Source organism: Lynx rufus, unplaced genomic scaffold (assembly GCF_022079265.1).
Source record: "Lynx rufus isolate CCGP_SWC_20201006 ecotype Redwood Valley unplaced genomic scaffold, mLynRuf1.p SCAF_1, whole genome shotgun sequence".
Taxonomy (NCBI): domain Eukaryota; kingdom Metazoa; phylum Chordata; class Mammalia; order Carnivora; family Felidae; genus Lynx; species Lynx rufus.
Window position 1 is genome coordinate 112,979,108 of NW_025814823.1, and position 1,153,433 is coordinate 114,132,540.

The window sequence follows — 1,153,433 nt, forward strand, 5'->3', positions numbered from 1 at the left end:
TTTTTAACACTGAGTCTTTCTTCGAATTTTTGTCTAAGCAGAAACTAATAATGACTAAGGAATTTACCAATGACCTTTGGTATAGCTTAATCAATGGAAGTATCATTTTCAGTTATCATTATATAATTTTCAGGTGAGAGTTGGAGAGAGGAGGAAAATCTTCTAATTGTATTATATTTTTAATATCATATTGCTAGAAATGTAATACATAATTCATATTCATTATCGAAAGTAAAGAATAAACAAAAATGAGGAAATAATAGTTTATAATTCCAAGTCCCTCTGATAAATTTCATAGTCATTTTTGATAGTTATTAAAGGCTAGTAATCTACTTTTATACTTATTAACCTGGTTTATCTTTCTCTGTCATTAGATAGTTTTATATAACATTATTTTTTCTCTTTAGCTCAATTTATTTTATTCTGGTTGTATAACACCATTTTAATAACTTCATAGTACTCCATTATATGGATGTACTATAACTTAATACACCTCTATTTTAAGAAAATTTTTAATAGGATGCCTGCGTGGCTCAGTTGGTTAAGTGTCCAACTCTTGGTTTTGGCTCAGGTCATGATCTCATGGTTTTGTGAGTTCAAGCCCTGCTGTGCCGTCAGCACAGAGCCTCCTTGGGATATTCTCTCTCTCTCTCTCCCTCTCCCTCTCCCTCTCCCTCTCCCTCTCCCTCTCCCTCTCCCTCTCCCCCTCCCTTTCTCATGCTGTGTCTGTCTCTCTCAAAAATAAATTAATTGACTACTAGGAAGATGGCGGCGTAGGAGGACGCTGGGCTCACCGCGCGTCCTGCTGATCACTTAGATTCCACCTACACCTGCCTAAATAACCCAGAAAACCGCCAGAGGATTAGCAGAACAGAGTCACCGGACCCAAGTGCAGACGAGAGGCCCACGGAAGAGGGTAGGAAGGGCGGCGAGGCGGTGCGCGCTCCACGGACTGGCGGGAGGGAGCCGGGGCGGAGGGGCGGCTCGCCGGCCAAGCAGAGCCCCCGAGTCCGGCTTGCAAAAGCGGAGGGGCCTGACGGACTGTGTTCCGACAGCAAGCACGACTTAGCGTCTGGGAGGTCATAAGTTAACAGCTCTGCTCAGAAAGCGGGAAGGCTGGAGGACAAAGGGAGGGTGAGCTGCGGAGCCCCCGGACGACAGAGCTCAGTTTGGCGGGGAACAAAGGCGCTCTCCAGCGCCATCTCCCCCGCCCATCCCCCAGCCAAAATCCCAAAGGGAACCGGCTCCGGCCAGGGAAATTGCTCGCTCCGCGCGAACACCCAACTCTGTGCTTCTGCGGAGCCAAACCTCCGGCAGCGATCTGACTCCCTCCAGCTGCCACAGGGCCCCTCCTGAAGTGGATCACCTAAGGAGAAGCGAGCTAAGCCTGCCCCCCCTGCCGCCGTGCACCTTGCCTTCCCACCCCAGCTAATACGCCAGATCCCCAGCATCACAAGCCTGGCAGTGTGCAAGTAGCCCAGACGGGCCACGCCACCCCACAGTGAATCCCGCCCCTAGGAGAGGGGAAGAGAAGGCACACACCAGTCTGACTGTGGCCCCAGCGGTGGGCTGGGGGCAGACATCAGGTCGGACTGCGGCCCCGCCCACCAACTCCAGTTATACACCACAGCACAGGGGAAGTGCCCTGCAGGCCCTCACCACACCAGGGACTATCCAAAATGACCAAGCGGAAGAATTCCCCCCAGAAGAATCTCCAGGAAATAACAACAGCTAATGAGCTGATCAAAAAGGATTTAAATAATATAACAGAAAGTGAATTTAGAATAATAGTCATAAAATTAATCGCTGGGCTGGAAAACAGCATACAGGACAGCAGAGAATCTCTTGCTACAGACATCAGGGGACTAATGAACAGGCACGAGGAGCTGAAAAACGCTTTAAAGGAAATGGAAAACAAAATGCAAACCACCACAGCTCGGATGGAAGAGGCAGAGGAGAGAATAGGTGAACTAGAAGATAAAGTTATGGAAAAAGAGGAAGCTGAGAAAAAGAGAGATAAAAAAATCCAGGAGTATGAGGGGAAAATTAGAGAACTAAGTGATACACTAAAAAGAAATAATTTACGCATAATTGGTATCCCAGAGGAGGAAGAGAGAGGGAAAGGTGCTGAAGGGGTACTTGAAGAAATCATAGCTGAGAACTTCCCTGAACTGGGGAAGGAAAAAGGCATTGAAATCCAAGAGGCACAGAGAACTCCCTTCAGACGTAACTTGAATCGATCTTCTGCACGACATATCATAGTGAAACTGGCAAAATACAAGGATAAAGAGAAAATTCTGAAAGCAGCAAGGGGTAAACGTGCCCTCACATATAAAGGGAGACCTATAAGACTCGTGACTGATCTCTCTTTTGAAACTTGGCAGGCCAGAAAGAATTGGCACGAGATTTTCAGGGTGCTAGACAGCAAAAATATGCAGCCAAGAATCCTTTATCCAGCAAGTCTGTCATTTAGAATAGAAGGAGAGATAAAGGTCTTCCCAAACAAACAAAAACTGAAGGAATTTGTCACCACTAAACCAGCCCTACAAGAGATCCTAAGGGGGACCCTGTGAGACAAAGTACCAGAGACATCACTACAAGCATAAAACATACAGACATCACAATGACTCTAAACCCGTATCTTTCTATAATAACACTGAATGTAAATGGATTAAATGCGCCAACCAAAAGACATAGGGTATCAGAATGGATAAAAAAACAAGACCCATCTATTTGCTGTCTACAAGAGACTCATTTTAGACCTGAGGACACCTTTAGATTGAGAGTGAGGGGATGGAGAACTATTTATCATGCTACTGGAAGCCAGAAGAAAGCTGGAGTAGCCATACTTATATCAGACAAACTAGACTTTAAATTAAAGGCTGTAACAAGAGATGAAGAAGGACATTATATAATAGTTACAGGGTCTATCCATCAGGAAGAGCTAACAATTATAAATGTCTATGCGCCGAATACCGGAGCCCCCAAATATATAAAACAATTACTCATAAACATAAGCAACCTTATTGATAAGAATGTGGTAATTGCTGGGGACTTTAACACCCCACTTACAGAAATGGATAGATCATCTAGACACACGGTCAATAAAGAAACAAGGGCCCTGAATGAGACACTGGATCAGATGGACTTGACAGATATATTTAGAACTCTGCATCCCAAAGCAACAGAATATACTTTCTTCTCGAGTGCACATGGAACATTCTCCAAGATAGATCATATACTGGGTCACAAATCAGCCCTTCATAAGTTTACAAGAATTGAAATTATACCATGCATACTTTCAGACCACAATGCTATGAAGCTTGAAGTCAACCACAGGAAAAAGTCTGGAAAACCTCCAAAAGCATGGAGGTTAAAGAACACCCTACTCACGAATGAGTGGGTCAACCAGGCAATTAGAGAAGAAATCAAAAAATATATGGAAACAAACGAAAATGAAAATACAACAATCCAAACGCTTTGGGACGCAGCGAAGGCAGTCCTGAGAGGAAAATACATCGCAATCCAGGCCTATCTCAAGAAACAAGAAAAATCCCAAATACAAAATCTAACAGCACACCTAAAGGAAATAGAAGCAGAACAGCAAAGGCAGCCTAAACCCAGCAGAAGAAGAGAAATAATAAAGATCAGAGCAGAAATAAACAATATAGAATCTAAAAAAACTGTAGAGCAGATCAACGAAACCAAGAGTTGGTTTTTTGAAAAAATAAACAAAATTGACAAACCTCTAGCCAGGCTTCTCAAAAAGAAAAGGGAGAGGACCCAAATAGATAAAATCATGAATGAAAATGGAATTATTACAACCAATCCCTCAGAGATACAAACAATTATCAGGGAATACTATGAAAAATTATATGCCAACAAATTGGACAACCTGGAAGAAATGGACAAATTCCTGAACACCCACACTCTTCCAAAACTCAATCAGGAGGAAATAGAAAGCTTGAACAGACCCATAACCAGCGAAGAAATTGAATCGGTTATCAAAAATCTCCCAACAAATAAGAGTCCAGGACCAGATGGCTTCCCAGGGGAGTTCTACCAGACGTTTAAAGCAGAGATAATACCTATCCTTCTCAAGCTATTCCAAGAAATAGAAAGGGAAGGAAAACTTCCAGACTCATTCTATGAAGCCAGTATTACTTTGATTCCTAAACCAGACAGAGACCCAGTAAAAAAAGAGAACTACAGGCCAATATCCCTGATGAATATGGATGCCAAAATTCTCAATAAGATACTAGCAAATCGAATTCAACAGCATATAAAAAGAATTATTCACCATGATCAAGTGGGATTCATTCCTGGGATGCAGGGCTGGTTCAACATTCGCAAATCAATCAACGTGATACATCACATTAACAAAAAAAAAGAGAAGAACCATATGATCCTGTCAATCGATGCAGAAAAGGCCTTTGATAAAATCCAGCACCCTTTCTTAATAAAAACCCTTGAGAAAGTCGGGATAGAAGGAACATACTTAAAGATCATAAAAGCCATTTATGAAAAGCCCACAGCTAACATCATCCTCAACGGGGAAAAACTGAGAGCTTTTTCCCTGAGATCAGGAACACGACAGGGATGCCCACTCTCACCGTTGTTATTTAACATAGTGCTGGAAGTTCTAGCATCAGCAATCAGACAACAAAAGGAAATCAAAGGCATCAAAATTGGCAAAGATGAAGTCAAGCTTTCGCTTTTTGCAGATGACATGATATTATACATGGAAAATCCGATAGACTCCACCAAAAGTCTGCTAGAACTGATACATGAATTCAGCAAAGTTGCAGGATACAAAATCAATGTACAGAAATCAGTTGCATTCTTATACACTAACAATGAAGCAACAGAAAGACAAATAAAGAAACTGATCCCATTCACAATTGCACCAAAAAGCATAAAATACCTAGGAATAAATCTAACCAAAGATGTAAAGGATCTGTATGCTGAAAACTATAGAAAGCTTATGAAGGTAATTGAAGAAGATTTAAAGAAATGGAAAGACATTCCCTGCTCATGGATTGGAAAAATAAATATTGTCAAAATGTCAATACTACCCAAAGCTATCTACACATTCAATGCAATCCCAATCAAAATTGCACCAGCATTCTTCTCGAAACTAGAACAAGCAATCCTAAAATTCATATGGAACCACAAAAGGCCCCGAATAGCCAAAGGAATTTTGAAGAAGAAGACCAAAGCAGGAGGCATCACAATCCCAGACTTCAGCCTCTACTACAAAGCTGTCATCATCAAGACAGCATGGTATTGGCACAAAAACAGACACACAGACCAATGGAATAGAATAGAAACCCCAGAACTAGACCCACAAACATATGGCCAACTCATCTTTGACAAAGCAGGAAAGAACATCCAATGGAAAAAAGACAGCCTCTTTAACAAATGGTGCTGGGAGAACTGGACAGCAACATGCAGAAGGTTGAAACTAGACCACTTTCTCACACCATTTACTAAAATAAACTCAAAATGGATAAAGGACCTAAATGTGAGACAGGAAACCATCAGAACCTTAGAGGAGAAAGCAGGAAAAGACCTCTCTGACCTCAGCCGTAGCAATCTCTTACTCGACACATCCCCAAAGGCAAGGGAATTAAAAGCAAAAGTGAATTACTGGGACCTTATGAAGATAAAAAGCTTCTGCACAGCCAAGGAAACAACCAACAAAACTAAAAGGCAACCAACGGAATGGGAAAAGATATTTGCAAATGACATATCGGACAAAGGGCTAGTATCTAAAATCTATAAAGAGCTCACCAAACTCCACACCCGAAAAACAAATAACCCAGTGAAGAAATGGGCAGAAAACATGAATAGACACTTCTCTAAAGAAGACATCCAGATGGCCAACAGGCACATGAAAAGATGTTCAGCGTCGCTCCTTATCAGGGAAATACAAATCAAAACCACACTCAGGTATCACCTCACGCCAGTCAGAGTGGCCAAAATGAACAAATCAGGAGACTATAGATGCTGGAGAGGATGTGGAGAAACGGGAACCCTCTTGCACTGTTGGTGGGAATGCAAATTGGTGCAGCCGCTCTGGAAAACAGTGTGGAGGTTCCTCAGAAAATTAAAAATAGACCTACCCTATGACCCAGCAATAGCACTGCTAGGAATCTACCCAAGGGATACAGGAGTACTGATGCATAGGGGCACTTGTACCCCAATGTTCATAGCAGCACTCTCAACAATAGCCAAATTCTGGAAAGAGCCTAAATGTCCATCAACTGATGAATGGATAAAGAAATTGTGGTTTATATACACAATGGAATACTACGTGGCAATGAGAAAAAATGAAATATGGCCTTTTGTAGCAACGTGGATGGAACTGGAGAGTGTGATGCTAAGTGAAATAAGCCATACAGAGAAAGACAGATACCATATGGTTTCACTCTTATGTGGATCCTGAGAAACTCAACAGGAACCCATGGGGGAGGGGAAGGGAGAAAAAAAAAAAAAGACGTTAGAGTGGGAGAGAGCCAAAGCATAAGAGACTGTTAAAAACTGAGAACAAACTGAGGGTTGATGGGGGGTGGGAGGGAGGGGCGGGTGGGTGATGGGTATTGAGGAGGGCACCTTTTGGGATGAGCACTGGGTGTTGTATGGAAACCAATTTGTCAATAAACTTCATAAAAAAAAAAAATAAATAAATTAATTAATTTAAAAAAATTAAATAAATTCCCTGTAGTGTACCTTTTCATCTCCATGACTTATTCATTCCATAACTGGAAGAATGGAATGTAACCTATTCACCACCCCCCCGCCTTCTTTACATTTTATCCCTCAGTTTTGGGGACACAATTAGCAATATAATGATGAGAATCTACGTAGCCAAATATTTTATCTGTTTCATGAATATTTCTTTAGAATACCTTTCTAAAGGCAAAATGGTGGGTCCCCACTTACATCCAGATTCCATTTAATTCATATTTATTTAACAAACCTTTGTAAGCAACTGTTGTTTTCAGGCAGTAATACACCCTGGAGAAAAGTCATGTGAATAAGACATTCCCCATCCTCACAAAGCTTACAGTCTCATGAAGTTGTCCAATTTATCCTCCTGCAAGCAGAATATTAGAGTGTCTTTCATAATATATGAATTGGCTCCTTCAAAAATGCCTTTAAAAGCATCTCATATACGTTTGTTGAACTGAAAAATAAAAATTTTCCCAGTGTTCCAACATTGTCCCATGTGAAGGTGCAGTACCAAGTTGTAGCAGTGCATGGGGATGGCTGGTCAGAAAATGATGACCTTTCACTTCTTGGAAGCGAGCATGGGTTCCTTAAAATCGATAAACTAGTATTTTTATGCCTTGACTTGTCATATGTTTTATGCCCAAAACCTCATGTGTTCCTCATTTTAGCACCTCTGGTGTCTGCCTGTCTGGAGCAACCCAGAGTTGGATGTTCTGTTTGAATGTCATGGCATTTGTGTCCAAACAAATTAGTATCTGAAATGGCTCAAATGGAAACACATTCCCACATAGGGCAGGGGACTGGACAAGATGGCTTTGAAATGCTTTCCAGCCCTATTTTTCCCTTCCTTTGTCGTTTTAAAAACAGAAAAGGGTCTTCAAAAAGAACAAAATCTGTTTGAACTCAGATAAAAATTATTCTAAATCATTAACAAAGAAAGAAATCTATCTTTCCTCAACACAAAGAGATCCCAAAATGTCATACCCAAATCTGCAACATGGAAAATCTGAACCATTGAAAATCATACATTAACTATGGTTATAAGATAGTCATCTCATCTCAACAGCTAAAAATATACAGGGACAGTCAGAAATATTGCCATTTTTTTATATCCAGTGAAATAGCTTCATTTTTACTCCACAAAGAAAAAGGCTCCTTTGAACACTGAACAATATTAAATTTGTTCTTAACTCCCATTATGCCACATTCTATCTTAAAGTCATTACTGCCAGTTCTTTTCTGGCCAGGGTGCCTCCACTGTACCAGGGTCCTCCCAGGGCCCTCCCGCATTCCTCATTCTTGGTGAACTATAGCCCATCTCACTCCGGTCCAAGGCCTCCAATCTCTTTTGGTCTCCGACAGCTCCTACACACCCCTTAATGCCCACTATGCTTATTTAATGGCTAGCTAAGCTAAAAGTATGCAATTGAGTTAACAAAAGCCTCTTGAAAGGTGACTTTTGCACTGAAAGAATAGAGAACAACACATTTTTCCAACACTTTCAAGTAAGGCTTTGGGCAAAAGAAACTGACATTGGAAAGAAGAGGTGTGAAGTCAGTAACCTCGACACAAAAGTGAGGAGAGTGAGGTAGGGAGAAGTGAGACACCAAAGGATCATTTGATTTGGCAGAATAACATAGGCCTTTGTAGCAGTTAATCTAGTGTGTTTTTCTGCTTAGGAACTTCATATATGGGGGAACTATAAACACCTATTTCCCTGAAAAGTCTAACTTGATTTTATTTCAATTGCAGCTGGTCAGTTTCACAATACCCATGGGGCTAGGTTTCTCCATAAGTTTCTCTAGAACTGGACCAGTATGTTGCACACACATCAGTGAGATTAAAAACCTCCTAGAGACCTTGCCATAATGCAGGGTCCCAGGCCTTGCTTTCCATTTATTTTCATTTAGGAGGTCTGGGTGGGAGTCCGATAATCCTGATGCAGATGCATCTAGGGACGAAGTGCCTGGTGCCTGACTGTGGATATTTTATGGAGAAATTTGGACTCATTTTGGTGAAATGTGAGGTTTTGGAAATCATGCCAAGATTTTAGCATAGTAGTTCTTAAGTTGTGTGGTAGTGTGAGTCAAGTTCAGGCAAAAGAAAGGAAATAGATCTCCATGTTCCATGACCACATGGGGGAATATACCATCAGACAAGAATGGACAGGTTTGGTTCTGAGCCACTTAAATATCTGAGATAATTAAAAACGTGAAGGCCTCAAGTATATTAGATAGGACAGGCTCAAGTGAATGGAAATGAGTTCAGATATTGAAAGGTTTTGGTGCTCAGCATGAACGCTTGCTTACCTCAAATTCTATTATAAAAGAGAGTCTGAGGGCCAACGAATAGCATATATAAAGAGTAAAGGAATTGCCTCATTTTTGAACCCACTTACCCTTTCTGATCTTATAAAGAAGGGCTCCCATCATCCGTAGGCAAGAGTCCACACTCCCCAGTATAGTACATCAAAGCATTAATTATCAGGTCCATCTACCTGCCCAACCTCCCACAGCTCCTTAGCACTCTCCCCACACACTCAGGGCTCTAGTCCCATCAGCTGCTGCAAGACCCTCAAGCATACTCTTCTGGAGAGCATGCCTTGCCCTTTGGTGTCCCCTCATCCACTATATTTCCCCTGGAACCATGCTCCAAAGCAATCAATCACTTCTCATACCTCTGTTCTGGAAGTGCTTCCTCTTTGAACCCTTTACTGATCTCACCCACTGTGGTGGAGTATCTGTGCTTTGTTTAATGGCCCCATAGCCACCTAAACCCACTCTATAATGGTTTTTAGGGCAGATTACTGCATTAACTTATTTACTTGTCTGTCTCCCCTTATTAGACTGACAACCCCTCTGGGGCAGAGGGCAACCATGTGCATGATGGCATCACAGGGCTTGGAATTGGGCAGATATTGAATGAATATTTTTAATGTGAAATACTAAGACCATCAGTTTCTTGGGCAAACTCAAGGACAGGGTGATCATAGAGCTAATGTTTTAAACCTTGGCTCCTTTATAATGCTTTTATCTGGAGTGAAGAAGGTTTGTGTTGGGGATGTCCCTCTGCGTCACCAGAGTGGTTTGTGGCTTTCCCAGTTTCAGGGCATATTTCTGAGATGCATTCAATTTGGCCTCTAATCTCTGTGCCCAGTGTCTGCTCACCAGCCACGATGTGCTTTTGGAGACTGAGTCTTGAAAGCTACACTTGAGTCAGATAGGACCTCAGGCAATTTTTCTTCACTTTTCAAGATTTTTTTTAAGGTTTATTTATTTTATCTTGAGAGAGACAGAGAGTGTGAATGGGGGAGGGGCAGAGAGAGAGAGAGGGAGAGAGAGAATCCTAAGCAGTTTCCATGCTGTCAGTGAGGAGGCTCAAAGTCACGAACCGTGAGATCATGACCCAAGCTGAAATCAAGAGTCGGACACTTAACCAACTGAGCCACCCAGGTGCCCTCCTTTTTTTCCTCAAGGTTTTTAATTCTTGACCTAAGTTACTCATTTTAGCAGTTCTATAGCTGAAATCCTGTTATTTTGTATATTTAGTAATTTATATCAATCTGTTGATTATTTGGATATGCTTTTTTTTTTCCTGTGAAGGAAATGGGATTAATCAGCTTCTCCAGATTGAATTCTCTTCTGTTTTATAAATTAGCTCTTTCAGTCCTATTGAGAAATAAGAGGCTTTTCTGACAGCAGCTTCTAACCAGACCTGGTCTGGCTGCTTGTCAGGAGAATGGTAAAAGGTAGTGGAGTGGCAAATCTTTAACTGCCCAAACCATACAGCCTACAACATCTTCACCTCTGGAAGCTCTAGGGCACATGCCAGCTTAAGGAAAGCTACAGACAAATCAAAAGCACCCTATTACTCTCTGCTGATAGGTTTTATTCATTAATTTATAGTCACTGATTTATTCATTCATCTTAATATTGGTTGAGTCCCTCTCTGTGTCCTAAGTTCTGCTGGGTCTTGGCATGAGGAGATGACTATTTCCAGTCTCAAGGGGGACATATGAGTAAATACTTACACAGCTGATTGGGGTTCTGAGCTCAAGGGAAGTGTGACACCCGGGGGACAAGTAAGGAAAGAAGGGACTCTGTGAGCGGAATTGAGGGAGGGCCTTCTGATAGTATAACTGCACTGGGCAAGACAGCATGCTTGTGGGTGGTGAGCAGGGCCAGCCAGGAGAGGAGAGAGCTGCTAAAATCCTCAGAGGGCATGCGTTATTTGGAGATCACAAATTTGTTGGTTTGGCCAGAGCATGGGGTACAGATGTGAAGGTAGAGACAGGAGGCTGTAAAATGGGAAGACAGTCCTAGATGTGAAGGGACTTGCCTGCCAGATTAATGCAGGTCCCCAGGAGATGAATTTGTTGTAGACTTTTCCTGCTGTTGTGGCTCATCTCCACCTCACCATACAAACATACATCCATATAGTAGATAAAAACAAACCATTAGAACAGCTGGACAATAAAAATCCTGAGACTACAGTTGTAATATAATGTATTTAAAATAGTGCCGTGCCAAATTGACTGATTTGATCGTTATTTTCTCCCCCCTCTAATGTGCTCCTGCCACCTGCCTTGGAGGAAGGGCATCCCGACAGCACCCTTAACACAGTGGTTTCCCCAGACTCCCTTTGAGTGCAGCTAAAACAGACAAACGCACTTCTAATTGCCAGAGACATCTTTGTTCTCTCTACAAAGACAAGCTTCTTTCAGCCCTTTGTGCCGTCATCTCAATCTGTTAGACACTTTCTGTTGGGTGTGGGTTTTGCCGTGATGGGTTTCTTTAACGGGCCTCGCTGTTGCTTTTTATCTGAAAGAAAGGGCTGCAAGAATTCAATGGATTATTTATTAAACAGCCAGTGCTGCTTTGAGAGACTTTTTTTTTTCTTTTGAGTGTTTAATAACGATTCTCCTCTTGGATGCTCTCTGCATAAAAGAAGTTAAACTATTGAAGAAATGATTTAACCATTTTAAAACTAATACACTTTAGAATTCTGATTTCAGATAAGGTAGAATTTTATTAACAAAGGGAAAATCTCATTTTCACCAAGTGGAGCTGTGTTCCTACGGGGAGGACAAGCCCAAGAGAGTGTCTGGGAAAGTGTGACTCAGGTGATTGACAGCCCAAGGTACAATTAATGTAGCGCTCAGTGTCCTGCCAGTGAAACCAGAAGACTATCCTTGTTCTCTGACCCCCTACCCCCACACCCCACTCTGCCCCCAAAACCAAAGAGGACCCAGAAGGAGATACACATAAAAGTAATATTCCTGATAAACGGCTTTGGGTCAGATCCTTGTGTAAATGAGCAAATTACAAGCTATTTTCTTCATAATACTAGCTAACATGCATTGAGTGTAAGGGCTATGCAAAGCATCTTATAGGTGATATTACCTTTTCCTAAAGGGGTCTGTGAGGAGGTATGATGATTTTCTTCATTTTACACAGGGCCTGAGGGGTTGAGTAACTGCGAAGGTTAAGCAGCTTCTAAACATCATTGTCAGCATCCAAATTCTGGTCCATCCTCAAAGCACAGGTTTTTGACAATGCCATTATGATCTCTTGATATTTTTATTAGCTTCTTTGATAAAACTATAGGACTTCTCCCTCTAATCATCAGTCTTCACAGGCCTGATAGTAATGGGCTTTTTAAAAACAAAGTAGAAAGAAGCTTATTCAACATAGACTTCCTTGCTGGGTGGGCTCCCCTCCACCACCCCGGCTCCCTCCCGTCAGTCCGTGTAGCACAGACTGCCTCTTCGCCCTTCCTTGAGTGCACATGGAACAGTCTCCAAGATAGATCACATACTGGGTCACAAAACAGCCCTTCATAAGTATAAAAGAATTGAGATCATACCATGCATACTTTCAGACCACAGTGCTATGAAGCTTGACATAAAACCACAAGAAAAAGTCTAGAAAACCTCCAAAAGCATGGAGGTTAAAGGACACCCTACTAAAGAATGAATGGGTCAACCAGGCAATTAGAGAAGAAATTAAAAATATATATGGAAACAAATGAAAATAAAAATACAATCCAAATGCTTTGGGATGCAGCGAAGGCAGTCCTGAGAGGAAAATACATTGCAATCCTGGTCTATCTCAAGAAATAAGAAAAATCCCAAATACAAAATCTAACAGCACACCTAAAGGAACTAGAAGCAGAACAGCAAAGACACCCCAAACCCAGCAGAAGAAGAGAAATAATAAAGATCAGAGCATAAATAAACAATATAGGATTTAAAAAAAATATAGAGCAGATCAATGAAGCCAAGAGTTGGTTTTTTGAAAAAATAAACAAAATTGACAAACCTCTAGCCAGGCTTCTCAAGAAGAAAAGAGATATGACCCAAATAGATAAAATCATGAATGAAAATGGAATTATTACAACCAATCCCTCAGAAATACAAGCAATTATCAGGGAATACTATGAAAAATTATATGCCAACAAACTGGACAACCTGGAAGAAATGGACAAATTCCTCAGCACCCACACACTTCCAAAACTCAAACAGGAAGAAATAGAAAACTTGAACAGACCCATAACAAGTGAAGACATTGAATCAGTTATCAAACATCTCCCAACAAAAAGGAGTCCAGGACCAGATGGCTTCCCAGGGGAATACTACCAGACATTTAAAGCAGAGATAATGCCTACCCTTCTCAAGCTATTCCAAAAAATAGAAAGGGAAGGAAAACTTCCAGACTAATTCTATGAAGCCAACATTACTTTGATTCCTAAACCAGACAGAGACCCAGCAAAAAGAGGCCAATATCCGTGATGAATATGGATGCAAAAATTCTCAATAAGATACTAGCATATCGAATTCAACAGCATATAAAAAGAATTATTCACCATGATCAAGTGGGATTCATTCCTGGGCTGCAGGGCTGGTTCACCATTCGCAAATCAATCAATGTGATACATCATATTAACAAAAGAAAAGATAAGAACCATATAATCCTGTCAATCGATGCAGAAAAAGCATTTGACAAAATTCAGCATCCTTTCTTAATAAAAACCCTGGAGAAAGTCGGGATAGAAGGAACATACTTAAACATCATAAAAGCCATTTATGAAAAGCCCACAGCTAATATCATCCTCAATGGGGAAAAACTGAGAGCTTTCCCCCTGAGATCAGGAACATGACAGGGATGTCCACTCTCACTGCTGTTGTTTAACATAGTGTTGGAAGTGCTAACATCAGCAATAAGACAACAAAAGGAAATCAAAGGCATCAAAATTGGCAAAGATGAAATCAAGCTTTCACTTTTTGCAGATGACATGATATAATATATGGAAAACCCGATAGACTCCACCAAAAGTCTGCTAGAACTGATAAATGAATTCAGCAAAGTCGCAGGATACAAAATCATTGTACAGAAATCAGTTGCATTCTTACACACTAATAATGAAGCAACAGAAAGACAGATAACGAAACTGACCCCATTCACAATTGCACCAAGAAACATAAAATACCTAGGAATAAACCTAACCAAAGATGTAGAAGATCTGTATTCTGAAAACTATAGAAAGCTTATGAAGGAAATTGAAGAAGATTGATACAAAGAAATGAAAAAACATTCCATGCTCATGGATTGGAAGAATAAATATTGTTAAAATGTCAATACTACCCAAAGCTATCTACACATTCAATGCAATCCCAATCAAAATTGCGCCAGCATTCTTCTCGAAGCTAGAACAAGCAATCCTAAAATTTGTATGGAACCACAAAAGACCCCGAATAGCCAAAGTAATGAAGAAGAAGACCAAAGCGGGAGGCATCACAATCCCAGACTTTAGCCTCTGAGCTAATCATCAAGACAGCATGGTATTGGCACAAAAACAGACACATAGACCAATGGAATAGAGTAGAAACCCCAGAACTAGACCCACAGAAGTATGGCCAACTCATCTTTGATGAAGTAGGAAAGAATATCCAATGGAAAAAAGACAGTCTCTTTAATAATGGTGCTGGGAGAACTGGACAGCAACATGCAGAAGGATGAAACTAGACCACTTTCTTACACAATTCAGAAAAATAAACTCAAAATGGATAAAGGACCTGAATGTGAGACAGGAAGCCATCAAAACCCTAGAGGAGAAAGCAGGAAAAAACCTCTCTGACCTCAGCCACAGCAATTTCTTACTCAACACATCTCTAAAGGCAAGGGAATTAAAAGCAAAAATGAACTACTGGGACCTTATGAAGATAAAAAGCTTCTGTACTGCAAAGGAAACAATCAACAAAACTAAAAGGCAACCAACGGAATGGGAAAAGATATTTGCAAATGACATATCAGACAAAGGGCTAGTATTCAAAATCTATAAAGAACTCACCAAACTCCACACCCAAAAAACAAATAATCCAGTGAAGAAATGGGCAGAAAACATGAATAGACACTTCTCTAAAGAAGACATCCAGATGGCCAACAGGCACATGAAAAGCTGCTCAACGTCGCTCCTCATCAGGGAAATACAAATCAAAACCACACTCATATACCACATCACGCCAGTCAGAGTGGCTAAAATGAACAAATCAGGAGACTATAGATGCTGGCGAAGCTGTGGAGAAACGGGAACCCTCTTGCACTGTTGGTGGAAATGCAAACTGGTGCAGCCGCTCTGGAAAATAGTGTGGAGGTTCCTCAAAAAATTAAAAATAGATCTCCCCTATGACCCAGCAATAGCACTGCTAGGAATTTACCCAAGGGATACAGGAGTGCTGATGCATAGGGGCACTTGTACCCCAATGTTGATAGCAGCACTTTCAACAATAGCCAAATTCTGGAAACAGCCTAAATGTCCATCAACTGATGAATGGATAAAGAAATTGTGGCTTTCTTCCACTCTAACCTCTTTTTTTTTTCCTTCCCCTCCTCCATGGGTTTCTGTTAGTTTCTCAGGATCCACATAAGAGTGCATAAGAGACTCTTAAAAACTGAGAACAAACTGAGGGTTGATGGGGGGTGGGACGGAGGGGAGGGTGGGTGATGGGTATTGAGGAGGGCACCTTTTGGGATGAGCACTGGGTGTTGTATGGAAACCAATTTGACAATAAATTTCATATATTGAGGAAAAAAAAGAAATTGTGGCTTATGTACACAATGGAATACTAGGTGGCAATGAGAAAGAATGAAATCTGGCCTTTTGTAGCAACGTGGATGGAAGTGGAGAGTGTTATGCTAAGTGAAAGAAGTCATACGGAGAAAGACAGATACCATATGGTTTCACTCTTTTGTGGATCCTGAGAAACTTAACAGAGGACCATGGGGGAGGGGAAGGAAAAAAAAAGGTTAGAGAGGGAGGGAGCCAAAACATAAGAGACCCTTAAAAACTGAGAATAAACTGAGGGTTGATGGGGGGTGGGAAGGGGGGAAAGCGGGTGATGGGTATTGAGGAGGGCACCTGTTGGGATGAGCACTGGGTGTTGTATGGAAACCAATTTGACAATAAATTTCATATTAAAAAATAAATTAATTAAAAAATATATAGACTTCAGTTCCCACTACTGCTCCTACCAATAATGATAATGGCACAATGAAAACTGTATACTTATTGTAAACCAACACAGAGCACTGAAAGTCAATTATTAGGGCTGTTACATTATAGTTATACTTATGATTTTATAATATATAAAATTATTATTTTTGTAGCTTTTGCTATAAAATCATGTCAACTTCAGGACTTTGTTACAGCAAGCAGTTTCTGTCATTTTACAGAGGATGGAAAAAACCAGGAAGAATTTGGGAATAAGATACCTAGGAAATTACAGAGCTTCTTGAGAATTGTAGTTTTTATAAAAAGGAAAAAAAATAGAGTCAAGTCATTGTATTTTATTCAGTACTGAACCCACAAGGTGGTTGTTACCAGAGAGAGAGAGAGAGAGAGAGAGAGAGAGAGAGAGAGAGAGCACTTATTTTTCTCTAGCTAAGTACTTTCAACATCTGGATTAAAATGGACAAAGCTTTTTAACTATATTGTAGTCAACATCTGTATGCATGTTTTTTAAAGGATGCTATACAGACAAAGACAGGTTGGGAAGACCTTTCCTGTTGTCATTTCCATTAATGTCATTCCCATCATATGTATCTATTTTAGGTGATAAGAGTACTTGCAAGACTTTCAACTACAGCCCTGTGTTATCTGCCCACTTCTGCATTACTCCAGTTAATGATTCAGTGTTTATTGTTCTTCAAATAGAAGCTGGCTTAGACATGTCATTGCTAAATATGTATGTTCTTACCTTCATCAAGGCTGTCTTGCTGCCCCTTGAAAATGTCAGGCAGTCTCCTACCCCAGGGCCCTTACACCACCTATCTACCTCTCCGCACAGTGTTCTTAGCATCACGCCCTGCCTCATTAGCTTCAGACATCGTATTTTAGTTGCAGCCCTAAGCACTCCCTGTTTTTCTTTCCCTGATTTACTTTTATCCACAACACATACATATTCTGACAGATTTTTTATGTTACATATGCGGTCAATATCAGCTTCCCCTCACTAACTGTAACATCCTTAAATGCGGGACTTTTGTTTGCTTTATTGACTATTCTATCCCTAGCATTTGAAACTATGCCTGGCACATAGTAAGTGTTCAGCAAAACTTTACTAAATAACTGTGTATTACAAATAGAAAAAACAAGATGACATGTGCTCATTAGAATGTAATTTCTGGAGGGCATGAACCGTCTTGTTCTTCAGCATTGTCTCCAGGGTCCTAAAGAAGAGCTGATCCATAACAGAGTTTCAGTACACCTTTATGGATTGGGTGCTTTAGAGCTCACTAGTAAAATGACTGGGCATATTACGGAGTTTTAATGGAGAGAGTAAGGCAGGGAAGGAAGAAAGAAAGAACAAAAGAGAAAATGAGTAAGGATTGGTATTTCAGAGCTCACTCCTGTTTCACATTGGTTTTACAGAGACTGTGTGTAGTTTATTAGGTTAAAGCTAAAATTTCAAATAAAATTTGCAGTCCCCTAAGAACAGAAAATCAAATTGTGAATAAATATAGCATGTTGTGCAAACTCACAATGACTCCCCGTCAGCCGCTTTTTATTTGTTTGTTTGTTTGTTTATTTATTTATTTATTTATTTATTTACTTATGGTGGTATTGGTCACTCTGAAGTGAAGGAGTGCATTTGGTGGTAAATCTCATTAGTCTAATGATATTCTCCTGTCTATAGATATATTACATTGTTACATAATCTAACAACCACTTGCTCAGCAGAGAAAATAAGAAAGATTACTCTTTCCATGTCCATTCTTTGTGGATCCAGGGACAAAAAAGACGTTTGAGCTCTACCATGAACCAAGCATCATCTACCTGGGAAGGTGAAGGGAAGGGGCAAAATATAAAATGAATTTTAATGATGAACAGAACACTGGCATTTGAAGTGTCTGTTTATTACAAAAATGGGAAAGCTTCAAAGTTATTCTCTCTGCTGGTTGGGAACCAGAGCTAAACAGAGAAAGGAAAATTGCCTTTGATTGAAGCGTGTGGCCAGCAGTCACTGGCATGCTCCAAAAGCAGAAATAGACATTATAAGATACAGAGGATCACTGTTTGACCCAGAGTTTAAATATATTAAAGCACATTTCTTAACATGGAACAATGTTAACAACAGTATAAAAATTTAGAATTGAAACATAGATGCTTAGATCTTTCAATAATCAGAAGTATTTAGGTGTTAGACAAAATAAGGTAGAAAACATAATAACTGAAAAGGACAGTTGAAGAATGGGAGGAAATTATGGTGGCAAAATATTAAGTTAGCCACCAAATAATTTGTCAGGAGCGGAAATCTTGGTCAGTTCAGGAAACATGGACAATTAGATGCACTTGAGACCACAGGTAAGGCCCCTATGGTTCATTGTATTATTGTGAAAACAATTGCAGAACTAGCTCCCAGCCCATTTCTTTTAAAAATTTTTTTTCAACGTTTTTATTTATTTTTGGGACAGAGAGAGACAGAGCATGAATTGGGGAGGGGCAGAGAGAGAGGGAGACACAGAATCGGAAACAGTCTCCAGGCTCTGAGCCATCAGCCCAGAGCCTGACGCGGGGCTCAAACTCACGGACCGCGAGATCGTGACCTGGCTGAAGTCGGACGCTTAACCGACTGCGCCACCCAGGCGCCCCTCCCAGCCCATTTCTGAGGGAAGAGTCTACTTCCTGACTCCTCGACAGCAAGCTTAGGCTTATGATTTTCTTCTGCCAGTGAGATACCAGTGGAAATGGGATATGATACTTCCTAGAAAAACTTTAAGGGCCATCATGACATTTTGCCATCTCTCTTTTCCCTCTGCTATGACATCACATGTACCAGATGGGCACTGTTCTCCAGGCTAGGTCCTCAGATGAAAAGGACTTGAGGTATATTCATAGCCAATTTGTAGGGACATAATGTGGGCCAAGTGAATTAACCTTTGCTTTTACAAGCCAGTAATGTTGGGAATGTGCTGCATGGCTTAGCCTCAGTTGATTGAAGTTGTCGATCTAGAAAAGGTGAGAAAATGGTCTGTTCTTTTCAGGGGACATTCAGAGAGGAGTGGTAGGAACAGTAGAATTCTAAAAATTCCAAGTTTCTCCAAGTGTGACCCCAGGTCAGAGTTGCCTGGGAGCTGGTGATGCCTGAAGATTCACAGGCCTCATCCCAGAATTGGTGAATCTGAATATCTGGAGGTAGGGCTTATGTTTCTGCATTTTCATAGACTCCTCAAATGCTCCTTATACAAACCCAAATGTGAGAACTGATGGCCACGATGTTCACCTAAGACTAGAGTGCAAGAGCAGGCGGCAGTGAAGAGAAAATTAGAAATCTTATCTTTGGTCTTGAGATTAGGTCCTGGTCTGCCACTCATTAGCTTTGGGATCCAGAGTAGTCCCTCTCATTCCGGAAACTGAGCTGTCTCATGCTACCATGGTTTTGAGGATAGCCATCTCTGCTACCTCCCAGAAATGTTGTGATAAAATAACTCAGAAAATGCTTTTGTAAACTGAAAAATACTTTTCATATCAAGATATTGTAGTCTTGTCAAGATGTGGGCTGCCAGAGCGCTTTTCTCCCCTGACCTTGGGAACCTCTGAGGGCTTTTCTCTCGTGACCTTGGGAACCTCTGAGATCATATATTGAATCAAGATGGAAATCCACAGCACAACAGGCACAGCCTAGTCAAAGCTAATTTTATTTTGCTCTTTTAATAACCAGTAGGAAAATGAGTTAGGGCTTATTCATGTCTAAGAGATAGCTTAATGTCTAGAGCCCATCAAATCTGAGCTATAGAACTGAGAAGGCAGACATGTTTTGCTATTTCATTTGAGAATCCCAGATACTCGGAGAAGCCAAGAAGCCAAGAAGGGAGAGCTTGCCAAGCTGTGCTTAGACATGTCGGTAAAGGATGGATAAAAAGCTCCTCCAGGCACACCCCCGTTCCTGCTAAGGTAGTACATTTATTGAGTGTTCATCAGGTGCGAGGAGTGTTGCTCAACATTTGAACTAAGGCTTCACAGTAATCTCAAGAGGTGGGTATTTTCAGCCCACTTTTATCAATGAAGAAATTGAAGCTTGGCGAGGTGGATTTGTTTGTCTAAGTTGACCCTCTAACAAACGACAGGAGCAGGATTTGAATCCAGTTTCGGCCTGACTCCAGAGATTTTGCCCTCAGTTAGTATGACTACTTTCTCTCTACAAAGCAGACATAATTAATGTGGGTGAAAAGATAAAAATGCAACAAGCATTATTGCTTTTACAACCAGAAAAAAAATAAATAAAAGTGATACTTGGAGCCACTGAAACTCACCACTCAAACATCAAGGCGTTCTACCTAGTTAGAATAAACTAGAAACTATAATTTATGCCATCTTCTTACTCTACTCTAAAATATAATAAATGCAGAAATGCATGACTGTGGCACAGCTGTCTTTAGATTTGAATTGAGTAAGTGAAAAGAAATAAAAATCATTGTAGCCTACAAGGTTTTTTATGTCATAGGAATCTAGACACCGCTCTAATGATGAAGGAAAAGAAAAACCTATCTAGTGCAGCCAGCTCTTTTTACTGCAATTATAACCCATTTAAAATGGGCATCCTGTGTCTTCTTAAAATGCTTTCCTTGATTTGCTCATCACTATAACTCAAAATAATTCTAAGGAAGGCATGCCAAAGGAAAAAAAAATGCCCTTACAATCAGGAGAATAAAAATACTCACATTTAGATTTTAAAGTTGCACTGCACTGAATTATGGTTAAGTGCTTTAATGTGTGATTGTCTGTTATGTTCCATACTTAATACTGGCCCAGGAGGAAGATATTTCTCTGGCTGTACAAAAATGCTCACGTGTTAAAATGTTAAAACCTAATTAATAAATATGAGTTTCCTTTATATGATCTAATACACCTCAGTGTTTGGACCATCTTCTGTCCACCAAAGCTCCCATGGCTCTAAATCATTAAAATCCATGTAAAACAAAGCTAATATGCAATACAAGCTCCTCTGTGGAAAAGCTGTTTCATCAGAACAAATGAAGTACATAAAGAGGAGTAATAAGGCCAACGAGGAGCTTTACAGGACTTTAAAATGAATTTAAACCTATAATGAATGGTGACGGTTTGAGTTCTTGGAAATACTTAGGAATTCATTTGACCATTTTATGAGTCACTTTCCTAGGCATATTTTAAAACATGTGGAAATTGCCTTTCTTTTATTTTCCTCTTTATTCTTCCCCTTCTCACTTTCTCCTCGCTTTTTCCTTCCCTTCCCTTTCCTTCCTTTGGTTCTTCTAGTCTTTCTTTCATTTTTACCAGCAAAGGGGAACCAGCATGATCGTTTGAGGAAGTATAATGGCAAAGGTAAAATGAAGCCATACAAATAAACAATCCCTTGTTCAGAATAAGTGAGAAAAAAAACAATTCTGGGCTCCCACTGCTGCTTTTTTTTTTTTTTTTTACAAGACCATCACAGACTTGTTAATCCCTCCGTCATCATGTTTTGAGCACCTATTGCGTGCTAAGCTATAATCATTCTCCCTGTATATCCAAACCAGGAAGGAGGTAGAGCTTCAGAACAGGGAGGAAGTCTATGCTGAACTCTGCCTTCAACTGTCCTGACCCAGGACCTCCCTTGCAGGGTGCAGTCAGAGGCAGACCCTTAAGTTCAAGGCAGCTAAAGGTTCTCCTTCGAATTTCATTTAATTTCACTTGTAACACTTCTGCCAAGTTGATATTCCTTGTCTGAAACATTCCTACCCTGCATACTGCTGGAAATTGGTAACCCAGCCACTTGTGTGGGTTGGCACCTGGTCAGCTAAGCACTGCTGGAAGATATCATGCCATCTGGCAAGTTGGTTCCATTGTAAGTTCATGGTTTCATCTTCAGCTAGTCCTTCAGTGTGGAATTTTGGCTCATTCAATTCTTGCCTCTGCAGAAGAGGTCTAAATTTCCTTCTATGCCCTTCATCCTCTGAGCAGATGATCTGTAGAAGAGGAGGCAGAAAATATGTGAGAGGGATTTCCATCACCTTATCCGCAAGCCTCTTTGCCTTCCTCTTCTCAACTCCACTGATACCCTGGATTCTCTCTTTTCCTCCTTCTCAGGCACCATGTGCTACCAATTATTTGTGCTCCCATCTGTCTCATCATTGTGATCTATTTGATCTTCTTAAACAGGTTCTGGTTTCTCCCATATTAAAAATGACTCTCCCTGAACACTCCTTCAGCCTCCTCCTTCTTCTGATTTACTGCACTGCCAAAAAAGGGACAGTGATTTCATTGAGATAGCTAATTCAAACTGGGCTTTGAAGAAAACGTGTGTCTTTCAGCCTTCATAACTCTTGTGAAGAAGTTTTAAGACTTCATGGACTGAGATTTACATAAGATGTTTGTTGATGTTTACTGAAACAACCCTCCTGTTCCTATAGCCAAAATGAACATGCTTAACAAATTAAATAATGAAAGGCTGCTAGAAGTTGAGCTTGGTGCGAATTATATCTTTCTCCCTTTCTTCTCAGTGGCACTTGTTTGAATGTAAAGTATTCATTTGATCATGGGGAAAAGGTAAGAACAGAAGGGAAACAATGCATAAGAAACACCAGTGTCCGAGTGCACGGTTGATGGCTGGCTTGGACTCAAAAGATCTGAGGAATAGAATTTTAAAAAATCGAATTTCTAGTGGGCTAGAAAAATCATTCATTGTCCCTGTACTGTGGATTGTGTTCAAAGCCTATACCTACTTTTATGAAAATCATTCTAGTTAAGGCAAATAAATATGGAAAGAAAATAACAACAACAACAACAACAACAACAACAACAACAACAACGAAACTGGGCACCAAAACAAAACTACTTCTGATAGTTTGAGACAAACATTGGGCAAGTTCCGATACCCCTTTCTGCATATGTGTTCCATGGCTCCACCTGATCAGGAAGGTGTGGCTTTCAACAGCAGAAAGCCCCTGCCCTAGAATGCCATTGCTAAAGCCCTGACCCAACCCCTGTCTCCCTGGATCTGGGAGTGGGTGCACACGGACAAGATGGATGTTTATAATTTGAGGCCGAGCTCCCATTCCACATAGGAGAATTGGCTTTTTTTCAGCTATCAATATCAACAGCAGAATAAATGGCTTCATAACACTTTTACTATTGCTAATAGTAGTAATAAATCTGGATTTTATACTGACCCGTGTCCCAAACCACTCCACAAGCATAAAGAGGAATACAAACTCCCCCAAAGATTGCTTTATACAGTCAAAAACCATTTCCTATGAAATGAAAGGCACTTGCTGTTTAACAACCCACAGATACATTAGACAACAATTTAAGGCAGGATTATCCAATTGTAACCAAAGGCAGAATTGATTTAGGCAGAATGCAATTACCGCAAATGCTGCTGATCTCCATTTTACTTCCCATGTGAACAGACATTAAGAGGAGTCCAGTTATTACACAACTCTATATTTGCTTCCACTCTGGGTCTCTTCAGGGAGAGCAGAGTTGGTGGTGGAAGTCCCTACAAGAGAAAGCTGTCTGTTTGACCCCAAGGTACAGCCTGCTTCAGTGAACCAGGGAGCAGTAGTCTCATTACTAAGAAATGTTCTTACATTTTGGTGTTGAGACTCTGCTTGTGAATTTTTCTCTTGGTTTTTGCCTTGTTTTGCCGGTCAGCCTGTCCAGAGGCTCAGTTAATTTGACTTCCCAGTTACCACCTCTCTCCTGAGGGAACTCCCTAAAACGTGGACCAGAGAAGCACGTGTTGCCCAGCACTTTTCTGCAGTCACAGTCCTGATAAACAATGATGGAAACGGTTTGGTGAAATGACTCATTGTAGTCTCCCTTTTGGAGGCTTTCCTCGTCTTCTAACAAATTAAAGGCTTTGAGAATTCCAGTCATAGATACGTGGTGGACTTTAGTTAAGTCAACATTTCCCAAATTCCATGACATTCTTTTCCCCACTTCTGTGAAACAAATATTAACGTCTCATAAAATTTAGGCTCCAAGGAACACTCTTTGAGAAACACTGTTTTATGGAGTATCTCACAGATTGAGTTATAACTCCTTTCAGGTTTTCTTATCTGTGGAACAAAAACATTAAACTGGAACCTTTCTGAGACTCCTCTGCTTCTAAAACAACACGTGTATGACATTAAATATAGTGCTGGAGGACATCATTCTCAAGGTGACCCTGAGTCTATAACATAACAAAATACTTCGCCGCTTACACTTTCTTCTAGAGTGTCTCTCAATTTTATAGGTGTCTTTTGCCCTGCTAAGAACTGGAAATCTATTGTCAGTAAAATCTAAGGTTTATTGTTGGAGGGTTTTATTAGTTGATGAACACAGGAACCAGAATTCCCCTGACAAGAGTATATCCTTTACCTCCTCTCTCCTAGATTGTAATCTATCAGAACTCTGGATATTAGTAATAGACTCCATGTAGTACCTAAAATTGGCTCAGTGTGAATCTTGAATTAACAGTGGATCCAGAGGTAGAATTCTCATATTGATCTTTAGTGGTTACTCTAAAACAAAACTTCTGATGTGGCATATGACAAATTAGTACATCAGAAGAGCTCATACTCCTGAAATCATTGCTTCACTATATGCTAACTAATTTGGGTGCAAATTTTAAAAGATAAAAAATAAAATTAAATAAAAAAAGAAGAGCTCAGTGTCAGAAGGGAAGAGATATCCCAAATATTCCTTTAGACTCTGAATTATTCCAGCCCATCCATTTAGTGGTCATTTGGGGAATCTAGACAGATCTTTCCTAGAGGATAACAGAAGAGTTGGAGCCAGGGAGGGGTCAGGTTGTAGTCACTGATGCTCACTGAAATGTAAGAACCATCATGAGGCTATGGGAAATTAAAATAAATACTTCACCTGTCTTTTCTCCTTCCTTTCTTACCTGACACTGATATTGAATTGGTTGGTGAGAAATTCAGTAAATGGTATATGAGAAAGTAAGTACCTTGGGCCATCCACCCATTAACAAGAATGCATTGGACACCTGTGGCAATCTGGGTGCTTGGTTCTGGAACTGCAGAAGTAGGAGAGTGCATAGATGGATATGGTTTCCTCTCTTTTCACCAGGGAGCCTGACTGTGATGAGGGACACAGACAGTAATCACATAACTACATTGTTCTCTCTGTGAGTTCAGACTAACATACAGTCTCTGAAGGCAAGAGGCACGTTGCTATGAGAGCATATATCCAGGAGGCCTAACCTAGACAACAGGGGCATAGACCCCTCCAAATGGATATACAAGGATTTTATGGATGAGAAACAGTTCTCTGACTCAGAAAGAAGAAACAGCAAGAACCAATGTGCAGTGTAAGAAAGATTCTCACAGTATGTGCAAGGAATAACACTTTGTTGGTATTTGGGGGTACAAAGCTCTTAGATACATTTGCACATTTTTGGGGGGTACATTCCTAATTGGGAAGGAGGGAAGGGCATAGTTGGGTTGGAAATTGAAAAGTAGGAAAGAGGTAGATGAAGAAAGTACTTAGTTCTGGGCTAGGAATGGCACAGCTGCTGGGTGTTATACTCAGGGCCCATGGCAGACGTCACCAACCCAATTGAGTCCAGAAACCTCAATCCAGAAATCTTCTATAAATGGCATGGGATTGGTTCTCGAGCTGAAGGAAGCCTATCTGCCATTACTGATGTAGACAATGAGGGGAGATTATTATTTTTTAAGCAGTGTAGGTATGTGATTAACAATGCTTTGGAAGGATTTCAATGATCAGAGGATTGATTATAGAGGAGAGAAGGAGTAGGAAGACCAGTTAGGAATAACCTCAAAATCATTCTGTTGTTTATTCGTTGAGCTAGTATGCTTGAATATTCGTGTGTATTTATGTGTAATATCTCATTTAGGCTGCCCCACAGAATCAGTGAGTTGTAGGTATTATTACTGTCCCTATTTTATAGATCAGGAAAGGATCATAGAGGTTAAGTGATTTGGCCCTGGTCACGTAGGGAGAAAGTGGCAGAGCTGGACTTGAATTTTGCAAGGCTGGTAATTGTCTGGTTCTGGCTCACTTCTCTGGCCTCATTGCATACCACCTCCTCTGTGCCTTTCTGTGTTCTGGTTGTATTGGGCATTCTTTCAGTATACTCTTTCTTACTATAGAGCCTTCTGCAACAACGTGCATTTCTCTTTCTCCAAAATGAGCTTTATCCCTCTTTACCTCCTTAATTCCTCATCAGTTTTCTCAGGGAAATCCTCCTTGAAGAATTTTGTAACACCCTGTTGACTTTCTTCAAGATTCTCACCTCCCTTTGTTAAAAAAAAAATACATTTACTTACGTAATAATTTGATTAATGTCTGTCTCTGCAGTGATCTATCTAAGTCTGTTCACAGCAGGAGCCATGACTGCTGTCACTGCCTGCTGCTTCCCTAGAGCACAAGATGTGATTCAGGGACACGATATATACTTGCATGAAACCAATCACTCCAAGTCTCCCTCATTTTGTAGTTAACCAGTATACCTCTCACTCTGGTGACAAGGTTAAAAGGAGGACTGGGAAGAGGCCGCACAGTTAGGATTAGACCCTGTCACAATGTCCGCGTGCCCCTCCAGTATCTTTGACTGTGATTCTCAGACCTGAAGAGTAAAAATACAAGTGTTTTCTTGTGGAGGTAGGAAATATTTTCAGATTTGAATATACAAAACTAATCTTAAAATACCTTTAAAGCAGCTTAGAAAAATTCCCCTTAGAAAATATACCTCTCTGAGGACAATACATGTTTGGGAAATAGGTTTTACTCATCAGAAAGGATGCATCAAATGTGGTGTTTGTAAAAAATAAAATGTTAAATTATAAAGTCCTATAAGATCATTGTAAACATTTAAATGATACAAATGTGTACAATTGAAAAAAAAATTTCTTCCTGTGTCCCTGTGCCACTGCCAGTCTCATTGCCTGTGGAGATAACCTTAAGAAGATTATCACTGTTAAAAGTTGGCCATGACTTAACATTTATAGTCAATTGAGTTTTGACAGGGTCATCAGGACATTTCAGTGGGGGAAGAATAGTCTGTTCAACAAATGGCTCTGGAACGCCTGAATGTCCTCATGCAAAAGAATAAAGTTGGACCTCTTTCAACACAGCATCTACAAAATAAGCTCAAAATGGATTATGGACCTTAATGCAGAAGCGAAAATATATATGCTATATATGTATGTATATATGTATGTATATATGAGATATATATCATATATACCATATATATATCCCAAGGAATCTAAAAAAAACTCTTAAAACTAATATGTGAATTTCTTGAGTTTATAGAATACAAGAGCAATATACAAAAATGAATTGTAAAACTATATGCTAGCAATGAATAGCTGAAGTTTTAAAAAAATACACTACTATTTACAAAAGTACCAGAAAACATGAAATATTTGTGTATATATCTAACAAAAGGTGTTAACACTAGTACAGTATAAGGAATCGTATTATCGTATTGCTAGCTAATGACATCACTTTTTCTGTGGTCTCCTAAATTGACATATATTAGTGAATTGATTCTTTAATTAAAGAAATTTCAGCTTCTTAATTGTGGCATTCATTTGTATCTATCCTTGAAAATCCAAATCCTGGATACAAGGAACTCTCTTCTCCTTCCCTCTTCTTTTGTTTTGTTTTGTTTTCTCTTTTTTCTCTTTTCTCCTTTCCTCCCTCCCCTCCCCTTCCCCTTCCCCTTCCCCTTTCCCTTCCCCTTCCCCTTCCCCTTCCCCTTCCCTCCCCCTCCCCTCCCCCTCCCCTCCCCTCCCCTCCCTTCCCTTCCCTTCCCTTCCCTTCCCTTCCCTTCCCTTCCCTTCCCTTCCCTTCCCTTCCCTTCCCAGTAAGCTCTATGCCCAATGTGAATTCATGACCCTGAGATCAAGAGTCATATGCTTTACCAACTGAGCCAGCCAGGTGGCCCACAAGGAACTTTAAGGAAGCCAAATAGTTCTAGTAAAAAAATCAGTTAAAAAAAAAAAGGCACACTCCTGTCCATGTAGGGAGATGAAGTTTCTGGATGTCCACAATAATGAAATAAATACTGTATGGGGCAGAGGCCCGTGTGATATGTGGCAGAGAGGAAGATTTCCAGGGAGAAGTGAGGGCAGTACCCCCCTTTCTGCCTGATATGTTCGGTGGACTCCTGTATATCACTGAGGCTCAAATGGACAATGGATGTACCTGAGCCTCGTGGTGAGAAGAAAGTGAGAGAAGCTTCTGCTCTTGTTTCTAGAGAATATGGTATGACAGGGAACCAGGCCTCAATCTCAGAGAACTGACTTGGAGTTTGTGATTTAGGGCCCTAGTGCAGACAGACCACTTGACTTTCGATCTTACAAGGTGAGGAGGACTAAGGCACAATAATTGTTTTAATTTATTTTTTTATTTTTAAAAAAAATTTTTTTCAACGTTTATTTATTTTTTTGGGACACAGAGAGACAGAGCATGAACGGGGGAGGGGCAGAGAGAGAGGGAGACACAGAATCGGAAGCAGGCTCCAGGCTCTGAGCCATCAGCCCAGCACCTGACGCGGGGCTCGAACTCACGGACCGCGAGATCGTGACCTGGCTGAAGTCGGACGCCCAATGGACTGCGCCACCCAGGCGCCCCTAATTGTTTTAATTTAAAGAGATTGCTGCTTACTGAGTTTCTGCGTATTCCATGATACTGTCTTGCGTGCTAACAGGATATATTATGCAATGAACAACCTTAACTTGAGCCCTATTAAAGCAGGAGAAATTAAGCCAGCCATTCATTCATTGAAGATATTCAGACTACAAATGTATGCGGTTCCTTAAAGAAGAAAAACGCCTTTAGACAGGAGAATGTGAGAACCAAATTCATCGGCTACAGGCAGTGGCAATGGTGGACTGAAGCAATAACATGATTGAAATTTGGTGATGGGAGGCGAGGTGTGTGCTTGGCCCTGTATCTGAAGCACCTCTGCATCCCAAGATGCTTCCTTACCTGGGCTCTTCTGACACTAATTCAAACTCTTCCAGGCATTTTTTTTTTTTAAGAGAGAGAGAGAGGGGCACCTAGGTGGCTCAGTCGGTTGAGCGTCCGACTTCAGCCCAGGTCATGATCTCGCGGTTTGTGGGTTCGAGCCCCACGTCGGGCTCTGTGCTGACAGCTCGGTGCCCGGAGCCTGTTTCAGATTCTGTGTCTCCCTCTCTCTCTGACCCTCCCCTGTTCATGCTCTGTCTCTCTCTGTCTCAAAAATAAATAAACATAAAAAAAAAAAGAGAGAGAGAGAGAGAGAGTGCAAGTGGGGGAGGACAGGGAAAGAAGGGGACAAAGGAGGACAGAGAATCTGACATGGGCTCTGAGCTGACAACAGGGAGCCTTATGTGGGACCAGAACTCCTGAGTCATAAGATCATGACCTGAGCCAAAGTCAGATGCTTAATTGACTGTGCCACCCAGGCCTCCCTTCCAGGCATCTTAAAGCATGTAAGGAAAGGAGAGGTGGTAGAAAAGAAAGGGAGACAGGGTGTTGCACTGCCACAAATTAAACTTTCCTTAATTTTCAATTCCATGACCGTGTTACCTAGGATCCGTAGTTGGCTTCATGTACTTTTAAAAATCCTCTAGGGGCGCCTGGGTGGCTTGGTCGGTTAAGCGTCCGACTTCGGCTCAGGTCATGATCACGGTCCGTGAGTTCAAGCCCCGCGTCCGGCTCTGTGCTGACAGCTCGGTGCCCGGAGCCTGTTTCAGATTCTGTGTCTCCCTCTCTCTCTGCCCCTCCCCTGTTCATGCTCTGTCTCTCTCTGTCTCAAAAATAAATAAACGTTAAAAAAAAATTAAAAAAAAAATCCTCTACATTTTTGGACATACTTCCAAGTATTTTCTCACGTAATGGTTTTGGTGGTGGGTCCCTGAGTCATCTGCATTTCCTTACTCAGATTTTGGGGGGATAGAACACCCTATTAGGTAATTCTGAGTATGTGTTCACATACAATGTCACTTCAGACTGCCAACCTAGATTTTTGGCCCACAGTCACAGTTGGGTTGTACTGCGGGTGATGGTACAGTGTCCCTCTGTTTGCTTTTGCTTTTCTATCTGGAAATTGATCACTAAAACCTCAAAATTCATTCTTAGCCACCCACATATAGACAACATGCTAACAGAATGTTTCACTCCTGCAGGTTATTAGAATGGAGAAGGGGAGCTACAATGCAATGCCTCATTTGCAGAAATATTTCTGTGATGGGATGTGTTAGTTAAGCCACTGTGGAGGAATACAGATTTTTTCTAATGGGTTCCATTCTGGTTTGCTAGGTAAACGAAACACTTTTCAAAGAAATTTATGTATTTACCCATAGACTGGAGATGAAATTGCTTTTGAAATCTACTACTTAGACAATTGACAAAATGTAGCTCCAATTCATTTTAGATATAAAATTTATAAAAACCATTGCCACAAGATTTATGAAGGATCACCCTTTTTAAAAAAAAGAGAAAGGTAACAGAGAAGATACTCAGATGGGTAAGTGTCCTATCTATGTTGGTGGTGGCAGGGATGAAAAGATGTATACTTTGGAAAAGGAGGTGACCACATGGATCAATTCACATTCTGCCGTTGGGATGTGACTTGTGGTTGTTTCGGATTTTCAGGGTCTTGTTTCTTCTTCTGCTTCTCAGGCTCTAGCTTTTCTAAAGCACTAAGGTCTTTTTATTGCTGTTTTTTGTGTTTGAAATAAGCAGGAGTGAGTTCAGCAGCAGTAACAGTGGACAGAAGTTTGTCAGTCAAAAATTGCCTTATAATTTTTGAATTTTGAAAAAAAAACATGACTAATATGACTATTTAATGGCTTCCTGGTGGTGCATAAACAATGTTTTACAAATTTTCAAATTTGGTTCCGTCATTCCTAAAATGAGCATTGTTAACTTGTAGTCCAAGCATTTTTTGAGCATCTACCACATACAGGGCATTTTGCTAGCTTTTCCCAACTGTGAAGTCATTGATCACACTCTCATTTCAGCGAGGCACCAACTGCTAGAAAGAGGTGCCTTTCCGGGGACACCTTTGGCTCACATAAATCCTTGACATGACTGAAGACTTTTTTCTAAACCTGAAGTTTGATGGATTCAGTCCCAAGGCCACAGTTTGCTGGCTGAGGTCAAAGCTGGGGATGAATGGTTTCCATTGCCTTGTTTGTTGTGTAGCGCTTGGATCCCCTCCAACCAGTGGGAGTCACGGCAGACTGTTCATTACATATGCTTAATGGAACGGGAAATTAACACAGTGGAAAAATATGTATTGCTACCCATTCTCTGAGAGTACTTCATTTTTAACTAAGTACAGAGAGGTGATGCCTCGTTATTTTATAACGTGGTTTATTATGCAAGCAATATATGTTTACTGTAGAAAAACTAGAAAATACAGATAAGCAGAAAGAAGAAATTAAAAGTCATCCTCAATACCTAAAGATAACTATTGTTAACATTTTCATATATATCCTCTCACATTTGTTTCTGGGCTTAGATTAGATCATACTGTTTATGTTTTACAATCTTGCTTTTCTTTGGTTTAATAACAAATGATTAGAAACTTCTGTTGATATATTTATTTGACAACATAAGAACACCTACATAGTTACAGCACTTTGTATATCCCCGTTGATTTAATTTAACCCTCCTTTGGTGAACATGTGTAGTTTTCCAATTTTTAGATATTGTGTGTTGCATGATAGTACATGTTATTGAAATGACTTTTTTAAACTTGTCAATTATTTCCTGAGTAAAAATTTCTTAAAGTGTAATTGCTTTGTCAAAGGGTCTGCATTTTTGTGTATTTAAAAAAAAATTTTTTTTAATGTTTATTTATTCTTGAGACAGAGACAGAGTGTGAACAGGGGTGGGGCAGAGAGAGAGGGAGACACAGAATCCGAAACAGGCTCCAGGCTCTGCACTGTCAGCACAGAGCCCAACGCGGGGCTCGAACCCACAAACTGTGAGATCATGACCTGAGCTGAAGTCGACGCCCAGCCGACCGAGCCACCCAGGAGCCCCTGTGTATTTTTGATAAGTATTGTTGAATTGTCTTCTAGGAGAGTTATGCCAGGTGACACTCACAATAACATTGTGTAAGGGTACTCATTTTCCCTACATTCTTGGCAGTTTTAAGTATTATTCCTTTAAAAATTAATACCAATTCTGAGAGGTGAAAACTAGTATCTCATGGTCCAAGTTAAATTTCTTTGGTTACTAGTAACTTTCAGCAATGATCTTATGTTTATTGTCCATTTTCACTTTTTCTTTTGTGAATTGCTTATTCATGTTCTTTGTCTATTATTCTATTGATGTGTTTAACTTTATCTTATTGAAGTGGTCATCATTTTTGGGGATCTCCATAACAAGATGGTTTTCTATGTAATATTTGTTGTAGTTGGGTTAGAGGAAAGGAGCCAACCATCCTGGACTCAGTTAATAAACACTAAAGATACTTATGTTAATACTTGGATTATAATAACTGCCATTTATTAAGCAAAGTTTGAAAATAGTTCTCCACTGCTTACTATCTCAGAAAATATCATGCCTCTCCATCATTCTTTTAGTGGTGTACCATGGTAAATGAATGAGAACCACGGATCTTTCTTTTTCTCTCACATAGGATTTTTTGCTTTAAGCCAAATGGGGTGATGCTGTCATCACTTCTCCTGCATCCCTGTAGATCCCCTTACGTTTTTTACGCTCACTCGTTCCCACCACATTTCACTCCAAACACCCAGTACCTCCATCTCTTAGTGGAAGTGCTGCCCTCTTGCTGTCTTAACTCACTTTTCCTCCAGGGACCTCTGGACACGTTGCCTAGGGACATTCCGTAGCCACTGACTGTGTCTGTACAGCCCCCTTGTCCCCTGAGAGGACCAGGACCGAGATAGGACCTGTCCCATCTTTGAGCTTCCTTGTGGGACTGAGCCAAAGCCACCCTTCATGGGACTTTGCCTGATTTTCCACCCTTGCCTGACCTCTCTCCTTCCCGGGTCCCAGTTGGCCTCTGCCGCTTTTCCTAAGAACATTTACTATAAAACGTCTTTCACACAAATGCTTGTTGTTGAGTATGCTTCTGGGATATGCCCCTTGGGGCATATATATTAACATTTAGAACTTAAGGAATGTATCAGGGAAGGTCAGTTCCTGTTGTGAATTCTAATGGCGAATGATACCTACAGTCATTAGCTTTTTTTAGATTTGACTATGAATCTAGCATTTTGAGCAATGCTTTTTCACAAAATATCTCATCTGATCTCTATATTATATAGTATCTCTGTTTTTATCCAGACAGGAAATCTAAGCTTAATTTGTTTATGTTCACATAGATTTCTCAGCAGCCAAAGTGGGATTCAAAGCCAAGTCTAGTGTCGGCTTTAGCTCAAGCGGTTACTTCGTATGTGGTTATCAAAGCCAAGTCTAGTAGAGTCCAGAGCCCATGCTCTATAACCATGCCTCAGAAGAGGTTTGATGAAGGCTGTGGTAGGGTTGGACATTGTTCTCAGGACCCCTGGGTGTCCTTGGGCACAGTCTAAGGTGCATGCACACTGACTAGCCAAGGTAGTGTGTGACTCAGTTTTCTCCTGAATTATTCTAATATCTATACAAATTGCTTTAGGAACTACCCTTTTTTTCTGTGTAGGACAGTGTTTTTGAAGAAAGAAAACAATGAAAAACTCTCTGGTGAGCAGAAAGATAGGGTAGAAACATATTTGACATAGAATCTGGGTCATCAGGGTTTTTTTTGTTTGTTGTTTTTTGTTTTTTGTTTTTTTTTTTTTCATCTAGTGGCCTAAGTCTTCCTGGGAGCTTAGCACATGAGCATAACATGTACATGATTATAAATTATGTGTAAGTTTAGGGACAGGATGCTTTTATTTTGATGTTAGCCTGCAGACCCAGACCAAAAGCAAGAAACTGAGATTTAAGAGACTTGTGCACATTCCAACCCTTTTCTTATTAGCTCAGTGCCTTCATTTAGAAACCCTCGGTAGGGTGCCCGAAATGGGACACAACAGTAGCCACAACAAGATGCCCACTAAAATTTGAATTTCAGATAAGCAATGAATGATTTTTTTAATAGAAGAATGTTCCATACCATTTCCTTCCATGTAATATTTGGAACATACTTAGACGAAAAGACTATTTGCTGTGCATCTGAAATTCAAATATAACTGGGTGTCCTATATTTTATCTGCAACCTAACTTCCTTAGACCTCACCTCCATCCCCATAGCAATATTCCTTGTGTTACTGCCTGCTTGTAGGTTCTCACTGCTATGCTCATGTGCTAAGAAGTATCCCTCTCAATGCAGATGGCTTGGTCAGCATGGAGAACCTCTTACTGGTTCATCCAGATCTGCAAACCAGTCTCCATCCAGGTGTCTGAATGAGTGTTCCAAAACTTAAATGACACCACTCCCTTTCTTAAAACCCTTTAGTGGATTTCTGTCACATTTAGAATATAATCTAAAGGATTATCCCTGTGGTCTATGAATTTCTCTGTGATCAGACCCTCCTTCCCTCACTGGCCTCTATCTTGTCCCTCTCACCAAACACGTGGGCAATTCTAGGTTTCCCCCCAGCTTTGCCTGATCTCCCAAGGGGGTCAAGAAGAGAGTCTTTCCCCCTTCGAGGGAGCTGAAATTTCATCCTCATACAACAGCCAGTCATTGGCTAAGGTTTACTCCAGAAACATGTTAACTCCCCGGGTTTTAGGCTCTCAGTATGTGGATGAAACAGCTCCAGGAACCAATAGGTAGTTCTCTGATGAAGGTTTTCATAAGCTATGAGCCACCAGGAGCAAACTCATGAGTCTGCAGAGCCAGTAAGGAATCTGAAGAGATTTGGGTGCATCTGTCACAGCAGGACTAGGGCAAGATTCCAGAGGCACATCAGCAGAAGAGTTTGACTGCCTTCATTGCAGAAATATCCCTGGATATCGTCAGTAGACTATGGGATAGTTAGGGCTCTTGGGCAAGTTTAAGAGTAAGAATGAGATAGTCCAGTCATACCCAAGAGTTGGGGGAAAACAAGGAGCTGGCCTGGTTCTGAAACAGAGTAAGCTGCTCTCTGGCTGGGCTTCTTTGGAGAAACAAAAGTGAGTTCTGTCCTCTTGAAGCTTAGCATTTTCAAACTGGTAGTTGACAGTATAGGGTGACGAGGCAGGCTATTATCAGAGCTTCTGGTGAGTAAATATTTAAGCAAGAAGCAGAAATTAATGCCTTCAAGGGTCTGAAAATGATAATTGGGGAAGTTCAGATTATTTATTATTTTACAATGGAATAGCCACATGTAAAGAGTCCAAGAGAAATGTCTATGTGCTCTAGAAAAATTGTACTACAACCCTAATGTGGATATAATCTTAGAAATTGCTGGGGTATATCTATATCACCCATCAGAATGTAATAGCTGGACAAGATGAGGCCACATGAAAGAATTCTTCAAATATTCTGTTAAAAGCACACTGCTGTGTTTTGTGATCGCTGCTTTATAATTGCTATAATCCATCAATTTAACATTGTTATGAAAAATTCTAATAAATCATGACTAAGTCACAATTGATAAGACATGACTAGCATCCTAGGCTATGCTGAGTCCCACTAATTTATTAGCCCGTTGATTTGAAATCGATTGAAATTAAAGATCTTCTCTGAATGCTAGGTAAGTGGCTTTGAGCAGAATTCTATCCAATGTTCAGATTAAGGAAATGCTTTCCAGGCTGACCTTGGGTCTGAGAGATTGTATTTGAAAACTCTTTCCTGTCCCTCCCCTCTCTGAGACATGAGGAGACCCGGGGCACACCCAGTCATGCTTCTTGCCTCACCCGGACTGTGTACTGTGTGCCCCCAACTACACCCCCGCCACTCTTAACCCACGTGACCCAATTCTGAATAATTCAAATGTTTTCAAGGGAAAATGGACTATGGAATGACATTTTCAGAACCAAATAGACTGATTTGTTTGATTAAAACAAATTCTCTCAATCAAAAAGGAATAAAAAGTATTGACCGCTCTCTTTTGAAATCAGGTTGATAAATTGTCTTTTTTAATCAGAAACTTTGGTTCTTTACTATTTCAAAAGGCCAGATGTCCAGAAAAACCCACTCTTGGCTTATAACAGCCACACTACTTCATATGTTTATTACAAAATGCTTGTTTTTACATTTAGGTCCGTGCATCTGGCTCATTTAGAATGGTGTCAAATAATAAAGCATATGCTTAAAAATGGGAGTAACGTTTTAAAATTAATAAAATTCACTGGCAAACATATAAAGACACCCCAAGTCTTACTGGTAATCAGAATAAAAGTAACTAAAACAATAATGAGAGGCTTAAAAAGATAATGTTGGGGTGTATATGGGGGGGTCAAGGATGCAGAGACAGAACCCAGTAATCTCCCATCCTCCTCCAGGCACACCAGAATGCAAAATTACATGCCGTGAGGGCCCTTGCTTGTTCAAATGGGAGTATGAATTTGTACAAGCAGTCTGGGATTAGCTGCTAAAATTAGGGATAAGTAAGGCCTGTAAACCAACCATTTTGCTCCTGAGAATTTATTGTAGGGAAATTCTTGCACATATATAACAGGAAAATTAAACGAAGATCTGCTCATTACAGAATTCTTTGTTTCAGAAAAAAAAACTGATAATAATCCAGAAGTCCTTCAATAAAGGTAAGGAGAAATGAACTGTTGTATATTCTTAAAATGAGGGTTGCCTGGGTGGCTTAGTCGGTTAAGTGGCCGACTTCAGTTCAGGTCATGATCTCGCGGGTTTTGAGTTTGAGCCATCTGTCGGGCTTTGTGCTAACAGCTCAGAGCTGGGACCTGCTTCAGATTTTGTGTCTCCCTCTCTCTCTGCCCCCTTGTGCTCTGTGTCTCAGAAAAAATGAAAAATAAATGAATAAACATGAAATGAGATACGAGGATGCAATAAAAGAGATCTGTAGTAATAGATATAGTTTAAAAAAAGATCTGTGTGGTCAGTATAGGTAGATCTCAAAACAATACTGGGCTAAAAACAAGAACATTGCCAAATGCTATGTATAATATATGTATTACATAGAAATATTATCTCTTGTCAATTAAAGCATAGTTAAAACATAGTTAAAGTATGCACTGGCTTGGATGTATGCTTAACTTATGATAGGGGTTATCTCCATGGAGAGAGAATAAGAATGTATTGTGGTGGAGAACAGAGGAGTCATAACCTTTATTTTTAGAGTTTTCTTTAAGAAATGCAATGTCAAGCGGCGCCTGAACATCTCAGTAGGTTAAGCGTCCGACTTTGGCTCAGGTCATGATCTCTTAGCTCATGAGTTCAAGCCCCGTGTCGGCTCTGTGCTGACAGCTTGAGGCCTGGAGGCTGCTTCAGGTTCTGTGTCTCCCTCTCTGTCTGCTCCTCACCCCTCACGCTCACTCACTCACTCTCACTCTTTCTCTTTCAAAAATAAATAAAAACATTAAAAAAATAATAAAAAAAGAAATGTGATGTCAGTATGATAAAAATGTTAGTGTTTGTTTCTCTGAGTGGCGTATACATAGATGTTTATTATTCCTTGCATTGTTGTGTATTTTAAAAAGTTCACAAGTGAATAATCAGTATGAATGAGAAGGAGGGGCACCTAAGTGGCTCAGTTGGTTGGGCGTCCAACTCTTGATCTTAGCTCAGGTCTTGATCTCAGGGTTGTGAGGTCTATCTCTGCACTGGGTTCTGCACTGGGCATGAAGCCTACTTAAAAAAAAAAACAAAAAAAACATGAGCAGGAAATTCCTAAAGGTGCACTCTCATATGTGGAATGTAAGAAACAAAACAGATGAACATAGGGGGGAAAAAAGAGAGGCAAACCAAGAAACAGACTCTTAACTATAGAGAACAAACTGACATGTTGGAGGGAAGATGGGCTAAATGGGTGATGGGCATTAAAGAGGGAACTTGTTAATGTTAGCCATTCTGACAGGTGTAAGGTGGTATCTCATTGTGGTTTTGATTTGTATTTCCCTGATGATGAGTGATGTTGAGCTTTTTTTCATGTGTTAGCCCAAATGTCCATTGATGTATGAATGGATAAAGAAGATGTGGTATATATATATAATGGAGTATTACTCGGCAATCAAAAAGAATGAAATCTTGCTGTTTGCAACTACGTGGATGGAACTGGAGGGTATTATGCTAAGTGAAATTAGTGAGAGAAAGACAAAAATCATATGACTTCACTCATATGAGGACTTTAAGAGACAAAACAGATGAACGTAAGGGAAGGGAAGCAAAAACAGTATAAAAACAGGGAGGGGGACGAAACCGAAGAGATTCATAAATATGGAGAACAGAGGGCTACTGGGAGGGTTGTGGGAGGGGGGATGGGCTAAATGGGCAAGGGGCACTAAGGAATCTACTCCTGAAATCATTGTTACACTAGATGCTAACTAATTTGGATGTCAATTTTAAAAAATAAAAAATAAAATTAAAAAAATATATCCTCATTACAAAAGATAAAAAAAACAAAAAAGAGGGCACTTGTAATGAGCACTGAGTGTTAAATGTAAGTGATGGGTCACTAAATTCTACTCCTGAAAGTAATATTACATATGTGTTCACCCAGGTGCCTGGGTGGCTCAGTCAGTTAAGTGTCCAACTTCACTCAGTTATGATCTCACGGTTTGTGGGTTTGAGTACCATGTCAGGCTCTGTGCTGACAGCTCAGAGCCTGGAGCCTGCTTCAGAGTCTGTCTCTGTCTCTCTCCCTGTCCCGTCCCTGCTCTCTCTGTCTCTCTCTCTGTCTCTCTCTCTGTCTCTCTCTCTGTCTCTCTCTCTCACACACACACACACACACACACACACTCTCTCTCTCTCTCAAATATAAATAAACATTAAAAAAGAAATGCAAGTTAAAAGATATAAGTATTTCCCATATGAGACTGCCAAAGATTAAAAGTAAAGGAAGCTGATACAGTATTTCTGTAATTTGGCTATATGTTAATGATAAATAGGTATGTAGATAATTTAAAATGTGCAATTATGTTGATATAACAATTTTTCTTTTAGAAATTTATCTTATAAAATAACATTGAATATGTTTGGAAATGTATCCATGCCATTATTTATGTTTGGCAATGCAGAGGGCATGCATTGAATGACACACAAAAAAGTGGTGAATGTGCCTCTGAGAAGGGGAATGGGCAATACAAGTTTGGAGAGCTGTAGAGAATGTCCATTATATATATTTTTATATAATCTGATTTCTTAAAAGTTTTTATTTTAATTCCAGTTAGTTAACATCCAGTGTTACACTAGTTCAGGTGACGAATATGATGATTCACTACTTCCATACATCATGCAGTTCTCATCATTACAAGTGCGCTCCTTAATCCCCATCACCCATTTCACCCATCCCCCCACCCTCTTCTCTGGTAACCATTAGTTTCTTCTCTAATAGTTAAATTAATAGTTAAGTAGTTACATTATTAAATTTTGTGTTTCTTAAATTCCACCTATGAGTGAAATCCTTTGTTATTTGTCCTTCTCTGACTGACTGACTTTGCTTAGCGTTACACTCTCCAGCTCCATCCGTATTGTCACAAAAGGCAAGATTTCATCCTTTCTTATGTTGGAATTATACATGTATATATGTGTGTGTATATATGTATATATATCAGATCTTCTTTATCCCATTTGTCTATCAATGGACAGGTGCTGTTTCCATATCTTGGCTCTTGTAAATAACGCTACTTATAAACAAAAGGGAGCATGTATCCCTTTGAATTAGCATTTTTGTATTTTTTGAGTAAATACCCATTAGTATGGTCACTGGATCGTAGGGTAGTTCTATTTTTAACTTTTTGAGGAACCTTCCTGCTGTTTTCCAGGTGGCTGCACCAGTTAGCATTTCCACCAACAGAGCAGCAGTGTTCCCTTTTTGCCACATCCTCACCAACACCTGTTTCTTATGTTGTTGATTTTAGCCATTCTGACAAGTGTCAGTTTTGTGACAAGTTTTGATTGCATTTCCCTGATGATGAGTGATGATGAGCATCTTTTCATGTGTCTGTTGGCTGTCTGGATGTCTTGTTTGGAGAAATGTCTGTTCATGTCTTCTGCCCATTTTTAAATTGGGTTATTTGTTTTTTGGGTGTTGAGTTGTATAAGTTCTTTGTATATTTTGGATACTAACCCTTTATTGGCTATGTCATTTGCAAATGTCTTCTCCCATTCTGTAAGTTGCCCTTTAGTTTTGTTGATTCTTTCCTTCACTGTGCTGATTATTTTGATGTAGTCCCACTAGTTTATTTTTGCTCTTTTTCCCTTGCCTCAGGAGACCTATTTAGAAAAAAAGGTACTTATAATTTGATTTATTTTTTATTTTTTTATTATGAAATTTATTGTCAAATTGGTTTCCATACAACACCCAATGCTCATCCCAACAGGTGCCCTCCTCGATGCCCATTACACACTTTCCCCTCCCTCCTACCCCCCATCAACCCTCAGTTTATTCTCAGTTTTTTAGAGTCTCTTATGGTTTGGCTCCCTCTCTCTCTAACTTTTTTTTTCCCCTTCCTTTCCCCCATGGTCTTCTGTTAAGTTTCTCAGGATCCACATAAGAGTGAAAACATATGGTATCTGTGCAAGTAGTCTGGATATAATTTGATTTTTAAAGTCAAGTTCATGTAGTAATTTTCTTTATAACAGCTTAGTTAAAGAAATGTAATGAACACACCATAAACTCACCCTTTTAAAGTCTATAATTCAGTGGGTTTTAGTATATTCAAAGAGTTCTGGAACCATCACCATTATCTAATTTTAAATATTTGTATCCTACCAAAAGGAAACCTCATATTCTATGTCTTATACCTTTTAAGTTTAGGTTTATAGCTTTGAACCTTCCCCTGGCTTTTGGCAGCATCTAATATAGTTTCAATCTCTATTGATTTGCCTTTTCTGGACATTTCATATAAATGGAATCATACAGTATGTGTTCTGGATTCTTTCACTTAGCATGCTTTCAAGGTTTATCCAGGTGTAGAACATATCAGTATTTTAGTATTGCATTCCTTGTTATGCCTGCATAATATTCTATTGTGTGGACATAGCACATTTTATATATCCATTCATTAGGATGATGGACATTTAGGTTGTTTCTCCTTTTTGGATATAATAAATAATGCTGCTATGAACATTTATGTATAAGTTTTCCTGTGGACCTATAATTTTATTACTTTGGACATATAACTAAGGAGTGAAATTGCTGGGTAATAAAGAAATTGTATGTTTAATCTTTGAAGAACTTCCAGGTTATTTTCCAAAATGTCCGTACCATTTTACATTCCCATCAAAGAAGTATGAGAATTCTTCCAATCCCTCCCAACGTTTGATACTATCTGGCTTTTTGATGCAGCTGTATTAGTGGGGGTGAAGTGGTACCTCACTGTGATCTTGAATTGCATTTCCTTGGTGGCTAATGATGTTGAGCATCTTTCATGTACTTATTGATCATTTGTATATCGTCTTTGGTAAAATGTTTTAGATCTTTTGCCCATTTTTAAATTGGGTTATTTCTTTTTTCTTTATTGTTGGGCTCTAAGAGTTCTTTATATACCCTGAAAACCAGCCCCTTATCAGATATTTGATTTGAAAATATTTTTTCCCATTCTGTGTCTTATATTTTCATTTTCTGGTAGTGTCCTTTGAAGAATAAAAGTTTTTAATTTTGATGAAGTCCAGTTTATCTATTTTTTCTTTTGTTGCTTGTGATTTTGATGTCATATCTAAAAGACTTCGCTTAGATTTGCTAATATATTTTCTTCTAAGATTTTTAGTTTTACACTTACATCATCATATTTTGAGATAGTTTTTAAGGTTTTTTTTTTTTCATTTTTATTGCTTATTTTGAGAGAGTGAAAGAGCACATGTGTGCGAGAGGGAGAGGGACAGAGGGTGGGAGAGGGAGAGAGAATCCCAAGCAGGCCCCACACTTTCAACATAGAGCCTGATGTGGGCTCGAACTCAAAAATTGTGAGATCATGACCTGAGCCGAAATAAGAGTCAGACGCTTAACTGACTGAGCCACCCAGGTGCCCCTTTCATCCTATTTGGAATTAATTTTTGTATGTAGTATGAAGAAGTGGTCGATTTTTTTTCTGTTGCATATGTATATCCAGTTATTCTAGTACTAGTTGTTGAAACACTTGTTGTTTCCCCTATTTAGTTATCAGGGCAACCTTGTAAAAAGCAAATAAATAACCATAACTCATAAGGGTTTATTTCTGGATTCTTAATTCTATTTCATTATGTATTTATCCTATGACAATATCACATTCTCTTGATTATTGTAAGCTAGTTTTTTTTTTGTTTTTTTTTTTAATTTTTTTTTCAACGTTTATTTATTTTTGGGACAGAGAGAGACAGAGCATGAACGGGGGAGGGACAGAGAGAGAGGGAGACACAGAATCGGAAACAGGCTCCAGGCTCTGAGCCATCAGCCCAGAGCCCGACGCGGGGCTCGAACTCACGGACCGCGAGATCGTGACCTGGCTGAAGTCGGACGCTTAACCGACTGCGCCACCCAGGCGCCCCATGTAAGCTAGTTTTAAAATAGGACAGTCTGAGTTCTCCAGCTGCAGTTTTTAAAAAACTGTAGCTATTTGGTGTCACTTGTTTTTTCCTGTGAATTTTAGGATAATGTTGTTAGTTTCAGCAAAAATGCCAACTGAGATTTTGATAGGGATTACAATGAATCTGAAAATCAGTTTGGGGAGTATTGCCACGTTACCAATATTAAATTTTCTAGTCCATGATCATGGGATGTCTTTCCATGTATTTCTATCTTTTTAACTTATTTTATCAATGTTTTGTAGTTTTTAGTTTCTACTTTTGTTAAATTTATTTCTAAAAAATTTCTTTTTTGATGTTATTGTAAATGAAATTATGTTCATAATTTCACTTTTGCAGTGTTCATTGCTTGTGTAGGGAAAGACCATTGATTTTTGTATATTGGTATTGTAACTTGCAACTTTGCTGAACTTGTTTATTTACTTGGTTCTCCTTCCTGCAGATGGCAGGTTGTAGGACTTCTAGGCCTCGATAATCACGGGAATCAATTCCTGTAATAAATCTCTCCACATATGTCTATATATTCAATTTCTATGTTTCTCTGGAGAATTCTGGAAATTAACCAAAGACTTGGAACAATACAGCGAGGGTCTATTTAAGCAATATGGCTGAATATTGGTAAGAACAGATCATTTTGTAGAGTTTTACCTAGCAACATTTTCATCCCTCTCTCCTGATATCTACAGTAAGCTTGACAACCAGCAGCCTCACAATTAGTAATGCTGGAAAAGCCAGCAACCTAGCAGCCACTGGAGGGGCAAAATGATTCAGAGCTCTCCAAAAAGCCCCATCTCCTGAGATTGTCATTATTTGACTTATGTGGCAGCTCCTTGGAAAACCTCCTGTCACAGCATTCGTCTTTATTTGATCTGACTCAGAATTTGCTCAATAGGAGTAGTCCTATCCCCAAGGTATTTATTGACATTCCAGAGGTGTTTCTCTAAATGTGTTACTTTTGCGGTAGAAAAGGTCCTTTTTAAAATGTTTGTACAGCATAATTAAGAGTTATTTATAATGGCGATCAGCAATTAAATGATTAAAAATTGTCTCAAGGGACACCTGGGTGGCTCAGTTGGTTAAGTGTCCGACTTTAGCTTATGTCATGACCTTGCCATTTGTGAGTTCAAGCCCCATGTTGGCCTTTGTGCTGACAGCTTGGAGCCTGGATCCTGCTTTGGATTCTGTGTCTCCCTCTCTCTGCCCCTCTCCCACTTGCTCTGTCTCTCTCTTTCTCTCTCTCTCTCTCTGTCAAAAATAAATAACATTAAAAAATTTAAAAATTGTTTTAAAAGGAATGATATATTAGCAGCATTTAGAACAAGCATTTATTTGTGTGTGTGTATAGTGTGTGTGTATAATGTTAAATAATAATAGGTAATAACTTTACATATGTCTATAAAAGTGACAGAGAAACATATCCCAAAATTTTAATAATGGCTGTTTGGGAGAGAGGTATAATCCATAAATGTGGAACTGTGATGTAAACCTTAATATTTAATTAAAATACGATGAATATATCTAAGATAATTTTACTTCCCAATTCAAAGAATACAGTCTTCTCATACCGGTTAAAAAAAATAAATGTGTTATTAACTTGCCAGCTATCTGTAATCCATAAATGGATTCAGATCACTGTTTGACTGGAATTACTTTGGAAACCTGAGTCAGAGAGAAGGAAAAATAAAGATATTGTCTCTTGACTATTAGGTAAGCATGCCACTTCCTTAGTTGTATTTAGTTGGGTTCAAGAGGCACTAATACCAATTGTCAGAATTACTTTTGCTTTTAGAATCTGCACAGATCCCTGAGAATATGTAATTTCTCCATCGCTTAGCAACTGTTCCATTATTTTCAGGAACTTGTTAAATGAATGAATGCATTTTGATGACAAGACAGCTTTATTCATGCCATGCTCTGGGCCACCATGTAATAAGAGATAACAAAATGAAATATTGCAAAGATCATGTCCCTAGTCACTTCTGCCCACAAAACCAGAAGAGCTAGGTTGAAAAGAAACTTTTTAAACAAACAGACTTCAAAAGCTAATAGAAAAGCGTATTGATTCTGAAATAATTATGTTGTTTACACACACTCACGTTTTCTCTTTATCATTTGTTGAAGGACGACCTTTCATGAAAAAAATACAAACAGACTTTCTATGTGGACATCAGTCTTTGACAGTTTCAAAATCTCTGAATCGGCTCTGGTTTCCCTTACACTAATGCATATTATAAACTCAGACCTATGTTGGAAGGTAACTGATAATCAAGGTTTCCGGAATGAACAGCTCAAAGTTTCTTCCCCGAAAGGTTGCACACTGGAATGACACATCCTACAGTTCTAGTTCCTTTGTAAGAAGCAATGTGTGTGTTAATACCCTTTAAATGCAAATAACCGTTCTAAATAATTATGGCTTAATATATTTAGTTTGGTTTTAACTCTGATAGAGCTCAAGGTGAAATTTTGGTGCCTAAATTTCAATTACACATTTCTTGTCTGGAAAATTTTTATTTTTTCCTAAGCATGTTTAAGGAAACCTATACACACGCAGATAGTGAATAACTTGGCAACAAATTTGAAAAGTCAAAAATATACTAGGTTATATAGGATTATGTCACCTAAAATATATACCAGTGAATAATGAGATTTTGAGAACTAAATATATTCTTAGGCTCAAAGTCAAGGAGCAGGGGCAGGACTCTAGGCTCTTCTCTTCAGCCCAGGGAAACTTCAGTACTTACCCAACACAGAACCAACACTGGGAGTCACCATTTCTACTACCGATTCATGCTATTCCAACTCAATGCCTCCCTCTTCCTGCCAGAAACTTTAAACTCACTAACCAGGGTTAAAATTAATTTTGTGGGTTTTTAAAAGTAAAACTATGCTGTAAAAGTGTAAATAATAGAAAAGTACATGGATTAAAACTTAATATTTCTCTTTGAGTCCTCATATATGAAATTTCTATGTGTATGTATAATCCTTCTCTTGGTACTTCAGAAAATAACAAAAATAGACTTTAAGTTGGTGACTCCACAGACCAATGGAATAGAATAGAAACCCCAGAACTAGACCCACAAACGTATGGCCAACTCATCTTTGACAAAGCAGGAAAGAACATCCAATGGAAAAAAGACAGCCTCTTTAACAAATGGTGCTGGGAGAACTGGACAGTAACATGCAGAAGGTTGAAACTAGACCACTTCCTCACACCATTTACAAAAATAAACTCAAAATGGATAAAGGACCTAAATGTGAGACAGGAAACCATCAAAACCTTAGAGGAGAAAGCAGGAAAAGACCTCTCTGACCTCAGCCGTAGCAATCTCTTACTCGACACATCCCCAAAGGCAAGGGAATTAAAAGCAAAAGTGAATTACTGGGACCTTATGAAGATAAAAAGCTTCTGCACAGCAAAGGAAACAACCAACAAAACTAAAAGGCAACCAACGGAATGGGAAAAGATATTTGCAAATGACATATCAGACAAGGGGCTAGTATCTAAAATCTATAAAGAGCTCACCAAACTCCACACCCGAAAAACAAATAACCCAGTGAAGAAATGGGCAGAAAACATGAATAGACACTTCTCTAAAGAAGACATCCAGATGGCCAACAGGCACATGAAAAGATGTTCAGCGTTGCTCCTTATCAGGGAAATACAAATCAAAACCACACTCAGGTATCACCTCACGCCAGTCAGAGTGGCCAAAATGAACAAATCAGGAGACTATAGATGCTGGAGAGGATGTGGAGAAACGGGAACCCTCTTGCACTGTTGGTGGGAATGCAAATTGGTGCAGCCGCTCTGGAAAGCAGTGTGGAGGTTCCTCAGAAAATTAAAAATAGACCTACCCTATGACCCAGCAATAGCACTGCTAGGAATTTATCCAAGGGATACAGGAGTACTGATGCATAGGGGCACTTGTACCCCAATGTTCATAGCAGCACTCTCAACAATAGCCAAATTCTGGAAAGAGCCTAAATGTCCATCAACTGATGAATGGATAAAGAAATTGTGGTTTATATACACAATGGAATACTACGTGGCAATGAGAAAAAATGAAATATGGCCTTTTGTAGCAACGTGGATGGAACTGGAGAGTGTGATGCTAAGTGAAATAAGCCATACAGAGAAAGACAGATACCATATGGTTTCACTCTTATGTGGATCCTGAGAAACTTAACAGGAACCCATGGGGGAGGGGAAGGGAAAAAAAAAAAGAGGTTAGAGTGGGAGAGAGCCAAAGCATAAGAGACTGTTAAAAACTGAGAACAAACTGAGGGTTGATGGGGGGTGGGAGGGAGGGGCGGGTGGGTGATGGGTATTGAGGAGGGCACCTTTTGGGATGAGCACTGGGCGTTGTATGGAAACCAATTTGTCAATAAACTTCATATATAAAAAAAAAAAAGTTGGTGACTCAATTCAATGTAACCATTAAGATCTACACCTTGTGTCTGCAAGCATCACCATTTGGGAAGAAGTTAAGGCAAGCTACAGGGGTGGGGGGCATACAGGTATATGTGCAATCGCTTTTGTCTTCCATGAGCTCATAGGCTGTTTTAGGAGATGAAGCATGGATGGGATCACAATAATTTCCAGATGTGTAGTTTGAGAAGTTACATGATTCAGAGAAAAGCAAGTCTATTAATGAATGCTTCATGAAGAAAGTCGAATTTTAGGTGGATGTTGAAAGAAGGGTAGGATTTAGAGAAACAAGGGGAAGAAAGAAAAATTGAGATTAATTTCAATTGGCACACCACATTCTTCCCAAAAGGATTGTGATGCGGCTGATAATAAGACAAACTACTCACACTTTCTGTGCCTTTCTTAGTTTTCTCCTTGGTAAAATGAGATAATAGAAATAGAACCAACTTCACGGAGTTATTGTGAAGAGCAAGTCAAATTCTCTATCCACACAGCTTAGAACAAGTACCTGAAGACAGTAAAGGTTCAGTCAATGATTGCTACCTGTGCTTCTATTACATGGGCCTCACAGCACTTGGCAAAAATTTCATTCATTCCTGTTCCTCACCTAGGATAACTATGAGACTGAATTTCGTTTGGGTAGGCATGTGAGGGTGGAGGTGATTGCTAACAGAGGGAAAGAGTGAAAATTACAGTCAAGGCAGCCAACTATTTCTCAGAGCCTGAGGCAGGGATTTTTAACTACCACTTAACTTTGTTCTGTTATGGAGCTTGGGACTCAAATAATCCTTAACGAGTCCTGATTTCTCGTAGTTTAAAAGCCATGTCTTTCAGAATTTAGAGTTTAGGGTCATTCCAACTGAATATGCTGATAAGCCTTTTTAGAGTTTTAAAGCACCTGAAGAGAAGCTGGGTTCGGACCCCCTGTGCCCCCCGGGCCTGTGACACCTGAGCTGGTCGTCTGTTGGGACTTCACCCAGTCCCTCCTCCCCCTTCATCCCCATCCCTAGCTCTGTCCCAGTGTCTTTCCTAGTATCATGGTTGCCTCGTTTCTCATTCTGACAAGGCTTTATTCGGATATGTTAATTAAGACCATAAACTTTGCTGTTCCCATTTTCCTATCGCAGAAGCACCCTTGAGTCACGGGTGACCTAAAAAGCTCACGATTACTTCTACAAGAGCGTACAAGAAAAATCAATCATTTCCTTCTAAGAGAAATGTACTTGAGTACGGTCACCTATAATGTGAGCAAGGAAACGTTTCTTTAACCAGAAAAACACTAATGATTAAAAGCGGTGGGAGTGGGAGAACTTCTGATAAGTACAGAGGGTGGAAGTGAGTCCAGAGGTAGCAGGTTCTGTCGATAAAATCTGTCTTAAAACAGGCTGCTTACCAAGATATTGTAGCCTCAGTTTGAAAGCAAAAGTTGCATTGTTTGATGTGAGTTTTTCTTTCCTTTTCTTTTCTTTACTTTTTTCTTTTCTTTTTTTTTTCTCTTTGCCTTTACCTCCCTTAACCCTGTTTTTAAGCCATTTCTACTGTAGGATCCATAGACATACCAAAAATTAATATAAAAGAAATTACCTGTGTCTTCTCAAGCAAATATGCCAGAACTGTGCAGCACCCCCGAAGCCTCTTACGGCCTCCACTCTTGATGGCCACTTCCCACCCCCTCTCCACTTTTCTGACTTTTATGGCAATCACTTCCTTGCTTTACTTCATAATTTTATCCCCTAAGTATGACTCTCTAAATACTATGGTTTACTTCTGTGTTCGACATTAAAATAAATTGAATTGCACAACATGTGTTCTTTGCGTCTGGCTTCCTGACTGCCGCATTCATCCATGTTGTTGCGTGTAACTGGGTTGATTACTCATTGCTGTACGGCGTTCCATTGTGTGAATATATCCCAATTAGGTAGCCCTATTCCTGTTGATAGATTTTTGGATTATTTGCAGTTTAGGGCTAACACAAACAATGCTGCTGTGAGCATTCTTGTACATTTCTTCTGTGTGCACGTGCACACATCTTTTGTGGGCATATTCCTAGAGGAGAAATGCTGGATCACAGAACATGCAAACCTTCCACTTCAGTAAATAATACCAGTGGTTTTCCAAAGTGGTTGTCCTGATTTACACTTTCACCCACCGTATTGGGCAGTTTTCCTCTTTGCTTTTCAGAGAGGAAAGAAGGCTTTTCGGTATGCTAACGTATACTTCTCTACATGAAATCCATTCATTTGGCCATTGCAAAAACAGAGTGAGTTTCAGGGTGAGGCTAAGTTCCTACAGGTAGTCTGAATGGTGTGCTCAATAAGTGCTCTTGCTCCGGAGTGTGACAAACGTGAGTTCAAATCTTGGCTCTGCCACGTTTTTGCAGTTATATTGGGCCAGGTAGTTAGCATTTTAAATTGTTTTCTTATCTGCAAAAGGGATGAACATGGTATGTAATTCATAGGATTGTGTCGATTTAATGAGATAACACGTTTGAAGTGTCTGGTATATTGTCTGGATATGACTGTTGTTCTTCCGTTACTACTACAACTGCTACTCCTACTCTTACTACTGCTTGCATTCAGGACTTTTCTTCTAATCATAGTAGTGAGAAAGATTAGGATGCAGAAAGTTAGACTTGACCATCTGTAGATGTATATATTCCTGTAACGTCCAGCACCAGGAAATAGACTCAGAAAAGGAGAATCGAGGAGATGTTTATAAGCCAGGGCTCAGTTTACTTGAGTGGCATCAGCCGGATTTGTCGGGAGATGACCTCCCAGATTACCCTGACCATTCTACATTTTTTGGCACCTCAGAGACAAAATAGTTGGAACTTTTAGCTCTCCAGTACCTGGCTAAGGAGCCCAAGTGCTCTGCTGCCCTCGTTCCAGGCACGGCCACCTGGCATGCTCCTGACTTACAAGACCACAGCTGTGGGAGCAGCACGGCAGCCACATCCAGTTGGGCGTCTGTTCATTACCACTCTGGGCTGCAGCTGCCAGGAGCTGCTCCCAGAGCAAGGTGCTGGCCGGCAGCCAGCAATGCTAAGAAACAGGAGTCACTGAGTCCAGGACACGGGGTGGAAATTATTGTAAAATATCCTACAGTGAATGAGCAGGAAGGCTGCCAGTGCAATTCTACGCTGAGGTTGACTGATCCCACAGCAGCTTCTCCCCAGCACTGGCTTCTTTGTCTGCTCCTCTATGAAGATGCCCAGGAGGCATCATGGAGATTTTGTATTCGCAGGGCTCTGACAGTCCTCTGTGTGAAAGTCTCCTTAGGGTTCCGTGATGCATGGCCTGGATTGGAGCTCCTCAGTGGAGGATGGATGTTGACTCCTGTATGGGTCAGGGTCAGAGGTGGAACATGTTCTTGGTCTGAAGGGAGATGTCCAGTTGTGATCTTGACGGAGGAAGGAGATTCACGTGGGTTATGGGATCTGGGGACCAATTAGGTGGATCTAGTTATTCAGTGACGTCATTGACCTCCTGAGGTCAAGCTCCCACTCCTGACTTCTGTGTTTTAGAGCAGCGATGGGGCAGGAAGGACTCTAAAAGCCGGGAGATCGGGAACTTGAGTCTTGGTCAGCCCAAAATTGGAGGGAGAATACAAATGTGTGCACCACACACGTGCACGCCCACATACATACACACACTCAGTGACTCCAAATAAGCCAAATGGGGTCTCATGTTAGAGAGCCTATTCTAATAAATCTTGAAATCACTCGAGGCTACTCATTCTTTCCATGCCACATATCAGATTTTTCCACTCTCATCACTTGCCTCTTTGAAATGTTCCCCTCCTGTATCTCACCTTCTTCTTACTTTAAATCTTGCTACCTTTATTCCTTTCTTATTGCAAAGATTTCCCACTTCAACTAGTCCTTCATAGACCCATCAATTTAATGTTAACAAAACAGTTCTTCCATCATTTAAGGATGAAAAGCTCAAAAAGGTTGGCATTGACCTGGAATTTAAGGTCCCCTACAGTCCACAAATTTTTGTTCTCATTTCCCACTATTTCTCAACGAGTCCTCTGTTTCAGTCAAACTAGTTGAGTCGTTGTCCCTGTAACAAGCTATACACTCTGTCTTTCCATGACTAACCCTCTAATGCCGTTCTCTTTCTTACCCTCTTCAGTCAAGCTCAGTATTGCCCAAGTGTGCTGTGTGTATCTCTTGTGTCAACACAATTAGGTGGTAGCTCAAACTTTAAAAGAATTTAATATGTAAATCTTTAATAAATATGTGTTAGGGAATAAAATTATCACATCACACCCATGACTTCATGGATATCATTGTCCAGGGTGGGCTGGAGCAGATAATGCCACCACAGTATCCCCAGACTGCATATTTACAGGAAATTCACATTATCAGGATATAAACAGACTAGTCACACACTCTTGGCCAGACTGGTTCAGGAAGGGACACGTGGTTCAGTTCAGTCCAGTGAGAAGAGGTCTGCCAGGGACTTAAAGAAATGTCCTTTAATCTGAAGAGCCAGCCGACAGAAATGCAGCCTCCTCTCTCTCCCTCTTTCTCTCTCTCTTTCCCTCTCCCGACGTAGAGGCTGCGCATAAAAAGACTGAAACTGCCATAATTTCTTGGGTACCATAAGGGAAGGCACCTGAGGGCAAAGTCTCCATTGAGGACAAAATTGAGAGAAGTTCAGCAAGGACTGTATTAAACATTTAACCAATTCCACGTGGACTTACCATGAATTTCCATACCATTTAAGCCAGTTTGAGTTGGTGTCTTTGCCACTTCAGTCCACAGCATCCTGACCGATTCAGTACCTATGATACGGATTGCTAATGCATCTCCATGCTTCCTCAGTTTTTGTGTCTTGCTGGTCATAGTAGAAAAATGGCAGTAATGGTAACAACTGGCATAACTAGATAGTATGGCTCATATTCAGAGTCAGGGGCTCTGGAACCTTTGGCAGCATCAGCTCTACAGAGCTGAGGGGTCAGCCTCTTGGGAACTTGGAATCCATTTGCGGTGAGTGTAACAGTCCAGGATTTTTTGTAGATGATCCATGTCTATGGTTCCGTCTTGACAGAACTACATGGAAATTTCATTTCTAGAAGCTGTCATTCATTTAGCAAGTGAAAAATGATGTCGGAGTTAGGATTTTGCTCTTTGTTTTTCTCTTGTGTTGGACCTATTAGCGGTGATTAAAAATCGAAACTTTACAGTGTCAGGGTGAGCCGGTGTTGAGCCTGTAAGTACTAGCGATGGCTGGTATTTGAATGGTTGCACTGGAAGTTAAATCTACTGATGACTGTGGGGCGCCTGGGTGGCTCAGTCGGTTAAGCGTCTGACTTCAGCTCAGGTCATGATCTCACAGTCCGTGAGTTCGAGCCCCGCGTCGGGTTCTTTGCTGGCAGCTCGGAGCCTGGAGCCTGCTTCAGATTCTGTGTCTCCCTCTCTCTGCCCCTCCCCTGCTCATGCTCTGTCTCTCTCTGTCTCAAAAATAAATAAAAACATTTAAAAAATTCATTAAAGGGGCGCCTGGGTGGAGCAGTCGGTTAAGCGTCCGACTTCAGCCAGGTCACGATCTCACGGTCCGTGAGTTCAAGCCCCACGTCAGGCTCTGGGCTGATGGCTCAGAGCCTGGAGCCTGTTTCCGATTCTGTATCTCCCCCTCTCTCTGCCCCTCCCCCGTTCATGCTCTGTCTCTCTCTGTCCCAAAAATAAATAAACGTTGAAAAAATAAAAAATAAAAAAAATAAAAAATTCATTAAAAAAATCTACTGACGACTGTGCTCAGGCAAGCCCTGTGGAAAGGCGGATACACACTAACACAACTTCTGTTTTGTTCTGAAGTTCCTGGACTTTCAGATAGAAAGATCTTCAACGTGCATTACAAATCAAATCTCCTCACCCACAGCATGGCACTCTTTCACAGTCAATCCACCTCCATAAAATAATGAAAATATGCATGTTTTAGGCAAGCCATAAAAGCTTCATTCACATAACAGGTGCTGGTGAGAAAGAAAATGAAGAAGTGGTAAGGCACACATGAGCAAAATGTATCATCTGCTGGCTGGGAATTAGTTTAGCATTCCTGGGCAATAGAAAAAAGAAACCACATTTATCACATTATTTATTTTTATTATTATTTTTTAATGTTTCTTTATTTTTGGGAGAAAGGTACAGAGCATGAGCAGGGGAGGGGCAGAGAGAGAGAGGGAGACAGAATCTGATTTGGGAGCTCCAGGCTCTGAGCTATCAGTACAGAGCCCAATGCAGGGCTCAAACTCATAAACCGTGAGATCATGACCTGAGCCGAAGTCAGATGCTCAATGGACTGAGCCACCCAGGCACCCCTGTCAAATTATTTAAAATAGCCATGGTGTGGAAACACCCTTCATGTCCATCCACAGATGAATGGATAAAGAAAATGTGGTATATACCTACAGTAGAATGTTTTTCAGCCTTAAAGAAGGAAATTTGGGGCACCTAGGTGGTTCAGTCAGTTGAGTGTCCAATTTTGGCTAAGTTCATGGTCTCACACGGTTCGCGGGTTTGAGCCCCGTGTCAGGCTTTGTCTTGACAGCTCAGAGCCTGGAGTCTGCTTCAGATTCTGTGTCTTTCTCTCTGTATGCCCCTCCCGAGCTTGTGCGCACATTCGCTCACTCACTCGCTCTCTCTCTCTCTCTCTGTCTCAAAAATAAATAAATAAACTTAAAAGAAATAGAAGGAAATTCTGCCCTATAAGAAACTGTGGGTGAACCTCGGATTATGCTAAGTGAAATAAGTCCACCTCAGAAAGACAAATACTGCATGATAAGTTAATTACAGTGGTCACAGTCATAGAAACAGAGGATAAAGTGAGCAGGATCCAGGGACTGGGGATGAGGGAAATGAGACATAGTTGTTAAACTGTCACTTGTGATAGATGAATCTGCTGTACAACACTGTGTTTGTACTTAACAACACTGTATTGTGCACTTAAAAATCTGCTCAGAGGGTAGTTCTCATATTAAGTGTTTTTAATACAAAACAAAAACAAAGAGGCAGGAGGCAATGTTTATTACTGTGATTGTGGTGACAGTTTCATGAGAAAATTCCAATCTCTGAACTCATCAAATTGTAGACATTAAATAAGTCCAAAGGGTTTTTGTATAACAATGATACCTCAGTAAAGCTGCCTTTGAAAAAAAATATCATTTATAATCCTGTTTACACATAAACATTTTTAGGAATGTGCATGATTGCTTTTTGTAAATTACAGAATTTTTACATTTAGCTTGTTGTCTATGCAGTTGACACATAGAAAGGTCTGACTAGAACTGGTCATGACTTTTTTTTTTAACTTTATTTTTTATTTTTTTAAATTTACATCCAAATTAGTTAGCATATAGTGAAGCAATGATTTCAGGAGTAGATTCCTTAGTGCCCCTTACCCATTTAGCCCATCCCCCCTCCCACAACCCCTCCAGTAACCCTCTGTTTGTTCTCCATATTTATGAGTCTTTTCTGTTTTGTCCCCCTCCCTGTTTTTATACTTTTTTGCTTCCCTTCCCTTACGTTCATCTGTTTTGTCTCTTAAAGTCTTCATATGAGTGAAGTCATATGATTTTTCTCTTTCTCTGACTGACTAATTTCACTTAGCATAATACCCTCCAGTTCCACCCACGTAGTTGCAAATGGCAAGATTTCATTCTTTTTGATTGCCGACTAATACTCCATTGTATATATATAGGACATCTTCTTTATCCATTCATCCATCGATGGACATGTGGGCTCTTTCCATACTTGGGCTATTGCTGATAGTGCTGCTATAAACATGGGGGTGTATGTGTCCCTTCGAAACAGCACACCTGTATCCCTTGGATAAATGCCTAGTAGTGCAATTGCTGGGTCTTAGGGTGGTTCTATTTTTAGTTTTTTGAGGAACCTCCATACTGTTTTCCAGAGTGGCTGCCCCAGCTTGCATTCCCACCAACATGAAAAAGAGATCCTCTTTCTCCGCATCCTCGCCAACATCTGTTGTTGCCTCAGTTGTTAATGTTAGCCATTCTGACAGGTGTCAGGTGGTATCACATTGTGGTTTTGATCCGTATTTCCCTTATGATGAGTGATGTTGAGCATTTATTCATGTGTCGACTGGCCATCTGGATGTCTTCTCTGGAGAAGTGTCTATTCATGTCTTTTGCCCATTTCTTCACTGGATTATTTGTTTTTATGTGTGTTGAGTTTGATAAGTTCTTTGTAGATTTTGGATACTAACCCTTTATCTGATATGTCATTTGCAAATATCTTCTCCCATTCTGTCGGTTGCCTTTTAGTTTTGCTGATTGTTTCCTTCACTGTGCAGAAACTTTTTATTTTGATGAGGTCCCAGTAGTTCATTTTTGCTTTTGTTTCCCTTCCTCTGGAGATGTGTTGAGTAAGAAGTTGCTGTGGCCAAGATCAAAGAGGTTTTTGCCTGCTTTCTCCTCAAGGATTTTGATGGCTTCCTGTCTTACATTGAGGTCTTTCATCCATTTTGAGTTTATTTTCATGTATGGTGTAAGAAAGTGGCCCAGGTTCATTCTTCTGCATGTCACTGTCCAGTTTTCCCAGCATCACTTGCTGAAGAGACTGTCTTTATTCCATTGGATGTTCTTTCCTGCTTCATCAAAGATTAGTTGGCCATACTTTTGTGGGTCCATTTCTGGGTTCTCTCTTCTATTCCATTGATCTGAGTGTCTGTTCTTGTGCCAGTACCATACTGTCTTGATGGTTACAGCTTTGTAGTGTAGCTTGAAGTCTGGGATTGTGAGGCCTCCTGCTTTGGTTTTCTTTTTCAAGATCACTTTGGCTATTTGGGGTCTTTTCTGGTTCCATACAAATTTTAGGATTATTTGTTCTAGCTCTGTGAACAATGCTGGTGTTACTTTGATAGGAATCGCGTTGAATATGTAGATTGCTTTGGGTAGTGTCGACATTTTAACAATATTTGTTCTTCCTATCCAGGATCATGGAATCTGTTTCCATTTCTTTGTGTCTTCTTCAATTTCTTTCATAAGCTTTCTATAGTTTTCAGTCTATAGATTTTTCACCTCTTTGGTTAGATTTATTCCTAGGTATTTTATGGGTTTTTGGGCGACTGTAAATGGGATCTATTCCTTGATTTCTCTTTCTGTCGTTTCATTGTTGGTGTATAGGAATGCAACCGATTTCTGTGCATTGATTTTATATCCTGCAACCTTGCTGAATTCATGAATCAGTTCTAGCAGTTTTTTGGTGGAATCTTTTGGGTTTTCCACATAGAGTATCATGTCATCTGTGAAGAGTGAAAGTTTGACCTCCTCCTGGCTGATGTGGATGCCTTTTATTTCTTTGTGTTGTCTGATTGCAGAGGCTAAGAATTCCAATACTATGTTGAATAACAGTGGCGAGAGTGGACATCCCGGTCTTGTTCCTGACATTAGGGGGAAAGCTGTCAGTTTTTCCCCATTGAGGATGATATTAGCATTGGGTCATTCATATATGGCTTTTATGATCTGGAGGTATGTTCCTTCTATCCCTACTTTCTTGACGGTTTTTATCAAGAAAGGTTGCTGTATCTTGTCAAAGGCTTTCTCTGCATCTATCAAGAGGATCATATGGTTCTTGTCCTTTTTTTTATTGATGTGATGAATCATGTTAATTGTTTTGTGGATGTTGAACCAGCCCTGCATCCCAGGTATAAATCCCACTTGGTCGTGGTGAATAATTTTTTGGTGAATAATGTGTTGTTGGATCCAGTTGGCTAATGTCTTGTTGAGGATTTTTGCATCAGTGTTCATCAGGAAATTGGTCTATAGTTCTCCTTTTTAGTGGGGTCTCTGTCTGGTTTTGGAATCAAGGTAATGCTGGCTTCATAGAAGGAGTTTGGAAGTTTTCCTTCCATTTCTATTTCTTGGAACAGTTTCAAGAGAATAGGTGTTAACTCTTCCTTAAGTGTTTGGTAGAATTCCCCTGGAAAGCCATCTGGCCCTGGACTCTTGTTTTTTGGCAGATTTTTGATTACTAATTCGATTTCCTCACTGGTTATGGGCCTGTTCAAATTTTCTATTTCTTCCTGTTTCAGTTTTGGTAATATATATGTTTCTAGGAATTTGTCCATTTCTGCCAGATTGCCCATTTTATTGGCATATAATTGCTCATAATATTCTCTTATTATTGTTTTTATTTCTGTTGTGTTGGTTGTGACCTCTCCTCTTTCATTCTTGATTTTACTTATTTGGGTCCTTTCCTTTTTCTTCTTGATCAAACTGGCTAGTGGGTTATCAATTTTGTTAATCCTTTCAAAGAACCAGCTTCTGGTTTCATTGATCTGTTCTACTGTTTTTTTTTGGTTTCGATAGCATTAATTTCTGCTCTAATCTTTATTATTTCCTATCTTCTGCTAGTTTGGGGTTTTATTTGCTCCTCTTTTTCCAGCTCCTTATGGTGTAAGGTTAGGTTGTGTATCTGAGATCTTTCTTCCTTGTTTAGGAAGGCCTGGATTGCTATATACTTTCCTCTTATGACCGCCTTTGCTTCATCCCAGAGGTTTTGGGTTGTGGTGCTATCATTTTCATTGACTTCCATATACTTTTAAATTTCTTCTTTAACTGCTTGGTTAGCCTATTCATTCTTTAGTAGGATTTTCTTCAGTCTCCAAGTATTTGTTACCTTTTGAAATTTTTTCTTGTGGTTGATTTCGAGTTTCATAGCATTGTGGTCTGAAAATATGCACAGTATGATCTCGATCTTTTTGTACTTACTTAGGGCTGATTTTTTTCCCAGTATATGGTCTATTCTGGAGAATGTTCCATGTGCACTGGAGAAGAATGTATATTCTGCTACTTTAGGATGAAATGTTCTGAATATATCTATTAAGTCCATCTGGTCCAGTGTGTCATTCAAGGCCATTGTTTCCTTGTTGATTTTTTGATCAGATGATCTGTCCATTGCTGTGAGTGGGGTGTTGAAGCCTCCTACTATTATGGTATTACTATCAATGAGTTTCTTTATGTTTGTGATTAATTGATTTATATATTTGGGGGCTCCACATTTGGCACATAAATGTTTGCAATTGTTAGGTCTTCTTGGTCTATAGACCCCTTGATTATGATATAATGCCCTTCTGCATCTCTTGATACAGTCTATTTTAAAGTCTAGATTGTCTGATATAAGTATGGCTACTCCGGCTTTCTTTTGTTGACCATTCGCATGATAGATGGTTCTCCATCCCCTTATTTTCAATCTGTAGGTGTCTTTAGGTCTAAAGTGGGTCTTTTGTAAACAGCATATAGATGGATCTTGTTTTCTTATCCATTCTGTTACCCTGTGTCTTTTGATTGGATCACTGAGACCATTGACATTTAGAGTGAGTACTGAAAGATATGAATTTATTGCCATTATGATGCTTGTAGAGTTGGAGTTTCTGGTGGTGTTCTCTGGTCCTTTCTAATGCTTTGTTGCTTTTGCTATATATATATATATATATATATATATATATATATATATATATTCATTCATCTTTTTTCCCCTCAGAGAGTCCCCCTTAAAATTTCTTGCAGGGCTGATTTAGTGGTCACAAACTCCTTTAATTTTTGTTTGTCTGGAACACTTTTTATCTCTCCTTCTATTTTGAATGACAGCCTTGCTGGATAAAGAATTCTTGGCTGCATATTTTTCTGATTCAGCACACTGAAAAAAATATGGAACGCTTCACGAATTTGCGTGTCATCCTTGTGGAGGGGCCATGTTTATCTTCTCTGTAGCATTCCAAGTTTAGTATATGTGCTGCGGAAGCGAGCACAAACCAGTCATGACTCTTAAGGGAAGTGAGTTTTGGTCGTTTGGGAACCCAGGCCCCACTAGAACCCAGGTTCTAGTTCTTTACAGCCCACCAGCCAATGGAGAAAAAGAGAGAGGAACACATACTGGAAGTAAGAGCTGGATTGAAAGCAGCACACATCCCTTCCACTCACTTTCTACTGGCCAGAACTTACTCGTAGGACCACATTAGCTTCCTGCTAAGCGTTTTGCCAGGGAAGTAAAGAGCTCATGGATTTTGGTGAGGACCAACTTTCTCTACACAGTTCTAGCTTTTTAAAATGCATCTCTGTATATACAATGGAGTATGCCTCGGCAATCAAACAGAATGAAATCTTGCCATTTGCAACTACATGGATGGAACTGGAGGGTATTATGCTAAGTGAAATTAGTCAGTCAGATAAAGACAAAAATCATATGACTTCACTCGTATGAGGACTTTAAGAGACAAAACAGATGAGCATAAGGGAAGGGAAACAAAAATAATATAAAAACAGGGAGGGGGACAAAACAGAAGAGGCTCATGAATACGGAGAACAAACTGAGGGTTACTGGAGGAGTTGTGGGAGGGGTGTGGGCTAAATGGGTAAGGGGCACTAAGGAATCTACTCCTAAAATCATTGTTGCACTATATGCTAATTTGGATGTAAATTTTAAAAAATAAAAATAAATAAAATGCATCTACACAGTTAACCAAATCAGCAAACCTTTACCTACTCTAGCAAGGCACTGTGCCTGGGGAATCTGAGCCCATCATGTCTGTTCACCATGAGAACGCTCTGGAGACCACAGTACCCTGCTTGCAGTTCCCACCACAAAGTAACAGGAGCCACACACAGCTTCCTTTTTGGAGAATCAGGCCTCAGATGTGATACAGTCCTTGAGTCCTTTGCCTGGGTCACACTTTTCCATTAATAGGAGTTGTTGGGTATCAGGAATACGCATGAGGAGTATGGGAACCCAGTTTATTTTAGAGGAGGAAACATTAGGAAAAGGTATAATGTCTCTGGCATTGGTCCTAAGACCTCCCAAGATAATAATAGACTCTGGGCAGCCTGCATGTGCCCAGTTTGAAGCCTTCCTGAAGAAACTGTATTCTGCTTTTCTTTCAAAGTACTTCTTGTCTCAAAGGTGTGTTTCCTTTTGCTGCTTGGAAATGGAAGTCTAAACAAGAAATGAGAATGGTTTTGCAAGGAAAGGTCAAGGGAGGCAGCAATTGTTGACATGTGATGGAAGCTGAAACAGTGAGAATGCATCTTACCATCCTTTTACTTTGCAGAGCATAATTGAGGCCCCATATGCTACTCTTTGAAAATGGACTTGGTTTTGCCCCAAGGCCACACTTCCCATGAGCGGCTACCCTGACAGCCACCTTTGGCTCAAGAGCTCCCCAAAGGGTTTGCTGGACTTTTTCCTTTGACTTTGTGGCAGTCTCAGACACTGCTACCTGACCTTTTCTCCTCTCTCTCACCAGGGGTCTGACTTGCATCACAGTCTGATGGCTCGCCCAGCCTCTGGCTTCTTCCTTATTCCCTTTTCCTAAGAAAATCCCCACACCCCCTTGGTGGCATCTTCTTGGGAGGACCAGACTGACACGAAAGTTCATGCTTAATATTACTTTGTTGACTATTATTTGCAAGGAAAACACATACAAAACATGTGTATATCACAAATTTTCACAAAGGTCACTTCTAGTAAATCTTCCTTTAAAAGTCCTATGCATTAAGAAGGAAATGAATAATCAAGAACTTGTGAAGGGGAGTGTGGGATAGATCATGAGGTTTGGGGCACTATTAAATGGTATTTGGCTAGGAAACAGGAGCCTTATCTCTTGAGGTCCTTAAGAGCAGACTACATACAGGGGCACCTGGGTGTCTCATTTGGTTAAGCATCTGACTTCAGCTCTGGTCATGATTTCACAGTCTATGAGTTTGAGCCCTGCGTCAGACTCTGTGCTGACAGTTCAGAGCCTGTAGTCTGCTTCGGTGTCTCCCTCTCTCTGCCCCTTCCCTGCATGTGGTCTCTCTGTCTTTCAAAAACAAATAAACATTTAAAAAAATTTTTTAAAAAAGAGCAGAGTACATATAGGAAACAAGTAGGTAATAATGTACTACTTTAATATTTATTATGTTTATTATTGGCTGGGCTGGCCTGTGCTAGGCTTAAGCACCCAACCTAGCCTAAGAGCCTGATGGACAGTACAAAATCTTTAGGTCAAACTTAAATTCCTGAATCTGTCCACCCTCCAGCCAGACACATGTGGCAGCAGACAAGGAAGCAAGAGTAACCAAATCCATGTGTTTGAAGAAAAGAGAAAGCAAAATGGCTGAGCCTCCTTCCCCATGAGCATAGACTCTGCCTTGCTTCACCACCTGAGCCACAGGCTTAGGAGGAACAAAAGGGCATCCTAGAAATTCACACTGACCCTGCCTACCAGTGAACAGGCCCAGAGTCTTGGAAACCAATCCAATCTGATTACTGTTCCCTCTTCTCACGGGAAGACAGGAGGAGAATAGGGAGGGGCAAGTAATACTCTCCCTCCTCAGAGAGTATACTTAGATCCTTACTGAAATGTACATTGGTCAGCTAAGAGCTGATTGTGTGTATGCATATGTGTGTAAGGGGTTTTATGGGAGGCAGTCTCTTCCCTTAAGGAGAGAAAATTTGAATTGGGAAGCAAATACTTACAGAGCTATCAGATAACAATTCCATGCTCATCTCTGTGGTGGTTCTGAGCAGTGGGGTGTGTGGGAATAGTGTGGGCTGGGCTCACCAGCCTGAACTTCTACGAAGAGTCAGGCCTGAGCCAGACCCCGGAAGTTACACTAGGGTCAGAGAGACGGGAGGAGAGGCAATGGTTAAGGGCTCAGGTTGTGGCCTCAGACCTGGTTTAAAATCCTGGTTCCACATCTTGTTAGGTTTTTTTTTTTTAATTTTTTTTTTCAACGTTTATTTATTTTTGGGACAGAGAGAGACAGAGCATGAACGGGGGAGGGGCAGAGAGAGAGGGAGACACAGAATCGGAAACAGGCTCCAGGCTCTGAGCCATCAGCCCAGAGCCTGACGCGGGGCTCGAACTCACGGACCGCGAGATCGTGACCTGGCTGAAGTCGGATGCTTAACCGACTGCGCCACCCAGGCGCCCCTAACATCTTGTTAGGTTTTGACAGGTTCCTAAATCTTTCTGAGCCTTGATTTCTTTATCTATAAAATAGAAATAGTAATTTTAAATGCCAGGCTGTTGCGAAGATTAAGTGAGATGAAACATGGAAAGTGCCCAACCTAGTGGTAGATGGCTTTTACCATGATGGGTGGAGGGGGGACCCATCTCAACAGAGAGGAGCAGCAGTAGCAGAGGTGTATGTGGGGGAACAGGAGGAGGCCAACTGGCCAGGGAGAAGAATGCACTTTGCAAGGTCCTGGGTGGTCAGGCTGGCTGATGTGACGGGCCTAGGAAAAACAGGCACGGAAGACTGGCTGTTAGTCGAAGTTCGTGCAGAAACAAATAAGGAGAGAGAGGTTTTCCAGTAGCGAGTGGCATGTGGGGGGTTGAGTGTTTAAGTACTTGAACCTCTGGGAGCAGTGAAAGAGTAAAAATGTTCCCATGGTCTGTTTTGTCAGAAAGGAGGCTGCATTCTTTCTCCTCTATGGATTCCCGCATGCAGCATCTACAGCATGGAGGAGAAGCATGCATTTTCTCATCTCAGACAATCCAGAATGCTATCAAGCAAACTTGCAAGAAAGCCGAGGGGAGAGATTGCCTGTTGTAGTACCAGTTGCTCGCAGAATTGTGTTAATATTCCATAGCTACAGCTGCATTTGCAAAGAAGATATGTAAGAAAATTAAATGCACGAGGACAATGTGGAGTCTTACCGAAAAAGTTATTTCTCAAAAATGTGCAATTTACATTTTTTTAATCAATTACAACAAACCCAGATAAAAGGCACTTGGCTTCTACTTTGAATTCCACCCTAATTACAAAATGACTAATCTATTTACTGAGCTCTTTAATCTTTCCCATATTTCCATCTTCTCCCTGTCTGTTGAGTCAAATAGACATCCAAGCCTGTTTGGTTCTTGGACCTACACAGATGTGATTTTCTATGCCATTTTCACATTAAGTTAAATACTCCTTTACAGCCTTTTTCCTCCATTCGTTTAATCTTGACCTCATCCGAGAGTCAACATGCATGGTTATCTGTTTTTATTAAGACATTTTGTTCTGTCCTGGAAAATAAAAACTGCATGTGATGTAGCCAATTGGGATTTTAATCACAGCAAAAATGACAGCAGGATTAAAGACTCACAGCTTGATTTAAACAGCCTTGTGACTACCCCCTTCCCCCCGCCCCCATCCCAATTCATTCCAGACAAGAAACACAGGCAGTAAAGTTGGCCAGCCCCACATTGTTTCACTAAGCATTAGTTTCCTATTGCCTTGGTTCTATTCTACTGGAGAGAGTAAGATCTTTAGGTCTTATGACTTCTCTGTTTTCCAGTATATTCTGGCTTAGTCCAATTGTAAGTCAACTTGAAGGCCATTTTTGTGGCTAAACTTGAGAGACAGCTTTTTTTCCTGCCTCTCCCAGGCTAATGCCCCAATAATGCTCCCTGCTCCACAACCAAGGATGCTTCTGAGCCAAGGGAATAAGAGGTGGCTCATGGATGAGCCTTTTTGTTCATGGATGCTCATGGATGGCTTAACAGAGACATCAAGATTGAGGCAGAGTGTCACATGAAGAGTGTTGTTAAGGTCTATCCACATGCATCAGAATGGTTTATTCAGTATTGTTTAATAATTTGCTTTTCAATTGCTGATGAGGAAGGAAAGAGCTGTACATGCTGGAACTTTGTGATTGCTATAAGGAAAGGAGTGCAAAACTTGATCTGGTTGCTAACTGTGCCCAAGGCTTTTTGTGGCTTCTCTGAGCTATGGCACAGGCTTATGAAGGGCTTTCCACAGCCTCAGAAGCCCTTGGCAGAGAAAATCCATGCCCAGGAGCAGCTATGTGGTAGGAGAGGAAAAGAAATGCAGAGGATACAGGACATCAGAATAAGAATAATAAGGGAGAGAAGGGAGAAAAAGATTCATGTTTTAGGGCAGGATGAGGAAGGGACATTCAGTGATGTCCACAGCTGCAGCCTTAACATGTCTCTTTTCCTAAATCAAATGGCCATGAGGACCTATGCCGTGGATTTTCCAGGAAAGTTCTGATTTCAAATCATTGCTCTAATTGTCAGACTGTGGGTCTTAAATGTAGATTCAGAAAAAAGGTCATCATAAGGAAAGTACATGAAAATAAACAAGTTACATAGACCCTGCAGACGTATTTAACGATCAACTTCTTGTCCTGCTGAACATATTGAGCCTATTATTGAGAGCGAGTGAGTTATATATCTTCCAATGGACAGTATTAGCTCTGGTGATTTCTTCTGTGAATTAATTACAGTGGGCAGGGATTTCTTGGAACTAGTATTCTATTTTGTTTTTCTTAGGGACTGTGTATGTGAGCCTCATTTAGTTGGCATTTCTATCAGTTTATACTTTTTTTTTCCTTTTTTTCCTTTTTTTATTTTTATTTATTTTTTTATTTTTATTTTTTCAATATATGAAGTTTATTGTCAAATTGGTTTCCATACAACACCCAGTGCTCATCCCAAAAGGTGCCCTCCTCAATACCCATCACCCACCCTCCCCTCCCTCCCACCCCCCCCTCCCTCCCACCCCCCATCAACCCTCAGTTTGTTCTCAGTTTTTAACAGTCTCTTATGCTTTGGCTCTCTCCCACTCTAACCTCTTTTTTTTTTTTTTTCCTTCCCCTCCCCCATGGGTTCCTGTTAAGTTTCTCAGGATCCACATAAGAGTGAAACCATATGGTATCTGTCTTTCTCTGTATGGCTTATTTCACTTAGCATCACACTCTCCAGTTCCATCTACGTTGCTACAAAAGGCCCTATTTCATTCTTTCTCATTGCCACGTAGTACTCCATTGTGTATATAAACCACAATTTCTTTATCCATTCATCAGTTGATGGACATTTAGGCTCTTTCCATACTTTGGCTATTGTTGAAAGTGCTGCTATAAACATTAGCGTACAAGTGAGTTGGCATTTCTAAAATGTGTTTCAAGTATGAGAAGTCAGACCTCTCATAGAAGGCAATGGTATTTAGTCATTAGCACTTTGGGTTCTCATTTTAATCCGGTGGATGGCATTTAAGGAATAACATTGAAACAAAATTAGAAAATGAATACATGTTTATTGTAGAACATTTTCAACATACAGAAAAGCTAAAAGGAGAAAATCAACATTGCCAGTAGCCCACTCAGGAATAACGATTGCTCACATCTTGAACTTTTGCTTGTGGCCATCTAGCCATTTCTCCAGATTGTACGTGACAGAGGGAGCGTGTGTACATGTGTATTTCCATGTGTCTATGTGTCTGTGCATACTTCTACAGCTGTAAAAGTTGGGCTCACAACCTACATACTATTGTTTTGTGGGCCTTTTTTTTCCCACTAAGAACTGTCATGATTTTATTTCCATATCATTAACTTGGTTTCTACAGCATATTTTTAAAAATATTTAGTTATTTTTGAGAAAGAGAGAATGCAAGTGGGGAAAAGGCAGAGAGAGAGACAGAGAGAGAGAGAGAGAGACAGAGAATCCACAGGATCCGTGCTGTCAGCACAGAGCCAGATGCAGGGCTCGAACTCACAAAACTATGAGATCATGACCTGAGCTGAAATCAAGAGCTGGATGCTTAACCTACTGAGCCACCCAGGCCCCCCCCCACCCCCACAGCGTGGTTTTAATAGCTGCATTTTATTTTATCATATGCCTATACTATAAGTGATTGCAGCAGTTCTCTGTTATTTGACATTAGGTAATTCCCAGATTTTTGTTTAAAAAATAATATTTTATGGGGCACCTGGGTGGCTCAGTCACTTAAGCGTCCGACTTGGCCTCATGTCATGATCTCGTGGTTCTTGAGTTCAAGTCCCATATTGGGCTCTGTGCTGACAGCTCAGAGCCTAGAGCCTGCTTCAGATTCTTTGTCTCCCTCTCTCTCTGCCCTTCCCTCACTCATAGTCCGTCCCTCTCTGTCTCTTAAAAATGAATAGACGTTAAAACAATTTTTTTTTAAATAAAAAAATAAAAAATACCTATTTTTTATTTTTTATATTTTATTTTTAAAATATAATTTAATGTCACTTTGGTTTCCATACAACACCCATTGCTCATCCCAACAAGTGCTTTTAAATATCCCAGTTCATCAATGTGAGGTCATGACTGATGATTTCCTTAGATAAAATGCCTCCAGTTGGACTCTCTGGGTCCTGAGCATTTTAGCGGCTTCTAATATATTGTCCAATTACCCTCCAGGAAGAGAACTGAACTTGAGTTTCAGACTCACAAGCAGTGTGAATAGTTACTGACACTGCGTATTGACCATTGGTATGTTTTCGTGTCTCTATTGGAATCATATTCATTTAGCCATACCGCAGGATTGTAAAATAATAACAGTCATACACTGGGCCCTTCCTAAGGCCAGACCCTATACCAAGCATTTCACACATGAATAGCCCCCTTAAAATTCCCATCCACCTTTGGAGATGGTGTTATCAATATCCCTATCTTTTAAAGATAGGAAGAATTGTTAAGTAACTTGCTTAAACTCCCACAGCTAGTAAGTGACAAATTTGAAACTGGGATTGTCTGGGGGCACCTGGGTGGCTCAGTCAGTTAAACTCTGACTCTTGGCTTCGGCTCAGGTCATGACCTCACAGTTTGTGAGTTCGAGCCCTGCATCAGGTTCTGCTCTGACAGCACAGAATCTGCTTCGGATTCTCTCTCTCCCTTTCTCTGCCCCTCTGCTGTTTATTCTCACTTTCTCAAAAATAAATAAATGAAAATTAAAAAAAAAAAAAGACTGGGAATATCTGATTTCAAAGCTTGAGATTTTGCTGACAAAATTATCCTGCTCCAGGAGTAGATAAATCCCAGGAGTTTCAGGTTTTAGATACTACATAAACTATCTTAGGCTGGTTTCCCAGAAAGGGACTCTGAGACGTGGAGATTTGCATGCAGGAGGATTACTGGGGAGAGCTCTTGAGCATAGTCCCTTTGGGTGCAGGACAGAGGCACAGAAGGAAAATGGGAAGAGGGAGAGGTTAAACAGCAAAGCAGTGTGACAAAGGCCTCAGTTGATGCCGCAGTGAATTCTGGAGCCAGGGTGCTGGCAGAGGGGGGTGCTTCAGAGTGTCCTGAGCTGGGGTGAGAAGGTCAGAGCTGTGTAATCCTGTCACTCAACATAGACCTGCCCACATAGCGGCTTGACCTTAGGTGAGGTAGCTCCATTTGGCCAAAGGCGATTCTCAGGGAGATTCAGCTGTGAACTGAACAGGAGACAGGAGATACTCCTGAAAACTGGGGGAATGAGTGGGAGTCTGGGCAGCACTCTACACCTCCACTAACTACTCAAAAACAGCTGGCTGTTCAGGGGACTGACCTGATGAATCTAGCACAGGCCCAAATTCTTGCCTGTCTCTAGTCCCTTTGGGGAAAAATACAGTTTTCCAGGAAGTTTTGCCACTTTTTCTGGGACTAGTCTAGAAAGGTCATTGTCTCAGGTCTGTTCAGTCTGTTCAGGGAAGGGGAGAAAGAATTGAGGCTGTGGCCAAAGGGAACCCAACAGGTCATTGTGCATTAGCTGGTGATGTCATAAAAGGCCTTGTAGAAGACAATTTTGGTGCTCTGTGCCAGTACCCCTCTTTTACTTCAGGAATCACCCTACCCCCGTTCTGAGTCCATGTGGTTCCATGAGGCTAATCCTCTCCTCAGCCCTAGGAATGGGTACAGGACCAGATACTTCCAGCTTCCAGTGATTGATGAAAGGATAGACAGGTGACTTCTCCAAGCCAATGAGAGTCAGGCCTGGGACTTTGGTTAGAATTTTGGGGAAAGAGATTCTCTGTCTACCAGAGTTACTCCAGCCTGGTCTTTGCCTCTACTTGGAGAGAACTCACTTGGAGAAAAATAGAGGAAAAAAGACACGCAGAGGTAGAGAAAGACAGAAGCAAAGAGACACAGAGATGGAGGGGGACTGATTTCGGTGGCATGGTTTCAGTACTTGAATTCAGACAAGCCTGAGGTTACGCCTTCCTTATCACAATTCTTCAGACTTTTCATTTACCTGAGCAAATAATTTCCTTTCTCTCCCTCTTGAGAGTGTTTTACTTGGGGGCGCCAGAGTGGCTCAGTCGGTTAAGTGTCTGACTTAGGCTCAGGTCACGGTCTCATGGTTCATGAGTTTGAGCCCCGCATCAGGCTTGATGCTGTTAACTCAGAGCCTGAAGCCTGCTTCAGATTGTGTCTCCCTCTCTCTCTGCTCCTCACTTGCGCTCTGTCTCTCTCTCTCTCTTTCTCTCTCTCTCAAAAAATGAATAAACATTTAAAAATTAAAAAAAAAATGTTTTACTTGGGTTAAGGACTTTGCTCATGACAGAGTTCTTAGGACAACAAAGATAACTGAAGAGCTTAGAGCACAGCAAACAGGTCCTGTTGGCCACCAGCAGCAGTTGAGAGGGGTTTAAGTATTCCTGACCAGCATGGAAGTCTATACTGAGAACCAAAGAGGGAACAGGGCTAACCCAGGGTCACACAGATACTGGATAATCCAGGCAGAGGAAATGCCTCTCCAAATGCAGAGAAGGGGCTGAATGTATAGTGGCCTTCTCAAAAAAACATTTATCCAATAAATAACATGGGTATTGATCACTGGTGGGGTGAGATGGACTGTGTGATGTGCTGTGAAAAATACAAAGTTGAATTAGTCATGAACTCTGGCCTCAGGGGACTGCTGTCAAAGTTTTTTCTTCAACTTGATATACTCGAGGTAGAATTGATAAAATTCAGTGATGTAAAAGAGGGAAGGAAAGGGATGACTGAATTAAGAATGACTTTAGCCCAAATGATTGATTAAGGTAAGGAAAAGAGAATCTGATGAACTAAATTTTAGCTAACTGAGGTTCAATCCTTGTGGTAGACCTATGGATTATGCAGTTTTCTTTTTCCTTCCTCCTCTCCGTTTGCCCCTCACCGTTCCTCCCTCCCATCTCCCTTCCTTCTCCCCTCCCTCCCTTCCTCTTTCTTTCTTCCTTACTTCCTTTTTTCCTTCCTCCTTCCATTCATTCTTTTTCTTTGTTTCTATGTTTCTTTTCTTTTCTTCCTTTCATACTAAAGTAAATATTCATGAAATTAGAGGGGCCAGGATTATGAGTGCAACATGTGACAATGGAATGACGGTGTCATAAAACCACCACTGGGTTATATCCCGGGAAGAAAATAGTATGTATGTGCCCCGATGCAAAATTATTTATGTTTGCTTTCCCACCACTTGCTGTTCTAAGTGGAAGATATACTTAATGTGTCAAAGATGATTTTCCTTAATATATGCCTCCCTATCTGCCAGACTCTCTTCCATTTCCTCTCCATTTTCTCTGCTGTGTCTTATTACATGCCAAAACTTGATAAGAAATTAAAATAAAATGTACAAGTTGTATCTAAATAAACTTAAATGTTGTGTTCATTTTTTCTCATTTCCTAAATTGTCCAATTTTATCAGACAATGACCTCAATCTGGCCTAGAATAATAAAGGCAATTATCAGCTACTCTACTGCATGAATAAGCCCTAGTTTTACTTTGCCAAGCATCCCATTTAAGTATTTGCTGGATTCTTCCATTTTCTTTCTTTATGTCAGAATCAAGCAAGCCAAGTTAGCCCCACTGCTGACTGGAAGATAAGAGTCAAACAAGGAAAACAGACTCCTAGACAATGAATTTTCCCTAAACTAGAACAACCCATTCTGATCAGAGAAGATGAGCATCACTTAACATTTGACAAACCACTTGCCACGGAATGTATCACCATGGCAACCCAGGGTTGCAGAGCACAGAACTTCTGGAGCAGCCCCATTTTGTGGTCATTGGTCACATCCTGTGCCATATGACACTTATTGAATGCCTACTGTGTGCACAGCATGTGGTGAACCTCCTCATGACTGAGAAGAATCTGGACAAAAACCAACCACCCTTTCCAATTCAAAATATAATTCGGGAATAAGATAGAGAAGAAATAGAATTCCATTCCAATGTCCAGAGACTATACGGGAATCCACCTGGAATGAGGCAACACACATCAGGCTTAATCCTAGTGCTCCTGGCGGGCCTGCTTGGGCTTACTCTGCAGGAGTGAACACGGATGCAGATACATGTCCAGCTGATGACACAGCCAGAGACAACACCGTAGAGAAAACCAAGTGAAAAGCATCGTTCCAAGTCAGAGCTATTCACAGATAGACCTAAACTAATCTGTCATTTGACTATGGAATTGGAAAGGATCTTTAAATTGGACTGATTTCCATGAACCTACAAAAGCTGGAAGAGAACAGGATTTATAGTTGGTAAACAATAACCCTAAATTCAGAGAAATATAGAAAACTTACTGGTCATCAGAAACCCCCAACAGGAGTTCTAGCCCTGTGAGAGCCTTGCCAAATACAGATATTCAAAGTTTATTGAGGATTCACTATCAGCCTGGCACTCTCCAAAAACTTTATACAAGTTACCTCAGACCATTCAAACTCTATGATATAATTTGAAATTAATCCCATTCTATAGAAGGGAAAACTGAGGCACAGCAAGGTTAATTAACGGACCAGGGCCATAGCTATGAGATGGTAGAACCAAAGAATTAAGACTCCAGAGTTTATTTTCCCATCAGCTCCACTTTGCTGCTTTAATCCCCAGCTTCTTTACCTGGTAAGGAAAACTATGGAAAACTTTGTTTATGGACTGTATGGCCCACACGGAAACACCTTCCCTGGGATACCCTTTAATAATGTTCCCTCTGCTTTGCCAGACTATAAATGAAAGAACAACCTAGGTGGACCATGGCCTTGTATCATTTGTGGAAATGTGGTAAAAGGTATTTGTTCCTTGCTATTCACAAATGTTTAATGTTTATTTAATTTTGAGAGAAAGAGAGAGAGAGAGACAGAACATGGTGGGGGGGAGGGGCAGAGAGAGAGAGGGAGACATAGAACCGAAGCAGGCTCTAGGCTCTGAGCTGTCAGCACAGAGCCCAACGCAGGACTCAAACCCACGAAGTGTGAGATTATGACCTGAGCCGAAGTCGGACACTCAACCAACTGAGCCACCCAGGCACCCCCATCTACTAATTAATCTAGTATAGGGATTGAGCAGGTCTTTTCTAAATAGTTTCACAAGTTAATTTGCAGGCAGTATGCTGTTGTAGTAAAGGGCACGGTCCCAGGAGTCGTTCTGCCTCTGGTAAGTACCAGCTCTAGCTGTTACTGCTAATCTACCTGGCCATCCAATTTTTATCTGTAAAATAGAGATAATCAGAGTTCCCATTTCACATGTTGTGAAAAGTAAAATAAAGTACTTAGAAGTGTGCTGGGCATAGGAGAAGCCCTCAGTAATCATCAGCTTGTAGGATTATTGCTCAGCTTGCTGTTTTCAGAAAGTAAATGCAGTTCCAAAATCTCTTACCTAGACCTCTTACAGTCAGGCGTGCTCTGGAATTCAGAATTTGGGAGATTTTAGAAAGGTGCCCGCGTATCTATACTGGGCAAGCGCTGTGATGTACTTTCTTCGTGGGGTCTGGGACAGCACACCGTAATGCAATGCAGGAGTATTTCTGTAGCAAAGTGCGTGTCTTTTTATTCCCGGGGGATGGGTGGAGGTGATATGAGGCCTCGTGTCAGTGTTGCGGCCACGTGAGCTTGCCTGACACTCCAAATAAGTAAGTAAGTAAACAGGCTCATTTTCAGAGCTTGTCGCATTGTAGAATTGTGGAGGAGAGCTGTAGACCTTAATACAGGACCAGAGTTTCACCAGGCAGCCAGTCCTCTCCTGGTCTCAGCCGCCTCCCCGCTACGAGGGATCTGTCTTCAGTGCTTCCAGGGCTCTTTATCTCTGAAGGCCCGCCTGCAGAAAGGACCCCTTTCTGTCATCTCCTGTTGATTCTGTAGGCCTGACCGGTTGCCTTCTTCCCCACCAGAGTGGCACCCCATTCAGCTGCCTGGAATCTCACCTGTCAGGCAGCCAGCTGCTCTGACATGTTGCTGGGGTTTTCCACTCTCTCTGTTTCCCCAGTGTCTGCGCTGCTTGGCAGGAGCCGCCATTATGGCCCTCCTGGTTGCTCATCCCACCTTGGCCATCTCCCATATGCTGCTGGGTCCGCCTCCCTCCAGTGCCTTTCGCATCATGCCGTTGCATTCAGCAGAGTCCTAGCTTGCCAGCCAGCACCTAAATGTCCTCTGAACCTCCTCTCAGCTCCCCCTTTCAGCCTCACCTACCCTTGTTCTACCACACCCGAGGACCCCCTGTTTTGTCACACACCCATGCAGCTGTCTCTCTGCTTTGGTGTCCCCACTAGATTTCCCCTCTCCATCTCCATCTTTTGAAATATTACCTTCCGTGGGTGAGGCCAGTTGCTGCTGCTTTCTTTTTTAAAAACTTTTCCCTCCTGTTTATTTATTTATTTTGAGAGACAGAGAGAGAGAGAGAACACGAGCCAGGGAAGCGTAGCAGAGTCTGACACGGGACTTGATCCCACAACGCTGGGATCATAACATGAGCAGAAATCAAGAGTCAGACACTCAACCCACTGAGCCACCCAGGCACCTCGCTGCTTTCTTGAAGACTGCTTTGATTGTTCCCACAGAAAGTATTCCTCTCCTCACCTGCTGTCCATCCTTGGTTGCTTCCCTCATACTCCAGCTCCTCTCTTCACGGTGTCTATTTGTGAAGAGGTTGGGTAACATCACGGTCATGAGTCCAGACCCGCATCCAAATCCTGCCTCTCGAATTTGCAAACGCGGCTTCGTTATAAGCTTGGTGCCCTCATCTGTCAAACAGGGAACTCAAATTCCTTCCCTCATCTGGTTGTTTTTAGCACCTCACTGGTTTGCTTTATATAAAAGAAACCATTTAGCATAGTGCCTTGGGGACAGTGAGCACTCTACAAATGTTTGATACTATTTTCACTGTTTTCATTATCTTACGCACTATACCATGAGCTCCCCAGTGGAAGAAGTGTGGGTGGCTCGTTGTTCAAATCCTCCACACAGTGTTTTTCACACTTTCCCACACCACGGATGCAGTCAACGTTTGTCAAGTGGAATTCTTAAACCTTTGTATTCTGATATTTAAGTTTGCCAACCGCACTTTTTGGAGTGAAGGTCTCTGAACCTCGAAAGAATGAAAAGGTATAGCCAAAGTAAGAAGATCGGGCTCACATATATAGTTGTGTTTTTTTTTTGTTTTTTGTTTTTTGTTTTTAATACACAAGAGTCAGAAGGGAATAGATCCATTTCTTTGAATAGTTCAGCCTAAATAAAATCTGGAAAAGTCCCTCTCCATCTACTGAGGAGATCTCCATACTACTGAGTATGATCTCCACACTACTACTGAGGAATAGTAGAATGAGTAGGGCTCATTCTACTACTCATCCTACTACTCATCTACTACTCATCCTACTACTGAGGAATAGTAGAATGAGAAGCCCTTGAGCCTTCTCATTCATTCATAAGGAATGAATGAGAAATAAATCAGTCTGAGGTATGAGAGAAGGGCCGCCCGGCAGAAGCGGTAGGAAGCTTCATTCATTAAGGTCTGCGAAGCTCCCAGGACTAGGTCAATAACAGGGGGTTCGCTTTGAGCCCTATGAAACCTTGTGCACAATCGCACTGTGTAATCCCGCTGACCCTTTGGCCTTCTGACAGGTCTGCTGTCAATCCAGCCGGTGTTTCAGGTATTTCCCTTCATCCCGAAGCTGCTCCCCCAGGTTCAAGGGAGCCAAGGCAGCTGAGGAGATAAAAGCCTTCCCTTTCAGTGGAATCGGATGCGTGACTGACCTCTGCCACAGCCCTGTAGTATCTGATCACATCACCCCCGACAGTGCCTGAGGGCGAGGCAGCTGGGGAGATGAGGCAGAGGCGTAGCAGGGACCAGAACGGGAAAATGGCATTTAATCCGAGTTATCAGATTCAAAGGGAAATGCGCCCGTCCCAAGTACAGGGCTTTCAGGCGTGCGGCCTGGCTGTATTGTGAACCCAGTGGTAGATGGAGCAGAGAGTGTGTGTCTTCCTCCATGTCCAGTCTTGCAGATCGGTGGACCCTGCCAGGACCCCCTCCGGATTCTAAGCTCGCAATAGCGGGGGCCCCAAAATGCCATCCTCAGTGTGGATGGCTTTTGCCGGGTTTTTTGTCCACTCATAATCTGTTCCTGACAGCACGGCAGTTTCTTTTGGGGAATTACCGCATTCCATAGTGGGCAGTCATGATGTGGTGTTAAACCCAGGGCCCGCGTCCTCCCATTTTGCAGCTGGACATTCCAAGCCGAGCCCTTGAGCCTTCACTCTGATATTGCAGGCCTCCCCATGGTCTTCCAGGAAATTCTCTTTCAGCTGAAGTTTGCCAGAGTCGGTTTCCGCAGCCTTTAATCAAAGAAACAAGACTTTTCACCTTGGCCTTTCTACACACGCTACTTTCATTCCTTCTAGTCCTCCTTCCCCAGAAAGCTTCTAGGCCTAAGGGAGCACTCCCAGAAGCAGAAAGAAACAACCCCTCCTCCCCCCATGAGCAAGTACACTGGGAAGCCGGCTGTGGAAGCAAGTCTGGGCCTGCCGGAGGTCTCTGAAGCAGCTCAGGCTGACTGGCCCCTCGTGGGAATGTGCAGGCTGAGCCGGCAGGCTCATGGAAGGCTCGCCAAGCTAAGCATCCCGCCTGAGTTTATGCTGTTAGGTTGAAAGTCTTTTCTAACATTTTCAATTTCCGCGTCAAGCTATAATGCAGTTGTGCCCTCACCATCCACTTCTTGGCACACAGGGACATTTTGATTTTGTATTCATTCCTGTGCCGAGTGACTAGGTGCTTTCTAGCATTCTCCCCCTCTCCGTGTCCTCAGTTTTGCAGAGTTACCTCTCATTTCTGACCGTTAAATGTGTGTCTGCACGCTAGATGCGTCTTCCAATCTTCCACTGGCTTAGAAACCAAAAAATCAAGTCCGTTAAAACCAAGTGTAAAGCAAGAGGGAGGAGGGCCTTCGCTGTGAGTAGAATGACAAGTCTCAGGGAGAAGGAGTGCCAGACTCAAAATGATGACACGGGTACGTTATTTATTTCCCTCCTGCATGCTTGTGCTTTCTGTATGTTTCTTTTTCTGTTTTTAATTTAAATTCAAGTTAGTTAACATCCAGCGTGTAGTCTTGGCTTCACGAGTAGAACCCAGTGATTCATCTCTTAGAGATGACACCCAGTGCTCATCCCAAAAAGCGCCCTCCTGCATGCCCACCTGTAGTGTTTCATCTTAGATGCCAAGGGATCAGAGGGCAGGGTTCTTAGGAAATCCACTACCCTTTGTGCCACAGAGTATTATCATTGGTGCTGCTCTTGAAGCTTTGCGTCTTTATGGTATGGAGCCCTCTTACTCCTGGTCTCTTTCTTCATTCCCAGCTCTGTGAGACAGCCGGGGCCATTACCCTCATGTAGGAGAGAGGAGACGGAGAGTAGACATTAAATGGCTATTCAGAGTCATAAATCTGGTCTTGTCACAGGTGAAGCTTAAAGCCCCAGATTATGACTCCTGCCACCTATTACATTGCGGGCTTTTAAATGTATATAATAGTTTATTGATTTTTTGCTGAATATAAAATTAATGCACTTATAAGCAAAAGTCTAAATATGAAAGTAAAAATTACGTAAGATCCCACCACCCAGAAATGACTATTTGTCCTTCTTCCATCACTTGGCTCTATTTTCTTGGTCTTTAATATTACTGGAATTATACGTGTGTGCAGATTTTTATCCTGACTTTTGTTGTTTGTCTTTCTTAAGCTTAGATCAAAAGAGCATTTTTCCACACTATTACAGTCTTTGAAAATATAACTGTAAGGTGCTGCAGTGACCTTATGTCATATGCATATTTCATAAATTATTTAATCAGTGCCCTATTATTTGACATATGAATAATATTTTACTGTAATAAATAACAATAGGGTAAAAACGTTTATATATAAATTGTCTCTTACATTTAGGAGTTTTTTCTTAGGACATATTCCTATGGGGCTGCAGGGTCAAAGTCGTTACGATTGCTAAGGCACTTGACATTTCTTAAATATTAAATCTCCCCATTAAATTCAAGCGAAATCAGGCTGTAAGAGAACATCTCGATAATAAGCAGCAGAGTCCTTTCCAATGGCAATTCTCTTTTAGAAGAGACAGGAACATATTCAATGGATAGTGAGTGACTTTGTCTCACCAATTAGACCCTCCATGGAGATTGGTAATAATTTCCTCAATGGGCTTTGCCATCTTCTGCCCTCTGTCCCTGTTCTAAGGTTACACTGTCAATTCCCAAACCTCACCATCCTCAGGTTGTGAAGGGGGTGTGAGAGGACAGGCTGAGGGGTGGAAAGCCAGCGAAGAGGCTGCTGTACTTACTCAGCGCCTCCTTTCCTTTGCGTCTGCTCCGTCTGCCCAGCACACTCGGAAGAGCCTTTGTTTGGGTACTCCAGCTTGCCCTTCAAATATCGGTTCATTCTGGGAAGTGTGCCCTGTCCTCCCTTCCCACGCAGCCTCACTGTTATCACGGCTGCAGAGTACCGGCTGCTTAGTGGTCATATCTATCACACTTGCAACTCTGTGTTGATTCGAATTGGTTAGTGTCTGCCTCACCGACTCCATTGTGAAGCCCAGTCACAGATGATTTGTGCGTGTGATGCATGTTATGTCTTTAGCGCTTGGCGTATAGAGGTCGGCCAAATATTTGTTGAGTTAATAAATGAATGAAGGGATAGATGACCGAAGACCGTGCTGTGTAAGTACCGAATGGATGAGGTCAGGGGTCAGGGGAAGGTAGCGGCAGTGAGGTGAGTGTGGCCATAAAAGGGCAGTATGAAGGATCCTTATGGGGATGGAAACACTCTCTATCTTGACTGTCTCCATGTTGCTGTCCTGGTGTGGTAAGCTGTGAGCAGAGTGGGTAAAACGTGCACAGAATCTCCCTGTGTGATTTCTTAGAACTCACGTGACTCTACAGTTACCTCAAAATGAAATTTAACAAACAGAAGTAACGTTCGTTCTGGCCAAGTTGCCTTAAAATCCTGTTTCGTTCACGGAGTTCAAAGGTGAGGCAAACTCCGAACTCTTTACTGGGGCTGCTGGTGGAATTCTCCACTACGTGATGCACACGAGAACAGTGAAATAGCTCTGCAGATCTGCGCACCCCTCCTCTAAATGCTTGACAGGAGAAAACCCAGATGTGCAGTTTCTGAGACATATAGGTGGTATCACGTTTGGATGAAATGTTTAAGAGCCGTATTTTGTGGGGAGTGAAAGGTGGTTCTTTAGAAGATGTGATACCCTCTGTAGTCATGGTCTGGCTTTGCTGGCATTATAAGGTAGGAGTACAACATTCAGACCTATTTATGAATAACCTGGAGGAAATATCTTCTCATGCTTTTTTTTTTCAGCAGAAACTTCTAAATTTATGATGAAAGGGACTGTTACTAGGCTCTGGTCAGAATGTTGCCTGGGACCCACAAAAGCAAGGGTATTTTCTGATGGTTTATAGAGCTGAGAGAAAAGAACTTCCAAGATGTCAGTGCTAGCTAGGCTCTGTTCCATAGGGAGGGAAGTAGTTATTGCAAAAATCCGTTATTTAGTAAGAAAACTATGTTGAAACAGATAAAATAGGGAGCAAGGCATTATCAATGTTACGGTCGTAGGTAGGGATTATCTTTTTTTTTATTTAATTTTTTTAATTTACATCCAAATTAGTTAGCATATAGTGCAACAATGATTTCTCACTCATATGAGGACTTTAAGAGACAAAAATAATATAAAAACAGGGAGGGGGACAAAACATAAGAGTCTCTTTTTTTTTTTTTAATTTTTTTTTCAACGTTTATTTATTTTTGGGACAGAGAGAGACAGAGCATGAACGGGGGAGGGGCAGAGAGAGAGGGAGACACAGAATCAGAAACAGGCTCCAGGCTCTGAGCCATCAGCCCAGAGCCTGACGCGGGGCTCGAACTCACGGACTGCGAGATCGTGACCTGGCTGAAGTCGGACACTTAACCAACTGCGCCACCCAGGCGCCCCAAGAGTCTCTTAAATATGGAGAACAAACAGTGTTACTGGAGGGGTTGTTGCAGGGGGGATGGGCTAAATGGGTAAGGGGCATTAAGGAATCTACTCCTGAGATTGTCTTTTGATCTTTCTTTAAAAGAATTATATATTTTTTTCTATTTATTTTTCTATTAAATTTGTTTATTTATTATGATCTTCCTTTTTTAGTGTTTATTTATAATTGAGAGAGAGAGAGAGAGCAGGGGAGGGGCAGAGAGAGGGAGACACAGAATCTGAAGCAGACTCCAGGCTCTGAGTTGTCAGCGTAGAGCCCAACATGGGGCTTGAACCCATGAAACATGAGATCATGACCTGAGCCAAAGTCAGACGCTCAACTGACTAAGCTACCCAGGCGCCCATATTATGATCTTTTCTTAACACCATAATAGACTTTTCTTTCACCTTAAGTTTGTTGTATTAATTGTGAGAGAATTCCTTTCAAATTTGGTCAGTATCTGGTTAGTATACATTGTGAATGTTTTGTTTTTTTTTTCTAGAGGACAGAGAAAATTTTGTTTTCAGTTCTTATAAACTGCATTTTAAAAGAAAAAAATGGTTTGTGTGTTTCTTATAGAGTTTTTGAGTACTTCTTTTGATTTCTCTCCCTACTCATACCCTGCCTCTTCCCTTCTCTTATTTTCTCTGATTACTATCCTCCCATAGAATTTGCAGGACAAAATAACTCTGCAATTACATGTTGTAACTGCTCAATAATTGCAAGCACAGTGCTTGAATGCTTCACACAATGGGATGGTACGAAAACAGGACCCCTTCAGATAATCTCTGCTGGAGATATTTATTATCAGACAGATGTGAATACAGTCATCTGGAAAGTTTATAAATTAATTCAAAGGATGTTGAGTGAGAGCGGCCTAAGTCTCATGTTCACAAATCCGCAAGCAAATGAGAATGATAAAATACAAAACACACGGAGGCAGCATTTGATTGATGCTGACATGAAAGAAGGTTTGGGGGAAGGAGGCTGAAGGGCACCGGGTAAGGCCAAGTCTTGTTGGGCAATCTGACTACTAAGAACTAGGAGGGAGTAAACAGCCTACTGAATTAAGGGCTGGTGGAAACCAATCAGCTGCTGTCTGAGCACATTTGCAAAGGCAGTCATAAAACAATAGAGATGTGTAGAGAGAGGGGCATGGATTTTCTAGTAGGAGAAACAACAAGAAAAATAGAGATGACAGTTGGCAAATATTTTCCTGCAAACGTGTTCTTTGCGACTAATGGATAATGTGTTAGTCTTGCTAAAGCTGAGGTCTAGGTGAATGTTATTTTCCTCACATAATGAGGTGCCTTAAAAGATGTGACTGAAAAACAAATGTCACTAAGACAAGAACTTGAAAAACTTGAGGTGGGAAAGACTTCAGAGACAAGTTCTCTACATTTTCTTGAAAATCTCCTAAATTAAGTAGTAATTACAGTAAGGCCACGATATCGTATATTTAGAATGACTATAGGTCAAGGAAATTTTCCACTGTGAGGGACAGGAAAGGAAATGAAGAAAAATAAACAAAGCCTAAGGAGACCTATGGCAGAATCTATGAAAGGAGACACCCTACAAACATTTGCTTTCTGCTACAGACAAACTTCAGATTCCTAAGTATAAATAGGTTGAAAGTAAAAGGATGGAAAAAAGATATACCATGAAAGCAGTAACCACAATAGAACTGGAATGGCTATACTAATACCAGAAAAAAAGAAAGAAAAAACACACTTTCATACAAAAATTGTTAGTAGAGACAAGGAGGACACTTTACAAATGGTAGAAGAATCAATGCATCAAGAAGATGTAATCCTTATGAACATATATGCACATAACAACAGAGCCCCATGAAGCAAAAGCGAATAGAATTGAAGGGAGAAATAGAGAAATATTGAAGACTTCAATACCTCATTTCAATAATGGATAGAATAACTACACAGAAGACCAACAAGGAAACGTATGACTTGAACAACACTATAAAGCAACTGGACCTCGCAGGTGTCCATAGAACACTCTACCCAGTGGTAACAGAAAACACATTCTGATTGAGCGCCCCTGGTGCTTCTCCAGACCACTGGAGCACATTGCTCCTCAATAACCAGTGGGTTATTGAGTGATTAAGCAACATACTCCTCAACAACCAGTGGGTCAAAGAAAAAATGAAATTAGACAATACTTTGAGATGAATACAAAGGAAAACTACAACACACCAAAACTTACAGGATGCAGCGAAAGCAGTATTTAGGAGGGAATTTGTAGCTGTTGATGACTATATTAAAAAAAAATAGAATAAAGATCTCAAATCAGTAAACTTACCTTTCATCTTCAGAAACTAGAAAATGAGGAACAAATGTTAACCCCAAAGCAACAAGGATGACAGTAATGAAGATTGAAACAGAAATAGATTAAATGGCAAATCAAAACACACTATAGGAAGTGATTCATTAAACATAGCGGAGGGTCTTTGTGTTCCAGTCACTCTGCTAGGTATAGCTAATAGCATGTCTGTCTCATCTCATTGACTGTGGGTTCCTTACAGGAAAGAGTTTGAGTGAAGTGCCTTTGTGGTCTCTACAGTGCTTGGTGGGTAGCACTCAATGACATTGGTTGAATGTGGCCCATGCGACTGAATAACTAGTACCATCGGCATGCCACACTTCCATCCACAACACTCAGAGGTGCCTACACTCAGTCATGGCTCTTTGGGTCATAATGGCAATAGCTAGAAACTATTGAATAGTTTCTATGCGCCAGGCTCTACTTGTCACTCAGGTTCACATAATTTTTCAAAAGGTAGGAGTTATCAGCCCTTTTATAAAGGAGGAAGCTGAACGTTGAGTTACTGTAGGGCACACATAATAATGTACTTTTGAGATGAGTTTTGAACTGAAGCCTGCAGGACTCCTCCCACCACACCCTGGTGCACTAAAGTAAAGCCTCACTTGCACTTGGAAAGACCGTTTTGTGAAAACACTGTAATAAGGAATTCATGTCCCCAATGTGTTGAATTAAATGACCTCTGAAAACAGCTGTCCAGGTAGGCACAGCTGTCCAAGAGGGATGCCTGGGAATGTCCTTTTACAGCAGCTGCTGTCTTTCATGGACAGTGAGCTTTCAGATCTCAATGCTGAGAGCTATGTAAGACCTTCTCAAATTGATTTTTTTCCCTAGAATGGCTCTTGTACCCTTAGAAACCCAAGCTTATTTTTTGATTGAACTAGACTCTAGTAATTCCAGACTAAATGGATTTCAGAAGATCTGAAAGGCTGAACTATTTGAAAAATATGCAGCCTACATGTGGCCACAGAGGGAATCTTCCTCTTAAGCCAACTGCACTCCAAATATTGAAATGTCATTTTCACAGCTAATACAGTTTTTCCAGATGGATTATTTTTCAGAATTGGTTGACATTAGCAGAAATATAAGTTCTTGTTATTAAAAAAAACCACATTTCTTTGGGTTTGAAATGAACAGGTTTCAGGAAGAATATTCTGTGAGTGGAAATGTGAATTAAAATATCTCCAATGTAATTTTTCCCTGATGTAGTTTTCCCCAGGGATGTTATCAGCAATGCACTGAGATTCTGTTGAATAAGGAAAGGAGCTACCTTATAATGCTTAGTAATCTCCCCAGGGTTAATCCCATAAGGGACAGTCAGTACATTCATTTTGGCCACAGTATATGATAGTCATCTGAAGTAAGCAACCTTTCTACACAGAAGGCAAATTTGATAGCTAATTCTGGATTTTATCTTAGTAAGCTCTCATATTGTGGGGCTCTACAATCTAATTATCAAGTGTCCATGTTGCAAAGTTTCATTTTTAACTTCTTAATCGAGGCATGTCATGTATATGGTTAGGTGTATAAATCTTCAGTGGGCAACTCAATAAATACTTACAAATGAATGTATCTGTGGAGCCACCATCGAGATCAAGATGTAGAACATTCCCAGCACCCCTGAAATCAGCTTCCTTGTGCTCATTTTTAGCCAACCACCTCTTCAGAGGTCACCATATTCTAACTTCTATTACTAGATATTTATTTTGCAATTACTTGAGCTTTGTAACCATGGAGCCAGGCAGTATATACTCTTTTGTTTCTGGTTTCTTTTGTTCAGTATCATTTCTGTGAGGTTCATCCCTGTTGCAAGTAGTGGTTCACCCTTTTCTGTTCTGTGTACTATTCCATCATACCACGTGTCCTTTTAAGGATCATTGCCAGACGACCATAAATTCACTTAATGTGGTATGCAAAGAACCTGTGTATCACTGCAAGAAGAAGATAACTTAAATAGAAAATATCATATGATCTGATACCCTCCTATCCAGAGAGAACTGCCATCATCTATCCAGAAAATGCTCATCTCACATAGGTGGACAGTCAGCCCTTTGTAGGGTCCAGGCAATGTCACACATCAAACAGCTGCCTGCACAATGGTTTGCAGAATTTGGGGCTTCCTAATAGGAGGTGGTACTGTTAATTGATGAGCATGGAAGAAAATATTACCTGTCTGATTCAAAATCAGTAAATCCTATTTAATAATATAAATACCATGACATTTTCAAGAAGAGGGAGTTACTGGGGGCGGTACACCTGGGACAGGCATTGATGATACTGAAGCCTGAATCACAATGGCACTCAGTACAGAGAGCTACATGACGCGTGTAAGGACTATGGAGAAAGCAGCTCTACAAGGCAGTGCTCACCACGGACACAAGAGAGAGGTACAGAGTAAGACAGGCGAGGGGCTTTCATGGAATAGAACCTGAGACTAAGGGTGATTTTATGTAGAAATACAATAGTGCTGAGTATCTAAGACATATCACAGTCACAGGAGGGTGGAGGTGAATAGAGAAAGAGGAGCATAGATCATCTTCTAGCATTTAGGGCTGTTTTACGATCTTGTGGGAGGTGGTGAGACATGCTGGGGTCAGTTCAGCATAAAGTATTCAAAGGTCCAGCCCTTAGTGCATGGCCAACCATCCAAATTGTCATGATAACTAGAAGCAGGGGGGCATTTGATAGACTAGTAAGAAAGGAGAACATTAGAGGATTCATGCATTATGAAAGTAAGAGTGTGAGGCAATAGCATGATGTTGTTTACTCAAGCCTTTCATCCCAATATTATCAATAAAATAAATGTTTATCGATAAAATACTGTTTATTGTTCATTCATTCATTCATTCATTCAGCTGCTTTTGTTGAGCTCCTACCACGTGCCAGGATACGGGAAGAGACTGCCAGGTAACCATTGCCCATTGTCAATAGCAGCACCCAAATCAGCATCTTAGCCGTTTTCCAAGGACATTTTATCCCACGGATGTTTTTGCTGCCTCTACTTTCAAGTCTGTGTCTACATTCACAGTGTTCTTTTTGCCTTTGACATTTGCACTTCTTGACTCAATGCTTTAGTAACTCTCCATGCCCTTTACATATCCTGCAGCTAATAACTATGCTGTTGGCTTAGGAACAAAAATGAATCTGGAGTTGGGAACTCCTGGAGAACTATGAACCAAAAGCTCCTATATCCTGACTCTGCATTTTTTGAGCATGGTTTGTAAAGGAACGGCCTCGGGGTTTGCTTAAGTGTTGAGGGAGAAGGAAAGGAGGCATCCGCCTGAACACTGGGGTGTCTGTAATGAAGCCCTTCGCTATCAGAGACCCCTATTACAAGAGAGGAGTTTGGTTTTCTCAGATGGCCTGAGAAACTTTGACCTATTCTTCAGGTTGCCTGATGCCATTAAGAGGCCTAATTCTGGGGCTGCATTAGGCTCCTTATTATGCATGAGAACGAGGATCCGAGGAGAACAAGAGAAAATGGATCAAGAAAACAAATCTGGAAGGAAAGTATTTGACCCTAGCTGAGGTTACGGAATTACAGCATGCCTGCTGTTTGTTGAGCACTTACTATCAGACCCCATGCTCCTCACAAGCATGCACTATCTCAGTTAAGCTTCCTGACAGTCCCACGGGCACCTACTGTTAATTTTATCGTATTAAAGAAGAGGAGACTGAAGATCCGATACTTTCTCTAGATCACAGAGCTGGTAAGCAGCAGGTCTGGGATTTGAACTGTGGCCCAAGTGACCCCAGAAACTGTGATTTTAACCAGGTGGCATGCTGCCCCTCCCCCCTCTCGCTGGTTGAGACAAAGGAAGAGGTAAACGATAGAGTGGTTTTCACTGGGAGATGAAGATGCTCAGAGGCAGGGGTACCTGCAGGTCCAGAGATGGAGAAACAAAGGGACAGGTCCTCAGCTTTTATGAGACCAAGTTCTCCACCAACCTGAGAATGCCCCAGTGCACTGGTAGCTCTGTACTTGGGGCATATCGCTGCTAAACCTGGATACGTCCTCAGAAGGGCCCTTGATTTTCCCCTGTTTATTCATCAACCGCTCTGAAGCTAAACAAAGACCTTCCTTCACTACTGGAAAAGTTCATGAACCTTCCAGGAGCTCCCTCACTTGAGACGTCTCATCTGCCGCTCACCATACCGCTGTGAATTACAGACTACCATGTAATCACTCTGTTTTCACAGACAAGGAGCTTGAGTCACAGGACACCCCTTAGAAGCTGGACGGCTGGCTGGCTCCCTGCCCCATCCCAGTCCCTCTAGGCTGGCTCCCTGCCCCATCCCAGTCCCTCTAGGCTGGCTTGCTTGTTTGAGCTTCCGTCTGTGTAACCCTAGACCAAAGAGCCAGAGCCAATTCCTGTCTGAATGTAAATCAAATTCCAGAAGGTTCACAGGATTTTTTTATTCTTTCCTTTTCTTGGTTTCTTTCTCTTCTCCTCCTCCACCCTTTTCTCCTCCTCTTTCTCTCTCTCTCTCTCTCTTTTTTTTTTTTTTTTGTTCTTAAGGAAACAAATGTATGTATTCAGTCACTGGAGTCCTTCCTCCTCTAGAGCCAGCTGGGCTCCAGGTACGTCCTATCTCCTCATAAGCACGGATTCGTTATTAGGCAGGTGTTATGCTGTGTGCCAGGGATTTATAGTTAGGGTCTGTTCTTATCTTCACGGAGATCATAGCTAAGGTGAGTGAGGTGTATGTGAGGGATAAACATGTTAACAAACTACCCATAATACGTTACAATTAAGCATGAAACCAGCAGCGCCTGGGTGGCTCAGTTGGTTAAGCGACTGGCTCTTGGTTTCTGCTCAGACCTCACGGTTTCGTGGGTTTGAGCTTCGCATCAGGGTTCTGTGCTGCCAGCGTGGAGCCTGCTTGGGACTGTCTCTCTCCCTCTCTCTCTCTCTGCCCCTCCTCCGTTCATGCTGTTTCTGTCTCTCTCAAAAGAAATAAACTTAAAGGCATGAAACCAACTGCATAAATAATGTGCTGCAGGATTGATGAGGAAGAAGGAGTCAGTTGTGCTCTTGGGTAAGGAGAAGGAGCGAGGCTGGTTGGAAGTGGGCTTTGGGACATGAGGAGCGTTTGTATCAGGCATCATAAACAAACTGAGAAAACATTCTGTGGCTTTCATTGCTTCCTGAAAGCATTATTCATTTACGTGTTGATTCAGTAAACATTTGCTGCCTGGGCCAGGCCCTGGCTAGTCCCTGAGGATGCAGGAATGAGCAAGAGCATCCATCTCCCTGCCCTGTGGAAGATGAAAGTCTCACGGAGAGGGACAAAAGCCAATCGGCTCCTTACCCAGTGATTTATTTGCTAACAGTCATGAGAAGTACAAGTTGAAGGGTGCCTCGAAAGGGGTCTGAACTTGTCTCTAGGAAGTGAGAGGCCGTTAGGATAGGCTCTTTTAAGGAAGGGGTATTTAAGTTGGGATGCACAAGATGATTAGGATTTAGTTAAGGGAACAGGATAAGCATCCCTGACATAGGGAGTTGTTACGGGCTGAATTGTGTACCCCTGAAATTCCTTTGTTGAAGGCTTAACCCCCCAGTACCTCAGAATGTGGCTGTGTTTGGACATAGGGCCTCTATAGGAGTGATTAGGTTAAAATGAAGCTGTTGGAGTGAGCGCTGATTTCATTTGACTGGTGTCATCACGAGAGAAAATTAGGATACACGGAAAGATAGCAGGCTTGCAAGTGCACAGAGGGAAGACCATGAGACCACACAGCAAGAAGACGGCCATTTGCAAGCCAAGGAGAGGCCTAAAAGGAAATAAACTCTGCTCACACCTTGATCTTGGACTTCTAGCCTCCAGAACTGCGAGACAATACATTTCTGTTGTTTAAGCCACCCAGTGTGTGGTATTTTGTTCTGGCAGTCCTAACAAGTACACAGTGGCACAGCGTGCTGAGACCCTTGGGTATGGAGGCGCTATTGCGGTAGGGTCCCCTATCTAAGGAAAGAAAAAAATAACCTCAAGGCAACCTTGCTCTTCGCTTACTCGACAACATCCCTCACGACCTTGTACCATGAGACCACTTAATCAGACTACATGTTTGGGTGTTACCGTATATGGGAGACAAAGAAGGAAAAAAATACATTAAAAAACTAGGCCACGTGGCGTTCGGGGCTCAGTTCTTCGGCTAAGAACCCAACGGAGCGGTGTCGGCAGGAATAAAGTTGCTTCCTGGAAAGAAAAGCCTCCGTGTCATGACTCTCTGTGGCAGAATCCTGCTACGCTATGGTTGCGTACTGGAGAGGTGGCAGGTGTGGCTGGTGCCACTCTTGCTGTTTGACCCGGTTAAGTCTATCCCCTGTCCCTGAAAGTAGGTGTTCTCTCCCGGAAGACAAAAGTCCTGGGCTGATGGACATCCTTGAGGTTCCTCCTGTGTCTGTGATGCTGTATGTTCAATGCATTGAACCTTTATAATCCCAGAGCACTAGGGAGTAAATGGACAAAGTGATTATTTGCAAATAATTCAAAAAAGCTCACAACACTTTGAAAAAAATTCTTTTTTGCCCCCCTAGTTTAAATGTATAATTGACAAATAAAAATAAATACATTTAAAGTGTACAGTATGATGATTTGATACACATATACTGTGTGAAATGATTACCACAGTCAGGTTAATGATTATAGCCATCATCTCACATAGTTACATTTTGTGTGTGTGTTAAAAACGCTTAAGATGGGGCACCTGGGTGGTTGAGTGTCCAACTTTAGCTCAAGTCAAGATTTCATGGTTTGTGAGTTTGAGCCCTACATTGGGCTCTGTGCTGCTGACAGCTCAGAGCCTGGAGCCTGCTTCAGATTCTGTGTCTCTTTCTCTCTGCTCCTCCCCCACTCATGCTCTGTCTCTCAAAATAAAAATAGGGGCGCCTGGGTGGCTCAGTCAGCTAAGCGTCTGACTTTGGCTCAGGTCATGATCTCAGTTTGTGGGTTCGAGCCCCACATCGGGCTCTGTGCTGACAGCTTAGAGCCTGGAGCCTGCTTCGAATTCTCCCTCTCTGTTCCTCCCCCGCTCATGCTCTGTCTCTCTGTCTCTCTCTCTCTCCTTTAAAAATAAATAAAAACATTAATAAAAAAATAAAAATAAACATTAAAAAAATTTTTTAATTACAAAAAATAAATACAAACACTGAAGATCTACTGTCTTAGCAAATTACGCTATTATTAACCATAGTTACCATGCTGTACATTATTTTCCCAGAACTTACTCATTTTATAACTGAAGGCTTGTATCCATTCACCAAAATCTCTCCATTTTCCCCAACCTGCAACCCCCGGTATTGTTCTATTCTCTACTCTCTGTGAACTTGGCATTTCTTTTCCTTTATTTTACACATGTAAGTGAGATCATGCAATATTTGTTTTTCTCTGTCTGGCTTATTTCATTTAGCATAATGTCCTCTAAAGCTCATCTATTTTTTTGCAAGTGCCGATCATGGCTAAAAAATATTCCATCATATATATCTATATAGATATATATATGTATATATGTACACATATATGATGGAATACTGTTCACCATATATATATATATATATATATATATGTATACACACACACACACACACATATATCAGTATATATAGGCATCTATATGTATGAGAGTATACGTATGCCACATCTTCTTTATCCATTCACCCATCTATAGACACTTAAGGTTTTTTCCATATCTTGGCTATTGTGAATAATGTTGCAGTGAACATTGGAGTGCACATATCTCTTTGAGATATTGTTTTTCATTTTCTTTAGAAATACACCCAGAAGTGGGATTGGTAGTTCTGTTTTTAATTTTTTGAGGAAGCTCCATATTGTTTTCCAGAAAGGCTGAACCAATTTACTTTCATATCAACATTGCAAAAGGTTTCCCTTTTCTCCACCTCCTTGCAAAGATTTATCTCTTGTCTTTTTCCTAAAAGCCATCCTAACGAGTATGAGCTGTTAGCTCCTGGGGGTTTTGATTTGCATTTCCCTGGTGATTAGTGATGTTGAGCACCTTTTTATGTACCTATTGGCCATTTGTATGTCTTTTTTTAAATGTTTATTTATTTTGACAGAGAGAGAAAGCACATGAGTGGGGGAGGAGCAGAGAGAGGGCAAGAGAGTGAGAATCCCAAGCAGGTTCCCTGCTGTCAGTGCAGAGCCCAACATGGGGCCCAATCCCATGAACCGTGAGATCATGACCTGAGTCAAAATCAAGAGTCAGACGCATAAGTGACTGAGCCACTCAGGCACCCCCATTTGTATGTCATCTTTGGAAAAATGTCTTTTCAGTATTTTGCCCATTTTTATTTAGATTATTTGTATGTTGCTATTGAGTTGTATAGGTTTGTTATATCTTTTGCATATTAGCCCATCGTGAGATATATGGTTTGTAGATTTTTTTTCCTAGTCCATAGTTTGCCTTTTCATTTTATTGATTATTTCCTTTGCCATTCATGAGAATTTTAGTTTGATGTAGTCCCACTCATTTTTCCTTTGGTTGCATGTGCCTTTGGTGTGGTATCCAAAAAGTCACTGCCAAGAGCAATGCCAAGGAGCATTTTTCCTGATGTTTTCTTCTAAGAGTTTTTAATTTCAGGTCTTATATTTAAATCTTTAATCCATTTAAAATTAATTTTTGTGAGAGGTATAAGATAGGGGTCCAATTTCATTTTTTTTGCATGTGGATATCCAGTTTTCTTGGCACCACCTGTTGAAGAGACTGTCCTTTCTCTATTGTATGTTCTTTACACCCCTATCCAAGATTAGTTCACTGTATATGTGCAGGTTTTTTCTGGGATCTCTGTTCCATCGACCTATGTGTCTGTTTTCATGCCAATAATATACCATTTTGATTGCTATATAGCTTCATAATATAGTTTGAAATTAGAAAATGTGATACCTCCAACTTTGCTTTGACAATTCAGAATCTTTTGTGGTTCCATAAAAAAAAATTTTTTTGCTTTGTTCATTATAAGCCAATCTCTTTTTTTCTTATTAAGTTTTTTATGTTAATTCCAGTACTGTTAACATACAGTGTTACATCAGTTTCAGTTGTATAATATAGTGACTCAGTAATTCTATGCATTATGCTGTACTCATTATGGTAACTGTACTCTTACCTTACTCTTACTCCATCACCTATTTTACTCATCCCCCCAACCCATCTCCCCTCTGGTAACTATCATTTTGTTCTTGAGAGTTAACAGTCTGTTTCTCAGGGGCACCTGGGAGGTTCGGTCAGTTAAACGTCTGACTTCGGCTCAGGTCATGATCTCCCGGTTCATGGGTTCAAGCCCCGCATCGGGCTCTTTGCTGACAGCTGAGAGCCTGGAGCCTGCTTCAGATTCTGTGTCTCCCTCTCTCTCTGCCCCTCCCCTGCTCGTGCTTTGTCTCTCTCTGTCTCTCAACAATAAATAAATGTTAAAAAAAAAAAAAACAAATGCAGTGGATTTCTGTGCCTTGATTTTGTATCCAGCAGCTTCACTGAATTTGTTTATAAATTCTAGGAGTTTTTTGGTGCAGTGTTTAGAGTTTTCTCTATATCATATCATGTCACCTGCAAATAGTGAAAGTTTTACTTCTTCCTTACCAATTTGGATATCCTTTATTTCTTTTTGTTGTCTGATTGCTGAGGCTAGGACTTCCAGTACTGTGTTAAATAATAGTGGTGAGAGTGTGCATCCCTGTCTTGTTCCTGTCCTTTGGGGAAAAGCTCTTAGTTTTTCCCCATTAAGGATGATGTTTGCTGTGGGCTTTTCATATAAGGCCTTTATTATGTTGAGCTATGTTCTCTCTAAACCCATTTTGTTGAGGGTTTTTATCATGAATGGATGTGTTGTAGTTTGTCAAATGCATTTTTCTTTTGTGTGTGTATGTGTGTGCTTTTATGTATGCGTATTAGACTTTATTTTTTTTTACATTTTCTTTTCTTTTATTTGTTTGTTTATTTTTACTGTTACATACAACACCCACTGCTCCTCCCAACAAGTGCTGTCCTCAATGCCCATCACCTATTGTCTCCTCTCAAATGCCTTTTTCTAAAGGTAGTTTTTTTTTTTTCCTATATCTGTGAAAATACCATTGGAATTTGATAGAGATTGAACTGAATCTTTATATTCCTTTGAGTAGTATGGACATTTTAACAGTGTTAATTCTTTCAGTCCATGATAATGGGAATACCTATTTATATCTTCTTCAGTTTCTTTCATTAATGTCTTAGTAGTTTTCAGTACATAGGTACCTCCTTGGTGAGAGAAAATTTATGCCTGGGTGTTTTATTGTATTTTCTATTGTTAACTTTCAAAATAAAAATCAGTTATTTTGCCAGCAAAAAATAGGTTTATTTGGCAATAACAGAGACTTGTAGTTCAGGACATACAGGCTATGACAAAACCATAGGCAAGTCTAACACAAAGGAGAGGAACATTATTTTTTGGAGAAGGAGGAGGAAATTGGGAGGGGTTGTTTTGAATGAAAGTCCATTTGAGAAACATAGGAGTTCAGAGTGATGGTGGGTTTCTTGTGGGGTAAGTTGCAGGCATGATTGATTTCTTGTAGGAGATTCAAGGTACATCTTATCTTGTTGGAACCTGTAATTGATCATTCTTTCCTGTTGATGATTCCTCTGTTAGGGTCTATAAGTGACAATTCTTCCTGTAACTGACATTGAGCTGTACCAGTTCCCCCTTCTAGTTTCCCACATACACTTCAGTGAGGATTCTCTTTATTTATTTTCACAGTATTAGTGTAAATTGGATTATTTTCCTAATTTCTCTTTCCAGAGAAATTCGCTGTTAGTGTATAGAATTGCAGCTGATTTGTGTATGTTGGTTTTGCATCCTGCAGCCTTACTAAATTCAACTTATTTTAACCATTTTTTCGTGGAGCCTTTAGGGTTTTCTTTACATAAGATCATGCTGTATACAGAGGTAATTTTAATTGTTTCAACCTAATTTGGATGCCTTTTACTTCTTTTTCTTACCTTCTTGCTCTATTTTGGACTTCCAGTACTATGGTGAATAGAAGCGGCAAGAGTAGTCGTCTTTGTCGTGGTGCTGATTTTAGAAGAAAAGATTTTAGCTTTTTACCATTGAGTGTGACTTTAACTGTCAGTGTTTTATATATTGCCTTTATTATGTTGCAGTACATGTGAAGTATGTATGTTCTTCTACTTATTTGTGAAGAATTTTTATCGTGGAAGGATGTTGAATTTTATCAGATGCTTTTTCTGCATCTTATTGAGTTGATCGTAATTTTTATCCTTCATTCTGTTAATGTGGTATTTTGCATTAATTGACTTTCATATTTTGAACCATCCTTGCATCCTTGGGATAGGTTGAACTTGATTATGGCATATGATCCTTTAAATGTGCTGTTGAATTCTGTTTGTTGTACTTTGCATTTGATACCGACTTCTGTTCCCTGGCTTAGCAATCGCTTGGATGGCTTCTGGTATCCTGGATGTCATTAGTCCTGTAGAGTTGTTGATATTCTTCCCTCCAAAACTAATAATAGGTAACATGAATTGAGCTTAAAACATGTGCCAGGCACTATACAAAGTATGTTATGTCTATCCTGTCTTTTATGATGAGGATATTGAGGCACCATGAATCTATGTAACTTGCTCAAGGATCCACATTTTCATGCAGAGGAGCAGAAACTTGCATCTAGCAGCCTGTCTTTATACACCATACTTTTAACCTGTATTATATACTGCCTCTGTGTAATGATATCCCAGCAACATTGTGAGAACAAAATGAGACTCTGCATTGTCTCATGCACATAGGAGTGCACATAAGAGGCATGTAATGTATTACTACATAAAAGGCAGAAAACAAATATTGCCTCTAACTTGCAAAGCTCTTCCATTATGCTTGATGCTCATATTCTAGCACACAATAGTCAAATAGTGACAAATATGGATGCATTGACACCCCCATGTCTAAGAAGGAAGGACGAATGTGTGGCACTAGATTCTGAGGGGCTTAGTGGGCACAGATCTTGAGCATCTCATGGGGAACCGGCTGTTTAAGATGACCAGCGGCAGGGTCTCCTGGCTTCACACACCTTTAGGAGGTCATTTCCTGGTCTTGCATAGATCCTATAAGCATAGGCCTAGCCTCTTTCACTGCAGACTGGTTTCCTAATTTGTGCTTGGCTTGGGCAGCCTGCTCAGATGCCCCCCCCCCCACCCAAATTTCCAATCACCTTTCCACCCTTTTTAACTCTACTATGGGTAGAGAGATAAGTGAAGTTAAGCTCTTCTCCAATGATACCAGATAAAGTGGCAAGGTATCTAGGGAAATTACGCAAATGGAATAGTGGTGCAAGAGATACTTTGCACTGTGTGCCTTTTTCACTCGTTTGGCTCTATATCCTGTGAATGTATTATTTATTCCTACAAAATGAGATCCAAGACTAATGCATAAATAAACAAATACATAAGTCATGTTCCCTAGGTGATTTTGCTGCCTAGCCAGGTTTGAGAATCACTGCATTAACTCATCACAAGGGACAGAAACAAACTCAAAGTGCTTAGCCCATTTATCAGCCTTCTAGTGAAGTCATCCGCCTTGCACCCCCAGTGCTTACTAGAGAGCCCAGGGGAGGGTGCTCAACAAGCATTTGTTGAGTTTAAATCAATCCTTACCTTTTCTCTACAACAGAATGAGATGAGCCTGGTCTGTTGACTTCTGTGTGTATCTTTACATACCACCTGCAGACTAATGGCCACATTATCACATCTTGTGTGAAAACCTCCAGTTTCCAAATGCATATCCCTGAAATGTATTTCACTGGGGCTCCTTGTCTGATCCTGTTCTTTCAAAATTATACATTGTGCTCTTTTTGAGATTAATTTGGAAAGGGCCTTGGGCCAAAAGTTAGAACTCTATGAATACAGGGACTAGTGGGAGCTTCGGGAAGTATTTATGGAGGAGGGCACAACTTGACCAGGACTATGAGAATGATTCAAATTTTCATTGTCCAGTGCAACCACAGGAAAGATAGACCTGGAGCTGAGAGACTCCAGGTGGGGGGTACAGGAGCATGAATTATAGCATCAGGAAGAGCTTCAAGCGGGAAAGTATGGTTTGGGAGCACTTAGCTATAGGAAAGGACACCAGGAGATGCAGGCTGGAGAGAGGGAGGGGCCAGCTCATAACAAACAATCCCAAGGTATTGGACTTGATGTACATACATAGGAAATTATCATTACTATAGTACTCGTATTAGTAAGACCTTCTTGGGGAGATGAGACAGATCCTGGCCTTGGGGCTAAATTTAGGCTGTGGTTTTAAATAAGAAATGTGTCCCAAGTTTGCTGCAGAAGCAGAACAGTTCAAGTGAAACCATGCTCTCCAGGAAAAGATCGTGTTCTCGGGGTAGATTCAGCCAGGTTTTGATGTTTGATGAACCTGCTGAGAATAATGAGGAGAGAGGTAGTGAGTGGGCAGAATAAGGAGATAATCATTCGTTAAAGAATAAAGTGTGGAAGCAGAGAAATAACATTTCTCTTCTCAGCATAACGGGGAAAGAACGAGGTGGGTGACGATAAAGGTGGTCCAGGGTGAATGGAGGATATAAGTGACAGGAATCAATTCCTGACAACAGTGTATCCATTCTCAGCTCGGAGGCAGAGCCAACCTGGACTTTTGCTCCATATCCTCCACTCAGTGAATCCCTCTCCTGTTCCCTAAAGCGTTTCTCACAGAACCATTGTTGGAAAGGGTGGGAGGTGCTCTTCCACCCCCATGTGAAGGCTGCCAGGCAGCCAGCTTGCCCTGCGTCTGCCTGCCTCCCCACAGATGGCAAGGGACCCCAGACAATGTGAAAGACGCCCCGTCAATGGAAAATGGAGCAAAAGAAAGCACCCCCTACGTGAGCCCTGTTTGCCCACAAGTGTTTTGAGGGAGGAAATAGGAAGGGAATTATGCAAAAGTATCTTCTCTCAGAAAGTCAGTGTCATTCCTCCAGAACAGCAGAGAAACCTGTGGAGTATGGCTCACACTTACAGATTCCACCCCCATGCTGGATAGTTGTTTGTTTTTGCAGACTAAGAAGGCTTAAAAGGTGGGAGTTACCTTTTGATGGAACGGGATGCAAAATGTCTCTCGCCTAGTCGGTTTCAGGTCTCACAAATCAAGGCAGATTCCTTAACGGGATTATATTTTCCTGTCTGTCGTTTTCTGTTTAAAACTCTTCCGTTAAGAACTCTTCGCGTGTGATATGGGGCTGAATGTAGAAAAGATACTCTTCAGGGACCAGTGTGGAATAGAACCCACACTTGTTACTCTGTCTGGGCCAGTGAAATTTCCCCTTAGGCTAACACGTAAGTGGCTTTCTCAGTCTTGATCTGTAGGGGCTATGCAATGTCAATTTGTATGGGCAAAGGTCTAAGGGCACACAGAGACCAGAGCGTCCCTTTGCTTCTGTGGCTGAACAGTTAACCTCAGCAAGGCAAGACCAGCACAAGGTTAAGGTGAGTAACGTGCCTAAGGCCAAAATTTAAGGAGGCACTCACTCTTGGGGGTCACTTAAGTGCAGGGTCAACCCTGACAGCCTCCTTAAATTTTTGTTCTCCAAATGCCTCACTCTGGTCCCTGCCCAGAGCCTCAGTGTTCCATTCACAAACACTCAGACATTTCATGCCTTGATATTTTATGAAACTGCATCAACATTTATCCAGTAGATGTATTTCTAAACATTATTCACAAATTTATTCACAAATATTGAGAAGCTTCATCTGCTTTTTAGGATCTTCCACTGGCAGTGACCCAACCATGTTAACTTCGTATTTTCCTTACTGCTTCATGCAGAGAACCTTAAAAGCACTGCAGGAAGTTGACATTAAACGAATTGATAGAAGAGAAATAACCTTGGGTGATCACCTCCCAGATTCACCTGTTGCACAAGTTTGTTTTCATGTGTAATTTTCTGTACATTGAGACCACCTGTGTTAAATTTGGATTCCTCTAATTCACTGTTGCCCAGACCAATCAAGAGGCTAAACAAAATAAAAGTGACCATCACTTGTCTTTATTGCCCACCCATCATGCGTACACTCTAGATCAAGGCTATGTGCTGTATTACACTCTCTTACAATACCCAACTGATCCTGGATTCTCAGGGTTGAAATAAGTGGGGACATATTTAACTACCTGGAGAAAATTGTTTTTTCATTCTATAGTTCTTGAGTCAGTATCTTGCCAAACAAGGGCATCTCTGTCAGTCTGAGTCACAGGATTCAAATCCTTTGGTTTTAACCTTTAGTGTAAACCAAGAGGTCAATTTTGGCCGGTTCAAGGCTGAATCCAAGACGGTTTTAAGACTATAGCCGACAGAAGACATCTATAAGTCACCTCCCTCTGAGTATCAGAAGTTCTGCTATCTATGTTAGTCATTGCTGAATGCTCTGGCAGTATGATAACTGAATATCTAAGAGGGATGTTACATTTCACATGGGTGGTCTATCATCGTTTCCTTTGTGACTGTTTCCACCATTGCTTTTATGTTTAAAAGGCCCTCACCTGTTTACTGTTAAAAAACAAAATTCACCTGAGTAAATTTTGTATATTTTATTGGCTCTGTTCAATGATCCATGAATCAGGGAGCATCCAATGTAATAGAGAGAAGGCATCTCCAAAGAACTGTGCAAAATGAAAAACTTTTATAGGCAGAAGGGAACAGGAACAAGAAGTTATACTAGGCACAAAAGCAGGTTGGTTATTGTAAGGTTACTAACTTTCCTTTAGGGGAAGGCAGGCATCTATTAAGGGATTCCTGAATAATTCCATTTCCAGGAGAGTCAAACTGTAATTAAGTCAAGTCTCGTTTTGGTACTATGGGGCTTAGCATAAGCAACTCCACTTGGGGCCTGTTGTCTTGTTTTTAACAATTCTCCCTTTCTGGCTAGACTCTTAGCTTAAGAGATGTGGTAAAAAAACAAAAAACAAAAAACAAAAAAAAAACAACTTAAGGCAATAGCTTACCAGCTCCTCCCAGCTACTGCTCGGGAGTTCTCACAATTTTTAATGAATATCTGTGTGCTGTTCACAGGTCATGATGTCCAGTTCACATTCTCCAAGTCAGTCATTCCTGTTGTCCCTTTTCTGTCTTAGGGAGATCATTTGGTTGGTAGTTCCTGTGTTCTAGATTTAGAGCTGTTTGTCTTTGGAATGTTTTTCTTTCCCCCTGGGTACATGGTTTCATTTAGCTCAGGGAAGAAGGCCTAAAAAAAAAAGTTCCTGTTAGGCTCTGAATATCTGCTTCCAATTTGGCCAATTTTTGGCCATAGAGCTACTTTAAAAAAATCCTTTCAAATATCTTGTCAGATTTCATCCAGGACAAACAGCAACTATTCTTGGCTGTATTGAACAAACCCTTGGACACAAGAGGTATCTCCAAAGAGGGTGCAAGGGGTACTATCCTTGAAGATCCAGTGCCACTCCCAAAATATCCCGAAGAAAGAAAGACTTAGACATTTTATCTGAGAGCTAGTAACAGTTAGTGGGGCCCTTGCTGCAGATGGAATACAACTCACATTTCTGTCCAGGCATATTTTGCAGCTCCCAACTCCCAAACTGCGACTGAGCTTCTGTATACACTCGAACTGGCAGCCTGCGTGTGGCAGGCAGGCATAAAGCCAAGCCAGGTTGTTGGGACACAAAACAAAAGAAACAAGGGCATAGTTTTCCCTAGGAGAGAAAGGATCAGCAACCAGCAAGTGCCCCCAAACCAAATTTATAAGGGTCTGGATTTGGAAAGGAAGGGACAACCTGAGATTTTACCTCCTTCTCTCTACTGGACAGTACAGAGATCCAGAATAGCTGACTCTGGTGTGAATTCTCATCCTTTGCTGGCTTCTACCAGTTTCCCCAGGATCCCATCTGCTGTCTCCAGAGCGAGTGAGGTTGAAAGTAGGGAGTATAGCCCTGGTATCTACGAGAATTTGGCAAGGTTTACCATTAATTTTAATTTTAGTTTCCTCTTGAAGCTTTAAGGAAATAACGTCTAGCAGTTTACTGGAGCATTCCTCAGGATCCCCTCAAGTATGGGACCAGCCCAGATGGTATGGGGGCTACTCACTTGGTGGACTTTTGTTGCTGGTCTTCGAGTCTCTTCAGAGGGGAAACAAAATTCAGAGAGAGGATTAGTAGACTGAGTAGTCAGGTAAGGGAGGATGGAGGGGAGCAGTCGGAGTCACATTGGTCTTACATAGTCATGTCTTAGTTTTCCCTTGTATCTTTAATTCTCCTTAGACTTTTGGAATCTTGAGGCCTATCAGAGGCTTCTAAATTCCAATTACAATAGGTACTCTCCCCTGTTTATTTGAGTTAGTAGCCCTGGCTTTCAACTTCATTCCTTAAATGAATGATCTTGTCTAATGGGAATGTTCTCCATATTGGCTGTTTTAATTTTAGATTGTCTTTGTAAGATTCTGCCATTTTTTATAGACACATACAGCTTCGGAGATCTGTAGGTCTGTAGATATAAGTAGGTGTGGTAGAAGGTGGCACATTGGTTTCTTCGAAACTTCTAAGCCTTGGGTTTCTCAGAGCCAAATTAATGACTAAGAGGCATTAAATATAAGCAGATAGGGACAGGCCAGTGGCCACAAGATCTCCATGGTACTGGCATATTTTTTTGTGGAGGAAGAATGAAACGGTAGGGCATCATCTGACAGAGCTGACACTGGGAGATCTCCAATGTAGTCAATAGGTATTTAATGGAAGGCACAGCAGGCTAATTTGAAAATGGCAGCAGAAGTGGGGAGGGGCTTTTTCTCTGTAATACCGGATAAGTGTAAGGAGTCCACAAGAGAAAGGTCTGAGGGATGCTCAGTAGTCTGGCCCCTGTGAATTCTCCACACCAATGAGCCAGAGCTCCTGCCAGGACGCAGTCCCGCCTAGAGGAATAACTGCTCAGAGAAGCAAACCAAACAGAACAGAGACAAAGGGACAAAGAAGGGCAAAAGGGGGGATGGGAATAGCCAGGAAATCAGAGGAAGCGGGCTGCCCTACTTTGGAACATTGTAAAACAACAGGAGAGGGACCTTTGAGAAGTTATAAAAGCTATCCTGAACCACGCCTCATTCTAAAAGTTCAAGGAACCAATTTCAGCACAAAAATCAGCAATAGGCAAGTATGAAAGTCAAACCCATACCAAGTTATTGTAAGAAAAAGCAAAATAAGGAGCAGAATAGCATCCCTGCAGACAGTGAAAGCATGCCAGAAAGATTTGCTCTCAAAATAGGTTAAAACTATGACCTACTATTTCAAAACAAACTGAAAGATTAAGAAAATGATGTAAGACATTAAAGGATAGGGCAAATCAGAATTAGAAAGAACTCAGAAATGAGGTGATAACGCTCAGGAAAGGACTCAAGATAATGTAAAAATCTGTGGTGCTTAGAGTTTTTTTTTTTTTTAACCAAATGATTAGAGTGACATAGATGTAGGAGGACCCATGAGCATTATTAGATATATAGGTACTTGTAAAACTAAAACTCATTGAGAGCTAAGTTCATAATTACTACATACTGTGACCATTCACATCCAGTAGAACTCCAGTAAATGTAGCGGGCGGGCATGGCTAGAGCATGTGCCAAAATAATTTTAACGTTTCCACCGATCATATTGTACTATTGATTGTACTATTGTACATATTGATACTGTTAGTATCAGTGTTATTACTATGACACTGTCACATGTACAATACATGAAAACACAAATGAGTTATGATAGAACATTTTTATTCTGTCACCTCTGCTGTCCTTGAGAGCCAGGCTGCTCAGTGTGAAATAAAGGAGGTGCATATATAATAGATAAAAGGTTAAGTAAATTTCTTTAGGTTTAAATTTGAATTGTAAGAGCAAAACGAACTCATGAGGTCCTGTGTGTGTGTGTGTGTGTGTGTGTGTGTGTGTGCGCGCGTACATTTGCGTGCATCAGTGTGTGTGTATTACTTAGCTCTGTGTACTACTTAAAATGCCTTGAGATAATTACCAACATCATAGTAATCATGGTCTTGAAATAAAATTTGTAACCCAAAGAAACCTGGTTTTCTTAAAGAAATAGCTTATTCCAGAGAGGATGGCCAGGAGGCTACCAGATCCTACTTGGGTCATGATAGAAAGACTCTAGAGATAACTTAACGAGTCTGCCACTAGTTAAAGGTGGGACAAAATTGTGTTTCGGTAATGAAAATGATTATAGTGGGTTGAAACCGACCAAATATGTTTATTTCCTGAGTTTATGGAATTAAAACGTTATTCACCTTCAGAAAATGACAGCAAACCACTTTCATTATCTTGAACACCAGTACATAAATGGAAAGGGCCAAGCATTTTACAACCTTCATGAACTGTACCAAGAGTAATCAAAAGAGTAAAAAAGGACAAGTGTCTCTTTATCAAATATTCCAATGAAGAAACTCCTAAAATGTCTCCCTCCCTTCATGTTCTGATCTTCGCTGAAAACATTTTAGCCTCTTTCTCCCTCTTTTCGCCACATCTGGGTGAGCCAGGACGGCCAATGGGTGTCTCCTTTGGTACCTGGAGACGGTTTAAACCATGCCAGCTCCACTGTCCCCAGAAACCTTCACCCTACCCTATCTTCTAATCACAGTAACAACCACATGCAGTCTCCTTTCCCTGCTCCCTCGAGTCATTTTTGGGGCCAGCTTAGGAAGCCGGCAATGCTGTAGTCTGGCTACAGCCCCATTATGTAAGTAATAAAACTTTTCATTCCTTCTCTGTGTATGGTATTCATCAGTCTTGACATCTACCCCAGTTTTGGATGGGGATCCATCCTCTCTTTCAGAGTGATCTCACCATGGACAAAAATGAAAAGATAAATATAGGATATTGCCATTGGTAACCCCCAATTAAAAACAGCATTTAGGCAAAGGCTGCTGACATCATAAAATGAGAGGTACATCAGACACTGTGTGCTTCCCATAATTTTGATAGAATTTAAATCTGTGTGTGTCAATGTGCGTGTGTATTCAGAATAAGTGAAGGTCTTTTGGATCATGGACTCAGACCTACTAGTGGGAAATACCAGTACAAAAACGGTACACATTGGTACTACTTTTCTGGAAAGACATTTGGCAATAAAGTTTAAGAAGCTTAAAAGCCGTAGAGCTCTTTATCTACCTTGTAGATATCAAATCTAAGGAATAATTAATGACATGATAAAACTTTATATAGGAAGATTTGCAGTGTAATAATGTAGTTTCCTATAAAGTAGTTAATGAGAGAAGGGATTTAATGTCTAGAAGTAAAGGGAAAAGTTGAACAACATGCCATAAATTAAAAGATGCCTTTGAAAAAATGTGATAAGCATCAGTGCTTGAAATACATGCCATAGTGTTGTTTTTTTTAAAAAGGCAAGAAACAAATGAGTGTTCAAAATGGATGTATATGGGAAGAGTAAAAACCCTGGGAGAAAATGCAGCAATGCAAACTCTGATGAAAACCAGTGTCAGAGCACTGTTCTCGAATCAGCCCATGAGAAATGACAGCTCGTCAGCAAAGTCATCAGGCGGCACCCGCCCAACACTCTGAAGTTTCATGTTCACAGTGGACCATGTCTGTAAAACTCATTTCTGGTTCAAATACTCTCATAATAATTAAGGAAAGGAATCTTACCACTCCATAAAAGGAATGATAACGGGGAATGCTCCTACATTTTCAAATAAAAGAGACAGATCCTTGTCAACATCATCACCTTCTTCAGCATCATGGTTTCTGTGCCTGTCAGGGATGGGCTCATCGATCACAGAGCCCTGGGGTCCTTGATGGCAACCTTCCGTATCAAACTACAGCACACTCATGAGAATTTCCATCTCCCTGGCAAGACTGTGAGTTCCAAAGAACCATGTGCGCATCCTCCCTGATCCCTGCTGGAACCCTGGCTCCCAGCCCAGGAGAGAATACCTGATTAATATCTGTCAAGTGAAAACAAATGTTCCTATAACAGATGTGCTCCTGGGGAACCAATTCTCCACTGTTTAAGCCTTCTTACTCTAATGAGAGATGGACTGAAATTATTTATAGGAAAGAATGCTACGTGCCCTGTACCTATCTAGTAGAGTGCAGTTAAATGTGGGATGCCTGCTACTTCAGTATTAACACTCTCTCCCATTTCTTGTATCCAAGAAAGTATAGGCATTGTGCCGAGTAGTTCACATTCATTATGTCTAATACTCGAACCATCTTATCTCTCTGTCCATTTTGCCAGTGTGGCCATTAGGACTCAGAGAATTGGTGTGACTGGGCCAAGACCACCCAGCTGGGAGCTCCCAAGTCAAGGTGACTGTTTCAGTAGCTCACATGCAGTACTAAGGATCAAATCAAGAAATGAGAGAAAATGAAAGATATCTCTAGATGTCTCCAAAGAAGGGAATAGGTAGGAATATCATCAGTCAGCAGGGAGCCTAAGTTGCTAGAAAACTCAGAAAGCTCCCAAATGTTTCAGCTGGTTTGCTCAGCTTTTTTTGAAAAGAAATAAGGTAAGAATGGAGTTCTTCAGTCAGATGCCTAATCCTTCAGGGAAGGGAAGGCAAAACATAGTGTTAGAGATGAGAGTAGCTTTTTTTCTTTTTTTTTTTAACCCCGTTAAAAATTCTTGAAAAGGTGAAACACAAAGGATGCTAAGGGAAATGGGAGCTTGAATCAGGGATTATTTTTCCCAAGTTTTTGCTAAACTTTCACTCTATGGAGACTGATTATTGGGAGATGAAGAAGAATGAGCATTTGAAGTATTAATGTTGGACACAAGGTTTGCAAAAATGAAACAAGTATCCAAATGACGGGCTTGACCATTTCATGTAGAAATATATACACATGGAACTTTAAGTAGACACTTGACACAAAAAATGGAAATTAAAGGATTATATATGTCCTTAATAATAACCATGTAGGAGGAATGGTCAATAATGGGGAATTTAAATGCTTTCATAAATGGGATTCAAAACTCATACTGAGTGGAAAAAGTTAAGATTTAAAAACAGTGAAAGACCTGTTGTTAACCAGTCTTCAGCCAGTGAAAAATGATAAAAATCAACTGGAAGATTTTATGGATGCTAACGTTTTTAGAGGAATTTTCAGCTCCTTACTTTAGTAAGAGGAATTCATTGTACCACCCTGAGACAGAAAATATTCCGGGTATCTCAGACAAAATTAAATAATATACAAATTGACAAGATTCTTATTGTCTGTTGCAGACCATTGGTTCTCAGTACTGCCTGCATATTAGAATCACCCGGACAGCTTCAAAAATATTCATTCTGGATCCCTACCCTAATTAAACCAGAACCTTTGGGAATGAGAATTGGTGTTTTTCAAAAGCTTCCATGATGATTGTATTTTGCTGCCGGATTGAAGATCACTAATTTAGAAAGTGAAGAGTATGATTATAAACCGAATGAGCGTAAGAACCATGCAAGATTTATTCAAAACATTGCCTGGGACATGATAGATACTCAGTAAAGACTTATTGAATGGATTGAGTAATTTAGTAACCCTGTGGCATATCTATAATTAGGAAAGCCTACCAATGCTTCCCACTCCATAATATCATTTTTAAAATTGCGTGTGCTGAATGATAACTTATTTTCAGTTTTCCTTGGGCATGTGTTCAAATAATATTTTCTAATTCATAATTGGAAGACATGAGGGTCCTATGAACTGAGGCTGGATTTCTTGTCACCAAAAGGAACTGGATGCCTGGCTTTCCATCATTATAAATGGTCCCTTAGCCCATAATATGGGATGAGACATTGCTGAAATTCTGGCTCAAGAAGCCATGCTTTGACACATTTTTGATGAGGACCCACTCTAAGACATATTCTATATCAGAACCAATGTATCCGTACATTTAACTCTGAAACAAAGTTCAATAGTGACCTTTAATATAGGAGATAGTCTGACATTTTCTGTTCTATTTTATTAATTAAAAAATGTTTTAAAAACTTAATTCGATGACTTACTAGGGGATTGTCAGTCACACCTTGAGAAACACTGCAATAACGGGACAGTGCAAATAGCATGGCTAAGGCAAAATAGGAAATGCCTTCTTGCTGTGGAAGAGAACATAGATTTTCAGTGCTTATAACTAACTCATGATAGCCTGATTTGTTACACTTGCCACACATGTATGTTTTATTGTTTACTGTCTATCTCTTGCAAGATGAATGTATGCCTCATGTAGGCGGAACTCCCATATGCTTTGTATACCGTTGTATCACCAACTAGATACAAAAGCAGTGCCTGTTCAACATCATCACCTTCTTCAGCATCATGGTTTCTGTGCCTGTCAGGGATGGGTTCATGGACCACAGAGCCCTGGGGTCCTTGCAGGCAGCTTACCATATCAAGACAAAGGGAGTGTAGCCCTGGTATCTACCAGAATTTGGCAAGGTTTACCATTAAACCCTAATGGTAATGGCTCATTAAACTGATGAACACATAAATAATTAAGTCCCTAGTATAATGGTTTCCCAGACCCAATAACATTGAATGTAATTTTCAATTTTTTTCCAAACAGCTTTCATTTCCAAAGTCCTCGTCATACAGTTTTCATCCTCTTGAAGAACTAACTATGTCATTACTGTTTTGGTTTTTTTTTAAGGGATTACTATCCATGGCATATTCAGTGGAAAGTACCGTAGGGCTCCTGCAACTCACCCCAGGGTTAAAAAAAAAATCATCGTTGCCTTAAATTCATGGCCCTGAAGCCAAAAATAGTATCCCTATGAATGAAAAGAGAGAAGGAAAATCTATCTTCTCAATGTTCTTCTGGGAGTAACAGTTCCTAAATATCTTGGCAGGGAAGTAGGCAGACTTTGGAAGTAAGACAGCCATCAGATCAGGAGCCTGGGAGCCAAGTGTGATGAATGCCAATGAAGCTGCCAAAGCACGGCAAGTTCCTGGCCCTTGGGAAGGAATTGAAAAAAGGAGAAATAAGTGGTAAGAGGCACTGGGTGGAGGAAGTGAAGAGACAAAGGGCCACAAGGCAGAAAACCTAGGAACACAAATGCAACCCAGGGAGAGAGAGCAGAGAAAAGGGAGAGGACATAGATCAATTGCTATCCACCCACCCACACACAACACACTGCAGATACCATGTAAGTCTGTATCAGCTAGCGCTCATGGTGCCGCGTGACTCACAAGTTTCAGTTCATAGATGTGTTGTGCTTAGAGATTTATAATCTAAGCCCCTGGTGCTGATAGAGGGTAAGAATCCAGTCATTCACTCAGTCAGTGATTATTTATTGAATGTTTGCCTTTTGCAAACACTAGGAATAGAATTGTCAATATAGTAGACATAGTACCTGTCCTTCAGGAATTCCTTTTTTTTTTTTTTTTTGAGTTTATTTATTTATTTTGAGAGAGCGAGAAAGCAGGGGAGGGGCAGAGAAAGGGAGAGAGAGAGAGAATCCTAAGCAGGCTCTGCATTGTCAGTGCAGAGCCCAACCTGGGGCTCAAACTCATGAAGTGTGAGACCATAACCTGAGCCGAAATCCAGAGTTGGACGCTTCACTGACTGAGGCACCCAGGCGCCCCTGGGGAATTTTTATTCTAATGAGAAATTTAGATGCAGATAATGTTAATAAGTTAATTATATAATTAATTATTGACTGCAATTTTAAGAGTTATGAAGAGGGCCAGTGGTACTGTAAACACTTGAGCTAGGATCTAAAGCATGAGGAGGAGCCAAGTGGAGCATTCCAAGTAGAGAAGACAGCATTTGCAAAGGCCCTGGGGCAGTGGAAGTATGTTCCAGTCGAAGACGGTGTGGCCGGCAGGCAGCGAGAGAGGACAGAATCTCTAGGCGAGGAAGCAGGGTCTGGGCCATGCAGGAATCTGCAGGGCATGCAGAGGATTTGCCGTTTTGTCTTGAGAGAAGCATGAAGCTGTTCAAGGATTTTGAACAGTGTTCAGGGGGTGCCGGTGGGGAGAGAGAAGGGGCACAATCTCACACACGTGCGCCTGTCTCAGGTTGATCCTGTGGCAAGTGTTTCCGCAGGCTGCCTGTCAGGTGTCTGGAACACCCCATTCCAATCCCAGCCGATGCGGATCTGTGAGACAGAAGAGCTTTCGTCCTGTTACTGGATCCTCTTTCAGCGTATCCCTCAATCTGTCCAATTTACTGTGCAGAGAAGTTCTCCAGCTTAAGTCGTTTCTCATTAGAGAATGATTTGAAAAGGAAAAGGCTTTGCCTGCCTGTTACTACTGAAGAAAATGGTCTTGGGCGAGAGAGGCTTCCCTTCATCTGGGGCCGGTAACTCAAGCACTCCAGTAATGATTTGCCAAAGATCCGCCTAAATCCTCATCATCTCACCCTTTTTTTTTTTTTTTTTTAATTTTTTTTTCAACGTTTATTTATTTTTGGGACAGAGAGAGACAGAGCATGAACGGGGGAGGGGCAGAGAGAGAGGCAGACACAGAATCGGAAACAGGCTCCAGGCTCCGAGCCATCAGCCCAGAGCCTGACGCGGGGCTCGAACTCACGGACCGCGAGATCGTGACCTGGCTGAAGTCGGACGCTTAACCGACTGCGCCACCCAGGCGCCCCTCATCTCACCCTTTTAATCCTCAGCTCCTTCTCTACATATCAGGCTTGGGAGGGCACAAATCCCCTTCTTCATTAAGAAAAACCCACAGCCCCGTAACCTGAGAATGTAGATCCGTCCATGTAGGAGTGCGGCCGAATGCATCTTGGTGAAATTTTGATGACAATGGAATTCTACTTCCCATATGGGGGAATAGAGAGCCACAGGCCTTGGGTCTCCAAAAGGGTCTGGCTCTCCGGAGCGCCCTGTCTAGACAGCTAAGATGCATCTTTCCAGGTTTCCTTATGATGCTTTTAAGATTAGATCAAATTCAATCTGACCATGAACTATGCTTTCTTAAAAAATAAATAAATAAATAAATAAATAAATAAATAAATAAATAAAACCTATTCTTGAAAAAAAAATCAGGTGTAAGAAATCTGAATCCATGTGGGAGCGCTCGAGTTTAGCCCCCACATCTGACAGGGAGGGAAAATTGGGAAAATCCTTTTAAATATTTACTAAGCAGTTGTGTGCCAGGGACTGGGCTGAAGCTTTAAATGTACCATTTCATTTGATCCTCGTAACTATTCTATGAAGTAGCTGCTAGTAACGTCTGCATTTTGCAGATGAGGAAAATGAAGCTAAGAATGGTTCATTCACTGCCCGGGACTGTGATGGAGCTGGGATCTGAGCCCTGTCTATACAACCCAAACACCTCTGTTTTAATTCCAATACAACACAATAAGATTGATTACATAAAACATAGCAACACCGGGGCACGTTTCCTAGTATTGTCCAGTACTGTGAAGGTAATAGCTCAGGCTGGCATCTAGGGAAGGCGGTCCTTTAAGGGTTAGAAATCAAACCCTTGCGGGCACCTGGGTGGCTCCGACTCTTTGTTTCAGCTCAGGTCATGATCTCATGGTTGGTGAGTTTGAGCCCCCCCGTAGAGCTCTGCCCTGACAGTTCCGAGCCTGCTTGGGATTCTCTCGCTCTCTCCTTCTCTCTCTCTCTGCCCCTTCCCCACTCACACTGTTTTTGTCTCTCTCAAAATGAATCAACTTAAAAAAAAAAAAAAAAAAGAAATTGAGCACTTCCCTCCCCTTCCATAAAGTGTCCCAAAAGACCAAAAGAATTCAAAAACAGGAAGAAAACCAGAGATGATGCCATACCCATGTCAGAAACTTGCAGGAACTTCTGCTGTGGTACAGAACATGGAATGGGTGCAAGGGAACTGAACCCTGGGGAGGGGGCGGGCGGGGCAGGCTGTGGGACAAAGGGGTTTTCCCCTCCTACACTGTGGATTAGTCACCCACAGAGTCAGCCCAGCAGGGCAGAGCTTCCATGAGAGGAAAAGCCCTGGGGAGGTGGACTGCATGTTGAGAGGCAATTTAAGAACAGCTGGGTAGATTTATTTTTTCTCTCTGCGTCTATGATGCCAAGAAGGTAACAAAATATTACCTACAGCAAACATTTAAATCAGAGCACGCAACTCATGCAAAACACAAACTGCTCCTACATAAGAGCCTGTTCCAAGGAATGGAGTACACATTTGTTTCTTAGCCTTGGGACTGATTATACAGGGAAGAGTCTGTTGGTATATGTGGTACACAGAGAAAGATGATGCACTATTTCCTGGTTTTCAAGGTGTGGAAATTTGACTATTATTCCTTTTTTCCTGCCCATCCTATAAGACCCAGCTCATGCCCACTCTTTCATAAAGCCATTACTGAACCTCTCCATTTCTCATCCCCCTAAACCAGAGGTGATATCTACATCTTTTTCTGTTTGCTGACTGTTGTTAATTTCAAAAGATGCAGTTGTTCGGTGCCTGGGTTGCTCAGTCAGTTGAGCATCCAACTCTTGATTTTGGCTCAGGTCATGATCCCAGAGTCATGGGGCTCTATGCAGAGCAGAGTATCGAGCCTGCTTAAGATTCTCTCTCTCTCTCTCTCTCTCTCTCTCTCTCTCTCTCTCTCTCTCTCCACCTCTCTCCCCTTCCCTCTCTTTCTCTCTCTCTCTGTCAAAACAAAAAGATGCAGTTACATCAGGTAAAAAAAAAATCACACCTAAGTATTACGAAGGCATACAGTGAAAATACAGCTTCCTGCCAGGCAACCCTCATTGTTTCTCTTCTCAGCTTCTTGAATGTCTCCAAAGACAGTTGTCTATACCAGAAAATAGAAGTTCTCTCTGCACGTCGTTCTTCCCCTTCCTTCTTCATCTCAGCATATAGCCTTGGAGATTATTCCACATCAGACCTACAGATCCCCCTCATTTATTTTCATGGCTCGCTAGTATTACCCTTACATCTCCCTCTTTTGAATCCCAGTGATGTACCTGCATTGCCAGTGTTAAGCTTTGTATCTCATACTTGAGATCTAGTGCCCACGTGCATGCTGTCTTCTCTGCTGGATTTTAACTCATTGATGACAAAGACTACACATCATTCTTTGACATATTTCCTTTGGGCTTATTATACCGTAAGGTAGAAGTATGCAATAATTAAATTGTAAAGCTCTATCATGCTTTCCTATGACTATTTGGCCATAGAACAGCAGTTTTTAAAATTGAGGTAAAATTTAAAAACAATAAATTGTACAAATCTTTTGTTTTTAACATTTTTAATGTTTGTTTATTTTTGAGAGAGAGAGACAGAGACAGAGACAAAGCAGGAGCGGGGAAGGGCAGAGAGAGGGAGACACAGAAACCGAAGCAGGCTCCAGGCTCTGAGCTGTCAGCACAGAGCCCAATGTGGGGTTTAAACTCACAAACTGCAAGATCATGACCTGAGCCAAAGTCGGACTCTCAATGGACAGAGTCACCCAGGCACCCCAGATGTACAAATCTTAAGTGCTCAGTCTGATAAGTTTTGAGAGTTGTAACTAACCACTCAAAACATGACATGGAATATTTCCATCATTCGGGAAAGTTCCCTCATACTGCCTTCCAGTCCATTTTATCTCTCTCACCATCACCCACACGTCAGAAGCAGTGATTTTCTGATTTCTGTCACCATGTATCAACTTTATATTATCTTGTGCTTAAGTTAAATGGAATAGCATAGTGATACTCTCATGAATATTCCTTTTCATTGTGGAGTAGTATTTTACTTTATGAAATTTGTTTCTGAATGTTCTTTTGTCAGTGGATTTTCATCCCCTCCCCAATTTTACCTATGATGAATAAGGTTTCTTTGATCATCCTGGTACTAATCTTTTAGTAACCTGTGCTTTCTTTCTCTTGGGTACATACCTAGGAGTGCACTTCCTGGGTCATGGGGCACATCAGTGTTTAACTTTAATAAGAAATTGCCAAATTCTTATCTAAAATTGTTGTATCATGTTAAACTCCACCAGCAATGCGCAAAGGTCTCGATGTTCATTTTTGCCCACATTTGATATTGTTGTCTTTACTTTCACTATTTGTGCATGTGTGAAATAATACCTCATAGTGGTTTTAATTTGCATTACATGATGAGCAGTGATGTTAAAAACTTATTGACTGTGTGTTATCTTCTTTTTGAAGAATTAGTTGTAGTGTTTTGTCCATGTTTTTTAATTTTGTTGTTTTTTGTTCTGGATATGAATCACTCATCAAATATATGTATTGGAAATATTCTCTCCTAGTTTGTGGGCCTACTTATTTACTAAATGGGGTCCTTGATGAGCAGAACATTTAAATTTGACAAAGTCAGGTTTGCCTCCCCCCCCCCACCATTATCACCCCCATTTTTGTGTTCTGTATAAGAAATCTTTTGCCTATAAGTCATGAAGATATATTCTTTCCTGTGTTTTCTTCTAGAAACTTTATTTCTCTAAGCTTTCTGTTTAGGTGTATGCTCTAACTTGAATTAATTTTTGTATATGGCATGAAATCGTGGCTGAGATTTCTTTTTATTCCATACAAACATCCAGTTATTCCAGCACCATTTGTTAAATAGCTTTCCTTTCTCCATTGTCTTTGTGCCTTAAAACTCAGTTGTCTGTGTATGTGTGGGCCTGTATCTGGATTCCCTGTTCTTTCCCACTGATCTATCTTATACCAATACCATACTGTCTCAATTACTATAACTTTATTTAGAAATAATAGAATATAAGTTCTCCAATTTTTTTTAAAGATTGTTTTTCTTATTCTAGACCCTTTAAACTTCCATATAAATTTTAAGATTACTTTGCCATTTTCCCCCAAGAAAGGCTGCTGGGATTTTGCTTAGGGCTGAATTAAAGCCACAGATCAATTTGGAGACAATAGACACCTTCACAATTTTGAGACTTCAGATCCATGGAAATTATATACCTCTTCATTTATTTAAATTTTGTTTAATTTCTCTGAGAATGTCTTGAAATTTTCAGTGCAGAGGACTTGCACATCTTCCATTAGATTTGTTCTAAGACGCTTAGTATTTTGGGTGCTGTTATAAATTTAATAGTGTGTTCCAATTGTTTATTATCAGAATAATGCAAATACAACTGATCCATATATGTTGCATACGTATTATAACAGTTATGTTTTGTTGATGAATTGCCCTTTTAGTCATTATGAAATGTCCTTGTTTTTCCTCTGGTAATTTTCTCTGTTCTGAAGTCTACTTTGTCTGATATGATATGGCTATGCCACCTCCCTTATGCTTTGTGTATGCATGGTCTGTCTTTTTCAGTTACTTTACTTTCAACCTGTGTGTGTCTTTATGTTTAAATATGTTTCTTGTAAACATTCTTGCTTTCTTAAAATCTTGTCTGACAAGGTCTGCATTTTACATGGAGTGCTAATTCGTTTACTTACAAAGGAAGTATTGATGTAGTTGGATTTTATGTTTATCTTCTTGGTGTTTGTTTCGGTTATGTGTGTATTTGTTTCCTAGGCCCGCCATAACCAAGTACCACAAACTGGGTAGATAACAGAAAGTCATTTTCTCGCAGCTCTGGAGTCTGGAGTCTGAAATGAGGGCATCAGCAGGGTTGGTTCCTGATAAAGGGGAGGGAGGGAGTTGTCCTAGGCCTCTCTCCATGGCTTGAAGATGGCCTTCTCTGTGTGTCTTCACATTGTCTTTCCCCTCATGCCTGTTTGTGTCCAATTTCCTCTTCTATCTATCTATCTATCTATCTATCTATCTATCTATCTTTTACTTATTTCAGAGAGAGAGAGAGAGAGAGAGAGAAACAGAGGAAGAATCCCAAACAGGCTCTGTGTCCAGTGCGGAGCTCGAAGCGGGGCTTGATCTCACACCCACGAGATCATGACCTGAGCTGAAATCAAGAGTTGGACACTCAATAGACTGAGCTAACCAGGCGCCCCAATATTTCCTCTTCTTATAAGGACACCAGTCATATTGGACTAAGGCCCGCCCTGAATGACCTCATTTTAACCTAATTACTTCTTTAAAGACCCTCTCTCCAAATACACTCACATTCTGAGGTACTTGGGCTTAGGACTCCAACATCTGAATTTTGAGGGCACACAATTCAGCCAATAACAATGTTCCATAATATCCTTTCTTGTACCTTCCTTTGTACCTCCTTTCCTGCCTTGTTTTAGACAAATCAGGTATATTCCTAGTATTCCATTTTATACTTTCTATTGACTTTTTTTTTAGCTGTACCTCTTTGTGTTAATTTTTAGTTGGTTGTTCTAGAGATCACCATCTGCAACTTGAACTCCTCACAGCCACCTTCAGTGTTGCCACACTGCCCTTCTGTCGACTTCACCCTGGCCTTTGTGCTCTTTTTTGTTTTATATTTACCTTTACATCTGCTATGAACCCCAAAACATATTGTAATTAATTTTGCCTTAAACGTTTATCTCTGAAAGAAGTGTGAAAATGAGAAAAAGCTAATAGTCTTTAAGAAGTTTTGTATATAAAAGATAATAAAAAGTTATGTGGTATTGTAAAGAAATATAAAGGTGGGGACAGGAAGATGGCGGCATAGGAGGACGCTGGGCTCACCGCGCGTCCTGCTGATCACTTAGATTCCACCTACACCTGCCTAAATAACCCAGAAAACCGCCAGAGGATTAGCAGAACGGAGTCACCAGACCCAAGTGCAGACGAGAGGCCCACGGAAGAGGGTAGGAAGGGCGGCGAGGCGGTGCGCATTCCACGGACTGCCGGGAGGGAGCTGGGGCGGAGGGGCGGCTCGCCAGCCAAGCAGAGCCCCCGAGTCCGGCTTGCAAAAGCGGAGGGGCCTGACGGACTGTGTTCCGACAGCAAGCGCGACTTAGCGTCTGGGAGGTCATAAGTTAACAGCTCTGCTCGGAAAGCGGGAAGGCCGGAGGACAAAGGGAGGGTGAGCTGCGGAGCCCCCGGACGACAGAGCTCAGTTTGGCGGGGAACAAAGGCGCTCGCCAGCGCCATCTCCCCCGCCCATCCCCCAGCCAAAATCCCAAAGGGAACCGGTTCCGGCCAGGGAAATTGCTCGCTCGGCGCAAACACCCAACTCTGTGCTTCTGCGGAGCCAAACCTCCGGCAGCGGATCTGACTCCCTACGGCTGCCACAGGGCCCCTCCTGAAGTGGATCACCTAAGGAGAAGCGAGCTAAGCCTGCCCCCCCTGCCGCCGTGCACCTTGCCTTCCCACCCCAGCTAATACGCCAGATCCCCAGCATCACAAGCCTGGCAGTGTGCAAGTAGCCCAGATGGGCCACGCCACCCCACAATGAATCCCGCCCCTAGGAGAGGGGAAGAGAAGGCACACACCAGTCTGACTGTGGCCCCAGCGGTGGGCTGGGGGCAGACATCAGGACTGACTGCGGCCCCGCCCACCAACTTCAGTTATACACCACAGCACAGGGGAAGTGCCCTGCAGGTCCTCACCACACCAGGGACTATCCAAAATGACCAAGCGGAAGAATTCCCCTCAGAAGAATCTCCAGGAAATAACAACAGCTAATGAGCTGATCAAAAAGGATTTAAATAATATAACAGAAAGTGAATTTAGAATAATAGTCATAAAATTAATCGCTGGGCTGGAAAACAGTATACAGGACAGCAGAGAATCTCTTGCTACAGAGATCAAGGGACTAAGGAACAGTCACGAGGAGCTGAAAAACGCTTTAAATGAAATGCAAAACAAAATGCAAACCACCACGGCTCGGATGGAAGAGGCAGAGGAGAGAATAGGTGAACTAGAAGATAAAGTTATGGAAAAAGAGGAAGCTGAGAAAAAGAGAGATAAAAAAATCCAGGAGTATGAGGGGAAAATTAGAGAACTAAGTGATACACTAAAAAGAAATAATATACGCATAATTGGTATCCCAGAGGAGGAAGAGAGAGGGAAAGGTGCTGAAGGGGTACTTGAAGAAATTATAGCTGAGAACTTCCCTGAACTGGGGAAAGAAAAAGGCATTGAAATCCAAGAGGCACAGAGAACTCCCTTCAGACGTAACTTGAATCGATCTTCTGCACGACATATCATAGTGAAACTGGCAAAATACAAGGATAAAGAGAATATTCTGAAAGCAGCAAGGGGTAAACGTGCCCTCACATATAAAGGGAGACCTATAAGACTCGTGACTGATCTCTCTTTTGAAACTTGGCAGGCCAGAAAGAATTGGCATGAGATTTTCAGGGTGCTAGACAGAAAAAATATGCAGCCGAGAATCCTTTATCCAGCAAGTCTGTCATTTAGAATAGAAGGAGAGATAAAGGTCTTCCCAAACAAACAAAAACTGAAGGAATTTGTCACCACTAAACCAGCCCTACAAGAGATCCTAAGGGGGACCCTGTGAGACAAAGTACCAGAGACATCACTACAAGCATAAAACATACAGACATCACAATGACTCTAAACCCGTATCTTTCTATAATAACACTGAATGTAAATGGATTAAATGCGCCAACCAAAAGACATAGGGTATCAGAATGGATAAAAAAACAAGACCCATCTATTTGCTGTCTACAAGAGACTCATTTTAGACCTGAGGACACCTTTAGATTCAGAGTGAGGGGATGGAGAACTATTTATCATGCTACTGGAAGCCAAAAGAAAGCTGGAGTAGCCATACTTATATCAGACAAACTAGACTTTAAATTAAAGGCTGTAACAAGAGATGAAGAAGGACATTATATAATAGTTACAGGGTCTATCCATCAGGAAGAGCTAACAATTATAAATGTCTATGCGCTGAATACCGGAGCCCCCAAATATATAAAACAATTACTCATAAACAGAAGCAACCTTATTGATAAGAATGTGGTAATTGCTGGGGACTTTAACACCCCACTTACAGAAATGGATAGATCATCTAGACACACGGTCAATAAAGAAACAAGGGCCCTGAATGAGACACTGGATCAGATGGACTTGACAGATATATTTAGAACTCTGCATCCCAAAGCAACAGAATATACTTTCTTCTCGAGTGCACATGGAACATTCTCCAAGATAGATCATATACTGGGTCACAAAACAGCCTTTCATAAGTTTACAAGAATTGAAATTATACCATGCATACTTTCAGACCACAATGCTATGAAGCTTGAAATCAACCACAAGAAAAAGTCTGGAAAACCTCCAAAAGCATGGAGGTTAAAGAACACCCTACTAACGAATGAGTGGGTCAACCAGGCAATTAGAGAAGAAATAAAAAAATATATGGAAACAAACGAAAATGAAAATACAACAATCCAAACGCTTTGGGACGCAGCGAAGGCAGTCCTGAGAGGAAAATACATTGCAATCCAGGCCTATCTCAAGAAACAAGAAAAATCCCAAATACAAAATCTAACAGCACACCTAAAGGAAATAGAAGCAGAACAGCAAAGGCAGCCTAAACCCAGCAGAAGAAGAGAAATAATAAAGATCAAAGCAGAAATAAACAATATAGAATCTAAAAAAACTGTAGAGCAGATCAATGAAACCAAGAGTTGGTTTTTTGAAAAAATAAACAAAATTGACAAACCTCTAGCCAGGCTTCTCAAAAAGAAAAGGGAGATGACCCAAATAGATAAAATCATGAATGAAAATGGAATTATTACAACCAATCCCTCAGAGATACAAACAATTATCAGGGAATACTATGAAAAATTATATGCCAACAAATTGGACAACCTGGAAGAAATGGACAAATTCCTGAACACCCACACTCTTCCAAAACTCAATCAGGAGGAAATAGAAAGCTTGAACAGACCCATAACCAGCGAAGAAATTGAATCGGTTATCAAAAATCTCCCAACAAATAAGAGTCCAGGACCAGATGGCTTCCCAGGGGAGTTCTATCAGACGTTTAAAGCAGAGATAATACCTATCCTTCTCAAGCTATTCCAAGAAATAGAAAGGGAAGGAAAACTTCCAGACTCATTCTATGAAGCCAGTATTACTTTGATTCCTAAACCAGACAGAGACCCAGTAAAAAAAGAGAACTACAGGCCAATATCCCTGATGAATATGGATGCAAAAATTCTCAATAAGATACTAGCAAATCGAATTCAACAGCATATAAAAAGAATTATTCACCATGATCAAGTGGGATTCATTCCTGGGATGCAGGGCTGGTTCAACATTCGCAAATCAATCAACGTGATACATGACATTAACAAAAAAAAAGAGAAGAACCATATGATCCTGTCAATCGATGCAGAAAAGGCCTTTGACAAAATCCAGCACCCTTTCTTAATAAAAACCCTTGAGAAAGTCGGGATAGAAGGAACATACTTAAAGATCATAAAAGCCATTTATGAAAAGCCCACAGCTAACATCATCCTCAACGGGGAAAAACTGAGAGCTTTTTCCCTGAGATCAGGAACACTACAGGGATGCCCACTCTCACCGCTGTTGTTTAACATAGTGCTGGAAGTTCTAGCATCAGCAATCAGACAACAAAAGGAAATCAAAGGCATCAAAATTGGCAAAGATGAAGTCAAGCTTTCGCTTTTTGCAGATGACATGATATTATACATGGAAAATCCGATAGACTCCACCAAAAGTCTGCTAGAACTGATACATGAATTCAGCAAAGTTGCAGGATACAAAATCAATGTACAGAAATCAGTTGCATTCTTATACACTAACAATGAAGCCACAGAAAGACAAATAAAGAAACTGATCCCATTCACAATTGCACCAAGAAGCATAAAATACCTAGGAATAAATCTAACCAAAGATGTAAAGGATCTGTATGCTGAAAACTATAGAAATCTTATGAAGGTAATTGAAGAAGATTTAAAGAAATGGAAAGACATTCCCTGCTCATGGATTGGAAAAATAAATATTGGCAAAATGTCAATACTACCCAAAGCTATCTACACATTCAATGCAATCCCAATCAAAATTGCACCAGCATTCTTCTCGAAACTAGAACAAGCAATCCTAAAATTCATATGGAACCACAAAAGGCCCCGAATAGCCAAAGGAATTTTGAAGAAGAAGACCAAAGCAGGAGGCATCACTATCCCAGACTTTAGCCTCTACTACAAAGCTGTCATCATCAAGACAGCATGGTATTGGCACAAAAACAGACACACAGACCAATGGAATAGAATAGAAACCCCAGAACTAGACCCACAAACGTATGGCCAACTCATCTTTGACAAAGCAGGAAAGAACATCCAATGGAAAACAGACAGCCTCTTTAACAAATGGTGCTGGGAGAACTGGACAGCAACATGCAGAAGGTTGAAACTAGACCACTTCCTCACACCATTTACAAAAATAAACTCAAAATGGATAAAGGACCTAAATGTGAGACAGGAAACCATCAGAACCTTAGAGGAGAAAGCAGGAAAAGACCTCTCTGACCTCAGCCGTAGCAATCTCTTACTCGACACATCCCCAAAGGCAAGGGAATTAAAAGCAAAAGTGCTTTACTGGGACCTTATGAAGATAAAAAGCTTCTGCACAGCAAAGGAAACAACCAACAAAACGAAAAGGCAACCAACGGAATGGGAAAAGATATTTGCAAATGACATATCGGACAAAGGGCTAGTATCTAAAATCTATAAAGAGCTCACCAAACTCCACACCCGAAAAACAAATAACCCAGTGAAGAAATGGGCAGAAAACATGAATAGACACTTCTCTAAAGACAACATCCAGATGGCCAACAGGCACATGAAAAGATGTTCAGCGTCGCTCCTTATCAGGGAAATACAAATCAAAACCACACTCAGGTATCACCTCACGCCAGTCAGAGTGGCCAAAATGAACAAATCAGGAGACTATAGATGCTGGAGAGGATGTGGAGAAACGGGAACCCTCTTGCACTGTTGGTGGGAATGCAAATTGGTGCAGCCGCTCTGGAAAGCAGTGTGGAGGTTCCTCAGAAAATTAAAAATAGACCTACCCTATGACCCAGCAATAGCACTGCTAGGAATTTATCCAAGGGATACAGGAGTACTGATGCATAGGGGCACTTGTACCCCAATGTTCATAGCAGCACTCTCAACAATAGCCAAATTATGGAAAGAGCCTAAATGTCCGTCAACTGATGAATGGATAAAGAAATTGTGGTTTATATACACAATGGAATACTACGTGGCAATGAGAAAAAATGAAATATGGCCTTTTGTAGCAACGTGGATGGAACTGGAGAGTGTGATGCTAAGTGAAATAAGCCATACAGAGAAAGACAGATACCATATGGTTTCACTCTTATGTGGATCCTGAGAAACTTAACAGGAACCCATGGGGGAGGGGAAGGAGAAAAAAAAAAAAAAAAAAAAAAGGACGTTAGAGTGGGAGAGAGCCAAAGCATAAGAGACTGTTAAAAACTGAGAACAAACTGAGGGTTGATGGGGGGTGGGAGGGAGGGGAGGGTGGATGATGGGTATTGAGGAGGGCACCTTTTGGGATGAGCACTGGGTGTTGTATGGAAACCAATTTGTCAATAAATTTCATATATAAAAAAAAAAGAAAAGAAAGAAAGAAAAAAAAAGAAATATAAAGATATAGAGATATATCTATTTACATATATTATTATTGATTATCATTAATTAATAATGTGACCTTTGATTTTCATTGGGCAGGTTAAACATGCTGTTCTGTTGGCTCTGGCCTCCATGAAAAAAGCAGTTTCTAACCTTTGCTGTTACATTGAGAGAGGTTAGTGCTAGGCACAAAGGGAAAGCCTGGAAGCAGGAAAAAATTCAGTCTTCCATGTAACAGTGGGCTTATCAACTCCCACTCCTGCCCAGACATAGGAATCCTCCTCTACCATAGCCCCAGGAAGCTCTTTGTCAAGACCCAGCAGGCTTTGGCATGCCAGGAGAGAGAGACCCCTCCCGAGTTTTAGCATCCAGGGAGTTTGTATAAGGAATCACTGGTGGTTCTTCAGACCCCGTCACTTACTCTTTGCAAGGATGATGGGCAGAGCAGAGGCAAAGAGAGAAGAGGTCTTCTGAATATAGGAGTGATATGGTTTCTAGGAGTGACTCTCTATAAGTGACAGTACTGGGACTTGGAGAGGTCAAGAGTGTTTTGATGTGTACCTATGGAGCTCCCAGTGAGGACAGAGTGGTTTGGATGGTCCTCTCTGTCCTCCAAGCATCCCCATTCTTCACATCACATAGCTTTAGAGCCTTGATGGCAGAAATGAGATGCAGTGTGTGGGCATCTGGGAGTTAGCAAGGACCATGCTGCGCAAGCGTGTCATGTCTCTTTGCTCTCCATCCCCCTGGCTATCACCCTGGTAGTGACTACTCAAGTTCTGAACTGAGATTGTCATCTGAGGAGACCCTAAGGGCTCTGGGATCAGGCAGGGTCCAACTGCCGGAATGAAAAGCAAGTCACTAAATTCAAAATGAGAATGAGAGTTGGCAAGGGCTTCATCTAAATAATTTCATGTACATAGTGCTTTAAAATTTGCCACATGTGAATGTTTTATCAAACTGTGATATTCCACATGTAATTATCTTCACTGATGAACTTGAATTTTGAATATAAGACCTCATTAGAATATGCCATTATGTAGTAATCATTATGGCCCCATAGATTGGATCAATATTCACATGTCATATTTCCAAATACAGGCTACTGAAAATATCCGTAGTGAATTCTGCATAGAAAATGTTGCTAGGTATTTGTTTTACACAAACCGTTAATACTTAGAGTGAACATTATCATACCGTGAATTGAATGAAGCAAATGAAATAATCTCAGAGCCTGCTCATCTGTTGTTACTAGTTAGGAATATCTTGGTTGTAAAAGAGAGAAAAAACAACTCAAATGAAATTAAGCAGAAAAGGGGGATGGGGAGGGTAGTTCTTGGCTCACAGACCCAAAAGATTCAGAGCTACTTTTATGTTCAGGCAACGCTTGATCCAGTAACACATACATTGTAACCAGAACCTGATTTTTCTTTTTCACTCTGCCTTTTGTAGTGTTGGCTTCGTCTTCAGGTGCACACACTGTGCCTGTCCCCATTCTCAGCTCTTTTTTTCTTTTTCACAAATGGCTGCTGCTGACTGCAAGCTTACGGATGTCCTTGAACTACACTGAGGGAAGAGGAGGGGTCTGCTCTGACTGTTTTTGTACAGATCCTTAGATAGACACCCTTCCTCTTCTTGGCTCAGATTTGTTCTTATATCCATCTTGAATCAGTCATGGTAGAAAGAGGAAACCGTGACTGGCTTAAATCATTCAGGGCCTGGCCATGAACACAGGGTGGTTCAACCCTTCCTGAGCCACACAGTGTCAGAAGGAGGGAGAGAGGGATGGTTCCCCAGCATGGTCTGGGGACACTGGCCTGCCATCTGTGTTAGCATCTTACTAACGGTGTGTGACCTCACTAATGGGGATGGTGACCTAAAGAGCTTAAAGTTGCATCACATTCAATCCTTTCCTTGTGTTGTAAACCCCTAGGCTTTGGGAGTTTCCTTATTGCATAACCAGTGCCTCCATTTAGGGCACCTACAGGTATATTACACCCTTAATAGAGAGGTCTTTCCCTCCTTTAAGAGCATTTGTTCCTTCAAGGTGTAAAAGCACCTCTAATTCAAAGGTCTCTAGGAACAAAATTAAATATTGTATGTTTCAAAATGACATTTCAAAACATGCACTTAGCTATTTTATCCCTGGGCACTCCAACAAGGAAGTGGATGGCTACACTGCAGAATTGCTTGAATTACTATCATCATTATCATCCTTACCATCCTTATCATTTGCATTGACGACACTGTACTAGGCACGTTGCAGACACTGCTCTACTCCGTTCCTGGGAATCATTCCTTTAGATCCTACACACATTTCAAAGCCTGGCTCTAGGTCTTCATCCAGGGAGCCTTCTAGACTAACTCCCAGGAACATCTTCCTTGGATGATATTTTTTGTTTAAATTATTTCTCCTGCTCTGCTTTGATCTTTCTTGCCAACTGGGTTGTTAGGTGCTCAAGGGCAGGGGCCCTAGCTTCTACTTTCTGTATCCTTAGAGTCTAACATAGTGGTCTCGAACAGCAGGAGTTCGGTAAGTATTGATTAGCACTCGAGACTGTGGAACTCTCATTCCTTAGAGGAAATCAGGAAACCTTTGTGCCACGTGAAAAAGCTGTTTATTGAGGCCACATCCCAGGACAGTCTCCTTTGTCTGAGTGCTTGCAGGTTTATTCGGCAAAATTACATTGCTCTGAACACTTCTCACATTAAGGAGACTGAATGGACCAGAAAAGTTTCCCCTAGCAGTTCTATTTTCAGCACCATTGCTGGTAATGGCCCTGGGATAAGCATTTGTAGTATCTAACCTTTGTGAGTATTAGAGCAGTTTGGCATGAAGCAGAAAGATCGCAGACCTTGGAATCACATAGATCTGGGTTTTAATTCTAGGTCTGCCACTTACTGCCTGTATTACCTGCTATTTCCCCTGTAAAACTTGAAATACAATTCCTACATCAGAAAGTTGGGAAGGACTTATCTCCATCCCAACTGGATATATTACAATACAGTTGAATTCTGATGTTAACCACTTGGAGTTAGCCCTAAGCTCCACAGATTTAAGAGCACAGACCCTAACAAGTCTGCCCTTCAGACACTTACCATTGTGTGTCCTCAGGCCACCAAAACTTGGGAGCAGCAGGCTACCAACCCAGGATGTTCCTATAATGCCCCTCAAGTTTGATAATTTGCCAGAACTGTTATATATATATATATATATATATATATATATATACACACACACACACACACACACACACGCATATACATATATAAAACAATATAATTATCATAATAATTATTATATATAATTAATTATAATATATTATTAAATAATTATATTTAATATATTTATATATTTAATATATAATTTATATATTTGATATATTTAAACATTAAATAATAATTATATAATAATAATTATTATTGTATAATATAATATAATATAATATTAATTATATAATTATAATTAATATTAATACATATTAATATTTAAGTAAGCTCTACACCCAACATGGGCCTTGAACTTACAACCCTGAGATCAAGAGTCTTATGCTCTACTGACTAAGACAGGTGCCCCTCATTTACTAGAACTATTCCCAGACCTTGGAAAAACAATGCTTATAATTACAGTTATATTCTTAAGGATGCCCATCAGACAAGATCTGGGAGCAAACACAGAGCTTCTGTGCCCTCTACCCATGGAATAAGGGTTTGGCCCCCTTCCAGCACATCAGTCTGTTCACCAGCCACCAAACTCCACTGAGCTTTGGTGTCCAGAGATTTTATTGGCATTCTATTATGTACACATGATTCATTAGATCAATGGCCATGTGCTGGAACTCAATCTCCAGGTCCTTCCTCTCCCAGAGGCTGGGCTCATCCATGTCTCAGCCCTGTCACTGCATGGTAGAACTTTCTGGTGATCAGCTCAGCTAGCACAGCTGAAGCCATCTAGGGTCTTCACTGTCAGTCACCTTAATAGCATAACCGACACCCCATTACTCAGGGAATTTCAGGGGTTTTAGAAGCTTTGTATGAGGAACCAGGAACAAAGGCCAGAAAAACTCTTTATTATACTAAAGGAAATTTATGAGATAATGAATGATAGTGTGCCTTTATTGCGAGAAAAAATTCAATATCGAACTAATTAAAGCACTGAGTTTAAAGACTGGGTTTTATGGTTATACTGTTAGCACTGTTGTCCATCTCCCGCTCCTTTTTCCTCTGTTCTCCAGAACTCTACCAAAATTCCAGCCATTTAAAGGACCCGGCACATATAGTGAGTAGTGTATTCATGGTATAACTCCACATGAAAAGGGATCTTCTGTAACTTACATATGGATTTAATTAATGAAGCATATAGAGCAACCTCTGGGCAAAGAAACCATTTTAGCCATTCTTCACAAATGCTTCCATAACTAGAATCACAGAGAGGAAGCTGGGTGACCTCCCCAGGCTAATAGCAGAAGGAGGAGTGGCAGTGGAAGCAAGCTTGCCAAATTCCAGAGATGAAGACAGACGTGCCACAGGAAGAAAGCTGTGGTCTTTACATTCTGCCATGATCTTTTGGGTCTGCATCCCTGGATGAACTCTCTTTGAGATTCCACGAGGTTTTCGTGTCACCAGTAGCCTCGAAAGCAGGCAAAAAAAGCTTTGAGTAAGCCTTTGGGTGGGATCAGTACAGTGAAACCACTGTCAGCCACACATCGTTGCCCCACTAAGGAATGTTACCTGAGATCAGAACAAGTGATGTAGACAAGTGTTCACATTATTATGCTTAGTGGGAAAAAAAACCAGGTTACAAATTAAGCATGAATAGGAAATGAATTCCCGTCCTTAGACACACATGCAGGTGGGTATAGAAAATAATAGGGAAATATATAAAAATATTAATAGTTTAAACTTGTGAGTCATGGCATTACCTTTTTTTTTCATGTTCTTCTTTATGCTCTTCAAAATATTTACATTCCTGATGCATTCGTTTTATCATAATAAAAAGTTTTAGACAACACTGCATGCTTATGTATACCCTGCCCTGTGATTATTTCCACTTTATTCCCTGCGTGTCTAAATGATAATCTTTTCTCGCCAAGTGGAATTAAGCTTGTGGCGTACAGGCACAAAGCCTCCTATTTTATGTGCTTTGCTGCCTTTATGTTAGATTCTCACCTTTCATCAGTTTCTGGGTGGACATGTTTGCTGCCCAAGCTTGCTTTCTTTGAGCAATTGAAAGAAATAGAATGCTAGAGACCAAAATTTGGGATGATTATGTAAAACTGGTCAAAATATTATTGCCTAATTTTATCTTAAAACTCTGTATAGTCTTCTCAGTCAAGCCATGCAAGATTTTAGAATGTCATCCTTCCCTGAGAGCCCCCTGCTAACTCCGGACGCTTCGCTTAGTAAGGCAGATGATTCAAACAAGATGCCCGAGAGCACATTGCCTTCAGAATGGGTGTCAGTTCGTGTACAGAAGTCGAGGATTAGGAGAAAATATTGAAGAATGAGTAGGATTTTTGTTGTAGAACATTACAAAACAGAACCGCCCATTATCATATAAGAGCTTGTAGAAAACTATGGTGAACGAAACAGATAAGGTCTTCATTTCATGGAACTAACCCCTTTGATGTAGATGGAAATCCTCTCAGCAAATATGTAACTTGGGGTCATTTTTCCTAATCTCTTGTTGCCTCATTTATTCATTCATTCCCTCTCTTACTTGCTCACTAATTCATGCAAACGCAATTCAAAAATGTTCGGTATAACACTTTGCTAGGCTTTGAGGGAATATAGGGTGTACAATATTTGGTTCGCCATCTTTCTAATGAAATTCATCACCCAAAAGACATCCACTTTTCTCATCAGTGATGTATATTACTTGAACTTCAAGTTTTCCCAGCCCTCAGTCCTCAACTTAAAATGGCTACATTGCATGCCACTCCTTTTTTTTGAATCTGTTAAATGTAAATTTGGACATAATTTAGAACACGTGAATTTTGAATATGCCAAATTTTATTGGATTCCTTCCCATCTCCAGATAACTGAGAAATAAGGAAACAAGATTTCTCTCTGCCTATTAAACTTTAAATCAAAGGAATGAAGACCTCATTTTCTGACTTATGGGAACTGGCTGTGGTGGCCAGTGCTGGCCTTGTTCAGGTAATGCCCCTGCCATTGCCATGAATTAAGCCTTGACAATAGAAATTTTACCATATAGAATCAATTAAAGAATTCAGAAAAGTTAAGAGGGCCAAAGGGGAAATGCATACATTATTAGGTGAAAAAATAAATTTCCTAGAGGTATTGCTTAGAAATATGGTTTCAGGGAGAGCTCTAGAAGCTTTCTTTCCTTTTGTTATCCTAAAAATGGAATGGATTCTGGCAGAAGGTCTTACATCATTTTTCTTGCCAAGATGAATTCTAAGCTAGGCATTTTCTAGTAAACATCCTTGTTTGCAAGAATTGCTTCCCTGATACTGTGATATAAGGCTGCCATTCCCTTTAATCTAAGTCATATATGTTTCACTATCTGATTATTCAAACTTTTGCAACCAGAGACACAAAAATAAATTACTTTGGCTGATTTCCTGAGGTGTTGGGATAGGTGCTGTCATTTATAGACACAGGTAAGGAGACATGTCTTGAGGGGCAAGGGAATCTGCCTGTGAAACTTTTTCTGTTTTATTGCAACATGATGGAATATGAACATCATCACATATTGTGTTTTCATCCACTGATTGAATAGGTCTTTACTCCTGGGTGATAATGACTATACAAATAATCGATGACTCACTAACAAGAGAAATAGGGATTTACAGTCAGTCATCTTATAAAAAGCCCAAAATGGCATTTGAAACTGGAAAAAAATGTAAGAAAAATATAAATTTCCCATGATACTCCACCAATCAGAGCTTTCTGTCTCCAGTAAAAGGTACCTCTGTCCCTATTACAAGACCAGCAGCTGGGTCATCTACCAAGGTCCTGCCTTCATGGAGTTTGTGCTTCACCCCCAGGCATGGCCTCAGGGATTTCCCTTTCTTGCCAAATATAATTCTGTCTAGGAACTGACTTGATGTTTCAATAGATTTATTCTCTTGGCATGCTGTGTGCTAAACAACTAAGTGATTTTCTTTAAAAAGTCGTATACCAGGTCAGTTTAGTGAACAGAGCATTTGGGACTGATGTCTGGTCAACACTTATTTAAATTTTGCACAATCAAAGAGGGACACTTCTTTCATTTCTAAATATTTATTGAGGGGTTAGTTTACACTAGGGGATGTTCTGGGCACTGGAATTTTGGCGGTAAAAAAGGTAAATTTCCTTCTCTCGTGACATGTATGAGTATGTTGGAGAATAACCACAATAAGCGAATTTGCAAAAAGAAAGTGAGAAGGAGGGAGAGGGTTGGGGAGCAAAGGCAACAATGAAAGAGAAGAAGGAAGGAGAAAAGAGAGGAAGGGAAGGAAGGAGGGAAGAAAAGAAGGAAGGAAGAAAGGAAGGAAGGGGCAGTAAGAACTCTGAAGGAAACCGGGGTTAGAATATATATATGTATGTAAATCGTGGTGTTTATGTATCTCACAACTTTAGTTGAGAGCTATGTGATTTTAAAGTTCAGAGGCCTTTGTAACTATGGTTTTCTCTGTTAATAAAATGTTTTTTCTTGTTAAAAAAAATAAAGTTCAGAGGCGTTTGATAACCAGGCACATCTGGGTTATCTCATGGATGGATCATGGCCATGTTAGTCTCTGCAGTGCTCCTAAAAGACTGTAACTCCCTACAATAACTCCGTACCCCCCACTCCCACAATAGAAAGAGCACTGGGTTTCAATTATTCTCCCCTTTGTAAGAGTCATAAATGATATTATCATAGGAAAGATTCTGGAAAGTCTTGCAATACCTACTTGATTAACAGTTCCCCAAACTTTTTTGATACAGAATTTTTATTTCCTGTCCTACTTATTAACCCTCCCACCTTACTTGTGTTCCAGTGGTTATCACATGGGTTGGATGCCTAGTGGGAGAGGCATCATTAAACATAATGCCTCATCAGATAGACACTCAGCCTTACTAGAGAGTAGCCAAAAGACAGTAAAAATGCAGCATTCACACTCTTGAAATTTATAATACAAGTATGGGTCAGTTCAGTTCTAGGGTTACCCAACCCTAGAGAGATGGGTAAGGCACAGGAAGATGCGATATAATAGGGTAAGTATTTACATGTAAACTAAAATTTTTAATTTAGTATTACTTGATACAGTAAAAATAAAGGCACAGAATCCCAGGGAAGCACAGAGCTCACCTAGGTAAGCTGAAAGAGATGTAAGGGCTATAGTGGAAGATTTCTTAAAGGAGGTGATAGGAATTATACATGAAACATTACAAGGGACCAATCCATGACAGTACAGGAATTACATTTATAACATCACCTGGAGAATGATTCATGACAGTACATGATCAAGAACCGAATCATGTAGTTCACATGGTGTATCCTATATGAATTCGGGAACTGGAAGACAGGTCATGGACACTTGGTAGGATATGGGTGTTCATTAAAATAGTGGAACATGAGCGGGATCTTGAGAGAAGTGGGGCCAATAATTATTTATAATTATCTATAATTAATAATGTTATTAGTTATTACTAATTGATTCTAGGGACCTTCTCTGTATTGTACTGTATACTTTGCCAAAGACTTCCCACAGCACCTTCTTCACTCCCCCCGACTCTGTAGGCCCCCAAGGTGGGTGTCACTGTTGTATTCTTCCAAAGATGAGGAAAGGAGCTTTCAGAATTCAAAGGACTTGTTGAAGGTTACCTAAAGGTCAGGGCAAGAGTTGAGAATCCCCTCACCCCTGCTGCTGACATCTGTAATTTTCACCGTGATACTGACTACATTATCTGAACCCAACGTATAGTGACAAGCCAGCTGATGTTTAAGAGCGTATTTTGAGTTATAAGAAAAACAGGTTAAGAAATACCGTGTCCACACAAGACAGCTTTTGATGTAACACATTTGCTAGATCAAGTTCCCTTTGGATTCCTGATATACCAGGGCTTGATGATAAACTTTTACAAAATATTCACTACCTATATATGAATTATAAACTCTGTTTAGGTCTGTGTGAAATAATGGTACCAAAGAAATTTTATTTTATGTTTGAAGTTGATATCACACTTGTAAAAGCTTCCCTTCTCAGTGCTGCTATGTTTCTGGAAAATGAACATTAAATATAGAGCTCAGGATTTTGTCTCTTCAAAGAAGAGGACGTATGAGAACAATAGGAAAGGAGAGGTCTCTGCTTTAAAAGACATTGTTTAGTTAGAATCAACGTTGTTGTAATATCGGTATTACAAATATTTGTGAGTCTCCCTGCTCTTGGAGAAACAGAACTTGAAGGTGGAATCTCGGTGTCTTGGTCTTTGGGAATTTTCTCCCTACATCACCATGTCTGTTTGGTAAAGAAGAGGTCTGCTTCATCTTGCATTTCTATTTGAAAGAAAAACCTGATTGGGGATCTATTTTGTTTTCATGTTGCTAAAAATCATATTTATAAGTTCTACCTTTCATGGTTACTCCAAAAATATTTTTTTAAAAGAAAGGTTATATTTGTCACAGAGATTCAATAATGTCAAATATATGTCAAAAAAACCCTAAATTTCTTAAGAGATTATTTATTACATTTGATACTAGATGGGCTTAATGATGATTTGTTTTTTGAGTAGGGGATATGTGACATGCATGGTTAACATTTTCTATACACATACGGGCAACGTGGCATGTGATTTGCCTTCTCATGCTGCATATAGAGATAGTAGATGAACAAACAGTATTTAAAAATAAATCCTGGAGGGGTGCCTGGGTGGCTTGGTCGGTTAAGCGTCCGACTTCGGCTCAGGTCATGATCTCACGGTGCGTGAGTTTGAGCCCCGCGTCGGGCTCTGTGCTGACAGCTCAGAGCCTGGAGCCTGTTTCAGATTCTGTGTCTCCCTCTCTCCCTACCCCTCCCCTGTTCATGCTCTGTCTCTCTCTGTCTCAAAAATAATTAAACGTTACAAAAAAAATTTTTTTTAATAAAAATAAAAATAAATCCTGGAGAGGTGGGTTTTAACCCTTGTCCCCAGAGCCTCAATTTTCTCATCTCTAACAGTGGGTAAATAAGGAGAGAAAATATAAATGAATAAACACAACCTCTTCCCCTCTTTAGCTCCGCTTCCTCAGGACCTGGTTTTCTTGCAGCCCTGTCAAGAGGTTATCAGTTCTCTTTCTCTACCATGACTCCAAAGTCTCTTTCTCTACCATGACTCCAAAGTGGAGTATGTGACCCTTCTTGCTTCCAACTGTTACTTCCAAACCATTTCTTCCCATCCAACGGGTAAATGAACATCAAACAAAGACCATCTTTTCCTCTTGGGCCCTGTGACATCCAGACTCCCCACGTCTCGCCTTTCAAATGCCTTCCTGCCACTTTCACACTCTCCCATGTATCAGACAGGTGGTCCCTGTCTTTCTCTCAACCCCCAGCCCAGCATTGTCCTGGGTGACTTCATGGCTACATGGACAACCCATCCAACAACCTGGCCTCTCAGCCCCCTGTCCTCCTCACCTTTCACGTTGTGGCCATTCTACCCCAGTTTTCCAGTCTGATCCTCATCATCATCTAAAACAGCCATCTTGCAAGAGTCACAGATTCAAGCCTTCCCCATCTCTGGCACCAGGGTCTTCCCTGTTCATCCGCTGTCACCTCCTGTCTTCTTAAGCCATACTGAAACGTCCCTTCCTTCCTTTACATTTCTCTCTGCCCAGCTTACATTCCAACAACTCTGTTCACGCTATCCTCAACACATCTGCGCCTCTGTCTTCTCAAAATAGCCATCTAGCAGAACCGCAATTTAGAAGCAACCACATTATGTCTTTTCTCCATGCTCGCACTAAACAATTGTGTCGGGCTTGGCAAAAATCACACAGTAGGACAGAATGTTCCACTAAAAACGAGGCATCATAAAATGAAGTAGACCTTCTACATTCTCATAGTGCTGTTGTGCATAGATGCTGACTAATCATAACACTAGTATTTCAAACCTCCTCCACCCTCCTCTATCCTTGGACCTCAGCCATCTAATCTTTCCCTTGCAGTCTCAATAGTTGGCCCCAACTCTTTTTAAACATGTTTTATTTATTTGTTTTGAGAGAGAGAGGGAGCATGAGTGATGGAGGGGCGGAGTAAGAGGGATAGAGAGAATCCCAAGCAGGCTCTGGGTAGTCAGTGCAGAGCCCAGTGCAGGACTTAATCCCATGAACCATGAGATCATGACCTGAGTCAAGATCAAGAGTCCAGAACTTAAGTGACTGAGCCACCCACGTGCCCCAACCCCAACTCTTGCTTCATAAGGAAAACTGAAGCCATCATATGGGACACACTCTCAGTGAGAAATCTAGACCTGGCTCCAGCTGGTTTTGCTCTCTCTTCTTCTTGTATCTGCTCTGCTCTTCTCAGGACCTTCATGGACAATAGATTGTCTTTGTCTTTATCACTTTAATCTTCTTCCTGAAACCATGTTCTTCTAAACATGCTCAGGTCCCTCTGTATTAAAAACAAATAAGCAAAACCAACTCTCCCTAAGAATATCCTGATACCATACCACACCCCCTGCTTCCCTTCTCTTTACGCTCTATCATCCTGTAAGAATTGCCTTTACTCCTATCTCCAGTTCCTCAACTCTTTTTTTCCCCCAATTTATTTATTTAAATTAAAGTTAATATACAATATAGTATTGGCTTTAGGAGTAAAACCTAGTGATTAATCACTTACATATAACACCCATTGCTCATCCCAACAAGTGCCCTCCTTAATGTCCATTACGCATTTAGCCCATTCCTACCCCCAACACCCTCCCAGAATCCCCCAGTTTGTTCTCTGTGTTTAAGAGTCACTTATGATTTGCTTCCCTGTTTTCATCTTATTTTTCCTTCCCTTTCCCTATCTTCATCCGTTATTATTTTTAAATTCCACATATGAGTGAAATCATATATTTGTCTTTCTCTGCCTCATTTATTTCATTTAGCACTTCTTACCTCTCAATCCACTTCCAGATGACTTCTCATCACATCAAGTCAGCAACATACTGATTGCTAAGATAACCAGTAACCAAATCTCTAAATCCCATGGCCATCTTTCAACCTCTCTGTAGCATTTCTTGACGTTAACTGATTACTTTCTTTCCTCTCCAACTACAATCTCTCTTTGGCTTCTGTGACATGGCATCTACTAGATGTATCCCTAACATCTCTGTTCATTGTCTCTTTAGGCCATTGTCAAGTCTTCATCATAGAGGCTATTTCATTCTGTACTTTTGACTCCATGCTTTCTGCCTAGGTTGTCTCATCGATAGCCATGGATTAAATTATTGCTTGTGCACAAGGACCCATTAATTGAAATCTTCAGCCTAGTATCCAGCACATATATTTGACTGCCTACATGACATCTATAGTTGGATGCTTCTAAGTACCTTGATCTCAACATATCCAAAATAACAATAACAGTTTAGTCCCTTTCTAATGTCCTCTGTTTCGGGGAACAGATCCCCATCCATCCAGTCCCATAAGCCAGAATCCTAGGATCCAAACTTGACTTCCTTCTCCCTTACCTCTGCACGTTTAATCTATCAACAAGCATGCTCAACTTCTAAATCTGTGCATGTCTTGTGCCACTGCCAGAGTCTTAGTCAAAGTGGCCATAATTTTTCATCCATCTTCACTACACAGTTAGCCAAATATTTTCAAAATGCACACTGATCAGGCCTCATGCCTGCTCTTAGCTTGGAGTCCATTGTATTTAATATGGTCTTCAAGGCCCTTCTTCTGTTTACTCATGCATTGCTTGATTCATTCTTTTAAGAAAATACAGGCATACCTTGAAGATACTGTAGGTCTGTTCCAAATTGCTGTAAGAAAGCAAAGCAAGCATTGTAAAAAAAAGCAAGTTAAATAAATTTTTTGTTTGCCCAGTGCATATAGTTCTGTTTATACTTTAGTGTGGTCTGTTGAGTGTGCCATAGCGTTATGTCTAAAAAAACCCAATGTATACATTTTAATTAAAGGAAGTTTTATTGCTAAAAAATGTTAGCCGCCATCTGAGCTTTCAGCAAGTCATGATCGTTTTGGTGGTGGAGACTCTTGCTCAAAGTTGATGGCTCCTGACTGAGCAGGGTGGTGGCTGCTGAAGTTTGGGGCAACTGTGGCACTTTCTTAAAGTAGGACAACAGTGAAGTTTGCTGCATCGATAGACTCTTCCTCTCACAAACGATTTCTCTGTAGCATGTAATGTTTGTTTGACTGCATAGGAGACCTTCTTTTAAAATTGGAGTCAGTCCTCCCAAACCTTGCTGCTGCATCATCGACTAAGTTTATGTAATATTCTACATCCTTTGTTATAATTTCAGCAGTCATCACCAGGAGTAGATTCAGTCTCAAGACACTACTTTCTGGGAGGGGCAACCCGCCTGGCAAGGTGGAATTCCCAAGTCAAGCTTGCAAAAGCGGAGGGGCCAGACTGCGTGAGTTCTGACAGCCAGCGGGACTTAAAATCTGGAATGTTATAAGTCAACAGCTCTGCTCGGAGCGAGAGGGTGAGAGGACACTGGGAGGGAGAGGTGTTGGCCCCGGAAGACAGAGGTCAGCCCCGCGGGGAACAAAGGCACTGGCCAGTGTCATCTCCTTCTCCCATCCCCTAGCCGAAACCCCGAAGGGAACCTGTTCACGGGACTTGCTTGCACTGCGCAAACACCCAAATTTGCACTTCTGTGGATCCATCCCTCCGATGGGTAGGCCTCTCTCCCAGTCGCTGCAGGGCCCCTCCCGCAGGAGACCACTGACTGCAAAGTGAGCTGAGCCTGCCCCTCCCGCCCATGTGCACCTTGCGGACCCACCCCTGCTAATATACCACATCCCATCAAAGCAGCACCACCAGCTTGGCAATGTGCAAGTAGCCCAGACAGGGGCCACACCACTCCACAGTGAGTCCTGCCAGTGGGAGAGTGGAAGATAAGGCACACACCAGTCTGACTGGACCCAGCGATGGGCTGGGGACAGCCATCAGGTCTGACTGTGACCCACCCATCAACACAAGTTACTCCAGACAGCACAGGGGAAGTGCCCTGCAGTTCCGAGCTACCCAGGGACTATCCAAAATTACGAAATGGAAGAATTCTCCTCAAAAGAAACTCCAGGAAGTAGCAACAGCTAACGAATTGATCAAAAACAATTTAACCAATATAACGGAACAAGAATTTAGAATAATAGTCATAAAATTAATCACTGGGCTTGAAAAAAGTATAGAGGACATTAGAGAATGTATTGCTACAGAGATCAAGGGACTAAGAAAGAGTCATGAGGAGCTAAAAAAATGCTATAAAAGAGGTGCAAAATAAAATGGAGGTGACCACAGCTCGGATTAAAGGCAGAGGAGAGAATAGGTGAATTAGAAGATAAAATTATGGAAAAAGAGGAAGCTGAGAAAAAGATTTAAAAAATCCAGGAGTATGAGGGGAAAATTAGAGAATTAAGTGATGCAATCAAACGCAATAATATCCTTATAATAGGATTCCAGAAGAGGAAGAGAGAGAGAAAGGGGCTGAAGGTGTACTGGAAGAAATCATAGCTGAGAACTTCCCTGATCTGGGGAAGGAAAAAGGCAATGAAATCCAAGAGGCACAGAAAACTCCCTTCAGACGTAACTTGAATCTATCTTCTGCACAAACTATCATAGTGAAACAGGCAAAATACAAGGATAGAGAGAAAATTCTGAAAGCAGTTAGGGATAAACACGCTCTAACTTATAAAGGGAGACTGATAAGACTAGTGACAGACCTACCTACTGAAACTTGGCAGACCAGAAAGGAATGGCAGGAAATCTTCAATGTGATGAACAGAAAAAATATGCAGCCGAGAATCCTTTATCCAGCAAGTCTGTCATTTAGAATAGAAGGAGAGATAAAGGTCTTCCCAAACAAACAAAAACTGAAGGAATTTGTCACCACTAAACCATCCCTACAAGAGATCCTAAGGGGGATCCTGTGAGACAAAGTACCAGAGACATCACTACAAGCATGAAACCTACAGACATCACAATGACTCTAAACCCATTTCTTTCTGTAATAACACTGAATGTAAATGGACTCAATGCTGCAACCAAAAGACATAGGGTATCAGAATGCATAAAAAAACAAGATCCATCTATTTGCTGTCTACAAGAGACTCATTTTAGACCTGAGGACACCTTCAGATTGAAAGTGAGGGGATGGAGAACTATTTATCATGCTACTGGAAGTCAAAAGAAAGCTGGAGTAGCCAGACTTATATCAGACAAACTAGACTTTAAATTAAAGGCTGTAACAAGAGATGAAGAAGGGCATTATATAATATTTACAGGGTCTATCCATCAGGAAGAGCTAACAATTATAAATGTCTATGTGCCGAATACAGGAGCCCCCAAATATATAAAACAATTGATCACAACATAAGCAACCTTGTTGATAAGAATGTGAAAATTGCAGGGGTCTTTAATACCCCACTTACCACAATGGATGGATCATCTAGACACATGGTCAATAAAGAAACAAGGGCCCTGAATGATACAGTGGATCAGATGGACTTGACAGATATATTTAGAACTCTACATCCCAAAGCAACAGAATATACTTTCTTCTTGAGTGCACATGGAACATTCTCCAAAATAGATCACATACTGGGTCACAAAACAGCCCTTCATAAGTATACAAGAATTGAGATCATACCATGCACACTTTCAGACCACAATGCTATGAAGCTTGAAATCAACCACAGGAAAAAGTCTGGAAAACCTCCAAAAGCATGGAGGTTAAAGAACACCCTATTAAAGAATGAATGGGTCAACCAAGCAATTAGAGAAGAAATTAAAAAATATATGGAAACAAATGAAAATGAAACTACAACAATCCAAATGCTTTGGGATGCAGCAAAGGCAGCCCTGAGAGGAAAATACATTGCAATCCAGGCCTACCTCAAGAAACAAGAAAAATCCCAAATACAAAATCTAACAGCACACCTAAAGGAAATAGAAGCAGAACACCAAAGACACCCCAAACCCAGAATCTTAAAAAAAAACTACAGAGCAGATCAATGAAACCAAGAGTTGGTTTTTTGAAAAAATAAACAAAATTGGTAAACCTCTAGCCAGGCTTCTCAAAAAAAAAAAAAGGGAGATGACCCAAATAGATAAAATCATGAATGAAAATGGAATTATTACAACCAATCCCTCAGAAATACAAGCAATTATCAGGGAATACTATGAAAAATTATATGCCAACAAACTGGACAACCTGGAAGAAATGGACAAATTCCTAAACACCCACACACTTCCAAAACTCAAACAGGAAGAAATAGAAAATTTGAACAGACCCATAACCAGTGAAAAAATTGAATCAGTTATTGAAAATCTCCCAACAAAAAGGAGTCCAGCACCAGATGACTTCCCAGGGGAATTCTACCAGACATTTAAAGCAGAGATAATACCTATCCTTCTCAAGCTGTTCCAAAAAATAGAAAGGGAAAGAAAACTTCCAGACTCATTCTTTGAAGCCAACATTACTTTGATTCCTAAACCAGACAGAGACCCAGCAAAAAAAGAGAACTACAGGCCAATATCCTTGATGAATATGGATGCAAAAATTCTCAACAAGATACTAGCAAATCAAATTCAACAGCATATAAGAAGAATTATTCACCATGATCAAGTGGGATTCATTCCTGGGCTGCAGGGCTGGTTCAATATTCGCAAATCAATCAATGTGATACATCATATTAACAAAAGAAAAGATAAGAACCATATGATCCTGTCAATCGATGCAGAAAAAGCATTTGACAAAATTCAGCATTCTTTCTTAATAAAAACCCTCGAAAAAGCCCACAGCTAATATCATCCTCAATGGGGAAAAACTGAGAGCTTTCCCCCTGAGATCAGGAACATGACAGGGATGTCCACCCTCACCGCTGTTGTTTAACATAGTGTTGGAAGTGCTAGCATCAGCAATCAGACAAAAGGAAATCAAAGGCATCAAAATTGGCAAAGATGAAGTCAAGCTTTCACTTTTTGCAGATGACATGATATTATACATGGAAAACCCAATAGACTCCACCAAAAGTCTGCTAGAACTGATACATGAATTCAGCAAAGTCGCAGGATATAAAATCAATGTACGGAAATCAATTGCATTCTTATAAACTAATAATGAAGCAACAGAAAGACAAATAAAGAAACTGACCGCATTCACAATTGCACCAAGAAGCATAAAATACCTAGGAATAAACCTGACCAAAGATGCAAAGGAACTGTATGCTGAAAACTATAGAAAGTTTATGAAGGAAATTGAAGAAGATATAAAGAAATGGAAAAACATTCCATGCTCATGGATTGGAAGAATAAATATTGTTAAAATGTCAATACTACCCAAAGCTATCTACACATTCAATGCAATCCCAATCAAAATTGCACCAGCATTCTTCTCGAAGCTAGAACAAGCAATCCTAAAATTTGTATGGAACCACAAAAGGCCCCGAATAGTCAAAGTAATTTTGAAGAAGAAGACCAAAGCGGGAGGCATCACAATCCCAGACTTTAGCCTCTACTACAAAGCTGTAAGCATCAAGGCAGCATGGTATTGGCACAAAAACAGACACATAGACCAATGGAATAGAGTAGAAACCCCAGAATTAGACCCACAAAAGTATGGCCAACTAATCTTTGACAAAGCAGGAAAGAATATCCAATGGAAAAAAGGCAGTCTCTTTAACAAATGGTGCTTGGAGAACTGGACAGCAACATGCAGAAGGATGAATCTAGACCACTTTCTTACACAATTCAGAAAAATAAACTCAAAATGGATAAAGGACCTGAATGTGAGACAGGAAGCCATCAAAACCCTAGAGGAGAAAGTAGGAAAAAACCTCTCTAACCTCATCCGCAGCTATTTCTTACTTGACACACCCCAAAGGCAAGGGATTTAAAAAGCAAAAATGAACTATTGGGACCCCATGAAGATAGAAAGCTTCTGCACTGCAAAGGAAACAATCAACAACACTAAAAGGCAACCAATGGAATGGGAAAAGATATTTGCCAATGACATAACAGACAAAGGGCTAGTATCCAAAATCTATAAAGAGCTCACCAAACTCCACACCTGAAAAACAAATAACCCATTGAAGAAATGGGCAGAAAACATGAATAGACACTTCTCTAAAGAAGACATCCAGATGGCCAGATGAAAAGATGCTCAGCGTCACTCCTCATCAGGGAAATACAAATCAAAACTACACTCAGATACTACCTCACGCCAGTCAGAGTGGCTAAAATGAACAAATCAGGAAACTATAGATGCTGGCGAGGCTGTGGAGAAACGGGAACCCTCTTGCACTGTTGGTGGGAATGCAAATTGGTACAGCCTCTCTGGAAAATAGTGTGGAGGTTCCTCAAAAAATTAAAAATAGACCTACCCTATGACCCAGCAATAGCACTGCTAGGAATTTACCCAAGGGATACAGGAGTGCTGATGCATAGGGGCACTTGTATCCCAACGTTGATAGGAGCACTTTCAACAATAGCCAAATTATGGAAAGAGCCTAAATGTCCATCCACTGACAAATGGATAAAGAAGATGTGGTTCATATATACAATGGAATGCTAGGTGGAAATGAGAAAGAATGAAATCTGGCCATTTATAGCAACATGGATGGAACTGGAGTGTATTATGCTAAGTGGAATAAGTCAGGCAGAGAAAGACATATACCATATGTTTTCATTCATATGTGGATCCTGAGAAACTTAACAGAAGACCATGGGTGAGGGGAAGGAATAAAAAAAAAAGGTTAGAGAGGGAGGGAGCCAAAACATAAGAGACTCTTTAAAACTGAGAACAAACTGAGGGTTGATGGGGGTGGGAGGGAGGGGAGGGTGGGTGATCGGTATTGAGGGCACCTGTTGGGATGAGCACTGGTGTTGTATGGAAACCAATTTGACAATAAATTTCATATTAAAGAAAGAAAGAAAGAAAGAAAGAAAGAAAGAAAGAAAGAAAGAAAGAAAGAAACTATTCATCTATAAGAAGCAACTGCTTACCTATTAAAGTCTTATCATGAGATTGCAGCCACTGAGTCACATTATCAGGCTCCACTTCTACTTCTAGTCTCTTCTCTTGCTATTTCTACCACTCTTCAGTGACTTCTTCCAGTGAAGTCTTGAACCTCTCAAAGTCGTCCATGAGGGTTGAAGTCAACTTCTCCCAAACTCCTGTGCGTGTGGATAGTTTGACTTCTTCCTGTGAATCCCTAATGTTCTTAATGACATGTAGAATCATGCATCTTTTCCAGAAATTTTCAACTTACTTTGCCCAGACCCATAAGAGGAATCACTCTCGATGGCAGCTATAGCCTTATGAAATATATTTATTAAAGAATAAGACTCGAAAGTCAAAATGACTCCTTAATCCACGGGCTGTAAAATGGTTGCTGTGTTAGTAGGCAAGAGAATGACAGTAATATCCTCATACATCTCCATCAGAGCTCTTGAGTGCCCAGGTGCGTTGTCAATGATGGTGATACTTTGAAAGGAATCTTTTTTTTCATTTTTTTAGAAAAATTTTTAAATGTTTATTTATTTGAGAGAGTTATCCAAAGCAGGCTCTAGGCTCCAAGCTGTCAGCACAGAGCCCGACGCAAGCCCTAACCCACGAACCTGTGAGATCGTGACCTGGGGCGAAGTTGGACACTTAACCAACTGAGCCACCTAGGTTCCCCAGAAATCATTTCTTCTGAACAGTAGTTCTCAACAGGCAGTCTAAAATATTTAGTAAACTATATTGTAAACAGATGTGCTGTCATCCAGGCTTTGTTGCTCCATTTCTAGAGTATAGGCAGGGTAGATTTAACATCATTCTTAAGGGTCCTAGGATTTTCTGAATGGTAAATAAGCATTGACTTCGGTTTAAAATCACCAGCTGTGTTAGCCCCCAATCAGAGATTCAGCTTGTCTTTTGAAGCTTTGAAGCAAGGCATTGACTTCTCCTCTCTAGCTATGAAAGTCCTAGATGGCATCTTTTTCCAACAGAAGGCCATTTTGGCTACTTCAAAAAGCTATTTTTTGCTATGGCCACCTTCACAAATTATCTTAGCTAGATCCCCTGGATAACTTCCTTAGCTATCCCGTGGATAGCCCTCACTGCCTCATTTGCACTTTAATGTTTTGGAGATGGTTTCCTTCCTTACGCCACATGAACAAACCCCTGCTAGCTTCAGACTTTTCTTCTGTTCCTTCTTCTCCTCTTACAGCATTCACAGAACTTAAGAGAATTAAGGCCTTGCCCTGGGTTAGGCTTTGGCTGAAGGAATTGTTGTGCTTGGTTTACTCTTCCATCCAGACCACTCAGACTTTCTCCATATCAGCAATAAGGCTGTTTCCCTTTCTTATGATTTCTGTGTTTGCTGAAGTATCGCTTTTAATTTTCCTCAGGAATTCTTTGTTTTTACAACTTGGCTAACTGGCATAAAAGCCGAGCTTTCAGCCTATCTTAGCTTTCAACTTGCCTTCCTCTCTAAGCTTAATCATTTATCGCTTTTGAATTAAAGTGAAAGATGTGACTCTTCCCTTCACTTGAATACTTTCAAACTATTGTGGGTTTTTAATTGGCCTAATTTCAGTATTGCTGCGTCTTAGGAAATAGTGAAGCAGGAGGAGAGGTAGAGAGATGTGAGAACGGCTGGTCACGAGAGCAGTCAGAACACACATAACCCTTATCACTTTAGTTCGCCATCTCATACCGGCAGGGTTCTTGGTGCCCCAACAGTTACAGTAGTAACATCAAAGATCATTGATCACAGATCATCGTAAGAAACATAATAATGAAAAAGTTTGAAATATTTCAAGATTTACCGAAATTTGACACAGAGACACAAAGTGAGAAAATGCTGTTAGAAAAATGGCACCCATAGATTTGCTCAGTGCGGGGTTGTCCCAAGTCTTCATTTTGTAAAAATTCAGATCTGTGAAGCTCAGTAAAACAAAGTGCAATAAAATAAGGTATGCCTGCGTGTTTTGAATGCACACAACATTCAGAGCACCATGGAAATAGAGGTAAAACAAACAATTCTTGGCTTCATTGAGCCATGGAAGATATATTCTAGTGGGGGAAATCAACAATTTAAAAAGTGTAAAAAATAGAGATTTCTTTTCAGGGGATGATAAGTGCTATGAAGAAACATTTAGTAAAAGGAGCTAGGAAGTAACCAACTAACAGTAATTTTAGAAACGAGGTGGAGGAAGCCTCTCTAAAGAAAGGACTCCATGCAGAACATGAAAGGAAGTGAGACCACACTTGGGGACCTTGCTGTCTGCTCTCCCTTGTTCCTCCATGCTCCAGACTGGCCAATTGGTTTTTTATTCCCTAATTGCTAAGGCTACCCCAGGGCCATTACACTTGCCTCCAGTTCTTCCTTGTCCCTTCCTTCTTTTCATTCTTCTGCTTCTTCTCTTTTTCCTTCGCCTCCTTCTTCAGTACTCAGTATGCTCTTCTCAGTATGCCCCTCACCTCACTGGACCTACCTGTTTCTTAATCTTTGACTCCTGGCTGAAACTTCTTCCTTATGGAAAAACTTTCAGGACTTCTAGACCAAGTCGAACTCTGTTATTATGTATTCTTATTGACCACGTTCTTGTCTTCATCTTGTCAATTTAGTTTTGTGTTGTATGTCAGTGAACTTTGCACATTCAATGAAATATTTACTATTTTCTTACATTTTAATACTAGAATTACTACGATTGAAAAATTTTGAAAACTAGCTTCTCTTAAGCTTTAATATCAATGATGAACCATGTTTTTTAATTTATCAATCTAGTTTATTTCAGTATAAAAATAAGAAATGTATACTTTATTATTTGATTAATGTAATTTTATTAATAGTAATGTTAATTATACATTTAACAGATTAAGTGTTCTATACAATTTAACCTAATGGTCTTACTTAATCATACCTCCCCAAATGTTTTAGGTTGCAATTATGAATACAATAGATGTGATTCTCCCAGGGCACAGCTGCCTGCAGACCTACAAGTTGAACACAGTTTTCTTAGGCACTTAAACCTTACTTTCAAAACCAATAAATCTCAACTTTTGGACGTAATGGATCAGGTTATGAAATAAACAGGGTCCGCAAATGTAATCAGCCAAATTATTGGAAGCCTTTCAAATTAAAATCACAAGTGTATTACTCATTAACTACCTAAAATCGAAATAGCAAGTCTGGTGGGTTACTCAGTTTACCAATTTCATACACCTGAAATCAGCATTGATCCACCAGTCTTCCCAGCGTGTCTCAGATTCGACGCCCTCAATCCATGGGGCAGGTGGGTGAGCCCTGAGGCAGCCAGAGTCCATGGTGTGATTGCATCCTACTAAGAGTAGCCTTCATATGGGGTTCCAAATCCCTTCAGTTAGCAACCCCAGTATTCCTTTGATATATTATTTGTCTCGTGACTTGATAAAGGTTGGGAAGCACTGCCATAAATAACAAATAAACACATACAAGTCATTACGATTCCAAAACCTTTCAAAGCCCGACACAGAAGTGTTCGTTCTCTGGGTGTGTTTTTCCTATTTAACCAACTCTAGGCTTATTTCCAGACTTCCCGGGGTGGAAAGACATTTTCCCAAATAGGGAGAGCAGATGTGACATCTCTGGCCGGCTGAGGTCACCGGCCCACGACATGGGATACTGATGGATTTGGCTGCATGTGCAGAATAATTCTACTTGAGCCTCAGATTTAAAAGCTGAGCCCTATTTTATAGTCAGGCTCTGCTTCTTTTCCTAGTTCTTAGAAAACTGTAACCTCTTTCATAGTCGTGCTGCCTGATTCGAGGTGGTTTTACTTGCCCTGCTTAGACCGAAACTAACCCCTTTCCATTACGTGGCAACTTTCTACAATCTTTGTACTTCGGGTTTGCCTCTCTCTTTCTTGTCACCATTATTATACAGTCTCATTTATATATGACATTAGCACAGTTGTAATTTCACATTCAGGTCCTTGACCACTTGATTGTTCTCTCTCTCTCCCAAGACTGTGAACTTCATTAGAGTCACAACCCTGTCTATTTTTTTTTAAGTTTTATTTTGATAGAGATAGAGACACCATGAGAAGGGGAGGGTCAGAGAGAGAGAGGGGGGATAGAGAATTCCAAGCAGGTTGTGCACTGTCAGTGCAGACAGAGCCCCATGTGGGGCTCAAACTCACAAACCATGAGATCGTGACCTGAGCTGAAATCAGGTGTTGGACACTTAACTGACTGAGCCACCCAGGCACCCCAACTCTGTCTTATTTTTGCTCAACACCTTATCTCTGCTCTGTGGGACAACACATCCATATAATAAATTTACCAAGCAAGGGAAGAAAGAACAAGTAACTATCCAGAGAAGTATACTACATTTCACTGGTCCTCAAATCTAGGGGAGTCCTCCTTACCATTTTCAAAAAGTATCATAGGTAATACATAGGTATTTCATCAAGGGGTGTGTTTCCTAGGAAAAAACTTGGTCCTGCTGAATGCTTAATTGCTCTCTGAGAAATGGGGAAAGCACCAAAACATAACAGATCAAAGTAGATATGTACAAAGTCAAAGATAGAATATGCTCTGGGCCAGCAAGATTGGTTTGATTTTTCAATGATATAATGCTGCTCAGCGTGACACTCATGAGGGGAGACACTGACATTAGCCTTCCTAGCAATGTCCAGAGAAAGGTGCCCAAGGACAAGTGGTGTGGACTCTGGGGAAACTATATATCTGTGATGGATATAATATTCAGGTTCGAACATCTCTGTAGAGAAGGAGACATATGGCTTATGAGCCACAAGAACTAAGATTCCTAGGACTCTCTTCCCTGCTTTCCTCTCCCTCCCACCCCTTACCAGCCTTCTCCTGATCTGCTACCTTGCAGCCTTTCTTTAGACGTTAGCTCCAGGGTCACTGCCACCAAGCTTTTCCCAACTGTTCTCCAGTCCAGCCCCTCATGCTGTAAAGGGTGCCTCTGCCCTGGGGCCCCATAGCATTGTACACCTGCCACACCACATTCTATAAGTTCCACATCATTTCAGAGTTGCTCAGGTACCTGTTTATATCCTTTAATAGATTGTGGATTACATGATGGCAAGAATGAGGTACGATCTATTCATCATTCATAGTACCTCACACAGAGGCGGCTGTTCAGTAAAGGGCAGTTGAATGAATAATTCGTTGGGATCCCTTGTTTAGGTGGCCACTTTCTGATTATCACTGGCCTTCATGTAAAGAGAGGGTGCACAAGGAGAAGGACGTGGGTCGAAAGAGGAACATGTGTGATCCCCTTAGAATTTCTAACTTTTACTGGAAAATGATAAGTTGATATTGTATGATATCAGTCTCTGGGCACTGAGTAAATGTAACTCCATCCCTGAGACAGAAGTCATGTTTGGCCGGGCCCTACCCAGTTTCATCAACAGCCCTTCCCCCTGCAAACACCTTCTCCATCTGCATCTTGTTCTGACCCCAATCTTTGCTTTAGAAACATTCATACCTGGGAGGAAAAGTGATTCAAGACAACCTGATGGCAGAGTTCTTCACTGAAAGAAATGAGCGGCAATGATAAAAAGCATCCTGCACAAAGACTGCATTCATTGAAGGTGCTCTGATGTTAGATTCTTATTCAATTTAGTTAGCTCTATAGCTATTTAGCTATTGAATGTTATGATCTAAATTTATTCTACATTGAATCTGCCAAGAATTTAGCCTATAATGAAAAAAATAGCTTGTCTTAATGGTTTCATCCCAGGAACCTATTTTCCCCTTAGATGAAATATTATACGAGTCTTTATTTTCCTCTTTTTCCCAAAGCCTTGGGATTTAGTGAAAATGAAACTTGAAGCAGAAGTGGGGAAGTGTGGAGGGGCTCTCGCTGCTGTCCAGGCAGGCCATGGCCCAGTGCGGGGTGGGGCAATGTTTTCCCCTCCAGGCCAAGCTTGTCTCTGTGTTATTCTGTGCTGAGCTTAGCTTCCGTAATGATCAGCGGACAAGAAGGAAGGAATAAAAAAGTGCTGGATCTTTGGAGGCCATTTGTAACACCTCCTACTGTTTCTATTTCAAGAGGAACCTTAACCATATAGTTACAACAACTTGGTTGTTACCATTATTGCTTTCAGTATCCTAGACCCTTTGCTAAATCCTTGCTATGCATTTATCCCACTTAATCCTTCCAGTGACCCTGTAAGTTATATGCTTATGCCATCACTTCCTAAGACTTGGAGAAGTGAAATGACTTGTTTACAGTCACAGAAAAGGGATTGGCAGTGCTAAGACTTATAAGCATTTCTTTTTCTTTTTTTTAATGTTTATTTATTTTTGAAAGAGAGAGAAAGAGACTGAGAGTGAGCAGGGGAGGGGCAGAGAGAGAGGGAGACAGAATCTGAAGCAGTCTCCAGGCTCTGAGCCATCAGCACAGAGCCTGATGCGGGGCCCGAACCCACAAACTGTGAGATCATGACCTGAGCTGAAGTCAGATGCTTAACGGACTGAGCCACCCAGGCACCACAGACTTATACCCATTTCAACCCGCAAACTTGCCAGAGATAGTCCATCACAGTGGACACCACTCTAGGGCAGCCCTGGCCAGATGTAAGAATTATATATCAATAATGCTTGCCAGGTACAGTAGAGACAAGAACCAGTCTGAATGAACCAGGGGAAAGATACAGAGTCGTCTTCTACTTTCTGGGTTAAGGGGTTTGAGCATTTTAAAGGTTGAAAGAGATACACGTGAGGAAGCATCTCATGACCAGGGTGAAATAGAAAGAACCATTAACACTCAGATGAGACCATTCGTTTGTGTTCCGTGTAGATGTAAACAGGTAGCATTTACTTAAAAGAAACTCGATCACATAAAATCAGTATGTGTGATTTTGGTCTTTATTCAAGAAATGCTTATCGAGTGTTTAGTTTACTCTGTGGAAGGCCCTGTGCCAGATGCTGGAGATTTTCCCCCTCTATTTAAGCTTCTGTTATGGTTCTCAGATAGTAATGTAATTAAAGACAACTAGTGATGACCAAAAGGTGACATGGGATTTAATCCATTTTCCCCAGAGCCAGGTACACACCTTCTTCTTCAAAGCAGGGGGTCCTGTAGGGGGACCGATGCTGTGAACCAGCAGTTTTCATCTTTAGGCTTGTGGACTGGCAGAGGAGCCCCTCCACGTGGGATGAGGGAGCATCGCCGAATTGTTGCCAGGACACGAATCTGCCCGCTGAATAAGGATTGGGCAAAAGGAAAAACAATGTTGTTGAATAGCACTCAGGTCTTTTGCTGAGCTTTATCCCAAGGTACTTTTTGTCCTTTCCTGCATCTTGAAGAAAGTGCCTAGGATCTAAGGAAAGAGGATACTCTGAATACGCATTTTCGGGGGGTGGGGTCTTCTAAAACAGAACTTGATAGGTCAGGTCCCTTGAAGGTCAGTGCTTCTTTCTCTCAGGTCTGAGTGTCTTTAAGGTACAGAAATCCTCCATCCACACCAGTAGACTTTGTGGCCCATGCCTTCTTTTCAAATGTCCTAAAGGATTTGCCTAATATATGACCTAAGAGTCAACATAACAGTTACTGAGGACTTGCTGTGTGCCACACCCCGTGCTGAGCAGTTTTATAGAAGCTGTGTCAGACCGGTTTTCTTTCTATGCTCATTGTACAGATGAGGGAAACTGAGGGTTAGCAAAGAGAGGTGGTTTGTTGAAGTAAGCGGCAGAGCTGAGGTCAGACGCAGGTCTGATTTCATCAGCCCTGACCTTAATCATTATACTCCCGTTCAAGCAGTACTTACGGAGTGCCTGCTGTGCACCAGATCCTCTAGACATTGGGGATCTGGAGGAGAGGAAAACAGACTTCCCGCCTGTAGAGACTGCTCTGGGGGTGCTGGGGGAGCAATTAACAAATAAGCATCAAGTGTAGTATGAGGGGGTGAGAGTTGTGTGGGCCATGAGATCTGTATCGATAGCTACATGTGGATATATGTTTATGACCGACGTGCCTAAGAAAAAGACTAGAAAGACCTATACCCATAAGGGTCATTATCTTCGGTTGTCAGATTTTTATTTTCTTCTTTACACTTTTTTTTTTTTTGAAATTGTTCAAATATTCTGCAGCGGCCGAATATTTCTGATATAATCAGATGAAACCCGTAAATATTATTAAAAACAGAATTTAATCTTAAAAAATCCTGACAAACAGCATATGGTTTAGGCTCCGGCCTCCTGCCTCTTTCGTCTCGGTTCTTTATATTAGAAAAGGAGCATAGTTTGGCTTTTTTTTTCATCCATGCCCGTGTCTGAAACATTTATTGCTCCCCCAGGAACTGTGCCGGCTCCCTCTGCCCCAGGCTTTTCTGAGTGTGTGCCTATCAGGGTTCCTCCACCTTGGCTCCACATTTGAATCTGTTGGGAGTGTTTCAAATCTGATGCCAGGGCCTCAGCCCGCAGGCCCTGCTAAGGCAGAAGCTCTGAGGTGGGGTCTGGGCCTCCCTCCATTTTGAAGTTCCCTGGGTAACTCTACTGTGCAACCAGGGTCCGGAGTCTTTGGACAGTGGGCCCCCTCTGCCTCTCAAACTCATTTCCTGGGGAGCAGCCAGGGTAGAACGTGACAAAGCACATCCTCAGCCCTCTCCTTCCTCTGTCTCATTAGCTCTAGGATGGCGGAGGAGGAGGAAGAGGAAGCGGGGGAGGAGGAGGAGGAGGAGGAGGAGGAACAACAACTAGCAGAGCAGGTGGCCAGAACTAGGCAGAAGCGGGGCCAGTCCTGCGTCCTCCAGCCCCTGGCTGCAGCCCTCACAGCTCCCTCCCGACCTGCTTACTCAGGGCCCGCCACTGTGTGAGGGACTCAGGACTGGAGGACAGCAGAAATTACTGACCAAAGCCAAACACTGTGCAGATGGGGAGCAGAGGACACACTCCAGTCACACTAGAATTCTCACCGTTCCGGAACGCCACACTCCCTGCCACAGCTCCGGGCCTTAGGCCTGTGCTGTCCTCTCACACTGAAACGTCCCTTGATGTCAACTCTCTCCTCCCCCCCACCCCCCGGGCGCTGTGTTCTGCCTTTCCTTGAAGGCTAAGCTTTGGGAGCTCCCCCCTGACCCTCTGCTCCCCAGGCAGGACCACTTTCTGTTCTCCCCCTTTTATCTATGGCTCCCACCTGTAGGAATTTGTTCCCAGGATTAAGACAGCACTTCATACCTTGTGTTGTCTGGGGAGGTGTCTGCCTCCCTGACCAAGTGGGGAGCCCTCAAGGGCAGAGTTTTGCTCATTCATCACTGTATCGCCCCCCTCCCCGCCCACTCTGTGCCTCACACAACTGACTGTCAAATAGAAGGGCCTAGGCCTTGAAGTTGGACAGAGCTCACACAGCCTTTGGCTACTCACCTATACAGGTTAGAAATGCAGAATCCTAGGCCCCAGCCCAGACCAGAATCTGCATGTAGCAAGATTCTTTAGGTGATTCCAACGTACATTGAAGTGTGAGAAGCATTGGTCATCTCCTTTAGTCCTCAACTTCCTCAGCTGTGACATGGGAATAGGAACTGCTGATTCACAGGGTTGTTGGGAGGCTTGAGTAAGGAGACCTACAGCATCTTCTGCAGGATGGAACATATTAAGACACTGTTACTGCTTCTGCTCTGGGAGAGGACAGGCATCTGCACTGGTCCACATTAAGGGCTCTGGGGTCTACCCTAGGGAGCCCTGGGCAGGGAGGCCAAGCAGACTTAGCAGCTCTCCAGTGGGGAGGAGGAAAACAGGGGAGACAGAGTGTCAGCATGGGCTAGGTTTGTGGTCTCTGCTCTACTCCTTAAGGGGCCTTGATCCCCGCAAAGAGCAAGTGTAGTGCTCAGCTATTTCGAGCCAGCCCCCACGGAAACCCACCCAGATCTCTCTCACTTTGTCAAGCCCATTATCCAAAGGGGGTGAAATCTTCTCTAGGATCTCAGAGAGCCGCCAGCAACTCAGACAGGAGCAGGCTGTGGAACGGGAAAGTACGGTTGTTTGGATCGGACATTTTTTTAAATTAATTAGTCATTAGTGCTCATTAATAATTCCATCCAACACAAGGAATGTGCCACATTTCACATTTATGAGAAGTTCTTTTGCATCTACGTTCCACTTCATATTGATTTATTTAACATTGAGAATCATGATGAGACCCATACAGAGATCAATTTGGGAGGAAATTACTAGTGTTTCAGAAAGATATCTGGGGAAATGCTTTCCCTTGTGGTGTAGTCTCCTCTTGGAATTCCCTTACTTAGTTGCTCCTGGAGAGAGAGCCCTCGTATCTGCCTGGCCCACAGGCAGCCTTTTTCTGGGACAAGGCCAGGAATGAGACATCTCTCTGCTTATCTGTACTCTGCTCTCATCAGACCCTGCAAGCCCATCAGGTAGATAACAAAGGGGAATGATTGATTCAGTGACACCAGCTTCAATTTTTAACCTTTAGACCTCGCTCCCAGACAGATTAGATCAAGGTTACTCTCAACCTGTTCTCTGGGACGTGGTGGAAAAGCCTTACAAAAAAAGCTAACAGAAGCACCTAGAGAGATGCAGATACATCCTGGCAAGGGGCATGTGTGTCCTCCAGGGACATGGCCTGAGGTTGGCTCTGGCCAGGATTGAGGATTTAGGACTCTGGGCAACCAGAGACTTTTTTTTGGTAGGGCTAGGAACCAGTTGCCAAGGTGGGGCCAACCTGGTTTCTGATTACAACATCATAGACTTAGGAAACACTTAATACAGGTTGAAGTTGCCAGTAAGGTGGCAGACCAGAGAGCAGGAAGCCAGGGTGCGGGCCCAGGGGCATCCAACTATGAGGATTTGCCTTTCAGGACCTAATAATCTAATAGTAGAGATTAGACTCCCAGCTACAAAGAGTTCAGATAAATGGGGCTGTTGCCAGAGTGAGTCAGTGAGTCAGCAACTGCTCCAGCCTGAAGTCTCTGATCAGAATGTAGAGGCAGTAGAGACTGATGGAATCAGAAGGTGAAGTGCTGAACTCGCTTTTTCCACAGCGTCACGGACAGGTAATTGACATACGATAAACTGCACATACCTAAAATGTACCACTGAAATGTCTTATCATCTCTGTGTCCCTGTGAAATCAACACCACAAACAAGATAATGAACACATCCATCCCCCCCAGAAGTTTCCTTATGCCGTCTGTAACTTCTCCCTTCCACCCCTCCCGGCTACACCAATCCCCAGGCAACCACTGGTCAACTTTCTGTTGCTATGTAACAGTTTGCTTTTCCTAGAATTTTACATACATGGAATTAAACAGTATATAATCTTGTCAGACTCTTTTCATTCAGTGTAATTATTTTGAGATTCCTTCATGTTGCATGAATCAGCAGCTCATTCCCTTTTATGGATGAGTCGTATTCCATCATGTACCACAGTTGGTTTGGTTATTCACCTGTGGATGGACATTTGAATTGTTTTGTGGTTTTGGCAAGTAAAGACAAAGCCTTTATAAACATTCATATGCCTGTCTTTGTATGCACGGATCTTTCACTTATCTTGGTAAATACAAAGGATCAAGGAGTACATCATACACTATATCTATATTAAGCTTTGTAAGAAACTGGCAGACTGTTTTGCAAAATGGTTTTATGTGTGCAAAATTGGAGACATTCTTACAGTAAAAAAAACAAAACTCTTTTATTTATCTGAAGTTTGCATTTAACTGGGTGCCCTGTGTTTTCTCTGATAACTTTATCCCCGGAAAGAAGCCCAAGATCAGACTATTCTCTCCTAGATTCAGGGTTGACACACTTTTTCTGCAAAGGCCCACAGAGTAGTTTTTCTAGGCTTTATGAATAATATAGTTGTAATTTATTCAACTGTGCCATTATATTGTGATGATAGCTATAGAGAATATGTAAATGAACGAGCATGGCTGTGTTCTAATAAAATGTTATTTACAAAAAATAAAAAACAACCGGGAGGCAAGCTGGAGATGGCCCACAGGTCATACAGTGGCTGACTTCTGTCTTAGATCACTGATTCCCAAAGTGTGATTCCAGGATCAGCAGTGTGAGTACCACCTGGAAGGTCAGTAGAAAAGCAAATTCTCAGGCTCTACCCCAGAACTATTGAACCAGAAGCTCTAGGAATGACGCTCAGCCATTTCAGCACCAGGGAATTCTTTTTTTTTTTTTTTTAATTTTTTTTTCAACGTTTATTTATTTTTGGGACAGAGAGAGACAGAGCATGAACGGGGGTGGGGCAGAGAGAGAGGGAGACACAGAATCGGAAACAGGCTCCAGGCTCTGAGCCGTCAGCACAGAGCCCGACGCGGGGCTCGAACTCATGGACCGCAAGATCGTGACCTGGCTGAAGTCGGACGCTTAACCGACTGCGCCACCCAGGCGCCCCAGCACCAGGGAATTCTGATGGACACTATAGTTAAAGAACCACTGCTCTGGGGCGCCTGGATGGCTCAGTCAGTTAGCTGTCCAACTCTTGAGTTTGGCTCAGGTCATGATTCTAGGATCATGGTGCCTGGGATCGAGTTCCACATCGGGCTCCACACTGACAGTGTAGAGCCTGCTTGGGATTCTCTTTCCCTCTCTTTCTCTGCCTCTCCCCCACACATATGTTCACTTCCCCCCCCCCCCCCCCGCCAACACACACACAAAATAAATAAATAAATGTTAAAAAAAAAAAAAAGCCACTGTTCAAAATTCTAGTTCCCAAGCATGGATGGACAGCAGTATCACCTGGGTACTGGCTCAAATACAGACACGGAGCCCAGCAGATCCTCTGATCAGAAATTCAGTGTGGAAGTTGACAGTGAGCACAGGAGAGCTGAATGTGTATGTTTTAGAAGGTTTTAAGGGTTTAGAACGTTTATAATGAGTGATCACTGGATGTTAGATTCAGTGCCTGCTTATGTTGTAAGATTTCAAAGAATGAATGTAAGCAGCTCTAATCTCCCCAAATTAATAGATCTTTCACATCCTGAGTTACCTCATAATAAATACATGCATAAGGATGGAAGCAGGTTCAGATTAGGAGGATAAAAACAATAATGTCCTTGATTCAAAGATCCTTTTTCTTTGCCCAGAAACTAAAAATGCATTTAAGGGGCGCCTGGGTGGCTCAGTCGGTTGAGCGTCTGACTTCGGCTCAGGTCACGATCTCGCGGTCCGTGGGTTCGAGCCCCGCATCCGGCTCTGGGCTGACGGCTCAGAGCCTGGAGCCTGCTTCCGATTCTGTGTCTCCCTCTCTCTCTGCCCCTCCCCTGTTCATGCTCTGTCTCTCTCTGTCTCAAAAATAAATAAACCTTAAAAAAAATTAAAAAAAAAACAACGCATTTAAATAAATCCCATTAACTGCGTTCCCATGACGCATCCACATAGGCAGAGTTGGTTAGACTAATGGTCATTCCTCCTCCTTTCCCACTGGGTAGGAAAACTAACATAATTTATACAGGCTACTAAATTATGTGTCTTTACTACCTAGGATATCATTCAACCCAAAGAGAAATAATTAAATCAGCCAGTCATGTTTCCTTTTGGCTAATTCCCCCTCCCTAACCTCCAGAATACCTGGCAAACCACACCCTGGGAAACGACAAATATGTCAAAGTGTTATATGTATAGGAAAGGAAAACATGGAAGAAAATTCATTTAATGCCTCTTCTCTCACGCAACAGCCCCAATTAATGTCTTAGAGGCTGCTATCTCTGACTTACAGTTATTGACTTGTTTTATTTCCCTAAGAACAAGTGATCAAAATGCTTTGAGCAAAGGCTTTTGGTCTTTCTCTACCTCAGAAAGAGTATTATTAATTATTCGGCAACATGAAAAGTCCTCTTATAGTAGGGGAGGGCTAATCGGCATTTCAGGAAGAAGTTCTTGGGTCTGCAGCAAAAGAAGAAAAAAGAAAAGAAAACTCATCGGCCCTGGGGAAAAGAGCAGCTTCACTTGTCTGCTTCTTAAATTTTATTTTGAACACTCCATACATTTAAACAGGCAATTTAAAAAACAGTCATTCGGGTCCTGGTTAATTAAGTAGCTCTGAACAGGAGCTTTCAGGCTGGGAAGAATAAGGCCAAGAGAATGGAAACCAGTTTGGCAATATCTTATTAAAAGTCACAAAGTGACTCAGTGATACCTGGGTGGCTCAGTTGGTTAAGCACCTGACTCTCGATCTTGGTTCAGGTCATGATCTCATGGTTCATGAGATTAAGCCCCACGTAGGGCTCTGTGCTGACAGTGTGGAGCCTGCTTGGGATTCTCTCTCCCTCTCTCTGCCCCTCCTCTTCCCCCATGCACCCTCTCTCTTTCTCAAAATAAATAAACATTTTTAAAAAAGAGTCATAAAATGCTTCATGACTTTGAGATCAAAAAGAGAGGAGGGATGCAGAATTCTTCTGAACAGCTACAAATCTCTTGTCCAATTGTCCTTTTTGAAACATCTCATAAGGATTACTTTTCTTTGAAGAGTCAGTGAGTATGAAGGATGAGATGTTTGAAATATGTATTTGTACATATATATGCATGCAGATACAGATACATATCTATATTTATATATCTATCTATATATGGAGAGAGATAAATGCTGTTATCTAAATATACATATATGAGACAAAGAGAGAGAGAACTAAATTTAGCCATCCATGGAGAAAAGGTGCTCACTTGTGCAATGAAGGTAGTATTTGTGAATCTCTCCAGTGGGATATTTCTGAGACATCTTTCCTATAGTGGAGATGCTCCCGCTCTTTAATATTTGCCAGTGGATTGGGCAGGTTTAATGCAGCTGTCTATGGACGGCAGATCTTCTTAAGAATAAACCTGGAATCTGGCAAAGTCAGATAAATATTAAATATTTAAAATATTTAAAAATATTTTAAATAAATACAATATTTATTACATAGGTTTTAATAAATATTTGTGAATAAATAATCAAAATGTTGACACCATCTTCTTTCTCAGAGTCTACCATAGGTCATATATACTTGGTTCTAAGTACTTTATGTACTTTAAATAACCCATTTCCTCACAAAAACCCTTTGAGGGAGATACTATTTTCTTCAGTTAACAGAAAAACAAATTTAAGAGTAGAAAAATAGGTAATTTGCCTTAAGGTGACATAGCTGATCAGTAAAGTAGGAGAGATTTGAACTTAGTTTATGTACATCTGGGCAGATAACTTCTGAGTAGCTGTTACTAAAAATAAATAATAAAAGTAATAATTTTTAAATGCATGTTGTATTTGTCCCAGTTAACTTTCTTTGTGACTCAACAGAGTATCATCATTGTAAACAACCCCTAAAATGTTAAATTTGCATACGGTGAAAGTCAACAAAATCGACAGTAAGACTATGTGTACTCAAGTGCCCGTATTTATTGTTATTTTATTTTTTTTACTGGGGAAATGCAGAATTCTACTCGGTTGTCTTGGAGTCTAGAGACTGAATAGTGGTCAAGACCACAGACTCTCAAGATGAGACAAATCCAGACTCAGCCACTTGCAAGCTACATAATTTGGAGATGGTCTCAATCTCCCCATTTGTAAAGTGGGAATAGCAATGGTGTCTGTTTTATGGGGTTGTTGGAAGGATAATAACATAGAAAACCCTTTGGCCTATTTCTGGAACATGACAGGCATTTAGCAAATTTTATTTTCCCTTTCTACTGTCCTTTGGATCTTGTTTGCCACTATTTCTTTGCTCCTGTTTAATAAACATGGCAGGCAAATGCATTTTGTTTATAAAGTTGACACACTGTCCCACTATACATTTACCTTAGATTTGTGGCATAGTAAAAAAAAAAAAAAATACTGTTATCTAAATCCTTTCTGCTATTTCTTTCTGTGAGCAGAGAATCTCTCTCCAAAGGTTTTCTTTTCTGTTCTTTCAGCCAGCAAGACAAATAGACGAAGCAAACCACAGGAAAAAAAAAATAATAACAACAACAGAACAAAAACACCGGGGAAAGTGGTGCACATCAGTCGAAAATAGAAAGAAGGAATCTTGCCCATCTGAGAGCCCCTAAAATCTCTTTGAAGAGTCTTTCAGAAAAGAAAAAACAAAACAAAACACCTGCCTCATTAAGAATGCAGGAGAGCCTCCAGTGTCTCTCTCAGCCTCTCAGCCAGGTGCAGAGCCGCGTCTGCCCCAAGGGCATCGCGAAGATACCTGAAGGAGTGGCAGGGACCAGTGAGCCAGGCAGGATGGTTTTCCTGAGTGGGGAAGCTCTGGCAGCCCCTTGGCTCCACTGCCCACGAGTACCTGCCAGATCACGCAAACACAGAGCAGCCCAGCTGCCCTTTGGAGCAGCTTCAAGACCCAGCCGCACATGTTGAAAGACCTGAGCTGTGTTCAGGGCCCCTCCAGTGGTCTTTTCACCATTACCCAGTGACATCACTGTCCTCCATGGAGCTGTTGCCCCGCACAGGGGTCCCAGTCCCCCCCCCTCACTTTTTAGTAGGAGGCCAAAAGGAGAATTTGAGCTTGCAGTAATACAGTTCTCTTTGGATAGGTAGGAAGAAGTGACCAAAATGAATAGCCCTCTCTGTGAGTCACTAATCTTTATACCTTCCCATATAACAGCTACCACCTATTGGGCATCAGCAGATGGGACTCCCAGAACTTTTTATACATGATCAGATTGGACCTTGATAGTGACCCTACAAGATAGCCATTATTGTCATGTCCGTCCTGCAGATGAATAAACAGAGGCTGAGGTTAGGTTGCTTTTCTAGGGACGTTCGGTTAGTAATCGGTGGTGCAGCCTGGGTTGACTCCCAGGCCTGTGCTTGCTTTCTTGTTTTCGAGGTCCTAAAGGGGGAAGCAGAGATGTGGATACTTAGTAGTCCTCCGTGCACGGGCTCGTGGTCTCTCCATAAAGTCTTCCTGGTTTGATATTTCAGAGAAGAGTCTTTATACCGGCTATTGGGTTTGGCCCCTTGAACAGCAGGTAAAATGGTGCTGTGTCACCCCCATTCCTGAGTATAATGTGTGTGGTATAGACCTACGTGAAACATGCCAGAAGCTCTCACACAGGTGCTGTATGGGGCGCACACAGAAGCTTTGATCCTGTTGTGAGAAAGAGAAACACTGATGTGTGCAAGCCCGTTGTACCTCAAAGGTCGAACGTTTGGACGAAGGTGAAAACAGAGTGGTGGGGCCTTTTCCCTGTAAGAGAGGGAACAAAAGCAGATCCAAAGTGAAGAGGGGCCTCCACCAGTGAGGCGTTACTTTTGAGGAAATCTCTCTCATGTGTGGTCATTGTGGAACACCTTGACATGAAATTTGGTGCCCATGAAACAGAAATGAAAGCTCAGTCAGGGAAAGGGCGACACCTCCAAGAACAGGTACTGTGGAGACAGGCAAAGTGACAAGTGGAAAAGATTTTGCCGCCACCCTCATGAGAGGCTCGAGACTGCTCAAGAGGCCATTGGCATCTGTTGAGCAGGTTGGTTGGGTCCCCCAAAATTACACATCTGACAAGGGCCGTCTTGGACAGCAGGGAGCGTGGACCAGGAGGGGCACTTAGCAGATATCCCTTAATGTTCAATGAAAAGCTAAAACGAATGTTTTTCTCTGATGTTTGAGAACTATTTTACATTGTTCAAAGAGCCTCCATGGGTGATTATGAGATCCAGTCATACCTCCAAAGGAATCCCCACCCAGTGTGGTGGTGCAGGGAGAACAGGCTTGAGTTCCCTATCTCTTTTGTAAAATCTACACCCCCCCCCATACCTTCCATGCTCCATCGGTAGATTAGGAGACCCTCAGTATGACAGCACTTTCTTGGAGCTCGGCATCCCCACTGCCTAGCACAGGGGCTCACTTGCATGTAGGTTGTTGAACTGACTTGAACTGATCAAGCCCATTAATCCCTTTCTGGTTATGGGACTAGGTCAGTTTTCCAGACCTAATAAATCATGAACACCAAGAAGTCCTCCTCAGTACCCTTGGTGTGTCCATTATTGATTTCCCAGGTTTATATTGTGGGAGGGAGTCTGCACCCTGCACCCTGGCCATACAGCCTTGAGCTCCAGTGGATGGCAAAGGCTCCTGACCAGTCCCTACCCAGGACGTGATGCCTGTTCTGAAGTTCCCTTGAACAAGGTCCCTCTGCACTTGGATTCCACCATCTGTTAGGTTTCTGTGATGCTCTGCTGATGTCCCATCATAGAGCAAGTCTGGCTGAAGGAGGAGGGGGAATTTCTGGTTAACATTAAGCAAACATATGAGGTTCTACCCTAGCCACGGGACATGTTTCCTCAGTGGCCTCAGTGAATTGCTGGAGCTACAAGATATTTCTCAACAACAGTTGTTCAGATGAGCACGTGTCCCTGGAGACTAGAGGTGCTGACATGACAGCACATGTCCCTGGAGACTAGAGGCTGCCTGCCTTGTCTCCACGTGTCCACCTGTGTGTGGCTTCTTTGAAAGAGGCCAAAAGGTCTCTGGTAAAAAGGGAACGAGAGGGGATCCTTATTAGCTGCGCCACACAGAAGCTTTTCTGATTACCCTTGCACTGAGTTTGAGAACCTAGAATAGAGAAGCCCGGTTTGCCTTGCTTCCTTATTCAGCTTTAGCCGGGACCACTTACCACTCTGGTTTTGTGCGACCTTGAGACCTCACTTAGCTCAAAGGCACCAGAAGAGGGACGGAGATGACAAGGTACAAAATGAAACTGAGTTTGGAGATCATGAACTGGGATTTGTTCGAAAACCTCGTGCTAAGCTGTTTACTAGCCTACCGTTTACGTGCTTAGGCTGCGTAGGTCACGCGCGCCGCGGGCGCGGGTGCGCAATGTGCGTGTGAAGTCGTCATCCTCTGACTCGCTGTGCACCTGCCAGGTCCAAGCCCCGGAGCTTAGTGTTAAGTAGCGATTCACAGTCACCTAAGTGTTTGCCAAATAAGCGAAAAGAGCGGAGCCACCGCCACGAATCTCTTGTGTGGGAAGTGAGACCGGATTCGCGGCTTAAAGAATGGAAGCTCAGATGATGTAAAGAAGCACAGGGTGAGGCCGGCAGGGGAAGAGTGTGAGCAAAAGCACCGGGGCTGGGAGGCTGAGGCAAGGGGTGGGCTTTGCAACGACGTGCCTGTGCAGTGGGCCTCAGTCTTGGCCCCCTGGTCACTGCCTTGATACCTTCTTCGTAATCCCAGAGATTGATCTGGATGGAGGCAGATTGCAGTGCCACCCCTCCGGCACCGGGGACAGAGGCTGAGTGCAGAGTACTCGAGATCCCCCGTCTCCATGTTGGCTCCCGGCCCAGCCACCTACAGGCTGTGGAACCAAGCATTCGCTTGCTCTCCACCAGCCTCCTTTCCTTTCTGTAAAATGAGGACAATTCCTGACTCAGCCTCAAGGCACAACTGTGAGGATTAAGGGAGGCAACACATTGTGAAGTATTCCGTGCTGTGCCTGATAACGACTTCATAAATTATTATTGTAACCATCGCTCTTAATTGGCTGATAGGGCAACGGATGCTTAAAGAAGTTAAACAGTTGTGCAGAGTTACACAAACTAGAGGCTGTGTTAGACTAGAACCCACAAGTCCCGAGAGCCAGCCAGATGCTTCACCTACGGGGAGAAATGGAATTTGGGGTAAGGAAAAGGAGTTGCATAATGTCTAGGAGTCGAGCTTTGGCTCCACCCCTCAGGAAGGCCGTGACCAGGTAATTTCTGGAAACTCTCTGGGCTTCATTTCCTTACTGTCAAGTGGAGACTCTGTCACCTGCCTCATGGAATACCATTAGGATTCAGTGAGGTAACACGTGGGCGGGCTCAGCGGGCAGCCAGGCACAAGGTAGGTGCTGGCCACGTGGACCACGTATTAGCCCAACTTGGACGAGAGCACAGAACCTCTGCAGCCCCGGGGTGGCATTTGTGTGAAAAATGGGTCTTAAACTTACCACTTGATAGAAGGTTGCTTCATAGCCTAATTGGGGACAGAGGCCACAAAGGTGGCAAAACTCAGTGAGCTGATTCACTGCCTGAGAAGCCTTCAGCCTTGAGTATCCCCCTTAGAAGTGCCACCACGCAAACACCTGTTGCTTGAGACAGCAGAGCTTTCCTGAAGGACTCCGAAAGCTGCCCCTCACACCCACCAGAGGCTGCCTGTCCACCAGAACCCTCGGGGTTCGCACAGCAAAGCGGGAAGTCCCTGTCCCAGTATGCAGCTGCTCCATACTGCTCTGGGCATCTGCGATGATATCCATTCCCTCCGACCTTTTCATTTTTGTGATCCTGGGGAAGAAGCCAAGTCAGCTCAACAACATTTATGTTATTTATTTATTTATTTTAATTTTTTTAATGTTTATTTTTGAGAGAGAAAGAGAGAGAGGGAGGGGCAGAGAGAGACGAGACACAGAATCCCAAGCAGGCTCCAGGCTCTGAGCTGTCAGCACAGAGCCCGCCACGGGGCTCAAACTCGTGAACCGCAAGATTGTGACCTGAGACAAAGTCGGTCGCTTAACTGACTGAGCCACACAGGTGCCCCCTCAACATTTGTTGAGCATGTTCTAGATACTGCACCTACCCAAATATCCTTTTCTCCCCAGCCGAGGACATGAGATATTGAGGTGTCATAGCCTTCTCAGGATCACCAGCCTGGATCATGAGGGATTGTTAACTATTTTATTAATAACAAACTACTTAAAAAATATCTAAAATGGGGGCGCCTGGGTGGCTCAGTCGGTTAAGCGGCCGACTTCAGCTCAGGTCATGATCTCATGGTCCGTGAGGTCGAGCCCCACATCGGGCTCTGTGCTGACAGCTCAGAGCCTGGAGACTGTTTCAGATTCTTTGTCTCCCTCTCTCTGACCCTCCCCCGTTCATGCTTTGTCTCTCTCTGTCTCAAAAAAATAAAATAAACGTTTAAAAAAAATATCTAAAATGTCCCAGGCAATGAGCTAAAATACTTTACTTCAAAGTGTTCTTTCAATTAATCGTCCCAGCAGTCCGGTGAAGTAGGGCTTATTACTGTGGGTGAGGCTCAAAGGTGTCAAGTGCTTAAAGGCCATAGAGTTAGAAGGCGGTAGAACCGGGTGTGAATTCGGACCCTGGAGTCCACATGATTCACGAGATCAGAAAGGCTAGATAAGCCAGGTAACAACATGGGTGTTATGTGTCCCTTGGTCAGAACCTGGGCAACGCCAGGGCTACAGTATCCATGCCACATGGCTTTGTGGAATGGGGTCATGATAGGCAACAGAAGACAGGGAATCTGGGAGTGACAGCTTTTGTTCTGAAATGTTCCTTCAGGCCTCCAATCTCCTTCAAGCCCTAGCTGAGCCACCTCCCCAGCATGGCTCTACCCAGACCAGGAGTTTGGGAATCAGGCAAACCTTTCTTCTGCAGCTTCCTGGCCCACTGAACTTGGACAGGACCCTTAGCTTCTCTGAGCTTTGGTTCAGTTATCTGTGGAAGGGGATGAAATTACCTGATCCTTGAAGTGCATCATAGAGGGTAAAATGAGTTTCACGGTGTGAAACTGGGTCCGCCACATAGTAAGGACTCAGTGAGAACCTACCAGACCATCCCTTCTCAATTCAAAGGGCTCTGGCTGGCCTCTGAGCCAAGACTTACAGTAATCATTCACTTTTGCCTCTCTTCTGGGATTGGAGAGAAACCTAATACATTCATTTAATATGATAATGCTGATTCTGGTACCAGAATGCCCGAGTTCAAATCTTGTCTCCATCACTTACTGCCACCGTGATCTTGAATTCTCTGACTCAAGTCACTTGAATTCTCTGAGCCTTGACATCCTTCTCTGTTCAAAGAAGATAGTAATGGTATCTCTGCTCTAGGGTTCCTATGGAAGCTAAATGAGATAATCCATTAAAAGCATGTAGAAAGCCCTTAATGTTAAACATGAAAAAAAAAAAGGTATAAACTCACATTTATGCAGCATCTTCTGTGTGTCAACCCTAATACTAGCTGCTGGGGTCCTGTTGTTAGTGAAACTGATCTGGTCCCAGCCCCCATGGAGGTCACAGGGTCCAGTGAGAGAGACCCACAAGCTGATAAACTAAGAAATACATCTAACATTCCAAATTGTAATACAGTCTGGGAAAGAAATGAACATGGTTTAGTGATAGGGAGTAACAGGTGAAACCTACTTTGTGAAGGTCAAGGAAAGTTGTGAAGTCTAGAAAATTCCATAGTTCCCCTCTTGGAAATTTATCACGCTCACTAACATATTAAAGACTGAGAAATCTTGAGTAACAGAGGAAAGAAGTCCATTTAAGTTTGTTTATCCTAGGTTTTTCCAGATTGTTTTGACTGCACACTCTTTTTCCCTGTAGAAGACCTTTTAATCATCCTTTAAAATTAGTGTTCTGCTGAACACATTTCAGAGACCTGAACTAAGCTAATACTTCTGTGTAATTAGCTCTTTTTGACAGCCCGAGGCAGGAATCTTCCACGTGGTTATTCTTCAGACTATAATGACAACACTGTTAGTGAAAAATGTCTTACCAGGTGTCACATTCATCCTGTTTTTCTTCAGTGCTATTGATTTCTTCTCTCTCTTTGGATTTCTTTCTTGGGATATTTGTTCATGTCTCTTTGTTAGCAAACTAGTCTTCACTCGGTCTTTTTGCAGTGGGGTGAAAAAGTTGCTCTTCAAGGAGCGTGAACTCGGGTGAGTTATGTAGCAGGCATCACAGCATGGAGCCCTGACAGCATTTTCCTGGAGCCAGCTCGAGGCACCCGTACCTGTGTGGTGAGAGCAGATGTCCTGTTTAGAATTCACAAGTGACAGTGAGGTTGCCATGCCAGCTGGCAAAGAGTACTGGGCATTCCCTGATCGGCACCGACAGGTAAGAAGAACGAGAAAAAGAGCACAGAGCTGCACACTGTGGTGTCACTCTTCAAAATAAATGGGGCTAATTCATTGCCACTACATGCCAGAGTAGATCATGGAGCAGGCAAAGGATGACCTTAGGGCACAAGAAAATGATCTTGTACACAAAATGTTTCACACTTCAAGCTTAAGAGAATGGCAGAAATTCTACCTGTTTGGGTCTACCATTGGAAGAACTTAATAAATGGCAAATATTTCCTGAAATTAAATTCCCAATCTTTCATGAACATGGGAATCAAATGGACTTGCATTTGTATAGTGATTCCGGGACCACACGAGCTCTATGACCTTATTTACTCTTTTCAAGCTTCAGTTTCTTCATCCATAAAGTAGAGATATTGCCACAAACCTCCTATGAGGGTTATGTGGGAAGGTGGTAATAGTGCAGTAGCAGGCTGTTAGTGGGGTATTTAAAAAAAATTTTAATGTTTGTTTATTTTTGAGAGAGACAGAGACAGAATGCAAGTGGGTTAGGGGCAGAGAGAGAGGGAGACACAGAATCCGAAGCAGCCTTCAGGCTCCGAGCTGTCAGCACAGAGCTCGATGCGGGGCTCGAACTCACGAGCCGTGAGATCATGACTGGAGCTGAAGTTGGACACTCAACCGACTGAGCCACCCAGGCGCCCCAGTTAGTAGGGTATTTTAAAATGTAGGGGTGCCTGGGTGACTCAGTCACTTAATTTGACTCTGGCTCAGGTCATGGTCTCACGGTTCGTGAGTTCGAGCCCCACATGGGGCTCTGCACTGAGAACACAGAGCCTTCTTCGGATCATCTGTCTCCCTCTCTCTGCCCCTCAGCCAGTGTGAAAGGGCTCCAGGGAACACTTTGGTTTCCTGATGCCATTGCTCAGAGCAAGACATGGCTCTGAAGTGCACAGTAAGTGCCAGCGACCAGTCGTGTGACTGGCAATGATGATCTTTCTGTGACCCTGGGAGCTATCTGGTTGACGGGAATGCTCCATCTTTTTCCTCCTGAAGATGCCAGGATAAATTGGCACAGAGAACTGTACAGGACAGGGCTTAGAAAGACCACCTCATGGTATTTTCCGATTCTATGTCCTCATTTCCCCAGTAGGGAAACTGAGATATGGGAGAAAGATTGGCCCATTCAGTGGGTTGGTAGAATCTAAGAAACTGAGTTCTTAATTGCTGTTTCTATTCTCCATAAGACTTAACACTACATGCCAGGACAAATAGCCTGGATAAGGAAAGCTTTCTTAACAGGCATTTACTCTGGGGACAACTAGTGTCTCACACCTGGCATAATGCACAGTGATAGGTGGTGTAGTTGAACCCAAATATGGTGTAGTTGAACCCAAATATTAAGAAGCCATCTAAGAGACATCTATTATTCTTCCCTTTTGCTCCTTCCTTTTTTTTTTTTTTTTTTTTTTTGTCTTTTGTTAACATGGTGATGGTATAGCAACCATTTTGGGACCATGAGGATACCCTGAGGATGGGTCCAAGCAGCAAGGACACAGGACAGAAAAGTAGAAGGATGCTGGGTCATCAAAGGCATCATAGAGCCATTATAGCTGTCTGGACTATCCACTCTGGGCTTATCTGAACCAAGAAAAACTCTCCATTTTACAATGTGTGGGGGTGTCCTCATGTGTTTGTATGTGCGCATCAGACAAGCTTGGCTTCAAATTCCAGCTTTACATGAGTTGAAACAACCTAATTAATTTTTCTTTTCAATTTACATTTCTTTATAGTCCCATAAATAATAACTGCCACTAATTAGATACTCTGTTCCAGGAGTTGTGCTGCATACTTTATATGTATCATAGAACAGATGTTCCCAACATTGTCCAGATGAGAAAGCAGGCTGAAATTAACAAGTAATTTGCACCAGCAGGAATTCAGACCTAGGGTTGTCTGACTTTGGACACCTGTGCTCTTAAAACATGGGTATCCATTCAAGATGGATAAAATCATATGTATCTCATTGATTCGTTAGGATTATGTAAAACTGGGTGCCATCGCACATGGGGGGCACTTATTAAATAGTAGCTCATATATTATTGCCTAGACAAAGTTGTCTTTTTAGTTTTCACTTTATTTTTTGGTTTTGTTTGCTTGATTTATGAGACTTAGAAAAAAAGTCTGTGGACAGAAAGGGAGCAATCCCAAGAGGTAAAGGAAAAGCATTAGGATGGAAGGGAATTTTTTTCTTCCTGTCAGTGACCAATTCTTTATAGATAATTGGAAACTAGTACTTTCTACTGGATCTGGAGGCCATTCAGAATGGCTGGACTTTGAATAGCAGGAAATGTGTTCTGGGCCATATGTATTCGTAACTCAGTGTGACACTAGGCAAATCCCTTCCATTTTCTGGATCCTGGGTCTCACCTCTATCTTCATAAGGAGATGGGTGAATTGGGTTATCTCTAGGGACTTTTTCAGTTGCTCTTCTGATAATTTCAAGCTCACACAGAATAGTCAGACCACACACTCCCCCACCCCATCTCAGTAGAATACTTATTTCAATCAAGTCTTCATGCAGTCATTTGTAGATACTATGTATTCATACTTTAGACATATGTTAATTTCAAGACTGTTACTCATGACATGTTAATTTTAGCATCTTATCACCAAAGCACTTTCGTGTAAGACATATGCTACCATTACTTTAAAAATTCCTTGTAAGACATTAGAAGTAAGGAAAACTTAGAGATAAAATCAAAGTGCCAATAATCCTCAAATCTGACTTTCTTTCCAAATTACGTGCCATTCAGGTTGCTATTGAAAATGAGTCTGTATTTCCTGTCTGACAAATCCTGTAAGCAAAAGGTGCTTACAAGATTTCAGGATAAAGAGAGAGCAGCCCAAATTACATATGCATTCTTAAGCCATGAATCACTTGAGTGACCCTGGCAGCAATGCTGATAAAGGCAGCATTCTACACTTGCTCTGGCCCATTTTACATTGTGAGATCCCAAGGCTTATAAGCTGTTCAGCAATGGAAATAATAGAGATTCAGAGACAGCCTGTGGGAAGACACCTATCCAGGAGATTGTAAGGGCTTGCTGTTATCTTCTCGGCACCCAACCCTGTATGCCCATCTGCACCCAGAGGAGAGAATAAGAACCCTTGGTCAGGGAAATTTAGGGAAGAACTTCTTAATGACCAGCCATTTACAAGCAATGACCTTCTCATCATTGTAAGAAGGTAAGTTGAGGTCGGGTCACTTTGGTCATGATGTCGAAAGGATCAAACGAGGTGGAAGGTTGCCCTTGATGAATGTCATCCTCCCTTCTACAAGACTCTTGACTAGGAGTGCAGGGTTTGCGTTACTATTTGCATTACTATTAACTGTTAACTATTACTACAAAGCCCTTCCATTTTCCGGATCCTGGGTCTCTCGTCTATCTATACAAGGAGATGGGTAAATTGGGTTATCTCTAGGGACTTCTTCAGTCACTCCTCTGATAATTTCAAGCTCACACACTTGCATTACTATTACTATTAACTAAACTCCAGACTTTATTTGGATTTCCTTAGTTTTTCCATTAATAGTCTCTTTCTGTTACAGGATCAAATCCAATGAACCATGTCTCAATTAGTTATTACACCTCCTTAGTCTCCCAAAGGCAGTAGCAGTTTCTTAGTCTTTCCTTTTTCATGACTTTGATAGAGGATTATTAGCCAGGTACTCTGTAGAAGTCCCCCAGTCTGAGTTTTTCCTCATGTTTTTTGCACTATTAGACACGTGTTTTGGGGGTTTTGAAAGAATGCACAGAAGTGAAGTCATGTCCTATCAGGAGACACGTGACATCCACATGACAACACTGGTGTGACATTAACCTTCATCACTTGGTTGAGGTAGTATTTTCCAGGGCTCTCCACTGTCCTGTGACTGGTTTCCCCATTTCCTATATTCTTTAGATATGAGTCACTAAGTTAGCCCACCCTCAGAGAGGGATGAGGCAGAAATTAAGAACTAAGTTCTGTAAATGGTATCTTTTGAAATTGTCTGTTTGAGCTATTTTTGCTGGTATTGATTTTTGCCAAGTGACCTTGCCTAGTGACCTTACTGTTTCATTTATTAACCCTAGTAAATTTTTTATGGGTTATTCCGAAATTGCCATGCACAAAATCACATCCATTGTAGAAACGTGACAATTTTGCTTCTTCCTGTCTAGTCCTTATGCATTTGTGTTTTCATGCCTTATTACACAGGTTTTCAGTATAATGTAAAGTAGATGTTGCTATAGCAGTCATTTTCTCATTTTCACTCTTAGAGGGAAAGTCTTCAGCATTTTACCACTAAGTATATAAATACCCCGTGTGATATTTAGAAAGCCCCTTCTATTTCTAAGAGTTTTTATTATGAATGGATGTTGGATTTTAGTAAATCATTTACTGCATCCCTGAAAAATGATCATATGGTTTTTATTTTATTTTGTGAAGGTGGCAAAATATACTGATCAATTACAGTGTTAAATTAACCTTGCCTTCCTAGAGTAAGTGGGTGATCAGGATATATTATCCTTTTTTGTGTATTACTGTATTAGAATGGTCAATATTTTGATTAGAACTTTTGCAGCTATGTTAATGAATCATAGCCTCATTAAGTGAGGTGGGAAGTGCTTTCTTCATTTTTTTTTTATCACCAGGAATTGTTCTAACAACTGTATACTTCCTCCTTAAATGTTTAGTAAAATTTACCTGAGGAACCACCTGAATCTACATTTTGGTGGTGGGGTGCAGGCAAGTTTTTAATTATGAATTACATTTTGTTGATAGTTAGAGGGTCATTTACATTTCTACTTCTTCTGTCTATTTTGAAATTGTTTTATAGGAATTTGACTATTTCATCTAAACTTTCAAATGTATTTACGTACATTTGTTTATGATATCCTTATCTTGTGGTGTTCCTTTTTTCATTCCTGATGTTTGTTATTTGTGTCTGCTGTCCTATTTTTTTAACCTGATGTATCTTGTCCTGGTGTATCTAATTTATTAGTCTTTTTCTCTCTCTTTCATTGATTTCTGATCATCTATTTATTGTTTGTTTCCTTTTATTTTGGATTCAATTTACTTTTCTTTCTCTAGTTTTATTGAGAATGCCTTTTGTTAATGTCTAAATCACTGATTTTGTACCTTTTTAAAAAAAACATTGTATTTCAGGCTATAAATGTCTGTCTGAGAACATCTTTAGCTTCATATTACAGTTACAATGTTTATCTTTTTTTATCATTTGTTTCAGATATTTTCCAATTTCTCTTGTAATTTCCTTATTGACCCATGGTTTGTATAGAACCATGTCTCTTAATTTTGAAATGTAAGATGATCTTCTAGGACACTAGAAGAGCAGGTGTGCACGCATGTACACACACACACACACACACACACACCACATATTCTGGTTGTTCTCAGTGGTGATGTTGGTCTGAAATATTTAATCTCCCATCATCAGCAGCAGACCTCTTCTTCTTTATTTTTGGACCCTCAACAAAGTCTTACTTCTCCATGAAGCTTTCCATTAATTATCCCCATACCATTCTCATCCCTCAACATATCCAATCTGTTGCTGTACTTCTCAGTCGGCTCCTGTGTTTCTGACTGCTTCTTTCCTGCTTGCTCCCTCTCATCTCTCCTTCATCAAGGACATTGTATTATAATTTGTCTGTGCCTCACCTCAGTGCCTCACATAGAGAAGGAAATGCCAGGAATGTTCTCCAATAGGCAGGTGAGCCTGCCACCGGTCACACCCCTTAGTGAGCACCGACTCCTCTGCTGGTACAGATGATGGACAGGAGCTGACTTTAGTGGCTCGTTACCCCACCAAACGCACAGTTGCTCGCTCTCACAAGAATAGGGACGTTTGTTTTTCCACCTGACCTCTCTCCTTGCCTATCTGGTGCTCTGGCTTTGTTGTCTGAGATCAGTAGCACTGACTACCACAGGAGCAAGATGAGTCTGAATCCAGCCCTGACCCTTCTGGAGCTCAGATGAGGCACCCTAAGGAGATTCCATCAGCTCAGACTCTTACCACAATTGTTTGGAGAAAAAATGAGGGTGCTTGGGAGTGATTTAATTATACGGATTGCAGTGACTTGCTCTGTTATTGATTTTTTATATTCAAGGAGTCTTTAAAGTGATTATTCTTGGAATGGGCAACCACCGCCACATTGATTTCTGTGAAGTTGATGGTATCTGGAGAGGAGCCAATCCTGCTGGGCAGAATGCATTTGGAAGTGAAGTGACAGACTCTTTCTAATGAGGTTCTGAGAGGAGAACATTGAATATGGAGGAGCAAGCAGATTGCTTTAAACACAGCCAACACTTTCCACTTCCACTCTCCTCTCTCCTTCATGTGCAAATCCAGTATTATCCTTGGAAACATTCAGTTTCCCCCCACCCGCCCCAACCCTGGGGATTCTAGAGGCATCAGAACATTTTAATATAAAAGGTGATCGCTTGGTCATAGTACCACTTACATTTGGATTTATTTTTGCATGTGAAAAGAAATATGTGTATCAATAAAAAAGGCAAACACAGGGACGCCTGGGTGGCTCAGTCGGTTGAGCCTCTGACCTCAGCTCAGGTCACGATCTCACAGTTTGTGGGTTCAAGCCCCACGTCGGGCTCTGTGCTGACAGCTCGGAACCTGGAGGCTGCTTCAGATTCTGGGTCTCCCTCTCTCTCTCTCTGCCCTCTCCCGCTCATGCTGTCTCTCTCTGTCTCTCAAAAATACATAAACATTAAAAAAAAAAAAAGGCAAACACAACTAGTGGTGATTATTTTCTGGTAGCAATAGCATGGATCATTATAATTTTTCACAATTACTTTTGTATTCAGAAATGTATTTTTATGGCCCCAAATTCATTTCAAGAAAGGACTATATCCTCTGACCTAGTGTTGCACTTCCAGGAAGATATCCTAGGTTAATAACTTAAAACATGGAAAATATGCCTATGTATAAACATGATGATATATAACTAATTATTTGTAAATGAGCTATACTTTTAAAAATAATATAAATATGCAGTAATAAGGATATGTAGGATTAAATGTTGATACACTTGTATGCAATATAATGTAACTTTTAAGAACATTTTTTAAAAAGTTCTATTTTTTTATTACGTTGAAGTATAATTAACATACAATGTTATATTAGTTTCATGTATGCAACATATCGATTCAATAATTCTGTACATTACTCATTCTCACCATGATAAATATAGTCACAGTTTGTCACCATACAATATTATTACACTATTTTTTTTTTGAAAGAGAGTGCGAGTCAGTGCATGCAAGCGGGGGAGGGGCAGAGGGAGAGACAGTGAGAGAGAGAGAGAGAGAGAGAGAGCATCCCAAGAAGTCTCAGTGCTCAACGCAGGAGCCCAATGCAGGGCTCAATCCCATGACCCCTGAGATCATGACTTGAACTGAAATCAAGAGTCAGATGTTTAACCGACTGAGCCTCCCAGGGACCCCATACGGTGTTATTGACTGTATCCCCTATGTTGTACTTTTCATCTCCATGACTTATTTATTTTATAAGTGGAAGCCTGTACCTCTTAATCTTCTTCCTCTATCTCACCTGTCCTCCCATCCACCTTCTGTCTGGCAGCCACCAGTTTGTTTCGGTATTTGAGATTCTGGTTTTTTTCTTTTGTTTTTTACATTCTATGAATAAGTGAAATCATATGGTGTTTGTCTTTCTGTGACTTATTTCATGTAGCTTAATACACTCTAGGTCCATCCATGATGAGAAGAATGGCAAGACCTCATTCTCTTTTTATGGCTGAGTCATATTCCATTGTATATTAAAAATTGATTTTGGGGGTGCCCAGGTGGCTCGGTTGGTTAAGCATCCGACTTTGGCTCAAGTCGTGATCTCACACACAGTTTGTGAGTTGGAGCCCCGCGTTGGACTCTGTGCTGACAGCTCAGAGCCTGGAGCCTGCATCGGATTCTGTGTCTCCCTCTCTTTCTGCCCCTCCCCCCCCTCATATAAACTTAAAAAAAATCCAACATTTATTAAATGTCCACTCTACAGGAGTGTCTGGGTGGCTCAGTCAATTAAGTGTCTGACTTCAGCTCGGGTCACGATCTCACAGTTCATGAGTCCAAACCCTGCATCAGGCTCTGTGCTGACAGCTCAGAGCCTGGAGCCTGCTTCAAATTCTGTGTCTCCCTCTATCTCTGCCTCTCCCTCCCTCTTTCTTTCTCTGTCTCTGTCTCTCTCTCTCTCTCTCTCTCTCTCTCTCAAAAATAAACATTAAAAAATTGTTAAAAAGCTGATTTTTGATGATTTGGGGGAAAGCACAGTATACATTGTGAAAATAAAAACACAACTTATACATTTTATTCACATTATAATACCTTGAAATATAACTTTAATTCTGTTAAATATACAATACACTATTCCATAGGCAGCTTTGGATGGCAGACTCCCAAGTGAGTCTGCTTTCCCCTATGTTTTCTTTTCTATTTTCTCTGAGTTTCCATTAGTGAGCATGATCACACACACACACACACACACACACACACATACATTCACTGATAAATTCATATCACAGAAGGTACTTTAGACCCTTAGAGTTAGAGCTTTGCTTATTACTTAAACTCTAAGGAGAATAATTGAGGCTTCAGTGAATATAAGTTTTTATATTAATTTAATTTTCTCTCCAAATTCATGCTTGAATGCTTATGCAATTATTGAACCAAAATCTGTAATAATTTCACCAATTATTTGGAAATCATGTCAAGTGGGAATACAAAGGCACACAACTAAAATGGGCAAGAGGGTCTGAGGTCAGATGTTACTGTATTTTCGCAAGATATTCCAAGGGTGTGCACTAATCAGTCTTTGTCTTTTTCTAAAGCATTGCTTATTCTACTCTGAGACCGTGGCCTAATTGGATCAATTTCTCTTTGAGGGTGTAATTCACTCTGGGTTCTGGATTGCTGTTACATTTCTCACATTGCCACTAAACTGTATAACGATGAGAAGCAGGTTCTGTACGTACACCACACCCTGGAGCACTCAGTGTGAGGTGTCTCGGGGAATGATTCTGCAGAGGACATTTCTTACATAGCATTCTGGTGGGCAGCGGCCCCCTGGAGTAGCAGGGGCCCCAATTTTACACAGATTCCTGCTGTGCTTGACTCCTCACTTCTCTCCTCCTATCGCGCTTCATTATTCAGCTGGGTTGAGTTGTTTATCCTAGCCGGAATATAAGAATGAAATAAGGGTCAATTGAAATATAGGAGGAAGAAAAGGTGGCCAAGAATGTAGGAAAATTTCAGAGAGCTTACCCAAATCAGATTCTCTGATCCTCAAAATTAGAAGTGTTTTATTTATTTAAAAAAAATGTTTAAATATAATTTATTGTCAAATTGGCTTCCATACAACACCCAGTGCACATCCCAACAAGTGCCCTCCTCAATGATAAGAAGTGTTTTCAATCTCACTTCCTGAATGAGAGTCTACTGACTCTACGATTATGGAAAACGGTGATCAAATCAATACTGTATATTACTGAAGCTATATTGTGATGTGCCAGGTCTGAATGGGAACAGGGGTTTAAAGCAAGGTCATTAGTCTAATTGGCTGAATTGTTTAAGTGGTGGCCCTTTATGATGAGAGTACCTATGAAGATTTAAACAGAACTAAACCCCACTGCTTCCCTCCCCCACAAAAAAAAAGAAAAAAAGAAAGGATAAAGTAATTTTTTTAGTATATTAGGATGACTAGTCTCATCTATGTTGCAGTAAAATAGATACCCCAAGTTTTAGGCTTACAACAACAAAATTTTGTCCCTCACTTACATCAGTCTGATGTACATCAGGGATGTTCCTCCAAGCAGTGACTCAGGGGTCCAGGCTTCTTCTGTTCTACTCTCTTAGAATCTTTTGTTTCTGACTCTTTGGATAGATAACAGAGAGAGGGAGCAAGAAGACAGTGCTCCCATTCTTAATGACCTAGGGCTAGAAGGGACAGATCCCTTAAATACAAGAAATACTCACATGAAACCCCTCCCCCCACAAAAAAGATGCTTAGTAACCAGATATTTGGAGAGGATTACCAACCTGTGCCACAAGCAGTAAGTGAATTGTTGCATCCTACTTGAAGAGTTTATTCCCATGAGAGATCTCAGGTACCTGATGTGGCACCTTGGTGCCTTGTCACCTGTGTGAGTGCCCCAAGGAGAAAGAATATGTCTACACCCAGTGAGTTCCTGACATCAAACTTAACTAACCTTTCTTTTCTTTGATTGTTATTTTTTTTCTTTTATTTGCTTAGTGTTTTGAATGTTTGTCATTAAGCCAACCACAAATTATCACTTGTCAAAAACGTCCTCTTACAAAGTTTGTTCACGTCAGAAACTCTGCTGTCCTTTCAACCGCAGCCCTCTTTGGTCACATTTTCTTTGAACCAACGACACATGCATTCATACATTATTCCAAGACAGGCATGTATCCTGGTGGCTGCTGTTTGCTTGAGAATTGAGACATCTGCTTCTGGACTTCTAGTCACCTGTTCCTTTCTCCCATAATAACTGAACTCTTCTAACTGCAAACCCTCCTTGACATTCGTTTCTTAAGACACATCTTGAATGAATGTGCATGTAAAGGCACACAGCTTCTCTTCCTTTATGAAGCCTTCGTGGAGTCTATCAGCTACATATTCATTCGTTTAACAGGTTTTTATTGAGCATCTTAAGCGATAAGCAATGTCTTAGTCCCTGAAGAATTAGCATCAAACAAAATAAATAAATTTTCTCATCTTGTGGAGTTTATCTTCCATTTGAAGGATATGATAACAAAGAAAAAAGTTTTTTAATTGCCAATTGTGCTAACAGCTCTGAGGAAAATAAATCAGGGTATTGTAAGAAAGGGAGGTGGACCGCTTTCATTTGGGCATGACCTTTTAGAGAAAGTAATGTGTGGGCCGACACTTGAAAACTTGAACGTGTGGTCTTTCCTTCTTCTGGGGTCCCACGGCAATGTGTTTCTATTACTTATAAAATAGTTCTCACGATCTTCATGAGAAGAAGATTTTGCCTCCACCTCCTGTTCTATTCTGTGAGACCGTGAGCTTTGGGGGTACAAGAATTATGTTTTATTTGTCCCTTATACTGAAATGACTTTAAATTTTACCTTTACTTTAATTAAATAGTTAATGCCTAACATGGTAAATGACACTTAGTAGTTGCTCAATAAATGGAAGCTCTCAGCTTAGTGAACACACACATACACACACACACACACACACACACACACACACAGCCACACACACAATAAGTATATTCAAACATGACTGTTGGATTGAAGACAGTTGTGTTGACTAGACATCATCAGAGGTAATTCACAGTGTTAAAGCTGGTTTTAGTGCGTATCAAGCTTGACAGTGAGTCAGTTTCTTTGTGGTGTCTCTCAAGTCAGACAGCCTATTGAGAGCCATCTCTACTTGTTTCATGCCACTCTGAACACACAGCTAACCCAAAGGATTTTCATAGCATGCAAGCACATTTACTCTTGTAATTGACTGGCTAGGGCTCATGCTTAGAGAAGTAGGATAAACTGTATTCTCCTGCAGACCATGACATCTTGTCAAAGACTGAATTTGGAGCAGGCTGGATTTCTCTGGCTATTCATCAGTATAGTCCTGGTCAGTTTCTGGGGTACTGAGTAGAGAAGGCCATGTTGGATTTAATACCCTCACCGTTAACGTAAATTGTATAATCCTATTATTATTGTTATTGTTGTTGTCATTTTGTGCCTGAACAAAGGCCTCGGTAGGTATTACTTCATTTAATCCTCCCATCAGCTTTCTGAGGTCGATTCTATTATTACCTTCATTTTCCATATGGAGAGCTGAGGCTTCAGGAAGTGAAAAAACTTGTCAAGGTTCCAGAGCTGGCAAGGGGTAGATTCCAGAGTTCACGTATGACATCACGACTCTAAGGCATTATTCTATTCGTTTGGCATTGCTACTCCTGTCCAAGGGAGAAAACATTTCCCAGGACTTTCTTCCCAGTATGGTTCCCAGTTAGAGTCAGAAGAGGACCTTGTGGGGGCGCCTGGGTGGCGCAGTCGGTTAAGCGTCTGACTTCAGCCAGGTCACGATCTCGCGGTCCGTGAGTTCGAGCCCCGCGTCGGGCTCTGGGCTGATGGCTCAGAGCCTGGAGCCTGTTTCCAATTCTGTATCTCCCTCTCTCTCTGCCCCTCCCCCGTTCATGCTCTGTCTCTCTCTGTCCCCAAAATAAATAAACGTTGAAAAAAAAAATTAAAATTAAAAAAAAAAAAAAAAGAAGAGGACCTTGTGTGAGATTTGGGAGGCGGAAGTGATGCTCAGGCCCACCTCGCACTGGTGGAGCAGGGACGATCACAAACGGTGCCATGTGTGTGGTGCCCCTCAGCCCCTGGGCTCTTGCTGTTGCTCATGTCTGCCCACCACCCAGTGCTTGCCCGAAGGTGGTGGATTTCCAAGCGGTGACTGATTCCACAGAGGCCACAGTTTCCCAGCCTCTCCAAGAACTCCACCTTTGTGGTCCCATGTTAACAGCCAGGTACACACAGCCTCTCCTGTTTCCCCAGGAGCTCTGACTTATCCTCCCCTCACCAGTACATCGGATGGATGTCGCTAGTGACTCCTCTGATTCTGTAGAGCCCACAGTAAGATTTTCACTTTTCCATTCCCCATTCATATAAACAATTCTTCTATTAAATATTCTCATAATACTCTTAGAAGCACTGTTGGCATTAATTTGCACACACATGAAATGGAAATGATAAAAAAATAAATGATAATAAGACCATGGGTCCCTTCTTATTATGTCCCAGCCTCATGCTGAGGGCTCTGTATGCACTACCTGGTGATTATGCAGATTCGCTCTTATGTGACGCCATTTTGGAGTTACCGTGGCCATCCTTTTAGCCAAGAGGAGGGCTGGTTTTGCAAAAAGTAATTTATGACTAAAAACACCAGCAAGGTGACTTTACCAAACACATAGAACTTTGGTGCTGTGCCCTGTGTAATTGACCTCCCTGGAACTTTAGTCCTTCTGAAGGATTATTTTCCTAAGTCCTTAGTGACTTAACACGCATGGTGATGTGTACCCCTCATTTGCTGGAACTGAAAGGCACTAATCAGAACCCTGTGAGATGACTCACCAGGGGTGTTCTTGCCAAAGAAGGATGTGGTGCTTCATGTAGCCCTAGTGTCAAAATGGGTGGAAACTTCAAATTTCACTTTGCATCTTAATAAATCTCTCTTACCTTCAATAATGACTTTCTAGCTCCAGTTCCACAAACTGTGTCTTTTTATGCAAAGAGTTAGCTTTGCAAAGGATAAGCATTGTCCTTTTTTTTTTTTTTCAACGTTTATTTATTTTTGGGACAGAGAGAGACAGAGCATGAACGGGGGAGGGGCAGAGAGAGAGGGAGACACAGAATCGGAAACAGGCTCCAGGCTCCGAGCCATCAGCCCAGAGCCCGACGCGGGGCTCGAACTCCCTGAGCGCGAGATCGTGACCTGGCTGAAGTCGGACGCTTAACCGACTGCGCCACCCAGGCGCCCCAGCATTGTCCTTTTTTCCTGAAGATGTCCACAAATGTTTCATTCAAGGATAATGAAGCTGTTGGTGCCACCATCATCAATTAGTTGTGACTGAATTCGTGGCCATGCCAGGCCGTGTCCTTCTCATACTACTCCTCACAGCCTGCTCCCATCTCTCTCAAGAAGTCTCTGTGTATGTTTGGGGTTGTACATCACCACACATCCAGAGGCAGGAAGCTATATGCAACTCATTTTTATTTGATCACTCTTAATTAGTCCCATTGTGTGAACCCACAGGCCTTCAAAGCCTCGTCTGCACAAAACTGTCAATTCCCAGTAATTGGATGCCGTACCTCCCTATGCCTTCTTTTTGAGAAATTAGAATACCTACTGTTCATTGCCTTGTAGACTGGAGGAATGTGAGACCCAGGCCCAGGATATTTAGAAAGAAGTGCATGTGGTTATGGGCATAAGAGGGACCCATGACTGAACGTGGGCACCCCATAACCTCTCCTGAGGCAATAGCATAATGAAGTCTCTCCTGTTTTGCCACATGAATCCTCAACACTATTCCTTGATCACTATCAGCCAATAGGTCCAACGACTAGCTCTCTACCTCACACAAAGAAAAAAACACAATAAATGGTAGGTGGATGAATGGCAGATGAAAAAAGTTGATGAGAATCCATATGTAAGAGGATATTGTTTCCCTTTAAGAAAAAGGGAAATAATTTAGATCACAACATAGAAATAGGTAGAGTTTCAAGGAATGCCTGTTTATTAATTGTGTCTGCAGGGTAAGCTCTTTTACCCACTTCTACCTAGTGAAAATACAGCATTCAAGACTTTCTTCATCTAGAGAGATAGACAGATGGGTGGCTCGAGTCCCCAACTCAGTCACTTGTCTGACTTTCTCATACAGTCAACATAGTACTTGCAAGATAGACATGTTTTCAGGTACAGGGGTCAGCGTGACAAGCACATCATGACTTTACCCAGACCTCCGTGTGACCGGAGGTGCATGTTTATAGAACACCTCCCCGAGACTAGATGTGCAATATGTAGTCATCAGATCCACTAGGTCAGCTGAAGAACCAGGATTTGGCCTCACTGTCCCAACCTTGTAACCAAGTAAGTTCCCATGGCACACTGGTTCCATCTTCCTTCGTTCAGCTTCGCCCACAAGCACATATGGTGACAGTAACAAATGGCAATGGCAGCCATTGCCATCATGGCAGTGATGATGGTGAGCACTGACAAAGTGCTCATATGTGCCAAGGCCCCCCTTTCGAAACGTAATCTTCGTGCAGTAACAGTTGTCATTCTCGTTTTATAGATTTCAAAAACTGGGACTCAGATTAAACGTCTTGCTCAGGTTCATTAGAGCTTAATTTGCCTACTTGTTTGATCCTTTGCATTCTGAGCAGAGCACGTTTATTTTCTTCTATTCTGACTAATTGAAAATCAATTCTTTCTACCGAAGTCTTGAAAAATACCTTTTTTTGTTGTTGTTATCTCCTTCAAAATCCACAAGAGAAATGAATCGAAGTTTGTTAAATTCCTTTCCAGTTTTTCTCCGTGGGATTCAGGTGGCTTCCCTGGGCCATGTTGATCAGCAGCATAGTGGAGCAAAGATGTTTTTAAAGCCACAAAGATTAACACGGCAGTATTTATAACACTAGCCACAGAAACATACATACCTTGGAGTGTTTAAAGTACTCTTCGTGTTTCTAAGAAGTAAATTATCTGAAAAGCTTCGTTAAGAAGAAAACAAAGTGTATAAAATTAAAGCGATCTTTGGAATGACACATAAGGATTTTGTGACAAGCTGTGGGCTATGTCAGGACAGGGTCATTTCTGGTTCTTTTATAAATGGTGCTGTTTGGGAATTCTTCCCAGGGTTGTTAGAGATGGATAAAGAGCGTCAGTTCTCAGCCTGCATCTCTTTGCCAGCCCTCTGATCAGCTGGCTCCATTTGCTGCTCCCAGTAGAAAATGGATTTCAGCAGGAGCTGGAAAATTCTGTTATGCCATCCTTACATGCCTTTCATCTTTGGCTGATCGTGGGATGGGGACAAAAATGCCAGACCTTAGAGGCCTGAGGTAGTAGTGTAAAAAGACAAGGCAAAGAAAAGGAGTGCATAGCTTGTGGCAATGCAGATCCAAAGGGGTTTTTCGAGACTGGGGGTCCCCCCAGAATTTGGCCAGCAGTTTGATCCCCAGTGCAACCCCCACCTCCACTCCCTCACCCCACCCAGACTTGTGGGTTATTCAGAGAAGTAGTAGGATGCAGGGCCTTCTTGGCTCTCGACTGGCTGTTCCGGTACAAGCACAACACAACTGAACCTTAGGAAAGAGAACAATTCTACGGGCACGTGCTGGCCACTAGGAAGGCTACTTCTTGTATTGTTTCTGAGCAGGTCCTGGGGCAGGACTGAGTTTTGTGAGTGCCAAAGCGTCCAGCCCTAGGAATGATTAGCATTCTGGTCTTCCCTTTTAGCCTTCCCAAGCTACTTCTCGGTAGGCTGTGCTTCCCTTCTCCCTCCTGGTGACATGCATTGGCTTTGTAGGCTGCCCACCCGGATCCCTGTTTGCCCCCTGCCTGGTTTTTTTTTTTAATTTTTTTTTTCCAACGTTTATTTATTTTTGGGACAGAGAGAGACAGAGCATGAACGGGGGAGGGGCAGAGAGAGAGGGAGACACAGAATCGGAAACAGGCTCCAGGCTCCGAGCCGTCAGCCCAGAGCCCGACGCGGGGCTCGAACTCCCGGACCGCGAGATCGTGACCTGGCTGAAGTCGGACGCTTAACCGACTGCGCCACCCAGGCGCCCCGCCCCCTGCCTGTTTTAATGACACCACCCTGCTGCAAGCAAAGCCTCCTCGGGTCTCAGGGTTCCACCCACCAGAGTCCTGGACAATTTGAGTGACTCTTCTCGGTTTCTTCTGTTTCTCCTAAGTCGTCAGAGAGATGTTTCATTGTGCCCTCTTTATCAGATTTATTTCACGGTGCTGTCTTTATTTCAACCGGATTTTGTGAGTTAAGCTTTATATTTAGGAAGCAAATGGTTTTCATGCTAATTTCTCCCCTAAGGCTCTTTAGGCAGTGTATAAACCAATATTTGCTTTACTGCGGGGTACAAGAATAATGATATTTATGCAAAACACATGAGCTTCATCGAGCTGTTTTCTTATTTCCGAGATGTATGTTCTTAGAAACATACCTAAAGAATTTTGAGCAAACATACTCCTTTTTTTCTCAGTTCACTAGATATCTCTCAGATTATCTATAATATTCAGTTGACTTTCAGTCAGACAGAATAAACAGAGGAAGCCGGTGTGGTTTGGGACCTTAATGGAGTTGAAGGGCTTATGAGGTCATTGCCCTGAAGGTTCCTGGTGCAGTGCCAGCAGACGTGTGGGTGGGAGGCTGTGTTCCAGAGAGGTGATGTCTAAAGGTGTAGAGCTGCACAGAGCTGGGTTTCCTTTCTTTGTCTGGTATTGACTGGCTTTGTGACCTGGGCAGGCCTCCTAATCTCTGTCAAGCCTGGGGTTTTCAACAATAAGGGGATTGATTTTACCTAGGTCAAAGGGTTCGTGAAAGGATTTTATGAATTTATACCAAAAGGTACTTAGCCCTGAGCTCAGGGTATATTAAGCATTCATTACAAGGTAGCTTTTATTAATTCAAAGGACTTTAGTGAGGGGGTTGGCCAGTCTCGTAGACTATTATTGAGAGTGACTGACATCGACTTGTGTGAACCCGTATTTAGATTTACAAATGCAGGAAATTAAATATCAGCTTTTCACATGGCATTGACTGGTTCACTGAAGTCACAGCACAATTGGTTTTTTTAACACAGAAAACTGTGTCCACGAAATAATATTTTTGGCCATCTTTCCTTAGCCAATTCTTAAATCGCTTTTAACACCACCAGATAGAGAATACCATAGGTGATATTCTGGTATCTGTTCTTCCAGTCTGTTTCCCCCACACCCATCCTCTGTTTACACACACACACACACACACACACACACACACACACACACTGTATTACATAAAATAAAATGGGATAATAAAATGCATAATATTTTATAGCCTTTTTTTCACTGAATGGAATATTGTGAATATTTTCCATATCAGTAAAGATTATTCTACCTTATTAAAACTATTTGGTGTCAAAATCGACTTCATCAATTGTTTGAAATTTACTTCCACTTTTTAAATAACCTGGACGACACTTTGATAAAGATCTTGAAACATTTATATGCGTGTGTGATTGCTATTATGTTCTGACAAAAACTTGTAGATGCAGAAATTTGAGACCATAGAATATGCACATTTTTTAGGGCTTTGTTGCATCTTGCCAAATTTTCCATCAGAAATTCTAGACCAATTTATATCCTGCCAGGTGAATTCCAGTTTCCCCTCACCATTGCCAACTGAGGTGCAGTCATTTAAAAATGCTTGCCAATTCGAAAGATGAAATTGGTGCCTCAATCCTATTTTGATTTATGTGCCTTTGAACATTTTCCCACATTTATTGGCTTTTCCTCTTTAGTGAACTGCCTTTTCTAAACCTTTCCTTTATTCAAAAATCAATGGGTTGTGGAATGAAGATAGGAACACTATTCCTCTTAAAATATTGCATTGGCTTTTCAGGAGTGAAAGTAAACGAAATGTGACAGCAGCGGTAGACAACTGCTTCTTCACAGCAGAAGTTATGCCCCGGACAACACATTGGGCCCTGGAGAGGCCACGTGTGCTGTGGAGATCTGATCATGGAGACGAGGGGGCCTGCCGGCAGTAACTAGTGGTGATAATTAAGGATTTAGACCCTAAATAGCTGTCATGAGACAATGCACGAAAACCCTTCCATCCTAAAATACAAAGGTTTATTATTGCCCACCAATGAATATTACCTGTACCACTGAACAGAATTTTTTTTAAATGTTTATCTATTTGAGAGAGAGAGAGAGAGAGAGAGAGAACCAGCTGGGGAGGGGCAGAGAGACTGGGGGACAGAGGATGCAAAGCGGGCTCTGAGCTGACAGCAGAGGGCCCAAGGCAGCGACTGAAGTCACAAACTTCGACATCATGACCTGAGCTGAAGTCAGATGCTTAACCGACTGAGCCACCCAGGTACCCCTTGAATTTTTCTTGGAATCTGGAAAAGCATTTATATAAGTCGTACTTATACAGCCTTAATAGTCACATAAAGCAACTTGGAAGTTGAGGGGTATATAAAAATGTCATATATATATATATTATATACATAATATATGAGAGGATATCAATATTATATTTTGATATAAAGATATCATATATATCATATATATTATATATATATATATATATATATATATATATATATATATATATATGAAGGTCAGTCTTACATCATTTCTGTTTCTGTCTTATAGTAGGTATTTAACAAAATCCTTTGCATGAATGGTGGCCATGGTGACTTCCATGCCTAAGTTGACCATAGACTTAACATTCCAAAGGGAAACCTCAGAAGGAAACCTCTGCCATCAGGTAATGTACCCAGGAGAGCGGATGGCTCTCACCCATGTACAGACCTCATTAGGCTTATGCATTCACTCCTCCTGGACCCAAGCAATTTAAAGTGAGAAATCCTGGTGTGTGTCTGTGTGAATGTGTTTTTGTGTTTACAGAAGCACATGGGAAAATCCATGATTAGAGGACAATAGTCCCATAACTTTAGGAATCAAGGGTCAAGGGTCGCAAACCTGGATGCTTAAAAGGAGAAGACTGTCCCATAGAATGTGACAGATGCAGCTGCAATCTAATTTGCTTCTCTGAGACCCAATGCCCAGTGAGACACTGGTGTGCTTCCCCCAACAGAGCAGGTCCAGTGCTCTTACCCAAACACACACCCCACACCCTCCCTAAAGCTCTTTTACTGCCAACTCTCCTGCGCACTTTGCTGGGAGACATAGAGGACTCTGATATTGTGCCTTCTCTGGCTCTGCCCTTCAGCCACGCCTAGTGATGCTTACACCCCTTTCCCCCAAATTTAAGGAGCAACACAGTAGGGAAGAGGGCAGCTTGTACTTCAGAGCCTAACAGACAACGATGCACGCTGGCTTCCGTGGCTCCCTAGCCCCGTGACCTTTAAAAGTAACCTTAAAAAACGTTAAAAAAAAGTTACCAGTTTCTTTTTCAGTGAAAAGAGCATTAAAAATAGCATCAACTTCCCAAGGTAGTCATGTGGATTAAATGTGATAAAATGTGCAAGGAATTTAGCAAGGCAGCCCAGAGTAAGTATGCTGTAATTTAAGCTCTCGTTATTCTGGTTGTTATGGAGCTCTTCCAAATAGCTTCCGCAGTTAAGAGGAATACTGGTCCCCGAACTCGCTGGAAAGGAGGGGGAAAGAAGGGTGGGGATTTGTACTATGTAACAATGAAACAAAATTGCTACACATCTATATAGTTTCTTTCCCGCAGTGCTTTCTGCTGCTACCGGCTGCTTCTCTGGGCAAACATAAGCACCTATTTAAATCTCTGCTTAAAAATAATGCAAAGCCACTTTCCTATTGCATTTTAAGAGCTGAATGAGGGCTGGACATTCACAGAGGTAACGATGGTGCCCCCAGGCTCAGAGGAGCCCAGGTCTTCTGGTTCTTGCACACGACGCGCTCTGCTTGAACTTCTGTCCCTCCGCAGGCTCCTGGTGCCAGGAACCAGGCACACAGCTGAGCCAGTCTCTTCTTTCTTGATGCAAACATCCCAGACTAATGCACGTGTCATACTTGTCAGAGCCTTCATCTTGGCTGTGAAAGGGAAGAAAAAATATAAAACAAGATTGAATATTATTCCTTTTTAATGTTTCCTCCATTTTAATTACAAAATAACTTTAATATTAAAAATGTTGCAAAATACCCCCCAAACCGAGGGGAAAATTAATAATTTGCAGCCATCACATCAGTATTAAGATATTGGTGTAGAGGTGCCTGGGTGGCTCAGTTGGTTAAGCATTGACTCTTGATTTCAGCTCAGGTCATGATCTCACAGCTTCTGGGTTTGAGCCTTGCATGGAGCTCTGCACTGACAGTGTGGAACCTGCTTGAGATTCTCTCTCTCTCTCTCTCTCTCTCTCTCTCTCTCTCTGTCCCTCCTCTCCTCTCTCTCTCTCTGAATAAATAAATAAGCATTTAAAAAGATATTGGTATATATCTTCCCAGACTTTTACTTATATTTTTAAAGGATAGGATAATATTTTAAGCATTGTTCCTACCCACTTGATAGAACATGAATATATGTCCACATAAATAACTTGTATATAAAACAATTTTGATGGCTCCATATTATTCTACCTTGTAATGATAGCCTGAGTTCTTTAACCAACTACTTATTTTTGTGCATGTGGCTTATTTCTTATTTTTAAAAATAATTTAGTGAGAAGCCTTTTATGAGCCATCCAACTAGAATTGTGGGTTAGTGGGTATATGTAGTCCAAAAGCTTCTGAAAAGCTTGACCGAGGAAGTTTGCATCCACTGATACTCCGCTAGCAACTATACAGGATTTAATTCGGACTCAGGGTGTAAATCTTAGCTAATCGAAACCCACAGGTGTAACTCCATATCCCTTTCCAGTAACAAGGTTGATCACAGGCAAATGACCCAATCCTAGCCAGCTGAGCCTGAAGGGACTCCTTGAGGGCCCCTAGGAAGTGGGTCACTCTTTGATTAAAAGAGACACAGAGGGAAAAACGGTCCATTTTTTCATTATAGTGGAAGGGGACATCTAGAAACTAGAGGTACTGCACCCCTCAGGTGACCCTGAGGGGACACGCATGGAGAGCAAGAGGCAGCGTGCAGAGGAGGGCAGAGATAGAAAAAGTGGGTCCTAGACAGCATGGCGATCCACTAAATTAACTAGCAGGGGACCAACTCCAGACCAGACTCTTCTGTGTGAGATAATAAACATTACGATTTTCTGAGCTACATTTAGTCAGGTTTTCTGTAATTGGAATGAAAAACATCCTACCTGGATAATAAGTGAAACTGCTATATCATGGTTGCAGTTTTCGTTTTCTTGATTACAGTGAACTTGAGCTTTTTTTTTTTTTTTTTTTTTTTTTGAGAGAGAGAGAGTGAGAGACAGAGAGAGAGCGAGCAGGTGAGGTGCAGAGGGAGAGGGAGAGAGAGAATCCCAAGCCAGAATCCCCACACCCAGCACGAAGCCCAATTCCGGACTCCGTCTCACGACCCTGGCATCATGACTCGAGCTAAAATCAAGAGTTTTGATCAACACTTAACCAACTGAGCCAGCCAAGCGCCCCTGAACTTTTTTTTTGTTTTGTTTTTAACTTGGTCCCTTGTGTTTCTTCTTTTCCGAATTGCCTCTTATATCTGTTTTCATTTTACTGTAGGAGTATTGCCTCCATAGTGATTTACAAAAATATTTTTATATGTAAAATATTAACCCTCCTTTGCAAATGCTACGGATATTTTTCCTACTTCCAAACTTCTCAACATGTTGAAGCTTGAAATTTTTCTCTAACATACGAATTTTTTTTCTGATTTCATTTGCTTTTATGCTTAGTAAGTATTTTGTCACAAAGTAAACAGATATTCATCTGTATTTTGCATGGTCTTACATTACTTACTCTCATGGTCTTACATTAATTGTTTAATATGCATTGGGGTGAATAATATGAAATAAAGATCCAATTTTTTTTCTAAAAATGTAGGCAAATTTGAACACTATTTACTGGAAAGTACAAAACTTCCTCTGTTGATCTGTAGTGTCTTTATCTATACCAGTGCTGACCTTGGGTCTCTCTTGGAGTTTTCTGTTCTTATTCATGGATATCTATCCGTTGTCTTCTGCAAGTGTCATGCTGCTTTAGTAACTGTAACTCTTTAATGTCATTGATTTTCTGATAATAGAAGCCCCCCTTCACTGTTATTTTGTAAACTCCTTTTAGTCACTATATATATATATATATATATATATATATATTTCCCATATATATATAAATCATCTTTAAATATCCCTTAATATTCTATTAGGCTTTGTTGAAGGGGGGGGCAATTATACTAAAATGATAATGTAAAGAGAAGTAACATTTTGTAACATAGTGACTTCTTCAGGACCACATTTCACTTGCCAAATCTTTTCAGTCTTATTTGATTTTTTTCCCAGTATTTTGTTTTCATATTCTGCATGTAGCTGCTGCATATTACTTTTCATTTTTTTCCTTACATGATTAGATGTTTACAAAAATGATAGAATTGCCTCTGTGGTTATCAGAGAAACAATCATTGTTTTTTTAAGAGTTGTATGCTACAGATGTCAATAGCAACTCTTCAGCACTAAATATAGTCAGTTAATTATGCAGTTCTCCATCTTTCAGAAAATATTAATGCCTTTAGACAGGAGCAGTATCAAAGTAGACACTTAGCTTGCGTTGGTGTCCTCAGTGTTAGGAACTTTCTGCTAATGCCAGGGCGGTAAACAATCTCATTTTAGAGGGAAAGAAAGATACTATCATCTAATAAACCTAAACTCTCTCAGAGGTTGGACAGGTTACGTTGATCATACCAATTACCAGATTTCTACAGTCTCATCCTTTTATATACTCAACCTCAAATCAGTACAGTGTGAATACTACCATTTTTACTAAATTGCTTAAAAATATTTGTAAATCAGTCTCCCACTTGGGATTATTTACATAAAAGTGAGACTGTTTCATTGCGCAAGATAAAAGAGCGCCTGAGTGGCTCAGTTGGTTAAGTGTCGGACTTCCGCTCAGGTCATGATCTTGCCGTTCATGGGTTCGAGCCCCGCATCTGGCCATGGGCCAACAGCTCAGAGCCTGGAGCCTGCTTCAGATTCTGTGTCTCCCTGTCTCTATGCCCTTCCCCTGCTTGTGCGCTCTCTCTCTCTCTCTCTCTCTCTCAAAAATGAATAAACATTTTAAAAAATTAAAAAAAAAAAAGAGTAGTGTTCAGAGGAAGTTTGAAAATACCTTGGTCCTCAGAATCCTGCTTTCTTGCCAAGAAACTCAGCCATGTTCAGAGGAGACCCAGCACCTTCCTTCTGTCTAAACAAACTCCCTAAAACCTAAAGTTATTCCCTACCTTTTTCCAACTTTTAAGGTCTTTCCAGTCCCACTTTGTAAATTAAAAATGTCATTTTTATTTCTTTAATGTTTTTTCACCTGTCTTCTTTCAGTTATGTTTTCTGTGGTTGCTCTGGGGTTTATTATCTACATCAACCTAGGAGAGCCTGCTTCAAATGTGTACTAGCATAATTACAGTGTTATATTGAAATGTCATTCCTATAAAGCTCTATTCCCTTTACCTCCTTTTTGTGGTATAGCGTTACACATAGTATATCTACTAATGTTACAAACACAAAAATACTTTGTTATAGTTGTTGCTTTGCCATCTGTAGTGGTTTCCTTATCCCAATACAATTTTGCTCCCACTTACCTCCTTTGTGCTATTACTGGCAAGAATAGTACACACACATTACATTGTGGTATGTTATAAACCCAACATTACATTATATACATGGGTTTTTTTATTTTTTATTTTTTTAATGTTTATTTATTTTTGAGAGAGACAGAGAGACAGAGAGAAAGCAGGGGAGGAGTACAGAGAGAGGGAGACACAGAATCTGAAACAGGCTCCAGGCTCCGAGCTGTCAGCACAGAGCCCGACGCGGGGCTGGAACTCACGGATCGCAAGATCATGACCTGAACCGAAGTCGGCCGCTTAAACCGACTGAGCCACCCAGGCGCCCCAAATACCATTTTTTAATTCAAGTATGATTAATGTCCAGTGTTATAATAGTTTCAGTGTTATATATAATGATTCAACAATTCTATACATTACTCAGTGCTTGTCCCCTCCATTTTTGAAAGGTAACTTGGCTGGATATAGCGTTCTTGGCTGATGATTTTTTAATTGAGAATTTTGAATACTATCCTGTTGTCTTCTGGCCTCCATTGTTTCTCCTGGAGTGGTAAGTCAACTATATGTCTTACTGGGATCCCCTTGTAAGTGACGTCATTTTTCTCTTGGCTGTTTTCGGGACTTTCTCCTTGTCTCTGATTTTCAGAAATTTTACTATGATGTGTCTGTTTGTGGATCTCTGTTTTTATTATACCTGGAGTTAATTGAGCTTCTTGGATGTGCAGGTTGTTTTTCAATACGTTTGGAAAATTTTCTGCCATTAATTTTTGGAATATTCCCTCTACTCCTTTGTCTCCTTTCCTCTGATACTCTGTTTATACTCAGTTGATGCATTTGATGGTATCCCTCGTGTTTCTCTGAGGCTGTGTCTACTTTTCCCCTACTTTTTTCACTTGGTTCTTTGGCTTGCATAATCTCTATTGATGTATCTTCAAGTTCACTAATTCTTTCCTCTGCCAGGTAAAGTTTACTATTGCAACCTCGAATGATTTTTTTTTTTTATTTCTGTTAGTGTACTTTTCAACTCCAGAATTTCCATTCCACTTGGTTCTCTCTCTCTCTCTCTCTCTTTTTTTTTTTTTTTTGTAATTTATGTCTCTTGATCGACATTCTCTATTTGATAGGGCATTGTTATCACATCTTGCTTTACTTCTTTAATTATGCTTTCACTTCCATGAACATATTTAGAAGGGCTATTCTGAAGTCTTTTGCTGCTAAGTCTGACATCTCATCTTTCACAGGCAGTTTGTGCTGTCTCCTCTTGTTTTTCAGTGTAGCAACTCTGGAAGCTAGTCTCTCTCCTCTGCAGCTTGTTGTTGTTATTGGCTTGTTGATATTGTAGTGACTGTCTGGATTATTGTAGTTACATTTATCCCCCTCCCAACACACACAACACAGTGTTAATGAAGCCTCTGATGTTACTCCACAGGAAGGCACAGCTTTGGGTATGCCCGTGGTCACCTGGGGGTGACAGTGGTATCTGTAGGCCTCCCTTTCTCTCTTTGCCTGATCACATGCAGGTGTGTATTCCATTGAATGCTTTATTACTTTAAACAGTGCCCTGCGCATAAATTGCTTGTATTTAATCCTTTCAAATTGTGGAGTGGTTTCTGAGGTTGGGACAGTACCCCCCCTCCACCTTATCCACAAGGGATACATTCCAAGGCCCCCAATAGACACATGAAAATAGCCAGTATGCAACCCCATATATACTATGTTTTTTCCTATATACATACCTATGATAAAGTTTAGCTTATGAATCGGGCACAGTTAGGATTAGCAACAATAATAATAAAACACAACAATTAACAATATACTGTAATACATTATGGGAATGTGGTTTCTCTCTCTCAACCTCTCTCAGAATAACTCCTCGTACTGTATTCACCCTTCTTGTGTTGGTGACATGACATGAAAAATGCCTTTGTGGTGAGATAAATGAGGGGAATGACACAGACATTGTGACAAAGCGTTAGGCTAGTATTGCTCTTCCACGGATGCCTCAGAAGGAGGACCTCTGCTCCCTGACTATCGTTGACCGCAGGTAACTGAAATATTTAATATTTCTTCTGACCCCAGGGGTGCTCCTCCCAGCTCTTTTATTCCCTGAGTGTCTACTATAAACCAGCCAACCTAAAGCCTGGGCTGTATCTTCACTAAATCCACCAATCTCCCCCCAGCCGATTCCATCACAACCTCCTCTGTCTTGAGGGCCCCTTTGAACTTCTCAGCTCTCTGTTGCAAATGAAGTCAGTTCCTTTGCAAAGAGCTTATGAGCTCCCTGTTTGATGGTCTGCTTCCCACCTCAGGCAGAATTGTCTCAGCTGGGGCTCTAGAGCTGGAGGTGGAGACGATGACAGGCTGCACTCTAAGTGACACTCTTACTCTAGGAGTTGAGTATTCACTGTGTGTGTGTGTGTGTGTGTGTGTGTGTGTGTGTGTGTGTGTTGCTGTTAGCAGCCTGGGGTCCCCTCAGCCTGCCTCTCCTGCCATGGAGGCACCACCTCATGAGCCAGTCAACAGTGATGAGATCAGTATTCTCTATGCTCAGGGGAGGAGAGCCTCCTTTCCACACATGGGGACTGGGTGGAAGAAGGGAGCCCCCACCTGTCGACCTCATTCAACTGGGACTTAGCTTAAGCAAGGTAGCTGAAGCCTTGCCGTACCCCCTGACTAGGAGCTGGGTGGGGAGGGAGCCCTGTGTTCTTGGGGTGGCAGTCAGAAGTAGAAGTAGAGTCTCTGCCTTGCTGAGCTAGGTGATGAGAAGGTAAGGATGTTCTTGGTTCAAAGAACTCAGACTCTAGAATGTAGACTCAGCTTATTTGTCATAAAAAGAACGATTCCGAGAGACAGGGAGGAAAGGGAGAGAAACTTGTATGTGCCAAGCCTATGTGTATACATAGCATTTATAAATTGGATGCACTTCAGAATGAAACCCTATTTTTTTTAAATTAATGTTTATTTATTTTTGAGACAGAGGGAGACAGAGCGTGAGTGGGGGAGGGGCAGAGAGAGAGGGAGACACAGAATCCGAAACAGGCTCCAGGCTCCGAGCTGTCGGCACAGAGCCTGATGTGGGGCTTGAACCCACAAACCATGAGATCATGACCTGAGCTGAAGTCGGACACTTAACCGACTGAGCCACCCAGGCGCCCCTGAAATCCTATTTTATAGCTCTGCCTGCTTTGTTTTGTCTCGGCCCCCATGCACGTAAGGCATTCAGTGCAGGCAATAATTCTAGTCCTGTCAGAACCTCAATTCAGGCACAAGACCCCATGTCTCTGATTTCTCATGTAGTTCCCATGAAAGTACTTGGACTTCACGTCCGTGTGGCCTGATCTTTCTCCTCATGCACTTGGGCCCATGAGGGCTCTTTGCCTTCCTGGGAAGGCTTCTTCCCAGCCCCTGACCTTCCGTTGTCCACGAGGCAGGTAAATATAGAAATATTTGTGGGCTGCACTTATGCTTTGAAAAAAGACAGAAATAGAGCACAGAGGTTTTAAGCAAGTTGCCAAAGGTCACACAGCTGGGAAGTAATAAAACCAGGAGTTGATGTTAAGAAGTTAGAGTAAGTGCTCTTAACTCCTACCCTGTCTCTGCCTCTCAAGTGTTCAGCCAGCATCAGTTTCCCTTTTTCTCCTTTTATATAATCATCTCAGTACTGGCAATGCGGCCTTGATTTATGTTTGGAGTCATGAAATACCTGACTAGTTCGGGCCATTTCTCCAAATCTCGAAAACCCTTACGCTGGGCTTCTCGAACTTGGCTTCCCATTGCAATCACCTGGGGAGGTTTAAAACACAGTCATACCCGAGCCTCATCCCGGAGATTCTGAGGGTGTCGTTATGGGCTGTGTTGTGGGCACCAGGGTTTAGGAAAACTCCGCAGGTAATTCTAATGTGCAGCATCGCCGAGAACCCCTGCTCTGATAAACCTGAGCATCAGCTGATTCAACTGGCAAGGACGATTTCACTCCGTCTAACCTGATTTTATTTCCGGGTGTTGATGACGCAAGCAAACATGCGAAATATGTACCAGCTTGGACCCACTCCTCAAGGGGAAGCTGAGGTATGTCACAGTTCCATAACACAGCATCACACACGTGCCAGTAGCTGCCAGATCCCTATTTTTGGCATGTCCTTCTCCACTGGGCCCTTGAAGGGCATGTGTTGGGGTGTCATAGCGCAGTGCTGTGTCTCAGACTATTTATACTACTCCTACAGCTGTTGAAGCTGTCACTTTGTAAATGCCATTGTAATATGAAGGGCTCTCCTTAAAATAGTGCTTTTCTCTTCCGAAGTCCGTGCTAACTAGAATTGTAGGATCCACACAGCTCCTGTGCAACGCCAGTAAAGACAAAAACCCACTTACTTATCTCTGTTTTACACCTGCTGGTGCTTCTGGGAAGCCATTCCCCTCCCTAGCAGGGCCAGGGAGATGTTTAGCACTTGTAGTTTTCACATTCGCAGGTAAAATCGCATTGGAGTAAGCATGCACGAGGGCTTGTGAGAAGACTTCAGCCACTCCCAGGAAAGTGACCATCTGCACCCTCCAGGAGGGCTAACCTCCTTTCCAGAAAAGAGCCTGACGTGCAGTCGGGTTCCAGTGAGCAGTGTTTCCCGGGCTGCTGCACTTGGAGAGATGGCCATGGAACACCAGAGCTCAGGATTCACTCACCCATCCATTCTACTCAGGTGCCCCTGAGCACCTGCCCCAGCCTCTACAAGGCCTGGGGCCAGCAGTGAGCAAGGCAGGCATGGCCTCTGCCTTATGGAGTTCACCAGCTAATGAGGATGGACGTTTAATGTTTAAAATCAAATAATTATATAACTACGAGTTGCGATAAGTGCCGGGAAAGGGGGGAAATGGTGCTATGAGAGAAATTAATAGAGGGAATCTTGTTGACACTGGATGGTGAGTGAGGGGCAAGGCAGCCACCCTGGGCCCAAGAGGTGAGTGGGATGTGGCTGGGGGAGGGGGTGAAGGGTATTTCCAGGTAGGGGGCATTATAGGGGAATGCTTAGCACTTTGCTCAAGGGAATTAGCCTGACTGGAGGCAGCGGGCAGGGACAGGAAGGATACTAGGAGAAGTTGGAAGGGTGAGAGGGATTTGGAATTTTATCCTGAGACCCACGGGAAGCCTTAGGGCAGTTTGAGTGAGGGCCTGGTGGCAGGGGACACAAGGGGGGGTTACATGACCATTGTGGGTCTTTAGGAGGAGGACACATTGGAGAAGCGCCAGTGGAAGTGAAGTCACCAGAGAGAACGTGAGGGGGGATGGCACACAGCACCCTCACCCCTCCGATCGACCTTACCCTCCTCTTGCCTGGACCCTGGGGGTGAGGGAACAGCAGGTGCATCCACTGCACATCAGCACTTGTGTCTTCTGCGTCTGGAGGAACGAGGCGGCCGGGGTGGAGGTTGGCTGAGTTATCGTGTTGCCCACTCTTCCAGGCCGGCCTCTGGGACACAGCAGGGTGGCAGGTCCTTGGTTTCCACACTGACTTGCAGCATTCTCGTCCTTGGGGACGTGCTGCCTGCTCGTGCTCTTTGGTGGTGAACAAACACAGGAGTGTATTTACCCTCTGCGTCTCTCCCATCCATCTCCTTTTTTCCAGCCTCTGCTGACATCTCAGCTCGGGCCCTGACCTCCTTTGACCTGGTTCGCTGCAGTAGACTTCTCTAACTGCCTCCCCACTGGTGTGACGACCTCACCTATCTCCTGCTAATCAGGCCCTACCTTGAAATCTGACTCATCTTTCGAAGCCATAGCCTTCAGGACACCACTTCCCTGATTTTTCATGGCTCCTCATTGCAGAATGAATTAAACTGAAGGTCTTAACCTTGGCCTTCAAGTTCCCAGACTGCCTCTGCTCCCACTCCCTGGATGACTGACCACACAGGACCACTCTCTGACCACGGCTTTTGCTCTCCTGTCTCCTGCCTTTGGAATCGGCCCTGCCTGTCAAAACCAAGTGATGTTTCCCCTCCGTGAAGGACAAGGGCAAATTCCTCCTGCCGGTTACTTCCGGCCTCAATGTTTATCTTTGCCATGTGCCCTATCCCGCTTGTTCCGTGATCGCATGTACAACAGCTTATTCCTCACTGCTGCCCATCTTAGTCCTGGGGTCACTTGGGGGAGGACCTGTGGCTGCACCTTTCTCCCCTCCTTGCCCCTTCCTCAGGGAGCATTGTCAGCTTAGCAGCGGATCAGAGCTGAGAGACACCGCCATTCCCTACCTCTACATGCTTGCCTTCTTTTTCTTCCTGCTTTGTTTCTTTCAGCACCAATGTTTTCTTTTAACAGAATGTAGAGCTCCGGGCACTTTTTCTTCTGTCGATGCATCTACAGCGTCCCCTCCGCACTCTCAGCTGCTCGGTTCCTCGGGGATGGGAAGGTAGAGGAGGGCCAGATCCATTTTCACCTGCCTTGCTAATGGCCACAGGTTGGTAGTGCGAGCCAGCTTTTTGTTGACTCAGTCCCACTGAAGGGAGCCAAGAGGCTGTGTGTGTGTGAACCCTGAAGGTTCGCAGGCTCCCCAGCGGACATGGCCCGAGGCCTCAGCACGTCGTTAGCTCATGCAGAAAGTACCCTTCACAAAGTGTCAAACAGCATAGTTGTGGCCTCCAACACTGCAGCTTCGGGTCATATCTCAAGTACCTTTGCCAGGTTTCAGGGACATCACAGCTCTTAAGTGTCAAAGAACAGGGGATCGATGCTGCCCTGGACTCAGCCAGGAAAATGTCTGATGACAATCGACAGGCTTGGGGCCACGCTCTACAAAAATCCTGTACGGTCCCCGGAGTCCTGCCTTCTTGCACACACACCTTCTCAACTTCCAAACTCAACTCAAGAATGAGTTACAAAAAGACAGACAACACCAAACATTAATGATTTGGGACAATAGGAATTTTCATACATTGTTGGTGGAGACATACATTGTACAAACACCACTTTGAAAACGGCCTTCTGTTTCATATCCTCTACCCTGTGATCTTAAGCCTTATCCAAGAGGAATGAAAACATGTCCATAGAAAGACTTCTATTTAAACGTACGTAGCAGCCTAAGTGTCCTTCAGTAGAAGAATGTATGAAAAAGTACATATTCGTAGTGTATTCCTGCAATGAAATACTACCACCTAGCAATAAAAAGGAACATACCAGGGACGAACCCAGAAAACGTATGTTGAGGGAAAGGAGACTCCCATAAAGAGGACACATTGTCAGGTTGTGTGCAATTCATATGAACTTTAAGAATAGACAAAACTAACTTAGATCAGAAAAGTGGTTTCCTCTGAGGGAGCTGAAGGCAGGCATCGACTGGGAGGGGCCATGACAGAACTTCCTGGGATGATGGTAATAATATTCTATATCTCGATAGGGGTTTTGGTTACTCAGGTGTATGCTCTCGTCAAAACTCACAGTGGGCACTTAAAACTTGTGCATTTCATCGTTTGCAAGATGCTCATCAAAAGAAACAACTATGCAAATATTCAACTTAGTGGTTTTCATGCTGAAATATCTAGAAGGAAGTATGCTTTTGTTCGCAGTTTACTCTGAAACATAAAACATAAGATAAATTGATGGAAAGAGGGATGGAGAGATGGGTGAATATGTAATACAACAAGTAGAGTGTCACTGCTAGAATTTGGGTGGTGGTTGTGTAGTTTTTCACTATAAAATTCTTTCAGGCTTCAGTTCTGAGGCTCGAGTAAGGCTCAGTGTTATGTGCTGCCTTGACATCTGGTTAAATCAAGAGGGGCTCCGCTGGCCTTCCCACACGCTTCCCTCCCCACCCTGCTCCTGTGGATAAGGTTCCCTGGCCAAATAACCCTCCTTATCCAGGGCACCAGACGCAGTCCTTGCTTATATCCCTGAGTAGAGGGTTTCAGTTCCTTGCCCGTCCGCAGAATCATTCAACCAAGTCAGTCACATCCTCCCTTGAGGCCAAGGGGCACCCCTTCTTCTCGATGCTACAAAGCCTACTCCCACAGCCCTGCCTGTCCACTCTTTTCCTGAACACAGCCCCCCTGTGGCCCTGTATGTCATGTTGTGGCCTCCTTCCCCAGGCTGTATGCATGACTAGTAGATCTTGATCTGTCCAGTGTCAGACGTTCTGTGGTAGGCCATCCCTGTAACCCCAAGGCAGGAATCCCTCCCTCACCGATGGAATGAATAGGAGGCAATTAAAACATGTTGGATGTTTGGGGCGCCTGGGTGGCTCAGTCGGTTGAGCGTCCGACTTCGGCTCAGGTCACGATCTCGCGGTCCGTGAGTTCGAGCCCCGCGTCAGGCTCTGGGCTGATGGCTCAGAGCCTGGAGCCTGTTTCCGATTCTGTGTCTCCCTCTCTCTCTGCCCCTCCCCCGTTCATGCTCTGTCTCTCTCTGTCTCAAAAATAAATAAAAACGTTAAAAAAAAAAAACATGTTGGATGTTTGCAGTTGGCATAAAATGTTGGAAACAACTTACGTGCACAGCAGTGAATGATGTCACAAAGGAGAAAGGGCTGCCTCTAACGTTATTGGGGCTTATAGTTGACTTTGGGGAGTTCAAATAGTATTAAATCACACACTGGCCACTTAAATGTGACACACACTGTATCTGTTCTCTGTCATTTAATCCTGACTTGCTCAGGCTCTCACGGTGAGTGAAACAGCATGAGAATCCAGGCATCAGATGCCGTGGCCCGCCACCCTCCAGGGTAGAAAGCCCTCCCTGACTTACGAGCTCACTTACCTTTAGGCAAATCATTTCCCCTCTCTGGGCCTCTGTGCTTTGTCTGTAACAATTAGGGGTTGCCACAATTCACCTTTCCGGCCCTACCAGTTTAGAGATAAGTAATTTTAGAATTAGCATAAACTACTGCACTTATAATTACCTTATGACGGGAAAAAGGAAAGAGGCATCCTGTCTTTGCATTCTGCCGCGTTTGAGAAACAGTTTATTCTCATGCCGACACAGCCCCTCGTGTCCACCTAAACAGGAGCCACCAAAGAGCAGGAATTTAACTGGTTGCCTGATTGAATCGTCTGGTTTTGAGAATTTGCACATTCGGGTCAACGGCATTTGTCGTTGTTACACTAATACTTCCCATTGTGAATCACACAGTCAAATACTTCAACCCAGCTTCCTTCTGGACATCATTCAGAGGCGAGCCCCTGAAGCCTCTCTAGCTCACAGAGAGGTTAGTGAGAGGATTTCATACAGGGACAGGCCACATCCGTGCAATGTAGCTGAGTGTGTGACTAAGCAACCTGGAACGTGTGGATAAAATTTCACCCAGAGCCAGGACAGAATCACCGCATGCCTGCAGAGATAACAGCTCTCTCCTTTTATTCTTCGCAGGCTTCAGCTCTCAGAAGATTAGTGAAAGATGATGGCTGATCTGGAGCATCTTCGCTGAGGACAAAACGAGATAGATGACGCTTTGGAGACATCTTTCTGGGGGTACATGAAAATCTGTTTGAAATCTGTCTGATTCTTCATTCTGGGAGACTGTCCTGAGCACTGTAGGGTGTCTAGAAGCATCCCTGGTCTCTTGCCCATAGATGCCAGCAGTGTCGCCCTAGTCATGAACCAAAAACGTCTCCAAACATGGTCAGTCTCTCCCCGTTGAGAAGCGCTGCTCTAAAGCTAGGCATTCGTGAACAGTTTGGGTAGGGTGAGGGAAGGAACCGATGTTCCACCACCCTGACCTCAGATGACATTGAGAAAAGCTTAGTTTCCAAATACTGCCCTCAGGTTGGTACACATTTTGTTTTAAATTGTGCTTAAGTGTGGGGCACCTCGGTGGCTCAGTCGGTTAAGCATCCAACTCTTGATTTCAGCTCAGGTCATGATCTCACGGTTTGTGGGTTCAAGTCCGTCCCACATCGGGCTCTGTGCTGACAGCGTGGAGCCTGCTTGGGAATCTCTCTCTCCCTCTCTTTCTCTGCCCCTCATTCGCTCACATATGTCCATGTGCACTTTCTCTCTCTCTGAAATAAACGTTTTTAAACATTGTGCTAAAATACACGCTGCGTCACTTACCATCTCCCTAAGTTTACACTTCAGTTTTGTTGGATCTATTCACACTGTTGTACAACCAATCCCCAAAACTCTTCCAACTTCCCAAACTGAAACTATACAACCCCTCCATTTCCCCCTCCCCCCAGCCCCTGGCAATCATCATTCTACTTTCTGTCCTTGTGAATTTGACTACTCTAGATACCTCCCATAATTGGAATCCTACAGTATTTGTCTTTTTGTGATTTATTTCACTTCATGTAATTCCCTCAAGGTTTATCCATATTGCAGTCTGTGCCAGAATTTTCTTCCTTCTTAAGGCTGAATATTCAACTGTGTATATGTATCACATTTTGTTTATGTATTTTTTTATTTCGAGAGAGAGAGAGAAAGTGGAGGAGGGGCAGAGAGAGGGAGAGAGAGAGAGAGAGAGAGAGAATCTAAGCAGGCTCTGCACTGTCGGCACGGAGGCTGATGTGAGGCCCAAGTTCACAAAGGTGAGATCATCGCGTTTTGTTTGTATATTCATTCGCTCATGGGTGCTTGGGTTACTTCCATCTTTTGGCGATTATAAATAGTGCTGCTGTGAGCATGGCTGAGCAGATACGTCTTCAACGCCCTCCTTTCAATTCTTTGTGGCATATACCCAGAGGTGGAATTGCTGGGTCATATGGTAAGTCTTTTTTTTTTTTTCTTTAAATTTTATTTACTTATCTTTGAGAGACATGGGAGGAGGGGCAGAGAGAGAAGGAGACAGAACCTGAAGCAGGCTCTGCACTGACAGACCTCAAACCCACGATCTGTGAGATTATGACCTGAGCGGAAGTCGGACACTCAACCAGCTGAGCCACCCAGGCGCATCTCATATGGTAATTCTATTTTTAATTTTCTGAGGAGCTGCCATACTGCTTTTCGTAGTGGCTGCGGTACCAATTTACATTCACCACAACAGTGCCCAAGGGTCCAATTTCTTCACTTCCTAGCCAACACTTGGTATTATCTGTTTCTTTTCTTTTCTTTTCTTTTCTTTTCTTTTCTTTTCTTTTCTTTTCTTTTCTTTTCTTTTTTTTGCAATATCCATCCTAATGGGTGTGAAGTGATATCTCATTTGATTTCAATTTATATTTCCCTGATGATTAGTAATGTTGAGCATCTTTGCGTATGCTGGTTGGCCTAAATATCTTTGGAGAAATGTCTATTCGAATCCTTTGCCCATTTAAAAAAAAATTGGTTATTTTGTTGTTGTTGTTGCAGAGTTGTAGGGGTTCTTTATATATTCTAGATACTAACCCCCTTATTAGCTACATGATTTGCAAATATTTTTTTCTCACTTAATAGTTTGCCTTTTTACTCTGGCAATTGTGTTTTTTGATGCACAGTAAGTTTTTAATTTTGATCTAGTCCAGTTTATTTTTATTCTTATTGCCTATGTTCTTGGTGTCATAGCCAAGAAATCTTTGCCAAATCTGGTACTGTGAATTTTTCTCCTGCGCTTTCTCCTAAGAACTTTAGTTTCAGGTCTTATATTTAGGCCTTTGATACATTTTGTGGTACACACTTTTATACTTAATACTATTCTCTTTTTAAAATTTTTAAATTTTTTTAAACTTTATTTTTGAGAGAGAGAGAGAGGGGGGAAGAGTGCAAGCAGAAGAGGGGCAGAGAGAGAGGGAGACACAGAATGTGAAGCAGGCTCCAGGCTCTGAGCTGTCAGCACAGAACCTGACACAGGGCTTGAACTCACAGACTGTGAGATCATGCCCTGAGCTGAAGTCGGGCGCCTAAGCAACTGAGCCACCCAAGTGCCCCTATAATTAGTACTATTCTGTGCTGTAGTTCCCTGCGACCTGAGAGCCAGACCTCGCTGGATCGCCATGGTTACAACAATAAGCTAACTTTCCCAGGCTTTTTCTTCCTTTGCTGCAACTTCCTGTAAAGTCCCTGCACTATTCCTGGGAGTACCATGGGGGGCCTCACATGTGTACTCTGGCAAGTTCAGTCAGCCACTGTAGGTAACTGACACAAACCATTGTCCCTTTTGACTGGGTACCACTAGCCCACTGAATGCTACTGCCTCGTCCAGACCTCTCTGCCATCTCCTGCCGGGTTTGCCTCTACTTTTCCATTAAACACAGTCATTTTCCATCATCCACTGCTGCCACTTTCACCAACTCGCATGGGACCATCAGCACCATACTGGAACTCTTGATGTGCCAGAGATGTGGTAGTCTGGGTTGATGGGGGGAGCATCTCTGCACTGTCCTAGGGTGGTAACTTGTCTCAAAAAAGCTACCCACTTTGGGTTTTGTTTTTGTTTTATTTTAGCAATACAGTGCTTTCACTATTTGCTGACAGTGTCCTCTCTCTTTAAAACCCAGACGTGAATGTGTGAGGGCGAGGCCAGACTCAGGACCTGAAGTGGCAGTGCAGCGCCCCACTCCAGTGACAGAGCTTGATCACTGGGTGAAGCTCGTGGATCCACTTTCCCTCTGGATGAGGGTTTTTGCAGAAGGACCTTCAATTCCTCGTGCAAATGGACTTTTGTCCCCCTGTCAGTACCCCAGCTAACTGTTCCACTAGGACCCCACCTGAATTATATTAGAGCAGTTGTGAACTCAGGAGAGCAGCCTCACTGCCGTGCTGACGATTTGCCCTGAGTCAGGCCCGGTCCTGCACAAAGCCCCAGCCAGGGCAGGTGTTCCCAAGCAGGTACATAAATCTCATCTCTTTGGCGCTTAGGAAGAATCTCTATTCTTTATTTAGAAGAGCTATTTATCATATGCCATCCAATATTGATGAGTTAATTTGAATCCCACAATGAAACAAAATACAATATCTAACTGGAAAACATCAGTAATCCTTCCATTATGCATCACTATTGACATACTTGTTAATTTCCCTCTAATTGCAGTCTTACCACTGAAACATTGGCATCTGTGTGGCAGTTATTCAAAGTGCCCCAACGTAAGGGGGATGGGAAAACAGCACAAAATAAGCCAGTAGTAGAGCGGGGGGGGGGGGGGGGGGGGGGGGAGGGGGAGGGGAGAAGGAAGTAGGAATTGCAGCATCTGGCGGCCAGCACCTGTTAGGCATGTAGAAGGGTCGAGTGGCACCAACAGCCACTAGAACTTTGCCCGTGTTGGACAGGAAAAGTGATTTTTCTTTGTGCGGAAAGCTCTCATTGAGCTTGTGATTAGGTTTTCTAAAGTTATATACGTAATTAATAGCTGCATCGTTAGTTAGAGAGGTGTAGTGAGGATTGAAATGAAATGCTGCAAGGAAAGCAGGCAGCACAGTCCCTGGTATTTAACTCAGAAAACGGTGGCTTAAGAAAAACCTTTCTAGTTCCTTTTACAATGGACACTGAGAGCACAGTGTGCTTTGGGAGAAAGAAAAAAGGCTTTGGAGCCCGCAGTTGTGAACCAGCAGCACTGCTTAATAGTTATTCTTCAATTACCCTGGGAGCCTCATCTGCCTCATCTGTAAAATGGAGGCACCACCACCTTCAAAGAGTTGCCGCGAAGGTTAAGTGACGTAGTGCAGTGCCTAGCAGAGTATCTGGTTCATTACCATCGTCATGTAGCTGTAACAACAGTTGGTGTTGATTGAATGCCAACTGTATGCCCGACACCTGGCTTAATATTCTAAGTAGGTGCTTTTATTATATCTGTTTTATTATATCTGATGAGGAGCTGGAATTCTGGCAGGCTGAGTGACTCGCCTAAGGTCACATAGCTAAAAACACTCATTTTTTCGTTGCAGCCATAATCAGTTTGATGCTTAAGCACATGAGTTAACCAGTCTGCCATGTTGACTCGTCCCTTTGTTTTGGGACTTTCTCCAGTGATGCTCAGTGGCTTGGAACTAGCTAGAATTCAGACAGGAAGGCTAACTGAGGGCAGGGATGGGTGAGACAGAAGTTAATAGTGCTGGAGCACTCTGAGAAGTGGAATGACTATGGACAAGGTGGGGGTTGCGTGTTGAGGAGGCAGGAAGGGATGCTAGAAAATCAATGTGAAGGCCAATGAGAGTAATGGACCGAGGAAACTGAGCAAGTCAGATGACGAGAAGGCAAGAGGAAGTCCCCACCCATCTACCCAAGAGGTCTCTTCTGCAAGCAACTGTGGACCCATGGTCTCCAAAGTCTCTTAAGAGAAAAATGGAAACGCAAGCTTGCGTTGTGATGACTAGCTTCTAACACTCTGGTACTTGTGGGAATGAAATCACACCAGGAAGAAGAAAACCATGGAAATCCAGCCTCACTCACACTATAGAGACCCTTGTCTAAAAACTTTCATGGTAAAAAAAAAAAAAAATGCATGGTTGAGGATCTTAAGACCATAGGAAAAAGAGTTAAGAGGACCAATGTCACAGAAAACTCTGTGAACACCCTTATAAAACTTCCACATTCATCAATGTGAAATAAATCTAACCCAACCCAATAAAAAGAATATCAACTTCATCTAATACATTTTAAATTAACAGTAATCACTACTATGCAATTAATTTATGTGGCACGGAAAAATTTTAATATGACCCTTCCTTAGAGCTTCAGAAGAGTGTCTGGGAATTCATTGTGCTTCCTCACAGACACCATATCATTTTTTTCTATTTGATTATTAGCCCAAATGTCTGATTCCTTTTTGATGAGATGACTCAGACTTCTTGACTCCCATCTTCCTGGTCTTGTTGCAATGCCAGGGAGTGAGCCGGATGCACAGCATCCCCATCAGTATGCTCTTAGAGATTTGTACTCAGCTCTGTCTTCCCAGGAGACCTCAGGACATAGGTCTGAGCTTCGGTTGGCTTCCTTCAGTTTTTTTTTCTGTCCTCCCAAGTCTTTACCAAAAACCTCCATTCCACTTCTCTCTTTTCTGTTCCCAAACCCTAATCTCTCTTTTCCATGATAACAGCTAATAGGAGTGACTCATCTGCTCTGACCAAAGTGCTTATGGATGGATCAAAGTTGGCCCAAGCAAAGCTCTGTGCTTTAGTATTTCACGCATAGGATATGCATGTGGTTTAGAAAGGGTCATAACCTGGTGCTTTAAAGTCAGATTCGGAATCTGAGTGTTTTCATATTTTTCCCTGGTAAAAAGTTTCCCTACTTTAGGGATGTCCAGTGAGCTCTCCCTCACATAAAGCTGTAAAGTTCAGTTCTGTCCAGCTGTCTTACTGTGGAGCCTCACGAAGACTAACGTCCCCCCATTAGAACTGTATGTGACATTGATTGACATAATACTGTTAATACCCCCAGAAAATGGAAAGAACATTCACAATGTCATTTGATGCCAGTGGAAACAGTGAGAATGGGTGCTTGCCTACAAATTAACTGAAAATATTTCACTGATGACCAATGTTGACAAGAATGTATTAACACAGGCACTGATAGACAACCGGTGAAATTTTAAGTTGGTACCATACTGGGCAGTATGTTCCAAGAGCATTTAATGTTGATTTTATATGTGCAAACAGCTTCTAACTTAAATTTGGATTCTTGTGTGTCTCTCTCTGTTGGAGAGACAGCACTCCGCTGTCACAAGGAGAGTGACAATTTAAAAAAAAAATTTAATCTTTATTTTTGAGAGAGAGAGAGAAGAGAGAGAGGGAGGGAGGGAGGGAGAGAAACAGAGTGGAAGCAGGGGAGCAATAGAGAGAGGAGACACAAGATCCGAAGCAGGCTTCAGGATCCGAGCTGTCAGCACTGAGCCCAACGCGGGGCCCAAACCCACGCTCCATGAGTTCATGACCCGAGCCCAAGTCGGATGCTCAACCCACTGAGCCACCCAGGCACCCCAGGAGAGTGATATTTTTCATTGGAAATTCAACAATTAGCCCTGAGTATACTTCAGAGTACAAAAGCTGGAATGGTAGGAATTTGTCCCTGAGAGGAAGTTCTCCTGCTTAAAATCAGGTCTCTGAACCTGTAAATCTGAATGAAGGCCAGCCATGGACTACTGGGTTCACCTGAGCTAAGTGAGTGTTCCCCGGGAGGAGGCCTGTTGGCAGCGATGCGGCTGAGGATCCTCTGTAAGACCTTGACCGGCTGCTCCCACTTCGTTCCAACAGCAACAGAGAACGGAGGTCCCTTTTTGAGAAGACCCGAGACAATGATGTGCTTCCACGCCAGAATGGGAAGAAATGGTCCAAGAGAGCAAACCAGAAGTAAGAGCAAAAGTGAAGGGGAGCAGTGGGCTTGACATCCATTTTGATATCACTGAGGCCCAGGTAAGTGACTTAGGGTATAGGTGACAGTAGAAGTGACATGATGGTCCTAAGGTAGTCAACCTTTCGGAACAAAGGTGATTTTAGGAAAACGAATACAACTGAGTTTGGGGCTCTGTTAAGATTGGGAAGGTTATACCTCGTCTTTCCACTTATCGGCACTGTCCTTTTCACAAGGAAGAGTGTAGTCATATCATATTTGAGTAATTTAAAAAACAAACACTTGAAGTACATGTCAACATGCAAAAAGTTAATATAATATAGGTGATGGACATTTTCTTCTTTCTACGCCTCTGGATTTTTCAAATTCTAGAGATAGATGTTCTGTTACTCTTTTCCTATTCTGCTATAGCAATTCTTACATCATTTATTGAGTGCTGTGTATGTGTCAAAGACTCTACTTGTACATGCATCATTTCATTTAATTCTAATAACACTCCTGTCAGGTACAGACTGCTTTCATCTATTTGCAGATAAAGAAACTGAGGCTTGGAGGATTTATGTACTTGCCCACAGTCTTTCATTAAAGAATGGCTAAGCTGAGATTCAAGTCTCTATCTGTGACTCCAGAACCTGCAACCATAACCAATATGCTATAGAGCTTCCAGGTCTTGTGAAATGGCAATTGCTCTTTCTGGAGTCTTTGTTGGGAAAACAGAAAGCCAGGAAAAGATTTGTGCCCATATATATGCATTGCAATATTTCTTTATAATAGCTGAAGTTTGGGGAGGGGTTTAAATAAATACATGCTCATGACAGACCCCCTATGCAGCTCTGAAAATGTTTTCAGATTAAGAATATTTACTATCATGCAGGACAAATATTTACCAAGATGTTAATCATAAGAAAGCAGAGTATAAACGTGCACATAGAGGGGCACCTGGGTAGCTCAGTTGGTTAAGCGTCTGACTCTTGATTTCGAGTCAGGCCATGAGCTCATGGTTATGAGATGGAGACCTGCACTGGCCTCAACATGGAGTGTGGAGCCTACTTGGGATTCTGTCCCCCTGCCCCCTCCCTTCCCCTGCTTGTGTGCATGCCCTCTCTCTCTTTTTCTCTCTCAAAATAAATAAATAAACTTAAAAATTAAAAAAAGGAAAGAAAACAGCCTAGTAAGGTTTCCAGCTTTGCCTTGTATAAAGAGAAGGGTTACTTACCTCCTGCTTTACATAGGATTTTGGAATCATTTCTGGTCCATTACTGAGGTGGGGGTCGAGTAGAACAAAAGGAGACAAGAATTGATGTCAGTGAAAGAAGAAACTTCAAGGAGGCGTAAGGTAGAGCCTCTTGGCTGACAGGAGGTATAACCCTCGAATTGGATGCTGTTGAGAAAAGGGATTTCGGACCCTGGCGGTTTCAAAGAGGAAACTAACACACTATCTTTCTTGGTGAGCTTAGCAAGTCAGAGGCCTAGATTTCACAATCCCTGAGGAATCTGATCCAAGTCTTAAAGGCTCAAGCGTGATTACTGGGAAAGCGATTTGCTTTCATGCCTCCTTCACATCACCTCCGTGGCCAGTCTAGTCTTCAGCACCCTATATCTGTCCCAGATTATTTGGGAGCACAGTAACCGTGCAGAATTTGGCTGCTTGCATTGTACAGAAACAATTTAAGGGAAATTGATCCTTCGATTCCTGGTGAATTGCTTAGATCTCTCATAACATGCCATCTTACCTTTAGGCTATTTACAGAAACAATGATGAAGCTTACTTTCGTTCTCTAGATTTTTTAAAAACCCAGTTAAAAATAGAGTTTCTGGTCCTTTTTTTTTTTTTTTTCAGAAAGGAAATAAGTAGTTTTCATTCAAGGAAGTCTGAAAGTGTGTAGCAGTTTAATTAGCTACTAAAAACTATTAAAGATTAACAATCGATGTGCTACTTCAGAGATGAAAAAGATGTGGGAAGTTAACTAGGAACACTACACCAAGTATCATCAAGATGGAGGGAAATGCATGTACTTTCAATGCTATGAGTTATAAAAGCAATCTTATCAGCATAAATGGTATAGCAGTGAAATATAGAGTCTAATTTTTTTAAAAAGTATAATTTAGCTAAATGTGCTGTGTCGAAATTGTAAAATTCCTGAATGATATGGTTTGAAGAAAACAAACTGACAAGAACCTTGATATATTGAATTGAAGCCACACACTGTATTAATTAAGATGATTTTAAATGCAACAAATATTAATGCCAACTGGCTTTTAAAAAAAAAGGAACGTACTGATCTTGCATAACAGATCAAGCGGTAAGGCAGGATTCAGGGTTGGTGGAGTTGAAGGTCGACCATATCATGGTGGGGTTGTGTTTTTTTCCATTCATCTGGACTGCCGTTCGCAACATTAGATTCTTTCTAAGGCTGGTCTGTCTCATGGTTCTGTGTTGGCTGTCAGCTACAGCTGGAGAAGCGAGCTTCCCAGGTAATCTCCATTGAATTGTGGAATGCTAGTCCTTTCCTTCACTTGGATGGACAAAGTCCACACATGTACCCCCTCCTGAATTTCCTGAGCCATAACACCTGCACAGGACATGCCATGTACTTCTTTGTTAACTAATCATAATCTACCCCCAGGCTTATAGGATGGAGCCAGTTAGTTTACTGTGTGTTATGAGGAGAAGGGTGGATAACCAAATAAAATTGTGATTGTGTTGGGAAGGAAAGAAGGGGAAATGGCTGCTTAGTGAGAAAACAATGGTGTTCACCACAATAATCTTGTGGTTCCCATTGTATGTACCCACCTGTCTTCTCACACATACACTTCGGCAAGCTAGACACATACACGAAAAACTCACTCACATGCTCAGTCTCATCCAGATGAGCTGGATGTCCAGCCCCAGCTCCAAGATCTCCGGATGATGGACAGCATTTCCCCTCAGATCTGAATGATCTGGTGAGAGAGAATCGGGGAGAGATTCGGGGAGGGCTTTGTGGGTTGAGCATACACAATTTGGGAGTCCTTATTTAAGAAAAATACTAAATTATAAATACAGAATTAGGCATACAAATGCACTATTTACCCAGAATGAGAAAAAAACATAAGAAATTATGAAATGCAAAAGGTTGCCATATACCCCAAGTATCAAAAAATAGAGCAAAAATAAAAATAATATACTATTGTATAATGAGTATTTTTATTAAGCGCCTAACTCAATTATTTTACTACATTTTGTCTCTTTCTTTAATCATCTAGTCATATGACAATAATTTCATGATTCAATGATTATAGAGATAATAGAATGCTAATGCCACCTTTATTTTTTCATTTGAAAGTTTAGAAAACTTTTTTGGAAGTTTTTTTCTTATTTGTAATATCACAACTGTAACACCCTTCACTTTTTCTTATTCAGGTAGATCTTTCTGCTTTGAGATGAACTGCTGTAGTATATCCTGCTGCTGGACAGAAGTGGTAAGAACCTTCTGCCCAGGCAGTGGAATGACTCTTTGGCCAGCCAACTTGACATTCATTGATTCTCCTATCGGAACGATGTTCCTGTTCAATTTCCTCCATAGTCACCCCTGACGTGTTTACTGGGAGATGAAATGTGATCCTTTTGGGAAGCAGAGCTTTTGTGATCCACTTCCTGATGTAACAAATACCAAGGTCAAGGCTTAGGGGTTAGGCATGTAGGCTATTGTCAGACAACCCGGGCCTTTCTTTGGCAATAGAGGTCCCTTAAAAACTTAGGAGTTTCATCTCTTTGCTTCTAGGAATTTCAGTGGGCACGCAGGTACCCAGAGTTAGGTGTCTTCTCTGCCTCTGTGCCATGTTCACTCCCCTGGCATAAAGTTTAACTTCCTCACCTTGGATTATTTCAAGCGTTGGATCATTTGCAAAAGCAGCAACAATAATCCTCTCCTTGACCCCATACTTCATTCTAGATACAGCTTCCCAGGGAACAGGGAGTACTTACAAGAAGGTGGCAGAAAGAGGCCTGTGACAACAGGCTCATCTTTCCCCTCAGTGTTGTGTGTTTCTCAGTCTTCTGCATCTTCCATGTCTAACTGTAGCTTGGGTGGACAACACAGCCTTTCTGACCTTGACCATCTCCAGATTCTTGGCCCTGCATTCAACTTGGATTTTAGGGCAAGAGCACAAAAGGCCTCCTGTTAATAAAGCTGTGTGGTTTTCTCTCTCTGCTTTTGGAGTTCAGTTAAGCCTAACTTACCTCTTGTAAGACCTTGCTGATGGCTAAAAGAAGTGGTTAAAAGCATACCAACAGCCTGCATTTTTCTACCACTTCTCCTAACGAATCAGCCCCCTCTGGCACATCGTCTCTGCCCTAAAGTATAATCAGCTGCATTTCAGTACAGTGTTCCCCAGCTGTATCACTAGAGTAAGTCATTTGCTAAATGAGGGTAACAGACCCTCCTAACTGATAGACACAGAGGACTGGGCCATGCTGGGAGTGACTTTGGTCTGCTATGCAAATCTGTGCTGGCAGAGGACTGGCAGTGACAGGAAGGGCTCTGTGTTACACCCTGAGATGCTCTTGGCCTTTCACTAAGAGTGACAAGATGATACTGAAATGTTAAGCAACACATTCTGAGGTGGTGGCATCCCAGGCAGGCAGTAAGGGCGAGGGTGGCAAGGGGGCTATTCCTCCTGCAATACTCTTCCTTTTATTATGAAAGAGAAGGTCCCTCAGCAGATGTCCCCTCAGTCTCACTGGCCAGACTGGGACACATACCCTTGTCCAGCACGATCGTGGAGACGACTGGGATTACCTGGCCAGCTTAAACCATGCCCCCCCAGGATGTGAAAATGTCACTCTTCTCCAAGTCTTCCACTGCCCACCTGCTACCAACAAAATACAGCTCTGTTTGCAAGGAAGATGGAGAGGTGGCTGAGGGAAGGGCGTCTGCCACAGAGCTCTAGAGGGGAAGTCCCTGAGGTGTGGAGGAGCAAATGTCAGCTGTCTGTGGAAGCCTTCTGGAGGCACGCTAAGTAAGGATTTATGACCTGCATCAAATTTCTGATCCACTGCTTGAGAGGCCTTAGCGTGAGGTGAAGACAGCAGAAGAGAAAAACAACTCTGCAAGAAAGGGAAAGGGCAGAGCAAAGGGGTGGGACATTAAGGAATAAAGATGGAAGGGGAAATGGGAAATCGGAGCGCACAGGGAGGCCGGAGCGAGACTTTTTGTGACTGTTGCTTTCATAGGGGAAAGATTATGAAGAGTCTTAGCAATTTCTTCTGGGGAAGAAGAGGGATGTCGGGGCTGAGGAAACCCAAAGGCAGAAAGCCTGTGGGCGGGGTTCAGGCCAGGCTGGTGGGGGGAATCTGAACCTTGTACAGTTGGAAGGGACTTCTTTAAGAAAACGTAAGAAAAGGGGTGCCTGGGTGGCGCAGTCGGTTAAGCGTCCGACTTCAGCCAGGTCACGATCTCACGGTCCGTGAGTTCGAGCCCCGCGTCAGGCTCTGGGCTGATGGCTCAGAGCCTGGAGCCTGTTTCCGATTCTGTGTCTCCCTCTCTCTCTGCCCCTCCCCCGTTCATGCTCTGTCTCTCTCTGTCCCAAAAATAAATAAATGTTGAAAAAAAAAATTAAAAAAAAAAAAAAGAAAACGTAAAAAAAAAGTACAAAATGCATAAAATTAGGTTTCAAAGCAAACATTCATTTAGAGTGTAGAAAGAAACCCAACTTAAAGTTGTAACTTAAGTTTGTAACTTACAACTAAAGTTTGTAACTTAAAGTTACAAACTTTTAGAATATGACAGACATTCAGAAAAACATTGTTTTTATTAGCTGGCTGACATGCCCCTTTAATCATCTTTCCTTCAAGTTGTATCCATACACTCAATACCCCTTCATATTAAGGACGACGGACACTGTTTTTTATAACGAGCACAGAAGGATGATTCAGTCACGGAGGAGCACAGCCGGTGAACAAAGAGTATTCTCCATTCTGGTTGGGATGCATGAGGCGTGTGACCTCACCCTCGCATGTCCTCACGGCTGGGTGCGCCGCTTTCAGGCCTGTGTCCCACAAACGTGGGCCTCCCGTTAAACTCGCCTCCACGCAGTTCCATTCAGAAAAGGGAAAAACATTGCACAGCCTAGTTATCATTCCATTTGGGCTATACTCCTGACGGGAGAGAACTTCCGTTTTGACAAGGTGTCCCTGAGCGTGAAGTCCTCTGCTTAGGGTTTTACACGTCTGACAAAGGCATTTTCCCGGGACCGGCTTCTGGCTCTGGATTTTCCACCCCGCTTCCCCTCCGCTCTTGCTGCACATGCCGTTCCAGGCCCCCGCAGCCTGCGTCTGTGCCCGTGGTCTACACCTCTGCCATGCAGTGAGGCCAGGTGAGTCGGCAGGGCACAGCAGGGTGCCTGGATGCCATTCTCACAGCAGATGGCAGGGGATGACGAGGCACAGAGAGGGTGGCCCAGTCCAAACACGTAGCCCACTAGGCCCAAACTAAATGCGTTCAGAAGTCAGCTTCTCCTTAGCCAGATCCAAAAAAGTTCTCCTACCTTCTCCGACACTGCTCAAAACAGGAGGATAAGTGACCTAAGGGAAGTTGCCTTGAGAAGAGAGCACAGTCACGGCCGATGGTAATTCCCGTACCTGATTTTTTTTTCTAATTTCGCCAAAGCACCTGTCAACGCGAAGACATTGCTAGATCCTTAAGACCCGAATCAGGACCTAAATCGTAAGCCTCCTTTGCTTCAGGTAAAACTACCTTTGTCTGGAGCGAGCAGAGGGTACAGATGGGATGATGGGGATCATTAATAAATAATTTCCTCTTCTTCATGTTCATTTCATGGCCCAGTCCTGCCACTAGCTTCCCGACCCAAGTGCCCCTCTGCGACCAAGGCAAGATGCCAAACCGTTGACCTTTGCTGCCGCCTCGGCCTAAACTGTGTTTCTTCCTTGGGCATGTGGGACAAGAGCCAAAACCTGTTTTTCTCCCTGCCCCTGCTCCATCACCTGGCCTGAGAGGAGAGGAGCGTGGTATAGAGAGAGGAGGGCATATGCTCAGATTTACAAAAGAAATTTGTTGTCAGTCTGGGTCAAGGAGTCAAGCCTCCGCTCTCCACCCAGTGGAACTTGATCTGCACTGTGGGACCCACCAACCCCACTTCTGGGAGTCTCCTCTTTTTCTTGGGATGCAAGAGTCACTCAGAGATATTCTCAGTGAGTTAGAATGATTTAAAGAAGCTATCTTGAGCTGTCATGATTGACACATGAGGTTTTTCTGTAAAGATCTACATTCCATGTTTCTTCTAGAATGCATCTAAGTATAGATATCCCTGGTAGCTATGGCTCCATAAACAGAGTGAATTCTAATTTGAATCCTTGCCCTCCTTTCCTCTTTCAAGGAAAATCATCTGTATTATCAAGTTGGTGGTGATTCATGCTCAGCCAGTCACGTTAGATCTGTCAGTTACAGGAACTCATATATTAGGAGTGTTGAAAACGGAAGCTGGAAGACAGAGCTTGCTTCTCAGAGTACTCCAACTGAATTTATATCAGAAAAACATAAAATTCATCTGGGCCAGAACGGACTGAAAAACACCTGACTTGATGGGTAACAAATGCCTCACTGAAGCCTCAGGTCCTCTGTCAGTAGAAACGAGCAAGTGAGGACGGGACTGGACTGTCACACCCTGGCGTCAGCCTGTGGCTCTCCTGGGCCTTGAGAGCTGGTCCTCCCCCCAGTTCCCTGAGTGACTCCCCGAGGCCCGGCTGGGGCACTGCTCTCACACCATCCCCCGAACCCTGCGGCTTCCCCCAGGCTTCTGGTCTTTTATTTCTCAGACTCAAGCAAGTTGTCTTTTCTTATCACCAAGTTCTGATCACACAGTTCTCTTGCTCTTTCCTCTCCTCTCCCCAAGGCAGCTTCACTTCCTCCACCCCTGTTTCCATCACATCCTGAAAGGACCAGTTGAGAGATTACCCACATTCCAAGAAGTGAGGTTAACAGTCACGCAGTGTAGATGAAGTGATGAAATGTCACTCCCCGAGGAAGAACAGACACAAGGGTCCTTGACCTAGGCCTACGGTGAATTCCTTTGGCAAATGTGACCACATCCTGTTGCTTTTCCCTTAAAATTATCAAGATAAATATTCTTTCAGAGTCCCCAGTGCTGAAATAACACATCAGCAAATGGAGATCCAGTCAAGTTTGTCTTTACAACTCCACGCTCTTTCTTTTTTTTTTTTTCAACGTTTATTTATTTTTTGGGGGGGGACAGAGAGAGACAGAGCATGAACGGGGGAGGGGCAGAGAGAGAGGGAGACACAGAATCGGAAACAGGCTCCAGGCTCTGAGCCATCAGCCCAGAGCCTGACGCGGGGCTCGAACTCACGGACCGTGAGATCGTGACCTGGCTGAAGTCGGACGCTTAACCGACTGCGCCACCCAGGCGCCCCTACAACTCCACGCTCTTTCTATGAAGCCCACATGTGGCTTCTAGATCCAAAACCCCCCCACCCTCAGCCTCAGCTTTGTGCATCCCACTTAGGAACTCTAGACCTTTCTTCCACCAAATCTTAACACCTCCACTGCATCTTCCCTAAACCTTGATTCTCCTGGTTCTTGTCAGCGGGTACTGATCTCTTGCTTCTGCCTAATAACAGACTTTAATTCGATGGTGCCTTTCGTTCACTTTATTGCAGCCCACTTCTGGGGTCCTTAAAATCCAAAGCATGACTCTGGCCAGTAGGTAGATACTCTGAGACTGGTTTTGGCAATGGAGGAGGTGTGAGCAAGTGTTGGGTGAGCTGAGCTGTATTGAGTAGTAGGTCTTAATAGTATCTTTCAAGTCAGACTTTGGCCACCCCACCCTTCTGCTGCAGTTGGAAAGAGAACATCTAGAACAAGAAGCAGATGAGGTCTAGACAACACCTCAGGAAGGCAACGAGGCCCTCCCTCTAACTTTTCGAATACGTGGAAGAGAAAGCACACCAAGGTGTACTAAGAACCTAGCACACAAATGCAAGGTATTAATAGGGGAAAGTCTTCGTGGGAGGAAGGGGGATATGGAAACTCCCTATACTATACTCCCTATACTATATGTAAAACTCTTCGAAAGGGGTGCCTGGGTAGCTCAGTCGGTTAAGCTTCTGACTTCGGCTCAGGTGATGATCTCATGGTTTGTGAGTTCAAGCCTCGCGTCGGGCTCTGTGCTGACAGCTCAGAGCCTGGAACCTGCTTTGGTTTCTGTGTATCCTTTCTCTGTCTCTTGCCTGCTCATGCTCTGTCTCTCTCACTCTCAAAAATAAACATTAAAAAATTAAAAAAAAAAAAGAACTCATAAAACTGTTGTAAAAAGTAAAGTCTGTCAACTTAAAAAAAAAAGTAGAGCATAGGGATGCCTGGGTGGCTCAGTCGGTTAAAGCATCTGACTTCAGCTCAGGTCATGATCTCACGGTTGTGAGCTCGAGTCCCACATCCTTTGCCATCAGCAGAGCATACCTCTGACCCTCTGCCTCCCTCTCTCTCTGCCCGTACTCCCCTCGTGCTCTCCATCTTTCTCTCTCCCTCTCCCTCTCTCAAATTTAAATAAACATTAAAAAACTTACAGATCCGGGTATGTAGATGGTGTTTGAGGGAAATAAGGGTAACATGCAGTGTGTTGATGGTTGCTGGTCTGAGATGCCAGAAGCTAATTGGCAGTTAATTCAGAGAAAGTTAAGTAGAGGTGGCCAGGTACGGAGCAGTGTTTTCTGGGAATTTCCAGAATCGGTGGTGCTGGGAGCTGTGAGTTTCATTGTACACTTTGGATTTGGAAATCAAACCATGCGAGGGAGTCAGCGACTCAAATGGCGTGTGACCCCCCTCAGTTCTGTCTATGTGGTCTACCCTCCCTCAAAAGAGAAGTAGATTAAACCCACAAAATGCAGGTCGTGGTGCAGAATATTTCTTAACTTTTCTCCTGAGTCAGTTACAATATAAATAAAATCTGCCTTGGAGGGCTGCCTGGGAGGCTTTTCCTCCTCCTGTTCCCACTCACTGTGAGCTTGAGTCTTTTCTTTTTATCCTGCCAGCCTGCTGCCGCTGCCGGTCTTCTCCTCTGACTCCCCATGCAGAGGTCTGCCGCTGCAGGTGCACCTCCTCCCGGCTGCCCACTGTGCGTCTGGACACTGCAGAGCGGGGGCCTTTCAGCCTGGCGATGCTTTCAGCAGAGCCTCTGTCTCTTTACATTGTCTTAGCACAGACACCTTCTTCCCCAGGGAGGGAGCAGGGGAGGAGACATGACGATGAAAGGAAGCCCTGTCTTGCCACCCTAGAGCTATTCTTACTGTTATTGTTATTGTTATTGTCATTGTTATTGCTGGCATCTAGAACGGCCTGCTTCTTGACTGCTTTTCTGTTGCTTCTCCAGGCACTGGGTATCACAACAATGAACACATTTCTCCTAGGAAGTAACTAGACGAGCCTCTAGCCAGGACACCAGCTGATCTCTACCACACACACACACACACACACACACACACACACGGCATCTCCTTCACTCAGTGGGGCAGGGACAGCTTATGCTGCAGGAGGAGAAGGAAGCACCAGCCAGGCATAGCTGTTTTTACAGGAGACAGAGAAATGCGGAGTTTGACACCCATCGTCTCCGATGACTTCTATTTTGATGACAAATGGGTGGGGAGGAAGGCGGCTCTGACGGGTCTCCGCTGGGAAGAGCCTGGCTGAACGGCCTCCGCTGGAGTTACTAGGAACATGGACGGAACTGACTCAGCAGCTCTGACTGCCGCTGCATCTCTGAGGCCACCTCCTCCTGCTCCTGCCTTTCTGCTCCTTTCCGAGGCTGAAGGTTAGCCCTTCTGACTCAGGGGAGGACTGGCCAGGAGACTGAGGCCAGCCTGCCCTTCCAGCGTCCCATTTAGACACACCAACCTTGCACGTCAAAGGGGGATGAGCAGCTTCACTTTCTGCCCTGAAGGCCGACATAAACAGACATCATAAGGCCAGCCCTTAGGAAAAGGGGGAAGGAAGGTGGTGCAGAATCAGAGCCCTTTCATCTGGTTCCTCCATATTAGCATTTCAGATACAGACAGCTGGATGCTTTTGTTCATAAAAGGTCACGAGAAGAGCACATTGACTCCAATAAGCATTCTTAAACAGTCTCGTGGGTCAGGCCATTCCAGAAGGGCCGGCCTTTGCAAAGCCACACCGCACAATGACCAGAAACGCAGGAGGGGCAAAGAGTTTGCACAGCTCGAAATGCTTTGTCTAGTTACCCAGAGTCCACTGTGCTCCGCCAGAGTGGGTCCTGAGCTGTGGTCTTGCTTCTGTCACATACCTGGCAAGTGACTCCCCTCTCTGGGGCCTCAGTTTCTTCATTATGCAGAGGGAGAGGCTGGACTGCACGAGAATAAACACCTCCAGCCCTGGCTTCATTTTGGTATTCCCTGGCAAGCTTTTTATTTTTAACTCAGTGAATGCAGATTTCCGGGCCCGGTGCCAGGCTTGCTAAGTCAGGGTCTCTAGGGCTGTGACCTGGGTCCTTGCCTATATTTAGTGAACTTCCCTAGAGATGCTGGGTACTCATCAAAACCCCCTTTGGGAGCCACTTAACTAAATGACCTTTATAAAGGGCCCTTTCTCATAGAATTATTTTTGAAATACTTAATTGTAGGGGAACCTGGGTGGCTCATTTGGTTAAGCATCCTACTTCAGCTCGGGTCATGATCTGACAGCTCCTGAGTTCAAGCCCTGCTTCGGGCTCTGTGCTAACAGCTCAGAGCCTGGAGCCTGCTTCGGATTCTGTGTCTCCCTCTCTCTCTGCCCCCCTCTTCCTCATGCTCTCTCTCCCTCTCTTTCTCTCTGTCTCTCTCAAAAATAATAAACATTTAAAAAATTAAAAAGTTACTTAATTGTATTCTAACAAAATACAGACATTTTTTAGAAAAATCAGAAAAGTAGAGAGAAGAGACATTTTCAGGGATAATGACTCGACCAGCCACAGAGATCTCTATGCTATCATTTGTCGTCACACATAGATTTCTAGGATTTTTGCTTCTGTTTGCACGACGACCACACCATACATACGCGTGTGTATCTCGCTCCTTCACCTAACAGTATCTTCTAACCACTTGCCCGTGTTCTATATGACATTTTCACAAGTAAATGACACAGTGTGAGGGCACGGTTCCTAGTTTACGTGCCACCCACTTTCATCCGGCACAACTCTTAGCTACGTGAAATGAACCACCCGCTTTGTTGCAGGGGGAGGTGAGAACAAAGGGTGTGCTGTCTGCCCTCCCCTTCCCTGGCCTGCGCGGAACCTCGACAACTCACGTGCTGCCCACGAGCTGCCCTACTTCGGCGTTTGTGCCAGTTGAGGACCGGCTCACTGTGGCAGGCGCTGGTGGGTGGAAGGATTGCCTCCGCTCTGTTGCCCTCTGGCTCCTCTCCTGAGAAACATGAATCATTCCTACTGATGGAGCAGATTAATGGCGAAATTGACGGCTCTGACCTAGCCAACATCTGATCTTTCCCAGTCAGTTTTCATTTGCTGTGGCTTGTTTGGCCATTTTAAGGGCTGCAGCGAGAGTTGATATTAATTGGTGAAATCTCAGGTCTGGGAAGCTTGCTCGGACTAAGTAACAGGCAGAAAGCTCAGGACTAGGCTTTGGGCAGAGAGGATACTTAGGGTCTGGTGGGTCAGGGCATTACTGCTGATTCTTCCCATAGATGGCACAAGCCAGAGACTTCGGCGAAACCACACTTTTTTCAGGGAGGAATCTGAGACTTGCCTCAGAGCAGAGGACTCGTCTAGCATCTTGCAGTGACTGTGGCAGAGCCTGTTGGCTAGGACTGGCTGCCTGCCCGGTTTTAGACTGAAATGCTGATACAGGGTGTCTGTGAGTGCCCTTCTTCAGGATATTCTAGGGACTCAGGGTGGCCTGTCACTCCTCCTATTCCCCAGCCTGTGGCTTTGCTCCAAGGCCACAGCATTCCAAATGTCATTTCCCTTCTGTTTCCTCCCTCCCTCCCTCTCTTCCCTCTTCCCATCCTTCCCTTCTCCCCTCCTTCCTTCCCTCCCTTCCTTTCTCCCTTCCCTTCCCCCTTCCTTCCTTCCTTCCCTTCCTCCTTCCTTCCTTCCCTTTCCTCTTCCTTCCTCCCTTCCCCTTCCCTCCCTCCCTCCCTGCCTCCCACAAAGTTTTCTGAATGTTAAGCAAATGTCACGTACACTGCTAGAGATTCACAGGGTTCACCTACTGGTTGCAGTGACCGGCCAGCCCACAAGCTGTTTCACCACCAATGTGGTCGATATGTGATGGCTGAGGGAACGCAGGGGTGAACACCAGTTGCAGACGTGCAGAGGAGGGGGGCTTCCTAGAATAGGTGGCCTCTAAATCAAGTCCTGAGGACCAAGTAGGATTGAGCCAGGTGAAGCATGAGGAGGAGAAGGAGAGCCTTCCCTCTTGGCGGAAGGAACAGCTTGTGCAAAGGGCCACAGGTGACAAAGCGCATGGCATGCCTGAGGGACTGTAAGCCCCTCTGCATTTAGGGCCCAAAGAGTACACTGAGGGTGTGTGTGGGTGTGGGAGTGAGGGTCACAGCAAGACGAGAAGTAGCCAAAATGGAAAGGCTACAGGTTCTAAACGGCCTTAACCAAACCAAGCAATTAACTTTATCCTGAGAGGGGTGGAGAGGGGCACTGTCGGGGCGCACCCTGGATGTCTTTGTGGCCACATAGAAGAGCGTGGGATGGCAGACAGAAATAAAGTGAGAAACGGTGGCCCGAGCCACGGCTGGGCTGTGGGGAAGGCAAGACGTCACGAAAGATCTCTGGTGGTGCACTTCGTGCCACAGGGCTGCAGGGTTCCAAGCGGGTGCCACTCACTGCGTCCAGATGGTGCCCAGAGTCCCCAGAGCAGACAGTGGAGCCTCACGGCTCAAGTTGCTAAGCCTTAGCCCTTTGCAGCCATGCCACCAGAGCCTCTGGTTCCCAGGAAAAACAAGCTGACCTCGTCATTACAGATGCCTTAGGGCTCTGGTCTGGGCAGAATCTGCCGCCCGTCAGCTCGGCCTCCGAGGTGCTGGTCCCAGACTACGGCCTGGATGAAACATGCACACCTTTGATGAGGGTTAATTGAATTTTTTTATCTCTAAATTCATTATTAAAGACAAAAAAGGGGAGGGGGAGAGCACTGGTGTTTTATTCTTCCTTGTTATCTAAATAAAACAGAAGTTGGTAAAATCCACTTTTTAGAGGATGTGCCCAATTTTCTTTCACCTAAGAATCCACTGGTGCAGAATGGTTTCGGTACCAAGTCAGACTTGAACATTGTCTTTTACTGTTAGTTATTTGCATTCCTCTGACCCAGAGGCGCCATCTTGCCCCATAGGTATGAGTGAAGAACAGGGACTCTTTGGAAAACGCACATGGTCAGTTGACATCTCAGGTGAGGGCTGGAGCCATGGAACCTGTCCTGGGGTGGGGGTGGTGCTCCCCAGACCACTGAAGGAGCTCTGTCAGCAGTAGCGTCTGCTCTAGCAGAGAGAACACTGGCTCACTGTGTTTGGAGAAGCTGAACGCTGAAAGGGAAGGAAGTCTACTCTGGTTGAGTAATCCTGAAGGCCCCATACAGTGTGGACGTAACCAGGAGAAGCCTATCATATTTAGCCGTTCTCATTGGCAGATGTCTCTGTCCTTCTTGTACCTAATTAGGCAGGCACCCAGGTGGGCATCGAAGAGATAAACCACAGGACTGTTAAGTTTTGTGGGGAAGAATCAGATAATGTCTGGAGGAGAACTTGCCCAGGTGGGACACCACTTTGAAGGTCCCCAGGCAGCAGGGCTGGGAATCAGCACAGGCATAAGACACCAGCAGCAAGGACTATCTGAGAAGGACAGCCAAAGAGGACAAACTTGGCCTCATCGTGTGTCAGCTGTATCCTGAGAGCCAACAGCGTCCTTGTCTCCAGACTTAGAGATTCTAGTATATTAAAACCCAGTGCCATGGGCTTTCTTTGTCAGAGCATCTAATTTATGAAAACTCAAGCACCATGGACAAGTGTTTTTGTTTTATCAAGATAAATAATGGTTTAAGCCTTTCTCTAAAAGTAATCTAATTGAAGAGCTTGGATTTCAGTCTTTATGAAATTATCACAGCTTGGGTCACAGGCTGATCCTGGGTGATCTCAGCTATTACCACCTTCCAAAAATCACATCACTAGACATTATCAGTCTTTTTTTTTTTAATCTGCCTTAATTACTGAGGATGTCATTGAGTCATTTGGTAGGTATCCAGTCCAGCTGGTCTCTATTGTTTGGATACCCCGGGAACAGTGATAAAGTAGCAGCCCAGAGACAGCAGGAGGAAAAGAGACCTCTGTCTCCTGAATGGTTCTTTCACATTTGTTCTGTAATCTTCACCCCCAAGTCTGGGAGGCAGGTTTATTTTTCCCTGTTTTCCATCTAAGGAAAGTGACCTTGTAAAGAGGGTCATGTATCCTGAGGAGGTGGGTGAGCAGAATTCTAAGGTGACTCCCAGTGACCCTTGTTCTTGTGTAAGTCCTTCCCTTTGAGTGTGGGTAGAACCAATGAAGGTAATGAGTAATTAGGGTGTGTAACATGGCGAGAGAATTGTCCCTGTGGCATTAAGGTGATAATCATCTGACTTTGAACTAATTGAAAGGGAAACTATCCAGGTGGACCCGACTAATCACGTGACCCTTTTTTTTTTTAATTTTTTTTTTCAACGTTTATTTATTTTTGGGACAGAGAGAGACAGAGCATGAACGGGGGAGGGGCAGAGAGAGAGGGAGACACAGAATCAGAAACAGGCTCCGAGCCATCAGCCCAGAGCCTGACGCGGGGCTCGAACTCACGGAGTGCGAGATCGTGACCTGGCTGAAGTCAGACGCTTAACCGACTGCGCCACCCAGGCGCCACGTGACCCTTTAAAGCTGCACGGAGAGATCAGGGACGAAGGACATAAGGGATTTGATGAACAAGGCCAAATGGACATGAGGGAGACTCTCCCTTGCTGGTTTTCAAGGTGGAGAATGCCATCGGGTAGCATTCCCAGCCGGCAGTCAGCAACAGAATGGGACCACCATTCTACAACCTCAGGGAACCGAAGTCTGCCAACAGTCACAGGTGTTTGAAAGCCCTGAGCCCCAGAAAGGAACTCAACCCAGCTGACACCTTCAAGGCAGTCCTGTGAAACTCTGAGCATAGAACCCAGCTCACATGTGCCGGAGTTTCCAGGAACTGACAAGCAGGTGCTGTTTTAAAGTGCTTCCTTTATGTTAACTGGCTACGCGGTGGTAGATAACAAATACAGAAGATGAAGCACCAGAATTTAAACTGGAGGCTGCCTGGACTCAGGGCCATGCTTCCCCCACTGCAGGAGCTGCCTGTGCTGGGGAAGAGAAAGTGAGGAGGGCTTACCGGACAACTACATTCTATGAGTATTAGAGAGTCTTTATGTACTAAGCAGTGGGTTTACAAGATGATTCGGACCCAACAGCATCCCGTGGGGACTCAGTGTCTGGTGGGAAAGACCATCAAGAGGCAGGTGGAAACCACGCAAGAGCCTGTGGCAGAGATGCGGTTGGTATGCTGCTACGGTAGAGAAGCCTCCAAAGGGAAGGAGGCTGAGCTTGGACGTGAAGACTGAGTAGGAGGCCACAGCAGACCAAGTGGGAAGCGCATAGGTGAGAGGTGTCAAAATCCAACTGCACACCGAGTAAGACAAAGCAGAAAGAATGGTTTACTGCAAGGGTTTCGACCTGCAAACCAGGAAACTCAAGGCTACAGGAACCAGGAGTTCCTTGTTGCTTACAGACTGAGGGATTTCACGAGGTGAGTGTGGAAGTGTGTGGTTCTTTCAGCTGATTGGTTACCTAGTTGTCTTCTTCCTTGTTTGGGTCAGGGCAGCTGAGTCAGGAGGACGAGGAAGTCCAGGGACGGCGTGAGCAGGCTTGATGTTTGGGGACTGGCCCGCATCTTCTGCTGACCTCTACGGAGAGTTGTAAAATTCTGCAACTTGGGTAAGGTTGTTTTCATCTTTTTTAATGCATCGGCATTGGCCGAGTCTGATTTGTCCCTGACATGCGTGACCCATTTTAGTTTGGTCCTACAAAGGGCAACAACGTGGACAAAAGTAGAGACAGAACACACACAGTATATTCAAGTTCTAATAAGCATACTGGGGGGCGATGTGGACTCTCAGTTACAATAGAGCGTAGGTGGGAGATGGGGTGCAAATGTGGATTAGACCGGGCAGAGGGGGCTTTCGTGCTGTGACGCAACAGTCAGACCATTTCTCTTGGTGCCAATAAGGATAATTTCTCTGATCTACTGGCCCTGCCAGCCCAGAGATCTCAGAAGAATCAAAAGGCTGCTTCACTAGACAGCATTCCAGGCTGCCTTAATATGCATGGTGACCTCAAATGGCTGCCATGCCTTTGGTCAATTCTTTTCACTTCATTTAATCAAGGATTCATTCCATAGACATCTCCTGGGCAGCATAAAGTAGCATCCTAGAGATAGCAGGAGGAAAAGAGACCTGTGTCCATTCATTCCATAGACATCTCCTGGGCAGCAGCTCTTTCTGGGCGGTGTGTTAGACCCAGGAGCACAGCCAGGAACCACAGGAGACCAGTTCCCTCAGGTAGTTGACTGGGTTTGGAGGCTGTATTGACCCTTCCTGGGGTGGGGGGACTGGGGGAGAAGTGACAAGGATTGAAAAACCATCTCCAGAGGGAGGAAAAGGGAGTTTGGCTCCTGGGAAATGAGGAAGATGCCATAGAACATCGAAGACTTCCCTTTTCCAAAACTTTCTGGAAAACCTATGCTCAGAGAACGTGTTGCTTCTGGTGAATAACTGTCAGGCTTAAACTAGAAAATTTATGCAGGTGACCAGAAGCTTTTGAGAGCTGGTGACTGTGCCAAGCTTAATTGGATACTCTGGGCTGAATTACCATGAATTCTTTGCCTTAATTGCATAATGGCCTCTTTTCTTCATTAAAATTTGGCATAATGACATCATGGGCAACAAAACATGTCAAGAGGCATTTTGGAAAGGTTGTGTATTTTCCTACAGCAGACATCTCTCTCCTAGTTTCAAGGTTAGAGGTTTTCAGTCTATTGTGAAAAGGAGTAGGAGTGGTGGAATCGTTCTGTACAATGACTGCTTTCACGAGTATATCAGCCTGCTCAGGCCCCCGTAACAAAATGCCATAGTCGGGGAAGCTTAAACAGCAGGAATTTATGTCTCCCGGTTCTGGAAGCTGGAAGTCCAAGTTCTGATGAGAGCCCTCTCTTGGCTTATAGACAGCCGCCTTCTCACTATGTGCTCACAAGGCAGGGGGGAGAGAGGAGGGACAGAGAGAGAAAGCAAGAGACAGAAGCAGGAGAGGATCAGCGGGCACACTGCAAGGGAGCAAGTGAGTTCTGGTGTCTCTTACTCTCTTACAAGGACACTAATCCTAGCCTATTGGGGCCCCATCCTGTGAACTTATTTAACCCTAATTATGTCCTTGTAGGCTCTGTCTCCAAATACAGTCACAGTAGTGGTCAGGGCTTCAACATAAGAATTTTGGTGGACACCATTCAGTCCATAGCAATGGGTGTATATAGATCTGTCAGAACTCATCATTTTGTGTACTGTCAGTGAATGCAATTTATGTACATAAACTATACTTCCATGAAGTTGTTTTTTTTATTTTTTTTTAAATTTTTTTTAACATTTATTTTTGAGACAGAGAGAGACAGAGCATGAACAGCGGAGGGGCAGAGAGAAAGGGAGACACAGAATCTGAAACAGGCTCCAGGCTCTGAGCTGTCAGCACAGAGCCCGACGCGGGACTCGAACTCACGGACCGTGAGATCATGACCTGAGCCGAAGTCGGACGCTTAACCGACCAAGCCACCCAGGCGCCCCTCATGAAGTTGTTTTTAAAAAAATAGAATAGATGAGAGACAACCAGAGGTTGACCCTGTAGATTTAATATAGACTTTACAAAAAGGAAGGAAGGAAGGAAGGAAGGAAGGAAGGAAGGAAGGAAGGAAAGAAGGAAGGAAAGAAGGAAGGAAAAGGGAAGGGGAGGAGGGAAGGAAGGAAGGGAGGAAGGAAGGAAGGAAGAGAGGAAGGAGGGAAGGAAAGAAAAGTAAGAGGTTAGTCCTTACCCTAGAGTTGAATAATGAAGTCACTTGTTGTTCAGGTTAGCAGTGGGAGCAGGAACCTCCACCCTTCCACAAATCCAACACTCCCTTGAGCTTACCCCTGTGTCTGTGACATGGCCCAGAGAATAGGACTGAATGCCACCTCTATGCCTGCTGAGCCCAAGCTGGTTGCTCTTCTTCCCCAGTCTGCTTTGGGCAATGGTAACCACCTGTACTCTTTGGTTGTAAGGGCTCTCACAACCCAAACAAAAGACTGACCCTCCCCTGCTTTTGAGAAATAAGTCCATGATACTACATCCCCTTGAGCATAAGCTATTTCCAAAGGACCCTGGGAGAGCTGTACAGTGAATGAAGGGTCTCAGGTGTCCACTTAGTCAACAGTCTGCCTCCCATTACCCCAGCATGCCCACCAAGGCTGATCCCTTCCCAAGGAGCTTCATGGTTCAGCATTTCCTATGCCATTCTGGACCCCATCATGACATGGGCTCTCTGTCTTAGGCTCAGCAGACTCAGTGTTAATAATGTAATGGTAGACAGTAATGGCTTGCATGACCTAGGGTTGCTTCTGATATTAACACAAGCATTCTAGAGATAGTGTCTGAGTCCCAAGGAATCTTGATGCTTTTTTTTTTAATGTTTATTTATTTTTGAGCCAGAGAGAGACACAGCATGAGCAGGGAAGGGGCAGAGAGAGAGGGAGACACAGAATCGGAAGCAGGCTCCAGGCTCTGAGCTGTCAGCACAGAGCCCGATGCGGGGCTCGAACTCACGAGCCATGAGATCATGACCTGAGCTGAAGTCGGATGCTTAACCGACTGAGCCACCCAGGCGCCCTTTGATGCTTTTTATATAACCCCCTCTGAACTCTAGCCTGTGTGCCTTACCATGCCAGGGGAATTTTCCTAAAACCCAGAATAGGTCACATCACTTGGTTGATTCTAGTCCTCTGTTACCCATACCCTTATTCATTCAGAAATTATACACCAAATTTCTACTGTTTTGGGCATTGGACATACAGGAATGAATGAGACGTAGTTCCTAGCCTCTAGAAAACCACTGTTTAGCAGAAGCAGGTAGAATTTCAGGTAGATAAATGTCACAAAGGGCTCTAAGTGTTTTGATGATAGTGATTATGGGATTTGGCAGAGTCCCAAAGGAAGGAGATGTCACTTTTCCTGGGAAAGAAGAGAATGTCAAGGAAAGGGACCCTGAGCAAGGTTTTGAAATGAGAGAGTCAAGTCATTTCCAGGAGAAGAAGCAACCTTGAGCAAAGACATGAAGCAGTGTAGACATGCTCGCCCCATTCTACTTACAAGGAAGCTCAGTCTTAGAGTTAAAGCTTGCCCATGACCATACTGCTCATATTGCTGGTAAGAGCTTTTATGAGGTTATTCTAGAAGCTGGGAATACAGCAGGAAATGTGTAAGTGCAGGGGTCTCTCCACTACTGAACACTGCAACTGATCTTTTCAAATTAACAACTCTATCAAGCATTCCTACTATGTAGGGGAAAAGAACTGAGTTATATAATGCCCTCAAAATGTATTTGTTACTTGGAAAGGAGGCTGTACATAGACACAAATCGTTATGTCAGCCTTTCAATTTTGTAATGCTGGCTGGAAAAAGAAAGAGATCATTATTCTTTTATTTGTTTTGTCTTCCTGATGACAAAGTGCAAGCATTATAACAAAACCAGTCTTGCTGACTTAGCACTTGACCAAAATTTTGATTTATAGGTTCTTGTGAACAACATAAAATGAGCTCTGTCCCGAAGGCGTTTGGGGGCTGTTCTATTTGTACTCAGACTTAGGCCATATTACATGAGTTGTCATTCTGAGAAAGGTCAGTCTTTGCAGTTAAGCTATTGGGTCTGCCATGTAGATTCTGTTGTCCTGTTTCCTGAAGGGGGACCCCTGAAACCATAAATGAGAATCAATACTCAATCTACTTTTATGCCAGGAAGCTTTTCACATAGATGCCTGAACATCTATCTCTGGCTATCGGAGGAAAAAGCAATCATTAGATCCAGGTAGATAATGTCACCATCCCCCACATGACACTCATGTGTTAAGCAAAGGGGAATCTCAAGTCCTTACATTTCCCTAGGCCCTCCTGGGCTGGGCCAGTGGTATCCAGGATTGGTGGTGTCCTGGACCATAGGACCAAGAACTTGAGCATCTCTTCCCTTGGATGGGAGAGAGGACAGGAGCCCGGGAACAAATTTTGCTCACTGACGTCCACCCAGAGATCCCATTCCCAGCCCACTCCCCCAGGTAACCAACAAGACCTCTGGAAACTTTACCTGGCCCTATGAGGGAAATTTTTATGTCCCCAATTCCAAAAATACCTGCATATAAAATGTAGGGACTCAAGAGTAGGTTCTATTAGATTTTTTCAGTGCCAGGGGATTCAGGAATGCTACATACTCATAATACATCACTCTCCATATAAATCCCCTTGAGAAATCATGTACAGGACAAAGATAAAAGACTTACCGTAGTGTAGCTTGGCCTTTGACTCTAAAGTCCAGTACAAAGAATGCCAATAAACCAGACTGGGCCACGGGTAGCACTCTTTTCTCCCACACTGCTTGAGCCCATGCCAACCCTGGGCCGGGGCGGATGTCACTGCTCAATCACAGTACTCTACTGTTGATCTCAGATCTAGCCTCTGACTTTGAGGATAAAGTTTAGAGAAGCAACTCCTAATTGATAAAATTAATACAAAGATTAAGCCTATTTGCCATTTTTGGCCCAGAGAATGGGTGACCCTCACTTTATACTGTCCTTGTCTTGCTGCTCTCGGCTGGACTGTGTCCCCATAGATTTCACACTATGGACAAAGATAGCATATACTTGGATTTGGATCACCGAAGCTCTGCCATGTATCTCCTCTCCTTCCTTCCTCTTTCCTTAACTCCCACCAACCAAGCGATGAGAGAGCATTGCATTCTCTTGGTCTTCCATTTGCATTTTTCCTCACTCTGATTTGAATTCTGCCTTTCTGCTTGGGTTATCTTTTGTTTATCCTCTCCCTGACCAGCTCATATTTGCTAATGGTTTTCATAGAAATCAAGTCTTGGAAAGGTTAAACAGAGAGTAATTTAAACCTTCTCTCCCGTTGTTAATAACCCAGATGTACTACTGGATCTCTGACTCTGGTGTCTCTTAATTGATAACTGAAAATGCTGTCACCCACTGTTGCAGGGATATGTTATGTCCCAATATCTCATGATGTCTCTGAGGCTCTTATTAAATAACATTCCTCTCAGTGAAGCCTCAAACCTCCTTTCCCCCTTCAGAAAATTTCCCTTTCCTGCTTGACTGTATCTCCCCTTGGATTCCCAGGTTGGGTCTTGAATCCCCATTAATTGCCCTTGAAGGAAGTCAAGGGAGGATACCAGTGAATGGGCTCTCAGAAATCGACTAATAATTTCTGCTTCCTTTAGAGGATGGAATTCAAATCAATGTTTCTCTCAAACTCCGTTGATTGCCCTCTGAGGGGGTATTAATCTGGTCAGATTTCAGGGACCCGTTTTCCAGCAGGTGACAAGCCTCAAGGGCATACACAAGCCCTAGTGGACAGGCAGATTCTCTCTTTGATTCCCTCCACCGTGTAGTTGGTGGATGTCTTTATTATACAATAATAATAAGATTCAAGACTTGGGTGCTAGGGGAGTAGACAGTGGGGGAGAGTCAGACTGCTCTGTGTCATCTTTTGTCTAAAACTACTTAGGCTCAACTAAGTCATTGCAAATGTTCTGGGACAATAGATATCCTGAATATCCCTTATCGGGACTCTTAAATTAAGTCTTCACAAGTCTCTAATCCTCCAGCCTGGCCTTCTTCTGACCCATGCTGTATGCTGAAACCATAGTGATTTTAAGAAATGTACGTCTGCTCGTATTTCTGCTCTTGGATAGGGAAACAAATCCCAAGCTCTGGGAGAGAGGGCCCAGAGAAGTGATCTTGCTTTGGGAAGAATAACCCCTAGGTACCCACAAACCATGACTTATTGGAGAATTCACATTCTGATAAAGAGCCACATGGGGGCACCTGGGGGGCTCAGTCGGTTGAGTGTCTGACTTCGGCTAGGGTCATGGTCTCACGGTTTATGAGTTCAAGCCCTGCGTCGGGCTCTGTGCTGACAGCTCAGAGCCTGGAGCCTGCTTTAGATTCTGTGTCTCCCTCTCTCTGTTCCTCCCATGCTCATGCTCTCTCAATAATAAAACATTTAAAAAAATTTTTTTTAAAGCCACATATACTTCAACATCCCCAGTAGGGAGGTGGTGGGGAAGGGAGGCTACGATGGTGAGAAGAAAAATAAAAGGAACTAGTGAACAGTTTTTTAAAGTAAAGATTTAAGGGTTTGGCACAATAGATCAATGCTGTTGAGACGCCACGTTCTGAATCATTTAGTAAGTGCATATGTGGTTTCCTCCTAAGCGGAGAATTCCGGGTCCGATTTTGGACAGCATCACGGCACTCTGTGCACCAGCAGGGAAGACTGGTTTGTTCTCAGCTCTGGGTGAGGCCAAAAGCACAACCTGGAGGGTACAGGCTGCCCCACGTCCCCTTCCAGGACTCTGGGCATGATGAGGAAGCAACTTGGAAGTCCCCAGGTGGGAAGAAGCTTCCACTCTTTAGCAGTCCAGTTAGAGGCAGTCACAGCCACCGTCAGCACTGAGGCGGAAAAGCCCTGTGCCAGGGATAGAGGGCAGGTGCGGGGGAGTAGGGTGGGACTGAATGTCAGGCTCAGGAGTATGAAATGAGGCCAAGCCGGGGCACGGAGGAGGGAGGGGTCTGGAGTCCGAGGCTAGGTCAGCTCCACAAGAGACGTCTAATCTGAGCAGCGTGAGAAAATTGGAATTTGGGGTCAGATTCAAGGGCACACAGAGCTCGTTGGGCAGTCAGGGCCAGCTTTCAGGACAGATCCTTGGCCAGCTAGGAGAAAAATCACTTCTAGGGGATAAGAGGCCAGAGGCCAAAGCCATCTTCAGTCTCTGTCTCTTCTTCTGAGAATTTCTCCCTCCTCTGGGTTTAAAGCCACAGACATTGAAAGCCAGTGTCTGCTGCAGGTGGAGATGCCGGCCCCATAACGCGATCAAGAACATCACCATTGTGTGAGGACCCTGGGAGGGGTCTACCTGTCCGTGGGGACATGCATTCATTACCTGGTTGTGCAGGGGTAAACTGAGCACCACAGCCCTTCTTTAGGTCAAAGGTACCTGCATTAGCAAGGACCTTTTATTTCACAAACATTTTAAGTTTTCTGTCATGAATTTTGAAGCTAAATTTGAAAACCACAGAGGGGCGCCTGGGTGGCTCAGCCGGTTGAGCGTCCGACTGCAGCTCAGGTCATGATCTCGAGGTCTGAGTTCGAGCCCCGCGTCAGGCTCTGTGCTGACAGCTCAGAGCCTGGAGCCTGCTTTGGATTCCATGTCTCCCTCTCTCTCTGCCCCTCCCGTGCTCATGCTCTGTCTCTCTCTGTCTCAGAAACAAATAAACATTAAAAAAAATTAAAAAAAAAAAAAAGAAAACCGCAAACATGACCAATATCTAGGTAGCTTTGTAGGTGAAAAGAAGGGGCCATGTCCAGCCCCTTCTACAGGAATTTACTGAGCTCCTCTCTGCCAGCACCACCTTCCCCTACACAGCATACACTCTGAGACAGGCTTCCCAAACATTCTAGCATTCTCCTGCCAGTCTCCCCCTGTCCAAATACCTGTAGGGCTGACTGACCTTTTTTTTTCTTCACTCATTTTGAAGTTAAGGGAAAAAAAAGCCATAAAATGGGATTTTCAAGGGTCCAAACAGCCAGCAGAAAGGCAGGATACCATCTTCAGGACAAGGAATGCCAGATAATAATAGTGTTTACGTTATGATTTTCCCCTCTCTCCATGATGTCTCTTTGCTCCTAGAGAAATTTCATACAATTCTCCCATTTTACATGATATGTGATGCACCAGGAAAGAGAGGTGGGCAGTCTAGCTTCCTACTGAGTGATCTGCCTCATCCTCTTCATCGTGATGCCTCAGTTTACAATGTCTAGACTTGACCTTGAACATCAGAGAAGGGATTCTCTTACCAGTTGGTGCTTACAGCCTAACCTGGGAAGCATCAGACGTATAGGAAATCCCCCATCTGTGATGCTGGAACTGGCACGGGTATTTGTTAAGGAATAAGTCTCTCTTCATTTTGCACAAGCAGTTCCTCTCCCTGAAATATCAGTTCCTAGCCCTGTGCCCTCGTCAGCTGCGAGAACTGCCGTGAGGGTGAGCCCCAGATGCCACCCAGCCCTGCTTCCCTCCACAGTCTGCTTTTGGGGCCCTCCTCTGTCCAGGGATGCCTCCTGCAACCACACTGCAGTCATCCTTTGCTGGGAGGCAGCTGTGACACTGGGAAGAACACACAGGTTTTTGGCAACAGAATCACTCAGAAGCAAATCCTACCACTGATGTGTGCGGCTTTAGACACAAGACCCTTATCACTTAACGCATTATTTTGTTGGAAAGATGAGATGGGGTGCAAAAAGAGAACGCCCCTATAAATTTGGAGACCATGAATATGAGCCAAGGTAGGTTTGAGGAGAAAACGAAGCAACCAGACAAGGTCACGGGCAGCCTCTTTTCTTCCTCCTGCTCTCCACAAGCCCTCTCTGGGCCAGAAGCAGAGCTAAATGCTCTAAGTGTCGCAGTCAACGAGAAAAACATGCCCTTTCCCCTGAAGAGCTTAGACTTGGACCATGCCCTTCAAAGTATACTGCACCCTGACACATGGTAGGCCCTCAAAAATGGCAGTTACTGTCCATTTAACTATTCAGGGCCCTAAAGACATATTGTACTCTTTTAGCTTTGTGTAATGAATTACATAGCATTTAAACTGGGAGAATTGCATGAAAGTTCTCTAGGAGCAAAGAGACATCCTGGCGAGAGAAAAATCATAAACACTATTCTTATCAGGCATTCCTTTGTCATAAAGATGGTATCTTGCCTTTCTGCTGGCTGTTCGGGCTCTTGAAAATCCCATTTTATGCTTTTTTTTTTTTTTTTTTTTTCCTTAACTTCAAAACGAGTAAAAAAGAGTCCGCCAGCCCTGCTGGTCTTTGGAGAGTGGGAGATTCTTTTCCATACATTTCACTTACTCTCATTTGTTTCTCTGCAGGCAAGGAGAGAGCAAGAACCAGTGTGCTTTCCTCTATAATTATTACAATGTTTCCAGTAAGTTCAACAAAATGTTCATTATTTAACTAACTACTGGGAGGGAAACTCAGCTTCCAGGTGGGAGTTCTCAGACCAGCATCCAGAGGCAAGAGTAGAATCACCTCTTGTGTAGTTCCTGGGTGGCTCAGTCAGTTAAGCCTCTGACTTTGGCTCAGGCCATGATCTCATGGTTCGGTTTGTGAGCTCGAGCCCTGCATCAGGCTGTGTGCTGACAGCTCAGAACCTGGAACCTGCTTCAGATTCTGTGTCTCCCTCTCTCTTTGTTCCTCCCTTGCTTGTTCTCTCTCTGTGTCTCAAAAAGAAATAAACATTTAAAAAAAAGAGAGAAGAAAAGCACCTCTTACACTTGAAGCTCTGGGTACAGAGAGACAAGAGAAAAAGAAAAAAGGTCCTTGCCCTTCTATAGCCAGCTGGCTCTGAGCCAGGAGGGAATCCAGCGGGGTGATCCAGGCAAACTCACGTAAACAGGCCACCACCAGTGGCGAAGGGAACACAGATGCAGAGAGAAATGTAGTTCTGCCAGCTCTCACTAACATCTTATGTTTACCTTCCTCCATTTTTCGACTACGAGAAACAACCAGATGAAGGTACACAAGGGGGAAAAAAGCAGATGAGCCCACAAAATGTATTGGTTACTTGGCGTGGCAGGATGGAGGTGATTTTAACAGCAGGTAGAAATAAGCTCTTGTAGTAAATTAATTCCACTGTAGTAACCAAGTATTGTGCAGTGAGACAGGCTGCCCTGGGAAACTCTCGGTTCCTTGGAAGCTGTGCTGAATCCCAGCTTGATGGGATTAAAATAGGGGAATCTCCTTCCTGGGAGAATGAGCCAGCAAAACCAAATAAAATTGCAAATTCTCCAAATGGATTTTCTTTCCCTTTCTGGTTCGGGACAAAGCTTATTAAATGAGTAGGATCAACTAACTGTGTTTCTAAAATAAGAAAGCTGGTATCTCTGACAATGAGGTGAGTGAGACCCCAGGCCCTTCCTGTTGAAAGGAAGCTTTTATAGCTCTGAGGTCACACAACCCCAGCCAAGCCCCTCCTCATCTATTTGCTCACAGATGCAGCAAACCCATGCCAGATTCACTGCTGTGTTCTGACCATCAGAAATGTGATCTTGGGGTGCCTGGGCGACTCAGTCAGTTAAGCATCCAACTTTGGCTCAGGTCATGATCTCACGGATTGTGAGTTCGAGTCCCGAGTTCGGCTCTGTGCTGACAGCTCACGGCCTGGAGCCTGCTTCAGGTTCTGTGTCTTCCTCTGTCTCTGCCCCTCCCCCGCTCACTCTCTCTTTCTCAAAAATGAATAAACACCAGAAAAAAATTATAGGAGCACCTGGGTGTCTCAGTCGGTTAAGCGCCTGACTTCGGCTCAGGTCATGATCTCACAGTTTGTGGGTTCGAGCCCCACGTCGGTCTCTGTGCTGACAGCTTGGAGCCTGGAGCCTGCTTTGGATTCTGTGTCTCCCTCTCTCTCTCTCTGACCCTCCCCCGCTCACACTCTGTCTCTCTCTCTCTCTCTCAAAAATAAACATTAAAGAAACATTTTTTTTAATTATAAAAAAGATAAAAAGAAAGGTGATCTTAAGGAAAGTCTGGAAGCCCAAATAGGGAAAACCTCAGAGGGTTTCTGGCTTAAATTTGTTTCTCTTGTTTATGAATCTCACCCATTTGGACATGTACATCACACAACTTATTTCAGTTTTGTCATACGTGGTAGACAACAGCTGTGAACACAAGCTAGACCAACCAGGTGGCCTGTGTGTCCGAGTGGCCCAGGGCTGGGGGAGAGGCCCACGTGGCCCCACTCGAAGCCCTCAGAGGGCTGTTAACAGCTAAATACCCTAATCAACTCACTTTCATCGACTTCTCCAACAGGCTGGGGAAAAAAGGCTGGAGAAGTCCTGGCAGCAGCTTTGAATATGCAATTCAATGTGATATTTCACCACGAGCTTGGTGAAAAGAGGGCCTAAACCTCTGTTCATAGATTTACAGTCTAACTTTTACTCTGCCATTTTACCTACGTTCATAAACCGCTGATTATTTTCTACTAACCACAGAGACACTGGCACTCTCTACCTCCTATTCCGTGCCTGAGCGGGCATAGTAGGAACTGCCCTTAGCCTTCTAATTCGAGCCGAACTTGGCCAACCGGGCGCCCTACTAGGAGACGACCAAATCTATAATGTAATTGTCACTGCTCATGCATTCATAATAATTTTCTTTATGGTAATACCTATCATGATCAGAGGCTTTGGAGACTGACTGGTGCCATTAATAATTGGAGCATATAGCATTGGAGATATAGCTTTCCCTCGAATAAATAATATCAGCTTCTGACTTCTTCCCCCATCCTCCCTCCTACGACTGGCATCATCGACAGTAGAAGCCGGCCTGCGTCTCCAGCCTCATTCTGCTCATTTTGACTTGATCCTGCTCAGCCTTTTCCCAGCTGCATGCTTTGTTGCAGCTCTTCTCTCTACTAGAACGTCTTTGTTTCTTCTCCTCCTTGGTGCAACTGAGAAATCCGCACACTTCGCTCAGACCTAGCTGCAGGACCCCTCCCTCGGGACTCCTGCCTGTGGGCCCTCCCCTTCCTGGCAGCCTGCCTGGCCGGATACCCTCCCCAGGGCCTCCCTCTGCACCTGGCGTGGCGCTCTTTTTGCAGGCAAGGCCTTAGTTTGAGGGTTTGACGGTAGTTGGTTTACCTTTTCCATGGACTCCTGAGCTCAGAGCTGCTCAAGGGGGTGGGGGTGGGGGCGGGGGCGGCGGTGGGGGAGCTATGTTAATGCTTATTTGAGTCTCCCACACCTAGAAAGTGCCTGCCCTGCTCTAAGTCAGCAGCTGAGGGTGGGAGGAAGGAAGGGGAAGAGAGGGCTGGAGGAATGGAAGGAGCGCCTGGATAGAATGAAACAGTCACCTGAGAAGACTTGGGCTGGAGAAGGAAGGAGGCCACCTCGTGCCGTGTAAGATGCCCCCGCTGTTACAGAAAGGCTAGGACGGACACATAAGTAGAGTAAGTTGTGAAGCATCACAAAGGAAATGGAGATTCTGCCTTGTTTGCAGGGATGGTGGCTTGAATGAAGGAGGGAATCCTGAGATCATAGAGGTAGATGGTTTCGGAGGCCCTTTCTTAGGTCTACACTCTATGCATGCCCAGAAGGCCTGCATAAAAGGCCCAGCTTTGTGTATTAGTCAGGGTTCTGTAGAGAAATGGAACCAGTAGGAGGTGTGTATATATGGAAAGACATTTATCAGAAGGAATTGGCTCCTATGACTGTGGAGGCCGCCGAGACGTGGCAGTGTGACTTGTATGCATGCTCTCTCTCTTTCTCAAAATAATTAAAAAAACTTAAAACAATTTTTACAAAGCAGGAGACCCAGGAGACCCAGTGGTGTAGTGTCAGTTCAAAGATGAACAGGTTCGTGACTGAGGGAGAGGTGATACTTCAGTTTGAGTCTGAAGACGGGAGAAGGGGACTGTCACAGGTCAAAGGCAGCCAGGCAGGAGGAATCCTCTTTTATTTTGGGGTGAGTAGGTCTGTCGTGTCGTTCTCTCCAGGCCTTCAACTGATTGGGTGAGGCCCACCCGAATTAGGGAGGCCGTCTGCCTTCATTCTACTGATTTAAATGTTAATTTCATCCTCAAACACCCACAGAAATACTCAGAGTGATGTTTGAGCCAATGTCTGGGTACCCCATGGCCCAATCAGCCTGATGTATGAAATTAACCATTACCATTTATAATTGCAAATATAATTCAAAATAACTTTAATATCTTTCAGAGGAGGGATGGATTGATAAATTGTGGTATATTATTACATTGAGATGCTGTCCTACAGTGGACACGCATGAACTCCAGACAAATATATCAACATGAGAGTATCAAGGAACCAATGTCCACTGCAAAAGGAAAGTTGCAAAAGATAAAAACTGTGTGAATTTTTAAAAGACAAAACAAGGCCACATGTGGATATTTATCTATGTAGTAATAATATAAAAACATGGATAACAGAATAAACCTCAATTTCAGATTTTCCTTTAAAAAAGAAAAATCAGGGGGCACCTGGGTGGCACAGTCAGTTAAGCACCTGACTCTTGAACTCAGCTCAGGTCATGTACTTGCGGGTTCATGAGTTTCAGCCCCTGTGCTCTTATGATGGGGAGGCTGCTTGGGATTCTGTGTGTGTCTCTCTCTCTGCCCCTCTCCCTCTTGTGTGCATGCTCTCTCTCTTTCTCAAAATCATTAAAAAAACTTAAAACAATTGTTAAAAAGCACACTCAGAAAGAAACATGACAAAAGGCTAACTTGAATGTTAAAAACTGGATGGTGAGTTATTTCCGTGCATGCAAAATATTTTCATAAGATGTTTTTTGAAAGATAACAGATAGAAGCAGTGGTCTGTATGAATTCCAAGACTCCCACACATCCCCAGGTTACTAGCTGGTCTCTCTACAAAGCAATTTCTTACGAGAGTACCCACACTGATGTCAGGTTTGGGTGAATATCCTCTGCCTTCTTGGGCACCTGAAAAACTGCCCATATCTTTCTTCAGGCGGCAAAAGGATTTGGGGCACCTCAGGGAGCATTCTATCTGAGGGGAGCCTCATGGTCAGGGTGGGAGAGAGTCACTATTTAGGAGATGCTCTCTGTGAGGAACCTGGACTCCAGGACTAATGGGAACTGGGATATAAATAGGACCTTCTGTTGTCTTGAAAGGGCAGGAGGAGTCATCCTTCACGATGTGGCCAGATAGGCCAGGTTCTAGTTTGGTTTCTCCATATGCCAATTTCATGATCTGGGGAAAGGCTGTAATTCACAGCTGCCATTTCCTCATCTGTATGGTGGGGACGATGACTTCTCTTACAATGTTGTGAAAACAAAGTAATACGGCCCAGTAGGGCTGCCTGGCCCAAACAAGGCACCAGGTCTCTCTTTTCTGGCACCCTCCCCACGTCTGAAGGGGAAATTCCATCAGAGTATCCCAGTCCTCAATTATATGGCCGTGGGATTTTTGCTTGACTGATGATTATTGTTGCAGTACCAGGGAAAGAGGGAGGACACATTCTAAGGTTTCAGTTGAAAATGGACAACTTTGTGCAAACTGCAATTCCAAATGCGGAGACAGAACTTGAGTCAGCACACAGGTGCTGTATGTGACCTTGTGAACGTGGCCTCAAATTTCCCGGGCTCCGTGTCTCCAGGGCTAGAAGGAAGAATGCCTGCAGGCTCTTTAAATGATAAGATAATGTAATTTTAAGAAGAGAGGAATGTAGGGGATCTTGGGTGGCTCAGTTGGTTAAGCATCCAACTTCGGCTCCGGTCACGATCTCACGGCTCGTGGGTTTGAGCCCCGCATCGGGCTCTGTGCTGACAGCTCAGAGCCTGGAGCCTGCTTTGGATTCTGTGTCTCCCTCTCTCTCTGCCCTTCCCCCACTTGTACTCTCTCTTTCAAAAATAAATGAACGTTAAAAAAAGAGAGAGAGAGATAAAATAGCGAGAAGCGATGATAACCAAAAGAAAAAGCTTTAATCCTTATTTAGTATATACAGTCCTTGAGTGGATTTATGATGTAAAGCTTCCTTACATGGTCATCATGCAATGCGAGTGTGGGACCCAAAATTAGCATGGTTCTTGTTTGATAGCTACTCTTCAAAAACAACGCACAAAGTGAACTCTGTTATTTTTGAGATGTTCTTACAGACCTATCTAGGCCTCTTCCCTAAGTGAGGGTGGTGACATGGCGGAGATGAAGGTGTGCTCACATCCACGGTGCCCTCAGCTAGCAGCAAGAACACTTGGTCCAGAACGGCGAGGAAGCACTCTGTCCCGTGACCTGAAGTCTGAAATTGAGAGGTGGTTAAAGGGACAAAATAACTGAAAACAGGTTCTCACAGTTTATTCAGGTCAGCATGATTGAGCTGTGGGTGACGGAAAATTGTCATCCCCTTCCCTACTTGTGAGTAGTAATTGTCTGTACGAGACAACGTTAAGGCAACGTTGTGGGCCTGTTTTGAAACGCTGCTTAGGAAGGCCGGCAAGCCAGCCGGTAGGCGTTAGGAGACTATTCAGCCCCACAGGTTGAAGTAGAAAGGCTATCTGACTAAAATAGAGTTAACCAGAAAATTCAATTCAGGAAAAACTAGATCTACACAGACTTCTGACTCAACACTTTTGTTGTCTTTTGCATTAAAGTGAAAGGGGAATCATTCACTGCTTGATGGAGTGCTGCCTGGCAGAACTTGGCTTTGTTTACGTTCTACCGTGAATTAGTCCGGTGTTTAGGGAAAATGGCTTAACCTCTCTGAAGCTAAAAATGCGGAACAGGGATGGGGCGCCTGGGTGGCTCAGTCGGTTAAGCGTCCCACTTTGGCTCAGGTCATGATCCCACGGTTCATCGGTTGAGCCTCGCATCGGGCTCTTTGCTGTCAGTTCAGAGCCTGGAGCCTGCTTCGGATTCTGTGTCTCCCTCTCTCTCTGCCCCTACCCAGCTCAAGCTCTGTCTCTCTCAAAAATGATAAACAACAACAAAAAAAGAATGCTGAAGGGGTAAGCTAGAGACTCTGAAACCCTGTAGTTCCAGGTGTTTTTCACGTGCTGAATCACCTACCGGGTCCTGCAGGTGAAGCCAATGATGGAGGCCTTCAGTCACCTTCCAGAAGCTTACCTGGATCCTCTCAATCCCCACACCGGGGCTGACAACTGTTTCCCACTCCCTACTGAATGAAATTCTGGGAATAACACTGAAGGCTTCCTATCTGTGAGGATAAAGGAAAAGAAGGAAAAGGACTCTGTCTGCCCCCGGGATCTGTGGACAAGAAATAGTCACTTTCACGATTGTACTAACATAACACTTGTTCCTGAGCCAGTAGCTCAAGTGAGTGAAATGAGGTTTTCAATAGACACGACCTCACACCCCCCTTCTAGGTACCTCCAAAGTCAGCATCAGCGAGGGCTGAAGGGACTCCGGGATTCTGACTTCCAGAAGCTGTGGTAAGGACTCGGTAGCTATTACCAAGACCATTTCTCTCTCCGTCTAGGAACACAGCTGGCCTGCAACCCCGCCTGCCTTGCGGGTCACTGTGACTCTGTCACTGAGTTCTGTCCTAGGGGATGTGGTGGAAGATACCTTTTCGAGCCTGACCCCTGAAAACCTCTCACCCAATCCTCAAATCTCTCTCCAGCAGCCACCAGCTGAATACCAATACCCAGCACAACTTTGGAAATAGTCACACATTGAAGATGGCGGACAATCTGTAGCCTGGGTTCCTGAATGAATGCCTCCATCACAGACTGGATTCTGCAAGGATAATAAATTTATGCACTCAACTGCAGAAAATTTGGAGTTTGTGACACACGTAGCTGCATATTGTACACACACACACACACAAAAGGTATTTGCATTATCAATTATTCCATGATATACAGTCACTTAAATGTCAGCTTTTAAGGGTTCACCTAATTATATCAATAAACCACCCACTGTGGTTCTTTTTAAAAAAAAATTTTTTTAATGTTTTTTATTTATTTTTGAGACAGAGAGAGACAGAGCATGAGCAGGGGAGGGGCAGAGAGAGAGCGAGACGCAGAATCCGAAGCAGGCTCTAGGCTCTGTGCTGTCAGTACAGAACCCGGCATGAGGCTTGAACTCAGGGACCGTGAGATCATGACCTGAGCTGAAGTCGGATGCCCAACCGACTAAGCCACCCAGGCGCCCCTCCCCGCTTCCCCCCCACCCCACTGTGGTTCTGATGCTAGTTTCAGAGGACTTAATGAATGGATACTGAATAATAAATAATAAATCAACACTGGATAAATAAATAAATCATTGGATAGATAAATAAATAAACAGCCCTGTCAGGAGTGGGTAATATGGCAAAAACATCTCCTTCCCTATGCCTCTCTAGCTGTGTCTGGAACAGCTTAGAGCAAGCACTGATTTACTCCCAGAGAAGTGAGACAGGAATTGTAATGCAGGCCTAAGACTCTGAGGCAGTTAACAAGAGGCTCAGAAAAAGGTTGACCACAGCCACTGCACAGCTCCTGGCGAGCGAGGAGGGGAACAGAGCGAGAGGGGGAAGAGCCGTTCAGTCAGAAGCCAAGGGGATGGCACCTTCTGGAACTGGGAAGGAAAGAGAGGCTGTTCCCACCCTATTCTCCATCTTGTGAGGTAATGTATGTACAATCATAATTTTCACACAATGAAAAGCATGACTCTTTAATGATACAGAATGTATATGTGTCAAAAGTTACCAACTAAATAATGAGGAAACCAGTAATATGATAAAGGTAGTTCAAAGAGCATTTTGAGGGGTGCTTTGAGCATCTGGTTCTTGATTTCAGCTCAGGTCATGATCTCTTAGTCTTGAGGTCATGAGATCAAGCCCCACATCAGGCTTTGCACAGGGCATGGAGCCTGCTTGGGATTCTCTCTCTTCCTCCTCTTCCTCTTTCTCTCCTTCTGTCCCTCTCCAGCTCTCTCTCTGCGCTCTCTCTCTCTCTCTCTCTCAAAAAAAAGAGCATTTTGAAGAACAGGGTGATCTCATCTACTGGATAAAGGCATTCTGAAATAAATTTTCTGAGTCAAACATAAAACTGGAATATTCTGTAGAGCAGTGAAGCCTAACATGTAGGGTAATCTTTGTCACCTTAGAGAAATCTGCATGGTACGTGTGACTTCGCTGGGTCTCATCCCTTAATGGCACAGCCAAATACAGGTATATTTCCCTGGAAGTTTAGTTAAATTCTCAAATAAGCCTATGAAACAGTTCTCCTTTATAAACTTAAATAGACATGCTGCCCTCTCTTTGCCTATTTTTCCAAATTTTAAAAGATCTTTTCTAATTGTCCCCCCGTTTTTTATTATAATTAATATCCAGAGATTATTCTTGACCACCCCAAAGGCTGGTCTCATGTTTTAGCTTGATTGTTTACAAAGGTGAAGTAAGCAGTGTTGCTTAACCATTATAATCTTCCTTGAGCCAGAGGTACTGAGGCCTCTCTAAAGCCAGAGAATTAACTTCTGTCTGGAAATTTTATTAAAGAATCTCAGGTTGGGCTGTTTAAAAGTCTTGATGATTTGGACTTCTATTCTGACGCAAGAAACCAAGGTCCAAGAAACTCCACCAGACAGATCTCACATGAAGTGCTAGTAAATTTTGGTGAATTTTTCAAGATTCCCCATGTTTTATTATGATCACTGGTACTCCGGGAAGTGACTTTCCTTACCTCTGGGAGGCTGGGAGCCTGTATGGCATAGAACACGTCTCAGGCCAGGTTTCCTGGGAGAGCTTTGTAAACATTGACGCCACATGTTAAATATACCTTTGTAAAGGTGAGCTTGTCACACTTGATTAAGTGAGGTTCATTTTCAACATGACACTCCAGATCTGGCCTTAGTTGCACAGCTAATTTGTCAAATTATATCTTGGTAAAAAGGAGGCCAAATCCTCACTGAACCTACGCAAATAACTATATTGCTGTGCAAAGTAAAGCATCTCAATAAACATCCTCGTCTCTGAATTCAGAGGTGACAGTAACAAGCAGATATCATTACAAGTGCCCTCTTTCAGGGGCGCCTGGGTGGCTCAATCGGTTAAGCGTCCTACTCTTGTTTTTAGCTCAGGTCATGATCTCACAGTTTGTGGGATTGAGCCCCGCATTGGGCTCTGCACTGACAGTTCAGAGCCTACTTGGGACTCTTTCTCCCCCTCTCTCTCTGCCCCTCCCCGGCTCATGCTTGCTCTTGCTATCTCTGTCTCTCTTTCAAAACAAATAAACATTAAAAAAGTGTCCTGTTTTCAGTTTCCTAAAGCATCGTCTACTACATTGAGAGAGATTAAAAAGGAAGAGTAAAAATCTCCTCTCATACATTATGATAAATAGAACATTAAAAAATTAACGTATGCCGAAGTAGATAACTACCATTTAAATTTCAGTCTGGTTTTCCCTCATCAGTTAATTCAGCCCTATGTCATTAAATTTATTCCACTGGATCTTGGGTCAGCAGCTCCTTTTGTAAAATTGTCTACTTGTGAACTAAACACAATGTTAGAAGTTCTGACCAGTCCCCTAATACAGTCTGACAGTTGTCTAGATAATGTCAGCTTTACACGTTGGAGCTTTTACCCGTAAGCCTAGTCTTGACGCATCAATAGTTATTGGTGTCCAATACAGTCAGTCCTTTCCTCAAGACTGTGAGTTTTTCTTTATCAAAGATACAGATTCTAGCCTGCAGGCCTTCAGGAACATGTCAGAGGAGAGTGAAAACCAGAGTTAGACGAGACTATGTATCTGTGGTTCATTTTGCGCAGCAGATAATAATATCAAAAAAGAGGAGAGTTAAATTCTCTGTTGGGATATAATACATAACTGTTTCCTTGAAAATTAATGTTCCCTCTCGGGCAAGAACATATTGTGGACAGTGAGAGCATTGGCAAATCTTTGGGACTTCGCATCCCTTCTATAATACGGATAACTTATGCCACATTAATATCAATAACATTTTACCTGTACAAAACTCTTCTGTGCTTTGACACATCATTTGTTGTCATTTAGCTTGTACAACAGGGTAGAACTAATTAAGAAACGTGCAGAAACAATCCTAATTATTTTTAGCAATTTTTTATACGTAATATTAAAGAAGAAATCTTTGTGAGTTCCCATGGGAACTTTGGGACATCGCAAAGATATTTGGGTGTAAAAGAAATAATCAATCTTTTCCCTAAATGATGGTCTGGTTCTCTGATGGCAAAATCAAGAGTTAGGAGAGGAAATCTGGAAGCTTGATTAAGATAGAAACAGTAGCTTGGTTACCTATTAAAGTGGCAATAGAATATTTTAAGTAAATTCTGGAAGAAGGTGACACGGTTTTGTGAAACCTTGGCTCCTTGAAAATCAAGGTGATGATGATGAAGTAAGTGCAAAGCACAGAAAATTATTCTGGTAAGACTTAGGAGCCTTGCTATCCAGACAGATAACACAGAAGATAGTGAATAACCTTGTTCTCTCCCTTGTAAAAGCAGGCTACGTGTTCTAAGATCAATTTATCATTTTAACAGAGAGAAATCAAATTCTAGTTTGAAATTAATATCGGCTTTGGCAATAAGGATTCCGCAGTTCCCCTATCTCTTTGGTTAAACTTACCTTAGGAATAAGCCCATCAGCCATGAGCACACTTTTCCAAAATTTTAGCACACCCCTTTGATTACACCAGACTCATTATTTGCAGATATTCTAAGCCAAGGTGAATAACATCTAATTTATATGAACCTTCTACAACTTTCCGTATCCAAGTTTTGTCTTTTCCACATTCGGGAACGCCCGGATGCTTTAAGCCAAACCTATCCCTCTTTCCCTTAAGAGATACGTCCTGTTAGCTTTAAGTAGTCACTACTTTGTCATTACTCCCGGTATATAGTGTTAATCATTTGTATTGATTAAAACTTTTAACCAAAGCAACTCAATTTTATCTCAGAGAAGTGAAAGCTAGGTAGGGAATTGAGAACTACCTATCAACACAGCCAAGAAATCTCACAAGAACATGTAATACGACCCCCTTGGTTACTCACATGCCTCTCACGTGTTCTCAAAGTGGCAAAAGGAACACGTCCATTAATAGCACCCAAAGATATAGCTACTCCATACCATGAAAATAGGAGGCAAAAGTATATATTTTTATATATTAAGACTTTACTAAATAACCAAGATCTCTGTATTTTATTTTGTTTAGAAATTACCTGGGTATCCAAAAATTATTCATTAATTTACTCAATTTAACATTAGTCTATGATTTTAAAGTTAACTAAGGATGTCGGAAATTATGTTCAAACGGACACACTACAAGCACAGTTGCTGTTGATATAAAAGGTTTTTTAGGGGCCCCTGGGTGGTTCAGTTGGTTGAGCATCCAACTTCAGCTCAAGTCATGATCTCACGGTTTGTGAGTTCAAGCCCCGCGTCAGGCTCTGGGCTGATGGCTCAGAGCCTGGAGCCTGCTTCGGATTCTGTGTCTCCCTCTCTCTCTGCCCCTTCCTTGCTTGTGCTCTGCCCACCCCACCCTCCCCCCGCATTAAAAATAAACATTAAAAAAATTTTTTATAAAGGTTTTTTAGAATTACTGTTCAATGTACTTAAAATTTTTACATATTTCACAATCCTCAATATTATGTAGGTATAATATTAGTTTATCTAACCAGTAAATTAACATGAAAGGTTTAGGAAGTTCATGGTTAACTGGGTGGCTCAGTCATTTAAGCTTCCGACTCTTGATTTTGACTCAGGTCATGATCTCAGTCATTATCGCATGGTCACGGCATCCAGCCCACTTTTGTTGGGCTTTGAGCTGGGCATGGAGGCGGCTTAAGATTCTATCTCTCTCTCTCTCTCTGCTCCTCTCCCCTACTCTTTCTCTCTCTCTCAAAAACAAACAAACAAAAACTTTAGGAAGTTCAGATTAACTAGCTTATTCACGAAAAATATACCAAACCTTGCTTTTAATAATTGTTATATTATACCTCATACTGATAAAACCAGAGAAAATATGTATAACTATTGTTAAGCCAAAAGATTAAATCAGCATGATTTGCTTAAGGATTCATCTTGATTACTTGAATTTTGATTCTTATAAAAATGCTTCTTAGGTAGTATTTTCTATAAGAAAGGATTTTGGTAAGCCAATCCATTTAAAATATCGGAAGCTTAGTTTATTTGGAGGGTAATTCTGGGAATATACGTAATTTATTTAAGTGCTTAAAATCTCTATAAAGCAATTAATTACTTTCATTTGTGAGACATTGTAATCTAATTAATTAATACTTCAGGAAAAGGGAAATATATCGCAATGAAAAGTAAAGCTTTTCTTAATTACGCACAAGCCTTCAGAGACCTTGTAGCTTTACATAGTTACCGGCCATGAACAGAGAGAAATAGAAAAATTCACTGTTCCAGATCTCAAAGGGCTGTTCTTCATTCCAGGAAGAATAAAATATTTTCCTAACTGATTTGAGGTCACAAGTTGCCAAACGGACAAACAGAAAAGACTAACAAACCGGTTTCTTACCCAACAGAGAATAGATGCCACCATTTCAGGAGAAATCACCAAATGATCAGCCCAGAAAGCTGGGGCCCTAGTCATTGTAGTCATTGTAGTCATTGTAGTCATTGTAGTCAACAATGGCCGATAACGTCCCAGCCATGCACTAATCAGAACCAGGACTAAAGTTGGTCAAGGAGCAGAAATTAAAAAGAACAACTTAGAATTCGATTTCAGAGACAGAGAGCTAGGGAAGATAACGCTTATTATCATGTTTATCATTTGCACTCCATCCCAGGAGCCAAAATAGCATGCTAGGTTGGACAGCCCATGAGGTCTGCTCCCCGTGCATCATAGTTAAATGGGCCCTGGCAGGTTAGACCACTTGGCAATCTTATCGAAGCCTCCAGAACTGATGGCTGTAATTACTACGGTTTTCAAAAAGTTAAAAATGTACAAATGTAGAATAAACGTGTTACAGATTTACTGACTCATCCATAAGGGAACTAGTAAGATTGGTAAAGATAGTTAAAATGGCATTTTGAGGAACGGGGTTACATAGTTTACAAAAAAGGGGGGGCATTCTTAAATAAGATGTCAACACTCAGATCCTCAGAACGCATATTCATGTGATTTTTACCTGACAAAAGAGATTTTGAAGGTGTGATTTAGGTTAAGGATCTTGAGATGGGAGATAATCCTGGATTATCTGGGGAGGCGCAGTTTAATTACAAGTCTTTAAAAGGGGAAGAGGGTGACAGAAATGTAGGCGGGGGGGGGGGGGGATGATGTGATGTGAGAAGGAACCCCTGTTACTCACTTTTTTTTTTCTTTTCTTTTTTTTTCTTTTTTTTCTTTTTTATTTTTTTCAATATATGAAATTTATTGTCAAATTGGTTTCCATACAACACCCAGTGCTCATCCCAAAAGGTGCCCTCCTCAATACCCATCACCCACCCTCCCCTCCCTCCCACCCCCCATCAACCCTCAGTTTGTTCTCAGTTTTTAAGAGTCTCTTATGCTTTGGCTCTCTCCCACTCGAACCTCTTTTTTTTTTTCCTTCCCCTCCCCCATGGGTTTCTGTTAAGTTTCTCAGGATCCACATAAGAGTGAAACCATATGGTATCTGTCTTTCTCTGTATGGCTTATTTCACTTAGCGTCACACTCTCCAGTTCCATCCACGTTGCTACAAAGGGCCATAGTTCATTCTTTCTCATTGAGACTGAGGAAGAGGGCCATAGGCTAAGAAACAGAGGCCTCGGTCAGCTACAAATGGCCCTCACTTTACAGTTGGCAAGAACGCAAGGGCCTCTGTTCTACACCTGAAAAGGTGTATTCTTCCCACAACTGGAATGAGCAGGAAAAGGATTCTGCCCTTGAGCCTCCAGAAGGCAATGCAGTCTACATACAAATCGGTTTCAGTGTGGTGACACCTGCTTTGACCTTTTGACCTTTCAAACTGTAAAATGATACACTGGTGTCCTCTTAAGCCCCTGAGTCAGTAGTTATTTGCTATGGCAACAATAGAAAAGCAACGCACTGAGACAGATAAAATTTGTTAACATGCTATAGGTCAGTAAAACTGTCACCTTTGAGGTTATCTTTTCTACCTGATAGATACCTACATGGGGCATTTAACTTCACCAACAGTGATTTCATAACTACCGGTAAATAGCAACGTCAAACACAGGCACGTTGCTCTAGACACTGCAACAATCTTGGTGTGAGTCTGTTACACAGTGCGGCGGTCGATATTGAGAGACCATGCTACTCACCTTTTGCCTTCTTTCCAAGTTTAATTAAGTTTTTTCGCTGGTGAGATGAGGAGGCGTCATGTCAGGTTTTAGATGATCAGCTCCAGGAGGGCATCACCTTATTTGTATCAATCCGTGTTGTCTTGCCTCAATACCTGACACGCAGCAGGTGCTCAATGAATGTTTGCTGAGTGAGTGAATAAGGCTCTCCCACCTCATTCTGAATGTTTCCTGCCATGTAATCTGTGATTCAACCACCCTGAATTCCTTCTATTCTTTAAACAAGCCATGCTCTCTCTCACCATGAGACTTTTGCATTTCCTTTTCTCTGGCCGAGCCCCTGTGCCCATCCACCTTGCCTAGCAAGGAGCCCCACCTTCCATCTCGGCTTAGACCTCACCTCCTCTGGGAAGTAATGTCTGGTTGCCTCATCTCCCCATGATGATTTCCTCTGCTCTCACCATGTCTGTGCTCAATGCCACAGCACTTAACATACATGCGCCTTCTGCAGACCTCCCCTTGATGGTCTAACGTAGCAAATGGTCATAGTTGAAGCATCAGCTCTAGAGTCAGACTGCCGGGGTTCAAACCCTGGCTCTGCAACGGACTAGCTGTGTTATTTTAGGTAAGTTAACTGATCTTCTGTGACTCAGTGTTCTCATCTGTAAAACAGGGATAAAATGAGTACCTCTACTACATACAGATGTAGTAAAGATTAAGTATCAAGGGCTTAGGACAGAGCTTGGGATATGGCTAGCACATGGGAAGCTATTATTGTTTTGTAAATCCCTTGAAATTGGAACCACCATCTTGTTCACCACTGTCCTCCATTTCTGATGCAGGATGCCTGACGTGGAGTTAAGTGCTCAGAATCCTCTAGTGACTTGAATAGAATTGTGAGCCATTGACGACCATCCTTTCCCGGGCCCAGAATTGGAGATCAGAGAGTAATGTCTTGGTAGTGAGGTAAGCTACCCAGAGAGGCTTAACTCCAAAGCCAGAAGAGGCCTGCCCCACCACCCCCCCAAAATGTCTGGAAGTCAAACAACTAACCAATACTGGTGCTCCCCGGAAGAGGTTGCTGACTTAAGTCTTCTGGGACATAGGCCTCATTACATCACAGGCATAGGCAACCTATTCCAAAAGGAGTATGGATTCTTAACGATGGCAGACCTTTCTATTTCTGCCTCGCCAGCACACACACACACACACACACACACACACACACACACACCTCCTTCCATCTCACCCTCAAGCTTCCTAGATCAGGAAATTCTCCAGCAGCCTTGAGACCCATTACACTGACCCTAGGGATCAGCCTTTGAATTTCCCAAGTATGCCTAGGTCCAGGGTGTCCCTTGGAGCAATATAGAAGTGTTTGCTCTGGCTAAGGGAATGTAGTGCCACACTTTCCTTTGTTTGGCTCCTGGGGTTGCTAGCTGAGCCATCACACCCTTTTTGGTGCACAGACTGAGAACTATCCACCTTCAGCCCTTCTGCCCAGTGGGGTTTGGAAGCACCAGCCCAGCCAGGAATGGCACAGAGACACTCACACAGGTAGAACCCACAACGGCTTAATCAAACTTACACTCCTGCAGGCATCTGCGTCCAGCCCCCACAGAGTGAAAAGAGAACATAAATTACGAGAAAGGCACAGTCACTTCGCAGAAATTACCCTGAGCCAGCATGGAATTTGTACATGGACAGAAATGATGAAATTCAGTATGAATTTTTAAGGGCCTCATCTTATTACATGCTGAACTGGTGTGGGCCGAATCCAAATGAGCAATGAGGAAGCATCACCAAGGACGGTCTATACCCTCCTAGTTGCCATTTCTTATTTAGTTAGGTTTTAGAACTATTACCTTTGTGATTCTCATTTATCTTATTTTATTTTTAAAAATTTTTTAATATTTATTTTTGGGGGGGACAGAGTGTGAGCAGGGGAGGGGCAGAGAGAGAGAGAGACACAGAATCCGAAGCAGGCTCCGGGCTCTGAGCTGCCAGCACAGAGCCCGACGTGGGGCTCGAACTCACGAACTGTGAGATCATGACCCGAGCTGAAGTCGGATGCCCAACCGACTGAGCCACCCTGTGATTTTCATTTTAATGCTTTTATTTCCCATAACATGAGGGAGCTTGAAAACACAACATAAACACAAGCTTTAAAAAATGAAATAAAATTAAATGGCATGCCTTTGAATTATTATTGCAATTTTGCCTTTGAGAAAAATGAGCCAGGAAAGTTACACAAAATGTCAAAGGTCATGTAGCATTATGGCTACAGAGACTTAGACCCCTGGATTCTGGATTTCTAGAAACACTGCCTCACCCAGTCCTCATTCTGTGAGTTGGGTGCTGTTATTCCACCATTAGACGGCTAAGGAAGCACTCTCCTGAAGTGGATGAGACTGAATACAATTTACCTAAGAGAGCAGATATTTGACGAAAAAGTACAGTTGAATTGTGCACACCTGGGTGACTAAGCAAATTTTAATAGTTTAATAAGAGCATTCAAAAAGCTTAGCAGTATTGGCAAAGGGTGTTTCAAATGCCATGCCCGGACTGACCGTCTTCCTCTCTAATCTCTCCAAGGAGAGTGGCTTGTTGACATTTGAAGGGTCATTGTCCCAAAAGGCAGCTTGCCCGGACCCATGACACTGCCAGAAATCACAAGACCACGCTGAAAATACACAAAGACATTCCCTGTGGCCCCAGGCATCTCTGGCTTGAATAAAAGATAGCATTTTAGCACTAGGACCCTGCAATTTCAAAGGATAAACTGGCATCATCCCTTTGAGAATATCACCTTGAGTCCATTTTAGGAAAGAAAGAATAGAAAGTAGCATTTTGTCAAACCTCGTCTCCTCCTACTGCCTCCACCCTCTGCAGCTCTCCCAGGGAGGTGGGCAGGTGGGTGGCAAATAGGTCAAGGCCCTGCCTTGATAAACAAGAAGCATATACAGTTTACCCTCGAACAACACGGGGTTGAACTGTGCGGGTCCATTTGTCTGCAGATTTTTTATAGGCAGGATCTTAGGTGTGTTTTATGATTTTCTTACTAGCATTTTCTTTTCTCTAGCTGACTTTATCGCAAGAATATAGTCTATAATACATATAACATAGGAAATATGTGTTGATCGATTGTTGACGTTATCTGTAAGTCTTCATTCAGGTCAACAGTAGATTATCAGTAGTTAGTCTGAGGGGGGGAGTCAGAAGTTACACGGAGACTTTTGACTGCATGGGGGTCGGTGCCCCTAACCTCCCACCTTGTTCAAGGGTCAGCTGTCATTTGCCAGAGGCCTCTTTTCCCAGGCTCTAGCCTAAAGTTTCTTATGTTTCCTCTCTGCGCCAGGAAAACCTTGCCAGGTGAGCCCTGTGTGCTAGGCCTCTGCCATCTTTGCTCCCTCCCAGCCAACCTTTAGTCCCTGGAAACACTCAGCCTGGCTTCCGAATCCACAGAGCCTTGAGGTGGCTTCCTGGTGTGTGTGTGAGTGACTTCGTGTGTAACTGTCAGTACCTGGGGCTGGCTAATGTGTTCTACCTGCCAGGTAATATATTCCTCCTTTAACGGGCTTCTTGAGACAGTTTTTTTTTTAAATTGTCCTTTGAAACTAAGTACAGTTATTACTTTAATTGGTTAAGAGAGAAATTATATAACACAAGAAAATTATTGGGGCTTTTTTGACATTACACGTTAGTTTTCCCCTCTGTAGATCAAATGATTGCATTTTTAAAACCATTCCTTCTGAATCAGTCATTTCCCAATTTTTATTCCTTAATGTGATTGAGTCCCCCCTGGGTACTCCCCAAGAAAGTCTCAATCAAACTAAAATGCTTCCCAACAAGACCGTAAAATATATATAATCTGATACATGCTTCCATTTTCCCAATTTTAAAAATCTCTCTTTTTTGAAACCTCTTTCTTGATATTTACCACTAATGTCTAATTTGTTTATCATTATTATTTTGGGGGTCATGAAATCCATATTTTTTTATTTACTTACTTATTTTTAATTAAGGTATCATTGGCATGCAACATTACATTAGTTTCAGGTGTACAACATAATGATTCAATATTTGTGTGTATTGTGAAAGGAGTAAGTCTAGTTAACATCTGTCTAGTAAGTAGTAAGTCTTGTTAATATCCGTCACTATACATGATTACCAACTTTGTGTGTGTGATGAGAACTTGTAAGATGTACTCTTTTAGCAACTTGCTAATGTGCAGTACATTATTATTAACTATGGTAATCATGCTGTACATCATATCCCCATGACATATTTATTTATAACTGGAAGTTCGTAACTTTTGACCACCTTCACTTAGGCCCACCTCCACCATTCACCTCTGGCAACCACCCATCTGTTCTCTGTATATATGACCTTGTTTTTTGGTGTTTTGTTATTTAAATTCTATGTAGACATGAAATCATATGACAGTTGGCTGTCTCTGACTTATTTCACTTAGCGTAATATACTCTAGGTCCACCCATGTTGCAGAAAATGGTAAGATTTCATTCCTTTTTATGGCTGAGTGACATTCCTCTGTGTGTGCGTATCTGTGTGTGTGGACACCACATCTTCCTTATCCACTGGTGAACACCCAAGTTGTTTCCATAATTGGGCTATTGTAAATAATGCCACAATGAACACAGGGTCACGTATATCTTTTCAAACTACCATTTTTGTTTTCTTCAGATAATTGCCCAGAGGTGGCATTGTTGGATCATATGGTAGTTCCATTTTTAATGAGAAATGTCTATACTGTTTTCCATACTGGCTACACCAATTTACATTCCCACCTGCAGTGTACGAGGAGAAATTCCATTTCTCCACATTCTCACCAACACTTGTTATTTCTTACCTTTTTGACAGTAGCCTGTCTGGTAGGTGTGAGGTGATATTTCGTTGTGGTTTTGACTTGCATTTCCCTGATGGCTTGTGATGTTCAGCATCTTTTCATGTGTGTGTCAGCCGTGTGGATGTCTTCTTTGGAAAAACGTCTATTCAGATCCTCTGCCCATTGTTTCATTGGAGTGTTGTTTTGCTTTTGAGTTGTATGGATTTACTTATTTATTTTGGGAATTAACCCCTTATGAAATACATGATTTGCAGATATTTTCACCCATTTCATAGGTTGCCTTTTCATTTCATTTTGTTGATGGTTCTCTTTGCTATGCAGAACCTTTTTCGTTTGATGTAGTTTTTTTGTTTGTTTTCTTTTTTCTTTTTTTAGTTTTCATTTGTTGCCTTTGCTTTGGGTGCAAATTCCAAAATATATATATCACTAAGACTGCTGTCAAGGAGCTTAGCACCTATGTTTTCTTCTAGGAGTCTTATGGTTTTAGGTGTTCCATTCAAGCCTTTAATTCATTCTGAGTTAATTCTTGCATGTGGTGTTAAGAGAGTGGTTCCGTTTTATTTTTGTGCATGTAGCTGTCTAGTTTTCCCAACACCATTTGTTGAAGAGACTTTTTCCCATTGGATATTTTTGGTTCCTTTGCCGTAAATTAATTGACCATACATGTGTGGGCCTATTTCTTGGCTTTCTATTCTATTCCATTGATCTACGCGTCTGTGTCTTTTTGTTAGTACCATACTGTCTTCATGACTACCGCTTTGTAATAGAGTTTGAAATCAGGGAGCATAGTTCCTCCAGCTTTGTTCCTCTTTCTCAGTATTGTTTTGGCAATTCAAAGTCTTTTGTGGTTCCATACAAATTTTATGATTCTCATTTTCTCTTTTTATTAAAAAATGCCTTTGGAAATTTGATAGAAATGGCCTTGAATCTGTGAATTGCTTCGGGTAGTATGGACATTTTGGCAACATCCTTCCATCCAATCCATGAACATTAATTTTATCTTTACATTTTATCGTTCCCCTTATTTGGGTCTTCTTCAATTTCTTTCATCAGTGTCTTACAGTTTTCAGTGTATAGCTCTTTCATCTACATGGTTAAATGTATTCCTATATAGTTTATTCTTTTTGATGCGATTTTAAATGGGATTGTTTTCTTGATTCCTCTTTCTGATAGGTCATTATTCATATATAGAAACACAACAGATTTCTGTACATTGATTTTTGATGCTGCAACTTTACTGAATTCATTTATTAGTCATAAAGCTTTTTGTTAGTGGTTTAGGGTTTTCTGTATATGGTGTCATGTCACCTTGAATGACTGTTTTACTTCTTTCCATTTTTGATGTCTTTTGATTTTTTTTTTTTTTTTGCTAATGCTGTGGCTAGAATTTCTGATAGTATATTGAATAAAAGTGGTGAGAGTTGGCAGCTTTGTCTTGTTCCTGATCTTAGAGGAAAAACTTTTAGTTTGTCAGTATTCAGTATGATGTTAGCCATGGGTTTGTCATATATGGCTTTTATTGTGTTGAATTGTGTTTCTTCCATACCACTTTATTGAGAGCTTTTATCACAAATGGATGCTGAATTTTGTCAAATGCTTTTTGCGCATCTATTGAGATGATCGCATGATTTTTATGCTACATTTTGCTAATGTGGTGCATATTGAATACCTCTTATGTGTTAGGTACTCAACAGCCACCAGACAGTAATGGCTCCCGCCTTTAAAGTCTTCCATTTGGATATGTAAGTTTATGAGCTCTGAATCTTTTCCTTCTTCCTGCCTGGAGATATCTCCCTGTTTCAGTGTTTGTAGTGCATGCCAGCCTCTCCTGCACGTAGAGGGCAGAGCAGGGTCTGAGCCATATTCCTAGTCCGACCTGTATAGAGGATACCGTAAATGTGGATGGCAGTGGTGGGAGAACAGCACAACCCTCTGTCTTTTGCTTCACTATTCAGAGGCTCTATTGTGTAGGACAGTCCCTCTCAGGGCCACACCACAGCCCTTCACCCTTCCAGGCACCTGCTGTCCTGTTGACCTGCTTGGTCATGATCTAGTGCACCAGATGCCAGATGCATCACTTCACATCGAGTACAAATCACATGGCATTATGTAAGACAGACACCAGCACTGCTCACGGGTTGTTCCTTCCTCTTGGCACAAGGAAATGACAAGTGCATGCTGTTGAGCAGCTGCTGTGTCTTAGGCAATTACTTTTCTAAGCCCTCAACCTACCTGCAAGGGAAGTGTTACTGATAAAGGAATGGAAACCCTCTGAAGTCGGGCTGACTTGCTCACGACCATACGGGAGTTAAACTTAGGTCTTGCTAGATCCATAGCAGGTGCTTATCCCACTACACCACACTCTATGGAGTAAAATTAAGGGCTCTGCTCTGAAAAACCAGGGGGCAATTTGCTGAGGTGGATAAACCTAGATTCTTTGCCGTCTTACCAATATCTGTGGCACTTGCCCTGTGGGATGGCAGTCTTTTCCTCGCACAACCTAAAGAAAACACAAATATCTGTCGGTGGAAGAGAGCTGACAGGAAGGAGCTCAGGAGAGTTTTCCAGGGTGACGTGAAATCCCAGTAAGCCAGCAAACTATGGCAGATGCTTTACTCATGAACAACTTTAGAGTGCAGCTGGGGCCAGCATGCTGCGTGCTGTACCAATGAGATTCCTGAAAGATGGGCTGAGGTCGGGGTAAAATTGGGACTCATTCCCAGAGAATGTCGCAAGCTGTTCGGGTGCCATCGAGGCCCCGTTGAGTTATCGCAGATTTCCGTCATGGCAGCCAATGGGTGGCAGGCACCAGCTCTGGGCAAGTCTCTGGGCTGGGGCTAAGTTTCCAGCCATGAACCCTGCATGGTGGGGTGAAGTGGCAGTCAGATGGAGGAGCCTCCGGCAGCAGGAGAAGTGGGTAACTCCCACTCAGATCTGTCGGTGTGAACAGCAGCCCCTCACCCCCAGCACTTACCACTGCATAAGACAGGGCACACATACCACAGTGAGTGACGTTCATTCAGGGGACACCTACAGGCCAATGAGAAGACAAGGCTAGTAAGACACAGCCCTTAATCTCAAGTGCCTGGCTTTTGAGCATCATTCCACACGTTTTACAGAAGAAGGAAAATACTCCCGGAAGGCTTGTTAACTTGCTCGGGGTCACGGGGTCGGCGTGTAGTAGATGCAGTATTAGAATGTTGGAGTACCTGACCACGGAGCCTGGATCTTTCCACGATACCACAGATGCTGAAATAACTCTAAAATGGTCCACTAAATTAATTTCAAAATATCCACCCCGGTCTAGAAGCACTCCCTGCAGTCTGAAGAGATGCTCTGATACATGGCCAGTGGCTTATTCATGAGGTCAGGCGGGTCAGTCAGCCGAGAGGCCCAGAAAGAGCCAAGCTGTTGCAGAAACTCTTCCTGAGAGCCAGTTCTCACTGCAGAGGGAGGGGCCCTGCGTCTTGGCCTAACAGCCCACAGTTAGATCCTCTCCATGGCAGATACAGAGATCCCTTAAAGGAAGGGACCCAGCTGAAATGCTGGCAGCAAATGCCTCCTGTTATCAGCTCCTTCAGAATCTGCCTCAACTGCAGAGTGCTGTCTCACCCGGGGCTATGCCCTTCCTAAACGGCCTATATTCAGTGGCGCAAGGCCTGGCCATTTGGGCCCAACTTGGAGTGGGTGATAATTGCTCCCCAACTCCCCACCAGGTTGGCCAGGCTTGGTGGGGCTTACATCATAATGGACTTCTCCTGCTGTTCACTGCTGCTTCCTTCCTTTCCTTGCACAGGTGTTGACCCCAATAAACCTCTTGTCCTCCAGTCTGTTTTGGCATCTGCTCTCAGAGACACCAACCTGCAACAGTACCGAATCCCTTCAGGCATATGCATGTGTGAGCATTGGGCTGGGGGAGAGAGATACAGAGGAACAGCATAGCCCTTGCTGTGAAGATGCTCATTGTTGGGCATAAGGGGAGAAGTGTGGGTGGCTCAGCTCAAACTCCCATCTGCAGAAGATGAGCTCAGAGTCTAGTCCTCCTCCTTCTGCCCAAGAGCCCACTCAGTGGGGCTGTCCTTGGCCTTCAGGCTGCTGATGGCGAATCACGTAGGACCAGGACCATACGAGGAGACCTTCTGGACCTGGACACTGGCTTTTTCCCAGCTGATCTGCCAGTTACTTTGCTTATAGCCTTCACTTCTTATCCACTGACACCATCCTGGTCCAAGCCACTGGCCTCTTTACTGGGCTTTTCCACCACCTCTTTCTCTGGCCCCCTGCTTCTGGTCATTCTCCACACCACATTCACAGTAAACTCAAAATAGAAGGCAGATCACTTCTTCCACTGCTTAAACCTTTCCAATGCCTTCTTATTGCTTTTAGAAGAAAATCCACATCATCTAACATGGTCCAGAATGTTCTCCATGGTCTGGCGCTATCTATATTTTGCATATATTTTTTCAGCAAATATTTTTTGAATGTCTGCCACATGCCAAGCATTGTGTTCTGTGCTGGAGATACAACAGTGAACAAGACAAAGCTCTTTTTTCCAACGAGTGGGGAGACATAGACAACAAGCGAGAAAATAAATAACAAATGTATTAGACCAAAAATGTCATGGAGGGAACAAAAACAAGCTCCTGGGGTGGATGTTGGGGGCAGCTGGGAAAAGGAGGAGACGGAGTGTCCATAATAAATTGATGTTTCAGCAGAGGCATTAGAGAGCTTTAAGAGAGGGAGCCGTGTCAGTATCTGGTGTGGGGAGTGGGGGCAGGAAGTGCTCCAGCAGAGAAAGAAGCAAGTGCAAAGGCCCTGAGGTGGGAGTGTGCTCAGCCTGTTTCAGGACAGCAGGGTGGCCGCAGGAGCAGAGTGGATGGGAAGGAATGGAGGTAAGAGTTCAGGAGCATGACGGTTCTCATGGGTAATTACAGCACTGTGTAGTGCGTAAGTGTTACCACATTACATTACAGTCTGAATCTCCCAGAGCTGGCAGCTCTGAGAGGGTTTGTGCAGAACGGTGCCAATGCTGACTTGATTTGCGGGGGTGAGGGGTGGGAGGGGAAGCTGGAGACCTGGTAGGCATCGTCCTACAGGGCTGGAATAGGATGGCCGTGGTGGAGGTGGGCAGAGGTGGCCAGCGTCTAGAACCTTGGAGCTGCCTGGTAACTGGCTCTAGCGTTTGAGAGAGGGTTAGGGATCGCCCCAAGGTTTGGGACCTGGGCTACGTAAGAGTGTGTTTCTTCCTTACCAAAAGGGCAAGACCATGCCACGGGCAGTTTGGTAGGAAATTAGGAACTCCTGTAAGACATGTCAGGTTCACTGTTGCGTATCTTACCACTACCCCCGAATCACTGTGCTCTCACACCAGGTGTCCATCAGTTTCTAGAAAATCAAGCCTACTTTACCAGAGGGCCTTGCACTTGCGGAGCCCTTGGGCCAGCTTCTCCCGGAGTGTGCCTAGAAGGGGACAGCAGGCAGCTGACAGACACACAGGACTTTGAGCCTCAGGCACTTTCTTCCTTCAAGGCCTCAACAGGACCGTCACTTCCTGTCCATGTGCTGAAAGAAGTTTCCATCCCCTTCTAGTCACATAAGCTCTGCTTTCTTCGGGGACCGTGTTACACTCTCTGTAACCCATTTGTTTGTTTGCTGTGTACTTGCTTATTTGCTCGGCTGTTAGCCCCACAAGGGTCAAGACCATGGCTCTCCTGCTCCTTAGCACTTAGCTCAGTGCCTGGCCTATGGTGGTTAGTCAATAAACATTTATTAATTTAATAAGGACAAAGAACGATCGCCCTATAGTGCAGGGGCTTTACAGCCTGGGAGAGGAGATGGCACGAAATAATTGGTCACGTGTGAGAAAGAGCGAGGGCAGACAGGGCCAAAGGAACACTGCCCTGGCAAGGGGGCAGGGACAGGGTGTAGCTGGGGAGGCCTTACAAGGCCGGCTCCCCAGAGCGCAGGAGCTGGAGCAGGCGCGCAGCGAGCCCCGGCCTTGCTGCAGGCAGAGGGGGGTTGGGAACCGCCAGGCGGGGGGCAGCTCCACCAGGCTCCTGGGAGGCAGGCCAGGCAGGTGGACCGCCTTCTCCCCTCCACGCGGCCAGCAGAGGGAGGGTGCGCAGTGCCCCAGCGGGCCAGGGAGCACCAGGAATGGAACGACCTGCACTGGCTGCCGGAAAGCCTTTCCAAAAGCTCCTAGCCCCAGGTGGCAGAGGGAGGCACAGCAGCCATAAATCAGAATTCACTGCAGCTGTCACGCAGAGGGTAGTTCCCCAGCACATCCTTTCAGACACTGCAGGCAAGAAACCCCGCTGAGCTGAGCCACCAGGGCCAAGCCTGTCCACTGTGTGTTCTAACTCCAACGCCTGCCTGACGGCCGCAACCGTCATCGAAGCTTCTCTGCTGAAAAGTTCTGACCTTGAAAATCCTTGCCTTAAACACAGTCGGAACTTAGCGCTCCAGCCAAGGTCAAGGCCTACAGTGAACGCAGCTACTGGAGAGTACCGAAACCCTCGCTGTGCTTCAACCCCCACCTGCCCCATGTATCCCGGTTGCCCACCACCCCCCACCCCCCACCACCGCGGTGAAAGGTTTCTCTGAAGTGGGTTCCCATCACCAGCGGAAGGACTCGGATTGTGTGAGCTCAGAGCAGGGTGCAGGCGCCTCTGGTAGGACAGGCCGGCTCTACTGGCTGGCAACGCCGTCAGGGATAAAGGCATTTTGGCATATTTCCTGGGAAATACTGGCACTTGGTGGTGTTGGCTTGGTTGAGCCCATGGATCCCTCTGCTTTGGGGTATTTTTCTTGGCTTCCTGAAGCCTTAGACAGTGTGGTCTCTCCGCTCAATGACTCTGGCTGGGCTGTGGGCCAGGGTTAGGCCGGCTGCCCTGAAGGACAGGACCCCACTGTATCAGCACTGTGTCTGGAACCAAGGGGGCATGCTCATTTGGAAGAAATGTCCGCCCCCCTCCCCTGACTTGTGGGCTCCCCAGTCAGTCCCAGGACTTCAGGGGTGATGATGGTGGGAAAATTGGAAGGCTTGGCTGTGGGTCATTTCCTCTCCTGTTTACCCCTCCTCCAAATCTCGTGGGAGAGCCTCCTCTGGGGCCATCCTCCCTGGCTGTGCTGTCAGGGGCCCACTGCTACCTGTACTCCCCCCCACTCCCCCAACCCCTGGGTTACCTCCCAGAGGCCGGGCCAAGCTCACAGCTCGGTCCTCCACTGCCCCCCAGTGGTTGTATTAGTTCACTGCACCCTGACTGCGGAGCAAGCTCTTTATTTCCCTTAATTCCCTCACACATGGTAGAAATTGCATTCCTACCATATTCCTAACCCTCTCCCTGGGGCTGTAAAGGACGTAGTACCTGCCCTAAAAAGAGTATAATCTCCCCCAAGAGGTGAAGGCATACCCACAAGGGAACAGTGAAACCAAATAGAGTAGCATTCGCTTTCAGTGAAAGTGATATTATGATTTATAATAAGAAATATATTTTAGGTCCTTGTCCACTGTTCCTGCCACAGAGCTCCTAAAAACCTTGGCATTTGCTAAGTAATGAGAGTGATGATGGTGTCTTTCCTTAGGTTAATGAGGTGACTTTTGGCCCGCACCTGAGATTAAGGATCTCCAGCCTTGCCCTTTCCCCAGAAGTCTGCGGGTGGGACTGAGAGTTCCAAACCTCCAATCACAGGTTGCTTCTCCTGGCAACCAGGTGGAAGCGATCTCCATTGGTCATTGATGTAATCAATCGGGCCTATGGAATGAAACCGCCATAAAAACTGGGAGGTAGGTGGTGGGGAAAAGACAGGGTTTGGAGAGCTTCAGGGTGGGGAACGGGTGGAGATTCTGGAAGGGTGGCGTGCTCCCAGAGAGCGTGGAAGCTCCACCCTTCCCCACCCCGCCCCCCCACCCACACACCTTGCCCTGTGCTTGTCCTCTACCTGACTGTTCCTGAGTTACACCCTTTTAACATAAACCAGGGATCTAGCAAATTAATTCAACTCAAGGAGGAGGTCATTGGAACGTGTTATTTGTAGCCAGGCATTCTGAGCTACAGGTAAGGACCCGGGCCTGAGCCTGGCATCTGAGGTGGGAGAGCGGTGGTCTGATAGGACTGGGCTTTTCTCCTGTGGGATCTCATGCTCTCTCAGGGTGGATAGTGTCATAATTTTGTTGAATTGTAAACTACCCAGCTGCTGTCTGAGAATTGCTTGATGTTATGGAGGAACACTGCTCCCCACCCCCGCCCCCCCGCCCCAGACCACATGCTGGAATTAGAAATCCTTTTAGTCACTGTCACAAGTGCAAATTGCTAGAACAGCCCTGGGTCACAGAAACGTGGTTTGGGAAGAGACAGGATGACAGGCTGGGGGATGAAGAACATTGGATTCCTGGATGGTCGTGGGATCACCTACAGTCTGGAGTATGAACTCCTGGACTCAGTTACTAAAAGTAAACGTTACCAGTGGAATTGAGAGAGGGAACCTGCTCCAAGGGAGGTGAGCCACTGGAAACGGAAGGAAAAGCTAAACATAACGATCCTTTGCTTGCTCTTACAGTAGCTAAAACAAAAGCAAACAGAAGTGCTGAGTTGGGCCTTGAGGCCGAAACCAAGCCCAGATTGGGGCCTGGGTGAGTTTGGAAAGAAAAGAAAGCAGTCACTGTAGGAGGAGGGCAAAACCCAGAAACTAATGAAACCAGGGCTACGGTGTGAAGGAACTGTGTCATTTTGTGGGTCGGGGGCATTAGCTTCCTGAGGAACATCTGGTAAAACGGGTTGTGAGCGGAAGAGCTGGGTGAGAGGTTTTGACGGCTGCTTTGTGCGGGAGCATGTTGCGGTCGATAGAGGACCCCCAGCTCACAAGGAAACCATCATAGATGGCTACGTGCGATCCAGACGTACAGGAGGCTGTTCTCTAGGGGACAGCGTGGGGTCTGTTTACTCCGCGAAGGGGGACTGTCCATCTCCCCCTGTGAACGCCCCAGGTGCAGCAGCTGATACAGGCTTCACATGTGAGCCAGGGGGGAGAGGCTTTAAGAATACTCTGATGGTCACCTGCTAAATATGCCCGTGACTCAGCTCATGGGACATGCTGTGGCTAAGGGGGCCCCTTTCGCTGGGGAACCCCCATATAGCCTTTTGTTGGCAAGCCTAGGGACCGCTCAGAAAAACTGACTGCCAGTGGAGGGAAAGCCAGGCAGAGGAAAGGAGTCTTTGTCCTTTCAACCCCAGGAATCTCAAAACAGATGCGAGATGAGCCCGGCAGTTGAGCATTGGGTAGAGTTGACTCCACAGGCTCAGGAGTGATAAGCATGAAAGGAGCCCTCAGAGATGCAGCCTTTCCGGTCCCTTATGATAGCTCATCTGTGGGGAAAGGGAGGCAACGACACGTGTGTGTCTCATCTGCGCTGGGGTCTTTGGGCTCCCTGGCTGTAAGTCCCGCGGTGACTTTGTGTGGGAGGCATGTAAAATTGTCCATGCTTCACACTTGGGAAAACTGAGGCTGGAAGAGGTCCCATTTGAGGTCACAGAGTTGCTAAGTGGCCAAGCCAAACTTCAGGCCCCTCTGAGATTCCACAACCGGCTGCCCCTGATAACACCCACGCCTGACCCTGCGCATGTGCTTTTAATTTGCACAGTGCTCTCACATGATTAAAAAAAAAATTTTATGTTGATTCTTGGATGATAGACACAGTGTATGGCGGGGTGGGGGAGCAGAGTGAGAGGGAGACACAGAATCCGAAGCAGGTTCCAGGCTCCCGCACAGGGCTCGAACCCGCAAACTGTGACATCATGACCTGAGCCGAAGTCAGAGCTTAACCGATCAAGCCACCCAGGCGCCCCAATGATTTATTTAATGGAATCCTCATTCTGTCTGTTTTGTGAAGAAGAAAATAAAATCTCAGAGAAATGACATGCCCCATGACTCAGACCTTGTCTAGTGGGTGGCTGAGCTAAGATTCACAATTCAAACACACTTGATCCTGGAAACCCGGGAGCCTCTATGACACCGCAAGTTTCTGTTTGGTGTCCCCACCAGCCATCGAGCTCTGAGGACTGAGAGTTTTCCTGGAAAAGCTCTTCTGCCTTCTTCCCACCCCAAGCTGGGTGTCACCTAAGCCCTGTCCCCATCTCTAAGCATCTGTCCTGTCATAGGCAGTCCTCACCCGTAGGTCCGTAGGTACCGTTGCTGGTTTTATTATGCTGCCCTTGAGCATCTCACCTCCTTTACCGGGTTCTGTCAGGGGCACCGTTAGGAACCAATGTCCCTGTGATTTTAGCCAGAGCCCCCAGGCTTGTCTTGTTGAAAATCCACCCTGCCATTTCTCCTGCGAGCCTTTTCTCTGGAAAAGGAAAACCCTGGGGCATTCTTCTGTCCATTAGAGGGCTTGCCCAGGAGAGAGAAACACTTAACAGCAACAGGAACAGTATGGAAGGGTAGGACACACATCCAGAGGCAGGGTGGCAGTGAGGTCCATTCCCTGAATGTGGCTTTCAGGGCAACTCCATGACAGAAACACAAGAGGCAACAACAAAGCTGGCATTCAAGGTGACACAGGATCAAAGCCAGGGTTCGTGTTAATTGGGATTTTACCTGCTAAGCCCTGGACATGCTTCACTCCATGTAAACATCAAAACAACCCAGTGAGGGCAGAATTTTCATACTCCCGTTATGTAGATGAGGAAACAGAAGCTTGGTAAGCTTGGGTCATTTGCTCAAGAGTTCGTGAGCCCGTCAGTTCCCAACCACATTGACACAGTACCCCTAAACAGGGGCTCTCAGAATCACCCATCCAGAGTTTGCTGATTTAAATTTTTTTTAATGTTGATTTATTTGTGAGAGAGACAGAATGCAAGTGGGTTAGGGGCAGAGACAGGGAGACACAGAATCCGAAGCAGGCTCCAGGCTCTGAGCTGTCAGCACAGAGCCCAATGTGGGGCTCGAACCCACAAGCCGCAAGATCATGACCTGAGCCAAAGTCGGATATCAACCGACTGAGCCACCCAGGCGCCCCCCAGAGTTTGCTGATTTAATAGGTCTAGGTGAGACCTGAGGATTTGCATTTATAACAAGTTCCCCAAGTGAGTTGGGAACTTGGACAACCACTGACTGCTCCAGAGGCTAGATGGCTAATGAATAGTCAGCTCAAAACCAACCCAAGGGCATGGCAAAGGGGATTTGTTTGCTTTAACATGTATCATCTTGCGTTTGGGGTGCCCTGGGCTGGTGGTAGCAGCAGCTGATGCTGACCTTGATCGTTTCTCTCATGGCTAGCTCCTGTGGAGAAGGCAGGGAGGTGGGCTCTACACTGTTGAGCCTTAAAAGGGCCCAAACGGGACTCCAGTGGGCTGATCCACCAGAGTGACGGGCTTCAGGGGTTCTGCCTAACGGCAGGTGAGGGCTGGAGGCCAAACCAAGGCAGACACAGCCAGCCGTGCCCTGGACCAGCGGTAGCCAAATGCTACTCCTCATTTTGTCCAATCCACAAAAATCTCAATTGTGCAGCCCCGGAGATTTGGTTCCCTTGTCTCAGGATCAAGAAGCAAACACACTTGCCCTGCCTGGTGCTCGTAGGGCACGCGGCCTTCTCCCCACCCCTGCCCCACACACAGCCTGGCAGGAGAGGGTGACACTTGGCAGGAGGGAGAAAAGGAAGGAGAAAGAAGCAGCAGCCTGGGGTGGTGAATGTGAGAGCTCAGAAGACCCCACCCCTTGTCCTCGGCAACTCCCGCTGTGTGTGGAGGCCTGGCAGAGGTTGAGTTGCAGGTGGTGGCAAGAGATTGAAATTCCCAGGAAAGGAACAGTAACCATTCTTTCCTGTGGGGCCGATTGCCTGTGTTCTGCTTTAGGTCAAGCTGACCCTGGGCTCTTAATGCGAACAGAGAGCCCGAAAGCAGATACACTGTATCTGCATGGGTTGTCCAGCTGGCGAAGGTGTCTTCTAAGGATGCTACACTCCGCATCTTCATTAATGGAGCAGTGTGAAATCCCGGAGCAGGGCCGTTGTAGGAGCTCCGGCTAAAAGCCTGTGTCGAAGAGTAATTGCTCTGTGACAGCCACGTGTTAACAGTTCCGGGGTTGCCTAAAACTCAGGTGGAAGCCTGGCAGCCGGAGCCACCGTGGGTCGCAGGGCAACGTCCAGCCAGAAGACATAAATGGTTTTCAAAAAGAGGTTTTAGTATATGAAACACGCCCTTGGATGGAGCCAGCTCTGTAGACTGGGAAGCAAAAGCCACAGTTCCATTTGTTTTATGCCCATCTGAGAGTCACAAAACTTTATTTATTTATTTCAGAGTGAGCAGGGGAGGGGCAGAGAGAAAGAGGGGGAGAGAGAGAATCCCGAGCAGGCTCTGTGTTCTCAGTGCAGAGCCTGGCACAGGGCTTGTTCCCAGGAACCGTGAGATCATGACGTGAGCGGAAATCATGAGGCAGACGCTTAACTGGCGGAGCCACCCAGGTGCCCCTCACAAAATTTTTAAATCAAGGTCTAGACAAAGCAAAACGAAACGAAGAAGAAGGAAAAGCAGAAGAAAAGAGGAAGAACTACACGTATAATTACAGAGTTTGCACCACCAACTGCTCGGATCGAGCAAAACATTTGATCTCCCAGATGAAGGGGAAACACTGGTGAAAAAGGAGCAACAGAGTCACAGTTTTAAACTGACAGAAAGGGAAAGAGCGGTCAGGACCCAGCAGGGAGAAGAGACATCCCCATTCACAGCAAGTCTTCCCTGTCTGGCCCAACTTGGGCCCAGGGGAAGAGCCCAGATTTCAGATTCCCAGGAGATAATGAACGGACACAGAGGTACTAGGAGTCTGATGCCCTAATTAGCTTCTTAGATCAGTGGCTTTTGGTCTTGGCTGACTATTAGAATTATCTGGGGATCATTTAAAATTCTTGACCCCAGACCAATCAAATTAAAGTTGCTGCAAACCAGGCATCAAACATTTGTATGAGCTCTTCAAGCTTTTCAGTGGGCAACCATGGCTGATAATCCCTGCTCTAAAATACTCTTGATGACTTTAAATTTCCTGGGTGATTGGCAGATTTTGATAACCTGTTTTATGCCCACTAGCCATGAAGTCGATTAAGATCTGGCTCCAAATCCTCATTGCCTGTTTCTGTTATTCTGTATTTTTGTTTAATTGAACTGATTTCTCACAATGAGCTTGAACTGGAGTCAAGTAAGTAATTTATACTTAAAAAATGAGTGAATACAATTGTGCAAGTATTTTCCAGTTCTCCCGGCATGTAATGTCTTCTAAGAATATGCTGACCTCGTATCTGACTTTTTTAACCACACATGCCTTTGCAGAATAAACTTCGACCCTAAAATACACCAGCAAGCCAAATGTTTCTTCTCCAATTTTCAGTCAGTTTCTTGATTTTTTATCTGTAGCCTCCAAAAAGAAAGAAAAAGAAACCTTTTTGGAAGACCTGCCACCTCTTCAAATAACTTCTTTTTCTCCCTTTGGGTACATGTGATAATGTGGCAATTCTGATTTTTTTTTTTTCTAAGAAAAAATTATACCAGACAGACAGGTCTTAGATAATTTTCCCCCCTTTACCACCAATCTCTTGTCCTATTTTTTTTTTAAAGTTCTTTTAGAAGTGCCTCTTCCAATCAAAGGAAGGCCATTTATTTCAAGATCTATAAATAGCTCTGGGTCTTTAAGATTCTTCTAGCACATTGTATTCTTCTCTCTGCAATCTTCATTTTCTTCCCAGTTTTCCCATTCCTACACACCCTGAGAAATCATTCCCTGTGGGGAAAGCTATGACAAATGCATCAGAACAAAAGGGACCATGCCAAATGCCCAGAGGGGTCTTGATTACTTAGTGGCAAATAGCCAAGTGTCTTCCCAGCCCAGGTGTAGATTTCAGCACTGTAAGTTGCTATACGTTCCTAGGTAAGTATACATGTCACAGGTCTGGAGAAAACACTGCTGTTAGAAATGTTGCCAGTGGCCACGGCCATAAGCCAGTAGACAGACTATCCTATCTCTGCCCTGAATTTCTAACGCATCTTAGGGATCTAAGATCTAACGCATCTTGTTTATTGCTAGTGGAGAGAATCAAATTAGGTTTTTAAAAAAAATCTCAATGGATTTATCTTACTTCTGTATTAATAATTTTTATCTTGATCTTATCTTGTAAACTATGTATATACTTCAGGGTGCCTGGGTGGCTCAGTAGGTGAAGCGTCTGACTCTTGGTTTCGGCTCAGGTCATGATCTCAGGCTCTTGTGATCGAGCCCCGAGTCAGGCTCCGTGATGGGTATGGAGCCTGCCTAAGAGTCTCTGTCTCTCTCTCTCTCTCTCTCTCTCTCTCTCTCTCCCTGTGCTGCTCACTTACACTCTCAAAAATAAATAAATAAAAATACATTTTTAAAAAACCATGCATACTTCACTATGCCTTAGCCATGCTTTCACACTTTCAACCACCTAATCTTTTCAAAACTTAAGATGGTTTTATTATATTTTTAGTGTTAGTTTTTATTTATTGTTTTGGTTTGAATTCAAGTTAGTTAATATACTGTGTGGTCTTGGCTTCAGGAGTAGAACCCAGTGATTCATCTCTTACATGTGACACCCAGTGCTCATCCCAACAAGTGCCCTCATCAATGCCCATCACCCATTTAATGCAGCCCCCTCCCCACCTCCCCTCCCGCAGCCCCGTTTGTTCTCTGTATTTAAGAATCTCTTATTGTTTGCCTCCCTCTGTTTTTATCTCATTTTTCCTTCCCTTCCGCTATGTTCATCTGGAGCTCTCAAACTCCACATAGGAGTGAAATCATATTACATGTACCTTTCTCTGACTGACTTCTTTCACTTAGCATAATACCCTCTAGTTCCACCCATGTTGTTGGCAAATGACAAGATTTCATTCTTTTTGATTGCCGAGTGGTATTCCATTGTATACACGTATATCCCACATCTTCTTTATCCATTCATCAGTTGATGGACATTTGGGCTCTTTCCATACTTTGGCTGTTGCTGATAGTGCTGCTATAAACATGGGGGTGCATGTGCCCCTTCAAGTCAGCATTTTTGTATCCTTTGAATAAATCCTAGTAGTGCAGTTGCTGGGTCCTAGGGTAGTTCTATTTTTAATTTTTTGAGGAACTCCATACAATTTTCCACAGGGACTGCACCAGTTAGCATTCCCACCAACTATGCAAAAGGATTCCCCTTTGCCCACATCCTTGATAACCACCTGATCTTTAGGAGTAGCTATTGACTGAGCAAAATATTTTGTTTCAGGGTTGAAATCAATGAATAATCTGGTAATATGTCTAAGAGAAAATTATCCTACAGGAATCATGTTCGTATCTCTATCTGACCCATCTTCTCTCCTTCCCAAGTCCAAGGTTCAATGATCCCATGGGAAAAGCCCTAGATTTGGGGGAATATTTGTGTTTTGGTCTGTTCCATGCTCTTTCTAAAGGTGTATTACTTTTTCAAAGAGGATTAAGAGTTCATTGTTGGGAAATTTTGTTCTGATTGTGTATAATAGGGTAGGGTTACTTATTTACCTCACTGTCTTCATTGTTGACCTGCCTCATGATGACTAACCAGTCTGAAGGATGGAGAGAACACAGATATAAACAGGCTTGAGATTTATCAGCCATCTCTCAGCCAGAGTGTTGAACATGTCAGTCCACCTCAAGCCCCGTGCTTGCATTCTAGAATTTTGTAACAGCATTTCTCAGGGAATTTGGAGTCTTCTGAATCCCCAATTCTGAGAAAAATTGATCAAGAAGTCAGGAAAATGGGAAATAAGTATTACAAATCTCCTTTGAGATGTAAAGCTTATCAAGTAACAGAAATGGTACTGGTTGGAAAGAAGCCAGTGACTTCAAGCTTCAAGCAAGAGCAGAAGCTGACAAGGAGAAAGGTTAAGGAGGACATTTCTGGGAACCCAGATGATCACAATCTAATCTGTTTCTCTTGTAGCTGTTGCCGTGTTTGTAAGTGGTGTCCCTGGCTCTGTCTGCTGCTAATGGTGAGTCATCCCTACAAATGAAATGAGCATTAATACGCTTAGGCACATAGTATGCTTTATACAAATCCGATGATGTTCCAAGAAATAATGAGTTTTACAAACAAATTAAGTTCTTAAATTGGCAATTTTGACATGTGATTCTGTGTAGCATCATTAATCTTGGTAGGAGATCTGAATGCTACATTATTGGAATACCATCTTATAACATTTGCTGGCATTTTTCCAGTGTTTGAATATTGCTACAAGCTACCGTTCTCTGTAAAGCCATGAAATTTAAAATTTCCTATTCTTCTTATTTATTCTTTTTTTTTTTTAATTTTTTTTTCAACATTTTTTATTTATTTTTGGGACAGAGAGAGACAGAGCATGAACGGGGGAGGGGCAGAGAGAGAGGGAGACACAGAATCGGAAACAGGCTCCAGGCTCTGAGCCATCAGCCCAGAGCCTGACGCGGGGCTCGAACTCACGGACCGCGAGATCGTGACCTGGCTGAAGCCGGACGCTTAACCGACTGCGCCACCCAGGCGCCCCTCTTCTTATTTATTCTTAAGTACCCAACAGATTTTTTCATAAGAGTGATGAAGGAGTATAAAGAATGTTGGAAGTATTTTAAGAAAAACCTGTGATTTCAGACATTCCAAGATTTCCAATTTCCAATTCCAGAAATTCTAATTTCTTCTTTTCAAGTCCTGCAGATGTTCAGGAATTTGAAGACCCTGCTCTCAATCTTATCTCCTAAATTCCTTGTAGAGTCTGGTGCCTGATCTCTGCCCCTGACCCGAGCTGCCTTCCTGTTAGGGTTGGGCTGCTGGACCAGCATTCTGGCAGATTCCCTTCAGTCCATTCTCTATACTGGAGCCAGAGAGACCTTAACAGTAATACAGACCTGTTCATTTCATCCCTTCACACAAGGCATTTTAGTGGATGCCCACATGAAAAGGTACTTGATTAGTAATTGGGGGAATCAAAGTTAAAACCCCACTTAGAGATGAGTACACACTTAACAGATAGGCAGGAAGGATAAAGTCCCAGGTCAGTGAGGCAGGGACAACATCTGGTTTTGACCCGCCATTTTCTTTATAAGCTTAACATAATGCCAGACAGTTAGTAGGTGCTCCATGCCCATTTGCGGATGGGTAACGGAATGAATAAATGAATGAGAATGACACATGCAGGAGGCTTCATGCCTGTACTACACCCAGGGCCCACACACCTGGCAAAAGAGAGGGTCCTGTGGGCGATGTCCAAAGTGGTGTTTCTTCTGCAAGGTGGACAGTCAAGATCCCTCTCTTTTTCACCAATGCCTTGGCTCCTGTTATAGCAGTGAAATTGACCCTCATGAGGCCAAATTTTCCCTTGTGGAACATGGAGAGACTGCACAACAGACCTGGCGCTTCTTCCCTCCTTCCTTCTGAAAAATTATTCAACTATATCAAATTACATAACAATCTATTCAAACATCACCTAACAGTAGCAATATCATTTCCTCCTGTTTTGCAGAATTGCAGTGGGACACAAGTGAGATAATGCACATAAAAGTGCTTCATAAAGCACAAAGCGTCATGCAACATTAATGTCTGACATTATAAAATTGGCCGCCTCTACTTTAAAAGCACATCCCTGTCCTCCTAACTTTGTGTCATAGGTCCTGGGCTCAGCCTTCAGCCAACTTGAAGAGATCCTCTTTCTATCTGGGAACCCCTTCGTTCCTGGTTCTCTCTGCCATGGTTTGGGCGCCCTATATTCTGGTACCTCAGTTACTTAATCAAGGCTCTCCTTATATCTGAGTGAAAATGTATTTTAGAATGAGACCCACCATGTTTTGAATTTTGACTTTGCAGCTTAGAATTTCCTTGACCCTTGACCAATTTCTTAACATTTCTGAACCTCGGTTTCTGCGTCTGTAAAACGGGAATGAAAATCTCTTCCTAACAAGGTTGTTGTGAGAATTGAATATAGCCCTTTGCTCAAAGTCGCATTCTGACTATCTGGTTCATAATGAGTTCCGTTCCATTTCCCTCTGAGTGATCTCAACTAATTGACAAGCTCGTCTTCACTAATAAAAGAGGGCAAAAATCAGATTCTCTTGGGTTAGATGAAAGGTAGGAATATCAGCTTGGATAAAATAGTTATTAGTCCTTTAATAAAGCAGAGAGTTAGATATGTGGTCACATAAGCCCATCAGCCTCTCCCAATGACCACTGAACCTTTTGGGCAATGGAAGGATTGGAATACCCAAGACAAGGAACTGACCAACTGAGCAGAGACTCTTGTCTGAAAGTATTTTCTGGGAACATGATGGTTTTCCAAGTCTCACAATCATGGCCAGCTAGAACTGGCTAATCCTAGCTTTGAGTGGACCACTTCACCACATTCTGGGAACCATGCCAACGATAACTGGATACCAGTTGGTCAACCCCAAATCACCTATTGCCTAAGCCTGGACTTTCAGTCTAAGGAATCAACATCTTGGACCAAGACTTGCAATAGGAGTGACCTTGTCGGAGGCTCACTGTGAGAGTTTGTGTAAGACCACCTCTCACTGGGTCCCAGTCTACTTACCTATACACTGAACAGTTGGGGCGTGCGCAGTCACAGGGCCCTCCCTAGTCTTGTGTCCTGTTGATCGATAGCGTAAGGCTCTGCCCATGGTAACTTATACCTCAGAATCAGAGAATATTTCCCTTGGTTTTAAATAAAAATCCTTCCTGCTTTCTTTGAAGTCTGTCCCTGTACTTCCTGTTCTTTGAATTGACAAGGAACGGTTTTTCACTGTTACCACTTTCCAGAACCATCCTGCTTCTGTTTTCTGATTTCTTCACACTCACATGGAAGTTTCCAGCCTCGGCTCTGTGATCATCGGGGTGCCTGCTGCCAGCACAGCAGATGTGAGGTCATCCCCCAAATGCTTTTATCCTGTGCCCCGTCTCCATCGCTTTCACACGAACAAGTATTAGGTACACAATATGCAAGTGTGCTTTTCTCCGCTCTGACTCAATAAACGAGTGAACTTCTGTGAACCAGAAGGTTCATAGTGAAGGTGGACTCTTCTGCCGTGTAGTGCTAATCTTAGAGACTCAAGAGGCTTTGGCTATAACATCCTCGCATCGGAAATTTCCCAGGATACTCCCAATTTCAAATATTACATCTTATTTCTAGTCAAGAGTTGTGAATTTCCATCCTGAAAATAGTCTTTGCAGAGAGGATTGAGAGCCGGAAAATGGTGATGCAATTGACCTATGTCAGAGATATAAGTGCTGAGGAAGATCCATGCCGGCTGGTCAGGGCAGGATCCTCCTAGGCAGGAAGAAAGTATGCAGGCTAGCAAGAGCCTTTTCTCACCATGCTATCATCCAACAAGGGGATGTGTATATATTTTTTTTTTTTTTTTGGTGTGGTTTTCCTGCCCTCTAGTGTCTCAGGGTGTTAAGAACCTGTTGAGCCTAAAAATGCGTTCTCACTCACCACCATCCATAGATTTTATAGGGTCATAGAACACAAACTATGAGAACTCAATGAAAAAAACATTAGAGATAATCTAGCACAGGGAGGATGAATCATTCTTTCAGTCAGTGATAGCATAAGTTCATCTTCTTGTATAATAATACTATAGTATTGTATAACGTTAATTACATTCTTTGTTACTGAAATTACATTAATTTCTCTCTTGTCCCCGAGGACATAAAATTACATCTTTTTTGACTGCAGAACCAGAATTTGTTATTTTTTTGTTTGCTTATTTATTTTTTTAATTAGAGTGTGCGCAAGCAGGGAAAGGAGGGAGAGGGAGAGGGACCATCTTAAGCAGACTCCGCGTTCAGTGTGGAGCCGGATGCGGGGCTCAATCTCATGACCATGAGATGATGTTCTGAGCCAAAATCAAGAGTCAGACACTCAACTGACTGACCAACCCAGGCGCCCCTCCAGAGCCATAGTTCTTAATTCAAACTGTGTAGCAAAGACTACCAGCTCCTCGTCATGTACAACTCCACTCTGAGTACTTTGCAGAGTTTGGCACGTGTTAGGTGTCCAATCAGTATTTGTTGAATTAATAAATGCATAAGTGGCAGAATATTTTGTCAAAATATTAATTGTGGTGTCTTTGTGATTCTCATTGTTGTACTCATTGTAAGCATTTTATTGAATGAGCATAATTTAGCAGGCTATGATCATGAAACAACTCTTTCCCAGCTACTGCCTTTTCAAACCTGCTTAGTGAGTAGTCGTTTTCCCCCCTACACATTGGTTAAATCAAGGGTAGGTCTCATCACTGTTGCGGTACTTTCCGATATAAAAACGACCTCTGGTCACTTTTAAACACAGTGATTTAATTTTCCAATCACTTGAAGGTGGATTCCTCCACTGTTGCGGTGCTAATCTTAGATAGGGGGATAGGATAATAATGAGGTACCAATTAATCTGTCAATTTGGCAAAGATAAAAGCATATAGTAGTGAATTTCTGCCCCTGGAAATATCAAAGTAGGTTATTTCAGATTGATCCTTTTCCCACACTTAGAAAGGCTAAAAAAAAAAACTGGAAGAATAATGTGTCTGAAAGTGTTAGAAGGTTAGAGAAACAATTAAAACTAGCAGATTCAAGGTTTCTAAGAGATAGGAAGCCAGAGAGGGGTGCCCAGCATTTGCAAAGCTCACTGCCCTCCCCCCACCAAAAAATTTGGAGATTGGAAATTTGTGACAAAGACTGAAAGATGAGCAGATAGCAGCAGAAGAGAGGGTAAGAGCCTGAGCAGGGATTTTATCAGTCTCCTGCAATTGAGGGAAAATTGGATTTCAGAGCTTGCTGAGGGGTGGGGGGCTGGCTGGTAAATATCCCAGAGTTTCCATTTTGACCCCCTCCCCCAAAGATTTCATACTGGATTAGGCCTCCCTTCACAAAGGATGAAGTTCAATCCATAACTGCATTAAGGTGACCTGCCCCGGCTCGCTGCCTGCCAGAAATAATAAGGAATCCTCTCTGGAGGAGCATACATCCTCTAGAGCCTCAAATGATATCTACGCTGTCTAAATACAAGCCTCATGGTCAAAATTAATCAGACCTAAAAGAATATAAAATAGGACCAAAAAAGAAAAAAGTCAACCAGACAATAGAAACAGACCGATGGGAGATCCAGATAGGGGAGTTATCAGATGGGGGTTTTAGCAGGGCCATGATTCAGAGATAAAAAACAAATGGAGATTTAGAGTAAATAACTATAAAACATAAAAAGAATATAATAGAAATTCTAGAACTGAAAATAAAATAGCTGAAATAAGGATTTGATAAAGTTAAACAGAGAGTTAATAAAGCAGAATAAAGATCAGAAGAAGATACCAAGACTGAAGCAGAGAAAGACAATAATAATGCTGGACAGAGGAAAGAGCACAGGAAACATATCATTTGAGTCCCAGAAACTGACATGGGAAAGAATGGATCAGAGGCAGTATTTGAAACGTCAGTCGCTGAGAATTTTCCAAAACTGATGGAAGAAACCAAACCACATATCCCACCCAGAAGCTCTCCACACACAAAGTAAGGTAAATACAAAGAAAATCACTACCTAAGTACGTCATAATAAAACTCATTTTAAAAATCAAAGGAAAAGGGTCTGGACAAATGTCCAGAAAAAAAAAAAGGGCAGGACAAAGGAATTGTGATATATTCACACTATGGAATGTTATACAGCGTAGGGATAAGCAGTTTAAAATCAGTTGCAAGAGCATTAAAAAAATCTCTATGAAAAATATTGAGTAAAAGAAGCCAGGCATAAAAAAGCATATGTATTAAGTCCATAAAAATCATGAAGCTAAAAAAAAGAAACAAAATAAGCCTGTATTTACAGTGAATGAAATCAGCAACGGTTAACTCTAGGACAGATAATAGTGACTGGAAGGTGAGAGGTAAAATGTGGTTAAATCTAAAAATGGTTGCATTAATCAATAATAATATGATTTTATGAGATTTAAATATGTTTGAGTATGCACACACATATCCACATATATGTGTTAAGATACAGTATTTTATTTTTATATGTATTATAGAGAGATATTCTAAAACTGTATATTAAAATAACAACAATATCCAATAGGCAGGACAGTTAAAATGGAGTTTAAATTCTCTAATTACTTTGCATTATCCAGGAAGTATAAAAAATACCACTTTAGGGACACCTGGGTGGCTCACTCAGTTGAGCGTCTGACCCTTAATTTAGGCTCAGGTTATGATCTTGCAGTTCGTGGAATAGAGATCATGTCGGGCTCTGTGCTGGCAGCATGGGGCCTGCTTGGGAGTCTCTCTCTCCCTCTCTCTTTCTGCCCCTCCCCTGCTCATGCTCTCTTTCTCTCTCAAATAAACATTAAAAAAATACCACTTTATAAGGAAATATTATGCTATATTTTAATATTTAGGATGATAAGTAGAAGGATAGCAAAAGCATATGTAACTAACAAGCAAATACAGGAGAAAAAAAATAAGATAAAAAATAGGTATCTCCAAAAGAAATGAGGATTAGAAAACAAGAGTATAGAATAGATGGGATAAATACAAACTCATAGAAAGATAGATTTAAGCCCAAATGTGTCAGCAATCACATGATGTGTAAATTCAACATCCCAATTAAATGACGAAGATTGTCAGACAGGTGAGAAATTTTTCAAAAGCTGTTTGCTGCTCACAAAAGACACACTTTAATATTCAAGGAAAAAGAAAGATTAAAGTAAAATGATGAAAACAGACAGGCCACGTAAACATTATTGCTATGGTATGAATATTTGTGTCCTACTGAAATTGATTATGTTGAAACCGTAACACCCAAGGATCATGGTGTCAGGAGGTCGGGCCTCTGGGAGGTGATAGGTATAAGGGTGGAGCCCTCATGAATGAGATTAGTGCCCTTGTAAATAAGGCTCCAGAGAACTCCCACCACATAAGGACATAGCAAGATGTCTGTCACCTGGAGGAGGGCCCTCGCTCAAGCCCTCAGGAGCTCTGATCTCAGACTTTCGGCCTCCAGCACTGTAAGCACGAAAATTCTGCCGTTGATAAGCTGCGCAGTCTACAGAAACACTACCGATGGTTACCTGACTTGCTCAAAGGCACACATCTAATGATCAGGGTCGCATCAGAATGTGCATCTTTTCTGACACCAAACTCGTTTTCTCTTTCCATTGGCTCATCTCCTTTCAGTGGTCTTACTGCCTACTCCATGTCAGGAAAGGGAGGTTTTGTAGGTGGAAAGGCTGGACATGATGTGCCTGGTCTGATCATCCCGTGACACTCCCGTGGAGTCAAGTGGGAGGGCACCTGCGTCCTGCAGCGGGCCGCCCTGTCCGGCCTGAGTCCCCTGCTCTTGTCTCAAAGCTCTCTCTGCAAAGGGCACATCTGATGCTCTCAGGGCACTATCGCTCTCTAAGTGGCAGATCTTAATGCTCCTAATTGTCATCCATTATATCATCATGACTTTTTTTGTGGAATTAAAATCCTTTTCGTGAAAGGGCAAAGAAAGTTCAGCTGCTTGACAGCATATCGCAAACTTCTTTACTGGGTTAGTTGGTTCTTTAAAATTTGCAGCCGTGACTCCAGAGTGACATTCATTATCTTTCCCGGAGGCAGTTTGTGGGGAGGATGTGGGAGTCACACAGTCACCTCTGCTGTTAGCGTTTTCATTTCATTTTTTAAATTTTATTTATTTTGTTACTGTATTTTTTTTCATTTGAAAATGAAAACTCCTGAATGGGGCGTCTGGGTGTCTCAGTCAGTTAAGCGTCTGACTTCAGCTCAGGCCGTAAACTCATGGTTCATGGGTTTGATCCCCGTGTCGGGTTCTGTGCTGACAGCTTGGAGCCTGGAGCTTGCTTCGGATTCTGTTTCTCTCTCTCTCTCTCTCAAAAATAAATAAACATTAAATACAGTGAAATGAAAACTGCTGAGCAGTGTGTCCTTAAGGGCAGGGGCGATAACTTATTAGCCTCCGTGGGGCTGGCACAGTGCCGGATACACTCCAGGCAATCGTTGAATACTTCTCAGATAAAATTCGTGTGTCTTCACCATTACATTTGTCAACCACTTTTGAATCTTCTGCCTTCAGATCTAGGAGGTAGCCCTCAGGCTTGATAGAATTGGAGTAAAACATATGTAGAATGGCAGAAAGAGAAATGTTATGGGGCGCCTGAGTGGCTCAGTCGGTTTAAGCGGCCGACTTCGGCTCAGGTCATGATCTCGCGGTCCGTGAGTTCCAGCCCCGCGTCGGCATCTGTGCTGACAGCTCAGAGCCCGGACCCTGTTTCAGATTCTGTGTCTTCCTCTCTCTCTGACCCTCCCCCGTTCATGCTCTGTCTCAAAAATAAATAAACGTTAAAAAAAAAAATTAAAAAAAAAAAAGAAAGAGAAATGTTATGTCCCTTCTTACAGGTGAGGAAACTGAGACACTGAAGTGCGGGATCCAAGAGCTACGCAGCAGAACCACAGCTGAGGCAGAGCTGGTGAGTGATGATCAGAAACCTTCTCTCTGCGCCTTCCTACCTGGACCCCTTCCTGGACCTCCTGGGTTGGTTCACACTTCTCCTCCTTCTGATCTTACCATGGCAGAAGTTACTCCTCTCTTAAGGCAGAGCTTGAGTTACGTGCAGCACTGAGGTGAAAGCCCTTCGTTCATCAATATCAAAGCAGGGACCAAAGTCAAGTGCCGTGAATTCTTTCTCATCTAAGTTCCCAGGCAGCATCTTTTTTGCCTGTGTCAAAAGAAGTGACTAGCATCACGTTCCACGGCCATTGTTTGTTGACCTGTTGATCTCCCCCCTCCCCATCCCATCCCTGCCATGGGGTGGCTGGAGGTTCCTGGAGAAACAGTGAGCAGTCATGGAGCGAGTTCAGACTCCGAAGTCACAGCCCAGCTCTGGGGCCTCGGCTGTGCTCTCTCCTTCAGTCAACACTGACTGCCAGGTGCCATGCCGTGTTTGGGCGTGCAGGTGTCATGACAATAAGACAAGCATGGTTGCTGTCCTTATGGAGCCTGCGAAGTTACATCTGGAAAATGGGCATTGGATGAATGAATAAAAGCACAGCTAATATTGATGAGTGCTTACCGTATTCTAGACACTGTGCCAAATACTTTTCGTGTGTGTATTTGAAGATGGGCCAGCAGGTGGCAGAGCTAGAGATTCAAACCATATTCACATCTGTCTGACTCTAAAGCCCAAAGCGATGAATGAGGAGTAGATAGAAAATACCACCAAGGTCTGGCACTTAGTAGGCAGCATGGCTGAGTGTGGTGAATCCAGATTGTAATCAGAATAGGGCTTGTGTCCTGCCTCCGCCCCCTCTATGATGATGGACCATAGGGGTGAGGCCACATTAAGCTCCGGCGGGGTGGGAGGCAGGGCCAGGGTCAAGTCAGGCAGCTTCACTGCTTTATCTTTAGCCAAAAAAGGTAGTAGAATCCACTTACGCTAACCTGACTTATAACATCCTGGGATGCTCCCACATGGATCGTGAACCTTGAAAACCCAGTGCTCAGTGAAATAAGCCAGACTCAACAGGACAAATATTATGTGATACCACTCATATGAGGTACCTAGAATAGTCAAAGAGAAAGGAAGTAGAATAGAGATTACTGGGGACTGGGGGGAGGGGAAAAGGAGGACCTAATCTTTCACGAGTACAGAGTTTCTGTCTAGGATGATGAACACATTCTGGAAGTCGACTGTGGCAATGGTTGCCTGGCACTGTGAATGGACTTCTGCCATTGAGTCTTTCCCTTTAAAAATGGCCCAAAGTGGTAAATTTTACGTTCTGTGTATTTACCATAAAATATAAATAACTTGTTTAATTAAAAAAATAAACATCCTCGGAAGCCACGCTCTGTTGCAGAAGCTTAGAAAATAGTCTGAGGGGGCAGAACTGCAAGATACAAATGAGGAAATCATTTCACGAGACACGCTGTGGCTGATTAATTATTGATACCCCTCTCGCCACTAATAATGACATCTTCTCGTGTATATTGAGGCTTTGCTTTGTGTACTCGGCTACCACCAGGAGGGAGGCTGTTCTGTCCGTTGGACACAAAAGACAGCTTCACTGCTTTCCTGTGGCTCCACAGCCAGTGGGCGGGAGGGTCTGGATTTGAGCTCAGGTCCCAGATGTAACCGTCCCAGCGGGCAATGCTTCCTGAGGCTCCTCCTTGGGAAAAGTGCCCTCAATCCAAGCAGATCCTGACTTGCTTAGTTGAGATTTGCGCAATTAAGATAACAGGAAGGTTCTAATCAAATCCATATGCTTTGGGGGCCAATCAGATCTTCCGCTAACCAGAACTCTCCACAAATAATGGTGCACCTGAAATGGGCTTCCTTAGGTGGAAGGGGAAGCCTACTTTTTATCAAATGATCTCACCTGAAGCAGTCCCTGTCCCCTTCCCAGAGGAGCAAGCATGTGCATGAGGCCAGGCTGTGTGTCTCAGGCAGCTGACATTCCTTCTAAGGCCCCCTACTGCTCCAAGGAGACCAAACAGCAATGTCTGTCCTTTGTCCTAACACAGGGCTTCTCCAGACATTACCATTTGCTCCCTGAGGGGGCACACAGATGCTCACATTGCCCCTGGCCCAGGGAAGACCTCCCTGGGGAGAGGTCAGTTAAGTCAAGTACTTAGCTCCCCTTGGTTGTTCATCTTTCTCCTCCTCTGCTACCCTGCTATACTGCTGATATTGTGATTCAAGAACGACCCACACTGGATTAAAGAGGGGAGTGATTCCTCTCCAAGACCCGCCTCATTTCTCTGTCTTACTGCACATGGAAGGGTGCGGGGCCCCAGGAGACATTTGAATGAATGAAAAAAAAAATGAAGTGTTACCAGTGGGCAGTGAGTGCCCTGGCCCAGAGAGGCAGGGGGAGGGGATTCTTACGACGGTGGCCCTTGGAAGATCTCCCCGTGGCTGTCCCAAGGAATGTCTCAGTGCGGGACTTAGCAGGCGTGTCTCAGAGCAGTGTGCCACACTTGGAATGCCTTGGCCATGGGAATGGACTCAGAACTCCCACACGGTGATGCTCCAGTCTGCCTTTGTGGGGCGGCGTGTAATGGGAGTCAGCTCGGGAGCCAGAAAGCGGTCCTGCCTCCGCGCGAGAGAAAACAGTGGCGCTGTTAGCCGTGGGTCACAGGAAGGTCACCCGCAGCAGGGAACAAGACCGTGCTTAGCCTGTCATGAGCATTCAGTAAATGCTAGTCGTGATTTTTCTCCTGGATATTATGAAGGAGGCAGGGTGTTCTCTGCCAGATAAGAAAGGACCTACTCCCTGTTAGCCCCAGTTCCATAAACAATGGTCAGCAAGTTCTGAATAAATTCACTTTTAGAGTAACCTTTTTTTTTTGTTTACTGGTGTTGTCCATTTTGTACTTTTACTTAGAAAGTGAATTACAAAGGCAACGTTTGTTACAGAGAAAGTAACTACAGCGAAGTGCAGCATCACAGAAAGTAGCTCGCGAAAAATCCTATCGCCAAAACAAATTCAACATTGTTGTCATAATTCCATCCAGGTTCTGTTTTCTTCTGTGATTTGTATTTATTTCTGATTTTTTAAGTAACACATTGTATTCCAAACCCAGCAAAAAGACAAAAGAAGGACAAAAGCAGGGGACACATTTAAATTGTGTCAGCTGAAGAGAACTTAGCAAAGTTACTGTTGGTGAGGGCATGGGCAGGATGTGAGGGTGCCGGGGACCCCAGGGGTCCGGTAACCTGGGCTGCCATTGCCACTGCCATTCACAGCCTAAGGGTGGGGTGAGGGAGAAACAATGTTCAGACCCAAGACAGCCAGCTAGCGAGCTGCATGGGGAGGGCCCCTCGTCAGGAAGAGTGTGTGATGGGACAGCATGGGATGGGTGTGTATACTTGTCCTTCATCTTCACTCTCCCTGCTGGAGGCCCCTGGAAACCAGGGAGAGTGGTTACCCCTCAGGGCGGTCGGCCTCCCCAAGCACAGGACGGACAGGTGGACAAGGGTAGAGGGACAATCTGGAGGGGCAAACAGAAGACCTCCAACCCACAGAGGAGCACATTCCTGAGGTCTAAATATTCAAACATTACAGGTAACGCTACCCTTCCCCCTGAAGAGGTGACCGTTGGTTTAAGTTTGGTATGGATCCTTCCAGACGTTTTTCTATGCGTAGTTACCTGAATGATATATGCCCTCATAAAGTATGCAGTTTTGTTCTGCCCATGTGGGTGTGTGTATTTTTTAAACGGTATGATATAGTGTGCATGGTTAAACAACTTGCTTTTGTACTCAGCAATATTTTTTGGACTCTGTATGTCAGCTCACGTACCCTAGTATTTTAACCCCTGCAAGGTGTTTCGCAGCATGGTCCGTGGAGGGCCGTCTCCCAATATCTTAGTTGTTGCTCTTTTCTGGGGACCTGACAGCATTGTAGTTGCCCACTCGATTTAACTCAGGTGTGCCAGCATAATTTCCTTTGAGCAAGGGCATTTAAACCAAATTCCCACGTGTCACTTCCATGCAAAAGCTTTTTAAGAGCCAAGGAGAGCCTCACCATCTCTCTTCCTTTGCCTTGGGAACTAGAGATGTTTTAGACCAGCTCTGTCCAATAAAAATGTAGTAAAAGCTGGTCTATAATTTTAAATGTTCTAGAAGCCACATTTTTTTTAAATTTAAAAATCAAGTAAAATTAACTTCATAATGAATTTTTTTTTACCCAGTATATGTAAACGTTCTCATTTCAACATGCAATCAAGATTGAAATTAATTGAGATATTTGACATTTTTAATCCTCAGCCTTTGAAATACAGTGTGTAATTTACACTTACAGTGTATATCTGTTCCAACCAGCCACGTCCCCAGCGCTTAGTGGCCACATGTGGCTAGCAGCTACCACATGGTTCTACCTGGATCTCAGGGTGCCACAGAGCTGAATCCACAGCGAAAGTGTGTCAGGCATACAGTGTCAGTGAGAGAGAAGCCTTTTCTCTTTCCTTAAGGCATCAGGATAGCACTGTTGTTTGCCCCCCCCCCCCCCCCCCCCCGGTCTATCCAGACACACCTGTCGTAACTCATTTGATCATTTCCTCGTGGGTGGACGTCCAAGTTTTTTCCAGTTTTTCACTGTTATAAAAAATGTGTTGATAAATATCCTTATGTGCATTTCTTGTGTTCACACGCAAGTTTTTTTTTCCCCTGAGGTAATCACTCAAGAATGAAATCATATGTACACTTTTTGTTTAACAAATCTATCTAAAAGGCTGTCCGGGTTGACTTTACAAATTTTCACTTGTATCCGCAGTGTATGAAAGTACTCTTTTACCTCCTTACTAACACTTGATGTCATTTTTTCATTTCAAAGTTTTTTTTTTTATTTTTTGTATTTACATCCCTGATATTATATTTTTTTAATTGTTTTTTTTAACGTTTGTTTATTTTTGAGACAGAGAGAGACAGAGCATGAACGGGGGAGGGTCAGAGAGAGGGAGACACAGAATCTGAAACAGGCTCCAGGCTCTGAGCCATCAGCACAGAGCCTGACGCGGGGCTTGAACTCATGAACCGCGAGATCATGACCTGGGCCGAAGTCGGACGCTTAACTGACTGAGCCACCCAGGTGCCCCCTTGATACTATATTTAACACGATATACAGCCTGTTCTTTTTAACGTCATAAATACCTTAATCTAATAAACCTTTTTATAAACCTTGATTTTCAGAGGTAAGTGTAAACACATGGTATGGATATACTGAGTTTATCAAACCATTTCCTTAGTTTTCTGGACATTTGGATTTCTCACCTGAATTATACTTAACACCATAGTGAACATCTTTGTACATTGAACTTTTCCACACTTCACTTATTTGTCTTTGGGATAAATTCTAAAAGTGTAATTGTTGGGTCAAAGGATTAGCCTATTTTGGTTAAGGTCCTTGATATTTGCAAGCAGATCCCCCCCCCCATTTATATCAATTACACTCCTTTAGGGAAGTTTCAAATTTGTATATGACATATCCCTGACATAGTTCCCATGTGCAGAGGCTTTTAGATCCATTCTTGCATCTAGTGCTCATAAGGGTCTTGTGAGATTAACAAAAAGAAAACGACCTGTCCAGAGTCACATGGCAGATAAGGAGACAATGCAGGCACCTGAACTCAGCTTTGGACCACAAATGTAGGCATTTTTTTTTTTTTTGATATATCCTGTCTCTTTCACACTGCCCATGGAAAAACAGCCTTCTCTTTGATCCCTACTTCAGCCACAACTCTTGGCCCTAAATAACTTACTAATTTAGGTCTCTGAGTAGAGAGAATCTCAGCAATGGCTTCTTTCTATACGAAGACCTCCTCGGTGCCTAAAAAAGGGAGTGTCAAGCTGTACCTCCAAGGTGCCAGGAGAGGGCACTGCTGGCCCACAGTCTGCTTCAGAAACCAAGAGAAAGCTCTCGGGGAGGAGGCTGACAGTTTTTGAAATGGTTTCCCTAGGAGAGTGAGAGACCTTTTACTGAAGGAATATTAAGCTGCTGTTGGGCGTACAGAGCTGTTTTCCAATGAGACTCGCTGGGGCTCTCTATTCAGGTGATTTATGCACACAAACGAATCACCTTGTTTCAAAATGAAAGTGGATCCATCATAAAATGTTGAACTGTTGCAAGTGGAAACCATGGCGTGGATTTCTTAGTGTACTTCTTAGAATTGCAGACAACAGTGATCTGCAAACGGGGAAATAAGGCCAAACGCAAAATTTGCTCTTAGTGTTTCATGGGGTTCAGTGTGTCAGAAAAGATCAGACACTGTCCCTTGACATTTTCACGTGTTGTTCCTTGGACGCTGTTGAAGTGCTCTAAGTGTTAGCTGAAAGGTTGCTTTGTGCCCTCCGAGGAGGCACAGACATCCCTCCCCTGCTGGGGTCTGAGTTCCTTTCTTGCCTGGACCTTGACCATAGTATCCTGATTGGTTTTTCTTCCCCCGCTGCCACATCTCCAGGCCCCTGTGCCCACCCTGACTTCCTCGCCCCTACTCCTCAGCCTGAATGAACTTTCCATAAAAGGATTTGGTCTCACCACTCGCCTCCTGAAAACCCCTAGCAGTTTCCCACTAGGTGTAAGATAAAAGCCTTCCCATGTCATATGGGACCTTCAAACCCAGGCCTCCCCCTGCTCTCCCCACCTCGTTTTATGCCGGTCTTCCTGTGCCCTCTCCCCCTACCGTGCACTGCTCACGCTGAACTTGTGTCCTCCAAGGATGCTTTAGCTCCTTAACATTTCCACAGCTGTGTTTCTGCTCCTCCCTCTGCCTGGCAAATTCTTCCCCATTGTGTTCAACCCACCCTCCACATTTCTGCTCCTTCTTCCAAATGTAGGCAACAAGTCACCTCTTCCTGCCCTCTTTTCTCAGTATTCAGATAGTCCCTCCTCTGTTGGTTCTGCCATGGGTGACTGTAGGTCCCTGTCGTCTTGTCATTTCTCATTTTGTTTGTCCATCAGTTCCTCTGTACAGAGAGCTTCTACAGGAAAGAGACCATATCTCATTCTTCATTTTATTTCCAAATCCAAGCTTATGCCTGGTATGTAATAGACTCTCAATAAGCCATTATTATCACTAATTACATTTGTATTTGGATAGAGAGGCATTGCATGAACTTCAGTCATCTGGCAACATGCCGTGTCTACCGTTCTAAAAATGTTTGACGTTCCGAGTGGTCGTGATTTATAATTTTACAATTCATGCTGAAGACGATGCTTGTTTATGCTTACTTTCATTTCTTTCTTCTTCCGGATGATTTTATTTGGAAAGAGGGTACCAGATGCTAGAATTTGGGTCAAGGCCAGCATAGGTTTCTTAAAAGCGATGGAATTTCAATGAAAGGAGAGATTTTCTAATGGGTAAGAGGGAAAAGAGGCTCTGAGGATTTGGCAGAGGAAGGCAGCAAGACCAAGTGGAGATGGAATCAAGGATCCTTGAGCGCAGGGCCGCCACACTGTAGGTAGGGAGGTGGGAGAGGACAGCAGTGAATGAGGGAGGAGAGAGAGGCATGAGTTTGGCCATTGACTCGTCCTCCTCCAACTTCCATTTCTGCTCCCAGTAACAGGAATTAACATTGGTAATTGGTAAAAGGTTAATTGCCAGGTTTCTACCAACTCCCTGTATTCTTCCAGAGGAGTTCTGAATGATCTTGGGATGTGGAAAGTCACTAAAGGGAAACTTCTTCACCCAGAGATCTGTGGAGCTTCTTACTTTATGCTGTACGCTATTTTAATGAATCTTGAAACTCTTTGTAGGAGTCCTGTATCCACACGGAGAGTCATAGCCAGCAGCCTCTACAACCACATGTGTGCATGTGCATGCACGTGCACATGCACACACACTAACGTGGGGTTTCACACACCGGCCGTCCCACCTGGGGGATGGCTTCACTTTCCTATTGATGGATGGACCTCTTGGGTCGACAGGGACCATCTGTCTCCCAAATAGCATTTCTAGTGCTTCAGTCACAACTCCAATAATCACTTCCCCCAAACACATTAGTAGGAAATGATGTTAAAAATAATTAAGCGTAACTAGTCACTGCATTAGAAATTGATGGTATCTATGTTTTGTAAATTAGAGACATGTAGGAGAAAATGATCATTCTCGCAACTCATTGCTGCGGGACGATCTTGCCATTGTTGCATAGAATTCATCCCAGTTAGAGGAATATTTGAGAACTTGGTGTTTCAAAGGAAAGAAGTGAAGAGTATGATGTACTCCAGTAGAAACCAGGTGTCCCAACTATGAGCCCTGTGCGATCATGCTCTATCCCCAGGAAGAGAATCGGTGGGATATTTTTGTAGAAGGGGACTTGTCAGGCAAAGCATTTGGAGCCTGACAGAATTGCCTTTGAAAAATGATACAACGACTTAAAAGCTAGATAATTTTCCGTAAGTCATATAACCTTTCTGAATCCATATCCTAATACAAGAGTTCTAAGAATTTAATTAGGTGACACATAGGGAGCGCCTGACACATTGTCTGGCGTGTGGATCCCGATTTTATCTATTGATTCTCTTCGCTCCTTCAGAGTCTTCAACATTCACACTGACGATCCGTTTGACATCCTGACCTCATGATCCGAAACAGGGAACACTCTGTGCTCCATTGTCAAACATAACGGAAAGACTTTGTTTTGTGCTGTAACATGCTCTAAGCACCCTCTTGTCCTCTTGCTAACTGAACTTTGAACGCTGCAGTTCCCCTTGGCTTCCTGCGTAATTGCAAGTATACCTTTGATCCACCCTAATGTTTTTGCCTCTCGCAGAGCCTGTGGTAGCCCCCATGACAGCCTCAAGCAATGTTGGCTGAACCACAGGGAAGGGGCAGCAGGCAGCTACCTATGTGGAAATAAGTCCCATATTGCCTGGCATCCATGTGGTCATTCCTGGTTTACTCCCTTGGGTTAAGTAGTGCAAGGCCCAAGACTGGCATCTTTGTTCAGCTCAGTGGACAAGCCCTGGAGGAAAGGCAAAGGAGGAAGGTTGAATTGGGGCCATAGCCACCTTCTCACTGACAGACACAGACTGTCACGGTCTCAACAAACTTCTGCTTACCCTGCCTTCCCATCTAGAACATTCTTAAATCCCCTCTGTAGTTCTCGAGATCGTAACCATCCTGTAGACTTCACTTGCCATCCCACCTCCCCTGGAAGCGTGTGTCACTACCCCAACCTGTTTCATTCCCTGCCTCCCTTCATCACATATGGCCCTAGGTTACTGCCATGACTCAGTTGTGTTCGAGAAGCGAGGCTCTGAAATCAGACAGAATAGATCTGAACCTTGGCTCTTCCACTCATTAGCTATGTGATCTTTAGGAAATGGCTCATCTTTTCTAAGGAGGAGTTTCCTCCTTTGTAAAAGGGATACCAATAACACGTATCTCATAAGAGTGCTATGAAGATTAAATAAGATAATCCATAAAGAACAAAGAAAACTACCTTGAACGTAGTTAAGTGTTTAATAAACATTTTCTAAATTACTTAACATTTTTCAGTGTAAATTCCTGTTGGACAAGATTGATGATCTATCCATCCATCCTTCCATCCACCTAACAAACTCTTGGGACTCAGAGATGAACCAGACCCAATCTGTGCCCTCAGGGAGCTGGCAGTCTTACCAGGGAAGCAGAATGCAAACAAGTTCATTATGATGTGATATATCTGAAAGGCTTATGGCTTGCCAGCTTGGAACCTGTCAGTCTTCCCTGTCGATATGACAGTTAAGACAGCACATCCTCATTTGGCTGCAGTGTGCTGTCCCTTCATGGCTCCTGGCTGCTCATTGAAGCCTCTTGGTACAGGAGAGAAAGTTGGAAGCTGTGGCTACACAGATCTGGAGGGACCTGTGCTGTATTGTGATTTCAGTGCTACAATAACCTCCTCTTTTGCCACACGGGCAATTGAACAGCTTGTAATGCAGACTGCTTGAGCATCTAGGAACTTTGCCAGAATTCCAATCCATCGAAACCATTTATTCCAAACTGAGGGTCAGTGGACCAATCCTGGACTTGATTCTAGAGCCAGACAGCAAAGGATACGGGTCACCTGATGACCCCTCGACCCCTTCCATCCAACAACTCTGTCTTAACCATCCCAAGCAAGGAATAAAATAAGTCCTGTCTTTGGAAGATTTTCAGGGGAGTCAGTTCCCCGGTGGCGGGGGAGGGGGGTGTGCTTCTAATATGACATTAATCATAAAACCTCTGAATCATCATACAAAGCTGTGGGAGCATATGAATATAGGAATAGTATCCAATTAGCTTGGGAGATTACAATAGCCTGTGAGCTTGGCCTTAGGGCTGTGGTTGTTATATAAACCTTCTGGTCTCTGGTGCCTGCAGACCTAAAGCTGATGGGACGACATGTGGTCTTTAGGGTCCAGTGGAGAGTATGCACAGCTCTGCACAGTCCCCATGACCAGCAATAAAAAGCTATATCCTAAATTACCTCTGTGCCTTTTCACATAGTGTTCTTTCCAACTGGCACCTTCGCCCACCTGGAGGGTCTGCTATTCTGGAGAAACATCGCTCATATGTCCTGTCTTGTGAATTTTTCCTGAACACACCATCAGTCATTCTATGCTTCTAGTTCGTTCAGTAAACGTTTCTGAGACTCTCTTGTTACTTATATGTGCGTATGTCACTACATTTTATGATTTGTGTACATGTCTCGATTAGACTTGAACTTCCCAAAGGCAAGGACATGTCTGTTTCCCTATTCCAATGCCCAGCACAGAGTCGGAGTTACAAGATATGAATAGACAGGACCAAGTGGTTAAAGAAGAGACTGTAATTTCAAGCACGCTAGTGGGGAAGGCATAGCTAGGAGGGATGAAGAAGCTTCTGGTGGTCTCCCGGGTGAGAGGAAGTACCATGGATAACTTCTGATCTAAAATGGAAGATACCAATCCAACCCCTTCTTGGCTGTTTGCTCTCAGAGCTTTACAACCCTTTGGTCTCCTGGCCATCTGGCCTTGCTTTTTTCCTGGTTATTCTGCTAAATTTTACTACTTTCTAAAGTCTTAAGGTTATTTATATCTACTGTGTCTGTAGGTGAAAATACTATATAATGGTAAACCATACAGATACAACAGACGTAAAAACCTTAAGAGCCTAGATAATAAAATGTAGCAAAGTAATCAAAGTTTTGAATACATATTACCTTTGCTTTTAATGTAATTTATCTAATCGTAAACATACACGATTTAATTTTAACATGGCTCTGTTTAACAACCAGCTTGGAAAAGTCGTAAAACTGTAACAAGCAGCGCTTGTAAGCCAGCGTGGGCCAGATCCAGTACCGCAGTTAGGATGATTCACTCCGATCATTGCCCCAGACCCTCCCTGTAGGACTCGGCACACCACGGACCATCCGCATGCCCAGGACTAGAGGCTGGAGCCTCAGGCTTGTTCAGGCGTGCCCTAAAGGAAAGGAGGTCTGGCCGTCAGAAGAACTGCCACTCTGCCATCAGAGACAGAGCCCATGGAGGCTCCAGACCGGGTTAGTCCTTTTCCCGTTAGTGGTAGGTTCAGTTGGCCCCGGCATGTCAGGGGGACTCTGAAATGGAGATCTGTGTTTCTTAGGGAGGCTTCCTGGGAGCTGGAAGGCCGAGAGGATTGGGCAGAGGGCAAAGGTGAGCTTGGATGTAGATGCAGTGTGGGCCCCAGCTGACCCCACGAGGAACTCCCGCAGTTGGAGGGCGCTTCCGGCCTCTGTATGTCAGACCGCCCCATTGTCAGATACGGGCTGCCCTTGGACAGGAGGTACGACGTTGGACAGGCAGCTTCCTCTGCCCAGGGGAGTCCCTGAGGAGGGGTTCAGCTGTGAGCCCTCGAGCAGGCAGTGCTGGTGGTGGCAGGGATGGGTTATAGATGCCTTGGTTCAGAACTAAGAGATTTAGATTTTCATTTATCAGTTTGTTTAAAATAACAAAAGCCCAGAATGCCTGGGTGGCTCCATGGATAAGCCTCCAACTTCAGCTCAGGTCGTGATCTCGCTGTTCTTGAGTTCGATCCCCACGTCTGGCTCTGTGCTGACAGCTCAGAGCCTGGAGCCTGCTTCGGATTCTGTGTCTCCCTCTCTCTCTGCCCCTCCCCTGCTCATACACTCCTAACTCTCACAAAAATAAGTGAACCATAAAAAGTTAAAATAACAAAATCCCGTAGTTCTAACAAAAAATACCTAATTTTCAAAATTAGAAAGAAGTTAGTAAAAAATGTGATACTGTCTCCCATATTTTGCAAACCTCTTCAACATTTGGCTTTAATAAAAGCTGGATTCTCATATCTACTTTTACATTCAATAGGTCTTGACATCGCATGTCATATAGCTTCTGAAAAACTCCTTCGTACATGCGTAAGACACGGAGAAATAAGAAGACAAATAACATCATTATAAAAATAGTTCTGGCCTCATGGACCCTGACAGGGTTCCAAGGACCTTCACTTGGAGAACTGCTCCTCACCATCTGACCTGGAGAAGCAGGTGTGGGCCTCAAGCTGTTCACATAAGGAGTAGTTTTGAACTGCGTCTTGGGCCTTGTGAATGTCACGTTTAGGAGACTCAGGATTATGTTATGTCCTAAGGAGAGGTTTGTTGTTTTTGTTTTCCCAGCAGACAGCGCACCTGGTTGGGCTCACACGGCAAGCCCTGTCTCTTGGGCAGCTTACGGCATTTCTGGAGTCTGTCGTGTGTGTGTGTGTGTGTGTGCAGCATTCAGGGCTCGGCCAGACACTCTGGCAGAGTTTACATGCTGAATTTGGGGTTCTCCCCCTCTGGCTCTCTCCTTCATGGGTTCCCTCTCACTTTCCAGCAGCTGTGGTTGCCCCAGACTCAGTCCTCTTGTTTTTCACACCAGGAAGGTTATTGGGTCTCCCCTGGAGTTTGGGCCACTTCTCAGACTGCAGATTTCAGCCTGCCCTTGGGCCCAAAACCCCGTAAAAATCTCACCCTCACACAGTCTCATCGCTTTGTTCTGAGCATCACATCCCCTCCAGAAGCTGCCTGACTTTTGTGTACTCTCTAGTCTCAGATGCCTGTGGACTATTTTGTCTTGGTATTTTGTTCAGTCTAGTTGCTATCTGCAGGAGGGTCGGGTGGTCACAGGGCAGAGGAAGGGCATGAGCCTTTGTGAGGGGAACCTCTCCAACCCCCTTCTTCCCTCTTCCTCAGCCTCCTCTTGGGTCCTACCAAGGAGGAAGAATACTAATGTAGATTCTATTGTAGATTCTGTGAATTAAATGGTTGGTACACAGGTGCCATTCTGTTTTTAGCTGCTTCCCTTCCTGTGGCGGGTGGGCGGGGGGGGGGGGGTGGGGTGGGCAAGCAGACACGGGTCCCCTTCCTGTAGCTGATCAGACAGTATCTGTTTCTTTCCGTTTGCTCCTGTTTTTCTTGTTAGCAGCTGGCCTGGGACATCTCCCTCAGCTGAGATCCAGGATAACTCAGCACTAAGTACTGGGACCCAGAACCCTTTCTTCTCTTATAACTTCTCTCTAATTACATTCCTCTTGGTGATGGGTTTGTATTGGATCAACTTTTGGCCTACCGTTCTTTAGGCCTAACTAGCTGAGGAAAAAGGTTATCAGCTTGCTAGAGTTCTCTATTTTGGAGTTGGAGGCAAAACCACGGCTAATAATACATTGTTTTGTTATATTTGCTGCATTTTTTTCTTGCCAGGCATTTCCCCATATTTATCTATCCCTCTGGGATCTCAGAGAGATAAATGTTGATTGTCAGGGCAGGATTAATGAGATCCCAAGTGCTTAGCAAAAACAGTATCTAACAGTACCCCAAAGTCACCATCAATGCCCAGTGGAGACTCCACTAAAACTTGGCACACGTGTGCCTCTCCTCACACCACAATTCAGAACCTCAGGGTCTGAGTGACTGAGGCACAGGGTCCAGAGTCTCTTCCCAGGCCGTCTGTGCAGACGTGGTTATGAGAGACCCACAAGCAGGAGAGAAGGAACCCAAGACTAGAGGACCCACCAGGCTGCATGCCTTTCAGGCACCTGCTGCGTTGTGGGCAGAGCTCTGTTAGAAAAGCTCGACTTGCTGGGCTGCTGGTGTTTCCTCTCACACCTGTCTCTTCTGCTAGACTGGGTGGGGGGGGGGGCTTGGCTTCCAGGACCTCATCTTTTTCCTCTTACTCATGCCAGACTCTTGGTACATGGTATTCTATTTCTTTTCTCAGACTTTCCGTGCCCAGATGTCGGAAAGATTAGTTCTGCTTCAAATCCTTGCCACGTTGCCTGGAAAGGGTCCGTAACACCATTCAGCATGACCCCCATTCTGGTGTAACTGACCCTCTTCCCACAGGACCTGTCCCCATGTTCTCTCCTTGCCAGGGATCCTGCTGCCCCTTCAGCCTCCTCTCTCAGGGATGCCCCCTTCACTAACAACATTTCCTCTTTTGTGTCTAAAGCTTGCTGTGTTGCTGTACCAATCAGGGTCCCAGCAGGGGAAAATGGCACGCATACATACATAGGCTGGATATTGTAAGGAAAATTTGATAAAGGGATTTTTATTTGATAGAGGGATGGTCAGGGTTTAAAGAAAAATCAATGGGTGGTGCAGTCCTCCAGGACTGGGCACAGAAGGGAATGTTAACTGGAGCCCAGAGTGGGGACTCTATGAAGGAGGCCACCTGATGGGAACTCTGGCCTATGGTCTAGGACAAAGCCAACCGGGGGGCCCCCCCAGTAGTGAGAAATGGCAAGGAAGTACACCCCCACTGTCACTCTTCTCCTGTCCTCTGACCTCCTGCAGTTGACTGCCACTGGCTTACCTCAGCCGGAAGCCACCAGGCAAAGATGCCCATTGAAACATTACACAGAGGCCACGCTCCTGGCCACAGGGCAGGGGTGATAAAGGGAGATGGGGATAGGTCTGGAGGAGCAAAGATAACATTGTTCAAGACACTCCCCATCTTGTCCTACTTTCTTTCTTACCATCTCCGGAAAGAGGAACAGAGTGTTTTTTATTCCAAGGGAAGTAGTATAGTATAATGAACAGACATTTATGGGTTAATCTCGCTTACCTGTTCTATGTTCTTAGGCAAACCATTTAATCCATGTGTATTCCAGTTTTCACATCTGCAAAATAATATATATTTTACGGGGCTTTTATGAGGCTGTGGTGGTGGGTATAAAGCCCATAGGATGAGGTCTATCACATTGGAAGCCTCAATAAATGGCAAATATCCTTAAAAGGCCAATCTTTCCTTGCGTACCCTTAATCCTATCAGTACTGTCTCTTGCTTTTGCAGCTTCATTCTGTCCAAGGCATCCTTCCCTGTGTCAGCAAACACGTCTGGTCACCCCTTTCCCTAATTCTACTTTCATACTATTTACAAAAATAAGTGCCGTGGTGGGCATTCTCCTAGAGCTAACATTCCGGGAGAGTCAGAGGCCAGTGTGGACCATAGCCTTGGACCAGCAACATGCCCTTCACCCTTACTCAACCCAGGTGACCACGACCATACTGTCAGCCAGCATGTTGTCTCAACTGTCTGGTTGGCTCGGACTGCAGGAGCCTCATGAAGGATGACATTTACTGGCAAAGGCAGCACCCAAATTGAGTGGCCAATCCAAACAGTTATGTTAGTGTTTTCATTAGAGATGGGGTGAAAGATCTGGAAAAGACTGTCTCTGGTGTGATTAGTTATGAACTGTGCATGTGTATGGTTTATTGGCCTTTTCCAGTTGTGTCCTAGATGTAAACAATCCTCATGCCCTAGGATCCAGGAGACGTCCCTAACTGGTGGTGTGATAAGAAAAGTCACAGCCCTTGGGGCACCTGGGTGGCTCAGTCACTTGAGCGTCGGACTTCGGCTCAGGTCATGATCTCACAGGTCGTGATTGTGAGCCCCGCATCGGGCTCGCTGCTGTCAGCACGGGGTCTGCTTCAGATCCTCTGTACCCCCCTCCCTCTGCCCCTCCCCTGCTCGCGTTCTCTGTCTCTCGAAAATAAATACACACGTAAAACAATAAATTAAAAATGAAAAAGAAAGCCACAGCCCTTAAAGTGGACATCTAAGCACCAGCAGTGTTAGCAGCAGGTAATGATACAGACCGTCCATGCCCTGGTGCCCTTTGTGTTAGATTGCTAGGACTGCCATGACAAGGTGTTATAGACCGGCTGGCTCAAACAACATAAACGTATGGTCTTACAGATCTGGAGCCAGGGGTTCCAAATCATTGTGTCCACAGGGTCAGTTCTTTCTGAGGGCTGTAAGGGAAGGATCTATCCCAGGCCTCTCCCTTTGGCCTGTAGATGGCCATTGCCTCCCTATATATCTCTTCACATTGTCTTCTCTCTATGTGTGTCTTTTTCGGAGGACATCAGTCATATTGGACTAGAGCTTACCCTAATGACCTCATCTACCTCCGTCAAGACCGTATCTCTAGATAAGGTCACAGGCTCAGGTACTAAGAGTAGGTCTTCAACATACAAATCTGTGGGAGAGGGATGCAGTTTAACCCATAATACCCTCCTATGATTCTTGAGTCAGTGGAGGCTCATAAAACTAAATATATCTAGAAGATTCTCAAGTTGGCTACATCTCCATAGTTAATATTCTTTTTTTATATTAAATATAATTTATTGTCAAATTGGTTCCCATGCAACACCCAGTGCTCATCCCAACAGGTGCCCCCCTCAACGCCATCACCCACTTTCCCCTCTCCCTCACCCCCATCAACCCTCAGTTTGTTCTCAGTATTTAAGAGTCTCTTACGGTTTGCCTCCCTCCCTCTCCATAACTTCCTCCCCCCAAAAAATAAAAATAGATCTACCCTAGACCCAGCAATAGCACTGCTAGGAACTTACCCAAGGGATACAGGAGTGCTGATGCATAGGGGCACTTGTACTCCATAGTTAATATTCTAAACAACCATTTTCTTGCCAAGGGCAAACTCCTTGACCGTCCTCCCTTGTGATTTACTTTTTGCCTGGTGTCTACAGATGCCACATGGATTAAGGAATTTACATGCAGTGCAGGGATGTTGACCACACTGTTCTCTTCCCTTTGCACAGTGAGAGTAGGTCCCTGGGCATCCTCAAATGAACTAACTGGCAGAAAACTCAAGAGTTTCAGCCTGGACCTGTCTGCTTCTGAATATGCTTCTGTCACATCTTTGGGTAATACTGTCTGAGAGCCTTTATTTGTCTTGTCAACACAGACCAGGTAAAGAACATTACAACTGAGCTCTCTCAACCCTGTCTTTTCCACATCTTGTCCTGTCCCTCATGTCCAGAACCCCAGGGTATGCCTAGTACCTACCCCAGGGCAACATGAAGAAAAGACTTTTTCTTTCCAGCACTTAAAATGTTCAGGTTGATTTTCTAGCTCCAGGCTGCTGAATCCACAGATATTCTATGGCGAAAAGCTATTATTTGTCCAGGGCTCAGAGGTGAGAGTGCGTCAGAGGAAGGAGGGAGAGGATTGGCATTCGGCTCCCACGACCACCATCTGCAGAGAACTATGTGCTAGAAGCAGGGCAAGGTGCAGGTGAGACAGGAGCACTCTGCCCTCAAGGAACTTATAGCAGCTCTGAGAGACTTTTGTAGACCATGAGGAGATTTGAGCTGAGGGGACTAGAAAAGGCATTGACCTGTGTCTGTGGCCCTGCCTGGACTAGACCATTTGTGTCTCACCTGAGAGATGGATCTCACAGATTGTTCTTGAGACTAAATAACCCAAACTCTAGAATGTGTTGATGCTGGTCTCTTGTAGGGCTTCCAACTTAGGCCCTTAGGGTCAGACTGGTGATGAAGTTCCTCCTGAAAGGATTGAAAACATGCACTGCTCATCATCTAGGGCAAGACATGACTTGGAAAGCCGGCTGTAGACAGGGAAGGCAAATCATTCCCTCCTTGCAGCGTCTATCTGACCCTGACTCTGAGCCATGGAGGGGTCCTGATTTAGGGGTGAGGGAAGGGGAGGAGAGCTCACCCAGCCAAAAGGAAGCTGCTCAGTTAGGAGTAAAAGAGGCAGCAGGATGAGAGACCCAAAGACGGTGCTTGCCTGTTCAGTGATCGGATGCTATTCCTCTCTCATCATTCTTGAAACTTCGGTAAAATTTCAAAGTTATAGCCTGGCTCACATAGCACTGCAGGTAGTAAGAGGAAGGGCAGGTCCCCTGCCATGGAGAAGTCAACAGGTGAGGGCATAGGGTCCTCTGAAGCCACGGTGGAAGCCGTGGTAAGAGGCATGGAAGGCTCTATGAGCTCAGATACCAGCCCCTGTGAGCGGGCCCCCGAGGCATCAGCCCAGGGACAGGTGGAAGGGGCCATCTGCTGACAGAAGAGCTGGTAGAACACGGGTCACTGTGGTTCCAGTTTTACACATAAGCAGTCCCTTGTTTAGTCTGAGACATCCTATGCAACAGGTCAGCACAGGTGTGAGGAAAAGATAGACTCAGTGTGGACAGTGGTTCAGAGCATAGGGGTTTGACTGCAAAGAGTGGCTCAGAGCTTTGGTTGTGGAATCAGACAACTTGGTTTGAGGGCCCCCGGCACCATTTGCTGGCTGCAATACTGTGGGTAAGTTAATTTTGCTGAGCCTCGGTTTCCTCATGTAAAATGAGGATGATCCTAGTGCCTTGTAGGATTCTTATAAGATTCAGGGATATAGATAATCCATGGGAAGTACTTAGCACCCCTTCATTCATTCATTTATGCATTCATAGCTCAAAAGTGGGTATCGATCACTTGCCATGTGCCAGGATACATCAGTGAAAAAACGCAGAGAAATCTCATGCTCTCCTCCCCACCATCACTGAGTTTATAGCCATGTGCTATTTAGAGTAAGCCCTCAAATAAGATAACACTCTGATCTCTCTTCTACATGGAATGTTAAAATCCATCCATCCATACCCAATCTCACAGACATGGACCCGCTGCTGGTTGCCAGAAGCAGGAGTTAGAAGGTGACAGACATGGGTAAACTGTGTGGTTATTTTTCTTGTTTTTGTTTTTTGTTTTTTTTTTTAGTTCAAGTAAATAGAATAAAAATAAATACACAAGAGTAAACCAAGCCAATAAGGTGCTAAATAAAATACCTTCTTACTTTCCACGCACACTTCCATAGGATAAAAAAGACCTAGTGTCTTAATAGATGTCTTTCTACCTTGGGTTAATGAGTGATACATTGAAATATTACTAACTATGTTGTAGTATTAAAAAAAATTCAGTTTAGTGTCCAGTAATTTTGAAAAGAATTCTTTGTTGTCAGGAAACAATAGAAAAATCTAAGGTAAAGATACATGGGGAAATTAGAAAGGAAATCGGGGGGGGGCATTGATAACAGTTTAAATATTATTGGTTAATTTATCACCAGGCATAGAGAGAGAAAGTAAAATGGCTGTGGTACGAATTGTAGGAAGACAATGGGCATTTCTATGAAAAACAAAACCAAACCAGAAATCTGTTATCAGAGAAGCTAAGTGATTGTGAATAAAACCGTAATGAGGAGGAAATTTTACATGTTGGGAAAATAAGATAAAAAATTCCAATTTTTTTAATACACTTTATTGTCAAATTGGTTTCCATACAAAACCCAGTGATCATCACAACAGGTGCCCTCCTCAATACCCATCACCCACTTTCCCCCCTTCCCACCCCCCATCAACCCTCAGTTTGTTCTCAGTATTTAAGAGTCTCTTATGGTTTGCCTCCTTCCCTCTCTGTAACTTTTTCCCCCCTTTCCCTCCCACCATGGTCTTCTGTTAAGTTTCTCAGGATCCACATATGAGTGAAAACATATGGTATATGTCTTTCTCTGCCTGACTTATTTCACTTAGCATAACACTCTCCAGTTCCATCCATGTTGCTATAAATGGCCAGATTTCATTCTTTCTCATTGCCACATAGTATTCCACTGTATATATGAACCACATCTTCTTTCTCCATTTGTCAGTGGATGGACATTTAGGCTCTTTCCATAATTTGGCTATTGTTGAGAGTGCTGCTATAAACATTGGGGTACAATTGCCCCTATGCATCAGCACTCCTGTATCCCTTGGGTAAATTATTAGCCATGCTATTGCTGGGTCATAGGGTACATGTATTTTTAATTTTTTGAGGAACCTCCACACTGTTTTCCAGAGTGGCCGCACCAGTTTGCATTCCCACCAACAGTGCAAGAGGGTTCCCGTTTCTCCACATCCTCCCCAGCATCTATAGTCTCCTGATTTGTTCATTTTAGCCACTCTGACCGGCGTGAGGTGATATCTCAGTGTGGTTTTGATTTGTATTTCCCCAATAAGGAGTGACGTTGAGCATCTTTTCATGTGCCTATTGGCCATCTGGATGTCTTCTTTAGAGAAGTATCTATTCATATCTTCTGCCCATGTCTTCACTGGATTATTTGTTTTTCGGGTGTGGAGTTTGGTGAGCTCTTTATAGATTTTGGGTACTAGCTCTTTGTCCGATATGTCATTTGCAAGTATCTTTTCCCATTCTCTAGGTTGCTTTTTAGTTTTGTTGATTGTTTCCTTTGCAGTGTAGAAGCCTTTTATCTTCATGAGGTCCCAAGTTCATTTTTGCTTTTAATTCCCTTGCCTTTGGAGATGTGTGGAGCCAGAAAATGATGTGGCTGAGGTCAGAGAGGTTTTTTCCTGCTTTCTCCTCTAGGGTTTTGATGGTTTCCTGTCTCACACTCAGGTGCTTTACACTTTATCCATTTTGAGTTTATTTTTGTGAATTGTGTAAGAAAGTGGTCTAGTTTCATTCTTCTGCATGTTGCTGTCCAGTTCTCCCAGCACCATTGTTAAAGAGACTGTCTTTTTTCCATTGGATATTCTTTCCTGCTTTGTCAAAGATTAGTTGGCCATACTTTTGTGGGCCCAATTCTGGAGTCTCTCTTCTATTCCACTGGTCTATGTGTCTGTTTTTGTGCCAATACCATGCTGCCTTGATGCTTACAGCTTTGTAGTAGAGGCTAAAGTCTGGGATTGTGATGCCTCCCGCTTTGGTCTTCTTCTTCAATATTACTTTGGCTATTCGGGGTCTTTTGTGGTTCCATACAAATTTTAGGATTGCTTGTTCTAGCTTCGAGAAAAATGCTGGTGCAATTTTGATTGGGATTGCATTGAATATGTAGAAAGCTTTGGGTAGTAGTGACATTTTAACAATTTTATTATTCCAATTCATGAGCATGGAGTGTTTTTCCATTTCTTTGTATCTTTTTCAATTTCCTTCATAAGCTTTCTATAGTTTTCAGCATACAGATCTTTTACATCTTTGGTTAGGTTTATTCCTAGGTATTTTATGATTGTTGGTGCAATTGTGAATGGGATCAGTTTCTTTATTTGTCTTTCTGTTGCTTCATTATTGGTGTATAAAAATGCAACTGATTTCTGTACATGAATTTTGTATCCCACGACTTTGCTGAATTCATGTATCAGTTCTAGCAGACTTTTGGTGGAGTCTTTCGGGTTTTCCATGTAGAGTATCATGTCATCTGCAAAAAGTGAAAGCTTGACTTCATCTTTCCCAATTTTGATGCCTTTGATTTCCTTTTGTTGTCTGACTGCTGAGGCTAGAACTTCTAACACTGTGTTAAACAACAGCGGTGAGAGTGGACATCCCTGTTGTGTTCCTGATCTCAGGGGGAAAGCTCTCAGTTTTCCCCATTGAGGATAATATTAACTGTGGGCTTTTCATAAATGGCTTTTATGATGTTTATGTTCCTTCTATCCTGACTTTCTCGAGGCTTTTTATTAAGAAAGGATGCTGAATTTTGTCAAATGCTTTTTCTGCATCGATTGACAGGATCATATGGTTCTTATCTTTTCTTTTGTTAATGTGATGTATCACATTGATTGATTTGTGAATGTTGAACCAGCCCTGCAGCCCAGGAATGAATCCCACTTGATCATGGTGAATAATTCTTTTTATATGCTGTTGAATTCAATTTGCTAGTATCTTGTTGAGAATTTTTGCATCCATATTCATCAGGGATATTGGCTTAGTTATTTTTTTTGCTGGGTCTCTGTCTGTTTTGGGAATCAAAGTAATGCTGGCTTCATAGAATGAGTCTGGAAGTTTTCCTTCCCTTTCTATTTTTTGGAACAGCTTGAGAAGGATGGGTATTATCTCTGCTTTAAATGTCTGGTCGAATTCCCCTGGGAAGCCATCTGGTCCTGGACTCTTATTTGTTGGGAGATTTTCAATAACTGATTCAATTTCTTCACTGGTTATGGGTCTGTCCAAATTTTCTATTTCTTCCTGTTTGAGTTTTGGAAGTGTGTGGGTGCTTAGGAATTTGTCCATTTCTTCCAGGTTGTCCAGTTTGTTGGCATATAATTTTTCGTAGTATTCCCTGATAATTGCTTGTATTTCTGAGGGATTGGTTGTAATAACTCCATTTTCATTCATGATTTTATCTATTTGTGTCATCTCCCTTTTCTTTTTGAGAGGCCTGGCTAGAGGTTTATCAATTTTGTTTGTTTTTCGAAAAAACCAACTCATGGTTTCATTCATCTTCTCTACTGTTTTTTTAGATTCTATATTGTTTATTTCTGCTCTGATCTTTATTATTCTCTTTTTCTGCTGGGTTTGGCGTGCCTTTACTGTTCTGCTTCTAGTTCCTTTAAGTGTGCTGTTAGATTTTGTATTTGGGATTTTTCTTGTTTCTTGAGATGGGCCTGGATTGCAATGTATTTTCCTCTCAGGACTGCCTTAGCTGCTTCCCAAAGCATTTGGATTGTTGTATTTTCATTTTCATTTGTTTCCATATGTTTTTTAAAATTTCTTCTCTAATTGCCTGGGTGACCCATTCATTATTTAGTAGGGTGTTCTTTAACCTCCATGCTTTTGGAGGTTTTCCAGACTTTTTCCTGTGGTTGATTTCAATCTTCATAGCATTGTGATCTGTAAGTGTGAATGGTATGATCTCATTCTTTTATAATTATTAAGGGATGTTTTGTGACCCAGTATGTGATCTATCTTGGAGAATGTTCCATGTGCACTCAAGAAGAAAGTGTATTCCATTGCTCTGGGATGCAGAATTCTAAATACATCTGTCAAGTCCATCTGATCCACTGTATCATTCAGTGCCCTTGTTTCTTGATTGATTCTCTGTCTAGATGATCTATCTATTGTTGTAAGTGGAGTATTAAAATCTCCTGCAATTACTACATTCTTATCAATAAGGTTGCTTGTGCTTGTGATTAATTGTTTTAAATATTTGGGGCCTCCAAATTCGGTGCATAGATGTTTATAATTGTTAGCTCTTCCTGATGGATAGACCCTGTAATTATTATATAATGCCCTTCTTCATCTCTTGCTACAGCCTTTAATTTAAAGTCTGGTTTATCTGATAAAAGTATGGTTACTCCATCTTTTCTTTTGACTTCCAGTAGCATGATATTTAGTTCTCCATCCCCTCACTTTCAGTCTGAAGGTGTCCTCAGGTCTAAAATGAGTCTTTTGTAGACAGCAAATAGATGGGTCTTGTTTTTTTTATGCATTCTGATACCCTATGTCTTTTGGTTAGAGCATTGAGTCCATTTACATTCAGTGTTATTATAGAAAGATATGGGTTTAGAGTCGTGGTGATGTCTGTAGGTTTCATGCTTGTAGTGATGTCTCTGGTACTTTGTGGTCCTTGGAACATTTCACTCAAAGAATCTCCCTAAGGATTTCTTGTAGGGCTGGTTTAGTGGTGATGAATTCCTTCAGTTTTTGTTTGTTTGAGAAGACCTTTATCTCTCCTTCTATTCTGAATGACAGTCTTGCTGGATAAAGGATTCTCGGCTGCATATTTTTTCTGTTCATCACAGTGAAGATTTCCTGCCATTCCTTTCTGGCCTGCCAAGTTTCAGTAGATAGGTCTGCTACTACCCTTCTGTGTCTAGCTTTGTATTTTAAGGGCCGTTTATCCCTAGCTGCTTTCAGAATTTTCTCTTTATCCTTGTATTTTGCCAGTTTCACTATGATATGTCATGCAGAAGATCGATTCAAGTTACATCTGAAGGGAGTTCTCTGTGCCTCTTGGATTTCAATGCCTGTTTCCTTCCCCAGATAGGGGAAGTTTTCAGCTATGATTTGTTCAAGTACACCTTCAGCCCCTTTCTCTCTCTCTTCCTCTTCTGGAATTCCTATTATATGGGTATTGTTGCGTTTGATTGGATCACTTAGTTCTCTAATTCTCCCCTCATACTCCTGGATTTTTTTATCTCTCTTTTTCTCAGCTTCCTAGTTTTCCATAATTTTATCTTCTAATTCACCTATTCTCCCCTCCGCCTCTTCAAATCTGTGCTGTGGCTGTCTCCATTTTATTTTGCATCTCATTTATAGCATTTTTTAATTCATCATGACTATTTTTTAGTCCCTTGATCTCTGTAGCAATAGATTCTCTGCTGTCGTCTATGCTTTTTTCAAGCCCAGGAATTAACTTTATGACTATTATTCTAAATTCTTGTTCCGTTATATTGCTTAAATCGGTTTTGATGAATTTGTTAGCTGTCGCTGCTTCCTGGGATTTCTTTTGAGCAGAATTCTTCTGTTTCATCATTTTGCTTAGTTTTCTGTCCCTTGTGTGTTTTAAAAGCTTTTTCTGTGCTCTGCACCTGTGAGCACTGCTGTATTAAAGGAGGGTCATACACTGCCCAGGGCCTGGCCCTTCGGGAGGTGTTTTTTGGGGATTGTTACTTGCTCTCTATTGTTGGGACTTTTGTTATTTTAGTACCCTACTCGTAGTGATATTTTGGACCCTCCACCAGGTATGGTTTGATTTGTTCCTTGGAGTAGCCCTGTAAAAGAAAACAGACAAACAGGAGACAAAAACACACAAACACACAAACAAATAACACAAACATTTAAACAAAAACAAAAAACTAAAGACTAAAAAACAAACAAAAAAAAAACCCCAAAACACTGACGACAAGTAAAGAAGAGGGTGGAGGTGGTGCTGATGGAAGAGCACATACAAAGAAAGAAATGACGGGGGTGGGGGGGGGGAGAAAAAATAAACATTGATTATGCAGAGAGGCTGAAAGGCTTAATCCAGTGAGAGAGAAAGGAAAATAAAGAAGGAGGTGGGGAAAACGAAACGAAGATAAAGTTACCCAGACAGAGAAACTATATGGCTTGATTATTCCGGAGAGAGAGGAAGGAGTGTAACGAAGGAGGTGTAGAACATGTATCAGGACAATGGATTAAATATGTCTGTTTAGACAGACCAATAACCAGAGTAACCAGCCTAGGGGAGGGAAGAGATAAGGAGGACAAATGGGGGTTGGGGGGAGAATATATTTCCAGAACTGACCTAGAGTTAATCCAGGCCATGCTGCATTGCTTGTCGGGAGGAGCTGTCCACAGGGTCTGTGCCCCGATGGTAGATACGCAGTTACCCAGCGCATAGGGGCATGGTTTGGTGTTATCTGGACCCATCTCCACTATGGGCCCCGGGAGTGATCCCTGAGGCCCTGCCTTGGTGGTGGTGGTCGGGGGGAATGGTGTTCCCCCAGTCTCTTCTCCACGGAGCCGGACCGGTGGACTCCATTCGAGTCGTCCTCACTGTGCTGCGGGCGCAGACGGGGCGGTCCTTCTCTCTCCCCCACTCCCCTGACCCTGTGCTTGGCTAGGATTCAAAGTCCCACTTTGTGCGCTCTGGCCCTGGGGAAGTGCCTCTCTGTGCGGCAATATGTGGTCTCGGCTGGCTGGCTGTGTCTGTGCCCCAGCACTTCAGGGAGGACCACCTTCTGCAGACTGAGCCGCTGCCCGCGCCGCCAGCCCCCGGGGTGGCGGACACAGGCAGCCTTTGTCTTTTCCCACAGCACTCCAGGGAGATGGCGGCCTTTTCCTCCTGCAGACTGTGCCCTTGGCCCAGCTACTGGGCCCGGAGGTGGCTGACGCAGGCAGGTTCTGTACTGTCGCACAGACCTCAAGGGAGGGAACCACTTTCTCCAGCTGGGGACTGAACCTCCGACCTACTGCACCCAGGGCTGGCTCCCCTCCTCCCCAGGTGCATGAACAGGGAGCCGGCTCCAGTCCAAAGAAAGCCCCGCAGTTAGAGATTGGATCCCTCTCAGTCTCAGTCCGAGGTCTCTCTCCGTCCAGATACAGTCCTGCACTTCCCTAGCCACTCTTTCTCTTCCCTTTGTCTCTCTGCAGAAGGGGGTCCCTCCCCTCCGTGCCCACGCGGCCTTTTTTTAATCAACCCCAGTTCACAGTTACCCACCTATCTTTTTTCCAGTTTTCCCATTTTCTTCCTAGTAGATTCAGTCTCTTTTCCTCCCAGGCTCTGGTGTTCAAAGTCCTTTGGCTTCTGCACTTCTTTGAGAGACTCGGGACATAGGGATTTCTCCACCACGTTGGCCCCTCCTTCCAAAAATTCCAATTTTTTGATGGCTATGGAGGATCTATTCAATTATTCACCAATCTGAAGCTATCACTTGTGATTAAAATACCAAATGGATAAATGCTGTTTCCCTATAGTCTTGAACCTGTACCAAGGTGAAAAGATGGGGATATTTCAAGGTGTTTGGATGGTCTGTTCCAGCTGTGAACCAACACTACACCCTAGAGATGTCAATTTCAGAGGCTGATTGTCCAATTCACCTTTTTTCATGTCCTTTCCTCAGTATTTGTCTTTTTCTTTTACCTTTGTTAGCAAAAGGAGCGACAAATGGCTTTGGAAATGAAATTGGTTGATTTTGGATAAAATGCTAATCCGAATTTTAGGCATATATAGTTGGGGATTAAGAAAATCTCTTGGTTTAAATAAAGATTGGGTATCCCTTGAAGGTTTCACTTATTCATATATTTTATGCCTGAGCAAACTCCCTTCCATCTGTTTGTGTATTTGTCCCTTACAAATGCATGTTGTCAAACAGTATCAGAAATACATTGAAAAAATACACACATTCTTTTCAGTAAATATGTGAGTATGGGATGATGAACAAATGATTGTAATGATACTTTACACGTTAAATTCTTGATTATTTGTGCTTTTAAACAGTAAACTAAGGCATTTCCAATTCAAAGCAGTGAATTGTTACCTGATAATAGACTTTGGATTTTGTTTTTTCTCGAAGATATTTATCTTGAGTAATTCATGCCAGAGCTGCCTCATTGTCTTGCTCTGTATTTGACTTATGGATTGGTTAATACTATTTAAACAGGGATTAAAATGTTCTCCTTGATTTGCTTCATATATTTCCAATTTACTGTGGGACCCTCAGCACGAGCATACCTGGGGGTGACATAGGGACACACAGATTGGGATTTGAATGGCTACAGACGGTCTCTCCATGCTTCCCTTGTGACCAGCCAAGTTTCCCTGAGCTGGAGAGCATCTGTCAGCTTTGTCGCTCAGCGTCACACCGCTGGAGCCCAAGGAAGGCTATTACTTACCCGAGTGTACTTTCAGACAGCCCCCTCCAACCATCTGGCCAAACTGGAGTGAATTCTACAATGGAGGAGTCTTGCCTTACTTTTCAATTCCGGTAGCACAGTGGCAACCATCCTATTATTCTACAGGTTCGAATGGGAAGAGCAATTAGAGAATGAGAAAATTATGCAGGACTGCAGTCTGAGAGAGCACAGAAATTAGCAATTCATTATTGGTATGGAAACCGTGACAAGGGGATTTTGAGAGCGGCGGTAGCCTGGCGGAGGCAGCCAGCCTGTGGAAGGTTCTGGCAACACTGTAATAAGCCATTTCCTAATTCAACTGAACCAAAGGCTCCTGCCGCCTTAGGAAATTGTTCAGAGCTCTTTCCCTGTCATCTCTGGGCCCCTGCCATCCGGAGCCAGTCACTGTGGATGTGATGTTTGCAGGGCCTATCTGCCAAGACTCTTTATTTGTTTCTGACTTCTTCAGTTCTCTATGTGCCCTTAACCAGTCAGCAGCTGTGGTCTGTCTGTGAGTGCCTCATTTGCTCTGAATGGGCTCCTCACACCTCCCTGGATCCTAGTATAGCCCCTGACAGAAAAGCCAGTCATGGGACATCCATGTTGGCACCCATTGCATCCCTGGAGCCCACCTAAAGTCTTAGGACCCATCTAGAGGTGATAGTTATGGAAAAAGAATAACTAACATTAATTATGGAGTGGTTACTGCTAACCTGAGTTCTTGCTATGATTCTAAGCGTTCTGCATGTTTTTATGTTACTCGATGTTCACAAAACTTCGATAACGTAAGTACAGACATTAATTCCATTTTGCAGATGAGGAAACTGAGACGATGGGAGTTTAAGTAACTTGCCCAAAGTCACTCAGCTGGCAAAGGGTAGAGCCAGGGTCCTTGTTTCCTCACCACTACATTGTGCTTCATCTAGTTTCTCCTCAGGGTGGGCGTGACAGGTGGCTCTCTGGTCCTGCAGGTTGCCTTAGTCTAAAGTCTGTGCCAAATCTGACTCCCACTCAGTTTTAGGAGGTGTCAATCTAAAGCCATATCTTTATCTGTGATGTCTGATTCCTTACCCTGGCTTATGTGATTTTATTACCCACTTCTTTTTTTTTTTAATTGTTTAATGTTCATTTCTGAAAGACAGACAGATAGAGTGTGAGTGGCGGAGGGGGCAGAGAGAGAGGGAGACACAGAATCTGAAGCAGGCTCCAGGCTCTGAGCTGTCAGCACAGAGCCCAACATGGGGCTTGAACCCATGAACTTTGAGATCACGACCGGAGCCAAAGTTGGATGCTTAACCGACTGAGCCATGCAGGTGCCCCTGTTTCCCACTTCTTAAAATACAATTAGGATGGTCTGGAGATCATTCATATTCATTGTTCAATCATTTAAATGGAATTGGCCTTTTATTGGGAGTCGTTGCATAGACTCTTGCAGGGGTCAGTGCAACCACCTGAAGAATCTGGAAGGGAATGTTGCCCAAGAGACCAGAATTCCTTTCCCTCTGGCTATGGTGATTTTGTCTTCTTTATTTTACCTGTGGGTTCTTAGTGATGGCTAGTACTGTTAAAGTGTTCAACTAGGCAGCGCTGCCTTGTTATAGAAAAAGTATAAAGCTCCATTTCTTAGTTACGTTGTTCTCCATATTCTTCTGAAATTTAGACACATGAAATTGATATGTATGTAACATACACACAAGTTCTATTACAACATTAGGTTGACATGGACAGAGGTAGGGTGTTACATATATATCAAAGTTGATCTGAGAAGATAGTAGGATGATGAAAGAAATGATACGAACACCTCAGAAGGAGCCAGAGAACAGATTATGGGAAATGGGGAAGTTCTCACGAATTCTCTGTATCCCTTCAAGATAGATAGGTAGATAGACAGACAGATGGAAGGATGGATGAATGGATGGATGGACAGACTGGATGGATGGATGGATGGACGGACGGACAGACGGAAAGAAAAGAAAAGAAAAGAAAAGAAAAGAAAAGAAAAGAAAAGAAAAGAAAGAGAAAGAGAAAGAAAGAGAAAGAAAGAGAAAGAAAGAGAAAGAAAAAGAAAGAAAGAGAAAGAAAGAGAAAGAAAGAGATAAAGACAAACTAGGGCAAGAATGGGTTAGCAGATGGGGAAGGGAGTGCATTTAAGGTAAGAATCAACAAGGTAATGTTCTCCTTGGTGACCCCATGAAGCAGTAGTCACCCTCACAAGTTATTGGGTAGGGAGAGATTTAAGTACCATGTCCTTAGTAGCCCCTGTTGCCTTGGGTGAGGTCTAAGCATCTGCGCAGAGTCTCGTGGCACCTCGACTTCAGGCTAGTGGAGTAGCTCTTTTCTGTCTCTTTCCAGGGGATGGGAAGGGGGGATGATCTCTATAAGACCAGGAGAAGTTTCTCTGCCTCTACTCCAGACAGCAGAAGGATGCTGAGCACTCAGGGACAAGGCAATCACCTGAGGTGCAGACACAATATATTCTCCTTAGAGAACCAGCACTGTGTCTTTCTCAGGTATTAAGAGCCAAGACTAAGATACACAGTGTCCCTGGGTGGAAAGGCCCAGTGTTGTGAAGATGTCACCACTCCATGATTCCTCTAAAAGTTCAGTGAATTCCAAATCAAAACTCCAGCAGGATATTTTATAGAAACTATCATACTGACTATAAAGTTTATATGGAGGAGATACTGTTGAAAAAAAGAAAGAATGATTGAAAGAACATTAAGAAATGTACTTGACCTAACATATATCAAAACATACAACAGAAGTAGAGAAATTAAAACAGAAGAAATGCATGAATAGGTTGTTGGAATAAAACAGAGGAAACAAATGTTAGCTTATGGGAAATAAGAATTCAGCTTATGGGAAAGATGGAATTTCACATGGTTAGTCAAAGGGTGAGCTGTTTTCCCCTCACATGGAGAGCTATTTGTCCCAACAGCATTGACCTAATAAAGCTAAACTTACCCCAGCTCCCCACTGCCAGTATCCAAATATCACTGAGAGGTGCTAGAGAACTCTTTATGTAAGATAATGATGATGTTAGATGAAAATGATTAGAAATATTTTGCTAAACCTTAGAGTGAGTTAGGTCTTCTAGGCAGGATACAAAGACCAGAAGTTAAAAAAAAAAAAAAACTCACTAACCAATGTGTGAAATACATTTGAACTCTATGTCAAAGGCATCATAGGGATGTTTGAAAGATAAGCAATATGGTTTCAACTTGCTGAATGTCATACATTTTCCTAGTAAAATTTGGGGAAAAATGCAACAGATCAGGAGGACGTGACACAACTTAGAGGCAGGATTAATATTCAGACCATATAAAAAGTACTTCTACATGCCAAATATTGAAAAATTGACAAAGAATAAAGATAGGCAGTTAAGAATGAATGCCAACAGACTATAAACATATGAAAAGTCATTCCACTTGACTAGCAATCAGGGAAATGAAAATTAAATCGGGGAGCCTGGGTGGCGCAGTCGGTTAAGCGTCCGACTTCAGCCAGGTCACGATCTCACGGTCCGTGAGTTCGAGCCCCGCGTCGGGCTCTGGGCTGATGGCTCAGAGCCTGGAGCCTGTTTCCGATTCTGTGTCTCCCTCTCTCTCTGCCCCTCCCCCGTTCATGCTCTGTCTCTCTCTGTCCCAAAAATAAATAAAAAAAAAAAAAAAAAAAAAAAAAAAAGAAAATTAAATCAACAATTAGCTAACATTTCATATCCATTAGACTGAAAATAATTAAATGTATTGATCATATTCTTTTGTTAAGGAAACAGACACTCTCACCCACTCTTGTTTGGAGTATTCATTGCAAAGCCTTTGGGAGAGCAATTTAAGCAGCATTATCAACAATTTACATGTACACGCTCATTAATCCAGAAATTCTGTGTCTCAGATGTATTCCAAACATTTTCTTCAAGATTCTTGCGAAGACATTAGGAAAGATGACCATCTTTAGAGGAATAAACTGTTGATGCACACAAACCATGGTCATTAAAAAGAATGTGAATACAGGGGCGCCTGGGTGGCTCAGTCGGTTAAGCGGCCAACTTCGGCTCAGGTCATGATCTCGCGGTCCGTGAGTTCGAGCCCCGCATCAGGCTCTGTGCTGACAGCTCAGAGCCTGGAGCCTGTTTCAGATTCTGTGTCTCCCTCTCTCTGACCCTCCCCCGTTCATGCTCTGTCTCTCTCTGTCTCAAAAATAAATAAACGTTAAAAAAAAACAGAATGTGAATACATATATATGCATACATATATATGCGTATGTATATATATATATGCATACATATATATGTGGATATATACATACATACACATATATATGTGTATATATACATATATGTGTGTGTGTATATATATATATATATATATATATATATATATGAATTGAGCAAAAATGTTTAGAAGCCATTTTTATTTGGCTGTGAGAAAAGCCAGACAGATAACAATTCATGGAACACAATTCCCATTTTATGAAGGGAAAACAAAAATACTTGTTTTGCATAAAAACATGACTGGGAGGATGGCCTCAGGATGTCTCATTTCTCTCTCTCCCTGTCCCTTTCTCCCCCTCTCCTCTTCCCCTCTCTCCTCTTAAAGCTAGTAGTTCAGCCATCTCTCCCTACCTAACCCCTTCACACACACACACACACACGCACACCACTTGCAGAATTACATCCTAGTTCAATTCTAAGCTTCTTTCCCTACTCTGCATTCTCACGGCACCTTGTATATCCACTACCCTCATCTCTGTCATAATTGTACATTCAAACTCTCTTTTTCTACACTGGCCTCCAGACAGGGACAGTGTGTTACATGCTGTGTCATATATCTGGGCCTAGTTATACACTTGCTCCAAGGCCTAGCGCTGTGCTTAGCACACAGCAGGCACTCAGTAAATGTTCACTGAATGACAACTCCTTTGTAAAAGGCAACATTGAAATACAGTCATACATTGCTAATTAATATATAAACAAATCTATTAACAGTCCATGTATGAAATGTCTACATGGAGGAGAATAAGAAATTCACATGTGACCACGTGTTAGGCTGCGTCATGAGCACCCCTCCTCCCAGAAACCATGTGCAACATTGTGTTGTCTTCAGTGTGCGACGGGAAAAGGACAGCTGTTTGTCCTTACTTCACGTGGACGTCCCTGCAAGCTTCACCCGGTGGTCTGTCCATGCCTCTGATATGTGAAATCACAGAGGAGAAAAGACGAGGCAGGAGACTGGCGAAGTTTTCCTTTACAGTTTATCAAGGCGAATACTGGCACCTCAATTTTTATTAAAAAAAGAAGAAGAAAATGCAAGCAAAGATAATGTGGAGTTTGGGTTCCAAAACACAGATAAACAGTGGGAGTAATGTGGTTCTGCTGTAAACACAGATAATGTGTTATGACCAGAGAAGCCCAGTATCTCAGGGGTGGAATGAATCTGAGAGGTTATCCATTTCAGTGAAATTACATTTGCTATAACATAGAAGTCTGCAGTAGATCACTTACCGCTGTGGGTGAGTTTTCAGAGAGGGATAAAACTGTACTTGGGTCCTGGGAGGGAGGAAGGACAGGTGGGATTTGTGGGGAAACTAAGGTAAAATGAGCCCCCTTGTCTTGCCTGCCTGTGGTCATGTTTTCATGTCTTTCCAATGGGCAGTACACCAGCAGGCCCTGGGAGACCCCTCTGACAGGAGTGAGGCAGGACCACCATGCACATGCGCGACAGTGTGGTCACCGCATGAGCTGGAACGCCCTGTGCCCTGTCTCATCGATCCCTGGAAATCTGCGAGTTGCTTCATTCTCCATTGCCAGGCAATGCCACAGTGTAGTAGGCAATCAAAGAAAGTGTATTGAATTGATAAGATTAGATGCTTTTTTTTTTCCCACGTGGAAATAAGGAGATGGTCCTTTATTTGAAAATGGTAAATGGCTTTGGAAGATGGGGAGAAAGACAGTAAGTGTGTATATCTCTTTATGTCTGAATTGCTCTTTGGGATTTGGAGTATGATATTTGCCCTGCTTGATAAATAAGACTGGAGACCTAGGGACTGAATAGAAAGTGAGTCTTAGGCTCATTATTGCTCTACTCGTAGGGGAGTATTGTGTATCACTAGTTTCCCATTAGAAGGGAATGAGTAGACCAGAAGGCAGGGAAGCAAAAAAGTGATTCCATAACCTTCTGTCATGCATACTGTTTTTCTCAATAAGCTGTCTTCAGTTTTGTGGTTCTGCCCTCAGTCGTGGTCTCTGGGAATTCCCTTCATCCGTGCAGGGCCTCTTGGAAGGGCAGGCCTGGCCAGTGAGCAGTGGGCAGCCAGCTCCTGGGAGAGGAGCTGGGGGTGAAGAACAAGGAGAAAAAATATCCAGAAGTTCCAACACAGACTCCACAACCATATGCAGTGATTTGCCAAACGGGCAACTATGAGACTCCCTGTGGTGAGTGCCCTTGAAGGGGTCCTCATTTCTGTGGACATCTGTTCCTTGCTCTCAGTCATCTCTGACCAAGACATTTTTGTTTGATGAATGTAGTCCATGTTTTGGGGTGTATGAGTGTGAGTGTGTGTGTGTGTGTGTGTGTGTGTGTACCCATCTTCTGCCCCTAAGGGTTTAGCTGCTAGTCTGTTCAGGCTTCTGTATATTCGCCACCACAAAAGACACATGCTCATTACCAGATGGTAACAATTTTTCACCGAAGAGATGTTTTTTACAAATGAAGCTCCCCCGGCGTATGTTAAGTAGGGCTTGCTAATACACGAAACTTGAGGAATGTTCTGTCTAAAACAAGGTCCACTTTGAATACAAATCCTATTCTCATCTGTCTTTCTCTGGCCAGCTGCGTTTAGCCTTGACCTGGTAGCGTATTTGTACTACGAGGGACTTAGCCTGTTAGGTCCGGTCTTCTCTTTACACATGAAGAAACTGAGGCCAGAGAAGGCCAAGTGACTTATTTACCCAGGGTCACAAAGTGATCTAGGACAAAGGTAGACTGGACCTCCGGTGTCCCGAAGCATGAAGCCCCGTGACACTCCACTTTCCTCTGGCGGTCTCCCTATGTTGCCAGTGTTCAGTTCATCCCCTGGCTGCCTCAGGCCCCTCTCGCCTGGCTGAATCTAAACTGAGACATACTTTACTTCGTTTCCGATGAAGTTTTTCCATATGGTCCTTTATATAATTGGTCCGCAGCTTGAAGAAAAAAATGTATGCTGGTGTCAGGGGGTAAACCCTCTGCCTGTTCCAAAGTTAGCTTTCTGCCCACTGCGTTTTTCAGCTGCAGAGCCAAGTAAATCTAGGACAAACGCTCTCATGAATCACTGATGGGGTCTGTAGAGAAGGATGTTTCCAGGACCTCAGAGGCCTGGCTTAAGAAATGCAAGTCGTTTTAGGAAAAGAGAAAAGCTGCCACTTTTTAAACCAATACTTTGTCCACCCCCCGAGTCTCTGACCCACAAGCACAATATTAACTCGAGCAAACCTGATCCGCTCAGCTTCACCAGGCTTGCCATCTCAAATCCCCAACCAGCAACGTGTCACATCTGACGAGCAATGCCATTTGGAGGCAGAAAGCAGGACAAAAGAATAAGAATAACAAGCTGAGGAGAAGCCAGCAAGGCAGAGATGCTCTGTAATGGCGAGGAGCACCAGAGTTACAGGCAAGAAGTTCAAGGGTGTCACAAAGTCTCATCCCCCTGCCATGTTCCTCCGCATGGCATAGGTGTGGGCTACTGAGAGTATGTAGGTTGCAAGGGCCGCAAGGAACTGAAGGCACCGAACTCAGCTTGTAAATCCTTGGGACGAAGAAAGCAAGGTTTCAGAATCAGAGGCTAATCAGCCATTTGAGAAACGCAGGACCAGCCTTTACCCTTGCGCTTTGAGCCTGTACTGGGTCCTTCTGAAGAAGCAGGTACTACCTGCAGTGGTGGTGGTGGGGAGTCATCCTAAGCCCTCCCAGCTCTGCTGCGCAGTGCTTTGTACAAGTAGGGAAGATACTGTGGACTTGGTGCCTCGCCTACTGTTGTACTGGGTGCTCTTTCCATGCATTATGCGTTCATTTATTCTTCCCCAATAGCCCATTTTAGGAAACTTAGTGTCCCTGTCTTCCAAATGAAGAATCAGAGCTCTGCAAAGTTAGAAATCTTTCCCAGTTTACATGTGTGTAAAGGAGAAAAGCCTACATTCAAACCGTGGTCTCTCTGGCCCTAGAACCCGTAGTCTAAATCATTAGGCTAATGCTCTCTCGCGGTATTTTGCTCTACAAGAACTTGCAGACCCTCCTGGCAGTCATGCTTGGGTGCTTCCAGAGTAATTCAGAGGGCCCAGGCTTTGTGGCCAACTTGAAGGGTATTTATGATGCTCTGGAGTATATTTCTTCCCTCCCTCCACTTTCCCATCCTCCTTCCCTTTCTCTTCTTCACTTTATTCTTTCCATTCTTTCTTTCTTTGCCTCAACACTTATTGGACACTCCCCATGACCCCAAGCAATACTGTTGAAACCAGTATTTGATTCCCTGTGTCAAGACGCTTTCTATTTGGGGGCAAAGGTCACACTGTCTCTTTTTGCCATTTCACACTCTTTGCTTATCGGCACTTTCTTCAAGGATCCAATATTAAGCATAAATGGTTGCCAAGTCTCATAAAGGAAGTGCGAAGAATTGTCCATAAAGAAATATCACCCAGAGGCCAAGACCACAGAAGAAATCAGATCAAAGTGGAGATTAAGACACCGAAGAAAGGAGTCAGTCACCAGGAAGAACTGAGGGTGTCATCATAGTCAAGAAGGGGCTGTGGGAAGAAGAGATACTGGTAGACTGAGCACACGAACCTCTTCAGCTGACTTTTAACCCACCAGCTAGCAATGCTCTTTCTTCTCCCAAGGTTGCCCCCTGTAGCCCAGCCCAATAAATGACTATGTGGTCTTCTTTCCACACCCCACTCACCATCTTTGTTCAGCTGATCTGGATTGCTGATGTATGTCTTGCCCAGCCTGCCTTGATTCACTTATCCAGACCCTGGACAAGGAGTTCTGTGGACACCTGCTCTCCACCTCCTTCCTCACCACAAGAAAGTGTATCGGGGAATCAGACCTAGAAGTGGACATTCCCAGAAGTAGTCTCAGAATTTGTGGTTTCTCATTCTTGGGGTGAAGAGAGAGGGGCTCAGGGAAATTCCATTCCAAGCCATGGAATTACAGAAACAGCCAATGCCACTGAGAACCATCTCTCCCCATTCCTGTTTCATTAGCTCAGCTCCAAATGACTTAACTAGAACAGACAAAGGCTCATTAAAATATCATGTTGGATGAGATGTAATTCTCAGAATAATGTTAACATCAAACAAGCAATTGGGAAGCAGCATGGCTCTGGTATTGCAAGTGAGGAGGTATTTTGCAAGGTAAGCACTCTTCTTACCAATGGGGTTTGGATGCCGGGTGGAGAGAAAATGATGATGGAAGAAGAGGCTGTTGCTCTGAGGATTGAAACTCCATGTTGACTAAACCCAGCTGTATCTAGTCAGCCCTATTCTCCCAATATTTGGCTTCTCAAAATGTAATTCTTTTTTAAACCTGAATCTACTAATTACGTCTTCTTTAAGTGGACTGGTCAGCAATTCTTCCTTACAAATCAATCAACCACTTTGAAGAGAAGCTCCCGAGTTAGCTTTAGAGTTGAGCAGAGTCCTCTTTCCTGTAGAGATGACCAGTCAGTCGTGATGCAGTATGGGAAATAATCACCAAGGCAAAGGAATTCCAGAGGCAGCTAGTTGGGTGTAGTATAAACAACCTTGCCTCAAGTTAGAGCTAACTTTTGGTGCTAGCTCAGTCACTATACTGGGTTAAACAGTGCACCCCCAAACTTTATGTATGTACAGAACCTCAAATTGGGACTTTATTTGAGGATAGCATCTTTGCAGACGTAATTAGTCAAGATGAGGTCTTACTGGATTAGGATGGGCTATAGTGCTGACTGGTGTCCTTATAAGAAGAGGAGAATCCCACAGAGACATATAGAAGGAGGAAGGGCCATGTGAAGACAGAAGCAGAGGTTGACATGATGCACTCCAACCCAAGGAATGCCAAGGGTTTCCGGGAGCCACCAGAAGATAAGAGGAGACAAGAAAGGATTCTTCATTAAAACCTTCAGAGTGAGCATGGCCCTTTCAATACTTTTTTAAATCTAGTATTAAGAACTGTGAGAGTACATTTCTTTTGGTGTAAGCCACTGAGTTTGTAGTAATTTGTTATGGCAGTCCTGAGACAGTGATACAGTCCCTCATCAGCTGAGGAAGCTTGAACTCATTTTTTATCCTCTCTAGTCTTCAGTTTCTTTCTCTAGGCCAGAATTTAGGCCTCACTGTATGCTAAGTCATGTAATCACTCTATTTCCTCATTTTAAAATGAGAGTAATATAACTTATTTTTTTGAATAACGAGAATTAGTGTTTACCTGTGTGGAACATTTAGTACGTCATAAGCACTTACAGGCATCTCACTAAATATTTGTTATCTATTTTTGTATCCTGACTTGATCTGAAAAGAAATTGAGATGAGTTGAACAGATCCTTGCCCTAAAGCTTGACACACTTGCACAGAATTTGATGCTAAGGTTCCCAACATCCAAAAAGAAACATGACATTTTGTGTAACTGACAGAACCACGGGGCAAATGATCACAGCTTTATCCTGGCAATCTTTGGGAAGATATTAGTGGGCCAGACTGTACACTCCCCTGGGCCCAGAGTTTTCCTCTACACGTTCCCAGATTTGATTTAGCCTCGTTGGTTATTAAATGTCTTGTATGGTGTACAAGGCTCACGGTAGCAGAAATAAGGAAAGACCCAATTTCTGTCCAGAAAGAGCTGCCAGTCCAATGGTAGGGTACTGAATGGAGGTCATTCATACAAGCCTACAAGAAACTGACCAAAGGCAGAATAGTATTGTGTCCTCTGTCCTTGGAAGGTTGAAAGCATGATAGATAAATCAATAGCATTCTGAAACAAAACAAACCCATTGTCTTAACTTGCAGCCAGGGGAAGCATTTCTCACCAAGCAGTGGCTGCTCCAAGCCTCTCACCTCCTGCCCCAATGTAATGCCCAACTAGGGGAGTTCAAAGGATAAGGGGCTTCATTGTCTTGAAAAATCTACTGTGAGGATTTCCATTTCTAAGACGGTCGAAGTCTAGGAATTGAAGCAAGAAACACTGTGCTAAGTGGTGGGAATATATACTGGTGGATAAAAACAGATAAGATCCTTGCTCTGATGAAGATTATACTCGAGCAGGAGAGACAGACATAAGTTGTTTATCACCAAATCAAAGGGTAAAAACCATTCTATACTATAAAAGCAAATAATAAAGAGGTTTTTTAGTTGGGGAAGTCTGGGGAGGTTGTCATGAAGAAATGATGTTTGAGCTGAGATCCGAAGGGTGAATAAAATTTATCTAGGTGGGTAGGGTAGAAAAGGACATCCCAGATAGAATATACAGCATGTACAAAGGCTCTGAGATGGACAGAGCTTCCCTAGGAGAGAGGACTGAATAGAACCCAATGTCAGTGCTTTGGAAAGAGCAAGTCAAGTCTTGGAGGGAATATGAAGCTGTTGAGTTAGAAGCCAACAAGACCCTGCAGGACCTTGTCAGTCATGTGAAGGTTTTTTTTTTCCAATAATTTTCTTTTTTTAATGTGTATTTATTTATTTTGAGAGAGACGGAGTGAGCATGAGCCAGGGGAGTGGCAGAGAGAGAGGGAGAGAAAGAATCCCAAGCAGGCTCTGTGCACTTAGTGCAGAGCATGACACAGGGCTCAACCATGACATCATGACCCGAGCTGAGATCAAGAGTCAGACGCTTAACTGACTAGGCCACGCAGGTGCCCCGAGGTTTGCTTTTATCCCACCAGAAGCCATTTGTGAGTTCAGAAGTTTGAGCATCACCAGGGAAGATGCTAGAAAGGCAGAATCTCCAGTCCACCCCACATCCACTGAAATGGAATCTGTTTCCCAGGTGTTTCCCTGGTGTGCATATTAAAGTTTGAGAAGCACTGGTGTAGAACATTTTCAGGTAGTATAGGAATTGACAAGTGTGGAAATCGACTCAAAACACTTGTGTTATTAAGTATATGTGTATGTATGCGTGTAACAGGGAGGGATGGTAATAAATCCCATCAAAGAAACCTGGTTAATGGCAGCACATATCATTATGTTGTTGTTCTACATACACTTTCCTTGAGAACAGTAACTGCTTTTTTCCACTACATCAGGGTTGCTGTGTGCACTTGGAACAGTTCTCAGTATGTTCAATATGCTCCATAATCAGCGCAAGACCTGAGGATGTCTCTCTCTGTGGTGGCACATCTGAGGCACTCAGACACAGTGCCTGGGCGGGCCCAGTTCCCACCTCTGAAAGGCATCTTTAATCAGCCAGGCTCCTTTCCGCTCTGAGTTTAGACATGGCCTGAGACTCCCCACACAGTTCTTGAGTGTATACCAATTGATCTGATTAGACACACAACATTAAATCATCCTGCCACCCCTCATTTCTCTGAGCAAGGCATGAAAACGAATTTCAGTAACAATCGATATTTCTGAAGATTCAGATGTAGTTGCCCAGGATCCGTCTGGCCTGCAAGCCTCATTGCTTGGCCACAAGAGGCAGTGGTGGTCACACAACAGGATCTCCAACCAAATGAGGGAGAATAGATACCAGCTCTGAGAGCTTGCTTCTCACAGAGGCACCAGTGGCTCACTCAGGAAGGAAGAGTGGAGACTCCTCCAAGAAACTTTGTTCTTTTGAGCTGCCTCTGGGTCTGCAAGAAAAGATGGCTGGAAGCTGGTTAGAAAGACAACTTAGCAGCTGGACAAGTTCATCTACCACAAGCTTAGACTGAGATGGAAACCTGTCAGACACCACAGAATGAATCCTGACTCTTTGAACCAAGCAAGATTCCCAGCCTCTTGAGTAGCCGGCTTCGTTTTCCCCTCAATTGTTTGTAAAAGAATAGATGAATCTTTCTCTCCTCCAGTGCGTGTGTAGAGGTGAGTGAGAAAACTGTATTTGCCACCATCTGTGCCAAATCCAATACTTAGTCCTTTCAAGAGCAAGCATTTTTCTGGACTCTCAGATACATGACTGTAATAAAATGAGATTGATTATGTGTCTGAATGAATCAAGTGCATTATTTCAGAGTTATATAGACTTGCCCTAGGTCAGCATTAGGTGCATCCATTTGGTAGATTCAAAAAGATCACTGGGCCCTCCTCTGTTTGAGTTTCCTTTCAGTGAGGGGACAAGCAAGAGGCTCAGGACACAGCTCGAGTCCTAAATATCATTGCTACGTAATTAACTGACATTTATCCGCGTGACATCAGCAAGGACAAATATGTGGCACACTCTAATAAATAGCAATAATGAATAACATCAAACAACTGAACAGAAAGGTTTGGAATGTGAGGAAGAACCAACAAGAAACAGTCAGCAATAGAGTACATAACAATACAGAACACAGCATAGTTTACTGGGAAGCACAGTATTGCTAACAAAGCCTGCAGGCTCGGAGGAGGGGAGACTTGAGATGAATGTTTACAAATGAAAAAAAAGTTGAACTGTTGAGCTAGTCATCCATTAGGTATCTGGTAGCTAGCCTCTTTGAATGTGTTCAGAAAAACTTAGTTGACACTGTGCACCTGGCATCCTGATCAGTCTTTTCAGGGAGACACTCGAGAGGCGTCAGACTGGCATCTCTTGAAAGAAGGATCATCCAAACAGGTAAAGGCTTCTTTCCAAACACCAGAATTCCCAAGTAACTGCTTTCTATGCCGTGTTCAGAAAGGTTTACTCTGGATCACAAAAAAGGTAGCAACTAATTCCAGGTTTCATATCTGAGCACTATGACTTCTATATTCCCCTGGGAATTATTCTACTGTAGCGTTATTTTATGACTATGTTCAGTTTTATGCATGACATGAAAACCTAACTTTGAGCCACCAAATTCCATGGTGTTGATTCAATGTATTTTATACATCAGTTAACTCCTCTGGGAAAAGTACTATTGAGATATATTTCTGTGTGACAGAGCTATGATTTTGTTAATATATACAAAGCCCATTGCTGAACAAAATTCACGTGTCTGAATGTGTTTATTATGCATCTTCGGCTTGAGTGTAAGTCTCTTTATACAATAAGGAACGTGTCAATTTATTTATTTGCTTTGTTTCTTTGTTTATTGAAATAGTAACTTCATATGGTGTTTCCATTTTTAATTATTTAAAATATTTTTTTAAGTTTGTTTATTTTGAGAGAGAGAGAACATGCACAAGCGGGGGGAGGGGCAGTCAGAGAGAGGAGAGAGAGAATCCCAATGAGACTCCACATGCTGTCAGTGCAGAATCAGATGAGGGGCTGGAACCCATGAACGGTGAGATCATGACCTGAGCTGAAATCAAGATTCAGACGCTTAACCAAGTGAGCCACCCAGGTGCCCCTCTCTCTTAATTTTTTGAGGAAACTTCATACCATTTTCCACGGTGGCTGTGCCAATTTACATTCCCACCAGCAGTGCGCAAGTTTTCCTTTTTCTCTGCATCTTTGCCAACACTTGTTATTTCTTATCCTTTTGATTCTCGCCATTCTGACAGGTGTGAGCTGGGATCACATGGTTTTGATTTACATTTCCCTGATAATTAGTGACGTTGAGCATCTTTTCATATGTCCCTTGGCCATGAGTATGTCTTCTTTGTAAACATGTCTATTCAGGTCCTCTGCCCATTTTTAAGTTCGATTGTTGGTTGTTTTGCGGTTGTGTAAGTTATATAGTTTGGGTATTAATTCCTTATCAGATATATCATCTGCACACATCTTCTCCCATTCCGTAGGTTGCCTTTTCATTTTGTTGATGGTATCCTTGGCTGTGAAAAAGCTTTTCATTTTGATGTAGTCCCAGTCATTTATTTTTGCTTGCCAGAGGAGACATATCTAGAAAAATGTTGCTATGGCCAATATCAGAGAAATTGCCGCCTATGCTCTCTTCTAGGATTTTTATGGTTTCAAGTCTCACACTTAGGTCCTTAATACATTTTGAATTTATTTTTGTGTATGGGGTGAGAACGTGGTCCAGCTTTATTGTTTTGCACAGAGCTGTCCATTTTCCCAGCACCACTTGCTGAAGAGACTGTGTTTTTTTTCGTATGATGCAGTAATTCCACTACCAGTTACTTACCCACAAAAGTGAAAACACGAATTCATAAAGCTATACGCACTCCTATGTTTATTGCGGCATTAGTTACAATAGACAAGATATGGAAGCAACCTAAGTGTCTCTTGATAGATGGAATTGGTAAGCAAGATGTGCGATACACATACATGCGTGCATGCGCACGTGCACCCACATACACGTATGTACACAGTGGAATGTTATGTAGGCAGAAAAATGATGAGATCTTGCCATTTGCAACAACCCGGAGGAGCCTCGGGGGTACTGTGCTAAGTGATACAAGTCAGACTGAGAAAGACACCTACCACATGACTTCGTTCATATGTGGAATCTAAAGAACAAAACAAAGGAATAGACAAAAAGCAGAATCAGACCTGTAAGTACAGAGAACAGACTCATGTTTTCCAGAGCAAAGAAGTATGGGTAAAATGGGCGAAGTGGAGTGGGGAGTACAGGCTTCTAGTCATGGGATGATTAGGTCACGGGAATAAAAAGCACAGCATTGGGAATATAGTCACTGATACCGTGATAGCATTGCGGGGAGATAGGCGATAGCTAGGCTCCTAGTGAGCATAGTGTAATGTACAGAGAAGTTGAATCACTATGTTGCGCGTCTGAAAATGATGTAAGGTTGCCAATTATACTCGACCAAAAAAAAATTTCATGAAACATAGTAACATTCAGTTGGGTTTTCTCTAGCTCTCTTGCGATGTACTTGACATAGAACATTGTGTGACTTTAAGATGTACAGTGTGTTGTTTTGATACACCCACATATCGGGAAATGATGACCACAGTAACGTTAGTTAACGCCTTCCATCAACTCATGTAATTCCCCCTGGGTTTTTGGATGGGGCAAGCGAGAAAGGGGCCTCTCTGGCAGTGTCTTTCCCAGCTAGGGAAGCAGGGTGCTCCCCCACGTGATGTTTTTTTCTCCCATAATGGAAATCATAGTCTGAGAAAAATCTGTCTTGTCCTGAGCTGTGCCGCCCTAGCAGAGAGGTGATGTGGGAAAAGTCCCTCATGTGTCCAAACCCGTATGGTTTTTTGTTGATTGTTTTTTTTCTCCAGTGGAGTGCTGAACATCTCGACTGGAAACCTGGACTTCTACTGAGGCTTTCTTGTCAGTGGATGATTGCCTAAGACAGTGTTTTCCCGGGGTTCCTGGACTGTACGTGACTGAGGCTGGAGCTAGTTCATGAGCCGCTTTGGGGTTCGCTCCTTAGACCAAGGTCCATGTGTGTATTACCCAATGCATGGGTAGGGGGTATTCCTCCTGGGGCACTTGGCATATGGTTGATGCCAGACCCCTCACAATGACGCTTTTGTCTGTGGATCGATGCCAAATTGTTGCTGAGTGGGGCGCATGGTGAGGGATGTCTTATTCAGTCATATAGACATAACCTGTCAATTCATTTTCAAAGTTGGTCAAAGCAGTTGTAAATTTCAAACCATGAGAACATCCGGTTGAGGTATGGAATCTAAATGAATTGTTTGAAATTCACCAGTGCAATGGTTTTAATGAGGGGGAGGATGTATAAAGAAGGCTTTATGCTATTTAGTTCACTTTCTTGAAATGGAGATCTAAAACTGCAGTGACATGATGTATATTTTAAGTAGTAGATAAAAGTAAATATAAGCCAAGAAATAATATGCTGCTTAATTCTGATCAGAATAGAATAGGAAAAATGCATTTAAGTCTGGGCTCCTCTCCTTGACAAACATAAATATTCACGGGAAAGTGGCCGGAGTGGCAAAATATTTAGAAACTGCATGATGGGAGGAATAACAGGGTAGGTTAGCCTGAGTTTAACCCTGGGAGGAAGACTTCAGGGGAGTGTCTTTGAACGGTTGGAAAATTATTTCGTGGAAGCAAATTCATTCTGTGTTTTTCCAAGAGGGCCAGAAAAAAGTAAGCACAATGGCAGAGTTCTCCCGTTATTAGAACTGCCCAGTGTTTGAATCAAGAGTGGCAGTAGCAAGAACCATCTGGGACAAAAAAAGAAAAAAAAGAGAACTTGGTAATAATAATAATAGACTTTATTTTTAAGAACAGGTTTAGATGTACCAAAGAATTGTAAAGATAGTACAGGGTTCCTATATACTCCATACCCAGTTCCCCTTATTATACTCTATAATATTTTATATAATATATATTATAATTATATATTATTAATTATATATAATTTATTTAATACATAAAATTATATATAATGTATTATATATTATTATAGCTTACATGGTACATTTGTTGCAATTAATGAACTAATATTGATACAATACTGTTAACTAACTAAAAGGTCATACTCAATTCAGATTTCTTTAATTTTGCCTGAGGCCTTTCCAGGATCCCTTTCAGGATACCACATTACATTTATGTGTCCTCTCTCCTTAGGGTCCTCTTGACTGTGGAAGTTTCTTATGTTTTCCTTGTCTCGATGACCTTGACAGTTTGGGACTACTGGTCAAGTATTTTGTAGGATGCCCCTCAAAGAGGATTTACCTGATGTTTTTCTTATAATTAGACTAGGCTTATGGGTTTGAGAGAGACAAAGTCCCACTTTCAACAGATCCTATCAAGGGTATATATAATCAACATAGCTTAGCAACTGTTGATGTTTATCTATCTTCATCTCTTGATTGGGATACTGTTCGTCAGGTTTTCCTCTGTGAAGGGAAAACTCTTGCCATAGTCTTTGGGGGAAAGTCACTATGCAAAGCCCTCATTTCAGCAGTGGGGATTTATGCACTCCCCTCTTGAGAGTGTCTGCATAATTCATTTGGAAGTGTTCTGCAGGGGAAATTTGCTCTTTTCCATCAACTCTTGGTTTATTCAGTCATTTATTTGTGTTGGCCCGGATTTGTGCATATTTATTTTCTACTTTGGGTTATAATCCTGTAGTACTTAATTTATTTTTGTTGTTCAGTTTGTTCTGTCTTCGACCACTGGTAGCTCTTTGAGTTGGCTCCTGTGTCCTTCTGACAATGCCCGCATCATTTTAGGTTGTTTTTTTTTTTATTATTTTTTGGGCACTTTCTTACTTTTTGTCACATCAAGGTGCTACAGGCTCACCTTGTATAATTATTGACCAAATAGTAGAATTGGCCATTTCTCCCAGGAGTCCTGGTATCTTTTCATGGAGAGTGGTATTGCAGACCCAGATCTGGGGGTTGTTACTTCTCGGCCATCTCAGCCAACAGAGCAAGGAAACATAGGCTTGTGTACTAAACCATGTGTATACATTTATCTGTAAATATTTCTATATGTAGCCTTCTGAATGTGTATCACTACTCATTCGTGCTGATGTCTTACCACAAGAATCAGTCCAGCCTCCCTGCCCCTTGCTTATCTGTAATCCCCAGTGAAACAGTGAGAAAACTGGCTGCCATTGTCCACTGCCCATTTATTTAAGTTTTCAATTCCAGTATCTGAATTATTCATATGGACCCATAAGAACCAATTTTGTCTGCTAGACTACAGAGGTTATGTACATTCCATTTGCCTTTAGACTTACAGACTCCAGTAACAGTCTCCAAAGTTACACACCTTTCCCTCTCTTCCCCTTCAGTAAAGTAGTTTCAGATGTTTTTGATACAGTTAGATACTCTTGTCACAGTCTTGAATTTTTCCCTGGCATTCCCTGACTTCTTAATTTAAAAAAATGCCTACATGAAGATTTACCCTTTACACTAAAAAATTCTGTGGTTTTGAAAATAATGTCATGTATCCACTATTATAGTTATGTTTTTTTTTGCAAGGTTATTTATTTATTTTGAGAGATGCAGAGACAGCGTGAGTTGGGGAGAGGGAGAAAGAGAGAAGGAGAGGGAGAGGGAGAGGGAGAGGGAGAGGGAGAGGGAGGGAGAGGGAGAGAGAGGGAGAGGGAGAGGGGGAGAGAGGGAGAGGGAGAGGGGGAGAGAGGGAGAGAGGGAGAGAGGGAGAGAGGGAGAGAGAGAGAGAGAGAGAGAGAGAGAGAGAGAGAGAGAGAGAGAGAGAGAATATGAATCCCAAGCAGGCTCTGCACTGCCAGGGCAGAGCCCAATGTGGCACAGGTACCCCTCCACTACTACAGTATCTTCGAGAATGTTCACACTGCCCTAAGGGTTTGCTGTGTTTCACCTATTTAACCCTCTATCCCTCCCACCAGAACTCAGAAAACCATATTTATTGTTTGTCTTTTACAGAATGTCATAGTTGGAATCATACAGTTGTAGCTTTTTCAGGCGGGCTTCTCTTGCTTAGCAATATCCATTTAAGGTTCGTCCATATCTCTTCATGGCTTCATAGTTCATCTCCTTTTCTCGGTGAACAGTATTCCATTATGAACAAAACAGTTTGTTTATGCATTGACCTATTGAGTGACATCTAGGTGGCTTCCAACTTACATTGATTATGAGTAAAGGCACTGTAAACATTGACGTGCAGGTTCTTCTGTAGACTGGACTTTTAAGTACATTAGGTAAAACTTAGAAGCATGATTCCTGGATTGTATAATAAGAGTCTGTCTAGTTTAAAAAAAAAAAAAAAACCTGCCAAGCTGTTTTCCAAAGGGACAGTACTGTTTTTCATTTCCACCAGCAAGAATCCATCAAGAATCAGATGCTTAACTGACTGAGCCACCCAGGAGTCCCCATGAATCATGCTTTTTTGTATTGCATCTAAAAACTCATCATCAGGGCGCCTGGATGGCTCAGTCAGTGATATGTCTGATTCCTGATTTTGGCTCAGATCATGATCTCACGGTTCGTGAGTTTGAGCCCCACATCCAGCTCTGTGCTGACAGTGCAAATACTGTTTGGGATGCTCTCTCTCTCTCTGCCACTCCCCCTGTTCTCTCTCTCTCTCTCTCTCTCAAAAAAAAAAAAAAAAAAAAAAAAAACCTTAAAAAAAAATAAACCTCACCATCAAATCCAATGTCACCTAGATTTTCTACTGTATATTCTTGTAGAAGTTTTGTAGGTTTGCATTTTATATTTAGATCTACAACCCATGTTGAGTTAATTTTTGTGAATGGTACAAGGTAGTTCCTGAAAGCCTTTTCTTTTTCTTCATTTGGATATCCAGTTTTTCCAGAACCATGTATTGGAAAGACCATCTTTTCTCCACTGAATTGCCTTTGATCCATAGATCAGTTGACTACATTTGTGTGGGTCGATTTCTGTGCTCTATTCTGTTTGTTGATGTATGTGGCTTTTATTTCACCAATGCCATACCGTCTTGACTATGGTAGCATTAAATATACATAGCTTGAAGTACTGTTGTAAGTTCTGGAGTGCCAGTTCTCCAAGTATATTCCTCAGTATCTTATTGGGTGTCTTAGGCCTTCTGCCTTTTCACATAAACTTTAGAATAAGTTCATCAATATCTATCAAACAGTTTGCCCAGATTTTTATTGATATCGCATTGAATCTTCAGAAGAAATCTTGGGAAGAATTGACATTTTAAAATATTGAGTCTTTCTATCCATGAGTACAGAATGTCTCTCCATTTATTTTGATCTTATTTTATTTCTCTTTCCAGAGTTTTATAGTTTTCTGAAGGTATAGACCTTGTACATATTTTGTTACATTTATAACTAGATAGTTCATTTTTTGTACTATTATAAATGGTATTGTGCTTGTAAATTTTAAAATTCCTATTATTCATAGAAATTGAGAGATTACATTGGTGTGTGTGAGAGAGAGAGAGACAGAGACATGAGATTTTAAGGAACTGGCTCACAAAACTGTGGGGCTGGCAAATGCAAAATCTGTAGGGCAAGCTGGTAGGCTAGAAATTCAGGTAAGAGTTAATGTTGCAATCTGAGTCCAATATTTGCAGGGCAAAGCAGGCAAGCTGGAAACCCAGGCAGAATTTCTGTGTTGCAATCTTGAGACTAAATTCCTTTTTCTTTAGGAAATATCAGTGTGTGCTCTTTAGGCCTTCACCTGATTGCATGAAGTCCACTCACATTATGGAGAGTAATCTGCTTTATTCAAAGTCTACTATTGATGTAAATGTTAATCATATCTAAAAAAAATACTTTCATAGCAGCATCTAGACTAGTGTTTGATCAAACACCTGGGCACTTAAGCCTAGCTAAGGTGACACATAACATTAACCATCATATTAGTGTGCACTTTGATTCTATTTTCTGGAAGAGATTGTAGAGAATTGGTATAATCTCATTCTTAAATGCTTGATAGAATTCACCAATGAAACCATATGGGCCTGACACTTTTATTTTAGTAACATTATTGGGTACTGATTTTATTTTATTAGTAGATATAGGCCTTTTTAGATTGTCAGCTTCTCCATGAGTGAGTTTTAATAGTTTGTGTCTGTCAAAGAATTGATCCATTTCACCTAAGTTCTCATACTTATAGGCATACAGTTGTTCATAGGACTCATATTATTCTTATTTATATCCTTGAGATCTATAGTGATGATCTCTCTATCATGTCTGACATTAGTAATTTATGTTTCTCTTTTTTCTTGGTTAGTCAAATCCATTTTTTTCCTCTGCACAATTTCATTGACTTCTGCTCTAATTTTTATTATTTATTCTTCTTGCTTTAGGCTTGATTCATGTTTTCTCCCTCTTTTTTAAAAAGTGGAACTTCAGATAGATTATTGATTTTAGATCTTTATTCTTTTCTAATATATACATTTTGATGCTATAAATTTTCCTCTGAACACTGCTTTTGCTGTATCTCACAAATTTCGCTGTTAAATTTCAATTTTCATTTAGTTTAAAATATTTTTAAACTTCTCTTGAGACTTCTTTGATCCACTTATTATTTAGAAACATGTTGTTTAATCGCCAAATAATTGTGGATTATCCAGCTATCATTTTATTATTGATTTCTAGTTTAATTTCATTGTGGTCTGAAAATAGAGTTTGTATAATTTCAGTTCTTTTAAATTTGTTAGGTTTTATGGCCCAGAATGTGGTCTGTCTTGGTGAATGTTCCAAGTGACCTTGATAAGAATATATATTCTGCTCATGTTGGATGAAGTATTCTATAAATGTCAATCCGATCCAGTTGATTGATGGTGCTTTTTATTTCAGCTATATTCCTGCTGATTTTTGCTTCGTAGATTAGTAGTTTACTGATACAGGGTTATTGAATTTATGATTATCATAATAGATTTATTTCTTTAATATTTATTTAGTCTTGAGGAGAGAGACAGAAAGACACAGAATCCGAAGCAGGCTCCAGGCTTTTTGAGCTGACAGCACAGAGCCCGACGTGGGGCTTGAACTCTGGGACCAGGAGATCATGACCTGAGCTAAAGTCAGATGTTTAACCGACTGAGCCACCCAAGCGGCCCCATAATAGATTTGTTTATTTCTCCTTATGATGCTATTATTTTCTGCCTTATGTAATAATTATGTAAAATAATTCTATTATTTTTTGCATTACGTATTTTGATTCTCTGTTCTCAGATGCATATACGTTAGAGGTTATGACTTGTTAGAGAATTGAGCCTTTATTATTATCTTTATCCCTGATAATTTTCTTACCCTGAAGTATGCTTTGTCTGAAATTAATATAGCTAATTCACATTCTTTTTAAACATAGTCTTGGTATGGCATATCTTTCTCCACTCCCTTACTTTTAATGTATCTGTACCTTTATGTTTTAAGTGGGTTTCTTGTAGACAACATACAATTGGGTGTTGATTTTTAATCTGCTCTGACAATTTTTGCCTTTTAATTGATGTATTTAGACTATTCACATTAAAGGTAACTATTGATCTAGTTGCATGATTTTTACTAGGGTTGCAAACTGTTTTCATTGCACTGTTCTGTTTCTTGTCTCATCTTCCTTTTTCCTTGCCTTTTCTGTTTTTAAATGAGCACCTTATATACTTCTATATCCTTTTCCTCTCTTGTCATATTAAGTCTATTTCTCTTCCCAGAAAACTTGGTGGTTTCCCTAAAGATGTAAATCTATATTACAACTAATCTAAGGCCACTTCCAAATAAAATTGTACTGCTTCTCAGATGGTACCTGATAACATTGCACTCCCCGTCCTTCCTTCTCATCCCTTAGAAAAGTGTTGTCATTCCTTTTACTTATCTACATGATATAATCATGTATACATGGTTATTCTCATCGTGAGCAGTTATCTGTAAGATTAATTTAGAATAAATAAGATTTGTTTTCATTTATTCATTCTCTGATGCTTTGCCTTCCTTATGTAGGTCCTTAGGTCTGAACTATATCATTTTCCTCATCCCTGAAGAATTTCTTTTAACATTTCTTTTAAGGCTGGTTTGCTGGTGATGAATTCCCACAGTTATTGTTTGTTTGAGAGTGATTTTTCTCACTTTTGAAGGCTGATTTTACTGAATATAGAATTCTAGGGCAGTAATTTTTTTTCTTTCAGCACTTAAAATATTTTACTCCACTGTCTTCCTTATATGGTTACTTATGAGAAATCTGCTACATTTTTTTTTTCCTTTTCCCTCTAAAGATACGGTGCTTTTAGCTCTGGCTTATTTCAACATTTTTCTCTTTGTGTTTGATTTCCTGAAATTTGAGTGTGATATGCCTTGGTGTAGAATTTTTATATTTATTTTGTTTGGTGTTCTCTCAGCTTTCTGGATCTATGGTTTTGTGTCTGTCATTAATTGTAGAAAGTTCTCAGCCTTATTGCTTCTGTACTTACTCTGCTTTGTATTCCTTCTGTTCCTTTTGGTATTCCAATTAAGTACATGTTAAACCTTTAAAAATTATCCCACAGTTATTGGATATTATTTTTTTATATTTATTCCTTTCTTTTTTTTGTATTTCAGTGTAGGAATTTACTATTGACTTACCTTTAGACTCACTGATATTTTCCTCTGCTGTGTCTAATCTATCAGACACAAAAGCATTAATCAAGGGCATTTTTTCTTCTGTTGCCATGTTTTCATTTCTAGCGTTTCTTTTTGATTCTTTCTTAAAGTTTCCACCTTTCCACCTCCATTACCCATCTGTTCTTGCATGTTGTCTACCTTTATCATTAGAGGATTTAACAGATTAATCATAGTTATTTTGAATTTCTCATCTGATAACATCTAGTTTGATAAAATTTATAGTCTGACAAAATCTGTGTCATGTTGAATCTGATTCTCTTCACATTCTGTTTTTTCTTGCCTCTTAGCATGACTTGTAATTTTCTTTCTTTTTCTTTCTTTTTTTGTTGTTGAAACTTTTTGGCTATTTTTTTTTGTTACTTTTTTTTAAAAATATATATTGTCAAGTTAGCTAACATACAGTGTATACAGTGTGCTCTTGGTTTCGGGAGTAGATTCCCATGATTCATCCCTTAGATACAACACCCAGTGCTCATCCCAACATTGACTTGTAATTTTCATTGAAAGCTGAATATTGATATATCGGGCAATAAAAACTGAGGTAAATAGGCCTTTGGTATGAGGCTTTATATCAATCTGGCTAGAGTTGGACATATTTATTTATTTATTTATTTATTTATTTATTTATTTTTAAATTTTTTTTTCAACGTTTATTTATTTTTGGGACAGAGAGAGACAGAGCATGAACGGGGGAGGGGCAGAGAGAGAGGGAGACACAGAATTGGAAACAGGCTCCAGGCTCTGAGCCATCAGCCCAGAGCCTGACGCGGGGCTCGAACTCACGGACCGCGAGATCGTGACCTGGCTGAAGTCGGACGCCTAACCCACTGCGCCACCCAGGCGCCCCGAGTTGGACATATTTAGTACACAGTATAGCTGTGGGTGCCAGGGGCTTCAAATGACTCTATTATCTTTGCCTCCCGCCCATCCTACCCCTATTGTCTTTGGCTTTTTCTAAGAATTCCTTAAAAAGAGTTACACCTTATAATTGTTTGAGTTGCATTCCACTTTTAATATACTGGAGCACTGTTGATGTGATGGTAAGGAGTAGGAGAGGGAAGATGTTCTATAATCATACAGTAAGCTCTCAGTCTTTAGTGTGTCTGTGTCCCTGGGCTGTGACCCTCACAGGTGTTTCTTAGCTTCACCTCCCACATCTTCAGGTGAGTCAGAAAGGCAAAACAGGGCTGAAGTGGAGTACCTGCCCTTCTACCTTCTGCCTCAGTGAGATAAGTTACCAATATAGTCTTTTTTACTGGTTACGAGTAGGCATTATTATAGAGGGAGCCCCAAGTGCATTTCATTTTTTTAACGTTTATTTATTTTTGAGACAGAGAGAGACAGAGCATGAATGGGGGAGAGTCAGAGAGAGAGGGAGACACAGAATCCGAAGGAGGCTCCAGGCTCTGAGCTGTCAGCACAGAGCCCGACGCGGGGTTCGAACTCACAGACTGTGAGATCATGACCTGAGCCGAAGTTGGACATTCAACCGACTGAGCCACCCAGGCGCCCTGCCCCAAGTGCATTTCAAAGTGTTTACTTTTCCCTCCTAAAAGAACCTAAAAGAACAAGGAGGTATTTTTTTGTTTTGTTTTTGTTTTTATTATTTATTATTATTATTATTATTATTATTATTATCATTATTAGGCTCTTCATCGTGAGAACTTGGTAGTTACCTGAAGTTAAAACCCACAAAAGTATAGCCTACCCAAGAAAGTAGCCCCCAGGGTCTTCTCCCTCTGAAATTAGCCCACATTCAGCCTCATGATCAAAATTATCATTCAAATATTCCTACCAGTGTATGGATCCAGAGGCTTCAATGCTAGGGAAGTAGAATCCCCTGAACTCCTGCAGCATCCTGGTTGTGATTCCCTGAATTTGAGGGAGGTGATTTGCGTTGCAACCTTAATTCTCTGATGAGTCCAACGAAAGTCATTGATACTCAGTTTGTTCAGCTTTTGTTGCTGTTGTACGGATGGGAGTGAAGACTTCCAAGGTATTTACATGTTGGCTCTGAAACCGGAAGACCTTGGGATAATGAGAGGAGGAAGTGAGTCGCAGAGGGATGCAGATTCCTAATTTTGATTGGTAGTCCCAAAAAGGATTTTCAGCTGTGTCTTACTTTTTCCTTCATTGAATGAAGGAAGCTATGAACATATAAGCTGTTGAGGTTCAACCATAGAGATAGTATTTAGACTTCTCTTTACCCAATTGGAGGCAACTAAACGTCGCAGAAGGCAGCTTTTGTAGACTTTCCTCAGACGGGCACAGAGGCAGAGTGAACTGCTCGTGATATCTGTGTCCTATTATGGGCTCTAGCAGATGGCACAGAGCTGGAAAACAGAATGTTGTCATTTGCTGGCATTTTTTTCTCTTAATGAGCCAAGAGAATTTTATTTACTAATTGTTAATGTTTGTATCATTTGCTTTATCTTTATATATAGACAGGTACTTTTTTTCTGAATCGTTTGAGAGTTAGTTGCAGACATCTTAATACTTCTGTATATACCTTCTGGAAATAAGAATTCTCCTGAATAATTACAAGACAATAACTGCACTCAGAAAATTTAATTTAGATTTAATATGATTAATATTCAACTTATTTCAAATTTTCCCAGTTTTCCCCCAAAGGGCATTCATTGTAATGTTTTGATCCATTATTCCATCACAGACAATGACTTTCATTTAGTTGGTATATATCTTTAGTTTTCTTCAATCTGGAATAATTGTCCAAACTCTTTGTGAGGTTTTTTTTTTTTAATGGTATTAACATTTTTAAAGAATCCAGAATGTTTTTCTTTTCAGAGTGTCCCTGAATTTGGATTTGCCTGTTTTCTGATTATTCACTTAAGGTTAAGCATCTCAGGTGGGAATACTGAACTGGTTATGTTGTATTCCTTTAAGGAATTATTTCAGGGGACACAGTATGTCAGTTTTTCCCTCCATTGGTGACATTACGTTTGATCACCTTCTTTCAGGTGGTATCTTCCAGTGTTTTCCATGCTAAAGAAATCTTTTCAAATTGTAATTAATAATCTGTGGTGAGGCATTTTGAGATGTTGTGCATATTCAGTTCCTAACATTTTTTCCCTCAATAGTATAAGCATCTTTGATGTTTCCTGCCTAAATTAATTTTTACTCTTGGGCTAAAGAATGGCAGTGATTTTTCCATCATTTCTTCTGTATTTATTACTTGACATTCTTCTCTAAAACAGAGATTATATCTGCCCTATATATTTTTATTAATTTTTAAATTTTAATTCCAGTACAGTTAACATATAGTATTATATTAGTTTTAGATATACAATAGAGTGATTCAGCAGTTCTATACATTGCTCAGTGCTCATCATAAGTGTACTCTTAATCCCCTTCACCTATTTCACCCATCCCCCTACCCACTTCTCTGGTAACCACTAGTCAGTTCTCTATAGTTAAATCTGTTTCTCAGTTTGTCTCTCTCTCTCTCTCTCTCTCTCTTTTTACTGCTGATTGGTTTTATTTCTTAAATTCCATGTATGAGTGATATCATATGGTATTGATCTTTCTCTGACTTGTTTTGTTTACCATCATACTCTCTAGTTCCATCCATGTTGTTGCAAATGACAAGATTTCATTCTTTTTATGTCTGAATAACGTTCCATTGTATACTCACATCTTCTTTGTCCATTTGTCTCTCAGTGGACACTTGGGGTGCTTCCATAATTTGGCTATTGTAAATAATGCTGCACTAAACATAGGGGTGCAAGTATCCCTTTGAATTAGTGTTTTTGTGTTTTAGGGGTGAATATCCAGTAGTGTGATTACTAGATCATAGAGGTAGTTTTATTTTTAATGTTTTGAGGAACCTCCATACTGTCTTCCACAGTGGCTGTACCAGTTTGCATTCTCACCAAGAGTGTAAGTATCCTTGCCAATGCTTATTGTTTCTTGTGTTGTTGATTTTAGCTGTTCTGACAGGTGTGAGATGATATGCCGTTGTCGTTTTGATTTGCATTTCCCGGATGATGATGATATTGAGCATCTTTTCATGTGTCTGTTGATCATCTGGTATGTTTCTTAGAGAAATATCTGTTCATTTCTTATGCCTATTTTTTAATTGGGTTACTTATTTTGGGGGTATTGAGTTATATCAGTTCTTTATATGTTTTGGATACTAATCCTTTATTGAATATGTCATTTGCAAATATCTTCTCCCATTCCAAAGGTTGCTGTCTCGGCTTTGTGATTGTTTCTTTCACTGTGCAGAAGTTTTTTGTTTTGATGTAGTCCAAATAGATTATTTTTGCTTTTGCTTCCCTTGCCTCAGGATACATACGAGAATAATGTTGTTATAGCTAATGTCAGAGAAATTACTGCCTGTGCTCTTTTCTAGACTTTTTATGGTTTCAAGTCTCACGTTTAGGTCTTTAATCCATTTGGGCTTACTTTTGTGTATGGTATGAGAAAGTGGACCAGTTTCATTTATTTGCATGTATTTGTCCAGTTTTCCCACTACCTTTTGTGAAAGAGACTTTTTCCCATTGCATATTCTTTCCTCTTTTGTCAAAGATCAATTGGTCATATAATTGTGGGTTTATTTCTGGGTTTTTCTATTCTGTTCTATTGATCTATACGTCTATTTTTATACCAATACCATAGTATTTTAATTACTACAGCTTTATAATTTAACTTGATGTCTGAAATTGTAATTTCTCCAGTGTTGTTTTTCTTTTTCAAGATAATTTTGGCTATATGGGGTCTTCTACGGTTCCATACAAATCTTAGAGTTATTTGTTTTAGCTCTGTTAAAAAATGCTATTTGATAGAGATTGCGTTAAATCTGTAAATGGCTTTGGGTAGTATAGCTGTTTTAACAATATTTGTTCTTCCAGTCCATGAGCATGGAATATCTGTCTATTTCTTTGTGTCATCTGTGTTGTATAGTTTTCAGAGTATAGGTCTTTCACCTCTTTGGTTAAGTTTAAACATAGGCATGTTTTTATTTTTGGTGCAGTTATAAATGGGATTGTTTTCTCATTTTATTTTTCTGCTGCTTCATTTTTAGTGCATAGAAATGCAACTGATTTCTGGACATTGACTTTGTATCCTTTGACTTTATTAAATTCATTTAATTAGTTCTAGTAGATTTTTGGTAAAGTCTTTAGGGTTTTCTGTATATAGTGTCATGTCATCTGCACATAATGAAATTTTTACTTCTTCCTTACCAATTTGGATGCCTTTTATTTCTTTTTGTTATCTGATTGCTGTGGCTAGGATATCCAGTACTCTGTTGAATGAAAGTGGTGAGAATGAAAATCCTTGCCTTGTTCTTGACCTTAGCGGAAAAGCTCTTAGGTTACCCCATTGAGTGTGATGTACTGTGGGTTTTTCATATATGGCCTTTACCATGTTGAGGTATATTCCTCTAATCCTACTTTGTTGAGGGTTTTTATCATGAATAGATGTTATTCTTTGTCACATACTTTTTCTGCATCTCTTAAAGTGATTCTCTGGTTCTTATCCTTACCCTTATTGATGTGATGTATTACAATGATTGATTTGCAAGTATTGGACAATTCTTGCATTCCAGGAATAAATTTCACTTTATTGTGGTGAATGTTTTTTTTAATGCATTGTTGGATTTGGTTTGCTAGTATTGTTGAGGATTTTTGCATCTATGTTCATCAGAGATATTGGCCTATAGTTCTCTCTCTCTCTCTCTCTCTCTCTCTCTCTCTCTCTTTTTCTCTTTTATTGTAGTGTCTTTATCTGGTTTTGGTATCAGGGTAATCCTGACCTCACAGAATGAATTTGAAAGTTTTCCTTAGCACTGCTAAGAATTACCCAAGGGTTACAGGAGTACTGATGCATAGGGGCACTTGTACCCCAATGTTTATAGCAGCACTCTCAACAATAGCCAAATTCTGGAAAGAGCCTAAATGTCCATCAACTGATGAATGGATAAAAAAATTGTGGTTTATATACACAATGGAGTACTACTTGGCAATGAGAAAGAATGAAATATGGCCCTTTCTAGCAACATGGATGGAACTGGAGAGTGTTATGCTAAGTGAAATAAGCCATACTGAGAAAGACAGATACCATATGGTTTCACTCTTATGTGGATCCTGAGAAACTTAACAGAAACCCATGGGGGAGGAGAAGGAAAAGAAAAAAAAAGAGGTTAGAGTGGAAGAGAGCGAAAGCATAAGAGACTCTTAAAAACTGAGAACAAACTGAGGGTTGATGGGTGGTGGGAGGGAGGGGAGGGTGGGTGATGGGTATTGAGGAGGGCACCTTTTGGGACGAGCACTGGGTGCTGTATGGAAACCAATTTGACAATAAACTTCATATATTGAAAAAAAAAAAAGAAAGTTTTCCTTCCTCTTCTTTTTTCTGGAAAAGTTTGAGAAGAATAGGTATTAACTCTTCTTCACATGTTTGGTAGAAATTGTCTGTGAAACCATCTGGTTCTGGGCTTTTGTTTGTTCGGAGTTTTTTTTAATAATTCGATTTCAGTGGTGGTAATTGTTCTGTTCAAATTTTCTATTTCTTCTTGCTTTACTTTTGGTCAGTTACATGTTTCTAGGAATTTATCCATTTCTTCTAGGTTGTCAAATTTGTTGGCATATAATTTTTTATAGTATTGTCTTACAATCATTTGTATTTCTGTGGTATTGGTGGTTATTTCTACTCTTTTATTAGTGATTTTGTTTATTTGAATCCTCTCTCTCTCTCTCTCTCTCTCTCTCTGTCTCTCTCTCTACTTCTGATGAGTCTGGCTAGTAGTAGTCTTCAATTTTGTTGCTCTTTTCATAGAAAAAGCTACTGGTTTTATTGATGTGTTCTATTGTTATTTCGTTTCTATATCATTCATATCTGTTGTAATCTTTATTATTTCATTTTTTGTGCTCTGTTTGAGTTTTGTTTACTCTTCTTTTTCTAGCTCCTTTAAATGTTCAGGTTAGCTGTTGTTTTGAGATTTTCTTGCTTCTTGAAATAAGTATTGCTCCATACTTCCCTCTTACAACCACTTTCGCTGCATCCCACCGAATTTGGACTGTTGTATTTTAATTTTTGTTAGTTTCCATGTAGTTTTTCAATCCTTCTTTGATTTCTTGGTTGATCTACTCATTGCTTAGTAGCATGTTATTTAGCCTCCATGTATTTGTGCTTTTTCCAGATTTTTCTCGTAATTGATTTCTAGTTTCATAGCATTGTCATTATAATTAGAAAAGATGTATGGTATAATTTTGATTGTCTTGAATTTTTTGTGTGTCCTAATATGTGATCTATTCTGGAGAATCTTCCATGTGCACTTGAGAAGAATGTATATTCTGCTGTTTTAGGATGAAATATTCTGAATATATCTGGTAAATCCATCTGATCCAGTGTGTCATTCAAAACCAGTTTCCTTGTTGATTTTCCCTTTGGGTGATCTGTGCATTAATGTAAGTGGAGTGTTAAAGTTCTCTGCTATTATTGTATTACTATCAGTTAATTTCTTTATCTTTGTTATTAACTCTTTTATGTATTTGGGTATGTATTCCTGTTAGGTGCATAAATATTGAAAATTGTTATATCTTCCTGTTGGATTGTCCCCTTTCTGATTGTATGGTGTCTTTTTTGTCTCTTGCTACAATCTTTTTTAAAGTCTATTTTGTCCCTTATAAGTGATGTTACTCCAGCTTTGTTTTGACATGCATCCCCTCACTTTCAATCTGCAGGTGCCTTTAGGTAGAGTGTTAAAGTTCTCTGCTATTAATGTATTACTATCAGTTAATTTCTTTATGTTTGTTATTAACTCTTTTATGTATTTGGGTATGTATTCCTGTTAGGTGCATAAATATTGAAAATTGTTATATCTTCCTGTTGGATTGTCCCCTTTCTGATTATATAGTGTCCTTCTTTGTCTCTTGCTACAGTCTTTTTTAAAGTCTATTTTGTCCCATATAAATGATGCTAATCCAGCTTTGTTTTGACATGCATCCCCTCACTTTCAATCTGCAGGTGTCTTTAGGTCTACAGTCTATTTTAGACCACATATAAATAAATGGGTGTTGTTTTTTTATCCCCTGTTACCCTCTGTCTTTTGATTGGAGTGTTTAGTCCATTTACATCCAAAGTAATTATTGATAGATATGTATTTATTTTCTCTATTGCCTGTTTTGTGGTTGGTTTTGTAGTTTCTCTGATCCTTTCTTCCTTTGCTGTTTTTTGTGGTTTGCTGGCTTTCTTTAGTGATATATTTGGATTCCTTTTTTTATTCTTTGCATATCTATTACTGGGTTTTCATATGTGATTACCATTAGGTTTGTACGTAACATCTTCTGCATATAGTATTCTATATTAAGTTGATGGTTGCTTAAATTCCAACCCATTCTTTATTCCTCCCCCCCCCCCATGTTTTAGGTTTATAGTGTCATATTTTACATGCTTTTATTTTGTTAATCCCTTAACTGATTTTTAGAGATATACTTAACTTTTATTGCTTTTATAATTCCTATTTTCATATTCTCACTTATGGTCTATCCCTTTCACTCAAAGAATACCCCCTTTAATATTTCTTGTAAGACTGCTTTAGTGGCCATTAATTCCTTTAGTTTTTGTTTGTCTGAGAAACTCTGTATCTTTCCTTGTATTCTAAGTGATAGCCTTGCTGGATATAGTACTCTTGGTTGCACATTTTTCCCTTCCAGTTCTTTGAATATACCATGCCACTCCCTTCTTGCCTGCAAAGTTTCTGCTAAAAACTCCACTGATAGCTAAATAGTTTCCCTTCTATTTAACTGTTTTCTCTGGCTGCTTTAAAATTTTTTTCTTTATCACTACTTTTTGACATTTTAATTACTATAGGTCTTGGTGTGGACCTCCTTGGACTAATTTTTTGGGGATCTCTGTGCCTCCTGGATTTGCGTCTGTTTTCTTTTCCAGGTTAGGAAAGTTTTCAGCTATTATTTTTTTCAAATAAATTATCAGCCCCCTTTTTTCTTGCTTCTTTTTCTGGGATCCCTAGAATGTGAATGTTATTACACTTGATGGAGTCACTGAGTCCCCTAAGACTATTCTAATTTGCATTTTTCCCCTCTCACTTGCTTGGCTTCATTGCTTTCCATTCTGTCTTCCAGGTCATTAATCAGTTTCTCTGCTCCCTCTAGGCTGCTATTTATTCCATCAAGCATATTTTTAATTTCATTTATTATGTTCTTCATCTGTGAGTGGTTCTTTTTTATCTCTTTGATAAGTCTCAGTAACTTCCTCTACTCTTTTCTCAAGTCTAGTGAGTATCTTTATGATCATTACTTTCATTTCTCTATCTGGCATATTTCCTTCTCCATCTCACTTAGGTCTCTTGCTGTGGTTTTGTCCGGCTCTTTCATTTAAGACATATTCCTCTGTCTCCTCATTTTGCCTACCTCTCTGCATCTGTTTCTCTGTGTTAGAATAGACAGCCATTTCTCCTGCTCTTGAAGGTAATGGACTTATGAAGAAGAGGACCATAATGCCCTGAAGTGCAGTGTTCCCTGTTCCCCAGAACCTGGCACTTGAGGGATTATCTCTTATATGTATTGCATGTGCCCTGCTGTTGAGTCTTGGCTGCTTTTTATTACAGTCCAGTTATCTGCAGAGGCTGGCTTTGCCTGCTGTGGGCAGTGTTTGAACCCCAGATGAGTGGGGCATTTTTTAACAAGGTGTGTGCTGGGCTGCTTGCAATATGAGACCTGCTGGTAGGGCCGCAGGAACTGAGGCCCCGCAAAACATGTAGATCAGAAATGTGGTATCAACAGGGTTTGCTCATGTCTTCTGGGGGAGGGGGCCTGTAGCACAGATACTGAGGCAAATGTGGCTGGAGGGCAGAGCCTCTGAAGCAGGCCTTGGTTAAAGTCAGTAGGTAGTGAGTGTTGGCACTGTACTGGTTCCTGCAAGTGGCCGTGAGTTTATGCTAGGGGGTGGGACAGTGAAATGGTGCCTGCCAACTCCTTTGTTCCTGGAGTGTTCTCCCTGTGATTCTGGACACATGTCCTCCCTGGAACATGCTCTGAGTGAGTAAATAATGCTCCTTCCATGTGCCCCAGATGTTTTTCAAACTGCTGCTTCTATGTTCTATCTCCATGGGCTGTTTGTTGTGCTGTCTCTTTAAGGGCAGGGACTCAGCTTCCTAATGCCCTCCAGACTTTCCCAAGCCTTCTGATTTTTAAAATTCCAGGTTTTAAGTCTGACTGGTTATAAGGACTCACAAAATTCAGTCCCTCTTGCTTTCAAAGACAAATGTTATGGAGATCTCTTTTCCCTGTGCAGACTTCCTAGTGTGATAGCCTGTTTCTTTCTTTCTTTCTTTCGTTCGTTCGTTCGTTCTTTCTTTCTTTCTTTTTCAACATTTATTTTTGAATGAGAGACAGAGAGAGAGAGAGAGAGAGAGAGCATGAGTGGGGGAGGGGCAGAGAGAGAGACAGAATCCGAAGCGGGCTCCAGGCTCTGAACTGTCAGCACAGAGTCTGATACGGGGCTCGAACTCAGGAGCTTTGAGATCATGACCTGAGCCGAAGTTGGACACTTAACCAGCTGAGCCACGCAGGCACCCCGTGATAGTCTGTTTCTTGCCTTCTTCCATGCCACCAGCTCCCTCCTGACTATACACAGCCAGGATCCAGTCTGTTTCACTTCCAAACCACGTTTCCACCATTCCTACCTTCTTCGATGTGGCCTCTTCTCTGCCTTTAGATGTAGTTTTTCTGCCAGTCTTTCTGTCATTTCTGGGTTATTTATGCTAATGTAAGTGTAATCTGGTTGTCTCCATGGATCAAGGTGAGCTCAAGGTCCTCTTATTCTGCCATCTTCCCAACCTACCCTCCTATACACACACACACACACACACACACACACACACACACACACACATATATATATGCACACATATATATATGTATATATATGTGTATATATATATGTATATACACACACACACACAAGTAAATATACATGTATATACGTACATATGTATATGTGTGTGTGTGTATACATGCTTTACATTAGAGAATTTTGAGGCCCTGGCACCTGTAGCTGCCAACATTATCAGCATAGACTCATGAGCCTCTTTTTATTAAATGTGTTGTAATCCATTCTTGAGATTTTTCATTTTTATACTCAAATATACTCTAGTTTGGCCGGTGAGTAGCCCTGAAATCTGGCTGTGGAATCCTTTTGACGTGTTCCTTTTAGTCATTGAACAGATTCTTATTTTCCATCACAACAAGATGTTCTGCACTTGCTTTGGCCTTTATATGCAAAAGACCTAGAGTCAACCACTTCTCAAAGAGCCCAGGCTTATTTAGTGGGAAATGGCATTTAGAAAAACCAAGATCTGGGTGCTCCGTGTGCTCATTGCTACTGGAATACCATTGCTCCTAGCTCCTTTCTGTGGACAAAGCTAAACCATATTTGTACATTAAGAGTTCATACTAATATCCCTACTAATCCAACACCACAGAATTCTTCCTCGTCTTCCTGCATCCCACATCTGTATTTATCTTCTCCCACACTGAAGACCAAAACTGTATGAATAAGCACAGTGATAACTCTGGTTCCCAACATCAATACAATTACTCAGTTGCCCAAATCTAGAATACACTTAGGAGTTTCAGAGTTGCCACACCAATGCAGTACCAACAACAAATCTCCTAAACAAAGCTTAAGATTTCTTTGCTGTTATTTTTGCCTTTAAAATAAATCTCAGTGAGGGAATCTAGGATAATGCATTTAAAAGTTTCTTGAGGGGCACCTGGGTGGCTCAGTCGGTTAAGCGTCCGACTTCAGCCAGGTGATGATCTCGCGGTCCGTGAGTTCGAGCCCCGTGTCGGGCTCTGGGCTGATGGCTCAGAGCCTGGAGCCTGCTTCCGATTCTGTGTCTTCCTCTCTCTCTGCCCCTCCCCCGTTCATGCTCTGTCTCTCTCTGTCCCAAAAATAAATAAACGTTAAAAAAAAAAATTAAAAAAAAAAGTTTCTTGAACAAATTCCGTTTTTCTTTTGTGTGATGTTGATCAATATTTGATATTAAGATCAGTTATCTGTATTCATATTTAATATTTCCCCCATCTTTGTCAATTTATTTTGGTTATTTGAACATGTAAAACATTAACATAGAATCAAAGCCAAAACTATATAGAAATGTATATTCAGAGATCTCCCGACTCCTGCCCTAGATCTTGCACCCTATTCCTGCCTATCACATCTGGGTTATTAATTAGGTAACGAGTTTCACTAGCTTCTGGTTTATTTTTTTCCTTCTAGTGTTTCTTTTTGCAAAAATAATATATGCACCCATGTTCTTATTCTCTGCTTTTTACGTAAAAGGTAAAATACTATATATAATCTTTTGCACTTTGCTTCTTTTCACTTAATGATACACACCCTGATGATCACCCCACATCAAGTCTAGGTATTGTTTTCGTCTATTTTCACAGATGCCTACTATTTCACCCTATGAATGCATACATAATGCATATTCAGAATTCTCAAGGCAGGCATTCAGTTTATTTTCAAGTATTTTGTTGTAATAAATAATGCCTCAGTGAATAATCTTGAGGTGTTTGTTTCTGATTCTGTTGGGGATAAATCTTGATGGTAAATTCCTAGAAGTGAGACTGCTGAGTCCAAAGGCTTTCCAGGTTTTATTGTGTCTTTCGTGTTTTATGTTTTTTTTTTTTACTTGACATGAAAAAAACAGATTTTTTTTTGCAGAGGGTGGTTATGTGAAATTGTCAAAACTGAGGCAATGAGGAGTTAAACTCTATTTATTTATTTATTTATTTATTTATTTATTTATTTATTTAGAGTGAGAGCATGTGTGCATGCATGTGCGTGTTGGAGAGGGGAAGAGAGAGAAGGGGATACAAGATCCAAAGTGGGCTCCGTGCTGAGGCTCCGTGTCCGATATGGGGCTCGAACTCACGAACTGTGAATCCTAAGCTGAGCTGAAGTTGGATGTTCAACTGACTGAGCCACCCAGGCATCCCAGGAGTTAAACTCTTAAATGAAATAATGTATTAAGTTTAACTTCTCTGTTGTGTATCTACATAAGGAGATGGCCTAAAACTGGGAGTAATGAGGAAAGTAGCTTTATTCTCACTATAGGCCTCAGAGAGCTGCGGACCAACCAGTTGGGTTGCCATACTGCCAACTCCAAGGGAGCTATTCAGATGGAGTAGAATTTAAATAGTGTCCCCCCAGAAGTTAAGGCATATGGCAGCCCTGGGAACTTGGACTCCAGAGAGGGAGAAAGCTGTTCAGATGATTGGCATTTGGGCATGAAAGGGAAGGCTTGTCACTATGGTTTGGAGAAGTAAGGAGTATTCCAGGCAGTTATCATCAACAAAAGCCCGTTTGGGAGCTGCATGAGTGCAGCTCCGTTCAACTCACGTTCATTGGGCACACCGTGCATACAAGGTTCTACGTGACGCAGGAAAAGCAAACACTGAGTAACCACTCTCTGCCATAGACTGTAATGCTCATTGTTTCCGTTAGTGTTAACAACCGTGTAGCTAGGTAATATTAATATCTCCATTATATACATGGGGAAGCTGAAATTCAGGGTGTTTTGTGTATTTCGGATCGACCAGATGGCTCACTCGGCACCTTACTGTAGTGATCTTGGGTAGTTCAAGTAGCCTGAGACTCTGAGGCTCAGTCTTCCCCTCTGTAAAAATGGGAGGATAGTAGGAAAATTGACAACATAATCTAACATGTGTGTTACCTGAGATCTTTTAGAAACCCATTCTCGGGCTCCACCTCAGAACCAGGATGTCAGAGAGTGGGTTTAGCAATTTGTGTTTAATGAGCCCTCTAGGTGATTTTGAAGCATTCTGGAATTTGGAGAATCAGTAGTGTAGAGGTTAAGTGCGTGGGTTCTGAGCCTGACTCCGTGGGCTAGAATCCCAAGAAGACTCTGCATTTTAGCTGTATGATCTTGGTTACATAGTTTCTACTTAATCTGAGTTCACTCAGTTGTAGAATGGGGATAAAAAGAGTGCTCACCTCCTTGAGATTGTCATGAGGACGTAATGTACATAAAATACAACAATGAGTATTTTATAGCTATTTTTTAAACAGAACAGATAAAAATAAGCGCTGCCTGGGGGGCGGGGAGGGGATTTAGATAATGTGTGTAAGTTGTCCTTGGCAGATTAGGAAGTGCTCAACAAATGTTAACAATTAGTAGTGGTAACAATTATTATCACAGTGTCCTCATAGCTTGTTCCAAACTTCGAAGCCTGTAAGAGACATCGCTAGAACTGGAGTGAGCCCTATTCGTTTCTAACGTCCGTACTCTCACTATACATTACCCGGTATCCCGCATGAACACAGTCTCTGTTTTCAAGAGAAGATAAACATAAAACACCCACACAAAGAGATGGGCATCATGACGGAGATAAATGTAGGAGCTATAAAGAGATGCGGCCACAAGACACTAAGAAACCCTTTGTGAGCCTCAGAGGAAGGAGGCGGCCAACACTGGGAACGTGGTGGGGAGAAGCAGCTGATAACCTGCTGGGTCCCAATTGAAAAGGACACATCGTTTCAGCTGGAAACACTCAAAACATCATTATTTCGAAATTGCCAAGCAAATTCAATAGCTGGCATTGCTGTGCTAATGCGTTAATAATAATTCTGCAGTTAGAGACAAGCCTGGGCTGTTAGCATTCAAGGCCACTTAAATTTTAAAGAGTCATTTTATGGAAAGTTTTAATTAGCTCTGGATTGTAACTAACATTCTCTTTAAAACTATCGTCGGCGTTTGATGAGGTCTGGGTTCCAGGGGTTGGAAATTAGAGCTGGAGTTTACTCATTGCTCTGCCTTTGGGTCCAAGGCAGTTCATCTTTTCTGTGTTTGAGCTTGAGCTCTGGGTAGCCAGGCATTGTGCGCGACAGGGGAGTCAGGCTTGCGTGTCCCCGTGTGTTCTGTGGAAAAGGAGAAGGCACGCAGGGCCACGCAAGGTTGGTCTGGTCCCCCGCTGCAGCCCGTGTCTCTCTTCTCCTGGGTCAGGCTTCACATTCCAGCTTCATGCTGTCCCTTCGCATCCGTCATAGAACCCCACCTAGATGTGCAGGCCCAGCTTTGTGCACACTTCTCTTTTGTAGCATGGTGAAGCGGGAGCAACATGAACTTGGCCCTAGTGGGCCCAGGTTTGAAAAATGGCTTTGCCGCGTATAAGCTACATTCCCGAGGCTTAGTTAGCTCTCAGACTCAGTTTTCCTGTCTGTAAAATGGGGATAAAATGCCAAATAGGGTTACTGTGAGAACTGGAGTTAATCCTCTTGGCACATAGTACATCCAGGAAGCAATTATTATGACCATCTTTCCAGTCACTTCCAACCATTCTAACATTTAGTTTTGTTCTGCCTGTGTCCTTCTCAAACTGCTTTATTCCCTTCAACCCCTGAGGGCAAGAACCCAGCTGGCTCCTTTGAACTTCGTCTTAACTGCTTCCTCCCTTACCTGGTTCCCTCCGTGATAATCCGATTTTCATGTTGACTGGAAGACCCACAGCACAGAGGTACCCTTGTCACTGGTGGAATTAGAGTTCCTGCAGGTTGCCCAGGCTAACGATGGAGGAATATCAAATGGCTCCAAAGGTGTAGCACTCGAGCAGAAAGAAAAATACCCAAGTTTGAGATCTTGAACTTTAAGAACCACGCTGACTCTGGCGGTGTGGCAAGTCCAGGTGTGAGGGCTGATTGGTGCAGTTCTCAATTGTTGTTTGAGGCTTGGAGAAGCTTGTTGAAGTGGAGAGATTCGGAGGGGTCAAGCGGATCTCAGGCACACCTATGTCTCGGCCGCGGGGTGCAGAGAGCCAAGCAAAGGCATAGGTACCTGGACATCAGCCAGCACAGAATGGTGTGGCTTCAGGCAGCTGTCCTGAGGGCCCCCAGGGCTTCGGCTGGCAGAATTGGTAGAGGGAAACTGAATGGGGCCCGAGGGTGTGCAGTGACCATCTTTGGGTTTCTTCCCCAGGGTGTACCCCCCATACCTCATGACTATCTGTCTGCCTCTTTGTGCCCATGTGTGTGTCTGTTTCCAATGTGGCTGTGATTTCTACAGACCTAGGTACTCTGAACTTGTCGATTATGAAACCTGAGTTCTTGACGTGTGCCTGACCACAATAGGGAAACCCATTGGAAATAGGGGGAGAGTATGGTCTTTGGAATTATCTGGACCTGAGTTTGAATTCAGACTCCAACATCTACCCACCTCGGTGTTTTGGACAAGTCACTTCACATCTTTGCTTCAGTTTCTCATCTGTAAAGTGGACGAAATAAGGCTTACCTTTCAGCTGTGAGGTTTCTCTGTTAAGGCACATGGAACAGATTGCCTTTTTTAATGAACAGTATAGCTTTTTGGTATTCAGTCACATTGGTGGCTCTAATAAGGCCGTGGTCTGGAAGATTCAGTGAATTGTTCAGGGGATGACAAACGAATCCCAAGTGATTAAGGCTCTCCTCTCTCTCTCTCTCTCTCTCTTTCTCTCTCTCTTTTTCAGTTAATTTAGTCCAGCCATCTTTAGCTAATTCAATCATATCTCATTCACCAGTGGATAAATTGTCCTCATCAGAGGCTTAACCATGCAGCTAATATGTTTTTAAGATAGATTGATTAACAAGCCCTAATTGAGGCTCAATAAATGAGATAAATTCAGAAGCCTATAAGATCAACCAGCAGTCCAGAAGGGACCATTGGCAATATTCACTTACCCAATTCATTTAGCAATATTTCAGCAAATATTTATTGTGTATCTAATGTATGCATGCCAGGGCTAGGACTATGTTCTTTGTCAAAGTTGAATATTAAAGAAATGTCAACTCGGCCATGATCAGTCTGAGCAGAATACAATTAGGAGAGATGAGCACTGTGGGGTCAGAGCTAGAGCATAAATTTCAAGGCAAGTCGGAAGATGGAGACAAGGTAAGAAAGCGACCAGAAAACAAGACCAAGAAGCCACGGGGAGTCAATCCAAAAGTCCAGAGGTGGTAATCATCTACCAGAGGTGGGGAACAGAAATGGGACAAACAGAGATCCAAGAGTGACCCTGCCAAGACTGACCTCTGTGCACATGGTGGGTAGGTGAGGGCTGGAATGGAAAAGTGGAAGAGAGAGCACAGGGACTTCTTTTATAGCCTGGCTGGGGAAAGGTGTATTTGAGTATGCGTAGGTGAGTAATGTGATTTATAGGGACCAACCTGAGTGCAGAATCAATATAAACTATGACATTCTTGAGTCAAATACGAACTTTAGAGCTATAAGCCTATTTGTCCCTCCCACTGAGAGACAGTAGGTAACTGCACAGAAAAACAAGTATGCATCTATTTTCTTTGATTTAAAAAAATGTTTTTAATGTGTATTTATTTTTGAGAGAGACAGAGCATGAGTGGGGGAGGGGCAGAGAGAGGGAGACACAGACTCTGAAGCAGGTTCCAGGCTCCGAGCTGTCAGCACAGAGCCCGACGCGGGGCTCGAACTCTCAGACTATGAGATCGTGACCTGAGCCGAAGTCGGACGCTTAACTGACTGAGACATTCAGGTGCCCCATATTTCCTTTGATCTTAATTGTGATCTCAGCACTGAGCGCCTGTCTTCTAAATGTATTGCACAGCCTATTTTCTGGGCAGTGACATAACACGTTTGCTCAGTTTGCCAAAGTCCGCTCACTCGCGCTGGTTGTGTGCCTTTGCACAAAACCACTGGAGAGGCCGGTGGAAGTCTTGACTCAGTGTTCACTTCATTAGTCCAGTTCAAATCAGGCTTATCACCTTTTCCTAATAAAAATAGTGATCAGTCTTCAACCCAATCCTAGTTACTTCTGTCTCCTCCGGTAGCTCTGGCTAATAACAGAATAGAGTAAGAGGCTCTGCACATTCCTCAGATGGTTTGAAACAGATCCTCGATCACCCCGTCTCCACTCCCATGTAGACATAGCTCAGGCAAGGCGTGTTCGAATCTCCACGTGTTTTCTTCTCTCTTGTGTAATCGTTTGGAGTTCTCCTGCTTCAGTCCTTGGGTGTATTTGCTTCAAGTATCAGCTCACAGAGGCTCTTTCACCAACTTGGGAACTTTATATCTTGGGTTCTTTGTTTGGCCTCTGAGGGGTCTCTGCTGTTTTAAGGAAGTAGTCTCTCATGTGACACCAGATGGCTGTCTGTCTACAGTTCTGGAAACCAAGATTCCAAAAAAGCTGTCTGTTTAGAGAAGTTCCAATAAGAGTTTCACAGGAAAATAGAAGTATTTCCCAGCAACATGTCCCTGATTCTCGTTGGCTCCTGAGGTTACCCTACGTTTCTTGCGATGCTTTTGTTGGTAATAGTTGGTTTTCAATGTAGTCAATCAGGGATGATATCCCACCATTAAAATGTTGACTGTACTTGGGGAGCTGGTGGAACCCTAGAGTAGGTTTAGCTGGCTGAGGGCTCTCTACCTCTGTCCTCTTTTTGAGCTTGTCATGCGAACAAGTGGGGAGGGGCAGAGGGAGAAGGGGAAAGAGAATTCCAAGTAGGCTCCAAGCTGTCAGTGCAGAGCCTGACATGGGGCTCAATCCCATGGCTGTGAGATCATGATCTAAGCAGAAATCAAGAGTCAGATGCTTCACCAAATGAGCCACCTGTGCACCCCTGAGCTTGTCATTCTTGAGGTGAAGGAGAGACGGCTTCCCTTCTTGAGTCCCATTTTAGAAATGCAACCTATAAAAGAAAGCTGATCACTTTTCCAACTAATCATGTTTACCTATGAATCAAAGTGAAGATCAGTGTCGAAAGAGAGATAATTAATTTGAAGGAAAATCAGTGTCTTCCTCACTAGCTTCTGCTTAGGAAGGTTACACAAACCCCACAGAAGATTCCATTCAGGAGTATCTGTGTGCTCTTATCACAGATGTCAGATATCAGTCATGGAGCCACGAATGCCACCTGTTTAATGTTTCTAAATGAGAATGAACTTTCTCATCCAAGTCCTCTGTCATGGAGAGCTGGAGGAATAGAAACACTTGCTGTAGAATGTTTTCCTAATGGTTTTAACTAGTAGATGGCTTTTGGGATCCTCTGGCATGCGCCTTAACCTCTCTGCTTTCAGTTCGAAAGTCATTCCTTGGGCGCCTGGGTGGCGCAGTCGGTTGAGCGTCCGACTTCAGCCAGGTCACGATCTCGCGGTCCGTGAGTTCGAGCCCCGCGTCGGGCTCTGGGCTGATGGCTCAGAGCCTGGAGCCTGTTTCTGATTCTGTGTCTCCCTCTCTCTCTGCCCCTCCCCCGTTCATGCTCTGTCTCTCTCTGTCCCAAAAATAAATAAACGTTAAAAAAAAATTAAAAAAAAAAAAAAAGAAAGAAAGTCATTCCTTGTACAAAGCATTTGCTGATTTCTTTTGTTAGCTAACTGTTTAAGTTGGCCCCATGACTGTTGGCTCTCAAGGGCTGAAAACCACTCTAACAATCCTGTTTCTCAGCTCATCTACTTTTAATCTAAATTCTTAGAATGTATTTTTAGAACAAGTATGCTTAGAAGTAGGTTTTGACATTTTCAATTATTGAAATTTGGAGCCTTTTTTTCTGTATCAAATGCACAATGGCAGAATGCACCCTTAATTTCAAGAAGACTCATTAAAAACTTCCATCTTGATACATAATTAACCAGAGTCAAAGTGGTCATGATTAGTCAAGCCTCACAATTAAAATCCTCAGTTTGATGAACTTTTGAAATAAAATGCCATTATCATCTAAAACCTCAATCATCTATGATAATGAAGCTCTCAATTAATTCTTTTGTTCTTCCCAAAAAGATTAATAATGCTAGTTCACATTTTTTTAAGTATCAACATCTGCAAGAGGCATACCATATAAACCATATGTAACTAATCTCTTCCAAAGGGAGCAAGAAACAGATTTAGGCATGTGTTTAATGGACAGCTAGTATTTCCCTATAATAATTGTTCATGCTAATTATCTTTCTTGAATTGATTATGTTTGCAATAAATTATTATCTTTATGATTATTGCCAGATTCAGGAAAATGTTCAAGAAGTAAATGGTGGTTAGTCTAAATGACCTTGCACAGAGTTAGTGTTTCGTATAAATGCCACATTAAGTGGATAATTGCTGTGATCTGATCCTCACCCTTAATAACTCCTTCTGGTCCAGCTGCTGCTTAAAAAATCTTGAGCACCAAAGCTGAATCCTACAAGTATTAAGACTACGTTGGAATCTACTGGGTAAGTCCTTAAGGTTATATGGAATATTGTCCTGCACATGATTACAACTTTAACTTAAGTGACTACTTGTGACCATGGTGATGGCCGTTACTTGATCCAAAGTAGTGATTTATCATGGGAGCCAAGGACAGATTGATGCTTCATCTGCCTATAAGACCCATGACGAAAACTGTGGTAGCCTAAGCCAGTGTCTGATCATCTCTCTATACAAATTCTCCTAATGTTCATAGTCTTCATGGTCAAGACGATTTTCCTTTATAATTTAAATTTATTTTTCATCATGTTTATCTTTAGCTGCAAAAATAAGTAGGAACTGGGTGCTCATGCTGTATTAATCGCTGACGGACCATTAATCGTTGATGGACAATTTATAGAGAAGATTCACATGGCTGATGGTATATATGGATGACCTACCACATGCAGGCCTCTGCAGGTGGCTTCTTTTGTTCTTGCTGAGGAATCACCTCCTGAAGTCATCAGGTACAAATGGGGTATCTGCTAAATGTCTAACTTTAAGTACATCGAGCCTAGAATCCTTATATTTCTCAGATCTTACTTTTTGTCCCTAATAGAACCACCACCATAGCATCATTCAACAAATATATGAGCCATGAGTTATGCTAAACCCTGCAGAACATAGCTCTGAATAAGGCTTCCATTTCCCCATTTCCCCTGAGCAGTCTTCTGAGGGATATCAAATAGAAAATGACCAAAAAAAAAAAAAAAAAGGTAATAACAGTACAGGTGTGGGAGGTACATGGAACTTGAGGATCACAGAGAGGTGCCCCTAGTCTAGCAGAGGGTGAGAGAAGAGTGCCTGGTTGAAGTGACATCAAAGTCGAGTTTTGAACAGTGAACAGCCATTAACAGACTTTGGGGTGAGCTGGGTGAAGGCTGGGAAGGCGCGAGCAGAGTCTTGTTAAAAACACAAAATTCAGCTGAGTAAATTAGTTTTGACAAATGCAGTTTTAAACTCAGCTGAAGATCTAATTGGCTTTATTAAACAATGCATAAATCAGGGAGCACCCCATCTAGCAAGTAGCAGGACTTTGCTGAGCTAAACAAAAGAAAGGTTGTTAAAGACTGTGGCGGGGGGGGGGGGGTCATTAAAAAAAAGAAGAAAGGGATCTGTTAGCAAGGAGTGCATCGTTTGGGCAAGGTGGCCCTCCTGATGGGAACGGAAGCAGTCTGTCAGTACATTTCCTAGTACTGACAGGAAATTCTGTGTTGACTGGTTCGTTCCATTCCTGGGAGGGTGAAACCGCAGTTACCTTGGATTTTAAGTCTTGGTTTGTGGACTTGGCCTAAGTGACACCATCTGGGGTCTGTGGTTGTCTTTTGAACAGCCTGTTGTAAGTTCTAGAAAGTGGAAGCACATGTATAAACTCTGCAGGCGAGGAAGAGCATAGAATACCTTAAAAACAATGATGGAAATCAGTGTAGTATGGCTGGAATATAAAGTACACCTCCTACCTGAGCCCATAGAGATAGAGGTTCGGCTTCCAACCTGCAGGTGAAGGAGAACCATTACAGCGTGTTGGGAGGGGAGAGGCGTGATCAGGTAGGCATCTTAGAAAACCTACTCTGAGAGCAATAGGGCTATGATCGAAGGAGGACAGGAGGGCCATAAAGATGCGGGGCATACAATCTAGGACTAAGAATGGAGGCCGCCCCAAACACTTGCTTTTTTCCATGTCCCCTGCAAGTAAAAGCCCCTTTGGGAACCGCATCAACAATTTAAGGGTGTTTTCAGTTATTCTGGAGCAATACTGTAATCTCCTTCATAAGAGAAAAATGCTATTTGCCATCACTGAAAAACGCTCAATTGGTAGTTCTCTGGGAGAAACTATTCAGTTTGCTAAAATTTAAATACCCACAGAGTAAAAACAAAAGCAGCTAATAAGAAATGTGTCATTGAAATTGAACAGAAGCTAGAGAAGTCCCATTTCTTGTTCTTTTTATCTTTTCAAAAGCATGGCTCCACAGCAATTTACCCATGTTATCATTCATCCTTTGTATCATTAGCATTTGGGAAAATGCCTGAAACTGTCACCATGAGACAAGCAACATGTAGAAACTAAAAATGCAGTTTGGGGAACTTAGAAAATAAAACTCTGAAGGAGGAGGATTGAATGTTTCATTAAACATAAAGATGATGCTAAAAATAAAATCCTTCCTGGAGTTGTTGGCTACTGAAATGTCATCATCAATTAGGCCTTTTTTTTTTTTTTTTTTTTTTGCATGCTCTGTGGTGCAAAACCAATTACTGTGACAGTCCCTGTCCTCAGGACACAGAGACCACAGATGTGGGAGATGAAACAAGGGCCAATCTTGAGCCAAACATTTATTTAAAAAAAATTTTTTTTCAACGTTTATTTATTTTTGGGACAGAGAGAGACAGAGCATGAACGGGGGAGGGGCAGAGAGAGAGGGAGACACAGAATCGGAAACAGGCTCCAGGCTCCGAGCCATCAGCCCAGAGCCCGACGCGGGGCTCGAACTCACGGACTGTGAGATCGTGACCTGGCTGAAGTCGGACGCTTAACCGACTGCGCCACCCAGGCGCCCCGAGCCAAACATTTATTAAAGCAAGTACCAGTTTTAAAAAGTTGTTCATTCATTGGTTGTTATTCATTCACTCACTCATGCCAGTCCACACTTTCATAAGGCAGGGGGCATGGGAGAAGTGCCAGGGGAACTGGGTGTGGGTCATGTCCACTGTGGGCTTGTTTGGCTCCAGGGGAAGTGTTAAGTCATGGCCTTAAATGGCCAAAACAAAGTGGAAAGTACTGTTGATAGACACTGCTTTCAGTGCAAGTGGGTGAGGATCAGAAGGGGAGTAGTGACCAGAAGGAGAAAAACAATAGACTAGGCACTGTATTTCGTGTATATAGGTGTTATCTTAAAAATAGGTCTCATGTGGCAGGGACTGTAATTACTCATCTTTTAACATGAGGGAAATAAGACTTAGAAAAATTTAATAGTTCACTGGTCCTGGGATATTGGTTACTGTTGGCACCTCTTGGACTTCATAGCACATCATTTTATTTCTAGTCTATTCTGAATTATAAGTTTGGTTTCATGATTTTGCAAACTTCACTCGGTAAAGGAACCACGTATATACTCTTCAAATAGTAAGACAGAGGGCAAGAAACATGGAGCTGAAGAGTCCTGGGCATCTCCTTTGGTGTGGTACCAGGATAATCAGTCCAGATAATGGGGCTCTGGGATTTCAGGATTTCCAGATGCCAGAGAAGGCTTCCTAGAAGAGATGGGGGCAGAGCTGGACCTTGAAAGTGGGACCTGGGCAAAAGGGAGTTAAAGGGAATCCTCGGAAGGGAAGAAAGCTGAGAAAATTAAACCATTTCTACATTTCCCAGTAGGGTGACGTTGATTCCAGTTCAGATAACTCATCAGAGACCTCTCTGTACCAATGTCTGAGTTGAGGGGAGGAGACCATGAAGTAACCCCATGAAGACTGCACAGCAGAGACGATCTGGGATGTGGGGGTTGGAAGAGACATATTTTAGAGAAGCAGTCAGTGGTAGACAAGGAAAGGCTGAACTTCTCCCTTAGTCCCCAGTTGCCCCTTTCCAGTTAAGGATATGCACAGTGGAAATTTTCTTAGTTTTGACAAATGCAATTTTAAACTTTTCTCTAGCCCCACCTGACTTCCAATCAGAATGCATTCCTGAACCCTGCTTAGAGCCAACCCTTCAGAGAAGGGTAAGTTAGAAGCAAGATGATTGCGGTTATTAGAGTATATCACTGATTCTCTGACTGTTGCTGTTTCCTCCTATGTTTTAGATTTATCTACTGGTTTGTAGGTTTTCTTCTGTCCCTGGTTGAACATACTAATGAACACTTTCAGCTATGGAGAGTTCCTTTCTATCTAAACATGGTGATCTCCAGTGAGGGTTAGAGCAGTTGGAGAAATGATCAATTGTTGGAGCTAGAACATAGGATTTGGAGACTTTGGATACGTTCTGGGCATTGAGTTCAGTCATAGCTGAGAAATAGGAACAAATTTATTTTTATGAGAATGGGAGACGGGCGAGAAATTATTCTAGTTTCTCATCTTATTTACAGGAAAGCCAGCTGGAGGCAGGGGTATGAGGGATGTCCTACACAAATCAGTGATGTGTAGACAGAGACAGGAGGGAACAGTTTGGGTTTTGTCAGTAGCCCTTCACTTCCTCATTGGAAGTTTGACTGGATGATGCATGGCTCAGACCTCATAAGCAGATGACTGATAAATGGATAGAATTCTAAAGAGCTCAACTATGTCTGTAATGGTGGTAACTCAGTTGAAATGGCCCTATTGTTTATAGGTGGAGTGAACTATTGAGATCGAAGACCATTGACACATAAAATGTAGAGAAAGGAAATACGTACAGTGGAAGCTGACAGCCCCCAATGTGCCTTGGGGCAGCAGAAAATTTCTTTAGTCCTTCACTTCAATGCTGGGACGGTGAGGATAGTGGATTTTTGTTGGGAAGGTAGGAATCTATGCTTTGTCCCACTACGATCTTTTGACATCTTATATGTCTCCTTGGTCAATGAAGTTTCTTTTTGAGATACCTGTGGTCTCTGTGACAGCTTTGTTCAAGCCTTGCAGTCATTCAGTCCGCCACACTCCCACCCAAGAGCAGTGTGACTCCATTTGGGACAATAGGAATTACTGCCTGGGTAAATCTTCAAGAATGATCTCAATTGAGCTGGTACATAATACAGAGTAAGTGTGAAATAATTCTGGTTGAACTAATAGAATATTGCCCCACGGAGCAGGGACAGAAAGTAAAAATAAAATCTCTCAATGGCAAACACTTGGCAGGAGGGTGAGGATCATGCTTTCCTTATCCTCAAGTTATAAAATATATGCGTCATGCAAAATAAGTCAGTGGCACAGTTCTGTTCTTTTTTTTTTTTTTTAATGTAATTTATTGTCAAATTGGTTTCCATACTGTTACGAAACCAGGCCAGAACGCTGGCGGAAAAACCAAGCAGCACTTGGACATCTTGGTGGATTGGAGATTTATTAAACACCAGCGAGCTCAGAGGAGACCATTTCTTCAAAGATCTGAGCCTCGAATGCAAGTGGGAAGGGTAATTTATAGTTGTCAGCCTCCATATCTGTGGGGGGAGGGGGGAGGGTTTCGTGCGCCAGGCAAACAGGGCAAGAACTTGAACCTGGAAGAGGGGTTTCTAAGCCAGAGACCAGAGCTTGTTTTAGGCCCATCGGCCATCTTTGGCGCATTACTTTATTCATTTCTCCAACAATACAACACCCAGTGCTCATCCCAACAAGTGCCTTCCTTGGTGCCCATCACCCACTTTCTCGTCTCCTCCATCCCCCATCAACCTTCAGTTTATTTTCAGTATCCAAGAGTCTTATGGTTTGCCTCCCTCCCTCTCTGTAGCTTTTTTCCCCCTCTTCCCCTCCCCCATGGTCTTCTGTTAAGTTCTCTTCTTGAGGAGCTAATCATCTCTCCAAAAGTTCACATATGGCTATATTTTGATATATTAAAAAAAATCAACAGTATTAGAGTGGCCTAGTGACCTTTGCTTTTTAGCCCTTATGTTATTCTTCCGTTAGTCTTTTTGATCAAGTCAATGGAGGCTTAGGACAGAGCGAGAGATACAATGGTGATTAGGAGAAAAGAGAAGGAAAATGATGAAACACATTTAGGGATTCAGTGGAAATTATCAACTAGATTTGGAGGAAAGATTAATTACTGTTAGTCTGTTTAATGTAATTACTCCTCCATACCACTATGACTCGGAAATCAAATAAAATGTAAGTGAATGAAACATAATCAAATATGTTTCTTTGAAATGTACTTTATACACAATTAGCACAAATTCTTGAACCATCACTTTGTTGAGAAGGATCCACATATTCAGTAATTGCTTTGATACAACTGAATAACTATTAAATTTTTCTAAGTTAATTCTCTACCTTACATTATCTTATTAAAACAATCTAAAAGTACTTAAAGAGCTGAAAGTACTTAAAGAAAACATAGTTAATGTATTATAAACAGAGGACAGAGTTGGTCTTTCCAGTTGTGATTCCAAAGAAAGAACCCACCAAAGAAATGGGGAGGGAGGAGATAGGACTGCTTACAATACATTATTACTAAGGCTTCTCCACACAAAAGATACAGTAAATAAAACTAAAAGGAACATTATAAAAGCTGGAAAAAAACAGTTGCAACATATGACAAAAGGCAGATTGGGGGAAAAGAGTTTTAAAAAGAAATTCACACAGCCAACAATTGTACACAAAGGGTTCAACTCCACTAGTAGTAATGCCAAAGATATAGCATAACAGAAAAGATTTAAAAAGTAAAAATGCTAAGAGAAATAGATTCTTTTAGTCGCTGATGGTGGGAAGCAACCTTTCTGGATCATGATTTAGAAGCTCCTTTCAAATTTGGATGTATCTTTGACCTAGCAATTACACACTTAGGAATTTACATATGGGATAATTTTAAAAAATAGATTATAGCTAATGCCTACCGCATATTTACGACATTGGTTACCCTGTTCCAAGCAAGTTACCTGGTATGTCCTATTTAATTTTCCCAACAGTCCCGTGAGACCAGGAGTATGTCCTGTTTATCATTTGAGGAAAGAAAGAATCATGCAGCTAGTAGATAATTAGCAAATGAAACACTTGCTTCGATTAAGTATTATTTTATGTAAAAAAAGTTGAAACAGCTTAAAATTCTAAGACTGGGATTTGTTAAATTATGTAACAATTATATAATGAATTCAGCCACCTTGACATTGGAAAGAACTGTTTAGGTTATTTTTGACATTCAGAGATGACTATTATGTATAAAGCATGAGAAATAGATTACAAGAGAGTATATAATGATCTCATTATTGTTTAAAAAATAGGTATCTGAATATTTTCCTGTAGATACAAATACATTTTTAAAAGTCTTAAAGGTTAAATCAAAATAGTAATAGAATTTATGTCTGAAGGGTGAAATTGTGTATAGCATATATTTTCTTCTTTTTGTTATTTGCTTCTTATTTTTTCTACATTGAACACATTTTTACTTGATTCATATATAAGGTTGTGCCTCACCCTGAAATCTTAAAAAAAAAACACTAAGTAGTTAGTAGTTGCTAATTTTTATCTCGAGTGGAAAATTGAAGACACGAGGGTAGTGCTCTCAGTGGACAATAAAACAAAGTAGGCTCAGGAGAACTAGGTTTCGCTCTGACTTTCTAAAGATTTTCTTGACTAGCAGTGAGTAAAAATTGAATTACACAGCAGAGGTAGATTGTAGAGTTACGTGGCTTCATAAAGAGCAAAAGGAGACTCTCTGGAACTGAATTGCTCATTTACTCAAGTGCCTCCATCTAGAACAAAGATTCTAAACTTAGGGCACAGCGGGTTCCTGAATGCAATTAAGGGAGTCCATGAACTTGAGCAGAAGGAAACTGCATCTTAATTTTCATTAATGTCTAGCTACAAATTTGAATTTCTTCAATTGTAAATGTAGGCAACAAATCACCTATGACTCTAGCAGCAACTATGACTTTGTCCCCAATAGAAAGCCCATATATTTTCATGTCATATTATAGGCATTTATGTTATTATTTACATTTGTTATTACGTTGAAGTTGTGACAGTTGATTTGCTCCTGAGTCTTATTAATAAATGCAATGATGAAGAAGCATACATATTGTCATATCATATGTTGTTTTTTAAAAATGTTAACCAGATTTCAACATCATGGTTTCCTTGGGAGTCCTATGTCTTAATCTTATGTGTTTGAAAGCATGATTCTGAGGGGCGCCTGGGTGGTCAGTCGGTAGAGCGTCTGACTCTTGGTTTCGGCTCAGGTCATGATCTCACAGTTTGTGGGTTCAAGCCCCACATCGGACTCTGTAGCTGGCAGCATGAAGTCTGCTTCTGTCTCTCTCTCTCTCTGTCCCTTCCCTGCTCAAGCTGTCTCTGTCTCTCTCAAAAAAATAAATACATAAACATAAAAAAAATTCAAACACATTGGATCTGGGAAGGGATCAATAGACTTCATTGGAATGCTAAGAGCCCGTGCCCCTGATGCACAATGCGTGGATCAGACAGGTACGGTCAGGCAGAAGACATGTCTGGTCCTCTCACATGCTCCATGATGCCTCTTGCCTTGGGGCTAAAAGATGGTTGGAGAGCTTCAGATTTCAAGGTGCAAGGACAGCAGTGGCGCACAGTAGGGACTTTTTTTAAAAAAAAATTTTTTTTTTCAACGTTTATTTATTTTTGGGACAGAGAGAGACAGAGCATGAACGGGGGAGGGGCAGAGAGAGAGGGAGACACAGAATCGGAAACAGGCTCCAGGCTCTGAGCCATCAGCCCAGAGCCCGACGCGGGGCTCGAACTCACGGACCGCGAGATCGTGACCTGGCTGAAGTCGGACGCTTAACCGACTGCGCCACCCAGGCGCCCCACAGTAGGGACTTTAATACAGGTCTCTTCTTCATTCCCTTTCCTTATCCTCCTCTTTGAGAAGTCAGTGGCCATGCCTGCCTACAAGTCAGTCAAAAAATAAGTAGTAATTGACTATTTTTTTAATGGCCATCTGTTTAACTGTATTTAATGAGGCTTTCGTTCAATTGACATATGTATAAACAGATTAGGCACTCAAAACCCGCTAAGCACGCACCAGTATGAACCCACAGCGTGGGCGTTGGAGACACAAACTGCTGGCTCCTGTCGTCAAGGGGAGCACTGCCTGACGGGAGAGAGGAGGTGCGTGCCCACCATTTTCTGTTGTTTTCATCTCTGTGCTTGCTGGCCTACTTTTTTCTTTGCACAAGTTTGGCTTATTTTTGTAGTGGTCTTGTGAAAACACAACATTAACAAAAACGTGGTAACCACTCTCTCTCACCTCCTATTGGAGTTTGTTTTTCCTCGTCCTCACCCTGTTATGTTCCCACAGTGGCCACAGAGCAACACAGAGCAGGCCTGCAAACTGCCGATTGCTGATAGATGGAGGTAGCCTGCCTTCTAATTTGCAACGTGCCTTCACATCCATTGACTTCTGCCAGCGTTTCTCAAAGTGTGATCCAAGAAACAGAGATTGCTAAAGAGCAAATCCTTGGGGCTGGCCCCAAACTGCTGAGTTGGAAAATGTGAGACTGGACCCCAGACACCTGAATGATAAACAAATAGTGTCTCTTGCCTTTTTTGGTCCACTTCTCCAGTGATTCTTCGGCACGTGGAAATGTAAGAACCGCCGCCGTACGTGATCATCACAAAACTCCTATAAAGTAGTGGGCCAAACGGCATCAGCCCATTTCAGAAATTAGGGCAGTGAACGTCGAAGAAGTTGAGTGGTTTTTGTTTCAGATGATGCATTGGTATTGTGGCAGCTGGTTAGGGTGTGGTCCAGAGAGGCGGAGCGGGCAGCAAGGAGGCGCACAAGAGAATTGCTGTCAGCCAGAAGCTTGAGGCACAGGATGGAAAGTACAGTGTGGGCATGGGAAGACTGAGCTTGGGACAGAAACGTCCCTTCAGGAGAGTTCGCACTTCAGCAGCTAATCGCGGCAAGAGGCAGCCAGGGCCTCCGCAAGGGGGAGGGTATTGGGTACGAGAAGGGGAAAGTAATTCATTCCCATCGTTGGCAGGTTCCATGTTTGCAAATTCACCTGCTTGCTCAAATGTACTTTGTAATCCCCAAATCAATACTTAAGGTGCATTTGCTGATATTCATAGATATGCACAGAGCCGTGAACAATAGTGCTCTGGGGTGTTTTGTTTTTGTTTTTGTTTTTGTGTCCTTTCTTAGTGATTTCGCTGTTGAAAATGGCTCTCAAGTGTTCCTGAGTGCAAGAGGGCTGTGGTGTGCCTCATGGAGAAAATACGAGTGTTAGAATAAGCTTCATTCAGGCATGAGTCATAGTGCTGTTGGCTGTGAGTTCTATGGTAATGAACCACCAAAGTATGTTAAATAAGGTGTTTTAAGATGGAAGCAAACACAGGGTTCTGTATCGATCAGCTGATGAAACTGTGATTAAGGAAGGACTCATAGGAACCTAATCCTGTGTTTCCCTAGGAGCCATGGTTCAGAGTCTACTAATTTACTGTACTTGGTGACTTCATAGACTATAGCTACCAGGAATAACAAGAATCAACTATAATTACTGGGCAACATCAGGTGGTATCTCCCGGGTGTCAGAGACTCTGTGCTTTGGTGTAAGGGCCATAATCCTCATCCCACCTGCAGTGTGTTTGCCATGGTCTACATGGCAGGGATTAGGATACAGACTCAGAATTGAGTTGATCCAAGCTCCCACAATGAAGAAATAACAAACGCTACTTTGCCGTAGACATTTCAGAGTCAGAACCATCAAAAGAGTTTTACTTACTATTGGGATGGGCGGGCAAGGAAGCCGGGAGAGCCCCACTGACCAGGAAGCTGGTGGTGCTGCTAGAGAAAACAACAGGCTAAGATTTTTGGTGGAAAAGCAGGACTTGATTTGGGGTGTAGATTTGGAAATCCCTCACGAAGATGCATTTATAGTCATGGGAGAGAGTGAGACACAACCCCCAACCCCTAGAAGAGACAGAATTTGAAAAACTTTCTATTTCAAGGAAGAAGGGGGAGCAAAGAAACTAAGAGAACAAAAAAAAAAAAAAAAGAAAAAAGAAAAAGAAAAGAAGAAAAGAAAAAAAAAAAAAGCAGGGACAGACTAGGAGACTAGGAAGCAAAAAATGGATTTTCCAAAAAGGCAAACAGGAGATGGCCCGTGGTGTGAGGCACTCAGAAAGGTCAGGTGGGATGAAGGCTGAGAAAAGGTCACTGCGTTTGCTGATGGAATGTCACTAGTGACCTTTGGGAGAGCAGTTGACGGTGGGGACAGAAGATAGGGAAGTAGTGAGTAGGTCTGAGCCAACAGAGGCCGCTGAGCAGGACCACTCTCTCCCGGGTGCAAATCTCCCGAGGAGGAGATGGAGGGAGAACTTTTTTGAGCGGAGACAGGAACCACCTTGGAGACAAGGAAGTGGAGTCCAGGGAAAATGGAAAGGCAAGGGGAAGTGTCATTTTGAAAACGGAAGGGAGTAGGAGGGGAAGAATAAGCAGATGTGTCCTTTGCAAAGAAAGGGAGACACTTCCTCTTTCTGAGGCTGCATGCAGCTTGCATGTGCTGAGGCCCGTGGAGACAGAAATTGCAAGCTTTTAGGCTGAGATCTAGGCTGCAAGAATAAACTGCAACACAGTTGGGACACCTGCTCTGGTGGGGTTTTCAGTCTCGGAGATGCTACATTGAGACACCATCAATTCTAACTGGAGACTTTAGTCGTTTCCGGGAATCTCGTTGCTGGGGAAATAGACTGTGCTCTGAAGCAGATGTAGTCGCTTGGCTACTTCTAAAAAGTTATGACCTAGAAATCTTGCTGAATCCGCTTTTACCATTAATAACAACTATTTAGTGCTGGCATTTTTAGGCAGACACCTTGTTTAAGTTCTTTGCAAGTGAAACAAAGACTCACTTAAATCCCTCACGTAGGTTAAACGTTTCCCATTCTCTCTCGTCTGTTTTCCTTATTCATCAAGAAACCTGGCAAACCTTTTTAACTACCGATATTGCAGAGGCAAACTTCAGTCAGGCTTGTGTTACGTTGTCGCAATACCCCCAGATTAATTAGATCTGACTACCCAACGCCGTTTGCCGGCTGGACCTGAGTGCCCTTAATTGCCCTGCCCACGGGAACGGGAAAGTGGGGTAGGCAGTTTCACTGCTCTTGGTTATGGCCTCTCAGTGATAAAATGCTTCCAGACATAGAATGTTCCAAACAGCCTGTTCCCTGGGAAATGCTGTGTAGAAGCTGATGGGTAGCTTGCTCAGTCGAGCCCAGCCAAGAGAATTGAGATATTAAAGTTGGAGATGCTGATATGCTGGGGAAGCAGTTCTAACCCTGGGTCTGGCTCAGAGCTGTCACCGTCCCTGCCCTGCCCCGGGGCACAGAAAGAAATTGCTCACCTCCCTTGACACCACTGTTCGGGAGCCTGCTGCCTGGCCTCTGCCCTCAGGCTCAGCCTTTCTCCAGGGCTTCTGCAGTAGGATAGACCTAGACGCAAAAATCAGCTCTTGGCCTTACACTCAGACTAACGCAACTTCCTGAGCATCTCTGAGCCTGGAAAATGGGAGCACAGGCTCCTTGGAGATGCAGACAAGATGCAGCGGGTAAGATGCCTAATGGGCAGCAGCAGTCAGGGCTTACTGCTATCACGTATGCATCTTAGATGGCAAGCAATTTTCTGTTTCCAACCCTTTTGATCGTTGTTTCCATCTCAGATTCTGGCAAAGTGTGTTCATTGTGACAAGTCAAACAATACAGCATTGTGCAAAGAAAACCATAATTCTTTCCCTCCCCCGCTTCCAGCACCTCATCCAGCCTTCCAGAAGTATCCATCGCTAAGTTTTGTGGGTAATCTCCCATGTTTCTCCCTGCTCGCACTGACACATGCATAAATGTCAGGGACTTTATTCCCCTCTAAGTACGTATGCGTATTGTTCTTGGTGTTGTTTTACAAAAAATAGGATCAAGTGTACTCTTACTGCTTTCACAGATGTCTCTCTAGGTCAATATTACAAATCAACTTATTCTTTTGAAGAGCCATGTTATCCTAAACAGCCTGTTAATAATATAATCAGCTCATAATATAACGCCACTGTAATTGTCTCAACCAGCTTCCTACTGATGGAGAGTCAGTCTATTTATAGTTTTGTTTCTCCAGCATAAATATTGTCATTAGCACTATTGTTCTGTAATAGGCATAAAACTGGACCATGGTTTGGATGGGAAAACCAGACTCCATAAGTCTCATTCTGCATTATTTTTTTCTTCTGCCCTCACTTCTCTCTTCTTTCTTCCCCCCTCTCTCTCTCTACCTCTTCTTGCCCTCACAAACCACAGCTGGGCCTCTCAGTCCTGATAAACCTGGAAACAAGGGGACAGGGAAGCTTTGTTTCCAATCCTGCATTTTATTGGATCTGGCCTTGAGGGAGCCTGTCGTCATTTCGTGAAGCGACTTTGCAGTCCCTAAGGAAATCCCTAAGCAAAGGTCTTAGGTCAGTTAATTAGCAGGCTGTGTTCTCCCTGCTTGGTGGGCACCCTAATAGGGTCATTTTGTTCCCTTAGTGTCCTCAGAAAAATCAGAAATATGAGATTCCCTTAAGCAGAGGAAAGCTCTTACTGCATTCTGGGGTATCCATAGTGGAAATTTTCAACAAATTCCATTACCAGTGGCATTTTGGGATCTGCAGGCTTAGGTGCGTCAACTGCTTCTAAGAGTTTAGTTCCTTCCTTCTTCCCATACCCTCTGCCTCTGGCACATACAGACGCTGAGCTGATTTTAAAGCCAGAGACCCAAAGTCTTAGCCCATCCTGCTGTAATGGGGGTGCCCACAGGTGACCAACACTGGACACACAATGACAGCAGACCAAGGCTGGCAGAGAGGGAGGGGCTGGTCCCTGGAGGGGGGGCAAATCCCAGCTTCTAGGGCAGGAGAGGGCTGGCTCAGGCAAGCCCTCATGCCTCTGCTTGGCAAGGAGAAAATTAAATTTGCATAATGCACTGTATTCAACCTGTAGCATCGTGGTCACTTGTAAAAAAGTCTTGCCCAGGTATTGAGTCAGATTTACACTGTGCCATTATTTAGGTACTATTCTCAAGTCAGAGCAGTCCCTCCAGGTGTTACACACACACACACACACACACACACACACACACACACACGCTTATTGATTCCAAGTTTCTTGAGGTCTCACACCAAATAGAACGGAAAGGTGGAAGAGGGAAGAGTCTAGTTACGGGGACTCCTTGCCCTACTCTTTCAGAACTGGAGACATGGAAGTTTCCAAGAGCCTTTGTTATGCTATCTTGGCCTTTGCCCTGCTGTGCATCCTTGGTGCCCGGTGGCACACTGGCCCACGTCCTGGCATGCTGGCACACCCACTCGAGGGCCCACACGAATCTACAGTGCCAGCTCCAGCTTGCCGGAGGTTGGGGACCAAGCCCTGCCATGCTTCTTTCTCATCGTGCCGCCTGCCATCTCTGTTGCAGGTGATGCAGGTGATTCTCAACTGGTAGGAAATACCAGTTGAGAAGCAGGTACGAGACCCTATGTTCACAGTCACCCCTAGAGTCATTAAGAACATTCTGGGAAGATCACCCAGAGAGGGAAGAAACATTCTGCAGATGTAGTTCTCCCACCTTCTGGACTTTCCCCAAAGCTCCTCTTCTCTCTTTCCCAGTCCTTTTTTATCATCTCTCTTGGTGGAGAAAACCACTAACGTAGTTGTGCTTCATTTTCTGCTTGGTTCAGAGTGAGAGTCTATTCCCAGAAGGCGTATCTCTTTGCATTTAGAAGATAAAGTATTTAATCTCTGGTTATCAGCTGTGAGCTTGCTTTTCCATAACTGGGCACCGGAGGGAGGAACGGACTAGTGGATAAACAGACAGAGCAGGGAAGGCATCTTTTGGTGACATTTCACATCGCCTTGTCCCAGAATCCCATAATTAACTGTGTGACCAGCCACTTTATTTTCAGTTTGCTATCTGCGGGGAGGTGGTGTGTTAGTGGTGGCAGAGACCATGCTGTTCGTGGTTGTATCCTCGACAATCTGCCCCAGACCTGCCATGTCACAGGTGCTCAGGCAGTATTTGCTGAATGAGAAATCAGCCCACTGACCAAGGTCAGAACCTGCCTGTCCACAAAGGTAAGTTCTGACAACCGTAGGAGGGCTCACTGGTACACCTTCATGTTTTTGTCATGGGCTACAGCCGCCAAGATGAGCAATTGGGAGAAAGGAATGGATTTGGGGAAGGAGGTATGACCTCGCAAAGAGGCTCCTAACTAGGGGTCTCCTGGTCTGAGATGCCAACGGCTTCTGTCTGAGTATTGAGGACAAGATTCTATGCCTTGACTGGGGGTGAATTTGAAAAGGAAGGGGAGAAGGGAATCAGCCCCACCCACTTCCGTCTTTCACTTGGGAGGGTTTGGTCTGTATGCCTGGGTGCAGGGAACTGAAATCCTCAAGTGTTAGGCTTCCTCTTCCTTCTTACAGCAGCATGTGTCATTCTCGATTTCATGCAGGAGGGGGCATAATATAGTGTTTAAAAGAGTTTGGAATCCATGGGGCACCTGGGTGACTTGGTTAAGCGTCGGACTTCAGCTCAGGTCATGATCTCACCGCTCTTGAGTTTGAGCCCCGCATCAAGCTCTGTGCTGACAGCTCGGAGCCTGGAGCCTGCTTCAGATTCTGTGTCTCCCTCTCTCTGCCCCTCCCCTGCTTGCTGTCTGTTTCTCCCTCTCTCAAAAACAAATAAACGTTAAAAAAAAAAAAAAAAGAGTTTGGAATCCAAATTCTGCTATGTGTTAGCTGTATGACCTGTTACTAAACTCTCTAAGTGACAGTTTCCTTATTGGCAAAATAAAGGATGTGTCTATAATAAGCATTATAAGCATATAAATGTTAGCATATATGATACAACAGGCAGAGAAAATACCCCTCACACAATTACCTCCATTGGTCAGTTAGTTTCATAAACATTATGCCAACCCAATTTCATTTATTTGTTTATAAACTCATTCATTTGACAAATCTTTCTTGAGCCACTGCCATAGTTGCTAAGACCATGGACTTTGGAGTTCCACTGTTTGGGTTTAAATTCTTGCTCAGATATTTATTGATTGCCTAGGTCGCCTTGGGCAAGTTGCTCAACCTCTCTATTCCCCCAACTCCCATTTGCAAAGTGAGCGTATCAGTAGCATTTATTTCATGGGTTATTGTGAGCATTCATTAAATTAGTACATTAAGAAAGTTAGAAAGTACCCAGTAAACGTGAGCCCAATGTATCCAATGTGAACTGCTGTTATAGTTTTGAGCCAGACCCTGTGCTCAAGGGTAGGATATGGTGGTAAGTAAAAATGGATGCAGCCTCTCTACTGACAAAGATCACAATCCAGCAGGAGAAAGGGTTTGCAAAAGATTATATAAATATTCTTATAATGGTAAGTAAGCCCTAAGAAGGCAGCATAAAAAGGTTAGTGCGCCGATGTGGCAGAGACTTGATCTGGAATGGGTGGAGAAAGGGCCTTTGGAAAACCTCCCAGTGAAGTAACGGGCTGAGGCCTGAGGACTGGGGAGGTTTGGCCAGGCAAGTCAGAATTCCAGGTAGCGAGAAGAGCACGTTCCGAGGCCCTGGCATAGACAGGAGCAGGACACGTTAGAAAAGCAGAGGACGGGGCCTTCTGGGTGGCTCAGTCTGTTAAGCAAGTGACTTGATTTCAGCTCAGGTCATGATCTCACAGTTCCTGGGCTCGAGCCCTGCTCAACTGACAAGTGCTGAGCTTGCCTGGGATTCTCTCTCCCTCTCTCTCTGTCCCTCCCCCACTCATTCTCTCTTTCTCTCTCTCTTTCTCAAAGTAAATAAAATAAACATTAAAAAAAGAAAAGAAAAGCAGAGGACGCTGGCATTGTGACGAGGAGACAGAGGGTGACCAGGCTGGAGGCATGTGCAGCCTTTGGAGACAAGGTTCAGGATTGTAGGCTTGATCCAAAGAGCATCAGAAACCAAGGGGTTTTAAGTGGGGTGTGATATGACAACTCTCTCTCTGCCGTGTTCTGTCTGTGGAGCCACAGGTGTGATTAGGCCAGGGTCCCCTGGCCACTGAGTCCTCTTAATACTCTCCTTCAGCACAAGTCTATTAATTAGCTCGTCAATCTCAGGTGTCGCAGAGCTAGGAACAAATGTGGGAAAACTCTTAGGGGCTCAAATTCCTCAACCATTCCTGTCTGGGATTCTCCATAGGAGGACACTCCTCTGGAATAAAATGATGGCATACTTTTTCTCCTCTGGTTACATCCCCAGTGCCTAACACAGTGTAAGGTGAGATATGAATCGACGAACCTATAAATGGTGGACGTTCAAACCTGTCACTATGCTGACATCACCAGGAGCTCATCACACGGCAGCCAGCCGGCTTTTCACTGGTTTTTATGGCCCGGGCAGAGCACCTGCCCCTTGGACTCCTTCCCCAAAGCCCCGGCACAGCATGAGTCAAAGTTATTTCTGATGTCAGGCGACTGTGAGGTTCACAGAGACAGAATGCTATGACACGGCTTAGTTTTATTTCTATATTTTGCTTTTAGCATCCATTTGTTCCCTCCTCTTGTACCTCTTTGAAAAGCTCCTGATTTCCCGGAGAAGGACTGAAGCTATTTGCATTACAATACATTGTGTTCCCAGCCAAGGTGTCTGCGCAGTGAAACCTTCCCTTGATCAAACACCGCAGCTACCGTGGAGCCAGCTTTTGGAACAGCACAACACTTTGTGCTCTGCCTGAGGAGTGTATTTCAAGAAGAAAACATCGCGTTCTCTGCGTAATAAATCATACCTGTCAGGTAGGCTGCCCATCTCTGGGAGCATTAAGCAGGAGGCCAAACTCTGCTATCTTGCCTGGACCGAGGCTGATTTCTCAAGCACCGATTAAACGACGAATGCACCGTCTATACAGGCAAATATAGGTCATCTTCCCCTTTCATGGCTGAATTGCTATCATGCAGCCAGAACTCTTACATGTCAGATCCCTAACAGGGTTTTGTTTTACATTCTGAACACAACAGGCTCGTGGAACCTTCTGCCACCCACGTAGGCTCCCACTCTTCAGCCCCTCCTGCACAAACGCGGCCCTCCCCTCCTTCCACAATCCAGGGATTTGAACCAAATGAAATAACGGTACAATTCAATTCAGATTCAGTTTAGGGAATATTTTGATTTTCTGGCTGAATAATTCTAGAAAAGATACAGGTTTAGTCCCAGGTCCAACTGGCTTATTGGATTTATGTATTTAAAAACAACTCTGATTTGCTTCATAGCTCACTTTAAAATAACCTGGGCTCAATCTGATTCTGGCAAAGAGAGTGACCGACCTATCCCCACTTCCTGCTCAGTGCTCACTTCAAGACTGCGCTGCACCTTCACACATGAAGCTAAATGAAGCTCAGTTCTGAAAAATAAATGTTTCAGGGTCCTTGTCTGATGGTGCTTGAGACCCAAGCTGAGTTGAAAAGGCCCAAGAATCCCATTTTCAGCGAAGAGTTGTCCTACATATGGTTTTAACAAAAATGTGTTTACTTTTCTACAATGACCATAAGACCAGCCTTCCATAGCACAAGACAAGCTTCCTGGGTACAAGCTACCCGAGAAAATCAGCAGATGATCTACGTTCTTCCAGGAAATAAAGGATTGACTGTAGCCCAGTCCAGATCATAATGGGCTAAATGCTTCTCTCTGATATCTTTGTGTGTGTCTCACCTTTTCTTGATCCCGCGCAGTCCTGACGTTCATTATTCCTTGTGCTGTTCCCAGAACTAAGCCCTGGGCCTAATAGATAATAGGTGTTTGCTGTGAGTTGACTTGAATCCCAGTCTTATCTTGTAGAAGTTAGGCTTACATTTGGCTGCAAGGAACAGAAATTCCTTAAATGGTGACTTAACAAGATTGAGGTTGGTTTCTCTGTACTGTACAAGAAATTCACAGGTGGACGATCCAGGGCTGACCTCACATCTCTCCCTGATGATCAGGAGCCCCATTTTCTCTCTGCCGTCTGTACTGGGTAGCCCTCCTCTTGCAGCAACACACATCCATACACACACACACACACACACACACACAGACTTCAACAGATTATTATGAAACAAACAAACATACAACCAATATCCAGGTCAAGAAATAGAATATTATCAGCACCTCAAGAGTTCTCCTTCAGGTTCCTGCCTAGTTTCACTATCATCCCTTACCCCCTAAAAATTACCATCCTGACATTACTTTCCTTATAGTTTTATGAATTAAGTTTATTCTGATACACTACATTTCAGTACTGTCTGTTCTAAAGTTTTTGATTAGTGGATTTATACCTCTGTATCATTGTACATCTGATTTCATTTCTCAGCGTCATGTTTTTGAGATTACCCCATACTGTCATGTGAAGAAGTTCTTTTCATTGTTGTATGGCATTTTGGTGAGTAAACAGTGGTATCACATTGTGCTTCTAATTACCATTTTCCTGATTACTAATGTAGTTAAACACCTTTTCATATGGATTTTAGCCACTTGGATAACTTCCTTTGCGAATTACCTGGCCAAATCTTTCATTTTTAAATTGCATTGTCTGTTTTATTTATTTGCAAGAACTCTTTGTGTATTCTGGGCAGAGTTCCTCACTTCCTGTATTACAAATACCTTCTAGCAGTCCATGGCTTGCCATTTCATTCCCATCTTCTTATGGTGAAAGTTCTTACTTTTAATTTAGTCACAATTATGAATCTTTTCATTATGGTTAGTGCTCTTGGTGTCTGGTTAAGAGATCTTTCTGGACCTTGAGGTTATCAAGAAATTCTCCTATGTTGTTTTCTGGAAACCTTATTATGTTGCCTTTCTTATTTAGACCTACAATCTTCCTGGAATTGATTTTTATGTATGCTTAATATAAGCCCAAGTGTTCCTCTCATTGGATATCCAGTAGTTGGAGTACCTGTTGCCAACTCGCCCATCATTTCCCCAGTGCTCTGCTGTGCTCGCTTGTACATCAGTCAAGCGTCCATATATGTCTGGTTTGTTTCTGAGCTCTCCATTCTGTTCCGCTAATTTGCATCTCCTTGATTCAGTATCACATTAAAAAAAACTGCAGCTTTACAGTCCATTTTGATAGCAAGCAGAGCCTGTCCTTTGACTTTTGTTCTTCAAGAGCATCTTGGCTTTTCTTGACCCCTTGTATTTCTATATAAATTTCAGAATGAGTTCGTTAAGTTACACAAACGAGAATTCTATTAAATTTATAGATCACATCTGTATAATACCGGTTTTCTCATCTGCGAACGTGGCACATTCCTCCTTTTACTTAGGTCTTCTTTAATTTCTCTTCTTAATGTTTTATAATTTATTGTATTGTGAAGTTCTTACACCTCAGTTAGTTGTAGATATTTGATAATTTTAACATGACTGTAATTGTGTCTTTTAAAATTCCACTTTCCACCCGGTATATAGAAATGTAATTAATGTTTATATTCTGATCTTGTAACCAACAATCTTTCTAAACTGTATTCTAATTTTCATTTCTCTGTGGATTATTTTGGCTCTTTTACATATATAATTATTATCTATAAATTTCCTTAGATAATATAGGTCTGTTGAAATTTTTTATTTCTTCTTGAGTCTGTTTTATTAAGCTCTTGTCTTTATCTCATTCTGCTTGCTTTGTGTTTAATTTGTTCTTCTTTTTCTAATTTCTTAAGCTCTAAGTTTAGATCATCAATTTGAGCCTTTATTTACTAATAAAGCCTTTTAAACTTAAAAACATCCCTATAAGCATTGCTTTACTGTGTCCTCAGATTTTTGATACATTTGTATTTTTATTATTCAGTTTAAAGATATTTTGATTTCTCATGTCATTTCTTTTCTGTACCAAGGATTATTTATAATTGTGTTATTTAATTTCTAAATACTAGAGATTTTCTTGGTTATTTTATCATCACTGGTTACTTTATTTATTTTTGTTTATTTGCTTATTTTGAGAGAGTGTGTGTGCATAAATGGGACAGGGGCGGAGAGAAGGAGAGACAGAATCCCAAGCAAGCTCTAAGCCATCAGCGCACAGCCTGATGCGAGGCTTGAACCTACAAACTGTGAGATCATAATCTGAGCTGAGATCAAGAGCCGGATGCTTAACCGATTGCGGCATCCAGGCGCCCCGTTACTGGTTACTTAAAAAAATTTTCTGCAACTTGATTCTCCTTTCTCCTATGTCATTTCAAATACCTGTATGTTTACTATTAGATATCATCTAACACATCCATAAGGCTCTGATCAATTCCATTTCAGTCTTCATTCCGTTTCCTCTTCATCTTGTACAGCTTCTATTAACCCATTCTTTCCTCTGCATGCCCATTTGTCTATTAAGTCTATCCCATGACTTTTTGGTTTAGTTTTAGAAATTACATATCTTCGTTCCAGATTTTCCACTTCTTTATTTTTTATTATTTCTGTTTTTCAGCTGAGCTGTTCTTTTCTGGAGACATGTTTTGTTTCACTTCATTTCGAGAATAGTAAAGACAGTGCTTTCAAATCCTTTTATGCTGGTTTCAACATTTAGTTCATCGCAGGCTTGGACTCAGTCGGCTGTCTTCTCTTCAGAATATGCTCCATTTTCTTGGTTCTCTGAAAGTCAGGTAATTTCAGATTATATCCTGAACGTTATGCATGTTAAGTTCGGAGAATTTTGGAATTTGTTATTTTTACCCAATTTTTGTTGCTTGGTTTGTTTTCCAGGTAGTTTCCTCGGCTGGGCTCAAGTTGTGAATTTTATTTCTTGAGGAGCAGCCTCAAGATCTGGTCTTAATACAGATCTTTTGTCTTTAGCTTAGTTTCTCTCAATCTGGCTCACGCCTGAGTCATTCAGAGGTTTTAGAGACATATGGCTGAGCAGAGTTTGGGGATGCTCCGTCTGACTCTTTCCCTTTTGTGAGTCCTTCACTCTCTTCAGTACCCATGATTGCTCAGCTTTACTTTTCTGGTTCCCCAGGCCAGAAAGAGCACAAGGTGTTTTTAAGGCAGCCTTGCCTGCCTCTGTGCGTGCAGCTTAGCCCCACGCAAAAAGCCTTGGAAGTCAAAGTTTATTGGTATCGCTCTCTGGCTTCCTCCTCCAAGCGAGCATGCATCCCCAGCTGTCTCTCTGTTTCTACCCATTTTTGCACGATCAGGCAGTTGGGTTTCCTACTATGTCAAGGATTAGTGTTTGTTTTCTGCAAGGGAAGGGAGCTGTCTTAGTCTCTCATACCCCAAAGTGGAAATTCTCTCTCAGAATTCCATTAAGTTAGTGAGGAGAGGAGAAACCCAATGGCAGTGAGTCAGCCTCCAACCTGGCCTGTTGATCCACTCGATATAAATATTTCAGCAGTAAATGTCCTTGCTTCTGACCTCGGAATATGGGCAGCCAAATCAGACTGCTTCTCCTCCTATCCAAAATACTCAGATACGTGGGCCTCTGCGCAGGCTTTCTCAAAGTGGACCCAAGGCATTCATCCACACTAGCGTATCTGGATAGTTCTTGGGTTTCAGGCATATTCAGTAGGACCTGAATTAAGTCCACAAATTAGAACCTACGTTCTGTGAAGAGGACCCGTCCCTGACCGTTGTCACCAGTGTTCCCCAGTAAGGAACACATGGTCTTGTGGAAATCTCAGATGGAAGACTTAATCAGGAGAGGCTGGAAGTGGAGGAAGACAGGAAGGGCTTACCATGAAATTCACATTGGGAAGTAGAAATATAAAAGGCACTAGGGTTTATTAAGTATTGATGTGCTGAGCCATCTGGGAAGTAAAGTCGGGAGCGAATTATGGGCAGGCAAAGGGCTACTCAGCCGGTCTATCTGGGCGTGCACTCCACAGGGAGAGGATAACTAGATATCGAGTGCCCACCAGGCTCTATAGCTGCCATGGCCCCCTCATGGCCCCTGTTGGACAGAGAAGAAATTGAGTCTCAGACTGTTATTATCACCTGCCCAATAGTTCACAGCCAGGGAGTGGCAGAGTCGTGGTATGAGTCCTGATCTGCTGGGACCGAGAACAGGTAGGAATCAGGCCAGGAGAGAGAGCTTGGAGCCATTCTCTGGCTCAGAGAGGTTTTCAGTCTTCACTCTAGTGTAAATAAGACAGACAGTGGATCTTAGAAAGCAAATTGAAAGGCAAATGAGCAAGACTGCCGTTGTTAAAAATTAACCATGCGTCTCAATTTACTTAAGAAAAGATGGAAAAAGTCATTTGCCCATGGTAGTATCTTGATCATTATTCATAACAAATTACTTGGGCCGCTGCCTAACTTAGCCCCACACTTCAAGGTGAAAGTACTCAAGGAATGTTAACCTGAGGAAAGGGAAATGGCCCATATTTGGATGCAGGGAATCAGCAGGAAAGAAACTGAATCAGACACACAGAGAGGCAGCCAACCGGAAGCCTGGTTTCTCCCAGCTGCTCCGAGCCCGTCTCCACCCCCTGGTCTCACTCCTGCCTGCAATCAATCTGGCCTCTTAGAGCTATTGACCGGTCTGCCCGAAAGTCATTGCCTGGATTCCATCTCCTCTAAAATCCATTTTCCCCGCCTCACAGAGAGCCGATTGGATTTCTCAATTATCAAATTGTACAGTCGTGAGCTTATATACTTCTAAGAGGTAATATGGTGTAAGTTCCTTTTCTCTGGAAATGTCAGATTGGCTCCTCTGGGGAGTGAATGGAATATTTAAAATACTCTTCCAGTCTCCATGGCCTGTTAAGAGGGATGCAAAGGTGAAATGTGACTTTGCTAAGGCTGGAATAACAACGGGTGTTCTCTGAGAAGCTCTGAGGCAGTTGGCGTCACTGACAGCATCCCTGCCTGGTCTTTTATCTGTTTGTCTTTCTACTTTTCTACAAGGATTAAAAAGTACACAAATGGGCACATGACATTTCTCTGCCAACACACGTCTTTGACACACATAAACTAAAATTTTGGCAATATATTTTGCACCCTTAAGATAATTAAAGCGGTAATGCTTGTTTATTTTTTATAATGATAAATGCAGCTACTAATTGCTGGGAGTGTACTTTGTGCCTCGCAATACTTAGGTACTTAACAGGTACTATCTAGTTTTTAAATTATTTTTGGATATAAAAAGCATATAAGAACACATTCCCCCTTATAAAAAACCCAAATAATTTAAATATTTCTGAAGTCAAATTGGATCTCCATCCTTGTCCTCACCCAAGATTCTGCTCTCCTACCAGAGTGGAGCAGCTCTTTCAGCTTTTTGTGTCCTTCCGGAATTTTCTACCTATTTGCATATACCTGTTCCCGTAGAAGTGATACAGGACCGAGTTTGTTTTATAAATAGAATCATAGCTATTTTTCATGCTGCGATTTGCTTTTTGCATTCAACGCTGCATCCTGGATATTGCCCCATGTTGATAAGAGTTCTGGCTCCTTTCTTTTTAAGCTCCTGTTTCATTGTCCAAACATGATAGCGCCGAACTTGATTTGGCTCTTCCCTAGTAAAGCAGAGTTAGGTTGTTTGATTCCCCCTTTTTCTTCTTGCTATTACACAGAAGGGGGAATTTCTATATTCTTCAGGTATTTAGCATTTTTTTAGCTTCTTTATTACGAACAAGAGGAAGCCAGTAGTCAGCCAAGCCTAGTACATAGGGTACACAGACACATTTCAAAAGCTCAGTTCTAGTACTAACTTACAGACAGAATGATCTGCATTGTATGTCAAGCCGGGTAGGGAGAGGGAGGAAGGGAGAGAAGAAAGCTGAAAACACAGAGGAGAGCTATTGGGGTATCACCTCCGGGATCAATTACAAATTTGTCAGACAAATGAGAAGGACAGCCAGACCATAGGAAGCACATAATTGTTGTTTTCATTTTGGTTTTTGTGTGTTTTTAATGAGAAAACAGTGGAAATCTCCCGTGGAGATGAGAACAAAGCCTTACTTAAGATGAGTGTGCTAAGTTTGCCGAGACCCCTTTCTCTGCAGACGTCCAGGTCAAGGCTGTCTCCTGCACACCACAGGCACGCGGGCCACAAGTAGCTACACTTCTATGCTGCTGAAGAACAAAAACGTTCGCGTTTGTTTGGCTTGTCACATTCGTGCTGTTGTTTAGCAGGTTTTATTGTAAATCTGACTCATATTCAAGCACGATGGAAGATGTTTAATGGGAGTGAAGAACAAAATCTCCCCCAGTTTCTCTATCCCCAAATTAACATTTTGGTAAAGATCTTCTGAACAGTGCCCCTTCTGTCTCTGTCCCTAAGAAAAAGAATTTTCTGCCAATGGGATTCTGGCAGTCATGCATTTTTACAGCTGACTATTTTTTTCGCTTGACCACACGTGTTATACCTTTCTTTCACAATGCTAATAGGTGTGACCTTTCCCTAATAGTGAGTAAATTGTGATCAGTCACATTGATCATTCATTCATTCATTCATTCCCTCATCTCCAGAATCTTCATTTGCAACCTGTCCATGCCAGGTATCATGCTAAGCCCTGGGCACACAATGGGAAGCAAGAAAGGCACAGTATGAGGCCCTTAGGAATTTAGGACTACTAGGGAAAACAAGTAAGTGGTGACAACCTGTGATACATCATAGGGGACCTGGTTTAGGAGGTGTGGGTGGCAGGGTGGGAGTTGGCAGTGAGGGGTTGAACAGGACGGGGAGGGGACAGCATTTGCAAAGATGTGGAAATGAGACAGATCCTGGCCATTCCGTGGACCGAATATATTCCATCTAGCTGGAACACGTATTTGGGGGATAAGGAAATAGATGATGCAGCAACATTTGGGCAGTCACATTAGCCGTGCTCAGTGGTCCTCTAAACTGAATCAGCACTTATTTTTCCCCGCATGAACGCATTACATCTGTAAATCACCTGGTTAGGCTCAGACCTGGGCATGACTCAAATAAGTTGGAGCAGCAAGTTAGTTCCATCTTTTTCGATACACTTGTGCCTAGTTGTACTTACGACGAGTGCTATCCAAAATAGCTCTCAAAAGGAGTGAGACGACACGGATTTGGTTCTCTTTCTGATGCAGGGGACTGTTGAGTGGGACCATAGAAAAAACTGAGTGTTTATGGGAATAATTGCCTGAATGCCTAGGGGTCCATCGTCCAGATGCCCCTGAGTTTACGAGGGGTTGTGTTGGAAGTAAAATAAGCCCTGTGAAGAACATTCAAGTATTCATATTGCATATTACAGAAACACTTGCCAGATTGTCAGCATGCAGGGGTGCAATGAGGCAAATAAGGAGAGCAGCCAGGCCATGCTGGCGAGAGCAGGGCCAGACCAGCAGGTCAGTTGTAACGCCGACGCAGATCCCTTTTACATCAGGATGGTGTGCAGGTCTGGAATGGAGTGAGCCAGGTGAGTGGTCAACGTGGAAGACCTGGGGCATACGAGCCAGCATGAAGAAGAGAAGAGCCTCCCTTGAGAATAGAGAAGGCAAAAGCACAGCAACGAGCTGTGGAGCCCGTCACCCCAGGAAGCCCCCAGAAAGAAGGCCAAGCACAGGAAGCGGGCTGAGGAGATGGGTGCATCCTCAGGAGGCAGAAAGGGCCTGGAAATGGGCCTTGGGTTCGAGCCTGTCTGCATGGGTCTAACCATAGGGCTATTAGAGGTCTGCTGGTTAAGTGCATACCTGTGAGTCCTCGAGCTGCAGTTGAGAGTCTAAAAGCACTGCTTCTACAGGAGACGCGCCAGGGTTCTAACCTTGGCCGGGTCCCTTGCCTATGGTATGTCCTTGGGCAAATACCCTTGGGATGTTTCTTCCTCTTTAAAATGGGCTGTTGATACTGCCTGCCTCAGTTCAATGATCTGTAGGGCTGGCTGGCAGTGGTGGTGGCATCCACCCTGGCATTTCTTTGTGGCTCTGGTATTTGGCTAGAAAGAGAAGGTGTAAGTAGGAATCAAGGGTATTTTCTCTTCCAGAGCACAAGGCTCCTTGCCTCCCAACTCACCTTCAGCAGGGAAAGGATAAGGAGTCGCAGACAAGGGACTTTCCCTGGACTCCCAGTGTTTGTACCAATGGGCTCCCATCAGCCTAGGTCCCCATGGGGTGAGAATGAACCCACGGGGGAGCTAGGAGCCTACTGAACGTGCATCAGTGTCAGAATTGCCAGCTTCGAAAGACCACGGGACAATTGACAAGACTCTGACCTCAAAGATGGGGATAAAGGGACTAACATGGGGAGTCTGGAACTAACAAATAATTTATAATTTGGGCATATAAAAGTAGCGTAGGGGCGCCTAGATGGTTCAGTCGGAAGAACATGTGAGTCTTGATCTCAGGGTTGTGAGTTTGAGCCCCACACTGGGTGCACAGATTACTTAAATGAATACAACTTTTTAAGCAATAAATAAAAGCCTAATTCCTCAAGTGCGGCTTTAAATGGGCATTTTTATACCCCCACCAAGGGAAGCAGAGCCATGGTCCTCCTTGCTTTCTAAATTCTGTGATTCCCTGAGCTTTCTGGTTAAAATACCTAATTTTTCTCTACGTTGAAAAAAAGTTGAGTGCCTACCAGGACAGTGAGGTAAGTCAGACACTGTCCAAATATCACAGGAAAAGATACCTTTGATCACATTTGGACCTCAGTAGTCAGGTTGGAAGTGCATCATTCCAAGGCAGTGGGAAAGGATTTGCAAATGAGTTAAGTCCCAGTGACTGATTCTACAGGTAGCTTGCATATCATAGGGAAATGTTTATTGACTGTATATTACACTGAGAAATAGAACAGATAAATATTTACGCTTCCATTGAGACACATTTGAAATTCCCAAACACCCATTGTGTAATCTGCTAAGCAATTTGCCTAACTGCTTTGCCTTCTTTCCTGAACAGGTGATTATAATATTTATCCTAGTCTGTGTAGATTTGTTATTGGTGGTTATTTTTAGTTCTTATTTATCTGGTGTTGTTGGTTGTTTTTTTTTTCCTTTTTGAGGGGGTGGTAATGACTTAATAGAAATTATATATAAGGTATTATAATAAGACTCTTCTGATTTTTTTTTCTTCTTCTGATTTTTTAAATCAGAATCAATTTGGCTTTTCCATTAACAAAATACACAAATCCACAATTTGGAAAATTGTTAGTGGGACAAAAATATTAGGTAGTTAGTGTAAACCCTGCTTGCAAAGTCAAGGAACTAGGTTTCCTGGTTCATCAAATACACTCATTAGTAAAGAATCATCACACATAGACCCAGAATACAGTAACGTGTATATTACCAAATTAAGATCACATAGATATTTTTCTTTGATGTTAAGGAGGCACCTCAGAATCTTCAAATGCCTTGAGGGATCACCATTCATCATTTCTTACTCTATAGAAGACCTGTGGAAATAAAACCCATTGGACAGCTCCGATTCCACATGCTGAATGGCATAGCTTAGCATGCATTTTGCTCATTTCCTATTTTCATATTCAGAGATTAATTGTTCATAAGTCTAAATGGAATGAAATGCAGGAATATTTGCCTAGCAAGTATACATCTTATAGACAGGATTAAGAAGAAATCTGAGTAGTAGTGAGGTTCCAGGGTGAATGCAGGCGAGAAGTGAAGAGGGTCTTGATGAGGATGAGGACAGTAGAGCTGAAAAGAAAAGGAAAACAATTGGCCAAGAAAGGAGCCAGGCAGTAGAGGAAGGGAGTCAAAGGTGTTCAAGTGTTAAAGCAGCAAGAATATATGGGTTTAGGGGATGATAGGCATTGCTTTATTACTTACAGAGACTGTAGTCATCTAGGGGACTCCATGGTCCTCAAGGTCATACTGTTATTCTACATCTCTGAGAGCTTTGCTGGTAGGATTTAGTTGATCATGGAACTTTCCCCTTGTATTATAACTGCCTTCTGCTTTTGCCTTTCCCCAACAATTTTTTTTGAGACAGAGAACGTGCGTGAGTGGGGGAGGAGCAGAGTCAGAGAGTCTCAAGAAGGCCTCATGCTCAGTGTGGAGCCCAGTGTGGGGCTAGATCCCTGGGATCATGACCTGAGCCGAAATCAGGGGTCAGACGCTTAGCTGACTAACTGAGCCACCCAGGTGCCCTATAACCCATGAGCTTTTTGATGGCAGGGTTTTAGTCCTTCATCTTTATATTCCCAAAGCCCCTAGAACTGTATGAGGCACATAACTGGCAAGACTTATTAAATGTTTGAAAAAGGAAGGATGTGGCGAGGAAATAGAAGGAAGTGAGAGATTAAGTGGAAAAGGGCATTTGTCATTTGATACGAGTCTTAAAATTTCAAAAACAAAAGGAGCAAATCCTAGAGCAACATCCTTAGATTGCAGAATGGTGAACTGAGGCCCAAGCAAAGGCAGTGACTTGTCCACCCAAGGTCAAGCACCTGTGGAGGCAGAGGTGGAGTCAGAAACTAGGTTTGTGATGTATGCCCAGCTGGTGAATTCCCCTGCCTCCTCCAGACAACACAGTGCCTGTTTAAGTTCTCTCAGTGGACAAGGTTTGAGACCCAAAGAAGCAACTACATGAAATATGTCTTTTAATAAACAGAGATTGGGCCATGATGATTCTAACAGGGCTAGGTTGAAGCCGGTAAGACTGATCACAGAACACCCGGCTAGGTGATGGAAAATTGGATTTCAAAAATTATTACCTGACTATTTTTTTGATTTGAAACCTTAAAAGAATAAAGAGATATAAATAAGTAGGTAGTGAGAAGTGTCTGTCCTGCCCCGTGCCCCTACAGACAAGTCCCTACCCACCGTATAGATACATACATTTTAGTTTCTTCTGCATCTTCTGGAGTTTGTGGTTATACAAGCCAAATGTGAATAAACATTCTTGTTTACCTCCTTTTTACTACACAAAATGGAGCATATTATAGATGCTGATCTATGTCTTTTTTTTTTTTCACATAAAATGTTATCTTGGAGACCTCTCGTATCAGTACAAAAAGAACTACTTTTGGGGCACCTGGGTGGCTCAGTCGGTTGGGCGTCCGACTTTGGCTCAGGTCATGATCTCAGGGTCCGTGGGTTCGAGCCCCGCGTCGGGCTCTGTGCTGACAGCTCAGAGCCTGGAGCCTGCTTCAGATTCTGTGTCTCCCTCTCTCTCTGACCCTCCCCCGTTCATGCTGTGTCTCTCTCTGTCTCAAAAATAAACAAACATTAAAAAAAAATTTTTTTTTTTAAAAAAAGAACTACTTTTACTTAGCTATTCTATCAGATGGATGCAACACAATGTAATTAAATGGTCCCTTATTGATGGACATTTGGGCTGTTTCAATCTTTTGATGTTAGGGGAAAAAAAAACCTTTAATGGCTCACATTTTACATACACACAAAGGGTTTGTGTATTTGTAATTTTGACATATCGCCAATTACATTCCTAGCGGTTGTGCCAATTTACATTCGAGTCAGCAGCCTGAGAGTACATGGCTCTTCACAGCTTATATATCAGCGTGTGTTATCAAACTTCCGGATGTTAGCCAATCTATGGGTGAAACATGCTATTTTAGGGTAGTTTGATTTGCATTTTTCTGAGGAGTGAGGCTGAGCATATTTAAAATGTAAGAAAATGGAAGTATAGAGAAAAAAGACAACAGGATTTCCTCCTCTTACCAAGATCAGTAACCAGCCCATAGCGGGCCCCAGAGAAGAATTCGGAGCAGAACATCCCTCAGTGCCAGCACTGTGTATGGAGGACCTCGTTCAAATTCACAAGCCCTTGAACGGCAGGCACTAGGATCTCCATTGTACAGACGAGGAAACTGAGGTTCAGAGGAGGTAACCTCCCCAAGAGGTGATAAGTGGCAGTGGTAACCTCGGATGCAGGTTTGGAGGACCCCAGCACCCTGATCCAACCACCACCACACCCCGTTGAGGATGCTGCCTTTATGCAGAATTTGTATTAGGTCATTTGTATGCTTTTCTTCCCCCATTGGATTCTTGCCCTTCTCCCTTGGCCTCGCCATCCCCCAACTGCCTGGTTTGGAAAGACACGTTTTCTCTTGAATGTAGCTGTGGTTCATCACTTTTCCCTGTAGGATTCTGAGATGCAAGTTTACTCTCAGGCGGTCTCTTTCTCTGCACTGTTCCCTTTTCTGTTCGTGTCTTGAAAAAAGCCACTGTGTTGGTAGCAAATTATAAATATTGATCCGTTTTCTCTCTCACTTTTATGTGAATATGGGAGTTGGGGCACTGGACTGTGTAACGATAATAAATGGAGCAAATGGGTAAAATTTATTATTAATTCCGTATGAGGGACTAGCTCAACATAATCATGGGAGAACAAAATAATGCAAGTAACTAAGGTGTGCTTGCCTCTCTCCTCACCAGGTCTGTTTACAAACCCTTCCTGGTCCTTTGATTCCATTCTTGCATCTGGGCATCTGTCGCCTGGCCTGGTAGCCACATTCAGAACCCTCTGGGGGTAACCCAGGACAGCGCTTCTAGAAACTGCTTCTGCCTTCCCAGTCTGGCCATCTCAGTTCTTCTTCCAATCCTGAAGCCTCGGCATGCCCGCTGAAGGAAGGCAAGCTTGTGAAAGCCAGGCGCCATCCCCATGAAACCCGCCTTACCACCACCAAGTGTCAATCTTGGGGTCTATATATCTTAGAAACCAAAGACCAGGTTAAGGCTATTTCTTTCTTTCTTTCTTTTTTAATGTTTATTCATTTTTGTTTTTGTTTGTTTTTAATATAATATAATTTATCGTCAGATTGGTTTCCATACAACACCCAGTGCTCATCCCAACAGGTGCCCCCCTCCATGCCCATCACCCACTTTCCCCTCTCCCCCACCCCCCATCAACCTCAGTTTGTTCTCAGTGTCCAAGAATCTCTTATGGTTTGCCTCCCTCCCTCTCTGTAATTTTTTTTTCCCTTTCCCCTCCCCTGTGGTCTTCTGTTAAGTTTCTCAAGATCCACATAGGAGTGAAAACATATGGTATCTGTCTTTCTCTGACTGACTTATTTCACTTAGCATAATACCCTCCAATTCCATCCATGTTGCTGCAAATGGCCAGATTTCATTCTTTCTCATTGCCGAGTAGTAGAGGTTAAGGCTGTTTCGAATCCAAGTCACCCAGGCAAATCAAATCATTTATAAATTGCCACGAACTTACACTTTTCTGATGGCTGACATGTAGTTCAGTGTAGGGTCAAAGGAACTCAAAGAACTGCCATCCCATGTATGGGATGTAGGTATTTACCTCATCCTAGGGCTTGCCTCAAGGCTATTGTTTTCTGTCCCCAGTTGTCAGTAAGAAGGGCTTGGCAGGAAGCCAGCGAAGGGGAACCAAAATGCACATGTTTCTATATTTCTTCCCTCTGCTTCCACTGCGAACAACCACTTTTACTTGAAGTGGTGTTTCTGTCTCTGGCTGCACAAAGGAATTACCTTGAGGGTTTTTAAAAATACTGATAGCTGGGTTCCATTCCCAGAGATTTGGATTTGGATAGTCTGGGTATGACCTGGGCACTGAGTTGTTTTAAAACGCCGTGAAGGGGCACCTGGGTGGCTCGGTTGGTTGAGCATCCAACTTCCACACAGGTCATGATCTTAGGGTTTGTGCTCTGTGCTGACAGCTCAAAGGCTGGAGTCTGCTTCAAATTCTGTATCTCCCTCTCTTTCTGCCCTCCCCTGACTCATGCTTGTCTCTCTCTCTCCCAAAAATTAAAAAAAAAATTTTTTTTTACAGTCTTAAAAAAATCGGAGTGACTTTTACCTCTTCCACAGATCTTTCATGGATTCCTTTCTTATCCTCATTCCTTTTCTCCCCTGTCTCTGATCACGGGATACAATCAGTTTCATGGTTTAGGGCCCTTTCCATTGTGAGCATGTATCTCTCCCTGTTGGCATTTTCAGAATATGGTCTCATGTTCAAGACTGATTCTCCCTGGAATACAAGGTTCTAGCTTAATGCTTGGCTCAAAATGTCTTCAGTATTTATGATATTCAATTGAATTTAACTTTCTAGCCCCACACCTACTTCTAAGCTCCAGATAAATACATTCAGCATCTTCAGACACATGATGTGTCAAAACAAGGTCTTGGTTTAATCCTGCAGATTTCCCCTTCTCCTTCTTTCTCAGCAGTGGCGTCTCTGTCCACTCACTTGATTGCTCAGTTCAGAACGCTGAACATCCACTTGTATGCCTCCGCATTCCTCAGTTCCTATATCCCGTCAGACATGAGGACCTGACAATTCCATTTGTAGGATGCATCTCAGACCTTCCCTTTTTTCTTCATGTCTACTGTCACCACGAGGCAGGCACCACCAGCTCTCTCTCAACAGCGAAGTGCCAACTGGTCTCAGGCACCCCCTTTGCCCCTTCCACTGGGGTTTTGTCCCTGCAATCACACTGAAGGGTATAGTGTGTCTGGATATGTCACTCCACTGCTCAAACCTTTTCACTGGCTATTCATTGCTCCTGATGGTCACAGTTTTTAACAGGATCTAGAAGGTTCTGCCTGTGCCTTCTGCCAGTCACCATGTTTTTAATCCACGTTGTGGCAACACCAGCCCCATGTCTGCTTTCTGTACTTTGACCAATGGTTTTCCTTCCTCAGAAAATTGGCTTGCAATACTCTTTCTGCCCAGAATGCTATTTCTGTAATTGATAGTAATATTGACCACCTGCTACTCTTCTTTTCCACTTTACATATCATTGCCTCAGGGAGACCTATCATCAGCTCAAGTACAGTAGGTCCCTAGCTTTCCTTCCCAGAGCTCCCTTGATTTTCCCATCATAGAATATAAGCACAAGTATGCTTATAAAAAATTATTGTATATTCCCACTCCATTAGGTTTCTGCTCTGATTGTATCCCTGGATTCAAGTATCTGTAATTGCTCAGTAAATATTTATTGCATGAATCATCTCCATACAACCCAGCTGCCTGTACCAACCATCCTCATTCTCTGGGCCCTACTCCTTTCCAGCCCCAAAGTAGAAAAAATCATCATTATATTAGCCACAGAATTTCTCCTCTGTTGATCTGGCCCAAGCTAATCATTGATACACAATGTGAAGAGGGCTAGCTGAGGAGGGGGGAAAATGTAGGATTGCCCCTCACCACCATCATGCTGAAGTTTCAAGTCCTCTGTCCCATCTCCTGTGTTCCCCTCCTGTCTGGGAACACAGTTTTGCAGCCTCTGTTCCCCTACCTGCCAGACTCCCCTCCTAGGGTTTGAGGATGGAAGGGAGGAAGACTCAACCCCTTCCTTTTTCCCTCTCTGTGCACATTGTAAACAAAGGAGGGAGAAGAAGGAATATTTTCTCCTGATGGATGCTGCACTTTAAACAATGCTCCTTAGGCATTTAAACAATCATTTTATTCTACACGCAACAATAGTTTCATTATATGTAGTGAGAATTCTTCTAAATGTTAATGTAACATTGGTCCAAGAACCTTACATTTGGAATAAACAAACCAAGATATGGCCTCACAATAGTGAAAACTTACCGAGCTCAGTTCTCTCTTTGCTTTAGGTTGTTTTAGAGAGAAAGCAATTTCTTATAGTTGTAAAGAAGACAGCCTTTGAAGTCTGAAAAACCTGGGTTCAAATCCTAGCTTTACTAACTGGGTGACTTTAAGAAAATTATTTACTGTTACAGAGTCTACTTTATAGGGTTTTTGAAAAGATCACATGAGAGAACATGTATCAGCTGTTGAGCACATTGTGCTTTTAGTTTATGGTATATTGCATATAGAGTAGCCAGTACTCAACGAATGGTAATTATTAATAATTATTAGTATATAAATTCCTTATCTTCTAGCTCAGCAATAAAGCTTAATTGGGGTTAAATTGAAACCTGCCTAACGTCTTTCATTCATTCAATAAATATTTCTAGAGCCCCTACCCTACTGTTGCTTCAGGCAGTGTGCTAGGTACCAGATAACCTTTTGGTGAGTAAAACAGGTATGGTTTTGTCCACACAGAGCTTAGAGTTCAGTGGAATGCAGAAAAACGAGTAAGAAAACCATTTAATATATAGCTATAAAGTGGAATAAGCATCAGAGGGATATGAGCAGTACGTTCTGGGAGGAAATGATGGAGAGGGTCTCCATAGATGGAGTAGTCAGAGAAATGGCAAATGAAAAACCCCAGCTGATTCACTAAGTCCGTTGTTTATCCATTCGGTACTTATCAAATTTCCTGATACATTTTACAAAACTAGCTGAACTCTGATGCTCCAATCTGATCAAGAGTGGTGAATGTGAAATGCGCCTGTAACCTACAGGTCGGTAGATTTTTTAAAAATCTTAGATAAAATGTTAGCAAATTAAATCCAGCAGCATTTGAATAAGACAATCCACGACAGCCAAATGGGTTTATTCCCAGACGCCAAAGGTGGACTGGCATAAATTAATCTACTAAAATAATTTATTCGATCAGCTGGTCAAAGGAGAAAGACTGTATCTGGATCATCTATAAGTAGAAAAATCCTTCCTTTGTATTCAACATTCACAATAAGGCTTTTCTTTATTATTCACTGCTGTGGTTAGTTTGCCTGAAGTTATAAAGCTTCTGGCAACCAAGTATGAAGATTAAAATAAGTAAAGTTTCAAATTTAGCCAAAAAAAAAAAAAGTAAAGAAGAGAAGAAGAAGATGATTATTACTCTGTGTGTGTGTGTGTGTGTGTGTGTGTGTGTGTAGGGAGGTGTAAATTGGCCATCTCTACAGATTAGTTTTAGCTTACAGTGTCCATGAGACTTGAAACCAATAGAAGCACAATTTCTGCCCAATCCCTACAGTCTGTTTAGCCCAGTAGCTTTCACAGAAATAACAGAAATAAACCCCCAAAGGCTGTGACTGCTCACTGGTGACATGGTTTATGCCAGCATATAACTGACAACCTCCATTTCTGAAATTAATTACTTTTCTTCTGGAGTTACAGTTGCTGATGATGCTTCTCACAAAAATATGAGGTCTTTACATAGCAAATACTCTAATTAAATAAGAATAAAGGCAGAAAACTTCCAGACCTAAATGAGATACATTTATTCCATGCATGTGGTTGAATCTTTAATAATTTGAAATGTAACAGTCTCTTCCCTCCTGGGATAGTGATAATATCTTGCTCTTTCCTGTATTTGAATGTATCTCCTTTCTAATGTTTATTTATGATGGGCGTAGAGGAGAGATGCATTCACTTTCTTCTTTCCCCACCACCTCCTGGGCAGTCTCCCAACCCCCAGGGCTATGGTTTGAATTGTCTCCTCAAAATTCATGTGTTCAAGCCCTAACCCCCAGTGTCACTGTATTTGGAGATGAGGCATTTAGGAGGTCATTAAGATTCACTGAGATGATAGGCATGGGGTTCTAATCCAATAGCATTGCTGAACTTATAAGAAAAGGAAGAGATCCCTATCTCTCTCTTGATCTCTCCTTGCACACACACCAGGGGAAGGTCCTGTGAGGTCATAGCAAGAAGATGGTCAACTATAAGCCAGGAAGAGAGCTGTCACTAGACCCTGACCATGCTAGAACCCTGACTTATGAATTCCAGCCTCCAGAATTGTGAGAAAATACATTTCTGTTGTTTAAGCCACCGAGGCTCTGGTATTTTGATACGGCAGCCCAAATAGAGACACTTAGTGAGGAGAGAAAGGGGTAGCTGGGGGTATGAGAAAGAAATCCAGCTTTGTTTCCCTTCTGTCTAAACTTTGCTGTTTTCAGCGCATGCTGTACTCAGGGATGACTGTATCCTTGCACAGGGACATCAGTGTTGTCGGAGAATCAACGTCTCTTTTCTGCATCCCTCCTCCTCTCCTTCACTCTCATCATGTGAAGATGCACAGAAGGAGAAGTGAGTACCTCTCTGTGCTAGGTACTGGGCCAGACATCACAACCTGCCATCTGTCCCTTCAATCCCCATATCTTTTGCATTAGGAGAAGCACAACAAAGGAGCCTCATGCCATACCTCCCTTAAGTAGTAGAATTTAGGTGTATCTGGCTTTGAAGCTAGTGCTCTTGGCACAGTTCTATGTCCACATCAGGATGCTCTCAAGAGCCGATTATCACAGGAGATGCTGGTAGCCATGAACAGGTAAAATGCAGACACCAAGTTGATTTTCCAGTAGCCAGGCTACTATCACATATTATTTTCCCACACCTCCCACTCTCCCTTGATCCAGACCTGGATCCATTAGACAAAGGAGATAGAGAAATCCCAGGTGCTCTGAGCCCTCAGAGCTCCCAAAGGTTGTACTTTGAGGTACTGGGGTTGGGGGATGGGGAGCAAAAGAAAGAGATACCAGATAAGAACCTTTGAGTTGCAAGGTAGCTTGGATAGGGGTGGGGAGGGATTTAATAAATAAAGATGGGAATTTCAAAGAACCCAAGAGCAGGAAAGTGCTGAGCTTTGGGAAGAGAAATAGCAGAAGTGGGAACTAGAAACTAGACAGGATGCCTTCTATTCTCTTGTTCTGAAGTGAACACTCTCTTAATGCCTCAATGGGTTCATTCTCCTCTTTTTGCATATAGCAGTTGCTTTACCTGTCCAGTCTACAGGATGGGATATGGGGCCCCACACACTTACAGTTACTTGTTCTTGTCTCAACTGTCCAGAGACTTCTGGACTCTCTTTTAGTTCCATTTATACATCCCTAAGATATAAGACCCAATTGGCCGAACTTGGGTGAGCCACTCTTGGTCTAGGCTACTGTGACCCAGAGAGGCAGACCAGAGTAAGCAAGGAATGGACTGGAAAGAAAAAGACCTCCCCCTCTAAAGTACATACCACAGAAACAGGAGAAGAAGAAAGACTGAGGAGAAGGCCAACTGGCTGGCATCTGTTGAGCTCCTGCCAGGTACCTTACTGTGTTCCAGATGATCTAATGAATGTGAGGGAATAAAATGTGATCCTCTAAGCGACTAGCTGGAGAGACCAGACAGAACAGACAGTTTCTGAGCAGTATAAAATAGTATTTACTCAATACCTAAGTTATGTGGCCCACATGCAGTCTTCAGAAGTTCGGAGGGTGATTAGGGTCTGTGGCAGTGAGAAGGAAACTGAAGTTGACTGTGGCAAGCATCTGCTAGATGTGTTCACATGTTCTGTCTGATTCCAGCCTCTCATGTATAAATGCTATGTAAGAAAACTCCCTGGAGGATAGAGGGAAAGGGCATTCTAGGGGCGCTAATGGTGTGAACAAAGACCTCGCTGTGGGAAAGACCATGGGACATTCAAGTGACTGGTGGAAATGAGGCAGAAAATGCTTTGGAAACAGCAGAATTTGTAGGAAAGAAGTTTAATAAGAGAACAAACTAGTAAAATCATCACCATCTTTTATTCTGTTTATATCTTGATCCCTGTGACGGTGGGCCAGGCTTTGCAACTCAGCATTGGGGATAAAGAGACGAGTGGGATGTAGCTCAGACTGAGAGGAGACCACAGTCTAGTGGACAGAGGAACCAGTGATGGGAACAAAGGCGCACGCTTCACTCATTTCAGAGATTGAAACATCACCTACGGATCCTGGTTTCTCTGTCGCTGAGCCGTGTTTTGCCATGGCAAATAGGGAAGGCCGAGGATTCAACCCAGAACATCATGACTGCAGGTCTCAGTGTGGCTCCATCATTTTAAAGGACACCTAGAGAGATTTGAAAAAGACGGTCAGTAATCGACTAGCCAAGACTTTGGGGGATGTTAGGGTTATCCAGTACCCAAAACAACAGCCCGCTGAAGACACTACTCTCTAATACCAACCATGCATAATACCCAAAAAAGTTGCTGCCAAACCATTGGGCAACAACTTTGCAATGCTGTTCATATAGAATAAGTCTCATTTTTAATAAAAATGTATCTTTAAGATATACACAACGATTACCCTAGAAATAGATTGAACCGTCTATTATATTGATATATATACAATCTCAGAAATTTGTCTCTAGTGCCCGGTTTACTCTACACCAACAGAATTTAGAGCTCCATAAAAATACTTTATAGCATTCAGGCAGCAATGTTCCTATTTCTTATGCGGATACATTGGAAATGTGGTTGGAGCTGTCATTCACCACTGGCACTTAAATGTTTTTCACAAATAGTTGCTGCCTTAAGAAAGCATCACCAAATAAAATGTTTTTATTTGGTTCTTTGATGATATGTCAATAGACATTAAAATAAAAACTTCCTTGTACTGAGGTGCTATAGCGCACTTCAGAATATTTTCACGGGAAGCTGGAGGGTCTCTGAAGAGCCATCAGTGGGGATGAGGAGGTGGAGTAGGGGTTGGTTATTACCTTTTAAAAGGATGGCTCTGTCCATTGGCCGCTTCGCCTTTACTGAGAAGGTGGGAGCATAATAGAATTTTAGTAAGATGTACCCTTACCTGTTCAAAAGAGAATCATCATATCCCTATGTCTCCTGTCTCAGCCTCTCAGGAGAGGGCGTACCTGCAGGGAACACGTGTCTCTACTCTCCAGACACCAACAGTACGCAGGTGTCCCTTTCTTTAAGTAAACTTCTTTTGCCCCAGCGGGCGAAGGAAGAGGATGATGTGTAGATTTTACACAGTGATTCATCCGTAATCTATTTAAATAAGGAGGCCTGAAAGGGCTTTGAAAGCGGACTTTGGCATCCATAAATTAGATTGGCCTGCCCAATGGTATTGCTTGGAATGGTTCACATAAATATAATAATGATAGTATTACTAAAGATAACAGTAGCACTCCATTAAGCCACCTTCTTTGCTTTCGTTTTGTCCGTAGCACTTAACCATTGAATTGATTATTTTATTTTTTGTTTACTGCTTATCTTCTTCCACTAGACTGTAAGCCCTGTACGGGCAAAGGTTTCTCTCCCCCACCCCCTTTTTTTTTTTTGCCTCCACTAAGTCTGGCCTCAGTACCTGGAACAAGGCTGGCAAAATGCATGTGATCATTAAATATTTTTTGAACACATTAAAAAGGTAACCTTTAGTAAGTCTTGATTATATCTTTTGTCTCATTTGATTACTACAATAGCATGAGTAATACAATGTATTATTCCCATATTATTTTTAAATAATAAATGAACCTATTTTTCTTTTCTTTTAAATTTTTTTAAATGTTTTACTTATTTTTGAGACAGAGAGCATGAGCAAGGGAGGGACAGAAAGAGAGAGAGACACAGAATCCGAAACAGGCTCCAGGCTCCAGGCTCCGAGCTGTCAGCACAGAGCCTGACACGAGGCTCGAACTCACGAACCACGAGATCATGACCTGAGCCGAAGTCGGATGCTCAACCGACTGAGCCACCCAGACGCCCCAATCTGTTTTTCATATAAAGAGTAAATACCAATACAGCTTAGATCATGGTTTTAAAATACCATTTGCCATTAAAACAAAGGCTTCCTACAGAAATGGCTGATTCCAGATCTGGGGTGGGAGGTGCACAGAATGAGACTGGAGCATCTTGTTATACAGAAAGCAAGGAAGCAATCAGAGACTACTTGAGTTGTATCAAAAGGTTTAAGAGGCCAACTTGAAAGGACTCCCACTGGCCAAAGATGGGGCATTTAAGTGTGAAAAGAATAACTACAATTGGTTGAAAACCTTGAAGTCTTAACATCCATTTGTTCATAATGGTAGTTTAAAAAAATCAGATTGGTCGCTTTAAAGTGGTAAATAAGAGAAAAGAATCAAGACTTCCTGTGCAGCTCAGAGACAGACAGCTGGAAGAAGACAAGCATTGTTCCCACACAGCAGGCAAAAAAAAGGTAGAGAAACTACAAATAAATGCATTTTCTTGAATTTTCAGAATCAAGTCACTGGGCAAATCGCTAACCTGAAATCTGGTGTCAAAGACAAAACACAGCAGATAATTAAGGAGATGATTTTATTCAGATGACTGCAATAGGGACATCACCCCAGATTCTGAGATGGGGGCATCTGTCTCAGTGGGATGGTTTTGCCTTAGACTTTATAGGGAGTGGAGACAGGTTACAAGCGGGGGATTTACAGTTGGGATTCTTTGGTAATTGGAAGTCTCAGGCACCTCTACTAAAAATAGCCATTTGTGTGTCCATTTGTGTGCTGGTGGGGGATAAGCAATTCTAACTTGAGCTATTCACTCATGACACACACACACACAAAAACAGGCAGTTGGGCTGAGGGTGGAAGTTGGAGGATCTTTATCTGGCTTTGTCCACGGGTTCAGGGGAAAGGGGGAAGGTCTGTGTTTGACACCTCACAGGGAATCCCAGGGGTCATCCTGCGTCTTACACAAGTCATGACAAAGAGTAAACAGAAATGTTTACCTGAGTCATAGGGGGAGTGGTTCTTGATGGTAAGTCGCTTCCTGAGACACAGAATGGTTGGCGGGGTTTCCTAAGTGCTGCTGTGTGAAAGGAGCACAGGACTCAGGTGAAGTTCAACATTGTCATTGGAGAGACAGGTGTCTGCCAAGTGTCTCCCAATCTGCAGCTGCTTACCTGGAGCAGACTAACAGACGCCATCGATGTCCACAGATTCAGGTGGAAACTTCTAAGGAATTCCCAAAGGCTGGGTGTGGGCTATATTGAGAGTGTGAATCCCAGACATAGGAGGTTTGCAAACTCGTAGGTGTGTTTTCTGAGGAATCCCACCAGGTGTTCAGCTCATTGCTTGCTGTGGAGGTGAATAGCAGACCCTGTTGAAACCCCACTGAGATCTATCTCCCCTGTGAAACAAAAGCCTTCATCTTTCTGAGGAAGAGCAAAACAAAACAAACAAAAATACTGTGGCCTTACTGGGCTGGAGGCAATCCATTGCACCTGAGTAAGGGGGAAGTGCAGGGAAAAGGGCAGGCGTAGAAGCACGAGAGAGATTTTCTCTGAGAAGAAGGGCAGAGGGAGACCCAGTGCCAGGCAGGGAGCAGACATGGAGAAGAACACTTCAGAGCACGGTGGGCCTACTCACGATGGCAACAGGTTCAATAGGTTCATAGCTGGTACTTTTTTAATCGGTATAAGATATTTCTATTTTGGGGCGCCTGGGTGGCTCAGTCGGTTAAGCGTCCGATTTCAGCTCAAGTCTTGATCTCGTGGTCCATGAGTTCGAGCCCCGTGTTGGGCTCTGTGCTCACAGCTCAGAGCCTGGAGCCTGTTTCAGATTCTGTGTCTCTCTCTCTCTCTCTCTCTCTGACCCTCCCCCGTTCATGCTCTGTCTCTCTCTGTCTCAAAAATAAATAAAGGTTAAAAAAAATTTTTTTTTAAAACAGATATTTCTATTTTGTCTTTTTGCCTTTTTTTTTCTACATCATCTACGAATAATTAGCTTTCTTGTTACTACTTGCCACGTATTTTTTATCCCTTCCTTTTCAACCTTCCTACATCAGTTTGTTTTAGATCTGCTGCGTGTAAAAGCTCATGAGTGCGTTGTTGTTGGTATTTGTTGTGGTGATATTTTATACATGGCCTCTTTGAATCCCTCCAGAGATGGATCCTTTGAGGGTTGAGATAGGATCGTAATATTGTTTAAAGCCTCTTGTTTGGCATAATCCTCTGTTAGAGCATTTTCTTTAGCTCTTAGATTATCTCTTTACATGGGAACAACCTTGGTAATAGTCATCTCTCTAGATGAAACAGCTTCTTGTAGTTAGGAGTGCCTGGGGAAGAAGACTGCTAAAGAGCTCCTCCAGATGACAGACGGTGGGTTGGTGGGTTCATGTTTGTGCCCTCCAAGCAGCGAGGCTCTCACTGAGGATTTCACCAATTCGTAAAGAGGTGTTGCCATCTCAGAAAAATTTGGCATCCATTGTCTGCAATATCCATTTAAACTCGAAGTCATCTCCATTGCGAGGAGTCTGAGATCTGTTTCAGTAGCCTTCAGTCTATCAGGAGAAAATACTTTTCCCTCTTTAAATAGGTCATACCCTAAATAATAAGTTATTTGACAAAATTTAAACGTGTCTTTGAAACTTAACTCCCTTTTCTCCTAAGACTGAGAACAAATGAATGTCATTCTCTTCCATAGGTTTCCTTGTTCTCTGAACAAAGTAGCAGATCATCTACATGTTTCATCGGAACTGAATCACAGGGGGAATTTGGGTCTTTTAAAGTCTCAGTTGAGGACTTGGGAAATGGTGGAGGGGACATCACTGAACCCCTAGCCCATGACTTTCCAGAAACTCTGACCATCCTGGTTTAGAGGCACCCTGAAAAAAGGCAGAGCTAAGATCCGCTATAGTGAAGCAAGAGGCTTCAGGATGAATTGATGACAGCATGCTATTTATGTACTTCTCAGAAGTAAGAAATAATAATTTGTTGATGGTCCCGAGGTGTTGAACAAGTGGGTATCTCCATCCACTTGGTTTCTTTCCTGGCAGGATAGAAATGTTGCTAGGATAGGATATGGGAAGACTGCCTTTGGATACAAGGCTTCCAAATAACTTTGATCCTTCTTTTTTGCCTCTGGTTTCAAAGAATACTGCAGAAGTTTAGGTAATGGTGGTGTGGTAGGATCTATCTGAACTTTTGTGTGTTCTGTTCCAATTATTTTGCCTATTATATGTGAAATTTTTAGCCTATAGAGTGTCAGGTACAATATCAAGATCCCTATCTGGGATTTGCATTAAACATAGTGGAGGAAGCAAAGGTTATCCAGAACAGACACAACTTAGGAATAGAAGACTTTCCTAGAACCTGAAGAAATAGTCCCTCTGGTATGTATTTGATTTCACAATTCGATTTGCTAAGTATGTCTTCTGTTACATTTTTACAGGTAGTATCTCAGAGCAGGAAGAAATGTTTTTCAGTCAAGGACCCAAGCATTAGTTTAAGGACTTAGAGATACGGAAAATCTCTTATTTGATAACGATTTGGAATACATAGCACCTGTGTTGCATGTTTACTTGGAGGAAGAGGTTGCGCAAAGGTGGCAGGGTTTAATGCAGGAAGAGTAGCACCATGTGTTTTTAATTCCAAGTAGCACCTGGAATTGATGAGGATGAGTATCTGTTTATAGTTCTCTTTGCTTAAGGGCATGTGTTGTGAGTTTAGCTAAACTACTCCCTAGCGTTGCTGCCCTGGCATCCATTTTGTGTGGTCTGTTGTCCTGAAGAGGCTTCGAAGTGACACCCTCCCTCAAGTGGATACCCCAGAGAGCAGCCCAGAGAGTCACAAATAAAGGTAAGTTCTCGTGTGACTCCCCCAATGGTCCTTGTGATCAAGGTCTCCTCTGCCTCTCAGGACCTTCCCCTTGCGGGCCCCTTAGATTAGCTCACTGAGAAGCTTGACAAAACCTCCCTCTTTTTGATCTATATTGACCATTCTGACCTGAGCCTAGGAGCACCAAAGCCATCCACTGTGCACCCTAATACAGGCACGTGCCCCAGGTGCTGCCCCCCAACCCTGCTTGCCCTGCATGGCCCTAGGAGGTGTGCCTTGTACTTCTCCAGGACTCATGAGGAATAAACATCCCTTTTTGAATTCCGTTGCGATCTTCTGTTGAACTGAGGCACACTGACCTGCCAAGGCTCCACTTCACGAGTGTGAATATAACAAACTCGCAGCAGTATGGTGGAACGCTGGGCACGTTTTCCTTCCTTGGAGCACCTAATGAAGGCATTTTTCTTTGTACTGGTTTTTCTCTTATAAGATGGGACAATCTATTCTCCAAGTGTTCTTCTGTTAACAATATCCACTAGTGTCCTTGTCAGTAGGTGGTTGGTTGTGGTAGGTGGCACCTAGGTCTTTGGTCTTTATGGTTGGTTTACTCTGTGTCTTGTCTCATTTTTGTTCTAAAGCCCTATCACAATGTTCTCTTTTTTAAGCATTTTTAAAAAGATTTTATTTAAATCCAAATTAGTTAACATAGAGTGTAGTAATAGTTTCAGGAGAATTTAGCGATTAATTACTTGCATACAGCATCCAATGATCATTCCAACCAGTGTCCTCCTCAATGCCCTCCGCTCAACACCCCTCCAGCAACTCTGTTTGTTCTCTGTATTTAAGAGTCTCTTATGGTTTGCCTCCTCTGTTTTTATCTTATTTTTCCTTCCCTTCCCCTATGTTCATCTGTTGTGTTTCTCAAATTCCACATATGAGTGAAATCATGATATTTATCTTTCTCTGACTTATTTCACTTAACCTAATACCCTCTAGTTCCATCCACGTTGTTGCAAATGGCAAGGTTTCCTTTCAAAATGTTCTTCTGGGTGTTGTAGTTGAGCTCACCGGGCTTTTTCCTGTTCTGACTTCTCTTTTTAAATTAGGTCTTCAATTTCAAGTTGACAAAATGAGATGAAAGGGCCCCTGCTCCATCAATACCTTTAACTCTTGAGTGTTGTCAAAAGTTATTTTTTAAACCATCCTGAGAATATCCTATAGTTTCATTTTGTTTATTTGCATGATTGAATTATGCTCCATCAATATTAGGGGAATGTTTCAGGTATACCTCTTAGGAGATGGCTTTTCTGGTTCTTTTTCTTTTTTCTTTCTTTCTTTCTTCCTTCCTTCTCTCTCTCTCTCTCTCTCTCTCTCTCTCTCTGATTTATTGTGGAAAAAAGGTCCCATTCCAGATCATTCCAATCAGATTTTGCCATCCAGCATTTAGCATCTGATGGTCTGACCAACATGTATACTAGTTGATATATGTCCGGTAAAATCCTAGGTCATAAGTACCCAAAGAATTGTAAATTCTCCTATGAATATTTGCTTATCTTGTTTGGATTTAGGGAAATCTTTAATCCCTGCTGTTAATTCAGCTCATGTCCAAGTCTTAAGTTTCTCAGTTGCCTGTACACCTGGCTCATGGGAGGGATGGATCCTCACAGGCATTTTGCGGTTTCAGGGAACTCAGTAGGAGAAGATAGGGCTTCTGGACAAGGGGAATGGTGGGGAGGAAGTGTACGAGGAGAGGGATCAGAAGGACAAGGTGGGGGAGGTAGAGAGCTGGATATAGAGAAACAACCAGGGGACAAGGAGGGGAGGATTTACTAGGGAAGTGAGTCTACTTTGTTTTTGCTTAAGTTGTCACATAGCTCTTTAGTTTTGGCCAAAGAATCTTTTAGTGAAGGAAGTGCTCATTCAGAATTTCATTTAAAGGCCTCTGTGTAGCCAGAAAAAAAAATTCTGCTCAATGGGTTTATGAAATCTTATTCCCTTCCTTTTCTAAGGTACCTCTCATATGAACAATTTTATTCAAATCAAGTGTTCTCAAGATTGGCTCCTGAAGGCCCAAATTATCTGTGGTGAGGCTTTGCCATTTAGAAAGATAGACACAAGAAATAGGATTTTAATCATAGCACATACAAGAAACAGGGGTTTTCCAGGTGGAGGACAGGATTTAGATTTAGATGACCCCATGAAAGCTTGGCAGGAATGTAATGCTTATGCACCTTGTGTCTCGAGCCCCTGACCTGACTGCTGGTCACTGCCTAATGAAGGCCTGACATTCTCTGCCCCCAGCAGTTGGAAAACCAGAGAGAACATTCTCTCTGGTCAAAACCAAGCACTCAGAATGCAAAATACACAGAAGGAAAACCTTTTTTACTTTGATTAGTGAGCTATAGCAGTTGGTTCAGTGTATGCTGATCTGGTGAGAACTGAAAACCCAATGTTCTATGAGGCCAGTTTGAACAACAGGCTTATACAGCATTTCCTTGCATCCTGCCCTCTTAGTCTCCTTCTTATCGCACTTTTGGACACCACAGCAGAAAATGGTAACACAAGAGACAGCAAAACAGAGATGAAAAGGAATGATCTGGTTTGACTGAGGATGCCAGTATAAACCAATAACAAAACCCATGTACCAAGCTGAGGATAAATAGCCAAGAAACTCAACCCAAAGAAAGCAGAGTTCAGACCCATTGCTTGCGTCTGGCCTTATGGGCTCCACAGCTGGTTGAAGGTTGGGCCCATGTAGTGCACAGTGCAGGCAAGGCTCAGGGGAGCCTCCACAATAACTATGGAAATACATAAGGACCAAGCGAATTAGACCAAGCAAATGTTACTTATTCATAGTTCTCTGTAGCAAGGGAATCAGCCACCATCACTTGCCTTTGGCAGAGACTCAGAGGCAGACAGAGGAGGGAGGAAAATGGGAAAACTTCTGGAAGGAAGCTGTAGGGCATCGTGTATGATTGGTTGGCAGTACATATTTTGCTTTCTCTGCTTGGTGTTAAGTTGGAAGCAGGGACAACATTCAGGAAGTTGTTAGTTATTAATAAAGTCCTGGCCTTTGGGGGATGATTGTACTGAAGTTGATGTTTGGCTTCCTAAGTCTAACTTGTAGAAAGCAGCCTGGCTTCTTTTGGTTAATTACCTCCTCAAGAGCTTCCCAGGTATAATTTGAAACTGACCCCTGTATGTAGAGGACAGGAAGAGACTGAAGAAAGACGCACCTTGATCCTGGTTGGTGGGTGATACTTTTAGTAAACAAAGGGAACTTATATACAAGGTTTGTCTTGGGTGGCATCAAGACAAATGGACCCTTGTACATGCCCACCAAATCTTTAAAATTTGTACAGAGGCCTTACTGCGCTCAGGCATATATACTGTGCACATGTTCTCAGCTTTACATCCCTATCTCAAGGCTCTGTCTTTGGAGCAGTATCTGGGCATGGAAGGGCAAACAGAACCCTCATTCCAAGGACAGGGAAGGAGACGGGGAATCTGAAGTCACATGGGTACAGATCACAGGTCAGCTGGAAGTCATGTCTTCTCACTGCTCTTTTCCCCTTGGCTTCCTAGGATGGTTAATGTAGACAATAGTGTAGATAATAATGTAGGTTGTAACCAACTAGGCTGCTTGTTGCAGACTGTGGGTAAAAGTTCTCTATTTTTATATATAGTCTGGTTGTTCAGTTTTTCATGTTACTCTGATGTTTATTCTTGTGTATGTATTCTGAGTTTGCTATCAGATTTTAGACTTTTACATGTATGCTTAATACTATCTTACCAGACACTCAGTGATCGCTTTCAAACTGAGGACTAATCAGTGTCGATCTTCAGTTTTTGGCTATTATTTCGTGGCTTATTGCTATCTCTCCATTATCAGTCTCGATCTTCTCCAGAACTTCCATTAGAAGCTTGTTGGTTTCTGGGTCTTTTATATTTTCTAACTTTCTTCCTTTTCATCTTATTATCCTTTTGGCTGAAACTGAAAAAATTCCTTAATCTTCCAGCTCACTCACTATTTCTCTTTATGTATTTAATTGGCTTTTTAGTCCATCTATTGGGAATTTTACCCCTATTAATTATTTTTTTCACTTTAGGAAGTTAATAAACAATGTGTTTTGTTTAAAAGGTTCTCTCTTGAGTGTGCCTTTAAAAAGGCTTCTTCCCAGTGACATATAAATACAAAGAATTACTTTGTCCTCCTGTACAAATGTTGCCATTGGTTAATAAGTTTGTTGACTCTTTGAATATTGGATGATTTTCCTGAATTTCCTCCAGTATTAGGTGATTTTTGATTGTGTGGTTATCTCAGTGATTGAACTTTGCTGTTAAATTATCCACCATCTCTACACTTTGGGATGCTAGCAGGTGTTACTGTTTTGAATGAACTCTGTATGGTGGGAATTGGCAAGAGTGGCTGAATGGTTGGGTGAGTAGCTGGCAGTCTGTGCTTGAGCACCTATTTGTCCTGGCATTGGAAATACTGTCTAGCCTCTTTGATCCCAGCTTCCACCTGCAAACAGATGTCCCTCATTGTTGCTGCCTGGTCCCTGAGAAGAGGAGGAATGGTGCACAAGGTTTTATCTGCCTGGAATGCCTCAACTTAGCACCCATTTCATTATTTCTGGGTTACGTCATCTCAATGTCATTTGTAATGCCATTTCCAGTATTTTTATGCTATAATCTTCTTTCACAGAGTCCCCCATCCTGCCATGCCCACACTTCTAGTTTTTTAAGCACAGACATACATTTTTATTTTAATGTATTTTCTGTAATTTATTTAAAACAGTTGTAGAAAACAGAAGATTGCTACATGTGTTTGGTTGGAAATCTTGGAAACTTTTTAGTCTAGTTGTTTTTAAAGTGTGGTCCAAGAATCCCTGGGGGGTCCCTGAGACCTTTTCAGGGATCCACAGAATCTTTCCTTTTTCAAATTTGTATGTGTGTGAGAGTAGATTCTCTTGATATACTTCAACCAAAACAACATACTGCAGATAGATTGAATGCTGAAGCAGATGTGAGAACTCAGCTGTCGTCTATTAAATCAGACATTAAAGAGTTTTAGAGAAATATTGAACAGTGCTACTCTTCTCATTAATTTGTTTTTGTTTGGGAATATATATTTTTCATAAAATATGTTATTGATATTAACATGGAATAGGCTAGTTATCATTATTTGAATTTGTAAACATTTAATACAGACAGATATAATGAGCCAGATAAACAATAGATCCTTGAGGTCCTTAATAATTTTTCAAGAGTTTAAAGGGACCTTGAAACCAGAATGTTTGAGAACTGCAGTATTGGTGCCATTTTAGTTGTAGGACTCTTTGCCCAAGGGTCTCAGTTGGGGGATGGTGCACCAAGAGCCACCCCTATGTAGTTTGATTGCAGAGCCTGTATTCAGAACCACCGTGCATATTGTTTTTCTGTATGGCAGCCATCTTCTTATTATCTGCAAGTGTATTTTTTATATTACTGATTGTATTATGGAGAAATTCAAAGTGTTATCATACTGGAATAGGGCATGTGTATACAGGGTGTGTGTGTGTCTGTGCACACACGTGCATGCATGCACACATTTCTCCATTCCCTTTGTAAATAATATAAATGTATATATTGACTGTTATGTTTATTCTGTTCTTAATGCCATTCCTATATGAGACTTGGGACTTGGAGCTTACTATTCCAATCAGTTACTTAGTGCAAACCCAAACATTGTAAGTTCATAGATTCCATAGTCTTTCACCTGCCCTCTGTTTTTCCCAAGCACCTTTCTATCCCAGGAGGCTGTTTTACATTTTTTTAACTTAAAGATTGAATACATACAAAAGATTATAACAGAGGTCTAAAATACAAAGAAAAGCAAACTGGATGGTAGACACACAAACACCAGAGAGTATCACTGCCCTAAGTCTATGCTCTGATCCCCTGTCCCACTTCTATCATCCTGAGGCAACAACTTTCCTGAATACAGTATTTACCATTTTGTGGCTTCTGTTCATAACCTTACCACATATGTAGGCATCCTTAACCAAAATATTTCCTTAAGTCTTACCTGTATATGACCGTACATATAATTATATGACTTGCACCAATTTCTTTTTCCAACTATAGTTATCTCCTCCTTCTCTTCCTTTTTCTCCTGCTCCTAGAGATTTATTTTTGTTGATATGTGAAGTATACATTTTTCATTTTCCTGCTGTATAGTCTTTGAGGACATAAATATATCATGATCTACTAATCCAGTCTCCTACCAAAAGAATCTAGATTTTTTATATAGGATTTTTTTACTATTAAAAACAGATTTTTTCGGTTAAACTTTTTATTTTGAGGTGATTGTATGTGCACATACAGTTGTAAGAAATAATGCAAGGAGATCTCTCTGCTCTTCTCCCAGTTTCTCTCATTGGTGACATCTTGTATAACAGCCAGGAAACTGACTTGATATAACCCATTTACCTTATTCAGATTTCACCAGTGTTCATGCACTTGTGTGTGTGTGCGTGTGTTTAGTTCTATCAAATGTCATCACACAGTCAAGATACAGAAAATTTCCATCACAGTGATCTCTTATGCTATTCTTTTATAGTCACAGCCACCTCCCTCCTTTTCTCCTTCCCTAACCCCTTGTACTCTTTTCTTCATTGCTATAATTTTATCATTTCAAACCTGCTCTATAAATGGAAACACTCAGTATATAGCCTCTTGGGATTGCTTTCCCCCCCATGCACCATAATTCCCTTGAGATCAACCACAGTTATTCCATGAGCTAATAGTTTGTTCCTTTTTTACTGAATAATATTCCATGGAATACGTGTGCCACAGTTTATTCCCCTCTGAAGGACATTGGGTCATTTCCAATTTGGCCACAGTTCATGGAGCTGCTGTAAACATTTGTGTACAGGTTTTTGTATGAATGCAGCTTTATTTCTCTAGGATAAATGGCCAAGCGTGCAATGGCTGGATTGTATGACAAGCACAAATTTATTTTTGTAGGAAACTGCCAAAATTTTTCCATTTTCCATTCACATCTCTGAAAATTTGTATATGTCCTTTGGGTGTATACCTCCCATGTATACACCCAGGAGTCGATTTGCTGTGCACACATTTTCACCTTTACCACAAAACGCCAAATTGTTTCCCAAAGTGCCTACAACAATGTATTTTTCATACATACGGGCTCTGTTTACTCCTTGTCCTCAGTGACACTTGATAGTGTTGGACATTTTCATTTTCTCCATCTGGGGGAAATACAGAATGCTATCTTATGAGATTAATTCACACCTCCCTAAACAATTTTCATATATTAATTGCCATTTAATTTTCTTTTTTGGTGGTGTTTTGTCCAACTTTCTTGTCCATGTTTCTCTTGGGTTGCTCGTCTGCTAACTTGTGATTCTACAGCCGGATTATTAAAATTTTGTCAGATAGACACATTTCAAACATCTCATATTTGTAGTTTGTTGTTTTGTGGCCTCTGTGAAATGTTTTCAGGAATAAAAATTCTTAATATAGTCAAATACACCAATGCTTTCTTTTATGTTTAATGTTCTCAAGTCTATCAGCCTACAATTTAGAAGTTCCTTAGACTTATCTTCTCTATCTAATCTGCCTGGAATTTATTTTAAGGCATGGTGTGATGGGGGAATACATATTCACTACCAATGATACCCAAATTCTCTGGCATGCTATATTGCATACCCTATTCTGCTCTCGGTGATTTGCAGTGTCTGTTTTGTCATGTCATGTGTCCATTTAAGTGTGGCTCTGTTTCAGGGCTCTTTGTTCTGTTATCAGTCAACATACTAATTATACGGTGCCTCCATTATTCTAGCTGTATCATCACTCTTGATGTCTGAATAAATAAGGCTAACTCTAACCCCAGCCTGGCTTTTCTTTCCCAGGAGCGTTTGTCTATTCATGGCCCTTATCTGCAAAAATTTTGAAACGGCTTATCAAATTTCATAAAAGTTTCAAATTATTAGAATTGGATTGAAATGATGTGAAGGAAAACACATCTTTGTAGTCTTCCAACCCATGAATATGGTATCATTGCCTTTATTAGATTCTATGAATGTCGTTAAGTAGAGTTGACTAGCATACTACTCTAAAAAAGTTTTTCTTATCTTTAAGTTGCTTTTGTATAGGTAACATATATTTGGACACTATTGGAAATGATGTCTTTATTATATTTCCTAAGACTTTGCTAGTATATAGAAATGCAATTAGGTTGCTGAACTGCCTTTTTTTTTTAAACTTTTTTGATGTTTATTCTTAAGAGAGAGACAGAGACAGAGCATGAGTGGGGGAGGGACAGAGAGAGAGGGAGACACAGAATCAGAAGCAGGCTCTAGGTTCTGAGCTGTCAGCACAGAGCCCACAAACCGCGAGATCATGACCTGTGTCAAAGTTGAACACTTAACCGACTGAGCCACCCAGGTGCCCTAAACTATCTTTTACATTGCTCCCAGTACTTACCACTTTTCTAAATTTACCTTTCTCTGTATATATCACTTCCTAATAGACTATGTAACTTTCTTATTTTGTTTTTTTTTTGGTATGTTTTCTGTGATCAGAATGTCAGATTAGGGTAGAGATTTGTCTCTTTCTTTTTTTTTTTTTTTTTTAATTTTTTTTTTCAACGTTTATTTATCTTTGGGACAGAGAGAGACAGAGCATGAACGGGGGAGGGGCAGAGAGAGAGGGAGACACAGAATCGGAAGCAGGCTCCAGGCTCTGAGCCATCAGCCCAGAGCCTGACGCGGGGCTCAAACTCACGGACCGCGAGATCGTGACCTGGCTGAAGTCGGACGCTTAACCGACTGCGCCACCCAGGCGCCCCGAGATTTGTCTCTTTCTTACTGTATCTTTTTAGCATTGAGAATAGTGTTGTGCTTATATTATATGTTCAGTAAATATTAGTTGAATGAATGGATGAATTTTTTTTTATATATGAAATTTATTGACAAATTGGTTTCCATACAACACCCAGTGCTCATGAATTATTTTTTTATGTTTATTATTACTATTTTTGATATTTAATTTATTTTTTTTTAATTTACATCCAAGTTAGCATATAGTACAAAAATGATTCAGGAGTAGATTCCTTAATGCCCCTTACCCATTTACCCATCCCCCTCCCACAACCCCTCCAGTAACCCTCAGTTTGTTCTCCATATTTAAGAGTCTCTTATGTTTCGTCCCCTCCCTGTTTTTATATGATTTTTGCTTACCTTCCCTTATGTTCATCTGTTTTGTAACTTAAAGTCCTCATTTGAGTGAAGTCATATGATGTTTGTGTGTCTCTGACTGACTAATTTCACTTAACATATTACCCTCTCGTTCCATCCACATAGTTGCAAATGGCAAGATTTCATTCTTTTTCATTGCTGAGTAATACTCCATTGTGTATATGTGTGTGTGTGTGTGTGTGTGTGTGTGTGTGTGTGTGTGTGTATCACATCTTCTCTATCCTTCATGAATGGATGAATTCTTATTAATTCTAATAATTGTTGTAGATATTTTTTAGAGACATTCTATGCAGTTCAATCATATCATATGTAAATAAAGACAGTTTAATTTCTTTTCAGTCCATGTCTTGTTTGGTGCCCTATTGTTCAGGTTACTTACCTTTATGTAACATTGGATAGACTTAGTGGCATAAGTGATAATGGTATTCTTGCTACAGATTTTAAATTTTTTTAATGTTTGTTTATTTGTTTATGAGACAGAGAGAGAGAGAGAGAGAGAGAGAGAAAATGAATGAACAAACCAGCACAAGCAGGGAAGGGGCAAAGAGAGAGAGAAATGAGACACAGAATCCAAAGCAGGCTGCAGGCTCTAAGCTGTCCACGCAGAGCCCGACATGGTGCTCAAACCCACTAATGATGAGATCGTGATCTGAGCTGAAGTCAGACGCTTAACTGACTGAGCCACCCAGGTGCCCCTCTTGCTACAGACTTTAAAAGTAAAACTTCTAATGTTACTCTGTGTGTGTGGCACATGTATATGTGTTTTTTTCTAAGGGGATATTTTCATTATCATTTTAAGAAAGTTTCTTTTTACTTCTTTGCTAATTAAAAAAAATAGAAAAGTAATGGGATATTAAATTACTTGGTATATTTTATCTGTATATATTGATAAGTTCTATGGGTTTTTCCATATCCAATTAATTATGGTGAAATGGATTAATGGTTTTTAATATTAAATTGACCTTCCATTTCTGGTGTAAACCTGATTTGGTCCTGCCTTGGTTTACTTGGGGTAAATCTGACCTTTAATACTTGGCATTACCTGTTTTTTTTTTTTTATGTTGGATTATTTGGTTTGCTCGCAGATTTTAAAAAAGGATTTTCATATGTTTGGTCATGAGTTAGACTGGTCTGTAATTTTTTTATTTCCTGTAATATGCTTCTCTGGTTCTGGTGTGAAGATTATGCTAACTTCATACAAGGATTTGGGAAGGATTCCTTCTTTCCTATTCTTAAAAAAGTTTGTGTAATCTTATAATCAATTTGTTCACTGTTTTGTAGAATGCTTCAGTGAAATCATCTGAGCCCAGGAATGCTTGAATGAAAGTTGTTTATTTTTTTAACTAATTATTTAATTTTTAACAGTTTTAAATTTTTTCTTGTGCCAACTGTCACAGTTCATATTTTTTTGCAAGAAGTCTTCCATTTAATTTAGGTTCTGAAATTCATTGGTATATAGCTCAAAATTCTTGTTACTGCTTTTAAATCCCTGCTCCATCAGTGGTTATATCCCATTTTCATTCCTAATATTGTATATTTATTTTCTTCTTCCTTTGTTCTTGCTGGATAATCTGTGAATTTTATATCTTTTAAATGAATCGATATTAATTGAACTTTATTCAGTTTCCCCCTTTTTACTGTATCTTTTTGTATGGATTTTTTCTAACTACCTTTTTAGTTATCGATTTCTAATGTTGAGCTCAGAGAATGGGGACTCTGATATTTATTGCTTGAAGTTTATTGAGCTCTCTTTTATACGGCCTGATATTCATTTGTTTTCTGATGGAGCATTTAGTTCTATACCTGTCTATTAAATCAGCTGTTAATTATGGCATTCGGTTCTTTTATAGCCTTAGTCTTTTTATTGAAGTATAATTGACATACAATATCCTATTACTTTCAGGTGTACATCATAGTGTTTTGATACTTTTATATGTTATGAAATGTTCCCCATGTTAAGTATAGTTACCATCTGTCACCATACAAAGCTATGACAGTATTATTGACTATATTCCCTATGTTGTACTACTTTATTTTATAACTGGAAGTTTGTACCAAGATCCCTTTTTCCTATTTCCTTTACTCCCCAAGCCCTCCTCACTCTAGCAACCACCAGTTTGTCTCCTGTATCTGCGTCTTTTTCTATTTTGTTTTTCAGATTTCACATATAAATGAAATCATATGCTATGTGTCTTTCTCTTTTTGATTTATTTCACTTAGCATAATATCCTCTAGGGCCATCCATGATGTAGCAAATGGCAAGATCTCATTCCTTTTTATGTCTGAGTAGTATTCCCTTGTACATATATATAACATCTTTGTCCATTTATCTATGATGGACACTGAGGTTGCATCCACATTTTGGCTATGTATATGATGCTATAGTGAACATGAGAGTGCATATGTTCGAAATCGGGGACAGTGGTACTTCCAACTTTGTTCTTTTTTCTCAAGATTTCATTGGCTCTTTGGGGTCTTTTGTGGTCTCATACAAATTTTAGGATTCTTTGTTCAAGTTCTGTGAAACATTCCATTGGTATTTTGATAGAGATTACACTTAATCTTTTGATAGATTTGTGTAATGTGGACATTTTTGCCATATTCTTCAATCCATGAGCATGGTATATGTTTGCATTTATTTGCATCAACTTTAATTTTCTTCATTGGTGTCTTAGAGTTTTCAGAGTATTGGTCTTTTACCTCTTGGTTCAATTTATTCATACATATTTTATTCTCTTAATGCAATTGTAAATGTGACTGCTTCATTTCTCTTTCTGATAGCTCCCTTTTGTGTAAGAAATGCAATTGATTTTTATATGTTTTTAACTTATTTTTTGATTCTAATAGTTTCTGGTGGAGTTTTTAGGGTTCTCTCTCTATAATATGTCCTCTGCAAATAGTGACAATTTAGCTTCTTCCTTTCCAATTTGGATGCCTTTTATTCCTTTTTCTTGCCTGATTGACATGTCCAGGATTTCCAATGCTATATTGAAGTGGTGAGATGGGCATCTTTGTCTTATTCCTTATCTTTGAGAAAAAACTTAACAGCTTTTCACCATGATGTTAGCTGTGGACTTTTCATATATGGCCTGTATAATGTTGGGGCACATTTTTTATACCCACTTTGTTGAGAGTTTTTTTTTTAATCATAAATGGATGTTGAATTTTGTTGAATGCATTTTCTGCATCTATTGAGATGATGATCATATGATTTTTTTTTTTGGTAATGTGGTATATCGTGTTGTTCAATCTGCAGATGTTGAATCATTCTTGCATTCATGGAACAAGTCTTAGTTTGCTAATAGTTTGTTGATAATTTTCACATCTCTGTTGATAAGGGGTACCTTGTAATATTCCTTTTTTTTTTTTTTTTTTTTTGGTGGTGGTGGTCTTGCCTGCTTTTAGTGTCCGGTTAATGCTGGCCCCATAAAGTAATTTCATTACTTGCAGTCCCTTTATTCAGATGTTTCATTTCCTTAGGATTCAGTGAAATGTTGTGTTTATAGGAATTTATCCACTTGTTCTCAGTTTTCCAATTTTTTGGTGTATAATTGTTTGTAGTAGTCTCTTTTGATGTTTTGTATTTGTGTGATGTCACTTACAAATTTTCCTCTTCTGTTTTTGTTATTTAAAGTTCTCTCCCTTTTTTTATGAGGCTGGATAGAAGTTCATCAGTTTTGTTGATGTTTTCAAAGAATCAACTTTTAGTTTCATTGATTTTTTTTTTTGTCTCTAGTTCTTTCCTTTCTTCTCTGATCTCTGTTATTTCCTTCCTTCTTCAAACTTTTGGCTTTGTTTTTATTTTTCTAGTTCTTGTAGAGATAAAGTTAGATTATTTATTTGGTATTTTTGTTTGTTTCTTGAGGTAAGCCTGTATCACTATGAAGTTCCCTCTTAGAACTGCTTTTGTTGCGTCTCATAGATTTTGGAAAGTTGTTTTTCCATTTTCATTTGTTTCAAGGTATTTTTTTATTTCCATTGGTTGTTTAGTAGCGTATTTGCTTTTGACATGTGTGGGGTTTTTTTTCAGTTTTTTTCTTAAAATTGATTTATAATTTTATACATTGTGGTCAGAAGAGATGCTTGATGTGATGTTACTCTTCTTGGATTTATTGAGGCTTGTTTTAAGGCCTAACATGATCTATTTTGGAGAATGTTCTATGTGAACTTGAAAAGAAGTATATTCTGCAGCTTTGGATAAAATGTTCTATATCTGTCTATTAAGTTCATCTGGTCTAATGAGTCATTTAAGACAAGTGTTTCCTTACTGATTTCTATCTGCATGATCTACCCATTGATGTAAGTGGACTGTTAAAGTCCCCACTATTATTGTGTTACTGTCATTTTTTCCCTTTATTTCTGTTGTTATTTCCTTTATTTAAGTGTTTCTATGTTGGATGCATAAATATTCATGAAAGGTATATCCTCTTCTTAGTTTGACTCTTTTATTGTTATGCCCTTCCTTGTCTCTTGGTACAATCTTTGTTGTAATTTTTTTAATGTTTATTTATTTTTGAGAGCGGGGGAGAGAGAGAGCATGAGTTGGGGAGGGACAGAGAGTGAGGGAGACCCAGAATCCAAAGCAGGCTTCAGGCTCTGAACTGTCCACACAGAACCTGAAGTGGGGCTCAAATCCACGAACTGCGAGATCATGACCTGAGCCAAAGTCGGATGCTTAACCTATTGAGCCACCCAGGCATCCCACAGTCTTTGTTTTAAAGTAGTTTTTTTTTTCTGATATAAGTATTGCTACCACAGCTTTCTTTTTGTTTGCGTTTGCATGAAATAGCATTTTTCATCACTTTACTTTCAATCTGTGTGTGTCTTTACATTTAAAATGAGTCTCTTATAGGCTACTTACAGGCTACTTGGGTTTTTTTCTGAAATCCATTCAGCCACTTTATATCTTTTGTTTGGAGAATTCAGTGCATTTATATTTAAAGTAATTATTGATAAGTTTGTGCTTATATTTTTGTTATTTGTTTTCTGGTTGTTTTTGAGGTTTTCTGTTTCTTCTCTGTCTTGTGGTTTGATGGTTTTCTTTAGTGTTAGGTTTGGGTTCCTTGGTCTTTATTTTTTATGTTATGTTTTTGGCATATTTTACACTTTTTAAATTTTACGTATCCCTTAACTACTTATTGTACTTATAGTTACTCTTACTGTTTTAGTCTCTAACCTTCCTACTAACTTTTTAAGTAGCTGATTCACTGCCTTCATCATATAGTTGCCTTTACTGGTGAGATTTTTGTTCTTTCATATGTTTTCTTATTTCTATGTATGGGGTTTTCTATTTAAAGAATACCCTTTAACATTTCTTGTTGGGCTGGTGTGGTAATGATGAATTGCTTTGGTTTTCACTTGTCTGGGAACCTATTTACCTCTCTTTCAATTCTGAATGATAATTTTGTTGGGTAGAGTATTCTTGCTTATAATAAGTTTATCCCTTTCAGCACTTAAAATACATCCTGCCAGTCTCCTCTAGCCTGAAAAGTTTGTGCCTAAAAATCATCTGACAGTCTAAACTGGTTTTTCTTCTATGTGACTATTGTTTTTCTCTTGCTACCTTTAAGATTCTTTGTCTTTAATTTTGCCACTTTTATGATAATATTTATTGATGTGAATCTCTTTGGGGTTATTTCGTTTGGGGCTCTCTATGACTCCTGGGCTTGGATGTGTGTTTCCTTTCCCAGGTTAGGGAAGTTTTCAGCCATAATTATTTCAAACACGGTTTCTGTCTCTTTTTTTTTCTGCAACCCCTCTAATGTGAATATTATTACACTTGTGGTTGTTCCAAAGGTCCCTTAAACTCTTCTCATTTTTTAAGTTGCATTTTGTTTTTGCTATTAAGATTAGACCCATTCTTCTGTATCATCGAGTCTGCTGTTGATTCCCTCTAGTGTTTTTCATTTCAATTCTTGTATTTGTCAGTTCTCATCAGTTGTGTCTAATATTCTCTCTTTGTTGAAGTTCCCTTTTTCTGTTGAGTTTGTTGAGCATCTTTGTGACCATTTCTTTGAGGTCTTTATGAGGTAAATCACTTATCTCCATTTCATTAGAGTCCCTCCCTCCCACCTCCACCCCCCCACTGGGGTTTTATTTTGTTCTTTTGTTTGGAACATGTTTATCTGTCTCTTCATTTTGATTTTCTGTTTTTTTTTGTTTTTGTTTTTGTTTTCTGTGAATTACACAGAACAGCTCTTTCTTCTGGTCTTGAGTAGCCTCATATACATAGACTGCATGTGCTTGGTGGCTTTTGCAGGTTGGCTGGAGCCGGAGCAGGTGTGGGCTGGGGGCTCCTGAGGGTGCTGTACCAGGGCTGCCGTGGTGGAACAGCTGGGGTTGGAGGCCTGGGTGTGCTGCGCCGTGTGGTGCAAGGGCCACCCTGGTGCTGCCCTTCCAGAGTGGCTGGAGATGGAATGGGTGCAGGACACAGGCGTCCGGGGGCATGATGAGCCAGGGCCTCATTTGGGGAGTAGCTGAAGCTTCACTGGACATAGGTTGGGGGTTAGGTCTCTGTGATATGCTACACTGGGACTGTCTGAGCAAGATGGCTGGGGCTGGAGTAGGCATGGGCCACAGGGATTCTTGGTGTGATATGCTGGATCTGCATTGGCAAGACTGTTGGGTTGGGTGCAGGCCAGAAGGTTCACAGATCATGGTATGCCAGGGGCTCCTCGGTGAGATGGCTACTTTGGGTACAGGCAGGTGAGTGCGTGTGTAAGTTCCTGGAACACACTACACCTAGACTTTCTTGGTGGGGCAGCTGGAGCTGCTATAGACCAGGGGCCTGGGGCCTGCAGGGATGGACCTAGCAGGCTGGCTAGAGTCCCTGGTCGGTGTTCCTTCCTGCATTGTTAAGATGTATGGAGAACTAAGAAATGACGCTCTCAGGCATCTTTGACTTGGGAGAGCATTCTAGCAGTCCCTCCCCATTTGGTGGATACTCTAGAGTTACTAAATGGATTTCTTTCACTTAAAGTCTAGTTGCCTTTTAAGCTGCTGTTTTTTGTCTGTGCCCCGGGGCAGGTGAATCTGCCTGCAGGTCCCTCATTAAGATCCCTCCTTAAGTGCAGGTGGCTGCATTAGGAGGTGTGGTCCATTTGTTGTTGGGCAGAAGCTGTTCAGTTAGCCCTGTTTTTCTTCAGGAGGAATTGCTGTATATGGAGGTAGAGAGTCATTGTGTCCATGGGAGGAAATGAGTTTAGGGTCTTCCTACCCTGCCATCTTGGATCCTAGCCTTACTCTTCATTTTATCCCCCTGTTTGATTTATCAGAGAGGTCTGCTTTTAAACATCTCCCATTATTATGGTGGATTTATCAATTTTATCCTGTAGTTCAATTTTTTGCTCTTTAGGGTTTGGAGTATGTGATTAGATATAAATAAACTTAACATTTTATGTATTTATTTAAAAGTTTATTTATTTTGAGAGAAAGAGCACACAAGCAGGCCAGGGGGAGAGGGAGAGGGAGAATGAGAGAGGGAGGGAGAGGGAGAGAGAGAGAATCCCAGCATGGAGATTGACATGGGGCTGGAACCCACAAACCATGAGATCATGGCCTTTGCCAAAACTAAGAGTCAGACACTTAACCGACTGAGCCTCCCAGGTGCCCCAAACTTAAATTTTTAAATTCACTTCTTGTAATTTTTTTGTATTTTGTTCACTCCTATATCCATAGTGTCTAAAACATTGGTTAGCACATAGTAGACTATAAAAAAATGTTTGTATGAATAAATAGAACTTTTGATCAATACATATGGTGATTCTATGAATCCCAGTGATTTCTTTTGTGTAAAGTGTATTTGGTCTGAGACTAACATAGCTATAACAAAACCTTGATTTGCATTTGTTTGATACAAATTTTTCTGTCATTTTTCCTTTCATTTTTTTCTAAACTCTTCTGTTTTTAGATATATCTTCTATATATCAGGTGCCTCAATCTTAATTTTTAGTATCTAATAGTCTCTATTTTAAATAGAGAGTGTAGCCCATGTATACTGACTATGACTACTGATATATTTGGATTATTTTCTTGCTACCTTATTTTTTTTCTTTTTATAAATTTCTTAGTATTACACATTTTTCCTTTAAATCTCTTTCCATACTTTGCCTTCAACTAATTTGTCTGTTATATATTCTGGTACAGTTCTTATAGTGAATGTGCAGGAAATTTTAAAATTTTATGTCTAAATTTAATAAATATGTATTCTTCACCTCACATGAAACAAGGGGCTTAGAATGTTTTAAATCTGATCGTTCCAATCTTGACCTATATGCTTTTGCATTCATGAATATTAATTCTCAATTGGCTTTAATAGTACTACAGATAAGAGAGTAAAGCTTTTGTTTTGCACAATTAATGTTAGTTTAAATTAGCCCATGTTTACCATTTTCTGTGCTTGCGCATTCCCTTTTCTATCTCAGACCTTCCTGATAGGATAATTTTCTTTCTTGCTGAAGCACATATTTTAGAAGTTATTTCAGTGGAAGTCTGCAGACTCTCCATTTTTGTCCAACAATATCTGTATTTTGCACTTGTTCTTGAAAGATAGTTTTCCTGGGTTTCAATTCCAGGTTGACTATTATTTTTCTCTGGGTGCTTTATAGATATCATTCAATTTTCTTTTGTCTTAAACTGTCGCTCTTTATAATACAACTATCAATTGAATTCAGTGGTTTTCAAAGTGTTGCCTCTAGACCAACAGCATTTATAATGCTTTGGAGATTATTAGAAATATATTTCTTCAGCTTTATTCCAGACCTACTGAATCTACACTCTGCAGCTGAATCTCAGGGATATGTGTTTTAAAAAGTCCTACATGTGATTCTGATGCATAGTGAATTTTGAGACCCACTGATATAATTGTTACTCTTTTGAAGGGGAAAGTGAATTCATCATTTATTTATCATCATTTTTAAGGTTTATTTCTTTGTCTTTGGTGTTCTCTAGATTATGATGAGTCTAGGAATTTATTTATTTATTTTGATTAAGATTTCCTGGGCTTCCTGAATTGAGGGATTCATGGTTCCATTGGTCTTGGAAAATTATAACCTGTTATCTCTTTAAATATTCCTTATACCCTTTTTTCTCTACTATGTTCGTCTGGAACTTCAATTAGACTTCTTTTGGACCTTCCACCTTACACTATATGTTTTTAAGTCATTTCCCCTATCTTAGGTATCTTTGTGACCTTTACTGTATTTGGGGTAATTTCTTGAGGTATGCACCAAAGATGTGTATTTGTTTCTGATAGAGGCACTTTAAGTGTGATTTACATCTTGGGTTTTCGAACGACATAGGTAACATGGATTGTGCCCTCAAACCCATATGAATTGAGATTGTGTTAGAAATTCTCATGGGAGTTTTTTTTCCTCCATCACCTCCTCCTCCTCATTCTGCTTCATAGTGAGCCAGGGTCAACACTTGTATTCGTATCCTACACCCCAAATTTCTTGCATTGGTTTTCTTAACAAACCCATCCACTGAGGTCATTGCCTTTTGAGGGTCTTGGCTTTCCTGGAGATTCTGAGCTTAACTCATCTTGATGAGGCCTAGTCTTTCTCTTTTATCTCCTGTACCCATAGACGGTAAAAACACTGCCAGAGACCATCAAAAGATGAGCAAAAGCTAGCTTCTGGTATGAGTTTAACCTGTGGATTTTGGCTTTTTTTTTTCCTTTTCTGCCAATTAAGGAATTAATGTATTGATCAATTTATGATCAATGATGGCTTGATAGCTCAACTGTCAGGAGAGTAAGTTAATTTTATTCAGCATTTTGTGAAATACTGTATATACTAAGAGCGTTTTCTCTGGGTGTCTTCTCAGCCTTCTTACCACACATTGATATCACTTCAATTGCTTATTCTAACTCCTCTTCTCAGTATCTATATTCTTCATTGAGTCTCCTGGGCCTATTGGTCCTGTGGGTCTGGGCACTCAGCAGATAATTTGGAGAATTCATTTGCTCATAGGCTTAGGAACTCAGATGGTAATCGTGTTCAAATGGCCTACGTGGCCTGTAGGAGTTTTGTCCAAAAGATCCAAAGCCTGGCTTCCCCAGAGTGTCCTGGCCGGAGATAAACTGGCAGCCAACTTGTAGGACGTGGCCTTTTGGGGGCCATGCCCCCCTCATTCTCCCTTCTATCTCAGCTCAGAAGGGGCAAGCCCACATGTGTCACTGAACCACAAACAATACAGGCTACAGGTCAGTAATGGTGGATTGGGGGCAGCAACACATTGGGTATAAATCTAGTAATTATAGTACTCACAGATGTGGCCCCACGGTTTAGAAATTCTCTCTGCTCTGTATGTCACAGACTCTAGAGTGGAAAAAAAAAAGAACACAACTAATACAGTACAAAATAGGGGTACAGAAAATATTTTTTCAAATGCATGAGTTGACAGTGATATCCTAGAGCTTTGGGACTTTAACTGGAGGTTCCAGTCCAGGATTGGCCCCCGCTTTTTATTCTTTTTCATAGTTCTTTCAAGATGGGTTTTGCAAATTGCAGAAATATAGACTTGGTACTTGCTGTTAGGAGCTTATGGTGTATTTGGTTCATTCCCCAAGTATGCATCAGCCAAAAGGCCTAGGGCTGTGTTTTGGGGGTTGATGGAGAAATGACCCCTTCTGATGGTTTAAAGGAACCATACAAGATGGGTAGTATATCACCTGAAAGATGTCAGGAGTAGACAAGTATAGAGATGGGAAGAGGTGTAAGTATTCCAGAAACAGAGAAAACTACTCCAGGCTACAAGTACAGCAGGTTGAGGGAGAAAGGATCAATATGGAAAAGGGGGTCAGGGCTCACAGTGCTGGTACATTGAAGGGAAGTTGTGCAGTTTAAGTATTATGTATTTAGCAAATGGGAACCACGGACTTTTGACCAAAAATGATGCAGAATATTTTCATGTTAAATCCGTAGACAGGCCCGATATTTATGTTGGGGTAGGAGGGTTTCAGGTCAACCCTAGAATTCTCCTGGGAGTCGATAGGTACAGTTGGTTTCAGATGAGGAGGGACTGTCTTGTGTCAGGAGTGGATGGCTGTCCCCCTTGGCCAGCTGGCTGTGACATTATGTACTGTTATTACATGAAATGTGATTCTGGAGAGTAGCTTCATTGCTGTTGGTTAACATTAGTCAGATCCTAAATCCTGGCTTGGTGCTCATCCAAAGTGCTAAGATCCTTTGTTGGGGAACTATTTGTTAAAGTATAAAACGACTCAGGAATTATTCTGCACAAAATGTCAAGTGGCAGAATAAATAACCATTCCCCTCATTAATCCCTATGGGCAGCGTCTGTTTGAGAGCTTGGCTTTTCCATAATGAAAATATGTCAGCCCTGAATATATATTTGCGCTATTGAGACTGAACAGTGAAATGAAATGAATTCTCCACTCAGCCACAAGTGAAATATGGCAGTTTGTGGTGAACGAGGCACCGCGTGCTGTAAAGTTGAGATCTGGACTCGAAGAAACCACAGGGAGCTCAGATCAAGTGGGAGAGGGGAAGGCAGCGTGTGATTCAAGTGTGAAGCAATCCCAAGCAAAATTCATCTTAATCCACCGCATTTAAAAGAGAACGCTCTGCCACACAGTACAGAAATATGTGTAAGAAATATGTGAGGCTTTGTTGTCCTTGAAGCCACAGGAATCAGAAAGACCAGGGGTGAGGGCTGGATATGCAGGAATGGTGCCAGTGAGTACAGAGTCCTGAGGCCTCAGAGACCGGCCTGCCCAGCCCATTTGTTGTGCAGGTGCGAAAGCTGAGGCCCAGAAAGAAAGAGGCCTACCTAAGCAATCACTGTGAGCCAGTGAAATTCTTCATTCACAATAGCCTGCACTGGGACTAGCCTGTTCCCGCCACACTGAGCCCAGGCTGCATAGCCCTCTGTCTGTCCTCTGCTCTAGCGTACAAATCATGAATTTGAGGCCAAGGACTGATCGCATCATCAGACAGCACTTCGTACCTGGTCGTTGTTCATTGTTGCAAACTGACGCATTGCCAGACCTTCTTCTGAGGTCCAGGGTGTCTATTTTGTGTGTGGGTGTGTGGTTTTTCCTTTTATTTTACCTAACTATCCGTATTTCATTTTTGGACTGAGAGTATGCCGTCCAACATCGTAACAGTTGCGGACTTGGGCTTCCGAGAGAGCCCATCGTGAGTGCAAATCCTCACTCTGCCATCTGCTGGCTGTGTGACTTTAGGGAAGCTGCTTGACCTCTCTGTGAAGTAGAAAGAGTCATTATATCGACCTACAGAACTGTTGTAAGGCTTGTCTGAGATAAAAAGGGATATAGGTTAGCGGCTCATACCAGTCACCTCATGATAAGCTGTAATGTGTTGAACTACCTGTGTTTGAGATGCACAGCTCTGTGTTTGAACGTTACTGCTCTTCTTAGCTTGTAAAGATGGTTCCAGTCAGCTTTCTTCTAGTGGGAGAAGAATGTGAGCTGGTTAGGAGACTTCAGTTGCTATCCTCATTGAGTTTTGAAAATGAGCACAGATGACTAAAAGCTGAGGAGAAACTGCTGAGAGTCCTGGATTCAAAAGCCACAGCAACAGTATTGCTCAGGTCTCTATTTTAAGAACCAACCAAAATTTCCATAAGCTCTATCTCAGATTTTAATTAGGTTCATTGTTTCTTTTGCCAGAATGTGATTAGTACTACAGGTTTTAGAAATTAAGCTTAGGTTTACATGAATAGAGTTCATGAATAGGTTCACATGAATCGTGAAAAATAAGCAGGAAGAAAACACTCTTTTATATAATCAAATGATCCCTAAGGCTTTTTTTTTTTTTTTTTTTAAGAGAGAAAGGAAAATGGTGAATGGAATAGTAAAAACAGGAATATCAGGAAAAGAGGATAGTCTTCTGGTTTGGGAGAACATGCCTTAACAGCTATTTAGAGTCTCAAGACCTGTGGTTGATAAGATATGCAAATCATTATTTGGTATCCGATTTACCATCCGAATTTGTAATCCTCAAACCTGTGAGCAGTGGAACTCACTGACATGATGGATTTGTGATCAGTAGTCCTACACAAGCCCACATGTTACAGGATTCCATTTATATGAAATATTCAGAAACGGCAAATAAATTTCTAGACACAGAAAATACTTTGGTGATTTGCCCGGGCTCAGGGAGCGAGAGAAGAAGGAACGATAGCTGGGCATGAGGTTTCATGTCAGTGTCCTGAAATTAGACACGATACGGTTGACAACTCGATAAATTTAATGAAAGTCACACTTAAAACGGATAAATTTTATGCTAAGTAAATTATACCTCAATGAAGCTGCTAAAAAAAAATCAGCCTGGATGAATTGATGGAAAAAGTCAACCTTTGTGAAGGTATTGATCAAATGTCATCCTTTCTGTGAGGTCTCTTCTGTTTTGTTTTGTTTTTGTTTTTTTTTTTTTTTTAAATCTTTCCAGGCAGAATTAACTCATCAGTATGTTTTTGTTCCCATTACCATGGGAATAAGAGAAAGATAAGACATCTCTTAGTTTTTTTTTTTAATGTTTATTTATTTTTGAGAGAGAGAGAGGGGGAGACCGACCACAAGTGGGGGAGGGGCAGAGAGAAGGGGACAGAGGATCCTAAGCAAAGCCGGCTGTGCACTGATGGCAGTGAGCCCGATGTGGGGCTTGAACTCACAAACTCAGGAGATGAGCCGAGCCCAAGTTGGCCACTCAACTGACTGAGCCACCCAGGCACCCCTCTTGCTTTTTTTGATGTCAAATATATAACATTTAAACATAATTTTACATATAAAATTTAGACATAAAATTTAGCGTTTTAACCATTTTTAAGAGTACCATTTAGTGGAACTAAGTATATTCACACTGTTTTGCAACCATCACCACCACCTTTCATCTCTAGAACTTTTTCATCATCCCATACTGAAACTCTTTTTCCATTAAGCCCTCAATTCCTATTTCCCCTGCCCCTAGTCCCTGGTAACCTGTAGTCTACTTTCTCTACGAATTTGGCTATTCTGGGTACCTCCTATAAGTGGACTCATATAATATTTATATTTTCATGTTTGGCTTATTTTGTGTAGCGTAATGTTTTCAAAATCCGTCTAAGTTGTAGCATGTATCAGAATTTCCACATGTTCTTAATCCACTCATCTACTGATGGATATTTGGATTATAATCATCTTTTGCCTATTGTGAAGAATGCTGTTATGAATATTGCTGTACAATCCAATCAGCTGTTCAAATCTCTTATTGCAATTTTGGGGGCATATACCTAGGAGTGAAATTTCTGGATCATATGGTAATGCTGTGTTGAATTTTTTGAGGAACCGCTATACTGTCTTCCGCAGTGGCTGCCACATTTTATATTCCCGCCTTCCACTTTCTTTACCTTCTGGCCAAAACATGTATTACTGTTTTTATTAAGGCTCTCCTTAATGATATGAAATGGTATGTATCACTGTGGTTTTGACTCGGATTTCCCCAATGATTAGAGATGTTGAGCAGCTTTTTATGTGTATATGGGTCATTAGGATGTATTCTTTGGAAATGAATACTGCACATGTTCTTTGGGAATATGGCTATTTGTTTTGCCCATTGTATAATTGGGTCCTTTTTTGTTGTTGTTGAAATGTAGGTGCTCTTCATATATTTTGGACGTTAATCCCTTAGATATGATGGCAAATATTTTTCCCATTGCATGGGTTGCCTTTTCACTTTGTTGATAGTGTCACTCAGTAACACAAATGGTTTCTGCCTTTTGGTGTCATATTCAAAAAGTCATTGCCAAATCCATTGTCACGAAGCTTACCTCTTCTGTTTTCTGTCAAGAATTACATGGTTCTTGCTCTTAAATTTTGGTATTTGATCTATTTTGAGACAAGATTTTATGTCTCAGATAAAGAACCCAACTTTATTCTTTTATAACTAGATGTCCACTTTTCCCAGCACCATTTTGTTGAAAAGACTGTTTTTTCCCCATTGAATAATATTGGCATCCTCACTGAAAATCATTTAATCATGTATGCAAGGGTTTATTTCCGGGCTTTGTATTCTATTCCATTTTTCTCTATATCTGTCTTTATAATGGTATCACATTATTTTGATTACCATGGCTTTTTGCTACATTTTTATATCAGAAAGTATAAGTCCCGCTTGTTTCTTTTTCAAGATTGTTGTGGCTAATCAGAGTCTCTTGGATAAGTTCAGTCCTACATATTTTATTCTTTTTGATGCTATTATAGGTGAAATTGGTGTCTTAATTTCCTTAATTTCCTTTCCAAATTGTTCACTGTGTATAGAAACACAGCTGAGTTTTGTGGGTTGATTTTTGTTGTGTTTTTTCTTAACTTTATTTATTTATTTAGAGACAGTGAGTGAGCATGAATGGGGGAGGGAAAGAGACAGAAGGAGAGAGAGAGAATCCCAAGCAAGTACCACACTGTTAGCGCAGAGCCTGATATCGGGCTCGAACTCAGAACCATGAGGTCATGACCTGAGACTGAGCCACCCAGGCTCCCCTGTGAGTTGATTTTGTATTCTACAATTTTGTTGAATTATTTTATTCTAAACTTTTCCTGTGGAAACTCTGGAGTTTTCTGCACTTAAGATCATTTCATCTGCAAACAGAATTTTACTTCTTTCTTTCCAGTTTAATTGTCTTAGTTTTTTTTCTTGCCTAATTGTTCTGGCTAGTACTTCCAATAGTATGTTGACTAGGACTGGTGAAAGTTGACATCCTTGTTTTGTTTACGACCATAGGGGACAAGCTTTTTCATTCATCATTGAGTTTGATGTTAGCTATGGGATTTTCATACGTGGACTTTATTACATTGAGGTAGTTTCCTTCTGTTCTTAGTTTATGGACTGTGTTTATTTTAAAAAGTTAAATTTCATCAAATGTTTTATCTGCATGAGTTGAGATGATTGTGTGATTTTTTTTTTTCTTTCATTCTGTTGATGTGGTACATTATGTTGATTGATTTTATGTGGTGAAACATCTTGCATTTAAGGGATAAATGGTTTGATCATGGCTTATAAATCTTTAATATATTCCTGAATTTGGTTTTCTAATATTCTTTTGAGGATTTTTGCCTGAGAGACTGTAAGGAATATTGGTCTGTAGCTTTCTTGTAGTGTCTTTTTCTGGTTTTGGTATCAGGATAATGCTAACCTCATAGATGAGTTAGGAAGTATTCCCTCCTCTTCACTTTTTTGGGAAGAATTTGAAAAGGACAGGTGTTAATTTTTCCTTAAATATTTGTTAGTATTTACCAGTGCACCAGTCTGGTCCAGAGATTTTATTTGTTGGGAGATTTTTGATGCCTTTACTTCTTATAGGTTGATTCAGATTTTCTGTTTCTTCATGATTTGGTCTCGGGAGGTTGTGTGTTTCTAGGTATTTGTCCATTTCATCTAAGTTATTCAATTGTAGGCATACAATTGTTCATGACACTCTCTCATAGTACTTCTTATTTTTATGAAATCAGTAGCAATATCCCCCACTTCTATTTGTAATTTTAGTAATTTGAGTCTTCTCTCTTTTTTCTTAGTCAAATTAACTAGATTTTGTTAGTCACTTTTGTTAATCTTTTTGAAATGCTTTTATTTTTGTTGATATTTTGTATTTTGTATTCTTTAATTCTTTAATTAGATTCTTCTAATCTTTTATTTCCTTCCATTTGCTACCTTTAGGCTTACTTTGTTGTTCTTTTTATAGTTTCTTAACTTGTAAAGTTAGGTTGTCTATTTGAGATCTTTTAAAAAAAATAATCAGTATTTGGAGCTATAAATTTGCACTCCTAGCATGACTCTCATTGCACACTGTACATTTTGGTATATTTTCATTTTCATTTGCCTTTCCTTTGCAATTTTTTATTGGACTCATTGGTTGTTTAGGAGTGTGGTGTTTGAGTTCCACATTTTTTTTTAATTTTCTGGTTTTCTTTTTGCTACTGATTGCTATTTTCATTCTGTGTGATCAGGAAAGATACTTAGTATGATTTCATTCTTTTAAAATATGTACAATTCGAAGTCTTAAAACAGTAAACCTAGTTTTACACCTTCATATATGGTCTGTCCTGGACCATGTTTATGTGCACTTAAGAAAAATGTGTATGTGTCTGTTAGGTCCAGTTAACTTAAAGTGTTGTACAAGTCCTCTCCTACTGATACGCTGTCTGTTTTTATCCATTATTGGAAGTGAGCTCCTGAAGTCTGTAGTTATTATAGAGCTGTATATTTCAACTTTCAGGGGTGCCAGTGTTTTTCATTTATTTTGGTGCTATGATTTTTGGCAAATATAGGTCTGTACTTGTTGGATGTTTTGGTGAATTAACCCTTAATAAAGGAGACTCAATCCCACTTTCTCTCCCAAGGAAATAAACTGGGGTCTGACTCATGGACACTGTCTCCAGCCCTCCAGATGGTTACAAACAGAGCAGGGGCAATTACTATTACCTAGCTCATATAGCTAAAAGATCATTAAAGCACTGTGTCAGGCCTTTCATTTAGGGAGGGATAAAACTTACCAAATGGCCCGAAGGATGTTTACTGGGAAAAATTTGTCATGGACAGTTCAGCAAGTAGTATCAGCCTGTGAAGTATGTCCTTAGAAACAATCCTCTCCGCCACAAACTTGCTCTCCCAGGCAATCAAGGAACTGAAGGCTATCCAGGGAAGACTGACGGTTAGGTTTCACTCGTATGCCAAGGTCAAAGGAATTCCAACATCTATTGGTATGGGTTGATACTTTTACTAATTGGGTAGAAGCCTTACCCTAAAAAAATAAGGTTCTCCCCTTATGAAATCCTTTATGGGCACCTTCCCCCCATTATCAAGGGCCTAGGAGGGATCTAAATGAGATAGGCAATCTCACCCTAAGGTAACAGATGCAGACCCTTGGCTCTACCCTAACCACTTTACACCACTGGGTTAGGGAGCATTTATCTGTGATTCTGACCACAGACGCTCACCCCTTTAAACCAGGAGATGCTGTATGGGTAAAGGAATAGAATGTCCGACCCCTAAAACTCCTCTGGAGGGGCCCATCCTCTGTTACTTTGTCCACCCCTAGTGCAGTAAAGGTAGCCAAAGTGGGTCCCTAGAATCACCAGAACCAAGTGAAGTCAGCATCTCAAAACTGGGAGTGCATTCCTGATCCATCCATGCTGTGCAAGGTGACCGTTACAGAAGAAGCGGTCTACAACTTTAGAGGCTCTAGGAGACTGCAGCCCAGCTTTAGTCACTCTGGAGGCCGACTAATACACACGGCAGAAGCTTGACGAATCGATGGTCTGATGGATCAAATAGACTGTCCTCATTTTTTATACCCATTTCCTTACTGGGATGCACTGTCACCCCTTGTTTCTCACTGTTGTTGTGGTTCTTGCTCTACTTTTTGCCACGGGATTGGCAGAGGCCGCCCCGGCTGGCTGGGAGTGTGGCAAGAGGTTTCTGTTACACTCGCCTTCCTTTGGTGGATAGGATGCTTCATTGGTATTGGTTGCTTCTAATCTGGACCCCTTCTGTAGACCTAGGTTCCTCATCATGTGACCCATGTATTCGCATAACCAGGTCAGGCCAGGGAGTCACTTGGTCCTTACTATACCATACCCACTTCTCATGCCAGGGAAAGGTCCTGCAGACCTCAGTACACTAGAAGACCATCTGTTCTATCTGCCAATGGGAGAGTCAACAGACTTGTATTGACCCGCACTACTTCCCAACAGAAGAATGGCTAGATGTCTGGAGTCACCCCAAGTCAGGCACCACCGGTGTGGGCTGAGCAATGAACAAAATTCAAACTACCAGTCCAAGCCAGCCGTTATCTATATTCTTTGATGTATGTACAGCCACAGGCGACACATTGCCATATGGTTTGCCATGTGGAGGTCTGGCATGGGAAGGAGGGTACCAACTCTATGCTGAATACATGTGTGAGGGGTCTGGTATGTGTGCTTCCTGGCCCTTGGCACCGAATTCCTCTTCCTTATTGGAGCCGTGTCACATGGGCCACCTGGCAGACTAAAGACAAAGCAGCCCTCCTCCGAAAGGGCATGGCTGTGTCAAACTGCCAATAGGGAACCTGTAACCCTGTAAATTTTACCATCCTTGACTCAGGAGTTTCAAAATGGAAAACCAACTACCAGATTAGTACACTTATCTATGGGTTGGGCACAGACCCAGGAACCTTGTTATATTTTAAAGAGAGTTACAGTCACACATAAGGCCATAACCCACCAAGTCTTTCACTCCTTTTATGAAGAAATGGAAATCCTCCCTCTTCCTGTTTCTGTCATGATGAAACATCTGTTTCTAGTCATAGCAGAGACTATAGTTCAGACTCTAAAGTTCTCTTCTTGTTATGTATGCAGGGGAACTGACATGGGGGATCAATGGCCACGGGAGGCTACCGGATTAGATCCCCATGAACCTTATAGTGGAACAGAATGTGCCAGTCCTACTACTAGGGTTTGGCTCTCAAAACCTCAATTATTGAGGAAAAAAACCGCCTTACCCGGTGGGGAAGGAATCTTACCATCTCTGTTAGAAGCTTAACATGCCTAGCCCAAAGATTTTATAACTCAACCACCTAAGAAACCCAATGGTGGGGGTCCCCAGAGCACCTTCAGCCAGATCCCCACCCCTTGTCTAACTTCTCTCATCTCTGTGAGGCCTAGGACAATGCCGATGCAGCCATTGGACAGTGGGCCCCAGGTGGACTATAGTGGATATTTGGAAGGACAGCCTATACAGTACTTCCCTCAGGCTGGTCCGGGTCATGTGTGCTGGGAACTATTCGTTCATCGTTCTTCCTGCTACCACTTGCTAGAGGTTAACATTTAGGAGTCCAGGTATATGGAGGCAGGGAGACTCAAAGGAAATGATGTGTCCTACAAATTGGCAATTGGAAGAATGATGAATAGCCTCCTGAACATAGAATCCAATATGATGGCCCTGCCACCTGGGCAGAGGATGGGTCCTGGGGCTACCGCACTCCCATTTATATGCTAAACTGCATAATCAGACTCAAATGATAACCAATGAGACCCCCCAGAGCTCTTAACTTACTAGCCAGGCAGCAAACCACAATGTGCAATGCCATCTGTCAAAACCGCTTGGCCTTAGATTACTTGCTTCTGAGAGAAGAGTTCGTGAAAAGTTTAACCTGAGAAACTGCTGCCTACAGATAGATGAGGAAGAAAAGGTCATAGAAGAGGTCACAGGTCAAAAAAGAAAGGTTGTTCTTGTCCCAGTCCAGACCTGGGATGGTTGGAACCCCAGGGAGTTATTTGGAGGATGGTTCCCAACTCTCGGGAGTGTCAAAACCTCCTAAGTATTATTCTCTTGATTTTGGGAGCTTGCTTAATCCTACCTCACCAATCTCCCCTGGTTACATGGTTCGTCTCCAGCCTCATTGAGCCAATGGTTGAAAGGAAAACGGCCGTGCCTGTGATGATGTTATGGAAATTTAAACCTCTAAACCAAGATGATGGTCTTTGACCCAAATTAGGGGGTCTGAGCATCAAAGGGGGGAAGGTGGTAGAGCCCCTCCCTAAGGAAGGCAGCATGGCCCAACCAATTCCCATACACGTATGTAGAACTCTGACCCGACTCTGTGACTTGGGACTGTGTCCAGTCAGACTCTATGTTTCACCATATATGGGAGCCAAAGAGGTAGAAATTGCATCCAATGCTACACTCCACTGCGCTTGGACCTCAGACTTTTGGGGTTTTGGCCCGTTGAGCCCCTGCTGGCATGAATACCACTGTTTTCTGGAAAGAAGAGCTTTGGTGTCCCGCCTGTGTGAGAATCCTGCTACCCTCTCTGAAATTTGAGTTAGGTAACCCAGAGACCAATCCTTTAAGCAGCCTCCAGACAGGTTATAATATTGCAAAAAAAAAAAAATGTTGTCTTGTGGTTTATGGAATTGGGAATTGGGCTGCCACCCGCTCTAGATACAAGGCCAGGCTGCACTGGGAAGAGAGTGGTCTAGGGCAAGTCAAGACATCCTGAAATGTCCTGCCATTTTGAATGTGGCTTTTTGTTGATTGGGTATTAAGTTGGATCCTACAGGCTTTTACTTTTTTTACAGAGATCTTATTTATTTAAGTTTTCAGTGTTTTTAAACACTGGGTGAATGAAGCCTTTGGAGCTTCTTATTATGTCATTTTGCTTCATCTGTTACTTTTGAGGCTTTCATACTTGATGAGGGAATCAGACATGATACAAAGCATCGTGTTGGAAATACACACAGGGTGCTAGAGGAGAAGAGCGATTGAGAAAGGTTCCCAGGGAAGTAATAATCGAGCTGAGTCCCCTGGGAGTTCCAGGTAAAGACACTATCAAGAACACAGGCAGAAGCTTGAGAAGGGTGGAGTGCTTAGAAAGAAGTGAGAATTTGGGAAGCGAGGAGTGCAAGTGGACAAAGAAATACAGAGAAATCGATTACAAAGGAGCTTGTTTGCCAAGCCACGTAGTTTATATATGGTCTTGAAAGGGAAGAGAAGCCTTGAAAATTAGGGTAGTGACACGATCAGATTTTCCTTTAGAGTAAATTACTCTGGCAGCAGCAGCATGCTGGATGGATCGGAGCTGGATAAGGATACAGCACGGTCACTAGTGAAAATATTCCCAGGAACATTGAGAAAGATGATGGTGGTCAGAATCATGACAGTGGTGGTAAGAAAGCGAGGAAAATATATCTAGAAAGATGAACAAACAGAGGCTAGTGACTTACTCGAGCTTGGGAAAGAAAACCAGAGATGCTGGTGCCATTCCTGAAGTCAAGGAATGTAGGGAGAGAAACCGCGAAGAGAAATCTGATGGATTAATTTTAAATCATGTCAGACATTGTGGTAAGTTGCCTTTGTTGTTAGAAGAAAGTGAAACATGGGGATGAGGCTGACGCCCCTGTTGGCTATCAGACACAATCCCAGTCCTCCTCTTAGAAGTCACCACCGCCGGGGTCCCTCGGTGGCTCAGTCAGGTGAGCATCCAGCTCTGGATTTCAGCTCAGGTCATGACCTTACAGCTGGTGAGATGGAGACCATGGAGGGCTCTGTGCTGACAGTGCGAAGCCTGCTTGGGATTCTCTCTCTCCCTCTCTCTCTCCCCCTCCCCCATTCCTGCTATGTGTCTCTGTCACAGTAACACTACCACCAGCTTAGTGTGTGTTCTTTCAGGCCTTGCACTGTGTATTTCCACACTCCCCCTAATTCCTTTTAGATACCTAATATAGTCTATATTTTATACACCCCAATTTTTTTCTTCACACAACTGATAATGTGGACGTTTTTCTCACTCAGTGCATATGAAGTTAAGTCATTCTTTTGACTGTTGTGTCGTATTCCAGACGAGTCACCCATCGGGCCCATTGATGGATGTTTAGCTTTGTCCCAGTTTTCCTGTTCTAACAGTGATGTTGCAGTGGATATACATTTCTATGGTTTTTTTTTTTTTTTTTTTTTTTTGCAAATTATTTGATTTTTCGCCCTCTACTAGTTACTCAGAAGTGGAATTGCTGGGTCCTACGGGGTATGTTCTTATTTTGATAGTTGTTGCCAAACTGCCCTCCCTGTGGGTGCTGTGACTGCACAGTGTGCAAGGTGTTTATACCACATTCTCATCAACATGTATCATGGCTTTTTTTTTTTAATTTTTTTTTTAACGTTTTATTTATTTTTGAGACAGAGAGAGACAGAGCATGGACGGGGGAGGGGCAGAGAGAGAGGGAGACACAGAATCAGAAGCAGGCTCCAGGCTCTGAGCCATCAGCCCAGAGCCCGACGCGGGGCTCGAACTCACGGACCGCGAGATCGTGACCTGAGCTGAAGTCGGACGCTTAACCGACTGAGCCACCCAGGCGCCCCGATGTAACATGGCTTTTTAAAGTGAAAAACGAGATAGATCATGGCTTTGTTTCTCTGATCATCCGTGAAGTTAGGCATGGTTCCCTTGCCATTTGTCTGTCTTCTGTGAATTCCTTGTTTTCATCGTTTCTCCATTAGTCTGTTGGACCTTTGGCTTAGGGATTTAGGAGTCAAAAAATATTTATATCCTAATCCTTCATCTGTTTTATGTCACCGGTATCTTCCTTAGTCTCTTGTTTATCTTGCCAGTTTGTTTATGATGTTGTTAATTTGGATGGAAAAAATGTATCAATCTCGTCCTTTATGGCTCAGGTTTGTTAGAACAGCCTTGCTGACTCTTGCTGTCATGGGCATAACCGCTCCGTTTCATCTCACCTTTTTCATTTTTTAAGTTATCAGTGGGAAATTCTAGAATTATGTAAATGGAAAGTGATGTCTAAGAATGGAGTGGCGGTCAAAACACACACTCAAGATACAGACTGGGGGTTCCTCAGAGTAGAGGAGGTGGTTGAAACCAACGGCAAACAAAATAGTGTCCAGAGAAAGCATGTCAAGTTAAGTTCACAGAGCAATCAGGTTTTATTCACACTTGTATTCCTAGAACTGAATGTGGTGCCAGCCTCCAGTGGCATTCGTCAATACAACATCTATTCATCTAAAAATCTATAAATAAATCTGTAAAGGCCCGTTGAGTGAATACATCTTAAAATCTTCCTCTTTCCTTGAATCAATTTGTCAAAGCAAATCTTACAAGCGGGTAAGCATTGCGAGAAGGTGCTGTGACCTTTTGGCTTACCTGTATCACCAAAGCTGGACACTGGCTTCTAGTTCTCATTCCTTTGGTCCTGCCCTTTAAATGAACCGAGGTGGCATCTGTGAAGTCACAGCTGGAGGAGCAAGGTGATATTTGACCTGCACAACTGTGCTGATTTGAGATGAATTTGGAGTGTGTCCATGAATGCCAACATCTCTTTGCTGTATCCTGTAACACCCCTAGAGTATTCATATTGGTCATTGTTCTCCTGACATTAGTTATTTTGTGGATTTATGAAGCGCCTTTCCCTGAACTGTCAATCTACAAATTGTCTGTAAAATCTACTCTGTGGGGTAAAGGAATGGAATTATTCATAAGATAGTTTCTACCTCAGCTCAGGGTGAAATTACTCACTCAGGGTATAATTAAGTCATAGACACACTGGCCTGAATGTGGATAAAGGTGGAAAGGAGATAATTCCTGTTCCAATTTGGGTGCTTTCTGATGTTTGACGAGCCTCTGGTGGGTTAATCCATGAACTGTGGAGAACTCAGAATTCCCTGTAAAGGAGACTGGGTTGTTTTTTTTGTTGTTGTTTTTTTGTGTTTTAGTTTCAGGAGAATTGGAGAAGAACTGACAGGGGAGGGAAGGAATAGGCAGAACTGGAAAAGCTTAAGGTTGTAAACAGGAAGACAACACTGAAATCCGATAGGTCAAAACTATGTAACAAAGGTAAAGTGCAGAAAAGTGGAAGCAGCAAAAATAAGGGTTAGGTGTTCTAGACTGAGTGGACACAGATTGTGCTGAGAGGGGCCAGGACAGGCTCGACCACAGCAGGTATTCTTCCCTGCCATGTACAGAAGCACAGGAGAGGTCGGCATTGGCAGTCCCCTTTGCCCCTACTGTTTGTTCTCCGGAGAGCGGGTGTGGACATAGCCAGGTGAGTTCACATGCAAGATAAGAAAATACAAATACATTCAGATGTTGCAGACAAATTAAAATTTATTGAGACAGACAGAAATGCACCTACTTAGGACTACAGTTAAAGCATTTACTATTAACCAAAGAGTCGTGTTCACATTCCAGATAAGTCTACGTGGAAAAGCATTCAGAATTTACTAGATTTTTCTACATCACTATTTCATCTACAATAGGGACAACAAAATGACACTCAGGATTTGGTGGGCTCTCATTACAATGCTACACATTGAACAGGGACAAACATCAGTGACTTTGAGAAAAAGGTATAAAAAGACCAAAACCACCCACTGTAGAAAGGGCTCTTAGATGTTACTGTACAATGTGGTCAAGGTAAAAAATGAAAACAAAACAAATGTGAATTGCATTCTGGGAAAAGTAGAGGGGCAGACCTGGACAGACATGTAGTCATTCACTGCTGGGCGTGGGGAAATGGGCATAAAGAAGGGGAAACTGATAACAAAACCTCAGATTGAATATCAAGGTATTCCCATGCCTAGAATATCTGCAGAAACAAAAAGACATTAATATGGCAGACAACTAACTATGGTGGAAGAAAATTCTGGGGTTTAAGTTGGATGCCGAGGAAATGGTATTAAATAAGAGAACCATTTATGGAATAAGAATAAAACTATTTACTAGAGTTTCCAAAAATGAGTCGGTGAGGATTCAGTTCATGAACTGTCTCAAAAAAAGGTAATCGATTATCATGGTATTATTTTTTTAATCAACATTCTTATGTATTCTTAGTTGCTAGCAAAAATGCTCCTGCCCAAAAGGAAGAAATCAAAAATTTCACTTCTAAAGATAAAGTTTCTAAAAATTGTACTAAAGCCCTTTAAAAATCCAGTGATGTCATGCCAAAGTTGAGGCACAAAAAGTGGTGTTAATGTTGGTTGGTCCATTGATTTTGGGTTTCCGGTCTTAGGAGGGCTTTTTATTTAATATCTTAATCAAAATATCTTCTTGGAGTATCTTTGAAAATGAGCATCTCGTTAGCTTACTGGGAACTGACTACAGAGCACACTCTTCTCCATCATTAAGTTAATGCTAAGAATCTTTAAGTGTCATCTTATTTTGACACTTGTCATAAGATAATTAGGCAAATTAAAATCAGTGGTTCTCTGTTCCTCGAAGTTTCTCTAAGTGAAATCAGTTAGTCGATTTTAATTTGTTCTCTTGTGCATTTTTCCAAGCTCAAAGAGACAGTAACAATGGTTTTCTCTGATGGTGTAAACTGAGATTTTTTTTAATGTCTTGATTCTTTTATATACTCTATTATAATTTAGCTGCAATTAAACACCTGTTTTCTAAATTATGATCTTGGTGTTTTGTTCAAGTGAGAAAAAAAATTGAAACAGGGATGATGCAGTTGAAATCCCAATACAGAGCTTGCCTCTGGCCTCTCTATACCTACAGTCCTGGTTGTACCCGTGTATATTAGGCCAATCATTTCCCATCTAAGACTAACTCTAGAGATGATGCCACTTTGGCCAATGCTAGGATTGGAAAATGCTGGTTTGAGGCGGGTTGACAGAGTACAAAGTGTTTTTTTGCCTGAGTTTTATGTGGTTGTCTTGTGGATGGGCTGGAATTCATGATGAACGAAAACAAACAACAACAAAAAAAAATGTGGGCCAGAAAGCCTTGCTGGGTGGCTGATGAGGGTATCCAGGAAGCTGGAAACCAGGTGGAGCAGGAGCTTAAGGGCTGGTACTGAACTAAATGGGACCACTTGAGGACTATTCTTTGGTACTTTGGATCTGAGTCAGCTTTGATAGGGTCAGAAATTCTAAAAATGATAGAGATAATGACCCTAGCAAGTTTGGAGACAGACTCTAATCGTGAACTTACTTCGGGAAAAGAAACACTCATGAAGGGCCTTCTTCACTGGTTTCTTGACATTGGTGCAGGTGAGGTGATGGGGACAGGACTAGCCGGTAAAAATCCAACCCTAGCTTCTCTGTGCTACGATGAAGTTCTTTTTGGCCTCCGTGTGGGATTTTTTACAAAGGATGAGTGGTGGTATAAAATCTGTACAGTTCGTGGACCCTCATTATGATCTGTGGATAGAAATGGGGCAAAAGCAAAACCTTAGATTAAGAATCCGGAATTTTCTTCTGCTAAGGAACACTGTGGAATTGTCTTCTCGGAGAGCAGGGGATATGATATGGAGACATGCCTTGGAAAAAGCCCTTGCGTAGGTAGGGAAGGTGAGAACCTGTGGCGGACAGGATTGTTGCAGCCCGGGGTGGGCTTGGAGCTGAAATGAAAGAGATGGCTTGTGAAGTTGCCCATGTGGGAGTCTCATGGCTTCTGCAAGAAAAGTGATTTAGGCGGACAGAGGCTTATCCAAATCAAAGGGCTTCCAGGAACTCTGCTAATGCATAGGGGAAGGAGCATCCTCAGCCTGCAGGCTGCAAGTGCTGTTAGTGCAAAAAAAGGACTTTGATACACATTTCTTATTCCAGAAATTGTGATCCAGGTCTGGACAGGCTGATAAATCTAGAATTGTTTTTCAGATGAGTTTTCAGAGGATCTTGAAACACTTTTTTCTGAGAGGTGTGTGTGTGCACCTTGTACACGTACAGTCTGTTCTGTACATATTCAAGCATGTACAGAGAGAAGCGTCCAGACACCATTTTTTATTAAGGAAATCAATTCCCCAGAGGAACTCTTGACTAAATTAAGGCTCTTGTTTGTAGGAAGCCAGATAGAGTGATATGAAAACTAATTTTTAGTTATTAACACCCGGGGTGGTGGGGCTAGGGGGGAAAAAAAGTACAGTGTGGTGTGTTTTCCACGACATCTACAGGACACAAGAAAAGCACTTAGACACCGTAAGGCCGGGAACCATGCTGGAATAACCACTGGTGTGGGTAATCAAAAAGCATCTTTGACGTTTACAAGGTGGGGGCTCCCTGCACTGTCAGAATCCCACATAAATCACATGCTTGTTGCAAAAATCTCATGGGAGGGAAGGGGGCTCGAATTCAGCCAGCCATTCCCCGTCTAAAAAACAAAACACAACACCCTTCTTCCCACACAGCGTATGCAAAACCAGAATGCTCTGGGGACAAGAAGTGGTCTCCCAAACCTCGGGTCGAGTACAGAGAGCAACAATGGAGAAGAGGCCTTGGTGCTGCGGAGTCTTATGAGATACAAACGCAGGAGTAGGAAGTGACTTGCAATTCTGTGTGCACCTCGTGTCCTCTTCCCGGTGGGGACTACCATATGTACCCGACCTCGTCCTCTTTGTCGTCATCCTCGTCCTCATCATCCTCTGTCACTGCCCGGGTGTGCACCCTCAGCTTGCCCAATCTGTCCTTTGGTCCCAGCTCCCGTTCATCCTCCAGGTCGTCTAGCAGGACCACAGAGCCACCACTGCCAAAATCCCCTGACGTTTCCTGCTCCTCTTCTGAAATATTAAGAAGGAAGACAAGATGGAGGATTAGTTTCTCTTTATACCTTATGACCATAAGAATGGTTCCTTCGCATGTGACTCAACTGTAGGGAAAAACCATGCAATTCACTCTCTGAATACCAGCCTGGAGGGACCACAGGCTTTGGGGGCCCCCAGAATTCTTGAGATGCTTCTACCTTCTGGGGTAGAACTGTGGGAGGTTTATCGAAGTCCCTCTCTGCCTGCGACAGTTCCTGACTGTTACAAAATGTTACCCAATCTCCTGCTCATGGTGAGTCCCTGCCACTCCGGAAGCTAGCTACGCATAATCACGTGGGCTTTATTCACGTCACCATTGTAAACTTGTTCGCTGTAGACCACGGATAGGTCTTGAAATTTCCCCGCCCAGGGCTTTATTCAGTCAGGACGTGCAAGCCGTCATGGTGGGGCTGATGCAGGAAGACCTTACTCACCACAGCTCACAGTGCCCTGTTTCCTGGAGCCAGCCAGCTCGTTTCCGTATTTATCCACACACCAGCACTGCCCTGTGCTCCCGTGGCACTGTGTGGCTTTGTAATAGCCCTCCTCATTACACCGAGGTATGAATGCTCCTGAGGGAATAAAAGGTCCAATTTGAATCAGAGGTGCCCTGATACTCGGGGGCGATGCCCTCCAAGACGGAGAAGAGGGCTAACCTATTAGACCGGGTACTTCTTGCACAGCTAGCAGGGGAGAATGGGGCCGTTGGTTATTACTTACTCAAGATGACAAGTCCCTGGGTTTGCTCAAGGTTAGACAGGATCCCTTCTTTGATGGGTTCTTATGTTTCCCCTCTAAATGGTGAATGGGTCCTGCTCTTACAACTGGTTAATATTTTTTCAGTTTTACTGAGCTAGAATTGATGGGCAGCCTTGTGGAATGTCAACTGTAGGGCCAAATTTGACTCACATATACTGGGACATGATTACCACTGTAAGTTTAACTAACATCCATCATCTCAATGATTTAAAAAAAAAGATGTGTTTCCTTTGTGAGGAGAACTCTTAGGATTTACTATTAACAACTTTCCTATGTACCACACAGCAAAGTTGACTAGAGTCCTCATGCTGTACATTAAATTCCTAGTACTTATATGCCTTTCAACTGGAAGTTTGTACCTTTTGATCACCTTTCTCCAGTTCCCCCCCTCTCTACTCCCTACCGCTGGGGACTACCAGCCTGATGTCTTTTTCTATGAGTTTTTGTTGTAAACTTTTTTGGTTTATTTTTAGAGAGAGAGAGAGAGAGTACATGTGTATACGTGAACAGGGGAAGGGCAGAGACAGTGTGGAGCCCACTTCAGCCTCTGACAACAGAGAACCCAGTGTGGGGCTGGAACTCATGGAATCACAAGATCATGACCTGAGCCAAAGACGCTTAACTGACTGAGCCACCCCGGTGCCCCTGAGATTTTTAGATTCCACAGATAGGTGAGATCATACAGTATTTGTCTGACTTACTTCACTTAGCATAATTTCTTCAGGGTCCATCTGTGTTGTCACAATGGGCAAGACTTCCTTCTCTTATGATATACAATATTCTGTTGTGTATACACACTCACGCACCAATAATGTCTTGATTCAGTAATCCGTTGATGGACACCTCTGTTGTTTCTGTATCTTGGCTACTATAAATAATGCTGAAGTGAACATAAGGGTACATATATCTCTTCGACAGAATGTCATTTCCTTGGGATATATTCTGAGAAGTTGAATTGCTGGATTGTATGGCAGTACTATTTTAAAATTTTTCTTGAACCTCCATACTGCTTTCCATAGCGGCTGGACCAATTTACATTCCCACCATCAGCGTACAATGCTTCCCTTTCCCCATGTCCTTACTAGCACTTGTTGTGTCTGGTCATTTTGATGACAGCCATTCTAACAGGTGTGAGGTGTTATCTCACTGTGGTTTCTATAAGCATTTCCCTGATGATTAATAACGTTGAGCATCTTTTCACGTACCTGTTGGCCATCTGTATGTTTTCTTTAGAATGATGTCTATTTAGATCTTCTACCCATCTTTAAATCAGGTTTTTGCTTTTGGTTTGTTTTGCTACTGAGTTGAGTTCTTTATACATTTTGGGTATTAATCCCTTATCAGATATATGGTTTGCAAATGTTATTCCTCATTCTGTAGGTTTTCTGATAATTTCGCTGTGCAGAAGCTTTTAAGTTTGACGTAGTCCCACTTTTTTTTTTTTTTTAATTTAGTGGCTCGTGCTTCAGGTGTCCTATAAAAAATATCATTGCTGAGGCTCATGTCAAGAAGCTTTTTCCCCTATGTTTTCTTCTAGGAGTTTTATGGTTTCCAGTCTTGCATTTAAGTCTTTAATCCATTTTGAGTTAATTTTTGTGAGGGGTATAAGATAGACATCTAGTTTCAGTCTTTTACATGTGAATATTCAATCTTCCAAGCACCATTTATTAAAGAGACTAATAGTAGACCTATATACTTGTGTTTATTTTTGGTTCCCTTGATCTTTGTGTCTGTTATTATGCCATCATGCTGCTTTGATGATTACAGCTTCATAACGTAGCTTGGAATCAGCAAGTGTAATGTCTCCTACTTTGTTCTTAGGATTGCTTTGGCTATCTGGGGTCTTTTGTGATTCCATATGAATTTTAGGATTGTTATTTCTATTTCTGCAGAACATACCAGTGGACTTTTGATAGGGATAGCAATTAAATTGTAGATGGTTTTGGGTGATATGGACATTTTAACAATATTAATTCTTCCACTCCATGAACATGGGATTCCTTTCCATTTATTTGTGTTGTCTTTGATTTCTTTCATCAGCGTCATATAGTTTTCAGTATATACATCTTTCACCTCCTTGGCTGAAACATATCTGCAAACAAGGAAAATTGTACTTCTTTCCAACTTGGATGCCTTTTGTTTCTTTTTCTTGACTGACTGTGCTGCATAGGACTTCCAGTAGTATGTTGAATAGGAGTGGTAAGAGTGCCCACTTTGTCTCGTTTCTGATATTAGAGGAAAAGATTTCAACCTTTCACTGTTGAATATGATGTTGGTTGTGGCATTTATTATGTTGAGGTTTGTTCCTTTTATACCTAATTTGTGGAGAGTTTTTAAAAACCATGAATGGATGCTGGATTTTGTCAAGTGAATTTTCTGCATCTATTCAGATATCACCTTGTATTAATGTATCATATTGGTTGATTTGTGTATTTTGAACCATCCTTGCATTGCAGCATTAAATCCCATTTGATCCTTTTAATGCACTGTTGAATTTGGTTTACTAGTATTTTATTGGGAACTTTTGTATGTGTATTTAAGATACTGGCCTGTTTTTTTCTTGTAGGGTCCTTTCTGATTTTGCCATTGGGATAATGCTGGCCTCAAAAATGAGCTTGGGAGTGTTTCCTCTTCTTTGATCTTTTTTGGAAGAGTTGAAGAAGGTGTGGTGGTGTTAATTCTTTAAATGTTCACTAAAATTCACCAGTGAAGCCATTTGGTCCTGGGCTTTTCTTTTTGGGGATATTTTTGATTAGTAATTCAATCTCCTTACTAGTAATTGGGATATTGTTTTCCTGGAGTAAATACTACTTGGCCATGATACATTGTTATTGGAATACTACTGACTGAATTTACTGATCCTTTTGCATCTGTGTTACTAGGTGATTCACTAAGTGATAAAACTACATGCCTCTATTTCTTCTACTTTTTTTTATCATGGCACCCAATTCATGAAATGATTCAAGTGTTTTTCTTTGCCTCCTCTAGACATTTTGAATACATTTTCTTCTGTGAAAGACTTACTCATAAAAATATTTTGGGCCTCTTTTGGGGGGCGGTGAGGTTAGCATTTTGATTTTCATGAATTTCATGGTTTTTCATACAGGTGGGTCTTCTGTTTCTCTTCCGTAACTCACAATACTTGTTTCAACAAGGTTTTCAAGATTCTGTAAGTTAGCTTATAGCAGTGGTTGTCAAAGTGTGGTCTCAGGACCAGCACCTGCATCATTACCTGGAAACATCTTAGAAAAGCATGTACTTGGGCCCTATCCCACCCAGATCTACTGAATCAGAAACTGTGCTTTAGTAAACACTCCAAGTGATTCCAATACATGCTGAAGTTTTCTACTTTAGTCTTGGTCATTTTTTGACTTGAAAAGTTAGTGTTTGTTTTTTCATAAATGCATTTGAAGCTGTGAATATTCCTCTAAGTTTTTAGTTGCTTCCCTCTGATTTCAGCCCACAAACCTCATTTTCATTCAATCCTAAAAGTAGTTTTAATTTCACTTTTGATTATTTATACTCCACGATGTATGGTCTATTTTGTTTTTAATTTGAATGCCCATGAAAACACATTAGGAGATATCCCCATGCAGGAAATGATGTGTAAGAAGGTCAATGGTATTTTTATGAGTCAGCCAGAGTAATCTCTCTATGTGGGGAGATGTGATAAAGCAAGCTTGAAAACTAGGTGAGATTCAAGGTAGGACAAAGGTAGGCGTTTCATTGGTGTAAGCTAGGGAAAATGGAAGATGAGACGTTTTATCTCGGACTACATGCCTTATAAATGTCTCATTCATTATTAATGAAGCGGTAAGAAGATATGCATAGCCAATGAAAATAAAATTTAAAAACTAGATTTATACTAATTCTTTAACTACCTGTGGACCTTAGGCATATCACTCAAACGCCTGAATAACCTCCTACATGGAGAAATCAGATTAGTGAGCACAAGCCCTTGCACTGGACAGACCTATGGAAGTTGCCTTCAGATCAGAATGATACCTTTGTCTTTTTAGAACCTAGGTCCACATAGGTCAAAGTCACAACTTTGGGGTTCTTCCTGAGTCGAACGGGGCATTATCAGAAGTGGGAGGTCTGAGGCAACCCAAAAATCAGTAGAGGAGAAACTACCTGAGTTCACGGACTACTTAGACAATCTGTAAAATCAAAACAAAACAAAACTTGCCCATTTCTTCAAGTACACAGGTGCATGTTTGAAATGGCAAGCCGCTTAAGGGATGCACCTGCTTCTTAATGCTTAACAAGAAAAATTGTGAATTATTGTGTATTATATTGCCGCTGTCAGCTCTCTTTTTAAAAAGCAAGTAAACCAACCCAGACTCCTTTTTTGACAAATATATGAGGTTTACCAGTCTCTGCAATGGCCTGGTCTGAATGCCATGACCATCCCTTAGTGCTGGAGAAAGAGGATATGCAGCTGAAAGGGAACACTTCAACAAGCCAGCATTTGTTACCTTTACCTTCAGCCACAGACGGGCATGTCAGGGAAAAGCACAGTTAACATTCAGACAGAGAGGAGAAATGTGCACTATTTAAACAGATTTATGCTTTCCTCCAGGGATTATTATGCACATGAATCCAAAAAACACATTTAAGCACACCCAAGCCTTTGAACCCGATCTGATAAATATAGAAGAGGCTACAGCTCATCTTCTTCCCTGAATGGACAATTTGGTCTGGGGAATAATTCATAGACGTTACCGCTTGAACTAGGAAGGAACACTTTCATGCTCCATTCAACAGAGATTCTTGAGAGAAGAGAAAGCCGAGGTTTACTGGAGCCCCAAGTAAGGGAGGAGCGGGCAGTAGAGACGGTGTTGGATTCCCACCCTTGCAGCCCTGCCCACTAGTCCTGGGCTAATGGACTAGGCAGCATTTCTCAAACAGCTCGCCTATCCTCAGACTACGTCCAGCCAGCTGTCTGGGAATGAAGCGAGGCATTTCTTTCAGGAAACACTGTTACCTAATGGAATAACCATTGCTGTGGCTCAACATTACACGAGACATGGTTGGTTTAATTAGTTGTTCAAACGAGTGACAAGAAATTGTACTTACCCAACAGGCTCTTCCCCTTGCTCAGCTTCTGGATTCTGTTCATTTCATTCTGGCAAGGGAGACCTGAAAAATAATTTATGAAAGTCAGTTTCCAGATGGTGCAGGACATAATCTCTAATGATTGGCTTCACTCATGAAGTGAAATGTACACAATGACACACCTGGGACTGGAATGACTCCATATGCTGTTATTAAACAGCACAACAAATTCAGGCCATTAGTGTTACTAATCAAAAAAAAAAAAAAACCCTTACATCATGAGGTACTTAAATAGTATTTGGGGGCTACTTGCATTGTATAGTAATTGTTCTTCCTGCCACCAACTCAGGCAAATGCCAAGTGCTTCTAGGTGATCTGGTAATAGACATTTTAATCAGCTGAGAACGAGGATCACAGCATCCTCGTGGTTAAGTGTTCCAAATCCACAGACGGGAGCAACTCACCAATACTTAATCTAACCCAGGTCTTGCTACAGGAGAGAAAGAGGATGAGAATAGCTACTTCAGACTTACATAGGCCTCAAGGAACAACTGTAACATTATACAAACTTTGAAGCTATGTAAGAGATAGTAGCAGTGAGAATAGAAAAGTGAAACGTTAACTCTCAGCCTCCAAGTCCTCAATTATAAAACACCTGTTGCCATGAATGAGCTACAAAACTCAGTTCTCAAGGGAAGGACTGATAGAGTGGGAGCTGCATGGCCAATGAGGGCCTATTCTGTGCAGTTCTGTCTCCCAAGAGAAGAACTTATTCCATTCCAAGCCTAAAGAAAGATGGCTTCACCAGTTCTTGAGTTACCGTGACTTGCCTTGGCAGACCGCGTGGCTCTGGAAGACTCTGATACGGGCTCATGGGCCTCGAGCCAAGGGCAGAAGTATTCTGAGTCTCAGAACATTTACTACAGGCCCCAGACTTGCTTGGACAGAAGTAGCGTAAGTACCTGACCACCTTCTTAACATCTTTTACCCTGTGGAGTGCACGATGCCACCCGGTCTCGTTGCTGGTTCCTTAAGAAAAACTAATACGCTTTATTTGCCCCTGGGTTTAAGGTGCTTTCAGAGTGCAGGAGAAAGATAACAACTGAAAACAACAAAGAAAAAGGGAAACAGATTCCATGTTTGATGAAGTAAAGCATTTACTATGACAAATAAGGGGCACTTAATGAATTCTTAGAATGTACCAGACAAGGTTCTAGAATTTTGTCTTCATCTTTACAACAATCCCATAAAGTAGGGACCAATATTCTTCCTATTTTGCCACCGGAAAGCTCATCTTTGTGCAAAAACCGTAGGCATTTAGAAGACTGTTCCTGAAGAATGCAAAAGTCACCCACATTCATAGAAACACTGTGTCAGGGAGTTCCTCAAATGGTCCGATGGTAATTGTAAAAATTTTACTTCTCTTCCAGCAAGGAAACATGAATCAGGCTGAGACCTACTAAAAAGTACTGCAAGAAAACCCAACTCCACATGAAGAATTCTAACAGAAAACGCTGGCTTCTGAGCAAATGAAAATAGTTACCCAAGACTTAAGTAGTCAAGGGCTCTAATGAAAAAGACACTTGGGGTGCCTCAGTCGGTTAAGGGTCTGACTCTCGATCTCAGCTCATGTCTGTTGCGGCCCCTCACTGGGCTCCATGCTGGGTGTAGAGTCCACTTGAAAAAAAAAAAAAGAATCACCACACAAAAAGGACACTCCAGTTCAATGCAGATACAAAGGCTCAAAGACATAAGCGACACAGAAGAAAATTAAACACTTAAATAAAGGAAGGCTGTATCTGAAGCAACAAAACTGATGTGCAACATGTATATAACTGATGCTCCTGAGCAGAGACTAATCAATGGAACCAAATGTTTAATTCCAGAGCTCAAAAATGCATGACATAGGGGTGCCTGGGTGGCTCAGTCGGTAAGCATCTGACTTCGGCTCAGGTCATGATCTCACGGTTTGTGAGTTCAAGCCCCGCATCAGGCTCCGTGCTGACAGCTCAGAGCCTGGAGCCTGCTTTGAATTCTGTATCTCCCTCTCTCTCTGCCCCATCCCCATTCATGCTCTGTCTCTGTCTTAAAAAAATAAATAAAATATTTAAAAAAATTTTTAAAAATGCATGACATATCTCAGGAAAGTGTTACGAACTGAGCAAAACTAAGACATGTCCTAGGAAATTCATGTCCTTAAAGGGAACAAAAATTAGTATGGGTTCATATTATTCTATAGCTAAACCCAGTACTAGGAGAGTAAGTTTAATCTTGGCATCTTTGTTTCTGTATAAAGAAAATACCAATATTTACAGATACTCAAGTGCTAACTCAAGGAATACAATTCCAGTGAGAATTTTTGAAGAAACTTCAAAAACTCAAACGTAATACTAAAGAAAAATATCGAAACCAGTCAATAAATAATCCTACCACATGGAAAATTTTAAAGTGCTCTCTCAAAATTTTCTTGGACCGAAGAGGCATTTAGAGCCTTTATTGTAGGACATCTACACATTAATCATAGTAAAAAAAAAAAAAAAATCCTCACATACCTAATACCTATGGTCTATAGCTAAAAGGGTGCTTTGGAGAAAACTTTTAGCCTTGAGTACATGCATTAATCAAAAGGAAATGAGGAAATGTGGGGGTCAAACAGAACTCCCAGGGCTGGTTCTGGGTCATGGAGGAAGGTGGTAGAAATCCAACAAAAATAAAGAACCTAACTTAAGAAAAGGAGACAGGCGCACCTGGGTGGATCAGTTAAGCATCTGACTCTTGATTTTGGCTCAGGTCATGATCTCAGTGTTGTGAGATCAAGCCCCATATAGGGCTCTGTGCTGGGTGTGGAACCTGCTTGGAATTCTCTCTCTCCCTGTCCCTTCCCCACCTGCCACTCTGTTTCTCTCTCTCCCACAAAAAATAAAGAAATAATGAGAGAAATACACAAAATGAGTAACAAAAAAAAAATGAACTATAACAAAATGACTTCTGTTGTAGTTTGATCAACTTCTCCTGGATACCATAATGTGCCACGTGATGGGGTTCTGGCCTCCTTCAGCAGTTGCTGAAAGGGCAGCACATCCAGGGACATCCACACAGCGTGGTGACCAGCTCTGTCCCTTGATAAAGGCAGTAACCTCACACTCAGGGTCCTGGCATTACACCTCCAAGAAGCACTAACACGGAGGCTTTGCTTACTTAGGCTAAGCCTGAACCCTGGCTGAAGGTTACATGATTTTATATGGACTCAAGCCCAAAGCTATCATTAAACTTAGAACTCAATCACTCCAAGTATTTCTATTAAAGTAAGAACATGGCTATTATTTAACACAAATTTGAAGTATTAGCTGATGTGATTAGAAAAGAGAGAGGAGGTATAAAAAGAAAAAAGAAAAAATTATCACTATTTGCAGAGGTTATGATTGCACACCTCAAAAATCAAAGGAAACCAACCAGAATAATTATTATAAACAAAATGAGAATTTAGTAAGGTGGATGCGAACAAGATTAATACTGAAACCACCAGCAGTGAGGAACTATAATGGGAAAAAAAAATCAATTTCCTTTCCAAGGGCAATAAATAGACAGGAAGTACAGTATCTATGAGAACAAAACTTAAAAATGTAACTCTAGGGGCACCTGTATGGCTCAATTAGGCGTCCAGCTCTTGATTTTGGCTCAGCTCATGATCTCACAGTTTTTGGGTTTGAGCCCTGTTATGGGTTCTGTGCTGACAGTGCAGAGCCCTCTTGGAATGCTCTCTGCCCCTCCCCCACATGTGTGCGCACGCTCTCTCTCGCTCTAAATAAATAAAAACCATTAAAAAAATATAACTCCATTGGTTGATAGATGCTGTTCTACAATAAAAGGATTCTAGATGGAAGAAGAGACGTATAAATATGAAGAAGTATTATATACAATAGAGGAAGCATTCAGATGAGAGGAGGAGGATAGGTTAGTCAATACGTGACAAAAAGGTAACTGAACAACCATTTCCAGGAGTGGGGATAGGGGCTGGGACCATCTCTGACCATACATCAAAAAAACCAAAAGTGATACAAGATTTCAATAAACAACCAACCAACCAAAATGTGCTGAAGAAAACACAAACACAAGAGAATCATGCACCTTCAAACACTGAAGGTATTTGGTACCTTTACCTAAGGTACCCAAAGGTACACGTTACCTTTCTAGACTTAATGTAAGCCTTATGGTTGCTAAAAAACCATACAAGATGGAGAAATTTTACACTCTTAAATTGAAAAATGTCTTCCTAAAAAAATGGACCAAGTCAAAGTTGGGGAAAAATATATTTGCAATACACGTGACTTCAACAGTGCTAATGTCCTTCATTGAGAAAAAAAAATTCCTAGAAACATACCAAAAATGTACAAAAAATAGGAATTTCTCAAACACGAAGGTGTTCAATCTAAGTTATAATAAGAGAAATGAAATGAGACCCATGAGGAAATGTAACAGCTTGTCCCTTAACTTGGCAGTGACCACAAGGTTTGGCTCCACCGTGGGGAACTAGGTATTCTTGGAGAGCGTAAACATGGGTACAACGTTTTTGGAAGGCAAATTGGAAATACGGCTTAAATTTAAAAATGCACCTGCCCTGTGACCAGTAATTCTTTTAGGAATGTCTCTTGTAATCCTGTAAACACGTACATGAACGCGACACCACGTGCCCTTTTTTAACGCCCACATTTTCTGCTCTGGGGGTGCACCGATTCTGAATACACGCAGGCATACACACATGTATGATTTAAATACTCTAATACTCATAACCATCTCCCTTTCCTGGGCAGAGGTTCTGACAGCCATGCCTGCAGAGTGCCCATGATACCTGATTCAGGCGGAGGCATATTTTCCTGGGACCTGGGAATGGAATTCAAATACAAGCCAGCGTCTGCTAGCTGTCGTGCGCCACACTTGGGCACAACCCCAGGAAGCTAAGGCAGAAGAAGCAAAGCTAGACTAGGTGGCTTCTCCAGCAGACTCAGGGCTCCTGCCCCTAGATTCCTGAGAGTCTGTAGGTGGACTCTCTTGTCTGACTTTCCAACAAATTAGAGATACTCCTGTATTCTTTCCACATATTCCTCAAATATTGCGTCTTTCTGGAGTTAGTGGGAGTTTATAACCGAAATCTCCTTGTCTACAAGATTCAGTATAAATCTGTATTTATCCCAGAGAAAAGGACAAGGGGCTTTCTCTAAGGGGAACATGGAGAACTCATGTGACAACGGGAATTATGATACTCTCACATTTGTACAGTATTTCTCACATTAAGGTTCTCACAGTGACCTTGGGAATTCTATAGCAAAGGTTCCGACACCCATTTGACAGATGAAAAAATCGAGGCACAATATGGTCAGGAGATCGTCCCAGAGGGTGACTGAAGTAATGGACTCTACCATTATGCTCTTGAATTTTCTGATATACCATGAGACGAGTGGAAATAAAATAGAAGAAAAGAGCCTTTGGGTCTGCCATTATCAGATGAATGCTCTACTCTCTACTTGTGTTCTTCTGCCTGATCTCCACCCAGGGCTCTCCCCAGTATGTGATATGTGGGCCTTCCTTGCCCAGTGTGGCTGCCCTGAACTTGGGACCCCGCCTCTCTCCCGCCTTACCTCCAGGCTTCTGGAAACAGTAGCACCACTCATTGTTGGAGAGCTTGCCATCCTTGAATGAGTCACAGGAGTTGAAGAGAGGTTTGATACAGGGCTCATACTTATCCAGGTAGATGGCATTGATCTCTGAGTGGTCAAGAAGGAGGTCATAGTTCATATCTAACTTGTTAAACATCCAGCCCAGAGAGTCCTTGCAGATGGGCAGGATGCTGGTGTCAAATCCTGCAGAGAGAAGGGCACATCTCAGTGGCCACCCAGCCTAGATCTTCCCATCCCAAGAAGAGGCCCAGGGCCCACCCCACCTACAACCTCCCCTGAGACTATTTCCCTCCATGGGTGGGTCTCAGGGGCACACTACTAGAAGATACTGTTGTTTGGGGGTTTTAAATAAGATAATTAAAAATGCTCTTAAACAGAAGTCAGCATCTGAGGAAAATATGTTTCAAAGGGAACAAGTCCCCCGTACTAATTTATGTGTGATGTAAATAAGAATTTACATTTACTAGGCTTGCTTAAAACAGGCTATGCCCAAAAGGAAGAGTACAAACATGGTGCAGAAAAGAAAAAAACTTATAATTCTGCAAAGTATACTTTTATATTTAGGGGGGAAAATATGTGAAGAACCAAAACAAAAGAAACTATTGCAAAAAAAAGATGATGGCAGTGAAATGAAACTATATAGCACAATCCAGAAGCACTGATTATGTCCCAAAGGACTGTTAAATCCAAGCCATTTGAACATTAATGGGAAAACAAGCCAGGTACCTGCTTCTGTTCCCTATTCTTCTTTTCTGCAGTCCCCTCAAGAGATACATGATATGGAATCCAAATTGAGTCAGACAATAATTTCTTTCTTATTTCCCTGGGGGAGGGGGGGTAGTTTTCTTAAAGAATTACTTGTTTCCACAATGGAAACTGTACGCCCTAGAATAATAACACTTTGCTTAACACTCAGGATATTGAATCTACTGTAGACAACCCCCAGAGAAGGCATGCCCCAAATCTAAAATTGGTCTTTCTGTCAGAATCAAAAGCACTATGCAATTTCAAGTCATTCCATAAGCTGGATTTCTAGAAGTGGTTTCAGATTCCCAGGAAAAATTATGAAAAAAGTTCATTTTTGTGTAATTTAAGGTATTCCTCTAAGCACCTTATTCTTAATCATCTCATTCAACCCTTCTAATAGGCCTATAAACTGGTATATCCTCTCTACTTTACAGATGGAAGAAAAAAAGCTCAAGGCTTAAGCTACTTGCTCAAGGTCATATAATTGTGGAGCTGGGCTTCAAACACAGGTGGCCCAGCCCTGAGTCTACATTCTCTGTCCCTCTTCTCCCAGGGCTGCCTCTACTTCATGTGATGCTCCTACCCTGAGGACCTCTAGTTAGCTTGGGTGCCACATGCTTGAGGACGGGCAGGGCAAGGGAGTGATACGGTGACTACAACTGAGATCCTGATGGCGTCGGCCACCCATTCCCTGCGCATCAGGTTTCTATGTGCATTACCAACCCCTGCCTGCAGAATATGAAACGTAGCAAAATGCACCCACCTTTGTGAAAGCCTTATTTTTTACAAAGAGGTCTTCCCTGTCTAGGAACCAGTAAGGTAAGTACAGCACCCCTATCTCTGAGCTCTCACGAACCCTCTGCTTCTCCTTACTGTCAGTGAATATCCATTAGATGCTAAGCTCCTTGAGGGCAAAGACTGCTTTGTTCCCTTCAGTAGCCTCCACCAGTGCAGGCACATAGTAAGTTCTCAGTAAAAGTATTTATTGAGAGAAGTTCTCTAGCTACTGCAGAGTTTACTCCTTTAGACATAGAAGTCAATTTTGAAATTTAGTCCTATTGATATCTTAGAACGTGTCTTAGAAAACATCCCCCTTTTTAAGAGACATTAGGGGACATAATGTGGCCTCTTCTTTGAAGGCCATGATTGAACAGTCTCTATGATGAGGATGTCCTTAGGGGCTACTGAGTAAAGCAAGATCATTAACTCTGACACTAAATGGCTCCACAGTTATATATAGAATATTGTATGTAATATGCATCAACATTATAGGATATTAGTATTTTAATACATGGGAAAGAGGGGCTCACTGCTGAATGACCACCAAAGAGAAGTGCCAAACCGGTTGGACAGTGGGTCAAGCCCACTCCATACCCAGTGGGAAGATACTAGAGAAAAGATACCGACACCTGGTATTGAGGAATGAAGAGGGAAAGACAGCAGCCCTTCTAGTTGACCCCAAGCATAGGGGACTTAGAAGGTTCCATGGTTTCCTCTTCAGAAGTCCTGAACTGATAAAAAAACATCTCTCCCTCTTGCAGCCTTGTGGCTCCTGAAGACTCACTTCACTGCCACTGCTTCAGGACATCAAACCTAAGAGCCTCTTCGGGGACTCAATTTGCTTCTGGCCAAGGGCAGGTCTTTTGCCAGCTCCCTAGCTGTCTATAGAAGGAGTCTCCTGGGACTGGAGGCTGCAAGGAACAGTTCTCCTCACATCAATCTGCTCTTCATTGAAAGGTTATTCAGAAAGCCCAAGGGCCCAGCTGCTCCTCGTGGATCCCAGGGAAAGGTTCTTTTAGACCATCTGTGCATTAATTGTCCACTAACTCTCAAGGAAGCCTCCGGCAGGAATGGAAAAAAAACACTCTTCCTTCCTCTTTCCCACAGACTCAGCCACCTGAAATCACCCTTTGGACACTTCAGTGTTTACTTCTCAGAAATGACCATTCCCTTCAAATAAAAGATCCAAACTAGTTAAACAAGTGTCCTCTATGTCAGTATTCTCTACCAGTATCTACAGCTACGAACGGCAAAGAATAACCAAAAATGAAGGTGATCATTCTGATTTTGGCCAAAGACCAGATGCTGATTCAGCTTTGGATCCCAACAGTTGCAAAACTCCACGTATGGGAACACGTGTGTTATTGAGGAAGACATTCTGAGCCAACTGAAGAAGCCTACCCCTAATGCCCTTTGAGTTCAAGGCAGCGAGAGAGTCCATCAAGGTACAAAGATGCGGACCCATTCTGAGTTTTCTCTGTAGCTTATGATGACGCTCTGAATACAGGCTCTGCAAATTCACTGGTGGGGAGGGGGAGCCCTTGCCTGGGAGTTTCTATGGAAAACAAAATGCAGTCTAACGTTCACAAAGATAAGTTATCAAAGATGTGTGATACATATGTGTTGCTTATAGTAGCTGAACATTAGGAGCAACTTTAACACTCCAAAATAGAGGTCTAATTACATAAATTGTATCTATAACTTGGGAATCTATGTAGCTATTAGAAAGTGTAATAGTACTCAACAACATAGGAGGTCATAGTATGCTGCTAAGTGATAAAAGGTCATAAAACAACCTGTGAAGTGTGTGTGTATATACATATACAGACACCTAGATTTTCTTCTCTATGGCAAGGAAAATAATTAGAAGTCTATGCCACAACATGCTAACAGTTGTTAAAATGGTGGATTTTTGTATTTTTATACACACTGAATATATTTTCCAAAATCTCTATACTTAAAGTATTATAATTTTGTGGCCAGACTTTAAAACATATAAGATGTTATAGAGAGGAGGGGGAAATGCTTTGGAATTAAAGCAAATACCTGAAGTTGCTTTGTACATTTCACATAATGTTTCTGTGATTACTCTAAAAAACCATTAAATCAATACTATCTAGTAACTAAGGGAATGTGATATTTAAAATGAAATAAATTAGCGAGAGCAAAGTTGGCCTTACTGCCTTGGGCTGCGTCAGAGCTGGTGGGCTTGATGACCCGGTTGGCGTCCTCATGAAGGGCTCCGAACCAGTCTTTCAGCCGAGAAGCAAGGTTCCTCAACTCCTTGTCTGTGCAGGCTGCAGAAAAGCAAATGGAACAAACAGTGAATCCATGGACTTTCTCCTCTAGTTAGCTCTCTGCCCTCAACATGCAATGCCATCCACGAAGCCACGCTCAAAACAAACCTCCCTCTCCAACCACGACACAACTCCTTACCCCCACTTGGAAAACAGGCCAAAGATACAGCAATGACAGGTAAGGAACGTGCCAGAGAGCCTAGACTCCCCGGGTAAGCAGCATTGTTCAGAACTGAATCTGGGCTGCCTCAGAGCTGTTAAAGCAAATGCTAATGGTCTCACAGTTGTTCACCAGTCTCCAAAGACCCCAAAAGATCCTTCTTGCTAACCCAATAAAACTTGCTATTGCAATTTGCCAGAGACCACATTTTCCACTAAATTCATGCCAAGAGAGATTAAAACTTGGGAATAGCCAATGTCCTTAGTGAGAGGCTGCCTGGAACACTAAAAGATCCCAGTAATGGCAGACTATCAATGTTGTTTTAGCCCAAGGTTGGGATTGGTGCATGTGGCCTATTTTGCTGGCCTTTTGGCAGACTGAGCTGACTTTCCCCTAAAGAGAGATGGATGCCTTCTCCATGCAAGTGTCCTTTCTCTTGCAGCCCATCTCTAACTACCAGGCTCATCTTTTAGGGTGCAGCATACGAACTGGGGCCAAGGAATACTCCTTCTGAGAACAAGAAGAAAACCTGGATGGATGGATGGACGGACGGACGGACGGACGGACAGACGGTGGGGTACAGGTTCTGTGAAGGTCTGATGGAGTGCTGAAGTAAGGGTTGAGGGAAGAAATCGATGAAGGAGGAACAATGGTGTGGGAAAGGGAGCTGATTTCCCCTACCTCCCAGATTTTGCCCTAATTCTGGGTATAGAGACTCCCTACAAAGGGTCCAGGCAATGGCGCACTTCCAAGAGGCAGAAAAACCAGCCATTCACATCTGGAGCACCAGAAATTCAAGACCTGAGGGGCCAAACCCTCAGTAAGAAGGGACAAAGACATGAACCCCACAACTGTCACTTTTCTCAGATTCTAAAGCTACAGGGACAGACAGTGCAGAAGCTAAGCTAAACACCATTATAGGGCAAGGCCAAGTTCTGAGTATCTTGTGGAGCTGACAGGATGCAGGTTAAAGCTGGACTCTACCAGTGAAGAGAGATCCCAGAAAATACCCCAGGCTCACCCCCAGAAGGCAATGGGGCAGTCATGAATGAGTAGACTGTCTTGCCAAAACTCCAGTCCTGCCTTCAGCCAGTGCAAGCTCTCACTAAAGAGAGCCTCCACCTGCCTCCACAAGAAGAGAAGAGTATCATTCAGACCCTCTCCTCATTTTTCGAATCCATGTCTGCTCTCGGGAAAGCCCATTTTTCCTTAGCCTGGGATTTGGGGCTTGATGGGGAACAGAGCCAAACTTCCCAGACCCCAGGTGGGAAAGGCCTCCCTGACTCTCCGTTTGAGGGGGCTTTCATAGCTGTAGGTGAGGTGAGTAGAGTCTTACTGCTCGCATAGCTGTGCTCCTCATTCTAGGCCAGGATCTAGGTCTACACTCTACAAAGCATGGAGGGATGCCCTCTTTATACTCACATAAGTAAGGACCTCAAGACACTCAGCCTTCCTTTCAACAACCAGGATGTGACTGTATCTTAAACCACTGGCCAGGAAATGGCACTAAGCATTGTCTTTTCAGGCAGCAGAGTATAGCAGCTCTGGGCTCACAGTGCCTGGAATGAATTCCAGCTTTACCACTTACTGGCTGGGTGGCTCAAACAAGTCACAACCTCTCCACACTTCGGCTTCCTCATCTGTAAACCCAGGATATCATTAAGTCAGTATAAATGAGACCAAGTATGTAAAGGGCTTAGCAAAGTACATGGTACATAACAATTGTTCAGCATGTGCTATGATTTCAATTGCCACTGCTATTATTTTTAAATTGAAGGTTTATAGGTAAGCTTAAAGCAAACATCGCAGCATGCAGAAAACCAGCACGACAACTGTGCCTCAACAAAACTGGCTTTGGCCACATAAGAAATTGGGAGACATGGATACTTGCAATGGATACAGTTGTCATTAGTCAGATGTGGCTATTTATATTAACACTAATTTATATAAATAAAAGATGCCCGGGGTGGCTCAGTCGGTTAAGTATCTGACTTCAGCTCAGGTCATGATCTTGCAATTCGTGGGTTCGAGCCCCACGTTGGGCTCTGTGCTGACAGCTCGGAGCCTGGAGCCTGCTTCGGATTCTGTGTCTCCCTCTCTCTCTGCCCCTCCCCCACTCATGCTCTGTCTCTCTGTCTCTCTGTCTCTCTCAAAAATAAACATTAAAACATTTTTTAAATAAAGACAGTTCTTCGGTTGCACTCACTCCATTCCAAGTGCTCACATGGCTGGGGACACCGTACGCGATCATACACAGAGTGTTTCTTTTTTTTTTTTTTTTCAACGTTTATTTATTTTTGGGACAGAGAGAGACAGAGCATGAACGGGGGAGGGGCAGAGAGAGAGGGAGACACAGAATCGGAAACAGGCTCCAGGCTCTGAGCCATCAGCCCAGAGCCCGACGCGGGGCTCGAACTCACGGACCGCGAGATCGTGACCTGGCTGAAGTCGGACGCTTAACCGACTGCGCCACCCAGGCGCCCCTACAGAGTGTTTCCATCATAGCACAATTCTGTGCCAGATAACAATGGATGAAGTTAGCTATCCCTTGGGATTTCCAACTTCTTGGAGGTTCATCATGATATGTTCTACCTCTACTCCTTCCCTTTGGTCTTTAAAGATGGGCTGAGGAAGAAGATCCCATGCCTGCTCAAGCCAGGAGCCTGCATCTCACACTAAGCCACACACACAGCAAGGAGAGGGCAGGTTCACACTGACATGTGGACGGGTCCCAACTTGGAACGTTGGGATAGGGTGCTCACCTTTCTGACTTCAGCTCATAAGGGAGAGGATGTGGTCTGTTTTCCTGATAGGAGTGAGATGTGGGCTCTAGAGTCAATCTCACATTTGAAAATGGAAAATTAAATACCATCTATTTCTTCTCAATTGCCATGCACACCATCTATTCTAAACGTTCTCCGAGCAGAGAAAATTGCCAAGTCAACTTGCAAAGGAAATGAATCCCCATCTCACACTGCAGGATAAATTAGTCAGTCATGTTTAACTAAACCCTGACAGATGTGCAGGTAATCTATATCTTTAGAAGGCTGTTGAATTTCCCACAGGCTTTCCAAAGTACACAGGCTCTGGATGGCGGATGGAATCAGGCGCTGGAATCTTAAAAGAGAGAATCTGTCACTCAGGGGGAAGTGCACAAGCAAGATGCCACTGGCTTGGGTACAGAGAGATCAGAAAGCCAGAATGGAGACAGGAGGCACTCAATTACTGGGCCCTGTTCACTCGCTGTGTCTTCCACCGAATGGTCCGAATGGGGAAAAAGTCAGGCACAGTTGGCCTGAAGCTAGATACATCCCAAAGAAAAAAATAAAGATGACAGCCTGCAGAGAGCTGTTTGTTCAAATTGGGTATTCTAGCCAAAAAAGACATGCCAGCAATGGGGGGTAGGGAATGCTCGCCTTTTAAGGGGCCCGTCGTAGCCCCTGATAAAGGTATGAACTGAGGATTGATGCTTTCAGAAGTGGAGGCTTAAAGGGCACCTCCCACACGCTCCATTCCTTTCTGGGGAAAATTAGTTTTGGGGGAGAGAAAACCTTGATAAAATCACATCCACCTGCCATTCTCACATGGTGCCCTGAGGTGGACCACTCCTTGTGCTTTCTCAAGAGGGGGTCTGAGATCTCCTCTCCTCTCCTCCTGGTCAGAGAAGCCTGATACCCAGGCCAGGAGCATCAGAATCCCCAGAGGACTCGGTTCACTCATGCAGGCTAAGACCTGATCCCCCTTGCCCCTGGGTTACCTTCCTGAGTGAGTGAGGCCAGCCACTCCTCTTCACGTCCCCTCCCTTCCCTTCGCTTCCCTCCTGCCCTGCACTGGGGCTTCAGCTCACTTTGAACTACCCTCATTCTCCCAAGTGTCCCTTCTTGTTTCCACAGGTTACTCCCCATGTTGTTGACAGGCCCTCAATCTGCTCCAGCATGGCTGGGGCACAGGCAGCGTCCTCGCCTCCTCCTGTGGTCAGAGAATGGCACCACCAGGCACTCGCATCCTCAGGGCACACACCTGGGAATTATCCCGGGATCCCTAAAAAAAAAGTTTCTTGCTTCTTGCTGGCTCCACTGCCTTCATTCCAGTCCTTATCACCACTGCTACGCGCACCAAAGAGGCTGGATCAGGATCCTAACTGGTTTCCTGTCTTTCCCCCCACTCTCCCTTCTCCATCCAGCAGTCAAAGCACTCTCTTTCTAAAGTGACGTCACTTTCCTGCTTAGTTAGCTCCTTCAGAGCCTCTTAATCACTCTGCAGGTAAGTCCAAATCCATAACGTGACCTGTGCTTCGATCGCAGTGCCCTGCCCTGCCTCTGGTCTCCCTCTTCTCCTCGGGGCTCCCTGCTCCGCCCTGTCCTTTGCAGAAGCAGCTCCACCTGGGGCACCCCTCCTCGGTGTCTTGCTAATATGCAAATTTCTCGGATCTCTGCTTTTAATGTGTTTCCTCTTCTAGGGCTTCCCTAAGCCTCACAAGAGGAGGGTTTCCGTTCTGTGTGCTTCCAGCACCGTCACCTCTCGTTCACTGTCCACCTTCCCCTCTAGATGGGAGCAGCGCCCGGGGCGTGGCTCACCTCAGGGGGGCCAGCATCTTAGGCAGCCCGTTCCTGGCATAAAGAATGCTGTTGATAACATACTAACTCACCGAGCGTAATAACCCTCTTGTTGCCTTTTGCAAACTTCCATTTATCCATCTGCAAAATGGCATAATAAAGCTCAGCTCATAGCATTACTGCAGGGAATGAGAGAGTATCAGTAAAACATAGCTCACAGCTACTGGAGTAGAGCAGGGACTTAACAAATGTAGATTCCTCTTCCCGTATCCCAACTGGCTGCATAATGTGTTATAATTTTATCCTTATGTTTTTGTTGAAGCCTGAGGAGATGCTTGTGATATAAAAAATAATACCTCTCCTTCACTTATTTTGTAGGTGGCTTGGTACAAATTAAGAAGGTTCGACGTGCAATATATGTCTGCCTTCTCCCGCATAGAAAAGCTCCATAACCGAGGGTTTGGTTTGCCTTCTCTGTGTCTGTATTCTCAGCCCTTACCAAGGATGGATACATAGTTTTTCAAAATATATGTTTTTAAAAAAACAAAACAAAACAGGAAAACATGAATACACTGGTTACAAGCTCCTTCAGTCTCACAGCTATCAAGTGACAGAGACAGGATTTAGATCCAGGCTGTTTTCTTGCTGGGCAGCCCTGGGTGCTGGACTGGCTCCTTGCATTAACTGGGCTTGAGGGGAGCCAGCAGTAACTGGGGCAATTAATAGACTTGGTCCATTTTCTGAGTTGGAAAAAAAATCCAAACATCAGGCCTTCACAGGTACAGGAAGTTCTGCCAATGATGCAGGTGACGCAGCTGGCTGAGTATTAGAGGGATGAAATCAGGCTCTGGTTTCATTAGCTCTGGCGTGAGAACAGCGGTCCTACGGAAGGAACACACAGCCTGCTGCCTTCCTGTTAGGCTCCCAGGAGCGGGGATCACATGTGCGGCCGCTGGGGCTTCATTAGAGAAAAGTACAGTGCCATTGCACATTACTCCAGTGTGTACAAAAAGACAGCTTTGTCCCCCAGGAAAGCCCAGCGCTCAGGCAGAGAAGGGCCCAGGTAATTTGGTGGTCTCCCAGTGGACTTGTCCTGTCTCCTTGGAAAATATGAACAAAATGCAATAAGCAAGTGTAAATAAGGCACATGCAGCCGCCGTGGAAGGTACATAGCCCAGGGAAGAAAATGTGATCACTTTTCCCACCTGGGCACCCTCTCCTCTCTCCACCCAAGGCCTGGAGCTTTAAGGGGCCTCGAGCTAGACTGGATTTGACTGCAACAGTGTGCCCGTAAAGCGGGAGTACATCATGAGTGACCCGGCTGACAGGGGCGGGAAGGAGGTACCGGTACCTAAATACTATAGGGCAGAGATGGTGTTAACAGGATTACTGCAGCACTAGTGACGTTTTGAGGGAGGAAGGGAGGGGTGCTTTCATTTATTAGTATTTGGTCGTGGGGCAGGGAGCCCGGGAAACAGCTACTGAAGGAGAGAAAGGGGCACTTCTTAAGTGAGTATCAGTCAATGGGTCCTGCCTGTCCCCAGGCCACCATCACACCACAGTCCTTATCTCCTTCAGACAAAGCCAAGGCCTAGAAAAGAGGGGTGGGGAAGTTTCAAACAGGTGCTGGTTTTGGAAGTGGGGAGACAGAAGCCAGGCAATCCAAGCTTCTTGGGAAATGGTTCCCAAAGGTGGTAACTGGTGTTCCAAGCTGGTCTCAGCTTACTGATAACTTTGGTGGCTGAAGGACACTCTAGAAAGGCCTCTCAGAGGATTACACAGAAAACCAGAAGGCAAGGAAATAATCAGAGGGATAAAAAAAAAATATTTGGAGTGATATAAAAAGTGGAGGTGGGGGCAGAAATTCTGCATTCAGAGCTGTAGTGTTAATATCTAATAGAGTGAGCAGGAGTGTGTGTGTGTGTGTGTGTGTGTGTGTGTGTGTGTGTGTGTGTGTGTGTGTGTTTGGATGTTAAAATCCTAACTAAGCCACATTTGAACACTCAGTTGTGGATGTTTGAAAATGGCAAATCTGACACACAAGCATTGTAGGCGATCTGTAAACCTCTGCTAGGGCACCAATTACTGGTAAACTCGTGTAACTCCTGAAATCCTTCAGCTAAAGAGCCGAGGAAGAAAACACCCCACCTGTCACATGAAGCCACTGCGTTCTGCCCCTCTAGCCTTACCAGTGCTTAGCTCAGGGTTCCGGAAGAAGTTAATATGAAAACAGTTAGAATTTAATTTAAACTTTAGTGCCTCTGAAGGTAATTAAAGAGTTGGGCCAGACCGGAGCTCTCTCTGGAGCAGGCCGGGAGGCCTCTCAGAAACCAAGACTTGTGAAAGCAATCTTCTTCAGCCCTCCTAGGTGCTGTTGTGCTTAATTACTTAATCAGAGCAACACTGGATCAATGCACTCAGAGTGTGTGCAATTAGCATCTCCTGCAAAAAGTCCAGCTGAGCCGTTTTTAGGGCAGAGATGAGGGGATGAGCAGAGCCCAGGCTGGAACAAACACCAGGATGCCTTCCCAAGCCGCTCAGGAACACGCAGGCTCGATGCCACCCTCAAGTACGCGCAGGCTCCTTTTCCCGGTAGGGACCTGGGCCCCCGTGCTGTTGGCGCACACAGCACACGGCAAGTGCCCCAGGATAGGGCTGTTATGGAACCAGGCTGGAACGCTGGCGGAAACACCAAGCGGCACTCGGAGATCTTGGTGGATCGGAGATTTATTTACCACCGGCGGGCTCAGAGGAGACCGTTTCTCCAAAGATCTGAGCGCCGAATGCAAGTGAGGAGGGTAACTTACAGTTGTCAGCCTCCGTATCTGTGGGGGTTTTCGCGCACGCGGCAAACGAAGGAAGAAGCACCCGGAGGAAGGGTCTCCAAGCTAGAGACCAGAGCGTGTTTTAGTCCCGTGGGCCATCTTTGGAGCAGTACTTTATTCACTTCTCCAACAGGGCAAGTGTGTGGGAATGGAGCGGACGGGGGCTGTACTTCACGGGAGCTTGAAAGAGTGTGAGACCGAGCAAGGCTACAGTCCCCTGGGACCATGGACCCTAGTAAACTGGAACTCAAAGACGTGAGGGTTGATTCCGCTTAGCAGGGTTTCAGAAGCAGTAACCACATCCTGGTTAAGGGGATCCTGGGGCAGTAAGAGGGCGTTAACTAGGCTCCGCAGAAAGATGGAGCTGAGCTCGGAGGCCTGCACTGCCATCCTGGCTGAGGCTGGACAGGTGACCTTCCCACTCTTCAGCTTCCTCATGTGCATATGGAGAAGGAGCTCATAGGATTACGGGAGGACTGCATGGGAATGCACTCAAGTGCCCGGCATCTCGGCAGCGGGTGGCTCGGATACCGTTTGTGTTTGTGGACACGGCGTGACACAGTGATCCACCAGAGGGAAGGTAGGGAAATCAAGATGACACATGCCGCATTTGCACCTGAAATGACCAAGTGAAGCTAGCCAGTTAAATGGCTAAAGAGAGATTCAAATCCACATCTCTTGGGGCATCTGGGTGGCTCAGTCGGTTGAGCGTCTGACTTCGGCTCAGGTCATGATCTCTCAGTTCGTGAGTTTGAGCCCTGCGTCTGACCCTGTGCTGTCAGTTCAGAGCCTCTGGAAGTTCGCTTGATCTGCTCTCATACCATAGCCCCAGGTGCGTGCACCTGTCCTTCCACCCAGTCCTCCCCGAAGGCACAGGGCCCCTTCCACAAGATTAGGATCAAGCAGCTGAGTGCACGGCAGGACCACACTCCCTCCCAGGCACATGAACAGGGAACAGGCGGCTGGTGCTGTGGCTGAGAGCCCAGGCTTGTGGCCCTGACAGCCTTGGGTCTGTCTGAATGCCAGCTTCGAGTGTGTGAGCTGCTGTTCTCCACCTAAGTCCATGCTCTTCTTGAAACTTCTTTTTTTCTTCCATACATAAAACAGGGATACTGAGGGGCGCCTGGGTGGCTCAGTCGGTTAAGCAGCCGACTTCGGCTCAGGTCATGATCTCGCGGTCCATGAGTTCAAGCCCCGCGTCGGGCTCTGTGCTGGCCGCTCAGAGCCTGGAGCCTGTTTCAGATTCTGTGTCTCCCTCTCTCTCTGACCCTCCCCCATTCATGCTCTGTCTCTCTCTGTCTCAAAAATAAATAAGCGTTAAAATTAAAAAAAAAAAAAAAAAAAAACAGGGATACTGAGAGTATCAGCCTCACCGGGTTGTGGTGAGGATTTGCTGTGAAGCTGAAGTTTTCCAAACCCAAGAGGCAGTCACCATCTTGCCCTCTGAGAAACTTCTGGAGCTGGTAGTGTTCACCACTGGGAGGTAACAGAGAATAAGCTCCCAGCCGTAAGCGGCTTTCGTGACTGGAAACACGACTGAAGTTTCCTGAGGGGAATTTTCCAAGCTTATACAAGGTGAATCTCCATTTCTCACTGGAGATCATCGCAGAGAGATTTGAGCGTGCTCAGATTAAATTGTGTTGTTATATGTAAATCCAGGTTTTACTCTTCAGGGCCTAAAACATCAGTACAGATGCATGTTCTCTTATGCTGGGAGAATGCACCATTTTCTGTAAACAACAGGCCTGAGCAAAGGAATTAGGGCCCCATTATTCAGGAGCTCGCTAATAAAGTCCTTAAAAAGCAATCTTTGAAAGAGCTTAAAATACTGACATTAAACTTGAAGGAAAATGAGTTAAACTAATTAATGGTAGAGCCTACAAGCATAGATGGATAAATATCCCTATTAACCCCATTATGGCTATTCTTAGTAACCTGATTTGAGGAGACTTTAATGTTCCCTTTGATTCGAATGATAATCCTTCATGTGGAAAAAGAAATACATTTAGAATTTACACAACATTTGTAAATGTGCATTAGCAGAGTAACACTTTTTCCCGCTGAATAATCTAGAGCAGGGAGGTTAGCTAGATGAAATAAGCTTTTAAAGCTTCCGATAAAATCCACAGCCTTTTCCACCACTCCACGGTAAAAAAAAAAAAAAAAAAAAAAAAAGTGGATGTGCAAAATCTTGGTTGGAAATGCCAACCGTGGCTTCAGTTGTGTTTCCCAGACACTGGGTAGGCATTTCCCTACATGGGAAATCTGAAAAAGATTAGTGGTGCTGTAGAAAAAACAGCATCATAACCGGCAATTTGACTGAAGGGCTTCATGGTCCTCGACTAATAAAGACTAAATGCCAGAAATGACAACTGCTCTTCTCACCTAAAATCAGCAATGGCAGATGCTTCAGGACGAGGTGTGGGATACAGGCTCAACCCCGACTCCCGGGAGGAGCCGGGGTGGACAGAGCCCTGGGAAAGGGGCTGGGTGAAGTCCCTGTGTGGGCCGTCCCACTGCCAAGAGGCAGACAGACAGTTACTCTGCATTTTCTTAATCTATAAGCTCAGGTGGCCGATGACAGTCTGGGAAGGCTTCCAAAAGGAGGCAGCTGAGATGATGTGCAGGGAGCACTTAGAAAAGGGGAAGACAGTCCAGGCAGGTCTTCGAAATAATGAGGAAGCCAATGTGAATGATGCGACTTTTTCTTTAACTTATACTTAAGATTAGCTCTGCTCGGATTAAACACACCAACTTTAGCATGATTAGATCTAATTCTCATTCATAAACATATAAAAAATCAAACGTATAAACTCTTACATAAATGCATATATATGTAAAATGCTCCATGTATCTGTCTAACGATATTCCAATATATTAGAAATTATATAAATGCTTATATACCTTTCAAGGACCGTCTTCTGACCAGGTAGCACTGACAATGCCAGGAGTGATACATAAGCCTGTATCTGGAGGTTTTAGTGACAGAAGACATATCTTTTGAGTACATATAAGATGAATCTCCATTTTGGGGCGCCTGGATAGCTCACTTGGTTAAGCTTCTGACTTTGGCTCAGGTCATGATCTCACGGTCTGTGAGTTCGAGCCCCACAACGGGGTCTGTGCTGACAGCTTGGAGCCTGGAGCCTACTTCAGGTTCTGTGTCTCCCTCTCTCTCTGCCCCTTCCCCACTCACACTCTCTCTCTCTCTCTCTCTCTCTCTCTCTCTCTCTCTGAGAAATAAACATTAAAAAAATATGAATCGCCATTCATAGTTGGTAATTTGTATCCAGTTCAACCCACTCAATTTCAACATCCAAATCTGCGCAGTATTACATAGAATTTAAGTTTCTGTGTTTTTCAACACTTAAAGCACCAATACGTACATGTATGTTTTTACCCTTAAAGGTGAGATCAACTTATATTGTTATTTAATGGGTCAGGAAGCCACAAAAGATGGGTGCAGGACCATGAATGCCAAGCTTGGGACCAGAGATCTATCTGATCCTGATGGTCTAGGACGTGCACAGAACCTGAGATTGCCTTTTTAGCTTGGGGGTGACAGGAGGTCACGGGCACACTTTCATTCATGATTAGGTAGGGGACCAGGAGTAGATAGGAGCCAAAGGCAGAGAAACGCGATATCCAATTAGTTCCTTTCCTCTCAACACTGCTCCCTCTCCTGGACCAGAGTGGATGGTGACATGGGTATATGGACTAATGGGATGGAAGGAAGCGCCACACCCTTCTTGTGACAAAGGTGCAACAGTGCCTCCGGGGCTACTGTAATCTTGAGTAAGAGGGTAGAGTTTGGAGCTGGGATCGAAAACTCCCAATTGGGACTGAGGCCAGAATGGGATGGTCCTGAGTATGCCTGGAGCATGCATGGCCTGGCATCTTCACTTCCGTGCTTCTAGTGGACAAACTGACAGATTGGGATAGTGAAGCAGGGTCTAAGGAAGAAGTGCCTGCTGAAACCATAAAGGGTATCTTCAGCAATTCCAAACCCTGCCAGGTGCAGTGTTTCACTCACTATTCTTTTCACCCTTTCGCTCGTGTAACTCACTCTAAGTTTATTTCCACTCTGGAAGCCTGGGGGCATGAATGGGTATAGTGACCCAGCAAGAAAAGAAAATGGTATCCAAGCCTCATGGGAACTCCGTGGGCTCGGAGAGGACCTTGTGCCTGGCATAAAGATGAAATAGTAGCTACTATTTTACTGCTAGAAACACTACTATCTTTGGTCCAAACTGTCTGTTTAGAAACCTAGTATCTACCAAGGCAGTGTGACATAGCTGGAAATTTCCCTCTTCCCCTCCTAAATATCATATAATCAACAACATAAGCAGAATAAAATCGTAAAGTCCATTTTTAGTTAAACTGCAAAACAGATATATAATCCCTAGCTTTGAACAATATAGCAGAAGCCACCCGCAGGGAAGTAAAATGTCCAAAGCCAATTAAAAAAATCAAAAACATGTTTATGATAGGCAAAGGGCTCCTCCTGAAGTCAGAGACCAGTATTTCCTGTCAAGCAAGGACTAAGGGACTGAAAGGAAAGGACAGGGCACAGATCAAGCAGAAGTTGCACAGGAAGAAAAAACAAGAAAGCAGAAAAAGAGGAAAATGGCTCAGAGCAGCAGGTCTCAGAAAATGCCGGCAAAATTGTTCTTCCTGTAGGCAAGAGGCTCACTCCAAAGTGCAGCTTCAGTTATAACAAGAGAACTGGAGAACTGAAACAGAGCTGTTCGGTAGAAACAGGAGAGACAGAATACACAGAGCAGCCATTTTAGCAGGAAACCCTCTTTCATGGGTGACTTAGGAAGCAAATTTGGATTGTGAGTCTACAAAGACCGATGGATTCCTCTCCTTCCATCTACTGGACTCTATGTGAAATAGGCAGGCCAGTCAAGTCTAACTTATAACAATTTTTTTAATAACTTTTTTTTTAAAGATGCTGGCAAGTTTATACATACCCATACAAACACACATACGCTGTAGAAAAGAGCAGTAAAACTTGGCACAGAACACTCAGCAGAAAAAAAAAATGGAAAAGGTGAAAATGTGGAACAAGTATAACACCATGAATTAGAGTGAAACAATCACCTTTGTGAAGAAAGAAAATAAAACAGTATACAAGAAATCAGAAAAGAGATGAAGAGACCCTGGAGGAAATGGCATGTGAGCATTTAGATCCCCAGCAAAAAGAAAAAAGAAAAAGAAAATCATAAAAATGAAGGCACACTGAAAAATGCACAAAGGAATGCAGACACTGGAAAACTCAGTGAGAGAGAAAAATGTCAGAAATGACAGGAGAGAACAACATGAAAAGGAAAGAAATAAGGAATTATAAAGGATTAGAGAGTAAGGGCACCTGGGTGGCTCAATCAGTTGAGCATCTGACTCTTGATTTTTAGCTCAGGTCATGATCTCATGGTTCGTGGGATCCAGCCTCGCATCCAGCTCTGTGCTGATGGCATAGGGTCTTCTTGGGATCCTGTCTCTCCCTCACTCTCTCTGCCCCTCCATCTCCCTCCCTCTCTCTTTCTCTCTCAAAATAAATAAACACACTTATATATAAAAAACAAAAACAAAAATCCACGGAGGATTAGAGAGCAAATGACAGTTACAGAGAAGAGGCAAAGGGATGCCTACATGTGCATGATGGAAGCCTTTGAAGAAACAAGAGAAAACAATGCAACAGAGCATATATTTAAAATAGAATTTGTTAAGCCATTTCTGAAATAAAACAAGAGATGAACCTACATATTGAAAAGGCACAGCATTAGCCAGAAAAAAAAAAAAAAACAAAAAAAAAAACAACCTGGAATGGCCAGTACTAGGATTTTTTCTAATGAAGTTACTGGATTTTAAAAATAAATATTGATCCAATAGCAGAGAAGATATCCATGGAACACATGAGAGAGAGAGAGAAAAAATAAGTCTGCCCTCAGATCTCAAATAGCAATATTGCAAGTCAGAATCTAGTGGAGCAACATCTAGAAGAAAGTCAGGAAAAAGTTGAACCAAAACTTTTGTATCCCCATGAGCTAAGAATAAATGCTACAGAAAACTGGTTTTGAGCATACAGTGACTTGGGGAGAATAGTTTCCATGAGTCGTCCATAGGAGCTACTGGAGGACTCACTGTGGTCAACTATGGAGAGGACTTGGGAAATGCAATTATTTATGAATGAACAAAGGTGGAGGAGATTAGGGTGAGAGATGAGAGTGCAAAAAAGAAAAAAAAAGAGGGAGGGAAAAAGATGTACTGTATGGCTACTGTGCTGATCGCCTCATATACAGTAGTTCGGGGATCAGATAAAAGCATCAAAAAACGGGGGCGCCTGCGTGGCTCAGTCGGTTAAGTGTCTGACTTCGGCTTAGGTCATGATCTCACGGTCCGTGGGTTCGAGCCCCGCGTCGGGCTCTGTGCTGACAGCTCAGAGCCTGGAGCCTGCTTCAGATTCTGTTCTCTCTCTGTCTCTGCCCCTCCCCTGCTTGCACCCTGTCTCTCTCTTTCTCTCTCAAAAATAAACATTAAAAATTTTTTTAAACATCAAAAAATGACAAATTAAGTAACAAAAGAGTCACTATATTTTATAGAACAAAGGGAAACTTTTAGAGGAAAATTATATTAACTATTATCAAGTGATAGAAGAAAGGGAGGTGAAGTGAAAATGGGAAAGAAAGAGGAAGAATCCTATTAATTTTATTGCCATTTAAAGTGGTAACATCCCTGAGTATCAGAAGAATTATACACATGCCCTCCGTCCACACACAGAAAATTGTACACACAGTGAGGAAAAAAAAAAATAAAGGAAAACAGAATCAGAAATAACAGAGGTGGTAGAACCAAACATAATTTTTTATATCAATAAATCTAAATGGCTTAAATTCAGCTCTTCAAAGCATAAGATTTTATTTTTACAGAGTCACAGAGGAAAACCCACCTCCATACAGATTACAGGACGCCTGTAGCAATGACAAAGTGATTCAGAAAGATTGCTACCTATGTTTTGACCCCAAAATTCCACTTTGAGACTATAATCTACAAGTATGCACATATGCGTGTTTGAAGTAACATGTATACAGCTATCCATTACAGCATTATTTCCAATGGCAAAAGGCTAGAAGTAATTGAGATGTCCATGCTTATATCAATGATAGTACATCTACCCGATGGAAAACTCTTAACAGCTATCTGTATAATATGCAAGGATCTCCAAGATACATTAAGTTAAAAAAGCAAAGTGTATCAAAACTCCACTATCTGTGTTAAAAAGGGACCATAAGAATCTGAACCAGTTTTCACTTTGAGATGCAAGGAACTCTTTAAGGATGTGCAATAAACTAAATAAGAATGGCCTCTGCTTTATGGGGAGTAGGAGGTGGACAGACGGCAGCCAGGAACGGGAGGGAGAATTCCTGCACTCCTTGTAATACTCTTTGGTTGTGATGTGAATATACACCTCCTTGAAAAATTTAAGTCTGTTTCCTTGTGTGTCTCCCCCACTAAGCTGTGTGCTCCCTGCATCTCCTTGGCACTGAGCTCACGCATCTCCTTGGCACTGAGCTTGGCACCAAAATCACGCAAGTGTCCAATTGAGGTTTGTTGACTGGAAGAACAAATGAATGAACAAATGCAGTGGGGGTGAGGGCTCTGAGGTGGCAAAAAGCTCCAGTGGTATGAGCACCAGAGACCCATGAACTGTGTAACTCGGGACAGTTTGCACTGATTCATCAGTTCTAATTCCACATGCTAATAACATTTTTCTTTTTAACCCCAAGGGGGAAAATAATCCCCAATACTTTTTTTTTTTAATCAATACAATCTGTGTGCTGTTCTCCATCCTGCCCTGTGACCTTGGATAGGCCGAAATTCAATTCCAGCACTCCCTGAGTCAGACACTCTGGGGGATGCAGAGATGATTAAGACACAGCCCTTGCCCGGTGCTCAGTGTCCCCTCTCCTTGTTTGTAAAAGGAGAACGTTTTCCCTGTACTGAGTTGGTAGAATTTTAACGATGAAGACTTGAGCCACTTTCTCTCTCAAAATGCTCCTTCCTGGAGAACCAAGGTTCAGTTCAAGTATTTGTTCGTCTGTCGAGTCTTCTCTCCACCTTCCAGGAGGATTCGACTGCCCCCTCCTGGGGTGTCCCCAGGGCCTCTAACTTCCAGTTCCGCGTTTCTGTGCTATGCCACAACTTGTCATCCCTTCTGGACTCTGAGAGCCGATGTGGCAAGGATTCTGCCACAGTCACACATGTAACTATCCTGGCAGAGTGTCTGGTTATAAGCAGATACTGATATATGTTTGGAGAAGGCACAGAGAAGATAATGTGAATCCTTGGAGCTAAGTGAAAACACTGCCCCCATCACCCACCTAAAAATACCAAGAATAAACATGGTGAACAGGTCAAATAAAAAAGTGTGCCACTGAGGATGGATGCAGGGGTGAGTCATAACTATGAGAGAGACAAATAGCTTCCAGCCAACAGAAGATCGTGTTTCATTGGGGGCAAGAGGGAGAGAGAAACACATCTGTGCCTGACTTAATTAAGGCGACTGTACCCAGAAACACACACTGTTTCACTGTAGCCCCAGGCTGCCTGGGAAGGCGATCCTACTCTCCACTTCACATTTGAGAACACCATGGCCTACATAGGTTAGAGGCTGCCCATTCTTATCTCCACACCCCCCAACATACACATAAAGGCCAAGGCTGGCATTTCAACCCAGGACCGAATGCTTATGGGAAGGATGGCCTGATTCTTCCACCACAGATACCATGGGGAATCCCTTGCCCAAACAAAGGAATTATGAGGAAGCCCGGAAGCTAGGAGTTCAAGGGTTCACAGGCTGAAATGGGGCCCATGGGCTTACATATAGGCACTAACCCAACTGCTAACACCTCAGCCTACAGCAGCAGGGCATCCCTGGCATCTCATTTTCATGTTACTTTGTAGATTGTGATAGAGGGATGCTAGAAGGATCACAAGCACCTGGCTGGTTTCACCACTGGCTTCTCACTCTTGTCTGGATAGTTACCACTAAGTAATTTCATTTATCTGTGTCTCCGTGAGCTTATTTGGAAACCATGGAATGCTGCTTACAGAAAATTAAGCTTCATTTTCTTTAAGCACCCAGCCACTAGTGCAGGCAGGAGATGGTGATTTGGAGGTAACTGGCTTATGCATATGTAAACATGATGCATTTAGCAAATTATGTAGACTTCACACTTCACAGCATTGAAGAAAACAAAAGTCCCTTCCAAAGAAACTGTAGTGCAATAGAGTCATTCTGAAAAGAATACAGAGCTATTGGTCTGTAAGAACAGTTGAACTCAGCTAAGAACAGAAAATAATGGTTTACAGTGTGCAGCATGGGGTGGCCACAAGCCCAATGTGAACACATCTAATTTTAAGTGGTGTTAAGGCGTCTCTAAGGACTTCAGAGAATTCTAGGCCACAATGTGCCTGGAGATTGAGCTCATGGTGTGACGAGGCTGAACATTTCAAACTCAATTCCACCGTGACTCTTATGCTTCGCACAATTTCCCAGCATATGTTTTTCTTCTTGGGCCTAGAGAGAAAATTCTAGGTCGACCTTGAGCTCAAAAGCACCACCACAGTTGAAACACCCCTGCTGTCTGTCGCACACCTTCCCTGTTCTCTGCTGGGGCTGCTGCTTCAGTCTCTGCCAATAGGACACCAGCAAGACATTGCCTGCAGATGTGATTACAAGTCTCCCTCTACTAAGGGTAAACTTACAGGCCAGCACAGTGAGTGGACTTTAGGACAAACCCAAACAAAGAAACAAACAAACAAACCAAAACCAAAACTGGATGGGGAAGGGTATTGAGCTTGGGGGTTTCCAATCGCAGACCAGAAGGAACAGTGGTTCTTCTGTCTGTAGGCACCCCGTCCACGCACGGCTAACCTGAGGAGCTCCAATGGCCAGCTGTCGCCTACGAGGGAAGGTGGCACCCATGCAGCTTGGCTTGTGTCCCACTTATCCACAATAACGGCAGGAATAATAATTTGTCTCAAGAGCTGCCATATATTAAATACCTACTATTGCTAACAACTACTTTGCCTTCATTGTTTCCATTTAATTCTGGTGATCACTTGTCAGAGTCATTATTATTTCTCTTACTGATATGGAAACTGAAGCATAAAGAGGTTCAGCGGCTTTTTTCTAGCTGCCACTGAGTGCTTATTACACGACAGGTGCTACGCATAGAAGGAAGATCTCACCGTATCATCACACCTACGAGGTAGGGAGTAGAGACTTTCATCAATATCCGCTGTGAACTAGAAAAAGTTGTATCACACGTCCAAGGTCAAGCTAATAAATGGGAGAGCTGGGAGTCACATTTGGGTCATAGCCACAGCCATGTCTGTCCTGCTGTGTCCTGTGTTCTCACCATGTGAAAAGAGGTTCCCATTGCCAGAAAATGAGGAAGAGCTAGAGAAGCAGCTGCTTGGGCATGTAGAAGCCATCCTGTTTTCTGGGACCCAATGCTTCTCTCCTTTCTCTCCCTAACTTCCTCCCGGACACACATGCATGCATGCACGAACAGACCCACAGGGTTTCAGGTGATAAGACTCGTAAAGCCTAACAACTCTTTGAGGCAGGCACTATTATTATTCCCGTTTTACAGCTATGGAGACTGAGCTTGGAGATGTTACTCCAACTAATCAAATTCAGCAAAATATAAAGTAGGAGGCTCGAGGTATGCACCAAGGATGTCTGACTCCGGGCCCCATACTCTTAGCCAGGAGGCCCTACGGTAGTTCATCTAATAATGAGAGACAGAGTACTGATGGTCCGGGAGCTGTTTCTAATTAAGATGCTGTCTCATGATGAGAAACACACACTGAAAATTATGGCCCTTTAGTCGATTTTATATAAGACGTAAGTCAAGTGAGTACAGACGGCTTCAAGATTTAGTTGTACCATTATGAACAACACAAGACTTCTAACACTCAAAAAAGACAGCGCCAAAACAAAACAAACAAAAAACAAACCTGGAGGCCAACGTCCAATCATAGGGATTAGATTATGGGTCACAAATAGGTTAGAAAGCTGAGAGGCCATTACAAAGAAAGACAAAGAAGGATAGGACATACAAACTCCTTGCAACTTATTAGATGGCAAGAGCAGAATACAAAAGCATCTACGGTTTGATCTCACGTTACTTTGGTAACATGACATGGGGAGTGAGGACATGTGGAGAGAGAAACCGAGTCTGAGACAAAGCAGAGAGGTGAAGTTATATACAATGAAAAGTAAACAGTGGGTCTAGTACGTCTGGGGTGATCTTTGTTGCTGATTTCCTTTTACTTGTGGCTGTTTTCTAATGGTCTAAGGTAAGTAAACATCCGTTATTTTATGATTTTTACCAAGTTGTTTTTTAAGCCTGAGAATGTGTACGTAGGTGAGGGTCCAACAAAAAGAGAGCCCAACGAGGCTCAGAAAAGATTGCAGGAGACCAGACCAGCATTTTCCAGACTTTAGAGCACATGGGTATTTCCAGAAAGGAGTTACATTTGGCAAATGAAATCCATTTGGCAAATACTCTCCCTCTCTTTAGTGACTTGAACTGTCGAGTCTCATGTTAACGAGAGCTCCTTCACACGGGCTTAAGCGGGAAGATTTTATAGGACCACAGAATTTATAGGACCACAGAACACTTGTGTGTGTGCGTAGGACATGATATCTTACAGCTCCAAGGGGCCCACCTTGGGCAGTGTTTGCTTACAGCTCATTATTTATTCATCTCTACAATCTGTGCATAGTCAACATGCCAACCTCTCCCTCCCAGGAATTCCCTTCTCTAACACCTATGACACTAACGAAGTTTTTCTCTCAGCACTTCCTATAAACATTTCCAGAACTGAAGGAAAAGCAGAATAAATATTCTTCCTCCTTTTAGGCAGGGGACACCCGGATCCGTGGCTGTCATCTCAAGTCAGAATCTCTGGTGATGCACGAAACACCAAGCTTCCTCAGTGATGCTGCGGCCCCAAAAGCATTACGCTGAGTGGGATACTTTATACAAGAACTTGTTTGGCGCCCTACTGGCCAGCCTGGACACTTCTCAGAGGAGGTCAGCAGGTGGCTGAGGCAGTGGCGGCTGATACGCTGGAACAGCACGCAGTGGGGCAGTACTGAGGCCTCTGACTATGTGGGTTCCTTGTTGAACCTGCTTTTACTTGGCCATGTGGTCCCTAGTGGCACTGTGGCCTAAAGACACTTAGGTTTACACATATGTCCCTGCTAGTCCAAGGGTGGTGACCTCAGGGCATCAAGATTTGGGGTGTTTCTGGAAATGTGGCCTCAGACAGAATCCACCATTTCAACAGTTAAGCCTGCTGTGTCCAGATTACAAATGTTCAAGACAGAAGGTGAGGAGAGAGACCCTCTTAGTTCCCAGAGCTCTGTTTGGAAAAGGGACTTTCTGTGTCAATATATCTGAGATTATCACCCAGAATGGAATGTGTACACAGCTAAAACTCATTAATCCAATGTTCGACATCAAGGGATATAAAAATCCTGACAGGAACAAACTCCCAAGAGGGTCACAATACATCCTCTTGTATTTTCTTTTTAAATCTTGTATCGCGACGTGAAAACCCCCACTGACTGCAAGAGAAACCACCCATTTCTCTGACGGGCATTAATTTTTTTGTATGTAGTGACAGTCTGGCCAGGAAAGCCTGTCAGGGTGAATGGACAAAGGCCAAATTCACGTGGAGGTGACTTCTCCAGGATGCACGGTTCTGATCCTATGAAAGTAGGCTGGGATTGATTCCAACAGTCTCTGTCAGCCCACTGTTGTGGGCAACAGTGAATTCTAAAAGACTCATTTTTCCAATTTTACCAAGAGGGGGCTTAAGAAGTTGTGGAGAAGAGTTTGTGGCGTGGTTATCTTGGGAAAGAGAAATCGGCCCGCCTTTTCAAGAGCAGAGCGAGGATCCAAACACTGCTAACATCAACGACGCTCACATTCTTATCCAGGGTTCGTTCACCTCTAGAGGTTCTTCTCCTAAACAGAAGGCTGAAGGAGCCAGAAGCCCTGCTGGGAGGCAAAGCCAGGGCTCTAAGAGGTCCTGCTTCCGACACTGTGGCCCCCTTGTTGGGTCTCCACCGGGAAGGCCAATAGGCCTGTCTGGCTGTGTGCACACATGTGGAGGGCCAGCGTCTCCTGCTGCCCTCCTCACTCCCATGTCACATGGGACAGATGTGTTCTGGGCCGTGTCTGGGGTCTCCACCCCTGGGGGCATGAGGGAAAGGGGAGGCCCCTAACAGCACTGGGTTTTTCTGTTTTTTTGTTTCTTTATTTTTTATATCACCAGGTCCGGACACCATTTCCAACAGCCCTGACCCTGCAGGACATGACGCTGAACTTGACGACACATGGCTTTGAAAGAAATCCGGTCAGATCTGAGGGGTATGGAGGGAAAGAGAAGACAAAGCATCCACGTCCTGGACCCAAGACTTGGAATCTGAAGGACATTCTTACTGAAATGGCCCAAGTCAGGCAGGCCAATGTTGCTGCTGTATAAGGGAGAAAACCTAAGGTGGATGGGGTTATGGAATCATGACAGCGATGCCTCTATGGAAGAAGGCCACTCTGTGCTGCAAAACCAGACCACTGACCAACGCTTGTGGGTTCACCTTGGGACCTTTAGAGACAGGAGTATCACTGACAATCTGTTGGGGTCTCCTTGTGAGCTCTAAGAGGGTCCTCGTGTAGAGACTGGCACAATGGTATTCCCACCTCACACTCCGCCATGAAGATTAAATGATGGTCATGCGATGCCTCAAGCATGAGCACGGTACCTGGTGGGTGTTGAACAGGTGGGGCTCTTCTAGAACACTCACTCTCTGGCTTGTTTGCTTAGGATGCTTCACAAGGGAGGAGTTGAATCATCAATGCACGTGTATGTTCAAACTCAAATGCTATTTCCAAAATAAGCGCACTTTAAAAATCTGTGGAAAATAGATTCACACCAAAAAGCAGAACCCGGATTGTAAGCACGTGGAGATATCTGACAGTTCAGCTTGCCACCAACCAGCGTCTGGCAGTGTAAGAGGATGCGGTTTCTTAAAGCAATTTCCTAGCTCTCCCATGGTTTTGACCACAGTGGTCTGGTATGCTTTTTCTACACTTCTGGATGGAAGCCAACTAATGAATCTGCAGGTTAAAAGTTCGATGGAGAAAAGACTGTTCAGGCACCAAGTGAGGCTGTCCAGGACTCAAGTCAGAAGAGAACCAAAGAATCAGAACTACCAGCCCAATATGGACCCATAGAGACAGCAACGTGACAGTGTCCCGAGGGAGGCCCAAGAAGGGAACTGGGAATGACGAGGGCTTAGTGTGGGGTACAGGTGTTGAACCGGTCCTGTGAACTCAAGCACATCTGGGATTCTGGAGAGCTTTTCCTGCCATCTCCAGCAGGTCCACAGGCCCTAGGTCATGTGGCACAGTTTTCCTCTCTCACTCTTGTGCTTAGCATCAGTGAAAAGAACAGAGAGCTGAGGACAGGAGGAGCCCCCCAGCCCAGTGCTTTATGGGAGTTGGCCTGTGACAGGCACTCTCAGAGCTTCCAGGGACTTAGGTGAATGAAGGTAGGGCGCTCAGCTTCCCCAGAGTGGGGAGTGAAACAGAGTCACCATGGACCACAGGGAGAAGCACATGTGATTTTCGGTTTTCAGTCCATCTCGCTACCAGACCACAAGACCTGTATGTACCGTTATATTTCTGTCTCTCTGATGGTGGTACTTTAAAATGGTAGGAGCTTAGTATACAGTTGCTACTGGTGACCAGTGAAGAGGGACTGAGTCTTTGCTACTTTGCTGCAAGGAAGTTGCTACATCCTTGCTACTTTTCTGAGGCAGATTCCAAGGGAAATGTTTGAATACCCGAAAAAGTCACAAAAGAAGACTAGGGTCAAGATTCTATTATTCCCCAAACCAAGCTATGTGGGTGTGTATAAACAAATAACATATGAAGAGCTTCTTCACTCTAATAATGTTTTAAAATACATGATAACATTGAAAGAATATTTAAATGGAAATAACAAACGATATAAAACCTTGTAAAATAACCTAATGAAGGTCTTAAGGAACATTACAATGCAAGTATTCAACCAATGGCATCATTGCATTTGTTATTTTCAAAGAAAAGAGAGCAAAGAGTTTAAACCTCACCTGACAACACACATCAAAGGAAGTCTCACACGAATTAAAGGCTTAAGGTAAAAACTACTAACAGTACCAACTATTAGAAGATGAATAAAGGAGGAGTCTGTACATATCAAAGCAACGGAAGAAAGTATTAATGAAACAGAACAAACATTAAAGGTGTGTGTTCATTAAAGGAGTTGCCACACCCCTACACAGTAGAAGAGAGCGCCGTGGACAACCAGCCACAATCCCATCCAATTGCCATGCAAACAGGTGGAGCCTGGGAGCTCTGCAAATTGCAAGTCAACTGCAAGGCCCCCAAAGCCCAGAAGGGAATCCCCAGCTTTCCCTGCCCAGCATCAGCTTTCACCTGGAACAGGGGATCGCCAATGTTGCACCCCCCAGGCGACATGTGGTACAGTCTGGAGATATGGAGGCTGTCACAACCGCAATGGTACTCCCAGCAGCAATGCTGCAAACATCCTACAGCAACCAAGAGAGACCCTGGAGCAAAGAATGACCTGACCCAAAATGTTAGTAGAGCCAAGGTGAAGAGCCGTGCCCTGGAAGAGAAAAGGCAGTTACCCTGTGGTGACTCATGCCTCACAGTGATGACTGCCCAGGTGAAGAGAGGAAGAAAGGGACACAGGTCCAAACCTTGAGACTACCAGTGGAAGGTGGAAAAACCAGTAGGTTAATCCCTGCCATAAGCTGCATAAAACTTCATCTTGAATACAGTCATAGCTTGCTGTGGCCTTCGCCTTGTCCACGACCTCCAGCACACCTTACAGTGCTCACGAGTAACGACATTCTTGGAAAGGTGTGACGACAGCCTATTAAATATGCAGATAGAGAGCACCTGGGTGGCTCAGTCGGTTAAGCGTCGGACTTTGGCTCAGGTCATGATCTCACAGCTCCTGAGTTCGAGCCCCACGTCGGGCTCTGTGCTGACAGCTCAGAGCCTGGAGCCTGCTTCGGATTCTGTGTCTCCCCCTCTCGCTGCCCCTCCCCACCTCTCAAAAAATAAATAACACTAAAAAATTTGTTTTTAAATATACAGACAGATTGTATGGATCTGTACACCCAGAGAAGGGCGACAGAGGAGACAAATCACCCCAACAGGCCCACCAGTTAAAAACTCTACAGGAATACTCGGTCTCCTCTCCTTCTTTTGTTTTCCTGCAACTTCATTACGAGGTATATTTTATTTGTTTTATCTCGCCATACTATCCCAACGTTTATTATAATATTTTTTGAATGTATGTTTTACCTTCATTTGCCTTTATTCCTCTCCCTTTTCTTCCAAAATGTGTCCCTGAATTACTTTTAAAAAGAAATATTAAAAACAGCTAAGTTACTATAAATGATAATTTAAAACACAAGTTGGAAAACACTTTGAAGAAAGGCAGGCTCAATATTCTTAATATATAAAGAGTTCTTTCAAATCAATAGGGAAACCATTAGGAATGTAACTGAAAAATTGACAAAGGGTATGAACAAATGCTTTGGTGAAAGAAGAAATACAAATGGCCAATAAACACTTCTGAAAAAAACATTTGACTTCAATACTAATAAAAAAATGGAAATGGAAGTAACAAATACTAGGGTATACTTATAAAATTGGCAAACATTACAAACATAATTGCTGTTCATACAGGCTGGGGTGGCAAGTGAATGCAAATTATCCAATCTTCTTGAAAATCATTTTGATTATGAGTAATTTTAAAAAGAAATAACTGGCTTCTAATTATAAATGCTACACTTGCTTTTGCAGAAAGTTTTTAAATACTGAAAAGCATAAAAATGAGAATCAGAATAGGCTAGCACTTCAGCAACTGAGAAACAAATAATCTTAACTTTCTTCTATATTTTTCTCAGTCTTTTTAAGGCCATCTTTGTGTGGGTACTGTGTTGTATGTACAGTTTGCTACGGTGCTTTTTTCATTTCATACCGTGTGTGAGCATGATCCTGTGTCATCGCGTCATCTTTAAAAATGTAACTTATGATTGTATAGGGGCGCCTGGGTGGTTCAGTCAGTTAAGCGTCTGACTTCGGCTCAGGTCATGATTTCCCAGTTCATGAGCTTGAGCCCCGTGTCGGGCTCTGTGCTGACAGCTCAGAGCCTGGGGCCTGCTTCTGATTGTGTGTCTCCCTCTCTCTCTCTGCGCCTCCCCCACTCATGCTCTGTCTCTGTCTCTCAAAAATAAACGTTAAAAATTTTTTTTAAATAAAAATGTAATTCACGATTATATAATAAGTCACATGGATACATCTATATAATAAGCCACTCGCCTTCTATGGGACATGTTGTTTTTTTACTCTTTTGTTTCTGTGTGTCATCAACAAGGCTGTGAAAAGATCGTTGTGACTCAGTATTTTCTGTACCTTTAATAATTGCTATTTGCCGAAGTTATTCTTTGAGTAACAGGAAAACACATCTATTGTGAAAGAGACAAAACCTGAGAAGCTTTGCCACCCACATACTCTCATTACAGCTATTTCCCAAGGATACACTTCAGACAAAGTGGCCCTAGACAGAACTTAAGAAGTGCAAAAGGGACGGTGGACAGAGATGAAGGCAAGCATGTGGGTAAAAGTAAACATTAACGGTATAAAACGAGGGTAACAGCTTGGAAGTTACAAGAATGTGGAACCCAAACATATACCAACAAGAGCAAGTGAGTTAGAGCAAAAGCGTTCTGAGTTTTGTCCCCGTATTGTTTGGGATGGAGATATAGGTACTGGGCAAGTTTACACGCTCATAAGCAAAGGGTGTATGTCAAAATTTCTGGATTCAGTGCTCATAAAATACAAATAGAGTTAACTAGTTTCAAAACTGATGACCAAAAAAAAAAAAAATTAGGAAAAATAATCCAAAGGGGGGGAAAAAAAAGGGAGAGAAGAAACATGGAAAGCCAAGACAAATAAAAAGTAGAAACTACTAGTAAGAGGATGAAATTACCACAAATATGTAGGCTGAATGCTTCAGTTCAAGATTAAAACACAGAATGAAAAACAAAACCATGCTATCTGCTGTTAACAGACAAATGAACCAAACAGGTTGAAAGCAAAAGGATAAAAAGAGGTACACCAGGCTCATACCAACTAACAGAGCAGAGGTGGCTGTATTACCCAAAATATGGCAATTTTAACATCAAGATCCTCAGTTATCATGATTTAAACCATAAGGACTACTAAAAACAAAGAATCAAACACAATGACAAGAGGTTCACATCACTAGGAGAACAATCTTCCTAAACACGTATGCACTTAATAAGACAAAAGTCAATCCAGGTATAATGGAGACTTAAGTATCAAAGAGGACAGCGGAAAGTATTCAGAAGCAACTATAACAGAAGATATTCATGACCTCAAGGTAGGGAAGGATTCTTTCACCTACCTGAAAGTGTAGGTGATACAAAAAGTTTGAAAAACTGGAGAGCATTGAGTGAACAATTTCTATGTATCAAAAGATACCACAAATAGAGCAAGAAGCATGAGACCCCAAACTGGAAAGACTATTTGGAGCACATAACTGAAAAAAAAAAGTGAGTATCCAGAACAGAAGAATAATGCTCCTATAAATAAGAAAAAGACACCTCAAATACAAAAACTGACAAAAGATTTGAACAGGAACTTAACAAATCAGAAGTCACAATGGCCAATAAATATAAGAAAAGGTGTTCATAAATGCCAAAGAAACCACAATAAGACACCATTTCATATGCACTGTGTTGGCGTAAGTTTTTTTTTGGTTTTTGTTAGGCGCAGAAGTGTTTTGTTTTTTTGTTTGTTTGTTTCGCTTTGTTTTAAGCACAGAAAAGAAGTACAGGCAGGGATGTGAAACAACCAGAACGTCTGTATAGTGCTGATACAAAGAGAAATAGAACAATCACTGTGAAACACGACGGGGCATTTCTAATAAAGTTGAAAGCAAGCATTTGTTATATGTCAGCAATTTCATTCCTGGGTCTATGCCCTGGGAAAACGTTTGCACATGTACTCATGGAGACATACAGAAGAATGTTAATATCGGCATTGTTTATGATGGAACAAATTGAAAAAATAAATGGGCAAACAGTAGAATATGTTACTGTTTACAATGCTGAATACAATCTAATAGAGAATGTGATTGAAATCCAGCTACATGCAGCAGCATAGATAAATCTCAAGAATATAGCATTGAGTGAGCAAATGTAGTATGAGGCCAGTGACAAAGACACTCTAAAGCAAGCAAAACTACACAAAATATCATCAAGGGATGCAAATTTACATCAAGCTATAAAGAAAATTAATGTAGCAGTAAACACAGAAGTCGGGATAATGGTTACCTCAAAGTGAGGAGGAAAGGGGAAGACACAAGGGGGGCTTCAAATTTAAGGCAATGATCTATTTCCTACTGTTGCTGATAGATACCCTAGTGGTCTTCGTACTGTTACAATACTTGCTACTATATTTGTATTGTTGATCCCTTTCAAGGTGACTATTTTGTATTCAGTAAATATAATTCTAAAAATTAAAAACAAGAAGTGTGCTAGTTAAAAACATTTATTCATTAGTGTAGGTCTGGTCCTAGCCCTACTCACAACAATACGGTTAATCATGAGGAAACATCCCTCCACGAACTACAAAATACCAAAACGGAATGTGGTTATGCCACAAATTATTCTGGTTGTATTTACCATCCCTGAAATTAGTCTAAGTTATTTATGCCTTGTGTGGGCTGAAGAAGAAAATATTCTGAGTTGATTCACACTGTGTGAGATGTATACTGATTTTCTTGGATACCCAAAATGTTTCACTGAGTCAGGAGCTGATACCAGTGACGAGTTTAAAGAGATGTATCTATGCTGCTAGAAATCTTTGCCTGATGAGAAAGTTTTAGCTTTAGAATAAGAAAAAAAAAATATGAGAAAAAGCTATGTGGCAGACCATCTTTTCCAAACGTGGCTGCAACACGGTCTTCCTCATAATGTAACCTAGACACGACTCAGAGAGGGAGGTGGAGTCTCTCTTCCCCCTTCTTGAACTTAGAGCTTCATGTCAACCAACAGAGTATGGAAGGAGCGATGCTGTGTGACTTCTCAGTGTAGCTCCTGAAATGTGATTGAGAGCTTCTCTCTTGCTGGACTCTTGAAATCCAGCTGCTAAGCTCTGAGGATGCCCAAGAGGGCCCCTATGGGTGCTACAAGCCAGCAACCCCGGCTGAGGCACTAGCTGATATCCAGCATCAAATGCCAACACATAAGATCGTGTTCAACTTGACTCCAGCCCCAGTCACCATCTGACTACAACCACAGGAGAGACTCCAAGTGCAAAGTAGCCAGCTGAGCCCCATCAACCCCAGGAACCATGACAGGTAATAACAGTAAGTGATGGATGTTATTTTATGTCACCAAAACTGGGGTGGTTTGTCACTGAGCAATAAGCAATTGGAACAAACTATGATGTTAAGCTCCCCTAAAGTGAAGGAAAGATGATCTAGAATTTTAAATGGATGCCAGACACCTGGAGTATAAAATGTAGCTTTGCCACTAACTAGCTGTGTGCCTGATTAACTTCTGGGAGACTCAAGTTTCCTAGGTGAAAAACTAGGGACTCCTATCAACTTATACCTTTCAAAGTTTTTCAAACAAGGAATTTGATATCACCATACTGTACATTGTGCACAGGAAGCAATAACGGCCTGCTAATGATTTTACTGTGGTTGGGGCTGGCATTTAGCTGGCTCTCATTCTCTCCCAGACCTCCTCCATCCTTACGAGCCATGGAGAGAATTCTCCACTGCCAACTGGCTGGGAACACATCAACTTTGTCTGCAACTCTCATAGGAGGGACCGTTTGGTCCAAATTTCATCTCAGAGTTCTCTTCTTTTCTCCCACTCCTTAAAAGGGGTCAAGCTTCCTGAACAGCTAAGCCTAGCAAGTAGGAGAGGCAGCATAGTGTGGTGCTAAGGGCACAGACTCGGGAGCCTGGCTGCCTGAGTTCACATCCTAGCGCTGCCTCTTACTAGATTTGTGATCTTGTATATTCTCTGTGCCTCATTTTCTTCATCTGAAGAATGGAACTGATAATATGAACACGTGCGTTGGGGAACTACGAGGATTAAATTAACTGAGTAAACAAATATCGTGCTTAGAACCTTGACTGGCACCTAGCAAGATCTTCATAAGCAATGACAGCACTTGGTCATTAACTTGGGGGGAAGCAATTTACTTTGGTAATGCAAAGAGTAGAACTCAGTAAAAATGGAAGGGCTGGCTTCCCTCCCAACTGGCCGCCACCAGAGAGCAGGAGTGGGGCTCTGGCCAGGGGACTGCGTGCTCTGCTGTGTCATCTCGAAGAGAAGCCCGAGTAGCCAGGGCTCGACAGCCACTGGGGACAAAGCTGAGGGCAACATGTGATTCACAAACAGTCAGCTGTACCTTCAAAGTCTGCAACAGAAAAACTCGTGCCCTGAAATAATTGACATGAAAAGTGTGACTCACGTACCCGACAGTGTCTAGAAGAACAGTCTAGAAAATGAGAATCAAACTGTTCTACCGACGATGGGAAGGCACAGTGAGGAAGGGCTCCTTCATCTGCAAGGTATAGGGCTCAGTCATGTTCAATACCCTAATTCTAAGGCACAAGGAAAAATGCCGATCCTTTTCATCCTAAGTGATGTTCACACCCTGCGCCTTCCCTCTTTCTGCTCCCAAGGAAATGAAGGAGAGCAGGGCTGGTTTGGCTTTCTCTCAAGGATTGCTTCCCCCAAAGACACAGAGTATTGAGTATCGTTAGCAGGAAATGCTTCTGTAGCACAATGCAAATAAAGGTAGTAAAACTCACATAACCATAGCAGGCTACATGGTGAAAGTGGATCTAATTAGCGAGTGTCAATATAGTATTCCTTGCTAACTTTAACACTTGCATCCTTTGCTATTTCAAGGAGTCTGCAGAAGAGTTCGTTAGACACGCAACCTAACTGCTTGTACTTCCTGTTAAGTCGCTTCATATTAATAAGGTAGCTTCTCTCTGAAATTCAAGTGTCACATAGAAAGCAAAATTTGGCCTTTGAGCAACAGAATCCAGGAGCATAGGTACCACTATCCTAATAAGGTTGGCACTGAATGAGGAAGTGCAGCCGAGGGTGACAGGTGTAATTAAAATTATGTTCAGCTGCTGATCTGCCAGACAGATAAATTCCATAAGCACTAAACTGCATCGGTTTACTGAGAAAAAAAAAAAAAAAAGGTCCAATTGACTGCTCATTTCTTGTTCAATGCAACGCTGATTTAAAGCTGGGACCCTGGAACTTCCCTGCGATTAATGAAATCTCACCAGGTCTTTGGAACAAAAGGTGCATCCATCTTTGACCCATAGAAATGTTTAAGGTATTAATTCAGATCATGAAAGAAAATGTCTTGCTTACTGCTGTCTACCCCACTGGTGCTCTACAGTTTGGACACTGTCGTGCACACTCATGTCCTGAGAGAACACTGAGCAACGCGCAGGAAGCCACCTGGCATGTAAGAAAAGAAGGGGAACCAGAAAGCGAGGCAGAGAGGAGAAAAAGATCGAATAGCCACTGATGCCACGATTTTTTTTTTTAAGCGTATTCATTTTTGAGAAATAGACCATGAGTCGGGGAGGGACAGAGAGGGAGACACGGAATCGGAAGCAGGCTCCAGGCTCTGAGCTGTCAGCACAGAGCCCGACGCGGGGCTCGAACCCACAAACCGTGAAATCATGACCTGAGCAGAAGTCGGATGCTTAACCGACTGAGCCACCCAGGCACCCCTAATGCCATGATGTATTAATCACCTCTACTATGCAGGTGTAGTAAGACTGGAGGCAGCACAGGTGAGATATGGACTGGAAAGAAGACCTTACTAGCAAGATAGACAGTAGTGGGAAAGAAATCTACACTTAGAGTATTTGCTACATACCAGTGCTCCTGCCTCTATCACCCTCTTTTGATTCATTCCTTCAACATTTACTCCACAGATATTTCATGAGGATACATTATATGCTAAGGACTTTGTTCTACCTACAGGATGGTAAATAAAATACAGTGACTGTCCTCAAAGGCAACAAAGACAAACAGATCAAGAGGAAATACAAAACTGATAAAAAGTGATGCAGAGGTTACCATGAACAAACTATTAACCCATTTTACAGATGATGAAATTCAGGTTCAGAGGTTAGAGCTGACTAGTGGAGGAACAAAGGCTGTAATCCAAATCTGTTTGACTTCAAACCTGTAATGTTTCCACTCTGCATTTCCTTCTCTCTGCTGAGAGGAACAACACTACTGAAGGCAGATGGGGAGATGACCCCCCTGCTCAGGATGCGGTGGCCAAGGAAAAGGCCACCTATAAACTTATAGGCGTAACCTATAAAAAATAGATGAGGACGGTGGCTCTATGAATGTTTACCGCTAAGCAGAAGGGAGAAATGGAGACAAACTCATCTTCAGGAGGTACGCTTCTATATGCCTGAGTTGTGCGGGCTCCTTACGGCACACAAGAGGGAGCGGGACTGACTGGGGAAAGACCCACATCGTTGAGAACATCCATGCTCAGGGTGGTGGGGACCCGGACAGAAACAGCATCCCAGTTCCACCACACGGAGGTAAGACAAGACTATTGTAATGGTTAATTTTATGCGTCAATGAGACTCGGCCATGGCACCTAGATGTTTGGTCAAACATTATTCTAGACATTTCTGTGAAGGTTTTTTTTTTTTTAAGATAAATTAACATTTAAATCAGCAGACTCTTAGTAAAGCAGATTATGCTCCATAGTGCGAATGAGCCTCATTCTACCAGTTGAAGACCTGAAAAAAAGACAAGACTGACCTCCCCCCAAAAATAAAAGGAAGTCTGCCTGGAAGCTGTTGTTGGATTCAAAATGCAGTATCAATCTTCCTTTCACTTCAGCCTGCTGGCCTGCCCTGCACATTTTGAACTTGTCAGCTCCAAAATTGCATGAGCCGATTCTTTAAAATCAATCACTCTCTATATACAATATATACGTGTGCATATACACATATGCATACATATTACACACACTTACCCTGTTGGTTCTGTTTATCTGGAGACTTAACTAATACAATTAAACATTAAAACATGGAACTAGGAAACCAGCTTCCATGGCCCTGAGGATCCTACTATACCTATAATGGGATGAATCCTGGCTCTCAGGTGGTCATCTGAGTCAAGATTCAGACAGGGAACAAAGACAAACAGACTGATTGGCTTAGTCAACTTTTTTTAGAATGAGTAATTTATTCAATCATTTGATAGATATTTATTGAATGCCTACTATGTGCCATGCCTTGGGTTAGGTGCTAGAGAATCTGGCTGAGCTCTGCCTAGAACCTAGTGAATGAATAAAATCTTCCACCTAAAAAATTAAACTCACTTATTTTTTTTTTGAGCATTACATGTTCTAAAGAATTCCAACTCAAGTGACTAAATCTGGAACTCAGATTACCTGGAGGGCAAGGATCACGTGCAGGCTAGGGTACCAGCGGCAAGAATTCCTAATGAGAGATGTAGGGTTCTGGGACCCTGACTTGCAAGCTGGAGATTTTCTCCTTAAGCTCTATCTTTTGAACTTGAATCTTTTATTAGTGGGAATGCATGTGTGCCACAGAGATAGAGCCTTCAGAGACACATAGACCCCAACTTACCCAAGTAATTTAGTCATCAAAAGCTCTAAGGCCACTTGCATATAAAAATCAATGCTTATAAAAATGTTACAGTGTTAAAGGAACCCTAAGGTGAATTCTTTTGTAGAGCCAATGAAACCCCCCTAGAAAAGTACTAACAGAACTTTTTGTAGCAATAGAAATGTCCTGTGTCATAGACCCAAGATGGTAGACACTAGCCAAGTGTGGCTATTAGTCACTTGAAATGTGGCTAGTGTGATCAAGGAATTGAGTTTTCAGTTTTATTTAATTTTAATTCATTTTAATAAGCAGATGTGGCTAGTAGCTATCGTATTGGAGACCCCAGCTCCAGACTAACTGAAAGGTGTGGTAAAAGGGTGTTGTAACAGACCAGGTGTGCCCAGGCATGGGGACACTTCTTCCATCAACCCTATTACTGCCAGATTACCCCATTAGCTGTCTGGCTGGCTGTGGTCTTCCCTCCCGGCTTAGTACCTACTGCCCCTCTGTGTCCCTCACTCTCTTTCGCACACAAGCAGGCAGGGAGCTCAACATCAGGGAGACATTCGACCACCCTGAAAAGCCCACTGGCCAAGGAACGGATGAGGATGATGGGATGGACCATGGGGTGGATGACAAAGAAAGGAGGTATCTATGAAGTACTATGGTTGGAAGAAATTTATTACCCTCCAAGTCCTGTCTTCTTCAGATTATAGGAAGCCAACTTTCCCATTTCCCCACAAAATGCTAGGACAGAGGGGGTAGGGATTTTTTTCCTTGGGGTACCCACACCTCTTGTGCTCTGCTCTTTAAGTCAGAGTGCATTTGACACATTAGAAGGTCCAGTCATCACAAGAGACTTGTCCCCATGTTAGATTTGTGAATCTCCTCTATGGGAGGCAAGTTATATTCCCAGGAAGAGAGGTGAGGGGCCGTACAAATGACCGTTACAGCAGAAAATGAATGCTCTCCAGCCATGTGAAACAGACCAGAAAATAATTAGCCGGACTCTCAGTGGGAAAAATGCTAGGTCCCGGAGGAAATGTAATTCATGCCACCATCACTTGCTGACTCTACATGACAGAATACAGGAGCTAGCAGAGAATGTTCACAAATCCAGCATGGCAGTATGGTGCTGGTGGCTTTTAGTATGTTCACAATCATGTCCATGGGCACCTCTGAGCAGCAGAAGGCCCTGGAGGTTTCCTCCTGCTCCCTGGGGACACCAAGAGATAATGTATGTGATGGTGGAGATGTCATTCCTGGGGGCATGTTTCATATCCCACACCACCGCTTATGGTAGGAAGCTTGCAGATGTTCATGGGGTACAGAGAGCAGGGAGGTATTTACCTCTCACCTACCCACCCACTCAAGGGCTCTCTGGAAATAAAATGACCTCAGAGAGGTGAATGACAGAATTAATCCACAGGTGAACATATGGAAAGTCTCCTACAGAGACCCACCTCTAGAATAAAAGACTTAGTGGTAATTAACAACTGGTTTAAAGACAATGACACAGCCAGACACACAATGCACCATTCAGAAAAGGAAGTGGTTAGTGTAGAACCAAGAAAAAATGAGAGTTTCGGAGGCAAGTATGGACAGTGTCTGTCCACTGAAACTCTCTGTGAGGGATATGGTTCCGCAGCCCATGGAAGGTCATGTAAGAAGACTAGGAAGAACAGGTCACCTAGCTATCTTAGCTAGGGTGTGGGAAGGACAGCTCATTTCTAACCATCAATTAAGTGCCCTTGTTCCGATTCCCTGCTCACCTAACAAGCACCGATTCTTATGTGGCTCTCCCAAAGCTCTCTCAGGGTGAGGGAAGAACCGCTCTATGATGTGAGTATTCCAGTCCCCATGTTTGACAACGATCCAGAGTTGACAAATAAACTATCTTGATTTTGGTTTATAGAGTGGTCTCTTGAGAAACTGCTTAAGGTGACCTTATAACTGAGGGACTGAGCCACTCTCAATGGGAAAATAAAATCAAGGTTCAGATCTGTAAAGCTGAGATTGAAACAGATCCAAATTGTTGTAAATACGTTGAATTAAAAGTTGCTTTCCATGATATTTGTCATAACCAACCATTCCCTAATGGTAAAACTATGTGACTTCACTATGAATCAGGATAATAGCTATTATTAGTCTACTAATTTTAGTAGTATAATATTAGTCTACTCTGCACCAGATACTTTAAGTTATCATATTGACTGATCGTTAAAACAATGCTGGTGACATAAGGTTTATCTCCCAATTTTCAATACCAGGGAACTGAGACCAGAGAAGATGAGTAATGGGTCCAAGAGCTGGGATTAGGCCCCAGGTCTACCTGCTCCAAAATCCTTGCACATCTGACTCCAGCAATGATTTTCAAACTTTGTTTGGCAGGGAGCTCAGAGATCACGCTAAGGGGCAAGCTGGAGGCCAAGAAAAAAACAAATTTATTAGCTTCTATAAAGAAAGTACTTGAAGAGGTTTTGTCTAGTTTTCTATCAACTGAATTGTACCTGTTTGGTGTTGAAATTAGCCTCATAGAGGAAGTATGTTAAAAAAAAAAAGGTGCACAAAATAATGTGAGCTAAGACGCTTCTGCTAGTTCATGAAATCATGTGTACTTTCTAGGAGTCAAAATCCATCCTCTTAAAAATGGACTTGTGTTCCTCTAAGGAATTACTGAATTCATTCACAGTGAATAAACCACACTGTATTGGAAATTCTCCTTTAGACATAAGTTCTTGAGAACAGGAACAAAAGCCTAATACACAGCACGGCACGCTTAAAAACTATATTGGGCAGAGGGATGGATGGATGGATGGATGGATGGATGAATGAATGAATGAATGAATGGAGGAAGTAATATCCTGCCACTCTTGGGGACAACGACCATTACCTCCTGACCCACAGCCATCCAACTACCACATCATGATTCATTTAGCATTTATTCAGCAAACATTTATTGCTGGACAAGTGACCAGTTTAAAGTCCTGATCCACTCATGGAACTGGAGAGTGTGACGCTAAGTGAAATAAGCCATACAGAGAAAGACAGATACCATATGTTTTCACTCTTATGTGGATCCTGAGAAACTTAACAGAAACCCATGGGGGGGGGAAGGAAAAAAAAAAAAAAAGAGGTGAGAGTGGGAGAGAGCCAAAGCATGAGAGACTCTTTTTTTTTTTTTTTTAATTTTTTTTTTCAACGTTTATTTATTTTTGGGACAGAGAGAGACAGAGCATGAACGGGGGAGGGGCAGAGAGAGAGGGAGACACAGAATCGGAAACAGGCTCCAGGCTCTGAGCCATCAGCCCAGAGCCTGACCCGGGGCTCGAACTCACGGACCGCGAGATCGTGACCTGGCTGAAGTAGGACGCTTAACCAACTGCGCCACCCGGGCGCCCTGAGAGACTCTTAAAAACTGAGAACAAACTGAAGGTTGAAGGGGGGTGGGAGGGAGGGGGAGGGTAGTTGATGGGTACTGAAGAGGGCACCTTTTGGGATGAGCACTGGGTGTTGTATGGAAACCAATTTGACAATAAATTTCATATATTGAAAAAAAAATAAAATCAATAAGTGCTAAAAAAAATTAAAAAAAAAAAAAACAAAGTCCTGATCCACTCAATGCAGCTTTAATGCAAAATTAACGACTACGCCTCAGCAGTTCAACCCATGAGGGAAGATGGTAAATGCGGCCGTGAAAAACAAAGGACACAAACTACAATTCGCAAAAGAAGAACTGTAAATGGTCAAATAAAAAAAGGTTTTGTGGGGCGCCTGGGTGGCGCAGTCGGTTAAGCGTCCGACTTCAGCCAGGTCACGATCTCGCGGTCCGTGAGTTCGAGCCCCGCATCAGGCTGATGGCTCAGAGACTGGAGCCTGTTTCCGATTCTGTCTCCCTCTCTCTCTGCCCCTCCCCCGTTCATGCTCTGTCTCTCTCTGTCCCAAAAATAAATAAACATTGAAAAAAAAAAAAAAAAGGTTTTGTGCCTCCCTAGTAATCAAAATAATACAAACAAAAATAAAAATTGGTGGGGGGTGAGGGAAATCTAGCAAACAGGCAACATTAAAATAAAAGGCCTTTTAAAACAATACCCTGTATTGGAAAGGCTGTTGGTAAACGGCTGATGTGACAGAAGAGAAGTTGGGACAGCATATTTTGGCAGGTAAGTTGGTGGTATGGATAAAAGACCTAAAATTATCTATAGTTTGACTGATTAATTTCATTCTAACCATTTATCCTACCAAAGATGTGTTTAAACACTTAAGTGTAAGTTGTCCTTGAAGGAAGTATTTACAATAGCCAAAACACAAAACCAAAACCAAAGTAACAACTTAAACCAAGGAACTGGTTAAATATAGCCTATAACCCAATACTACGTGTCTGTCAAAAATAAATTCGTCAAAAAAAATTATTTGGGGGAAAGTCTGTAATATATTACAAAGTAAAACAAAAGCAAAAGCAAAAACAAAACAGAAAAAAGAAAGTTTCAAGGCACTACCCAGAAAATCAAACTTGTTCACCTGAGTTCACATATTCTACATTTTTATGTACATTTTCTTTTCTCTGTGTTCAATAATCAACACGCATTATTCTATCATCCTGTTGTGAAACAGTGTAAATCTCACAAACATAACCGACCATAACCTCTGACACCCACGTGGGATCTCCTGCCATAGCCTTGCTCTCTTTTTAGCTCTCTTTTTATTCTTCACAGCAGCCCTGACTGGGGAAGAGGTGAACTAAAGAGTGGGCAGCCTCCTCCTCGCTCAACACCAGAGTCAGGCCTCAGGCTCACCTCCCTCACGTCATGAGAATTCTTTCCACTACACTGAGGCTGGATCTGCCTATTGGATTAACCAGGGCCAGTTTCCGAAACGAGTCAGATCTCATGGTGAACTTGTCAGAGTTCATACAGCCCAAATGCCTTGGAAAGTGGCAAATACAATTACGCCATTTGTGTCGATGTAAATAGTCTCTAGGGGGAGAACCTAGCAGCTACCACATTTTCAATTCTAATTCTTCCCCAAGAATTTTTGAAAAAATTATAGTATGTGTAGTAATGAAGAGTTTTGTTTTGTAAGCATTTTCCCCCAGAATCATAAAAGCACTTTCTTCCTGGTAAATTATACATGGCATAATTACAAGAAGATGGGCTGTGCTTTGGGTCTCATTTCATGGTGATTCCGTTTTAAAGCATTCTCTTTAATAAACTCAAAAAACAGCCTCCACTGTAGAGCTAAGAGGAAGTTTTGTTAACAAAATCCACATCTACATTAGTGGATTCTAGGTTTTTTTTTTTTAATTTTTAAATGTTTTTATTTATTTTTGAGACAAGAGAGAGACAGAGCATGTGTAGGGGAGGGGCAGAGAGAAAGAGGGAGACACAGAATCTGAAGCGGGATCCAGGCTCTGAGCTGTTAGCACAGAGCCCGACGCAGGGCTCGAACTCATGGAGCGTGAGATCATGACCTGAGCTGAAGTCGGACTCTCAACCGACTGAACCACCCAGGCACCCCTAGTAGATTCTAGTTTTAAAGGGTAGGTACTATCTGGGGGATTAATATCAAGTTCTCAAGGCCTCGCCTATTCCAGAACAACTCCTTATCACCATCATAAGATCAGGAATTAATGGGGCTGTGAAAATGACAATGGTAAGAATGAGGAACCACTATACCAAGTACGGGTATAGCTTGTGTGGGGAACTGTCAAAGAGGAGCTCAGAATGTATCGATATGTATCAGCATTGCAATGATGGCAGGGACAAACATGGCAGGGACAAAATCATTTCTCTAGCTTTCTCTATGACCATCTGTCTCCTCAAACACACTACAAACTTCTGGAGGGCCTGATATGTGCTAAGAGCTTGATAAATGTTTGTTGGGTAGCTGTGAACACCAATGAGAGGGGAGTTTTATCCTAGAGGAAAAATCCCTGGAGATAAGGAGGCATTGTGTGTTGACACAGGGAAGAGAGTATTCCAGGCTTGGGACGAACATAAGCCAGAGTCAAACCACATCAGAATGAATTGAGGGGAAAGTGAGTTTATGAGGCTGAGTGTACCAAAAGAGACACACTGCTGTTCCCCAGATAGTAGTTTTAAAAGATTAATCTGCAAGTGGAGTTCAGGGGGTGGAAAAGAGAAAGAAGCAGCAGGAGACCCTATGAGTAGATGCTATGGTGCAGGAGGTGGAGGTGACAAGGACCAGGGTGATGTCAGTGGAAGAAGGGGGAAGAGAGGTCATAAATGAATAAGCAGTGGACTGGTCCCATAGGGAAAGTGACGGTCTGGGTGAGAAAACCAAAGAAGGGGTAGTCAGCACAGTTAGGTGGCAAAGCCCAGCATCGCCCCGAGGGAAAGCAAGAAGCGTTTTCAAAAGAAAGGAAGGAGCTGGTCAACACCCCCAAATTTCACAGAGAAGTCAGGAAGGAAGAATATTCAGAAGTAGCCCAGGATTTGGGGCTCAGGATTGCTGCAGTGAGTCTGAAGACCAAAGGTGAAGGTTCATAGAGTGAGGTGAAAGAAAGGGATGCAGTTAGCATAGTCCACACAATGGACCAAGAAGCTTCAAGGTTACAAGGCACCAAGACAGGGGTGACCCTCCTGGGTACAAAGGATAGAGGAAGAAGCAGAGAGGGAGGGGCAACAGGAAAGAGGAAGAGGGAGGGTCAGCAGGAGGAAGGAATTCTTCTCCTTGTTCCTGAGGAGGGATGGATGGGCACCCAAAGGGAGCGAGTCCCAGAGCTCAGCCCTATGACCTCAGTGTGGTCACAGCAAGAGGAAGGGCAGCTGCCATAGGAGGGGGGCAGGCAGGGGGACATGGTGGTGCCCTTCCCTCACTGCTCTTTCTATCCTACACGCTGAATCCATTCTCCCTTCTCTCTGGGGGACTCGCCTTGCAAGCTTAGACCCCCCAAATGCATGAAGGTGGCTCCCCAGGGGACACTTTCCCACTGGCCTCATTAACACCTACTAATCCTTCCAACATCAGATCAGGGGTCACTTCCTAATCCAAGTCCTCCTTCCCTGGCCACACCCAACAAGGTCAGATGCTACCACCTTTCTCGGTCATGGCACCTAGCTCTTACTCCTCACTGCTTCTCCTCCGTGCTCATCTTACTCCTAGCCATGTGATGTGCTTCAAAGCTGTGTCATGACTGTCCTCTCTCACACTGGACTGTAAGCTCCAGGAGGACAGAGCCCTGTTCTTTTTTACTATTATGCCCTGGCTCCCAGTACAGGGCCCGGCCGCCCATGGCAACGTGGCAGTCTCTGTTGGACAAGACTCTCTTCTCAGGCATCTGTGGTCTCTCAGGTCCTATAGCACACAGTAGGTCCTGCCTGAGTGCCTGCTTGCTGATGGGCTGCCTGCCTGGCTGGACATGGCAGTTAACCCTCTCTAGGACCTCAGTCTCCAGTGTACTAACAGAATAGGTAGAGACCTTGAGCTCTGAGACTCTCGTGGCTAGAAGGACCTGTGAGAATAGAGTTCTTTGCAGGCTCAGTGCCCATTCCTGAGTGCCAGGCCCCATCGTGGGGACAGGGAGACAGTGGAGGATGAGACAGCTCCTGCCTCAAGGGGCTCTCAGCCTTGCAAGGAAGACAGAAAGAAACAAGGCTTTCAGTACAGCGTGAACAATATGGTGAGAGTCTGTCCGGCACCGAGGGGAACCTCCCCCACTTATGGAGTACTTACAGGTGCCAAACTCAATGTCAGCACTTCACCAGGATGGCCTCACATTATTCCTTGCAATACCCCTAAATGAGCCAAGAGGTTGAATTCTCCGGGGGAGGGGGGGCGGTCGTAAATCCCTACAGGCAGCTGTCGTTAACAATGGCAATGGCAGACGGCATGCTATGCGCATTTATTAGGTTCCAGGCCCTACACGAGCTATTTTACAGACATCATCTCATGGTTCTGTCATACTCCCATGGACTATGTATTATCATATTCCAGCTGAGAGAGCCGAGGTTGGCTCAGGGAGGTGAAAAGACTTTGCCCAGGCACAAAGCTTGGATGTAGCAGAACGAGGAAGGAGAACCCAGGTTGGAAGGGCTCCAGAGCTGACTCAGGCTGCAGCCAACATGCAGTCTCTAGAGGAACACATGGTGATGACAGATCAATGGTTGAGAAAGGGCCCCACAGACCTGGCATCCAGGGCAGGCCTGGCATGGACAATGGGCATGCATGGTGGGCAGCTGTCTTCTCCAGCTGACAAGGCTTGAGGAAAACCAGACAGCACAGAAGGGTATGCACAGGTGGTCGAGACGGTCCAGGTGCAGGCCGGCACAGGCTCGGCAGGGGTGGGAAAGGGCAGATTCAGCTGCTGGGGACTTGCCACTGTCCAAGTCCTTCCCTAGCCAGTCTTCTTTCCCTACGAGTAAGACCACAAACAGCTCCCGGACCCTGGGTCTGGCACGCAGAGGAGTGCACAAGTTACTGCCTAAATTTAAATCAGGCCAAATTAGCACTGCTTCTGCAGGTGTCTGTGCTGTGACTCCTTTTTCCTCTCCCCCCGACCGCCCTGAGCTGAAGAGGGAGGAAGGGAGCATCCCCGCAGCACTGGCTGCATCAGGTCCAGGATCGGCCGCCTGCCGGCCCACCCGCGCGCCTGCCAGTGTGGTCAGTCTTAATCAGAGAGGCCGTGGGGAAGACTCAGATCATTCTCACCACCCAGGAAAGTGCCTCCAAGCAGACTCTCGTTTACAGGGCACCGGTGCAGACACCTCCATTCTCCAGAAGGAATGGGCAGATGGGGAGGAAGACGGCAAGCCTGGAATAGGGTGAATGTAAGTGGGTGGTGCACCCCGACCAGGGAGAATGTTCACCTGGGCCTCTGCTCCTGTGAGCCCCCTGCTGCCGCCCTGCACGGCTGGCCTGGCTTGTGGACCATGCATTCAGTGGGGGGCGGGGGCATCTGGCACCTGTCACTGGATGGCAGGAAAGCCTGAGGTCTCCGTTGCCCAAGCCCTCCCTTGTCTGATGAATGAATCTTAATCAGGCCTCGTGGGGACCGTGAGTAGCCCAAGCTGGGGCTTGAGGCCGGGGGGCATGAGTGTTCTGGCAACTTTTCAGCCACGGCGCCCAGGTGATGACCCAGCTCGCCTTCTCTCCTGACTAAGCCACACAGAGGAGGTCAGGAACACTGGGGGCAGGAAGACAGATCACCAGCATGGGAGCAGGGGCGCGTTTTCTATTTGGATGCCCTGTGTGTCACAGTAATGCTCCAAGCTGAGTTTGACCAGGGATGTGGCTTCGTCCATGAAGTTCCCGGTAGGGAAGAAGAGTGTGGGGCAGGGCAAAGAGGGGGCTACTGTGAGGATGCATGGGGGTACGTGGGGTGGGGTGGGGTGGGGTGGGGAGAGAGAGCTGAGCTAATATAAGAAATCACGTGTCCCTGGCAGGAGGAAGGGGCTGAGCAATGCTGAGGAGTTGCAGACCTGATTTCCAGAAGGGAAGGGACCTAATATCCCCTGGACACTAGCAATGGCCTACATCACCTTTCATTTTGCAGCAACTCTTATTTGCTAAGTAACCCTGAGTCGGGGCTGATCAGATGGTTCCAGGCTTTTCTTCCCTGCCTTGCCCTGACTGAGGGGTTTTGCCATAAGCAGAGCTCTAGTAAAACAGAATAAGGAGGAGTCAAGGGCAAGAAATTCGAAGACTCTCTTCCCTCCCATCCAGGAAGCCCTCTCTCACTCCTTCCTCTCCTCGCTTCCCCTGCCCGCAGGCTCCTTCTGTGCGTTCCCTCAGCACCGTCTGTCGCCCACCATCATGTGGCCTGCCACACGCTGTCATGTCCTATTTGTCCATCTCCTGCCCAACAGGGTTTCTCTGGGGACAGGGCTGGTGTCCAGCCCCCAGCACAGTACCCAGGAAACTATTCTGGAATGACAGTGCCCTTCCCTGTTGCCCTCCAAGCATGCCAATTCATGTCACTGGCTCAAAGATGCCAGCCCCCCCCCCCCGCCCCCAACACCGAGGACGGGCAAGCATGGGGTGGGAGCAAGGCCCTTTGGTCTCAGCCAGGCTTTTCCCACTCCAGGCAGTTCGCCTGCCCTGAGTGCTGCCCCGGGCTAAGCCCTGGGGAATCTGCTTCATAAACACCTACTTAGCAAGATGTTTAAAATACTATTGATTTCTCTCCTCCAAAGTAGAGGTGAGACAGTGATAGACACTGTGAGCAGTTAGCAACAATGAGCTCCCTCCACCCGCAACCAGAAGTCATTTCCCTTTCAGATTACCAGCCCGGCAGTCCTGGGAGAGAGGCAACACGCTAATGGAGGCAGAACCAGCAGGTGCTCTGGCTCCAAGAACAGCAATTAGAGGCTTAAGCTCCTTTTGTCTATGAGACAATGAGAAATAAAGCTGCTTTCAGACAGTGCACTTGCTTGCAAGGCATCTTTCCCTCCTGTTTCAGAAGAAAGACACGAGACCACACCTCTGCAAGAGCCAGGAGCCTCTGGTCAATGTCACGCCATCCCAGACAACATTTTCACACAGTTGCTGGATGCCGGACATGGGACTACGTGCAGATAGGTAGCAGGGACATAAAGATGCAGAAAAACATAGCCCTTGTCCTCTTGCAGTCAACCTGTGATGGGCAGAGCCCCCGTGTACTGGACACGGGCTAGGTAAGTGCTGCCGTGGAACATCAGCTCCAGGGGAGTAAAGCCCTCCACTTATTCTTTGATGTCAGCGTCTGTTGTGGACCGAATGTGTGTGCCCACCCCACCCCCATTCATATGCTGAAGTCCTAACCCCCCAGCGTGATGGTATAAAGAAAAGGGGCTTCTGGAATGTCAGTACTTGAGAGGAGGTCCTGAAGGTGGAGCTTCCATAATGGGCTTAGTGCCCTCCTAAGAAGAGGAAGAGACCAGACCCCGATCTTTCTGCACCATGACGTGAGGATACAGTAAGACGGCATGGTCTGCAGGCCAGCAAGAAGGCCCTGGCCAAGAACAGAGCCTGCTGGCACCTGGATCTTGGACTTCCCAGGCTCCAGAACAGTGAGAAGTAAATGTCAGTTGCTCAAGCACCCCGGTCTGTAGTATGTTGTTACAGTCGCCTGAGCTAAGACAGGGTCCTGGCACTTAGCACAAGGCCTGTCTCATAACAGGTGCTCAACCAACATTCTTTGAATTAATTTCCGTACTTGTCAGAGAAATGATGTCTACCGTAACAAATAATCCCTAGCATCTAAAAAAGTATGTAACCTTTCACTGTCCTCTCCCACTAAGACAAAGGGGTTGCAAGATCATCATGCGTGTATCTCAGCCTCATTTACGGATTTCTTTGAGGTGTGGTTTGCTCCTTAAACTCAGAGTTCCCAACCCCCCAAAATAAAAAAGTCTCCTGATGTATAAATATGCATTGGAAAACATAAACATACAAATGAAGTTTCAGAAACTCTAGTCCCCTATACCTGATATTTGAGGGCCAAGGTACAGTCAATCAGGCAGAGGTCACCCAGAGGTGCTAGCCTCCGTCGCAAGAGGGGGTGGGGGTGCTGCCAGTGGCTCCATTTACATATTTTAATGATCACATGAATGGGGTTTGTGGCAGAGACCAACTCAGGTTTGTCACCGAACAGAAAAATGCCTTGGGGAAACCAGCCGTTAGGAACCAGCAGACATCTCTGCCTGCCTGCAAGTTGGGTTGAAAAGTGTGCTCTTGCCTGGGGGCGGAGCCATCTCTCCTGGGGGTATTTTTCTTACAGCAAACACTGAGCAGGAACCCTGAGGTCGGGGTTGAAGAACGAAAAGCCACTGAATTCATGCTCTCTCTCTGTCCCTTTCCGAATAAGAAGGTGAGACGAGGCAGGCAGCTACTCTCAATCCGCACTTCTGATCAACAAACTCCAGGACTCAGGGAGGACCACACTGGATGTCCAACTACTCCATGTCAGGGGAAATCCGCACCTCTGAGGTCCTATGGAAAGTCGCTGGATACAGAATGCGGGACTCCAGCAGAGAAGAATCAGGTAGAGGGCTTGCAGAAGCAGGACGGGGAAGAGGAAGATCAAAATGGACATAATCCACCCCTTTCCTTTTCCCCCTGAGAAATCTGCTGAGTGTCAGGGTTTCAACTGACTGGGTGGTGTGAGAGTGAAGGAGGGAGGGATGGAAAAGGGGAGATTCAAGAGGTAGAAAAGACGGCAGGAGAGGGGCAAGGAATATCTACTTCATGCCAAAACCAAAAAATGGCGAGGAGCTTTGCTGAGGCTCTCGTGTGCTTCTCCCTCCTCTCGGGCTCACCCCACTTTTCATGGAAATCGTATCTTTGTAACACAGACAGCGGTATGAACCAAGAAAAGACCTTGTGGGTCAGGACTGTTTGTACACAGATAACTACAATCACATTTTGGTTTTCTCAGCAATCAATAGCCACATATGGCATTGCTTACTTTTACAATTATTGTTGAGATTTCATAAATGTATGAATTTTCACCCCTAGAAGGTATGAGTTTTATGAGAGCAGAAACTGTGCATGTCCAAGTCTATATTCCTGCAGACAGGAGGAATCGAGGAGGGTTTTATGACTTTGATTTAATGCAAAGCTCTTATGATAGAGAATGGGAAGGATGTTGTTCAATACGCTTTCCTACTGCCGATAATCCTGAAGATGATGATGACGACAAAGGCAGCGATGACAGTGGTGGTAACAACGTCATTTGTTATGAGGCTATTGTGGGGCACCTGGGCAGCTCACTCGGTGAAGCATGTGACTCTTGATCTTGGGGGTCATGAGTTCGAGTCCTACGATGGGGGTAGAATTTATTTCCATTTTTTATGAGGTTATGGTTATACACCAGGCCCCATTCCAAGTGCTTTACAGTGATGATTACACTTAAGCCTTAAAACAATTCCAGAAGGAGGTGTCATTATTGGTTTCCCATTCTCCAATAAAGATATGAATTCAAAGCAGTTCGAGCATTTGTTACAAGTCAACAACCAATGAGCAGATTTATGAACTGAACACGGGTCTGTCTGAATGTAGAACCGGAACAGTCCACCATTCTGCTCGTCTCACTGCCATTCCATGGTTTCTGCAACAGGGACGCTATGCTCACACCGGGAGTCCTGGGAGGACAAGGGTAAGCCTGAGGCACGTGCCCACAAATTATGCATCTGGATCCTTGAGGACCCCAGTGCCTGTCCGTGCTGATGACCAGTGCGGTGCTTGAACATCAGTCACTGCTTCTCCTTGGTATCATTCCACCCTACACACTGCCTTTGCAGAAGACTCGAGTTGGAGGATGCAAATTCAGATCACAAACCCTCATCCGCCATCCTTCTGGCTCCCTTACAAAAACCAGAGCATCCTTGCACCGGGTGTCCTCAGCCCCCTGAACAGGGCCCACACCATCAGCAGATAGGGCTTTGTTAGCCACGGCCCAGAAGGAGGCACAGTCCTGGCATCGGGGCGCTGGGGATGATTTAGGATGTATACCCTCGACTGCGGGTAGCTCCTGCTGAGCCACCCCACTGGGAAGGCCCTGCACAAGAAGAAAAGAGCAACCCACTCAAAGGGAATACGGGCTCCTGCCTCCCATGCACCCAGGACAACGGTGCACATTCATAAGGGTACAGGTGGTAGGTTCATCACCTAAGCAACAGCTTCCCTCCCATGCCGGCCTTCCTCGGGTTAGGGTAAGACCAAACGCCCGCACACGTAACTCACACAATGCTTACATGCCTTGAAAAGTAATAGACCCTGCTGCTAGCTTGGGTCTGCCAGGGCTGGCTTTTCCGGAGCTTCCCTGACGGTTCATCTGGAGCTGTCATGCACAGCCAGATTTTTACCTGAGTTTCTGTCGCTCCTCCTGCATTTGTCTCCCTGCTCAGTCTCTGTCAGGCAGCGGCCCAGGGCCTGCCGGGCAGTGGTGCCAGCAGAGACTGGGCTCTGAGCCTGGAGCAAAAGGGCCGTCAGTACTGACTGGCTTCCAGCTGAAGTGGGCCCGCCCAGCCATCCAAAGAGGCGGGAAGGACCGTGTGAACAGCAGGCTGGCACTTCATGAGGGCTTGGACAACTGTTCTAATGTATCCTGATGAGCTCCATCTGCTGCCAATCCACACTGGGCATATGTCTCCTCGCCCCAGCTCTGCATTTGGGCTAGAAAATTCATCGCTAAGCATGTATACGCCTTGCAGAAAGGAGACAAATACTGGAACCAACCTACATGCGTATCTGGGACCAAAGGAAGGCAGGTGAGAAAGATCATGCTGCAAATGTGGACCCACAAAATGCCTGAGGGATGGATACGTCTTGGCCAAGACAGCAACCAACTCCTGAATTACCGAACAATCCCAGAGCTTGAAAGCGACCCGTCAAAGTGTTCACCCTGGCTGGAGCCTTAGCAACAACTAATTCATGACCCGCTTTTCTTGTTTCCCTGTGGTGTGCCAGGGCTCTCATTCTCACTCGTTTCTGAGATCCAGTTTACCTCCAATCTTGACTTTTTTACCAGCAGCCGAGGGTATACATCCTAAATCATCCCCAGCGCCCCGATGCCAGGACTGTGCCTCCTTCTGGGCCATGGCTAACAAAGCCCTATCTGCTGATGGTGTGGGGACCTGTTCAGGGGGCTGAGGGCACCTGGTGCAAGGATGCTCTGGTTTTTGTAAGGGAGCCAGAAGGATGGCGGATGAGGGTTTGTGATCTGAATTTGCATCCTCCAACTCGAGTCTTCTGCAAAGGCAGTGTGTAGGGTGGAATGATACCAGGGAGAAGCAGTAAATGAAATTGGTTAAGAACCATCAGTTTTGCAAACAACTTCCCATCTCTTGACATTCATGATCTTTGCTAAGAGTGAGTTTTCTTCTGGGAACTGCAAGTAAGAAATGCTGAGAGACAAGAGCCCTCTGAGGTGAACACGCCTGACCATCTGCTGGCCTCAATCTCTGGCGGAGGGAATTTCCCCTGCACCGGCCTTCTGGGAAATCAGCGAGTGACAAATGAGGGCCCACCATGTGCTTGGCCAGGACTGGATGACCCAGACGAAGCACATTTCCAAGCAAAAAGGCTGGGGACCAAACATATTCCCTTTTTAAAAAATATTTTACATGACCAAAATTTTAGAGAGTATTAGAGTACTGAAGAAGAAACACAAAGTAGGAGTGCTCAAAGCACATTTCAAGATTTACTCTAAGGCAGCAATCATTAAGACAGTGTGATAGTGGTGAGAAAGTAAACGACTGATGGAACAGAACAGGGGACTGAGATGTAGACCCAAACGACTGTAGTCAGGTGAATTTGCAAAAGGAGCAAAGGTAGAAGATTCAGTTCAAGGGAGAAAGGATAGTCTTTCCAGTAAATGGTGCTGGAACTATCAGATGCCAAAATGCAAAAAGAATGAACCTACTCGGGGACCTTATACTTTAACACATAATTAAAATGGGTGATAAGCCAATAGATACATTGCAAAACTACAAAACTTCTAGAAGAGAGGAGAAAATCTACGTGACCTTGGGTTTGGCAATAAACTTTTTGAAATAATGCCAAAAGCACAATCCATGAAAACAAAAATGAGTGGGACTTGATTAAAATTAAAACCTCCGGCTGTGTGAATGACAGTTATGGGAACCAAAACATAAGCTACCGCCTGGGAGAAAATATTTGCAAACACATATCTGACAAAGAATGTGTATCCAAAATGAAATACCCTTAAAACTCAACAACAGGAAGACCAAAAGCCCAATTAAAAAACATACAAAAGATGTGACCAGATACCTCATTTAATAAGAGGTAAAATAACCATATGAAGAGATTCTCAACATCAGCTGTCACTAGGGAAATGCAAATGGAAACAATGGCACAGCACCACATACCTATTAGGATGTCTACAATTAAAACAAAACAAAACAAAACAAAACAATCTGACAATACCAATTGCTGGCAAGGATGCAAAGCAACAGACACTCTCATTACTGGTAGTGTGAATACAAAATGGTATTGTGACTTAGGAAAACAGTTTGGCAAAGTCTTTTAAATCTAAGTATCTTACCATGTGATCCAGCAATAGCACTCCTAGGTATCTGCCCAATTAATGTGAAATATTATACCAACAGTCAGAAAAGCTACATTAAAATGTATCACCTTTATTCCTAATTGCACAAACTGGAAACAACCAAGACGTCCTTCAGTAGGTGAATGGATAGATTATGAAAACACCTATACAACGGGGTACGATGCATTGATAAAGAGGAACAAATATCAAGCTACAAAAATATGTTTGAATCTTATATGAATATTGCTAAGTGAAAACTGGTCTTAAAAAAAAGGTTACATAATGAATGGTTCCATTTTTATGACACAAAACCATAGAGACAGTACATTGGTTCTCAGGGATTTGAGGTGGGGAAGTGGGAGTGGTTAAAAAGTGAAGCACAAGGAATTTTCTCAGAGTGGTGAACCTATTATTCATGATACTGTAAGGGGGGATATATGACAATATAAATGTGTCATGACCCACAGAACACTGTAGCAGAAAGGGAACCTTAATGTATGCCAATGTTCGAAAATCATTTACAAAGTCGGGAGACCCTAGGATGAAATGCAAAATGTGAAAACACAATCTACATGGATTACAAAACGTGCTGACCTGAGTAGTTTGGAAATAAGTGGAGACTGTAAGACTAAAGGCAAAATGACATAAGCACTGTGCTCTGACTGATAGAGTCGTTTCCCATAGAGGTAGGGGTTAACAGTCCTGAGACCACTCTACAAGCATATTGGAACTGAAGAATTAAGTAAACGGATTGCAGATGCTGGGAGCCCAGTTTCTCACTGATGGAGAAGGAAATTAAAGACAAACAAGGGAAGGGGCTAGAATGATCCATGTGCTCATGGATCCAAGTTGAGGACATCACTATGATTTCGTGTTTAGCTTAATATAGATAAGGATGGATTCCTATAGAATTTACAGATCTATGCATATGTTTATCAGTATACACACATATATTTCCTTGCCCTGTCGGCTGAGAAGGCAGAGAAACAACATTCTAGTAGTAATGAGCACACCTAGTGCCGAGTTGCCCAAATCTTGGTTTCTAATACGATTCTCCATTTAAAGGAACCAGGGCTACCTGGCAAAATGGCTGGGATAAGGAATAGACGAGCCTGAGGCAACTTGTGGCACCAGAAAGTAAACAAGTGTCCAAAAATAAGTAAATAAAATAAACAAAATGAGAGTATATCAAAGGGACAAAGGACCCAAGAGAAGGAGCTCCCAAGTCCAAAGCTGCAATAATTTGCACAACAAAATCTTAGAATTGGACTGATTTAATAGTTAGTATTGGATTGTAACCTCAGGTACAAAATAAATGCTTATGAATCCATAAATAAATGATTGAATGAATGAACAAAGAAACAAATCTCTGGTGCAGAAGAATTTCAAATAATTTATGGAGACACTTCATCCTCAAGGGGATGGAGGATTAACTGCCCACTCACTGTGCACAGTGACTTCCACCAGAGTGGACAGTATGAAAAGGAAGGAAAAGAGTAGCATTACAGTAGAGAAACCTGAAAAATACCACCTCAGCCAGGTGATCAAGGTTCACATTGACAGTGTTAAGTCATACTGATAATAGGCACCCTTGATGTGATACAACCATGTCACTGTACCTCAGTGGTCTTCCTCCCCAAAACCCGTAACTCCAGTCTAATCATGAGAAAAACATCAAACAAACCTCAACTCATGGACGTTCTGGGGAAAAAAAAAACTGACTAATACACCTCACAATTGTCAAGGTCATCAAAAACAAGGAAAATCTGAGAACATGTTATAACCAGAAGCCTCAGGAGACATAATGACTAAATATACCGTAGTATCATGGGTGAGATTCTGGAACAGAAAAAGGAAATGAGGTAAAAACTAAGGTAATCTGAATATGGACTTTAACTGATTTAATATATCCATATTGGTTCATTAAATGTGACAAATGTACCACACCAATGTAAGATGATGGAAGGAGAAAGTAGGGGCAGGGTTTATGGGAACTCTACTATCTCTGTAGTATTTCTGTAAATCTAAAACTTTTTCTAAAATAAAAAGCTTATGTAAAAAAAAAAAAAAAAAAAGAACATTACAGTAATGAGTCCAGGAAATAGAATTTTATTGGATACCAATTTCTGGAAATAAAAGGGTCATAGTGATCTTCCCTTCCTTGGCTACGGTAAATAATGCTGCAATAAACAAAGGGATGCACATCTTTTTGAATTGTGTCTTAATTTCTTTGGACGAATACCCCGTAGTGGGATTATTGCATCATAGGGTATTTCTCCTTTTAATTTTCTGAGGAACCTCCATGTCGCTGTCCATAGCTGCTGCACCAAATTACATTCCCACCAACATATCCAAGGGTTCTTCACCCTAAGTATCCATTGATAAATGAACGAATAAGGAAAATGTGGTATATATATATACATACACAAGCATGAACACACACACACAAAATCTCTCCCACACACACGCGCGCGCGCGCACAATGGAATACTATGCAGCCATAAAAGAGTCAAATCTTGCCATTTACAACAGCACGGATGGACTTAGAGCCTATTATCCTAAGCAAAATAAATGAGACAGAGAAAGACAAATACTATATGGTAATATGATTGCACTCATATGTGGAATCTAAAAAAATCAAATGAATACATAAACAAAAAGCAGAATGAGTCCTATAAATAAAGAGAACTGATGGTTGCCAGAGGTAGGGAGGTAGATGGGAGAGGGTGGGGAAGGTGTGAAGATGGGCAAAACGGATAAAGGGGAGAGGGAGACACAGGCTACCAGTTACAGGATGAGTAAGTCGCGTGAGTAAAAGGCACAATGTAAGGAACGAACACAGGCGGTGATATTGTAACGGTGTCGTATGGAGACAGACGGGTAGCTATGCCGTTGGTGACCAGAGCGGAACGTATAAACTTGTGGAATCACTCTGTTGTATACCTGAAACTAATGCAACATTGTGTGTCCATTTACTCAAATAAAGTATTTGATCTATTACTTGTTTCAATGTTTATTTATTTATTCTGAGAGAAAGAGAGAGCACAGGGAAGAGACAGAGAGAGGGGGAGATAGAGAATCGAAGCAGGCTCCATACTGTCCGTGCAGAGCCTGATGCAGGGCTCAGTTCCATGAACCATGAGATTATGGCCTGAGCTGAAATCAAGAGTCGGACGCTTAACCAATTGGGTTACCCAGGCACCCCAAGTATTTTTTTTTAATGTTTTATTTATTTTTGAGACAGTGAGAGACAGAGCATGAACGGGGGAGGGTCAGAGAGAGAGGGAGACACAGAATCCGAAACAGGCTCCAGGCTCTGAGCTGTCAGCACAGAGCCTGACGTGGGGCTCGAACTCACAGACCACGAGATCATGGCCTGAGCCGAAGTCGGCCGCTTAACCGACGAGCCACCCAGGCGCCCCTCCCCAAGTATCCAAGTATTTTTTTAAAAAGGTCCATAATGATCTGAGGACGAAGAATGACAAAAAGTAATGAACCCAAGGAAGTGAGAGGCCTCTGTGCTAGTGACAGATGAGGCATTCCCCAACCCAATCACAGAGAAACAAACTGTGCAAAGGCCTTCACAAGCCCTCATTCAAATTTGTGCCCCAGAAAAACGTAAAGTCACTATCCTACGGGTTTCTTGGTAAAGCAGCACCATTTACTCCATTCTGGAAGTTTCAGCCAAAGCAATAAGACACAAAAAAAGAAGTTTAGCGTACACGTGATTAATGGAATGAAGAGCTTTATTAAAGCCCAGGCTCTGGAGTTGATTGATCTGGGTTCAGTTGGATTGATCTTGGCTCTGCTATTTATTTGCTGGATATGTGACCCTGAGCCATTTCAATGAGCCAAAGTCCATTCTCTCACCTTGAAAGTGAAGAGAAGAGTACCACCTATCACTGGGCTTCAGAATGGTTAAAGGAAACATACATACAATACACAATGTCTAGCTGTAGTGAGTAATCAATAAATGGCAGCTCTATCTTAAAACCCACATGGGAAAGAAGATAAAATGGCCATTATCTCCGGAGGAGACTGCCTGTGATAGAAGATCCAAGACGATAAAATAAAAAACCATCAGAGTCGAGACTTCCTATTTGAAAGAAATAATAATTTTAACAAAAATAGAAAACAGATTTCATTCACAAAAAGCAGTCCCAAACATCCACTCTCCAGCTATAGATGTAATGAGAAATACAGGAGCCTCTATGAAAGGAAACTGCAGACATTTCCGGAGGAAATTTGGATAGAGAGACGAGTCGTGTTTCCAGATGGAACAACTTAACTGTAAAGTTATCAGCTTGCCTCAAATTACTTTGAAATTCCATCTAAATCTCATCTTCTGAAAGTTTTCAAAATGATTTCTAATATTATCTGGGAGAACAGGCGAGAAGAGCCATAAAAATTGTGGAAAAGAGAGTAACTTGTTACACGGAAAGATGAATTACAGAGTAAAAACCATTACGAAAACTAGCTATTTAGAAGAGAAAAAAAAAAAAGAACACGTCACTCTCTCTCTCATAGTGCACCCCAGAATCAGCTATAGATTGATTAAAACAGTATTTTTTCAACTCGTGGTCACAATCCATGAGTGGGTTATAAACACAGCTTTCTAAAATATGAAGGATAATGACAGAGAGTAGGAAATAGCATGCATTATGTAGAGTAAGAATGAGTGCTGCTTGGAGGAAGCTTTAACTACACTGGCTCACAGTATCAACTATTTCTTCCTGTTCAAATGCCACTGGCCTAATGCATCAAACATGAAAAATTCAGACCATGAAAAGAACAAAATGAAAACATAGCTGAACTTTTTATCTGGCCTCAGAGTTGGGGAGAGATTTCTAAGCATACATCAAAGCCAGAAACTCCAAAAGAAAAGAATGATAGACCTGCCTGGGCATGAACATCAAAACCTGAGTCTATCCGAAAACACCATTAAAGGCGAATGACAAATCGGGGGAAAAAATGTGAAATATATACGATGGATTCATATCCTTAATATGTAAAACAATCCCCTTATAAATTACTGAGAAAAAGACTCAGACCCTAAAAGGGAAAGCAGAGGGTATATGAGAGAATTCATACAGAAGAATTATAAATAGCCTGTATTTTTTTTTCGTGTCGATGAAAACATAAAGTTAAATCTGCACCATAGTCAAAGAAGTAAAAATAAATAAATAAATAAACCTCTGACAGAGTGAGGTAATTGTCTCCCAAGATCCATTCTTCTGCTTTTCTTTAATACCAAGAACTTTGCTTTTTAGAGAGCTTGTTGCTTTCTAGTTTAAAAGTCTATATTCCTCACCATCCAGGTAGGGTCGTGCAACGAGACTCAGAAAAAATGCAGACTGAGTTGGCCAGTGAGATGGAAGGAGGATTACATCCAGATTCACAGAGGTCTGCGAGAAGAAAAGTAGTGTGCCCGTATTTGCTCTTCCCTTTTCCCTGTTGAATGGATTGCAGGTATAATGGCTGGTGCTCTAGCAGGCATGCTGGCCCAAGAGGATGCATCCTAAGGTTGTCAGAGTAACAAGATAAAAGCGTCCTTGATGATTCAGATGCTCGCATACCAGCCCTGATTATCCTACTACTTGACTTGTTTTGTAGGAAAATGAAGTAAACCCTCTTGTGCTTAAACCGCTGCTATTTGAGCGCCGGAGTGTGGGTTATGTACAGCACATTCAAATCTTAACTAAAGAAAGTACAAAAATTATTTTAAAAATTATAGTCTCAGGGCGCCTGGATGGCTCAGTTGGTTACGCGTCTGACTCTTGATTTCTGCTCAGAAACTGTGATCTCACAGTTTCACAAGTTGGAGCCCCTCGTCGGTGCTGTCAGCACAGAGCCTGCTTGGGATTCTCCCTCTCTCTCTGCCCCTCCCTCGCTCATGCTCTGTCTCTCAAAATAAAGAAATAAACTTAAAACAAATTATAGTTAGTGTCTTTTCACTTCTTAGCATTCTTAGACATTGCTTATGGTATATTTTTTTCCGTGAGAAATTTTTGCTAGTGTGTAACAACAAAAGAGTTTTAAGCTGCATATCCTTGTACCCAGCAATTCTGCTTGGAACGGAGCTTACGAAAATAATTAAGATATGTGCAAAATTAATACACAATGATGTTCACAAAAGCGGTGTTTGTAATAATGAAAAATTAGAGAGAAGCTAAATGCTTAATAATAGAGGACTAGTTATAAAAATTACAGTACATTTATAGAATCAGACACCACACAGCCATTAAAAATCAAGTTTTAAAAGAATAATTGATGACATGGAAATATTATTAAGTATTAAGCTAATAATAAATATTTTAAAGTAGTACACGATTATACTGAGTTCGGGAGAGCATAGGCAATTTTCAGCCTTTATTCTTTGTATTTTTCAGAATTTCCCCAAAGCTAAGAAAAATGTATAACCCAGCAGTTTTGGTTTTTTTTTTTTTTTTAAGGTTACTAAAAAATCTATAGGTGTCTACTCCCTTTGGCCACAGAGCTGCCTGCTCCAGCTGGGCGGTTCCTTCTGCTCACCTTCACGGACAGTGTGTTCCAGCTCAACACGCCTGGCTAGTTTGCACCTTGGAATATGCTTTCCGCTTTCCTACGAGTAGTCCTTGCAAGGGATGAGGAACGGCTGACACAGGACCATACTTCACTTAAGGTCAGATGTTCCCACTACAAAGCAACCTAAGCCCCTGCGTCTAGTGCTGGAGCCTACAATGCTTCTGAGACACTCAGAGTATCTCCTTGTACTCTGAGTGATGCTCCTGATGCCATCTCAGGTCTCCCCTTCCCCAGATACCAACATGTCATTGTCCTTGACTCCCTGGGAGCTCCTGGCCTCAGGCCAATATTGCCTGTCTTGAAGCAAATGGTCTTTAAAAGGAACGTGTTCTATGTTGATTAGAAAATGTGTTTAGGGGCGCCTTGGTGGCTCAGTTGGTTAAGGGTCTGACTTTGGCTCAGGTCCTGATTTCTCAGTTCATGGGTTCGAGCCCCGTGTCAGGCTCTGTGCTGACAGCTCGGAGCCTGGAGCGTGCTTCGGATTCTGTGTCTCCCTCTCTCTCTGCCCCTCCTCTGTTTTTGGGCTTGCTCTCGCTTGCACTCTCTCTCTCTCAAAAATAAACATAAAAAAAAGAAAATGTGTTTAGCTGCAAGTAACAGAAAACTTGATTAACAGTGGCATATGTTCATGGAACTTTACTCTGTGACATAAGAAGTTAGGAGATAGGCAGCAAGGATGTCAGTTCAGCCTGGACCCACATTCTTTCTGTGTTTCTGCTCAGTCATTTTCAGCGGGTAGACTTTATCCACAGGCTTTTCACCTTGTGGTCACAAAATGGTTGCTGAAACATCACACAAACCTCTCCAGGAAAAAGGGACAGCTGTGCATGAAAAGCGAAAACTTTCTCAGTGACCTCCAGAAGGCTTCACTGGGGTCTAATTTGGTAGGACTGACTCAAAGGGTCCTCAGCTGAGGAGAGACTGGGACTTTGGGAACAATGCTGGACACGCTCACCCTCAAAGAAAACCAGAACTGAGAATGGGAAAGACAGCTAACAGTGCCTGCTACATGTTGGCAAGACGTTCTAGAACCCCAAAGTCTTTGGGAAAGGCAGTGTGTTACCAAACTGCACAAAGAGGAGATCAAGTTATTCCCGCGCACAGGGTGGTATGTGTGTGTGTGTGTGTGTGTGTGTGAATCAACCTAATGAAAGAGTGAAAACTGATATTCCTTGAGCACCTGTGAGAACCAGCTGCTTTCATACTTATCTCCTCGAATCGACTTTGCTCTCATAATGACCTCTGCAAATAGCCCTTATTTACTTTGCTTTTGCAGATGAGGAAAGGGGGACTCGGAGAAACTAAGCAGCCCACCCAAAGCCACAGCTAGTAAGTCCTAGGGCTGGACTTCAATCTCATGACTGCCTGCATCCAGAGCCCATGCTTTCTCTAGCACACGACAAGTATACAACTCGCGAGTTCTATCATTTGTACCTGATAGACAAATAATGGGGCAGAGTAAGTATGAACGACTTGGCACCCAAACTTATAGATACATAGTTTAGGACTCATGGGAGGTCTGATGGAAAGCAACCATCTATAAGAAAGGGAAGGCAGTAGGTATGCCAGTGACCATGACTGTGACCTCTCCCCTAACTACTGCTCATGGGCAAAGAGACAACACAGCAGGACTCCTGAGGGCAAAATATTCAGCTGTGGTTATCACAAAAAGGGACTGGGGAAAATGACCCAGAGACTTTACATGCCAACCTGAATCAGAAGTCTCAGAGTAAACCCAGAAGTAGGTCTGTCTCTACCTTAGGTAGGATAATCAGTAACTCATAACATACACCAGGTAGAAAGGCACCCAATTTAACCTGGATATTTACTTATTTAAATACTGCTCCAATGAAATGTGTAACACATCTCTTACAAACTTGTATTTATACTTAGTTGTGTTCATTCATTCAACAGACCCTAGGCTAGGGATATAATGACAAATAAGTGAGACAAAGTCCCCGCTTTCAAGGTCATAATCTAGTGCTTAGACAATGCCAGTGTATCAATGGTTACAAATGTAACAGTTCAATATTTTTAAGTTAGTTTCCTTGTCTCAACTACGTGAGATGAAGTCTAGCCCTTCTGACCACTGAGACTATAATAGCAGTGGGTCAAAAGTATGACAAAGTACTCAGAAAGCAATAAAAAGCCTTTGGAGTAGCAGACTTACAAACCCAAATCCATAAAAAGATAGGAAACATCCCAGCTCTAGACAATTGTCACCTTGGGACATAAGTGAGTTCCACATGAAGATACACGAACAACGTTATTATTGATATTAAGAGTTGTTATCCCACTTAGGGGAGAGACAGCACAGGACCTGGGCACAGAGTAGCCATTTAATAAATGGTGGATGGGTGACTGATGGATGGATGGATGGACAGATGAAGGGATAGACAGACGGACACAAAGAAAGATGACCAGATGGATGGATGAAGGCACATTATCACTACCTCCAAACTCAATCACTGCCCTCATCAATTTTAGAAAACGAAACAAAACAGATTAGCTGTCAGAACAGCGCCTTAAGCTTTAAATTTTGATTTTAAATAGGGCTTAGAGGACTGTGGAAGCAAGGTACGTGAAGTCACTGATCGGTGTTATTTTCGTTCACTACGTTTTCCTGAACTGGAGCTTCCTACTAGACACAGAGGTAATCAGTATTTACCCCAGCTACTTCACAACATAGAAATATGTAGGATTCTTGTACTGGCAGCTCTCGATCCAAACGAGAGCTTTTGCTAGCTCCAGATACTCCCCCCCTCTGCCCAGAAACGTTCTCTGTGTTCTCACGAGAGCCTGAGCAAAGTAGGAACAGAATGTTCTATTCCAAAAGATACTACACTTCGGTCATCCAGGCAAAAATATTTACTTCCAGAGACACCTTGAGCCCTTTTCCTAAGCTAGGAAGGCAGGACACAGGGAGAGAGGAGACTTGCCTGAGGCTGGGTTGGAAGTTGCCTTCTGTTCCCAGTCCAGAGGGGCCAGCAACACACACAAGTTAAGTTCCAGCCCGAGGCCAAGCCCCAGAATGACTGACTCCAGGAAGGCCACAGACTGGCAGCTTGGAATCACTGAGCCTGCCTCTTTGGCTTGGGGACAAAATTCACTTATGATACCCAATTTTTTCAGGCACGTGAAAGTGCTTTAAAGACTCTAACAGTCTACACATGCCGTCAATTCATTCCTTCCGCAATGATGGAAGGTGTGGCCCAACCTATGCCTTGCAGTGGCCTATGCACTGTGCCCAGCCCACTGAGCAGTCTGTAGGGAAGGCTGGGGCCTACGTCCCCAGGGGAGAGGACAGACCGACAGGTGCACATCACAGATGGGAGCCTGCCAGGTGAGGCACCCCATAGCAGCCAGCCTTTAATACCTGGGGAGGCTGGGAAGGGGAGGGAGGCTCAACGGAAGGGCAGATGCCAGCTCTTGGTGCTTGGGGACAGCCAGCAGTAACCCCACTGTGGAGGAACTTGGCCACAGACTGGGATCAGGCCAATGGAGTAGGGGGACCCGATACTGTCCTCCCAAAACTACAGTCCTGGGGCTCTGAACAATCCCTGTGGATTAGCCCGGTTTAAGACCGAGTCTCCTAAATCCTAAAATCTGGAGAGATGTGTGGACAGCGATCCAGACCTCTTCAGCCTCGGTAATGCCTCTCAGGGGAATAGTTCCATAGAATTAATAGCCTCGTAAAATGACAGGCTTTTTTTTTTTTTTTTTAATGTGGCTTCAAGTAATTTCTTGTAAGGCATTTTTTGGAGTATTTCTTATCCCTGTGCATTGGTACATGATCAGCATTCCAATCAAATCTCCTGTCTGCACTAATTCTCTGGTCGGACTTCTAAATCCAGTTTCACAGCATCGGTATCCCCTGCCCAGTGATTTGAGAAGGTGGGGAGACTCCCATCCCTTGCTGGGGTGGGACCCGCCCCACTTGTTGGCCTCGCTCCACCTGCTGCAAAGAGCCTTTGAAGACACTCGAGCACAGACGACGCATAGCCAGGCCAAGAGGCCAAAACAGTCTCGAGGCTGGCGTGGGAGGAAAGAGACCCTTGGAACTGCCTTCGTGGGATGCCCAGACACATAAGTAACAGGAGCGCTACACTGGTTCCTCGCACTGATCCTTCCACACAACAAAAGCTATAGTCAGTATGAGGGACCAGCCCCCAACACAACCTGCCACTGCATCACTGGGACATCGGAAAGCAAGAATTCTCACATCCAAGGACCCCCCGGTCCTTCTCATCACCTCCGATCCACTCCAGTCCTGCACCTCCCAGAAGTTCACCTAAATGACTCTGAAGTTCCCTCTCCCTGGAGCACAGTGGAGGCCTTGAAATCATGAGACTTGCCCCGGCGCTGTAAGCAGGCTGCTCTGCTCTTGCCGCAAAGCTCCTTCTGGTCCAGCAGGAGGGCCCCTCAGGGCTACTGCTGTGCGGTTAGGAGAGGAGCACACGCTTTGACCCTCGTGACACCACCAGGATTTCTATCTCTCGCCTCCCCCATCTCCTCAGACTGAAGAGATCTCGGCAGTTGTTTCGTTTATTTTCCTGCACTCCCAACCGATGTGAATATCTGGAACCACGTATGCAACCCACTGCTTATTCTGCGCTGTAGCCGGCATCGTTCAACATTACGCAGGTTAAATCATCAAAGGGACATTTCTGCTTCCGCTGTGTCTAACTGCCACGTTTACTTTTGCAACACAGAATCGCCATCATCACCATTAAGATAATAATGAGGAGGAGGACAAAACAGCTGTAGGTTTTGAACTCCACCTCTGTAGTTAAAATTGAGTTCACTCCAATCTCCCCACACCTGTCAGGGTGCTGGCACACCTTCCCATGCTCCCCACGTGGCCAAGGTTCCCACCACATCTCTCAGATCTAAGAAGGAAAGGGCCCACCCACATTTTCCTAAGAAGCTGGCCTTGTGGGATTGCAGCCACTTGCTTTCTTCCAATTATAATTTCAATTTTTTTTTTATTGTAATGCCATCTTTTCTTTTCGATAGATAGCAGGGCGATGGGAAAACAGTCGACGTCGGGACAGACTGCAAATGAATTTTTATCTTTAAGGAGCTGGGTCGGAAACTCGCAGCTATCAGAAAAGCATAATACGGTGGTGAGCGATGAGCCCGTGCCAGCGTTTTGATAAACTTCAGACAGCTAAGTGTGCTCGCAGAAAGGAAGAGGAGAAAACAAGCAAGGACGTTAATTCTCTCACCTTGGAAAAGGCCCGTCAGAGAGTGCTGGGCTCTCCGGGAAGGAGTGCACGCTCTGAGCGCAGAAAGCAAGGCGAGGGGTAGTTTTAAAGGTGCAGCTGCACGTGTGCATGTTTATTTTTCTTTTTCCAAAGGAAGACTGTGCCCTTTCAGTGCACGTTCGGTTCAGGTTAAGAACACAGTCTGATGGGAGTGTAAGAGAACAAGTTCTAAAAAAGCCTTCAAATCCCTGCTCTGTCATTTATTAGCCATGTGGCCTTGGGCAAGGTACTGAATGCCCCAGATCTCAAACGTTCTCACCAGCAACAGAGATGACATTAGTTGGCCGGAAGAATGAAACGTACACACACCACGTGCTTAGCCCAGTACACATAGTCAGCACCTTATACAGATTATCTCTTGTCCTCATAAATCATGTTGTTGCTCTTTTAAACACTGTGAGCTATGGTACATCTATACAAAGGGCAACTCCTAAAAAGAATGAGGTAGAGACACACAACAGTGGATAAATGACTATGGAGAATACAGACAAAACGCCCTCGTGGAACTTCCATTCTAGCTGGGCAACGCACGACAATACACAAAGGAGGTCAATCTAATATGGTAGAAGGTGATAAAGGGCACAGAGAAAAACAAAGGACGCAAGGGGGTAATAACTTCCAGGGGGTTCCTGAGAAGGTGACATCTGTATAGGGGCGACGGACGGAGCGAGCTGTGCAGGTGTCTGGGAAGACAGGCCAGGCAGTGCGAAGCCCCGAGGCAGGGGCACCAGGGAGTCACCTGAGGGCCCCCACGGAGGCCTGCGTGCCTACAGCCCAGCAGGCAGAGGGTGCAGCGGCAGAAGACGGGTACAGAGACACAGGAGGGGAAGTAATCATATTGGGCCTTGCAAGTCACTGAAAGGATGCTAGCTCTACCTCTGAACAAAGATGGGAAGTCACTGGCGGGTCTTGAACAGGGGATTACACAATTTGACTTATATTGTACAGAACTGGTTTAACTCCTACATTTGAAAGAGAGGGCAGGGGCCCGGAGATCAATTAGGGAGCAATCAAACTAAAAGACGAGGATGTCGCAGACCACTGGGGTAGTGGCAGTGGAGGAAAAAAGTGGCAGCTATATTCAGAAGGCTTAGAACGCAGAATCAACAGGATGATAGCGTGGGAGACAAAGAAGATCTTCTTTTTCAGCAAATCAAAATACGGAGGCACCATTTATTCAGATGATACACACTGCAGGAGGAAGGAGCAGATGTGGGGCAAAGATCAGGGGTTTGATTATGGACGTTAAGCTTGATATGCCCACGGGCATCAAATGGAAACGCTGAGCAGTCATGATATATTTAAATCTGGAGTACCAGGCAGCGGGGCAGGCAGGGCGGCTAGAAGGAAGGATGAAGGGGGACAGACAGACGCCCTCACACACACATCCGTGTGTACTTAGATGAAGACATATCTATGATACAAAAAAAGGGGCAGGATACAAAATATTACGCAGAACATAATCTTGATTTGGGACGAGTAAGGCTTATAAAGTATGTTAGTATATGTGTACTGAAAATAATTAGAAGCGCAGGCAACAGAAAGCTAATGGAAGGGAAATCTGAGACACTTTTGCCGTATCATTTAGATTTTAAAGAAGAATATGGATTAATTTATAAACTAAACAAGTAATGGCAAGAGAAGAGTACTGCTTGCGTGAATTTTCAAAGCCGTTAATTTGTAGCACAGACCTTCTCCGGATTCCAGTTACGACAGTAGCCACCCTCTGCCTCAGGTGACCCTTCTCTCTCTTCGTATCTTTGGCTCGATCTCTCTCCAATCAGTTGCTGCCTAGTAGTAGGCTTGCAAATGACCAGGAGAACCTCTGTTTTTGCAGAGCTGAGCTCGCAGAAAAGTAAGAACCTGAGTTTGGAGCCAAAGTCAGCAGTTACTCAATACTCCAAGAGCCCCGACTAGAAAGTTTTTCTTCTTTGCAGTTGCCAATTCAATTCTGAAGTTTTTCTTTTTTTTCTTTTAAGGTCACGGCATTTAGAATAACAAGGCCCTAAAAATTAAATGTTGCTTTACATGTTTAATTTCTGGCTACAGTGTAGCACTAAGAAGTGAATGAAGCTGAATGGGGATGGAGAGGTTAATACAAACTGCTTTTAAATTGCAAGTTTGCAAGCCCTGGGCCTTCACCCTGTCACACAATAGGCATTAAAGAAAAATGTTCTTTCCTGGATACAAAGATAAACCTCCATTTTGCTGGGAGCCTCTGCAGCAGCAGGATTCTTTTAGGATTTTTCCATTGAGACATTACAGCCAGGAAGAACTCTTTATCCCGTCTCTGTGGCACCACCTCCTGTTTGCGTTTTAATACTTTTCCCCGACTCTACTTGTGATAAGTAATGGAATTAGACAACCGTCTGTCAACCCGGGACTTTTTTCCCCGAGAATCTAGCCCTCGGGTTGAAATCACCATTTGAGAAAAGAAAATCACTGTGGACTATTTTTCTACGGTTTCAAATAGCTCAGCTGCAGGGAAGTTGTTATTTCCTCTTTAGCACGCACACCCTGCTGGAAAGACCTGTAGCACCCTTTCCTTCCCGGCCTGAACCAATCGTGCCCCCGCCCCCTGCCCCTTGCCCCACCTCGCCCCTACCTCCCAGCACCTCTCAGGCCAGGAAGGGATGAGGGTCCCAGCCTTCTGCAAAATGTCCGGTTGCCTGCTGACCCATATATCCCTTCTCTGAAAGCTAACGTGTGCCAACAGAAGCAAAGAAGGAGCTGTGCTGAGAGACAGGGATGTTCTCTCTACTTCCTCCTCCGGGGAAAGAGGAGGAGAGAAGTGGGAGAGATTCTGTAAAGCGCCTTCAAGACATTGCTGGTTGTGGGAAGCACAGTGACATTCTCTGCTTGATGGCAGACACTTCGAGATGTGGGCAAGTGAGGTGAGACCCTGGCGAAATTAAATCGAATTCCCACCAAACTCAGCTACAGAGCCTCCACCCTGTTGCGAGTGCAGAGTCCGTAAGGGTGTACATGTGGCAGGACATAAAGGTACTAGCCTGGGAATCAAGAGGCTCAGGCCCTGAGACAGCCCTGTCCCTACCCAATGTCTGACCTCAGGCAACTTTCTTTCTTGCATTAGGCCTCCAGGCTCCTCTCTGGTAAATGGGACCAGCCCAAGGATCACTCACTGGTGGTCAAAGTCTTTCCCTACAGAGGCAAAGCAATGTGTTAAAGCGTAAAAACGGAGTGACTCTGGGAGAGATCTGAGGCCCCATCCCTTAGGCCTTCCCCGGGTCCTCATGGGAAACCCAAGGCACCATCAAGAACTCAAGGGTTCCATCAACGGAGTATGGAAGAAGATAAGCATGATCTTTTCCTGATGTTATACCCTACAACTGCAAAATTTTCACCTCACCAAGGACAGAGCCTCAAATCCCTTCTTCAGATGCAGCAAAGCTGACAAGCCCAGGTCAGGGCCATGTGTTTTGTTTCTGTGAGAAAAGGGAACAGAGGCAGGGTGGGCACAGGCTCAGGCTGGGAACAGGAGAAAAGTTGGCTTCTAAATATATCTCAAAGACTTAATGGTAAGAGACCTCTACCATCCCCTTAGATTTTCAACCACAGTAAAGAAATCAAGAAACAAGTATCTCACATTCCTTATACCCTTCACTGAGGGTTGAAGAAAAAGCAGCAGAAATAACCCCAGAACTAGAGTTAACGTCAGATATAAGAACTGACTTCCTAACTGGGTTGGGTGCTGGGTACTAGAAAATACCAAGAGAAATTCATATCTTTCCTGGAAGACTCCTAGAAAAAGCATAGAAATCCACGCCTAACACAGTATTTCAGTTTCATCTCCTTCTCGTAATTTCTTTCTTTTCCTTCCTTCCTTCCTTCCTTCCTTCCTTCCTTCCTTCCTTCCTTCCTTCCTCTCTCTCTCTCTCTCTCTTTCTTTCTTTCTTTCTTTCTTTTCTCCTCTTCCTCCTCCTCCTCCTGCTCCTCGACAATCATTTCTCTATAATCTATGGGCTGGACTGGCATAACAGAGAGGACAGATTTTAAAAAGCTATTTATTAAGTAACTTGTCCAAGGTCACAAGGCCACTGAGAGGTGTGAGAGGAAATATTCAGAGATATTCAAGGATAACTCCACCCTCTACAACGTCTTTAGGGACCACATCAAGGAGAGATGCCAGAAAAAAATCAAGAGAACAAATAATCACTTGGCTTTGCCTTCCTAGAAATGCTCTTAAAATTTAAAGCTGAGACAATACAGTTCTGATTTGCAAGAAGGGGGTATGTTGCAATGCAAAAGACAAAAGGCTGGGAGAAGCAGAGTGCTGTGAGATGTGCTGTAAGATTTGCAAGAAAAGGCATCAGATTCCACCCTCATACACCTTCAACACTCACATCCAGTGTTGATCCAAGCTGGGGCTATAAGAAGCAACATTTTGGGAAGGAGAAGAAGTGGTGGAGGCAGGTGAGCCCCAAGGAAAGGTTCTACTCCCCAATGGTCTCCCCGTCTCCAACCCAACTCTGGGTCCCAGGCAGGGAAGAGGCACTTATGAAACCACAGGCAGGCGACCAGCTCCGAGCAACAAAGAGGATCTGGGCTCTCCTACCAACTGGAAATCCAATGTGGGGCAAGCCTGGTGAAAAGATCCTCTGCATAAAATACAAATGGCCGCCAAGCAGATCCAAGGACAGAGGGCTTGAGACAGCAACCTCATCAATCTCTCTTGACACTAAAAGGTTATGGAAGTACATCCTCAAGTGTTCTGGGGCCCTGAAGGGGGCCAGAGAGGGGGCTGTGTGAGGACTAGTAAATCCAGAAGAGCAGGACATAGAAGAAAGAGCACTCCGTATGACCTAATGGGCATGGTCAGCACAGGTCATACTGGGATCGCAAATGTCTCTCTTTGGATGCAAGGAGCATGCATTTCAGTTAGTTGGCTGGCCAACTAACTGGAGATGTTAACAACTCCATGCAGGTGGATTCCAGAGAAAGACAACACCAGGAGCCACTTCCCAGCAACGTAGCAGTGCTTAGGCCCTCACCCAACCCCTACTTCCTGCAACTGAGATACAACTGGGAATTAACAGAATTTATCTACAAGTGACTACATGACTGTTTTTGTTACCACAGAGAAACAAGGTTCAAAAGGGAGATGACATCAAACATAAAATGTTATCAACAACAGCCCTAATCGCCACACTTTGGACACACCGCCATTTGTGAGCGTACGAAAGGTTATTTCGGCAACAGGTCCAGAAACAAGACTGCTCCTGACACGGTGCAGAGCCCCAGTGCGTCTCAGGAAGCCAGAGGCTGCCACTCTCACCGCCTGCGGCTTCTGCGGGGTCAGTGTCCTTCATTTTTACCTCTGATCTCCCCTTTCCGCCCTCTCTGTCCCCTTCATCCCACCTGCGACAACCTCAGCTTCTGAGAGCCTCATGCAAAGAAATGTCAAATCAAAGGAAGAGTCGGTCTTCCCTTGCCTTTGTCCAGGTAAAATGTTATCAATTTAAATGTCTCATTACACAAAATGACCCTGGGGGCTTATCAGTGCCGTCCCTGCCCATAATATGTCCTTATCCTCCAGGTGAACACCAATCAAATCTGTATTAAATAGTTAAGCACTATACCCTGATAGGGCATTATACTCTCCTCCATGAGGATGTTGTTGGATATGGAATAAGTTAATTACAGCCATTCAGTCTTATCAGCAGGTAGTTTCTGCTTCCCCCTCAGGCTTATATAAAACTCCGCACTAAGACCCATCTAGAAAATGGGTCTTAAACCAAGGAGGACGGTCTCAAAGCCTCACAGAAAGAACTGGACTAAGTTTGATCGATACTTCAAGTAACAGACTCATCACTGCCAGCTTCCAAGGTGATATTTCTTAGACAATTGCCAGGTGAGTGGAGAGCCAGTATTGAGTTCCAGGGCTCTTTCCAGGGCAGAGGCAAATGACTTCATAAAAGCAAACTGCTGACCCAAAAGCCAGAGGAACAAAAAGTAATTACACAGGACTAAAAGAACTGATGGAGGAAATATAATTTGGATTATTTGTTTGGGGATAGTGTTGGTATTACTTTTTATTGTCGTCATTTCTGATAGGTGTCTGAAGCCCCTTCTCATTCTTCCTGATTTATCTTTTACTATTAACCTAGTAGTTCACGCTTTTTCCAACATTTTCAATTGAAACATTTTTAAATGGCTTTCTTATTCTCACTGACCTTTCGGGATTGGTGAACAATACTCTTTTCAGAGTCTCTTTACTATTAATGGCAATGCGGTTACTCGCAAAGGTGCGGTAAGACTTTGTTCTGATTTTTACCACTACATAATCAAACAAATGCATGCTACACGCAAGGCTGGACCTCGAGTGTCATACTTGAGAATGAATCTCAATTAATCAGGTGTGACAAGCCCATCATTAAGAAATACGCACTGGGGTGCCTGGCTGGCTCAGTCAAGTGGAGCATACAACTTTGATCTCAGAAACAGGGGGTTCGAGCCCCATGCCGGGCATAGAGCTCACTCAAAAAAAAAAAAAAAATAGGAAAGAAAACAAAGAGGTGTTGTACTTCATTTGGAGAACCACAAAGCCTCCCCAGAAAACCAGTCTGTTACCTCATCATGGCAAATCAGGAAGCCTGTGCGGATTTGGGAGACCCTGAGGAGAGATGAATTCACCCCCTTGTACAGATACCACAGGCAAAATGGTGGAGGTGACTTTCTCGGGTTGGTTTCCTCCCTTCAGAAGAGAAGTGTAAATACAAGCAGTAAACAACCCAACTGGAATAACAGAGACGATTATAACTTTTTAAGATTATTAAGAACTCCCTAGACAGAAGTGAATTTTCTGGATTTGGCAGCTGCTTTACACCACAGGGTTTTAGGTTCTCTGGCCACATTCCAAGGGGGTGTATGCATATGAATGAGCATTTCTTGTTGCAGTTACAAAAATGAGTCAGGCCCAAACACAGTACAATCAGCTTTTGGTAATCAAGAGGAATTTACGGACGTTATTGGTGACCACAGCGCTGGTTTTCAAACTCCCTCCACCTTCCAAGCCAAACCTTCCAAAGAGCCTCTTTTTTTTTTTTTTTAAAGTTTATTTATTTGAGAGAGAGAGAGAGAGTGTGCAAGTGCAGGGGAGGGGTGGGGAGAGACAGAGTGAGAGAGAGAAGACAGAGAAGAGAGAGAGAAGAGAGAGAACAGAGAGAGGAGAGAGAGAAGAGAGAGAGGAGAGAGAGAGGGAGAGGGAGAGAAAGAGAGAGAGAGAGAGAGAGAGAGAGAAAACCCCAACCAGGCTCTGCACTGTGAGTGCAGAGCCCGATGTGGGGCTTGAACTCAAAAACCATGAGATCATAACCCGAGCTAAAATCAAGAGTTGGAGGCTTAACCAGGCACCCCTCGCCCCCACCAAAGAGCATCTTAACACAATATTCCTGTGGTTGCCACCAAGAACAAATGCACATTCCAACATCTTCACCTATGTGCCCTGGAAAAGGCAATATGACCCACAAAGAGGGGAACATATAAACACACACACACCCTGATCGTCCTCTCCCATTACCAACAGAAGATGGTTTAGAAGGGGCATCTGTGCATGCGTACTCACTCACTCACTCGCTCACTCACTCACATACAGAAACGTGCAACACTTTCCATGCAACAAGAGCTACGAGGGAGAAAGCCCAGTTCCACAGAAGGCAAATGCAAACCTCCATCTCGGGCCTCATCAAGGAAGGCTTGAAAACGGGCCACAGCCATTGGGATGGCCTGACTTTCTCCATCACTGAAACACCCAAATAAGCCCAACCTTTCCTTCCCCTCTCGGCCATGGAAGAGAATCAGCTGCCCCTGGAGAGGTATTCTCCTTTCATGTGCCCCTGGCTCTGTGCTGCATTCCCAGCAGATCATATTAATAAAGAAATGCCTTTTGGGGGGAAAAGACTCTCCACGGTTGTGATGTCTCTACGGTTTCTGGTTTGAAACTTGGCCCTGAGAAGTTCAAAGGACTTAGAGATTAAAGTTCAAGGAAGACCAAGATGCACCCCAGGGCGGACCCTGTTCGAAGAGGCCAAAAAACCTGCTCTTCCCACGCCAGAGCCAACTTGATCTCTCAAAGAGCCTAGTGCATACCCTGGTCTAAGAGAATGATTTTCAAAGACTCTCAAGCTCTTCGTTTTCTTTTTAACGGTAGCTGAAGGCAGTTCAGCTCCAAGTCCCTGCACAAGCTATAGTACTTGCCAAGTCTGTCCGCCGCGCCCCGCGTGGGCTCGAACGGCTGTGTTAAATGCCAGGTTGCTGGCATGAGGGCACAGCTGGGCCATGTAAAACTTCCTTCCACGGAAGCTCCTGCAATTCCCACTCACCGTTCTTTTCTGTCTTGTGTCTAGGTGGCTCAGGCTCCGGGAGACACGGACAGGGCCCATCACAGAGGATGGTGAGGCTCTTGCCAGTGGAACAAGCATGGAACTCCAACTTGCACTGCAAAAGAGAGACAGAACAGGCTTTAAGAATGCAGCCAGGGGCGCCTGAGTGGCTCAGTCGGTTAAAGCTCCGGACTCTTTATCTCGGCGCAGGTCGCGATCTCACAGTTCGTGGGATCGAGCCGCGAGTCGGGCTCTGCATTGACAGCACAGAGTCTGCTTAGGGTTCTTTTTCTCCCAATCCCAATCTCACTCTGCCCCTCCCCCGCTCTCCCTCTCAAAATAAATAAACATTAAAAAAAAAAAAAAAAAAAAAGAACACAACCAAGCAGACCACTACTTGGCTTCCCTAGGAAACAGCCAGTACCTCTCCAACTGGTTAGGCTCACAGGGAACAAAGAGAACGGAGGAGGCCATCTCAGGTAAAGGTTCACAGCGTACAATGCTAAATAAGAAATGGCCTTTTATGTCTTTCCAAATGCGTAGGGTAATATCCAAAATCACCACAGAGCACTGGAGGGCTTACTTTACTCATGGTAAATGCAAATTTAACTGCTAACATAATAAAAGTATTCATCCGAAATGACGTCTTGGCGTCCCAAGGGTCCACAAAGACTCTCCCCTTCAGCAGAACGCCACCTCCCCAGACTTTCTGACTCCTACCTAGGGTGCCTGTGCCCCAGTGCAGCACTCCTAGGCCCTCTCAGCTGCTCACATGCTCTTCCTGGGTAGGAAGGCAGAGTAACCATCTAGTGAGCACATAGGCATGGTGTACGTGAGGCCCAGCCTCTTCCTGTCTGGGGCAAGCGAGGAGTGAATGCTTTCACTTCAACCATCCCAAACCTGAGTTTCACACACTCTTTCCCCCAGAGGATGCCTGTGGTTGCCTCTAGCCTGGGACTGAATGGAGGCGCCCGCTTAATTCTCAGGTTCACTGTTGAAGCTCAAAGGCCAAATCTCCTCTTGTCAACCCTTGGTCACCAACGGTGGCAGTATTTTGGCCACTTTCGGCCAGTTTTGCTCTTTCTGCCACTCTTATTCTCAAGTCTCAACTGATTCAGAGCACAAGCGAGAAAGGACGTTTGCAGGTGCAAGAGAGCACAACAATTTAATAGCATTTTTAGCCACCTGACATTAAGGAATAAGCAACCGACTCAGAGAGGTTAAATAACACATAAAGGTTCACAATAGCCATAAAGGGAGGATTCAAAGCTGTGTCTGACTACAGGTCTACATATTTGCTGGTCCCACAGCAGTGTTTCTGCCATAGGAATGGGCTTCTGAGAGCAGACATGCTGTACTGTTACTCCATGTCGCTACCGGCCTCGGTCTCAGTTGTCTGACCATCATTCCTTTTCCACCCGTAAAATTCTCAGGATCAAGACCTGTGTGTAATCAGCCTTGTGCAAAGGCCTATGGGCCTAGAACCGTGTTTCCATCCAGGGGAGGCTCAAAGGAAGAGGAGACTGGCCAAGTTTACTGAGCACCCAACTTTGTGTACAGTTCTTACCAGGGGCCACGGGGAAGCTTTTAAAAGAATGAAAAGAGGGAAAACACAAATGCAAACTTGTGACCAGGCCACTGGCTTTTGCAAAGCAGCACATGTGAGTTCAGAGGAACACTGGCTCGTGGTGAGGGCGGAGCTACTCGGTCGCCGTATGGATTACAGACTTAGGGCCAGAGTGCTTCCAACCTGGCCCTGATTGCACTGAAGTCACTCGGTGTAACTCCAACTGTCACCCACACAGCGGCTACCCATGTGGAGAGAGAGAAACAGACAAGCCGACAGGGAGATGACTTCTGCTCGATGCAACTGCCTTTTGTACAGATTTGTTAGGCGTCCAGGACGTGCCCAGTGTGGTAGCAGCAGGGGTGGGGACGGCATGAAAGGGGGCCATGGCCCAGACCTCCAACTTCAACAGACTTAACGAGAAGGCAAAAGAGAGCACATCCTTCTAAAGCCATGTGGCCAGATATGTATGTTTTCACTCATATGTGGACCTTGAGAAACTTAACAGAAGACCATGGGGGAGAGGAAGGGGGAAAAAAGTTACAAACGGAGAGTGAGGGAGGCAAACCATAAGAGACTCTTAAAAACTGAGAATAAACTGAGGGTTGATGGGGGGTGGGAGGGAGGGGAAAGTGGGTGATGGGCATGGAGGAGGGCACTTGTTGGGATGAGCACTGGGTGTTGTATGGAAGCCAATTTGACAATAAATTATATTAAAATAAAATAAAATAAAATGAAATGAAATAAAATAAAATAAAATAAAATAAAATAAAATAAAATAAAATAAAATAAAGCCGTGTGGCCAGGATTGTGAAGGGAGGCAGGAGTCATGTGTACATAGAGATACAGCACAAGAAAAAGACCCACAGGAGTGGGATGTGCCTGCTGACCGCTTGATGGACAGAAGATAAGCCAAGAGGAAGGCAGGAAGGGGGCAGGTGGGTCACCTGTGTCAGAAAGCTCTTCTCAAATAGTGCAGCCTGTGAACACGTGCCCGGGGCTAGAGAGAAGACTACTGTGGCCAGTCCGGCCTCCTTCCACTGCCCCAGTGCTCTGGAACAATCCTGTTTAAGACGAGCAGTTCTCCAACTATTTTCTCAACAGAACTCCTAAAGCTCATTTAGGGGAAACGATACATTTGTTCGTGAAAATGCATTTTATAAAGGCAAAACTTAATACATTTATTATAAAGTCTTATCCCCCTGTTACTATGATCACCAGTTTGTATCTGTGACAGGTGTCATACTCTTCCCAAACATTCTCCGGTCACCCTGAAAGACGAATCTATGCTTCGTGGGAAATGGGCTTCCCCTCCCTGGTGACATCAGTCCTGGCCGTGTAACTTGTTCTGCCAGTGAACCATGAGTAGGCGTGACAGGCCAGGTTTGAGCAGAGGTTTCAAGGACCACTTCTTGGTTTCATCACCCCTGTTACTCTTCCCTCTACCATGAAAAGGACATGGGACAGATAAGGGCTGCTCCTCTGGCCTGAGGCACAGAGGGCATGGGACCAGAGCTGCAGCTAACCCACAGCTAACATGCAACATGAGCCAGGAATTAATGTTTGCTCTCGTAAGCCACTGATGTTTAGAGATCCTTTGTTACTACAGCATAATTTACTAAAAGGTAAGAGCGCTGACTTCCTACTAGGCCATGAGGTACTTATCAGCTGGAAAAGGTCTAAGTCACTCTGTTAGCCCTGGCACGTAGTAGGTGTTAAGTAAATAGCTGCTAAATGGCAAAGACAGAAGGTGGTGTTGCCCACTGTGCTGCTCTAAACCTGTTGTGAGGCCACCAGGAGTGACCAATCTGCTTGCACAAGGAACACGGGTGCTGCAGCTCCGTATTCGGGATCTCCACGGTGAAGCATCCTTGACCCGCACCTGTCGCCTGAGTCTTCTCTGTGAGTTCCACATCCAGCCCCCGGCCTTGCCGCCTCCCAACTCACCCCCATCTATTGCTGGAGTCGGAAGCTTGTCCATCTGCTTCCCAGCTGCCCCGAACACTCGTTCCCCTGGGTGGCCTGGTCTCGCCTGAGAGCCCCTGTGGACTGTAATTCTAGTAACTCAGCTTCCTTGGCTGGCCGCAGGACCCCCTCTCGTGTACAGCCGCTGTCACAATCTGTGGAGGCAGCCTGGCCTCATCCCTGACCCCAGGGAGGTGCCACCAGAGAAAACAAGATTTATCTGCACCAGTGAAAAATCCATGTTTCAAGGGCACAGATCTGTTTTTTTTATCTCCCAGGACAGTATGTGGCATTTAAATGAAGCTCAAAGGACTAGAATTCCATTTTTTATAAAGATCAAAACACACTATTTAGAGATACCTATAAATGCATAACTACATATGGGGGGTAGGGTGGCGAATGCCAAGATGGGGGTTACCTCTGGAGCAGGGGCAGGAGAATGGCATCAGACGGGAACCCACAGAAATGCTGCGAAAACGGAGAATGGTTTATTTCACAAGCTTAGTGGTAGATTCTGAGGCTTTTCTTTTGTTTCTGGGCTTGGCAACTGAGATAAGTAAGACACGTACATTCATGTGTATCAAATATCTTACGGTAAAATATGAAACAATGTTTCCATGCTTCTATCAAAGTGACAACCAAGCTCTACCCATGCCTCCCACCTCCCAGGGAAAGTTGCTAAGTGGATTAAGTGAGAGTATACCTGAGTACCTGCCGGTGAGGGGACAGGGTACCCAGCTCTGAACCAGAGTCCTGGACTGTCGCTGGGCAGAACATGCTCAAGGCACCTCACACACGTTTCCTTCTCAGAGCGCTTCACGAAAGTGAACCCAGGAGGTGACCCACCCAGTCTCTCGCCCACCCTCTGTCTCCCCCAGGTTCCTGCTGGGGAAGAAGAGTCACAGATGCCAAAAGGTAGTCACTGCACCGGCTTTACTCACAGGGGCCAGAAATGTCCCCAAGTATAGAGCTTCCTGCTAGACGGGGCTGTACAACCTAACTGAGCCCTTCACGCCAAGGAGAGGCCTCCAACTCCTTCTCCCAATCTGCAGGAAACACACGCCCGGCAAAGCCCTAGCCATTCACCTGGATACACAAGCGGAGAGAATGCACAGACCTGGCTGGGCTTTGCACACGGGTGCCCTGGGCTGTGCACACACAGATCCTGGAAACACAAGGCAGGTGTGCTAGCCCCTGAGGACAGGGCTGCCAAGAGAACGGGGCCAAGAGAAAAAGAGCCAGCCCATGTTACTTTGCCAATGCAGTGATCCTGTGAATATGCTCCTGACCCAAGAGACACTAGGTTCCCTCCCATCAGGACATAAGCAGCCTTTCTTGGGCAAGAGGAAGCAATGGTCACAGCGTGAGAGTGAAAATCTCCCAGAGACATGAGGAGGGAGAAGGAAGTGCCTCCTAACACCACAGAGACATCAGTGGCTCCCTTCCCAAATGACAAGCTTTCAGGATCGCCACACCTTCTCTCTCTTACAGGGTGTTCAAAGCTGGAGTTACAAACTGACAAAATGATACATGGTGATTTCTTTGCAATAAAGACTTTGCAGTAAGCATTTATCCCCTCCCTCCACATCTGCCCTGCAAGTGCTGGGGCTACAGGCAGTCAGCCGGGCTTTGCTACCTGTGTCAGAACAGGGTCTGCAAAGCGCCAAGTTAAACAGAGTAGACTGGGAGCCTACTTCTTAGAATCTGTGGCTTGGAGGTGGATGAGCAAAATAATAATAATAACAACAACAACAAACACAATAAAACAACAATAAAAACTACAAGTTGACGTTCTTGGGAACTGATCAAGGGGCAGCCATAAAAAAAATATTTTTAAGAAAATACCATGGGGAGAAAAGAGGAGGAAAGAAGTATCAATGAATATTTTGGATTTAGAGGGGAGAGCCCGTTGGTTACTCAAGGCTCCCAAAGAGCCAAGGGTGATGGCATGCCCTGGAGCTCCTCGACCAGAGCAGAGGAAAGACACAGTGAATAAATGTAAAGATTCCTCAGATGGGCACCGCTGCCTGTGGGGGGAGAGCCCTTCCAGCCCCGGCCCATGTGCAAAGTGGGTCTAAGCAGAGAGGAATCACCAATGCCCTGGCCCCCCGCTTGCCCTCTAGAAAAGTTTGCACCTTGTGTTATGCCTTATATCCCTCATAAAAGGTATCTGGGAGTCTTAACCCTCAGTATTCTGCAGGGTCCTTACGGAAATAATCAACTTACAACGAGCTCATAATGTGGGCCCTAATCCAATACGATTGGCATGCTTTTAAGAAGCGGAAATTTGGACACGGGGGCACACACAAACAGAGGGCAGATGGAGGTGTGCTAAGAGAGCCATCTACAAGGAGTGCCGGAGGCTACTAGAAGCTAAGGAATGGCAGGAGATGGACTGTGGCACACAGCCTCAGAAGGAAGGAAACTTGCCCACACTTTGGCTTCCAATTCCTACCTCCAGGGCTGTGAGATAGTAAATTTCTATTGTTTGAGACACCCAGTTTGGGATACTCCTAGAGCAGCCCTAGCAATGTTTAAAAAGGGATAGCCTCTAAGGAATGGGAATGCTTTTGTGCCAAGATGACTCAGTTCTCCTGAAAAGAAAGAAAAGAAAAGAAAAGAAAAGGGAAAAGATAGGAAAAGGGAAAAGAAAAGAAAAGAAAAGGGAAAAGAAAAGAAAAGAAAAAACACAGAACAGCAGCCCCAGGATGTTGGGCAAGTGGACATACAGAACTTGGCCAAATTATATCACCTGTGACTCATGCGCAAAAAAGAGCAAGTATGAAAAATTCAAGACTTTATATTGATTTTATGATAATGTGGTTAAATAAATAATTAGCTCTAACTCTTTAAAAGGAGGAGGAGCCTAGAAAATGGGAAATTAACAACTTTTAAACATTGTACGGGAACCCACATTCATACAAACACAATTATAACTTCCGGAAGCTTCTATACCCCTTGACCTGCTGGGAGAAAAATGCCTTCCCCAGTCATCACAGAAAGAGAGAAGATGGAGGGAGCCCAAGACTTCATAAATGGGCAGAAATATTCAAAATGTTGACCTACTTAAAAATAAACGTGCTAGCAGATTTCCCAACCAATCTTTCCTTCCGTTTTGCATAACACACCAACACGTCGGAATGAGTGAACGTTACTGCAAATGGCCAGTAAATCTTTCTCTGCTAGGATTTGTAAAGCAAAACTAATAACCTCTCTCTGGTTCACTGCTCGCACAGGTCTCCACTGGGTACATTTCTCCACCACACCACACTCTTTGCTTTGCCTTGCATGTTTTGGGTATTATTTTTAACATTTTATTTAAATTGCTTTCTCCAGTCTATTTCATCAACCAATCATCTATTTTTAAACCAGACTGTTGACAGTTCACAGTTGACAATTTTGTTCACAGTTGATGAATTCTGATTTGTTTTTATTCCCCAAAAATCATGTCAAAGGAGGAGGAGGGAGATAATCTTATGGCTCTGTTGGCTTTGATAACTGGGCAGGAATTGAGTGGCTGCTGACTACACATTGTCCCTTGGCAGACGGAAGAACAGCTGTCCGTCTCTGCCCAGGGCTTCCAGATGTCCCTGTGGTCATCTGGAAGGAGTGGTGACGAGAAACAAAAGAAGGGTCTTTGGTCTCATTCAGAGATTTGCCAAACATACATTCATGTACGTGTTTCTTCTTGCATCCAACAAATATTTATCGAGCGCCTACTATGGCCCAAGGCCCTGTACTAACAAGACAAAAAAGCTGTTCCCATCAGCATGGCAGGTGCTGATAAGGATGGCAAAGAAACAAAGGGGAGTAAGAGACAGTGAATAATGGGGAGGGAATGGTACATTATATGGGGTGATGAGGAAACTGGCAAGATGATATCCAGGCAGAGCAAAGAATAAAGTGACCCATGCAGCCCTCCAGGGGAAGGGAGGGGGACTCCAGGCAAAGGCCCTGAAGTGGAAGATGCTGAGCGCGCATGAGAGTCATCAGGGAAGCCAGTGTGGCTGAAGAGGAACGCGCAGGGAGGAAGAAGATGGATGGATGGATGGATGGATGGATGGATGGATGGAGACCTGTGTGTGACTCAGGGCTCAGTCTTGGGCTCTCTCCCTCCCCAGCCCACCCCCAAAGACACACACATTTCTCTGAGATAAGAGTTCCAAAGAAGGCAGAACCCTACACCTCAAAAGCAAGTTGCTAAAAATGTGAAAAAGGAAAAGCTCATCTTTACGGAGGAATGCCAGCTAAATAAATTGAGAAGGAATGCTAGAATTAGAAAATCATTTGGCAACTCCCTGTGTAATAACTGAGTCAGGAAAGGATCATTCGATGTTTATTACAAATGGTGGGTAAAAGTAACTAGGGAACAGGACAGTCACATAGTCTCAAAGTGCCCGCCACAGAACAAACACCTCGTTATTAACCAAGGAAAATGTACATTTTCGATAAAAGGACATGGCAGGCACCCCTTAATGCAGGGACCGAGGGGACAATTCAGCAGCAGAGAGACTGGCTGGCATCAGCTACTTATGCACCTTCTGCGAAAGGAATGACTACACAATTGTGCCTATGAGGGATTGGTGCCAAACACGTTTAATCTCAATCTATTCGTTAGAAAACAAGTCCAAAATTGAAGATGCTTTAGGGGCAGGTGGGTGGCTCAGTTGGTTAACCGTCTGACTTTGGCTCAGGTCATGATCTCGCGGTCCATGAGTTCGAGCCCCACGTCAGGCTCTGTGCTGACAGTTCAGAGCCTGGAGCCTGCTTTGGATTCTGGGTCTCCCTCTCTCTCTGCCCCTCTCCCGCTCATGCACTGCCTCATTCTGTCTCTCAAAAATAAATAAACGTTAAAAATTTTTTAAAAAGCCATAAACAACAACAAAAAACCCTGAGACAAGTGGGTCACTCTTCCAGATTAGAGGAAATTACATGGATGGAACAAACGCAATGCGTGAGGCTTGAATGGATCTTGAAAAAAATCACAATTATGCAAAGCTATAAAAGACATTCTGTGGGTGGGCAGGGGGGCACTTGGGTAGCACAGTCAGTTAAGCACCCAACTTCAGCTCAGGTCATGATCTCACGGTTTGAGTTCGAGCCCTGCATCGGGCTCTGTGCTGACAGCTCAGATCCTGTAACCTGCTTTGGATGTGTGTGTGTGTCTCTCTCTCTGCCCCTCCCACACTCATGTTCTGTCTCTCTTTCTCAAAAATAAACATTTAAAAAAATTTTTAAAAAAGACATTCTGGGGAAAACTTCTGTGGTTTTAACGAGGATTGCATATTACGTGACATTACTGGATTATTGTTCTCGTAGGTGTAGTAATACCTACTAAAGTGGTCATATAGGAGATTGCCTGTCTCCTTAGAGGTGAGGTGTCTTAGCATCTGTAATTTGTTTTTAAATGGTTCGGGGGAAACGCGTGTATGTTACAGAGAGAGCACAAATTTTGTAAAGTGTTAGCAACTGCCCAATCTCGGTGATAAGTATACAGGTGTTCATTGCATTGTTTTTTTTTTTTTTTAATTCTTCCATACATTTAATAATCACTAAACCAGTATCTGCACATCCTCACCAACACTTGTTATTTCTTGTCTTGTTGACTCTAGCCATTCTGACCAGTGTGAGGTGATAGCTCGTTATGGTTTTGATTTGTATTTCCTTGATTATGAGTGATGTTGAGCACCTTTTCGTGTATCTGTTGGCCATATGGACATCTTCTTTGAACAAATGTCTATTCAGGTCCTCTGCCCATTTTGTAATTGGATTGTTTTCTGGTGTTGATTTGTACAAGTTCTTTATATATTTTGGATACTCACCCCTAATTGGATATATCATTTGCAAATATCTTCTCCTAACAGCGGATTGCCATGTTGTTTCTCGAATGGTTTCCCTTGCTGTGCAAAAGCTTTGTATTTTAGTGTAGTCCAAATAGGTTCATTTTTCTTTCATTTTCCTTGCCTAAGGAGACATATCTAGATGTTGGTGGGGATGCAAAATTCGTACAGCCACTGCGGAAAACAGTGTGGAGTTTCCTTAAAAAATTATAGCGTTACCATGGGATGCAGTAAATCCACCTCTGGGTATTTACCCAAGAGAAAACACTAATCTGAAAAGATACATGCATTCCTATGTTTATGTATAATAGCCAGGATATGGAAGCAATCCAAGTGTCCATCAACAGATGGATAAAGACGATATTATATATGTATAAATATATGAATACTTACACACACATGCACACAAACACAATGGAATAGTACTCAGCCATAAAAAGAATGCAATCTCACCATTTGCAGCCACGTAGATGGACCTAGAGGGTCTAATACTAAATGAAATAAGTCAGGCAGAGAAAGACAAATACCATGTAATTTCACTCATATGTGGAATTTAAGAAACAAAATGAACAACAATGAAAAAAAAAAGAGGAGAAAAAGATATTCTTAAATACAGAGAACAAACTGGTGGTTACCAGGGGAAAGTCGTGGGGGGATGGGTAAAGTAGGTGAAGGGGATTAAGAGTACACGTGTTGTGGGGCGCCTGGGCGGCTCGGTCTGTTAAGCCTCGGACTCTTGATTTCGGCTCAGATCATGATCTCACCATTCACGAGATCGAGCCCTGTGTCAGGCTCTGTGCTGACAGAGCAGAGCCTGCTTGGGATTCTCTCTCCCGCTCTCTGCCCCTCCCCTGGTCGTGCTCTCTTTCTCTTAAAATAAATAAATACATGAAAAAAGAAGAGTACACTTGTCATGATGAGCACTGAGTAATACACAGAGTTACTGAACCATATTGTGCACCTGAAACTAATATAACACTGTATGCTAATTCTACTTCAATTAAAAAAAAAAAACAAGAAAAAATATTAAACCAACAGCAGGAGAAAAGTAAATAAAAATAAATTAAAAAAAAAAAAAGCAACTTGCTTTGCCCGGCGGTGCTAGGAAAATTCTTGCGGAAACCAGTCCTATTTGCTGCCCTGAACCGTTGCCCATACGGCGGGCAGGCAGTGTCTATTGCAACGACTCGTCCTCCTGCGCTTCCCCACCAGGGGGCAAGCTCTTTGAGGGCCGTGAGGATCCTGTCTACTACCACTGTCTGTAGGACCTGGCCTGGAATTGGAAAGAGCAGGCCTTCACCAATGATGAAGGTTATTTCTGGAGCACCAATTCTCTTCAGTGACGCAAGCCAGCAACACTGGAACATGAAGGCTACACACAGGTGCACCGGAAGGCAGCATTTCAGATCCGGCAAAGACCCTCGTTCATGCGCACAGGGGAGGCGGAGGCTGGGGGAAGACGCATCTTGCCTTGTGGCCATTCTCTTGAGCAACCTCCTTACTTGCTCTGGCTCTTCTTTGTCTTGTCACCAATTTAGCAAACCCTTTTTCAGCAGAGGAGGAGGCAGATTTCAGTCTAGTTCGAGTACAAACTGTCCCAGGTTTGTGTTAAGAGGCAGAGCTGAGTACACTTCCTCTCATTTGTGTAACGAGACCAGCGGAACGTCCTGCACATGTGAAATGCCAGAGGAAAGGGCAAGGCTCCACGTGACGGAGCCCAAGGAAAAGATGCCAGGCCCCCCGGGGCAGGGGTGCAAGGGAGGAGAGCCATTCCACAGGCTACCTATCCTGCCCTGCACATTCACCAGGCTCATCGCTGGGGCCGGCTGCTATCCCGGGTCCATGCTTTATGTATCCCAACATCACACACACCGGGGGCTTCCCTGCCTCACCTCTGCTGCTTCTCACTTCTGGGACTCTGCCCTGCTGTCCGCTCTGCCTGAAATCCTGTGAGCGCCAGCTAATGTTGGCAAACTTCACATTTGTGTCGGATTTCCCCCACTATCTAGGATCTGGGGGAGATAGCCCAGATGTGGAGGGACTTGAAGTTCCCAGGTCCTGCTTCCTATCAGCCTTCTGGGGAGACCACAGACCCCACGGAGAAACCACTGCCAGGCATGCCCCAGGAAAGGGGGGTCCAGGGGCAGCCTGGCCAAGCATGGCCTGGAAGCAGCAGAGAGCCTCACATCCAAAGAAGCCCTGGACACAGGGGCAGTTAAGGGTCCCTCCTGGTGTCCCCTCATCTTCAGGCCTTTGCTTAGGTGCACCTTCTCATGGGAGGCTTCCTTCTCTTAGCACCCTTGCACAATCATACCCAGCATGCCTGACCTTCTCAGGCTATTTTCTTTTTCCATATTATTATATATATGTTATATAATATTATATATATATTACATAACATATAACATATATAATATATATAATATATATTGTATGTTATATTATATATGTTATATGTTATTTAATATTGTACATATATATTGTACAACATATATTGTATGTTATATTACATATATTATGTATGTTATATGTTATATAATATATGTATTATATACTTCCATATTATATATATATAAACATGTCATTTTCTAACACACTGTATGGATTTCTTGCTTGTTCTATTTGCTGCTTCGTCTCTCTCTTCCTTGCTAGAATTTAAGTTCCATGAGGACAGGGGTCTGTGTTCTGTTCACTGCTATATTGGAAGTGCCAAGCACAGTACCTGGCATGTGCTGGGCGGTAGGTACTCAATGAAACTGCATGGGGTGAAGGAATGACTGAGTGAAAACAACGGCCTGTGTGACTGGCAGACAGTGCCTCCAACCCACCCCCAGTGTCTGAGTATGAATAAGAGTTGAAATGAGGGACAGGGCCCCAGGAAGGAGGCAAAACTCACAAAGTGACAGAGGGCAAGCTTCCTTCTAGCCCTATGGGAAAGGGGCTCCAAGTAGAAACGAAACTGATTTCCTAAACACTCAAGAGGCACACAGACACCTGAGTGTGAGAGTGGAGATTCAGACCTTCTCCTCTTCCCTTCCTGGCTCCTGTTTCCCCTCCAGACAGGCCTCAAGGGGCGCCTCTGTGACCCGGGGCCATTCTCCCTCACCGCGCTCACCACACTGCACGTATTTCTCTGTCTACGAAACTGCCTGGGGAGAAGATATGCATCTCTGTCTAGATGCTAGCATAAGGCAAAAACTTCCTATGTATTTGCTTATTCATGGGATACAGTTTATTTGTTAATGTTTTATTTATTTTTGAGAGAGAGAGAGTGAGAGAGAGAGACACGGAAAAAACACAAGTGGGGGAGGGACAGAGATAGACGGGGGAGGAGGGTACAGAGGATCCCAAGCTGGCTCTGTGCCTAGAGCAGACAACCCGATGCGGGGCTTGAACTCACAAACCATGAGATCATGACCTGAGCCAAAGCCGGACGCTGAACTGACTGAGCCATCCAGGCGCCCCCATGGGATATACTTTATTTAACACTATATGCGAGAGCAGATGTTGGTGGGTTCGTTCTGCAGATGAACAAAGTGAAACCTTGAGAAAACAAACAGCTGCCTCAAAGTCACAAGGCCAGTAAATGGCAGACTTCCTTTTTAATCTAGACCCTTCAAGTTCTCCCTAGTCCACTGGTGTGGTGGGGCTGACTCACACACTTCTCAATACTGAGGGGACTGGCAAAGCCTTTCCGGGCATCCTAGGACAGCTGAATGAAGAGGCAGAAGACACTGCGGGGATGGAATGACCCTAGGGCTGGGGAAGCAGAGAAAGGAAAGGAAGGGGTCCCCTGCCAGAAGCTGCCTTGATGCTGAGCTGTAGTAAGGAAACGAAGGCAGCCGGCCGCTCCCCCTAACTTACGCCAAATGAAGCCCTTGCTCGGCAACTGCAGTGGTGTTAGTGATGTTATTCGAAGTCACTGTCACGTTAGCTAAGGTAACTTACAGAACTCATGCAGATAAGCCAACAGAATGAAACAAGATGATGTGGGCACCTTTCCTTTGTGTCTGGGAAGCTCACCTGTTCTGGAGGCAGAAGGGCCTGAGGCTCTTCAGGCTAACCCAGTAACTGTCGAATATCATACCGGAGCTCTCCTGGGCAATGTGTATTCCGGAGCTGGCAGTCCAGGGTGGCCCAGCCAGGGAGGCCTCCAAGATCAGACCTCTGAAGCTGACGCCCACCAAGGGGTAAGCTGCTTGAGGGCATTCTCAAGGGCAAGAACTGGACAACTGGATGCTGTTCACGTTCACACGCCCTAGGGCCAGACCTGAGCCCCACACCTCAAAGTGGATGGAGCAGGCTTGCTGAAATTAATCAGTCACCTTGCCAGCAAGGGGAGGGAGTTAGGGAGCATCACCCCGTTTTACAGATGAGGAGAGAAAAGGTAAGGAAGGAAGGAACACAAAGAATGAAAGTAGGAGAGAGGAAGAGAGGAAGGCAGTGGAGGAAGCACAGCAGAAGGAGACAAGGGAGGGGACCCTGCAAGCGTAGGAAAAAGCAGCAAGCCTCCAGGAGAGACTCCAGGCGGTGCGAGAGGCGGGGTGGAGGCAGGGGCTCGTTCACAGTCTCTCGCCCAGCCTGGCTGTGTGGGCTCAGGCAGCTCTAGGAGAAAGGAAGAGAATGTTCCTGGCTGGCTCCTGCCTAAAATAAAAACGTCTCTGCTGCTATAAATGCCCTTGGGATGCCTGTCTCTCCGGCTGTCCCGGCTTCCTCGGTGGTCCCCTGCCCACGCTAAGCCACCTCTCTGGGCCACGTGTCCCCCCACCACACACCACCGAGGCAGACTGCCTCGCAGACAGGATTCACAGGAGGTGGCATGCAAGTGAAGGCAGCACCTAATTTCCATCAGGACTCTCACCTCTCCAGCTGTGCTGATGGAAGGGGAGAGGCCTTTTGCCCAGGTTCTGCCTGTCTCTGTCAGCCTGAATGGGAATCTGACACGGGACTCTCTCCACTGCCTTCTAGAGGAGAGAGTCTAAGTGATTCGCATCACCCACCCAGGCCTCCTTTTCCTTGTCACTAGATAAAGCCTCCTGCAGCTGTATGGGAAGGAACGGATAAGTGGGGGGTCCCTAGGGTCTGGCAGGCAAGCCCTGCCCTGGCACACAGCGGACAACAGATCTGAGTCTGTGCCTCCACTCCTGCCAACCCTGCCCTCATCCCTCTCTTCCCCTGAAAGTTGTCCCACACCTGAAGGATCTCTGCAAAATGCAAATGTGTGTGATTCTCTGTCCCAGTTCGCGCCCGTTCCTTGTCCCCTGGCGTCCTCAGGGAAACGTGAAGACGTGACCCCGGAAGAGGGCCCTCGTGATCTACAGCCCACAAACCCCTCTAGCTTGGTCCCTTTGCTTCTCTTCCCAACCCATGCCTGTTCTGTTCTGGCACACGGCCCCCGAAGTGGACCCTTCACACTCTCCCGTGACACGCTCCACCTCCACGCCTTGCTTTGTCTGCAGCCCCCAGGGATCCCGAGGCAGGTTTCCACGAGGGCACCGACCAGCTGTGCCCACCTCCAGTGCATGCTGCCCTGCACCGTGATGACTGCTTTCTTGCCGGTCTCCCTTATGAGTTCCACAAATATGATGTCGTAATTCACTTCTGTAGCCCAAGTGCCCAGAAAAAGACCCGCGAAAGAACAGGTAGCAAATAAACGCTGATGGACCAACAGATACTCGGGCAGATGAAAGGACATCCTGCTGCCTGCCAAGCAATCCCACACGGCGCGGGGTCCAGGAGCTGCCGTCAAGTTGGCCAAAGGAAGGCAGTCGTCTGTCACCAAGATCTCAAGGCTTTGACGTTTCTCAGCCCTGTGGATGGCACCCAGGTTCTCCCAGTCCATCGGACGCAACACCTGCACGGTGCCTCTTACCCAGTCCGATTCTCCCTGCTTACCGGGAATCGGGCCAAAGATGGCCCAGGGCTGACGTTTTCCTCACATGCCCAGACTGAGTTCAAGTCCTTGTTTCTGAGGCCCATCCCCTCTGGTCCTGATCTTACTTCTCCATCAACACTGCTCCAGTCCCTCCACGGCTGGTCCCAGCTCCCCTGCCCAGGCCTTGCTCCACTCTGGTGGCCCCCTCACACAGCAGGCTCTCTCTCCCCCTACCCTAAGCCTCTCCACTTGGGCAATGTTCCCCCAGGACACCCCTGGCCTAGGCACATTTCCAACCCATGCCACTGCCCTTCCACAGGCCCACGCCTGCTCCTCTTGACCTCTAGTATTTCCTTCACAGTTACGACTGAACCGCTAGACTTCAGAGCCTCTGTGTAATATACCTGCGCACCATTCAGAGACGAGCTACGAACACGAAGTGTATCCATATCCCCCACGGTGCTGGTAGAAATGGCTTCAAAGTCTTCATGATACACATCATATCCACAATCAGTCATGGAACCAGGGGCTGTGCTACAAGCTTTTCCTACGCTCTCCCCGTTAAATTTCACCCTCAGTTTCACCGCAAGAACTCTGCTGACAGCTGACTTACATATGAAGAAACTCCAGCTCAGAAATGTTGTTTGCCCAGGGAAACCCAACTCTGAGCTGCAGAGTCTGGATTCAAACCCAGGCCATCTGACACTAAGGCTTGCGTTCTTAAGGGTTTATATGGTCCCATGTCATGTGTTTAGCAAGCTCATGGGACAGCGATCCTCTTGGTCAGCCCAGGGCGCTTGCAGCGATGACTCTCTTACAAAGAGAGCCAAGCTGTAGGGAATTCTCTGCAGACTGTGCTGAGAAGGCACGCACGTAGTTACATCATTCTGCACGTAGAAAGGCACACGGGTGGTGTCTTTCCCAAGGGTCCCGACAGGGCTCTTGTCATGGTCCCACTGGTATGTGGGCTCAACGAGAGCAGGGATCTTGGTGTTTTACTGCGGCATCTCAGGTACCTAAAGGAGGGCCCAGAACAGAGGAGATGCTCCTATTTATTCAGTGAAAGAAAAACATGAATGAGGTAGGCAATAAGCCCCCAAAGCCCTACCAGACCAAAAACGTCACTAATGAAAAGGAAGCTCAGAGGGAACAGAACTCTGTATCAGAGTCATAACCTCCCCAAAGCAGCCAACCAAGGCCTCTTCTGTGGATTCACACTAATTTTCTCCTGGTTCCAAACTCCTAAGAACGTAGGCTCATAAGTACTTAATCTTCGGAGTTTCGACACCGCCGAAGCATCGCTCTACTCTGATTCTCCTTTGGAGACCATCCCAAAGCACCCCTGTGGATCCGTCTTCTGAGGGGCAGTTCTGGGCCACCTTCCTCACGCTGTCTGCTGTCTCTGTCATCCTTACCACAGAGGAGAGGCAGGGACTCGGGATTCTTGGATTCTCAAGTGATGACCTCTCTGCATAAAAACCCTCTCTCCTCACCCGTAAGGGAGAAGAAATGCAGACAGCGAAAGGGCAGCAGATTTCTAGGGTGATAAGGAGTCCATCGAGCACCCCCAGTAGCCCCTGACATTCTGCGGAATGAGAAAACAGATACTAGCTAAGCTATCCACCAATTCTTCCCAAAGCTACCACTCCCCAAGGTCAAAAAAAAGCCATTAACATCTCACCTTGGCCCGACATGAGATAAACATCACCAGCCAGGCAGCTGCACTTTCTGTCTGCTCTAGACAATTCCTTCCTCTCTCCGCCTTTACTCACTCTAGAAAAATAAACCCCAAATGCCTTCATGAATAAAGGCTGCATACGCTCAAAAGAGCCAACGAAAATGAAGCTGTGGGTAAAGGTGACCAAAAATGCCAAATCAGACTTTTGACCAAATGCAACAAGATGAAGGTGGTATTTTTTTTCAATAAAACAGTAACTTAAACTTTGAATTACTGCCTGATTTTACTGCTTAGAGATGAGAGAGCCTACAGTGCTGAACGAAAAATCATATCACTCAAACAGGATTTTCTTTGCTTGGCATCACCTATGTGAAAAATACATTTAAGTAATAAAATGCCCTTGGCAAGAGTTCATTGTCTGATGATGGAGCTGAGTTGTGGACATGGTGAGGACTACACAGTCTGTCTTTTTTCCTCTTTTGATGATAGAGTTTCCACCCCCACACAGATCTCATCTCATTTCTCCTGGAATCTGATGAGCTGTCCCATGAGGTTGACTCTTGTGGCCACTCTGCCCCATGAGCGAAGTGCGAGCTGATGGTTCCTAGTGCTTAATCCATGTCCAGAAATGTCTAGGTCCTGTCATTCATGGGGAACCCCTCTCCTTTGGTATTTTCTACTGAAGCCCAAACTACAGATCCAGTGACTCTGAGATTGCCAACGGCTTGATACGGAGATCACAAGACTGGGTGACATACAGGCACCTGAGGCGGGAATGCAGGTACCTGACTAACTTCCGGGGATGTACAAAAAGATCCAGATCTCAATCCAGGAGGCCAGCCCTGAGGACAAAGGGGGCATGAGACATGCCCGACACTTGCAAAAAGCTGAGTCTTGTGATGAGGTACCAGGACTCCAACCAGGGGAAGTGGGGATAGTTATATAAATGAATTGTCAAGAATCCAAAAAGGAGGGGCAGGAATAGAGACCCGGCTATGAAGAGGTAGGCACTGGGGACAAGACACCACTGGAAGTCCCTATGGGGATTGTAAGCGTGAGTATATTATTTTTTAATCTTTTTAATATTTATTTTTTTTGAGAGAGAGAGAGAGAGAGAGAGAGAGAGAGAGAGAACAAGCAAACAAGCAGGGGAGGGGCAGAGATAGAGAAAGAGAGAAAGAATCCCAAGCAGGCTATATGCACTGACAGCACAGAGCCTGATGCAGGACTTGAACCCACAAACAGGAAGATCACGACCTGAGCCAAAACGAGGAGTCGGATACTCACTGACTGAGCTGCCCAGGCGACCCCCCAAGGGTGAGTTTAAATGAGGATGCAGGACAGTCATCCAAGTACCAAGGAAACAAGACATAGGAGAAGGTGGTGCAGCTTCTGAGGGTCAATCAGCCTTAGATGTGCACCCCAGCCTCGTGTCCTTGGGCATGGAATGGGACCAGGAAGGCGGTAGAGTCTGGACAGCGCCTCAGTCTACAGAAGTCTGAGCAAGGCAACACCACTTCAAAGATCCAGGAGCTCGTTACATATCTTGTCCTTGGCTCCAAGCTTCACACAAACCTTTGCTTCCTGTGATTTCAAAGTTAGAAAGTTCAAACTAGTCTCCTCCCACTCCTACCAAGTTTCTCCTTGTGTATTTTGATATCAATCCAGAACCTGTGTTAATCAGGCCAAAATTCATTAAGGAAGGCCAACTGTGATCTCCAGGAAGCTAGCGGCTCCGCATGTAACATAATTTTTGTTTCATGCAGCTGAGTGATTTTTCAAACAGTCTAACACCAAGCTCTGGATGAAGGTGGGAGGGAACCCCCATAAAAGAAATGGAACAGATATGTCTCACAGAGCCTGTTGCAACATGTGTGCTCCCTCCCGTTTGGGGGAATCCTGCACAACAAAGTAATAACGAGCACTCACATTGCGGCACCTTCATCGTGTCCCTGCCACAGATAATTAAGCTCATCAATTAACACCTTCCCTTTGCTGCCTTGGGAGGAAGCCACGTGTGAAGTTCAGAGGGAAGCCAGTGTATCAGCCACCTAAACCCTCGGCAACTACACTGCTGACCTCCCAGGATCAGAGAGGGGTTGGAGCAGAGGCATGAGAACGAGCCAGAGTGAGTTCAAATCCTCCCTGGCTCTAGACTTCCTAGCTATGGGAAAGTGAGTTAAGCCTCCTGTTCCCGACTTTCCTAATTTATAAAATGGAGGATATAATAATACCTGACTCAATGGGATGATATAATCCATTTATGCAACTAGTATTTTTGTGGAGCACCTACTATGTGCCAGGCAATATTCTAGTTGATAGTGATATAGCAGGGAACAAAAGAGGAAACTGTTATCCTCTAGGGGCTTACATTCTAGAAAAGGAAGCCAGATGCTAGAAAAAAAATCAACGAAGAATGAAATGATGTGTATGTATCAAGTGCTTAGCACAAGGCCAGACACAGAGCATGCGCTCGGGGAGAGATGAAAGGCACACGATACGTTTAGGGTACCTGTTGGCCCTACCACGCCTGTCCATGGAAAGAATGGACGATTTTTCAGCCTTCTTCCTGGGGAGCCTGGCCAAGCTTCTGTCCCTCCAGTGTGACAGAAGTAAACAAGGATCTAATAAGAATCCTACAGGAGTCAGGAATTTGGAGACAGACAAACCCAGACTCAACTATCAACTCTCGCTTGCTCACTCATTGTCCTAGAGCAAGTCACTTAACTTTCTTTTTATTTAATTTGTTTTAAGTTTGTTTGTTCGTTTGTTTACTTTGAGAGAGAGCATGCATAATCGAGAGGAGGAGAGGCAGAGAGAGACAGAGAGAAAATTCCAAGCAGGCTCCGCACCATCCGTGCAGTGCCTGATGTGGGTCTCGAACCCATGAACCATGAGATCGTGACCTGAGATGAAATCAAGACTCAGATGCTTAACCGACTGAGCCACCCAGGTGCCCCAAGTCACTTCAGGTGGTGATGCCCAGTTTCCGCATACATAAAATGGGGATGCTAGTGGAACCTGCCTCCCTGAGCTGTGAGGATTAATTAGGATTATGGTTAGGACTCAGCTGGGTGCCTGGCACAGTACCAGTGCTCATTCCCCCCTGCCAGATCCACCCTCAACCCCACGCAGACTCAGGCAGCCGCAGCTGCTTCGGGGACCATGCCCAGGGTGCCTGAGTCACTTCACTTGTCACCCATAAAGATGCCATAAATGCCAGCCCCACAAGGTGGGTTTGCCCCTTTTGCTTGATAACGGCACCGCTGTGCAGCAGCAGGACGGGCCCCAGAAGCTGGAGCCACAGTGGGGTGATTGACGACTCTCTTCTTCCCTGCAGACCGTACAGTCCTCGTGGGCAAAGGCTCACCTTCCTGAGCATTCCTCTCGGGGCCTGGGCTGTCACTGGGACCCAGAAAACACTTGAGGGATGAAAATGAGCTGAAGCAGAATCAGTCCAGGGGGCCACCGAGAAGCCACTATTCGAGAGGAACTCGTCACTTTGATCCCCCGGCCCCCTCAAAAAGCTCCCTGTGAGACGTATTAGTAAAAAATAAATGTCCTGCTAAAGACATTACAGGACCACAGAAGCGGTTATATCAGAAAGAAAATGTCAGTTAGTTTTTCAATCTCCAGAATCTCTCTTCAGCTGTCTAGTGACCCATCCCCTCCTTCAGGAACAGCCACCATTTCACTGGTTCCGGGTGTTTCCCCGGCTATCCACAAGCTCAGCCTTCCAGGGAAATAACGGGCCCTTGGAGGGATCCACCATGTTTCGAAGGCAGGGGATTTATACAGAGCACATAATTTGCCACAGACAAATATAGTGTATTTATTGCAGTTATAATCAGAACAAAATTATAAAGTTTCCATGGTTCCAGAACACAACCAAATAAGCAATTCTAACAGAAGGGACTCTCAGCAGCCGGAGAAACAAACCACAAAAGGAAGTCACAAGTCTGAGGGTTCCCTAAGTAGCCCCACTGAGATCATCCACAAGTGCCCCCACCTGATGCCACGGCACACAGGCGCACACATGCACAGGGCAGGTGACCAAGGATAGCAACGTGTGACACGGACCTAACGGGAGCTGTCAGAAAGGATCCGTAAGTTACTAGAAAGGAAAAACCAAGATTTAAATTTAGGGCCATGACAAACCATAGCTCTGAGGCATTTGAGAGGCAAGAGCAGGAAAGTGACATTTCCCCAAACAGAAGCTCAGCTCCAGTGCAATGATCCCACTCACCATCTGTACCGGGTGTAAAGCTGCTGGCCGGCCTCCCCACCGGCTTTGTGACACCAGAAGGAGGGAGCAGGCAGGCTACTGACAGGCAGGGCTGGAAGGAGATGCTTCAGGGAAAGAGACTTGTGTCCTAGCCACCACTAAGAACACATCCACTCTAGGCAGTGGGGAAGAAGAACCTTACCCTTCCTAGGGGAATGATGACCAGGAAAGTCAGGTACACGCCCTTGTGAAAGAAAATGGCCAAGTCTATTCCTGTTCCACCAGTACTCAGGTGGATGACAAGGACAGAAATGATGAGGCCTATACCTACTTAAGTTTTGCACTCATTAGTTTTGATCCTTACTTGGAAAGCCTGCGAGGTTCTTCAGGTATTTGCTAATCAGATGGGTGGGAAATGGCATCAGACTATAGTTTCACCTGCACAAAACCCCTCCCCGCTTCCTGCTCCCACAAGGCAGCTCCATTCAGGGCTGGGGCCATGGGCTTTGGAGTCTGAAGGACTTCCGCTTGATCCCAGGGTTGCCACATGCTAATTGAATCTGGTTTGCCCATCTGTAGACTGAAAATAACAACAACACTTACTTCAAGCGCTGTTTTATTTAAGGCAAATGAAATGAAAAATGCTCTGGGAGTGTTTAGCACCGGGACTCCCCATCTGGTCCTCCTTCCTTTTCCTAAGAAGGGCCCTGAATCTTCCCATCCCATTCCCTAGGTTAACCTGGTGCCTCCCAGCTGAGGACACCTGAGCTCCTCGAAATATGCAAAGAACTGTTTCCAGAACTCTGGCTCCTTCCCTCTGCTCCTCTCCCGTCATCTCTCCCCATGACACACTCTGCCCAACCATGTGCTTTCTTGGTCAGGGACAACATAAGCCACCCCAAAGGTTACGATACGTCAAGGGCTTATCGTCCCCCAACCAGCTGCCACCTCGGTGCAGAAACTGGGCAAGGACAGCCATGCTGCCTCTGTCATCATTGGCTTCGTCTGATGGATGAAGAAGTGGAGTCTCTGAGAAATCACACGATTTGTCCAAGGTTACCGGGATAACACACAGGAAAGCTGAAAGGTGACTAATGTCTTCTGAGTCCTGATCAAATGCTCTTGTTATGTAACAAGCCGTCATTTCCCCAGCGGCTGGAGAAGTCCTTGTAGGTATTTGTGGAAATGAATGAAATCAATAAATAAGAATACATGAGGCTGAGCCTCCTGAACAGACAGATGATGGGGATAGTGCACAACCTGGTTTTCTTTTCCTCCCACCTGAGTAAGCGCAGCAGGGCCAGAGGATGAAAGAGTCACTGAGTGACCTCCCTTCTTCCCTAGAGGCAACGGCCACACTCGTCGGCTGCAGGTGAATGAGCTGCTGGCTGGAGGTCTCCACCCCTCCGACCTCTGCTCTTCCCAAGAGGCCCTGATTCTGTCTGGGTCCTGAGAGGGGTGAACGGAGACAAGCCACCTCACCTCTCCGAACTTCCGTGTCTTCCTCTGGAAGACAGGGATAGCACCACTGGCATTTTGGGGCTAGGTACTAAGTGAGAGAAGAGAGGTAAATAAAGCTTTTGGCATGGTGCAGCATCAGTAAACAGTAGCTATTTTATCTTTATTGTTCTGTGACTATTATCATGATCAACACTGTTGTTCATGTCATCAAGTTCATCTAAAAGAGCTATCTCCTCAAGATCTCCCACCCTCAAAACTCCCACAGCCTTTGGTGTCTGCTCAGCCGGGAGGGCCTGAGATCTTGCTTCTCTGGGAAGCAACAGCTGGCAGCATCTCCCCCAGTGAATGGCACGGCATGGCTGCCAGGGCTGGGGACCCAGGGAGCTCTGTGACATGGCACGCAGGCAAGGTTAGAGCCAGAAGCACAGCACCAGCTGATGTTTCAGGGGCCGAGAGATGGCTTCCTAAGTCTCATGGGAGGGAGGGCAATGGGGACGTCAGAAAGGAAGTCAGGAAGCAGGCAGAAAAAAAAAGAGGGAAAGAAGAACCAAAATAAGCATGTGAGCCAGGGAAAACACAGGGGTAGCTCTATTTAACCGGAACCATCCACCCAGGATTTCTACACGTGGGACTGCTGACACTATGTTTTCTCTCAGCTTCCTGGAGCCTATAAGCATCTGTTACCCTCCCATGAAAAGCTCTTGAGTGGAAGTCAGGAAACTCAGGGTCTAGTCTCTGTTGAGACAATAACCTGACTCCTCTGGTCTCAGTCTTCATGTCTGTAAACACTGCTGGGGGGTCAAGGAGTGGGGACCAGGAGAGGCTGGACTAGTTAGGTTCTAGGCCTCCCCCCCAACTCAAATACACTGTGCCTGCGTTAGCCAAAAGAATATTCTACCTCAAAATGGATGTGGTCTCCTCCCCAGGGAAGGGCCTACATCCCACAAAGCCGCCCACAGATGTGACTGTAGTCTCGGAGCAACATCATGGAAGTGAAGTCACATGCTCACCTCCTACAAACTCATGAGGCAAATTTAACTTCCTACCACCACTGGTTTTAATCCATGTGAGATGGCTGTCCGTTTCTTGTGGGCTCAGCAATCTCTCACAGATTTGAAAGGTGAGCAGTCTCTGTCTCCCAAATGGGCGTGTTTCTACTTGGGGATACAAATCACCTGGCTGGCTTGCTCCAAGGCATTTATAAAGAAAGGTAAAAAGAGTGATGATATCAGGATGTCAAATCTATCAACCTTGTAGAGCAAGTCTGCTAATCCTGCTGCCACTCATCTTACCTACCATCACCCCCGCCCCTCCGATGTCCTTAGCTTTTCATGCCAATCACCTTTGTTCTGGCAGAAACTGTATGTTGAGAGATTCACAAAGTAGTAGCAAGGTCATGGTTCTCGATTTCAAAGAGTTTTCAAGTAGATTAACAAATGGATCAGCTAGCACATTCTACCAGATTGGCCACAGTGACATGGTAGACCAGGGCAAGTGACCCTCAGTGCTGTGGGAACTGAAAGACAGCAAACCCAAGGGGGGAGAAGTCTTCTCGGTGGCCTTACAACTTGGTGCAAGGTTCTGAAGACAAGGAAAGAACAAGGCATGGGGGAGACCAGGAGCAAGGGCAGAGATTAGGAAAGAGGCTTCAAATTCCAACTAGAGCCTATTTTTGTCATGAGGAGCAAGAAGAAGCTACTGCATTTACTCAAGCAGAGGAGAAGCACAGTCTGAGTGCCCGGAGAGGAGGCCAGGAAGAACAACGCGTCCCTAGCCAGTAGGAGGCATTGGAGAGCCACGTGAGACCTAGATGAGGAGCTACAGAAACGAAGGAACAGACAGAGGATGAGAGGGTCTGCTCCTGACAGAGCCTGCATATCGCCACCCTTGTAGGCTTCCCATCTCTCTCCTGGTCCCTGCTCGTGAGCATCCAAGTCTTTGACACCTCCTCTGAACCAAAATGGAAGAACACAAAACCAAAAATCTTTACAGCCACTCTCCCTTAATAGCTTCTAATTTTCCATTAGCCCTGCTGGGGAAGGCAAGCAGAAATGCCTTCAGGCTCCCAAAGTCAAAACTGTAGCAACAGCCCATATCTCATATTGAACACACCAACCCTAGAGGCCAACATGCTAATTCCCAGGATGTGGCCACCCTCCTCCTTCTCTCACACCTTCTACAATGTGAGGGCCTTGGTGCCAGTGACCTGAGAGCGGTGGGATACTATCAAGGTCTCCTTCATACCCAGGACCTGGAGAGCTATGCTACTGTCTCTCAGTGTCTCCTGAGTGACCTCACCAGCACACCTGCTTACGATCTCATTCAATAGGAAACTGAGGGAATGACTTCTGGAAGCCATGCAAAGCAGATGAGGTTTTCATAAAGAGATATTCTCCACTGAACCTGGATGCCCACTCAACTCCGAAGTCCCATCAGATGCATCATCTCATACTGAGACAGAAATATCCAAATCTACACTATTTTTTAGGGAAAAAATAAGTATAAATACTGAGAGTAAGCTTTTTTTTTTTTTTTTAACTAGGCAAAGAACTTTACTAATCTTGTTTCAAACTTTATTCCCAGGCTTCTTCATCTTAATTAGCTGCAAAGAATGAATTGTGTGTAAGCAAACACTGAAAAGAGCTGCAGTGTCCAAGGGGCTTGGGCTTAAAAATATTAGAGATCTAGACTTTATCAGATCCATGAACAAAATTTTTAGAAAGCAGTCATAATATAAAGTAGCAGCTCCCAGTCACTTCTTCAAGCTTTATCATCTTCACAAGTTGACTCAATTCAGTTGGCTTCATTCTTGGAAGCTTCATCAAAATCCTCCACAAGATCTGGAACTTTATCATCATCATCCTCTCCGGTAGCAAGTGGTGCCTTTCCATCTACAGATTGTTTGGGCAGAGCCTCAGCCAGCCTTCTTAACCTAGTCAGCACCAAGTTGGTTTAAGATACCGGGGGGGGGGGGGGGGCGCCTGGGTGGCTCAGTCGGTTGAGCATCCGACTTCGGCTCAGGTCACGATCTCGCGGTCCGTGGGTTCGAGCCCCGCGTCAGGCTCTGGGCTGATGGCTCAGAGCCTGGAGCCTGCTTCCGATTCTGTGTCTCCCTCTCTCTCTGCCCCTCCCCCGTTCATGCTCTGTCTCTCTCTGTCTCAAAAATAAATAAATGTTAAAAAAAATTTTTAAAAAACAAAACAAAACAAAAAAAGATACCGGGGAGCATTTCTGTCAGCTGCTCTGTCTCAGCATGGCCTGTAATGGTGAAAGGGTTCGCTGCCAGGGATGCCTGAACTTTAGGGTTGTTAAAGTGGATCACTGTTCCTTGGTTTGTGAACATATTCACTTCTTCCATACCAGAGAGACTGTTTACCCCTAACTTCTTTAAGGACAACTGAGGTTTTTTCTCATCTGCCATAGCTGTTCTATGAACCACCTTTCTCTTTCGGCGAGCAGTTCCTTTCCCACCAACGTGTACTTGTGCTTGCAGCTTTGGCGAGTTTCTCCCGGTTCATGATAGTTTCCTTCATCTTGTTGGAGCGGAAATGGGACCGCGCGGGGGGCTAGGGTTGGCGCTCAGGGGGGTCTCGGGTGGACCAGCGGAGATTAGGTGCATACACGTGGGGACGCAAGATGGCAGCGAGAGAGTAAGCTTTTAAAAACTCATTTTTGAAGATACTTTGGAAGTCCTCACTAGAGAGCTTGTAACCATAAAAGATAGCTCTATGGTTTGAGCTTTAACAAGGAAGAGAAGGGCATCTTCTGAAGTACCTAGCAATGTGACCAAGGCCACTAGCAGGCTGGACATTCTACTCCCCAAATAATCGGCTGGAATATAAGCACTGGATCTAACACTTGGTGCTAGGTATTTTTTGCTCATTTACTTGCTTGGGAGTCCATGGAGAAATGGAACCAACTTGGAAACGGTCCATCATTTAGAACAACAGAAATGGAAGCAATATTTTCTCTAACAAAATGTGCAAATCCCACGTGAGACAAGATGCTAGTTTTAAGATTCTATTTCAATGAACAAGGGTTGAGCTTGCCTCAAGAACAAAACAGTTTTTTGCGAAACAGCAATTTGAAGTTCATCCTTTTGTCAACAAAATTGCTGTGTAATTTCCAAACTTCTCACAGAGAAGCAATTAGCCAACAAACACATCCGTGAATCATAACACCCTGGGAGAAGGAGAAGAATCCCAGCTCTGTCCTCCACCCTGGAGCACCTCTGTTGTCCTGGTCTGCAGGAGGGAACCTGAACCCCTAGTCTCTGTCTCTGGTCGTATCCAGGCCTTCCTCCCTGTGTGCATGGCAGGCATCTGGCAGGCAGATACAGACTGCTGGGGGACATGTGAACTTCCACTGCAGTGGCGGCTAAAAGTGCCGACTCCTAGAGGGCAGGCACCATGCCCAATCCTGCCTCCACACTCCCCAAGGCACAGCCAAGTAGGGGGACCACAACACAGCAAGCATTTTTGCTGCCTAAAGTCAATGAAAGAGCAGACTCAGTCAAGTTCAGACGCTATGCAGAGTTTCATCTTGAAAGCATGAAACACCTCTCAAAAGCTCCAGAGTCCCCAAGTTGGAAGAGAAAAAGGGTCATGGCACAAATAGAATAGGCAGATTTTGTAAAAGGAAAATCCCTTTGTTCCCCTGGGCTTTCAAGCAAGGGGCTTTGACAAGAAGCAACTTGATTCTCCTGAGACTCTCAGGCACCTGTCATCATGAAGCACTTTCTCTTTCTCACAGTACTCTCTGGCTCAGTTTCAGATTCCAGGCTACCTCCTCCCTCATCTCCTTACATGCTTATACAGCCATGGATCTGAGCCAAGCCACAAAGAAAAAGCAACACAAGAATAAGGAAACTTGGGCCACAGTTTTCCTTCCCACCTCTCTGTGTTCAATGGGCAAGAGGCAAAGACTAGCAGAGACACAAAGACAGGCATGGTGAAGTGGGCCAGATGGGTGCAAAGGTGTATCTAACGAACCTGACAGTTTATGAGTTTGAGGGCTCTGCCTTCAAACGTGGCAGCCTGAAAGTCACTTCCTTTATCTTTCCAGGGACCGTCTCTTCTCTACTCCAACCCTTCCTTTCACCAACATTTACTGAGTGCCTACAAGCTGCAGGCACTGTAGCCAGGGATAGAAAGTAACGGGGACTAGCAGAACAGCACAAAACCAGCACAAGACGACAGTCCCAAGGGTTATGCTAAACTGAAATAATAAAACCCTCACTGTAGATGAAGGTGAGACACAATTCCATCTTAAAAAGCATGAATACAAGGCAGCTAAATGCCCTGGGCCGTACTTGGAAAGAGCCTGGGCACATCTCTCAGTGGAGATGTGCCCATCGGCAGCCTCTACATTTAAGTCTTGGTTTACAATCAAGGGCAAATAAAAATAACAGTTTCTCGGACAGCCACATTTACATGAATTTCTGGGTCCCTCTGGCTCCCAGGCTCTCTAAGCCGTCCTCCTTATCAGCGGTCCAAGTGTGCTCACTGTTGGAGGATCACAGATCAGCCCCTGCCTCCAAACGCAGAGTACCCCGAGGCAAGGGCTTTGAATGGTTCATCTCTGTCATTCCCGGGGCTGGACACAAAGCTGGTGTGAAGGTACACATACAGTAAATGGTGAATTGAGGTCTTTTCTCCAGGACTGAGAGTTCCAGAAATGGGAGTTCATTTGTCTGTAGAGATTTTTACATTAGATTACATTTGCTCACCAAGCTACTCATTCCAGTAAGACAAAAAAGGGTTCCCCAAACTACTCCATCATGTCAGTCCTTAAGGACACAATAAACTCTCATTTCCATTATTTTCCTGTCAAGTCCATCAGGAGGCCACATAGAGACCTCCATGGTGCACCCCTGCTCATCTCTTTGGCCTCATCTCTCTCCCTTCCCCATCCACCGATGTTCGATATGCGAGTGTCTACTGACTGAGTCACTTCTCTGTGCCAGGCATTGGGTAAGCTGCTGGGGATGAAGCAGTGAGCCAGAGATAAATGTGGTTCCTATTCTAAGTTACTCATAGTTTACTGGAGGAAAGAGATACTAATTTAGTAACCCTACAAATAGAAAATTAGACTTTAACTATGGTGAATGCCAAGAATAAAAGGTATGCAGCACGGGTGAGATATGCGGCAAGGGGCACGACCAGCCCGAGGGCATGAGGGAAGGCGCTTATGATCTGGAGGATAAGCAGGAGTTCCTAGGCTTGTGTGAAGGGAGGGGGAGCATCAGGGCTCACTCCCACCTCTGTCAGCATCCTTCACACTTCTCGTATACAGCTCAGCCATCACCTCCTCAGGAGGCTCTCCGTAGCTTGCCAGGAGAGGGAGGAGGCCCTCCTGCGTGCCCATGTGGTGCTCTGCACATGCCCACCTTTATTAGGAAGCCACTTACCAACACAAGACTTTCCATTTCCCCTTCTGAAATGGAAAATCTAGGAGGCCAGGAACTTCACCTAATACATTTTTACATCTGCAATGGCCAGAGAGGAACAAGCACCCAGTTCATCCCTGGTGAATGGAAGGAGAGACAGATGAACATACAGACAGATGGACACACTGTTTGTCACTTTCACCCAGCTTTCCTGTTTCTTTCAGACCTGCGTATCGGCACACATCAGTGTCTGGGCAGTCAGTGGCATCTTTGTATTTAGCATCAAGATCCTGTACTTCCCTATCTCCCCGGGGTTCCCAGAAGGCAATCTGAACAAACTGTCATCCTCATCAGTGGGCAGAAGGGCAGAATCATCCCCCAGCCCCAAGAGATTCTGGACTGGAAGAAGCCCAGGGCTACACTCCAAAGCTACTCTGGCACATTTTGAGAACTCTATACATCATTCAATCATCAAATCTTTCATTCACAAATATTGAGTGAGCACTTCCTTTGTGTAGACACTACTCTAGAAACTGAGCAGTCTGCTATACAGTCTGGAGGAACAAGTGAAATGAGATCATTGCAGACACAGGTAATCAGTATGAAGAAAGCAGAGAAACAGATTAGAAAGCAACTGAGGGGAAAGCTGGCTCTGTTGTGTGGTGGGTGGTCAAGGAGGGGTTCTCAGAGGAGGGGACCTTTCAGCTAAGACCTGAATGATGAGAATGAGGAAGTCATGTGAAGTTTTGGTGGAAAGGCATTCAGGCAGAGGGAATGGCATGCACAAAATCCCTGATGCAGGACCAGTTCGGCACGCTACAGGGAGAAATGCACACCAAGGTGACCAGACAGAGCAACGGACAGAGAGGCACGGTAAAATATGGTTAGAATGAGGCCAGGTCACGGCGGGCCTGGGGATTTGTGACGTCGTTGTACAGGTGACGGCAAGTGCACAGGTATTTGGATCGCTTGCTCAGCTGCTCTGTGAGGAACCAACCTCAGAGAACACTGATGGAAACAGAGAGGCCAGTGAGGAGGCCAAGTGGGGGCCCACGTGCAAAAAGACGGTGGCACTAGTGTCACGGGACAGCAGTGATGACCCAGAGTCAAATCATGCTACCGTGTGGAGGTAAGAGAGAACAAGGCTGGCTAACGGATCAGCTGAAGAGGATGAGAGCAAATGGGGAGACCAAGGGGACTGTTAGGGTTGGGGCCTGAGTCACCGGGTTGAGAGCAGAGTCATAGCAGCCACGAGAGAGACCGTGGGCGATGAGGAGAATCATCTGTTTGGGCCACAGCGAATGGGAGATGCCGATCACACATCTGAGTGAGCAGATCTTGCAGGCCATCCAAACGCCATTCTGTCAATGCGCCATGCTGCCATGAAACCAGCCAAGGTGAACAGTTCACGTGCTTCGAGTATCGAGAAAGACCGACACTGTTTGGGTTCTGCTACATCTAGGTTCAGACCCACCTCTGTCACTTATAACTGTAGGATCTCAGGCAAGGAACCACCTTTTGGGGATGGTCTGTCTGCTCTTCCTCTGCGAAAATGAGAACAAAACCGATTTACCCCAGGGTCGTGAGGACCGGACTGGATGCGGAGCGGCCAACACCCAGGGCACAGCGGGAGTGGGGCCAGCGGTGCACCCCGGCTGCTCGGCCCTGCTCCTGACAGCCGGGCCCGCCCACCGGTGGGAAGCCGGGTCAAGTCGGCTGCGGCTCTCCATTCTCATCATTAGCTATTATTCTCCCTAGGTTGATGAAAACTTCATGAAGGGAAAAAAGCCTGAGAAATTCCAACGCGATATAGTAATACTGTTTTGAGTGACTGAAATAGCAGGTCAAGAAAAATGACAGCTACAGGGATAAAAATGTGGATCTACAAAACATGCAATCAAGAAAACCTGTGAGCTGTGAAAACCAAGTAACCTCGGGAACCCTTCCTCTCTCCGCACAGCTCCAGCTCCAGGCGGTACCGAAGAACACGGGAGGGTGAGGGGTGGGCAGGAGCGAGGGGAGCACCCTCACTGGGAAGGCGGGGTCACCCAGGAGACCACTGGGGAAGCTGTCAGCACCGAGAGCCTGTGACAAAAGCACTGTGTTTATGTGATACAATAATGGGGTGGTGTGGACAGGGCTGCCCCAAGGGGGCCCCGCAACCCGTCCCGTCCTCAGCCTCCCAATGTCTGTAGCAGCCCTTGAACTTGCTCAGTCACAAGCTATGCTTCTGAGGGGAAGCACTCCACTCTTTCCACTTGTCTGTAATCAAATAGTAGCCACTAACCAAGACAAAACAAAAATATGTTTCCATGACGACCACTTCTGAGCTGGGGGTGCTGGGGGCGCTGGGGGGCAGTTACTTGGGAGACAGCACCACGCAAAGGCAGGGCCAATGGGGTCAGCTGTCATCTAGGGAGACCACGCTCTCCACTACAAGCCACCAGCACCAAGCCACCAACACTGAGATACCCAGATCAGGGCTCTGAGCTGAGCCTAGGCCATCCAATTACAGTTTAGGGAAGAGAGGGTCTTCTGAAGGGGAGGAAGTAATGCAGATGACCCTGTAAGGGAACATTTCAACTACTCAGGAAAAGAGGCTGCTGGTGACACTTGAAAACAAATCATCAATGCAGCACAGTTCTGTTTAAGAAATCCATGAACTGGCCCAGGCCATTATTTATGCTTTTATTTGCCAATTCAAGATTAATAGATCCTTAGACTACAACCGTAGTATTTCTTCAAAGTCAAGAAAAAGAAACTTCTTTAAAAATATTTATAATTAAGACCCAATTTCCTTGCCATCTCTAATAAGTGCATTCCACCCCTCTACCTGATTGACTTTAGTGGTGTTGGGATTAGGACTGTCTGGACTTTGCCACTCATCAGGGTGACATGATGGTGAAGGCCGGCTTCTCCTCTTAGGAGCTGAGAGACCACAGCAGTGTTAACAGCTGAGGCTCTATGTCTTCATTATTTCAATAAGGGGTTTAATACTAGTTCCCACCTGAGAAGATCGGTGTGAGAATTAAGCACGATCTTGTCATGTCATGTGCAGAGCATGGCGAGTGGCACAGGGTTGACACCCGATGTGGTATGGGCACTGGTTCTGGTGTGGACTGGCAGTGCAAATGGCAGGCCTGGACTGCAAGCCCAGGTCAGGGAACACAAAGATGGCCCTTGGAGAGGGGTTCTAGAGTAGGCTCTTGTCTCTGGCTGTGTGATAGAGAGGCTGCTTTTGCTCAATTCCTTACAGTGAGGGGAGGGCTTTCCAGGAAGGAGCAGACCTAGGCCCAGTTAACTGCTCCCCTGCATATCTGGCAGACTTAGCTAGGGTCCTATTTCTGTCCACTCCCTGCAGCCCAGGAACGGTCAGGCCATGGCCAAAGCTGCTATCACTCGGTCCTCCAATAGGACCCTGTCTCAGAAATACATGAGCCTTGGCGGGGGCGGGGAAACTGGGGCACCAAGAGGCTTCAGAGCTTGTTCAAGGTCACACGGCTAACAAGCTAAACCAGGATGTGAGCCTATACCATCCCGCTCCACTGAACAAGCTCTCAACCAAGATATGGATGTATCAACACTTCCTGCATCCTCCCATGCAGGGCCTCGCCCTGCCCATGCCACTACACCTCTCAGCTTGCTGACCTGTGAAACCCTCTGTCCCCATGTCTGTCTTCCCAGGGACCAAGAAACAACCTGGGAGCAGGAGTAGTGTCTGGCCTGGTCTGGTACACATTAGTGTGTGTGATGACTAGAAAAGCTACCTACCCTGCCTGGAAGAAGGCTCCAAGCAGGCCCCAGCAAACTGCGTCACCTCTCCAACTCTGCGCACTTGGAGGTCTGAGACAGGCATCATCAGTGAGTGGAGCTCAACGTTTGCAGAGTTAGAACATACAGTAGCCCCTCCTAAGCATGCGGCCCTCAGAGGCACCATCTCCCTTGTTCCCCTGTCACCTACAGGACTAACGGCTTTGTCATATCAGTCACAGCGACCATGTCAAACATGTCAGTCGTTCCCCTCACCTGCACTCACCACTGGTTCTTGTCACTTAGGCATTTATATACTTTGCATAGTTTCTTCTTGCCGTGCGGCGAACCTTAACCATTCCTCTGGCCCAAGCAGACTTTCCCTGAAAGGCCACCAGGGCGGCAGGCCCCGCAGACCACCCTAGGAGACCTGCCCTCTGCCATCTCAGCCACCCCCACGGTTGCCCTTCTGGCTACTGCTCAATCTCCCAAGACCTGTGCTTCTCCAAGAAGGGCAGAAGGACAATGCCAACAAATGACAACTGGGCTCTGAATCCAAAGGGATGTTACAATCTCGGACACATGTCGAGTACAGAGAATTCTCCAGGAAAGAAGAATCCAGAGTGACTGAGTGTTCACGGTAACTCGCATCTTTTTATCTTTCAATGTTTTACTGGTACCACCTTTGAGAAGTGTCAACTCTATTTTTGGACGTTACTCAGCCTTGATGAGGCTACAAAGTGGTGGAGGATAGCAGCACCAAAAAAGAGGAACGTGGAAATTCACGGTGCAGAAGTAGAAGAACGTGCTAAGTTCAAGACATACTCTACAGCTCTGACCACCTTTTAAAACTTTCTAAACAGCTTCATTGGAGGTACAGTTGACATACAATACACTATACATATTTAAGGTGTCCAAATTTGATGAGCTGTGATAAATACACATACATACACACTCACGAAACCATCACTGTAATCAGGATAATTAACACATCCATCATCCCTAAAAGATTCTTCCTGCCCCCGTGGAACCCTGCCCTCCTATTCCTCCCCCCTCCCCCACCACATGAAACCATGGATCTGCTCTCTGTCACTAGAGATGAGCTGTGTTTTCTGAAGTTTTATATTAATGTCATCAAATAGTACATCCTTTTTTTTTTTGTCTGGCTGTCACGCAGCCTAATTATTGTAATATTCATTCTTGTTGTTACATGGGCCAGCAGCACATTCCTTTTTATTTCTGGATGGCATTCCATTGTAGAGATGTATCCCATTTGTTCATCTATTTGCTTGATGGATATTTGGGTTATTTGTGATTCCTGGCTATTACAAATAAAGTTGCCATAAGCACGTGTGAACAGCTATTTCCGCACACATGTGCTTCCATTTTTCTCGGGTGGAGACCTATAATCAGAACGGCTAGATCATATAGTACTTTAAAAGACTTCCAAACTATTTTCCAGAATGGCTACACCATTTTACATTCCCACCAGCAACACAGAAGAGTACTGGTTCCTACACACCTTTGCCAGCACTTGTACCGATAGGTCTTTGTTAAAAAAAAAAAAAAAAAAAAAAAAAAGCTTATATATTTATTTTGAGGCAGGGAGGGCCAGAGAGAGAGGGAGAGAGAGACTCCCCGGCAGATTCCATGCTGCCAGCTCAGAGCCTGATTCAGGGCTCCATCTCAAGAACCATGAGATCATGACCTGAGCCAAAACCAAGAGTCGGACACTTAACCGACTGAGCAACCCAGACATACCTGATCAATCTTTTTAATATGAGACATTCTGGTGTTATGGTAGCTCACTGTGGTTGTAATTTGCATTTCCTCAAGGACAATAATATGGAGCATCTTTTATTTGCTTATTTACCATCCACATATCTTCTTTGATGAAATGCCTGCTCACATCTTTTGCCCGTTTTTATTAGGTTGTCTACGTTTTGTTTGTTTTTTTTTTAATTTAGAGAACTCTTTATATATGCTGGATGCAAGTCCTATATGAGTTACATGATTTTCAAATGTTTTATACTAGGCTGTGGCTGCATTTTTCATTCACTTAACAGTGTCTTCTGAAGGCGGAAGTGAAAACTATTTATCCATTTTATGTTTTATGGCCACATGCTTCTGGTGCTATATCTAAGAAATATTTGCCTAATCCAAGGCACAAAGATTCTTCTAACTTTTCCTAGAAGTTTTATAGTTTTAAATTTTGTATTTAAGTCTATGACATATATATTTTTAAAGTTTTACAGATTTATATCCTTGGCTATCCCTAAACTTGTCCTGCAAACATAACTTCCTTCCTTTTACTGATACTCATTCACTTTATGTGTTCAACACTGACGATAAGGTTAACAGGAGATATTTTATTCCCTCAAAGAACATACTTTTCTTTTTTTGGCAAATTATCATAAAGCAAGCCCTCTATGCTCTTCACAGGATACCTCTTTAAAAATGTGGGTTTTCCTTACTCAACTGCAATGCTACTACCCTATCTAATTCCCACTTCCTTATCAATTTTCCTGAGAGTCCCCAAAGCATCTTTCTTTTTTACATTTCTCCTGGCTTGTTTCCCTTTGGGTGCAACGAGTATTCACAAAACATTTGGCAGTTATGTGTCCCACTCTGCCTTTTTCCATGGGGAAAGTGGGTCCCCGAAAACCTCACACTCCAAATTTGTCTGTTTGCATCTGTGGGGCCTCCTTTCCCTCCTGCACATTCTGTAAGTGGAACACGGCATCATAGGCTTGACTAGAATTAAGTTCAATAAAAATACTTCACATACCCGTGAGGCACCACAGGACACCAGAAGACAAACAATGCCAGTTGCCCATTTCAGTGACTCTCTGATTCATCTGACGGCTCAGGAGTTAATAGCCTGAGGTTCAAGGGTGCCTGGATGACTCCGTCGGGTAAGCATCTGATTCTTGATTTCAGCTCGTCATGATCTCAGAGTTAAGTGACAGCGCAAAGCCTGCTTGGGATTCTCTCTCTCTCTCTTCTCTCTCTGCCTCTCCCTCTCCCTTCCCACCCCTCTCTCAATAAGTAAATAAACATTTTATTTAAAAATAGCCTAAAGTTCATTATCAGCCTTTTGACTAATGGTTTCATCCATGCTTGATCACTGCCCATATCAGCTGTATCATTAGGGGCTGAAAAATGGTGATTTCCTTGTTCTGTTATTGCTTCTGCATTTATTAGCTATACTTCTTCTGCAAAGAATTTTCCTCTATTGAACAGAGATTTAGAGTTATCCTGAAATATGATTTGTACAGAAATAATATGTGTTTAGCTAGATGTTTTTAATTACGAAATTTAGAATAAGGAGCTGGGGCCGTGGTTTCTTTCTCATGGTTTTCATGTGTTCTCGTCATTAAAATGTACTTTTAATGATTATATTTCTCCCTTTCAGAGCCAGTGTTTTTTGATCACATGTAACTCATTGCTTAAGTTTTACATTGTCATTTTTTAAAATTTAAACATTTTGAACATCTGTACTGATTTTACATGAAAATCCAACTTTCAAGTTCTTGGGGGTTGAATTCTACTGTTTGTGGTCTGTGCTCCCTCTTGCTCATGGCGGCTTACTTCACTCTACATTTTTAAGAACTATGAGTCATGTGTGACGGGGTTTTGAGGGAATCCTGTCAAGTTTGAGCTGATGGCTCAGCCCTCCAGAGAGGATTCACGTCTATAGGAATGTCGGTGCATTCCCAAACGGGACTACTTGAAGTCAATTAATCAGCTTGAAAATTTCCATACCATGCCAAGAGTATCAGTTGGAACCACATACTCAGGTTGCCATTCACACAATACGCCACAGGACAGCTTAACAGCTGCTCTCAGATCTAACTGATTTGTGCCTGTGTCTTATGTTAGTCATTATATGTTTGGTGTACCACCCGTGCTCTGTAGGAATGAATGCGGGTTCTTCCTTAAGAAGTTTTACCGGTGATCTTTTCTTTTGCAAAGCAGAATCAGGCTGAAGTTGACAAGTGTTATCTTAGAAGAAATATCTGACTAACAGGCAGAATTTTTTTTTTCAATAAAGCCCACCTTTTAATTCAGGGTGAACTCACTGAAGGTTTTGGACTTACGTGTGGGGTGTCACCTCGAATTTCCCAACATGTAAAGACATAAAGCATTGTCTCTAGTCTGCAGGTTAGCTGTTACCCTAAAACCTCTCGGTCAGATGGGCTACCTTCCACCGCCCCTGCCCCAGGGCACCCAAGGCAGTGGTCAGTGGTCGGTATCCGCTCTGGTTTTCCTTCTCCCCGCCTCCCAACCAGGGATTTCCCTTACATCTTGCAAACTCAGCTATTTAAAAGGGTATTCTACTGAGGGGCTCTGTGTTACAGTTTTCAGACTCTCTAGCTCATCATGTGGCGAGACACACAGTCACCTGTGAACAGTTCCAAGGGGGTGCAATAAATGTGCCAGCACAAGTATACTACCTTGTGCTGTTGGAGCTCAGAGGAAAGAAATGAACTCGCTTAGCAGGAAGGGCTCACAGACACTTCACTGAGATGCTTAGTCTAAGCCTCAAAGGTGAAACGTCAGGAATATAGTTATTCCTTTTTTGGTGGAGGTGGATGTGGATAAGAGAGAGTCAAGCCATTCTATCCTGTCATGTACATTAAAAGGCCAAAAGTAACAAACAAAAAAGGGGATGCATCCTCTCTACTCCACCTCTGTCTTGCTTTGTTTGATAGCAGGGAATTGTATTCTATGTGGACGTGCTCTCAAGAGGGGCCAGAGGGTCTAGAGATCTTCCAGGAGGAAATATGAAGCTAACATGAGAGATGAACCACCTTAGGAGCATCCCATCCATGCTGATACAGGATAACATCTTTTGACCTCCCTCCGAGGAGAGGAGAAAGCAAAGAAAACCTTATAATGTACTCCACCTGATCACTCTGGTCAGCGTCCCCATGTTCCCATAGCACCTGGTCTCTCTCATCTGGACAGCACTGCACAGGCAGCCTTCAAGGAGGTGCAGATTTCAAAGCGGTCCTCAGTATCTTTAGATGAGAACTTTGGAAAGGTGCTCTCTTAGACACAGGGTCTTCCCTGACGCTGAGGTCTGCTGTTCTGAGCACGTTCCCGGATGGAACCCAGCATCTCAGGAAAACCACCCTTGATGACAGGATGAGGCATTTCGGTCCCATGCAATCATATGTAAACATGCAAAACTGTTCCACTGGTTTCAGAAAGGGGAAAGTCCCAACAACTTGCTTTGGTAAAAGCGAGGGCATCATTAAAGCCATTCCCCTTGACAGGCAGTTATGGCATCAATTCATGGTCAACCCTAACCCACCTCATTCCCTCAGGACATAAAGGTCCTAGTCCAAGGCTTAGATAACAAGACTCTACGAGCACTTCCCAAATCTGGGGCTCAAATGTTCTCTTGGAAAAGGTTGTGAAGAAGTCTGACTGTACTCACTAGAGCAGCATGCCAACAAAGAGTATTTTGTTTGCTTTTTTTTTCTTAAAGAAAAAGAAAAGCAATATGATCATGAACTTAATTAAAGTTGTTGTGCAATGATTTAATTAGATTTATAGAACTGTGCAAATTCATCCTGGCCAGGGACCTTTCTGTCTTCTAAAGAAGGGTTGGCAGAGATCTCATGTGCTTTGCAATTTTACCTAATCCTTAATTTCATCTCCTGATGGGGTGAGGATGAACATAATTGTGTTCAGGTAATTGCTTTATCAAACGGTTTAATTGTGCATTCAACAGAACTGACAACAAGAAGGTTATTCTTCCTAATGTGTTTTTAACAAAAGCACTAACTAATTACATGGCATCCTATTCAGGGCATTTGAGAAGAAGAAATGAATACCTATTCTTCCAATCTTGGTTAAATGCATGTTTGCATATAGAACATAGAAATAAGTAGTGAAATAATTAGCTGAATTGCTTCCTTCTGCTGTAACTTCATAACTAATCTGCATGTTGAAGTAGTCTGTGTAAATTCAGTGGATGCATTTTCACCACGGCCGGTGTTTGAACATCTGCGCTTCCCGAAAATGTCACAATAACCATTTTGCCTGAAAGTTTATCCTCAGGAGCCAAAAAGCCAGTGTTATCTTGGCATGTTCCAAGAAGAAATAAATGCTTCATATAACTGGGGACAGATGTGCCACATGATCAGAAGGAAGTATTAAAACATTAGGCCAAATGGTTGAAAAGAATTCTGAATTAAAATAATGCTGGATCTACTCTATTTTCGATGAACTCTCTCTTTAACCAGATAACTAACATTCTGGTATAGGCTTGGCTTCTGTGCCCGTCTATGCCTGTCATTCATAGAAACTCAGAATGCTTTAATATATCCTTACAGGCTCAAGCTAGTGTCATTTAGCTGAAGCCTTTAATGAGATTACTATATCTGACATTTTAAGAGGTGATTATGTAGCACACTGCCCTCCCAGTGTACTAGTAAATAATCTTGTCAGTCCAGTAAATAATCTTGCCCTCCCTCTCCTCCAGTAAAAAATACTACCCTTGATTATAGTGAATTGTAGGGAGGAAGAGGGTCGTGTCGCATGGTATTTGATTAAGGGACAGACACAGGATTCAGAAAGAGCCAGGTGGGATCCTTCTCTGGGGTTGAAGCATAGACGCTGGTAAATTTCTCTTGAGCTTCTAGGCTGGGAGGAAATGAATCTGGGGCTGTCAAAATCCCTACTTTCTGCCAAGGGGAGAAAGCCTCTTTGCAGAATGAAGCCAAGCAGAGATAGACAAAGAGAGACAGAAGGAAATGCAATGTCGACAGCACAGCATTTCCTCTTCTTTCTCTGAGCTCTGCCTACCCCAGTATACTTTCTAGCCTTATATGGCAATAAATCCTCATTTTGGGAGTAAGCAAAGTTTGAGTTATGTTTCTGTCACACGAAATCAAAAGCATCCTGATGACACAGCTGGTATTTTACATTACTTTTCAGTCGGCTCTGCACTTATGAAAGTAAAGACTGATGGGAGAGGTGGACCCGTGTTCTAGTATCTGCCCTCCTGCTTACGAGCTATGTTGCCCTTGGAAACGTTGCAGGGCTTCGATGTACTCGTCATTAATTTGGGACTAATAAAAGTATTACCTCATAGGTCTGTTGTAGGAATTAGATGGAAAGCTAGAGGAAATACAATACGATGGCACTCAGCACAAGGTCAGAGTACCTATTGCTATGTATTACTAAATTAGTAATTAAGTGCTATTGTTTCGATGTTGTTCTTGTCATTACTGTGATTTGAAATATTACTACAATACAGACTGACAGGTAACCCCAATATCCACTCTATTCCTCTAATTATGTGACTCTCAAATTTTAGCTAGGCATATAGCCTTCCACAATAAAAACTACATTTCCCAGACTCCTTCGCAGCCTCATGGAGCCTTGTGATTAAGCTGTGTCCAAGACGATGTGAGCAGAAGTGACACTGGTGACTTCTGGATTGTGCCTCCTTCCTTTTCTCCTTCCTTCTGGCTGGGCACAGCAGCCACCTTGGACCCAGGCGCGGAAGCTCAACAACTACATTGGCTGAGAAAGACAGGACGGTGAGCTGAAAGGACCCTGGTCAGTGACCCTCCCTGGGCTGCTTGCCTTTGGGATGTTTGCATGAGAGAGAAATAAAACTACCTCTGTTTAAGCCTCTGTTTCACGCGGATTTTTGTTAGAGCAGCCAGAACGTACATCCTAACTAACACCCAATCAGTATTTTACATATTATTTGTACTTGCTCCTTCCAAAACCCCGTGAAGGAGAAAAGGGGAGGATAACAAAACTAGGGCAAGACTTCTATGTAACCCAAGAGTCGATTTTTGCACCCTGAATTCCAGCTCTCAGTCTAAATGATATTTGGCTATTCCTGATGGAGGAGAGGAGGTTGAAAATGAACAAGACCTGAGTGGAAAAGCAAAGTTGGGCCACCTGTGATGGGATGTGAATCCCCAAATCTCTGAAGCTTTAACATATAAAACTGCTTAAAGTTGGTTAGATCCACGGAGTATACCTGCAAAGTCATAAAGCCTGTTTTGCTGGCTTTTCCTAAGCAACAGAAAATCAAAATAATGAAATCTACCACATGACTCCCTCCCCAGATCAGTGGTGTCCACGTGGTCCACGGGTGCACCGCTGCTTTCTCCCCCTGCTACCTAGAGCACAAAGGGATGGCGTCGGGATTGTTCCTACTTCTTGACCCTCCACAAGGCTGCCAGATGGGCACATCCAATGGCTCCCCTAATTGCTGTTAGTCTTCTTATCCTTGGGCCATCACCACTACCCCTGTGTTCCAATCCCCTGATGCACAAAACATGCAAGCGCAAGCCTTCCACCTTTTGGCTCCCATCACGTGATGTTCTGGTTAGCCAGAAGCAATGCCCTCACCAAGGAGACACTTGCAAGTGAAGACAACTCCCACCCAGCGGGTTCTATGGCAGCAGGGTTATCCAAAAATATCCCCCAAAATATGGACACCCTCCACTCTGTTGAAAAGCAAAGAAGAGGAGCTATACATAAAAATGTCCCATGCCGGTCACGGTCACAGGGCCACAAAAGCCTGGGGGAGACTGGGAAGAGACACTAAGTTTAACGCTATCTTGCAAAGTCTTACAACCTCCACCCTGGATTGCTCTCACTCTTCAGAACAGTCTGTGCATAGGAAATACCAGCCAACCGAGACTCTATTTGCCAAAAACTTCAAACGTGACCTTTACTTGGTAGCAATTGTTGGAAACTATTAAGATGACTCTGAAAATAATATAATCCGCAGCGACAATATGTTGAAAGAAATGCCAACCCTGTAAAGCAAGCTCTCTCTTGCCGTCCCTTGCGAGAGCACATTCACAACAGAAGAGAAACATTTTCCTCCACAGCAGCTCTTGACTCTGCATCTCTCTTCTGCGTCTAGACATAAATGAGCCATTTGCTAATTGTTTAACAGTGATTAAGGAAGTAAACGTTCTGGAGAGGGGGGCGGGAGCAGAAGGGTGTCTGACTGCTTGTTTTCCAATTACCAACAGCCAGGCTCATGGGGGAGAACAGAGTTGGCTCTCGGGGCCTCCCAGTTCCATTCGGGGAGCCTTCTCTTCAAGGTCAGGCCAAGGACCAGTGACTTCTGGTGGGGACATGAGCAGTCCTAGCACTGACATCTGAGCTTTGGTCAGATGGGTCCAGACTGAGGGGACTCCATGAAGTCCTATTAAAAGAGGCCTGTCTACCAGAAACAGGACGTGGAGCAGTGGGGCCCTCCTCCCTTCTGAGCCGCCAGGGACCTCAGAGCCACTACATTTTCCCAAACAGCTCTCCCCTCCAGAGGGAGGAAAGCTGAGCTTGCCCACTTGAAGCCCAGGCTGCCGGACTGTGGTCAGCAGTGGCTGTGCCCCTCTGCACACAGGCAAAATTAAAAGTTGGCAGGCAGGACCCCAATAAGCTCTCATCTTTCCACATGGATGCCAGGAGAGGAAGCAAAGGGGTTCACAGATGACGGGTTCCCAGCTGGCCCAGGCTGACTCCACGAAGCTGTTGGCAGGAGGATTTCCAAGTCTCATCAGGACTAGGCTGGTGAAGAAGGCCTTTTGCCGAGCTCAGAGCTGAAACGACTCCCTTGTGTCTGAAATTCACATGGTCACCGAGACCAGCTCTGACTCCCTGAACGCCTCTGTTGACAGTTTTCTGCCCATCTCTGCAACCATTATACACTTCCGGGCCTCACTCATACCAGCAGTCTCCTCATGGCTACCCTGCCTCCAGTCCTGCCCCCAACCGTGTCTACTTAGTAGCCAGTGCAAGTGAATTCAAAACCAGAAACCCTTAATAGGATCCCCAGTGCTGTTAGGGCAAAGTCCAGCCCCCTCACATGGCCTTCAAAGTCCCTACAGAAATGGCCCCTTATAACTTTTCCAGCCTCATTTCTGCAGATAGTTAACTCCCTGTCCCCAGACTACATGTGACCATCCATACCAATGGTCACAAGCTCCTTCAAGGGGACATGTTGTCCTTCATCTAACTCTTCAACCCCCTCTCCCCTCGGATGGATGTGCTGTGCTCCATGCCACTTTGGCTCTGGTTGATTCCTTCCAGCCTTAAGATCTCCACGGAATCATCACTTCCTCTACCAAAACCATTCACACCTCCCAACTGGTGGTGGTAGCCCTGCTTTGTGTCCTGCAGCACTCAATGCCCTTCATCTGAACATCTGTTCTGATAAAAGGAGATTGCTTTTCAATTTGCCTACCTTTAAGTCCCATGAAAAGTGAGGCTTTGTCTGCTTTGCCCTTTGTCATAGCCACAGCAAGTAGGACAACGCACGATACACGGTAAGGAAGGAAATAAAAATTTACGGAGTTTCTGGACTGGTTCAGTTTTTCTGGCCAGGATAACAGGACATCAAGGGTAGTAAGATGACTAGGGCGATCCTCACTGCCTCAAACCCAAGTCAAGGGGCAGGGTCTACATCATACTTTCAAAGCAGCTGCAGGGTTGGCCTTCAATTGGCCTATCCCCACCGGTGGTTTTTTATTCCTTCTCTTTTATGGATACAGAATATGAATAAACATTTATTGCCATGCAACACCTTATATCCTTTCAGCTCAAGACTTGGTGCGTTTTTGTCCACTTTACCTTTGGTCACAAAACTCTGAGTGGGTTGCTGATGCCGGGTCACTAGGAGCTCTGCCAAGACAGGGGCTTCTAAGCACTTCCCTCAAGTTCTAGGATCCTCACACTGTTCTGGGTATAGAAGCAGGAGAGTTTGTGGGATACCACCTGAAGACAACTACCCAGCATCCAGAACAGAGCTGATATACAGGCTCCTTCTTCCTCCTGCTCCTGACAGTGTGCCCCACAGCCTTCAGATCCATCCCAAAGAGAGCAAACGCCTCCCCCTGGAGGACTGCGATCATTTCTTATGGGGTGGGGGTTTCCCTGATGATGATGGGGACAAGGGCTACAAGATGTTTTGCCAACACTCATTTTTGTGAATTTGACTTACGATATCAAATCCCTCCTATTAATCATGTTCAGGGTCTCATCAGTTCTTGTTTCCTGAACCCAATGACTCCCCCCCCCCGCCCCCCCACAAAAGGTGGCAACTCTGAGGGATGGAGTTCATGAATAGTTAACTCATTCACTCTTATTAACTGACCATCTACTTGTGGTCCCCCAACAGCTTTGTCTATAGGACTAAAATGTCCTCTTAAACCTCCATGAAAACGTGGTCATGTATTTGGGGGCAATTATTAAAACACTTCTAGTAGTAAACCACCCGACTGAAATATCCCCTTGGAAGGATGCCTCATTGAATGGGTTTTAAAAGTATCCGTGGGCTCAGAGATCTAGAACAGTCAACACACAGTTACTGACTGACTACCATGTGATCCGTTTCTTTAGGGAAAAGATGTCACCTCTCTAGAAGTTCATATAAGGTAGAAAAGTAGGAGACTAATGTCAAAGACTAATACCTACACCATTTTCCACGCCAATGTTACCCCTCCCTGACTCCCTTCCTTTTTTTAACTTCAAATAGAAGTGGGTGATTGTAGGGGGCAACTAGGAGGCTTGGGTGGTTAAGCAACCTGATTCTTGGTTGTGGCTCAGGTCATGATCTCACGGTTTGTGGGTTCGAACCCCACGTCAGGCTCTACACTAACAGTGTGGAGCCTGCTTGGGATTTTCTCTCTTCCTCTCTCTCTGCCCCTCTCCTGCTCATACTCTCTCTCGCTCTCAAAATAAATAAATAAACTTAAATTTATAAAAAGAAGTGGGTGATTATAGATATCAAGGCAGGAAACCTTGGGTATCAAACTCTGCCACTGTCCTTGGCTCTGTGGGCCTCAGTATACCGCATATGGAGAATGGGGAAAAGGATACTACAGTTTCTAATAAGAATGCTTTAGGTCTCTTTGTTTGCTTTAGGAATAGATAGCTGAGCAGGTCTGGGAAACTGAGGGCTGTGTTTAAGCTGGGGCTGCAATTCCAGGACACTGGACCAAGAGCAGGCTGAGGCCGTGAAAGCTTTGAGGGCCCAGCAGCATCTGGAAGTCACTCTTTTTTTTAAGAATCAGGAGTCATTGCAAAGGACTCTTCCAAATCCCGTCCTGCCTCTTAGACAAGCGATTTATCAGTATCGGTGGGTAGGCAACCTTCAACAACAAAAAGCAACTTTCCTGCCCGGACTGCAGGGGGGCCGACACCAGCAAGCATTTCCAGAGACATTCCCGGGGCAACTGACAGCACTTCAAGCCACGGCTGACAGGTTACTACTGCTCCTTGTAGCTCGGGGGTCATGGGGAGCTGGCATTTGAAGCTCCTTTTGCGAATGAGAGGCAGAGGTGAGCTGGCAGGTTTTTGCTGGAGTTTGATGTGCAATATGCCACTTGCCCCAACAGCCCCGATCCTCCACTGACATTTCGTGGCCTGTCTCCAATCTCAGGCTTGAGGATCAGACAGTTTATTCCAGAGCTGGAGGGAATCATTTGAACCACACTAACTAGATCTTCACAAAGACAGAATCATTTTCAGGAGCCTCTGACTCTCTGCCAGAGCCCTGGGCTGGGTGTTTAGCTAAGCACTTTGGCCCAGGGTGGGGACAGCTTATTTTTCTTAATCACTAAGCTCTCTGAAATCCAACCCCTCAAATCCCAGATGGGTTACAAAGACCAGGCTCTTGCTATTCCTTCTTAGCCAGAGTCCTTGGAGGCTCCCCTCCTGCCCATGACACTCAATGAGCACCCGGTATGCACTGCGTTCTGTCCCTGGTGAAGGTGGTGACAGGCACCGCTTCTGAGTCTAGAGCCTGACATTCTTAAGGCAGACACGGAGAAGAAGGCGGTTATAGTAACCAGCGTCCCCCAAGCCCGGCCTTGCTGGACCATCGGCTCACCTTCCAGCTTTGCCTACAGGTCTCCTCTTGGACTGCTCTCTCACCCTCCCGCCCCCTCTCCCCTCACTGTGACAGTCACACAGGCATCTTTTTCTTATTTAAACACACCAGCCTGCCTTGGAGCCTTGGTCTATGTTATTTTCTCCATTTAGAACATACATTCTACCCTCCACTCTCCATTTAAAGGACACCTCCTCAGAAAGACCTTCCCTCACCATCCCCTACAAATCAAGCCTCCCTCTCTCTCTCCCTCACCCTCTCGCTCCCCCTCCCCCTCTATGAAATGACATATGTATTTGTTTGGTTATTTATTTCTGTCTCCCCTACCAGACTGTAACCTCCAAGTGAGCTGGAATGGTGTCTGTCCTGTTGCCCACCGCCATTTCCTGCACAGGGCCTAGAACAACTAGAAGTGTTCAAAACGTAGGTGGTGAACAACTGCACGAGTGAGCTTTTCTTTAAGAAATGACTATGGAGTAGGAAGGCAGCCGACTCTGGATGGCTTTGCTAGTAACTAGAGTGGGTCTGGGTTTAGTTTTAGTGGCAAGAGGAAGGCTGCCCAATCGTTTTAAGAGGGCGAGACGCACAAACAGGCCTTTATTACAGAATCATCCCCACCTCTCTGTCATGCAGAAATGGACTTTGGAGGCAAGGCAAAAGCAGACTGGACGTAAAAAGATGTATTAGGAGATGCCTATAAAAACCGAAGTCCTCACTACCTAGTGTGGTCCACTGACCACCAGCATGGACGTCTCTTGGGAAGTTGTTAGAAATGCAGATCTCAGGCCCCACACAAGACTTCCCATATCACAACCAGCTCCAGACAACCCTTCACATACTGAGAAGCTGGGCTTTGGGTGGAAGACAGTCCTGGCCGGATCTGCCTTTGGGGAGTGGGAGATAGGACTGATTCATCAGTGCCCCCCCCCAATACCCCACCAAAATCCACAACTACAGACATGTGCAGGGTGCCAGAAGCAAGCCCTGTGACTACAAACCATCTCAAACTGATTCCATCAGAGGTCAGGGACAGTAGGGGAAGGGGCAAGGGTAGGTATGCTGAGCCAAGTGGGCTCTTTAACCAGGATGTACTGACTGTGACCCTGGACAGAAAAGCTCTAATTCCCAGGGCAGGTCTGAAGTTGAGGATGTAAGGATTCTTGACTCTGGCTGTGAAGATGGGTGAACTTTTTGTATTCCCACAGTAAGTTTCCCGAGCATCTGGCACAGAGTGTGGCACATAAAAAGGGCCCAAATGATACTTGTTGAAAGAACAAACAAGCCGTCAAATAGTAAGGATGATATCGAGGTCCTAAAGCAGATTACATGGACCTGCATATAAGCAAGACCTACCTTCTGGCTTCCTGTTTAGCTATGCATATTCCCTTTAGTTAGAAAAATGTGAGAATCTAAAAGAATAAAACTCTTGCTTTCAGCGAACAAAAAATATATGGTCTGTGCAAAGAGAATCCGCAGGAACGCACGGCATTGCCTCGCAATAACCCAAATCAGCTTCTGGGGACAGTAGGCAGTGAGGGCCCTCCCAGGCCTGGGGGGATCTCCACAGGGCAGATGGTGAGGGGATCACAGGAACAGAAGCTGTCAGCTGTGTGTGCAGAGGGCGAGGGACCGAGAGGGATCTAGCAGAAAGGCCCAAGCTCAAGAACTGTAGGCGGTGTGGCCACAAGTGCCCAAGGTGTGGGTGACAGCCACTCTCTTTAGCCCCAGAATTCATCCCCAAGTGAGCCTCATACAGACAACAGGAGGAGAGAGAAAAGGGCTGGAGCTCCAGCCGCAGGAGACGGGCAGACACGAGCTACAGCAAACTCCAGAGACACCCATCGGCTGAGCTCTATGACTCACATCTTTGGAACAGCTTGCTACCTCACCTTCTCCAGGAAGCCTGCCTAGACTGACTTCAGGATCACAGGCCATTCTCACAATGATCCTTTCCCCATGGTTCTTGATCACTCCAGTTACATGGGAGGTAGGTAACGTTTTTATCTGGTCTCTTTGGCTCGAGAGTTTATTCACGTGGCAGCTTCTTGAGGGCAAGGCCCAAAAGCCCAACAAAACTAGGGATTCCCAGGCCCTACTTTTGGCACAGAGACTTGTCAGAACAGGCAGGCATGGGATATTCTGGATGACAGAAAAGACAACAGAGATGACTGACCTTGGAAGTGTAGGTGTGGCCATCGGAGCCGCAGACCATGGCTGACTGTGCGGCGGGGCAGGGCTTGCACTTCACCAGATTCGAAGGTCCAACCCAGTGTTTGTGGGCCACGTTTCCCTTCTTTTGCCTAAGGATGGAAAAAGAGGGGATAAATTCACTGAAGTTCCGGCTCCCATGGGTCTCACCTGCAAGGTACCTGGACAAAGGCCAACCGAATAAACGAAAGCGGTGGTCAAGCAGCCCGGCGCAACCTGGAGGCCTTTGCTGGTGTTCCCGTTTGAACCAACGTGCTGACAAGGGCAAGAGATTCTGTTCCAAAAGCCCAGGTTCAACCCACCAGACATACCAAGGACAACAATGTGGCCATTAAAAATAATGGAAAACATTACTTGGTTACATGAAAAGACATTCACAACACATTGAAAGAAACAAAGAGGGAGTGGCCCCATTAGCTCACTGAGACCCCAGTACAGCGTGTGGCACATCATGGATGACCCAGAAACAGCACCCCAGAGCTTCACAGTCTTCCGGGGCTGATGGAGAGCCTTCCCAGCTGGCTAACACACAGACAAGTCAGAGAGCAGTTTAGATAGAAACACATCTCCAAACGCAAGCAAATGACTTTATCGCAGCAGTGGAAAACGATCTCTGGATACATTTTGAAGCAATTCTGGTCCAGCTTCCAATTTGCCATTCTATAGAGGCTCTGATGTGATGTCACTTTCAACTGCTAAAATAATCAGAATTCTACTCTTCCATTCTGGCTCTGGTTTCCTCCATCCTAACCTGTGTCATAATGATAAATGGTGCTATTAGGATGGCTTATGTCCACGGAAAGAACCCCATCCCTGAATCATAAACCACTGAAAGAAAGGCCTGCAGTGATTGCCTCCTTTCCCCCCATGGTCTCCACTGTCCTAGCAAACTGCTGGGAGTAACTCTCATGCCTACGTGGCGAGTTCTAGGGGGAGGATAAGTGACTGTGGATGGACCATCCATCAGGTGATTATGGTGTCCTTCAAGTGCTTTGCCTTTGGAAGTCTTGCCTGGAGGCTAACATTTGGGCCCTGGAGTCAGAAAACATAAGTGCAAATCTCAGCTCTGCCACTAGCTCACTGTGTGATCTTGGCAGGACATTTAACCCTGGAACTGTAAGTCTGTCTCAGTTTCCTCATCTATACAATGGAGGAAAATAGAATCTACTTCAAGCCGGTGCTATGAAGATTAAATGAGGTGATGTACATACTCAGTATAACGCCTAAAAAAACACAAAGCAAGAAAAAAAGCAGCTATCACTATAATTCTTATTTGCCCCAATAACAAATGGGCGTGTAGAGGATGAAATTACCAATGCCTTAGAAATGTGACTTCATTCTAAGGCCCTAGGGTTGGAACGGCATTTAATCCCCTGGGAGAACTCATGGGGCCAAAGAAGAAAATCTTTTCAATCAGGCATGGAATAAATCTCCAGCTCATTACAAATATGGGTTTGGGGTGTGAGGTAATCCACATTCTTCCAAACGAAGGAAAGTGACCTAGGAAAAGCACCCACCAACTTGGTTCTTATTCAATCTCAGACCTTCCCTAGCAATATGGGGGAGGCTGTAAAAGGAGGAAGGTCTGTTTGAGAAATTACCTTTGAGGTTGGCCAGGTACCCGCAGCCAAACCCTTGAGGCCATCAGGGATCCCAGGCTGGATGGGCCACAAGGCTGGGCCTGTCTGACCGATAAACTGACGAAGGAGGTCCTATAGGGATGCTATAAGATCACCTAGTCCAGTTTACTCATGTTACTAATGATGGGAAGTGAAGCCCAAGTTGGGCAAGAGCCTTGCCCAAAGTCGGGAAGATAACTGGTGGCCTGGCCTATGATGACGTTCGTACAGCTGCACAGTGGCCAAGGATGAATCTATTCTTCAGCCCACGCCAGTCATGCCTAGATTACGAACTTGAAATTTCTTTGGGGGCACCTATGTGTTTGTCACTTGTGGTCCTCTCTCCAATGCCTCCCTGCTTCTGTAGCAGGTACCTACCTTGTCCTTGCCTCCCTGTCTGGAAAAAAAAAATTGCATTTCTAATTCATATGGACATGATTACCTATTACCCTTTGCCAAACATACTTTACTCATTCAAGGTTTGTTCTGGACTTGAGAGAACGGGATGATGGCTGATGGGACTCCACGTAGCGGACAAGCAGGCTGTCAGCACGGGGTTAACGTGAGAGCCCATGAGTCCTTCAGCAGAACACCACACATTTATCATCATTCACACAGCAGACTGTCTGACACTGATGAAGAATCAACAAATATACGCAGCAGTTCTGGCATCTGGCAGGCCCTCTCCTGGGCTGGTCCCCAGTGTGCATGCCCACTGCTGAAACAATTCTTGTGATGAGTTCCCAGAAAGGGGCTATAAAATCCAAAGAGCGGGCAGCTTTGCTGGAGCAGACATCACCACGTGCGATGATGCCACATAGGAAAGGAGCTGAGCCAAAGGGAGAGGAGGGAGAAGTAAATGCGGAGCTGAGCCAATGGCTTTGAGAAAAAGATGGAATCATGTACTATCAGTTAATGACAGATCATGCCTGGTGGACCTGAACTTCACCATTAAACCAAGTTCACTGTGGGGACACAAAGAGATAGGGCTGGCTTGTGCTTACCAGCAAGCCTGGTGCAGCATGAGGGCTCCATATATGCCTGTGGGGTGAGGGGGTGGGTCTCTATGTGCCGACCAATGCCATGGTTTCTCAGAAGTGAATCACAGAATAGCAGACTTTCAGAAACACAAAACACCTTAAAACTAATCTAGCCTAAGAACTCTAATTTATAAATGAGGAATTAGACACAGACGGGCAATGACTTGGCCAGTGTGACACAGAAATAGAGCAAAGCAGGGGCACCTGGGTGGCGCAGTCGGTTAAGCGTCCGACTTCAGCCAGGTCACGATCTCGCGGTCCGGGAGTTCGAGCCCCGCGTCAGGCTCTGGGCTGATGGCTCAGAGCCTGGAGCCTGTTTCCGATTCTGTGTCTCCCTCTTTCTCTGCCCCTCCCCCATTCATGCTCTGTCTCTCTCTGTCTCAAAAATAAATAAACGTTAAAAAAAAATTAAAAAAAAAAAGAAATAGAGCAAAGCTACCTCACATACACTTGTTGGAACAAGGCTATCCTGGAAATGACTAAATACGGCTCTGGGACCATTTAAATTCTTATTTTGGCATCTTTAGTTTCATCACTAGGCTCAGTTTTATAAATAAAGCTTCTCTGAAACATTGCCCCTGGCTCTACACCTGCAAAGAAGCAAGCTGAACACACCCAACGTCTGGTGGTCATCGAGGTACCACGTTTGACCTCTCCGAGGATGCCTCAGGGACTAGAGCCCAACCCGACCTAAATTTTCACAGTTCCAATGAAACAAGAATACCTGTTATATCAGAGCAAACTCGGATGTTCTTTACCTCCCTGGGACTCCAGTGGAAATGGCACCCAAACCTCTGGTCTGCATCCAGAGACCATATTATATGAAGTTTTGGGCAAGTATATGTGAACCCATGGAGGCATAACTTCCCTGGCTATTGTGTATATTTTAACCCCCACAATTCAGTAAAGACCCTAAAAATTAACCAACCCAGCCGATGCAGGGGACCAACTCTTCTGACTTTAACGTATTTTACTTCTTGAGTCAAAGAATGAAATCCTACGAAGTGTCTTGAAGGCATTGCTATACCCAGTGTCATAGACATTTATTACCTGGGGTGACACAAGCAATTTAATCTGGAAAGCAGGTCCTACCAGCCTTTCAAATGGCCATGAAGCCCTAACTCCATCCTGGCGTAGCTGGTGCTAGGGACAGCCACACTTCCTACCCTACTGACAGCACCACAAAGAAAATCCCAACCTACAAGCACCCTATGAAGGAGAGAAGACAGACAACTGGAAGGTCACAGGCATTTCTTATTTTCTTGGGCTTAACTACTTATTCTTAATCTTTTTTTAAGATTACCAAAATTCCCAACATTTATGTTTCTGAAGCAGAGTGATTCTCAAGTACAAATCTGATGATGTGACCCCTATACTTAGAACCTCTGTCTTTGCCCCACCTCCTAAGAGCACAGTCTGATTTCCTAGTTTTTGGTATTAAACTGACTGAGCCTACCTTTACAGGGTCAATATCTGCTTTTCTCCCCTCTCCAATACATACAAACCCCCCTACACACGCACATACACATGGACCACTACCACCAAGTATTTTTGTTCCAGCCCCCCTCTACTGTTTCCCAGAGCCCACCAAGGATCTTCGTGTCCCTGGACCAGCATGTGGGCTTCTTCTCAGTCTGACACGTCTTCTTTACAAACCCACACTTCTCCCCTCCATCCTCTCTGCCTCCATAAGGCTTTCTTCAAGGCCCCACCCAAAACCCCCCTCCCCCAGGAAGTCTTGTAGGGCTCCTCCACAGGCAGCCAGGCTGCACGCCCATGACACCATGGTCCTATGAACACGCCTGCTCAGGCTCCTGACTAGTCTCTAAGGGAGAACATTGCTTCAACTTAACCAAATTATTATAGTTATTCTGACAGAATATGGTGTATGCTCAGACTAAAAGCCTTGGAGCCCATCCTGCACATCTCCCTTTTCTGCCCTCACCACTTTCCCCCATCATTCAGTCCTACTGATCCAACAGCAGCCAGCCATATGAGCCTCTTACAGGTTTCTTTCATGTGCCATGCAAATTCAAGTCTATATGCCTGGGCAAATGCTTTTTGCCTGCATGGCACATGTCTGCCCCTCGTTCAAGGTTCAAATCAACTACCTTTCATGAAGTATCTCCTGATCCTGTGAGTTCTACCTCAAGCAGAATCGACCATGACATCATCTGTTCCAACATTACACCTTGTTCAGATGCAACTGTGACATTCACTATAGCATAAGTCTCTCTTTTTGAGTCTCTCTTCCTCAATATAGTATGCACTCCTCAAGGGTAGTGACTACGTCTCATCATTTTTATGCTCCTGGGTTGGAAACATGGGCAACCCCCAACACATGACTTTTTTCAGTGAAATAAGTGAATTTATTAATCTGGACCTTTAGAACTTTCTCCTTTAATATCTGGACATTATTATCACTAATGAGAACACAAACATATGATGTGGTTTTAAACAACAAGAATTCAACAGACTTAGACATCCTAAGTCAGGGTTGCCTGGGTGGCCCAGATGGCTGAGCATCCAATTCTTGATTTCAGCTCAGGTCATGATCTCACAGTTCTTTAGTTCAAGCCCCATGATGGGCTCTGTGCTATCAGCACAGAGCCTGCTTGGGACTCTCTGTCTCCCTTTCTCTCTCTGTCTCCCACCTGCATGTGCTCTCTCTCTCTCTCTCTCTGTTGAAAAATAAATAAACTTTTTAAAAAAGAAACTAGACCACTTTCTTACACCATTCACAAAAATAAACTCAAAATGGATAACGGACCTGAATGTGAGACAGGAAACCATCAAAACCCTAGAGGAGAAAGCAGGAAAAAACCTCTCTGACCTCAGCTGCAGCAATTTCTACTTGACACATCTCCAAAGGCAAGGCAATTAAAAGCAAAAGTGAACTATTGGGACCTCATGAAGATAAAAGGCTTCTGCACTGAAAAGGAAACAATCAACAAAACTAAAAGGCAACCAACGGAATGGGAAAAGATATTTGCAAATGACATATCGGACAAAGGGCTAGTATCCAAAATCTGTAAAGAGCTCACCAAACTCCACACCCGAAAAACAAATAATCCAGTGAAGAAATGGGCAGAAGACATGAATAGACACTTCTCTAAAGAAGACATCCAGATGGCCAACAGGCACATGAAAAGATGCTCAACGTTGCTCCTCATCAGGGAAATACAAATCAAAACAACACTGAGATATCACCTCACACTGGTCAGAATGGCTAAAATGAACAAATCATGAGACTATAGATGCTGGAGAGGATGTGGAGAAATGGGAACCCTCTCGCACTGTTGGTGGGAATGCAAACTGGTGCAGTCGCTCTGGAAAAGTGTGGAGGTTCCTCGAAAAGTTAAAAATAGATCTACCCTATGACCCAGCAATAGCACTGCTAGGAATTTACCCAAGGGATACAGGAGTGCTGATGCATAGGGGCACTTGTACCCCAATGTTGATAGCAGCACTTTCAACAATAGCCAAATTAGGGCAAGAGCCTAAGTGTCCGTCAACTGATGAATGGATAAAGAAATTGTGGGGGCGCCTGGGTGGCTCAGTCGGTTAAGCATCCGACTTCAGCTTAGGTCATGATCTCACAGCTTCTGAGTTCAAGCCCCATGTCAGGCTCTGTGCTGACAGCTCAAAGCCTGGAGCCTCTTCAAATTCCATGTCTTTCTCTCTCTCTCTGTCCCTCCCCCGCTCACACTTTGTGTCTCTTAAACATTAAAAAATTTTTTTTAAAAAATAAAAAAAAAAAGAAATTGTGGTTTATATACACAATGGAATACTACGTGGCAATGAGAAAGAATGAAATCTGGCCTTTTGTAGCAACGTGGATGGGACTGGAGAGTGTTATGCTAAGTGAAATAAGTCAGGCAAACAAAGACAGATACCATATGTTTCCATTCATATGTGGATCCTGAGAAACTTAAGAGAAGACCGTGGGGGAGGGGAAGGAAAAAAAAAAGGTTAGAGAGGGAGGGAGCCAAACCATGAGAGAGTCTTAAAAACTGAGAACAGGGGCGCCTGGGTGGCGCAGTCGGTTAAGCGTCCGACTTCAGCCAGGTCACGATCTCGCGGTCCGTGAGTTCGAGCCCCGCGTCAGGCTCTGGGCTGATGGCTCAGAGCCTGGAGCCTGTTTCCAATTCTCCCTCTCTCTCTGCCCCTCGCCCGTTCATGCTCTGTCTCTCTCTGTCCCAAAAATAAATAAACGTTGGAAAAAAAAAAAAAAGAAAAAAAAAAACTGAGAACAAACTGAGGTTTGATGGGGGGTGGGAGGCAGGGAAGGGTGGGTGATGGGTAGTGAGGAGGGCACCTTTTGGGATGAGCACTGGGTGTTGTATGGAAACCAATTTGACAATAAATTTCATATAAAAAAAAAAGAAACCCTAAGTCCAACTTGAAAAGCAAAAATTTCTGACGACAACTACGAAGTGGGTGGAGGGAACTCTCCTATGCATCTCAGGGCTGAAAGACCTTCTGTATTCCAGAGATCAGACCACTTCTCAGGCTGGGTAAGGATCCTTATGTAGTGCTTCCAAATTCCCAAGAGATATTAATTTTTAGGACTTAGGAGTGAATGAGAAATATGAATTCTCAGGAATCCTCAACTATTCCTGGAAGCATAAGTTTTTCTACCTCCTTCACACTCTTTTATTTACATGTTTTTTAAACAAATAGGAAATGTTAAGTTTAGTACTGTTTACCAAGCAACGTAGCCTGAAGTGAAAATTCAAACAGTGGAAATCATCAGCAAGCATTATCGGGCAGTACTCAAATGATGGCAAAGCTCATGTTGATAGTCTCAATTTCAAGAGACTATCTTGTTCCAAAACTACTTTGTTCCAAAACTATTCTTTTGAACACCACTCAGAGGACTTCTCTCAAGTATAGTATGCAAATACATTTATTAGTATTCCTATTATTTACAAGAGCAACTCACACCCTTTCAAGAGGGCAGCAGCTACCAGCAAGACTGACCAGACTGTCACTGCTCTTGCCAACGTGTCCCTGTCCTAGTTCTTAGAAATGTCAACCTTAACCTTCAAGTCCACACACCAAGGATTTCCTGCTCTTGCTTCCCACTGGACCCTGCCACTCTTCGTGCAGATATCCCTACCCTCAGCAATCAAGATAAGTCGCACCTCCTGCCACTTCCCCACTTCGGTTGACACCAAAGAGGGCAGGGATGACATCCGTTGTGGCCCAATTTCACTTGGCTATGGCCAGAGTGGAGCCACAGCCAGTGCCTACAGCAAAACAGTGGCTGGAAAGACTCTTCCGGAATAATCTTTTCAGCAATAAGTAGATGTACAGGTATCTATTTCCTGACATCCATCCCACAGGATGAAATTCAACAATCTGTGTCAAAAAATTTTACTGATACATTGGGGGTGGGGGCTGCCAAGAGTATATGTAGCACTGCTGACTTTCTTCTTCTGGTTATAGAAGAAAGCCCCTTCATTGTATCTAATACCTTGGTATTCCAACGGGTTTGCCTAACTTTAGATACAATTATTTCACTCTATATGAACAGCTAGTCAAAGAGTAAAGCACTGCCTGATAGTAATGAACAGGAGCAGGACTCCAGGAGTTTTATGTGACTATGACCTGCCAGGCTGAGCGCCTTGAACACACCCCCCTGACTCCTCACACACCATAACCCTCTGACAGTAGATGCCGTATGACCCCATTTTACAGAAGGGAGAAGTTGAGGCTCACGTAGCCAGTCCCAGTCCCACGACCTTTGCCCCTGTCCTGTCTGTGCTCTCTCATCAGCTCTAAGGCAGACCTGTCAGCTCAGAGGCCTGAGAACCCGCCCAGGGAGGGTCCCGTCCCAGGAAGCCCCATGTTTGTTTGCTGGCAGCCAGCATCACGTGCATTTTATTCTCTTGTTAATATCAAACTGCCCATTCAAAAACAAGATTGAATTTGTTTGCAAAATCAGAACTAATTGCTTCCAAAACAAGGATGGAGGACACTCAGACAGCCGACGTGGTGGCTATTTTGAACCAGAGACAAAATAATGAATGTTAATTGAAATGAAAAACATGTTAACCACTGAAATAATCTGTCAAGTAAAATGATGCTATAATTCCTCCGTTGTTAGGGTTATTTGAGTCATTATACAAAGTCATAAAATTACACAGGAAGAGCATAATGGCCTGTGTCATTTACAAAAGCTGCTTTGATGACAGAGACAGGCTCTCATGTGAGACACTCTCTATCCTGGTATCTATGGGCTCCTGAATCCCCATCGTCTTCCAAAGGAAGAAGATTACAGATGCAAGATCCTGTTCAAAGAGAGGCCAATTTTTCGAATAAACAGTGCCCACTAGAGAACAACAGGAAAAGCTCTCAGTATGCATGGAGTAACTATGGTGTGCCTCTGAGTGTCCTAAGTGCTACTGGGCACCCGCATGGTATAAAGATGTGTTTACAGATACTTGAGACTTCAAAGGGCAAATACATACTAAGAGCAGCTATGCATTTATGAGGACCTACTCTTCTGCTGATGCTGTTACTACCACCAATAACAGCTAACATGTTTTGAGCTCTCCCAATGTTCCAGGTACTGTTTTAAGCCCTCCACACAATATGCCAACATCACCAAGAGGGAGAAGAGATGTCATGGGACACGGGGAGCTGTGTTGGGGCGGGGGATGAGTCAGGGAGACTGTGGGAGCAAAGCAGACCTGAGGGGATGGGAAGGACCGCTCATGGTGGGTCCCAGTCATCAGGGGTGGACATCCCACTGATCCACTGATTCAAACTGACACGTCAACCACCAGAAAGCCAGCACCTCTGTGTGCCTTTTCCCCACCTGACTTGATCCAGTTCACAGGCATGCTTGCAACCCCTCATCAAAAAGGTTTCCAAAGTACCTTCAAACTCAGAGGAAAACTACGTATTTTTAAAGTCTTAGAGCAGAATCACAGCCACCAAAAAATCATGGGCCTGGTATGCAAGGAATTCCAAAAGCAGGAACATCTTTCCAGGTGTATGTGAATGTCAATGTGAGTCTCCATGACCTGCCCGTCACCTGAGCTGTGTAAAGGCCGAGGCAGCTGGGGATGAATCTACTCTTCGGAGATGAGAAGATTCAACAGCCAGATGAGAGTTTCCAACAACACTGTGCGTGCAGGTGTAACTGAACTCAAAGTGATGAATAAGATACACACCAAAGGGAAACAACTGTCAGCAGGGGAGGCCCGACGGTATGAGAAAGGGAACTTCCGCTTTTTTACTCTCCATGTCTATTATTTGACTCTCTCACAACCATGTGCTGTTGGTCTAATTTGTTCCAAATCTAAAAAGGAAATGCATTTTCAGGGGGTCATGGGTGGTTCAGTTGGTTAAGCATCTGACACTTGATTTTGGCTCAGGGCATGATCTCAGTTCGTGCGTTTGAACCCCGCATTGGGCTCTGTGCTGACACCACAGAGCCTGCTTGAGGTCCTCTCTCTTCCTATCTCTCTGCTCCTCTGTCTCTCTCTCTCTCTCTCTCTCTCTCTCTCTCTCTCAAAATAAACTTTAAAAAAATTTTTTTAAAAGAAACGTATTTTCAGAATTTTTAAAGAAATGCATGTTGCCAAACCCACATCTGACTGCCAGTTCCCCATATCTCCAGTTTTGTTTAAAGAAACTAGCAGTTTCTAGTTTCCAGGTGGTTGGAATGGAAGAAAGATCTGCTAGGCACAGGAAGGAAGGCTGAAAGAAAGGGAGTTAGTTGACCTGGATAAAGGTGACCGGGCCTCAAAGGTTTCATTGAAGACTCAGGGGTCAGATCACTATAACTGAACTAAATTTCTAAATTATTTTGATGGTTTTTTCAAGGAAAGCTATAAAAAAATTAGGTATAAACATTCTAAACGCAGCTAGGATTATAGACATAGTCTTGACTTTTTCAGTAAACACTTATTAATCACCCACTGTGTGCCAGAAATCGGGCAAAGAATTCAAAGATAATGCTAGCATTGTAACTGATAGACTTCTAATGAATGCATATCGCATGTAACCATTATTACTAAAGCGTAAAGATCATAATTACTCTGAATGTCTGCACTGATTTGAGGTAGGTATTTCCTTAAATTAATTCTTTTATTCTTATTCACATCTTGAGACACTACAGATTCTCACGGACTGCTAACTTTTCCAAGAAAATCTCCACACAGCAAGAAATTTGCTGTCCATTTCAGGAACCCCCCCCCCCAAGCCATCGTACCTTTACGAGTGCCAGAGCCATGTGCGTGGCCAAAAGGGCACGAAGAAAAGGAACTTGCAAGACAACAAACACAGATGTCGTCTTTCTCCCATTTTTTCGACATTACCTGAAATCAAGGTTTCCTTACACTTGAAACCAAATATATATTATGTCCAGGGATCCTACTTCTAGCCTAGACTATGTTCTGGGTGTTTCCTGACCAGATGAGGAAGATTAGCAGGCTGATGTGATTATGTAAATTCCACTAACAGGTTGGAGTCATCTCCCATTAAGAGAGTGACAGAGCATGGCCAGCAGACCCAAGGGGCTCTGGGAGGCAGAGACAGTGGGGGTTTAATTCAGAGTTCAGCCTGGTGAACGAATGTGGCCATGGGGACCTACAAGTAACAAAAATCTGCGTATGTGAGCACACACACGCACACAGAGACACATACAGGGCCCGAGTAAGACTGCTTTGTGAAGGAAAATGCCAAGCCAGCAGTGTAATAGCAAGCTATTAGGGAAATGTAAGTGAACGCTTGAGCTTTCTTTATTCCAGTAGGATAATGGATAGTGGTGTACTCACTTAAAAAAATCTATTTCTTCCTAAAAGGGGGCAGAAAAGAAACTGTGACTATTAGCCAGTGACCTTTGGCAGCCCTGTTTGATTTCTTGTTTTACTGCTCTCCTTTGTTTGCTGGCCCAATAAAGAGAGGTCCCTTTCCAGCCCTGAGATCTTAGTGGAAATCTTTAGCAATGGACATGCTAATTGGAAAAAATCAAATGATAATCAAGCAAGACCGAGGCTGAGAATTTCATTTGGCCTCCCTGCTTGAGCTTTTATAATCCTGAGCCTTTGCAGGAGGGGCCGGAACAACTGAGGGTTGTGCTAACACAGCTTCCAGCTAAGTGTGAGCTTAGGTGTGCGCACAAGGGTGAGGGGAAGCGTGTGCCCTTTCACCATCAGCTCGGTGGCTATAAGCTGTGAAAACATGTGCTTGCATTCCTGGGACACAATTAATTATTATGGGCATGTGCAAGAGAGAGAGAGAGAGAATATCCACATTTGTTTTAGAGTCACCAGCAGCAAAGCACCCTGTTCTGGGACGGCTGTGGAGGATCCACCTTAGGAAGAACAAGCTAGCAAAATGAAGCCAGTGCGGGTAGACCGCACTGCATCCGGGACACTGCTCTTTCCAAGACAGGCCCAGAGACAGACAGGAAGCTGACAGGCTCATGGTGTTCGAGGAGATGGACACCATCACCCTCACACCATCAAGAGCGGCCGTTCTCCAAAAGCGCTGCAGGAGGCAGAAACAGCCACACCAAGCATCGTGACGAGCCCTCAACCTGAAAGCTCTCTTCCCAGTGTCACAGGACAGAAGCTGGAGCCTTGACAAGGCTCTGTGGCCTTCACTGCAGGGGAACGTTCTGGACAGGTGGCCAGGAACTAAGGCTAACTCCACAGGCTTGGGTGTTTTCTAACGCTGATCTTCCCCTGCCACAACTGTCCCACCCTTTTGCAAGCGCCCACTCAAATACCACCTCCCTCTGAGGGTATTTCAGACATGCTACCCCTTCTTCCAAATCCCTTGGATGTGTCCTGCAGCTTTTTATCACCAGTCACTGAGCTCTCCTCAGTCAGGTTCCCAGCTGTTTCCATGCACAGACACGATGCTCCAGAATGGGTTGGCACGGCGAAGAGTGAATCAGCACGTCCCAATGCTATTCCACAGCAGAACCTGGACCAACGTGCAGAAGTCACCAACAGAAAAAAACTTTCAACTCACTGTAAGCAAGATGCCTCATACAGTGAGTGAGAGCAGTACAGAGACACATCGTCTGTCTGAGAAGGCTGGGGAAGGAGGCTCTTAATGGTCAGAGGTCACCTAGAGGCAGGGGGTTCTACAGAAGGCACATGATGATTTGTGTAAGCACTCCTCTATGGCTGGACAGTGAGGAGTTTGTTCCATTTCTGCAATATTGTCATCGAGAGCACTGAATACTCTCGGATATAAATCTTAATGTGCATCTCTCTTTATATCCATGAGACAGATTTTTCCAAAATGGAACCATGGGGTCAATGAGGCCAAAATGCCCACCAGAAATGTGGCACCAACTTACACAGCCATCGACAGCACCTTGCCGGGACCACTATCCCCTTACCCCAACCTTCCACCCTGCAGGTTTCTACCACGTACTGCTCTGAAGCCAAGTGTTTGGCCACACCACCAAAGGTGCACAAGTAATCGACCGAGTCATGAAGAGCGACAAACCAACGCTGCCCCAGAATACCAGGTGAAAACGTGGCACATGGAGAAACTGGTAAAGTTGAAGAGTGGATAGATCAGGAGGAAATCAAACATCACCCCGATGTGTTCCTGTCGGTGAGCAGGTCACTGTGGGCTCACACTGGAGAGCAGCAGCTCCTCCGAGCAGGTGAGTAGCTCACTGCCCAGCCCCTCTGCACCAGGCTTCACCCCAGGTCGGAGAAGGACCCAAAAGAAGGCTGCCTGCTGCCTTCCCGGGCTTCCCTCTTGCTGAGCAAGCAACATGGGCCACACACAGCCCTGCTCAGTCTTGTTCTGAAGGCGGAAGGGCCAGTCCCATGGCCCGAGGGATGGAGGGGTCAGACCTCCTAGAGAAGAGATTCTGGAGCCTGCAAGCCTCCTGGACGAACCAGAAGGATGAATTTAAGCCAGTCTCAGGGGAGCTGCAGGGGAGGAGTGCCAATCTAGGCAGGCCTTGCTCCCGACAGCTGCCAGAGTGGATGCCCAGTATGTGCTCCTTCCTTCCCTAAGGCAGAATCAAAGGCCGTTCTGAAGCACTCTCAAGAACAAACCTCCAGCTCTGAGAGACTCAGGAGCTCAATAAGACACATGACATCTTAATACCTCCAAGGCCAAGCGGCTGACCTTTAGCTGTGTCCAATCTCTTAGGACAGAGACAGGACGGGCAAAGAGACAGGGCACCACAGGAGCAGGCCACCAGGTCAGGACAGAGTGCAGAGTCTGGACTACATTGTTCCTTCCCAAGAACAGGGCCACTTTCACACCAGACTGACACATTGCCTCCTGTTTCCCTGTGTGTGTGTGGGGGGGGGGGGGTCACAGGGACATTCTGAGCATTTCCCAGGTGTTCAAGAATGTGGTACAACATAAGACAACCCTCGCCTGACTTGGAGCATTGCTTTGTGACTCACTGACCGATCCGAGCTCCTCATTAAAGACACCAGCCTGGCCCTGCATCCCCGGCTTCCTTCTCAACTTAACTGACGCGTTTATCCCTTTAATAGGTCATGAACATGTGCCAAGACCTGAGCTCATGCTCCAGAGGGAGTGCGGGCAGTGCAAGTAACAGAGGTGAGCATCACAAGGAACAAGTAGGCACCCCGCCAGTAGGGAACCTACTAATCATGACAACTGAGTCCATCCAGAACACTAAAAACAGCAGGGCCTTTGCATGCGTGAGCTCATGTAGGCCTGAGCAACTCTGTGAGGCTTGGAGGACTGATCCTCTATCTAGATTCAGTGAGGAAGTGGAGACTCAGAAAGGAGATGGACTTTAATTGAGCCCCGACTATGAGCCAGCACTACGCTTACCGCTTTCCTTATCACTGTGCCCTGGGCTAGTTTGAAAGTCAGCATTTGCTAAGGAAATGGAGATTTAGCGCAGACAAGTGTCTCGAGGGCAGAGGGCAGAAAGATGGGCTTCGGGGCAGCCTTGCCCTGGCCCCCCACCTCTGCCACATAATGGCTGTGCGACACTGAGAAACTCACAGTGTGCGTGAGCCACAGCGACCTCACAGGCTCTTAAACCACTAGGAATACTAGTAAATTCTGCTAGTGAATCCTGCCCCTTCTCCGTCTCCCACCCATGTCCAGCCCCACTGCAGCTGGAAACGGTCACCCCCTTCTTGGAACTTTAACTTTACTCCATCACACTTTTTCTTTTCTGGCTTAGATTATATACATCTTTGCCGCTAATGTCCTCTCATAGGCCACAAGCTTCGATGAGATCTTCAGAGTCTTCATGTGAACACACGTAGACAGGCAGGGCCCCCAGCTTTTTTCACAGAATATACAATGTGGCTTTAAAAAATGAGAATTCAAGAAAACTCAGTCCATCCTAAGGCACACAATTCTGCCACCCTCCAACTTAAAGCCACACAGATGTCCCTTGTCACCTGGTCTGAGAGCCAAATCTGTCCCGTGGCTTTCAAGGCTCCACAAGCTCTGGTCCCGCTACCCCTTCTAGTCTCAGGCAGCCATGCTCCCCTTGGTCACTTCCTACCTACAGCACAGGCCTCTGTCCTCTTCCTTTCTTTAGGATACCAAGTCCCACTCCCTTCCCTGATTCAGGGTCTCTGCAAAGGCTGTTCCCTCCTCTGAGGACACTTCTCCCTACCCTGTGACCACCTGGAACCTATCACCTTTCACCCACCCAAGATGGCGCAACCAACTAAAGGGATTCTGTTATAACACTCTGCTCTTATCCCACTTGGTGCTTAGGACAATTTATCAGATACTTAATTTCTTGTTAGCTACCTTTTCCTATAGACTTTACTCTCCACAAGGCTAGATTATGTCCATTTGTCACATTATTCCAAACGCATAGCAGCATCTGGCATACAGAAGGCACCATAAATATTTGTTGAATCCAGAAATCATCACAGACACCAACTTAGTGGATTCTGAGTTAATGACCTTTAGCCCACCATGACTGGTTTATGTGAGCTGTCTTCTGAGGGCTAATCCTGCCAAAATTATGACAAGTCCTAAAGCCCTTTATCACCATCACTATACTCACAGATGGCCTCCCCTGGCATCTGCTGAGAGGAAGACTCTTAATTCCAGGCTGGACCAGAGCCCTGTCATCTTGCCTTCCACTTGGGAGATACTCATAGCCATGGAAGGTCTGAGCCAGGGCCTTCTCCCTCCCATCAGGTAATGAAAAGCAGGACTTGTGGTTCAGTGGAAAGCAGGATACACCAGCACCTCCAGCTGTGGCAAGATCATGAGCAAGGCTGGCTGGAAGAAGGCCCTTTCCCAACTCAGTAATACAGCCGCATGCATTTCAGTGTGTGCCCGTTAAAAACATCATTTAAGAGAGTACCTTGGAAAGGTACCAAGGTCCCTAAACTAATTAACTTTCATCTCTCCTGTCCCTCTGCGCTTGGAGGGCCCTGCCCTCTGCCCACCCCCTCCATGAGGAACATTAAAGACAGGACATTAGCCTGAGAACATTCTATTTAAAACAAAAGTACTTCTAAAGATAGCCTTGGATGCCCATCTAAATCATCCTGAGTCCATTTTCTGGCTCCAGAACCTGCTTGGTCAGTGCCCCAGATGGGCCCTACTGTGGTGCCTGATATCCATAAAGAATGTCTTTCATGGTTCATTGGTTGAATTAATCTGATATAAAACGTCTAAACTGGAAAACCTGTGAATTGGGATCTTGATGAGTTTAGGCAGAACAGCAAGCAGGGCCACAGCAGATTTAATAACAAAGGCAAAGGAAAGATCTTTCAGAAAATTAAAGCAGAAGTTTGTGTAAGTGGGAAATTCAATCTGACCCCTTTCATAAAAGATGATGTATTTTGTGAGAGGTCACATAGGCCTTGCTCCCCTGCCTCAGATACCTGGATACTCCTCTCTCTGGATACTATAAAGGGCCCCCAGAACGTGTGGGTAACGTAACACCTTCAGCGAGTTGCAGGGGGGGCTTGAGCTAGTCTGTTTCCTAGTGTTTAGGGACCTGCTAATGTAATGCTTCACACCTGCTTGGCACGCCCTGAGCCCTGTTGGAAATCACACCTAGTGATTACCTCTTCAAAACCAGCACACCCACCTCAATCTCCTCTTTCTAATCCACTTAAATCTGAGGCATGAAATATGCCTCTCTGTACATTTCTTAACAGACAGAGACACCAATAAACAGAGCAACTGAGCCCATCATCCGAGGGAGAACCACACAGCAGGGTAATGCACTTAGGCTTTCTAACAAGAGAAAGAGGGAGGAACTGAGAGGGAGGTTTTATCATCAGTCCCTGACCCTGTGAACAGACATTCCCAGCACCACAGACTCTTGGCTTTCTAGCTTTCCAGCAACTTTGTACGTGATGCACATTCTGGGAATTTAAGAATTTAACCATAAAATGTTTCCAATCTCCCACAGATAGACATGGCTTAAAAAAAAAAAAAAAAAAAGACAATGATTCAGCACATTGGGTATTCCAGGAAATACCTGGAAATACGAACTACCCTCTCTGGAAAGGGGGCTTCTCAAGCAGCACAACCTGGGAGGGAAAGGTGACAAGCCGGTGGCAGGTGCCAGAGAGGGCTCTGGCAGGGCAGAGGCTCTGGTCCTTAAGAGTCACACCTAGAAACAAGTGTCCAGCCAGCCAGGATGCCATCAGACTCTCTGGGAGAGATCACCCGGTCACTGCCCTTACCCACCCACCATCTTTAGGTACAACCTGTGTTGGCATTGGCAGCAGAGTTTAAAAAAAAAAAAAAAGGCAGGGGTGGGGGGAACAAGGCAGGGCAAAATTTGAGTCCGGTAAATTTTATTGACAATCACGATTTTAATGTATTTATAAAACTCGCCTAGTGAATCTGCCTCCCAAAGTAAGATCTGCCTCTCGCTGAGTCCCCTTTGTTCCAAGGACTAAAAATTCCACACAATTACTCCCATCTCCATTATGAATTGCTTTTTACTCTCTGCTGCTCTTGTCGTCAAGCTCGTGTAATCAATACTCTCAATTTCAGAGAGGAAAACAAAGGAACGGAGAAGGTAACTGTGAGAAGTCAGCAAAACTCCTTCTGCAAAGTGTGTCTAATGTGGTGGGTGGTTAAGAAGTGGCATTTCTGGAACCAACCTCTCTCCCCCTTTGTTTTCCTCAGTGACCAGGGGTAAAGAGATCACGGTGATGGTTCCTATTTATTAAACGTGGCTGATTCAGAAGTGGGCCCAAACCCAAACCTCAGCTGCATAAATTCCACCAATTGCCTAGAAACAGCCCCAATCCCTCATCAGGACTTTACTCAGGCCCAGAGCAGGGAAAATGAAGATCCCTCAAGGTTAAAAGAGAACACAAGGCCCCCTAGGAAAAAAGTGTGAGCTATATAAAGATAAAAATCGTAATAAGGAATATGAACATGATCACACTCTGGGAACTGGCCATGCCTTGAGTTGTGAAAGTACCAGAACGCCACTCAGACACCTAGGAATCACCCACTTTCTACATGGCCATGTGTCTTCCAAACCAAGAGAGATATGCGTATGTATAATCAACCCGCTCAAAGCCCCTGTAGCAGGAGGCAGTGCTTTGTTGTAAAACAAAACTGAGATGAAATAACCATCATCCTTTCAAATGTCCTCTGAGAGTTTGGTATTTGAGGCACATTCTGTCATGTACTTCTCTCTGACCTCAAACACTTTGATTCTCTTTTTCCAAGTTCACATAAAAGACAGAAAGCTCTCAGATTGGTCTACAGCACCATGAGTCTTGACTCAATCAGAATTCTTCGCTGGTGCCGAGAATTCGTTGTTATTCCAGATAATTAGGAAGCGGAGATAAAGGGCCATTACGTTAGAGAGGCCTAGCCCACTGGGAAGACTGGCCGTCGGCTCCTTGTTTAAAAACAGATTAGTTCCCACTGCTCCCAGAAGGCTTCCAAGGGTATGCTCAGATATGCTAAGCCCCATCCTGACACCCTTTCCTCCTGTTCACAATACGCTTGCAGAATTCGAGAATGTGGCTTGTCTGCAAGGCTTAAAACAAATGCTTCAATTTTCCATTCTCCAAATGAAAATCAATGGCAACAGAGAGGTAAAATCAATGTTCACCGCTCTGTAGGGAGAATCCCACCCCTAGCTCCCGCCCACCCAGAGCAATAAATCAGAACTAGCCATCTTGACTGGCAGTGAATCCCTGAGAGCAGAGCCCTCTGTGGCTGGTATGACTTTCTGTCCATCCCCCCGTTTCCCACGAGGCTGTTTTCTTTAAGAAAGCCTAAGACAGTATTTCTAAAACCTGAGTCAGGAAGAATAACACACGGTTGCATAAAAACTCTTTTTCCCCTAATGAGTCCTTTTGCCGGTAGGATCTTTGGTATCGAAGAACAGAGTGTGACTATTTCCCTAAGGATCCATTCTGCATTATCTAGTCTTAATGATGGCTCAGACACCCACTGACCTGCTCCCCCGGACAACCAGTGATCTGCTTTCTGTCACCAAAGATTAGCTTGCATACTCAAGAAGTATAGGTAAACAGAAATCATACAGGATATACTCCTTTTTTTGCTCTGTGTTCTTCCACTTAGCATAGTTATGATAAAATTTATCCATACTGATAGATGCATCAATAGCCTATTTCTTTAACTTTTTTTCATGTTTATTTATTTTTGAGAGACAGATATCGAGTGGGGGAGGGGGAGAGAGGGAGACACAGAATCCACAGCAGGCTCCACGCTCTGAGCTGTCAGTACAGAGCCCAATGGGGAGTTTGAACTCACGAACTGTGAGATCATGACCTGAGCCGGTCAGACGCCTCATTGACTGAGCCACCCAGGCCCCCCGTCTTTTTATTGCTGAGTAGTAATCCATTGTATAGATGTGCCACAATTTGTTTATCCATTCACCTGTTGATAGACATTTGGGTTGCTTCCAGCTCTTGGCTATTACAAGTAAAGCTGCTACGAATATTCATGGTTGAGTGTTAGAACGGACATATGCTTTCAGTGCATAATCCAGATACAAACCTTTTGTCAAACCTGTGTTTTGTAAATATTTTCTCTTGGTGTGGCTTGTCCTTTTATTCCTTTTATTATTGTAACAGTGTCTTTTGAAGATCAAGTTTTAAATTTTGATGAAATCCAATTTGCTGATTTTACTATTATTTAATTGCTTTTATAGTTCATGCTTTCTCGTGTCCAAAGAAATCTTTGTCAGACCCAAGGTTACTACTCCTGTTTTCTTCTAAAACTTTGATATTCTTAGCTCTTACTGAGACAGAAAATCCTAACCAGCTCCATGCTCAGTGCAGACCCTGATGTAGTGCTCGATCCAACAACCCTGGGATCACAATCCGAGATGAAACCAAGAGTCAGACACTCAACCAATGGAGCCACCAAGGCACTTCCCAAGTTCATATTTTATATACTATGTTATACAATCTTTAAAATTTGTAACTACAGGGGCACCTGGGTGGCTCAGTTGGTTGAGCATCCAACTTCAGCTCAGATCACGATCTCACAGTTCATGGGTTCGAGCCCCGCATCAGGCTCCGTTCTGACGGCTCAGAGCCTGGAGCCTGCTTCGGATTCTGTGTGTGCGTCTCTCTCTGACCCTCCCCCATTCATGCTGTGTCTCTGTCTCTCAAAAATAAACATCAAAGTTTTTTAAAAATTGTATCTACAAAGATTTGTCATATCATAAAATACTCACTTATAAAAATCAACTCAAGAAAGCCTAATACAAATTTTTCTATATAGGATAAACATGACGTGATGACCAAGTTTTAACAAAAATGAACCAACAGATAAAACCTAGGACTAGAAAAAAGAATGGATGGAAATGTGCTGGGATGTTTAATTACTGTTTTTAACTGATGTGAACATTGCCTATTTCTTGTTTCTTTTTACTCTTCTGTATTGTTAGTGTCTCCTGTAATAAGCATCGAATATCATCATATTAAAAATTGATTCAGATATTTAAAAAAATCATTTAAGAGATGGCTTCCCGATCCCAGGAAGCCTTCACAGTACTCTGTGGAACTTAAATGGCCCCTTCAGAAAACCTGAAAGGTGAACAACACTACCGAGAATTCACCCGCTCCCGAGCCCACTCACGGTGGCTCGACACAAGAAAAGATGAAGCAAAGAACTTCCAAGCAGAATTCTCCAAAGAGAATGTGAGATTACGTGAAGCCTCTAGATGAAACCAGATGCAAACCCAAATGTAAATACTACCCTAATAAAGGAGAATTCCAGCAAAGGGAGACCCCACGTGGCACCCCACCAGAATTCTCACCCATCTGCCCAGATGTTCAGTGGTCACAAATGTGCGTACGTCAAACAGCTTCTCCACTCACTCCATCTCGATGGGCAAGGAAAGCTAATGAAATTCTCTCACTGATGCGCTCACTGTCCTCTGTCTCAATCGATGTGACAAGACAGCCTAAGTGTGCAGCCTCGTAATCAGCCTGAGGCTGGCCCAGCCGCCTCTCCATGTGTGTGTAGTGCTGACGATCTGGCAGGTGGGATTTGCCTCTTGAGCTGCTGCAGAGGCCAGACTGGCTGATGGGATTGTCTACAGATGTTTCTCAGAGAGAAAGATTACTTCCCTGATTGATGAATAAATAGAGTCGTCAACACTGTCTCCTTGGTCAGAGGGGACCCCTGAAGTATAATGTGGCAGGACAGATGTTTCATCTGGGAAGGTGTCCAAGACCCCAAGAAGAGGTATGTGCTCGACTGATACGGTGGGCCGAGGTATTCAGTCTGTGGGAGGGAGGTGGGGAGGTTGGACCACAACGGCAGTGAACACCACTGCAGAGCCTTCCTGGCTCAGACCACCTCCCAAATCCAGATAAGGGAGTGGGCGCGCTGCCTCAATCACAGCCTCCTCTTTGGGCTGTTTTTCCAGTGAACAAAAGGTCCCTATCATCAGGAATGCAGCCATCTTCTTAGCCCTTACCTGCTGTGAATCACAAAGAGGGCGGCAGAAATGACACTGTAATGCTCATGCTAAACCTCACGGCTTCCCCGAGAAGGAAGGACAAGCAGGCAGAGTCACCAGAGGAAGGAGCCAGGCACCTGGTGGGGGCTACCTTCTTCTTAGAAACATGAAACTGTGGGGTTTCCTGGCTGACCTTCCAAAACGAATGACGTAATAACCATCATCATAATTGTTTTAGCAAGTGGCAGACCAGCCATCATTATGTGACACTAGACTATATGCCTTACACAAGTGTGTGTCACTGAACTCTCACACAAGGACACGCACAAAAGAGCCCCTGCAAGGATTAGCAACAATTGCTACCCATAAGGTCTCTTTAAGAGTCACTGGTGGGCGGCACCTGGGTGGCTCAGTCAGTCAAAGGGTTAAGGGTCCGAGTATTGATTTCTGCTCAGGTCATGATATCAAGGTTTGGTCCGTGAGTTTGAGCCCCGCATTGGGCTCTTGGGCACTGACAGTGCAGGGCCTGCTTGGTATTCTCTCTCTCTCCCCTTCTCTGCCCTTCCTGCATGCACGCGCACTCTCTATCTCACAAAATAAATAAATGAACATTAATAAAAAAACAATCATGAGAGGATGCACCCCAATAAACAGGAAAGAGGAATGGGTAAGTATTTTCATTAAATCCATTTTACAGACGATGAAGCACAAATTCTGAAAGGTAAAGTACATGCCAAGGTCACAGAGCAAGGCAGTAGCCAGCCTGGGAAAGGAACCCTGGTTGGTCTCATTCCAAAATCCATGCGCTTAGTCATTGTAATCCTGTGGCCACCAGAATATGAGGGAGATGAGGATTATGCTTTCCACACAAGCAAACAAGTGGTGGTGCTCCCAACAAAGAAACAAGGCATGCCCAGACACACACAACCTACACCTGGATAGGCCTGAATACCAATATGGTTGCAGCCTCCATCTTGCACAGATTTGAGCTTAATGCTGACAAGCTCCTGTCCGGCACTTTCAGAGGGGCTATATTCCAGGAGGAAACAGGCAATGGTCTATCCATGTTGCACATCCATATACACACACATACAACCAGATGGTTAAAATCTAGAGCACTATCTCAAAAAGGGTATTTAGCTATTTGCAGCAAAAGAGGCCCCCTCTTACAACCTTTAGAGAAGGAAGAAATCATGTGCAGCAGGAAACTCTAGGATAGTTTTCTCAGACTATGTCTGCCTGGAAAACTTCTAGTGACAACAACAATTTTTTTTTTTTTTTTTTTTACATCCCACTCCACAGTGAACTTAATTTTCTTTGAGGGTAGGAAAGTATGTAGCTTCAGTGTGTAACACAAGCCTGGCACATTGTAGGTGCTCGGTATCTTTCTGTTAAATGACAGTGAATGAATGGAGAGACAAGGACAGGATGAAGGGAGAGGCTGATACACGGTAGTAACAGAAAACAGGAGTTTTGGAGCCGGACGGTCCAGGGTTTGAAACATGGCTGCCACTTCCTGGATGTATAAGCCAATTACTAATGCTGCTCTGTCTCACTCCCCTCGTTTTTAGAGTGGAGACAAAAATAAATCCCAACTTGGCAAAAGGGCAGGAAGAATTCAAGGATGTGGTGCTGAGCACAATGCATGGCGTATGCTAGGGTTTGGGAGTGAGATCTATCTTTACTTCCAGGGAGAATACTCCAGTCTGGAGCAAAGAGTAAAACACATTATATCTTGCGTCTCAGTCTTATGGAGACAAAGGGTTACTGTTTTTAGGTGACCACCAGGCTGGATCTGTAGCTGTAGGGACCAGGTTTGCAGAGGCAGGGAGGTTGAGGGCTCTGCTCCAGGGAGTTTCTCTGCTGGACCGTGATGGAGCTTCCCAGGCAGTTTAGGAGGAAACCACTTAGGGAATGGAGGGAAATTAAAACACTTTGCAAAAGGAGCAGCCAATGGGACCAGCACTGCTCAGACTTCAAGAACTGCAGGAAGGGAAAGGACCCATCCGGCATGGTCCCATGGTTGAAACGAAGCTAATGAGCAGAAGCCACAGGAGATGCACTTCAGTGGGAATCGAGTCCCAGAAAGGCTGCATCCTTTGCTTGAGGTCATGGCCCAGCGCAGGTGGATGGCAGAGCATGTTGCCAAGTCCAAAACAGGTGTGGTGACTCCAGTGCCCATGGACTGAACACCTACCTCTCCATTGCACAGCAGTACAGAAAGAAGGGAGAACAGGCCCTGCAAATGCCTTTCTCCCATCCCCACCAACCCAACCCCACTGTTAAAGAACACGGTGCATGTGTGTGTGTGTGTGTGTGTGTGTGTGTGTACACACGCACATACGTTCATGCATGGGCACATGTTGGTTCTTGCTCCGAGTATTTTTGTAGGACTGAAGGCCCACCAAGAAGACAAATTCAAAGGCTCTTTCTGTCCTCTATAAAAGCTTTCTCCCACTGGATGGAGAAAGCTGGGAGAGGTTGAGGGTAAAAAGGCAAAGCTTTAAAGATCTTAAAGAAGAGTGGGGAGACCTCCCTCCGTGCTGGGGAAGAAGGTGATCAAGTACTATACCCTGAGAAAACAGCAAGGCATGTTCTCAGGAGAAACGGTGGTGTGGTGGTGCTGAGGAGGAAGAACCCCAAACCAGGGCACCCCGACTGGCGAAGATGCCCACGGCCCATATATCTGGGCATGAAAGCAGACAACCATCAGACTCCGAGGAACCTCAAAGGATTATAACACTGACAATGTCAGTGACAAGCAACAGACTAATGACTCAGAACTTGTTTTCTTAGCTCTAAGCTTCCGGGATCTCTGGGGTCATTCCTGAAGGAGGAATGGCCCCCATAATGACAAAGAAGGGATTTTCCGTGCATCTGCTCAGATGAGGGCTCAGAGTTAAAGTTGATTTAAAATAAATGCCGGTATTAAAATTTTTTGCAAATCTGTGTTGGAGAATTGAGATGCATACCCTAGGATGACTGGAGGCACCAAATACCATACAAAATGGCGATAGAAACACCTGCTCTCCTTCCCCCCCCCAGTGTCCCCCACTCTGAAATTGGGTACCCCCAGATCTGTCAGTCGGAGTGCGCTTCCCGGCCCCCGGCCTTACCTGGGGAGAAGGTGCTTGCGGCTGACACACAGGGCAGTCTGGTAGTCCTGGGTCACACACACTTTGTGAGGGCTGCACTTCACCTTCAGGCAGGGGTCTTTCGATGGGTCCAGGGCTGAGGCAAAAAAGAGCAAGAAGGGGGGGGGTGAGGACTTCTAAGGAAATTTAGTTTCTCTTTCTACTCAAATAAACAAATGGGAAATAAACAGACCACGTGTTTGCACTCTGGGCGGTTTTCTTAGGCTGATGGGAATTGCAATGAATACCCAAACCGAGGGGAATTCTGTGTCTACTGCACATGTTCTGCTTCAGCATCAGGACAGTGATTCCTTTGTGCTTTGGGGAGTTTCAGCATCTCCATGTCGGGCAGGAATTACTTTTAAAATCCTTTAGAATCTTACATACTCCAAGGACCAAGAGCTCCTTTTCCCTCTTTGGTTATCTGTCTGCAATTGCTTTTTATGACTTCATCCGTGCCTACCTTTACTTATTTCCTACCACGTAGAAAGTCCTTGAGGACAGAGTTTTTTTGGCTCCAGTTCAATCGACACGGACTGTGTGCATCAATAAGCCCATGTTAAATTTTGGGAAGAGCTTCAGGAGGCCCAAAACCATTTTGCACCACGCAAAGTTCCAACATAATAAGGAAGGGAGAAAGCTTATACATAAATATTTATTGTGCGAGGCAGAATGAGAGAAGGGCCATGACGGGCATATAAAATGATAACGGAGCTCCAGAGAAAAACAGAGATCAATTTCTGGGGCAAGGATTAATGAGGCATTAATATGTGAACTGGATCCAGAAGGATGGGCAGAGTTTGGGAAAGCGAAGTTACAAAAGGCAGTCTAGACTGCCATGGGTGGACCATCACAGGGCACTTGATCCGATCAGTAAGTGTGGCCTGTGGGTGGTAATGATGGTGGGGGGGCGGGGGGCGGTGTGCGGAGAAGGGATGTGGAGTCGACCAAGGCACTCCAGAAAGGGTCTCCCAAAACAGCGGTTCCAAAACTGCACCGTTTTCCAGAACAGGCTGAGCGGCAGGCCCCGGGCTAATCAGCGCCCCGCACACCGAGGTGCGCACGCTCATTACGGCAGTGAAGAGGCCGCAGGGAATTCTCCGCAAAGCAAAAGCAATTGTGCCGTCTCCCAGCTCCAGGCCTAGGCCTATTAGGCAGTAAATCCTTCATAACTTTCTCCGCAGCCCGCGGAGGCGAGGCCTCCCCGTGTCCTCCCCACGCAAACATTTGGTTAAACAAATTGGCATCCTGAGCAGGGACAGCAAAACTGCCATGAGAAACGCCATCGTGCCCACAGCTGCTGGGTCCCCCGGCCACCACGAGACCCCTGCCCTTAGAGAAGTTGCGGTTCCTCTCAGCCCCCCCAGGCCCAGAACCTCCACACCATTTTCCTCAGACAGCAGCTGGGAGTTTCTCAAGGGACCTGAACACACAACATCCGGAGGCATTTCTGCTGCTTGAACAGTTCAGGGCGGCTCCGTCCGCTGCAGCAGCACCAGCCGCTATAAAAACAAGGCAGGGTGCATTTTTAGGCCAGTCAGGTCAGCAACAAGACCCAGGTCCTGGACCCAGGGGAGTCATCTGACAGAGCCTACGCCCCAAGGGATCACCCGTCTGCCTGAAGCTTAGCAGAGGGAAACGAGGTGCAGGAAGAATAAAAGAGGCTGATTCGAGCCCCAGCGACAGGGCATTCACTTTGAACTCTTCAGCTGAGGGCTGCATCTGGGAAGCAATGGCAGCAAGGCTTGTGTCCGCTTCCGGAGTCCTTCAAGCCAAGGCCTTCCAGAAACTCACAACAGGAGTTTCTGGTCCCAGGTGGAAGGCTCCCAGTCCTGGGGATGTCCACACGAGAAGCCAGGAGGCTGGTATGGCCTCAGACCACTGGCTCTTCCCTCGTGCAGTGTCTCCCACTCCCAACCCCAGGGTGGCTGTCCAGCCAACTGTGACTTGCCTCCCCAGGCTCATGCAAAATGCAGCCAACCTGAAGAACGATTACCAGATGACTGCTAATGACGGACCGTGGCAATCCTCCACTGCTCCTTCTCACACGCCCAGCCACCACGGGATGAGGGAAGACATCAGGGATCTCAAGGAACTTGGGGACCGGACCACAGGCAGCCCCAGCCAAGGTGCCAGCCTAGGTGCTTCCCTGATAGGTGCTAAGTGCTACAGAGCCCTTGGGATTTTCATGGGAGTGTATCGCAGAGATGGAAACTAACAGGCTGCCCTAGGAGGGTGGGTATCCAAATCTGAAGTACTCCATGACCAGCTTCGTGGCCAAATTTGAGGTTCTTTTTGTTTTTGCAGCCAACTGCACAAACACCAATGTCCGTCGACAGGCAGTACAATCTTGAAGGAAGTAAGTCAGCCGAGCATAGTTTGCAAGAGCAGACTCCAGACCCGGTGTTTTGGAGGGTGAATACGGCTTACTCATACCTCACCTGCCTCCTCTATATGGTGAGGGTTATACCACCTGCTCTTGGTTTGGTTATCTTGAGGGTTAAAGGAGCTAATATTTGTGAGTCCTTAAAGCCAACTTAGTGTATGTTAAGTACGTCATAGGTGTTTGCTAATTTTTTGTGCATTTGGTCCCCAGAATGAGTCGTAAGTCTTCATAAAAACAAGAACAAGACCTAACACCCACTGTTTCAGACATGCAATGAACTAAGCCCTATAACTGGATTATCATATTTAATTCTCAAAACCACCCAAGGAGGTGGCTGCTGTTAATGTGCCCGTTTTACAAATGAAGGTCTTAAAGGGGAGTCACTGATGAGAGGTGCGGACGGTATCTGACACTTGGCCCATCGACTCCAGAATGCAAACCCTTCGCATTCATAGGCCAGCAGCAAAACAATCACCTAGGATCTCCTCTGAAGGGCTGACTGTGGGGTCCACCTCACACCAAGTATGGAGCCCACAGGCACCATGTTCTTGGGAGTTCTTGGGGCATTAAGAAAGACAAGGGCTCAAAGGAAGGGGGCAGTGAGAGCATCTGGTGCTTCCCAGGTCGGGCCATGCAGGACTGCCCCCATGGACCTCACACAGCCCCAGGGCTTCCCGAGAAGGGGAGGTGCCCAGCTCTGGGGAACCGTGCCCTCTGCGCTCTCCCTCTGAATGCGGCAACCCTCCAGCTAAGTCAACAGACCAGTGTCCCGGTCGGTCTTCTTTCTGTAGCCTTTCCATGCGTGACACTACCATTAGGCTAACTACTACGGATCGCCCCCCCCTCCAATTCTTGAAGCCAGCATTTCTTTACAAAGAAATCCAATGAAAAAATACTAATAAACGAAAATGAGTCACTTAACTCCATATACATACCTAACAATTTGCATACAGAAATCAAGTCTACTAAACATTAATTACCAGGGTCTGAATACTTCAGACATGGATGCGGATTATTTTGAGTAAATGAACTTCATAGAACAACAAAACAGTAATAAATCAAGCTGCCAGCATTCATTTAATCACCAAGGGGCATTTTGTTTCCGAAAAACAGCCACACTGAGATGGAAAGGGGATGAGGGTGGTACAAGGAGTGTGTCATTTCCCTTTAAACGCCGTCTCCCAAACGAGCTTTTCTAAGCAGCCCCAAGGCTCACAGCAATACTCTGGAAAGAAGCTGACACCCGCATTGGACAGGGCTGTGTGGCTCCACTTTCTAAAGGGAACGATAACAGATCAGAATAATAAGCAGCATTTGAGAGGCCCTTTAATAAGGTGCAGAGAAAGAGTGCAGGTGAGGAGGCAGGGAGAGAGCTGAGTGTTCGTGATAACTGGGAGCAAGCCCAGAAGCTTCCTTGTCAAGGGCTAATGATTTCTGGAGCCTGTGCTCTGAGTCTCTCTCTCTCTCTCCAAGCACAGGCTGAGTGACAGGATGCAGCGATCCCCACAGGATGGCAGAGCCCTGCGTGCCCTCCACTGCTTCTCTCAGGGCACCCGCAGGACTTCTCCAGGACAGCACACCTGGCACAGAGCAGGTGCCCACGGGAGGTTAATTCCCTCTCTCTGCCCATTTCCCAACACCAATCAAGTGTCAAGTGGCAGAAGACACATGTCCAAGTAATTCGTTGACCAATTTTTACAAAAACCATTTTCAAAGAGAAAAAGAACAGGAACACATTAATTTAAAGAGAGATTTGTTAAGCTGAAAAACACTGACTTCCAAAGCAAGTTAATTATAGGCTTCGTGTAATTTTTTTTTCATTAATTTTATTTTTTAAGCTCACTTCTTGGTCTCAATTAAGGTAGTGATATTTTAATTATCTTAATTGTTTCTAAACTTGTTTTCCGGTTTGAGTTACTTTTTAATTAGCTACATTGATTTTAAAATCCAGAATCAAGCCTTTTTGCCGTCGGCGGGCATATCCCATAAGCTCACTGGCAAAGGGTTGTAATTCCTGTGAGAGCAGAACGGGCTACCCCCTCAGAGATGCTGAGATGAGGGAATGTTCCATTTTGTGGATTGGCCCCAGAGTCCCTGAGAGGCGCCTAGGGGGCTGACACACACTTGGGTTTATTCCCTTAACACCTGTAGAGCTTCTGTTCTGTCCAGGCTAGAGGCCGGCATCTCCAGAGTGAACGTGAAGACATTCCTACCCTCCAGGGGCTCACAGCTCCATAAGGATGACAGACAACAGAAGGGCAAGTTCAGTGTGTTAGGGGAGATGTGAGTACCTTGCCCAGGCTTTCAGGGGGTAGGGAGAGCTCCTTGACAGACAGGTATCTATGGAAAATGGGTTTAAGGCAGGTAATAGGGTGAAGAAAACATTCCAGCTCGGAAGCAGCTCTCTTCCCAGAGGAATCAAGGCAAGTTTGGGGGGAACTAAAGCATTTGTTGGGGCCACTGCAGGTTGGAGCAGGGGTGGTACGTGGGAAAAGGGGACAGAGTAGCGGCAGCACCATGAAGGGCCTTTAGGGGATCATGGTCTCCAAATCCTACAGTGTTGGCAAACATGGCAGAACCTGGTGACCTTTGGCACATCCTCCCATGCTGAAGTTAGTGGAGAAGCTATAGGGAGAGAGAACCCTTTATATACCTTTTTCAGGGTAGGTGGCACTTTGATAAGAACAGACAAGCTGCACACTCTCACCCTCCAAAGAAGAGGGATATCAGGGTGGAGGTCTCTGTGGTTGGCTCTTAGAGCTCCCCTTTCCCCCTTTGCAGAACCTCTGGGGACACTGAGCCATGCAGGATTCTGGGAGGCAAGAAGCCTACCCAGTGAGTCTGACAAGCAAAGACATCATCTACAACAGTCATGTGAACTTGTGGTCCACTCTGGTGACTCCAGGGAACGTCCACAGACAAGAGGCCGCTCAACCTACAAAAAGTTGACAAATTAATGAATGTTTTCTGTCTTCTTGTTGTTTTGAAGACTGCTCTCTGCCTGAATCATGCTCAACTGAGGTTCATCTGAAGAGCAGACACTCCCAGTGATTCATTAGCAGTGACTTAATGGATGAATGACAAAGAAATTACTCCAAACTGCTAAAACCTCGTCAAGCTAAGATCCCAAACATTTATTACAGCTTGTCTGTCCCCATGGTAACCTGGGCATGCATCTTGCTCCCCCCCTCTCCCAACCTCTGGAGGGGCTTGTTTACTAGCTGACGACAGAGCCGCACAGAATACAAAACAGAAGATGCTGCCCACAGAATTCTGCTGGAAACAGAGAAGAATGACAGTTTGGAAAACCTCTGTCACCATTTTCAGCTTTCCAATCGAGGTACTGGATGTGTTCATGGGAGGCTGAACAAAGGGGCCCAATGGCCATGTGTCTGAATAAGACAGGCAGTTGAATGACACAGACAGCTGAACATGTATGCCCTAGGAAGGTGGGGAGGGGACGGGAGTGGATGGGGACACAGACAGATAAGGACAGAGGAACAGACGATAAAAAGGTGCATCTTACCTAGGGAACCCGTCCTGAGAAGAGACATTTTCTTTTCCCGTCAAACAGAGGACCTAAGAACTCTTTTCTTTCTGTGTTATAACTAAAAGCACCCTCTCTCTTACACTGTGTGTGTGTGTGTGTGTGTGTGTGTGTGTGTGTGTGTGTGTATGATGGAGGCTAAGTTGTATAAACTGGTAATGGGCAATTATTCAGCCATGTCCCTAAATGCTAACAACTGTTAAATACAGGTAGATGGGTATAGAGGAGTTTATTTTATCATTCCCTCAACTTTTGGGTATATATGAAAACTTTAATATTAAAAGGAAAGAAAAGAAAAAAGAAACATCCTACAAGCCAGCAAGTTAACATATAAGGCAAAAAATGTACATCTCGGGGCGCCTGGATGGCGCAGTCGGTTAAGCATCCGACTTCAGCCAGGTCACGATCTCGCGGTCCGTGAGTTCGAGCCCCGCGTCAGGCTCTGGGCTGATGGCTCGGAGCCTGGAGCCTGTTTCCGATTCTGTGTCTCCCTCTCTCTCTGCCCCTCCCCCGTTCATGCTCTGTCTCTCTCTGTCCCAAAAATAAATAAACGTTGAAAAAAAAATTAAAAAAAAAATGTACATCTCGATAGTCTACAGGAAGAGGAAATTATCAACAAGTTGAATGTCCATCTACTCTACCCGGCTTGGGCTACCGAAACAAAATACTAGACAGTGGGCGACTTGGACAACAGACTGTTATTTCTCACAGTTCTGGAGGATGGAAATCTGAGATCACGTTGCCACCATGGCCAATTTCTTGTGAGAGCTCTCTTGCTGGCTTGTAGATGGCCACCTTCTCACTATGTGAGAAGGCTTTTTCTCAGTGTATATACACAGCAAGCCAGTGAGCCCTGTGATGTCTCTTTTTATTCTGCATACCTTTTTTAAAAAAGATTTTATTTACTTTTTTACTTAAATCCACATTAGTTAACATATAGTGTAATAATGATTTCAGGAAAAGAATTTAGTGATTCATCACTTACATCCAACACGCAGTGTTCATCTCAAGTGCCTTCCTTAATGCCCATCACCCATTTGGTCCATCCATCCACCCAACAACCCCCCAGGGGCCCTCACTTTTGTTCTCTGTATTCAAGAGTCTCTTATGGTTTGTCTTCCTGTTTTTTATCTTATTTTTGCTTCCCTTCCCGTATGTTCATCTGTTTTATTTCTTAAATTCCAAATATGAGTAAAATCATATATTTGTCTTTCTCTGACTGACTTATTTCACTTAGCATAATACACTCTAGTTCCATCCGTGTTGTTGCAAATGGCAAGATTTTTTTTCAAGTTTAAAACATGTATTTAAAATTTTTTTTAATGTTCATTTATTTTTGACAGAGAGAGAGACACAGAGCATGTGCGGGGGAGGGGCAGAGAGAGAGGGAGACACAGAATCTGAAACAGGCTCCAGGCTCTGAGCTGTCAGCACAGAGCCTGACGCAGGGTTGAAACTCACAGACTGCAAGATCATGACCTGAGCCGAAGTCGGACGCTCAACCTACTCAGCCACCCAGGCACCCCTAAAACATGTATTTAAAATACAATTCATAAAATGCTTAATCTGCTGACTCTAGAGCCCTCGGTGCGGGGTGGGGTGGGGTAGGCAGCTGCCCACTAAACCAGCAGAGCAGGACTGCAGGGGTGTGGCCCTCCCTCCCATGCCCTTCTGCTCAGACACCCAAGAGGCCCATGGGTACCCCTGGGATCACACAGCCAGAAAACAGGTCCCCAGATGTTTCCAGAGTCTCTGCTTACCAGGGAGGCTGGGGCAGCCCTGCCGGCTCATCCCTGAGCAAAGCATCCCCACATGGGGCAGAGCAGGGTACGGCTGGGCTGGACAGGGCAGGGCGGGGCACTGGGCTCTGGAAGGGACTGATGGTAGCAGATAGGGTGTTGCCTCCTGCCTGCAGGTGGGGAGCACCCTGATTTTTTTTTCACCACCATATCAAACTTATTATTCCAATGGCACTAATACAGCTGGGGGTGTTCACGGTGATGCTGCACAAAGTTTCCTGCGTTTTAGCTTCTTCCCAAAGAGAAAGGTCTACCTGCTCGTTCCTTCCCCCTTTCTGGGGGAAAATCCACCACAGACTATTAACCCAAATAAACCTCTTAATGCCTTTTTTTTTTTTTTGACATTTGAGTTTCTGAAATGGAAAAAAAAAAAAAAAAACAAAACTGTTGAGTGTCCCATCCCGCCTCCCCCACCCCCACCGGCTAAATAAGTCCCTGTTGCTAGGGCATTTCTGTTGCTTCTGATATCTTGAAATAAACATCGAAAGAAATGGCAGCAAGTGTTCACGTTGAGTGATGGCACAGAGTGGGCCCCAGAACCCATCAGGTGGAGCGTCACTGGGGACAGTCTTGAGGTGTCATGGAGAATGCGAGGGCTTGCTGTGGTCGATTGTCAGCCGAGGGCAAGGGCTGTGCTGAATCCCACCCAGGGTAGTGGACTGCAGGGAGGGCAGCCTACTATTTGTCCAGGAAGTTGTCCAGGGCTGGGATTCCTTCCTTCAGGCCCTTGCGCTTGTGTGTTTCGGCCATCACCTGGCTGGGGTGGCTGGTGTTGTTGAAGATATCCCCAGGCAGTGTCTGCCAGTGGTCAAAGATGCACTGGGAGAAGGCCTGGCCACCAGGATTGGACCTCAGGTCAGCAGTGAAGCTGAAGGACTCGTTCACAGGCAGGTAGGCCTCCACGACAAACACGGGGGTGCCGGCTGGGACTCCTCAAAGACGTGACCATGCTTCCTGTTCAGGACACCATAGATGCCACTAGCCACTTGTTCTGGACACTGAATATCCACAAGGTAGACAGCCTCCATGAGACAGGACTGAGTGGTCAGCACACTGGCACAGAGACAGCGCCAGCCAGTGGGGATGATCTGGCCACCGCCGCGGTGGATGGCATTCGCATGCAAGGTCACATCAGGGATATCAAAGCATACACCCCACGTGTTTTCCTTGCACAGGGCTTCCTCTTTGGTGGCCCAGTGGAAGCCAGCTACCATACTGTCCTTGATCTCATTGAGGCACTGCACACCCTTGGTGATGTCGGTGAGGACATTGGGGCTGGCATCAGGCCCAAAGCATCAGATCTTGTGGGCTTCTGCCACATCCTACTCATACTTCTCGGCCAGATAGCGGACCTGCTGCTTGAGTTCTTGGCAGACGGACACTTTGCCCTTGTCGATGTCCTTGGCCAGGCCATCAGGGAAGGGCTGCACCTTCACGTACAGCTGGTTGTGCCTATTTTGGGACTTGGACAAGCAGAGCACACTCGACTCCTCACTGACTGTCTCCCGGTAGGACACCACGGGGTTGGATTTCTTGATGGGAATGCACGCGTGGTCCTCCTCCAGGTCCTTCAAACAGATCTCCAGGTACAGCTCGCCAGCCCCTGTGATGATGTGCTCCCTTGACTCTTCAATGATGCCCTGCACTGTGGGGTCCCACTTGGCCAGGCATTCAGGCCCTCCACTAGCTTGGAAAGGTTGGCTGGATTCTTGGCCTCCACAGCAATCCGGACAATGGGGCTAACACTGAACTTCATCACCCGTATGTTGTGGGCATGCTCGAAGGTGGTGATCGTGCCATTCTTCACCAGGAACTGGTCCATGCCCACCAGGCCCACAATGTTCCCACAAGGCACATCTTCAACGGGCTCCACATAATGGCCCATCTTTAGGATTGTTCTCTGTATGGGCTTCAGGTACAGGTCCTCCTTCTTCCCAGGTGTGTAGTTGGGCCCCATGATCCTGACCTTGAGACCAGTAGACACCAGCCCCGAGAATACGCGGCCGAAGGCGTAGAACCAACCTTTGTCAGAGGTTGGCACCATCTTGGAAATGTACATCATAAGTGGGCCTTTGGGGTCACAGCTTTTAATGCCCATGGCTGAATCGTCATACGGAGACCATATATACATACTTTTACACACACACATACACACACACACACACACACACACCATGAGATGTCTCTTCTTATATACTATCTTACAGGAATAGGGCCCTACCCTGAGGACCTCATTTAACCTTGGTTACCTCTTAGATGCCCAATCTCCAATACAGGACACTGAGAGTTAAGAGTTCAACATATAGGGGCGCCTGGGTGGCGCAGTCGGTTAAGCGTCCGACTTCAGCCAGGTCACGATCTCGCGGTCCGTGAGTTCGAGCCCCGCGTCAGGCTCTGGGCTGATGGCTCAGAGCCTGGAGCCTGTTTCCGATTCTGTGTCTCCCTCTCTCTCTGCCCCTCCCCCGTTCATGCTCTGTCTCTCTCTGTCCCAAAAATAAATAAACGTTGAAAAAAAAAAAAAAAGAGTTCAACATATAAAACATTCAGTCCATAACACCATCTATAAGGAAACTGTTACCTTAATTACAAGACATCCATTCATGAAATCTTGTCCAGCTGTTATAAAAGAGGAAGTAGATCAGTGTGTACTAACACAGGTAGATATTTATAACAAATTAAGTAAGGAAGCAAGTTAAAATATTTGCAATGGCAAAGTAACTTCCAAACACCAGACAACTAATAAACGGCAAAACTAGTACTCAAACTAGGTCTGCTTCTCAAGGAAGGACCTTTCCCTTTGCTATCCTGCTGACCTTGAGAAGTCCTTCTGCCCACAAAGTCCTAGCCTCCACCCACTTACACACCAGAACCTTCCATTTCTCTACTATCCTCTCCCTCCTGGGACTATCCCTGCAAAGACCTGTGAATGAATTCAGACACCCTATGCCATCAGGCCAACACCACACCTGATGCCTGTATACACTGGTCTAGAAACCTCACCTGCAAAAAGTAACCTTCTCTTGCTTCTTAGAGAATCTTGCCTGCAGCAGGGGAAACAATGAAGTCATGACTATTGTCCAGAGCAAGAGCAAGTGTCCAGCCCTAAGAGAATTGGAATTCGCTTCTGAGTTGTAAGAGAACACCCTGGACCTGGTTGGAACTACACAGCAGTGACTGGAAAGAGCTTTGCCTTTCAGCTCATGGACAAAACAAGACATTATGAGCAACCACTGCTAAGTCCTACTTGTCTAATTTACAAGTCCTGACCATTAAAAAAGAATGTATTAAGGTAAGTCTACAGCAGCAGTGGAAATATGCTCCATAAAATCACAAGCCACAAAAGTATATTAACCAGGCCAGGTAATCCCGCTTTCTCAAAGCTATCATCCCATACCTACCTCAGTTTCCCAGTTGTTCTGGGATGGTAAACAAAGGGACCCTCACTCCACGTTTCTGCCAAGAAACTGATTTCCTTGTAAAAGTGGGATAGGGAGAGAGGAGAATAAAAGGGAGGGGGGTAGTATTAACTAAGTGGAAAGAAAAGGAAAGAGGGGGCATTTTATTACATAATGCATCATCCAGTTGAGGAGCTGACAGTGGTGACAATGACACTTACCAACTATATATAGAATAATGTACTATTATTCTAGTTAACCAATGAGGAAACTGACACAGAGATGGTAAGTAACTAACTTGTCTGTGGTCACAGAGTTGGTAAATCTGGACTTCAATCTAGAGTACTCTCACACCAAAGCTGATGCTCAGAGCCACCAGGCCACTCATGAGCAGCTTACGATGAGGAGAAAGGTGACAAATACAGTGCCAAGAAGCAGCATGTTGAACATCCCTGTCCACCGCCCCCAAGAATCATGTCGCCCAAAGGATCCACAAGAAGAAATTAATATTGTGAAGAAAATATTGTACTATTCAGAAGTCAAAGCCAGATTGTTGGACATTTGAGTAAGCGCATATTACTTTTATAATGAATATGAAGGTCAAAGTTTCTTTTCAAGGTGATGCTCATGCCCAGTCAACTTAACTTTCTCTCTGACTTAAAAAACAACATGGACCCAGTGAGGCTTGTGGTTTCTTCTCTCAGGGATTCTGTGAAGCCTATCTATGGTCCACATCACTGACCAGGAGGTGCATGAGGTCTGGTGGCAACGTGGGATCAGATGGAGCAACACAAACAGTAGGACCTGACAATGGCCTTTGTTCTCAATAGGGGGACAAGAGACCATCCAAAGAGAAGTCTTAACCTTCCCATCCGTCAAAATGGCCAGAATTCATTAAAGTGTTATAACAGTAAAGGTACTCGAGTTCTACTTCATGGTAATTGGCAGGAATTATTCCTAAGACACTTATGAACAAAGGCAACAGAATTACTGAAGATACATAAGACCAGTTCTATAACCTAGGAAAATAAGAGGACACAAAAAGCACAATAAAAATCAAACACCTCCATGAAAAAGGCAGAGTTAAAAGAGGGGTATAGCTCAGCAAGTCTATGTTTTATACCTGTACGTCACTTTAATACAATTAAAATTCCTGTAAAACATGTAGCTTTTCATAAAGAATGAACTCCTTTGTGCTGATGAGCACGACTCTGTCACTATTCAGCAGTCCTAGTAGTTGACCATGTAAAAATGGGGAAATACAGAAACTCCATTAATTTCCAATAAATAATTAAACCAGTGTGTCTAGAAGAAGAGAACCCATAGGTTTGGATCAGAGAGGTGAAGGTGTACAAGAGGCACAATTGTGCCACTTCCTGCCTTTGTGGTCCAGATGGGTCACTCACTCTTCAGGATTCAAATGCAGACAAAGAGATCTACTTCACTTGGATATTGTGAGTAACTGAAGACACAACGCATGAAAGTTGCCCAGCACAGAGCCTGGCACATAGGGTGTGCTCAGTAATCATCTTCACCACACTTTTAGCTTGCTCTTCAAATACAGAAAGTGGATATATGCAAAAGGCAAGGAACCCTAGACATTTTAGAGATTCAAGATACCAGAACAGTTAAAACATGGGCAGAAGACATGAATAGACATTTCTCCAAAAAAGACATCCAAATGGCCAACAGACATATGAAAAGACGCTCAAAATAACTCATCATCAGGCAAATGCAAATCAAAACCACAATGAGGTATCATCTTACAGCCATGAGAATGGATAAAATGAAAAACACAAGAAACAATAAGTGTTGGTGAGGATGTGAGAAAAAAGAACCCTCTTGCACTATTGCTGGGAAGGCAAACTGGTTCAGTCATTGTGGAAGACAGTATGAAGTTTCCTTAAAAAATTAAAAATAGAACTACTCTATGACCCAGTGAACATACTACTAGGTATTTACCCCCAAAATACAAAAACACTAATTCAAAGGGATACCTGCTTTCCTAGTTTATAGTAGCATTACTTATGAAATGCAAACTATGGAAGCAGCCCAAGTGTCCTATTAAAATTCTATTAAAATTAAATTCTATTAATTTTATAGGTGAATGGATAAAGATGTATATATACACACACACAGGAATATTATTCATCCATAAAAAAGAATGAAATCTTGCCATTTGCAACAACGTGGATAAAGCTAGAGAGTATAATGCTAAGTGAAATAAGTCAGTCAGAGAAAGACAAATACCATATGATCTCACTCACATGTGGAATTTAAGAAACAAAACAAATGAGCAAAATAAAAAAGAGAGAGAGGCAAACGAAGAAACATTCTCTTAGCTCTAGAGAACAAACTGATAGTTAACAGAAGGGAGGGGGAAAGGGCAAGGTAAAATGAGTGATGTGAATTAAAGAGTATACTTACCATGATGCAAAGTAAATCAAATCAAATCAAATTAAAAAAAAGATCTCAGAGCTGCAGTGCTATTCATCCCTTTCCATTTCAAATGTTAGACTCATTTGTACAAGAAGCAACTTTAACATTTCTCTTTGAACATAAAGCTCAGGGTCTACTTTATCCAGAAAGCTTTCACTGATTAACCAGATCTACACCACTGCTGAAACCACCATACAACAACTAAGGAGTTCATATATCTCTAGTAGAGCTGTGTTCTGCCTTGTCTCATCTTGGAGATTATAAAGTCTGGGAATGAAGAATAAAAACCTTTTTTCCCCTCTAAATTATGTGCACTAAGAACAAACAACAAAGCCTTGTCAATAAACTTACACAGTCATAGTCATAGTCTTTATTTTGTTTTGTTTGTTTTGAGAGAAGGTACTGTGGGCTTTGAAAAGTCTCTATTACAGAGTCATAGACTATGAGTCTTAATATCCTAAGGCCTACATTCAGGCACCATTGATAAAATGCTAGGGGAGAAAAATAATGATTAAGGAGTATCTGACAAACACTGTTGATCCAAGCAGACAATGGTTTGTGTCAGGGAGGTTGTCAACATGAGGTGTGCTAGGTATAAATGGGCAGGCAGGGTTCAGCAAGGCAGGCTTCATGTACAAGGTTAGTGCCTTCTGATCCTTAGCCAGAGGCTGTCCATTTGACTGCTTCCACCCTGTCTTATAAAGCTTCGCAGGGAAAGATGTTAACTGAAAACAGAAAAATAAAGTCTGCAGGGAAACCCTGCCCCAAATTGGAGACAATTTGTTCAAATGACCTCTACGAGCCTCAGATGAAGTGGTTACTTCCATAATGTGGCATCCTCAGAAGCATAACTTAAGTCCAGAGCTCTGGTGATGTATCATGGTGCTCATTCACTGCCACCTCCCTTGACAAGTCCAGAAATCAGTGGAAGAAGGCAAAATAGTCCCACACCACATGTATCTACCAAATCTCTTTTTCCTGTTTTACAAATCTAACCTAGGTTTTCCATCTCAGACTATAATGAGCCAAGGAGAATGCAAATCTACAGTTAATCTCCCTGCAGCATCTATTTTATGAGGTGGTAAGTAATTTAAAACTGTTAAAATATTAAGGCCATCACTGGTCTACTACAGAACAGAATACAAAATTCATATACATTTGTATAAAGAGACTCCAAAGATGTATGTGCTGGCAGTAGGTTCTGTCCCCTGAACCTCAAGAAAGATGTATGTTGTAGCTTGCCCTTAGAGGCTCTTTGATAGAAAAGTTTCAGAAGTGTTGAAAGTGTTTACCAAGTTTAAAGGGTCTTAAGAATGAAGTGGAGAGCTCTCCAGGGTACTGATATCCAAGATGGAAAATCAATAGCAGTAAAAGTCCATATAAAGAACTTGCATAAGCAAATCGCTCATTCTTGTGGGACCCGTTGAAGCTAGTTATTCAAAACTGCATCCCACACCCCCTGGAACAGACTTCCCATGCCATCTGTTCCCAGGGAGCTCAGTCCCACTGGTGAGAGGCCCCAGGGCTTTTCAGAGAAGTGACCCTGCATAATCCAAAGCTTTTTTGAGACCTTTAATGTGCTAACCACTGGGTGAGATTTACAAATGAGTTACAAAGTATTTGTGGCTCCCTAGGTATGACTATCAAAATTAAAGCTTTTATTACTTTCATTCCTCCCACTGTTAATTTTTTAGAAACACTTGGCTCCAGATTTATAAATGGGTAAGTGGAGACTATGTATTTCCAAGTCCTTTCTTTCTGCAATTAGGGCAGACTCATTTCTGAGTCCTTGGGATGGTTCCCAAGGCTATTAAATTCTATTCCTTAACTGATAACATTGAAGCAGTCATGACAAAGTTAGTGCTGATGGGATCAGGGATTTCTTTGGGCACCATCTAAGCTATTAGAAAGCACTTCAAACTGAGAGAAGAGCAGTTGCATCTCCCACTGAAGGATTCAGTAAATCTGTATCATTTAAGTCTTGTTTACTCTTGTTGCTTTGTTTTTTTTGGGGGGGTCCCACCTTATTCAATCATTGCTAAAATACTTTTCCATGTGCATCCATCAGGTAATCAATTGACAGTCCCAACCTTGCCCACAATGGCTCTCTTTCCTGCGTGTCTCTTCACCAATGTGCCCCTCAATGGCTGATCACCTCCCTTCCATTACTCTAAAATAAAGCCTGTAGTGCTAATATAAAATATAAATCAGGTCTTAACTGCACATGGAAGACAAATGCAACAATAAATAATGAGAAAGCACCCATGAGGTTTCCTAAGACAAACATGGAATAAACACAAGGAACAAAATCTCTCCTTTTCACTCTTTAGCAATAAATACTGAGTACCCAGCAGGTAAAACAGAGCAGGGAGATAATCACCTTTGGATACTGTAATGGCTGCAATGCTTCTTACACTAAGAAGTGAAAATGATGTTCTCATTTTTGTTAAATTTATGGATTCTAAACTTTATATTTTTTAAAAAAGAATTTTATGTATTTATTTTATTTATTTATTTTAATGTTTATTTATTTTGAGGAGGGAGGGGCAGAGAGGATCCCAAGCCATGGAGCTCCATCTCATGAACCATGAGATCATGACCTGAGCTCAAATCAAGAGTCAGATGCTTAGCTGACTGAGCCACCCGGGCGCCCCTAAAAAAGATTTTAGCTCTCAGTCAACTCAATTAAAAAAATAGGCAGAGGACCTGCACAGACATTTTTCTGAAGACGACATACAGATGGCCAAGAGGCACATGAAAGGAGGCTCAGAGAAATGCAAATCAAAACCACAATGAGTTATGAGCTTATACCTGTCATAATAGATAGTATCAAAACAAATGAAAACTAAGTGTTGGCAAGGCTGTGGAGAAAAGGAAACCCTCATGTACTGTCAGTGGGAATGTAAACTGGTGCAGCCACTATGAAAAACAGTATGGAGGTTCCTCAAAAAATTCAAAATGGAATTACTACATGATCCAGCATTTCTAATTCTGGGTAATTATCCAAAGAAAATAAAAACAATAATTTTAAAAGATATAAGTAACCCTATGTTAACTGCAGTATTTCTAATAGCCAAAATTTGGAAACAACTTGAGTAGTGACATATGGATTAAAGGATAAAGAAGAGACAGTGTGTGTACACACACATGCGCACGCGCACACACACAGTGTACACACACACACACACACACACACACACACACACACACAGTGGAATATTACTCAGCCATAAAAAGGAATTAAATCTTGCCATTGGCGTCAACATGGATAGACCCAGACAGTATTACACTATGTGAAATAATTCAGAGAACGACAAACACTGTATGATTTTACTTATAGGTGAAATATGGCCTCAAACCTCCCTTCTAGAATTTGGCTCATATTCTCAGACTGTATTCTCCTTATCCTCCAAGGTTTACCATGCCTTCAGCTACACTGGACAATTCAAATTTTCCAACTCTTTGCTTGCTTTCAAGCCTCTAGAGTCTAGACTGCAGTGTCCAATACAGAGAACCATTCAATTCTTACAGGTGTCTCATGACACCAATATTATCTCCACTTGACAAATAAAGGGGAAAAATTAAACTAGCCAAAGATCAGGCAACTAGTATGTGACAAACATGAGTGATGACTCTAAGTATGTTGTAATCAAGTAGAAGCTTCAGGAGACCACAGAGAGTGGCTATCCTCACTACTGCATGCCCCCTCACCTAAGCAGCATCTGGAATATCACAGGGCTCAGTAACAGAGTAACTATCTTGCTCCGTGAGGCTAGGAACAAAGTCCAGCTCACCATTTCTTTTTTTTTTTTTTTTTTTAAATTTTTTCAACGTTTTTATTTATTTTTGGGACAGAGAGAGACAGAGCATGAACGGGCGAGGGGCAGAGAGAGAGGGAGACACAGAATCGGAAACAGGCTCCAGGCTCTGAGCCATCAGCCCAGAGCCTGACGCGGGGCTCGAACTCACAGACCGCGAGATCGTGACCTGGCTGAAGTCGGACGCTTAACCGACTGCGCCACCCAGGCGCCCCTCTTTTTTTTTTTTTTAATGTTTATTTATTTGTTTGGTGGGGGAGAGAGAGAGGGAGGGAGGGAGAGGAAGAGGAAGAGGGAGAGAGATAGAGAATGGAGGATGGAAAGAGAAAGTAAAAGAGAGAGAGAGAATCCCAAGCACACAGAGCCCAATGTGGGGCTCGATCCTTTGAACTGTGAGACCATGACCTGAGCAGAAATCAAGAGTTGGACGTTTCAACACTTGAGTCACCCAGCCACCCTAGGCTCATCATTTCTGAACCCCAAGTTCTCTGGCATGTGTCTGCTATAAGGGACATGCTTAGTTAATGCTGAATAAACTGTCTTTGAAAAGAATATCTGGATGAATCTTGTAAGCTGGAATTTCTAGGTCACAAAGACTCATAGCTCAAAGAGTCCCTGGAGCATCTGCCTTCAGACCAACATGTTCATATTTAACATAGGGAAGACTTTAACCCATCAGTTCAGCAAACTTTCATGAAACTACATTTACATGCCAAGTACTATTATAAGCTCTGGGCATTCAGAGATGGGTAAGACCCAAGTCCTTGCCCTTAAGGAACTGACATTCTAGTACAAGTATAACAAGGGAAGGGAAGGGAAAGGAAGGGAAAGGAAGGGAAGGGAAGGGAAGGGAAGGGAAGGGAAGGACAAGGGCAATGGATAGGGGAAGAGGAAGGGAAGGAAAGGCAAGAGGAAATGAAAGAAGGGATGTGAGGAACAAACAATAGGTAGTAATAAGAGCTAAGCAAATATTTTAAAAGAGTGAGCAGTAGCAAGCTCCTGAAGGCCACATTGGATTAGGTAGTCAGGGAAGACCTCTCAGAGGAGGTGACATTAAGCCATGGTCTGACAAGAAGGAGCCAGACTTTAGAAGATCAGGTGAGGAATAATGCAGAAAAGGGACTGCAAAGGCTCCAAGGCAGGAGAAGATCCTGGAATGTTAAAGACACGGGTCCCGAGAGATCACATGACTTTTCTAAGAACACACCAGTCGGACAGAACCAGGACTTAACTTTAGAAAGCCAAGCCTCAGCCATGCATCCTCAGAGCAGTGAGCACAGAGATGTCTGAGACAGGTTAAGGTTTAAATGAGTTCCACCGGCAATCACCTGTTGGCCTCGCTCTGGACCTGGACTCACCCTTGTGACCACGGCCTTGCCAGAACAGGCCCAGCACTCTGCTTCAACACAGGGGTCTTGACAAGTCATTGCTCCAGCTGCCAAAACTAAAGATGAATAGGCCAGAGAGAACCGACATCTCAGACTTACTGGATACCATCTTTTGCTCACATAGGCAAATCCCCAGTATGCGTATGTGAATTATATGATAAGGTTAAATGAACATGAATTTTGCACCACAGCCAGTTCCAGTTGCTCATCGGAGCTTAGCTCCTTGGGTGCTGTGTGACCTCAGGCAAGTTATGCAGCCTCTCTGAGCCATAAAGGAGAGTAGTGGCATCCCTCTTACACGATGGTTGGCAAGTGTGAATGAGGCAATATGTCCAATGCTGAACACTGACACTGGCAAGTCCTCAATCAATGTTAGTTTCAACTCTTTCCCCCATGATTTTCCTTAAACATTCCTTTCATATCCACCAGTCCAAACTGAACTTTTGTTTTCTTCTCCAGATTTCTGTCCCAGGTCATCCTTATACCAAAATACAGCCTGGAAACCATCTTGCTTCCCATGTCTACTTCCCAGGAGACTCCAGGGAGCCACATCTATTGCCAGGTCGGCCCTGCCCTCTACTGTAGCCCCTCCAGGGAGTCTGCTGTATGCAGCCTCCGTGGCCACCCCCCAGTATGCTCCACTCCACCCCCACCCCAGTGAGGGAGGTAGAGCTGAAACCTGATACCTGGTATCTTATAAATGTACACAACAGGGTGCAAGGAGAAGAAAAAAAAATGGAATACAGGAGGTTCCTTTTTCTGCCAATACCCCACCCTATGCAAATGTGTAACAGAGATTGTTGACCCCACATCACCCCACTGGCTGGGACTAGAGCAGCCATCAAGCCTTTTGTGATTCTGAAACAGCTAATGAGGGGCTGTGTTTCTGTGTAATCCAAACAGTATCCATTTCATGCCCAATCGTTTTTTAAACGGGCAACAAATCTCCCTGATGTGTTCCTTTCTCTGACCAACAGAAACCCTGTCTGGTCTCTTTGTTGGCCTGTCCAATCAACAAGGGCAAGTGGCCCTAGATGCCGATTCAAAGCCACAGGCACAAAGGCAGACCCGTGGGGCGTCTCCCTCCCTCAAGAAAACTCCGCCTCATTGGAAGCCATGACCAGACTCAGGATGGTGAACAAAGACTGATGAAGCGGCCAATTTTTAACCCATTTCTAAGTTGCCAGTTGACAACATTTCCGACGAAGTTCACTCTTGTTTCAGGCAATGGCCTGAACAGACAGAATATGACAAAGCTTCAGAGGTGCCGTAGGAATCCAAACAGGGAGAAAGAAGGGGACCTGAGGGTTATATTCACAGGGCAGGACAAGTGCTCTGCATCCTGAGACATGGGGAGGGGCTGTAGCACAACTATAGGCAGGTGTTGCTACAAAATTGAAGTGACGAGCTGGCCATGGTCTGCCTTGCTCAGAGGGCGCCTGTTACTGCACGCTTCCAGGGTCATAACTACCTCTCGGCCCATCCCTTCCTCACCAAGAGCTGAGAGAGTTCTCTCCTAGGGGACAATTCCTTATGGGAACACATCTCCTTAGCAACCAACCTCCTCCCCTTTGGATTTCAAAATGGAAATCAATAGGTCATGGAGATGAAAATAAATAAGTCGCAGAGATGAAAGTACAGCATAGGGAATACAGTCAATAATACTGCAATGACACTGTATGGTGACAGATAGTGACTATACTTGTCATGGTGAGCACTGAGTAATGTATAGAATTGTCAAATCACTGTACTATGCCCTCAAAACTAATATAACACTGTATGCCAATTATACTTAAGTAATAACAGTAATAAAAGAAATCAGTAGAAGGGGCTCCTGGGTGGCTCAGCCAGTTGACTGTCCAATTCCTGATGTCAGCTCAGGTCTTGATCTCAGGGTCATGAGTTCAAATCCTGACTTGCGCTCCACGGAGGGTGTGGAGCCTACTTAAAAAAAAAAGAAAAGAAATTAAACTACCATAGACTAAACTCTCTTCCTTTGAACATCCAGTAATTCCCCTATTTATTGATCAAAGCCCTCACTGAGTCCTACTCTGTGGCACGCATCATTTCAGGTGCTAAATAAGATAGGCCAGTCCCCATGCTTGTGTCAGTGACAGGCCCGTGAGAGCCATCAGGTATCTGCCACTCTGATCTCATGGAATCCATAAGCAACCCCACGAGGCAGGTGTTTCCATCACGCTCATTTAATAGTCAAGATCACCCGAACACCCACAAGTGTGCTTTCGCCAGCCCATACAGGGCTGTTACAGTTTTGAGTAAGGCGCTAGCAGTAACAAGTGAGAGCACATCATATAAAAATCCAGTATACATTTGTGGATTATTTTTAATTGGAAGATGTGGCCACACTTGGGCTTTCATTCCCGCATGGCTGCCTCCTTTACCCCAGCATCGCCTGTGCCCCCTTTACGCTCTATTTTGCTTTCCTCTTTCTCTTTTTTCTTCTCTCCTACATTCAGGGCCTGCCTGGCCCTGAAGGCACTGGTGTTCATTCCACCCACAGCTCATAAGAATTTATCTTTTCTTCACAAAATAAGGAACTACACCGTTCACATTTGATACTTCATTCACTTAGCCAAGACTCCCCAAACAAGTGGGGTAGAATGTTCCAGAAGGGTTCGTTTACTTGAGTTTAAAAGCAGTTACCAGTCCACAGTATTTCAGTGTTTGGCAAACAACATAACTTTTTTTTTTTAAGCTTTAACAGGCTGTCTAATTATTCTTCCTTTGAATTTTCACATCTGCATAATTAATTTAGCAATCCTCTGCCCTGGAGAATTTTCCCCTCTTAACAGGCTTTACTCTGCTTTTTTTTTTCTTAAGAGTCTTGACTGTACTGAACATCAGTCTTACTGTGGCCAGAGCCCAGAGGTGACTGTGGGATAGGAGCAGGTGGAACAGTAGCAAAGGGACCTCCTCCCCACTAATGTTTTCACCAGCCTAGGCTTTCACCCTCCTGAGTCATGCCCAAGGGCAGGGGAGGACACCTCCTACATACCTTCCCGATGTGTACAGGTTCCTGCTAATCACTTGGTCTGCAACTAACATCCTTTCGACATATCCCAGCCCACAGAAACCCCATTCCCTGGGCACTAGTGATGTGAATGAACAAATTCCTTTGGATGAAAAGGAATGTTAACCAGGGGTCTGTGGACAACCTTCAGAGGGTCTAAAACCTGCATCCAAATTCTTACGCACATTTTTGTGATCTGAAGGACCCAGAGTGGATTTTCACCTTGAATCCTTCAGTCCCCTTGTAGCAGCACCCCATTTCCCTGTACTCATTCTGTCTCCCCATTGTGCACAGGCTAGGTGGGACAGTGGTCCAGATTGCCAAACTCCCACTAAAAAGACATGGGTGATGGGTGTCGGTGACTCTTCCCCTTCCTGCCCTTGTGTATTCAATCCCACCACCCTTCCTGCAACTGCATCCTGAAGGAGAGGTCCCAGGGCAGAGAGGACAGGGGGCACTACTAGACTGTGTCTGCTGCTGCCTAGCTCCCCGGTGCTCCCTTAGCCCCACTTCCAACCCGCGTTTACACTCCAGCTCCCGAAGCCTCTGCAAGCCATAGATGGATATCCTTCCCTTGATGCGTGGGTCCGACTCTAGTGCCAGAGAACTCTGAGGCAAATTCATGCCATTGAGAGAATGTCACAGGGGTCTGAGGTTAGAAACCACACTTCGAAGGCAGTGAATGGTCCCTGTCGGTTGAAATGCAGCCACACATCAGTTAAGCCAGTTAATACACTGAGCCATCACTCAGAGTGACTGGGGTCAACAGAACCTCCTCAACATCGCAGCCCAGAGAAAGCTGTCCCTTGGGGTCATGAACAATATTGCCCATACCTCTGGAGTGTGGGTAGTGAGATTTACACAGAACACCCCTGGGAAAGTCAGTGGGCAAGGGATGTTGGCTGTGCCACAAAAGGGCAGGAGTCCTGGGGATGCTGGGAGAAAGGAGGGCCAATGGAGAGAGGACAGGCTGGGCTATGAGAAGACCCCTAAGCAAACCTCATCCTTCACAGGGGGGCCATGTGATAACCTGGTCCACAGGGTGTTGGTGACCAGTATACCCAGGGTCTCATTCAGGAGAGCAAACCACCACCTTTTGGGGGCATCTCCAGGCTTCCCAGGGGGAAAGATGGTGGCACCACCTCTCAGATTAACAGGTGCATGAAAACACTGGCATGCCTCTCAGTCCTAAGACCAAATTCTTAGTCCAGAATCTGATCCAGCTGGAATCAGGTGTCCACCTGGACCCCATCATCTAGGGCCTGAAGTAAGGGTTCTGGTCTCAGAAAGAAAGCATGGCCACCAGGAGCCTACCCATGGGACTTTCTTCCTCTTCTTCTTCTTCTTGTTTTTGTTTTTGTTTTGTTTTGTTTTTGTTTTGTTTTTTTTTTTTTTGATAGAGATAAATATTCCTAGAGAAGGGGTAGTTTCAAGTTGGGTAGTCTCAAGTTGGTAGTTTCAAGTTTCAAGATACCTCCAAGGATATCAACCTCAGGAATCACATGGGGCAGGCAGGCATGCATGCATGCATTCGTGCATAAGTAAGTAAGTAAGTAAGTAAGAGCTTTGAAAATGAGATCGCCTCTGTTTTGAACAATCGGAGCCGCTAGGGCAAAGACCATAGAGTTGACTCTTGATGTCAAGTGCATGTTGTCTCACCAATTTCCAAATGCAGCTAATTTGGATCATAAGCAACCTCCAGACACTTTAGACAGAGTACATCATGTATCCCATGTTCTTCTGGAGCCCCCAAACTCTCTCCCCAAGTAAGGCTGACCACCCTTCCTGTCACCCGAGCTCACACTTCTCTGTCTTTGGGCTCCAATGGCAATCACTGCTTATGCTGTAAATGCATCACCACTCTACAAATTTAGTTATGATTTACATTTCTACCCATTTTTTTGTGTCACTTACCAAACTGGTAGCTGTGTCTTAAAAATATGTTTTTACTTCTCTCAGGGCATTCAGTATCATACTTCTGTTGATAAAATGTTATCAACAAATTTATAATAAACACGTTGTTTATAATATCGTGGTACCACCTAAAATGTTTTTTTTTCCTCCAAACTGCTTTCGTATTCCACCTTCTCTAGGATGTGCCTCCATCTAAAATGTGAGCAACGTGGAAGATTTTTAAAACCCATCTTTTTTCATCAAGTATTCAGAGCCACCACTACCCAATTTCCATGATGTAAGAATAAGATCCAATAGCTGTCACAGTCTGGGTAAGATCTAAGAGGTGCCGTTCCCTATTTGCATCTTTGGTGGTATATTATATGTGGAATTAACTCATTGTGAATCCAGGGCCCCAGCACAATATTTCGGCTAGCTTTGTATTTTCACTTTCAAGCTGGTAAGGTAGTTGTTTTCTGTTTCTTTTCCCCAGCCCTAGGGAAAACGAAGTCGCTGATCAATAGACTATTCCCATTTGCTTGAGTCTCCTGAGAAAACCTTCTGTCTGCTTGCAATGTCATCTGAAGTAACACTAAGGAACAATTTGTGTTTAGATCAGGGATTATTTGCGCACACACACACACACACACACACACACACACACACACACCTTCAGGAGACATGTGGCAATGTCTGGAGAAAATCTGTTTGTACATCTGGTGTCAGCAGGGATGAGGGAGGGCGGGGCAACAATACTATTGGCATTTAGGAGGTAGAGGTCAGAGATGGTGCTAAACATTTTACAATCCACAGGACCATCCCTCATAACCGAGAACTATCTGGTGCAAAATGTCGACAGTTCCAAGGTAGAGATACCCTAGCTTAGATACACAAGGCGTAGTGGCCAGAACTACTGTTTAAAACATTCTTTGGGGCTGGGGTCATTTCCATATGAGGGATGAGAAGTGAGTGAGGCTAGCTAGAACTGGAGGCCTAAGAAAGATGGAGCAGGGGGGTGCCTGGGTGGCTCAAACGGTTAAGTGTCCAACTTCAGCCCGGGTCATGATCTCACAGTTCATGAGTTCGAGCCCTGCGTCAGGCTCTGTGCTGACAGCCTGGAGCCTGGAGACTGCTTCAGATTCTGTGTCTCCCTCTCTCTCTCTGCACCCCCCCCCAGCTCATGCTTGCACTCTGTCTCTGTCAAAAATAAATAAACTTAAAAAAAAAAAGAAAGTGGGAGCAGTAACATGGGGTTTGTCCCCAGAGAACCTATCTGTCCCATGTCAGCATTGGAAGGTCCTCCAGAAATTACGTAAGCCAATTTCCTCATGACACTGTAGAAGAAACGAAGTCCAGAGGGGAGGAGACCAACTTTCCCAAGGCTTCTGGGCAGGCTCTAGCTGCAGAGCTGAAAAGAGATCCCCGATCTCATGCTTCCAGCCCAGAGTTCCTTCTCCTCCATCACACTGATCCCCAGGAAAGGAGAAAAGGAGACACAGTTCCAAAACCACCACTGGTCTTTAAATTCCTGGGATGGGAAATAAGATGGGAACTAAGAAGAGAACTTTCTGACCCAAGAGGGAACAATAGGCACATTCTGGAGACTAGAAGTCAACAGATACGCATTTAGGATCTACTGTATGCCAGGCACTGGTTTAGGTGCTGGAAATACAACAGTGAATGAGCGATACAAAATGTCTGGTGCCATGTGACTTCACTTCATGTAATACAGGCCAGGGTGTCAGGCATGGCCACGAGGGAAAGGGAGAGAAGCTGAGGCCAAAGCTAAGCCCAAGCAAACACCAAGTACCCTAATATCCCCTCCAGGGCTCAAAGAGCTTGAAAAAGGCAAGCTCTCTAAGTACCTTTAAAAAGGATGATGCAACATTTTCCTCCAGGCTCTAAAACTTTCATAGGTCACTAGGTATTACATTACCTAGCAATTACCTAGTAATGCATTCCTAGGTAATATAGTAGTAGTGATGATAATAATAATGGCCAACATTTCCTGGAGACAGATATGTGTGCAGGATGCTGTGCCATGCTCTTACATACACCATCTCATTAAATCCTCATAACAGCCCCGGGATGGAGGTATCATTACCCGGATTTACAGACGCAGAAACTTGGGTTCAATGACGCAAAACAACTAGTTCAAGGTCACATAGCTAGAGCAACTCACACAAAGGTCTGTCTGCCACCAAGACCCAAGCTCTTAATGACTAGGCTGGAGGGTGTCAAGACTTCCTAAGCTTTCAGAGCTAAGGCAGAGCAGTCAACATGGCCAACACGTGACTCTCAATTTCTTCTTCCTCTGTTTTGACCCAAATGGCGGGCCTGCAGTTCATCCATAAGGTCTTACAGCGAACAAACAGCTATCTTCATTAATATATATTGTATTTCTTTCTGTTCAATGTGGCTTCTCAGAAAATTTAAACTGTCAGCAGACCATATATTTCAAACTCCTGTATTTCACACAGACCATAAAAAGCCACCCAGCATGAGGACCACCTTCTTTGAAATGTAAATGTTCGTACACTGTTAAAAACTGAAAAGCAGGGAGGGTATATAAAGTATGCATTTGCACTTTTGAACACCATCAGGCAAAACAGATTGCTTGCTGCCCCATAAATTTTCAGCACTAGATTAAATTTTGTTAATGGGACTAAGAACATCCAAAATAACCCATTTTTCTATGTGAATACTGGATCTAAGTCATTAGTTCTCCACCAGATTAAGGTTGGTGTTTTTTCAATCCTGTCAAGAATCTCATCAAACATCTCTCTGCCCAGGTGCATGACGACTGGGGCTGGAAGGCCCATATACAGAGCGGCAGAGGCAAGGCACCATGGGATTTGGGACCACAAGCTGACCAAGTCAGCTGGGCCTATGAACTTCAGGGATAAATGCATGAGAATCTCATTCAGCCAACACTGAGAGAATACCTGCTATATATCTGAAAATACAGGTGCTTTCATATGGGTTTCCTTATTTAAACCTAACCAGAAATGTGGGAAGTAAGAGTTACCTCTCCCACATCACTAATCACAAAAAAAGAGAGGCTCAGATGGGATGCCTGGGTGGCTCAGTCAGTTAAGCATCTAACTCTTGATTTCAGCTCAGGTCATGATCTCACAGTATGTGAGATTGAGCCTCGTGTCAGGTTCTGTGCTGACCGGTCGGAGCCTGGAGCCTGCTTCGGATTCTGTATCTCCCTCTCTCTCTGCCCCTCCCCTGCTCACACTGTGTGTGTCTCTCTGAAAAATAAACATTAAAAAAAATTTAATAAAAATAAAAAGAAGAGAACCAGGGAAGGTGCTCACCCCCTTGGTCTCCGTGTGCACGGAGGCGAGGCCATGTGAGGACAGGGTGAGAAGGTGGCGTCTGCGAAACGTGCAGATAACCAACCGTGCTGCCACCCTGGTCTCTGACTTCTGGCCTCCAGAACCGTGTTGTTGAAGCCCCTCAGGCAATGGCAGTGTATTAGGGGGGCCCAGGCTGACTGCTACCGGCACTATTACCATTATCATTTTAAAGCTAAGAAAATGGAGGTTCAGAGAGACTATGAAAGTCTCCTCAGTGCACAGAGTAATAAGCTTTGATTCAGACTCTACTGTGAGTGGCTACAAAGCCCTTCCCGTTCATCACGTGCCCTACCCCCACCACATGTACAGTGAACCAGGCACAAGACTGTCAGCATAGCAGGTATGTAAATGCCTGTGTTCGAGGGACCCAGGGGTGAGGTGTCCTATGGGGTGAGCAGGGAGAACCCACAAGGGAACTCAGGTAGGAGCAACAATGCTTTTTCCCTGGAGTGGCCCATCTCTGAATGCATTCCTGTCTCTGGACAGCCTCCTCCGTCTCACGCTCAATCCCACACGCTTGGGAAGCCGTGTGGTCATTTCTTCACTGATGAACCTTACCTGTCTCTGTGCTCCCCCTGACTTCCCCTGCACCTGCTACAGAGCGGGGGCTCCATAAACTGCCGGACTGGCAGGAAATGTTCTTGCAACCACCACACGAAATGGTGCGACCATCACACCACAGCACAATGTGATGTGAAGGGTCAGAATCTAGCTCATAACAGGTGCTCTGTGAACATGTGCCGAATAAAGGAAACTCTACTCCTCCATTTTAAGCAACCGAGAGAGATCTGTGTTAACATTAAGACAGCTTTAACTTAGCCCCGGATCAAAGCAGCCATCACAAAAAATTACAAATGACAAAAGGAAGGAACTGAAGACAAGAGAGGCAAATCCCATGCTGGCACACAGTAGGTATTCAACAATGTTCCCTGACCTCATGAATTTATCGGCTAACAATCCCTATAAAGAAAAACCCATGCTTGAGTTTCAACTGCCATTCCTATGTGAGGGGGGGCGACACGACAACCGTCATGCCTTTCTGGTAAACATATGTTATCTGTGTGCCTCCAATTATAAAGGTGACTGCGACTTAAAATTCCATTACAAGTACCAGAGCAGCCGCTCCAGTGCCCCGTGCATGTCTCACATATTAAATCACCGTGGACAATCTGCCTCTCTGGCCGGCAAATGGCCTGAGCATCTGGCCTTTGAATCACAGGTTTTCATACTTCTATTTAAAAAAAGAAAGAGGGAAGGGAAGGGAAGGGGAGGGGAGGGGAGGGGAGGGGAGGGGAGGGAAGGTTTCACAAGAAACTCATTGGTGATTGCACTTAAACCCTTGGTACCACAGAAGGCAGCCCTGGCGTTCAACGCCAGCCCACGGTATTTCTAAAATTTTCCAGATGGAGAAGAAAAACACAAGACAATTGGCTCCACCGATTTCCAAAAAGATGGTCAGGCTGGCCCTCTAACGTAACCCGTAGGAAGTGCCCAATCCTGCAAGCTGATTTATGTGAAAACACCGATACTCGGCTGTGCCCTTCCATTCATTGTGACGCCTCGTGATGGCAGGATAATGAGGATTTGGAAAACAAGAGTCCATGAATAGCTAGGGCGTGATACAGTGAGGGGAACAGTAACAGGACTGCCAAGCCATCCTAGTTGCCATGTAGAAAAACCAATTATCCAGAGGCCCCTCTCCCCTGCAGGAGGACGAGCCTCTGTGCATCAATATTTCACGCACTGTCATCTGTGCATTATTTAATAAAGCAATTGAGGGATGAGTTTATTTTATTTTTCAACCTTTCCGCCAGAGACCCAGGCCCCCAGTACTCAAGGCTGGAACTCAGCTGGCAATCAGAGAGATATATTTGCAGATTTTTTGAGGCCACAGGGCTGTTTCTGGTCTTAACTACACACTCCCAATGTCTAATACACATTCCTTACCCCAGGGACACCCAATCACCGTCTGTTCCTGCTGATGGAGGTGAACTCACTTCACAATCCAATCAACAGTGAGGCAATCAATCACCAGATCACCAGACATTTAGTGAGTGCCGCGTTGAGGGATACGACGCTTACAAACCGGGATCCCTGCCCTCATGGAACCTTAAGGGTTTCCTTAGAGACAATATGAAAACACACAGACAGGGAAATGGTAGGGACCACAAACCCGCTAAGCACATGACTATCACACTGGTCATGCGCAGGATCCAGAATGTCAAAGGCAAGGTCCATGTCTGTATCCTTCTTTCCATGCAAACTTTAACTCCCTTCCTTCTGGCACCAGACTCCCATCTGTGTGTTGTATTGGTGGGAATGCAGTTTCCACTCATTCTTGCCTGTTACCCTGTGGTGAAAGGGACCAGATACTTCTTTTTCCTCAGTCCTGGCATAGCTGTGGGCCATGCATGTCGTATGAGCCCAGCCCCAGACCTCCTTCGGAGTCTTTAAGGAGTGACTCAGAAAATCCGAAGATCCGGCTCACCACAGCCCAGGTGCTAGCACTTGGACTTGACCATTTCCAATGTCTGGCTTTCAGCAGAACCCTCAGCTTCTACCCACACTCCAAGCCCCCGCTCCCAGTAGTTCTTTGAACTCCTGCCATCCTTCTAATAAAACACCTGTTTCTTCAGCTTTCTTAAGCCAAGAAAATTGGCTTCTGCTTTTTGCAACCAAGAAGCTGCCTGTTCAAGAACTGTTTGTTGAGGGGGTGGGGAGGGGAAGGGGGAGGGAGAGGGAGGAGGAGAGAAAGGGGAGGGGGAGAGAGAGAGGGAGGGAGGAGCTATGACCCAATTGCTAGTCAGTGCTAGTCAGTCTCATCATCAGGGGTAGACTAACCAACCAGCAGACTGAGCCTGTGCTGAGGGTCCGACACATACATGTGTAAGACTGTGGTATTTCACAAACAATAAACACCACCAAGCTGTGGATTAGAATCACAGGAAACGGAACTGTATTGCTCTTTCTTGAATGCATTTTGTAGTTTAGCACTGTTTTTATTTTGAAGTGCCTATGAAGGTCAGAGCTTAGGAATCTGAAAATTTTTAGCCTGGCTCTGCTCAGTGAACAGTTCTCTCTGCATTTATCCCATCTCCTTAATCACGATACTGACTCCTATGGGGTAAAGGCTGGGCATTTCTGGTCCTAAGTATCTAGCTACCACCTATCTAGCACCATCTATGTGTTAGGCAGTTACCAAATTCTATGTATGCATGTTAGCATTCAATCCTCCCACAATGTACCACAAAGTGTACAATAATAGCATTTTATAGTAAAAGACACAGAGGTCAGAGAAGGTAAGGACCTGGTCCTAATTTACCTGTCTTGGTGAAAGGTCCAAACATACTCTAAGGGATTCAAGAGCTTCTGGGTCTAACCTAGCCAGCAAGTTATGTCACTTAACGATAACTCTCAGGCATCCGTCATAGTCAAATCCAACGACCCAAGTCCTAGGAGCTAAAGGAAACTTGAGCTGCACCTAAGCCAGCCTCCAGTTTCTGCCTAAGCTTTCCCTCTGGAAAGGAGGCCATCTCCTCCAACCTGGATGTGGGCACTCTGTGGCGGCCTGTGCTGGAAGGTGACAATCCCACACTGAGTGGAAACCCTTCTTCTTGGAGGTTAAACATATTTCTCTCCTCTCCATGGGGAAGGGACAAGCTGACCTAACTTGGTGGCATAATTGGCTTTCATATGCTTCCAGACAATTACTAGGTCTCCCTGCAGGCTTCTTTTCCTGAGGCTACAATTCCTAATTATTTTTCATACATGCCCTAATTTCCAACTCCGCAATCAAATCTGTTGCTCTCCTTTGAACCGTGCCCTTGCTGTCCTTTGCAGTTAGTGGTCCTGACACATGGGTATCATGTCCCGGTGCCTGGTCTTGTCCATCCTCTTAGGCCTGACTCAGGTGCCTGGATCACCAGGGCAGAGGTGAAAAGGACCATCATAAAAGGTGGCTGACAGCCCCCACCCCAAAAGGGAGCAATGACTTGATCACAAATTCCATTACAAAGCTGGATCATTGGCAGGTCCAAGCACCAGAAGTTGGTAGCACAAAGGGAAGAAATACCATTCTGACTTGGCACCAGGGAAGTCCTAGCCCTTCATGAGCCCCTGATGTTCTCTAAGAAGTGATAGAGACAGCCAGAAAAGAGGGGTCTAGCACATGTCCATAGGAAGGAATGAAGAGGAGTGAAGGGAAAAGGGGTATGATGCACCCTGTGGAGAAGGCATCACCTAAGGGATGGTGCACTGCCAGAGACAAGATGGCCACCACTGTCTTACCATACTCTACGTGTATGTGTACACACACACACACACACACACACACACACACATAATGCAGATCTAATTCCTACTCCTTCCACAGATGTCTATGACTCATTTAGTCCCTGCCCTCAAAAAGCTTCCAATATTACAAAAAGAAAGGGACCAAGTGTCACAAGGGAAAAATGACGTTACTATGGCAATGAACGTTATGAAGAAAGAGAAATCACTACCTGTACCAGGCATGAAGGGGGCTTACAGACACGGGGGCAACGAACGTGGGGACAGTGGCAGGGGGTGCTTAACAGTGCATGCTAATACAAGACACATGGAAATTGGCGGGGAGGGAAGCCAGGCGACCATCAGTGACAATAAAAGCCCCAGTGTTTTTGGCAGGTAAAATTGAGTAAAATTTTGAGTAAAACTGTGATATAACTGGAATTGTACATGATTTACAAATAATATTGAACATAACATCTTTACAAGTGCAAATGTTCAACCTCTCTAATTCCCATGGAAGCCGCTCGGGGACAAAGTGCAGTTGTGCCAGGAAAAATATTGTAGAAGACTGCAAAGTGTTACATTTTGGTCTATCCACTCCTGGGAATTGCTGGATTGCTCCATCAAGAGTTACTGTCCGTCAATACAGCACAGTGGGGGTAGGGGCACATGGGTGGCTCAGTTGGTTAAGCCTCCTACTCTTGATTTCGGCTCAGGTCATGATCTTGTGGTTTGTGGGTTCCAGCCCCGCAGGGGGCTCTGCGTGGACAATGTGGAGCCTGCTTGGGATTCTTTCCCTCCCCCTCTCTCTCTGCCCCTCCAGTGTGCACGTGCTCTCCCTGCCTCTCCAGTGGTTAAAAGCTAAGGCTCCAGGTTTCTAATCTCAGGCTTACCATTTACTAGCTGTGTGATCTTGGATGGGTTACTTAACTTCTCTTCACCCTCAATTTCTTTATTTTTGAAAAGGGAGAAACAATTATAGCCTTGTCACAGAGTTGTCGAATGAGAAAGCAGGCAATCCATGTGAAGTACTTTGCAGAGTACCTGGCATATAGGATGTGTTCCCCAAAGCTCCTCAACCATCCCCTCCAGCCCTATCGGTACCCTCCCCCATGACCATCCACTGAGATGAGCATGATTTAGATCTGCATATGTGGATATACCCCAAAACACACATGTAGGTACACACACACTTGTTTGTAACAAATCCTAAGCAGTGACTCCTTTGGGGGAAATGCATGATTTGTTCAAAGCTCACAATTAAAAAATGCATCTACAATAAAAGTGAAGGCAGGATGTTGGCACTGCCCAGGCCTATTTTTTGTCTCCACTGATGCTAACTTTAATGCTACAGAAAGAGGCTTCTGGACCAGGCTATCAACCCCAGGAGAATGCCAACAGCACTAAATTTTTACCCAATCTTCCTAATGACTGAATTAATCTGAGGCAACAACCATTAAAATCACCAGCCCATCTTGCTTTATAAGCTCCTAAAATGAGAACTGCCCAGCAAATCCCAAAACAATGTTTTACTTGTCTTCTAGGGAGGAAGATCCTGTCCCTTAATCACGTAAATGGCCAACATGCCTTCAATTCTCTTCGGCATTTGCCATCAAGGTCATCTCGAACAGGCTCAGAGGGAGGGCTCGCCTGAGGTCCTACAATACTAGAGGAAAGAACCAGTTCCATCCTTGGCAGGGGGTACACCCACAAGGGGGTGGTGATGTGACTTAGCACCTGCCCTAGACGCTGAGAAGATCCTTACATGTCACCACGGACATTCACACTTTGGTAGAATGAACCTCAAATGTTGTCATTCAAAGGCTCAGAATCCTGCTGCTTGCTCTCCAAGGCCATTCATTCATCTCCATTCTCTGAGCGCACTATATATCCAGGCTTATGTTAATGTTAATTAACCAATTCCTCATCTCTGGGGTTTTACTCCTTTCTGTAAGTTGCACTTCCCGGCTTTGGGTGCTACCCAATAAGATGACAAAATATCTCCCTTCATTCTGTGTGTGTGTGTGTGTGTGTGTGTGTGTGTGTATGCATGCACATACATATACACATATATGCACATGCACATATACTTTCCTAATTAAACTTGACTATAAGAACCCATCACCTGTTAAGTCCTCAGAAAGACCATTACTCCATCAAAAAAGGCAATAGCCCGAAAGGATGTCCTCACCAATACAAATCAGCCACAGGTTAGCGGGACAGGCTAACAGCTGGTATGGACAGTTCCTGCATGTGGAACTAACAAACAGTGTATGGTTTGCCAAATACAACGACAGTTGATGCAGTGCCAACAAAATCCTAAGGACCACGCATCCCTGTTGTATGAGAATCTCCTAACGGGCATTCCCGGTGGTGGGCACAGGTGGACAGATGCGCGGTGACCAGGTCTGCCGACCTAATGGCAAAACTACAATTCCCTTCGCTTTACTCCTCTGCAAGTTCATATCATGTTCTCTGCCACAACGCATTCGGTAGCACGCAAAGCCTGGAAGTGCACCTTATAGAAAGGAGTAAGACCCCAGAGACAAGAGGACTTAATTAATTAACATTAACATAAGGCTGGATATAGTGTGCTCAGAGAACGGAGATGAACGAATGGCCTCAGAGAGTAGCGTCTGTCCCTTGATAATTGAACGTTGGGTACGCATTCTTCTTGGTATCTGCAGAAATTCCTCCCAGAGAAAACCCACCATGTGGAGTTAAAGACAACATTTGTTTTCTTTGAAATCGGGGCAGCTTCAGCCAGTAGGCAGAGCAGGTGTCCTGTGGCCCAGGTGTGCCAAGGGCCATCCACATTATCAAAGGCATCTTCAAAGGAATCCCAGGGCGGGATAAATAATGCACAGAAGGGAGTCCAGAGGCCGCTTCACTGGGAAACAGCCCCTGGCAGCAGCTGGGTTAAAGAGCTCAGGGCGCCCAGCGTGGGGAGAAAATAAAGCTAAGAGAGAACCAGGGAGGAAGGCACAAGGGGAAGAGGTAGGAGTCCAGAGGGAGTGACAAAGAAGAGGGGAGAAAAACAGATAAGGAAAAAGCAGACAAAGGCACTCTGGGAAAAGAGGCTTAAGGAGGTCAGGGAGGGGAGACACGTAGGGGTTTGGGAAGGAGGGGAAGGCAGATGGAGAGTCTGTAAGATAACAAAGTTTAAAACTCCCGTTCACATTAACGCACATAAAAAAATACCTTCCACAAAAATGCTGTCGGACTCAAAGATAAGAGGAAGGGGAGCCCCAAGCATTCACTTTGAAGAGTCTTTTTAAGAAATGTCTTTGGTGTCAGCCAGGAGAAATAAATGAGGAGGGGGAGGGAATGGAGATCTCTGACTTCGTGTGTGAGCGAGGCAACAGGGGAACAGAGTCCATCCAAAGCCTTCAAAATGGGGGTTAAAAGAAGAAAAGCCCAGGGAGCACCCTGGTCTCCCAGCCAAGGTGGAACAGAAGTAAGGGAACTTGTGGCCACCAGGCCAGGGAACTGGAAAGACCTCGAACACCACAGTTGGAAAGGGCAACGCACCTGCTCAGTGGCTCCCTCTGGAAATCACCTCCACGTGTTGGCAGGTGAGCAGAGAGAAGTCAATAGCTTGGGAGAGGTGAATCTCTGAGGCCACCTGATCCCCAGCCCCAAAGCAGCCCACCTCACTGCCCAAGGGGCCTCTCAACATCCAGCTACTTTGCACAAAACTGCCCGGACATTAGCTCATCTTTGATTATTTAACACTGACTCCCCTCCTAGAAGATGAGTTCCATAGGAGAGGAACTTTTGTGTTTACGTCTCAATCCTCTGTGCTTAGCACATTGGTAAACACACTTTGTGGAACAAGCCAAAGAATACAAGTCTTCTCTATGCAACACCCTCAAGGAAGACCTCACATGAGCACACAGCTCACGTTTAAGGACACTGAGGCTCAGGGAGGTCAAGGGATGGGACTTTTTGCAAGACAGAAGAGCAGAGCAGGCATCAAATTCAGAAGCCCAAGGTCCTTTCTCTAGGGAGAGTGGAGAATAACAGAGTCTGGTCATTAACAGCCCATCCAGCTCCCTTCCCCTGGGAGACCACAGCTGGAGCCGCCCTCTTACAGTCCTCTGCCCCCCGGGAGACAAGAGAGCAGAAATAAGCAGTGTGATGTTTTCAGACCCAGACCATCAGTGACCAACTTCTGGGCTGGCCTAATGTTGACCAACATCTCTGACCCTGGATTCCCACCCCAAGGGATGCAGGGATCAACTGCGGAATGGCAGCAAGTGTCACAGGAGAAGCTCGTGGGAGGGGTGGCATTTTAGCGCTACCTTGGTCAGAGAAGGCAAAGAAGGTGCCCTGAGCTTCCGAGAGAAGCCTGGGCTCCTTGAGGGGAGGCGACACCCCATCTCCACACCTGCAGGCCTCCCTTCACCCGAGTCCCCCACTGTGTGACTGCTCATCTGACATCACTCGTCCAGCAGGGAGCTCTCACTTAATGTTCAAAAGCAACACTTTTCATTCTAGAAAACCTGTTGTGCCTCACGTCTTTTCCATCTCAGTAAATGACATACTAGCCCCTTGGACCTCAAGCCAAGGCCACATGGATCCCTCTCTCTCCCTCACCACCTACCACCAATCAGTCTCACTGGCCTTAAATATATCTTCCATATGGTCCCTTGTCTCCATCTCCATCCTCATTGCCTCCCTAGATGCCGGCAGCAGCCTCCTACCTGGACTCCTTCTTCTCCTCCTGGGCCCTACGATCTGCCCCCTGCGGGCAGCGAAAGCCATAGACTAGAAATGGGAATCTCACCTCAGCCCTGCCTTGCTTGACATCTCTCCAGTGACTTGGAAAACCTCTCCCACGGCCTACAAAATCCTGCACAATTGGGGCCCTGCCCTCCCCTTGCCACTCATCTTTGGCTCCCTTACCCCTCTGGTCCAGCCACCACGGCCTGCCTCCCTTCCAACCCTTCCAAGAAAGCTCGTTATGTGTGGAATGCTCTTCCTCAGAGCTCCGCATGCCTTCTTGTCACTCACATTCTGCTTGCCTCCAAAGAGACCTCCTAGGCCACCGTTTCTCAAGAAGCTGCCTCGATAATGTCATCCTGACTTTTCTTTGTAACATTTAGCACTACGTGTGATGTTTTCTTTCTTATCTCTCCCAGGAGAATACATGCCCACAAGAGCAGTGATCTTTTCTGGTGTTGTCAACCACTGTGTCCCCTGGGCCTAGGAAAGTGCCTGGAACAGGCAAGAGCTCAGTATAACCTTCACAAAGAGCCAACCACCCCTCTGCATCCCCAGGGACTAGCACAGCAGCTAGCGAGCCCAGATGAGCAAGTGCACTGAAAAATGCGGATGTGGTGGGCAGTGAACAGTGATTCCATTCCAAGCTGGCCTATGAAGTGCTCGCTTCGGCAGCATATATACCAAGCTGGCTTATGAGGCATTTCTAAGGCTATTCAGGCTCCTTAAACTCTGGTATTATTTTTACTCCAATATTGCAAAGAGGTTTTGATTACAAAAACAGGACGGTGCAGAAAACGCAGAATCCATCCCTACTCTGCTAAGATCCCATCCATGGGTTAAGGAAAAAAAAATTACAGGGACCCATTTTCTATCCATACCCAGTGAAAAAACAAGCTCTCTGTCCCCCTTTCCCCTTTTGATCTAAAAATAAAGGCCCGGCTCTGAGTTCCTGTGAGAGCATCTGATTTAAGATCTGATTTCGTCTCAAAAAAGGCACAGACATTTGCCTCCCCTTAATAGGGCATAATGCCACCAATTAGTTAACTTACACATTTAAGTTGTCCCACGGGGTAGATTACAGACTCCCAGGGATAGCAGACCTACGGGGGTCATCCTGTTCCCTCTGTGCATTGTTGGGGTACCCTGGAGGCCTGGGAACCATTCCTGTCTTTAGGGGAAGGATACCTTCTAATGACACCTATTTTTCCAACCACTTCCACAGCCAAAAAGTCCTTCTACAGCAGGCTAAGCCCTGCAGAGCAGGAACAGGTGACCTGCCCCGCTCTGTTCTTTCCACAGCAGAGACAGACTGAGGTTCTCTCCCCAGGCTGGGGAGCAGCAGTGCGAGGTAACAGACCTGCTCCAAGCCTCAACTGGGCCACTTGCCAGTTGTGAGATGTAGGGCAGGCTCCTGACTTTAGCGAGGAGGAAGGATGTAGAGGACATCTGTGGATTTCTGTGAGGATACAACATAGACAAGGCCATCTCCCCCCCTTAGGCCATGCACTTCTTGAGGCTTAAGGCCCTGCCTCCCTCCCACAAGGCCCCTGAGGAACACGGACTGTGCCTTCACTAAATGCCAGGCACCAGACATTGACAGGAGCTGATCTCGTTCATCCTCAGAATAATGCTACTAAGTGACCATCAGTGTCATGATTTAAGTGAAGAAAACGAGCATCAGAAAGGTTAAATCACTTGCCTACGATCACACAGCCACCGAGGGGCTGAGCTGAGATCCACCAGATCCCGCAGAGGGGAGAGCTCCAGCTTTACCCTGCACCACCCTTGGCCACAGCAAGCCCAGAACATGGGCCACCCAGCACATGTGAGCACTTATCGAGTAAAACATAACATACTCTGTAAAGCAAGCAAGTACCACTCCACTATAAGCTACTACTAGTAACTTATATTACCTTTTGTAATGGTAATGTTTGTAAGCCTGCCCTGAGCCAGTTTTAAATAAGGAGGTGAGGTGGGAGAGAAGAAGAGAGGTCTGACTCTCTGAAGCACCAGGCGCCTTACCTAAATTATCACGTCTTATTCCTCGAAGACTCTGAGCTAGACATTATCATCATTTTATAGGAGAGAACACCAAACTCAAAGAAACCTCTAGCTTTCTAAGCCTGAAGCCAGTGGGTTTTATTTCCCAAAAACCCTGCTGGAAGACTCTCAGGGATTAGTCACTGCTCCGAGGGGTGGTCTCCTTCCCTGGGCACCATTCCTTGACCACTGTAGGGACGCCTCCAGCTATGGCCAAGACACTCCCCACCCTGCTACTCTTTGGCTGAAAGAAAACCAGGAGAGCCACAAGTTCCAGAATATTCAGGTCAGGGCTGTGAGGTCCCTTTCTCCTCCCTAGCTTTCCTCCTTCCCACAGGCTGATGAGCGCGGACTCAAAACAGAAACCCCCAGAGTTCAGGCACTGGGAGAATGGAAAAACACAAAAAGGCCATGAATGAGCCGCTCATTATCCTGGTCCTCAAAACAAAAACATGAAATGCCATGTGATCCAGTAAATGGCTTGGAATAGAATACAAAATCCATCCTATATACATGTGAGATCTTGGGCTGGGCACTGGCGGGAGAGACGGGGAATAAAGGTGACCTCCAGATCTTAAGCTTAAGGGTCTTCTGCCTTCAGGTGCCAATGACTCAAACCAAGTCCAAAAGCACTGACTGGGAAACACGGACAGCACTCAGCAGAAATGGAAAGGCTCCATGGGGCAACCAGTATTATGTTGGGCAATGAAGACCACTTACAATTTCTAGCAGGTGGAAATGAGGTATTCTGGGTAGGAGCCGTAAAAGCAAACATGGGAAGGAGAAGAAACTGAAGACATGGTACAGAATGCTCTAGTCTGGATGTCTGTGAGAATAGAAGTTCTGCTTTAAACTTTATTCCATAGTCAGTGAGAACCACCGTCAGTTTCTTGGGAGGGCAGTGACACGCAGGGATCTTCTTTATGATCCTTCACTCCATCAGCCATGGAGACTGGAGTGGACTGGAAGCACCAGTCAACCGGGGACCATGGTTCTGCTCACCGAATGGGGCTCTCTGAAACTCCAGCCTTAGAAATGAAATTCCAGGCTGGATTTAGAGAAGGAGAGATAACGTCAAAAGGCAAGACTGGGAGGGAACCTCCTGCTGGCTTCCCAATCCGAGAAGCTTCCAGCTTGCCATCAGCTTTGTGCCTCTCTTTTGCTGCATTTGAATACAACATTAAACAGAACTGGAACTGTGGTCCCCATGGAGGCTGGAAACTTTGGAGCATTAACCGACAAACAGGATTGCCGCTGTGCAAACTCCCAGGGCAAATGCAAAGTGTGAGCTAATCTTGCCGCCATCACCAATTCTCTGAGCTGAGGATAAAGTATGATAATCTAAATCGGTCTGGGCAGACGTCTGCCTGGGAAATCTGATTAGGTTTGCCTGATGATTACTTTTCATCCTCTAGGAGACCGCAGGACATGGACCAGACCTGGTCATGAAGGTGACAAGCCCCCAGTGTTCCAGTCCCCAAGGCATGCATCTGCCAAACTTCCATTGTTGGCTAAAGAAGATACAAGGACAACAGTCTGCAAATAATTTTTCAACAGTGGGTTCATGGGAAGAGACCCACAGAGCTGAAGAGTTCAGAGCCTCTCTCTGTATAAAGACCATATGTAAAGCATAGGCTCAAGTGTGCCACTTGTTTGCTTAACATCTTCTGATAGATACCATCAATTCTGAAACGGAGCTTAAAATGCTCAGGAGGGCACACCTCCCCAGCCCTCATCATCTGTGGCTCCCCACCACCTAAAACTTCAGTCTCTGCAACGAATGACCTGCCTGCGCCTTCTTTCCTATACCATACACACCTCCACGCCTTTGCTCTACAGTTTTCTCCACCCCAAAGGCCCCTCTTCTCCTGGATAAATCTTAGTTGTTCTTCCAAACACAACTCAGATGCCTCCTTCTATGGGAAGCTTTTCCTGAAGAGTGTTGCAGCTCTTGGTTTTTCTACAAATATTTGTCCATGTTTACTGTATACCCAGGACAGTACTATCATGATCCCCACTTTGCAACGAGGGACCCCACAGAGGTTAATGTGCCAGAGGTCACAGAGACACAGCCCAGATTCACCCCATACTCCAGCCTGGTTTTCAGAGCCCTTGCCTGAAAGACCTCCCCGTTCACACTTAACCTCTGCTTCAACATTTCTTTGGATCTGTCTTTCCCACCAAACTGTGAAGTCCCCGAGGGCAGAGATGGAGCAACCCATGACTCGGGCCAGTGCAGGGATAGTGACCTGCTGCAAGGACTGTCAGAAGCCCCAGAGATGAAGGTCTCGAGCTGAAGGCCAGTGCAGCTGGTCATGGAACCGTCAGGCTGAGCCTCTAAACTCCAGATGTCCCCCTCTCTAGAGCCACATGCCCTGGACTCCTCCAGCCAATCACCTTCCATGTCATCTATGTTCATGGAGACTTGGTCAAGAAACATGAACATTTTAGTAGGGATGCACTCCCACGAGTGGAGAAACAACTTCTAGTGTATTTGTTAGGTACAAGGCACCGGCACTGGTGTTCTTGGTATAAATGGCATGAGAACCCCAGGGAGCTTCCCCAGTCTCTCTCTGGAAAGAATAGGTAACGCTCTTTGTAAACACAGGACATTTAATTATGTATAAATACATCCTTTTACCCATCCCTTAATCCCACGAATGTGTACGGAGCACTCACTGTGGGACAGGGACTGTTGATACACATGAGTACCACTATCTGCCCTGGGTGAGCATCTGAAAAGTGGGGAGAGCAGGTGTAGAAGTCTATACAAAATGAGACAGCGACCTGCATGGTGTCACAAAAGGAAGAACAGCTGATTCTACAAAGACCAAAGGGCCCTGGAAGACGTCCTAGCCTGCAAACCATCATTCCCAGTATAAGTATCTGGGTCCCTGTTCTCAAACCCAACTGTACAACAAAATACGGATTCTTAGGTCTCACTTCCTGAAACCAGAATCCTGATGGCAGGGCCCAAGATGCTGCACTTTTAAGTTCTGCAGGTGACTCTTGTGCATTCTGTTTGGCACTGGTCTAGGGACAGGATCTGGGAGCTACTGCTCTAGGACCTCAGGGACCTGGAGAACGTCAAGGAGGGTGAGGGTAGCTCGGGGAAGGCTGGAAAAGGCCCAGATTAAGCCAAAAGACTTTCAGTGTAGTCTGGTCTCTACCTCTTGCTGCCTGTGTAGACAGGGGCAAGTCACTGTGCTCCTCACACCCTGTCCTCCCCAGCAGGCCAGGAGGCCCAAAGGGTGACGGTCAGACCATCCAGATAAAAGTCCTGACTCCACTATTAAGCTGGATGAGTCTGGGCAAGTAACACCTGCCTTCTCTGTGAACTGGATGCTTATCTACCATCACAGTCAACATCATTGTGATGGGAAGGCAGTGCGGCCCTAGGAATGAGTCCAGCAACCACCAACGGAAGGGTTCTCCAGGCCAGGAACCAACTTTATCCAGTTTTTAAAACAGAGCTGTGCTTTCTTTAATTACTATGTAAACTACATATTCTCCAGTGAGCACGTGGAGTTTTGCTTTCTCCCAAGGGTACAGAGCTGTGTACAGGAGACTAGCAAAATAAGCTCATGAGTAAATGTAATCCAGATATCCAGAGTTGAAGGAAGCCCCTGAAGCAGGCACAAGCCTGGTGCAGGAACAGACGAGCCACTCTTCCTGAACAACCTGAGCACCCAGCCACAGAAAGCCATTTTCTCTCCCAGCCCCCTTCCCTGCTCCGGGATGCCCCATCATCTCCTGGCACCTGCCACCCAACATGGCTCGGGCTCCTGTCAGTTTGGGAGAAGGTAAGGCACTCCCTCCCTAAGCTTCTGGCTGCAGCTCTACAAGGTTTCAAATAAACTCAACAAGCTGAAGAAATCCAACAAGAGGCCACAGCCCAGTGCAGGAGTATGAGGACAGCCACATTAAAACCCAGCTCCCAGCCCAGGGGATGAGTGTATGGAGGGCAAACAACATTGAGACAATGGAGTCCCTCCTGAGAAACCTGACTGTGTTGGTGTGGTCTCTCCCTCCAGCCTCCTCCACCGCCCCCTCACCCCCCTCCTCACCTTCACCTTCAGTGCCTCTGAGTTCTGACAGGAACCCCAAATTTGTCCTGCTCAGAGGCCATGGGGCCTGCTGTGTCCTCTTCCAGCCGTGTCCCTCGAGAATGTCCCATGCTTGGCTCTGACTCACTCCCCAGGCCTCTTCTGAAACATCTCCAGCTCAGAGAGGCCACTCGGACCATCCTTCCCTTCTATTTTCTGTCATTGTCACCTGTGCATTCCCTTCACAGAAGTGAACCATGCTGTGATCACTCTGTCTGTTCTTTTGTCTGCCCTGTTGACCACTGTATCTCCAGCACCGGCAGAGCAGACAGCAGAGATGGGGACTGAAAAAGCCAACAAAGGGAAGGGGCAGGGGTGAAATCAAGGCCCAAAGAGGAGGAAACATAAAGGTTCAGCTGGAAGAGAGAGAGAAGAAAGAGAGAGGCTGGAACAGAAGAGAACACAAGAGAGACTTTGTTGTGTCCTGAGCGGCCACAGGGATATTTTTATTTCTTGTTCTCTGCGCGTTGGAGGCCAGGAAGGCATTACACAGGTTCCACTGCTTCCATTTCAAATATACTTGCTCCAGGGCTCCGGTCACCTTCTCCCAAGCCCCTCCCACCAGACATCAGCTACCGGCTGGCCCCTGTGCCCGGCTGCCCCGGGGGAAGAACCCCGCAGGGCCTGAGCTGAGGCAGGGCCCTGGAAGTGCTCAAGCAGATGGCACCGGCTCCAGCACTGGAAGAGTCTCAGCAATTATTTTAATTTGTTGACTTTCTCTTTCTAAGTCAGGAAATAGAAGCAAATTACCTACACCTGTACGACTTCCATTCCTGACAGTTTGGTAGCAATCACGTTTCTGATCCAGGGCCCTCCAAGGCTCCTGAGCCTTAATAAAGTAAAGAAAGACCCGAAATCTTCTGAAAGGAAAGTGGTGAATGCAGTGGGGGCTGGTGTGTAATGAGATGACGGACTGTGGCACCAGGGTGCTCAAGGGGAGGCCCTGTCACCAAGGGAATGGCAAACAGATGTGAGCTGGGCCCACAGCTCAGGAGGTGCCTGTAGGACCAGAGAGAAAGAGAGAGATTGAGAGCGCGGGCAGGGAAGATGCAAGCCGGCCCTCTGCCAGCTAAAGCCTTTCCAAGCCCAGCCCATGATCAAATACACAATGAACATGGCATTGCTACGAGACAGGCCGTCACTAACAGTGCTCCACCCTGACAAGTCATGAGAAACAAAGTTTTCCAGAGACACAAGTGGGGATGACAGAGTGTGGAAGTTGGGAAGATGGCCAGTTACTGCAACCTCGTGGAGGCTCATCGTACAGGTGAGGCTTAAACAAGGGCACGTCTGACACAAGTGGGGCCCACAATATGCCTAGTCATGATCCAAGCATCAGTGCACTACTTTCAATCTCTTACAGTCCTGAGAGTTGGCAGCTGGGTGGACAAGGCAGTAAACCAGGACCCACATCAGCACTCAGTGTGTTCCTACCATCTCCACTGCCTCAGCCTCCGCTCGGGCTGCATTCTCTATCATTGCACTCCAAAGGGACTGTTCTCACCAAGAGGTGAGACCTCCAGGCCACCCTGAAGGCCACTTCCCAGTCCTCACCTAGCTTGGCTCTCAGCTCCCTTGTCTGCTTGCCCCCCCCCGCCGCCCCCCCCCCCCTCCCCGATCCTGCCTCCCACCCCATGTGTCTCTGCCCATCTCAGTCTACTTCTGGCCTCTCTGGCACCTCTTTGACCTTGAACACTGCTCCTACTTTTTATCCCTTCCATGCCACTGTTTCTTGGGATTCCTGCTAATTCTCTCTCAATCTGCTCTCCCAGAAAGGGTACAGCCACTCTCCACCCCGCTGTATGGCTTCAAATCCCATCCTTTACACCAAGGGCTCCCAGGCATTTCTCCAGGCCCACCTTTCCAGAAGACTGTTACTCCTCATTCCAAGGACGATCCACAGGCAGTATGACAGCAACTGGGGCCCTACACTTGTCTCACCCTTTTTCTTCCCAAGCCAGCTCTTCCTTCTGGGCTCCTGTCTAGGCATTCTGACCAGAAACATGGTCAGCTGTAACCCTTTCCTTGTGCCAGCCTCCCACCCTTCACTCCACCCTCCAGTTACTCCCCTAGTCCCTCCCTACCACATCATCGAAGCTTTCCATGTGATCTACAGCAACAGCCTCCTTAGTGAGATCTCCCTGCCATCCACCCTCCAACCCACCATCATCATCTGCCTAGAACCCGTATGTGCACTGAGCACTAAGGACAAGTAGGTACTTTCACTCTGGTCATGTTCCCAATGACTCTACATTCTAGGCAAGACATAAGCAACCTATTAATTCAGTATTTTAAAAACAGGGGTCTCTATGGAGTTCTGTGGGAGTCTGGAAGAGACTGACAAAGTCATTCATGTCACTTCTTATCAAGATCTGCAGGGACTCCCCAGTGGATGCCCTCAACAGAGCCACCAGTGGTGGCATCATGATATACAGGAGGGTGTGATCCATTACGAGGTATCCCAAGTAATTAGTGAGCATACATTAGTGAAAGTAATAATGGTCCAAGAACATGAATTTTAAAGATCGTTATCTTTTTATACATTAGTGAGATACAAGGCCATGTGATAATAACATCCCTTTAACTTACTTGCAGACTGAAGAGTGGGAATTACTATCTTACAAGCTGAGTAAGCCCCAGGCTAGGCGAGTCCACAGGACATTCTGAGTCAGGGAGTCACCACAGAACAGAGGATGCCTTTCAGACATTCTCATTATGGTGGCCAAGGCTCTTATAATATGGCCCCAGCCTACCCCCCCCCCCAATCTCATACCTGTCTCCAACTTGCTACAGTCACAAATGACCACCATTTTCTGACTATAAGACTTTCAGACCTTTCCCATGCTGTTATCCCATGCCTGAAATGTTTTTTCCACAATGTCTACCATCCTTCAGGACATATGTTACATCCCAGGAAAGCTTGACCAGCTGCTTCCCTCCTCAGGATTCTCATGTCCTCATTTGCCTGTGGTCTTGCTCCCCAACTCCTCCGAAGAGATCCAGGACAGGGCCGGGCGGGGATGCTGTCTGATCCTGCCCTGTCTACTTTGAGCTTACTTCAGCCCCAGCAATGGACACAGCTCCATGTAGAGTTCCTGAGCAAATCAAGTAGTATTGGGTCTACCCACTCAGAGCCTTAAAAAAACAAGCATTTCCAGGATAGGAGAAGGGAGCTTTGAAAGAGCTTCTTATCCATGTCCCACCCTTTTCATCTGAGGATAGAATGTTCTCGGCTGGGTTTTTTCCTTCTCTTGGTTCTTCCCACACAGAGGCCACAGAGGGCAGGGACCTAACAAACCGAGAAAAAAGACTCCAACTCTTCCTGCTTATGTGACCTTGAGCTGGTTATTTAACCAGAATGTTTCTGCTTCCTTAAATGAGAAACACAAAACATCCCGTACATGGGATTTATGAAAAATAACCTAACGTGTGATTTACAAAGCACATAATAAGTCCTCAGTTAATGTTACATTCCTATCCTTCCATCCCTCTTTTGGCAATCCTTGCTAAGCAAACCACAGCATCTCATGCCTGCCTGTGTCCAAAGGAGGCATCCCGATGGTGGGATCCCTGCTACAGTCGACTCCATGGCATAGCATGTATTTGGGGACTAAGCTGTTAAGTTCAACGTACTTGGGTTTTGGACATACAAACCTTTGTTTAAAATGAGCTACATGTCATCTAGTGGTCCAGAACCTTTGCATCAAACACAATTCTCCTTTCTGGAGACTGCAGAACCTGACCTGTAGTATGAATGTGTCACACATATCCTTCTAGTATCCACTCAGTATCAATGGCCTCTCAGGTAGAATTGCTTTGAGCTGCTTCTTTCTTATGAAAAATCGGTTTGCTAGGAGCCATCCACTCCACTGACTGGGTCTCGTGGCCTTTAGACAAGGTCACTGGAGACAATGAGGAGTGGGTTAATTTGGGGGAAGCAGTCCCTAAAGTCCATGGGTCTTAAAGCTGAGGTGCTTATCTCGAGAATGTTCAAATACCTACACTGTAACAAACTCACCATGTGTCTTTACATGAGAGATCTAGGAAAGGGCTGATCAAAAAGAGAGTAACCTGCAAAACCAGCTCAAAGAGACTCCTTCTGAGGACAGAGGGGGAATGACCCTTGTAGCAGAGCCCAGCATACATGATAGCCTGGCAATGGTGCACAAATCCAGCTCTCTAGATGTGAAACCCATAGCAACAGAGCCCAAGGTTACCTGTTAGTATCCCCCGCTAAGAGGAGCCACTCCGGTCAGAATAAAGACAAGCCTAGGAAGCCCACAGTTAGTCTAAGTTAGAAGGATTTCTCCCACTCCCAAGCTGCCTTCCTTCCTGATGCCTGCTTGTGTTAGGCTTACAGTCACCAGCGTGGGCACAGCCAAATGAGTCCCTATGGCCTGGGGTAGCCTCCTCTCCAGGCACGTAGGACTGTAAGCAAGGGAGAAATGCCGTCTGATTTACACTTGAAAAAGATGACTCACTACCTATCAACACAAGGATGGACAAATGAATCATGACCCCAAAGGACTACCAGCAACTAATGTGAATGAGCTGGAACTGTGTGAAATCAACAATCAAGGTATGAAGTTTAGAACATGTAAAACACAGCACACATGTTTACTTACAAATACACAGAGAGGGAAAACACAGGGCTATAGTACCTTTAGAGAAGAAAGAAGAGAATGAGATCTAGGAAGCAAATACGGGGGTCCTCACTAACAAATCTATGTTCTCTTGTTTCTTTAAGTAAATGATCTGTAGCTGATAAGCTGTGTGTTAAAACTGGTGGGCAGACAGAGTTGTGCTTGTCAATGTGCCACTTAGGAAGAAGAAAGCATCACTGTGGAAGGCTGTGTGGCAAGCATGGGAGGGGGCGAGAGGGGAGGCAGGTGGGCCAATTGGGAGGTGACTACAATTGTTTAGACAAGAGATGAAGAAGAGAGGAGTGGCAGGGGGAGATAATTCTTCATGTGTCTTGAAGATTACCCAGCAGGCCTCAGGTATTGATGGGATGTGGGGGGCAGGTGGGAGCAGGTAGATGGGAAGGAAGCACTTTGATGTCCTGATTCCTGGTCACAGTAACGGGGTGGTGGGAGCACTGACATTGGGTGAAGGCAGCGGAGGAGAGCCAACTGGCCAAACCATGGACATCCAGAACCAGCCATCCTCAACACCATATTCTACCCAACAAAGTGAGAGACAGACATCTCCCCAGACCGATAATGAGCCATCACCACAGAATATCCTGAGAATTCTTTTATACATCATGCTTGGTGCCTGCCTTTGATGAAATAACCCAATTAAGAAAGGGATGGAAAGGACAGAGCTGAAGCCCCGAGTAACAACACAGCCTGCACTTAATTCTGCCCTCAAACCGCTGGGTACAACCAGCAGAGAAAAATGGGAGGTCGAGACGGTGCCTATGAATACTTGATAGCTCAATATAGCTTTGGGGGTGCAAATGACTATGACAGATGAATAGCGCCTGACTGCCCCTGAGAAGTTACATTAGTGATAATAATGGCGGGCTATAGGTACAGAGTGCTGGTAATTTATTTCCCCTTTAAGGATATGTTAGGAAAGGCAGATTTAATAGTGTGGAAATGAGAATGGGTGAGACAGAACGGTGCTATCACGTAACTAACCTGTCAGGCTGCCCCAGCCCCACCATAGCCCAGGACCTGCTCTCTTCTCCCAGAGGCAGCTCTGAGGCTTCTTATCCCCCACAGACATGCCGAGAAACACACACCTCTCCCTCTGTTGGGCAGAATGGGCAAGTATATAGGTGCTCATCTAATCCCCAGGCTGCTTGGGGTCTTGGTTTTCAGGGCATCTGGTATGCCAATGTGCCCGTTTCAGACAGAATATTCCCAGAAGGCAGGGACAGAGTGTGAGCCTGCCATGCCATCACCAACAGACGGGACAAGAGATGGGTGCAACAGAAGTTCTTTTCCTTCAAGCTTTAGAATCAATAACCCCCTTTTCATCACCAAGGGGAGAGAAGCCAAACGGAGGCCTTCATCATTCCTGTTCATCAATGAGGTACTGAGTTTGGACTGTGGCAGGCGCTGTGCCCAGTTCTCCAAGTGCTCGTGGTGAAGAGGACAGACAGTGGAAAGGCAGTAAGAACGGGATGAGAGGCTCTGCAGCACAGAGGGGGGACATGTAATGTCTAGGGGAGACCACTCCACAGCTGGCAATTCTTCCCAGGAGAAGCTAAGACCTGAAGGGCGTGAGAGAGAGTTAGCCAGGTGAGAATGGAAGAGTGTTTCAGGCAGGAGGAACAGCATAGGCAAAGGTGCGAGAGTAAGAGACCACGTGACCTGTCAGTGGAACCGCAGCCATTCAGTTTTGTGGAAGCAGGTGGAGTGTGCAGAGACGACGGTGGAAGGGGGAGCAAGGGCACCAGTCTCTCTTTCTCAGGACTCAGTCCTGTGCGGCTCTGTCCTGGGAGATGGAGAGTTGTGGACAGCCCTGCCCTCCAGGAGCTCACAGAGCATAGCCAAGTCTTCTTTCCACACCCTCCCCTGAGACCCCCACTCCCCAGAACCAGGCTCTGCTGAATTTGCCTCCAGAGGGCAGCTCCCACCCCTCCACTAAGAGCTCCTGCTGACTACGATCCTCCCGCATCCGTAGGAAAACCAAGGCTCAGTAGGAAAATCCCATCTTGTCCCTCCACAGATCACTCCCCATTCCTGGTCACAGCCTTCTGATGAAGCATACTGACACTGCATATGGCAGCACCAGGGACCCCGTCCTGTCCGCTCAGGGTCGACAAGCTTAACCACAGGGAAAACAAAATGCTAAGAGTAGCCACTCTCTCCCTGATGCAATTCAGTCTCCCTCCACAGTCAGCGTGTGAATTAGGAAGACAGAAGGGCCTGGCAGCAGTCCGTGATTAAATCCACCATGAAGCAAAGGGCTCATCCATCACTGCATTTCTTTTCTTCTCACCCAAACAATGTCAAATGACCCTCTTAAAATCTCAAGTAAATAAGGTGATTCGGCCTCTCTCTTTAATTCCCCCTCACTGTGAGCATACCCACCACACGTGCAAGGTTTCCAATACCCCTTCCTCAAGGTTTACTAGCTATCTTTCCAACTTTAATGATTCTCTGCCCACATAGGCCGTCTGGATTCCAGTGCTCTGGTTTTGCCTAACTCCGATTTTTTGTTAAGGATCTCTTAACAAAGCAAACACGTGGCCATAAACTTAACTGAGATTCAGCCCTAACATGCATCGCTATCACCCCACTAGGCAGGAGGCAGAAGAAGATGTGGGAGCAGGGGCAGTGGGTGAAGGATGGGGCCAAGGATCATGGCTACCCTATTTGGCCACAGGCTACAGCAGATCAGCCTTGAGCTTGGACAGCTCCCAGTGGGCATGGCATGATGTGGGGGTGACCCACAGTTCCAGATACATGAGCTTTATGTCAGTCATCACCCAGACTATCGGCTCTAAGGGAGGTGATCAAGCCCAGCCAAGTTCACTGACCCTTATCGTTGGAAATGAGAAGACAGTTGTGACTTCATGCTGGTGGGAAGCACCAGGGTTTACATCTCTCCAGGCACGGCTGGTATAGACTCCTCTAGGAAAGGGAAGCAAATGTTAGCACTCCAGGTGGCAGTAACTATGCATAATGAGGGGCACCTGGGTGGCTCAGTTGGTTAAGTGTCCAACTTCGGCTCAGTTCATGATCTCATGGTTTGTGGGTTCGAACTGAGCGTCAGGCTCTGGGCTGACAGCTCAGAGCCTGGGGCCTGCTTTGGATTCTGTGTGTGTGTGTGTGTCTCTCTCTCTCTCTCTCTCTCTCTCTCTCTCTCTCTCTCTGCCCCTTTCCCACTTGCACATGCACTCTCTCACAAAGAAACGAATAAACATTAAAAACATTTTTTAGATATACAAAATCATGGGGACCCCTCTGAGATACAGTGATATAGAGCAGGAAATATAATGGTCTTCGACCCACTTCCTGACACAGAGCTCCTAAAATCCCTGAAATTTCCTAGGTGAGGAGAGTGATAAAGGTGTCTCTCATTATATTAATGAGGGGCCTTTGGGAAAGCGCTGGTCACCCTGAGAACCAGCCATGTGATTGGACAGCTAGAATTTGCAGTTCTGCCCCCACGCCTCCAGCTGGGAGAGTGACTCAAGAATGATCTCAATCTTCCAAGGCCCATGATTGAATCAACCGTGCCTAAGCAATGGAGCCTCCATAAAAATCCTAAAGGACTGGGTTTGGAGAGCTTCCGGGTTAGTGAACACATAAAGATTTGGGAAGGGCAGTGCTCTGGGAGAGGACGTAGGAGCTTCGCCATGATCTGACTGTTCCTGAGTTTTGCTGTTTTATAACAAACCAGTAATCTACCAGCACAATGTTCCTCTGAGTTCTGTGAGCCACTGTAGCAAATTCATCAAACCCAAGGGTGGGGGTTGTTGGAACCCCTATCTAGAGCCAGTTAGTCAACTGGCATCTGGAGTGGTGGGGGAGGGGCTAAGGTAACTAGGAGGCTTCACCCTGGGGAGGCGGGAAAAGTTATTGAGGGATGAGGGTGACTCTTCTAGGCCACCCAAGTGTCCCTGAGTCCATCAAATGAACATTTACTGTGTGCTCAGAGCAATGCTACATGCTGTGGAAGATTCTCAGAAATAGGAGCCTTAGAAACTCTCTTTTCATACTTAGCATTTCCATCAACCATCACCTCAGTCCCTCCTGTTCCCTCCACCATACTGAGTCCATCTATCTCCTCGCATCTCCAGTACCACTCCCTCCCCGTCCAAACCAAAACTTATCCACAGCAACAATCTCCCAACCATACAACCCAAGCCCCAGCCCTCCCTACGCAGCCCAGCCTCCACATGGTAGCCAGTGAAAGCTTTTCAAAACACAGATCTGTCATTTGGGTGTCCACACCCACCTGAGAGCCCTTCAGTGGGCTCCCACTGCTGCTAAGGTAGTGATACATTCCCTAAGGTGCTCTGCACACCCCTGTGGTCTGGCCCCAGCCAGACCCTCTGAACTCTGACCTTCCTTCAAGCCCTCTTAATGACTACACTACTTTCCATGAGAGGGCATTTCAGCATGCTGTTCCCTCTGGCTGCAATTCTCTTCCTTCTCTGCTTGACCCATTCATCTCCCTCCAGTCTCAGCTGGAATGCAACTTCCCCAAGGAAGCCTTCCCAATTCAGCTCTATGTCAAGCCGTCCTCTTATAACCATGTGGAACACATGTGCCTACTTGACATTTACCATCGTCTACGAGCCATATTTACTTATGTAATCACTTGATTAATAGGTCTCCTCCCTACACTGTAAGCTCGGGGACAGCAAGAGATGACCTTGTTTCTGTTGTTATTCTGTGGCCAATACTCAACATGGTGTCCAGCACCAGGCAGTATGAGCTTAGTGTGTATTTGTTGAGTCAAAGAATCTTGACCCCAGCAGTTTGCAATAGCTGGTCTAGTTATGATGAGGATTCACACCTCATTTCAAAAAAAAAAAAAAAGGACATTCAGAAATGAAAATAAAAGAGCCACCCAGCGTAGATGGAGGAAGCCTTGGGTGTTGAGGACTCTACCTGCCCTGTGACTTCAAGAGTACGTTCTGAGCAGGATACCTATTAGAAGACCATCACCTTCATCTTGACAACCCAGGTGGGATCCTGGGTCCTATGGGCCACTGTAGACTCACTGATTCTGCAAAACCTCCAGATCACACTCCAGCATGAATCTCTCCACACTGTACAAGCCCAAGTGACTCTGGACCTTGCAAGTACAGGAGCTCTGGGAGCCCTGGGCCTCCAAACGAGTGACTGTCCTGAGCAAGCCTCGGATGCCGGCTTGATGTTGCTCTGCCGAAGGAGAGAGGTCACTCAGAAAACGCTCAAGAGAGATCACGATACTCCGTGAAATGCGGTACGAGAGGACCTGATTAGAATGAAGCAGGGACACTCCCAATCCTAGCTCTGCTATGCACTAGCTGTGTGACCACAAACAGAAGTCACTGTGCCACTTCAGGTCAGTTTTCTCATGTCGAAAGTCAGGATAAGAATCCTAATATCTACCTTCTGAGGCCGTCGTGAAGATAAATGAAATAATGCGTGTAGCATGCCTGGCAGAGTACGCAAATTCCAGTTTCCGTTACAAGAGAAAAAAATCCCGATTCTACTTCTCTACAAAAGTAGATAAGCTTAAAAATCAAATTTGGGAACACATTGTATTCCTTTAAAAAAAATTAAGGTTCTTCTTTCCTGATTATCACAGTAATACATTTTCACTGAGAGGCAATATGGAGTAGGAGATAAGGACCCACCGAATGGATTCAAATTCAGCACCATTTCCTAACAGCTGATTAGCCTGGGGCAAAAGCTACTTAAGTTCACAGAGTCCAATCTCCACATCCATAAAATGAAGATGGTAATATTTCCCAGTTTATAGCCTAGCTGTGGAAATTAAATGAGATAATTTATGGGAGATTCTTGATACAGCAAGAGACACCTTGTGAGGACTTCCGTAAACATGGTTTCAGTGGCCATCACCATCGTCACTACTGTTGACAACTTTTAAAGGCAGAAACATACAAAAAATAGGAAATGTAATTTATAATGCCACCATCCGTAAACAACATCTGAGTGGGCTTTTTTCCTTAATAATCAGCCAGTAATGTTTATAAAATTGAAGTCACACAATATAAACTTAGCTGTATTCTGCTATTTTCATTTTTATGTCGTAATTGCTAAGAACATGATGTAAAAGGTTCCGTAATATTCCATCATATGGTAGCGTTAAACATAACCCATCCTAATAATTTTTTGCCAGATGTTGGTCTTATAAATAATGCTGCAATAAATGTATTTCTGCATATGTCTTTGTCCTCATTTCTAATTATTTCTTTAGGAGAGACTTCTAAACGATGAATTATTGTTTAATAGAGCGCATAGATTTTCTTTTTTTTTAAATTCTTAATATATGACAGAGTGCTTTCCACAATTTATGTGGTGCCTGCCACATTAGTTAGCATACTGAGGAGCTGGATAAAGAGCTGTCAGAGGGAGAAAACAAAGTAAGCTTTGTCTTTTTAAAGAATACAGGCTTACTTAACAGAAGAAAGATTTTACCTTTTGTTTTACATTTCTTTGAATGGCAATGAAGTTAAATACTTTTCCTTATTATTTGTCTATATATCTTTTATGAAATTTTGTACTCTTGTCTTTGGTAACATTTCTTTATCTTTATTAATTTATAAATGCTTTTTATATATGAAAGCTATCACCTCCTTGACTTACTTGTGACAGTATTTTTCTTAATTTACTTTGTGTTTTATTTTTGACACAAATTGTAGCTTGATTTTAATGTAGTCAAACCTTCTAATTTTATTTACCAGATCCACTATTCTTGAGGTTAGATGAAAACTCAACTATGTGCTCTGCTAACTTTTGTGTGTGCTTATTTTTTATGCATACCTCTTCCAGATAAATGTGTTTTACTGGTTAGCATGAGATGACTACCTATCTTAAAGTACTCTGCCAAACTTCCCAGCACCATCTGCAGAATAAATCTGTGGTAGGTCAAAGACCTACCAGTGACTACTGGGATTTATTTCTGACTATGGATTCTAGTCCACTGTTATGCCCAGTGAATTTTACATCATTCACCTTGAGATCTTAAGGGGAAAAATTCCTGTTCCTCAGAGCCTGAGTCAGTGGATCCTGCCATACTGTGACCCAATATGGACATAATGTAAGGACATAAGGACATAACATATTGCTGCCTTCCTTCAGATCACAACCACCTATCATAGAACCAGCCTGGGTATTGACACGAAGACCTCAGTGTGCAGATGAACATGGTATCAGTCTGTCACATGTCTTTAGTATCATTAATACCATTCCAGCTGAGAACCCCACCTCATGAATTCTCTTCCAAGCCACAGTTCATGTTTTCCTCTGTATATATTCTCTGAAGTCCATATTGGTCAGGAAAGAGCCTGCTGGGGTGCCTGAGTCACCACACAGCTAATTTTATGAGCAAAATGTTGAAGAGTCAAGGATGGTTCTCAGCTCCCTAGGGCTACCACCTAAACCTCATGGGTTTTCAGTCTCTAGTTGCTCCATCAGCCTCATTAACCCCACTGATCTCTCCATCTTCCTTCCACACTTCCTCTACCTGGGCCTGGGCCAACACACTCTCCTGGTTCTCCTCCTGGTTTCCAGTTTTTTCCCTCTTAGCCTTTTAGTACCTCCTGCTCATCTTCTGAGCTTCTGCATGTTGGAGATGAGTCATCTGTCCTAGTCATCAGACCTCTTTGCCCTTCTGCTTATACTCACTCCCATGATGATCTCATCCAATCTCAGGACTGTAAGCACCAAGTACAGGTTGATGACATTTCCAACGTGGGTCCTTCCCTGGATATTCAGACCAACGTATCGAACTCTCAAGAGCTGGACTACTAACACGTCCCAAAGTGAACTAACCTTCCCCAGCAAACCAGCCCCTGCCGCAGTCTTCCCCCCCTCAGAGTCCATCAGCAAATCCACCAAAATAGAGCCCGAATTCAAGTGCATCTTTCTGCCCTCACTACCACTTCCCTGGAGTGAGCCATCACCAAAAGTCTCCCAAATGATCTCCCTGCTTCTGTCCTGTGACCCTCTTCAGCGTAAAGTCAAAGTCCTTACCAAATCATCTCTCTCTTCTTATTTCCTAATATTCTGCTCCCTGTTCACATTTCTCCAGATGCCCCTGTGAGTCCTCAGACAAGCTGGGCACACCCCATCCTCTGGCACTCACGCCTACTGCCCGTCGCCCCGGCAGTCCTTGCCCACAAATCTACCTCTGTTGGATCCTTCTTAATCACCACCTTCTCCATGAGGCCTACTCTGCCCCAACAAAAACTCTTCCAAAATACAAATAAAACAGCAACTCCCTACTTTGTACCCCCTTTTCCTGCCTAATTCTTTCTCTTTAGCACTCATACTAAACAGACTCAACATATTAATTACTTAGCTTGACTTCTGATTACCCCCCTCACTAGAACCTAATCTCCATGAAGGCAGGCAGTTCTCTGTTTACTGCAGTACCCATGGAACCAGAACTATGTTTGACACATAGTAGGATCTTAGCTACCCAGTGCATGAGTGGATGCATGCATGGGATGGCTATACAAATCCCTCTCTTTGCAAACAAGGAAGTAGAGTAGTCAGAGAGTCTCCAGGGTCAGAATTTGAATCCATACTGGCTCTACAAGGGGGTTACTGTCTACAACCCTGAGAAAAGGATGAAAGAGGTTAAGACGGTGACACTATGGACAGAGACCCGATCTATTTAGCAAGCCGTGCTCTGTGTTACACTGCAGGCCAGATGTCCACTGTCTACATCTTTAGAATGCAGTTTTTTGGGGGGCGACTGAGTGGCTTAGTCGGTTAAGTGTCTGACTTCAGCTGAGGTCATGATCTTATGGTTCGTGGGTTCCAGCCCTCTGTCAGGCTCTGTACTGACAGCCCAGAGCCAGGAGCCTGCTTCAGATTCTTTGTCCCTCTCTCTCTGCTACTCTCCCAAACAAGCTCTGTCTTTCTCTGTCTCTCAAAAATAAATAAATATTAAAAAAAATTAAAGAATATAGTTTGGGGAAAATATTAAAAGGGGAACAAAGTAAATCTCAAGGCAACCGTCTTCTTGAGTTGGCCCAGGAAGGGAAAAAGGCATCCGCAACACAGTGCCCAACCCTGACTGAGACAGCAAGTGACAGATCTGACTGACAGACAGACAGAAGAGGTATTAACTCATCAGAAAAAAAGAGACCAGAATGGATGGACCAGCAGAGAAACACGGTACACATGTAGGGGCCCCATGGATGAAATGGTGATTACAAAACAAAACAGTCCTAATAAGATTACAGCCGATAATGAATCTGCTACAAAACTCTGGAACGATGTTAGGACTTTAATAAGCATCCCCCAAAGATCACTCAGTCAATTTCACAAATGCCCATTCTCATCACTTAATTCTAAGGGGGGCGGGAGGCGGCTCCACCTAGCTGTTTCTAAATTAATAATGTGCTTCATTTCTGTTACGCCTCAGAAACAAAGCCACTGTAACATTTCAAGCTGTTTTGGGAGAATTTTAATATTCTCCCTGCTGATATAAACAGAACCTTATTAACTAAGTCCCAGAGATGCCACATTTGGGATGTAATCCAGGCCCTGGTGCCAACTGCAATGTTAACATTTGAAAATACCTCATGTGCACACTTCATTTGAACAAGTACGGCAATATAAGCTTTTCCCCAGAAAAATGGAAAGGAAAAAAAAAGGTAACTCTGTATCCCCTTGAGAAAGGCCGCTTAATCCGGATTTGGACAAAGAATACAAGAAAATGGGACACACTGTTCCTCTTTTTTTCTTCCTCATCATTTTTCCTACCATCAGCTCTCCCTCAGCTCTCAAGGACCGGTGTTGTAAATACAGCCAGGTCCGTTCCATGGAGGGGGGAATAAAAAGAGAAAACCCATGTGTCCCACATCCGGATGGAAAGGACATCACAGGAGGCCACGCCCCCCCTCAACCCAACTGAGGCCCGGATGTGGCTCCCTGGCCCCGGGGTCCCCGCCCGCGGCTTCACCGTCTCCGCCTGAACACCCATCGACCAGGGTCACTCAAGGCTTCCGGGCACAATATGCTGCCAGTCATGTGAGCAGAATGTGGCTGTGTGTCACCGGATGCAAGCATTTCCAAGTAACCCTGATCCCGTTCTTATGACTCAGCCTCTAACGACAGCCCAGACACTTGCAGCAGCGGCAAATCCGCATGACTTCCCATCGCAACACAGGAAAAGCAAGTCACAGAAGGCTGAAGAGGACAAAGAGACAGGAAGAAAGCAGCAGGGAGGGAAGGTACAGTTGTCTACTTGTACATCACCTGCACAAAGTACCTATCATGTGAATACACTGCAAACAGACACTTAACTTTTAATGTTGTTCTTGTACTGAGAATTAAAGGGAAAACCAGACAGTGTCATGCAATGTGACAAACCAGAGACGCCAGACTCAAGCTCAGGACAAGCTTGGATTTGTCTCTACTTGAGACCTGATTTAAAGCATCCTGAAAGGGGTGCAGACAAGAGTATACAGCCACAAATACACATGACATATCAGTTTCCTGGTGTTTCCAGCATCTACAAATGCCTCCAGGAGAAGCAACGGGTAAAAACTGTGTGGAACAACACTGAGAGGCCTGATGTGAGTTCAAAAATAAATTCCTCCAATTGTAAATAAGTTAGATGCTCACAGGCTGAGATGTCTCCTTCACGTGAGGAGCTCAGACTCCGTGAAGGAAAATAACAACAAAGCATTCTTTTCCTTGAATTAAAAATCAGGTCACAGTAAACTCAAAAATAACTTTGTAAAGGCTAAGGATGGGAACAGAAGAGTTATTCTATAAATAATCACTAGCATCCATATTCATTGTGAGCCTTTGAAAGTCGCTGGACAAGAGGTTTCAGAAAAGCAACGGCTGATCTTGCTTAAAGAACGTCATCCATATTCACGTCCTGAATGCACCCTAATCAACAAATCCAAGTGCTCAGCTAATTAAATGCTGATTGCTTGTTACACAAGGGTGAAAGTCAACCATCTTAGCCAAGGTTTGAGTTATTCTAAGAAGTGATGATAGTTAAGCTTTTTTGAGCCATTTTATGCCTAATGAGTACATTACTCTTAATGAAACTTCATTCAGGATAATGGATTACCTTGGTTTAACAAATAACTAACAGATGACTTTCTGGTTTTTTATTCCCCAAATCCTGTAACTGACACTGTAGACATGGCTGATAAACTTTGAGCACTTTTCTGTTCTTGACCAGTGACAGTCCAAAAAGGATCCGGTGACCTCCTGCGTCACTGCTCAGTCTCGTGATGGAGGGCAAGTGGGGGCTAATCTGGGGCCAGAAATGACTGCTTCAGTATCACCACCCATCCGGGATGAAAACATTTCCCAAAATCGAGGTGGTGAGGCGGACTGCACGAGACTTAGTCCCGAGGCAAAAAGGGCAACGAACAGATTGCAGGCCTGAGCATCTTCTCGTGTCGTCCCTAGGGAAGTCCCGGGAGCCGCTTCTAATTACTGATGCTCAGCGTATGATTTCCTTATCATTACTGCTATTTACCCTTTTTTCCTTAGGATGGCATTACCATGTTTACCTGAAAGGTAATGCATGCTTTAGCTAAATGAGAAAATCATTCTCTCTTCTCTGATCCTTAAGAATTTTGCATACGATGCTGCTTAAGTGAATTTAAAGTATTTCACCAAGTCGTCAACAAAAATTATTCACTCTACCTGGCTCACAACTTTTTGATTTACAGGGTGCTTTCTAACTTGCATGTGTAAACAAGAACCTACTCAGATCAGGAGCGATGTCATCCTTGCCTAACTGTCTCTCCTTCAAAAATTAATCAAGCTGACTGGAGAGACATAACGGGAAATCCTTCTTAAGTAATGTGGATTAATGATGTGCTGCCACTTCCCACGGGAGGGAGGATATCGACTTCTTCCAAAATACAGACCTCTGGCAACATGGGAAATAACTCTGCCTACTGGGTAAGAGCTTAGGTTCTGGATGCTGACAAATCTGCATTCCAATCCCGTACTATGCGTTTGTTTGGTGGCCTTGGCTGGTCCATTAACCAACCCAAGCCTTGGTTTGCCCCTTTGCAGAATGGAAATCATTACCCTCCACTGTTGGCCTGTGATAATGCACCAATTAATATGCCCACAAAGCCTTCAGCACTGGCTTGATAAATGTCAGGTGCTAACACTGTTAATTTTATCTGTAATATCAGTGATGTCCAACCAGTAGCACGATGGTTTTGAAAACATCAGAGATGTTTGTAAACCTGATGGAACAAGACCTAAAGACCTTCAAGCATCCCCACACTATGTCTGGGAGAAAGCCCTAGCCTGTCAGAATGTCTTCTCAGAGAAGCGAGGCAGCAAACTGACAAAAGGAAATATATCGATTGGTTTCTAAGAGTCAACAATAGCCACCCCACACGTCATAGTCAAGGCAGCAATCTAGGAGCCATCTGTGATTTTTTTTCACCTCTTTTCTTTCATCTTTCAGTCCATCATTCTGTACCAGATTCTACTTTTAAAACCTATCCCAAATTCTCCCCTCTCCTCTGCCTGCACACCCAGCGCTCTGCCCTAGGCCCTCATCTGTCTGCTCACCTGTGAGAAGGCAATGAACCCTGTAACTAGTCTCCTACTTCTTACCTTCTGTCACTCCCTGTCCCCCCACCCCCAAGTCCAGTCTCCATCCCACAGCCAGACTCTGCTTAACAACTTTTAATGGCTCCCTACCACCTTGGGAGTAAAGCCCAAATCCCAAACAGGCCTCTGCCAACCCACATAAGCTCATCTGCCACCAATGTCCCTCCTCACTCAGAACATTCTCAGAGCACTGCCTCCATTCCTCAAACACACTCAGCCTGTTCCCACCCCTGGGCTCAGGCACAGGTTGCTTCCTCTGCATGACAGGTGCCTCCTTTGCCCTCTGCTTGGCGGGCTCCCTCCTTGCTGACAACACACAGCTGAAACATATCCTCCTAAGAAGTGACTCTCCCACGACTCCTAAGAAGATGACTTATTCCTGTCACAGTACCCCCTTTCTTTTTTGACAACAGTTTTCTCAATTTTAAGGCCGCTTGTACTTTTTTCCCTGGGTCTCTCCACCCTGCTGCTGGCTTCCCAGGAACCACGGGGGACATCTACACTTAGCACAGACCTGGGCACACAGCAGTAACTGGGTCCAACAGGAATTACTCGAGGGTTAGGCATGGGCAAAGTGAGGTTTGGGCTTTATTCTGCATGGCAGCAGGGTGAAGAGAAAACCCACGTGAGATGAAGCTGTGTGGTAGCCGACACATCTCAGGGAAAGGAAGGCACCCTTGTCTCAGAAGAGCCACCTGCCTTGTGGGCAGAGGAGTGAGGTCCCCATCCTGGAGAGTGTTCAAAAGCAGGGTCTAGTCAACAGTCTCAAGGAAACAGCTGACTGGACTGCATGACCTGGCAGGGGGCTTTCGCCTCCAGGATTCCATGAAATGTAAGAGTCCAGCCCTTGGCAGCGATGAACCACCCATCCGGGGCAGGGGCGGGTGGGAAAGGAGGCGGCTGGACGCGCACATAGTTTCCAGACTCTGGTTTTAGAGAAGATGCGCAATCAAGTCACAGCCACTGCTGAAGGCCAAACGACACTCCTTACGTGCTCGCCAGACACAGAGCACCACCCTGTGCCCAGCCAGCCCCGCTTATCTCTGGAAAGAGACACACGGAAAGAAAAGGGAAAAAAATCACAGCTGAATAATCTCTGCAGAATGCTCAATTCTCACTCATCCAGTCTTTCCCAGAGCCCCACGAGATGGACACCGTCAGCGCCATCAACGGATGGAAGAGAACACCAAGATGCCAAGAGAGGTTAATACACGGTGTGCAAGGTCAAATATGCTACAAGTAAAGCCGGGATGAGGACCCAGGTAGGCAGACACCTAACCCGGCCACTATCCTGCAGCGTGCCACCTGGAGAGACAAAATGCAATATGTACCATCCTTTTCGGTTCCTCTAGAAGAACCATTGGTGGCATTCAAGAACCCACTCAACATCCCTGCTAAGGCCGCCAGATGGAGAAGGATTCCAAGAAGCGAATAAGACCCCTAAGTCAGAGTACGTTGAAGGTTAGGTGCAGGGAAGGGGCTCCCGAGGATGCAAACACAAAGCCACAGAACGCCCTGAGAGACCTGGTCCAGCCCCTGAAGCTTCAGGCACCAGGGCTGCACCAGCCCCCCAGAGGGCCCACGGGGAGTTCACCTGTGCATCCCCACAAGGGATTCCAAACTGCATGCGCCTGCCGGACAGACTAGGAGACCTGTGTGAGTCTCTACTCCACAGAAATGCCAAACGGGGGGAAATGATTTAGGAGGGCACATGGAGGGGTCGGTTAAACCCAGGAGGGCTCAGTTGAATTCTTAGCCCTACAATTTACCAGCTGGGGCACATGAGGCAAGTGACTTGCCCTTCTGGATCTGTTTCCTTACCTCTATTACCCAACTGCTTCTTAAGCTGTTAGCATATCTAAGTTAATAGATATGCTGAGGAATTGCTAATATAATCCTACAAGTTAAAATGGCTTGTACTATGTTACAACCAGTGTAATGAAAATAAGCGGGAGAAACTTCATATAAATATCATCCTAGTTGACATTTATCAAGGATTAACTACATGCCAAGCAACATCGTACGCAATATCCTTGGGTTGTTGTATTTAATTCTCAAATGCCCCATAAAGATAGGACAATTAGCCCCATTTCACACGTGAGGAAACTGAGAACAAGAAATTTAAGAACTCTGCCGAGGGACACAATGCCTCGTAAGTGTCAGAGACCAGATATGAAGCCGGTGAGGGGACTGCAGAGGCCATATGCTGAACCACAACCATATCAGCCTATCAGGAACATGAGAATACGGCACGTTGTCCCTCAACATACACATTTTCACAAGCATCGTCCTCTGTCCTGAGTGACAAGATCTCCTCAGATTCCATCTGCTGTTGTCCCTTCCGTGCCTGTCACAGGCCAGCACTGCTGTCCTTCTGCCTGGCTGATGGCATCCCACACTCCCCGTGAATGGTCTCTGCAGGCCTGGGACAGGCTTCCTCGCAGAGAGCCTTTCCAGTGGGGGCTTTTCTAAACTGGAATATGAACACCGGCTCCAGCATCCTCTTGATTTACTGTGAAGTATAAGGGATGGTGAATAAGTGATTTTACAGGCGCACATGTATTTCCATCATGGTTTTTTCAGCCAAACTTCTTTAAGTGTCAGGAAGGAGGGACAGACTTCAGCTGGGTTTACACGGGCTTTGCCTGCAGATCACAGCCAGTCACCTGGGTTCCTACTGGCCCAGTGTCAGGTTGTCAGGGGAGGCATCACCAGGGCGCAGGATGGCAACACGCAGCAGGAACAGGGGACGGGAGGTGGCAGGTAACCTGGCTGTGACTCGGGGCAGAGGAAAGGGGTCAGGCGTGAATACTTACTGCGTATAAGAGCAGCGCTGGGCCCTGTGCTAGATGCTTCCTGGGGTTGTCTGGGGACGAAATCAGATGACACACCTGAAGGGCTCAGCCCCAGGCCTGCTCTGCACATGCTTCATAAATGATGTGTGTGGTTGCTGTGATTTACTACTGTAATTATTAATTTGGGCTCTGGTTACACTTGATAAATATGAAGTCCTACGTGGTTTAAAATCAGAGCACACACAGCTTATTCATTTAACCTTAAAAAATAATTTCAGGACGCTTGGGTTGCTCAGTTAACCATCCAACTCTTGATTCCAGGTCAGGTCAGGATCTCACGGTTCATGAGAGCGAGCCCCACACTGGGCTCTGCACTGACAGTTACAGAGCTTGCTTGGGATTCTCTCTCTCCCTCTCTCTCTCTCTGCCCCTTCCCTGCTTGCTCGCTCTCTCTCTCTCAAATAAATAAGTAAACATTTTTTAAAAAAGGAATCTCATCCTCAAATGTCTCTGAAAGACATCTGAAAGGATCTAAATATACCATCTCTGCACCTCTGATCAAAACCCCATCCTCTCCCAGTGATTCCTCTCTCCAAAGCAGGGCTGGCCTCATTTATGTGCACGCCCCCCAAATCCCTCCTTCACTCCCAATCTCAATGTCTCTATTTCTTTGCCCCTAATTATCCTGAGAGGCTTAGCCTCTCTTCCAACCAGAAAAACATATCCCCCCTATGTACAAAGAAGGTAGGGGAGAGAAAATGGGGTCAACAGTTACAGGTCTCTCTTCGTTCAGTAGCTGGGAGAGCAGGGACCTCTGTGGACATGGCCCTATTAATGATTTTGTCCTGTCCTAGGATCACGAATGTAGACAACCGTGTCATTTGGGATACTGCCCCCATTTTTAGAAGATGCAGGGATGAAGTTTACGAGGGATGTAGACCACCTGCATGCCACACACTGAAAGGTGGAAGTGACTCCATTCTGCCTAACAGAACGGTGCCATCCACAGTGCCTTTTCTGTATGTGAAATCAAACCACACAGAATTCCGCCGCTGGAGTTAGGGAAGGAACAGGGATGCGGAGGTCGCTCTTCCAGAGTGTGAGGCCCAGCCTCACTCCTCCCTGACGGGAATTATGGTCAGTCCACTAGTTTCCTGATGCCTTTCCCCTCTGTTCCCTCCTTCACAAACCTGGGGTGGTGATACTGGTCTCATAGGGTTGTTGTGAGAATCCAAAGAGCACACTCAATAAACGATATTTCCTCCCTTCAACCTGATGAGCCAGCTTTAAAAAAAGTATCTATACATAATGGTCTCCCGAACGGGGAAACAATTTTCTCTCCCGTTCACTGTCAAATCCCACACCATGGTAAGAATTACTTGAAAAGAGTGTTTACTATTTCCTATTTCCAAAATATATTTTCCATTAGGTAATTCAAAGTTATTAAGGCTGCCAAAGCCCTAAATAACCAGGCCACATCAGAGCCTGCACTGCATGACCCACACACTACAAATGAATTGCTTCTAAAAGTAAGGAGATACAGAGGTACTTTGATTTTGCTTCGATATGACTCAAACTGATAGAAACGCTGTAAATATCCCTCCCAAAGTTGGAAGCAGACAACATCACCATCGGCAGCAAATGTGAAACCATTTTCATAATAATTTGTTGAGCCCAGAACCACAAGACTGGCTTGTGTGACAGATGAGAAAGCACCGGGCTTGACTGAATCAGACTAACCACATATTTTTGAACTGTACTCTGATTTTATTATGGGCCCCCCCGAGAGTTCAATCCCAGTGTCAGTCATCAGACACAAAAGAAGAACCCAGCCTTTCAGCTTGACAATGTCCAGGAAAGTGAAAAATTGATTCATGTAGTCAACGAGCATACAATTACTGGGATCGAGTTTAAAAAGATGCATATGATACACTCTGTACACAAATACAAAACCACAAGAAATGCGGGGAAATATGAACTCTTCCAAACACTAAATGCAATAAATCCATACTTTATGTTCTTGGCCATTAAGACTCAAGCACTTTTAGTGATTTCAATGTTCCACTGTAGCCTTTTCAAACCTGTGTATTTGCCAACACAACTAGATTTGATATTGATTTTTTGTCACAAAGCCAGAAAGTGAATGAGCTGGGAACCAAATCTACGATCCAGGGTAGCTGGTTTTGCTCCGTGCATTTCCAATGCCATAGAATTTGAGGGTGACACGTCCACCCTGTTGTACGTGGGGCAATCCAGCAAAGGAATGGGAGATGGCAGGTGTATATTATCTGTTAAGTGGGTTTCAAATTTATTCCATGTTCTATACAACTCCCTTCTTCTTTCACACATACACCACACACACACACTGCGAAAGCAAAGGAGCCAAGTTTTATATGGCTTTACCTCAAAGAAACACTGACAATGGCCTATCTGAAGAAATCGTCCCCAGTCTTCTTGTTACTTCCAAGGCTAGAGCTGAGGCAACTATCTAACTAGAGGACTCATGCAGCATTATCACATCTTAGTCTTTGGAAAGTTAAGAATAAACCTGTTGCACGTATTTCTGAAATGCTCTCAAATAATCAGCTTTATTTAAGCGTCATGTCATTCTATTCTTGAGAGCCTCCCAGCAGCCCTGCTGATGGTCTGAGGGAGGTACAGGAGAGAACTGGGAATCTGAGACACATCTGCAATACAGGTTGGGCACCAGTGTGGGACGAGGGGAGGTAAAGTAAGCCCTTTTGCCAGCAGGTCATCACTGAGCATCCCAGAGATTTCCTATCCTAGAGGAGTCAACCACGAGCTAAGGCATGCAGGCGCAGGGAGGGTTTGCTCAGGGTTCCATGTTACAGCTTTCATCTCCTAACTGCCTCATCTGTACTTGCCCAGTACCATTTTAGGTCAGTTAAGAGAGAGAGGTAGCTAGATCCAGAACTGCCAATGAGTTCGGCCTGCATAGTGTGACAGGAACATGGGCTCAGTTCTACATTCTACTTCCCCCAGTACTCTGTCCACAAGCCAACTGGTTATGATTCTCACCAGTGAGCCAAAGCCCTGTGTAAGGGCAGTTCTCCTCACACCAGAACGTCAGCCGCAGGGACGTGAGCTTGGCTTAGTCCTGTGCACACCAGATGCCCCCAGGGAAAGCAGACCTAGCATGACCACTCTGGAAGAGACCTCCTGAGACCCAGCTCTGCGCTATTTCTTCAAAGATGAGGAAAGTGAGGCCCACAGAAGTAAGGGACTGTCACCCCACACTGGACCTCCCATTATGCAGGGTCACATTTCAGCATAATAGTTAAGAGCAAGGTCTTCAAAGTTAAGCCCATCTCTGAAGTCCACCTCAGCTACCCCCTAGCTGTGTAACCTTGATCACGTCTTTCAGCACCTGAGATTGAGTCCCACAGATGTGAGTGTGGGGACTAACGGTGCTCACCTCACTAGGGGTGTTGCTAAGAATCAGAGATAGTTGACAGGAAGGGCATGCTGCCTGGCATGGAGGAAGTATGCAATACGCTGTAGCAAACATAATGATGATGATGTAATTTTATCCTCTTGAACAATAATCCTTTCACGATTTTCTTCAATGCAACCACTATATACTGAATATACTCCAGGCCATGCACCGTGTGGACTCAGCAATGAGGAGCAGGCAGCAGGCTCTGTCATCAACCTTGGACTCAATGGCTTGCATGGTGCCTCATTAACAATCTCATCTTGGTCACATAAGGGCACCATGCGGTTACCTGTTTGATCTATGACTGACAACAAAGCCCTGGGCCAGGAGCGAGGAGTCTTAGCCCTTTTGGACTGCATTTCCAGCACTTCCTAAACTCTTATCTTGTGTGTTGCCAGATCTGCTTCCCCAGGATCCGAGATTCCTTGAAGTGGACAAAGTCAGAGGCTTCGCCTCTTGCACATGGGTAACAGTTCCGGGTGGTGGTTGGACCAAGGATTCTACACTGTCTATTGAAGGAAGAAAAGGGGAGGGAAGGGAGGCATCCACAGCCCAGGGCTCTGCCTCGGGCCTTCCAGACACTAGATGCTGCCATCTGGGAGGTGAGCGCTGAGATGGGTCAAGGAGAGGTCAGGCAATGAACCCTGGTTTCAGCGCACTGCAGCAGCCTCTGCCCCTCATGGGGGTCCTCTCAGGAAGGCAAGAGCCAGCTAACGCAACAGCTAGACAGCATAAAAGGTGCTAGTCGGAGTCACAAAGTCATGGGTTTCATTCTTGATGAGGGAAGAGGCGCAAAGTCCAAAATCACAAGCATTGTTGTCAGAATGATAACTTGTTAGGGCCTATTTGTTTTATTATTTTTTTTTTTAATTTAAATCCAAGTCAGTTAACATATAATGTAATAATAATTTCAGGGATAGAATTTAGTTGATTCATCACTTCCATATAACACCCAGTGCTCATCCCAACAAATACTCCTTAATGCCCCTCACCCCTCTAGCCCATCTCCCCACCCAATACCCCACCAGCAACCTTGAGTTTGTTCTCTCTAAAAGTCTCTTATGGTTTGCCTCCCTCTTTGTTTTTTTCTTATTTTTCCTTCCCTTCCCTTATTTCATCTCAAATTCCACATATGAGTGAAATCATATGTCAATGATTTCAATAACCAATGCTATAAACATTGGGGTGCATGTGTCCCTTCAAATCAGCACTCCTGTATCCTTTGGATAAATACCTAGTAGTGTAATTGCTGGGTCGTAGGGTCGTTCTATCTTTAATATTTTGAGGAGACTTCATATTGTTCTCCAGAGTGGCTGCACCAGTTTGCATTCCCACCAGCAGTGCGAAAGGGTTCCTCTTTCTCTGCATCCTCTCCAACATCTCTCATTTCCTGAGTTGTTAATTTTTAGCATTGTGACAGGTGTGAGGGCAGTAACTCATTGTGGTTTTGATTTGTATTTCCCTGATGATGAGTGCTGTTGAGCATCTTTTCATGTGTCTGTTTGCCATACGGATGTCTTCTTTGGAAAAGTGTCTATTCATGTCTTTTGCCCATTTCTTCACTAGATTATTTCTTTTTTGGGTATTGAGTTTGATAATTTCTTTACAGATTTTGTATACTAACCCTTTATCTGATTTCTCGTTTGCAAATATCTTCTCCTATTCTGTCAGCTGCCTTTTAGTTTTGCTGACCGTTTCCTTCCCTGTGCAGAAGATTTTTATCTTCTTTAAAAAATTTTTGTAGCATTTATCCCATTTTGAAAGACAAGGAGAGACAGAGCATGAGCAGAGGTGGGGCAGAGGGAGAGGGAGACATAGGATCCCAAGCAGGCTCCAGACTCCGAGCTGTCAGCACAGAGCCTGACATGGGGCTCAAACTCACAGACTTAGAGATCATGACCTGATCTGAAGTTGGATGCTTAACCAACTGAGCCACCCAGGTGCCCCAGATTTTTATCTTGATGAGGTCCCAATAGTTCATTTAGCACCTGCTATTTGGACCGCATGTGTTAATTATGACTGTCCCCATTTTACTCAGAGGATTGTGAGGCTTAGCCAGGATGGGTAAACATGAGGACACACAACAAGTTGCAGACACAGGCTTCACACACAGGCAGCCTCAGAGATTCTCCGCACAACTACGGTGACATTGGCTATACCAAGGATTTGTATTCATAGACTATGAGCTACACTCTGCATGAAGCAATTACATTCTCTCATTTCATCTCCACCAAACCTCTATCAAGTAGGTGCTATTTCTAATTTTGCCTAAGAGGAAACTAATGTGCAAGTCATATCATACAAGTGGCTGGCAAGGCTAGGGTCTGGCTCTGAGTCCCAGGCACCATGCAATAGAGAGGACCAGATTAGGAAATGAGCAAACTTGGTTCAAGTCCCACCTTCACCTGTCTTGGACCATGTGCTCTCAGCTAAGTCAGTAACACTGAGGGGTCCCTGGTTCCCCATCTGTGACATGGGGCAACTGTGCCTGCTTCCTGGAGTTCCAGCAAGGCTCCAATAGAAGGGTGCGACACACATCTGAAGGGGGGATGTTTACTGCAATGATGGTGACCTCTCTCTCTCCATCTGGGGTGTTTCTGGATGCAACAGGGTCAGACCAAACCTTGTTTTGGTGCTATCGTTTTAACTTCCCCTATTCTCAAAGCAATAACAGTATCAACAGGATATTGGGGATGAGGGGGAAGCCACATGTTTAATATACATCTACTCACTCATGGCAGCATTCGTTTTATACCAACACTAGGAGACTCAGACCAGGAACACTGTTTGCTACCAAAGCTCTTTTGTAAAAGCAAGGGCCTTTGTCACCATATGCACATATTCCCCAGTACTTAGCAAATCACCTAGCCCAGGGTCAACTGTATAATAGGAACACAAGTATTTCTAGATGAGAGTAAATAGTTAAAAAATTACTATCATTCAGTGCTATGAACCAGGCATTGTGTTATCCTCATCTCTTACAACTATGAAAGAAAGATCAGTTTTACTCCTATTTTACAATTGAGAAAATGGAAGCTCAGAGAGGAGAAGTTGGCCAAGGTCCCAGAGCTGGTAACTGGTAGAGTCCGAATTCCAACTCAAGTCTGTGTGAATGTAACCCAAGGCCCCTCCACAACACTGCCATCCAAATACGGTCAGAAACACTCAGACTGCAGAAACTTAGGTCACTTCTAGAAGAGTGAACGTGCCCTCACAGGGACATTGGGTTCATGATTCATTCAGAATGAATGAATTTCCTCAGAGTCTAGCACACTTTATGCACATCTTGCACTCAACAACAACAAAAAGTTCAATGACTGACTGAATAAGTGTTTACTGATAGCTGTGGTCTACAAGGGCACACCAATTCGGACAAATAATAAGACAAAGGCATAAAAAGGTAAACAAAAACAATGCCTCCACACCAAGTGCCAGATTCAGGATACCAATGATGAGGTCTAATGGGGATGGAAGGAGAGATTACTGGGGACTCAGGAGGTCAGAAGACTGAACTTGAGCTGAATTTTTTAAGGAAGGTAGTTTCTGATTAAGAGATGATATGAAGCAGAATTTACAGCACATTAAATCATGATCATTTTGTTGTAGAAATATTCCATTCCTAGGCAAACATATACTTTAATTAGCAAGTTCCACTCCCAATTAAAAAAACTCAATGTTTCCATTCCAAGGGAAAAATAATATTTGCTCCTTAATTAGGTGTGGACCAAAGGAATACCATGTACTAAGGAAGCATCAACAAACACTGACCCTTGCAAATGAAAGATACTGGATAAATATGGCCTGGGATGGACAGGTATAAGGTCTACAATTTCAATGGGAGAAAACATCTTTGAACATTCACTAAGTGTCAAGAACCAAGCTTTTCATAGGACCCATCTAGGACCCTTGAGGTAGCAGTTTTTACCTCTATAGAGAACAAGTAAATCTCTTCCAACTTAATGTCAAGAATCTGCTTTCCACCTAGATAAAGAAGCAAAATGTCTTCTCTAAGCAGCCTCATCCCCTAGGTGAACTCACCCTCCACCAAGGTCTGGTCTTCTGGCCAGTCAAGGGACCATGCTCTGTAGGCCCCTGAGATCCAACTTCCTCCACTCACCTGGAGAGGACTCACATCAAGCAAGCTCTCAGGGACATGATTAAAAGCCAAAGCACTACCAGAGCTTGTGTAGAGTGGATGCTGAAGCATTCCTCCCTGGAATGTAGATTTTAGTGGGTGGTCATTTTACATTATTTTCATACCAAGAAAAACACTGGCATATATTAAGAAAAAGATTTCAAAATGTGTATGAATTTTTTAAAGATGAAACCTGGGACTTCAAAGAGATTTAAGATTTGTGGAAGACTCCTTCAGGCCACACCCCAGCAATATGGCTCATGTTTCTCCACCATGGGGCGTTGATGGGAGAAAGTTCTCTAAGGCTCCAGCTAGTAAAACATTGCAGATACGGAAGCCGCAAACAATCTCTGGGACAATTGCACATTTCCGATCTGGCCCTTGAATGTTCATTTGTAATTGCATCATCTCCAGACACTAGGCGAGTTACAAGTTTTGGAAACACAAAACTACCTAGTCTAGAGATAAAGAAATTGAGATTTAAAGAGCTCAGCATCTTATCCAAGTCAAAAAGTGGCAGAGCAGGGGCCCAGGCAAGGCTCAAATTCAAAACACAACCCCTCTCCTACAGGAGCAGACAATTCAGGGGGCACAGTGAAGTGTACAATGAGAAGATGGCTCAGTGCAAAATGCTCTCCAGTAAATGAGCGAGCGGTGATGGCATGATGATCCAAGGCTTGGCAGAGATGAGGCACCCAGGTGGTAGACCCTAAAGAAGAGGAAGGACTCAGATGGGTGAGGAGAATGGGAAATGAATCTGGCAGGTGAAGACTACCTCGGACCAAGTCTGGTCACCAGGTGTGACTTTCATTCACTACAGCATAAGGCAGGGAGCATCTGAAATCTCCCATCCCGCATGCAAATCCTGACGCCATCACTGACTAGCCAGCCCTTCACACAACTGATTCTCTCTGGCCTCAGGGTTCTCAGCTCTCAAAAGCAGACCCTAACTGACACTACTTCACAAGGATCTCCAGATAATCAGATGAAGATATGTATACATGGCCCAACATGAGCCATTATGGTTCACTCAATCAGACACTCAAATATGGGTTAAAACCTTGCTCTAGGACAGCACAACACCAGTGATGGGGAATAAAGTATTGCACAATAGAGCATTATTTAAAGACTGTGCAATACGTTAGTTAAAAAAAAAGAGTGGGGCGCCTGGGTGGCACAGTCGGTTAAGCGTCCGACTTCAGCCAGGTCACGATCTCGCGGTCCGGGAGTTCGAGCCCCGCATCAGGCTCTGGGCTGATGGCTCAGAGCCTGGAGCCTGTTTCCGATTCTGTGTCTCCCTCTCTCTCTGCCCCTCCCCCGTTCATGCTCTGTCTCTCTCTGTCCCAAAAATAAATAAACGTTGAAAAAAAAAAAGAGCAAGGAGTACAGGAGACCATATCCCAGGCCAGTTCTGCCTGGAGGGGTGAGGGGTCAAGGATGGGGAGGTTCTGAAGCCATCTCTGGGGAAGCCTTCAAAGTGATGACATTTGGATTGTCTTTCCAGATAAAGAGGAAACCATAAGGAAAGGGGAGGCGGGCAGGCACTCCAGGAGGAGAGGAGGCTCGGGCAATGGCCTGGGGAGTGCGCTCAGTAGGGCTGTGCTGGAGTGCAGGACAGTTGCAGGGGGATGAGGAGGCCATAGGGGCCAAGGTTTAATCAAAGGCATGTTTTGAAAATAAGCACCAGACTTTCAACAATAGCCAAATTATGGCAAGAGCCTAAATGCCCATCAACTGATGAATGGATAAAGAAATTGTGGTTTATATACACAATGGAGTACTACGTGGCAATGAGAAAGAATGAAATATGGCCCTTTGTAGCAACGTGGATGGAACTGGAGAGTGTTATGCTAAGTGAAATAAGTCATACACAGAAAGACAGATACCTTATGTTTTCATCTTATGTGGATCCTGAGAAGCCTAACAGAAGACCACGGGGGAGGGGAAGAAAAAAAAAAAAGAGGTTAGAGAGGGAGGGAGCCAAAACATAAGAGACTCTTAAAAACTGAGAACAAACTGAGGGTTGATGGGGGTGGGAGGGAGGGGAAAGTGGGTGATGGGCATTGAGGGGGGCACCTGTTGAGATGAGCACTGGGTGTTGTATGGAAACCAATTTGACAAAAATTTCATATTTAAAATAAACAAACAAACAAATAAATAAATCCTATTGAGATTCAAGATAAAGTCTGAAACAACAACAACAACAAAAGAAAAAAGAACAAAGAAAATAAGCATCAGGCAGGAATATGCAGGCTTGAGGGCAAGGAGAGGGAGTCTGGACAGAGGGAGGTGAGATTTTGAAGGCCTCATTCTGCATGGATGAGACATGGAGTAGAGACAAGGCTGGGAAGGGAGAAGTGACAGGAAGCCTGTGGGAAGCCACAGGGAATCAAGATAAACCGACAAAGAAAATAAAACTCAGTTGACTGAAGCATTTCTTTCCGGTACTAGAGGCTCTTCTCAAACATAATGAATAAATAAATATGCTTCCAATGATTACAAAGCAGCACTTGGCTTCCCTTCAAATCACTCCCCAGAGCCAGTCTCTGTAAGAGCCCCGAGTGAGCGAGCATCCCACCGAGTGGCACCTCCTCTCGTGGTAGAAGCCCCTCAGCTGGGCAGCTAGAAGCACACGGGAGAGACACAGAGATCCAGGACGTGCTAGAATTTCAGGACAGAACCTAGCTTGCCCTCACCTCACCCAGTGACCTTGGACAACACCCTCTCCCACCCAGGCCTAAGGTTTACAGATGCTCCCACCTGTAAAACATGGCATCTAGCTCACAACTTCATGACTGTAACAATGGGATTTCCTTCCAGGTTTGGGCCATCATGAACCTCTGGAATGTTCTGATGTCCTCATTCACAACAGTGATGTGGGCAAATCCTCTGTGGTTCACAAACAAGGGCTGACCACCAGGTAGAAACCACCTGTTACTGCAGAAAGTACTGTCCATAATTCTTATATTAGTAAGAAGAGCTCAACCACAATTTCATTGATCACCTACTACGCAAAGTAGTGAAGACATGTGACTCAGTCCTCATAACATGCATCTGAAGTAGGGACTATAGCATTCCCCTTAATTGGCTAGTCTAAGGTGTCAGAGCTAATCAGTGGTGGGGCTGCAACAGAAATCAGACGGAACGGTCCCACCCCACTCCTACTGTCGATGTTGCCCCAATGCACATGTCCTGTCCTATGGCTTCCATGTTCCTAGACACGGGGAGAACATCAGCAAAAGGGGCTTTGACAATACCTTCCTGAGGGATGCCACCACTGGCCCTTTCCTTACCTATAGCAGACATGGCTAATCAATCACAGAATCCTTCCCCAATGATTTGTGATTGCAGATCCATTTCTAACTAGTCAGAGTTCAAGATGAAACCTGATCCCTTGTCTTCATCTTCAGCTTTGTGTGAAATGGAAGCCTGTCAGGGACATGTGATTTGTTTTAGGTAACACAGCTTGTTAGTGAGAAACGGAACATAAATCTTGGTCTCTCAACCCCCTAGTCGAGCAAGTTGGTGGCGAGATCTCCCTGCGCAAAGGACAGGGTCTTTTCTAATGGACCAGAGACCAACAGTAGAACAGTTTTATCTAAAATGACCACACCATCAAGTTCCAGGAGGAGAAGGTCCCATGTCCAGCCCTCACCTGTGGTTCTTGGGTGCTACAAGTCCTCCACCCAAGGGCCCTCTACACAGCAGCATTTCTGCTTTGTTGTGATTGAAATGAGTAATGTGCAAAGCTGAGAAATTAGTGGTGTTTTTCAAGCTAACAAATATTTGAACTGTGAATCCCAGAAAAGTCATGAATTAAACAAAAGAACAATAACACCACTCACTTAATTCCTTCTGGAGGGACTCAAAATTTCTTCAAGACTTGCAGGGAAAACTGACAAGTTATGTGACTCAGCTACATCAGAAAGAAGGGCCACCCGTCTCAGTCCCAGAGAAGCAAGCTCTCAGGATGGAGTCCTAGAGGGGCCAGCCAGACTCTTTCCCGACCCCTGATGCACACAGGACAGATGGCCCCAGACCTGCCCAGGAGGTGCTCCTCATCTGACACCACATCAGAAGAAGGGATGGGGAGCCCAGACAACCACCAAAAGTCAGGAACGGGACACCAGCCGTCAGGTGCCTGGGCAGGGGTAAGCATGGGGAGAGGAGAGAGGATGATCAACAAGGGAGAAAGCAGCACCCAGGCCTCCTTCGAGGGGTGGGGGGCAGAAATGGGGCAGTCATAAAATGCAGGGTTGTCTCCAGGGCACCTTCTTTATGCAACCCCTGGGTGGGTGTGGGGTACCTTAAGGAGGCACATCAGAAGAAACCTGGTTGATACAAAGCTCTCTTCCCCTCAAGCTCACCTGGAGTCTCTCCAAAAAGATGACTACTAACAAATTTGCACCCAGGAAATGCTATCATCGCCCCATCAATTTGTCCAGTGGCCTGTTTACATAAATACACTGTGTTCTTTGTGTGAACAGGAATAATGATGCTAAGATTATAAAAATCAGTCATCCAAAATTATTTGCAGAGTGGTAAGCAAGCAGGGTTCTGGCAATGGAAGTCTCAAAGGTCCTTTCATTAAATATTAATTCTTACTTGTGAGAGGTAGAGCTGATTGGGGGCAGCAGGGACTGGAAAATGTGAGAGGATCCCCAAACTTGACAGGGCCAGCCCCAGGGAGAGTCATGTAGCTCCAGAGCTGGGCCGGGCCTAATGAGCCAGGAATTGGCATTTCTGCAAATATGTTCCTTTCTAAAAGGAGAACTCATTATTCTAGAAATTGCATTTCTGAATTCATGAAGGTAAAATTACACCAATTAAGAATCATGCCTTTTCTTCTCCAAATGAATAGAAGCTCAAAATACTGCCAAACAAAATCCTGGGTCAAACTCCATGAAAAAATATACCTTATTACCAGAAACACACACAGATGTGAAAAAACAATAACTGGTAACATGCCTTTACTTAACATTCTATGCCTGATCATGATCAAGTATCATTTATCCATTCACACTTTCATACATTAGTTCATTCGTTTCATTCATTCATTCATTCATTCATTCATTCATTCAACAAATGTCTGTCAAACAGAGGGCCCTGTGGTAAGGGTTAAGGAAGCCAAGGTCCCAGCCCTGGATGAACTCCCAGTCCAGTTTACTGATGATACCTTCACATGTTAGTATGTTTTGGGGAGAAAAAGAAGGAGGGGTAAAAAGAGCAGCAAAGAACAAGATCAGATGACCTCAAAGCCACGACCTATATATCCCACACCAACAACTCCCCATTCTCCAAAAGCACTATTATGTTACGTTCTGCAGAAAAAGAAAATGCCCTGCCCATCTTTTGTCTATGGGCACAAAAGTGACTCTTGCACTCGAGCTGCCCTGCCTGGTGGGCGTGTCCCTGGATACATCATAAGTCACTCTCTGTGACATATGTCTGCACACTTATTGAATGGATCATAATTTTCTGGGGACTACCATGTGCCAGGCACTACACTCTGCATGGACGAGCATCCCTTAATCCTCAAGGAACCCTATGAAGCTGGTACGATTTTTGCAGTCAAATGCTCTATCCCACTTAGGGGTATGATTTTTAATCCTATTTCACAGATGAGCAAACTAAGCCACAAAGGATAAACTGGTGTCCAAGGTCACAGAGGGCCGACACCTAAATCCAGGCTCCTTCGCATGGTGATCCCCAGTGCCTCCTGCTGTAATTGCTGGCCTTACGTCACAGTCTCCACTCTAAACTGTGAGGACACTGAAGGCGAGGACTGAGTCAGGTTCATCGCCACCTCCCCGGCACCTTGCAGAGGGACCACCACACAGCAGGCACTTAGCGAATGATCACAAAGTGGATAATAAGGATGCAAGTAACAGAACAAGCCAGTAGGTGAATGTTGCCCGACTCCATGCTGAATCCTCAGCTGGGTCACACAGTAGAAAATAGCAACATCCAAATGAAATTCAAGCGAAAAAGTCTCCCAAGTTTGCTTATTATGAAGGTGTTTGCTTTATTATCCATGCTTTTAAAGCATTTTTGCAACTGTTCTCTTTTTAAAAGATGTTTCTTTTGAGAGAAAGAGTGCATGCGCAAGGGCACATGTGTGCGAGTGGTGGCGGGGGTGGGGGGTGGGGAGGGAGAAAGAATCCCAAGCAGGCTCTGGGCTGTCAGCGCAGATCCCGACCCAAGGCTTGATCTCACAAATCATGAGATCATGTCTTGAGCCAAAATCAAGAGTCGGATGCTTAACTGACTGAGCCACCCAGGCACCCCACAAGTGTTCTCTTTTAAAATGACTCACTTAAATTAATACCCGGCTAGAGTAAAACAACAGCCATAGCAACGTGGCCGGCAAAAACACATCTGCCCAGATGGGTATGCCTCACTTTAAGAAAAACCGGGATAGAAATCCCATACATCTATGTAGAAATATATGCAGGGAAAGGCACTCGAATTATAAAAAGGATTCACCATACATTCCCTCCAAATAGCCTGTTGCCTTGGAAATTTCGGTTTTAAATGTCTAATTTCAACACTTTCCAAAAAAGAAATCTTTTTAACTTCTATCCATCATGAGGAAAAATGACCCGTCGGTTTCAGTTACTAAGAAGCATACGTGGTTTCATGTTATAAGCATCTAGGCCAATATGTGAAATTTATAGGTACATCTGGCTGCGACTACATTCCAGAAGATGTAACCCCACTAACCCCACTAACTGAGGACCATTACACACGACACACTTAGGTCTCATTTCAGGGAATCTACCTCAACAGAGCAAACAAAAAATTCAAAGCCTTTCCACTTTCAGTCAATGTCTCAGATAAGAATAGATCCCCATTTTAGGAACTTATCTTTATTATTATAGCCACGAGGGTCAGACCAGCAGAACCATTCATTATGATATTTTCTCAGACTATAATTAAATTCATCTTATTGACATGAATATTCATACTCCTGCATAATTGTTGGTATAAAAGTAAGCATGAATGTCAGTCTTCTCTCCCAAGGAAATTAGCATCTGAAACATTTCTATGGAGGAACAAAGCTACCTAAAATGATGAATGAATGCTTTCCTTTCTGGGAATACAGGAACTAACGGGCAATTATTCCTCCTGAGCCATCTCAAGGAAAGCGGCATTCACCCCTGCCCAAGGCTTCAGGCACGGGGTCTGTCTCTGTCTGCTGGGCGAGCCTTGGACTGCAGGCTGAGAGGGTCTTCCTGGTCTCTGGCATCTGAAAGGCCACACAATTGTCTTGCTTCTGTTACTATTCCAATCAGACAGGACACCATGAAGCCTGAAGTTTGCTTGTTTTATTTAACACAAGAGGGACTGGTGGCCTTTTACCCTGCCATATGTACAGGCTACTGGGAAGATGGGAGGAGAGGCTGCAGACTATCGAGTTATTTGAAAACATGGGAGGAAATCCGGGCATTCTGAGAAGATTTGTTGAAATGCCTCTGTTTGGTTCCTGCCCCTGCTTTAAGGGTGTATGTGGAAAACCACTGATCGGTAAGGCCACCACCACAGCCGCACAAAATACTGCCAGGAGGCTCTGTGACCAAACAGGTCAGTGTCAGTACCACAGCTTAAGTGGGAACAGAGCTACTGCTAGGAGCTGGTAAGACCACTTAGTACGTGCACTGGCTTTCTGTTTATGCACTGATTGGCAGGGAGAATAGTCCACAGGTTTAAATAAGTCCCTCTATTAAAGCAGTGCCTCCACTGGGTGATCACAGACTCTTAAGAATGAAGACTTGATACAACTGGGGGAAGGACTCCCTTCACCCACCTTTCGCCAGCTTAGCCAAACATTCCTTTGGCAACGGGGAAAAGAAGGGTGGAATTTTAGAAGGGGATACTCAGAAACTGTTACTAAGTACCTGCCCTGCTCCAGGACTCCTGTTGGCTTAGGGCCAGAGTGTGCATTCTCAGAAGGGGCCACATTTCTCTTCCAAGGGATAAAGTGATTTTTGAGGGATAAAAAACGTCTTACTCTTGTTAGGTATAAATCTCAACCATACATATAGGACATAGATACATGGTATATTTGTGGTATTGAAATTCCAGGGAGGGAGGAAATTAGCAGACAAGAGTCTAGAAAGTCTCCTCAGGAGAGTGAAAATGGAAAAACTGTGGAGAAACACTGGTATAGACTAAGGAATAGGCAAAAATTCTTACCTTCATGGCGCTAATATTCTACTTGTAGAAGACAGATGACAAATAATATGTATAACATATGCTTTATTAAGTGTAAGTGTTACGGAGAAAAATGAAGCAGGGACAGGAAGTCAAGTCTGGCCAGGAAGGGACAGAGGAGAGAAACCGGAGAAAATGACCATTTCCATTAATTAATTTCTCAATTTTCCTCCCAATCATGGCTGCTAATAAGATCTGTGACTTCAATATGAGGGGAAAAAAAAGAAATTTTGATGACAAATTAAAAAAGCAGCCCCCCTAACCAAGGGTAGCCCATTACAGAGTACATAATGTGCTATAATACAGAAATTAAAAAAGTAGAAAGTGTGATGATCAAACAAGAGATTTCTATATTGTACGGGTGAAGGAAGGAGCTGTTCCTAAACACTGAAAAACAGCACGAAATTCTTAATGACATCATTTTTAAACACCACCTTTGATGACATATTTCCAGCAATTCACACGTGTCCTTTCATTTTCTTTTTCCTCCCAACTGAACACCCAGTTGACTGTTTTAATTCCAATGTCCATCCATTTGAGACTAATGATTGGCCATTTAGGGCATGCTTAATGATTCCTGATGTTATCTCCACATTTCTGACACCTAAACTTCAACACCATTATTCTCATTTTATCACAGGTGTTTATGAAATAATGAGCAAGAAAAAATGCACTACAAGTTCAAAGAACGGCTCTAACATTCAAGTTGTACCAGCAAAGGTGATGATCCAAAAACATGAACTCTAAGAGTTCATGGCAGGCCCCCTCCCCACCAGAGCTCAGAACGCCTGTCTACCAGGGAACATCTGAAGAGTGATATAAGACTAGTCAACATAAGTACATCCATGGACATCATTTCATAATGTACTATATCACTTTGTTTATGCAAAAGTTGAATCTCAACAAGTCTGAACTACCTTCGGGTAATACACCCACTGGATAGTAAAGCTTCCAGAGTCACTTCATGAAGTTTACTCCAGAAGGAATTTCCCCCGCTAACTAATAATGCCACAAAGTTTCCAACTTCCTATAACACTCCAACATCTAACTAAACAAAGTTTATTCTCCAAAGTTATGCTAAACAAAGTTATTCTCCAAGGGAGCAACTGATGATTTGAAAGGAAGAACAGTACAGCTCAGCAATGTTTGTAGGCTAAGTTCAGCCTCCCAGTAGCTTTGCCACATCTTTTCTATGGGGAAATTAACAAGAAAAGCTCTCGGCTTAATATATTATTGGAACTTGGCTACAAGCTAATTGGGGAAGAGAAATCATAGGGAAATGCAGCCAGCTGCTGGAAGTCTCCAACACAAATCTGGAAAATGGTGAGACACTTAGTGGACAGAGGATTGCTTAACATATAGGCAGGGTATAAGAGTACATGTGATTTACTATGTATTTAGCTACATTTTTCCCTCAGAGTAAGTGACACGCTTTCAAAGCACACAAATGCAAAAATTGTGGCCCATGAGGAGGAACTAGCCAAATAGAAATCCTTAAAGAATTTTAGCTGGGAAAAGAAGCTGGTGTAAAAATCAAAAGGCCAGTTCATACCTGAGTCCCAAGGCACCCATCTACCTACAGACTTGAGAGCCAGCAAGAAACTTGAAAAGACATCACCGATCACCCTAAAAGCAGCAAGCTGAGGTTCAGAAATTATCTCTGCTAAGCCTGATAAAAGAGTTATCTCACACATATGCCTTCATGTGAGTCTTCTAAATCTCAGCCCAGGTTTCTCTCCCACTCGCCCTTCAATACAATCAAATCATTACTGCTGCCTATTTATAACGAGATGAAAGTCCACAGAGAAACGTACAGGAAGCCCACGAGACCCCTGTCCCCTCCCATAGTGCCGCCACAACCTGGGAAGACAATTAACCAGCTCACCCCTGCAGTTTTTAATGGCCCCAATCATAGGAGACCAGGAGAGCAGACCCAGCCCGATTTAACAGGCACTTTCTCACACGTGGTGCATTTCAAGTGTAAAACAGTTCACTTCATTTTCTTGGTTCCTGTTTGTGCTTCTAAAAGTATTCTTGGAGAGATTAAGGACCATTCTCCACCAAGAGCATGAAAGCTCTTCATGCTCAAACCCTTTGCAGGGCTCTATGCCGCAACGTCTCAACTAAGCCGGACCAAGGGCTAGAAGCAGCAAACACAGGTGTTGCTGAAAGTGCCCCTCCCCCTCTCACCAACACCACCAAGGGCTGGTATGCAAACAGAGCGGGAGGATGTGCAGACACATGCTTCTTCAGACAAAGTGTGGACGTGTGATCAGGTTCCATCTTGACCAAGTTACTTGCTTTAAGCCTCACTGTGACTCCCTATGAAATGGGGATAGGAAAAGTACCCGACAGAGGTGATGGTGAGAATGAGATCATGTGCACAAGGCTGGGCAGTGCGATGGCACACAGAACCTGCTCAACAGTCGTTAGCTGTCAGCATCTGTATCACAATCAGGTACTAAGAGATACTGAAGAACTCCCAGGCCTTACTCAGCCCCCATCCAGGGGCTCCCTATGCTTTCATCCCTGCACAGAACTTTCTCTGAAAGGTTCAGACACGTGCGCCCAGGCCCAAACACAAACTTGATCGTCCACTCGCTTGCATGCGAAGGCATGGAGCATACAAGCACACGGCATATCTGTGGGCTGAAGCAGGGGTTCCCAGCTTGACTGTGCACTGGCGTCACCTGGAAGGCTCCTGAAAATGCAGGTTTCTGGGCCCCATCGTCAGCGATGCTGCCTCAGTACGTCTGAGTTGGGACTCAAGAATTTGCATGTCTGATGCACCAATCCAAGGACCACATTTGGAGAACAAGCATGCCAAAGGAATGAGAAATAAGAGACAAGAATGGAAATAGGGGTAAATGAAAACAAAAGCCACCTGTGAAAAGCTCAGACCCAAAGGGAGTCTAGAGCCCTTGATGGAACCAGGGTCCGGCCCCCAAGTGAATAGCAAGAATGACTGCAGGCAGGGGTCCTCCCACTGTGGAGGCAGCCATGCAGCAATGACCCAAGGCCACAGCCCAACAGGGTCATCCAGAGGGGTGGGCATCTGACAATGAGACTACTGGTGGGACGTACACCATCCCGCTCAGTCACTGTGAATGCAATGCTGCAGCCAAAAGCCTGCTCACAGGGAGACTGATGGGCATATTTCATGCTAATTCTTCTGGAGTAGGGAAGCTTTTATTCTCCTCGTGTCAAGAAGAAAATGATGGCAGACATTTCCGGTAGAAATGCCACCGCATTCTTTATAATGTCATTCAGCTGCTGCAGAATTAAACTACTGACCAAATGAATCTGTTTACCGAACAAACTGTGGCTTGATCTTCTTGCCCTGAGGGCTGAAGTGTCATGCTGCCCAGGCATCCACATTTATTCTAAGGGATGTCAGACCATGAAGCACCGTATACACAGGCGGGGGCTTTAATGCTATGGGAGGAAGCCACGCCAAGGGTTGTCACCTACTCCAGCATGCTCGCCCTTTCTAGGGCTCCCCATTTCCCTCAGGGTTATGTCTGTTCAAAGCCTCTAGCACGGTGCATGACTCCTTATTTCCATAGCTTCACAGGTCCTCGGCTTGCATTCCCTGAGCACAGGCACCTGCACCCAAGGGCTCAGGACTCCTTTATCTCTGGGCCTTTGCTCGAGCCGTTCCCTCTGCCTGGAACACTGTCTTCTCCTGCCTCCTCCATATGCTTAACTCCTATCCATCTTTCTACTGTCAGGTTAAAGATCACCACGGTGTGCCCAAACAGTATCTGCTATGGATTGAATTGTGTCCCCATCCTGAAAAAAAAAAGAAAAAAGAAAAAAAACACCTCCTACGTTGAAGCCCTAACTTCCAATATGGGAGCTATGTGGAGGTGGGGCCTTGGGAGGTAATGAGGATTATTAGATGACGCCACGAGGGTGGAGCCCCCTAGTGGGATCAGTGCCATTATAAGAAGGGTAAGAGCCAAGTCTCTGCCATGTGAAGCCAACAAGAAGGAGGCCACCTGCAGGCCAGGAGGAGACCTCTCCCCAGAAATCCAATCTGCAGTCATCCTGGTCTCAGACATCCAGCCTCCAGAACTGTGAAATCGAAGTGTCTGTTGTCTATGGTATTTTGTTACAGCAGCCTGAACTGACTAATGTAGTGCTCCTCTAGCTCCCATTCACAGCATTCATGGTTTTGAGAAGAATATGTATCCAGATCATAAGGTCTGTGAGGCCAAGAGACATTTACTGACCAGAGTATCTGGAGAACATAGTAAAGCTGTGAAATAGGTGTAGTTAAGTGCTGAGCAAACATTTACAAATGAGTGCATAAATGAACAAATGAATGAATGAACGAACGAACCAAGAAGCAAGTGAACGAATAGTGAGCAACTGCCTGCCTCTTTCAGGTCCTCCCTTGATCCATCTGCAAAATGAGGCATTCTGACGGAGGACTTTTCACAAAATTTGCAATCGGGGACACAGCAGGGACTCCAGAACAGCTGCAAAGCATGAAGCTCAGAGCGTGTGGGGAATCAGAAGAACCTGCTCCAGGCCACTTCTGGGCTCTGGGAGCTACTCAGCTTTGAAGGCAGTGCTGGACTCTGAAAGCAGAGCCCTCAAAGCGGGGACCCCGCCAACCTGGGCTTCCAAGGAAGAGTTTCAAAATCCCTTGTAGAAACAAGGGCTAGGCTAACCTTAGAAATTCTTCTCTAATCAGTTACATGTACTAGATTCCAGGTGAAATTTCATTTGACAGAAAAATAGATTTTACTGCTTGCCAAAAAGATGAAATGCACTCTGAAACTCATGGTTATTTTCTAACGCTTCAGTCCCACTCAGTCCCAGTGGCCTTGTCTCTGCAGAAGAACTTTCCAAGGAGAGCAAATTGAATTGTTTGCTGTATTATGATTTACACCAGCTCATTTCGTAGGGTCTTGAAATCCTAGTGACCCGCTGGTTCTGGTATGATCAGAATAAAATAAGAGTCTTTGGACATTAGTCCTCTATGGCCCAACTCGGTGTCTGCTGTTGAGATGCACAGAGGAGCCCAAGGGCCTTCCATTTTGGTTTAAGGAACGAGTCAACCAGTAGGCCAGTGTCTGTACAGTCAGGGAACATAGGCCATGACTGGAACCCAGTGGCTCTCTTTGAAGAAAAGACCCATGTCTGCAGAACAGAGCCTCGGATTTTGCCAAGAGACCCGAGGGCAAGTTACCACAGGGCTCCTATGAGCAAAGCAACAGCCAACACTACCATTGTGTCTAGGTTACAGACCACGAGAGCAGATTTGTGACATCAGAGCATGCGTCTCAGACCCTGCCATCCTCTAGGTCTTTGCTGTCCTCCTCCCTGAGGACTTCCGTGGGGAACAGGGGCTGCTGGGAGGCGGGTACACCTATGAACAGAAAACACAAAACTCCGCCATCTGGATATTTCCCCACCCACCCCTGACACAGGACTGGTGCGAATCCCACACCCTGAACAGAACTGATGAAACCGAACGGCAATGATGAGCAAAGCCAGTCTGGTTCCATTTTCTCACTCTTCCCCCTTCGGTTCTCAGCAGAGAGAAATGGGACCTGCTTTCAGACCGCTGCCAGTTGACCCGAGAAACCCTGAATGACTCAAACAAGCACAGGGCCTCACAAATGGTACATGGCAGGTCAAAGTGCAGAGAAGGCTCTGGCCAACATCCATGACCCAGTTGGCTGCAGCAGCACACTCTCTGTAAACATGGCTCCCGAGCCCTCCCGTGAGACCTCTGACCTTACTTGCCTCTTGGCACCTCTTGGCAAGACCCCATCCAGTAAGTGAGAGAAACACTAGTCATCTTGAGAATAGCACTTGCATGCTATTTAAGTCGAACTGCGGTACAAAAGTGCAAAGATTTTTAAAAAACAGCACCTCCAGGAACATTTTAAATATGTTGTGCCGAGGGGCAGAAAGTTTATACAAATATTATATTTTCAGTTTAATTACTACATAGCAGCTCTTGACCAGGTTATGGATTTACCTCAGAGCCATGTCAGAATTTAGGAACACTCTGCATATACCTCTGCAATCACTCATAGGTCTCCATATACCAACTCACTGAGACTTAGCCTGGGTGATGGCATCAATCTCTCCAACAAGATGGGCTCATACGCTGCGAATAAACGCCATGGGAGCCATCCGGGCAGCACTACACCAGACTTTCTTCATTCGGATTGGGGGGACTCCTGATGAGGCTGGAGCTGCCCCTGGAGACGCACCTCATCCTCCCTAGACACAAAGGGAATCCTCGGCTGACCTAGTCTAGGAAATAGCAGGAAACTGAAAGAACAAAAAAGAATAATGCATGTATTTTGACCTCTCCTCCTAAAGTTAAGAGCAGTAAGCTACAGGAAGAACAAAGAAAGAAAAGAACAGATATCGATCTTTGGGAGAGTATGACTCAGGACACCTAAATGCCTGTGAAAGAAACTCGCCATGAACCAGCCAAGCGAAGGAACGCATCTTACTAGCTCCTATCAGCCAACAGCTCAATGGGTGCCCAGTCTTGAGGATGACCAGGAGCAGGGACTGGTCTACCACTAGGTCATGAAAATGCAACCGTCTGGTAGCTCCCAGGCCAGAGTGAAGGAACAGAGTGCACAGGAAGATGACACTCTCATCTGAATCACAAGGTGACTAGAGGAAACAGGCACATCTCCTAGAAAGGCAGGTGGCTATTGTTTGGGCAGAAAAAATAAGCGATCTAGCACAGAGAGCTCAGATAAAGACACCGCAGGCTGAGAGCAACCTTGTCACTGCTACAGGGTGGCAGACAATGAAGACCGCCTCTGGACCCTGAAGGAAAGGCAGTCTGCCACTACCCAGTGTTCTGCTCCTGCAAAAGGACAGAAGTACATGCAATGGTCAGGACTGATCAAAGACAGGACCAGATCCTCTAGACCCTGAGCTCTCCCCTTCTTTCTTTATATGCAATTATCTATTGGCATCCCTCCAGTTACTGTCTAAGAGCAGCTAAGAGCTGCTGAAGGCACATAGGAAGCAAGTTTGGTGACGTCCCATGAGCAGCAAGCTTCTGAAATATTGTGCAAGAGCCTTGTCTCAAACCAACAGTGTCTCAGAAGAAAGGCCCAGTCAGAGAAAGATCTTCAAGGGGTTCTCCTTGGAAAGAAAAGGGTTGCCCCACAAAATGCAAAATGGACCATAGGATAGAGTTTAAAACACACACACACACACACACACACACACACACACACACACACACACCCCAAACCTTTGCAGTCTTCATCATCTACTAAAAAGCAAACATATGGGGGTCATGTTTATTTTATTCTTTGGGCTTATTTAGAAATTCCAATTACAGTGAATCTTCAGTACTCTTGCAAGAAAAAAATAAAAGATGCTTCATTTGTGAAATTATTTTTAGTAGTATCATTACCTGATTAGATCAGAACAAAGCTCATAAATGAATTTCTAGTAATCTATCAACTTTGAGACAGGAATTTTAGCTGGTGTACCCACAATCCTTTTCTGTGTATTTTTCTGAACATTTCATAGTAGGGCCTGTTTAATCATTTTTAATATCAAAATATATTAAATCTGATTCTACCACATCATGTACCTTTTTATACTGAAATTTTTATTGAGAGCATTGTAGATTCACACGCAGTAGTAAGAAATATTCCAGACAGATCCCTTTATCCAATCTCACCAAATGGTAACATCATCTATGCTAACTGCAATGCAAAAGTACAGTACAATATCACAACCAGATCTTCATATAGACACAATCCATTCATCTTATTTGGCTTTTACCAACTGTACTTGCACTGTATGTGTGAACACGTGTGTGCAGGGGTTTAGTTCTGTATGATTTCATCACGTGTCGGTTCGTGTTCTACCAAATACAAAGCCAAAATACAAAACAGTTCCGTTACCACAAGGACCCCTGGTATCTCCCATTTATAATCACACCCTCCTCCCTCCTAACCATCCTTAGCCCTCTAACATCACTAACCACTGACAACAACTAATCTTTCACTCAACTTCTAAATTTGTGGCATTTTTAAAATGTTATCTAATTGGAACTGTATACAGCATGTAACCTCTTAGTGCTGGCTTTTTCACTCAGCAAAGCCCTGGAGATTTTATCTCCATCACTTCACGTATCAATAGTGCAGGGCTATTTCATTCCATGATACACATGTACTACAGTTGAGCCAAATGCACCCCCTGAATTCTGTCCTGATTCCAATTTTTAACTATTATAGACAGAGGTGCTATGAACATTTATCTGTACACCTTAAACTTGCACAATGTTAGATACCAATTATATCTCAATAAGCCTGGGAGGGAGGGACTTAAGTGGCTCAGTCAAACATCTGACTCTTGATTTCAGCTCAGGTCACGATGTCACAGTTTGTGAGTTCAAGCCCCATATCAGGCTCTGTGCTGACAGTGCAGAGCCTGTTTGGGATTCTCTGTCTCCCTCTCTCTCTTCCCCTCCATGCTTGCTCTCTCTCTCTCTCTCTCTCTCTCAAAAATAAAATAAACATTAAAAATAATTTTTTAGGGGCGCCTGGGTGGCGCAGTCGGTTAAGCGTCCGACTTCAGCCAGGTCACGATCTCGCGGTCCGTGAGTTCGAGCCCCACGTCAGGCTCTGGGCTGATGGCTCAGAGCCTGGAGCCTGTTTCCGATTCTGTGTCTCCCTCTCTCTCTGCCCCTCGCCCGTTCATGCTCTGTCTCTCTCTGTCCCAAAAATAAATAAACGTTGAAAAAAAAAAGTTTTAAAAAAAAATAATTTTTTAAATAAAAACAATTTTTTAAAAAATTTAAAAATTTAAAAAAAAATTTAAAAAAATTTTTTTAAATAAAAAAAAGGAGAAAAGTAAAGAAAAAAGACTACAAGAAAAGTTTGGCAGCACTCATCTGGCCATTTAGCAACTGGTATAGTTCGGGGCGCCTGGTGGCTCAGTTGGTAAAGCATCCAACTCCGGCTCAGGTCATGATCTCGCAGTTCATGAGTTCGAGCCCCACGTCATGCTCTATGCTAGCCACTCAGAGCCTGGGGCCTGCTTCGGATTCTGTCTCTCTTTCTCTCTCTCTCTGCTCCTCCCCCCACTCATGCACGTGTGCACTCTCTAAAATAAATAAAAACATTAAAAAAATTTTTTTAAAGAAACTGGTATTTTTACTGTATGTGAGCTGTATGGTATATTTTGTGTTCAAAAAGTCAATGGTTATAAAATTTATTTACCTTTATGTCCTATGCATTTCAGTCTTAGTCATTCACATAAAACAATCTCCTATGTTTAAAAGAAATTTGTGTACAGGCTTTGGTATGAAGGTAAGTTTTCATTTTTCTGGGATAAATGCCCAAGAGTGCCTTTGCTGGGTTGCATGGCACTTGCAGGCCAGAGCAACTCTAGCATTTTACATTTCCACAAGTTACTATGAGCGACTCGGTTTCCCACATCCTCACCAGCTATTTTTCATTTCAGCCACTCTTACGGCTGTGTGGTAATATCTCATCGCCACTTTTTTTTTTTTAATTTTTTTTTTCAACGTTTATTTATTTTTGGGACAGAGAGACACAGAGCATGAACGGGGGAGGGGCAGAGAGAGAGGGAGACACAGAATCGGAAACAGGCTCCAGGCTCCGAGCCATCAGCCCAGAGCCTGACGCGGGGCTCGAACTCACGGACCGCGAGATCGTGACCTGGCTGAAGTCGGACGCTTAACCGACTGCGCCACCCAGGCGCCCCTCTCATCGCCACTTTAATTTGCATTTCCGTGATGAGTAACGACACTGAACTCATTTCATGGGGGTATTTTCCATCATACGCAGACTCTTTCCTTGGTGAAATAAACCTCCACGGCTTTTGTCCATTCTATGATTGGTTTGTTTTCTTACTCTTGAATTGTGCGAGATAATTTGGTATTCTAGATACTCGTTCTGTGTTGGAACTGTCACTTGTTAGTATTTCCAGTCTGGAACTTCTTTTTGCACCTTCTTAACAGGGTTCTTCACAGACCGCATGATTTTAACATTTTGAAGTCCAATTTACCCATTTCTCTTTTAGGGATCATACATTTGTTGTCAAGTCCCAGAATTCTTTGTCTAACCCTAGATCATGAAGATTTGGGGTTTTTTTTTCCTAAAAGTTTTACAGTTTTACACTGAAGTCTGTGATCCTTTTAAGGGAGCTTTTATGTAAGGTACAAGGTTTCAGGTGAGGTCTCTTTGTTTGCCTATGGACGTCCAACTGCTTCTGCATCGTTTTTAGCCAAGGTCAGTTTTTTTCCCTGGAGATGCTTTTGCACCTTTGACAAAAATCACTTGCGCTTACTTCCCTGGTTCTGTTTCCAGGCTCTCTATTCTGTTCCATTGATCCATGTGTCTGTTCCCCTGCCAATATCACACTGTCTTGATTACTATAGCTATATAGTAAGCCTTAATATAAGGTAGACTTCCTCCTGCTATTTTATCTTTGTCAAGATCATTTTAGCTATTTGAGGGCCCTGTGCCTTTCCACATAAATTTCAGAATAACCTTCTTTGTGCCTATAAAAACCTTGCTGGAACTTTGATAGGAATTTCTTTCAAACTGTGTGTCAATTTGGGACATCTTTACTATATGTTAAGTCTTCCGATGAACGAACAAGATCTATCTTTCTATTAATTTAAGTCTTATTTCCAAGTAGTATTCCATCGTATATATAAACCACATCTTCTTTATCCATTCATCAGTTGATGGACATTTAGGCAATGAGAAAGAATGCAATCTGGCCATTTGCAGCAGTGTGGATGGAACTGGAGGGTATTACGCTAAGTGGAATCAGTCAGACAGAGGAAGACAGATCCATGTTTTCACTCATATGTGGATCTTGAGAAACTTAACAGAAGACCATGAGGGAGGGGAAGGGGGAAAAAGTTACAGAGAGGGAGGGAGGCAAACCATAAGAGACTCTCAAGGACGGAGAAAAAACTGAGGGTTGATGGGGGGTGGGGGAGGGGGGATGTGGGTGATGGGCATGGAGGAGGGCACTTGTTGGGATAAGCACTGGGTGTTGTATGGAAACTAATTTGACAATAAATTATACTTTAAAAATAAATGAAATTAAAATAAAATAAAATAATATAAAATAAAATAAATTTTGATAATCCAAACAAAAAAAATAATTTAGGTCTTATTTGATTTCTTTCATCAAAGTTCTGTAATATTTAAAATACAGATCCTATATATGATTTAAGTTATACCTAAGTATTTCATTTTCTTTGGAGTGATCATGAATGGTGTTTTTAATTTCAGTTTTCACTTATGCATTGCTAGTATACAGAAGTATGATTGATTTGATGTTTCTGTATTCATCTTGTATAACTTTGACCTTGCAGAGCTTTCTTACTTTTCCCAGAAGGCATTTTTTTCCTTTTGTTAAGTTCTAGGGGTTTTCTACATAGGCAACCACGTCATCTACAAGCGAAGTGTGGCACTCCTTACCAATGCCTTTATTTCTTTTTCTCATCTTATTGCAGTAACTAGAACTTCCAGCTCTTTGTTGACTAAGAGGGGTGTGAGCAGATTCCTTTGCCTCATTCCTCTAAACAAGCATTCCCGGGGCGCCTGGGTGGCGCAGTCGGTTAAGCGTCCGACTTCAGCCAGGTCACGATCTCGCGGTCCGTGAGTTCGAGCCCCACGTCAGGCTCTGGGCTGATGGCTCGGAGCCTGGAGCCTGCTTCCGATTCTGTGTCTCCCTCTCTCTCTGCCCCTCCCCCGTTCATGCTCTGTCTCTCTCTGTCCCAAAAATAAATAAACGTTGAAAAAAAAAAAATTTAAACAAGCATTCCCCCCCACCCCAGTCCAGGGCAACTGGTGTCTGTTGGCTGAGGAGAATTGGATCCATGAAGAGATGTCCCCGAAGGTTCGGCAGGCCTCCCCAAGCTGCCCAGGTGTCTCCGGAGAAGAGGGGAAGGAAGAGGAGTCTCGGGCTCACAGAGACAAAGAAGCTTCCCAGACTGGATCACCTGTTGTGTGGGAGCCTCTTTTGCTGGTGTCTCCCTGCCCCAGACACCCTGGTATCTCTCATGGGGAACAGTAATCTCAGACCAACAGGGAATAGAAACGCTTGCCGTGGCCACCGTTCTCAGTGAAGCCAAGTTGCTGGGTTCAGTACTGTTATTTTCAGGACTCCTATTTTATCAAGACAGGGATGAGCCTGGGCTGCTTTCCGATGCTAAGTTCTAAGTCAGGAAACACCATTCTGTCAGGTCTGTGGTGGGGGGGAAGGGGGTGGTGGCAGAGAAGATGCCCTGCTGCTGTGCTAGCCTTCCAGTCCTGGCACCCCAAATCCAATCACCTTTCTCTAACCACCTTCCAGAGTTATCCTTTGGTTACCTCTTGTGCTATTTCCAGGGCTTACTGTCATACTTTGCCAGGAGCTGCAGGGAAAAGCAACTTTAGGCCATCTTGTCCACGTGAGAAGTTGCACCAAGTACCTTTCTGTTTAAAAGTGAGAGGGAATGAAATCTTTCCTTCAGCAGAATTCCAAGTAATTTATGTAGATCCTGCTTCCTCCGGGGAGGGGGTAGAGGGGTAGAGCTCAATTCCTGGCTTTCCCTCTTGAAGGCGGGCTAGATGCAGTGACTTGCTTCCAAAAAAAAAAGTAGGGAAAAGGTAAAGTAGTAGCTTTACAGAGGACAGAACCACTGGTAGAAACCAAGCAATGAAAAGTGTGGAATTTTGCTAACAGTCCGTTGCCAATACCAGTGTTAGTTTTGACAAATGTACTATATAGTAACATGAGATGGTATGAATGGGTCAAACTGAGTGATAGATACATGAGAAGCCTCTCTAGGTGCATCTGGGCAACTTTTCTATAAATCTAAAAGTGTTCCCAAGCAAAAGTTCATTTTTAAAAAGTTAAATGAAAAATAATCCTATTCCCAAATACCAAACATATTTCCAACAAAAATTCCTGATCATACAGTTAAGATATCTTTTACTTTAGGGCAGACAGGGCAATGACATTAAAGGGCTTTAGGGCCAATACTGCTGACCTGGAAGTGTTCCACTAAGCACCTATCATCCCATCGCAGAGACAGCATGGCTACTGAAGTGAAGAAAGAGTGAGCTATTTGTGTCTGCCTTCAAGGAGGCAGTGATCTGGAGATCAGATATATGGCGCTGAATCACTGACTAAAAGGGGGCTGAGGCCCACGGAAAGATCCAGGGTCACTCAGTCTTCCCTGTATGAGTTTCTCGGTGTCAAGGGAGATATGCTATGGAACGCTATAAGGAATCCTGAAATATCCAGACAAGGGAGCCGTGGCCAAGCAATGTGCCCCTGGAAGACACGTATCAACCTGCAGCGGGACTGTGTCACCCACAAAATCACAGCAGATACCTGGGTGTTTGTGTCCAGATTACCGTCATCATAACTGCCATGTGATCAGTTGTCATTATCTGCAAATGAACCACAGGCAGACCTTCAATAAAGTAACTGCACCTGAAACCCGAAAGCCTTATTTAAGCCATGGCTTTCAACCTGAGCCTTGATAACAGCAGTGATGGCAACTGCTACGAGGAACGTTCCAGAAGAAGTAAGTGTGGCTACATGTGGCAGGAATATGGGCAGAAAGATGCCTAGGTTGGAAGGCATGTGTACACGCAAGATGTTTGTGGGTGTGCATGTGTGTGCAAGGCTGCTAGATACACGTCTATGGGAAGATACTGGTGCGTGTAAAAATTTATGACAGGTGTACGGGTGCCAAAGAATGGCAGGCAGGTGAAAATTTCTGTGTGCTTCTACCTAAGAGTAGTGTGGATGTGTTGCTCGAAGTGTAGAGGTGTCTGTGTGTGAGTGTGCAAGGGGGGACGTGCAAGCAACACAGGAAGCAACCACAGGTGGCTCTGTGTATGATCATCAGGACTGTAAAGGTCTGTGTGGACTACATACCTGAATACATGAGCCTATGTTTAAGGTTTCTCCTTTGACTGAGGCCCTGGATAAATAAAGCTCTAATGACACTCCACAAGGTCAGTACCAGCCTCAGCCCCACAAAGAGGGGGCCCTTGTTCTGGCCTAGATGGGGTGGAGCTTCTGTGGGGCTTAGGAGACACGCCTATCCAGAGCTCAGGCTTCCCCTTTCTACCCCATGTGCTTGGTCCCTAAAACCAGTTTCCTGTTCAAATGGCCCTGAACCAACTTGCAGGCCTGTCGTCTGGGCCTTTCCTCCAGATCTGTCCTTTCAAGGTGGCCGGAGCTGCCAGTGAGGGCCCCCTCTGCTCAAGGAGAGACTCTAGGCCAGTGGTTGGCAGTGAGGAAGGGGTTTGAAGATCAGCCTTCAGACAAGAAGGCGGGCGTCTGCAGGTGGGCATGCAAGGCCCTTGTGGAGCAAGATGAAGGGAGGCGGGAAGACAAGGCATGCTCCCGCCACTCAGCCATATCCCAGGTCACAACGACAGTTCACGTGTCAAGGTAGGGGGATCAAACACATGTTATTGTTAATGGCATGTTCATGTGATTATCCTACAACTTAATTATTTAGGGGACGTGAGCCTCCCCTTACACTCTTGCCGCAGGCCCCAGTTGTGCACACACACGTGTGTGTGTGTGCGCGCACGTGTGTGTGTGTGTGTGTGTGTGTGTGTGCGCGCGCGCGCACGCGCGCGCAGCCTGCTGGAGCATCCGGGAGCCCAGCCCACCCCAGGTTCCAGGCCCTGGGCCACTCATCAGTGGAGATCAGCACTGGAGGTAAGGCCATTTCTGACCTGGCTGGGGCAGGCATGCTTTCCTCAGACTTAGCTCACAGAGGGGTCTATCTTGCACTCCCCAGAAAGTGATCTAGTTAGCATATCAATCCTAACCCAACACACACGCACCCACACTGACCAGAGACGTGTCTACTAACCACAGAAATACGTCAGTCCAGAAACCCCTAGACCTGGGCAAGATACCCGACTATAATGAAGAGCTACTTTGAGCAAACAACACATGGTCACTGGTAAACCCACAGCATCCTCACAGCCCCAAACTGAAGCCACTCAGATCTAATTACTCTGGGGGTGACAACCAATGCAAGGACAAGAGGCACATTATCGAAAACCACTTTAGCGCTGCTCCAGCTCACAGCAACGCTGCCCTCGATAATGACTTTACCCAATTAGCTTGCAAGCAGTCTGCCTTTTGTAAATCAGCGATGCCAGGGAAATGAATTCTGCACCCGGAAGGGAAGGGCAAGCGACTGGCAACTGCATGGAAATCATTAATTGGCTTGAGCCTTTTAGGTTAAGTGAATTATCATTATTTCCTCTGTTTGGTGGCCCTGTGCAGAGATGAGGTCAAGCGGGCAGCCCACCATGATTTTCAGCATCTTCCTGGCATTCTCATTCCAGGAAATGTAACGAAGGCTTTGTGTGCCTGTCTGGGAGGCTGCCCTGAGGCCGCCGGGTCCCTGCCCCCCCCCCCCACCAGCATCCACTTTTGGTTAGTCTCCGGAAGGTACATCATGCACAGGGGGCATGTGAAGAAAACACGCACATCTGTGAACGGCTCACACTCAGAAATGAAGTCTAATGAGTTGGCTTAAGACCTCTTGCCTGGACTGAGAGGGACATTTCACCAGCGTGTTTAATCGTCCCAAGTTCACAGAAAGCTAGGCTCAGCAAATATGCGCTTTTGTGAACAAGACACAAGGTGGGAAACAAATGATTTGCCCTTGTTTCTGGAGAGCAAATGAAGAAAGTAAAGAGTACTTCCCAGGATCCATAGGTGACAAGTAGACTATGGAGCTGGCATAGCCACTACACAAACCCTGTAGAAGGGGAGAATAGTCTGTCGTTCTCAAGGCAGTGCTTCTCACTTGTAGTCCCTGTGTGTCACCATCACCTGCAGGCCTTATTAAAACAGAGTTGGGCCTCATCCCTGGAGTTTCTGCTTCAGGAGATCTGGCAGGGGCTTGAGAATCTGCATTCTAATAAGTTCTAAGGTGATGTAGAGGTGGCTGGTCTGGGGACCATACCTAGAGGCGACTGCTTAAGGAAACCATTCCCTTAACTTCTAACTGCGTGTAACGACTCAAATTTGTTTAAAAAGTAATCAAGCATGTGGTTGAGATTATGGACACCGGGGTCAAGCACATCCAGGTTCAAAGTGTGATTCTATCCCTGACTGGCTGTGTGATCCGGGGCAAGTCAAGTTCACCTCTTCAAGTCAGTTTTCCCTTCTGTAAGTTAAAAGCAACTCCTCCCAGGGCCATATGGAGGACCAACATGAACGAACAAATGTAAATCCAACCTACTTACATATCCAGCTACTTAATCTACTTAATAGTGATTTTTCTTGTTAGTTCTTATTAGTACTAATAAAATGTTAATAAATTATTTTCCAAACTTTACCTCCCCAAAGAGACAGACCTTATCTTTTTTTAAATATAATTTATTGTCAAATTGGTTTCCATACAACACCCAGTGCTCATCCCAACAAGTGCCCTCCTCCATGCCCATCACCCACTTTCCCCCTCCCCTACCCCCCCATCAACCCTCAGTTTGTTCTCCATCCTTAAGAGTCTCTTATGGTTCCTCTCTGTAAACTTTTTCCCCCTTCCCCTCCCCCATGGTCTTCTGTTAAGTTTCTCAAGATCCACACAAGAGTGAAAACATATGATATCTGTCTTTCTCTGCCTGACTTATTTCACTTAGCATAATACCCTCCAGTTCCATCCACGTTGCTGCAAACGGCCAGATTGCATACTTTCTCATTGCCAAGTAGTATTTCATCCTATATATAAACCACATCTACTTTATCCATTCGTCAGGTATCTTAACAGTTTAACTTTTCATTCACATACATGAACACACTCCTAAACAGTGCTTGAAACTAAATGTTCCTTTAAGACTAGACATGTTTCCTAAAATCATGTTCACAACATGAAATTATTTTAAAAACCCTCCTTCACATACAGTCTTTTAAATAAAGTAAGCGCAAAAACTCCTAACAATTATGCATAAAAGAAAACTCAAGGCCAATTTCATTCATGAATATAATGCAAACAGTGGCACAAAGAATCAAGAAGCACAATAAAAGAATGTTACATCATGGCCAAGTGGAATTTATACTTGTAATGCACAGACCGCTCAATAGTAGTAAATCCATTAAACTAGTTTATCATAATAAAGAGCTCAAGAGTAAAATCATGTAACCACGTAGACAGTGGAAAAGTACTGGATAAAATTCAACAATCATTCTTAATAACAACAACAAAAATCATTCAAACAAAAATAAATGTATACTTCTTTGACGTGATAAAATGTATTTATCTCAATCCCAAAGCTAGGATCATACTTAAAGATACAACACTAGAATGCAAGCCGACAAGTACCAGGACTAAGAAGCGTGTTCCCTATCACCATGGTTATTTTACATCCTATGCGAGGGAGCCAGGGAAGGCCTAAAGAAACATACAAAATGGAAAGAGGTCACATAAAAGGAGGACTATTTAAAGACAAGTTGATCAGGGCACCTGGCTGGCTCAGTCAGAAGAGTGCGCAACTCTTGATCTTGGGGTTATGAGTTTGAGCCCCATGCTGAGTGTAGAGATTACTTAAATAAATAAACTTAATAAAAATAAAGACAAGCTGATCATATTCTAGGAAAGCCAAAACAACAATCAACTGAAAGCCATTGTCAAGCAAAAGACAACTCAGAAAGTTTAGCAACATACAAAATTAACATGTAGACACTTACAGGTTCCTTATATACAAACCTCCACCAGTTAGGAGATATACTTAAAAAATTACATTGTATGTAATATAAAATACCTTAATAATGGGGCACCTGGGTGGCTCAGTCGGTTAAGCGCCCGACTTCAGCTCAGGTCATGATCTCATGGTCTGTGAGTTTGAGCCCCGCGTCAGGCTCTGTGCTGACAGCTCAGAGCCTGGAGGCTCCTTCGGATTCTGTGTCTCCCTCTCTCTCTACCCCTCCCCCCCTCATGCTCTGTCTCTGTCTCAAAAATAAATAAACATTAAAAAATTGTTTTTAAAAAATAAAATACCTTAATAAAATAAAATACCACAATAATTAAAATACCAAGGAATTAACTAATTAATACATTTGCAAACCTTTAAGAAGAAAACTTTAAAACCCTTCTAACAGACATGAAAAAAGACCTGCACAGTTAGAAAGAGATACAATGTTCCTAGACAGGAAAACAGATTCACAAAGATGTCTACTTTTTCTTAAGGTCATTTATAAATGCAATGCTCTCTTAATGGAAATATCATTTTTAGTTTGGGAATTATACAAGTTGATAATTAAGTATATTTAGAAAAAGATAAAAGACTATGAAGAAAAGACCAAAACAACTTTAAAAAAGAAAAGGAATGAAAAATAGCAGTCCTGTCAGAGACGTGAACATGTGACAAAGCTTTAATATTGACATCATGTAACAAAAACACAAAAATACCAAAACAAAACAAAATTAAGATCATGTGTTACGGGCACTGGATTTGACTATGAACACAGACAAATGGATCAGAATACAAAGTCCAAAAATCAAAGCAAACTCAGTACACGGTAAAAGTGAGCATCTCTACTGTGTAGGGAAAATATATATTCACCTAGTGATGTAAACTTAACTGAATAGCATCTCAAAAAAAAAAAAAAAAAAAAAAAGAGATCACTTCTCTGTCTTAAAGTACACACCAAAATAAATTCCCAGTATGTAAAACCAAGGTGGGAGAAAAAAAAAATAGGACAAAGTATTTATTAACCTGGAAGCAGAGAAGGCCTTCTGAGTCATGCCTAAAAATCGACAGATTTTTTAATCAAAGAAGCCACAAAAGCCAACACCAAGAAATACAAACACATAAAAATCAAACTTTAACCTAGCAATATATCATAAACAAAGTCTAAAGTTAAATGCCACCCCCTGGGAATGTCTTATCTGCTTTCAAATTACAGGCAAAGTGCTAATATCTCTAATATATAAACAGCTTCTAGAAATTAACAAGTACAAGACATAGGACTTAACTAAAAAAAACACGGGCAAAGGACTGGAATAGACCTATCTTTGGCAAGGCTGTTTGGACAAAGTTGTTCCCAACTACTTACCACTGCGGAGGGGCAAGGCATAATCTGACAGCAGTCATCCAAAATATAAACGCATATATCTTCTGATCCATTAAGTCGTCTTCTGGCAAGTTACCATCTGAAGAACGTGCACATGATGTGTGAAATGATACATGTACAAAATACTGGAAAACTCAAATGCCCATCAACAGGAATGGATTGAATCAATTATTTGTACACTGAAATATCACACAGCTTTAGAAGAAGAAGAGAGAACAATGATCTCTACATAGATACGTGAAGACCTCCAAGATATACTGATACCTGCAAAAAGCAGGGTACAGAACATTGCCTATAATAGGCTATTATGTTTTAACAAAAGAAAACACAGAATACACATACACACACTAAGTAACAAATGCTTAAAAACATTTCGGAAGGATACACAAGAGACCAATAACAGCAGTTATTGGGTAAGAAAATTGGGCACATGGAGACTTTTTACTGTATTCCTTGCTATTTATTTTCATTTCTGAAAAACATCTGAACGTATCGTCCTACTTAAAAACTAGATTGAAAAAAACAAAGTAAATAACAAGAAATGTGACTGTTCTGCAGATATGCCCTGGGAGGTGCCTCACCCCACTTCCAGCTGAGCCCCTCAAGCTCCCCAGGGTCCTTGCCTGAGGACTTCTTTTTTCCGTAACAGCCAGCATCTGGGGAAAGCCTGTGAATACCACATCATCAGGAGCTCTTTTAAATCTCTCAAAGTTATAGTGCAACCCACCCAAAATTCGAAAGCAGGCTAGGGTTGTATATTTTAAATTCATCACTAGCGCCTCTATTTTCTTGTGTGTTCGGCCTCATTTCTCTAGTACCAAAGACATCATTAAGAAGGTGATTGTACAAAAATCAATAGAAAAAAGGTTAGTATCTAAACACAGACTGCCACATTCGTAGGTGGGGACCGACCAGAACAAACTGGCTTGAAGCCTCTGAGATACTGGAAAACCCTCCATCTCCCCGGGGTTACCAAAGACCCTAAACGAACCTGCCTAAGAAATGGTTCTGACCAAATCCACGATTACATCTCAACAGGAATTCTGCAGGTAAATGCCATAACTTAATGGAGTGACGGTGCTGCTGATTCAATTTTCTGCTTGCATCCGTATCTGCTGAATCCCTTATTATGAATGAACAGGGCTGGCCTCAGGTATAAGACCTCTGGTCCTAATCACTGCAGCCACCAGAACTAATGACTGTAATGACTCGAAACTGATCAGCTAGAGGGCCGGCCTCCCCCGAGGCACCACTCTGTGGGCCTGCATTAACGGCACAGGCAAGGAGAGCCAGCATCCAAGGCAAGGAACAAGGATTAAAGGATTATCTCCCGAGATAAAAGCAATGAGGATGAAACCGTTTCTAATAAGGTGGGAACAGCACTCTTTCCAAACAGTGGCAGCAACCTTTTCAGTAAATATTCCAGAGAAGGGTGTTGCAGCTTATGTTATTATTGATGAAAGATAGAACTCTAATAAAAATTCAGTGAGTACAAAAAATGTCAGAGATGGTTTCATTTCATGTGTAATAAAGTAAGACACATAAAAATAACATGTTGGCTATAAAGAGACTATACAGCGTTCGATACAGGTACGCCAAAGCACAAAGTGAGGCACTGAAAGAGACTGCTGGTGGCACAGAGATTCACAGAAAAATGAATGGGCCCAAAACTCAATGGGCACAAAATTCAGATTTCGCCTGGGATGCAGAGAGACAGAGCTAGCAAATACGTGTCCATCAGGTGACTGCGACCTGTAGCTTCCACTGTGCAATTTACAACACAAAGGACAATTGATTTCTAACACCTGAAAAATGGGCCAGCCTGTCTTAAGTTTAAAATCACAAGAACTTGGGGCACCTGGGTGGTTCAGTCGCTTAAGGGTCAGACTTCGACTACGGTCATGATCTCATGGTTCCTGAGTTCAAGCCCCATGTCAAGCTCTGTGCTGACATCTCAGAACCCGGAGCCCGCTTCAGATTCTGTGTCCCCCCACCCTCCCTGCCCCTCCCCCGCTTGTGCACTGTCTGTCTGTCTCTCTCAAAAATAAACATTTTTAAAAAATTTAATAACATAAATTTAAAAAATAAACTAAAATCACAAGAACACAGGGACGCCTGGGTGGCTCAGTTGGTAGAGCATCCAACTTCAGCTCAGGTCATGATCTCATGGTTCGTGAGTTTGAGCCCCACATTAGGCTCGCTGCTGTCGGCCTGCCAGCACAGAGCCCACTTCGGATCCTCTGTCCCCCACCCCCCCCAGCCCCTCCCCTGCTTGCACTTTCTCAAAAATGAATTAATCAATTAATTAAAATACAATAAAAATCGCACCAACATCAAGTCCCTGGGTCTCAATTGAGGCGCGTCCTGCCAGAAGACAGAGTCCCGCATGACGGTGGTCGTCAGGGTTTTGTTGGGTCTGGACAGAGAGCCTGCGCACCTGAAGAAAGCAATCAGGACTACTGGGCCTGCATTTATGAGGGCGGATGAGTCCTCTGGCACCTGGGCAGGCCTGGCCTCACCAGATGCTCTGCCACGCCGGCACCTGTCACCTTGGCCCGGTGCCCTCCCGCATAGGAACTCAAGTCAAACCCCAAAGGAGCAAAGAAGTCAGGTTTTTTCCAAAAAGGCATTTGACAAATTATTTTTTAAACACTGATTTTACAACAGCACCCAGGACAAAGTTTGTCTGTATCTAATAAGAGAAAACAGCTCCCAAAAATGGACACAAATGAGTAATTCAAAATTATCCCTTAAGAATTTAAAGAAAAAGATAATCACTCTTTCTCCCCGACTCCTGCAAAAGTTCAGGAAGCATTAATGAACGTGACCACCTTTCCCACTCAAACTCGAAAAGAAACACTACGGGCATTAAGCAGCCAGGTGAGAGCTAACATAATTAATTGTAAACACACCATGTTTCATTAGGATTCTCCTTGATGCCAGTATGAAAAAAATCAATGATCTTTTCTACTTAATAGCCAATCTGAAAAGCAATTTTAGAAAAATAATTGGTTTCAGAAATGAAAAAAAACACATGGACATAAGTATATCTTGCCATTACTTTCTAGAGCTTTACAAGGCCCTTCCCAGGACTCATGTAACATTTATAAGAAACAATTATACTCCAAATGATTATTGTACCAATTGTTGGTTCTAATCAATAGTTAAGGACATAAGCAGAGGAGGAAATTAATTACACATTCAATACTGCTCCTTAAAACTAAAAGCAAAATTGAGGGCAATAGACGCATCAAGCAGTGGCCAAAGTGAACGATAACAAATTGTGGCTGCAGGCACAAGACGGTTACAGAATCAGAATCACGGGGAGACACGAACCACCTGAGGGGAGTGGGGTCTCATGGCCCAATCACAAATTCTCTGAAGCATGAATTCTCTCACAGCTGCCTTGGTTAAAATATGTCTTCTAAGGAGCTTTAATGACCTGAGATAGACTTCAAGTATGGAATCTATGACAAGAAAAAAAAAAAAGACTCTGAGAGTAATGCAGAAGGGCAGTCTGAAGGATGAAGAAGCATGAATCAGGTCAAAGAAGAAACCATGGATGGAAGGGGGCCCACAGCAGGCAGTGGCTGAGCACGGCCGAGGCTAAGAACGAAGCACTGCTACGAGGCTAGGTGGCAGAGTGGAAAGGGTTGGGCAGGGCACTTTGAGGGGAAGGCAGATGTGAGAGTGGGTGCCTGGCCCAAGACCTGGCATGTCACCAGCTCAGTTCTCACACTGAGGACCCCTGGATGCCCCCACAGTTCCTGTGTGACCCAGTGGCACACTTCTGGGTCAGACTTGCCCTGGGTTCAGGCGCCACCAGCCATGCAGAAATTTGGTTCTGCTCTGGCTAGGACCCGTGTCATCCCATGGTTGGAAAATTCATGCAAAAACCATATGTGCTTTGCAATCTACCATCTGCTTAGTTCTCCGTAACAATTCAGAGCGCAGAAAACCTGATAGATCGATTTCTTCTGGACCCCCAGCTACACAACTCCTCAACATCATGCAAGTTCACAAGGAACTTAAAAAAAAAAAAAAAAAAAAAAAAAGAAGAAAAAAAAAGGCTGTTTCATTCCTGGAATAAAAGGCCTTGTATTAACTCTTACCTGTTTTCCTACACATTTCTTGGAGGCTAAGAGTTAGCTGCAAACCTAAGTTTAAATACACTAAAAATAAAATTTATACTTTGGGTTTTATTTCTAGGTAAGAAAATAGATGTTTTCTGAGCCCTTGTCACCCTTCAGAACCTGTGGAAACTTCATCTGTATTTCCTGCTACTTAGCCCCTAATAATCATAAAATAAAGTCCTAACTCAAGTCATATTCTACATATTTTACCTGCATTTGTCTGATTTATTCATTACATCAGTCAACATTTGCTGAGCCCCTTGTGTGCTAGGGACACAGGTCTAAGTGACATACCATCCTGTTCTTGGAGCTCACAGTCCAGAAGAAAAGCCTATCTCCACAATCATCTGTGAAGCAGAAAGTAGAAGCAACATCTCATTCTGTGGACTCACTGACAGCTACTGATTAACCCATCTCTATCATGAAACACAGGACACTTGCAAAATTTTAAGACAGCTAATACGAGAAAACAGTATGCTTTGGTGATCAAGAATGGGAATTTCAGAGTCAAGGCTTGGTTTGAAGTCTCACTCTACCACTCACTTGCTCTGTGACTCTGGGCCTCTGTGAGCCTCAGTTTTCTCATCGGAACAGAGAAATGAGAAAAGTTCCAACCTTGCAAGGTGATGGTGCACATTCAAGGGGATAATTCATATAGGAAGGGCTTAGTAAAGAACCTGGAAAAGAGTCAGTACTCAAAATTACTAGGTGTGAAATGATGCCTGTAAGCTACTAGCATTCTTTCCTGAGGCTATGAGAAAATTTCATAGAGATTAACTATAGTTTTTAGCCACCACTGTAGCTTTTCCCTCAGAGAATCCTGGCCAGGCAGGCCCAGGGCACATTTCTTATGTTCCTCAAGAAAAGTTGACTGTTCTTTAAGGAAAAGTCAAAGATTGTGTTGAGATCCACAGCCCAAAAGCTCAATGTCACTGCTCACACCTCATCCTCTACCAACTCTTCAAGATGAAACACAACCTATTTCCTCACCAAACAAAAACATCACAGAGCTGCAAACATTACAGGAGTCCATTTTCTCACCAGCGATGCCAGAATTTGGGGATATGCTTGGCTCAGGCATGTAACCTGTTTGAAATTTCATGTAAGAAAAACAGAAGGGCATCAAAAAAGTACATCTGCTTTAATGCAAGAACCACCTCCAGGAAATTATCCTACAGAAATATTTATGCAAGCATGACAGATTTATTCACAGCAATAATCAATGAGCCATACTTGGTAATAAATGGAAAAAACTGGAAATAACTCAAATCCAAGAATGGGAACATGGTTAAATAAATAGCAGTACTTTAGGAATACATACACAGAATACTATGCATCCTCTAAAAATAATGTTCTGATGGATGAAATGATAAAGGAGAGCTCTCTAGGAGTTTACAGGAAAAAGAAGGTAAGGGGCACCTGGGCAGCTCAGTCCATTAAGTGTCCAACTTTGGTTCAGGTCGTGATCTCTCAGTTCATAAGTTTGAGGCCTGCATCAGACTCTGTGCTGACAGCTCGGAGCCTGGATCCTGCTTCAGATTCTGTGTCTCCCTCTCTCTCTGCACCTCCCCCACTCATGCTCTCTTTCTCTCTCTCTCTCTCTCTCTCTCTCTCAAAAATATACACTAGAAAAAAATTTTTATAAAAAAGAAAAGAAAAAGGAGGTAAGCAGATAAAAGACAATGTGCACACACACACAGAGTCCTAGACTCAATTTCCAGAAATGCCCGGGAAACTGCTCATGGTGGTTACCTATGGGAAGAACAATTACATAATAAAAGTGAACAAGGGAGTGAAAGAACTTGACTTGCTTTTATATACTTTTGAAGTAAATTTTTTATACCATGAACATGTTTGCTTCACTCAAAAAGAAACCTTACGTTTTCAAGCTGTCATTCAAAAGCCAAAATGCCTCCCCAAATTATAATTAACATGGAGCTACAAAGAAACAAGATCAGAGGAAATGAAAATGAGACCTTCCTTGAAAAATGTGACAAACTTCATGATTAAGGCAAATAGTACTTTTAGTATAAGTTTTTAAAAGTTGTTTTCTGAGAACAAACAAGTTGACAGCTACCTCTCCTTACCTACAGCATAGGATAGTGGAGATTAAAACCTGGTCGTAGAAACATATCTACATTGGAACCTGGATTTGAACTAGATTTGATTCTGGATTTGAACTCTAGGACACCCTTAAGCCAGGAATCAAAACATATGGCCCAGGGGCCAAACCCAGGGCCAAGTCTAGCCTGCCACCAGTTTTTGTGTGGCCCACAAGCTTAAGAATAACTTTTCCATGTTTACATGGTTGAAAAAGTACAATTATTAATGTTTCATGACATGAAATTTTTATTAAATTCAATGGTCAGTGTCCATAAATAAAGTTTTATTGGAACACAGTCATGTCTGCTCATTTGCATATTATCTATGGCTGCTTACATGCAACAGGCAAAAGTGAGCTGCAGCAAAAAAAAGATCAAAAGATCACATGGAGCCCAAAGCCTAGAGTATTTACTATCTGACCCTTTATGCAAAAAGGTTGCTGTGCTCTGCCTGACATAATGGACTTAACTGAGCCTCAGTTTCTTTACCTATAAAATAACTCCGGTAACAGCCGCAATGTCACAGGACAGCTGTGAAGACTGAATGTAATAATGAGTGGATGGTGGTCAGTACTTTTTTAAATACTGCTTTTCACATTTTAATACTGAAGTCAGAATTTTCTTTTTTTTTTATAACCAGTGGCATGTCAGTTCGATTGTGTGTGTGTGCGCGCGCGTGTGTGTGTGTTAGCTCAACTAATGTGTCAGAGATAGATGAAAGAGGCTGAGCCTGTCACATGTTGGTTAACTATTACTTTTGACTACAAATGTGAGTACCATGACTTTCAGGACTAAGCGTCCACACTCCAGTCCTCCACAGGCTGCAGTCACCTGCCCCTTGTAATGATGACCCTCTTCCTCAGAAGCAGTCTTCCCGTGTCTCTTGCATGGTCTATTCACAGACCTTGGGTCAGTTTTACAACTCAGCCTTCCTGACTGCTCCCTTAGCCACATTCTCCCTGTTTTCCCTGGGGCAGCCTGTGCCCATGCACGTAGCTTTCCGTGGTGGGCAAAAGTCCCCAGTTGAAACTACCGCTCTAGTCACATAAAGGGTGTCAGGAACAGAACATACGCTCCAGAGCCAGATGGGTTGCGGTTCAAATCTCCACTCAGCCACCACACCACCTAGGTGACCTTGGTGACCTTGGACAAGCCCTTTTCTTCCTTATAGTTTCTATTTACAAAGAGAGATTCACAGTATGTTCTTTAACTGAAAGTAAATAGGGGTGCCTGGGTGGCTCAGGTGGTTAAGCGTCCAACTTTGGATTAGGTCATGAACTCCTGAGTTTGAGCCCTGCATCAGGCTCTGTGCTGACAGCTCAGAGCCTGGAGCCTGATTCAGATCCTGTGTCTCCCTCTCGCTCTCCCCCCTCCCCAACTCATGCTCACTCTCTCTCACTTTCTCTCTCTCTCTCAAAAATAAACATTAAAAAATAAATTAAAAATCTTTTTTAATTCAAGTATTTAAAATATTACAAAGTAAGGACTAAAACTCCTCTTGCTCCTCCCCGCCCATTCCTCAGAGATAAAAGGTTACAATTTGGTGTTCAGATATCTGACATGCACCCATGTCAGATACAAGTACCCATCAGATGCAGACGTATAGAAACACTTTGTTTTACATAAATGGAATCCTATCAGACATGTTATTTTGCTTTTTTATACCAGATCTTATCCCAGATGACTATGTATTTCCGAAACCTGTTTAAAAGCTGCTCAGGATTTGAACCCAGCCACCACCAACCCCCCCCCCCCCGGTTAAAAATGGGAGCAACCATGTTTTCTTTATACAGGTACCAGTGTTAACAAGATGATGTGCACGTGCGCCCACTTGTTTCTAAGAGGAATAGACAGTACTTGCATACAGTAGGTACTCAATAAATGGTAATTATTATTCTTCCCAACTACTAACTCAGCATTTACATTGTGTCCAGTCCTGTACTAGACCCCGGAGATACGGAAGTACACAAGACACACGTAAGCCTGCCCCCAAGGAGATCACCATCTAGCCAGAGAATCAAACAGTAAATAATTCCAGAAAATTATTCAATACCAACCGGCTGGTGATGCGGAATACAGGCTATCAGGAGAGAGAGTCCCAGGTGAGTCTAGGGTCAATGAGAGAAGATGTCCTTGAGGAAGTAACATGTAAACTGGGATCTCAAGAAAGAGCTGGACACACCAGGTGAAGGGCGGGCAGGAATGCGCTAAGCACAGAGAAGGGAAGGTGTGAAGGCCCCCATGCAAGCTATTTGCTAATTATTACAGTATTATAGTGAATTCTTAATGAAACAGTCACATAACTAAGAAGCAAAATAACCACAATTTATTCTCAGTGACAATTCTAACTCCTTCTATACTATCTGAAAATTATACCACCCAAATTTCCATTTTGCAGTCAAAGAATCAAAGAGACCAGAAACCATGGTTCTAAGAAAAAGGTAAACATACCAAGAAGAAAAATGTGAATAACAGAGTCACGAACACAGCAGCCACTGAGAATATGCTACAGAAAAGCTCCAGCATCATGACAACCCAACAGCTGGCATTATCATTTCTGACTAAGAACCCCACCTCCTTGATCTGAGGGGTCAACCTAAATGGCCCTGGAGACAGAAATAGCTCCCCTCTTTCTCTTCCAGGGCAGACCAGCTCAGTGTTGACCAGATGTAAACACTAGGCACATACTCTCCAAATACAGAATAAGCCCTCTTTATCTGAGAGTTTCAGGATCTCTTTTTCAGTGTCTGAGATAGTATGATGTTCTAAACATCTAGGGAGTCATTATTTGATATGTTAACAAAACCACATTTAATCCTGCATGCACTTCAGATTTCTCCAACAGCACAATCTGTCAGATGACAGGAATTTGTAAAAGCATGTCCTTTGGAGGCTATGGCAGGGGATCCGTCGGCTGTGGCATTCGAAGCCAGACAACAAGATACATGGAGGGACCAGGCTTTCCTTGAGGGTACAGTCTAGCCTAATCTATTCCTCCAGGCCCTCGGAGGCTTCTCTGTAAAGACGATGGCTTCCCAGTTCCTTCATTCGCTACCCTTACCCTCAAGCATCTGAACGTGGAGCAAAAACATTTCTTTCTCCGTGCAGGACAGCAATCTCTCTGCCTGAGTCTCGCAACGAGCAATGTCACTGCATTTGGAAATGTATGCCTGTATGTGCAGCCCTGGCAAGATAAAACATGGCACCAAGGCCATTTATTCCCCTACCATTGTTGCCAAAGACAAGAGAATCCATTCAGAGAAACAAGTTAGCTTCAAAAGGATGGAAGTAAAGATCTAAACTGACTGGATATATCACTTTCCTTCACAAGGAACACAGAATAATCCTGCCATTTTTCTTACTCAAGTCCCTTGTATTTGCAAAGAATAAGGCTTCAGTTGTACACGACCAACCCCATTTGCTTATGAGGTATTCTTGCAAAGGTACACAGACATGACTCTGTTAAACTGAATCCACCTCAATGCACCAATTAGCCAAGTAGTTTGAGGAATTCCTACGGGGAATAATTTCTATTATAAAATAAATGATCACCTCTCAACCGACCTGCCTTATCTTAGAACTACATACACTCAAAGTCAGAAGCAATGTCAATGGTAAGTACCCTGTCCCCCAATGTTTGAATCCTGCCCAGTCTTAGGTGGGAACATCCCAGCAGTGGTGACTCATTCCTCAAGGCAGGGGCCCTGCCCCATACAGCTTGAGCTATGAAAAGACCATACTTGGAAGGAGCCAAAACCCATCACCTTGCAACTCCCACTCACTTTTTCTGGGACTATCGTTTGGTGACAAACGGAATCTTCAACTTCCTCTGTACAAGAACCCAACCAACATCTGAGTATAGCTATTATAAAATGCAATGGAGTTCAAAATTCCACCCCCTATGCTGGCTTATATGGAGGCTTGTCCACATCTGTGAGTGCTTTATCACCTCACCCCTACTTTTAAAACTATGCATAAAGCACTCAAAACCATTTCTGAATGAAGACACCTGTGCCATGCTATGAGTGTCTACCCCTAAGCTGACAGTATGACTGTGTCATCACAAACTGGGAATTTCTCCTCCTGCCTAATAACCAATGGAAAAGACAAGTCGGGATCAAATTGTATTTGTGAACCATGCTCTCCCCTTCATCCCTCCAAAAGTAGCCATCATGATCGTAGTTCTGTTGATGGCTGGGAATGTCCTAACAAAACCTAATATGAATTTGGCAATACCTTTAAATAAAATGTGAATTTTTCTAAGCCTGTCATCATCTGCACATATCTGAGAAGCAGAGATGAAAATGTACCCTTACATGTGCACGGGAAGAGTGTCCCACCCATGTGAAGCTCAAATTACAATGTGAAGCTCCCATGTGATACTGATGTAACCCTCTAGGCTAGCAGTTGGGGTCTAGGAAGAAGAGCTGATGTTCACAATCACCCATTTGCCTGGGGCTTTGCACTGACCCACAGTCTTGGCATGGAAGAAGGTGACTATACATTCAGGTATCACAATTCCAGCCTGGATCCTGAATTTCTGACCAAGGACACTGGCTCTACCTGCCACTTGGCTGATGCAAAGAGATTCATTTGCTTCTGCTAATTGGCAGCAGAGATCATATGAACCTCTTGTTCCTGCCAGGAAAAGCCCAGATCTCTCAGTTCCAATGCTAATCACTTACCAGAAACAAAACAATCAGAGTATTCCCTGATGGAGACACAGGGCATCCATTCTTCCTGATGTTGTCAATTTTATCCGTGTATCAAGCCAGACCTTAAGAAGACTGTGTACTCTGTATGATTCTGGCTTATCATTGAATTAACTTATAGAATTGCACTTTGGCAGTCAGCCATCCGTGTACCCTGAGAGACCGCGGAGGAAGAAGTGGTAAAAAGTGACTGAGGTATTTACTGTCAGACACGGTCAAGAGCATGGCCCACCCTGACAACTCTCTTTTAGAGACCTCAGGTGGAAGAAGGCAACTCTGGCCTCAGTCCCAGGAACACCTTATATTTCTCCTAAACAGCAGCCTTATTTCATCTCGTGGTTGTGTGTTTCCTTCCTTCCTTTGGTTGTTAGGAAGCCCCAGGGCCAGCTCTAGAAGTACACAGAAATTTACTGTGCATGTGTTTTGAATAGAGCCCTTGCTGAAGCTTTATTTGCTTATACTTCTCCTTATATCCAAATATTGCCCATCTACTCATTTTTTTTACCTGATACTTATGTATTCCTAAAGGTTGTATTTAGAGAATGGGCAGAGAAAATAATTTTTTAAAAAATGTCCGGCTATCACGCATTTGGTTACAGATATGAGGACAGCTGAGTCACATTTCAAGTATATTCTTGTAAGTGAGCATTCATGGACCTGAAGTCAACATAGCAGGAAAACAAGGGCCTTTATTTCTCTGACTCAAAGTTAGCAGGAAGAGGGGCTCCTGGGTGGCTCAGTCGGTTGAGTGTCTTGACTCTTGGTTTCGGCTCAGTTCATGATCTCGTGGTTTGTGAGTCCATGCCCCACATTGGGCTCTGTGCTGACAGCATGGAGCCTGCTTGGGATTCTCTCTCTCTCTCCCTCTGTCACTGCCTCTCCCCCACTCGTGTTTTTTTTCTTTTCCCCTCTCTCTCAAAGTAAGTAAACATTTTTAAAAATGAGTTAAAAAAAAAAAAAACAAGTTAGCAAGAAGAGAGGGGGCTAGGGGCGCCTGGGTGGCGCAGTCGGTTAAGCGTCCGACTTCAGCCAGGTCACGATCTCGTGGTCCGGGAGTTCGAGCCCCGCGTCAGGCTCTGGGCTGATGGCTCAGAGCCTGGAGTCTGTTTCCGATTCTGTGTCTCCCTCTCTCTCTGCCCCTCCCCCGTTCATGCTCTGTCTCTCTCTGTCCCAAAAATAAATAAACGTTGAAAAAAAAAAAAATTAAAAAAAAAAAAAAAAAAAAAAAAAGAAGAGAGGGGGCTAGAGTAGAATTTTGCAAGGGCTCCTGGATGGCAATGACCGTGGGCAAAACCAGGGCTAGAACACCCTGCTGGCTCTCATGGGATCAGAAGGGCAATCCCTTACCTTACTGGGGTCTTCTCCCCTTGAGAGTGAGCGTCTCTGATATCGTCCACCTTCTCTATCTCCTTCTATCAGTATTTTTTGGCCAAAAAAGAGCAGCAGCAGCACAGGGCCAGCTGCTAAAAATGACACCCATCCTCCCCTCCCCCCCACGGCTCCTCAGGGCCAGGCTGCCGGGGCCCGAGGCACCACCCGGACCCTCCCCAGAGCAGGGAAATTCAGCGCCTAATGAAATCAATCCTGATTCACACAGGCTGCACTTTGACTCTTGGGAGGTAGTTTGTGTTTCTAAATCCCAGAGGCACCTACATGGTGTGAATTTTGTGTGAGTGTGTGTGTGCTTATGTGTGGGCAGGGGTGTGTTTCCCTCTTCTCGAGATTAAAACAGCGTATCTGAAGGTGGTGTGGGAGGCCACAGAGAAACCCCAGTAATAACCCAGCACTCTGCCTGGGGCTCGGGTCTGTGTCGGGCGCCCCTGCTCATTACATGTGGCTTCAGGCCTCACACTGTCCAAGTGCAACCTGGGCACAGATGACTTCCCGCTCTGCTAGGCACTGCCTCCAGGTCAGGGGAACCCCAAGGAATCATCACCCTCCAGAGCATTCACACTACAGGCAAAAGACAAGTTCTGACAACGAGGCCGCCGGCTTCCCTCTCAGAGAGAAGCCACAGACAAGAAGTCCAAAGACCTACGTTCTCATGGGCTTTTCTGTTTGTTTGTTTGTTTGTTTGTTTTTAATAATGATTTGCAAACACTAAAGAACTTCATTTCATACACATGTAAAAACTTCTCCATCTCCTGCTCCCCTTGAGAAATCAGAAGTTCCAGTCTACGGCCATACCACCCTGAACGCGCCCGATCTCGTCTGATCTCGGAAGCTAAGCAGGGTCGGGCCTGGTTAGTACTTGGATGGGAGAAATCAGAAGTTCTGTCACCAATGGGTCCCAGACCCTCATGACCACCCTCAGCTAAGGTAGCATCACAGCTGCTCTCTGGCGCATCCCGAAGCCCACCTTCCCCCTGTCCCTACACAGGTTACCCCACTGTTCATGATCTCTGCTCTGGGGGGATTCTGAGGTTCCCACCAGAGCGATCTTCAGAGATAAATGGGTAAACAATGAAACAGCCTGATAGAGTAATGGCTTACATTTTCTTCATCTCTATTAATAAATGTTTCTAGAAGAATCAATCCTATCAAATTTTACTTCTGTAGCAACTGAATGCTCAGTTCTCAGGACACATTTCTACCAATCAGATGCTGGCCACCTCCCGCCAGCTTATCTCCAGATATCTACTCATCCTTGAGAGGCTCCCAGGTTGCTTCCTGGGATCCTTTACCTGACCGTCACGGAGGAAGAACTGACTGGCTCCTCACCTGAGCATCCAGGGTGCAAGGTTCTGTCAGGGCAGCTCAAACACATCCCTTGGGGTATTTTATTGCCCATACGTCCCACTCTTGACTACACAGTCTCTAAGTGCCCTGAGCAAAGCCACCATCACACTCGTCTTCATAGTTACTGTGTGGAAACAACTCGGCACCTACCAGGTAATCAGTTATGCCCTTGACTCAACAGTTCACTGAACAATTAGAGCTCACGTGCTGGATCAGGTAAGCGAACATATCAAAACCCCCAAAGACCCTTCCACCTCTGAGAATCCAGAAGAAAACATTGGTCCTGCATCTTTTACCAAAGTGTTACTGCTTTTATCATGCTCCTTATCTTAAGACTGGGTCAGGTACTACATCAGGAGTTGGACAGACACCACGCTGGTCAGAGGTGGGATAAGTGTCAATTTCTATTGGTAAAGATAAGGGGGAAACAGGCTCAGAAAAGCTCAGCACCTGCCTCCGCACATACATCTACAAAAGTCAAGAAGTGGGAATCAAACCCAATCAATGAGACTGCGAACCGAGGACCTTTCCATACACAGCATTGCCTCTCATCCTACATGGCGATGAGGGCAGAATGGACATCACAGAGGTCTCCAGCAATGAACTTTTACATAATACAACTACAAACCTCAACAAAAGAAAACTCTCCGTCTCAGGCATAGGGCCTGTGGGGACACAGGTGAGCCGAACAGCCACCTCCCAGTTGTGAAAATGCTCTAATCCACTCGACAGTCTCAGATGAGGAAATTTTAAACAGCATTATTGATTGATTTTAAAATTCAGCTGACATGTTTTTCCCTATTGAGAATTTCCCCAAACCAAAGCTGTTTCATTAGGACTCAACAAACATAATATAATTAATTCAGGGGCTGTTTCTCTAGCAGGTGGAATAGCAGGAAGGATTGTTTTGTTTGTTTGGGTTTTTTTCATTTTTATAAAGCTAGCACTACATTTTATGAGTTTGAGGAAAGGTAATAAATATGTCTTTAAAATGGATTTGCCCGTGCTGAAGAAACCTGTTAAACACAGTAATAGAAGGCCACAGAGCCCTAGCTTTGCAAGGGGAATTTTCCTACCCTTCACGATTATCATTCCATCCAAAGGGTAGAACACAACCCAGCGCAGCTTGGTTTGGGAGGCACAGGGTGCTGGGAGCTCCCAGCAAAGCCAGCAGATGACAGGGACAGAGCCATCGGCACCCCATAAGGAAATGGGGTCTACACAGTCGTATCTGACAGCACTGAGCTGGCTCACTGAGGTTTGTGAGCACGTGCCGTCTGCCAACCCCTGGCCCTCTGCAACACGATGCCACTTGGTCTCCACTAATGCCCATGGCACGGGCATCATTAGCCCCACTTCACAGAGGAGAAAATGAAGGCCAAATAACTTATTCCAATGTATGCAGCAAGCTAATGGGAGAGCCAAGACTTGAACTTGAGCCCTTTAAACTCTGCTCTTCCCTCCACACCCTGCAGTACCCATAAGACTCTCTGAGAAAACAAAATACCTCCCACTTTGGCCTTTTTTGCTTTTTACTCTGAGCCTCCGCCCCCATCTCTGATGATTTAAAGGCCCATTTAATTCCACTGGTTTTATTGAAGCTTATTCATACCTCATTGGTTAAACTGTAACCTTTGAAACAACAGCATCAGGCTTCCAATTTTTCATTTTGTCTTTCGTTATGAAGAAAACATATACAGACGCTATGCTGCCTAAAAGCATGAGAGCTTAACTATCGTGGATACAAAGGACCTCGGGAACCTCCTTTTTGTTTTTTTTATTTCAAATTTATTTATTTAAATTCAAGTTAGTAAACATACAGTGTAATATTGGTTTCGTGAGTAAAACCCAGTGATTCATCACTTACATATAACACCCAGAGCTCATCCCAACAAGTGCCCTCCTTAATACCCATCACCCATTTAGCCCATCCCCTCATCCACCTCCCCTCTAGCAACCCCCAGTTTGTTCTCTGTATTTAAGAGTCTTTAAGGTTTGCCTCCCTCTCTTTTTTTTATCTTATTTTTCCTTTCCTTCCCGTATGTTCATTTGTTGTGTTTCTTAAATTCCACATAGGAGTAAAATCATATGATATTTGGCTTTATCTGACTGACTTATTTCGCTTAGTGTAATACACTCTAGTTCCATCCACATTGGTGCAAATGGCAAGATTTCATTCTTTTTAATCACAGAGTAGTATTCCATTGTATAGATACACCACATCTTCTTTAGCCATTCATCCATCAATGGACATTTGGGCTCTTTCCATACTTTGGCTAGTGCTGCTGTAAACACTGGGGTGCATGTGCCCCTTCGAGTCAGCATTTTTGTATCCCTTAGGTAAATATCTAGTAGTGCAAGTACTTGGTCATGGGGTAGTTCTCTTTTTAACTTCTTGAGGAACCTCCATACTACTTTCCCAGGTGGCCACACCAGTTTGCATTCCCACCGGCAGTACAAAAGGGGAACCTCCTTTTTATTTCAGAAATAGGCCAAGTGACGTCAGGAAAGGCCACGTGATTTGCCTGAATTTAACACATTTAAAAAGTGGCAAAGTCATGGCTCATCTCAGCCCCTTCCTGGGTTACCATGCTCTACAGGCCAAGTGGCTTCAGGGAAGAATTAGTCAGTGTGTACGGAAAACGGGAGATGGGCATTGAGGAGGGCACTTGTTGGAATGAGCACTGGATAAGCCAAGTTGACAACAAATTCTATTATTAAAAAAACAAAAATACAATAAAAATTTAAAAATTTTAAAAAATAAAGAAATGCTAAGAAAAAGCAGCACCAACAGCAAAATAGAGTCAACATAAATGTCTGCCAATGGGGGGGGGGGAGGATGGATAAAAAGATTATTGCATATGACAAAATAATAAAGCCATTAACTAGATCTACAACTATCAAACCAAAAACCTTCAGAAACAATTTTCAACGAAATACACAGATTAGAGAAGGAAATGTTTCTACGCTGCAACATGTAATGTAACACCTTATTTGTAGACCTGCCCATATGACATAAAAGTGTAAGAGCATGGACAGAAAAGTACATTAATGATGTACTTCTTCTTAGGAAGAGGGACCAAGAAGGAGCCCTCATTGGATTTCACTTTTATACTTGATGCTTTATTTCTTTAAAATAAGCAGATGGGCATATTATAAAATACATACGTAAATAAAATTTAAAAAAATAAATAAAAGAAGCAAATGGGCAAAGGTAGGCAGGGATGAAAGCTCTAACTCATAACTTGATGTAACTTCAAAGCAGACTGGCTGACTCAAAAGCTGGGGCACACCAATGTGGATTAATAGTCTTCTGTTGCTTCCCTGGCAGAAATGACTTGGAACATTGAAAAATCAATACTTCAAAAATTTTTAAAACACTATTTGTTTTTTTACTTTTTTTTTAATGTTTATTTATTTTTCAGACAGAGACATAGCACCAGTGGGGGAGGGGCAGAGAGAGAAGGAGACACAGAATCGGAAGCAGGCTCCAGGCTCTGAGCTATCAGCACAGAGCCCGACGCGGGGCTCGAACTCACGGACCGCGAGATCATGACCTGAGCTGAAGTCGGATGCTTAATTGACTGAGCCACCCAGGCGCCCCCAAAAACACTATTTCATTGTCATAATCAAGCAGCAGAAGAAGAGACAACGAAAGGACAGAGGCCAATGGGAAGGTCTGGGGTGAGGAATGGGCTAACGCGAGGTAAGAGAAACTGCCGCTCGGGAAAGCAGAATGGTGACATCACGTGGAAAGGGAAAGGTAACAAGCAGACCAGACACAAGGGTACCGGGGGGAAATTATTAAGCTGCTTCCCACAAACCAGGCCAGCTGCCTGTGAAAACCAGCAGAGCTCAAGCCATCAGACAAGGTGAACAGATCCTTCAATGCTGAGAAACATTCAAGGACATATGAATGCAAATCAGCAGGTCTTTTTGGGGTGAGGTTAACGTCTACATCAGGAGGAACACTGTGGGGACTTCAGATTTTTTTAAGCCCAGCATGTAAAATTCCAGATTAATCTGGAGGGGGAAAAAAAATCCCCTTCTGAAGAACCATTCTATAAATAAGCAATCTTGCCTCCCCTGGAGCACCCTTTAAAACTTGGACAAAACGTGGATGCTGCAATCATCCCCAGGGTTCCGCTTGCAGAAACACAGTTGGAACATGGGAAGGACGCGCTCCTTTTGAGTTTTAGAATTTCTGCTTCAAAACAGTTCAAGGCTTTGGTCGGAATTTGAGCTTGTCGGGATCTTGGTATAATAGATCGGAAGTCAAAGGGCAAGAGTTTTCTTCTTTTCTTCAATTCAAGTGAACAGCGTGAGTGAAAAGGGCCCCTGACTTTGTGAGCTTTATTTTTATCTGGAGATCAATTTCTACAAGTTCATATTCTGCTCTGAAGATCACCAGCATCATCTGAGATTTAGTCACAGCCAGGCTGCTCGGGAAGAATGATTAGTATTCACTCCAGAAGAAAAACATTATCTTTAAAACCAATAGCTATTCACTCCATCTAAAACATTCATTTATTCCACATTAAAGGAACTCGCTGGTTTCAAAAAGTTCCATGATAAATCTCCCTTCAGCCATTTGTCCTAAAAAGGCTTGGCTCATCAAGGAGAACTTCATACCCAAATAAATCAGCGGGTTCTGTCCTGTGTGGGCCATGGCTACAGGAAAGAATCTAAATTAATGAATGCTCCCTCACTTTAGGACCTCTTCAAATAATCAGAATTCTATGCTAAAGTAAGGTATTGCTTATATACATAAATTACTTTCCCAACCCCCCCAGTGCAACAACAACAACAACAACAAAAACCCCTTTATTCAGCAAAAACACTGTGATTAAAGCTTCAAATTTCTTTTTCAAAAAAGACCGGTCAAGAAGCTTTGAAACAACTTTTTAGAATTCACTTTGCTTCTTGTTCATCCTCTCTCTGTTCGATAAAAGCAACACCTTTTATTCTTTTAACATAGCACTGTGGTTCAATAAATTATCTCTCTCTTTCTCCTCCAGGCCCTTTGGATAACCTTCCTGAGCCATCTCACTATAAGGCGAAAGAGAATCCTTGAGACAGCACCTTTATTATCACACTGAACGTGACTGTTATTAGCAAAGGTTACAGTGCAGGGATCCTGACCCACACACCATAGGCCCAGACTCGGTGAGGCCATGTTATAGCAGAAAATGTCACCCACATGGTGTCTAGTCACCTAGGGGGCTCAGTTAGCTGTCTGACTCTTGATTTGGGCTCAGGTCATGATCTCACGGTTGGTGGGTTCAAGCTCTGTGCTGGCAGCATGTGGAGCCTGCTTGGGATTCTTTCTTTCTCTCTCTGCCCCTCACCCACTCACACTCTCTCTCAAAATAAATAAAGAAACTTTAAATTAATTAATTGTGATAGACCTGGGTCACTTACATTAACACTTGCCATCTTATGGATTTCCCAGTTTCCCAGACTAGCACCCCTCACCCAAACCACCCACACCGACACCTGCTCTTGCTCCCAGCCCCCACTTCCCAGCACTAAAACACTCTCTCTGCTTATTTAAGGCCTTAGATGGATGGCTTATGACTGATAACTGGGAGTGTCCCAGAGATGCCTTTCTCACTGTGGTCCCTGTTATCCAACACAGCATGTATAAACATGGAGTATCTGATAACCGTTTAAGGATGGATGGGAGTCAAGAAGGAAGAAACACATTAACAGCCTGAACCTCTTCGGCCCCAATAACAAGGATCTGGGGTGCACGACTGCAGTGACCCACCCACCTAGTATAAAGCAGGCTGGCTCCAGTTTAAACCTGTGAGCTTCAGAGCCTCCCAACTCTGAAGGCCCCCAGAAGGGAACACAAGGAAGGAAGAAGTAAAACCTGAGTGGAGAAGGAAGGAAGCAACACGGAGAGACAGGTAAATAGGAAGAAGAGGAAATGAAAAAGATCAATTACTTGCTAAGGCAGCACAGATTGAGCACTTACTGTATGCCAGACATTAACTCATTTAATCCTGCCAATGCTTTCCCTGGTGCCCATGCCAGATTGGAAGGCTTAGAGGCAGAGAAGTTAAGCACCTTGCCCAGAATTGCTCGGCGAGGAACTGGCAAAGTCAAATTCCAAACCTGGAGAATCTGACTGCAAACCTCAAGTCCCCACACCTCACTTACCAAAGTGTATCCCACAGAATGCAGCACTTTCTCTGGGCACCAGATAGGTGTGGAGTGAGAAAATGAAAATAAAAGCATGTGGTTAAAGGCAAATTGAGGGGGCACCTGGGTGGCTCAGTCGGTTAAGTGTCTGATTCTGGATGTGGGTTCAGGTCATGATCTCACCATTGGGGAGATCAAGTCTATGCTTTGGGCTCTGCTACAGAACCTGCTCGGGAGGGCAGAGTGGCTGCCCAAAACTCTAGAATCACTCCAGCAACCTACAGCCTCAGCTGACCTCCGGGAGACATCTACCCCAGGGCCTCTACTTGCCCTGCTCATCTGAGACAGGAAACGTCTGCATGTGCCCACTGCCCTCTCCACCTGGACAGCCTGCTCAACTCTCCCTGCAGGGTGTCTGGCTTTGGGAACTTCACAAAGGCACTGTCTCACCTGGTCCCTTCAGTTCTGAACTCCTGTCTGTCCCTTCTGTGAGGACATGTGGCATCAAATCATTATGATACCAAAAAAGAAAACAAAACAAAAAAAAAAGGACCTAATACTTTACCCACATCTCACCAAGAATGCTTCTTAGAAAAGCCTGAGGTTGATGGCTATTATACTCCACTGACAGAATCATTAATGATTCGCTTTAAGACAACAAGTTAAAGACGTTCTCAGCCTCATGGAAGGAGACCGCCAAGTGAGACACTTTTCTTCAAACCGCCTTAGAGTCGATTACATGAGAAGGGCTTGCTCTATGAAGCCCTGTTGTTCAAAGCTCGGTAAATATCCTGAGGCAGAGAGCATAATTACAGGCAAGTAACCATTTTCTGAATACCGTGAGTGTCTGAGCTATTCATACCAATACCTAAGAGAAGCAAGAGCTACGTGGGCTTTTCAGAGATCAAGCTACAGAGTTGATGCCAAGTCTGACCGCCTACGACGACGGCCAAATTCCAGAGCTCCCAGGCAATGAAAGGCGCAATGGACGAGTCACCCAAGAGTCCTGGAGGAGGGACATCATTTAGCAGGTATGCCTTGCATCCCTAATCACAGCTGTTGAGTCACCAAGCTAAAGTCCTCCACAGTACTGCCCTCATCACGTCACTCCACTGCTCAAAACCTTCCTATGGCTCCCGACTGCCAAGAAAACAAAGTTCAAACTTCACAGATTGGTATGAAGCGTCCTTCAAAACCTGCCTCAAACCCCCCTTTCTGGCTACCCTCCACCAGAATCCCTCATGACCCACCTTCCTTCCCTTCTTTTCCCCTACATGTGAAGCCCACCTCACCTCCACCTCCATCAAGAAGCCCTATCCACCCCAATGCCAGGGCAGTGGTGTCCTGTGAAACCCTGCCGTGTTTTCCAACAAGTTCCATTTCTACAAACTCCAAGTTGTCCCCAACCCCAAAACCATGTGAACCATGTCTTACTCCTTTTCAGCTTAGGAGGGGAAAGGACTTCTCTCCGCAGCTGACAACTTTCACTGGAGTTCGGCAATTCTCCTATTATCTGGAAGATGAAATGCTCTACATCGTCCATGCCTGGGGTTTATATTTCACCAAGTGGTGTCAGCACTGATATAGTAACCTCCCATTTTTATTGAGCAGCTCACAATGTAATTGATGACATCTGCTGGGGCTGGTATTTGAGGTGAAGGCTAGCCTCATTTCTGCCGGCTCTCCCCACGGCTCGGTATGTAAATAGCCCACAGCGGCAACACCTGAGCTACAAAGTGGGGCTTCTCGGCTGAGGTCCTCAATTATACCCCATAAAGTCATCAGGTTTTATCTGAGGAGGATTTATTTCAGCAGATCCAGTTTTCATGCCTACGGAACTAGAAAAAGAGGGAGCAGGGCTGGGAATCTGCTCGATACGCTTGCCTTCATTCCCAGGAGAGAAAAATCCTTCTTTGGGCTTTTTGGTTAAGCAGATTTAAATACCATGCTCTTTTTGATGCTCAAAGTTTCTGTCTGAACACCCAAATCAAGGGAAACTATCGTGTATATCCCCAAGCGGCAAATGATACCCACCTTCCAAGTATTATCTTTCCCAATGTCTACTAGTAAAAGTGAAAAAGGCTTCTCCTGGTGAAGTTTTAGTATTTGTTTCCAAGTCTTGGGGAAGAGTGAATCTGGCAGTTATTTAGAGAACATCTGATCCTTACAGGACAAGAACCTATTTCTGGTTCTGGGCTGGAAACAATTAGTTCACTGGCACCGGCAGCTGAGATACGTCCCTCAGCAAAATCGTGGTAGGAATGTTTGTAGAAAGGCTCGTTTGTCAGGCACAGACAGAGAACGTGCGGCTCTGTTTCTGAGGGTTCTTCTGAAATGAAGGTATATCCTTTTGAAAGACATGTGTAGAAATTCTGACCCTTTCCAGGGGAGAATTTCTAAATTACAAATGCCTTTGCATGCTTTAACGTGGCTTATTGTGATGTCTCAGTCACTGCTAAAGTTGCAAAGGAGTAAGGCTCTTGGAGGCTGCTAAGATATGGATAAGCTCAGACTGATCTTCAAAGGAAAGCCTTTCTTGGCACCTGCTCCCCAGACACATGCAACACAGTAAGTTCCCCACCTACAGATTCAACACTGGCCCTGCACATACATGCTTCACAGCCCTTAACACATCCCACTGGAACTGGTGACTGACTTCTGCCCATGCTCTACTCTGATCTCCTCCAGGGCTGGCACTACAGCTTTTTTTTTATGTTTATTTATTTTGATAGAGAGAGAGACCATAAGAAGAGGAGGGGCAGAGAGAGAGAGAGGGAGAGAAAGAATCCCAAGCACTGACAATGCAGAGCCCCATGTGAGGTTCCATCTCGCAAACCACGAGATCATGACCCGAGCTCAAATCAAGAGCTGGGCGCTTAATCGACTGAGCCATCCAGGCACCCCTACGATTTTTCTGTTTTACTCCCAGAACCTGGCTGGTGTCCATGAAAACAGTGCAAGTTCAATGTTTGAAAACGAATGAATGCATGTACGAATGAATAAAATGTTCTACTTGAAGGCATGAGCTGAAATGCATATGTAGAAATTTTAATACCAATTTTGTTTAAATAAAAAAAAACAGGGTCCAGGGTGAGAGCAACCCATTAAAGTCGCAAAGGAGGGAGTAGAAGGGTTTACCTTCTACCATGTTACACGTCAAAGCCTTGGTTGATTTCTTGTTGTCAGGTTGGCCATCATGATCACATCAAATACTGAAGCCGCAGAAGTGAAGTTCATCATCAGAAGTGTGAACCTTTGATACATGGTAGGTAAACTTTTCCCCCCAGGTTTCAGTATCAATTGCATATACATACTTCAGGTACAACCTAGCATCATTTTCAGCAGCAGGGTCTGTGCCAACAGCAGCCACACATGGGACAGTCGAAACAGGGACATGATTCACAGGCAGGTCCTTGCTGTATCTTAAATAACTCAGAGGAGGACAGTGGTGATGATTTACAAGGGCCATCAGGAGACTGGCTTCATGCTTGCTGGTTATCAGTGGAAAGAGCTCCCTGAGGACCATGCTTACACCCAAGTGGTCATTGAGCAGACTCAGAAAGAAGCTTCCATTTAGAAACCACGATGAACTGATTTAACAAATGAACTATCAGTGCCCTTGAAAGCCTCCTGGGATTAACCTGTTTCTACAAAGGAAGTTTCAATGTTCATGACTCATGTCAATTGCACAGCATTTCCAGGCAGTCTCTTCCACGAATGAAATCACTGGATTCAACCCAACAACTCACCAGGTCATTATAATAAGCATTTTACTCTTTTGTTATTGTTGTGTTAAAAAAAAATCCAATGACTGTAGTTGTCAATTCAATACATTTTTAACAATCTGTCTTAGACAATCTCAGGCAAATAACCAAACTGATAAAATACCTTCCATCACCATAGTCATTTTAGGCTCCCAAGTCAGTAAAATAACACAGCTCACTGGCCTTTTTATGAATACTAGCTCAGGACGCAAGGAAGGAAAAATGAAGCCACATTTCCCACGGAATATACAACAAGAAACATTGCATCCTTTACCTTGGTCAAAAGGCTTGTTGGGATTCCAGTTTCTGAAATAATCATCCTATATAAGGAAAAAAAATAGAAAACAAAGGTCAGATTTCAGAAAGCTTCTCACATAACTGCACAAAAACCTGCCTTTCTCCCTATCTCCCGAAACACAAAGGAAAGCATGAATGGCTTAGAAATCTTTCCCCAAACAGACATTTATGTGAAATCAAAAATATCAATTTACTTTTCAAATTCTTGTCTTTCAAACTATATGCATTAAACACTGGGAAGAGTAAGAAACATTTCAGCCTCATATGGAAACAACGCTGCTCTTCTCGGTTTGACAGATAAACGGAGACACCTTCCAAAAGCAAGGTGGATTTGCTATCAATTATGCTGCAGGTGATGCCCTGCTGCCCTCACTTATGATTAGGCCTCTGTGTTTGTAACAGCTGATAATTTCAACTGTCAACATTCCCTTCATGCGGAGACACATAACTTGCAGTGCAGTTACAGTTTTCCAACACTGGCAAAAGTTAAAAGCAGAGGACCGTTCAAATGTGAGCATTAACCAGAGGCATACATTTAGCTTCGTACCATTTGTTCTGGATGTGTGGCAGCAAAACAATAAAGACTGGCCAATCCACTCAATGCTGCTTATATCAATTTATGCCGAGGAGAGACACTTTCTCCTTGGAAATTCACTGGGGTCCAGGCCACTCACCTATTTATAGTTACATGAACCTCTTCTCCCCTTTTGAGAACCTCTCCTTCTTAACTGCTGCCTGCTCTCTTTATCCTCCCCTCCCCCACCTGCACTGTCCCCCAGCATACCCACTCTGTCCCAGCAACCGGTTTGCAAGGTGAAGAGGCTTCACGCGTGTTTATCACCCCCACATCGTTTTAGGGCTTGCACACCTTTTCAGGTCATTTCCTCCTCGACCTAATCTACCCAACATTATTTGCTGTCTGTGTTTTTGGCAGGTACTGTGCATGCTGCAGAGTTATAGAGAGCTGCCTACAAAGAGGCCTCAATTTCTCTTCCGGAGAAGCTAATTTACATCAAAGTGCACAATTAGTTTAAATTATTGTCCACACTGTCTCCGGCTGCAGTTTATCTCCGACAAGATCTCCTGTGAATTTTATCAGCCTCTGTGTCGTTCAATTACCTGGCTTTATTAGATCCTTGTTGAGTTCACCTAAGCCCTTAAATAGATTTTAGGAAACTGGATTTAGAGTAAAATCACAACATATTGCTTCTTGGGCAGTGATTCCATTTTCCAGAACATGAATAAACATGAACAGGTTCCTCTGGATGCTAGGGATTCAGCATTAAATTGTTTTTAACTCCAAGGAATTGGGCCACTTTGCTCTGGCTTTAATGTTAGGGCATGACTGACCTTCTCACCCATTTGGTTCAGAAGTCCCTAAGGGCCACACCATGAAATATCAGTGAGAAAGTTTAAAACAAGCCCTCTGCTATGTCTCTCCCCACCTATGATTTTAAATACAATCCTAATCTTTTGAACTATGTGGTTTGAAACTCAGCAGCCCGGGTTAAATGAGTCCAAGTTAAGGACTGGATGGGGGTGGGGGGGCTTAGCCTCCGATTTCTTAGCTGGATGGTCGTCAATGTGCTCTCAGCTCTATATACAAGCATGTCACTGACACATTCTGCTGGTCACGAGGACAGGAGAAGAATGAATCTAGGAAGAACCTATCCTCACTGCTGGAGAAAAAAATAACATCCATCCTTCCAACCATGGTTCATCAGCGCCCTCTTCACATATAGAGCCCAGCTTCCTATCCCTATCCTCGTGCAGTATGTTCTACTTGAACATACTGTTCTAAGACATGGAAGTCCTTGGAAGCTTAGGATGTGTGTCCGACAGGGAAGGACTGAAGCCTAAGACAAGTTCCTTTGCTTTAATTTCACTTGCCACATTCCCTTTGATGTTAAAGAAAGGTATGAGTAAGTCTCAAGAGCTGAATATTCCCTAATGATTTCAACCTCCTTTGTAACCGGGATGGCATGTGAATGAAGCATGCTTCTGGACCTTGTCATTTTTCCAGGTTAACTACAATGGCCATTTTTACATATTTCTCAGGGGGGGGGGAAATCACCATTTTAAATACAAAGCCTTTCAGTCATAAAAGCAGGTATGTGCATTCAAATAGTTTCAACTGATTGCAAAGGTAAAAAATACTGCCTAATTGCTGCCAAGATGTGAAAGTGCACCTTGAGTGAACACTCGTTATGCAAAGGCAGTCCTTCAGGCAGCCCCTGGCCCAGCAAGGCCAAGCACGGAAGGAAAGTGATTCCCTGCACCTGACTGCTTTTGCTCTGCTGTAGGAACGTACATTGCCTAGGCAAAAACCAATGAGCCAGGAGCAGATAAACCCATGAGTGTAACTGTTTGGCTAGAGCAAAGAGAAACCCCTATCAGAGGCCAAGGTCATGAACACGTGGCAAACAGGGTAGAACCAGAGCCCAGCTGGGGGGTGGTCAGGGAGCACCGGGGTGGGGCATGGAGGCAGCAAAGTGGAGGATGAGATGCTGGGCGGACAGAGCACCCCGCCACATGGAATGTGCCAGGTCTTACTGGCCCGCACACATGGCAAGTCCAAGCAGGCAGGGGCGGTATCCATCGATCCGCCCCACGTCTGCGAGGATTTCCAGGGAGGCAGCATCTAAAATCAAGTGGAAAAAGCCACAGATAAAAGACGGCCCCTTCTAGAGCTGCACCTCCTGAGAACGTGCTCATCCCTGAATCCCACTTATCAGAAGGACAACTGTCTGTGGCACTGAACCAACACTATCAGCACGAGGGCTGGCCATTTCTCCCGGGCTCAAGACTGGAGACGGGGGGTGGGGAAGAGAAACCACCCCAGCTTGTCTTTTATTTTCTATCTAAATTAATACAGCTATATCCTCTTTACACTGTCCTAAAATAGACCCATGACTTCCGGTGCCGTGGGCAGTTCTGCCAGTTTTCTCAGAGTTACAATTCCCACCCTGGGAACCATGCGTGTCCCCACAAAACCCCAGTGCCGCAGTGAATTAAAGAGTGTTCCTGCCGCACGGACCCCAGAGTCCCTTCCAGATATCAGCCCAGGGCAGGACTTTAAGAGCCCCTGCCTGGCATCTTCCTTCGGGCCAAGAAGGTTGTGACCTGGTCAAATTCAGACGGTGGGGGAAAGGCACACGGGATGTGTCAGATCAAACTTGCCAGGGGAGGCGAGCGTGTCTGAGTTGGCCTCTTAACTGGTCATTTTATCATCTAATGAGGAGGCTTTTCAAAATGACTTGCAAGGACCCCAGCAACAGTTCATTTTTAAAACATAAACCTAGATAGAAAGATGCATATCTAAATATAGTCACTTACTAAATTCAGCAACGCCTATTAGTGTATTACGCAGGCTAAGGAATGAAGGCCGGCAGTGTTACCACATGTGTATATTTTATGGGCTCTACTACACAGCGTAATGTCAGGCCCCTGCTAGACAGGGCAGAGAACAGGCTTCCTCTAAATTCTAACCATATGAGGGAAGGCTGATTCCATTTTATTGTGGCATTGCTTAAGTGCAACTTACCCAACTTTTTAGGTTCTGTTAACATCTAGAAGAACCTATCAATTTAAACAGAGTCTCAAACTTGAGCACGTTCACACTTTCATCCAAAATCCTGTCTCAAGGCAGGAGGATAAAGTTACAGGAAGCCAGAATCAAAAGTTAGCGTAACAATCACAGTAACAAAGTGACACATCATGGGGCACCTGGGTGGCTCAATCGGTTATGCACTGGGCTCTTGATTTCAGCTGGCCTCCTGGTCTCACAGTTGCTGAGTTTGGGCCCTGCGTCGGGCTCTGCACTGACAGTGCTGAGCCTGCTTGGGTTTCTCACGCCCTCTCTCTGCCCCTCCCCCACTCTCACTCTCGCCCTCAAAATGAATAAAGTTAAAAAAAAAAAAAAGAGGGGCACCTGGGTGGCTCAGTCGGGTTAAGCGTCCGACTTCAGCTCAGGGCATGATCTCATGGTCCGTGAGTTCAAGCTCTGCGCTGGGCTCCGTGCTGACAGCTCAGAGGCTGGAGCCTGCTTCAGATTCTGTGTCTCCCTCTCTCTCTCTGCCCCTCACCCATTCATGCTCTCTCGCGGGCTCTCTGTCTCTCTCTCTCCAAAAAATGAATAAACATTAAAAAAAATTTTAATGAATAAAAATAAAAAGAAAGGACACATCATTACCTGTGTAGGATGAGAAAGAAGGCAGTGGTGCTCTTGTTAAAGAAAGAATCAAAGACTGGCAAAGATTACAGTCCCACTTATTTTAATCCTCTGCAGCTGATCAATGCAGGGGGCAAAGACAACTATTTCTCCATTTATCTCAGTAAATATCCTCCTAACATAGAAAAGGATCCTGTAAAATTACTGGCACTCAGGGGTTGGTGCAAAGGAATTTAACTCTGGGTTTTCAACTACTTTAGAGATACTCTGTTTTGATAAACATGCATGGGAAAGGAAGTCTATTTAAAGTGTATACGTATACAACACATATTGTACACTATTATACAATTATTATACAATTATTCTGCTCTGTAACTCATCTTCCCATAAAATCGTTAAGCCTCCCTAGCATGAAATGATGCAAAAAATATTCCTGCTATAATTTGAGTGATTCAAGTCTCTTCATCATGGATGATCGTAACAAATTGGAAAAGCTATGGTTCCATCCCATTCTGAATGGGAACCTGAATTTCTCTTTCACTGTCCCAGAGCCCCAAGATGGCGGGTGCAATTTAGCTCAAATATTCCCCAAGGATTTCCCTTTCCAGGAGTGCTCATTTCAGCTCCACACAATGTCGACCCAGACTCTGAGGCAGAGATGAGGTGGCAGGACAAAATGGAAACCACTTATGAAACCCAACTTGCCTTAGTTTCACTTACAAACGTGGTGATGTCATTTATTATCTACCTTAAAGCTCCAGGTAGTACAGATCCAAGACACTTAACTCACGTGGAACACATCACTTCTCCCTCATACATATTTTAGCCCAGTTGTTTGCACTCCGCAGTTTCGTCTAAAGATTACCTGAGATAATACAAATCATCAGCCTTGCAAATAAATGGGAGCCTCCCCAGTCTCAACCAGGAGTGAGCAACAGGGATTCAAACAGAAGGAAGGAAGGTGAAGGGAGGGCAGACAGCCTCTGTGGCGTCATCTGTGGACCCGCTGCGGGTAAATGCAAAGGGGAGAAGAAGCACTCCCCTGCAAGGTCAGGCAGACTAAAGTGGGGTTTGCAGATCCCGGATGGGGTAGATCCCCATTTACTGAACCCAAAAGCTTGACAAAGAGATTAAGGGACTGTAAGCAAACCGCTCACCAAAAGATTCAGTGCACCCCAGTTCTGTTAATTTTCACACCACTTGACTGGGAACGTTAGGAGGAAGGGCTGGTCGGCAGGTGGAAAGAATGTCTCTAAAACGTACCAGAAGTCACTGGAAAGGTGAGATTCCCAGATGACATCATATAGTGCCTCGGCTGTATAATTAGACATTTGACCGCAATTTTAACTGGCACGCAAGGGCAATTTCTACTACCCCATCTACTGGGCGGTACAAAACATTCCATTTATTTACTGGGAAAGGAGCTGGCTTCCCATACCAGCACCTTATCTCTGTCCAGTTCTCTCTCTGGGCAAGCGACAGAGAACTCCAGCAGGCCTGTCCCGCCCATTCCTGGCAAACAGCCCCACCAGGGAGGAATCCTTCTGAATGAAGTGGCTCAGCTAAGTGGCCCAGCTTGTTTCAGTGACCTGAGGCCCCACCGAGCTTGCCTCCACAGACCCCCACTCATGAGAACCCTGTTTGCCAGCAAGTGGGAGCTGTGTGCATGAATGCATTTCCATGTGAACGTATCACTGCCACATACCTGAGCCTAGCCTACCTCGGGGCAGGGAAGGAAGATCAGACTCACCTGCATATTCCCCCAAGGCATCACTCAAAAGCACACAATGAATCCTACCTAAATCGTGTAAAATAGAAGGAAGCTGCTCCAGCTTTAACATCTTTGTGTTCCTGTGAAAGTCCCATAACCGTTACTGGGATGCGTGTAAATACAGGTGGGTATATGTTTATACAGACACTCTAAATCACTTTCTTCCTGAATAGAGCGATTCTTTGATAAATTGGTTTGACATTTGGTATAAAGTCCTGCAGGCCCTAGACAAAATGATTTAGAAAATAACAATGTCAGTTGCTCTGCTCTTTCAATAAATAACACACCAGTAAAACACAGATAATAACTGACAATCATACTTGTACTATAACTAATGAGAAAAGATAAAGCAGCAAATGGACTGTTTATATGCATTTGATAAATTGCATCCCCTGGATATACCAATGAAAAATAAATGTGTGCGGTGCTGGTTCACTGAACTAAAACAAATATTTACCACTGAGATTTAGGATTAAGAATGAAATTTACATTTTATTTGGCAACTATTTGGATGCTATGTCTACATACAGTTGAAAAGTCAAAAACCTACCTCAACTTCCTGAGTACGAAAGCATTATAAATGAGAAAAAAAAATAAAAGAATCAAACAAGAGGAAGGAATGTAAACATTTTCGATAATTGCATCAAATTTTCATATTATCATAACATTACAAAGATCATATGCAGATATTTTCTGTTAAGTCACCAACCATCATACCTTTGAAAAAGTGCCATCGTTCATTAAGTTCATGGGGAAAAACATTAGGTTACCGGGTAGAATAACACAAGTGGGGAAAAATCAGTGTGCTCTAGTGATCCATGTAGTTATTGCAGACCAGACAGCAAAATCATGATTAAATCCCAACACTCAGTCATGATTTCTATCTATGAGAATTGCAAGTGAATAATTTCCTATGACACTGGTCCAAAGGGTGAAATTCGGTAAAAATCCTGAGATGATATCAGAGACCAGAAGTAACAGACCTTCTACATTTCTGCAAAGAAATTCTCCTGCCTTACAGCTCCAAAATAGCTTGAAGGGGTCTAAAACCTGAGAAAGACATGAATTTAGGTCTTAGAAATAGGTAATATGAGTAAGACTGTCATGGCGCCTCCAGCCAATTAAAGGATGACAGCCACCACAGAAGAGTTCCAGCTTCCTCAGGACTTTCTATGTCTCCCCATCTGTCCATCCAATCTGAGGCTGTGGGAAGTGACCCACTGTCTTGTTCATTTCTCAGTGAGAAAAACCAAGTCTGAGACTGCTTCCCAAAAGTATGGTCTGCAGTGGTTTTTGTTCTGGGATATGAATGGGTCTATGAGGCTATGTGTGTATTCGACCAAGCCAAAGGACATCCCCCAGACTCAAAGCCATCCCTATCCCTGACTTTATTAGCAATATTATCAAAATACTTGTGCTAACCACGAGCCGCCTTCTGAATACCCAGGAGAGAAACAGCCAGAACTATAGAGGCAAAGGCAGAGGAGACAGGACAAAACAAGACCGGCTCTGATGCAGATATGGGTTTAAATTCTTTCTCTGGCACTCATTGGCTGTGTGGCCCCTGCACAATCACTCAGCTTCCCAAGAGTCACACTTCCCTTATCTTTCTCTTATCCGCAGCCACCTTGAAGGTGGCTTTTTATAGGACTGTACTGTATAGGACAAAAAAAAATCCATGCACAAGTGGACTCACACAGTTCAAACCCATGTTGTTCAAGAGTTAACTCTAACAGGTATAAAATTTCAGTAATGTGACTTCTGGTGCGTTTGAATCTTACCAATTAGGCCCAAGTGAAGGGAGGCCAATTGTACCTGGTAACAATAATTATCAAGTCTCTTAAATGCATGTAATTTTATTAGTGTCACGTACGAAGGGGAGCTTAGAAAAATAAAAAATCAGTGAAATTTGAAAACTTGAGTTCCAGGCATGTCTCTGTTTCAAGGTCAGGCTTATACTCTCTAAGATTCAGCGACCCCATCTTTAAAAAAAAAAAAAAACACAAAGGTAATACACCACAGAGCTGTTTGTGCATCGAGTTTTGAACCACTATTAAACATTACATTTAACTCAATTAAAGTTTCTATTGTAAGTAACTATATCCTGATAAGGAAACTGGGCAAGCTCTGGACAAGTGACATTTCCATGTCATCACTGTATGGATGGAAAAAACAGACAGTGTTTGGCACACCAAAATGAGGCCCTTGCCATCTTGTGGCATGTGAGCCTTTACCTCAGAGAAAATACCAGTTCTACACAGAAAATACCATGAGGCCTACCTTTGTCCAAGTAGCACAAATTCCAAGTTGAAGAGTTCTGTGAAGGCCACTCCTGCCACATCCGTAGGCTGTCCAACCATGAACAGCCAGACACTACCTTCTAGACTATAAGGTACAGCTATTAACTATCACCTCGCCCCTTCTCCCGCCCCACCCATCCTGTGCGGGAGGCACGACTGGGGACAGGAGACATGGTCATCCTCCTTGCTGACCACTGGACTCACTGGAGGGCTTTCCCAACACAGATGCCTCAGCCAGGAGCACCCGCTTCACTGGTCTGGGCTGTGGCCTCCACAGGGGGGACAGTTTTTGTTTTTTTTTAAGTTCCCCGGATGATTCTAATGGTTAGCCCCCTCAGGGGCTAAAGGAAGCCACACATCAACTCAATCACAGTAAATGAAGGATGACTCAGGAATAGTCTGGCCCACAAAGGTAGCATACCAGACGCAGCCCATCAAAGGCCTAACTCTGTCAACATCCAGAGCTTTCCAGAGTTGACTCTTCCAATCCCACACTAACCCCTCAAGGCGTCCCCAGCTCCATATACAGCACGCATGTCCACTGGCTGCCCAGGAGAGAACCCAGGTCTCAGGTCGGACTCCTCTTCCTTCCTTTTGCTGTTCAGGCAATAACTTCAAGGGGGGTGGGGGTGGGGGAGGCAATAATGGGAACCTGGGACTAGCGAGGTGACACTGGTGGGTCTTGGGTTGATCAAACTGTACAAGAGACCTGCAGGTGGGGCTCTGCCCCACACCCTCACCCCACATATATTCATGCCTGAGTCACCTGCAAGGAACAAGCAGCCTTTGGGACTTGGCTCACCACAGCTGTGTTCAAAGTCAGGCCTTGTAGCAAATTGAAGTTCACATCAAAAAGTTCAAATCCAAAAAAAAAAAAAAAATCAAAGAGTAGTATTACTATTAATTGTACACTAATAATGGCCGTTACTATTTGTGAATGGGCACAAGGTGCCAGACACGGCGCTAATAAGCCCTATGTTTTATTTCACCTAACATTTACAATAACCCGCTAACATAGGGGCAATGAGGACCCCCGTGAGGTAGCTGGGGAAATAGGAGCTCAGAGTGAGGAAATTATTACATAAGATCGTGCAGCTAGTAAGGGGCAGAGGAGAATGTGAACTCACTTTTGCTCAAGTCTAAAGATCATGCTCTACTCACCAGATGACACCACCTCAGTGCCACCGTATGAAGGGAAGAGCACAAGGTATGTATGATGGAGACCCTACAGAGGGGCTGGCAACCCTGGGAAGAGGCCAGCAGGAGAAACCAAGGGATGGGAGATGAACACACAGACCAGAGGCCTTCAAGAGGCCCTCTCTACTGCTGCCATGAACTGTGTGTGTCTGAAGCCTCAGGTTTCCCATCTGCGAAATGGCAGGAATAAACACCTGCTTTACAAGGTCTACGTGAGATTGGATCGCAAGTCCGTCCGTCATGCACATGGATCCAAGAGAGGAGGGAGGACACCCTGACTCCCTGATCCACCCCTACTCAACACGCTGGCCGGGGTTTCAGAACCATGGCCGTGAGCCCTGACAAAGCAGCCTCAGAAGCCCTCCGCCTTTGTGTGCTCTGGACTGAGTGCTCACACCTGTCTGCCACCAGCACTCCCTGGAGCCCGGTTCAAAGTGAAGTATCCAATGCAACATCAAGGCACAGCATGGAGGAGGTGGTGGCTTTGGCACCAGCCATCTCTCTAGGAAGCCACGGCTACAGACTTTGCATGAAATTTTCATTAGCTGCACAGCTAGGCCTGCTACACTTCCTCCCAGCCCTGCCATTCAGCCTTGGCTCTTCAAGGGAACATCTGGGAAGCGTAGCAATGAAGACTCCCTTCGCTGTGTCCCCAAGTGTCCTAGCAGCGACCCTGCCCACCCTCCTGTGCATCCTGAGGCTCTGGCCCTCAGACCACTACATAGCAGATACTCCCCGGCAAGAGAGCGCCAGAAACAGATCTGGTCCACATCTTTTGTCCATGCCAGTGGTGTCAGTGTCGGGATCTGAGGGTACTCATCTGAGATTTACAACTTCTGAAGTTACATTCCCCCATGGTACGAGGTAATCAGGGCAGGCAAGCCTGCTGAAAAATGGATCCACACTCCTGAGCCACAATTTACCTCTACAGTCACTGACAAGGCTTCCATGGAGAAGGGCGGGTACCCCCTCTCTAAGGTTCCAGCCATTGCGAAAACTGGGGCTCACCAGAACAACCCTCTGAAACCGAAGACCCCCATAGGTCCAATGAACACATGGTCATGGAGACAAGCTACCTTTCCTCTCACTCAGCAAGAGCTTATGCAAATCTGTGAAGGATATGACAGAGCCTCTCAACCCCAGCATGCCAAAAAAAGATGCTCGGTACACTCAGGAGACTTAGAGAACCAGAAAGCACTGCAGCCAGGCTCCACGCTTGGGAACCTGGTCACTGGACCTCTTGGTCCCAGACATGATGTATCTATGTCAGGTGACAAGATGGAAAGCCCAGAGACACTGCAGGAGAGCATTCCTCATACTAAGAGCAATGTGCATTGAGTCCCCCAACAGGGGTCCAGCCCTTGTTTTGTGGGATCCATGTGCAAGTCTACTCCATGAACATATGGCTGTCCCATTCCTCAGCAGGGAAATTCCTACTATCTGGCCATGCTCATTTGGGGTCTGGAGCGCCCGCAGAGACAGAGGAAAGGTGAAGCTGCCAAAGAAACTGGGGCAGAGACGCAAGGACCTTGATGCCTGAGGAGACATGCAGATTTTAAGGCATTGAGGAACCGCTGGAGGGCTTCCTTAGAGGTGGATTCCATCAAATTGGTATTTTCTGAACCATGCTGGGCTTACTCTGTGTGGGACAAATTAGAGGCAGTCCAAGTGAAACCAAGGACACCAGAGCCCTCCAAGGCAAAGTTATCAAGTGACATCATTTACATGGTAACAAAACACACATTCAACAGACATTTATTTCTTGTGGAGGAACACTTTGCTGGCAGAAACCATTGTAATACCTTCATTTTTACGCTCTTTTTCCATGTATTATTTGGGGAAATAACAGGAACGTTGATAATAATGCTAGTCTCTTCCAGTTCCAAAATTCAGTGATTCTAATTATGTCAAACAATCAACTGTGCCTGAAAGCTCTATATGAATAGAGCAGGAGCAATTTTCGCAGAGTAGCGAGACTACTACTGAGACTATACTAGACTATAATGTACTAGAGGAATCCAAGATGCAGCAAAGCAGTGAGCTGCCTTTGCTTTGATTTTTATTTTCGGTTCAAATGGAAGGACCTAATATGAACACAAATAGTAATTATGTCCTAGATCTTTAAAAATCCTCTTCCTATGAAATAACTTTTGAGCATTCAAGAAACAGTCCAGTTGGATTTTTTTTTCACATGATGCTCAGAGGTACTGACACAGAAGCTCTAGCAAAAAAAAAAAAAAAAAAAATGTCCAAGATCAAATTCTTTAGCTCAGCTACCTTTTCGTGTGAGGGGGAGACTTCCGGAAGAAATCACGTAAGAAGACAGGAAGAATACAGAAAATCAAGAAGCAGTCCGAAGGGCCCAACAAGCAAGGGTAGCTACTTCATCCACTCCATCACCACACCATCTCGGGGCCCAGAGCCCACCTCCTCAGAGGCCTGGGAAAGAAAAACAGGAGCCATGGCACCAACACACATGTACCAGGACTATGTGGCTACTATGCTGGAGTGGTCTTGGGTCCTGTTGGTTAAAATCGCCTTCTCAGTCAGCCAGTTGCATGGTCACATTTTCTAGGTATCTCAACACCCTTAAGTAGTGTCTATGACCCACAGGACGAAGGAAAGAAAAAAATATAGAAAAGTGCGGGGGGAGGGGAGTGCCTAGGTGGCTCGGTCGACTAAGAATCTGACTCTTGATTTCAGCTCCAGTTATAATCTTGCAGTTAGTGAGATTGAGCACCGCGTCGGGCTGTGGGCTACTAACACGGAACCTGCTTGGGATTCTGTCTCCCCCCTCTCTCTGCCCTTCCCTCACTCATGCTCTCTCTATATATACATATAGAAAAGGACTACAGGAAAATCAAGATGGTTATAATGGTTGGGGGAATATGAAGCTGCTTATACTTTATTAGTTATCAATTTAAAAAACATGACATGGGGGTACCTGGGTGGCTCAGTCCATTAAGGATCTGGCTCTTGATTTCAGTTCAGGTCATGATCTCACAGTTTGGGAGTTCGAGCCCCACATCAGGCTCTGGGCTACAGTGCAGGGTCTGCTTGGGAATCTCTTTCCCTCTTTTGCTGCCCTTCCCCTGCTTGCACTCTGTCTCTGTCTCTCTCAAAATAAAATAAACTTAAAAATATCAACATGACATGAATTACTTCTTGTATTTGTATGTTGTCTACTCACTGATCTGTTTACTCATTCATTCATTCAAAGTTCTATGGAAGAGGGAAAATGAGGACAGCATCACTCAACCATTACAGGCAGAGAAACTCTAGTGCACAGAGAGGTAAAATCATTTGGACACGAATTCACACAGCACTAAAACGTGCAGTAGAAGATCCATGTAGACCAACAGCTTGGGCTGAGAAATGTACCCATGTCCCAGACAAAGGAAGTAACGGTGAAACGCTTCTTGGGCCATGACCAAGGCCAATGAGTAGGAACACTCCATTCCGATGGAATGGATCCTGAATGGAACCACAAAGCCTTATCAGTAGCCTGTTTCTGGGCTGGCACATAGGGTCGCCGTTCATTTATTACTTTGTTCTGGCATTTCAGCTACCCTGTAAGGAATGAAAGACCTAGGATTCACAAGGGGTGGCCCTCAGCTCACTCACAGTGCACAGCCCCTGGCAGAAACACGAAGGACAAGGGCCCAGGACTCAGAGCAGAAATCGCACATTTACCCATGAGGCGGTGACAGCTCCGGCTCTGACACCTAAGCCAAATTGTGGCTCGATTTACTAAGGGATCCGAGGCTCAGACACCTCATCTGATTTACCAGCAGGACACACAAATCACAGCTAGACTTGGAGGCACCGCGTCAGCACTGCCTGCTGGAATTATTTGCGAACAAGACCGCGCGGGTTATTTTGGTGTTACCCATCAAAGCCTCTGAGCTCCTTTCTCACATCTCTCTTTTCACGAAATTCAGCTCTTAACCCAGCTTGGAGCTGAACTCAATGGTTCTGCTTCCCCATCAGAAATGCACAGAAGCATAAAAGCCTATGGCAGTTTCTTCACCAGGAACTTCTCTTGATGTCCCCACTGCCACTGCCTAAGTGATTCTGGGCCAGCGATTCAACCTTTGTGAACTGCAGTCCCCTCACCTGTAAAATGAGGGCAAAGGTGCCCACTCCACAGGGTGGACTGGAGGGGTCATCTGAGACATACATGCAAAACGCCCAGCACGTAGCTTGCGCCAGAAGATGGTAACTACATTTTCTAATTGACCTCTGCACGTCCTGTGCTCTGAGCCGAAAATAGGGTTTTCGAAACAGACTGCTGGTGGACTCTGGATCAGGAAACTGGTTATACTGCCATCCTGACTCTGAGGAGATTGTGAAGCAATGAAATCTGGGTGATGGCTGCTTTGGAAAAGCAGCAGCCACGGCTCTATGCGAAAGTGTAAATAAAATGGCACTTAAGTAATCACATTACTCACAGCTTAATGCATGTGATCCAGAGCTTCAAGCAAGCGTGTACGTGTGATGGATTTCTCATTATCTGTTGGCTGCCACTGCGGTCCATCCAACCGTCTGCAGGCGTCCTGGCTGGGAACGTCTACATGAGCTCCTGATGGGACCCACACTCCTCGCTATCGGTAGGAACAGACTGAGCAGGAAGGAGGCGATGCCTTCATAATAAGGTGATAATGCAAACAGACGTGTGTGCTTGAGGGAGAGCTACCAGGGTCTAAGTCAGCCATTAAAGGTACGTTCCTCAGTTTGCAGGGGCTCCTAAAAGAGTTTGGGCCGGAGGAAATTTCTAGCGTAATCCTCCTGGTCCCATCAGGGGGGGATGGAGCCTCCTCAGATGCCAAACATAGCCTACTCTCGACTTAGCAGTGTCGAGCACCAAACCAAGCACCAAAAGAAGGAGCCAGGAATGCTGCACTAAATCTACCTCCTTCGTGGGGGGAGGGAGGGTCTCTGAAATCCCAGGGGTCTCCCTTTGCCTAGAACTGCCCTGAAAGTGGCCACGAACTAACTGGAGTATGCTAGGTCCTTCGACCATTTAGGCTCCGGATAAATGGAGAACCTCCAGAAAAGCTACTTCAGAATCCAATGGCAACATTAAATCTAAGTTCACCGAGGCACCTGCCACCTTTCCCCAGGGAAAGAGCTCCCTAAACATGGGTATATTTGATTGAGGCAAGGCTTGTCCTAAGAGGCTCTGCCCTTCCTGCCTCCACCTCCCAGCAGGGCTTCTGTGCCCTCACGGACTCCCCGCCTCTGCTCGCACATCAAAACTTGCTCCTGGACCGTTCCTTCAGAGCCACATAAAGAGGACTATGATAGCTCCCAGACCATTCATATTCAACAAAGGATCCGAGCCTGAGGTGCCAAAATCCTGCCGTCTGCCAAAAGAAAGGCGAGGAATATTTGGGGAGAGGGCCCCGGCTGCCCCCTGAATTTACGGCATACCCGTCAGCCTGGTCCCAGTAAGCGTAGAAGGAGAAGAGGATGAAGAAAGCAGGGAGAGGGAAAGAGAATGAAAGAGTCAGCAAAGAGTCTTGAAGGGAAAACACCAGGAAAGGCAGCACTGGCAATGTGAGAACACTTTCTCCTACAGATCCAAAATGGACCCAATGGATGGTAGCACAAGAACCCGGGACCTAGGGAGGTGCTGGCATCCTGCCGTGTTCTAAGGGAGGGAGGGGAATTCAAGAAAACAGCAACTCGAGCCTGTGTTCGGCCCACAGTGGGAAGTAGCATACATCTACTGAACGTCGACTGGCAGCTGAGGACCACACTCTACACTTTACGCTGATTATTCCTCATGATGATCCCGATGACGTTGCAAGGATGGAGATGTCCGTTACCTTTCACAGCGAAGGCTCAAAGAGGTTACGTAACTTGTTTGAGGTCACACAGCAGGAAGCAGCAGAGCAGGGTTTCAAATCCAGCTCTGCCCGACCACAGAGCCCTGGGCTCTTTTCCATGTGCCACGATCACCCAGTGCCCCCCCCCCCAGAGGGCTGAGTATCTGACCAAGCCCTAGACCATCAGCTCCCAGAGGGTGGACGCCGTTGGACCCAGCTCAGACCTGAGCAACCAACAGAGACTCAGAACAGCTACAGGTTGAATGAGAACTGGTATGTGAAGACATTATGACTTTCTCTGGCAACTAGTAACTTCACTCTTTTGAAGACAAAGGCCCACCCTCGATAAAGCCCAGGGAAGCTGAGCCTCTAGGGCTCAGATCTGGGTGGAGGCAGGGTATGGGAAGAGAGGGGAGAAGAAGTGAAATCTCAAGAGACACCCTGGATGGGTGGCAAGGAGAGGCTATGCTACTGCACCAGACCCCTTCGTGGCTGCTGGGTGAAGCTGTGGTTCCGAGGATGAAGCAGGAGCCTGGCCAACAAGAGGCACAGCATCTAAGCAGGTTCCAGGAAGGGCTCGTTCGCATTCGAAGTGAGACCACCTTGTGAGGTGCACAGGTTTGCAGGCTGATCCGTCAATCACTCCAGACTAATGTGCCTCTTCCCCCAGCTGCAGCAAAAGCTCAGACTTGACCCCACAGCCCCGCAGACCAGGGGTGGCCCCCAAGGAGTCATTATGCGAGCACACATGCCTTCACAAACCCAGGGTCCGCATTAGTAAAAATTAGATGCAAATGTGATAGGGGTCATGGCTCGCCTTCCTGCTGGCCCTTGCCTGCCACACAACAATGATGCCCGAATGACAGAATCGGAGAAAATACTTAATAAATTATGACCACGCACTCAAGCACAGCAGCCCAGACCTTTTGTGCTTATTAACACGGTCTCTCTGCTCTTTAGAGGACCGCAGTATTCTTAAGTCTTTTGCAACTAAAAGGTACCTGGGAACATAAATCTTCCTCACTGCAATGTGAACAACTCCCGTAACAACAACGGCAGTTCATTACCATGCCATTTTGGGTTCTATTTCTCCAAGAAAATAAATTACCAGTTTAAAAACTATCAGAAACATGTTCCACTAATACTCAGCTTAAACATGATTATTTATTAGAAAGTATTGGAAGCTACTCACACCTGTGGTAACCATAAGCACATGTGGTCCTCAGTGTGTTTTATATTTAAAGGCGGGAAAAATACATAAAACAAAAAGTGGTACAGATTTCCATTTAACAAAAATTTTTTAGTGTTTATTTGTTTTTGAGAGAGAGAGAGAGACAGCACAAGTGGGGGAAGGGCAGAGAGAGAGGAAGACACAGAACCCAAAGCAGGCTCCAGGCTCTGAGCTGTCAGCACAGAGCCCGACGCGGGGCTCAAACTCAAGAACCGTGAGACCATGACCTGAGCCGAAGTCAGAAGTTTAACCGACTGAGCCACCCAGGCACCTTTAGATTTCTGTTTTTAAACAGGTCTTTATTTTTTTTTTAGGCCAGCTCTGGCCTCTGTGGCAGATCTTGGTGATGGACCAAATGCTCAGGAAGGGAAGAACCGGGCAGGCAAGCGATGGGAGAGAGGAAAACACACCGGGTACAGTGGCTACCCTATGCCAGGTGGGGCTCACCCCTCCAAACTAGGGCTCTGCAAACCTTTTCTGTGAAGGGCCAGAAAGTAATTACCATCTCCCTTTGTGGGCGAGACACATACTCTTGTCATAAAAGATGATAAGGTTAAAAACTAGGTATTTTAAAGGAAGATGTACATACATTCTATTCAGTTCAACAGACGCTTATTTGACTCTCTTGGTGATGATTATCTAAGGGCTTATTACAGGAGGCGAGGAGCAGCTGGAGAGTTTCCTTACCATCCTGAAGTTCCATCCTTAACAAAAACAGACTCTGTAATCCGGAGGCAAAATGGAGGAGACTCACTGTAACAACTTATCAGATGCTCCGGTGAACTCCTTGGCCACAGTGCTCCTGGCTGCTGCCTCCAAGGCCATCACCCCTCCCCCACCCACACGTTAGGGCAACCAACAAAGGCCTCACACAGCCATCATGATGTCAACAGTTTCAGTCCAGATTTCCCCGGCAAAAGACAGCTGCGGCCCAGCCATGAGACCACCCATGTGCACTAGGCCACGTACTCTACCTCCTGGGCTCAGACTTTTTGGTCAAAACTTGTCTCTAGCTGAGGTTCTGGGACACAGAGGCCTGCTCCTGTCTGAGCATTTGGTGACACTTCCCTGGAGTGACAGCACTGGCAAAGAGTCCTTAAGGACCCATGAGACTTCTCCCACAACATACCCAACTGGAAAACGAAAAAGAAAAAAAAAAAAAAAAAACACTCATAATTGTCTTCCTGAGACTACTGTGGGTGAAAATTTAGTTAAATTGTTGGAAATTAGCTAACCAGGGAAAGAAACTGCATTTCCTTCTCTTTTTTCATCTCCAGCTCCAAGGACAAGATTCCTCTCAGATGCCCCTAAAAGTTTCTGCAATTGTCTCTAGACAGGCACTAGTGAGGAGAGAAAGTAAATTGCTCTCTGCAATTACTAAGCTTTGAACTCCCTAAACAGCCAATCTTCATGCTGCCATTGTAGTCGTGTCTACGGACGGCTGGTTCAGGCGAGGGCAATCATTCCCAGAGCCCTCCGCTACTGCTAAATGTTCAAAAGGCAATGTGGAAAATTACCCAGAAAACAGCTGTTAATGCTTTAGGCAGCTCCTACATGGGGAGAGAAGCAATGGGCGGGTGGAAGTCAGAAGCCATAAAATTGAGAAAATACTATTTTCAAGTTAAATGTGAAGGGAAGTCCCTTTGCGAGAGGTAATCAATAGTCAAGCGGAAGCCAAGAGGACAAGACTCCCCCGTTAAGGAGAGAAGGCAAGTGGTTAAGAGTCACCCCCAAATAACAAGTCACTGAGCTACAGCAGGCCCCAGAGAGTGAACTCACCGCCTGTTATGGTCACCGGAGCACTCAAGGTGCCTCACCCAGCAAGGGGAGCCGGGCCCAGCCCCCAGATGCTGTATGATTTTCTCCTCCCATGCACACAACTCTACAACACAGAGGTAGCTTCTAAATCATCTGTAGTAAATTGTGCTACTGAAGGCACAGTGCTGACATTCTGAAAGGCCAGGTAATGGCAGCTGTGATTCCCCTCCAACCATAAGCCAAGAGTCTAAGAGACTTGGAAACCCTTGGATACACCCAACCCCGACTCTGTTCCAAGTCTTCCCAACAAGCCACCCTCAACGTAGAGGCTCAGCACGGTATCCTGAGTCCTATTCAGGGCTTCCCATAGGAGGGTCCTACCTCCCTAACCAGGCCAATTCCCACAGGCATAGTTGTGAGGATTCGATCAGTAGGCTGGAAACTAAGAGTCATCAACTAATGAACAGAAAGAGAAGATCTGGAAGCAGCCAGAGATTCTGATCTCTGGACTCTCTGAGGTTTTGGAGACCAGGCAGTCATTAGATGCTAAGCTTGGACACCAGGCTACATTTAAAAGGGAAATCTGGACTCACAATGATTTTTTACTTCCACAATTCTAGACCAGGTTGTTGCTAAGCATCGAAGTCCAGCACATTTTATCCAAAACCTTAAGGTCCTCCTGAGTGCACGAGGGGAACAAGATACAATGACTTCCAGAATGAGGAGAAATTGGAAAACTTCCAAAGGTACTGAGGAGGCAATCAGCTTCAAAGATCTATTTCTGAGATGGAGAACTGGGGAAGGAGAAGCTTACCTAAATTTTACATCAGGACTGAACTATTCATAGCAGGAGGCTGGAATGTGGTTTTGTTGGCTTGATCCAAATTGCAAAGAGCAAGGATGCATCTTCATTGGCAGGGTAGAGAACTGGGAGCCACTAGGCATCTGGCCTCCAGCGTGTATTCCCTGTGTGACTTTGGAAAGGTACTAAACCTCTCACTATTCCAATCTATAAACTGAGGTTATTAATGGGGCCAACTCCTTAGGCTTTACAGAGTCCAAATGAATAGTAGTCCATGAATATTCATAAACAGTAGCCATTGTAAGTAGAATTACTGTTTAATGGGTGATTCTCATTTAGGTGCATTTTAACTCTGGATTCCTCTTCTTTTCAAAGTCTTCCCATCACTACCATTTGAGGGGGGGGGAAACACCCTAAAGGGAATGCTTGATTGGCCTGTTGCTTTTCTTTAAAACACAGTATACTCTGGTTTCAAGGTCTCAAAACAGGTGCAAAGAGTCAGTGACTTAGAGTCTTAAAAAAGAAGAAAGCAAAAACCCTCCCTAACATGTAAGCCAGAGGCAAAGGTGAGGAAAGGTGGTTCTGTTTCATCATAAAGAAAAAGCAATAAAAAAAAAGGGGGAAGGAAAAAAAAAAAAAAGTAATTCTTGTGGGAAAGACCACAAGTCTCCCAGCTGGAGATGTGCTGGTTGAAGCTAGGACAAAGCTGTAGAGAGCGGTACACTGTTCTCAACAAGAGCGGGAAATCACGTTTTTCCAGATGTGGTTTTAAATTATGTAAGGGAAACAGTATGCAAAGAAGAAAACTCATAAATATCTTCCTCATCAAGAAACATCCGAAGAGTGAAAGAAACAAGCCAGAGTGAAAGAAGATACTTGCATCATTTGAAAACCAACAAATGGCTTAGGGCGCCCGGGGGGCTCAGTTGGTTAGGTGTCTGACTTCAGCTCAGGTCATCATCTTCTGATTTGCAGGTATGAGCCCCACGATGGGCTCTGTACTGATAGCTCAGAGCCTGGAGACTGCTTTGGATTCTGTGTCTCCCTCTCTCTCTGCCCCTCCCCGACTCGAACTCCATCTCTCAAAAATAAATAAACATTAAAAAATTCTAAAAACAAAAACAAATGACTTGCATCCAGAATATAAAGACTGTACACAAATCAGTAATAGAAAAAACGACCCCATTCAAAATATGGGCAGGAGATTCGAATAGGGCACTTCTAAATAGAGGATACCCCTAACCCAACATTTATCAGAAGGGCTGAAGCCTTAAACTATGACTTTACACAGTATAAGAAAAGATGAAGGACAACTGGCACTGTCACGCAGGGCACAAGGCGAGGCGCTGATGTGATGTTAGCCACTTCAGAAGACAGCTTGACAGGTGCCCCAGAGACTCCACCCCCCCAGGAAGATACCCAACACAAATGGGCACACGTACGCAAAAGGCTTATACAAGAACGGTCATCAGCAGCAACACTCAAAGTAACCCTCAGTGAAACAACTCAAGTATCCACCAATAGCCAATGGATCGACTGTGGTCTGTGTGTGCACAAGGGAACAGTAGGCAGCAAGGGCAACAGACCAAACGTCGCTACACATTACAACGTGGACGGCCCCAGGTGCATAAACTGGCACAGAAGAGCACAAACTGTATGATGTCATTTACAGCGAATTCAAAAACGGCAAGACTAAGCTCTGATGCAAAGTTGGAACAGCAACTCTGGGAAGAAGCGAGGGAGTAAGTTAGCGAGGACAAGTCACACTCACGGGTGCCAGGAACATTCTGTCTCTTGCCCTAGGTGCAGGTTGCACAGGTTTGCTCCCTTAGTAATAAGTCTATTCTAGCTGACACTTGGTACGCATGCGTATTAGACTCCACTAAAAAAGTGTAACGAGTGAGTGAAACAAAGAAACAATCTATTCTGTCGTACCTATGTGATCTAGGCAGGTCACTGCTTAGTTGGAAATAAAGAAATATTCCGAGCCAGAAAAAGGCATTTCCTGGAAACACCCACATGGCAGAAAGTGTTTTTGTGACAGCTGGACAGGCACACCCCAGAGTCGGAGAGATGGGTCTTAGTCTCAACCATAAAAGTCAGGAAGCCAGAAAGCCACAAGGGAAACCCAGGACCTGCACAAATAACCATCAATGTATTAACTGCTCCTTAAGTGGCAGCATTGTTTTAAACACTTAAATGGATTAATTCATGTAATCCTCATAAATTCCTACTTTTCAAATAAACACAGAGGAGTTAAGTGTGTGACATAAGGTCACACAATTAGCAAGGGACAGAGCATGGACTCATTCAGTCCAGGGACTACTGCTCTGGAATTCACATGCTTTAGGCACGTGCTATGCCAGCACCGAAACCACCTGACCATCTAAGAACGAACAATAAATCCAGCCACTCACCTCAGCAGAAGCAGTCACGGAAGCAATGGGGAGAGGAAAGTCAGGCCAAGAGGAGAAAATCCATTGCTTACAGAACCCCTACTAAGTGCTAGGCAATGAGCTAGGTACTCTAAGCCAAATTCGATTTAATTTTCAGAAGAGCACTATCAGGAACTGTAGCTACTCTTACCATCCCTATTTGAGAGAAGTAGGAAGTGAGGCTTGGAAAACGTTAACTTTCCACTGCTGGTGAAGGGCACGGGGAGGATCTGAACCGCAAAGTCCCACAACCTGAAAGGTCAGTAAGGTCTACAGGCCAGAATAGGTCCTGGCAGCACCGTGTTTCCATGGCAACTCCAGGGAAGCCACCATCACTGAAGTGGAGTTTACGAGGGGAAGTTCACACCTTCGAGATTGCTTTACAGGACCAGACCAGCGCCCAATCCAACCAGTAAGAATGGAGCCCTCCTGCTCGGCGACAGGGGTGGGCTGACATGTAAGGATCCCCCCACAAACAAAAGCTGGAGTGAGACGTCCTATCTGGAGTGGTGGAGCAGACATCTGTTCTGTCTGTGCCAGAGAGTCACCCCTCTGCTTATAAGAGAATGCTTTACCTATGATTCAGGCCTGGCTCACCACGCCCACCGGTCACACGGACGAGAGCGAGAGAGAGAGGGGAATTCACCCTCCTGGCCATACCATAGCGATTCACCCAGGAATTGGTACATGACCTTGCAGATGAGTCAGAGTCCTCTCTGAGCTTGCATATGGATGCTGGAGAGAGAGGGCTCTAAGTGACTCCTTTAGGAAGAACTGGCTTGGAACTTCTCCAGAATATCTTTCCAGTCACATGGAAAAAGCATGTCTAAGGATAAAGCCAGTGTGTCAAAGCAGATGTAGTGGAGAGACAAAGAGAAAGTGAGGGCAAGCCCTGGATGCAGCCCTGCCTGAAGTCCAACACTGGACTTTCTAAGTACATGGAACGTAACCTGGCTTTGCATTTAAGCTAGTCTGAATTGGGTTTCACTGCCTTGCAACCATGAGAGTCCTAACATAGCACAGGTCTCTGGATAAGGTAGGATATAGGGCTATGTCCTGAAACAAGTGATGGCAGATTGAACAGGGGAAGCCAAGCACTCTGAAAGGCCTCTAAGGAGGATTCCGTACGGGAACTATGTTGGGCTGAACTCCCAAAACCTATCATCAGCTTCGGGGAAAGGAAGGTAACACAGATTCATGAGAAAACTCCATCGTCTCCACTCACTGGCGTAGTAGGGAGAAAACAAAACAGAACAGAACGACTGGGGGGAAGCCAGATCAAAATGTTGGGGCAGCTACCAGGGTGCAGAACTGATCAAACAGCTGAGTCACCTATCATCTTTCAGAGCAAACAGCTGTCAGAAGGAAGCACTTCCACGGCAGAGCTGAACACAGCCAGGCTTGGCTCTTACAAATGGATCTCTATGGGGTAATGAATCGACCCATCTTTAACAAGATATTCCTGCGATTTTAATTCCATACAAGAGTCAACCAGTGAGAAAGAACAAAATGATACTTTACTACCTGTAGATACACACCTTAACTTTTAAATTCGTATCTTCAGATAGGAAGGGGGTCGGGAATAAGAGGAAATTAAATCCATAAATCCAGTGATTTATCACTGCACAAACACAGAACTGGCATGACAGTAAACTCTTTTCGCAGACTGTATTTCCCCCAGAGTCAGTGCTGCAAACACAGTGGAAAATCCTGATTTGGAATGAGAAATAATTCCATTTTAATCTTGTTTATCTTCTTGGTCTAGTAATCCCCTGTGGTCACTGCCCATCTGGCACGTTCCTGTAAGAAAACTGTGGCCACAGTTGTTTCATTCAATTCTGTGGTTGGTTTGTGGAACGTTTTTTTCAATGTATACAATAGAGGCCATTGGGTATTGGGCTTATTTTTCTTAAATAAATCTAATAAACCAACACCAAGCACCATTTATTTCAGGAATATGTTGAAAGTACAAATAACATGTAGGCAGCCTTTATGAGAGCACATGAAATGCTATCTGCGGGGAAGTTAACAGAGCCCAACAAATTAGTCTAATCTCAAGCGGACCAGGAGGAAGCAAACAGACTCACCAAAGCAAAATGCAATTAGTAACAATATTCTGCAATTCGGCAGCTCACATCATCAGAGCATCTGAGGATGTGCAACATGCCTTAATTAATTCTGGCAGTGCCCTTTAGAGCCCCAAATCGCAAACTTTAGCCTGCATGGAGATCCTGAAGTGACCTCTTTCTTGCTCTCAGAAACCCTGATTCGGGGAATCTGCCACGGGGCTTAGAAACCCTACCCTGCCTGCTCCTCTAAGTGAACGTGATCATGGAGGTCTGGAAACAGCGTGATGAAATGCCCCACAGAGAAAGGTATGACCACTCACCACATACACGGACCACAGCTCAGGAGAAGTAAGGGTTTGCCACTTGCTCTGGGGTTGCGACGTCCAATAGAACTTTCGGTGATGACGGAAAGGTTCGGGAGTCCTCACTGCCCAATACAGTAGCCACATGTGGTTGATGAGCACTTGAAACATAACTAGTATGACCGAAACACCGAACGTTTAATTGTGGTCCGTTTCAATTTAATTTAATTTAATTTAATTTAATTTATTTATTTATTTTAGACAAATTTCTGTTGTAAATGTTTATTTATTTTTGAGACAGAAAGAGACACAGCATGAACGGGGGAGGGGCAGAGAGAGAGGGAGACACAGAATCCGAAACAGGCTCCAGGCTCTGAGCGGTCAGCACAGAGCCCAACGCGGGGCTCGAACTGACGGACCGCGAGATCATGACCTGAGCCGAAGTCAGCCGCTTAACCGACTGAGCCACCCAGGCGCTCCCATTTCAATTTAATTTAAACGGTCATCCATCTATGGCTTATTTACTGAACTACGCAGCTCTAGACCCCATAGCAGCATTTAAGGAAAAGATGGAAGTTAACTGGATTAGATCATATTCGTTTCCACCTTTGACCAATTATCAGCAATTTCTTTTTCTTATCTATATACATTAACAAAATGGCATGGTCTGAGTACCTACTACTGTCAAAAACTCCATCAGGCAAGTTTTATAGACGAGGAAAACTGAGGCTCAAAGAGGCTAAACATGTGCTCGATGTTACAGGACTGGACGTGACAGAGTCAAGATTTGAACACAAATCCTACGATTCCAATACCACACCGTTTCCACTAAAACATGGAAAACATGTCGTCTCCATATATGGGGGCTCAACTCAAAACACGAAGAGAAGGTAATGGAACTGTCACCTCCCTTACCCTCAACTCCTGACATTTTTCATTGTTTTCCACGTATCAACTGCTATTCTTATGCAGGGTTCTATAAATACAGTGTAACACAGAGAAAGGAAAAGGTCCCAGGTGCCAACCACAAACTGCAGGATTCGGCCCTCATTGGCCCCACACCACCCCCTGCCATCTGCCCCTCTGCCTTCTGCTCGCTCTGCTCTAGCCACACTGGCCTTCTGCGACAGCAACACAGCAGGCAGTCTCCTGCCTCAGGACCTTTGCACTAGCTGTTTTCTCCCCCTGAAAGGCTCTTCCTTCAGATATTCACGTGACATAGTCTTTCTTGAGAACTCTGCTCAACTGTCCTTTATATGTGACTTCTTCTGCCACTACTTTTTGAAGTTCTCTTTCTGACTCCAAAGCCACTACTCCTGGCACTGACTCCCTGAATTCTTCTCTGTAGTGTTTATCACCTGTTTATTGTCTGTCTTCCTCTACTCCCACTGGGACATAAGCTGCATGAGGACAGGAACTGTCTTGTTCACTGATATACCCTAGCACCTGGTCCAGAAAAGGCACTCAGTAAGTACTCTGAATAAGTACACAGATAGACAATAAAAGTTTACCTGCATGGTTCCAAGATAGGTGTTATTTTTTGTCCTTCGTACTTTTCTAGGTTTCCCCAACAGTCTACAGTAAACATTAATGCCCCTTGCAGTCATTAAATCAATAAACGTCCTTCACATCATCCTACTTGGTCATCACTGGGTGGCCCGAAAGTCACCACCTCCATGAAGTCCTAAACCTGCACCTACTCTCCACCCTTCCCACTGTGAGCTCTGCTAACAACGGCATAGAGCTAACGTCCCCTTGAAACAGAGATTTCAAGTCTGTGGGTCACCAAACCCGCTAGATCCAAGGAACTCAACCACAGGGGCCTGCCAATGAATCATACTCAACTTCTTTGATTTAAATAATGTAACTCCATTTCTGACGACTTTACCATTGGATAGGAGACTAAAAATGAAAGGTCCCGGTACTTGCTGAAGTAGCTATACATTCCCCTCCACATCAAGGCCAACTGTAAACCCTGTTCACAATGCCGGCTTCATGAAGCTGGAGGTAGGCTCCACCTCACTGACCACGCATGCTTAGATAATGCTTCTTAACTGGGGGGAAAAAAAGTACTGTTGGATGTGGATTCTGATTTATACCAATCAACTATCAGCAGACTTCTGTCACATGTAAAACAATAAATGCACCTGGTAATCAGTTCATTTCACCAAGGTCTGTCTCTCACATATCCCCTTACTGAATCTTCAAAGTAACTCAGTAAGGTGAGTTTTATTATTATTATTCCTGTTAAGAAGTTGAGGAAACTGCAGCACAGAGAGACAAGAGGATTTCTGACATGTCACGTGTCAGATAGGTAGAGGGAGAGGGGAAGCCGGAATTCAAACTCAGAGCCTGTGCTTAGTTAAAGGACACAATCTCTAATTGTGAAAGTTATGAGTCAAGCCGCAAGGGTGTCCAGAAAATACAGAAGTTGTGACGGGCAGCTACAAAACGTGGCATGGCTGACTGAGTATGAACTAAAGGAGCATCCAGGCTGTGAAATTGTGCTCCTGGCTGTTCCTATGAACACTATTGTTTGACAAGTGCTGCCCAGTGAATTGGTAGATGGAAAGGCTTTTCCACTGGCCTGAAACTAATGCAGGCCTCATAAGTAAATAGCACTCATCTGTGACAAGCACAGATAAATCCCAGTTTAGGGCTCCCCTCTGGAAGGGCTGGTGGAGGTGTCCAGATGCTCCATTGGTACAATTTATCATCCCAGAGAGACAGGTTAAAAGGTGCTCTCAACACCACGCACAATCTTGACACAGGCTCACAGAGCAGGGACTGGGGACCTAGGATAGGATGTGGCACGCAGACTGAAGCATGGACCTCCGCAGCAGGCTTCCTGACATGAGGCCCCCTAAGCCGTCCAGCACAAGGGTGAACGGCAATAAACTAACCCCAATGAATCGTAATACGTTTGCTTCAAGAATTTTAGCTAAACTTCAAGAAAAGGCAAAAGAAGAGATAAGAAGATATATAGAATTTGTTTAATTGTACCAGTATGACATATATGTATGTACACATACATTATATACATGCATATGTACATATAATGCACACATATAATGCATATGTATGTACACACATATCAATCTGTGTCAGAGATTCTATCTAGTAAGGTGAGCAGGTGCCTTCAACTGAGGTACAAAAGAAGGATGTCTGTGCATATTTAATTTTAATAAAAAATAGAAAAGGTATATCAACTGGAAAAAGTACAGCTATAAACTGTAAGGGTAGAAAACAGACAAACTTTCATTGCAGAAGACCACAGTTCCACAATCTCATTGAGAAAAGAAATACAACTATACATTATATGATTAAGAGACCATACTTTAATGTGGTCCACAGAAGGGTCTCTGGAGCCAGACAGACCTGGCCCTAACCTCACATCTCCCACGCACTAGCTACGAAACTTTGGGAAAGTCACGTAAGTGTCAGCTCTCAAACAGTGATAGCTGTTTAAGAATTACATGACTCGGTATACGTAAGATAACTTTTAACACAGTGCCGTGTGTATAATGAGACTTGATCAAGGTCACTGCCTTCTCTTCTCATTGTGGTGGCCTGACCGTAGCTCACCCTGAGCGTAGGGTGTCTGTCTGCTTGGGACATCAGAATGGGGCCTCCCCAGAGCTCCTGCGGGAACTGCAGACACAGCACAATTTAATTTACAGTTACTTGGGATTTTGTTGATACTGATTACTAATTCAATTCCCAGTGTGATCCGAGAATAAACTGAGATGTCAGTCCTTTGAAATTTAAGTCTTATTTCATGATACATGACGGTCTTTCTTGGCAAACCTTCCATGTGCACCTGAAAAATAAGCATATGCTTCTGTGGGTGTAGTGCTCTATAAAAAACAGTCAGGCCAAGATGGCTAACAAGTTTTTCAGATCTTCTGTATTGTCACTTTTTGTTTGATTGTTCTGTCAATTACTGAAGGAGCAGTGTTGAGACTTCCCGATACCACAAAGAATCTGTGAATTTCTCCCTTGAGTTGTCTGTTTTTGTTGAACTCTGTTGAAGCTATGCTATTAGGCACATATACATTCATGACTGTTAGATCTCCTAAGTGACCCTTTTATTATTATGAGATGTTTCTCTTATCTCAATTAATACTCCTTCTTTGGAGGACTACTTTGTCTGATATTGCCACTCCAATTTTCTTATGCTTATTTTTTTGGAGGGTACACATTTCTCCATGCTTTTATTTTCAACCTGTCTCTGTATATTCAAAGAAGGTTTATAGTACACACAGCATTTAGTATCTTCCCTTTCTACCTGACAACCTCTGTGTTTTTATAAGCATGTTTCAGCGATTTACATTTAATGTAATCACCAATACGGTTAGACTCAGGTCCGACACATTCCTATTTGTGTTCTATTCTCCCTGTTCTTTAATACTCTCATTCGCTTTTCCTTCCTTCTTTGGAGTTAAGTGAATTTTTTAGTGTACCATTTTAATTCTTTTGGCTATTCTGGCTGTATCTTTCGCTTTGCCATTTTTAGTTATTGGCATAGTGGTTACCATATGTATCCTTAATTTATGACTGATTAGTTCATACTGTACCATTTAATGTAGGAAATAAAATGATTCCATTTACCCCACCCCATTCTGTTCCTATGTGCCTTCCATTTTCATATCTATGAATATATATATATATATATATATATAGTGTACATTGCATATATATATACTATATCTTATATATACTATAATCTACATACATTATAAACCAAATACAGTAATTTACTTTTTTTTTTTTTTTTTAAAGAACTGTATGTCTGGGGTGCCTGGGTGGCCCAGTCGGTTGAGCGTCCAACTTCGGCTCAGGTCATGATCTCGCAGTCCGTGAGTTCAAGCCCCGCTTCGGGCTCTGTGCTGCTGACAGCTCAGAGCCTAGAGCCTGCTTCAGATTCTGTGTCTCCCTCTCTCTTTGCCCCTTCCCTGCTCATGTTCTGTCCCCCTCTCTCTCTGTCAAAAATAAACAAACATTAAAAAAAATTTTTTTAAATAGAAAAATAAAGAACTGTATGTCTTTTAAATAAATCAAGAGAAGAAAAACTATATATAAACTGTCCTATAAAATATATCATTCATTCCTATAGATCTGTGTTGTCATCCGCCTTCAGGCTGACGAAGTTCGTTTAGCATATCCTATGGTGCGCTACTACTGATAACTATTTTCTGCTTTTACTCATCTGAAATATGTATTTCACTCTTGCGTTCACAGGATGCTTCTGCTGGATACAGATTTAAGAGGTGACAGATGTTTTTAAAGGTTCATTTTGTTTTGTTTCTTAGTATTTCAGATGCTGTTCCATTGTCATCTGGTCTCCATTATTTGCAGATTTTTAGTTTCATTTTTAGTATCATTATTCTCACCTTATATAATGTCTTTTTTCCCCTCCTCTGGCTGCTTTTAAGAACTCTCTTTGGTTTTTAATACTTTGACTGCATTGTGCCTAAAGGCAGCTTTCTTTGTATTTATCCTGCTTTGGGTTTGCTGAGTTTGCTGTATCCATAAGTTGATATTTTCACCAATTTAAGGAAATGTTAGGCCATTATTTCTTCAAATATTTTTTATGCCCCATTCTCTCTTTCCTTTCTCCTTCTGAGATTCCAATTACATATATATTAGACCACTTTATATTATCCCACTGGTTCCCGACACTCAGTTTTTTTCTTTTTTTTAAACTGAATGACTTTTTTTGATATAACTTTAGATTCAGTGGCCCTTTCTTTTGCCATTTCCAATCTGCTGTTAATCCAATTCAATGAACTTTTCATTCTGGACACATTTCAATGTTAGAATTTGCATTTTTCCAATAGTTTGCATTTCTCTGCTTAGATTCTTCAATCTATTTATTTATTCATTAAGACTGCCTGGTCCTTTAAGTCTTTGAAACACACACACACACACACACACACACACACACACACACACACACACAGTTGCTTTAAAATAACTGTCCTAATTCCAACATCTGAGTCATCTCAGGGTCAGTCTTGTTTAACTACTTTGTCTCTTAACCATAGCTTCTACATTCCTATTTCTTCTAGTAATTTTTACTGTATTAGTATTGTATAGGATATATTATAGATTACCTGAATTGATTTTTTTTTAAATATTTTTATATTCTAGTGGGCAGTTAATTTGGCTAGTCTGAGACTCCAAATTCAGCTTCCCTTGAAAAGGGTAGCAGCTAAAACTTCTCAATTCCTTTAGCCCTTAAGCACTTGCTTTTTGCTGGGAACCTTCAAATCTCCCCCTTTCAAGTGAGCTCAGGAGTCGGGCAATGATTTGGACAAAGTTAAAAATCATCTTCAGGGGTGCCTTGGTGGCTCAGGTGGTTGAGCGTCTGACTCTTGTTTCAGCTCACATCATGATCTCAGAGTTGTGGGATCAAGCCCCGTGTCAGCCTCCAGGCTGAGCATGGAACTTACTTGAGATTCTCTCTCTCTCCCTCTGCCCCTTTCCCCAGCTCGTGTTCTCTCCCCTTCTAAAATTAAAAACAAATGATCTTCATACTCTCCATTCTGTTTCCTTCCTTTCTTAAAAGTCCTCCCTCACTTTCCAGATGTTCTGGTCTCCAACTTTCCAACCTACTACTAGTAGAGATTTTTGCTTGATTCCTAACCACCCCAAGCTCCAATAACTGGAGAGTACCTTCAGGTAAAAAGCCATATAAATACAAATTTTATCAAGTGCAATTCTCTTCTTTCAAAAATCAACTTCCTTGTAGATTCTTCTCACACACCTAAGCCAATAGGTTTGCTCCTCAGAGAGAAGAGACCTTTTAATAGTCTAAGACTATGAGGTCTTTATAAAGGAAAATGCTCATCCTTAGCAAAACAGGGAAGAGACCTGCCCTTGAGAATCACCCAGACCCTTAATTGACCCCTTGTTCTCTTACCCATGCTACCTCTGGACTCTCTAACTTGCGTTGGAACCCCCACCTTGGATGTCCAGAGCCTACACAGGGGAATTAACCTCCATCTCCAACACAGAAGGATGGCTCCTCTCTAATCATGCTCTCAGGATCTGCCCTTAGATGCTCAATGAAAGAGCAGCTCTCTAAACCTGTTCATGGCTGTCCATGAACCATTAGTGACGGGTGTCACTCAAAGCAGCTAATCAATTAAGAAGCTTCTGTGAAATTCCTACTATCTATACCTGGGGCAGCCACGGAGGAGGGGGCACCATTTGGAGGAGTGTACATAGTAATGTTCTCTGCCAACAACAGTGGTGAACTGCTGCAGAAACAGGAATAGCTCTGTGTGAACGTCCATTCCACTTCCACCATCAGTTCCCCCTGGTCTATTCTGGAACAACAGTAAATATTAAAGCAGTAACTCCTCATGTCCTTTTTCTTGTGGATGAACTCTGTTTGAGACCACTAGGAACTCTATCAGCAAACACATTCATTAAACCTTTCATCATTATTGTGGAGTTTGTTCTTATTTTGGGCAAGGACTGCTCAGACCAGGAAGAAGAATGACACAGTTTGGTGAACTTAGGTTGGCAAGATAATTCTGTGCCTTAGACAACCTCCTATAAGCAGAGACAGTCTAGACAAAGTTTCCCCAAAACAGTACAGTTTCAGACTCACGGGTGAATAATTTAAATTCTGGGAAGACAGGAAGGGCTGCTAAGTGTGCTGACATCCACGAGCACAATCGGTGGCCCATAATGCTGAGGGTCATAGCATTTCTCAAACAATGTGCTTCCAACCATTATAAAATTGGACAGGCCCTTAAAGAGGCATCCTATAAACGGCCTCAACTTACTACCAAGTAATACTTCAGGGCCTATAAACAGACTACCAGGAATTCAGGCTAGCCCTACTTCAAGGAAATGGGACTTTTTAGAATCAGAATATAAAGGCAGAGAAGAAAAATCAAGGTTGATTTCAGTAGTTCTGAACCGGTATATCTGGGAGGGTATACATATCACAGAAGACCCCTTTGCTTTACAAAAGGAGTTAATCTTGAGGGTCCTTTAAAGCCACTGTAGATCCCACTGAAAGTCTAGTTAAACTGTGTTCTCCCCCAAGAGAAAAAGCACATAACCACATGCGTGCATTACAAATAATTTCAGAGGTTTGGTACACCCTCCAATGTGTCTGGGGACTCTCACATCCATTAGAAGTTCCTAAGTCCAGGTTCAGGAACTCAATAGTGCATCTCCTGTGTCCCACCCTGTCACCCCATCCTGGTGCCCAAAAATAGGGAATTTTAAGGCTAGGATTATTCTGGTCACTTTCACCACTCTATTTTCAGAGTCTCACACAGGTACAGGGCTGGTCCAATAGACACGGGCAGATGAAAAGTCTGTTACTGTATCAGGAAACAGGAATTTCAAACAAGGAGAACAAAGAACAAAAGTTAAAACATTAAAAAGCCTATACGTACTGGGGCGCCTGGGTTGAGTGTCCAACTCCAGTTCAGGTCATGATCTCACAGCTCATGAGTTCCAGCCCTGCGTCAGGCTCTGTGCTGACAGCCAGAAGCCTGGAGCCCACTTCCAGTTCTGTGTCTCCCTCTCTCTCTGCCCCTCCCCCGTGCAGGCTCGCTCTCGCTCTCTCTCTCTCCCTCTCTTCAAAAATAAACATTAAAAAAAATTTTTTAAATAAAAATAAAAAGCCTATACCTACTAAAAACAACAAAGACAGCATTAGTGATAACAAAAAATTACTGAACTATTTTTATCCAGGAGGAACTAGGTTTTGACAACAAAGGCTTGAATCCACACACGACACTGAAGGTAGGAAGGAAATAGTGTCCTGTTTGTCTCAGCACGTCCCCCCGGCCCTGGCACACGGCACATTTGCCAACAGACCCTTGTTAACAGTACAGAAGCCCTGCCACAGACTTCCCAGCACTCACCGCAGCTTCCACAGCCTTCCAGAGGCTTGCAAAGGGAACACACACGCTTGGCCAAGTTTAGCAGTTTTAAGCGTGCCCGGTGAGATATAAGCCTAGTTGTGCAGGGCTGGGGGACTGGATCCGTAGAATGTGAGGACAGGCAGGAATGGGATTTTTATAGTGGCAGGAAATTATGTGCATCCCCCAGAAAGCACTGTGGTGAGATGTGTGCCTTGAGGAACCAACAGGGCCGATGATGGAAGCAGCTCCAGTTCTGATGGGTGAGTGGGCAGGATGTCTCAGTCCACCGAGCAGCCAGTCCACACGCTGCTCCGGACAGTGATTCATGTACCGCACGAACACCACCAGGAGAGCCTCCTCCCAAAGAAGGGGGTGATGCGGGCCAGACTCTGCCACGGCTATCCGTGTGATTTCAACAAGTGACTTAAACTTTCTGTGCCTCAGCTCCTCATCTGCCAGGGGATCATCAACCTCATATGGTTCCTGAGGACGGATGTTAGTTTCCTGTTAGTCATACAATATCTCAAACCGGGTAGCCACCTGAACCCGGAAACTTGGTGTCTCACAGATTGAGAGGCTAGATGTCCAAAACCATGGAGACAACAGGGCCATGCTCCCCCTGACACCTGGAGAGGAGAAGAATCCTTCCTTGCCTCTTCTGGTAGTTGCCAGAAACGCATTCTTTGGTTCACTGCCGTAGGTAGCACTTCCCTCTCTACCTCGGTCATCACTCAGCATTCTCCCCAACGTGCCCGGGTCTTTGTGTCTCTTTTCTTATAAGGACACGTCCACTCTAATGACCCCGTGTGAGCTGGATTACATGTGCAAAAACACCATTTGTGAATCGGGTCACACTCACCCATATCAAGGGTTAAGGCTTCAACATATGGATCTGAAGGCCGTAAGTCAACACCGAACAGGGAGGTTACTGAGATAGAGGCTGGCTCTCCTAGCACAGTACGCGGCCACAGGAAGTACTCAATAAATCAGCAGCTCTGTTGACTGTTATCAATAACATGGAAAGGCTCTGGGATGGCCATCCCCATCACCAATGGTACTCAAGGGTGCTCTAAGGCAGGCATGCCATGAAGATGGTGAGCCCCAGGGACCCTCCTCACTCATGCTCCTTCCACTGCCCTGAGACAGGCCTAGCAGTGTGCTGCAAAAGGAGATCCCAAAATTAAGTAAGCCTTGCTAACAGGTCATTCAAAACAGGGTGAGCAGGATGCTTAACAGGCAAGGCCTATGCACATCTCCTGTTTCAATTGTGAATGCCGTGGACTTCTGACTCTTTTCGGCTGCAATTTCTCACTGCACCTCCACCACCTTCTGGAACACATGGACTTTAGACTGAAAGGTAACCCAATGTCTATCAGCTAAACAGCCAATTGTATATTAGTCAGTTTAACTCCCTTGGCACCAATAAGCATCCCTTCAAAGCAGGTTCTGTGCCCTTCGGCGTTTTGCCTTTATAAGTCTGCACTCCCTGCTTGCAATTTGGAGCACACTTTCAAGATTTTGGTAGACTCTGTGTCTCCTGAACTGCAATACCTAAGACCCTACATAAATGCTCTGGATTGCTCTACAGCCTCTTTTTCTTCTTGGTCAACATTTTTCGCGTGGATATGCGTTTGCATAAAATGTACAAAAGCAAGCTCTTTTAACCACACCTAGTTAAGGCCCCTGTCCCTTTCCATGCCACATCCCCCTCCGTCACATTCTACCTTATTCCAGCTAGCAGGGGAAGCCAGGTGAGAGGAATCAGGCGGAGATACATAGAGGCAGGATTCAGCGGGAGGGACTCAGAAGTTTGTGGGCACTCCTAAGTACCCACGGTAGAATTACCGCCACCGTGATAGGCAATGGCTTTTGTGAATGTTCCCATTCACCCAGTATCATGGTAACACGGAACAGGGCCAGGAGTGAAGCCAAGAGAGCAACAGGTTTTACAGTGTCCAGCACCAGAAGTATCTGAGTCAAGAAGAACCAAGATCTGAAACCCACAGAGACAGACGCTCGGTTGTGGAACCATCCTCCAGCGAGCAGACACATAAATCACGGTTTTTTCTTGCCTGATTGAAACAGAAGTTCTCCCCCAAAAGAAGGACACTGGATGATGCAGCATACACAATTAAAAAATGCACAAGCTTCCCTCTTTTATTTCTTGGTGGGAGTCACATGACAGAGAATTAATTGGAATCCGTGCGCTCGAGGCGTACAACATTACAAACAGCGAGTACATCTGTGTGAGAAGCGGTGTGCTCCGTGCGTCCAGTCCTCAAAGATAAAAAGCAGATTTCATCAGCCCATGCTAAAGCAAAGACTGACTTATCTTTCTAATTGCTCTGTAGAAAAGATCACAAAATTAATGTCGTATAAAGAGGTAACCAAAAAGCATGCAACAAAAAATATACAAGGGAAAACTTATTACAGAGGTGTGTCAGGCAGTTAATTTCCAATTTATTTTCTGGACTGAGGCCTGGTTGTAATAGGTGTCAGCTTTTGAAAATTTGGGGGGCGCCTGGGTGGCTCAGTCGGTTAAGCATCCCACTTCGGCTCAGGTCATGATCTCATGGCTCGTGAGTTCCAGCCCCACGTCGGGCTCTGTGCTGTCTACTCGGAGCCTGGAGCCTGCTTCGGATTCTGTGTCTCCCTCTCTCTCTGCCCCTCCCCACTTATGCTCGCTCTCTCTCTCGTTCTCTCTCAAAAATGAATAAACATTAAAAATGTTTTTTAAAAAGTAAATTTGTAACTTTTTGATGGTTTATTTTCTCAGCCTAAACCACAAACAATTTTACTCCTAAGTTTGCATATGTAATTTTATGATTTTTTTCATAAAGAGAGCCCCTACACTGCACAATCTTCAAGCCCCCAAAACCTGGATGCACCCTCGCTTGTGCTACTATAGATTTCTGAGTTTTTACTCTCCAGAAACCTGAGTCACCTTGGAATATATTGTGCACACATACAGTATGCTCAGCCAAGACCACTCAGAGGTCAAGACAGACCCAATCGTTCTCCAACTCTCTCACTTGGGGGTTAACTCTCTGAGCCTCAGTTTTCTTGGCTGTAAAATGGGGAGAGTTTATAATGGCAGTTTAGACATTCAGTCCCAAGTAAATTGCTTTTCCAAGTACAATGCTGGGAACCAGACACGTACTCATGAGCAAAAACAGACATAAGGTTACAGTCCTTATAGTCACAAGGCATTGAGACTGGAGGGGAAGCAAGTGTTTGCTGATGGGAGAGCCCATCCACCTTACCACTGTCTGTGAAATCTTTTTCTAACAACCGAAAACAGACATTCACATAAGCCACAACAGTACAGGGTCAATACACGTGTATTTTTCTCCAGGAGCTACTTCTGCTCCCAGCCGGGGAGCACAAGTGCCCTGCACGGCTGAACCTCCCAGCCAGAGAAGGGTCTCCACACAATCTCAAGTTGATTCAACCCTGCAGCCTCTGTTTACTCTGGGACCTCTTTTTCTACCAAGGAGTTTGTGTTTTGGTCAACAGTGTTTCCTGAAGGTGGTTAATAGCCGTAACGGGTGCCAAAATGTGGGTAGCGAAGGAAGAACCTGGCACGTGAAGACAAAATCCGAGTTTTATATATGCAAACTTCCTGGACACAGAGAACAAAGACGAGCAGACCCTTTGGGATTCATGACCACCTCGGTGACGTAGGAGGAATCGTAAAAACGGACTGGGCCACGCCTATCAGAAATGAGCAAAATAAGCACAGATGAAATAAAAGCCCCACATGACCTCAGCAAGTTTGCACGGAAGGGTAGCTTCCAGCGTCTGAAGACCAGACCCACCACCGCAGGGGCGCAGGCACCGCGACCTTGCAGAGTGCTGATTCAGTGAGCACCTTCATCTCCAGGAACACATCCTGCACTAAACGAACTATGCATTTATATAATGACAGAATGAGACAAGTGTTAAGAAGAAATGGACTGCGGTTCTATGAGCCACGAAGATTAAACGGCAATCCACATAAAGTGCTGACCACAGTTAGTAAATGCTCAACAAACAGCAGCTATTAGCATTCTTACTATCCCCACAGCTGAATTTGACTGCAAGGTAGGGGTAATGGCCTCTAGCTCTTTGTATTCCCAACTGCCCTTGTATACAACAGTGCTTAAGAGACAGCACTTGATTGATTCTACCAAGTTTTTTCCCACACACACACACACACACACACACACAAAACCACTTGGGATGAAGGTGCCCCATTGCCATCTAGCCTGTCACTTGCCTGGGTGATCTCAGAACAATTCCTTGCTCTTCCTGGGCAGCACAGCCCTGGCCATGGGCTTGGCTGCTGCCAGAGGGCACTGGTTCCTGACCTCTGGCACCGCCCCTCCCCCGATGTACCCCACCAGCTCAGGAGTGAAACAATCTCCTGTTCGTCTCTGCGCTTCCCCCTCCTGTGCAAACAACTCTCTGTATTCACTTTTCTCCCCTGAAAACACTTAAACTGGTTTCTGTTTTCCTAGATGGACCCTGACTGATATACCATGTAAAGAATTTTTAAACCACCATTCAATGGAGCAGTCAACAGCCATTAGGAACAATGATACATATCTAAATGTACCCACATATAAAGGTGAGTAAGGGCAGGGGTTGTTGAGACACCAAGGAGACTATCCAACAGTATTATACTCAGAACAAGACAGACAATGAGAGGTATGTTCACATATGTGCTTTAAATAAATAACACTAGAAATATACATGTAATTGTGACTTTGGTTATCTCAAAGCGGTGAGATTATGGATGTTTTTTAATTCTTTGTGCTCTTCTGAAAAGGAAGATTCTTTCATAATAAGTAGGAATTACTGTTGCATCAGAACACTAAAACTACCAATTCCATTTGGGGAAACACACAGGAAAAATTAGGGAGATCGGTCTTCACAAAGAAGATGAAGGATCACCTGTTTGCTTGGCATCTGTCTCCCCTGCACAACTCAGAGACTCCTGAGAAGGTCTTCCAACTTTGCTCCCAGCAGGAAGGCAGGGGCAGGAGGGGACTCACAGGAAGGTGGCGTGGTGGGGAGAAGGAAGGATGGCAGAGACTCCAGAGTCCCTACTCGGGTAAGAGGCACCAGCACCCACCCCTGCAGGGCCCTCCTGGTCATTCCAGACCGGTCCTGAGAACTCCGTTCTCACCCACAGCTTCTCCCGATCCCCCCAGCTCCCTCCTGGGAACCAAATCAAACACCTCCTCCAGAAGTCTTCCTGCTCTTCTCAGCCGGCTGCCATTTTGCCCAAGGTGACAGCTCCTTCTCTTCTCAGCGCAAGGAGACAGCACAACCCAAGCATTTGCTAAGTACACCGTTCTCTGCCATGGGTTCGGCGTGCTGTGCCGTGCTTCCCGCTGACTGTCATTTTTTTGTTTATGACAAACTCAAACAGGAGTCCAGATCCTGGTGTTGCCACTTACAATCTGTGTGTCCGCGGGCAGATTACTTCTCTTCACTGAGCTGTGAGTTAGGGCTGCAGACACTCATCAATGTAGGATGATGATAAAGATTTGAGTAGGAGGGTCTCAGACTGTGGCGCCTCCCCCACGACTCACAGGTCGAGCCTTCACCGGAGGGGCTCGCACACCAAATGCCTTCTGTGAAGAGTTGCTGTTCAAGATCACCTTCTACGCCCCATGTCACTAATTGAGTCATCAGACAACACTCACCCACAAAAGCCTGCCTCTTTGCACAATAACCCCCAGACGTGCAAAAACTTAGCAACGGCATAGGCTTTGGAGCCAGGGTCCTGTGTTTTGAAATCAGGTGTACCCTCACTAGCTGTGTGCCTCGGGCAAGTTGTGAACCTCTCTGAGCCATTTCTGAACATGGGGGATGCTACCACCTGCCTTAAAAGGATTTTTCTAAGGATTAAGTGAGAAAATATATATAAAGCACTTAACCCAGCTCTCACCATGGATGACTCTACAAGGATACACCTCCATCACTCTCACTTCAATGAATGCCACCACACCTTTTCTCAGCTCGTGAAAAAAGCAAACCAGCCTGCCTCCAATTAGAAGCAGCCCAGCAGAGCACCCAGGTGGACTACACTGGTGTCACTGCCACTTAAGAATTTTATACTGTCTACTGATTTATTAGCCATAAGAAGCAATTCCCCAGGGGAGATTAGAGTTGAAATAATTGTTTTGAAGAAAATAGGGTGGATCAACACAGCAGACTCATTAATCACCAAAACCGTAACATGCGTTTGATGAGCTGGCCTCCACAGAGCTTGCCTTCAATGACGAAAGGAGAATGCGCACCAAAAAATCTATAGCTGTGTCATCCAACAATTCATCAGCATTTCCCCCAGTCCTGCCCTGCTTCACTCCACAGCGGTGGGAATCTGTGCCTGAGAGGGACAGTTCCCACAGAGCGTGGGCCTCCCTCATTAATCACAACAGAGCAGCCAGAGTTTAATGGGTTTATTAAGGAATTAAAATTTCGGCAAACATTTACTGGCTGTTTTCTACTGAGTTATGCCCATGAGATACTGCAAAAGTAACCCAGGAAATGAGAGGCTGGGAGGCTGGACAGGAGGCAAGGCTGCCTCCCCAGATGCAGGTACGACACAAGCTTTAAAATCTATTTGGCGTGTATTAGAAGGGAACAGGATTGCTCTGTTACCAAACACAGACACTCTTCAAAAGAGGACAGGCCTCAGGGAACCCTCCTCTTATGGAAGAGCAAACCTCCTACAGGCTGGTCTAGAAATCTCTGTCGTTTTCATCTTGAAAAGCACATGCCTCAAAGTGGGTACTAATCTCTTAGGCCACAAGACAGAGCCTCTGGTGTTGGTTTAACAAACATAACTAACCCAAGAGGGACAAATTCAAAGTCACTTCTTTTTCCCATTAGCTTCAAAATGTCCTGGTTTTCTCGTAAGCAGAGGTAAAGCAGATGGCAGAAGAAGATGACAATTTTCTAAGCACTTGCTATGGGCTAAGCACCGCCCTACATTCTTTTTGTTCAGGGCGTGGGGGAGCTACGAGGGGAGAAGGGTGATTCCAAACCGAGGTCTATTCCTGAGCCCCCTGCCAACATAAACGCATGGGACTTTTCAACAGATCTTCATCACTCAACAGCAATCCTAACTGTGTATGAAAAGCACCCGCAGAGTATTAAAAATACTAATGCCTGGGGCGCCTGGGTGGCTCAGTCGGTTGAGCAGCCGACTTCGGCTCAGGTCATGATCTCGAGGTCCGTGAGTTTGAGCGCCGCGTTGGGCTCTGGGCTGACAGCTCGGAGCCCGGAGCCTGTTTCAGATTCTGTGTCTCCCTCTCTCTGACCCTCGCCCGTTCATGCTCTGTCTCTCTGTGTCTCAAAAATAAATAAATGTTAAAAAAAAAAATACTAGTGCCTTAGATTCTTTACAAAGGATATCCTCCTTTGATAATTATAAGCTGATAGAACAGAAAAGGTGATTCCTCCTCTGCAGCATCTTGATTTCTTCATCTGTAAACGCAAGTCATTTGTCCAACATACTTTTAAATAAGTTCAGGGCCACCTGGGTGGCTCGGTGAGTTAATTGTCCGACTCTTGATTTCAACTCAGGTCATGATCTCACAGTTCATGAACTGGAGCCCCGCATCCGGCTCCTTGCTGACAGTGCTGAGCCTGCTTGGGCTTCTTTATCCCCCTCTCTCTGTGCCCCCTCCCCCGCCTGTGTTTGTGCTCTCTTTCTCAAAACTAAATAAATAAACTTAAAAAAAAAAACAATTTTGGGGCACCTGGGTGGCTCAGTCGGTTAAGCATCCAGCTTCAGCTCAGGTCATGATCTCGCTGTCTGTGGGTTCAAGCCCCACCTCGGGCTCTGTGCTAACAACTCCAAGGCTGGAGCCTGCTTCGGATTCTGTGTCTCCCTCTCTCTCTGCCCCTCCCCTGCTCATGTTCAGTCTCTTTCTCTCTCAAAAATAAACATAATTTTTAAAATTTTTAAATAATTTAAAATTATTTAATGTTTATTTATTATTTTTGAGAGAGACAGAGAGACAGAGTTTAAGCGGGTGAGGAGCAAAGAGAGAGGGAGATGCAGAATCCGAAGCAGGCTCCAGGCTCTGAGCTGTCTTCACAGAGCCCCCACGCAGGGCTCAAACGCACAGACTGTGAGATCATGACCTGAGTTGTAGTCGGACACTTAATCAACTGAGCCACCCATGCACCCTGAAAAATTTTAAATAATTTAAATAAGTTCAAATCATCTATCTACTCCTTTCCTGTTTTTCTTGAGTCCTATCTACACACACACACACACACACACACACTTTAAATGCCCTTTCCACATTATTTGAGAGACATCGCATGAACACTAAAAATAACAAAATATATAAAAAGAAGAAAAACAATAATCCTCTGCAAACCAACCTCCAGGAAGAGACATTTCGATGTCTGCCTTGTCAGTCTTTTTCTTTACTTTTTTCAAATTACAAGAAAATAGGATAATTCTGTACCCACTCTTCTGTAACCTGCTTTTTACACTTAATAAAGCATGAACTCTTCCCCATGTCATTAAATATTCTACAGCATCATTTTAGTGGCTGCACAGTATTGTAGTGTATGCCTGTGCCCCAATTTACTTAGCTCGTCTGAATTAATTAGGTGTTACTGTCTGACAGAAGTTACTCTTCCATTTCTATACCCAAACGAGAAAAAGCAGGTACTCAGGTATTTGAAAAAGTGGAGACCCTTTCATTGCCTGGCATGTAGCTGGCATTAATATGCCAGGTCTTTAGGGTACTTCTTTTTCAAAGGGATCCTAGACATTTCTCATTTCAAAAAATGCCTGGCAAAGTCCTACCATATGGCTCAATATTCAAACTCCTCTCCCTTAAATCTCCAGAAACAGCACCATGCCTAAAGAGGTCCCAGTGCCTGGCTCAGGGCAGCCTCCTGTACAAGATGGGAGGTGGGGTCAAAGAGGCCACTGGAGACCCCAGAGACCAGGCTCTGGCCAAGACTCATGACCTCAGAGGATCACGCGTCCACCTGATTTCACCCCGGCAGTGCTCACAAGAGAGCGTTACTCTTTGGCCAACGAATCCCTCCTGCGGGAGGGCTGGAGAATAAAGCAGGTAACTGCTGGGCCCCCTCCAGAAGACTCTGCCATCAACGCTCAAGGCCCTCTATCACCATGCCGGTGAGGAAGGAGCAAAATTTTGTACTAATCCAGATTCAGAAACTATGTGATAAAATAGACTATACCCACAAGTGCCAACGCAGGAGCCCACAGCTGCTGGGAGTCTAGGATGGTTCTGGATTCTGTGCTCTTTCAGAAGCAGCACGCCCCCATGCTTCTGGCAGCCAGGGAACATGCCACAGGGAATAGCCAAGGAGCCCAGGGGGGCTCGAAGTCTTGAGGATCTGAGAAGAAATGGTTTCTTGGCTCCAAAAGCCTACCCCCGTCTTTCTTTCAGCATCCCCATCTGATAAACATTCCACCAAAGGAAGATGCTTCTACAGTGGGAGGCCTTCTTCGAAGAGTAAATACCCCTGGAAGAGAAATGTCCACGTATGGGTGGATTGGAAGGACAGAGCCACTAGGCAACAGCGAACCTGAGCCCGGGGTGCTTTTCCACTGTCAGCGAGACATAAAGCCCAATCCAGAGGACATGGGTTACTCTCCTCCCATGGCAGCACCCCAGTTAAAGGCAAGGCTGGACCCAGCAGGAGAACGTAGTTCCACTACACAAGGTGACAGGGGTGGGGGCCTAACTATCCCGGACCTAAACATGTCCTCACCATCCATTGCCAACAGGGGCGGACATTCCCACAGTCAGTCTCTCATAAGAGCTCAGTGGGAATGTGGGAGTTTTATTAAGTACAAAGCATTTTGGATAATTAAAGGGTAACATGTAAACCAACCCCTGCTAAATGGTTCCTTCAATTATCCCACTGTAGGATGCTACAATGGTCTCTTCGGAAGCAGAAACGCAGAGAGGGGCTCACCAGCTCCAAGTGGTGGACTCCGGAAATAACCAGAGAGCAGGCCGGGAACGTGGGTCACCCATCCGATGGAACAGACCCCAACAACCTCCGAAGGAGAATCACAGGCTGCAGCTTCTCTTCTACCCCCTCAAGATGAACCTGACCCATCCTCCTAAACTTCCGGAACACACTGCATGTTGCACAAGTACTGCTCCTCTGCAAATACACTGTTCAAGTCCACAACAATCCACTCCTTGGCCAGGAGCCCACTTAGCCCTTTGTCCAGAGTTGCTCAGGTGGTGGGACTCTGCAGGAAAGGAAAAGAAACAGTTTTCCCGGCTATTTCCAGTCATTTACTGCAGGACTCAGGGATGCCACACCCTGGGGGAGAAGGAGGAGCCCCCTCACAAATGCATCCAGAGGAAGACAGCAGCCGCAGAACTGACAGACGCGTCCCGCAGGGAGATGCGGGATTCACTTATCAAGGCACTCAGTCCTGTTACTGCTTATGGGCAAAAAAAGGGCAAGTAAGCACTACTCCCTCATAGGACACTGGAATAATCCCAACTGCCCTGCTATAGTGCAAAGAACTCCAAATGCCAGCCTCACCAATACCCCCACCTTTGCATGAAGGTAAGTGCACCAGCTTCTCTGGGCTGGATTCAGAATTAACACGGGGGCCCAGAGAAAGAAGACAGGACTTGCCGTGTGAGAAACCTATGTCTGAATTTCAGCTCTGCTCCTCACAACCTTTTCCAGCCCCACTTCCCTTGCCTGTACAACAGAGATAATAAAAAAAAAAAAATGCTTCGGGGATTTTTAAAAAAATAATTAGAAATGCCACATACAAAGCACTCAGTGCAAAGCCTCAGACACACCCTGTTCTCCTTAAAAGGGAGTTAGTATTAACATGTGTCCATGTCTGTGCTTCTCCCCAGCTAGAATCTCTGACTGTTGATTTATAGCCTGACTCTACTTAACAGGACATATGGGATCCTGCCATATTTAATGTTCTTAGAGTGCAGGAGCCATGTCTTCCCCTCTTCACTCCCCTAAGCCCATCTCCTCCTGAGCTCAGCACCAAACAGGTGCTCCATTAAATGAAGTTCACAAGTCACTGTGATGTCTTCTATTGGCTTTGGCAATGCAGCAGCATTTCAAGCTGTCTGTGTATCCACAGGCACTGGCCGGGTCTCAGTATCTGGCAAAAAGAGGCATCTTTAGGAGTATGTGGGAAATCTGTGGTATGCACCAATTCCAGGTACTTGAGAAATTCTGGTGCATCTCTAAAATCAGAGCCTTTGCCTGTGTGCTTACCCCTGCCAATCCCATCAGGCCTCTGCTGTCCCCTCCAGGAGTTTATCAACAACCCACAGACAGCTCTGAGAGGAGCAAACAATCACATCAGCTAGAGCTGGAACCATGCCAAGGAAAAGTTGCATCATCTCCACTACAAATCCATCTCTCTCCCCTGGGAAGCCTTCCAGGATGTACCCTGGACAAATGTGATACTAATCCTCAGAGCCACTCCCCAGTTCTTATTCCATGGGGCTGAATTCCATTTATCACATCTGTCATCCCCACAAGACTATGAGCTGTGATCGGTCCTCAACCCTACACAAGTAGAGCTTGGGGTAGAGACGTGCAGCAAACTTGTGCTGAGTCAGTCATTTTAGCCCTGCAAAGTAGACACTGCTCTGTGCCCCTCTTTGCGTACATGAGACAACAGAAGCTGAGAGAGGCGGAGCATTCCTACCTGGAATCCCTTCTGCTTGGCCTAGGAGGAAAAGGGGACCTCACCACCAGGACACCTGCGACCAGGGCATGACAGGCAGCCTCTAGCTGCAATGATGGCTTGAGGCTCTCGAGAACACATCTCTGAGATCAGTTTATGTCATTCTAGGATTATGTGCTGCCCTTCCTTCTAAACACAGAAATCCCTCAAGCCAGACACAGTGTCTGTCTCCTCTCACTGTGTCCACCACTAACAGGGCGGCTAAGGTAGGTTCCCATAAAGATTCAGGGCACGAATGCAGACAGCTCACCTGTACCCCAGTGCCTCCCCAGACTTTAAGGTGCCTCCCAGTCCGTGGGGTAACTGGTCAAAAAGCCAACCTTGATTCGGTAGGGCTGCGGGGAAGAGCAAGAGTCAGTGTTTCTAGCAAGATCTCAGGTGATGTCAAGGTCTCTGGAAAGAGGACGGCATTTTGGGATGAGGCAAGTTGTTGGAGGCTCAGCTAGCTAGAGCCAATAGTCTTCTGCTTAAAAGAAACAACTTTTGTTTTCATTCCTGAGCACGTGGAATCGTCCTTGCTTTCCGCTCTGCTGTGAGAACTCCTTCCTGGTGCTTGGTATCATGATTCCCAAAATTCAGAGCAGAGCTTCAGTCCTGGGGAACTAAGGGCCGGATGCCCCTGCAGGTCTAATCCCCGCTGTGCTGGCTCACAGGCCAACAAACAGGCTCAGGGCTCACAGTTCCTCACTAACGACCTGGCAGTGCCACAGGCGCTTTAGCAGATGCCTCTGCTTTTAAATCCCTGGAATTCAGAAGCGCACACGCCAAATCCTTATTCCAACTATGATTTTTCCCCTGCAGGTGTCATCTCTAGCTCCTCTGGCCTCTGAATGTTTCATTCATGCCCAGGACAGAGTTTTAAAGGGTAGAAAACCCAAATTCTGCAGATCAACTAGCCTAACTAATAGCATGTCATTTTACTCATTTAACAATAAGAGTAACGTGGTTTCTGTGTTCAGCATGAGCCTGCTGTGTGCACTTAGAGAACAAATCTACCTGCCTTTGGAAGACATCTACGGAAAAGCCAGAGCCCCCGTAGTGCCATGTCATCTAAGAGGGGTGACACTTTGATCTAAGGATGACTCTTTTTTCCAAGTTGATAAGGGCTTCTGAATGGTTCCTGGTCCAGGAAGAACAAACGGCCCACCTTTTCCAGAGGGCTCTGGATATAACCCACTGTTTGCTCATTGTACTGGCTGGCTGAGTCAGAGGGGCATCTCTATTGGTGGAGGAGAGCGGTGATGTCCCAGAGAGCTCCTGGTCACCAATCTACAGCCCTTGTTCTTCCTCCCCAGACTCCACTACAGCTACATAAACACAGAAGGCTTTACGTTTTTAAAAAACAATGTTAAAAGTGCAAAGCAGAAAGGGCCTTTGTTCCTAGTCCCTACAGTGAAATTGCTGGAGCCTCTTACCTCCTGGTCCCTCCCATCTCATGGTCATGGAATGGGGGCAGAGAAAACCCATCATCTCTGACCTTCAGAGGCTCTAAAGATTGATTCCTTACTCACATTACTGCTGCTTTGGTGTAGTACACAATACTGGGGAGAATGTGGGCTCCAGCCTATCAGCAATGGATGGATTTCAAAAATGGATGGAAGGTAGTCTCATGAAAGTCAGGCGGGGATGTTAAAGAAAATAAAAAGTTTCACAGTGTGGTTGAATCTACCGAGAGTCGAACCGTCTTTGTCAAAAGAGCACCTTCGAAACAACCTGTTTCGTTAAGCAGACACTCAGCTCAGAAGGTACTGTTTCTCACCAGGTCTAGCACACTAAGCCTACAAGCCTACAGGATGGAGAAAAGTCTGACACCCACAGAAATACACATTACTGCAAAGACCACTTCCCCCCACCAGAGTGTGATGCATATATGACAAAGGAGGTCATTCATCAACCATAATCTACAATGAAACCAAGATACAACGGGTACATTTTCTTTCCACTCCATCAGATGAAACTAGCTTCTGAGATTTACATGGCTATAATTTCCTCTCCCCACATCATGTATATTTTTCTTTATCTTGGAAGACACTTTATTTTTGTGAGTTACACCAAGTTGTGTTTTGATAGCTCACCAGAACCTAGGGTAACAAATACTTTTAATTTGATTATTTTAAAAGTCTCATTAATTTTTCAAGCCACACAACACACAGAGGCACAAACGTATTCACCAGACATTCGCAAACAGCGAAGGTTAATAGTCATTTAATGTAACTGCATATGGTACAAGCAATCTTCCCTGTCCCACTGCATTTTCAAAGACCACATAAATATGTAATCTATTCCTCTCTTTTTCTATCATAACATTCCACTGGGGCGATTCTGATGAGCTGTCCCCCCGGTGCCTCTGCAGTAAAGTGCTGCATCATGCCTGATGGATAGATACTGGGTTTGAGTGAATGGGATTTCTGCAGCCATCCATAAACCTAGCTCATTTAAATTGCTAGCTGTCAACTACCTGAGAAGAAAGAAAAAGTTGTCTTTAAATAATAAAAAAGTACGGGTCTATGGTCCAGCCTGTCAAGCAGCATTCCTATTTCCAGGCAATGTCATGAGGGACCACTGCTCAGCTCACCATGAGGGACTTCGTTTTCCCAGCGCCCTCTCCCGGGAACAGCTTTTGGTACCTCGAGAAGAGGTAAGAGTGCTCAAGGTGGTTCTCTTTATAATGAGGCTTCAGGCCAGGGGTGAACCAGGTAACTGTGGAGATAGCCAAGTGGATCTTACATGGGAAAAGGAACAGATTGAGGATCTGACAAAAAGAGAATTCAGAGATGAAACCAGCACGGCCTACTGTTGAATTTTTCCTCTGTTACAAGTGAGGTACAGAGGGCGAAAGCTAGGGCTCTAAAAACCACAGCAGGAAAACCACACGGGAAAGCACAGATGAGGCCCACGTGGGACATTTCACCTGGTAGAGAGAAGATTTTTCCAAACCCCAAGACATACTGCTGGGGGCAGAGTGGCTCAACAATGTGGATTTGCTGGCCTATCCGTCTCCTTCTCTGAAGGAAATAAAACTTCATTCATGTATAGACTTGCCCAGTCACAGAGGAGGTTTTGTGGGCACTGTTCTATTCAGGGCATACCATGCACATTTTAGCCCCTAAAATTGGCTAACTAGTGCTGTTCTAAGCTGAAAGGCATAGTAAGTCACTTTCTCCACCTCAGCAGTTCAAGTTTGTCTGATCTTTGCCTCAGAGAAAAGAGGAGGGGTGCACACCAACTCCAAGGCCATGTATCATAAAGATTATGGAGCCTGTTTGAGACATCATGAAAACTACCCAGCTGAATTTTAAGCTGCCTCTCCCCCAGAGAACTGAGGATTCATGGATTCCCAGGCAAAGTGCATTTGGAGGAAAAAACTCTCTGTAAGTAAAAACCCAGAGTGAGTTCAACGATTGACCTTTCCTTTGGCCTTTAATTGATTTGCAAGCAACACTCTATGACTAGCAGTGGATGAAACACCTATTAACTTAAAGCAATTCATTACCCCTTTCTTTCTTCCAGCACATTTTCCCTAATATGTTTATTGCTCATTATAAGTAAAGATTGACATCCCTTGAAGAGAAAGTCTTAAGACTTGTAAAGTGGTTTCTTAAAAGGTATCAATTACCAAACTAGCTATGTTACCACAAGCATAATACTAGATTCCAATTTTAGGAAAGGTGACACGATTATATTTTGTATTCAAGTGAGGTCAGCAAGATGGCAAAACATGAATCCCCAGATTTCATTCCCCGACAGAAACACCAACAACAATCTACACTTCAAAAATCCTTTCTAAGAACTCCATAAATCAGTTTAGAACCTGCAGCACTCCAGGAAAGGTCAAGGCCAAGAATAACTGCATGGAAACACGTAACAGAACTCATTTCATGTCAACCATGCCAGCCCCTCCCTCAACCTGGCACTGCTAACAATAGGAAACAAAGGCCCAACTTGTGGCTTCAACCTTGGGAGGAAAGGAATGAAGTATACATCAACAGTCTGGCTTTTCATGGGGCTGCTCAAAGCAGTGGTTTCTAGCTCATCAGACTCAGAGTAATGATGAGGAAACAGTAGACCTTGGATGTTCAGGGGGCTGAGGAGAACAACACAGAGCTCGGCAGCTTGTGGCAGCACCAGAGATTTGTAACACTGCAAAAGGAAGCTGAAAAAGCTCACTGCAATTGGGAGAAAGTGCCCAGCTTGTGGCTTCTGCCTTATTAGGAAAGAGAACAGTGAAACATGCATCAAATAATCCAGCTTTTCAGAAGGCTGCCTGCCGGATTGGCTTGTGTCTCGCACAACTCAGAGGAAGGGATGGAACTGGCATAGAGTAGATACCTAGAGGCCACGGAGAACAAAAGACAGCTCGGTGGTTTGTGGCTGCACCAGAGAATGTGGACTACCATAGACACCAGAAGGATTAAGAGATAATAAGCTCCTGGAAAAAAAAATGGCAAATCTCCCTAACTGGGAAATTACATATAGATGTGCAAAGATTACACATCCCCAGAAAGGTCTGAAAGGCTCAAAGAATCTTAGCCTGGCTGATTGGTGAAGTATTCCCGTTTGATCCAACTCTGTGAACACTGAGAGAAACGGCTGTTTTCTCAAATATGTGGATCCGAACACAAAGGTAGAAAGTGCATAGAAGTTACAAAACAAATTTGAAGTAACAAAATAAATCTCCAGAAACCAACTCTCAAAAGACGGGAGGCATATGAATTATCTGACAAAGAATTCAATATAACCATCAAGAAGATATCCAACAAGCTGAGGAAAATGATACATGAGCAAAATGAGAAAAATCAACAAAGAGATGGAATATTTTAAGAAGATCCCAACAAATTCTGGAGCTAAGGAACCCAATAACTGCATTGAAATTATCATTAGGAGGGTTCAATGGCAGACTTGATTAAACAGAGGAAAGAATCACAGAACTCAAAGACAAGTCACTTGAAATTATCCAGTCAGAAGAGCAACAAGAAAAAAAAAAAATGACAGAGTGCAGAAAGATTAAAGTACTTATGGAAGTCCATTAATAAGCCCAATATGCACACTATCAAATTCCTTGAAGAAGAAGAGAGAGAAAAGGGCACAAAGCTTTTGTGAAAAAGTAATAGGTGAAAACTCCCCAAATCTGGCAGAGTAAAAAGACATCCAGATTCAAGAAGCTAAACAGATTCCAACTAAGATGAATCCAAAAAGAAAAAAATACACATGAAGACACATTATAATCACATTGACACGAGTAAGACAAAGAATTTTGAAAGCAGCAAGAGCAAAGTAATTTATCATATACAAGAGAAATCACAGGAAACTATGCATGATTTACCAGTATAAACCTTACAGTCCAAAAACCAGTGCAGGGGGTGCCTGGGTGGCTCAGTCGGTTAAGCTGCTGACTTCAGCTCAGGTCATGATCTCTCGGTCCCTGAGTTTGAGCCCCGCGTGGGGCTCTGTGCTGACAGCTCAGAGCCTGGAGCCTGTTTCAGATTCTGTGTCTCCCTCTCTCTGACTCTCCTCTGTTCATGCTCTGTCTCTCCCTGTCTCAAAAATAAATAAAACGTTAAAAAAAAATTAAAAAAAAAAAAGCAGTGGGATGATGTATTCAAATGCTCAACAGAAAAAAACCACCAACTGAGAATACTATATCCAACAAAACTGTCCTTCAAAAATGAAGGTAAATAAAGACTTTCCCAAAAAAGCAAAAGCTACAGGAGTTTATAACCACTAGACCTGCCTTACAAGAAATGGCTAAAGGGAATACTGCTAGTTGAAACGACAGGATGTTAGACAGCAACATGAAAGCATTTGAAAACAAAGTTCACTGGCTAAAAAAAAAAAAATGCACACATACCAAAAAACCACAATATTGTAATGGCAGTGTGTAAGTAATTTCGAATTGTGGTATAGGGGTCACAAAACAAAATTATAAAAATAACTACAAAAATAAGTAAATTGACACACAATATAAAAAGATTTTGTAGTATCAGTAACAAGCAACTCAAAGTGTACAGGGAAAAGTGAAAGAATAGAATGTTTGTATGTGACTGAAGCTGTTATATGTAAGTCCCATAGTAATCACAAAAGAAATACGTACAGAAGATACACAAAATTAGAAAGGAATCAAAGCATGTCACCAGAAAAAAAAAAAGCACAACAAAAAAAACAATCCTATTCACAATATCATGCAAAAGAATAAAACATTTAGGAGTAAACTAAGAAGGTTAAAGACTTCTATACTAAAAACTACAAACTGTTGTGAGAAATTAAAGATACAAGTAAGAGACATTTGCATCTCCATGTTTACTGCAGCATCATTCCCAGTAAGCCAGAGGCATAACAATGGAAGTGTCCATCTAAGGATGAAGAAGATGAGGTGGGGGGGGGGGGAGGTGTGGGTGTGGGTGTGTGTGTACACATGGTATATTATTCGGCCTTTAAAAGGAAGGAAATCCTGTCATACTCCATAACATGGATAAACTTTAAGGACATGATGGTAAGTAAAATATGTCAGTCACAGAAGGACAAATCCTGCATGATTCTACTTACATAAGGTATCTAAAGAAGTCAAATCTTGGGGCACCTGGGTAGCTCAGTCTGTTAAGCATCCGACTTTGGCTCAGATCATGATCTCATGGTTCACGAGTTCAAGCCCCACGTCAGGCTCTGGGCTGACAGCTCAGAGCCTGGAGCTTGCTTCGGATTCTGTGTCTACCTCTCTGCCTCTCCCCTGCTCGCTTGCGCGCGCTCTCTCTCTCTCTCTCTCTCTCTCTCTCTCAAAAATAGATAAACATCTAAAAAAATTAAAGAAGTCAAATCTTAAAAGCATGAAGGAGAATGGTGGTCTCCAAACGATGGGACAGGGGGCAGGGGTGGGAAATGGGGAGGTGCAGTTCAATAGACATACAGTGTCCATCAAACAAGGTGAAAAGGCTTTAGAGATCTTCTAAACGATGTGCACATAGTTACAACGATGTGCACATAGTTAATACCGTATTATACACTTAAAAATTTAAGAAAGTAGATTTCATGTTATATATGTTAGCACAATAAAAAAACAAAAACTAAATTTTTGTCCAGGCTGGAAGTTTCAGAAGAATCTGGACGCAAAACCATTTCAAAAAGCAGTCTTCTCCCATCCCAAAATGTAGCTTCTGAAGATAAACAGAGCAAAGCGCCACCTTCACTAACCATATAAGAAGTTTGATGGCTCAACGCCAAAAACAATCTGAGAGGTCAGTGCTCATCAGGGAAGGTGAATGCTCTTCCACCCTCCTGCAGCCCTTGAATTTGATATCCAGGTGTAGGAATGCTCCCAAGTATGTCTCAAATACACATGGCCAAGTGTTAACAGTATTGACATTCTTGGGGGGAGAGGGAGAACATAGAGGCAAGTGAGTGAGACGTGGTCAAGACACCTTAGCCTGATGAGTAATATTGCAATGTTTTAAATGAAAATGCTGGGGCGCCTGGGTGGCTCAGTCGGTTAAGCAGCCGACTTGGGCTCAGGTCATGATCTCACGGTCCGTGAGTTCAAGCCCCGCGTCAGGCTCTGTGCTGACAGCTCAGAGCCTGGAGCCTGTTTCAGATTCTGTGTCTCCCTCTCTCTGACCCTCCGCCGTTCATGCTCTCTCTCTGTCTCAAAAATAAATAAACGTTAAAAAAAAATTTAAATGAAAATGCTAACAATTTAAATTATGAAAATACAATGTCTTAGCTAAAAAAAAAAACTACAGTTCACCCTTGAGCATCACCAATCTGAACTCCAGAGGTCCACTTACATGTGAACTTTTTATAAATACAGTACACTAAATTTTCTGTCCCTTATAATTTTCCTAACATTTTCTTTTCTCCAGCTTACTTTATTGTAAGATAGTATATAATACATAAAAAATACAAAATATGTTAATCCACTGTTTAGGGTATCAGTGACACTTCTCATCAACTGTAGGCTATCAATAGTTAAGTTTGGGGGTGGGGAGGGGGAGACAAAATTATACACAGATTTTCAACTCCACGGGCGTCTGACGTCCCTAACCCCCAGGTTGTTCAAGGGTCAACTGTATCTACCAGTTGTCTATGGTATTCTCTCTCAACATAGGTCAGTGATATATAAAAAGACACTAGCCTGACCTTGAATGACACTCTTTCTCAAGTCAGGGATATTTCACCCTTCTGTCACAGACAAACCATTCAGTTTCTGGCCACTGAATTCATTGCCCTTTGTTCTTTGAGAGCAGGACAAATGAGCCCAGACTCTTGTCATCAAGGGAGCCAGATCTCACATACTTTTTTTTAAAAGTATCTATACCTTGGTTCAAACTAAGAGCACGTATGTGGTCCCCGAGAGCTAACAGGCTAACTCTATGAAGTGTTTATCCAGACAGAACTTTAAGGCAATAACTTGTAATTAGATTATTCAACAATCACTTATTAAGTACCCACTCTGCCAGACACAGTGCTACTCTCAGCACTAGTCATACAGCATGGAAAAAAGACCCTGCCTTCCTGGAACTCACATTCATTGGGGAGACAGACATAAACTCACATACAGGTAAGTGTCAGAGAGGGTTAAGAGCTACGGAAAAAAACAAAGCAGGGTAAATAATCTAGAGAGTAAAGAGTGGTGTTAGTTCACATGGAATATTTTGGTACAACCTCTCTGAGAAAGTCACAGCTGAGCCAAGGGCTGAAATGAAGAGTGAACCAGCCATGCAAACTAGTGTGTGTAAAGCATTCCAGAAAGAGGAAATGGGACGTGCAAAGGCCCAGAGGTCTTTTATCTTGACAGATACCGACAAATTGAACTCTCAAGGATCTGTATCAATTCACCCTCACTAGCAGCATCTGGGAATACCTATTGCCCTACATTTTCACCAGCATCTTATTTATACATAGTTACTTTACTTTCTATAAAAAATAAATACCATTGTATTTTCTCCAAGAATTTTGGATAGAGTCAAAAAAAAAATGGATGATGGGAATAGAGGAAATGGAAGAAGGCAGCATCCATTCTGTACCTATCTGTTCCTATACCATGCACAATGCTCTTTACTTCACAGATGTTTCCATTCACCTCGCATCAACTTTCTGAGAGAGACATTAAGTACCCTCTTCTGTTGGTCAAAAAGCTCCAGTCTACAGACTTTAAGAAATCAGCCCAAGGGCACTCAATCCTTAAGCTGTAACTGGAATTGACCTCAAATGGGCCTCACTCCAGAGCCTGGGCTCTTCCCATGGCAATGGGCTGCCTCCCCCCAGTACAGGGACATAGTAGAGCTCTCTCTCTCTGCAGTTCCCTTCAAGCAACGTAGAGAACTACTCGCTCCAGGTTCCTGCTTCAGTGAAGGTGGTTGTTCTGGGTAATTTCTTGCATATGCATTTAATTTTCCTTTCACTGTATTTTTTCAACAGTAGAAGCCAGTATTTCCCAATGCGCCAGGAATTTATCTACAGCTGAAGTAAGTTACTGTCAGGAAGATGTGGATATGAATAATTAAGCCCCTATTAAACTTGCACACATCTTGTAATAAATCTCAAATTAGAATGTGCCAAGATCTTGTTAAACCTGCCAACACAAATTCTTAAATAAGGTGGGAATATAATTTGGGGCTTATCAGGAGATCCAGCCTTTCCCAAAAGATGCTCTTTGACTGTTCAGAATTTTAATCCAAAGATTACCTAAATTCATCTCATCTATCATTCCATTGTGTTTATGTCCACTGTAAAAAATCAACCAAGTACTTTCTCTCCAGATGTTCTCAAATGGGGTGCATTGTAATACACATTGCATTAAACCTCATTATTTTGGATGAAATATTGTCCAAAAGACCCTCACTCTGAATACACTTCACTTAAATTCTAAAAAATAATCATTTACATTCATCATCGACTTATATGGAACTTTTCAAAAAGCCCAAAGTAATGCTTTCCGTTGTGGGGAAAGATGGATACGTTTGGTTACAAGCACAAAATCATGAGTCAGAGTGATTTCCTGTCCCAGCTCCAGCACGTTCCAATTGTAAAATGGAAACCAAAGAAATGTTCACCACATAGGGAGGTTTGAAAAGTTTCCATGAGTTGGGGCACCTGGGTGGCTCAGTCAGTTAAGTGTGTGACTTTCGATTTCAGCTCAGGTCATGATCTCATGGTTCAAGCCCCACATCTGGGTCTGTGCTTTCAGCGTGGGAGTCTCTCTCTCCTCTCTCTGCTTCTCTCCAATGAGCATTCTCTCTCTCTCTCTCCCTCTCAAAATAAATAAATTTTAAAAATAAAGATTCCATGAGTTAATCACCCAATATGCTGCCTGCCCCACAGGAAGTGTGTAGTTAAATGTCAGCTGCAATTATTATTGTTTGGTGTATCCCAATAATGCAAACTGATATTAGCTAAAACATATTACTCAAAGATTTAAAAAACCTTTCATTTTTTGATATAAAAATAATACAGATTTATTTTCATAACCTTATTAACAACCCACAAGAATAAATCAGAAAATAAATCTTAACTATAACATAATGAAGTCTTAAATACCCCTGTGACGCCGACAAAAGCCAACACAGCGATTTCCATTTGCCAGCAGGAAAATAAGAACACCAGTGGTTGAGAAACTTGTTCTCCACCTTCCAGAAAAGAGGAACAAAATACAGAGGAACGTGTGCAGCTTTCCCCAACCCTCCAAATGGTGCCTGGGTGTCTTTTATCCCAAAAGGCACATCCATTCTTTAAATGTAAGCCTTAATTCTACCTATAAGCTGTGTCACCTTGTGCAAAGCAAATAACTAGTCTGTGCGTCAACTTTCTCAACTGTAAGGTAAGGACTAGTAAAAATACATAGGTCCCAGTGTTGCGGTGAATCAAATGACTAGCGTGTCAGGTAAGTCCTGCCGCACACACATTAGCATTTGCCAACATGAGCTGCTGGGAATGTATATCCTCCTGCCTTGTTTCTAGAGCTGTCTTAATAACTCCAGGAATTCTGAGTCCAGATTCTCAAGCTGAACAAACAGAAGGAAAATGTCTTGGCCAGAAAAAAAGAACACGAATGTATCATTCTTGCAGGGACCCCTCAGATTCTTAAGACCTTGGAATCAACCATCCATTGTCCATGCCCACCTGCAATACCACTTAAAATATAAACAACAGGAGCTCCTCACAGCCCTTTCAGCTGCCTGACATCCAACGGATAGCTGAGCTCCTCTTCGCTGGTAAATGGGAAACTAACTGTGAAACAAGATTGGACAGACCAACGAGTATGTGCCAAAAGCCCAGTTGAAAAACAACCTTGTGATTTTACATAATCTATAAACGGGGCCCAGCTGGATGGCAAAATACACTGAAGACCCTGGGCCAGGGACCTCGATCCCTAGGTCATGTCACCATCAGGGCCTTTGCTGCCAAACCCCTCATCCTCCTCTGTACTCTGGTGACAGGGACACCAGGATCAGGAGAGCCTGGGAAAAGGGGACAATTGGCCAAGCCCATCCCAAGGATGAACTATCTATCTCCTCCCCCAGGGAAATAAGGCTCCTCTCATTTAAATCACAAAAAAGAAATTCCAGAAGAGAAAACATAATCCATGTGGCCTGCACAGGAAAGAACAGAATGAATATTAAGACCCGAGCCTACTTCTGGGGCAGATAGGACACAAAGGAGTATCTGCAGAGAAAGCATCCAACTCTGTACCAGGCACACCAGGTTCACGTCACAAAAGAACATAGTCATTACCCTCCTCCTCACTGTGGAACATGGCTGTAACAAAAGCCAGCACGTCACAGTCCAAGGAGCTATACTAAATACCTTACATGTGTTATTTTATTTACTTCTCATAACAACACTAAGGAGCAGGTGCTATTATCATTTGCACCTTCCAGCTGAGAAAATTGAAAAGTTTAGTCCAGGAGACCTGCCGGGATCACACGATTCGTATGCGGCAAAGCTACAATACCAACGGGGGCCTTTTGCATCACTGCCTCCAAAGTATATCACCTCCACATACCACGTATTCTTTTAAGTCTTTTGGGAATTGGAAATGATATATAAAGTCATAAATGGCCCCTAAATTGGCAGACATCCGCCATGCCAGCTTCTGGATACAGTGATGGTTAATCATACGGGTCAACTGGACTGAGCCATGAAGTGACCAGACATAGGGCCAAACATTATCCCAGGTGTGTCTGTAGGGGTGTTTGTAGAGGAGATAAACATTTGAATGGCAGACTGAGTAAAGCAGATTGCCCCCCCCCCAGTGTGGGTGGACTCCACCCAATCAACTGAAGACTGAATAGAACAAAAGGCTAAATAAGAAGGAATTCCTTCTGCAGAAGTAATTGGGCTGGGCCAATGGTCTTCTCTCACTTTTGCAGTAAACCACAAAGTTGGCTCTTCTTGGGTCTGGAGCCTACTGGATTTTGGACCAGAGTTTACCTCATGCCTTCAGAATGAGACTGGAATTAGGCCATCAGCCCTCCGGGGTCTCCAGCTTGCCAACTGCAGATACTGGGACATCTGAGCCTCTCTACTTGCATGAGCCAATGCCTTATTTTATGTACATTTATTTTTGTCCTATTGGTCCTGGTTCTCTGGAGAACCTTGACTAACGGAGATGCCAAGTGTCACAGGAGTCCGACTAAAGCCTTAGTTATTAACAATGGAGCCTGTTTATGGGTTATGTAGACTTTAAGCTTCCATCAGCCCAGTTTGTAAAACTAAACCTTAGATAAATGTCTGACCTGAAGAAATGCGGCTCCAAAAACAAAAGTGGGCAGTGATTTGAAGGAGGGGATCTAGGGGGAAAGGAGGGGAGCATATGGGATCGTGGTGTGCCCCAACTGTGCCTTTCCACCTTAGTGTTGCTTTGTTGGCCCCTCGAACACAACACATCTCACTGAGCACAAACATTGTCCCTGTGCACAAGCTTGAGAAGCCGTCTCCATGGCTCCCTCAGCCTATCACTCACGTGTCTCCCAATCTTATCAATTCTACAGCCGGGCCTGGAAGCCTCCGAACAAATGGCGTAAGGACAAGTCATCTTCAGATGAGAACCATCTTTGTAGCTCATGTAGGTACACAACACAGTCCCCTGGTCATCACACTAGGCTCTGTGGGGATTAATCTGTCACTGAGCTGGAGCCAGACCAGCCTTTTTCACACATTGCATGGAAAGTAGAGCCAGGACCCCACTTCTGCTCGGCCGAGCCTCCCTGCAGGCCGGTGCTCCTGAAAATTAGCTCTTTCATCATGATGAGCTGCCCAAAGCGCGCGGGAGCTAAGAGATGACCTATGGGCACAATTCATAATATATATGTTCCAGCCACTTCCCTGCCTTCCGTCTCCACTCGGTACCTTCGGCTGGCTGACTCAGGGATCCCCAGACACCGTAGGGACAGAAATTGTAACTGCATTTCCCAGTGATGGGTGACTTTAAAGATGAGGGCTGTACAACGCTCCCCCATCTCTGAACTCCACCAGCTTCAACCAAAACGCAAACTGACACTGCCTCTGTAGTGAGATTAGGAGAAAGCCAGTTGAACTCGTTCCTTAAATACATCAGCACTGATTTTAAAGCCACATATCTCTCAGATCTCAAGACATGAACTGGCTCCAAATCTACCCTCAGACGCACTGTGAAAATTCACATGGAAAGCTAGAAGCTGAAATTAAAAAAATGCATGGAAACGCAGGGCTCATACTTGGTTATGGAGCTTGTTGTGGGTAGTTGTTAGTAAAAACATTCATCCATGTAACGTTTTGACAAATACATGCAGAGGAACTACTGGGTGCGAGGCACTGGCCATGGAGACACAGAGATGAGGCCTAGGACAGCTCACTGCCCACCAAGGGACCCCACCAAACCCCTTTCATTTGTCAAGAAAGGGCTCAATTAATCTTTGCAGAGACCTGCCCAGCCCAATATTCACCCTGACAATCACAGCTTTCATCCAAGGGAGTCAGGTGCAGGCATTACTCAGACATGTGCATTTCCTGAGCACCTATTACTTCGGGCACCGGGATAAGTACTAGGCACATTATACCACTTAATCCACCTGACATCTCCACAAGGTAGGTATCAGCACTACGATGTTACAGGTGGCAACCAGAGAGATTACAGGGCTGGCCCAAAGTTACATGACCAGGAAATGGTCGTTGAGCCAGGATCCAAGTTCCTAACGTGTGTGATGGGGAAGCTCGGGTCTCCCTGAGCATCCACTAGGATTCCCAAGGGGTTCTAAAGAGGCCCGCTCCTTCCTCAGCTGTTATCGCAATGGACTGGCTGCGTGAGCAGTGGGACTACAGGTGCGGTGCCCCGGCCAGCTGCCTCCCCTCTCGGGAGTATGCCTCATCATCTACCAAGTGTGCGAGGTCAATGAAGCGATCTTCCAACCAATCTGCCTTCCAAGGGGTCTTCTGCATCCCCGCCATCAAAGGACCTGCAAAAGCGTGGCCAAGAGCATTCTAGCTCATTCCCAGGGCACAGAGTATCTCAGCCAGGCCTTGACAAGCAGCCCCACAGAGATGCGCTGGCCCCAACTCACCTGCCTCAGCCACAGCCCCGTCAGACAAACCCCTATCCGCCACCAAACCCTCAAGGCCCTTCATACTCCTCCCCTAGTTCAGCACCTTTGCCAACACAGCACCTGTGTTTTGTGTATTCAAGTTTTACATAACTCAGATCGCATCCCTCTCCTGCCTTAAAGGTAACAGCCCCCTAGTTATTGGTTATGTAAACCCCTGAGCAGGGCCTATGCTCCCTCTCTGGCCTCACCTAGGTCCACACCTGCTGGCTCCCTCCTCCAGCCTCACCAGGTGCTCAGTCCTTCCCTCCTCAGCCCTGTTCTTCCCTGTCTGCAACCCTCTCCACTCCCTCCCTGCCCTTTGGACCCAGCCCTCCACATTTCCTCCTCAGACCTTCCCACTGGGTATTCACTATTTCAGCCTGTCTGGTCCCTCCAGGCAGGTAACCCAAACAGACACTTTTCTCCCTTGGTCCACGGCTCATCTCCCCAGGTAAGGCTCTGCTTCAGCCGCCACCTGCCCCCAACAGAGCGGTCAGCACAAAGCCAGCACTCATGAAGACTCGCTGACCGTCTGCAAGAACAGCGATGCCTGTCTCCAGAAGATAGCATCATGGGGCTGTCTCAGCCTTGGCAGGCTGGCCGGGTAAGCGGGCGATGTGGCACCAAGACCCGTGGAGAAAGTAAGGTCTCTGCTCTGGAGGACCTAAGTGACACGTGCCAAAGTGTTTCCAAACTAGCAACTGCCATGCAAATAGAAGGTGATCTTATATAGGTACACAGAGCTGCTGTGAAAATCCATCTGTGACACGTTTAAATCACAGTCCAAGGCAGAATATGCTAAGTGCAAACTCAGTGTCATAAAAAACAGGCACTACCAAAACAAGAGCGAATGAGCACGGAAGAGCAAGCGAGGTGCCCCAGGGAAGCCAGCCCATAAAAGGAGCACAGACTCAGAGATGCCAACAGCAGGAGGAGCTGGGGGGTGGCCCCTCCCCACCTGCGTCAGTGATGAGCCCTGAGATGCTGGCACAAAGGGCAGATCCCTGGGCCTCACCCCGACCTACTCACGGAAGCTCTGGGGGAATGTACATTTCATCACATCCCTGGCCATCACCCGGTGAAATGTAAGCCCACCAGGCCAAAGGGCCTGACGACACCCCCACTGTGGTTGTAGGGTTGTAATGTAGGAGACCTTAAAATAAAGGGAATAAAAAGTCAGAAATGTATGTGAGGGCTGCACAGTGGTGGGGGCGGTGGGGTGGGGGGCGGTGGCACGCTCTGAATCTCAGATTTTAGAGCTGGGTCCAGATTCTGTAGGTATAGGACTTGGAAGCAAAGGAGTGACCTGGTAAATGTAGTATTCCAAAAAGCACAACACACAGCTCAGGAGGGATGAAGACAGCCGAGTGAGAACAGAGGGAGACTCGGGAAGCCGCAGAAGCCTCCAGCCAGACACTGGGCCAGCACCTCCCACCCCCTTTCTCCTGGTGGCCACCAGCGAGACCAAGCACAGACATCAAGGAGAAGACGCTGGCGCCTCCTTCACAGGCACCCGCTCTGGACATCCCAGCAAGACCAAGCCTGAGGACACGCCGACAAAGGAAACACACAGGATCTCGAGACGCGTGTGAGAAAATCTCACTTGCGGGCCAAGAGAGTAAGAGATCCTTCAGAATTCAAGTGCTCAAACACTAGTATTGGCAGGGATGTGCAGTACGCCAGCCGCCCAAGTTCCTGGAAACAAATAAATAGTAACTGTAATCCGGTCAAAGCCGAGAACCTGCTTTTTTTGGGGGGAAAGCTGGCACATGCATGTTGCATCTATAAATACACAGAGATCTCAGTGAATGCTAGATGTAAGTGTGATATTTTCTAAACAAGTTGTGTCTGTTTGTTGGGAGATGAATCTCAATGCCCTCTATGATTCAAGAAACAAAGAAAGAAACCAGTAGTGGGAAGATATATAAACATCACATCCAAAGCATCATTATTAAACGTGCAGTGGGTAGTTTCTCTCCTGATGAGGCTGACTTAAAGAGGTCCCGTTAGAGCCCAGGAGACCCCACCCTTCAGGGGTCTCTGCCAAGGGAGCCATCCTGCTCCCACTCTCTCCCCATGTCTATGTGACTGTCACATTTTGAGTTACGCAAAATTCAGTCTTCACAAGAGTACACAGATTCTGTGAGATAGACTGGTCTCAGACCAATGTCGATGCACAATTTGGACTCAAAAATTATAAGGTATAGAAGCATCCAAACTTTCTTATCTGCTGGGGTAAATAGAATATAAGTGACTTTTAAAAGGCTTCCCTCTTTGAAATGCACAAACGAGGCTCCAGCCAAAAGAAATTAGATCCTCTCTCCTTGTCCAGGAGGAGACAGGCTGTAAACATTCCAGAAAGATTTGGGGGGCATACTTTAAGCTCCCTGTAAGAAAATAGATGGTTTGAGGAAGGTCTCTCCAATTAGCTGAGGACAAAGAGAGAGAGCAAAAATGCTGAAATTCCCAGCTCATGGGAGAATTCTGTCACGGAACCAGATCCCTGTGCTTCGTGTCCTGTTGCCCCACATTCTCTCCCGAGCAGACAATGCTTTTCTGGCCCTTCTGGTTTCAAAGATAACCTTCATGGTGAAAATCAATAGCAGTAACTCAGTCCTTGGTTCAGAATAAAGCAAAACCCTGGCCCTAAGATGAGGTCCTCTGTCAAGGTCAATGGGATGCTGACACAAAAACCTCATTTTCTCCTGACAATCACGTTAACATTTGTAATCGTTGCCCTCTCGGCACTTAGGCAAGAATCCAACCCAGGGCTGGAGACAGATACCAGGGCAGTCCTGCCTTCCTCGGGAGAGTGAGGTGCCTCCAATACTCAGACCACAGAGCCCATTTAACCCCAGAACTCGTATGAGGCCGGAACTTCAGTGCTACTTCCGAGGGGGCTCCCTCAGGGGCGAGGCTCCCATCATGATGCTGGGGGAAAGAAGTCTGATGCAAAAGACCCCACGCAGTAGGATCCCATTTATGTGCCATGTTCCAAAAGGCACATTTACAGAGACAGAGGGACCAGGGGTGAAAGGGGACTTGGGGACCATGAGGGAGGACAGAGATGTCCTCAAACTGGACTGAGGTGATGGATGTACAAGTCCAAAATTTTACTACAACCTCCTGAACTGCACACTTAAAACGGGCTAACGTTGGGGTGCCTGGGTGGCTCAGTCTGTTGAGCAGCCGACTTCAGCTCAGTCATGATCTCCCAGTTGGTGAGTTTGAGCCCCGCCATCGGGCTCTGTGCTGATAGCTCAGAGCCTGGAGCCTGCTTCAGATTCTGTGTCTCCTTCTCTCCCTGGCCTTTGACTGCTCGTGCTCTGTCTCTCTCTCTCTCTCTCTCTCTCTCTCTCTCAAAATTAAAAAATGAACATTAAAAAAATGTTTTTAATGGGCTAATGTTATGATATTCAATTATACCTCAGTAAAACCTTAAAAAGCACATTCACTAATTAATGGAATGAGAACATGTTAAAATAAAAAAGACAGAGAGTACCAGATATGAAATCAGAGGCTCCTAATTTAAATATACTTACTGGCACACACAGCCATGAGAAAAATAAGGTAAACATACCACACAGTCTACAGTGACTATTTTCTATATCATTAGATTATGGGAGATACTGTTTCTTCATACTTTCTGTATGTTCCGAATTTGGATCCTCAAGGTGCACTGCTTTGGTGGTTAAGAAAAACCAACTGCTATTCAGTAACCCCTCCATGAAGTAATTGTATGCGGCTGCAAGAGTTCATAGGAGTGTTTCAGGAGATTCCACTCCTGGCCACAGAGATTGAGCAGATTCTTTTTTTTTTTTTTTTTAATTTTTTTTTTTAACGTTTATTTTTGGGACAGAGAGAGACAGAGCATGAACGGGGGAGGGGCAGAAAGAGAGGGAGACACAGAATCGGAAACAGGCTCCAGGCTCTGAGCCATCAGCCCAGAGTCTGACGCGGGGCTCGAACTCCCGGACCGCGAGATCGTGACCTGGCTGAAGTCGGACGCTTAACCGACTGCGCCACCCAGGCGCCCCGAGATTGAGCAGATTCTTAATTCCCTGGCTGTTGCTGAAATTCAAGGACCTAAAAGAGTTAAGGCTTCTCTTTTCAAATGAGTACCTCCCTCCTCAGTGGGTCCTCCGTGGGTGTTCCCGGGAGGGGGTGAGCACAGGGAAAGCAAACATTAATTGTCACGCATTGCACACGCATTCACCGGCTCCCTGTTAATACACTGGAACAAATTTCAATGTGTTCAATTCAATTAAACATGGACGAGAGAAGCTGGAACGACATTAACAAGCACAAGCCCTGAGGTGCCCATCCCCAACCCCGGACACAGCTTATTTGTACAAATGCCTTTTCTCCCTCATGAGAAGGGTTCTTTATTTTCTTGGAATACACAGCCTTACTGTAACAGAGGATTTACGGGCCCCAACTAATGATTTCCTATCCTTCGGAATTAATATCACACACTGGATATTGAGGTACTTTGCTGATACAGAAGTTTCTAAAACAATAAATACTTTGTACCATGCTAACACAGGAGTTTCTTCACCATAGGTGGTAAGCTTGAGGACAAGGTCAGCTGAGGCCATTCCTACAATTTGCTGGTTTGAAGCATCCTAAACTGAGGCAAATAGTATGTTTCCTTGACATGGCCTACTAGGAAATCTGGATGGTGGGATGGATCCTCAGTCTGCCAGCATTTTTCCAAGAACTTCCCCTCTGCCTGTCAGGGGATGTGCCCTGCAGCCCGGTTTGCACTACAGAAACCCACTATCCCTTCTCAGATCACAGCTGCTGGGGCTACGGGCAGACCTCTGATCCAAGTATCTTCTTTCCTGACATTGCAACTACAAGTAGCAAGACTATTGCTTTCCACTGGTCCTTGGAAATAGGAATCCTATGCTCTCCAGGACTCTGGAGCCGCCATTTCCCAGCAATGCACCTGGTGAAGCAGGTGAAGCAGTTAAAGCAGTTTAGGAGAGAGCAGGGTAATACAGAGAACACAAGTGTAAGAGACTGAGAGTGGCCTTCTGGATCCCTAGTTGTTGAGTAGTCCCTGTGAGGGTTTCTCTCAAGGTACATAAACCACCCTTTGCACCTCCTGATTATTCCTTCTTTTGGCTTGAACTAAGCCTGAGTTTTTGTGACTCACATCCAAAGGAGACTTCAATAAAGAAGCTACAAAACATATGCTTCTCTGACAACAGAAAATACTTCTCTGGGCTCTCCACCCAGAACATTAGCATATGGATAGCCAGAGGAATACAAGGCTTACCTTCCCAGAACTAGAGGCCAAGAGACATTCAAGTCCAAGTTCCTAAAGAAAGGGCTCCCGTGGCAAGTATCCAGGCTAGAAGCTCAGTGGGGCCTCCCAAGGGATCGAGTCACTCAAGGGATCAGAGTGAGAGCTCCCCCAAAGACAGGGACTAGCGACAGTGTCTGCCTTGCCTATCACTTTTTCCCATACACCTACAAAGAACAGCATCTGGAGCAGTGGCGACTCAGTACCCAAGGGATTAACTAATAGATGCCTACGTTCTTAGCATCAGCTTTTTGCACAAGTCAATTGCACAAACAAGTTTAACAGTTTCCATATACCAAGGTAGAAGTAGGAAAGTACAAGGTGTGTCCAGGGAGCAGGGAAAAGGCCCATGGGTGGAAACACCAAGCCATTTGCAGAGCTACAGGTTACAACTGTAAGACAGAAAGCCCTGAGTATCAAGCTTAAGAACTATCCTGAGAGTAGTCCTGTCTGCGGGCAAGCCCACACCACAGCTAACACTGCTGTGGACCAACCCACATTCCCTGTGCACTCCCTTCATTTGCTTTGTCACTATACCTTCTAAGTATTCCTATTTACCCCTAAGATTTTATAGCAGCACTCCTTTCTGCATCAGATACCATGGAAATTCTAAATGTGTTAACCCTATGATCTTGGACCCTCCAGCCTCCTCCTCCTCCTCCTCCTCCTCCTCCTCCTCCTCCTCCTCCTCGGACATTCTGACCACAAGCACCTAATCGCTCAAGTTACAGAAGCAGAGATAATCCATCAGCTTCAACAAACATCCAACTAAAAGCAGAGAACAACTATTGGCTCACACGAAGACCAAGGATTCAAGGCTCTTCATTCTTACTTCAGTATGCTGATACCCACACGTATCTAATGTACTTAGGTGCTCACACACACACACACACACACACACACAGAGAATCCAGATGATAAGTGCATTGAATTCTGGCCCTCCTGAATGAAGACACTTCTGCTTCTTGTGTCCAGCAAGAAACATTGATAAATACCCAGTTATCTTTCAAATAAGTATGCCTACAGGAGAGAGTAAAAGATTCTGCGGCAAGAAGAGTGGCCAAGAGACCAAAGTAATTTCTCACTGTAACCTTCCCACCAGTACCTAAAGCAACTATGTGACTTTGCAAGGCATTTCATCTCCCAGAGTCTATTTCTCCACCTGTAAACTGGGACTAATAATACTCTTTTAGGCTGTAATTCCAAAGATTCAGTCAAAGAAGACATATCAAACTGTGTAGCAGTGCCTACCAAATGGTAAGAACTCAACGAACACCTACTTACTTCTGGAATATGACCAGAAGTGCACACAATCCCTCCTCCAGCAGCACACATCATCCCAGAGCATAGTCAGTGACTGGAGGGCTCAAACAGATCTGGCAGGATAGGAAGTCAACAGTGTTTACATCATGGCCACCAGCATCCATCTCCCTTTGTATGGGTTCCCTTGGGAAAGGAGTTCTCCACATTTAGTTCTTAGCTTTGGGCGACACTCCACCCTGCCCCAGGATGGAGCATGTGACCCAAACCTAAGCCCATCAATGCACTACATTTTCCTGGCCATGATGACCAGTTTGTGGATGGAAAAATGGTGCAATTGGAGCCCATGATATGCAATGGGGTATTTGCCAGGACGGATGGAAGACGTTTTCTACTAAACGTAAAAGTGTGAGGTTATAAGCCCACAGCTGATGTGCCCACCACTACCACCCCCCCCCACCCCCGCCATGGAGGATACCGCCTGCCTGAGAACAGACCCAGTGCACAGAGGAGAACACGGCTCAAAGATGGAGAGTAGGAACCCAGGCCCCAATTACCTCTACAAGTGCCTACATCAAGGTAAATCTGAAGCCAGAACTATCGCTTGAATTCTTGATTTAGTCTTCAAGTTCTTTTTTTTTTTTTCCTTTAATCAATTTGAAATCAGAGCCGTGCCTCATGACACTAGCACAGTCCTTACCACTACACTGAGTAAGAGCATTTGGAGCTGGTTATGGTGGGGAGTGAACAGAGGTTGCCCAGATGATGCTTGGTGAGCTCAGATTCACTTTGGACTATGGGACGGATGCCCTAAAGAAGCAGCCAGACCTGACCAATGGCAAATCCACAAGCCCTGGGATGTGTGCTCCTAACCTAAAAACGACACTCTAATCTGCACACCTGAGGTCTGCCTGCGGGGTCCAGACTGGGTTTGATTTGCAGACTGCCCCTGCCCAAGACAGCTTCTGACCTCCTATGTGTCCCATTCTTCCAGGGGGGAGGTACTATGACAATGACAAGGATCACATTCTCTGCAGCACAGTGTGGGAGGTCCTCGTAAACTCTACCCACTACTTTAAAGGAAACAAAACAAAACAAAACAAAACAAAAAAAAACACTGGGTTAAAACACAGGTAGGAGAAGGTGGCCAGTTAAGGGACTCGAGATCTCCAGCTGTCTTCACTGAAGGAGATCCTGATCCTGGGTTGTTACAAGACAAAGGAACTTGGGAACACTGGGATGATAATGCTCTCCTCCACCACACATTTTACAATAGGTCGTTATTCGGACAAGACGGCTACCTGAACTCTTGATGACCCCTCCTGGCTGCTGCCGACAGCTACCCCCAAAAGGGTCCTTACCAAGAGGCAATGCAGGAGAGTGGTTAGTACCACACTCTGGAGGCAGACCAGCACTGCATTCCTGACTCTGCGATTTCCTACCTCTCTGAAGCTCGGGTGTGGCACCTGAAAACTAAGGCTAATAATACTACGCTCTTACCAGGTTTGTTGTGAGGATGGAAGGATGAGGAACTTACTTGCTGGGTGGGTAGGAGCTCTTAACTTAGTTCAATGTGTAAGACTGAGGCCAGAGCAGCTGAGCGACTTCCTAAGGTCCCAGTGCTAATAACCACAGGATTTGGGGCTTGCGTCCAGGTCTGCCAACAGAGCCTTTGCCCTGGTCACCCCTCTTCATACGCACAAGGCTGGACCTCTGGCGCCCCATGACTGACTGTCAGTGCGCACGACCATACTTATGATGCCCCCTGAACTGTCTCTACTCAGGCACCCGCCGGGACATGCAGGCTGCGGTGTCCTTGAGGGGGACGACTTCAAGTGTTACGTTCTGCACCAAGTTGGCAGAAACTTTATGCTCCAGGAGGCAAGGTCTGAGAGATAAGAAGCAAGGCCTATCTTCTCCTAATGTGTGTGTTTGCATGGGGTGCCTTGCAGCCATGTTATAAATGTAGCTGTGTTTTAAGGTCTGCTCAGAATCAACAAACCTGTTCCCGGAGCCTTTACTCTTCATAAGTGTCAAGATGCCCCAGCGATCGAACAGGTGTATCACCATACAAAGGAAATTAGGAGGCTGCCAAGGAAGACGGCTTAGGCCTGAGGGATATGATCATCATATCTCAGGCTGGGGAAAAAGTCATCACAAACAAAGAAAAATGAAACGTAGCACTCTCTGGGTTTTGAGGATGCATCTACTAGCACAGAGGAGATTTCTGTAAACCACAAGAGCTTTACGGGACTATTAAATTTTTAAACTAAGCCTTCTTTTATTCATGTGTTCCACAGGCTTCCATCGAGCCACGAGCTCCTGTCGGCCAAGCACTGGGACAGACCCTCCGATCCCAGCCCGTGAATTGCCAGGCCCGGCCCTCCCGCTGGGAGTGGAGCCAGCTTCTCAGGGGCCCCGCATCCCCTGCCAGGGGCTCAAAACAGGTTTGCCAACACTTCATTTTCACAATGATGTGGTAACACTAATCCTGGGAGAAAATCATTTCACGGAGCAACAATTCTAAAAACTTGTTCCTTCTAATAAGGTGTCTAGGGAAGAAAACAAAAAGCTTTTGTGGCCAAATTAGTTGAGAAAGACTGTTTCTAAAAACTGGAGGCCCAGTTTTAAAACAGGCTTTCTCCCATCCTTCATCCTGCAAACGTGCTCAGCAAGGCACCCCCGGGAAGCCAGGGCTGCAGTGCATGGGCACACAGGGCTCCCCTCATCCTCAGAGGTAAGCACAAGTTTGTAAAAATGTATGTGGTCAACTCTTCTTCCATAGAAGAGTCTGAGGGACCAGCGTTTGACTCAAAGCATTCACTGCAGAAACACTCCATCGAGGATGGTAGCCGAGAAAGTTCTAGCATCGCAGGAACATCCAGCATTACCGTATCCCCCCCTCACCTGGTATCCCATGTCCCCGATATGCCTGTATTTACTCCTACGTTTCTCTCAGAACAAGAAGTTCCTTCCACAGAAGGAAATAAAATTGAGAATCCAAAAGCCATCGTATTCCTTATGTCACTAAGAATTTTCTTGTCTTGGGCACTTCTTTCAACTTGCCCTATAAAGTTGACCACCATGAATAAATTAAAAGTGTAAGTAAAAAATTCATTGAGTGGCCCAGCCAATCTCTATTGTGTCCACTGAGGGTTGCAATAATTGTAATCTCAAGAGGGATTTTCATGACCTCCTTCCCAACCCCATCAGGATCAGATAGAGTGGATTTCAGCAAAGACTGGCTGGCAAAAGGGCAGAACAGAGATGGCAGGCACCTGGAAAGAAATGCGAATCCTCGCAGATTATTCACAATGAAGAAACCTGCTAATTTCAGACCAGAAAGAGCAGGATGGAATCACAGCTGCTTGGCTATTCACAGGCAAGGACCTATGGCTGAGGAAGCCATCAGAAAACCTCGCCCCTTGGCAACACTGGACCGTAGAAGTTTCTTTTATCAGCTCTAGCCTCCAAGTTATATGCCCTTTTCATTCCTCCTGGGTTTGTGTTCCACTCTTAGTTCTTACCTGGTCCTCTTGGGGGCACGTTATCTATATTCTCCTTTCCCAGCAAAATCTCAGCTCTAGAAATGAGATGAAATTAATTCACACCTAAATGTAATGACTAGCACTGGATAACCGATCTGATGCCAGATCAATTATGAAACCAAAAGAACTGCACCCCTGAAACAGACTTTTAGGCATCTCAGAGGTGGTGGGTAAGTATCTCTGAACAGAAAGGTCTTCGGTTAAGTCCAAGTCCATCATGAAGCTGCCCCACCCCCACAAGATCAGAGGAAGCTATTGTAAGAGCACAGCCACCAAGGGGAGGGGTGGGAGGGCAGTCATGCAGGTCAAACTTCAGTGCTCAGGCTGATGCAGAGACTGGCTGTATCCACAGACCTTCAGGAGGAGAGGATGAGTTGAGAAAAGCGAGCAGAAAGAGATCAGAAATTACACGGCATTTCCTCCTCCTGCCCACCCACTGCCGAGGACCTTCTTATCCAGGCCGGCCCACAACAGAAGTTCAAGCTCAGCACTCCCTTTCCACCGTGGAAGAAATGAAGTCCAAAGGGCAGGGGCTTCTGTGGGGTCCCTCAGAGGACTGGGGGTAGAGCCTTGCAGAAATACTTTGGGGCTCCCAATGCACTCACCTACATCTACTCAAACCACCCATCACAGACACCTGGGAGGCCCAGGCTCTCAGCCCTGGTGGGTGACACAGTAAGACTCACACAGACCCTCTTTAAGGTCAATCCCAGCCCAACCTTCTGTTTTTGTTTTTTCTTTTTAAGTTTATACTTATTTTGAAAGAGAGAGAGAGAGAGAGAGAGAGGGTGCATGCATGCACATGCAGGGGAGGAACCGAGAGAGAGAGGGAGAAAGGGAATCCCAAGCAGGCTCCAAGTGAAGCCTGGCATGGGTTTTGATGCCATCCATGACCACAAGATCATGACCTGAGCCCAAACCAAGACACTTGGACACTTAACCAACCGAGGCACCCAGGCAGCTCCCCAACCTTGCATTTGTAGAGAACAGTAAAGTCAATGCCTTTTGCGTTACTCAAGCATTCATCCTGTGACAGGTTTCCCTGATGTCTGGCAGAACGAGACCCTCTGTCCCAGTAGGAAAAGACCAGAAGGCTCAGCTACCGGTGCCATCAAGAGGAGTGAGGTGCTCTCCCAGTTAACTCACTCTACCTGGAGGTGTTAAGTCCAAGTGTTCACCTCTAGGCATCACAGGTGCACACCAGAGATTACCTCAGCTCTACCTCACAGAACAAACTCAGCAACATTCATTTAGCCGAACTGCTCTACATGGACGCCCAACGCATTCTCTCACCCGTACCCAGTCTTCTTGGTGATGCCTACAGAGTATGTGTTTGCTATACAGAATTAGATTTCACACAATAAACAGCCCCGTTACATGACTGGACAAGATAACAGAATATAATTATTTCAAAGAATTATTTCCCCCATTCTGTCCTCCGAGGCTCCCAGGAACCAGCCGCGTGAAGGTGACACGTGAACCTGACGACACTACACGGGTGGCCTCCGTGTGGGTGATCAGATGCCCCAGCCCAAGCGTGGGGAGTCATTAATGTCCATGCATCCCTCACAACAGTCCTCCATGACTTTTTAAAAATCAAAACAAAGGTCAGAAGGCCAGAAGTTTATGCTACTACAAGTCAGAAATCATTTCACACGTGCATTAGTAACCTCCCGTAATGACAGTTGACACGTCTTAGCTTTTAGTGACCCTGTGATACACGCTGTCACTGAAATGGGCTGGGCGTTCACGACACACTTGAGACCAGTGGTGCTTAAGTGGAAGCAATTTTGCCCACCAGGGGACACTGGCAATATCTGGAGACAATTCTCACTGTCACAAATGGGAGGGGGAGGTGCTGATGACGTTTGGTGGGTAGAGGCCAGAGATGCTGCTCAACCCCCCGCTCTGCACAGGAGAGCTCCCACACAAAGTATGTTCCCCACACAGTCCAAAAATTCTATGGCGCCAAGGTTAAGACACCCTGATGTAGAGCAAGTATTTTCGAATGACAGCGGGCATAAGGTTTACGTGAAGGATCTACTGTAAATGCAAGTTTCTGTATCCCAATCCCCAGAGACTCTGTTTCAGCTGGAGTGGGAGTTTGCTTTACGTATGTACGTATGTATGTATGTTTGTATGTATTTCACACAAAGACCTCTAGCCCACCCAGCTGGCTTTGAGATTTTCTGCAAACCACAGCCATGCAATTCCAGAAGCTGCCACCGGGTAGCACTGCTGTTAGCTTGGGTAACAAACACCTCCTAGGAAGTTCTCAGGCAGAGCTTTGCGCGACCGCGTATGCTGCATTGGCCCACAAAAACCTAAACCCACAGTTAAGTAGCAATATGGACTGAATACAGAAACTGAATAAATCCACATAATAGAGTGTAACATTTTAAAGGAATGTAAATACCATACACTGGGGACACCCTGCTAACAAATACTCACCTCTGCCTAATTTAACTTATACTCAATCTTTTAGAACCAAGTGACTTCAGAGCTGTAAGGACTAAAGGCAACTAATCCCAGAGCCTCATTTGAACCAACAACGACACAGAGCTAGTTTCTAGAGTTTGTTATTTGCCAGGCCGTGCCCACCCGCAGTCCCAGATGTCAGCACTTCAGGGAAGAGAGCTCTTGCCCTGATGAGCTCTTCCCATTTAAGGGTTGTACATGTCTGCCCCTAAAGCACATCCCCAGCTGCCTGAACCTCTTGCACTAAATTTCCCACAGCGGTGGACACTACCTAGATCCCAGAGCCCAGAGTTATCCAAACTTGCTTTGTCCAGAGAATCACCTGGGGTTTGGTAGAAACACAGACCCTCGCCCTGGAGAATCGTTTGCAGTAAGTCTCAAGCAGAGCTGAGAATCTACTTGAGCAAACACTAGGCTAGGTAGTTCTTCAGCTCCGGTTCCATTCCAAACTTTCCCACAACGTGGTCCCTATGAGAACCAAATGGGCACCATTCTAGATCAGTCAGCTCCTCTGAGGGCTGGATATGGGAATGTGTATTTTAACAACGTCCGGGATGATTCTTTCGCACGTTAAAGTTGAGAACCCTTGGGGCACCTGGGTGGCTCTGTCCATTAAGCATCTGGACTCTTGATATCACTTATGAGCGTGATCTGACTGCGTCATCGGATCAAGCCTTGTGCCAGGCTCCATGCAGAGCACAGGGCCTGCTTGGGATTCTCTCCTCTCCCTCCATATCTCCCTCTCTCTCTCTCTCTCTCTCTCTCTCTCTGCCCCTCTACACACTTATGCATGCTCTCTCTCAAAATAAATAAATAAACTTTTTCAAACCTTGAGAACCCTTGCACTCTATATGAAAACAACTTAGAGCATCATGCCATTCCTTGTCTTAGGGAAGCATCAGCTCTAACAGGGGTGAGGGGGTTCCTGGATAAATAGGAATGTATCAGTATTTGTTGCAAGCACTTCACCAGACACTGGGGGCATCTTGCTTGTTAGCATTTATCTCTGCCTCATCTGGTTCTCACAAATCTGCCATTTTATCACTTTTTTAGAAACAGACTTGGAGGGGGTAAGCAGCTGCCCAAGGCCCTGGGGCTAGAGAGTGGCAGAGCCAGGATGCAAACTCAAGTCTGTCCCATGCAAACTCAAGTCTGTCCCTTTCTTCATTCAGACAGGCAAGGGGCAATTTTAATAAGGCCTGGATTTCCCTTCTTCCATCAAATTCTTTTTGGCTTCCTCTCTCAGGAGGATAGCAAAACAACGCCCCCCACCCCTCCAAAGAGCGAGAAGCCCAGGGAGGCTGGGAGCTTGCATTTCCCTGCGGTCCCCTTCTGCCCTTGGATCCAGTTACCCGACAGCCTGAGCCACAGAGCCTGCAGAAACCCTTACCCCTCCTCGCTCAGCCTCTCCCTCCACAGTCCTCCTCCTGAATGGCTAATTCAAATGGACAGAATTTATTTGACTCTACTCTGCATTGTTTGACCCCCACCTGCTTCCAGCTTCAACTCCCAAGTCAAAAGGCAGGAAGTCAGAGCAGGGAGGAGAGAAAGACGGAGATAATCAGCCCTTGATTAACACTGAGCTGTGAACGCACCACCTTTTCTAATGCTGCACGGAGGACTGTCGGGAGGAATGCAGATGAGACATTATGAACATGCCGCCCGCACTGTAAAGTGCCATACAGACAGGAGTTATCGTTCGCTAATGCGAAAGAAAAATAAACAGGGAAACACAGCTTTTGCAGCCAATTCTCTTCCTAGAAACACCTTCTGCGACTGAAGAAGGCCAAGTTCTCGTAAACACTGGGTCTCCACTCAACAAGAGGTCTCCAGAGAGCACTGAGTGCCGGGCTCTGTGCTGGGCACTGTACTGAAAACAAAACTGTGCAAAGCATGGCCTGGTGGTCAAAATGCCGATGATCGGGGAAAGAGGGAAAAGGAGGAATGCCCCAACCCCGTGCAGCATGTGCCTACTGGGACGGACAGTCTACAGGAGGTGAGAGTCAGAAGAGGTACCCAGACCTCCCCCTGGCTGTTCCCTGGACTCTTCCCTCCCCACATTCAGGTTCTTCCAGTTCTGCCTCCCAACCTGTCTCAAACGCATCTCCTCAGGCCCATTGTACTGTCTTAACTCAGTCCAAGCACAGCATCTGTTGCCTACATAGTGCTTGGCTCTGCCCTGTACCAATCCATCCCCCACGCTGTAGTGAAAGTGATTTTGCTACAATCCAACATGTTTTTAAATCCAATCCTACTTAAATGCCTCAGTGGTTCCTTGCAACTCTCTGGGGAAAGGTCAAAGTCCTTACGGGGCTGGGGGGGGGGGTCCTAGGGCCCTCCTTCAGTTCATGACTGATCTTCTCTCTACCTCCTGTTGAGCTCCAGCCATAAAGGCCATCCTTCTTCTGGTGGGCTGTAATCCCTTCCCTCAGGTGGTAATAGGCACACACGGTTACCTGAGACCTGAGAGAGGAGACACACACACACCCCTCGCCGTCTCTGCCTGCTTTGTAATGTGCTTCTTTATCCTTCTGATTTCAGCTGAAACCACCTCTTCCTTCCCCTGAGCCCCTCCCATTCTAGCACGGGCATGACCTGCTCTGTCCGCTCGGAGTGATCTACAGGTGAGCATTTTCACACCCTATTATAACCAAGTTGCACGGGTATTTCTTCACAGGAAGAGGCATCACCTGGTGATCATGTTAAAACTGTCTCAGTGAGTGCAGAGTGGGGCCTATGATGCTGTCTTGCGAACCAGCTCCCAACTGATGCTCATGTCTGCGGGGCTGTGGACCACGATGGGGTCACGATGGGCCAGGGCCGTGCTTCCCCAGCACTAAGCACAAACCTAGCACATGTAGGCATTCGATAAATGTCTACGGCATAAATAAATGAGGACGGTGAGGGTGAAGGTTGACACGGAAGGATTTGGGGTTCACGTACTACTTTCATCGAGGCCTCAGGAGATAGGGACACTGACAAGGTCCACAAAATTAACACTGTCCCCTGCAGATGAGACCTTCCTGACGAATATGTAAGTATCCACTTATAAAGCCGGCTATTTGCCTGAATTCAATCCACAGAGCAAGTGCAAGACCAAAATAGAACATCTGAACTTGGGTGATTTTTGTGCCCTTTACCAAAGCTAAACAAATTGCTACTGCTGCAATCTCAGACAGGGGGCCATAGCGCCTGGGCTGAACTGTGAATTATTAATGTGAAAGATTTGCATGTGCTTTTTATGATTATGGCCGACTTTGATGTCTTTGTGCCCTGCTTAGGGCTTCCACACACAACTATAATTTCTTTACCAGGAGGAAAAAAAAGAAAGAAAGAAACAATTTGCATAGGCCAAGTATAGGAAATGCGTTGAAGTCATTTCAATATAAAATGAAATGGCAACAATTATATCAGTCCTCTGTTGCCAAGGGTAATCTGGATGCTCTGAAAGGATGGAACGCAGGGGACTTGTTGAAATCACCGTCATGAGAAAAGGAGCACAACATCTCTTTGGAAGCCTGACTCTTCATTCTGCAGACCAGTGATTTCAATAACACAGAACGGGCAAAAATGGAGGCAAGCATTTGCAGCCTCAATCACCAGCTACAAATCAATACAGCTCTAAAACGGCCCTCCTCGTCCTCAGCCTTCCAAAGAGCTGGGTCCGACTTGCACGATTCCTTACAAAGATCACATTGTGTAACTCGACACACTGATTCGAATTGTACACAATGAAGAAGAAACCGGTGAAAAGAGAACTTTTAGGTAACTCTCCCAAGTCAAAATCGATATTTCTCTGAAGAACAGAAAGGAAGGCATGCTGCTGAGATCTTATTTACATACATGTGGCTCTCAATACAGGCCTGCCCCTTGGCTGAAAGAAGACATCAATAGTTTTTCTCAGGAAACCCTCAGTACAGAGGGATGGGACACAGATAAAAGATGTTCAGGGTTTGTAGCTCTTTTTAATTCCAGTTCTGCACATCCTCAGGGTAATCTCTACCCTCGCCACAAGACCTGCAATATTTGAGGGCATCTATTTAAGTAGTCAATAGTACTGAGGGCTGGTTTCATACCGGCCCAGTCTGGAGGGCCAAGAATTCAGGTTTCTGGCTTGGGCAAGTGGAGAGATGGGGGAGCCATTCACGGAGACCAAGACTCTAGCAGGAGGAACAAGTTGGTAGGGAGCACGGTATAGGAGAGTACGTTTGTGTGTCCCAGGGATGCTGCAACACACAACCACAGACTGGGCAGCTGCAACAACGGAAACGTCCTGCCTCACACTTATAGAACTACAAGTCCTAGATGAAGGACTGGCGGTGTTTGTTCCTTCCCAGAACTGCGAGGGAAAATGTGTTCCAGGCCTCTCTCCTAGCCTCCTGCGATTTGCCAGCAATTCTGGCATTCCTTGGCTTGGAGAGGAATCACCCCAATCCCCACCTTCATTTTCACGTGGTGTTCTCTCTGTGTGGCTTCAAACAGTATTTCCTCTGGGCACGTCTATTTCTCTGGCCAAATTTACTCCTTCATAAGGACACCAGTCACCTCAGATTAGGGCCCCACTCTAATGATCTCATTTTACCTTGATTACCTCTAGGAAGACCCTCTTTGCAAATCAGGTTCCATTCTTCGGTAGGAGGGGCTGGGAATTCAACACATCTTTTGTGAGGGACAGGACGCATCCTCTAACAGCGAAGCACGGGAAGACGTCAAGGCCAGTCGTCGCCATGTTAAGGGTGAACTAGCTGCGCATGCGTGGGTCCTGAGATCGCCAGACAAATTTGCACAAGAGACACAGAGTTGAGAGATGCATGTTAATACGTCTGTAACATATTTATCTGCTAAAAGGGGAACAGGTGAAGACCTAGGTGAAAATGGCGGAAGCCACATATACGAATGAGAGTGCGCCGAGAGAAGTCCTAGTGCTTCATAGAGAAGGGGGGTGCTAAGAAGAGAACCTCAGAACATGAGTGCTGCAGAGACCGATGAGCAAAGAGGGGCTTGCAGAGGCCAAAGAAGACCCAGAAGGGCAACATTGCTGAGCCTAGGCCAACAGTCAGAAGGGACAGGTCACTGCTCCCATTAAGGGATCCCAGTTATCTATCACTCCACAACAAACTACCCAAAACTTAGCGGCTTAAAAACACCTGCCATTTGTCATTTCTCACAGCTCTGTGGCTTGGGATTATCGGCGGGGCTTGGCTAAGTGAGGTTTCTGCACCAGGTGGCATCAACCACAATGACTTGGTGATATTCATCCAGGGGAGGAATGGTCTAGAGGGGTCCCAATGCTGCTTCCTTCATGTGTCTGGTGCCTGGGGGCCAGGGAGGGGGAGGTGGCTGGACTCAGCTGCAACTGTCAGGCAGGGTGTCCACTCAGGCCTCTCCGGCATGTGGTATCAGGCAGAGTGGAGGGGCAGGCTCTCTCTGGTCAAAGGCTGTTAATACTTCCGGTCTCAGCAGAAGCAACCTTCGGCTGCAAGAATGACAATGTGGGACGTCTCGCATGAAAAGCAGGAAAAAATGTCATCAAATGTAGGAAAGAAAGTGTTCTTACCACAATAAGAAAAAAAAAAATTCAACTAAATAATCCAAGTAAAACTCTTCAGCCCAGAGTCTGGCAAGTGCTAATCATCCATTATACGGTAGCAATGACTTAATCAGTTCTACAAGGCTTGTTATGAAAAGCAATATATACATCCATTTCCCTCTCCCCAGAGGCATGTTGGCAGCTATTTTTATAAACCAGCATTATCTTACGTCAAGGATAGGTCGGGCATAAAGAGACTAAGTCTGATCATATTCAAAAGTGAAAAAGCTTTAAAAGTGGTTAAGACCTAGCTAGCTAGCTAGACAGACCCTTAAAGAAAATCTGCAATGCCAAGCTAACAAGAGGATGGTATAGACTCCCGGAAAAGAAACAGATTTTTTTTTAATGTTTATTTTTGAAAGGGGTGGGTTGGGAGAGGGGGACAGAGGATCCGAAGCGGGCTCTGTGCAGACAGCAGTGAGCTCAATGTGGGGCTCGAACCCACAAACCACGAGATCATGATCTGAAGAGTCAGACCCCCAACCAACTGAGCCACCCAGGTGCACCGAAACAGGTTTTACCAAGAAAGAGAAATGCTACTGAGGGCACTGGAGGTAAGACATTTAAGTCATTTAGGCACAATGGTTATTCATAGCATCCATGTTACTTAAACATATTGGCTTAAAATGTTAAACAACTCAGTTGCATATTGTATGTTTAAATATAGTTGACCCTATTTTACAGTGTTAAATGTCAAATATTTTTAACAATCAGGAATAAAAATATATAAAACTTGGCATCCAAGTGGATGTGAGAGTACCCCTGCACTAAAAGCATTAAGTGTGATCAGTTGTCAGGCCACGTCGCTGGGACATGAACTTCTTTTACCAATATGCAACTCTCCAGGACTTCCATATGAAGAGTTTATTTCATCCTAGGTCAGAATGGACAATTTCATCAGGATCCAGTTAAGTGCAGGTGGTCAAAATTTCCACCCAGGACCCAGCAGCAGGGTCAGCAGGTAGCTACATCTGTCCCAGGAAAACAGGTAGAAACACAACCCTGATCCATCAAAGACCAAAGCACTTGAGATGACCCAAGAGTCAGAAGCACCCAGATGAAAACGAGAGTACTGGAGGCATGGATGCTGGGACATAACAGGATGGCCAGGGAAGGGAGGAAATCTGGGATAGATTCCCACCTCCCAGCAGAGCAGATGGGCCACACAGAAAGAGCTACGTCCCATCACTGACACTGTCACTCATGGGTAGAGGGGCAGAAGCAAGGTGCTCAGCCTCTCAGTCTCCTCAACGATCAAACACAAACACGTCGCATCCTTCTCACTCTGAGGTTGCTCCAGCAGGCTGCTTTTTGGACAGCATCCTCTACAAGGCGTATTCTCATGGTCATGGGCACGGTGTCATTGTGTTTGATCCCAGTGGTCCTCTTTAAAACCACAATGCCCTTGTCCACCTGGGCCAGAATCCAGCTTGAGAACTATCACATCCTCCATCCTTGAGACGAAGAAACTTCTGCACCTTGCCCTCTGCGCCCCCCAGTTCTGCCTCACTGCCACCACCCTCTTGCAAAAAGGCGTGACATGCTGTGGTGTGAACAGAGAGACAGTTTCAAGTGCTGACCACATCGGACAGCAGGAAGTTCACATACACTGCCACGATCTTACAGAAATAAGACATCTCCCCAACATACCAAACGTCAGCCCCCTTCACATACCCATTAAAGGAGCACCTCTGAACACATAATTTCATCATGTGGATCAGAAGAGCCACACAACCCTGATATAAGTAGGGCACCCCCTAAACCAAAATTATGCAACAGCCGTGGAGAAACATCAAACCTAATTCAGCCTCTCAACAGCCTTACTTATGAAGGCACAGCTGAGAACCTGAGTAAGAAGCCTGTTTGAGGCTCTGAGAAGAGCTGAAGACCAATTTGCAGCAAGGCCACCTAGACAGACATGATGGGCTGAGGCTCTAGTATCAGAAGAACTTACTGGCTGTGTGACCTGAAGCAAGTCTCCTGACTTCTCTGAGCCTTCTCTCCTCCTCCTGAGTAAAACCCAGCTTGCCACGTTGTTGACAAGGTTTGAGAAAAGGTAGGAGAAATATCTGGAATAAGAGCTGATGCACCGAAGACCCCCGCCCCCCACTGAATGGCCAGCTACTATTATTGCTATTATTATTCCAGTAAATATTTTAATAGACTAGATTTTTTTTCTACAAGGCACAGAACTAAACTCCATCTAAAAAGAGATCTCCCCGACACTCGTTAAATATCTGATGAGCCTCTAATATAGTCAAATATCATGGGGGAGAAAAACAGATGGAGGTGTGGTTTCTCACCTCAAGGTACTTACGGTATTATGACTACAACATACGCTCCAGCCTTGGACACACGAGATGTAAAGAATTTTCTAAATTTTTCATCAAGTTGTAATACATCTTTTTACGTCTCTGACTGTGGCTTCCACTAAGGGAGAACCCCCGGAAGGACCAGACTCTGTGTGCACAGAGCTAGGAGAGGGACCAGTACGTCGCACACAAAAGCTCAGCAAGAAGCAAGGGGCAGGAAGGGATGGGATGGGGGAGACGTTCAAGAGAGAAATCCCCCAGAAACAGCAGCCTAGTCACAGGCTGAGCCACACCGATAGGCTACAGCCAACACCAACTTCTCAGTTCCTGAAAGGCTAGTGAAACAACTTCTCTGGTTCAAAACAAAGACAGAGGAAAGGAGAGTGGGTGATTTTTCACATGTGGGTTAGAGGGGGTGGGCATTACAGTGACGCGTCTCCATATTCTCTTTCTTCACATCCACACACGATTATTTTCTGTATTTGTGAAAAACCTACAAAGCCGTTTTCTAGCTGATTTCAGGGCCAACGTCTCTGCAGTTCTGGATTTATCACGCACCACCGCAGTTCTGCTCAAGTCAGAGAAGACAAGGCTGACAGAGGACAAACAGAAAAAAAGACAGAACGGCTTTCCCAAAAGGGACACAGGATGTGGACTGAACCCACTGGCTTCTCCCCGGTAAACCAGAAGGCAACCTGATCACCAGGCCTTCCGCTGGCCTCACATCTGCCACGAAACACCTCAGCGGTTGGGTTCCCTTTACACATGAGAAACAAATGTCTCTGATCAGATAAGGTGGCCCCTTTAACAGACACCAATTATTCAGTCCATTAGAATTCTGTAACTACTGCCAGGTCCTTCCCGGGAAGTACTTTATGACCCGACCAATAGAGGCAGGAGAAATGTACAAATCAAAGGTGCCCAGAACACAGCACACTCAGCAAGCACAAGTTCATGACCTAAAACTCCTTCCCAGACAGCAAGCCCAGCAGAGACCAGCAGAGGAGTCCCCTCCTCAGCTCTCTGTCCCAAAGCTCTGTCCCCAGTAGGCCCACCTCCTCCGGGTGGTAAGGCCCCAGCCTCTCTCCACAGATGCCTGCTGGTCTCTCCAGCACCACGTGGCAAGGCTGAACACCACATCCTCCCTGCCTGCCCCTATCACCAGCCTGACTTAGCACCTATTAAAGGTGCCCTTAGGGGCCGTTCTGAGGATCCCCCAAATCACCTGCGCTGTTCAAAAAGCCTCAAGGACGCCACCTCCAAGAAGCTCCTGCATCAACCCTCTTCTTTGCCTTCGCACATCTTCCTCCAAGTTCGGACCTCTAAGACCTCTCAAATCGGATCCCCTGACTCCAGCATGTCCTCCTCTCCCCAGGGCGTCCCCACCCTGAGGCCGAGGTGCTGCAGGAAACCCAGGGGCTGGCTCTCCACTCGTCATGACAGACCCCCGGGGTCCTGGCCTCCACCTATCTGGTCCTACACTTCTGTCCCTATACCCTCCACTCCGGCCCAAAGCACCCACAGTCCCAGCCTGGACTCCCGCCCATCCAAGGCCCTGCCCGAACCAGTGCTCCCCACCCTGCTCCCCAAGGGCCACCAGGAGGTGGGTCTCGCTTGTGCCACCTAACTCCGTGCTCTGCTCCCCCCCCACCCCCAACTCTAAGCTCCCTGGAAGGAGGGCTAACTCTTACTGGCGTCCACACATGCCTCTTACGGTGCAGAGTTTTATAGACTACAGGTTTTCAATCAGTACTTGCCGAACATACTGTCTGATCAATCAATATAGCATAATATTTAGGGCAAAGGCCTCGGTAGCAACTGCAGATATCAGGTACTTCGTCTGTTGACAGCTCTATTTTGTGTCTCTACCACCAGAAGTTATCCTTCCTGAGAAGAGAGTCCTGTCTGCCTGGTCCCCACTGTACCCCAGCATGCAGGACAGGATTTGGCCCCAAGGAGGCCCTTAGTGGATATTTTGTTAAGTGAATGATGTTTGTTTTCTTTCTTTTTATTTTAAATGCTTATTTATTTCGAGAGAAAGAGAGCACAAGCCGGGGGAGGGGCAGAGAGAGAGAATCCCAAGCAGGCCCCATGCTCAGCACAGAGCCCAACGCGGGGCTCAATCCCACAGCTGCAAGCTCACAACCTGAGCCAAAATCAAGAGTCAGTCTCCTAAGTGACTGAGCCACCGAGGCATACCAAATGATCCGCTTTCAAATCTCAGCTCTGCCACTTACTAACTGCGTCACTTTGAGTAAACGACTCACTCTCTACACCCTCGTCCTCACCCCCACCTCTGTAAAATGCGAGAACGGTCCAGGGTCATCCTAAAAAGCATCACAGGACGTCAATAAAGCAGTTCAGGACAAGGGCTCGGTGTGTGGCTGGACAAAGGGAACGTCCGTGGTGACCATCCGGGAGATGGGCTGGAATCGCCTGTGTTCCCACCACACCTCTTTCACCCTCCAGTTTGCTTTAAAGATCTGGTCTGTTCAGGGTACCTTTTAGTGCTTAGGACTGTGCCCCCAGCACCCTCCACACTCCCTCTCTGGAGGCATCCCCTGTCCCCATGTCCCCTCTCCTTCCCTTGGCTCAGGCCACACCCCACCCTCAGGTGGGGTTCCGTACACCTCCCTCATGGAGGGTCTGGAACACAACAGGCCGAAAGGACCACAGGCCGGGCTCCGGGACCTCGTCCACCTAGAACGCATCCTGCCAGCGTGTTTTCCTCCTGGGAGAGCGGCAAGCCCAGGGACAGTTCTTCCACTGTGACTCTGCCCCCCTCCCCTGTGGGAGGGAAGCTGCGCACTGCCGAGACCACGTCTAGGGAGCCTGCGCTGGCGTGGCCTCAGCTCACCCAAGTCAAAGCGCCCCAAGGTCTGGGGCCTCCTCCCACCTGCTCTACCTCATCGGCGCACACGGACGAGGCCACCCACCCCATTCCCATCTCAGTAATACTAACTCAGCCCCAATTTAGCTTTTCACATCTACCACCACACAGTCCACCTATTAACTAAGGTAAACTGCCAGCCGAGGTCAATTTATAATTTAAATCTGCACTGCATAATGCATAAGATATCTTGTTATAAATTATTCACCCACAAATTGCCATCTGGACGTTTGGGGAACTTGGGGGGACATTTAAAAGAGAAGCGGGCATTTGCCCAGCATCATGTCAGAAAGCAAGGAACGCTGGCTTCGTTGTTGTCACTGCTGTTTTATTCGCCAAGAACCTGAGCAGATGGATTCCATTGCCCTCCTGCTAAAACTGCTGGCGAGCTGAGCTGCGTGGTTTCCAGCCCGGGGGCAGGGACGGGGTGGGGGAGGGGGTCACTCAGCCCAGTCCCTCTCCCGCCCCAGGGTCCTGCGCTATGCTGCACTTTCACCACAGCTACAGGGCACATGTATCACAGGAGTCCGTTTTATCCCCCAACAACACAAAGGCAAACATCATCTACGCTGACCTAGTAATTAGCAAACACTGCGCTCTCTTCTCAAATTGATACAAAGAACCGATTTTCGCTCACCCGCAGCTCAATCTTCCTGATGGGAGTGCCCCCCCCCTAAAAAGGGAATAAGAGCTTATACTGCAACCTATTCATCGAGTTTGGCATGTGACAAGTACACACATCTTTCTCTTAGGCCACTGGGCTGAATCCATCCTTTCGATTCATCATAATCGAACATCTATTGCTATATCGAGGTACTGCACTATTTGCTGCGGACACAGACATGACGAGAACACACTCTCTGCTATGAGGGAGTTCACAGACCACAGGGGAGGTACTCATGCAAACAAACCTCTACAAAACAAATTAGCCCTGATGCCCACTTTGTTCTAGGCACAGTCTGAGGAGATGAGAATTGTGTGTGACGACTCTGTGTTCAAGGTCAGTGGGGATGGAAAAGTGTCCGTGATCCGTTCTGCTTGTGGAGGAAGAGAGCCAATGAAGGTTGCACAAAGAGATGCCTGAGCTGGGTCTTGAGGGAAGAGTAGGAATTTGCCAGGCACATGGGGAGAAACTGCATTCTCAGAAGAGGGACCCACATATGCAAAGGCTCCGGTCACACAACTGCACGCGCACCTGAGAGAATGGCAAATGGATTAGCATACATAAATGCGTGAAAGGGCAGGAGCAACCCTAAGGGGGTGCTAGCTACGGGCTAGTCCGCCTCATCTATGACTCACGATTCTCCCAGAATCTTTGTGAAGTTGGAAGGAAATGGGATTTCTTTCATTCTTTCGTAAGAGAATACTGAGAACCCTTGTCATCCCCTGTCCTCGTCCTCTGTTGCTAAGTCACCCTCCAGCAGAGTAAACCATGAGGACGCCAAGGTGCCATTCTGTTTGCACAGTTCTTCCTGGGAACCAAGAAATCATGGCCAGATTCACCTCATCCTGAGATGCAAATGAGGGAAAACAAGGAAGAGAAACTTGGCCTTCCGTTAAGGCCTCCGGAGCCCCATTTCCTTCCTGACGACTGGACCAGTCACTGCAAATCCTCAAGGGTTTTCTATGCACAAGTCAGAGACCAACAAGTAACCAAATGAAGCTGTCCAGCGGGAGAGGGCAGGGCGAAGGGGCTTTGTGTCCATGAGAGACATCACAGGGCAATGACTGAGGAAGACCAGTCATGCTCCCGAGGCAAATATCTCTTTACGTTCCTTCACGCCTACCCGGTGTGCCAGGATGAGGAGATGTGTTCAGGTCAAGTACAGCCAACATCACTGCACAAGCGACAGAAGGGACCCAGTGTATACCTAGGGCATCGCTTTTCTGCCCTTCATCTATACAACACATTTACTTAGCACTGTTCACTTTCACCTAACAAAATAGACAGACAGATACACAGGGAGGTAGACAGGTAGGTGGGTGGGTGGAGAGATGGCCTTCACTGCCAATAGTACCTCCCCAGGCAGTCCTAACTTTCTACCAGCCGCGGTAAGAAATGGAATCTGTCCAGCAGGTCTTCCGTTGTCTCCTCCAAAACTTCAGTGCTCCAGGTGGTTGTGTATTTAAGAGAAATTTTCTGTTGGTTTTTTAATAAACCGTGTATATAAGGGTTTGCTATTCTTTGGCTAAACCCTTTCTGAGACCGTGTTCAAACAGATTAAACGCTCAAAACTGTGAAGGGTTTTTCTGTGCCTCCTGGACAAAATTTCAAGACTTACATGATCAAATCAAGAATCCAGATATCCTGAACTCCAATTTAATAGGCACTTTCAGATGGTACTGGAAGTATAAGCTCATCACAAAGCCTACAGTATGGGAGAACGGAAGGCAGCATCTTTAAAGCATCGTTTCTGGGATGAAGGCTAAAAATGGTCTATCACAGCCAGTTAGCCTCAAAAGAAGCCCAAATAAAGCAAGCCCACTCAAGGGCCAGTGGTGTAAGACCTATATTAGAAGCGATCTTTTAAGTGTCCCATCCTTAGGAAACACAAATTCTCCCTCTAACTGGGATATAGGACCCTCTAAGAATAAAACCCTGGGTTACTTTCCAGTAATATTACCGTACCTTAGAAAGCAAACTAGGGGGCGAACTGGAAATTTACATTTGGATAATACTCTCAGTGAATTGTAAGATACTTTTCTGACATTTCATCATCAGGACAAAAGCTGCTCCCCCAGACAGAGAATAACATACAGGTGGGCGTCTTCACAGATATACCTCCATCTCTGATTAAAGACCATGACAGGTGACCCAGAGCGTAGGAAACCAATTAAGAGTTTTAACATACAGAATTTTGAACTTAAATTCAGAGGTAATATACAGAATTTGGGATCAAAATTAGCTATTACATCGACAGAAATTATCGCTTCCATTTATTGAGTACCTACTGTGTACCAGGCAATAGGTCAAGGACATGTTCTCGCTAACGTAATCTGAGAGCAAACCCTACAGGGTAGTGGTAACTCCTACTTTGCACAGATGAAGGTGAGGAAATGCAAATTTTGTTACTTCCTGCAGGCCTTCATTAATGGAAACTCATTTTTTTTTTTAATAAAACACTGCATTCCACACTAAGGAGCAAATATAGTCAGCATTTTTATACGCTTGCCCAACTGAGATAAAAAGCCAAAAAGAAATAGACAGATACAGCTCCTGAATTGTATTTTTTTTACTCTATGATGGACATAATGCAGCACCAAGCTCTCCCGACATCATGCACACATCTACGTGGCTGCCCTGCCCCCCAACTGGGAGGCGCCTGTGACCCACAAAGTCACCCTGCAACAAACTGCGAGACCCTCATGGGGACACGCAAGCTAGTAACTACTCACAAGGCTGTCCCTGAACGTCCAAGGAACAAAGAGGGCCACTTCCATTTGAATGACTCAGAGACGATTTCAGAAAACCAGCAATCAGGGTCACCCTTCCCCTGTTGCACACGCCCCGTCTCGGGCCCAGCTCGGCTGCCAGACATAAATGTGCAAGACTCCAACTGCCATCAGTTTGTCACAACACTCACCTCTCCCACCAACCCTCCAGGAAACATGTAAAATCAAACACAGGCACATGACAAGCGAGACAAAAGGCAGAAGAAGGTGGGCGTTTGTGTGCTCAGAACTCTGGAACAGGCCTGGGTCTGAGTTCTGCCATTGCTGACAATGCATCACATGACCTCTTACAAGGCAGGCAGCCTTTCCGATAGTGATCCAAGGGCCACCTGGACCCACCTGGGTCTTGATCATCTTTCAAAGTCACCAGCAAGCAGAGTGGAGCCATGACTTCCCAGCAGTGCTGCTGAACCTTCAAAAAGCAAGAGCATCTCCAAACACCACCCATCCTAGGATGTGTCCTTACGTCCAGGGAAGGGATTCCACGTGGAACACTGCAGCCTATTTCAGGAAGAGGTTCAACATTTCCAAATGAGTCCGACAGCTTTCATCTCTGCAGGACCTCCCTTTAATTCCAAAGTGCCCCATGCTAGCAAGAGTCTTGACAATAACACCGTACAGCAAGATTTGTAGTTACGCCACACATGGTGACTGCTAATTTCCTTTCCTTACATCCCATCCAAGTGCACATTTCTCGGAAGACTGTCTACATAGGTTCACACCTACAGGTTTGAGAAACTTGTAGGTCGGGGTTCCTCAAGCTTCTCCAAAAAGATGACCACAGAGACGGGGATTAGGTTCCTCAGGAAAGCCATTCCACACCATTTCAGGGATGGGACCCTTCTTCATATGTTCCTACCTATCCCTTCCCCCACAGTAAAGCATTATCGTATGATGTTTGTTAGGGATTCAGTGTGTTCCCTCAAACTTCGTATATGGAAACCCTACCCTTCAATGTGATGGTGTTAGGAGACGGTACCTCTGGGAGGTAAACAGGTTTAGATGCAGCCATGAGGGCGGAAGGTCCAGGATGAGATAAGCGCTAAGAAGAGGAACAGGGGTGCTCGGGTGGCTCGTTGGTTAAGTGTAACACACTTGATCTCAGCTCAGGTCATGATCCCAGGGTTATGGGAGTAAGCTCTGAGTCGAGCTCCATGCTGAATGTGGAGCCTGTTTGAGATTCTCTCTCTGTCTCTCTCTCCTTTTGCCCCTCTCCCCTGCTCATGTGCTCTCCCTCTAAAAAAAGAAGAAGAAGAAGAAGAAGAAGAAGAAGAAGAAGAAGAAGAAGAAGAGGAGGAGGAAGAAAGGAGAAAGAGGAGGAAATATCAGACCTCCTTCACTCCACCATGTGAAGACACAGGGAAAAGGCAACCATATGTAGGCCAGGAAGACAATCCTCACCAGGATCCAACCATGCTGGCACCCTGATCTCAGACTTCCAGCATCCACAATGGTGACAAATAAACATCTGTTGTTTAAACCACCCAGTCTGCTGGAGTTTGTTGCTGCAGTCTAAAGGAAGACAATGTCATAATGATTCATCTCTCTCTCTCCTGTTAGACCACGATCCCTGTAAAGGGCAGGGGAGGGTCGATTCACGCTCACCACTGCATCCCTGGCACCCTAGCACATGGTTTGGGATCTAAGAGGCACTAGGGACATACGTGTGAGGTGGGTAGCTGCACACGTGCATGGATGGATGGGTGAGTGGATGCACGCATAGGTGCAGAGGTGAAAATCACGGTTTTGAAGAACGTTCACCGCTGCAGGAAACGGTTCTGACATAATAAGTAAAAATGCAGGAAATAAAATTATATAAACAATGTGATTTCAATTATGTAAACATTTACACATGATTAGGAATCTGGAAGGAAATATGCTAAAAATGCTAATAACGGTTATCTCTGGGTGGTACGATTAGGGTTGATTGTTGCAGTTTTCATGCCCCATGTTTCCATAAATTGCATGTATTACATTTATGATCCAAAATAAGATTACGTTTTTAAAAAGGAAATTACTAAGAATTAAAAAAAGCACCTCTGTTTTAGGAGATTTTCTCCTCTAAAAGCAGAGCAGAGGGGCACCCAGGTGGCTCAGTTGGTTGAGCGTCCTACTTCGGCTCAGGTCATCATCTCACTGTTTGTGAGTTTGAGCCCCACATGGGCTCACTTCTTCAGCACAGGGCATGCTTCAGATCCTCTGTCCCCTTCTCTCTACCCCTCCCTGCTCGCTCACACACACACACACACACACACACACACACACACACACACACACACACATTCTTTCTCTCTCTCAAAAATAAATAAAACATTAAAACAAAAAAAAAAAAAAAAGCAGGGCAGAGAGACATAGGGTGGCAAAGTCAAGACAGACAGATTCATGTACCCAGAGGTTAGGAGCTCACATCTCTCCAGCTTTCCCAGGAGCACAAAGGCTCCTCACACGCAATCTCCACTCTCACTCAGATACTTTCACAGCGGACATTCCCATGCGGTATTGTTCTGACCTCAACCATCTAGAAAGAAGGGCTGTGCACAGGTACAGGTCAACGAAGTGTCCCCTTTAGCGACAGACCAAAAACTCTGAGGAAGCATCAGACCAGGAGAAAAAGGCTAGGAAAAAAATATGACCCAATCTTAAGAGCCGTGAAGAGCAAAACTAAGGGAATCCCAAAGATGTTCATCAAGGAACTCAAGTTTCAACCAAAGCTGTAAGTACCGAAGAAGGTCATTGCTCTACAGGTACTTCTTTAAGAAGGAGAAGGGCTCACACTGTAGGTAATGACACCAAGTGTAACAACGGCAGCTACCAATGGCTAAGGGTCTGACATGGGCTGGGCAAGACTGAACTGTAAACGGTACAGGCCACGTTGTCTCGGTCACCATACTCAACTCGGCAGCTGCAATGCAAGAGTAGCTACAGACAACGCACAAGAATAAATACTGCTAGGGGCACCTGGGTGGCTCAGTCTGTCAAGCATCCGACTCTTGATTTCGGCTCAGGTCATAATCCCAGAGTCTTGGGATCAAGCCCCGCATTGGAGCCGGCACTGAGTGTAGAGCCTGCTTAAGATTCCGTCTCTCCCTCTGCCCCTCTCCCCACCTCACTCTCTTTCTCCCTCTCAAAAAAATAAATAAATAAACACTGCTGTGTTCAAATAAAACTCTACATACGAAACAGCAGACCACATTTGGCCCGAGCACTATACGTTGCCAAGAATTGACGGAATAAAACAGGCAATGTGAAATCTCTACTTCCTACAACCCTCAGATGGGGAAACTGAGGCTCAGAGAGACTATGTCACTAGCCCAGGCTATGCTATCAAAAAGTGGCATGATTTGACTCACCCCCATGTCCAGCTGACTCTAAAGAGCCCACTCTTTAACACCCTTGTGCCAGCATCCTGCTGAGCATGGGGACCCAGGAATAAGTAAGACACAGGTCCTGCCTTCCAAAGTTTGTAAGTGAAGATGGGCATCTGCTCCAGAGGTACCCACCCAACACCCCATCCTCAATACAAGTACATCCCAGCAGAATTAAAGAGGTGTCAAAAACACTACAATCCACAGCACAGACATACGAGTTAACCTAATTCCTCTACAAAAGGGTTTTACCCTCGACACAAGGACACTGCTAGAAAGTGAGCTAAGGTGGGCTTTTAATTACTGGTTTACAAATCTCTGAGTGGTGAGTGTAGAAGCTGACAGACAAGACACAGCCTGAGCAACCTCCACCAGATGTACTGGGTGATAGTTCAGCTTCATGGGTAAGAGTCTATCACCTTTCCCTCCAGATGGACCTGGATGGCAATCCTCGCTCTGTGTGACCTAAGCCTCAGCTCGCTCCCCTGTAAACCAAAGTTCAGAATCTCCTCCGTCTTGGGGCTGTTAGGAGACAAGATGGGGGGCAGAGGCTGCAACTATTTTGTCCATCATCATATCCACAGTACCAGGCACACATAATCAAGGGCAGAAAGAAAAATTAAAAGGGAGACTTTCTGAAAAAAACTTAAGTCAGCCGGAAAGTTATCTTGTGAACAACTTCCCTTTAAATAAAGAAGTCTAGCACCGGAAGCACGGACAGATCTCTTGAAGAGCGAGAGGCACAAACCCACCCTCCCTGTGAGCCAAGGAGGCCCTTTCCCGCCGCCAGAGGCAGGTGTGAATGGCAGTTAACGTGAACACAGAGGGTAGGGCACAGCTTCTGTTCATTGCTTCTGACCCCAGAATAAACTCTGACCTTATTAACCTCCAATAAACAGGAGAGGAGAGCCAACCTGCCCCCCACCCTCCACCCGCAGGCCTTTCTGGGGGCTGCCTAAGTGGAAAAGGATAAGGGTTATTAAACATGAAGATTTTCAAGAGGTCTTCCCTGAGGCAGAACCACCATTTGCCCACCTGTGGCTCCTTCATCAGCTGTAATGCTAGAGGCCAGGGGGTGGGGGCAGGAATAGTGATATTTTTTGCACCTGCAGTGTCCCAGGGACCACAGGGCTGAAAAGGCAAATGATGTCATTTTACGCTTAGGGCAATCCTGAGAGGTGAATGCTTTCACTCACATTTAAAAGAGGGAGCCACAGGGACACCTGGATGGCTCAGTCGGCTAAGCATCCAACTTTGGCTCACGTCATAGTCTTGGAGTTTGTGACATCAAGCCCCACGTCTGGCTCTTTGCGGACAGCTCGGAGCCTGGAGCTGGCTTTGGATTCTGTCTGCCTCTCTCTCTTCCCCTCTCCCGCTCGTGCTCTGTCTCTCTGTCTCTCAAAAACAGATAAACATTAAAAAACAAAAGAGGGAGCCACAGATCAGAGAGGTTGTGTCATCAGTCCAAGCTCACATAGCTGTTAGGGGACAAATCCAGGTCCAAGGGACAGACATGAGTTCAATGACCCTCCACCTCACCTTCACCCAATGCCCAAAGCACTGGCTTGTCCCTTCTCCCCTCACCAAGCTCAGCGTGCCCCACTTCCCCGTTGCCCACTATACACCAGCCACAGTAGCCTCCTGTCTGTTCCAAGAACCTGCTGTTCCCCCTTCCCTGGAATGTTCTCACCCCTTCTCTTTACCTGGCTAACACCTATTCAGCCTGTGGCTCTCAGGTCAGTTGTCATTTGCTCAGGAAGATCCCCTTGGCCACCACCCTCAGCAAGAGCCTAGCTTAACCCTCCACCCTCATCACTGTCTCCTTTAAGGTGACCCTGAATCTTTCCCTCGTAGCAAGTGCAATTCAGTGGTAAGGTGGAAGAGACTGGTTTATGGCTTCTTTCCCAACCAGGAGAGTGGGTTTCAGGAAAGACAGTAAACTGTGTCTTTTACACTACTAAACACAAGTACTTCCCATAGTGCTTGACACATAGATGTTCAACTGTATCTGATGAAGGAAGGAAGGAAGGAAGGAAGGAAGGAAGGAAGGAAGGAAGGAAGGAAGGGAGGAAGGAAGGGAGGGAGGAAGGGAGGAAGGGAGGAAGGAAGAGAGGAAGGAAGGGAGGGAGGGAGGGAGGGGCTAACAAAGGAACAAACCTTCACCCCTACACATTCTCCAGACATTTCAGGAAACCCAAACTCAACTTCCTTGAGTTTACCACAAGCCACTAATCACGCATGCGCACACAATTTACCACCCATGCTAAGTTCTGGAAAACTAAGATTACAAATCATCCACTACTCTTTTCAAGTTATAGCAGAACCCTACCCTGCAATTTCCATAATGAACCTTGTCCATGTCATTTCTAGATGCTGCTGACACTTTGGCTTTTCTGCCACTGCTACTCAAGCGACCTGATGAAAGAATCCACATAAAGCTGGGAAAAGTGGACTGTTTTCTATAAAGCACTGGGTGAGGGGCAGATATGCACAGGGCTCCAGTACATGAGGAGCTTTTACAAAAAAGTCTCACAGCCCTGGCGATATGTGACCGACAGACAATGGGGCAAATTCACCCTCTCAGTCAGGGATGATGCATCAGAAGGGCAAAATATGGACCCTCCCTGCCTGGGGCCTGTACCGTTGGGACTATGCCCAACACTTTTATACATATAGGATCAGGCAGGATTTGGCAGCCAAGGCTTGGAGTGGGAGTTATGCAAAGCTAGGTTCAAAGCGTGGCTCCATCACTTACCACCGTCTGTGTGGCCTTACATCTCCACCTCTGTAAAATGAGACTAATACTAGTTCCCCCTCCAACAGGTTCTGTTGGGATGAGGTGGCTTAAAGGCAGGAAAACTGCCTGTTTGAGCTTGCCGCATGACCACTGTCATGCCACCATCTGCCCCCCCCCACAGAATGTGAGCTACTCAATGGCAGGAATCAGGTGAGGACCCACTTAATGTCTCAGTACCCAGCAGCGGCCCCGGCACACAGTAGGGCCTCAGGTCATGCTTTGGATGAATACACTTATCCAGGCTTATAGGCCACTCTGCCGCTCAGTCGCCCCTCTCCTCTGGCTGTGGTTCTCAGCCCAGGGGTCTCTGCTAAGACTCTCCAGGGAGCAGTGCTGTGGCTGGTAAGCAAGTTTGGGAGAGCCTCAGCCTTTTCCTTCAGGAACACAGAAGTCTCTGGCCAACCAGAAGTCACTGTGGTTTCCTCCCAGCCCTCTGCATAAAGCCTGGGTTCAAAGACTCACCCTCAAGGTGGCATTCTGACCTCCTCAAACCTTACCTACCGAAGCAAGTGTAGGAGGAATTCTAAAATCTATTCAGAAATGCGTAACCCCCCTTCCCTGAATGCAAATTTTCCCTCTTCAAGGGACTCTGAGACATCTCCTTAAAAAGGAATATTAGGGGAAACCTTTTTGAGGGTCTTACATAGTAAGCTAAAATCTTCCTTTAAAAACACCAAGTGCTGAGCAATCTGCCTCCTAATCCATTCACAACTCAGCCATTCAAGTCCTAGAATAATTCTCCCATAATTCATGTTAATCATTCAACCCTCATAATATGAATCATCTGTTGAACGGAAACTTTCACCAAGATGGGCAAGAGCCACTGGATCTTGCTTTCAAAATCTCTCCAGAGCTCAGAAGGTTCTCTACTAATGACAGAAAAGTTACTGTATTTTTAGCAAGCACTTTAAATATTACTCATGCAATCAAAGCTGTTTTCCTAACTCAACATATACAGTTTTCAAACATGCAATACGGTTGACCTTATTAAATATTCCGTATTACCACTTACAAGCACGACATACAAAAGTACAGTCCCAAAACTTCTGGCAACACTTATAAAAAGGGAATCCTCATAAAATGCCCCAGAGGGAAGAGCAAAGGCTCTAAGTGTGGCACAGAATGCCAACCAATGCCATGGGAGGCAAAGACAAGGGCGGGTCCCCAGGAGAGCTCTTTGCATAGAAGTCCAGGAGGCAGGCAAACAAAACTCTCTAAAAATACTCTCCAAGAGCTGCAAGGACAAGACAGCATCTTTCTTTCAATCCTACCCAAATACAGGATGTCACATGGGTAATAGGACAATTATGTTTTCAAAATAGAAAACTTGAAACTGTCTCATCAAAATCTATAAGCTAGATAATAATGCCACAAATAGCTCCCATTTACTGAACACTCACAACCAGGTATTGTGCTAAATGCTATAGAGATTTAAGATCTTTAATCCTCATGACAATCCTGTGAGATAAGCACTATCATCTTCATTTTTCAGATAAGAAAAAAGACACAGATGTTAACAAACTTGCCCCTGGCCACTCCACCGAAAAGGGGCAGAGCCAAGCTGGGAACCAGGACCTTTTGTATTCCAACACCCATACCCTAAATATGTGCACCAAGCTGGCCTAGAAGGTCAAGACTAGAGTCCCCTCCAGCCCCACCTTAGCGTGCAGGGGTTAATGCCGTTTACCCTCTGTCAAGTGTCAGAACATTTCAGCTCTTTGAATGGGCAGGTTGTGGAGTGAAGCAGAGACATCAATGATTAAGTACGAATTAAATTAGAAGCAACTGAAGCAGGGGAGTCCATCACAGCTTCCATGGTCAAAGTCCACAGAAGAGCCAGAGGGGAAAGAGCACAGATCTAAGAAAAGGTGAAAAAAAGGGAGATAGATGCTCCAGCTAAATGCGGACCAGCTGCCTCTGCAAAACAAGAAATCGGACCAAATAGGGGGCACCTGGATGGCTCAGGCACTCCGGCGTGTGACTCTTAATCTCAGAGTCATGAGTTCAAGCCCCAAGCTGGGCATGAAACCTACTTAAAAAAAAAAAAAAAAAAAGACCAAGTAAATGAGGATCTGAATAAGCAAATGACTGTGGTTGCAAGTTTTAAACACCAGACCTTAGACTGCTAACACTGCTGAGCCAGAGATGACAGAGAGACAGTGAGAAAAAGCACTCTAACAAACGAGTCAAATGGCAGTGATTCTTTACTTCCAGTGCTCTCATTTGTTTTGTTTGATCATTTATTCCTATCTTTTACGGCAGATTCAGGGAGCCTGGGTGGCTCAGTAGGTTGAGCATCCAACTCTTGATTTCGGCTGAGGTCATGAACTCATGGTTCATGGGCTTGCACCCCGTGGCAGGCTCCATGCTGAGCATGGATCTGCATGGGATTCTCTCTCTCGCTCTCTCTCTCTGCCCCTCCCCTGCTCGGGTGTGCATTCACGCTCTTTCCCAAATAAATAAACATTAAAAACAAAAAAGGTGGCTTCATGACCTCATGACCCTCTCCTCAAAACACTACTTGAAGTGGAGTGAATACCTTTTCCTAGAAGACACAGTCAGTAGCTTGAAATAATCCGGCTAAATTCTCCCTCAAACATCTGTACCTAATAGTCACAATATTGGGGTCAGCTAATGATGGGCTTTGAACCAGAAGATGCTTTGGAGCTACGGCTGGGACAACTGCTTTCAAACACAAACATCCTAATCCACGGGCAGACACATTCAGTTTCTTTCAAGTACTACCTAGTGACACAGAAGAATAAACCAGGCAGGCCAAAGCAGGGGTGAGGAAGGGAGATTACATTACCCTTTAAGCTAAAGTTACAACTGTGGAGAGTGCCACAAAGGAGGGGAGCATGGGGCCCTGTGGCACCTGTGAGCTAGCCTGGGGGTCTGGGAAGGCTTCCCCAGGAAATGAGACCAGAAGGAAGAGTGGACGCTAGCTGGGCAGAGATGAGAGAGCATGGTGCAGACGGGGAGAACAACATATGCAAAGGCCCTGTGCAACCCAAACAAAGCCAGCCAGGCTAGGGAGCGGTGTGCAAGTGGATGCCCAGAGCACCCCACATGGTTCCGGGGTGGCCTCACACCACTATAAACCCAGGCTGGACCCGGGTTTAGGACCCCTGCCGCATGAGACCCTTCCTCCCAGGAAGTTGCTTGGGCTGGCCTCGCTGGGGGCTGATGCCTTAGGTGCCTCCATCTTTCTGCCCCCCCAAAACCCTCCGTCCCTGCTTCTGCTTCTCCCTGTGGGCAAACCCCCCCCCAACAATGGCACACAGGACAGCGTGTTTCAGAGAAGCATGTGGTCTGCTCCCTTATTAATCTTGCTGTATCTTATTAAAATGGCCTGGTGCCTGCCTGGTGTTCTGCACAGAGCAACGGGGTTTATGCGGCAAGCGGCAGCCGGGCGAGCGGTATTTCATTTCTTTTGTGCTGGAGAAATGACCTAGATGCTGCTCTGTACAACGGACTCGCACTTGCAGGCGTTAACCCCTTCTTTTCCATCCAGCCCAGTGTGCAGGTAAAAGCAGAGGTGGGGGCAGACACAGTGCAGTCAGCTAAGCTGACAAGCTGGCCGAGCGCCTGGGGACTGTTCCAGATGGCCAGGCCAGCGCCCTCCAAATGGGAGAGTGTCTCTGGGGAGGCCAGCTGCAGCAGAGACTTCTCTGGGAACCCCTGTTTGTGGGGACTAGGACACAAGTCATGAGTGAAGGGAGAAGGTGAGGAACTTGCATGCCGCCCCCCACCCCAGCTGGCCGCCTCTTTCCTGAGGTGGTCCCCCTCCCACACTGTGACCACTTTCATTGCTCCCCTTTCTTCATTCATTCATTCACAATGCTGGTATCCATTCCGTGGCTCTTCTACACAGGCTCTGTGACAGGCCCGGAAGAGATCCTCCCAGGGAGATCAACAAATACACAACACTCCCAATAGGCGCTATCCCTACAGATATGGAGAGCAACCAGGGAGATGAGGCCACAGACCCCTACCCCACATTGCCCTGTGGGCGCTGACTGGCTAGGAAGCTGGGATAGGCTCCTTAAATGAGTAACACGAAACGAGGACCACTGCCTTGGTCAGCTTGGGCAGCCACAACAAGATAACACACACTGCGTGGCTTAAGCAACGGGAATGGATTTCTCACAGTCCTAGAGGCTGGAAGTCCAAGAATAAGGTGCCAGCTGATTCACTCTCCCGGGAAGGCCCTGCTTCCTAGTTTGTAGATGGCCACCTTCTCACGGTGTCTTCACACAACAGAGTGGGAGAGGCAGCAATCTGTCTGGAGTTTCTTCTCAGAGGACACTAATCCCATCATGAGGGCCTCATCCCGAAGACCTCATCTAAACCTAATTACTTCTCAAAGGTCTGAGAAGCCAATAGGACTGAGAGCCAATGGGTATCCTGCTTAGCACACAGCCTAGCTCATGCAAATGCCCTGTGACGGCGGGTCGCCCCTCGCTTGCTTGTTCTTGTGGCAACTGACACAGGGATGGCGCCTTGTGCAAATGGCAGGTAGAATCTGTCATCCAGGCTCTAGTCTGCCTTTAACGGCACTCCGGATTCTGCCCCCCGCCCTCCAGCCCCCACCTCCTTCTGCCAAGCCAGAGCATGACTTGGAATTGAACTTTTTCCCTCCAGGGGTATGAAAGGAAACTGAAAACACAAGAGATGTGATTAAATGCTGAGCTGGTCATCACGCCAAAGCTGACACTCACACGTGGACCAAGTCCGGTGATTTTCCACCTCTTAATCAAGTCCCTGCCGGATGGAAATGCAATGAACATCAATGAGAACAAATGCTAATAAGGTTCTAACAGGCATTGGATGTCAAGAGGTGAGGAATGAGCCTTGCATATTTTGACTGAGAGGGGGTCAAAGAGGAAATAATCGGGATACTAAATAGAAATCTTTTATTCAAGAGGAATGGCTTCCCTGAAAGGCAGCTGCTCCAATCAGTGACACTCATTCATTAAAGAATGTGCTTCTCAATGTCCTGCGGCAACAGAAACACCCAGCGCGGTGACATGTATCTTTCCTGGCATTTAGCGAACGTGGTAAAGTTGCCAGCAAATTTACATCAGGCCTAAGAAAAAGATAAGGTCCTTTCCTGACACACCCAGTCATTAGAGTTTTAAGCTGTCGAGAAATTTCTCCAAAAAAACGCTGTGGCCTTGGAGACATTCTATCAAATGCCTCCTTGAAGCTGCACTGCCAAAGTTAATGCATTTGTCAAGTGTCTGGGACAGCATTTTCTGCTACCTCTCCAGGGCCTTGGCAAAGAAAACCTTGCTGTGAATGGATTTCAGGTCTGCGGGAAAACCCTGTGAAATGTTCTTCGCTGAGATAAACGGACAGCCGGGCACCAGAGCTGTACGGACCTCACCGCTCATCCTACTACCTGGCCATGGCGCGTTGCTGGCCACCCTCCAGAATCGGCTGTGGCCAGAGGATTCTCAACCATTTTCTGGCTTTCTGTGTCTTCAGACACACAGCCTCTCCAACTCCTCAGACACCCTCCATACCCAGTCCGCTGCCGCTCTGGGTTTCCTGATCGGGAGAGACTTGCTTTGAGTGCTAATGAGGCAGAATAAACAGCATCGTAACTCCAGAATCAGACCTGGATTCAAGGCCCAGCTCTCTCCTGGGCTATGAAACTTGGGGTTTGTTCTTATGCTAAATCCTGGCTTCACTGCAAAGCGGGGAGGTCAACAGTATGAAAAGCGCTTAGCACAGAGCTAGGCATATGGGAAGCACTTCACAGAGGTTAGCTATTACAGAAAAGGTTTCATTAAAAAATGGATTTTTCGCTTTAATACAACAAAGTAGCTGGGTTTAAAAAAAAGAAGAGAGCCTCAGGGGATTCTGCAAAGTGGGCTGCAGTGAGCAGTCATCCCTTTAGGTAAGAGGTTTACCACGACTTGTACAAACAACCTTCCACCAGAAACCCAAATGGGAAGTCAAGAGGAGAGGGACCCTCAGGAACACCGCAGAACCCTAACTGATACATAACTGCTTACGGTGAAGGAGATGACTTTACTTGGAACTCTATCAAACCCAGAGGTCTCCAACTCCAAATCCTCTCCCCTTAGCTTAGATTTCCATCCGCGACGAGGAGAGGCTGATGACGGCGACAGTCCCTACAGTTCCGTGAATGCTTACCACATGCCCAGCACCAAACTAAACACCTCCATCTACTTGCCCAGCCTCACAACAACTCATGAAGAAATGACTATTACGATCCTCAGTCTGGATCAGCGCTGTCCCAGAGAAACGTCATGGGAAACCCAAATGTGAGCCATGAATGTCTCTTTCATTTTCCAGCAGATACATGAAAAAGTAAAAAAGAGGTGAAATTCATTTTAATATTTTATTTAATCCAATGTATCGAAAATATCACATCTACCTGTCATCAATATTTTTAAATATTCATGATTTATTTTTTTCCCTCGATTAAGGTTTTAACATCTGATGTGTATCTATCTTACACTCTAAGCATATCTCAGTTCAGACTAGCCTTATTTCAAATGCTTAGGAGCCACACGTGGCTGGTGGTCACCATACTGGACCACGAAGGTCTGAAGAATGAGCAAAAGACATGATGACACTTGGGCAGGGTCCCACGTGGCAGTTGGCCCACAGCCAAGCTCTCAGCTATTATGCTCTCCTGCCTCTCATCTCCTGAATCCATGAGGCCTCACCTTCTGTAGCCCACCACTTGCCCCAAGAACCAGTGGCTTCAAGCGCACAACTAGAAGCAAATCCCTTCCTGCAAGCTGAGGGAAAATGCAAGAGACATCTGCAAATGCTCAGTTAAAGGTAAGATCCTGACAAGGCACCCTCACTGCAACCTGCTAAAAATGACCCCTGGCTGAGAGTTAAGAAGAAGAAACAAGCACTTTTTTAAAAATAGCACCCAGCTGATATCAGAGGAGAGTTTCAAAGCTGTCAAAAAAAAAAAAAAAAGTACAACCCTATGTTAGGAATTCCCCGAAAGGTAGGAGAGAGCGAGGGATACAGAGATTAGCTATAATTTGGTAATGATTCCAAACCAAAATACCAGAAAATGACAATGCTAAGAACAAGAGAAAATACAGTAACAGAGGAGGTACCGTGGTTAAACAGGAAATGGAAAAAATGCGTATTTAACTGGAGACAGAGCCGGGAAGGGCAAAGCGGCCGGCAAAGGGACCTGCAGGTGATCAGCCACTCACCGGCCTGCATCTCACCTCAGAGTCGAGTTGCTGCCTCAAAGACATGGAAATTATTTGGGACAGAATCTCTTTGCAGCTATCATTTGTGGTATAATGGCATAATGGTAATTACTTGCTGCCAATTGTACTGTGACTAAAAGTGCATCCAAGAACCAAGATGGTTTGGAAGGCTTCCATGAGACTGACACAATCAACAGAGTTTCCAGCCCAGAGACGGCCGCTGGGAATACCCAGATCTTCAAAAGAAAGGCGGTGAAAACCCACAGGTGGGATCTGCTTTGTTTTGAACTAAGCACAGGACGGACCCCATAAGACAAGCTTGGGTTTTATCTCCTGTGCCCCCACTCCTTCAGCATCCCTGCAAAAGGTCTCAGACGGAGATGTATGCCCAACGCCTGCAGCGCTAGGGTGAAGGGCCAAGGCTGAGGCCCTGCTAGGCCATGCAGGGATAGCCCAGGCCTGGATACACACACAAGTGAGAGTCACCAGGGAGGCTGGTTAGGCATGTCCTTCCTGAAGCATGCTGGGTTCACCAGCACGGGTATAAACAAACACTGAGCCCAGGTAATACCTCTCCATCCCATCCCACCCCAAACTGGAGCCTCTATCCTTTCGGGAAGGGTCTCCAACTCCTGTACAGGAGGATGGTAACCAGGAAGAACTCAGCATCAAACAAACCCGACTCTGCCTCTTTGGTTTTTTAATTTTTTTTTAATGTTTTACTTTATTTTTTTTTTGAGAGAGAGAGAGAAAGAGCGTGAGTGAGCAGGGGAGAGGCAGAGAGAGGGGGAGACACAGAATCGGAAGCAGGCTCCAGGCTCTGAGCTGTCAGCACAGAGCCTGACGCGGGTCTCAAGCTCCTAGACCACAAGATCACGACGGTCTCGAGCTCCTAGACCACGAGATCACGACCTGAGCCGAAGTCGGACGCTTAACCGACTGAGCCACCCAGGTGCCCCTGACTCTGCCTCTTACCAGCAGCGTGACTGTAGCTGAGTTAATGACTCTGAGCCTCAATTTTTTCTTCTGTAACAGAATCATTCATTCATTTAACAAATACTTCTTAAGCCTGTACTATTCTAGCTTCTAGGGATATAACAGAGAAGAAACCAAACAAACAAAACCAATCTCTCCCCCATCAAACTTAATTCTAGCTGGAGGAGGAGGTATCCAGGGGGCAGATCAACATGTGTAAACAAATATAATACCAGTACCTACCTCACTGGGTTGATGTGAAAATTCAATTACATAGCACATCTAATACAGATTGTATGCACTAAATAAATGTTAGCTATTGTTATTATGAATAGTAATAATAGTTATATCGAATCCTTCCAGCTGCACCTGGACCTGGGGCTGGGCCTTGTTCCAGAAGTCCAATATGGCTGGAAGCCAAGGCAGGATAAAAGCCAGCAAGGCCCTCCATTCTTCCCATCCCAACATCTTTCTGGAACTGCGCCACAAGGACATCCTGCCACAAGGATGAAGTCGCACACGGTCTTCGTTTAGCAAATCTGACAGTCCTACCAAGTTCAGGTGCACAGTAAAAGGTGGGTCTAGAAAACGGGGCTCTTGGGGCTACAATTCTGCTAACCAGGGGAGAGGCAACCTTCTACCAGGCTCAACGAGGAGTGACGTGCCTATGTCCAAAATGCTCACAAACCAGCAGGGAAAAGAGCCTCCGAGACATTGCAGCTGTGGACCAACACACCGTGGCTGATCACATGTTCCCAGGGCTGGAGAGACAGGGAGGGCTGCGATCCCACCATGGCATGAATGCGCTGTTTCGCCACGGTGCCCAGGCAGTACCAGGGCTCTGCGACATGGGACTGACAGCGCCCAGACACACAGCAGCACCCCCCACACCACTTAGGAAGCATGTGCTGGGTAGCCCTGCTGATGTGTGGCACCAGCCTTGCACACCCTTACTGTTGCCAATAACCCTAGGACGTCAGCACTCCTTTCTGTAATCTCCATTTTGTAAAGAAGGAAATTGAGGTTAAGGAACTTGTCCAGAGATGCACAGGCAAAGGGGAAAAAGGCAGACGCCCCAGCACCAGGTCCTGGACCTGTAAGGTAAAGTGTCTCACTCCAGGGCCACCCCAGGGGGAAGGGAAGGCAAGAAGGCCAGGGGCTCAAAGCCACCAGCCCCCAGCAAAGGTGCAGCAATTCGTATGCAATCTATTTCTTATGAACAGAATCCAGACATTTCATTTGGAAAAAAAAAAAGTGGCATTGCTCTTTTTTTTTAAAAAAAAATCATGGAATAAATGATGGCCCATATCCAAAGGTGACTTGTATGTCAAGCTTTTAAAAATGCCAGGACCCAGGGCATCTGTGTGGCTCAGCCGGTTAAGCAGACGATTTTGGCTCTTGCAGTTCATGAGTTCGAGCCCTGCATCAGGCTCACTGCTGTCAGTGCAGAGCCCGCTTCAGATCCTCTGTCCCCCTCTCTCTCTGCTCCTCCCATGCTTGTGCTCTGTCTCAAAAATAAATAAAACATGAGAGAAAAATACATAAATTAAATTAAAATGCCAGACCCAAATATCCATCCACAGTGGAACAGATAAATTATGGTAACGTATTCATATACCAAAAGAGCATTGAAAAACTGCTTCTAGATACAACATGGTGATCTCACAACATGAAGTAAGAAGACAGAAAAATATAAAGTGAATGAATTCGTTTTAAGAAAATTTTTTATGTTTATTTACTTTTGAGAGAGACAGTGTGAGTTGGGGAGGGGCAGAGAGAGAGGGAGACACAGAACCTGAAGCAGGCTCTAGGCTCTGAGTTGTCAGCACAGAGCCTGACATGGGGCTCGAACCCTCAAACTATGAAATCATGACCTGAGTCAAAGCTGGCCACTTAACCAACTGAGCCGCCCATGGGCCCCTGGTTGAATTAATCTTATATCAAGTTCAAAAACGGGCAAAGCTAAACAATGGTGATAAAAGTTACAGAGATGGTTACCTTTGCTAAGGGAGCAGTGGCTAGGAAGGTACAAGGGAGGGTCTGGGGGTGCTAGAGAGATTCTTATATGTTAATTAGGCAAGATTACAGAGGAATATTTAGAGATAAACATTATCAACCTGTACCTGTAAGATCTGTGTGCTTTTCCACATTGTACCTCAATAAAAATATAAAATAAAAATTCAAAAATATCTCCATAAAATATTTAATCCAGGATCCTCACTTTAGGTAAAAATGAACCCAGACTCCTTTAAGAAAGAAGGCAATTGCCTATCTTATAAAACAAAAACTAAAATAAAGACTTTTTTTAAACCCCAAATGAAAATTCAGCCACAACAACAAAACTCGTGAGCTGAGGAGTGGGGGAGCGGGACCCCCATGCTCCAGATCTGCACAGGTTATATGTGACCTCCAGCTACCCCCAGCCCTGCCCGCTGGGGAGATCCACACTTTGAGTCTCTGAAGACATATCTGCAGAGAACAAAGCCCCCACCGCTGGCCACTTGAAAGGGGCTTGGAGGAATATTCCTTTCCTCTGCGCCCAGGAGCATCAGGCCTTTTCAGAAGGCACGACAAGAAACTCAAAAGCACTCAATACAATAAAGCTGTTGCCGGGCCATCTCAGGATCCAAGCACACCAAGTTAAATGGGCACACATAACAAAAGGAAACCAGCAGCCACCAGGCACTCACACACAGCACACCGCTCCAGGCACACTCGCCTCTAATTATTTCCCGGTCTGGGAACAAGCAGAGCTTAGAATAAAAGCCGGGGACCGACCCAGTGACAGCCTCAGAAGGCTACCTGGGCCCAGGTATCCCCAGTCCCTGGAAGATGGCGGCACAGGCTCTGTGAGCCACCGCCTCCTCTGGCAGCCGCTGCCTCTCCCTCCTGCAGTCCCTTGCTTATTAAAAGCGAAGCTGGCCAGGCAAGAATCACAGGCCCAGAGCGCAGGCTTCGCTGCTGTCTTGGTTTTGATGCAAGAAGCAAAGGGTTGCAATGAGGGTCACCGGGTTTGACCACAATCACACTCAGATTTGAAATGCACTTTAGCAATTACCAAGTCCTCAGCCAGCAGAACTCCCCTGGGATATAGAGGGGGGATGGGGGAGTGGGGAGGAAGTGGGATTTTCAAAAGGAAATTAGAGCCACCATACCAACAGGTTTCCCTTCCTAATTCCTGTTCAAGGAAATCAGCTTCAGGGAAGTGAATAAGCCTTCTGGGAAAAGTAACTCCTAGATTCATTTAATTTCCATGCCCTTGTTTTCCTTTCCCACCATTGCTTCTTCTTTAAACACTGCCATACATCAGATCATCTTCCCCAGCCTGTCTAGGGCACCTCTATGTATACATGCAAAGAAGGAAGACTAGAAGGTCAACGACAAAACGTTAGCAGCCCTGAAGCACGGCAAACAGAAGCAGGATCAACTTGCGCCTTCTCTTTGTGCATGTGTACATCAAAATGGAAGAGTATTCAGAAGTTGATTGCTACCTTTTTGTTCACTTGCTACAGCATCTCACCGACTGGTGCCTGACTTCTCTGACACATGAAGGAGATGGCCAGCTTACGGTTCTCAAGATCTGGGCTGTCCCTGCTCCACAGAAGAGTAAGTATTATTTCTGTGTTTTCTATCTCTTGGCCCACCTCCAAGGGGAGATCAAAGTATGCACTTCGAGCACTGAACCCGGAACGGCCTCGCACAGGGTGTTGGCCTGGGCAGGGATGAGCACACAGAGGCCTCCAAGCAGGAAACTTGACTGCCGGTGTGGGGCCAACCATGCGGGACCACACGAGAGGGGATCATTCAGTGCCAGGCCCCCCACAGCCTCCTGGAGCTCCCAGGTCTTTCCCAAGGGGAGGGGCCTTGAGGAATGCCCCACACCAGGCCCCTTCTCTATCTCAGCAAGTTGTGCCTCAGGTTGATTTAACTTCAGGGAAAAAAATGTAATGTGTGATGTCTTGCTCTCCAAGTATCAAGGAACAATTTGTTCCTGTTACTTTCTTTTTTTTTTTTTTTTTTTTTGTAATTTTCTACAAGGAACATGTATTACTTATGGAATAATAAATTGAGTTTTTGGCACAAGGCAAGACACAAGCAATTAAATGAGCTGACAGATAAATCATGAGAGGAGGCTACTTGTTTTGCTTCTGCGTGGCCACCAGCTGCAGCAGCATTCAGGACTCTCTCTGGCATGTGGACAGGAAACTCCTTGATGTTTTCTACAATGGACAGATTCTAGTCAACAAATTAATCAAACCAGTCCTGAAAATAAATCCCCGTCCTAAAGAGAAATCAGACGGGTCTGAAAGAAATCAGGTAAGACTAGATGAGGATCAGGAAATGGAACTGGAAGAAACGCAACACAATCACCTCCTCCCCTCCCACATCTCAGCTGTGCTACCTGAGGGACAGTCAGGGCACACGCTTGGGTTCCCTAAGGCTTGGTGGCTGGAAGAAGAAGGGAGAGAATAAGTATGGCGGAGGTGACAAAGATGTGGCTTTGGGAATACAGGTGGGACAGGCACAGACGAGGATAAGCCGGCTGACCAACGAAACCACAAGTGAATGGGGCGCCAGAGTAGCTCAGTGGGCTAAGCATCTGACTTCAGCTCAGGTCATGACCTCACGGTTCGTGAGTTCAAGCCCCGCATCAGGCTCTGTGCTGACAGCTCAGAACCTGCAGCCTGCTTCGGATTCTGTGTCTCCCTCTCTCTCTGCCTCTCTCTCTCTCAAAAACAAATAAACATTAAAAAAAAAAAACAAAAAACAAGAAAGAAGGTTAACCTAAACAGCAACGATGTGTCTTAGGCATGGATGGCTAGTTTCTGAGCTGGAACCACGAGGGAACCCAAAGGCTCCTCATGCAAACGAGGTCAGAGTTCCCACCTGAGAGGAGATAAGGCTCCCACCAGAGACGACATGAAGATGCTACCAAAAGCTATGTGCCGATGGCCCCCCTTTCGAGCAAAGTGGCCACATGGGCTCAGTGCCCAAGGCAAAGGCTGTCCTCCACAGTCTAGCCGGCACCCCGTGATCTAAGTAACTCAGTTCTCTCTTGGGGAGCTGGGTTGTGAGACCCAGGGCAAGTCAGCAGCTGGGAACAGAGAAGCAGAAGAGGCGTGGAACAGCACCAGGAAGGCAACCTGTTACACTGAGGTGTCCAAAGACTCGGACCCAGGAGATGGCTGCTGTATCCTGAGCCACCTCCCAGTTCTCCACAGTCATGACTGGGGCCGTTTCCTGGGCCTCATCCCATATCCCCCCACCCCACCCCCAGCCTTCTGGATGTGCAGTGCACCCTGCTTTCCCACAGGAACCAGAGAAAGCCTAACAGGGACCAGAACACTTTCCCATTGCCACCTAACCTCAACGGCAGGCCTCCAAGGCTAGGGTGCTAGGTACACACGGCGGTGGGCAAGGAGCGACAGTGCACCACCCGCCTCCCGGGACTGATGATGTCAGGATCGTGTTCCGAAACCACTAGAATGGAAACTCATTCTGGCTTTGCATCACAACAAAGACAGACAAGCCATCTGAAAAGAGTTTCATCATAATGAATTTATTTTAATTTCCTTCAAACACAAGAGAGATCAAACATATACAGATTTATCTTTACTGCAAAGAGAAAAAACTCCCGGGTAATAAGCGAATGTGTTTCTGTGCCATCCAATGGCTTTAAATAACAAAAAGGAAGGTTTAATGCTCAAAAAGACACCGTTCAAATGACAAGGTCTCTTAATACTTTTTCTGCTTCCCAGGCAAGCTACAAACACTTCTGAGTGGCATCTCTCGCCACGGGAGGGTATCGGTGCTACTTAAAAAACATACAAGATAACTTTTCACTCATTTCTTTGGCTTAATAGCCATACATCACATATTAAGTCAGCATCTGATTTGAATATGAAATTTTCTTTCAATAAGCCAAGACAAGTCTGGTGGTACCATCACACAAGTCACCAGCCAGAACTTAACGTGAAAAGAGAAGTTGTGAGCTGAGTGGGGCTGAAGACTGCCTTCCCTTTCCAGAGCCCAAATAAACTCATCTCTTGGGTAATTCAGACCTTGGTGGTAGTTCAATTCATGAGCCCCAATGGTGACAGCACTGAAACCAATTCCCCTGCACAGACTGAGTCATCAGACTAAATACTGCCACTTTAACACTTAGTGAGTAAGAATTAGAATGTCAGGGAAGGGCTTCCCAAGCATTCATCATTCTCCTTTGCTTCCTCTAAGATATTCATATAACAACTCCCTAAGACCCACACCAAATAAACTCACCAGACCGACAGCCTGGTAGAGCAAATGTCACATGCGTGAATCACACTCCACCTAGGCTACAACATCTCTACCCTCCACTGTAAGGACTCGCTAAGGGCAGAGAGGTGGGAACAGAGACGATAGGGCCTGGGGGTGGGGGCACATGGGGGAGGTAATGGGGCAAGTTAGACAACACCCAAAGCAAAAACTGGATGTAACAGAAAATTCATTCGTGTGTTTGCTTTACTGGTGAAGTCATGACAACAGCCTCTGGGTACACTTTCCTAACCAGGTAATGAAATAGCCCATGTGTATCCACTATGTGAGCGTGAACTTCTTAAAGACGCTGTGGCTTAGGAAGAGGAACCCCGGCTGGGAAAGAATGGGTAGCGTTGCCCAGTGGCAGGAAGTAGCCTATACACGCTCACCTTAAAATGAAGATGTTGGGGGGTGGGGGTGCCTGGGTGCCTTGGTCAGTTAAGTGTCTGACTCTCGTTTTTGGCTCAGGTCATGATCTCATAGTTCATGGGTTTGAGGCCCGCATCAGGTTCTGAGCTGACAGCTTGGAGCCTATTGGGATCTTTCTCTCTCTCTCTCTCTCTCTCTCGCTCTCTCTCTCTCTCTGCCCCTCCCTCTGCTCACACATGCCCCATTTCTCTCTCAAAATAAATAAATAAACATTAAAAAAAATGAAGGCGTGTGAACAAAAATCACAACAACAAAATGAAGGCATGTGACACGATGGTCAGAAGTTTGATTAGATTCTGAACCAAAACTGAATCAAACTGTGAAACAAGTAAAAAGCGTCCCTTGTTTTTCTATCCCTCTCCCACAGTATCCACATAGACCATCCACTGGGCAGCCCCACCTGGCACTGCCCTCTCAGCACCCCCTGTTCCAGAAAGCAGCTGTTAAGAGCAGGCCTTGGAGTCAGAAAGACCCTGGGTTTAAATTCCAGCATGACTGCTTTCTGTGAGTCTTTGGCTCAGTCACCTAAGACCTCAAACCTCTTGTCCCAGTTGTAAAATAGGGATATATGAACATCTCAAAGAGCTGCTGTGACTTTTAACAAAATAAAAACAAGCAAAAACAGTAACAAAAGTCTTAGTACACTATCCAGCACGTCATGGGCTCCACCGGTTTGTCTTCCTCTGACTCTCTGGGCCAATGAGACTTCAGTTTCTACAACTGATCCGATGACTTAGTTTTTCTGACAATACCAGCAGCTACTTGGCTGGCTGATCTTTAACTACCTGCCTTCCCCCAAGAAAAGGGGCTGGAAAGGGAGATTTGGGGGGAGCACTGGCAGTGCCTCCCCAGGATGAATGCAGGCCAGCGCCCCCCTGGCCTGTGGGAGAGGCCAGCTTCCCAGACTAAGCTAGTCAGGGTGACTTCACTCCTTCCCCTGCCCACTGGGGAACACAGTCTATGACTGAAGAGGACAGTGCCATGGGCTCTTCTCAGATGGGAGCATCCCGAAGTTGGGTGAGCACAATGACTGGGATGGAAATGACTCGATGTGACTGGTGGAGTCAGAGCCACACGTGAAACTTGGAGCCAGCATGGCCGGGACGCCTGCACTGCCCTTGCCCCACTATGCGCCAGCAGGCACCCACACCCTATTTCCAACCAGAGTCACCTTCACAGGTACCACGGGTAGAACTTAAGCCTATCTCTGGGGGAGATACAATTCAACCCTGCAGTGCCCATCACATAGGGTTCTTCAGAGTAAAAGATTAATGCCTGGAGCATGCTCTGAACGGTATCAGTCACACGGGAAACAAACGTGACATGTTACTATTATGAGAGTTGCCATCTTCGTCTTCTCCAGGAAGTCTTCCTGACTTCCTGATAACCTTTTTCCAAGAAGGGTTTGAGACAATTCAGACTTCCCGTCTAGACTACAAACCCCTTAAGATCAGGGACCAGGCTTCTTGACATCCACTTGGCAAGTGCCCCCGGAGTGTATGGGGACGGTCTCAGCAGCAAGACCACGGGCTCTGACGTCAGACAGACCCGTGCTTGGGACTTGGCTCTGCCACTTTCTACCGCTATGACAATGGGCAGGTGAAGCAATGCCTGAGCTTCACACTAGCATCTGAGGGGCAAGAACGTGACAGCTGTGCGGGCAAATTGTGAATACCGCAGACGACACAGACACAGCACAGAGCGGTCAGCGAGTAGTACGCGCTCTGGAACTGCCGTCACCTCACTGATGCTCAACAACTGCGTGGTTCAATAAATACCTGGTAACTAAACAGACAGTCAAATCACACTAAGCCATGACACCCCTGGGAGACCTCTGGCCCTCACTGCTGAGATGGAGCCCTTACCCTCATCTCCTCCACAGCCCCCAGGAGTGAACACCCTGCCTGCAGACGGACAAACCACTGCATTTATCCATTTTTCAGGCCTTGAGTGAACACATGCTCTGCCAGATATCTACCACGTGCCAAGCACCTGCTCAATGCTCCTGAGCAGGAGTCAGCAAACTTTTTTCTATAAAGGGCCAGAGAGTAAACAACTTGGGCTTTCTGGGCCATACAGACCCTGTCGCAACTAGTCGACTCTGTGTTATGGCACAAACACCGCTGTGGACAACGTGGAAACAAGTGGGCATGGCCGTGACCCAGCCCCGCTTGATTTACAAAAACAGGTGTTGGGCGATACTTTGTGACCCCTGCTTCTGAGGATACACAAGTGAGTAAAACTCAGCATCCACATGATGACGGACAAAACTCCCACAGAGAAGAAGGGACAAGCTGAGAACAGAATCCAGTTCTCTCGTTCCCACCTGAGGCTCAACTATGTCCTACCTCGTCCACCCAGGACCAATTAAAATTACACTGAAAATCAAGCAGAAACGGACAGTTAAGATAAAACTCTCCGCCTATGGCACAGAGGAAATATTTATAATATGAAGTCCAGTGAGCAACTAGGAAGAGTCAGTTCATAAACACATTTGGCAAATACTTACTCAGTTCCTACTGTGTGCCAGGCTTCCGCTAGGCAGTAGGGATATAAGAGGGAAGAAAGCAGACCCATTCCCTCACAGGGCCCAAAACTGATGGATCAGAGTTCCACCCTTTGTTCAAAGTATGGTGCTACATGCTAACTGAAAAGACCGCAAACCACATAAACCAATGGAATACAGAGAAAGCCACGAAACAGTGACATCGCTTTTAGAAGCTGAGCCAGGTTCTGACGGAGTTCCCTGATGTGATCTCTGTGGGTACAGGATGCAGAGGGAGTTGTCGATGGATTCACAAGACACCGTGGAGCAAAAGCAAGGGCAGTCACCAAATTATATTCTTAAAAAACTACTATTTTACCCGACAGGTAGCCAAATGTCCAGGGTTTTGAAGGTCTATCATAATTCAGACCATCTTGTGCCCTTAGAGGCCACACGGTGTCATGGCATTTAAGGCTCCCACCTCAAGGGCTTCCCTCCAGGTCTGCTCAGTGGTGTGACAGCCACGCACCCCTTCCAGCTCTCTACGTGGACGTGGACCCGGTTTCCATCTCTGGTGGGGCCACTCACATGCCACACCGAATCTGAAGCTTTTTGGCTCCTCTGTCAGGGCTGCATTTTCTGCTCTGCAAAACCCTCCAACTGCTCAGCAACCTCTTCAAAACAGTCAAAATTAATTTTAGACAAACATTTAAGAGGAAAAGAGAATCTATCTGGAGGACTTGCCAATGTTCACAGCTGTGACAGTGACAAGAAAAGGGCTACAGAAGACAGAATTCGCCGCCGACCATTCACCTGTCATCACATACCATCCTCTGCACAAATTGGCATAATTTAGGTAGGCAAGAAAATAGGCCAACTACAGCAAAATACCTAAGGCTCGTTCCAAAGACCAATCAAGATAGGATGTAAGAGAGACAAATAAGGCACATTGCCACACACTTCCTGAGAGATGGGTTTTATCACAGGCTTAAAAACGATAATCCAAGGATATCAGCCCTCCTCAAAATAGTACAGAAGCACCTCCAACTCCTTGCATGCTCTACAGTCACCCGGCACTTAGGAGGGCCAAGAGCTTTCTAGAGCGCCAAGAACACTTTTCCCGGGTCCTGTCTTCCCCTCAGAAGCTTGTAACAAAGCTTCCGCTTTGTTAGGCACTGCCTGCCTATGTGGGCCCCAAACGTTTCCATCCTGACGTCCTAACGCTGTTCTGACTCGTTTTAAGTTCTGACGGCACAGCAAATGACTGAACCACCTTTCATCAGGGTTCGAGGTGTTGTTGCAGAGATGAGACACAAACAGGAGGAACCCCTGGCTTTGTGGATTTCGCGGGCAGGGTCCAACACTGGAGCAATCCCAGAGCCGGGGGTGATGCTAAGAGGCATCACTTACGACGAACGCCATGCCAAGTGTGCCTGGAGCTCCACACAGCAGCGTCCCCGCTTCTCAGACCTGGAGCCACAAAGCTGCAAGAAACAAGGCTCACGCTCGAATCCAGGTCTCTTAGATACCAAAAGCGCTGATGAAGAATGGATTGGACACAAGTCCCTCAGGGCTACGGGGGAGAAGAAAAACTATACCATCTTGGTTGACAACATCATCCAAGGTTCTACAGAGCTTAGCTGTATGGTGCCAACTCTCCTTAAGGTTCAGATGGGGACACACAGGTTCCAGGCATGCCTGATGCGTTTCATGGGGGAAATCCTAAGCTATCGATGATACCAACAAATTCTGGGATGTGAGAACGTCAAGGGACCACTGCCTCGTCTTCCTCCACTCTGGGATCCTGCCCACCCAAAGCCAGGCACATAGGTCAGGGCCCATCTCCACATCCTCTCAACTCCATGCAGGATTTTACATTCTTCCTTGCTCTTGTATAAAACCCCACGTCTTTGTCCCATGTTCCCTATTACTTAGAGGAGAGCCTTTCTCCTGTCCTCTCTACAAGGGACTCGGCAACCCGGGGGTACTTAGGGATTTTCTATTTAATAAAAAGGGCAAAATACAAAACAATTTGGCAGACAGAAATCCCCTGTGGTCTGAAACAAGGTCACAGAGAAGTCAATGTGAGGAAATGATGCTTGCCTGGAAGCTGTATGTATCTATAAGCAAATAAAGGACATTTGTTCCCGTGACTGCTAACACAATGACCCCAGGGACCCAAATAGCCTCCCAGCCTAACCCATATATATTTTTAATGAAAAATTGCAAATTAGATTAGCTTAATTTGACCACATCTGCCTTTTTTAAACAAAGGAAATTACCATTTTAATGGAAAGCCAGCTATTTGTCGAAAGGAAAAGGTGCTTGTGAGGTCTGCTTTGCCTGTTCTATTTCCATTTTTAAAAAGAAAAGAGAAAAAAGGGCTGTAGGGCAGAGAGCAGTTGGTCAGGCTTGAAAAACACACAGGAGTTGTGGTGAGCATGACAAAGGGGCTTAGAAGCACCAGGGAAACCCCGACCTGCAGAGATATTCTCGGCCCCCAGAAACAGCACGGACTCCTTGCATGTCAACACCGCCCACCTCAATTTCCTTCGGGAAAGTTGTGCTGAGCCCCTACTGCGCTCCAACCATGGTGTTGGATGCTGGGGATTCAGCAGACATCAAGGCACAGAGAACAGACGCAAGGAAGAAGTCAGAGGGCAACCATCTGAACCGAGGCCTGGAGTTAGAAAGGAGCAGATATGGGTACAGCAGGGGGAGCAGGGCATCAAGCACTCCAGGCAAAAGGAACAGACAGGCTGGAAGTACAGGGGGTGGGGCTGGATGGGGCTAAAGAGCCAGCAGGAACCACAACACAAAGGACAACCAGCATGAAGGCCACCTTAAGGAGAACACGCTTTATGCCGAGGGCAAGAGAGAACCTCAATGGTTTTCTATTCAAAAGATGCTCTGGCTGCTGTGTGGGAAGTGGGTAACTGTGAGAAGGTTGAAGCCAAGTCAAGATAACAGCAATCATGAAGCCGCCCTGGCTCGGAGTGGGGCTCACCCTTCCTCTCAGCCCTACCTAACCTCACACACACTCACTGTCTTCTCAGATGGCCTCCACCCATCCCTCCCGCACTGCTCCTCCTGGGCCAGTCCCTGATCCCCACCCCTTGCGTGCCCCTCCTGGTGTGGGCTCCTGTCATTAGCCCTCCTCTCTCAGGCATTCCCAGTCATCCCCGACTGTCTCCTCTTGACCCCCCACCCTGTCATGCTCAGATAGCCCTTGTCCCCGCACCCACAGTGGCCCTGGCCTTGGCTGCCAGGCACCCTAAGCATAGGCTGAAAAGCTGACTCTCAGTCACTCTGTCCAGACAGCAGTGCGACTTGCCTTCTTTCTCCACAGCTTCCCCCTGAGCCACTCTGCCCAGCAGTGCCCCTGACCTCCACAACGCCAAACCCTTTACCTCTTCTGTTCTCCTCCTCCTGATGGCGTTTCCCACCCCTGACTGCAGACCATCCCTCCATGGTAAAACTCCCCTCCTAGAGTCTAGACCCACAACTCAATTCACCCACCTTTCAGTTCACTCCTTTGCTGGCTCTCCTTTCCGTTCTCTTCCTAATTCCCAGATGAAAACCAGCCTCAAAAATCTACTAAAAAGAAAAAAACAAAAAAGAAAAGAAAAAAAAAAGGAAAGAAAAACACCAAAACCCTACTGCCAGCACTCTCTGCTCTTCCTATTTTCCCTTCCTTGGGCAGATGCCACAGGTTTCACCCTTGACCACTGCTTCCATTTGCTGTCCACAGCAAATTTATAAAGCCCCCTGACTTTATATTGTCAGCAACTTTATAGCCCCAACCTCAACGGACAGAACGAATTGTAGTTGGCCTTCCTGCTTGTTGAGGACCACTCCCACAGCTAGAAAGCTCATTTCCATAAACCTATGTCTTTCCCTCTTTTCTTCCGTTAACTGTTAGCAAGTCTCATCAAATGTCTGTCGGCAGGCTCCTCTCCTACTAAGAGTAAACCTGGAAGTAAGACCGGAAGGTATAGCCTCTGGAGACAGACTGCACAGATTCACATCCCGGTACTGCCACGAAGTAGCCAGGGACCTTGGGTGCACCAGATACTTAGATATTGCACCCTGATTTCCCTGTCTGCAAAGGGGGACTGATATTCAGTAGCTGGTTCACAGGGAAGTTGTAAGGAGTACAGATAACAACACAAAGGGTTTGGCACAGTACCTGGTGGCACACATTAAGAATTTAATTAATGAGGGGCAGCTGGGTGGCTGAGTCAGTTAAACATCACGCTTCAACCCAGGCCATGATCTCCTGATTCATGAGTTTAAGCCCCACATCGGGCTCTCTACTGTGAGCATGGAGCCTGCTTTAGATCCTCTGTCTCCTTCTCTCTCTGTCCCTCAAAAATAAAATAAGCATAAAAAAAAAAAAAGAATTCAGGGGCGCCTGGTTGGCTCAGCCGGTTAAGTGTCCGACTTAAGCTCAGGCCATGATATCATGGTTTGTGAGTTCGAGCCCCATGTTAAGCTCTGCGCTGACAGGCTCAACCTGGGGACTGCTTTAGATTCTGTATCTCCCTCTCTCTCTGCCCCTCCCCTGCTCATGCTGTCTCAAAAATAAATAAAAACATTCAAAAATGTTTTAAAAAAGAATTCAATTACTGAAAGTCAAAATGGTGAATTCAGTTGTCTCCGTCCAGCCCCTCCTTCTACCTCTAAGCCCATACTTGGATTACACAATACATACTGACTCGTCCTAGCCGAGGCCATCCTAGACCAGCTGGCCGTCCGAAGACCCACAGACATGCCAGCAACACCAGCCACGAACGTGAATACTTACTGTTGCATGTCAATGAAGCTCTCTGGTTGTCTGACAGGGAACAGATAACTGATGCGTGTGTTAACCAACATGGAGAAAAGCTTACAGTATATTAAAGGGGGGAAATAACCGAAAGCAAACCAATAACAGGGAGCATGGTACCAGCTAAGAGTGAGTGTGCATACATGCATGCCTGCATGCTTATGTTCGAAGAAAGAGACAGTTGCAATTCTCTATCATCTTCTTCCAGCCTGAAGGATTATGTCCTTAAGGAACCGCATCTGCTTTGTTTACCATCACAGACTTACGTGCCTAACTCAAAGCCAGGAACATTTGTAGACACTGAATACATACTGTTAAAGGAATAAATGAGTGGCTTTCCGTGGATGTGCATGCATCCAAAGGTCTAGAGGTTTTACACCAAATGATCCAAAGTAATTATCTCCAGCTGCTTAGATGATAAACGGTATGTGTTTTCGGTTTTTTTGTTTTTTTTATAAATAGAATTTTCTATTTTTTCCACAATTAACATGATGACTTATATAATAAAGTAATAAGACTTAAAATGAATCCTCCAAGGTGAAGGCTCCAGGATTCAGGGCACAGGCTTCCCCTGTCCGCAGAACCCTGAGTCATACCTTCCTTCTCTATACTGTCAGTGTGTGCTGTTAACCATTCTTACACTTCTGTTTTTTTACTGGCAGAGATCTTGTTTCCACGAGATTGCTAAATTCTTAAAAATGAATACAGGAGCACAGCCAGTCCTCACGATACTTCTGAGAGGTAGAAAGTCCTAGGATCGAGAGGTATAAACCTCCAGGGGTCAGTCAGTCACAGGGAGATAACACACAGCATGGTGACTCCCATCAGTAACACTGTATCGCAAATGTGAAAGGTGCTCAGAAAGGAAATCTAGAGGCGCCTGGCCTGGGTGGCGCAGTCGTTAAGTGTCCAACTCTTGGTTTTGGCTCAGGTCGTGATCTCAAGATTCATGAATTCAAGGCCCACACCAGGGTCCGGTGCTGACAGTGTGGTGCCTGCTTCAGATTCTCTCTCTGCGTCTCTCTCTGCCCCTCCCCTGCTCACTCGCTCTCTCTCTCTCTCTCAAAATAATTAAATAGAACTTAAAAAAAATTTTTTTAAAAAAAGGTAAATCTTAAAAGCTTCCAACCCAAGGAAAATTTTCTTCTAACTTTGTATGAAGACAGATGGTAATCAGACTTATTGGGGTGACCATTTCATGGTGCAAATAAATGTCAGACCACCTAAAATTAATGTAATGTTGCAGGTCACTATGTTTCGAAAAAAAAAAAAAAGCCTAGAGCCCTTAACCTTATTGGTTAAGAGAGGAAGAAACTAAGGCACAGTGCACTGTCCAAGATCATGAAAGGCTGATTTAGAACACATCGCAAGGTGAGAATCAGACTCAAATCCTGACTCTTCCTCCAGTGCTGGTGCCAGTACCCCTCCCAGCCTTCACCAACAACAACACCCATGCCTGAATGAACAGTCTTTCAGAGACTGAGTATGTATGTGTCTCACTCACCTTCACACCCCTCACCTGGCCCACTGCCTCCCTTTCAAAATGGGCTCAATAAATGTCCACCGAACCAGAAGACAGAGCCCATGGGAAATGACAAGCTCAGCTTTCAAGGCCAGGTTTCCTTGTCTTCTCCTCCTCTAGAGAAGATTGTTAAAAAGTTGAGTAAGCTTTAATATGGTCTCTAGAGCAGGGACAGACAGCTGGGCCCACTGAGTATGGAAATACTTAAACTGAGGCTCACAGATGAGCTTCAAGAGATCTACCAACTTGGGGCATTATGCGAAAAATACTTTTTGGGTGTGTCCATGGTTTCCAGGGAGAGGGCAAAGCTTTTAACAGATATTCAAGTGGAGTCAATAACCCAGCTAAGCTGAGGTCCTCCAGCAAGATGATATGACTTCTTGCCCAATCGCAAATAGTGGTCAGTGGGCAAATCGTGAGCCAGAGCCCAGACCTCCTCATTTCCATCCTGAGTCTTCTCTTCCTTATAAGACTGTCCACCACGGGGCAGGTTGACATCAATGACAAGGTCCCAAAATGCTGCATTTCTGCAGCTCAGAGAGATGGTCAGACAGCTTTATAGCTTTATTGAATTTTGTTTTCTGCAGACCACAATTTTTTGTAATGGTAAAATATTTCTGACGTGACCGGGATTCATTTCTTTAATTCATAAGCAATCCATACAAATGTCAGGCATGCCAAAGTAATTTTCTTTGAAATGATTTATCAGCCAGATGAACACAAGTCATCCCATCTGATCTCTGGAATTAAAACCACATTTCTCTTCACGAGGGAATGAAAGTATAGTCATGACAAACAGGACGCATTTTCACTGGTCTGGGATGAGCAAGTCGCAGTCAGTGAGCCAAGTGGTCAACAGGAGGGCACTCTGGCTGGGCCTCCGCATCTCTCTGTGTCCCACCAACACCCGCTCAATGTCTGGTGACTCCTTCCCAACTGACAGCATTTAATAACTCCGATAATCACCCATCTACAGCCAAATTGCAAGCAGCTGCCACACTGGTTGCACACAGTTGGAAAAAGGTGACTGCGCGACTGGGATAAGGTGAGATGGTTGATGGAGCAGAAATAACATCCCTGCAATGCAGCCTGGGAGAGGCCCAAGCTTCACCCCTGCAAGGTCTCCGGGCTGCGTGCGCTCTTAAGAGGTGAGTAGGTAAGCCAAGGAGGCCAACCCAAAGCAAGCCGCTAGCCCGGGTGCCATTGTAGCTTGCTTGCACACTGGCCCCTGTAAAGCCTGAGTCAGAATGTCAAGCAACGGCTACTCCCTTTTGCACCGAGAAGAATCTAGGCCCCCAACACCAACATGAAGGCTGTGATTTCATGCTAGCAACAGCCCAGAAGAGTTCTGAAAATCTCTCCAACACACAGTACGTTTCTTCGCAGTCCATAATCCTCCGCAGTTTCTGTCGTTTTGTCAAAGACTGCCTTGGATGAAACTTTTGGATTCCACTATCTGGACAGAGATGGAGCTTTCAAACCTCAGGAGCCAAATAAATACCAAACTGGACTTCAATTCAGCCTCCTCTATTCCTCAAACGGCACTCAGATAAAAATGTTCCCTGCAATTCAGCCCGTTCTATTTCTCAAACTTCCTCATATAAAAATGTTCCCTCCAACAACCAGCCTCCAAAATGCCTCAACTATTTCTTGAGAAGGAACAGAGAAAACACTTCCAGCAGGCATGAAGTTATCTCAAACAAATCCAATTAGAACAGTGTTTCTCAAAGTGTGGTACATACCCCACTGGGGATTTGGGGGAGTACACAAAATGTTTTATTTAAGTCATTTAAGTTATATGTATTAAACCTATAGTTTCATATCTATTATTATCTAAGATGAAATTAGAGGGAAAGAGAAATTAAAGAAAAAAACGTGTGTGTGGCAGTGGGGGCGGGGGACAGTGCTTGGGTGACTCAGTCTTTTGAGAGTGGGACTCCTAATTTTGGCTGGGGTCATGATCCCAGAGTCATGGGATAGAACCCCGTGTGGATCTCCATGCTGAGCACGGAGCCTACCTGAGATTCTCCCTCTCCCTCGGGCCCTCTCCCACACTCTCGCTCTAAGATAAAACTTTAAAAAAAAGGGAAAAAAGTTTTTAATAAATTCAGGTGTTCAGGAATGTGGCCGAAACCAGGACAGTGGTACCCATGAGTCTGTGAGATGTGGGATTTGACACGAGTCTGGAGATCCACTTCCACCACTACCGGTGAGCATGCGCACAACTAGGCTGTCGTGGGGGAGGGGCTGATGGGTCAAGAGATGGACGGGGAAGGGCTTATAACATTCTCTAGGCACCAATGCTGCTTCCAGAGCCTTTCGTGGCTCATGTCATTTTCATAATGATCCTGCAAGGCAGAGCCCAGTCTCCTTACTGTATAGCCAAGGGAGAGACTGAGAGAAGTTAAGTAGCCATCCATAACAACACACTTATTAATCCCATGCATGTGAAGTGGCTCATCTGGCCTCAAAATGTGGCTGTGCAGATTCACTTCCACCCAAGAGAAGGCATCTTCGTGGTAAGTTAGCTTCCTTCCACCCAGCAGGATGAGAAAATATAACATTAAGAATGTACTCTGCAAAGAACATTAAACTTTTATACTTTGAAATTTCCAAATACTTTCACAACCATCAACATCTACTTACCGTAAGTATTACTTTCATTTGACAGATGAAGAAGACAGACCTACAGATGTTAAACAAATTGCCCAAGGTCACCCAGTAAGTAAACAATAGAGGCAGTATCACAACTGATGTTTTCTTCAGACTCTTAATCCAGAAACTCAAAATCCTGCTCTATGCTCCTTCCAGGATGCCAGGTCAAGAACTGAAAGGGCGGGCCTACGCCAGCCAACTGCATCTTGTTCTGTGTCCTCCACCTTGAGTGACTAAACCTTGACCACGCCTCCTCCCCTTGAGTAACCTCCCGCTCACCCGTTCAAACTTCCCGATCAAAACACGCCCAGCGACCTGCGTAACAGGACTCCGACCCTTCCCCAGCCAATCGGCTGAGGCCACAGCCATTACCTCACCAACTGCCCCTAGACCCCAATAAAACCTTTGTGCTTTTGAAACTCACTCTCTCCCGGTATATTACCGCTGCTTCGGTGCAGGTAGGGGATTGAGCTCGAGCTAGCTCGAATAAAGGCTCTTTTGCTTTTGCATTGGACTCGGCTCCCTGGTGGTCTTTGGGGATCACGAATTCTGGGCATAGCAGAACCAGAACTTTTCCAAAGAACTCCTTCAGGGAGTGGGATGAAAGGAGCTCCATGGAAGTCTGGTGACCTCTAGAATTGCAGGGGCATCTCACTCATCTTAAGAGCTGTTCCACGAGTTGAGAAGCGCAATGCCCATCCCTTCTCCATATTTGAGGATGGTGCCCTCACATGGTGAGTGTGTTGATGCCAGTGGTGACAACCTGATGTCATCTCCTAGAGATCGACAGTTGGCTGCAGACGGAACCATAGTTACTATTTCTATCAACCAGAGCTTTCTCAGCCTTTTCTAACTGGATCATACACTACTTCAGGAAAGAGATCAAGCCTCTCTTTCTCTTCACCCCCAGCTCCCCTCCCTTCAAAGAGCCAGCCCTGAGGGAGGTTAGATTTACTCATTGTCCTCTCAATCATCACAAATGCCTCCTTCTTCTCCTTGTTAACAATGGATCAAACTGTGGGTTTTGCCTGCCTATCTACCACTGAGTTGCAGTGACTGAGCTTGTGGACTTTGGAAAAAGACTTCCTAAGTTCGCATACTAGTTCTTGACCTTGAGCAAATTACTTACCCTTTCTGAGATTCACTTCCTCCTCCATCCAAGGGGAATGATATTAATACCTACTACTCAGGGTATGAAGGGCCAAACTGAGTTACTCTGTGTGCATCATTTCACTTGGATCTCTTTCACATTCTTCGAGACTCACCTCAGACATCACCTCTACCAGGAAGCCTTCCTGGACGCACCTACCCTCCTACCTACTGTGGCTAGTACTATACCCACCACACAGCAAATGTTCAATAGGTATTAATCAAGTGAATCTTTAAGGAGAATTTCCCAAATAAAAGACAATTTGAGTCCAAAAGAAGGAAGATGAATTACTGGAATGGCAAAGGTAGGGTCAGTCTTCAGTAGCCCAGGGAGCCCGTGCAGGACACCAGCAAGTCCCCTCCACCAGTTCACACTGTATTGATAGCAGCCTCTACAACCCACACATGGGGCTCTTCTGCAGGCGGACAAGACTTTCAACGAGGCCAGCAATCCCCAGGTACAGGAATACCTCAGGGAGGCAGCCTTGTTAGCTGATGGGTTGGAACAAGGTGGCAGGATGACAATAACCTGGGCCTTTGAAATAATTGGTGCCCAGAGACTGTATTCAGTTGAAGATAAAGCGTCATGAGGCAGGTCCCCATCATCCTAGGACCCAGGCCAGAGAAACCTGAACTGTAATCTATCCCCAGTCCCCCCAGGAAAAGTAGAATTTAGCATGGCTGTGCCTGGCATTAGGCAATGTATCTGGCCTTGGATCATTAACTTATACGGCTGATGAAAATACAGTAACAAATCTGAAATATTTGTTTAATTTATCTCTCTGCCCCTAGCTGTTCTAGCAGTTTCTGTGCATAGGATATGCACAACACATTCTTCTCTCAGGAAAACAGAAACAAATCTTTGGAGAAATTATGAGAGTAAATAAAGCAGGAGTCACCAGGAAACCACAGCTAAACAAATACTCAACAAATCTAATTGATTTGCTAATTTGGGAAAGTGGCACATTAACAGGGTTTTACCGCAATTTTATGGATAATATTTCCATAACTTCTCCCTGGTTAAGTGATCGATAAAATCTACTACTAGAGCACCTGTTTATTCCTGAAAATGAACGAGGGGCCAGAAAGAGGTCAGAAAGGATTCCAAGGGTATCCACCTGCCATAATCTGGAATCCACAGACAGGGCAGAGAAACCTAGCCGGTAAGGTATGTCATGCACCAAGCCATGTGACTTCCCAACAATCTGACACTGCAGGCAGCTGGGAGAACTGAAGAGGGCCAGAGGAACTGGATGGGGAAGGGCCATCACTCTCGGGTGGGGAAGAGTGATTGTACCGCTCACAGGATCCTGAAGGATGCACAATGGAAGGCAAGAACATGTATGTCACCTGAGAGATGTGCACTTACCATTTAAATTTTAGTAAGCTCTGTATTTTTCCTCAAAGTTCTATTTTTCAGAGTCATCGTAGCCCACATAAGGTGCTGACAAAAAAGCCAGAAAATGTTTCAAATATGCCATGACTTGGGGCATCAAGGGAAGACTGTATCATGTAACCATGATAACTAATACTTATTGACAGCTAGGCAATGTGTGGGGCAAGTTTTTGCAATTAAGAGCTCACTGAATTTTATCAGGGAGAATTCAGAGGTCAGGTTCTTCACTACCAGGTTATAATGCCTCTTTAGTAAAAGAAACAAACAAACAAAAAATCCATGACTTTGTCTCCATTACTGAAAAATATTTACTCCCTGCAGATGTCCACTACCAGAGAAGCTCACAGCCAAACAGAGTCTCATGTGAAGGCCAGACCATCTGCACGGCATCCTCACCAACAACGAGGAAAGGTTCGCATAGGGATGAAAAGCAAAATACTTTGTTCATGAAAAGTAAAGAAACCACAACGCTTGCTAACTCTGGCAGAGTTTCACTTTTCTGGACTATTTCTGAGGTCAATATTCCCTGAAAATAACATAATTACTCTTCAGTCTCTCACAACTGGCCTGAGTCAAGTCTCATCCACTACACTTGAATCAGTAGACTCATCTGCAGAGGGAGGCCTGGTTTCCACTCATGGACTTGAAGATGACTGTGGTCCTCGTGCCCGCGCTGTGTGCAGCCGTGCATCTCGAAGCTGCGGCCAAGGACACTGCAACCTCTGGCCAGTGGCATTATCGCCAGGCCACAGGGCAGAAGGCAACAGTGCTTTAACTGCAGCTCCAAAAAGGCCAATTCCTATTTCCTGTCCCCACAGCCAGGGGCCGTACCTAGCCAGCCTACCGTAACCCCCACCAGCCCACGCAGACCCTGCAGGTCCCGGCGACAAGTGTGAATGACTCCAGGAGAGACTCTCATTACTAGTGGAGCCTCCACTGGGAAGAGGCTCAAGCCAGCGTGGGACAGGAAGATTCACAAATGGACAAGGAGACCAGTGAGTCCTGCAAGGAAGCTATGCAGAGTCCTGACCCCCACCAGCACCCAAGAGACGACTGCTCTGTCTTCATCCACACCGTCTAACCAGAAGAGCAAATCTGCATTTCCTAGAAAAGGGGGCCTTGGAAATGAAATCTATTACTCCTTGTTTGGGGGATCAAGAGGAAGAGCTTTAACAAAACCGGTCTTTGGGGTCATGCAGAGAGCCTGGCAGGGCAACCACCACAGTGGCCATCCAAGGGCCCCTTACAAGGCCCTCAGCACAGCCCTCAGAACTTCAGAGGGCTTTTGAGAAGACAACAATGCTCCTAGCCAAGGAGATGGGTGCTCTGTGAGCAAATACCCAAACACGTGTGGTCCAAAGAACGGCCGGCAAGGAGGAAAGAAAAGGGTGGATCATAGAGAAGAAAGTCAGTCTGCCTCCATATAAACCAGGGGTGGTTCCTGCTACCCAGAAGGAGGTCCTTCCACGGCCACTCACAGAGGTACCGCAAGAGCACCTACTGGAAACCCCTTCCCAGCCTACCCCTGAATGTCCTGCTTTGCTGGAGCCCAAGTCAGCAGACGCGTATGGGGGCAAAGCAAAGAGAAGGCCTGCCTCCCAGCAGAGGCTGCAGGGCATCCTTGCACCAAACCCAACATAAACCAGGGCCTGGGAACCAGGGGCAATCCCTGATGGTTCGAGGGTACCAGAACATTAGGGGACTTGGGTACCAAGTCCCACTCATGGAATCAATACAGCTGGAGACAAAGTGGTCATGCTCAGGGGGTTCCTATCTTTATGTTTGCTGTGACAAGTGTAAGGAACAGATGAATACGGGGGGGGGGGGTTGGAGAAACTTGGCAAAATGATCACTAACAAAGGCAAAGGTTTATTAAGTGCTAGCCATGTGCTGGCTTTACCTTCATCATCTGATTTGCTCCTCACAATAATGCTCTGAAGCAGGTACTACTCACATTCTCACCTGAAAGCTGGGAAATGAGGGCTTACAGAGGTTATGTAACTTGCCCAAGGTCACACAGCTCTGAGAAAAGCCTGCCTGCCGGAGCAGCGGAGTATCTAGGTGCAAACAACGCACATGCCCCTCTCCCCACACACTGCACAGAACGGCCCCTGCCACTCCATGAATCCCAGGATCCCAGCACTTCTTTTTTTTTTTTTTTAATTAAAAAAATTTGGGGGGGGGTGTTTATTTTTCAGAGAGATACAGAGAGAGACAGAGCGTGAGTGGGGGAGGGGCAGAGAGAGAAGGAGACACAGAATCTGAAACAGGCTCCAGGCTCTGAGCTGTCAGCACAGAGCCCGACGTGGGGCTTGATCTCACAAACCACGAATTCATGCCCTGAGCTGAAGTCAGCTGCTTAACCGAGTGAGCCACCCAGGTACCCCCAGCACCTCTTTCTTTTAGAGGAAAGCTCAGGGGATTTTCATTCCAGAAAGGCTTGCATTCCATCTGAGATGTCAAGACTTAAGCCTCGGGTTTCTCCAGGAGGAAGAGCGCCCCTTGAAACAGCACCTTTCAAGCATTTCTCTGTCCCTCCCAAGGAGCTGGGAGGAGTCCCACCTGCTCGTGAGGATTGCACCTAGAAGCCAGCACCGAAAAGCCAGGGAAGACAGGTTGCAGGTGTAATGCTGTGGTGTCTGGGAGAAAACAGACCCGTTTATTTCAGATCTCCTGAGTCCGAGCAGGTTTTCATTTCTTCAGTAGAAGTTGTTAGGTTTCTCTTGAAAAAGCTTTTAGGGAAACGTACAACCACTGCAGATATTCTAGTCCTCGTGAGATTAATATGCTTATAGACATTACAACAAAACAGACTTGCACATCTCCCCTAAAATGACTTTAAATTATGGGAGAAAGCATTTCACAGGTTTGAATATAGTCAGCGTTTTTAAATGTCACTTTTTATTGACAACCATCTGGAGTGGGGATGAGGTGTGTTTTATGCCACTTGGCCGAGGTGATGTTTGGCCTCTATTATTTCCTATTTCACTGTAATTAATTTTCTATTAGTGAGTAGGAATGGAAGTGAAAATGTGAAACACTACCTTACACACCACAGAGTGAACACAGGGGCTCTCAAAAGCAGCCCGGGCGGCGAGGGGTCACATCTCGGCCTGTCCCCCCAGCGACAACATCAAAGCTGTGGCTGGGTGAGGCAGCGCTGTGAAATCCCGTTGTATGTCAGCAAGGGAAGGGAGAAAATGTCTGAGCCCAAAAAGGGATTTCGAACAGAAACACGGAAAATGAGAAAAGGTGTATTTTTAATAGCACTGATCCAGATTTTGGAAACAATTCTGAATCTTACAGTGCAGGTGACAGGCACCGACAGGTTCACCAGGAAGTTCTCCCAAATGTGCAATGCATACTGTCCCTGCTCTTGCCTTCTTCTCCACTTCCCCTTTGCTCTGTTTGATGCAAAATATGCCACCCCCTTCATCCTCGGTTACAGAGGAGAAGATGAAGGAGCAATATGACCCCACAGGGAACAAGATCCAGGCAAAGTTCTGGAACTCTGGCCCTCACGCCTCAGGCTGGATGGTGCCCACAGTGCCAGTCCCTCTGGGGAGCTTACCTGCTGGGCGGTGTACAATGAGACCAACAGCTCCCATTTCCATCATTCTAAACTTCAATCACCTTGAAGTTTTTAAAACACTCCATGATTTCAACTACGTCCAACAATAGACATTTATTAATATCGACGATGTGCCAGGCATTGTTCTAGATGCCTGGGATAAAACGATGAACAAAAAAGATCCTTGTCATTGTCAAATTCACATTCAGGCAAAGAGAAGAGGCAAACAATGCATGTGATACAGAAAGCATTTGATGTGTTAAAAGGGATTAAGTACCACAAAAAAAATGAAAAGGTAGAGTTAGGTAGGTGGGGATAAAAAACACAGGAATTGGGGTGGAAATACGTTGCGGTAATAAATCAGATGATGTGGGAGGGCCTCAATGATAAGGTGGGACTCAACCCAAGACCTAAAGGAAGTGAGGGAATTAGCCGAGCAGTTACCTAGGAGAGGAGCATCCAGGGACACCGTGCCAAGGCCCTGAGGTCTGTCATGTTCACAAAACAGCAAGGAGGGCAGTGCGGCTAGAAGAGAGTGAGCAAGGGAGACAGGAGGAGACCAACTCAGAGAGGCAGCAGGAAGCCAGATCTTGATGGAGCTGTAGGACAGCATGTGTTAGGTTTTCCTCTGAGAGACACTGAGAACCTTAGCAAGGATTTGAACAAAGGAGTAACCGTCTGATGTGTTTCACAAGGACCAGTCTCCCTTCCTTGCCGAGCACTGACTGCAGAGCAGGGAGGTTGCAAAGGTGGAGGCAGGCAGACCAGGCAGAAGGTGTGTGCACTCACCAGAAGAGAGATGTGAACTGCAGCCAGGATGGAGACCACAGAGGCAAGGAGTTGATCACTGAGCATACTAATGCTTGCTCATCTGCTGCTGGAGCCGCATACTCAAACGCCAGATGGGGCCAAACCGATCAATTAAATCAACAAGGTAGACCAGGTTCACACAGATGCACATTAGACAGCACCCGTGTGCCCCGTGGGGAGGGGCAGCCGTTACTCAGTGCCAGCCAACTATCTCCATAGAGGTCGGTGAGCCACTTGGCCATATCTGAGAATTTTCCACAAAAAATGGGAAATCCCAATACATGGGGTTTCAGGGAACATCTTGTAATTTTTTAATGTTAGCAACCAATTCAAAAAAATATTTTTTAACATGCTGTCCAGGCCAAACAAAACACCTCTGCAAGCTGGATTTAACCCCTGGGTTTGTCACTGCTAATGCACCTGCGCAGTTATACTACAATAGGACTATCCACCAAGTTTATTTCCAAGGGCTTATGCTTTGTTTTGTTTTTTTTTAATCTTCAAGAACACACCACCACTCACACTGAATCTGTCTGGGAATGCAGCAAGCATTTTCAACAGGAGCCAACAGGCTGAAGTCCTTCCAGGTAATGCTCTTAATAATTAATAATTAGGGGGGCGCCTGGGTGGCGCAGGTTAAGCGTCCGACTTCAGCCAGGTCACGATCTCGCAGTCCGTGAGTTCGAGCCCCGCGTCAGGCTCTGGGCTGATGGCTCGGAGCCTGGAGCCTGTTTCCCATTCTGTGTCTCCCTCTCTCTCTGCCCCTCCCCCGTTCATGCTCTGTCTCTCTCTGTCCCAAAAATAAATAAAAAAAAACGTTGAAAAAAAAAATAATTAATAATTAGGAAAATAAAGACAACACACACTCATCGAAGATGCAGGGGGCCTCTGTCACTCTCGGTGCAGGAAAACCTCATCAGAAACCCCACCTGGGATGAGCCTGTTACAAAGCAATGAATGTAGAAGTTATCCTGAACTGAGAGAAGCTAATGTCTAAATTCATCACTGTTTAGGTCAAAACGCAAAATCCACCTGAAATGATTTTGCAAGCATCCAAGGGAAGGAACAGGGAAATCTCCTCATCAATTCATATAATTACTGACATCTCACATAATGAGCTTACCTTAGCCCCATAAATCAGCTGAACCACAAGTTATGAAGTGCCTGAAAGGGGAGAGAAGCTGGAAGTGTGCTTCATGGAAGAAGGGGCAGGGCAAAAGGCAGAGGGCAAAAATGGCAGCTGTTTCCCCCCACGCCTGGACCCCATCCTCCAGGCAGAAACCAAGGTCCCCTCTCAGAGCCACAGAGATGCAGGAAGCACCAGACACCTGCCCCGGGGCCACCCTCTCACCATGAAGAAGCTAAGGGACTCCCATGAGCCCCACCGGGCCAAACGCTGCTCCTGCTTCTCTGAGGCTCCAGACAGCCCCCCAGCTACCCAGGGAGAAGGACCAAGATGAACAATTCTGCTACCAAGACCCAGATTGCAGAGCGCAAAGGAAGGGAAAAATTTGGCTAATTCCTATCTCAGTTAAGCCAAATACATTTCAATTCCACATTTGATAGGGCCTGTCTTTACTCATGACTAGAAAACCAAGAAAGGAACCCACAGCTGTGTTGTGGATCACCCATGCAGCCTCACCACACATCTGGGGATGCAGAGCCACCCCACAGGTTTCCTGCAATGGCCACACCCCAAACTCTGTTCCCCAATCTGGCACAGCTGGCTGAGCAGAGAGAGAAAACAGAAGTCTTTGTGGCCAAGCCGTGACCTGACTCCATCACCCTCAATTGGGCACCCCGGGCAAGCTGCTGTTCTGCGGGCTCCTGTCCTGGTCCCATTGAGAGGATGTCCATCATTCCAGGGAGGTAAAATGAGAGGGCATGTTCCACCCACTCAAGGAGCCCAGCACCCACAGAGGAGACTCGACACTGACAAAACCCACAGCCAGGCATCTACAAAGGCAGATTCTTACTAGACAGTCACACACAAAAGCAGTGTCAACCCCCATGCCAAACCCCGTGGGTGCTAAAGACATCTGGAGGAAGGTATTAATTCTGAGCATGAGGTGCGAGTCAGACAGCGAGGACTCCAACAAGAGCAGGAAGGTCAGGCAGGAATGGACGCCTGCCCGCAATCCTAAAGGCAGCCCACGTGACTGGGGGGAGGTCGTGGCAGAACACCACTTTTCCTTCAGCTCTGCCTGGTCGACACCTACCTGCTCAGCACGCGATCCATCTTGAGCACTGGGTGCCGAGGGACTGTCACCATCAGCAGAAAGCCCATTTGGATTCAAAGCTTCTATCTTTCTACTGAGAAGGCCTCTGAGAGGACAACTCTTCAGAATTACAGGAAGACAGATGGGAAGGGCACGGGCTACGTGCCTGGCACTGTGATAAGGGCGATGCATGCATTTTGCCAATCAAGTCTCTCAGGGAGGATCCACGAGTAGCTTCAGTTAGGTGCTCAGAGCACAGACTCTGGCTTTCTATCCCTGTTGTTCTATTTTCCAACTAGGGGACCGTGAGCCAATGATTGAGCTGTACCTCAATATTTGCATCTGTAAAATGAAAATAAAATAGTAGTTTCCAAGTAGGGCTGTTACAAGGATTGAGTTACTTAAGTCACTGCTTCAAAAGCCTAAGTGTGAACGTTAGGTACCATTCACTTATGCCATTATATCAATTTTCACTGAGAACATCAAAGCTCAGAGCAAAAAGTAATTTGCCAGAGGCCAAAGAGCTGGTAAGTAGCAGAGCTGGGTCTTGAACTGAGGTCTCATCCTTCAACAGTGTGAAACATGAAAAGCATCCTGGGATGCTGCTGAATATGGCTAAAACCAACTCAGAGGGAATGAACAGCTTAATTATATCAGTGAAATATGTACTGAAACCGGACATAATTTCATGGTCTGAAAAAAACAGATATAAGATCTATACTTAAACCCCATAGCTGTCAACATAAACCAACTCCTATCCAAGGAGAATGGGCAATTTTAAAGGAATTGGTCTTTTTTTTCCCTCTAGGTAAAGATGACAGCCCTACGCTATACTTTAAGCTACAGTTCACAACTGGGGTAAAATTTGGGAAGAGACAACAGACAGGAAGGGGCAGCAATGAGAAGTGTGAACCCAAGGGCAGGATGTGATCATAAAAATCATATCCACCTGGGACCCAGGTCACCGGGTTCTTGCTGCCATTAACTGGCTGAGTGCACCTGAAAGGGGGGGTGGTGATTAAGTTAGCCAAGTATTCAATGATCCCCTTAGATGGTGACCCAAGGGTGCCTAAATCCTGCCTGGACCCATCTTCCTCTCCTCCTCAAGCTCCTTGAGGAAAATAGAGGATAAAAAAGCATGGAGCACTACTTTTGTGAGTTCAAATCCCAATATAAAATAACACTGACCCAGGCTAGACCACACAGAGAACTCCTATCACCCAGGCTAACACAAAGAACCTCATTCTCCCAACATAAAACTGGATCACAAGTCTTTCTGCTGAGAAAACAGTCCACTGTACACCCACCAGCACTGGACAAAATGGAGCGAAGCATATAAGAATGTTTGGAGCATACATCAAGTCACATCACTCCCTGGCTTAAAGCTCATTAGCAGTTTCCCCCCTGCAGAGAATGACATGCTAAGACCTGCCACAAGGCTCTGTAGGTTCTGCACCTGCTCGTCCCTTCCCCCCACCCCTCCCCCACTCACTCTTCTCCTTGCCACACCCCTCCCACAGGCCAAGCTCTCGCCACTTTGGAGCCTTTGCTAATGCTGTTTCTTCTCCCCAAAAGGTTATTTTGCTGTCACTTGATTTATTTCCTTCCTAGCAGTTACTATTATCTGAAAACCTATGATTTGTTTTCTTGCTTATTGCCTATTTGCTCTCCTAGATCCTAAGTCCCATGAGAAAAAAGCCTGTCTTTGATATTCACTGCTGTGTCCCCAGAACTCAGCATACACTGCAGACAAGGCAGAGTGTCCAGGCCTCCCCAAGTCCACCATGATGGAATGCTCTCGCCAACGAGATGGAAGAGACTGGAGATGAGGAAAGGAGACAATCAGAGACACAGACCCAGACTCAGGGGTGGCTGTGTGGTCTTGCTCTAACATGGCTCCACTAGGATCCTCAGCCCACCAATGTCAAAGATGAAAGAGAAAAGAAAAACCACACTCCTTTGCTGTGACATTATCACATTGTAAGCTCCACCTCTGGAATTCAAAACCTCCTAAGGGTTCCTAACCTTGAAGCCCATCAATCCTTGCCCTCCTCCTCAGGAATAAAGAGCTGGTCTTCGATTCCAATCCATCCTTGAAGAAAGGTATGGGGAAGAAAGAGACACATCTTCAGCTACCAGATGTAGCCAACATGTAAATAAGACACTTAATCCTCTGTAGACTCCCACTTACTTTGTTTTTTAGACTGCATGACTTTTAAGCTTATTTGCAGTACACAGTCTCCAATTTTATGCTATGAATAAAGGACACAAGCCTCCCCCAAGGACTTATTCCCCAGGAAAGTGAAACAATATGTCAAGAACAGAACATGTATTCCAGGAAGAAACAAGACTGGGGGACATCCCAGCTCTACCATTTATTAGCTATGTAGCCTTGACCATGATTCTTAGCCTCTCTGAGGCTCGGCTTCCTCAGCTGTCAAATGGGAGGATAGCTCCCCCTTCCCTCCTAGGTGGGTGGGAAGACAGGCTACAGCACCATGTCTGATGCACAAGTTATGTTGTGTGAAGGTCAGTCCCATCTTCTTCCCAAGCCCCTTCCCCAAACACACACCTGTGAGCACAGTCCACCGGGCTCCTGAGAGGGAGCTTCCAAGTCTGAGGATACCCCAGGCCACCATACAATCTTCAAAGTGTCATGACAACCCACTCCCAACTCCATGCAGGAAATGCTAGACATGGTTCCCCACTTCTCCCATCCTCCAAGAGGATCTTCCCTTTCTACATTCAAAGCTGGAACGAGACAATACTGCTGATGCACCAAAGGGGTATGTTTAAGCCCTGTTTGTTATGCCCTTCACAAGTGGCATGTGCCTTGGAATCTGAAGGAGAAGGACCGAAAAGAGTCCTTAGGTTCAGGGAAATCCTAAATGCTTGAGCCATGCACAGGTGAACAGGGAGGCTGCACTCCACACAACGGCCTGAGGCTCCCAAACCTCTGTGGGCTGCAGGCCACCGGACAGCTGGGAAAGGCAGTCCGGCCTAGATTCAGTGCATGGCCAAGGTCAAATCTCAAATCTGCCATGCCCTACATGTATGAGCCTCTGCTTCCCTTTCTCTAAAATAGCCTAATAGTACTCTTGCAAGACTGAGATAATGCATGTATACACTTAGCACGCAATAAACATGACATGGGTAAGAGATATACAGCAGACACTCACAGAAGACTAGCTGTTGATTAGCAATCATTGGGTTGGCATGTTCCTCTGTTAGGTTGGAAGGATATACATGCAAATATCCCAATCACTCAGTCCTTCAACATCTATTAAATGCTACATGTCTGGCCCGTGGAGAGTTTGCAGCCCACTGAAAATTCAGTTTAGCTCAGTTCAGCATTTAGCAGGCATCTCCTGCATTGCAGGCCAGGGTTGAGCACGTGGGGGTGTAGGAAGGGATGTTAAAGCAAAGCAGATGTGGACAGACCAGCAGGGGATCACCATAGGAGCAGCCTGCTCAGGCCATCACACAACCAGCCTTCCCCAGCCCTGAGAACTTAATTTCTTTCCTCAGCTTCATAACACCTCCCATCACTGAACCAAGACCTTACTACCTTTCAAGTCTTCCCACTGTATACCCTTATTATCATGCTCCTGATACTCCACATTCACTGACACTTAATCAAGGTGTTCAGGTGGTTTATTACAAGACCTTCCAGCTGATATATTTCCCCTTATCTGGCAACTCCACCACAACGCCCGTTGGTGTTTGAAAAGATCTTCCCGAGGTATCATTTCACTTGTTCCTGATAATAATTAATTTTAAGAACTGATCAAGATGTTCTGAAGAACCAGACTTTGAAAACTGATGGCCAGAGAGGTTTATCGTGACAACCGGGCCTTTGTAAGATGTTCCAAGCAGGTTGGCCGCAGGAAGCAGAAGAAAGGTTGCTTTTTGATAACCATCTCAGTGGCTGCACAGATCACTGCTGTCAAAATCTGTTATTAGTTTCATTATTCCCAACAAGTTCCGTTTTCTGCCCATTGGATAACTGGCCAGGAAGACATCACTGCATTTTAATGGAGCCAACAAGTATTAAATAAAGACTAAGTCCCACACAGCCTGGGGCACAACGCAAAGGGAGGGCAAGGAGAATGGATGCTGACTCTGGCATTCACAGGCCCGGGGTGAGCTCCAGGTGGGAGGGAGCATGCCACTCCAGCTCTCCAACTGGCACCAGCCAGGGCACGGTCAGAGATACCCCACACACACGGGAGAGTGGCTTTCTCTCCTTAGAGGCTGGGATGGAGAGGGAGGCTGCAATGAGCTGTATGACGGAAAGTGTCGAGAAGGGGTGTACATGCTGGAAAGGCAGAAATGCTACCTTGAGAAAAACAGCAGGCTTCACGGACGAGCACACCAAGTATGAAGACCCTACCTAGGAAAGGACATTTTCTAGCATCCTGCTTTGGGTAAAACCCAGTGTCACATCACAAATTCCTATGTTCCTCGGTACCAGTGGCAGCAAGGGTTCCATCCAGCAGGAAGATCTTTACCCAGCATGTTCCCAGGGACCAGGTGTGGTTCTGGGCTCTACCGAGGATCTGGTGAAGGACAAGACAATGTTTCATGCCCTCCAAGTCCAGTAGGGGACACACGCCAATAAAACAATGAAAATAGGTGGTGTGTGAGCAGCTGGAAGAACTGTTTAATCCAGTTCTGGATTTAGCTGAGACTTCCCACAGGCGCCTCTGAGCTAGGGCCTGAAGGGTGGGTCATGATGATCAGGTACCAGGCCCCCTGGGTCGCACACAGGCATGGTGGCTCGAGTCCACACAAATGAGGGCACCCCAAACAGATAGTGACAATCCCCCAGAACACCAAACTCTCACTCCATCCCATGGCTTTAATCCTCTCCTGCAAAAGAAATTCTATTTAGATTTTTTTTTTAAAGTGTTGAATATGAGTTTCCCCCGCTCTCTCCAGGCCTCACCGCCATGGTAAAGAAGAGGTGTGTGTGCCTGACACAGCCACCAAGGGTAAAGAGGAAAGTGGACAAGAGGCACTTTAGGCCTCTGTGATGCAGAGCCCTCGGACTCCAGATGACCCCCCAGATAAACAATCCACCCTAATGACAGAGGATTGAGGGAAATAACTGCAGACCATGAAGATGGAGGGTGTGAGCCCAATGCAACAGTGACCTCATAAATTACTTCTCTTACCAGATGATCATTTCCCACTCAGCTCAGATGCAAGTGCGCATTCATCAGAGCACAGGTGTGCACCCAGAAGGCCCACTATGCCTCAGGACCTCACTGACAAGCGGCTGGTGCAGAGATGATGCTATCATCCAATTTCTGCCTGCTGCGTGCCTTGCTCCAAACTGAACATCCAGCAGCGACAGAGAAGAAGTTGGGCCAGAGTGAAAAATTAGTTGGATTTCCAGTCCTACAGACAACAATCCTGGAAAAGGTGATGTGTGGGAGATGGGTACGTGTGGGGAGAGGTTGCCAAACCAAAATTTGCCACTTTTGACATCAAGGAATTAGCAAACAACTGCAAGGCTGTCTGCTTCATCTTGAGGAGGAACACGGGGAAGCCTAGGTCTCTGCCTGCAAAGGAGAATCTCCAGGCCAAATGGAAGGAAACCTGCTGACTTACTGAGAGCCCCTGAGCACAGAAGGAGCACAGACCAACTGCAGATCCTCAGAGGAAGCCTGGTAATACCAGTGGAGTGTCCACCAGCATCTGGGACCCCAGGCAGGGAGTCCGTGCTGCTCTCAAGTACAGGAGATGGAGATGTCATCCTACAAAAGAGTGTGGCAAATATACTGACATGTACCAGGATGTCCTCCACTGTCCTGTGACGGGAGGCCTGGGCAAAGGAATTCAGTTTCATTCAACAGAAAATTTGGAGAAGAGACTCCAAGTGCACTCTGATCATGTGTCTCAGATCTATGTTCTAACACACGAGCTGCCCAAAATCTAGTGGTAAGTGGTAAGAAGTTACTTGTGAATACCACGTGGATCATGGGATTCTATTTTTATGAAATCTTAAATACTCGCTTTTGGGAAGTGCTGTACCAACAAATTACAGCCATCATCTCACCTTGGATGGACAGGTCTCTACTATTACCTTATTTTGTAATTGAGGACCCTGGCTCAAAGCTCTTCTCAGGCGATCCTGCTGAATATAGACTACACTGATTCCCAGGGACCAGTTTAAGCATTCCTAGCGCATTCTGAGTTTTTCCCCAAGACTCCACTTTATTCTGAATATGAACTGTCAAAAAAAATCAAAACACACATCTAAACACTAATTCTCTTTTGCTTGTGACAAGTGAAAAACATCACAAGCAAAACCCAAACACATGTATACCATAATGCATTTTACTAACTTCTCATTTTTCTAAAGCAACTTTGATACCAAACATATTAAGAAGTTGATAATTAATAGCTGAGTGGATAGATGGAGGGGATTTATATACACTACCTAGTAGCTCCGGCTGCCTTCCTGAAGGTTCTTCTTTGCCATACCTACTCATCCCCAGCTCCTGGAATGAGCTCCAACTCGCTGGAGCAAAAATCACAGCGCCCCCCTGCCCCCACCAAAACCTGAGATAGTCTCCTGGCTTCTCTGAAACTACCACCTTTGGAGAGAGCTGTACCACACCTAGATCTTACAGTCCTACATGGAAATCTGCCTCCAGACAGACTTCATTCCCAAATACCTGAATAAACCTTTACCCCTCACAGTCCTCAAATACCAAACAATTCATACTGAGCCTCCAACTTATTCCCATCAACAACCAGTTTGCCAATCACGAGGTTCCAGTAAGTGTGTGGATGACAAAGGCTATATTTAATCAATGAAATACTTGTATTTTTTTTTGAAAGATCACCCCTGCTCCACTCACCCATTCTCCCTAAATCCTGCCTCTAAGTTACCTTAAACCAAAATTAGAGCACTTGCAGGTCAAATAGCCCATCTCCAACTAATGGTTTACGAAAACATCATCTATACACCAATTTTGAGAAATGATTCCAAATGGAAAGATAATAGAGAAAATCCTTTCTCCAACTCATAACGGTCTGAACAAATTTAATATAGAAGAGGAAAAAAATTCATTCTAAGAGGTCATGCAGATTGGACTGCTTTCCTATCCTATTCCATCCTTCCCAACAGTGTCTGCAATCTGAGACCCTCCTGCTCCCAGCAAGCCCACTGGCTGGGTCAGAGAGACAAGCAGGCCAGTGTCCCTAGGTGTTGAAAGACAGTGGCCAAACATGCCTGTCCTTTGTCACTAACCACCTTTCTCGTTTCCCCTTCTGCCGAGCCATCTGCAGGAAAATGTCAACATGTGCTGCAGGGAGAAAATGTATTTGCTAATTTATGTGCTGGGTAAATTCACTTATTGAGTAGAATAATAAAAATGTGACTGCTCACCACCCTTTCCTTCGAGAGTAAAGACATCTTTATTAATGATTTTAAAACCTGAAGAAACGGCAGTGCTTGCTCTGTTTACATTTCCCTATATTAAATGCAAGACATTCTCTTGCTGGTGGCAAAACATCGAAACTACCCTTCTGGTCATGATTTATTGCTGGAGGAATTTTATTAAATTGGGATGTGACCATGTGTCTAGCTATCAATTACATCACTGGGAAAAGAAAACAACAGAGATTTACATTTTCGGTAATTCCTGAAATAAGCACTCTATGTTCCTGGAGGTGTTAGAAAATATTTTCCAAGACTTCCTATTTCAACCCCCTAAGGTCCAGAGCTTCAAACGTTCACTATGCTGCTGTTAAAAAGAGTCACAGATAATCCTAGTCTTTCTCCCCCTTGTACTAACTGGAGGATATTACATCTTATCCCCCATGTGCTGTAGCTTTGCTAATCAAAGCCTGTTCTACCACAGACCTCCTTGATTCTGAATGTGGCCTGAATCCACAAATGAACATTCAATTAGGACCAGAAAAGCATTCAGATTTGGGCTAGCACAGTTATAAATAAACTGGAAGAGGAGATACAGGATGACATTTTAAGTCCTAGTTAGAGGATCTGAGGCACTTGGGGGGTTAAATTCCAGTAGATAAAGAAAAAAGTATTTCAGAATAAGTATGTAAATAGAGATTTATTAATAATTCCTGGACTAAGTAAGAAGGTGACACAGATAGAGAAGGTCCCCAGTGTTGGAAATTCCAATCATAAAAGGCAGTTCCTTTGTATTACAAGCACACAAATACTTCTGAATTGAATCAGGGCTACTGGCAACTCCCTGGGCTGGCTTTTAAAATAGGATTTGTGAGAGAATAGGGAAAATCCAACGCATGTGTTTACGTAGCTATTGAAGGCTACTAGCAGAAGGAAAAACTGTGAACTCCATAGTCCAGGGTGTAATGACATGCACAAAATTTAGAAGAAAGGATCCCTTAAGTTGCAATCAAGGTGACAGCTAGGTCTTGCCTTCTCCCTCCATTGAAAAGAATAGTGCACACTGTCTAGATCCAATAATGGGGTAAAGAGGTAATTCCTTGTTCCAGACAACACATCCCAGAAGCTCTACCCCAATGAGCACTGAGCCAGAAAGGCACAACTAGATAATCCCTAACTGGCCAATTGTACAAATGAATAAAAATTAAAGTAAAGGCCCTTATTTTCATAACCCAGAGTCTGGTAGTAAGCTCACCTTGCTTCTGGAAAAAAGACCAAACTTTTGCTGAACTACATCCATTTACTTTCCTGTTAATTCAACTGAATGAAAAACTCATTAGCTAACACACTTAAGTGTTACCTTGGCAACCCTGACAAATCACATACTCCCAAATACTATAAAATCTCAGGTCATCTTGCTGACTCTCAAAAACCTAAGCAGATAAAAACCATAAATCCATAGATCCTAGAACTTGAATGAACCACAAGCCCAAGGAACAGGAAGAAAACTGAAGGCATGTCATAATCAACTGCACCAAACCAGTGGTAAATAGAAAATCTTAAAAGTAGCCATGGATAAAAAAGATGTCACATAGAGAAGAACAAGAAAAAAAGAAAAAAAATAAATTTCACCATGGAAATAACACAAGCAAAAATACAGATGAGCAACATCTTTAAAGTACATAAAGAAAAAAAAAACTGTCAACCTAGATGGAATTCTATACCTGGCAAAAATGTCTTTCAAAAATAAAGTTGAAATAAAGAATTTTCAGACAGACAAGAGCTGTTAAGAATTCATCACTAACAGAGCTCACGTACAAGAAATGTTAAAGGTAATACTTAGGCAGAAGGAAAACTACCCAAATGCAAATAGAGACTTATATAAAGATACCAAGAACTCTGGAAATGGTAACTACATGGGCTATCAAAATCAACAAAGTTATATATATTAATTGCTTTCCTTACAGTAATTATCTTGTTTAAAATGTGTTTTAACCTTTTAGCTCTTGGCTGTATAGTTTAGCTCTTGCTTTCTTTCATACTGTCTTGAACTTAGCAGGAGAACAAAATAATAGCTTTATATAACACTATTCAAAGATAACATAACTCAGGACTCCAGAAAATCTCTTATTCTCCCTAAAGAGCTAGAACACTGGGGGAAATGAAATAAAATATATAGCGGAAAAAGCAACCTATAACTCACTGAAAAAATCCAAAAGCTATCAAAAATAATATGAATGAGAAACCGCCAAACCTTTTTCCAACGTCTTTGTACCATTTCACAACGTTGAATGCAATCCATCAGAGTGTGAGATATTACACACCTTCATCAACACCAGGTACTGTCAGTCTTTTCAATGTTATCCAGTGTATTGGAAATGAAACAGTACATATTCGTTTCCATAATGACTAACAGTTTTTATCTCTTCATGTGTTCAGTGCCCATTTGTAGTTCTCCTTTTATGAAATTTTGTTCCAATCTTTGGCCCATTTCCTAATTTGGTTGTCTTCTCATTATAAAGTTGTAATATTTCATTACATATTCCACATTCAAGTCTTTTGTCATACACATATACGTGCATATACACACACAAAACACACACGCACACACATACATATTCTCCCAGCCTCTGACTTGTTTTTTCATTTTCCTAATGAGTTGTTTCAAAAAGCTTATGGGAAGTCCCAAGCTGGAAACAAACCAAATGTGCATCAACAGATGAATGGATGAACAAAATATGTTATATCCACACAATGGAATACTAATCAGCAATAAAAATAATGAATTACTGATATACACAATAGCATGAACAAATCTTAAAAAAGAAAATACTAAGAAGCTAAACATAAAACATTACATACTGTATGATTTTGTATATATAGTAAAACTTATGTACAGTGACAGAATGTATATCAGGTCTCCTGGGGCTGGAGAATTGATTGCAAAGGTTCCAGAGGAAACTTATAGTAATGGAAATGTTTTAAATCTTAATTTTAGTGGGGCACCTAGGTGGCTTAGTTAAACATCCAACTGTTGACTTTGACTCAGGTCATGATTTAACCATTTGGGAGTTTGAGCCCCACGTCGGGCTCCATGCTGACAGTACGGAGCCTGCTTCGAATTCTCTCTCTCCCTCTCTCTGCCCCTCCCCTGCTATCTAAATAAATAAACAAACAAACATACTTAAAAAAAAATAAATCTTGATCCTACACACCTGGAAAACTGGGGATTAACACAACAATCTGCACAACCTGAACCACAGAATTCAGCAGGTACACAGCATGGAGAGCTGAACTTGGGGAGCAAGAAGCCCCAAAAGGTAGGGAACCACTTTTGTGGGGGAAGAGAGGTGGGAGACTGGGGAGGGGGGAGAGTAAGGGAAAATCACCCCTCCCCAAAGCAGCTGGAGAGAAAGTGGAAAATTGGAAACAGCTACAGAGACTAAAGTAAAAAGGGAGAAAGGAGAAAGGAGAGAGTTTAAATTCCATTAATACTGTAAACAAGGGGAATGCAAAGGCTGCAACTCCGCAGCTCGATATCTGGCAGTGCTCTGGTGGGAAGGATGAATCCCCAGGAACAGAGTGGGGTCCGGGAGGTTCTCAGGCCTCACGGAGAAAAGAGGTTCTACTGCTGGAGGGACATTTGGTGGAGACTGGGGAAGCCACCTGGTCCCAGCAGACCCCAGAGGGCAGCCACGTTCGCTCGTGCTAGGGAAGGTCATTAAGGGTGAAGCCTGGTGCCAGATGTGTGTTGTGATTTTCCATAATCCCTGACACGCTACTGCTACACTGTCTTGTAAACATTTTCTGGGATGCATTGGCACCTGGCCACAGTCTTGGGGAACCGGCAACAGCGGGGTCCAGTGGGCGTACCTGGGTGCAGCCGATATTCGGCCATTGCTCATTCGATCATTGCTCAGTGAGACCCTCCTGCAGAAGGCCGGAACGGGTCAAAGCCACAGACCTTCTTAAGTAGGGGGCTGGGGAAAACAGCCACAACTGAGACAAGGCTTGGGAGAGAGGTGCTGCCTGGGGCCTGGTCACTGAGAGTGGAGAAGCGGGGAGTGGACGAGAGCTGAAGACAGAGGACGGGTGCGCAACTGCTGATCCGGGAGAACAGACTGGGTAGCTGGGTGGTGCCATTTTGACTGCTCCCGCGCATGCACCAACGCACCTACGAGCCCTGCAACAATCCACCCAAATAGGTTAGTAGCGCCCCCTAGTGGAGAGCGGAGCTGTTACACTGAGCCCCGTCCAACTGGGCCAACTTCGCTCTTCAAGAACACAAGTCTCACCACCGGCTTAATTTATTGACTATAAAGAGCTACAGAGACCGACTTCTAGGCAAAAATGAAGCAATTTCAGTCCTACTTCAATCTGTTAACAGGTTCATCTATTCAATTTTTTTTGTTTTTTTTTCCTTTTTCTCTTTTACAATTCTTTTCTCTTTATTGAATACAGAAAGAGGAAAAACTCATTTTTATTTTCCATTTTTATTAAAAATACCTTTAACTTTTATTACTATACTTTTTACTTTTGTGTAAATTTTTTCAAATTCTACTTTACTTCCATCATTTTATTTTAGTCTACTTCAGTGTACTCACCTTTTAAAATTCTCAATTTCCTTTTTTTCTTTTTCTTTTTTCCTCTTTTTCATTTCTTTTCCTTTTCTTGAATGCAGAAAGAGAAAAACTTCATTTTTACTTTCAATTTCTATTAAAATATTTTTATTTAATTTGTACTACCATATTTTTTGCTGTTACGTAAGTTTTCTCAAATTATGTTTTACTTCCATCATGTTATTTTAGTCTACTACAGTGTATTCACTTTTTCAAATTTTCAAATGATTTTTTTCTTTTCTTTATCTTTTTTTCTTTTTCATTTCTTTCCTTTCTTCTTAATTACATAAAAGGAAAAAATTCATATTTATTTTTAATTATTATTAAAAATATTTTTAATTTTTTGTACTACATTCTTTACTTTTGTGTATATTTTTTCAAATTCTATTTTACCCCCATCATCTCATTTTAGTCTTCTTCAGTGTATTCATTTTTTCAAATTTTCAAATGATTTCCTTCCCCCCCTTTCTTTTTCCTTAATCTGTCAAACCACGTTCAACACCCAGACCAAAACACACCTAGGATCTAGCATCATCTATTCGATTTGTGTGTGTGTGTGTGTGTGTGTGTTCAATTTTTAATTTCAATATTTTTTAATTTTAATTTTAATTTTTTTATTTCAATTTTTCTACCTCATTAATTCCTTTTCTCCCTTCAAAATGACAAAACAAAGGAATTCACCCCATAAGAAAGAGCACGAAGAAACGACAGCCAGGGATTTAACCAACACAGATGCAAGCAAGATGTCTGAACCAGAATTTAGAATCACGATAATAAGAATACTAGCTGGAGTCAAAAATAGATTAGAATCCCTTTCTGCAGACATAAAAGAAGTAAAAAATAGCCAGAATGAAATTAAAAATGCTATAACTGAGCTGCAATCACGGATGGATGTAGCGGCAGCAAGGATGGACGAGGCAGAACAGAGAATCAGTGATATAGAGGACAAACTTACAGAGAATAACGAAGCAGAGAAAAAGAGGGAGATTAAGGCAAAAGAGCACAATTTGAGAATTAGAGAAATCCATGACTCATTAAAAAGGAAAAACTTCAGAATCATAGGGGTCCCAGAAAAGAAAGAGAGAGAAATAGGGGTAGAAGGGTTATGTGAGCAAATCATAGCAGAAAACTTTCCTAACCTGGGGAAAGACACAGACATCAAAATCCAGGAAGCACAGAGGACCCCCATTAGATTAAAAAAAAACCCGACCATCAACAAGGCATAGCATAGTCAAATTCACAAAATACTCAGGCAAGGAAAGAATCATGAAAGCAGCAAGGGAAAAAAAGTCCCTAACATACAAAAGAAGGCAGATCCGGTTTGCAGCAGACCTATCCACAGAAACTTGGCAGGCCAGAAGGGAGTGGCAGGATATATTCACTATGCTGAATCAGAAAAATATGCAGCCAAGAATTCTTTATCCAGCAAAGCTGTCATTCAAAATGGAAGGAGAGATAAAAAGTTTCCCAGACAAACAAAAATTAAAGGAGTTGTGACCACTAAACCAGCCCTGCAAGAAATTTTAAGGGGGACTTTCTGAGGGGAGAAAAGATGGGAAAAAAAAAAAATATATATATATATATACACACATACCAAAAGCAACAAAAGATTAGAAAGGACCAGAGAACATCACTAGAAACTCCAACTCTACAAGCATCATAATGGCAATAAATTCATATCTTTCAGTACTCACTCTAAACATCAATGGATTCAATGCTCCAATCAAACCACATAGGGTAACAGAAGGGATAAGAAAACAAGATCCATCTATATGCTGTTTACAAGAGACCCACTTTAGACCTAAAGACACCTTCAGATTGAAAATAAGGGGATGGAGAGCCATCTATCATGCTAATGGTCAACAAAAGAAAGCCGGAGTAGCCATACTTATATCAGACAATCTAGACTTTAAAATAAAGACTGTATCAAAGGATGCAGAAGGGCATTATATCATAATCAAGGGGTCTATAGACCAAGAAACACCCCACTCACAGCAATGAACAGATCATCTAATCAAAAAATCAACAAGGAAACAATGGCTTTGAATGACATGCTGGACCAGATGGACTTAACAGATATATTCAGAATATTGCATCCTAAAGCAGCAGAATATATATTCTTCTCCAGTGCACATGGAACATTCTCCAGAATAGACCATATACTGGGACACAAATCAGCCCTAAATAAGTACAAAAAGATCGAGATCATACCGTGCATATTTTCAAACCACAATGCTATAAAACTTGAAATCAACCACAAGAAAAAATTTGGAAAAAATTTGGAGACTGAAGAACATCCTACTAAAGAATGAATGGGCTAACCAAGCAGTTAAAGAGGAAATGTAAAAGTATATGGAAGTCAGTGAAAATGATAATACCACAACCAAAACCTCTGGGACGCAGGAAAGGCGGTCATAAGAGAAAAGTATATAGCAATCCAGGCCTTCCTAAACAAGGAAGAAAGATCTCAGATACACAACCTAACCTTACAACTTAAGGGACTGGAAAAAGAATAGCAAATAAAACCCAAAAACAGCAGAAGACAGGAAATAATAAAGATTAGAGCAGAAATTAATGCTATCGAAACCAAAAAAACAGAACAGATCAATAAAACCAGAAGCTGGTTCTTTGAAAGAATTAACAAAATTGATAAACCACTAGCCAGTTTGGTCAAGAAGAAAAAGGAAAGGACTCAAATAAATAAAATCAAGAATGAAAGAGGAGAGACCACAAGCAACACAACAGAAATAAAAACAATAATAAGAGAATATTATGAGCAATTATATGCCAATAAAATGGATAATCTGGAAGAAAAGGGCAAATTCCTAGAAACCTATACACTACCAAAACTGAAACAGGAAGAAATAGAAAATTTGAACAGACCCATAACCAGTAAGGAAATCGAGTTAGTAATAAAAAATCTGCCAAAAAACAAGAGTCCAGGGCCAGATGGCTTTCCCGGGGAATTCTACCAAACATTTAAGGAAGAGTTAACACCTATTCTCTTGAAACTGTTCCAAAAAATAGAAATGGAAGGAAAACTTACAAACTCTTTCTGTGAATCCAGCATTACCTTGATTCCAAAACCAGACAGAGACCCACTAAAAAGGAGAACTATAAACCAATTTCCCTGATGAACATGGATGTCAAAATCCTCAACAAGATATTAGCCAACCAGATCCAACAATACATTAAAAAAATTATTCACCATGGCCAAGTGAGATCTATACCTGGGATGCAGGGCTGGTTCAATATCCGCAAAACAATTAACGTGATTCATCACATCAATAAAAGAAAGGACAAGAACCATATGATCCTCTCAGTAGATGCAGAGAAAGCATTTGACAAAATACAGCATCCTTTTTTGATAAAAACCCTCAAGAAAGTAGGGATAGAAGGATCATACCTCGAGATCATAAAAGCCATATATGAATGACCCAATGCTAATATCATCCTCAATGGGGAAAAACTGACAGCTTTCCCCCTAAGGTCAGGAACAAGACAGGGATGTCCACTCTCACCATTGTTATTCAACATAGTATTGCAAGTCTTAGCCTCTGCAATCAGACAACACAAAGAAATAAAAGGTATCCAAATCAACCAGGAGGAGGTCAAACATTCACTCTTTGCAGATGACATGATACTCTATATGGAAAACCCAAAAGATACCACCAAAAACTGCTAGAACTGCTTCATGAATTCAGCAAAGTTGCAGGATATAAAATCAATGCACAGAAATCAGTTGCATTCCTATACACCAACAATGAAGTGACAGAAAGAGAAATCAAGGAATCGATCCCATTTACAGTTGCCCAAAAAACTATAAAATACCTAGGAATAAATCTAACCAAAGAGGTGAAAAATCTATACACTGAAAACTATAGAAAGCTTATGAAAGACACTGAAGAAGACACAAAAAAAAAATGGAAAAAGATTCCATGCTCCTTGATAGGAAGAACAAGTATTGTTAAAATGTCGATACTACCCAAACAATCTACATATTCAATGTAATCCCTATTAAAGTAACACCAGCATTCTTCACAGAGCTAGAACAAATAATCCTAAAATTTGTATGGAACCAGAAAAGACCCTGAATAGCCAAAGCAATCTTGAAAAAGAAAACCAAAGCAGAAGGCATCACAATCTCAGACTTCAAGCTATACTACAAAGCTGTGATCAAGACAGTATGGTACTGGCACAAGAACAGACACTCAGATCAATGGAACAGAATGGAGAACCCAGAAATGGACCCACAAACGTATGGCCAACTCATCTTTGACAAAACAGCAAAGAAGATCCAATGGAATAAAGACAGTCTCTTCAGCAAGTGGTGCTAGGAAAATTGGACAGCAACAGGCAGAAGAATGAACCTGGACCACTTTCTCAAACCATACACAAAAATAAACTCAAAATGGATGAAAGACCTCAACGTAAGACAGGAAGCCATCAAAATCCTCAAGGAGAAAGCAGGCAAAAACCTCTTTGATCTTGGCCGCAGCAACTTCTTACTCAACATGTCTCTGGAGGCAAGGGAAACAAAAGCAAAAATGAACTACTGGGACCTCATCAAAATAAAAAGCTTCTGCACAGTGAAGGAAACAATCAACAAAACTAAAAGGCAACCGACAGAATGGGAAAAGATATTTGCAAATGACATTTCAGATAAAGGGTTAGTATCCAAAATCTATAAAGAACTTCTCAAACTCAACACCCAAAAAACAAATAATCCAATGAAGAAATGGGCAGAAGATATGATTAGACACTTCTCCAAGGAAGACATCCACATGGCCAACAGACACATGAAAAAATGCTCAACATCACTCATCATCAGGGAAATACAAATCAAAATCGCACTGAGATACCACCTCACACCTGTCAAAGTGGCTAACAACTCAGGCAACAACAGATGTTGGCAAGGATGCGGAGAAAGAGGATCTCTTTTGCATTGTTGATGGCAATGCAAGCTGGTGCAGCCACTCTGGAAAACAGTATGAAGGTTCCTCAAAAAAACTAAAAATAGAACTACCCTACAGCCCAGCAATTGCATTACTAGGCATTTATCCACGGGATACAGGTGTGCTGTTTTGAAGGGACACATGCACCCCCATGTTTATAGCAGCACTATCCACAATAGCCAAAGTATGGAAAGAGCCCAAATGTCCACCGACAGATGAATGGATAAAGAAAATGTGGTGTGTGTGTGTGTAGACACACACACACTCACACACACACACACACACACACACACACACACACACACACACACACACAGTGGAGTATTACTCGGCAATCAAAAAGAATGAAACCTTGCCATTTGCAACTATGTGAATGGAACTGGAGGGTATTATGCTAAGTGAAATTAGTCAGAGAAAGACAAAAATGATATGACTTCACTCATATGAGGACTTTAAGAGACAAAACAGACGAACATAAGGGAAGGGAAACAAAAATAATATAAAAACAGGGAGGGGGACAAAATAGAAGAGACTCATATATATGGAGAACAAACTGAGGGTTGCTGGAGGGGTTGTGGGAGCGGGCGATGGGCTAAATGGGTAAGGAGCATTAAGGAACCTACTCCTGAAATCATTGTTTCACTATATGCTAATTTGGGTAAATTTTAAAAAATAAAAAATTTAAAAAAATAAAATAAATCTTAATTGTAGGGGTATGTACAAAGTTGTTAAAAGTGAAACTATACATGTAAAATTGGCAAAGTGTATTGCATACAAATTATTCCTCAATAAAATTGATTTTTAAAAGGCAGTTTTCCCTGTTATCAATATGGACTTTCTATTCTAAAAGTTTACCAAAGGGTCTATCTACATTCACAGCTATGAAACATCACACTTAAAGATATAAAGATGCTGGTTGCTCCTTATTTCTATCGACTATTTCTAGAATGCTTTCACAAGGCTAATATTTTAAACCAACACTTAAGATTGGGCTTAGCACAATGGATGGCCTTACCAAGTGAAGACACATTTATTACTAATGTACTTATTGATCTGCCCTGGTTGTTTATTTTCCAGAGTCCCATAAAGCCATTGGTATAGCAAAAGACTATGCTGCTGAAGACATGGCAGAAATATTCAACACAAATATATCCCACTGCATACAATTTCCACCTCCCATGTCTATCTTCCCCCTCTGTATCACCATGCAAACAACCTTTCTAACCTGCTCTGCCAAAGAGAATGACCTGGAATTCTGCTGCAAAATTCACCTCCAAAAACAGAAATATAGTTTGCATTTTCGGAAGCAAACAGCAATTCTCATAATGTTGATGAATCATGATACAACACAGCCCTGCAGGGTACTGAGGCTTGCCCAGGCATCCATGTTCACACCCCAGATCCTGAAGGCTGATAATGCGTCTATAACTCTAGTTTACCAAACCATGTATTGAAGCTTCTCACGCTGGGAACCGTTGTCCTATATTTTGGTAGGGAGCACAGCAAACTACAGCATATAACATGGTGTGTATTTTCCGGAGCATCAATTTTACACGGCAATTTAGAAAGGGTAAAATGTTTTTTATGGTAAAAACAGTCAGGCTATATTATGGAATAGAAAGAGATATTCATATGACCGGTTAAGATTTTAAAAAGACACTTCTAAGACATTTCCTACCCACTATAGCTGCTTCAGATTAAACTCTGAAAATTCTCAAACTCCTTTAGGGTTCACATTCCCTTTTCTATACTGTGAAGGGTACACTCCAGAACAATAACAAAAAGCCTGCCAAAGAAACCAGAATGTCAACAAAACCATTAAACAGGTGAGAATCAAAAAACCCCAGCTCCTGGCATGTTCCTAGACCCCCACCAACTCATCCCCACCAACTCATTCTAGACCAGTGGCTCTGCAGAAGTCAGGTGTGACACCCAACAGCCACACTTTAACCCTAGCTTAGCCACATCTCTATGATACCACTTCAGAAGAACTGCCATAGTTTTGGCATCCATAAAATAGCGATGACAATATCTAGTTTATCAAGTACACAATAAATGTTAGCTGCCTATCATCGTTGTTGTTTTACTGTTGTCTTTAATCTCTATATACCATAACATAAACTTTACATATCAACTGCAATCTATTCAGTAATGGATTATTGACTATTCACTCTCAGATGCAGAAGTGGGTAATGGGAAATCTAGACACTCAATCTGGATGCACAGGCTTTCAGGAATTTTTACTGAGACATGGTATATTCCCTGGGCATCAACTGACATCTGCAAAAGAAATAAGGGCTTTTTCCGGCTGAGCTTCAAAAAGTGACCCAAAGCAAGCTCTAGTCTTCAGTTCTGCAGTACAAAAGAGCTTAAGAACCAACTTAATCTTTCTGAACAAACATAAGACCAATTTACAACTCGGAGTGTCCACTTATATATTCATATACAGCAAGAATATCTATGATCAAGAAGAATCTATCACCCACACAATGAGGGCCCTTCATGCTGAGTGGAAGCTCCCAAGAGACCAGCACCAGTCAGAAGTTTGCCTTACAAGTACAGAATGACAGCCAAGACAGTGGCATGTTCTCAAGGGATGTTTCTAACAATGACAACCCAACGGGTTATTCTCCTACATTCCAAGGATATTTCTACTAAAAGAATTTAGATAATCTCCCCTAACAAAACATTGGAAAATTCCTATTGTATGTAACCTAAGTTTCCTCCAATCTCATCAATGGGTCTTTCTCCAGAGCCTATCCCAACATGACGTGAGATCTCTTCCAGAAGAGATCTTCTGGAATCTTCCAGATTCCTCATCCAGTTATTTCTTGGAATTCCTGGCAGTAAAATACCTACATTCACAAATAATCCTTCCCCTTATTTGGCTCCCCCTTATAGCTGTGATGTACCTTAGCAACACCTTCAGAGGGCTGATACCTCTGCAAAGGGCACAGTCTCCATCCAAGGGCTTAAGGCCACCAGTGCAGCAAGTATACTACAATATTGTTGTGTGTGACAGAATGAGCTAGCGGCCCATCAAAGATTCATCTCAAAGATAAAAAGTGTTGCTAAGGAGCTCCGAGACATGGACTTCATTCTCCAGCCCTCTTTGCATCTAGGTGGGACCACGAGACTAATCCTAACTAATGAAGTAGAAATAATGTACATCCTCTCCAGATCGAATAGGTAAAAGAAGAAGGTATGCCTTCTACACACCCAAGGCTGTCTCTTTTCCCACTTGCCAGTGGACACATGTTAAAAATAGTAAGCTCTCTAATAGCCGGGGTCCCTGAAGGACTGTGGGACGCAGAGATTTGGGGATTTGACTCTTACAGCAGCCACCATCACCTCAGCTACCACACTGTGTTCACTGCTGGAGTACACAAGACTGCTGAGGCCCCAAAGCAATGTGGATTGTGCTCACAAGTCTTGCCAAGAACCCCATGAAAACTGGTTGCTTCTTTAGTTTCCTCTAGAAGAAACAAATAAGCAGTGCCCACGTGAAGAACAAGCTAAGGATACAGGTGAGGGCCAAGCTCTCCTTTGTCTCCTTTGTTTTCTCACAAAGGTCTAGATCGAGACAGAGTTTGTTGGTCATGGACTTCCCTATGAACTAAGATAACCACCAGAACAAGGGGTCTCTGAACTGTAGTCTCACTACTACCCTCCAACCACCTCAGAATACAGAAACAACTTAAACCACCATAAAAGGCAACACTTGGGCTACTCAGCAAGTCCTATAACCCTGGGCCAAGTTTAGGTTCCATGTTCTAAATCACTGCTGTGCCAGAAGCAACCTCCCCCTACTTGTGTCCAAACTGTAGAGCCCAGGAGTTTTCCCTTTCTGTGCAGGGGATGGATACGCCAAGTCATGACCTGCCACAATCTGTCCCCTGGGACCAAAACCAGACATTCTGATCTCTTTATTACCTTAGCAAGACACAGCTTATAAAAGGGTGAGCAGATGGGAGAGAAAGTGGAGAGGGCAGCGACAGAAGTGAAGCTGAGATGGTAGGCCTCGTGCTTTAAATGGCAAAGAACCTTCAGAGGACTTAACCAAGAGGATTCTAAGACACAATCACATCTGCATTTCATGAGCATAGTCATGTGGGGAAAATGTATAGGCAGGGAGCTGAGTTAGGAGCCTGGCACAGCCAACCAGGAGAGATGGCCACATGGGATCCAGTCCCGAAACTGTCCTTCCACACAACTGCCTCAACTGCTCCTGCACTTAGTTAGGGTTTGTTGGGATGCATGGGATATAAGATCCCTTTACTTTGGTTGCATCATCCGTCCTCATTCTGCATCTTTCCCTGAAAAATGTGTAGGCCCTGTCCACTCACTGCAAGGGAGTTTGTGTCCTCCCTCAAATGTACTTTAAAGGAGAAGCAGCCCCTCCCTGTAAGGTAAGGTCATCCTCTCAGTATCCTACTACCAGCCTTCTGATTCCCCTTCTGGCTCTCCTCACTGATCCCTACCCCACCACCACCCATCCCCAATTAATGACCAATCTGAATTGTGGGAGCTGTTGATACCTTTCTACCCAGTTCCCCCACCTTGGGCTAAAATATCAAATCCTACTGATTCTACCTTCTGAATCTGTCTCAAGTCCTTCAGCTTCCGTCCTTCTTTCTACATGGCTGTCACATAATCCAAGCCAATAGCAACCCCGTCAGAAGGACTAAAGGAATACCCTTCCATCCTGGAGGCACCCCATCTATTCGTGCTGCCTCCAACCGACTTTCCATAAGGCAACTAAATGATCTTTTAAATACTTAGATGTGATCATGCCCCTCTCTATTTAAAATCTTGAGGGATGCCTAGGTGGCTCAATCGGTTAAGTGTCTGATTTTGGCTCAGGTCATGATCTCACGGTTCATGAGTTCGAACCCCAAGTCTGGCTCTTCAATGACAGTGAGGAGCCCACGTCAGATTCTCAGTCTCCCTCCCTCCCTCTGTCTCCCTCCCTCCCTCTCTCTCTGGCCCTCCCCTGTTCACAGTCTTTCTCTGTCACAAAAACAAATAAATAAAAATAAAATAAAAACAAAACCTTGAGAAGTCTGCTTTCATTCTCAAGGGAAACGCAAATCTCCATGGGGTTCACAACCACATAATGCTCTCTGGGGTCCCTGCCTACCTGTCCAGTGGTCTTTTTGCTTTTTTCCCCCTCTGTTCCTACAGATTGGCCTCCTTCTTTCAGTTCCTGAAATGTCACAGGATTCTAATTTTCTCGGAGTGCTCAGTCTCTGGGAGTACACCTGTGACCATGTCCACCTTCCTGTCCTTGCTCCCACGTATCCTTCATCTCTGTTAAAGACACAGCTTGCCAGTGAAGCCCTTCAAGCTCACACCTATCCCCACATGCCATCAGTTCCCTCATTACATATAACAGACATTACACTGTGCTCTGAATACAATATAACTAGGTTATATAAAGTCAGTATAAATAACTATAGGTATGTGAAATACATACAATCTTATTATATTGTACTTTTTCCTTTCACAACTGTAATTAAAAGCTTGTTTGGTTAATTGTCTAATACCTGTCTCCTCCACTGGAACATAAGCTCCAGAAAGGCAGGAAGGGGCTCAACTCATTCAGCGCTATAACCTCAGTGCCTGCAACACCCACAGCACACAGCAGGCCCTCAGGAAGTCTGATACGGCACAATAAATTCAGTCTTCCCATGTAAAAGATGGAAAGACTGAGGCCAGGATACAGGAAGGGGCCTTCCCCAAGTCTTACCATCTTTGTCAGAGCCACCGTGTAAACCTTGGACTCTTAATCCACAGTTCAGTCCCTGGCCACACTGACTGACTAGCCCCAAGAGATCAATCCACTTATAATCCAAAGGAGAGTGTAAAACCCAAACTAGAGGGACCAAAGATCTGTGTTCAAATCCTGGATCTGGCACTTAAAGATGACAAGGTTGTGGTAGAAATAAACAAGGCCATGCATATGCTATCATCGGCACAGGATCAAGCACACACTATCCCTCTGGGGAGGAAGCTATTCCTCGGATAGCTGGCCAAGTGTGTTCGATGCCCATGCATCAGCCTCCATCAGGCCAGAATGGTCGTGTCCCTAGGAAGGCAGGAAAGTATTTCCTGATGAGCACTTACTGTTCCCCACACGCAGCAGCAAATAGTGTTGGATGAAGACGATAAACACATGACACGGATCTTACCACACAGATGTGTGTTCCACATCAGACACACCTGCCCGGTGGCCGGTGATCCATCTTCAAAAGACAGCATTGCTGGCTACCTGATTTCTGCCAGCCAAGCAGTTGTGAGGAATTTAAATTTTGATTTAAATGCCCTCATAACATTATTACTGAATATACCAAAGGCTCTATTCTTTTTTTTTTTTAATTTTTTTTCAACGTTTTTTATTTATTTTTGGGACAGAGAGAGACAGAGCATGAACGGGCGAGGGGCAGAGAGAGAGAGGGAGACACAGAATCAGAAACAGGCTCCAGGCTCTGAGCCATCAGCCCAGAGCCCGACGCGGGGCTCGAACTCACGGACCGCGAGATCGTGACCTGGCTGAAGTCGGACGCTTAACAGACTGCGCCACCCAGGCGCCCCTCAAAGGCTCTATTCTAACGTGGGCAAAAGAGTCCATCATCAGCCTAGCTCATACTCCATCTATGTCCAAACAGCCTCGGCCTCGCGCACAAAAGTCTGTGTCCTGGAAGCATTTCACCACTGGCATATTACAATGATGTTTCGTCCAATTCCGTAATCACCTTTTTTTTTTTTTTCCCGCCCATGTTTCAGGCCCTGTGTGAGGCCCTGGGGATTCAGCAACGATGAAACGCAACCTCTGCTCCAGGAAGCTCACAGTCTAGTGAACTATGCTTGTAAAGCACGTTATAATCTACTAAGTGATTTCACTTAAACCTCCTATGCATCTTTCCTGGTATTTTTATTATCATTGTACATGTCTTCCTTGGTCCAAGAAGATCTTAACAAAATGTGTTTCCAGTTAAAATTAGGCAGAGGAGTTTAATTACCTACATTTTGGCTTTAAGATTCTAAGTAGGGAGGAACAAATCCTGAATTTCACTAAAAATGTACAGGGTGCAAGACCGGTGAACAGCTGCCCAAAGCCATTGCAAACCCCCTTTTCCCTTACTACCTCTCACCAAGACACTTGCCAGCCTCCCTTTTAGTGAGGGGTCATCATACAACCTAGTCCTGGCCATACGCTAGCTCTAGGAATCTGCTCCAGGGCTTCTAGGACCGCTTTTGCTCTGATTTTAAGAAAAGACAGCTCCAGCTGCCTTGGCCCTTATTCCTTCTGTCTTCACATCAGAGAGATGTAATGTCCAGAGCCACAGCAGCCACCTTGCAGACAGGAGGCAGTGAGGAAGCCAGAAGGGAAAGAGCCAGTGTCACTCTTGTTGACACTGTTGGGCCTCTAAGACCATGACGGTAGCTGTATCCCTTCAGACCATTTGTTCGCTAAGAAAAACCAGGGCCTGGTTGTTTTAACCACTATGGGAGAGGCTTTCTGCTACCTTCAGCCACACAGTCCTGGAATCCATAGTTCGGGGCATGACTGAGCACATGCTCTTGAACTAGACACCCTTGGGCTCACGTGCCAGTTCAGTCACTGACTCGCGACACAAGTCCAGATACAAGTTATTTAATCCCGGACAGTTTACTTGTTTCCATCTTTTATGAGATAAAAACACTGTAACTGCTGGCGAGAATGTAAGAGGATGCAGCACTATAGAAAACAAGGTGATGGCTCCTCAAAAAACTACCTTATGATGCAGCAATCTCACTTCTGGGTACCTAACCACAAGAAATGGAAGCAGCAACTCGAAAAGCTGTCTGCACATCCATCCTGAGAGCGGCATTATTCACAAGAGCCAGAAGGTGGAAGCAGTCCCAGTGTCCATCAGCAGGTAACGGGATAAACAGTGATGTAAGTAAGTGGAATAGTATTCAGTTTTAAAAAGGAAGGAAATTATTTCACAAGGCTCCAACATGGATGAAACCTGAAGACCTTATACTGAGAGCAATAAGCGGGTCATAAAAGAACAAATACTACGTGATTCTTTCCACGGGAGCTACGTCGTCAAATTCACGGAGACAGAAAGTAGAATGGTAACCGTCAGGGGCCAGGGAGAGAGAGAAACAGTGCTTCCATCACCCAAGATGAAAACAGCTCCGGAGATGGATGGGGTGATGGTTTCTCTAAGTGTGAGTACAGTTAACGTCGCTGAACTGCGTACTTAAAAATGGTTAAAGTGGTCATTTTAGGTTACCTATATTTTACCACCATTTTTAAAAAATAATTTTTAATAAAAAGATAAATGGCTTTTGAAAATAGTTTTAGGGATTAAATAAAATGAAAAACTTGTAAATGAGTTCATAGCTTGTCAGACTGTACAGCCACACATAGCTTGTCAGGCTGACCACCATTGTTGGGTCAAGTCCCGCAGTACTTGACCCCAAGCGGATTTGTCCCAGACCAACGTATCTACAAAATGCTCCATTCACGGAGCTAACAGGCACAATCACTTGTCTCTATAGGAAACCAAACAGGAGTCAAACAGTTTCCTGCCCTGAGGAAAGCAAAAAGATTTCCACAAAGAGCCACATTACTAATGTATATCTGCCCCAAAGGGTTATGGGAAAAAAACGAATCTTCAGAGGTCGGAGCCACTGCTCATGGCTCGGGAATCTGAGAAATGCTTCAAAGGAAAGATGGCACTGGTGCTGAGGAATGAGCACATTTACTGTAGAAAAAAAAAAGGGGGGGTTTCAAGACACTTCCAGGTAGCAGTAACAGCAACACGAGCCAAGATGGCAGACCATCACACCTGGCTGAAGGGAATTGGGCATTAGGACAAATGGGAAAGACAAAAGCCAGACAAAGCCCCAAGTACCAGGCAAGAAAGTTGTACCTTTGTTGCACAGAGGAGGGCAGGAGATAAAGATGCGTGTCTGTATCCACGGCATTTAGGACTATTCTAAGCACACCCCGAGTTCTCAAAATTGTTGACTCGCTCAGTGGCCAGGAGCACCTGCAGAGATCTACCAGATGACTAGCAATGGTTTACTGAGGTCCCCCTCAGCTGCTGAGACCGTCTCCTGTGGACCGCTAATACCTGGACTACTTCCAAAGACAAGAAAAAGCAAAAACAACACAAAAGGACTTTAGTTACTGATGGACACTCTGGGCCAGTCCTAGCCCCCCAAAAATCCCTTATCACACATGCCCCCAGATGGGATCTGCCCACCAGACAGAATAGGACTTCCCTCCTGAAGGAACACGGGCCCACCTACCTCCCAGAACAACCCCAAATCTGGGCACCTGCCTTCTTGAGAGCATCTGCCCATGTCCTTCTCCGTATTCAAGTCAAGCAAACTAGCCCAAATAATTGAGGAATAAAAGCAGAAAAATGGACAAGGAGATCCAAGACAAAAAAAAAAATTATTCAATTGAGTCCAATTTTAAGAAATTATTTCAAAGTTCTAATCGTTATAAGTGATGAAACAATTCATGACAGAAATTGCAATTACCAAAGAAATGATCTGTTCTGCAACAGCAATTTTAGTGACATTTATAACACACAAGAAATCATGAAGCTTAATTATTTGAATTTACTGGGGCTACAGATGCCGTGTTGAAATCTAATTAAACAGATCCACCGAAACTGGCCAGCTGAAGAAATGGCAAAGTTGCTGAACCGTGCACTGGTTTTTAAAAGCGGTTCGTGAACAGCCTCCAAATAGGCAGTGAGTAATGATCTATCTTTCTCCCTCAACTGTCATTTGAAAAAAAAAGAGACATTTCTATATTGATCTTCAGTCCTTCACAACAGAATTTACTTCAACTCCTAAAACACATCCCCCATTCCAATGATCTCCAATAGATCTCCAGGATAAATGGAAATTCCCTCACTACTCACCTTTCAGGTCTTATATCTAAACTCTACCAGGTCTCAAGGAAATAGGCACAAATCCTCAAGTGGCTGAGAAAAAGATTTCCTTCCTCAATTTTTTAAGAATGTTAACAAATATTAACAACTTCAAGAAGTTCTGTAACTCCTGAAATATCAATGAACTGCCTGTTTCAATACTAAGTATTCCATACAGATAAGATTCTGATTATAAAAACTAACAAATGCTCCAAGAAGAAAATAGAGAAAACACCCAGAGTTATCAAAAAAAAAAATTTTAAAACTGCCAGCCATCCCACATATAACCATTTATAACCACGTATATCCATTTCGTTCTGTCTTTCCAAAGTATTTTCTAAGCATACCTATTTTTTGTAATTTTTTAAAATTGTTTTTATTTATTTTTGAAGGGAGAGAGAGAGACAGAGCATGAGCAGGGGAGGAGCAGAGAGAGAAGGAGACACAGAATCCGAAGCAGGCTCCAGGCTCTGAGCTGTCAGCCCAGACGTGGGACTCGAAGTCACGAACCATGAGATCATGACCCGAGCCGAAGTCGGACGCTTAACCGACAAAGACACCCAGGCACCCCTAAGCATACCTATTTTTTTTTTTTACCACAACAAGACCGCGTTATATTTATTTAGTCTTCTATCTTATTTTACCATCAAGCGTTCTATCAAGCACGTTTGATGTGATTTCTTTAAACAATCCCCTCCTTCTGGATTTACGGCTTCTTCCCACATTTTAAACTTTTATCAATAAACTGACTCATATCCACCTATGTAAACCTGTATCTGCATCTCTAATTCCTTAGGAGTGATTCTCAGAAACTAACTCCTGGGACCCTGTTCGTTGACTTCTTAAGGTGCCTACTAAGAGCAGCCAAATTGCTTTATGTAAAAGTTCTACCAATCTACATTTCTACCAACTGAGTAATTGAATAGCCCAAATTGCGAACTATTTTTTTCTTCCCAAATGCATTATTCAATTTTCAGTGCAGGCCCTGCCAACTTCTTTCACATGTTTCCCTTTGTTTTACAATTTCTGATACACTATTTTGTTCCATTTTCCATTAACATTACAATTAACATTAGGGTCTTCAAGTGTCTTCTAAAACATGATTCTCTTATAAGCACATGTAGACCATCATATAAAAGGTATTGCTTTAAAGGGAGCAAGGTGGAAAGGTTGACAAGCTTTTCACGTTTAGTAGCAATTTGTATTTCCTTTTCTGTTAATTACCTGCTTATATCCTTCATTGATTTTCATACTAGAGCTTTAGTACTGTTCCCGTGTATTTATACACTAATAGAATCCTTTGTTGCCTGTTTTTCCAAGATATTTTATCAGCATTTTATTTTCTTGTGCAAGTCTTTTGATGTCTAGAGAGGTGGATTTTATTTACAGTCGTTTTCCTCCTTTGAAATCTTATTTCTGTTGGCTCCCCCAGTAACAGAGTTACCTACAATTTTTCCTAGCTTTTATAATGAGGGTATTTAACCCTTTAATAGAACTAAAATATGTTTTTGGTATACTGTGTGAGGAAAGGCTGTAATTCTATTGTTTCCAAGTGGTTAATTTAAAACCCTCTTTCATATTAGGCTCCATGTCTAGACTATTCTGTTCCATTCAACAGTATGTTCCTGCACTAATAACCATGGTCTTAATTAGCATAGTTTGGGTACATTTTATATCTGGAAATGCAAATCTCCCCTGATTATACATCGTTTTCAAAATTTTATGGCAATTCCAGCCAGCTTATTCTTCAAGAATTTGAGAATAATTTGACACATTCCAAAAAAAGAAGAAAGAAAACCCCAGCTGAGACGGTGATTGGAATGGGGTGAAATGACACATTATTTTGGAAAGAACTGACATCTTTATCACACTGAGAGAAACTGGCAGCACACACCTCCATTTATTCAAGTCGTCTTTTATGTCAGTCAATAAATTTTTGTGATGTTCTTCATATGGATTCTGCAGCATTTCTTGTTATGCTATTCCTGTGTGTCTTATATATTTTGACTCCTAAGTGAACTGCACCAAGCAAGGCAAGTCTGAAATGATATTCCCAAATTTCAACACCACAATGTGGAAGATAAGCTCTCTCTCTGGGGCCTGATGGAGAGGCTCAACATTTAGGAAATAAGTGAAAAGAATGAACAAATGAGTGGATGAGTGAATGAATGGGTGGATAACAAATGGGCTCACGAGCCCTGGTGCCAGAGAAGACCTGGGTCAGTTAGACCGCAGAGCAGACTCATGATGGATCTCTCAAGCTCAAGGCCCACTTTAGACTTTTCAAAGAAAAATAAATCACCTTAAAATATTGACACAACCACCTCTGGCATTGTGTCCCTTATGGTACATTCTCCCACAACTCTCGATCTTGTACCCTATCTCCAGGGGTGAGCACAACCACACCAAGGTCTTTCTTGGGAACTTCAGTTTTGAACAGAATGCCAGTGGCCTTTGGAACTGAGTCAGGATGTTGTCAGCCTGATAGATAATAAAAAGCTGCATTATGAGACAACAATTTTACTGCGATGCCATCCATACGCCATGCAATTAACCCATTTAAAGTGTATAATTCTAGGGGCACCTGGATGATTCAGTCAGTTAAGTGCCTGACTCTTGATTTTGGCTCAGGTCATGACTTCACGGTTCATGAGTTCAAGCCCCACATCAGGCTCTGCACTGACAGTATGGAGCCCGCTTGGGATTCTCTGTCTCCCTCTCTCTCTGCCCCTCCCCTCCTCATGCTCTGTCTCTGTCTCAAAAATAAATAAAACATTAAAAAATTTTAAAAATAGATAAATAAACAAATACAACTTAAAAACTAATGTGTACAATCCTATGGTTTGTAGTACCAAGGGGTGTGCAACCATCATCCCCCCCAAAATAGAAACCCTATCGACAATTTAAGCTTTTTAAAAATTTTGGTAAGATATACTTAACATAAAATTTATCATCTTGACTCTTTTTAAGTGTGCAGTTCACAGTGTTACATATACTCACACTGCTCTGCAATCAATCTCTGGAACCTTTCCATCTTGCAAAACTGAAGCCCTGTACCCATTAAACAACACCACCCTATTCCTCTCCCCTTTTTAGCCCCAGGCAACCACCATTCTACTTTCTGTTTCTATGAATTTGACTGCTCTAGATGCCTCATATAAGTGGAATCACATAGTATTTGAATTTTTGTGACTGGCTTATTTCACTTAGCAAAATATCCTCAAGGTTTATCCATGTTGTAGCATGTGTCAGGATTTCCTTCCTTTTTAAGGCTGAATGCATTATAAGCTTTTGCAAGGGGAAGAGGAAGAGGGAGAGGTAAAGAGAGAAATAGATTAAGAAGGACAGAGACCAGCAGCTGGGAGGCTCTGCCCTGGTCCCAGCAGGAGGCGATGATGGCCTGCCCTACAGCAGTGAGGGGGAGAACTGTAGACAACTCCAAGACATGCCTTGGATTATTACACTTAAATTCATGCAATTAGATTCCTCAAAAGACATGGGATTGGGGGCTAAAGCAAGAAGGATTAACTGAAATTCTGATCAAGAAGAAATCAGGCCCCCAGATGCCATTTGCCACTGCAGAGCTCAGTATCACACCATCTCTGCCATGGCAAAACACGGGAGATGTCTTCACAGGAGAGGGGACAGGAGAGGGTCTCTTCGTTAAAGGACTTCAGACATAGGTCAAAGGCTAGGGTACCTCACATAAGGGAGGTAAACAAACCAAGGAGGGTGCTGAAACCCCACCACCACCCCTTCAGCCCTCTCATCCCCACTGGCTCCTACAAGCACTGGCACCCTGATCTTCCCTTTCCAGGCAGGAATGCTAGGAGTCTTCTCTGGAGAGCATGAGCCGCCCATGATATCTGAAGATATCAACACTAATTCTTTTTTTTTTTAAGTTTATTGACTTATTTTGAGAGAAAGAGAGCATGAGTGGGAGGGGGCAGAGAGAGGCAGAAAGAGAGAGACAGAATCCCAAGCAGGCTCTGCACTGTCAGCACAGAGCCCGATGTGTGCCTGAATTCAACAAACCCTGAGATCACTACCTGAGCCGGAACCAAGAGTCAGTTGCTTACCTGACTGAGCCACCCAGGTGCCCCTCAACACTAATTCTTAATCAAACATCCAGCCAGATGACCCCATAGAAACAAAGAGTCAGGATCAACAAGCCACACGTATACACTAAAGCCTTCAAAGAGCTTTGCAGTCCCTCTTACAGATGAACCAACAACTGAGTGTTATTAAACAGTAGAGAAGGGGCGCCTGGGTGGCTCAGTCGGTTGAGCATCCGACTTCGGCTCAGGTCACGATCTCGCGGTCCGTGAGTTCGAGCCCCGCATCGGGCTCTGGGCTGATGGCTCGGAACCTGGAGCCTGCTTCCGATTCTGTGTCTCCCTCTCTCTCTCTGCCCCTCCCCCGTTCATGCTCTGTCTCTCTTTGTCTCACAAATAAATAAACGTTAAAAAAAAAATTTAAACAGTGGAGGAAAACCTTGAATATTAGAGACAAAGGCCAAAACAGAAGGTAAAAGAAAGTGATGAACTTGGAAGAAAAAAAGTCTCTAAAGGGAGGGGAAAACACTTTAAAAATAATTACCATTAACATCCTCACAAAGATAGTAAACACTACTACAACCCTGAAATAAAAATAGTATGGTACAACAAAAGATTATGGGGGGTGGGGGAGGTTATGTGTGTGTGTGTGAGTATTCACAAAAAGAAAAACCCAAAGGATAGCTGCAAGATGAACTTGGGAAAATCTCCTGGCAAGTAGAGAAAAAAGACAGAAAATAGAAGATAAAAGATGACATAATTAGAAATTACGTCTGAATATTAAGACTTGCATAAAGGGAAAATGGGAACAACCAAAAACAATTTCAGAGAAAAAAAAACCTTTTTTTAATCCCCGAGTAGAATGATATGAATTTCCAAATTCAAAGGGCTCTCCAAGTATCCAGAAAAAAAAATAGATAAAATAAGCACAAATTAAAGCACAGCAGCAAGAAATTTTAGAATACTTAGTGGTAAGCTAAGTCCTACAAATATAGAAAGAAGGAAAAGGAAACAAGGAACACAGAACGCAGCAGGAATCTGAACGGCTTTAACTTCGCAGGAACAACAGTGGACTCTAGAAGACAGTGGACACTTGGCCTCAAAATTCTGAAAGAAAACTACGTCCAACTTAGAAATATGAATCCAGCCAAGCTACCAATCACGGGTGAGGGTACATCTGTAGTCATTTCAGATCTCAAACATTTGTCTCTGACACACCCTTTCTCAAACAATTGGAAGATGTTCTTCAACAAGAAGAGGTAAATGAAAACCATGCACAGATGTAATGCAGAAACCAAGAAATCGAGAGCAGGAGACAACTGAAATGAATCCCAAGGTGCTGGTGCCAGAGGTCAAGTCCAGAAGGAGAGCAGTTGAGAGTGGCAATGGTCCAAGGGCTCCAGGATAGAGCTGCTCAGGAAAATGGAACTGACAGAAATCCAGATGCACCTGAGTATCTTCAGACATTTGTAACTTGCAAAGGTTCAGAGGTTAAATTAGTGACAAATATGTATAAAACCAAGCAAATACAAAAGGCAGTACAATCATTAGTATAAGAGAAACTAATAAGTTATGAAGGAAATAAAAGTAAAGAGAGTTTGCTACACGGTTATACTGTGGTGTATTCCTAAGATGGGATACTAGGCACCCTTCAAAAAGGACAATATTCTCCATGTTTTGATATGGAAATCCAAGCTATATTGTGAAGTGAAAAAAAAAAAAAAGCCAGACAGAACAGTATAACAACCTATCTTATTTTTTAAGTGGGGGAGGTACAGAAATATATTAATTTTTGCTTTTCATTCTTCAACTAAGCAACTCTGGAAGGATGGATACACAGAGGTATGCCCACGCTAACAAACTAACAGAAGTGGTTACCTGGGAAGGCAACAGTAGAAATGGACAGATGGGGGATGGGGTGAAAAGAAAACTCTTCCTTTAGACCTTTTTGAACAATGTAAATGCATTATCCATTTTCTAATGGTGCCTAACTACCATATGATGCCTCATAGCATGTGATTTACCTACATCATGGCGTACAGAGATTTTTGTGAACCACCTGGTAAAGCTAGCCATGCCCTCAAACAATATTTTCAGGACAAACACATCCAAGGCTGCCTAACCACTTACTTACAAACAAACAAACAAACAAATGAAACTTCTACACATAAGTTCAAGCTGCTGACATAAAATAAGATGAAAGAAGGAAGGAAACAAGAAAAGAGAAAGGGACCAAGGATTAGTCAACTGGGGCTGCCATACAAAGTACAATAGCCTAGAGGTGCCAAGCTGGCTCAGTCAGTAGAGCATGTGACTCTTGATCTCAGGGTTGTGAGTTTGAGCCCCACATTATGGGTAGAGATTACTTTTTAAAATTTTATACACACACACACACACACACACACACACACACACACACACACATACACACACACACTATCCTGGATGGCTAAAGCAATGGAAATTTATTTTCCCACAATTCTGCAGGCTTGGAAATCTGAGCTCAGAGTTCCAGCATGGCAGGTTTTGGTGGGACCTTTTCCTGGCTTACAGATGGCTGCCTTCTTGCTGTGCACTCACATGACAGAGAGAGAGAGAAATTTCCCTTCCTCTTATTCTAAGACCACCGATGCTACTGAATTAGTATCCCACCCTTATGGTCTCATCTAACTTTCATTACCTTCTAAAAGCCCTATCTCCAAACACAGTCCTACTGGGAGGTGAGGCTTCAACATATACATTCTGGGGAGACACAATTCAGTTTGCGCAAAAAGAGGGAGGGTGTTTACGTGGTCCAAGAATGTAACTGTAGGGCAGAATATGTACACCTAGCTTTGGAACAATATTCATCAAAAAGCAAAATCAAGATCAATAGGAATGGTCAGGTAATCGGGACTCTCAAACATGGAAACTTCTGATTATGTCAGAGGTTAACCTCTACCACTTGCTGTTCACAATCTTTCTTAAATGCCTGCTCCAACCTCCCTGAGTACCATCCAGAAGGCCTAAATGCACTTTTCCTTACAAGCAATCATCTTACAGAACTCGGAATTGAATTCTGAATCTAAACCTCATCACGGTCAAGTGTTGATATCAATGGAAATGGTGTACCACCTAGGTCCCCTGGAAGTTACATTTTACTTTTTATACCTACATATGATGCCAGCTTTATTCTTAGAATCTGCCAGTTTTCTTTTTTCCCAAAATTCTCTTGCCCCAAAAGAGAATTCCAAAAAAAACCCTAAAATAAGCCTGTCTAATATGGAAAAAGAAAGATAAGTGACTTATGAAAATGACGTCTATTGACCCAGATCCTGCTGAGCGAGCAAGCGAATCCTTGGGTGCAAATGAGGCACTGATTACTGCTATTCAAGCCTCAGGAGGCTTCATTTATTACATGCCTGTAGGGGGGCACTAATAGTTCTTTAATAACCTGAAGAGCAAGGGAGTTTTCTAACACGACAACTGATCTTCGTGCACTGGACTGCAAGTGGTTGAGCACTCATCAAAACTATCCCTGTGATTCTGGAAAAAAGTGAGACAAAACCAAATCAAATGTTCAACATCAGTGTCGGAGAAGGAGCCCACCCATCACCCACTGGAAGACTGGTAAGGTTTCGCCAATCTCTTTATAATCTTCTTTTCTAATTTTCTCAGCCAACAGGACTGGCCTTAGAACCATCTGCCAACAAGATATTTGAAAGGCTAACCCCCAAAACTGGGGGTACAAGGAGGAGGGCTGTCTTGGCATTCAGTCTCTTCAAGACATAGCCAAGGAAATTACCTCATTTCTCCAGCCTTTTTGTTCTCGGTTGCTAGTTAAAGGGATTGGAACAAGGTTCTTTCAAGCCCTCCAAAGTCTGTAATTCCAACTTTCATCAAATCATGCTACTTACTAAGATAAATCCAATCAGGAGTCTTAACCACCTGCCAGGCTTAAACCACTGTTCACCACAGGCTGGTGAGCAAATGCATATTTGCAGGACTACCCGTATACAGGAAGGAAATGGGAAAATGGCTAATGGTACAGCTTTGTAATCACCTCGGAGGCTCTGACCTTGGGTTCTGGTCACACAGGGCAGGCAGCTGTGTCTTATGCTGCATGAATGGCAATACCGATCCACTGTGCACAGGTCATTGACTCCTAGATAATTCATTAGCAAGAGAGCACAGAACCACCCTGGTGACGAAAGAAAATCCATAAGCAAGAGGCCTCAAACAAAGAAAATGTTTCTAAGTGTTAAGACGCGGGCTTTTAGTAGGACTTTCTCTCCAGGTCTCTGGGGATGAGCAGTTCCCTATTCACAACTAGGCAGGTGCACTGCTCCCAGCAGAGCCGGAAAGCAGGCTCCCTGAATGAATGAGGGCTCCCCCAGAGCTGCCCCTACAGGCCACAAGTTGTTTAATGGCATTACAATTTCCCGAGTCTCAGAAACAGCTTTGCTCCACCTCTAAAGAAGTAAACAAAACCCTGTCAGTGATGGGTCTGGAGCACTTGCTTATGGATGATGTTCCTGCAGAACATGACCCACTATTCCTGGAGCTTCAGCTACTCCAGCCACACAGAAAGGCCTCTGCACAAATTGCTGTTAACTCTCTGGGCCATTCAAGTCTTCTTCAACAACCTTGCTAGCCCTTTGGGGTCTTCAAGGAGGATCACACTTTAGGGTCAAAAATAACAGATTAAAGCTACAGAGGCTCTGACTGGATGTGATATCAGATCACAACAAATAGGAAAAGATGTACAGAGTAACTGGAGAAGGTCAGCATGAGAGGAGGGTTCAAATCCCCAGTCTGCCACTTACTAGCCATGAGATCTTGGGCAACCTATTAAATTCTGTCAGTATAGCTTTTCCACCAGAAAAATAAGGAGAGTAATAATACCTAACTCACAAGGTTGTGCCAAGAGGTAATTAAGATAATACATGTCCAACTCTCAAGTACATTACTTTGCATGCAACAGGTGCTCACTGAATGTTAGACACAGTCGTGTGCCCACACTCATGCAAACTGAGGACTTACACAAGCATTTCATGACGCTGTGAGACAACTGTAACACCAGGACCTTAGATGAAAGCTGATCCATCATATGCCCTCAAGGAAGAAAAAAATAAATAAAGAGGCACTCGCCAGCAAGAAAAAAGAAAAAAAAACGAGAACTAATTATAGTAGGTTCTCTGTGTCTTGTGCCCAACAAAAATGAGTTTGTTGCTAGGCTCCTTTTCTGGCCACAATTCATAATGCAATTAAATCACTGGCATTGTTTTCCATGTTCCATTTTAAACAGCCTCCTTGTCCAGGTCTCCTTGATGTGGCCTGCTTCATGGGGCTGGGAGAGGAAGGAGACAGCGGCCCTCCTCAGACGTGCACCTGCAAAGGTCAAGTTCCCTGCACTCGACATCTGCCCAAGTTGCTGAGGTCACCTGCAGGAGGAGGATTATCTGGACTCTGGTGTCCCATCCCTGATACAACCACCACCTGAGCAGCAATCACTAGTTCTTTTCTGCCAGTGGGGTGAAAAATAACAGTGGCTTAAAAAAAAAAAAAAGAGTTCTGCCAAGAGGTCTGCTGTTGAAGGTTTAAAGGATGAGATACACGAAGTTTCCAGCATGGTGCCGCAATCATACTAGACCTTCAATTAATGGCACCCGCTCCTCTGGCCATGCCCTTAGACTTCTTCTTACCTTACCTGCTGGTCCTCCTGAACACTGCAGACTCAGTTTTTCTTGACTTCCCCTTAAACACAGGCAGCCCCAAGGCATAGTCTTTGACTTCCTCTTCAACACTCTATCTCCCTGGACAGTCACATCCATGTTGATGGTTGCAATGGTCACCCACAGCCTACTGATTCCCAAATGGCTGTATGCAGCCAAATCTTCCCTTCTGTACCCCAGCCCATTATTTCCAACTTTGTACGTGACTTCTTTTCTGGCTTCCCCATGGAAGGGGAACTAAACCCTAAGTCTAAAAACCCCTCACTAAGCCTATTCGTACTGTTACCCTTAGGAGTCCCCATGACAGACAGCTATAAGTTCACCCAACGCCATGGTCTGTACCTTGTAACTTGTTTTGCCATTTGTGCTTCCTTCTCCAATTCCATTACCACTGTTCACTGCAGGCCACTACCATTAATCCTGCCTCGCCAACCTCTCCATCGCCTCCTGAATCACTGACCCAACTTAAAAGCTCACCCTGTCACTCTGATGTTTAAAATCTTGCACCTACAAGTAAGATGAACATATCATTTATTATCAAACCTGGACACTTGTAAGGGTGAAAGGGGAGCACTTGTCAGAAGTGTACCAGGTTAACAGGCATAAACTAGAACCATCCCAGGAAACTGAGAAGGACAGTCACCGTTGACCAGGCTTGTAAGGCTCTTCATGACTTAGCTCCTGCCTGTGATCACAACTTTGCCTCCCATTCTCTTTCAAACACCACTGCTCTGGCTTTATGGACTGGCCCCACCTCCTCCCAAAGGTCATTCTCCCCCCCCCCCAATGTGACATGCCCTGTTACCTCTGTTCTGACTGTCCACTACCCAAGTTCCTTCACTGCCCCTCCTGTGTTATCTCCTCTGTGATGTGCTTCCTGCTCCCTCCAACACACCAGGACCTCCCCACCTCTTCTCCCCTCCAGTGCCTGCCACACATCTCTGTCTGAGCCCTCATCACATGCAGGTGTTCCACCTGCATGCTCCAGCCAGACTCCAGCTGTTACAGCAGTGTCTTGTGCAGACACAATGCTGATTCACCCAATACACATGTAAGCATCCAACCAGTGACCCTCTACCTTAGTTGTGTCCAGATCAGATGGGGGTGCGGAGTCACAACAGAGGTGACAAGTTGACCCAGGCATACTAGGACCAAGCCACTAACCTGGCTTCCAAGGAGATCAAACCCAGACCTCCCCAACAAGCTTCTGACATGAAACTAGAACTCTAGTTCTCTTGGAGGCTCCCTCTATTCCTTAACACCTTTTTAGCTGCAAGTAACAGAGCCAGCCTCACTGGAGCCCAGAGGTGAGTGAAGGCGAAAAGGAAAATAGAAGATTCAAGCACATGAATGCTGAAGAAGGTGTGCAGGCAAGGCTGGCTCCCAGGGAATGGAAGGTCACCCAACTTATTCTCATGGCTCTTCTCTCCCTCTGCTAATGATCTTCCTCCCCATTCTCTGACCTCCAGGCAAATACCAGCTGTCCAAGTACCATGACGCAGACACAGCAACGCCAATTCCTTTCCCAGTTCCTAGTCTAAATCCCAGGAGAGTGACTCTGATTGGCCCAGCTGGGTCATTCCCCGGCTCCACCAACTACATATACCAGGTAGTAAGCTTCAAGACAGAGTAGCCACTGAGGGTCTCATTTCAATAAATGGTGGGAAGCAAGGGGAAAGTAACAGAGCTGTGAGCTCCATAAGCATTCCAAAAGGAAACTCCACTGCCTGTTCCATCTGGGACAGTTTGCTTCTCCCTCCTCTTTCTGTATTTCCTTCCCCCTAAGTATGCTATTTTTCCTCTGCTATAGTCATCTTCTTCAATTTTCTGCCCATTTTCTAGAACTGAGATCATGGGAATGCAAGCTAGTGCAGCCACTCCGGAAAACAGTATGGAAGTTCCTCAAAAAACTAAAAATAGAACTACCCTACAACCCAGCAATCGCACTACTAGGCATTTATCCACGGGACACAGGTGTGCTGTTTCAAAGGGACACATGCACCCCCATGTTTATAGCAGCACTATCAGCAATAGCCAAAGTATGGAAAGAGACCAAATGTCCATCGATGGATAAATGGATAAAGAAGATGTGGTGTGTATATATACAATGGAGTATTACTCGGCAATCAAAAAGAGTGAAATCTTGCCATTTGCAACTATGTGGATGGAACTGGAGGGTATAATGCTAAGTGAAATTAGTCAGAGAAAGACAAAAATGATATGACTTCACTCATATGAGGACTTTAAGAGACAAAACAGATGAACATAAGGGAAGGGAAACAAAAATAATATAAAAACAGGGAGGGGGACAAAACAGAAGAAACTCAAATATGGAGAGAACTGAGGGTTACTGGAGGAGTTGTAGGAGGGGGGATGGGCTAAATGGTTAAGGGGCACTACTCCTGGAATCTACTCCTGAAACCATTGTTGCACTATATGCTAACTAATTTGGATGCAAACTTTAAAAAATTAAAAATAAAATTTTAGGGGTGCCTGGGTGGCTTGGTCAGTTAAGCGTCCGACTTCGGCTCAGGTCATGATCTCACGGTCTGTGAGTTCGAGCCCCGCGTCGGGCTCTGTGCTGACAGCTCAGAGCCTGGAGCCTGTTTCAGATTCTGTGTCTCCCTCTCTCTCTGCCCCTCCCCTGTTCATGCTCTGTCTCTCTCTGTCTCAAAAATAAACGTTAAAGATTAAAAAATAATAATAATAAAATAAAATTTTAAAAAAGATAATATAGGAAAGTGCTCAACCTGTTGTCTGACATTAGATAAACATTCAGTAAATAATAGCCTTTGTTGATGTTCTCCTTGTTAATTGTTACCATCCAGAACTCAAAAATGCTAAAATTCCTGAAATCTCTCTCCACCCCTTGTTTCAAATCCCATCTCAACTTGTGGTTTATTTCTCGAGTTATTCTCATAATGTTTACATACATCTACTGTTTATTTAAATAAAATACACTTCTTTTGGTCTCTTAAACAAACAAACGAGCAAAAAAGAACTGAGACCAGATCTCACCTCATCCAGGAAGTCTTGCAGGATTAATCCTATCTAGTTACAAAACACTATTCACATTGCTTAAGGAATGTGAATTCAAATGATGATACGGCTGTGCTGTATCTGTGATCAGACCTTCTCCTCAACTCTGTGAACAGTCTACTTAAATTCAGTACAATCAGATGTGAAGGGTGCCTCCTACGTGCTGGGTGTGAGCTAGAGGCTGCAGCAGAGTCTCGGGAAGCTTATCCCCTCATAGGAAGAAACTCACAAGGTCTCTGAAGAACATTATCTGTGGTGGAGTAAGTAAAGCTAAGAGGGAGTCAAAGGTGAATGCCAACATTATTTCCTGAGAAAGGTTAATTCAAGGGTGAATTTCTTCATGTTATGTAAGTTTTCCATTTTCAAGATGATTTAATGCAGCAATCCTCTAATAGCCAGCCCCTTGGAAGCATCAAGTTCAAATGCTGACTTTCACACATGGCATCAGCAGTACATCTCTTGGGTAAGGGAGAGCAACCCACACAAGACTTGAAACATGGTAATGACCACTTCCTACTGCTGACAGATGTAGCACACAATCACTTCAAGCTAATATGCTCTGAAATGAATGGCTTTTAGATACCTGGCACTAAATACAGTCTTATAAATGCCAAGAGGGTGCCTCAAGGAAGAGAAGGGGCTGACAATACAAACTGGGACCTAGACCTAGTTCTGGCTCCACCATTATCACTTCCCTAATAAGGACCCCAAATTCCTCCACTATCAAATGAGAAAGTTGATATAAAAACTCTCAGAGATCCCTGCCAGCACTAAAATTCTACATTCTACATTAAATTATGTATATGCAGGCTCCACAATATCCCTTTGGACTTAAATATCACACCAAAAGGCAGTGCCAGGCATTTATTAGCAGTAAAAAATTCAAATGATGCAGAAAAAAAAAATGGTCACATTTTATCTGTTGGGGACATGCACGTACCCAAAGACTTTCTTCCTGCTCTACTTTGTACGAATTTATTAACAGAGTGACTGCAATTAAACCAAAACAATGATATGACTCATCAATGTAGCTGCTGAAAACAGCACAGTGTTTGGATCTCCAGAGGGCAGCTGGGCCAGGAAGAAACAGATCACAGATGATACCCAGTGATGAAGAGTAGCAACCACCACAGGAGGGACCCACAAGGGAAGGCAGTGTTCCCTTTGGTCTCTGTAGGATGCCACCGGTGGGCGATCCCAGAGTAAGTCTAACCTGGATTCTGAGTGATTCCCACAGTAGGAAGGTATGTGAGGTGCACAGATAAGAGAAAATGTGAGAATGTGCCAACACCAGGGCAAAGATAAAAGACACATACAAATCAACATGGCTTAGAGACTGGAAAAGATGATAATGTTTTTTAAAATCGTGGTATAGGTGATGGGTATTGAGGAGGGCACCTTTTGGGATGAGCACTGGGTGTTGTATGGAAACCAATTTGACAATAAACTTCATATACTGAAAAATAAATAAATAAATAAAATTGTGGTATAAAAAACACGTAACATGCAATCTGCCATCTTAACCATTTTTAAGTGTATACTTCTGAAGTATTAAGTCTATTCATGATGTTTGTGCAACAATCTCCAGAACGTTTTCATTACAAAACTGAAGCTTTACACCCATTAAACTAGTCCCCATTTCCCCTGCCCCCAACTCCTGGCAACCACCATTCTACTCCCTGCCTTTATGAATCTGTCTCCTCTTCATACCTCACACAAGCAGGATCATACAGTACTTGTTTTTTGTGACAGGCTTTTTTTGCGTAGCAAAATGTCCTCACGGTCCATCCATGTTACAGCAGGTGTCATAATCTCCTTCCTTTTTAAGGCTGAATAATATTCCACTGCATATATATGCCACATTTTTTAAATATAATTTACTGTCAAATTGGTTTCCATATAACACCCAGGGCTCATCCCAACAAGTGCCCACCTCAATGCTCATCACCCACTTTCCCCTCTCCCCCAACCCCCATTAACCCTAAGTTTGTTCTCAGTATCCAAGGGTCTCTTATGGTTTGCCTCCCTCCCTCTCTGTAACTTTTTTTCTTCCCCTTCCCCTCTGCCATGGTCTTAAGTTTCTCAAGATCCACATATGAGTGAAAACATATGGTATCTGTCTTTCTCTGCCTGACTTATTTCACTTAGCATAATACCCTCCAGTTCCATCCACGTTGCTGCAAAAGGCCAGATTTCATTCTTTCTCATTTCCAAGTAGTATTCCATTGTATACACAAACCACATCTTCTTTATCCATTCGTCAGTTGATGGACATTTAGGCTCTTTACATAATTTTATGCCACATTTTTTAATCCATTCATCTATCAAGAAACAAGAGGGTGGGGGCGCCTGAGTGCCTCAGTCAACTGAGCATCTGACTCTTGATTTTGGCTCAAGTCATGATCTCACGGTTGTGAGATCAAGCCCCATGTCAGGCTCCGTCCTGCCAGCCAGAGCCTGTTTAGGATTCTCAGTCTCTCTCAAAATAAATAAATTATTAAAAAAAAAAGAACATACGAAACACCAGGGTCACTTCCACCTCCTGGTTACTATGAATAATACTGCCATGAACATGGGTATTTAAGTGTGGGGATAATTCTTCTAAGTAGAATCTCATAAACTGTTCTGAACCAAAAGTCAGTCTAAAATTTTTGTTTTACTATTTCCTAATATAAACTATCACTCCTTCTCACCTACAGTGGAGAAAACAAGGGCAACAGCGGAGAAAGACCATCAGTAAGGAGAAGACTGTCTCCACTGAGGGGATGTCATGGTGCTACCAGAGACATGCTGTCTGCAGGCATCCCCTGAGCTAGAGGCAGGGGCAATAGCTTTTCCCTAAACCAGGAGTCCCCTACCTGGTGTGTTTGCACAAGAAGACTCCTTTAAGCAAGAACAGTAACAACAACAAAAATCTAAAAATAAGTAGAATGACAAAAAAGCTACTAATAATTCAGAGTTGTTTTAAAATAAATTGGTGTTTTATTACATCCATCGCATCCACTAATATATGTAAGTAATACAGGGATGCCTGGGTGGCTCAGTTGATTAAGCAGCCAACTCTTGATTTTAGCTCAGTCATGATCTCGCAGGTCATGGGTTCCAGCCCCATGTTGGGCTCCACACTGACAATGAGGGGCCTGCTTGGGATTCTCTCTCTCCATCTCTCTCTGACCTTCCCCTACTCACACGCTCTCTCGCTCTCTCTCTCTCAAAATAAATAAGTACATTAAGTTAAATTAAACAAATAATAGAAGCAAAGCTTGGCAAGCATATGGAGTCACAAAATGAAACCTCCCCATAGATGACACATACCACCTTCTCCTTATCCACTACCTCACCCAAGGCTCTAAGGTCCAGGGGTGGGAAATGCCTCCCTACACTAGCCCTACCCCACCCATTCAGCCAACTGTTAGCCTATCACCTGTACCCATATGAGAAATGACAAGAATTCAATCTATGCCGCCAAGAAAGCTGCTAAATGAACTTAACACACCTCTGTAAGGCCAGCCAGCAACATTAGTAACTCCGAGGTATATGATATAATCTGGCTATAATCAAAAGCCCAGCGTCTTGACGCCTGGTTTCTCCCCCACCCCCAACTATTCACATTCAGTCTCTAATATCCAGTATCAAATAGACCTTAAGCACTGGTATTAAAAAAAATAAGCACCAGTTTATGAGTACCTGAAGAGGAACCACCCTGACCTCACATTAGTGCTACAAAGAGGTAGTCACTCTGAGAGCAGGCAGTGTCCAACCCATTCTCACTAACATCATCTGATTAAAAACCTAGCAGTTTTGGCAGATACCCCAGAGTGAGAACAATTGGACAGAAGAATTGCACTGTGAAGTGCTAACCTTGAGATCCCAAACACCTACAAAGGCCAGCTAAGGCACTCTGTGCCTGGGCCAGGGGAGCCAGGACAAGAAAACCTCTTTCTACTAGACACAGCCACTGAGTGAAGTTTGAATACAGCTCAGTTAATGTGTGAGTGGAAAAAAAAAAAAATCAGACTGTTTTGAAATTTGTCAAAGAGCTCCTTGAATGTTCAGGTTTTAAACAGCAATATCCTTAAGGGCGTATTTTTCCTATCAGTCAATTTGAACCTCTAATTTCAAATTAATTCAATGATGGAGTTCAGATTCCAAAATAACCAGGTTCTCTGTTGTTCTGACATTCACAGGCTTAGCCGACACCTTGGAGAAACACAGCCTGCGTTTGGCAGCTGCTCTACTTCCCAGCCCCTCCTCACGTGCTTCCTTCAGATCAAGCAGAGCCCCTATTCAGAAAAGCCACGGCCTGGGAGGGGAAGGTCTGATGTGCAGCTGGAATCTGGCCTAAGACTGTGTTTTCACTGACTTGTCATCTGGGTGCCAGGGGAGAGGAGACAGCCCTTTCTACCCAGGGGCTGACTCCCCTTCCACAACCTCCCAGTCATCTCCCTCCCTCAGGCCCTGCTCCAAGGTATTGGGACAGCTAAGGAACCAGGAAGGAGAAGCTTGGCTTTGGCCCCCAGGACATCTGCATGACCAGCTGCCCCCCCGCCCAGTCCACTGGCTAATCACACCATGGAAAATGATTCCTCCTCAACCAACCCAAGAGACCAAAACTTGTGCCCAGTCAGATAAAAAAAAAAAAAAAGAGCCCATCTCCTCCAGGAGCAGACCGCAGGCCCCCTTGTGCCTGTCTGTCAGAGTTGGGTACTACCTGGGTCAACCCCAGAAAGTTCTCAGGCTCTCCTCCTGGCCCCACATCCAAAAACCAGTCAGTTCCCTCCTAAGATAATCTTCACATGAGTTCCTCTACCGCTTTTAAACAAATTTTGAGTAGCCTGTGTTTCCACAGTCAACAAAAAAGGACAGCACCACAGGGAGAGATGGACTCTGCCAACCACTGGCTGTGAGGTTTTAGAGGATTGCCTCCCTAAATCTCCATTTTCTTTCCTGTAAAATGAGGTAATGATGCCCATATCAAAGGATACTCTAAGGTAGCACTCATGAACATGCTCCAGAAGAAGGTCTGACACAGGCAGAGTAGACATTCAAATAAACCAAAGGTTAGTATCTTCTTCCCAGAAGGCTGGAATGCCCAGGGAGTCATCAAATTTCAACTGAGGCAAATATCCAAGGACCTCAGATGCCTCATCTGTTCTCAGAGATTAATCACATTTGAGAATGAGCTTATCACTAACAACGGGGACAAAAGGGGTTCAGTTCCACCCAGAGATTGCTGTGGTTCTTGTCCCTCAGCCTTGATCCTGACCCTACAACATGCTGCACCACTGCATGCAATCCCACCCTGTTCCTTTACTCAAGCTTTCCCAGGCACTGGGGCAGATACCCAGAGTGGGGGCGGGGGGAGGCATGTGCACTTTAGCACCTCCAATTCAATCAAGATTGACTTCATGGTTAGCAACCAGCACATTCATAAAGGGCCCCATGCTTACAATCACCATACTCTGTTGCCATCTTGAAATCCTTCATAATTTCTGAACAGGCCTTCAATTTTAATTTTTCACTGGGTACTACAAATCACATACATAGTCCTGAACTCCATATTTCACAATGACTTTCAGCTGTTCTCCCAAACCAACTCTACCTGTTCCTGATAATGGCCCCACTATCTTCCCTATTACCTGGGCTTGGAATCAGAGACTCTCTTGGTCATGAGCCAGCCACCTGCACGCCACCCCCCCAACTCCTGACACTGAAAGCTACCAGGCACTTTCAATTCTATTTAGATTTTTGCATTTATCTCCCTCTCCATCCCCACCATGGCTGCTCTACCTCACTCTCTCAAACCTGTCCTAATAAATACATGACCACACTAGTCTCACCTCCTTCAGGTCCTTCTACCAGTCATCTATCCTCCTTCCCCATGCCAGATTAATCTCACAAAGGCAAGGATAATCCTAGCATCCTTATGCTTAAAGCCCCTCAAATCTCCTCCCTCTCTTCCATGGCACCATCTCTGTTGCTCTGAAGCTGCTGATAAGTCCCACCCTGGCCCAGGCTAGGAACAGACCCACACTTCCTAGAATTTTTAAATCTTTTAGGAAAGCCACAGGACAGGGGCCAGGTCTGCTTTACCTCCTGGATCCTTATTCTACAACAGAACACCACCCACTTCCCGATTTACTACCATCCTTATTATACTGCATGCTCCGGGCAGCCAGAATCCATGCCTGACCCGTTCCATCTCCGCTTATCCCAAGCACTGCAGCACAAACAAGAATTGTTTTTAAGTGACTTCTCACAATATGCATTTTCAGTGTTGCCCCAAGCTCATGTTTCAGCCTTAGCGGGGGTGAGCTCAATGCTGTCACGGTACTTTTTACAACGTATTCAATTTTGCAGGACATCTGTCACCTTTTCTCCTTCCTTTTTTTAATGACAATAAACACAGAGGAATTTCATTAAGCATAAACACTCTCAAAATCTACTTCAGCGTAATATGAAAAATCTTTACTAATCCAGCTAATGTGCTTTTCCTCCAACACCCAGTGAAATCTGGTTCTCATTTGAATATTTAACAAGCATCATCTTGGTAAACCTCTTTCCCTTGATCTATGTAGAAATAAAAAATGGATTTAGCCCATTCAGACTGTGTTTGGTCTTGCACATACATTTTATGCCTCCATTCGAAGTCTTAATCCTATCGTAGCACATTAATTCTGGTTTGTATGAAATGGTGCCAGCAGAATCCACTTTTTTGCTTCATCCATTTATATTAGTTTCCTTCAGTGAGTCCTGTAATGTTTTAGCTCAGTAGAGAGGCATGCATGTTTTCTCCTTCTACAGATTAGGGTAATTGCAAAAACAATAATAATTGCCTATTTTATACCACTAACCAGTAAGAACCTGAAAAATTTGTTTTGTAAAACAAACCAAGATCTAATGATCTACATTTGTAGTGCATGTCTTAGCACCGTGTGCTTGTGTGTTTTTATACCAATAGCATTGTGATTAGAAGAGCTTTTTGCCAAGGAAATATATTTTTCTATCAATTCTGAAGACTAACTGTTGCACACAATAAATAAAAATAGAATGCTTTACCAAGTTATTATGAAGCTTTCATTTTAAAAGGTGAGACTCATTGAATCTCAAATGACGTAGTTGTCCTTTCTCCCATTTGAGTTGGCTATTGAGTACTGTCACCAGTAAAAGTGGATTTGAATCAAGGTTTGTAACATAATAATTTTGGAGTAACTCCCTCCCTTTTCATTTGGATGTATACAGCAGACATGCTAATAATTGAGACTGTAATGTGCATGGCTAACATGCCCCATTCAGTACTCATGTATTATGGAAAAATAACAACAACAAATTCCCTGGACATACTCTTGACAGTGGCTTTTGTATGATTATGACTAGCATTTCAGATACAAACACTCTTTTGCTTACATGCCATCCTTAGTACGTGGGCAGTTATTTATCCTATTTGTGTTTTTTCTACCGCACTGTTAGCTTTATGAGGTCCCAGCTATAAATTGTATATACACGATTATGTATATATTATGTTATTTATTATTATATAGATAGGTATATACTCAATTATATATGCCACTTTAGATCCTGGTGCTACTGTCAAAGTACTACAGGTATGTGGATGGAAAAGAATCTTTCCCTTGTTTCCTGAGAATCTTCTAGGGCACTAGTAGCCTATGAATCCAAGACACCTTCAAGCCCATTAGTTTGAGTTTTAGGAAGAGAGAAGATGAAGGTTATTTGACTTTTTAAAATCCCTTTCCACATTACTATGTTCTTCACCTTCTTACAAACCAAAGACAAATATTAGAAGGCTTCTCCCTTCCTCAAATTTCACAAGTAGTTGTTTTGCTTAGCAAAATAAGGCATGCTTCTGAAATAAAACTCAAAACCAGATCCCATTTGGTCCTGCCAGAAAGTGATTATGGAATTCGCTGTCAATGCAAACAGCTCCACAAACACATCCCAAACCCCCTGATTCCACTAAAAAGCAGTGCAGGGAATTCAGAATGAGAAGCCGCTTCACATACACCTCTCATTAAAAATAATTGTCAATTCCCTGTGTGCTCTCTGTGATCCTCTGGGGTAGCTACAAGAAAGGAAAAATGAAAACAAGAGCTGTATCTACCAAAAACAGCCCACAAATAAAAAAACTCTCCCAATATCTAAGACCAAGAGAACTTGGGCCCAAAATATCATTGTACTGAAAGCTAAAACCGGTAAAATATCTGTCTTCAATTCTCTACTTCTTTCGGTATGACAGAACCTAGCCATGGGAATCAAAAGCTTGTAAATTCAAGGAGCAAAAGGTTTCATTCCATGTGAAGCCATGTTCTTGCTCAAGATTAGTTTATAGTAAGCTGATTTATCAGCACCGTGGACAGTTCAGGGCAGCATTACTGAGAAATGTTGCTACTGCACCAAAGACATCTACATCACAGCAATGATGTAATTAGAGAGTAGAGAGGAAATCAAGATGTCATTGTGTTTTATTTTGCCTTGTTTTGTTGGGAGACAACATGGGGTGAGAGGCAGGGAAGCAACAGAATGTCAACAAAAAAAATCAAAGTCTTAAAAGTCTATTTTGACTGTGGTGGCATCCACTGACCCCCTGGGTTTCACTTTTTCAAACTAAATTTAGCTGTTTGTGTACAGATTGACACAAACATATACCACGCCCACCCATGGCAAATATTGACATCCTTGGTGCACAAAGATGTCATAGGCAAGAAGAGAAGACAGACATTAACTGGGATCAGGGGAAAAAATGTAAGAAACACAAAATCTCTCAGTCCATCCACTGTACTCAAGGAAAGAGCAGGTGAGAAGAGGGAAGATAAGTCTTGACAGAAAAAAAGTAGGATCATTTTGTTTCTATTACTATGGTCGAGTCTGCACAACTTCAGGCTGGCTTATCTGATAAGAAAAACCTTGGCCTGAATGAGTGTTGATGACAACTTAGCAATGGAGAGAAAGTCTAAGAGAGCAGTTGTTCCTATCCCAACTCTGACACCACCAGGGTGGACTCTGAGTCAACTACAAAAGCCCTCCAAAATACCCAGAAGAATGGAATACACATTTAGAGGATCATTGACCTGTTGCTCAGATGTGATTCAATAACAATCACATGAAGAAGCATTTAAAATTTCCTTTTTTATGTTTATTTACTTATTTTGAAAAAGAGAGAGAGAATGCATAGGCACACAAGCAGAGGAAGGGCAGAGAGAGAGGGTGAGAGAGAATCCCAAGCAGACTCCACACTGTCAGCGCAGAGCCCAATGTGGGGCTCGAACCCATGAAATGTGTGAAGTGAAATCAAGAGTCAGATGCCTAACTGACTGAGCTACCCAAGTGCCCCTAAAATCTCTTTTACGTGACCAATAGAGTCCCTATAAATCCACACCAGCACCTCAGCAGCCTGCTGATGTGGGGAGGGGCACAAAGTGATATGGCTTTCTGGGGTCATGAGCTGAGTTCCCTAGAAAAAAGTCACAATGATTTCTCCCAGAAATGTTGGAGAGGGATTCACAGTGATTAGTACTCTCAATGAAAAGTGGATATTGATTCCTCATGGAAGCATTAATAAACATGAAAGTTAAGCGATTTGCATGATGAGAATGTTGTTTTCCTTTAATTTTGTTTTGGCAAAGTACAATGAAGGCTCTGGAACAATTAATCACAAATGCTGAATTACAGCAATAAATGACAGATCTTCTCAATCCTGGGCCAAGGATTCTGTCAAATCATATATATGTAAAGAATGCATTTTTTGCCTTTAGATACCAGCTTTTTGAAAAGCTGTCACACATAATTTGGAACACTTAAAGATAAAGCAGAACTCTATCTGTTTCTCTTTTTTAACCCAGAGAAAATAATATATGAGTAAATGGACTCTTTTTTCCAAATTAAGCACCAAATCAGATACACACTGTCTTAAAGGGCTTCTTCAGATGCATGTTCAATTCTCAAATCTTTGGATAATGAGTTCATTCAGCTAGGAATTGAGAGGAAACGAAGCCAAATTTTGAAGTGTTAACAATAGACTTTGTACCCTACATAAGAGAATGTACTCATTTTTCATCATAATAGCACTGCTTCACTATCATATTCCAGAGCAACTTTCCTGGAAAGACCTGGGTCTACTGACAGGTATCACTTTAAGGACAATAAAGAAGTTACTTTCTCCAAATGAGAGTCATATGATACTAGAAGAGGTGAAGGGACTTGTCCAGAGTCCCCCCATAACTTACCAAAAAGGAAGGATCCTTCCTTACAGATGGTTTTGTCTCCAGGGTAGCACTACAGACACCAGAATCAAACCAAGCTAGTTGCTCTCAGAATATCCAGCATGTCTCCTAGGAGACGGGGCCATGCTGGCCTAACAGGGTTTATGGGAGGAACAACTGCTTTATGGAGCCTAACTAAAGAAACAGTGGCCAAAGTCATAGTCCTGAGATGTCTTGAATGGTAGAAACCACTTTTCCCTGGGTGTGTGTTGATGTGGTCCACAATAGGTTGCTCCTGGTCTCTGGGGCCTGCAAACCCAAAATCTGAGATATTTCAGGATCCGCACTTAGCATGAGCTCACTCCTTCCTGCCAGCCACCAACTTTCCTTATGGCTTAGAATTCAGGTACTGGGGCACCCGGGTGGCTCAGTCGGTTGAGCGTCTGACTTCACCCAGGTCATCATCTCACAGTTCCTAAGTTCGAGCCCCGCGTCGGGCTCTGTGCTGACAGCTCAGAGCCTGGAGCATGCTTCAGATTCTGTGTCTCCCTCTCTCTCTGCCATATCCCCACTCATGCTCTGTCTCTTTCTGTCTTAAAAATAAATAAAACATTAAAAAATTTAAAAAAAAAGAATTCTGGTACTAATTTATTTTCCCAGTCCAATTTAATACACCATACCAGTCACATGAGAGGCCACAGGCTAAGCCTGGGAAACCTTGGTAGCTATGCATGGTCTTTGATCATCACTGCTCTCTGGTACTCAGTTGCTACTCTGAATCTTCAGACACTCTTACCATTTATCAGGAGGTAAGACGGGCATCAGATAAGACTGCCCAATCCAGCATTCAAACCTCTTCTTTTGATAGTAGGGAAAAATATGATTTTACAGTACTGTAAAACTAACATAACCCAGTAATTCATGCATCACAATTTATGTAGCTGCTTGTACAACTTTTAATATTTACTAATAGAATGATTTCTTCTCTTCTTCTGGTAAATTGAGATACAGTGTGCCCCTTAAACCTTCCCTCTGATTCTCCAGCTGTATGAAATACTCAAGAATCTCAGTAGCCCCTGATTCTGATAGTATCTTCATATCCAATCACCCAAATTCTAACCAACTTAAGACTTCTGATGAATTTATTCAATCACAAATTTTATTGAACAGAATAATGTTGTGTCATAATTATCACTACTGGCAATGGTATCAAAATAGACTCTTTTTGTCCTCAAGGAGATAATAATCAATGTTGGGGGCAAAAAATCCATAACCAGTAAAATGATGATCTCTAGGACCTAAAACAGAAATCTGGAATGGATACCATGGTAGACCCAAACAATAACTGGCCACTTAAATTCAATGGGAAATTTGTATAAATTTTATCTATGAGACTATCATCATGTTCCCAAATATGTTGTTTCAATATAATAGAGCCTGACAGCTACAGAAGAAATTCATTGTTAACACACACTACCAACTACTGCACATCTGCTAGTGGGTGTATTAACCTTTGTTTCAAGAAACCATTCAATAAATATGAAACAAGTCTGCAAGTAGTTTAGTCACAGTGTCTTCCAGTACTCATCCCACTTAATGGTCTAGGGCTTCTCAGTTTAGCTTGATATCCAGGAGAGAGGAAATTGAAATTTGAGAGCAACTCATCGATGGGGAAATCACTAGGTAAGATGAGGCTTCACTATCCAGGAGGAGTTTCACATATGGCTGATTCTGAGCAAAAACCCACACATGAGCAGATACCTGCAGAGGTCCTCATGAATTTTTCAGAAGGAGATCAAAGAGAAAATAGACATGAATGGGTTAGAGCAGAATGATATGAAATGGAAACAGTGCTGGCATGGATTGGAATTTAGATAAAGTCTATCCATGCAGAATGAGCTTGAGCAGAATACAACATTCCTAGGCTCAAGGAGATAAACGAGCCATGTCAGTGCAGGACACTGGGAGCGTATGAGCAGTTCCTGGCATTCCAACTCAATGTCACTCACAGAGATTGTTAAAACCATACCAAGAATCAAAAAGCTACTCAAATCTCATACCCTGGAATGACTATTCCTTCTGACAAAGTTGCCACAGTCAGTCACACAGGCAGTACAATGCATATGAAAGGTATCCCTGGAGTTATGCAGGGCTGAAACCCCAACAAGGATGTGTGAGCACTTAATTCAGCAATTTAATTAGCCAACTTTTGAGTGTGAGTACCTAGTCTGTGCTAGTGTGGAAGACACTGGAGATGCAAAGATTTAAAAGCACACACTCAGAATTACCACATCCCTTTTATTTCAACAAAAATGTGTTGCCTTTTCAAACTATCCCAGAGAAACAAAGAGAGGAATTTCTTCCTCAAACAAGATAAATCTCCTTCAGTTCAAAACCAAGGAAGAGCCGCATGTGAGGGATACAACCAAAGGACACAAGATGAGAAAATCCACAGAAATGACTCACTTCTGTTCAGTGGTTACTGAAAATAAAGAAAACAGTGGTAGTGTATGCAATGCCAAGAAATATAGGCAGGTAATTAGAGAAATGCTGACATGTCTTCTAAAGAGAGATGGTTTCTTTGGGGACTCAGCATCATCACTGCAGTGATTCCTCATTCTAGACTGGGCTCAACTCTCACTGATAAGTCAGAGCAGTACATATCAGAGGGAACAGCCCTGGGTGACCTGCACCTGCTGAAGGACCTCAATAAGACACACTTGACTGTAGGTTTGAGACATATGCACTGGACCAGCAAAACATTCATGAGGAAGCCACAAGCCTTGGTCATCATTTCCAAAAATGGCTCCCAGATCACGTTCTCTTAATCACCCTGGAAGAGCTGTGGGGGGCGGGGGTGGGGGTGAGGGGTTAGAAACCTGTACTTCCTAAATTCCCTACAACAAATATATATTACTTTGTAATAAGAGAAACCATTTTTTTAGAGAACAGAAAACATTAAGTATTGCCTGGGCAATATCTTTTAGCTGTGGATGCCTTAACTTTGCAAAATAAGCCCTTCTTGAAAGAGTCAGTGAGTCTGGCCTTCGGTCAAGTTTTTATGGTAAGAATTTGTGCTATGAAATTTAGGAAGCGTTTCTGTTCTTCAAATATTTCTTTTTCTTTCATCTAAATTTCTCCTGAGGTAAGAGTTCCCTTTCTTGATTCTTCACTTTTAGCAAAAATCTATCTTTCCCGAGTTCATAATATTGTCCCTTTGAGAAAAAGTATGTAATCTGTACATACAAAGGAAGCACTTGACCACCAAATAAAAATACACCAATTAGCCCACATACTACAAGAACATGTGCCAAAATGAATATGAGAGGAAGCTGATTTGGATGGTTTTACCATCTTCTGAGCCCCTAAGGGTAGACCATCAACTTGGCTAGGCTTATTTGAAATAATGTTTATCAACAGGGAAACAGAAAACACACAACGTGGAAAGAGTGTGTACCCCTCATGGTTTTCTCAGTAAAGGTGCATACACAATTAAGAGCAGGTGAGCAGCCCTGAGCAGGCAGCCTGGGTTCAGAGCCCTGTGTTGAACGAGCATGCTGGGGACCGCCTATTGAACAAGCAGGGCCCTCCTCTTACTCAAAGTGAGTGGGTGTGGATATATAGGTCATGCAGTTTCCTAGGAGCTAAAACAAGACTCATTACTGAATTCAAGGGCAAAGGAAACTCCTTGAGGTCTGAGACAAAAACATTTTTCAAATAAATGTCCGAAGCAACTGTCTTGTTGCCCAACCAAGCCCAACAATCCCTAAAACTGACTTCCCTTCTCAGATAAAACAGGGCACCTCCAACCCCAAAGCTTTGGGACGGGGGAGGGGGTGGTTCCCACTGGTGAAGAGGTAGTCCCAAGAGCAAGTTACCCTTGCATGCTACACAGGGACAGAAGCCAATTCAAGGCCAAGGGTAAAATAAAACATCATTCCTAACAGATGGAGTTCTGAGGAGACATTTCAGCAAGTGACTCCTTTGGGGAACTATCTATAGAGCTGACAAAGGCTGCCTAGTAGTTTAACTGGTGCTGTATCCTTTTTCTGGACTGGTTCATCTGGAATATAATTCCACCCTGACCTGAAGATGTGTATGGTTTCCAGCTTATTGATTCTTACCACCTCTGAGGTTTTTATCAACATCAACAACAAGGCACCTGCTCCCTTCAGGAGCTGACGGTATACTGGGGGAGACAAAGGAAAAATAACGACAAGGTGAGTTATTACAAGGGAAAACTGTAAGCACTTGTGCCATTCATAGGGATACACTATATTTTTGGGAACTAAAGCAATCCAGAAAGTCTTACTGGAGGGGCAGGTTTAGAAATTGAAGTTCAAGGTCCACCTGGGGTATTAGGACAATGGAAAGGTATGCTAGGAGGGGGGCTTGGCAAGCATGAATGCATGAGGCAGAAAGTATAGACAGTTTGTAGAGACTGCAAGTCAACAAGCCCAGTAGAGGAGAGAATTTGTGTAGAAGGATGAGAAGGATGGGGCAGTTAGGATTAAATTGTAAAGGGTCTTGAAAGTCAGGCTAAGAAGTTGGCTCTAATTCATCAACAGCAGGCAGTCTTTGAAAGCACCAATGCAGGTACACTTAAAGACAATATAGAAGGTAAATACAGAGCAGCCTGCAAGATGGTCTGGGGTATGGGAAGCCTATACTGGAAAATGGGTGAAGGCTTCAGAAGCCCGGGATGCCTGGCTCCTGCACTGGCAGGACTGAGAAGGTTAAGGACTATGATTCTTCTGAACCTCCTGCCCTGTCTGATTAATCATGTTCCCAGAAGGGGACTGAGCCCATACAATGCAAGACCCCTAGAGAGAATCTTCCAGGTCAAGGACAAGTCAAGAATCAACCTGTCTACTGTACTTAGGGGACAGAGAGGAGCCAAGAAACAGAGCTCAGGAGCTACTCTCTGCCCCTGCCCCTGTGCCCCAACCCTACAGAAGACAAAGTCAGCTTGTCCATTCGGCCAGCCCACTAAGGGTCCAGGCAGATCCTGTACACACAGAAAGGACAATGACGACTGTGTCCACTACAGAGGCAGGTAACACAGGGTCACAAAGACTCTCTAGGCAAGTTCACCCTGTGGGTTTCTACCTGTTCTACTTGAACTTGATGCAAAATTCATCATTAGAAATTCATGCATTTCTAATAAAAATGCAATCCCTTATACTGGCTAAGAGGTCCTGCATGATCTTCAAAGCCCTGCCTGACAATTTCACCACACATCTGCACACTTGATATACTCCAGGCACATTTGTTTTCATCCCTCAAATGTGCCACATTCATTCTCACCTCTGGGCTCCACACTTGCTGTTCCCTCCACCTAGCATGCCCTTCCCCCAGGTCTTAAGTCAGCTGCCTCCACTCGCATTGATCCCTTTTAGGAAGGCCTTATAGACCGAAGTTTTGTGCCCACCGAAGAGGTACACCTCACCTGCACATCTACCACATCACCGCTTCATGTCATCTTTTTTTAAATTGTCATTATGGAAGTACAGTTGCCGTACAATGCTATATTCCTTTCAGGTGCACAACATAATGATTTTCCATTAATATATATTATGAAAGGTTTGCCACAGGAAGTGCGGTTACCATCTGTCCCCATGCACCATTATTACAATATTATTGATTACATTCCCTAGGCTTTACTTCTCATCCCTGTAACTTACTTATCCTATAACTGGAGCAGTTTTATCTCTCAGTCTACTTAACCTATTTCACTGACTCCCCCACCTGACCCAACTGTCCCATCTTCTTATTTGCACTTAGCTCTACCAGAAACTGTAACTTACCTAAGTGTTTGGTGTGTGGTCTGTCCCTATCACAATGCAATGTCTAAAGGAGCAGGGACCTTTTCAAGTCTTGTTCACTTGTGTCTCTCCAGTGTCTGAAAAGTGCCTGGCACATGGTGGTGGTCAACAAATATTTGTCACATAAGTGAAATAATTCATCAACCCATGCCTTGAGGATCCATGAAATTTCACCTCCCTGAGTAGGAAACCTGTTTTCGATTGTAATATAGATCTTAAAGAGACTAGAGCCAGAGAGTTTCTCATTTCCTTTAAACCATCTGCATCTAAAATGTTAGCAGCTGGTCATTGTATGTGTTCACATCAAACAGGGAAAAGCAGCAGGGAACTTGCTAAATACACAGTCAGTGAGGAAAGAAACTTCTAGAAATGCCTTCATTAATGAAGTGGCTTCTAGGGGACAGTCCCTTGAAATACCACCTTTTGGTAAAAAAACTCCCCTAACTGTGGAGTTAAGGGCAGGCAAGTGAGGGGTAAGATGTCAGTCATTCTCCACCACTGAAGTAGGAGATCCTGGGATGCCTAGGCTGTAAGTCATGTAAGTCACGGCGTGCTCTCGTGCTCGCGTCTTTGTTCTGCCTGGAGTCCGGGCTCTAATGAGGCTTTAGGAAAAGCAGAGCTGCCTTTTAAGAAAATTTCATCCTAACCTGGAAACAGCAAAACGGAGCCAAGGCTCACTTACTGGGACTAACAAGGCAGAGAGACAATAAATGTAACCCTCAAATAATTCAGAAACCTCTTCCTGCAAACCTCTCTGTGATCTAATAATAAAAACTACTACCGTTTTCTATAGCTTTTGATCACGCACAAAGCACTTTCACATCCCACGGTCTCCCATGATTCTCAAACTCCCCGTGAGGCCATTGCTGGCATCATCAGCATTTTGCAGATGAAGAAATGAAATGGAGGTTCAGAGAGATGGGGGGAGAATGAGAAGCAACATTCTTGGCCTGCTGAGGTGATGAGCCCCCGCCGGGGCTGCTCTTCCTTGAGGCAGAGGCAAGGGGATGTGGGAGGTCCTACAGGGCCCTGCACTCAGCCCCCTATGCTAGGGCACCAGGAGCTTCATATCTAGGCTAGCCCTGAGCACTCACAGAAGACTTTGGTTTCTCTTATTTTTCATTGGTGGAATTTGTTGTTTTAAACCTTCCTCCAGTGGTTCATTCCTCCAATGGCTCATTTCTTCTCAACAACCAGGATGCAGAAAGGCCCAGAAGGCAGCAGCCATGTCCACTGTGACCTCCTGTTCCTCTGGCATCAGTCAGAGCCTACCTCCTCTACCCAGTGAGATTGTTGGAGCCTCTGTGGCTTGATGCACACAAGGCTACAGCTCACGCACCCTTGGGTGACAAAGGCCTCCTCATGTCAGACCCATTCTTATGAGCCACAAGCACTGGGAAGCTAGAGGGACAAGGGGCAGATTTGTGGTCAGACTGCCTGCCTCAGAACCCCGGCTCAGCCGCTTCCTAGCTGTATACCAGGGCAAGTTACTTAGGCTGAGCCTGAGTTTCCTCACCTGAAAAATGAGGATCATAGTGGTGCCGACCTCACAAAGCTACTGTATTAAATGAGAAAATACCTGCAAAGCACTTAGAAGAATGTCTACAATTGAAAAGCAAGTGCTTAATACGTGTTAACTGTTGCTGCTAATTTCTCTCATTTCAGATACAATATTCTTGAAAGTTTAAGAGTCCACAAAGGAGGAGGGATGGAAAGCAACATGTCCACATCTAACTTACAATGCAGTGTGCTTAACAATATTTCAGCGAGATGAACCAAGCAGTTTAAGAGCCAAATACAAAACCCAAAACACCAAAGAGATAGAGAAAACTTCACGAAGAACAGCAAGTTCATTGAAGCGTCAAGGCCTTTGCATTTGCTGATCCTTTGGCTTGACAAGTTCTATGCCCACATCTCCCCATAGCTAGCTAGCTCCATGTTCTTTCCCCAAAAGGCTTCCCTGATCACCAGCTAATGAGACTTCCCTCCACCGCTCTATCACATCACCCTGTCTTCAAAGCAGTCATGACTCTCTGAAATGTTCTGATGTGTCCACTTGCTTGCTGCCTACTCCTTCACCAGAACACTAGCTGCACGTAGCCAAGAACTTGGCCTCTTTTGTTCACTATTGCTTCCTCGGGGTCTACAACAGGTCCTAACACATAGCAGATGCACAAAGAACTGGCTGAATCTGTAACTGGACACTGAACCAAGCCATGAAGAATGAATAGGAATTTTCCAGGCTGAGAAAAGATGTGCCAGGTAGAGAACCATGACAGCAAATGTGTGCCCGGCCTGAAGTTCTGCCTATAACAGAAGACCCAGAGGACTCTCTAAGGTCGAGTTAGAAGATTTCCCATGTCATGAGCTCCACAGTGTGGTAAAACTCTACTCAAACCCTGAACCTCCACTCAAGCTTTCTAGAGCCTAGCATCCCAACAGTTCAGCCAGGCAACAAACAACCCCCTTACCCAATACTCCCATCAAAGCAGGGGAAAGGGGCTCTCCGGCACCCTGTGGACATCTGCCATGTGAGATCAAAGACTCTCATGGGGAAAATTCACTTATAATTGGAATGGTAACATCAAAACATTGCAAAGTAAAAATGGCTTGAAAATTAAAAATGCGATCAGCAATGTTACTATATGTTATATAACTATAAATTACATTAATAATTATATATATTAACAGTGATAGCTAACATTTATGAAGCTCCTGCTTACTAGAGCTAATATTTTGTTGATTTTTGCATCAGTCAAGAACTGTGAATTTATAACATAAAAATATATGCAAATGAAATCATTCATTCATTCAGCAAACATTCATTACATGTCTAATTTATGCCAGGCACTGAGACATAGCAATGAACAAGTCACAGATCATTTCCTCAAGGTGCTCACCAGTCTACATGTGACATAAAGAAGGAGAGATCAACTCTGCTTGAATAGGTCAAAAAGAAAAAATTTAAAGAGAGATCACATAATAATGATGACGATGATAATGATATCAGCAGGTAACATTTATTGAGCAATTACTATGCCCCACACACTGTTTTAACATACTCTTCATTCATTTAATCCTCACAACATCTACATGATGGAGAATTATTATAACTTGCATTTTACAGAGAAGGAAATTGAGACACAGACAAGTTATGTCACTTGCCAAAAGTCACAGAGCTAGTCAAAGGCTTAAAAGACTGACTGTGCTTGACCTGGGACAAAAAGAATTTGCCAAGTGGTTGAGTCTTGTTTCTCAACCTCATCCTACTTGACCTTTGGGGCTACATAATTCCTCATTGTGGGGCTACCCTATGCTCTGTAGGAAGTTGATCAGCATCCCTGGCCTCTACCCACTAGATGCCAGTAGCAACTGCTTTCTGGTGGGATAACCAAAAATGTCTTCAGACATTGCCAAATGTCCCCTGGCAAGAAAAAGCTGAAAACCACTAGGTTAAATGAAGACCATATGCTCAAAGCACCCTGGCAAGAAATGAGCTATCAGGTCTGGGAAACTACCAGTTACCTCATGTGGGGTACAATTCAGAGAATGACAAAGAATGAGGTTAAAGGCAGGAGCAGAACCAAATCGCAGAGAAGACTCATGGCCTACGTAAGAATTTGGACTTGATCTTGAGGACAATGAGGAGCCACTGAAACATTTTAAGGAGGGACATGACCAAACCAGATTTAAGTTTCAGAAATACAGAGCTGGAAGCAAGATAGAAGGTGGCTCAAAGATGATGTGGAAAGAAATTGGAGAGTGGGGTTGGGGGGGCTAAAGTAGGAGACTGACAAGAAGCCAGGGAAGGAAAGATGCTTGGAAGGCATAGGAGGTAAGATGGGCAGGCTTAGGTATGGGGTGGGGAAGATCCAAGGATAATAGCAGCCCACAGACCTGGGTGACTGGATGAATGGCAATATCACCCACAATGAAAAGAAGTGGAGGAACACGAACTCTGGTTTATACAGAATGAGTTTGAACTGCATCAGAGAGAGACGATCTAAGTGGAAATGTCACTGTGCAACTGGATCATCAGTGTCTTGAATCTTCGATCTGAGCTGGAGATACATATTCAGAGTGTGCGATATATGTGGTTATGAAGACTTTCCTGCTGAATGAAATTATGCAGGAGAGATTAACAAAGAGACAAATGGCCTGAGGACAGAGCCCTAAGGCATCACCAACAGTGAAAGGTTGAGAGGAAGACAAGGACATTAACAAAAAGAGCCACAGATAGCAGGGAGACCATGTCAGAAAACGATGATAGAACAGTGCTACTATGGAAGTCAGTGGAAAAAGGGAAGATACCAGGTAATACCAAAATCCAAGATTCATGACTGAATGGGAAGGTTTAACTAAAAAGCACCCAGGCCATCAATGTTGATTACATTCATAAACTACTTCCATGAAGAAAATATAAGTTACTAATATAAATAAACGTAACTCCCCACACTTAGAGAGTTGAAGAGACTACCCAATTAAACCTGCTTATTTAATTCACTTGTGATCTCAGGGAGACTAGAAAGCAACCCCAACATCAAATGGCTGCCAAAATCATGACAGCCGAAAACAGATTCAAATCATGACAGCCGAGCACTGTGGGCAAAGCAGAGCCTTGGAATATAAAATGCAAGTTCCATCCAAATTCCTTCTCATAACAACATGAAGACCGATGTACAAGCTTACACTTTTGACAAATTATAAATGATCTTTTCATAAAGAGACAAACTTGATTTGTGTTTATCTGGAAAAGTTCTACTGCATTGTCAGAGGTTTTCACTAAAAGACAGAGAGGTATGTTTCCAGAATATAAGGTCTTATCTGAAGCAACATTTCAAATAGTAACACATCTAATATATGTTTTATACCCAACGCTCATTTGCAATCTGTACATGCCTGGTTATATGTCCATCACTCAAAGTGAATCTGTTTGAATTAGCAAATATGACGCAACTCCAAAGTATTCAAGAAGTTGGTAAAAATCAATTCTGAGGCAGGAATTACACAAACCCACCCGAGGAGGAAAAAAAAAAAACAGACAGCAACGGACTCTTGGTCTTCAAATTTCTCTGCAAAAACATAAACTCCAGAATCCAGGACTTAGAATCAATCTGCACACAAAATTAGTTCCCAACACAAGGCCTTGGAACTTCATAACCTAAATCCAGAGTGATCTTACACAACAAGAGCCTTTTCTCTTAGACACCCTGCATTCTGTTCTGTTGTATTTTTAGATATACAGATAAATAAAATGGAACATAAGTTTAAAAGACTTTATCACTGGTTAAAATATTCACAATGCCACAATCTGCCACAGACAGAGTCATGTGGTTAAATGTGCAAACAATTACTCAATTTAATTTCATCTTGCACAAGTGAAAAAACAAGCTGTAATCACAGTAGATGCTGTTCATTTTATTCCAAAAGCCACCATCTTTTATGTTCCTGATTGGATTTTATTCTTGGACACAAGTGGAGTGGGCTTCCACACTAAGCATGCTAATTCACAGGGCATTAAGAGGGCATGCCTAAATAAAGCGGCAGCTGGATCTCTCCTAATGGGACTTGATTCCAATTCCTTAAAGAGACGGGCTCCAAGATGAGCCACTGCCCAAACGCTCATACTCAACAGTCTCATACGGCACTGCACTGAGTCCTAGAAACCCATACTGTCAGGATTCCTGTCCTTTAGGTGACAAAGGAGCCCAAAGCCATTCCACGTTATATTCTACCTCTAGCACAGGCTCCAGGATCACACTCCCTGTGCTCTGCCAAGACCTTCAGTAAGTTATTCAACCTCTCTTAGCCTTCTTATCTGAAAATTGGGGATAATAAAAGAACATACATCACAGAGTTAATGCAAGGAGCAGATGAAAGTGTACATATTAAGTGTTTAGTACAAGACCTGGCATGTATTAAGTTCCCATTATTATCATTAATATTGTCTAATAAACAAAGAGAGAAAGATCTGTGCATTAATTATCTATGACCATATAACAAATTACCCCAAAACTTATTGCCTTAAAAAAACAAGCATTAGGGTGCCTACATGGCTCAGTCAGTTAAAGCATCTGACTCTTGATCTCAGCTCCGGTCATGATCTCAGGGTCACAAGTTCAAACCCCGCAATGGGCTCCATGTTGGGCACGAAGCCTACTTTAAAAACAAAAACAAACAAAAAAATAAAAACGAAGCAAACAAACGTGTATTATCTCAAGTTTCTGTGAGTGAGGAATCTAAGCGTAATCTAGAGTGCCTCTGCTTCATGGTTTCTCATAGGCTGTGGTCACATTATTGGCCAGGGTCTCATCTGAAGGCTCAACTGAAGGAGGATCCCCTTCCAAGTTCACTCCCATGATGGTTGGCAGGATCCAGGACCTCACAGGCAATTGGACTGAGGGCCTCAGTTCCTCACTGGCCGGTGATGAGAAGCCTCCCTCAGTTCCTTACCACATGGCCTGGGACTCCCACTAGGAAGCTTACAGCATAGCAGCTGGCTTCCTTCAGAACAGGCAAAAGAGCAAGAGAGGGCACACAAGGCAGAAACTACATTCTCTTTGTAACCTAATTTTAGAAGTAGCATCCTATGCCTTTGTCATAGCCTCATTTGTCAGAAATGAGTCTCCAGGTCCACCCCGCAAAAGAGCATGAGTACCAGGAGGTGGGGATTATTGAAGACCATGTTAGGGCTCTAGTACATTCTGAAAAGCCAAAGTCTTCACAGTGAGGTTGCAACTCTTTTTTTCCTTCTTTCCATTAACACTTATTTACTCTGTATCAAGTACTGCACAAAGGCCCTGAGAATATATTAAAGAACACAGACATGTCCTTGCTCTCATGAAGCTGATAATCTAGCAGGGGAAACAGACATTAAAGAAATAAACTATGATTGAATTAAAGTTATGACGAGTGCCTTGAGGAAGAAGTACATTGTGCAAAATTGCACAAAGAATGTGATCCACTCGGAATTCACATAGGGCTTCCCTGAGGAAGAGAGCCAGACTGAGACCAAAAGGATGAGAAAGACTTAACAGGGCAAAAACCAGGGGCCAGGCAAGAGAAGACAGGTCCAGACACAAAGGAACGGACTGTAGGAAGGCTGTGAGATCAGACATATTCTACACACGTTGGACTCAATAAATGGTAGGGTGGAGGCAGAATGGTGTCCAGGCAGCATTAAGCAGTTAAGTTTCTAACTGGCCCCTGTACTTGACTATATTAAATTCACAATGGACAATTCAGATATATTGGCCCTCCATGATTTCAGTTAGATCTACAAACTACCACACAAAGAGTTAATAAAACCTATGTTGATCTAGATCTTCCAGACCAGCAAAACTGCAGTGTCTTGGGGGCTTCGGGTTATTTTAATAATTTGTCCAGGAAGACAGGTTTCCATAATAGGACACAATACCCCTAACCAAAATCAGATCTCATTCTGATGAATTATTGCTAACCAAAAAGCACTCAGAACAACGAAGACTCCTTCTCATTCTATTTCATTAAATCCAATCAATTTCTCCATAAATAATACTGCTAAATGACTCCTGGAGTTAAAGAGAACACAAAAATGCTGATCCATGGCAGAGGTAGAGTGAAACACTCAAAATGAAGATGCTTTCCTGTTGATTCCCAAGGTTGGAGAACAGACCCAGAAACAGATGCAGCCCAGTGGGGGTTTAAATAAAGAACTTTCCTCCAAGGCATTCGAATTCTGATCAGTGCCCTCTCTTGCTTACTAGCAAGCTGCAAGTTCAAGTGTCAAACAGCCACAAAAAGACACATTTCAATAGGTCTGAAATCCAATACATTTGTACAGGAAAAGAAATTAGCACATCTTCATTAAATTCATGTTACCCTGGGCCAAGATACTTATGATAAATAGCCTACATTGTAATCCTATTGACAAAAGGCCATCTTTCCCATTGATGCTGTGAAAACCCCTAGGTACATTGTGGTAGTCAATCCATACGTACTAATGTAATTAAGGTTTGGGGGTAGGTGACATGTTTACTGTGCTCAAAAATTGAGTGACAACTGTTACCTAGCCCTGGTAACAGCATGCTTCTGGCCCCACTCCTGGCAGACTCAACACCAGCATGGAATTTCCAAAGTACAGTCCACACTCAGAACAAAGCAGAGGTGATCAAAATCGCATGTTTTTCTGGAGCAATGAGGTGTAGTGGGATAAAATGGAGGTAGAAGGACTGCCCACCAGAATCAAAAATCTCCATCTGGTTGTCTGCTCACTCACATCATCACAGCTTCGTCCATGATGTGGATAAAGGGAGTCAAGAGGATGGACCCAACAACAACAACAACTAATAACAACAACAACAACAACAATAACAACAACAACTTAATCAAAGAGTTGAATAAACTTTGAGGTAGCTTTAGGAAACAGCAGGAGACTGGAGGGCTCAGCATTGGAGTTTGTTGGCTAGCAAAATAAGCCTCTGGCTGGAAGTTGAAAGTACTTGATTCCAGCCTCAACTAATTAACTCTTTGGCATTTAGCAAACATCTTCAATCAAGTAATTAGCAAGTAATTATTGAGTAGCTACTATATGGTCAGCGTTCAGCAAGCTATGGGGTTGACACAGAGGAGGTTAAGGCTCCAATACTGCCCTCGAGGAACTTAACATTTGAACTAGAGCTTTCCAGAACCTGTCAAGAATGACTCCTTGTTACTAAGTCCTTGGAAAGTTGGAGGCTAAAATTTTAAGCTCAAGAGCTCTTCACAGCTAACTGCTTTTAAGGAAAAAGTCTTTCAGAAATATATGATTTTAGCATTTCTAAAGATTAAAAAAACCCCACTGGTTCTGCTGGATATATTAATAAGAATTATGCCCCCAAAGAAAAATGTTACAGGGTCTTACAGTCAATAAGTTTGGGAAAAAAGAGGTTGAAAATGAAATAGTCTTCTTTACTATAGGACTTCTCAGAGCCTTAAAAAACTAATGTGTACTGTGAGCATCTAAAGGGAGGATATGATATACTTCTCCAAGGAATCATTTTTCTCATTGATTAAGGTTCTGTGCCATGTACTTTGGAAAGACTGTGGTAGACACTTTCTCCTTCCCTTTCTCCTTCAGTAAATGCTCTCAATGGCTCAGAATCGTCTTAGCACGGGGGCTTTCACAGCAGCACTGCCTTGACACTCTACCTGGAACCCAGAGGCCAGCTGTGAGGCCCTAGTGCATGCCACCCCTCTGTCTGCTCCACTGAAAGTTATCCAGCCATCTTGAAAGTCCCACTTCCTTGAAGAAGATTCCAGACTGGCCTTTTCCTGTTCTGCTGAGAATACAAGAGGCCTGCACTGACCTGGACACTGCCTCCTGATGCTTTCCATGGCTCCTTTTACGACTACTGTCCTGTTCAACCATTTCTTTGTGGAACAATCTGTGGGCACATCTTGAACAAAACAACGCATTCCACAAGAGCAGAGATATTGTATCTTCCTGTGGCACCAAGGACATAGGCTTTCAAATGTTTGGTGATTGACCAAGGAAAACTTAAAGAAAAATGCAAGGTATTGTTATCAAAAAAGGTCAGCCAAGCTTGGTCAGCCAGCCCCACATGGTCTTGAGATAAGAGCTATGCTGTTTGTCTTATTCATGGGCACAGTGTGGGAGGTAAGGGTGTCCCCCTGCTGTGACAGTGCTATCAGTAAGAAGGCCAAACGTAACAGAGACAGAGGAAGCCAGAGGCACATGTGGAAGAGGCCTCTCAAGTGCAGCTGTTGAGCATGGTGCCCCCCCCAAGGTGCTGACAGGGGATCAGCCATCCCCAAATCCAGTCTAGTAGCTCTTGCTCCCCCAAGAGCCATGTGGTTCGCAGCATCTGGAGGCTGCCATGGTTAACAGGCTCACCAGAGGCAGAAAGGAAACCTATCTTATAAAAGCCACTGGTCTGGTCAATCACCAACGTGAACAGGAAAAGATCCTGGCTTCCCTCTCTCCAATACCTAAAGAGAGGATCTGCCTGGAGGACACTACCAAGAGGCCTGGTGCAATTTCCCCAGCCTCACGGGAGGTAGTGTTGCATGACAGTTACGAACCTAAGGCTTTGGAAACAGACAACCCAGCTCTGAATCATGGCTTTGCAGTCATCAGCTATCTATCCTTGGGCAACTCAGTTAATACTCTGAGCCTCAGTCTCCTTACACATTTAAACTGGAATGAAATAGTTCCTTCTCCACTAGAAGGCTGTGAGAATATAGGAGATAAGCATACAGAGGGCTTAGTCCAACACTGGGCAAATAGCAAATGCTCAGTGAACACTAGCCTCTGGTACTAATCACTACCTCCCCACACAACACTCTGCTTTGTGCAGTGCGTAACTCTGCCCAAATCTCTAGCCCACGCTGAAGTCCCCATGGCCACACAGGGTGATCCTATGCCAATCTATTCACATAATATATGCTCAAGAAATTAAAGTTATTTTCTGCATAATCAGAATTGGAGATTTTTCTGTCTTCCCCACCAAATTGGAATATTCCCCAGAGTCAAATCACATGTGTACTTTCTTCACCACTTAAGAGCTGTGAAGGCTTGGGCAGCTTCCTCATCTATAAAAAAGCAGATGGTCATAGCACCTATTTTGTTCAGTCACTGAAAAACTAGAGATTAGGTAGATCAAACCCAGGGCAAATGTGGGGAGGGAGAGAGGCACGGTCGGCAGCATTAAGGAAAGGAGCACCTTCTCAGAAGGGGAGGGTCTTGGGCACTCTCTCCACCTCTGAGCAGACAAAGGACAGACTGGGAACAAGGAAATCAGGAAACTCTGCAGCCTGGCAATCAGCACAGAGGTGATCATATGTCCAAGAGCCCTGAGCGCACAGAAATAATGGGGCAGAGCCATTTAACAGACCAGGTAGATTGGGCAGGAGAGGGGGAGGAAGCAGCTCCCTTCATGGGGATGAACAGAGAGCAGGATGAAAAGAACCCTCAAGATGCCAGCTGCAGTTTGGGAGTCAGGCTCTCTTTTCACTAAGGAATTTAGCTGGAGAGTGGTTGGCCAAGGACTCAGTGCCATGAATTCACGGGAGGACATACCATCAGGGGGCTGAGCTCAAGTGCTGCCAGCAGACCGTGTGCATGTTTGGAGTGGCCCTTAGGAATGGGGGCACTTCGGGAATGGCTTAGTCTGGGGCTGGAATTTCCCAGAGCCAGAATTCCAGGTCAGACAGGTGGTGGTATCCTGGTCATGCAATCCTCCCATTTAACAACTCCATCATTACCTGTCCAGAAAGAAGGGAGATCTGCCAGGAAAAAAAGGGGGCCAAAACCTCCAAAGAATGTAGGAGACCATAATGCAGAAAAAGAAATACAAACATCTCAAGTATACGAGACATGTTCAGTGCAAATTAACACTTCACTGAGATTTCATATTTCACTATTAGGACAAAAATCCGAAAGCCAACAACCGAGTCTCCTCACTAGCTGGGAGGAAAGAGGTACTCACCCGCTGGTGCGGGTGGTAACTGTAGGTGTTAACCCATTAGAAGGGGAACGAAACTTGGCAACACCCATTCACATTACTAACACACACACCCTTTGACCAAGCCAATCTGCTTCTGGAATTGAACACGCAAGACAGAGCTACACATGAGTGAAATGAAGTGTCCATAACATCATTCATTACAGCACTGTCTTTAACAGCAAACATAAAAAACAACGCCAATTTCCACCAACAGGAAACCAGGTAAATAAACGAATTTCATATAGACTATGAAATACTATGCAACTTAAAAAATGAGGACCCAAGATAGAAAAACGGGCAAAATTCATAAACAGTCCACCGAAAGAGACACACAAAATACACAAAAAAATGCTCAACTTCACTTGCTGTAAGAAAAATGCAAGTTAAAACCACAATGTAATGCCACTGCTTACCTATCACGGTTGCAAAAATTCAAAAGCTTCATCACATAGTCTGCCAGCAAGGCTGTGGAGAAACCAGACCTGTCACACATCACTGGCTGGAGTGCAGAATGTTTCAGCCCCAGGGAGGGGGATTTAGAAACATCCAACACTACCGCATATGCTTTGACTCTGACCCAGCAATCCCACTTCTATGAAGGTGCCCCAAAGGTGTAACTCCACCAACATGAAACGAGACACACAAACTTATTCACTTGCCTTGTGCATTTGCCAGAAAAACGTTCAGACAATTTAAATGCCCATCCACAGGAAGTTGGCTGGGTAAAATCCACACAATGGGAAAAACTCTGCAGCCTTATTAAAGAATAAGAAAGATCTTGATGAAATGCTATGGACTCCTTCCAATACATACTATTAAATGCTAAAAGCAAAATGCATATGATATATATACACATATACACACATGAAATTTTGCATATTATTTCCTAGCAATTCAGCAATTCTTTTTCTAAAATTTATCCTAAGGAAATAATTGTAAAGATAAACAAATATTTAATCACCAAAAATGTTCACAACATTGTTACACTAGGGAAAAGCTGAAAAACAGCCCAAATATAAAAATAAACAAACAAATACAGACTTATTTTAATAAATTATGGAATATCCACCCAAAGGAATATAGGGTAGGGTCCAAGTATACACCATGAGAGAGAAAGATGTTTATCAGCATTTTAAAATGAAAGGGCACATGCATTACATGATTTCATTTAAAACTATATACACATAGATATAGAGACATAAACCAACATAGCTATCTATGAAATTAAATACACTTTCTTTTTTCTTCGTCCTGTTTATTTTTCTTAACATCCTCAAAAAAATGCTATTTCTTTTATAACCATATCTATTTTTCAGTAGTCAATGTATTTTTTGTAAATAGGAGCAGAAAAGCCCAGTGCCGAAAGATTCTGGAGAGGTACAACCCAGACAGCTTACCCTCCAACTTCAAGGTTGGGAAAAGACTCACAGGCTACTCAGAGTTCGGGGAGCTCTTGTAACACTGCTCAGTATAACTTGAAGGGGAAGAGAGGGGAACCAGCTCCCTAGCTAGGATTTCAAAGCAAACCTGTCAGCCTGCCAGCAACCCCTAAGACCAGCTCTACACAAGAGTGGGTCAACATCCACTGGACCGTAACAATGATTTCCCCACTAACTCCCCTGGGAATGACCAAACTTGAGGTTTTGAAAAACCTAGCCTCATCTCAATAAGGCATCCTTGGCTAAGCTCCACGTGTCAGCTCAGGCAGCACCTGAAGCTAAGGACTGCTCCAATAAGCTGACAAAAACAGCCCACACCTATCAGCATAGCCTTGTGACTCTGCAAAGAAGGATGCTGACTTTAAGTAACAATGCTGAAAACCCAGTTTCTGTCAACTTGCTGGCTGCCAAGCCAGCAAACAGAATGAGGTTTATTTCTAAGAGCAGCACAGCATGCTCAAGAATGTAGATTTGGAGTCCAACCCACATTTGAAGCTTCCCTTCTTTCCCTTAGCTCTTCTACTTGGCAAGTCTCTAACCCACACTGAGCTCCAGACTCCTCGGGGATCTCTATTAGAGCTATAAAGATGAAATAAGCTGTGTGCAGGGAGCTTGGTACAGCAGCTTTAGTATATGTGTGGGTACGCACATACATAGAAGGAGGACTGATAAAACAAAACGGTGACAAGGCTATCAAAGAACAGCACCTCGCACATACTAAGTCTCAAAAGATACTAGCTATTATTACTGCTAGAGGAAAGATTAGTGAGCCAGAGTCATCCACCAACAAATCAGAGAAACAAAACACAAGGGCTTGAGACCCAACCTCGTGTGGCCATACTCAAAGTCTCAAAGGGTATGAATGGCATCAGTATCCCAAAAAGGGAAGAAGTTACTGTATAAAAAAAAAAAAAAATCACACCCAAGTCTGACATATATCAAGGACATGCAGATTTGAAATAATCACTGGTTTCACTTAAGTGGAACATAAACTAAGTCACCCAACAAAATATTTCTTTCAAGAAATTAAACTCTCTCTCAAGCCCCTAGTTACTCTGAACAGCAATAAAGACCTCTGAATTCAGCAAAGGTCCCAGTGTTAACCAACATAAGTTGCAAGCCTAGAGGATTTTTAAATTAGTGATTATTAAACCTCCTATTTATCAATGAATTACTATACTGCCAAGCAGAGGGTTAAGCCCCTTATATCAAAAGTGTGTTGGGGCACCATGGTGGCTCAGTCAGCTGACTATCTGACTCTCCATTTCAGCTCAGTCCATGATCCCAGGGTCATGGGACCAAGCCTTATGTTGGGCTCTGCACTGAGCATGGAGTCTGCTAAAGCTTCTCTCTCCCCCTCTGCCCCTCTCCCCTGCTTACACTCTCTTAAAAATCAAACAAACAGCGTGTTGTTTCAGTGGGACTTACATTGCTCCCCACTAAATTTGACTAAGACCCATTTTGGAATCAAATTCCTATATATTCTATGAAAAAAAGAGGGGGCGGGGGTGCGAAAGCTTCCAGATGTTCAAACACAACTCCTACCTAGAAATGGCTTTATAAAGTAGGCACAACTGACCCTCATGCAGGCCCTCACCTGCTCCTTGGAGATATGAGAAGATGACCAGAGTGGGAAGAAGGTGGTCATCAACCTTCTGGAAAATGCAATACTCACCATGTTCCTCCAGTAAGGTACACTTCCCTTCTGAGGTACAAATTTTAGACCATATGATAGGAAAACAGCTTAAAACCCGGGGGGGGGGGGGTTGGTACCTACAAGAGGGGAATATTTGTTTCCCCAACTGAAAATCTCAGGCAGTGGGTTTGCTAGTCTGTCCTATGACTAACTGAACAGAAAAAAGAAAACTCAAGAGGGCTGGCCAAACCTAGAGAAGGGGCAGCAGTATGTAAGCATCTATCCCCACCATTTAGTAGAGAACAAAGATGAGAGTTTAGAGAGCAAAAGAACACAGAAGGCAACCCTAGCACCTTGTTGTGTGTATCTCCCCATGGGGACGACCTACAAAATAAGAGGACCTTATCAGCTAAGGCTATGATACAGACGTCTATGAGAACATGTTCTTGGGATGTCATTAATACCATTAGCCAAATATATGACTTCTCCTTCCAAGTATACATGGTAGGATTATCCTTAACTGCCCCCATGGAAGTGGATTCTGACCATGTAATTTCCTTGCTCAAAAAAAAAAAAAAAAAAGTGCCTCATCTAAGAAGATGCAGTCCAGTAGTTAATGTAAGCTCTGCAGCACAGTGATTGTGAAAGCATGGAGATGGAGTCTTCATCAGCCTGCTTCCTTGAGGACAACACAGATCAGAGCCCCTACCAACCCCTGAGAGATGTGTAGAATGAGGGAAAAACAGGCCTTCACTGTTTTAAGACAAAAGGATGATTTTTGGAGTTATGTGTCACCACAGCATAACCTAACTCATCCGGACTGATAAAAAGGAGAAAGGAGGGGCGCCTGGGTGGCGCAGTCGGTTAAGCGTCCGGCTTCAGCCAGGTCACGATCTCGCGGTCCGTGAGTTCGAGCCCCACGTCAGGCTCTGGGCTGATGGCTCAGAGCCTGGAGCCTGTTTCCGATTCTGTGTCTCCCTCTCTCTCTGCCCCTCCCCCGTTCATGCTCTGTCTCTCTCTGTCCCAAAAATAAATAAACGTTAAAAAAAAAAAAAAAAAGGAGAAAGGAAAAGAAGAGGTGAATCTGGAGTCAAACCACCCCATCAGTGAATTATGTACTAGACAGTCCTCCACCTGGCCCTCCAAAGAGCTCACCCTGACATGAACCCTGGCAGGAAGAGGGATAAATCATAAATTATACATTCAGCACAATACTGGCTCCTCAAGCCAGAAGTCTAAACTATGCAGGTGAAAAGGAAAAGATTCTCCAAATCTGGTATGGAAGATTTAAGGTCAAATGGACTTAGTTTTAAAGCCAAAAATGATGGAAAACTATGGAATCTCCCCCAAGATGTTGTTAAGGGAAAGCAGGAATTAAAAATAAATAAAATTGTCTCATGTTTATTTCCCAAGTTGAAATTCCTCAATAAAATGGTTGCCCATACGTGTTTAATAAACAAAGACATGTGTTTTTGACTGGTCTCAGAAAACTGCAGCTGTTCACATTTGCTCTCCTTAAAACACACGCGTACGCACACGCGCACACACACACACACACACACACACACACACACAATTACTGAAATAATTCTAACAAGACAATCAATACTGCCCCAAGACAAGCAGTTCTAATCAGCCCTACCAACCAGAGTACACTAATCCTATTATGTGGGTGTCCTGCTTCTTTTAGAGATGAAGTTGTTTTTCTCTGCACAAAGAGGGTATGCCCTACAGGGAGAGAGAGAAGATTAGGATATCTGAAAATAATGTGTCCTAGAGAATAGATTAGAATTCAACTATTACCATGAGAAGGGTATACAACGAATAGCTAAAACATGGACCACAGGTGTGACAGTGAGACTATTCGTTAACATGTAAAGGTTCTCCAACTTCCCACTGCATTTTACCCAACTCCTATCCTCTAAAGAACAATTGTGTCTTTTTCCAGCCTAGATGTCAGGAGGATAGACAAGCACCTAAGAAGCCAGAGGACAACGTAGGGCAGGGTTGGGAGGTTAGCCAGGAGAGATTAGGTCAAACCATTAAACTAACTGCTGGGAGAAGAGGAAGGAAAAGAAGAGTTTTATGGGACTGTCATATAAAAGACTCCTGAGTAACACAAGGACCAAAATAATGAAGAAGAGAACACACATTTTGAGAAGTGTAGTTGTGGGTTATGAATTGGGTCTTCTTTAACATGTATTGAAATACGGAAGGAAAAACTGGAATTCCTTTTCAAATACTTTGGATGCTGGACTGGACTGTGCAACTGTGAATGGAACTTTAAACAAAGCTTTGATTGTGTGGGACCCTGGGATTTACTTGAGCGACAGATTTTTCTACAGAAATTCCTATTTACCTGTTTATCCAAGTAGAGCACCAGCTCCTTAGGGCCAAGATTTAGACTTGAAGTTCCACATTCCTGAGCCTGGCACCATGCCTAGCACAAAGGTATTCAATAATTAAGATGGTCTAGTCTCTCTCAAACTCAAAATGTTACTTGACCAAAGTAACAGGAGAAAAGTGATTCTTAAACTGCTCCCCTTATCTGTTTAACAACTGAGTTTCTTGCCTATGTATCAACATCTGTTATCTCTATAGAATCTCAGCTACTCAGCAGGTCAGTTTTACATGCTATGAAAACATCTCAAGTAAATACGCACTTGTTTAGGTGAGAGACAAGTGCCTGAAAGTCACTCTAGAAGGTAAGTATGAATGCCCCCGCGTTACACAACTAGGAACAGAGTGAATAAATCAGCTACAGGTCTATATAAACTCCACAAAGTAAGGGGTCTTCCAGAGTTGTGGAAGGGGTAGCAGAGGTGTGACAAGAGAAGTTTTCTTCTCTTTCCCTCCTGCTCCTTAAAGTATGCCCAAGAATTCAGCAGACCTTGTGACATTAACTCAAGGGTAGAAAGGAGAAACATGCAGCTTAACTTAGCATCACACAGGAGTCATGTTGGCAGCAAGTTGATCTTCCAAGTGGAAAAGGTCTTTCAGACCCTACCACACTCCTACCCATGCAAACATTCCCAGGAATGAGACCAAACAGGGCAGACATAGCAACCCATGCTGGACTTTAGGGACAATAATTGGTGGGGTTTGAGGGCAGATGCAAAATAAAGGAAAAAATGAAGGGTGGTCTCTACTGGGGGAAAGGGACACAATAAAAATGCCCAAGGGCATTTCCATGGGACAGGACACATTGTATACTCCTTAATCCTGAGCTAAGTCTTCATATCCATGAACAGAAGCTATGGAAATATCCAAAGAGGCAAGATACATTACTCTCCCCATCTCTACTACCATATGAACTCAGGGTGGACACTACTCATATGAGAAGTAAAGGCTTCACAGGAGATCCACTGGGAGGCTGAGTTGGCTCAACAACTTTCTTGTGGGCTGTGTCCCCTTTCCCTTCACAAGGAAGAATGCTACAATTACACAGGGTGAGAGAAGAGGTTCCCAGTATATCCTTAAGTATGTATTGCACATCTGGCAGCCTCAGAGAGACCAAAATCCGTAAGCCACAGTCCTGGAAGGCAGGAGTTCACAATTCAGGTGCGCCTCCAACAGACAAAACAAGAACTCAACCCGTGTAATGCATAACCTGATAAAGAGTCATGTGGTACTGGCTGTCACTGCTATGGATATCAGAGGAGCAGGTCATTAAAATTTGTTATATGGCATGTGAGAAAGAAGTGAGTTGTGAACAGAGATCATCCTGTTGGAAAGAGTGGCTACTACCCACAATGTGTGGTGAAGCAAGATCCAAGGGAGAATAACCAGGCCATCCATCTGGAGACTGTCACTTCTTTTTGGGAACAGAAATATTTTTATGCTGAATGTTCCCACTCCTCAGGGAAGCAAAATCAAACAGCCTTTCTGATTCACAGTAGAGCCAATTTACTGTGACTCACAGGTAAATACATGTCTCACACAAAAACTCCCCATGGCTGTTTATCTTGGCATAAATAATAAAAATTATATGATCTTTATTATACCCGACTGGCTGCAATAATACATCAGATTTCATAAGGATATAAAATATAATGTATTTATTTGATTGATCCTGCCTTCTCTTGGCTCTGGAAAAGTCAAGTATCTGGATAAGAGGAGCTCATGCCTTATAATGTACACTCTTCAAGGACACAGATTTTTGTATATTTTGTTTATGGCTGTATCCAAGAGCCTAAGACAGTACCCGATACATTTATTTCTTGAATGAACAATGTAAAGAATGGCTCATCATTAAGAATGGCTCATCATATGTCCCTCATGCTCAACTTTATCCACTTACCCTATGCCTGGCATTAAAAAATAATAATCAGGGAGTGACATCAGCAAGATGGCAAAACAAGTCTTTCCTGACTTTTCTCCCCCTTACAAAAACAACTAACAACTATTCAAGAACAAGATACCACTGATAGAATCCTAGAGCACGAGGAGGAAGCTAAAGCAATCCCTGTACCACAAAGACCAAGACTCCATTAGAAGGGTAAGAGAAGTGACTACACATTAGTTGAGCACATTGCTCTCTCCCAGACCGGTGTACCACCAAGCAAAGAGGTCTCCTCTCTGAGCCTTCAGTTCCTCCAATAGGAAAAGAGAACTCACAGGGGACACTAAGATCCACTTGTAGCACTGGGGTCACTTTGTGAGAGCCCCTATTCTGATGTCACACCATATGTATTGCAAGGGGAATCTGCAGGGCCCAGTGAATGGCAATCTGAGTATAATGGACAAGGTGGGGAGGGGCTTGCAACAACCAGTACATGGATCTTGCAAGATCAAGTTCATTCCTGCAGTACCGAAGTAGTAATACCAACCAGCAGGTTTGCTCATCTGTAGAACCAAGCTGGGGGTGCACTTTGACCAGGAAACAAGGTGGAGTACAGATATACATGATTCAGAGACTCAAATGAGGAATTCTGCCAGCCCTAGAATCCAGTTTTCCCATGCTCAAGAAAGGAGTGGAGTTACAGCCCCACACACTGTAGATACCATCTTCTACCTACATCTGAGAAGAAGTATTGGAGATGACTCCAGTATTGGAGAGACCCAGCGGCACTTGAGCCAAGAGGTGGGTAGGAAGGCTGATTATCCCCGAGCAAAGCCAGTATCAGTCATAGAGCGTTCCTGGACTATTCACAGATAGTGGGATTAATTTCACCGCCAAGGCTGAGGGTAGTTCCCAGCCTCTCCCAATGAGAGGGCCTATTTGAGAAACTGAGGGCAGCCTGGAGTGGCCTGTCCCCCTTCCTAGACCTAGAAGCTGATATATAACCCAACCACTATGGAGACTGTCTTTTAGTCACAGGGGACCATAAGGGCTGGTTACAACCCCTGCAAGTTGAGCAGTGGTTGAGCCTAGAAAGGGGAAGGCAGTGGCCGGGTTCAGCTATGGAACTTGGAGTGTGGGTCAGCTCGAGTTAAGACAACAAAGAGTTTTACCAGTTTTAGAGAAGCTCTCCTGATAGACCCAGGCAGGGAATCTAATTCATAGTCCTGCTCACTAATGAATATAGTCTTCAGTCTGCCCCACCAGAGAACCTAACCAGCGCACATGGGAAGCTATGTAGCCCATTTAACAACCCTACATACAGTGGCACTTGAACAGAAACCACAGACAGTGGCTTTCCTTATCTACAAAGCAAAACTAATGGCCATACACTCTGGGCTGATATGGGTCCCCAAACAAGAAGCTATACAGGTTCTGGGTCCCATCCTACTGACCTGCCAGGAAAAGGAAGTAAATTTGTGGCTCCATCCACTACTGGACATATTACCTAGACCCAACTATCAAGTAAGCCTGACCAAAGAATCTATGCAACCACAGAGTCATCCTAAAGCCTCACAGTAGGTAGGGAACCAAGCTAGCAGTCCCAACCAATTGTTCTTAGAGGCACACCCTCACGTCTCTGTTCTCAGAACTCAAACAGTTGCCTTGCCCAAAACTAGGTCATAATATCAAATCCTACCTGTCAAAGGACATTAGCAGCAGTAACACTTGTAAATCCAAACTGAGCTGATTGGTGAAGAAGGGTCTATAAAATCTGGAAGAGGAACTCACTCAAATCCACAGATACCAAGAATCACACACAAAAAAAAAACAGGTAAATAGGACACTGCCTAAGGAAACTAATAAAGCTGTAACAAATGACCCTAAAAAAATAGAGATCTATTAACTGTTGGACAAAGAATTCAGACTAATTTTCTTACAGAAATTTAGGCAACTACAGGAAAACATACACAGACAACTAAACAAAATTATGAAAACAAGACGTGAACAAAATGAGAATCTCAACAAGGAAATGGCAACCATCAAAAGAGACCAAATAGAAATCCTAGAGCTGAAAAATAAATAACTGAACTGAAGAATTCAACAGAGTTTCAGATATACACTGGAACATGCAGAATAGAGAATTAGTGACAAAGAAAATAGAAATATTAGAAATTAACCATCAAAGGAGCAAAATTTAAATTTTTTTTTTTTTAAAGTTTATTTATTTTTTTTGGGACAGAGAGAGACAGAGCATGAACGGGGGAGGGGCAGAGAGAGAGAGACACAGAATCGGAAACAGGCTCCAGGCTCTGAGCCATCAGCCCAGAGCCCGACGCGGGGCTCGAACTCACGGACCGCGAGATCGTGACCTGGCTGAAGTCGGACACTTAACCGACTGCGCCACCCAGGCGCCCCTAAATTTTTTTTTAAGTAGGCTTCACGCCCAGCATGGAGTCCCATTCAGGGTCTTAACTCAGGACCGTGAGATCAAGACCTGACCCAAACTTAAGAGTCAGATGTCCAACTCACTGAGAAACCCAGGCACCCCTGGAGCAAAATTTAAAAATGAATAACAGAGAGTGAAAAATGACTACAGGAATTATGGGACATAATGAAAAGAAACATATTCATATTATAGGAATTCTATAAAGGTAAGAGAGCAAGGGACAGAAAGTATATTTAAAGCAATAAAGGCTGAAAACTTCCCAAACCTGGAGAGAGAAATGGACATCTACACCCACGAGGCCTAAAGGATCCCAAATATAATCAATCTGATTAAGCCTACACTAAGGCACATTATAATCAAATTGGCAAACGTTAAAAACAAAGAATTTTAAGACAAGGCAAAGAGAGAAGTTACATAAAAAGGAATCTCCGGAAGACTATCAATGGATTTTTCAACAGAAACTTCTCAGACCAAGAGAGAATGGAGAGACATATTCAAAATATTGAAAAAAAAATAACTATAAACCAAGAATTCCATACCCATTGAAGCTATCTTTCAGAAATGAAGGAGGGAAAAGACCTCCCAAACAAATAAAAGCTTAGGGAGTTCATTACCATTAGACCTGCCTTACATGAAATATATAAAGAGTTCTTTGAGTGGAAGTCAAAGAACACTACCATAAAACATAAAAACATAAAAAGGTACCATAAACCTCACTGATAATGGCACATATATAGTCTTAGATTTTGCAGTTTTGTAATATTGGTGCATACTTCACTTACAACTCTCATTTAAAAAAATTTTTTAAGTAGCAAAAATAACCCTAAGTAGAATAATCTATTATTAGTTATACAACATAAAAAACATGTGAATTATGACAATAACCTAAAAGGTAACATGGAAGAGAAATAAAAGTGTAAAGTTTATAAATTTGATTGAAGGTGAGTTCTTATCAGTTTAAAATAGGGTGTGATACATTTAAGATATTTTAGGGTAAGCCTCTCGGTAACCACAAAGGAAAATCTTGCAGTAAATACACAAAAGAATAAAAGAAGTCAAAGCATAATGATAGCAAACACATCAAACCACAAGATAGCAGGATAAAAAACAAAAGAAAAATAGATGTACATAGGAACCAGAAAAGAAGTAACAAAATGGCAGTAGTAACTCTTTATCTATCAATAACTACTTTAAATGTAAACAGATAAAATTCTGCAACTAAAAGACAGAATGGCTGCAAGGATTTCAAAGCAAAGCAAAACAAAAACAAAACCCAACAATACATTGCAGACAAGAAACTCAATTTAGCCTTAAAGATACAAATAGACTGACAGTGAGGGTATGAAAAAAGACATTTCAGGCAAATGATAACCCAAAAGAAGTAGCAATAGCTATACTTTTATTAGACAAACAGATTTTATGCTAAAAATGGAAAAAAGAAATAAAGTCATTTTATGACAAAGGAGCAAATATATCAGGGAGACATAACAATTATAAATATTTATATGCCCATCAGAGCACCAAAATATATCAACCAAAACTAACAGAGCTAAAATGAGAAACAGTAAGGCAGTAATAGTAGGGGATTTTAATACCCTACTCTGAACAATGGATAGACCATCTAGACAGAAAATCAATAAGGAAACAGCAGATTTGAACAACACTAAAACCAAATGGACCTAACAGACATATAGAGAAAAATCTTATCCAACAACAGAATACACATTCTTCTCAAATGCCCATGGAACATTTTCTATGATAGACCATATGTTAGGCCACAAAACAAGTCTTAGCAAATTCAGGAAGAATGAAACCATATGAAGTATCTTCTTTGACCATAATGGCATGAAGCTAAAAGTCAACAAGAGGAAAGTGAAAATTCATGAACACATGGAAATTAAACAATACTCTCCTGAACCAATGGCTCAAAAAATAAATTCAAACAGAAATAAACTTTGAAAAAAAACAAATATGTAAACACAACATACAAGAACTTACACAATGCAGCAAAAACAGTTCTAAGAGGAAAGTTCATACCAAACATGCCTACATTAAGATAAAAGACAACAAATAAAAACCTAACTCGATACTATAGTAAAGAAGAAATTAAGCCCAAAATTAGCAGTAGAGAGGAAATAATAAAAATTAGAGCACAAATGAATAAAAAAGAGAACTGAAAATCAACAGAGAAGATTAATGAAATGGAAATCTGGTTCATGGAAAAGATAAACAAAATTGACAAATCCTTAGCAAGAATAACCAAATTAACAAAATTATAAATGAAAAAAAAAATTGCAGCTGATAACACAGAAATTCAAAGGACCGTAAGAGGGTGCTGTGAAACACTATATGCCAACAAACTAGAAGAAATGGAAAAATTCTTAGAAACACACAATTTACTATGACTGAATCAAGAACACAGAGAAAACATTAAAAGACCGATTACTAGTAAGGAGATTGAATCAGTAATCAAAATCTCTCAACAAAGAAAAGCCCAAGACCAGATGCTTCACCAGTGAATTTTACTAAGTATGTAAATAGAATTAATGCCAATCCTTCTCAAACTCTTCAAAACATTGAAAAAGAGAAAACACACCCAAATGCATTTTACAAAGCCAACATTATCCTAACACCAAAACCAGAAAAGGATGGTACTAGAAAACAAAACTACAGGCCAATATCTCAGATGAATACAGATGCAAAAGTTCTCAGTAAAATACTGCCAAACTAAATGCTGCCGAACTAATTCACCAGCACATCCTTTTGAGCACATCAAAAGGATCATCCACCATGATCAAGTGGGATTTATCCCTGGGTCACAAGGATGATTCAATATATACAAGTCAATCAATATGACATATCACCTTAATAGAATAAAAGAACCATATGATAATTTCAATTGACAAAGAAAAAAGCAATTTAATGTGTGTATACACATTAATGTGTGTATACACATATACATACATATATATATATACACACACACACATATATATATCTCACAAGCCCACAGGTAACATAATACTCTATGGTGAGTGGTTGAAAACATTTCCTCTAAGATCAGGAACAAGACACTTCTGGTAGTGTTGGAAGTCTAGCCAAAGCAATCAGGCAAGAAAAAAATTAAATGTATCACAATTGTAAAGGATGAAGTAAAATTGTCTCAATTTGCAGATTACATGATTTTATATATACAAAATCCCAAAGACTCAACCAAAAAACTGTTAAATCTAATCAATGAGCTCAGTATAGTTGCAGAAAATAAAATTAACATACAAAAATAAGTACCAGTTTTGTACACTAACAACAAATTTTCTGGGAAAGAAATTTATAAATCAATCCCATTTACAATAGCATCAAAAACAATAAAATACTTACGAACAAATTTAAGTAGGTGTAAGATCTCTCTTCTGGAAACTGTTAAGAAATTGATAAAAGAAATAGAAAAAAACACAATTAAATGGTAAAATATCCTGTGTTCACAGATTGGAACAATTGGTATTGTTAAAATGTCAATATTACCAAAAGCCATCTGTATATTCAATGTAATCCCTATCAAGATTTCTAAGGCATTTTTTTACAGAAGTGGGAAAAACACTCCTAAAATTTATGTAGAACCACAAAAGACCCTCAATAGCCAAAGAAATCCTAAGAAAGAAGAAGAAAGCAGGAGGCATCACACTTACTGATGTCAAGGTACACTATAAAGCCATAGGCATTAAACAGTAGAGTACTGGCATAAAGATGGACAAACAGAACAATGGAACACAACTGAGAGCCCATAAATAAACCCAACCATACATGGTCAGCTAATATTTGACAAAGGAGACAAAAATGCTCACTATATAAAAGATAGTCTCTTCAACCTGGGAAAACTGGATATTCGCATGAAAAAGAATGAAACTAGACCTACATCTTGTACCACTCATACACATTAACTTGAAATTGATTAAAGACTTAAATGTACTACCAGAAACCATAAAACTTCTTTAAGAAAACATATAGAAAAAGCTCCTTGACATCAGTCTTGCTAATGACTTTTTTTGATAGGACACCTAAAGGACAAGCAAGAAAATCAAAAAATAGTAGGACTACATCACACTAAAAAGCCTCTGGACAGTAAAAGAAACCATCAACAAAAAGAAAAGACAACCTACGAAATGTGGAAGAAAATACTTACAAACCTGATAATGGGTTGATATCCAAAACATATAAAGAACCCGAAACAATTCAATAGCATAAAAACAACCTGATTTAAAAATGGACAAAGGACTTAACTAGAAAACTCTCCCAAAAAAAGATATATGAAAGGCCAACAGGTACGTGGAAAAGATACTCCACATCACTAGTGATAAGGGAAATCCAAACTAAAACCACAATGATTACCACCTCATGCCTTTTAGAACAGCCATAATAAAAAAGACAAGAGATAAATGCTGCCATGAATGTAGGGAAAAGAGAACATTTCTAAACTATTTATGGGATTGTAAATTGCTACAGCCACTAGGGAAAACACTACGATAAATCCTCAAAAGTTAAAAATAGAACTATGATCCAGGGGTTCCTGGGTAGCTCAGTTGGTTAAGTGTCTGACTCCTGATTTAGGCTCAGGTCATGATCTCATGGTTTGTAAGATCAAACCCTGCATCAGGGATTCTCTCTCTATACTCCCTCTGTCCATGCCCCGCTCACACACACTCTTTCTCTCTGGCAAAATAAATTTAAAAAACATTAAAAAAAAAAAAAACTTATCATATGGTCCAGCAATTCCACTTCTGGGAACATAAAGGACACAAAACCACTAACTTGAAAAGATATGTGTACCCCCATGTTCATGGCAGCATTACTTACAATAGCCAAGACATGGAAACAACCCAAGTGTCCAGTTATGGATGAATGGATAAAGAAGTTGTATTATGTATCTCTAAAATGTAGTATTATTGAGCCATAAAAAAAAAAATTCTACCACTTGAGACAACTTGGATGATTTTGAAGGCATTATAGTAAGTGAAATAAGTTGAAAAGAAAAAGGTAAATACTGTATGATCTTATTTTGCAATCTAAAACAAAACACAAACAAAACCAACCCAACAGGAAAAAAAAAAAAATCAAACTTGTGGTTACCAGAGGCTGGGGACAGGGAGACGGTATTGGAGGAAGGTGGTCAAAAGGTACAAACTTCCCAGCTATAACCTAAGTACTAGGGATATAATGTAGTGCATGGTGACTAGGGTTGTTAACAGGGCCACAGGTATATAGGGAAGTTGTTAAGGGAATAAATCCTAAAACCTCTTATCCCAAGAATTTTTTTCCTTTTTTCCTTTCTTTTCTTCCTTTCATTCTATCTATATGAAAAGATGGATATTAAGTGAACCTACCATGGTAATCGTTTCACAAGATACATAAATCAAACCATCACGCTATAGGTCTTAAACTTATACAGTGACAAAGGGTATGTCAATTATTTCTTGACAAGACTGGGAAAAAAAATAAACAAGAAGCAACCATGCCTCAAGGCCAGCATTTCTCAACCTTGGCACTGCAGACATTGTGAGGGAGAGAGGCTGTCCTATACGTGGTAGGATGTTTAGCAGCATCCGTGGCCACTACTCATGAGACACCCATATCATTTCCGCCCCCCCCCCCCCGCCACAATCCTTGGTTGTGGCAACCAGAAGACTCAAGACCTTGCCAAATGTTCCCTGGGGGTAAAATCTTCCCTGCTTGGGAATCACTTGTCTAGGCCTGCAGAGAGCTCCCAAACTGCTGTCAGATCCAGAGAACTATAGTGTTTTTGTCTTATTCATGATGCTGAGACAGCAGGCATGGGAAACCCTTCTCCCTGCCTACTTGGAGCTGAGTGCACCAGACAGGCCTGCGGTGAGAGCAGTGGGAGGAAATATTGGGTAATGAAAATCAGGCAGATGTCTTGAACACAAATGAAGACGGAGATGTGGGCCCAGGCCTTGTCTGTATTCGAAAGGAGAAACCACTTCACCGTTGTGGTGGGGATGGACTTGGTTTTTAATGATCTCCTCTCACCCTCCTCCACTGCAAGGGCATAAAACCATCTATACGTTGTACCAGTAGCAGGGGATCTGTGAGCAGCTATTTGACTCGAAATCTGGCTTGGAGCATCTGCTCCTGCTCCTGATTATGAACGAGGCTAGGATTCATTAATATCTCCACAATGAGTTCGAAGGGCTCTTCAGAGAAAAGGCTGTACACAGCATTTACAAGGGCAGGTACAAATGTGAGGAAGAGCAACCGCTTCTGCTCCCCAGTTCCAGGTGAGTTGCTGGACTCTCACATCTGTTTCCCGAACAAAATCAAGAGGGTTCAGAGACACATTCTTCCCAGTCAGGACTCTTGCTTGCATCATCTTACCTGTGTTGATTCATTAACTGCACCTATCTTGGCATGCCATATTTCTTTCACATTCTTGTGCTTTATCCAAAAAATCACTAATAGCCAGTGCTGGCAAGGGTACAATAAAACATACATTCTATAATTCTGGGGGTACAACCAGCATAAGGTAGCAACACCCATGAGTGGCTTTTAAAATGCATATGCCAGGGGCGCCTGGGTGGCGCAGTCGGTTAAACGTCCGACTTCAGCCAGGTCACAATCTCGCGGTCCGTGAGTTCGAGCCCCACGTCAGGCTCTGGGCTGATGGCTCAGAGCCTGGAGCCTGTTTCCGATTCTGTGTCTCCCTCTCTCTCTGCCCCTCCCCCGTTCATGCTCTGTCTCTCTCTGTCCCAAAAATAAATAAACGTTGAAAAAAAAAATTAAAAAAAAAATAAAATAAAATGCACATGCCAGTACTGCATATTTCTACTTCTGGGAATGTATCATAAAGAAATAATTCTAACTGTAGAAAGACTCCTATGCCCAAAGTATTCATTATGTATTTATAGAAAATTAGAAAAAATGGAAACCACCAACTGTCTATTGTCAGATATTTTCGTTTGTTATAATGTAGTATTACATATTCCCTGGACTAATACATACCATTAAAACATCATTTCCAAAGAATAGCATCATACTATAATAAAATGTTTATGCTGTGTCATTAAACGAAAACACAGAGAGAGAACACCAAATCATATCAACAGCATGACATCAACCATGAAAATAAACACTTTGGCATTAAAAAGCCTTCTGAAAGCAAACATCTTCCACAAAAAAAAAAAAAAAAAAAAAATGTTAACCGTAACAGCATATGGGAGGGAAGTTATTTATTTCTCTTTCTATATCTTCTAAATTCTCTTTTACAATTCTCTTTTTAAGCAATCTATTTCTTTACAATGGGAAAAGAACAATTTATTATCAAAAGAATAATGGTAAACCCACATCTAGAACATAAATACATCCCCTCCATATCATCTTTAGCCCAGGTTTTTTCGCAGTTTGAGGTTTATTGACATGTAACACTGCCTACGTTTAAGGTACATGACATGATAATTTAATAGATGCATATACTGCAAAATGATTACCAAGGTAAGGTTAACACATACTTCATCTGACATAATTACCATGTTAATGTTACATGTATGACATTTAAGATTTACTTTCTCAGCAACATTTGAGTACACAATACAGTATTGTTAACTATAGTCAACATGCTGTTCATTAGATCACCAGATTCCCTTATAACTTGAAGTTTGTCTCAGCAATCAGACAACATAAAGGAATAAAAAGCATCCAAATCAGCCAGGAGAAGTCAAACTTTCACTCTTCGCAGATGACATGATACTCTATATGGAACACCCAAAAGATTCCACTAAAAAACTGCTAGAACTGATCCATGAATTCAGCAAAGTTGCAAGACATAAAATCAACACACAGAAATCAGTTGCATTCCTATACACAAATAATGAGGCAGCAGAAAGAGAAATCAAGGAATCGATCCCATTTACAATTGTACCAAAAACCATAAAATACCTAGGAATAAATCTAACCAAAGAGGTGAAAATCTATACACTGAAAACTATAGAAAGCTTATGGAAGAAATTGAAGAAGACACACAAAAAAATGGAAAAATATACCAGGCTCTTGGAGTGGAAGAACAAACATTGTTAAAATGTTGATACTACCGAAAACAATCTACATATTCAATGCAATACCTATCAAAATAACACCAGCATTCTTCACAGAGCTATAACAAATAATCCTAAAATTTGTATGGAACTGGAAAAGACCCTGAAGAGCCAAAGCAATCTTAAAAAAGAAAACCGAAGCTGGAGACATCACAATCTGAGACTTCAAACTGTATTACAAAACTGTAATCATCAAGACAGTATGGTATTGGCACAAAAACAGACAGATCAATGGAACAGAATGGAGAACCCAGAAATGGACCCCACAAACGTATGGCCAACTCATCTTTGACAAAGCAGGAAAGAATATCCAATGGAATAAAGGCAGTCTCTTCAGCAAATGGTGCTGGGAAAACTGGACAGCAACATGCAGAAAAATGAACCTGGACCACTTTCTTATACCATACACAAAAATAAACTCAAAATAGATCAAAGACTTAAACATAAGACAAGAAGCCATCAAAATCCTCGAGTAGAAAGTAGGTAACAACCCTTTTGACCTTGGCCGCAGCAACTTCTTACTCAACACGTCTCCGGAGGCAAGGGAAACAAAAGCAAAAATGAACTACTGGGACCTCATCAAAATAAAAAGCTTCTGCACAGCCAAGGAAACAATCAGCAAAACTAAAAGGCAACTGAAAGACTGAGAGAAGATATTTGTAAACAACATATCAGATAAAGGGTTAGTATCACAATCTATAAAGAACTTCTCAAATTCAACACCCAAAAAACAAATAATCCAATGAAGAAATGGTCAAAAGACATGAGTAGACACTTCTCCAAAGAAGACATCTGGATGGCCAACCAACACATGAAAAATGCTCAACATCACTCATCATCAGGGAAATACAAATCAAAACTACAATGAGATCCCACCTCACACCTGTCAGAATGGCTAACATTAACAACTCAGGCAACAACAGATGTTGGCGAGGATGCAGAGAAAGAGGATCTCTTTTGCATTGTTGGTGGGAATGCAAACTGGTGCAGCCACTCTGGAAAACAGTATAGACGTTCCTCAAAAAATTAAAAATAGAACTACCCTACGACCCAGTAATTGCACTACTAGATATTTATCCAAGGGATACAGGTGTGCTGTTTCGAAGGGGCACATGCACCCCAACGTTTACAGCAGCGCTATCGGCAATAGCCAAGTATAAAAAGGGCTCAAATGTCAATCAATGGATGAATGGATAGAGAAGATGTGGTATATATATATAATGGAGTATTACTTGGCAATCAAAAAGAATGAAATCTTGCCATTTGCAACTACATGGGTGGAACTGGAGGTTATTGTGCTAAGTGAAATTGGTCAGGGACAGAAAGACAAATATATGAGTTCACTCATATGAGGAATTCAAGGTACAAAACAGACGAACATAAGGGAAAGGAAGCAAAAATAATATAAAAACAGGGAGGGGGGCAAAACATAAGGGACTCTTAAATACAGAGAACAAAGAGAGGTGGGAGGGGGGTGGGCTAAATGAGTAACGAACATCAAGGAATCTACTCCTGAAATTATTGTTGCACCTATGCTAGTTAACTTGGATGTAAATTTAACAATCAATCAATCAATCAATAAAACAACTTGAAGTTTGTACCCTTTGACCAACATCTCCTCATTTCCTCCCACTCCACCTCCCAAGCCTTAGCAAATACCAATATACTCTGTTTCTATAAATTTAGCTTCTTTAGATTCCACATATAAGTGAGATCATACAGTATTTGTCTTTCTCTGACTTATTTCATTTAGTATAATGCTCTCAAGGTCCACCCATGCTATTGCAAATGGCAGGATCTCCTTTTTTGTGGTTGAATAATATTCCATTGTACTTTTTTTTTCTTTGTCCATTCATCTGTCAAAGGACATTTAGGTTTTTTCCATGCCTTGGTTACTGCAAATAATACTGCAATGAACATGGGAGTGCAGACACCTCTTCAAGGTAGTGATAATTTCCTTAGGATATACACCCAGAAGTGTAGATTCTAGATCTATGGTAGATCATGTGGTAGTTGGATTTTCCATTTTTTGAGGAACCTCCATAGTGTTTTCCGCAGTGGCTGCAACAATTTACATTCCCACAAATAGTGTACAAGAGTTCCCTTTTCTCCATACCCTTGCCAACACTTGTTATCTCTTGTCTTTTTTACAGTAGCCACTCTAACAGTCATGAGGTGATCTCTGAGGCTTTGATTTGGATTTCTCTGATAATTAGTGATGTTGAGCATCTTTTCATGTATCTGTTGTCCGTTTGTATATGTTCTTTGGAAAAATCTATGTCCAGGTCCTCTGCCCACTTTGAAATCAGATTATTTTGTCTTTTGCTATTGAGCTGTAGGAGTGTTTTACATATTCTATAATAAGCCCTTATCAGATACAGGGCTTGCTAATATTTCCTTCCACTTTGTAGACTGCCTTTTCATTTTGTGGATTGTTTCTTCTGCTGTGCAGGGGCTTTTTACAGTGTGATGTAGTCCTACTCATTTATTTTTTGCTCCCATTGCTTGTATTTTTGGTCTACATACAAAAGAGTCATTGCAAAGACCAGTGTCAAGGAGCTCTTTCCTTATGTTTTCTTCTAGAGTTTTATGGTTTCAGGTCTTAAATTTATATCTTTAGGGGCTCCTTGCTGGATCAGTCAGTCAGTAGAGCACACAATTCTTGATCTCAGGCTTTTAAGTTCAAGCCCCACATTGGGTATATATAAATTACTTAAAAATAAAATGTTTAAAAAAAATAAACCTTTAATCCATTTCAAGTTAATTTTTGTGAGTGGTGTAATATATCAGTCCAATTTCATTTTCTTTCATATGAATATCCAGTTTTCCCATCACCATTTATTGAGGAGACTATCCTTTCCCCCATTAAGTGACCTTATTATTTTGTCTGTAGCACTTACCACCAACTGTTGTGTCTTATTCTCCCCATTATTTTTCTCCCCACCTAGAACACAGATTCCATAAGGGTAGACAAGTACCCGATATGTAATAGATGCTCAATACATTTTGTTGAATTGAACGTGCAAGTTAGACTGTAGAGTTTGTTTGCTTGTTTAATTTCTCTGTCAGTAAAGCAAATGCTGTCATAGTGAGACAGTAACTGGAACAACAACTTGGGAAAACTATTTAACTGCATCTATGAAAGCTGAATGTTCACCTATGCTATAACCAATCGATTCTCCGCTTCAGTATGTACCTGTAAAAAATGCATACATAGATTCACCAAAAGACATTCCCAAGAAGGTGCTATTATATAATAGCCAAAGCCTGAAAACTACCCAAAGGTCCTTCAGTAATAGAACAGGTAGAGACTTCTAGGGAAGATGGTGGAATAGGAGGATCCTAAGCTCACCTCATCCCATATAACAACCATATCAGTGTAAATAACTCAGAAAACAACCTGAAGACTGGCAGAACAAACCCTCTACAGCTAAATGTAAAGAGGCCACAATGAAGAGGGGAGGAAGGGCAGAGTCACAGTTGGGAGCTAAATGTACATGCAGGACTGCCTGCATGTAGGGGAAAGAAACAAACATCCCAGACACTCCAGGCACAGGCAATCTCCCTAATGTTTGGCTTTAAAAACCAGAGGGGCTGAATTCCACAGGCTCTTACAGTAAGGTGTGCCTAACACATGGATCTTTAAAAATCTGTGGGCGTGCTCTGGGAGAATGATCAGAAACTGTGTGCCCACCCTTAAAGAGCTAGCACAATGGGGTGCCTTGCTGGCTTACACAGTAGAGCATGGGACCCTTAATCTCAGGGCTGTGAGGTCAAGCCCCATGTTAGGCAAGAAGCCTTCTTTAAAAAAAAGAGAGAGAGAGAAAGACAAAAAACACAGCACAAAAAAAGCACAAAAACAGCCCCACAGAGATATGGCATAGAAACAGCATTTTTAAAAATGCCTGGGTTATACGGCAGGGAGATTTGTTTACGAATTGTGGAGTATGTGCCACTTCCTTCCCCCAAACCTCCCAGCCTAGACATCTGTAAGAACCAGCATGGTGACAACACTCTCCATCTCACACCACTGGCTTCTGCGTATCTGCCCCCTCCAATGCACCTGCTTCTGTCCCCTGCCACTGCAGGCCCCCTCCCACAACCAACAGGCAGAGATCTTGTAGCTACAGCACACCATGCTCCTGCATTCTTTTGTGTACATGACCCCTCCAGCCAGGCGTCAGCTCCAGGTCGCTTACCACAGCACACCTGTGCAAACTTTGCTAACACTGGGTGCCCCACCCCCACATTCTCCTAAAGATCTGTCCCTTTCAATACGACCATGGCCAGAGCCCATCCAAAGATAACCACACACATCAGTCCAACTGCGGCCCACAGTGGACTGGGAGCAGACACCTAGTCTGAATGCAGGTCCTCACCCACCAAGAGAAGTTTCTCAGGGCACTACAGTTTGGTGCTACCACATCTCTGGCAAATACCTGGTCTAACTCAACTCAAACCCAAGGTGGCCCCAGACTGGCCCACTAACAACACAGGAACCAAATCCTGCCCATAACGGGCAAAGAGAGCCATGGAATATGAATGAAAGCCAATGAAACTCAGCTACAACAGTAGGGTATATGCAACACACACAGGAGACACTCCTCAAGTAACAAGTTCTGGTAAACTGGGGACACTGCACTATAGGACACTACAGGATCTCTTCTTCATAAGGCCATTACTTTCAAGAGCAGGAAACATAGCTGACTTTCCTAACACATAAAAACAGAGAGACAAAATGAGGAGACAAAGGAATAGGTCCCAAATGAAAGAACAGGACAAAATCACAGCAAGAGACCTAAACAAAGCAAATGTAAATAATATGTCTAGTAGGGAATTTAGTGTAGTGGTCATAAAGATAGTCACTGGACTTGAGAAAAGGGTGGAAGACCTCAGTGAGACCCTTAACAAAGAGAAAGGAAACATAAAAAGAACTAATCAGATAAAGAACTCAATTAATGAAATTAAAATATACTAGATGGAATAAAGAGTAGACTACATGAAGCATAAGAGACCTGGAGCAGTAATGTAGAGTAATGTAAAGTAGTCTTTAAGAGAGAGAAAAATAATAATAAATGAAAAGAGATTTCATTTAAAGAGATGGTGAACTGAGCAATACCATCAACTGTAATAACATTTGAATTACAGGGAACCCAGGAGAAAAGAGACAAAAGGAGGCAGATTATTTATCTAAAGAAATAATACCTGAAAACCTCCTAAATCTAGGGAAGGAAACAGAAACCCAGATCCAGGAGGCACAGAGAGAGTCCCCAACAAAATCACACCAAGACACACAGTAATTAAAACAGCAAAAAGCAGTGATAAGGAGAGAATTTTAAACGCAGCAAGAAAAAAGAAAACAACTTAATACAAAGGAAACTCTATAAGGCTATAAGCTGACTTTTCAGCAAAATCTTTGCATACCAGAAGGGAGTGGCAAGATATATTCAAAGTAATGAAAGAAAAAAACCCTGCAGGAAAAAAATAGTCTATCCAGCAAGGCTATCATTCAGAATAGAAGGAGAGATAAAGAGCTTTTCAGACAATCAAAAGTTAAAGGAATTCATGACCACTAAACAAGCCCTACAAGAAATATTAAAGAAGACTCTGTGAGTGGAAAAGAAAGACCATAGTAGGACTAAGAAAAGTAGGAAGTACAAAAGCAGTGAAAATAAGCATATCTATAAAAATCAACCAAGGGATTCACAAAATAAAAGGATATAAAGTATGACACCATATATCTAAAATGTAGGTGGGAGAGAGGAGTAAAGAACGGGTTTAAACTTAAGTGACTATCAACAATACAGATTGCCAGGTCCATAAGATGTTATATACAAATTTAATGGTAACCACAAACCAAAAACCACTAATAGATAAGCAAAAAAATTAAGAGGAAGGAACAAAGGGGGGGGGGGGGGAGAGATAAACCAAAATAGACTTTTAGAATCTTTTAGAGTATTGATGGTTACCAGAGAAGAGGTGGGTGGGGGAATGGGTGTAATAGGTGAAGGGGATTAAGAGTACACGTATCCTGATGAGCACAGAATAATATACAGAATTAATGAATCACTATATTGTACACCTGAAAATAATTTAACACTGTATATTAACTATATTGAAATTAAAATTTTTAGAAAAGAGAGAAAGGAGAGCACCTGGGTGACTCAGTTGGTTGAGCATCTGAGTCTTGATTTCAGCTCAGGTCATGATTTCACAGTTTGAGATCGAGGTCCATGTCAAGCTCTGCACTAACAGCAATGGAGCCTGCCTGGGATGCTCTCTCTCCATCTATCTGCCCTTCCACCCCCCAAAATAAATAAACATTAAAAAAAATAAAAAATTAAAAAGGGAAAATAATCAAAGTATATCACTAAAGAATGCCAACAAACCTGAGAGAAGAAAGGAACAGAGAAGAACTACAAAAACACCCATAAACCAAAAGTAAGTACATACTTATCAATTATTACTCTGAATATTAAAGGACTAAAGACAACGGGTGATGGAATGGATACAAAAACCAAGACCCATCCATATGATGCCTACAAGAGACTTATTTCAGACCTAAAGACAAATACAGATTGAAGGTGAAGGGAAGTGAAAAGAAAGCCAGGGCAGCACTACTGATATTGGGGGGAAAAAAGAAAGAAAAGAAAAAAACTTTAAAACAAAGACTGTAACAAGAGACAAAGAACCACACTATATAATCATAAAGGAAACAATCCAACAAGATCTAACAATTGTAAATATTTATGTACCCAAAATGGAAGCACTAGATACATAAAGAAACTAGTAACAAGCATAAAGGAAGTAATCAATAGTAATACAATAACAGCAGACTTCAACACCCCCACTTACATCAATGGATAGATCATCCAAACAGGAAATAAATACGCAAACAGTGGCTTTCAATGACATACTGGACCAGATGGATCTAACAAATTATTCAGAACATTTCATCCTAAAACAGCAGAATACACATTTTTTTCAAGGGCACATGGAACATTCTCAAGAACAGATCACATATTAGGCCACGAAACGACCCTCAACAAATTCTAAAAGCCTTAAGTCATATCAGGTACCTCTCTGATCACAGTGCTATGAAATTACAAATCAACCACAAGAAAAAATCAGGAATGAGCACAAATGCATGGAAGTTAAATAACATACTATTAAACAATGAAGGAGTCAACCAAGAAATCAAAGAGGAAATAAAAAATACATGGAGACCAATGAAAATGACAACAGAGTGATCCAAAAATCTTTGAGATGCAACAAAAGCTGTTGTAAGAGGGATGTTTATAGCAATACAGGCCTATCTCAAGAAGAAAAAGCTCAAATAAACAACCCAACCTTACACCTAAAGGAGGTAGAAAGAGAAGAACAAACCCCAAAACAGTACAAGGAAGGAAGTAGTGAAAATGAGAGCAGAAATAAAATAGAAACAAAAAAAACAACAGATCAATGAAACCAGGAGCTAGTCCTTAAAAAAAAGATCAACAAAATTGATAAGCCTTAGTTATATTAAGAAAAAAAAAGCCGAAGACTCAAAGTGAAAAATGAAAGTGAAATAACAACTGACACAACAGAAATAAGGATTATAAGAGATTATGAAAAATTATATGGCAACAAATTGGACAACCTAGAAGAAATGGATGAATCCCCAGCAACATAAAACATCCCAAAAGTGAAGGAGAAAGAAATAGAAAATTTCAACAGACCAATTACCAACAATAAAATTAAATCATTAATCAAAAAACTCCCAAAAGTCCAGAACCACATTGCTTTACAGGTTAATTCTACCAAACGTTTAAAGTAAAATTAATACCCATTCTTCTCAAACTATTCCAAAAAAACCTGAAGAGGAGAGAAAGCTTCCAATTTCATTCTATATGGCCAGCATTCCCTGATACCAAAACCAGGTAGAGAAAACTACAAAAGAAGAGAACTATAGACCAATATCTCTGATGAATATAGATACAGAAATCCTCAAAAAAATAACAGCAAACTTAATTCAACAATACATTTTAATAAATCATGCACCATGATTGATTGTGATTTATTCCTGGGAGCAAGAATGGTTCAATATTTGCAAATTAATCAACATGATACATCACATGAAAAAGAAAAAGGATAAAAACCATACGATCATTTCAACAGATGCAGAAAAAGCATTTGACAAAGTACGACACCCACTCATGATAAAAACCCTCAACAAAGTAGTAAACATTTAGAAGGAACATAACTCAAGATAATAAAGGCCATCTATGAAAAACCCACAATCACCATCATACTCAATGATGAAAAACTGATGGCCTTTCCCCTAAGGTCAGGAACAAGACAAGGAAATCCATTCTCACCACTTTCATTCAACATAGTACCGGAAGTCATAGCCACAACTGTCAGATAAGAAAAATAAATAAAACACATCAAAATTGGTAAGCAAGAACTAAAACTTTCACAATTTACAGAGGACAGGATACTATATACAGAAAATCCAAAGACTTCACCAAAAAACTACTAGAATTGATAAATGAATTCAGTAAAGTCAGAGGATACAAAATCAATATATGGAAATTTACTGCATTATATACAATTATAATGAAAGAGTAGAAGAAATTAACAAAACAATACCATCTACAATTGTACCACAAATAATGAAATACCTAAGAATAAACTTAACCACGGAGGTGAAAGATCTGTACTCTGAAAACTTTAAAATGCTGATGAAAGAAAATGAAGATGAAATCAACAAATGGAAAGATATATCATGCTCATGGTTTGGGAGAAAAAGTACTGTTAAAAAGTCTATACTACCAAAGCAAACTACATATTTAATGCAACCTCTATCAAAATGACAACATTTTTCAAAGAACTAGAACAAACAATCCTAAAATCTGTATGGAGCCACAAAATACCCCAAATAACCAAAGCAATATGAAAAAATAAGAAGCGAGAAGTATTATAATCCCAGATTTTAAGATATACTACAAAGCTACAGTAATCAAAACAGTATGGTACTGGCACAAAAATAGACACATAGGTCCATAGAACAGAATAGATAGCCCAGAAATGAGCCCATGATTATATGGCCAATTAATCTTCGACAAAGGAGGCAAGAATATGCAATGGGGGAAAAGACAGTCTCTTCAACAAATGGTGTTGGAAAACTGGACAACTAAACACAAAAAAATGAAACTAAACCACTTTCTTACACCATACACAAAATAAACTCAAAGTGGATTAAGTACCTAAATGTGAAACCTGAAACCATAAAAATTCTGCAAAAAAATACAGGCAGTAATTTCTCTGACACTGGCTATAATAACATTTCTAGATATGTTTTCTGAGGCAAGGGAAATAAAAGCAAAAATAAACTATTGGGACTACACCAAAATAAAAGGCTTCTGCACAGCAAAGGAAACAACAAAACAGGCAACCTATTTAATGGAGAAGATATTTACAAATTACATATCGTATAAATGGTTAGTATCCAAAATATGTGAACGATTTATACAACTCAACATAAACACAAATAATCCAATTTTTAAAAATGGGAAGAAGACATAAACAGACATCTCTCTAAAAAAGATATACAGATGGTTAACAGGACACATGAAAAAATGCTCAACATCACTCACCATCAGGGAAATGCAAATCAAAACCATGATGAGTTACCGCCTCACATTTGCCAGAATGGCAAAAATCAGAAACACCAAGTGTTGGTGAGGATGTGGAGAAAAAGGAACCCTCCCTCATGCACAGTTAGTGGGAGTGCAAACTGGTGCAGCCACTGTGGAAGACAGTAGTGAGTTTCCTCAAAAATTTCAAAATCCTATTTCCATATGATCTAGCAATTCTACTACTGAGTTCTTACCCCAAGAGTTCAAAAACACTAATTTGAAAAGATAGAAGCACCCCTGTGTTTATTGCAGCATCGACAATAGCCAAATTATCAAGCCATCCAAGTGTCTGCTGGCAGATGAAGGAATAAAGAAGATGTGGAATGAATTATCACTTAGCCATAAAACAGAAAGGCATTTTACCAGTTGCAACAAGGATGAATCTATTGGTTATAATGCTGAGTGATGTAAGTCAGAGAAAGACAAACACAATATGATTTCATTCATATGTGGAATTTAAAAAACAAAACAAAGAAAGAAAACAATGACAAACTGAAAAACAGACTTTTAACTATGGAGAACAAAGTGATGGTTACCAGAGGGCAGATGGGGGGGGGGGGGTGAAGCAGGTTAAGTGGACGGAGAGCACACACATCTTTATAAGCACTAAGTAAAAGGTACAGAAGTGCTAAATACTGTACACCTGAAACTAACATAACACCGTATGTTAACTCTACTGGAATTAAATACTTAAAAAACAATAAAACATATAAATTATGGAATATTCACACAGCAATGAGATTAACAAAGCAGAATGACACACGGTGTATCACAAATGTGATGTTGGGCAAAAGCAGCCAGACAAAAAAACAGAACTCCGTTATAAAAGTATAAAAACAGATAGAACTAGTCTATAGAGTTACAAGTCAGGAGTGTTCTCAGCTAGACAGGGACAGGCCATGACAGCAAGGGACACAAAACAGACTGCTCAGATGCTGATAATGTTCTGTCTGTTGACCTGGTTGATGGTTGTGTGTGTTCACTTTATGAAAGTACATCAAGCAGTAGTACACGCACGATTGGCACTTTTGCTGGAAGTATGTTATACTCCAAAGAAACATACTCCCTACCAAGCCAGACCTTTACCTACAAGACAGACAAGGCGAAACACCACACATCAGCATTCATACACATCAAGTCCTGTCTCATCTAAATGCTTCACCTCAACTGTACCAACTAGCACCCTTCTGCTGGCACTGCCTGGGTTCCTCAACTTAGGCAAAACAGCAGAGGCAACCCACGTGTGTCAGTCAGATAGGCTGACACAGCCTGACCTAGACAGATTCACAGATGAAGGCTTATGCTACTTTTCCACAGAGAGACATGGCTCAGGTAACGATGCCTCCGGATGTCCAGCTTGCCAGGACTGCTCTGGTTCCTTTGTAGGCCAGGCCTTTTCCTTTGCACAACAACCCCCAATAGGTCCCCAGATGACAAGCACCCCTTCCTCTTCACTTTATCTCAGACAAGGAACCTGCAGATTCCGGAGGACAGGAATCAGCTTTTTTTCACTCCCTGCTACATCCTAAATAGCCAGCACAGTGTCAAGTACGTAACACCCTGGCCAGTAAGTATCTCCGGTAGGAATATATGAATACGTGACCAAACACAACTACTGAATCTGTGTACCAGGATCTGGTTACTAGAAAGGCAAGGACCTAGGTCCAGGATGACCATGGAGAGAAACAAAGTATTTTTAAAAACATGTAAAGGTCTTTCTGAGGTAAGAAAAAATTTTATACCATCAATTCTGTCACGTAAAGAAAAATCACACAATTTATCTTTACCAGGTATAACATTGTTATTCTCTCATTCATTGAAAATGGCATAGGTCTTATTCAAGTCAGCTGGTCAAAGGTTGTAGACCAGATCCAGACTCAAAGCAAAAGTAGCTGATTGAGACAGGAAATGACACCTTAGCCTAATTAAAGTTCTGGACACCAACCAGCCAACCAAACCCATCAATGTCACAAAAGAATCAGCATATCCAATGAGCATAAAAAGACGTGGAAACTACCCAACGGTCCCTTAACAGTGGGGCTATGGAAAGACCCCAAGTAGCCACATAAATCTATTCATTTATCATCTGTTAACAATTTTCTCCTTCTTGGCAATGAGTTTTTTTAAATATAAAATTTATTTTCAAATTGGCTTCCATACAACACCCAGGGCTCATCCCAACAAGTGCCCTCCTCCATGTCCATCACCCACTTTCCCCTCTCCTCACCCCCCATCAACCCTCAGTTTGTTCTAAGTATTTAAGTCTCTTATGGTTTGCCTCCTTCCCTCTCTGTAACTTTGTTTCCCCTTCCCCTCCCCGATGGTCTTCTGTTAAGTTTCTCAAGATCCACATATGAGTGAAAACATTTATCTGTCTCTCTCTGACTGACTTATTTCACTTAGCATAATACCCTCCAGTTCCATCCACGTTACTGCAAATGGCCAGATTTCATTCTTTCTCATTGCCAAGTAGTATTCCATTATATATACAAACCACATCTTATTTATCCATTCATCAGTTTTAGGTACATTAATTAGAAGAAATTCAGTAACACAGGGTAAAGCAAAGTTTGAGAGGTTGTTCAGTGGGCAGTGCAATGGCTTTAGAACAAGGAGTGCTACCATGTCCTGATGATCCTCAAAAATGTTCTCACCTTTAATGAGTCTTTGCTTTTGGAGTCCTCTGATCTTTCCAAAATATCTGTCCAAATCATCAAAAAGATTAATACACCAAAAAGAGAGCTGCAAGGAGTATCACTGTCCGACCCACATCCCTCAGACCTTCTCTGTGCTTCCACCAACCAGTATCTGCAACCCCATGCGCAAAATCACACCTCTGTGAAAGTAGATATTCTGTGTAATATCCACCATTCCTTATTACTTACTCTTAGCGCCACTTAAGCTTCAATACTCATTTCTCTGTACACTAAAGTCAATGTCAGAGTCAGTTTCCTTCAGTGTGCACAAAACCTATCAATTCTGCTAGAGAAGATACAAAGTTAGCCCAGCACTGGCTGGGTTCAGGCTCCTTTAGAGACATGAAGGTTTATTGAGAAAATCCCTAGGACTTTATCATGTAGAAGGCCCCAGGTCAATTTCACCATGCTCACATGCACACGTGTCCCTAGAAGCCAATCGAGTCCATTGTTATCCCACTCCCAGAGCACCTCATAACAATGACTGCCACTGAGATCTATGGAGATACACACAATGAAAAGCAAAACCCTTCTTTCTACTGGAATCAACAGTAGCCCTGTTGGCCTACGGGGAAAATATGGCACTCACAGTCATTTACTATTGGACAAAATGCTCATTTTGTCTAAAATTTTATTATTCATTGGATCTCTTGGTGTTGGGTATTTAGGATACATAATAACTCTCCAGGATTTTTTCTAGAAATACAGCCTGAAAATTACCTGCATCACAATTATCTGCTCTGCCTATGTAAAATGCAGCTTCCTAGGTGTCACCTTCGACCTACTGAAGACTATGCTCTGGACTGGGGGGCTGAAATCTACATTTTAAACAAGACCAGTGGCGATGTTTCAAGATTATGAAGATGGGAGTCTGAAAGGCATTTCCCCCTTTTGCCTTGGCCATGCCTAGTCACCTACAACTTGGCCTGGCCTTTTTTAGAGCAGAGTTACAGCAATTCCATCTAAAGGGTGGGACAGAATTTGCAACTACATGGTTGGAACTAGAGGGTATTATGCTAAGCAAAATAAGTTAGGCAGAGAAAGACAAATCTCATATGACTTCACTCATATGTGGGATTTAAGAAACAACAGATGAACATGGGTGAAGGGAAGGAAAAATAAGATAAAAACAGAGAGGGAGGCAAACCATAAGAGACTCTTAAATACAGAGAACAAACTGAGGGTTGCTGGAGGGGTGTTGGCTCATGGGGAGGGGTGGGGTGGCTAAATGGCCAATGGGCATTAAGGAGGGAACCTGTTGGGATGAGCACTAGGTGTTGTATGGATTCTACTGGGCCCTACTCCTGAAATCAATATTACACTATATATAAACTGATTTGAATTTAAATGAATGGTGGCAGAGAAAGGAGAGAGCTAAAACAGAAAAGGGGAGGCTTATATTCTCTGGATAGTTGTTTTCTCTATGTTTTATCTGCACAAAGACTGCCTGGAATGCCCGCAGGAAGTTTTGCTTCCCTGCTCCAATCACAGGCATCGACGGACTTTGCATAAATGCCTGTTCACCCACCACATAATTATGCTGGGGAATGTTGACGGTGCCCTCTGTAGTGTGACGTGTTGCAGATCACACAGGAAGAGTTCGCAAATTATTACAAACAGTCATATAAGACGTCCTTCCTTCCTCCCTTTCCCAGTACGCCAAATTAAAAAAAAAAAATTTAAAAGATCAAGAGAGAGAGTCTCTTGAGGGACGTATTTGTACAGGATCCTAAGAAGAGCAGCCCAATCAAGTGGATGTGGACTTTAATATTATCCTTCCAGAAGAATCTCCAGTAACTCATTTTTACCTCCCTAGAAAGAAACCTTTATTGTCATGTCTGTCATAGACCTGGGAGGACCCAGAAGCAGGGGCTATGAAATGCCCCACACCACTCAGCACTCTGACATGGGGCTAAAAGAAACACATGCATGTCCGTCTCTCCCCCTAAACTGTGACCCTTGAGGGTGGAAATCTTGGTTTTCATCCTTGGCCTCCAAGCCTGGCACCCACTTTGTTCTCAGCAATGGTAACATGGGAAGGGAACGGGGAGAGGGACAAGGACCAGCCCATATAAACCAGTGTCGTTGTTGAAATAAATACTTCACAAATCATCACCCCATCCAGAAATTCCAGGGTGCCTTTATTTCTTAAGAGCAGCAGCAGTTACTGGAGTGCCACAGCCCAGAACACTGGACCACCAAGGGAAGGAGAAGCGCATGACCACAGACACTAGAAGAGAAAGAGGTACTTTCTGCAAAGGGGGAGGCAAAGTGGGGGATCTGACACAGCAAAGATGGCTATCAAAGCCAACAGGGGGGGGGGACAAATGAACGGGCCATCCTTCCAAGGACTTGGCCCATCTGCACACCACACTTGTCACTTGACTCATTCCCCTGCCCCCCCAAAATATGTGTTAAACTGAAAATGTGCAAAGTGCGATTTTTAAATCAACTAGGGGAGAGCTTGCTGCTTAACAGAATCCCAGGGCAAACGTGTCTAATGGAAACACATCAGTGTCTTCCCACTTCGGGATCTTTGCACTTACTCTCGCCACAGGATACCCCGAATACAACCACCTCTTCTCCTCACCTGGCTCACTCCTGTCATCCGCCACCTAGCAGCTCCAATGGCTTTCTCAGGGAGGCATTCCCTGACCAAAAGAGTTGATTAGCCACACCCCTCCCCTTTACACAGTCTCAAGGCATCTGTACCTCTCTACCTGATAGCACTTTTGGCTACTGTACCTGAATGGTGATTTTGTGATGATTTACCTGTTTGCCATACTAGATGGTAAATCCCAGGAGGGTACAAACCATGTCTGCAGGAGGGTACCACCATGCTCTGCATTGGCTATTTTTTATTGTTTGGGTTTCCCTCAACCAGAGACAACCTGCTTTGCCTTTAGTGAATTATAGGTCCTCTGAGAGCCTGTCATGATCTAGAACTGAAGAGCTACACTGGAGGAGTGAAGTAACAAAGGCCTGGCCAACCCTATCAGTACTTTCCTCTTGGTTCTAAAGCCAAACCAGGAGCTTGGGGACTCCTGAACACCAACCAGAAGCATTTGCTAGACCCTGCAGGAATTTCCTCAAGGACAGTAATGCGGAACTCCATCTTCCCCCAAGCCAGCCTGGATCACTCTGGAGCACAAGATGGTTTATACCTTTTGAGATGGGCTACAGGCAACTGGATCAGAGTTTACCATTAAACTCAATGGTATCCCAATTAGGGCTTAGCCAGCAGAACAGAGCTCCCTGGGGAGCCCTTCACATAACTAGGATTTCAGGCACAGCTGGGCACAAAGCCCCTCTCAGATACATCAGGAGGAGCTGCCAGCTTCAGGAAGTCTGGTGATGATGTGAAACATAATGGGAAGGTGTTCTGTGCCAGGAGCTGCAACTGGAAGGAAATTAACAGAGAACCACACGGAACCTCACACAGCCATCCCAAGGGGCAAGGAAGGTAGATAAGGTCAAGGATAATAGAAGAAATGGCCCCAACATGTCTCTAAGACATGAGACAGAAAACAACATCTGGAGCCATGTGCCAACAATTCACTCACACTCACAGGGCACAAGAGAAGTGACCTTCGGAAAGCAAATCAGAAGAGCAGGTATACCAGCCACTCAGAGCACGAGCACCTACTTTGCATCATGATCTTACTTATCCTCCCCCAAGCAGCATCAAGAAGTTATGGTTGCTCTACTTGTATAAATAAGGAAAGGGCAGCTCTGGCCAAAGACCCAAGCTTATACTTGGCAAGACTGCAAGGTGAGCTCAGGTCAAAAGTGGGCTCTTCACCATGACAGGACTCAGGCTCAAAGAGCTTTTCACAGATTCAGAAACTGTGGCCAGACTGTGGGGGGGTTTGGTCTCCCTGTCAGGTTCCCCAGGATTCTCAACAGCACCCCCACCTGTTGGTATCCACAACCACTATCAGTTACTAAAAGAAAGAGAGACACGTGTCCAAAGCTAGCTGACCTACTGGGCCCAGCCTTCTGCTGGGCCTTTCTGCAAAGAACTACTTGTCCCCATCCTGCAAGTGTGGAGAGTCCTGGTCAGGGATAATTCACTCATTCATGCATTCATTCATTCATTTACTCAAATTCACTCCAACACTCACTGAGCAATCTTCTGTGAGGAGCTTAAAGGCAAAGGTCCAGGGACACCAAGCTCTATACCACCGTGTCTCCTGAAAGGGTTTATAAAGTTGTAAGGTCCCAGCTTAGAGATAGAGATTAGGTCCCTCCAAACACTACTTTTCAATCTGTGCCTGATATATAATTTCTGCCTATCAAAACTATAAAAGCACGCGTCTGTAATTCTCTTATAGGCTTTCTTTCCCCAGGGATGTATCAGGAGTCATGCTTAGGAAAATTCAAGTCAACACAATGCTTACTCACTACCTATTCTGTGCCACGCATAATAAGACTCAGGCTCTTTCTTCAGGAAGCATCCGACGATTTAAACAGCTAAAATATAAACAAATAAAACTATAAATTGAGGAATAATAAAGTGCTGTAGGAGTTGTTAATATTAATAAAAATAATAGCCTCCATCTGCTCAGCATTTATGATGACACCAGACACTGTGCTAAGCGCTTCACATGCATTAGCCAGTTAAACTCTTCACGCCAACCCTGGAAGGCTGGTCAACATAGTGGACATCCACTTCCCCTTAAGGAGCTACCTCTCAACCCTCCCTGTCACTATGTGATTCAATGGAGCCCTCACCATCACTTTATCCCCAGGTCCCAGTCCCGGACAATCAGCACATTCTCCCCAATTGTCCAGAGTGACTGACTGGGGATAAGTATATACAATAGGTGAATCTGATGAGTCTCGATTCTGGGAATTTTGCTGAGACATAAAAACCATCCGATGATATAAATTTGTAGTTGCTATGAGCCGCCACCACCACTAATTATGGAATTCATTAGCCTGAGAAAAAAACCAAAATAGGGAAAAGAAAGCCCAAAGACTACGGGGTGAGGGGAGAGAAAACTGATTGACACACACATCCAAGTCCTATGATATAACCTGAGTCTCTGGATTCAACCTTATCTAAAGCCATGTTTATCAGTAGACTCTTCAGTTACATAGGTAAGTAAGTTTTCCTTTACAATTAAGCCAGCTTCAACTAGATTTCAGTCACTTAAAATCTAGAGCCCTCACCAATAAGAGTGTTATTATCCCCACTTAACAAATGCAGTCAGGGATTCAGAAAGGACAAACAATTTGACCACCTTAGATTTAATTAACGAAGATTTGGAGAGGCCATGTGGTTGAATGAATTCAGACAAGAAACTCTACAAGAGTCAGACTGCTGAATTGCCAGAGGCATTTTTTTTTTCCCTCCCTCCACCAGTTCCAAGGGAAAACCTGCAAATCACCTTGCTATGGTCCTTTTTCCGCATGGGGGGTTCATTTCTCATTTACGTTTTACACTGAGCAGATAGACCTTTGGGCTCTTAGCTTTATCCAAGGGTCTACCGAATTCTTCATTCTGGGCACTGTCTTCTTAGAAGTACACATAAACGCTACATCTTAAAAGTGACGGCACCTTCTATTAAATGAAATATGGTGAGAAAATACTTGTAACCTTGGGCAAATTATTTAATCTCTTAACAGGAAATATATTTTATATGTAGTTATCTCATCTGGGGAGATGAGATCAACTCTGAACTTGGGTCTGAGGAATTTCCTAAGGAACATTTATAGTCACCTCACCAAAAGAAAAGTAACATGAGTCACCTTGAAAGTGTTCAAATTTAGATACTGAGATGTGTTTGGTCTGAAACACATTAAGGAAAAAATACATGATTTATTACAAAAATATTTAATTGCTAACATTACTTTGTCTCTCCACGCAAGGTAAAATAGTTGACCTAATGATTAGGTCCTACTCCTCTAGGGGAGTAATAAAGGCCTGAAGATCCATTTGGGACCACTTCTTGCTTTTGAAAATAATCTCATCAGCATTTGGAGAGGACTTAACCTCTCGGCAATCCAGTTCAGCTGCAGTCCTGCAGGGCAGGACTGGGAAAGGACTAGGAGAGGCAGGGGAAGTCAACCTAGGAAGGTCAACTGGGTGAAGAAGCTCCACTATCCTTGCCAGGCAAGAACTAGGTTTTCTCTGGCAAGGACAAACTGAAAATAAGGAGAGAAAACACAGGAATGGTCTCAGGCTTACGGACTTCCAAACCATCCCTTTACCATGATTCCTGTGAAATAATTATTTCTATCAGTGGTCATTTAGTACAGGGGATTTAAGATAGTGGGTTCATTAAAGAGAGTCAGGATCACAAACTCATTTAAGTCTCCTTGAACCTGTTTAATCAAAATGATTTTCTGCTACTCTCTATTACAAGCCAAGTTTCTGTGGTGACAGATTAATGACTGATCCACTAAGCCACACCACCTCTCTTCTCACCAACTCCACTGACTGAGCCAGCCACTATTCTATCAATAAGCCCCGTTTGCCCTTGAGACTCCTTACAGATGAGATGTTAAGATCAAATGAGCAGATCAGATGCTCACTGGCACCCCAGTTCTGCTACGGAGACCATCAAATCCCATAGAGTGTGCACCAAAGGAAAAAGAATTCAGGCCGGTCCTTGTGGTCTCATTAGAATTACAAACTCAGGTCACTTCGGAATAAGATAAATGCCAGCCAAGGCAACATTTCTGATTCTTCAGGCCTGCCCAAGGTAATTATCCTGGAGTTAAATGTCAAGTCTAGTTTCATGTATGCAAAAGAAAGAAAATGTCATGTTTGGTGTAAGCAACAATATTATTTTAATCAAATCAGAAGCTCGTTATTAGCAGAAGATAAGCCCTAATGTGACCCCTACAATAAGTTGTATCTACCTGGCTTCCATTCTTCTTTGTGTCAAATTAAGGTTCTTCACTGACTGTCCTCAGACATAAAATTGGAAAGACTTACCATGTCATGTCAATGGAGGCTCACACCCTAAGTCCATTCCAGTCTGAATTGACTGCATGCACAGTAAGAAACTGGAATCAGACTACCTGGGTCCAGGCCAGGCTCCTCTACAGCCTAGCTCTGTAGCTTGGGACAAGAGCCTTAATCTTTTAATGAATGGTCGATAATAACAGTACTTCTAGAATTTTTATGAATATTAAATGAGAAAATACATGTAAAGTACGCTAAACAATGTCTGGCACACTAAATGCTTGGTTAATGTTAGGTATCACCTATTTCTGCAATGTTTTAATTTTTTAATTACAACCAGAACATATTACCTTTATAAGAAAAAACTTAAAAAGAGAGAAATGCATGAAAGCATAAGGTAAAGGATTTCCTCCAGTGAACAAGAGGTTACTGAGAGAAGAAACCACCTTATTTATCATGTTCACCCTTACAGCCCACTGCCTCGCACACACTAGACAGTCAAATATGGGTTGGAATGAATGTGCAAATGAACGTAAGAATGAAGAGAGGAAAATTTCCTTGCAGGAATGACTATGGAAAGCCAAATCGCAATGAGGAAAAATCCAGAGAGGTGCTTGGGTGACTCAGTCGGTTGAGCATCCAACTCTTGATTTCGGCTCACGTCATGATCCCAGGGTCGTGGGATTGAGCCCTGCAACCAGCTCTACAATGAGCATGGAGCCTACTTGGGATATTCTCCCTCTCTCTCTCTCCCTCTCCCTCCACCCCTCTCCTCCACTCACACACACTCTATCTCTAAAATAATTTTTTTTTTAATCCAGGGAATGATTCTAACATCTTGACCCCTCAGTCTCAAACCACAGAGAAGTTAAATGCATGACAATAGGAGGCTGGAAATTATCATACAACTAGATACAAACATCTACCTTCTTCATCTTCTCCTTCTTTTTTTTTTTTTTAAACGTTTATTTATTTTTGAGATAGAGACAGAGCATGAATAGGGGAGGGTCAGAGTGAAAGGGAGACACAGAATCCGAAGCAGGCTCCAGGCTCTGAGCTATCAGCCCAGAGCCTGACACGGGGCTCGAACTCACAGACTGTGAGATCATGACCTGAGCCAAAGTCGGACGCTTAACAGACTGAGCCACCCAGGCGCCCCTTCTTCTCCTTCTTAATACTGTATTTATGCAAAAGTCTGAGTTTCCATTGGACCAAAACATCCCAACTGCTCATCTTTAAAAAATAACAATAATCAAACTAACAGACCATCAATACATTTAGGAACAAATATGTCCTAACATCTAAACAGTGTCCTATTTCTCCTGAATCCATCACTCCAGAAGACAAGCCATGGAGCAGTTGTGAAAGATGTATTTCTGTAAAGAAGGATACAGTTATTATGTGTGTACCTAGAACAATAGGATGACTTCCAAGTGATAAGTAGTGGCTATCAAGCAATCGCTGGCAATGTCACAGCACACTCAATAGGCTAGGGAGCATGGAGCACACAGCCTGCCATCATTTCCATTTCAAAGTTAGCCCAAGAACAAAAACCAATGGGTATCATCAAATCTGAAAGGAGCCCTTAGTTTTCAGTTTCACAAGTTCAAAAATCACTTCTAAATCTCTCTCCCCAAAGTGCAAAAAGGTTATAAGTCCAGGAAAAGGCAAGATATTTTCTTTCACAGTGACTTTCAAAAATTGACAAGCATCATAACAGTAATCTCAGGACATAGTCTCTCAAAGTTATCAGTGGCTTCAACCAACAACAAAAACACTAGCAGAGAAGCTAAGCTTTGTCAATCTTAAGCAAGACGTAGCTCTGTAAAAACAATCAGGCTGGCTGAGCAAGTGACCAGTTCCCTGGGGCTTTGTCCACAGAACATCTGGTTTTTAAAGCAAGCAGCCTTTTAGTCCCTGGTCCCAGGGGACACAGGCTTTGTAGTTACTCCAAGCAAATGACCGAATGGAGATACTTGGATTTGGAGTAAAAGAGTAGCTGGTTTGAGTTTCACAACTTTGAAGAGGTTAACAGCATTAAATTATATCTGAGCCACACCTGACTGGTATCATCAGACACCGCCCCCCCCACCACCCGCACCATGAAGCATATAAAATGGTTGATATTAACACCAGTTTGGAGGTTTTTGAGTTTTTTTTTTAACATTTTTAGATGTTTTTAATGGTATACTGGATTAAAATATCATTTTAAAAGAATATATTCTGGTAAAAATATTAACACCTAAAATTCTCCAGAAACAAAAAAGCATTGCATTTGAACACAGAAGTGTCTCTCTTTTTATTAAACTGTGGACATTTTTACGTTATTTAAGGCACACTCTATAGTATCTCCTAAACATCTTAAGAATTATGTAGAATGTTTAAAATATAGTTTCCCAGCAGTCATCCTGGAAGCATGGAACCACACTCTCCAGAAGAGGCATCTGCATGTTGTAATTTAACAAACATCCCAGGCAAGCTTCATGATCACCCAGGTTTGGGACAACACTGACCCAAGGATAAAAAAATGTCACCATTTGCAAGAAAGATGAGAAATGAAGAAATGCTCAACTTTTATAAATTTAAAGCTCGATGGGAGATAAGAATCATGTCATGCTTATGATACAATGAGACTAGAAAACCTTGAGCAGACACAAAAGCACAGTAAACCTTTCCACACCCCAATGGCCAATGAGCACAGCTGCTTTCAATTCGACCGAGCCGCCAGGGAAAACAAGGCATCTGCAAAGGTGTCCCTTCCCTGCACCTGGCCCAATTCTTCCATGCCGTGGAGGGGGAAGCATCTGCCTTGTCCCTCAACTCTACCGAAAATGTAATGATAAAATAAATTTTACAAAGCAAAAGTATGTCTACCCTATTGAGTCCATGAATGAATGCTTCTTTGGGGGCACCCTTTGGGCACTCTGGCATCCTTTTCAGCCTCAGGCAAAGAAAGTCACTGCAGGATTCCTCCGAGCTGAGCAGAAAGGGGACGCAAGATGGTTAACAGAGCAGGTCAGGGACACGGGGAGGTGTGCCAGGGATCTCAGGGCTGGGGGAAGCAAAGGGGAAGTCCGCTGCCTAAGTAAGCTCAAAATAACTCCAAGTTCACTGAAAGTGTTTGAAAGCACCTTTCAAAGAAAAGCAGCCCACAGCCAACTAAAGAGAGGAGGAAGACGAAGAGGGAGAGGAGGGGGTAAGCCCTCACTCAAGGCTATGGGCGGGCCTGCTCCTCAGGAACCGGGCCTGGAGAGGCGCTCTTTAAAAGTATAAGAAATTATCTGGATTTCTTCGTACTTTCCCCCCGCAGGACCGACCAGGACAGGGGCTAAGATAAATCCAGTGAAGGATGGTGACTCCCAAACATCTCCCACCTGAAAGAACCCTGTAAGAAGAACAGAGACTCAGAAATGCGGGTCCCTCTCTCTCTCACGGGCAGGAATTCCTAATGTCAAGGATCATAAAAGTTCTTCCTCAGTGCCCTGCAAGCCTATGGCCTCAACCATCTGGGACAGCCTTTGAAAGAGCTGTCTGCAAGCAGCTCCCACAGCACCTGGGGGTTGCCATCTGCTGGAAAGACTGTGCCAGGTGCCTCTTGTCCTGCATCCTCCGGGACATACCTGGGGAGCCACAGCCAGCCTTGGGGAAGAAACAGGCAGCAGATGTGCCTGTGGGTGCCCAGGAGGAACTTTCTCCCCTGCCAGGGCTCCCCCACAGGAGCAATCCTCTGCCACCCAAGCTCATCTTCAGGGCAGGAGACCAGCTCCATCAGTGGCCTGCTCCCTTTCCCTAAAGACTCCAAGGGTCAAAACCATCACACTTCCTCCACAGCACCACCATCCACATTTTCTCAGGCCCGTTGCCACGACCCTCCAATCCTCCTGGAACAAATCAGCCGGGCTCACCCCTAAACCTAACATCTGCAGCAGGGATTCTTCTGGCACAGCCCAGAGATGGTCCAAATCCCTGCTGCCCCAGGAAGGTTCTCTAGGGGGCTCGGCAAAGTCAACCATCCACGTTAGGGGAACTGAGGACCTTAGGGAGCCTCTATCCAAGCTGCTTGCTGTTCTTACCATGCGTACTGAGTCATCTCCCCCGGTCCTACGATTACACACACCTGGACCACAGGTAACAGGCAAACAGTATCAAGCCTTCTAAGTTCTCTTTAAAGTTCTTCTCTGGCAAGATGCACCCTGGGAACCCCCCCCCCCCGCCAACAAGCTGCGGTGAGAGGTCTGCGCCCATCCCCTCCCCTCCCCGCCTCAGAGCCCCCCCTCTCACAGAGGCTCCCCGACCCCGCAGGGCCTGGCAGCAGCGGTACTCACGTCTCGAAAGCGGTTCCAGTACTTGTCCCGGTCGTACTGGGAGACGGTGCTCAACCACTGGTCATTGTCTAGGAAATTGCCGTTGTTGGGGCCCGCGCCTCCGGCGAGCGCGTCCAGGTGCCGGCTCTCGACCTGGAGGAAGCACCACGCCGCGGCCGCCGCCGCCAGCACCGCGATCGCCGGCATCTGCGGGCAGGGGGCACGCAGGGGCGTGAGCCGGAGGGCAGGGCCAGGCGAGCCCCTCGCGGTGCACCGAGGTCTCGGCGCCTCGGCGACCCGCCCTGGCTGTAGGGACTGGGGAATCTCACGGCGGAAAAAGGGTCATCCCTCGCACACCTGGGGCGTCTGTCGCGAATCGAGAGAGCCGGAGAGCCCTCTCACGAATGGGGGGGGGGGGGGCTTAGTTACAAATCAAGAGGCTGCGTCACAAATTAGGGGCTGCTACCAAACTACAGAGAATATCTGTCGCCTATTCTTCGGGTGCCCCACGGACCGCTACTCTCGAATCGGCTTCTTCAGCACCCCTCCCCAAAAACGCGGATTCCTGGATCGGCAAGCCGCACTCCCACAGACGGTGCCCAGAGCTCCGGAGTAGGGAGGGGGAGAACAGGGATCCGAGCAGCAGCCCAGGCTATGGCCAAACGGGGCACGGGGTGGAGGGAGGAGGTACCCGCAGCTGGGGGGGGGGGCGCGTAATCCCTCGTCCGCCCTGTAGCCTCGGCAAGAAGGTAAGAAGGTCCCGCGGAGATACCCCCAGGCCCTGCCCCTGCCAGCCTCCCGGTGGTCGCGGGGAGATCCCAACTACGCCAAGTTGGGGCGCGGGGTTCCGCGGGGCACGTACCGTGGGGGCCGGCCCGGGTCCCCGCGTCCGAGTTGCTGGAGCTCGTGTGGCGCGGTCGCGGAGGAGGCTGATCCGCCGACTCGCTCTCCTACGCTCCTGCCACCCGCCGCCGCGCGTCCGGCCGCTTTGTGAGCCCGCAGCGCTCTGGCTCCGCTCGCTCTCTAGCTCGCTCGGGCGCGGCGACCACGGGCGGAGGAGCCCGAGCGCTCGAGCCGAGGCCTCTGGCGACCCCTGGCGGCCGCGCGCTGCCGTGCCTCCCGCCCGCCAGCCCCGCCGCCCCTGGCCCGGCAGCCAGCCGGGGAAGTGCTTATCCACCGCTCAACGCGGGGCCGAAATAAGCTTTCAGGCTCAAGCCGGTGAAAGCTACTGAGGGCACTGAGGACACATGGCCAAGAAAGCAACGTAGAGGCATTCTCAAAAGGAGGGTCGCCGGGCCACCTAGGTCAGAATCACCTTGGTCTGGGGAGGAAAGGGCTTCTTAAAAATGCGGATTCCTGGCCGGTGCTCCAGACTTGCTGAATCAGCGTTCCTTGAGAGGGCCTCTGGGAGGTGAGTGAATTTGGGCACTGCCCGTTCTCGTTACTGGTCCTGTGCCCACCGGTGTCTCTGCACGCCCATGCCCCATACCATGCCCACTGCTGTCAAGCCCTTAAAACAGTCTGTCTGCCTCCATTTCTAAAATTTCTACATCCCTGGATCCCCACATTAGACCTAAGCATATCCTTTGGTGTTCTGCAGCCGAAGCCCAGGTCTGCTTCTGTTCCCATTGCTTGAGAGCTGGCCCCCGCACCAACCTGTTGGGTTTTCCCCCAGGGGAGGAAGGAGAGGAGGAAAACTAAACCAGACTTCAGGAACAGGACACAGACCGGGAAGGCCGGCCTTAACCTGCCCCCAGCCCCCCAATCTCGTTTCCAAATCCTCAGCGGCGACTGGTCAAAAAGGGCTGGAAAGTTAGTAATGCAGTCCTCTGTCTGCATACAGGTGACACTCACCTGCTGCCTTTCTCTTGTACAACCACACCCCACTCCCCAGACACCTGAGCGCTCTTTGAAAACAAGTCTGATACACTCACCCCTCTTCCTTCAACACACACACTTAAAACCCTTCATGGCGCTCTCCTGATGAAAACCAAACAATGGGTGAAGCCTCCTGACTCTGCACATCTGTCCCCTGACCACCGATCTGGCCACCTCTGGTGCCACACCTTCCTCCTCCCCTGAGTTCTCAGTGGGGATAGGATTCCAGCGCTGGGTGCTCATTTCTGCCTGGGCCATTGTCCACACCCACCCCCAACTTGGGCCTTATTAATTCACCCCTGCAGCTTATACATCCTGACCTCTTCAGAGTCACTCTTGCTAAGCCTGTGGACCAGGCCAAGACCCTAGAGAGGCTCTCGTTGAGAACACAACAACTCCAGCTTAAGCTTACTGCACTTGGAATCGCTTATTCCAAGCGAGGCAGCTATGTGAGGACGGAGGCCATGTTTGGCTTGTTCATCTCTGCTCCCACTGCCTAGAGCCATGCTCCTGACACATAGTGAGAGCTCAGAAAACATTTGATGAATGAATGAATGAATGAATGAATGGCATCCAGCCAGGGACTGGAACCACACTCAGCCAATATTTCTCAACCGCTGTCATGCGGTCACCGCAGATAATTTACTTGTGTGTAGTTTGATGTGTAGAAGTTGGATTATGATTGTTCCTAAAAAGTAGCAGATGCTTATCCCAACATTATTCTGGCTGATTTACATTCCTAGAAGCATTCTTGAAAGGGAGAGAAAGGAGTGGAGTCACAGCTATATATTGGGGACTGTGTGTCATCCACAGTTGATTTTATCATGGAAATACTTCCGGTGTTTCAGGATCATGTCCTGGGTGTATCAGAGTGGGAGAGAGGTTTACAAATGATGGAGAGACCATTTCTTACTTCCATACAAACCCAACCAAGCAGACACTTCCCCATTTCTCTGCCCAATTTGACAGCAAAACTTCTCCAAAGAGTTGTCCCCAAATGTCATTTCTGCCTCCTCAGCTCCAGTTCTTTCTTCCACCCACTCTATGTGCTTTTCATCCTCACTGACTAAGTGAAGTGACTTGTCACCATCAGCAACCTCCTCCAAGTCGTCAAAATGAGTGGGAGACCTCAGTCCTACTGTTCTTGGCCTCTGAGAGGTTCCTTTAGGCTTTCGTGGCACCATGCCTGCTGACTTTCTTGCTCCCCACCAGTCATTCCCACCAGTCATTTTCAGGGCTCAGTCCTGGGCCCTCTGCTCTGTCTAGATCCTTTCCCGGGGTGTTCTTATCCAGTCCTGTGCTGATATTCTGCATTTGCATTTCTAGCCCAGAAGTGTCTGATGACTTCCAGCTGTACGTCCAACGCCCTACTTGACATCTCCTCCACATGCCCCGTCGGTATGACAGACTTTTCCAGGTCAAAACAGGAGTCTAGATTTCCCTCTGTGAACCCATGCTCTGACTGATCCCTACCACAATAAATGTATCCCTGTGCACATGGCTGCCAGGGTCGGAAACCTAGGAGGCATCTTCAGTCCCTCCGTTCCCCTCGCCCCTCACCTCCTGTCTATCAGCAACCTTACCACTTCCACTGCCCGGCACCCTGCCCAGTCCACCTCCACTGGCACCATGGGTCCACACAGCCACTACTTCTCACCTGGAAGGCGGCAGTGGCTTCTTGGGTGGTTGCCTTGATTCTTTCCTTTCCCCTCCAATCCATTATCCATTCAGGATAATCACTTTCAAACAGAAATCACTCCCTTGAAAAGAACCGTTCAATGGCTCACCATGACACTAAAACAAAAATCCAAACTCCTTCCCATGACTGATAAAACCCTGTACCATCTGGCCCCCTCTTCCTCCCTCTCATTCCCTGGATTCTAGCCACACTTGTTGTCATGGTTTTGCACACGTGCCAAGCATGTTCTCACCTCAGGTACTTGGCACTGGCCAGGTCCTTCACTTGGAATGCACGCTTCCCACGTTTCCCAGGTCAGCTCTTTCTTAGCTGTCAGATCTCAGCTCCGTGTCACCCCCTCTAAAACAGGGCCTTCCCAGCCCAGCCACGTCAATGCTCTCTATCCTTGTACCTGGTTGTCCCGTAAGAGTATGTAGTTCCTTTGTCTCTGTCTTTCCCAGTCCAAATATTAATTCCAGAAGGACATGAATAGCGTCCTTTTACTCCTGTATCCCCAGGCTTATCTCAGAGCCTGACACTCAATGGGCACTCCGTAAATATTTATCCAGTGACTGAATGAATGAATGAATGAATGCATGAAGCAAATTCCAAAACCCTTAATGCATTTCTAAGTTTGAAAACTCTGTCTAGAGATGTTTCCTTTGGTAGCCCTTAAATCCCTTGTTCTGCAGATCCAAGCTCTGCTTTTCCAGCAGGGCCTGTCCCCAGTTTAATCGGAGGGCATCTGCTCTTGGCCAGTCTCCAACTTCACAACTGGAACCTTCCCTGTAACCACCCACCGGGGTGGGAAGGGCAGCCAGAGCACCATGGTCAGGTGTGGGGGTGCTGGATCTGGCCTGAGCCGAGAAAGGACGTAACCTTGGAACAGGGGCAAGGAGGCTGGAAGCTGGAGGCCTGCCACCAGTGCAGCCAGCACTTGAGGGCAGAAATGTCAGATTTATTCGGCTGCGGGAAGTACCCGGGACCAAAATCAATACTGGGCCTTGGGGCTGTATTTCTGCTTTTCATTGGCTTGCGCACAACTATAATAACTCCTTGTTTTAACATAGTTCTTATTTCCAAAGTGCCCCACATGTTTTATTTTCAGTTTAATGAATCCTCAGACACATGCTACTGGGTAGTCTGAAGCAGACATAACTATCACCATTTTATGCTGAGGATAGGGGAGCAGTGAAAGGCTAGATGAATTGCTGAAGGTCGCAGAAAGAGAGGAAGGTGCATCTGGTAGTAGGAAGTTCGAAGTGTAGCCCCCACTCCGTGAGGCTATGCTGGCTATGATGAGAACCACCCATTGGGCTCCATGGAATGAAAGAGGTGCCTGCCATACTCACCCTGTCATCAACCCAGATTTATTTTTAGCTGCAGACTCCTACCTACCTCCTATATGGCATCCCCATTTGGCCATTTCACTGTCACTTTGAACTCCATGTGTCCAAAACTGAATGCCTGAGCCATGTCTCCTAACTAAACCTGCTCCCAGCCCATGTCCCCACCTCAGGAAAACCACCACCACCCCAAATGCCAGTCTCATTCCAACCTCCTCCACAGCCCCCACTTTCAGTGATATACCAACCCATCAAGTCTACCTCTGCAGAATTTCCAGTTAGACCCGCTGTACCCACTACTACACCTCTAGAGTCCAGTCCCCACCCACCCTGCATCCAAACTGCATGGAGCCCCTTCCAAGGGTCTCTTTCTCTCTACTAGAGATGTGTGATTCACTCTCCATACAGGCACCAAAGTCATCCTGTATCTGTACAAACATGACCTCTTCTCTCTCCTTACTGACCTATCCGTGCTCCCAGGATGACAATCAGGCACCCAACCATGACTCCCTATCCACCCAGCTGAGCTTGGATTCTGCCAGCCCTTCAGTCCTACACAACCCTCTCCTCCTCCCCCGCTGATCACCTATCTCCTGCCCCCTCCACTTCAGGGCTAATCTGGGGAGGGCTCCCTATAGCCTAGATGCTCTCCTCCCTCCCTGCCCTTCTCCTGGCCAGCCCCTGCTCACCATTCAGACTGCAGCTTCATGCCAAATCCTCAGAAAAGGCTCTCCTGACCCCAGCATCCTCCCTGCACCCATCATAGCTGTACAATGTCAATCTCCCACCAGACATTCAAAGCACAGGGGTCTGGGCATGCCTGTCTCATTTGCTATTAAACCCACAGTGCTTAAAAAAGCATCTGGTGGTACCTGGGTGGCTCAGTCGGCCTCCAACTCTTGATTTTGGCTGAGGTCATGATCTCACGCGTTCATGAGTTCAAGCCCTGCATCAGGCTCTGCACTGACAATGTGGAAACTGCTTGGGATTCTCTTTCTCTCCCTCCCCACCTCCTCTAAATAAACTTTAAAAACAAGCATCTGGTACCTAGTAGGTACACAGTAAATACTGAGTGAATGAGTGAATGCTTGTGACTCAATGTATTTATTTCCTTCCCTTCTCAAAAGCAAAGTAGCTCCCAGGTTTTTGTCAATACCTTAACCCTAAAACAGTCCATGGATGGAAGGTGGGAACAATGAGGGATGAGATGACCACTCTATTCCCAGGCTGTTCTGGTGTTTTGAAGGTGAATCTATCCTGGCCCCAAGAAGAGGAAAAATGAAATAGGTGCATTTTTGGCACCACTGAAAAGAGCTCACCCAGCAGGACCTGTAACTTTTACGAAGATGTCGATTTCACCTATTGATTATATGTATTCAGCAGAGCCAGGCTCACTCCATCTCTCTGCAACCCCCATGGCCATTTCCACCGCATACACATACCTTCTTGCTTTCTCCCCACCACCCCCTGTCATGCAGAGCCATGGGGTATGGGCAATCCAGCTTGGGAGAAATTGATTTTAAGCAAATGAATACCTCACAAATAAATGAAAACAACCATCAAGAAAGCTTAGTAGCCAAGCAGCTACCCAAGGACAAAGCAGAGGAGGCCAAAGTCCTGACCACAGAGAAGAAAACCAGGAGAGTGACAATACTAGGAACATTTGCTGATATGCATTGGACATGTCACAGATCCTGCAGTCCTGTGTGCTATATAATATAATGTTCACAACAACCCCCTAAGAAATAGGCACCAAGATAAGCCCCATTGCACATATAGAGACAATGAGTCCCAGGGTCATGTTACCACTCATCCAGGATCCCTCAGTGAGTAAATGGTAGAGCCAGGATCTGAACCAGGTACTATCTGATGTCAAAGGTCCCCCACAACCCACCACAGCACTCAACCCCATGGCTGCCATCTCCCTCCCTGCCCTCTGTGTTTCCCTCACCTCCCACACTAAAGCTCACACTGGTAAAAAGTCATCTTTTGATGTAAATGGACTGTTCCTGATTCATTTATACACAATATCGGTTGTTCTCATGAAGTTTAGCGCCTATTCCCGTGAAATGTATCTAGTCATCAAGATATTAAAATGGGAAATCATGCCAATTATTTAAGATTGTGACTGTCTGTGTTTCAAAACGCACTGATAACTATGACTCCTTGAACACAGGACCAAAGGATTGAACATGAGTTGGGAGCCATGCTGAGGACGTAACCTCGTCAGCTTAGAGTGTAAAATAGTATTTGGGTGCTAGGGACCACATGTTTGGTCCTCATCCAGGAACACTAAGGCCCTCTCTATGTCAAGTAGTGATGGCTGCTTACAGGACACCTGGTCAAACAAAGTGATGTGCTGTCTTGACCCACCTCCTTGGTCCTGTGGGTAAAAAAATCTAACAAGGTGCCCAAGGACTATGGGAGAGAGACTTCCAGGGACTGATGTATCTGTGGAAAGTCACTAGGGATGGGAGGGCAACCTCTGAATCTTCATTTCAACATCCACCAATCATTGTGCCACACTAGATGATGCCGGGGACACAACAGGTGAATGGGACAAAAACAGTCCCTATCTTCATGGAGCTTATTCTAATAGGAAAGACCTCTGTCCTGGTTTGCAGCACTGGAGAGAAGCTTGCTTGGCCCAGCTGGAAAGAATTCATCTCTGTTTGATTCCTCCATGTTCATGCAGGTCTCCAAAAATCTCTGACATCCTTCTGCCTGGAACATTCTCCCAATTCTTCAGTAGCTAACACAGTCTCTGGAGTTTGTGAGACACTGTCAGCTGTCAGATGCAACCCATTTCAGAGAAGTTAAAAAGCATGCATCTTAAATTCATAAGACAGTGTATGGCACAAGAACAGACACTCAGATCAATGGAATAGAATGGAGAACCCAGAAATGGACCCACAAATGTATGGGCAACTAATCTTTGACAAAGCAGGAAAGAATAGCCAATGGAATAAAGACAGTCTCTTCAGCAAGTGGTGCTGGGAAAACTGGACAGTGACATGCAGAATAATGAACCTGGACCACTTTCTTACACCATACACAAAAATAAACTCAAAGTGGATGAAAGACCTCAACTTAAGACAGGAAGCCATCAAAATCCTCAAGGAGAAAGCAGGCAAAAACCTCTTTGATCTTGCCCGCAGCAATTGCTTACTCAACACGTCTCCGGAGGCAAGGGAAACAAAAGCAAAAATGAACTACTGGGACCTCATCAAAATAAAAAGCTTCTGCACAGTGAAGGAAACAATCACCACAACTAAAAGGCAACTGACAGAATGGGAGAAGATATTTGCAAATGACATTTCAGATAAAGGGTTATTATCCAAAATCTATAAAGAACTTCTCAAACTCAACACCCAAAAAACAAATAATCCAGTGAAGAAATGGGCAAAAGATATGAATAGACACTTCTCCAAAGAAGACATCCAGATGGCCAACCGACACATGAATAAATGCTCAACATCACTCATCATCAGGGAAATACAAATCAAAACCACAATGAGATACCACCTTACACCTGTCAGAATGGCTAACATTAACAATTCAGGCAACAAACAGATGTTGGTGAGGATACGGAGAAAGAGGATCTCTTTTGCATTGTTGGTGGGAATGCAAACTGGTGCAGCCACTCTGGAAAACAGTATGGAGGTTCCTCAAAAAAACTCTAAATAGAACTACCCTGCGACCCAGCAATTGCACTACTAGGCATTTATCCAAGGGATACAGGTGTGCTGTTTCGAAGGGGCACATGCACCCCCATGTTGATAGCAGCACTATCAGCAATAGCCCAAGTATGGAAAGAGACCAAATGCCCATCAACGGATGAATGGATAAAGAAGATGTGGTATATATATATACAATGGAGTATTACTCAGCAATCAAAAAGAATGAAATCTTGCCGTTTGCAACTACGTGGATGGAACTGGAGGGTATTATGCTAAGTGAAATTAGTCAGAGAAAGACAAAAATCATATGACTTCACTCATATGAGGACTTTAAGAGACAAAACAGATGAACATAAGGGAAGGGAAACAAAAATAATATAAAAACAGGGAGGGGGACAAAACAAAAGAGACTCATAAATATGGAGAACAAACTGAGGGTTGCTGCAGGGGTTGTAGGAGGGGGGATGGGCTAAATGGGTAAGGGCCATTAAGGAATCTACTCCTGAAATCATTGCTTCACTATATACTAATTTGGATGTAAATTTTAAAAAATAAAAAATAAAGTTAAATTTAAAAAAAAATTCATAAAGACAGTGTAGTGCATACTTCACAGGGTTATCAAGAGGATTAAACAAGTTTCTATTGGTAATGTACTTAGCACAGTGTCTTACACATAATAAATGTTGTCTAAGTGCTTGTTTGTCAAAAGTTCCTCACTCAACACTATAAACTGAATACAACAGTCCTCCCACTTCATGGTTCAAGGACACCAAGGTCTGGAGAGGTTAAATGACTTGCTCAGGATTATAAGGGATCTGACCCCAGGCTTTGTGGCTTCTAAATCCATTTCTACACTGTGAGGCATAGCACCTCACTCCATTGCCCATACACTATGCTCTGAGATGGGAAATATGGAGCTACCTCATCTCTGTCAACCAAACAGCAAGCCTTTAGAGTCTTGAAGACAATTGTCTTTTCCCCTCCCAGAAAAGCCATCTAAGCTTCTTTTTGTCTCATTAACTTTGTGTTCATTTAAAGACAAGAAAAGCACCCCTGTGTTGGCATCGGCCTCTACACGCAGACAAAAGATTCACAATAGGCTGGCAGGAGCCTCCTTCCCTCTCTGGGTCATCACCAGAATTCTGCCATTAGAATTGTTTTAGTTTGGGGATCATGCAAGTTCACAGCTTAGGGAGATGGAGGTCAGGGTGTGCCATGTCAAAAGAGAGCTTGGCTATACCTCCAGCAAGCCACACTGCTGAAAGAGGCCTCAACTCAGCAAGGATCTAGAGACTGAGCACAAAAATGGAGTTCCTCAGGCACCTGGGTGGCTCAGCCGGTTAAGCATCTGACTTTGGCTCAGGTCATGATCTCGCGATTTGTGGGTTCGAGCCCCGCGCCCAGCTCTGTGCTGACAGCTCGGAGCCTGGAGCCTGCTTTGGATTCTGTGTCTCATTCTCTCTCTGCCCCTCCCCCACTTGTGCTCTGTCTCTCTCTATCAAAAATAAATAAACATAAAAAAAAGTTTTAAAAAAAATGGAGTTCCTCATGGAGGAAGCTCTCCAAGAAGCTTTCAAGCCAACATGGAGATGAGACAGCAAATCTGAAGCTGGAGAAGTCACACAGAGCCAAGTGGGCCTTAGAAACACAGTAAAAAAACCAGACTCGTCTCCTGAGCCCCCAGAGGAGCCTGAACTAACTTGAAAGGATTTCTAAGACCAATGAGCAACTAGCTTGAACTAAAACCAAACTTCCTATAAATGTTTCCTACACAAATTCCCCAAATGGAATACAGAAGGATTGGCAAAGTCCTACACACTAAACTGAACCAGCATAAGCCCCCGGGAATAGACAATGCTAGGAAAGCATCACCTCAAGGCAACACAGTTCCAGAAGGCATTAATGGATCAGTGAGAAGACAAAAACCTCCATCACTGTGCTAACCACACAGAGCCGTGAGGCTCTGGCAAACCTTGGTTCAAACACCAGCTCAGCCTCCTTCTAACTGTGGACTCTCAGACTAGTTGATTAATCCCTCTGGACCCATTTGTTTGCCTGTAAAATGAAGAAAATAATGGTGTGCCTTCTTTATAGGGCTGTGAGGAGGATTAAGAGGGATGTAAAACTTGCCTAGTGTCTACACATGGGAAACACTATAAATATGATACGGCAGTGTCACTGCTGTTCCTATAAGATGCTTTACAACTTACCGTGTGATTTCTTATTAAAGTCTCACATATGAGGCTTAGACGAGCAGGTGAGTTCACCCCTTTATAGACTGAGGAACACAGACCCCAAGTAGAGATTTTAAATCACTTACACACTTCTCTCCACTAGATTTTTCTAAAGTTAAAATGTTGGGAAGAATTTGCCCGGCTACACACATATTCACATATAATTTGCAGATGCCTACAACTTTGAAAGACATCCTCAGGTAATTTGCAACTTAAATTTGTATCATTTCACTGAAGGCATGAAGTAAACAGGGAGTTATCAAGCCAAGGAGAACTGTAGGGGGGAAACAGCAGGGGTCCCCAGAAGCTGTCCTAAGATCTTTGGTGGGAGAACACCAAATTTACAAAGTTAGCATGTACCCAACAAAGGCATATTACGCAGGTCATTAAAATGATGGCCATAAAACCCATGAAACAATATGGAAAAATATAGGGTAAAAAAAAAAATCAAATTGTAGAAATGGATGGCCAGAAGGATTTCAGCAGGAAGGAAGGGGGGAAAAAAAAGTAAACTAGCAGTGGCTATGTTAAGGCAGAACTGTGGGCAATGTTCTTTTCCTTCTTCCAAAGATATCTCAGTGTGGAAGTGTAACATAAACAGTATATCCTATATTAGGATCATATACCCTAGAGTTAGAGAGACCTGGGTTTGGATCTCAGCTCTGTCATTTAATGCCTCTGTGATTTCCACAAGTTTTTTATTCTCTATATGCTTCCATTTCTTTATTTGTAGTATGTAGGCAATGATAGGACATACCTATCAGGATTTTAGGAAGATAGCATATGCACATATCATTTGAACCATATATGCTCAATTAATTTTAAATGAGTATTCATAAGAAGAAGGAGAACCTCACTCCCCACTCCTCTTTATCCATAGGGATCCTAGCTGTTCCTAGGACTCTCTTTCTCCTCTCCTAAAATGATGGAGGAGGACTATAGAACCTCTACCCCAGCATTGGACTCGGAGGAAGCATGAGGTACCCTTGATACTAACAATTAAAGTTTCCATATACTTTGAATCCATTACAAAGAGAATTCAAACAAATCAGTAAAGGAAAGAAGAAATCAATGAGAAATTGGCAAAGGCTTTGAACAGGCAATTCAAAGACATACAAATGGCCAAATTATATATGAATCAACTGCCTAGTAACCAAAATAAAGCACATCAAAATAATACATCACCTATCAAATTTGCAAAGACTGTTTTATTCATTTTTCTCTATTTGTCAGATATGGGGAAAAGTCTCCTTCCTATTCTCTCTGTGGGCTCATAAAGTAGCACAATGCTCCTGGAGGCCAAGTTCATATTTATATTAAAAGCCACAAAAGGTTTGTAACCTTTGACTTCACAATTCCACCCATAAGAATTTAACCTATTCAGATAATTAAGAATATGTGCAAAGAGGGGCACCCGGCTGGCTCTGTTGGTGGAGCATGTGACTCTTGATCTCAGAGTTGTGAGTTCGAGCCTCACACTGGGTGTAGAGATTACTTAAAAATAAAATCTTTAATAAAAAAAAGAATGTATGCAAGTATTTGTCAACAACGATGTTTGTGGAATTACTTATAATAGTGAAAATGTGGAAACAATCTAAATGTCTAGAAACGGAGAACTAGTTAAATAAACTACATTTATATAGAAGAATATGTGGCCACTAAGTTATGTTATTTGGGAGTATCTCACAGCTGGGAACATATAGCATTAATTGAATAAAAATAATCAATCAGTATTATCTGAGGTTGGTTCCACAGAAGCAGAGCCTGAGGCAAGGATTCCTGAGAAAGTGATTTATTGATAGAGTGCTGTAGGGAGAAGAGTAACAGAATAGGAGCGTGCAGGCAAAGAAAGCCAAGCACGACTGTGGTCCCCACTGGAGAATAGCTTCAGCCTGGACCCATGGAGAGCTCTGGGACAGAGTAATACCCCCAGGTTGGTTCCCCATGAGAGACTGGTCTTTCATTTCCCTGTGGCATTGACTGCTGCCTACCAGAAGTGTGAGTTATGAGGGTATACAATCTCTGCCAAGGGTAAGTCTCCTAAGAAGAAGCACCACTGACATCCACTTGCTCCTCATGTTAAAGTCACCCCATCCACCCACAACTTCTCCAGGATTCTGATAGGTTATACTTCCTGAGAAATCACACAAGAGGTGGGTAACTTAGTTGATGCTGTACTTGGTCTTGAAGTTATAACTGATGCTTGTCCTTCCCCTCCCCTTGGCTAGTCCATCTGCTAGCCTGGGTAACTTGCCTGGTGGGGCAACCCAGACCCTTATCCATGAAGAATCTGAGCCCCAGATCACCATGCCTTTAACAGACTGTAACTGCTATCCTTGCCCATTTATAGCTATAAGTAGTCATGGAAGTGCCAAAGGATCTCAGGGAATCAACTCAGTATATTTCTCTTACCACCACCACATACCAAAGTCCTACCTTCTCATGACGGTGAGGGTCAATTATTCCATTTTGTGCTTGGTCTTCTGTTGTCAAATGGGAAGTCCAAAGTGACAAGGCAGCAGCCATAGTTTAAGTTTAGTGGAACACCTCCTGTGTACCCTAGTGGAAGCAACTCCCATCTAGGATATAGGATCTCTAGCTGCAAACAGGAAGTGTGCAAAGACTCCAGATGGGTCATGAAAATGATGATGAACATCGATGCTCCTTCTTACCATCCTTGAGTCTCACCAATGTATCCTGTCTTCTGGGGACATAGCACTATAGAATGGCATTTGGTTTAGGGCGCCTGGGTGACTCAAGTTGGTTAGGTGACTGACTTTGGCTCAGGTCATGATCTCACTGCTTGTGAATTCGAGCCCCATGTCAGGCTCTGGGGCTCTGTGCTGACAGCTCGGAGCCTGGAGCCTGCTTCGGATTCTGTCTCTCTCTCTCTCTGCCCCTCCCCTCCTCAGGCTTGCTCTCTCTCTCTCAAATAAAAAAAAAATTTTTTTTAAATAAATAAATTTTTAAAATGGCATTTTTAAATTAATACTTCAGCTATATCTTTAAGAGGTCGTTCCAATCCTTAACCAGACCAGCAGCTTCAGGATGGTGCAGTATAAAAGGGTCAGTGGATCCCACGGTTATGGGCTCACTGCCATACCTCCTTTGCTATAAAATAGTTCCCTGGTCCAAGGCAATGTTATGTGGTATCCCATGTCAGTACATCAAACACTAATTTGATCCTTGCATCTGCTAGTGGTGCTGGCTGAGACAGAGCATGCTGGAAAGGCAAATCCGAACCCAGAGTATCTGTCAGTCCTGGTCAGAATGAAATGTTTCCCATTCCAAGTTGGAAGAGATCTGAAATACAAAGGTTCAGCAATGGTTTCTGTTTCTAGTAGGTCAACATTCAGCAGTGACTGAGTTGATTTACTAGTAGGTAAATTTCTCTTAGGGAAAGGGAAGCCATGTTGGTGAAACTATCAATAGTCTTCATTTCTGCTCCAAGGTCACTCAATTCATCAACCTGAGTGCAAGAAATATAGATGTATGCACATGCATGCATTAGTACATGCACCCATGTTTCCTAGCCCTAGCTTCTGAGAGATTCTAAAATAACCAAGTAGCAGTGAGCATACCTAGTGCCCAGGTCTTGGTTTCAAAATACTATTTTCTAATAAAAGAAACCAGGGCTCCTTGAGAAGTGGATGATCGCTGGGCTAGAGCAGGGAAACAGAAGATAAGCTTGGCACATTTTGTACTGCCAGAAAGTAGGAAAGTGCTCACAAAGATGTGGCCTTGTCAAAAGAACAGGATCAAACCTGAAGGAGGTCCTCATGGCCAAAGCTGGAAAATTTTTGGAAACAAAATAAATAATTACTGTATTGGATTTAAACCATAAAATAACATAGATGTCCGTGAGTCTATACTGATATAATGAATGAATGAATGAGTGGGTGGATAAATAAATAAATAGTGAGAATGGGCATTTCTTCCTTATAGTTGAATTCCAATTAATAAATGCAGAATGAAAGAGCAAATAGAAAATCACTATTAGTCAAACACACAGTAATCATTGTTATAGACAAGGTCTACTGATGGGTGGTAAAATTAGTCGGTGGAAATTTGAAGACAAACAGGACATGATTAGTCTCCAACTACCTGCCTCAAGATATTTATTACAAAAGGAAGATACCAACTTTATAAGGGAGGACTGTAGCAGAAACCACTTTAACCAAGTTGTGGAAGTCAACATCACCAGTGCTGAAACAATCTATTAACATCATGACCTCTTGATATGATGGAAAATAAGGACAACTCATTCCTTTGGCGTTCTTGCCAAAAAAAAAAAAAAAAAAAAAAAAAAAGCTTAACCTCATTCCAAACATAAGACTGAAGGATATGCTACAAAATAATTGATAAGTATTCTTCAGAAGTCCAAGATGATGAAAAATAAGAAAAACTGAAGAACTGTTCACAATTATGCAAGACTAAAGATAAATTACAACCAAATGTGGGATTCTGGAGTGGAAAAGGGACAATGGGGGAATACTGACGAAATTTAGATAAAGTGTATAGTTGATTCATTGTATTGTGCCAGTGTTAGTTTCCTGGTCTTCTACTATGTTCCTTAATGATGTCATCATTAAGGTAAGCTAAGTAACAGATATAAAGAAAGATTTCTGTACTATTTTTGCAACTGTCCTACAAGCCTAAAATGAGTTCAAAATGAAAAGTTAAAAAATAAACATCCAAAAAATAAAGTGCACTTCACATTGTATAAATCAAGGCAGGGGGAAAGGAAGTATAGACCCAGATAATGCAAACTCTTCCATGTTACCTAAGTCTAAGCAAAATAAGCAACTCAGGTGGAAAAATAAAAAATCATGTCCCCTCCTTAAACCTAACAGAAACAGTATTTAGAGTTTCCACATGCTGTGTTCTTCCATTAACATGGATAATTGGAAATTGACTGCCTTTAGAAATGATGCCCAGTTCCTCTCTCTGAGTACAACACAAGATAAATTCCCAGGGCAATGGCCTATGTTATTGAGTCCCACAGTAATTAAGTTAATGTATCCTATCTTGTGTGTAGAGGTGTAATTCAGGTGGTACAAATCCTTTATTGAACTCAAATTCAATAGTCATGTACAATTCCACTATTTGTGGTGTTCACAAAGGCTGTAGGAAAACTATAAAAGGTGATACATTATAATCATATTCATATGAAGGTTGGGTGTTTCACCTGACACAAGCCATTCATGGGTTACCCTTTCATTTGTACAGAAGAAATGTTCAAGTGAGTAAACAGCAGCATATAATAAATGGAGCAGAAGCCTGTGGCTTTTGCCTGCCCAGGATTCTTTTCTCTTTCTTCTATAAATACGCCTTCATTTTCCTTGAGAAAACACCTCCTCCCTTCTCTCAGCCCACATGATTCAGAACAGCAGGTGCCACAGCCTAGCTCCTGAGATGGCCACATGACCCCAGCCTGCCCAAACAGCATATAATTCCCCTGGTCACACTTCAAGAAGGTTCTGGAAGGGCAAATGACCCCAGCCTGGCCAGTGAGGCTCCATTCTAGGGCTTTTGTTGTAACTATTGAGAAACAGAAGGGCTCATCTTTTCATAGATGATATTAAAGATGATAGGAGGTAAACCCAGAGTCAGGGGTACCCATCTTCCTGTTATCTTGGAAGAAATGCTGAACAAGGCCAACAGGGGTAAGAACAGAGCTAAGAGAGACTGAGCAACCAGGTATATTTGTCAACACCTTCTTTCTTTCTCTTTCTTTCCTTCTTTCTTTCTTTCTTTCTCTTCCTTTCCTTCCTTCCTTCCCTTTCTCTTCTTCCTTCCTTCCTTCTTTTCTTTCTTTCCTCCTTTCTTTCCTTCCTTCCTTTCCTTTCTCTTTTTTCTCTTTTCTTTCTTCCTTTCCTTTCTTTCTTCTTTCCTTCCCGTTTGTTTCTCTTCCTTCCTTCCTTCTTTAATTCCTTCCTTCCTTTTTTCCTAAAGCCACTTTAGTTGGGTTTCTAATAGTTACTAATGTAGTAAACATTTTAAAATAGATTTCCAGGCGAAAGAAAAAACACACACACATTTGAAATCTCAGCACCCAGATCTATCTTAAATTCACCCACTGCTATACCATTATAAACAATCCTGTCTTTATAATTCTTCTAATTATCCTCTTTCTTTCCTAGCCATCCCTCTCACCTTGCACCTCAACAACATGTACAAATGTCATCTATTCCCAGAGCCATCACGTGTCCCACCTGGCCCTTCCCCACGTATCACATGTGTGAAACCTTTATACCGGAAACTTTGAATTTTCTCTAAGCTCTAAAATAAATGGAAAGAGGAGTGGGGAGGCTGGGAAAAGCAGGAAAGACTTGCATGGTCATTCTGGGGTTAAACTTGGAGGTTTATTCTAACAGGAGAGGCAGCCAGGTAGCCATGACCTGTATTTTCATGCCAGCCACCAACCAGCTCAGCAACCTTGGGAAAGGCACTTAAAGGCCCAGGCTCCAGCTCTTAGGCCATGTAAGGAAAGGTTATCCTAAAAGAGAAAGGGACTTTCTCTGCCATAGTGTTTTATCAGATCAAGCTACAGTGTTATTATACAGCCTTAACATTTTACCTAACTTCCTCCATTGGCCAACCTCCCACAGGCCAGAGACCATCTGCCTGCAAACAAGGAGTAATAGCAATTAATGACAGCAAACATTTTCTGTGTACCTACTATGTGCCAGTACTAGACATGCTTCTATCTGCATCTCCAGTCCCCACAGCAATGCTTTGAGGTAGGTCATTTTAGTCTCCTTTGTGAAATAAGGAAACAAAGAGGTCAGACTACTTGACTGAGATCCCACAGCTAGGAATGTCAGCACCATTATTCTAGCCCAGATCTGGCTAGCCAAAAAGCCCCTCCCCTTTCCCCTGTGTCACATTCCTCCACAGGAACTCTTGTCCTTTATCACCTTCCAGCTTACCCAGAAGAGCCACAAGCAGAAACACCTGTGTTGAGGTAGTATCACTGGAGATGGGCTGGGAGTGGCCTGTGTGCAACGTGGGAAGGACTGGACAATCATCTCCACACCTTCCAACAAGCAATCCAAATAAAAGACTATATCCCAGGCAGTAATGATAAATAAAAAGTATACATTTCCAACATATGTAAAGGAGGCTCATCATAACACTATTTATAATGAAGGGAAAAATTCCAGAACCATCCACATGGGGAATGGCCGAGCTGAGTGCCACAGACCATAGGAGAGAGACTGTGTAGCCCTAAAGAGTGACACTCACTATTTTGTACATGAAAAAAAGATCAAGCAAAAAAAAAAAAATGTGGGTGCGGGGGGAGCAGAAACCAAAAGAATAATAACAGCTACAACAAAATAACCTTGTTTGATCATTTACTATGTGAATACCACATTACACAAATTATCCCATTGAATTCTCAACTATAATTCTATATAGTAGGTATTATTATTCATACCCATTTTTCAGAGGAGGAAAATCAGACTGATGTTAAGTAAAACACTCAAAGTAATTAAAATAGAACCCATTTTAGAAATAGGGAAATTTGACCTCAGAGCCTTATCTTTCAAGTGTTTATCACTACTATGTGAAAATGCAGATACAAACATGCATTTAAGAACAACTATAGAGGCGCCTGGGTGGCTTGATCGGTTAAGCGTCCGACTTCGGCTCAGGTCATGATCTCACAGTCCGTGAGTTCGAGCCCCGCATCGAGCTCTGTGCTGACAGCCCAGAGCCTGGAGCCTATTTCAGATTCTGTGTCTCCCTCTCTCTCTGCCCCTCCCCTGTTCATGCTCTTTCTCTCTCTGTCTCAAAAATAAATAAACGTTAAAAAAAAATTTTTTTAAAAAGAACAACTATATAGGAATGCCTAGTATGCCATGCCCTTTATAGGGTTCTGCGATTCAGAATTAAAAAAACAAGTATGTTTGTATTTCCCATGGAGCTTATGTTCTGGCGGAAGTAGAAGACAGACAAGTTTGACAGTGGAGATAAAGACTATGAAGAAAACATAGCAAAGTAAAAGAACAGGGAGAGAATGGGAAGGTGCTGGTTTAAATGTTTAAATAGGGTTGCCCAGTAAGTCCTTTTTGAGAAGGTGACATGTGGGCAGAGTAAGAAAAGGTGGAATAAGCCACACAGCTGATGTCAAGGAGGGGGTGGAAGCAGGGTTGCTCCAAGGAAAAGACAGATTAAATGCTAAGGCACTGAGGAAGGATGCACCTGTGTGTTCAAAGAACAGCAGGAATGCCAGTGTGACTACAGGAGGAGGTAGGGGAGAGAGAGGAGGTGAGTTCAGAATGACAGGTATGATCCTCAGGACTTTGCAGGCCATTGCAAGGCATTTGGATTTTATGAAATGGGAAAAACTTTGGAAGGGTTTCAAGTGAGGAGTGACATGATCTGATTAGTTTTAGAAGGACTGATCTGGCTGCTGTGGGGAGAACAGACTGGCAAGGTAGGTGAGTACAATCAGTAAGAAGTAGATTAGGATTCTGGATATATTTTGAAGACACGCTTGATGCCATTTCTTCATGGTTTGGACGTTGGATATGGAAACAAAAGAGAAGTCAGGGATGACACCAAAGGAAGCTCTGACAAGGATAAAAAGGGAAGTTACAAAGAATATTTTACGGTAAAGGAAATTTTTCTATAAAATGCTTGAATAATAATGAATTACATGTCACCAAAATTGAAATGATAAAAATAATTGTATATAAATTCAGTAAAATGGTACAGCCATTATGGAAAACAGTATGGCAGATCTCCCCAAAATTAAAAATATAATTATGATATGACCTAGCAAATCCATTTCTGGATACATAAAAAATTGAAAGCAGAGACTGGAACAGATACTTGTACACCCACATTCATAGTGACATTATTCACAAGAATCAAAAGGTAGAAACAACTCAAGTGTCTATTGACGGATGGATAAACAAAATGGTGTATATACATACAGTGGAATATTATTCATCTTAAAAAGGAAGAAAATTCTGATATATGCTACAGCGTGGATGAAACTTGGGGACACTATGTAAAGTGAAATGAGTCAGTCATTAAAAGACAAATACTGTATGATTCCACTTATATGAGATACCTAGAACAGTCAAAACTATAGTGAAGCTGGCATCAACCTTCTAAGTTTCGACAGAAGAATGAACACTACAGGTCACCCCAAGGCTCAACCAGACTGGCCAAGGAACACATAGGGCAAGGCTCAATGGATATGAATGCTTATCATTCAACTATTTGTAGGACAGGTACATCACCAGATATACCTAATTAAATCTCTAACATCAAGAATAAAGGTATTTTTTAGATCCAAAGTATTTTGAGATAGAACAGACCTCCAGGGACCAGACAAAGAAGCACCAAAAGTTATCAAGTAACATCTGCTAACATGACCTCACGGGCCTCTAATCCATGGTGTACACCTTCTCAAGAGACCTCTGCCTCAAGTTTTGCCCTAAAAACCTTCATCTGTAAGCCACCTGGGAGTTAGGGACTTTTGAGCACTAGCTCTTTGTTCTCCGTGGCACCACACCAATAAACCACCCATCTTTCTTCACTGCGAAAGTTCGGTATCATTTTTTGTTGGCTTGCTGCACATCAGGTGAGCAAACTCCCATTTGGTTTGATTACAGTGGAGACAGAAAGTAGAATTATGGTTGTCAGGGGCTGGAGGGAAGGGGAATGGGGAGTTCCTGTATAATGAGTATAGAGTTTCAGTTCCACAAGATGAAAAAAGTTCTGGAGATGGATGGTAATGGTTATTGTGCAACAATAGGAATGTGGTTAATACCAATAAACTATACACTTAAAAATGGTTATGTGCTAAATATTATGTTACATGCATTTTATCACAACAGGAAACATTTTTAAGTCACCACCAAACAACCCCCCGACACACACACACACACACACACACACACACACACACACAAAGAAAGGACCAGAGAAATTATGAGTCTCCTGAGGCAGAGTCATTGTTCTGTGGCAGAGGGGGGAGTCTTCTCATACTTATCGTAAACAGTCCCAGAAATATTCAGCATATTTAAATGGGGAGAGGCTAAAACAGAGCTTAGAAGCCTGGACTATTTAGGCATCTCAAAGAGAAACTGTAACAGAGGGCTAATATATGGTGTGTTATTCAAGCATCTATTAGAAGAACAAATGATGGATTCTGTTCCAATTTAATGGAGCAGAGATCATCAAATACACATTGCAAGCTATAAAACATCCCTTCTCCTTACAAACTCCCCAGGGGAGGTTGCAAAATAGATGGGAGTTAATATCTGAAGATTAAATACACGATAGCAGATTTTTTTATGTTTGACCTACTTTTTGAGAAATGAACAAAGAATTTTTTACTCATCCCCTTTAATAAACAGCCTAATAGGTTAGCATTAAACTCACTACACTGAGGATGGCAGTGAGGGGAGACATAAATGTGTGGGTACCCATTTGTTACAAGGACCAGATGGAATACGTGGCCTCCAAAAAGGACAAACACTCCAAATCAGGATAGCAGGACCTCAGCAAGGACCTTAGAACATTCTGCAGTTCTCCCTTCATGCTTACAGGAGAAAAAACGGTGTCCCATTTTATCATCACCCAACTGAAGAAGACAACTCATAAAGTAAGCCAGAGGGCCCCGTTTAGACATCCTGGTTCCGGTGGGCCTAAAAGGGGCACATAAAGACAAATTTAAGACTCAAAATATCTGAAGTCTGTGAGGTCTCTTGAGGGCATCTCATCCGTCTACAGATCGGAAACTGGTCCCAAAGATGACTGACCCAAGGTCAAACAGCCAACAGGTAGGAAAAAGCCAGTCCCTTTAACTATCTGTATGACCATGAGCAAAGGAAAGGGAATCTCAATGTTTGGAATCAAAATGAGTAAGAGACTAGAGGTCTCCTGAGGCACAAGGACACTGAGGGCTTCAGAATCTCAGTGTTCTTATGTGTAAAATGGGAATGACAGTTACTTCACAAAGTTTTTTTAAAGAAAATAAGACATGTACATTTATCTAGGTATGTTAAAGGATTGCTGATTACACTGTATTGTGGTCGCCCAAATGAGAAACCTTTGCTGGTTCCCAGTTGTCTACAGGACAGATCATCATCAAGATCTCATCTTAAATTATCACTACTTACCTAACCTTCCTTGTCCATTCTCTTCAAGTTGTATCAGCCCCTAGGCAACTCCACACATATTCCTGTTTCATTTTCTTAATGGTACACATCCCTGATGTTCTTATTTATTCACCTGCCCTGCTCACCGCTGTACGTTAAGTACCTGAAACTATACCTGTTATATAAATGTTGTCCTCTATGGCTGTTGACTGAATTGGCTTGAAATTAAAGACCTTCTACAAGACCCTCTTGAGAATGAAATGATTCCCAAAGGACATGGTGACACCCCCCCCCCATCAGAATAGCTTGAATGCAGTCCTGCTAATGGATAGGAAGCTGGAGCAAGAGACCTCTTAAGGTTTCTTCTACTTTTTAGAATTGTTTAACCTCTATGTCCATTTGCCACCAGAAAATCTGTCATTTGCAAGAAGAAACAATGAGTTAGCAGCACCTTCCACTTCCCCGTGAAGCCTTAAACCCATGCAAAATTGTACAATCTGGTCACGCAGTTGAAACTCAACTCTTGGAAGGGAAGGAGGGAGAGAGCTTTTTATACTCAAGATCTAAGACTAAAATATGTAAAGAAAAATAACAACGCTGGCAGTAAGTATTGGCAGCTTCTCTGACAGCAAAATTCAATTTTAAAATAAATCAGGCAATTCTTCAAACTAGAGCTAGACTTCAGGAAATTAGGGTTTGTGTTCAAGTGGGCACATTACAATTTCATAAAAACTGTCTGAGCTATTTCTCTGCTGAGGACTTTGGAAGATGATGATATGCTTAATGTTTCTCATTATGTTGCTGGGCAAATCAAGGACCATGGAATAACTGGAGAAGCAGGGACTGAAAGTGTTTAGAAAGAAATAAATCAGAGGCTATCCTATCAGAATGGTGTCCTAGGGAGTGCCTGTGTGGCTCAGTTGGTTAAGCATCCAACTTCAGCTCAGGTCATGATTTCACAGTTCATGAGTTTGAGCCCTGCATTGGGCTCACTGTGCACAGTGTGGAGGCTGCTTGGGATTCTCTCTCTCTCTCCTCCTCTCTCTGCCCATCCCCCACTCTCTCTCTCTCTCTCTCTCTCTCTCTCAAAAATGAATAAACATTTATTTAAAAAAAGAAACAGAGAGAGAGAAAGAGAAAGAAAGAAAGAAAGAAAGAAAGAGGCAGAAAGAAAGAAAGAAAGAAAGAAAGAAAGAAAGAAAATAAGGAAAGGGAAAGAAAAGAAAAGAAAAGAAAAGAAAAGAAAAGAAAAGAAAAGAAAAGAAAAAAGAAAAGAAAAGAAAGGTGTGGCCAGGCCTTCACACCTTGTGTCTACCTTACTCCTACTTCTCTACTCTCCACTCTTTCAGGCAAATTCAACCAAAAGGGAGAGGAGATCCTAAGTCCATCCATAACAAGAGTGGTTCTGTTTTCAAATAGATGCTGTCAAAGGGAGAAAAGTCCCTGCTGTGTGACAAACATCATAAGGGGTGAAAGCAGCAGGGAGCCCTTTCTCTGAAACTGAAGTGTCACTGTGTCTTCCAAGCCAAGATTAGTCTGAGTCAAAAAAAAAAAAAAAAGTTGGTTAACAGGAGAATTTTGGTTTCATCTCCCAGCAAGGAAACTCCATTAGTTTAAGTTCAGAAACGCTTTGCCTTTTTGCCCAGCGTAAAGAATATCAGATCATGTGACGTGGAAAAGTAACTGGAAGGAAGCCCACAGTGAACCCTCTCCCATTCCACACAAAGGGAAACAGGCTCCAAAACACTAAATGCCGTACTCAAGGGGATTCACCATAGCCAAGACAAGACCCCAGAACTTTAACCCAAGTAGGCTGACCAACCATCTGGATTTTCCCAGAACCATACTTATTTTGATATTATAAGGCCCTCATTGTGAATTGCACCTGCTAATCAGGCCTGCAAGGAGTTGGTTGCTCTGTCCAAATAGTAAGTAAAAAACTGAACAAACTGAAAAATCACCAACTCTTCTTAGATCCATCAGAGCAGTGAAAACACAGAGCAAACCACTGTCCCCAAAATTGGAGAGAGAGATCGCCAGGCAGATAGAGAAAATCACAGCTTACTGAAGTAGAAGTCTACAAGCAGAGAGCTCTACAGGAACCAGTGCGGGGTGAGGAAACCCTCAACCATATACAATGCATTACTGAAGGTTCACCTCGGACAGATCTGACAATTAAAGACTCCAGGGAGCCCCAGTCATAGGAAGCCTTTACACACTTATGTGTGTGTGTGTGTTTTATTTCCCAGAGCCCTACCAAGTTCTCACAGTGAATTTGGGAGAAAAATCCCCCCATACTTCTAGCAAGAGAGTAAGAAAAAAATTGTTTAACTACACCAGAGCATTCTGTTCTTTTCAGCAAGGCCTGCCAACAAGAGAAAGTAGTTTACTCGTCTAAACTATTGGGGTTTTATCAGAACCCAACTGGACTGGGGGAGGAAAATAACAGCCCACTCCAGACTTGCACACGAAGGAAGGGAAATCTGTAACTCAGTTGCTTTTAGTCAGTCTGTCCCACAGAAAGGGTGGGACATTCTAAGAAACACTGTAAAGTTCACAGTCCAGGGATACAGGCTTCCTAAAAGATTGCAACCTACATAGATGACTACAGGACTCCCCCTACACCGTACCACTAAAACACTAATCAAGTATTTATAACAGTTCCTTTCACCCCGTACATCATGTCCAGCTGTCAAGAAAAAAAATTTATAAGGCATTCTAAAGTGCAGAAAACACAGTTTGAAGACACTGAACAGGTATGAGAACCAGAGTCAGACAGGCAGGAATGTTGGAATTATCATATCAGGAATTTTTTAAAACTATGATTATACGCTAAGGGCTCTAATGGGAAAAAGACATGCAAGAACAGATGGGTAATGTAAGCAGAGAAATGGAAATTCTAAGAAAGAATCAAAACGAAATGCTAGAGATCAAAAAACACTGTAACAGAAATAAAGAATCCCTTTTAAGGACTTGTTACTAGACTGGATATGGCTAAGGAAAGGATCTCTGGGCTTGGGGATATGTCAATGGAAACTTCCAAAACTAAAAAAGCAAAGACAAAAAAAGACTGAGAAAAAAAAATGGAACAGAATATCCAAGAACTGTAGGGCAACCACAGAAAGTATAACATACATGCAATGGGGATTACCAAAAGGAAAAGAGAAAACAGAACAGATGCAGTATATAAAGCAATAATGACTGAGAATTTGCCTCAAATCAATGTCAGACACCAAACCACAAATCCAGGAAACTCAGAGACCACCAAGCATGATAAATGCCAAAAAACACACTACACCTAGGCATGCCATATTCAAACTGAACAATATCAAAGGTAAAGAAAAATTCTTGAAAGAAGCCAGAGGAAATAAAACACCTTACCTGTAGAGGAACAAAGGTAAGAATTAAATCTGACTTTTCCTCAGAAGAAATTTAAACAAGAAGAGAATGGGTCAGTGCTGAGAGATAGGGGGAAAAAACCCCTACACTTCTATCTCCTACAAAAGTATCCTTCAAAAGTAAAGGAAAAATAAAGACAGACAAACAAAAACTGAGAGAATTTACCATCAATAGACCTTCCTTGCAAAAAAATGTTAAAAGAAGCCCTTCAGAAAGAAGTTAAATGATATAGGCCAGAAACTCAGATCTACTTAAAGGAAGAGACTTAGAGAATAGGTGAAAGTAAAATGAAAAACTTTTATTTTTCTTATTCTTTTTTTTTAAGATGATATTTTTAAGTAATCTCTACACCCACCGTGGGGTCCAAACTTACAACCCCAACATCAAGAGCCGTATGCTCTACTGACTGAGCCAGCCAAGCCTCCTTTTTTTCTTATTATTTATTCTTCTAACAGATAACTATTTGTTCAAAATAATAATAGCAACACTATATTCAATGATTATAACTTTATATATAAGTGAAATGCATGACAGCAATGATACAAGAGGTGTAAAGGATATACAAATAATTGTGACTATAAAGTACTAGTATTATTATAAAATGGACTTAGATCAGTTGTACATGTATATTGCAAACTCTAGGATAACCACTAAAATCAGGAAAAAAGAAAAGTATAATTGATAGGCTAAAAAAGGAAAGAAAACAGAATCATATAAAATTCTCAATTAAGGGGCACCTGGGTGGCTCAGTCAGTTAAGTGTGTGACTTCGGCTCAGGTCATGATCTCACAGCTCGTGGGTTCAAGCCCCGCATCAGGCTCTGTGCTGAAAGCTTGGAGCCTGGAGCCTGCTTTGGATTCTGTCACTCCCTTTCTTTCTGCACCCCCACCCCCTGCTCATATTTGGTCTCTCTCTCTCTCAAAAATAAATAAACATTAAAAAAAAACCTCATAAAATAAAATAATTCTCAATTAAAACCACAAAAGGCGAAAAAAAAAGAGTGGTAGGCAAAAATAGGAATAAAGAACAAAAGCAAAAAATAGAAAACAGTAACAAATATGGTAGGTATTAATCCAACTGTATCAATAATCACCTTATACATCAATGGAAAATAGAAAATACTTGCACAAGATACATCTGATAAAGGACTATCATCCAAAATATTAAAAAGAGCTCCCAAAACTCAATGATAAGAGAACAAACAACCCATTTTAAAAATCCAGGTAAAAGACCTAAATAGACATCTCACCAAAGTAGATATATGGATACAATTAAATATATGAAAAGATGCTCTCCATCATATATCATTAGGGAATTGTAAATTCATGCAATGAAATACCACTACACACCTGTTAGAATGTCCAAAATCTGGGACACTGACAACATCAAATGCTGGCGAGGATGTGTAGTAACAGGAACCCTCATTCATCGCTGGTGGGAATGAAAAATGGTACAGTCATTTAGGAAGACAGGATGGCAGTTTCTAACCAGTTAGTTTCTTTCTAACCAAAGATACTCTTAGCCTACAATCCAGCAATTGCACTCTTAGGGATATACTCAGATAAGCTGAAAACTGTGTCCACATAAAGCCTGCACAGGAACGTTGCTGGCAGCTTTATTCATAATTGCCAAAACGTGGAAGCAACCAAGATGTCCTTCAGTAGGTGAGTGGAAAAATAAACCACGGTACATCAGAACACAGAATAGCATTCAGCACTAAAAAGAACTGAGCTATCAAGCCATGAAAAGACATGGAAGAAACTTGACTGCATACTACTAAGTGATAGAAGCCAATCTGAAAAGGCTACATAGTGTGTGATTCCAACTATAAGACATTCTGGAAAACAGGCAAAACTGTGGAGACAGCAAAAATATCAGTGTTGCCAGGGTTGGAGGTAAGGAGGGATGACTAGATAGAGCACAGAGGACTTTCTCAGGGCACAAAAGCTATTCTGTGTGATCCTATCATTTTGGATACGTGTCATTATATACTTGTCAAAACCCATAGAATTGTATTGTGTTGTATACACCAAGAGGGAGCCCTAATATAAACTACCATCTTTGGTGGATAATGATTTGTCAATGTAGGTTCTCATCAACTGTAATGAATGCACCCCTCTCCGGAGGGATGTTAATAGTTGGGGAGGCTGTGGATGTGTGGGAGCAGGAAGTCTTTTGGAACACCCTGTACTTTCTGTTCAATTATGCTGTCTGTGAAATTAAAACTGCTCTAAAAAAGTAAAATCTATTTTTTTAAAAAAAGGGCCCTCATCTTGAGAAATCCCTCAGTCATGGGCAAATAAGGACAGCTGGTCACCCTACTCTCATGGTAGGAAGAGTTCTGCTGGAGTCTTACCCAGCAAGGAGGGCAAAGTGTCTCTGAAATGATCACAGAAGTTAATGGGGGAAATACGGCTTGATTTCTACAAGTTATAGTCAAGGAGAAGTCTTCTGAAATGAATCTACTACATAAAGCAAGACATACCTATTTTAAAAATCCCCATAAATCAAATATTTGAAAGTGGATTGCTTAAATCATGGGTAAAAATGAATTATTTCAGTGCCTCTGTCCTCAGGCTGTGAGCCAGCCTCACAGAAGAGAGCATTTGAAATAAGTCCATTCACCTACACACACAAGGATTACAAATTATTCTGGCATACACCTCACTAACCTTTGGAGGTGGGGAAAGGGGGGAGTAGGTAAATTTGCTTTCTAAAATATATGTTTTAAGAGTTTTAGAGAAATCACATTTTATCTGTTAAGAAAATTACTTCTGGGGCACCTGGGTGGCTCCATCGTCTGAGCGTCCACCTTTGGCCCAGGTCATGATACCGTGGTTCACGAGTTCGAGCCCCAGCACCAGGCGCTGTGCCAACAGCTCAGAGCCTGGAGCCTACTCCAGATTCTGTGTCTCCCTCTCTGTCTGCCCCTTCCCCACTCATATTCTTTCTCTCTCTCTCTCTCAAAAATAAATAAAACATCAGTGGGACGCCTGGGTGGATGAGTCGGTTAAGCGTCCGACTTCGGCTGGGGTCATAATCTCATGATCTTACAGTCTATGATTTCAAGCTCCACGTCGTCGGGCTCTGTGCTGACAGCTCAGAGCCTGGAGCCTGCTTCAGATTCTGTGTCTCTGTCTCTCTCTGCCCCTCCCCCGCTCACACTCTGTCTCTCTCTCAAAAAATAAACATTTTAAAAAATAAAACATCAAAAATATTTTTTAATAAAGAAAGAAAGAAAATTACTCCGCTCACCTGAGGGACCCCCAGATCTTTAAGGGCTGAGAAGTGGTCATTGTTGTATGGGGATGTGGAGAAGGGAGACACCAGCCCAAAGAATCCTTGCTAGGAACAGACAGGTACTAAGGAGGTAGGTGAACAAGCAGGACGCTTCTCACCTGCCAGGCCTGTCCCCCACACACCTGCTTTCCTCTGAAGCTGGTGCAACTTACTGGGCTGTGATAGGGAGGGGCTGGGATTCATTCAAAAGGTAACAATGAAAGTGCTTGAAAGTCCCAAGAACAAAAGGTTGGCCCCTTGCTTTAGAACACTTCCTGATTTTTTTGTCTCACTCCAATAGGTATGCTAATGAGCGTTTCCAGAAAATCTAAATTAAGCCCATGCCAGAAACACCTCAAGTGAGGTCATTTATTACACTGATGAGACAGTGCTCCTCAAACTTTGCATGCATTCAAATAGCCTGGAATCTTTTAAGATGCTGATTCTGATTCAGCATGCTCAGGGTGAGGGGGAGGGAGAGAGAATCTGGATCTCACCACCTTAAGATCATGACCTGAGCTGAAATCAAGAGTCAGACGCTTAACCTACTGAGCCTCCTGGGAGCCTCTGAGAGGCTGCAGTCCTAACAAGCCCCCAGCAGCCAATGCTGCTGGTCCAGGGTAACGGGACTGAAGTGTCTCATCCCATGGACTATATAAAATCAGCCTCCACTGACAAATTTGATTCCACGCAATTTTCCACATAGTTGGATCCTTATTCCTTACGGTTAAGAAACTTCATCTCATGGTTTTAGATACCATCCATACACTGACAATTCCTAAATTCATATCCCCAGTCTGGATGTCTCCCCCTCAGTTCCAGACTTGTAAATGCTTAATATTTACAAGTGCTTAATAACTCCGCGTGAATGTCCAACACACTTCAAACTTACATGTCAAAAACTCACCTCTAGATATGCCCCTCCACCCGCCCCCCTCCCCAAATTAAAAGAGCTAATGGATGAAAAACAAAACAAAAACAAAAGCACCTGTTCTACCACCAGCCTTTCCCAGCCCTGGGAAAGGGATTCCATTCTTTGACATTTGAAAAACCTGACTGCTCTTTGTCCCACACCGACTTCCCATCTGTCATGTATCTTTCTGGCTTTTTTCACCTTTTCTCCTGATACCACTCTGGCCCAAACCATTAGTGTCTCCTGCAGGGATGGCTACACGAGCCTCTCACCAGTCTCCCTGCTTCTGCCTTTGCCCCGTGCAGTGGGTTGGACAAAAAGGTATGTCCTAATCCCCAGAACCTGTGAATGTGAACTTACACAGAAAAGGTATCTTTGCAGATGTAAATGAGTTAAGGATCTCCAGATGAGGTCATTGTGGATTTATCTAGGTAGATCCTCAACCCAATGGTAGGTGTCCTTATAAAAGTAGGGCAGAGGGAGATCTGAGGGAGAGAGAAGGCCACGTGAAGACAGAGTTTGGAGATATGCAGCCACAAGCCAAAGAATGCCAGGAGCCACCAGGAACTGGAAGAGGCAAAAGCAGATACTCTCCTGGAACCCAGGAGGAAATGCAACCACTCAAACACCTTGACTTCAGACTTCCAACCTCCAGAATTGTGAGCAAATGCATTCTTGTTTTAAGGCACCCAATGTGTGGCAATATGCTGGGGCAGCCACAGCAAACTAATTCATACCTCTATAGTCCAGTCTCAACTGATGTCCAGAGGATCCTTTTAAATCAAAACAGTTCCAGACACTCCTTTGTTCAAGAGGGAAGTTCCTGCAATGGCTTCCCGTGTCCCTCCAAATAAAGCCAAAATCTCTCCAACGTTGGCTCCAAGACCTTTACTATTTCTAATCCACAATACATCCCTAGATTTTTGTTATAATACTGCCCTTGAAATGCTTGCCTTTGGACATCCTTGTAGGTGAAACTCTCCAAAGAGAAAGCCTTTTGGAACCTTCCACTATAAATATACTTGGCAAGAGTGTAGGGCAGATCTAACTTAGCCATAACAGGAGCTAGAGAGAAGAGTGAGATGTGGGTCCTATGCACAAGGAAAGTGAGTGGTGTAGGGAAGGGTGGAGGTGAGACATATTTGAAATATGTCATAAAATAAACCCAGAAGTAATTTAAGTAATGTCACAAGGCAGTAAATCAGACACTTCCAAAACTGGAAAGAGGTCAAGAGCCACTTAAGTCCAAACACCCGCTAATGCTTAATCACCTCTAAATCAATCCCACTAAGAAGGTAACTCAATTCTTACCTTCAATTAATACCTTAAATTTAAGTTTTCTTCCTTTCATTGTGTGAAAATAGGCCTTCTCAAAATGTCCACCATCAAAACCTCCAAACTATTCCCATAGAGAGGTCAGCATACTTTTGTTTTTGAAAGGACCAGATAGTAAATAGGCTTTGTGGGCCACAGAGTCTCTTTGGGAATGATTTAACCCTGCCATTAGAGCACAAAAGGAGCCATAGACAATATATATAGGAGTCGATATGGCTGTTTCCAATAAAATTTTATTTACAAAAGCAAGCAGCAGACTTCAGTTTGCCAACCCCTGCATTAGACCTCCCAGAACAAGCCAAGTGTCTCTTTCACAGGTCAGGTCCACAAATTCTTTCAGTTAAATGCAATAACCCTGACCCAGGAAATAGATCAAAAAAGTCTGATTTCTTCCCTTCTCATTGGTATGACCTCCAGTTCCTCTGTTGGAGCCCTCCTCTCACACCCTCCATCTGTCTGTCTGTGAAGTTATCAGTGGGGGTCCTGACCTGAGTAGGATGCCCCAGGGAGACCAGGCTGCAAGAGAGAAAGCCTGTCAGCTCCCTCGCTGCAGTCATCACGCCACTAAGAACACTGCCAAAGATCACTTGCTTCCCTGCATCCCACATCCCACTGTTGACGCAGAATGCATTCACGATGGGCAAAACCCCAGGTTATATACCCACATGGACCAAGGCCTTCCTTCCCCTGCTGTGTCTGTGCCCTTGGTATTTTAGGCCTTACCTTTACTCCCTTACCTTTTTCCTCATTAGATTTCAGGCTTGGCTCCATCCAGTCAAGATCTTTCTGATTTCTAAATCTGTCACTCAACATGTTGGTCATTATTCCCATCTCTGTCATCTACTCACTGATAAGCAAACCCTCTCTATCTTCATCTAAGTCCTTGAGAATAAATCTCTAGGATAACTTGGCCAGTTGTCCCCAAACAACCTAGCATGTCTACTCTCCTGTGCCGTCCCCCTCTGTGGTTCAGAATGACAGCCATAATCATGATTCCCCAAATGCTTTCTCTTTGCTTCAGATGCCACATCACAGGGGGTATGAATACCAAACAGGATAGGAGAGAATTGTGTTCAATATGTCCCATGTTACCAACATTCAGAGAAGGGAGTGAGAAGGGGGAGAGGGGCCTCTCCTGTATTCTATAGCAAAGAACACAGCAGTTCAACTCCAGCACATTTGAAATCCAAAGATGTGCTGTGCCCACTTTTTTGGGAAATAATATGACTGCAATAATTTCACATGATTATCTCTGATGTGATATTAGATGGAGAAAGTCAGCTATTGGTAGCTTTTCTCTCACTACTACCAAGTCATTGAAAATGGAAACTTTTTCCTATTTCTAAGCTAGTGGAGCTTTTGATTGGGAATTTGATGGGTTTTTTTCTTCTTTTTGAAGTATTTTTAAGTGAAAAACAAATTGTTTTTCAATAGGTGCTGAGATGTTTTTACTCACTGTACTTCTGACACCAAATTGGTGGAGGGTTTTTCTCATACCACTATAGTGGAACCTTCCACTATAAATATACTTGGCAAGAGTGTAGGGCAGATCTAACTTAGCCATAACAGGAGCTAGAGAGAAGAGTGAGATGTGGGTCCTATGCACAAGGAAAGTGAGTGGTGTAGGAGTGGTGTAGGTCAGCTTTCAAGACACCAGCTGGATGTCCTATAATTCAATTCAATTCTGACACTCACTACCTTGAGTTAGCATCAGATCCTACAAGTTAAAGGGCTCAGTCCTACAACACTTCCCTCACTTCAAATACCAGTCACAAGCCCCAGACCACCCATACTTCCAACCAACCAGCTATAAACTGGTGGTTCCCAGAACCCTCTCCTCAGATTCAATAATTCACTGGAATAACTCACAGAACTCAGAAAAGCTCTATACTCATTATTACCAGTGTATTATGAAGAATACAACTCAGTAACAGCCACATGGAAGCGATGCATAAGGCAAGGTATGGAGGGAAGAGCAAAGAGCTTCCATGCCTTTTCTGGGTGTACCACCCTCCCAGCACCCAGATGCATCCACCAACCCAGAAGCTCTCTGAACCCTGTTGTTCAGGAGTTTTTATGGAGGTTTCATTAAGTAGGCAAGATTGATTAAACCATTGGCCATTAGTGATTAAACTGAACCTCCAGTCCCTCTTCTTTACCCAAGGGTCAGGGCGTGGGCTCAAAGTTCCAACCTTCTAACCACATGGTTGGTTCCCTTGGCTACCAGCCTTCACCCTGAAGTTTCTAGGGTCCCAGTAGTCACCTCACTAGCACAAACACACATGTGGTTGAAAGGAACTCATTATGGGTAACAAAAGACACTTCTGTCACTCAGGAAATTCTAAAGGTTTTCAGAGCTCTGTGTCAGAACCAGGGACAAAGATCAAATATATATTTTTTATTTTTTTTTAACATTTATTCATTTTTGAGAGAGAGAGAGACAGAATGTGAGTAGGGGAGGGGCAGAGAGAGAGAGGGAGAGACACAGAATCAGAAGCAGACGCCAGGCTCTGAGCCATCAGCACAGAGCCTGACATGGGACTGGAGCTCACGAACTGCGAGATCATGACCTGAGCCAAAGTCAGATACTTAACCAACTGAGCCACCCAGGCACCCCACAAATATATTTTTTATTACATCACAAATACAAATCGTTGACCTTTCTTAAAGTTTCAAACAGCACATCTGCTTAGGTCCCAAAGGAAAACAATTCAGAAGAAAGTTTGGTCTCTCTCTTGTCAGTACCAATCTAGCATCATGTAGAGTTTCATCTAGAGACTTTCTAAATCAGAGAACATAGAAAGAGATAAAAATACAGTTTTTTGTGTTTTTTTTTTTTACTGTAGCCCTAAGTTGTGGCCCAAGTTGAGACAGCAGTGGCTCTCTTCTACTTGAACAGACAGAGGCAGGGCTCAGATGCATGAGTGTGTGTGCTTCCAGCCAGTTACCCAAATAGAATTTGGTATTCATGAGTTTTATATTTGTCTGTTTAAGGATGCTCAGACATAAATGGATCTTTAATTACATGGCTCTAAATATAACCCCATCTCCTTGCACACGAATCCCACCTTTCATTTGCAAATACATTCATTTGCTCCTACTAACATTAGCTCCTTCTGAGCTTTCAGAGAAAAGACTAGGTTGAGTCATGGAAGGAGCTTCTCATGTGCAAAGGGAAGACCCCTCCCCAACAAGGAAGCCCTCCCTCTTTTCTGTGAGTCTTCCTCTTTCTAAGAAAAGGGAGTGTGAGGAGCCAGCAGCTGCCTCCTATCAGCCTGGCCCGCCCACCTGCTATTTGTGAAGGCTGAGCAGCTTTACCTTAAAGGGAGGTTGTTGCTAAGGGCAAAAAGGCTCCACTCTACTGCCAGGCATGGGAGATGTCAACATCTGGGCTGTAGTCGGGTGACTCTGGGTCAAGACAGAACCATCATGGCCCCTGTTGGCAGGAAAGTCTCTTGGCCTCTGGTTTCCCAAAAGCCTGCTTGGTGCACTGAAGTTTGTTTATTTCCTTCAGTATTGATGTCCACCAGCTTCCTATTTGAATGTCAAATTGATTCTGGGCTGGTGGGAAGGCAGTAAATGCTGGCCGGCAGCGGTGGGGAAATGATAGGATGGGAACTGTGTCTTAGGCAGAAGAACCTGGCTGTGTATGCCCATTAGATCTGCTTCCCCTGAGCCACTTTCTGGAGATGCCCCAAGGCTTTTCTTCTTCCCTCCTCCACTGCCTGAGCACACGTGAGCACGCAGCTACATGCCAGCTTCCAACCCACACCTGTACATTCCTAACCCAGGCCTTTGAACCCTGTCTTCACAAACCCTGCTCCCTTTGCTTCCTTTTCTTCTTCGGATGAGCTCAGATCACCCAAGGGAGTGAGAGGAGGCAAGATTCCAATTTATTTCCTTGAGCTTCAAACCTGAGACTTGTTCATCCCTGGAATGGAAAGCCCTGATAGCTCGGTGCCATTACAACGGCCCCGCACTGCAGCAGAGGCAATTTGCGTTTCAAAAGTAATAGAGAGTAAATTGCGGAGGAAATATTTTATGCAAATTAACCAAGCTTAACATTTTGATAAAAGGCTTTTTTAAAAATGAACCAAGGAATCCAATACTCCATTGCAAGTTTAACACAAAAGAAAATTTCAAAAGCCTGAATTTTTTCAAGTATGTGACAGCAAGAGACATTAACCACCTATAAGATGGAATACAGAAGCCAAAGAGCATAAAACTATTAGCTCAAAACAATATTCATGTGAGCTTATGGATTAAGGTGTTTCAATAATTTAAATAATTCTCTCCCTTCTTTTGAGCGGACTCATCACTAAGCCAAAACATATTTGCTGTGGGATCAATGCTACATTTGCAAGTGAGCTTGGAACCCGCTATCAGAGGAAGAGGAGAAGAACAAAGATTCAATGCACACGAACTGGAGGCCAGGCCCTGTGGTGGGTGCTTCACATACGTTATCTCATTTAAGCAGGCACACTCTGAGTTCCCGGAGAGAAAATGACAGAGAGAGGGGAAAAGCCATGTGCTGATTCTTCTGGGCAAAGACACTTCCATGTGAAAAGAGAATGGCTGAGAGAATACCATTAATGTCTTTTTCACCCACTCCCACTTGAATGAGATATTCCTTCAAAATCAAGAAAGGTGAATTGAAGACAAAATATTTTAAAACCCTAATAATATTTCCACTTATCCCAAATTCAGGCTTCCCAGAAGCCCCAAGCCCATGTCCTTACAATTCCCAGCTAACCAGGGAGAGGCAGGCTTCAACACAGGCAAAAGATGTACTGAGATGTGGGTCCTACTGGGGATTCCCAAATCTGGAAGACCTTGAAATTATTACAGGGATTCACGCAGCCACACACACACCCAACTTTGTAGACAGAATACATGCTTCACACGTAGGCGTGCTGTTTCTCTAATGCATGCAAGTGCTATGGCAATTAATACAATGCAATTCATATTCAAAAGGAACTGAATTTGTAGTTTTTGGTCATTATATGTTCTCCATCAACAGACCTGAAAAATGTAATCACTATCATGGGGAGGTCCACAGTGATTCTTACCTTAAAGACAATTCTTCAACACAATAAGCATGGAAAGCAATGATCTCAAAGGGCTGGAACAGTTGTCACCAAAGTCACACACACTGCTGTGTAGAAAAATCTCACAAACCCACCCTACAGGCTCATCGACTCTTGTTTAATAAGAAATCTTAAGAAGCTTGATTAAGGGGCACCTGGGTGGCTCTGTTGATTAGACGTCTGACTTTGGTTCAGGTCATGATCTCATGGTTTGTGGGTTTGAGCCCCGCGTCGGGCTCTGTGCTGACAGCTCAGAGCCTGGAGCCTGCTTCAGATTCTGTGTGTGTGTGTGTCTCTGTCCCTTTTCCGCTCAGGCTCTCTGTCTCTCTCTCAGAATAAACAAATAAGCATTAAAAAAGGAAAGAAGAAGCTTGATTACCATTTATTTTGGAATTAAAAGTTGCAAGTTGGGAAGGTGGGAAAACATAAAGGAAACCGCCAATTGATTTCACCGTAGAACTTTTAAAACATCCTGTGTGTCAAAATGTCCTATAAAAATTACAGAGCTGTTCAAAATGTCCTATAAAAATTAAAGAGCAGTGTAGGAAGATCCTGAACTCACCTCCTCCCACAGACATGCCAAATCAGTAGCTACATATGGAATAATTCCTTCTGAAAAAGACCTGAAAACTAGCTAAAGAGCTTCACAGCAACAAAGGATGAAAGAGCCCCATCAGGATGGGTAGAGAGGCAGAGATGTGGTCTTGCCAAAAACTCCAGCCCCAGAGAGGCAACCCATAATTAGGAGGTAGCACACAAATATGGGTTTTCTCCTTGAGGAGGAAGGGGGTCATACCCCACATCAAGCACCCCAGCCCTTGGGACTTAAACAATGAGCCCTCAAAACATCTGGCTCTGGAAACCAACAGGACTTAAGCCAGCAGACCCAAAAGACTCTGTAGAACTGAAAGTCCACTCTGTTTTTACAGTTTTTACTTATTTGAGGTGAGAGGGGCAGAGAGGCAGAGAGTCCCAAGCAGACTCCACACTGTCAGCACAGAGCCAAATGCAGGGCTGGAACTCACCACAAGATCATGACCTGAGCTGAAATCAAGAGCCAGTCACTTAACCAACTGAACCATCCACGCACCCCTGAAAGACCACTTTTTTTTTTTTAATGTTTATTCATTTTTTTGAGACACACACACACAGTGTGCGCGGGGGAGAGGCAGAGAAAGGAGACTCAGAATCCAAAGCAGGCTCTGTGCTGACAGCTCAGAGCCCGACATGGGGCTCGAACCAACAAACCATGAGGTCGTTACCTGAGCCAAAGTCAGACGCATAACTGACTGAGCCACCCTGGTGCCCCATGAAAGACCACTCCTAAGGGCATATACACAGACTTACTCATCCCAGGACCCTGCACAAAAGCAGCAGTTTGAAAAGTGCTTACACCACATGCAAAAGATTATTTATTTGCAAATCTTCAAGCATGTGTCAGAGATGCAGGGGTCTGGTAGGAGTTTCTCTGTGGAAGGAGGCACTGTTGGGCGCCATTTTTGCACTCCCTTAGTGCTAGCAGGCTTGCCTCTCCCCCATGCTCTTCCATAGTCCCCCCGAAAAAGGCAGGCTTGCCCTACACACATGTGCTCCTGTGGCTCCACTGAGCAGCCAGCAGGCCCACCCCAACCCCAGGCTCCGACACGGCCCTGCTAAAACCAGAGGGCATACACAGTCCACAGAGGGATTCAATGCCTGGCTCTGTGGCCAGGGGGCCTGTGTTGCTGGGCCTCATGGGACTGAAACAACCCAAGAGACAGTTCTTGGAAGGCTACCATCCCCAGGACACAGCACAGATGGCTGACTGAAACACTCCGCTTGTCTTCCTGTGGAAAAGGCCTATTTACTTGTCCTGGAGCTTCAGGCTGAGGGGCAGTCTTCAGATTTGCCACACATCCAGATGCTATGTGAGGGCTCGAGGGAAGGGAGGGCAGGACAGTGCCAGCTTTGCCCTCTGCCTTGGCCTCACTGTGGCTCACCAGACCTCCCAGAGGGAGTTTATACACCTGTCTGGAGCTCCAATTTTGCAACTTTCACCAAGAAGACACCTCCAAATCACCTGGTAGAGAAGCCAGCAGGAGTTGTAACTGTGGTCCCACAAGACTATTTAAATTTACATACTTTAAAAGCTGTTGCCTGAGGGTCTGGCTTCAAATCAGCCTGAAATCAGGTGCTGAGTGAGATCCTTCCCTTTGGAAAAGACAGGGCTTGGTACACCACTAACAGCAACTGGGACTTATGTGGAATACTTCAAGTTGCTTAGATAATCACCAAGTTCCAAGAGACCAGCAAGAACTAGGGCAAGATGGGAAGATAAATTTCATTGCCTATACGAGGCCACTCCTTGTCAAATGAAAGAGATTGTCCTATTGCCAAATGAGAGAGAGACAAAAGCAAGATGAGGAAACAGAGGAATATGATCCAGATGAAAGAACAAGATAAAACTCCAGAAATAAGCCTGAATGAAGTGGAGGTAAGTAATTTATCTGATACAGAGTTCAAAGTAAGACTCATAAAGATGCTCACCTACTGCAGGAGAAGAATGGATGAACACAATGAGAAATTCAACGAAGAGATAGAAAATATTAAAAAGACCAAAGAGAGGGGTGCCTGGGTGACTCAGCCAGTTAAGCGTTTGACTTTGGCTTGGGTCACGATCTCGGAGTTCGTGGATTCGAGCCCCACATCAGGCTTTCTGTGGACAGCTCAGAGCCTGGAGACTGCTTTAGATTCTATGTCTCCCTCTCTCTCTCTCTCTCTCTGCCCCTCCCCTGCTCACAGGCTCTCTCTCGCTCGCTCTCTCTCAAAAATAAACAAACATTAAAAAAAATTTTATGTACCAAACAGAAGTCAAAGAAGAATGCAATAACTAACTGAACAGAAAAAATATACTAGAGGGGTTCAGAGGCAGACTAGATGAAACTCTATCCCCTAACAGTCCCTGAGAGTCCCTGAGAGTGTCCCTTCCTGGTTCATAGGCCCATCTGTCATCTGTGGCCAATGTGCAGAACCCGCCACCTCCCTCCTCTGCCTTATCAGTGTCCTGCCCTCATGGTGCAACAAGAAAGCTTCACTCCTGTTGCTTCTGACAGCATCCATCACAAACACATGGATCCATGCCAACATCAATGCCCAAAGTGCTCTCTCTTGATGGCCCCAGTGGTCACAGAGCCATCACCTTCCATACCCACGTGGAGAATATCCTCTCCCTGACCCTACAGCACTCTGTCATGTGGACACCAGGGCATCATCCAGTACTGCCATGGTCCATGGGGTCCTTTGTGAAAACAGCATCTTCAGCTTCCATCCTTAATGTCACCAACAAATATGGGGACTAGTCTGGGATCAGACATTAGAGCATCCTCTCCACCGCCTTGTCTTCTGCTTCTCACACTGCTCCAGGAACTCTGTCCACCAGAAGTCAGCTCTCCTCTTTCAGCCATAATCCCCAAAGCCCCATAAATTGCAATTCATGCAAATAAACAGCTAAGAGTATCCAAAGTGATTACATCTCTAGGACCTGTATTTCCTGCTGTTTTATTTCCACTCATATGGTTCATCTCTCCTCAGACCTAATGTGGGTAAACTGACCCTTCCTGCAAACCTGACTTCCTCCCCACCATCACACTTTTGTGGGTTTGTTAGCAAAATTTTCATTCTCATCAGAGACAGCCAGACCCTCAGGGTCCTCCTGATTTCTGTCTCTCAACTCCATTTCCAGTCACTAAGCCCTAATGAGTCTTTCCTGCTTGCTCCTATCTTCTTCTAGTCCCAGCACTGCCTGCCTCAACCCAGACAATGAGACAGCCCCTAACAGGTCTTTGAGCCCTCCTCCCCCTCTCTCCAGTTCATGGGACCACCACTTCCTAAGAGCAAGTCCACTAAAGCACACCTCTGGTCACAGCCCATTCCATATGCACACAGCAATGCTGGGATGGACAATCACCCATGATCAGAGAAAGGTCACGCTCTATTATCCTGGGAGCATCAATATAATAGTGGCCGTTTACTCTACACCTGAGCCAGGTACTTTAAATACCTTGTTTTTACCAGTCTTTACACAACTCTGAGGCAGGAGTTATCATTCCATTTTACAGATAAGGAAAATGAGGTTTACATATTTAAATTACTTTTCTTCTAACTAGATGTCTCAAAACCCTGTGAGAATCTGACAAGAGCATGAATCTGTTGCCCAGAAAAATACACATGCTTAAAAATTATAATATTTTTGATGATGAATATTTTTGGTGAATATGATATATGCATACATATTATATATATGTGTGTGTGTATATATACATATATACATATGTGTGTATATATATACATATGTATACATATGTGTGCGTGTATATATGGTTATATATATACATATATACACACATATACACACATATATATACATATATATACACATATATATATATACATACACACACACACACACACACACACGCACAATACAAAGTCCTGCATACTATTTCCAAGGATTAGCAGACACAGCAAAGGAACCCTTATGTCTCCTATTAGTGCTCCCCAGGTTAAAACCCCCATCTTAACAACATCTTTCACTCTCCCTAGAAGCAGGCATCTAGAATTTTAACCTTTTTTTTTTTTTTAGTTAATGGCCTTGAAGGTTGTTCTTTTTTTTTTCATCCTTATTTTTCAGCACATTTTATCCCCCTGGCACAGGGTAAGGCATCCAGCTCATAAATGTAAGGAAAGGTAAGAGGGGTGGGGGAGAACCATCATGCCTGACACTGCCCCCCCAACTCCCCTCGAAAAGCCAATTGCTATTTCCCTAAATGCGTAAGAGATATCTCCCCTGGGCAGCCAATGTGGCCTTATAAGAGAAGAGCAGAAAAGAGGCTGTAACTGCATGGAAAGTAACCCGCAGGGTTAAGAAACCAAGGACTTTCCTTCAAAAAGAGCAGAATTTAATCTGATTGGTGTCAGAAATACTTCCTTGCAGCACCAGGATTTAAAGTCATGACACCAAAAGAACAGTCAACGTCGAGCTCTATAATCACTAAAATGCCCTCACCAGCCCTAGGTTAATAGGCTGTCATTCAGAACATGGGTTGAGCCAGAAACAAGCCACAGCAATGACAAAACACAACCTCTTCCTCTCCTCCCTCACTCATCCATCCATCCAAAACGTATTGGACACCTATTGGATGCCTGTGGATTCGGAAATATCCCTGCTTTCAGCGCTTTCACAGCCTACAGGGAGAGACAGATGATTAAACGGATAATTACAGTGCCATGTGAATGTGGATAAATGCACATCATAAGGGACAGGTTAAATTAATCATGAAACAGCCATACAATAGAGTGCTATATAGCCATTAAAAAGAATAATGTAGCACCATATTCACTGACAGGGAAAGATCTGCACAGTAGAGTAAATGGAGGGAAAAGAGCAGATTGCAAAGTAGTATTTATGGTATTTTACTCTCTGTAAAATTATATTTTACATACACACAAATGTTGAAAGGATATTCACCAAATTATCTACCAGTTAGCTCTGGGTGATACATTTTCAAGTGATTTTACTTTAGCCTTCAGGCTTGTCTGTTTTGTTTGTACAATTTAATTTTTTCAAAAGGAAACAGCTTTGTTTGGTGAAAATGAGAGGCACTCCCTGCAGAAAATTCAACGTGCTAAGTTCAGTAATGAAGGTACTCCCATGCACCGACAGACACACACACATGCACACACACCCCATTCACACGGAGTGCAAGATTCTCTAAGGATTCCAGAAAGGTGAACTGGCACTGTCTAGAGGTTTCTTCTACTTCAGTTAGTTACCTATTATGGACTAGAGTTTTTAAAGCTGGAAGATGTTGGAAGCTAAGAAACAAAACCAAATGACCCATACCATTTGCTACCTTTAATAGCAACAATTTTTCCATTCTGCAAAAGTGAGCTTCCCTTGAGTAAAGGAAGCAGCTTTCATTTCACCTTCCTGGAGTGGTAAACCCTCCTACACTCCAGCCCTCCAGACTATGTCTACAAAACACACAGTAAATGCATTCAGCCCTGACCCTCTGCCTCAAACCCGCCTTTCCTGTTCTCACTTCCAAGCAACGCTTGGGGGTTAAGCTCATTTATTCACTTAACAAACACTTACTGAGTGTCCTCCAGAGTGCTTAGCTTGCATGAGCAACTAATGAGTGCAGGCAAACAAGACAGGTACTGTCTCCATCCTTGTGGAACTCAGGTTCCAGTGGAAAGGGGGACTGGAACAAAGGTATCTCTGGAGTTACACTCCCTAAGTTCAAGTCCTGGCGACTCATAGGCTAACTGGGTGGCCTGGCTATGTTGGTTGACCTTTCTGGACATCAGCTTCCCTTTCTGCGAAAGGGGCATAAGAGACCTCATTAGATTGTTAGGGGATTAAACAAAATGATGCATGTGGAATGCTTGGCCCAGGGCCTGGCACACAGTGGCCCCAGGTGAAGGTTAATGAATACTGTCATAAATATTTACACTTGTAATGAGTTGCCATAAAAGACAAAAGCGTAGAGCACAGAGACGGTGCTCACAGCAGGGAAAGCACTGCACATGCCCCAGGTCATTGCCCACCTTCCAAATAATGGGTCCAATGGGAAGAAGGAAAACTGTGATCGGACTTGGCACCATTAGTCTTTTTAAATAAAAGCATGGCCATCTGGGATCCACAGCACTGATGCGATTTCCTGACCACACGGTTCAGGTTGGGCAGTACTGAAAGGAGAGCAGAGGCAGCATGTTAATACCTCCCATTCTGGGAAGATATATAGTGGGAGCCCCACCATGCTGACCTTTTCCACACAAAGTGTTTTGATTAACTGGCATCCTATTCCTCCCCTGCAGCTCTAGAAGGCTATACACACAGAGGGGTGACTGGTCAGCCAATCACACTTTGGGTTCCCTTGAAAAGGTTAAGAGAGTGCGGTAAAAGCATCGCGCCTAGAGGAAGAGAGGAACCACACCTGCCAGCAGGAAGTAAGAAGGTGGAGCCGCCCACCTTGGCTCCTGGTCCTAAGCCAGGCTCAGCCCCTTTGCTGGCCAATTAATTCCAGGCACCAACATCTGTCCTGAATTCTTCAAGGTAATTAGCACCACATGTTATCAACAGGAAGCTGGTGCCCGAGGGCACTTGAGATAATTGTTTCCATTCTGGCATATCTCTTCCTACTGTAAAAGGTCACTGCAGCCGATGTATTCCCACTACCCCCATCCCTCTCATTAAATGAAAAAAGCTGTCTCTGGTCGTGGCAGTTCTATCATTTCATCGGCTCAGGGCATCCAGGCAGAGGTTTCTTGGAGGGAAGGGTACTCCAAGAGTTGGCAGCGATTACTTCCTGCAACTTCGACATCACTCGTGTGGCCACCCACTCGTACAGGCAGTAGCTGAGACACACAAGGCTTGGTTTATTGTGCCTGGGGTCTGGAGTGCTCCAGAGAAAAAATACAATTGCACTGGCTGACTGTGACCAAGACCGCTCAGGACTCTCCCACAGAGTCCGGGGAAGCTTCTCCAGGGGATCAAGGGAAAGAGGAAATCTTACAAAGTGGCCTTGCCAGCCCTGCCCCCGTGCTGCAGCCACGTGACTGAGCCATATTCTCCCCCATCTTCTCCTGTACCTGGCCTCCCCCTGCCCATGCATTCTCTCTGTCTCACTCGAGACCACACCTCAGACTGCATTTCTGCCAGGAGCCCTCTATGAAGCTCTCTGATTGAGGTCAGGTGCTTCCTACACCTACCAGGCTTGTCAGTCTTGTTCAGCCTCCCACCGCCCCACCTGAAGGACAGCTGGATGAGAGCAGGGGGTCTCCACTGCCTTGTCCACCCCTCCCGCTTCGTGCCCAGCATAACATTCAAGAAATATTTACTGAGTGAATTGTGAACAAGTGGTAGGCAATGATGCTGTGCTGGCTGGGTGTGCACTCCAAGTAACATGAAATTCAAGAGAGTATTAGCCACCAGGGAGGCACAATCAACAAATTCTTGATTTCAGAGCAAACGGGAGCAAAGAGAACCTTACTGGTAACTGAGCCACCCGCTGGCAGTCCCAGCAGGTAGCAACATCCTTCCCAAGGATGTAATCTGTCTGCGTGGAAAGCTGACCACAGCCCCAGGACAAAGACCAGACACAGCAGCAAGAAATTAAGTACTGCTCCAGGCAGCTAGCATTTGTTCATTATTCCACGAGCTCAGCCTGTGCAGGCTTCCTGCAACCCTGGCAGGAGAGGGGGAGCTTGCCTTGTGTGGATTGGCTCCAAGTCATGTCAGGCAGGGGCCAAGCCATGGCTGAAGGAGGCTTTCATGCCTCCCATCACCACCATCGGACCCCCATGAGTCCTCACCCACCCCCCCCCCCGATGTCTCACCACACTGGTTTCTCTCCACTTCTAGGAAGCGCCCATGGCCCTGGTTAATGCCTCTCCAGCTGATAAATGCCTCTCTATCCCTCCCAGCTCCCTCAACCCTTCCTCTTGCCCTCCGGATCACCAGAGAAAGGAGCAAATCCCCCAATGGCATCACACTTCTCTCCTGTGCATCCTTTCTCCCATTACAATTTTACACTGGGTGTGTTCTTACTTGATTCATGCCACTGTCCCCAACAAGACTCTCAGCATCACAAGGCCAGGGACAAGACTAGGTCTGCTTTTGATCACCGTTCTGTCCCCTGTGCCTAGCACTCAGGTGGCATGTAGGAAGCTCAGGTAGAGTAAAATTGTGTCTTAAGGGAATGTGAACATGTACTCAATAAACAAAGGTTTGAGAAACACTGGACACTCTCAACCTCTAAAACTGTGGAGTCCTGCTGGAAAGAAACTCATCTGACTTTACTCCAATGTTTCCCAGTTTGCCTGAGTATGGGATCCTTTCTCATTCCTCTCAACATCCTAGGCAGAGTGGTGTGCCTTGGAACTCCAGTTTGGGAAACACTATCTGGATAATATTTCTTTGTTTATTTATTTATTTTATGATTTATTTATTTGTTTATTGTTTATTTAAACAAACCAGGGGACCCCCAATTTTTCAAAGCTGCTCTGAGCCATAACAGCACAGTGGAGTGTGAAGGGGTCTGCTGTACCCAGACTCTGCTTCCTGCCTACCTTGTCCCTCCCCTTCCTCTGTGGCCTGTGCTGTGACAGGTTTGGGAAATCATGCTGGTAGATGTGCACAGAAAGCCCCAAGGCTCACTGCCCTTGAGAATGAAGAACCAGGCTGGTACCTGGGCAGGCATGGAGCAGAACATCCTTTTCAAGTTCATGATTTCTTCACACCAGATGCTGGCCACACAAAATAAGAACAGCACTCAGGATTTACTCTCCCCAAATCATAGTTACTGATGTTATCCTTTTTGTCTCACAAGAAACCGAGTGGGTAATCCTGAAACAATTTTCCTTATTTCAAAGAATAGAGGCACTGAAACCCATAGATTCTCAAGGTCACCAGGCCCCAGAAGCTGCAGGGTATGAACAAAAGTACGGGTCCTGTGCCTCTCCAGCCAAGGCTTTTCCCTCTTCTGGATCAGGTCCCTCTTTGAAGGTAAAACTATTGCTGGAAGAGACAGCTAAAGGCCCAAGAGAACTCCCTTACACAGGGAGGTAAGCCCACTTATTCCTGGGCCAGGAGAACCTGACAATGTTTAACAGACGCTCTACGCTGGTAGCCTACGGGTTCAATCTGGCATATGGATTTTATTCAATCCACATGGTTGGGTTGTTTTTTAGCCATCGACATTTAAAAGTCAAGAAATTTCCCCTTATAATCTGGATTCCAGCTTCTCTTGAATATGCTGGAGACACAGCCACACCTTGGGTCTGCATTTCTGTGGCAACCAGGAGCTGGCAGAGTGCTCTCTGTCTTTCCAAATGGACCCATCCCTTCTGGTTCACTGCCTGCCTCCTGCTTACATCACTCACTGATTTACCTGCTGGGCCCTGTGGACACTGGGGTTTGACCCCCGCCTGATTTGTAGGTGATGGTCTTGTTTCCAAACCACCAGACAGGAGGGTAGGTGCAAATGGATGGACACAGGGGTTGCTAAAGGAAGAGGGGGAAAGCACCAAGAAACACATCTTCTAATGTCTGGAATAACAACTTCCGCCAAAAATAAAAACAAGTTTCTGCAACAAAGAGAAAATGCAGACATAAATTCCCTTTAACCAGCAGCCAAATGTTTTAATATTTATGCCTGGATTTTCCCAGGCAATTTTAATTCACATTTGCGCTTTGGCTATAGAAAATAAAAAGGAAGATGGGGTACAGAATGTGCAAAATACTGAAAAATGCCATCATTTAAATGGAATTGAATCCCTTTCAAAACACTGTGTCCAGTGAAGCTGTTGCCTTGAGAGGCATTTTGTCAGTTCTGTGCACCACTCAAAACCCATGAAAGCTATAAAAACCACCTGCCATCTCAATAGACTCCAGATTCATTTGCTCTGGGGTTGGATTCTAATGTGGCCCCTTTGCAGGGGGAGCAGAGCTGGGGGTGACAGCTGAGAAGCTGCTCAGGCCTGTGACAGGTGAACTTGTTATATAACATTTCAAAGCCACACACTGTTGTATGAAGAGGCAATTCCATCCAGGGGCTGCCGCATCCCAAACTGAACTTTGTCAGGCCTGACTGGTGGCAGCGGGGACACACCAAAACAGCAAGAACGTACTTTTTCAAGTCCTTCAGAGTTCAAGAGTTCACTATGGCTCTTTCTTCCAGCAAATTCACTTTATATGGGCTGTGGAGTTGGCCAGCTGGGCATTGGACTGATATGGGGATAAATTTCTCCCCAAAGCAAACTCTCAAATCAGCCCAACTTCCAGGGGCAGGTGCACATTGTCCCCTCCAGGGAGCCCTCCACCACCTCTCCAAGCCTCCCGCTCTTTCCTCCCAACGGCTGGAGTTCTTGGTCAATTTAACACTTAATCTGCTTACTTATCCTTTTTACATGTGGACCCTTATGACTGGAAGCTAAACAAACTGGTCCCTCAGGGAGGAACAGGGTCTTTTTTTTTTTTTAATATTTATTTACTTTTGAGAGAGACAATGTATGAGCAGGTGAGAGGCAGAGAGAGAGGGGGAACAGAGGTTCCGAAGTGGGCTCTGTGCTGACACAGAGAGCCTGATGCAGGGCTCGAACTTGAGAATTGTGAGATCACGACCTGAGCCAAAGTTGGACACTTAACAGAATGAGCCACCCAGGTGCCCCTCCTATTTTTCTTTGCAAGTACACATGCAGTAGGTGCTTTGCAAGAACAGCAGTAGGTATTCTGGACACAAGACTCGGGCTCTAAGTATAGCAGATAAACAGCAGAAACATGAACCTGGGGACCCATGGGACTGTGGGGACGGCCCAATGGCTCTGGTGATTCCAAACCATTGGTTCTGCCTGAGTCCTGCCTGGCACGCCCACACTCCCTGGAGGAGAGGCAGTACCCAGAAATGACTGAGACACAGTTCCTACCAGCCTGGCAGGATGGAGGCTCCAATTTACAGAAAATGATACATGTTACACATCTGAGTTTGTGGGGAGAAATTTTCATTGGCCTCAAATGGAGCTCAAAGAATGACACAGGAAAAAAGAAAGTGTTATCAGCCTAGGTACAGAGGAGGGAGGGAATGCGAACAGGTGGGAGGAGGTGGCAAAAGGCCCCAGGAGCAGAGCAGGGGATGTGAGTGTGTCCCAGATCTGGGACTAGTAGAATAGGTTTGCTAATGGCACAATGCTAATATTGATTTCCCTATTGGTCTCAGTAGATACATGGATCCTTGTTGTCAGTCCCCAAGGACAAACTACTAAAGGCCATCTAGAAGCCCCCGAGGAAGCAGGGCATCTTCTGAACAGAGGTCTAGCCCCAGGGGAAGGCACTGGGGTGCAAAAACCATGCTGTGTCACCTTGTAGGTGGCTGTCCCCTACAAAAGGCCATTAACCAAGTTTCACAAACCCCCTTCACCAGCAAGAAACAAGCCTGGAACATGGTTGAATGAAGGATGAACAAGTCTATCCATCCGTGAGGCCCATGTCTACCATTCATTCACTAAAGAAGTACTCAGCACCAGCTCCCATGTTCCACATGCCCTCCAAATGGTCTGGCACAAAAGATATAGCAGGGAACTAGGAAGACATGGACAGACATGGGACCCACCTTTGAGGAGCTTGCCCTTGAGCTGGGGGAGAAGACTACCAAAAACTGACCCATGAATCATTTCAGGTAGGGATTGATACTAAAGAGAAGGAAAGCAAGAGGAGAGAATGAAAAAGTGTTGGAAGAAAAATTATCTAGATGGTCGCCTGCAGAAAGGGTGACATTTGAGCAGAGACATCTGTGGAGACGTGAGGGGGAGTGTTCCCAGCATGGGAAGAGGGGACACAAAAGGCCTAAGGCAGGAGTGAGTGTGGCCAAGTAAAGAGGGGAGGCCCATGTGGCTGAAGTACAAGGGGGGGGGGCTTGGTAGGAGGGGCTCCCTGTGCTGCCACTCACTATCCACATGTGCATGTGGGAGTGGATGCCACTCCTCTCTCTCCCATCCCACCATGCCCTAGCCCTGGAGGGACATATGGGAGGAAGGCTCTCTGGCTGCTCCCACCCCTAACCTGAGCCCCTAGCACCACTAAGAACCAGTAAACTCTGGCCCTAAGAGGAAGCTCACGGAGTGCTCAACCTTCACTGAGATAAAATGGAGTTTTCCAAACCACAATTTTCTGAATATCCCCTTCGGGCCCAACATTTATGTTTGATACCAGCTCAAAGGAAATTTGCTCTCAAAGCATCTGTTACATCTATCCTGATATTTTTGCGTGTAGAGGAGCCAGAAACCCAAACAGTGCCACGGTTTAAAGAAGATTTCAAGGCTTCTCTCTCCCTGCTTGAATTATTGAAGCCATTCTGAGATATCCAGATGGAAACATGAGAGGAAAATGCTACAAAGGTCCTGAATCAGGCCCTTCTGACGGGGTCTGAGGGGACAGTGTGCACCTTGACCAAAGACCCAGGGACCTGCCCCAGAAGGAAAAAGTAGAAAAGGTGAGGTGAGAAGTCAAAGTTCAGCAGTGTGGCCTGGTGTCCTCCTTACATCTCTCAGCCCCTCTACTCCCCCAGGCAGCTGACTGACTCTTCCAAGGACCACCACTGCAGGGGCAACCTCAGCTCCTACAGCACACCGCCCATGAGGCAAGTGAGGGCTCACTCAAATGCACTCTCTCCTGAAAATCCTTCCAAGGCCCCCCACTACCCTAGAGACAAAGTTCAAGTACATTTCACAGTCCCCCCCAGCCTCCCTCCATCCAGCTGGACCAGTGTTTCCCAGAAACCTGTCACCATGCTCATAACGGGAAATATGTTTTGCAGGAGACCCAGCTTACACACCCACACAGGTTTCTGAAACACAAGTTCCAAGAAACCATGATCCTTAGGATGTACTATGAGCTCTGATGTTTTCAATCCCATCTTATTCTATTTGTTTTTAAAGCCGGTCATGACACAGTAAATTGGTTTCATGACCCACCAGCAAATCATGAACTACAGTTTGTACAATATACTAAAACGATTTCTGCAGTCTGTCCAAATTGCCTTCCGCTCCTGTCCCTCTGAGATTTCTTACATGCATTTCTGGCGAGATTTCCTTTCTCTTCCCTAGTCAACCCTTCTTCTGCGAATTCAGTTGTTTTCAACCTTGGCTGCAGATTAGAATCACACAGCGTGCCTTAAAAATATACAGACTCCAAGATGGCGTCGTCCATACCAGTGAAGGAGGAGAAGCTCATGGATGTGAGGCTAGGACAGCTGTCAAGCTGGATAATGATACAGGATTTCACCCCTAAAGGCATTCCTGGAGCATTTCAAAGAGGTTACTACCAGTATTACAACAAGTGTGTCTATGTGAAGAAAGGAGGCGTCGCTGGGATTTCTATGGTTCTGACAGCATATATGCTTTTCAACTACCGCTGTTGTTACAGAGAGCTCAGACAGGAGCAGCTATGCAAGCACCACTGAAGAGGGCCCAGTGTGGAGGCACATTCGGCATTCCTGACCATGAGCTTTGCCTGGCACCCTTGAATCCTTTCATATCCTGATTCAGAATTACCATCCAATAAAAGATGACTGGTTAAAAATACACACACACACACACACACACACACACACACGTGCGCGCGCGCACACACACACACACACACACACAAATACCTGGACACCCTTTCACACCAGTCCCCCCAGATTCTGATTTAATTAGTCATGTGGAGCCCTACCCACAGTGCTTAGCACACAGAAGTAAGTATTTGCTGTATGAATCTGCAAGGAAGGCCCTATTATTGTCCCATTTTACAGCTACAAGTGGAAGAGGTGGGATTAGAACTCAGATCTGCCCAGTTCCAGAGGCAGAGCCTCCTAACCAGTACAGGAACTTCCTGTCATAGCTCAATAGGCAAGAGACACAACTCACAGGTGTTGCCAGTCCTTAAGGATGAAGCTCTAGGGGTGCCTGGGTGGCTCAGTTGGTTAAGTATCCAACTCCTGATTTTGGCTCAGGTCATGATCCCAGGGTCGTGGGATCCAGCCCTGCATCAGACTCCACGCTGGGCTGCTTAAGATTCTCTCTCCTTCTGGGGCGCCTGGGTGGCGCAGTCGGTTAAGCATCCGACTTCAGCCAGGTCACGATCTCGCGGTCCGGGAGTTCAAGCCCCGCGTCGGGCTCTGGGCTGATGGCTCAGAGCCTGGAGCCTGTTTCCGATTCTGTGTCTCCCTCTCTCTCTGCCCCTCCCCCGTTCATGCTCTGTCTCTCTCTGTCCCAAAAATAAATAAATGTTGAAAAAAAAAAATTAAAAAAAAAAAAGATTCTCTCTCCTTCTGCCCCTCCCCTGCTCGCATGTTCTCATGCTCTCTCTCTCTCTCTCTCAAAAAAAAAAAAAAGGATGAATGAAAATCTACAGAAAGCCATTAGGTATCATAGCAGGACTGTTTTGCTCCTGGCTTTTTTCTGGCCCTGGGTTCACACAGCATCCCTACAACAGACTTGGTCCCCAGTCTCTCATATTTCCACTCTACTCTCTTACTAAGGGTGTTCCAACCCAGCTCCCATATTCCCCATGCCATCTGGACACTTCCAAAGGGATGTTCTCTCAAATAATATGACTCATTCTAAACTCTTTCTTTCCCTTCTCTCACCACCAGCCTTACCACCCCATGCTTAATGCTTCTAATTATCTAAGTTCAAGATTTCCCAACCTCAACAGCTTTGACCAGTCCCTTCCTCCTGACTCCCCCAAACCATCATGCTGGGCACCCAGTCTCCTGTGTTGCCACTCCCCAGACTCCACCCCATGACCCCACCACTTCATCAGCCCACGGCAAGATTCCTGCCATTCATTGCCTCTTTCCTGTGGACCATAGCAGCGGTCTCCACACATCTTTCTGTTTCCAGATTCCCCTCACCTATCTGCCCCCACAAATAGGATGTCTGACCAAACCCCAACTCTGGCCAAGTCTCTTCACTCAGAATCCTCCAGAGAGCCCATACTAGCCCACAGTGGTAGATAAAACTCAAATGTCAGAGTCCACTGCTATGAAGCAGTAGGAAGGGGCCTTTCCAGCCACATTTCGCCATGGTTCTGCCACATGTGTCTGCATCCCCAACTAACAGGTCTGCTAGGCATGCCATTTCTCAGATATTCCTCCTATTCCCACCCTCACCCAGGCATCAGTATCACCCAAATGCAGGAAGAGGACTCAGGAGGGAATAACATGACCAGGAGGACCAGCCCAAAAAGCCAAATGTTCCAGACATTACTCAATTCCCTCCATGTTAAAACCATGGCAACCAATCACAGCTCAGGTTCATTTACGAATGAATGGCAGGACCATGGGGTTATGGAAGTCTGGTAATATTAACTGTGAAAAAAGGTGGGGACAGACAAGGTTTCTAACAGGACCATGGGGGAGGTGGGTACAGGAAAGGCAGCACAAAATTATGGCAGCGAGGAGGGCTGTCAGCCTAGAAATGACACCAGGTAATGAGGTTTTGATGGGATATAGGGGAAAGGAGTACTGGTCCTTTCCCCTCAAATGAGATACATTTTCATAAAAGGAGGACGTTTTTCCAGGATGTCGGTCTGCTTTAGAGTAGATAAACTTTAGAAATCTTCAGGGAAACATTGTTGAGAAATACGTTCCCCTGAGCAGAGCTTTCTTTACTCCCAAACTCAGGGAAGGTTGGGACCTTTCACACATAAGGAATCAATCCCTAGATGCCCATCCCATGACCAAACCTCTTCAATCGAGTGCTCAAGGGTCCCCAAGTCAAATCCTCCCTACCTTGCACCCTGTCTCTATCTCAGGCCCGATGCTCCCTTGCCTGGGTTGAGTTGATTGGGGTCCTTACTTTGACATTCCAAATGAGTAATTGAGAATAATTACAACTCTTAATTATATTTCAATCATTACATACCAACACCACAGCTGTTTTTAAGTTTTATTTTTCATTAAAGCAATGTTTTCAAGAGCCTGTTTAAAAAGGAGGGGAAAAAACTACTGAATAATCATTTATAATTTGAAAGTAAATAAGAACAAATTATGATCATGTTTGTGAAACAAAATGCTCTATCCAATCCAGTTAGCTATTAACCTAGAAATCTCTTCAAGTCACCTGGAGCTTCAGATTCATGTACCAAGCTCAGTGATCCTGACTCAAAGATTCCAGGGTTGGTTTCCAGTAAGTATAGACCTAAAGCTATTGGGGGTTGAAAAACCCAAAACCTATGGAGTTTCCCAGAAAATATGGCAACAAAAAGTGTGGTCAGGCCCAAAGGATGGAAATTCCAAAGTAGAAAACTCCTATAGAGCATAATAATTGCACTGGTACAGCATTTGCCATCTTAGAATTTACATTCAGATGCATTTGTGCATAGCTCCAAGACTCCTCTTCTTTGTGGTTCTTAACCTTTGGAAGACATAGCATTGAAAACTCTTCCCCAGAAAAATACACATACACAGAACATACACAAGATTTTGCATACAATTTTAAGAGAATCACAAATTCGTAAGCCTATCCATGATTTCCTTAAGATTTATGATTTCCAAATTACCTAATGTTCATTTGTTTATTTTTAGTACGCGGCAAAAGCATGGAGGCACATGAAAGTTATAATCATTTTGAAATTTTTAGGCATGATTATTTACAATTATTTCTACAAAACACTGAGTGCCTACTATGTTCCAGGCACTGGACTAGTTGCCAGAAGAGAGCAAGGGTGTGGTGATGAATCAAACAGGACCCCTTAAGGAACTCAGTGGAAGAGGCAAGGAGAGGATGGGTGCTAAACTGAGGAGGAAGGAGGAGCTATTAAGTGCTGGAAGAATTTTATTCCTGTGATACTGTCAAGCTTTGACCTTGCTGCCCTATGAAAGCTTCAGGTGGGGTCAGAGGGCAGGGAAGTGACTTAGCACAGAACATGCAACAATGGCATTAATATGAAGACCTGAGACCCAGACTAGGAATATCCGTCCCCTTAAAGCAAGCCCTTGACCCAGTGGCCATGGAATGTGACCAGTTCATTCATTAATTACCAGGGATATGCTGTTTTCTTTTTTTTTTTTAATTTTTTTTAACTTTTATTTATTTTTGAGACAGAGAGAAACAGAGAATGAACAGGGGGAGAGTCAGAGAGGGAGACACAGAATCTGAAACAGGCTCCAGGTTCTGAGCTGTCAGCACAGAGACCGACGCGGGCTTGAACTCACGGACTCCAAGATCATGACCTAAGCCGAAGTCGGACGCTTAACCGACTGAGCCACCCAGGCACCCCTGGATATACTGTTTTCTAAGGATCCTACACAAGCAGTCCAGGAATAGAAACTCACCACAGCAGAATCATGTGCTCTAAGAAAGGCAATAGCTAAGCAGAGAGGATATAGCGAAGTCCATTGATGGCTTATTGGGACAACTTCTCCTGTGTATCATAACAGCCTCTGGTATTTCCATTTTTTTTTTTTTTTGCCAAGTAAACATTTGTTTGACCACCATCTAATATCATAATCATTTCGTAAAAGAAAAAACATTTCATTGGTATTTAATAAGAATAAAGGATATTCTACACCAAGAAAAAAGAGTTGGAACTTCACACCATGCGTATACTCACAACACACACACACACAGTTAATTTCTTTACTTTTCCAATTTTTCTAGACTAGTTAAATTTTTTCACAACTTAACACCAGTTCACAGAAGAGTATTTGGAAACCACCAAAAGAAGGTTTGAAAAAGAAAGCAAGGGCAAAGTATTTAAGGAGCAATGAGCCCTGCCAGGGATGGAGAATGAAGGTCTCACAGTATGGGAACTATCCAGGCTGGGTGCTGAAGGATGAAAACAGTCTCAGCTAAGGGGTTGATGGAATCACATAGACACACTGGAAGTGAAGGCAGGTGGTGAGAAAGAAGCACAATGTCAACCTCATTTCTGAACCCCTGAATCTGTCAACAGTCCTCAAGGTCCATGTCTGTGACTTTTGTACCTTATACATTGTCACTCCTAAACTGTTCTTGTACTCCCAATTTGGACTGTCCTAACTGATGGACAAACACTTCAAGCTATTACTGGATGGCCTTGGTCCCCAAACAACAGTTGTGTTTTGTAAACTTTCCTACATTTGTATGTGGGTCCTTATTTTCACAAATACTTGAATATTAGATCATAGGGGGGAAACCAAAAGCCTATTGCTAGAGAAAAAACTCCAAATACATTTTGCATAATTTAGAAAAAGATGAGAATTATTAGTGAGCCAAAAACAGTACTTCTTTATATCCAACAGTACACACTGGATATAAGCCAACAACTATGTGTTTAATTTTGAAAAATAAGAAAAACACAAACATATAAGACTTTCATTTAAGTGTGATCGAATGACCACAAACATTTACATTTGTTTTCTCCCTTTCAAAACCCACTAAAATAATAGTGTTTTATTTCTTTTTATTTATTTCAAGAGAGAGAGCACACAAGCAGGGGAGGGGAAGAGAGAGAGAGAGAGAGAGAGAGAGAGAGAGAGAGAATCCCACTGCACTGTCAGTGCGGAGCCCAGTGTAGGGCTTGATCTCACAAATTGTGAGATTATGACCTGAGCTGAAATCAAGAGTTGGACACTTAACTGACTGAGCCACCCAGGTGCTCCAATTGTGTTCTTTTTAAAATATAAATTTCCAAAGGATAGAAGTATAACAAAGGAATAATCAATGAAATGAAAATTTTCCACAAATTTTGGGAAGATATAAAATGGAGGATTGGGAAACTTGCTCAACAGGGTCATAAAGCTACCACCAATGTGCCCACAAAATGGAGATATCTATGATACATAAACTACTCCCTTTCTCTTTCATTCCAACACAGAATCCCAGAAAGGCTTCAGCACTCAAGGTTCTAAATACCACAAAAAGCAGAAAGAGGAGAGCATGAAGGCACAAAGCTGAAAACATGACGTTTTATTGAAAGTCAGAATACAAAAGTACTGTGCTCCGAGATCCCCTGAACAACACCAAAGATCCAGTTGACAAACTCCACCTACCCTATCCCCAAGGAAATCAAAGGTTTATTTTCTGGAGAAGTTAATATAGATAGGCTCTAGAGTCAGGAACATCACACATATTAGAGATAAAGGTGGGTTAACTTAAAGGCTACAGTCCCCATTCCTCCACCCCATTCCCAGAAAGCTGGAAACAAGGCACTCTCCTCCCAGGCTGGACACTAGAGAACTCCTATACAGAGAAAAGTTGGCCAGATACTTACATTTGCCTGGTATCACTACAGAACGCAGTGATATGTTCTATTTGAGCAATCACACTCACACATACACATGCTAAACAGCTTTTTAGAATCCTACTGTTAAATATTAACAGTCAACCAAGGATCATTTAACATCTTAGGAATTCCTGATATGAAGACAAAATAAAACAAGCAAAAAAAGGAAAGAACCAGGAAAGCTGAGCTAATAAAGAGAAATTAATGTCAAATTTTTAATAAAAAGGTACCGCATCTAAGAAAAAAATAGGAGTCTATCTTTTTTAAGGTAACTCAGTTCAAGAAAGAACTTTACAGTTAAAAATAAGATACGTCAAGGGGTTCCTGGGTTGCTCAGTCAGTTAACATGTGACTCTTGATTTCAACTCAGGTCATAATCTTACAGTCCATGAAATAGAGCCCCACCTCAGGCTCTAAAATGACAGTGTGGAGTCTGATTGGGATTCTCTCCCCCTCTCTCTGCCCCTCCCCAACTTGCTCTCTCTCAGTCTCAAAATAAATAAATAAACATTTAAAAAAAGTAAGATAGCTCATGATGGGTGATGGGTACTAAAAAGGGCACTTGTGATGAGCACTGGGTGTTGTATGTAAGTGATGACTTACTGAGTTATACTCCTGAAACCAATATTGCACTGTATGTTAACTAACTAAAATTTAAATTCAACAAAAAGGAAAAAAAGAAATGTGTATGAAAAAATAAATATTTGTTTAAAATATTAAATAAAAATAAATAAAAATAAAATAGTAGCAAAGCCTCCCCCTCCAAATAAGATAACCCAAATTTAAAAAACAATGGAAGATGTGAAAGGCAAAGAGTTTACCCAAAATTTGAGTTTTCACCTAGTTTCTTCTTTCCTAAAAACAGAGACCAAGGAAACAATACATTGAATATGGGATGCAGAAGATAATGGAGTAATGCTTTCAAGAGAGTTTTTAACCTGAGATTTTATAAGCAGTGAAAATATCATCCATATGAGAATAATCAGATTCATTTTCAGACTTGAACTCAAAACTTAAGCAAGGAATCTGAAGCAGAAAACCTGTAGTATTCCTTGGTAATGTTGTACCACAGGTCTAGAGAACAATCAGTCTAAATCAGAAGAAAAATGGAAGCTTAGAGGAAGGAGCACTCTAGGAGGAAAACAACACAAAATTGATGAAATAGTTATGTGTGTATTTAGAAAGAAATTTTTATAGAACTGTGAAGACTGCTAATGAAAAAGAAATTAAGGTTATGTAAAAAAGAAAACTTTGGGGGCATCTGGGTGGCTCAGTCCATTGAGCATCCAACTCTTTATATATATATATATATATATATATATATATATATATATATACATATATATATATGTGTGTGTGTGTGTATATATATATATATACACACACACATATATATGTATGTACATATATATGTGTAAAGAGCATCCAACTCTTTATATATATATATATGTGTGTGTGTGTGTGTGTATATATATGTATATATGTATATATGTATGTATATACATATATATATGTGTGTATATATATGTGTGTGTGTATATATATATATATATATACATAATTTATTGTCAAATTGTTTTCCATAAAACACCCAGTGCTCATCCCCACAGGTGCCCTCCTCAATACCCATCACCCACTTTCCCCTCTTCCCCACCCCCCATCACTCCTCAGTTTGTTCTTAGTATTTAAGAGTCTCTTATGGTTTGCCTCCTTCCCTCTCTGTAAATTTTTTCCCCCTTCCCCTCCCTCCTGGTCTTCTGTTAAGTTTCTCAGGATCCACATATGAGTGAAAACATATGGTATCTGTCTTTCTCTGCCTGACTTGTTTCACTTAGCATAATACTCTCCAGTTCCATCCATGTTGCTACAAATGGCCAGACTTCATTCTTTGTCATTGCCAAGTAGTATTGCATTGTATATATATACACCACATCTTCTTTACCCATTTGTCATTTGATGGACATTTAGGCTCTTTCCATAATTTGGCTATTGTTGAAAGTGCTGCTATAAACATTGGGGTACAAGTGTCCCTATGCATCAGCACTCCTGTATCTCTTGGGTAAATTCCTAGCAGTGCTATTGCTAGTTCATAGGATAGATCTATTTTTAATTTTTTGAGCAACCTTCACAATGTTTTCCAGAGCAACTGCACCAGTTTGCATTCCCACCAATAGTGCAAGAGGGTTCCATTTCTCCACATCCTCTCCAGCATCTATAGTCTCCTCATTTTTCATTTTAGCCACTCTGACCAGCATGAAGTGGTATCTCAGGGTGGTTTTGATTTGTAGTTCCCTGATGAGGAGTGACATTGAGCATCTTTTCATGTCCCTGTTGGCCATCTGGATGTCTTCTTTAGAAAAGTGTCTATTCATGTCTTCTACCCATTTCTTCTCTGGATTATTTGTTTTTCAGTGTGGAGTTTGGTGAGTTCTTTATAGATTTTGGATACTAGCCCTTTGTCTGATATGTCATTTGCAAATATCTTTTCCCATTCCATCGGTTGCCTTTTAGTTTTGTTGATTGTTTCCTTTGCAGTGCAGAAGATTTTTATCTTGATGAGGTCCCAGTAGTTCATTTTTGCTTTTAATTCCCTTGCCTTTGGGGATGTGTCAAGTAAGAAATTGCTGCGGCTGAGGTCAGAGAGGTTTTTTCCTGCTTTCTCCTCTAGGGTTTTGATGGTTTCCTGTCTCACATTCAAGTCCTTCATCCATTTTGAGTTTATTTTTGTGAGTGGTGTAAGAAAGTGGTCTAGTTTCATTCCTCTGCATGTTGCTGTCCAGTTTTCCCAGCACCATTTGTTAAAGAGACTGTCTTTTTTCCATTGGATATTCTTTCCTGCTTTGTCAAAGATTAGTTGGCCATACGTTTGTGGGTCTAGTTTTGGAGTCTCTATTTTATTACATTGGTCTATGTGTCCGTTTTTGTGCCAATACCATGCTGTCTTGATGATGACAGCTTTGTAGTAGAGGCTAAAGTCTGGGATTGTGATGCCTCCCGCTTTGGTTTTCTTCTTCAATATTACTTTGACTATTAGGGGTCTTTTGTGGTTCCATACAAATTTTAGGATTGCTTGTTCTAGCTTTGAGAAGAATGCTAGTGCAATTTTGATTGGGATTGCACTGAAAGTGTAGATTGCTTTGGGTAGTATTGACATTTTAACAATACTTATTCTTCCAATTCATGAGCACAGAATGTTTTCCCATTTATTTGTATCTTCTTCAATTTCCTTCATAAGTTTTCTATAGCTTTCAGCATAAAGATCTTTTACATCTTTGGTTAAGTTTATTCCTAGATATTTTATCATTCTTGGTGCAGTTGTGAATGGGATCAGTTTCTTTATTTGTCTGCCTGTTGCTTCATTATTGGTGTATAAAGATGCAATTGATTTCTGTACATTATTTTTGTATTCTGAGACTTCGCTGAATTCACGTCTTGATTTTAGCTCAGGTCATGATCTCATGGTTCATGAGAGCAAGACCCACATTGGGCTCTGTGCTGCCAGCCCAGAGCCTGCTTGGGATTCTCTTTCCCTCTCTTTCTGCATCCCACCGTGCTCTTCCCCCTCCACTCTCTCTCTACCTCTCAAAATAAATCAATAAACATTAAAAAAAGAAGTTCTGAAAAAATAAAATGAAAATAATACTCCACAAGGACAAAATAAGGGGGAAAAGGCATTAACTCTAAGAAAAGTAAAATAGAGATTCCCAAAGAAAGAAAACAACCGTAACGCTATACCTGGCTTATCAATGAACTACATTTACATAATGATAATAATTATGTAGCCATAGACTTCTAATTAAACTAATGTACTAATTATATTATATAATTACACTGGAAGAATGGGGAATTGACAATGAGGTAGGGAATGGAGAGTGGGTGGGAGGACGTATGTATGTAAGCATTCTAAACCTACTCACGCTCTAATAAGAATTTAATAATGTCCAAAATGGGTAAATCAAGAAAAGGCAATATTAGCATATTATTTATAAATATGGAGATAAATTTCCAAAGAAATCTTAAGGGTGTTAAATGTAGTTAACTCTGGGGGACAGAAAGGAAAAGGGATGGGGGAGGCGGACAATTGACTGCTACTTTTTATTATAAGCTTTGTAAGGACTGAGCATATATTACTTTGATAAAAATAAATTTTATTTTTAAAAATAACACCCATGAAACATTACCATATTATTTAAGATTATGTTTAGGTGGTAAGAGTTTTTAAAGATTTTGTTATGTTTTCAGTGCTCTAAGCAGGGACACCTTTATAACACATAAGTTTATTGTTCAACTTTTACCTATTTGATTTTTTTCACCCATACTTTAAAGCATATATTATATACAAAAGCAGAGGTTTGATAGTTACCATTTTTCTATTCATTAGCTAATGGATCCCCATCTGCAGGTTCTTAGTCTCAGTTTGCACTAATAGATTCATGGTTGGCCCATCCTATCTGTGCTATATCGTAATGACCCAATTCATTGCTCCCTATGATAACAATGGGATGAGCTGTAATTTTCAACAGTGGGAGCTCTGAACGGCCCCTCAGGTCAGGCCAATACTTCTGTCTGTTCCAGAATGCACCTGCCTCCTCAGCAGGAGCCAGGGAGCTACTGGTGTCAGCTTGCTCCCCTGGCTCAACACCAATTACCAAGTTCTTTCCCAATACATCCTCATGAGGAAGATGATAAAAGTGGCTTTTTCATGGTAATAATCCCATAATTGTGACAATTAATAATCTCCCCATAGTGAATGTCATATCTTCCCAAGAAGCCAGCAGCAGTGAAGCTCCTACAATCTGCGAACCCCCCTGGGAATGAGGATCTGTATATTCATGGTACCTGGATCCTCCTTCCCAGAGATGCCAGAGGCTCTCCTTCTGTCCTCGTGTGGATGCCAGCTGGTATTATACAAGCCTGCCACTGAGCAGACTATCAAGTGGACCAGTTTGACTTGGACAGTCTCAGCCCAAATCCAATCATCTCCTAATCAGGTTTAATTGAGATTAATAACCTCTCACAACTAGCTCTAGGTATTTCATCAATAGATGTCCTGCTAAGAAAACTTCTCTGCAGGCCTCCATTCTGACCAAACAATTTCTACCCTCCTCCCTCCCCACCCTGGCTCCCAGCCCATCTGACCACCTGATCCTGCAGGAACAAAAGAACATACCAAGGGCATTTTCAGGACCCAAAGAAGATGGGAAAAGCAAAATCAGAACTACTACTGAGTCAGAAGGATCAAAGCCCTGGCATGAACCTCTTTGCCCCACTCAAATGGCCCCTAAAGAGTAGATGCAGGAAAGTTCTAGAAGTATTGTGACCATCATAGTTAGACTGTCCGCACTGTGGCTAATGCTTCCCAGCTCTGCCCACCTGGATTGCCACACTGGACTAAAAGGCAACATCAGTCATCCATTTCCTCAAAAGATCTTTGTCAAGCACCTACTCTGTGCCAGGACACATAGAATTTAGTGAAGCACTAAATATGGGCACTAGAATTTAGTGAAGTAAAAAAACAGATAAGGTGCCTGCCCTCAGGAGTTTAGGACCTTGACAGAGAAACAGATGAAGCCAGGGATCTCACATGTAGGCATGGCCAGAAAATTGTAGTAATAAGGGCTGTGAAATGAGAGAGTGAAGCAGATGACAAAGTGGAGAAAGGGAACCTAATTTAGATTAGAGGTCAGACAAGGCCTCCCTAGGGCCAAGTGAAGGATGGGTGGGAATTAGTGGGACATGGGGGAAAAGAGCAACCCAATCAGAGGAACAGTCTGTGCTGGGTCTCTGGGGTGGGACAAGCAGTCAAGTGACTAGTACAGCTGACAGAGAGCCACCAAAGCACCAAAGAGGACAGCAGAACAAGATGAGGCCACAGTCCACAGAGGCTGGATATGTCAGACCAGGTGGGCCACAGGAAGGTGGCTTGATTTCATCTTATGCAGAGTGGAAAGTTACCTACTAATGCAGGATGCCTCTTTCTATGGCTTGACGAAAAAGGGCATAAAATTTACAGCACAGTCCCTACTTCTTGCTTGGGGAAACACTTCCCTAGAATAAAATAATTTTATTCATGCATCCAGCAAGGATACACCATGGTCATAAGACTAACTCTCCCACAACACAAGTGAGATCAGTCTCACATGGTCAATGGTAAAGCTTGTCCTAAAGAGCTGCTAGGTGCTTCAGTCTCCCTGGGGACATGGAGGCCAAAGGAGAAAACATAGGCTCCTGCCCTCAGAGGCTGGAAAAAAAGGCAGGTCAACCTATGCTTCCCCAAACAGGAAAAGGCCCTGTCAGGCTCCTGTTCTAATGGACTTAGGACTTCAGAAAGACAAAAATGACTTGAAAGGAAGTAAACTTCACATTGGAATAATTGTGAAAATGTGCCATTCAATAGTTTCCTCATGGACATGCAAGTATTTTGATCTACTTCAAAGGGATTCCCTGCTAGGTGATCCAGGAGTCAGGGCTGTAAGAGTGAAGAGAAGGAGGGATGGATCGCTCTGTTTTTTCAGACAGAAAAGCAAGAAAATCCCCCATCTAGCTTACCTCATCCCCATTAACTCAAACTCTGCACAGACTATTCACAGAAGCACTTTTCAGAGAATCATAGGTGAACACTTCAAAAAAACTTTAACACTAAAGATGCTTTTTGACGAGGCAGAGACAGTAATGGCTTTGATCTCAAGAGTCTGCAGTGGCACCAACAGCCTGTACTGAGCCTTTAAGGTGACCCAACCCAAGGGAAGAGTCTTGCAGAAAAATTGGAAATGGGTCCCTACCTTATCCATTGAGGCATGAATGCCCATTACCCAAACTGCCAGGTATGAAATGAGAGAACGTGGGATGGCAGTCAGAGTGAACACTGCAGTTACTACCAGTTCTGGCTCACCTTTGTGCTCCCCCATCTCAACTGCCTTTCTGTCAGGTGTGTTTTTTTCCAAACTCACTGCAACTCAAGTGCTGAGCTGAGTTCCTGTGTATTGTCCAAGTTCTCTTTCCTAAGCCTCTTGGGGGAAGCCAGAGGCCCCATTTCTTGCCCTATCATACTCCCCTCGTCTGAGTACATTGGATGGGGTGTCCCAAGCCTTGCCAAAGTTTCCTGTGAAAAGTTCATTCTGAGGAGCCTCTCTATGCACAGCAAGGGGTTAGAGCAGGTAAAGAAGTATGAACAAGGGGCCTTTGGCTGAAAGGGAAGCAAATGCTACAAGAGGCTTGTGATTCCAGAGCTAACAGAAGCTTAAAAATTTAAACACCAATGGGAGCCTGGATGGTTCAGTCGGTTTAGCATCTGACTTTAGCTCAGGTCATGATCTCACAGTTTGTGGGTTCGAGCCCTGCGTCGGGCTCTGTGCTAACAGCTCAGAGCCTGGAACCTGCTTCAAATTCTGTGTCTCCCTCTCTCTGCCCCTCTCCGACTCACACTCTGTCTCTCTGTGTCTCTCAAAAATGAATAAACATTAAAAAATTATTTTAAAATGTAAACACCAGCAAACAAAGCAGTCCATAATACAAACTCAAATTGTTCCATTTTCTCACTTCCCTCTGCCTTCGCCTGGTTGTAGCGACTGGCCACCTCTCTTCTGGACTATTGTAGCAATTCCTGCCTCAAGCCTTGCCCCTCCTATCCAGCTGTCATATTGAGACTACACTTCCATTAAAGTGGCTTTTCTTGAATTCAATTGTGTGTCAGTCTCTCCCACAATGAATACTCTTCAACGACCAGCCACTGCCTATTAAAGAAAGTCTGGGGCACCTGGGTGGCTCAGTCAGTTAAGCATCTGACTCTTGATTTCGGCTCAGGTCACAAGCCCTACATCAGGCTCTGTGCGGACAGCATGGAGCCTGCTTGGGATTCTCTCTCTCCTTCTCTCTGCCCTCTCCTGCTTGTGTTTTCTCTCTCTCTCTCTCTCTCTCTCTCTCCTCTCTCAAAATAAATAAACTTGGAAGGAAGGAAGGAAGGAAGGAAGGAAGGAATAAAGTCCAAACATGCTCCCTAAAATAATGTGCATGGCCTTTCATGATCCATCTTCCGTGACATCCACTGTCTCACTTCCCCCATCCCATCCCATCCCACTCTTCTCTTCCCCAACAACACGCATCCTTCCCACTCAACAGAAATACACAACCAGCGACACTCCCAGGATGTGCCACAAGGTTTGCACACCTGTGCTTTTGCATGTGCTGTTCTCCCTGCCTGGAATGCTTTCTTCCTCTGCCTTATCCATTCATAAAACTTCTCTCAAAATGCTCACTTAAATGTTACCTCCTTCTGAAGACTTCTCTGATCTTCTCTGATAACTGATGCCCTCTTCTGTTGTCCAGTAGGACCTGTAACACCAAATGACAAGTTTTGTTCCATTCCACTAGAATGAGTTCCTTGGAACATAGATTAAAATTTCATCCTTCTCCAGTTTCCTCCCCAACATGTAGAATGAAAGGATCTTTACTTTGTCCAGAATTAGGTAGAGTCATTCCCAGTTTACAGTTGAGCAAACTGAGATCTAAAGAGGTAAGAGTCACAATACCAGTTGGCAGTAGGCTAGTAAGTAGACATCAATTTACCCAACTCCCAATCCAGAATATTTTCTACCAGGGCCCCCTGATCACATGGAAAAGGTGACATCTTCAACCTTAAGTCCCATTCAACCAGAGTTATGTGATACAGAGGTCTCTGGGGTCTGAGAATCTTCTGGGCACTACTGTGTTTGTTACCTCAGAGCCTTCTCCCATTTCCAAGGAGCTCAGGAAATTCCCTGGCAGCAGTTTAGCTCCAGATACCAAAATTTACCCAAGCTCCTGAGGTCCCTGGAAGACCATACTTGAAGCACTATTTGCCAAGGAGTAGAAAAGTGACCTAGTTGCATGACCTTGGACAGAGGGTCAAGGGAAAGACACAGCACAGGACTGAGAACACCTGTATTCTCCACATTGTCTTAACTTCCCAGAGTCACAACTACAGAGAAGGCCATTGGGAAGGAGCCTTTAATTACCTGCAGGTGTCCCAATTAAGCAGCATTGCCTCCCCAATTAGCAGTCCCTTCCATAGGAAATCATTAGGCTTAATTCCATTTCCTGGGAAACATCTTAATCAAGCAAGCTCAGTCCCCAAATCCTGAAGCGGCCAGGATTTGTTGTTAGCCTGGCCCTGTGGGTCTAGATGATGATGCTAAATTGGGCTTTGGGTCAATTTCCCAATTAAACATATCCCTTCAATTACACTGTTTTCTAATGTTTCTGGATAAACTGAGGATCTGTTTCTTACATTGCTTACTAAAGGTAGAGCATGTTCAAAGAAGGCCCTTCCTTAAAGAAGGAGATACATTTGCAAGCGTACTCAAAGAAAGCATCTCTGATATAAAAAAAAATAAATCTAAAACACTGGGGTGAGAGCTACAAAGCAGAGCCTGTTTTCAAGATGTAAGACAGAAAAGCTACAGGTGCCTTCACTCTCAATGCCAGAGGAGTCCCCAATTTTTCTCCCCCTTTTTGTCTTCACTATTCCACAAAACTATTAAATTCAAGGTAACAATCTTAGGAAAGAAAAAATAGTTCCAGGTGCAGAGGCCCATAGAGGGCTTTCCAAGTTCCCAGTATTTGCATCTTTTTGTTTGTTTGTCTTATTTATTTTTAAGAGAGAGAGAGAGAGAGAATGGGAGCAAGAGAGGTGCAGAGATAGGGTGGGGGGGTGTGGACAGAGGATCCTAAGCAGGCTGTGCTTTGGCTCTGACAGCCAGAGGGAGAGAGAGAGAGAGAGGAGAGAAAGAGGGAGAGCGAGATCTCTCTCAACTGATTGAGCCACACAGGCGCCCCTCTTAGTCTTTGAATCTTAAACGTTTTAGTTAAAAGGTGAAGGAATGGGCCTGGAGGAAGTAGAAGATTCAGAGTTGTCCCCCACCTGGATGACTGCCAGCAGAATTGTGACCTTTTACACATCAGCGCTAAAGCCAACTGCTGACCACCAGCTTTGTAATTTTTCTAGAGATCCCCTTCCCCGATTGTGTCCAATTCTCTTGTCTCAAATTCAAAGAGTCCCACTCTCATGCTGATAAAAGTTTCACTGCCAACCAAGGGGTTCATTTTGTATCAACATGGGCCTGAAATCCTTAACACTGCAATATTGGCAAAATAGTCTTCCTCCCTGTCCCCTTGCACTCTGCTGGTTTATCTCTTTCCTCCTTTTGCTCCCTTCTCAGCAGACTTAGGCCCCCAGGAAAAGGGGAAGGGGAGGGAGGAAAAATACAAGATGGAATGGGTTCAATCACAATTTAGAGTCCCTCGAAACTTACTGATGGAAACCTTACAAATACATCTTAATTTTCACTCTGAAAGAGACTCTGAAGTTCAAATCAAATTCTGTTTCCTTTAACTTTTTTCATATCTATGTTAATCACATTCCTATCAAATTGAAGAGAGAGAAATGCCTCTCTCCTTGATAATAAATTTAATATGGAGATGATTAGAAGAACATTTGTAATTGTTGCCTGGAGATCTTCATGCATTAGTCCTCCAGAAATCAGATCAACACCTAACCATCCTGCCACTCCCTTAGTCCTCACCATAGTGCTGGCCTCTGCAATAATCACCTTCTATTGATTTTGCCCCAAATTATTTACTCTTACATTTCATAATCAGCTGACCTTAATTCATTACTATTCAATATTTAGGGAAAAACTCCCAAACCCCAGATGACTCTGGTCTTAATAGGTTAAAAAAATTATATACAGGTAGAGATACATAGTCTGAAGTCTTACTATTGGCTTTTCGCATTTCTTCCCCAAAAGACAAAACTGTTTAGATCTGATAAAGCATCTGGCCTGTAAGATGAGCTTTCCTTTTCTCTCTTACAGAAATCCTGATTGAAAATGTCGCTGCTCCAATAGCAGTCTAGATATATTTCTCTGGTACAAGCCGCAATTTGTCACTGAGTTCACTTTGAAAGCCTTCTGGTTTGGGGAAAATGGGACTCTTCAAATTTTTTCTTACAAAGTCTCAAGTCACCCCTGAGAATTCAGATAACCTACACCCCGTATCTTGCACTCCTCATGACCCGGGTCTCTGTGCTAGCTCCAAGGAGTGAGCCAGGTAAAAGCTTTGTGACGATAGGAGAGATGGTCATAATACTAATACTACTACAATTAGCAGTTAATATTTGAGTCCTCACTATATTCTAGAAACAACTGAAAATTGTTCTCTCTATATTATTTGATTTATTTGATAGATATTACTGTTAACCACATGACAGAAGGGGAACCTGAAGTTCAGAAAAGTCAAGTAATTTCCTCAAAGACACACAGCGAGTAAGTATGGCCAGGATTCAAACTCAGGTTGTTCTATTGCCATGTTGCTTGAAATCTCAGAGAAGACAAGGGAGGAAATTAACACTGATTTGAAGTTAGTGTCTACTATCTTATATACTGCATTCTATTCCTGCATTATTACATGAGTGCAAATTAATTCATTATATTAGATCTGACTCTAGACTCAGGTTCTGACTTCAAGTGAAGAACTTTTCCTCTGAGACTTGGTTTTCTCATCTATGCAATGAGAATATTTGACTGAGTGATCCCATAGGAAACTTGTAGCTCTTACATTCTGGGATTCTAATTAAATAAGATATACACAGCACTGTGGATAGTCCTTTAAAGTTGGAGAAGCCCTGGAGGTGATCTAATCTAGGTATGTCAAAGGCAGTGCATTCAAGTTGCCACTTTCCTATACTGTGCCCATTGCAGACATCACTAATGGATTTCCATCTTTCCTAGTGATCCCAGTTGTAGCTTCAGAATCCTTTTCATCTCTATGCTAAGGAAGCAACTGAGTGAGACAACAGCACATTGGATAAACCTATTTGCAATCCCTGATGTTAATCAATTGTCCCAATTTACAAATGGGGAAACTGAGGCCCGAAGAGAGTAATGGATTCAATAAACATTTGTTGAGCAATTAATATGTCATAGGACTTTTGTCCTTAGATCCTGAAGATAAAAAGATGAACAGGACATAGTCTTGAGCTCTAATGACTCAGTTTAGTGAGAGATGTAGGCTGTTAAACAACCAGTTACAACACTGTGTGATGAGTATTATTTGGCCATGTGGAGGGCCACCTAACCTAGACTAACAGGTTCATAGAAGGCCTCCTGCAGGAAGCAGCACTTAACACTTGGAGGTAAATAACAGTTTGTCAGATGAGGAAGGTGTAAGAAGGCCATTCTAAACAGGAAAGAATCTAACAATGCGAGAAAGCCCAGACTACTCAAAGAGTTATAAGTTGCTAAGGATGGCTGGAGCCTTGGAGCATAAAATGCTGTGAGTTAGGAAATGATGCACAGAGAGGAGGCCATCAGTTTCAAGCCCATGAAGGGTCACATATGCCATGCTACAGAAGATGTCCTCTGAAGACATGCTGTACTCCTCCCATTAAAAAGTAGGGTCTTCGTCCTCTATCCTTGAAAGTTGGCAGGCTTGAAACTGCCAATATAGTACCATGAAAATGATGCCATATGATTTCTGAGGCTAAGGCTAAGCCATGAAATAATATGCAGCTTCTACCTTGTTCACTGGAACTCTCACCCTTGGAGCCTTAAGCCACCATATAAGAACATCAGTTATCCTAAGACCACTGTAATGGAAGGGCTACATATAGGTGCTCCACCTGATAGCCCCAGCTAAGTGAAGCCTTCTGGCCCTTCCAACCAAAGTGACTTATATGTGAGTAAAGCCATCTTGGACTTTAGACCAACACACTACCAGCTGAATACCACTAACTGACATTTGATGATGCCCTGTAGAATAGAAGAATCAATCCCTCAGCTGAGTCCCGCCTGAATTCTTGACTGACAATTTATAAGATATAATAAAATCGTTGTTGTTTTAAGTCATTAAGTTTTGGAGTGCCGTTTCTATGCAATAGTAGATACCCAGAACAACAAAAGAGCACTGAGAGTTTTTAGGAAGGAGAGTAACATTATTAGGTTTGCTCTGAAAGGAGCACTCAGGCTGTGGTGTGGGCAATAGATTGGTAGATAGAGAGAATGTAACAGAATAACCATTGGGGTACTGAAGTTGTACAGGTAAGTGGCAACCAAGACAGTGGCAGGAAGGTGAAGATAAATACCAAGTTTATCTGAGATATATATAGAAAGTAGAGTCAACAGAAGGCAATGACTGACTGGAGAAAGAATAAAAAAGAGTCTCACTTTTCTATCTCAGGTGATTGGGTGGATGGAGAAGATTGAAAGAGAAGCATGTCAGGGAAGCATGGGGAGAGGAGAGAGTCTATTCAGATGTGTCAGTTGAGATTGTGCAGGAGGGACAGGGAGCATCTAGAGAATGCAGGAGATGCATGCGTGCTAGAGACTTGGGTGGAGAAACCCAACCATTAAGGGGTGTTGATGAAATTCCTGAGAGTAATGGAAGGAACAGGTATCTCATTGCAAGGAATGAGAAGAGGGCAGAACCACAGGGAATAGCAGAGCTGAGACTGAGCAGAGAAAGAGCACAGCCTGGCCACTTGACTCCCCCAGGAAAGTTGCTTACCAACCCCCTTTTCCTGTCTCCTAGCAAGTCTGGGGACTTGAACATGGCAAACACTGAGGTTGAGGAAACGTGAGACTAGACTCTCTTCCCCTCCTGCTCATCAGAATTGCATATACTATCCCATGCCAACCTCTTTAGTTTTTAAATGCTCTGTTCTGGCCTCCTCTCTCCACTCCTTCCAGCCTGATTGTCTTCTTTTAAATGCTCCTCATTTCTTTGCCATTTCATTTTCTTTCATCTGCAACCTGCTATTAAGGTTGTTTTTCCCACAGCTATTTTGATACCAAATCAGATTAATCTGTTCTCCTAATTAACCTGTGATACATACACAGAGTCCAACGTCTCCTACACAATAGTATTCTCTCCAGTGATCTCACAGATGTCCCATAGAATGGAGTTTTACTCCTTCCCACATCCCTCTTTCTTCCCTCTTGTTCCCAAGGCTCCTCCAGCCAGTTCTTTCTGTCCGTGTTCAGACATGGACCTGGACCACTGGCCGCCTGAGTGACTACAGCAGCCACCTGTAGAGTTATTGCATGGAGTGAGACATTGTCTCCATAAAACCCCTGTTAGAACACACCATGAGCATTAAGCCGTCACTATGCAGTATTAATGGTATGTCATATCATCTTTCTTCAAGAAAAGTGCAGCACAGGGAATATAGTCATATAGTCAATAATACTGTAATACACTTACCATGGCAAGCATTTTGCAGAATGTGTAATTGTTGAATCACTGTGTTGTATACCTAAAACTAATTTAATATTATGTCAATTATACTTCAATGAAAACTTTAAAAATACTCTTTGCTGCATCTACTGCAAGAATGAAGGCCATTCTCAGCAATCAAAATGTCAACATTCCAGAACATGCCAACATCACTCTGAAGGGACACACTGTAATTGTGAAGGGCCCCAGAGGAACCTTCAGTCATGTCAAAGTAAAACTCAGCCTCCTTGAAAAGAAAAAGAAGAGGCATTAAGTGGACAAACAGTGAGGAAACAGAAAGGAACTGGCTATTGTTCTCACTCTCTGTAGTCACGTACAACACATGATCAAGGGCATTACAAGGACTTCCTGTAGAAGATGAGGTCTGTGTATGCTCACTTCCCCAGCAATGTCATTATTCAGGAGAATGTTCTCTTGATGAAATCTGAAATTTCTTGGGTGAAAAATACATCCTCAGGGTTCATATGAGGCCAGGCATTGCGTGTTCAGTATCTCAAGCCCAGAAAGATGAGTTAGTTCTTGAATAAAATGACAGTGAACTTGTATCAAACTTAGCTGCTTTGACTTAGCAAGCCATAATGGTTAAAAACAAGGATATCAGAAAAATTTTGGATGGTATGTAAGTTTCTGAAAGAAGAACACTTCAGCAGGCTGATGAATAAGATCAAAGTTGCCCAGTTTCAGAAAAAGCAAGATGCTAGGCGACTTTTCAGAGTTATCTGTGCTATTTTAAAGATGTAATAAAAGCTGTGTATTGATTTGGGGATGGGGAATTAAAAATAAAAATAAATAAAATACAAGCAAATGAACAGCCTTTTAAAAAGGAGCTAACAAATTCCAATGAACTAAGGAAACTCATTCATACAGAGAACTCAATTAAGACATTGACTAGAGGAACCAAACTCAAGTCCAAGTTACAAAAAAAGGTAGGGTAACCTGGAGAGTGGAGAGCAACATCTGGGGTATGAAGTGCGATGGGAGGTTGTTAAGGTGAGTAGCTCACAATTGAGACAGAGTTCTCCTTTTTGTGGGGTACCTATGCCATGTAGAGGCAGTAGGGCAGCCTCAGAGAATTTCAAGAGCCTTGATTCCCACCTAGTGCTTTCTAAATGCATGCGCACACACACGCATATCCTGCATCATGTTACCCAATAAAGTTAATGAGCCTGAGCTGGCCAGACTCACCTTGGAACATGCATGACCAGCAGAGCACAGATCCAGCACAAGAAAGAAGAGAATCCGAACAGAGACCAAAAGATCATGCCTCTCTTCACAAACCCCCACTTTATTAAACTTGTTGACATTTGACTTAATAAGACTACATAAACTCATTTTTGCCTCATGACAATTCTGACCATCTTCCTTGCATTAAAGAGGCTTATAGGCAACTCCTAGAAGGCTAGACAATGTCATAGCTTTCCTAATATGCTCAGAGTCCCCTCCAGCCTCAGCCAAGGCCCTGAAGACCACTGCATGAGGCAGATGTTACCATGGGATGACACACGTAGAGGGATCTACACCAAGTCTAAAATGCTAAGTCCTCCATAAATGATTTCTCTAACTTCAGTTGCCACAATTTTCCATAATGCTTCACAGCGCACTGCACATCTAGCGGTCTCACAGCACCAACCAAGACACCATCTAGAGGTGTCACAACACTGTCCCTTGACATAATCTAGGGATGTCACAACATTCCCCATGATTTAATCCAGGTGCTGTACTAGGGCTTCTTCTGAAAATACCTTGTTTCTTAATCCCAAGAACAGTCTCTGTGGTCTGAGCACCCACCCAAACTGCCCATAAGAAGAAACATCAGCCCCCAAAAGGAATTACTATCTGAACCACAAACCCTCTGAAAAACCTACAACCACCTACAGCCTACTTTTCTTTTTTTGAAGCTCAAACCTTCTGTCTAGCCCCCTAGTTCTGTATAAGAGAATTACAGGAAACTCACCATAACATTTCAGTACACACCTCCCTGTTCCTTTCCCAAGGGAACTTGAGCTAATCCAAACTCTCTCTACAATATATAGCAGGCTCCTTTCAATAAAGTGCATGGAAATTGGAGCCCCAAAATTATTACAGAAAATACATTTCCTAGGCAAGAATGTATTTATTCTTAGAAGCAATCTTCTTAATCTTTTCTATCCTTTGCACTGCTAATAACTTCCCTGAGTTATGATAATATTGTATGTTAAATCACAACTGATACAATTAGAGCTGTGTCCAGACCTGCACAGCCCTGTCAGAGCTGTGGGTAAACTCACACCTGCTTCTGGAACATCCCAAACCTCATTTCCAAAGGCAGGAAAGTAGAGAAACTGGAGAGATGTGTTCTTGCCCTACGAGGTAAAATATTTGTTGCAGGTGGCTGATCTGGGGGAAATACAATGTGGCCAAGAACACGGGATTTAGACTCCAGCAGACTGAAATCAAAATTTACTGGCTCAGTCACCTAACAGCCACATGGCCCTAGGCAAGTTATGAAAATTTTTGAGCACCTGGTTTCTTACATATAAAATGGAGATGACAACAGTAGTTACTTCTGAGGGTTATAAGAGAGAACATCATAAAGTTGCCAGCACTAAGCATGGCACAAGGGAAGCACTTAATAAACAACAGTCATTAATAATACATTATGCTGGGGATGCCTCTTATTAACTTTGAGTTTTGAGATTTGGTGTAGGAGCTGTTCTTAGGATGTGAGAACCAGGTGTCTGGGTAGTAACCATGATTCAGCTGTGGTTTCAGGAAACATATTCACTGCCTGGAAATGTGCTTTGGTGCCACCACCCATCAGGCATCCCTTCACCCTCAGATGGCTAAAAGCTGTCAGTGTCATTTGCACAGAACAGTGGTCCACTTTGGGCTTCAACATTTCCATTTTGTTATGCTATTTCAGAGATGATTGAACAAAAATGGATATGAGCAACCACACAGTCCAAAACCAAAACCTCACACATGAGGAAATTAAATCATTCAATTCAATAAACCCCCTATCTACCTCATATCCCAGATCATTATTTCTTCTAAGTCACTCCTATTCATCCTTCATTAATTGAGTCAGCAATTATTTAATGCTGTATTGTATTCCAGGAAGCATGCCAGGCAATGGAGATAACAACAATGAACAAAATGGGCAAAAATATCTGACTTGGTGGAAGTTACATTCTAGTTGGGGAAGACAGACAATAAACAGATAAATGAATGAGTGGTGGAGAGAAAAACAAAGCAGGCTCGAGTGGAGAGGGAATGGAGGAAATGTATTCTCCCAGTTTATGTAGAGTAATCAGAGAAATACTTGCTACCAATGGCTTTGAGAAGAAGCCTGAAAAGAGTGTGGGAAAGATATACCTGGGAAGAGAACTCCAGGAAGAGGAAGCCACAAATGCAAAGACCCCAGGTTGGTGCAGCATGAGTTTGATGTGTTGAAAGACCTTCAGGGAGACTAGAGCTTGTACAGTGGTGTTATCAAGAGTGAAAGGAGGAAAAGAGATGAGAGAGATGGTAGAGGGCCAGATAAGGTGGGAACTTATGTACCATGGCAGACACTTGGGATTTAACTCTGGAAAGACTAGCAGTTGGTGTGGTCTCTGAATAGAACAGAGACATAAGTACACTTAAACTTTTAAAGGATCTCTCTGGATGCTCTAATAAGAATGGACTGCATGTGTAGCAAGGTGAAAACAGAGAAGTCAGTTAGAAGAGACTCCTACGTTATTCTAGGAGAGAGTTAATGGTAACATGGACTAGGAGATGGCAATAGAAATGGTGAGAAGACTCAGACCTCACTTGCTACCAGGGACCTCTCCGCTCCCTTGTGCTTACAGCACCAAAGCACTTTTACCCTGTATTTTAATAATCTTTCTACCTCTACTGACTCTGAATTCCTTGAGGTAAGGTCTATATTTCATGTACTCCTATAACCTCAGCACCTAATCTAACATCTAGTACAGGGTACACAGTCATAATAAAATAAACAAACATTTTTTTTTTGCTTCCTACTACATGCCAGTACTATAGGGATGAACACCACTGGTCTATGGCCCTAGGGGATAGAGCATTGAATGGTTATTTTATTCAAGAGTGATCCTGAAAGCCCATGGTTTGTTGTTTTTCTGAGGCTAAAAATGGAATTATTTGCTTCAAGACTGGTATGTAAGAAAAAGACACTTTCCAAGCCCCAGTGAGTATCCGGAATACACACCTCAATTCAACTTAGTTTTTCCTCTCCTTTTGTTTCAGTGGCATTTTGAAGGGAAGGGATTCACATATTTCAGGATCCACAAAGATCTCCCTCATAAAGTCAAGAATATGTTATATGATGCAGTCTCAACTTTCATCAGACTCCTATTCTAGTGGGGAGACACAGACTGTAATAAAGTATAAGGGCCATAATAAGGTGGAAAATATGGAAAAGAGACAAAGAAGATATTTCATATCTTAAAATCAATTAATGTAATTACCTCACTAGATGCAGAAAAAGCATTTGATAAAATCTAACACTGCTTTATGATAAAAACCTCAACAGACTAGGAATAGAAGAAAATTTCTTCAACACGATAAAGGGCATTTACAAAAAACCCACTTTAACATTATGCTAAATGGTACAAAAACTAGATACTTTCCCCTAAGATCAGAAAAACAGAAGGATGTCCACTCTACCACTTTTATTGAACATTGTACCAGATGTTCTAGCAATGGCAATTAAGAAAGAAAGTGAAATAAATAAAACACATATAAATTGGAAAGGAAGACGTAAAACTATCTCTATTCACAGATGACATAATCTTGTATACAGGAAATCCTAAGGAATCCACTAAAAAAGTACTAGAATTAATAAATAAGTTCAGCAAGATTGCAGAATACAAGATCAATATACAAAAAAATCAATTGTATTTTTATACACTAGCAATAAGCATCCAAAAATGAAATTAAGAACACAATTCCATTTACAGCAACATCAAAAAAAGTACAATACTTAGGGATAAGTTTAACAAAACTTACTAAAAAGCTATAGTAATCAAGCCCTTGTAGCACTGACATAAAGATAGACATGTAGATTATGGATTAGAACTGAGAGTCCAAAGGTAACTTCATACATTTATGGTCAATTTATTTTTAACAAGGATCTAAGATTATTAATGGGAAAAAATATTTTATCAACAAATGCTGGTGGGACAACTGGATAGCCAATGCAAAATAATGGAGTTGGACTCATCTCAGATCACATACAAAAAGGAACACAAAATGGAGCAAAGACCTAAATGTAAGAACAAAGATTATAAAACACTTAGATAAAAATATAGGAATAAATCTTCATGACCTTGGATTTGGCAATGGATTCTTAGCACAAGCTAAGACACAAAAAGCACAAGAAAAAAAGATAAAATAGATAAATTTCACTTCCTTAAATTTAGAAATTATTTTGTCTCAAAGGACGCTATCCAGAAAGTGAAAGACAGTTCACAGAATGGTAGAAAATATCTGCAAACCGTACCTGATTAGGACTTGTATCTAAAATATATAAAAACATTTATACTCAATAATAAAAACATAGAAAACCCAATTTTATTTTTTTTTTCAACGTTTATTTATTTTTGGGACAGAGAGAGACAGAGCATGAACGGGGGAGGGGCAGAGAGAGAGGGAGACACAGAATCGGAAACAGGCTCCAGGCTCTGAGCCATCAGCCCAGAGCCCGACGCGGGGCTCGAACTCACGGACCGCGAGATCGTGACCTGGCTGAAGTCGGACGCTTAACCGACTGCGCCACCCAGGCGCCCCGAAAACCCGATTTTAAAATGGTCCAAAAATCTGAATAGACCAAGAAAGATATACAAATTGTCAGTAAGCACATTAAAAGATGCTCAACATCATTAGTATCAGGGAAATGCAAATTGTGCCTACTTTACATCCAGTAGAATGGCTATAATCAAAAAGTCAGATAATAAGAAGTATTGGTAAAGATGTGAAGAAATTAGAACTCTCATACACTGTTGGTGGATTATATATAATGCCACAACCACTTTGGGAAATAGTCTAGAAGTTTCTCAAAACGTTATACATAGATTTAACATTTGACCCAGCAATTCCACTCCTAGGTATATACCCAAGAGAAATGAAAATACATGTCTACCCAAAACCTTGTATATGAATGTTTTTAGCAATATTATTCATAGTATCCAAAAGGCAGAAACTCATGTGTCCATCAATTGATGAACATATAAACAAAATGCTGTAAATCTGTACAATGGAATATTATTCAGCCATAAAAAAAGAATGAGGTATGGATACATGTTACAATATGGATGAATATTGAAGACAGTAGGCTAAGTGAAAAAAACCTCTCACAAAATATCACATATCATATTATCTTATTTATATAAAAGGTCGGAAAAGGTAAATAAATAGAGACAAACTAGATTAAGGGTTGTTTGGGTTGGGTGGTATCTTAATCAGTTAAGGCTACCATAACAAAGTACCATAGACTGGATGGCTTATAAACAACAGAAATGTATTTCTCACAGCTTTGGAGACTGGAAGTCTGAGATTGGGGTGCCAATATTGCCAGGTTCTGGTGAGGGCTCTTTTCCAGGATGTACATTGCTGACTTCTCACTGTATCTTCATATAAATGAAAAAGACCAAGCTAGCTCTATGGCTTTTGTTATAATGGTACTCACCCCACTCATGATGGCTTCACTCTATGAACTAATTATCTCTCAAAGGCTCACCTCCAAATACCATCACATGGAGGATTAGATTTCAAGATATGAATTTGGGGGAGACACAAACATTCAGTTCATAACTAATGTAATGGGGGAGTGGGAGATAACAGCTAAAGGGTATGGACTTTCTCTCTGTGGTGATTAAAAGTTCTAAAATGTGTTTAATGATGGTTTCACAGCTCTGTGAATATATTAAGAAACCACCAAATTATATACTTTAAATTGGTAAGTTGCATGGAATGTGAAATATATTTCAATAAAGGAGTTATAAAAACAAAGAGGTAAGGGGGATAGAATGAAAGAATCTAATAAGTTTAATCAGAGGCCCAAAAGTAGGAGAGAAGAGAAAATAGATCAGAGGGGAAATTTGGAGGGGATTTTTCAGAAACTATAAAAGATACCAATCCAAATATTCAAGAAGCCCAACAAATCCCAAAAATGATAAGTAAAAAGAAAAAAGAAGACAGAAAGAAAGACAGAAAAAAAAGACAGGAAGGAAGGAAGGAAGGAAGGAAGGAAGGAAGGAAGGAAGGAAAATAGAAGGAAGGAAGGGAGGGAGAAGGACAATTACCTGATAGGTGGTACTGTGAAACCACAGAACACCAAAGAGGAAAAAACCTGTAAAGACTCTCAGAGGAAAATGGCAGAGGAATGAATTAGATTCACAGGTGACTTATCAATAGTAACAATGGAAGTCTAAAGATGGAGGAATTATATGTAAAATGTACTGAAAAAAATTCCTATCAATCTAGATTTGTGTAAAATAAATAAAAGCTGAGAGAATTTAAATCTAAAAGAATAGGGTGAGGGGCGCCTGGGTGGCTCAGTCGGTTGAGTATCCGACTTCATCTCAGGTCATGATCTCATGATTCAGGAGTTTGAGCCCTGCGTCGTGCTCTGTGCTAACAGCTCGGAGCCTGGAGTCTGCTTCAGATTCTGTGTCTCCCTCTCTCTCTGCCCCTCCCCTGCTCATGCTCTGTCTCCCTCTGTCTCTCAAAAATAAAATAAATGTTAAAAAAAAAGTATAAAAGAATAAGGTGAGAGAAAACTAGGAAATATCTGGTGTAATGACTTTGTGTAATAGAAAAAGAGCTTTAGCTCCGGAACCGCAAGACCTGAATATGAATCAAGGTCCTATTACTACTAGGGAAAATGAAAGTTGAACATGTCACAGAGCCTCTTTATAACTCAGTTTCCTCAACTGTATCACAGGAATGTCTGCCCACTTACCTCACAGAATTTATACAAAGCTTGAATACAATCACATCTCCTAAATCCCTATGTTAAAAAACAAGACAAGGATGTCCACTCTCACTATAACTATTGAACATAGTACTAGAAGTCTTAGCCTCAGCAATTAGACAACAAAAAGAAATAAAAGACATCCAGGTCAGCAAGGAAGAAGTCAAACCTTCACTATTTACAGACAACATGATACTCAATGTAGAAAACACAAAAGACTGCACCAAAAAATTGCTAGAACTAATACATTAATTCAGCAAAGTCTCAGGATATAAAATCAATGTACAGAAATTTATTGCATTTCTATACACCAATAACGAAGCAGCAGAAAAAGATATCAAGGAATTGATCCCCTTTACCATAAGACCAAAAAGAAATATATACCTAGGAATAAACCTAACCAAAGAAGTAAAAGATCTGTACTCTGTACACTATAGAACACAAGAGAACACAAAGAAAAGAAAAAGCATTCAATGCTCATGGATTGGAAGAACAAACATTGTTAAAATGTTGATACTACCCAAAGCAATCTACACAGTTAATGAAATCCCCATCAAAATAACCAACAGCATTTTTCACAGAGCTAGAGCAAACAATTCTCAAAATGTGTGGAACCACAAAAGACCCCAAGTAGCCAAAGCCATCCTAAAAAATAGAAACAAAACTGAAAGCATCACGGTTCCAGATTTCAAGCTATATTACAAAACTATAGTCAATAAGACAGTATGGTCCTGACACAAAAACAGACACATAGACCAGTGGAACAGAATAGAAAACCCAGAAATAGACCCACAACTAGATGGTCAACTAATCTTCAACAAAGCAGAAAAGAATTCCAATGGAAAAAAGATAGTCTCTTTAACAAATGGTTTGGGGAACACTGGACAGCAATACGCAGAAGAATGAACCCAGACCACTGTCTTATACCATACACAAGAATAAATTCAAAATGATGAAAGACCTAAATGTGAGACAAGAAACAATAAAATCCTAGAGAAGAACATAGGCAGCAACCTCTTTGACATCAGCCAGAGCAACTTCTTACTAAACATGTTGCCAGAGGCAAGGGAAACAAAAGCAAAAAGGAACTATTAGGACTTCATCTAGATAAAAACTCCTGCACAGCAAAGGGAAAAATCAATAAAACTAAAAGGCATTCAATGGAATGGGAAAATATATTTGCAAATGGCATTCTGATAAAGGGTTAGTATCAAAATCTATAAAGAACATATCAAACTCAACACCCAAAAAACAAACAACCCCGTTAAGAAATGGGCAGAAGACATGAATTGAAACTTTTCCAAAGACATCCAGAGGGCTAACAGACACATGGAAAGAGTGGGGGACAAGCTTAGGAATCCCCCAGGCTTATACCAATGGGTTAACAAGGCACAAAGAAATACAAAGTCAATAAAATGCTCACACCTGAGTTTGGGTAAACCAGATTGGCACTCCAAGAATAGGGGGGTGCAAAGACACTCTGAGAATAGGGAGGCACAAAGGTGCCAGGAATAGGGAGGTGCAAAGGCACCCCCAAATAGGGAGGGGTGCTGAGCCCCCAAAAATATAGAGAGAGAGGCAAAGGCCTGAAATAAAAATGGCGCAAAGGTGCCCAATACATAGGAATAACAAGATTAGATATTCAGGGTGAAAGCACCCCAAATTTAGTACTATAACAGAAAGCTCCTTTCATAGAATAGGGCCAGGTTAGGTAAATTGGTGAATTGGACTTTGGACCACTGCGCTACAGGCAAGTAGCCCAGAGTGGAGATGGTTAACAAAAGAAAAGGTGGCTTATTAACCCTGCGGTTATTCCCCCTATCTGTCTCATACCCTAGGCTGGCAAAGATAAACAGGCATGGTGTCTCCTGTCTGCTGTTAACAACCATCTACCCATCTGCCCGGCACCTGGATTTTATTTTATATTGACCCAAACCCCAAACAGTGTATATCTTCAAAATCTCCTTTCCCTCTCACATCCACAAGTTAATGTTCCTAGTTTCTTTGTCTCTTTGTACACGCCCATCACATTCGCAAGCCTTCTGATCTGAATAAATACAGGGAAAGGACCCTTATTCAGGGCACTTGCTTTTTCCAGGACATTAGCCATCTCTTGTTTTAATCCTGCATCCACTCTTTTGCTGGCCAAAAGAGAACTTTAGACCTAGAGTTTATGACAGAAAAGATGCTCAACATCAGGTAAATTCAAATAAAAACAATGAAGAGATACTGCCTTATCAGAATGGCTAAAATTAACAAAACAAGAAACAAAAGGTGTTGATGAGGATGCGGAGAAAGGGAAACCCTCTTGCACTGTTGGTGGGAATGCAAACAGGTGCAGCCACTCTGGAGAACAGTATGGGGATTCCTCAAAACGTTAAAAATAGAACTACCCTATGATCCACCAATTGCACTACCAGGTATTTATCCAAAGGATACAAAAATACAGACTCAAAGGGGTACAGGCACGCTGATGTTTATAATAGCATTATCAACAATAGCCAAATTATGGAAAGAGCCCAAATGTCCATAGATTGATGAATGGATAAAGAAGATGTGGTATATATTTAAACAACTGAATATTACTCAGCCACCAAAAGGAATGAATCTTGCCATTTGCAATGACATGTATGGGGCTAGAATGTATTATGCTAAATGAAATAACTGAATCAGAGAAAGGTAAATACCCTATTATTTCACTCACATGTGGAATTTAAGAAAGAAAACAGATAAACATATGAGGAGGGTGGGGGGTAAAAGAGAGAGGGAAACAAACAATAAAAGACTCAATAATAGAGAATAAACTGAAAGTTAATGGAAGGAAGTGTGTAGGGGAAGGGCTAGATAGGTGATAGGTATTAAGGAGGGCACATGTTATGATGAGCACTGGGTGTTGTATGTAAGTGATGAATCACCGAATTCTACTCATGAAACCAATATTGCACTATATGTTAATTAACTAGAAGAAATAAAGAAAGAAAGAAGAAAGAAAGAAAGAAAGAAAGAAAGAAAGAGGGAAGGAAGGAAGGAAGGAAGGAAGGAAGGAAGGAAAAGAATGAATTTGGAGAGTCATGCACAAGTTGGTGACGCTGTCCGTGGTTCTGATCTTGCTTGCTAAGATAAAAGTTTTTCCCAACCTGGGAGAGTGGTGATCAATGAACCTCTTTCAAGAATTCTTTTAAAATATAGGAAGGGGTGCTTGGATGTTACAGTTGGTTGAGTGTCTGACTCTTGATTTCATCACAGGTAATGATCCCAAGGTAATGAGATTGAGTCCCATATCAGGCTTCTGAACTGAGCATGGAGCCTGCTTAAGATGCCCTCTCTGTCTCCTTCTGCCCCTCTCCTCAGCTCATTCTCTCTCTCTCTCTCTCTCATTCCCTCTCTCCCCAACTCTATCTCTCTATCTCTTTATCTCTCTTTAAAATAAAAATAAATAAAAACCAAACAGATAGGGAAAGGCAGTGATGTGAGAGAAGGGAAGGAGGGGAAAAGGGCAGGACAGAAATAGAGAGGGGGAATAAGACCATTGTAAAAGCAGACACCTCTGAAAGATTAATTAGCCAAGGAAAGAAGAAGATTGTTATTCTATCTTTCAAACAATTGTAGTTACCAAGAAGCCATGACCAACCATAATTGAAATGCGAATTACAAAATTACTGAGGGAAAGTAGGAAATGTTTCAAGGGTACCAGGTGATGCCAACATTTGCTAGTGTTGACACAAGTAAATAAGTTATTGGGGGTGGATGAGAATAGCAGGTAGTAGAGATGGTATGATTGACTTATGTCATGCCAAAGTTTGCATGGTTTTTCTTTGTTTTTATTTTATATATCTTGATGTAAACTGAGACCCATGTGCTATAATTTACATAGCTTCTTTCAAGTTCTTGTGCAAATCCTATCATATCTCCAACAGCTAAATTATTTTTCTCCCTGAGAATTTGAGGGGCATTCCCTTCCACCATCTCCCTCCTCCTTTGCCCATACCTCTCTCAGGCCAGCACTGACAGTACACACCACATTGAGTACACTCAGCTGCTCAGCCACTGAAAGTTGACAAATTGCCAGTTCTTTCAGCAGACAGCAATTCTTCATAGCTTATTTTCAAAGCACTTGAACTCTATAATGTATGCTCACTCTGCTACAAGGAATTACAGAAAATTGATACACTCCTCAATACCAAGAAGCAGAATTATTGTTCTTGGTCTGGGTGTTTACATGTCGTCTGGGCTTCAGGGCACATGAGGAGAAACTGCAGAATTGAGGGCAATGTTCAAGGGGCCTGGAGTGTGAGATGGCTGAGAACTGCTCAGAGGCTGGTAAGGACTTCTCTGCAGAGTAATCATGGGCATCAGCACAGAGGGGTCACAGCTAGAAATCAAGGCCAGCTGGAGTGTTCCACATGGGAGATAATTCTATTCAGTCCACTCTGTTGGCCTTCTTATTCTCAATATAATTTCTCAGTATTCCAGAATGTCAGAGATAGAAAGGACTTAAATAAAGTCCATGTTTTCCATCGTTCTCATTTACAAGCAGACAACAATAAAACCCTGAAATCCAGAGAGGTTAGGTGACTTCCAAGGTCACAGAATTAGTGAGATAATCAAGGCTGGAATCCAAGGCTGTGATTCACATCCAGTACCTATTCCATTACACTATGGTCACTCTGGCTTAACCACTTACTATTTATGTGTCCATAAGTAAGTTAACTACCTTCTCTGTGCTCTCATTTTCTTATCTGTTGAAAGGGGACCTAATTAGAACCCTTCTCTTTGGGTTCATGAAGATTGAATGAGATAATTCTAAGAAGTGCTTAGCATAATGTCTGGCTCATAGTGAGCTTTCAATAAATGACAACTCTCATTATTATTACTAGTGTTATTAACATTTCCATCTTAAACATGAAGAAACTAAGTATTAGAGCCCCAAAAAGACTTGACAAAAGAATAATATTTTAAAATATTTGCTTTTTAGAGAGAGAAGCCAAGGTGGTGAAACAGAATGGAAGTTTTTTTGTGTCTCGCATCCCTGAAATACAGCCAGATCAACACTAAACCATCCTGCACACCTAGGAAACTGATTGAGGATTAACACAGCAATCTACACAACCTGAACCATAGAACTCAGCAGGTGTGTGATGCAGAGAGGTGAAATGGGGGAGAGAAAAGCCACAGAGGGCAGGGAGCTGTTTTGCTTGTGGAGAGAGAACGGAGATGGGGGAGAGTATGGGAAAAGCACACCCCCCCCAAAAGCAGCTGGAGAGAAAGTGAAAAAGTGGAAACAGCCACAAGGACTGAAATAGAAAGGGAGAAAGGAGAAAGGAGGGGGTTTAAATTCCATTAAGACTCTGTAAACAGGGGGAGCACATAGTCTGAAACTCTGCAGCTTGATACCTAGCAGTGCTCTGGTGAGAAGGGTGAATCCCCAGGAGCAGAGTGAAGTCCGAGGGTGCTCGGACCACATGGGGGGAGGTAGTTCCCCTGCTGGGAGGACATTTGGTAGAAGCTGTGTGCCCCCCAACAGGTAAAGGCCCCAGAGAACAACTCCAGAGAACCCAGGACCCTGGAGAACAACCACATTCACTGGTGCTGGAACATGGTCATTAAGAGTGAAGCCTGGTGCCAGATGTGTGTTGTGATTTTCCATAATCCCTGAAACACTGCTGCTACACGATCATGTGAACTTTTTCTGGGGTGGGCTGGCACCCGGCCACAATCTCTGGGCATCAGCAGCAGCACAGTCCCACAAATGTTCCTGGGTGCAGCCAGCACCTGGCCATTGCTCAGTGAGACCCTCCCACAGAGGGGAAGATCAGGTCAAAGCTGCAGTCCCTCAGAAGTAAGGGGACGGGAAAAACAGCCACATCTGAGATAACTCAGGAGGGAGGTGTCGCCTGGGGCTTGGTCATGGACAGTGTAAAAGAGGGGAGTGGACAGAAGCCAGAGACAAAGAACAGGTGCATGATTGCTGATCGGGGAGAACAGTGCTCCGATATTAAATACTGGGTAGCTGGGTGATGCCATTTTCACCCCTCCTGCACATGCGCACATACACCTACAAGTGCCACAACAATCTACCCCAGTAAGCTGAGCAGCACCATCTAGTGGAGAATGGAGCTGTTACACTAAGCTCTGCCCAACTGGGCCAACTTCACTCTTCAGGAAGACCACAAGTCTTTCTGCCTGTTTAGTTTACAGACAATAAGTCTGTAGTTGACTTCTAGGGGAAAACAATGTAATTTCAATCGTATTTCAGACTGTGCACTGGTCCATCTATTAAATTTTCTTTTTTTTCTTTTTTATTTCTTTTCTTTTTCTTGAATACAGAGAGAGAAAAAATTATTTTATTTTCAATTTTTATTGAAAATATTTTTCTTTAATTTTTTCTACTGTATTTCTTACCTTTTTTAAAATTTTTCAAATTCTATTTTACTTCTGTCATTTCATTTTATTCTATTTCATTGTATTCATTTTTTTTAATTTTCAAACGTTTTCCTTTTTTTCTTTTTCCTCATTTTATTCTAATCTATCAAGCCCCTTTCAACACTCAGACCAAAACACACCTAGAATATGGCATTATTTATTTGATTTGTGTGTGTGTGTGTGTTGTTTTAACTTTTTAATTTTAATTTTTTTACCTCATTAATTCTTTTTCTTCCTTCAAAATGATGAAACAAAGGAATTCACCCCAAAAGAAAGAGCAGGAAGAAATGACAGCCAGGGACTTTACCAACACAGATACAAGCAAGATGTCTGAACCAGAATTTAGAATCAGGATAATAACAATATTAGCTGGAGTTGAAAACAGATTAGAATCCCTTTCTGCAGAGATAAAAGAAGTAAAAGCTGATTAGAATGAAATAAAAAATGCTATAACTGAGCTGCAATCTCAAGCGGATGCCACGGTGGCAAGGATGGATAAGGCAGAGCAGTGAATCAGAGATATAAAGGACAAACTAGGGAGAATAATGAAGGAAAAAGAAAGAGGGAGACTGAAGCAAAAGAGCACAATTTAAGAATTAGAGAAATTAGTGACTCATTAAAAAGGAACATCAGAATCATAGGGGTCTCAGAAGATGAAGAGAGAGAAAAAGGGGTAGAAGCATTATGTGAGGAAATCATAGCAGAAAACTTTCCTAACCTGGGGAAAGACACAGACATCAAAATCCAGGAAGCACAGAGGATTCCCAGTAGATTCAGCAAAAACCAACCATCAGCAAGTCATATCATAGTCAAATTCACAAAACACTCAGGCAAGGATAGAATCATAAAGCAGCAAGGGAGAAAAGTCCTTAACCTACAAGGGAAGACAGATCAGGTTTTGAGCAGACCTATCCACAGAAACTTGGCAGGCCAGAAAGGAGTGGCAGGATATATTCAATGTGCTGAATTGGAAAGATATGCAGACAAGAATTCTTTATCCAGCAAAGCTGTCATTCAAAATAAAAGGAGCAATAAAGAGTTTCCCAGACAAACAAAAACTAACGGAGTCTGTGACCACTAAACCAGTCCTGAAAGAAATTCTAAAGGGGACTCTCTGAGAGGAGAAAAGACAAAACTAAACAAAAAAGACCAAAAGCAACAAACACTAGAAGGGACCGGAGACCACCAGAAACTCTGCAGGCAACACAAAGGCAATAAATTCATATCTTTCGGTACTCACTCTAAATGTCAGTGGAGTAAACGCTCAAATCAAAAGACAAAGAATGGATAAGAAAACAAGACCCATCTTGGGGCGCCTGGGTGGCGCAGTCGGTTAAACGTCCGACTTCAGCCAGGTCACGATCTCGCGGTCCGTGAGTTCGAGCCCCGTGTCAGGCTCTGGGCTGATGGCTCAGAGCCTGGAGCCTGCTTCCGATTCTGTGTCTCCCTCTCTCTCTGCCCCTCCCCCGTTCATGCTCTGTCTCTCTCTGTCCCAAAAATAAATAAACGTTGGAAAAAAAAATTTAAGAAAACAAGACCCATCTATATGCTGTTTTCGAGAGACCCATTTTAGACCTAAAGTCACCTTCAGATTGAAAGTAAGGGGATAGAGAACCATCTGTCATGTTAATGGTTGCCAAAAGAAAGCTGGAGTGGCCACACTTATATCAGACAATCTGATTTTAAAATAAGGACTGTAACAAGAGATGAAGAAAGGCATTATATCATAATTAAGGGTCTGTCCACCAAGATCTAACAACTGTAAGCATTTATGCCCCATCATGAAAGCACCCAAATATATAAATCAATTAATCACAAACATACAGAAACTCATTGATAATAATACCATAATAGTAGAGGACTTCAACACCCCACTTACAGCAAGAGACAGATAATCTAAACAGAAAATCAACAAGGAAAAAATGGCTTTGAATGACACACTGGACCAGATGGACTTAACAGATACATTCAGAACATTTCATCCTAAAACAGCAGAATATACATTCTTCTCCAGTGCACATGGAAAGTTCTCCAGAGTAGACCACATACTGGGACACACACAAGCCCTCAACAAGTACAAAAAAATCAAGATCATACTATGCATATTTTCAGACCACAACACTATGAAACTCAAAATCAACCATGAGAAAAAATTTGTAAAGGTAAAAAGTACTTGGAGACTAAAGGACATCCTACTAAAGAATGAATGGGCTAACCAAGAAGTAAAAGAGGAAATTAGAACGTACATAGAAGCCAATGAAAATGATAATACTACAGCCCAAAACCTCTGGGACACAGCAAAGGTGGTCATAAGAGAAAAGTGTATAGCAATCCAGGCCTTCCTAAAGAAGCAAGAAAGGTCTCAGACACATAACCTAACCTTACACCTTAAAGAGCTGGAAAAAGAACAGCAAATAAAACCCAAAACCAGCAGAAGACAGGAAATAATAAAGATTAGAGCAGAAATCAATGCTATCCAAACCAAAAAAACCCACAACAGGTCAATGAAGCCAGAAGCTGATTGTTTGAAAGAATTAACAAAATTGATAAACCACTAGCCAGTTTGATCAAAAAGAAGAAGGAAAGGACCGAAATAAAATCAAGAATGAAAGAAGAGAGATCACAACCAGCAAAACAGAAATAAAAATAATAATAAGAGAATATTTTGAGCCAATAAAATGGGTAATCTTGAAGAAACATACAAATTACTAGAAACACATACACTACCAAAACTGACACAAGAAGAAATAGAAAATTTTAACAGACCCATAACCAGTAAAGAAATGGAATTAATAATCAAAAATCTCCCAAAAAACAAGAGTCCAGGGCCAGATGGGTTTCCAGGGGGAAATCTACCAATATTTAAGGAAGAGTTAACACCTATTTTCATGAAGCTGTTTCAAAAAATAGAAATGGAAGGAAAACTTCCAAACTCTTTCTATGAAGCCAGAATTACCTTGATTCTAAAACCAAAGTACCCACTAAAAAGGAGAATGATACATCAATTTCCCTGATGAACATGGATGCAAAAATCCTCAACAAGATATTAGCCAACTGGATCCAACAATACTTTTAAAAAATTATTCACCACGACCAAGTGAGATTTATACCTAGGGTGCAGGGATAGTTCAATATCCACAAAACAATCAATGTGATACATCACATCAATAAAAGAAAGGACAAGAACTACATGATCCTCTCAATAGATGCAGAGAAAGCATTTGACAAAATACAGCACCCTTTCTTGATAAAAACCCTCAAAGAAGTAGGTATAGAAGGACCATACCTCAAGATCATAAAACCCATAATATGAAAGACCCAACACTAATATCATCATCAATGGGGAAAAACTGAGAGCTTTCCCCCTAAAGTCAGGAACAAGACAGGAATGTCCACTGTTGCCACCATTATTCAATATAGTATTGGAAGTCTTAGACTCAGCAATCAGACAACACAAAGAAATAAAAGGCATCCAAATCATCCAGAAGGAGGTCAAAATTTCACTCTTCAAAGATGACATGATATTCTATATGGAAAGCCCAAAAGATTCCACCAAAAAACTATTGTAACTGATCCATGAATTCAGCAAAGTCACAAGATATAAAATCAATGCACAGAATTGGTTGCATTCCTATACACCAACAATGAAGCAACAGAAAGAGCAATCAAGGAATCGATCCCATTTACAAATGCACCAAAAACCATAAAATACCTAGGAATAAATCTAACCAAAGAGGTAGAAAATCTATACACTGAAAACTATAGACAGCCTATGGAAGAAATTGAAGAAGACACAAAGAAATGGAAATATATTCCATGATCCTGGATAGGAAGAACAAATATTGTTAAAATGCCAATGCTACCCAAAACAATCTACATATTCAATGCAATCCCTATCAAAATAACACCAGGCCAGCTTCTTCACAGATCTAGAACAAACAATCCTAAAATTTGTATGAACTGGAAAAGACCCCAAATAGCCAAAGAAATCTTTAAAAAGAAAACCAAAGCAGGAGGCATCATAATCCCAGACTTCATGATGTATTACAAAGCTGTCACCATGAAGACAGACACTCGGGTCAATGGAACAGAATAGAGAACGCAGAAATGGACCCACAAATGTATGGCCAACTCATCTTTGACAAAGCAGGAAAGAATATCCAATGAAATAAAGATAGTTCTTCAGCAAGTGGTGCTGGGAAAACTGGACAGTGACATGCAGAAGGATGAACCTGGACCACTTTCTTACACCACACACAAAAATAAACTCAAAATGGATGAAAGACCTAAATATAAGACAGGAAGCCATCAAAATCCTTGAGGAGAAAAGGAGAAATCAGGCAAAAACCTCTTTGATCTTGGCTGCAGCAACTTCTTACTCAACATGTCTCTGGAGGCAAGGGAAACAAAGGCAAAAATGAACTACTGGGACCTCATCAAAATAAAAAGCTTCTGCACAGTGAAGGAAACAATCAGTAAAACTAAAAGGCAACCGACAGAATGGGAGAAGATATTTGCAAATGACATATCAGATAAAGGGTTAGTATCCAAAATCTATAAAGAACTTCTCAAACTCAACACCCCAAATACAAATAATCCAGTGAAAAAATGGGCAAAAGACATGAATAGACACTTCTCCAAAGAAGACATCCAGATGGCCAACTGACACATGAAAAAATGCTCAACATCACTCATCATCAGGGAAATACAAATCAAAACCACACTGAGATACCACCTCACACCTGTCAGAGTGGCTAACATTAACAACTCCGGCAACAACAGATGTTGGCGAGGATGCAGATAAAGAGGATCTCTTTTGCACTGTTGGTGGCAATGCAAGCTGGTGCAGCCACTCTGGAAAACAGTATGGAGGTTCGTCAAAAAATTAAAAATAGAACTACCCTATGACCCAGCAATTGCACTACTAGGCATTTATCCACAGGATACAGGTGTGCTGTTTTGAAGGGACACATGCACCCCCATGTTTATAGCAGCACTATCAACAATAGCCAAAGGATGGAAAGAGCCCAAATATCCACTGATGGATGAATGGATAAAGAAGATGTGGCATATCTATATGATGGAGTATTACTCGGTAATCAAAAAGAATGAAATCTTGCCATTTGCACCTACATAGATGGAACTGGAGGTTATTGTTCTAAGCGAAAATGGTCAGTCAGTGAAAGACAACTATCATATGGCTTCACTCATGTGAGGACTTTAAGACACAGAACAGATGAACACAAGGGAAGGGAAGCAAGAATAATATAAAAACAGGGAGGGGAACAAAACATAAGAGAATCTTAAAGATGAAGAACAGAGGGTTACAGGAGGGATAGTGGGATGGGAGATGGGCTAAATGCGTAAGGGGCATTAAGGAACCTACTCCTGAAATCATTGTTCCACTATATGCTAACTAACTTGGATGTAAATTAAAAAATATATATTTGCCAGAAAAAGAAAATATGGAAGAAGATAAATTAAATATATATTGTAACCTCAAAAAGAAAAAAAATTTGCTTTTCAACTGTAAACCCTAATGTGTTATGAACCCTGAGATGATTACTCTTAGGATCATGCCTCTTAAGACAAACATGTTTTGAACCAGCAAGAAATGCACCTCACACCCATAATGCCTCACAGGCTGAACTAAGATCCTCAACACCCAGGAAGAAAATGCAACACAGGTTGTCCTTTACTTTCAGCTTCCTTATCCACAAAATCCAGTCTGGTCAATGAAGCCATCAGCAGACCGAAATTCTAGATTTCAGATTCTGACCTGCCTATACCTTCAATTGCTCCAAATCCAAATTTTTGTTAATCCTCTAACCTGTTTAATGAAGCACAATAAATGTTTGAGGATTAATGAACATGTTAATAAGAAAGAAGAGATGAATTTACCAAGGATGCCTGGCAGATAAAAGAATGAAAGCTGTTAGAAAATATTAAAAGATGTGATTAACTGTACATGAGAAAGATGCAATTAGCATTACTGTTTTCAGAAAGAACTTCATCACATGCATCAGATTAAATTGCCCCTTTTTCCTGCAAATAAACCAGAGACTTGTCTCTTCTTTAATGGAATTCAACCCTTGGCTCTTATGAATCAGGATCAGATTGTAACATTCTTGCCTGATAAGACTAGAATTATTTCTAGCCAATTCAGAAGCTGCTCACTCTTGGTTATACTGATCATTACCAGAATTAAAATATAGGAAAGGAGCCCCAGCTTTCACACAAATCAGGGGAGAGGAGAGGGAAAGAGGGAGAAAACCTGCAGGCAAAAATCAATTAGGCCAGCTCATGGCCTTTGCACACTCTTAAGACTCACTCAAAGGAAAAGATCAAATTCCAATTCATATTTCCACTCATTGCTCATTCCTCTAGCAGAAAAATCGACGACACAGTTAAGAGGGAAGGATGGTGTTTGCCACTTGCTGGGCATTTTGTGCATTTTGAAGCTCTTTAGTATGCATGATTCTACTCAAGCTTCGTATCAGCGCTGTGAGGTCAGCAGGCAGACATTCCCACATTATAGATGAGGAGCCTGAGTTCCCAAGAAGTTCTGTGACTTGCCCAAATTTGAGTTATGGAGGTTTTTTCTCCAGTAGTAATCAGGCAAGGATTCAAATTCAGGTTCTAGTGGTTTCAGTATAATGCTCCTAGTCACACACACACACACACACACTCACACCAACACAATTCAAAATACTCCCAAAAAATCCCCTATCACCTCAATTCAGTAAAAGCAAACTAGCAGAACAAGGGAGTAGCATGCACACAGGAGGGAATTTAAATTTGCTGAGCACCTATTAAAAGCCAACCACTCTGCTGGGCCAACTACATTCACCATAGCCTCACACTAGCTCTGCAAAGGATATGTTACTGTCTTCATTTCACAGATGAGGACACTGGGTCACAGGAAAGTAAAATGACTTGCTGGGGCTTCAGTTTCGTCATCTATGACATTGTAGGATTGGACTTGATGATCTCTAAGGTCTCTTCCATATCTAAGAATCTGTGATTCTAAGAAAAGCAAAGGAGCTGCTCCACCATGCAACGGAAAGGAATGCTGGGGTCTTGTTTTCCATACTCATCAGCTCTCTCCCGGGTGTGCAAAGGCCGGCCCCCACTCTCTGAAACTGTCCCAGGCCAAAGAGGAGCAGCTGTTTCCTGAGAAGCAAGAAACCCAGTGGAATTTTCTTTTGTCCCTCTCCAGGTAAAAGATCCCTATGGTTCTCACAGCACAGCCCAGATGCACTAGCCTGAGGATTCCCAGGGAAATACAGCCTATGGCCAGGCAGCCCCATATGCTGAGTGGGAGGACCCTGTACACAAAACCAGAATAAACTTCCTGAAAGCCCAAGAGAGCCACCAGCCTTCTGTGTACCTCCCCAGAACCCACCTGCCTTGGACCTGCATTCCTTAGAGCAGGAACCCATAGGCCAGAGACCAAGCCACACTGGGGAGGGGAGTTATGGAAGTGTCTGACTCAACCAAGGTTGATTTCCCTTCCCTGATATTAATAATAGCAGCAGCTGCTGCCATCTGTGCACCCTTACCGAGTGCCAAGCAGGGCTCCAAGTTCTTTCCACAGCATGCAATATTTAGTCCTTCCCATAATTCTGTGCTGTGGACACTGATGTTACCCCTGTTTTGCAGGTAAAGAAACTGAGGATCAGAGGTTAAGTAAATGGCCTATAGTCACACCACTAGAAAGGGAAGGACCTCAGGAGTCAAACGTAGGTCTTCTGACCTGGCAGCTTGGACTCTTAGCAGCCTCCCCCAGGGTCTGGCACCATGCCTGGTGTTCACCAAGTGCGTGTCGAAAAGCAAGCATGTCCATATGGTAAAAGGACAGGGAGCCCTTCAAGGGAAGAGTGCCTGAGCTCTGGGAGGAAACTCACACATGCCTACAAACATGCTACAAAAAAAGCAGTTCTCAAAACAGCAGGGACGCCTTGCATACAACTCTGGGGAAATGAGCCACGGCCCTCACCAAAAACTAGAAGTGAATAGGGATGTGGGGTGGGTGGTACTTTGTGTTTACACTTATGTGAGCTTCTTCTTCCTGAGGGTTGATTCACTGCACAGTCAAAATTCACAAGTTTCAAAAAATAAAGTGGAATCATCTCCAGGTCTTGATGGGGAAGGGGATGCAGTAAACCCAACATAGAGACAAAGTAGAAACTTCCATTTATTCACGTAGCAAATATACTGTGCACCAGTCTCCATCCTTACAAAGACTACAGGGGAGAGACCTGGATAAAGCAACTTCAAATGATATGGCATTAACCACTGAGGTGGATCTGACAAAGAAAAGTGAATTATGAGAGTACTTATTGGGGTAATTTGATTTAGTTTGATGAGATCATGGCAGGCCTAAGCAAAGACATTGAAGCAGAAGCATGAAAGATGAATAGGAGTTCATCAAGGCAAAGGAGGGTGGCAGTGGGAAAAGCATTAAATAGTGAGGGAACAGCATCTGCAAAGTCCTGCAGTTTGGGTGCCAAAGGAAGGCTGGGGTAGAAGATTATGATGAGGTGAGTACGGATAGATGGGCCTGGAGTGCTCTAGGGCTGTGCTTAGGGTGTTTCATTATGTTGCAAGCACCATGGGAAGTCACCAAACTGGAAAGACACAAGAACAGTTTGCTGTTTTTGGAAAGACCACACTGGTTGTTGCGCAGAGAATGGGTGGTGGCTTAGGGAAGCTGGAAGCACAGAGATTAGTTACGAGGCGAATCCTTTCATCCAGACAAGCACAAAGAGTGGCCCCGGGAGGGTAACAGATTGAGATGGCAAGATGTGCATTGAGTCAGGGGACATTCGTGGCAGGGATTAGGATGGGGGGCATTATAAACAAGACTGGGAAGAGCTGGCACTCAATTAATACCTTCCACTCAGACTTTGCAGCAGCTCCAGAAGTGATGGGCACTAGGATGAGTACCAGAAATGGGGTTACCTGAGGTCTCACCTGAGGTCTCAGCCTTCCTAAGCACCTGTCTCCCCATTTGGAGAAAGCCAAGGGCAGCTCTGGGTACTTGCTTCCTCAGCTTTCTCCCTCATGTGGGACCCCTCCCCAGTGAAAGTATGTGGCAGTCCCCAACAGGTGCTCCCTGGGGCAGGGGAAGAGGTGGCACTCCTGAGAAGAAGACAGAGGAGAAGTAAACTTCCCTTTTTGCAGAGGGGAAGTCTGTGGCCACTATGCTCCACAAAAGGGAGAAACAAGGGAAACAATTCAAATCCAACTCAAACTATAAATAAATTCTTTCTAACTGAAGACAAAGCCCAATACCAACAGAAATATATACCATCATTTTTAAATGGCATCCTTTATCTCACTGCAAACCAACTTTTCTAGAGAGTTTCAATAGACACATTTGTTCTAATCAAATGGCTGAATCCAGAAAATGGGAAAGGGGATGATGACTCCACCCGAGGAGGCACCACGCCTGGCTGAGCCCCTCATGGCAGCCCTGAGCCCTCCACAAGCTCACCTGCACCAACATTTCACAGAGCAGCCCCTGATCCCTCAAGGGGATGCCTCAAGGCAGCCCTGCACCTGCCCCAAGACTGTTGGTTCCACCATAACCCTAGTAATGATGATAAAAGCTACAATATATGGAGCATCTACTGGGAGCCAGACCAATAATTCAGGTAAGTGGAGTCATCCCATTTATACTTACGATGAATCGGAGACTCAGAGGGGTGAAACAAGTTGTAAGCAACTTAACTAGGACTCAAACCCCAGACCTGACATCTGAGCCACCCTTAACCATTTTGCTAAACCTCCCCCTGGGCCCCTTTGGCCATTCCTCAGAGTGTTTTGCCTAAATCAGCTGTGGCCAAGGGAGTGGCGGAAGGGCTGGCAGCGTCCTGTTCTGCAATGAGAAGGAGAGGAACAGTTATTATTCTGCCCTCACCTGCCAGCGAGCCCCTAGGTGCCTACCAGACTGAAATAAGGAGAGACGGCTCAGAGCTAAAAAGTCAAGGGCCCAGGAGCTGGGAAGTATGTCATTGGAGCACAGCTCTCAGAAAGGGATGGCCTGGAACCCCAAGTCAGCTCTTCCTGACCTCCTGACTGTCTCCAGGGCTGACAGCATTATCCCCCTGCCAGGTCTAAGCTGACATTGTCCCACCTCTTGCGGGTTCCTCTAAGGAACACAGAGGCAGGTGAGCATGGTGGTTAAGAGCAAGGACCCAGAGCAAAGCCACCTGGGTGGCTCAGTCGGTTAAGAGTCCAGCTTCAGCTCAGGTCAGGGTTTTGCAGTTTGTGGGTTCGAGCCCCACATTGGGCTCTGTGCTGACAGCTCAGGGCCTGAAGCCTGCTTGGGATTCCGTCTCCTTTTGTCTCTGCCTCTCTCTCTCTCTCTCTCAAAAATAAACATTAAAAAAAAAAAAGCAAGGCCACTGGGATTCCAACCTTGGGAACCTTGACAAAATCACTTTACTTTCTAACCAGAATTTCCCCCATCTACAAAACGGGAAGGACAGTAATAACACTCAATGCACAGGGTTGCTGCAAGAACTAGCTGGTTATGGTAATTAAGGTTAAGACAGCGCAGGTTAAGGTAGCCCATGACAGACTGTGTTGGCTGTCACCACACCTTCCACCCTGGAAAAGGGTCCATCCATCCTGCAAGAACGACATTGACCATGTGAGCCCTGCTGAGACTTCCTGGATGTGGGTGTGCCCACATCCACGTGTAGGAAAACTGGGTTAAGCACCAGCTCTCACAATCATGAACTCACTGGAGCCTCACCAGACACCTTTGAAATCACCTTTCCTGTGCAACTGATGTGGAAACAGAGACTCAGAGGGGGCAAAGTGACTCAGCCAAGGCTACACAGCCAGTGAGGACGGCTCTAGGAAGAAGTGAACCCTGATCCAGTGCCTGCTCCATTATTTCACACCCTCCCTTTGTGCCCTCCTGTCTAAAGCATGCCAATAAGTATTTTACCATTCATTTAATGAGACCATATTCCAGGCCAGAAACCGTGTTAGGCTCTGCCCTCAGAGATGAACATGCCGACATAAACAGAAGATTGCAATTCCAGGGAAGGGGGCCTGGAGCGTCTGCCAAGTTCCCTTGGGGACACAAAAGAGGTAGTAATCAACCCTGCTAGAGAGAGGAAGGTGGAGAGCAAAGTCTGCTGGGAGGAGAGACCACACAACCAGGTAGACAGTCGGGGCTGGAGAAGGTGATCCGGACCCAGGCATTTGAGAGGCACTTCCAGGACCTGTGGCTGGAGTGGCCACCTACACTTGTGCTCCTGTCACTTCGTCTCTTTGTGATGCCTTAGTCCACTTTCCTAGGATTCCCCTGTTTAATCCCCAGCGGCTGTCCCAGCTCTTTCCTCAGGTCACTTCATACTCCCCCAACCCACAGGCACGATATCCCAACAAGTGCTGTCCTCTTGGAGGCCACAGCGGTCTGGTTGTGTTTGGCTCCTGACACTGGCCGGAGAAGCCAATGAGACCCAGGCAGCCTTAGTTGCAGATGCATGAAGCGTTCACCTTGTACTTTCCTTCAGGGCTGCTTCTGGGCCGGGATCTGGGGACCACAGTGCCACCTGTGCTGGTGAGGCCAGGCTGAGTCATGCCACTCACCCCTCAAGAGCCTTCTCTTGCTCCCAGCTCTAGGATCCCCCCCTACCCCCAGGCTTCACTGAGCCTGCTTATTCAGCTGCTTTATTACTATCAAAAACTACTATTTGGGGGGTGCCTGGGTGGCTCAGTCAGTTGCGTGTCTGACTTCGGCTCAGGTCATGATCCCACAGCTCACGAGTTTGAGCCCCATGTCAGGCTCTGGGCCGACAGCTCAGAGCCTGGAGCCTGCTTTGGATTCTGTGTCTCCTGTCTCCTTCTCTCTCTCTGCCCCTCCCTCTCTGGTTCTCTCTGGCACGCTCTCTCTCTCTCTCTCTCTCTCTCAAAAGTAAACATTAAAAATTTTTTTTAAAAAAACCTAGTATCTTTTTAATGCTTACTATATTCCAGGCCAAAGAAATCTTTTTAATTGAAACGAATATTCTGCCTAGGATCTGCAATTCACAGGAAAACATGCTACCCCAAGAAAGATCCTTGAGTCTTTGTCCTTCAGAACCTTCCTTGACAGGAACCTTTCAGCTCTTTCTAGGCTGATAATATTTTCCTCTGGAGTGATGAAAGAATCTGAGTGCTTCTACCCCAGAAAGCGCAGATATTTTAGGATTATTTCAGGGACCAAATGTCTCTGTGATAACAAGATCCGTTCTCCCTTTCCAAATGTGGGTCTGTGAAAATGATTCAAATAAGAGGCCCACTATTTTCTAGCAATCTGTAAGACTGCAGCAATATACCCCAAAGTATCCCCAAAGATAGAAGAGTAAGATTAAATAATTTGAAGATAATTTCTTCCAGGAAAAGAATAATGTTGTCATCAAAATGAAAACCCTTGTAATAAAACCAAATTATGCTGAAACCTTGGGAGCACTCTGCCTCTCTCCTGCCATTTCAAGACAGCGCTTCTGCAAAAACCAGGGCTGGAACTGTCAGCACAGGGCTCATATCAGAGGCAGAGACTGAGGGAATGCAGATGTCCACACTGCCTGGTCAGGCCATTCGTTTTCTCCAAGGGATAACAGAAACCAGGTCTAATATTAAGTACCAAGCGATTGAGCAGACAACAGGAGAACAGACAGAACATGGCTAATACCAAGGAGGTCAAAGCAAGATAGGCCAGGCATCAAGGAAATCAGAACAACCAGAGTCAGAAGAATGGCAGCCACTGCTTTTGTCTTTCTGGTTCGATCCAGTTTGGTGGGCTGAAGCTTTCCCATTTTGTTTGGGGTCTAAACAGGGAGTAGGCCCAAAGGCAAATCTACGTATGATTGCAAATAAAGGCAAGAGATGGGGCTTGCACAGGAGGGGGAGAGGCAGCCCACTGGGTGCTTCTACAGTCAAGCTCTGTCAGACCAGGGATTCGAGCAAACCATGTGCAAAGCGCTTCCAAAGGCTAGTATGAAAGAAACTGTCTTTAAGTATCTGCATAAAGAAAATTAAGTGTCTATTGTAGCACAGCACACCAAGAAGACGGGAGGTATTTCCCCTTATATTTAGGGGTATGTTTGCGACAGTCTGACTTAAAACACAGGGACACACATTAGTCATTTTGGAAGCACTGAGAAGGGGCACCAAAGCAGTTGGAAATGAAGTGCACAGGTTGACATCCAAGGAGCAGCCTCTCAGGTAAAATATTTAGACACTATATGCAGAGAAAACAAATGAGGGTGTTCAGTGTGGACCCTAAACCTGAAGACACCAAGAGACTGCCTGGCATGCACAATGAGGTTTGTGATAGAGCAGCTGCTTACTGGACAGTGAGGGGCTCCAAGAAAGCACTAACATCATGATGTTAATAATTGTCTGGCCTTCAAAAGGCTTCTCAGTCTTCCAACTAGCCAGGGGGCAGAAAGAAAAAATGCAGAGCGTGGCCTGAAAATCTACTACAACCAGTGCCCGAAGTAGCCAGTGCTAAAGAGAGGTTCTTACCTCCCGTGCCCCCTCTCTGCCCTTCCTACCCCAAATGCGCCTCTCCAGCAGCAGCAGGCTTCCTTCCTTTTCCCCACTCTGACTTCCCAGGGGTGGGGCTTAGCTATCTGAGGATGCGCAAAGTCCAGCACAGAGCTTGGCCAACAGTGGGTGCTCAAGAGGGTTTGGGAAGTGGATACACAATGGATAACTCTCTAGGTCTAAGGCCTGAGGTCTGTGAGGTTAAGAGCAACTTGATTAAGCATGCTCCATCTCTTATTTTCCCATTCTTTCCCTCCCCTCCTGAGTTTCCTCCCCACCTCTCTCAAGTCCTGCTCTCCCAGAAGGACCTGATGCCAGCACTTCGTTAACTCTTAGGCCGTTTTCTCTGCCCTGGGACTCTGGCATTTTAAGCTGGGTCCCTAGGATGAAAGGGGTTTCTATTTGAGGAATGTCCAAGTCTCTGCAGACTAATAGGAGGGAGGGAAGGGAGGAGGAGGAGGAGAGAGAGAGAGATTGAAAAGTGTTTGAGCCCTTGGGGCACCTGGGTGGCTCAGTCAGTATGCATCTGACTCTTGGTTTTAGCTTAGGTCATGTTCTCACGGTTCATGGGTCTGAGCCCCATCTCAGGCTCCACGCTGACAGTGTGGAACCTGCTTGGAGTTCTCTCTCTCCCTCTCTCTCTGCCCCTCCCCCCACTCTTCTCTCACTCTCTCTCTCAAAATAAAAATAAATAAAAAAAAGTGTTTGACTTAGTGCAAGTTAAAGAAGGTAGGGGAAAAGCAGAAAAAAAGGCAGAGAAGCTTCATAAGACCCCCAAAAGCAAGAGCACCATGACCCCTAGGAAAGAGGTTGGGAAGGGCATTAGTTAAGGCTTTGATGCCACACAGACCTGGATTCAAATTCTAACTCTACCACTTTCCAGTTGTGCAATTTTGGACAAATCACTTGACAACTCTGAGCCATTTCATCATCAGGAGAAAGGGGATGCTAATACAAGGCTCCCAGGACTGTTGTGAGGAATGTGGAAGCTGAGGTAGATAAATCATTCAGGGGAATGCCTGGCACACAGAAGAAATTTGAGAGCTAGGAGCTGGTACACAATTTGTATTTCTAAATCAAAGAGGGGCCTCTGGTGTGCAAATAAGGTATTTTCTGAAGTTATAGAACAGCATTAACTTTTAAAATCTGTAGACCCTCTTCAGACACAAAGAGAAAAGCCTCTAGGATCTCTGGAAATAAGGGCAGAAGACAGCTTTTTAAAGAGAAAAATGCTTGGGGAAGAGCACAAACAGCTTGATATTAAGTCTCTCCACATAACACAGCTAATGGTATTTAAACATTTTTTAAAACTTAAAAAACATTATAATTTTTACATTACAGGGGGTGAGGGGGAAGCCATGACTTGATTCACTACTTTTGTATAACCAGTTTCCTGTACTTTCAACAATTATAGCATATTTCTAAGATATGTGATTTTCTGCCCATACTTGCCCATCCCCAGAACATCAGAACAATATAGTAGGGTTACAGTGGGCAAAGGAACACAATGGCAAGTACTTAAAATTGAGATGACAACTCAGAGATGAAAATTCATCTCTGATGCCAACTCCAGTTGACTGGCCTGTGCCTTGTCTTCCAGAGGTCAGTGAGACAATGTCCTACCTGATCAGTGATGCGCGCCTTGGGCTCAGAATAGGGTACCTATGGCTCTCATGATATGTTTTTTGATATCAACAGTTTCTATGCTAATTCACCAGCTACTCAGGAAGACCAGTAATAATGACCAGATGCTGTTAACAGTAGCTAAAGCAGGAAGGGATAGCCTAAGGAGAGGCACTGCTGGCAGGAGAATAATGGTCCAATGCTTAGTGCTTGGCGAAAATGTGCCATTTTGGAGGGCTGGAAGAACCAAACTTGGACAAGTGGAACATGATGAAAGAGGCATCTGTGATGGTTAATTTTATGTTCCAACTTGGCTGGGCTAAGGGATGCCCAGATAGCTGGTAAACATTATTTCTGGCTGTGTCTGTGAGGGTGTCCCTGGAACTAGCATTTGAATTGGTGGAATGAGGAAAGATGACCTTCACCAGATGTGAGTAGGTGCCCTCCAATTCTTGGGAGGCCTGAATAGGACAAAAACGGGGAATCCCCACTCTTTGCTTAAAATGAGACATCCATCTTCTGTTCTTGGCCTTTGGCACTCTTGGTTTTTCAGATTTTCAGGTTCAGACCCAGGCTTACACAATTTACCCCCAGTGCTCACACCTTCTGACCAAAACCGAAAACTATCAGTTTTCCTGGTTCTCCAGTTGGCAGATGGCAAACTGTGGGACAATTTGGCCTCCATAACCACATGAGCCAAATCCTATGAAATTATATATATGTATCTTACATATCCTTTTGGTTCTATTTCTCAGAGAATCCTAATATACATTTTAACAAATTGTTGCTTGACCACAGTAGCGATCCTTAGAAAATCTGGAGGAAAAATGAGCAAGTGTGGCAAAAGTTTGTGCACAAGAGAATAAACAACCATTAGCTGACAAATTTCCCTAATTTTTGCCATCCTTGTGGAAAAATTAAGACTAGAAAGGGATGAAGAAAAGTAAAGACAGACTCCAGTCAGCCTCCTCCAAACCTGATAAGGACTGTGGTTTAATTTCCACATCTTTGGGATTTTTCCCCCTAATATCAAGTGTTACTGATTTCCAGCTTAATTCTGTTGTATCCAGAAAATGGGCTCTGTGTGATTTCAATCCTTTTCAGTTTACAGAGACTTGTTTTATGACTTGCATATAGTCTGTCGTGGTGTATGTATATATTGTGACAGATGGCAAAATGGCCATAGATTCTTCTCCAACCAACCAAAGGTGGTGTCTATTTCTCCTCCTCTTGATTGAGGGTTGGCTGTGTGGCTTGTTTGGGCCAATGGGTCAGCAACAGATGTGACGTAAACAAAGACCGGAGATGTTTTGTCCCTTGGGATTTGATCTCTTGCCGTGCCTGAAATTCTGGGACTACCAAGTGAACAAACCTGAGCCCCCTCCAACAACCTCCCAACCACCAGATATTTGAGCGAGGCTGTTCTAGATTACCCAGCCACTAGCTGACCTGTAACCCCAACAAAGATCAGCCAAACCATATCAGGCCAGAACTTTCTAGCCAATCCACAGAATGGTAAGAAATAATAAATGGTGATTGTTTTAAGCCATTAAGTTTGAAGTGCTTGGTTATGCAACAAAAACTGATATATGTATATATATATATACACACACATGTTACATACACACTATATATACTTATACATGCACATAAGCACATAGGTCCCTTTCCTGTGTGTGATCCTCTTCTTTCCTCTACTTTTATAGGTTCTAATATATGTTGTGGTTATTAAGTATATATTTAGGCTTCAGGTTATATGATATAAAGGCAGAATTGTCACTGAACTAAGAGGAATAATGTCATCAGTGACTGATGAAATTTGGGTCTTCCCTTTTATGGAAAAAAGGTAAGCACATTTTAATTTTTGCAGAGGATAGTTACATTAGGTTATAAAAGAGCAACTTGTGGGGCAGTTCACTGGCTCAGTCAGTAGAACGTGCTACTCTTTTTGTTTTTAAGTTTATTCATTTAAATTTATTTATTTATTGTGAGAGAGAGAGAGAGAGAGCACAAGTGGGGCAAGGGCGGAGAGGGAGAGAGAGAAAGAATCCCAAGCAGGCTTCCCACCGTCTGAGCCCAGCCCGATGTGGGGCTCGATCTCACAAACTGTGAGATCATGACCTAAGCCAAAACCAAGAGTTGGAGGCTTAACCAACTGAGCCACCCATGTGCTCCAGTACAGCATGTGACTCTTGATCTCAGGGTCATGAGTTCAAGCCCCATGTTGGGCATGAAGCCTACTTTAAAAAAAAAAAAAAGAAAGAAAGAAAGAAAGCAACTTGTTGCCAAGGTTGTTTAGACATTTGGTGAAAAGGACATGTATGGATGTTAAGTGACCGAATGGAAGGAATGTAGCAGGTAATATTAGCTCAACAGACATTCCAGCTCCTCATATAAAGCACAGGCTGGGAAGCTGAAAACTACATTGCCCAGACTGATTTGCAGCTAGGGTTTTTGGACGTGATTTAGGTTCTGCTAATAAGACGAACTGAAACAAAACAGGGACCAGGCTCTAAGGACATGGGGAGAGAGGGAGGGCATCCATGTTCTAGGTGTGGATCATGGCAAAGGCAGGAAGCACCTGGCTGGAGCTGTGATGGCTGTTTCTGATTGTGCAGCTTACTTCCTCACTGCTCAGGCAGACTAGCTCTGCAACACAGCTTAGAGAGCCATAGTAGTCTCAAGTCTGTTCCTTGACCTCTCGCAACAATTTCACAAGCCGTGAAATAATCCTGCTGTATGTCCCTCTCCTGCACCTGAACCCTGACTAGACAAGAACTGATTCTCTTCCTCTGGCACAAGGACCTAACCCTTCCCGTTCACAGACACCAGCCGGGGTAAGAGGAAAGGGAACCAGATAAATGTGAAAGGCTGATAACTAGAGGGATTGTTTACATTTTTTAATAAGACTAAATTTATGAGATAAGAATAAAATGGAAGTGTTTTCCCTCCACCTTAGCCAGCAAGTGGAAATCTCATGAGGAAAACTCAGAGCACTATGAGAGAAAGTGAGACTGCATTTTCTCTGTTCATGTGACTATATTTCCATTTATGTCTGCCATATAGTTACCATCTCATTTGATCACTCCAACAACCCTGTGCATTGAGGACTATTATTACCCCATTTCAAAGATGTAATGGGGTGTCTGGGTGGCTCAGTCAGTTAAACATCTGACTCTTGATTTCGGCTTAGGTCATGATCCCAGGGTCATGGGATCAAGCCCCACATCAGGCTCTGTGATGACAGTGTAGCCTGCTTGGGATTCTTCCTTTCCCTCTCTCTGCCCCTCCCCAAACTATAAAATTTTGAAAAAATTTTAATAAAAAAGTAAATAAATAAAAAAAAAAAAAACCAGGGGCGCCTGGGTGGCTCAGTTGGTTAAGCATCTGACTTCAGCCTAGGTCATGATCTAGCTGTTCCTGAGTTTGAGCCTTGCATCAGGCTCTGTGCCAACAGCTCAGAGCCTGGAGCCTGCTTCAGATTCTGTGTCTCCGTCTCTCTCTCTGCCCCTCCCCCACTCATGTTCTGTCTATCTCTCTCTCTCTTCCAAGAATAAATAAACATTAAAAAAATTAAAAGTAAAAAAACATGATGAGGTAACAACCTGGAAAGAGTGTGTAACAGTAGAGTCAGGAAGTAGGGCTACAAAGCATGTCCCTGGATCCTCACTGTTCACCACGATGCTATTCTGGCCCAGTTTTTTGCTCCCAGCCCTCTTGGCCACCACTCAGGTGCCCAGTGCCCTTTGCTTCCTCCCCTTACAAGATTGCTTAGGCATTCACATGCAGATAGGAACAACTGTTAAGGCCGTCAACTTGGACAGACAGGGGTGTTATCACTTTAATAGAGTCAAGATGATCTTTGAGTTCCAAGGATGAAACTTCATATTAAAGTAAGCACAGTGACATATGTGGTCCTTCCCACGTTCTGGAAAATGATCCACTGCCTTTCCAGATACTGTCTCCCAGCTAAGCAACCCCCACCCATGCCTCTCCTCCCAATCTCCCCCTTAGGAAGAAAACCCTACCAAAGACAGCCCAGATGCACCTATGGACGCCCCACTCCATGCCTAGCCAGGGGGAGTAGGTGGCATATATGTTGAGGATAATGCCTCTGATTCTCCATCAGCCACAAGGGAGAAGCTTCATGGAAAAGCCTAGGGGAAAATAGCAGTCAAATGCACCTCCCTCAATGCTGACTTCAATTAACTGAAATCCATAACTCTCTCATCTCTTCAAGGGAATGTGTGAGAGCATCTGACAGGAAACTGAAATATTGATGAAAATAAGTCTACCAATTTTTTGATAAATAAGATGCTTTCTGATACTAGGTGTTAGTACAAAAAGTTGTCTGAGTAAAAGCAAAAGTTCTCCCCCAAAAAAGGATTAAAAATCAGGAAATTCTGCTCATCCCATTAATTTTTTCCTGTGACTTAGAGAAAACTGCCTTTGCTGAATATTAGCAGTGGTGAAGTTTCTTTAGTAGTTGAAAAAGGAACTCCCTGGGGCTCCTGGGTGGCTCAGTCGGTTAAAGCATCCGACTTCAGCTCAGGTCATGATCTCACGGTTCGTGGGCTCGAGCCCCACATCAGGCTCTGTGCTAACAGCTCAGAGCCTGGAGCCTGTTTCTGATTCTGTGTCTCCCTCTCTTTCAGTTCCTCCCTGCTCATGCTGTCTCTCTCTGTCTCTCAAAAAATAAATAAATGTAAAAAAAAAAACTTTTTTTAAAGAAAAAGGAACTCCTTACTTCAGCTTAGCAGACATTTTTTTAAAGATTTTTTTTTAAGTTTATTTATTTTGACAGAGAGAGGAAGAGTGCAAGTAGGGGAGGGGCAGAGACAGTGAGAGAGAGAGTCCCAAGGAGGCTCCATGCTGTCACCTGGCTCAACCCCACCAACTGTGAGATCAGGACCTGAGATGACACCAAGAGTTGGATGCTCAACCAACTGAGCCACCCAGGCATTTTTTAAGTTTATTTACTTTTGAGAGAGACAAAGACAGAGACAGAGAGCGAGCAGGGGAGGGGCAGAGAGAGAGGAAGACATGGAATTGGAAGCAGGCTCTAGGCTCTGAGCTGTCAGCACAGGGCCTGATGCTGGGCTCGAACCCACAAACAATGAGATCATGACCTGAGCTGAAGTTCGGACACTTAACCGATTCAGCCACCCAGGTGACCCCCCTCTCCCCAGCAGACATTTTTGAGTATATTTTTATGTTCCGTTCTGGGTGCTGAAGATACATTCAGACATGGTCCCTGATTTCAAACTAATTAATTTTTCAGGGACAACAAATCTATGAATGACTGAGCACAAAATAGCACAGAATCACAGTGAAGAAGCTGACTTTCAGCTCTGGGTAGACATGAGTTCACACTCCTGTTCAAATTTCCACTAGCTATGGAGACTGTGCAAGTCGCTTAACCTCTCTGACCTTCAGACCATTCATCTCAAAAGGGGATGATAATGCCTACCTTTTAAGAGTTGTCATGAAGGTTACATGCTAAAGGAAAACTCTAGCGGGGCGCCTGGGTGGCTCAGTCAGTCGAGCATCCGACTTCGGCTCAGGTCATGATCTCGCAGCTTGTGAGTTGGAGCCCTGCGTCAGGCTCTGTGCTGACAGCTCAGAGCCTGGAGCCTGCTTCAGATTTTGTGTCTCCCTCTCTCTCTGCCCCAACCCACTCGCATTCTGTCTCTGTCTCTCTCAAAAATAAATAAACATTAAAAAAAATTTAAAGGAAAACTCTAGCAGCGCCACTTCCACCCTGGAAGCTTTCCGCAGGGGATGCTGTGGTACGTAACTCAGATCTCCCGGGAGGCACTCATTCCCCAGGCCCTTACAGTGTGGTCTGCTAATGGCTCACAGCTGAGCCCTGCCACGGACAGTGCTCTCTGCCTAAGGGAGCTGTGTCACTCAAGGTTATACGACGTGTGGGAGTTGGGGGGTATGCATATAAAATGACCTTTTTTATAGAGTTATAACTCACATACCCTAAAAACTCACCCTTTTAAAGTGCAATTCAGTGGAGCTTAGTATAGTCACAAAATTATAAAACCACAGTCACTATCTAATATCAGAATATCTCATCACCCCCCCCCAAATACCTCAGATACCCTGTTCTAGTCACTCTCTTTTCTCCCTCCCCTCAGGCCTTTGCAACCGCTAATCTGTGTTCTGTCTCTACGAATCTGCCTATTCTGCATATTTCATATAAATGGAACCATACAATAGGTAGCCTTCTGTCTCTGGCTTCTTTCACTTAGCATAATGTCTTCAAGGTTTATCCATGTTGGAACATACATCAGTAATTCACTCCTTTTTATTTCATTCATCAGCTGATGACGAGTTTCCACTTTTTGGCTCTTAAGAATAGTGTTACTATGAATGTTCATGTACAGGTTTTTGTGTGGATATGTGTTTTCACTTCTCTTGGATACGTGTCAAGAAGGGGAGTTACCTAGGTCATATGCTAAACCTGTGTTTAACTTTTTGAGAAACTGCCAGACTGTTTCCCAAAGAGGCTGCACCATTTTCCATTCCCCAAGCAAGGTATGAGAGTTCCAATTTCTCCTCTTCTTGAATAATACTTGTTATTGTCTTTTTGATTGCGTCCATCCTAGTGAACATGAAATGGTATCTCATTGTGGTTTTGATTTACTTTTCCCTGATGGCTAATGATGTTGAGCATCTTCTCACGTGCTTACTGGCCATTTGTAGATCTTTCGGGAGAACTATTAAAATCCTTGGCCCATTTTTTAACTGGGTTATCTTCTTATTGTTGAGTTGTAAGAATTCTTTATATATTCTCGATACTAGATCCTTACCAGATATGATTTGCAAATATTCTCTTTCATCTGTGGATTGTCTTTTTACTTTCTTCATAGTATCATTTGAAGTGCAGAGGTTTTTAATTGTGATGAAGTCCAATTTATCTCTTTTTTGGTCAGTGACTGATTTTTGCAGAGATACAAAAGTTCATCCCCCTTGTGTGAACTCAGGACAGCAATGAAAGGCCATCCTAGCTCCAGAGCTCCCAGGTGACTGGGTGAGGCCTCGGTTGCAACTGCATTGTGGTTTAACTTCTTCCCCCTGCTTCATCCTGCTGCCCTCACCCCCTCACAGGTGTTACTGCTAGCAGCACTCACCAAGGTTTCAAGTCCTTTTGTGACAAGGCTCCTGCCCCACTCCCCAGAATCTCTTTGTGCTTTCCCCTTACACTCTATGATCCAGCCACACTGAGGTACTTGTGCTTTCTCAACAAGGCCACTTCTCTAGCCTCTGGGACTCTGCACTTGTTATATTCCTTCTTTGTCTCTCCCCAGCGCCTCCACCTATCCGTTTTCCAGGCCAACACCCATCATCCATCCAAAGTAAGGTCTTAGCTTACCACCACTTCCACTGGGACACTTTTCCTGACCCTTCTGTACGTGTTCACAGGCCCCTTTACTTACCATTATGCTTACCATAATGTACTGTGATTCCCTCTTTATTACTTTGGCTTCACAACTCTATAGGAACCTTACCAGGATAGGGACCCTCTCATTTGCACCACATCTATGGAGCTGGCTCAGAGACTGACATCCAGGAAGAGCTGGATAAATATGTATTGAATGAGTTAATATATATTGAATACACACAAAGTACAGAAGCAGCCAGGGAAGGCAGTGACTAACTAGAGACTGACTCAGGAAGGGGTACACAAGAGCCCAGTGAGAGGGCACCTCTGGGTCATGCAGTCAGCATGACCAGCTCTGTTACTCATCCCACCTGTGTCCACTTGGGCCTTCCTGAGTCCACCTGGGGTCAGCCTTCCTGCCTTCCCAGGATCCTGGTACCTAGCAGCCTCCCAGATTCAGGCAGAAAGTTCCTGCTAGAAGCTGCTAGAAATCAAACCACCTTTTCTGGGACATACATAAAATCTCCTCTGGGAGCCTGAAGATGATTTTATGGGCTTCCTTATCAGGGCTGTGCAGAAACCGCAGGCACCAAGACAGACACTTTCTTAGTTAATCATTCAAATAGGAGGTCAGGTTACATTAAAATGATGGATCTGGGGCGGAAAAATACATTTGGATGCCCTCTATGGTCCCAACCTTTCTCCCCTCAATCCCCTCACCTCAGATCCAGCCTGCTGCTTAAAGGTAGAAGTGAGGTTCAGATCCAGGGGAAGGCACTTGAGGGGGCTGTTAGCTCCCCGAGAGTGTGGGCTCCCTCATACCTGGAGTATGATGCCTGTGTTGACCTGTCTGTCCTCAGAGGGTCTGAAAGAGGACCTGGGAATGGGTGGATAGGGGGCTAAATGTACGCTAACTCAGATTCAAAGCTCTTAACCATCACGCTGTGTTGTCAAATGACACTTTGAGACCCGGTCTCCGGGTTCTCCCTCCACCCTCTCCACGCTGCCACATACCCTCTTCACCAGGTACAGAGAAGGTGGAGGCCTCTGCAGCTCAGATATTTCCTCCTACTGCTCTGCAGCCAGGGCTTGGGTGGAAGCCACACCCAGCAAGAACAGACCTAGGACAGCTGCTTGGCAGCCCGACTGTGCACATCATTTTCATGACCTCCTGCAGCTCAGCACAGCTCTGAACACCACCCAGTGGGCCACCATCAAATGTGAGGACATCCTGGAGGACAGGAGGACAAGCGAGTTGGGAAAATTACCTCTAAGAGACCAACGTTGAATCTCACCTGCCTCTGCCTTCCAGTTGGTGGCTCAGAAAGATTTATGGTGCTGCATACATGGGTCACTCTTGAGATCAAGGTTATAGATCTTGCAGCTGACAGGCCTCCTCAATCAGCGCTTCAGGAAAACTTCCACAGCTGATAAATGAGCTGTCTCTAAAGCCTCAGTGACAGGCTCCTAAAGGTCTTGCATTGCTTAGGATTTCTCATTCATCCCGCAGGAGAGACATCCACCCCTAATGCCAATATTGCAAAGAAGACAGCAGAGTGAGGCTCCGGAAGGAGCCTTCCCTGCCCGGTCCTGTCCCAGGGTGCCCACTCCCTATCCCCTCAGCAGTGCCAAGTGCACAGGGAGCACCATCAGCCCTCGATGATAAGGAGCCTTGCATATGGTTAGTGCTCAGCTAAGGTAATTTCAAGGGCAGAAGCAAGAGGATGGACACGCTGGAGGAGAGGGACTGGAGGAGAGGGAACCACATGGCATTTGAAACAGAAAGCTAATAAGAGCTTTGTAGTCAACACTGCTCACTGCCTACCCAATATCCCTGCTCCCCTTCTTTCTCCCAGGTGCAACTCTCGAGTTTGTTTGGAACAGCAATGTGCCCAGTTAAAAGCATTCACCTCCTCTGACTCCCTTGCAGCTGAGGGCACTGAAAGGAATCTAAGTGGTACTCTACTAGGGATTTCTGGAAAGCTCTTTCTTTCCTGTAACAGGCACCACCCCTTTTGCCTTCTTCTTTTTCTTGTCAAGCCTTTTTGCAGAAGCGGTAATACCTGTGGAGCATCCATCTTGCAACATCTTAAGGGTGGAAGAGCAAAAAGACAGAAAGACCTAGGATCCCAACAGAATCATGGAACTGCTGTGCCAGCCCTGGATCGCTTACCTCTGGACTCATGGTTATGTGAGCAAAATAAGCCACCCTTTGGTTAAGCCACTGGTGTCGTGTGGAGCAAAACACAATCTTAAGTGATAGAGTCCAAGCTCTGATTCTGGGAATCTGAATCTCTTTCTAGCCTCTTTCTCTGTCTGTAGAATGGGAATGTTAAGAGGAATAATCACTACCATTAATAAATTACCCACTCTGCATGTTACACATGCACCAGCCATTGCACTGAGAAAGGGCCCATTGTATACAATAGGTAGAAACCTACTGTACAAAAAACAGTACCTGACCTGGACACCTCACTGGGCTTTTTTGAGAATCAAAAATTCCTTGAAATTCCTTAGGAACATAAACAGTTACACAAGTGCTACTAAATCCCACATTCTGTGGAGTCAGTGGGATCAAAGCCAGGAAGATTACGTACTCCTAGAGCCGGAAATAAACTGGGGACACATGCCCTCAACCCCACGCAGGGGGAGGGAGGAGGGAGGAAACAAAAGGGACTTAAACACAGTTGTGCCAAATAGAAAGCAGCCCAGGAGCTGCGGGTAGACCAAGCCCCTTCTGCGCTGGTTTGCATAGGGGCCTCCTTCAGAAGGTGAACCCCAGGGATACCCCCAGACCAGACAAAACCCTGGGACAGAGAGCCCAGCTCTCTTCTTGTGTCTTTCCTCCCTCCACTTGCACTCCTAGCTCGTAGTGACCTGCGTGCTGTCAGGATGTCCTTTGCAGTCACTGCAGGAGACGGGGTCTCTTATTCAAGAAGCTGTTCTGCTAGGCGCAGGCTCCCTGGGGCCTCGAGTGTCTGCCTTCCATGTTTTTGGGCTTTGCCAAGTAATCTTCTCCACAAGCTCACAAAAGTGATGTCAGCATCCGTATTTTACCATTGGAGGCACTGATGCTGAGAGGTAGACACTGGCTCGAGGCCACAGCATCACCTTTCCGGAGGCTGCATGTGAATCCGTGTCTCCTCTAACGCTTCTGGTCTGAACCACTAGGCTGACTTGTCTTCTGCCGATTTAAGAAATGGTTCCCTCTCACTCCATCTCCCTCTGGGTCTCTGCGTCTGGATTTCTGTATGAGTGGCATCTCTGGCTGTGTGCGTGCACGTGTGCGTGTGCATGGGCCCATACAGGCATCTTTCTCATGATGTTTCTCTCCCTGTCTCTTTGTGTGTCTCATTCTCTTCTTGCTTGGTGGGAATCTCACACCCCTTTCCCAAGTGTCTATGAGTCTGTCCCCCGTTCTCTCTGGGTGCCCATGTTTCTCTCTCCTCCCCCACCCCAGCTCCCATTGGCACCCCATACTCTACCTGCTGTTTGCCACCATTTGAGTACTCCTCACATGCCTTTCTTCCTCTCCTGTGACTCTTTCCCGAGTGCTGAGACAGGCACTGGAGATGCAGACAAAGTCTAGCACGCCGTGTCCTCTGGGGGCTAAAAATCCACTTTTCCAAATTTGGGGAGGGATCTGGCCAAGAGGCCGCCACTTGTCCCTTGGGTCTCTCTAGCTTCGAGATGAGCCTGACCCCTCTGAGCTGTCCATCAGTCACCTGGAACTGGGCAGAACCACTCACATGCTGAAGGATCTTGCAACTGTACAGTTTGTTAACCAGAGGGGAGCCCAGGTCCCTGAGGAGGTGGATTTAAGAACTGCAGCCAAGGCAAGCCTCTAGGCACACTTACTAACAGGCTCACCTCCCATATGGTGAAGCCCAGCTCAGCAGGTTCTTTCACTCTTCAGATTGGACTCCTGGTGACCACAGTTACTCAAGAGGAGGAGCTGGAAAAGGGGCAAGGCAGAGCAGCCGACAGAAAATGTCCAGCCTCCAAAAGGCAATGCCACCTCCCTCAGAGGTTGTCACGGGGATTAAAGATCAAGTTCTAAAGCATTTAGCAGAGTGTCTGGTGTAAAATAAGTACATCATCAGATGTGGCTACTGCTACTATCATCACACTAACAAATATGATTATTTACCATTAATAGAAAACGGGGACATCGTTGGTCCAACTGGCCAGAAAAGTTGGGCTTCGGTATTCTTCTCGAGCCATGTTTGCACTTCACAAGGACGCCTAGGTGCTCCTTAGCACCTCCTCTTCCCCTCATTACCTCCTCAAGGCTGTAGCAACAGAGGACTAAGGACACGACCTCAGACAGCAACCAGTATCCTTGCTCCATCCCTCTGTACCACTGCTACCTCATGCAAGTTACCTAACCACTCTGCATTTCATATTTTCATTGGTGAAATGAAGACAATAATAGTAACTCAGAAGACCATGAGGAGGATTAAATGCGTTGAGAGAAGCCAAGCACTAAGAAAAGTGCCTGGCACATAATAAATACTCAATAAATAAATTTTGTTATTTCATATATGTTGATATTTTATAAACATTCAAAAGTTGTACAAATTTAATAAAATATAACTAACATTCGTATACTTGATAATCAAAACATAACACCTGTAAAATCTCCAGGTCTTACAACAAACTTTAAAAAATAGATGTTTATTTGTAGCCAAATCTCTGTTTCCTCTTTCCTGTGCCTGAGACCAGCCCACCCACCTGACATATCACTGGACAGTTGCCCACACCACCCAACACCTACTGAAGGGACTGGCCTCTCTGAGCCTCACTGAAGAAGGGCCTCATCTGAAGATACATGGGAATAAGTCTGTCCTTTTCATGTCTGAGATACAGTGGACAGTCCGGACTATAGAAATTAAATACTGAGAAAAGTTTTCACAGTTCAGATTTTATTAAAATTAAAGTCACATAGAGTATGGGAAACTAGAACTTGATTCCTGTTAAAATAATACATTTGAGTAACAGTTTCTTCAGCTATCACTGTAACTGATGGAGCACATGATGAGCGTTCTTTTACAAGATATATGGTCTCTAACATCCTAGCAGAGAATACCAAAGCAAGGACCTTATGGATGCAATGTGTTAACAGGCTGTTAGTCATCAAGTCTGCCTGCCTATGGACGACCACATGGACAGAGCACCCACACAGACATACACATTCAGTGTCTTGAGTCTTCTTTCGAAGTATTTCCTACGTCATATACAAATTAAACAAGAAGTCCAACAAGGGTCCTTTATTGCCACCATAAAGGGGGGGGGAAATAATTTTCAATCTCAAGCAGAGGCAAGAACATAGTACTAGGGCAATTTGTTTCTTCAAATGCCACAGTCACATGCATTCCTGCCTGGGTTGATGCCACACCCACACGTCACTCAGCCCCGTGACAAAAGCTGTGCAGGGGCTACGAGGTTGTGATTATCCACTATGGAAGAGGTCTCTTCCATTCCCAAATGTCCAAAGTGCTGCTGGCTCACCTGCTTGGTCACACAGCACACACAGCACAGCTAAACATGAGGGGCTTAGGACTCTAAATAGTGCAAACACTTAAAAAAATAATAATACATTCCAACCTCCTTGCTTCTCCAGGCAAACAAAGCCTTAAAAACTCCAGCTTAGAATATGAGTTTGCTCAACCTCCCAACCTGATCCAACAAGGTGCAAATGGGGAGCATGGAGGCAATTCAAATGGCACCTGTCCCAATAATAATAAAAATAAAGATTTTTTTTTAATGAGGCTAATGGCAGATAAATACACAAAGTAGAGCCTGGGAGTACAGACACAGCTCAAGAAACAAGTTTTAGGTGTAGTGTGAGCATCTGTAAAGCATATGCTAAACACATTCTTAAAGATCATGAAGAGTGACCCCTCATTTAATGTTCACAGACAAGGTACTTCCAAAAGGGACATCATCCAGCAACAAAGGCCTTTAGCTGGTAGAAGCTTCAGAAGAACGAGGAGATCGAAAAGAATGAGGACTGGATTGCTGGACCTAGGAAACCCTTGGGAGTATGTACTGGAGGGCAGGGCTTTCTCTGGAGCATCTCCATGCCACAGTGCGCCCAGCTTAGTGCCAGGCAGTGACAGCCACCAGGAGATGGGCCAACCAGCCTCACCCCTGCAGAGAAAGCCAACTCCAAAAAAAGTGGACAGGCAATCTAGATGGCTAATTGCCAAGTCAGGCTAAACGTTAGTCCCTAAGCAATTCAAGAAACACCAGTGACTGAGTTTTCTGGCACTCTACCTTGAATATGGTCTGAGAAAGAGGACTCAAAGTCAAAGAGACTCATCTCTGGAATACTACTGAAAAATCAGTTTTTGGAGAGTGGGAAACAAAGGGAAAATAGCTACAGCCATGAACTATGATAGTGAATGACTAATGGAACAGAACATTTCATCATCATGGATAATAAAAATCAATTCAAATATCCTAAAAAATTATCTTATAAAAATATCTACATTAAAATTTTAGCCTGAAAGCTTTAGCTTCAATTTTATAAAAAGGCAATCTTTGAAAGGATCTGGCTCAGGAATATACAAACATTACACAACAGATATCAAAGTAAGAGAGCTCAAAAAGCATGCTGGGGGATATTGCAACTGGTTTGTCATGAAAGAGAATTAAGTATTCTTATTGCATAGCAGAAAATGAGGTCACTGTCATTTGCATAATACTGCAACTTTTTAGAAAGAAAGATGCCATTAGGTACTTAGGAGAAAGAACTTTGGAATTCAGAGTCTGACTTCCGTGTTGTCCAAATCAGTATCCAAGTGGCGTCTAAGCTGCTTCTAACCTTGGGCTGCAATTCCATTTCATTACTGTGATCAGCTTTCAGATTTACCAGCGGCAAAGTTGCATTCACAAGCAGTTGGCAGCCACCCTGATGCGGGGGTGAAGGGTTCGCCTACCACATGGCCAGCACAGACTTGAAAACAAGTTTGTTGTGTCCACTAGAGAGAGAATCGTACCTGGTGATAAAGAGACAGCAGGTTTTAAATGGCATCTGTGGGCAGCCAGAGCAGACTGGCTTTTTGGTGGTGACATACCAGTGTTCTAGTCCCCGTGAGAAAGGACACGCGAGGATGAAATGAACATGGCCTCAGCAGTACTACCAGCAGGGGGCAGTGCTTCCGGAAAGGGAGATGGGAGGTGGAACCAATAGCAAAACTCCGAAAGCAGAAAACAGGGCTGGCTAGCTCTCAGGGAAGATGAAAAACATAATGTCCCCCACAAAAGCATGGAAGTCCAGCTCCTGGGTGTTGGGAAATGGGTGGGAAGTGCACCTTTAATCTGAAGTCGGGAGCTGTATGAATAGCACATATCGGACCCCAACCCCCAACCTCATCCCCACCGCACACCATAACAAAGTCCCAAACCTTCCTCTGACAGAGAGGAAGAACAATTGCAACAAACGCTCATTCCATCAGCTTCCAAGCCAGAGCCAGGCAGGGCTCTGAAACCAGCCATCTCCAGGGCCAGCTGAGAACACAGCACCCAACTGAAGGCATGCTTTGATTGCTTTAGAGACATTTCCTCCAGGCCCAACAAAGCTACTGGTAGTTTAGCCTCTTCCCAAAGCCGCTAAACATTCTGGATGCCTTGGTGCTGCTCTCCAAATGTCTCACTGAAATAACATCCGCTCAACATCGGAAGACATTTCTTCTTCAGGAAAGTTGAGTGTTTAGTGCACAAAAAATATACAGTAAATACACAAAGCAGCCAACCAGCTAGGGAGGCTAGTGGCTTTCTAACTGCAGGGGTGAGCTGGGGGGAAGCCAGTCTCCTGCAGTATCTGCTTGGAAGTACCCCAGGTATATCAGAAGTCTAACATCAGGTTTCAGAAAGCCCTTTGGCTCCTGTAAGTGGGCCCCAAATCAGGGAGGGTTAAACTCCAGCCCCCACGGTGTGACACAACTTTCCAGACACAAGGCCTTCCCTCCTGATGCCACAAATTCCAACATAAACGACTTGCTCCTTTAGGAAAGGCTTTTTCTTTCTTTTTTTCTTTTTCTTTCTTTCTTTCTCTTTCTTTCTTTCTTTCTTTCTTTCTTTCTTTCTTTCTTTCTTTCTTTTCCTTTCTTTCTTTCCTTTCTTTCTCTTTCTTTCCTTCCTTCCTTCTTCTTTTCTTTTTCTTTCTTTCAATGAAAATGATTCCACATGCCCTTAAATATCTGCCCCCTCCAGATGCTTGAAGTCCTGCCATTAATTTTTACCTGTGAATTATCAAAGCTCTTATCAAGCTCCTCTTTTAAAATGTAAATATCCCTGAGAGAGATCACTCATCCAGGGCATTTACCACCATCTCCTCCCTCTCAGGAAAAACAAGGAGGGGAGGATTCCGAAGGATGGAGAAAGGGTACAGGCCCTGGAACAGGGGGAGAGCACAAGAAAAGGAAGATGAGGACATTGGACAGACTTGGCCAATTGACCACTGGCATCAAGTGCTGAGGGCCAGCCCCAGCTGATATATACTCCTTTGAAGTCATCCGTGTCCACCTAAATCACACATGACCCCACCCAAAGCAGGGGCAAAACTATCTTTGGGTTTGGAGGTAGGATGACCCTTTATTTATCCTCCAAACCAGAACACTTTTGAGAGTAAAATGGGATGCTGTGAATAATTAAGCCTAGATAACCAGTATATATGGGGGTCTGTCCTATCACAGGAAAACTCAGAAATAGGATCCACTCAGACCATTTTAGGCAGGAACTACCTTACCACTTTGGTTTGTTGTTTTGTTTTTGTTTTTCATGTATATATAGATTTTTTTTTCTCCAATGTCACTCAGGGCTTCTCCAAAGAGCTAGTTTTCCCAGCTGAAGAGACACAAACTCTCCTTAACCTGAATCCACACATCAAAGACCAGTGGCCCAAGGATTAGGCAGTTGTCATCTGCCTCCTGGAGCAGAGCCCAGGGAGGAGCTGGGGAACCCATCTGTTCCCAGTTCTAGCACAAAGAGGGCATGGTACAGATTCAAGAATGCCCAGCTCTTTTGCAGACAGTGCCAGTAGTCAAGGCCAGTATGTGGGCATGGTCAGGGCAATGCCCCTCTCACCAGTTGCTTCTGGACATTTCTGGCCTCCAGAAGACAGCAGCTTTAGTCATCTCAGGGTTCCCACGGGGCAAATCCAGAAGAGAGGTTTCTGTGATTTGATTTTTAGCATAGAAGGATCAGTAGTAAAGAAATCCAGTAGATTGTCACACATCCCCAACTTAGTGAAACACCATGGTCTATACACATACACACACACGCACATATACACACACTTCAGGTTCTCAGGTATTCCCATAGAAACACACATAAAAAGCCCAAAGGTGCTGGAGCTGTCAGGAACCCACTGCTCAGGGAGGAGGCAGGTCACCAGCCTTCATGCTGGACGCACTTTGCCACATCGCCACATGGGAGGAGGGCACTTCAGGCTCCACCGCAGACTCTCGCAGCAAGTGGCCCCCCAGCATCATGGTGCTGCCGTTGTCGGTCACAGGCAGCACCCCTCCCCTCCCACACCTCCTGGCAGTGGGAGTTGGGGTCACAAGGGTTTGTGAATCACAGCAACACCTAAGATGAAGAGGAGAGAGAGTTAGCAACTTAGCTTCTCCAAAGTTATTCAGAGTCCCAAGGAGTTCATGAGTCCAAGCCATCCCAAGGGCCCCAGGCAAGGGAAAGGGGCATGTTTGTATCCAAATACGGAAGGGCCTGTGGACTCAGGCTGCCGGCCGGTGGCTGGCACTTTCCCACTCTCATGGCCAACTCCCAGCAAGATACTTGAACTCACAAGCACAGTCCTTCAACACCACAGGTTAGTGGTCTCCCACCCCCAGCCCCTGCATCATCACATGTACACAGTTTCTATGGTAACAACTCCTTTCCCGATCCCAGGACTCAGCTGACCAACACTCAGCACCTTCACCAGACCCCCAGAGGCGGCTCCACAGATCTACATCTGTATCACTGTAAGAGAAGTGACAGTGATTCGTGCCTACTTTTAGGAGACACTGAATATGAAGTGAAAAGAACACTGGACTGACTTCATGGAAGTAAGATAAACCGAATTCCACTTGTAGCTCTGCCACCACTCAAGCTGTACTCCGGCCTCAGGCAAGTCCATTTACCTCTTTAGGCTCAGCTCCCATACTATTTAAGGCCACCCAACTGAAAGACCCCTCTAAGGCTAAATTCTACTTGGAAAAACACTCCAGGGGTGCCTCAAAGCAGGGCTCAGTCGGTTAAGCTTCCAACTCTTGATTTCGGCTCAGGTCATGATCTCACAGTTCTTGGGATCAAGTGTCACATCAGGTTCTGTTGCTGACAGCTTGGAGCCTGCGTGGGATTCTCTCTCTCTGCCCCTCCCCCACTCTCACACGTGATCTCTCTCAAAATAAATAAATAAACTTAAAAAAAACCAAACCAGACATGTCTGTGTGTGTTAACGGTTTTAGCCAAGTTGAACCATCCTCCACAGCTAACTTTGTGAATCCACAGATGACCCTAGAATCTCTGTAATGTGGCAGATACCGTCGCTTGATTCATCCAACTTCCCTTCTCCATGCTGTCCTCTATTGTAGAGAATAGCACCGTACACACTCAGCTTCCCAGACTCCCTTGCAGCAGGAAGTGCCATGTGACCCAGTCCCGGCCAAGACCATTGTCAATGCACATCTGCCAGTGCTGCAGCTGTGCCTGTGTCCCTTGTCCCACCTCAGAGGATGCTTACATAGGGCCCAAGGCAGCAGCGGCAACTACTGGTGTAGCTGGCAAAAGAGAAAAGGGAGGAGAAACCTGGTTCTCCAACGACAGTCTGAGCCCCTTGGCCAGCCCTAGACTTCTTTCTGCCTAAGACAAATAACACGCCTTCCTTATTTAAGCAAGAACCTGTCAGTTTTTCTGATATCTGCAACTGAACAAATCCTAATTTACAGGTAAGGTCTACTGGTACAGCATAACTAGAGCCTCACTTTAACATATTCCCATGGCTATAAAATCTGGTTGCAGATGACACTGAGAGAACAATGCTAAAAGAAATGCCAGGATACCCATGTGGTGAGATTGTGCTAAGATATCCATTGCATATGAATTCTGGATAAAGGTGAAGGCAGAAAAGCTCTGAGGTGGGCAACAGCAGAGTCTCCAGACCCAGATGGGCTGCCTGACCCTGAGAACATCTTGCATGCACCTCAGGAATCTCTTTCATAATGCAGCGTTTTTTTTTTTAAAGTAGGTTCCTATATTGCTTTTTTATATAAACTTCTTTTGATTATAAAAGTAAAATATTCTCATTTTGGGAAATTTGGAAAATGCAGAAGAACACAAGGAAAAGAAATTTTCTAATCCCTTCATACAAAGAGAATCACCATTTAAAAAATTTTCTTTATGTTTTTTTAATGTTTTTTGGACTATTTCCTGGCTTCTGAAAATAATCCTGATCATTTACCAAGGGGATGTTACGTGCCAGGGAAGGCACAGTACTAAGTGTTCCACGTATTACCGCACACAAGTTGTAAGAGATGTGGTATGATTTTATTCTCATTTTACAAATGAGAATACAAGAGGTTCACTCAGACCGATTACCCACCCCAGAGTCTCCAGGGCAAGTAGCAGAACTGGAACTCAAATTCAGATCTGATTCCAATATCCATTTTTTTAGGTGGTAGCTCTTCAAACGTCCGTGACCCCAGGACTACCTGAGTGAGCTCAAGTGGTACATACTTTGTGCATTCTCCCTTTTTAACCTAACAGCCTGTCACAAACATGTTCTTATGACATTAAAAACACTTCCACTGTAAAAATATTCCACAGTTTAACTACTTCCTGATGGCAGACACTAAGTAGCTCTCTGCCCTCTGCTATCATAAATAATACTCCAAACAATAACTATCCATAAATCTCTGCATTTCAGACCATTTCTTTAGATTCTTAAAAAAAAATGGATTCACTCAGTCAATGGACTTTAACACAAATTGCACGTTTGCTTGTATCCTTCTCACCTGCTTCTAGAGGGAACAGACAATAAAGGAGTGGACATGAAATATTCAGCACATATATGAAATTCTAACCACTTATACCTAAACCTTCCCCTCTCGTTAAGGCCCAATAAGAGCCAAGGGAGGGTCCCTCACTGGCCTTGCTGCCTCGTACTCGAAAATGCCCTGGTCTTGCCACTACAGCTTTGAAAAGAAAATGAAAGTACTGGTTTTAATAATTAATCTTGAGAAAAGAATCATTCACTCAAAGACCAAAATACCTCTAGCATCTTTTATATTTAGTTGAGAAAAATCCTACACGAGGAAAAAAAATAAATTAAGTTTGCTGCAATTGAGGACCTGTCTTGACAAAATGTGATAGGAGCCCCTTTAAGCCTGCATGGTACAATCTTCCTCTGCACAGAAATCCAAACAAGACAGAGTGATTGACCTTCTAATATAAAAAGAGAATAAGAATGCTGTTGGAGTCGTGGGGTAGACTAAAGGAGATACTGGTTGTAGAATACGTAGGGTAATACCTGGCATGTTCGTCCGTGCTCAGTAAATAACTGTTAGCCCTAACTATTCCACTTCCTGGAAGACAAGATACAAGGAGCAGGGCTACATGCCCCTGCCATCAGCAGCACCCACTGTGGTCCGACCTCCCAGACCTCACCAAACCCATCACACACTCCCTAGGAATGAGCCTCTACATTGGCTTCATTCCTATTCCTCCCTCCAGCCTCATGCCCGGAATAGTTTCTTCCCCTCAGCTGGGGTAGTACAAAGGACACGGGCTCAGGAGTCAGACTGGAGTCTGAATTCTGACTTCGCCCTTTTTTTTAAAACCATGTGGTCTTGGGCAGGTTCCTTAAGACTCTCCAAACCTCAATTTCATCATCTATAAAATGGAAAGATACAGTCCCATTCATCCAGAAGGTTCTTGAAAAGATGACAGCAAATGTACACGCTGTACCAAACACATTGCCCTGTGGTACAGGGAGGGAGCACCTGGCAAAGGGCAGCGAGCTGTATGATGGGAGCCCCCCCCCAAAGTTTAATCATGCCCCATTTCCTCCAGGAAGTTGTCACCTGTCGTGTCCTAAAATATGTACAGCAGAGCACATTCCATTTAGAAGTTATGTGGACATCACCTTGTATGTCCTATTTCATGTAGACAGACCTTATCTTTCCAATTAAACTTGTGTAAGGCAAGAACTGTATCTTACTCTATCTAGGAGCCCAGAAATGGCAATGAAATTCTAAAACCTCTTATGACAAATCAGAGTAGTTGGAAGCGGCTCCCTGGAACACAGGTGTCAAAGAGAATTCTGGGGCTACCTTCAGGTTCGCTGGGGGAAAACAGTGCTAATTATGGGTATGTGTCATGGGCACAGAATGGAAGAGTGGTGGGTGACATGTGACAATTATCTGCCCTCTCTGGAGAAGGCGCTTAGTCCCAAGTTCAGCAAACTCACCTCCACCCCCACCCCACACCCTCTGTGCAGGGGTGGGTGAGATGAGGGTGGAGTCGGAGTGAAGCGCACTGACCTGCATAGCTCCGCCCTGTGCTCATGTTGGTTGGCAGCAGCGTCCATTTGTCGGTGACAGGGTTGTAGTACTCCACCGAAGCCAAATTGCAGGATCCATCATCCCCTCCAACCACATACAGGAGCCCATTCACTGCACACACCCCTGTGAACCAGAGGCCAGAGGAGACATTACAGCAGGAGTCACCAGTGATGGGAATGGATGGGAGACAGATCTGGATGGCCCTGGAGGTGCTCCTCCTCCCCTTCAAGGTAGCTCCAGGAGCTAGTTCTTCGGTCTCATTGTGCTCAACCGAAGGACATGCTGACAACAGCCACTGGGCTCCGAGGATCCCCCTTTCTAAAAAGGGGGAATCACTGCTACATGTCCCATGGACAGTTCCTGGTCCCTGACCCTATCAGTACTTAGAGCTTACCAGGATGGGCCCCTCTCTACTGGAGCATTGCCTACTGGTGCATGCAGACCTCTCATGCCCAGACTAAGGGAACCTCACCCACAGTACTACTGCTCTGCTTCTAAGTTTTCCCTGATAAATGCTGTTAGATCCCTCTTGTGTGGCTATGGCTACGTCTGTGATGCCTTTGCACTACTTAAGTCTAAATCCACACAAAGCTCCCAGGGACCAGGCATCCCTCCTGCTCTGATCTCACCGAGGGCTGGTTTGAGGGCAAGGTCTCATGCAGCAGGGACTCAAGGGTAGGAAACTGTTATTTTGCTCATCAAGAGCTCAGTCAGTTAAGTGTCCAACTTTGGCTCAGGTCATAATCTCGCAGTTTGGGAGTTCAAGCCCATTGTCAGGCTCTACGCTGAAAGCTTGGAGCCTGGAGCCTGCTTCGGATTCTTTTGTCTCCCTCTCTCTCTGCCCCTCCCCTGCTCATGCTCTGTATCTCTCTCTCTCAAAAATAAATATTTAAAAAAATTTTTTTTAATTAAGAGGCCATAGTCCAACATACATGTCTTTTTTCAAAATGAGACTAAGGGGTTGGTGATGTTCAAAAAGTTGTAATTATAAGTATTGATGAAGATATATCTCAAACACTGGTGAGAAGATAAAATGTACCACTTTCCTGGATGGTAGTGAAAGCACGTATGCTCACTCAGGCTCAAGAATTTTACTTCTAGACTTTTATTCTAAAGAAATAATTTTAGATGTGTGCACTGATTAGCCAAAGGACCATTTGTAATAACAAAAGCGTTACTGATAGAAAAGATGGAAATAAATGTCCAACAGTAGATTAGTTATTCAAATTATGATATAGCCATTTAAAATATCATGTAAATATATTTCATGTTATAATAAGTTATTCATGGAAGATTTTAAAGTGGATTGGAAAAGGAGATTTTAAAATAGCATCACAGTGTGATTCCACTTTTGCTATTAAAAAACAGAAATATCTGTATGTAAATGTGTACATATACACACATCTATTTTTGGACTCAAGACACACTAGCTGTGTTAGGTAATCCCTCGAGTGTCTATAATCTCTCGCTCATGTGGTTTAAGGCCAAGTGCCAAGTTACATCATGGTGGGCTTAGACAATGGGCAAATTAATAACTCTCCTCTGTTTACACTTTCAACATGTGAGCCACAAATGAATTTAGCAAACTGGTAACTTGATATAAAGGAAATAAATCTGCCAGAAAGTCACCTAGTTGTCTTTCCAGCCTGGGAAGCTAAGCTAAGTCAACACCTTCATAGAGTAAAGAGGATAAAGTAAGATATAATAACAAAGGACCCGAGCCAGAAGACAAAGTTGTCAAAGGAAATAGTTTAATAGGGATGTCAGTCTCCCGGAATAAAAATCTAAACCCTCTAAGATAAATCATTCCCACAGGAAAGAAAATGGGAAGGGACAGAGAGACAGAAGCACAAAGCAAGGAAAATGGGAAGTGTTCCCACCAGAGAATGAATAAGGGGACTGGTTACCCCTAAAAGGAAGGAGATGGGTTTCAGGTGGGAAGTGAGGGGTTCTCAGAACCAGGTAGTGGCAAAGAAAAGATAGAAGCAAGCATCATTGCCTGACCATGTCCACACAGCCTTGTGCTTAGCTACCCAACAGAGCCATTGGACAGGGGGCTTTGACGGTAATCGGAGGGCTTTTCTGGGTCTGTGTCCATGTGTGCACAAAGTCATCACCCTTTGTTGGAAGAGGAAGAACCCCCTGCATCTACATAGGGGACCCTGTGGCTAGCTTTTGTGGTCCCTGGCTCTCCCCTCTCCCAGCCCAGAGCCTAGCTGGCAAAGGGATACTCCTGTGTGAGGTACAAGCTTGGGCCCAGGTTCTGGGAGTCTCTCCCTTCTGCTTTTCTTTTGGAGCTAGTGTTCACTCCCAAACCCCGCAAGGACAGAAGGAAAGAGCAGTCATATTACCTGCGTTGCGCCTGCACATGTTCATGTCCGCCACCTGCTTCCAGGTGTTTGTTCCAGGATCGTAAACTTCAACACTTTTCCTCACCAGGGGCCCGTCATGCCCGCCTGTGGCATACAGCTGTCCACTGAGGACCCCGACCCCTGAAAGGCAGAGTACAGTGTCCCAGCTTCAAGCTGGCTACCGCGACCAGAAACCAGGAGGCCTGGCGTCCAGTCCTGGGCAACCGTCACCAGCAGGGTGACATGAGGAGTCCTGCTCTATTCCCCTCGACCTCAGTGTCCTCATCCGTAAAACAAATATGACACCCTGCCTGCCTCCTACAACTGTCAATCTGAGAATTCCCTAAATACAAAGCAAAAATGACCCTGTATCTATTAAGAGAAACATAAATATACATACATATGTAACATGTATGTGACCATGTATGTATAAAATGGGGAGAGAGGGTTCCTATGCAAAGAAATAAAGTAAAGAAAAAAAAAAAAAGGCTGAAAGAAATCCTCCAAAACATTAGAAGAAGTTATCTCCAGACGGTAAAATTACATTTGTCCTCCCGTTGGCCTGTATGTGTTGCCAAGTCTTCCTACTCGTATTCCTCAGCCTTCAATTACACTAGTTGAGTAAGAGGAGTTAAACCTGGCAACTAGCCGCGTAGCAGGTGCACTGCCATCATTACTGCGCAGACCTCCCTGCATGCCCCAAAGCAGAACCCGTCCTTTCTGCCACACACTCTCCTCTTAGCTTGTAGAGGGACATTACATCACTCCCGATGTTGATAGGCCCGAGCTTGCTTCTAGCATGGCATCGTGTACAGGATTCAGTGTCATCTTTTAAAATCCTTCAGTGCAGGTCACAGAAGGAAGGGGAGTGGAAACAGCAACAGACCTGGTGTCTGGGACACGTAGGTCTGGATGTGTGTCTCTAACTTGCTGCCGGGTGAAACTTCCCCTTTTCTAGGCCTCAGTTCTCCCATTTGCAAAGCAACACGGCACACGGGCTACCTCGCCGCACGACAGGCTGCATCACAATCAGGTGGAGAGATTTTGAAAATATAGATTCCCAGGGCCTCCCTCCCAGAGACACTGGCTGGGACTCAGAAAAGGTACCTCAGGTGATTGGGATGTGCAGCCACGTGTCAGACCCAAAGACTCAATTTCTAGGATATAAACTTCACACGGACAAGGACCCTATACTATTCAGACTATTTCCCTGTGCCTGATGGTACTAGGTCCTTGTTTGAATGCCAAAATATGTAAAATCCCATCTAGCAATTATGCTGGTTGTGCTGGTGGTTCCTCACAGTTGCCCTAAACTAACAGCAGATGGTGGTGTTGTATCAACAATGGCTATCCAACGGACTTGGGTATAATGAAATTCAGTGTGTTCCAAAGCAGCCTCATCTTCCCCTCTCCCAGAACTAGCAGAGCCTGGGTTCCAGTCATGGCCTCTTTACCCTCCTCCAACCATCTGCGAGCACTGCTCACACGCTATTGAAAAAGAAAGCAGCATTCCAGGTCCTCAGGGTCTCCCCTGCCCTTCTGCAGCCTCTTCCACAAATGTTCACACTGATGTCTCCTGGACCTAAAGCCACCATGGCTCCCAGCACTTCAAAGGGCCAGAAGTAGCCAGAGGCCAGAGTCTGGTTCTTCAGCCACCAAAGAACACCCACCATGCAGGTTCTCAACTCCAGAGGTGAGGCTTCCCCTAATCTTAGGGATGTGAAGCATATAACAAAAGCTGACCTGGGAGCCTGAGGCCAGGGCTCTGACAGTAACTTGAGTCAAGAGTCCACCTCTGGGAGAGGGAGCATTCCCTAAACTGAGGTCACCCAGTGCCACGGCCAGTAGAGTTGCCACCATCCACGGCCAGAGCAGCCCCAGTGAACTCCACACAGTAACAAGGCCTGGGCAGCCTGGCAAAGACAGAGCAGTTCGCCTCCAGAGGCAGATCTATGGCAGATGGGGCCGGTCTGTGCTAGGGGCTCCACACGGGGCTGCCCCTCCACACTTGCTGCTTGAGATGCTCCTAGAAGCAGCCCCATGTCTCGGTGCCATTCCACTCCTCCTCAGCTGTCCCTACATCCTTGAGCTTTGAACTTGCTCTCACGCCTAAAGTCACAGAAGATTCCTAGGAAGTACAAACAAGACTCTACCAAGACTCTCTAAACCAAAATTAGTAAAAGAGCTCTAGGAAGGGAGAGGAACCATGATATGTGTGCATTGAACTGGCCCCTGGGAACATCTACTGCAGCCCACTCATTTCACATCTGAGGAATCAGAAGCCAGAAAGGGGGAAGGGACTTGCTCAAAGTCACATGGCAAGTTCTAGCAGACTCAACACTAAAGCATAGGCCTCCTGACTTCCAGGCATTTGCTCCATGTTCAAGGAGGGCCAACTGGTCAGAATCAGCAAATACAATCTCACTAAAAGTAGTATTCCACATACAAATGCTTCTTATATGGGACCATACACCTTTTTGTTTTCTAACTAGTGAGCACACAAAAGTTTTTGAATAATATTAAAATAGCATTAAGGAATGCTGAGCAAGTAGTCATGTGTTTGGAACTGTAAAGTGAGAACACAATTCAGTCTTAAAAATACAATAAAGAAAAAAAAATGCACACACAAAAAAGACCTTGAGGACATTATGCTAAGTAAAAGAAGACAGAGAAACACAAATAACATATGATGTCCACTTATATGTAGAGTCTTAAAAAAAAAATCAAAGCCCACAATACAGAGAACAGATTGATAGTTGCCAGGGGGAGGGCCAAACGGGTGAAAGGAGTAGAAATCCTGACTCTACCAGTTATATGACCTTGAGCAAATTACTCACCCCTGGTCAACTTACTTTCTGTTAAGTGGAATTTATGTTGTGTCTACCTTTTAGGGGCACTGGTGAGGACTAAATAAATTGAAGGTGCTTATTAGGATGGCACCTGACACGCAGCAAGCCTTCACTTTTCAGGGATGCAGTTATTTCCACAGAGATGGAAGGGATGATGGTGAAGAGAATATTCCCTGCTAGAGGTTAACATGTAAGTGCTTGTGTCGAGCTGGAAAGGTGCCAGTGGGAATACAGACGTTAAAAGCAAAGAATGGGAAGGTGAAGTAAGGAAGAATGTTCAACTGTTGGTCTCCGGACCCACCTGGGAGTGGATCAGACATAGCCTGCGCCCTGAGGCTCCTCGTACCTGCGCCACTGCGGCGGGTGCTCATGTCTGCCACATAGGTCCATTCATTGGTTGCTGGGTTGTACTGCTCCACGGTACTCAGGCACTGGCGGGAAGCCCCATCATAACCCCCGACCGCATACAGCTTCCCTGGAACAGACAAAGTGGTTGAGGGTGGTGGCAGGGACAGTGGCACAGAACTGGAGCTTGGCTGAAACTCCATTGTTAACCCACTGGGGCACCTTCATCACCATGAGAGTTCAGGGCCCCTTTCCTCCAGAGGGACCACAAACCAGACTATGCATTCTTCACAATTCTGCCTTCTACCCCCTCTTAAGCCATGAGGCTCCTTAATGCAGTTCAGAGCATCTTTCTAAATAAGCACCCTAAATACCCAATGCAAAGCTATGGCCTGGCACCACTGTGGCTCAGCATATTCTTGCTAGTGAACTATATTAGATCTTCTCCAGAATAAGGCACCCAAGAAATAAAAAGCTAGTGGGGCCCAGCTACAGGCAGGCAGATTGACTTTTGGCTAATGGCTTACAACAGCAGACAAAACAAATATGAGAAGATATTCTTCAGTGAGAACCCAAACCGTGACTTTACCATACTTCATGTGCTCCATCCACAATTCCAGCAAAGGGAACATGTGGTCGCAGCATGGTGTGTGCACTCTGGGCTGGGGTGGCTGGAATTCATCGATAGGCTCTCTTGTGATCTTTAAGCCATGCGCAAGATCACTGAAACACCATTACGCATAAATAAAAATACCATAAGTTGTTATCTAAAGGCATCATTTCTGCCTGGGGATGGACATATGCGGTTGGACGAGGGGCAGGAAATCAGCATTTCAGCTCCCCTAGAGCAGAGATTCAAACTTGAAGGGTCTCTTCTTTCTCTTCCTCCCTCCCTTCTCTCTCTTTCTCTCTCTCTCCCCCCCCCCACCCGTTGTGTGTGTGTGTGTGTGTGTGTGTGTGTGTGTGTGTGTGTGTGTGTGGTAGGGGCAGTCCTACCTCATCTAGGCCTAGGCCTCAGACCTATGGGGAGTAATGGAGTTATAATAAGGATCTCAAACACTAACTGTAGACTAAATAAACACTGCCAAATGCAAATCCACTTAATAGAGTTACTAACCAAATGAGGTGCTTTTTTTTTTTTTGTCATTATGTGCTTTCCTGAGGGAGAAATACCAAAAATAAAACTACTATTTGGAAGTGTGCCATTTTTTTAAATTAGAAAGAAGCTCAAACTGCTGTCATATCAAATATAAAATTACTGGGGCACGTGGTTGGCTCAGTCGGTTAAGCGTGTGACTTCAGGTCATGATCTCACGGTTTGTGAGTTTGAGCCCCACATCGGGCTCTGCGCTAACAGCTCGGAGCCTGAAGCCTGCTTCGGATTCTGTGTCCCCCTCTCTCTCTGTTCCTCCACTGCTCACACTCTGTCTCTCTCTCAAAAATAAACATTTACAAAAATGTTTTTAATTATTTATTCTTCTATCATTGAGGCTGGTTTTGTTTTCTGCCCCAGAGTCCTTTCCAGGGACCCTTCTAAGAAAAAAGGGACACGTCCTCCCCAGTTCTGCCCTTACGTAAGCCAGAGCACAGATTCCTGACCCAACAACTCTTCCAGGGTCCAGGCTGCTCCCATGACACAGGCTGGCCAAGATGCAACAACCTGCCCACCAGCTGCCCTCTGCTCGCCAAAACCTAAGTCATTCAGGTGTGGAGGAGATGTGGAGCTCCCGAGAACAACCCCAGTGTCATTCAGACCAGACAGCCATGACAGAGGACAGAGAGAGGGCAGGGAAGACTGTGACCATGTGGAGAGCCCTATCTCCAAGGCCACGGTGAAGCAGAGGCCCCTTAAAATCCTCCTGAAACATTCTCACCAAAGCTATGAGGAGGACACACTGCAGCCCCAAGGTGACCCACAGCCAAAGAGCTTCAAATTCAGAATGGACAAGATCAACAAATTCCCAGGCTGTCCCCTGTCTCAACAGGCACGCTACAAGACAGCACTTCCTCCACACACAGAACATGCTCACACAAGCCCTTGTCAAGGGGAGTATTTCAAATCACGACCACAAAGGCAACTTCTCTAACCTGCCATCAACCATCCTAACCTTGCATCAGCTGAAAAAATACCGACTCAAGGTTTCTCCTTGAGTCTATTAACAGGGACTTGCTATTTTTAACCCCTACACTATTGTTTAGTATTCCTGGCTGAGGAACAAGGGAGGAAATGGGAAGGTGGCTAGACAAAGCACTTATATTTGGCAGACAAATCAATTTCTGTTTCCACCAGGAGGATGAGATTGCAAGAAACAATTTATCTTGAGAGGAGGACAAAATCCTTGCACTCACCAAAATGACTCATTTAGTATGTTAGAATAATATACTTCTAAATGAAAATTTATGCAATACTGGTGCAAACCAAGAAATGCAGTGAGAGAAAATATTTCTACTAATGTCTGTCTAATCACTGCACATTACACTCTCCCTAAAGCAAGTAAGTGTGTTCTTGTGGATGCATAGGAGATGGGGGGGGGCAGCGGGGAAAGACAGAGACAGAGACAGAGAGAGAGGGAGAGAGAGAGAGAGAATGCCTGCGTACATGTCTAAATGCATATATTCCAGCTACATTCCCACTTCAGGAGAGATTAATGAATCAGTGTCATCCTATAAAGTATACCATTTTTTTTTCCAAATATGCTTTAATACAGTGAATTCACACATATTTATAAAATCCCTATCAGCATTTGCTAATGGTCTGAAAGAGTGTAGCACAATGGAAAGAGCACGGAGTTAGGAGTCAGAAGACCCAGGCTCAAGGACCAGCTGTGCTATTTACTAACGTTGGGTATATCACTTGCCCCTCTGGCACTTCATTTCCCCATGTGGAGAATGGAGAAAATCTAAGCCCTGTCTATCTCCTCCAAAAGGATTTTGGGAACAAAATTTATATATAAAAGAGCCATTTATAAACTACAGAGCCCTAACTGGGCCCCGGATCTCACTACTCTCACCTGCCTCACCCCACACACCTTTCCTGACGTGAGCAGGACTCTGCCACCAACCTGTTCTGCAGTGACAGTAATCAGACCTGGGAAAACATGCCCACCTCATTCGAGGCTCTGTTAATGTGTTAATGTTCACCATATAAATAGGAGGACCAAACTAATTAAATAAAATGAACCCTCACCCCACCACATTATACTCCTACATTCTATGTTGACTCTAGATTCCTCAACCTATAACACAACTGTTGATAAGTAGCCAAAGCAACAGGCTGGTGTCTCCCCTCAGGCTCCACTTACTCCCCCCAATACACCTGGCCACCTGCTAGCATGAGCCAATAGCTGCACCCATCTGCGCCTTAACTTTCTTCATCTGTTCCATCAGGATCCCTGAATCTGACTCAGAGCAGTGATGGGAGGAATAGAGAGCCAGGGTGCTGGGACAAGACCTGTGGGCTGGGGCAGGGACGGGCCGCCGCCCACTGGTATTCCTTACCCTCCACGACACCCACACCCACGCTGCTCCGCCGTGTGTTCATTGGGGCCACGAAGAACCACTCGTTGGTCTTGTAGCTATAGGCTTCCACCGATGCTAGGCCTGGGAGACCAGAGACTTGTAAGATTTTTACTCATGAGGAGAGGTGAGGCCTCATCTGGTGTGAGGCTGGGGGAAGGGTCAGAAACCTGGGGATATGGCTGAGTACCACCTCTACCTTGCCATGCAGCCTGGGGCACCTCCCTGATGCATGTCCTCAGTGTGTCTACCTGAGAGGACCACAAAGGCCTGACTCGCGGTGGGTCACAAGTGGACATGGGGATACAACAGAACTGCCCTGCAAATGTAAATCATTACATCTACTGAATGGAGTAAAAAACCTGAGGTTGCCTCACTTGAACATGTTCTTTTCTCTTTTCTTCCTCTACCTAAGAAGCTAGAAAGCTGAGAACTTAGCGTCCCACAACCATTAGGGGTGACTCAGTCAAGAAGGCCTAAGAAGAAGTCTGATGGGCATTTCTGAAATAGCCTTTGTTTTTCTACACCAACCTGCTTGATGCTACCTGGAACACAAATGTGCCGGCTGGAGCTGTCACAGCCATCTTATGATCAGGAGGGTACAGCCAAGAGATGTTTAAAGAACCTTGGCCCCAATATTCTTGAGCAAGCAGATGAAGTTAGCAACTGACAACTCCGGGACGTCTTCCTTCATGGGTAAAACAAGATCTCTCATTTGTTTAAGCCACAGTTTAGCGAGGTTTTTCTACTCACAGCCAAAAGCAATTTCTAGAAGAAACAATGCCCCACTCTCTTTTTTTGTCTTTATTCTCAGATCCTACCCACTAGAGGCAGCCTCTCAAGGGGCTATAGACCCTAAAATATTATGAGAGAGGCAAAGAGAAGAATTGGAAAGGTTACCAATTGGTAAGGACACAAATGAAAATTCAGAGAAGTAAAAAATATTGTTTTTCACATCCCTGGGGGCATTTCAGTGTTAACAGAGTTACTGTCTATAGAGACATCCACCTGGAGGTATAGGAAAGGTGAGATAATCTCTCCAAGTTCATGTCTACTAGTAGTTTCTGATTTGAGCTCTGAAGCAACACAGAAGCCAGGAGCAATGGAACGCACCTGTGGTGGCACAGTCTGACAAAGCTTCGTGGGGCAGTAGAAAGGACAACGGATAAAGACTGCACGGCCTGAGCCAGGTCTCTTCCACGGCTTCCGTGTCCATCCAGAAGAGGGCTCTGACAGTCCTGAGATGCCCTCCAGCTGAGCATGCTCTCTTTCTAAGTCTCATCTTTTTACAAAAATGGGTTCCCAAACAACAGAAAGGAGAAAAGGGCCTCATCTGAGTGCAGGAGCCTTCCAAGAATCCTGGAAATGATACCACCCATGTGGGCAGTTACATATTCCATGTGTAGAAAGGCCTGGCTCTGGCAAACAAGGTAGGAGATGAAGAAGGAGGAGTGTGCTGTTGAGGTAGCTGTGGATGGACAGAAGGCTGACCCAAGAACTGGCTGAGCAAACCAGGGTTGCACTGAGGGCATGTCCCAGTCTAGGAGGAGTGGGGACCCATCCCGGACCTACCAGTGCTTCCATCAAAGCCCCCCACGGCGTAGAGCAGGTCATTGAGCACGGCTGCACCCAGAGTGCTCCGGCGCTCCTGCATGCTGGCGATGGACGTCCACTGGTCCTTCACACCATCGTACACATCCACCGTCCGCACGCGCAGTGAGCCGTTAAATCCACCCACAGCATACACATGACCAGCCATGAACACCACACCTGAGGCACAGGAAACCAAGGCATCGAGGTCATCTCAGGTGGCTGATCACTCGTGCTGATGAGTGACAGTGCGGGGGCCAGGCAGTCACATGAATAATTCTCCACAGAAAGTGATCTCCAACTTTACAGAATAGGAAGTCATTGAGGGACTCACTGGATTTCTATTCATATATGCTTTTCCAAGGGTGTTTGATTCAAGCAAATACTGGTACTAGCTTCAAGTCCCTAAGCACATAGCAACTACCCCAGAAGGGGTAGCCAGATATTGGGCAAGTGGGGAATGGAAAGGAAGAGAGTCTGTAATGCACACGTTTGTGGAAACAAGGAGCAATTCAGGATTGCCAGCAGTAAGCAGAGACAGACTGGGGAAAGGCAGGCTGCTTACCTGCTCTGCATCTCCTGGAGGGAAGCTCAGCTATCTGGTCCCACCGATCCTCTTCAAAATCATAGCATTCCACACTGCGGATCGCCTTGGGTGCCTGGCCACCAACCACAATCATGACCTCCAGAAAGACAAACAGACATTGGCTGGGTCTCCACAACATGTGGATTCATGAATGATCAATCCCTGGCACTTCCACATGCCAACTGCCCAGGGTTCACGAATGATCTGCCATGCCCGTTGATGACAGAGTTACGTACATGAAGATGCTACCCAGAATCACCAACAGATAGACTTTCCTTGCACAGTCAGTCCTAACAAACAAAATTGTAAGGTCTACCCTTCCCAAAGACTTGTGCTCAGGGCTACGTTGGTGGTACATGTAGCCACTCAGGACATCTACAATCTCAATGCCCTCAAGGATTTGAGCCAGGGGACTCAATCCTTTTATCAAAACAAAATATTCCAAAATACATATATAAACTTGAATATATTTTTGGAATAGAGGGCAGAACTTGGATGCATGTTTAAGGTAAAATTACTTCAAAAATATTTCTGAATACACAGACTACAGGGGGGCACTTATTCATTGTAGTCTGGGACAAAACTGTGAAAGACTGCTTTGGGGTAGTTCCCAGAGAAATGTATTTAACTGATGATGTTCTGAAAAATCGTGCTAACAATACCATCTCCACAAGTAAGGTAGTAGCTACCACTGCTGGTCACTGTGTGAAATGCCTGGTCATTTACTCATCATGTTAACTCTGTGAGGTAGATGTTTTCCGTATTGACAAATAAGGAAATTAAAGCTCAGAGAACATAAACAAATTGCCCAAGGTCACACAGCTGCAAGTGGAAGAACAGAGACCGAAAACCAAGTCTACCTGATGGAGAGGTGAAGGCAGTCCCACCCCTCTCCTGCTCCAGACACAAGGTCCACGCAAAGACAGCTCACTACGTCTGCAGGTCACATTTCATTGGTGAGTCAGGAGATGAATTTTATGGATTGCAACCAACATACTTTTAATAGAGCAGCACAGAAAATATAGGAAGGGTGTTATTTCATGAAACAGTTGGTATGCTTATACACATGTGTATGTGTCTCCCGGATCACAATTTAAACAGATTTGTTAGTGTGGGGTATAGTCAGGAAAGAAAAAAAAAAAAAAGCCACTGCTCCAGCTATAGTATTAGAACTGGAGCATTTAATTGTGGTATCCCTATTGTGACTTTGGTCACATGTAGCAAAGTTAACAATCGTATATATGTTTTAATAAACTGGTACAAGTTCATGGTTGTCTCCATAACAACATCACTCTCACGGCTATTCTAAGAGGCCTTCTTACATGGCGTGGAAGGGGTGGGAGTCACAGGCAGCCAAACAATAGGAATCACAGGACATTCTCATTACCTGTAGCTTGTATTATGTACTCCAGTGGTTCTCAAACTTCAATCACCTTGAGGGTTGTTAAAACACAAAATGCTAGGCCCCCCTCCTCAACCCTGCCAGAATTGCTGATTCAGCAGGTCTGGAGCAGGACAGAGACTGTGCATAACAAGTTCCTGGTTGATGCTGGTACTTCTGTTCCAAAGCATCTATCATACGAGGAGGCAGAACCAGCGCTGACTGCTATTGCTCATCAATCATTTATGTCCCAAGATTCCACATCCAGGCCACCCACTGCCCATGTGGGTGGTCACAGCTCTCTGTGGTGAAATGTGGGTAACCAATGTTCAAAAACTCAGAACTCAGTTCTGACTTCTGGAACATTCCAAAGGAACCCAAGACACCCAGTGCAAGATTAGAGTTGCTGCTACTGCTTCTGGAAATAAACATTCTACATTTGACTCTCCATGACACAGCTCAAAGGGTCCACTGCTCTGTATCAAGAGCAGCCCTCTTCAGAGAAAGCCTGAATTTGACATTACTTCCCATCTGTAATTCTTTGCTTAGATAGGCATCCATGACAAGTTTAAGGGGCAGTTAGGAACACAGCCTTTTGGCAAGCTTCAGACAATGTCCACCTTATTCCTCCAGGGCCCAGTGACTCGCCGTGCATTTTTAAACATGCCTAGGACATGTACCGTCCTTCCAGTTTTGAGTTGGTAAAGCTAAAATGAAGGCACAATACTGCAACGATTTTCCATGAAATCTGGTTCTGGGGACTGGGTTAGAATAAAACCAGGTTTTAATTTTCTTTTTACAGTGACCTCAGGCACTCAACGCCTTCCATTCCCTCTCCTTGAAACATTCTCCCCCATTCCTGATCCCTCTGCTCTAACACATGCTTATTTTTCAGGTCTCAGTTTACATGTCACCTCCTTCAAAAGGACCTCTCTGATCTCAAATCTGAGTTAATGTCCCTTCTCAGAGATCACACATGCCCTGTGTTCTCTCATTAAAACTGGCCCACACTGTGTTCTAACCTCCTAGTGACCTGGTCTCCCTGCCTGGATGGTGAGCCTTGGTGGGGAAAAAAATCTATCTGCCTCAGTCACCAAGATAACCTCAGGGCCTTCTGGTGTCAGGTAAAAGTAGGACTCAGATATTTATTTGGGATAAGAAATGAATGAATGGCAAGGAGCATACGTAACAAACCAAATTTTAAAAAAATACACGGTTAAATCAAAGAAAATACACAATCCAGAATGTCACTTGCTGGGGTTAATACATGTTGGCCACCAGATTACAATTTGAGAAGCAAAAAATAAAGAGAGAAAGAGAGAGCTTTTTCCATCTTTCCACTCAACCACCAGAAGAAAGACAGTTTATTCTTTGTACAAGTTATCAGGCTTTCTCTGTTTAAAAAAAAAAAAAAAAGGCGAAGCTTTCGAGGAACCTCACCATGCCCCAGAAACAATCTTACACCAGGAGTAGGGAGGTACATTCATATTGGAGAAAAAACGAGCACTTGTCTCTTGAGAATTGTCGTAGTTACACAGAAGCATTACTATACAAACGCAAAAATTCCAATGCTAAGGTAAAACCTGAGTAGAAAAACAACAGGAATACAGGACAAGGTTTTCAAAACGAACTTCCCTTTGAGCTCATAAAGCCACTGTTGAGGGACGACTGTGAACGTTAAACCTCATACAATAATTTGGGAAGAGTAATTATGAGCTTGTGTGGAGCAGGACCACTGGTTTCTGAAAATGCAGAGATGGCTCAAGGCAGGAGGAGATGCACTTTCAGCTTCTTTCACAGGCCTAAGAAAGCCAATTTCTATGGCAAGCTTTGCAAGAGGCCACCATACAAGGAACACTATACCCGTTGTGTGATCATGCTGAGTAAAAGAAATAAATTTCCTATCGTGAATACTAATGGATGGTTGTTTCCATAGATACCTGATCCTAGCAACCAATTAGACAAAAATGAGTATTCCCCAATTCTACATGCATTACATCTCTAAAATTATAAACCTCTAGCTACTTAGGAAGATCATAAGATGTCAGGGCATGAAGACATTTAAACGATTCTCTCCTACAAGCCCTTATTTTATATTTCCAGAAAAACTCAGCCCCACAATGCTCAACGGGCATATTTCTTTCTTTCTCCAACACCTCTAAGTCCAAAAGATTTGTCATGTCTATAATAGAAATTACTGAAGCAAATCGGCTTATTTAACAATTGCTATTTTTAACATGTATCTTTTAAGGTAACCCTGAGGAAGATCTACCAGGGATCATATGGGAATCACAATAAAGAACTGGTTCCAGGCTAACAATTATGCTAGACCAAATAAAATGTAATCATGTTGAAGGACAGCAGTGTACTCGGGAGTCTTGCAGGGCACTGCAGGGTCCTAACCCCAAGTCTCATCTGCCACCGTGTTGAAGGCTACAGGAGTTCTGGTGGATGGAGAGTTCTGGTTGACAGAATACAGGTAAGCCAGACACAACCATGGACGGCATGGCTGTTGGATAACTCCCAAGGAAAACACTGTCATTGTGGAAAGTCCAAATGGCCATTTATTTTAGGGAGCTTAGTGAGACCATGGAAAGACTACCTGATGATTCCTTAGGAAGGAAAGTTCACTCCCAGCCTAGCGAGATGGTTTTTAAATAAATATATAAGACTATCTCCTCCCACGGAGGATTCTGACTCTAGCAGCATGACTGGAGCAGCGAAGACATGTTAGTCACTCCTCACAGAGTATGACAACCACTCTGTGTGAGAACCAGGAGGTACCCAAGACTAGCCAGGGAGAGGTACAGCAGGTGAACAGAGCAGAGACTTCTGGCTCACTTGTGAGTCAGGATCCTAACCTCTAAGTCATCAGACTCTCCAGTAGGGTGATAGGAACAACGTGGGCTCTGTACACTGTTGTCATCAGGCAAGAGTGGAGTGTGTGTCCAAACTCTCTTCCATGACCGGTGAGCTGGGCAGAAGGCAGGCCCAGCCAGTCGGTCCCTCGGGCCAGGGCAGGAAGCGAGACTCTCTCTTACCCTGGTGCGTGGGGCCGCAGGGCTAACACCAATTCTTCCGAGGAGCATGTCGAGGTCGAGGCAGAAGACTTGTCCCCGCAGGTTCCTGAGCAACAGATGCTCTAGGCAAGGACCGACAGCCAAAGCGCAGAGACAATGGGAGTTGGAGAACCAGGAATGTGAGAGCAAGACCCAGGGAAGACAGGAGTGAGAATATGGACTTTGGAGTCAGGCACATCTGGGCTCAAATAGCAGCCCAGTCACTAAATAGCTGTGTGACCGTGGGCAAGACATTTAACCTTGCCAAACCTCACTGCCATTACCTGTAACATCAACATAATAGGATGTTTCTCTTGTGGAGGCCAGGAGCCTTAAATGTCATAAAGCACTTAGCACACAGCTTGGTAAATCGTATATACTAAATGTTAGCTTCTAGTATTTGATCAACACCAGCATCATTACTATTGTTTAAAACAGTTGTTAAAAAACAGACTCCCAATAAATGGTAGAAAAGGACACTTACATGATCTGTAAAGAGAAGAGTGAACACCACTAATTCCAGGGTGATGGTGGGACTTTTTGAGGGCCCCAGGTGTTTTCTAGGTGTGGCCTGGGTCCATCTGAAGGATCAAGATGGAAAAGGAGCAGTGCCGATCCAGGAGCCTGGCCCAGGTGAGAAGTCATCCTACCCACCCTGCCAATAGCCTTTTCTCCAACACCATCTACTGGACAGCCCAACTAGGGAGGAAGCTGCCTACTTCTGGCCCAAATGGCTTTTCGGTGTCATTTTAAAATTGCTGAATAGAGATGTCACTTGAACTGAAATGACAATGCAAAGTGCCAGGCTCAGTACATCTCCAAAGGCTCATTTGCATCTTGCTGGGACCTCATTTCTCTGCTGCCATCTGTGGAACAGGGTAACGTAGGAGTGTTTTGAGCAACTGGGAGACAGCCTCTGGTTGTCCATGGCAACCCAGCCTTGGGGAAGGACTGGGCGGTGCATGTGTGGGAGCCCAGATGATGCTATTAGCTGTTCCAGCTTGAATGTGTCAGTATGATTTGTGCATATGTGGCCCAGGAAAAAACACCCTCATTCGCCTCTACAGCTATCTCAAGGCAGAGCCCTATTTCTTTCAGGGAGGGAGCTTGACTGGCAAACAGGTTTGCTGTTGAGAACTGATGAAAACAGGGCAAATCTCTCTCTACCACTTTGTTTCTCAAAGACTGCTCTGTCAGGAAGCCTATCTGGACTGAATTCATGAAAGCCCAGACCAGCCTGCCCTTGCAATTCCTGCAGCTGTTCCTGTAGTCCAATTATCTCCTTATTTTTCTTCTTCCACTTATTTGGCCACTTACCTATTTCTATCTCGAGTTTCTTTCCACACAGTACCCAGCAAAAATGCTTTTATGAAATATGGAAGCCATATAATAGAACAGTTAAAAGCACAGGGTCTAGTACCAATCATCCTGTGTTTGAATCTCAGGTCTACTATTTGCTAGCTGGGATTTAAAGGTGTGTAACAAATTATTTAATAGTCCTTCATTCAAGAGATGGTATTTGATTCCCCTTCCCTTGAGCGTGGGCTGGACTTACTGACCTGCACCCAGCAGATAAAATACAGCCAAAGTGATGGGATATCATTAGGAGAACAGGTTATAAAAAGACTACAGTTTCTGTCTTGAGCATGTTCTCTCATTGTCTTGCTGTAGAATCACTCACCCTGGGGGAAACTAGTTGCCATATCATGAGGACACTTGGGCAACTTAGGGAGAGGCTGAGAGGGTAAAGAAGCTTGTAGAAACTTGTAGAAGCTTCTTGCCTGATGAAAGAAACTCACCATGACAGTGAACTTAGAATCAGATCCCCCCCACCCTGCAACCTTCCCCCTGCCAAATAAGCCTGGAGATGGCTGCTGCCCTAACTGAGAGCTCCACTACAAATTTACAAGAGGCCCTGGGCCAGGATGACCCAGCAGAGACACTCTGGAACTCCTACCCACAGAAACATTAAGATAATAAACCTTTATTGTGTTAAGCCACCAAGATTAGGTAATTTGTAACACAGAAATGGATAACTTAGTACATAATGAGTAGGTGACATAACCCAAAATCTAATTTCTCATGTGTAAAATGGGGATAATTAAGATGTAAATCCTAGGAGACAATAAATGTACATCACTTAGCCCAGTGATTGGCACATTCTGAGTGCTCACATTAGGGAAGTTATCATTATCTCCTATTATCATCACTGTGGAATTAGTATTGTACACTGGTCAAAAAGTACAGGTTTTGAGTCGGCCAGACCCAGATCCAAACCTTCATGCTGCCACTTGGCTGTGAAACCCTGGGGTCATTCAATCTCACTGAATCTCCAACATGGAGTCTTCTCCAACATTAGAACTTCCAGGGTTGTTATGAGGATAATATACTGTACATAAAGTGCTTTGCCTGAAACATAAGGAAAGTGTATTTATACAATCATTCTTGTGTCATCATGAATGCCTTTGGTGATAAGGACAATGACCCAGGGAAGGACAAAACACATTGGAGGCTGGGGGCCAGTCCTCTCCTGCAGTTATTTAAACCAATTTCTGGATGTTCCCTCTCACAGACGATATCCATTTGACTTGGGCTCAGCTCAGGGGTCAGCTCCTGAAGAAAGTTTTCCCTAATCCCTCACCCCTCTCCATGCTCCCAGACTGTCCTACCCATACCTCCAGTGTGGCACTTACATGGTCCATTGTAATTGTCCTTTTACATCTGTCTCTCTTCCCCTGAATATGGAGCACTATGAGGAAGGGACCAACTCATCTGAGGCTTTGTGGCTCTAGCACCAAGCCCTGTGCCTGGCAGTTAGTGACTTCTTAATGCAAGTGTGTTGAATGAGTGAATAAATAAATTAATGAGTTAATGCATGCATGATGGTTTATTAGTTTATTACTGGTGCTATTTTTTATCTCAATACTTCAAAACCTATCTAAACCCCCAGAACAACAACCAGATTCATTCAATACTGGACCTGTGGGCTGAACCACATGTCCTAGAGTCAATCTCATTAGTGATCAAAGGAGAGTATGAAGCAGGGGATAAATCCTCACTGCATTCATGCAAAAACACATGTATGGATGTGGACAGTATTGGAAAACAACTAGGGTTGATAGAAATGGTCAATACTAAATCTCCATGAGGTTATTTCTTTAAAAAATATACCTCCTTCAGGGTGCCTGCCTGGCTTAATCAGTAGAGTGTGCAACTCTTGATCTCAGGGTTGTAAGTTCGAGCCCCAAGCTGGGTGTAGGGATTACTCTAAAATAAAACCTGGGGGGCGCCTGGGTGGCGCAGTCGGTTGAGCGTCCGACTTCAGCCAGGTCACGATCTCGCGGTCCGTGGGTTCGAGCCCCGCGTCGGGCTCTGGGCTGATGGCTCAGAGCCTGGAGCCTGTTTCCGATTCTGTGTCTCCCTCTCTCTCTGCCCCTCCCCAATTCATGCTCTGTCTCTCTCTGTCCCCAAAATAAATAAACGTTGAAAAAAAAAATTTAAATAAAACCTGGGACACTGGGGTGGCTCAATCAGTTAAGCATCTGACTCTTTTTTTTTTTAATGTTTATTTATTTTTGAGAGAGGAAAGACCATGTGAGCAGAGGAGGAACAGAAAGAGAGAGAGACACAGAATCCTAAGCTGTCAGCAGACAGCCTGATGCGAGGCTCGAAATCATGGACTGAGAGATCATAACCTCAGCCAACGCACTTAACCAACTGAGCCATCCAGACATCCCATGCATCTGACTCTTGATACTGGCTTAGGTCGTGATTTCACGGTCATGGGATTGGGCCCCACATTGGGCTCTGCACTGAGTGTGGAGCCTACTTGGGATTCTCCTTCTCTGTCTCTCTTTGCCCCTTCCCCACTCACATGCACTTACTTTTCTGCTCTCTCTCTCTCTCTCTCAAAATAAATAAACTTCAAAAAATTAAAAATACAATCTTTTATATATATGTATATATACACACACACATACACACATATGTATCTTTCATTCATGAAACGTTTTACTATTGTCCACCCTTTGTTAGACTCCAGGCTATGTGCCAAGAACAGAGATAAATAACACATGCTATCATGGTACCTATAGTTTCATGAAGGAGTAACAGTCTTAAAGAGAACCCTGAATACCTCCCTAAAGTGTGAACCCAGGGAACATGGTTATCTTCTGCAATTACTGCCCCTGTTTTTCAGAAGCCAATGAAGGACCTCTCCTCCATTAAATAACCTTTCTCATCAATTGTATTTCTATATAGTAGCAATAAACTGTTAGAAATTAGACTTAAAAAAACATTTATAAGAGCATCAAAAACTATGAAATATCTAGGAATAAATCTGACAAAAGATCTCTAAGAATCATACATTGAGAACTACAAAATGTTGCTAAGAGAAATTAAACAAGACAAAAGTAGGGGCACTTAGATGGCTCAGGAGGTTGGGCGTCCAACTTCAGCTTGGGTCATGATCTTGCAGTTTGTGCGTTCCAACCCCATGTCGGGCTCATGCTAACAGCTCAGAGCCTGGAGCCTGCTTCAGATTCTGTGTCTCCCCCTCTCTCTGCCCCTCCCATGCTCATGTTCTGTCTCTCTCTCTCAAAAATAAATAAACGTTAAAAAAATTTTTTTTAAGACAAAAATAAGTGGAGATATATACTGTGTTCATGGGTCAGAAGATTTAGTACAGTAGTCTTCTCCCACCATCTACAGTTTTGCTTTCTGCAGTTTCAGTTACCTATGATAAACCTTGGTCTAGAAGCAGACGACCCTCCTTCAGATGTATAGTCAGAAGGTCAATAGTAGCCTACATCACTCCCCTCCCTTCAGCTCATCTTGTAGGCATTTTATCATCCCTCATCATCACAAGAGGAAGGGTGAGTCCGTACATTAAGATATTTTGAGAGACAAAGAAACCACATTTATATAACTTTTATTACAGGATATTGTTACCATTTTTCTATTTTACCACTAGTTATTGCTGTTAATCTCTTACTGTGCCTAATTTATAAATTAAACTTTATTGTAAGTGTGTATCTATAGGAAGAAAATAGTATATATAGGGTTCGGTATAATCTGATCTGCAGATTCAGCCATGCATGGAGGGACTTGGAACGTATCCCCCAGGGATAAGGGAGAACTACTTTATTGCTAATATGTGAATTCCCCCTAATTGATTCTAAAAATTTAGCACAATCTTTATCAAAGTCTTTTTTGTAGAAACAGTCAAGCTGATTCTAAATGATAAATGAACATGCAAAGGACCTAGAATAGACAACACAACTTTGAAAAACAAAACTGGAGGACTCACACTACCTGATTTCAAGACTTACTACTAAGTTAGTGGTCAAGGCAACATGGTATCGGTGTAAAAACAGATAAACAGATAACAGGAACAGAATAGGGTCCAGATATACACCAACACACAAATAGCCAATTATTTACAACAGAGATGTCAAACCTACTCAATGGATAAAAGAGAATATTTCCAATAAATGCTGTGGACATTCATGTACAAATAAATGAACCTTGACCCTTATCTCACACACCATATTAAAAAGCAATCTCAAAATAGATCATAGACCCAAATGTAAAACCTAAAACATTAAAATTTCTAGGAAAAAAATCATAGGAGAAAATCTCTGTGATCATAGATTATGCAAAGATTTTTTTTTAGATAAAACACAAAATACATGAATCTTAACAGAAAAAAATTTAACAAAATTTAAAACTTCTACTCTCCCAAAGATACTGCTAAGAAAATAAAAAAGACAAAGCACAGTTTGGGAGAAAATACTTGCAAAATGTAGATTTGATAAAAGACATATCCACAATATATACAGGATTCTTACAATTCAATAAGAATAAAATAACCCAATTCTTTTAAGGGGGAAAAAATGTGAATAGACTTCACCAGTGAAGATATATAGACGGCAAATAAACACATGAAAAGATGCTCAACATCAGTAGTCCTTAGAGAAATTCAAATTAAAACCACACATACCTACTACAGTGGCTAAAATGGTTTAAAACAGATAATAAGTAGCGTTAAGTACTGTGGAGTAACTGGAACTCTCGTACCTTGCAGATGGGAATGCATAATGGTACAGCTTGAAAAACAGTTGTCTCGAATGTCTTGAGAAACAGTTTCTTGTAAATTTAAATATAAGCAATTTCTTATCAATTTAAACATATACTTACCAGCAATCCTATTCCTAGGTATTTACCCAAGAGAAATTAAAATGTAAGTCCAAACAAGGATCTGTAAGTGAATGTTCAAATAGCTTTATTTGTAAAAGCCAAAAGTAGACATCCAAATGTCCATCAAATGGTGAATGGATAAACAAATTATAGGACGTCCATGTGATAGAATATTACTCAGCAATAAAAAGGAGCAAACTCTTTATACATGCGACAATGTGGATAAATCTTAAAAGCATTATGCTAAGATAAAGAAGGAAAGCTCAAAAGGCTACATATGTCATGATGTCATTTATATAACATTCTAGAGAAGACAAAGCTAGAGGGACAGAAATCACATCATTAGTTGCCAAGGCCTGGGGGGCTACAAGAAGGGACTTGACTAGAGAGCAGCACAAAGAAACTTTGTGGAGTGCTTAAAATATTCCATATTTTGATTAGGATGTTAGTGAATGACTACATGCATTTCTCGAAATTCATCAAATTGTCTCCCTAGTGAATTTTATTGTGTATAATTTGTAATACCTCTGTAAAACTGAATTTAAAAGAAAACAATCTGGGATGTTGATGATGGGGGAAACTATGCATGTGTAGGGGCAGAAGGTATATGGAAAATTGTTGTACCTTACCCTCAATTTTGTAGTGAACCTAAAATAGCTCTAAAAATATAAAGTCTTAATTTGAAAATAAAAAGTAGTAAATGTATTGGAAATGCATCTCTTAATAAGATGAGTGGGATGGTATAAGACTTTACTTTACTTTTACTTTGTCACCAAAAGCTGAAAACCTGTCTCTGGGAAGCAATCTAGTATAAAAGAACAAACATAGACTTTGGAGTGGAACAGACCTTGGTTCAAACCCCAGCTCTGCACTTACTAGCTGTGTAACTGGGCAAGTTACTTAACCTCTCTGAGTAAACTCAGTAAAGGAGGGATATCAATAGTGCAGCCCTAATATTGTGATGATTTAATGAGATAATTACCTCTGATAATCCTCAAAGTGATAGTTTCCCTCAGCATACCCCACTCCTCAAACCTACAGTGGGGTTCCCCTCACTAATTTAAGTGTCCAAACAATGGTGACAGAGTAGAGTTTGAGAAGCAGGTTGGACAATGTAACCTTAAATCATTCAAGGATTAAAGTTAGGGGAACAATGAAGTTAAGAGCAGCAATGTCTTTTTTAAAATTCCTTCAACAGATTCACAAGAAGTCTTGATTCTAGCTCCCCACAGAACTCTATGTGCTCAAGAATCTAAACATTTTCATTCTGAAAATAGTGTTTCCTAAGGAGTAGAGAGGACAGTGGGACAACCGTGGTCTCATTAAAGAGGGGTGGACTGTTACCAATTACAGATTCGTTATGTCAAAAGGGAGGGGTGGTCTCAGCAGGTGGAGTTTGGACTCAGACACAAACTTGGCTTTGATTTTTAAAACTGTCTTCTTGTGGGTGTGTGTGGTAAAAACTCGATGTGGAGTCTAGAAAAGGAAAGGTAACTACGTATGGTTTCCACACAAAGAAACTGGGCCAGTTCTGCACCATTGCCTTAGTTCCAGAACACACTCCCCAGCAAAAGATGTTGGTGACTTGTTAACATATAGGATAAGAACCTCCTTTTCCAAGGAGAAAAGCCACAAAGACATGCAACAATGCCAGCTGGGAACCCAGGATGCAGAAAGCCTCCTCCATGTAAAACAACAGTCCATCTTAGAATCAATAATCTCAAGACCTCAATAGACAAGCTTATGTAAATTTAGATCATAATGAAGGTGGTATTCAGATTGATGGGGGGAAAGGGAGATTATTCAATAAAACAACCTTGGCACAACTGGCTCATCATTTGCAATAGGAATAAAGCTGGATTCCTACCCTCTCTCCTTATACTAAAATAAATTCTAAGTGCATCAAAGATTCAAATGTAAAACAGAAATCGTTAAAGTACTTGAGAAAACATGGGAGTCTTTTTTCTTTAATCTGAGAGTATAGAAAACATTTCTAAGCAGGATGTAAAACCTAAGCTATAAAGCAAAAGACATATCAATTTAACTACTTAAAACTGTTTTTGGGGATTCAAAAAAATGCTATAATTAAGTTTAAAGGCAAACTGCAAACTAAGAAAAAAATATATGAAATACACACGAAAGCCTAATCCCTTTAAATTAAAAACAGCCCTTAAAAACCATTAATAGGAGCCCTTGGATGGCTCATTCAGTTAAGTGTCCAACTCTTGGTTTTGGTTCAGGTCATGATTTCATGGTTCCTGAGATCAAGCCCCACGCTGGGCTCTGTGCTGATAGCACAGAGCCTGCTTGGGACTCTCTCTCTCTCTCTCTCTCTCTCTCTCTCTGCCCCTCCTCTGCTCATTGCACTCTCTGTCTCCCTTTCAAAATAAATTAACATTAAAAAAAAACACCATTAATTAAAAACATACAGTCCAATAGAAAAATGGGCAAAGTACAGAAACAGAAAATTCCCCTAAAAAAGAAATACAAAAGCCATAATCGTATGAAACCAACATTAGAGTCTCACTTACAAGAAATGCAAACTAAAACAAGAGGTCATAAATTACATAGAAATGTTTGTAATATAAAAAAAAATGGAGATGATAAAAAGGTCCATCAATAGAGGACAGTTAAATAAGTAATGGTACATAAACATAATTAAATTCCATGTACCTATTATAATTTAATGCTGGTTTCACCTATACTGATAATGATGAAAGTAGTCTGTTGAGTAGGAGATAAAAATGATATTCAATCTGTGGAACAAGATTCCATTTATCTGAAAGTATACATTTTTTATCTATTTGTGACTAGGTGCACAGAGATATGTCTGGGAGAAAATTCACCAAGGTAACAGCAGTGATTGCCCCTGAGTGGAGGAATTTCAGGTGATTTTTACTTTATTTCAAAAATGTAGTAGCCTTTTAACAGTCTGCAATGACCATATATTTCTATAATTGAAGAAAGCAAAGTTATTTTCATTTTGAAAAATATGAAGTCATTTCAGTGCAATATTTCAATAAAATAAAACCAAAGCATCAACACGCAGGAAGACAAATGGCCAGCCAGACCAAGGCCCTTGCCTGGTGGCTGCACCTTCTAACATGCGCTGGGCGATAGGAAGCTGACAAGTAGGTACATACACTCAGGTTTACAAAGATGAAGCCAGGTGCAGGATGGTGTGGGTTCACAGAACAGGTTTGGAGGGTGAGAAAGACACCATTCAAACACTGGCTCTACTACACTGGCTGTGTTGACCTTGGGCAAGTCACTTAATCTCTCTGACCTTCCGTTTCCTCTGTGTACAGTAGGATACCTGCCTCTACCGTACAGGGCTATTGAGGGGATTAAGAAAGCTCTACTGTGATACCTTTCAGCTTACTGTTTGCCCCTGAAGCAGCACTCAGCAAATGCCAGTGACTCGTATTATTATCTGGGAGATTTATAACCTTCATCCACACTGTACCCACTAAACTCTCCATCACCCAGGGTCACAACACAGAGTGGAGAGGAAGCACAGACCCTGGAGAATCTCAACATCTGGTCTTGGACAATATGCTTCTCCAGCACTCTGAAACCCTTCCTGGAAGCAGCAGACAAGGAGTAGGGAAGCCAGACAGAAAGAGGAGGAGGAGGAGGACAAAGCAAAGGCCTACACAATGTCCTGGGGCTGCCGGCTGTGCGGTAGCTGAGTCAACACAACTCACTCCTCTCTGCTCACCTTTCCTCCTGGGTTGGCTGGGACCTTTCCTGAGACGTCAGCGTTTTAGGATCCTAGACGGCCTACTGGAAGGCCAACCTGGAATGGACTTTAGACACCAGCCAGTGCAGGACCTTTCATTCTGTAGATGAAAGACCTGAGGACTAGAGAGAGGCAGGGCCTTGCAAGGAACCAAAGCAGCCAATATCCGGTCTGGCAGCCCTAACTGTTCTGTAGGGCTCTGCGGTGAGAGAAAAGGGCCAGACTAGGACCATTCAAATTCAAATAATGGCCTAGAAATCACTAAGTCAAGAAACACAAAGCCATTCCTCTGCTTCCAACACAAATAGAACCCGGACCAAATAAGGAGAGGAGACGAAGGAGTTATTCTCAAAACTCTCTGGTGCCTCTGGAGGTTACCTTGAAATTCTTAGGACAGGAAGACCCTGCAAGAGAGAGGTACCAGCAGATTCAAAATGAACCAGCAGACTCCATCTCTTAGCTGGTAAATGCAACCAAGAAGCAAGGCAGCCACAGGTGAGGAAAGACTTGGAGCCAGCAATGGAAGGCCACTTTCCCAGAACACAGCCCTGACAGCTGGCACTGACTGGGCTGGGGCTTACCTTGGGCAGGCTGACTGGAGTCCTGGGCTTGGTCCTTGGGTTCTTAATCAAGAGCCTCTGATCCAGAGGCAGCAGGTGGTATTTCATGGCCTCGATGAGGAAGTCCTTACAGGTGTTGTTATTCTTTATCAAAGCTTCTTCTTCAACCGTCTGGAGGTAATAACCCACAGGTGATCCAAGAGCAGACTTCAGCTGTATTTCCCACACTGTCTCCTGAGTCATTCTTGTATTCCCACACTCTTTTATTCACCCACCACATCATCTCAGACCCCAAGAGAAAGACCACATACTTACAACTTAGTGCCCACCTCCTGCATTTCAAGAACACAGTGGGGTGAAGTTATTAAGTTCTGGCATCAAACAGAAAGACATACAACCTCAGTGGTTGTGTTTGTTATGTTAGTTTGCAGGCTTAAATGGAATTATGCAAAACAAAGATAATTAGCTGTGCTGAAGGCTTCATCCCACATTCCTCCTAATATGAATGCTTTATAATGTTTAGGGCAAATGGTCAGACATTTGAGAGGAGAGAGAGGGAAAAAGGAAGAGAGCAGAATCCATTGGTCAACGTTTGGCAGCATGGAGTATGACAAAGTGACAGTCAAGGAAAACTCCTATTCATTTTCTTACAGTGAAAGCTGCAGGGACAAAACTGGCCAATGAGGTGCTCTATAAAGAATGGTGATATTAGAGGACAAAGAATGTCCTGCACCAAAGTCCCACCTACAGACCTCATCTTGGACCCTATCCAAGCTGGAACTATGGCTTCTTCACATACTCCAAAGCGATGTGCCAAAGCAGATGCTCAGCAAGTATAAGCCTAAATATTTCGTGAGCAACACCAAGGGTGAAACCATGCAAGTGCTCAATTCTCAAATCTCTGTCCTGTGGCCTGGGTCAATTGCTATGTGGCTTATCTGTAAGGGGTAGTATGGTCTTCAGAGGCCACTTCATGTTTTCTTTGCTGGAGTATTTAGGTGCTATCAGGAGAGATCAATTTGATTCAATAGCTAACGATGATGGAACGTCTCATTGTTGGACAGCCCAGTGCTGGACTCCAGGAAGAAAAAGATGAACAAGAAATGGGTTCTGACCCTGAGGCACTCAAGTCCAGTCAAAGAAAGAGAATGGCCTCCCCATCTCAATTATCTCAGCCCTCAAGCTGGTCATGCACAAGGGCTGACTGAGTCTCACCTGTAGCTATCAATGGAAATGTGGCCAGGCCATCACCTAATGGGTAGCATTGGAGCTGGCAGGAAAAGAAGGACTGGTATGACAGGGCCTCTCTCACCAATGGGCACCTCCTTCCCCAGAAGTGATCCCCAGGAACACTCCATTTTGGGGGAAGGTTTCCCTAATCCCCCCCACCCACACTAAGGGACTGACCCAAGTTGGGACAAGTCATAAGCTTTTAGGGTCGGTTAAAAAAATTAAAAAGGAAGAGAGAAGATCTCTTACAAATCTCAGATGGAAGGTGAAATGCATAAACAGCTACTTCTCCCAAAGGTGCATTCAGCTTGAATGAGAATTTCTCCCAGAGATTTAATGCTTCACCATACAGAGTTTCAATTTGGGGTGATATGAAAGTTTTAAGGATGGGTATGTGATGGTTGTACAGCATGGTGAATACAATTAACACACTGAAGTGTACACTTAAAACTGGTCAAAATGATGAAGTTTATGTTTTATATACACACACACACACACACATATATATATATAATCACAACTAAAAAGTTTTAACATATTACACTCTACAATATTTCAAAGTATTTAATAAAGACTAATAAATGTTAGCTATCAAAAACAAACAAACAAAACCACCTTCCCCAGAAGTCACTGTTGGTGCAGGTCTGCCTAAGACTTTCCTGCGTCCTCCTCCACCAAGATCAGCCAACCCCAGAGGGTTATACTATTTCAAAGTTTCAAGGTCAACTGAGGTTTACTGAGACAACCTCTTCCAGAGGTGTTCTAAAGACAGTCCTTTAAAAGCAGCAGGGGGATTCTCACACAACAGTGCTCATGCCCATTGCCTCTGACCCCCTTCCTCTCCAGATCTAATCCCTACTTTGCCATAATGACCCAAGAACTATTTTCTAACATCTTTAAGTTTGAGTTGTGGACACCTGATTGAGGTTGTGACCAGGGGTCTCAAAGGCCTCTTTAATTTTCCCTGGAACCCAGGTCCACAGATAGCCCTTCTTGTAGAAGTGAGCCTGTGCTGGAGGCCAGATGTCCATGTCTACCTTTGGTCAGTTTCCCACAGGACAGTAGGAGGTTGGATTCTGAGACTGGGATCTCAGGCCCCTTCAGTCCCTCTGCTTAGGGGAACCTTTTCTTCAAGAAGGATATGCTGCCACCAGGGGGCAGTAGTACCATCCAAAGTATAAAATGCAGGGCACACATAAGGGCTGGCAAGTATATGCCTCAGCACCTGAGAAGGACTGAGGTTCAGAGATTCACAGAACATTTCACTGACCCCTTCGACCTGTGGTCAACAGGGTCACAAGCTGAGGACTTTACAAGGGCTTTTGAGGATAGAAACTTCTCCCGCTATTCCCAAGAGCATCCATGACCGTCAAAACAGCTGTAGTACCAGCTAGCATTCGCTCACATAGAGATGCAGCCTTTATATGGATTATCTCATTATACCCCCAAACAATCCTATAAGGACAGGTGCTATTTTTATCAGATGAGAAGACTGAGGTTTAGAAAGGTTGAGTACTGGGACACCTGGGTGGCTCAAGTCGGGTAAGCGTCTGACTCCTGGTTTCAGCTCAGGTCATGAACTCATGGTTTTGTAAGTTGGAGCCCTGCGTGGGGCTCTGCGCTGGCTCAGTAAGTTAAGCATCTGACTCTTGGTCTCAACTGAGGTCATGATCTCACAGTTCCTAAGTTCGAGTGCAGCACTGGGCTCTGGGCTGATGGTGCAGAGCCAGCTTTGGATTCTGTCTCTCCTTCTTTCTGCCCCTCCCTTACTTGTGCTCTCTCAAAAAATAGATAACTAAACTTAAAGAAAAAAAAGGTTGAGTACTTTCCTAGTGTTAGATGGCTGGGAAGTGACAGAGCTAGGCTGCTGGGATGCTGAGCCTCCTCTCTTATCCTTGCTTCACACCTTCCATTCACTCCAGAAACTTCTGGAAAGAGATGAGGGCTGGCCTACTGCCTTGGTGTTTTGTTTTGCTCATATATTTAAGTTTTACTCTTTGCCCACTTATAAGTGTATCTAATGCCAATGGATAAACAGAACAGAGAGTATTAAAGGTGGCAGCCTGCATAGTGGAAGGCAGGTGCTTCGGGGCCGACTGACTTGGATTTGAATCCTGACCCTGCCACCTATTCCCCAATAAATCTAAACCTCTATAAACCTCAAGGCCCAAACTTGTAAAAAGAGGGTTATCTATCTTTGCCTCACAGGGTTGTTATAAGGATTAAATAAGAAAATATGTGGCACCATAGGGGCACCCCATCATTCTTAATTTTTCTTTCATCTTAGAGGAAGTCAAAGCAACACATATCCTAGGCACCTGTGAAAGGTCGGTTTTTACAGTCCTGAATTGGGCTCCAACTTGCCTAACATGAAGGCAAAGAGAATACAGAAACATTGTGGAAATGACCCTTCTTGCTTAGGTCCTCTACAATAAAAGCAACTAACTTCTAGTGAACATTTTTTAGGACCAGCTCCATGCTAAACACCTGACTTACATATTTACAACTCCTTTGGTCCTCACAATAATCCTGCTGGGCTCTACCATAATATCCCTTCCAGCAAAGAAGAAACTATGACTTGAAGAGGTAAAATAAAAACACAAAGCTAACAACTAGTAGAGCAAGAACTAAAACCTAAGCGTCTTATTCTCGAACTTACGTTTTTAGACCTCACACTACCATCTAATATAACACAGTATGTCAACTATATACCTCAATAATAAAAATTAAAAACAAAAAAAACCTTTACATTACCATGTCTCACACTTAAGCCAGTGGGTTGGTGCCTTCAGCCTGTGTAAAATACCCATAAACTCTCCAACCACCCCATACATCCAGGGTTGCCCACTGAAGGAAAGCATGTGGTGCTTCACACAGCACTCACCTGGACCAGGTAATCCCTAGGTAAGAGAGGGAGACGGACATGTTCCATCAGTTTTGCCATGTGCTCTAAACGGGTTTCCTTCTCATAATTGATCCATGAAATCACTGCTTCAAATACCTATGAAGATAATCAACACAAGTACTGTAGCAGAGACAACAGCTCTCAAACAATTTCTTCAACTTGAAAAAAAAAAGGCCAAATCATCTACAAAGTGGTTAACCTAAGGTTCACTATTTAAAATAAAACAAAAATGGAAAGATTTTGTTTACTAGCTGACATCAAAGTGATATCACACACATACACGTTATAATAAACCTGCTACCCCAAATACAGAATCATCAAGGTTCGTTGCAAAATAAAAATCCAGTTCCAATGGCTATTTAAAGATAGAAATCCATAGTAACTCTGGACCAAATTTTATAAAGACTGCTTAAGAAAACCAGAAGCCTTGGGGGCAATGCCACCATGCCCCTCACACCCTATCTTCCTTTATCTCCCATATTCAGTTAATGCAGACTAGAAACAGTAAGAATACATTTGCCAAAAGTTGGCTGTAATGGTGAGGATGACAGTGAATGACAGAGAATTTCTGTCAAAAATTTCTCCTTGGTTTAACCTCTCCCTTAAGGAGAGATTTCATTTTTATATAAATGAAAATTGGGCTTGGAACCAAAAAGGAGGCTCTCCTATTTAGATGTTCACCTTCCTCAAAAATAAGTCCAAAATCAAATCCTGCACCACCATACACACACAGACAGATAAAATTCAATGTTGATAAGGCTGCGGGGAAACCGGCACTATTTCTGGAAACTTAATTAACACAGCTTTTTAAGAGGGGAAGGAAGAATTTGGCAATATCACTCAAAGACTTAAATGTGCACACTCTTTGACCTAGAAATAACACTTCTAGGGATCCAGCCTACAAAAATACCCACAAAAGTGGGGCAAGCATATGTGTTCCAGGATGTTTGCCACGGCATTTCTGTAATAAAATAAAAAAGGAAACAACCTAAAGCTCACTAATGGAGAAATTATTTAACTAGTATACATACTATCGGATATTTTCAGCTGGTAAAAAGAATAAAACAAAACACCTTCTTACGCCAGAAACCAAGAAAGTGCTCAAAGATTACGATGGACATGTCAAATGGACATAAAGCCAACAGATGAGGCTTTCATTGTCAATGTTTGGGATAATATAAACATCAAAGAGAATAATGAAGAAATCAGATTAATGCTTCTTGCTGAGGTGGTGTGGGAGAATCCCTGGGAAGGTGCCAAAGGAAATTTGGCAGGGAGGGTAATGGATACGTTCTGTATCTCGATAGGGTGGGAGTTACATGTACATATGCATTTGTGAAAACTAATTAAACTGTATACTTAATACCTATAAATTTCACTGTAAGTCATAACTCAATTTAAAATATTCTCAGTTAAAACAAAAAGACAGGGCGCCTGGGTGGCTCAGTTGGTTGAGTGTCTGACTTCAGTTCAGGTCATGATCTCACGGTTTGTGGGTTCAAGCCCCACGTTGGGCTCTGTACTGACAATTCAGAGACTGGAACCTGCTTTGGATTCTGTGTCTCCTCTCTCTCTGCCCCTCCCCTGCTCATGCTCTGTCTCTCTCTGTCTCTCAAAAATAAATAAATGTAAAATAAAAAAAAATTTAAAGAGAAAGACAGTAATGGGTCATAACATAATGAACAAAAAGGAATCCATGAATCCCATAAGGATACTTTAAAAAATGTGGAAGGGCTCTTCTTCACAGACAAATGCCAGCTAATAAAGGTAGAAGGAATGACAAAAACATTACTTTGCAACCACCAATTAATAACTGATAGAGCAAAGTTCATCAGTAGATGCTCGAATCACTGTGCAAAAAACTGTTGGGGAACACGACACAGTTTTCAAAGTATCACCTCGCTGATTACTTACTCATTACATGGGGTTGGGGCAGCCTCAAATGGGGAAATTTGACAGATAAGTGATCTAAGTTAGTACCAACAATAACAGGACGAACTTACATCACATTCTTGATCGTGATTTAATGGCAAGGATACAGCAGATACAGCATCCCCTAGAGTAGTCTCTTCCTAAAATGTTTAACCTGAATCTTAATAGCAAGGAAACAATCAGATCAGATAATTCCATGTTTGGAACATTCTGCAATACAGCTGGCCTGGATTCTTCAAAACCATTAATATTATGAAAGACAAAAAAAAGACAGGAAGATAGTTCTAGATTAAGTGGATTTAAAGTCTTGAAAACTAAATGTAATGCATGATCCTTGATTGGATCATGGATTTAAAAGGAACAATCTATAAAGGACTGTCTTGAGACTGCTAGAAAATGTGAATGCTGACTAGGTATTAGCTAACATCACTGTATTAGTGTTGAATTTCTTTGGTATGATAATGGTTTTATGGCTAAAAAAGACAATTTCCTTGTTCTTAGGAGGTGCATACTCAAATACCAGAGGGGAAATTCTACAATGTCTGCAATTTATTGTCAAATGGTTCAGCAGAATAAAAGATTAAATATGTAGAGAGAAAAGACAAATGAAGCAAAAAGTTAACTGGTGAATCTAAGTAAAGAGTATATGAATGTACACACTTTCAAACTTTAATATAGGTCTGAAATTTTTCAAAATAAAAAGCAGAGGGGAAAGGAAAAGAAATTCTAAGGGAAAAGGAAAAATATGACAACAAAATTTACAATGTGGCATAAAGTTGAAATGGAAACTAACTCACAGAAAAAAATTCTCTAATATTTCTAACTCTGACAATATTTCTGTGTATTAATATGTTAATGATGCTTTGAACCTATTTCCTAAATATATACTTAAGTCAGGGTGGGTATACTCAAAATAGGCAAAGAATCGATCAGAAAGGGAACGGAAGGAAAGCTAAATGAAAATGGAACAGAAAGAAAAGGACAGTATGTGCATACAGTCTGCTCTCATTTCTGTAAAATATAACCTATATGTGCACAAACATAAACACACATACCTTGGAAATCCTCCCTGTCTGGTTCATTTTTTAAAATTAAATCTGAGAGAGTTTTAAGTTTTAAGGGTGATGCTGTCACCCTGATAGCATCAGTTTGTGACAGATCACTCTATATTACTCCAAATAGCCTTTAAATCCATGAGAAGATGGACCTTGTCTTTTCAATGGCAAATAATACACACTCAAATATTTTTTTAATGAATGAATGGACACATGAGTTTAGAATAAGCATGTGAGAAGGCAGTGGGAACTGTCCTGGCTGGAGCAGAGAGCAGGGCTGGGTAAGAAGGGACTGGAATCAGGGCAGGGATGACAGAGCCAGGCCAGGGACCAAAAAAAGCTGGAGAAGTCTGGCCGATGAGGTGGCAGGCAACCACAGTTCCATTCTGCCTTGTGTTGTGGTTATCCAACTTTCTTCTACTCCGCTTTACCAGACTGTGAGCTCTTGCAAGGTGAGACATGTCCCTCCCTGCTCAGTCTGCAACTCCTGCGGCCCAGCACAATGCCAGGCACAGAGCAGGTGGCCAGCTGACAAAGCTCAGTGGAAGAATGCACTGCTGGTCTTAGAGTGGGTGGGATTTACTCACCATGCCCTTCCCTATCAACCACCTTAGTCTTCGTCATAAAAGCTAAAAAGCAAGCTGAGTCTAATGGAGTCGATATTAACCTTATCTTTATTTTTGGCTTGACTTGTCTAACTGGTTCCACTTAGTTGCACTGTTTACCTACTCAGCTGTGAAAGCCACAGCACTGGGCAACAACAGTGACCTTCTCGGCGGCTAGAGAAGGCCACGTGTTTTTTTCAAAGAGACTTTATGCTTAGAAAATAAGTAAGCAAATCAACTTCCAATTAGCTTTAGCCTTTAATGTGCCTAAAATCATTCCCAACAGGCCCTCCTGTCAAGGGACTGGCAACAGGAAACAGCAGCGGGAGTCAGTATTTACCATGTGCGAGGCTCTGTACCACACTCTTCATGGACAACGTGACCCTGGACTCTCCTGAGAGCCCAACGGGCAGACACTCTTACCACTTATTAAATGACTCGCCCAAGTCCAGGGCCACAAAGCAGCAGGGCTGGGGTCCACACGAACCCAATGCCAGTGCTCGTTCTCTTACTTACTGTTCTCAGTTGCCTCTCACAGGCCTATTGCAGTGGCTGGCAGACTACAGCCCACAGGCCACATTCAGCCTGCCACCTGCTTTCATAAATAAAATTTTACTGGAGCACAGCCACACTCACTCGTTTACATATTGTCTGTGGCTGCTTTCACACTGTAACAGCAGAGTTGAGACTCTATGGCCCACAAAGCCTAAAATATTTACTATCTGGTGCTTTATAGGAAAATGGTGTCAATCCCTGGTCTAGGAAACCTAAGCAGAGACCCTGTGGCTTCAAACACAGGACAGAGTGATGTCTACACAGATGAAAATATTTTTTATGGATCCCAGGATGAAATAATCAGCTGCCAGGCTTAGGGTTTTACTTTTAAACAAACAAAAACAAAACAAAAAGAGCATCATTTCCTCACTGCTTCATATTCCAAAACCAATCTCTTGAGTGCTACAAGGTTGCTGGGTCAAAAAAAGATGTAAAAAGTCAAATTTCATAGTCCTTGGCTCCCCACACTTCCAACGTAAGCACAAGCCTTGGCCGGAACACCAGATGAAACTGACCCTCTATCTCCGCCCCCAGTGATGCAGGCAGCCATGCCATACTGGACCTGCACGCTGTGAGTGGGGAGCACCGGGGCACTTAACAGCCATTTTCAAAATGTGTTCTGAGAGTCAAGAAATGGGGACTCAAGTTAAAAATAGGTAGGACAGTGACTTGGCAAGTAAAAAGGTCCAGTTGAGGGTGACTCACAGCAAAGCATAGGATGGAGGAAAAGAAGCCAATTTTGACAAGATCAGGGAAGAAAACAGGTTTCCTCACATGGACTTAATCTGCTACTTAAGATTTAAGAGAGGCTAATTTTAATAACAACTAATAACAACAGGCACAGTGCTACGCATTTTGCATGCATGATCTCATTTAACCCACCCCAAATCCTGTGAAATAGGTTATCACTGTTCACATTTTACAGATGAGGAAACAGCCTCAGAAAGGTTAGTGTCCAAGGTCACAGTGCCAGGAAGTAGTGGATCTGGGATGTGAACTCACCTCCAAATGCAAAAACCCAAGGTCTAACATTATGTAATATTGCATGTCAGAGGCACAATTAGTTGGAAAACCTGGGCAGACCACTGAGTTGGGAAGTATGTTCCTCAACCCATAATTGTAATTACACCCGCCACGTGCTCCTAGGACATTCCTCCCTAGATACTCTTTTCTTTCTCAGAGATAGAGCCAATAGCATTTGCTGAATTCACTGTCACGATTTTCAATCAAGAAGACAGCATTTCTAGACACAAGAATGATTTCTGTCAGATTTCGGATGGTTCTTAAACTAAAGCTTAACAGGACTTAATGTGAACCATACTCTGGCCTTGCTGTCACATGCCACACCAGGGACAGTCAGGAGCAGTGGTACAATGGAGCTGGAGCTCACCATGCATGTTTCTTCCCATCTTGGTGTTTAGTGACATTACACCAGTAGTTTGAAATCAGCCTTGAGGGAAATATTTACACCATAGAAATTAGCAAATGAATCAGCAAACAAATCAGGGCTTTCAGATTTTTTTTTTTTTTTTTTTTTTTTTTTTTTTTGAGAGCGAGTTGTTAAAACATTTACCAGCATACCACTGGCTGGGCGATTTCCTGGTCGAAGGCTCCCCAGACTCTAGAAAAGCTACTCAGTTGCACTCATCTTTCTGACAGTCCCATCATCTTCAGGTTTTATAGGGCACTTCACAGCTCCTTCTGGTTGTTTCATTTCAGACCTGCAAGGGCCCTGGGAGGCAGCTAGAGTCACTCATAAAAGAGAAAAATGAGGCAGAGAGTGGGGAGGTGGTCTGCCCAAACATTACCCAGTAAATTGGTGACAGGGCAGCAATGAGAACCACTGGCTTTCAATCAACACTTTGACAGCACATTCGTCCATAACACATTTCATAGTTTGTACCTGTATGTTCATTTCTGTACATATTTGATAAAATCTATTTCTGTACATTTTTTATAAAATCTGTCTCCCTCATGTGATTTTTAAGTTCCACAAAGACAGGGACCTTATGCCGATCTGTTCACCAATGTCTCTTGTGTGAGTAACGCACTATGTGCCACATAGAAAGCACTCAATAAATATTTACTGAGAGAATGAATTAGTCAAAGTAGGAATGGCTGGGTATATGGTTCTCTTCCTGTAGCAGCACACTGCAAAATATCTGACTTCATACAAACAACAAAAAATGATGGTAAAACTAAAACAGTGATATCACCTTTTGCTGGGAAGTTGTTCAGCCTTCCACTCCTGCCTACAGCCAGTATAAAGATATGCAGTCTGACTTTGCACAGGAGAAGGAGAAAGACTGAAGCACAATGGTTTGACAGAAACACCTGCAAGCTGAAAGACGACTTTGTGGCATTAATCTTACAAATGAATGGAGCATGACAGAGGGATGGAGAATGCCTTGCAGTCAATATGGTAGATAGAGCAGAGTTGGAAGGAATCTTCCCCTACAGCTCCAAACACACAAAAGTGACATATTACAAAAATAATATAGCAAGTCAAAAGCAAGAGGGAAATGCTGCCTGAGTGCCTTAAATCAGAAAGAATTCAAGTCTAGCAGCTGAATGGAAGCTGAGGCCAAAATGGCTCACAGGCCTGGATGATTCAGACATGGACTTGAATGGTTCAGAACTGGTTTCTATCAGGTAGACTGTCGAGGCCACAGGCTCCTTATGGACAGTGTCACCCCACCCGCAGTCCCATGGACCAGCACTAGATGAACTCCACCCATCTGCTATGGCAAGGGGGGAAGGAAGCTCACTATCTCCTGTCAGCTGGGAAGTTAAAAACCATGTCTTCAAGAAATGAGAACCCCAAGCTCACACTGCATACAGATATGGGGTCTGAAGTGATATTATCCAGATGGTACAGGGGATACTCAAGACAAAAAGGAATACAGAAATAGTTTCCAGGAGCACCTGGGTGGCTCAGTCAGATAAGCCTCCAACTTCCGCTCAGGTCATGATCTCACAGTTCGTGAGTTTGAGCCCCATGTTGGGCTCTGTGCTGACGACTCAGTCTGCTTTGGATTCTGTGTCTCCCTCTCTCTCTCTGCCCTTATTCCGCTGATGCTCTATCTCTCTTCCAAAAATAAATAAACATTAAAAAAATTTTTTTAGAAAGAAAGAGAGAAAGAAAGGAAGGAAGGAAAGAAGAAAGAAGAAAAGAAAGAAAGAGAAAGAAAAAAGAGTTTTCAAACCAGTTAACCTGCCCTAGAGGGGAATCTTCACACCCAGACTCCTATGGATAAAACATCCTCTGAAGATAGCCTCACAATAAAAAATTATACATCACTAACGAGAAGAACTGCAAAAAGGAAAATCAACGGATATAATAAATCATTGGATATTTGGGGCAACCAAAGAAAACTGGCCTCAAGACTGACCATGCAATGCAGTTCTCAGAATACTAGGGGCAGGAGACATTCTGCAGTAAAGGAGGTTCTGGGACCAAATGAGCCTGGAGAACACATCATACACACCTACAAATCTCCTTCAGAGATTTACAAAGCTCATTAACATGTTAAAGCTCTGACAGGTCCTTCACTTTCTTAACCTGGTTCCTGTGTTTTGCCACTGTCTCCTAAATGTATCAGACCTGAGAACTTTTTTTTTTTACCTAAATACCTACAAACATCTCACAACACTGCCGTTTTACAGCACGTAGGTGGTAACCTAGAGAACAAAGTCATTACCCCCTAAGCTTTCCATTTCCAGCCTCATCTCTCACTACCTCCCCCAAAGACCCTAGACTCTCACCACACAGGTTACTTTTCCCCCAAGAAGAACAAAGCATTCCAAACTTCCACATCTGTATTCCTGTAACCCCTTCAATCTGAATGGCTTCCTAAAATCCCACTCTTATTCTCCAAGTTTTACCTCCAATATTGTCTTTTTTATGATGTTTTCCACACCTAACAATGTGGAATAAAACACTCCAGGGTGCTTTCCTTGAACTCTGATTTCAGGCAACGACTTCTCTCAGCCACATAAGGATACATGTTTTGTATCCAGACTGCGAGCTCTTAAACAGTCCTAAGTGTCACTCACCTCTGTCTCCCTGTTGGGGTAGACAGGCATTAATAAAGAGCAGGGGCATGGGAGGCAGACACAGTCAGCTTCAAATCACAAAGCTATTTTTTTTAAGTTTATTTATTTATTGTGAAAGAGAGAGAAAGAAGCAGAGAGAGACAGGGAGAGTCAGAGAATCCCAGGCAGGCTCCACACTGTCAGTGTAGAGCCTGACACAGGACTCAAGCCCACAAACCATGAGATGGTGATCTGAGCCAAAATCAAGAGTCAGACACTCAACTGACTGAGCCACCCAGGCGCCTCTCAAATCACAAGACTATTTATTGTTAACATGCCTTAGTTTCCTCCTCTGCAAAATGGAGACAATAGTCTCTGCCTTGGGAGTTAGTGGGAGAAGCAGGTATGATGTGCTGAACATTATGCCGGGCAAAAGAAGTCACAAGCAAAGCATACATTCACCAGCATTCCATTTATATCAAGTTCAAAAACTGGCAAAACTGATCCATGAGAAGTCAAAATAGTGGTTATGTTTCTCAGGGTGGGGGGCAGTGTTTCCTGATCTGCATGCTAGTTAGGTGAGTATTTCACTTTTGTAAAAAGTTGAGCTGTGTGCTTCTTATTTGGTCATGTCTCTGTGAACTTACTTCAATACAAACGTCACTTTGAAAAAAAAAATAATGCGTGAAATGCACCTGGAGAACAGTGGGCAGTCAAGGTAGATTTGGGACCATAGTGCTGTGGTATTCTGCTCATAGGTGTTCACTGAATTGCACTTTCCAAAGGAGAACAGTAAAAGGAGTAATGCCAGGACCAGGCCAGATGGTTGCATGCAGGCTGAGAAGCTGGCAACTCTTAACTGCTGACCTCATAATAAGGCGGGGGCGGGGCAAGGGGGGCTTCCAACAGCTCAGGCTCAGCAGCAGGATGCACCTGCTCAATCACTGGATAATATCTGGGCAGCAAGCATTCAAGTCCAACTTACTGGCCAAGGAGCTCCAGCCTGCATCCTCCACCTACCAGTGGCTGGAGAGGCTAGGTGTTCAGGCAGGAGCGTGTGCAACAGCAATGATCCTGGGAGACATGGGCCCAATCACTTTCAGAAGATACCAGAATTTGACTTCTGATCAGTTTTAGGACACAACAGCACATTAAATATGTGATCGCATGGAGAGAACCTAAGCTATAGTTCTCATAATACACACTTGACACTAATTCTTTAAGAGGCCTAACCAATTTCTTCCTGACTTGTATCTAAACTGTGGGCCATTTCCCTGAAAACTCCACTAGCGTTCCTTAAGAAGGCACTGGAATTCTTGAGAAGTAGAAATATATTTACCAGCTAAGAAAGCAAAGATTCAGAAAAGTCCACTAACTAGCAATTTGGTGGAAAACTGCGCTAGAACTCGAAAGTCATCTCTCTTCTCCTTAGAGTGGGTCTGTCCTGGAAGGTTGCTTACCTGGGTCACAGAAGCTGCCCATGGTGACAGCCGGACTCTGGGTCTCAACGGGGAATACAATAAACGGACTATCTGCTCACAGGCTTAGCTCTGACCCCTGACACCGCCATGTGGAAGCAACAGGTGACTGTGCGGGGTGTACTCCTGGGTGCCTTCACGCTATCTTGGTGGGGAATCGGGGGGAGGGAGGGAGGTGGGAGGGGTTCTACCCAAAGAACTTGTGATTTTGTAACTCCTACCAGATCCTTTTGTCTTCCCTCAAATAACAGGAATTTCCAAAACTACATGAAGGAAAAACAGGAGAGAAAATGGCAAAGATCCATGTATCCTCTGACCTCTCTTGTTCTCACATTTGTCCCTCTTCTCTGGAAAAATTATTATTCCTATAACCTTGGCTGGCTCAGGGCAGTGTCCAGCTCCAGTCTGCCTTTTCATTCCCTCAGGGAGTGTCTGCTTAGCACCTCCACAGTGCCTCTGGTGGCTCTGTGACACAGAGATGGCTGAGGTAGCCCCGCAGCCCTCAAGGAGTTTGAGGCTAGAGGAGGAGAAAGGCATGAGCAGACACAAGTGATGTAGGAGGAAGAATGGTATGTGAGCCCTAGGAGAAGGCCAGAGAGGGCCAAGGGGCCTGGGAATGCCTGGAAGCAAGAGGCAACTCCATTCTCAGCCCCTGTTACGTACCAAGCTCCAGATCACACAACCACCCAGACCATTATGGGTCCTGGGAAGAGCCTCCCCTTGAGAAAGGCCCCAGTCCACAGTGAGCAGCAGCAGCAGTAGTAGCAGGAGTAACAGTATAGCGGCAATAATAATAGCAGCAATAATCATATCTTACAGGAATGAACACTTCCTGTGGCCTGAGAACTTTTCACGTGGCATCTGATTTCATTCTCAGAACAACTCTAGAAGATACTATACTATCATTACCCCCTCTTATAGGTGAGAAGACTAAGACATAGAGAAGATCTTTTACTCATTCCTCCAACAAAATGTTTTTGTTTATGTGTCTACAGTGAACCCGATACTACACTGGCAGTGACCATAAGACAGAAAATCCGTACCTGTAAATGGTACATACATCCTGGTGGGAGGCAGATAACTTGCCCAAAGTCACTCAGCTTGTTAGAGCCATGGCAGCAGGATTGGAACCCAGCCACTCTGACTGCAAAACCTGTACTTTCAAACTCCCGACAAGCAAACTGACCAGATTTAGCCACAGTCCCTTATAATCATCATTATTAAAACACCACATTCACCCTATTTTAAGATAGTTTTTTTGCATTTTAATATTTGAAATCCGGCTGCCTTTTTTAATATATGCTGAAAGAACCCTGTGGGCTGTAGGCAAAGAAGTCATAATATAGCTGATTTGCTGTTCAAGCACGGATTCAGCTGAATACAGGTTATTTTCGTTACTAGTGCAATTCAGTTTTCTGCAAGTGTTAACATTAAACACAGTTGAATTTTAGCTTAAATTAAGATCCCTGATAATATTTCAAATATATTCCAATAAGTTCACTATAATTTGATATTGAAAGAAAAAGTTATTGCACATGCAAGACATTGCATATTATGAAAAGTAACTACAGGAAGTAGAAATCACCAAATTTCCTGGAGATCACAGAATTTTCAAAGCCTAAAGAGCTCACATTCAAACAACAAACATCTAATTGTCAAAACTTCCAGCTATTTAACTTCTAACAATATGTAATCAATTAAGGTAAAATGAAACTATGGGTTTCACCAAAGAGAAATCTCAGGCCAAATCCCACTGCTCTATGATAAGCCTCAAAATTATACTGTCAACCTTGGGAGTGCCTGGCTGGCTCAGTTGGTGGAGTGTGCAACTCCTGACATTGGGGTGGTGAGTTCAAGGCCTATGTTGGGTGGAAAGATTACTTAAAAATAAAACATAAAAAAATAAATAAATAAACTGCCAGCCTAAAATGTACCAAATGGGGGCACCTGGGTGGCTCAGTCAGTTAAGCATCTGTCTCTTGATTTTGGCTCAGGTCATGATTTCACTGTTCATGAGTTAGAGCTCAGCGTCGGGGTGGACAGCGTAGAGCCTACTTAGGATTCTCTCTCTGCCCCTTCCCTGCTTATGCATGCGATCTCTCTCTCTCCCTCTCTCTCAAAATAAATAAACAAACATTTAAAAAATAAAAATAAAAGGTACCAAAGGGATCAAGATCATCAGCAATCCACTTTATGAAAAGCAGCACATAACTCTGAAGTTACATATAACTTCTGAGAACCAAATATAATACACAACTTCATTAATGTGAAAAATAATACCCATACTCCAAACTCTAATACACAGAACAAGCAACTCATCATATGTAGGCATATGAATGAATGAGAGCCACTGCAGACAATGTTTTAAGTATGTAGATTTAATGCCATGCTTCTTTGCTTCTGGAAAGATACATTTAACTCCATGGCTTATTTTACCATAATCAGTGGCAAAACTGATACCATTACCATTGTCAATGGTGCCTCAAAACAAAAGACTATGCTAATTACACTGATAGCCACCATTTATGTACCTGTCAAACAATATACTTGATTTTTTTTTATCTGTGATCCTCATAACTCTATAAGGGAGGTACTCTTACTATTCCCATTTTACATGTAAGGAAATTAAAATTCAAAGAGACCAGTGACTTCAGAAAATCACAGAGCCAGTAAGCATCAAGTCGAACACAGAACCAGGTATGCCTAAGTCCAAAGCCCAACTGGTTTCCAGGGCACTAAAAAGCCTGGCCCCACTGACAACCCACCTCTACCACCACCCTGGCACTTAACAAGGATAGATAAGCTCTCACCTGAAGAAAGCTTACTATGATCTAAAGCAGGATGGATGGGCCAGCCGGAGCTAAAGTGGCAGGGTACCCCCCCTCTCAAGCCAAATACTCCCAGGTTGATTCAAATCCTGCTGCTTATATGGCTATTTAAATTTTCTCAGACTATACCTAAGGATATACGCAAGCAGAGCCCAAACTGACCAACTGCACCGACAACCACATGGTCAGTCAACTAACTAGTTCATTCCATCAAATTGTGCCAATTGAGTAGTACAATCCAGAGAAGACATTAAACAGGCTTGGCAAGAAGTCTTTGCTGCTGAGGCTGGGGCGAGAGGTGCTCACCGGCTGGCCAGAGGCATTCTTTACGCTGAAAGTGATATTTTACATCAGTTAATGGAAACAGAAGCCTCACTGAGCCTAAGGGAGAGTCCAGCTTGTTGTGCCTTCTGGAAATCTCTCTGAAGTCTTCGGGCAGCCCATGGATTCAGTAAACAACAGCTTTTCTTCTTGATCTAACTTTTGCAGGACAACAGGCTTGGGCTTATGATTCCACCCCATTCTCTGGACACATGCCCCTTGGATATTCATCTCCAGTGTAAAATCCTTTGCAAGAACTTTTCCTTAAATATTTTCCTCAGAAAAGGATTTCAAGCTTGGATACTATGAATGGACTAAGACAATCCAAGAAACATTTATTGAGCATCTCTGAGGATGCAGAGGAGAATAAGATGTGGTTGCTACCATCTAGAAAATTACAGTTGAATGAAGGAGGTAAGATGGGCTCAGAACTAATTACAACTAAAAGCAGAACAAAGTGAGTGTTATCCAGGAACACAGAAGAGAAAGGAATTAATTCCAGATGCGTGGTCCATAATAAAATCAGCTAACAGTGAATGAGCACCTACTAGGTCCCAGGTATGATACCAGACATTTTACACACCCGATCCCACTTAATCCCCACAATCACCCTGTGGAATACGCTCTATTACTACACTCACTCTGTATGTGAGTAAACAGATGGAGAAGCAAAGTATCTCACCCAAGGTCACCAACTAGTTTGTAAATACTAGCAATGAGATTTGGACCCTACTGGCCAACACCAAAGTTCACGTTATTTTCAGTACAGTAGACTACATCTCCTGCAGTAAAGTTCTTCCTGGTAGAAATAGAATGGGAACTGGTTTGGAATTCACCCAGGTGAAGACGGAAGGGGAGAATAGTCCAAGCAGAGGGTCAGTGAGAGAGAAGGCCTAGAGGTAGAATAGATCCGCAGTCACGGTGCAGCTAAATCTGTGGGCAGAAGTTAAGCCTGCAGCACAAAGGAAGTGGTGCATGGTTGGTGAGTTAGGGAACTAGGTATCAAGAGACTTAGGGTCTAGTTTTGCAATGGCCACTGACTGCATGATCCCCAGCAGATCCTATTCCCTCTCTGGGCCTCAGTTTCCTCATCAGTAAAAGTTTCAATCCCCTATTAGATGTTCCCCAAAGGCCTGCTCTGGCGTAAATGCTCAATGATGCTCCCAAGAAGCCAGGTGGGACAGTGGTTAAGACCAGGTGACTGGGAGACCCCAACTCTGCAGTGACCAGCTGAGTGAACTCAGACAAGCTAATTAATTCCTCCAAGTTAATCTTCCTCATCTGTAATGTGGGGGCTATAGCAATGCCTGCTTCATATGTTGTAGTGAAGGCTGAGAGAACTACAGAGAATAAGGCACTTAGCAGAGTGCGTAGGAAACTCTAAACATCAAGTTAATGGAGGCAGATTTGTCACCATCATCATCACCACTGTTATTTCTTTCTCAAAGTGTCCAGACACCAAAGGTAGTAGTCATGGGCCAGAAGGCCCTTTTCTAATTATTTAAAAGGACAAAAAATAAGATCCTTTTTTGCCACTGAAGACGAAAAAAATATCTCACCAAACCACAACTCCCTCCCACAACCGCCTCATGCGTGAGGCTCCTGTTTCACCAAAGGCCCATGCCATACCTTCTCCTCTGAAGAAACGGTCAGCTTGTCACTGGATATCAAGCTGCACACCTGGTCCAGACTGAGGCTAAGAAATTCTTCCCCCAGCATCACCTCTGGAAAGTGCTGCTCTGTTCCAAAAAAAAAACAAAAAACAAAAAACAAAAAACAAAACACACACACCACACACACAAAAAAAAAACAAAAAAAAAAAAACAGAAGTTCAGAAAACAAAGTTACAACACTCTTCCTGCCCTTCCATGAACCACGGCCATGGCAATCTGTGAAATTCAGAGTGGAGTCCTGGGGACTCTGGGGGTGGGCATGAGGAATGAGGACACGCAGAGAAAGACAGTACATCCTGGCTGAAGGGAAACTAGCCTCTTAATGTGGCAGCAAAGACATCCCTCTGTATGATCCTCCCTCCCAAACATTGCCATAGATGAAAATGGGGCAGAGAGACGTTAGGTTATATTTTCTTCCATGCTCCATGAGATTAATAATGGCGTTGCAGAAAAGCTTCACTGGGACCTGCCTACTTAATTGAGCTCATTTGCCCTCAAGGTGCAAGCTGGCAGATTTGCACACTGTGCCCCCTGCAGCTCAGCCAAACAAAAGTGGGTCAAAACTGCTGTGTGGCTGGAAGTCTCTGGAGGTTCTGGTATGAAGTCAACATTTCAAGGCTGGCAGAAGGCATCATCCTTCATGTCCCAAGTCAAGCCTACTACAGTCTCTGATTCACAAGGAGGCCTGACTCAGCATCTGTCCTGACATGTTGCCCCCCACCACCAGGAGGAACAGTCTGTGACAGGCGGGCCAGTGGAGACCATTAAGATAGAGGAGAATTTGGGAACAGCTAGAATGAGACAAAACACACAGGCCAGATGTCCATGCAGGGAAAATGCCAAGGACAATTCCTACCCTGAAATTTGCCCAGGCTACCATCCTGCTATTAGAGAGACAGTAAAATGTCAGCATAAGAGTGTGCACTTCAGAAGGAAGGAACCTAGATTTGAATTCTGACTTTTCCATTTGCAAACTGTGTTCCTGAGCCAACAGCATCACCATGCTAGGTCTCACTATCCCTCTGTAGAATGGGGACACGACGGCTTGTTTTGCCTCCCTCCTGTGCTGTGATGGGAAAGGAAGTGTCAAAGTATTTTTGCAAGCTCTGCCAAGGTAAAGTGGCCCATGAGCTGACAATTCCTGGTGCAGCAGGTTCTGGAATTGGGCCCTTTGGCAATTGCCCCAGGCTGGCCTCAATTCTCAGTCCTCTAGGGGTTCTACCCCATTGCCCCAAGGAGTATCTGCACTCCCTGCCCTCCGGGCTCCAGGCCTCCCCTCTTCTTTCTCTGCTGGCCTCTCTCTAGCCTTGTAGCTTCTTGGATAAATCTATACGGCCATACCTCCCTGTTCCCACAGAGGGCTACCCACCCTTGGTTTCGCTAGCCCCTCTAGTGAGGTTCAGAGTCCCTCCATCCTTGGGAAGCAACCCTGCTGCAGCCATATAATGAAAAGGAAATCAGAGTATGCTAAGCTCTGTTCTTACATTCATCACCTTCTCAAAAGCAAACAAAGAAAGGGCACCTGAGTGGTGCAGTCAGTTAAGCATCCAACTCTTGATTTCAGCTCAGGTCACAGTCTCAAGGTTCATGGATTTGAGCCCTGCATGGGGCTCCATGCTGACAGTGCAGAGCCTTCTTGGGACTCTCTCTTTCTCTCTCTCTCTTTCTCCCTCTCTCTCTCCCCTTCCTGAGCACTCTCTGTCAAAATAAATAAACTTAAAAAAATTTTTTTAAGCCAAACAAGGAAGATTTACATAATTTCTTACAAAAATCATTTTAAACTTTAAGTTGAAATACTTTCGGACCCAAAGAATTCCCACATACCCTTCATCCAGAGCCTCCAAATGTCCATATTTTACTCTCAGACATCCAGTTATAAACCATCTTGTCTATCTTTCACTGGACAAAGGGGCTCCCCACTTGTTCCCTACCAGCCTAATGTATCACTGAGCCTATAGTTAAAGCTCGTCCATCATGAAGCTCAGGAATGTTTGGACATGACAAAATAAATTTAAAAGGCAGATCCTTTACGAAGAGAAGCAAATGCCATAAAGTGAGAAGAATCTTGTCTTCCTTCTCCATATGTCAACAGGAAACAGCCTTTAGTTAAAGCTTAGATTTTAGGTTAGACATTCAAAAGACTTCCCTAACTGTGGGAATATTTAAGACTACATGGCACTATTTTTAAAGCATTCATTCCTCAAGATTTTTAAATAAAAGCAAGTGAACAATCTCCTTTGGATGGTGGGAATTAGTTCTTGGCCTTGAGGCCTGAGAAAGCAACAGGATTCTCCCTACAGGCCCTTTCTGATCCAAGAAGTCTTTGGACCAGAGACCTCCATCTGTTGGCAACAGCAAGAAATAGTGGAGAGAAAAAGCAGTCACCACACTAAAATAAAATGCAGGACATCCAGACTCTGTGGACCAGCCAAGGCTGAGCTCAGCAGGAGAGTTCAGGCAAACCAGCACCACATCCCTGTGGCCCAGAGCCACACACAGCCTTTCTACCTTTATCTTTGGCTGACCAAAACCCTGACATTTGGAGGAGAGAAAAGAAGAAAGAGAACAGGAGGAGGTAAGAAGTTAAAATCTGGGGTGTGAAAAGTACTTCCTCATAGCTCATAAAGCCGAAAGTAGATGCGCCTGCATTTTGAAAAGGAAGAAGATGAAGTGCAGCGATGTGTATTCTAGGTGGCTTGGTGAACAATGCAGAAATTCTAAAAGATCAATCAAGGCAGCAAACAGCCCCCACACTTCCCATCTGTCACCCTCTGGGGCACTGCAGAATTTGAATCTAGGTCCCTTCATTCTGAAGTGGGCTGCTGCTTGGCCCATCTGGAACCTCCCACTGAAACCCCTCCAGAAATCCTCCCACCAGAAGCAGCAGCTGGTAGGGAGAGGGTAGCAGCTCCCCACCCAAGGCTGGGACCCTGGGACCCAGGAGACTTGCAGGGCATGAGCAGGAAAACACAGAGAAAGGAAGCAAAGAGGGAAACTTCTTCCCTTCCCCTTCTGTCTAAGGAGACAGGGTTGGGTCCCCAGAGCCTGGGGATCAAACCCACCCCCCCCCTTTCTGTTAGCAACACACAAGAAACCATAAGATAGAACAGCAGGAACAGGGTGCTCCGTCCAACTTGACTTCCTGGGAGACAGAAGCTCCCCAGCAGACTTTGTATTCAAATCAGCCCTCTCCCCAGCTGCTTCCCAGAAAGAAACACCTCTGCTCCCAGAAGGTACCTCCTATGAGAATCTTCTACCTTTAACACTTGTTTGTTTGTGGATTCTTTGTTTGCTTTGCCTTGCTGTATTAAAGGAGAACATAGTCAAGAATCTTGGCTAAGAATGACAAGGCCTGGGTATAAGTCCTAACTCCACCTCTTATTATCACTTCTTTCTAGGCTTTTGCTTCATCATCCATTAAATGGGACTATAATAGCTGACTTACGTCTCAAGGTTGTTTTGAAGCTAGGAGACGATAATATGGTTATTACTATGGTTAATAATTCTTAACCATCCTTTTTGAGATGAAGGATGAACATTATATCAGCCCACATTTCTACTTCGCAAAGTCCAGTTCTGTGGGCAGCTCTGCTCTCCAACAGAGAAGCTTTTCCTCCATTATCGGAGACATCCCTTGGGACTGCAGGTCCTGTCTGTGAACCGCCAAAGTCCTTAGAGACCCACTTTAATTCCATCAAGTTCAACAAACTTTCTATTGATATGTTATTCAATTTCTTTAAGCCTACAGTTTTCTCATCTTTTAAATGGGGCTAATAATACTACCTATCTCACAAAGGTATATGGGCGTTAAATAAGCAAATACAGGTAACTCACATTGACTGAAATCCTTGCAAGTGCTCCATAGCTGTTAATGTATAATGTGCCAGATGCAGTGTTTCTTCAGAAATGAAGAAAGCGGGGGCGCCTGGGTGGCTCAGTCGGTTAAGCATCCGACTTCGGCTCAGGTCATGATCTCACGGTCCGTGAGTTCGAGCCCCGCGTCGGGCTCTGTGCTGACAGCTCAGGGCCTGGAGCCTGCTTCAGATTCTGTGTCTCCCTCTCTCTCTGACCCTCCCCCATTCATGCTTTGTCTCTCTCTGTCTCAAAAATAAATAAACATTAAAAAAAATTTTTTTTTAAAAATGAAGAAAGCGGAGCCGATGCCTACAAGGAGCCTACTGGCTTCTAAGAGGGGTAAGACAAGACATCAGTAACTCCAACCCCAAGTCCATATGGCCATGACTGGGAGAAGCACTCGAAATACAAATAACAGCATGGAAGCAGGAAAATTCAGACCATGTGTAGACAACAGCAATAGCTCAGGCTAGCTAGAGCCGAGGCTATATCTTCACTCATCTAACACATGTTTACAGAACAAGTACAAAGTATGAAAAACTGTGCCAGACTCCAGGAGATGCAGTAGAGAGGCAGTCAGGCTAGAACTTGGGGGACAGGTGGGGTATGCAGGGAGTGAGGGCTAGCCCCTTGAAGGTGAACTCTCCACTAATCAACTCTAACTCTTCTAGTCTTTTTGCTTATGTTTCCTTAAAGAGAAGTGGAAACAGAGAGGGGGAAAAAAAGTTCTTTTGGTTAACATTCCTAATTAACCAGCCTTTACCATAAGTGACAAACACTGTAAGTTGCAAGTTTGATTTAATGAAACACAGTATGCCTGTTCCTGTATATTTGGATGAGAAATTATGGAAAAGTGAAGGGACACCAGAGAATTTCAACTCCTTTCCCCACCAAGCAACACACACATATCTTCCCAAAGCTGAAAGCATGAGAAAAGACTTGTTCTGGGCACAAAGTTGGATCTTTTCAAGGAAGCAGGAGAAAGTTGAGGGCATTTCCTAATAGTAGCTAACATTGTGCTAGGCATTTTACATATATTGTGGCACTTACTTCTCCCAAAAGCCCTGCCAAAGTATCAATATTCACATTTTACAAATAGAGAGATAGAAGCTCAAGAAGTTATTTAGTTATATGCTTACGATCACGCAGCAGTAAGTGGTAGAGCCAGGTTTTGAAACCAAGGTTGTATGATTACAACAGCAAACATTCTTCGTCCCCACGATCGTAATAATTTGTCCTAAGCAGGCCGCTGTAGTAACATTCAATATTGACGTTGGAGCACCCTAATAATCTGTCTTAGGGTTACTACCGCAGAGAGACAAAGAGAATATGAATCTAAAGACCTTTCTTTAAAAACAACCTTAGAAGAGGCATGTTCTGAACATTCTGGCATCATTCCTGGATTCAAATCTCAGACCTAACCCTTGAATTGAGATTCTTCCCTAATCCGCCTACCCACCACCAGGCTAGATGAAGTGAGAGTCTTCTGTGTTTCCAAAGCCCCCAAAACAGAAAATAAAAATTATCATACCCCTAATAGACCCGTTGTATCGTCTGAGGTCTTTCTTTCATACTGGGACTGTGCATCCCATGAGGGCAGGGTCTACCTTGTTTGAGTTTGCCTTGTTTGAAACTGAATTCTCAGTGTCAAGCACATCTGCATATATTGTGCTTCCCTACCCATTCTTCAGGATCAACTGCCTAGGGCTTGCGCAACCTCCCAAGTTAATTCCAAACCCATTCCAACCTTTTGATGGGATGAAATAAACCTTTAATCAGGTTCATCTAAACTACAAGCCCAGAACAAATGGAACTGAAAATCCATCTACGACTTCTCTGACCTGCAGAGATGAAATGAACCCCATTATTCCAGGCCCAGCAGCCCCAGGGAACAGGCATGAGTAACTCTGACCTGAACCACTGGTCATACCCTCCCATCCCCACCCCCCAAGAAAAGACTGGTTGACACAGGTGAACACACAAACAGGATCAAAACATTTTATCAGGGTAAAACAACAAAACAGAACTGCTTTACATCTCTCTCTCCCCTACTGCCCTATTTTTTGGAGGGCAGAAGTAAGCTTTCCTGAATCAAGATTTGGCTTTCAAGGCCCACAGTTTTAGCAAAGTACAAAAATTTAAAGCATTCCTTTCTTTAATTTTTGTAATTCTTTACGGTGGAATAGCTCAGAATGTCACTTCTGTTTTAAATAACAGAATTGATAACTGAGCAAGGAAATGTAATTTGGATTATCAAACTCTTGCTTTAATAAAAATTCCTTAAATAGTGAAAAAAGAAAGAGATCTACCTTAACCATCTCCCACAAGGATCATGACCACCAGCCCTCAGACTCTAAATATCACTACTTCTCCCCTCCTTTCCCCATTGACTTCATTCTAGATACATGTGTTATCACTCCCCCTTTCTAATATGCATGTACACACACACACACACACACACACACACACACACACCAAGAAGCTACATGAAAAATGCCCATTTATCAGTGTTATTGATTCAACATCAGAATTCCCTGTTACCCAGCGCATAGAAGGATAGGGACAGTTTCCTAAAAGAAACTTGTTCTCCAAAATGAGACATCTAGCAACAAAAACCACCTGCATCTTACACTACTGCTTCATTTGCCCCCCTCAAGTAAGCACAGAAAATTGGGGAGGCAGGAGACAAGCGTGATGGGCAGCGAGGCTGGACTGGGTGGATGTGAAAATAACTTGGGCTCAGAGCACAGGCTCCCGCATCAGACAGCCTCACTATGAATCCTGGCACTGTCACTTACGATGTGATCTTGGCCAAGATCACTAAACCTTTCTGGAGTGTCAGCTTCTTCATGTATAAATCGGAAAAATGGAAACTACCTCTCGTGGCCACGTGGCCAAAATGAAGTCATGCCTGGGAAACATGTAGCACCATGCCTGGCACCTAGCAAATGTTCAGCAAAATGGTAAAACCTCCTACAGTTACCGTTACCATCATTGTCATCATTTCATGATGCCAAGTTGGAGGCAGCAATTCCAAAGACAACCCTCGCTGACTCAGAGGTTCATGTTTTTTAAGTGATTTGTCAATGTTTTTTTTTTTTTTTGGTTGCCCTTAATTTAGTCACTTTGTTCCATGATCTCAAGTGACTCAGTCAAAAGAAGGCTATTTCTCTCCATGAACACGTGAAATCTGATGGCTTTTCCATCCCATGGCTGAAGGACTATAGCTCAGCTTTGGCAGACTGATGTAAACAACATGTCCAAGGAATTTTAATTGGCATTTCATTAATGGGGTCCCATTAACATCCCTCCCAACCAGCTCTGCTGATGGCCCAGTACATGGCTGCCCAATTATCAAGCAACAGAGTCCCAATAAACCAGGGCCCTGGCCGACGAGGTTAAAGATTAAGCAGCCCTGGAAACAATAATGATGGCTAAGAAACAGGCTGCACCAAACACCAGGGTCCCCTTCTCAGCTGCTAGCTACCCATCAGCTGGGGGCAAGGGTCAAAGCAGTCAGCTTCTAAATTGGGGGACAACCCTCCCCCACCCCAGAATCAAATATCACAGCAAAAATCTGGGGACATAACCTAGAGGGGGAAAGTGGACCTGGAGGAAGCAGGGGGGACTGCCACAGCAGGAAGAGACAGGGCCATTCCAAACAGGAAGCCAATCAGGCAGCTGGGGGGAGAGAGGTGATCCCCCTCTCAGAGCTATACTGTATCTGCCTCTCGGTGCCTTCACCAGAGGGCTCAAGACTTATCAGAGGCAAGAGCTCCCCTTAAAAATACTTTCATTTTTGGGGCGCCTGGGTGGCGCAGTCGGTTAAGCGTCCGACTTCAGCCAGGTCACGATCTCGCAGTCCGTGAGTTCGAGCCCCGCGTCGGGCTCTGGGCTGATGGCTCAGAGCCTGGAGCCTGTTTCCCATTCTGTGTCTCCCTCTCTCTCTGCCCCTCCCCCGTTCATGCTCTGTCTCTCTCTGTCCCAAAAATAAATAAACGTTGAAAAAAAAAAATTAAAAAAAAAATACTTTCATTTTTTGGAGAGCAATTGGGCAATATCTATCAATTTTTTTAACGCACACTCTCTTTGAGCTACTTTATGCACTTAGATGATACTCTATAGGGACAACCTCACTATTGCTTACACACTAACAGTTGTACTCCAAAATAGCAGGTATAAGAATCCTCACTCAAGCATTGTATATGAAAGAAAAAACAGGTAACATTAATATCCACCAGTTGAGGATTGGTTAAATAAGTTGTAGTCCATCCATATGATGCAGCAGAGAAAAGCAACAAGATGTAGCCATGCACAAGGGTCCGGAAAGAATTCCAAGATTTTGTATAAGTCAAGAAAAAGTACAATGAGTACAGAACACATCTATTTAGTATGTTAGAAAGCAATATATATATATATATTTATTTATTTTCCATACGATTACCCAAGATCATTCCCTTCAGAGTCAGGGATCAGTGCCCTTCACAGACAGGGCATGAGATAAATGGACTTTGTGTTTTGTAACTTTGTGTACTGATTGAATTTTTTTATGAATATAAGTTGAATTTTATTGAATAAATTCATTTCAATAATAATGGTATAGCAATGTTCCTGCTAACATGAAAGGGTGTTTGGAATGTACTACAAAGGGGTTTTTTAAACTGGAAAACATACATATGCAATGAAAAAGATGGAGAAAGCTCTATGTCAAGGTGCTGACTGTGGTCCTCTCTGGGTAGAATTGTGGTGCTTTGCCTGCTCTTTCTGCCTATCTGATTTTCCTTTAATGATCAGGGGTGGTTTTCTACTAAGACAGCAGTAACAAGAGCAATAACAACAGCAAAAGAAAGTTTGTGTTGGAGAAAAGAAAAGAATAGAATTCAGAGGTAAAACTGGGGGTCATGAACAAGTGCAGGCAGAGGCCAGCTAGCCAGAGACTAGGGAGGGCATGGGAAGCAGGACATACCTGCCTGTGTATCTGGATAAAGAGAAACCAAAATCAGAAGCTCTGGAAATGGTCCTCTCTCCCAAGTAGCAGCCATGGTGCTGATCTGAGGAGACTCATCTCTCCACCAGGACCCAGATGAGAGGCTCTGTTACTATAGATCACGAGATGGGTGGGGAGGCTCTGAAGTACAGCCCCTGTGGCGGTGCCTACTTCTGCAGGAGGCTCTCCTCCCTGTCCTCCCATGCCCAAAGCCATCCTGGAAAAGAGCAGGATGTACTACCCCCATCACGGAAAGGGAAAAAAGGCCTAGGGTCACTCAGCTCCAAGTGATGGCTGGTCTGATCCCTAGTTTTGAACTGGATGGTCTCCTTGTAGTTTCTTGGTTTAAAACACCTCCTAATGAAAGGCATGGGGTAGGCAAGCCTGTGACCACAAGGGCTGATACTGCCTGCCCCTTGTATGTGACCCTGCTTGGTGCCCACTTACAGTGGGATGGGGTCAAGACATCAGCTTTGTCTCAAGAGGCATCGATGGCAGAGAATGCCAGGTTCCATCTAAAATCAGGGGGTATAAGAACAAAGAAACAAAGCACACTCACATCAGTGGGTAGGTATGAGGGATTAAGTGTGGATCATCATTTCACACACGCTTCTCAAAACACGTCACAATCTTACCTTCATATTTCTTCTAAAATCTTTCCGTTGAGGTCTTATCAACCTCTGCATTACCATGGCTTCCCTGCTGTGCATGGCTGAGGCCTACAGAAAAACTACGAGCAAGAGATGGTCACAGGCTCCATACAAGGCTCCACAGGGAGGAAACTCTCAGCCTCAAGTGACACTAACAGTGACAGGAAAAGTAGGAGGACTCACATGAGCAATGAGGGGGCAGCCTAACAGCGAAGAGAAGATGTCCACATCTCACTTCTCCACCCAAAGATGACTAAACACCCTGAGTCTAGCAGAGAAGCTGGTCATCTGTCTACATGGTCTGTCTACATGGTGACTACATGGCACAGTCTTCCAGGCTCACATTTCCAATGAAAAACATCAACTCCAGGTACCAACACTCATCAGTTACCAATCCACAGGCCCACCTATGTCCAAATGGAGCCTGGAGCCAAAGAATGTAGTAGTTATAAACACTGGCTCTTGAGTCAATGCTATGGGGTTTGAACCCTGCCTCTGTCTCTACCAGCTGTGTGACACCAACTAATTTCTTCATTTCTCTGTGCCTTAGTTTCCTTAGCTATTTCATGTATTAAATGAGATGATGTGCATAAAATACTTAGCATAGGGTGTGGCCCAAAGTGGCAGCTCAATAAATGCCAACTAAAAATAATTCAACAGGACATCTATATACACATCTGTGTGCACAAACACCCACAACGCTGACAGAAGCCAATCACCATGACAGCATCAGGATGAAGGAGTATCAAGACAACACTGTGTTCCAACAGCATACTCCCCATCCTCTCACAAGTGTCTGTCACCATCAGACAGTGAAAGGACCACTGGGGGAAGACACAATTTGTGAATGTGGGGGAAAGAACCAAGGAACTTGTCAAAGTTGGGGGTTAAATACACAACCCAAACTTCAGAAAATTGTTGTCAGCCGACTACAAAACACAAAACTACACATACTTGCAAATGTTGTGCAGAAGGAGAAGGCTAGGGAGGGGAGACAAGGAAGAAAAAGAGAATTGCTGGCATGTAAGCACTCTCCCTTTGCCCCTATACCAGCAGATGTTCACAAGTTGACCTGGGCCTTGGCCAAGCTCTTGGCTCCTGGTGAAGCAAAGCCTGAGCACAACCCTCTTCGAAGGCCGGGCTGGGAGCCCTCTCTAGGCAGAGAAAGGGCTCCTTGAGAAAAAAGAAGAAAGAAAGTGAAAGATAGAAAGGAAAAAGAGGGCACAGGAGTGGGAGCAAAGAAATAGGAGACTCAAGGTTCAGAGTCAGGAAGAGTCAGCAGAATTCAGAACTGGGACCACTGGGCAATGTCCTTCATAAGAATCATCATCTTACCAACTGTGTCTGAAACAGACTTCAGAGAGAAATGAGAATCGATGTAGGCTCCTAGAGTCTGAGAGGTTGATAAAAGAACACAAGGATTCCAAGAAATAGAGCACATGCGTACTGCCTTATGGACTGAATGACTAACACAGCACAGGGAGCTGGCAGGTGGACAGGCAACAGGCCCTTGGCTCATTTCCAGACACGGGATGAATAGGAGACACAAAGACAGATGGTATTTGTTTGGGCAGGGGGAAGAATGAGACACTTTAGTGCAAGGGAAAGAGGGAGCCATGAGTGAATCTATTGATTAAAATGACTAGACCCATTGCCTGGGCCACCCATGATCCTTCTTTGTCCTTGAGTCAAAATAAATATCAGTGAAGATTTCTTTCCAGTTAAACATGGTGTACTGAACATTCATGTCAATCTCTGTTCCCTCCTAAAACCCCACTAAAATAAGAGCATGACAAGCTCTGGCAGAGAAACGGAATGGAATCAGCCCATTATCTGATGTGGAATCAGCCCATTATCTGATGTTCGATTCATTCATTCATTCATTCATTCATTCATTCATTCATTTAAATGTTTACTTATTTTTGAGAGAGACAGAGCACGAGAGGGGGAGGGGCAGAGAGAGAAGGAGACACAGAATCTGAAGCAGGTTCCAAGCTCTGAGCTGTCAATTCAAAGCCCGATGCGGGGCTCAAACTCATGAACCCCGAGATCATGACCCGAGACGAAGTTGGACGCTCAACCGACTGAGCCACCCAGGTGCCCCTGATGTTCAATTCTTACAAAAATCTGTCTTACAAGGATTGGTGGTAGGAATTTTTTTTTTTCATGAGAGCAGAGACTTGTTTAGTTTTCTACTACTTCTCCAGCACCTAAAATATGTCCAACATAGGCATTCAAGCATCGGTGAACAAATATACTCCCCAACAAAGTAATGCAACATAATGTCACAGTCTATGCCTAGTACCGACTTTACTACACTTAATTCCATATTAACTAGCACTTCTTAGATATTTTCTAACATCTGTGAGATTACAAGGTGAATAAAATTCAGGCCTGGGGCGCCTGGGTGGCTCAGTCAGTTGAGTGCCTACCTTAGGCTCAGGTCATGATCTCACGGTTTGTGGGTTTGAGTCCCACGTCGGGCTCTATGACAGCTCACAGCCTGGAACCTGCTTTGGATTCTGTATCTCCCTCTCTCTCTGCCCTTCCCCTGCTCACTCTCTCTTTCTCTCTTTCTTTCAAAAATAAACATTAAAAAAATTTTTTTAATAAAAAAATAATTCAGGCCTGAAAAAAGCAATTATTAACTGCCTTTCTGATTATAAAAACCTAGTTATAATTGGTAACTCAACTTGGTTGTAGAAATGGTACTGGGAGAATAGAGCAAGAAAGAGCATGTATACATGAGGGAAAGTCCATGAAAGCTCAGTCCTGTACTTCTGTGAAAAGTCAACAGATAATATCTCAAACTAATAAATCCAAAATAGTGGCACATTTTATTTAGATAAATGGAAGTAATGAGTAGATGTTGCACCTTTTAGCAGAATCAGAACCTGCCCTTTAATTCTGTCAGAATTGAAGGTTGAGTGGACATAGAGAATGGACCTGGTGTGGGAAAGCAGAGCAGGGGACTCTGGCTTATCATTACAGGCTCTGCAGTAGTATTTGGCTTCTAGAACCATACTCATAGAACACTTTGATCAAGACAGAAATTATCAGGGCGCCTGGGTAGCTCAGCTGGTTAAGCATCTGACTCTTGACTTTGGCTCAGGTCATGATGTCAAGATTTGTGAGTCTGAGCCCCACATCGGGCTCCGTGCTGACAGTGCAAAACTTGCTTGAGATTCTCCTTCTCTCCCTCTCTCTCTGCCCTGCCCTGCTCATGCTCTCTCTCTCAAAATGAATAAAACTTTAAAAAAAAAAAAGGAAATTTTCTTAAACAACAACAAAAAAGACTGATTTCAAGACCTAACTCAAATGATTCCTCCTTCCACAAAGTCTCAGATCTCCTTCCTATTCTCTTGTGAAAATGACTGTCTGACAATTAATCCTATTCCACTTGGTGATTGGTGGAACTCTCACTGTTAAGTATCCCTCCACCTGTCTTGTCTCCCCGACTATATCACAACCGCTTCCCAGCACAGCGCTCTTCTCACCGTCTCTGAGGAGCAGGTTATTAAACCCACAAGCTCAGGACAGGTGCAGCACCCCAGCTCCCTGTTACCTGCATATGCGTTGGCCTGCTGCAAAAGATCAGTGCAGGTGTGCACGTCGGCAAATGCGCGGATGCCCAAGCAATTGGTGGGATGCAACTGAGACTGCAGGAAGTCACAGCAGTTCTGCCGAACATCCATGAGCTGCAGCAAGCTGGCTGCTGGGAGCAGCACCTGGAGGAGAAGGTGACATTCTGAGACACTAGACACTTCTGGCAGGGCATCATCTCACTAAAGCACCATCCCAATCATACCACTCCCATGCTCGCGAGGTCTTGCATGGCTCTCCCCTGCCTGTCCAACTAAGTCCAAACTTCCTTCAGGGCAGCCCCAGCCCCATTTCCCACTACTCTCTGCTTGGTAGATCCTCAGCATCAGCAGAGGCTCTGTATCCCTACATTCCACACCAGTGCCTCCCAATCACGAATATATGAAATCTCTGGGGATCTTATTAAAGCTCCAATTCAATAGGTCTAGGGTGGGGCCTGAGAGCCTGCATTTCTAATGAACATCCCAGTGATGCGTGCAGCTGCTGGAACCACCGTATGGACTGAATGTTTGTGCCCTCCTCCCCCAGATTTGTAATGTGAAAGCCTAACCCCAACAAGCTGTATTTGGAGACCGGGGCCCACAAAGAAGTGATAAAGGTTAAATGAAACCATAAAGATGGGGCCCTTACAAGAAGACAGAGAGACACCACAGCTCTCACTCTCTCTATAGTGTGAGGACACAGGAAGAAAGCGACCTTATGAAAAGCCAGGAAGAGTCTCATCAGCAACCAAATCAGCTGGAAATCTGACCCTGGACTTGTAATTTCCAAAACTAGGAGAAAGCAAATTTCTGTTGTTTAAGCCACCCATTGTGTGGTATTCTGTTATGGCAGCCCAAGCAGACCAAGATAGATTGGTTCTCCTACTTGGCTACATACTGAATCACCTGGAGAATTTTTTAAATACTGATGCCTATCTCTCACCCCCAAAGACTTTAACTTAATAGGTATGAGATGTGACCTGGCCAGTGAGATGTTTCTAAAGCTCCCCAAGCATTTTAACATATAGCCAAGTTTCAGAAAGCACTTCTCTACAGCTTTAAACATACCATTTTCACTCAGAAAGGCACAGACTAAATTGTTAACTAGTGCGTTCGCTACTTAAGCATCTATATGCCAGGTACTGGTCTAGGTTCTGGGGTTTAGTGGTAAGCACAGTAAACCAGATCCCTGTTCTTAAGGAGCTTACAATCTACTGGAACAAAAGAATGACCCTCAAACCCCTTGAGATTCAGGCAATCACACCGTATTCTGCCATCCAAAAGAAAAATGGTAAAGAACATCTTTAGGTACATTCTCAGAGAAAGGAGAGAGTCATTTCCTTTTAAAAGGTCACAGAACACATGAGTATTTATACTGTATCCTGGAAGACAGAAATAGTTCCTGCTCAGGTGTGTGTGCATGTGTTTTTCCTAAAAGCCAGAGAAGACTGGCTTCAGCAGGCCAGAGGGGTGCCAATCCCAGTCTAGTTTCCCTAGGACTTGCCCACAGCTGCCAAAGCCTGCCCTCTGGATCAAATACCCAGAAGAGATGGCACAGTCCTATTAGACCCCAGCTCTGCTGCCCTCCACCCCCACTCTCCGGGAAAAGGTACAGAGTCTGAGAATGACTTTCCAAAAAAGAAACTTGAAAAAAACAATCACAGAGCATTATAGTTTCATTGAGGCTGCTTAGCTCGGGGCCCCCAGCATCCATTTCACCCCCAAACAACACCCATGCGTCCCAAGCCTTTGCTCTTAGCTGCTCCCCTGACTCCCAGGGAGAGTGTCTGGGCCAGACTCCAGCTGTTCTCATTCACAAGAGCTTGCCCAGGAAGACTTAGGCTACAGATGTATTTGTTTTGTTTTTCTGATTTAGGGCACTACAAAAGTCTTTTTTTTTTTTTTACAAGATTTAAATTCTAGACCCTGACCTTCTCCCCAAACATGTCTGAATGCTCCATGCAATAAGGCCAAAAAGCCTGTCCCCCTGCCCATTCTTGGGCCTTGTCCCACTACGAGGGTAAACAGCTAAGTTTGCTTAGGGATGAAGCATTTCCCAGGACACAGGACTTTCAGTGCTAAAACTGAGGCAGCCTTTCCTCATCCCTGCTATAGGCAGAAACCACCAATGTCATCCTCCACCAACAATGCTCCTACTAGTGAGCTAAGAGCCTGCTCTCCACAAGGCAAGCTCTTCCTCTTTATGAGCTTAACTTCTTCCCTCACACAGCTGAGTTCCAGAAAGTTCTAGAAAGCATGCTCCTCTCCCTTCTTTCTTCCCCTATGCTATGTCCCCAACGGTAAATTAACATCATGTCCTTAGTAATTTTTGAACCACTGATTCATTCCAGAGAAGGAAAAAGGTAAATTCACCCACTCTTGGGAGTTTTAGACTATAATGTAGCTCCAAATGTGACCATCTGAGCTCCATCCCCACTAAGCAGCCACCTAGTGGGTAGCCCCACTAAGCACCCATAAACTGGGAACCTCAATTAACCTGTGAGCTTGCTCAGTCCAGCCAAACAGATTCTAGGACCAGATTAGTCTTTGCCTGCTAGTTAAGTAGAGAACCATTAACCATTTTTGCTGAATACATAGCAGGAAAGGCAAGCTGTGTTTCAAATCCCCAAACGACCTCTATGATACCCCCTTGACCAAGCACTAGCTACAATCTACAGTTAGGGCCATAGGTCGACAGGTCATTCTGGTTTGCTGAGACTTTGCCCATTTTAGCACTGAAAGTCCTATGTCCCAGGAGACCCCTCAGTCCTGAGCATGCTGGGACAGCTGATCATACTAGGAACCAGGAACTTCTAACCAGTTATCCTAAGAACCCCTGCTGGAGAGGAATAATCAAACATTGTCCAGAACACACTGTACTCAGTGGTGGGGCAGGCCCCAAAAGGGTCAGGCTAAGAAGAGGCAAGAAAGGGACAGCAGCCTTTTAAGCCCCACAGAGGAGGATTTCTGAGAGTCTGGTCCGCCCCCAAATTGCACTGCCAGTCAAACCAAGATGACAGCATGCGAGAGACACACACCTCCTTCCCCCTTGCCCTCTTTTTTACCACAAAGGCAGTGGCACGGTGTGGTGCTTAAATTCTCAAGCTCGTGACAACCAGCCAAGAAATTAAAATAATAAATACTCCCTGAACATATTCCTTAGGCTATACTTTCAGTTTTTAAAACCTCCCTGGATACAGCTAGCTCCCTACATAGCTTTTCCCTACTGTTCACAAAACACACTTAGCAGGCAAAAATTCTAAGGCTTTCCACCTCTCTATACACCACCCCTCCATCCTGTTTGGATCCACTCCTGCCCAAAAGCATTCCCAAGATGACTTCCCAAAGTGAACGGGGACTTGTGGTTTCTCTAATTGCTCCTTCCCTGTCTTTGATCTTACACTGTGATTAGCTATGAGTCAAAAGGCCTTTTCTTCCACTACTTGCTTCATACAGGAAGGCGTGAAGAAAAGTAAAGGAAGTCAGAACACTGAGGGCAAGGTTTGGAGACCAGAAGATAAATCACTGCTCAAACTCTGAGTCTCAAGGATAAACTGGGGCACCATCCATGGGGATTCTGGGGGCTGCACATGATGGGAACAGACAAAAATCCCCAAAGGCTGTGAAAGAAAAGAGAGCAAAACATCCCTAAGGTGGCTATCCTCATTTCCCTCTCCCACATCAACAAGGGCTTTCTGAGGATTTCCTCTTCTCTTATCTTGTGTGCAACGCAACTCCCTGACTCCCTTGAGGGGCAGCAGTAACAGGTTGTGAACAAGAGACCAAGCTCGGATTCTTGGCTTGGTGGAATCACAAGGGCAGCACTGCTTGGCTCCTGGAAGGAGGAGGCTGAGCATGTAGGAGCTGCTGGCTCGTACCACCACAGGGATGTAAGATGACTCCAGGTCAAAAAGCTTTTGGTTTGCTTCTTGTCACCCCAGTGTTAAAGGTTCTGGGAAAACGGGCCCTCGGATGACCCTCAGTAGAGTTTACAGGTTTCCTCCTAGCTTGCAAATGGCCTCCCCTCCATTTTTCACGAGCAGGCCCCGTTTTGTTTTTTCTCTCCCTTGGATAACATGAAAACACAGCAGAGGATATCCCGTCACTGAGTTTGTTTCCTCTAACAAAAACAAAAGGAAATGCCCTGCCTCAGAAAGCACCTACTCCTGGAATTTCAGGGCGGCAGGGCCATGCACAGAGGGAGGGGGAGCAGTAACCAGAGGGGCCAGGTGACAAGCCTAGGCCCCAGTCACACAGTGGGTCTGTCTCTGCCAACACCAAACAAGAGGACTGGCATAGAAACGTGGTTAGGAGTGCCTGGGTGGCTCAATTGGTTAAGCGTCCAACTTCGGCTCAGGTCACGGTCTCATAGTTCATGAGTTCAAGCTCCATCCACATCAGGCTCTCTGCTGTGAGACAGAGCTGGCTTTGGACCCTCTGTCCCTGCCCTCTTTCAGCCCCTTACCCACTCATACTCTCTCTCAAAAATAAACTTAGAAACACTGTTAAATAAAAATGTGTTGAAAAAAAAGAAAGTGGGGGAGGGAAAGAGAGAGAATGAGAGAGAGAAGGAGGGAGGGAGGACGGGAAGGAGAGGGAAAGCGGTATGTAGATGAGCAGAAGCACTAGCAAAATGGCGCTGTGATTAAAAGTGTCACTTAGAATTTTGACTTCTCAACTTACCAGCCATATGACTAAGGCAAATTACTGAACCTATCTGTGCTCTGCCTCCTCAACAGTAAAGTAAAGATGATAATGGCACTGCCTTCGAGGCTTGTTGTGAGAATCCAATGCAGTAATACACTTAAAGCAATCAACAGAGAGCCTGATGCATAGGGAGTTCTCAGTTAAACTGCTTTTTATTACTATTAAAATTAGGAGCAGAAGTCAAGATTCTGATCATTCATTTAACAAGCAACTCAAATTACCCATGTCAACAGAGCACAGTGAGACGGAGAGAGCTGGGTTCAAATCTTAACGCTACCGCTTATTCAACCACTCGGATCATTAGCTTCTTCCACTGTGAAAGAGGGATCATACTAGAATACTTGCATTTGGTGGTGATGTAATTAAGTGAAATAATGCATGTGAAGTGACTGCCACATGCTTGGCTTTCAATGAGTATTAGTAAGTGCCAGCTATGATGGCTGTTACCTCCACCAGGGAAAGGCAATTCAGTCTGTCCAGTGCCTGTGTGCCTGAGAAGGGGTTAAGAGTGGAGCGCTGGGAGCCATTTAACCAAGCCCCAGACTCTGATCCTTGTTTCCCAGGCTTTCAGGGGAGCCCCAGGGCCTCCAGGCTCACCTCCTCAGTGCACCAAATCCTCAACAAAGGTTGTCTTTACAGCTTGTGAGCAACCGCCTCAGCAGATACGTCACAGCATGAAGACGCAGCCATGTTTTGATCTAAACTTTCTCTTCTCAACCTTTTTTGTTTTGTTTTCCTAGAGGTCACCCCAATCAAATCACATTGTAAAGTGAGGAGGAAAAATGTAAACGGAGTTAGTATATCCCATGGATTCCAAGCAACACGCAGTTCCCTAAAGGTTCCACACTGTGCCTTCCACTGGAGCCCCTGCACGTGCCCCACTCCTCACCACACACACACAAATGAACACAGCAGGCCCCTTTAGGGGCTCATGTCCCAATGGGGACACAGGCATGCAGGCAGAGGAGGAAGGCCTGACCACCCAGTACTCCTTCAAGATGGGGCCCACACAACACCTCCTCAGTGATGCTGCCCCCATGACCATCCCCATCCTCCACACTGCTGAGTACCTATTTGCCTAGCCATGCATCTCTACTCTCAGACCATGTGCTCCTCAGTGACAGGGTCTCTGTGCTCACAGCGCTCACAGAGCCCATACTATCTGCCTGGCACAGGGTAGCAATGTTCTAAGGCTTTATCTATATTAATTCATTTAATCCTCACACTAACTCTATGAAATTAAGTACTGCTATTACGCCCATATTACAGATGAAGACACTGAGGTACAGAAAGATTAAGTAAGCTGCCTCGTATCTCACATCTAGAAAATGGTGGAGCCAGGATTTGAAGGCTGACAGTCTGACCACTCAATAAAACGGCTACTATATGAAAACGGATCCTTAAGGCAGGGTGTCAGTGAGGGCGTCAGAGAGGCTCTAGTAGAAGGGAGGGAACACAAATCATGGGTTGACAGAGTAAGTGTCTTCTCTGGCCCAAGCTTACTGAATCCCATGCCCTCACTTTACAGATGGGAAAACAGACACCATGCCAGGGTCAGAGCTAGAACAAGCGCACTCACTCTTGATCAGGGGTGAAGCTACGGTTCAGACCCAGGCCTCCCTTCAGACTCAACTCCTGCCTCATCTCTAATTCTTCCTCTGAACCTGCACATCTTCAATCTGGCCCCTGCCCTACCCCTATAAGGTAGTTTTACAACAAACAGTGGTGAAGCCACTTTCTATAAAGGACTCTGATGAGTTTATCTGCTGCTACCTGCCTTCATATAATGGTGTTTACACACTACCACGGGGTTAGACCAAAGCAACAAAGACAAATACTCGGCCAGACGATAAGGATCCAGAGTGGAACATCTTCTACTTATCCAAGTTTGTAAATACTTTGGACTTGATGGGGGAGAAAGAAAGTTATTCAACAAATACATGGTAAAAAGGTTAAAAAAAGCTGGTTCCATTCATACAATCTACAACCTCACCTACAGTGTTGTATTTGTTGGTTTGTTTTTTTTGTTGTTGGGTGTGGTTTTTTTGGGGGGGAGGGGGTGGTGGGGAAGTGTTTGGTTTTGTCTTAGTACCTTAAGACGACACAAATTTATTTTCTTACACTTCTGGAAGTCAGAAATCCCAAATGCATCTCTCTGGATTAAAATAAAGGTGTCAACAGGGCTGCATTCCTTCTGAAGCCTCTAAGGGAAAATATGTTTCTTTGCCTTTCCTGCTTCTAGAGGCTACTCGCATTCCTTGGTTCATGGCCCCCATCTTTAAAGATGGAAACATCAAGTTGAGTTTGTGTCGGGTCATATCTCTCTGATTCTCTTTATTCAAAGAGCCCCTCTGACTCTACTGGACCCATAGGGATAATGCATGGTCATCTCCCCATTGCTTGTCCACTGATCTACAACATTAATTCCATCTGTACAGTGAACTGCTCTTTGACAGTTAGAACCTAACATATTCATAGGCTCCAGGAATCAGGACATGGACATCTTGGGAGAGGGTCATTACTCTGTATACTACACTATATGATTAATAGTTACTGATATACCCTAATGCAAGGTTTTTCAAAAAATTATTAACCCACTGTACATTTTTCAGTTGACATCTAGCATTGGTCAGTAGAGTTGCAAAAGATATAATTCCTTTCATTCTGTAAATATCAATATTTACATCACTTTTCAAAGTATCCAAGTGAATATAAATGTGATGGTGGTTTGATATCAACCTTTTCATATGTTTTTTCAACACATGCACTGTACTCACTTTCTATCAAATTATTCTGCACTTACTGTTACTGACCAAAAGTCATTCAGCTGTTTAGTTTCTGTTGCTAGACATAAGATGTGAGCACTCCCTTGCTGATTTCATTCTGGATGAAAAAGACTAGAAATGAATTGCAAAGGCTGTGTGTTTTATGGGGTATATATCTCAGTTTAAAAGGGGAAGGGGATTAGACTAGATCACTTGTAGTCTATAAGACCTGAAAGTCTATCCAGAGGCCAGAGACAAAGGCAGGCTCTACTGAGAGGCAGGCTCCGGAGGCCCGAACGCAGGGTGCCTCAGACCCTCAGCTTGCCTTTACCCTTTACCCTCACAAGTACCCTTCACCATAGCAAGCCTCAGCTTAAATTTTATCTCCCAAAAGAGCCCTTCCCAGATCCCCTCACCCATCTAAACTGCGTCTCCTTGATACTCTCTAATTATATACCATGTTCCCTACCTCAAAGGACTTATCACAATCTGTGCACAGACATTACTTGTGTGCTGATTTGATGAGCATCTGTCTTCACCCCCAGACCACAAACTGCATGACAGCAGGCAACGGAATCACCCCTGTTACCATTACAACCACATAGCCCAATGAAGTGCCCAGCATATAAGAGGCACTCAAACATCTGGGTTGAATTGAATGAAAAAATGATTACCAACTCAGCTTTCCAAATACCGTGATCCTGATAAAGGAGGTGGTGTTCTGGAAAAGGGAAATAGGTATTTTGGCCACTGGAGAGGTATCTGCCTCACAATAAAGAAGGTGGAACTGTGCTTTAAGAAAAAGAAAAAAGGAAAATCCTTCATATCACATGTACCTCCCAGCACTTTACTGAAATAGTAAGGCCCTTAATGACAAGAAATAGTATATCCTGTGTCTGTGTTTGGCCCAGGGGTTTGTAGGTTCCAGAATGGGCCACACCCCCTCAACCATCTCTCCTAGTGAAGCATGCCGGTGCTGCCTCATGTCCCCAACCATTAAGACGCACACCTTTGGGTGAAGCAGTGTCTTCGCTGGCTCCTCTTTTCAAGGCTCCAGATGGCTGAGGATGAGGGCGGGGCAGCAAAAGGAGGAAAAGGCACACATTTCGCAGCCGCACACCCCTGCTGAGACTCAGGCCTGGTGCTTGGCACCTCCATCTCTGAGCATGAGTGCTCAAAGAAACTCAGGTGACTAATGTTGAAACAGGAAAAATTTTTAACAGCCTCACAATCCACACTGAAAATCCCTGAGATGAGATGATGACTGGGGAGAAGTGGGGTCACCCTTTACTCAGAGTTTGAACCAACATGAGTTACAGACTTTGCTCTGGTGCCCAAGCTCATTTAGAGGCATGACGGCTTAGCAGTTAAGAGTATGGGTGCCATGATCAGACAGGCATGGGTGTGAGGGTCTTTCACCCAACTAAAGGCCATGTGACGCAGGGCAAGTCACCTAACCTCTTTGGAGCTTTAGCTTCCTCTCCAGCTACCAAATGAGTTGTCGCTAGGGTTCAATGAAATGATGCAATAATAATGCGTGGTGAGCGATTAGCTGGGGTTGAGTTTACCTGGACGTTCTCTTCAGTCACCTCGATTTCTGCCGTATAGATGTAGTCAATCAGCTTATTCAGCGTCCTCCCATCCACGTCCTTGATTTCTATCTTCTTGGCTTTACTCTCAGACATGTCACCTACAGTCCAAAACAAAACCAAAACGGACACGAACTTGGTGCTTAACTTTCACATAGCCTCCTGCCCTGTGTTGACAGCATAAAAGCGCTGGGAGGTGGCAGAAGGGATTCAGGCATGGAGGAGGATAAAACAGCTGACCTCAAGGGCACATCAACTTTGGGCCTGTGATCATCTGCAAACCCAACTCTATGCATTCCTCACTCTGTCTGTTGCCATTCCCATTTTGAAGGCAAATCTGTGAGCAGTAGTAACTCATTCAACCAACATTTACTATAAACCTGTACATACAGGGCCCAGAAAAGTGAACAAGATATGCACCTGCCCTCAAGGAGCGCACAGTTTAGCAGGGCAGATATATAAAAATATATGAGGCGACAGGAGCTTAATGGAGATATAAATAACATGCCAGTATAACAACAACAATACAAAGTAACATTTATCGAGTGCTAACTACAGCTAAGCAATGGGCTAAGTACTTTAAAGTGGCACCTCTTTCAATCTTCACAACAACCTAGGAGTTTCATTAACACTATCCCCAGTTCACAGATGAAGAAACTGAGGCACAGGAGGGTGGGTATTCATTTTGCCCACAGTTACACATCTAGGAAGGGGCCAGGCTGGGACTGAAACCAGTGAGTGTGACTCCAGAGCCCACACTCTACTCACGATCCTCTACTAAATCCCAAGAATGCAAAAGATGGAGCAAACAAGCCCTGGGAAGCCATCCTAGTAGGAGGTCACACTTAAGCTGGGTATTTCCATGGGCAGCAAAGGTGAGGAAGGATGAGCCGGATGCAGGAGCCATAAGTTGTAAAGGCAGGAAAGTGCCAAAAGGATAAATCTGGAGAAGAGTGAGAGGCTGGTATGGGGTGCCAGTGAGAAGAAGCTGGAGAGGGAGGCAGCAGCCGGGGCTTGCAGAGCCCTGTAAGCCACGCAAATGAGTTTGGACTTGATCCTAGGAGTAGCACCACTGGAAGGTTTTAAACAGGGGAATGACATCAACAGATGGGTATTTCTGAATGAAATTTTGGATGCACGGTGGAAGCTGGATCAGAGGCAGGGAAAACAGTTGGGAGGCCCGGATAATAATCCAACAAAGAAAAGGACAGAGCCTGTGAACTAGGGCAGCAGCGGTACCACATGTGCACAGAAATGAGGCCCCTTTCCCCAGCCTGCCCTCTTACACAGCACATGGGTTTGTCTACAGCCAAACTCATCCAACAAGGGCTGCTGATTCCAGTAGGAGAAGACAGGCTAGACATGTGTCTTTGTAGACTGAAATAAAGGGCAACTTGACTGCAAGAAACAGGGATTCAGAAGCCCGTATGTGAGTATGAAAACAGAGCCCGGGTAGTTGTTTTCTCTCTGTGGAATTTGTGTGCTGGAGCCAAGAAAATAAAGTACAGTACAGCGTGTGGGCTGCAGACGCCCACCTCCAAGCTGCATGGGCAGCACATGATTCCTCCACCAATCTACAGTTCCCAGCCCAACACAGTTAGAGATTTGAATGAGTCTGGAAGAAGGAGGAAAATCATTCCAAATTCTGCCCACTCCTTCCACCATCAGACCAGGTAGACCAGAGACCCTCCACCCTGTTCTGTCTTCTCTCTGATTACCAGTAGAAGTCAGTGAAAAGGCCTCAGCACAAAGAGCCTTGAGGCAGTGCAAACTGGCAAAGGGGAAAGAGGAAAAGATAGGAGATTTCTACTGCACCCATTAGACAGGCTCTCACAATCTCTCTTGAGTTTACTCCAAGACACATAAAATAAAAATCCACACCCAAGAAAATCAAAAGTTCAACTTATCTTTCTAAACAGCTATTAAGAAATTCATCAGTAAGAGTCCAGCTGATAATTATAATGCAAATGATAATTACAGACAGCCAATTCTTCGTTTAAGAACTTGGGCCTTAGAAAAAAGACTGAAAAAAAAAGAAACACCTGACTGCAAGAACCAAGGGATTCAGAAGCCCTTATGTGAGTGTGAAATCAGAGCCTGGCTTGATTGTTTTCTCTCTGTGGAAGTTGTACTTGAGAATAAGATCAATCAGTTCTGTAACTTCGGGGTAAACAAGTAGAAACTCCTGAAATGACATGAAGTTACCAGTATATATGGGCAAAAGTTTTATTTTTCTGGGGGATGCAAGATCATTCTTAGTCAAATGTATAGCAAACATTCAGACACAGATGGTGGAACTTTGGGAGATTTTTTTCCTGCTTCTTTACATGGCTCCAAAATTTCTAATTTTCTATATTAAATACTTAAACTTCAATAAGCAAACGGGAAAACCACGTGAAGGAAAAACTATGGCCTCAAAAACCAAAATCTATTTTAAGAAAGTTCCTTTATAGGATATTAGAAACCGGTATAAATCACACAGACTTGTAAAATCCAACATTATTTCTTATAAACCAACAGAAATTACTGCACCAAACTAAGGCTTCAGCTTAAACAGACTCTGAAAGTGGTAGCAGTAATAGCTGCTACTGTGTGCCAGAACCTCTACCGAGGGTTTATACACGTTATTTCATTCAATCCTTGTAACAACCCCAGGAGGTAGATATTATTTCCATTTTATAAACTATAGAACTGGCATTTCAAAAGGTATTTGCATATGGCTGTGAGAGGCAGGGCTGAGATTTGAATCTTGGCCTAACTCTAGACCACATGTCATTTCTCACAAATCCCTGGATAATTTAAACCTAACCCTAACTAATGACCTTGATAAAAGTATTCCCAAACAAGGCCTTGGTCCAAATTCTAAGGACAACTTAGTATGTAAGACCTAGCAAACAAGAACCAAGAGGGAGAAGATCTTGTCAAGCTCATTTGCCAAGATATCCTCAACACCTAACAAAGTGCTTGGCATATAACAAGCACTTAAAAAATACTTGTTGGAGGAAAAAGAAGAAAAGGAAAAAAAGGGGCTTTCCTTGATATCTCATAATTCCATGGATTCCAGTAATTCCTGAGGAGCAGAAACCAACAAAGGCTTGGTCATTCTTGCTCCTTTCCTTACCTCGACTACTCTGACAAAATAAAACAAAACATGAGCTCTATATGTCCTTCCATCTTCAAGGTCAACCCAAGAGCCCTCCTCCTCTGCTTTTGCCAAGAGGCCCAGCCCAACCACCTCAGATTTGAATTTTCTTTTTTTTTTAATATGAAATTTATCGTCAAATTGGTTTCCATACAACACCCAATACTCATCCCAACAGGTGTCCTCCTCAATGCCCATCACCCATTTTCCCCTCCCTCCCACCCCCCATCAACCCTCAGTTTATTCTCAGTTTTTAAGAGTCTCTTATGGTTTGCTTCCCTCCCTAACTCTTTTTTCCTTCCCCTCCCCCATGGTCTTAAGTTTCTCAGGATCCACGTAAGAGTGAAAACATATGGTATCTGTCTTTCTCTGTATGGCTTATTTCACTTAGCATAACACTCTCCAGTTCCATCCATATTGCTACAAAAGCCCATATTTCATTCTTTCTCATTGCCAAGTAGTATTCCACTGTGTATATAAACCACAATTTCTTTATCCATTCATCAGTTGATGGACATTTAGGCTCTTTCCATAATTTGGTTAATGTTGAAAGCGCTGCTGTAAACATTGGGGTACAAGTGCTCCTATGCATCAGCACTCCTGTATCCCTTGGGTAAATTCCTAGCAGTGCTATTGCTGGGTCATAGGGTAGATGTATTTTTAATTTTTTGAGGAACCTCCACACTGTTTTCCAGAGTGGCTGCACCAGTTTGCATTCCCACCAACAGTGCAAGAGGGTTCCCATTTCTCCACATCCTCTCCAGCATCTATAGTCTCCTGATTTATTCATTTTCAGAAAATGTGTTAGTCGCACATCTTTCTAGCCTCTTCCACTTCTGCCTGTCATCTGTTACCATGCATGTCCTATTCCTCCAAAAAGAACATGATCCATTCAAGAGCAGATATTTGTTCATTCATTCATTCATTCATTCAACAAACACATATCAAGCAGTCCCTATGTGCCAAGCACTGTGCTGGATCTGAGGACACAACCATGAATAAGTTATGGCCCTGCCCTCATGGAGCTCAGTCCAGTGGGGAGAGACACAAGTAAACCAACAATTATGAAATGTGTTAAATACTAGAAAAGAGGGCTTAGCTTAAAGAATTGTTAAGCAGGGATTCCTGCACCCTGACCTGTATGCAAAATGAATAGTATACAGGAACCCGTATTTGCCACTGGGGAGAAGAGAATCCATTGTTTTCATCAGATTGATTCATCATGGTTAAGAACCACAGATCTAAAGTGAGATCTGGAGAAGGAGTCATGGTTAGTTAGGAGAGAAGGGAGTATGAGGGAAGAATCAATATTCCAGGCAAAGACAGTAGTAGTGTATGTAAAGGTCTGGAGGCAAGAAAGAACAGGACCTGTTCTGGGCCCACAAGAAGCTGAATGTGGCAGAAGCACAGCAAAGAGAGGAATGGTGGGGGGGGGGGGGAGAAGAGAGAGAGAGACAGAGAGAGAGAGAGAGAGAGAGAGAGAGTAATGGGGAGTCAAGGCTGGAGACAGAAGCAGAATCTAGGCAAATGGAAGGCCTTGTGGGCCATGCCAAGGAGTTCAGACTGCATCCTGAAAGCAATGGAAAGCCCCTGACGGATTTTTTTTTCTTTCAGCTATCAGGTTATGTTAACAAGGGATCAGACCAGGATCAAAATATTGATTCAAAGGATACTCTATGCTTGTTCAAATGGCAGAATGATTAAGCCAATTACTTTCTTTTAGTTTTTAGTATTAAATAAATCTTAATTTAACTACGATCATTTCTGAAAATGATGTGCATTTAAACATGGCTTTCATGACACATGTCTTTTTTTAGTTTTACTTAAATCCAAGTTAGTTAATATATAGTGTAATAATGGTTTCAGTGCTCATCCCCACAAGTGTCCTCCTTAGTGCTCATCACCCATTTAGCCCATCCCCCAACCCAACACCCTTCCAGGAACCCTGTTTGTTCTCTGTATTTAAGAGTCTCTTATGGTTTGCCTCCCTCTCTATTTTTATCTTACTTTTCCTTCCCTTCCCCTATGTTCACCTGTTTTGTTTCTTAAATTCCACATATGAGTGAAATCATGTGTTATTTACCTTTCTCTGACTTATTTCACTTAGCATCATATACTTTAGTTCCATCCATGTTATTGTAAATGGCAAGATTTCATTCTTTTTGATGGCTGAGCAATATCCCACTGTGCATATATACCATATCTTTGTTATCCATTCGTCAGTTGATGGGCATTTGGGCTCTTTCCATAATTTGGCTATTGTTGATAGTGCTGCTATAAACATTGGGGTGCATGTGCCCCTTCAAAAGCCCCTGACAGATTTTAAGCAGGTGAGGGATGCATCAGATTGATTTTTTGGAAAGTCACTATAGCTACAGTGTAGAGAACAGGCTGGGGTTGAAGGAACAAAATAGGAGGCAGGTTGACTAGTACCAAAGCTGCTGCAGGAAATTAGGTAAAAGATGAGAGTGACCTGGACTAAAAGAGTAGATCTTAAATTTCTTTAAATCCTCAGGCCATACCTTAAGACCTTGTACCTAGACATCCCCAAGAACCACAGAGAACCCAGGAAAGCAAGCAACCCCACACCTCTATCAAGTGATGATGGGGCATTAATACCCTGAACCCACATATTCTTTAAAACCCAGTTCCTTTAACACCATAAGATGGGGCTGTTTTTAATGTACTCAGATGACACGTAGGGACCCATATGGAGTGGAAATACTCTAGTACACAGAACCCATAGTAAAGGGCAAAAAAAAAAAAAGAGAGAAAAAAACTGACTAGGCTATTTTGGTAAAATGTGCTTCCCTAGGGATGGAGGAGCTAGATGGGGAGGAAGCAGGGCAATCTAAAGTATTCCCTATTCACAGGACGAAGATGGGCAGAACATAGCACTGCTGGCCTCTCTAATCCCTGTGCTAAAGGAGTGCTGAGCAGTTTGAGTGACAGCCCATCCTCGATCTTCTTGCAAGCTGGCTGCCTCTCAACACTCTCCTCTGGGCACTCAGACCTCACTGTCACATTTATCCCAAGTTATTCTGTGCAGAACATGGTCAAGGAGCAGGGTTGATATCTGGGATATTTGGGCAATATGAACTCAGAGGACAAAAAAGTAAAAACACTTTAAGCCCGAATAAAAAGATCGTAATCACACCACTCAAGTCAGAAGAACGTCACGAGTATTTCTTTTTCATTTTGGCCTTAAACATGCTGATAGAAATGGACTTAACAAGAGTCAGCTGATAAAATGAACAACTCAGACAGCAAAAGATGTTGGTGAGGATGTGGAGAAAGGGGAACACTTTTGCACTGCTGGTAGGAATGCAAACTGGTTCAGCCACTCTGGAAAGCAGTATGGAGGTCCCTCAAAAAATTAAACATAGAACTACCTTATGACCCGGCAATTGCACTACTAGGTATTTATTCAAAGGATACATAGGGGCACATGCACACATAGTCTGCTGATTCATAGGGGCACATGCGCCCCAATGTTTATAGCAGCACTATCGACAATAGCCAAAGTATGGGAAGAGCCCAAATGTTCATCGATTGATGAATGGATAAAGAAGATGTGGCATACATATATGATGGAATATTACTGGTAATAAGAAAGAATGAAAGCTTGCCATTTACAATAACATGGATGGAACTAGAATGTATTATGCTAAGCAAAATAAGTCAGAGAAAGACAAATATCATATGATTTCACTCATATGCAGAACTTAAGAAACAAAACAGATGAACACATGGGAAAGGAAGGCAAAATAAGATAACAGGGAGGCAAACCATAAGAGACTCTTAAATACAGAGAACAAACAGAGTTGATGGAGGGGAAGGGTGGGGAGAAGGGCTAAAGGGGTGATGAGTATTAAGGAGGACACCAGTCGGGATGAGCACTGGGTGATATATGTAAGTGATGAATCACTAAATTCTATTTCTGAAATCATTATTACACTATATATTAACTAACTTGGATTTAAAATTAAAAACAAAATAAAATAAATTATCTAAATTTTTGAAAGAAAAAACAGTCAGCTGGGCCTTTTCATGATTAAGTTTATGAATTCTGGAGCTGAATCTGATAATTAGAACAAAATTTTACAATGTTACTCTTTAAACCTGCTTACCAAGGTTTAAGCCAAATCAAGGGGTCTCAAAAAATACACAAATCTCACAAAATGCCGATGGAAGCATAAGCTGGTCCAACTGTTCTAGGAAATGTGAATTTGTGGCATGTGTCTCAAATCTTCAACATGTGCACACCCCTATTCTAGGGATCTATTCTAAGGAAATAATTATGACATAAATAAATATTAAGAAGCAAAGATACCCATGACAGTATTACTTATAATAGCAAAATGTTAGAAAGAATTAGAATTTCTAACCAAAATGGAAATCAATTTTTGACTTGGACATATATGATGGAATCTTACGAAGCCATTGAAATTATGACGTAGATGTGATTTCACTGAAGTGAAAATATACTGACCATAGACCAATGGTTTGATTAAGCAAATTTTCACTGAGCACCTACTACATGGAAGATCCAGGTAGGCAGTGGGGAGACAGCAGTGAATTAAGGTAGAGTTCTTAACTGACTGACCAGAGCAATCAGATATTGAGGAAGTAATGAAATAAGCAGTGATACTAAAGACAAACATAACGTATGGTATCACAAGAGTAAATAACAAAAGAATTTAACCTAATCCAAGGGGATCATGGGAAAGTCTACCTGAGGAAGTGTTGCTTAAGCAGTAATGAGAGATGAATAGGAGTTAGACAGGCAAAGAGGCAGGGGGAAGAACATCCCAGGAAGATGAACAGTAATTTTTTTTAAGTATACACATTACATCAACTATGTATATACAAAATGGCTCATTTATATTAAAATTTTATTTTGGTGGGTTTTTAAATTTTTTATTTTTTTAGGTATTTTTTATTTTTTTAGAGAGAGCGAGCGAGCACAAACAAGGGAGAGGGGCAGAGGGAAAGAGAGAGAGAATCTCAAGCTACCAAGCTACCATGTTCAGCACAGAGCCAGATATGGGGCTCGATCCCACAACCCCGGGATCATGACCTGAGCCAAAAATCAAGAGTCAGATGCTCAACTGACTGAGCCACCCAGGTGCCCCTATATTAAAATTTTATGTCGTATATGTATATATTTATAAATATAAAATCTGAAAGGATATGAACTATAATCTTATCTAGATGATGTATTACATATATATTTTTTTTCTGCTTGTCCACATTCTCTAATTTCTTTTCTGCAATCAACATATGTGAGTAGTGTTTGAAGAGGTACATGGATGAGTAGAAAGACAGACAGATATGGCTGGCTGGCTGGCTGGCTGGCTGGCTGGCTGGCTGGAAGGATGAAAGGATGGACAGTAACCAGATTCAACAGATGACTTGAGCTGGGCATCACATTAGACTGTTTCTTCTTGATTTTTTCCTCCCTTTAACGACTAGAATCCAACATCTGCTCCAGAAGCATTCAGATTCTTTATGTTTCTAAAATCATCTTGTTTTTGCTTGGGCCCTTGCACTACTCCAGAGGCAAGTTCATTAGCAACAAGTGGAGGCAACACTACAATTCATCACAATTCCAAACAGATTTCCTCTCTCAATACTGGACTTTCCAAACCACATACACAAGAAAACAATGAATGGCAGAGCTACTTAGTGAAGTTGCAACCAAATAACTATTGCAAACAAAATGAATTATTTTTTTTAAATAGACAGATGAACGAGAGAGGTAAATAAAGACATAAAAACCTTGCTACTAGAGTTTGAAACTACTTCAAAGAGCATGCAGCTCAAAATTTCCAGGTAGTGAAATTCACTGGTTTTCACAACTACATTTTCCAGGCTGCTAATTCCTGACCCAAGGTTCAGGGTGATGGAAGAGTGGCTTGATCCACTTACCTGAGTTACAGCTCCTTCACACAATGAGCCAAGGGGGGGGGCGGTCCACATTGCGAGGAACTCTCAAAACACAATCACTAAGTCACCCCCAACTAGAACCACTCTTGCCCATGAGAGGCCACATACTATATTAGGAGAAGGGAAAGAGCCTACTCAGCAAAAACAGGGTGCCTGCACTCACCCATTCTTAGCAAGCCTACCTTCATTCTTTTTAAGCTTCATTTATTTACTGTCTCCTACTAAATACCATGCCCTGTGGTTGGCTCTGAGGATGCAGCAGTGACAAGACATGGCCCTCGAGTGCCCAAAGCTCATAATCAACTATGGAGACATTTCATTCATTCATTTAAAATACATTTGACTCTGGTCGTGTACCAGATGCTTAGGATATGGTAGCAAACAGGTCCAACAAGACTCCTGTCCTTAAGGAGCTTACAGTCTAGTGAGAAGAGACAGATTAAAAAAAAAAAAAATCAACAACCAACAACAGGATTTTCAGGTAGGGATAAACGTTAGGAAAAACTATGTATTCAAGTTATGAGACAGAAAGGAACTTAGTGAGGAACCATGGCAAAGGTGGTCAGAGGAGGCCCTCTGGGGAGACACATGGCCTGTAATCTGCAGGATGAGAAGCCGCCGATACACAAGACGTCACAGCACAGGCACTGAGGATGCCAGAAAACAGACAGCAACACAAGAGTGATAGTGACCACACTCACAAACAGCAATGGGTACTTGGGGAACGTGGGGAAGGGACACCTGACCCAGCCTGAGGGTCTCAGCAGGCACAACTGGTCTTCAGTGAGCAGGGGAGGTGCTGTGAGGCACTACAGACAGGAAGCTCTGTGGGTTTCAAGGCATTCAGTCTCACATGTGAAATAGCTGGACTGGACTATTTGGCATATACAGGAAACAGGGACCCTCTAGAAAGTTTGCAAAGGTGCCAGATGGTGAAAATTCCTATCTTACTCTCCTCTCCCCTCCAAACCCTGCCATCACTTCTCCCAAATCTCTTCCACACTCCTGTAAAGACTCAAGAGGGTTTGCAGACCTTGCCTGGTAGGAATGGCCAGGGAAGGACAAGCTGGTCCAGCAATGGGCCAGGCATCAAGAAGCCAAGCTCCACTCATTTCCTATGTGATCTTGGGCAAGTCCCTCCCTTTTTGTCAGCCTCAGTGTTTCTCATCTGCAAAATGAAAGAACAGAGGTGTGGGGATAAGCTCAAGAGCCTACACTTCTAAAAGCTCCCCTACATGATTATGATGCATGCTGAAGTGTGAGAACTAATCAACTCTATGGTTCTACCTCTTTTTTCCTCATAGTAGACAAGGGGCTGCATGCCTGGCTGGTTCTACCAAGGCCCCATGGTGCAAAACATAGCATCTGATACACCGAAGCTCCTTACAGTGAGTGTCATAGCATTCTGTCTCCTGCCTCCCCTCAGGCCACCACCCAAAATATTCTCTCACTGGGGCTGCAGCCCCATAATCGTGGGTTATCATTAGCCCCTCACCATACCTGTGAACATCGCACAGAAGTAGGGGCTGCAGGCTGCCAGGACCACACGGTGGGCTTCTATCTCGACATCTTCTGCCACAATCATCACGTCACACAACAGCTGTTTACTGTAAAACACCAGTGAGGGGACAGCATGGGTCACAGCACCAATGCCCACCCCCAGCCACACAAGGATATTTTTTCTCCCGCCCAGATTCCACACCGCCACCATACAAGACTGTTGCAGACATTTGCCCTATCCTGAGTTAGGCAGGGGGATGAACTCATCAACTCTCCCAAATCTCTGATAAGCTGGGCTATTCATGCTTTCCTAAGGCACACAGAGAGACCTAGCTACTCTGGCGCTGCAAATTCAGGGTTCTTTCATTTGTCTTCACATCTCTGCTCCTCGGCTCCTTCAGCTCTGACTGAGATAGAGGGACAGCAGCTCAGAGAGCAATGGGAAAATCCTGGGGCAGTCAGTCGAGGGACTGAGTGAATGCCAAGGAGCATGAGCATGCCACTGAGATGTGCTGCCCACGAAAACAAGCATTAACAATTCCCCAAGGGACCTAATACCTATGAAACACTGGCAAGAGGCCAGCCAGATCGGGACAACTCAAGTATTAATCTTCCCACCCAGATTTAACATTATCACCAAGAAGGCTGCTCCCTAAAGACACTGTGCAAGCTCCAATCGCTGCAATTATTAAGGATACTGTAACTACCTTCAAAACAAACTATTTGTCATCCCCACTACACTGCAAGCTCTGAAAGGAACTTGTTTATTATATCTTAAACACCTGGCTGCAAGCCTAGCCTAAAGAAAGCCCTAAATTTTTACTGACTAAATAAACTTTGAAATGGGATCAATCCACACTCATAGATCAGACCACTTTGAAGGATAGAAAGGGCACCACAAAGTGTCAGTCTAAGGATTTTTCCTCCACCAGCCTTCCAATAGTAAGAATTTATTGAGTTACATATGCTAGGCACTGTTCTAAGCACTCTTTTATACATATTATTGCATTTAATCCTGTCTAAAACCCCATGAGGTATGGTTGTTATGTTGCATACTACAAAAAAGGAAAGTGAGGTCCAGAGAAGTTAAGTAACTTTCTCAAAGTCACACAAAAAGGGAGCAGTGGAAAAAGGTTGTGAATGCAGGCAGCGGAACCGCAGAACCCATCTTCCTAAAGTCTGTGTTATCCTGGTCACCACTAATCCCTCCTTCAGAGTGAAGCACTAGATGCGGAGGGAAGTCAGGACAAACTCATGTCAACTGTGATCCACTGGCAGTGGCTACTTAGCACACAATATTGGACTGAGAAGTTTGAATCATGATGGGATCCATTTAACAGGGATGAGATGAAGAGAATGAGTCTGCCATTGGGGCACCCGGTGGCTCAGTCAGTTGAGCGGCTCAGGTCATGATCTCACAGCTCATGGGTTCGAGCCCCCTGTTGGGCTCTGTGCCGACAGCTCAGAGCCTGGAGCTTGCTTCAGATTCTGGGTCTCCCTCTATCTCTGTTCCTCCCCTGCTCACACTCTGCCCCCCCCCTCTAAAATAAATAAAGATTTAAAAAAAATTTTTTTAATGAGTCTTCCATGATTGATCGATAGGAGATAAGCTACCTATTTGCCATCCCTGGAGTGACATATTAAACCTTTGCCAACTATTCAGACGTTAGTTGAATAGTTAGTGCAGGATTGCTTATCAGAGAAAATAGAATCATAAAGCATGACAAGACTGGAGCTGTAAATGCCCTTAGAGTTCATCTGGTCTATGAAGCTCAGAGAGGTGCCACAGAAGGCAGAGTCTTGAATCTAGTTCTCATTCTGGATTGGTGCCACAATGCCCCATGATTGGCTCATACTTAGGAACAAAAAATCAGAAGGTAAGTTAGCCCCGATACTGAAAGGTTATCAGGAAAGTTTCAGCCTATGGAATAAAGTCCCTGTGAGGGGGCATCAGGGAAGGGTGACACCTCTGAGTGCCAAGAGGCAAAACCTGGGAATGGGACCTCACACTACAGTGGACAGCAGACTCTAAAGACAAATTTTATCAGAACAAACCAGCTCAGCTGGGAAGAGAACTGGCTCTGCCCCTAACTGGCTATGAGAACATGGACAAAGGATCTCACCAGTTTTCTCATCTTTTTTAGCTGCCTCAGGACATCCATCGTGGGGACCAAATGAGATTGCAGATGCCACCTGAGAACAGGCTAGTTTTTAATCTGGACAAAATGGATTGTAAAAATGTAGTCACAACATGAACAGACTTATCTTGGACATTTTCATTTCACTTTCATTGACTATTTTAAATAGAAAAAGGAGTGATCACTACTCTTTAAAAGTACAAGTCATTTGTCAACTATACTTCAATTAAAAAGAACTGACCAAAAAAGTGTAATTTTGTTGTTGTTCTTGTAACCAGCATTTTAACAAGGAAAGCAAAACAGATGAGTCAGAAATGCTGAGCAAATGCTGAGCCAGGTGCTGAAAAGGCAAATGTCAGAATGGGATATCTTGCACAAACCCAGAGGAGCTGAAAGTTCATGCACAAAGGAAAAGAGACAAGAGGGAATGAGGTTTAAAGGTGGAGAATCCAGTTAAGCAAATACAGGAGAATAGTTCTGATGAGAAGTGTATCTCAAGGCTAGAGAAATCTAGGAAAGTGACCCAGAAACTCACCCAAAACTCAATGTAGGCTTTCCCTGGGAATGGTAAAGCCTGTCTGCACACTGAGACATCTCTGTGTACCCACTCTATATAGAAGAGAGAAGAAGCAGCTCTAAAGCACTGCATGGCTGACAAGCATTTCTAATTCCATTTACTAGAAATCCTATAGGATTCTTTATTCCTGAGCTGTCACACACTACTCCAAAAAACAATCTCAACAAGAGAAAAACAGGGCTATCCACTTTGTGATAGCTATTCGGAAGGAGCTCAGGCTCTGGAATCAAACTGACCAGGGTTCATGTCCCCTGAGTATCAGAATTCAGACATGTTGTGAACAAGATAAAGAATAGTGCTAATAGTAAACATTCCGTGAACATTAATATTTCTTTCTCTTTTTTTCCCATAAAACATTTCATTTAGGATTAGCAGTTAAGTTAACCTTCCTAAGGCTAAATTTGAGCTGCATATCAGACATCTACGTAGGGTTTATCAAGTAGGCAAATGGATTCATAAGTCTTAATTTCAAAGGTGGGAGATGGTTAAGAGGTTGGAGGAAAGAGAAAGACCCAGCTAAAGAAACAATAAAGTAACTAGTGAAATAGGAGGAAAACCCAAAACGTATGGTGTCTGAGAAGACAAGCGAAGAGAGGGCTACAAAAAGTAAAGAATGACTAACTATACCAAATAAGGAAGATAAGATTAGGGAGGCTAGGTACGGCAAGTAGGCAAGAAAGTGAAATAGAAAATGAAAATGAAATAGAACATGAAAATGGAAGACATGCAAATTGGAAAAGAAGAAATAAAACAATATTCACAGATGACATGATCTTGTATATAGAAAATCCTATAAGAAATCCACTAAAAAAATATTAAAACAAATAAATGAGTTTAAGAAGGTTGCAAGGGTGCCTGGGTGGCTCAGTTGATTGAGCGCCTGACTCTTGATTTCAACTCAGGTCATGATCCCAGAATCATGGGATCAAGCCTTGCATCAGGCTCTGACTCTGTCTATGCTCTGAGCATAGAGCCTGCTTAAGATTCTCTCTCTCCCTCTGCCCCTCTGCCCCTCTCCCCTGCTTGTGCTCTCTCTCTCTCTAATAAAAAAATAATGTTGCAGAATACAAGATCAATATACAAAATTTACTGTGTTTCTATACACATGCAATGAACCAAAAAATGATATTAAGAAAAATTCCACTTAAAATAGCATCAAAAATAAACACTAAAGAATAAATTTAACAAAACAAGCATGAAACCTGTCCTCTAAAACTGTAAAACTCAGTTGAAAAAAATCAAGAAAGACCTGAATAGATGGAAAGACTTCCAGTGTTCATGAATTGAAAAACTTAATATTTTTAAGATGGCAATACTCCTCCAGGGGCGTCTCGGTGGCTCAGTGAGTTGAGCATGCAACTTCAGCTCAGGTCATGATTTCACGATTTCACAGTTGGTTAGTTTGAGCTCGGCATGAGGCTCGCTGCTGTCAGTGCAGGGCCTGCCTCAGATCCCCTGTCCCCTCCTCTCTCTTCCCCTCCCCTCCTCTCAAAAATAAATAAACATTAAAAAAAAAAAAAGATGGCAATACCTTCCCAAATTGTTCTACACTTTCAACCCAATTTCTATCAAACTCTCAGCTGGCTTCTTTGCAGAAACTGACAAGATAAACCTAAAATTCATACAGAAATGCAAGGGACCTAGAATGGCCAAAACAATCTTGAAAAAGAAGAATAAGGTGAAGGATTCATGCTTCCCAATTTCAGAACTTACTACAAAGCTAAAGACAGCAGAGTAATAATATAACCATAGATATATAGATCAATAGAATAGAATTGAGAATCCAGAAATATACCCTCACAGTCAATTCATTTTTAAAAATTTTTTATCATTTATTTTTAAAATGTTTTTTATTGATGCATAGTTGACATATAATGTTATATTAGCTTCAGGAGTACAACATAGTGGTTTGACAATTCTACACATTACACAATGCTCACCATGATAAGTGTATCTACCATCTGGCACCATACCACACTATTATAATATTATTGACTTTATTCTCTATGCTATACCTTCCATCTCCATGACTTATTTATTTTATAAATGGAAGTTTGTACCTCTTAATTCCCTTTCTCTATTTTGCCCATTTCTATTGCCCATTTTCTATTTTGCCCTTTTCTATTTTGCCACCACTCCTCTCCACTCTGGCAACCACCAGTTTGTTCTCTGAATTTACGAATTTGTGTCTGTTTTTTTGTTTGTTCATTCATTTTTTTTTTTTTTAGATTCCACATATAAAAGAAATTATATGGTATTTCTCTTTCTCTGTCGGATTTATTTCATTTAGCATAATACCCTCTAGGTCCATCCATGTTGTCACAAATGGCAAGATCTCTTTTTTTATGACTAATATTCCATATTTTATACACACACACACACACACACACACACACACACCTTCTTCTTCATCCATTTATCTATCAAAGGACACTTAAGTTGTTTCTGTATCTTGACTATTGTAAATAATGCTAGAATAAACATAGGGGTGCATATTTATTTTCAAATTAGTGTTTCCATTTTCTTTGGGTAAATATCAGTAGTGGAATTACTGGGTTTCATGGTATTTCTATTTTTTTTTTTTAGTTTATTTATTTATTTTGAGAAAGACAGAGACAGGCACAAGTCAGGGAGGGGCAGAGAGAGATGGAGAGAGAGAGAATCCCAAGCATGCTCTGCAATGCAAACACAGAGCCCAATGTGGGACTCAAGCCTGCAAAGCCATGAGATCATGACCTGAGCTGAAACCAAGAGTCCAATACTTAACTGACTCAGCCACCCAGGTGTCCCCATGGTATTTCTATTTTTAATGTTTTGAGAAACCTCCACACTCTTTTCCACAGTGGTCACACCAATTTCTGTTCCCACTAACCGTGCACGAGGATTCCTTTTCTCCACATCCTCATCAATTCTTATTTCTTGTCTTTTTGATACTAGTCATTCTGACTAGTATAAGGTGATATCTCATTGTGGTTGTGAATTGCATTTCCCTGAAGATTAGTGAGGTTGAGCATCTTTTCATGTACCTGCTGGCCATGTGTATGTCTTCTTTGGAAAAATATATTCAGATTATGTGCCCCTTTTTAATCAGATTGTTTGTTTCCTGGTGCTAAGTTGTAGAAGTTCTTTATATCTTTTGGATATAAACCCCTTATCAGATATATCTTTTGCATATATCTTCTCTCACTCAGTAGAGTGCCTTTTTGTTTTGTTGATGATTTCTTTTGTGACACAAAACAGTCAACTGAGTTTTGACCAGGGTGCCAATATATTCAAATAGGGGAAAAATTGTCTTTCCACAAATGGTGCTCAGACAACTGGATATCCACGTACGAAAAAAACAAAGGACCCCCTACTTCACATAATATACAAAAATTAACTTGGAATAGATCAAAAAAATAAATATAAGAGCTAAAACTATAAAACTCTAAGAAGAAAACACAGGGGTATATCTTCATGACTTCAGATTAGGCAATGGTTTGTTATACAGGACATCAAAACACAAACAACAAAAGAAAAAAACAAATCAGACATCAAAATTTACAACTTTTGCACTTCCAAAGACACCATCAGGATATCAAAAAAGTGAAAAAAAACCCGAACAAGGAAAGAAAAACTTTGCAAATCATGTATCTGATATGAAACTTGTGTCTGGAATATATAAACAACTTGAACACTTTTAACTCAATAATAGACATATAACCCAATTTTAAAATGGACAAAGGATCTAAATAGACATTTCTCCAAGTAAGACATAGAAACGGTCAATGATCACATAAAAAGATGCTCAACATCATTAATGATCAGAGAAATACAAATCACAACCACAATGAGATATCACCTCAGACACCAGGATGGCTATAATCAAAAACACAGATAATAACAAACACTGGCAAGGATATAAAGAAACTGGAACCTTCATACACTGCTGGTAGAAATGTCAAATGGTGCAATGCTTTGGAAAACAGTCTGGCAGTTCCTCCAAAAGTTAAACATGTAGTTATCATGTGACCTAGCAACCCACTCTTAGGTATATATCCAAAAGAAATGAAAACATGCATCCACACAAAAATGTATACGTGAATGTTTATAGCAGCATTATTCATAACAGCCAAAGGGTATCAAATGTGGTACATATACACAATGCATTATTATTCAGCAATAAAAAGGAATGAAATCCTGAGACATGCTACAACATGGATGAACCTTGAAAACATTATGCTGACAAAGAAGTCACAAAAGGCTTATTACATAATTCCAAAATAAGCAAATCTATAGAGACAGAAAGTAGATTACTGAAGGGTGAGGGGTAGGGAAAACAATGGGATTATTGCTAACATACACAGGAATTTTTTGGAGGGGATGACGAAAATGTTTTAAAATCAGCTGTTAGTTGCACAACTCTGTGACTATACTATAAGTCATTGACACTTTAAATATGGCATATGAATTATATCTTTAAGTTTTTAAAATTTATTTATTTTGAGAGAGAGAGAATGTGCACGAGGCAGGGGCAGAAAGAGTGAGAGTGAGAGTGAGAGAGAGAGAGAGAGAGAGAGGGAATCTGAAGCAGGCTCCACACTGTCAGCACGGAGCCTGACATGGGGCTTGAGCTCATGAACTGCGAAATTATGACCTGAGCCAAAATCAAGAGCCGGACACTCAACCAAATGAGCTACCCAGGTACCCCATCACATGAATTATATCTTAATAAAGCTGTTACCAAAAAAAGAAAAACAGCAATGTACTAAGATGATTCATTACTATTAACAAAAGGCATAGTGGCAGATCATCTTTTAAAAAAAAAAAAGGGATGAGGGTAGAGAAATTTTAGGGATGGTGAAAGGGGAGGTTAAAACTGTCAAAACGGGATACAAGAGACTATCTCTCCTTTTCAGGAATGATCTGGGGTACTATTTCAAAAGGGACCATATCCCCACTTGGTGGCCGGATGGTAAATCAGGAACCAAAGAGCCATTAGGAGTCTGCTGCCCAGAAGCAGCTGCTGGTAGGCTCAGAGCAGAGCGATAAAAGGCAAAAGGAAGAGGAAGGCTAGTTAGTTACCATGCCAACAGCCCATTCTCTACCATGGAAGTAAAAAGAATAGGAAACTCGTGAATTGTGTGATTCATAAATTGCATAGAACATGTGTATGTGAACTAAAATAGCTTAAAATTGAAGGAGGAAAAATGTGAAAACAGTGCAAGAAATAACCCCAGGTCCCTGGAATATTACATAACATTTCATTAGCTTAGACCCTGGATGGCAAGCAAGATGCTTTACCAGGCCTTCATCAAAACAAAGTACGCCTCCCTCCAGTTCCTATTAAACTCACCCAGATCAGTAAAGCATCTCTTCAGGCTCCTTTTCTCTCCCTCACTCACCCATTCCACTCCAGTTTTAAAAATTAGCCATGCCTTTAATACCTTAGAAATTAAAAAAAAATTTTTTTTTAATGTTTACTTATTTATTTTGAGAGGGGACTGGGGAGGAGCAGAGACAGAAGGAGAGAGAGAATCCCAAGCAGACTCCATGTTCAGCACGGATCCCGATGTGGGGTTCAATCCCAGGACTGTGAGACTACAACCTAAGCCGATAACAAGAGTCGGACACTCAACCGAGCCACTCAGGTGCCCCAGAAATTTAAAAAATTCAAAACCATTAAATACCTTAGAATTTGATATGATCTTTAAACACCACTAGAATGCAAGCTTCATTGAGAACAAAAGTTTGACTCTCTTACCTAATGCCATATCCCTGTAACTGAGCTCCTCATCACCACCACCACCACCATCATCATAATCATAGCTAGGAGTTGCAGAATGTTCGTTATGTGCCAGGGCCTCAAAACAATATCTAAGGAAGAGGTATTATTATTATTATTATTATTATTATTATTATGCTACATGCTGTTGAAATCAGTAATTCTACTTCTAAGGAATTAATTCTATAGAAATAATTGTGAATGTGCACAAGTGTTTAACAACAGTAATACATGTGCTATCACTGTTCTAAGGACTTTACTTAGTATCCCCTTAACAAGCCAGCAACCCTGGAACTATTATTAGCCTCATTTTATGTTTGACAAAAGTGAGGGCAGGAACATTAATTAACTTGTACAGGGTCACAGAACTGTACTACTGGAGCCAAGATTTGAAACCAGGTTGCCTGCCTCCATGGTCTATGCTTGTGACCAGTACGCCATATTGCTCCAAACATTACCACTGCAGGTGCTGTTTACATAAGAGATTTGAAAACTTAAAACATCTAACAACAGGAACTGGGTTTTTCAAAAATTAACCAAAAATACAGAAAATCATTCATCCACTTAAAATAATGTTGTAGAACAGTTCTAACACAGAAAAACTGGTTCAACACACGGGTACCTGGCTGGCTCAGTCCATACAGCATGTGACTCTTGATCACCAGGTCATAAGTTCGAGCTCCACGTGTGACAGAGAGTTTAATTAAAATCAAAAAAATTAAAAAAAAAAAAGAAAAAGAAAACTTGTTCAATATAGTGGTAAGAGAAAAAAAATCTGGTTAAGATATATTTTTAAGAAAAATATTCTCCCAAGTGTTAACAATGGTAACCACTGGGTATTAAAATTATAGATGATTTTTTGCTCATATTTATTTTCTAAATGATCTATAATATGTTACTTTTCAAAAAAAAAAGAAAGAAAAAGAAAAATGGAAATTTTTTAAATTAAAAGAAAAATAAAAGGGAAATCTATGCCTAAACCTGCACTAAAAATTTCCTGACAAAACATATACAGATTGTGCTCCATTTGAAAAAAAAAGAAAAGAAAAGAAAAAATGGAAGAACAAGATTGTAATGGTTAATCTTATGTGTCAAATTAACTGAGCTAAGGGATGCCCAAAGATCTGGGAAAATATTATTTCTGTGGATTCTGTGACCTTTAAAAATGGTATCCTCTCAATAATGTCTTTATGTGTAAAATGGGATTTTCCTGTTTTCTCCTAGAAGTGGTATGGTTTTAGGTCTTACTTTCAAGTCTTTCAATCCACTTCAAGTTAACTTCTGTGAGGAGGATTAAGATTCAGGTCCAATTATATTATTTTTCATGTGGCTGTCCGGTTTTCTTAACACCATTTACTGAGGAGGCTACTTCTCCACTAAGTATTCTTAGCTTCTTTGTCAAATATTAGGTGACATATATGTGGGTTTATTTCTGGGCTCTCAATTCTGTTCATGGTCTGTGTTTGTGATATCGTTTGAAATCAGAAACTGTGTATCTCCAGCTTTGTTCTTCTTTTACAAGACTGCTTTGGCTATTCAGGGTTGTTTTTGGCTCCTTACAAATTGTCGAATTTTTTTCTATTTCTGCAAAAAATGGCATTGGAATTTTGATACAGGTTGCATTGAATGTATAGATGGCTTTGGGTATTATGGACACCAGCAATATTAATTCCTCCAATACATAAAACAGATATCTATCCATTTATTTTTGTCCTCTTCAATCTCTTTCAATAACATATAATAGTTTTCAGCATACCGATCCTTCACTTCCTTGGATAAATTTTTAAATATTTTACTGTTTTTGACACTATTGGAAATGGAACTGTTTTCTTTCTTTTTCAGATAGTTCACTGTTAGCATATAGAAATGCAACTGATTTTAATAAGTTGATTTTGTATCCTGCGACTTTACCAAATTTGTTTATCAGTTCTAAAGTTTTTGGGGGGCATCTTTAGGTTTTTCTATAAAAAGGATCTTGTTATCTGCAGAGACTGTTTTACTTCTTCCTTTCTTATATGGATGCCCACCACTTTGACTAACTGCTCTGTCTAGGACTTCCAGTTTTTGTTCAACAGGAATGGTGAGAGTAAGTACCCTTGTCTTGTTTCTGACCTCAGAAGAAAAGCTTTCAACCTTTTATCATGGAATGTGATAGCAGCTGTAGATGTGTCATATACGGCCTTTATTATGATGAGGTATGTTCCTTCTATATCTAATTTGTTGGGAGTTTTCATCATAAAAGGATGTTGGATTTTGTCACTTTCTGCATCTATTAAGAGGATCATATGATTTTTATCCTTCAGTCTATTAATGTGTATGATCTTTTTAATGTACCGTTGAATTCAGTTTGCTAGTATTTTGTTGAGAATTTTTACATCAATATTCACGAGGAATACTGGCCTGCAGTTTTCTTATCTTGTAGTGCCCTTATCTGGCTTTGATATCAAGGTAATTGCTGGCCTTGTTAAAATGAGTTTGTGAGTGATCCCTTCTCATCAATGTTTTGGAAGAACTGAGAAGGACTGGCATTAATTCTTCTTTGAATATTTGGTAGAATTCACCAGTGAGGCCATCTGGTCATAGGCCTTTTTTTTATTGGGAGATTTCTGATTACTGATTCAATCTCCTTAATCATTACTGGTCTGTTCAGATTTTCTATTTCTTAATGATTCAGTCTTGGTAAGTTGTACTTTTCAAGGATTTTGTCCATTTCTTCTAGATTATCCAATTTGTTGGCATACAATTGTTCATAGTAGCCTCTTAAAATCTTTTGTATTTCCATGGTATCAAGTTGTAATGCCTCCTCTTTCACTTATAATTTTGAGTCTTCTCTCTTTTTTTTCCTTGGTTAGTCTAGCTAAAGTTATGTTTACCTTTTCAAAAAGCCAATTATCACTTTCAATGATTTTCTTCTGTTGTCTTTTTAGTCTCATTTCATTTATCTCTGCTCTAATCTTTAATATTTATTTTGTTCCTTCTGATAACTTCGCTTAGTTTGTTTTTCTTTTTCTAATTCCTTGAAATGTAAAGTTAGGTTGTTTACTTGGAGGCCTGGAGTCTTAAATCAGACAGAAGACACAAGCCATACTGAAGAGAACTAAATGAGGAATGTCACTACTATCTACCTAGTATCTACGGAAAACAACACAAATTCCTCAGGAACAAGAAAACTGGACCCATAGGCATGAACACTGACCACTGCCTAAAACAACTATGGGTAGAGCTTCCAGGAAATCTGGCAGGAGACATAATAAATATTGAGCAATAGTGCATAAGACAAATTTAATTTAACTTGGTTTTTAACACCAAAGACTGGGCCCTACAGAAAAAGGAAATGAGGAAACAAATACAGAACCAGACAGAATTTTTTTTTAAAGTAGTTCAACTCCTGGAGAAATACAAATCAAAGCCACATTGAGATACTACCTCATGCCGGTCAGAGTGGCTAAAATGAATAAATCAGGAGACTATAGATGCTGGCAAGGATGTGGAGAAATGGGAACCCTCTTGCACTGTTGGTGGGAATGCAAACTGATGCAGCTGCTCTGGTTCCTCAAAAAATTAAAAATAGAACTACCCTATGACCCAGCAATAGCACTGCTAGGAATTTACTCATGGGATACAGGAGTGCTGATGCATAGGGGCACATGTACCCCAATGTTTATAGCAGCACTTTCAACAATAGCCAAATTATGGAAAGAGCCTAAATGTCCATCAACTGATGAGGATAAAGATATGGTTTATATATACAATGGAATACTACTTGGCAATGAGAAAGAATGAAATCTGGCCATTAGCAGCAACGTGGATGGAACTGGAGGGTATTATGCTAAGTGCAATAAGTCAGAGAAAGAAAGATACCATATGTTTTCACTCCTATGTGGATCTTGAGAAACTTAACAGAAGACTATGGAGAAGGGGGAGGGAAAAAAAAGTTACAAACAGGGAGGGAGGGAGGCAAACCATAAGACACTCTTAAATACAGAAAACAAACCTAGGGTTAATGGGGGGTGGGGAAGAGGGGAAAGTGCGTGATGGGCACTGAGGACGGCACTTGCTGGGATGAGCACTGGGTGTTGTATGGAAGCCAATTTGACAATAAAGTATATTTTAAAAAAAAGAAAGAAAGAAAAAGGTAGTTTAACCCCTGGAGTGTCTGGGTGGCTCAGTCAGTTAGGTGTCTGACTCTTGATTTTGGTTCAGGTCATGATCTCACTGTTCATGGGAACGGGCCTCGTGTCGGGTTCTGCACTGACAGCACAGTGCCTGCTTGGGATTCTCTCTCTCCCTCCCTCTCTGCCCCTCCCATGCTCTTGTGTGCGCGCGCTCTCTCTCTCTCTCTCTCACAAAATAAATAAATAAACTTTTTAAAAAATAAATAAATAAAAGTAGTTCAAGCCCCTACTCAACAAACACATCGTTAGCTATATGTGCTTTTTACTTATGCCATTGTCTCTGCCTGGAAGGCTTCCCCCTAATACCGCCACTTTTCATTTCTTTAACTCTTACTTGTCTTTCAAAATTTAGCTCAAGCATCATCCCTTTATAAAGTGTTCTCCAAAAACAAGTGTTCTCCAAAGGTGGCGTATGACATATTTGCTTTCATAGTACCCTTTCAGAAACAAATAATTACTGCACTTCTAACAACTGACAGGCGCCTGATGCATTCCTCATTCATAACACCTATTTTGTATTATAGGAAGATCATTTTCATTTAACTATTTACATTTTTTAAGCTACCCATCCCAGAGCGTAGTCAGTGCCTCTGGGCATCTTTGTTAAATGCCTTGAAGAGCCCATGAAGTACTAGGTGCTAGAGATCAAAACGATTCAGAAGTTGTCCTTGCCCTCAGGGAGCTCACAAACAACAGAGAAAAGAGGAGATTAGCAATTATAGCTCACAATAGGGCTAACTATGCTGTAAATAATGCTGTGGGCAAAGGAACCTTCTGAGATCTCTGGTAGGGAGGAGACTGGGTGTACAGCCTTTGTAGAGAAAAACATGCTCAGCGTCCCAAATCTGTTTTGCAGCAAACTCACCAAATGCACATATCAGCTTTATAAATAGCCTGCACACACTCACCATTAGCCAGCCTACAAAGGATGAGCACATTTGCATTTCATTCCTTCCTTTACACAGTTAAACTACATTGAAGAAGCTAGATATTTTTCCACTTACATAGCTGTCTTAACAAGCTAAGTTCAGACCAAGGAATGAGGGAGGGAGGCCAACAGAAAATGTGTAGCACCCACAATCTTTAATCTGCAACTATGTGTAGGTATTGCAATCAGTCTATTATCAGTCATTAGGCAGCTGGTTTGGTTGGAAACCAAGTTTATGAACAGAACTGCTATAGCCATAAAAAATTATTCCTCTGTGATTAAGGAGTACAATGAAAAGTGTTAAATAAATGCAAAGGAGATAGAGTACTTTCTGAAAGCCAATCTGTCTCGACTGGAGTTTAAAGGGGAAGCCAAGTGACTGAGAGTAGGTGGGGAAGAGTCAGAATTCACTAGGTGGTGGTGTTCCGACTTCTGTTCTCAGTCTCTGATGACGCTCACTCAACAAGCTCTTCCCAAAAGGGCACAGGCAAAATAGGAAAAGTACCTCCGCAGTTCATTCATCACCTTGAACGCCTTCCCCATGTGGGCAGAGTTGACAGTGATGATCCTCTGGTTCTTCTCATCATCCCCAGCCTGAACCGGGGGCTGAGAGCTCAGCTTGATGCTGTGAACAGGAAGAGAGTGGGAGGGGAAAGAGAGGATCACATGTTGGTAAACCCAGTCACCCAGCTGCTACAACTCCGTGCATTTGCCCACCCACCAGAAGCATCTTTGTCAGCTTGTTCTCTTTGTCACAGACCCAGCAGGAAAAGAAAATGCATTGGGTCAGCCATTTCTGCAGGATCTTCCAGTGCAAACTACATTCCTCTGGTGGAAGCTGGGTCCTAGCTCAGCTACTACCATCACGTGTGCGACTTTGTGGGATATCCTTATCCTCCATCCCCCATGCCCTAAAGGGGTGGAGGAGACGGAGGGAGACAAAGTGACCACTCACTTTGTAGGGAAATTTGTTCACTCAAGAAAAATTTAATGGAGGCTACCATGTACCAGGCACTGTATTTAAATTTAAGGGAGGGGCACCTGGGTGGCTCAGACGGTTAAGCATCCGACTCGGCTCAGGTCATGATCTCGCGGTTTGTGAGTTCAAGCCCCGCATCAGGCTCTGTACTGACAGCTCAGAGTCTGGAGCCTGCTTCCGTTTCTGTGTCTCCCTCTCTCTCTCTGCCTCTTCCCAACTTGCGCTCTGCCTCTCTCCCTCTCTCTCTCTCTCTAAAATAAATGTTAAAAAAAAATTAAGGGAAACACAACAAACAAGGCACAGACACTGCTCTCACAAAGCTTACAGTTCGGTGTAGGAGAAAACCAAGTAAAAACCTAAACATCATATCCTATGTATCACGACTGGACATAAGTGCAGATGATGGGCAACTACTCCGGGGCTGGCAGTATGAGGGGAAACTTTCCAGAAGCTGAGGGAGAGCAGAAATCCCAAGAAAGAGCAAAAGCAAGCAAAGTAAAAAGGAAAATGGAGAATATCCCAGCAGAGGAAAGAGTACATATACAAAGACCTGGAGTACAAGAGTCAAGTGAGTTCAGTAAAACTAGAAGAGAGTCTCAAGAGCAAAGCCTAGAAGACTGAGCAGTCCTGTAAGTGTCATATTAGCAAAGCCATGGAGCTTGGATTTTACTCTGAGACAATGAGAAGCCATTAAAGGGAGAGAGAAGTAGACAGGAACAGGTGAACACATCTGTCCTTAACAAAGATCACATTGCCTGTGGTATGGAAAACAATATAACAGGAATGAAAGCTTTTGGGAAAACATAATCCCAGGGTAAGACAAGGGACTGTCATTATTATGAAAAGAAGAGCTATCCATGTGGGCTAAGTGAGCAAGTGGTGACTTCCAAGTCATTCACAACCTCGAAGTCCTCTATACAGAAGACAAACACTCATATCCCTATGGATGCCAAGTAGATGCCCAACAACTCCTAAGCAATATGTCTCAGCTTTATGTGGGGAGGAAAAAAAATTATCGAAAGAACGGTCAATGGTCAGTCAGTTAAACATCTGACTTCGGCCCAGGTCATGATCTCCCAGCTCCTGGGTTCAAGCTCTGCTTGGGGCTCTGTGCTGACAGTTCAGAGCCTAGAGCCTGCTCCAGATTCTGCGTCTCCATCTCTCTCTGCCCCTCCCCCACTTACAATATCTCTCTCTCTCTCAAAATAAACACTAAAAAAAAATTTTTTTTAAGAATACACAAAAATGGACTTCTTTTCCCAACCTAATGAAATTTTTCAGCTCCAAGGTCAAGTCCAGGACCTTGGAGTTACCTCTGTTCTGATAAGAAAACAGGACCTTCTCCATTTGTGTAGATTTGGAGATTCACAGTTCACTCCAACTCTCCAACTCTAGTTTAAAGACAGTTTGCTTTGCCTTTGCCTGGCGTGCCTCCTTCCACGCCACCACCTAGACTTGCAAACTGGCTTGAGAAAGGGACTTCTGTGGTTAAGAGAATGTTCCAGAGACCTGACAGTCTCTACAGATCTTACAGTGAGATTTGTAACTACTGGAACAATCAAATCACAACGACCATGCAAGACCTACAGTTTGTCTGACCATCACAGACTCCTCTTTTGGCCTTCCTTCCCCACCTTCAGTTCAGCATGCAAATATAAGCCACAGTCATCTGAACTTTGGGACTATTTGGATTCTGGGGGCAAAGAAGTTAATTGATCAGGCAGAGGAATATAAATATCAAGAGATACACAAAGGCAGATGATTAGAATTATATGTTGTTGTTGTTTTAACGTTTATTTATTTTTGAGACAGAGAGAGACAGAGCATGAATGGGGGAGGGTCAGAGAGAGAGGGAGACACAGAATATGAAACAGGCTCCAGGCTCTAAGCTGTCAGCAGAGAGTCCGACGCGGAGCTGGAACTCACGGACCGCGAGATCATGACCTGAGCTGAAGTCGGACACTCAACCGAGCCACCCAGGCGTCCTATAGAATTATGTGTTTAAGGAGGAAAAGAAAATCTCAAAACTGACGATAAGATCAACATGAAAGAGCATCCCGTAAAGTTGAAAAACTTCATGTGAGAAATCCCACAAGTGTTATTTCTTTTAAAGTCAATGTTTTTCCTACTCCAAGCCAGAAGATCTTATTTTCTATTTTCTACTAAAAGTTTAACATTTTTGCTTTTGTTTTCTAAGTTTATTTATTTGACAGACAGAGTGTGTGAGCAGGGGAGGGGCAGAGAGAGACAGGGAGACAGAGGATCCCAAGCAAGCTCCTCACTGTCAGCACAGAGCCCAACATGGGGCTCGATCTCATGAACAGTGAGATCATGACGTGAGCAGAAATCAAGAGTCTGATCCTTAACCCACCCAGGTGCCCTACATTTTTGCTTTTGATTAATGGCCCTTATTTGATCTGATGTTGATTTTTATGTCCTGGTGTGAAATAGGGATTTAATTTTTTCCATATGTTCCATTTACTGAATACTTATTTTTCCCACTTACCTGTCATGCCACCTTAAGTCATGTCAAAGTTCCAAATATAGGGATCTATTCCTGGACTCTCTAAGCTATTCCATTGGTTGGTTTACCTGTCCCTATGCCAGTACCACATTATTTTTGTAACTTCATTATAAAGCTTGATATCTGACAGGGTAAGTCTTCAATCCAATTATTATGCTTCAAATGTGTCTTGACTATTCTACTTTCTTTATTCTTTCATACAAATTTTAGTATCAGCTTATTAAGTTCCATGACATATTATGAGATTTTGATAGCAACTGTTATGATTTATAGATCAATTAGTATAGAACTGATATCTTTTTGATATTATGTTTTCTGATCCATGAACATTGAATATCTCTCTCCACTTATTTAATCGTCTTTAATGTCAAACTTTTATATTTTTCTTTTTTTTTTTTTCCAACGTTTTTTATTTATTTTTGGGACAGAGAGAGACAGAGCATGAACGGGGGAGGGGCAGAGAGAGAGGGAGACAGAATCGGAAACAGGCTCCAGGCTCCGAGCCATCAGCCCAGAGCCTGATGCGGGGCTCGAACTCACGGACCGCGAGAAACTTTTATATTTTTCTTAATGAAGACTTTATACATTTGATTAAATTTATTAAGTACTTTAGGGCTTTTGTTGCTGTTTTACAATAGCAATGGTGTCTTTTATGAATTTTATTTTCTGATTGCTATAGTTTATAAAATGCAATTGATTTTTGCAAATTACTAAACAGCCACCTTACCAAATGTTCCTATTATTTCTATATTTGAAGAGTCGATAAAGTGTTCTATGTAAACAGTCAAATTAACCTGCATATAATGCCAGAGGGTTTTTTCTCCCCCTCCTTTCCAATTCTTAGGTGTCTAATTTTTTTTTTTTTTGAAAGAAATTTTGCACTGGCTAGGATAGCCACACAATGTTGAATAGATAGTGTGCTAACAAATATTCTTGTTGTCTTTCTGATTTTAAAGATGATGTTTTTAATGTTTCTCCATTGTGCATGTTTGTTGTAAAATTTTTATAGATAACCTTAATCAAATTGAGAAAATTCCCTTGCATTTTATTGCTTTTTAATCATAAAACTATACTGAATTTATCAAATATTTTTGTGAATCTAATGAAGT

At 43.6% G+C, this 1,153,433-nt stretch overlaps 3 protein-coding genes, 1 long non-coding RNA gene, 1 other non-coding gene and 3 pseudogenes across 9 annotated transcripts; 3 read left to right on the forward strand and 5 right to left on the reverse strand.

The window, feature by feature from the left end:
• Positions 1-58,961: 58,961 nt before the first annotated feature.
• Positions 58,962-59,068, reverse strand: LOC124523036 (U6 spliceosomal RNA). The gene has a single exon (XR_006964899.1). It is a non-coding gene; the product is annotated as a U6 spliceosomal RNA (small nuclear RNA).
• A 126,937-nt stretch (positions 59,069-186,005) lies between these two features.
• On the forward strand, positions 186,006-438,504 carry LOC124515941 (uncharacterized). Of its 5 annotated transcripts, XR_006962935.1 has the most exons (8): positions 186,006-186,055; positions 193,358-193,459; positions 196,396-196,726; positions 200,087-200,245; positions 217,087-217,204; positions 262,182-262,230; positions 270,639-270,709; positions 437,106-438,504. It is a non-coding gene; the product is annotated as an uncharacterized LOC124515941 (long non-coding RNA). The 5 variants fall into 5 exon arrangements; XR_006962941.1 differs by lacking the exons at positions 262,182-262,230; positions 270,639-270,709; positions 437,106-438,504 and adding an exon at positions 233,750-234,009; XR_006962940.1 differs by lacking the exons at positions 217,087-217,204; positions 262,182-262,230; positions 270,639-270,709; positions 437,106-438,504 and adding exons at positions 190,319-190,457; positions 203,587-204,372 and having other exon boundaries at positions 186,019-186,055.
• On the reverse strand, positions 423,020-937,379 carry SPOCK1 (SPARC (osteonectin), cwcv and kazal like domains proteoglycan 1). The gene is made up of 10 exons (XM_047085004.1): positions 937,194-937,379; positions 700,786-700,831; positions 579,724-579,838; positions 555,025-555,151; positions 507,220-507,334; positions 438,525-438,641; positions 434,779-435,000; positions 429,164-429,226; positions 423,760-423,897; positions 423,020-423,301 (listed from the first exon to the last, which is right to left on the reverse strand). Exons 1-10 carry the CDS (start codon positions 937,377-937,379, stop codon positions 423,111-423,113), a joined length of 1,320 nt encoding a protein of 439 aa, XP_046940960.1. The 3' UTR covers positions 423,020-423,110.
• On the reverse strand, positions 532,623-533,363 carry LOC124515932 (transcription factor BTF3-like; annotated as a pseudogene).
• On the reverse strand, positions 588,152-589,604 carry LOC124511003 (elongation factor 2-like; annotated as a pseudogene).
• A 49,475-nt stretch (positions 937,380-986,854) lies between the features above and the next one.
• On the forward strand, positions 986,855-987,121 carry LOC124524803 (ATP synthase subunit f, mitochondrial-like). The gene has a single exon (XM_047097244.1). It carries the CDS (start codon positions 986,855-986,857, stop codon positions 987,119-987,121), a length of 267 nt encoding a protein of 88 aa, XP_046953200.1.
• A 20,157-nt stretch (positions 987,122-1,007,278) lies between these two features.
• On the forward strand, positions 1,007,279-1,007,843 carry LOC124524887 (60S ribosomal protein L9-like; annotated as a pseudogene).
• Positions 1,007,844-1,053,126: 45,283 nt separating this feature from the next.
• On the reverse strand, positions 1,053,127-1,135,345 carry KLHL3 (kelch like family member 3). The gene is made up of 13 exons (XM_047097448.1): positions 1,135,240-1,135,345; positions 1,124,628-1,124,749; positions 1,115,569-1,115,731; positions 1,102,468-1,102,577; positions 1,088,009-1,088,125; positions 1,083,916-1,084,065; positions 1,068,934-1,069,051; positions 1,068,351-1,068,548; positions 1,066,761-1,066,862; positions 1,063,264-1,063,392; positions 1,060,069-1,060,209; positions 1,057,697-1,057,840; positions 1,053,127-1,053,743 (listed from the first exon to the last, which is right to left on the reverse strand). The coding sequence occupies exons 1-13, from the start codon at positions 1,135,322-1,135,324 to the stop codon at positions 1,053,715-1,053,717; spliced, it is 1,608 nt and encodes a 535-aa protein (XP_046953404.1). The 5' UTR covers positions 1,135,325-1,135,345; the 3' UTR covers positions 1,053,127-1,053,714.
• Between the last annotated feature and the right edge of the window lie 18,088 nt (positions 1,135,346-1,153,433).

Excerpts from the sequence above, each read along its gene's own strand:
- SPOCK1 (XM_047085004.1), bottom strand. The coding sequence starts at position 937,379 with ATGCCGGCGATCGCGGTGCTGGCGGCGGCGGCCGCGGCGTGGTGCTTC. Across the intron at positions 579,839-700,785 it reads CAACAAGCCTTTTGACCAAG|CCCTGGACCCATCGAAAGAC; the intron begins GTAAAGGATGCA and ends TTTTTGCCTCAG. Across the intron at positions 435,001-438,524 it reads CTCTGACGCAGCCCAAGGCA|GATTTGACACCAGCATCCTG; the intron begins GTAAGGCCAACT and ends TTCTCTCTGCAG.
- LOC124524803 (XM_047097244.1), top strand. The coding sequence starts at position 986,855 with ATGGCGTCGTCCATACCAGTGAAGGAGGAGAAGCTCATGGATGTGAGG.
- KLHL3 (XM_047097448.1), bottom strand. The coding sequence starts at position 1,135,324 with ATGATTGTGGCAGAAGATGTCGAGATAGAAGCCCACCGTGTGGTCCTG. Across the intron at positions 1,088,126-1,102,467 it reads CCGTTTCTTCAGAGGAGAAG|GTATTTGAAGCAGTGATTTC; the intron begins GTATGGCATGGG and ends TTATCTTCATAG. Across the intron at positions 1,068,549-1,068,933 it reads CTCCAGGAGATGCAGAGCAG|GTGTGGTGTTCATGGCTGGT; the intron begins GTAAGCAGCCTG and ends CCTGTGCCTCAG.